The following is a 1,153,433-nucleotide window of genomic DNA, read 5'->3' on the forward strand; positions in this document are numbered from 1 at the left end:
GAAGCATTTTGGCTGTAGAGCAGTGCTATCAGATACAGAATGAGCATGAGAAGCAGAGGTTATCAAAATTGTGAGCCTAAATGATGTATTTTGCAATAATTTATAACAATAACTACAGACAAACTTAGGTGCAAATTCACCATCTAGTAAAGTACAATCATGCTTTTGATCTGGAAATATATAAGAGCATCCACTTATTTTCATTACATTAAAGTGATGTCATATAGAGCTGGGTTTGAAAAAGCTTTATGTAATATTTTTCAAATATAAACTGCAGATGTTAAGCGTGTGTGGTTTCTAGGTTTTGCAGGAAGAAAAAGGCTTCTGAAATACATATGATCAGGAGGTTCTGGACAGAGAGCTGTGCAGTATTTGTGACTTTGGCACAGAAACATTTTCCCCTAGTGTTTTGGAACTCATTTCCCCTCTTTATTTTTCTCATTTGTAACTGTTCACATGATGTGGTGTTAGAACCAAAGCTAACTGTGACCTGAAAGTGATTGGGGCACAGACATTGCAAACAATTCTCCCTTAAACTGTGGAGAGTACCTATTTGATTAGAGCTTGCTCTCTCTCCCTTCCCCCCCACACCCATTTCATTACTAAATATCTTTAAACTTAAAATGATAACTGTAATTAGTAAATAACTTTCATGTGGGGTGACTCTTACCTCCACACTGGTGAATGGATGCACAGAGGAAAAATCCTGCTCTTATGCACAGCCAGCATATATAATCCACTCTGTCATTGCCATTCAATAGATGAAAGCAAGAATCTTTTCAAGGACCAAGCATGATGTTTTCCATCAGGCTGGACATCAAAACTCTACTTCTTGTGAAGCCACCAGACAATATTTTCCCATTTGAGATTATATCAGTCAGAAATTAATTATTTAGGCCTTTTTTAAAGAAATATGCCAACATCAAAACATTCCATTAACACAGGTGAAAGATAATTGAAATCCTAAAGAAATGGGGGCCTGATTCTGACAAGCATTTAGCACCCACAACTTCCATTGGGAACACCTCTGATCAGGTCAATTATAAACTCTTCTGTGAAAGCTCTTAATTAGGAATACTTTTTCAAATGCACAACCCAGAATTTGAGCTTTACACATTGATTACACGAACATAAGCACATGTGGTTATATACATCAGTAAACTTCTGTACAGGTGTATGGCTATTTACACATCATTATACACACTCATAAATCTTTTATACTACATGTTTCACTTGATTTCATTTCTCAGGTGCAAACAATCCAGTGGCCAGACAGGTATATTGACATTAGTAAACTGCCTGAAGAACAGACTGAAGAAAATGGATCTTTTGGGGCTGTTTGTTCAGTGCAGATGTGGAGTGTTGTGCCTGTAAATGCAAGCTGAAAAGTGATTAACAGAACAAAGTGCGCTGGGATCTGATCCTGCATAATGAGTGAACAGCTGCATGGCTGTCAAGTTATTCTTGTCTAGTGGCAAGAGTAAGGCCAGTGCAGAGCAGTTGGCATCGCAGTGATGCAGTTGCATGCAGAGGATGACAGCTCAGACACACCCATTCCTCCACCTACTGTCCTACCCTTTTTTACATCATGAACTCTTAAGACTGACTTCTGCCTGAGGTGGAGAACTATGCTTAGCATTCAATTATACCCTACACACACACATAATTTCCAATTATACTACAAAGCAACAGCCTTGCCTTCCTACTGCCCATTCCACAAGGCCTTGCAGGAATAAGATATTGATTCATAATATATCTTAGATTCCTTGGTAGTGTTGAAGAGAAATATGAGAGCTGAATTGTTTGAACTGGGAGTGGCAGATGAACATTCCATGTTCTGTCTTGGAGAGGGAAACTAGGGCTTGCTGCCTTCTTGTTGGGTACCTGGAGAGAAGGGCTAATTATTTCTATTCCTCTGCAATGCAAAGTAACGTGCCCTTTCCATAGCAAAAAAAAAAAAAAAAAAAAAAAACCTCTCCAAAACACACGTTCAATAAATAGGTTGGCTCTACTTCTTTTATCTTAAATCTTGGACACTATTCAGGAGCATATTCATTTTCCTGCCACGGCACCAGCAGAAAATAAAAAGAGGCTTCTAAGCCATTGTGGATTTACCTGCAACTGGAAATGATTTGCAGGCAGGTTGCATGTGCTACTAAAAGTGATTGCTAATGTTTTCACTAACTACAGTATCTCAGCTCTCCTTGTGTTGAATATATTTTCAAGTTGTCACCAATCAGTCAAGTGCTGAAAATGTAGCCAGGCATCTCCAGCTGTCTAGTGGATAAATGTGTTTCTAGAATGCTTGCTCTTAACAGTAGTTTAATGAGTGTTAATTTTATGTGTTGATGTATGTTGTAGGGAATATGAGAGATCAACTGAAGGCGTATTTATTGACACCATATGGCAATTCCGTAAATCATGGCCGGTAGCAATTCTGTGTTTTCTTCCCCAGGTGTAAGCTAATTGAATAATATGTATGCATCAGGTGTGTGGTGAATTCGCTTGTAAAATGTAAATAAGTGGTACAGTGATTTTGGGAACAGGATCCTACACTTTCCCTGCCTGCTGTGGAGGGAGAAGGGGAGAAATGATCTCAAGTCCATTTGCAAAGAGGTCTTTGATGGTTCAGTGGGCTCACCTTCTAGTCACAAGTTTGGTAACAGGTTTTTAGGTGGGACAGGTATTTAATAATTCAGAATTGATTAATGGTAGATAACTACAAGGGTCCAGTCCCTCACCTTGTATAAGCCAGCATAGCTGCATCAAAGTACATCAGCCAAGGATCTTGTCCATTGTATTTAGATGAGTTTGATTACTCATGTGTATTGATGTTTTGGTAACCTATGTACAGTGATTGTGTCTATTTAAATAAGTTAATTAAATATACAGTTATGATAAAACTGGCTCTTATTCCTCTCTATTTGTATTTTGACTCAGCTCAGATCTGTCACAACCTAGAGAATAGTAGTTTCATAATATTTGTTGTTCTTCCTGACAGATCCCCAGTCAGTGCTGTACCCTGGCTACAGCAGGTTTTAATATTTAATGAGATTTATCTGCACTAATATTTCTTATTCTTTGGGTTAAAAATTGATTTTCATTCTCCTTGGCACAGAATGGACTCTTTGCTCTAGGATTTTCCCTAGCTTGTGACTGATGCCAGGTGGACCACAAAGTATCAGAAGTCCAGTTCCCAGTTCAGCTGAAAGATAATTGCAAAGAGAATTATAAAACAGAATCCCATCAGTAATGTTCAGACTTTCAGCGCTGGACTTTCCTCATTCATCCTAAGAGTGTTCCATTATTCCCTTAGTAGCTGATACATATTTACATGGTGTAGATTCAAGTCTAATTTTAATTAAACACATGTTTGTGCTTTGCCCTTTATTAGGTGAAAAACCATTTGTAATCACATGGACGTTATAATTTATGACCTAGAGCTAAACCATTGTATGACTATGCATTTTAAACTTTGAAAGAATAGAATTCTACACAAAAGAAACATAATTTTAGAAAACCTACACCAAATGTGGCTCTTTGCCTAGCTACCTAGATGGCCACTAACATGGTAGCATTTGAGTACCTCCCACACACATGCAAAATAGAAATAATAAGAAAAACGTTACTTGCCATGGTATCGATACGGTTCCTCATGAAAACTGTCACTGCCTGTTCCCAATTATAGAATGTAATCAAGGGAAATTGGTCATTGAGCCTTTGGAACCTTCTGGAAACCAGTGCCACACAAGTGTCCTTTCTTGACACCACATGTCAACAGTCGAGTTTATAAAAGACTGATATAATATTTCCAGGGACTGGGCATGTAAGACTTTCTCAGAAAGGAAAGCACAGAGCATTTGCAGCCCATTAGCAATTATCTTTAAAAAGTCATGGAAGATGGGAGAAATTCCAGAGGACTAGGAAAGAGCAAATATAATGCCAATCTATTAAAAAGGGGAATGAGAACAACCTGGGGAATTACATACCAGTCAGCTTAATTTCAGTACCCAGAAAGATAATGGAATAAATAATTAAGCAATCAGTTTGCAGACACCTAGAAGATAATAAGGGGATATGTAACAGTCAGCATGGATTTGTCAATACAAGTACAATCTCCATCATTTGAGCTTTTTAAGAGCAGGTTAGACAAACACCTGTCAGGGATGGTCTAGTTAATACTTAATGCTGCCTTGAGTACAGACGACGGGACTAGAAGACCTCTCAAGGTCCCTTCCAGTCCTATGATTCTCTGATTTGTGCAGGCCCCACATCGAGCAGAGATCTGGGGAATGGCCATCTCTCAGTCAGAATAAACAGAAAACGCTCATCCCCCTCCCACAATGTGGAAGCGTGGTGTGTATTGCTTTAAATCTACCCTTCTTATCTATATCTATAACCCTTATCAGCCATGACCAAATAGGTCCAAACAAAAGCTAAGCATGTAATACTTTCTAACTACAATACACTTTGCCAATAAAAATAGGGGCGTTTTGGATAGAACCCCACAAAAATCACTCCAAATATCTAGAGAAGTTTCCTTAATCCGCAGCTAGCTGTGACAAGGAAAAACTGAGGCAGGTGGAGTCATCTCTCTTATAACCTTATTATTAGGTTCTGTAACTTGAGAGCCCCAATTGACAGCTCAGAAGTCTCAAAGGTACACATGCTATAGTGGGAATGTGCAGAAACCATCTTGGAGAACAATCTCTCCTTTTTCTTCCTTACCAGACAGTACAAGAAACAATTTGATAGAATATAGCAGTTTATTTGCTTGGTTCCATAGCATTGTGTTGTGGTTTCTGTGTGTCTGTGGAGAATTAAATGACTGAAAAATTAAGCCAAAGAAATGAGTTTTGCCCAAACAAATCCAGAATTCGCAACAGCAAATTTAATTATATTCCCAAACCAATAAAAAATAACCTTGCTCCAAAAACCAACCAATGTCAGTGATTTACAACAACAAACTTACCTATGACATCCACTTACAAAACCCCAACAGTTGTAAGCAAGGAAGTGAAGAATTAATAGCATTACAAATCGAACACTTCCCACATAATAAATAAAACATTCTTATCAATTATAAATTAAAAGTTTTTAAACACAGAACAACCATAACTCCGCCCAAAATTAATACTATTCTTTCGCAGTAATCTCAAAATAAACACACAATAAGTTGCATCTCCACAACCTTTCACTTCTCCACAAAGGGGGAAACTTGCCTAGCACAACTTTTCACACTAATACCTAAGTTTGGCCCTCTCTTTTGAAAACCTGTTAACATGAAGAGTATGCCTGAGTTCAGAAAATCTAGTTGACTTCACTTTGACATTGATGTTAGAAATGTTTCCTCCAGTAACTAAAATTATGAACTACACCATATCATGTGGCAGATTTCTTTAAATCACAAATCCAAACTATTCCAACCTTTTGACCAAGCAGAGATTGAGTGAATAGCAACTGTATATGCTTCAACAGGCACTTTTAGAGTAGTTCTACAATACTACCCTAATACATGATCCTCTGAGTTTATCTTTTAAAAGCAGCATATTTGTTGCAATGATTCTATGTGACTTTGTGGGTAGTTAAGCAGGTCCTGATAGTTTCTATTTCTTTTGTCTGTGCTTTGTAAGGAGACTGGAGACTCAATGTAAAGCCATTTTCAGTTCTATATTTTTGTATACAACCAGTGTTTTCCAAAGAACACAATATGCTGTTTTATTTAAGCTAAGACATGCGTCTGAAGTTCTGCCATTATTTATTTGTTGTACTGCAACAGTGTGTTTGATGCTGAATGGAACAAGTAGGAGTCATGGGGTCCTGACCTCAAGCAATTTATGGTCTAAGATCCACCACCTACACAGTGCATGGTGCCTACAGGTAGACGCTGAGTGCTTTCAACTCCCAGTGAGATGAGGGCACACATCACCTTGCCACTATAGACTCAGAGCTGAATGCCATAAGGTGCTCAGCGCTCTTGTGAGGTGCTGAGCACCCTCAACTTCCACTGTTGCCAATGGAGTTCAGTGTACTCAGCATGCATTGTGGGGTGGAATCTGCATAATCTGATCCTATAAAAACCTTTTTTATCTTTACACATGAGAGTAACAGCTGAAATACTGGGTCCTAAATCCTGTGTATCTGCCATAAAACTTCTTATTTTGGAGTGCCATATGGGTAGGAAACAATCTTGTGCTTCTTGAGGGCCAGGGGAAATACATCTGATGCATTTGTCTCAGGAGGTTTGTAGCTATTACAATATAAATTGTGAGGAATTTAAAAAAATCACTTTGGACAGTAAAATTAATAGTTCACCTTTTAAAGTCATCTTTTTTATAGTCTCCACAAATGCAATTGAAATGCTAATCTTAAGAATTTAAATACCACAAAGAAACAGCAGCTAAACTATTAAATTATAAAGAAAAATCACTTACTTTGTTTTAACCTTTTAATAAAAATTATTTTCTTATTAAAAAAATCAGAGTTATTACTATATTCTTGGGTTTTTAAAGAGGTAATGAGCAGTAAACATGGCAATTACTCACATACATTACTAAATGTCATTTGTTAAACAATTGCATACTACGAAGAGGAAGAGATATCTATTCGAGGAAGAAACTTTAGTCCGATTTCATACTCTGTGAATTCTGATTCTTTAATGTGATGCTTGAATAATTTTATGCACAGCACTGCAAAAAAAAGGTAGAATTTTCTTGATGTCTGTTTGACTATGGGCTTAATTGAAATGCTTCTTACATCATCTTGTGTGCTAATACAACCAGCAAAAACCCCAGTGTGCTTTTAAACTATACAAAACTAGGTAGTATATCACACTTTAAATATGATATATAGTAGTAATAAAGAATTTGTGTTGCTTTTACCAAACCACTAGCTCAGGGTTTTGCAGATCTTTTTATCTGCAATAATAATTATTCCAGCAAGAACAGTTTTAATTAAATGTTGCTCTTTAAAATCAAGAAACATGTACAAGGTCAAGTATTCTAGATTAAACTTGCCAGACTATTTTGGGTGATTATTTCAAAGTTTTCTTTCATACTCTTTATTATTCCAGATGCTATTTAAAGGATAATAACTCTTCTAAAATGTTTGTTTTCATCATCATTGTATTTTATTGATCTCTTTAATTAGAATTTGGTCATAGTAAAATCTTCTACACATTTGTAATGAGGAACTGTATTAGCTGTACAATGTTCACCTGTGCAAAATATTTAAAATCAACATACAACTGTTGCTATTAAAAAGTCAGTATAATGTAGCTGCACTAATTCAGATCTTGAGGATTAATTTACATCTATGCAAAATGAGTGCAAGGTGGATGCCAACAGCCACCATTCTGATTTGATAACATTTTGGACTCACTTTATACAGGTGTAAATCATCACACAACATTGAAAGCAGTAGAGAATTGGGGCCCTAGTATTTATAGGAGGCCAATCACCACAGTACATGGAACTCATTATCCAGATTTACATAAGAATAAAAGTGATTCAAAATGAACTCTGCTTTTGCCCATGCTCAGATATCACTGCTTGTATTTAGATTCATTCTTTCTTTCTATTTCTCCTAGCTCCAATGTTGAAAGACTTGGTCCTGCGCTCATTAAAGTCAATGGCAAAAACTCCCATTGACTTCAGTGGTGCAGGATCAGGCCTTCAGGCCTGCTATAGTGCTTACTTAAGAATAAGAGTGTTGCTCAAGACTTTGAAGACATCATGTTGGAGTCATAGAAGTGGCAATGAGGTCCTGGAAAGTTGGGCCCAAGTCCACTGTGATAGAGGATGACAATAGTCCTTTTCTATGGTTATTTTCTTGCTCTTTCAAAGGCACCAGTGCTGTCCTTCCAGGCACCCTCCAGTCCAGTCAGCTTGCTATCTTTCTTAATGTCTGGACTCACTAGGATTGGAAGAATTCCTGCCACTCTTGAATCCACTCCGGTGGCCACACATCCAGCATGTTTCTGACATTTTTGATTTGCTTCTTAACTCAAGAATATAGAAGTCTATTTTCTCTTGGTAGGCTGTGGGCCTCCTTCATCACCAGTGCATGGGTGAGTATTAGAACCAGTGATGGTGTAACAGATGTTATTAGTGTTGGTATAAATGTTAGGGTCTGGGCCAAATAGCTCCCTATACTCAGATATACAGACTCACTGCATCCAACCAAAGTCTGTACCTAAAAGGAAAAATCACGTTAGACTGGCTAATGCAATAGTGGTACTGTAAGAGCTTCCTTTAGACATTTGAAACAAAAATAGATATTGAGCAAACTGTGGATTGTTCCTTATATTGGGATATGCACATGAAAGGGCTTTTTTCCAAAGTGAAGAAATACAGAATACAAAAGTGTATTCAGTAATGTAGAATTATGTACTTGAGAGAGCTACAATATGGTAATTCTTTTACACAATGACCCAAAGCAGGCAGTCATCTAAATGCAGTCCACGTCCAGTGTATCTTCTGTGCTTTTCATATTGTAGAGGCTATTATAATTGATAATGCATAATATGTATCAGTAAAACATCTACAGTGATGCACTGCATTGCATTTGGAATTGGCTAATAATTTATTTCACTTATATGCTGCACATTTTCTTATTTTTCATATGAACCTGATTAAATTAGTGTGGCAACTGATTAGATGTTATCTATCTCATCTGTGTTTCTATCTCAGCCATTTCATGCACACACTTTACTATTATGAGTAGTCCCAATTACGTCAAAGGGACTATTCATGGTAGCAAAGTTAAACACACATGTAAGCGTTTGCAGGATTGGGCTTTGGTTCCTGTAGTATCTCCAGCTAAGGCCAGCCTAAGAAAAAGTAAGGACTATTTGGTATATCTCAGTAATGCTTCATCTTTGTGCCAAATACCTCCTTTGGCGCTTGGCAACAAGCTTCTTTAAGGAAAGTTCTGCGCTGTACTGTGGCGGTAGGAAGGTTATGCAAGTAGAACGGGGATTCTTACACAATGCATTCAGTAACCATATTTTACCAATGTATAATTTACATCCTGGAGCAACTTTTGTTGTAATAAAAATAAACGCTTAGCCCATGATTTTCAAAAGTGAGTGGTAATTTTGCTGCAGTGTTTCGGTTCCCAACTGAGACTCCTTCCGGATGGGTGCTCACCACTTTCTGAAAATCAGGTCCTTGAAGTCATTCATCTCAGACTGGGCAACAAAAACCAGAATGATCAAAAATCACTATTTGCATCTGAAAATCTTGCCTCTAAGCCTGTAGTGAACATGAAGTATAGTGTGAGGGGCTAACAGACATCTGACTTTCTGAAAGACAGTAGAATACATGGTAACCAGGAGCAGCTGCTGTAAAGAGGCAGGACAAGAGACTAGTGATCATGTATGGACTGAGTCTGAATAAGACAGTGGACTTTGAATTGTAAAGTGTGAAGATATTTCCATTCCCGGAAACTTGCAGATGGATGGAGACTAGAGAGACTTGCTAGGTAAGTAAAGGGCCAGCAATGAGATTAAACAAATTACTTTGAAAGGGGAGAAAGTGCTTTGATTGGAAAGTGACCAGGACACGTAAGGTTTGAGTGGCTATTTAATGGGGGAGGAACAACGGAACATGGCAGAATTGGGTTTAAAAGCCAAATGGCTGCATTTATTCTCCTTTAATTAGTAATGGGGACAAGTTACAGCTTGGGCCAGGGAAAAACAATTTATCAACTAGAGCTATTATCTATTTAAACCATACACTTCTTCATACAAAAAAAAAGGGGAAGCAAAGGCAGGGAGTTTAGGCTATAAAAGTAACCACTTCTTCTATACACAGAATAAGGAACAGAAGAAAGGAGGCAAGGAGCGGGGGGAGTTAGCAAAGGCAGGATACTTGCAGAAGTTGCAAAATACGTACCACACTCCAAATACAGCTGACCAGCAGCATAGGCACTGAGTACATAACAAATTAGGGGATGTGGTTTATTTCAACACAACACGACACGAGCCGGCAAAATCCGGAGGAGACCCGTGGCTGACAGGGTGATCAGGCCTCTCAGCTAACACTCGGGACTCCTACTGATTTTGGCCTGGGACATAGTTTTGTTTTGGGGGGTCCGTACTTGTGTCAGTTTTGGATTTGGTTCCCTTTTTACATGTGTCAGCATTGGATTGGTTCCTAGCTCCTTCGCCTTCCAGGTTCCGGGCTGGAGCCCCTTACGTCAGCAGAGGCTGCAGTTGGCACACTGCCTTCTTTGTCCAAGACAGGCTTTCATGTCCATATATGGCTCACGGGGGGTGCACCCGACACACTGCTGGTGCACCCGGCACACTACTCCTTTGTTCATGACATGCTTGCATGTCTGCACACAGCTCTGGCCTGACTGACAATTGGCCAGGCTGACAACTTGAGCAAGGGTTTAGGGTTGCGACAGAAAGAATGAAAGTAATTAAGGAAATAAAGGTTAATAGATCACCCCCACAAAAAATCCTTCAAAGTATCAATGATGTGGTCTGGTAAAATGGAGGGAAATCATGTTTGGTAAAATAATTACTAGAAGTTGTAAAATTAAAAACAAACCCCAAGCACCTTTACCAATGAGAATGCTATCTAATGATTTTAATTGCTAATAGCCAAAGAGAACTGTTATTTCAGGAGCACAAAGGATCAGCAGAATTCTTCAGGTAGGACTAGGGCACACAAGGCAGGTTTACCTCTGGCTTCGGTTGTCCACAGCCAGAGTGCTAGCATCTGGCCCCATAGCATCGGAAACCATGATGCTTTGGTCCTGGTTCTGCAGCTCTACAGCATTTACTTGGATTCAGACATAACCTCCCATCTACTGCAGCCCATTTAACTTCCAGAATAATGCATTTCTCCTGGTCTCACCTGCAAATTGTGCAGGTAAGTACAGAGAAAACAGGGCCGTTTGCTGTATCAAAAGTGATCAGATGGGTAACCCTGGCTGAATTTAGAAAAAAAAGGTGATTTCATGGGGACCCGTGGTATCTAACTTGATGGTGCTTATTAGGCTTAGGGGAAGTATGATCTCTACCTTCTGGCAACTGCCAAACCCTGATAAAACTAGACTTTGAGATGAATGATGAATATTGGGTATTCCAACTTCCGCAATATATTTAAACTGAAAGACCAAAAGCAAGTAGGGTTGCCCACTCTCTTGGTTTGGCTGGGAGTCTCCCAGAATTGGGATTGATTTCCTGGAGACTGAAGCCAATCCATGAGATTTTGGGCTGCTAAAAGTCCAGTGACGTAGCGGAGCTAAAGCAGGCTCCCTATCTGCCCTGACTCCGTGTGGTCCCGGAAGTGATCGGCATATCCGGAGCAGTTCCTAGGCGGAGGCACAGCCGGGGGGTCTCTGCACACTGCCCCGACCCTAAGCAGCGACTCCGCAGCTCCTATTGAGTGGGAATGGGGAACCACTTCCAATAGGAGCTTAAGGGGAGGTGCCTGCAGGCAGGAGCAGCACACAGAGCTGCCTGGCCGCCCCTGAGTATAGGAGATGCTGCTGGACATGCTGCTGCTTCTGCGAGCCACCCAAGGTAAGTGCTGCCCAGCTGGCACCCACACTCTGAACCTTCACCTCTTGCCCCAACCCCCTCCCACACCCAAACTCCCTCCCAGGAGGAAGTCTGCACCCCGAATCCTCTCCCACATCCCAACCCCTGCCCCAACCCTGAGTCCCCTCCCACACCCAAACTATCTCCAGGAGCCCACACCTCTCACCCACTCCTGCACCCCTGCCAGAGGCTCAGCCCGGAGTCCCCTCCCACACTCTGAACCCCTTGGCCCCAGCCCAGAGCCTACACCCCAACCCTCTGCCCGAGCCCAGTGAAAGTGAGTGACAGTGGGAAAGAGAGAGTGACATAGGGAAGGGGGCGAGGCATCAGAGAAGGAGAGGGTCTTGGGAAAGGGGCAGGGCAAGGGTGTTTACCTTTGTGTGATTAGACAGTTATCAACCCTAAAAGCAACCAGGATTTCCAGATGTGACTAGAAAATATCTGCTATATACCTGATGGTCTACAACCGATACATTTCCCGTCCTAACAGGACATTTAGCTGGCTCTTGGTTTCCTGTGGTGTTGGAGGCAGCAGAAAGAATTCCCAAACAATACCCTATTCATGTCTATTTGACATCTCAGGGGAGTATTTTATTTCCTACCAGTCTTCTGTTACAGAATTATATTTTATCCAGAGAAATGTCCCCTTTGCCATTATTTAGACTAGACCTCTGGTCTCCATTTCTCATGTTTAAAAGGTTTAACAGAAACTTTTCTGCTATCTTTAGACCTCCCCCAGGACCAGCTTCATGCATGGAGGTGATTATGGTTTGAAGAGAAATGTTTTCATTGCAAATTTCAGCATCAGGATTACAAATATTTTGTACCACAATATACCATAGCAACAGCACCATGTCTGCTGCAGCTGCAGATGTTTGTGTAAGAAACCTGTAACACTTTGTTCAACAAGTTAGAAATGAGGGGACTAATAACGAGGCTTTTTGAAGTATGGCTATTTATTATGAATTGAAAAAAGGGGAAAGAGGGATAAAGTCAGGCTTTAGAAAGGGCTAAAGGTCCAGAAGGTCTGACTATGAGGAATGATAAATTAAACATTGCATTTCCACAAATTACACAGGGCTTAACAGTCACTACAAAATGGCCTCATGCCAGGCTATATCGGACAGACTAGGCTCCTTCAGAAAGAGAAATGCTTTTTTCAACATGTCATTAAAATCTTTGGTCGTTTTACAAAAACATACATTACTATAAATGGATGTGGTGGTTTTAGTACATTTTGAAAGCTTGACTGTTTCTTTTAGTGTTTTATGTGTTTGTTTTCTTTCATCAACCAATTGATTTTGGGCTTGATTCTGCACTTGTTGAGAAGTATTTTATTCCATTGTAGTCCCACTGAATAGAGCTACTGGTGGATCAGAATACTACCCAATGTGACTGCGTTTAAACTCCAATTCAGCAAGGCACTTAAGCATGTGTTTAATTCTTGATGATTTCCAGGAATCATAAGCATGTATTTAAAGTTATGCATATGCTTAAATGCTATGCTAAACCAGTGTCCTAATGACTCAAGGACTCTTTATAAGTAGGCCTGAGTGAGCCAGTTCAGATATAAGAAGAAGAACCAAAACAAATGCTTAAATAACTTTGAAACAAACAACTGCTAGGTTAACTTGTACATTTAAAAAAACTGTTTGGGAGAAAAAGTAAAAAGTGCTGAGAGAAATTCTATTCTTGTGGTACATTCAGCCCAGTTTTGCAGATCAAAGAAGTCTGGACAGCCTGCAGACTTACAGCTAGAGAGGAGATTGTTACAACTGAGACTGAATTTTTGGTATGTGTGTCTGTGAATCAAGATCTTAAGTGTTAGCTCTCAATACAAAGCTAAACCTAAACCAAACAATAAGCATATAGCATATATGAATTCCATCATTAGCAACCACACAAATCTTAAGATTTCTTACATCATATGTGTTGCATTGTACACATTTCAACACTTAAAAGAAAATCTCTCATAAAACATCATAGTATTGTCATTTGTTAAATATTCACTGTAGTATTTAAAATACAAGCACAGAGGAATATATGTCTTCCAACTGTAGCTGGAAATGCACCAAAAAGAGGAGAACCACAGGGGAGACACACCGCTAAACAGAGTTAGGAATATTCAGTAGGGAACCCCTGATATCCCCCAAACAGTATTTCCCCAATTTTTACTCCATGACAATAAGAAACTGTGAGCCAGATTCAGAGCTGAGTCTGGGAATCTAAACTGCCATGAATTACATCTTCTTGTGGCCTCCTCAGTGTCTAAGATATACTGAGTTAGGTTGGTATCTGTTTTCCAAAGTGTAAATTACACCTACCTCTGACATCTCTGAATTTAGCCCACTGAGTATGAGAGAGTCTAAAATGGTGTAACTTACATCCTGAGGGTCGGAGAAAGAGGGAGGTAATATGAAAAGAAACTACAAGGCAGGTGAAGCGGGGAGGGATAGTTCAGTGGTTTGAGCTTTAGCCTGCTAAACCCAGCATGGTGAGTTTGTTCCTCAAGAGGGCCACTTAGGGATCTGGGGTAAAAATCAATACTTGGTCCTGCTAGTGAAGGCAGGGGGCTGCACTCAATGACCTTTCAGGGTCCCTTCCAGTTCTGAGATAGGTATATCTCCATATATTATTACAACTTTTTTTTGGTCCTAGATGTGTAAATTACACAAGTATTTTTGTTACATTTCACCTCTACATTTCACTTTTTGTTTTACTTTGCAAGATGATATATAATAAAGAATAATTCCAGTTACTTCAATGTGTTCTGATGTATTCAAAATGACACGTGGCCTTGTGGAGGGTGCAGAGTGGGCAGGCCAGATCTAGGAGTCTGAAAGAACTCTTTTCTATAGTTAAGAAATGTTAAGTTTGCTAAGTTATGGAAGCTGTGTGTGTTGCTTTGATTTTAAATTAGGGAATTGATTCTTGCGTGCTCAGATGCAATCTGGATATGAAGTCTAAACAGTCATCACAGTAGTAAATGTCTGTCAAATCTCATGTGTTCAGTCTCTCACAGGAATTTCTTATGCACTGAAAAGGCACATACTTAACTCTGCTTTTCAAATGGGCACTGCAACCCCCGGGTACGCTTTTATGAGCTCTTGGGGGTCACATACTGCTTTAGCTTTTTTGACTACTCATCAGTCTGATATCACACACAGCACAGCAGCAGAATGGTTTCAGTCACGCCAAAAAAAGTGGTTAAATCTAATGGCCTTTATGGGGCCACAGAGATAATGTACACTCTACAAAACTTTTAAAATTTTCTTTTTTAAAATTTTGACAGGAAATTGCTGAAATGATTTCCTTGTTTGGACCCCCAAAATGCAATAACTCGAACATACCTTTTAAATTAACTACAATGACTTTAATTGGGTCAGACTAACAACAAGAAAGAAACATGAAGTCATGACATAAAACATACAGGTTCTTTATAACAAACTTCAGCATAGGTTCCTTTACCAGCTAACTCCTACTTCATTTAATGAATCTTTTAACTGTGCTACACAGAAATTGCTTTGCCTTAACATGGAAATTACTTTGGGAAAACACTCCCTTTTGTCACCTACCAATAATGAAGAGGTGAGAGAGGTAGAGAAAATTTCAATTTTGGGAAGCCTGCTTTGTACCTTCTGCTCCTATGGTGGTAATTGCAAAATTCTGACCAGTTCTATTAAGATGTATGAAAGTTCCCATTAATGTTTTTGAACAGAAAAGGCTTGTCAACAAAAGAGAAATTTTCACAAATTTCCATTATTGTCAAAATCTGGGGGGAAGGTTGTGAAGAAAAAAAAAACCCAAACTAAACCCCATTTTTTAGTTTTTGGCAACTGAAAGTTTTCAGCTTTCAGTTGATATAACCCTAAAAATATTTGGTATCTACTTTTTTGACAAAGATCTATATATTTGATGAAAATAAATCTTTATTGTCATTGAAATATTTTGTAGGAAAAAGTATTTTACTAGTTCTACTTCTTATCACTATCATCCTCTAGTGTATGCAATTTAGATAAAATGGCTAATATAACAAGAGTCCCATCGAAGACATGTTCCTCTTGCCTTGGAAGAAATGACTCATATTTTAGATCATAAGGGGGCACGGTCTGGTTCAATTCTCATTTTTCTAGAGGGATTTTCAAGAGTAGAAAGAGCAAAGCGAATGCAAATGACTGGCAACTTGCTCTATGATAAACACAATGGGTTTCAATGCTGCATGAACAGTATAACTGATAGAACTGCAGCAGCACTATAAATACCCCAGTACGCAAGAAACAATGACACAAACCCCAGCAAAGAAAAGTCACACCAAAAATATAACAAAAGGGAACTCTACTGGGAGCGGGAAAATAGGATATGGGGAAGGAGAGAGTTATGATTAACTAATAAAAACTAAACATTAATAAATCCACAAATTCCACACCTCCAAACTTTCATGATTTATCCCAACCCCAAGGTCACTCCCTGGCACCTTCCCAAGCAGATGGTACACTGAGGATGAGTCTGGAGTGATCGCTGTAGTTCTGTGAATATTGATTGGCTCTAAAAAAAAAAAAAGGTCCTCTTACAGTGTCTTTGCCTCTGGGTATGATAGGCTCCTCTCCTGACTTTCTGGTCTGGAGACATGTGGAGATCTTGGCTGGCTCTTGGTAGTCAGCACTTGCTCAAATCTCTGCCATCCAAACATGGATCCCTACAGGGCTGGAACTGCCTGAGCCATGCACTAGATCCCACAGTGGTTCAAAGACTCCCTTTGTGGGGAGGGGAGTTAATAAAGAGACTCCCTGAACTGTTCTGCATCTCTCTCAGCTCCAAACTCAAAGCCCAAAATTGAAAGAAACTAAACCTACTCTCTAATAAATAAAGATATCCTATCTGCTAGAACTGGTAGGAACCTTGAAAGGTCATCAAGTCCAGCCCCTCTCTTTGTTAGCAGGATCAAGTACTGATTTTGCCCCAGATCCCTATGTGGCCCTCCTCAAGGACTGAACTCACAACCCTGTGTTTAAGAGGCCAATGCTCAAATCACTGAGCTATCCCTGCCCCCTTTATTTCTGGGTCAGCCTGTGTCCTTCCATGGAGGGGTTTAGCACCCTAGTTCATCACTGGCCCAGCAAACTGTTTGTTCTTGTCACCCCCATAGAAGCTGCCCCACTGGCCTCAGCTGTAGTTTCTAGCTTGTTTTGTTTCCACCCTGACTCCAAGCATGCTGGGAAATGGCATCAGAGGACAGCCATTATTGTTGTAGTGATTGGGTAGGAACCCCTAGGAACTGAACAGCATTCCAGGAGCTGAGAAACTTCAAGTGTGTCTGTCATGGTATAACCCCCACTCTGAACCTTAGCATCCAAAAGATGGGGTACCAGCATGAATCCCTCTAAGCTTAATTACCAGCTTAGATCTTGTAGTGCTGCCACCAACCAGGACTTGCAGTGCCTGGTACACTCTGGTCCCCCCAAAACCTTCCCAGAGGACCCCAAGACCCAGACCCCCTGGATCTTACACAAAGAAAGTAAACCCTTTCCCCCACCGTTGCCTCTCCCAGGCTTTCCCTCCCTGGGTTACCCTGGAAGATCACTGTGATTCAAACTCCTTGAATCTAAAAACAGAGAGGGATGCACCTTCCCCCCTCCTCTTTTCCCCTCCCCAAGAGGTAATACAGATTCAAGCTCCGTGAATCTAAAACAGAGGAATTCCACCTTCTCTCCTCCCTTCTCTCTCCCTTTCTCCCACCAATTCCCTGGTGAGTACAGACTCAATTCCCTTGAGCCTCAACAAAGGGAAAAAATCAATCAGGTCTTAAAAAAGAAAAGCTTTTAATAAAAGAAAGAAAAAAGTAAAAGTTGTCTCTGTAATCAAGATGGTAAATGTTACAGGGTCTTTCAGCTTATAGACACTAGATAGAAGCCTTCCCCCTAGCACAAATACAAATTAAAAACCTTCCAGCAAAATACACATTTGCAAAGAGCCTGTAGGTACGTCTGGTCACTCTCAGAACCCAGAGAGAACAACAGACAAACAAACAACACAAAACAAAGACTTCCCTCCACCGAGATTTGAAAGTATCTTGTCTTCTGATTGGTCCTCTGGTCAGGTGTTCCAGGTTCACTGCTTGTAACCCTTTACAGGTAAAAGAGACATTAACCCTTAACTATCTGTTTATGACAGTGTCACAACTGCATATATTATAATTTTGTTTATTTAATTGAACAGCATGGATTATGGGACTGACTGAGTTTTGGAATTTTGGATACATCAGCTATAGAAGTTGGAGCAGAGGATGAAATATACTTTTTCTTTTTTTCCAAATGCTGTGTAAATAAAGCTTTGTAAAGGGAGATTGACTCTATAGGGCTTCTGCCTTGACACCTATTTGTTTATGGTAGTATGGTGTAAATTCCAGTATTCCTTTGTCTTTAAGGTCTTGTGCCGTATTCAAGCACAGCAGGCTGATGAAGAAAATGAGATTTTCAGTTTATGGAATATTTGAAATTAAAGCTATTTCTGTTGTTTCTTGGCAATGCTGAAGCAATCATCTAACAAGGAAATATGCTTGCACATGCACTTGGAGATAATAATGAAGAGCTTTTTCTAACCTTACAGAGCCATTTATCATTGTCTGAAGTTTGGATGTCCTTGGGGAAGCTTTGTAAGTTGCTTTAATATTAGTGGACCTGAGTGCTGGTTTGGGCAAGTTTAAGAATAATACTCACTGTTATGATAATGATGCCCGTTCTTGATTTGCCAGCCACAAGATGATAAAAATCTCCCTTTTTCTCGTCTCATGACTAAGGATATGATTTAGTCATGGAGGTCCCAACACTCACAGGTGGTGTGACTTTACTAGACCTCTGTGACTTCTTCAGCTTCAGCTGTCAGCAGCTGAAGCCGGGCCTGGAGCTGGGACTGTGCACCCTCTGCAGCTTCAGCCAGGGCTAGGGCCAGGACTGTGTGCCCTGCATAGTGGTGAGGCTCAGGCTGCCAGTCCCCCCCATGTGGCTCAAGCTGTCATTCCTCCCCCAAGCTCTGCCCCCTCCACTTGTTTTTAGTAAAGTCACAGACAGGTTATGGGCTCCTGTGAATTTTTGTTCACTGCCTGTGACCTGTCTGTGACTTTTACTAAAAATAATCATGATACAATCTTAATCTTATTCCTGATCAATGAAGATATGGTTGAAATGGCAAATGACTGTACTGTACAAGGGATAATGCATGCCTTAGGTAGTTTCAATCAGCTGTAATTAAAATGTTATATCACAATTGATGTTGGTCAGCAGAGATCACTGATAGATTTATATATTTCTTTCATCTTATAAAATTACACCAACCTGTAATTAACTACTCTTAGTAATTAAGTATTTTTATCACACTTCTCTCATCTTCCCTCTTCCACTCATTCCCATCTGGTACACTAACTTCTTGTATCATGCCTTAATTGTCTCTTATCTCTTCTGGACAGTGACTGTACAGTGCCTAACACAATGGGCCCCTGACCAGTGTGGGGCCTCTGCATATACTATAATAATAATCCATTAACAGTAACAGTGTTATGCCCAGTCTTCTATCACCTCAAGGTGTGGCAGTATGTACAGCAACCGAAATAGCCTTACTCCTCCTCCGGCACTTTTTAGCTCAAATTTCCAAGAATGTCTTATAAAATTGCTATTCCACTTTAGGGCTGTGCATTCAAAGCTGCAAGTATCTCTGCTTCTAAACGTGTTTATATGTTTTACAGACTTTTGAATGCCCCAGGAAGTTGTTTAAGGTGTCAAAATAACATATCTGATCTTCCCATGAAAGTTTCCATATCTTATGTCTATAAATATTTTCCTGTGTCATTTGAAAACAAAAAAGGAAGAACAAATATAAAAAATACCCAAAAACCAATACCAACACCTAGGATAGCCCCATATACCAGTTCTTAGTGTTCTTGTTTTGGTTTATACTTACATATTCTTTGTTTATATACAATAACCACAAAAATACTCCAAAAACTATTCCATTAGAGTCTGGAGATCATGTGTCTCTGACTTTGGCATAGCAAACTAATGTTCAATAAACAGAACATTTGTAGCTAAGAGCCATACAACTAGATATTGATTTATTAGCTCTGGGGCTTCTTTCCACATTCTTGGCAAAATTTCACCCCAAACTGTAGAAGCCAAGCTGAGGTGCCTGCACCTATCTCATTATATTAAGAGAGTCTGAGTGTAGTTGACGTAATTTAACAGAAGACCTAGCATAGATCCCCATTATCACTTCTGGAAGTGGAATCAGTTCTATTTCCCACTTCATGTATGTGTGCAATGTTCATATAGGACAATCTCTAATCATTTCCATTTTAGAAATGAAGCATGAAGGGCCTGATTCTCCTTTGCCATGTGCTTAATGAATTCATTTACACCAGTGCAATCCCAATGCAAAATGCTACTAAATCAGAAATCTCCACTCATTCACATTGCTGCTAGCACTTTACTATGACTTTGTATAGGTGTAAATGGCTATAAAATAGGAAAGTCAAAGGAGAATAAGTCCTAATGTCTTTTATATATCCTTGATCCTTTTATAATACAGCTCATAAACCATGAATTCCTTTGTCTGGCTTGTTTAGGTTCTGTTAATAATACATAACAATATTCTGACATGGAATGTAACATCCCATGGTTTCTGCAAATTTTGGGTGCATTTTTTAAAACTGGTATAATGTATTTCAAAATTAATAACTCTGATTTATGAATGAGAATTTTCTTTTTGCAAATTAAGCCAGCATTCTTTTGTGTGTGTGCTTTCAATTATTATCAGATTTAATTAAAAGATTCTGACCAAAAAGATGCTTTCCTGACATGAAAGCATTATGAAGGCTTTTGGATTTATGCTCAAAACACATTTTGAACAAAGACACAAAAAACAGATATACAGCAAAATAATATCAGAGGGGTAGCTGTGTTAGTCTGGATCTGTAAAAAACAACAAAGAGTCCTGTGGCACCTTAAAGACTAACAGATGTATTGGATCATAAGCTTTCATGGGTGAATAACCACTTTGTCAGACACAAGACTGCGTCAGATGAAGTGGGTATTCACCCACGAGAGTTTATGCTCCAATACATCTGTTAGTCTTTAAGGTGCCATAGGACTCTTAGTTGCTTTTTAGGAAAATAATAGTTTATAGTGTGGGGACATCACATTTTTCATACAGCTCCAAGTATTGAATTCCATTCACTATTATCTTTGCAATAGCTGTGGTCAATTTCATATTAGGGCCCTGATCCTGCAGTGGGTAAACCTTCATGCCTGCATGGAATCCCACTGATTTCAGTGGGACTTCATGCTGGAAGAAAAACCCAGGTAAATCCCATTGTAGACCTGGAGGTTAGTGGCTGATGAGGTGGCCTGGAAAAATGCCTACATGTGTTCAAAAAGTAGTATCACCTTATATTTTCTGGAAAAATACCCCCCAGGATAATATATTGCTGAAGACAAGAAGGCCTGGGAGCTAATAAATCAATATATATTTGTATGGCTCTTAGCAACAAATGTCCTGTTTATTGAAAATTAGTTTGCTATGCCAAAGTGAGAGACACATGCTCTCCAGAGTCTAATGGAATTGTTTTTGGAGGGTGGTTGGGTTGTTTTGTTTGTTTGTTTGTTATTGTACATAAACATTATGAAAGTATAAACCAAAATAATAACACTAAGAACTAGGACATGGGGATTTCCTAGGTGTGAGTTAAATAGTCCTTTCCCACCCTCCTCATCCCCTTCTTTTTTCTGTTAGTCACAGCAAATTCATGATTTGAACTATAAGCTTGAACTAAACTAGACAAAATAAGCTAGCATTAGAAACAGACCGTTCATTTTCTAAACAACACTTAGCTAACAAAATGGGACTATATGCCTGAATGGGACTGCTCAGATGTGTGAAGATTCCAGAACTAGGCTGAGATATTTTTGCAATGTTAATTCGCTGACTTTTAGTATGTTTAATTGTAAATATTGCCAGTGTTGCTTTCATTTCCAAACTAAAGGTCTCTCCTAAGTGTAAGAGTAAAAGTACTTACTCTTCAAGAAAGAGTATATTTGCTTATTGATTTGTCCTAGCCATTAATATTAACTTTAGTAAACAGACACAAGAAACATAAAGACAAATGAATAGGGACAGATGTCAGCTGGAATGAACTGAAGCGGATGGGGTCATGCTGATTTACACCAGCCGAGGGTCTAGCCCAAGACATCCATCTATTTTAATTAAATATTTAATATTTAATTTTCTTTGGATTTTTTTTTCTTGATCTTTGCCATTCACCTCTGGGTGTGGGCTCTCTGGCAGAAAGCACTGATGTTGCTGCTATAGTAATTCTGAATTTATTAATGCTTTTTATCTTGAATGAGCCCAAACTGATTTATGCAGTAAAAGGGGTTGGTCATCTTGCCACTGAAATGGAACATGGAATGTGGCTGCCATTCTGCTCCACCAACATTATTCAAACAGGTTTTTTCAGGAGATGTAGAGAAGACTATCAGCTCCTCCAAGTAACATTATAGTGGGAATTTAGGTACTCGGAAAGTAATTATACAAGTTGGAATCTGGCCAGGACACCAAGATTAACCTAACACCCTTGCTTTTATGAAAAGTGACATAGGATCTTTAATGACCACAGCTGGTCTGAGCCTCTGTTTTACATCTCATCCAAAAGACAGGTCATTGCTGGTAATATGGGTTAGACCCATACCAAGAGTAAATGATGTGACAAGCTAAATTTAGGTTTGACCCTCTCCCTTTTCAACTGTGATGCTCTAGTTTGAGTTTGTTTAAGTGAAAAGAAGTTTAATTTGCAAAAATTGCTTTATACTATAAGCCTCAGTCTTAGAACTGCATCCAGTAAAAATAGTGCTCTTTTCCCCGTCACTAAATAAATACAAATATAAATACTATTAGTTGTTTTAATCCATTTAATTTCATTTCATATGTGGCCTTTCTTAGCTGTTGATGGCAAACTGTTATAGGTTGAATAACCTAGCACATTCATGGAAACCTCTTGCCTTTTAAAGTTTCAAATATTGACTTGTCTGTATGATATAAAACCAGCCAAACACATGAGCATTTGTTCAACTTTAAACATGCAAGTAGTTCCACTGATGTCAATGGATCTATTTATGTTAAAGTGACCATATATTCTCTTTTTATTGGGATTGTCCCAATTTTTTCATAGGACAGCCCAGTGTTTTCTTTCAGGACCTGAAATAATTTTTTTTTGCACCTGGAATGTCCTTATTTTTCATTAAATCAATCAATCAAACAAACAAACAAAATTTGGTTGTTTTATAAGCACAACTGGTTCAAGATGTATTGTTATTCACAGTAGAATTTAGCAGGACAGTCCAGTGGAATAAGTGTTTAGGTGATGAACAGTGTTTGGGGCAAACAGAAAAATCAAATTGCATTATTAAAGTTGTTTCTTTGCAGAAAGTGAATGCCAATGACAATTGTTCAGTGCTTCAGAATAAATTCATTCAGAACTCTAAATTAGAGGGAATAAATCCTTTATTGAGAAATGTATAAACACGTTGCTGTTGAGTCAACAGCACCATGAACACACCCCTTTTAGAAAATGAGCACTTTTTTGTCTCTTGTACGTGTGCTTGGTGACTCTGAAAATATTGCCCACACAAAAGTGTTTCAGATTATACTTTTGAAAATAATGTCACTGTAATTCATATATTTAATTTTAGGTACATTCTTAAGTTCCTAGCTAACAAACTAAGAGCACTCGGCATTCAGGGTCAATGTGCCAACTCATCACTGTCTGAAATGTTGATGCCACAGATCCATAATATGGCAAGAGACCAACCTAGCTTAACCAGGAGATCCTCAATGATCTGAAACTCAAAAAAGTGTCCTACAGAAAGTGGAAACTAGATCAAATTATAAAGGATGAATATAAACAAATAACACAATTATGTAGGGACAGAATTAGAAAGGCCAAGGCACAAAACAGGATTAAACTAGCTAGAGAAGCAAGAGAAAGACCAAGGACAGGGTAGGCCCATTACTCAATGAGGGGTGGGGGGGACAATACCAGAAAATTTGGAAATAGGAGAAGTGCTAAATGACTTTGGTTTTCACCAAAAAGGTTAGTAAAGATCGGATGTCTAACATAGTGAATGCCAGTGAAAATGAGGTAAAATCAGAGGAAAAATAGGGGAAGAACAAATTAAAAGTTGCTTAGACAAGTTAGATATCTTTGAGTCACTAGGGCCAATGAAACGTATCCTGGAATACTCAAGGAGCTGACTGAGGAGAGATCTGAGCCATTAGCAGTTATCTTTGAAAAGTCATGGAAGACAGGAGAGATTCAAGAGGACTGGAAAAGGGCAAATATAGTGCCAATCAGGGCCAGCTTTAGGCCAATTCAACCAATTCCCCCGAATCGGGCCCCGCGCCCAAGCCGCACCAGTGCACTGTACCGGGGTGACCCAGCTTCCCCAGGGGCAATTTAAAGGGCCTGGGGCTCCCAGCAGGGATTGGAGCCTCAGGCCCTTTAAATTGCCACCAAAGCCCCACTGCTGAAGCCCTGGGGTAGGGCTGTGGGGCTCTGGGGTTATTTAAAAAGTCCGGGACTCCCCTTGCTTCCACTGCCTTGGCCCTTTAAATAGCCGCTGGAGTCCTGCCGCTTCCCCAGGGCCCCCGCGGCTATTTAAAGGGCTGGAGCAGTAGAAGCAGGGGAGCCTTGGGCCCTTTAAATAACCCCCAGAGCCCTGGGGTAGTGGGGAGCTTAAGCTGCCTCTGCTGCCCCAGTCCTTTAAATAGCCCCCGGAGCCCTGCCGCTTCCCCAAGGCTCCTGCGGCTATTCAAAGGGCTGGGATGGTGGAAGCAGGGGAGCCACAGGCCCATTAAATAGCCCCCGAGCCCCGGGCTGCTGCTGCTACCCCGGTGAGGGAGGGAGGAGGAGGGGGCACTTACCCTACAGGGTGGGCTGTACCCCCTGTACCCGCACCCCCTGCCCACAGCCAGCCCCTTCTGCACCCCCTGCCCTGCCTGCACCAGCCCCTGCCTGCAGCCAGCCCCACACCCCCTGCCCTGCCCACACCAGCCCTGCACCCCCTGTCCTGCCCGCACCAGTCCCACACCCCCTGCACTGTCTCCAGCCAACCCCTGCCGCACCCCCCTGCCTGAAGCCAGCCAGTCCCACACTTTTCTGTCTCCAGCCAACCCCTGCTGCACCCCCCTGCGGCCCTGCCTGAAGCCAGCCAGTCCACCCGACCCCCCATCCTCCTGTCTCCAGCCAGCCCCGCAACCCTTGTCCTGCCTGCAGCCAGACCCTACCTCCAGTCAGCCCCTGCCCTCCCTCCAGCCAGCCCCATGTCCACTGGTGCCCTGCAGTTCCAAGGGCAATAACCCTGCACACCTGCTTCAATGAGGGGGGCAGGGAGCGTCTGGGACCCACACATGTGCACACCCTAGGGTGACCAGACTAGTGTGAAAAATCGGAACAGGGGGTGAGGTAATAGGATCCTACATAAGAAAAAGACCCCAAAATCAGGACTGTCCCTTTAAAATCAGGACCTCTGGTCACCAGAGCACATCCCCAGGGAGTGGTGGGGACCCACATGTGAAGCGGAGCTCATTTCTAGTTCAGGCCCATCGTTTTAAAAAAGAACTTTAGGTAGGCTTAACATACATCAGTATTTTCCCGGACATGTCCAGCTTTTTGGTTCTCAAATCGCCAACTGGGAGGAATTTTTAAAAACACGGATGTATGGTAATCCTCTTGGTACAAAAAATACATACTGTGGCAGATCCCTTAAATGAGAACTTTTTATAGGGAACCGGTTGCTAAGAAATGAAAGGCTTTTTTTTACTTTTTTTTTTTTTTTTAGTTATCCCTGCCGGGGCCCCGCCGAAAATGTTCGAATTGGGCCCCACACTTCCTAAAGCCGGCTCTGGTGCCAATCTATAAAAAAGGAAATAAGGACCACCCAGGGAATTGCAGACCAGTCAGCTTCACTTAAGTACCTGGAAAGATAATGGAGCAAATAATTAAGCAAACTTGGTAGACCCTAAAAAGTTGGGTCTTACTAAAGACACTGGATTTATGGCTTATACAACAATCTGTAACCCACTATCCCTCCCACCTCTTCTTTGTCCTATGACTGCAGAGATGTTAACAGGCCAATTCACCTTGTATGGTCTAGTACAGTATTGCGTTAACTACTTGAGATAAACAATCTGTTCCACTGTGTATTTAGCTGTGACATTCTGAGTACTTTTCCCAGAACTGAAGAAGAGCTATGTGGAGTCTGAAAGCTTGTCAGTTTCACGAACAGAAGTTGTTCCAGTAGAAGATTTAAAAGTTTATTAGAGAATATTTAAATAAAGATGATACAAAGAGTTCAAAGCGTCAGTTGTTGGTCATTGGGGGCAACATACAGAGTATAGGGGAGTATTACATCATCCACCTGGTCTTTCTGATACCATAGAAAATGGTTAAATCCTTTAATCTATAGCAATTTAACACATATGAAGTTAGCATTACTGACTGATCAAAGGGAAACAAATTAGCCATCACTTCCTGTTAGGAAGCAAACTGTTGTTTAAGAGGGTGAATGCTTTTCACTTCATTTCAGTGACTTCCAAATAGAAAACGTTGGAAGAATAAGAAGCAGGGTTGTACAATAAAGATCAATAGAAATGCTTTTATTTCCTTTCATGCAATTGTGAGATTTTTAAAACTGTTACATAAGCTTATAAATTCATCTTTAAAGTCAATTCTGTATGTGGAATATTCATTAAATATAGTTTGTTAATATTTACCAGTAGTAGAATGCATTTTGTACAATGTGTGCTAAATAGTCTCTACGCACATACTTACTGGTATTTATTAACATACAAATTTCTCTGTGTGTGTATATGTATGTGTGTGTGTGTGTGTGTATAAATAATATATATAATATACAGTATAGTGTGGTGTTATATTGTATAATGTTGGAATTGGACCAGGTGGAAGAAAGATACAACAGTAGAATACAGTGTAAACATAACCTCAACTTTATTGCATACATACAACTGTTATAATAAGTTCAAGTACACAGCTACAATACCGAATCTATTAAATTAAGGTTTTCTGCCACTTAAATCAGACGTATTTGGAGTTAGTACATGAACTACATTTCATGTAGTCTCCTGCAGTGGAATCATGGCCATGTTGAAGTCAATGGAATTTTTGCTCACCTGACCCAAGCTGTTTAAAGATAAAACAACATGGACAAAATCAGTTAAGGCTGAAATTTTCAAAGCTGCCTAAGGGATTTGGATATTAAGTTTCCACTAGAAATTAATAGGAATTTGGAATCAGCAGTTTTGAAAATCCCACTTAATACCATTGCATTTTCACGTGTGTCAAAACAGAAGAAAAAGTCTTGCATGAAGCAAAGATGTGAATTGCAACACCTGTATTTCATGGAGTGTATCATTTTCAGAGATTTACCACTCCAGTTGGAATACAGTTTATGCAGAAGTCTATACTGTCCAGGGGGAAATTTCAGTAAACTCATTTAAAATATACTACACATAATATAATGTATTACACATTATATATACATGTAAGTAATCAGTCAATAAACATACAGTTTAGTTAAGTATTCAGTTGTTTTATGCTTTATGATTTTTCACCTTCCCATTTCCTCACTTTTCCTTAGTTTCTCTCTTTTCTGTCCTCTCCTCTTGTAGCCCACTCACATTCCAGAAGAGCTAATTTTGCACAGTAAGGTGCCCGTGGGATGGGTGGAGTGCAAATCAAAAAGACAGTTATAGAGATGGGGAGTTATATAAATCCAGTATGTAATAACTATACTTAAAACGTCTCTATAGTCAATGGGGAATGACCTGCATCACTGAGTTATGGCTATGCTCCTCATGGTGATGGGGTCGGCCCATCCCATCGAAATAAATCCCAGTATCTTATTATACAGTGGCTGTAAACTACACCTGATGCATCTCTCTCTCTCACACACACACTCTCTCACTCTCAGGAAATGGTTTGACTGAAACTGAGAGGAGCAAGGATGTTCCTTATTCATGAATGCTACCTTCTTTTTCACCACAGTATTGCAGCAGGCCCTCGGGGCACTTCAATCTAAGGATGAAGTAATAACTTTAATTGCCTGGCTTTGGTTTGTTTCACATTGAACCCCTTAACTGTTATGTCAGTATCTTTTTATTTGTTTATTTAAACTAATGTTTAACACCCAAGTTAGACACTAGCATGACAATAAACTGCCACTGATATATTATTGAAATGTGGCTCTTTTGGATTAGATTTGACATAAACTGAAACCTTTTTTCTTTTCAAATTTCCATTGAAATAAAGGGATAACTTTAGTAAAAGGATGGGATTATCGAAAGCATTCAGCATTGGCCTGGGCCTGCTTTCATCTAGGTCGGTGGAAAATGTCCCATTGACTTGAAAGTGAGTACAGTTAAGGTATAGATGACTACTTTTGAAAAATCTCACCCTAAATAATTAGGCATCAAATGCCTGGAGCTTCAGTTCAAAGAAGTTACATCTACATAACTCCGGTCTATTGCAGTGGTGAATTAGGCCCATAGTATTGGATATTTCTGTTAATGTTGTATTGAATCTGTGCATGACACAGCTCTAATTAGAAGTGAGTTGTAAATTCTCTTAAAATTCAACAATTTTCACGGCAGTGTTTTTAAAGGAGACCAATGGAGTTAGCACTCCAAATCCCACTGAATATTTGATTGAGAGGAGCATGGGCACCAGAACAATTTTGTATAAAGCAGGTTACCGAAAACCATTGAACAAAACTATAAAACCTAAATATGATGGAAGTCATGAATTCAGCTGCTATTACTACGTCAAAGTAGAAGCTGGTGCCACACCCCCAGCACTACTAGTTCTAGTAACCCTGCTAAGGAGCCACAAATCCAATATGTCAGTACCAGTTTATTGTCATGCTACTTTCTAACATCCCAGCCCCAATTCTTACTACTTATTATTTGATACAAGCAAATGGGATACAATCCTGGCCCAGCTAGTCACTGGTAAAACTCCCATTGACTTCAACAGTCAGGATTTGCCTTAGTGAACTAATCATTCTATGAGAGACAAACATTTACAGTCTTTGCCCTGCAACCTTAAAATCTATAGGGAATGTCAATTGGATTTTACATAATAAAAGACAACACTGGGCAAATAGTTTTAATTAAAAAATATAACTAATTCAAACCCTGTGAGTATGTGTTATCCAAATGGCACATTAACTTTATAGGCAATGCTCATGGAACTTGCAAAGTTAAAATTACTTCTCAATTTAGCAGTCCCAACCTACACTGTGAAGGCCCAGAAGTTTAATAATAATATGCTCTGAATGTTACTGCAGTAAAGTGCTGTTATAGTATGATCCCATTTTGGTTACAAACCTGGACTCTGCTCCTGTTGAGGTCAATGGGCGATTTGCCATTGACTTCAGTGGGAGCAAGAATGGGTCTCTCTATGATGAATAAAGGTCAAACAAAGGTTCTTCCAATTTCCTTTGCTGACATGACTGCTCTAAGTGATTGCTAATCCTTACATGCTACTGAGTGCTCACTGTAATTCAAAGCAAATTTGAAAAATCAGCCACAAAAGCACAGCACAAGAAGAAAGACATTTATGTTATGATGGATGAAATTAAGCTTCCATTTCCATTGCAAATGGTTGGACATATGGACTGTAATTGGGGAACTTTTAAGCAGAGATTTCAGCTCTATCTCACCATAGCAGTTAGTGCGGCTGAAATGCCTGACAAATGAAAAATAGCATTGCTTCTCACAACTGCAAGGTCACCAGCAATTGATAGCTTGAATACATTTACATACATTTCTCAGCTTCTCTGTAAGGAGAAGCAAGGAGAAAACATACTAAAATGGAGGTGATTTTTGCAAATTTTGATGTATGCTGCTCACCATAAAAGAACAAGGCATATGCAAAGCTGTATCTTCGGGGGTAGAACAAAGCAACACAGAGAGACATTTGATGCTTTTGTCACAGATCAAAGCTTAGTCATGTAAGTATAGTGAAGGCCAGATATCTTAAGGCAAAAGTACAAAGTTCAATGCTACGACTACAAGCAGGGCCACTATCATGGGGGCAGGTGTGAATGCTGTCCTGGGTCTAGCATTAGCATGGTGTCTGGGACATCTGCTGAGCTGACTAAATGATGTTTTTTAAAGCTGCTGGTTGCCATTCAATTAAAACATGAGCAAAGGGCATGGGACTGACTTCTTTTAGCACCGAATATCTGTGTCTTCCTCTCTCCCATTGGGCCCTGCCCCAGTTTCAAGCAAATAGGGAAAGGGCCCAGGGGATGATGGAGTATCTTTCCTTCATGCTCAAGAAGAGGAGATAGGAAATCAGAACTCTCAGCGTGGTCTTCCATGGGGAGGAAAAGAACATGTTACTCCAATGACCATCCTTGAAGGGGATAAGATGATCCTAGCTCCCCCTCCTATTGCCTGTGGGGAAATAGAGAGGAGATTTCCCCACTCAGACTACATAGGAAAAGATTTCTACAGAGTAAATGGGGTGGATGGTCATGTGCATGTGACTGGGAGAGTGCATGATCAGTGTACAATGGGTGTACAGACATTTTGCTGCAAATTCATTACATGGGATTTTGAAAATCTAGTTCATTATCTAGTCCAAAATCTATTATGTAGCATTTATAAATCATGATTAAAAAATTAGAGCCCCATAATGGGTATCAGATATCATGTCTGAAGGAATAACTGTTTGTTAACGGTTACTGCTCTTCCAATGTTGTGATACTTGTCACACTGTCAAACACAGTGAGCTAAACTCTGGCTTCACTTCCCTCACAGAGCAGTGCTCCATTTGGAATCTGCGAGAGTCCTGTGCATAGCTCTATGGTAGAAGTAGGCCCCATAACATATATGATCATATTTCTCATGAAATCCATATTCTGTAATCATTGAACCTTAGTAGTCATATCTGGTGGTTTATTCCAGAAAAAGCATCCCCAGCAGCTAATTAATTCACACATGTCACATAATAGAATTCTGACTGTGACATAATTTATGTAGCACCATATTTGTGCATGCTGCTGTACAGTAATTAAAAAGATACAGGCTGGCATTTTCAAAGGATGCATCACGGAGAATTTTGGTGGTATTTGGGTACCTTAAGCCCCTTAGGGTGCTTTGAAAATCCCAGCCACACTCTCTTACCCAAGGACTTTATGTTCCAAGTTACAGGAACAGAATAATTGAATATAGTTGGAAAGGAATATTGCTCTTGGGAAGTATAGGTTGCCCAAAGTTGGCATATCACACGCATTGATTGTTTATCATGGTTTTGTTAGTTACACGGGGACAGGATTTGTGTTTCTGCATGTGCGTGTGTTGCTTCTTAGTTGTTGTGTCTAGCATAATGGAGCCCCATCCTGTTTTGGGCCTTTGGGTCCCAAACTACCATTGGGAGCAGGTTAACTAAAAGATTTCCAGGTACAGCTCTAGTAAAAATATGAATATAATCCATTGATGGATAGTACACTGCACAATGTTACAAAGTGCATCAACTGTATTTCCACAGTAACTACTTTCCAAACTCCAGGATAGCTCAAGCTGCCAGGTGACAGCTAAAGGTTCAAACCATGAAATTCTTTGTGCTTGTTCTATGAAACATTTTTCACTCCATAGTACAGAACAAACTTCTCACAAACTTATCATCTAGATTTTCTATATGTAACTTCTACATCAAAGCTAGTCCATATACAGTACCCTAGATCTTAAAGCACACTTATTGATCCTTCAGGCCTTCCATATCCCAGTGCCAGGCATTTACATTTTTACACAGAGAGAGAGAGAGAGAGAGAGAGTCTCTCTAGATGGAGAATATTTAAGCTTCAATTGAATGGTTTAGTTTTTAAATGACACTATTCGATATTTAAGAGATATTTACATGGGCAAACTTTCACATACTACAAAAAATAAAGAAAATTGGAGAGGTGATTGTAAGCTGTAACGAAGCGGTGTGGCTCCTCTCCTCCTCAGGGATGGTCAAGCCCCGCCAGATGCCGGAAGAGGCGGGGCCACAGGGCAATGGACCCGCCCCTCAGAGGGTCAGGAGGCGACCCGGAAGTATAAAAGCCGACTGGCAGCGCTCAGTTGAGGCCCAGCCGCCGTCGGGAGCAGACCTGCCAGAGGGTGCTCGTGACTGGGAGGCTGCTGAGGCCCAGGGTCGTTGCCCGGACTGGCTGGAGCTTCCCCGCGCCCACTACGAGGAGGGACTGCCGGAGCTGCCCCGTCCCTGCTGTTACCCCGAGGAACCCCCGGAGCAGGCCTGGCCGGACTTCCCAGAGGTACTGCCGGATCTACCACCCAGCCCCAGCCGGGAGGGGCCCATGCTACTGGACTTCCCAGAGGCTGATGCCACCGATCAGGTAGGCCCAGAGGGGGAGATTGGAAGTGGCCCGGGGGCAGCCGACCCCAGTCAGGCTGCAAGTGTACTGAAACCCATGTCAGTGTGTTGCAGCCAGGGTCCCCACGGACAGCAGCGAGTCTTGGCCGCCGCTAGGGCCCCGGGCTGGAACGCAGTGGAGTGGGAGGGCCTGTGTTCCCCCTGCCACCCTTCCAAGGGTAGCAGACTCCCCCTCTCCCTGGCCTGAGGAGGCCTTCGTTATAGATCTGCTGTTTGAACTGCTGCTCAGCCCCTGCCTAAGGGTCTGAGCCCTGTGCCTGTTTGTTGCCCCGCCCTGAGCCAGGGCTTGGGCTTTATAGACCCCCTTGTTGACTGCTGCTCGGGCCCCTGCTGAAGGAGCTGAGCCCTGAGCAGCCTGAACCGTTGTTCGCTCAGCCCTGAGCCAAGAAGGCCTGAGCCTCTATAACTGTGTGTTTGGTGCCCCGCCCGACCCAAGGGCTGAGCCTCCTTAAACTGTACCACTGCTCGGTCCTGCACCCAAGGACCTGAGCAGCCTGAACTGTTGTTCGCTCAGCCCTGAGTCAAGAGGGCCTGAGCCTCTATAACTGGGTGTTTGATGCCTAGCCCGACCTAAGGGCTGGGCCCCTTTAAACTGTGCTGCTGCTCGGTCCTGTATCAAGGGGCTCGAGCAGCCCGAGCCTTGGGCGAGGAGGCCCTCAGCCCCTGGGACTGAGGGCCTGAGACCCCGAGCTGACTTTCTATTTACTCCGCCCTGCAGCAGAAGGCCGGAGTCCCAAGCGACTGTGCAGCGTTACTTAGCCTTGACAAAAGGGCAGACTCGGACAGTGTGTAGCGAAGCTGGTGTGGCTCCCCTCCTCCTCAGGGAGGGTCAAGCCCCGGCCGGGCACCTTTACATAAGCATGTCATATTAGATTTTGTCTAAAAGAGAAGTTTTCAGAATTAGCTCTCTCTGGCTCTCTCTGAGTGTAGATGAAAGAGAGAGAGAGATCCTTTTCACTCCCTAGTGGAATATACTTAACTCTCATCACCCCATGTACAACCCTCTAACCTGCCATGCAATGTCCTCACAAAATTTCCATAAAAGTCTCACTAGAAAGTTTAAAAGAGGCACCAGATGCTATTTTTCTGATGAGTATTCCTGGCTACTCTACTCAGTATACAATACCTGTGTTGACTGCATATCTGGATCGTGTTAATTACCTTCCTTCCTCACCCAGCTCAGCGTGTCCCTAATCCACATGCTAAGTCATTGTTTTTCCTGTAAGCTGGTGTCTGTATATAATAAACTTTCTCCAGTCCTTTTTGGTTGGTAACCTAGTCTGATACATCCCCTTAAATTCCCCTTTTCCATATGTTTGTGTGAATACAGAATTTTCGCATCTGGTTAACAAGCCCCTCATATGACACAAGGTCTTCTCAAGCAGTGACATCTCTCTAATCATTGCACATTAGTCTCTTCACAAGTTTTCATACACCCACACAAAACAATATACTGTGTACTGATGCCTGCATGCAGGACCTTTGACACATATCATGATGCAGTATGGCTCTTATTTTCTTTGCTTTGGATTTAATTGCTTTTAAAGAGCATTTTTCAGGCGATCCTTCTTGTTTTTCAAGATTGAAAATATGGGTGAATTTAATGCTCAAAAACTGGGCTCTAGTTTCAGCCAGGCATGTTGTGGGCAAAAGCCAGGAAAGTTTCCCACTCACCTCTGTTTGACAGAGCAGTAACACTCCTGCTATCCATGTCCTGGGTCTCTCTTGAGCAGATGCTGCCAATTGTATTGAATCGTACCCAACTCTGTGTTGTTGGATTATTTTTTTCAATGTGGCCAAATGGGGAGTAGGACAAGGCTGCCAAATTCATTTTGATTTGTAACCTAAATAAGGATTTGAACCTAAGTCGCTGGAGAGGCAAAAGCTAGTGTAGGGACCCATGGTGCTATCTAGCATCAATCCCTTTGTAATTAACATTTGTTGTACAACTGTCTGTCAATTACTTTTTGCTTAATTATTGTAGATTATGTGCATTTTTCATTTGCAGGCCAAGTCCAGTGACTTGCTTTGGCAATTGCAGCTTTCCTTACAGTACAAATCAATCTATGCATTTGCAGAAGAGAGTGAAAATGCAGACTGATAGCCATCCATCAAAGATGAAGCCCATAAATTATCCTTTACAGTGAACATATAATGCACGATAATCTTTTCAAGGGCTCTGAGATGAATAATGTCTGAGAGGATTCTATTTTTAATAAGCCACATTTATGTGTCTTTGTGAAAAGCTTTGTGAAATCATGAAAAGTTGACAGAGAAAACATCCCCTAACTTATATTTGTTAAAAGTATGATCACTTCTAGCTCAGACACTAGTGTACCACCATTGTAAACCTCAATGCTTTGGGTCATGGCTGAATAATATTGTGGTTGGTTTGTTTGGGTTTTTAATGATGGTCATTGGTTGAAATCAAACTGTCTACAATATTCTGTTCTGTGTCAACTGGTACATTTCAGAACCTGAACAGCAATATGATTGGTAGTGACCACTAAGCCATTTCTTGTGCATTGACATAATTTCCCAAAGTGTTTCCTATTAAACAAGATCAGATGCTTGTTTTCCAGTATTTTGAAATGAAGAAACAGCATGTGTAACGTGCTGTATACCTCTTTGACAGCACATCTAATGGTTTAGCTGTTATTAACAACATACCTGTGGTTCTGTGAGCAGCCCCTAAAGTCATGCATTCAGGGCAGATGTGAAGAACCCCTGCTGTCTAGTCCTGGCTTCACCACTGATTTCTTCTATGGCCTTGGGCTAGTCCCTTAACCTTAGTTTATTGAAAATAAAGATCTAGCTTGTTGGAAAAGCATCAGTAAAATGGAGGTTTGTATGGTGATGGTGAGATGATCCTGTTTAATTGAGAACACACATGATATTAAAACTGAAACACTTTGAATTGTTGTCTGTTTTGTTTTCTGTGAACCCACAGACAGGTGCACCTCTCATGGGTTTTATCACCTGAAAATTTAAATACCAAGGATGTGAGTTCGCCATGGAAATCAATCCACACTGCCATGGGAAATCTCTGCATTTGCTGGTACCTCATTGTTTATATATCTCCCTTTCTTCCGAGAAATTGTAAATTGTACATTTTATATCATGCTACTTTACATAATATAGACATTGAAGCAATGTGAAATGATTTTTCACTACACAGCATGCAATGCAATTTATTTGTATGTAATTTCCTTCACATTAAATATCATACAAGGCTTTGCACAAAGTGTTAATCATAAGTTAGATAGACAGGGCATGTTAAATGGAATGGATTCTGATTAATAGCATTGCTCTGGGTTTACACCGGTGTAACTGAAATCTGACCTGATTTAATGAAGTGACATCAAGGATGAATTTGGCCCCATATCTCAGAGGGAGGGAGGAAGGGAGTTGTAAATAATAAACTAAAATAAATGGCTTAGAGAAAAAGGTGACAAGGTGTCATAAATGGATAGCTAAGAGTTAATAGAACAGAAGTACTTCATGTCTCTTTTGCCTGTAAAGGGTTAACAAGATCAGTGAGCCTGGCTGTCACCTGACCAGAGGACCAATCAGGGGACAGGATACTTTCAAATCTTGAGGGAGGGAAGTTTTTGTGTGTGCTGTTAGTATTTGGTTGTTGTTCACTGTAGGGGCTCAGAGGGACCAGACGTGCAACCAGGTTTCTCTCCAATCTCTTTGATACAGTCTCTTATATGTCCAGAATAGTGAGTACTAGGTAGATAAGGCGAGTTAGGCTTATGTTTATTTTCTTTATTTGCAAATGTGTATTTGGCTGGAAGGAGTTCAAATGTGTATTTGGCTGGAAGGAGTTCAAATTTGTATTTTGCTGAAAGGATTTTAATTTGTACTTGTATACTTAGGCTAGGAGGGTATTCCCAGTGTCTATAGCTGAAAGACCCCTGTAACATATTCCATCTTAAATTTACAAAGATAATTTTTACTGTTTTTTCTTTCTTTAATTAAAAGCTTTTCTTGTTTAAGAACCTGATTTTTTTTTTATTCTGGTGAGACCCCAGGGGACTGGGTCTGGATCCACCAGGGGAGAAAGAAGGGAAGGGGGAGAGAGAGGTTAATTTTCTCTCTGTGTTAGGATTACTTTCTCTCTCAGGGGGAGTCTGGGAGGGGGAGAGAGAAGGAGGGGGGAAGATGAATTTTCCTCTCTGTTTTAAGATTCAAGGAGTTTGAATCACAGTGATCTTCCAGGGTAACCCAGGGAGGGGAAGTCTGGGAGAGGCAACGGTGAGGGAAAGGATTTACTTTTCTTGTGTTAAGATGCAGAGGGACTGGGTCTTGGGGGTCCCCAGGCAAGGTTTTGGGGGGACCAGAGTGTACCAGGCACTGGAATTCCTGGTTCGTGGCAGCGCTACAAATACTAAGCTGGTAATTGAGCTTAGAGGAATTCATGCTGGTACCCCATCTTTTGGACGCTAAGGTTCAGAGTGAGGGTTTATACCATGACACAAGGTAACAAGAGAATGGTGGAAAAATTAGATTTTTGCTTGAGGCACACAATAAGGAAAGTTGCACTGAGATTATTAAGTAGAATGAGGAGAGAGAGAGAAAATCTTTGAACAGAAGAAACTAGTCACTACTGTTGGGAAATGGGTAACCTCAGCATTGTGAAAAGGCCAAGGGCCATATTAAAAGTACAGGTGAGGGAATAATTGATTTTTCAGGTTGCTGGCCAAACTGAAAAAAAATCTGAAAAAAAAAATTGTTTGTTTCAACCTGAAATACTTTATTCTTGTTTTGTTTTCTCATGAAAAGAAAAATAAAACAAACAAGCATCATTTCAAGTGTCAAACTGAATTGATGTTGTCTAAACAAAATTTCAATTTTAAACAACCATTTTGAAGTGGTAGTTATTAAAAAAAAGTTTAAAAATTTTAAATATTGCAGGGGTTTTTTGAGGGGTAGCTAAAATATTTATTGAATTTGACCTGAATTTGCAAATATTTTCAGTTTCCCCCCCCTCAAAAAAACCAAAACATCTTTTGAAGAATAGTCAGTTTCCCAAAAATATTTTAGCTAACTCTAAATAAATGTAATCAAGGAGGAAAAGTTTGATGAGGTGGTCATAGAGCTAAGAGGACAATACAATGTTCAGAACTTTTCTAATGAAAGGGAGGTTGTAGATAGGGTAGCATTTAGAAAGTGAACAGGACACATAGGAAGATTTGGAGTTTTTCCAATGGAAAGGGAAACATTCGGGAGAAATAAAGTGATGGTTGAGGTTTGGATCCAAGTGGCAAAGTCAGAACTGGTGAAGAGTTACTTTCCTCGTTGATTAAATGAGACTGATCGTATTGTGATAGAAGCTGATTAGACTCAGTGGCACGGGGATGGGTGCCATACTATTGGTAGATAAAGGAAATATGAGGCACCCAGTGCTCGGGTCAGTAATGGTGTAGTGTATTTGTTGCTGTTTAGAAATAAGACTATAGCAAACTTCACACAATTGTCAATGGGGAAGATATCTTGGGAAGTGGGGTAAGGAGTCATCAGCAACCTGAACAATGATACACTGGAGAGATTGAGTTGTGCATTCAGTAAACTCTGGCATATGGCCCCAGTTCAGCCAAGAATTTAAGTACACGCTTAACTTTAAATATCCCTGTTCAGCAAAGTACTTAAGTATATGGTTACCTTTATGTATGCATTTAATTCCCATTTGATTTCAATAGAACTTAAGCAGATACTGAAGTTCTTTGCTGAATCAGGACCTGAATCACTGTATCTCCTGAAACTTTTAGCTGGAACAGGGTTGAGTAAAAGCTAGCTTGAGGTCTATCACAGCAGTTTTAATAGATGTGAGGGGACTATCAAGGCAAAAAGAAGTAGTAACTCTAATATAAGGCCAAAGCTGCTTTCAGATGGTGACCAGACTGACAGGAATAATTCCTAATGACAAAGTCAAAAGAAGAGTAGCAAAACTGGGAGGCAAGATCAAACCAATATCTTAGATGCCTATATACAAATGCGAGAAGTATGGGTAATAAGCAGGAAGAACTGGAAGTGCTAATAAATAAGTACAACTATGACATTGTTGGCATCACTGAAACTTGGTGGGATAATACACACGACTGGAATGTTGGTGTGGATGGGTATAGTTTGCTCAGGAAGGATAGACAGGGGGAAAAGGGAGGAGATGTTGCCTTATATATTAAAAATGTACACACTTGGACTGAGGTGGAGATGGACATAGGAGACAGAAGTGTTGAGAGTCTCTGGGTTAGGATAAAAGGGGTAAAAAACAAGGGTGATGTCGTGCTAGGAGTCTACTACAGGCCACCTAACCAGGTGGAAGAGGTGGATGAGGCTTTTTTTTAAACAACTAACAAAATCATCCAAAGCCCAAGATTTGGTGGTGATGGGGGACTTCAACTATCCAGATATGTTGGGAAAATAACACCGCTGGGCATAGACTATCCAATAAGTTCCTGGACTGCATTGCAGACAACTTTTTATTTCAGAAGGTTGAGAAAGCTACTAGGGGGGAAGCTGTTCTAGACTTGCTTTTAACAAATAGGGAGGAACTCGTTGAGAATTTGAAAGTAGAAGGAAGCTTGGGTGAAAGTGATCATGAAATCATAGAGTTTGCAATTCTAAGGAAAGGTAGAAGGGAGTAAAGCAAAATAGAGACAATGGATTTCAGGAAGGCAGATTTTGGTAAACTCAGAGAGCTGATAGGTAAGGTCCCATGGAAATCAAGGCTGAGGGGAAAAACAACTGAGGAGAGTTGGCAGTTTTTCAAAGGGACGCTATTAAGGGCCCAAAAGCAAGCTATTCCGATGGGTAGGAAAGATAGAAAATGTGGCAAAAGACCCCCTTGGCTTAACCATGAGATCTTGCATGACCTACAAAATAAAAAGGAGTCATATAAAAAATGGAAACTAGATCAGATTACAAAGGATTAATATAGGCAAACAACACAGGAATGCAGGAGCAAGATTAGAAAGGCAAAGGCACAAAATGAGCTCAAACTAGCTATGGGAATAAAGGGAAACAAGAAGACTTTTTATCAATACATTAGAAGCAAGAGGAAGACCAAGAACAGGGTAGGCCCACTGCTCAGTGAGAAGGGAGGAACAGTAACAGGAAACTTGGAAATGGCAGCGATGCTTAATGACTTCTTTGTTTCGGTCTTCACTGAGAAGTCTGAAGGAATGTCTAACATAGTGAATGCTTATGGGAAGGGGGTAGGTTTAGAAGATAAAATAAAAAAAGAACAAGTTAAAAATCACTTAGAAAAGTTAGATGCCTGCAAGTCACCAGGGCCTGATGAAATGCATCCTTGAAAACTCAAGGAGTTAATAGAGGAGGTATCTGAGCCTCTAGCTATTATCTTTGGAAAGTCATGGGAGATGGGAGAGATTCCAGAAGACTGGAAAAGGGCAAATATAGTCCCCATCTATAAAAAGGGAAATAAAAACAACCCAGGAAACTACAGACCAGTTAGTTTAACTTCTGTGCCAGGGAAGATAATGGAGCAAGTAATTAAGGAAATCATCTGCAAACACTTGGAAGTTGGTAAGGTGATAGGGAATAGCCAGCATGGATTTGTAAAGAACAAATTGTGTCAATCTGGTAGCTTTCTTTGATAGGATAACGAGTCTTGTGGATAAGGGAGAAGCGGTGGATGTGTCTTTAGTAAGGCATTTGATACGGTCTCGCATGATATCCTTATCGATAAACTAGGCAAATACAATTTAGATGGGGCTACTATAAGGTGGGTACATAACTGGCTGGATAACCGTACTCAGAGAGTAGTTATTAATGGCTCCCAATCCTGCTGGAAAGGTATAACAAGTGGGGTTCCGCAGGGGTCTGTTTTGGGACCGGCTCTGTTCAATATCTTCTTAGATGTTGGCCTAGAAAGTATGCTTATTAAGTTTGCAGAAGATACCAAAATGGGAGGGATTGCAACTGCTTTGGAGGACAGGGTCAAAATTCAAAATGATCTGGACAAATTGGAGAAATGATCTGAGGTAAACCAGATGAAGTTCAATGAAGACAAATGCAAAGTGCTCCACTTAGGAAGGAACAATCAGTTTCTCACATACAGAATGGGAAGAGACTGTCTAGGAAGGAGTATGGCAGAAAGAGATCTAGGAGTCATAGTGGACCACAAGCTAAATATGAGTCAACAGTGTGATACTGTTGCAAAAAAAGCAAACGTGGTTCTGGGATGTATTAACAGGTGTGTTGTAAACAAGACACAAGAAGTCATTCTTCCGCTCTACTCTGCGCTGGTTAGGCCTCAGCTGGAGTATTGTGTCCAGTTCTGGGCACCGCATTTCAAGAAAGATGTGGAGAAATTGGAGAGGGTCCAGAGAAGAGCAACAAGAATGATGAAAGGTCTTGAGAACATGACCTATGAAGGAAGGCTGAAAGAATTGGGTTTGTTTAGTTTGGAAAAGAGAAGACTGAGAGGGGACATGATAGCAGTTTTCAGGTATCTAAAGGGTGTCATAAGGAGGAGGGAGAAAACTTGTTCACCTTAGCCTCTAATGATAGAACAAGAGGCAATGGGCTTAAACTGCAGCAAGGGAGATTTAGGTTGGACATTAGGAAAAAGTTCCTAACTGTCAGGGTGGTTGAACAGTGGAATAAACTGCCTAGGGAGGTTGTAGAATCTCCATCTCTGGAGATATTTAAGAGTAGGTTAGATAAATGTCTATCAGGGATGGTCTAGATGGTATTTGGTCCTGCCATGAGGGCAGGGGCCTGGACTCGATGACCTCTTGAGGTCCCTTCCAGTCGTAGAGTTTATGAATCTATGAATCTAGAATAAGCTCCAGATGTAACTATTGACCCTCACAGAGGGGATCAGTTTTGCCCTAGGGCAAGATGAAATGATACTGAGATGATTGCTTAAATCAAGGGCATGCAGGGCCGGCCCACAACATTTTGGACCTGAGGCAGGGAGTTCAAATGATGCCCTTATGCCCCCCTGTAGACACAATTTTCTACACTCTGGGTCCTAGTGCCCCTCCCCCCACAAGCACAGAGTCTGGCACCTGACGCAGCTGCCTCAGTTTGCCTCATGGTAAGGCCAACCCTGAGGACATGGAGTGGAGGTGGGAATAGGAGCATGGCCTCTGGCACACTTGCAGCACCTAGGTTTTCCAGGCTATCAAGAGTGACTGTTAGACTGTGAGACTGAAAGAGTATCTAGAAGGAAAGGGGATTTACAGGGAAGATGGACAGAGGTGTCATCTGTGAACTTCTCAGTGTGATACAATGCATTAGAAATATTAAAAAGAACCTCTCCTTTTAACTGAATAGTACTCTCTTGTGATCACTGAAGCCTGTAATTCAGTTCTACAATGTGTCAGCTACTTATTATTCCAGCCTACCAGATTATAAAACAGGCAATCTTAATGCTTCTCCAGTCTATGCTAGTTTATAAATTATTTTAAAAAATTAGCCCAGGCAAAAATACAGCACCTCATAAGGAAACACATATGCTTTTTAGAAGAGGGTCATGATAGACAAAAATTATGATGCACCCTGTAGTATCATCATCGAAGTATAATTGTCTCATTAATTAAGATCAATATTCTGTTATATATTGGGTCCAAGAGTGATTATGACTCAAATGCCTGCTAAATTGTGTGAATTTATCTTCTGGCTTACAATTTGCAGCCATGCAAAGCATTTGGTGAAGGTTAAAAAGTTCAATTGCCGCTTTAAAATGTACTTGAACTTTAGGCATGAATAATCATTGATCTGCTCTTCAGCTAACCAATTCTCAAATTCCAGTGTGGTGTGGGTTGTTGGGCTGGTTCTCCCCCTGCTCCCCCAGTAATTACTTTTCCAGAAGGGGGAAAACTATTTGCTCTCTTCAATATGTAGTGACATAACATTGTCCGTAATGCTGCCTCACACAAAGGTGCTTGAAGTTACCGGCACTGCTATAATTTACTGATCATCCATTCTTCTGTCTGTGATATGTGTCTCTTGTATTGGGGCTGTTACAACCCACCTCTGACATGAACAGTAAGTCATGCTGCATTATTTTGTGTGACATAGAGCCACACTGAAAATTTATCACTCCACTTATTTTGATGCAAAACTGAGATACTGGGTATCAAAAAAGTTAAAACACAGATAAGCGACATAGTTGTCGAAATGGGAATTGAATCATTAGCCAACTCATTCATCATTACGTACATAATTTGATGAGCACATGTAACTGCAAACACCTAAAAATTCTTTTTTCACAAAATATTCTGACACTGATCAAGCTAATTTTCATAATTCCTTGCCAAATGTGAAAAGCTTGTAACTCTGTATGTTCAGGAGTAATTAGATCAGATTCAAGCAATTTGCTGTAGGCCCTCAACTCAGATCATTCTTCATATGTCTCGTTGCTAGATCTGTCTTTAAATTTGATATAATGAGCTCAGCAGCACTATTAATATTACAACAAATCATGGGAGAATATGGTTTTATTTCATCAGTATTATATGCACAATCATGAAGCTTTTTGCTTATCTAAAGTAGGTGACTGCTAGAAGCTTTATATCTTTTAATCATGGAAACCAAATATTAGGACACAGGAATTACCAAAAAGTAAAATATATTTGCTTATTTTCAGTAACAGCTATAGGTTTAAAACATAAGCTTTAGCAGATTATTTAGAAATGGCATCATTTAGATCAAATATTATTAGGGTCCTTTTTCTGTCTCTAGAGATTATTTTATTTAAATAATGTAATTCCTGGTCTTAATAAATGTAGTGGATGAAAATTGATCCCCTCTAAATTATTCAGTCTCTCCATTTTTGAGTCATAATGGAAAGATTACCGTAGCTGATTAAATATGGGACAGCAGCACACAGTGATTGTGACTTGTGTCAGCCTAGCGTGAAAGTTATAAGTTAGTTAAATATATCTTATAACAGGAGATGGACTGAAGTACTTTGGAATTAGTGTGACAAGTATATTTGCTTCACTTCAATTAAAATGAGATGGCCCTTTCGTTGTGGGTATTAAGAGTGCAGAGACTGAGATCATTGCCTCTGTAGTGTAATGTGTCCCCTATCAGTCACAAGCACAGAGAGGTGAAGGAGTTTAAAGTTCATGCTACTTGCTTTTCTGGAAGATCAAAAGGGAGAATACCTGTAGGTCAGATCACCCTCGCCTGTGGAAAAATGCCTAGGAGAGGAAGTAAAGCCCAGGGAGAGTTCTCACAGCGAGATTTCCCACAATCAAATCTCCCTTCCCATCCTCCCTGCACTGCCAGAGTGAACAGAGTGTTCAGTCCCTAGGATCTCGGATCTCAGGAGGCGCACAGCCATTTGTACAGAGGCCCTCTGCCTCCATCCAGTTGCTGAGTACAGGGCCTTCCTTCCCTTTAGCTTTCTGGCAGTGTGGCTCCATTAGAGTTGTGCTGACATTGATGCCTCTGCCCACAGCTGTCCCCAGAACCTCTTTTGAGGGAGAGGGTTCCACAATGGGGAGGAGTCTCCATGCAGAAGGTAAAGCAGCTTCAGGCTGAGTTAGCTTTCTGGCATGGTGGAAGGGACAGTATATAGAAACCCACCACTACTGTCCCATGAGCAGACCCCAGATCCATGAGGCTCCCTCTGCAGGATGGGGAGGCAGAGTGTGCATGACGGAAAGCTGACATCCCCCTACAGTGCAGCCAGGAGCAGATCCACATAGAACAGGTGTCCTCTGTACCCAAATCTAGGAGACACCTTCTCTCTTTTATCCACTGTATTGTTCATTATATATTGAAAGGATTGTCATTAAGAAGTCAGGTCTTGCCAAGGGCCAGTTCACAGTGCTATCTGAGTTACCCTTCTAAGTGCCTAAGTCTCTTTTCAAAATGGGACTTAAGCTCCTAAATCACTGAGTCACTTTTGAAAACTGTACTCAGTATGTCTTAGAAGTTTGATTTTCCTGCATATTTCTGGAAGATCCTAGAACCTTAATAAAGCCAAACTATTTCCAAGACTTCTTCATACAGCTGAACAGATGTTACTAAAATACAAGCCTCTGGGCCCAAGAGAGAAATTTACAAGTGAAGCAGTGGCCTCATAAGGATTGTATCTTGTACAGGTTTCTACTGCCTCCATGTTTTCAATGCCCCCATGCAGAAGACTCAGGATGATCTTACTGAAAGTTAAAAAAGCCTCAAGATGAGAAAAGTCACCTCCTCTCCCAAAGGCTAGGTATGTTTTCTTCTTTCTTTTGGCTTTTTGAAATCTATCGTTTTTATTTTTGATGTAACAGCATGAAACGATGAAGCTAATCATTGATTAGCTTGGCTTGACTCCTGGAGAAAGAAGTGTATTTCACTAATTGTGTTGTTCTGGGCCATGCATTGACCTACCAGTCATTTTTAGTGCCATGCAAAGCGAAGCACCTGAGTAAGTAATGTGAGTAATTTAAAAGCCACGAGAACCAAGAAGCTGTGTTTAAACTGCTGTGTTCTGTGTTTGCTGAAAAGCACAGCTGAGCAATTATTTTAGAGTATTTGTTTTTAACTTTCTTAAAAATGTTTTCTAAAGACTCCGTTGGGGGCCACCTGTTGTGGATGATCATTACAGACTGAGCTGCTCTGATTTGTAGCTGAGGCTTAAAAACCAAGCCATTTGTTTCAAGTTTTCTATACTACTGTACTTGGAGTGGGGAGGAAGGGAACCACAGACATTCAGCAACAAAATATTTAAGACATAGGCATCTAGGAAGCATGTTTCTAATCTTGGTATGGTGACGATTTCCTAAGCATACTCAATCTCTTTCTACTCTGCATGCCGTGCTATTACTTTGACCAGTGGTTCTGAAACTAGGGTGCCGCTTGTTCAGGGAAAGCCCCTGGTGGGCCGGGCCAGCTTTTTTACCTTCCATGTGCGCAGGTTCGACTGATCACAGCTCCCACTGGCTGCAGTTCACCGCTCCGGGCCAATGGGGGCTGCAGGAAGCAGCACGGGCCGAGGGTGAACCACGGCCAGTGGGAGCCACAATCGGCCAAACCTGCATATGCGGCAGGTAAACAAACCTGCCCGACCTGCCAGAAGCTTTCCCTGAACAAGCAGCAGCCCTAGTTTGAGAACCACTGATATAGAGAACTCAAAATATAAAAGAACTATAGAGAAGGCCAATGTTGTGGCTTACATGTAACATATCATTCTGCTAAGGACTTAGAGTGCAATTCTCAAGTCCATTCTTTCACTTCATTGCCTGGCATGAGGTAGGAGATGGAGCATTATGGAAATGACCCCCTTAAAGGCAATGGAAAAGTCTACATCTACACATGGAGTGGAGGATGTTATTCCTAGCTTGAGTAGACACACTCATTCTACCTCTCATAAAGCTCTCAGTTAAAAGTAATAGTATAGCTCTGATAGCACAGGTATGGACTAGCTGCCCCAAATATGTACCCGCTTGCCATTGCCCTGGCTACCGTGGCCACACTACTATTTTTGGTGTATGTCTATTCAAGCTGGGAATCACACCCCTAGCTCCAAGTGCGGACATAGATGTACTGTTCTTGTGTTTGCCTGTATTGGACAATATGCATGGGAAGCGATGATTTTCTGGAGAGGTCTTAGTACCTCAGAAAGACCCAGTAGCAGATATTAGGGAAACATTTGTGCTAGATCTCAAAGAGAGAATAGTGTCCTCTTGGATAGGAATGCTCTTGGGAGGAGGAAGGGACTTGAAGACTGAAAGAATAGCTTGTTATGAAGCCAAGAGTTGAATTTCCCCTGCTTCCCGACACCTAAATATTTCTTCTCAAAGGGCCATGTTATGAAGTATAAGGAGCAGAAAGAAACCAGACAGCTGTTGTCTGGGGAGCGTGTGCATTTTGATGAAAAGCAATGTCATTGTTTTTGAAAACAATGTTTAAAATGTCTTTAAATTCCAGTGAAGTCCTCTGTTGGTTTGGGTGACAAGGGTGTACAACATGGTAAATTACAATAAACATTACAGTATTTGACATAGACCAGGTGTTGCCTGTGCACTATAGGCCCGTAGGGCTCTGAACTGGTTAAAAGACACTTCTTTCCAGAGGGTTGCATTCCCATTATTATTTTGTTTGTTTTTTTATAGCTGAAAGTTCAGGGATAGTCAGAAAAATTACTATGTAAAATTACCTGCTTCTTACTCAGCAGCTCTACTCCTTGTATGTCTGATTCATATCTTCTGACTTGAATGGAATAATGAGTTCAGTCCTGGTTAACCTATCTCACAACATGAATAGCAGAAATAGAGGGGAGATTCAGATCAGGATAATGAAAATCATCAGCGGTATGAACTGACTTCTATTAGGAGAGATTAAAAAGACTGGGACTGTTTAATTTATGCTCTGATTGCCCTGAAGACCAGTGCACTTTGCATTGACTCTAAGAAAGGGATCAAGGTATACAAACTAATGAACGGTACAGAGAAGGCATAACAGGTGCTGCTATTTACCTTTTTATGATACAAGAATAAGGGTAGATTCAATGATGTTGAAAGGCAACACATTTAAAATTGATAAAAGAACATGTATGGAACTCAAGATACAAGATAAAATTGAGACCAACAGCTCAGTACAATAAAAAAAAGAATTAGGTATTTACATGAATAATGAAAACATTTACAGTTATATTAAAGGGTAGCTTTAGAAAGGATACAAACTTTTATGCTTCAGGGAATAAATACACCATTAACTAATGTGGGTTGGGAAGAATCTACCCCTATGGGCAGTTTTTTCCATAATGGTTCCCTACATGATTTCTTACACCTTTAACTGAGGCATTAGTAGCTGACCACTATCAGAGGCAGGATACTGGTCCAGATGGGTCTCTGGCCTGATCCAACATGGGAATTAGAGCTGGTCAAATTTGTCAATGAAAATGTATTTTATTGGGGAAAAACAGATTTGTTGAAAGGGTTGCTCAAGTTCAGGATAGAAATTCCTGCTCAAAAACACCAGCAAGAGAGAGAAACTGAAACAGACCTCAGATAAGCCCAGGGGTTAGGGCACTGATGTGGGAGACTCAGGTTCAAATCTCTGCTCTGCCTAATTCAGACTAGCAATTTGAACCGGATCCCTGGTAGCCCCATATAAAGGTTAACCACTGGGTTATGCAGCTAGCTGCTCTTGCTGGTGCAATGAATATTGAAGTATTTACACAAAGCGTAACAGCTCTACAAAGAGTAATTGAGACTGTCTCTATAGCTTGGTGGTTAGGGCACTCACCTAGTATGTAACAGTCTTAGGTTTAAGTCTCTGCTCTAAATCTGGCAGAGCAGGTTTTGAATCTGGCTCGCCTCCTTCCCCTGTGAGTGCCCTAACCCATCCTATTAGCTATTCTGTGGTAGCCCACTCTCTCCATTAAAAACTTCAAATGGTCTTAGTTTTGCAAAACGGAATTCTTGTTTTACAGCCTGGTCTAATGAGAAATCAGCTGAGGAAGTTTGATCCTGTTCAACCTGGTGCATCATCAATACAAGTTACAAGCTAAACTCCAGTTACAGAATTTTTATTTTCATTTATTATACCAGCAGTAAGAACACAACTTGGACTCTCAGATCTGCAGTTGAATTTCCAGGTTGACAGTTAGAATAATTGTCTTCTGACTTGTAAACTGAACAAATTTGATATGAATCTTTGAGAGAGACTAAATGTAGCACCCCAAGATGTCAGATTCATTGAGTCATTTTCCTGATGATTATCGTACTCCCGTTCCTAGATAAAAAGCTCAGATTACTTTACAGAGTGAGGAATAACCATGCACAACACAGTGTCACTTTACTTCACACTAGCAATCATGAGTTATGTACTCATCCTGCTTCTTTCTCATGAGAATAAAAACACTCTTCTGGCTCTCATGTAGATTATCCCTTTATCTATCACTATACCCATACATAGACATGTGTATATATTATACTGGTAATGGTGAGATCTGTTACAACAGTAAATTACAGTTTCAAGTAAGGAATAAATTCATCTGAGTATATTTTTTCTTAGCTACATATGTGCAGTTGGCACTTATGTTAAAGTTATATTTTTCTCACTGTGCCTGTTCACAGTGAGAAAAATAGACTCCTATCATAATTGGCTGTCAACCACACATAGGCATTTGGCTTCACTACACTGTCTGTTATTTTGACATGTAACTGGGACTTGTTGCAATGTTAATCCAGACATTGGCAAATGCTAACTCAGCAATGTTAACCAGTCTCATTGTTCATGCAGTACTTGTTTTGTGGTGGAGGATTTAAGCTTTCTGGCCAATCTGTTTCTGATTTTGAGCACTAAATTGAATGGAGCGGCCAGTCCGTTTTGAAGATCAACCTTGCATATTTGAAGGAGGAGAAAAGTAGAACATTGTTTAAAAAAATGGTTCTTAATTTAAATCTGCCAGGGGGTGGATCTAATTTCCACTTTGAATAGAATATTGCTCCAGTAATTATCCTACTATTTAAGAACAAGAATAATTAGTGTAGTAACCTCAAAGTCTAATAGTACTCACAGCTTGCTGAAGGAATAAACCCTACAATTAGCATTGGGAAAGAATATGAAATTTTTTTACATAAGTAACTGTTTCAGTGCTTTGCTCTATAAGTAGATTATTATCATTATTTTTAAGGAAGAAAAACTGGGCAGCTTGGAAGGAAAAAGAGTGGTGTTTAATCAGTGAGAAACCTATAGGAGTTTTTTATTTTTTTAAAGGACCTTTAAAAGTACACTGTTCCCAACTTAATGGGATGATCCAACTTAATGGTCCTTTAATCTCTTCAGTCATTTAATAAACCAAGCATAACACTTTGAAATAAAATGTATTTTGCTTAGGGTTCTCTTCTTCCTTCATTTTTAGGTGCCTGTCAAACAGAGTTCTACTCACAAGGGGAGATGAGTTTTTTTCAGCATTATGCAAATGTCTCATACTACATAGAACTCATCTTTGAACCACCTAAACAGATCTTTCTCAACAACTAACCGAATCAGATTCATACATCCAGTGATTTCCCTACACACAACCCCAGAGTGTGTGTGTACACCCCCCTGAATTTCCCCAACACCCCCCTACTCCAGTTGTGAGAACTAGTTACATGCCAATTTAGTGACTGTTTGGAAATTTGAATTGAAATTGAAACATTAATACACACTTTAAAAGCATATACAGTGTATGATAAAATATGTGTATCTGAAAAAGTATAATAGATTTGAAAAGTATGAACGTAGACTAGCTTCCTTATACAGCTGTTGTTTTTTTTATGACAGTGTCAGTGTATTCATTTTGGTGATGTTGACCAACCTAATAATTTCAAATGATGATTTGTAATCAAAGTCTAAATGAGCTCTCCCTGACAGCTAGCGATGAGCTGTGGCTGAGGGGAAAGGCTTCAGGACCAGATTGTATTTACATTCACACCTAATCTACCTAGGTATCCAGCAAATGGAGCTGTGTTGCCCACGTGATAGATTTTGGCTGGTTGGGTTACAAATCACTTGACTGAGGGGGGGGGAGGGAAATGTTGTGCTTATTGTATGAGTAAAGGGAAGTATAACTGTACTTAGCTTGTGCTGATTGAGAGCATCAAGAGAGAGGGTGGGGACCTGTCCCTCTCCACTGTTTAAAGACAGAGCCGATTAGGCTCCATAGATAGTCTTTTGTTCTGCTAAGTGACCACTGCAGCTGAAATCACTAATAATCAGGTCTAAGTGCTTAGTCCTGCTGTGGGCACAGTGTTTCTGTGGAAGAGACAGCCCACACTGCACTAGCCCACTTTCAAAGCCAATTTTAGAAGTACTTAATGAGACTGTTAAGAATGCTGGAGACACAACACAGTTCATGTAAACAAACATGGCTGTGGCATCCTACTTTCTATTTAAGCAAGAGATACCACACACTACAAACTGGAGGCCAATGTTAAGTGCATTGTCACTTGTTCATTATGAAGTTGGACACTGGTTCTGAACAAGACCAGCAAATGCTCACTATCTTTCTGCAAGAAACTCAGCTGACTGGCTAGAAGCATGCAATGCAACAGTGAAAGCCTCAACAGTTGAAAAAGTGAAGAATTCTCTCACCACATTCAAAAAATTTGCATACACGGCTGATGAATGCACCAATGCAAATGAACATCAAGTATTAAGTCATTGTGTACATTATTCTGATGTCAGGGGTAGGCCAGTAGATGCATTTCTAGCTGTTCAAGTTATAGAAGACACATTGGCTGCATCTGTGACAACCCACATCTTAGAAGAGTTAAATGCTTGTCAGTTGGACCCCAAACAGATGGCTGCTTGTGAATTTGATGGAGCTGCAAGCTTCTCTGGAAGACATGGCTGAGTACAAGCTTTGCTCAGAGAAAAATGTAATCTTAGTCTCTCCTGTATACACTGCAGAGACCATCTCCTCCAACTAGCACTAGTACAAGCTGCAGACTCTTCAAAAGACATTAAAAAAGCTATCAATTTGATGTCTTCATTAGGTTCTTTTTTCAGCAAGAGTCTAAAAAAGACTGAATATCTTGGAAAATATAGAAGATACGCTGGGACTGAAGTTCAAATTAGTCCAACCTGGGAAAACCCACTGGCTTTCTCATGAGTGATCCTTGGCTGTTGTCATAAAATTACTCCAGTCATTATTACTGGGTTTGGAAAGTATCTGCCAAGATGGGATGGATCTAAGTAGTGAGGCTGGTGGATTACTTTTGCTATTGCATTCAGAGATGACTATTGCCATTCTCTCTCTCTCTCGTAAGTCTACTGCTGAAACCACTTGGGTCATTAAACAATGCCATCCAGGCATCTGCTACAACAGTAGTAGATCTTTGTCCAGCAATAGAGCTACATTTGGATCAACCAGAGAGCTATCCATTGAAAAAGTACTGGAAGAAGCAAAGACTTCAGTCCAGAAGTTGACTAATGAAGGCATTTATATTGAATCCTTAAGTGAAGAAGACAAGGAGTGTTTGTTAAGACAACTGGAAAAGTACACAGACCTGATTATTAAAAATCTACAACGGCGACTTCTAGATTCTACTCAACCTCTACGTAGCTTTTACAGATGCCTGTCCTATAAAACACCAACAGTTGAGTGGAGTGAGGCACTACCAGCAATGGGGCTGCCACGTGATCAGGACAGAATAAAGAATTTGAACACAGAGTGAGTATCATACGATGAATGAATGAAGATTTGACTTCAACTTATTTTTTATCATCACTAGTGGATCGACCCGATCTTTGTGTTCTTCATACAACCACCACTAAATACTGTACAAAGCCTGATGTCTATCCAAGGTCATAATGTACTGTTGTCATACTGCTAACTCCTAAATACACTTACAGGGAAACCCTTTTCCTCTGTGGTCACACGTCAACGGACAAAAAACCGTAACATTATCTAATAAAGATAATATCTATTCATTTATCATATCCTCCAGTGCAGATCATTGAGAAGCATTTCTGTATTTAAAACTAGTTGTTTATATCACCACATTGTACAAATCTATGTTTATGGTTGATTTAGTAGATTTATTTAAAAATAAAAGTAGGAGCCTTATAAAGAAATAACTATTCTTTACAATTCTGGTCTTTATGTTATCTCCAAGACAGGAGTTCACATACTGGGGCAAACTATTGATTCAAGAACATTATTAATTATTAATATCATTATTATTGATTCTAGAGGCCCCAGCTAAGATCAGCACAGTACAAACTCATACTAAGAGATAATACATGCCCCAAAGAGCTTGCAGTCTAAATAAACAAGACAGGCAAAAGGTGGGAGAAAGTCCCGGTTCCTGCATTCAGCAATAGACAGTGAGGAGATAATTCATAAGAAGGCTGCACCTACCTAATTATACATTGCAATATCAAGAAGGGTTTGAAGGAAGGGGTAGAGGTGGGAGAGGATTCCTTCCTGACCCTTGCAAGTAATTAACCCTGAAATTTGAAAATGTATATCCTTTATAATTGTAGGCTGTAATTGCAAATGATCATGTACATATAGATTTTTATTGCAATGATTAGGGCAAATTTTCTTGGAAAACACTACCTGCTGTAATTACATTTCACTTAAGCTCCTTGGATCCTCATAATACTGAAAACCAAAAACATTTAAGGTTGATGAATTTTGCATAATTTCTCCCATAAAAAGAATTTTCACTTATCAAAGAATAAACTGATCCTTTATGCCATAATATATTGTTTTTTCCCTTGCATGCAGATAACAGCTGAGCTTTAATTCATTTTAATTCTAATACCGTACATAACCATAGTGTGATGTGGTAAATATATCTCCTATATTAAAATGGATTTTGCAGTTTGTGTTAATCATAAGATTCATATTGCTAAATCTTACAACCCTAGGTCCAGCAGTAGGCTAAATATTCAAACCTTGTACTAATTGCTGGGCCCTGTTAAGCCTCAAGCTTGTTGCAAAGCTGATTTTAAATACTTTTACATCTTATTTTCCCAACTTGCATTAAAACTTAAATTTTTTTTATTACCACTTCCTTAAGCATCTTAGATTTTCCTAACATATATAAATTATAGTTTGATTCTAGGCATAGACGTCTCACAACCATGTCTGGGGTCAACAATCAACATACATAATCAACAGTTTTGAGTTATTCCACGTTTCTGGAAGACAAGAATTAAAAGGAAATATGATGCTAGTAGACTCATTCATCCTCTGGAGTGTGGAGTGTATATGGGGGTAATAAGCTAAATTAAAAGGAAACCAGCTTACTAGGAATGTTTTCACTTTTCACAAAAAACATGTGCGTAACATAGAAATATGGCTCGATGCTGGATACTCACTCCTTGCAATTAATTGCATATTAGGCATGCATGGATACTCATGAGCAATATAGGGCTAGGTTCAGTAGGAGAAAGGCAGGAGCAGGTACTGGAGTAATGCAAGGATCTCATATATATAGGGCCCTACCAAATTCATGGCCATGAAAAATGTGTCATGGACCATGAAATCTGGTGTCCCCTCATGAAATCTGGTCTTTTGTATCCATATAGCCTATATATTGTTACAGATGCAGCCATCAGCGCCATCAAAAGCCTACCTGTTATGAACCAACTCGATGATGAACCGAATGTGGAGGAGCTTAGCCTTGCCATAGATGGCCTCCTCAATGTAAAGACCTCCGGAAAAGACTGCATACCACACAAGGTCATAAAATGCAGAAAATCTCTTCTACTGCAACATCTTCATGAGTTGCTCTGCCTGTGCTGGAAAGAAGGTGAAGTACCACAAGAAATGAGAGACTCCAACTTCATCACTCTCTAGAAAAACAACGGTGACAGGAGCAACTGTACCAACTATTGTGGCATTTCCTGTCTTAGTATTATGGGAAAAACCTTTGCCCGAATTGTCCTGAACAGACATCAGACCCTTGCAGACAGAATCTATCCTGAATTACTGTGCGGCTTCAGAGCTGAAAGATCTACTATCAACACGATTTTCTCGCTGAGACAATTACAAGAGAAATGCAGAGAACAAAAAAAGCTCCTCTACATAGCCCTCATTGATCTCACAAAGGCTTTTGACTTTGTCAGGAGAAGTAGACTATTTGCACTTCTAGAAATGATTGGATGTTCCCCCAAGCTCCTAAGTATGATTTGATCCTTCCATGAAAACATGTACGGCACAGTCCAATATGATGGCTCAGTGTCTGAGTCTTTCCAGATTTGCAGAGGAGTTAAGCAAGATTATGTATTTGCCCCAACTCTGTTTGGGATCTTCTCCCCGCTACTGAAACAAGCTTTTGGTTTCTTGACTGCAGGAATCTACTTGTACACAAGATCTGATGGAAAGCTGTTCAATCTTGAAAGACTCAGATCTAAAACCAAGACTCGGTTATCCAACACCTTCTCTTTGCTGATAATGCAACAGTGACAATCCACATAGAAGCTCATCTTCAAAGCCTAATGGACAGTTTTTCCAAAACCTGCCAAGACTTCGGGCTTACTATAAGCCTAAAAAGAAGAACATAATATGCCAAAGAGTTGAGGAAGCACCCTCCATCAAGATCAACAATTAGTGATGAACAAGTTCACATAACCTGGGGTCCACTGTTGCAGTCAACCTTTCACTTGAAACAGAACTCAACATCTGCGCTGGAAAAGCTGCTACAACCATGTCTAGACTGAACAAGATGATATGGCAAAACAACAAACTGACAGAACACACAAAGATCTGTGTGTATTGTGCATGTGTTATCAGCACAGTTTTGTATGGGAGCAAGACATGGACCTTATGCTCTCATCAGGAACAGAGGCTCAACAGCTTTCATATGCATTATCTTTGTCAAATCTTTGGAGTCTCCTGGAGGGACAAAATACTGAGGGGCTCAAACAGGCCAGCATACCCAGCATGAAAACACTCCTCAAACAGAGACGCCCCCACTGGCTTGGGTATGGATGCCGAATGAATGATGGGTGCATCCCAAAGGACATCCTCTACAGCGAATTGGCATCTGGAAAAAGACCCAAAGGATGTCCAAAATTGCGTTTCAAGGATGTGTGCAAGCAAGACCTCAAAGAAATGGACAAATGGGAAGATCACACTCAAGACCACACTGTTTGGAAATAAGAGCTTAATAAAGGTCTCCGGGGCTCCAGGAGGAAGCCATTCAGCTTAGCAGAGGAGAAAAGAGCTTGTAGAAGGCAGAGCCCAAAAGGTCCAAAAAATCACCTTTAAGTGTGACAGATGCAGCAGAGATTGTCTCTCTTGAGTGGGTCTCTTCAGCTATGTTCGCGGCTGCCATAAAACCAACTGAGTAAATTCTTTACCTCTCAGGGTCACATACCCACGGTCTCTTGAGACTGAAGGATGCCTACTACCTACCTACTACCTACTCTATACTATACAGATTTCACTGGAAGGCTAGCATTTCCGAAACTGGGGGTTCTGACCCAAAAGGGAATTGCAAGGGGGTCACAAACTTGTTTTAGTGGTACATGGTATTGCCATCCTTTTTTCTGTGCTGACTTCTGAGCTGAGTAGCCGGAGAGAGGCTGGGCACCCAGCTTTGAAGACAGCGCCCCGCCAGCAGCAGCACAGAAGTAAGAGTGGCAATACCATGCCATGCCATCCTTCCTTCTGCACTGCTGTCTGCAGAGCTGGGCAGGTGGAGGGTGACAGCTGCTGACTGAGGGCCCAGCTCTGCAGGCAGCAGTGCAGAAGTAAGGGTGGCAATACCATGCCATGCCATCCTTAATTCTGTGCTGCTGCTGGTGGCAGCTCTGCCTTTAGAGCTGGGCTTCCGGCCTGCAGCTACCACTCTCCAGCTGCCCAGCTCTGAAGGCATCACCACTGCCAAGAGCAGCACAGAAGGGTAGCAGTACCGCAACCCCCCCTTCAATAACCTTGCACCCCCTCCAAAAGAAAAACCCTCCTTTTTGAGTCAGAATCCCTACAATTATAAATTTCAGATTTAAAAAGCTGAAATCATGACATTTACAAGTTTTAAAATCCTATGACCATGAAATTGACCAAAATGGACCGTGAATTTGGTAAGGTCCTACATATACCCCCTCCTCCACATACTCTGCGCTACAGGGCCCACAGTCATCCTGCCACAAAGGTAGGTTATGTTGACCTGCAAGAAGGAGCTGAGCACATTGACTCACCAGTCCTGCCCTGATTACAAATGAAAGGTGACATCCCCATTTCTGCCTTCCCTTGCTCACCTCTTTAGAGTCCCTAAGGGTAGATTTTTAGTGATAATGCACCCCCTTCCTTGAAATTCCTGATCATCATCTTGATCCCAGGGAGAAGAGCATTATTTAAATGACCTGAATTCTAATGGACAATTCTTATGGTATCTTTTTTTTTTTGAAGGAAGTATTGCTTCCGTTTATTAATGAATTCATTTGCTTTAAGCAGAGCTTACCTCAGGACTTAGGGAGATCTCCATTGATCTTTAAGATAAATAAATACCTCACAATCATCATTTATGCCTCTGCATAGCTGGCATAATAGCTGAGGACAGAAAACTAGTTAAGTACAGATCTAATTAAAATATAAATTTGCTGTGTAGGAGATGCATGTGCTTGTGCTGTCTCTTCATAGCCTTTGCCCCTGGAGCCATGTGCAACCCCGTGTGTGCTCAGGTTTCAATGAATTACAGTGCTGCCTTTAAAAAGTTGTGTTATTGAAAGAACTGGAGAACCTAATATAAAAAGACACTAGTTTCTAATTGCCTGTAAATTTTAAAATGAGGGATGTAAAAGGAAAACCTGTCCAGGAGATCGGTGACTAGCCAGCCTTATCAACCAGCCCTGTCTGTGCTATAATTAGCTGCCTCCCAAGCTAAGGGGTGTCAGGTGACTGGACTTCATAAAAAGCCTAAGAAAACTCAGCTAGGGTGAGGGGGGAAATCAGAGGGAGAAGTGATGCTCCTGTGGCAAGTAGGGCCTGGAAGGAACCCAGGTAAGCAACCTGGGAATCTGGACTCTATCCTGGAGCAGAGAGATTAAAGTAACCCAAAAGAGACTGGGAACTGAGCCTGGATGCTGAGCTGAAGAGGCGCCCAAGTGGGATAGAATTTTTATTTGTTTTGACTGAAAGAGGACTAAACTCGGAGAATGATCCGACAGAGGGCTGAGCCACGCAAATCCCTGGGAAAAAACAAAACATACTAGTTAAGGGAAGTTGAGGTCGGGAGTGTCTGCAGCACCATGATCAGCCAAAAAGGGTTGCTACAGAGAAGATATACCCTATGACAAGAACCACCTCAGAAAATGCAAGTAGCTTCCTGATCTTCAGCCTGCACACAATTCCAGACATGTCAGATAGAATTTTCAAGTTGCGAATGGAATATGGATTTCCAGTTCCTATTAACTTTATCTAATTCATAAAGATTCCCAGCGACTTTAGCAGGTTTTAGATCTGGGCTTTAGTCAACTTTGAAAACCTCAGTCTTAAGGTTAGGATCTTTCTGGCCAGCACCCCACAACACACTCTTCGCACACGTCATCTCTTATAGCTGTGTCTGTTTAAGTCCGGAGGCAAATGAGAAAGATCATTTTATTAGCAGATATTAATTCAGCTTCTTGAGTAGGCTAAGAAGCTAAGATGATCTCTAATAGGAAAGATGTGTTCAGAACTCAACCCGCACAAGGATGTTATGCTGCAAACTATTACCTCATTAGAGCAAATTTTTCATTTCTGGCTGATCCAGAGGATAGGGTGAACACTTATAAGCTCCTGAGATCTGGATTTCACAAATTATTACTACTAATTAAGCAGGATAGCTCGCTGGGGGACACATGTCACTGATACAGGATATGCCCCTGCTGCCCATTGGATTCTGGATGGAGATTGAAATGTTGGTTATGACCAATTAAACCCTAAATTGCCTGGGAACAGACTGCCTGAAGGATTACTACTCTCGCCAGTCCATACTGTCATAGTTGTAGTCAGCAGGGGCTCCTCAGCTGAATTTCCCTTGTTATATCTTAGAGGGGATGTCTGGCAAGGTGTTCTCTACGAGGGCTTCAGGACTCTGGTACTTGCCTCTCCTCCCAGGTCCAGAATAGCCCAAATATATTGACTTTCCAGGCATGATGCAAAAAATGATCTTTCTGATAGGGTTTCTGGAGAAATCTAAGAGAGTGCTTTCTACGTGATGAAGAGTGGGGGTTGGAAAGAGCAGGGCAGTCGCTGTTGTGGAACTGATTTTAATGTTGGTCAGATTTAACTTATTGCATTTACAATATAGAGCCTTGGAAAGCCATCATTTTTAAATTTTTTTAAAATCTAATTAAATAAATACATAAAATAAATTAGCTTTCTAATATATTCTAATATAGCCCTTCCTTTGCTGCTGTCCATCTGCTCTCAGTAAATCTGTGGTGTAGTTGTGTTGGTCCCAGGATATGAGAGATGAGGTGTTATCGGACCAACTTCTGTTGGTGAAAGGTACATGCTTTTGAGCTACACAGAACTCTTCCTTGGGTCTGGGAGAAGAAGCAGAAGAGTTCTGTGTAGCTTGAAAGCTTGTACCTTACATCATCAGAAGCTGGTCAATAAAATATATTACCTCACCCACCTTCTCTCTTGTAGCCAATTAGTTCATTTTGTTAGCCATTTATTATTGTGTTACCATGGACGCATGTTAGACCTCATGAAAGACCTCATTGGGATGACCCCAGCAGGAACGACCCCTTTTTCAATGACCACCTGTTGAGAGAGCCATCTGACTCTATGAACTCTTTGGGTATGTGAGTATGGATACAGCATTGGCCAGTGCATGGACTCTCTCAGGTTATGTAAATGAGTATGCGAGTGCACTAGGTATGTTTGCACAGCAATAACCATCCGTGGCTGGCCCAGGTCAGGTGGGGCTCACGGGGCTCAGGCTGTGGGTCTATAAAATTGCTGTGTAGATGTTTGGGCTGGGACTGTAGCCTAAGCTCAGCCACCCTGCAGGGGGAGGGTCCCAGAGCCTGTGCTTCAGCCATAGCCCAAACATCTACACCCCAATTTTTAGCCCTGCAAGCCTAAGTCAGCTTACCTAGGCCAACTGTGGGTGTGCTGCAGTCTTCTGTTCCAATGTAGACATACCCTTTGAGTCCTGGGCCTGAGAACTGTTGAATGCCCGTGTCCCCAGATCCAATCAAACCAGCCTTGAAAATGGACTCAAGATGTGCCCTAAAATCCTACTTTATTAAAACTATAAAAAATGGCATAAATCAAGAGAATCAAATCAAACACATCCCGTACAATAAAAGATCTTGCTTCCTCTAGAAAGATGTCTGGATTCCTTCTGCAGTAGTTGAGTTCCTTCTGGAAACACCTTGTTTGGTACATGGAGAAGTTTCCCATTATGTCCTGCTTTAAAGGGGTCACTTCTTCGCAGACAGAATTGGCCCCTATTTTTATTTCTCCAGAATTGCTGAAAAGGGGCAAAATAGAATGGGGTAAGGAAAGGAACAGAAGCCTGTTGGGCACCATTTTTACACATCAAGAAAAGAACCAGTGATTGCGCAGCACAATTGGGGAATGACCTAACAGGAAAGTGGCAAAATTCATTGTTCCTTCACATGGGATAAGTGGCAATATACTAAGCTAGCTGTACAGAAGCAAAAGTCACAGTTTGTCAACCTGCCTAACCAATGCCGGAGATGCTTGAGTTTTAGGCATCACAGCCAAGTTTGATTCTCAGGAGAGATTTAAAAGAGGATAAAAGTGGCATTTTAATGAATTTGGACTGGGGGTGGGTGGGTTTCTCATATGGTGGGTGGCTTGAAAGCTGCTTGGCGAAAAAGTAGACATCCCTGCAATCAAGGCTGGCATCGGTGGCAAAATAAAAGCAGGAGATGACAGCTCAATCAGTGAGTGGTTCTGATAGTTAGGGCAGGGTTATATAAAGAAGGGCCTTAAAGGCAAATAATTCTATTCAATTGAAGTAATTCAGACTTCAGTTTCAGTATAAAATATATGTGTCAAGGGTTTTTCCCCACTTTGAACTTTAGCGCCCAAAAAGTGGGGACCTGCATGATCACTTTTAAGCTTAATTACTAGCTTAAATTTGGTACGCTGCCACCAGCCAAAAATATAGTGTTTGGCACACTTCCTGTTCCCCCAAAAACTTCCCTGGGGAATCCAAGACTCAAACCCCTTGGGTCTTAAAACAAGGAGAAATAAACCATTCCCCCTACTTCTCCCCCCCCCCAGACTTTCCCCTCCCTGGGTTGCCTTGGGAAGCTACACAGATCCAAACTCCTTGGATCTTAAAACAAAGAGGAATTAACCATTCCCTTCCTTTTCCCCCCGCCAATCCCTGGTGAGTTTAGACTCAATCCCTTGGATTCCAAAACAAGGAAAAATCAATCAGGTTCTTAAAAAGAAAGCTTTTAATTAAAGAAAGAAAAGGTAAAAATTATCTCTGTAAAATCAGGATGGAAAATGCTGACAGGGTACTCAGATTCATATAGCATAGAGGGACTCCCCCACTCCCAAGCCTGAGATTCAAAGTTATAGCAAACAGAGGTAAAAATCCTTCCAGCAAAAGACACATTTACAAGTTAAGAAAACAAACATAAGACTAATCCGCCTTGCCTGGCTATACTTACAATTTTGAAACATGAAAGACTGATTCAGAAAGATTGGAGAAAACCTGGGTGTACGTCTGGTCCCTCTTAGCCCCAAGAGCAAACAACAAACAGCACAAACAAAGACTTCCCTCCAGTATCTTGAAAGTATCTTGTCCCCCCATTGGTCCTCTGGTCAGGTGTCAGCCAGGTTCACTGAGCTTCTTAACCCTTTACAGGTAAAAGAGACATTAACCCTTAACCATCTGTTTATGACAATATGGAATTGAAATTGATTTGGTTTAATGGTGTGATCCTTTGAGGTGCTAGGCACCTTAATTCCCACTCATGTCAGTGGTAGCTGAGGGTGCTGAATGCTTCCCAGGACCAAGTCTTTACCTTGTTAGAGACTGCTACATACAGTCCATTTAATACCCTTCTTAGCAGTGTATTGCCTTCTATCTATCCTACAGCCCACTTACTCTTTTTTTTCATCTGTTGATGATTCATGCAGTATTTGGTGAATAAAATATTTTACTATAATAAAAATGCTGCTGCTCTGAGTTTATTATCTTTTATTTCTTCCACCAGATCTTTGCATGGTTTCATAAAAGGCTTTTCTTACTATTTAATATTCATAAAGTTAAAGTAGTTTTCTGTGCAAATAATTAAACATGCCTTTCTGCATTCCCTGGGTCTTCACCTCTCTTCATAAAGAGCTAAACGGGGGGAGAGGGAACATATGGAGGTGGCAGTTATAACAGGATAAAATATTGTTGACCTGTTACCTCTTCCACTGGAAATTAGCATTTATTTTTTTTCTCATCTGATGTTCTGTCATTACAAGGATGGCGTGTTCTGGTATTTTCATCAATAAACTTCACAATTTAACAGCTAGGTTAATGGCGATTTTAAAGAAAAATAATATTAATTAAAAAACAGTGACAGCTTTGATCTGGTTTTCTCTTCTTGCAACAAATTGATTTTTAGAGTCTCCTGCATGTAGCCACCCTGTCTTCCAAAATACACAACATATGTGCCAAGGTTGGAGGGTTTGTTTAAAAGTTGACAGTTAATGCACACAGTTTGTACTATTTTGTTGGATATTTTCACTTCACGGAGTCTTTTGCACAAATGCGGATTCAGGCTGCTGCAGCCATGGGATTTACAGATTGCTAAATCTTAAAAGGTTTGCATAAACAGGCATCTTGCTATTGATAAGGCAGACAATATGACCATCTGTCTTTTTTCTGTAGCCAAATGAAAATGACATGCAGTATGGGTCTTGTCATTCAAAAAGTAGTAATTTCCTAGCTCTTGTTAGTATTAATTTAAACTCTTATTTTGCAATGCGCTGCTAAAAGGTGATTACTTTCAGAAAGTGTGGCATAGCAGATTATGATTTAGCTACACCACAAATCACTGTTGGAGAAAGCAAATGGAGAAGTGTTTGATTCAGCTCCCCAGAGCTTCTCCTCTTCCCACCTCCCAACCCAACATGAAGCTTACATCTTGGACTGTTGATCACAGCACTCCTGGTTCCCTGAAGAATTCAAAATGCCTGTAACACAGCTGTAGAGTTTCCAATATAACAGTGCAAAATCAAGGCATAGGAACCTTAATGCTTTTTATAACTAATGAATCAAAAAGTCTGTAGTGTTAGCTTTGCCTGTAACCTTATCTAACGATAGCTCAACAGTTCAGTGTTTTGAGAGTTCTTTTATGCAGATTCCCAACTGTGTCACTATTAATAAAGCCTTTAAGTTTCCTCTATTGAGAGCCAGTCTCTAGGGAAGTCCAGGTTTGGGCTTTATCCTTGGCCTTCTCTCTCAGCTCTTCCTTTGCATGAGCAGTAGTAACAAGTTCAGAATGTACAGCTAGAAAAGATATTGTGATGATACTGCTGGTTTTCAGCAAATCAGAACACAGCCTGTGGTAGCAATTGATTCAGTGATGTGTTTTGACTAAAGGTTCAAGGTCACTCACATCTGTCCCTGTTATTTTTCCTTCCACTCTCAAGAAAACTTCTCAATGGACTAGTCATCTTGCTTCGTGCACTGAGTTCCTAAAACATGTACTAATTACTCTGGCTGCAATTCAAGACCAGATCTGTTTTTGCCAAGAATAAGACAGTGGGCCTAGAATGCACAAACAACAAGCTGGCCCTTGGCTGGTTAAGTCACCATGCTGGCCACTTCATCACAGACATATTTATGTTCCCCCAGGTAAAAAAGAAATATATATAGATATATTCGAAACTGTTTATAATTAAGAGATGCTGAATAGGCAGCAACAAGCTAAATTTGCCACAAAGAATCAGAGAATGTTTTCTTTTTTACTGAAAAAAGAAATCGTCAGCTCCTTCAACACATATTGGAACAAGCCCAGATTTATGTTGAGTGTGATAACAATCTACAATTTATACTGTATCAGGGATTTACAATATTGTCTTAATGCTGCATAGGAGCATTATAAACAATAACAGTGCTTAAGGTCTCTCTATAAATCTTGGGTGGTTAATAAAGTGAAACTGAAAATTTACTGCATGTAATTCCAAATTCGCCTCCAAACTGGCAGTTTGGAGGGAGGGAGGGGGGATTTTTTTTTGTTTTTTGTTATTGTCCCAGTGTCATTGTGCACACTGAACATCAAGATACTCTGCTGAGACTTCATGTCATTAAATGGGGGAGCGTGGGTGGTTTGCCCTCTTTCTCTTACCCCCTAGTTCATTTTACACTACCCTGTAGCTTTCATATATTTGACTCCAAATACGTACCTTGTTCTAGCATGTCACCCAAGTACTGACTGCACTATTGCACAAGATGTCAAAAGCCCTGAAATAATAATAAACCTTGACTCCCTCATTCTGACTTGTGTAAGTGTCATGAGATCAAGTTACCATGTGACCGGCTTTCCTGTGATCAGAAAAGCTTCATGCCCCTGTTGGAAAAGCACTTTCTGCAGTTAATTTACTGATCCTGGGGACAGTCAACAGTAAGGGCATGTCTAGATTCAGGAAATTTGCACTTGTGTAACGATATCAAGGTCACTACCCCGCTACAAATCCTGACTGTAGTTCCTGTGGTAACATACAACGATAAATAGCATGGGTGCAGAGTAAGTCACACAGTTGTGCGCTCCATCTTACACTAGTACATCTACACTACCAGTTAACACAGGTTTAGCTACACTGGTGCAAGCCCCTTCTCGCTCACACACATATGATTTAGTTGGGGTTGGTCCTGCTTTGAGCAAGGGGTCAGACTAGATGACTTCCAGAGGTCTCTTCCAATCCTAATCTTCTATGATTCTTCTATGATTCTATATATGTTGTATAGAAGAAACCCAGTATGTTGAGTCTATTGTTGAAACTACCGATTATGATGCAAATAGCATTCCTCACACTTGTAGGTGCAGAAGGCAGTGAATGGTTACTCCTATTATGGGTCTAAAGAAGAAAAGAAATGTTGCCAGGGACGCAGCTGACCTTGCCTTTATATGTGGATAGGGAGAGAATCACACATGGAGAGGACCCTCCATACAGCAGCTGACCATGGCCATTTCCAATTCCTGTTATTTATTAAATATGTAATAAGCCTTTCAGCAGAGTAGGAGTTTGTCATTTTGTCTTTGGCCACTGCTCCCTCCACACCCTTACTTCACATGTTATGCAATTTGCAGTGGGGCAGCTGTTTGCCATCCTCCACCGCACACTTGGCCACCCATAACTGTGTATTATGTGCCATATATATGGCATGATCCTGGAACCCCTATTCAGACACGGAATCCCATTGCAGTCAAATCCTGAGAGGCGTCAAGTACCTGCAGGTTCCATGAATCTCAACGGGAGTTACAGCTGCTCATTACCTCTCAGGAGCTGGTCCAGTGACTAGAATGTAAAAAGCAAAATTATTATCATCACTAGTTCCAAATACTTTAAAAAAATAGCTTCATTTATGCATGCAGTCCATTCTCCCAGTGATGTGTCACATTTACATCCATAACTCCCATTAGCAGTAATAGGAGTTAACAGCATAAATTCTCCATGAAGCAATAGATGAATGGACTCCTATGAGTGAAACATTGTGAAATGCATTAGAATTTTAGTCTGTTCTGACATCATGTGGCTCTATGAAACTCACTTCTAGTCATGAGCAGTATATTTATAACTGGATGCTAAAACAGTTTTCTAACCTATCTTAGATATAGCAAGAAAATAAATAGCACTGTATTAGTTATCATTCTAAACAGATTGTCTGCTAGTGAGTCATTTATATCTCCCTTTCAGTCATGTTATTTATAAACAAAAGTTAATAAGCCTCTGAATTGCATACTCAGTTAAGATAGGTAACTGTGTGTTCCAGTTACTAGCCACCTACTATCAACTGTCTTTTATGTTATTATGATGGTACAGCATGCAGGAAAAGGGAGCTGTGATCCTGATTTGTGTTTTTGAGCACATCTGTAATACAAATAATAAATAATGTAATAATAAAATCAAGTTCCTCCATATATTGATAAAGAAACACAAAACTGCAACTACTATAATATTTGATTAACCAGTTAATATTTTTTTTATAATCTATGTAGTATTTTAATTGCACTAGCTCCCAGAACCAGAGCTGGCTGAGAATTTTCCATTAGATTTTTTTTTAATTGGAAATGTAGTTTATGCACAATTGAAATTTTCCAGAAGATAATGTTATTTTTTGACTACATTGTCAATTTTTTGATAGAAAATCAAAACATTTCATTTTGGGTCTGGTCGACATTAAGATGCCTCCACCTGAACAGCCATGGTGCATCATGGGAGTCATAGTTTAGATGTCTCATATCCCCATTCTCTCCTTCAGGCTGGGATTCTTCATTGGACTATATCTCCCATGATGCACCACAGTCTCTCCTTTGGAGGGGCCCCATTAGTGCATAAGGAGAGCTATAGTCCAGTGAGGGAACCTAATTCTGCCTGGTCTTTGCACAGAAGCACCAACTGCAAGGAGGGTTCCATGCATCCTTGCACAGTGACCAGGCACAAGGATTACCCTTTGCTTGTGTCCCGTGGGGCACTAGACACCCTCCTAAACTGTGGTGCAGGGTGTGTCCTTCCACTGTAGACCAGGGAGTTCTAGGAGGCAATTCTCTTCCCTGAATCACAGTGCTTCCCATAACTCTCCTTGGGTTGGTGCTGCTCTGGATTCCCCTCAAAGTAGGTGTGTGGCTAATAAGCCTAATGTAATCCTTAAATATGTGTTTAATAATGTTGCTGTTTTGCTTGTTAAAAACTAAAGTAAACCTTATTTTAACAGTTTGGTTTTTTAAAAGGTGATTTTAGCTTTTCACTTTGGGATGGTTGGGTGTGATAAGGCATTATGTAAATCTAAATTGTTGTTAAAAGGCTTTAGTCTCCTAATCTCTATGCATGAACTTCCTTTGTGCTGAAAATCCTTAGGGCTGGTCTCCACTACCGGGGAGATCTACACTGCTGAAATTGATGCAGCAAGGATCGATTTAGCGGGTCTAGTAAAGACCCGCTAAATCGATGGCAGAGTGCTCTCCAGTCAACCCCAGTACTTCAGCTCTCCGAGAAGAGTAAGGGAAGTCGACCGGAAAGTGACTCCCATCGACTCAGCTCTGTGAAGACACCAGTGTAAGTCGACCTAAGCTACATCAACTCCAGCTACATTATTCACGAAGCTGGCATAGCGTAACTTAGGTTGACTTACCCCCGGAGTGAAGACAAGCCCAAAGTGAAGGCATGGAAACAGCTTCATAAAAAAGCAATCAGCACAGAGTTGATTGCATATTGCAATAAGTATAAGTGGAAAACATGGATTTTTACACATTTAACTAAGGTGGTCAATTTATATACATGATTTTGTTAAATACCCAGCAAGGTTTCTAACTGGCCCTGCTTAGGGTGGAAGGAGCAGAATTGTCTATATTGGTAGAATGGTCCTAGAATCACAATCCAATGTCTTTTATCCCCAACAATAGTAAGTGGGAATTCTTGTGTTCAAAGGCCCCTGCTTTCTTCTGTGCCTTCATTTTTTCCTACATCCTTCTCTTTCCTCTACTATTTATTCTCCTTTTCCCTCTCCTGAAATTGTACCTTATTCCACACCACTTTGAACACCCTCCTGGTCTGCAGTGCGGGGATTTGGGTTTTGCTCTTGTTTTCTATAAAGCATGGTGTACAGCTTTGGTGCTACCATTTATGTCCCTTAACTGAATTCAACATTTAATATAAAAATATAGGGAATTAATTCACTAATAAAGTCTAAATGGTATGAGATTGAAGGCAATTGTGACTCAGTCTAGCCCACTCTATGTACAGAGAAGTCATGCTAATTTCAACTAGGTCTGAGTTTCAAAAGCCAGGACTTGTGCAACCCGGCCAGACAGCTAGCTGAGAGGAGGAAATCTTTGAGATCTTGAACTGTATTTCCAATTACTGCATGTATGATTTTAAATAAAAGTACCAGCATCCAGAAGAGAACACGCTGTTTTCTGTCCATCCGCAGTTTATGCTCCTGATCTAGAAACTAGTGGTACCACTGTTACAGTTGCTCATATGAAACTGACCAGGCTACAATAAGAATGTTTTCACAACAAAAGAAGAGTTGAATTTCAGCTCTCTGGAGCCTGTACAGTGGTTGTGAAAATAACAAAATATCCCCCAAAGCTTCATAGGACAGGCACATTAGAAGGGAGCTCTGGTGAAAAACAGGCAGGATGGAGAGAGATAAGAGGATCATGCTGGAGCAGACTCCTATCCAGAGATAAAGGAGAGGAAGTTTTCAGTGCCTCCCTATACAGGGTCTGCTGGAGACGGATGTAGTGATGCTTCAGTGAGCACTATGGGCTTTTCAGAGGTGGAGAATCATGGGGCACAGGTTCTGATCTGCCTCTGACACATCCCCTCCATGCTCTGCCCCACACCCCTCACTCCACTCATTGTGCAACCTGGAACATTTCCTGGCCTGGGGGCTGCTACAGAGGCAGCACAGAGTGGTATTCCTGGGGGCTGGTGGAGAATGGTTTACATCTCCCATGATCCTTTTGCAGCAGTCTACCTAGCAAATGGGAGCCATGGAGAAATGCTTAATCAAGCCCATTGTGAAATATTAGTATTCATATAAATAGGAAAATAATTACATTCAAACTCTTTTTTTATCTACTGTAAACCATATTTATGATACTTACATACCAAATGCATCATATACAAGTGCAAGTAGGGACTTATTTAAATACTTTGGGAATATAAGATCTCTTTGAGAAAAGGTCCACTAAAGACTTTTTCATTATATTGTCCTTTGTACCATCCCCACATAAGCTGTGGAAGAAAATCAAATCCCAGCTCCAAATGCACACACAGTGTATAACAATTCACAGAGTGAATGAGTGTTGATGGTTGGTGGCAAGCAACATGGGTGAAAAGTAAAAACACAAAGAACAATGCTAGTAGCAAAAGAGGTATGTTTAATAGAAGCTCCTGGGGCCTTTTATGACCATGATGCTATCACATGGAGGGGAGTACAGAGACCACAAACATATGGAGGGAGAAGGACCTACCTACCTCGGAGCACAGGGTACCTGAAATAAAGCAGTGCTGGGGAAGGACAAGAGGAGCTGGGGAGCTCCAGCCTGGCAACTCCCCAGACTGAGGCCTTGATAAGGGCCTACACAGCTATCGGGGCTGGGAGGTACAGCCCAGGAATAGGCAGAGGCAGCTGGTCTGACCCCCTTGCCAATGATGAGTGGCCATTACAGACTGCAGTTTGCCCCAGTGTAGGATTACCAGATAGCAACTGTGAAAAAATGGGGTGGGAGGTATTAGGTGCCTATATAAGAAAAAGTCCCCAAAAATGGGACTGTCCTTTTAAAAATGGAACATATGGTCACCCTACCCCAGTGAGAGAGGGCTAGATGATGACTGGCAGTAGCCACTGAGGCAAGATATAGGAGGGGGGTTCCCTGGGAGGGGAGACCAGAGCTTGGGGTACTGTGGTGGGCAGATCCCCAGGGTAAGGGGTGCCAGGATCTGGGAGGGGCATGGAGGCCTGAGGCGGGTGAGACATCAGCCACCAGGAGGCACTCCGAGTGCTGGATGAGCTAATTCCCAGGACGATCAGCAGAGCTGCTGCGCTGGTGAGTCTTGGCTCTGCTACAGTGATAAACTAAGTAGACTGAGCTCCCTGAGTCTAAAAAAAGAGAAGGTTAAGGGTGACTTTATTATGGTCTTTAAATAACTGCATGAGGAACAAATAGTTAATTATGGACTCTTCAGTCTAGCAGAGAAAGGTATAACACAATCTAATGGATGGAAGTTGAAGCTAGACAAATTCAGACTGAAGATAAGGGGTAATTTTTAACAGTGAGAGTAATTAACCATTGGAACAATTTACCAAGGGTCACTTCTTCATCACTGCCAAGTTTTAAACCCAGATTGGATGTTTTGTAAAAGAGCTGCTCTAGGAATTATTTTCGGGGAGTTTTATGGGCTATGTTATACAGGAGTGCAAACTAGATGATCACACTGGTTGCTTCTGACCTTGGAATCTATTAGTCAGTTTGGTGGGGGTTGGTTTTTCTTTGGCAGAAAATTTAGACAGAAACAAATTATTTTTTGTTCAAAGTTTTTCATGGGAAAAAGCCTCCCAATTTCTGAGTGCCTCTAGTGCAAATCCTAAAGTACCCTCCTCCAGTGAGGGGCACCATAAACCGCCAGGAATATGCCTACAGCACATCTATGCTGAAAATGAAGGTGTGATTGCACCTTGGGTGGGCAGTCCCATGCTAGCTTTCATCTAGTTATCATGACTAAAAACAACCGTAAAAACATGGTGGCACAGGTTCAGTGCAGGCTAGCAACATGAGTACATACCAAGTTGTACAACCCACACTGATGCCCATGCTGCTGCATCTTCACTGCTATTTTTTAGCCCTGCTACCTAGAATGATGCTATTACAGGGTTTGCCTACCTGAGCTGCAATGACAGTTTTGATTACAGAGTAGACATACCCTTCTTGTCTCAATGCTTCAAATTAGCTATTAGATGTTCAGGTCTATTTCTGAGGAATAAAATCATTCAGCCAGTTGTAGGCTCCATGGACCTCAATGGAGTTTAGTTAATATACCCTGAGGATCTGGCCTATTGTATTTTTTCCCCACTCTCTCTCCCTCCATCTCTCCAAATGAATTTGATGTCATAGGGTGATATATTTTATGCTGCAAAATCACATCTGAAAAATAGATGGAACATAGTGATGGATTTTCTTGATAGCAAGTTCCATCCCTGAACCCAATTTCAGGGAATAAGGCTAGAAAACCATTAGGGTCCTCTGGGATTGCTCACATTGCAATCATGAAAACTGGGTACCCTTATTTAAACGTTGCTTTTTCATATAAAATAGAGTCTTTGATAACCTATATACTCATTCACAAATTAAAAGGCAGCATAGTCCAGCGGTTAACACAGGGAACTGGGAGCCAAACTCCAAGGCTGAAATCTTGGGCCCATTGAAGTCAATAACAAACACCCATTGACATCAATGGGCCCAGGATTTCACTCCCAGATTGTATTTCTCATTTTGACATTGACTTGCTGTATAAGCATTGACAACTCACTTCATTGTCCTGCATCTCAGTTTACCTTTCTGTAAAATGGGAATAATACTATTTCATAGGGTGGTGTAAAGATAATTAAATGTTTATTATCCTCAAGTGAAAGTCATTCTATAAGTATGTTATTTGCTATACAATTGTGACATATGAGGAGGTTCACTGGAAAATAAGTTTGTGGAAATCCTTGTGAGAGAGAACATACCAGGACTTACAAGTAAGAAGGAATAGCTGGGTCTAGTTTAGCCTCGGCATAGGTTATCAAACAGATTTTTCTGCGAATACATAAAAGAATTCATGTCATCACATGGATGCAGACAACAAGAATTTCCTGAGATATATAATATATGAAAGCACTGTTCACAGGACAGTCAGAATACCCAGTGTGACTGATGCAAAGCTAGATAACAGGTTATTTTGTACAAAAAGACTAGGTATAAAGTAGATAATCACAGGATACAAGTTGCACAGCCACAAATAGTTCTAAGGAGGTGGGTTCTGCTCAGAATTCAACTTCAAGTTTTTGCTCAAGTAGTGGGGTGTTGGTTTTTAATACCCAGATGGGATTCTTTTCAAATAGCAGTGGTGATCCACCATAATTAATCCGCATGCCTTACCAGTTTGTAGGGTGGAAGCAGCTGCAGCCAGCATCTTTGAAGTTTCAAGGTTTAATTTCCAGTGTGTGAAAATAGTCCCCAGATTAAAATAGAATCAGCAAATAACATCTGACATCAGGTAGGATCATGTAACACAATGGAATTCAGCGCAATTGAATGTGAATTAAAGGAGACCACATCTTCAAGAAATGAAACAAATCCAAGAATGTTAAGCAAAATGAAGAAATCGAAAGATTGTCAACTGGAATGATAACAACAAAAACAGTTCCATGGACTAAATTAAGAACTAAAGACTGAATTAGGGCCTCAGTTATATGACTTGCACCCATGTAACTAATCACAAAACTGGGCTCCCTTTTTATTATTTTACCGAAATTTAAATTGCTAATAGTAGTAGGAAATAATAATACTTGCATATTAGTCCTACATGTTTGTCAGTCCCTGTACATCTTCAGAAAATGTGACGTAATCGAAGTATATATTCCTTACTTGAAACCTTACTCCTCATGATGCCTTATTCTGAAAATCAAATCTCATGAAGAATTCTGAAGTGAGATGTGCTAAAATCATTACTTGTAGTGTTAGGTAAGTAAAGCAAATCAGTTGTCTAGTCTATGGGTTTATGACATGTAATAATACAGGGTTGCTTAACTATTTGCATTTGATCCTTTGTTGCATTCTGTCATATGTTGCATTATAGGGCATGTTAGGAATAACCGGCAGAGAAATGTCAAGCAATATATGTTTCTTGCTTTTGCTTTTGGATCAAGAGATTAGATTAGAAAGGCATTCTAAGAAGGCAATGGTATGGATCTCCTGTAGTTGTCATGACCATAACTGCTCTTGAACTCCAGGCTTAAGCCGTGCCTTGATCTGGACCTGATATCCTCTTGACCCAGATCCTGAAACCTGATTTGGATACCGATCTTTAGTATTGGGCCTGGCTTGGAACTTGACTGCAAACTTCTCTGCTACTCTTGGCTTCAGGTTTTACCCTGCTCTGACCCTTGGTCCAATTACCCTTGTCGCAATCCTAACACTGAGGAACTTCTTTTTGTTACATAGATCTTCAGAAATAATTGTGTAGACTGGCTTTCAAACTGGAAATATATTTAAATTCTTTGCAAACCACCACAGATAAAAGCTGCCTCTGAAGTTTGAACTGAATTGGTTTAGACCCTGATTCTGCTTCCATTGAAATCTATGGCAATATTCCCATAGACTTCAATCATCACAGGATAGGATCTTATACTTGTACAGAAACTATTTTCTATTTATCAAAAATGTTTTAGGATTTTCATTGCTCTGTTTCTTTGACCAGATGTCTAGATTCTGCAAATGATTATCATTTGACATCTTTCTCACATCTTCTGTATGATTCTTACACAGTTTACTTAGAAAAAGAACACTCTTTTTCATTCAAATATATGGTTTTATGTCTTTAAGAGCCTTTCCCCCCTCCATCTTACTACTGGTGCTTTCTTGACAATGTCACACAAAAAAGGGTGAAGATGTCAAATTAAAATGCAGTCAAGTATATTGTTGCCATATGGCAGCTATACAAGACTTTGCTGTAAATAATGATTACACTAACAAAAGTGAGTAAGAATTGGAGTTGCAAAGATAATTTCTAACAGTAATCTCACCAGAGCCCAGATTCTATATGCACATATAGCTCCACAGATATATCTTCATTATTTGTTTGTTCTTCTTTATCCTCTGCATCCTCAGGTGTATGGGGTGTTGACCAGTTTTCACCATTTATTTTTATCTTGCTCTGCTCTGCTCAGGCTACTGAATGTCATATTGATGGATTTGGCTGCTTTCTCTGTTGTTCGGCATAATGTTTCTCTAGCACATTAGCTGACCTCTGAAATTTCCTGGCTAGAAGGCAACACCTTTCAGGGAGTTCATTATATATGGGTCAGTTGCAAGATCTGTTGGGTGGAGACATAGGGCCCCACAGCTTGATGGAGTTCTCCATATATTAGTATACTTTGAATAAGCATCCGAGTGCAGAATCTTTTGGAGTTCCTCCATCACTAGTCTTCTATAATTAGATCCATACAGGCAGCCTCTTTTGCTTCTGGGCCTCAGTAGATCAGATTGCAGATTTGGGATTTAGCAAAACTGCATATATTATTCTATGAAAAGTTGATTTACAATGTGCTTTAATGAACACTGTTGCTAAGGTGAGGCTAGTTTCAAGGGCATCTGCTGGAAAACAAAATATGGTAGAGGGAGCAAATTGTTAAATTTACACTAATTAGTAATTCTTCACTCCATTATACCAGTTTTATACTAGTTTCAGTGGAGTTACCCCCATCATAAAACTGGCATAATAGAATGGAGATCAGGCTGTCATAGCATTCCTTCTCAGATCTGAACCTTAGAGTTCAGAAAATGAGATACTAGCAGCTGAATCCTCTAAGCTTACTTACTAGCTTAGATCTGATAGCACTGCCACCACCCAAAAATATAGTGTTTTGGGGCACTCTGACCTCCCCAACCTTCCCTGGGGACCCCAAGAACCCAGATCCCTTGGATTCTTAAAACAAGGAGAAATAAACCATTCCCCCACCTTTCCCCCTTCCAGAATTTCCCTCCCTGGGCTATCCTGAGAGATACTGATCCAACCTCTTCAATCACCATACAGAGAAGCATCTCCCTTCCCTTCCACAAAGAGGCAAACAGATTCAAGGAAAACAGAGAGAGATTCTCTCTCTCCCCCCTCCCGTCTCCCCCACTCGTCCTGGTGAGTTATCCCAATCCCCTGGAATAAAACAAGGGAGACAAGAAACAAAATCAATCAGGTTCTCTAAAAAGAAACCTTTTAATAAAAGAAAGGAAAAAGTAAAGAATTATCTCTGTAACTTCAAGATGTAAATATTACAGGGTCCTATAGCTTACAGACACCAGAAAGAGACTTTCCCCACAGTACCAATACAAATCAAAATATTCCCAGCAACTACACATATAAAAGTTAACCAGCCAGATCCACAATTGCAAATAGAGTAAAACAATCAAAAAACCTAAACCGCCTGTTTTTACTTAGTATTAGAAAAGAAACTTAGAGAGCCTGTAGTAATGTCTGGTCTCTCTCAGACCCTCCGAGAGAAGAACACACAATGGACAAAGAACACACACAAAAGCTTCCCTCCGCCCAAATTTAAAAGTATCTTGTCTTCTGATTGGTCTTCTGGTCAGGTGTCCCGTTCCCTGCTTGTAACCCTTTACAGGTACAAGAGACATTAACCCTTAACAATCTGTTCATGACACAGGCCCTTTATGGATAAATATTGTAGGAATGTAAGGTTAAATCCACAGTTCATACAAATCAGTTTTCTTCCATTGAAGTCAAGGGAGCTACATTGATTTACATGACTTCTGGATCTCATCCATTATGTGAGTTTATTTGATAAATCTATTATATATTTCCCAATTAATGAAAAAACAGTTTTAGTGAAGTGATTTGGTTAGTAATTGACACAATCAGATCCTCTCTTATTTTTCTTTTCTTTCTTTTTTTCCTACCAAAGCAATACCTTTCATCTTTCTGGGACTTTGAAGTAAGGCTGCTGCTTCACATACGTTTACTTGTTGCCGGGCACAATAGGTTTTAATCAAGAAATGATTGATAGCTATCGTTGAACAGAACATTAGGCTAATGACGTACCAAGCTGCAGCACAGTTAACTTATTTATAAGTTTATTCTTTGTTGAGGAATTGAAGTTGCCTACTTTAAATCCAAAGCTGTTAGGCTCTATCTCTCTACAAATGTGTCCTCCAGCTTAGTAGGGCTGCTCCAAAAATTGTTTTGACAGAAAATGAGGTTTTTGACTAAATAAAACATTTTCTGAAAAAGATGTGCTTTCCTTGAAAAATGCATTATTTCATTGAAAAAGTCTACATCCCAAAACAACTAACCCCAGTGACTCATGGAAATTGCAATTCATTTGTCTCATGTCCCCATTCTTTTCTCTGGGGCAGGCTCTCAAGTCAGACTTTCTCCCAGCCAGGGAACTTCCATGATCACTGTCTTGCCACAGTAAGAGGGGAGACTGTGGTCCTACCAGCGAGGCCTAGAGAGGTGAATGAGAGCATGAGGCATTGTGACAGCATTTCCAAATTGAAATATTTTGCGTTTTAATCTTTCACTGAAAAGTTGAAATTTTCCTACCCACTGTACTACTTAACCTTCTTCTGACAGGCACTGATCAGATACAGTCCGTTCAACCGCTCATCACTTCGCATCAACCATGGCTGCACAGAGTGCTGAAGGAATGTCTGATGGTGCAAGTTGTGAGTGGAAAGGCAAGAGCAATCAAGATAGCCATACTAATGGCTGAGCACTAATAATGGTATGTTCCAAAACATACATATAGCCTACGTTCTCTGTACATTTTGCCTCTTATTGGCTCACTCTTCAGACCATATTTCTTCTTTAAAAATATTTTTGAATGCATATATAGACTGAGTATCAGAGGGGTAGCCGTGTTAATCTGTATCCACAAAAACAATGAGGAGTCCAGTGGCACCTTAAAGACTAACAGATTTATTTGGGCATAAACATTCGTGGATTAAAAAACCTCACTTTTAGATAGAGCTAAAAGTAAGCCTTTTAGATAGAGCTACTTGGGATATTCATGCTTTCCCTCCCCAGCTGCTACAGAATCCCTCATCGTGCACTGCCCAGTTGCCAAGGTCAAGTACTGGTGTAATGCTTTGCCTTCCATGCACAGCACAGACATGTTGACATTCCATAGAGATACATAATAAAAAGACTCTATTTGCAAAAGTAAGGAAGCAAGGGAATCTGATTTACCAACAACAGCCAGTCAGTTGGCAGGTACAAGTGAGAACAACTAAGCTATGAATTGTGACTTTCCCAACCAACAATGGAAATGAAAAGGAAAGGAGAGGGCAAAAGATTATCCTAGCATCATGCTAACCACTGAGAATAAGTGACAGGCATTTTGAATGGCCTTCTCTCCCTTAACTATGCAATTAATGTTTGTATTTCTTTTGATGAAAGAACAAAATTAATCATTAAGAGGAATATGACTGTTGCAAATGAAAGATTAAATGAAGCAATACAAAATAGATTATTATCTTCTATATCTGATCAACAAAGTATGATATATTACAAAAAAATTTTTTTTTGCTTCTTCTTCCACAAGGAAGATTTCTTGAATTCCTTATTTTATTTTAAAATAAATTCTATCATGATTAATAAGGTTCAATAGTTTAGTTTGTGTCTGATTTGTGTCTGAGGCTTGTTTTTAGAATGAATAGGAAATCTCTCTTTTCCAGGATCAGCAGGGCTCACAAAGGGTTGAGATAAAAGAAGATAGTAAGTGGTTTTTGAATGACTTTGACCTTTACTACACTTACGCCTAGTGTGCAAGAAGTGATGATTTCTTTTCTTTCTTTTGAGAGATAGAAGGATAGAGAGTGGAACTGTACTGTTCTATGGGATGCTATGGGGTAAGAATGGTGCTTAAATGAGTGAGTGAAGTCTAGCTTTGTAAGTGACAGTTTGGCTATGAAATGATTGCAGAGGTGTATGTCATAGCATATATGTGGGGAAAGCAGGAGAGGAAAGAGTATTCATAATTATTCTCTTTTAAACTAACACAGAGAAGGTGAAAGTAGTGATGTTCTCTAGACTCTACAGCTGATAATATGAACTCCCATCATTGCAGCTGTTCTAAAAATGTCACTTAAATTAAAAAATCATATATTTTATATAATTTTAATATAATGTATAACTATACTTAGACCTTGTCAAGTACAAGCTACTTTACAAATATTAATTTAATGCTTTAAAAAACTGTAATTGACCATAATTAATGACTCACATGTCATAATACCTTCTATTAACACTCTCTACTAATCATCTGATGTTAAATTTACAGTCCCCACATTATAGTTAAATATCACCAGCTCTGGGATTACAAATGCTGAGTTATGTAGCATAACCACTTTTACCAGACATTTTTATAGAACATTGGCTGCTTAAAACAAGCTGGCCACTTCCTGAGTGCCCCCTGGTGGCCTGAGATATTGCTGCATGTGCCCTGCCTCAGTTTCTCTTCTTCCTGGGCTTCTCAGTAACTCACAAAAAGCTTTCAATAACAATGACCCTTCTTGGTGTCTGGTTTAGTAATATAAAATAAAGTCTTTTCCACCCCAGTCTTACACCCCTGCCTGTCTTTTTAAAGTAACTTTCTTTCACCCAATCCCAAGCAAGGCCCAACCCCTCCTCTCTTAGGGTCTATCTTTCTGTTTCTCACCATTTCCTCCCAGGAGTTTCATAATGCTCAAATTTTCACTCCCAACTCACAGGTTTGTCTGCTGCAGCACACTCTCCCAGCAGCTTCTGTATTCCACCTGGTCTCCTTAAGTATCACCCTGTCTCTGCAGCTTCATGTTGCTCTTACAGGGGACTCACTTGACCCCTGCTCAGGTGCGCCTACCTTGTAAGTAGGATTGGCTGGCCCCCTAACCTGGGGCCATCCTCTCTATTTTGCCCTTACTCTAGAATGTTGCCCACCAACAAAGCAAGTTCTACCTAAGGGAATGCTGTATTTCTTTTGTTGCCCCTTACAGGTTTGTTTCTCACTCTGCACCCTGTCCAGCTCTCCTTTTTTCTGACTATGTTCAAAGAGAAACTGCTTTTTCTCCAGAGCTACCCCCATCATTGCTGCCTGGAGACAAAGCCTTTTCCTCTGATCCACTAACATGCCACTCTGCCACTCCATGCCCCGTTTATCTGAAGCTAGCTCATCACTTTCCTTCAGGGCCAGCTGCCTGGCTTCTTCCAAAGCGGATAGTTTCTTCTGATAGCTCTTCTTCAAGGAGAGTAAACCACTAGTGGTCTCTCCCAACAGGAATCTGGCCGCATCCAGCAGCCCTCTCCGGCCACTCTTTAGGCATTTCCATGAACTAGTCCTATATCTCTAGGACTGGTCCTGTCTCCAGTGTAACATCCTTTATCTGAGCCTTCAGTGGTTCTATTTTCTCCTCCTGTCATCCTGCATTAATTACCCTTCTGTATAAGGTAGGAACAGCTGTGGCCCGCATAGCTACTTCTGTCCCCCACCTCATCTCTGCAGTGCTACTGGTCATCAGTTCTGACCCTTCCTTTTTCCTTCTTGAATTTGGGAAAGGGCCTTTTTCAGTTCAGGCACCTAGAGCTAGCCAAGTTTCTCTAACTGCCCATGTAGTACTCCCTGTGGTAATATGCAGGTCTGGAGTCTCTTCCCTCTGAGATTGCCTGTCTTTCCCTGTCTCAGACCCCATCTTTCTTTTCTCCAAGGTCCTGAACCTTATCAGGATAAATCTCTACCACATATTCTTCTGTTCCACAGCAAATGACATCTTAGAGGGAATCTTCTTCCACCATTGCCCTAGCTGGATGCATCTTGCATGTCGCAGGGAACACTGTTGAGCTGGCCTGTTGCTCATCTTCTTTTGCTTTCATATTGTTACATGCTTAAAAAGGCAGACCTTTCCTTTCAACACTTAAAACACTGGGATGGGCCCTTCCACCTCCAGACTGCCCCTGGACGATCTCTTCCCTGAGCCCACTTTGAGTGCACCCACTGCCTCCTGAGGCACTCCAACTTGGGTGTAGGATTTCCACATGTAAAGCATAACAGGATCTTCCTTATCTGCTGGCAACAGTTCACTGCTGTGCCTTGAGCTGCACTGCCTGGGTTGCCTGCTGACTCTGCAGGAACTGCAAAAGGAAGGCTTGAATCCTCAACTACTGCTCAGCCAGTAAGTGGACCACATCCTCCATTTTTCTTCCTCTTGACCATCAAAACTCCCTTCATGTTTGAGGAGGGGAGCAGCCTCAGAGCCTACTGACTATGCCAGTGTCAATGAGTGTGCTGCATCCCATCTGCCCTCTCATGGCTTGAGATCACTCTACAGGCAGCCTACCTCAGTTCCTCCTTCAGCCTGCCTCAGTTCCCCCCTCCTAAATACATTATACAGTGGCTTTTTTGTCCATAATGCCCCTTTTCCCTGGGTCTAATTTATTAACATAATACAATATTCAAAATAAAAATTCTCAAATCCCCATCAAGTCCCTGCTCCCAATCATCCCTCTGAGGGTCTTCCAGGCCTTCTTGCCTGGAGCCATTTCCCTGAAAATTCAGGGTTTCTTGCTCCCAGAAAACATTGATACTACTTGTTTCTTCTCTGCGGCATCCTGCTGCTTCTATAAAGGGAAATTATCTGACCCATGCTTAGGTGTTCCTACCTAGTAACTATAGTTGGCAGACCCCAGCCCTCTAGCTGTTAAAGTGGCAAGCTATCCTCTTCCAGCTCCTCAGTTATGTTTGCCATTCTAAAAGAATCGTCTTGAGACATAGGAAATATTCTCATCTCTGTCTTCCCCATCCTCATTCCTTTTGAACTATAAATTCTGGCTTGTAAAATAGGTGGCTGTTGAACTTTCCAGAATACTGTAGGACACCAAAGTAACTTACTGCCTGTTACCGTATTAGCTATCATCCTTAGGGTTCCTAAGAAAAGTCTATTAATTTATTTGATTTATACTATTACTCTCTAGATTTCTGAGAGCAAGGTGGATTCTTTTCACCCTCATAGAAAGCTTAACCTCTTATGAGGTTGGAGTATGGATTTCAAGATACCAACAAGTGTCTGTATTTCAATTTGAGATAGATTATATATATAATCTATATACCTATGTATATTTAGAATGAAGCCTGCCATTGGTTTCGCAGAGCAGCTCCCTCATTCTAATTTTACGTTTAATGAACAAATATCCAATGGCTGCACAATAACTCTATGTACATAAGAAAAGAGTACCTATAAATGCTTGTGTAAATGCCATGATTGCACATGCTATCCAAAATCCATGTGCAAAATTTCAATCGGTGCTTCACTAGAAAAGCTGAATGAGGATGGTGAATATTTTTTTTACATTCCATGTGATTTCCCCCCTTCCCCTCTCCTCACAGAATTCTCTCTGAAGTGTTTTTTCATTAAGTTCTGAGGGTCCAAACCATTTTCACAGATTAATTTGCAAAATCCATTTTCAGGTGTGAAATGTTGTGATCTGGAAATTTCACATTTGGAAATTCAGACAGAAGTACCTTGGGCTTTGTAATCTTGGCAATTTGAGCTTGTAGAGAAAAAAAAGGCTGGGACAGAAAAGCCTGCGAGTCACACGCTCATTTAGAATATATTATATAGACTAACACCAGGTCAGGAGGAACAGCTGTGGCTTGGGATATATATGTTATGCCTTTACTTGTATTAGGAAAAAAAACACTTAAACAAATAGAGCTAGAGTCTCTGCTAGTGTAAATCAGTGTTACTCCACTAAGTCAACAGAAGGATGCCCGTTTACACTAGCTAAGGATCTGTCTCATAATATTTACATGTAATTTAAGGTAATATGCATATTGGAAGTTTTTGATAGAAAATACATTTCACTGTGTAACAATGCATATTACAGTATATAATAAACTGACAAACTACGTCCTTAAAGGCAAAGAAACAAGTAGCAGTTAAGATTTTGTGGGAGACAAAATTAAAGTAACCCAATCAATAGTAAGTTTGACTTATTGATCTGAGAAAATGAATTAATAGTATTTTGCGTTGTTGATACAAATCTGTTTCCTTTTTAGCATGTGGTTTGAAAAGCATCTGCAAGGAAAATCTCATTAAAGAGACGAGTAAACAGGTTTTTTCCCCCCCTTAAAGATAGACTACTTTTCCCTTAACTAATTTTAAAACATATGTCACAGAAGATAGCTTTGCCATTTGCTTTCAGTAACTTATCTTACAACTATGGTTAAGTTTTTCACTGTACTGTTACTTTAAAAGTAGATGCTGCTCTCCCTTTATGCAGTACACTAAGAACAGAGCCATGGGGATTCTACTGGCATGAGGGATCCCTTCTAGTGTTGCCAGCTTAGGTGACTCTGCACCTTCTCCTCTCAGCCATATCCAGGCTTAATGTCCCAAGCAGGATGAAGCATGGCCAGAATGCATTGAGATTCGGTTATCCCCAGCTGCATAATGGCCCCTACAAATTCTGTTATTAGCATGTCATTACCACTGGGCAGGGGTGGAGGGGAAATCTGTCTACCCAAGAACTGTTTTCACCCCTTTTCATTGTGAACCTACTCCTAAGCTTGCTACAGCTCAGCTGAGCTGCACATGTCATGTTCTACTCAGCCGTTATTTAGCCATAAAGGAGGCAGGTAACTGAATGAATAGAGAGAAAGGAGTGATTTGGAGATGGGTGGGTTCCTGAGGATGAGTGAGTTAAGGATGCAGAGGTAAGTTGGGTTCTTAGAGTATGGGACTTGGAATGTTGTTTTTAAGGCATGAATACAGTCAGATAGTGATGGGGATAGAACATGAGTTAAGGTGGTGGGAGTTCCCAGGATACAAGATGGAAAGAGGCAGGAATGAGGCAGGTTCCTGGAGAATCTAAATCCAACATGGGTTTGGAGGAAATGAAGTTTGGCCCCGTGGGGTGGGAGCAGGCGCAGAGTTCAGAAAGTGGGGAGATTGACATGGAGAGATATGAAAACTGAAGTCTTTGAATGGAATTTTGTAGCATGCCCTATGATCTTATTAACTGAGTTATATAGCTTTCAGAGATGTAAATATTTAAAATTGTGTTAACTCATCCTTGGATATTAGTGCTTGGTTTGTCATTTTTGAAAATAAACCTGTCTTACTGTGACACTCATTCATCTCAATAGATCCTTGCAAACTGCAGATTTAAACTCAAAATATTTAAGAATTTCAATTTATTTAAATTCAAAACCTGTTTTTAGTTCTTCCATTTGAGCTAGCTATGAATATTCACAATTTTTTTAAGATGCAGAAAACTTCAAATGCCCAAGAAAAGCTCCACAGATTCTGTTGGAAGATTTCAGGCAAAGGTGCTCTACATAAAGAGACTATATGGAAAACCATGCCCCTTGGAATCAGCTACATACCTTGATACTGAGAATGTGATCCAGTTCCACGTATTAGTTAACAGATTGAAGAGTGACCTCATTACTGCATAATAGACTCCACCCACCATTAATGATGTCAAGAGTGAGAATGGGCCCAGATCAATTCACCATTTACAGCTTGTCCACTATCCACAGTTTTCTTACTCTTCCACTCTGAAAGGAGCTCCATACTGTTTTCTAGCCAAAAGTGACTTGGGACATCAGATATTTTGCCCAAAATAGACCTTCAATGAAGCAGTGAGGCATCACAGAAAATCTGGATGCCTCAGAGTTATTTATGAGCATGCAACCCGCTTCACATACATCTTGCCCAAGAAGAAAGTGTCTATGAGGAATAGCTAAATGAAGGATTCTCAGTGGTGTATATCATGAAAATTGCCAAAAGCTGCACCCAACTGTACCTGTTACTGTGCCTGTTGCTAGACAGCACCTTAAGGAAGGTGCAAACACTATTTGAGTTCTGCACTGACCCAAGGAAAATATCTGGAAAGTGCTCCAGTTATGGTGCTCTACACATCACTCTGAACACAAAATGAATTGTCTGAAATCTGTGGTCAAATAGTGAGAAATTATATTGTTGAGACAGCAAATGCATCAGTATTTTAGCTGATGAGTCGACATACATTGCGGAGAGTGAACAAATGATTCTAGGAATGAGGTTTGTTGAAATGAAGCATGGAAGTGCCTGTATTCAAGAAGAATTCTTGGGTTTTGTCCTAGTATTTGCACTGAGTAGAGAAACTGTAGCCAATAGCAATTTTAACAAGTGCTTCTGAGTTTGGGCTTGACCTTTTCAAATTAGATGTTCAAAGATATGACTGCCACAGCAGTAATGGAGGGCAGGAAAAGTAGAAGGTGTTCATAAAAGAAATACCCAAAAGCAATGACTGAGCATTGCTCATTGCATAGGTGAAATCAGATTATTAATGACTCAATCGGTATAAATGAAAGCTGTACCATCACTGGAACTGTCAGGCCAATTATCTAGGTGCGGGTGTTTTGTTTTTGTGTGTGAGAGTACTCCTAAAGAGATGGCTAATCCCTACCATACCTATTCTATGAGAGAGATGCTGGCTGGAGACCTATAAAAGCATTCATATTTTTACTGCAAATATACCCATTTTTATGCAACTGGAACACCTTGCCTATACAAGAAAACAACACAGTTTACACATTGGTTCCTGTTGTGTATTGAGCACCTTGTACTTTACCATTAGCTGGATTATTATTTTCTTCAATGGTTGAGCCAGTGTGGCTCAAACACTACACGCTGTGCCATTCAAACTACTACAAATGCATCCTGACATCAGAGACCTACCAGGACTGCTTAAGCAACAGTGTTAAAATGCTGAGATCAGCCTAATCAAAATAGAAGAAATTGCTCTGAAACTGGCAATTGAAGTAGGGGTGGAAGTCTGTTCCACAGCGAGGATCGCCAAATAAGTCAAGCCCCAGGGAAGTGTTCTAATGTCTCTTTCTGTGCCTTACATGGGCTCTCCGCATGCAGATTTGCACCACGCTTTCACCAAAAAAACCAAAGGCCATGTCTACATTAGCAAACTTACAGTGGGACAGCTGTACTGATATAGCTGCACCACTGTAAGGCCTGGTCTACACTACGCGTTTATACCGATTTTAGCAGAGTTAAACCTATTTAAGCTGCACTCGTCCACACAACGTGGCCCTTTATATTGATATAAAGGGCTCTTTAAACCGGTGTATGTACTCCTCACCGATGAGAGGAGTAGTGCTGAAATTGGTATTACCATATCGGATTAGGGTTAGTGTGGCCGCAAATCGACGGTATTGGCCTCCGGGCGGTATCCCACAGTGCCCCACTGTGACCGCTCTGGACAGCAATCTGAACTCTGATGCACTGGCCAGGTAGACAGAAAAAGCCCCGTGAACTTTTGAATTTCATTTCCTGTTTGGCCAGCGTGGAGAGCTCACCAGCACAGGTGACCACACAGAGCTCATCAGCACAGGTAACAATGCAGTCTCCTGAGAATCGAAAAAGAGCTCCAGCATGGACCGCACGGGAGGTACTGGATCTGATCGCTATATGGGGAGAGGATTCTGTGCTAACAGAACTCCGTTCCAAAATATGAAATGGAAAAAATTTGAAAAAATTTCCAAGGCCATGATGGAGAAAGGCCACACCAGAGACTCAGTGCAGTGCAGAGTGAAAGTTAAGAAGCTCAGACAAGCCTACTAGAAAACCAAAGAAGCAAACAGAAAGTCCGGGGCAGGGCCGAAAACATACTGCTTCTACGCTGAGCTGCATGCAATTCTAGGGGGGTCCGCCACCAATACCCCACTGTCCGTGGATTGCGAGGTGGGGATGGTAATCTCAGCCATGTCTGAGGATTCTGTGGACAGGGAAGATGAGGAGGACGAGCTTGCAGAGAGCACACAGCACTCCATTCTCCCCAACAGCCAGGAGCTTTTTCTCACCCAGACGGAATTACTCACCCAGCCCTCCCAAGCCACTAGCCCAGACAATGAAGCCATGGAAGCGACCTCTGGTGAGTGTACCTTTGTAAATATAAAACATGGTTTAAAAGCAAGTGTTTTTTAATGATTGATTTGCCCTGAGGACTTGGGATGCATTCGCGGCCAGTACAGTTATTGGAAAAGTTTGTTAACATGTCTGGGGATGGAGCGGAAATCCTCCAGGGATATCTCCTTGAAGCTCTCCTGGACGTACTCCAAAAGCCTTTGAAGAAGGTTTCTGGGCAAGGCAGCCTTATTCTGTCTACCATGGTAGAACACTTGACCACGCCATGCATGTAGCAAGTAGTCTGGTATCATTGCATGACAAAGCCTAGCTGCGTATGGTCCCAGTGATTGCTGACATTCAAGCAACATCCGTTCTTTATCTCGCTGTGTTATCCTCAGGAGAGTGATATCATTCATGGTAACCTGGTTGAAATTCAGGAATTTAATTAAGGGGACAGAGATGGCCATTCCTACTGGGCTGTTTGCCTGTTGCTTAAAAGAAATCCTTCCTTGCAGGTAGCCAAGCGGGGAGAGAGGGGGGGAATGGCGCTGAGCTTTTTCGCATTTGGCTAGCAGGGATCTTCCCTGCTACCAGCCACGTGGGCGGGGGGGGAAGGGGGGTGATTAGCAGTGATCTTCCATGATGCCAGCCATGCGGTGGGGGGAGGGGTAAAGCAATCATCCCAGAGAATTAGATGGGGGGGGTGGTTTCTGCTGCTGCAAGTTAACAGGAAAGAAGCAGCAGTGAACGGGATTTGCTTGATATTTGGGAAAGGAGGGCACTGTGTATATGAAGGCTGCAGAAGCCGAAAGACAATGGCTTACCATGGCCGCATGCAAGCTGAATTCTGCTGCCCGGACCTGCGTCTGTGAGATCTCTAACACCAGAGCCGCAGGCACTCAATATTAAGATGCAAAATGCGACCTTGAAATCACATGTGCTAGGTAAGGTGAATAGTGTTGTTCACTGTGAAAGAGTATAACCATTGTTCTGTAAAATGTATCTTTTTAAATACTTCTTTCCCTTTTTTACCTCCCTCATGCAGCTGCAAATTTCTCAAGCCTCCCTCCTCCATCCCAAAGGCTATCTCAGATAAGGCGGAGGAAAAAAAAGGATGCGAGATGAAATGTTCTCAGAAATCATGGCAGTAACCCTCAATGAAAGAGCTCATCTGAATGAGTGGAAGGACGTGGTATCAAATTACAGGAAAGATGCCAGTGAACGTGAGGACAGGAGGGACCAACATGAGGATAGGAGGGATGAACGTGAGGAGAGACGCTCGAGATGAGAGGTGGCGGCAGGAAGATCAGAGGTGTAGGCAGGAAGATCAGCGGTGGCAGGATGTAACGCTGGGGCTGCTGCGTGATCAAACTGACATCCTCTGACGTCTGGTGGAGCTTCAGGAACAGCAGCAGGGTCACAAAGTGCCACTGCAGCCCCTGTGTAACCACCTTCACCACTCACCATGTTCCATATCTTCCTCATCCAGATGGGTAATAACGCATGGGGGAAGGCTTCATGCACCCACCCACTCCACCCCCGTGGACAGCCCAACCAAAAGGCTGTCATTACTTTGAAATATTTTTAGTGGCCTTTTCCTTCCCTCCTATTGTCCTCCCAAACCACACCCTGGACACCTTGTCAGTTCTCTCCCTCTTTTTATAATGACTTTTTAATATAGAATACATGATTTTTAAATGATAGTGACTTTATTTCCTTAAGCAAGCTATAATCGAAGGGAGAGGGTGGGTTGCTTACAGGGAATGAGTAAATCAAGGGGGGGGCGTTCATCAAGGGGAAACAAACACAACAGTCACACCGTACCCTGGACCGTGATGAAACTCGTTTTCAAAGCTTCTCTGATGCGCACCGCTTCGTGGTGTGCTCTTCTAATCGCCCTGGTGTCTGGCTACACGTAATCAGCGGCCAGGTGATTTGCCTCAGCCTCCCACTCCATCATAAAGGTCTCCCCCTTACTCTCACAGGCATTGTGGAGCATACAGCAAGCAGCAATAACAATGGGGACATTGGTTTGGCTGAGGTCTGAGCGAGTCAATAATATGCGCCAGCGCGCCTTTAAATGGCCAAATGCACATTCTACCACCATTCTGCACTTGCTTAGCCTGTAGTTGAAGTGCTCCTGACTACTGTCCAGGCTGGCCTGTGTATGGCTTCATGAGCCATGGCATCAAGGGGTAGGCTGGGTCACCCAGGATAACTACAGGCATTTCAACATCACCAACTGTTATTTTCTGTTCTGGGAAGTAATTCCCTTGCTGCAGCCGTTTAAACAGAGTAGTGTTCCTGAAGACGCGAGCTTCATGAACCCTGCCTGGCCATCCCACGTGGATGTTGGTGAAACGTCTCTTGTGATCCACCAGTGCTTGCAGCACCATTGAAAAGTAACCCTTGAGGTTTACGTACTGTGTGCCCTGGTGCTCAGGTGCCAAGATAGGGATATGGGTTCCATCTATCGCCCCCCACTACAGTTAGGGAATCCCATTGCAGCAAAGCCATCCACTATGACCTGCACGTTTCCCAGAGTCACAACCTTTCGTAGCAGTAGCTTAATGATTGCTTTGGCGACTTGCATCACAGCAGCCCCCACAGTAGATTTTCCCACTCCAAATTGATTCCCGACTGACCAGTAGCTGTCTGGCGTTGCAAGCTTCCAGAGGGCTATCGCCACTCACTTCTCAACTGTGAGGGCTGTCTCATCTTGGTATTATGGCGTTTCAGGGCAGGGGAAAGCAAGTCACAAAGTTCCATGAAAGTGCCCTTACACATGCAAAAGTTTCGCAGCCACTGCAAATCATCCCAAACCTGCAAAACTATGCGGTCCCACCAGTCTGTGCTTGTTTCTCGGGCCCAAAATCGGTGTTCAATGGATAGAACCTGCCCCATTACCAGCAGGATCTCCAAAGTGCAGGGGCCTGTGGTTTGAGAGAATTCTGTGTCCATGTCCTCATCACTCTCATCGCCACTCTGCCTTAGCTGCCTCCTCCTCGCCTGGCTTTGCAGGTCCTGGTTCAGCATAGAATGCACGAGAATGCACGAGGTGTTTACAACGTCCACGATTGCGGTCTTGATCTGAGCAGGGTCCATGCTTGCTGTGCTATGGCGTTTGCACAGTTCGCCCTGGAAAAAAGGCACGAAACAGTTGTCTGCTGCTTTCACGGAGGGAGGGGTGAGGCTGTACCCAGAACTGCCCACGACAATGTTTTTTGCCCCATCAGGCACTGGGATCTCAACCCAGAATTCCAAGGGGTGGAGGAGACTGCGGGAACTACGTGATAGCTACCCACAGTGCAACGCTCTGGAAATCGACGCTAGCCTCGGTACATGGACGCACAACGCCGAATTAATGTGCTTTGTGTGGCCGCGTGCACTCGACTTTATGCAATCTGTTTTACAAAATCGTTTATGTAAAATCGGAATAATCCTGTAGTGTAGACGTACTCTAAGATCGCTCATGTAGGTGCACTACACCGACAGGAGAGAACTCTCCCATTGACATAGTAAAACCATCTGAATGAGCAGCAGTAGCTGTGTTGGCAGGAAAGCTGTGCACACTTTGCTATGCTGGCAAAACTTATGTCACTCCCAGGAGGGGATGTTTTTTCATACCCCTGAGCAACATAAGTTTTGCTGACAGAAGTGGTAGTGTAGACCTGGCCAAAGCAACACTCTGATTGTTAAAGCTCCATCATTCCTCAATGCTCATTTCACAGGTATTGTGCTTACAAGTCTTCCCCTGGGGAGCTATGTCCAGCAATGAATACAGTGACCCAAAACAGACTTTCCAAAATGAATTACTGTTTTATCTCAACAGTAGGAACAAAGAATCACAAGAGAAAAGAGTTTTAAATACAATAAAAGGCCTTGGCACTTACCTATCTATCTTATAGGCTTAGGTAGGCCTAGCTTATCCCAGATACCCCAATCTCTGGGACTGGGGTTCAGCCTTACTCTGTGCCCTGTCCTTCAGCTGTTGTCTTTTTATCAACTCAAAGGTCTTTGTTGCAGATTCCTCCCTCCATGGCTACAGGTGCCCAGTGAACTCAGCTGGAGTTTTTGGTTAATAATGAAGCACCAGCAACATGCCTTAATCTTGACTTCTATTTCATATCTTTGATGCTATCATCACATATACAATGCATAGGTTTAAAATGTATAATATGATTTCATTAAATATATTTTGGCATATACAGAAGAGCAAACATTAAGGGACCACATTAGGGAATGTTAATGAGAAGAGGGCCCTTTATTTTTAGGTCACCAGTTCAAGTCCAGCTTAAATTTGCAGTGGATGAAAGTGATTCTTATTACCATTCTATGGCTATTTGGCCACTTCGCAAGTGTCAACATTTCCAAAAGACAGTGGTTTTAAACTGCTAAGTGGTCAGCTGAGTGACACTCTGAGCAGAGAGGTCACAGATTAAATTGGCAGAGAGAATGGCTATCTGCTTAACATTAGTGATAGTGGATAGTGCCTCTAAATCATGGTTGAGGTATGTTGGCAGGAGACTGGGGGGAGGGCAGATTTACATTGCCAATGTAAATTCTGTATTTGTTCTTTTGATAGAACTGCATCCTCTGCAATTGCCAAATTTGATACTGTTCATGTGCACTACAAACTTCTTCTTGCACTACTAAAATCAGTGGAAGTCTTATTATTGACTTCAGTGAGGGCAGGGGCAGATGCTATATTCAAACATACAAGAAAAAAACACCCCACTAATAGAGACAAATAAAAGATTAATAAAGTCAATGGCTTGAATACATCTTCCAGACTTTTGCCATTATTCTTTTCAACTTCAGTCCTACTCTTTCAAACCTTGCACTCAATTTAGGATGCACAGCATGTGTATGCCAAAAAATTCTAAGCAGCACAAAACAAATATGGTGACACATTATCAAATTAAAGATTAGAAATGAAAATGTTTCTTGTAAACTATAATCCTTGCCTTGACTCATGCTTTAAAAAAAATCAATAAAATAATCAGGCAACCATGCAAGTCTTCTTTTAATGACTTGTGTCTTAATAAATACTATATTCATTATAAACCTCCAGCAAAGTATATTATCTACACATTCACCATGCTACTTTTCCTGATTAGAAAGCTTCACCTTGCTAAAGCATGAAAAATGGATAAGAGTGGAATGGAATACAAAATGATGGTTATTGTTGGTAAACCAGCAAGTTTTGCCCTTGTATAGTAAATCTCAAAATTTTAAATATTATATTATAAAGGTGACAAATTCCCTCTAGAATCACCTACATTATTTGAGTTTTACTTAAACCAGGAATAACTGAGTGAAGACTTAATTAGTATTATAATAATGGAAATTGTGGATCTAATTTAGGTGCCTAATATTGAAAGCAGCATTCTCCAATGGTTCCTGACCCTATTTTTGCTGGAGGGTGGGTGGCAATGAAACTAAGAGAAACATTGCTCCCACCATGATTCCTTCCCCACAGATCCCCAAAATTTGTCAGCTCCAAATGCCACAGTACCCCAAACACCTTCATCAGAGGGACAGTGCTAGGTGACCTCTGTGAGAGGAACCTTGTGGTGTTTTCCTCTCCCCAGCCCTCCCTCTCATGACATTTTCTGCCAGAGGAGGTGGTCTGGCTCTTGGCTGATGCATTTAATGCCTATTTTGCTTCAGTCTTCACTAAAAAGCTAAATTGTGACCAGATGCTCAATACAATTAATATTAACAACTGGGGTGAAGGATCACAAACCAAAATAGGGAAACAACAGGTTACAGAATATTTAGATAAATTAGATGTATTCAAGTCAGCAGGATCCTACGAAATTCTCCGTAGGGTACTCAAAGAACTAGCTGAAGCAATCTCAGAACCATTAGCAATTATCTTTGAAAACTTAAGGAGGATGGATGAGGTCCCAGAGGACTAGAGAAGGGCAAACATAGAGCCTATCTTTAAAAAGGTGAACAAAGGAGCAAAGAGGACCCAGGGAATTATAAACCAGTCACACTAACTTTGATACCTGGAACGATACTGGAACAAATTATTAAATAATCAATTTGTAACTATATAGAGTATAATAAGGTTATAAGGAATATCTAGCATGGATTTCTCAAGATGCCAAACTAACCTAACTTCCCTTTTGACAGCATTAGCGGCCTCCTGGATAGGGAAAGCAGTAGATTTGATCTATCTTGATTTTAATGTTTTTGACATAGTCCCACAAGGCATTCTCATAAGGAAATTAGGGACATGTGGTCTAGAAGAAGTTATTATAAGGTGGCTGCAAAACTGGTTGAAAGACCCAACTCAAAGTATTCATCAATGGTTCACTGTCAAACTGGGAGGATGTATCCAGTGGGGTCTTGCAGGGGTCAATCATAGCTCCAGTCCTAGTCATTATTTTCACCGATAACTTGAATAATGGAATGAAGAGTATGTTTATCAAATTTGCATATTACCCCAGACTGGGAGGGGTTGCAAGCACTTTGGAGGGTAGGATTTAAATTCAAAATGATCTTGATAAAATGGAGAATTGGTCTGAAATTAACAAGATGAAATTCAAGAAAGCAAAGTGCAAAGTACTTCAGTAAAGAAAGAGACATTCAGTGCACTACTACAAAATGGGGGATTACTGGCTAGGTGGTAGTACTGCTGAAAAAGATCTGGAAGTTATAGTGGATTGCAAATTGACTATGACTCAACATTCTGACGCAGTAGTGGAAAAAAGGCTAATATTCTGGGGTGTATTAACAGGAGTGTCGTATGTAAGACACAGTAGGTAATTGTCCCCCTCTTCCCAGCGCTAGTCAGGCCTCAGCCCTGCTGGGATGAGTTTAATAACAGAAATAATTCATTTTTGGGCTAATGCAACTCCATATGGAGCTGATTTTAAACAGAAACATTTCCTAAAAATCCTCAGGGTCCCAAAATAAAGTCTGTCACCACACAAAAGCTCATACTTGGCTCTGTAGTCTTCTCTCACTACAAGAGCTCTTTTTCTGTCCTAGTCTGTTCTCACAGCCAGTCTTCCCAGGTCTCCCTAGCTGGAGCTCAGCCTTCTCACTTTAGCTTCTAGGCCCAAACATGATCAGCATCTCCCCAAGTGCGCAAAGTTGGCTAAAAGCCACCACTGTATTCCCCTCCGCATCAGCAGTAAGCCCTCCTGAGCTGAAGCAGCAGATTCTGGTCCAGAGTGTCTCCTGTAATTATAATTTGACACGTGTTTTCTCACTGTGCTTAAGGTTTTTCTGCTAGTTCATGAACTTGAGGGCCGTGTACAGAGTTTCTTACTGAGGCCTAGTCTAGACTACCCTCAGTGTGGTACCTACAAATAGCATATATATGTTATAGCTTCTGTTTATGTTCCTTTATTTGTTCTTTTGGTGGCACTCCATACATTATACAGAATAATAACCATCAGCTATTTGTTTACCCAAAAAATTATCTGATTTCATCAGTCTTTCCCTGACTGATGAGCGCAAATACCAGGAGACCTGATTTCCACTAGACATTCATAAAAAGCTTTAATAATGATTGGACTGGATTTATTAAAGGGAGCCAGCCATTTTTTTACCAGTACATGAAACCCCTTCCTCCCTCTCCCATCTCCCTAGACCTGGTTATCTGACAATCAGTTATCCAGAATGAGCAAATGACCTGGTTGTTTCACAAAGAATTAACTAAAAAAATAGCCCAATCCCCCCAAATATTCTAATTTTGTTAGAATTAGCCCATCATTTAGGATTTTTTTCTTTCTAGCTCAATGAACAGATAAGCTCATCCATCTGCCTGTTAAGAATCCTAGTGGTTTTCGTTTGGGTTTTTTTTTTTAAAGAAAATACTGCAGTTTTAATTTCATTATGAGATCTTTTATAATAAAGATGAACCAAAGCCTGGAATTTGCACATTTTTTAATGTTGTGGTAGAGATTTGAGTCAACTTCCATCTTCCAAACACTTCTTCAGTTTTGTTACTCTTTTGGATCATGTCCACAACAGGCAGGGGATCTTCTGAGATATCCACCATCTTGGGCTGAAATCTCAGAAAAATAACTTATAACATTTCAGCCATAACCTTACCAAAACCTTGAAATTGACACTATTATATCTGAACCAGAATGCTAGTCTAAATCTGATCTAGATCTGGTTCCTCACATTGCATCTGCAGTCCATCTCTCCCATAGTATGTACTCAAGAGGCTCCTACTCTGAACAGGTAGAATTTTATACTTGCAGTTTGTTTTCATATGGTAGAACTACTGAGTTTTCTAGAGAAGGAAGGAGGAATTTTCATGTCAAAGCATTTCAGCATCAGCTCTTAAGTGGTAAAAATGACCACTGACAGAACAGGTGGGGTAGATGTTGTGAGTCCTATGGAAGTAGAGGATGTAGTTCTTCATATTGCTGCATATCCATTAGATAAATCTGGCAATTCAAAAACCTGTCAGTTTGACTGTGTATTGAACCAAGTAAGCCAGAAAGTCATTGAAAAATAGAGCCTATACAATTTTGACAAAAGTAGCTTTCATCCAATCATTGAGCTTCTATTTAGAGTCCATTGGCTATATTAGATATCTAAAATGATAAATCATATTAAATGGCAAGAAACTGGGTTAACAGAGTAAATGTTTCCCAATGACAGCTCATGTCCTTCTAGGATGTCAAGCTCCGCAAAGCTCAAACTTCAGGGAATAGAGTTAAGATAAGTGCTCAGTTAACCTTGACTCTCTCCCCCTGGAACTGGCAAGCCTTTTTAGCAGCTCCTGAAAGATAGACTTATCTGCATGCAGCAGCTACATTCAGTGTGTGATTTGTAGCTGTATTGGATGGCTTGAATAGTGGAGGCAGGAGGTGGTACAGGCTGGCAGAGGTGTGTTGGAGCTGAGGAGATGGGAATCACTCTGAGGAGCATCACTGAGCTGTGATTCTGATATGAGTAGATCAGGGTTTTGGACCCACTCTGTGCATGCAAGTAAAGGAAAAAGAAGCACATGTACCCTGTGGAGCTAGTCTGCATCATTTGATTGACCAACTGGGTAGGTTGTCTCTGTAGCAAGGCACCGGGGTGAGGTTTGCCAAGGGAATTCTCAGTAGTGAGGGGGGATATATGAGCAGTCTGTTGGTTTAATGATAAGGGAAAATATAGGGTTAGATGGTATCGTATGAGTCAGTGTGGAATGGTTGTTTCATTTCACAAGTGTGGTAATCGGTCAGGGGAGTAGGTTAAGTGTTTGCATGTAGGGCAGATGCAGTAGCTACTTGCAAAAAGTAATATAGCAAAATGGCAGATTGTGAGTATGTGTGTGATGATGGGCGTTTGGAAGAAATGCTCAAAGAGGACAGTGTTAAAGTTATATTACCTTATCTCTGTATTCCCTGGTTTTCTTAAGTTTCAGTTTTGCTGAGTTGTTAGCAGGAAACCTTGTCGCTGGGAAACCGCTGTGGTAACCAAGTTTCTTTCCTTTTAATTTCCTAGTTTTTTTTTTTAACATAAAGAAAACTTGTTGGTAGGAGTTAATGATTGTTGTGGCAGTTGTAGATAGCAAGTAAGCCAAGTGGACTACCAATCCCAGCCCTATATCCTTCTCCTCTCCACTGCTTAGCTCCACACCTCCTCCCCTACCAACCAGCCCTATCCCTTCCAGTCCAGCCACTCTCCCTACACTTCTTGTCCAGGCTACCCTCCACTCCTGGGGTGGGGGGTGTCCCTGATGTGTTTTCATGGCAGTATACTGAGGTTTCCAACTGGATCCACCCTTGCAATCTGACTTTCCCGTATCGATAAGGCAAGAACCCAAAGGCTGTCTCAAATGCCACCACAATTTTCTGAAAAGGAGCTGTATTCTGTGCACTGCTTAGCCAGTCTGGGTTTCTTCTCACATCCTCCAATGTTTTGTCAGTAGGTGCAGAACACAGGTATACACATGCATCTGCAGCACAGGAGGCTCAGAAGTGGCCTATTCATCTCAATGTGATACTCTTACCAGAAAACATCTCAAGGAGATGAATAAAGCCTGAAGCAATAGCTCTGAGATGTGTTAACTCCTCCATTTGTGTCAGTGGGTGTTCCCATCCTTCCTTTACAATGCTGGAGAGTGTTTGATATGTGTCAGTCATGCCCTTTCCCAGATTCTCACTCCAGTGTATTCTTGGCACATGGTCTGAGCATGCCTATTCTGAGCTATCCACTCAGAGGGGCAGGGCTTCCTCAGATCCTGGATCACATGGGAAAGGGGAGTAAGGAGAGGTGGGGTCAGACACCCCCAGTAAGGCAAACCCCTTCCCAGGACTTGGGTCCCATTAGTGGCGGCAGGGAGGATGGTTAGATCCCCACAAATGGGAAGCTCCCCCAGATCTTGTCACACAGGCACAGGAGCAGGGAGGGGGATTCAGACACCACTGGGGTGGGCTCAGTTTCCCAGAGCCTACAAAACATTCCGGGGGGAGGAGAGAGGGAAGGAAGGGAATGGGTCTTAAACTGTCCATCTCCTGGCACATGCACATGCAGAATGTGGGGCTGACAGGTGCCACACCCTATTCTCCCTCAGCCCCCAGCCACTCCACCTCACCCGAGCATCCCCAGCCCCTGCAATAATACAGAATGATGGATATAGTTCAATTATTTAAGTTATTGTTTATGAATAGTGTTGTAAACCAACAGAGTCTTCGTCGCACCTTCACTGCTTTAAATTAGAAGTAGTAACTCCATTGAAGTGAATGGAATTATACCAGTGCAAAATTGGTGTGAGAAAATATTTAGACCCAAAATCTGTCTTGAGGACATATTTGTTTTACAGTCATCAAGTTGTCATGGATTGCAATCACATAGCATAGTGATGGGTAACAAAGATGAACTGGATGGATAGATTTCACAGAAAATGTGAAATTGATTATTTGCCACGAAACATAAAATTTCATTGGAAAATGTGAAAATTAATTTTCTGCCTCTTTTTCACTTTGAGCAGTTTGTCTGGCACAGAGAGTTTACCTCTCCCACATCAAAGACATAACAATGAAAATCTTGAAGGACAATGCAGGCACATCATATTACCTCAACTGCAAGGTATACAGATATATAATGTACTGCAAACAGCTATGTGTGGAAAGCCCACATGACTGAGCTGGAATTTTCTAACCTACAGCATATTTTCCTATTGATCCACAAGTGCAAGCCTTTTTAGCAGCTCCTGAAAGATAAAAATGTAGTATTTCACAGAACTGTGGTGCCCAATGTATTTTTTGATAGATGCCTGGCTTAATTCTTTCCAAAAACATTTTGAAACTCTGAAATAGTTGGGGGGAGGGGAAAACAAGTGTGCAAATAAACAGGTTTCTTTTAAATGAAGGGGATTAGTGCAAGTCATATCCTCTTTTCTCATATTTACATTCATACTTTTAATGGCATTTGACTCTGAAATCATTCCAGTAAAGCGGAAAATTAATATTTTAATATGTCTACCTCTCCAGCAACTAGAAATAAGTAAAGTGGAATAAGTATTAGAGAAGAAAATGTTTTAGTATTAACTATATGTATGAATATTTATCATCACTTGCCATCACACATCTGCCTATCAGGTGCCTTTTCACTTATATACACAGTAAATCACTGTGGGAATCACAGTAGCAATTATTTTTATGTTGTACAGAAAAGAGAGTGATAATTTATTTTGTATATCTTTGATTAGATTTTACCATAGTTTTTCTCTGAGTGAATCCAGTAGTATCAAGCATATCTAATAAAAAATCATTATACAAGAGAGTCACGGAATGATACAATTCTCCTTTACCTATAATAAAAAAGTGTATTTAGGTAGGAGGATAGAATGTTAGAGGAGAAAACAAATGCATTTCCTTTCAGCCTTCAACGATGTCTACATTTTTGGTTCTGCTTAAGGGTTAGATTTGCAGAAAAATTACCCACTTGGTTCAGGTCTGTTTGTATCTTTTTTAATGAGTTTGTTTCAGTGATCCAACATGTAAATGTCAGTTTTACAGGAACCTGAACTGGTGGGTGGGTGGATTTTAGCTGAGTACCTTTGTGCAGACAAAGCAGCTACAGGAGTTTGATGGAGAGTAATGTTTCTGCCCCACAGAAAGGCTAATTATGCAATCAACAGCTGGATTGTATGTAGCCTCTGATTTATCAATTTGGTGGTAACTGGAAGGGATTTTAAGTACTGTGAAATAGACAATGTAAGTTTTGGCTAATGCTAGCGACAGTGTTTCCAGGCACTGTGTGAACTTTACCCCCATCTTTATGTCTGCCAGCACATCTCAGACTTGATTTGAAATAGCTCTGCTATTTCACCACTGAGAATCTCTTGACCAAAGAGTAAGCCCATTAAGTCAAGAAGAAGAACTTGAAGTGTCAATTGAAATCCAGCAAAGAATCCTGTGGCACTTTATAGACTAACAGACATTCTGGAGCATGAGCTTTCATGGGTGAATAGCCACTTTGTCAGATGCATGTAATGGAAATTTCCAGGGGCAGGTATATATATGCAGGCAAGCTAGAGATAATGAGGTAGTTCAATCAGGGAGGATGAGGCCCCGTTCTAGCAGTTGAGGTGTGAAAACCAAGGGAGGAGAAACTGGTTCTGTAGTTGGCAAGCCATTCACAGTCTTTGTTTAATCCTGAGCTGATGGTGTCAAATTTGCAGATGAACTGAAGCTCAGCAGTTTCTCTTTGAAGTCTGGTCCTGAAGTTTTTTGCTGCAGGATGGCCACCTTAAGGTCTGCTATAGTGTGGCCAGGGAGGTTGAAGTGTTCTCCTACAGGTTTTTGTATATTGCCATTCCTAATATCTGACTTGTGTCCGTTTATCCTTTTCCGCAGCGACTGTCCAGTTTGGCCGATCTACATAGCAGAGGGGCATTGCTGGCATATGATGGCGTATATTACATTGGTGGACATGCAGGTGAATGAACCGGTGATGGTGTGGCTGATCTGGTTAGGTCCTGTGATGGTGTCACTGGTGTAGATATGTGGGCAGAGTTGGCATCGAGGTTTGTTGCATGGATTGGTTCCTGAGCTAGAGTTACTATGGTGCGTTGTGCAGTTACTGGTGAGAATATGTTTCAGGTTGGCAGGTTGCCTGTGGGCGAGGACTGGCCTGCCACCCAAGGCCTGTGAAAGTGTGAGATCATTGTCCAGGATGGTTGTAGATCCCTGATGATGCGTTGGAGAGGTTTTAGCTGGGGACTGTATGTGATGGCCAGTGGAGTCCTGTTGGTTTCTTTCTTGGGTTTGTCTTGCAGTAGGAGGCTTCTGGGTACACGTCTGGCTCTGTTGATCTGTTTCCTTATTTCCTCGTGCGGGTATTGTAGTTTTGAGAATGCTTGGTGGAGATTTTGTAGGTGTTGGTCTCTGTCTGAGGGTTTAGAGCAGATGCGGTCGTACCTCAGTGCTTGGCTGTAGACAATGGATTGTGTGCTGTGCCCGGGATGGAAGCTGGAGGCATGAAGGTAGGCATAGCAGTCGGTAGATTTTCGGTATAGGGTGGTGGTAATGTGACCAGCACTTATTTGCACCGTAGTGTCTAGGAAGTGGACCTCCCGTGTAGATTGGTCCAGGCTGAGGTTGATGGGGGGTGGAAGCTGTTGAAATCGTGGTGGAATTTTTCTAGAGACTCCTTCCCATGGGTCCAGATGATGAAGATGTCATCAGTGTAGCATAGGTAGAGAAGGGGCGTGAGTGGACGAGAGCTGAGGAAGCGTTGTTCCAGGTCAGCCATAAAAATATTGGCATATTGTGGGGCCATGCGGGTGCCCATAGCGGTGCCACTGATCTGGAGATATATATTGTCATCAAATTTGAAATAGCTGTGTGTGAGGATAAAGGCACAGAGCTCAGCAGCCAGTTGTGCTGTGGCATCATCAGGGATACTGTTCCTGACAGCTTGTATTCCATCTGTATGTGGGATGCTCGTGTAGAGACCTTTTACATCCATGGTGGCTAGGATGGTGTTTTCTGGAAGGTCACCAATACATTGTAGTTTCCTCAGGAAATCAGTGGTGTCACGGAGATAACTGGGAGTGCTGGTGGCATAGGGTCTGAGCAGAGAGTCCACATATCCAGACAGTCCTTCAGTGAGAGTGCCAATGCCCGAGATGATGGGGCGTCCAGGATTTCCGGGTTTGTGGATCTTGGGTAGTAGATAGAATAACCCTGGTCGGGGCTCTAAGGGTATGTTGATTTGTTCCGGTGTTAGTGTAGGGAGTGTCCTGAGTAGATGCTGCAGTTTCTTAGTGTATTCCTCAGTGGGATCTGAGGGAAGTGGCCTGTAGAATTTGGTGTTGGAGAGTTGTCTGGCAGCCTCCTTTTGGTAGTCAGACCTGTCCATGATGACAACAGCACTTCCTTTATCAGCCTCTTTGATGATAATGTCTGGGTGGTTTCTGAGGCTGTGGATGGCATTGCGTTCTGCACAACTTAGGTTATGAGGCAAGCGATGTTGTTTTTCCACAATTTCCGCCTGTGCACATCGGCGGAAGCATTAAGTGTAGAGGTCCAGACTGTCATTTCGACCCTCAGGAGGAGTCCATGTGGAGTTCTTCTTCTTGTGCTGTTGGTGGGAGGGTATCTGTGTATCAGTGCGCTGTTCAGTGTTGTCCTAAAAGTATTCTTTGAGTCGGAGATGGTGAAAGTAGGCTTCCAGATCGCCACAGAACTGTATCATGTTGGTGGGGGTGGCAGGGCAGAAAGAGAGTCCCCGAGATAGGACAGACTTTTCTTCTGGGCTGAGTGTGCAGTTGGATAGATTGACCTTGGCACAAAGAGCGGAAATGTGCTAATAAAGTTTGCGGATGACACAAAGCTGGGGGGTATTGCTAACACAGAGAAGGACAGGGATACTATTCAGGAAGATCTGGACTACCTTGTAAACTGGAGTAATAGTAATAGGATGAAATACAATAGTGAAAAGTGCAAGGTCATGCACTTAGGGATTAATAATAAGAGTTTTAGATATATGTTGGGGACGCATCAGTTGGAAGCGACAGAGGAGGAGAAGGACCTTATTATTGGTTGATAACAGGATGACTATGAGCCGCCAATGTGATACGGCTGTTAAAAAAGCAAATGCGATTTTAGGATGCATCAGGCGAGGTATTTCCAGCAAGGATAAGGAGGTGTTAGTACCGTTATATAAGGCGCTGGTGAGACCCCATCTGGAATATTGTGTGCAGTTCTGGTGTCCCATGTTCAAGAAGGATGAATTCAAACTGGAACAGGTCCAGAGACGGGCTACTAGGATGATCCGAGGAATGGAAAACCTGCCTTATGAAAAGAGACTCAAAGAGCTTGGCTTGTTTAGCCTGGCCAAAAGAAGGCTGCGGGGGGGATATGCTTGCTCTATATAAATATATCAGGGGGGTTAACGTTAGGGAGGGAGAGGAATTATTTAAGTTTAGTACTAATGTAGGCACGAGGACGAATGGGTACAAACTGGATATTAGGAAGTTTAGACTTGAAATTAGACGAAGGTTTCTAACCATTAGGGGAGTGAAGTTCTGGAACAGCCTTCCGAGAGAAGTAGTGGGGGCAAAAGACTTTTCTGGTTTTAAGACTAAGCTTGATAAGTATATGGAGGGGATGTTATGATAGGATAGTTTAATTTGGGCAATTGATCTTGGATTATCACCAGATAAGTCTGCTCAATGGTCTGCGGGGAGATGTTGGATGGGATGGGAACTGAGTTACTGCAGAGAATTTCTTCTTGGATGCTGGCTGGTGAGTCTTGCCCACATGCTCAGGATTTAGCTGATCGCCATATTTGGGGTCGGGAAGGAATTTTCCTCCAGGGCGGATTGGCAAGGGCCCTGGAGGTTTTTCGCCTTCCCCTACAGCGTGGGGCATGGGTCGCTTGCTGGTGGATTCTCTGCAGCTTGAGGTCTTCAAACCAATTTTGAGGATTTCAATAACTCAGTCCGGGGTTAGGGGTTGTTATAAAAGTGGATGGGTAGGGTTCTGTGGCCTGCCTTGTGCAGGAGGTCAGACTAGATGATCATATTGGTCCCTTCTGACCTATGAGTCTATGAGTCTATGAGTCTATAATATTGCTAGGTGGGTTGGGGGTACCACGGTTGTGGCCCTATGAGGCAGGTAGGAGTTTAGACAGCTTACAGTCCTTTTTCCTTGGTAGAGAGGTGAAGTGAGTAATGTAGATCTCCTGTCTTATTTTAGTGAAGTCCGTTTGTATGGAAGTTTGGTTATTAATGAGAGTCTCCAGGTTGGAGAGCTCTTTTTTGATGTTTTCCTGTTTGCTGTATAGGATGCTGATCAGATGGTTCCTCAGTTTCTTTGATAGAGTATGGCATAATCTCTCACTGTGGTCTATGTAGTATGTGGATAGCAGTGGATTTTTTACCTTTAGTCCATTTGGTATGATGTCCATCCGTTTGCATTTGGAAAGGAAAACTATATCTGCCTGTATTTGTGCAAGTTTCTTCATGAGGTTGATGGATTTCCACTCCATACGGCTAAATGCAGTGCCTTGCATGGTGCCTCCAGCTTCCATCCCGGGCACAGCACACGATCCATTGTCTACAGCCAAGCACTGAGGTACGACCGCATCTGCTCTAAACCCTCAGACAGAGACCAACACCTACAAAATCTCCACCAAGCATTCTCAAAACTACAATACCCGCACGAGGAAATAAGGAAACAGATCAACAGAGCCAGGCGTGTACCCAGAAGCCTCCTACTGCAAGACAAACCCAAGAAAGAAACCAACAGGACTCCACTGGCCATCACATACAGTCCCCAGCTAAAACCTCTCCAACACATCATCAGGGATCTACAACCCATCCTGGACAATGATCTCACACTTTCACAGGCCTTGGGTGGCAGGCCAGTCCTCGCCCACAGGCAACCTGCCATCCTGAAACATATTCTCACCAGTAACTGCACAACGCACCATAGTAACTCTAGCTCAGGAACCAATCCATGCAACAAACCTCGATGCCAACTCTGCCCACATATCTACACCAGCGACACCATCACAGGACCTAACCAGATCAGCCACACCATCACCGGTTCATTCACCTGCATGTCCACCAATGTAATATACGCCATCATATGCCAGCAATGCCCCTCTGCTATGTAGATCGGCCAAACTGGACAGTCGCTGCGGAAAAGGATAAACGGACACAAGTCAGATATTAGGAATGGCAATATACAAAAACCTGTAGGAGAACACTTCAACCTCCCTGGCCACACTATAGCAGACCTTAAGGTGGCCATCCTGCAGCAAAAAAACTTCAGGACCAGACTTCAAAGAGAAACTGCTGAGCTTCAGTTCATCTGCAAATTTGACACCATCAGCTCAGGATTAAACAAAGACTGTGAATGGCTTGCCAATTACAAAACCAGTTTCTCCTCCCTTGGTGTTCACACCTCAACTGCTAGAACAGGGCCTCATCCTCCCTGATTGAACTACCTCATTATCTCTAGCTTGCCTGCATATATATACCTGCCCCTGGAAATTTCCACTACATGCATCTGATGAAGTGGTTATTCACCCACAAAAGCTCATGCTCCAAAACGTCTGTTAGCCTATAAGGTGCCACAGGATTCTTTGCTGCTTTTACAGATCCAGACTAACACGGCTACCCCTCTGATAATAGAAATCCAAACCACCATTTGTGGCTATGAGCCATGCCAAGCCTGGCTGGCGAAAGGCACTCATGAGCATCTAACTTGCTACTAAATAGAAACTGTTGATACTATCCTTATTTAGAGAAAGCAATCTACTACCCTATCTAAAAGAAAAAAGAAAAAAAGGGTAAAGGGCTACCAGTGCCACAAAATAATGAATGTTACAACTAACAGTTCCCTCTAATACCATGTACCTAACCCCAATTCATGAGCAAGATAAATGAGAAGCTACTGATGAGTCAACTGATCTCCACCAATGTTCAGAACCCATCCTATTCAGTTTTCCAGAGTAACTCAGAAATGGGGCTGGTGGCACTAGTGGAATCTTTCCTCTTATCTATGTCCATGTTTATAACATTGGCTAACTGAGCAGCATTCAGCATGGCCAATCATAAAATCTTGCTCGTCCTTATAGACTTGGAACTGTGAAAAATGCAGTAAACTGTCTCAGGCCTTTCTCAAACCTGTCCCAAATGCTAGTGATGGGTAATTACAGTTCTGCCCCCACAGCTCTCACTTGTAGACTTCCCTCTTTTTCCTGTCAGAACTGCATGTGGACAGTACCCAACTATAAATCTTCTTAACTTCACATGCTAGCAACACCTGCATCCATGTCCCCCACTCCATAAATGAGATCAGTGACTGATTAAGAGCATCTGACTGAAGCTACACCTGGAGAAGACTGAGGTTATGCCCACTGAAAAGGAAGGAATATTTCAAATGGGCTGGCCTCTCCTCCCCTCCCCTCCCCGTCCCCACCGTGGTCTATTAAGGATGGCCATGGTGACGCCATAGGAGAAAGACTACTTTGCTCCAGACCGCTTGATACCACACTCCTCATAGTGTATTGGAGCAATAGGGAGGCAGTGTGTGAGCACAAGAACAGAAAAGAGAAGAAGGAGAGGACAAAGATGGCAGAAAGGAATTGGGACAGGAGGATAAAAGGAGCAATACTGGCTCTCAGAGATCTATGTCCCACACTTGGTGGAGTGTCTGTGTTCCAGATAGCAGCACACCATAAGATGTATGGATGCAGCTAATCTACCTATTTCAGATAATATGAGGCCAAATCCTAGTCTTTTCACACACTTTTCCTTCGGGCAGTGCTCTAATTGGTTTAAATGGGAGTGTTGCAGTGATGGAGTTGACTAGTCTGGAGGCCTTGTGACCCTGTCTCATCCTGCCTCAGAAAAGATCAGAGGAGAAGTCCTCCAGATGGCCTAGTGTAGCTTAAGGGGAGCAGCCAATCAGAGCGGCTGCTGGAGCAGCCAGTCAGGGGCTAGGAGGGCCATATAAAAAGAAGCAGCAGAGACAGAGAAGTCAGTTGCTACATGGAGCTGGAAGAGATAGCACTAGGTTCCTAGCTGGCTGGAAGAGCAACGGGGCCATGGACAGTTCAGTGTGGGCAGGGCTGAGCCTGGGAAGGGTGGCTGCCAAAGGCTAGGGGAGCTAAGAAGGCGCTCCTGGCTGGCTGCAGGGACCAAGCAAGGACTGAGCTCAGAACCTAGCCAGACCAAGCAAGGGTACCACGATGGGTCCTGTTGCTCTGGTTAAAGACTGAACCAGGTGGAAGGGTTTTGGGGGGGATATCACAATGGGCCCTTTTGGACTGGTATAAATGGCAGTGTCTCCAGGAAGGAAGACTTGGTGGAAGGTAAAGACTGTATTCCTCAGAAGGGTTTGTTCTGTTCCACCCACAGATGCGTGTGTGACTTGGCTGGAGGGCCGAGTCAAAGAAGACCCTCTGAAGAAACCATTGGCCAAGTGGGGGGATGCTCATGAGATGTAGATGCCACCCTGTTCCAAGAACTAAGAAACAGCCGGCTCACACTCAACCAGAAGAGGGTGCTCGTGGGAGGCGGGTGTCGACCCCAACATACAACTGTCCATTTAAGGACTGAATGAGACAGGACTCCAGAATTTGGCTAGCAATGATGCCAGCTCAGACATTGCTCTTGGAAAGCTATTGGAAGCTCTTTAAGGATGTTGCTAAGTTTTCTGGAGAAAATGGGAAGGGGGAAGGATGCTCTTCAAGTTGGCCTGTGCCAATATGTCACCTGCCCACTCAGTGACTACACACATCCATGAACAAAAACCAAGGCTCCCATTTGTTGTAGCCAAAGAAAGTTGACATTTCCCCAACTTGTGATTAGTTTAAAAATATTTCAAGCATTAAACAGCTCTGTTATCCTCTATCTTTATTATTTTCATGGATTTTTATTTAATTTTAAAGTCGTGCTATTTATAAATACAAATAGCTCTGAATGTCAGATACATGTGTATAAACATCAGGACCCACACATACCACAGCTGTATTTGCTTGTGTAGAAACCCCATGCTGTGGTTATACATATCTGTAAATTAGTCTTTCTTCTTTGGATTCTATACAGCTCCCTGATTGCTTGTAAAATATAGGCATGTTTAGCCTCTCTTTCAGATAGAATAACAGCTAATGTGCTGTTATTTTCCATAAAAATTATGAGTTGTATAATATATTATGCCTCTGCCATAGATAAGACCCTCTTTCTGATGCATCACAGGTTATAGACATGCTGTTCTTTCAGGCAGTCTCGAAACCCAAATGTTTAGGATATCAGTTTGTTTCTTAAAGATAAGTTTAATTTTCTCCTGTTGATTGATGTTAAATGTAGCTAGGAAATAAATGCCTCTTTACTCATTATCTGTGCAGTGTATTTATTCTACACTAGAGTCCAGTTAAAATTGTTAATGTCTATGTTCCACATACTTTTCAGAGTTGTTCTAATTGGCCACCATTTCACAGAGCTCATTATTCACTAGGGTGACTTTCTGGAGACTGTTTCTAAATATACTAGAGATGATGGGTATATTACTTGCATAAAAATCTTCCAGCCTATAAAACCTGATCTTGACTTGGCTGAAGAAGATAAGAATGAATTCTGTCTAACTCAAGACATACCTAAGGGCTCTCCACATAAATGACTTGCTTTCAGTACTACGGCTCTGGAAAATCCCCCACTGTCAGTGGAACTGGGGGAAATCATCATATTTCATAATTATTTTCACAAATCAGAAAACTTTCATTTTACAGAGATGAGCTGTATAACTGTGTAGAATGGATAGTCTTTGTTCAAGAGCAGTCCAACACTCACTTAGCAGGGGTTTTGTATACCAGACCAAAATCTTTGATAGAGATTTTTTGGATAGAAGATGTAAGTCAGTGGTAGGTAACCTGCTACCCATGCGCTGCAGACAACCCCACCAGGGTAATCCACTGGCAGGCCATGAGACAGTTTGTTTTCATTGAACATCCACAGGTACGGCCACCCACAGCTCCCAGTGCCCCTGGACCACGATTTAAAAGGGCCCAGGGCTCCTGCCACCACTGTTGTGGTACCGCAGCCGTCTTGGGCCCTTTAAATTGCCACTGGAGTCTTGGGCAGCACGGGCCAGGCAGTGCAGATGGGCTGGCTGGGGGATGCTGACCCAGCCCTGCCCCTTCTGCCTGAGGCCCCGCCCCTTCCAGGGGGGCCAGAGCCAGCCCTGTACTGATAAGAGCTCCATTTTACTTTCACCCCGAGAGACGGGGAGCTTGAAGTCTGGTTCTTTTCCTCGCTCTACCACAGACTCTATATAAGTGTAACCTATGTAAAGGGCACATAAGTCAATATACTTACCAAGTCTCTGCTACAGAATTCCTCTCTGACTTCAAATATCCTTTAATTTAGGAACCTTCTGTACACCAAAAGTGGAAATTATAATAGGATTTATTTTCTTTCTCTCCATAGAAATCCAGTACCAGTTTTTACCATAAGAGTGTTATGTACACACAAAATTAATTTCAAATGCCTTTGTCTGAATAATATTCAAAAGGTAAATCATTACAGCACAGCAGTTATACAATGCACCCTAGCTAGACTAGCATCACTAACTACGGATTTGTTATTTTCCTTTAAAATGAAGAATATAACACCAGGCCTAACCACTTCCCCTCCCCAAATATGTGTAATACCTTACAAAATAAATACAAGGTTTGGAACTACTGACAATTGGAGATCTTCTGCTTTCATGTAGGCTTATCCTGGGCATTATATTGACAATTAAATAAAACATATAGTTGTACAACTTAATCAATTGTTTCAGCATCTACACTATTGAGTGTATACAGAACATCAGATTTAAAATTTGACAATTGCTGTTGCTGTTAGGCTCACACACTGTCTTTGGTCCAACGATGTAATATGCCTCACAAAGACATTTGGCCTCCAGGCTCTGATTCCTCCTTTATGGTGTTTTCCCAGTCTCAATCCCACTGACTTTTGTAAAATTAGGGGAAACTATATTGACAACCAATCCACAGATTCAATCTGGGTTACCCCTGGCAGCTCTATCTTCTCCCTGCAGGACTTGGCTGGTTCTGCCTGGTGCTCTACCAGTCAGGGCTCAGGGCCATGTCTTGTGTCTCAATATGTATATATTCACACAAATACAATTGCCTTACTTACTTAATTCTAAGACTGTGTCTTGTAATAACAAGAGTACTCAGCATCCTTTTAGGCAAGTAGCAAACTTCCCTATCCTCTTACCTATATCCATTGCTATATAAAAAATACTTATTTTCCTTCTTGGAACTAAGGACCATACAGATACCTTAACATACAACTGCTGCAGACCAATAATGTCCAAATACCCTATAAAATTACAGGAAACTGCACTGAGATCCACCCCACAGATTCAGTCTCGGTTACTCCAGGCAGCTCTATTTTCTCCCAGTAGGGCTGGGCTAGATCCGACCAGAGCTCACACTGGCTACCAGTGTTCTACCCTGACCCAACTCTCTACTGGCTGTTTGGGAGCTTCTAGCTTGTTACAAAGTGTGCGGGGGGGAGGGGATGTATGTGTGTACATGCAGGAAGTCTGCCCTGAATGAAGCCTTCTACACCAGCTTCAAAACTGCTACTGAGCATGGTTAACAACGTCCTGCACTCCTAGTGTGCTGAAATAGCAACTCCTTCTTTGCAGTCTCTCAGGGCTCTGTACTTGTTTGGGAATGTTTCTGTTATCAACCCAGAGCAAGTAGAAACAGCAGCTGTAATTACAGCAATCAGTGTTTTTGGCTAAACACTATGAAATAAGAAAAAGAAATAGGGAGTTACATAAGTCAGGGAATGTCATTTAGCCTCTGCAGTCCTCGGAGGGCCCAATAGTCTAGTGGGTAGCGCCTGAGTATCCTTTAACTCCTTTGAGCTTTCATGATATCTCAAGACTGGTTCGTGTCCCCTCCATCCTGTGAAAAGAATTCCACATTTTTATTTTCTATGCCCGCACAGTGGGCCATCTGGAAGCTATACAGCAGCATTGAGAGGTACCACTGCATAATATGTGGGTTGTGGTCTTTCATCAAGTTCAGCCAAAGGAGATGTGCACAGTCAGCTACAAGGCAGAAGAGCTGCTCACACAAGTAATAGTGTAGGGCATCGATGGCCCAGTTCATTGCCATGGCCTCCCTGATGACCAAGTAACCTCCCTCTTATGGGAACAACTTCCTGCTGAGATAGGAAACAGGATGTTCTTCTCCTCCTTCAAATTCTTTAGATAACAGTGTTTCAAGCTCAACATTAGACACATATCTTTGTAGGATAAATGCCTTTGAGAAGTCTGGTTCAAACAGGGGGTACTTTTTCAACTGCTGGGGATCTAATACTTCGTTATTTGCCAGGATGAACTGCTCATAAACCCTACTCAGAGTTGAGTCTGAGTTCCATGAAGTCTACATTGCTGGACAGCAGGTCCAGATTGAAAGGTGGCAGCAGACCCCTGCTGCTCAGGTTGGGTTCAGGTCTTTTACCTATGAGGATGGTCTCTCTCCTTGGTCTTTATCCTCCCTCAGAGCCTTCTCTTTCAAGGCCCTGTCTCAGCTACTGCAGCCATCTCCAGCCCTCCTGGGTCTTCCTGCTCTGGATTAGCCTCTTCTAATGGATGTGCCCCATCACCCTTTGACTACTACTTCTAAAAAAGGTGTAACTGGGTAGTCCAGGTCTTTAGTCATGCCAGCCCATACTGTTTCAGTGTGTTTTTGCACAGGCAGCTGTACTTCTCTAATTGGATAGGGTCATATGTCTCTGTGGATACACTGGATTTAGATCATGCCTCCAGATTTACCTCCGGACCCCACCAGACTCTCCCTGGCTACAGTCTGAGTCTATAAGTCCTGTACTGCTTCTCCATCCACTTGCACAGCGACTAACATTTTCCCTGGGCCACTTTTCTGAGCCCAGTTATTAGCTGTCCAGGCCTGCCTTTAATTATAGTCCATGAACCAGCAGTATCTTCTGAAATGTCCTTGTTGTCCACATGCAAAACAGTTCCCCATGGGCAAAGCTGGTTCTGTTGTTGATTCTCCCAAGTGGGATGGCCTCTTCAGATAAGGTTGCTCAGTTTGAACAGGAAAGCCAACTAACAGTTGACTTTCAGGGTCCTCTCTTGGTCTTCGTGTCCCCATCCATTAGGGTTGGGTGTCCAACTTCCCCAAGATACACCTGACGGATGTTTAGGTGTCTGGGTTACATGAGGAGGGGGGCATGCAGGACTGATTTTTGGTGTTTCTACCTCCAGCCCAATGGACACCAAGTAATTCTCCACCAAAGACACAGCCTCTTCCAAGTTTCCAGATGATGTCTTACCACCCATTCATGCCCCCCCACCCCTACCAGGGAGAATTTGGGTGAACTGTTCCATGACAGTCATCTCTGCCACCTAAGCTACCATGCATCCCTCTTGCTGGAGCCCATTCCAGCAATGCTCTTTCAGGTTCTGGGCAACAGTCCATGGTCATGCTCAGGGGTGGGGGTGGGGATTTCTCGTGGCAGAACCTCTACCAGTAGGTTTCAGGTGAGATGTTAAGGATATCTAGGAGGGCTGCCTTGACATGCATGTAGTCCTGTTCAGCCTTCATGTCAAGGCACCGATATGCCGCTGGGGCCAGTCCGTTCAAGTAGGGGACCAATAGGGTGGCCCAGCTTTTCTTGGACCATTGGGCCGCGATTGCATCTCTCTCAGACATGAAGCCTCTGGGTTGTCCAAGAGGCCCATTTTTGTCAGCTTTATAGGGATGAGTGTTATTGAGTTAGTATTTCTCCCTCCTGTGGTTAGACTCAAGGCCACCCCAGGTGGCAATAGAAACGTTGCCATCTGCTGGATGAGCCACTCATGTTGTTCTTGCTGCTGCACTGCCATTTCCTTAATCAGCTGCTGCTGTGGCACTGGCAGCTGTTGTTAGGCAGCAAGCTTCTGGAGCAGATGAACTTTGCTATTGCTGGGTGGCCTATTGCTGCTGGTTGTTAAGAACCCACTTCGGCAGTTCCTCAAAATTTGTCTCTCTCTCTCTGGCCTATCATCAGTCTTGGGAATACTATGTTAGCCCACATTTTCCACCAAATGTAATATAGTCCTTAGAGAGCCGTATCATGATGGTCTAATGGGTAGCACACCCAGTATCCAGACTCTCCTCTCAGCAGGAAGGCCTTTTAGTCCAGTTCCTCAGTTGTGTATGAGCTGAGCTTCACCTGAGGTTTTCTAAGTGCTTTCCCTCTTCTTACCAGAGGGTGAATGGGGTGGGGATGAGGCTACTGTCCCTCCCTGAAAGAGGGGTAGTTGCTGGGGGGGCGGGCCCTTCCACTCCACTGGGCTCTGACCCAGAGCCTTGTGACAGCCAATAAGTGCCTGGCACCTGGAAGTGCCCTCTATGTTATCTCTGGGTCACTTCCTACCATCCATCTCTCCCCTCTGCTCTAAGTCCAATATAAGATAACAAAAGAAAAATAAAAGGCAGCTAAACCTTCTGCCCCAACCGAGCTCAGCAAGCAGTCCTATTCCTCACAGGGACGCTTCTTCAGAACTCTTGCTCAGGAGCCCTGAGGGTAGGTCTTTATTTCTCCCCACTCTCCCCCCTTCTGAGCTGGGTTGCTCCCTTTTAAGTCTTCTCTCCAGCTGGAGCATATTCTGAAGGTTGGGAAGGGCAGGACTACCTGGGCCCAGTATTGTCTTTTAACCTCTTGGGGCCAAGTGTGGGGTTTGAACACTCCATCACAGGGGATAATAATTAACCTGCTGCACAGATATGTTATGAGACTTAATGACTTAATGCTCATAAAATACATTAAGGACATAGGCTGCTAAAAATGACATCAAAGTGCTGAATAGGACTGTTGTTGAGAATTAGGGGTTTCCAAGGAGACAAATAGGTGATATCTTTCAGTAGCTCAACCAATTATTTTTTAATTTATTTTACTTGTAGTTACTGGTCAATATTGTTTACCTTATAGAAATACTACTTGGTGTAAAAATTTAAAAAGTTTTCCCTTCAAATACTGACAGTTTTTACCACAAGTGGAGGTGAACTACATTGACTTGTTTACTGTGTTTTGAACTGATACTATATATAAAAGTGTTACACTATATGATAGGATAAAAATTCAAATATTCAAACAGTAACATAGCTGTAATCCAAATACTGCCGAGAATGAATTGCTGTACAAGAATCTAAATTGCAGGCAAAACTGCTGCACTGCAAGCCCTCCATCTCCGAAAGTTGAAAGTTGATATGAGATATCTGTTATTCATAATATCAAAATCATTGAGGTGTAAAATTGTAGGTGTAGTGTCAAGCACAATGTATTATTTCTCTAGTCAGAAAAGACATATCCTTTGCATACCTAGAGCTGCCCTGCTGCTTTTTTTTTTTCCCTTTCTTTCTACCAGTGCTAGCTTGGAGCCTACAAATATTTTGAGGATGTGACAAAGATGTCTTGGCTTGGTCCCCATGAAACTATGATAATTAGGGGAACCCTGTTGGAGGACAGCTGCTTCTTTACATCCTACTGAATGTCCCAGCATATGTGCTATAAGTTCCATAGGCTGTGCGGAATATAATCAAGGCAGCTGCCAGTCCCTCAAGTATGGAGGCGTTTCTTGGCAGAGTCCATTCTTAAGACTTTGAGACCTATGAATGAACAGATTTTCATAGCTGCCGATCACCCTGCCACATCATAATACATTTCAAACCACACTTTTAATAACATCTTGTAAGAAATGTTCTCTCTTTTCAGGCTGCAGCCACTACCTTGACAGGCTCTTAGCCTTGAGAAGTTGTAGAAAAAGTGGAAAGCCTGTAAACTCTAGATGTTGCAGACAGAAGTTATTTTTGACTGTGTGCTAGAATTAATGCTAGGGCCCAGCCCAGCACTTGTTAAGGGAATAATTGGGGCTTAAGTGTTGGAGACAACCTTATGCACAGGAGAGAACTTTTTCTTTAGAAATTAAATGGGTCAGTATCTTTGGTCAACTTCTGAGAGCCCTTCCTACTGCTTTTGTCAGGACTTTTTTCAGCATGTAAATTTCATGGATTATATCACTGTGGGATAGAGGTGCAGATTCAAGCTTCACAGAAGAAGGAGGTTTTTGCTCAAGCCTGAAAATTCTGTTGTGTGGGAATTACAGTGCTTTTGGCCACATAATCAGAATTAGTCTTCATGGTAAAATCCTGGCCCCATTGAAGTCAATGGAAGGATTTATATTGCTGTATAAAACTGTCCCAAAGGTATAATAATTCAGTGAAAAGTTGTGTCTCTAAATAAATACCAGCATCCTGGTCCTACTCTCAGTATAGTCAACGGGCTCTCTGCTATTGACTTCAAAGGGAATAGAATCAGACCTGTGGTCACTAAAGAAGTGATAAGACTCATCTACACTGATACAATAGGTTGGGATTGATTCATCTTTAACTTACACTGGTTCTACACCAATGTTATATCCATGCAGTTACTCCTGTTTTATGCTGATGAAAATGAGAGGACAATTATGTCTGTTAATGCTCATTATATATGATATCGTCCCACAAAGCCCAATCTATAATTGCTGAAATGCATGTCTCTGGAAGGATTTAAAAGGGACCTATACATCATGTTTGTATGCTTCCTATACGTTATGAATAGATCAGCTTTATAACTCCCAATAGAGAACACCTGTATTAGATACAATGTCAAATTTCCTACTTGTCAACAAAAAAAATTATACATATTCCTCTGAGAAAACAGTGACCCACTTAAGAATGATTGACAAAATATATCAGTCATAGCTAGCTGACACCAGATATGTTTTTATTTTTAAAGCGAGTTCTTACATAAATTGGAGATGCAAAATTCATCCTGTAAGGTGCATTATAATTAAAGCACAATCTAAAAAAATTATAATGTTGGGATGCTATTAAATAATTATGGTTTATTCACATTTTTTCCATATTTCAATGTCTGTACTTTCTCTCTGATGGCTATATGTTTACAGCGAATCACTCATTTCTAAGTGAAAACTGTATACTGTAAGACTGAATTATTCATATGATTCCTGTTCAGCCCTATTTCTATTTACATTTTTGATACTGAAAAATATTCTTCGAAGATTAAATTTAGCAATTAAAATTCAAAGGAACAATTTGACAATGCACATTATTAAATCATAAACAACTGGGACAGAAGAAAATGAAAAATAGAAAGTGGTGGGTATTAACTAGCTCTGATGTTTTCAGTCATTCATAAGTGGGTCATAGGTTTCCATTGTAGTATTAATATAGTTTATTTTAATGGCAAGCACTACATTTGAAATTACATACAATAGTGACATTTTCTATGAACCACATTCTAATATCCCCATTCATGCTGGGTAGTACCTTACTCTGCAAGCAAATCTGTTGACACTAGTGGGGCTGCTCCTGGAGTAAGGTATGAACCAAAGTGAGTACACTACAGCTATGAGAACCTGCCCCTCTGGGATTTGCAAAGTATTTGTCCATTTTATTTTTATACAACATTTACAATAACTATTTTTACATAATCATTTGGCCATTAATTTTCATGTACACTCATCCAGATAGGCATGTGTTGAATTTTTGGGGAGGATAAAATGCCATTAGTTGAGCAGAACTAACTTAATGTGATCTTTGTCCATTATGCTATTCTTTAAATGTAAACCAAGAGACAATACAGGAAACATTGAAACTATTCCTGATACAATTTATATTATAAATTACAATGAAAAATGATCATAAAGGAGTTCTGGGAAGAGATTGAAATGGCTCCAGTCATTTGATTAGTGCTTCTGTACTGAGGAAAAAGAAAAGGAAACACAAAACAGTTACAATATAGCTCAATGGAACAGATAGAATACATCTGAAGTAATGGTTAAAATGTCAGAGGTAGTGCTAGGCCCTCACAATGCTTGCAATAAATAGGATTCCCTCGTGTGTCACAATCCCACCACTAGGGCTGCTTATTCAGCAGAAGTTGGTAAAACCTGAAGATGTGATCTTTGCAGCAGCTGATAAAGATTATATTGTAATTGACTCAAAACAGGCCAGACAGCTTCTGCAGCTTAAAGAGTCTCTAGTAAGTTTATTTTATACAAGGCACTGCAAAGTGTACCATGGAGAATAATATTGACTTATCGGGGATAGGCTTGATGGGCCTGATTTTCATACATCAAAGCTTCCTTACACAGCTCCAGTGGTGTAAAGGAGCCTTGAAGAGAGTGTAAATGTAAATTATAGCCACTTCACCCTCATTGCATTGCCAAAGCAGTGTAAAGTGGTTTAGTGTAAATGAGTATCAAGCTTTATCCTGGTGCTTTAGTCAGTCCTTTATTACTTTTATGTAATCACTATGATTCTTTTATACTTGCTATCTAGTATAAAGGAATCTCACACCACATAGACAATAAGATCTCTAGCAGCTCTGACCATAGCTGGTTTTTTTTAGCCCTGAAGGGCAAAAACAGGTCTGATTTGGTTTTCAAAATCATGCCAATCAGCTTTTGGGTTTCCAAAACCAGGGACAGTTCACACTCATGTCCCACTTCACCCAGACAAGTGTTTGAAGGATTGGGATAAATACAGAAGTTCAGTTTTTGCCTATCTCTGAATTTTAGCTCCTAGTGTAGGATAGATCCCCGGTGGTATAAATTAGGATAGCTGTATGTTGAAGCCAACAGAAGTGCACTTATGTACAGTAGCTAAGGATGTGGCCTGTTGACTTCCCATAAAATCACAGATTTTTAAGGCTAGACAGGATCATTATGGTCATCTAGTCTGACCTGCAGCATAATACTATGTGGATAGAACAGAAATTTCATTCTTTCACTGTATAAATTCCATTAATATTAAAATGTTGAATCCAGATCAAAATAAATTGAAAATGTGGTCAAACTCAAATTAGTGTCATATACTATTGCTGATCTGTACATGTTACTCACACTCATGTCAACAGAATTTGTTCAAGAGGATCTGGCCCTAATGGCTAACAAACTCTTTCCTTTTTGACCATTAAGGTTATTTCTATTTTACATGCAATTGTGTGAGAGTTTCCAATCCCATAAATTGCCAATATCATTCTTAGCAAGATAATTTCCACTCACAGAAGGCTCAAACACCAGCACACTCAGTAAATTTTGGCTAGACTCTGAGTATAGCTTTATACATTATTAGTCATGTTAGTAGTTCTGTATTATTCAATGGGGCATTCTTGTTGATAACAGTGGAACTACTCATGTGATTAAGGGCTACTTATTGATAAATTTGCAAGATCAGTCCCTTTGCTCTCAGAGACTGGATTGCCACATTCACTTAATTCAACAGGAGTTATGTTCATGTTTCTCAGGGAAGATTTTGGCATTTTATCTTTAAATACATTTCACAATTTGTCTCATGGCAAGGAAAGCCTCTTACTGTTTGACCTTTTGTACTAAAGGGATGAATTAAGTTGATGCTGTAAGTTTGGTTAATTGGTTCCTTTAAGTTTTTACCTTTGCAATGTAGACAGTCTCTCCCCACTATGCGGTAGGAGCAAAGCTTGTGCATTAGCTTCAGCATTCATAACTGAGTACCTTAAAGTTGTCCAGTTTATATTCAGATATGCAGTTGTTAAGACAATGTTATGTACTGGTATGTTAATATATGGTTTATTGCAAATAAACAAGCCCTGCAGTGTTATGTTGCAGTTTTAAACATGTCAGGAAATACAAAGTTATAGTTCCCACACCAGCAGTTACTGGATCCTCTTGTGCATACTCTGTGCAGTATTTTTTTTGACTGTACATATTGTTAACTTTTATGCTTTCAAAAACAACCATAACTCCTGCCCACATTTGACCTAACAGGAACAGGTTTCTATCATAACAATTACAATTTTAGGGCCCCATCATGCAGCCTTTGGAAATGTGAATGCTTCAACAATGAGTAAGAGCTGTAGAACCAGGCCCCTAGCCACTTACATTTTCATTTGTAGGCAAGGGTAACATACACTGCACATAGATTGATTACTCTCTCTCCTACCTGGTAAAAAAAAGTAATATATTTGCCTTGTTCAATGAGTGGACTACTCTGGGGTCTGTAGCCAAAATTTATAGAGTAGATGGGGTGAAACTGGATATATTGTGTGTATCTGTAGGGTGATGTGTCTGAGTCTCAAATGAAGGGGAAGAATGGCCTGCAATAGCGGCTACTCTGTCTCTGTCCCGTTCAGCGGGGTAGTGTTGTATGCAGAGCCAGTAAGAAGACTCCCTCTGTGACACTCAGGCCCCCCATGTGTTCCAGAGTGCACACCATTTGAGGCCCATGGTGGAACCACAAGTGAATTTCACCCTGGTTTACTGCAGGTGAGTATGTCATCACTGAGATAAACATAGCTGAATTTACCTCACCATGTACTAGGCCAGCTATCCGCATATTCATACTATGGGGAAAGAAGGATTTTGGCACCTGAGTACATTGCTAGAGTTAGAAGAACACAGTTTGCTGTTCTTAAGTCATACCCAGTTTAGACTACAGCTTAGAACTGTGCATCTGGCATTCTTTACACAACCTTCCTTTTCTTAGCTGAAGGATACTTTTCTAATAACCTAAATCTGATTATTAAAAACACCATTACATTTTTTTAATAATGCCTTCTTCTAACCTACATAACCGTGCAAGAAATACTGAAATAAAAAATAATTTACTGTGTTAAAATATATGGATAATAAATATTTTTATGAATATGGCATTTTTTCCAGGCATTTTTAGCAATTGTATATTAACATCTTTTACTTTACATATGACATTGTGCTGGTTTCTTTTGAAACAAATTAAAATGGAGAGCGAGATTCTTCGGTCTCTCTCCTGTTTGATAGTAACAATTTCCAAGAGATGTTGCAGATGATTTCCTCAAGCTGATCTTTTAATTTTATGTAACATTAACAGGTAGGGTATTGATAGCTGCTGTAGGCTATTTTAGCTACTGTCAAAAGCTTTGCCATTAGTGTATCTTGTTTTATGCTACGCAGCATAGTAGGATAATGATAGCAAATGCATTTTCACCTTCAAGAGCAGAGATATACTGTATATAGTATTCTACTTCATTTCTAGAAAACTGCAGGGTGTAATTTTAATTCATTTTCTTCCGTTATATCTTTTTTATTGAATTGTTTATAATTCACTGCTTTTCTATACCTTACCTAACTCTATACACATAACATGATTTTTGTTGCTGACACATAAGCCCTCAGGAACCTATTTGGTCAAACAATGGAAGAATGCTATCAAGTTTAATGACAATTTCCCCTCTACATAAACACATGCTTTCCTGGTATATTACGTTAAAGCACTTCTAACAAGGTCAGTGATACTATTTTATCTTCCATTACTTTGAGGCATAGATATCAATCTTTATAAGCAATAAAGATGTATGAACACCAACAGTTTCTGTAACAGGCTTTGTTACATCTGTAAAGCTAGATTTATATTTGCTTTATGATATATGGATGCAGACATTCAGTGATAGAATCTGTGTTCTCAGAGAGAACATTCAATATATGAGGCCAAATCCTCAACTCCACACACAGCCTCCCTGGCCGGAGGCTGCTCTGGGGATTCCTGGAGAGACGTGAAGGAAAGCTAGGAGCCTAAGGAAGTTAGGCAACCAAATCCCATTGAAATTCAATGAAGTCAGGCATATAACTCCTTGTGGTGCCTTTAGAAATTTCAGCCTGAAGGAATATTCCCCACAGACAACAGAGGCAGTATCCTCCATGACCCCTCTGCGTCTCTGGGAGTAAATAGCTAGTGGATCCACACTTCAATGCATCCATTGCCTCTGTTCCACAAAGCCTTTTGCACCTTGGGATCTCCTGTGGAGTAGGGGCTCTGTGGTGGTATCCAAACTTAATCCAGCTTTCTTAGTGGAACATTCCAGTTCCATTGGCTCAGGGCTGTTCTGAGCTGCGGAGAAGGTGACAGGATGAAGCCCACAAAAACATATTTTCAGTGTTTGTTACTTAGCTCCAATAAATATATATATGACTATTTACGTTTTTCTCTCTTCCCCTGAATTTATGGGTGTATCATATACATGTATTCCAGAGTAGTTCTTGAAAAAAGTATCTTGCTCACTATTCCCTCTCAATAAAATACATTCTGACATTCAAGGCTCCTGTTAAATCCATAATGGCTGCTTTGTTTGCCTACATAGGCACTATATCACATTATTTAACTAACAACTTTGTGAACTACATGGACATATGCTGAGCTGGAAAGGTAAACTTTGTTTTCTGCTATATAAAAAGACTGTTAATGTTGCAAAGTCAAGCACTCTGAAGTTAGGAAATGCCAGAATCAAAGTTACTAGTGCAGCCTTAATTTGACTCCCATGTGCATATGCATAATAAGAACTAAGGTGAGAAGAAGATGACGCTGAGGGAGGAAGAACGATAAAGAGGAAAAGTAATGGGTTCTGAGGGAAAATCATCTCCCCTGTTTCTGAAAGGTGTAGTAAAATGGCTAAGGCAAAGTGAAAACAGCTCACTAGTGGGGTGAAAATAACCCTGAATGGGCTATAATGACTGAGCCCGACATTCTGTCAGGGCCAGTTCTACAGTTTTCGCCACTGCAAGCAACACGCCGAATTGCCGCCACGGGCGGTGGGGCATGAGCCACACCAGAGTTTCTGGCACCCTAGGCAGAATTTGGGGGGCAGCATTTTGTGCGCTCCCCATGGGGCGCGCAGGAGCTCCCGGTTCCGCTCCCGTCGCGCCGCCGAAGAAGGACCCTCCACCGAAATGCTGCAGGCGACAGCGGCACTCATTGAGCTGCTCAATTGCCTGCCGCTGTTTTCCGCAGCCCGTCGGCAGAAGGTCCTTCTTCGGCAGCGTAACGGGACTGGAACAGGAAGCTCCCATGCACCCAGTGGGGAGTGCATAAAATGCTGCCCCCCGAATCCTGGCACCCTAGGCGACTGCCTACGGTCGCCTAATGGAAGCGCCAGTCCTGCGGCGGGGGCAGTCCGTGTGCCCCATAGGGTGGCAGGCGCATTTCTGCAGCGGCAGCAATTTGGCAGCAGCTTCTATGTTTAGCTGAAGCCGCCGCGGATAGCTTACCATAGAAGCTGCCGCCAAATTGCCGCCACTGCGGAAATGCGCCTGCCACCCTAACGGCGCACAGACTGCCCCAGCTGTCCGCGACAGCAATTGGGCGTGCTGCTTGGGGCCAAAACAACAGGGACTGCCGCCCCTTGCAGAATGCCGCCGTAAGTACCAGCTTGGAATGCTGGTGCCTGGAGCCGGCCCTGCGTTCTGTGAATTATTTCCTCTTCATTCAGATCTCTTGTCCATGTGACTTATCAAAACCTGTTTTCACCTAGCCTTTGCCAAAACTAAAATAAATGAGGAATCAATTAATACATTCATGATTCAAACAAACTAAAATAATGGTTTAATTCTTTGGGTCTCCCAATATGTTTCTGTGTCTCATCTTTGTCTGACTGTTTATAGTGAGTTTTAGGTCAGGGACTGGCAACCTTTGGCTTGCAGCCCATCAGGGAAATCCGCTGGCAGGCTGGGATGGTTTGTTTATCTGCAGCGTCCGCAGGGTCAGTCGATTGCAGCTCCCACTGGCCGCGTTTCACCATTCCAGCCAATGGGGGCTGCAGGAAGTGGCGGCCAGCACATTCCTTGGCACCTGCCGATTCCTGCAGCCCCTATTGGCCTGGAACGGTGAATTGCAGACAGTGGGAGCTATGATTGGCTGAACCTGCAGACGCTGCAGGTAAGCAAATCGTCCTGGCCCGCCAGCGGATTTCCCTGATGGGCCATGTGCCAAAGGTTGCTAATCCATGTTTTAGGTCAACAGTTTAGGTGGAGCAATCTGGGGGCCCTGTTCATTTTTCTGCAGCCCAAGTCTTGGTCCCCCTGCCCAGCTTGGAGTGTTACAGGCATCTAGTACAGGGGCTTTGGCTCCAGTGGCCCATGATCTTGTTATTAAAGTACACTTCTCAGGGTTCTCCTCAGAGCTGTATGTTGTTGCTGCCCGGCACGTAGTGCAACCAGGTACCTTTCCCTGCCTATTCTACCATGAGTGAGCACTATACAGTCTGAGGAATCCCAAACAAATTCTTCATTTGGAGAATTATTCCACTGTTCCATATGTTAACAGCTGTGAACGGTACATGGAATATGGATGACGGTCAATTTACTTTACTCTGATTTATGCTCCCATTTTTCTAAATTGGGCATTGCTTTGAGTGCAAGGTGGCCCAATGGCAGAGCTTCCACTGTCCCTGAACATGCCACGGTATCAAATAATTATTGCTTAAATAAAGGCCAGGCTGGTTGAGCTGGAGAAGCTGGTTGTCCCTGAATTCTGCAGTAAGAGGGAAAAGGTGATTGTGAAAAATAATGTTCTGAGTCTTGCTCATTTGTCAGCAATTATCTAGTTTACATCTGTCCCTGCTGATGAGCCTCAGAATTCATAGGATTTGTTTGCTTTATATGGAGTTAGTTAACTGGTATTTGTTTTAAGCCTCCCCATTCTCTACCTGCATCCTTTCATGTTCTATATTTGCATAACTTAGGGCAGAGGTGGGCAAACTTTTTGGCCCGAGGGCCACATTTGGGTATGGAAATTGCAGTTGGAATGTGGGAGGGGGTGAGGGCTCTGGCTGGGGGTGCAGGCTCTAGGATGGGGCTGGAGATGGGGCACAGGAGGGGGCTCCACGCTAGGATCAAGGGGTTTGGAGAGTGGGAGGGGATCAGGGCTCAGGCAGGGGGTTGGGGCATGGAGGGGTGGGTCAGGGTTGCAGGCTCTGGGTGGCACTTACCTCAATGGCTCCCAGATGCAACAGCATGTCCCTTCTCCGACTCCTATGCGGAGGCGCAGCAGGTGGTTCTGCTGCGTGCTGCCCAGTCTGCAGGCGCTGCCCCTACAGCTCCCATTGGCCATGGTTCCTGGCCAATGGGAGCTGTGGGAACAGTGCTTGGGGTGGGGGCAGCATGCAGATCAGAGGCCCCTGGCTGCCTCTACAGGAGTGAGGTGAGGGGACATGCCGCCGTTTCCGAAATCTGCGTGGAGCAGCCCCCAGCCCTGCTCCCCAGCTGGTGAAGGGCAAGCCCCAGACCCTGCTCCCCAGTGGGAACTCGAGGGCCAGATTAAAATGGCTTCTCGGCCAGATCTGGCCTATGGGCAGTAGTTTGCCCACCCCTGACTTAGAGTATGTCTATACTGCAATTGGAGATGTGACTGCAGCTCGTGTAGGTGTCCTGCACTAGCTTTAATCTAGCAAGCAATGCTAAAAATAGCAGTGAAGAAACAATAGCACAGGCTTCATTGCAGGCTAACGTGTACATAGCCAGGAGGCCTGGATGAGCTTGTACAGCTTGTGTTGAAACCTGTGCTGCTGTGGGCTTCATTGCTATTTTTAGCCATTCTGCCACGAGTATATCTATTTGAGCCACTGTCACATCTCTGACTACAATGTAGATATACCCTAAGATTATATATGCTTCAAGGCAGGGTGAGTTTCTTTTTCTTTCTTTCTTTTTCTGTGTCACACAAATGTATGGTACTATAAAAATAATAATAGTAATCACCCCAGGTCTGGTATGTGTTTTCCGTTATATTTAAATAAATACTACCCATTGTGTCCCAGGATTGTAGCTAAATGGAGAGCTTCTGTCAATCTAACACCTTTCATGAGCACTCAGTTCACATTGAGCATTGAATAAAGGACAGAGAAAAGTCCTAGGAAGGGGGTTGTTGCAGCTGCAGTCTCCTCTTCACCAGTAACTTTATATATGACAGCAAGTTTCAGCTGGATTTTAGTCAGGGTCACTGAACCATGATGGTCATTGTTAAAGTCTGTGGAGTATTCTTTTGTTACAAGCTGATTCCAGGAATTTCTTGATATTTATATACATTTACTGATCAAATCCAATGTCTTCCAACATCCATTTCAGTGCAGGTGCAGTGATGCATGCCTGCATTTTTGTGATCAAAATCAAGCTCCTAGACTTGTATTAAACACCACTGACTATAGATCATGAGGTCCTTTCAGATCAATTGAAACATCTTGTAGGAGTGCCTAGTTCTGTGTTTACCTAGTTTTCTTCTTATTTACTTAAATGGTCACCATTTGTATGATATGCATTGAAGTATTCAGCTCAAGTTAATGTAGTTCCCCAGGGCTCTGTTCTTTGCTCAATGCTTTTTAGTATTTATATGACTGCAATGACTTCAGTTTTCCAACAGTATGGACTCAATTTTCACTGCTTTGCTGATAATACTCAACTCAACCTGACTTTTTTTTTCTGATTCTGCTTATCCTGCCTGACAGCAGCTCAGACATAAATGTCCCAACATTTGTTTTTAAATTTAATGCCTCATAGGAGGAATTTTTATGAACTGGAGCACCGGTTACAGAGGCATTGCTCATTCTTCTAAAATACAGATTGATGGTGATCACAATGCTTTTACAGACGTTGCTGTAGTGTTTATCTTAGTTATGTCTTTTGTTCAACGTGCATCATCTGTAGTTAGAAAACTGTATTACTATTTAATAAATATTTGGCCTCAGGAGATTTATGCATTGTTTGCTTCATCTGTTTTACTATGACACTATTTTACTTTACAGACCTCCCGATAGAGCTGCATGGATTACAAGCTGTGCTGAATGCTCTGGAGTCTTTTATCATCACCAGGCATAGTCTATATATTCACTATCCTATTTCTGAAGTTATCACACTGGTGCCCAAATTTGTACTGTATTTAAATTGCTATTTTGGGTCTGAATCCTGTGACTCTTGGCTACATGACCTGTATTATGTAAAGTCAGTTCCTCTGATATAGTATCATTGGGGACTGATCCAACTCACATTGCAGTCAATGGGAGCCCTTCAATTGAGCTTAGTGAATAAGTCCTTAATTTGCCATCAATTAAGTGCACAAATGTGGATGAAATCTTGAAACCAGTTTAAAGTTTGTCTAAGCACACCAGAAGAGGAATTACCAACTCTCATCACTCCCTGCAAAATGGAATCTGAGGTGGGGCACATCAGAACGTGGAAAAATATTTCCATGAAAAGTTTTATCAAAGCCATTTCCCACTTTACTCCAAAAGGTTTGAAATTTTCTGATGACTACCTGTCTGAGCATTTTATATAAAACTTATTTGCACTCAGAGCTGCTCCAAAACCTAATTATTGTGTCCTAATTGACATTTTGGGCAAAAATTCCATCCCCCACAGTCCCTGCTGGGTTAATGTAGCGTTTGCCTTGATCCATGCATTTTATCTGTGCTACTCACAGAAGAGACAGAGCTAATGGAAGAGAAAGCAAAATTCCCACCAGCTTAGAAAGAATCTTGAAGCTGTAAGGTACTATACAAATGCTAAATATCATAATTAATAGTCATCATTAATATTTCCAATTACATTCTAATATTTCTTTGGCTTCCTTTATAAAATAACTTCTATAAATTTCTATCAATGTGTAAAGCTTTGTGTTTATAGGATAAAATTTCTCTGTGTTTTCTAGTAAAACTGGATCATTAAACTAAAATCGATTTTAATTTTGGAGCTAAGCTAATAAAATTATATTTTTAAAAACCTATTTAATTTCTAACAGGCTTAGGAGATAATGAGGGGAAAAATGCTGTGGGACAAAACGAAATGTGTTTCAGAGGTGAAAGTTAAAGATCACACACAAAAGATCAAATATACTTTCACCTTTAAACATAGCTCTCTTCCTTGGATTTTGGGTTTTCTTATGCTGTAGTCAGAAAGCTTATTACCATATGAGATCTCATGGTGTATGTCTTTTGAATGTGAACCGAAGATGGCCTCAGCCTCAGACCCCTCATCTTGGTGGTAGAAGGGTCAGTTTCCTGTCTTCACTATGGCTTGCAATAACTACCTTCAGAGTAGACAATTACTCCTATTTGGATTAAATAAAACAAATTTTATTCAACACAGAAGAAAAAGAGAATAAATTAAATACATTGCAGAGCTTCATACTGCTGCTAAGGTTGACACAAGTCTTTTCTAGTAAGGCAGAAAAAATCTTGTGTTACAGATGAAGTTTAAGTAGAAGGTCAAACATCTGGGATTAAGCTACTGTCGTCTTCAGCTCCCCTCTCACATACTTCCTTCTCTTTATTCTCTGTCACCCTCTCTTTCTACCCTTTCACATGATGGGTGTATCCATCTTGTCAGGACTGGTTATGAATGCTGCTTTAATTCTACCCATTTATTTGGGCTTGATCTTATTCCCATTAACTTCAGTACCTGGACCTCTACATTAAGGATACAAAAGCTGCTGCTATTGAAGGCAACTGGAAAACTCCAAGGAAAGGTTTGGATAGACTTTGGGACAGTTACTGTGCAAGAGGGAAGAGAAATGTCTAATGTACATTTCAATATTTGTATATAAGATCTGTAAAAACTGTCTTGTGACAGGGTATATGCCCCCACACAACCCCAAAGGAGTTAATGTGGGCTTGAGGCCAATTAACATACTTAGCAGCACCTGAGAGAGAGAGCAAGCAAACCAAGCTTAATTAATAATGGAGCCCAGCTGGGGAGAGGGCTGGGTGATGTTTATAAAGTCAGGAAGCTTGACACAGAGAGAACCTGCAGGAAGGGAGGTAGAGCTTGATTGTATTTGCTCTCTGGGGGGATAGAAGCAGTTCAGGGAGGTATCAAAGCTTTGGTTGCTAGTTACAGGGTCCTTAGAGTGAAACCAAATGTAGAGGGAGGGCCTGGGTTCCCGTGCCAGTTACCAAGGAAGGTGGGGTGAAAACCCCACTGAGCTCAGAGACCAAGGGAAGACCTGTTTTAAGGTCATTAGACTATAGCTGGGTTGATTTCTGTGTCTACCGGCGGCAGGGACTAATGCATGACCTGTCCAGAAGGCCAAATTGCTAGAAGAGAGACTACCCCAGCAATGCAGTGACTGTTGGTGGGGAGTGCCAAATAGGGAGATATCTGTCATGCCTGGCTACAAAGAGGTGTTTCTGTGGTGAGTAAACCCTTTTACATGCCTGATTCTGTGGGATGAAGAGAACAACCAATAGACTCAGACCGAGGTCCTGTAGCCTGGTGTATGGACATAATTGAGTGAACAATAGAATAACTCAAAGGTATAGTAGCTAAAAACACTATGGGAGTGCTTCAAACACCGATGTCTCAGAGCAAAGACATTAGGAATTCTCACATCCCATGTTGTCCACTCAGCCCTGCTCCTTCCATCCAGGCCCCTTAACCAAAACCCTAATCCCTCAACCCTTCCTTCATTTTCCCATTCATCCTACCACTACTCCAACATCCCCCTCAGTGCACCATTTAGGAACTTCCTGCAGAGCAAAGAAGCAGTTTGAATGACTGTGTAGAAAGGGAGTATGATGAGGAATTGGGAGTGGAAGGAGCAGTGTTGTGGAGTGGAGATCTCAAGGAGGAATAGTGCTTTATGGGGGCATAGAGATTCACAATGAGCGAGACTGTGTTTACCTCTGTTCTCCCACAGTTGTGTAGGAGGAGATAGGTGAAAAAGCATAACTTGAGTGGGAAGGGAGAATGAGGAACCACCAGCGGGGTTCATCAGATCTGTGCTCTTCCGAACTACCTGTAGCTGTCTAATGAATGACTGCAAATAAATGCAACATAATTTTTTTTTTAGTGATTGTTTTAATGCTTTAAAGGTGGAACAGAAGGACAAAGTTTACACCCCAAAATCTGTTATCTCCTTTCCTATTTATTATCTTCAATTTTTAGTAGAGAAATGACATTTAAATTAATGACAGTGTGAAGTTCTAAGTCATTTTGAATGTAACGCTTAATACTGAAATTGTACTTGACAACTAACAATGGGTAAAAGTGATGGATTTTAGTTTGCTTGAATATGACACAAAAAAGATTTTTTTGATTACTGTAGCATGAAAAGATGACATTTCAACACCCAAAAAAGGCAGATCTATTAAATGCAGGCCCCTTTTTAATTTAAATTAAACCTAGCTTTATAAGATGACAATACATTGACTTACTCTCCTGTCAAAGGCCTGAAAGGGCTTGTTTTTCAGGCAGAATTCATTTTAGGTGAAAAATATGGATCTTGCCAATGACAATTTTTGTGATCTCATGCAAGCTAACTCAGTCTCTCTAGGTAGTTAGTGTGACGTTTTTTCCTTGTGAACTAGGAGTCGCATGACTCCACTGAAAGTAATGCAGCTTGTGTGGCTAAATCCCAAAGCATACTGGCAAATCTCAACTTTCTTTAAACATGCATTTAGTTTATGTACAGGCTTACACAAACTCGCCACACAAGAAATTCATCCAAAATCCTGGGAGTCCTCAACATACACTTTAAAAACACAGGGACTTAGGTGCTACTACTTCAGTCATTTTTACTTCTTCCGGATGCCTGACCACACATCACATGATCACTAATCATGTGATCAATATAGCTTAAAACCACATTTAACTGGGTCTAGCTGCATGAGAGAAGTGCCACAGTGATGCACTAAGTTTCTGTTAACAGTTCCAAGCTTTTCATTGGCTTGGACCTTTTAAAATAGAAATAAACAAAATTTACTTTTACATAGTATTTATTCCTATGTGATGCTGCTTCAGCTGCTTGCTCAAGATTTGGGGGTTTTGCCATTCTTGTATTCCCACTGAATTATTGATTAAATGTCAATTCTGTGTTCACTGTTCAATATTGATAATAGAGGAAGGAAATTGTCTGTGGCAAGTGTCTATGGAATAATATTTATTTTATAATGTACAATACCAGTATGGAGTATTATAACATGAGGTATGAACTGGTATTTTATTGTTTAATTCCTTTGTGTGTGGGCTTCATTTGGTATTTTGATTTTTAATTTTAGCTCTGTTTAACAAATGCAAATCAGGGATGCAACAATTAAAATAAGACATTCAGATTTTGCAGCAAGGCCCTAATACTGTAAAATATTTAAGCATGTGCCTAATTTTAAACACAGGAGTAATCCCAGATCTCTAAACGCCAGGCTGAATCAGGATCTAATCTTGGAAATATAATAAATAAATTTTAAAAAATTAAGTCCATTGCGTAAGATCTATGGATATGATTTCAATACAAGCTACATTACCACTATTGCATCATTTGAAATTTTTGTTTGTAACTTCCTCTTTTTTTTTGTTTTCATATTTAAAAAAAAGTATCACTGCAGATTAAATATCTTATTTATATTGCACACTTTTTAGGAAGAAAATTAATTCACATATATTACTGCAAGGAAGTCCCAGTTGGTAAAGCTCTTGCTGGGAAAAGGTTATTTGTAATGACCAAATTCGTCACTGTTTGGAATCTCGTAAAGGTCACAATAGAAGGTTTTCACTTGTTTTAAATAAAATTCTGTATTTCAAAAATAAATATGCTTTACTTTCATTTCATAGAAATATCAAAGCTATTTGCACTATAATTTACTTTTTGAGCTCCTGACATTTACCCAGCTGACTATCTTTGGAGAACAATCACTTGATTTGGCTAGGAAGGTCTATAGGTAAGAAAACTGCAATGCATCATACTGCAATTTGTAATTGACACAGTGCATAGATTCTGCAACTTAAAGGGTGAGCCTGTGAAGCATATTTATGTCTACTAGGGGGCTCAAATCTAAAACTAAGGTGTGAGGTGTTTTTTAAGTAGGCAAATTTGATAAACAGAAAATAACGCTGGAAAACTGTGCCAATTAATTTAATTGATAGGGTACAATATGACAGCTCGTTAACTGTTCACTGCAGTCTATGCAGCATACTGGGATGGGGAGTAAAGAATACCATTAGTCAAACGAAATTATGGGAGAAAATTTTGCTAGTTCAGTTGCAAGTAACCAAATACAGAACATAGGTTCAAACCCCACTCAGAGGATTGGAAAAATTACTATTCTTTGATGTAAAGGCCTTGGGGATTGGAAATGTGACATAGGACCTTTCACATACAGGCTGCCTCTTCAAATTCAACCATGGGAGGTAGTGACCAAAAGTTGTTATTACTGTTTGTTGAAGTGAGTTGGTGGTATCAGTCCAGTTCTTAGTGAGACAAATTTGTATTTGGCCAGGATCACTAATGTTGAGTGAAGGATATCTGAACATTTGCCACAAGTGGCTAAGACTTCAATTTTATATTTCATTATCTGAAGGATTTCATTCTCTACATGCAGCAACTCAGTCTTGATTTTAACCACATGAGCCCTTTAAGTAACAGCCTTTTCAAATTGCAAATCACTAGCAAAATAAGATATTGGGTGTGGATGCGCTACCCAGAAGGGTGTAAATCACATTAATGATGTAGTAATGCACCTAGAGAGCAGAGCTATTCAGAGTTGTTGTGTTTGGAGCAACAGCATTTTAAAACCTAGAGATGGATTTAAACAGTGAAATTACTAGGAAGCTTGCTTCAACCACACAAGCAAGCTGAGAGAACAATATCCTTGTGGTCAGTTTCAGAAATATATCCATGTAACTTCAAATCAGCTAATCAGAGACAAGATAAGACTACACCCTCCAAATATACCATCATTGTCTGTACATATCCTGAGAAAATGGCTCTCATGTGTACTGGCACCTACCAGGGGCTTCTGGCTAACCCTTTCATGGGTCTTGCATACTCATTTTCTTTCTGCTCCTGCATCCATGCTTCCCCTCCCTAAACCTATTTACCAGGCCACCTCCCTCTTATTCAAATCCTTCCTAAAAAGACACTTCTGGCATGTAAAAAAAGCTTATAAACATAATTCAATGGCACTATCGAGATGTGTACATGCCTAACGAAGTAGCTGCCTTATCTTTGTTACTCTTGTCCTTCATCTCTCTTTCTCTCCTCTCACCCTCCCTCCCCTCTTTGGTCTGCTTGCGGAACCCACGTTTTGTGTCCTATTTGTGTGTGAAATGCAGGCCCCATGTCCTGTCTTGAACACAATTCTGGGTGCTCAAAAATAACTCCTCATGCCTCCAGTTGAACAGCTACATGTACGATTGGCATATTCCCAGCAATCTCTTGTCAATCCATTTCCTTGTGAGCCCTGCTCTCATTGTCTTTCTAGTATAAAAGGAAATTCTTTTTCTCACCCACTCACAAGTAAACAACTCTTGATGATGTGCAGGTTAATTCACAGGTTAATTAGAATACCTCTAATTTTGTTTAACATCTTTTGTACACAGAGCTAAACACTCTAAAGTGAGGCTTACAGAGTACACATTGCTGCAAATTGAACTAACAAGACTTTACCAGCGATGCATCATTTTACAGACTATTAAACACCCGTCTCCGATGTTTGGTTTCATGGGAGATGAAGTCATTCCTGAAAAGTGGGAAGATTATGTTAAAACACAACCATTGCTGAGATGCAAAGTTTTGCTGAGCGAGTTGCTTAAATCAAGTTTCAACAATACAGTATGAAAAATTGTTTGAAAGGAAATACAAAATTTTAGTCACAAAGTACATGAACTGTACCTCCCACCTACTGGCTAAAGGAAAATCAGTGATCTAGCCAAATGTTTTCCAGAGACAAAGGAATAATGCTGGCTAATTGAGCTGTGCTTCTAGACTTGGAGCAACTGATCTGCAATCCATGCTGCCTTTTCCCAGATTTTGCTATTCTTTTATCCCTCTCCGCTGGGGCCTGATTCACTGGTGCTCTGAGACTCCTTTATGCTGGGATGAGTTCTGTGCTGTGACTATTCCTGGTTGCTGCAACAGCTCCTGAGACTGTAGGAAGCCTGGTGAAGTTAGAGTAGCACTTGAAGTTGCTTTAATCTGTGCCTAGGCGCCTCTGTAGGGTAGAGACCAGGGCTGTATGATATTACCCTTCTAAGCAGGTGCGTAGATCCTTGACTCCAGCGTCCCAATACATCAGCCAGCAATAGTGAGCAAGCACAAGCGGAAACACCGGCAAAGGGCTGTAGTAAACTATTTTCCTAGTGGAGCAAGGAGGCGGAAGAGCAAGGAAACCTTATCAGAATTTCTCCTTGGTCACTGGAGCTGCATACCATCCTTATGTACAGGGCAGGCTTAAAGGCTCAATCTAGCTTGAAATAGTAATTTTACAATAAAACTTAATTACAAATTCACACAAAGGAAACTTCCTCAATGTGTATGAATGAAACACATGAATTGAATGAACAATGTGATCTCAGACCGAGATCTCCAAAAGGACTTAGGCTCCTAAGTCCCCACTTTAGGCACCCGAGCCCAAAGTTTAGGCACCTCAGAGATCCTCAGAAGTCCTGCTAGGCTGCAGCCTAACCCTGAAGGCACCTAAAATCCCTTGATGTCTAATTTTTTGCCATAAGTCCCCTAAGTTTCTGCTGCTGGGTATGTGCACAAAGCCTTGCTTTATGCATGTGGAACATCAAACCAAGTGATGTGATGCTCAGCCCTGTAGGTGTGCTCAGCATAAGCCTATTGGATCAGGCCCCATGCAAAATCCAGCCAAAGGAGGAGGAGCCTCACCTTTAGCCTAGTGCTTAAAGCATACACTTGGGGTGTAGGAGACCTGGGTTCAAATATTTCCTCTGCTTGATGGGGAAAAAAGATTTGAACAGGGATCAGCCACCTCTCAGTGGAGAGCTCTAACCACAGGGCTATCAGATATTCTGAGCTGGGTTCCTAGAATCTCTCTTTCATTTAGGGATAAATAATCACTGGAGCAGGGGGCTGGATGCTGGGACTCCCGTGTGAGTGCCCTAACCGCCAGGCTCTAGAATCATTCATTCTCTCTCTGGCTTGAATACTATTGAAGTGTTATCTGAAGTGGAACAGTTTTAAGAGAGGCACTTGAGAGAGCCCCCAGAGCTCAGTGGTAGGGCAGTCCCTGAGTGGCAGAAGACCCATGTTTAAATCCTTTCTCCCATCAGGCAGAAGGGAGAATTAAATCTGGATCTCCCACATCCCAGGGGCTTGTCCTAACTACTGGGTTAAGAACTTTAAGGAAGGCACCTCCTCCTCTCATGTCTCTTGCAAGAAATGGCTTAGGCACCTAACTCCAGCAGTGGTTCATGGCTGTGGATCCCAGGAGATGGGTACTTCCCTTAAGTCACAGATCAGGGATGGGAAGTTAGCATCTATTTGATAGCTTAGCATGCTGGCTCTTGTGGGTGCTGTTCTTTGGCGCCTATCTCTTCCCATGCATTGTATAGGGAGTCTCAGCATCTAACTCAGGCTTTCTGGATTCCATTGATTTTTTTCAAGGCAGTTTCCACACCCAAGTCCCTTTGTGGTGCTAAACCCTTAGTTCTTCCAATTGTTATAGGATATAAAATCTCAGGTACATTTTAGAACAAAGGGAACATTGTGATTTATGTATAATGTGAGATCACCTACATGGTGATTGAAAATTATTTACTCTTTATTTTTTTTATTTCATTTTGTTAAGATCACAAAAAGAGCCAGATCTTCAACTGGTGTAAATCAGTGTAACTCCATGGAAGTCATGGGGCTACAATGATTTGAATCTAGCCCATATGTATTCTGAGGTCTGTAGGAAACCTGCTATGTGCTTTGCTATGCTCTCTCTCTAGTAATTACTGTGACAGTGTTATGAAGTATACATGACTGTCTAGAAGACATTGATAACGGACTTAAGAATGTGTAACAAATAATTCTCTTAAATCTTCTATTCCTAGCTACTGTTAAATTTCCATATGGAAAAGGACAAAGATATTAGTATGAAATTTGGCTTTCATTGTTTTAGATTATTTTTGTGTATCTTTATTAGTATGTGTAAAATGCAGGTGCCTGTCTCTTTAAATATTTAAATGAGTATTAAACTGAGCTAAGAATATTTCTCTCATGTTCTCTAACATGACTGTCTCTTGAAATACTTTATAGCTTTAGCAAAAAATCAGTAGAGAGACAGGTGCATCTGATTTGTTGCTAGGAGAGTGGGTATAGTAGATACCCCATACCTATAGCTGGAACTTTTGAACAGGCAGGCAACTATTTAAATGATTCTGTTTCCCTTAGTTGTGCAAGAAAGGCCTTTGGGTGAAATGTTCCTGCTGGGAATTGATTCTGGCTTGAGTAATCTAGTACACTTCTATCCTGATATAACAGGAATTCGGATATAATAGTGGTAAAGCAGTGCTGCGGGGGGAGGAGGGGCTACGCACTCCGGTGGATCAAGCCAAGTTCGATATAACGTGGCTTCACCTATAACACAGTAAGATGTTTTTGGCTTCTGAGGACAGCGTTCTATCGGGGTAGAGGTGTATCTGCTAATAAGTAAGGAATTGATACTTTAACCCTTTTGTTGGTCTCTCTATGGCAAGGAGAGGAAACTGGCTCATCAGAGTAGAGCTACACCTGCAAGTAGCCCAACTACAAATCTTTCCTCTGTCTGCTGGCTAAATTATTCTAGGTGGACTCAGTTTACACCTCCCCCCACTGAGACAGAGGTACACTTTTCACCTTCTTAAACCAGCCCTGAACGCTAGCGAACATTGATGATGGCAAGCTGTATATGTTCTGTTACTCTATTGCAAATCCTACCATGGGAAGATAGCTATTGGGCCTCACTAATGGAGGCTGCCTTGAAGTGACTGTTCCTTACCAGCCCAGGCTATGTCCTGTTCCTGGCCACTATACTTTACGTCTCTGTGAAATGACTCTTGCAAGTTCCTTTCACTGACATACCTTTGTTCACATGGACTTTCCAATACCAGAGGGCTTGTATAGACTGAAGTGGCAGAGTTCAGCATGACCAAGGATGAGGTCTAGACATGACCCAGGCTGAATTGTAGACTGTATTCTAGGAGGATTTCTATGCATGTACTTTACCTATAATAAACATAGCTGCTCTGTGTCTGTTCTCTGCGTTTCTGTGCTGTGCAAGTTAGAAACCTATGGTTTCCCACCACCATCTCCAATTTAATGCCCTTTTGAGTGGGGAATGCAGTGCTCTTTTCTACTTGTTCAGATTATAATTTGCTACCAGGTGGGTCTTCTGAAACTACAGCATGCAGAACATTAAAATCTGAATACTATTTAATGCTGTGTTACCACTTAAAAAAAATATGCTTTCCACTCTGCTAACAAGCCATTTGTAGACTGTGACTGCTTAAGTTCTAGCGTCTTGATTTCGGGTGAGGATAACCTGTCCCCATACTCTTGCTTCCTAAAACCAGAAAAGGAGAGTGGTTTCCACCTTGCCTTTCTTTGTAAATGTGCTTTCATTCAGATTGGTGTTTATCTGCTCTGCAAAGATTTTTTTTTTTCCAGCTGAGTCTAATCCTCCTCACTTGACTTTTTGAAATGCCACACATCTTAGTGATTGAAGACAAATAAAGTAAAGGTGCAGCATGTGTCTCTAACAACTGTGCTTTATCAGCTAATGAGACTGTTACACTTGAGCATGGTCTGAAATGCATTGTGTTGCTATTCCACAGTGTATGTCAATGCTAACTTGTTATCCTTGTGCAGTGCTCTTTTTAAGTTCCTGAACTTCTTAAGCAGGTTGGCTTGTCAAACAGGCTACCTCCTCATCTGCATTGCAATTAAAAAGTATCTGCATTTATAAAAAGCTTACAATGAACTCTGTATGTAACTGACCTCTTTTAACTTACTTGGGATGGGGTAGAAAATTCTTGGGGGCTGGGTAGAAAATTACAGTAGATACATTTTGAAAAGACCATTTAATAATAGCATTTACAAAACATTGTACAAACATCAATGCTTAACACACCTTAGACTACTGCTATCCACATTTATAGGTAGATAAACAGACTTTTTTTTAAAGGACTTTCTTCAAGGAACACATTAATACTGGGATTAATGCAGAGAATTGCTGTATGAAAAAGTCTATAGCTGTGTCTATGGAAGAGGTCAGACTGAGCGATTGCAATGGTCTCTTCCAGCCTTTAAAAAAAAAAAAAAATCAGGATTAGAATTTGGAAATTCCTGGCTCCGTCTCATACACAACACTACTTCCCACATTTTGAGGACTATCGGCAGGTTAGAAGCATGTAGAATGGAAATTATTGGCTGCTGCTAATGTGTATGACTTTAAAAAGCTAGAATTTCCATAAAAATATCAGCTTTTTGCAAATAAGAAAACACCTAAAAGGATATTTTAATGGTATTAAAAGTAACCATGAGTGAGTTATTGCTGAAACTGGATTTAAAATATGCTAATGAACACTCCATTTCTAATTAGTGTTTATATCTTGTGGTTCCTACATCTATTGTCATGAACGGTCACATGTTAATGATTGGTTTAAAAATATGCTCTAACAAAAAAACATTTAAAAGGCTTTTAAGAGATCTACCATCAGATGAGTGGAAGTATTGCAAGTCACTCTGTCACTTAGGCAGAAAAGTACTTTTTTAAAAAAGGATAGAAATATGTGTGAAACAAAGTTCAGATTTTGAATATTAGTCTTTCCTTTTTGAATGATGTATTGTCCTTACTGAACTGTCCAAGAATGTGACAATATAAAAGCATGTTTGTATCACTGTCCTTTCACCTCCAGCCACTTGGAATTTAATCTAGTGTAAAACGTGATGATTAGTTATCTCAGGTCAGTCTAAAAGTGAATACAATATGACATTAGATTTACCCATTACTCAGTGCAAATGGCCATTCTTAATCACAAATTGTAATGTAATGAGAATATAGACAGTAGTGTGTGATTCTTAACTTAAAAGAGAGCTGTTTGTCCTGGTGAAGGTTCGAGTGCAGTGAGCTATGAAAGTGCTCATCTGTGGTGCACGGAAATTGAGGGTGAGTGACTGGCCTTAATTATATATAATGTGATTATTTTAACCAATTTTCTTTATGAACCTTTGCTGAGCAGAAAGGACACTTCAACAGGCTCTGGCTGCACACTGGAAAGCCAGATGTAAGTGACATGCCTAGGACCTGGTCCAAACCCAGTGAACTCATGGGACTCTTTCTATTGACTTCAGTGGGCTTTGGATCAGGTTTCTATATATTAGTGATGGACACTTTTCTAATGCTTTAGGTAGATGAGATCCAAGTATTGAATCTAAATATTTCATCTGAAAGTGTTTTGTATGTTTGTAGAGAAATGTCTGCCAGTGCCAAATGACCACAACCCCAACCCATCTTTCTGTAACTGATAAGGGGGAAGATAAACCAGACACTGCACACAATCCACCAGGAACTTTGCAATTTGTTTTACATGGGACATGTTCAGGTGCAACGGTGATGAGTGGTGATAAAAAACTTAATTAGGACTGCTGCCTTATTTTATTATTTATTTGTATTACCATAGCATTTAGGAACTCTAGTCAAGGACCTGGGCCATGTTGAGCAAGACACACTACAAATAAAACAAAAAGAAGGTCCCTGCACCAAGGTTACTTTGTTAAATGAGAGCCATGTCCTGCGATGCACTGAACATGTACGCTGGGGAAGTGGATTGTCTGACTCCTAACCCCATGAAGGAAGCAGAGCAGGATCTCTTCCTTGCCTCCAGGGGAATGGTTTGTTTAGATTCCAGACGGCACACCAGCCAGAGGGCAGCTCTCCCTGCACTACTAAAAGCAAAGGGATATCTCCTCTCTTCTTAGGGTAGGTCTAGCCTGCAATTAAACACCCATTGCTTATCTATGTCAGTTGACTTGGGCTCTTCCTGCAGGACTGTAAAGTTGTAGTGTAGACATTTGGACTCAGGGACCCTGCTTTCTCATGAGATCCCAGAGTCTAGGCTCTAGCCTGATCCCAAATGTCTACACTGCAATTTTGCGATCCCACAGCCCGATCCCAACTCAGCTCACATAGGTCAGCTGTGGGTGTTTAATTGCAGTGTAGCTGTAATGCTGACAGATCCTGGTTGTCAGCAGGCAGGATCGACCTGGAACCTCTGAAGCTTAGTGCGTGAGCCTCTACAGCGTGAGCTAAAAGCCAACTGGCTGTTAACTGTACAGCAGACTCATTTTATCACTCTAAGTGGTCTTGGTGCCACTAGACGGGACAGAACACCACACCCAGGAGGTTACATAGACATACCCTTAGCAGCTCTTGTAAGCAGCCCTCCCCTCCCCGCATCTCTCCTTGGCTAATATGGTGAGAGCTTCCCTCCCTGTTTGTGTCTCAAACACGGATATGGCCACAGTCTGAGGGCTAATAAGCAAATGTGCTGTAACATCTAGGGGTTTTGGCCAAGTCCATAACTGGCTAGTCTGTATAATGTGATGTGCAGCGTGCCTTAGACTGATGTGCACAATTCTTTTTCAAAGAGTAGTAAAAGTACACTTGGTGGTACCGCTTCCCCTCACCCCATTTGTGGCTCCACACACCAGTGCCTCATGTAAATGGATTTTTTTTTAATTCAACACAGTAACTACAGTAGAGACAAATGTTTGTCAGTTTTGTAAAGATAATCTCCCTCAAACCCATTACATTTATTCATAGCCGCATGTCAAACTATTCATCCTTTACATTACAGCCTGATTTTTAGTTATACGATTTGAGGGGAAAATGAAGATCCTCTTCAATGCACAGGCTAGCTGAGCTTACCTCTTCAGTAAACTTTCCAACATAGTTTATTATTTATGTAAATGATTTTACATTGACATCAGACTTAAAATTTTCATTACTGGTTAAATGTTACTATAAAAGACAAAAAGGATGCAGAGCTCCATGACTGTGATTTCACCTGTAATATATTCATATGTAGAATGCTTTGCCCACCCCAATGTACTCACATGCATAACCTCTTCCCCACAATCTCAAACACACCATTATGATTAATACTCTAAATCCACTATGAAAATTCAGCAAATAAAAATGAGTGTCCACAGCATCCATATCTCAGACTCTTTGACCACCTATCCCATTACTATTTAATGTTAAACATCCATGCTTAAGAGCTTACTTTAGTTATATTGGTATGGAAATCAAAGAAACAACAATTCTTCTGCTTTCTCTGAATGGTTACCTGTGGCCACTTCATCATGCTCCACAATTAGGGTCCTACAGTGCTGATTCAGGCCAAAAGATTGGACTATGAGGAAATAAATCAGATGTGTTGAGCATCTGGAATTTGGTTCTATCTCTTTTGTCTTGAGAGTAGTCAGTGGATTCTATGACTTTATCCTTTCAGTAATGTAGATATTTATTCATATTTTACTACTGTGTGTGCAAAGTGGACCAATTACAGTAACTTGTGGGTCATTTTGAATTTCTTAACATTTATGCTTGTATAATTTTACAAGTGTCTTATTGCATTCATGTAGTTTCATTCACATTCCGTTCAACCGGAAACATTTATTTCAATTTCAACCATTTTTAAAGGTTTTTGACTGTTTTTAATCCATTGAAGGGCATTTCTAAAGGGAGTCATTTCAGACAAAAATAATGCAATATTTTGTTTCGGAAATGTAAAAACAAAATGTTTTGATTTTTGGAATTTTTTCATTAACAATTTAGTGAAACTGATATGGATTAACAAAACCTTTTTGTTACTGAATCTGCATTTTTTTCCAACTAAAAGCTTTGGCTAAATTCCCCCAGCTCTAATTGTGAGTATTGCTAAGGTTTTTGATTGCTCAGTGTAGTTGTGGAAAGAATACTCTGATATCAGAGATGCTGTAAGCTTCTCACAAGCAAAGTATTGTATTAGCAAAGTGGCACTTTGGAGAGCTACAGGCTGGTTGTTCAGTGTTCAAGAAGTAAGCATTCATTTCTTTGGGACTGACGATGAGGTAAAAGTTAGTTGCTCTTCTGATTCGTAGCTCCCTACACCAAGAATATTTTAATATGATTTTCTTTTAAATGTTAAATTTGTATCATGTCACAATTCTGAATGTTGTGAAATGAATTAGCCATTAGTTATGGATTTAGACACACACACAGAGTATTTGTTCAGCTAAGATTAACTCTTGCTGCAGAGAGACTCTGATTCAATATGTTTGCATGTACTGCCTAAAAATTGTTTAAAAGAACTACTACCATTTTTAACTGGCCTCTTAAATGTTTGACATCTTCCTGATTTATTGAGGAGGAGGGAAGCACAGTAGGAAGCCTGAAGGGAAGTAGGATTATTACTTTTATAATTAGTTTCAAGATTGACCATTTTATATTAATGTACAGTAACAAACATGAAGAGGAGCAGGCTTGTTTGTGATGGAGGAAAAACATGAACTTATTATGTGAGATCCACTATGATGCAGAGGGCCAGCCCAATTTTTGAAGACTCAAGTGGGACTAACCAGAACATACATCTGGTCTAGGCTAAGCACAAGGGGTGAATTTCACCATAATGAATAATTCCTAATAGAATATAGAAAAGAGGAATTGAAGGAATCTAACTCTTGCAGAGTGTATTTTTCTTTTTTAAACTGTGATCAGATTTGCTTTATTTGATTTCATAGTACAAAAGTCAAACTATATACAATAAATCTTGATAAACTACTCTTTAATGATAGCCTTAATTTAATAATTGTAGGAACAAAGCCTAGAAAGAACCTTTTGTTGCTTTGAACAACACACAAATTTAATATATTGAAAATTGAAGTTTGAGCTTAATGAAGAAAACAATTTAGATGTAAACTAGCTGGAATCAAAAGCCTAGGGATTTGAATAGTCCATCATGCAGTGCAATGAGTGCTTTGAAAACCAAATGTCTGAGTTGCCTAATGGGATTGAAATAGGACCCACAAATGCCCTAGTTGAGCCCACATTCAGCAGAGACAAGCCAATGGCAGCTTTGCCATCTTCTTTCCCAAACACTCTTCAAAAAACCTCCTGGCTCTGACAGGTAATTCACTAAAACAATTTGTATAACATGCATTGTAATAGTTGCCAAACTTATAAGCATAAATATTCAGGAAACAATGAATATTATGAGCCACTGCATCAGCCAGGTATGCTTACATTTGAATGGTTTTATGCAGTGGTACTGTAGCTGTGTTGGTCCTAGGATACTGGAGAGACAAAATGGGTGAGTCAATATATTTTATTGGACCAACTTCTGTTGGCTCAAAAGCTTCTCTCTCTCTCTCTCTCTCTGACACACACACACACACACACACACACACAGAAATTGGTCCAATAAAATATTGCGTCATGCACCTTGTCTCTCTCTCTTTGAATAGGTCAATCAAGGGGATTATGTTCACATAATTAGCATATAAAAATTCCTGCAACAGTAAAGCAAATAGTCTGTCATTTCAAAGAACTGCCTAAGGCTAGAAAAAATTGAATTTGCTGGTGGGGGAGAAATGGTTAAAACTTCAATTCACTTTAAAATTAATCACAATACATTTTAAGTACAGTATATGCTAATTTTAGACCTATGAGTAATTCCCACTGTCTTGTGCAGGATTCAGTTAAGCATATGCTTAAGTGCTTTTTCTGATAAGGGATGGGATTCAGCTTGAGTTTAAATACTTTGAATAGGAGCATCAATGCCCACTTTCCATTATTAGGTTTGAAGATACCTATATTAGCTGTAATCTTCTATTTCTTGGAGCTATTGGCTCATCTGGTTTGAAACAATACAGGGTTTTGCATTTTAGAATTCTGATGTTATGCTAGTATGACAAGTTTTTGAAACTGAACATTCAAAGGAATACACAAATATAACACATCACTGTCATTGTATTAATTCAGACTGAATTCCTATTCTGTGAAGATTTATTTTAGATTCACCGTGTAGCCAGTAGTCTTGTGAGAAATTTAAAAAGTATCTGCACCTTTCTTTTACCAGCCCAGCTGTTTAATTTGTTTCTTACCATTTAGGGACTAAAAATCTAGCACAAACAATGTTGAACTAATTATAATCTTAGCATTTACTCTTCGAGTGTTTTGCAAACAGGAATAAGACTATCAGTTGTTCTAATAAGACAAGTAACATAGGGAAATAAATTTACACTAATTTGTACAAAGAAGAGGTATTGTTCCTATATGTCACAATTTTGGTCAAAAGCGATGACTATTAGAGTTTCCACCTGAAGGGAAAACTCTGCATTGAAATGAAATGAGTTGAAATTTGAAGACTTAAAATGGGCATCAATAAAAAGAAATCGGGCAATAAGCAAAAAGTGAATGAAATTCATTCTTGTGCAAATGGCTCTCATGAGGCTGATATGAAGAACCATTTTAGAAAAAAGGTATTGGACTGATAATGAAGATCAAACATCCAGAATGACCACTTCTTTTAAAAGAGCCTCTTTCAAAACATCACTGTGCTGCTCAAAATATTCTTCCTCATGTAAATCTCACTTTGTGTACTGTGACAGGGCAACACTGCCCTGCACCAGCCCCAGCAACGTCAGGCTGGTAGCACTGAGGGCAGAAGTCCCATCCTGTCCGTACTGGGCATGCTCCAAGTGTTCTAAGAGTATAAAAGGAGGGAGCCTAGCTCAGTCTGGGCTGGCAGCCGCAGGGGAAGGACCTGACTGGGAAGCTCCTGCAGAGGACCAGCCACCGCCTGCGGAGGCGCCAGGTACTGAAGCCTCTCCAGACCCTGCTATGAGAGGAACCTGGGAAGGCGGCTGACCCAGAGGCCCTCAAGGAAACTAAGAACTTGTGGGAGACCGTACCACTTAAGCTGGTAGGAAGCGACCCGGGGAGGGGGAGGTAATGGACTGGTACCTTGCCCCCGGCAAGTCTCAGCAGGACCCTCCACCCCAGCTGAGCCAGGGACAAGGTCCTACGCCATGGTTAGTGCTGGAGGGGGGGGACTTGGTGGGGTGGAGAACCTCTGTCCGCTAGGCTGTGCTGCCCTGCAACCCAGGGTGAATCTATGGACTCTTTCCACTAGGCCATACTGCGCTGCAACATGGGGCAACTCTATAGACTCTGGCCACTAGGCCATATTGCCTGGTAACCAGAGGCACAAACCCCGTCAGTACCTTTTTATTTTGATCATTGAGTATAAAACAGTATTTTATAAAAGCTTTGAAGACGTATGTTGATTGCTGTCCTGCATGGAATGTCAGGACAGTCGTCCACAAGAAATCTGCAAAATAATGCTTTAAAAAAATCCCAAACTCCACCTCCACTACAAATTCCCATTTTGTGGGAATATAGAGGTTCAAAATTGTACTGTTTGCTCTTTCCCATGAGTTAAATTAAGGCCATAGTTAACCATCCATTATGACCCTTACTACATATGCTCACGAGTTCTTCGGTAATTCATCTTTAGTGCTGAGTCTGTTTGGTCTCAGCCATGAGGGAGTGTGTGTGTGTGTGTGTGTGTGTGTGTGTGTGTGTGTGTAAAACTTGATTGAAAAATCCATTCAACTGGTTTTGAGTTATGGGAGAACTGGGCAAGAAGGTAAAAATCTATGTACATACATTATAGATAGAAATGTAAAGACTTCTAAGCTCACTGATTAACTCAGAACTATCTGAACAAAAATATTCCAAGGGCAGGGGCAGCTCCAGGCCCCAGCATGCCAAGTGCGTGCTTGGGGTGGCATGCTGCAGGAGGCGCTCTGCCGGTCGCCAGGAGGGCAGCAGGCAGGGTGCCTCCAGCGGAATGCCTGCGGAGGCTCCGCTGGGCACGCCTGCGGGAGGTCCACCGGAGCCACGGGACCGGCGAGGGGCAGAGTGCCCCCGCGGCATGACACCGTGCTTGGGGTGGCGAAATGTCTAGAGCTGCTGCTGTCCAAGGGACAGATTCTGTCTGCAGCTCAGGCTTCCTTACATCACTATGCAATGCAGAATCTGACCTTGGATATGAGATGTGAATCATCTCCTATATGCCAGAGTGCTTGTGTCTTGTGTTAAGGGGATTTAAAAATCACTCCTGAGTGTGTCTCATAAGATTTCAGCTGCCAAAGGAAGCCCTAGCCCCTACATAAGCATCTAGGAATCTGAACGCCATGCTTTCCCTGACTGACAGGAGGTAGGTCAGCTAATGCTCTCAGGGTAACAAAACATACCCTGAATGGGCATTCTTACACTCCAAAATGTCTAATTACCCATACAGAGTTTAGTACTCTGATTTTCTTGCATGGTTAATAATCTACATGGAGTTTCATTAGTATTCTCCGCTAATAAACTGTTAAGCTGGGGTTCATTGGCTAACTACTTTTCCCTAATGTGTGTTTTTGTTTTTGTTTTTTTAATTTCTAGCTTGTAGCTGAAAGGAAAAATAGTCAGGGAAGAATTCAAAAGTTAAGACATGATCCTGCCTCCATCTTTCCAGAAGACTGAAATAGAAAGTACTTTTGTTTTCTTGCTTCCTGGAGCCATGCATTGGTGTCTGGTGGAGGCTGAGCTACCTCTCATCTGTAGCTCAATCTGTAAAAGACTGAGGTGATTCTAATAAATTGAGGGAAGCCAGTGGAACTAATGATGAGGTTTAAATCTATCCTTCTTATTGAGGGAATCTGACTGCCTTTTGTTGGTACTGTTTGCACTCTGGGGTGCATTTGTATTAATTCCTGGATCTCTAACTGCTGTCAGACATTGATATGCCAGTTACTAGGAGGGTCAGAAGATTGTGTCCCTTTCTCTAAGAGGCAGACCTTGCTAAGTGTGATGTTGCACTCTATATGATTTTTAAAAATATGCTAATGTAACTGGAATATGCTTTATACAAAAGGTCTCTTGTAAGGTATCATTTCAAAGCTTATAACCTGCTGAGTGTGATCATCCTTTTTGTATAAATGTACCACTCTTGTATCTGAAACTAGAAATATGAAATGCAACTCTGAGGGCCTATTGTAATTATGCAAAGTGTAGTCCATTAATGGTGGTTTTGGAATCTTGATGACTCCCATTAATCAGGACAACTGACTATGGATGGCTCTGTTTGCAGGCAAGCCTTTCTATGAGTCAGGCTGGGAGGAATGAAGGCTTGGGGTCTCACAGTGATGTGATCATGTCACCTGAAATGGAATCCATCTTTAACCTAGTGCTTTTCCATTGAGAAGGGGGGAACCCAGAGGGACAAAGGATTCCCACCTTATGCAAAATATATATATATAAGTGGGTAGAACAGAACAAAGTGAGGAGCCATCCTGAAGAATATCCTAGCTACCACCTGAGCTGGAACAAGAGCTGTACCAGGAGAAAGATTTGTCCAGTCTGAGGGGAAAAAACTCACTGAATCATCTAAGGGTGAGATTATCTGTAGTCAGTTTGATTAAACATAGATTTGCGTGCTTTATTTTATTTTGCTTCGTGACTTACTTTGTTTTGTCTGTTACTACTTGGAATCACTTAAATCCTACTTTCTGTAATTAACTCAGAGTATGTGTTAATACCTGGGTAGGTGAACAGCATATCTCTCTATTAGTGTTATAGACGGCGAACAACTTATGAGTTTACCCTGTGTAAGCTTTATACAGGGTAAAATGGATTTATTTGGGTTTAGACTCCTTTGGGAGTTGGACATCTGAGTGTTAAAGGCAGGAACACTTCTATTAGCTGCGTTCAGTTAAGCCTACAGCTGTTAGGGGACGTGATTCAGGCCTGGGTCTGGGTTTGCAGCAGGCTAGCGAGTCTAGCTCAAATCAGGCAGGACACTGAAGTCCTAAGTTAGCAGGGAAGTCAGGGGCAGAAGTAGTCTTGGCACATCAGGTGGCGGATCCCAAGGGGGGTGCTGTGATCTAACCCGTCACACTACCATCATCTTTGCCTGTGTCACTTCAAGATTAGACTATTGAAATGGAGCTGTCCTTCACCATATAGTCACTGGTTTAAAGGGGCTTAGCTTTGTTGACTACAATGAAGTTACTGTAGTTTATGGTAGCTGAGGATGTGGCCCCATAAGTCAAGCTGAATCTGGAGAAGAACATAGCAGCCCACATACCAAGTGGTGCATCAGAGATCTTTGCTCCATGATCTGCATCTTTATACATTTTGTTACAAATTATGTAACACTTGCCTACCAGCCCCACTTTATATCAACATAAATGCTGAAAAGCATGTCTCTATAGTCTGTATCCATTAAAATCCCACTTACTGTCCAAAAAAGGAGGGATATTTTAGTATTTTTTTAATGGAAATTCATTGGGGTTTAATGGAAATCCTTCTGCAAGGCAGGAAATTCACCACAGGACAGGTAGTATGCTGAGCCTTCAGGACTTGAACAGTATTTGTTAAGAACAATAGAAAAACATTAAATATTTCAACGTAACTATTTGTTATAAAGCTACAATCTAAGCAGGAAATGGCATTTATGATAAATGCCCTGAAACAAATTCTGCTTTCCTTACATAGGCAAAACTCCCACTGATGTAAAATATCCTTTTGGTATTTTTCCCTGAGGAAAGACTGCAGAATTTGGTACTGTATTTTGTTTTCATGAACTTGAATGTTACGTTTTCCTTACTACTATAAGATCTGTCCAGTATGTAGTAACCACAGTGTACAAGTGAAATAAAAAAGGAGGTGGTCCAAATGATTCTGAACAGCACAGCTGTGATGTATAAGTATACTATTGGGTACTGGTAACCTGGATATAAGTGAATTTCTTTTTTTTCCCATTTATCCAGAAGATGATGAGCAACTTCTTCCATGAATATTTACACTATTATATTAAAAATGCTCCACATGAACCAATAGCATGTTTGTAAGATGAAAATATTTTCAACAGCAGCACACTTCAGGGCAAAAAATTTCTCACTACCAAAAAAAAAAAAGCAGTGCTATATAAATACTCTTAACTTGGAAAGCTGCTATCAGTTCATGCACAGGCTTTCCCTGCTGTAATAACCCAGCAAGATGGCATACTCTATGTACTAAACTCTTTAATGGGAAAACTAAATTACTTCCTAATATTTTTCATGTATGTATTCATGAATGTGACTATTGTAGGACAGCCTGCTTAAACCACGATGAATTATTTTCTGAATAAATCCTTAACTCAATTGTAAGCTCTTCAGGGTAGAGGCTGTGTGTTTTTCAACATCTAACAAAATGGGACCCTGATCCTTGACTGGAATGCTAGGGTAATAACAATGGCACGGATGGGCTGAATAGTGGATCCATATCTCTCTCGAATTCCCACAAGCTTCAGAGGTATTGGGATGGGATAGGGGTTAGAGTCACTGTAGATTTTAATTGGATTTATTGGATATTTTTAGATGAAATGTTGTGTGATATCTTTTGTGAACTAGGGAGTTTAACATTGTCCTCCCAACTCCACCTATGGCTCTGTGGGAGAAAAGAACTGTCCGAGCCTCTCCTCACACTTGTTTTACACCATTATAATTCCATTAAGTCCATAAGAACTACCTCTTATTTTTACTCTGACGTAAATAAAAAATTCAAGTACTGTATCTCTAGAGTTGGCTCAAATGGTAATTTTTTTTCAACTGTGTGCAAACATTCTGCCCATTAAATGTTTCTGAAAATACCTTTATTTTCATAACAAGGAAATAACCTACATACAAGTACTGGTGAATGCCACAAACAAGCTATCTGTTTATCATGTAGCAATTTCCCTCACCATTGTACTAAGCATGATGCAACCATTCACATCTACTGTTTACTGGAAACTGTGTGACTTTCTAAGTCCCTTCTGCATAGTCGGTCTTATTATAAACAGAATAAATAGGTATAAATGAGATTTCTAAAATAAACAATTGTAAGAGCTGTCCCTGAACCCAGGCTTTTCTTAGAACATTGTTTTTATTTTTGTTATATGTACATCCTCGTTGTTCACTCAGATGTCTTTTTGCTTGACTTCAAAATAGGGAGATCTGAATTTGTACATAAAGAAAAGAGGTTAATACACCAGAAAGCTATTTGCATAATGCAACTTGAAAAATGTATGTTTCCCAAGTGAACGCCGTGATAAGCCTGCTGCAGCTACAGTAAGCAGTGCAAAAGGCTGTAGGACTTCATCTCTAACTCAGCAGTCTTGACATGCACTTAATATGTGCAGCTTATAAAGTAATATATAAGTAAATGCCAGAGGGAAAACAAATAGGGACTGCATGAAAAATTCGTGGTGGGAGGCTTGAGCTGAAACATCTGCTGAGCAGCCATCAGGCAAACGCTATCTTTAAATCTTAAGAGCTCCAAAACTAGCATTAAACTGGGTAAAACCCATATGCTGAGTGTGGAAGCCAATGATAAATTAGGAGAGTATTGTCCTTCTAATTTTCAATATGAAAACTCTACTGAAAAAATGTCATCTCCTCCATCGACAGAAGGAGTTGCTGCCCTTGCATTACCAGAAATGTCTTTGATTCCAAGTTTGATTCTGAAGTCATTTTGATTTATATTCATAGTAACTGAAAGATAAGCTGGTATCTAAGGAAGTGTCTTTTCTCTTCCCTTTGATGCTTCAGTTGGATACCAGTTGGTCTAATCATCAAGATAAGAGGAGGATATTTACATTTCCTGGAGTTTCCAGGCATATAACCTGCAGTAATTGCCAACTAAATATACATTTTAGATTTGTAACCAAAAAACTCTCCCATCTGAGTAGTTTATTCACTGAAAAATGCAGTTTCAGGTTGACGGAAACTGATGATTCAGAATTAATTTGGCAAATAGCGGCAGCCAAACAAAAATGGAAAGGAGGGGGAATTTCCAAAAAAGGGTTGAAATGACTTTTCATTGACTTTCTTTTTTTCTTTTGGGGTCAAAAACATTTCAGGACTTAATTTTGAAGTCACATCACATTCGACAATTGGCTATATTTCACTTTCCAAAATAAGAAGTAAGCACCCAACAACAAAACGTTTAATTTTGAGTCAAACAAAAGTGTTCATTCAATCTGACACACATTAATTTTGGGGTTTTCTTTTGATGAGCGAGGGGAAAAACCAAAAAACACTCTGCGTAAACTCAAAATTAAGGTTTTTATTTTTCAACTCAGCTATCGAACTGAAAAATCAATTATTCACCCAGCTCTAGAAATTACAATATTTCCTTTGCAAAAGCTTGACAACCCAGAGCAAAATTCTCCTATTACAGTGACCCACAGATGGCTTACCAGTAGTCAGTGGGGGTCTGTCTATAGAAGGTCCATGGAAAGTAATCTGGTCCCTTTGTCCTGAAAATGCAGATGCTACTGTGAGAGGAATTTCCCAATATCCTCTGTTCAGACAAGGGGTCAATGTTCAACCATTAACTAGACTTTTATGTTTGGTTAAATTCATGTGTGCAGTATTAGTTCAAGGAATCTTTTTCCCCATTGCCACAAAAGGCTCCTTGTCTATCCTGAATTTACAGAAAATATCCTAAATAGAACTAACATTATCTGAGGTATATTTGTTTGCTCCCTGTCATAAACGGATAGTTAAGAGTTAATGGAACAGAAGTGTTTCATATCTCTTTTGCCTGTAAAGGGTTAACAAGATCAGTGAGCCAGGTTGTCACCTGACCAGAGGACCAATCAGAGGACAGGATACTTTCAAATCTTGAGGGAGGGAAGTTTTTGTGTGTGCTGTTAGTTTTTGTTGGTTGGTCACTCTAGGGGTTTGGGGGGACCAGACGTGAAACCAGGTGTCTCTCCAATCTCTCAGATACAGGCTCTTATAAGTTCAGAATAGTGAGTACTAGGTAGATAAAGCGAGTTAGGCTTATGTTTTGTTTTCTTTATTTGCAAATATGTATTTGGCTGGAAGGAGTTCAAATTGGTATTTTGCTGAAAGGATTTTAATTTGTACTTGAATACTTAGGCTGGGAGGGTATTCCCAGTGTCTATAGCTGAAAGACCCTGTACCTATTCCATTTTAAATTTACAAAGATAATTTTTACTGTTTTTCTCTCTTTAATTAAAAGTTTCGTGTTTAAGAATCTGTTTGTTTGTTTTTGTTTTTTTATTCTGGTGTGAGACCCCAGGGGACAGGGTCTGGATTCACTAGGGAATTGGTGCGGAGAAAGGAGGGAAGAGGGAGAGAGAGGCTAATTTCTCTCTGTTAGAATTACTGTCTCTCTCAGGAAGAATCTGGGAGGGGAAGAGAGAAGGTGTTTGAATCACAGTGATCTTCCAGGGTAACCCAGGGAGGGGAAGCCTGGGAGAGGCAACGGTGAGGGAAAAGGTTTACTTTCCTTGTGTTAAGATCCAGAGGGTCTGGGTCTTGGGGGTCCCCGGGCAAGGTTTGGGGGGGCACCAGAGTGTACCAGGCACTGGAATTCCTGGTTGGTGGCAGCACTACAGGTTCTAAGCTGGTAATTGAGCTTAGAGGAATTCATGCTGGTACCCCATCTTTTGGACGCTGAGGTTCAGAGTGGGGAATTATACCATGACACTCCCAAAGGCCAGGGTCATGTCAAAAGGCAGTAACATGATGGGTTATCCCTGACAGTGTTTTGTTTTGTTTGTTTATTTTTTAAATAGTCCCATGCCAAAAAATAAAAGTCCGATCACATGTGCTAAGCCCTTTTTTAGTCATGTTTATGGATATCAAAGGTTAGACTCAGAATCAAAAAGGAAGAGGCTGTATTATGTGACTGTGTTACTATACTCAGTCAACTTGTAACACCTGCTTTTCGGATCTGATATGTCATCTAAGTGTTTTGCCATGGTCCTTTTAGCTTGGTGAAAGCTTTTCATTAATTTTCTTAAGGCTGCTGTAGTTTGCATTGGACATTGAAAAATGAATGTGTTATTGTCTCACTTTATTGAGATGCAATGCTATAACTTCTTTCCTGTGCTGGATAAATAATTTCTATTGTTTTCTCACCTGATATTCAAATATGATTAAAACTGGTGCCCAACCCAAAAGTCTGAAATATCTAAGCTGGATTCCAAAATAAATTTTATATGAATTTGTGAGTTTACTCACACTGATTAATGTGACGTTTGTCAAACCTGACTGTTGTGATAAGTGTACACTCCTCTCTTTGCTGCTGGTTGGGGATACTAAGCTTCCTTGGAAGCCACTCCCCCCAAACAAGAAAAGGCTTTTTAAAAGGAAGATTAAAAACACTCTGCCAGGAATCTCAAAGGTTCCTAGAGCTGTGACAGAAAAACTTTGGGAAACCCTTGAGAACAGGACTGCTGCAGATCAAACTGAGATGTCCTATGTAAAGCTGTTTGTGTGATGAGGCTTGTACATATCTGTCACTGCTATGCCTGGCTTGAGCTCCAAGCATCAGTGTCACTCAAATACTAAATTTATACAATTTAAAAATAATTACAGTCAAACATCCAGCAAAAAACGATGAAACATACAAATTAAGCATTAGTTAAGTCAGCTTAGAATAGTTGTTTACTTAATACTGCAGGCTTTGTTCACAGATGGTTTTATTTAGATCTACAAGCTAGCACAAAGTGATACATCACACTACCAAAATGTTTTTCTTTTATACCACAAGCCAGAACTGTGCAAACTCTCCAATTAAACTTGACAACTCCTTAAAATGTTTAATCCCACAGATACAACTTGACAATCCCAAAATGTAGAATGTACAAAAGTTGCAATCAGCTGTTTCATCTTAAGACTAGTGTCTACATAGTGTTCAGACACTGTAGTAGAAAGTAGATAAAGTTGGTTAACACATTGACACCATACGTGCAACCTTGTTTTTGTCACTAGCATGTAAATTAAAATAATTTGGAATTTAAATGTTTACTATTGAACTCTGTTTTCTTGCTGTTTTCTTCTTAAACAAGAGTGGCATCAGGCAGTCTCAAAGCCCTAAAGGAACTGGCAAATTTATTTATTAGACGATTCCAAGGAAGTGGGGGTGGAAATAAAAGGGAATGAGCCAAAGAGATTAGTTCTTAGCTGCTACTGGACAACAGTCACTGTATTTAAAATGCTCCTTAATTTAGCTCAAGTGTTTAAATTAAAACTGTCTAATAGCAATGGTTTTTCATTCTCCACAGGTATTCAAGATCTTCAGTACTGTGATTAATTGAGCAGGCATGATTTCTTCTATTTAGAGCCCACTTGAAAGTGGAAATGAGAAATGAATTGTGCCAAAAGGCTTTGGTCTATTTTTATTAATAGAGCAGTTTAGATGGATCATGAAAACAATCTTCTAATTTATAAGAGTCAATCTTGTATCTTGTTAAACAAGAGTTATTATTATTGAACTTAAACCACTGAAGTGTGATATACCAAAGGCCACTTTCTACACAGCAGAATGCTACTGTGAGCACTAGCATGTTAACCACATGCTAATGGGGTTCTCAGCAGTCTGATATGCTATTGATTATCTCAGCTTGTATAATTCTCATCAAGACAGCATAGTTAACTGGAATATAAGTGCTTCCTTCTTGCTACTTGAAACGGATTCACATCTCATCAGTTACTTTATTCAGGGCCATGGTAACAGACAGGAGGCTTTGTCCACAGGTGGATGGAGCCTTTTAGTGAGGAGCAGCACTGAATGCCATTAAACTCTGGCCTAGAAAAAAATTTCTGCTCCTATTGTACCTGCCAGTATTAATCTAAACAGAAGTGCCAGATGGAAAAGCAGTTCAAAGCTGCTAGCCATTGTTCTCTTGCTAATGCCAATGTTAAAATTACACTAGATTTTGTATTTTGTTCATTTTCACATAGGCAGAAATGAAATGGAAAAGGATACAAAAAGTATATGTGATTACAAGGCCTCTGTGATAAAACCATTCCTATTCCACCAACCAGATATATTTATTTTATATCTATAGGACAAAATAAACGCTTTAATACCTGACCATATGCAAAATATTTTTTTAAGTATTGTCTCTTGTTTTTACTCTGAGCAAGTGTTACCTTAATCAGAACTTGAAATCATCATAGCTAGGTATATATAATGACCTTTCTCCTTGCATTTTGCTGCTTGTGCTTATAATGAAAGATGTAAGGAAAATTGGAGGAGAAATACCACAAAAGGAGGATTAAATAAAGGGGAAAACTTAGGTTTGTGTCACTTTAAGCATTGTAAAGGGACAAATTTCCCACAAACTAGAAGTCCGTGACAGATGATAAACATACACATTAGAGGAGTTGACAGGCTTTCTTATTGGAAAGCAAAATAAAATAGCAAGCCAGAAAGTACACTGCCTCTTTACTGGCAAATAACTCAACTTTGAATGTAATTTTTCATGGAGTTTTACTTTATAACATAGTTTACTCAGTGAGCGGCAGCTTGAAATTGCACTCGCTTGTTAGGCCTGAGTCTTATCTCATTTACACTGACTTCAGGGTTCTATTGGCTTGATTGAAATGACTTTCAATTTACATTGTTGTCAGATTGGTATCAGGCCCATTGTAAATGGAGATCAACTAAGGAGGCAGAGTTCAAATCTGGATCCCTGTCCAGTTCAAATTAAACTAGGGATAGTGTTTTTCAAAAGTGCCAAAATGAGTTCCCATTTTCAAAAGTGACTGACACTTCAGAGTCTAAACCTAATTAATTTTGTATATACTGTATAAATATAGAATGTATTTTATTCCTGGTTCAGGTCTGGCTGAAAACAGTCACATTATGAGTAAATAAATATCTTATTAACTTCTGAGTAGGTCAATAATATACTAAACAATGTTAACAAAAGTCACAAATACTTCATCCCAATCGGTTACCATCAATTCCATCTAAGCTGCTATTTAACTTGGGAACCCTTAACTTGGAATATTAATTGAAAGGAAAAGCCTTCTGGGAGATGATGTAGGTAAACCAATTTCTATCCTCTTTTTAATAGTTGTGAAAAGGGGGAGGAATTAGTTTTAGAACTGTGCACAAAAATGTGAGGCCTGCTACATTCACACAATCATCACAATTGTACATTCAATGCCTGCAGCAGTGGAACAAACTAGTCATTTGAGCATATAGTTGCCATTATTTCTTGTGTAATCATAATACATGTACACAAAAATTAGGCATACCAATGCATGCATATTGATGTTAGCACAGTTCCAAAAATCTGGCACTGAATACATATCTGAATGTGCACTTCATTTCACTGAAACAGAGATTGTCCCATATAGTAAATATGTAGATCTTAGGATAATAAACCTAGACGTTCTCCTCAATCTGTTTATCATTAAACTTAATTGATATACTAATGTTTTACACACTTTATTTTTTAAGAATTTAGCGACCAAAATAGCTTGCTTTATATTAGAACCTGGTTTTAAAAAAACTGGGCATATATTTTTTTAATTTAAGATACCATAAGAGTTTCAATATTTGAACTGCCTCTAGACTAGCTTCCTTAAGAAAAGTATCCATTCACTTTTAGTCTTTCAGGTCTTATTTAGGCTGTGATAAAATGGGAGCCAGTGTTGTTTACTTTTAGCTGAGGTCATATTTGCTAAGTGACCCACATTCCCTGGGGAAGACTTATAATCATTGTCTGAAGCCCAGGGATCCTTAGCAAGCACTACTTCATCTGGTTTTGACTCCTGCCATGAACTCATTTCCTTCACTGCTGCAGAAACTGCCAGTCAACTGCCATGCTTTCCGTGGCTCTTTTGAGCTTTAACTTCTTGTACTCACTCTGTTCTGTAAATTAGTTTGGCATCCGTAACAGCTGCTTCAGCCTCTGGTCTAATATTTTAATACAAATAATCTTATCTTACATACTTTCAGTCCTTCTTTTAAATGTGTCTCTATGATCTTTATGATCTAGGTTAATATTAATACGAAGTACTACAGCATCTAAAAATATCTGTCATAAAATGTCACGTGTTTATATATTGGTAAAAAGGAATGTCTCTCATCTCAGATTTGCTATTTTAAAACTCTCCCAATGCATAAAAATAACTTGGTAATTAGGCTTTTGTTCTCCTCAGGATAAAATATATTCCATTGTTCAATAACATCTGACAATGTCCATTGCTTTGCTTTATACCTTTTCTATTACAACTATAAAATGCTTACTGGAGAAATAGCTTCTATTATTAAGTTTAAGAAAAACAAAATACACAGCAGAAATACATACAAACACTGAGAAAGGTAGGAATCACCTTCACCATAAGAAAAGTGGCAGAAGCTCGGTTGTCAGATACTGCTGTATTGTGGTGGCCATTTGGAACATTTTTATAGGGACTGAGTTCATTATCAGACCTACCCCAGGCCATGGCAACTGTTTAGTGGGGGTGTGAAAAGTGTCTGGTGCCATAAAATGAGGCTGCTTGGGTGAGTCCCTCTAGCTGAGGCAGGTAGGAGAAAGAAAACTCCTAACTAAACTCTCTCTTGAGATGGGATAAAAATGTTTAGCGTACTAGGCAGTGGCAGTACTTTTATGGAGCTTTGGAGAGAGAAGAGGAAACTGCATATATACTCAGAACTAGCTGGATGACAGTGTACCTACAAAGGGAGAAGCAGCAGCCAGGCCATGGGGCTTGTCAAGCTTTGCCAGCTGGAGACCTTGATCATGGTGCTAGGTGACACTGCATCTTTGTTGTTTTTCAGCTTGCACTTGAAGGGCCCGAGTAGTTACCAGTTTTAAGAGGTGGCTAGTCTGGCATGTTTATCATACCATCAGGGATTCTTGCAAATGGTGGGAGGGCTCTTTAGCACTAGAGGGAGAGTTTGCCTTCCTCATGCCTAGCAGGTCCTGGGTTCATGGGATTCCTAGTGGCTGGGATCTGGTTGTGTTCCCCAGAGCCAGGGAGAATAGCCCTAAAGTTCAATCACCAGATGAAAATTTGGACTCCTGAAATACATGTCTAACAAATCTTTGCAAGTTGCTGCTACTCAGTGTTTTGTCCTTAATGGGTAAAGGCATAGAGTTGGTGAGTTGCTGGTCTGAAGAAACATCGATACACTCTGTGTAGGAGACCAGGTGGCCAGGAAGTGCAGGCTGAGAATGGGTCTGTCTGTAAGTTGTACTACACAAGTGGTAAGGGAAGGAGAAAGGGTTTAAGAGTGGTGTTTTGTGATGAACTTTGTTAAAACTGTTTGGGAAATGACTCTTTTATGGCTGTCTGAGTACAAGTAAAGGAGTGTGGGTTGTTTTTAGTATCCATATACACCCCACAGCAAGGTTGTCCTGAAGAAGTTAGAACCTAGCAAATATGGCTGAACCAGAGGAATTACTACTCCTCCATATGAGTGCATATCAGTCAGCCTATGAGCAGATACTGAGATGGTATACATTGGGATCACAGAATACAGAGAGTGCAGTCCTTGACATATGTTTTGGCAATCACCCACTGATTGCTAACACTTACAAAGCAGCTGAGTGAAGATGCACATAGATTTCTTGCTAACCTGAATGAACCAAAAGAAGATGGTTGAGGATTGAAACTATTGCACCACTACCCAAACTGTTTGTGTCAACACACAAGACTGGCAAATGTACCCAGTGTGAGTTTTGTGACAATGAGACTGCATCAGGATGTGAAAACTGTACAGTGTGACTGCAGACAACTTTAGAGAGACAGTCATAAGATTTGAGCTAAGAGATACACAAACTGGAACAGCAGAAGAGTGGCAGATGTTCAAGAACATCTTGATCTGAGATGCTATGTGGACACACTAAGCTGGCTACATCATCTTCTTCTTTTGAGGAATGGTGGTGGTGGAGTGGGGAAGGGCAGGCAGAAAGCATTAAGAAATAAGAGAAGCCAGAAAGGTTATGGAAAATTAACTCTTCTGAAAAAGCAGTTTCTGCATATAGAGTCTCCACGTAAGTAGTAAAACAAGCAGTCAGAAAGGCAAGAATCCTAGCTTTAGACTTGCTGTAGAATGGGTTGAATGACGTTCTCTTTTGGCAAATTGAGAGCAATATGTAATTGTTCAGACCAACAGAAGGATGAAAGATGGAATGAACACACCATTCCTAAAGGATGCAGGAGGCAGACTGCTTGTGACAGGAGACATGGTACATAATCGATGGTAAGAATTCTATGAGGGTCTACTTAATGAGAACTCTTTGTGCTATGTTGCTGACCTGTCAGAGGCATGGATCAAGGTTGAACTCCTGAAGATGGCACCTGAAAAAGCAGCAGGTCTAGATGAAGTCATGGAGGAAATAATTAAACCCTTGAGACAGATTTGTGTATGCTGACTCATGGGAGTCCTGCATACAATTTGGAAAGAAAAGACAAATCCAAAAGATTGGAGAGAGGCTATACTGGTACCAATATACAAACAAAAAGTGCTGCTCCAATGTGTGAAATTGTCAGAGAACCATAGTCACATTCATCATATAGCAGAACCCATTTTAGGAAAGGAGCAGTTCCTTTCTGCAAAGGGAAAAGGGATGACAGATGATGTGTTCATTGCTAGACCACGGAATGTTGACAATGGTTGGGTTTTCCTTGATTTCAAAGTACATTGGTTACTGCTAGTGCCACTGATAGCATTCTTTCAGGCTACTGAAGGACCTTGTCCAGATGGTGACAGGTTTGGCTGACAGTTCTCTGATAAAAATGGGGGACACCCTTCAGTGTTTTTAGTCCATTATTATTCATAATTGTGGTGGAATTCATAAGTAAGAAAATCCAAATGGAAGATGGTAGGAAGTTAGTCTATGCAGACCATATTGCACTACTGGCTGATAGTGAGGTAGGCTTGGTCCAGGTGGCTGATGCCTGGAAGATTGATCCAACAAACTGTGGCCTCTAAATGAGTAAAGAAAAACCTGAAATCACATGGATAACTATCACAGAACCAAACACTGAAGAAAATCAATGTTGGGGCCAGTGCCTAAATCAAGTTTCTGTGTTTTAAGAACTTTGGGGACTGATTAGTGGCAAATGGAGAAATCCACAGAAACCTGAAAGCAAGGGTGTTGAGCTGGGGGAAGTCTGGCTCAAGATACATGTAGTTATTTGATATACAGAGGTCCAGACTACTTAGGGAACGACTATACAAAACTATGGCAAGACCAGCTGTTCTATACAGATTAGAGATGTGGGAAACCAAAGAGGCACTCGAGTACATTACTACTCTCATTTCAATAGTTTCAGTGTTGCTGGATTATATGTGGAATAGTGCTAGGAGGAATGAGACCCAAGCATGCAGTATCAGGGAGGAGGCTGAGATGGTAAGGATATGAATGAAAGGAATCCTGTTAGGTAGGTATTTGAGACTAGAGTTAATGGGTGGAGTACAATAGGGTGGCCAAAAAAAAAAAAGGGAGGAGGGAGGGCGCTAGAATGTGTGTATGGAAGGATGGTGAGGGACTGTCAAGCATGGATAAGACTAATATGCTGGCCTGACACCAGCTAACTGGAAAAGGTGAAGATGATTAAGGGAAAGGTAGAGTAAAAGTAAAAACTTGTCTTGCTTATTAGCTGCTTATTAGTCTGAGGTAATGTATTTTGGAGTATCTGTGGACCTTGGGTTAACAGAAGACCTAAAATAACTCTTCTAGCCTTGGAGTTACAGTGACGCTAGTTACAAAGGATTCTAGTGGCTTCCTTACTCTCCTTAACTTACTGGCAGCCAGAACGGTGAGAGGGATCTTGCAAAAATAGGTGAAAATGTATAGAAAAGGTCATACTAAACTATGATATTAAAAATGGTTGGCTGGCCCCCTGCCCCAGGCCCTAGCCCTAACTGTAGCGGCCCTGGACGGGTGGCATGGTACAACCCCAGGGTGCACCGCAGCCCCCCGCCTGCCTGCCTGCCTAAGCCTCTGGCACAAAGTGAACAGCAGGCAGGATGGGGTTTGGGGGTGGAGTATAGGCGGTGGGACGTCAAGCTATTTGGGAAGGCAGAGTCTTTCTGTGCCTACAATATCCAGCATCCATGTGTAGACTCTCACTAATTCATACTAACAACTAGGAGCCACATGAAGTACTGTATTTTGCAAGTGAGTGGTGGTGTATGTGGGGGGAGGTTAGGGTGACCAGGTAGCAAGTGTGAAAAATTGGGAGGGAGGATAATAGGCACCTATGAAAGAAAGCCCTAATATCAGGACTGTCCCTATAAAATCAGGACATCTGGTCAGCCTCAGGAGGGAGACACTTTAAAAAGCAAGGAAAGCTCATCTGAGATCACAATACTAAATGGCTGTGGCAATGTAATGTAGTTTTGTTATGATCATGTTCATAACTTACTAGTAAATGTACTGCAGGACGTATTGGAAATAAAAATAAACTACAGTTGTCAACTGTACTATAATTTGTGAAAATAATGAAGACTTTGTAATGTAAGCTCTTTTTGCAGCCCCCTGCTGTTAAATTTTTTGACATGGAGAAAGACTAGGAGTTTTCTGTGGGGATGTAAAGCATGAGGGTTGGCATAAAGTGCAGATTAGTGAGGTACTGTGATCCTATAGATGAATGCTTCTTTTTCCTTTGTTTCCCCTGCAATTTCTTATGCACTCTGTATTCGGGTATCCCCTGATCCCATACTCAGAACAAAGCAACCCTCCTTTCTGGCTGCTTAAAGCATAAATTTGAGGTCCCACAATATCTCATTCTAATAAAAATATGTGGCTTCCCCACTGAATAGCAAGTTAAAGCACTTGGAAACACCAGGACATTTCCATGTCTATGTTCAGCCGAGTGATTAATCACTGCAACCTACACCTTTAAAATGCAAAGGCAGTTAAATAGTTCTGTTTTGTACTCTCCTTTTTATATTAATAAATAGATGTGAAAGAGTCTCCAAAGCCTCATCTATCTTGCATTGAATCAGCTGTAATTGTAAAAACATCCTAATGCATCCAAATGCTTCTGTTACCTGTTAGGTCCTATTCTGTAAATATAAGAGTACAAGTTTCCCATTTAGCCACTCTTTTTAAGGCACAATGGTAATTTTAATAGCCTTTCATTATAAATGTATTACTACTGGCTACTATTAGTCTAGAAATTGGTGAGGGGGATGACCCTACTCTTCCCTGTTCTCTTTGAAGGACTCATTTAACTTTTTTTTATTTGTTTGATCAAGTGATCTAAGTTTTGGGCCTTGCTTCTAGGTTCTCCCCTTTTTATTACTCAATCTAGCTAGAGCATGAGGAAGACAGACAACTTTCATTTAACTGTTGGGCCCTTCTGGGGTCCAGTAGCTGTTGAAAAATGGTTGTACATTGCAGTCAATGAACCATGAAGATAGTAAGGACAATAAAAGTAAAGTTTCCATGCCCTTGGAGCAAGAGGCTGGGTTCAATGTCTATTAAAGCTGTTTAACAGCCTGCAACAACTGCCAGAGAGGGCGAAAAAAGGTGAAATATCTATGTATTGGAGCTCTTTACCTGTCATAATGAAGAAGCTCATCTCTTTTGCTAAAGAAACATTTACAGAAAAGGTGAAGCGCATATCCTAATTTTGTTGAAAATATATCATTCTAATTGCATTGCAAAAAACATTTATCCACTTTGAAAATCAGATGAATGACCATTGGTAGCATAAAAATTATTAGTGTCTTTGTTAATTATACCCAACACTACTGTTGTCACAGTCAAGTTAGCATATCAAATGCTGCAGAAAGAATATTCTGTATCAGAATATGCAGAGGAATTCAATTTAGTGATGGGAAAAGATCAAGAAGCCAAGACTCCTGTGTTATAGATTAGTCTCTCTCTCCCCGCCCCCCCCACCCCAATTCTGGGTGACTACAAGAAAGTGATTTAACTTCTCTCTGCTTTAGTTTCCCACATGACTATTATATTATGAATAAAATGGAAGTAACAATACATGCCCACCTCACAGGAGTTTGGATTGACAAGAGCTTGGGAAACTCCGAGAGAAAGGTGCTAGATAATTATTATTCTTTGGTTATGTTACTAAGGCTCAAATCTCCAAAGTGTGCAAGGATCATTAAATAAACTGAAAATTGACATCACTGATCCTTTAGGAGAAGGAACCATTTCATCTTTTTTCCTTCATAAATTTGAAGGCACTTATTTATGAACAATGAGATTGCAGGAGCACGTTGCTGGGAGTGGCCCACACTTTCACTCATCATGGAATGCCTGCTAAATGACATGAAAATTGTGAGATCCAGGTTCTGCTTGACCTCTCATAATAGTGAGATGATGGCTGAGGATCCTCAACTGAGAGAGCTTTGAGATTGGGAAGGTGCAATGTCAGCCTACCACAACCACATCCATGCCTGCTGGGTCCTACAGGCAAGTCAGCAGCACCTTGTAATGACTGGATTTAAGGCTGACGAGAGTTATAACAGCAGTAGAATGTATGTTTGGTCCCATATTCCAAGAATATTCATTGCTGACTCTAAACCTAACCCTAGTCTGAAGACAAAGTAGGAACTGGAGTGTTTTGGTGAAGCTGGTTAGCTACCACCTTCCTGATGTTCTTGATCTGTAAAGATGGTGTGGTAACTGGAGGGGCTGTTCACATTGACTGGTGATTCTTGTTTAAGGGTTTCTGGGATTATGCCTCTCAGAAGCAAGCAGTAGTGCCTACAGGTATAACCTTTGCGGTCAATAGTCATTAGGGGATCACAGGTCCATACTACTTAGGTTAGCATCAGCTTCCTGCAATGCTTTAAGCACCTTTGCTTGTTTGGGGCAATTGGAGAGCTTCTTGAGTCTATCTATTTAGCTTAACAATTACTGTATGGTATGTTTTTCTAATTCTTTAACCATTCTCATGGCTCTCCTCTGAACTGTCTCCAGTTTATCAACATCCTACATGAACTGTGGACTGGCCACAGTATTCAAGCAGTGGTGGCTCCAGGGCTCAGTGCAGAGGTAAAATCATCTCTCTACTTGTACTGAAGGTTTATGTTTATGCATCTAGGGATCCATATTCTCTTTTAGCAACACCATTGCAATGGGAGCTCAGGTTCAAGTGATTATCTGCTGCAACCCTCAGATACTTTTCAGAGTCACTGCTTCTCAGGATAGAGTTCCCCTTTCTTGCAAGTCTGGATTACACTTTGTTTCTAGATATTATACACTAAAATTTAGCCATAATAAAACAAATCACTTTTCTTCTGTCTAACTTACCAAGCAATCCACATCATGCTGTATGAGTGACCTGTCCTCTCCACCATTTTCCAGTCTCCCATTTTTGTCTGTTAATTTTCAGTGACTCTTTTTCTTCCAGGTTGTTGATAAAAATGTTAAACAGCACAGAATAGGAACTGATCCATCTGGAACCCCACTAGAAACACAGCTGCTTGATGATAATTCCCCACTTACTTTTACATTTTGAGGTCTATCAGTTAGCTAGTTTTTAATCCATTCAATGTGTGCCATATTAACTTTAGAGTTCTATTTTTTTATCAAAATGTCATGTGGTACCTAATCTAACACCTTCCAGATGTCTCTTACATCAACTTTATTACCTATTAGCAACTAAATTTATAATCTCATTTTTAAAAAAAGTTAGTTGGACACAATCAATTTCTGTAAACACATGTTGACTTGTATTAATTATATTACACTTCTTTAATTCTATACTAATCAGGTCCCATATCAGCTGTTCCATTATTTTGCCTGACAGCCTTATAACTATCTGGGTAATCCCGTTTTACCCTTTTAAAATATTGGCACATTAGCTTTCTCCCAGTATTCTGGAATCTCCACATTGTTCCAAGAAATGAAAGGCTACATTAATGGTCCAATGTACTCCTCAGCCAGCTCTTTAAAAACACTTGTATGCATGTTATCTGGACCTGCTGATTTTAAAATGTCTAACTTTAGTAGCTGCTGTTTTAACATTCCTGCAAGATACTAATGGAATGGAAAGAGTGTTGTCATGATATGGCTAATTTATCTCCCTCACCCCCAATACAGAATATTTATTGATCACTTTTGCCTCTTTTGCATTATTATTGATAATTCTACTTATTTCCATCTAGTAATGGACAGATCTCATTGTTAGGATTCTTTTTCCCTCTCTAATATACTTTAAGAAGGAGGCTTATTTATTGTCCTTATCTCTGTTGATCATACATGTTTTCCCTTTGCTTCCCTTATCAATTTCTACAATTCCTAGACTGATTTATATTCATGACAACCAACTTCTCCTTTTTTCCTTTTGCTTATATATAATTTTATAGCTGTGTTCACTTCCCCTCTAAACCAGGTCACTTTTTTAAACTTGGATAGCCTCCTCCTTTGATTGTGACTGAGTGTCCTTAATAAATTCCCAATTACCATTAATGTTTTTCTGACTAAATTCTTCCTACTGGTTGATTTGGCTCATAATTGTTTTCCACTTTGTGAAATTGGTCCTCTTAAAGCACCAAGTATAGATATTAATGGTTTGGATTTTGCACACTGTAAATGTGATCAGTTCACAATCACTTGTACCAAACTTACCACTCATTTTTAGTTCTGAGATTAATTTCTTTGTCAAGATAGGGGAATTCTTTATTAGACCTTATGTTGGTTGCTACATTTCTTGAGTTACAAAATTGTCATCTATAATATTTAAAATTTTCAGAAGATGTTTTAGCACTGGCAGCATGACACCTCCAGCATATGTCACTCAAATTGCAATCCCTCATTATCACACAGCTTTTCCTGCATGTTGTTGATAGCTGCTTACAGAGCAGGTCATCCATTTCCCTAGTGTGATTTGATGGTCTGTAGCAAACACAAATTAGTATCCCATCTTGTGCTTTATTTGTTAGCGCATTGATCCATACGCAGTAAAGATAACTTTCTTCTGAGTTGTCAGTGACTCAAACATACAATGCCATTTTTGACACACAGTGCCACTCTTCCTCCCCTTTTGCCTACATGATCATTCCTAAATGTTATAACCATGGATTTTTTTAACCTTGCAAGTATGTGACTCCTCTCACCAGGTTTCAGTAATACCAGCTAGATTGAATTTATGCTCATAAATAAGCCATTCCAATTCCTCTTGTTTGTTATCCAGGCTCCTAGTTATTGGTGTGTAGGTAACTGAAGAAATTCTTCTCCATCTCCTTTGGTTTCTTAATTTTGTTCTCAAAATCTTGATTTCTGGTGCTAAATGAGTGTTCATATCTTCCCTTTTTACCATCCCCTTTTGTTATTAGTTTAACACCCTCCTGACTACTCTAGACACTCTGTCCCTGAAGAAATTGGTTCCCCTTCTATAGAGGTGGAGGCCATCCAAACTATACAGGCCCAGCCCTCTCAAAATAGAAAGTGGACCAATGTTCCACAAAATAAAAACCCTACACCACTTACCTAGTCAGTGATTCACTTCCAGAATCTACTGCCTTCTGTTTTCTGTCACTTGTGGAACAGGAACATACGAATGGCCATACTGTGTCAGACCAAAGGTCCATCTAACCCAGTTTTCTTTCTTCCAGTAGTGGCCAATGCCAGGTACCCCAGAGGGAATGAACAGAACAGGAAATCATCAAGTGATCCATCCCCTGTCACCCAGTCCCAGCTTCTGGCAAACAGAGGCTAGGGACACCATCCTTGGCTAATAGCCATTGATAGACCCGTCCTTCATGAATTTATCTAGTTCTTTTTTAAACCATGGTATAAGCTTGGCCTTCACAACATCCTCTAGCAAAGAGTTCCACAGGTTTACTGTGCATTGTGTGAAAAAATATTTCCTTTTGTTTGTTTTCACTCTGCTGCCTATTAATTTCATTTGGTGTCCCCTAGTTCTTGTGTTATGAGAATGAGTAAATAATATTTCCTTATTTACTTTCTCCATACCAGTCATGATTTTATAGACTTCTATAATATCCACCCCCAGCCTTAGTTGTTTCTTTTCCAAGTGGAAAAGTCCCAGTTTTATTAATCTTTCCTCATATGGATGCCGGTCCATACCCCTAATCATTTTTGTTGCCCTTTTTTGAACCTTTTCCAATTCCAATATATTTTCTCTAGATATCCCAACATTCTGTTCACTTTTTTGACTGCTGCATATTGAGCGGATGTTTTCAGAGAACTATCCACAATGATTCCAAGATCTCTTTCTTGAATGGTAAAGCTAATTTAGACCCCATCATTTTATAGGTATAGTTGGTATTATGTTTTCTAATGTGTATTACTTTGCATTTATCAACACTGAATTTCATCTGCCATTTTGTTGCCCAGTTTTGAGAGATCCTTTTGTAGCTTTTTGCAGTCTACTTTGGACTTAACTATCTTGAGTAGTTTTGTATCACCTGCAAATTTTGCCACCTCAGTGTTTACCCCTTTTTCTAATCATTTATGAACATGTTGAAGGATCTCCAAGATGATTATTTGGACAATATTCTTCTTTAGCACTCTTCCAAGTTCCCTGAAATCCATCTATTTATATGTGATGCCCTGTCTTTGACTTAAATGTGACCCATCACCAATGGATCCTTGGCTATGGACTTCAGAAGCCTATTCAATTTTAGTGATGTCTTATCTCTTGGCTCTGAGAAGACGGCACACCACCCTGTTGTCCCTTTGTCTCTTGTAGAATATTATTTAAGTTCTTCTGAGTATTGAATCCCCAACAAGGATCATCTGTCTTCCTTGGGCAGGTGGAGAATGCTTTGTGAGCAGGCTTAATTTTCTTACAGGTTGGGTCAAGCAGCCATCCACAGGTGTCCTGTATCTCTCTCCATTCCTTAGCATAAGCTGGATCTTGAGAAATATCTTCCACAGTTTCCACATGGATAACCTGGTTTTGATTGGAAAATTCTAGTTGTGTGGAAATCCTCCTGATCCTCTTCTCTCTATGCACTATGGCCTGCCCATCCTCCTCTGTATCCAGGCACATAGAATGCTGCCTTAACCTTTTGTCTCTTCTGGTTACAAACAGCCACGCCTCTTCTGATTTCCTCTTTCTGACTCCTGCAGTGATCAGTTCCTTTCTTTCTTGAACCTAGGGGACTGCTGTTTCCTGAACCTGACTGTGTAGGAGCTCCATAGCATCTCTACTTACCCTTCCAATCCAAGAATCTTTTCTTCCAGCACAGCCACCAATTTGCACTTCATATTCAGGAAATCCTTTCTGGCAAGTCCACTACCACTACTTCTTGCTAAATGTACAGCACACTAACATGTCTTGTGTTAACTGCTCAGATGGACATCAATGGGCACTATGGAACTTTTAGCACATGGTAGCAGGGTCCACCCAGCCAGTTGGTGTGTGGCAGGCTAGTGTACTATATGTTCACACCCTGGCTTGCTGTGCACTAACTGACTGAGAAGACAAACCCTTTGAGAAATCATTTATATGTTCATTGAACTTCCCATAGATAAACCTTAGGAGCAGCTTGATACTTGTTCAGAAAATTCCATGAGGAAGCCAGTGGGGAGCATAAAGCCGCCTGTGTAGACGACATAGTTGCATTTTAGAAACCAAAGTAAGTATCATCAGGATGCCACACTGGTTTTAGCAGTGGACTCTCATACCTTGAGGATTTGCTTAAAGGAGTCCCTTCTTCAGGTGAAGGAATTCTTATATCTGAGGTCATATGTAAAAAGTATGGACACCTCCTCTCCTACCTTCCCTAGATATTTGCTGTAGTGAGTAACCAAGTATTCTAGTGTAGACCCAGCTGTAGAATACAAGTAAATCAAGAATATATTACTACCAACCACCCAAGTAGCCCTTTGTCATAAACAGATAGCTAAGGGTTAATGTTCTTTTACCTGTAAAGGGTTAACAAAGGGAACCAAACACCTGACCAGAGGACCAATCAGGAAACAAGACTTTTTCAAATCTGGGTGGAGGGAAGTTTGGATGTGAGTTCTTTGTTCTTTGTCTTGGTTCAGTGACCCTCTCGGCTCTGAGAGTGATCTTTCTGTCTCCAGGCTTTCTAATCTTCTGTTTCCAAGTTGTAAGTACAAGGATAGTAAGACAATAGGTTTATATTGTTTTTTGTATTTACATGTGTGTAGTTGCTGGAATGCGTTAAATTGTATTCTTTTTGGGTAAGGCTGTTTATTCATTTTTTTCTTTTAAGCAATTGACCCTGTATATTGTCACCTTGATACAGAGATCAGTTTGTCTTTTTCTTTCTTTTTATATAAAGCTTTCTTTTTAAGACCTGTTGGATTTTTTTTTTTAGTGGGGGCTCAAGGGGATTGAGTCTGCAGCTCACCAGGGAATTGGTGGGAGGAAGAAGACAAGGAGGAAGAGAGAATCTCTTTGTGTTAGATTTACTAAGCCTGACTTTGCATACCCTCTGGGTGAGGGGAGAGAGAGCTTGATCTCTCGGTACTTGTGTTTCAAGGACTTGAAGCAGGGAATCTCCTAGAGTATCCAGGGCGGGGAAATCTGGGAGGAGGTAAAGAGAGTGGAATCCCTTTGTTTAGATTCCCAGAGCTTGAATCTGTATATCTCTCCAGGAACCCAGGGAGGGAACACCTGGAGGGGAAGAGGGAGAAAGGAAATGGTTTATTCCCCTTTGTTGTGAGACTCAAGGACTCTGAGTCTTGGGGTCCCCCAGGGAAGGTTTTGGGGAGACCAGAGTGAGCCAGACACTGGAATTCTGGCTGGTGGCAGCGATACCAGATCCAAGCTGGTAATTAAGTTTGGAGGTTTCAGGCTAGCTTCTCATGTTCTGAACTCTAAGGTTCAGATCTGAGTAGGAAAGTTATGACACCCTTATTACACATTTTTCAAGGTACCTGAACTACCAAAAAAAGGGAAATATATACACTGTGCTATGCACATAATGAATACTAACTTTATTTATTATGTTGTGAATTATGCAGAGGCAGAAAAGCTATCATTTTTAAAAAGAAAAATGGAAAGCTTTTTTGTAGACTTTGTGCAGCATAAGCCTGACCTTTTAAATACGTATCTGGAGATTACTTGGGTTATGTTTGACAGGAGTCTGTCATCCAGCTAAAGTTGAGGACGACTAAGGGTTCAACAGAGTAGATCAGACTCTAAATTCAAGTATTAACCTCAGAGAGCACTGCATTTAAGTATCCTACCATAGTAGATTTAAAAAAAATTAGTTTAGTATGTTGTCCAATAGCTGCAAAAATGTCTATCATCTAAATTTCTTAACAAATAAAACATTCATCACAATTGTATACCCAGCTATTCTGCACTGTGCATGGTGTGTAGTCAACTGCTAATACCACAATAAATGAGACCTTTTTTTAAATCAAAGATTACGTTGTCCATCAGTGACTTGAGCGGAGGGCCTTATTAACAACAATTAGTTTTAAGAAAAAATATACAGGTATATACATTTATAGTTTAAACTTATCTGTAACTGCATGGTTCATCTATTACTCAATAGACTAGCCAAAATAGGAATTTTTTTAACATTTAATACTATTTTAAAATGAACTTATAAAGTAGCATGATATTTAAAATTAAAATATTAGTCACTAAAAGGAATAATTAATTCCTGCTGAATAGTATGGCTGTTTTTAGACTGAGTAGGCTTGTTTCTGGGTTGAGATGCACACAAATCAGCAGAAATTCCATTGACATTAGAGGTACACCAGTGTAAAACTACTAAGTGAAGTCACCATCAAGCTTTTATGCTATAAAATGTAAACACAAAAATATAAACATACTTATTCAGAAATGCAAGCAATTTTTCACAATAATACCGTGTTTCAAAGTAACACTTTGTGAATGGTGACACTACAGTTAGTATTCCCCATATTGCAATGAATCTGTTAAAATCTAACAGGTATTACATAGCGGATTATTTAAGAAATGTAGCCAAAGATACAATCGTTTGCTGTGACGTTACTCCCAGATTCAGTACTGTGTAAAAGTCTAACTGCACTATATTTGCCATCTTTAATTCTAAAACGGACAAGGCAAGGAACTTCAGTAACAAATCCACATAACCTCTTTAGCCCGATGTGCACAGTGAATAAATAATACTGTTTCATAAAGGGCCTGGGAAATCCTTCTCTGTGAATAGCACCTTGGCAGTGTATAGTAGTTACTTGGAAAGAAAGTTGGATACTTCAAAATTTGGATTTTAACCAATGTAGGCCTGATTCTCTTATCTCTGATGCTGGAATAATGCCACTAACTTAAATGAAGTTATTCCTGATTTACACTAGTGTGGTTTAGGAGAATCAGGTCATATGATTGAAGTGTTTTTGTATCAAGGTTCCTCAGAGCAAATGAAACACCGCTCTGATTCTGAGCTGCAATAAACTGATAGAATTCCACTAAAGTATAAATCAGCTTAGTTTTATCTCAGGATCTGGCCTGCTGTCCCTATTCAATGTTAGATGTAGCACGTTTTCTAAATCAAGGGAAAACAAATCTTCAGCAATTAAAGATTTGATTTACATTCAGTGTTTCATGATTATAGCAAGAGAATATTTCAATCAAGGACTAGAATAAAAGAGATTAGTTACCTTTACTTGTTATATTTGCATAGCAACTCTGAGATGCTGACTTCCCCAGTTCCCGGGGGGTGCTCAACCCCTACTCTGCCCCATTTCACCTGCCTCTTCCTGCCCCTGCTGTTCCCTCACACCTCCACACTGCTGAACAGCTGATGGTGGCAGGTGGGAGGTGCTGGGAGGGTGGGGGAGGAGCTGATCTGTGGGGCTGCTGGTGGGTGCTGAGCACCCACTATTTTTTTTCCATGGGTGCTCCAGAGTCAGTGCCTATAGTAACACTACATTCTCCAGTGTCCCTCTGTGCCAGTCCAGACTGACTCCTAACAAAGGGAGTAGGAGAATGAAGCAATGCTTTGTGACTTCACAAAAGTGGGGAGACAAACCCTATGTACTGCTATTTCTCTTCATAGCAGTTGGTACTGCATCATCTCTGTAGGTTTACACAGATGCCATTTCAAAGGGAACCACTTCACATCAAACTTTTTGCCAAACTACCCGATACCTCCCAGTCGCTCCTACCCCTCTGTTTTCTGCTCCTAGTCTCTTTCTGTGGGGGCTGGTGATCTCCCTTCCCCCACCTATTCCTGCTCCCTCCTGGATCTAAGTGACTTCATGTAGAGATGCCCCCTACCTCCTCTTCTGAGTATGCACTGACGGCAGAAGCAAGCCCTAAAATTAAAGATAATTTGAATTTTGAAGCTCCAGCATCAGTGTCTAGCAATTCCATAGCTCAGGACTGTTCGGATCGGGTGTTCAGATTCAGTCAGATCTTTACATGCTATATCAACTGATGTAGGCATGAATCCATTTTGATTTTGTGAAATCAGCAGCTGTGTGACTAGCTTTTGGAAGTCACTTTATTCAAAACATGTTCTACTTATTCATGATTAGCCAAACGCAGTTCAGTGTCCAATAATAAATAATATGCTTAACGAAACACATAATAGGCACATAAGAATATATAGAAAATGCACTGTGCTATTTAACAGATTAAGTATGACAAGTGGTTAGCTATAAAATAATATTTGTACTCAGTCATTTACTTAAGGCCAAATGAATATTTACCCAAGAGATGGGAATTGTTCCATTATTTCAGTTAAAACATACTTTTAGAAGGATCTGAAATGAATACCATTTAAAAAAAATTCAAAGTGAACATTATATTTAAATAAGCTTGACTGAGAGTTACTTTGACAAATGTCAACAAAATCCAAGTTAGCGGTGACAAACCAACCTTCACTTACATTTTGAAACTCCAGAGTATGGGCCAGACTATCCACCTTCCATGAGTGCCCAGAGGGGATACTGTGTGTGCATGTTCTCATTTCCATATTTGGAGGAGGATCATCTGCTTCTGCAGCAAGGTCCTACCAACCCTCAGATCTTGCAGAGGCCTTTCCTTGTTGCCTGGGGTCTGCACTTGTGGGAGGGGATAGAACCTGGCTGGGAAGGGAAAGGAAGGGGACAGGTCAAAGAGATGTAAACTGTTCCCCTTCCAGTTCCACAGAAATCAGTGAAGAAAGATAGTGCTACGTTATCTTCTCCACTTCCCTCTCCTTCCCCAGGAGCAGCCAGAACTGGAGGTACAGAGCTTTCACAGATATGGCCCTGCATTAGCCAGCAGATCAAGGGAAGTGATTAATCCCCTCTATTCAACACTGGTGAGGCCACATCTGGAGTATTGCATCCAGTTTTGGGCCCTCCACTACAGAAAGGATGTGGACAAAATGGAGAGAGTCCAGTGGAGGGCAATGAAAATGATTTCAGGCCTGGGGCACATTACTTATGAGGAGAGGCTGAGGAAACTGGGATTATTTAGTCTGCAGAAGAGAAGAGTGAGGGGAGATTTGATAGCAGCCTTCAACTAGCTGAAGGGGGGTTCCAAAGAGGATGGAGCTCAGCTATTCTCGGCTGTGACAGATGACAGAACAAGGAGCAATGGTCTCAAGTTGCAGTGCTGGAGGCCTAGACTGGATATTAGGAAACACTATTTCACTAGGAGCACTGGAAGTGGTGAAGCACTGGAATGGATTACTTAGGGAGGTGGTGGAATCTCCATCCTCAGAGTTTTTAAGGCCTGGCTTGGCAAAGCCCTGGCTGGAATGATTTAGTTGGAGTTGGTCCTGTTTTCAGCAGGGGTCTGAACTAGATGTCTTCCTAATCTGCTGACTCTAAGAATTATGATGGCCAGAGGGAGTGAGGGTTGTTCCCCTGGTAGGTTGGGGATGGGGTGCTGCGCTGATACAAGAACAGGGGAAGGACTGACAGACTTTGGGCCTAGTCAAAGGCACTGGTGTGTGATTATGTAGGGCATTGTGGGATGGATGCTGACACTTTGCACTGGGATGAGAAATAAACTCTACCCCAATATAACACGACCCGATATAATACTAATTCAGATATAACGTGGTAAAGCAGTGCTCCAGGGGAGCAGGACTGCGCACTCTGGTGGATCAAAGCAAGTTCGATATAACGTGGTTTCACATATAATGTGGTAAGATTATTTTGGCTCTTGAGGACAGCGTTATATTGGAGTAGAGGTGTATATGGCTTTGAGGACTTATATTTTGGACCAAAGAGGGTACTATTGTCAGGAAAGTACGCACAGAGTTACTGGGGACTCCTAAGGGGAAACTGAGGCAGATGTGCCAATTGAGCTGTGGTCTGCTGCAGGAGACCACTCCAGGCAGGGACCAGCCTAAGACAAAGATGCTATATAAAATCCTGCTCAAGCCTAATTGCATATTAAATGTTTACAATATGGTGACTATGCTTTATATAGCTGGCTGAGTTCTGACATCTGGAAAATATAGTAATATGAGGTCCTGAAGAATTTCAAATTTTCATTGTTATTTTTGGCATCCCATACCAAATGCATATTCATGTTTTTGAAAACGCTTCATATTTCTATAGATTTTTTCGTTGTATGCAGGTGCAATTATAGATTCATGAATACAGCTAATCACTTCTAATACTTACAGGAATGCTGCCATTGCATTGAAATCATCTGGATTTTTTTCTGATGGGGCTGTGTAGGATGTTCAGTGAATGAATTATAGTCTAGAGTAGTCTCCAAGACCTGTGGAAAAATTTCTTGCTTAAGGCCAACTCATCAGAGGTTTAATTTCTTTTCTCTTTAGAGAAAGAAAAAGAAAAATTACTCTTGGCAATAAGGAATTCTCTTATCCTACTCATCCAGAAGGTCCAAATTGGCTTTCTTATTAAAGATGAATAAAAACATTTCATGGCAGATAATTTATTCAACAAATTTTAACTTTTTTTTAAAACAATTTGTCCAAAAGAAGCTTTTGCTTTTTTTATATAGTTGCTATTTGACATTTATTCATCAGATTACGATGGGTTTGGAGCTGCCCTCTGATTTATAACCTCTGTATGTTGAACTAGTTATTAGGATGTTTACTATATGAATATAATGGTGTAGCTCAACAGGGCACTGTCTGGAAAAGCAAGTAGGAAAGAGAAGAATGGCTCAAGATGGCCCATCTCTCAGCAAACACTTGAGTTAAGGAACAATGCCAGAAGAATAAACTGTTAAAATAAACAATACTTTTTCTTTCTGAACACTATCTGATCAACATAGACCCATGGCCATTGGTCCTGGGAGAGTGGCAGGTGTTGAACTCGGCCAGACCTTCCAAATAAGAATAGTTGATACACAGGGTATTGTAGCCAAGGTCCCAGTCTACAAGTGGGAGAATTGTGAAATTCCACCCCGAGACAGGTGAAGGCATGACACCTCCGACCTGAGCGGATGAGCTCAAAAAGACCAGGAAGGGGCCATTGGTGCAGCTAGCCCTGTAACCGTGACAGGATTCTCTGACTGTCCAGTGCAGTTCCTTGAAAGTTTTTAATATTCAGGTTCAAGTTAATACAAGCCACTGCATTATCTTTATGTGGGGCTCAAGCACTTGAGAGAAGTCCTGCAGCCCTATAAAGGGTCCTGCCATTCTATTACAACTCATCTCTGAGATTTCAGGTTTATTTTTGCATGTGTGGGTGGGTGGGTCTGTATAAAATACATAAGATGTCAGTCTGTTCACATTTCATTCATACAGCATAAATCCTTAAACTCAAAATAAACTATGTAGAAACACCCAACAGTATTCAGAGATCAGTTTTTGTGTCTCCAGTTCCCTGTGCTAGATTTCCTCCTTCCCACAAAAAAAGCCTTACTAGGCTAAGCTTCACCTGCTTTTTTTTTTTTTTTCAATTCAGGAAGGCACTCTGAAACTCTCTACAGGGATTCAACCCCAAAAACTTGACTCTACACTCTGGTTCAGGATGTGCTTCTCCGGAGGGGTACCAGAAGCCCTATGTCTCCCATCCCAAACCCCTCCTCCTGCTGATTTCGTTGCACACATCCAAGCAAGGAACAGAAAACATGCTAAGATCAGTGAGACCACGGGTAGAATTTAAAAAACCAGCAGACGAACTCACTACACTATTTGATCAATTCCCAGAGGAAAATCATTAGTGTTTTAATGGAGTTATTTCTAATAATGAGTATAATTGTGATCTGCTTGGAGGCATTCTGTGGGCAGAAAGATGCTGAATTCATGGAAGTCATAGTGCTGCATTTTCTCATGATCTGGCCTCTTTGGGGCACTCAAGGTGCAAAGGGGACAGAACCTGACTACAACTATGTGGCAGAGAATTTCCTTGGTGGCGGGGGGAACTCCCTGGTAGAGCTCATGTGCTGAATGCAGGCCTGTACGTCTAACACCTCTTCATGACCTAACAGGCTAGTTGGAGATGGAGTGCGGTGTCGCAGCTCCCCTCCACCATGGCCATCCTGCACTTTCCATCAGGGCTGGGACTGACCATGAGAACTAGGAAGCCCCAACCCAATCACATTAGTCACTGCAGCTGGCTTGCAAAGATCTAGTCACTTCCACCACCACCCCACGTTTACTGAGGCACCTACTTCATCTTGAGTTTTTTCTCCTGACAAAACCAGACATACTTCAGATTCCTCAAAGCTCCTATTGATCCGCTTAACTCTTTCAATATTTTATTGTTCTTACCTTTTCTCTCTCTGGCTTGTCTGATAATCTCCTCCTGGCCTCCTCTACCCTACCCCTCTTTGTAGTATAGGCTCCTCTTTTACCATCAGATATTTGAGCAGTCCGTCACAAAGCCACAACGTCTGCTGCTTCTTTGTATTTTTATTGCACCTTAATTAGATGTCACTGAAAATATTCCAGGCTCCTTTCATATCAGTGCAGCTAGATTCATGCCTTATCAGTGAATGGTGTTTTCATCCCCTAGAACTTATGGGGATAGCTACATCAGAAGTTAATCTTGGGGAAGGGAGATAGTGGTGCTATAGCTGCTTTTCCTCCAAAGTGCAGTCAGAGGAGAGGCAGCTTTACAATTTGTCCAGGCTTCCATATAAGTTCCACTGGTGGAAGCTGACAGGGAGATGTGTTGAATCTACTTCCCGCTCTTGGACAGCCCGACCTACTTTGGGGACTCTGCCAAATGATTCTTAACACAATTATGGAGTGGAGTTGCAGGCAACTTGCATTGTTGTTCTGTTTGAGGCTGACGTAAGGGACCCACAGTCTTCCAGGGGACTGTTTCTGCCAGTGTACAACCCAGGGTGTGCATCTTGCCCGTAGAGTTTATACTTCCTCCAACTGCATCATGCTTACTAGATTTCTTAAAATCTAATCCCCTAGCGCCCCTGTTCTTGCAACCCTTCCCTTAGTATTGCTATGCCAAATGTCACCAAGTAGCATTGTTACATCTAGTCTTCTAGGTTCCTTTTCTTTTAATTGTGTGAGCAAGGTTTTAGTCTTGAATAAATACTTGTATGGTTGATAGTTTGGTAAACCAAAGACCTTTGGCAGAAGTCATGATGAGCAGTAGAAGAGTTTGCTCTCTATCTTAATCTCTCTGCTCAGATAAAATTATTGTAACAACATTGCTTCCTAGGAGACAAGTATTGGTATATGGACTGCGATTTGTGGAAGAGGGGATTGCCTGTATGCTGTTGGAGTGCCTCTGTTCCAAGACTGCTGCATATATGTAAATAAAGCAAGTTGTTTTGTAGAAAATATCCTGAGCCTAAATCACTGATTTCTTCTCCATTGCAAGGCCCCATACTTCAGCTACTATTCAGCAGACTGGCCATGCAGATAGTCAAAATGGGGACACTGGTGTCAGAAGGCAGAGCAACACTATATTGAATTCAAGTAGCTCATGAGCCTATCACCAACCTTCCCTACCACTTTTACATTCTCAGTCAAGCCTTTTCCTTTCTTGTCAGAAAATATCTAACTCCCTTATCCTTTGCTGTTTAGTCTAACATGTCTAGTCTAAAATGTACCGTACTCATCACCATAGTATTAAAACTGGATCCTTCAGACCTCGTATCATATTTGATGCCTTAAATTGTGCCCTTTCGAAAGCAAAGGTGTCCTTCAGGAGGACAATACAGAGCCACTATGCCACACAACATTCCAGATGGAGTCTGTCATGCCTGTTGCAATGATTTATTCACAGAAGCAAGAGATCCAAATAGGGACCTCAATCTGGATTCTTTGTGCCAAATTCTGTCATGGAGTATGCAGGTGCATGTCCCTTGAGCTGAATTTGGCCCCTTCGATTCATTACATTGTTTAGATTTAAAATATTTTGTGTTGCTCATTAAAAGGAGAAATGGAGCAGACCATTAAAATGCTTCCAAAAATAATTATCAATTTAGTGTGCAGACTGCCTCATCTGTTGTGATCATTTAACTGCATTTCCCCCCATCATTATGTGTAAAAGTAAGAAGACTCAAATTCTGACACTACAGTACCACCACAAGTTTGATCTAGTTCCCTAGTTCTTTTGGAGTATTTTTGTTTGGTTCCTTGGCATTCTTTTTACATGTTGTACAACATTTGTGTGTTTCTCCTTCAGATCTGTTTCTGGAAGTGGGCAGATAAGATCAATTTTAGAAGGAAAAGATCCTTAAGTATTATAAACATTAGTTAGCACTTCAGAGCATGTTAAAATGCATACAGTGAACCAATTAAAAGTTTTATATTTATTTGTTAGAGATAAAATAAGTGCATTTGGGAAAACAACTTAGCCATCTTACCCTTTGCTGTGGATCAGTGTTTCTTAAAGAGAGATGTGGCAATTGCATGCTTTTTTTAAAGTGTTTTCTCTGACTTAAAATTCTAGATGGTGCTAAGATTTCACTGAAGGTGTTTATAACGCAAACTTTTTGGGTTCTGGTTTGCTGTAATGCATCTACTCAATATGCCTTATGCAACTTGAAAATGTAAGTTAATCTTGCTAACCAGGAAAAATAAGAAAGGAAGTGTTTGTTTTGTTTTTTTCTTTTGAAATTTAGTTTATACTGAAATATATCCAGTCTGAAAATGGAGTATGAAAAATATTGGTGACATTTTTGAAAAAGATGCAAGAGAACTAGACACTCAAATCTATTGGGCACCCTCCTCCCTTAGGCTTCTTTGAAAATCCCAGCCTATTCCTTGTCTTACTCCCCCATCACCTCACTTCTTCTTAAAATGTGTATTCTAGTAGTTAGAATAGGGGATTAGGATTCAGAATTCCCAGGTTCTATGCAACTGATATGCTGTTTGATTTTGGCAAATCACTTAACTTCTCTGTCTGAAGTTACGCAATTGGAAAACACGTTTTCCTCACAGAGATATTATGATGCTTGCTTAACCCAAAACCAGTTTGTATACATTTATCAGATAAAAGGCAAAATATGCTTTATTTCTTTATTTTTCTTTCATTCTTGCTGTGGTAGAGAAAGTGTTGAAACTATTGCAGACAATTAAACCAGGATCCAGACTCAATCCACTCTGTGTTCATGCTTTGATTAGGTCAAAGCCTCTATCACTTATTGTCTCAGCTATGGAGAGCGGCCTCTTTCTTGCAGTAGAAGAGAGCAGTAAATCCAGTAGGGCTGTCACAACACTGTATCTAGTCTGCAGCTGACAAAATAGATCAGACTCCTCATCCTCGCTTTCAAGGTTCTGTACAGCATTGCTCACCCTACAACTTAGTATTTGTCTCTGCTGAGCCCCACCCCTCCTCCATACCGTATGCTCTACCAACTCCTGTCTTAACATGCCCTTCACCACCTTTTCCCACTCGCAATTCTGTGCTGTTTTCATGCTGCCCTTATGTCTAGAGCAGCCTCCCCCATCCAGAGTACAAAGCATGAAAGTGTACTGTTTTTCCTGCATTTTGCTGCATTAAACAGAGTGTATGTATAGAAAGAGACATTACTGAACCACAGCTTGTAATGATGTAGCTTGTTCGGAGAACTCATGATGATGTTTAACTGGAAGGCCTTTTTTTTTTTTTTGCCAGCATGTACTTCTGTTCGTCATCACTCCATTTTATAGTACTTGTGCAACCCAGTAAGCTGCCTAAGTAGGTTTTACCACTTACTCCCACTATCAATGACTTTCATGTTTTCCGCAGAACCAATTAACTTAATCAGTTTTTTTCCATTGGGGAAAGGCTGGCTGCATATTTATTTGCCCCATGTATTTGCATGTGGCAGCCAACTTTTTGTGCCAGCAGAAATCAACACAACATAAAATTAGCTAGCAGACGGAGAGAATGAAGAGTAGGTGGAGTGCTGCCACTATTGTTTAGTATGACAGCAGCATAAGAACATGCATATTAGGCAAGAGGAGAGAAGGCAGGGCAGGGAACTGAAGCCAAGAGTTTGGAGAAGAGCAGGTGAAGCAGGCAGATGAGCCAAGGATGGCCTGGGCCTGAGCAGAGGAGGAGGTGAGAGGTATAGGTCTGCTGCTATGTCTGGTGGGAGGGGTTGCAGAGGTAGACTTGACTGGCACAAGCAGTGGTGATGCAAGAGATGAGATAGAGATGATAGTGTGAGAGTGGCAAAGGAGAGGCAACTCAATAAGGAAGTGCAGGAAACAGAGTAGGATTTTCTAAAAGCATTCTAAAGTTCTGGCCTAACTGTTCTCATCACACTCAGTGGGAGTTTTACCATTGACGTTAATGGGAGCAGAATAGGTCAAGGCTGAGCTCTTTTGAAAATGCAACCCTTAACCTTATTCCTGGCTGTAAGAGAAACAAAGATTTTCACTGTAAATTCATTTTCTTAAAATCAACTGTCCCTTCTCAGCCTGTTATCGTGGAACGATCACACCCCAAAAACCACCGCAGCAGCTAAATTCTAATTGTATCTCTGTTCAGTTGCAAGTGGGGAAAGGGAGAGGGTCATTGATCTGCCAAGAATCACTTAAAAAGCCAAGTTTATCTAGGCAGAAGAGGCCCCTTTATATTTCCTGCAATAAGCCAAGAGACTGCACATCTCTCCCTGTTGAAATAAAACCATGACAACATCATATGCTGATAACTGAAAGGGCTGCTGTTATTAGTGGTAGTAATAATAGTACAGTGGTAGCTTAGGCATTGTACAAACACTCTACAAGGAGTAAGTGTTAGGCACAAGCAGGCAAGCCAAGATTTCTCAAGAGATGCAGAAATGGTCCAGTTCTTTAAGAATATAATGTACAAGAGGAGGGGGAATCTCACTAAGACCGTCTTTGAGTAGGCTTGGAAGGATTAAATTTGTATTGGTAAATGTCAGTAAATGTTGATGTCACTGTACCACACAGGCAAATTAAAAAAAAATACTTCCATTGATTAATAATCAAAATATACAGGTAGGCAAAGTAAGAAGTGTTGCTTGAGCACTTAGTGGGGTTTGATTTAAGGATATTTACTTTCTATATTTTCACATGTGATGTTGATAGTTTGTGTTTTAAAGGTTAGAAGTCTTTGTCTTTGAATTTCAATGTCTGCAGGCATTCAATAATTACTGTCTGAGCCCCCTAATTTCTCGCAACTGTGAAAATTTAAATTGATAAAAATGAAAAAAATGCTTAAATTTTGATATCTATTGAAATTATATAAAAAAAAAATCTAATTCTGCCAAGCCTAATTATGAGAGAGTGATGTAATAGTGTGGTCCAGTTCCAAACACATGTAAAGTCTGTAGAATGGCAAGCAATCTTCTGGCAGGCTATAGGTGTCATTTTTCATAGTTTCTATCTAAAACATGATCAGTTGTGAAATTTTAGTTTCCTCTTAGCTATGACTTTGAGAATATGATTATCCTAAGTTATAGCTTGACCAAGAGTAAGAACGTTTATCATTGAAAATAGTTAACATTAATAATGTGTCCTTCCACACACAATACCAGCTCCTGAACGATCTTCTGTAAGGAAAAAGTTGTCTCTTTAGTGAAAGGGAGAATAGAAAAGCCACTCCTACATTGAATCTACAGATCAAAATTGCTGCCGCTTAACCAATTACATAGATTTCAGAATCTGCACTTCTTGCAAGAAAGCATTACCGGCCCACTTTTGTTTTTAAAATTCATATTGCTGTGCCCTCCCTATGCCCACCTCTGCATCCATTGATTAAGTAGCCAACATGAAGAGCGAACAGGGGAAGGCAAGAGTTAGAAACATCAAATGAAGGGTTGAGGGAAAGCAGGAGAGCTCAAAGGGAGGCAATCCACTAAAGTGCCTATGTGTTTTTAACATTGTTTAACCTTGCAAACCAGCTGCTTGAAAAGAAAATGCTTTCTGGGATCAAAACTTTCAAATGAGCCTCCATCTCAAAATGAAAACAGAATTTTTAAACCTCTGTAAATCTGGGAAATAAGCTCAACCTCCTGCATCACTATAGTGTTATTCAAACAGTTGCTAATTTCTACAGTACTTTGACCCCTCCTTTTGCAGCATCCAGCTGAGACTCAGAAGCAAGTCAGAGTAGCTGCCTTCATCCTCTGTCACCTTCAAAATCCAAAGGCTCAAACTGATACCAGAATTCTTCTGCAACATGATCATACCTTCCTGGGGAGACAGGTGCCAAAGGAAATTCCATAGTGCCAATGGTATCCTTGGTCTTAGGGTATGTCTACACTATGAAATTAGGTTGAATTTATAAAGTCAATTTTTTCAGAAATCAATTTTATACAGTCAATTGTGTGTGTCCCCACTTAAGACCATTAAGTAGGCGGAGTGTGTCCACAGTACCAAGACTAGCATAGACTTTTGGAGCATTTCACTGTGGGTAGCTGTCCCACAGTTCCCACAGTCTCCGCTGCCCATTGGAATTCTGGGCTGAGTTCCTAATGCCTGATGGGGCAAAAACATTGTCGCGAGTGGTTCTGGGTCAATGCTGTCAGCCCCTTCCCCCATCCATGAAAGCAATGGCAATAAATCACTTCTTGCCTTTTTTCCTGGGTTACCAGTGCAGATGCGATACCATGGCAAGCATGGAGCCCACTCAGCTCACTGTCACCGTATGTCTCCTGGATGCTGCCAGACATGGTATTGCATTGCTACACAGCAGCAGCTCATTGCCTTTTGTCAGCTAACAGGGCATTACGACTGGTAGCCATTGTTCTTGTCTCCTGGGTGCTCTTATAGCCAACCTCGATGAGGTCATTCGGGGGCACATGGGCAGACACGTGTGCTCCTGGCTAGCCTCAGTGAGGTTGCTCGGGGGCACCTGGACATAAATGAGAGACGACGACGTCTAGCAGTTGTACTGCACCGTCTTCTGGCAACCAGCCAGGAGATGATGATGATGTCTAGCAGTTAGGCTGGCAGCAGATGGTGCAGTACAAGATGTATAAGAGAGATGGAGTGGATCAAAACAATAAAGAGACCAGATTTGTTTTGTATTCATTTGCTCCCCCACACCATGAATAGTGGGGGAGGGATAGCTTAATGGTTTGAGCATTGGCCTGCTAAACCCAGGACTTTGAGTTCAGCCCTTGAGGGGGCCATTCTGTGTAAAATCCCTGTAAGCCATGACATCAGTAGCCCCTTCCTCCATCAGAGCAACAGCAAACAATCATTTTGCACCTTCTTTTAGTGCAGACACCATTACACAGCAAGCATGGAGCCCACTCAGATCACCTCCACAATTATGAGCACTTTAAACACTACATGCATTATCCTGCAGTATATGCAGAACCAGAACCTGCAAAAGCAAAACCAGATGAGGAGGCAATGGCAGCACAATGACGAGAGTGATGAGGACATGGACACAGACTTCTCTCAAAGTACAGGCCCTGGCAATGTGGACGACATGGTATTAATGGGGCAGGTTCATGCCATGGAACACCGATTCTGGGCCCAGGAAACAAGCACAGACTGGTGGGATCGCATAGTGTTGCATGTTTGGGACAATTCCCAGTGGCTGCGAAACTTTCACATGTGTAAGGGCACTTTCATGGAGCTTTGACTTGCTTTCCCCTGCCCTGAAGCTCAAGAATATGAAGATGAGAGCAGCCCTCACAGTTCACAAGCGAGTGGCAATGGCCCTGTGGAAGCTTGCAATGCCAGAAAGCTATGTCTGTTGGGCATCCATTTGGAGTGGGCAAATCTACTGTGGGGGCTGCTGTGATCCAAGTAGCCAACGCAATCAAAGAGCTGCTGATATCAAGAGTAGTGACTCTGGGAAATGGGCAGGCCATAGTAGATGGCTTTGCTGCAATGAGATTCGCTAACCTGGATGGGGCAATAGACAGAACTCATATCCCTATCTTGGAACCAGAGCACCAAGCCAGCGAGTTCATAAACCGAAATGGGTTCTTTTCCATGGTGCTGCAAGCACTGGTGGATCACAAGGGACATTTCACCAACATCAATGTGAGATGGCTGGGAAAGGTACATGACACTCGCATCTTCAGGAACTCTGGTCTGTTTCAAAAGCTTCAGCAAGGGACTTTCTTCCAAGACCAGAAAATAACAGTTGGGGATATTGAAATGCCTATAGTTATCCTGGGGGACCCAACCTACCCTTTAATGCCATGGCTAATGAAGCTGTACACAGTCAGCCTGGATAGTAGTCAGGAGCTGTTCAGCTATAGGCTGGGCAAGTGCAGAATGGTGGTGGAATGTGCATTTGGACATTTAAAAGTGCACTGGTGCTGTTTACTGACTCAGATAGACCTCAGCAAAACCAATATTCCCATTGTTATTACCACTTGCTGTGTGCTCCACAATATCTGTGAGAGTAAGGGGGAGACATTTATGGCGGGGTGGGAGGTTGAGACAAATCACCTGGCCTCTGATTACACGCAGCCAGACACCAGGGTGGTTAGCAGAGTACAGGAGGGTTCGGTGCACATCAGAGAAGCTTTGAAAACCAGTTTCATGACTGGCCAAGCTACAGTGTGAAAGTTTTGTTTGTTTCTCCTTGATGGAACCCGCTCCTCCTCCTTGGTTCACTCTACTTCTCTGTAAGCTAACCACCCTCCCCTCCCACCTTCGATCACCACTTACAGAGGCAATAAAGTCCTTGTTGCTTCACATTCATGCATTCTTTATTAATTCATCACACAAATAGGGAGATAACTGCCAAGGTAGCCTGGGAGGGGTGGGTCAGGAAGGAAGCACAGGGTGGGGTGAGGGAGGAAGGAAGGACAAGGCCACACTGCACTTTAAAACTTCTTGAATGCCAGCTTTCTGTTGCTTGGGCAGTCCTCTGGGTGAGGAGGTTATGGAACTTGGGGAGGAGGGTGGTTGGTTATACAGAGGCTCTAGCAGTGATCTGTGCTCAAGCTGCCTATCCTGAACCTCAACCATACACTGGAGCATATCAGTTTGTTCCTCCAGGAGCCTCAGCATTGCCCCTTGCCTTCTGTCACCAAGCTGACGCCACCTATCATCTTCAGCCTGCCACTCATCTTCAGCCCGCCACCTGTCCTCGCGTTCGTATTGTGCTTTCCTGGACTCTGACGTTGTCTGCCTCCACTCATTCTGCTTGGCTCTTTCAGTGTGGGATGACTGCATGAGCTCAGAGAACATTTAATCGTGAGTGCGTTTTTTTTGGCCTTCTAATCTTCGCTAGCCTCTGGGAAGGAGAAGATAGTGTGAGCTTTGAAACATTTGCAGCTGGTGGAGGAAAAAAGAGGGAGAGTGGTAGTTAAAAAGACACATTTTAGAGGACAATGGGTAGACTCTTTCATGGTAAACCTTGCTGATAACATTACATAGCACATGTGCTTTCAGTACAAGGTCACATTTTGCCTCTTATTGAGGGTATGCTGGTTTGGTGTAAGATCTTTCATGCAGGGCTAGGCAACAGAATTTGGCTTGCAGGCAGCCATGGGTAAGACAGTCTTTTGGCTTCTTTAACCTTCATAACGTGGGAATGGTTTTAAACAGCAGCGCCCTAATTTCCCATACCAAGCAGACATTGGGTTGGCCATTTTAAAGGAGGAGGGGCTGCAGTTTTTGGGTTAATGTGCAGCGCAAACCCAACTAAAGACCCCCACTCCTACACACCTCCAATTTTCTGGGATGATTGCTTCACCCCTCCCCACACCACATGGCTAACAGCAGGAAACATTTCTGTTCAGCCAAAGGCAAACAGCCCAGTGGAAAGAGACACCTTTGAATGTCCCCTTAATAAAATCACCCTGTTTTGACCAGGAATGATATCAGTCTCCTGAGGATAACACAGAGAGATAAAGAATGGATGATGTTTGAATGCCAGCAAACACCGGGACCATTCACTGCCATGCTTTGTTATGCAATGATTCCAGACTATGTGCTACTGGCCTGGCATGGTAAATACAGAAAAAAAGCATATCTACTAAACACAAATCCCCATTCCTTCCAGCAATCATTGCTATCCCAATCCCAGGAGAGACTCTAGAAACTGGAAGATATTAATGATTTCTACGTCTTAGAAGGCAGAAATAGTGTACTTAGGAAGATGTCTTTCTTTCCTCTACATGCTTTGTGCAGGCTCTGCTCTAATAAAAATAACAATCCTGCTTTGCTCTCCTGAATCTGTGTAACATTCACTTCATATAGATTGCTCTGATTATTTTTCCTCACCCATTTTGTAGAGATGTGCCTTCCATTCCTCACCTTTATCTCTCCTGTCTCACCTCCTTTTCCATATATTGTTTCTTGGGGCAACGAATAATCCTGGCTCATGAATATCAGATGTATGTAAGTTAGATGGCAGAATCATGTTCCAGCAGGGTTATTTTATATAAATTATAGAAAAGCAGACTTTCTGCCTTTCAGATCTTTGCTGTACAAAATCCAAACATCTAAATATTACTTTCATTTTCACAGCAGCTTTAGGCATGTTGTTTCCAAGTGAGTCTGTGTGCAGACCATTTTCTGAGCCACCTTGTCTGATGAAACACTTTCAGCTTACATCAGTGGAGTCAGTTGGCTTGACTTTATTTTTTTTTAAATTCTTGTAAAATATGCATTTTGATATTCCACATCCACATCTGCCATAAGTCAATGAGAGCCCTTGTGATTATTTGTTGTGCTACCATAAATTTAACAAAAACTATGCCAAGCAAAGCTGTGCAGAGCAACCTCAGAATTCTGAAGGCTAGTGGTGATCAGAGAACAATATTAGCATTGCATGGCTAGCTTAATCTCTTTTCTCCTGTAACCTTAACACTGTTTCAGACATTGATCAAAAATAAGACAATTCACTAATTTCCTTCCAATGAAGTTTAGTATCTAATTATAATTAAGTGATATTTAATTAAAACACTTTTCCTAAGTGGGTCTTTGCTGAATCATGTTAACAGGCTCATTTGGGTTATCACATATGGTTTCTGTTTATCATGTGTAGTGGGAGTAGACTTGGTTGGTGAATCTTAATATGCTCTATACAGCTGTTCACCACACACTAAGGAGCTGATGAGCAAACATTAGCTAGCTGCTGAATGCAATAATAAACTGAGATATGTACCTATTGTGTAATCCGGCATATATATGTGCCAGTTACTTTTTGTACCTTCCATTTTACTTTAACCATGAATAGCTTTAATATATTCTACCTCCTTATGTTTTAAAACTTTTGAATTCGATTCCCACTTAAATGTTTACCTTTACACCTTTTAATTTCTTTACATATTGTGACTGGACTTTTTCTCCAGCGTTGTAAGAGCTATCATAATGTTTCTTCCCAGACAACTTAGTGAATTAACATGCTTGCCAGTTTCAAGGCTGCAGAAATGTTCCATGCTCACTGCTGTGAGCCTTACACTTGGCAAGTGCCAACAGGTCTGCAGTGATGTTTAAAAGAATTTTATTCATTGGCAACTCCACCATCATTTCTTAGTGTCACCTCTCTCACTGTTCTGGCCATGATCTTCTCCTCCCCACCCTCCTAGCAGGCATCCTGTCTTTTGCTGCATCATATTCAAGCTCTTCACTAGACCGCGTCAAAATGTTTCAAACAAACCCTTTTTTTCCAATGAAAAAGGACAAATTTTTAAATTTGAAAAAATTCACAGACTTTTAGTTCTGCTGAAATACTTGGTGTTTGTGAGGTTTTTTGTTTTTGTTTTAATGAATTGTTTCTGCTGTTCTGAAGTAATTTTAATTTTTGGTGTCTCACTGGGAAATGTTAGGTTGAATACAGGCTCTCATGTTATGTGGTATCGTTCTGGCTTGGTTGGCTGAGTGTGCAGATAAATTCTTGGAGACTGTGTGATACACTGACTCCAGCAGCGTCTCACTCTGGCATTCCTTTGTGCTTGGGGAAGCAGGCTGATAGTGTGTGGACACACTGGGGGTCACTGAAGCAGGCCGGCTACTTTGATTTCATAAGCAGTATTACTGTCTCCCTCTTGGTGTGAGGTTTTCATCAGTGTTCGCCTCTCAGCTCTGCTTGTTCACCTGTTGGGTGGAGAGGAAATATTTCCCTACTTCTGAGAGGTTCAAAAGGGATTGGCAGTGTGGGAAAGACATCTCAAAAAGGCCTATGGCTAATTCTTAGTTTTTGAAAGGAGAAGACTGGTGACAGCCTTTGGGATAGACCAGTGTCACATCCTATGTGTTCCTCTGAGCATGGCAGACCACAAACAGAGGCTGCAAAGAAGCAGCAGTCCTTTCAGATACAATTAAAGGAACATTTTTCAACTCCAGCTTGAGATTGCTCCTTGGGAAGGGCATTGCCGGATTCCTTAAACAATCCTGGGAAGGGAAGAGGACTCACTCGTGACCTGGAAGCTTCAAGAGATGAATGTTCCCCTGACAAACATTGATGTTGAAGGTTGTGATAACTCGTAATGACATCAGTGATGCTGAGGAGTCTTTCCTTCAGAGTGCAGCTCCAGTTAGTCCATCCTTTGTATACTCCGACCAGCATGAGGGTGAAGCTGTGCCGGAGATTACTCCAGGGTGTGCTAGTGGCCAGGGAACTATCCCTCTCTAATAAATGCTGAAGGCCTTTTTCAGTCCTGGCATGGACATTTTTCTTAGCTCTCAATTGGGATGAAATGTGACTGCGGCCCCTAGCAGTACAAAGAGGCTCTGTGTGCATTGGTAGGAGGGCATTGCTCTTGCAATATGTCACTTTCAGCAGCAAACAGCAATTTAGATCCCAGGTGGCAGGCCCAGTAAATCAACAAAACCATCCTCCTGGCTTTGGAGGTATTGTTGGATTGTACAAGGGCAGTGCATCAACAGTAGGCTCACAAGGTCAGTCTAGGCAACAAGAAATGCTTGTGAACATCAGGAATGATTACACAAATAGGAACACTGGAACTGTTAGTGGCTGAGTTCCAGAGCAGTCACACCCACTGAGTTCACAAAACCACACATAGCAATGGCAGTACCACTGCTCACAAGTGTGACAGCAGCATTGTCAGTTCCAACCTCAATTGACCGCATGCCATCCTCTGTGTGCAGCTTTGAGAAGCAGCATACTGTGCACCACATTTTGTAGAAAACTGACAGCTGTCACTTTGGTGTGGTTAAAGGCCCTGACCTATCACTTGGCTTTGAGGTTACAGATGACCGGGTCAATGTTTTGAAGGCAGTGCATCGTGGTGGACTCTCACACATTCCTTGCCTTGCCCATTACCTGAATCTTGCTGCCTGAGAATTCCTGCAAAAAGAGAGAAGTGCCTGTAATTGTCCTCCTCTGGCCTGAAAGATCTGTGTGCAAAGTGACTCTAGAGAGCACTGGCCTGCCACCACCTCCCTATATGTATCTCTTGTGGAGAAGACAGGTTGCCTGTGAAGGTTTCCCTGACACCTCTCTGCCAGGGAGCAGAATCTGCCATCCTGTGCTCCTTTACTGTGACTAACAGAAGCTTCTCCATTGCCTTTCCTCTTCTCCCATAGATATTACTGCTTCATATTACCCTCCCCTGGAGCCCCATTCCCTCTCCAGGAGTGCAGGCATGATGGCTGACAAAGGACATCCTTTCCCAGGTTAGTTCAATAACCAAAACATTTTTGGTTTAATTTTCCCTCCCAGAACCCTAAAATTGGAAACATCACGATTTATATTTTCAAAATATTTTGCAATCCTCTCCCCCTTCAGAATATTTGGATCAGCCTTCACCTGCAATATTTTACATAATCATGCTCCTGACTACACTCTTTTTTCCTTTCATGTACCTACCTACCTTGTTCGCTCTGTTATCTTTGGGCTTGACCTTTAATCAAGCAAAACTTCATTTGAAATCACACCTGAATCAGAACTGGCCCTATGAAGTTCTTTCTAACTGTCCTCTTATAGAATAATCCTATGGAACTGAGATAAATGCAATGCAAGAACTGGATCAAAATACCCTTTTATCTTAAACAAATGAAAAATGTCATCACTCTAATTTCTGGAGACCTAATCCAGAGTCCATTGACATCAGTGGAAAGAATCTCACTAACTACAATTCTACAGAACGGCTCAAAAAGCTTGCAAAACTAACATCATTCTTAAATACATTCTACAGGTTTATAGAGCAATTTGAATAGCACCTTCTGGGTTTCATGCACATTAAATTTTATAGGAGTTTTGCATAAGAATCACAGGACTGATTTATTTTTTTTAATGTTTTATGCTGTTTGCTAAGCTGGAATAGTGTCTTGCCTTTTTTTAACCTTCCATCCTCCATCTTTCTACTCAAATCCTAACTTAAAAACCAGTTTATTTGATAAAGACTGGTGAATTTTTTACACTGGAACTCTGCGTTTTGTTTTGTCTCTCAGATCATTAAGTTTTTTGAACAGCCCAAATTGGCTCATCACTTCCAAAATGGGCTTCCCAGGACTAACAAGATTGCAATGGCTCTTTACAGTGCAGGTCAAAAAGGTTCTTTCAAATGTGTTTTTCTAAAGAAAATAGGAGTTTTGACACAGCAAAATTTTTCATGAAAACTCTCTGCTTTTTATAGAAATGAGTTTTTGTTGAAATCTTTTTAGATGAAAACTGAAATAAGTTTTGTTTGAAAACCAAAAAATTCTGAGTTGTATCCAAAAGCTTGTAGTTTTGCATTCTTCAAGTAAGTCTAATTTTTTTCTTTTTTGACGGAGGGGCAAAGATACATTTTCCAGTCTGCTCTAGTCATTTAATCTGCAAAAGCTCAGGAGCCCCTATTCTGTTGGTGGTTCTAGTGCTATCATCACCAGTTGTGCTTTAAGTACTGTGACTAATACCTGCCATGGGTGGTTCATTCTCTCTCATATTCTCCTGAAGAAGAGAATTGTGTGCGCACAATGTAATGTTTTGATTTGGTAGGGTTTTGTGTTTGGGGTTTATTTTATACATGCACTGGTACAGAGTTGTTGGAGAAGGCAAGACTGAAGAAGTGCACCTTGTGCGTGGCTGTGACTCATGAGAAATTATGGATCTTTTAAAAAGCCTCCTTAGGCTCAGGGCATATGAAGGGAAGTCAAACATTCTCCTAAGGTTCTAGGGAGATTAGGGACCTTGGGAGAGGTGTAATGTAGCAACAGAAGGTTTCATTCTTTTCTCCCCTAACCCCAGTGCCCTCCTGCCTGGCTGGCTGCTCCTGCTTCCCAGCACCATCACTTGAGCTGCCAATGAGCTGAAATTGCTGTAGCTTATCAGTTTCCCATGTCCCATGCTTACTACTTAAAATATTCATAACTTTTAAAATAAGAGTCTAAATTAGACTGTTTAATCACCTAATCTTTAGTTATGTGCACTACAGCTCTATCCTTTATCTTTACTTCTTGGGGTGTCTCTTGCAACAAAGTGAATAAAAACACTGACATTTGTGAACTCTGGACACCTCTTGAGAGGGAAGCGATGTCCTATTTAATTAATGAATCCTTCATCCACTAGGCATAAAATCGAGTAGGAAAACTCCTACCTCTGCCACAGACCATTACCAACTGTAAGGCCGATATTTTTGTGTGAATTTTATGGGCAGGCAGTGCAAAATCAAGCTTACAATAGCAACTCTGTGGCAGTAGAAACTATGGAGCAGCTGTCACAGACCCACAATAATGGCCTGATGATGGGCTGTCATTTAAATCAGGACCAATCATAGTTCCTCCAACTTTCACTGAGTTAACCAGGCAGTCAAATAGAGTAGAATGCAATAGGATGTGCCTTTATATCTGACTCTTTTATCCATGGCGATCAATAATGATTAACACATCACTCTCCCTATTTGACTCTTCAGGGAGATGTCTTTTCAAGTGATGATGATGATGCGTACTTTCCCTTTCGAGTCTGAATGTCTTCATGATGAGTGATAAATCTATAAACATTTTACCCTAATGAGGAGCATGGTATACATTTTCTTTTAGTTTTGTATGAGCCGTATGGGAGCCAAATTATGCCTGTCACATGTTGTTGACCTGAATTTGAGTGGGAGGGGTGCATGAGGACATATTCTCCAGCATGTGTCCAACTGAAAATAACTCATTTACTTTCTGGCCTGTCCATTATGATTAGCAGAACACTAACTCTACTTTACACACCCTTTATTCTTCTTTCAAAGTGGACTATCTCTTGTTCCTGATCTGGTGACTTCCCTTTTAGATAAGGGTTTTTGGAGGCAAAATGCCCTATTTGGGCTGAACCACAGCCTTTCAAAGAACTTTTGTCCCTGATTTAGATTGAGTATGCAGCCAATCTAAATACAAATTCAATGTGTTGAGGTAAGACTGAAACGGAGTCTTTGTTTCTGCGGTGGGTCTGAGTCAGATCTATCCTGTGGCTCTACTGATGTCATTCTCATTTTGGTAAATAGAGAGGGTATCTGTTTTTTGTATACCTGAGTTGTATAAGGCTTGAAGTACCATATTCTGAAGTGTCCTCCAATGAGAAGCAGCTTTGTTCTTATTGTGTTTCATGACATTCGCTATACGTAAGTTCTCTCACAAACAGTACAGTGAGAGGCTATTTTTTATCTTACTCCCATGTTGGAAGCACACTGATGTAAAATAATGCTAAGACACAGAGTGTCTTCTGATTAAATGGGCTTCATTATTACATTGATAAAGTCAAAAGACACAGGTCCCTATACAAATATTACAGATAGATCAAATCCACAAGTGTTCCTGTTAGCTAGAGCTGACCTGACTTGGGAGTTAGTGTGAAAATACAGACCTTTTTACTCAGTTTTGTTTAGAAATTGAAAAACGGATTACATTTTTGTTTAAAGAATATTATGAAACACAACATCCCTTCGTTGTCCTATGCATTGTGTGTGGGAAGGAGGGGGGTTGTTTTTTATTTTTCTGGTTTCCTTTTTAACAAAACAAAAAACAACTGGATAAGCCATATTGTGGACTACTATTTTATCTGGGTAATGGTTATCAAAATTTATCATAACATTGATGTTTGTTTCCAAGTGGTCTACAAACTGTCTCTAATCTCTGAAATTATATACACTTTACTTATGATTCAGCAGAGGAAGAATTCTCTCCTATAATACACATTCTATAGACAATTTCTCCTGTGTCCTAACTTGAAATGATTTAGCAAAAAATAAAAAATAGCTGGCTGTCCCTGATTAGCTGTTTATAAAAATATACATTAGTAGTATAATCTTCTCCTAGAAAGAGTGCTCTGAAATCCTCTTTCAAAATTTTACATTAAAGGAGGCTTGACTATATATAATAGTAGTCAAAGTCTGAAAATCCTTGGTCTTTTACTTAACAAATGAATACTGGCAGAATATCTGGATGTTTTTATTTATTTATTTTTTGTAATCATCTCTAGCTTCATCAGAGTTTTGTTTGTTTGTTTTACACAAAAAGCTGTTGAGGAGAGAGTTGAATGACATACGAAAGTATAGAAATTCAGATTTTAAAAATGATCCAATTAACATATTGGGGGGAAAAAGTGTTTGTCAAATTTTGACACTGTGTTTGTGCCCACTAATTCAGAACACTTTTCTCCCTGTCAATCTTGCTCCAAAAAATATTTTGTACCACTGTACATTGATGATATGAACAAAATCATCAAGCTTGCTTTCGGCATGATTTATTAGCAGAATCTAGAAGGTACAAATACTACAGTTTGTTTGATTTTTTTTCTTGTTCCTAAAAGATGACACATTTTTTAGCTGTCTACATTTGTTGCTGCTTATTATTGAAGGCAGCATGAGATCTGCACATGTCAAATTGCCTCTGGCTAGCAAATATATTTCTGGGATACATAACGTTTTAAACAGGAAACACAGGAACAAGTCTACAAGCCAATCTGTCTACAACTAATAAAGTATTCATAACATACTTCTAGAGCAAGAAGCTGAAAAGGAAGCACCTGTCGGTCACAAGCTATATGTTACATTTCCTTTTGTTACAAAAGTGAGACATTGACAGCATGACTGCAAATAGCAAATCAAAATGAGTTTATTAAACTCTGGACCACATCCCTTTTGTATTAAAAAGCTATCAATTAGGTAGGATTTACATGTGGCCATAGACTAGGTATGGGTTAGGCCATACAATTTAGATTTATGGAACTGTTTCTAATCCCACTTGAGCTACAGACTCGTCATATGATTTTTGACAAGTTAAACCCTATTCTTCAGTTTACCCATCCATGAAATGGGTTTAGTGATAAGTACTCACCCTTGTGAAGAGCTTTGAGGTCTTCAAATGAAAAGTGCTAAAGAATACTTCACATTTATAGAGTGCAAGGACTTGTGTTCTGACTCTTCCTGCCAACCAAAAACCAATAGGCATACCTTGTTGTGGCACCATATAATTTACTAGGAGCTGCAGAATGAGGTTTCATCAATTGTCACTAATCACTGCCTCTCAGTGAATCATCTGGCAACACTCTGTAACAGCAGTGCAAAAACCCCATCATTCCAGAATGCACCCTCTGCCTTTACTGCCTGTGATCTAAAAGTGATTAAACTTCCTAGTACTAAGCAGGAACCCAGAGAAGTATGAGGTGATCCTGTAGGTTAGAGGATGCAACCAGGAGAAATGGTGGGAATTATTATTTTCACTGGAAGGAGCCTCTCTACTCCCTATTGTTCCATCTTGAGGAGCATATTGGATGCTTTGATCCTAGATGTTCATGTAGCAGCAGTGACCAAGAGTGTGTTTTTTTCCTTAAGTGCTTGACAGATAAGGATGTGACTCTTTTTTTTCTGGACTTCCAATGCCTCTGCCTTTACTGATGTCTCCAGACTAGATTACTACAGAGTACGTGGGGCTTGAAAACTCATTTGGTGCAATTGAATTGAGAGTGAGGGTTGAGCCATCCTGATTTAAATAGGAAGAGGCTAGTTGCAAAGCATTTTCAGTCTTCATCTCTGGAACTTACATTCATCTCTCACTTGATCTGGCAGTGTGTGCTTTTGATCTTCAGGGTATGTAGTAGTATTAGATGATTCATACTAGATGATTTGTCCTTACCCACTTCCTACAGGGAAAGGTTATATGGGATGATATACTGGATGTGATTTTGATTAGCTTATTTTCATACTGCTGCTGACCAGGTTTGCATCCATATGTCTGTGATACATATGCTCTCATAGCATCAGCGAGAGAAGTCATGTGAGTACATCTCTCTGCACAGGTCATGTATTTGGGAATACCTGGTCAAATCTCTTTAAGTAGCAGAAGAATGGGGACTCTGCGCTAAGCAAAGTGGCCTAGTTACAGCCTGGGGCAAATATTCAATATTAAGAGAGACATCTTGTGCCAAAGATATATGGAATGGGTTGATCTGACACCTTCTGCTCTCAGTTTTCATTTCCACCTTTTATCATTTTATTTCACTAATTTTATTCCTTAAATTTCCTCCCCTCCTCTTTTCTTGTAGTGTCATACCTTCCTTATCGGTCTTCTCTACCTGCTTTCAGTCTGTGGGGGGGGGGTTCATCTCAAATATTCAAAAACAGGTCTACCTTTGTGATTCTCATTCTCTTGGAACAAGACAATCGTTGAACAGTCTGCATTGCTCAATGCATAGTAAGCAAGTGTAGACAGATCACTTCAAAGCTATGCCAAAGGTTTTCCACTTCCTGTATCTGTCTTCTTTTTGACTGCTGTATTTCTTTTGCGTATGCTTGTGCTTAAAAATAATAAAGCTAATAAGCACAATAAAGGTCACCATATCATCCATACTAATGAATGTATTTTAAAAGACACTCAGACAGAACAGTCCTGGCTACATCTTTGATTCCGATAAGGGGAAGAAAGGAGGTCATTGTTGACACAGTCAGTGATCCAATTGCGTTAATGCAAATGTAAAATGTCTGTGCCAGTCCATTTTAATATATATTAGAATACTCAGAACAGATACTGCATGTTAGATTACGCTGTAACTTATTGTATTGTATATTGAAGCCATGCCTATAACTTTCATTTTTAATTGATGTGGCTTCAGTTTTTGGGTGGTGGATGTTAAAAGTACCTTTATTTCTTGTAAGTATAAGGGCTTTCTTACTTTTGCCCTCACTAACACCCTATATATATATGTAATTAATCTATTTCATAATTCTCTGTCTGCTTTACTTGCTGGCACTCTGTTTAAATACTGGCACTGTCAAAGCTAGCAATGAATTCTGCTTGCAAGAGAGAGTCTTGTTTATCTTATTGATAAAATGCAAAGACTTCTTAATAGGCTTTGTATTACAGCACAACAGTGAAGTCATCTTGCAGAAGTTCTTCCCTGGGATTTATATCTGGCATCGAAAAGGGAAAACTGTTAGGGTGACTGGGATGGCAGACTTATGACTCTTTCGTAAAACACAGAAATGAAACAAAGTAGAAATGTGGAGGCATGCTCAATCTGTTTCAAATTACATTTTACTACTTTGACTATCATTGGCATATACCTTAATTGAAAAAACCTGGACTCTCGAAGTTAGTACAATGGCTCTCACTCATATACAGGAGAGGTCTAAAGTGCTCTGTGTGTTTCTTCTGAATGATAAATGGCCCTATGCAGGGCCAGATACGCTGATCTTGCCAAGCTGTGTTCAGTGCAATGATAGTGGGAGGAGTGACAACGATCGTTTTATGCTTTGCTTTGCATTTCTTCGATCCTTGTGCTGGTTGGGGTCCAGTCCAATCTTTGACATAGAGCAGAGCTGCCAAAAAGCTATAAGGGACTGTTCTGGCACCCAGGTATGGCAAGACTGCAACACAGGCTCCCCGGGGGCATACTTTCTTACCCCTAGGAAAGCCCCCTGTGCCACAAACCAGAAGGAAGTGTGGCATAAAGCTGCGCACGATGCAAGGGTAACTTTTTAAGACTGCTTTCCATATGTTTTGTGATGCTAGAGTGTGGGGGCATAGATTTTTAGGGTGGATGTTCCCAGCACACAGATCGAAATATGTTTAGTTAGCATTACATGCCCAACTATCCTGATGTGCCCTACTGATTGAATATAATGATTTACAGATTAAATGCACAGTACTATAAAACATCCACGTAATTGAGAGGTGAAATGAGTCTGTCTTTCTGCCAAAAAACACTTTCAATCAGGATGTCTCTGGATGTTTAAGTGATGTTGGAAATATGTGCCATTGTCAAATATTTCATTAATCATTTTGTCCTTGCCTTTCTGACATCAGATCTATTTAGTGTAAGCTATATCATTAAATTATCGGTCATTACTATTTAGATATACTATTGGGCAATATAAATTTAAGCCTTTTTTATTATGTGGAGAGCAACGCACAGAGATTTTTCTGTTCATTTAGAATTGATAAAGCAATCTGTTTGTTCTTTGGTTACCAGCCTGAAAGAGAATGTTGGTAGCAAACAGTTTTGCCACACTTTACCTAAAACTGAATTGTTGATCAATTAAAAGACAATACATCAGATGTTTTCAATTGTGTTATGGTGGAATTAATTGCTAAACTGCTAATATTAAGTGTGTGGTCAGCTCAGACTCCAAATTTCTTGGTCTAACTGCATTGAAATTACTTCAGTCTTGGTCAGTGGGTTCTCTCCACCTTGAATTCTCCATTCCAGGAGGATTTATCCAGAAGATGTTTCATTTCTATGACTGATGCAAAGACTTCCCTTCTTACTTTTGACCAAAAATTACTTGGTTATTGCAGTGTTCCTTAGAGGGCCTTCCTTGTTACTGCAATAAGTCTTATCAATAAATTCAAAATGCAGCAAGCTAGAATGTTCAAAGAAGCTAAAATTGTTAACTGTACAGTGTGACTGAGACAGCTCCACTCAGCATAAAAAAATCCAGGGCACTAGAACACCTTTCTTCCCCACACAGAATAATTGTATGTTATCACAGCCACTGTGGATATCTCAGAATCCCTAAGAAGTATAGCCTGGAGACATATGAATGTTTAAGTTCCCTGTACTGAGTATTGTACTACATCCTTAAAGTATTGGATTAATGTTTTCGTTTCTTGACAGACAAACCAGAGAAATGCATAGCAATTAAAATGATGTAGGACCTAATCCATTCTAATTTGAGATTATCCATGCTTACCTCTCCACAATTGCCCACTAATCCTTTTAAAGAAGAAAGTTTTAAAGAAACTTTGATCCAGTGTGTTGTCATCAGGCAGGCATGTGATGTAGCATGCATCCAAATATCTGTCTAGCTCCAACAATGAAGCAGAGGGTATCTCCATATTCAGAGGTATTAAACAAAAAATGAAAAAATAAAAGCCCACCTAATTGTAATGTTATATTGATTTGTTTGGCCTTATTTATTGGATGTCACTGCAATGAAAATATCATCAATCACAAGTGCTTTTATTGAATATATTATTGGGCCAAAGTCTGACACCCTTAGTCTTCCCTTGAGTGTACTTGCAGGATAAGGTAATAATCAGCATTACTAAAGATGGCTCCAAGCCCTTTCTTAGCATTTTTACTATACATATTGTATAGCAGATTGTGACAGACCCAGACCAGTGGGGTACAGGAGTCTGGTAGAGGGCAAATATACTGGCCACTGGGTGAGTAGTTTTCTGTTCCCTGAGTGACCAGAGCAGGGGCTGCACTAGAGTAATCAGGAACCTGCTAGAACCAATTAAGGCAGACAGGCTGATTAGATCACCTGCAGCCAGTCAAGGCAGGCTAATCAGGGCACCTGGGTTTAAAAAGGAGCTCACTCCAGTTAGGCAGGGAGGAGCCAGAGGAGAGGAAGTGTGTGTGAGGAGCTGGGAGCAAGAGGCACAAGGAGCTGAGAGTGAGAAGGTGTGCTACTGGAGGACTAAGGAGTACAAGCGTTATCAGACACCAGGAGGAAGGTCCTGTGGTGAGGATAAAGAAGGTGTTTGAAGGAGGCCATGGGGAAGTAGCCCAGGGAGTTGTAGCTGTCATGCAGCTGTTACAAGAGGCACTATAGACAGCTGCAATCCACAGGGCCCTGGGCTGGAACCTGGAGTACAGGGTGGGCCTGGGTTCCCCCCAAACCTCCCAACTCCTGATCAGACACAGGAGGAGTTGATCCAGAGTGTGGGGAAGATCACTGAGGTGAGCAAATCTGCCAATAAGCGCAGGACCCACCAAGGTAGAGGAGGAACTTTGTCACAATATATAATATTCGTAGGATCTGATTCATACTCTATTTAGGCCAATAGAATTAGAATAGTTACTTCTAAGTTATAGTGGTGTGAGTGAATAACCTGGTCCATGGCTAAATAGATAAGCCTTTGGAGGTCCTGTAAAGAAATTGCATCATTTTTATCCTTAATATTCATTCGTGTTAGAGATGTCCAAATAGGTATTGCTCAAATTTTAAGATGCATGGCATTGGATGTTGGGGTATATATTTTTAAGAAGTGATTGATACTTTTTGGAAAGATGAACATTAAAATTTAGCTCCAAAAAGGTTTATAGCTTATGGAATTCTGAAGATTTTTCATTTCAGTGTTTGCACCACCAACAAGCTTCAGCTGCCATGTCATCTTTTATTGATAATATAGGCTGCCTAGAGGAGTTGGGTGCTCAACTTCCACTGAATTCTAATAGGATTTGGGCACTTAATTCAGTCAGGCCCATCTGAGAATCCGAGATGTAATTCTTAGCATATACACCGTGATTTTGATGTTAGAATGATTTACAAAGAATTTATAAGCCACATGCTGAACAATCAAATAATAAGCACATATCTCAAAAGGTTCTCAAACTGGAGGTGCAGAATTCATTCTGGGAGGGCATGAGGAGCTTTAGGGAAAAAACGTACTGCACATATTTTACCCACAGCAATGAATAGCAAAGCTGTTTCCTCCAGACATATCGGGTCCTCAGATGGCGCTGTGCATTTTGACATGTCTGTTAATCTTGCATAACATTATACAAAGTCATTGCCATTTATACATTAATCTGTTTGCTACAATGCGGTGTGCGCATTTAATTGTAAACATCGACCACAATTGCCATTTTGTTTTTGCTCTTATTACAATGGATCGTTGGCTCTGCTTGAATCAATACCTTACTCCTTTTTAATGTTTAGTGAGACTTACATGTTTGTATCTGTATATGTACTTCTGGGGGGTGTAAACTACTACGACACCAAGAGTTGGGGAACATGATCAAATACTGTTGAGAACCACTCTTGTATCTGCTGTGGCATCATAAACTTTTTTTTTCCCAGTGGCAATCCCCAATTAATGGAAATGGGCAGATAATTACCATAGTGGTTCCTCACTTGCACATTCTTCTATTTAGACATCTATGGCAAGGACCTCGAGGGAGGTGACAAAGCAGGTTGGTTGGATGGTCAAGGCCCACAAAATATATATATAAGATGTGGAAATGGGAGGCCTGTTCACAGGCTAATAATGTGTTTTAGGCAATTAAATCACAGTTATGGTGTATCAATTAGGATCTGAATTAAAAGCTGTAAATAAATCAAGCATTATTCATCATGCAAGCCATTAACATACAGGACAACCCAGATCATATTACAAAGAATCATAGGACTGGAAGGGACCTCGAGAGGTCATCTAGTCCTGTCCCCTGAACTCATGGCAGGACTAAGTATTACCTAGACTATTCCTGACAGGTTTTTGTTTAACCTGCTCTTAAAAATATCCAATGATGGAGATTCCACAACCTCCCTAGGCAATTTATTCCAGTGCTTAACCACCCTAAAACCACCACATACAATAGATTGTTGAAACTCTGCCAGTAACTGGAGATGTGACCTTTTGTGTCCAAAACAAGTCTTATATGGACTGTAATGAATATAAACTATAGTATCCAGCCTTTGGAGCATCTAGATTTTATGAGTTCAAACAATTTTTTCCCTAGAATTCTTTTGTGATTTTTAATGAGAACACCCGTATATTTGACACAACCAGATTTTTCTTTCACAAAACTTTCCATTTAATTAAAAAGCCATTTTACACTTGCAGGGGGAGGGGGAGGTAGAACGTTTTGACAGAATATTCAACCATCTTTATATATGATACATTATGTATCTACTTGTCTTTCTTTAGCTTGGTTAACTTCTGTTGATTTAACTGGTAAGTTTTTCAGAGCAGGGACTTGCTATTTTATCTGTCTAATGCTGATTACATGGTTGGAACTGAATACCAATCATCATAATAGAAGACAGCATAAAAATATAGCATAGACTAATGGTGTTAAAGGTCAGCTTCCTATTTACAAGCACAGGTATTGTCTAAATCAGTTTTCAGGTAGGTGTAAATATCAAACATCTAGTCTCTCATTCTCCTGTGATTATTTCAGCTGAAATGCTAGACAATTAAATTTGCATTTTTTAGAAAAAGATAAATAACTTTAAGTTTAAAAAAACGCACCTGGAATGAGGAGAAAAGTAGCAAACTCAGGTTTTCTCCAAATATGGGAATGGATGACAGCTGCACAGCTTTTTCTATGTCACACAGTTTTTGATATTTGTTTGCTTTTTTATAGTGCAATATTCTTCCTAATTTAAGAGCTGACAGCTTAATTATATGTGATTGATATGCTTATTTTGGGTTAGCCACTACCAGACTGCAAAATATAAACATTATTCTTATTAGTATTTACCTAGCTTTACAAGTAAAGAATTTTAAATTTCGGAGGAAATGGCAGTGGGATTCCAGGAGCAGTAACAAAAGACAGAACTAGAACTGAGTGATTTTTTTTTTTCAGTGAATAGTAAATTCATCAAAAAAATATATTAACAAATTTGGATAGCTATTAGCCAATAGTTTCAGCAAAAAAAAGCTAGGACTTTTTTTGTGAAATTTATTTTGACATTTTCAGGATGAACCATTTTAACATTTAGTTTTTAAATCAACGTTTCATTTAGAAAAGGCAATTTGTTTGACCTGAACAAAAAATTGTTTGGATTCAGCAAGAATAAAAATGTTTTCAGTTCAAAAAGGAGGGAGGGATAGTTCAGTGGTTTGAGCATTGGCCTGCTAAGCCTAAGGATATGAGTTCAATCCCTGAGCAGTCCACTTAGGGATCTGGGGCAAAATCAGTACTTGGTCCTGCTAGTGAAGGCAGGGGGCTGGACTCAATGACCTTTCAGGGTCCCTTCCAGCTCTATGAGATACATATATATCTCCAAAATAAACCACACTTTTTTTTTATTTTGGCTTCTAAATTGAAAAATCAATTATTCATCAGTTCTAGTCAGAACCTCCTTGTAAATGAGTCAGAAAAGTCATTTAGAAAGTGGCCTACTTGGAAGCTTTATCACTCGACACAGAGCCCCCAAGCTTGTACAAGTCCCTGTTTAATAATTCTGTCAAAAGACAGCAAATCACTGCTATTTCTCCCTCCTTCCTCCCACAGGTTTAGACAAGATGGGGATGTGCAAATCAATGCCCCTTTCCTCATAGCTCCACGGAATTAAGCTTGGGTGGAAAGAGAAGGCAAAAATTCTCATTGCAGGTGCTGGGAGCTACTTCCGCGCACACAGACAGCTATTTCCTGCTGCTTCTGACCTACTCATCATGAGTGGGTTTAGTATTTTAACAAACCCCTGAAAGGAGTGAATCTGACAGGTATGTCAAACTGAAAAATCTGAAAAATGCCCCCAATTCAACATGTCAGTCCTGTTAAACACATTCTGATTCTACCTCCCATAAATAAATTGTCTGTCCACCAAATGTCCCTCACAGGTGCATGACCTGATATAAGCAAGGACTCAGTTACACTGAAGAGTGCAGTCCGAGGTCTTAATTTTTCCAGAGCTGGCCAAGAGAACATGTAAACCATGCAGTTGCACATGTTCCCTCTAGAATTTGTCAACTGTCATAAGCTAGACAGCACTGTACTGTAGCAGTTGATGGGTTCAGGCAGTAAAACCTGTTAGCTTCTCAAGTTGTTGCTATTGCTTACAATATCTCCTATAGCAGTAAGGTGGTATCAGCATCAACTACCTCCTCCTATTCACCCAACCATCACTATCTGTCACAGCACGTAGACTTTCTCCTTGCTGTCTTTATAGAAGTGACGCACACTATACACTACTGAAGTGCCCAACCCACCAGTCACCAGGATCTTTGATCTGGTCCATGGAGAAGTCAAGGAGGAATGAAATCAGCAGGCGGGCAGCATTGGGCTGTGCGCGCGTATGTGTGTGCTGTTAAAGCTTAATGGATGTGTAATGGGGTGGGGGTAGTGAAAGAGAAGGTTGGGTGTGTGCAAACATTGAGTGAAAGAGGGGGAAACATAGCAGTGGTGTTAAGCTTAAGATCATATTAGCTCATACATAGTACTATTATTTACTGTCCCATCCCGTCCTCATTTTCTGTACTTCGTTCTTTCAGTCTCCCCGTCTTCCTCTGTTTCCCCTTCCCTCTCTCCAGTATTCCCACTCAACTCATTCCTGTAGTCTCACTCCTTGTCTGCTTCTAACTCGGGTCCCTACTCTCCTCTGTATTTCCAATTGACTTTAATTATGTTTTGGGCCTATAAAGGGAGAATGTGGCTTACATATTCATAGATGTCCATAATCAGAAAAATAATTATGCTTACAATGTAACAAGCAAAAGTGAAGGGATTTCAAATTGTTGCTCAGTCTGTGACGACTTCCCAGAATGGACATTTCCATTTCGGGGACACTGAGAAGCATGATTCATCTGAAGTGGATTCAGACAGGATTAATGATGTGATCTGGTTTCAGGCGCATGACTTAATGCCTAATGATCATTTAGATTTAAGATTGAGCCAAGTGGAAGGCTGCAAAACAGAGCTCATGGATCAGAGACACTTATCTTTGGGACCTAGGATAGGGCAACCAGATAGCAAGTGTGAAAAATTGGGATGGGGGGCAGGTAATAGGGTCCTGTATAACACAAAGCTCCTCGTATCAGGACATCTGATCACCCTAAGAGGGAACCTTGTGTGTTTAAACATCACCGTTCAGTCATTTGCAGTTTGTTTGCACCCAACATAAACTTGCAGGCCTTAGGAGAAAGATTCAGGAAGAAATGTGTTCATTTGATATCATTAATGGTAGCTGCACTTATGTAATAGTAAAATATTTCTCTTGCTTCATTCAATGCATAAACTTTGTTTAGACTAAGTTCACAGATGGAGATCTTCCCATTATGTTGCCTGTCAAGCGTTTGACATAATTTTGGTGCTACATAAATAATAATTAAAGGCATTCTTTAAGTCTCTAACATGCAGTTCTAAGATGTGACTGGAAAAGAGTTGTAGATAATATTTGTTAATTTTGTAACATGTTAGTATTGTATTGAAGTTCTTCTGGATATGTCTTTAAAGGTCTAACACGCTCTTGGAGACTGGACAATAAGATTTGTGATTTTTTTCTTATAATACTCAACTTAAATGCATTTAATAACCGTTACCTCTAATTTAAAATTAATGGATGATATGTCTAAATGCCCTAGGTCTAGATTTTAGAAATATCAGGCATTGCAACACAAAACTGATCTAGACACCTCAGGCATTTTCAGAAGTGACTTGGACACTTGGATTACTAAGTTCCATTGACTTTCAATGAGGAGCAAAGATCCCTCAGTCCTTTATTCACCTAATGTCACAAGTTTGTATTCATTGAAAAATAGGTTTAATTTTTGTATTCTCCAGGTAGCTAGGCAGCAAGCTACTAAAAACACCATTCATAGCTGTAAGTGCAAAAAAAAAAAGATAACCAGCTATAAAAATTAATTGGATGTTCATAATTTCGGAGGACTTTAACATTTTACATGTCTGGTACATATAAATGTCAGGTAAAAGGCATAGTAATGCTTGATATTTCCAGATGAGCATCCTTCTAGCTACTACCTGCTGAAGGCTGAAATACATACCTTTCTGTGTAACAAGTGCAGCACAATCATATGTCAGTAACATAACCTAGAAACACTTTCTGGCTGTTGATGTACATCAGCATTCAATGAATTTCACTCTGCTTTGAAGATGACCATTTCTAACACTGCTACTGTATAACAGCCTTTGAGACTATCCATTATGTACAAGTGGATGAAGCGAATGTATTAAAGTAGTCCATTACTACAAAAGGCAACAAGGCTAACAAATAGGGCCAGTTGAAAACGTACCATTAAAGTTGTTTTTTAAGAGAACTCTGGGTTTTCAACTAAACATTTTTTGCAGAAAGTACTTGCTTTCCTCAGAAAAATTCAACTTTTGGTCTCATGGTTTAAACCTTGGTCAAACATTTTCAGTTTTCAATTGAAATCATTTTGTGTTTATGATGGAAAGTTGAAATTTTCCATGTAAAAAAACATTTCTGACCAGCTCTACTGATAACCGTGTGTGCAACATTAGAACATGTTACACAAGGACTTCAGCCTGAAGTCAATGACAAAACTCCCACTTGCAGGTCTTAGGAGAAAGGTTCAGGAAGAAATGTGTTCATTTGATATCATTAATGGTAGCTTCATTTAGGTAATAGTAAAATATTTTCTCTTGCTTCTTTTAATGCATAAACGTTTTCTCACTTAGTTTAATTAACACTTTTCTGGCCCATGGATCCTTCCATCCCACCACTCTTCTTCTCTCACTCTTGCAACAAAAATAGAACTATTTTAAACTTCTCCAGATATAAGAATTACATGTTAAATAGTGTTCACTTACCAGTACATGTAGTGCTGAAGCTGAATGTTAGTGCTTGCTGATATCGTAAATCAACCATTATGTTTATGGAGTTCCAAATTTACTTTGTCTTCAGTCAGAGTGAATTCATTCATTAAGGGTTTCAGAATAGGCTGGGACTGAGTTCCAGAGGAGAAAAGCTGGCTGTGTTTCTAAGCCACAAAAATTCAGATTAACCAAAGTGAGTGCTTAGAATTCAGGTTTTCAGTACAGTGCTCTTGTCATAACAATTGCTCTGAAAAAGTAATATTTCAGTGTTTATCAGAAAGGCATTTCTTGAAGATAACTTGACCATTAACTTATTTTTGTTACTGTCTAATTTCCAAAAATAAATATTGCAACTATTTCTCTATCAATTGTATTATATTTAATATTGGTCATATCACTAAACAGTGGTATTTTAGCATTTTCAAAAATATGCTGATCTTTTGTGTTCATTGTACAAAAACAAGGACAAAAAGATAGGTGGAGGAGGAAGTTAAAGCACAAAATTGTTCTTTCTTCATAGAAAAAAGATACTCCGTATCAACTTGTGGTGATATTCCAAACTAATTCTTCAGTTTTTAATAAAATATATCCAAAAACTGATTAAATCAATTCTTCAGCTACTTACATGATTGTCTCACTTTATTAAAAATTAGATTATGCTGATACAAAATGGCATACTAGTGTTACCATAATTAAACAGAATTTGCTCTATACTACTAGTAAGAAAATAGACGATAAGAACTTTTTCTTTTATTTCCTAAGTGACTGAATTGCTTTGCTGGCAGTTTATACATAGGGGAGTGATTCCACATTGTTTTCCAAATATGGTCATCCGCTTGCCCTTTACGATAATATCGGGTGATGTCTGACATGACATTCTGTACTCTACTTTTCATTCATGTAGAATATATCCACCTGATGCCTTTCAATGTTTGGCTATAAGGAGGAAGTCAACAGTTTGGGCATGAAGTACCTTACTGAGGCAGAAACCATCTCAGCACCAAATAGAACTCAGTCCATCAACTCTTCTCTTGCTTGCCCTTGTCCAGTTCCAGGCCATCGAGGAGATTACATCAGATGGGTAGGCAGTACTATATTAGCTGTCTCCCCAAATGGTATCTTCCCTTTGTGGGAAGATTTTCTCACCTAGTACAAAGGCCTTTGGGAGTGAATCTGACAAATTGTGAGTCTCCATTTTTCCACCTTCCTAAGCTGTTAAGCCTGAGGAAGGATCTGGTCCACACTTTCTCTCCTAGGCTTTCTCCCATCAATCCTGAGTTGGTTCCAGGCTCTACTACTATCAGAAGTCTGAGTATACAAGACCAAGCCCTCTAGCACAGAGATATGGAATGTCATAGCTGGATCACTAGTACCTGGAGGGCAACTTCTAGGCACTACTACAGCAGAGAGGAGCCACTGAATGAAGACTTTCAGCTGCCATTTTTCACAACTTTCACAACTCATTTTTCACTCTGACAAGTGACTGAGGATCTTTATGGCCAGCAGAGGGACAAATATCCCGTGCACCTAATTGGGAAGAGGCATTTATTTTTCTGGATATTAGAACACCAACAGTACCTAACAGAAAGACAGGAAACTCCAAGACCGTGAGGAGCAGGACTCTGTACTGCTTGTAGTCCAGGGGAAGGTAGCAAGCAGTGGGCCCCTTTCTGGGCATGATGATTATATTGGACTTGAAAAGAAGAACAAACGAATGGGTTAGACTTTCTAAATCCCTGTGCAGGGGGAAAAATTTTCTTGGGCAAAGTAGGCAAGAATGTCAAACCTTTTGCTGGATGACCATTGCCTGAGCAGATCAGATAACTCAGATTGGTAGGACTTATAAAGCTACCTCCACACCACTACATTTCTTCTCTTCAGATTGTTCAGCTCTGCCTCCTTGGCCAAAGCTATACTGAGGAGATTAAGAAATTAAATAGCATCTCAAGATTTGATAGCGGGGAATGGTAAACCCCAAGACAAGAAGGAAAGAGTAAAAGATCAGTTTCTGGATCCAAAGAGACCTCTGTCCTCCATTTCACATGTTGTATCTTAAAGGAGGACACTGCTACCAGAGTGTGCTGCTAGGGTAAGTATTCTGTTACTGGCTTACAAAGTAAAATATTAACGTTTTCTCACTTTTCCAAGGCAGAAAATACTAATAATATAGGCTTAGAAGGATAGTGTATACATATACTAGCCAAGGGAAAACATTAAAAGATTATAGGCTAGTTCCTAGTCTGGTGTAAATTGGCATAGCTCCATTGAAATTAATAGAACTTCACTGAAGTCAATCAGCAATACCAATTCATACCAGTTTAGAATTAAACCTTATAGTACCATACAATTAGTATTCTAACAAAAAAGTTGTTCATCATATAATATTCATCATACAATAGCCTGTTTTCTAATAAAATATTTCCTTAGGAAAAATTATCATTTGCTACATTACTGAATATATAATCAGAAGGGGAAAGTTTTTTATGTAGTATGAAGTTACTGAATAAGCATCCGAAGAGGAGTAGTCTATTCCCAGCCCAGCAGAAGCATGGTGATGGGGATCATGTATTGGACCTTTTTTGCACAGAAATGGAGGAGTCCATTCCTCAGCTGTCAGTCTAGAGTGTTTCATAACACTACATTCATTTTTTAATATTTTTTAAATAACCTCCCCCCAAGAATATATGTATAGCCATTTTTTCTTCTTAATACAGGTACTGGAAATGCAAAATCGGAGCATGCTTTAATTAAAACTGCAGTATGAAAAGAAATCCCAGTCATGAGTCCTTCGCTATATAAATGTACCACTGATAGATCTGTCAGATATTATAATAAACAATCTTTCTTTCCCTTGGGAGTTCAGGTTAGATTACTAAATTCTCTTAGCAGGGGAGAAGATTACTGTGGCTTTTTATTTCACCTACTCTGAGGTTATTGTATTTATTCTTTTCCTTAGCCTTCGTACCACAGATTTATAGTTAACACTTCCTTTGGATACTGTGTATGTTGTCAAAACCTGTGGCTGATACTTTGGTTTAATCAGTTAAGCAGTCTTTATAGTAACAATATCCAGTAGCTTGGATGTTGGTACTTGTTGCTACTTGTAGATATGGTTGCATCTAACATCCTGTGTCCCAAAAGTCTTGTATCCTGTTTTACTACTTCTCCTGTTTTATCAGCTGATTATTGCAGCTGAATATTTTACCTTTGGGTGTTTCAATTATGCATTAATGCAGAATGTTTTCTGTGATTAAGAGTAATAGATTTCTTTTTGCCAACTGACTGGCTTGGTTCATGAACAGACTCAGCTATATATAACTTCTGCAGATTTGCTACAATGCTGTATTTGGTTTTGTTTTCTCAATTTCATTTGATCTGATTTTTAAGTGGAAGGTGGTCTTCTGGCATCTGCTTAGAGAGAGTTGGTTTAGATTTAAATTGCTTGTTTATCTGCACATAATGTGGTAAAATGCAGATGCCTATAGGAATTATTTTATAGTCTAAGAGACTAGGTAGGAATCATCACCTCCTTTGGCTCTTGCCTTTTTCAGTAGACTTTGATTTATTTGAACTGTATTCTCAGCCAGTCTATTTGCTTGTGGATTTCTCAGCAATACACTGCTTCACATCTGAATTTCAATTTACAAGCATCTTTAGAGTCCCTCACTAATACATTATGATCCATTGACTGATTTAATTATTTCAGGTACACCATGGCTACTGGGAATGTCCTCTTCTGTGTGTGAATGATCACAGTATTTTTGGTGTAGAGGTGTTATTTTAAACTACTATGAATAAAGGCTCACAAATGAAAATGAGCAAGTCTGTCCCCAAATTTTGACCTGGGCAATGTGGAATTTCATAAGTTATATCATAAGAATATCTGGTTCTGTTGAAGACTTCAATGCAGCTGACACTTGTAAAATTTTAATATAATTATTTTTACCTCTACAGATTCTGTGCATGTGACCATAACATCATCTCTTATTCCAAAGTGTTTTAATTTCTCTTTTCTAAAATTGATACTGGTTAAATGGCACACAATTTTTCATCCTTTATTATCATTCTTTCAGTCTCAAACATTCAATCTATCCAACTCATGCTTATTCCTGTAGTAAGTAGAATACCTTTTTGCCTGCAGGCCAAACATTTTACATTACCATGTCAGGCTTTAAATGTTTCATCTTTGTCTTTGATTTGATTTTGGCCAGCTTTTATTCACTCATTCTCAGATTACCAAAAATGTGTGCTAATGCATTCAATTCATCATGATTTGGGACACTTTTCTATGCAGACTGAACTGCTGGTAAATTCTGCAGGTGACACAAATTGGTGGAGTGGTAAATAATGATGGAAACAAGTCATTTCTATAGATTGATGTGGATTGCTTGGTAAAGTGGGTACATCAGTACAAGATGCATTTTAATACAGTCAAAGTTCATAAATCAATGAATGTTGGTCACACAAGTTGGAGGAAATACAGTGACACTGAGAAGGATTTAGGGATCATGGAAGATAACCAACTGAAAATGTGCCTCCATGTGATGCTGCAGCTCTACAAGGGTTAATCCAGTCCTTGAATGTATTAGCAGGTGAAGATGAAGTAAGAGAAGGGAGGTTTGTATTACCTCTACATATGGCATTAGTGAGACTGTTACTGAAATACTGTGTTCAGTTCTGGTGTTCCCACTTCTTTTTTTTAAAGATGTAGAAACATTGGAAAGGGTCTAGAAGAGAACTACAAGAATGACTGAAGTCTTAAACGTGCTTTATAATTAGATATTTACAAAAAAGCAGGTTAATAGGTGACTTCATCATGGTCTATGAGCACCTACTTGGGGAAAGAGATTCTGATAATCAATAGCTCTTTAATCTAGCAGACAAAGACATAACAAAATCTAGTGGTTGAAAGCTGCCGCTAGAGGAATTCAGATTAGAAAAATTGCCAATTTTAGACAGCAAATAATTTTCATATTGAAACAATTTACCTTGGGATGTAATGGATTCTACATCACTTAAACCCAAGACTGGGCATTTTTAAAAATGTTATAACTCAAACAGAAGTTTCACAGATTTCAAGACCAGAAGGGACTATTGTAATTAGCTAGCCTGACCTCCTTTATAACACAGGCCATAGAACTAATGTGCTAGATGCAGAAATTGTGGGGTCAGATTCTCTTGATTATCATAATGACTTTCTGACCTTAATCTAGGAATCTATAAATTCCCATTGAACCGATGGGGATTTGCACTATGTAGAATTACAGGATTTTGCTCCAAACTTTTTAATCTTTGTTCTGATTTCCCATTTATATAAATCTGGTGTTTCTTGCTCTTGCATACGAAGAAGTTTTATTGGTTGGCTTTATCATAGTGATCTGTGCATTTTGTTGAACTACTTAGAAACGATTATCTACAAATTTATGTGGAAGTGCTTCTGTATAAAATTCAACCCTTCTGCTAAATTGGTGCAACTACATTAACTTCATGGTGTTACTCCCTTTTATACTAGAACAGAGTGTCTGACCATATCTGTTTGAACCATTATGAATGTGGATATCAAATTTATGTACTGGAAATTATAGTAAACATATGTGATGAATTAAACTTATTTTACTTGACTAATATCCATACACAGATTGCAGTTGCCTCCTCCTTTATTCATTATTTGAATTTGATGAATAGTGGTTTTTTTAAATTGTTACACTATAGATGGAGTATGAATATTCAAAATGAGCTATGTTGCTTAGTTTGTGATTGGTTAAATACATTTACTACTTTCCCTACTGCAGTGGTTCCCAAACTTGTTCTGTCACTTGTGCAGGGAAAGCCCCTGGCGGGCTGGGCCGGACTGGTTTGTGTACCTGCTGCATCCACAGATTCGGCCGATCGCGGCTCCCGGTGACCACAGCTCACTGCTCCAGGCCAATGGGAGCTGCTGGAAGTGGTGTGGGCCGAGGGACATACTGGCCACCGCCTCCAGCAGCTCCCATTGACCTGGAGCAGCGAGCCGCGATCGACTGGACCTGCGGACGTGGCAGGTACATAAACCGGCCTGGCCCGCCAGGAGCTTTCCCTGCAGAAGCAGCGGAACAAGTTTGGGAACCACTTCCCTACTGAATTATAATGTTCAAGTATTTCTAATGCAAATACTTCAATATCCAGATTAATATATGGTTTATGCACATGGAACATCCAGCTTTTTTTAATTCACTTACCACCCAGGAATGTATATCTTATAAAACTCAATTGCTCAAATGCCTGTGGTACACAACCACAAAATGGAATTGAGCACATCCAAAGTGAGTTCGTTTCCACAGCAACTCATCCATGTGATTTTTTTTCTTGTAATACTTACATTTGAATCCAAGAAGAGCACATGCATTTTTATTTGAGACATATAATGGGGAGCTGGTCAGCCTTTAGGTTGACCAACTCTATATTACTTATCAAAAGAAATAATCATTACATAAAAGTCAACTTCCCCTCAAAAACCAACAGTGTTCCAGTTCAGGCACCAGTTACAGGAAGACTATAGTGAAGGTCTATATATCATCACCCCATGGGTCACAGAGCTGCCCCTCACTTACTCTGGTGATTCTCATATTTGAGACTTGGACATCTGGAGAGGAAATGCACAGGCCACAAGTTTCCAATTTTGTATATTTTTATTAACTTCATAACTAAGCAAAAGCTTAACATTAAAATAAAGTGAGTTACTATTAAATCATAAAACAAGGTACAGCTGATTGTCATCTCAAATAAACCAACAATTCCTTAAATCCTATGTAGTAATTTTGAAAGGCAGCAGTCTATTTAGATATCAGTCCAGAAAATAGTAGGGTATATACCAATCAATATATTTCAGTTCCAGCTAAACAGTTGATACAAGAAGAGTCAAATCACTCCGAGATTGAAGCTACTGTTGAGACTGAAGCTCTGATGCCATTTAAAACATAATTTGGGCAGGCTGCCTATCACCCAATCCCTTCTCCCCCAACACAGGATTACCATGAAATATTATGATACAATTCTGGAGGATGCAGTTTGTTACATTTAACATTCAAATGACAAATGTAGGTGAAAATAACTTGATTTCTGAAGATTAATTAGGCAACTCCTAATCTAGGAAATACATTAATCTTTTCTTTTAAACAGCAAGGTACTAGAGAAACTATTCTATAGGGGCTGTTCTCAAATAGATTCTGTGGGTTCTAACAACACACTCTTAATGCCAGCCCTCTTCTGAAATTAAAAACGAATGCAGGAATGCTCAGGCAGAGGCATCCCATTAATAATAAAAATTGGAAAACAAAACTCAAAAGGTTGATACTTAAGCAGGATGTTTGTCACAGCTCTTGTGGTTTCATTTGGCTTCAGGAAGTTCGCATGTGGCTGTAAAGATCAGTGGTCTTATTGGTGTTGATATTTAACAACGATGCACTTGCTGGCAAATATTAAACCTTAGATGGGCATGATACTGGATTCTACCCCTCAAGTTGGAGGGCAGAGGAAACATAGGCCTCTTTATCAGCCAGGGTGATATTGCTCATGCAGAGGCAAATAACCGCAGCAGCAGTTACTGCAGGAAAGCAAACCTGAAGTGAGCAGTAAGGCTTCTTCCTTTACTTCAGGTTTTGAAGATAGTGGCCTAACTTGTTCTTCCCCTTCAGAGCTGCTCCTAAGGAGCTTTTTGATTAATCAAAATGGAGTACTCTCCTTCAGAGGTCACTGACATCATCCAGTAGGGTCTTGATAAGTCACCTTCATGCAAACAAAGAACCTCCTTATTCCACTATCTTTGGGTTTAGAAAATCTATTTATTCAAAAATATATCAGGTCAGTCAGCAGCTCAATGGGTATTTTTAGACAGTTGAGGTCAAGAGTCAGGCCATAGACATCTCAACCATGGTAAAGGCCTGACTCAAACATAATTTGCAATAAAATGCAATGCTAGCAAAAAATTGGAACTAGAAAAATCCCACATCATATATTCACTCAGCCGTGTATATAGAGAAGCAGTTCATATTTTAGAGACAGTAGCTTTAATTTTCGCTTTATATTTTGGTATTCAGCAGTTCAACATTGATCAGCATATTTTCTAAACACACACAATTTTGGGGGTTTATAGTAAGATCAGTCACCTCCTGTGCACCCACTTGTGGCCAGGAATGCCTCTGCAGTGCCTTGCTAATAAGTTTTCCACTCTTCAGGGCTCTCCCATTAAATTCCCACCAAAAAGTCTCTAAGGCTTCCTGACCAGGCTTTTCTCTTTCATTTTCCAAGTACAGCAAAGCAAAACTGAAAACAACATCATAACAATTCCCCTGCTGATCTTAGGCACTGTCCTCAGGGGTCTTCCACATCTCACTGCCAGGCCTTGTGTCTCTGGAAGTCTCGGCAACTCTCTCAACCCTTCTTCACTGCAGCTTCCTGCTGCTCTTTTAGTGAACCACCTGATCCAATCCGGCTGTCTCCTTTCTACTCAGGGCTGACCAGCCCTTGGCCCTTAAGGACAAGCATCCCTATTACAGGATTCAAATTTTATATGCAGGCCTATCTATCTCACAACCTATACTCAAAGACTTGTTTATGTGGTCAGAAATGGAATTCTCTTTAACACAGCACGCAGTTTAATCTTTGACCATGCACAGTGTACTTGATGATCTTTCTTTCCATTTAAACTCTTCTGTTGAATTAGACTGCAGGTGTCTTGTCTTTTTTTATCATCACAGAATTATACTCTCCACGAGGTTTGCATATTAGTTTTTTTGGGAAGGTATCTGATCTCTTTTATAAATTTGTCAAATGCTTTATGTGCTTTTGTGGTCATATAGTACCTTGGATAAATGGAACAACTCCTATTTATGTCAGTGGGAGTTATGGGTGCAGATCAAGGACTGTACATGACCTTTTGTAAATGTTAAACGTGTGGCACTCAACCATGATATTTTTCTGCAGAGTACAAGACTACTCAAACATTTTGATCACAACATCAACATTGTCCCCTTCTGTCTCCCTATCCGCCTGCTGTAAATCTCCTGTACTTGTATTCTTATGGAATGCAGCAGTTCTTAGTATTTCAGCTTTTCTGATTTCTTGTCTCTTACTGACTTCATAAGTCTGCATATAATTAAGTGTTTTCTCCTCCTTCTCCAATTTTCTCATACATTCCCTCTAAAGTTTTAACTGCTGCGGTTGGTTAACTGCATCCAACTTTGTATGTGAAGTGAAGTTAAATAATTTTTTAAACACACAATGTGATATTTACAATAAGAATACAGCTTCTGTTATTTCAGCAATTTTTATTTCCCCCTGGATTTTGTTTTGTGTTTGATGTTACTTTCACTACTGGGTGGCAATAGCGCAATCATAATATATTTTAAAATGACTGGAGTTTTAACTCAAGTTCTGTTGAATTAAACTACTTAAATTTAAATTAAAATTTAAAATGTTATTCACCTGAACATTTCAAAGGAAAGAAAGTTAGACTCAAAATGTCCACCATTCAACAAAAATGGAGTGCCAACTTGAATGTTGCCCCGCTTCCTCAGGACCAAATTACAATTAAATTTCCTTCTTTTCTGGGTTTAAACACACTTATTGCTTTAATGTAGTTTGTTTATTTATTACAGATGAAGTGGCATAGTTGTGTATGGCAATTTACTGCTATGAATTAAACTAAGGTTTCTGCCTTGGGGATTTATCATCTATTATGTAGCTTCTATTACCTAAATAGACTATATATTGTGGCCTCACTGCTGAGTGGTACTAGCTTTTTCATGGCCTTGCATGTTGGTTTCTCATTACAGAAAATAACAGTAGAGCTGGATGAAAGATGGATTTCTCATTCCACAAGAGCTTTTAGAGTTCAGATTTCTTCTTCCATTCTGAACTGGGATTAAAAATCAAAATTTTTATTTTTTGCAAACCAACAATCTGAACATTTTGTTTAGATCAGGTCAGTCAAAATGTTTTATGTCAGTAATTTCCTAATGTTTTGTTTTGATTTTTGACTTATTTTAAATTTTTTAGTACTAAAACTTCAAAACAAAAACCTGTTTTGAATTGGGAAAAAAAGTCAAATGTCAAAACAAGATGTTTAGACAATTCTCAATTTTTTTCAAAATTTTAATTTTGAGAGAAGGATCAGTTTTGTAATTTTATCAGCTGAATCTATTTGCAAGAATCTATATTTTCTGACAAAAAATGTTTAAGAAACTTCCTAATCAGCACTAGAAATCAGTAATACAGAATCCTGGTATCCTTGTAATCACTTTTTAAATTTACATTATATACAACAGTTCTTGAGAAGAAGTGCTCTAACAGGGACATTGACAGTCCCCCTTTTCAGGAATCTCAGCCAAAATACTAGTGTCTGGTTCCCAGGGAGCAACTCTGCTGTTTGCCTTACTCTCTCTAATTAGCATAAATTCTCAAAACAAACTTCTCCTTTTTTTCCAATGTTACCTCAGAAAGAACAAGCATTGCAAAAGTAACAACAATAGAAGTATTTTTCCAAGTCCTTACACTGCTCGCATGTGAAGAATAATAATTGTAAGACTATGTATGACAGCACCATCTGGTGACTCCCACCTTAATATTTTGATATATAGGTCACGTATTACTGATGCTGTATTGCCTTTATTTAAAATGAGTAGACAGTGTGAATGTTGTAGGTAAATAATGTGAAATACTAATTTCCTTCTGATGCTTAAAACAGGAAATAATAACTGTTAGCACAGTGTTTTTCACCTTTCAATACTGTGACTCCCTATTACAACAGAAAATAGTTTTGGAACTTCCTGTCCAGCTAGTCATAAAGAACTAGATGGTTGTTCTGACCCCCTGAAGCCTGCTTGCAGCCCCATTATGGGTCAGAATCCCCAGGTTGAGGACCCACGCATTGGCAGATGTTGATGTTATAATGGCAACTACTCTGTATGGAAGTGAGCTGTGAGGTAGGAAAAGGAAGATATTTAGTTTTTATGATGGATTATTTATTTTTATGAACAGGAACATGAATGTTTCTTTAAACTGTTTGCAATAATTTTGAATGTGATTTTTTTTTAAAGAATACTCAGCAGGAAGTCAATTATTTTAGACAAGAAACCTGTAAGAAGTTGAATAAAACTGGAAAAAATAACTAGTATGAACAAAGTTAAAGCACAATATACAAAAATCAATGTTCATAAATGGCAGGAGCCCTTTGTATATCTAAATTTATTTAGAAACAGAAATATATCTATATCTTTTTCTGCAGTGAACAAAATGTGTTAAGCTATCCTACTCATTCCAAGGCAACAAAAGGACAATGTTTCTACTGATTGTATGTACTTTTCACAAAGTAAATAATCTACGTTCTCTAATTCTAAGCTAGCTCACTCTCTTATGTTGAGGCTACAAATCAATAAGATTACTCATGGTATTAAGTGGTACAATGGGTGACACATCTTTCAATTTGGGCCCTTAGTAATCATTTTTGATGAACTTGAATAAGAACCCCAGATCTGAACTATCTTGAACATTCAAATCCTATGATTTGGTCCCATCTCTAATATTACATTTCTAGGCACCCAAATACCCAGAATATGTAATTATCCACATATCCTCTCTGATTTAAATTTGGGAGACTTGGGTCTCAAGTACAGGTTGTTTTCCCTAATTTAATTAATGGAACTCCACTATTACCTCTAATAAATAAAACAGTGCCACACCACCAAGTTCTCCTCTGTGGGGCAGTGGTTCTTCCTCTCCTAGAAAATAGACTGCAGGGACCATTCCCAAACAGGGTTTGTGGGAGACCAGAACAATTCCAGCACAGGCCTCTTGCCTTGACACTAGCTCCTTGACATGGGCTTTTATTATCAGGCCTGGAGTGGGGACAATATATACCCGCTCCTCCCTGGTTCTGGTTCCCCCTGCGTAGCTCACCCAGTCTTCATTTCATCACCCCAAGGGGCCTCTCTCCACAAGGTCTCAGTGAGGTTGGGATGATGCTGTATAGGCACCTGTGCACATGTGGGAAGATCCTTACATAGAGGGAGCCCTTCCATTCAAGGATCTAGAAGGGATGAGCTCTCATGAGGTGTTTGGGAAATAACAGGTCCTATCTTGCCCAAGTTACTCTCATAAAACCTTCTGCAGTAAAATAATATGGTGTTGGGTTCGGATTCAAATAATTGTAAAGTATGAATGTATCAAACACCAAATGTGAGTTTAAATTCTAATCTGTTTAGTAATCATAATTGTGCATCTACTGATTGAAAAACATCAAGGAAGCAACTAGTTGTTGTTTGTTATACTTAACATAGTGCTTGAGCATAATCCATAGCTTCTCAAAGTACATGAAAGTTACAGGTATAAAATCTGGTTAATGGCATTCTAAAGTACCATAATCATTTTCAGAATTCATTCTTAAATGAGCGTCACTTCAGATGTAACTTTTGATAGCTACCTTCTACCAATCAGCAAGAAAACTTGAAAGACAAAATATTCTTGCACTTAAAAGGTTTTTTTAGTGTTTGTCTATTTCTAAAAGATATTTTATCCTCACTAAGAGAAGGGCTTAACTTTTTAGTCTTCAAGCTTGAAGAATTATAGTACTCATTAGAATTGCTTCTCCACAAAGGCAAAATTCCATTTCTGCTCTGGATACTGAAGATGTCAGTTCCCACGGAAATAGCCGCCCCAAGAAGAGACATTTCAAATTGGTAACTGAAAACTCCTGTATGTGATCATTTAACTTTAAATAGATAAATGATGGGTTTATTCAGGAATGAACCTGTGCGCTTTGCCTTTCTTCAGTGTGATCCAAATCACTACTGGTTGTGATACAAAATAATAATAATTTATCCTTGTATTTGGAATATATTTCTTCTTAAAAGCCTCCAATATGAGGCTTGTTCTAGATGTTTTCAAACTATATTCATTTGTGCATCTTAAAAATAGGAAAATGTAGGCTGTTAACAAGTTGACGGTATTATATATGTATTTGGCATCAATATTAGTGAGCCTCTGCCATCTGACAATTATTTCCTTAGTATACCATATGGTAAAGAAAATGTTTTCATGCACCCACACATGACTAACATTTTATTGATAACAGCACCTTGTGGAAACCTACCCCATAATTGTTGTAGATAGTAAGATTGAAAATCAAGAACCTAAATGTACCTGTGCTCTTCTAACTGACAAGAAGCAGAGCCCAGATTTCAAAAGAATATCTTGGATGAGGCACTGCACAGCAGCTCTGCACGTCTCCTGGTTTAAGATAACTGATTTAAGAGGCTACTCTGCAGCACTGCTGCTCCAATTGCTTTTGCAGAGGCTGAAAAAGAGGCAACAACATCTCTCTGCTGCCTGTGTTCCAGCATTGTTGCTACTACAGGAGTTAATTGGTAGACATGAGTTTCAAACAAGTCTTAATAGTAAAACATATTTTCATTAAAATAATGTGACTGGTAACTTTCAGTATGCTTTTCTATAAATGTCATTTGTCTGTCTTTCCAATATAAGTTTTTTGTGGGTTTTTTGTGGCTTTTTGTATGTTTATCAGAGCTAGTCCCTGTAAATTATATCAAGGTTCCTCGTGTTTTTACAATGAGGACTGCAACTTAAGACTGTGTCTCAGAGCACTTTCCTTGCTTATTCATGATCACATAGTAGACCTATGTGGCGAACAAAAACTCTATTTTGCACAGGATTTTGAGAATTCAAATTATGTTTTACTATTATGCATAGGGCCCTACCAAATTCACGGTACATTTTGGTCAATGTCATGTTCATAGGATTTTTATAATAAATTCCATGATTTCAGATATTTAAATGTGAAATTTCACGGTGTTATAACTTTAGGGAATCCTGACACAAAAAGGAAGAGTTGCAGGGGGTTGCAAGGTTATTGTAGAGGGGTCATGTGTATTGCCAACCTTACTTCTGCACTGCTGTTGGCAGTGGCACTGCCTTCAGAACTGGGTGGCCGGAGGGCGTCAAGTGCTGGCCAGGAGCCCAGCTCAGAAGGCAGTGCCACTGCCCACAGCAGCACAGAAGTAAGGGTGGTATGGTATGGTATTGCTACCATTACTTCTGTGCTACTGGTTTGAGAGATGGGCCCTTGGCCAGCAGGCACCACTCTCCAGCCACCCAGATCTGAAGGTGGTGCAGAAGTAAAGGTGGCAATCATACAACTCCCTCTACAATAACCTTGCAACCCCATTGCAATCCCTTTTTAGGTTGGGACCCCCCAGTTTGAGAAATGCTGGTTTCCCCTGTGAAAACTGTATAGTATAGGGAAAAAGTACACACAAGAGCAGATTTCATGGTCCGTGACGTGTTTCTCACAGCCCTGAATTTGGTAGGGCCCTAATTATGAACAAAATCTGAACATTTTTGAAATTCTCTGCAAAATAAAATCCCCTCCCTGCAAAATAATTTGTTTTGTATACATCACATTTTTTTAATTAAAGTAGACAATATGATTAACACAGGCTTATGTTCTAATTGACAATCGACACAAGAGCTGTCCTCCAGTGGTGCCTTTCATGGTCATCACCACAAACCATAGGGCTGGGGATGGTTCTCAAGATGCTCCTGCTACTGCAGTTTGACAAAAACATATTTTGTTTGGTTTGCAATTTTATTTTATTATAATACATAGTACAAAATTAAAAATGGAAATGAACAGGTTTTTTCAAAAAGAAAAATCAAAACAGTCTTTGTTCAGAAAATGTCAAAATGATTGGACCTTTTTCCTCCAAAATGAGATTACATAAAATTGATGTGATTTCACAGCACATTGAGATTGTGACAGAACTACATTCTCTAATGGAAAATGGTTCTGAGAGCTGGTTGGGAAAACTTCTTATGTAGCAATTTGATGGGGGGGAGATAAAACTGGGAAAGTATTTAGGATCAAATTTTCAAATCTCTCCCAATTTTGAGAGCCCACCTTGAAACAACTTGTTTGAAGTGCTGAGCACAGGGTGGGCACTCTTGAGAATTTGGATCTTCATACCCAGAATTGAGCTGAACAACAGCCTAATAGCAATCTACACCGTGTTGCCTGGAATCTTATGCAAGATGTGGACGGTAGCACTGATTCACCTCAGAGAGATAAGACTGCTAACCTTAGTTTAAGTTCTCTTTATGCTGAGCTGGATAACATCTACCAGAATCCTGTGCTCAGAGGTAGAGAGAGACTTGCAGCTCTTAATAAGGTTATTGCAAGAGAGAATATTCCCTCTACAGAATGAGATGAACCGCTACTTAAACAGTTCTGCAGAATGCACTGGGATCAGGATCTGATTCTTACCCTCCAACTGGAACAAAAGAAAGCTAACATGACCATTCTCCAGTTTGCTATGTTGCTCAGAATGGAGGATGAGAAGCATGAGGCTGAATTAAACTCAACAAAGACACTTCTGAGAATATATCTGAGGCAAACACGGGTGTTAGATTTCTTCCTTGGACAGTCATATGGACAAAAGTTGTGCTGTGACAAGGAGCCATTGTAAATTGAGAAAATAGTTGAACAAATATCTGAATTACAGCAACAACTGACTTCCTTCTCTAAAAGTTTTTAAAAACAAAACTATGGGCTGTAAACCCAAACAATTGGTTGAATCTGCTACTGAAACCAGAAGTGCTGGGAGCCTGAAGTCTAATATCCTTTTCCCAAAAGTGCCCAGGCCATGTTTCAAGTGTCCAGAAACGGGGCATATAGCAGCTCCAACTGAAGGGCATCCGGGGCTGATACCACTGATATTCTTCTTCCTATGCACTTGGGACAATGATTATTAATAAAAATCAACACAAGCATTTAAGTAGATCTAAAGAGCCTGTTACAATACACTCCACGTGTATATTTGAAAAGGACATATTAGGAGGGATTGCTGGACCCAGCTTCATTGCTACAGTTACCCATGTCACTATGTACTGCACATTGGATCTCAAGTGGCCACCATTTTGGAGACATCCTACTTGAATCACTTGTCATCCTTTCCTGTGTGGTACATTAATCTACCAGAGATCAAAAGTGCCAGTTTCCTACTCACCATATGTTATCACTTCATTCCCACATTCTTTTACTAGGGCTTCTAGATGAGTTAAACACACAACACAAAAGATGAGTGAAGAGCTTGTCAGTCTGAACACTTTGTCCAGACTATTAAATGAATACTTACAAATAACAAATACATTCCAAGATAATAGTCCCTGAATGGTTACTGATTTGCTAACCAAAAAAGAAGTTACATTCAGCACAAATAGTCTATCATCATACGGCTTGACCATTCCTATTTATAAATGATCTAATTTTTGAGAGGAACCCACTACAGAGATCTGTAAGTGAACATTTTCCCCATGCCATTAAAGACATTCCAAGTGAGTTGTTTTCCTGGAAAACCAGCTACTGTAAAAGGTTTCTGTTTTTCTCCCATGGAAGTGCACTCTGCATGTGTACACATTTGGTGGCAGGTGCTACACAGTCTCAAAACAGATCCAGATGAAAGAATTTAGTCTCCAGAACAACAAAACTCTATTGAATCCTTACCTGCTTTTTCATTGATCTGCAAATGGCCTGAAACCAGGGGATTTAAATCGAAAATGAAAATACAATAAAAACTTTCATATTGACCTCAATACTATCATTAACTGAGATCTTAAATGATCTTATGTTTAACAGCATGTTATTGTGGAAATGTCTCTCTATTCAAGGAGCAAAAAATATTTAGAATAGTTGAGGTCAAGTAAAAACAGTATAATGTGACTTAATAAATGTTAAATGGCTCTTCCTAAAATTAGATCTACCTGTGTTCTTATATCATGCCCATTACCACAATTTGAGTGTGTAATATTGACTATTTTGCATAAGAGCTCAAAACATTTAAATGGCTTCTCTCCCAATTAAAATAGATGATTCCCAGCTGTTCACTAGTCTTCCTCTTGATGCTAACAGGAGGCTATGAAATGCCTTTATTTACCACTATGAATGGCAACTTGTCTAACAATTAGTGCTGGATGACTTAGTTTCATGCCATTAAGAGATTACATGCTTATGGTAGCTCAGTTATTGCTTCCCTTAATGAAGCTTGCATTCCATATGATAAATTTTGTTCATTTACATTTCCTAATATTTTGGGATTCAATAGATATTATCTGACCAGCTCTAATAACAGTATTGCACAAACCCATGACAACAACAGCTAAATTCCACTCTATTACACTTGGAGACTGATTAAAGTAACTAACTGAAAACAGATCTTTGGTTCAATATCATGTGACAGGCTATGCAATCAGTGGGAAATAAAGAGAGGACTCAGGGAGGAACAAGCAACACCTGTTTTCTCCATTTGTGTGTTACTGTGATCCCAAGACTAGCCCTTTGAGATAAAGATGGGTCAGAGCACCCCTTATCTCCTGTGATAGAATGAATGAGAGTACTCAGTTTGGGGAAGGGATGAAGGTGGAGATGGAGGACCATTTTATATAAAGGATGAAATCAGGGAAAAGTGGAAAGTAGGCTAGTTCTTCAGCTGAGAGGAAGGATTGAACTACTTCTGAAGCTGGTTGAGCTATGGTCCTACGACAAATGGCCACGCATGCTGGGAAAAGGGGAGCCTGAGGCCCTTCAGATACAGACTCTTCTCCCTCTGAACTGCAGTTAAATGAAAGATACATGGGGAAGGCAGTTGTTTGAATATGATCTGGGGGCAGGGGGAGAACTCATGGGAAGAGTGGGTAGAGGCAGAAAGGATCACCTTCCATGATAGCTCTTTGATGTCAAGCAACTGCTAAGATGTAGATACTCCATGGAATCTGACATTCTTGAGGACTGATGCGTTTGCTTGTCATTTTTGTGTGGTAAACATATGGGCTTTAACGACTCCTGTACTGAGTACATTTTGTCCTACACTTCTCAAGTGGACGGGACATCCTCATGCTCCACTGGGGCCATGTCACAAGTGATTGTCAGAGTGGGATGTCTCTGGAGGGGACTTGGATACAAGACAACATAAATGACTGAGGGTGCAAGAGATTAGGGAGGTGCTGGATTCTGTCTGGAAGAACTATTTTTAGAGGAGGAAAGGAAACTCTAAACATCGGTGTAGAGGTGGATGCTCAAATTCACCCCACTCCTGGGTCTGGAATTGAATGGGGACTGCTCAGAAAAATAATTCCCTGGCAGAACAGAACACTTCTGTTCTAAGTATCCTCTTCCAGCATTTCTTGAATTGGTAGCAGAAAGGGAGCTAAAAATATTCCTGGGTTTGGCTAGATTCTCTAGAGTCCTGAGGAAAAGAACTATGGTATACTAGACACCCTCTTCCCCTCCAGGCCCAGGAATATAGCAGCATCAGGCTCCAGACAAAGCCTCCAGATAGGAGAACAGCTTGAAAGGCAAAGGGAGCCCACTGAGAGGATGGTAGGAAGAAAGTTACTTCAGTAAGTGGAAAGGAAGAACAGTGAACAAATCTTCACCAGGTTTGAGTGTAGCGCAGCAGACCCCTCTTGCCCAACCCTTGAGCTCCCAGCCAGTGATGCTAGCCCCCGGCCCCTCCCTTGCTGTCCCCCTCCCCCACAGCCTCAGCTTGCCATGCTGCCAGCGCTCTGGGTGTCGGGGCTGCAAGCTCCTGTCAGGCAGCATGGCTGTGAGAGCTGCCAGCCTACCCTGATGCACTAGACTGTGTGGCGGCATGGCTGGCTCTGTCTAGGCAGCACAGCTGCCAGTTCTGGTGCTTTGAGCGGCATGATAAGGGGGCAGGGAGTGGGTGGAGGTGATTAGATGAGGGGCATAGGGTCCCTGGGGACAGGGAGCAGGAGGCGGTTGAATAGGTGTGGGAGTCCTGGGGGGCCTATCAGAGGGTAGGAGTGTGGATAGGAGTCAGGGCAGTCAGGGAGCAGGTGGGATGGATAGGAGGTGGGGTCCCGGGCAGCTGGTTAGGGGCAAGTACAGAATGTTCTCACATTCTCTTGTGTATAGTTGGTGGATCTCCATAAAGGATCTAAACCATCTAAGATGATTTTTAAAAATTATGTATATGGGGACTGGAGAATTACCGCTACTATAAGGTGATACTTAATATACAAAGGTGAGCATTCTATATTATGCAGTATTTATAGTCTGATGCCCAGCCTCTGTATGACTTAGTATGAAGCTTGTGTGACAAGAAGGGAGGAAGGATGCCTTTCAATTGAATTAGACCAGGATCTTTTGTGGTAACTGGAAAAGACCTACAAAAGTGGAATGCAATAGAAGAAGGTGAAGCATAAAGGAAAAGGAAATTAAGACTGTCAAGAGAAAGGGAGCTGGAAGTCACAGGTTTATGAACTGTTTGGCTATGGCAAACCAGGTGCCAGCTCATGCCAAGGCCTCCATATCTCATTTGAACGCTGAGAAATACATAGTTGGAATTAGTCTGGCGCACCTGTTAGTATTAAAATGGGTATTAGTTATAAAAAATGTGCTTAGTGTTTGGATGTTTATAAATTGCTCCAGGTATTAATCTCACTTATAACATCTGTGCTCTATATTGTAAGATATTTGAGTGTTTACATTGTAAGCTACCCTAACTGTATAAATCACCAGACAGGAAAGAGACATAAATTAATGTGAAATGCCGGCTTCCAACAGAAGGTGTTAGGTCCTCCTGCCTAACAGAGAAGGCCCATCAATACTAGACAAATTACTGTGGCTCATTGGAGGCCAAAAGACTTAATTGATTGCTCTTCTCTTTCCCTCTCCTCACATCCACATGAAGAGGAGACACAAGTAAATTCCTCCAATCAGATAAGTATCAGGCTGTGTTAGTCTGTATCCACAAAAACAGGAATCCGGTGGCACCTTACAGACTGACAGATTTATTTGTCTTTAAGGTGCCACCGGACTGCTTGTTGTCCCATCAGATAAGTTTACAGCTGGAAGCAGAATGAAGGTGTCATAAACAGATAAGTAAGAGTTAATAGAACAAAAGTGCTTCATATCTCTTTTGCCTGGAAAGAGTTAACAAGAACAGTGAGCCTGGCTGTCACCTGACCAGAGGACCAATCAGAGGACAGGATACTTTCAAATCTTGAGGGAGGGAAGTTTGTGTGTGTGTGCTGTTAGCTTTTGGTGGTTGTTCACTCTGGGGACTCAGAGGGACCAGACGTGCAACCAGGTTTCTCTCCAATCTCTCTGATACAGGCTCTTTTAAGTTGAGAGTAGTAAGTACTAGGTAGATAAAGGGAGTTAGGCTTATGGTTGTTTTCTTTATTTGCAAATGTGTATTTGGTTGGAAGGAGTTGAAATTGGTATTTTGCTGGAAGGATTTTAATTTGTACTTGTATACTTAGGCTGGGAGCGTATTCCCAGTGTCTGTAGCTGAAAGACCCTGTACATATTCTATTTTAAATTTACAAAGATAACTTTTACTGTTTTTCTCTCTTTAATTAAAAGCTTTTCTTGTTTAAGAACCTGATTGTTTTTTTTTTTTAATTCTGGTGAAACTGGGTCTGGATCCACCAGGGAATTGGTGGGGAGAAAGGAGGGAAGGGGGAGAGAGAGGTTAATTTCTCTCTGTGTTAGGATTACTTTCTCTCTCAGGAGAATCTGGGAGGGGGAGAGAGAAGGACGGCGGAAGGTAAATTTTCCTCTTTGTTTTAAGATTCAAGGAGTTTGAATCACAGTGATCTTCCAGGGTAACCCAGGGAGGGGAAGTCTGGGAGAGGCAACGGTGAGGGAAAGGGTTTACTTTCCTTGTGTTAAGATCCAGAGGGTCTGGGTCTTGGGGGTCCCCGGGCCAGGTTTTGGGGGGACCAGAGTGTACCAGGCACTGGAATTCCTGGTTGGTGGCAGCGCTACAGGTTCTAAGCTGGTAATTAAGCTTAGAGGAATTCATGCTGGTACCCCATCTTTTGGACGCTAAGGTTTAGAGTGGGGAAAGGGAATAAAAATTCCTAACAAGGAGAAACTAGCTGTATGCTGCTTGGACACTCAAGGGAAAAGTTTTTGAGGCATAGGCAGGAGATCCCGAGTGTTTCGCCTGGGTTAGCCCTAAGGGGGACACACAGCTTGCCTACTGTACAAGCTTCTATTCCCTTTTGCAACTTAAACGGGACTATGAAAAGGCACCGTACACCTCTTATGCTGTTAACGGTAACTGAGATACCATTCCTCTCAAATAGTCAAAAATATGCTGGATCACTTTTCTGGTGAGATTATCACTGATCAGAAATTCAATTTTATTTCATTGGTTATGCAACAACTACATTGGAAAATACATGTCAGCAGGACAAAACCAACCAGTCATCCACAACCTGATGATCTTAAAGAAAGAGGTGAGCAGGTGTTGAGGTGGATTTTATAAAAGTTTATTAATACCACAGGGCCAAACTAGTATTAGAGGTTGCTATTTTCATTTGCCTATAGGAGTACATGGTTTTGTTTTTCCACTGAGCTCCTTTCTCACCGTAAGTGAAGATCCCCTAGGTATCCTGGTAAAAAGCTGGGAAACTGAAGCCAAAACATTGAAGGGCATGGCTAATTATACAGTCTAAATTAGGCCAGTTGGCAGAAATGAGAGATTTACTGCTTGGGACATCTCAAAGCCTTTCAGGGAAAACAGAAGGCCCAATATGTAAATGTTAAGGCAGAAGTGTGAGAATTTATATTAAAGCAAAATTTTGCTTGTAAGCTTTTGGCAAAATGACAAAGCTCCTATGAAATCTTACGGGAAGCTGGATCTGTGATGATATGAGGTTGTGAGGTACTATCAGGAATTGTTCATGCATATGTTCAGAGATACTATAGAAAGTTCTTGGGAGACAGGATATAGAAATGGATTTTAGTTTACAGATGGACAAGGAGTCCTCTTGTTTCCTGAATGTGCATCTTAACAGAATTTCAGGAAGACCTAGAAGGAAAAGTCTTGAAGGTTTGTATTGACATTTGTGGTGAGACTAGGGAGAACTACCTTGATGCATCATACTATCACCTTCAAAGATCCGATTAGGATATATCTGTGCCACAACCATTTATCAAGGAGAATGACAGCAGGAAGTGTGGTTATGCTAGATGTGGATTAGTCAAGTAGGTTTCAGGCTAAAATTATACAATTCTGCATAGATTTATGAAAGCATAATCTGGTATCAAAGTTTGACTTGACTCTAATACTTCCCACTGAAAATCAAGCATATATTTTTGGCTAAATATATGTGCACCTTGATTTAAAGAAGAGTTAGTGGCCAGTAAGTTTCTCCCAGGAGACAATGAAATAAATTGCATTTCAAATTCCTAGACCTGTGTACCGCTTTACTGCCTTTCCTTTTGGAATAGAGTTGTTAGGTTTCACAATTTAATGGACACTTTTCTGAGGGGCTGAGAGGTCTATGATGCAGTCTGGTTGGGTCACAGAATTGTTTGATACCAGTGGTACATAGCTGCTCCTTCCCTAAGCCCTCGTCCAGACTAACCCGCGGCATCGGCGGGTTAAAATCGATTGCTCGGGGATCGATATATCGCGTCTAGTCTGGACGCGGTGTATCGATCCCCGAGCGCGCTTACATCGATTCCGGAACTCCATCAATCCGAACGGAGTTCCGGAATCGACACGGAGAGCCGCGGACATCGATGCAGCGCCGTCCAGACTGGTGAGTACCTCGATTTTAGAAATTCGACTTCAGCTACGTTATTCACGTAGCTGAAGTTGCGTATCTAAAATCGATTTTAATTCCTAGTCTGGACGTGGCCTCAGAATGGGAACCCTCACTGGAGGATTTCTCCCATACTTCGATAGGGTGACCAGATGTCCCAATTTTATAGGGACAGTCCTGATTTTTGGGTCTTTTTCTAATATAGGCTCCTATTACCCCTGCCCCCCTCCATCCTGATTTTTCACACTTGTCTGGTCACCCTATATTCCGAGGATGGGATATTCCACTAAGGTGACAATGTGACCTATTTTTAAGGACTTTCTTTTCTTCTCTGTGTGCCCCTGGGGGAGATGGGAGTCGCTGGTTCCTCAGGGATGCGATGTGTTTCCGTGGGCGTTGATTTCTTTTTCTCCCTAGCTGCGAGGAGAGATGCGGGTTTGCATTCTCTCCAGCCTAGGGCAATGCAAGCCCCTTAGCTAGCCATTTACAGGAGCCTCCTCCCTCTTCTCCTCTGCCTAGGTAAATGCAGGCTAAGGTGCGGGTTCCCCAGCCCCGCTTCCACTTCACCCCTTTCCCGCTCACAAGCTGGGTTCACGAGGGGGTCGAGGGGGGGTTCTCCTGACCCAGTTGGCCCGGGGGCGCCGGAGCAGAGTTCTCCCCGCTTACGTACAGCCTTCGCGGGAGAAGCCCAGCTCTGAAGCTCGCTCGGATCGGCTGCTAGCCCGGGCCCGGCGGCGCGTGAGCAGCGCTGGGTCGGAACCGTCCTGGCCAGCAGTGTCGGGCGTGGCTACGAGCCGCCGTGCAGGGCACTGCAGCTTGAACGAGTTAGTTGTGTGTTAAAAAGCCGCTGACTAGCAAACTCAGCTGTCTCCCTCCTGCAAACGGGGTCGCTCTGCAATCAGTGCCGTTAATTGCATACCATTTATTTCCGTATTGCCATGTCGGTGGCTGTAGCACACCTCCTCCTGCTGCTGCTTTGCTTTTAGCTATTTCTGCCCCCCCCCCCGCCCCCGCTTTTTTCTCCTCTGCTCCACCACCAGCCATCGGGACAAGTTGCTAAGGAAACGGCTGCATGGCAACCGGCTCGGAGCCTGGGGGCCGTCTGCTGCTGCTGAGCCTGACGCTGTTGCTGCCGCCGCTGCTGCTTCTCCTGCTCTCAGTCTCCTGCGCGCTTCCCTCCTCGCTAGATGGTGTGCGAGCCACCCGAGAATAGACGCGTTCCGGACTCGGCCAAAAGAAACCAGGCGAGGCAGAACTCTGCCAGTGCCTTGGCTGCCTGGCTGGAGGGAAGACTCGTCACGAGTACCAGGGGCTGGGGGCTGAGAGGAGCTGGGAGCTGAGAGAGAGCAGCCCCGAGCAGGGATGGACATGATGCTGTTGGTGCAGGGTGCTTGTTGCTCAAACCAGTGGCTGGCTGCTGTGCTCCTCAGCCTGTGCTGCTTGTTGCCCTCCTGCCTCCCAGCCGGACAGAGTATGGACTTCCCTGGGGCAGCTGTGGACAACCTGGTGGTCAGAAAAGGGGACACGGCTGTGCTTAGGTAGGAAACCGAGCCTCTTCTTTACTTCTCTGTGCAAGTGAATGAGAGCGTTGTGCAAAGCCATTTCCAAGCGACTGCAGGCATTGCTAATACGCGTGTTGGTTTAGCTGCCTTAGAAGGGGAGGTTTTATTTTCACTCTGAGCATTAGAAAGATGGACATTTTGTAACACACTCCAGCTGCTGCTGCTTTTTTTAATCTCCAAGTCCAAGCAGCCTTGGTAAGAGTAGGTCCGGGAGAGGCGGTCCCACTTTGAAACTAGTGCTCAGTCATTCATGCCAACGCTTCCTATTCAGGAGGGCCAGTCCCTCTGCTTCTGTTTCTCACTTGTCCCTTTCCAGAGCCATCCCAGTATTTCAGTGGAATTAAAAGGCGTGTCCCTATTATTCTTCCCCAATGTCTCCATTTCTAGATATAGTAGCAGTTCTCAGGTGGTCTCCCTTTGCTACGCGGTGCACTCTTCTACTCTGTTAAGTTTGGGAAGTTTTTTTAACCCCCCCCCCCGGAATAAGTTTGCTACTTTCTTCGTAAGGCTTGTTTCTCTCACTCTACTGCCTCTGAAAGATGTAATGGCTCATCAGAGATCAGCTATAGCCCAGTTACCTCCCTAAACCGAAGCAATTGCAGAAGGAGATACTCACAGAAGCTCATTCTGTTTTTTTTAAATGTAAATTGATGCTCAGCAGTGTACAGATCTCAGCAATTCTTCATAACTGCCCTCCTCCGATGTTTGAACACATTATTCAGACAATGGCTGTATTCTCATTCACTGTGCAAGTCTGTATGTCTGAGTTGTATGGTCTCAAAATACATCTTCAGATGTATATCTTTAAATATTAACATTGGGTGTCTTTGTTTAATAACCAGTGACCAGTGCCTCTGTAATTTAATTCTATGGGTGTGGTATGTAATTCTATTAGGAGACTCTTAAATTCTGATCGGTGGTGGAAATCATGTGCTATTTTAAATATTTAGATTTTAACCAAACCTAGTTTAAGAACACAGATTAGCCCTTGGATTATACATTCAGAACCCCTGCTCAGTTAATGTATGTTTTGAGACAACTATTGACAGCAAATACCTTATTACAGAAGAATGTCTAAGACTTTTCACTAAACATTGGATGGATGCAAATAATACATACCTGCTTTTTGAATAGTAAGTTTGTCTATGGAAGTTTGGAAATCCCTAGTGCTGGATGAAAATTCTACATGATGGTTTTTAATGTCTGTTATAGAATCTGCTATTCAAACATTCCTTGCCAGTATATTGCTCAGTTGTAAAGGGGCATTAAAGATTGCACAGTATTAGAAGTGTATATTAATATAATTTTAGCTTTTTTGTTTCCTAATGATTAACATGAAAGGAACCATCCTGCAATGACAACTACCAGTTCTAGTTTTACACCATTAAGAGACTACATGCTTATGATAACTCAGTTATTGCATCACTTAATAAAGCTTGCATTCCATATGGTAACAATATTTTTTCCAGTCCAGCTGGCTGGTGCAAAATTTGTTTACCAGTAGTAGTGCACTGTACTTAATATAGCTGAATTCTTCTATTTGACTCAAATTTATTAATCTTCAGTTTAAAACTGCAAAAAATTCAAATTTATCTTTTTGATACATTTTACTTTGTCAAGATACTTTGTAGTAATTAAAAAAATCATTTTCTTAGTACTTCAGATTTGATAAGAATAGACTGAATCTTCTTGTGTCTTGTAAGTCTAGACTTTAATCTGCAGTAGTTTTAAACCACAAACTATTTGGCTACAGACTTTTCCCTTTGGAAGTAGCTGATTTAGACTTCCAGATTTAAAAGTGACCTAGCCAGATACAGTTTTCATGGATTTGACAATTTGCTTGGAAAATATTGCATAAGATTTCCTTGAGTGTTCTGATGTAGTATCTGCTGAGAATACAAACAGTGTCTATGCAGTGCAATTTTGTATTTATAGGAATATACTGTAGTTAGTCTCCTAGGGCACTCTAAAACCATGAATCCACTTGCTTTGGTTTCTCTGCTTTTGTGGACATACAAATTTTGCTGTTACATTTCCTATCTTTATTTTCAGAGCTTCAGATTTAAAGGTTGCAGAGAACAAGAGTTGAGGAGTTGCAGTTCTTAGTTCAGGACAGAACTCAAACAAATACTGTACTGAGTGTCATTGGTGGTTCTGGAAAATAAAAAAAAAATCCTACATTAAAAAATTAAAGTAATACAAATATTTGTGTGACTCTAAGGGTTATCTATTGGTGTCTTAGAGCTAGAGTGTAGCACTACAGTATATTAAACTCTGTGAGGCCTAAAATTGTTAGTTCGCAACTCAGTACCCATGCAGCTAGATGGATTACATAAATGAAATTGGAGTTTTAAAGTCAAACAATCATTTTTATTTCGTAAGTGAGAGAATATCTGTTTTGGAAGAGAATACTATTAAGGATGGAGTATACATCACTACTTACCTGTAGAACTCAGAAGCCAAAAGCATATTTGTGCTGAAATAATATATGGGGTATTCATAGTCCCTCCATCTCAATATAAAGCATTCTTCCTCCCTTTAAAGACATAGATGACTTATTAATGAAATCTATATTTTTAGCTCTTTCATATCTTTAGTAGGTTTTCTTGCTGCTTGACATTTACTGTATTACAAGGTAATGAGATAACTTTAGAGGAACAATGCACCATCACTAAGAGAATGCATTTTCTAAAGGAGGTACAGGAGAAGCATAGAGCATTTAATGAGACTTTTCCTGTAGACCTTCTTTGCTCCTCTTGAAATTTTCCCCAGAGGATATTCATATCGTGAATACACATGAAACTTTTTTAATTAATGAAACTAAGGAATTTGTTTTTATTAGATCTTGGTACTGGAAACAGAGTATTGCTCTGTAAATGCATAGTCCAGTGAGTTCAATGAAGCGATTAATTTGCGTTCAGAAAAATGAGCTTCTTTCACTTCCCCCAGACCACTGTATTTAGATTTTCTGGATAAATGTACATTGCAGTACTCAAAGGTAGCTGTATAAGTGTGATTCCGAGTTGGTACTGTGCATCTTTTTTCTGTAATAGAGCTCTGTTAGTGCTGACCATTAATTGTGTGTGTGTGTGTGTGTGTGTGTGTGTGTGTGTGTGTGTTGGCTCCTCACTTAGTGTCAGATTGCAGATTGTATCTGCATTAGTTATTCCCTCCTTTGCAGGAATGGGATCTCCAGGGACTTACCTTTGTACTTTGCATGTTAAAATCAGAAAGCCTCTAATGAATGTGTTGAGCATAAAACACCTTTTAAAGGAGTTAGACTCTACAAGTCATTCTCCTCACTTCTTGAGTCAGCATTTTACTAGGTGATGAGAGAGATTATGCTAATTCGTTTGATTTACAGGTGTCTTGATTATCAGAGAGTCAACGCATTTTTAATACTCTTGCTCTGAATACATTCCTGTTCAAGTTTTCAAGATTATAACATTTTTAAGTGATTTTGCCTGTGCCATTTAACTTAATTGCACATGACAGCTAGGAATAGATTCTGTATTCAGTTGACGTGTGTGCATTCCCACTGAAGCAAATGGAGTTGCACATGTGTATCCGAGGGCAGAATTTTGCCCCTCAGTGTTGTAACAAAGCTATCCTTAGGAGCTGAAAATACTACTTAGAGTGTCCTATTGTAGTAAGCAGGTGATATGTTTCAGTAGGTAGGTACCAGATTCTATGAACTGCTACGAATTTGTTCTGGACCTCTCTGATTCTAAGTTTCGTAAATATAAAATAAAATATAAAATAAATGTTTTAAGACGCTTGGAGATTTACAGATGAAGAGTACCACTAAATATCATAAGTAAAATAACAACTAGTTTGTCCTTTCATTTTGCAAGTGTGGAGGCGTATTTAAGAAAAACAAGCACAGGTCTGTAATGTTTTTCTAATGCTCATGCAATGCTATGAAATGAAGCATTAGACAGACATACCATGGGGAACAATCCTGAACTCACAGGGAGGTGAGTTACATGCCCCCACAGGCAGGCCTCTTCCATTTTGTAATTGCATTGATTTTAAGATGTTTGAGGTAGGGGTTATATATATAAATATATCCCTCTGTTCCTACAGCACCTAGAACAATATGGCTAGGCCCAGTCCTGACTGAATCTAGAGCTTGGTGAAATTTTTCACATAAATAGCTTTATTTATATGTGGATGGCTTTTGCTAGAAAAAGGGAGAGGGACTATTACTATTAATTGGGGGAGGGACTTGAACTTGGGTCTTCTCTCCATCTCCTGCCAGTTGAGTGCTGGGCAGAGTGTCTCTCAGTCTCTCTCTTGTTGAACCTGTTCTATTTTGTATAAATAACTAAATAGTCAAAGGAACAGGGACTTGGACGTCAGACTCTGCCATCGCAGGCGGGTGCTCCTACTACCAGATTATGGAGTTTTTCCTCTCTGACCTAATGCTTATTCAAGATATTAGGCAGAGGTGAGAATTGAACCTGGGTCTTCCACACTGGGCTAAAAGTTGTAAGGAAGGCACTGCTTTCTACTCTGTGAATGTAGCCCTTTAAAAACACCCAGAAACAAAGTATCTGCGGTCAAACAACCTGAATTATTATAATGTAAGGCTAGAAGGGACCTCGAGAGAGATCATTTAGTTCAACCCCCTGCTCTGAGGTAGAACTAAGGTTACCTAGACCATCCCTGACAGGCGTTTGTCTAACCTGTTCTTGAAAATCTCCAGGGATGGTCCTTCCACAACCTCCCTTGGAAGCCTATTCTAGTGCTTAACTCTTCTTATAGCTAGAAAGCTTATCCTAATATCTAATCTAAACTGCCTTTGCTGCAGATTAAGCAGATTGCTTCTTAACAGTGGTATGGAGAACAACTGATTGCTGTCCTCTTTTTAACAGTCCTTAACATATTTGAAGACTTATCTGGTCTCCCCTCAGTCATCTTTTCTCAGGACTAAAAATACCCAGTTTTTTAACCTCTCCTCATAGGTCAGGTTTTCTGAAGCTTTTATCATTTCTGTTACTGTCCTTTGGACTCTCTCCAAATTGTCCACATCTCTCCGAAAGTATGGTGCCCAGAACTGAAGAGTGGTACTCCAACTGAAGCCTAACCAGCGTTGAATACAGCAGGACAATTACTTTCCATGTCTGAAATATGACACCGCTGTTAAAAAAAACAACAACAACAAACACCAGAATATTAGCAGTGATTAGACAGGTGATTAAGAAAAAGCAGAAAACCTACAAGAAGTGGAAAATGGGCGGGATTACCAAGGAAAGCTACCTTACTGAGGTCAGAACATATAGGGATTAAGTGAGAAAGGCCAAAAGCCATGTAGAGTTGGCAGAGGCCCTGAAGGTTTCTCGCCTTCCTCTGCAGCATGGGGCACGGGTCACTTGCTGGAGAATTCTTTACACCTTGAGGTCTTTAAATCATGATTTGAGGAATTCAGTAACTCAGACATAGGTTAGGGGTTTGTTACAGGAGTGGCTGGGTGATATTCTGTGGCCTACATTGTGCAGGAGCTCAGACTAGATGATCATAATGGTCCCTTCTGACCTTAAAGTCTATGAGTCTATTAGCCTTTTTGCAACTGTATCACATTGTTGATTCATTCAATCTGTTATCCAATATAACTCCCAGATCCTTTCGAGCAGTAATACTTCCTAGTCAGTTGTTCCCCATTTTGTAATTGTGCATTCAATTTTTTTTCTTCCTAAGTGTAGTACTTTCACTTGTCTTTATTGAATTTCTTCTTGTCGATTTCAGATCAATTCTCCAACCTGTTAAGAGCTTTTGTTTGTTGGCTAATATGACTTTTTGGTTCAAAAATTTTAAGAATTCCTTACTCAGAGCAAGCCCCCTTTAACTTCAGTAGGTATCATGTCTGAGCAGTGGGGAGTGAAGCCTAATATCTACATACTTCAAATTTGGCTCTGTCTTTTTCCCCCAAAAAATTGTCTGTAATCCTGCAGCACACAGGCAGACCGTTGCACCCAAGAAAAGACTCAGTGGACCACTATTTATCCAAGTCTAATTGAAAAGGAAAATGATTTTTAAAAAAAGATTAAAATAGTATTGCCATTCTAATGATTTAGTATGATGTCATTTACAAAGAAAAGCCACCTCATTCCCGAGGGCCGAATTCTACCTGCAATGTGTGTGCACTGCTCCCATTGATGAAGTCAGCAAGACTTTGATACAAGCACCGCAGGACTGAGCATTGCATGAGAGAAGAGTGTTATCAAAAAAATTTTAACTGCTAAAATACTGCATAAAATCATGATTCGTTTAGAAATATATGCAAATTGTAGTTATCTAATGACTCATTTAAAGCCATCGTACAAAAGAATCGTGCAGCAAAGGTGTGGAACATGTCTGCAACATCTTAACAACAGAAACTGCAATTTTAGAAAACACTTTGGGAGGGGACAAATTAAAGCTAAATTGAGATTACAATGAGGATGGAGAACTGTCTTGAATATGTTTTTGCCTCTGTTTCTCCAACGATCAAATGACTCTTGCTTATGTATTTGTTACTGTCAGAGCCTCCCTCTACCAGTCTCCTTGTTGCTGAATCTGCTTCCTGCCAATAAAACTGCTGGGTGCAGCTCTAGGAACTACTGGAGGGTGAATGTTGTGTATTGCTGCCAAAGACCATTCTACTGGACTTACTGCCCTGCTGATAACACTTCAGGGAAAAACTCAGAGAGGAGTTTACTCTTATATGCACCTGACTACAATTGCCTAGTATGCAGGTGGATTATGTATGTGGCCCTCTAGATTTTACACATTGCAGAAAGTCTTATACATTTTTGAAAGAGGAGTCCTTAAATTGCCCATTGCTGGGCATTGCAAACATAATCCCTTTAAAATATCTGCATATATGAGTTTGATCACCTACAGATATGTAACTCAAAGTATAGTTTGACTATCCTTATCAAGATGACAATATAATTTCTTCAGACCTGATCTTTCTTATGAGTTCACGAACAGAAACAACAAAAGGGCTCAGTTATACTGTTTTGCTGATGTAAATTTAAACCCAGATTTGTACTTCAGGGCACCTATTCTGGGTTTACGCCACTGTGAGTTAGGGTAAAATTTGCTCCAAATAACTTATTTACTTTCAAACAAGTTTAAAGTGCAGTTCAGTTTTTCTTTTCTTATTATCTGAAATCTAAACCTGTAATAGCCAAAAATATTAGACTTACTTTTTGTACACTTATGTCAGGGATTAGAAAAAGTAAAGATAATTTGCTCTTCATTTCTTTTTCAAATCTAAGTATCTAAGTGGATCCTTTTCAATGATTCATCTGATATTTTTATGTAATGAGAGAATGAAATTTACAAGTCACCCTATTTTAGAAAGTAGGTAGAAGTGTTTTGTTTTCCTTTATACAAATGTGGGAAAACTGGTGATGAAATTCATGTTTTAAATTGTTGGAGTACTATACAATAACTTGATGCTTTCCATCCAGAGAGTTAAATATAGAGTTATTGTCTAAACTAAGAATTTTTAGATGCATGGTTCTAGCTTCATTGGAAGGAGCATTGGTAGGAGCTGTAACACAGATGTTTAAGTGGACTCTGGTGTGTGTTTTACCATGGTTTTACAGGAAAATGGTTAAAAATGCGTTAACCTTGTCTATATTGCAATCTCTACCAGTGCTAACACTGGAGGAGTCGAACTCCCCTTGGAATTAATAGTCTGAAAAATCTTGATGTAGATTTAGCTGGTGAGCTTTGCCCAATAGACTTAAAAACAGCTGGCTGCAGCTACCACACATAGGCGGTTGTTAAAGACTGTCGTGTGGGTTAGGCATTCTTTTGTCTGGATGGTGATTGTAGAGAAACTAACTCAAGGAGATGTCAGTTATGGTCTAACCTGGCTGAGGAGTTCACAGTTCATACCCAGCCCAAATCTGTATTAGCTCATCTCAGTGTTTGCAATAATAGTCTCCATGTTGTTGTGCCTTGTGACTTTGGGCTAAGATGATAGTGCAGAGGACAGTCATGTCACATGACAAACCCCAAAGATTATTCAAGAGGGACTTGTTTTTCTGGTTACAGAAAAGTATGGGGGGCACATTAATATATGTAGTCTCGCTGCTGTTCTCACCATCTTTTCGGAAGGTACTGTGCACATAATGTAAATTTTTCACTAAGAAACATCCTAAGATTCTTGGTAAAAAATATAAGAAGTGTGTAATCTTCATAGGACTCTAAATCCTATTGATAGTCAGTGAGACTAGATTCCCAAGTCACTTAGTCACTTTTCAAAGTTTTGATCTCTGGCACCAACTTTGTTTCCCAAAAAGAAATTGGCCTGTTAATCTAGTAGTGTTCAGCAAAGGAACACTAATACACCTACAGGTGGAAAGCCTCTGACATGTCCACCAATGTCATTACTCCACCATCATTCCAAATGCTGAATTTCTAGTGAAGTGAATGAGAGTTCTGATAGCAGAATATGCCTTTAAGTAACTGGCCCAGCATATTTTAGATGAGATTACATGTATTATCATTAGAGTCCCCTTGATGCATGTCCACACAGCTGTTGTATATGTTTAATTCTTTGCTATTTTATCTTTCCTAGTTGCTTCACATTTATTAATAGGGAATTTGCTTGACTTCTATGCCCCTTCTACATTTTAGGCTCATACATTAATCTGCTGCTTGAATCTTTTCTTGGATCTTTCAGAAAATATAAATACACTTTGCCATAGTTAGATCTGTAAAACTAAGAGGTTGCTTAAGCAAGTTTTAACATTCCAAATCTCTGCCAATTATGAGAAGAGCACCTTATGGCACTTGAAAATTGTACAAGTAGTTAAACTATTCTTAATTTGCTCCACAGTTATTTATTGCATGTATCATAAATGTTTCATATAGTTCCTCTAAATTTTATCACAGATTAAGGAATCAGTAAGAAATGAGTGGTGGAATTTGATCCATTCAAGACATGCTGTTTTATATAAAAAAGAAAAAGAGGACTTTAACATGATTAATTCCTTTCTTCTTGTCATTATGCACAAGAGTGGACTATAACCCAAACCTTGGAGAATAGGAGATGGAAGAATCAATTCCAGGGATTCAGGCTCTTTGTCCATCTGGGCCCTGGCCTCCATTACTGGCTATGAAGAGGAGTATTGGATTGGCCTGCTGCTTCCACTCCCAACAGGGATATGATTCAGTGGATTCATACATTGTATGGATACCTTGGCCACACCTCTAGCACATAATCAATGAGCTGTGAAAATCTGCCACTAGGGAGAATATGCAAAATCTCCCTACACAGGGACTCCTGGAGCTCCATGATTCTGACCCTTGAATGGAGTACAAGGAACGTCCCAGGGTTAGACTCTATATCAGGGATCAGCAACCTTTGGCACATGGCCCACCAGGGTGCTTACCGGGGGGACCGGGCCAGTTTGTTTACCTGCCGCGTCCACAGGCTTGGCTAATTGCGGTTCCCACTCTAGGCCAATGAGGTGGCGGGAAGTGGTGGCCAGCACATCCCTCAGAGCATGCCGCTTCCCGCAGCCCCCATTCATCTGGAGCGGTGAACTGCGGCCAGTGGGAGCCACAATCTGCTGAACCTGTGGACGCGGTAGGTAAACAAACTGGCCCGGCCCACCAGTGTGCTTAGCCTGGCAGGCCGCATGCCAAAGGTTGCCGATCCCTGCTCTACATGGCCAAATAGTTTACAGTACATCCCAGGGGTAGACTTAAGATGTAACTGTGTGGAGTGGATTACAATATTTTAATCTTGAGTTGACCATTTCCTTTCAAGATGGCATTCTGCCCTCCTGAATAGATGCACTGACCATTTTCACCAATAATTAAAGCCACTGATTGTCAGCAGCCAAGAAGGGCATGTCCTCCTTCCACCCTCCAGTAACTCAGGGAGTAATACATGCATAACTCAAGTGAAGACCTTGAATTTGTCCCCTTGAGAGATTATCTTCTCTTTCAGCTGTTGAAGAGCAGTTTGGCCTGAATCTGAATGATTTTTCAGAAAAATACTTCAGTGTACACACAACTAGTGGGATTTAAATCTGCAATCAAGTGAAGACAGCCTGGATTAATCTAGATGTCCAGAACTGGAGACACATCCAGTGACTGAGATTTTGCTGATAACTTTCACATTTATCTCCTGCATAGCCATCACATAAAGCTTAGAAAAAAAAATCTATGATGCAGTTGACCAGATTCACATAGACACTTCCACCAATGGCTCTCTAGTCATCTTTCCTCTTACTTCATCTGTAAACCAAGATGACCTGAAAAGATAAAGTTGGCAAACAGAATGCTCTTGGCTCTAGAAGAGAACAGAGAGCAAAATATTGTTACACCGTCCTATACTAAGCCATTAATGGTAGCCTGTTGAAAATATAGAGAAGTTCTTCATAGTTCTCTTAAAAACTCTGATTCTGTTAGTCTTTGAGAATAGACCCTCAAAACAAGTTCCTTGTCCTGATTGGAAAGGCAAACCCTCCTTTAAACCACAGGAGATAACTCATCACAGAGGCAAAATTTTCATTCCTCCAATCTGAATCCAAACACCAAATCAAGGATGTGGCCAGCTGCATGAGTTGATCTTATAAACACTTGAGACAATCACACACAAACTCTCTACCTGTTAATCTAACAGTGCAGAACCCTGAGTAGCTGCCACTTTTTAAGAATCAACCAAGAAGAAAAATGTTTCCTCATCCTCTTGGCAAAAGTTTAATTTCCTACTAAAATTTACAGCTGAGTCCTCAGAACAGGCAAGATTAATTCAGGCACTTGGATTTACATGAGGAGGTATATGTAAAATAGTCCAAGTAAAATGTTTAAACATCTCTTTAAAATTCTTAAAATGGTCTTGCCTTAGCATGTGTCTCATTTTTACCGCATATGGAGAAAAAGTACATGTGTGGCAGACAGCTGTATTTGACATCCTATACTCCTGATTGGGGTGGTAGGCTATTTTCAGTTGTTCAACTGGTAGAGATAGAAATTTCTGTGACAGTGAGCACTGCCCATTAACAAGTTCTGTGTACACACCACAACAAGTAAGATCTGCAGTTATGCTGGGTTTAATTGTTAATAAAGCGGTTGCATTTTCATCTCCTATATGTTTAGCTTGGAGAGGTAAATTTTGGGAATATGTGGCCAATGTTTCAGATGTATGACATCATGACTGGATGAAGTTTTTTTTTTTTTGATGCTGAAAAGCTGAGTTAGAAATAAAAAGATAAAAACATGTTTTCCTTTATAAGAGGAAAAACAGTCAATCTCTCTTGAAAAATCTCTCTTGGCAACAGCATATGATCTGATGGTCAAACAGGCAAACAGCTATCATTAGTCATGCATAATTAAAACAAAAAGTATTTAACTGTTAGATTTTTCCTAGACAAAACTGTTACTACTAACATGCAATATTTCTTGCAGAAATTGCCAATAGTTTTGTAGTTATGCAAATACAAAGAAAATATATAATGTATTTGTATACAGTATTCTGGGATTTTTCAATCTTTGAATAAATGTTATACTAAATCAGACAGTTTTTTCCTGTATGTCTACGATGTAGTAGTTAAATTTACATAAAAGTAATCACATTTTATATAGTCAACAATATGCAAAATAAGTTATTCCCTTGAGAGAACATCCAAGTCATACATAATCTATTTTACCATTGTGTCTTTACTGATCTTTCATTATGTACATGGAAAGTGCATATTTTATTGTTTAAACTATTGTCAAAGAAGGATGTTCTTTATATTCGTAACAGATACTGAGAATGCAGACTTTCTTCTTAGTTGGCTACTGTACTGGGGACTCATGTTCCTCAAATGAATGTAACTCCATTCATGTAAGTGGAGTTACTTCTGGTATAAAAGAGAACAAGGCCTCTGGTCTTTAACTTCTTGGGAAAGATTAATAATTTTGTCATGTCACATGTTTTGCAGACCAGTTTGGACATCAGCCGTGATTTGGATGTTCATTTATCAGGGGATACATTTCTTTAGAAGACAGTCCCACTCTCCTGAAAAAGCTAGTTTCTGACCTGTGTGGTGTCTGTGTGTGCAGAACTGGAAGGGGCTTTTGCTGTAGAGTGCTGAAGAAAGCTAGTGGGAGGCAGGAATAGGAAAGAGCTGTAAGAGAGACTGGCCAACCGAGGGAGTCGTTCTTTCAGAAGAGCTGCAGAAAGTTCCAGTTTCTTATCTGTAGGGGATGGGGTGTCTGCAGGCTTGCAGTACTATGGCCCAGGAAATCTACCTGACACCTTTTCTGCCAGTGTAGACTTAATGTGGTTAGCTGGAACTTGCACACTGAAAACAGTTTTCACCATTCTGGGAAGAAAGAGGCAGTCAGTATAGGAATGAAAAAGTAAGAACTAAAAGTTCAGACATAAGCTCACTAAAGTTAATAGCAAAGCTCCCTTTTACCTTAATGGTGCAGGGCCAGGGCCTCACTGAATAAACAGAGGAGGAGGTGATGGCTAGATTCCAGGGGGAAAAAAGTGTATGTGGCGGCTACCCCAGCAGTTGTTTCAGTGGCCAGTTTAAAGTACTTCAGCATACATTGTCTTATCATAAACTATTCCTACAGCCATATGAATATAGCATTATGGTAGCTGTGTTCAGGGCCGTCCCTAGACATTTTGGTGCCCTACGCACCAGGTGCATTTTGTGCAGGAGCAGGCTTGGGGAATAGGGGGGAAACTGCCCCCCAGCATGAGCTGGCAAAGCAGAGCGGGTTGGGGCCGGATGGTGATTGCAGGGCAGGCCCGACCCTGCACTCACGGGATGGTGGGAAGCAGAGTGACCCAGCCACAGCCTGCTCTGCTCTGCTCCCTGGCTCCCAGCCTATGAATTTGTGGGGAAGGGAGGAACTGCCCCCCAGCACTCACTGGTGGAGTGGGCTGGGGCCAGGTCGCTACACTTCCTGCTATTCCGTGAATGCAGGGCACTCCTGACCCCTGCTGCAGTCCCCTGGACCTAGCTCAGGGGAAGTGGGGGAGGGGCAGGGCAGGGCAGAGCCGGGGGGGGGGGGCTTTGGGGAAGGGGTGGAGCAGGGGCAGGGGCAGCTTTCCTGGCTGGCTCAGCTGGCCAGGGGTTTGGGCTGGCCACTGGAGCAGCACGCAGCTGCGTAGGGCACCAGGAAATTTGGGGCAATTTGGTGCCCCAAATTTCTTGGTGTCCTATGCAGCTGCGTAGTTTGTGTATGGATAAGGAGAGCCCTGGCTGTGTTTGTCCCAGGATATGAGAACGATAAGGTGGTAATATCTTTTATTGGACCAACTTCTGTTGATGAAAGACGAAATTTTGCACTTACACAGTGTGTCTTATTGAATAAAAGATATTACCTCATACACCCTCTCTCTCTCCCTTCATCTAGTCACATGTTCAAGGCAATATGAAATGTATCTTTATCCTTTCAACTTCCTTTGTTTTTTCTATCACTCATTGAACAAGTGTCCTTGACTTCCCTCTGGGCTCTAAATTTGTCTACCTGATACTTGATTGACAGGGAAATCCCTCCTTGTTTGTTGTTCACGATAATATTTGATGTTTGAAGTAATAATTCCAAGGGAGAACATCCTTTGTCCACAATGAATTTAAACTTTTAAAGAAATATCAATTGGTGCTATTCTTCAGTTTCTGTCATTTGAATTATCTAAATGTTTCAAATATAGCTGTAGTTATGGATGAGTGCGCTGTAGTTATGGATGAGTGCATTGACTACTGATTAATCTTAGACTGCACTGGTTAATTATTCAGTCTCCTGAAGGCTAGAGCATCAGGAATATTAGTAGTAATAAGAGACCCTAGGAGCACACGAGAAACAATTCCAGTTTATTACAAGTTCCTGTATTAACACGTTCAGTAAACAGGGAAACGATCTCTCAAATAGTAAAATATAATAACAGCTAGCTAGGACTAAACACTTTACTATTACGAGCATCACTCACATCTCCTGCAGTGGGACTCTGGAGTGTCCGTCAGTCATTCTGGTAATCATTGTTATAAACGTCATCCTGGCATTTCCCTGTGGGTTTCTTCCCTACATGCAGAGGCATGCCAATACCTTTTATTCTGGGTCACATTTATACCCATTAAGTATCATACATATGCATAAGGTTCCAACCCCTTTTTCCTTATCATACTTCCCTCCCTCACTGATTTATGGGTGCCCCATTTCTCATTGGCTATCCCCTTAGTTCCCTTTATTCTCTCTGTGCATCTATGATGGTGCAGTCAGGGGTCATGTGGTCTAGATGGATACGTTGTGGTATATTTTCCCAAACAACATCCATTGGCACATTCTTTAGAGTAATCTTGTAGTTTACTGATACAGGGTTATTCCTAGGTCACATATTTATGTCAACTCTCCTTAGGCCTGAGGTCTAGTATGTCTAAGTTAAAATTTTACAGACCTCAGCCTATAGGCCTTGCATTACAGTCATACTTTGCTTATGTGTATATACCTAACACACACTCATCATTCATAAATGTTTATCAACCCTTTATACTAGTATGATCTGATCCTACTTAAACCTATCCATCATGCATTGATTATGCTTAACCACAAACATAAATCTATTAAATTATTATACGAAACAACTGGCTACACAAAATATTTGGTCTCCTACTGGACTTATGCTTTTACTTCCTTGAATAATGAAAACCAAGTTAGGGCAGTGAAAATCAGATAATGTAATGTAAACAAACTTTAGACAATCACTGTTAAGTTGATGGTTCTTCATCTAGTGGTCTGACACGACTTTAGTTACTTTTACAGTATTCCTCAGTGGACAATGGTCGATATTATTAAAATGAGTACACACGAGCACTACTAGGAATAATTTGGAGACATTTAGGAAATATTACATCACTCAGGTGCTGTTATAACTCAGAGCTCTTTTCATACTTACTTTTTTTTCGTATTTCTTTGTTAAAGTGGGTGAAATACAAAAGCTGTGTCAGGTTTGGAAGTCCAAAATAATTATTTTTAGAATTAAAGTGCTGGCTTTTATGCCAAAGCTGTTAATTTTATGTAGAAGTTGATAATTTTCTGCAAATTAAAACATTTTTCTAACTTGAATCAATTGACACTCATTATCAGTTGCATCTTCAGTGCATGGTCTGGAAAGTCGCTAGTCATTTTTAAACAGTGTTTGCACATTACGTGGGGGAAGGTAATTCTGATGACAGTAGCTTGTTTGTGATGGTGACGGCTTGCTTGTGGCAATGGGAAAGAATCACAGAAGACGTCACTTTCTATTAATATTGAATAGGGAACATCATTAGGATAAGTGAAACAGTAATCTCCCTATTCCTATTCTCTCCCTCTCTTTCTGTTTTACTGTAATGATTTCCCTAAAATCTTCCTTCCCACTTGTCCAGCTTCCTATCCTGTTCTAAAGAAGTGGTACACGTTTCCTTAGGCCTTGTCTATACAAGAAAAGTTTCACTGGTTTAGCTAAATCTATTTTAAAATCAGCCTAATTAAACCTGTGCAAACCACACTTACATTGGAGTAACATGCATGGCTGGAAAGGGTTAAACATCCTGCAGAATAAATAACCCTCAAAAGACATGTAGGGAGATAATGTTTGTGTTTTTCTGTATTTACATATATGTGAGTAGGATGGACAATGTAATCAATAGTCCCTGTCTATGCTGTATTCTGATAATTCAGAGGCCAAAAGAACATCCTGTCATGTAAATGAATTGTAAACATGGGATATCTCAGTATTCATCTCTAAAGGTACTGAGAATGGTGGAGGAACAAGCAAATGGCCTTATTAGTATAGCTAAGTACCGGTGATGGACCTCCTTCAAAGTCATCCTAATTACTTTGTGTTCCCTGAGGAATTCCAACTTGTCAAAAGACATGAAATTGTATAAAAGATCTTTTGGTCCTGATTCTGTCATCTCAGATCTGCTTAGACTTCATCAGGGGAAGTTTGAGTCGCAAAACTGAGGTCCCAGTTATGCTGGTACACCTTGAATCTGAGATTTGGACACTGGACTATGATCTGAATTCTAAAGGAACTCTTTGCTGCTACGAAGGTCACCATCTCTGCTATGAATCTGCACCTCAATGAATTGAACTCATGTCTGTATGTATATTGATATTTTAACCATTCTCTCTCTCTTGTTTTTTTTAATAAATGTTAGTTTAGTTAATAAGAATTGGCTGTAGTGTGTATTTGGGTAAGATGTGAAACATTCATTAACCTGGGAGGTAATGTGTCTGATCCTTTGGGATTGATAGAACCTTTTCTTTTATATGATGAAATAAGATTTACAGAAATTTTCATCATATTTGACGTGGGTACCTAGATGGAGGCCTGAGGCTGGATCACTTTAAGGGAACTGTGTTGTTGGACTTCTGAATAACCAGTAAGGTAATAAAGAAGCTGTTTTATGCTGGTTTGGTGAATCTAAGTATTGGAATATCCAGCAGCTTTTGTCTGCCCCATTCTTTGCAGTTCACCCTCATTGAGTGACCACAGCTGGCTTCCCACTAGGACCCCGGTCACACACTTGATTAACTTACTTTAGCTTCTGTCAGTAAATTGGCCAAGTAAAGATTAAACCATCCTAGACTGAGGAGCCAATGGGATGGTGTCCCTAGCCTCTGTTTGCCAAAAGCTGGGAATGGGAATCACTTGATGATTACCTGTTCTGTTCATTCTCTCTGTGGCATTGACCACTGTCAGAAGACAGGACACTGGGCTAGATGGACCTTGGGTCTGACCCAGTATCGCTGTTCTTATGCCAATAGAGGAAGTTTCAAAACAAATTGATAAAATTAACAGTAATAAGTCACCATGACCAGATGTTATTCACCCATTCTGAAGAAACTCAAATATGAAATTGCAGAACTACTAACTGTGGTATGTAACCTATCACTTAAATTAGCCTTGGTACCAGATGACTGGAGGAGAGCTAATGTAACACTGATTTAATTTAAAAAAAAAAAAAAAAAAAGCTCCAGAGGCAATCCTGGCAATTACAGACCAGTAAACCTAACTTCAGTACTGGGCAAATGGATTGAAACTATAGTAAAGAACAGAATTATCAGACACATAGATTAGCATGATATGTTGGGGAAGGGTCAACACTGCTTTGGTAAAGGGAAATCATGCTTCACCAATCTATTAGAATTCTTTGAGGGTGTCAACAAGCATGTGGACAAATCTGATCCAGTTGATATAGTGTACTTGGATTTTCAGAAAACGTTTGACAAGGTCTCATATCAAAGGGCTCTTAAGCAAAATAAGAAGTTGTGGGAGAAGAGAGATGGTCCTCTTGTGGATCATTAACTGGTTAAAAGATAGGAAATGAAGGGTAGGAATAAATGGTCAGTTTTAACAATAGAGAGCGGTAAAGAGCAGGATCCCCCAAGGATCTGTACTGGGACCAGTGCTGTTCAACATATTCATAAATGATCTGGAAAAGAGAGTGAACGCAGGAGTAGCAACATTTGCACATGATGCAAAATTACTCAGGATAATTAAGTTCAAAGCTGATTGTGAAGTGTTACAAATGGATCTCACAAAACTGGATGACTGGGCAACACAATGGCAGATGAAATTCAGTGTTGATAAATGCAAAGTAATGCACATTGGAAAACATCTCAACTATATATTCAAAATGATGGGGTCTGAATTAGCTGTTACCACTAAGAAAGAGATGTTGGAGTCATTGTGGATAGTTCTCTAAAAACATCTGCTCAGTGTGTAGCAGCAGTCAAAAAATCTAACATTGTGGATAGTTCTCTAAAAACATCTGCTCAGTGTGTAGCAGCAGTCAAAAAATGTAGTCGGACGCATCCTCCCTTCCCCCATTTGCCTTTTCAAGTGCAGTCTGCACAGTTTCCACTGTTTGTGGCTTTGTAACGGCATAACAGGAAATGATGTTAGATGCTTGATTAAAGCTGCATTGCTCTATATAATCGTATTCATGCTTATGAATATGTAATCAATTAATATAAGGAATGAGTGAGATAGTGTGAGTTACAGCCAATGGCAAAACAAAGGGGCATATATCACCTTTTATGGAACTATAGTATTATTTTCATGAAGGTATAAATCTCAAGATGTGCAGCCAGGTCAGGGGTACTAACAAGGAAATGTAACAGCATGCTAAACTCGGGACCAGGCCAGAAGCAGTAGGGCCCTCCCGTGGATCCGAAGTGACTTTGGGGACTCTCGTCGCCTTGCGGCTGATCTCTGGGCAGTTGTTACCTGGTCAGCCTCAGCCACCAGCAAAATTAAAATCAATCCATGCCTGCACCTGCAGCTGGCCAACATGAATGTGATGTGTGGGTTTGTGAGTATAGCTGTATTAGACAAGCTCAACTCACACCAATAAACAAACCTCAGTGCTGCTCAAGTTCACCCTTTGTTTGGGCTAATTCCTTGGCTAGTCTCAAGGACAGGAAACATTGAAAACCATTAGGAAAGAGATAAGACAGAAATTATCGTCACTATATAAATTCATGGTACGTCAACACCTTAAATACTATATGCAGTTTGGATTGCCCCATCTCAAAAATGATGTTTTAAATGGAAAAAATACAGAGAAGGGCAACAAAAATGATTATGGCAAGGAACGTCTCCTATATAAGGAGAGATTAAAAAGACTGAGACTGTTCATCTTAGAAAAGAAACAACTAGGGGATATGATAGAGGTCTATAAAATCATGATTTGTGTGGAGAAAGTGAATAAGAAAGTGCTATTTTCCTCTTCACATAACACTAGAACCAGGGGTCACCCAATGAAATGAACAGGCAGCAGTTTTAAAACAAACATATGGAAGTACTTTTTCACACAAAGTACAGTCAATCTCTGGAACTCATTGCCAGCAGATGTTGTGAAAGACAAAATTGCAATTAAGTTCAAAAAGAATTGGATAAGTTCATGGAGGATAGTCCACCCGTGGCTATTAGCCAGTGTGGCCAGGGACACAACCACATGCTCTGGCTGTCCCTAAAACTCTGACTGCCAGAAGCTGGGGCTGGATGACACAGGATGGATCACTTGATAACTTCCCTGTTCTTTTCATTCTCTTTGAAACATCAGGCGCTGGCCACTGTTGGAACACAGAATACTGGGCTAGATGGATCATTGGGCTGACCCATGGTCTGGTGGCCTTTTTATATTCTGATCTATAGAGTGGGTTGGAATCAATTTAACTAGAAATATTTAAAAACAGTGAAGTTAAACTGTGCAATATTTCTCAGTGACAAAACCATAGAGTAACCTTTGATAATGCTTATTTTGAAGGTCTTTAATCTGTCAGAAGTCTGGGAGACGGCACTAAAAATATGAGCTAGTCAGTGGAATAAAATCGTCAAAGTGCCCAGGTAAAATAGTTCTGATGATATGTGGATTTTGTTCACTATAGATTTAGTCTTAGTGTTGAAGTTTGGATTGGATGTAGGGAAAATGAAAATTGGGGGTTTCATGTTTAATGTGGGGAGTGGGAAAGCCTTTACTTCTAACAGTTAATGTCCGGAATGGTAAGTGATTAATCCAAATGTGCATCAGTCTTATGTATTTACTGATGAAGTTGTCTATATTACAGTAATTCATAAGGCTTTAATTTTACTACTGTTTTTTCCTCTGACTCTTTTCCCTGCCTCCCCTTCTGTATCAAACAAAGAAATAATAAAACAAGCCAACTTCTGTTTGCAAAAGAAGAGACATGCTGGCCAGCTGGCACTGTAGTACATTGGCTTTAAATGAGGATTGAGGGGAAATGCAGTCTTGAGACATTCAGATGGATGACTGTTGTGTCAACACTTTGTGGTATTTCTTGATGATATCACGCTAGCCTGAAAGGTCCTTAACAGTTATTGATTATCAACTGGTGGGCACTCCTCTGCCTGAAAGGTGAAAATCTTTTTAAAATGTGTAGAGTATACTCAGTGTAATTATTAAATGCAATTACGAGCTACTGAGATGTACTGTTGGGAGTCTAGGTGTGAGCAAATAGTTATAATGTGTACTGAGAAAATATGGCTTCAGTGATTTGGTATTCAAACTGCAAAATGTCAATTTACTATTTTTTAATTATCTAAAAGAAGTTTGACAGGGAGCTTCACACTCAGTGTGTGTTTGTTCTCTGTGGCTCTGATGCTACCCATTAAAATGTTCAGCTTGACACAGGAATTCCCAGCATAACCTTAGCTTTGGATAATTACAGTGTCATTTGTTTTTTTAAAAAAAACCATAGCTGTGAATGCCTGTTATATTTAAATGAAAATGTTTACAATTGAAGTCTGATGAGTTGTACATTATATACTTGAAATAAACACATCTTATGTTGAATGTGACATGGTTCACACTAAAATATAGGCTATTACCATTCATAAATTACATCATTTATCAAATCGGATATTTCACATAAGAAGTCAGTCCCTGTACAACTGAAATCAAATCTAATATTGCAAATCACCTCTCTATCAAAGAACTTGTCCTACATGATAATAGAAATATACTGTAATACAGTGGTGTCCATTTAGTGGCTTGAAGGCTATTTGCATATTCTGAAGCTCTGAACAGCAGTTGTTGAGACCAGTTAAGAAGTAATGCGCATGTGATTATGAATTGAATATGTGCTCTCTGAGCTGTGCCCTGCAATTTTAGACTAAAGTGTCTGAATCAGCCTCATCTCTACGGAGAGGTGGTAGGAGTTGCTCTCTGTCCAAAGGCTTTCCACCATTTCTCCTGTAGCCCATGCAGTAGAGTTACTGTGTGCTGGGAACACTACAGCTGCTGTTTAGCAGGTCCCCTGCTGGCTGCCTGCCACATAAGGGAAGGGAGGAGAGGGTAGCTCTGTCTGATCAATTTCTTTCTTCCATAAAGGGCTGTGGGAGCCCCACGTAGAACAGGATGGAAGATCAACAGGTTCTGCCTGAGTTTAGGGAAGCACCAGTTGAAGTCCCCCTGGACAGTCCAAAACAGATAACAAGTAGAAGCTGAGAAACATCAGCACGACACAGCCAGCTATAGGTCACTGGATCTGTGCTCCAGCAAAGGCTGGAGGAACCTGGGTAGCTCTGGTTTTCTACAGCTCCCAACAGTCCTCTAGGAACTATGTGCTAGCTAAGGATACCTGGAATGCAGTGCACTCCTGCCACTCCATCTTCCTGTTTCCAGCTAAGGACTGTAGGAGAGAAGAGGATTGTAGGAGAGAAGAGTAGGAACTAGCTAGCCCTGGGTGGGCAAACTTTTTGGCCTGAGGGCCGCATCGGGTTTTGTAAATTGTATGGAGGGCAGGTTAGGGGAGGGGGTCGTGGCCTGGACCCCACCTCCTATCTGTCACCTACCCCCTGGGAGTCATGCCCCTTCGAACCCCCCCGTTCCCTGATGGCCCCTCTGGGACCCCTGCCCCATCCAATCACCTCTTCTCCCTGTCCCCTGATTTCCCCTGGAACCCCTGCTCCTGACTTCCCCCTGCCACCCCATCAACCCCTCCTCCTTCCTGGCTTTGCTCCCAGGACCCCTGCCCCCATTCAACCTGATTTCTCACCCGACCACCATCCACACCCCTGCTTCCTGACTACTGCCCTGAACTCCCCTGCCCTCTATTCAACCTCCCCTGCTCCCTCTCCCCTTACCACATTGCCTGGCGCACCGGTGGCAGGTGGCACTACAGCCATGCCTCCTGGCTGGAGCTGGGCCACGCTGCTGCTGCTGTTACCAGCACGCAGTACAGAGCATAGGATCAGGCCGGGCTCTGCAGCTGCGCTACCCTCCCCAGAAGCTCACAGCCCCACCATCCAGAGCATTGCGCCAGTGGCGGAGCGAGCGAGCTGAGGCTGCGGGTGAGGGGGTACAGTGGGGGAGGGGCATGGGGTGAGCCTCCTGGGCCAGGAGCTCAGGGACCAGGCAGGATGATCCTGCAGGCCGGATGTGGCCCATGGGCCGTAGTTTGCCCTCCCCTGGGCTAGCCCATCTCTAAATATGTGGGGATTCCCACAGTCTAGGGGAATCCCCAGTGTGTAAAGGCTGCAGAACAGGGCATAGAATCTGCCCTCTCCCCTCCGCCCCAAGTACTGATTGTGGTCTCCTGACCATTTTGAAATAATATTTGGCCCTTGGGCTGAGAAGATTGGATCCCACCACTGTAATATACACAAAACTGTAGTATGGTTGGTACATGGAGCAGTTATTAAGGCTGTGAGAGAGAGAGCTATCACGTGACCAAAGATAAGTCACTAGGAAATATAACTTTTTGGTGAAGCTAAATTTCAGAATACAGCATCCCTTCCCCCCCTTTACTTATTGATTTGGGTGGTCCCCTCTCATAAGTAAAGATTACTTACATAAGCAAAAGTTACAAGATCAGAATTTAATTTTAACAAATTTAAACATTTTAAAAAATTGGGCCCAACTCAAAAGGTGATGAACACCTCAATTCTCCCTTTCAAGTCTATTGCAGTTCAGGGAGAGCTCCAGACTTCACATTATCAAAGTCTTAAAGTCTTTAAGGGATTGGATGCTATTCTGACTAAAACCCCAAAATAATTTGATTTCTCAGATTGATTTAGTGAGAAACCAGTTTTCAGTGCAGGCAAAAAGGACAGATGTGGAAAATAACCTTTAACCAACACAAATCAATATGGCCATTTACTTTCAATAAAATTGCTCCTCCCCGTTAATTGGAGAAAAATTGTGACCCACTATCTTAACCTGTGTAGATTAGTAGATTAATTTTAAATATTTGATTAATTTAGAACAAAGGCCTCATCAAGTTATTTTATTTTGTAAATAAATACAAATAAACACTGTTTCTCCAGTGCCATATCACTGTAGCAGCAGTGGCTAAGATCTTTTCTAGATACAGAAAAATTGTACCTGTTTAATTTAAGGTATGATTTTAAACTGATTTAGTTAAGTCACTCCAAGAGACTGTAATGGACACTTCAGTTTAAACCAAAGTTTCTTTCAGGTTAGCTTAAATCAGTTAGAAACAGGTTTAAACTAAATTGAAATAAGCGACTTGTAAACTGAAATAAGTGTCCACACAGGGGTTTTCAGTTAACTAAATCAGTTTATGCACAGAAATTGTACTGCTTTTTAGACAAGGCCCAGTGCAAGTTAATTACCTACTTTGTTTCATGATCATAAAGATTTGTGTGCGTTTGTAGGTACTAAATAGCATTAATTATGTATTTACTTGATTTTTTTCAACTTTCTAAAGTGCTGCATAAACAAATGATGAAAATATAGATATGTAATTTAAGAAAATGTTATCTTTACCACCAAGATCCACCACATCCAAGAGAGCAATTTTGGAGTTTGCATTTCACATGGCTTTGTTTCAACTTCTGTATTTTATATTTAACATTGCTGTAGATTATGTTAAAGTATAATATTTTTTATTAACATATTGATCCTAAGTCTCATTTAAGGGCCTGATCCTGTAAGGTTGATACTTAGAGGAGCTAAGGCGATGATCAGCAACTCATAGGATTGATCTTTTATGCTATTATAAACCAGGAATAAATCCACTGGAGTCCATGGCAAAATATATTGGTGCAAAATCTGGTATAAATGAGAGAAGGAAGGGGCCATAGATTAACAGCTCTCATGCCCTTTGTAGTAAGAAATACAAATGAAATTTTATTAGAAGTCTTTACAAGAAGTGTGTACACATCTGTACATCCATATGATATGAATTTTCATCTATCCAATGACATCTATTTTGAATATTATGTGACTGATAAATCAAATGATTCAGGATGCCAAAATTACTTATTTATTTGATTTATGGAAATACCACAAAGGTCTCCAATCCATATTCGCTACGTGCCATTGATATAACTTAAAAATACATCCTAAATACATTAGTACAATTTAAGATTGAACTCACTGGGCAATTTAAAAAACTCTAATCCCACTCCCACTTCAAAAATTCCCTATCCTTACAATTCCTTCTCAAGATGTTAATCAAGTAAAACCATGGTAACACATTCAAATATTACTGAAATTCTGAGATTGTCAAGGTTTTTTCCTCACTTTGAACTTTAGGGTACAAAAAGTGGGGACCTGCATGAACACTTTTAAGCTTAATTACTATCTTAAATCTGGTACGCTGCCACCAGCCAGAATTTAGTGTCTGGCACACTTTCTGTTCCCCCAAAACCTTTCCTGGGGAATCCAAACCCAAACCCCTTGGATCTTAAAACAAGGAGGAATTAACCATCCCCTCTCCTTTCCCCCCACCAATCCCTGGTGAGTTCAGACTCAATCCCTTGGATTTTAAAACAAGGAAAAATCAATCAGGTTCTTAAAAAGAAAGCTTTTAATTAAAGAAAGAAAAAAAGTAAAAATTATCTCTGTAAAATCAGGATGGAAAATGCTTTACAGGGTACTCTGATTCATATAGACTAGAGGGACCCCTCCGAGCCTTAAATTCAAAGTTACAGCAAACAGAGGTAAAAATCCTTCCAGCAAAAAGACACATTTACAGGTTAAGAAAACAAACATAAGACTAATCCGCCTTGCCTTGCTATTACTTACAATTTTGAAACATGAAAGACTGATTCAGAAAGATTGGGAAAGCCTGGGTGTACGTCTGGTCCCTTTTAGCCCCAAGAGCGAACAACGAACCAAACAAAAAGCACAAACAAAGACTTCGCTCCACCAAGATTTGAAAGTATCTTGTCCCCCTATTGGTCCTCTGGTCGAGTGTCAGCCAGGTTTACTGAGCTTCTTAACCATTTACAGGTAAAAGAGATATTAACCTTTAACCATCTGTTTATGACAGAGATAAACAAGAAAAATACGAAAACCAACCAGATAAAAATAACCCAGAAAATGGAGAATTAAGATTATCACTCTTTTTACGCTTTGTTCCAGGTATTAAGGAGGACTCATGTTATAGAACAGGGGTTGGCAATCTTTCAGAAGTGATGGGCCGAGTCTTCATTTATTCACTCTATTTTAAGGTTTTGCGGGCCAGTAATACGTTAACCTTTTTAGAAGGTCTCTTTCTATGTCTATAATATACAACTAAACTATTGTTGTATGTAAAGTAAATAAGGTTTTTAAAATGTTGAAGCAGCTTCATTTAAAATTAAATTAAAATGCAGAGCCCCCTAGACCGGCAGCCAGGACCTGGGCAGTGTGAGGGCCACTGAAAATCAGCTCGCGTGCTGCCTTTGGCACGTGTGCCATAGGTTGCCTATCCCATTATAGAATATTGTCTTCTATCAAGTCATTGCATGTCAAGCATGGTGGATGAGTTACTGTAGGCAGACACCCTTAATTCCAAATTTCCTTAAGATGGTCTGCAGTATTATTGCAAAGTAGACTTTTGTATTTTACATCCTCCACTGCAAATCCCTTCAAAGCCTCCCGCTCATATCCATTCATTACTGTACTATCCTGTATGCTTTTATGCAGTTAGATTTGAATTTCTTTTGAGACTTTTCAGTGCTCTAGCAGCCTATATTTTGAGAAATTCCTTAATACAGGTCCCAGCAGTGCATAGTTTTCTTAGGCTTTGTCTACACTATGCTGCTAAATTGGAACCACTGCTATTGATGCAGCGACATTGGGTCTGCTGAAGATGAGAGAGCATCTCCCGTTGACATAGCATGGTGTAGGCCAGGGGCAGGCAACCTATGGCACAGGTGCTGAAGGTAGCACGCGAGCTGATTTTCAGTGGCACTCACAGTGCCCATGTCCTGGCCACCAGTCCAGGGGACTCTGCATTTTAATTTAATTTTAAATGAAGCTTTTTAAACATTTTAAAAGCCTTATTTACTTTAAATACAAAAATAGTTTAGTTATATATTATAGGCTTATAGAAAGAGACCTTCTAAAAGTGTTAAAATGTATTACTGGCACGCGAACCCTTAAATAAGAGTGAATAAATGAAGATTCAGCACACCACTTCTGAAAGGTTGCTAACTCCTGGTGTAAGCGGTGCTTTAAGTTGATGTAAGTTACGTCGACTTAAGTTACGTAACTTAACTAACATAGTTTAGATCTACTTACACCGTTAATGTAGACAAAGCCTTAGTGGTTTTAAGGCTATTCCGAGAGGTGTTAGTGCAGGGCTTGGCTACCTTTGGGGTTGGCTGGTGGGCCGTGAGAGATTTTGTTTACGTTGACTGTCTGCAGGCACGGCCCCCTACAGCTCCTAGAGGCCGCGGTTTGCCATTCCTGGCAAATGGGAGCTAAGGGAAGTGGCAGCCAGCATGTCCCTGCTCTATAGAGAAACATCTTAAAACAATAAGAGAACCTATACACATGCTAATAAACTTACTAGCAATCATCCAACCCCTAATATGGATTCTGGCAGGAACAGACCTTCAACACCCTACCCACAAGGTTTCTTGTGGTTACAAGTTCATCACAGCTTCAGCTCAGAACGAGCATTCAGTATTATGGGACCTCAGTAGGCCCAGTCCTTCCAGCTCTTCCCTAAGGATTGGGGCCCTCAGTGAATCAGGAGTCCTGTCCATTTGCTGGAACAGGAGAAAAGCCCTGAGCCAGTTTAATACCAGGTTATTTATCAAAAAACCTTTTCTTTGTCTGTTGGTCCCTAGAGAATACAGTCTGAACTAGATATATGCAGACCTTTCCAGGGATTTGGCTTTAAAGAGCTGGTAATGGATAACGTACATTACTATCACTCTCCTACTGAGAATATATATGCAGTGCCACAGTAACACATACACAGTTGCATTTTTAATAGCATGTACCCGAAAGGTACTAACCCAATTCAATAAGATTTAACTTAAACTTTATTGGATTATGGCAATTCCATAAGGTTTGTTTGGGATGTCGTAGGAAACTTGTCTGTCACACTAAGAAACTGAAGTTATAGGAAAACACTAATTACATTCAATTAGCTATGCACATGGAGGGACAGTTCATTCTTCAACTATTTGGTGGGGCAATTTCAGACAAGAGTAATATATTCTAAAACTCTTGCCCAACCTTGATGATCATGGTAATTGTGGCTTCGTGAAACAGGGACAAGATCTAAAACTATAATATACGGTTCCATCTCAGATCCTGTATCCGTGTATTAGTTTTCCTGATCCCTTTCTGGACCTAGGAGACTTCACCTTCCAATTGCCACTTTGGATGTTGGGTACCAATTCCTGACTCTCATACACTTGCTCACTTAGGAAATAATTCCTGGGTGGAGGCAGCTGTTCCTCACTTAAGCGATCAGGCCCCATATCTAGAGTAAAACTCTATCTATGAATTGCACAATTCACACTTTCTGTAGTGATAAGCCATACTCCCTGAAACAAGGTTTGTTGCCTGATCTATTGATTGTATGTTACATTGATTACTTAAGAATTCCCAGTTAATACTCTGAAATTTAGTGCATTCTTGTCCCAAGATCAGGCCCAGTATTAAAATTAGTGTTCAGTTGGGAACCCTGATGTGAACAGTTGCAACACTCATACTTAGGAAAAACCTTCTGCATTTAATAGTTTTATTAGCACAGTTGGCAAAGTTACAAACACGCCAACCCAGCCAAGTAGATAGAGATAATACAGAACATGAGTCTGATTATTCATATACTCCTCATCATCCCTTGCAAAAAGACCTGAAAGTGTAAATTAGCCTCCTCATTGGTGGTTGTCATCCTGTCATCTCCCAAGAGTTACATCTCCCCAAGGCAGTCAGGCTGGGATACAACTGGTATAATGTGTTATGCTGAGGCCACTATGTCTTATGCATATTCAACAGGGGTTTCATCCCCTTATTTGTATTTCCTCACCCTACAAATGTTGGGGTGCCCATAGTTTATTAGTCTGTTAGCCTCAAGCTCATTAGCATGTATGTCAGTTAGCTAGTTACCATGGCACTCTTGTGATCCGATATCTGATGATGTTCCTAATTTAAAATATCCTAGTCTGGTATAAACGACTGTTCTGTGGTTTCCTGTCAACGGTTTAGTCACTACAGCATTCTGTCAGAAGTAAGGACAGCAGTACAGCAACCTCCCTTACAATAACCTTGCGACCCTCCACAACCCCTACAATCACAACACTGTGACATTTGAGATTTAAATAGCTGAAATCATGAAATTTACAATTTTTAATTACATGAAATTGACCAAAATGGACCCTGAATTTGGTAGGGCCCTAGATATTGTTACAAAACTTCACCTTATGTATACAAACTGTAATTAACTGCATATTTATATAAACATAGTTAACAAGATCCCTCCATGTCTCTTCTTGTTTCAGGGGAATTAATCTACCAACCAGTTACCCTCTGGTTTTAAAACTGATGTTCTGCCTTGTCTGTTGTAAACAATCTCCCTAATTCTTATCTTAAAGTTCTTGTTTAATCCGAGAACTGAATTTTCTGTTTCTCTTCTGGCTGCCAATTAAATGTGTGCTGCTTTCATATAATTCATAAATCTTTGCCTTTAACTGCTTAGCCATCATAATTATCCTTTCACTAATTGTCTGAACAATGGCTTTCTGAATATAAACTAAATTCTAGATATTCAAGTTTGTCAAACCAAATGGAACTCCATTTTATGAAAAATATGACCACATCCTCAAATCTTATACAGCAGACTGACTCAGAACTAAAAGATGCCAGCTACTAAAAATAGAATCAGAACAGTAGGGCCAAATTTAAGGCAAATTATTTCATTTGTTTTGTTTTTGATGTGTGAGATGTGTTACTTATTTTGGAGAAGAGGTGAAAGCATTGTCTTGCAATCAGCAGCTTCTTTAAGTGAATGTTGGCAATTCCTTGTTAAGGCTCCTGGAGGATGACTTCTTTTTCTAACTGATATGACAATCCAGTGCTGCCCTTATCTTCAGGGGGATTCTCTTGGTAATTCCATGCTGTTGCCTCTCCAAGATGAAAATACATGTGTGACTCTATTCCATATCTTTAAATTAAAGCACTGTTTAAGTTTAGCTCAGTTCAGGGAAAGTGATTCTAAAATAAGTCAAATTATGGGCCCTTAAAATACCAATTTTTAATCTGCCTTTGGGCTAGGGACTCCTTCAGCAAGTCCTCCATGTGACTCAAAAATAGCATTTGAAAGAATGTGAACAATCTGTCAGAATTGCTCCCTTAAACCAACTTAGATTTATTTTGAAGCAGTTAAATTAAAAAGAAGAAGCTGCCTAACTTTCAAACCTATTCAGTGGTTCAAACAAACATTTCCTTCCAGAAACCAGCATGGATCGTGTTCTGGCACCAGTTAGGTGTGGAGTAGATTTATTACAGGGCATTGGTTAGCATTTTGGTTCATAGGTGTTTATCCACCACAGCAGACCCTCAAATGTTCTGGAACCCATGTTGCTTATTGAGAGAAATGACCAATACATAAGTTAACTTTCAAAAGCTAATAGTGTTCCTATCTGAGCACCAGTTATGGGAAGATTGTAGGGCAGTTCTACAAACAAAAGAGAGTGGGTTAATATCAAATCAAATTAATTAGCAGGTTGATTAAAATATTAAGTAAATTAACAATTCTTAAAAGCTCTAAGTAACACTTCAAGAAGATACCAGTCTAGTTTAGCTGCCAGCCTTCAAAGTAATGGGACTTTATCAGTTTCAGTGTTAATCAATATATTTATGTCCCAGCTAAACAACTGACACATGGAGGGTTAAGAGTAGCAGCCATGTTAGTCTGTATCCGCAAAAAGAACAGGAGTACTTGTGGCACCTTAGGCCACGTCCAGACTAGGGTATTAAAATCGATTTTAGATACGCAACTTCAGCTACGTGAATAACGTAGCTGAAGTCGAATTTCTAAAATCGAGGTACTCACCTGTCCAGACTGCGCGGCATCGATGTCCGCGGCTCTCCGTGTCGATTCCGGAACTCCGTTCGGGTTGATGGAGTTCCGGAATTGATGTAAGCGCGCTCGGGGATCGATACATCGCGTCCAGACTAGACATGATATATTGATCCCCGAGCAATCGATTTTAACCCGCCGATGCCGCGGGTTAGTCTGGACGTGGGCTTAGAGACTAAAAATTTGTTAATCTCTAAGGAGCCACAAGTACTTCTGTTCTTTTTGCAGAGGGTTAAGTCTCTCTCATGTCGAAACTATTGTTGAGACTACAGCTTGCATGTAGTTAAGGCAGCCTACTCAAACGATGGGTGGCTAAGCCAATTTCTTTCCCCCCACAACAAGGGGTTACATGAAATAGTCCAATAAAATTCAAGATTCCACAGCTTGTTACACTTAAAATTTAGATGAACAATTTAGGAGAAAATAGCATAATGTATCAGGAGCAAACAAATAAATCCCAATTCATGAAATATCTGTATGTGTGATCTTTCAGACTTTGAGGTTATTTAAGTATTTCAGAAACTATCGTATAGATGCTGTTCTCAAATTCTGTGGATTCTGTACACACATGCATGCCTAGGTATATGCTCATTACCCACCTGTTGGAACTAAATAAAAACAAAAAACCCCCACCAACTGCAAGAAAGTCTAGATAGAGAAGTCCCTTTACTAATTAAAATTGGAAAAACAAAACTGATACTTGTGCAGGATGGTTGTTGCAGTTCCTTCTTTCACTCAGCTTCAGAAAGCTGGTGTTTGTTTGTAATTTATTAGCTAGTGGTCTTACCGGATCTGATGTTTTAAAAGGATTGACTTGCTCGATGTTACTTGCTTGTAGATGTCAAATCTTTGATGTTACATATTGCTGGAGTCCTCATACCTTTTCATTACCAGCCAGGAGTGTGGAGGAAGCACAGGCCTCTTTGTCAGGAATGGTATCACTGCGTGGTCAGAGATCAGCCGCCATTGTGGCTGCAGGCAGGCAGACAAGCCACACGTTGGCTTTTTCTTTTCCTTCTCTTTTTAAAGGCTGAGGCCAATCTGGTTCCTCTTCCTTGAAATCCTCGTGAGAACTCATTTAGTGAATCAGAAGGGAGCACTGTCCTTCTGAAATCACCGGCATCACCAATGATGATGAAAACCTGCACCCCCAGCAGGAGCCCTCACCTCCCCAGACCCCAATCCCCTGCCCCAGCCCAGAGACCCCTCCTGCACTCTGAACCCCTCATTTCTGGCCTCACCCCAGAGACAGCACCCCCAGATGGTGCCCTCACCACCACCCCTGCACCCCAACCCCCTGAGCCAGTCCAGTGAAAATGAGTGAGTGAGGATGGGATGAGGGAGGCAGGGATGGAATGAGGTGGCAGGCCCTCAGATGAGGGGCAGGACAGGGGGCAGGACAAGGATGTTTGGTTTTGTGTGAGTAGAAAGTTGTCAACCCTACGTGTGAGAAGACTACCAATACGCATGCAAAGAACTTCCCCATTTAATTAATTCTGGGTTGGAAAGCCCATAGATCCAAAAGTATATCCCATCAGCAGGTCTGTAGGTATTTTGAGACAGTACGAGTGCATAGCCATCACTCCCAGTCCATCTTGGAGGGAGGCCACACCCCCTCATTCTCAGGTCCCTTAGTGGTAGCTAAGACCCTAGCCCTGTAGGCAGGGCTCAGCAGCAAGTAATTGAGGGTTCTGGCCCTTGGGCAGGGTGGAACACCTAATAGTGTAGCTGGTTTCCGCCTTCAGGCAGGCAGAGCAACACATAAACAGTCTAGGGTCTGATACCCTACTCTGACAGATGGCAGACAAACACAGGCTTCTTGGCCTAAAGGGAGGAGGCTGCCACTCCAGGGGTGGGGTCAGCAGCAAAAGGGTTGGGGAACCCGGGAATTCCCTACTCCACTGCCCTAACAATGGCAGACAGTGCTACTACAGAGTCAGTGAAGATCCAGCCAAAACACACTGACCTGGATTCAAGCAACAACCCAAACTTACTATGGTATTGTGTCTCTGGGCTACTTTCTATGAGCCCTTCATTTAGTACCTCGATTCTGTGGATGTCCTCCATCTCCCCAGGGTAGATAGCCAGCAGCAGTCCCAGCAGTTCCTTGGTACCCTGGTTGGCTGGCAGCTCTGTCAAGTCCTCAGCATGGCTCCAACCCCAGCAGTGGGCAAAAGATGTCCATCTTCTCCAGTGGCTCCCGCCCAATAAAACTGCAGGGCCTCCCTTTTAAACTTCCTGTCTCACCCCTCTCCTGCTGGGCGTGGGTGTCCATTGAGTGAGCAGGGTTTCCTCCCGTTAATCTCTCTCGTTATAGAGACAATTTGGTTGATGGATCAATCATTCTACAAAAGTCCCCAATCAAAAACAATTGAAAAAATGCAGAGCTTGCAAAATGTTGAAATTGAAATACTAGGAAAAATAATCAAATATTTTCTTATCCATGCACACAGACACAGTTCCTTATTCTTGAACTCTTCCTTTTATATGGACAGGTGAATAACTTCCCTTTTTTTAGTTTGGTATTCAGCAACTTATCTTTCAACAGCATTTTTTGATGCACAAAATTTGTGAGAAAGGTTAGGTTTTAACTCACTTAGAGAGAAAAACTGGCTTTTCCTCTTAAATATCACAATGTGGGGTTCAGTTTTTATAGGCTTATCCTCACAGCACGTCACTTCTTTGCTGTGTGTCTGTTTAGACTGCAAGCTCTTCAAGGAGGGAACTGTGTCTCTATCTTTCTATATATCTATATAATCTATATAAAATATCTCCCATGTATATGTATTTGTATGTATAAAAATATACACAAATTGTATATATATTGTTGTGTGTATAGTTTTATACACACGCACAAATATATATACACACAACGCATAACAGAATGGTGGGTCCCAGATCTGCGTTAGGGCCTCTAGTCCCTACTGTATCTCAAATAACAATAAATACCAAAACTATTAATTACACTAAGCAATTACATCATAGTCATAGAGCTTCAGGCCAGGAAGGACCACCAGATCATTTAGTCTGATCTTCTGTATATCACAGGCCACCAGTACCACTCAGTACCAACATATTAAGCCCAACACCTGAAATTAGACCAAAGTATTACAGCCCAAAGAAGATGAGTCTATTTTATGTGCCACTGGCAGACAATAGGCCGGATCGAGGTGCATCACTGCCCAAGCCCCCCACAATGGCAGGGAATATTTTTTTCTCTTTTGAGCAAATGCTCAGTGCCACCTCAGGGCCCTGGCCGTCCTGTCCAATGTGCTGTCTCCATCTGTGACAGTTCTTGATGCTTCAGAGGAAGGACGTTTTTAAAAAAAAAGCCCACAGAAGACTTGGTGGGGAGAAGAGAGTGGTATCCCTTTCTTACTCCAAACCTTGATGGCTGCTTTCGTTGTGAGAAATATAAAGGAATCATGTCAGAGACAGATTAAACCTTTTGTTGCCCTGTGCTCAGACTAAAAATGTTGCCCATAGTTTGGACTGTCTAAGAAAAGGAAGTAAAAACAAAACTTTTCCCCACCTTTTCGGGTTCAGGAAATCAGAGAGACAACCAGTGGACTTTAATAAAACACTCAGCTAGGGGAAATCAATATGGAAATGACAAGATTTTATTTCTAAAAATATCCTGTGTATTATTGCTGAATATTGCTCTTGTTTGTTTTTGCTCTGGGCCATGATCCATTACTGAGTCAGGTCAGACTTGACTACATGGAGAAGAGATCATGGAATGATAGTCAATCATAGTGAATATTAAGATACACTTCATCAATTCATAGGTGCAGAGCTCTAGTCAGACCAAAGTAGATTTGATGATGAATAAATAAATTATGAAAATAGCCCAATTATGATAAACTATTTTTCCCTTGGGTGGAAAAACTGAGCTAGGAAATTATCCTTGACTCTTCATTCTGAAGGCTAGTAATGGGCAGAAGGTTGAAGAAAGAGATACATCATTTGCCTCAATTTTGTAATATAGTCTTACACATTACCACAATTTTATTTTAAATTAACCTATTGACATTTAATTCTGTGACCTTTTGCACTTGTATAAATTCTATGTATGTTACATTCATAGTCATACAGAGGTATTGATGTTTAAAGTTTAAAAAAAAATCTGCCAATTAAATTAACAGAGCATAGTCAATTACAAACTGTGGGGTGTGCTCCCAAGGGAGCAAGGAGGAACATTCAGGTGGATGTAGTGAGGATTCGGCCAGCCCTGCCTCCCCCCGGAAGGCAGCACCACCCAGTCTTGCTCTGGCCCTGCCCCTAGCTGCAGCCCCACCCCTGGCCGCAGCCCACCCACGGCTTCCGCTCCCGTCCACATCTCCTCCTGCCCCCATCTCCCTGGGGGGAGGGTGCAGACTGGGTTGAGGGGTGATGTGACCGTGAAAAGTTTGGGGATGACGTCTATTACAACTCATTCCAGTTGTTCACCTTAGTGCTACCTCATGGTTTGAAATATGATTCATTAAGCTAACCCTTTTGACCTTCTTTGTAATGAGTTGTATTTAAATCTTTAGTTTAAATATGTAGTGGGCCAAATTTTGTTCTGTTTTAAATGGAGGCAGCTCTATTGTAATCCATGGAAATGCACTGTTTTGCACCAGTAGAAAATTAGGCCCTTCTACAAAATAAAGCATGCATAGGTCTAAGTTTGTCCTCAGAAACAATAAAGATCCATACGTACTGTATATGATTTAGATACTGCAGCTTTCGCTGAAAGACTGGTTTTTCTCAGGCAACAGTGGTCTCTCTTTATAGTGAAGCAGAAGTTATTGATAGGGTGCCAAACAGCAGCATGATTTCAAATGTTAGCAAATGTATCCCCTCAGGTCCTTGGAGCAGTGCTGTGTCAATGAGTTAAATGGATGCTTTGTCAAATTCGGGTACATTTTTGCTGTGTATTAGCTCCCATGAATTATGTTTTTTTTAATTGTAGTTTGCTTATAATTGAGGGGTACAAAGAAACGATAAGACATTATTGGTCAGTCTGATAGGCAGTGATCTTGGCAAACCAATGGCCTAATCATTGTCTAGCTATTTTAGACAAAACTACAAAGGAGAGTTTTAAGGAGGGTTTTGAAAGGGGATAATGAGGTAGTTTGTGGTTGATTATTGAGGAGTGCCTCCCAAGCATGAGGGACAGCATGAAAGAAAGCACAAAGATGCTTGTTTGAAAATTTAACAAGGGGTGATGGAGGTTGGCATCATGGACAGTTTGGAGATGGGAGCTGACAGCTCAATAGCGAATGGGGTTGGGTCAGGATAGGCCGTGAAGGGCCTTGAAAGTGAAAACAAACAGCTTATGTTTGATGTGTTAGAGAAGGGAGAGCCAGTGGAGAAATGCAAAGAGAGGGGTGACGTGGTTAAAGCAACAGGTTTGGAAAATTGTCTTTCTAGCAATGTTCCCAATGGATACACCCTTGTACGTGTGTAAAATTCGCTGACTTCAATGGGACTCCTTTTGGGTTAGTGGGCCTACCCAGGCAGATCAAATCGCAGGAATGGGGCCTTAGTCTATGTATTTATTTTGTGTTAAATCTAAATACTCAATCAGGATTTAGTCGCTGCCTGAATATATCACGCAGGTGGCTAAAAAAGAATAAATATGACTAAAGAATGGATGATTGATTTAAAATGAATCTTGGTTGTAGAAGTGTAAAGAGCACTCTCTGTGATAAACTGCTTGTGACTCATCTGAGTGCAATAGTTGTGTTTAAATATTTCAAGTGAACAAGCATTCCATGACAATTACTAATAAGATTTTTAGTAGTGTGTAAATAATTAATAGTATGAATGCTTGATTTTTCAAATTGTAGATAATGGCACAATTGCCTAGTTTCCATATCCGAACAGTGTAAGATTTTATTTTATTTTAATATATTTTATTCTGTCCCCCCCAATTCTTAATTTGGCCTAAATAGTTACCATGAACAAACTATTAATGCCCCAGGAAACATTCATCAGGATATGAAAACAACATTTATAACTGAGTGTTACATACATAGTAAACTCTTCAGGAAATACCGTATCTGCAACCCATAAAGCTGAGGCCTGTTTTTAATAGCGGTTAGGCAAAGTGAGCTTTGCAAAGAAGTGTAGTCTATTGTGAGGCTTATTTCTTTTTAATCTCATCAGAATTGTTGTATAGCAGTGCACATTTTTAAAGCACTACACCTGAGAGAATAAATGCTACTTTGTTAATTAGAAAATCATCAGTAAATACAAAATATTCAGTCCTCCTTGAGACCTTTCTCAGTAAGTAATCAAATAAAGAAGTATTGGGAACATTGTTTTACATTATTTAGCAAAACATTGCTTTTTTAAAAAAGCACAATGTAATAGTTAAGAGTGTACAATATATTTATTTCAGGGGATTCAGGAAATCATAACTTGTGTAGAAGTCATGTTAAAACAGAATCAATTATTGACTAAGCAATAAAAGCCTCACATACTCACTCAATCTCTAAATGGTATTTTAATGTTCATTAAATTTACAGATATTTAACCTGCTTGTTATAATTACTTAAATAATAAATTGTAAAGAGAGTTCCATTGTCTCACTAAGATTTGGATGCATGGTGAAGTAATTTTGGGACACAGTAATCGTAAGTACATAAAACAAAAATAACCACCAAGCAAGACATGAATATCCGACACTACAGATTGCTGAAAAGCTAAAATATCTTTCCTGAGATCCCTATGATTATTTTGTTGCGGGGATGGGAGGCATATTGCATTGCTGTCTCTGAAGAATTGGAGTTTTTTTATCATTTAAATTTTTAAAGATTTTATAAAGCATCCCAGATGAAAGGCAATGTGCTGTGTTAGTGCAAAGTGCAGTAAAAGCTGTGTTTTCCAGCCCTGTACCAACTGGAAAGCTCTATAAACTGGCATTTCTAATCTTCATAGAGAGTCTGGTTTATAGTCTGGTTCCATGTGGTTCCCCAGAAGCGTCTCTTAGGCGGAGGGGTGGCAGGTGGCTCTGCGCACTGCCTCCACCCGCAGGCACCACCCCTACTGCTCCCATTGGCTGTGGGTCCCAGTCAATGTTAGCTGTGGAGCTAATGCTTGGGATGGGAGTCGCTGCCGCGCCTCTGCCTAGGAGCAGGTGGGACAGGTCACCGCTTGCGGGGAGCTGCTCAAGGTGAGCGCCTCCCTGGATCCAGCACCCCAAAACTCCTCCATGCCCCAGTCCCCTGCCCCGAGCCCCCTCCTGCACCCAAACTCCCCTCCTCTCAGTTAACTAGCATTTTTCACTTACCAGCACCCACTATTCCCCCAACATGCCGGATAAAAAGGCTTTTACTGGACTATTATTTTATAAGTTCATACTATTTTGTACATAGTAGCAAATGGTGCATCTCCTTTACCAATGGATCAGTACCCGGTCTGCCTATCATAATTTTGATTTTTTTTCTCTCACTCTTATACGCACATGCACTGCGCACACACATGCATGTGTAAGCAGAGTTAGGATGAGCTCTACCCTGACATCTGGTGGTGAATTATGGAGAGTGTGGAAAAGAATTTCAGAAGTTGATCGTGTTTGCATAGGTACACCCACTCTGCCTAGCATAGCCCACGGCAGCCTAAAATGGTTACTTTCACAGCTGTGGGATCCCCAATTTCTTTGTTACTGGGGTAGGAGAAATAAAGTGTTGTCACCCTGGTTAAGTAAATGAGGAACTATGAAACTGTTTTATGATAAAGGGTTTCACTATCAACTAAATAGCACTTGCTAGACAAGGGACATGAGTTCCAAAACCCAGTGAATTGAGAGAGGCTGGGGACAGGTATCTGTACCTGGTGGTGTAGGTTCCTTGTGTGACTCCTCTCTCCACTGTGGAACATCAGAGTTGATTTTTGATCCCCTTAAGAATCTAGATACAGATTACTGAGCTGAACTCACTATGGGCTAATGGTGCACCAGCACTGGGGCTCCTCTACTGTGAGCTGAAATCACTAAGAGCTGAAATCACTAAAGAGCTGGAATTGCTGAGCTGAGAGCACTGAGTACTGTGCTAACTAGTGGGGGAGCCTGAAGCTATACTGTGGAGCAGAGCAGCTGGCAGAGCGGAGTGGAGCAGTTTGTGGAGCCACGGAGTGAGTGGAGCCGAGCAGTTTGTGGGGATGGCTGGAGCGGATCATGGGGATGGCTGTGCTAACTAGTGGGGGAGCCTGAAGCTATACTGTGGAGCAGAGCAGCTGGCAGAGCGAAGCAGCTGTGGGATGGGTGGAGCGGCCCACGGAACGAGCGGAGCCGAGCAGTTTGCAGGGACGGCTGGAGCGGATCACGGGACGGCAGGTGGAGCAGAGCAGCTGGCAGAGCAGAGCGGAGCAGTTTGTGAGGACGGCTTGTCATAAATAGATACCTAAGGGTTAATGTTCTTTTACCTGTAAAGGGGTAACAACAGTAACCTGAAACACCTGACCAGAGGACCAATCAGGAAACCAGACTTTTTCAAATCTGGGTGGAGGGAAGTTTTGAGTGTGAGTCCTTTGTTCTTGGTCTGTTCTTTTTTTTCTCGTCTCTGAGAGTGAGGGTGGAATCCCTCTGTTTAGATTCACAGAGCTTGCTTCTGTATATCTCGGTGGAATCCCTCTGTTTAGATTCACGGAGCTTGCTTCTGTATATCTCTCCAGGAACCCAAGGAGGGAACACCTGGAGGGATATACAGAAGCAAGCTCCGTGAATCTAAACAGAGGGATTCCACCCTCACTCTCAGAGACGAGAAAAAAAAGAACAGACCAAGAACAAAGGACTCACACCCAAAACTTCCCTCCACTCAGATTTGAAAAAGTCTGGTTTCCTGATTGGTCCTCTGGTCAGGTGTTTCAGGTTACTGTTGTTACCCTTTACAGGTAAAAGAACATTAACCCTTAGCTATCTGTTTATGACACGTCCCCCAAATTGCAGACAGTGGGGAACCTCACTGGTGGCGATTTCCTCCTAGAACTTTAAAATAAACAGATTAATACAACACATGCTCCTTTACATATACCACTAAGTATATAACTAACAGACTTTTACATCAGATTTGAAAAAGTCTTGTTTCCTGATTGGTCCTATGGTCAGGTGTTTCAGGTTACTGTTGTTACCCCTTTACAGGTAAAAGAACATTAACCCTTAGCTATTTGTTTATGACATGGCTGGAGGAGCAGAGTGGAGTGGCTGGTAGAGCAGAGCAGTTCGTGGAGAAGGCAGAAGCGGAACCCCATGGAGAGGCAGGGCAGTTGGCCCTGGACCACGTAAGGTGCCCCTTTCTACCCAGGCTGGGTGAGGGGGGGGATCTCTGCAGATAGACTCTCAAACTCTGGGGCTGCACTGACCCAGGACAGAGACTTTTGGATTGTGGGACTGTGAGTGATCTTTGGGTTGCTGAACTGTAGGGACATTTGGGGTATTGGACTTTGGAGTCTTGAGGTGATTTGGGGGTTGCTGGACTCAAGAGCCCAGGGAAAAGGACACGGCCCAATTTCCTGGGGTGCGTCTTTGCTCACGGTTTGGTCTATGAACTCTAGTTGAGGCGTGTTCCCAATTTAATGCTTGTTGTTTATCTCATGTAATTAAACCTTTTCTGCTACACCGAGACTCTGTGCTTGCGAGAGGGGAAGCATTGCCTCTTCGAGGCACCCAGGGGTGTGTGTAAGATTTTCACAGGTCACTGGGTGGGGGCTCGAGCTGGTTTTGCATTACATTGTAGGGAAGGGACCCCTCTGTATTGAACCCGGCTCTGCTGCTATCAATTCGGCCTGGCAGAAGGGTTATACATGTTTTCTCAGAGTGTGAAACATGTTCTGTAGGTCCTCTAATGCAGAACTGTCATACACTGATGATAGAGACAAGTTGGATGAGATATCTTTTATTGGACCAACCTCTGTTGGCCATCAATGACAGCTCATAGTAATGACATCAGATGGATTCAACTGTACATGCTCAGGAAAGTCATTAATGTTTACAGAAGGGAAGAGCTACCAGAACTGATCAGTAGAAAATATGCTTCAGATGCCATATAGTCTATCAAAGAAAATATAAGATTATTAAGCCTCAGATGCTAGAAAACATTGACTGGTGGCATAATCTGCTTCATTCGAGAGGGTGTGTCTACCCTGCAGGTGGAAGTGTACTTCCTAGCATGACTAGACAGATGCACTAGATCTACTTGAGCTAGTGCGCTAAAAACAGCAGTATAGCTGGGATTAGCACAGGGAGCAGCTCAGGCTGTTTGCCTGAGTACAAACCCGCCCAGACCACTGGGGTATGTATTCAGGCAGCTAGCCTGAGCCATCGCCTGGGCCACCCCCAGCTACACTGCTATTTTTAGATTGCTAGCTCTGCCAGAGCTAGAGCATGTCTGTCTACTCATACTGGGAAGCATTCTCCCAGCTATTGTGTAGATGTACCCAGAGAGAAAGAAACTCTCTCCAACTCATATAGGAAGCCACTGAGCCATTAGATTTGTTCCGTATAGAAAACTACATTTTGGTTCTGTGGAGTCTAAAGTTTTCACATACACTCTCTTTGGGAGCTATCTGGCTCCTTATGGTGGGCATCTGTGGATTTCAAGCAAAATAAATCCAATGTCAAATTATGTATTCTAATAAATAGCTTGTCTGGGATGCAGAAGACCAATCCATATCTCTCCTTCCAATTTTACAAATGCTTCTGCAGCACAAATAAAGTATACCCCTTTTTTATGATATCCAGGTACAGATATTTGTCAGATGATGTATGTATGCTGTTTCACAAGATGTAGATGTGAGGTGGCAGTGTCAAAAATTGTGCAGTTTTATGACTTGTCTAGTTGAGAATCTACCACATCATTAAAACTTTTGTCAAAATAACAATGGGATTGCTGTGTTGTTTACTGCAGCTGTCAACTAATTTATAAAATTGAGCCATCTTTTACATTAACTAAAATCATTGGTTGAGAATGGAGAGAACCTCTCAGAAACATGTGACAATAGAAAAGTGTTTAGGCTTTTAAAATGGGTGATCCAGTGGAATAAAAAAGCCCATTTCTAAAGCCTTGGTTTCTGTTATAGATGGTTAAATAGATGTTAGAAAGAACCTCTATCAGAAATGCATAGCTGCATGGACTGGCGATCCATCTGTAAACCTCACCAAGGGCCTGAGCTGAAATATTCTCATTGACTTCAGACAGCTTCAGATCAAGGCCAAAGTAACGGCAGCTTAACCAATGTTCTTAGATTATGCTGTCTGCCTGCACAATCACAGAACATTTATACAGAGAATTTTTCTTCCTACATTTCACAATCCGTATGTTTCTGGTTTTTATTTCTATTTTTGCTGTGGAAGTGGGGCTGAAATTTGCACAAATCAGGTTATTTTGGGGAAATGTGTCTGAATAATAGAATAATTTGATACACAGACTTTTTTCCCAAGCTATTGAACTGATTTTACTATGTTGCTAACATATAGATTTGGATGTCAATTGATGGGCTATGTATATCAGTATTCACCTGTCTTTAATGAAAGATAAATTTGTAGCCTTTGCTGGAACTATTTTCAATAGTCAAGAAATTATTTAAATAGTATATAATCACTGAAGCTACTAATTTGCAGGACAAATTGATAAAAATATAGCCTATTTCCATACTTCATTTGTTTTGAATCTGTCCAATTTCATTCCATTCCGTTTATTTTAAATTAGGAGATTGGTTCAGTTAGTTGACTTAAAAATAAGTCAAAGGTAATACTGTTCTGTATAAATGCCAGTCTATAATGTAAAGTGACCTGAAAGTGTGTGTAAATTACAATCATATTTATAAAAGAGACAAGGTAGGTCAAGTAATATCTTTTTTTGGCTCAGCTTCTGGTGGTGGAAGGGACAAGATTTCGAGCGTCACAGAGCTCTTCCTCAGGTCTGTGAAGTTTGAAAGCTTGTCCCTTCCACCAATGGAAATTGGTCCAATAAAAGATATTACTTTACCCACCTTGTTTCTCTCAAGTCCTTGGACTAACATGGCTACAACCATTATATTTATACTCACTTTAACATTTACACTGCTGCCAGAGTGCTGTAAACAAGTTTTAATGTAACAGAGAATCAGGCCTATCAATAATCCCATTGGCTTCCACCTGAGTAAGGGTTGCAAATGTATTCCCATATTTACTGAATAACATTTCACTTTATATTCATGACTTATATCATTTTCCAGGAGAACTGACTATAAAATTTAAAAACAGAATTTACACAGATGTTCAACAAAATTGCAGTTCAAAAATAATTGTGCTTCAACAGAAACTGTGAATTTCAGCATATTTGACTAGTTTCTAATTGGACGTACAAATACAAGCAGGATATTTTTCTCAGCAAGTGGTGATGCTTACTATGTATCTTTGATTTTTCTTCTGGGGCCTACTATATGTTCAAATTAAAGTGATGCACTCTTTGCTTTTTAAATTCATAAAACTACACTATGACTTGTGCTGAAGTTTTCACATTGCTTAGACCAGTTGTTCTCAACCTTTCCAGACTACTGTACCCCTTTCAGGAATTGGATTTGTCTCTTACCCCGGTTTCACCTCACTTGAAAACTACTTGCTTACATAATTAGATATAAAAATATAAAAGTGTGACAGCATGCTATTACTGAAAAATTGCTTACTTTCTCATTTTGTCTGTATGAAATTTTACAGTTTGTATTGACTTCAATAGTGCTTTTCATGTAGCCTATAGTAAAACTACGCAAATATCTAGATGAGTTGCTGTACCCCCTGGAAGACCTCTGTGTATCCCTGGGATACATGTTCCCCTGGTTGAGAACCACTGGTTTAGACAAAAGATGTTGATGTATGTATTTATACTTCTGGTGGATGACACTTTAAATGTGCATTTTGCAACTATGCATGTAGAGAGAACATTTTTGTCTTTAGAAGTCTGTTGAATAATGAGAAATAGGAAATGAGACTTTTTTTTTTAAATCTAATCTTGAATTGAACTATCTTAAATAACTGTTAACTACTAGGGATTTGAAGGGAAAGGGATACCTCTCAGCTGAATCACAGACTAAAAACACCACACAAATAAATCTTAGTAGGTGGCATAATTCAAACATTTGAAATATTTGTTAAATCCATTATTAACTTTTTTCACTATTCAAACTTTATTCTAGAATGGCATTTTTACAATGTACCAAGAGTGTCAGTCAAATGGTTTTATTTTCCTGGTATGCAATTTTTTCACTGTATCTCTTTCAGTGAAAAGTTGCTGTTATACTCTTATATATTTTAGGAATAAATCCACAGCCTTGCCTTCATTCCATTCTCACTTAGTTCCCATCTATAACCGCAACAGATTTGCCTTCTGATTTGCACTTGATATTTCCTGAAAATGGTGCATGGAGCAGTTATTCATTTGTGCATATGGCATTTCTTTTCAAAATTGTTCTTGGAGATTTTTAGTTGTATAAAGCAGCTGAAAGGCTTCTGCAGTTGTCCAAAGCAACAAAGAATTTTTTTAAATTGTTAAAGTAAACTGACATATCAAACTACTGTTAAATTACTGTGCAATAGAAAAAGCACATCTGTAGACAGCTTTATCTGAAAATCTCAGTATAAGTACAAGAAACTGGAATATAATACCCAACAACGTTAAGTACAATACTAAGGATTTCAGAGAAGAATACCAGTGGAAGGTGAAAGGATATTAAGAAGATTGAGGAGAGTGATAGAAGTAGAGAAGAATGCTGAGAACTACAAAAAGGGCATATATCTAGAGAGAGAATGAGAGAGAGACAAATGTTGGTTATTGGAGAATTTTACATCTTGCTATTTTTAGACTCATCTGGAAAAAGTAGTGCATAGGTTTTCAAAAGTAATAGGTTGTGTTTTATGATTTTTTTCCCTTAAGGTGTGGTGCATTTGCAGGCAGAATCAAACGGGGGCTAAATTTGTTTATGCTAGGGATGAATTTGGTCCAGTGAGTCCAATCGTGAATTACTGATACCTGAGTAAAACTCCTACCAAAGTCAATGAGAATTTTACCTGAGTTAGGAGTTCAGGATAGAACTGAATCCTGCAATCACTCTGGGTTCAAACCCAGAGTAAGGGGAAGCACGCTGTTGTGGTGCCATTGGGGTAGGTTGGGAAGGAAATTGGGATTCTGTGTCTCCATCTCCTCCTCATCACTCCCAGCTTCATCTGCTACTCTAGGAAAGCTGCACTGGTTCTATAGCCAACATGGTGCATATTTCCTTGTTTGCAGCCACAGCCTCACTAGCTTCAGTGTTGAGGGATGGAATCAAAGCTTCAACCAGTCCTCACCTCCATCCTCTCCTGCCCACCTGCCCAAGAGAGACATAGTGACAGAGCCTGCTTTCCCTCCCATGCTTCTACCTATGATCAAAGTAGCTGAAGCAGGGTCATAGGTGTATTTTATTGCACCTTCTTTGGGATTAGGCAGTGGCAGGTGGGTCTCCATACTGCTCAGATGCTACACATAATCCCATCATATAAACACTGCGCTGTTTTACAGAGCTATAATGTGGAATGAAGTGTAAAATTCTGAAGTTTTGTCAAGCAGTAAGAGCAAAACAAATGTTTACTAATGATTGGTACTGCATACTTCACAATAATTTAGGCCTGTAGCAAATTGTAAATTTAGATTTGTTCCCCCTTGTAGTTTGTATTATAGTTAGAGATCTATGGGCAAATTCTGTTTTCAAATACACCTATACTACCGAAGTGTGAGTCAGTGAGTTGCACAGTATAATTAAAGGCAGTATTTTGGTCTGCAATAAACTTAAAATAGACTAAGTCCTCTGCTTAACAGAATAATTTGGCAGAATGCTTTGTGAAATACAGTTTACATTTATGTTAATGTGTTATACAAAGGACCCAATCATGCAGCCTTTATGGAAAAATGACTCTTAAATCAGCAGAATTCTCTTGGTGAAGTCTGGACCGTGGGCTAGGATCCTAGACCAGGAATCCTGAACTCATGAAAATATATTAGGAAGGAACAGTAATACTACTTGAGCACTGTGTGATGAACCTGAGGAACTCACTGCTGCAGGATGTTATTGAGGAAAAGAAATTACTAAGATTTACAAAGAGATTGGAGTATTAATGAGTAGGAACAATATAGGCTCTCAATCTCTTCCTAGCAAAAGCTCTTAAACATACTCTATCCTTTTCCTTCTTGACCTGTCGACCACCTTTGACATTGACCATGATCATCATCTTAAAATCTTATCCTCTTTGCTTCCATGACTCTGTCCTCTACTTGTTTTCCTTCCATCTTTCTAATTACTCCCTGAATGTGTCCTTCAGACAATCCTGCTTATCCTATCTCCTGCTTTCAGTGCTGGCTCCGCAGGGCTCTGTCCTTGGTCCCATTCACTTCTCTCTTCACCTTATATCTGAGCAATCTCATCTGCAAACAAAAATTCAACTACCATCTCTATGCTGATGACTCACTGATCTGCTCCAGAGCTGTCTCCTGTCCAGACTAAAATCTCAGCCTTTTTGACATCTCCTCATGAATATCTAGCTGTCAGCTCAAGCTCAAGATGGGTAAAATAAAGCCCTTAATCATGCTGCCAACAAGTCTTCCCTCCCTAGCTCTTTGATCGCTGTGGAGATATGATAGACCATCCTGTCTGTCACTCAGACCTGTAACGGGGGGATCATCTTTCACTCAGACCTCTCTCTAGGCCCTCATAGCCAGGAGTTCTCATAATGACTCTAAAGGTATGTCTGGGTAGCAGCTTAGGCTAGCTATCTGAGTACAAACCTGCCCAGCCCCCCGGTACATATTTGGGTGCCTAGCTCATAAGAATGACCATACTGGGTAAGACCAGTGGTCCCTCTGGCCCTGCATCCTGTCTTCCAGCAGTGGCTTGTGCCAGATACTTCAGAGGGAATTAACAGAACAGGACAATTTATTGAGTGATTCATCCTCTGTCATCCAGTCCCAGCTTCTGGAAGTCAAAGGCTTAAGGACACCCAGAGCATGGGATTATGTCCCTGAATATTTTGGCTTATAGTCATTGATGGACCTATCCTCCATGAATTTATCTAATTCTTTTTCGAACTCAGTTATAATTTTGGTTTTCCCAGTAGCTCCTGATAATGAGTTTTACAGGGTGACTGTTTTTTGTGAAGAAGTGCTTCCTTGTATTTGTTTTAAATCTGCTGCCTATTAATTTTATATTCTTTATTTCTTTTGTTATGTGAAGGGGTAAATAATAATATTTCCTTAATCACTTTCTCCACATCATTCATGATTTTATAGATCTCTATTGTCCCTTAGTTGTCACTTTTCTAAGCTCAACAATCTCAAGTTTTTCATATGGAAGCTGTTCAATACCCCTAATCACTTTTGTTGCCGTTTTCTGTACTGTCTCCAATTATAATATATCTTTTTGAGATGGAGTGACCAGAACTATATGCAGTAATTAAGGTATAGGTGTACCATGGTTCAATTTAGTGGCATTATGATATTTTCTGTCTTACTTTTCTTTTCTAACTGTTACTAAGATGGTTAGATTTTTTGACTGCTGCTACACATTGAGGACGTGCTTCCAGAGAACTATCCACAATGACGCCAAGATCTCTTTCTTCAGCAGTAACATCTCATTTTGACCTCATTGTTTTGTACATATAGTTGGGATTTTGTTTTCTTACCTTGCATTTATCAAATGTCATCTGCCATTCTGTTGCCAAGTCACCCTGTTGGACTTAACTATCTAGAGTAATTTTAGTATCAGAGGGGTGGCCGTGTTAGTCTGGATCTGTAAAAGCAGCAAAGAGTCCTGAGGCACCTTATAGACTAACAGACTTTTTGCAGATCCTGGGGAGGCTTTGCTCTTTACCTCTCTCCATTGTGAAAACTGACCCATTTATTCCTATCATGTGTTTCCTATCTTTTTAACCAGTTACTGATCCATGAGAGGACCTTCCCTTTTCTCCCATGACTGCTAACTTTTGTAGGAGCCTTTGGTGTGAGGGTCCTTGACAAAGGCTTTCTGAAAGTCCCAGGACTGGATTACCTTTGTTCACATGTTTCTTTGACCCCCTCAAAATATTTTAATTGATTGGCCAAGCATGATTTCCCTTTACAAAACCATGTGTTACCTCTGCTCCTTATTATAATTTCAACCAATTTGCCTGGTACTGAAGTTAGGCTCACTGGACTGTAATTTTTTTAAACATTGGCATTACATTAGCTGTCCTCCAGTCATCTGGTACAGAGGTTGATTTAAGCGATAGGTTACATACCACAGTTAGTAGTTATGCAACTTCATATTTAAGTTCCTTGAGAACTCTTGGGTGACTGCCATCTGGTCCTCGTGACATATTATTTGAACTGCTGCCTGTGTTACTCTAGGTATATGGCATGCTCCCAGCTGTAGTGCAAGCTTACCATTAGACATGGCCTTTCTGATCCATTCACACTCTAAAACTCATAATCTCACAACAAATGCAATTTTGTGCTGGTCATATTAATTCAGATTGCTGCTCAAATATTGTTTTCGTTGCTTGTCATTTTGACCATATCACCACTTATCTTTGCATGCCTCTACTGTTCTCTCTCACTTCTTTGTCACATCAAACAAAAGCTGCTTATCTTTACTTTCAAGGTCCTTCACAGCCTATCCTCAGCTGATCAATCTTCCCTTCCACTACATGCATCCGATGAAGTGGGTATTCACCCATGAAAGCTCATACTCCAATACATCTGTTAGTCTATAAGGTGCCACAGGACTCTTTGCTGCTTTTACAGATCCAGACTAAGACGGCTACCCCTCTGATACTATCTTCCCTTATTCACTATTGAGATGTCAACTCCCATGTTTCATCAGCCAATGATGGCAGCCTTCATTGCCCATTTGTTTAATTTTCAAAGAAACACCTTTGTGCTTTCTCCTGTGCTGCTCATTAGACTTGGAAGGAACTCCCCATAAACATCTGCAAAACTAACTCATTATGCTCCTTCAAAATCCTCCTTAAATCTCTCCTTTTCGTTGATAACTGCAAAAACAATCATGATAATGGTTAGATGTCTGGTGTTGTAAGACCATTGCCTATCATGTTGACCAACTTTGTCTCATTGTTTCCTTATGCTCTCTCTTTGGTCTGTGTCTCTGTCTGTGTTGGTATCTGTGTCTGTGTCTCTGTCTGTTGTCTCTTATTTTATACTTAGATTGTAAGGTCTTTGGGCCAGGGACTGGTTATTTTGTTCTTTGTTTGTATAGTAGCTGGCACAATAGAGTTGTGATCTATGACTAGGACTCTTAGATACTATGCTAATACAAATAACAAATTATATGGTAATAACTTTCACTTACAGAAGCAAGGATGAAAATTTCAAGGACTATCTAGCTTCTTGGCTTTAAGGCATACATTAATCACAAGCTGGGAGGAAAAAGAAACTTTCCTGAAATGTAAATATTGCCAGTTAAGTGCAATATTATTGTTATACCTTTCTCTGATGCATGTAACTTGGGTCACTGTCTGTGACATGATGGTGAAATAGATGGCCCACTGGTATATATGGTGATTCTTACGTTCTTAAATTGTGTACTCTAATTATAGAATGGGAAACTGTGATAAATGGTAAAGACTGCATTTTACCACTTAAATGGGTTCAGATATGTGACACTAAATACATTGCTGAAAGATAATTTAGTTTCTAAATCACTTTCACTCCTGAATTTCAATGATAGTTATGGATGAAAAACACCTATATTTCATCAGGAAGTAAATAAACTATTGAAGAAAATACTATGGGTGCGCTAGTAAATATTTATTTGTGATAGATGTGCATAAGTAAAGGATAGCATTTAGCATCCACAAAAGCCATATCAATCTTACAACATAATATAAGGATTCTGAATATATGAATATATGTATGAATGGTTGAGTACAGATTCCTCCTCAGCTCTTAGGAGTTGAAGGTCATGTAGTATGTCATTGGGAAGGCAATTATCTCCAAATGTGTGCAATAAGGTTTCATGTTTGAACTCAATGTCATGAGAATTTGAATTATGAATATTGTAAAATTATAATTTTGAACTATGAATATTTTCACTAATATTTGAGGAAGCAAATACAGTATATTCTATGCCACTAAATGTATAAATGTAACTGATTATTACCCTGTCCTTTTCTGAGAAGGCCTAGCAATGGTATAGGCCCATTAGTAGATGGAGATGGTGAAATTGTTAATGATGCAGAAAGGCAGAAGTTTTCAATGAATATTGTTATGTATTTGGAAAGAAGCAGAATGTACTTTCCAGTCCATTATTAACTAAGGAGGACATAAAAAACATCTATGAAGGATGCATATTTTTAAATCAGCAGGTCCAGATAACTTGTACCCAAGAGTTGGCTGAGGAGAACTCTGGTCCACTAATAATTTTTAGTATGTCTTGGAATACCTGGGAAATTTTAGAAAACTGGAAGGGTGTTAATGTTGTGTCAATATTCCAAAAGGGGCAAATGGGATGACTCAAGCAACTGTAGACCGGTTAGTCTGACGTCAGCCCTGGCAAAATAATGGAAAAGCTAATATGGGATTCAGTTGATAAAGAATTAAAGGATAAGAATACAAGCAGGCTTGGAAGGATTAGGTTTTTCAGTAAATGTTCATTTTCCCATATATGCAAATACCAACACAAATACTTTTTATTGTTGATCATCAAAATTTACAGACAGGCAAAGTAAGAAATTCTGCTTGAAAATTTTAGACTTTGATGCTGACCTTGCATATTTTGACAGGTGATGTTAACAATTTGTCTTTATAATTATTAACTTTTTGAATATCAGTGTCTGTCATTCAGTGATTATTGTCTGACCCCATAATTTCCTCAACTGAAAATTTAAATCAATACAAATAAGTACTTAAAATGCATAATTTTTGTGCAACAGTGAAAATTTAAATAAGAAAGAGCTTAAAAATAAACAGTGAAATTATCCATCAATTATAAAAAAAACAACATTGAATTCTGCCAAGCCTAAATATAATTAATGTCAGTCAACATAGTTTGATGGAAAATAGACCTTGTCAAACAAACCTGATTACATGCTGTGACAAGATTACAAGTCTGGTTGATAAAAGTAATTTTGTAGGTATATTTTGCATAACCTTTTGTAAGTCTTAGTATTACATATTATTTTCTTTTTAAAAAGCACTATTACAATATCAATAAAGCACTCGTTAAGTGGAGTAAGAACCAGCTGACTGATAAATCTCAAAAACTAGTTATCAGTGGGGAATCCTCATTGAATGAACATGTTTCTAGTGGGGTTCCATCGGCACTAGACCCAATGCTATTCAGTATTTCAACAGTGATCTGGAAATAAATATAAAATCGCTGCTGCTAAAATTTGTGGATGACACACAACTGGCAGAATGGCAAAAAAATAAGGAGGACAGGGCAGTCACACATGGTGATCTGGATTGCTTGGTAAACTGGACCCATGCAAACAAAATGCATTTAAATACAACCACATGTAAAATTATAAATTTATGAACAAGGTTTGCAGGCCATTCCTACAGAATGAGGAACAGTATTCTGGAAAGAAGGGACTCTGAAAAGGATCTAGTGGTTATAATGGACAAGTAACTCAGTATGAGCCCACAATATAATGCTGTGGCTAAAAGGAGTAATTAAATATTTGGAAATGAGTAGGAGTAGGAAGGTGAGTTTTTTACCTCTGTATTCAGCATTGGTGACACTGAGTGTGTGTATAGTTCTGCTGTCAACATTTTAAAATGGATGTTGAAAAATTGGAGAGGATGTAGAAAAAAGCCACAGAAATTATTCAAGGGCTGGACAAAATGCTTACAGTGAGAGACTTAAGCAAAACAATCAAGCTCTTCATCAAAAATATTGAGAGGTAACTTAATTAGTGTATAAGTACCTTCACAAGGAGAAAATACATGGTACTAAAGGGCTCTTTAATCTGCTGAAGAGAGGTATAACTAGAACCAATGGCTGGAAGTTAAAGCCAGACAAATTCAAATTAGATATGAGGCACAACTTTTTAACAGTGAGGGTGTTTAACCATTGGAACAAGTTACGAAGGGAAGGGATGGAGTCCCTAGCCCTTGATATGCTCAAAATAAAATTTTATGACTTTCAGGAAGATATGCTTTAACCAAACACAACTTATTAGTCAAACCCAAGTTATTGGGCTCAGTAGGGCTATCTGGGTGAACTTTAATGGTCTGTGGCATACAGGAGATCAAATTAGATGATCTAATGATTCCTCTGGCCTTAATTCAATGAATTATGAAATTTGGTGATTACAGTTCCTTAGTCCATTAATTAATATTAAAGAATATTTGAATGTTTATATCACCTTATCTGATGTAATTTATTATTCAGTTATTTTCAGACACTTTTTTAGTTTTACATTTGTTAAAATTCATTTTTTCCCAATGGCTTTCAGATCATGTTGTTTGAGTTTCTTCACAATTGTTTCCTATTCCATGTAATTTTAGATGTAGTCTGTAAAAGAGAACATGTTCAATAGTACAGCTGGTTGGAAAACGGAATTCAAAAATTTCAAAATGTTGGCAAAGTTTCATTTTTATAATGTCAAAACATAATATAAAATGTTAAATAGTAAATATAATAAAAATAATACAATATAAAAATCAAAACAAGAATAGGAAGTTGAAATAAAGCAAGAATGAGAAAGTTGAAACAAAAATACTCCATTCTGATTTTGAATTTTCTACAGTTTTTGTTGAAAACAATATGTTCCCATGAAACATTTTGTAGTTGATGAAACAGTATTTTCCATCAAACCTTTCCATCAAACCCTATATTCAAAATGCAACCATCTATCCATGAATATTCTCAAATATTTGCTTAAAATTTGCTTTTCTGAAAACAGTCCTGTCATTAAAATCTTTTGGTAGAATATTCATGGGGACTCTGAACACAGATGAAGTGAATTCAGTATTTTTTCCAAGCAAATATTTATGGATTATATATTAATATTCCAAGTTCAATTTCTTCATCTCCTTTAATGTAAAAGAGAATGGTTTTTTGACACCTTTCAGATTTAGGGCTGCTTTAGATGTAACACAGTAGTACATCAGTCTGTAAGCACTTTGGTGAATTGTTATTCACAATTATTTAGCATACAATATATTTTCTTGTGTCCTCACCTACCAAATTAATCTTTCCCCAAATAAACAATTCAGTACAGTTTGGAGTCAATTTAGCCCATAGATTCATGCAAGCAATGCTCATTAGAACGAGTGAAAAAATTTTCAGCACATTAGGATCCTAGTTCATGCTCCGTTCTCTAAAATCTATCTACATACATTTGGCCTATTCTGCATAAAGAATATTCTCGAGGACTGTTTAGCTAAGATATTTCCCTGCCAGATTCCTATTTTATTTTGATGTGATATAAAATATGCCAAGTGAAAAATTCTGTCAACTTTACGAGGTATACTGTTGCGTTGTTTTTCAGGGCCATTTATTTTTAGAATAATTATTTTGACTCTTGAATTTTTCTTTTTTTTAGTAAACATATTGCAGGCATGAATGTTTAGAACAAGTACATTCTATTTATTGTTTACACTCTTGAAATCTATGACCAAAAAAGGTTTGTAATTAGAGCAATTGTGCAGGAAGCCTTGACTTTGTCACTTATCCACATAATGAATGTAAAGACCGTGGACTACTGTTACTGTTTAGTTGAGCTGATTAATTGGAGGGACTGCACTGATAATAATTAGTAAGTAGAAGAAAGAGCAGTGGAGTAAATCAATATCTCTGAGAAGAGGCACTTTGTTCTTTGGGAGTCTACACCATAACACAGCTGTCATGTTGCAAGGAGATTAGAGTATCCCTGATTAGTGTTGGTAATTTATTTAGTGGGGCCTTTACCATATATACCTAATACATCAAGTATCAAAAGATATTTAATTTAATAAATTGCATTAAAGCTTCAAGTCTTAATTTTGATAAATAAGCTGCTAACACAGTTTCAGAATTCTATTGTTATGCATTATAATATTCTCCTGATGTAAATGTTTAGCAATTATATGCTTCACTTGCTGTTTAGTGTTATAATTACTATGAAGGTGATTATATGTCTGCTTTTTTTAGTTTTAAGGATAAGCAGTGTTATAAAGTGAAGCAAATATCTTCCTGTTTTACAAACTGGTTGACAGGAGTACTAGCTCTCAAGCTGTTCACTTCTGGTAACATGTTATACCATGGTGGTATGGTACATTTGGCTGAATATATCAAAGCAGACAAATGCCTCAGATCCTTTTTCCTACTGATTTTGGACATGGCCTCTCCTTTCCCCCAGTTAAGCCAGTGGATACCTCCCATTGATATCAGTGGGAGCAGGAACAGGCCTTCTTGCTCCAAGCTGTAGCCAGCTCGAGTCTGGCAGCGCCATGGCTTAGGTTTGCTGAGTTCTATGGGAGCAACCCCAGGAGACTCAGAATGCATGCAGCTGACTATTCTCCCTCCATAGCTCAAATAATTCCTTCCCCAGATACCCATACAAGGTATATGGCTATTTCTTGTGATACAAGGTGATTCTACGGGATATGTTCAGTTAAGGATGAACAATGAACAGAGGTTCAGAGACTTAACCTAACAGAAAGCAGACAGAAAATTCCATCAAATAGTTTTCATGTGGAACCAGATGTAGGAGCTGTAGGAGCGTATTGCTTTACAAATATTTTGCTTTTTAAAAATGAAACTTTCTGCCTTCCTGTTGTGAGTGCATTTTTTTCTGCATTATGAGTAGTTAGCTCAATTGGCATTTGTTTCTGCTGGCTTCCTGTAGAATTATCCGTTACTATAGTCCATTGTTACAGACCTGTTCCAGTTGGTCATGATATGCAATGGTTAAAAATAACACTTTGTATAGAAGCACCCAAGTGATCTGAGGACTACATTGCAGAAAAACTTACCCTAATGTAAAATTCACTATGATTAAAAACACTTTCTGTGATGCAAAGGTGTATTTTTTGAAAGAGTCTCTTTGGGGCATAGGGCATGCAGAGAAACTGATTTGTACAAAGTCTTGTCTTCATAATCAGATCTCCATGTCAACTGTTGGTTAGGAAATGACTTTCATATCCTTGCTGTTTTCTACCATGAAGGTGAACCAGCTGAGCTGATGTTGAGCAGATTTTCCCATAGCAATGACAATCAGCATTTTGGATACATTTGGATGAAAGAAGCCCTAAAATATCAACTCAACTGAAGCTTTCCTTTTTTTGTGTTTAAGATTATTACTCAAGTTTTATTCAAAGTTTCAACTAATATAGTAAGAAAATTGTGGGTATTAGAGAGGAATTACACTGTAATTGCAGAATAGTGAGTTAACATTGTGGACTTTTATGAGTAATGCAAACTGGTAATTTTATGAGTAATACAAAATGCTTAACTGTGGCGAGAAGTATCTAGGTTTAATAAAGATATGCTATAATTTTAAGAATCTAATTTACTAACTGTCAGTGTTAATGTAATCTCTGTAGCAGTAAAACTCCAGATTTGACACTAACAGGCACAGAATCCATTTCAGGGGAGTATAAACATCCAGTCTATGATAGACCTATGATTGTCACAGGTGAGAGTGTTCACTAATGAAGTGTGTATTAGTCCTAGACAGGTAAAGAACTCCCTCTCTTAATTTAGTTTGAATAATTCATTAGCTAGCACTTTTCACCCCATGACAGTCACAGGTAATCCCAGACTGCAATTGCTAATTAAAGTTGGGAGATGAAAGGGAGCTTCTAATGAAATACTAGATAAATCCTGGAACAATGCAAGTGTAATCTTAAATACATAAAATGATATTGTTCATTTGTTTTCACAGATGAATGAGGAAATTCTCTAACATTTGTAGTAATAAATAAATTGGAAATGTGAGTGTATATTAACATGGATCTGGGATGTGAAAGTATTTCTACTTGTAGTAAATTGTCCCTAGAGTCAAAACAATATGTGGAACATTTTGAAATATTTAGGGATTATCCATCCTATTGTTATTAAATGCTGTTGAATACTTCACATTCCGTTCTTTAATGAAAAGAATGAACAAATCTGGGCAAATACTAAATAAAAAATCATTATTGGCATAGTCTGTAACGTATGCATGTATGTCAAATGATTCTAATTTTAATTAGTAGGTTTCAAGAATTTAAACACATGGAAACATTTTAGATAATATAATTTACTTTTTTTTCTGGGTTATGCTATGATTTTGAAGGTCAAGATTTGAAAATGCTCTGTTAAGGAGAATGTACTATGCTCTGGTATTGCTTCTGGCTGGCTATCAACAGAAACATATCTGATATTGCAGTATGTTAAAATATGCTTTACATAGGAAATTTTTCTGAATAAGAGTGGTTAGGAATTTCATTTTTTATGAATAATTAGAATATACAGAACACTGCAAAGTGTATAGGAGCCGAAATGTATTGAAGCAAAAAGTCTTGTATTTTTAATGGCATTGTTAATCATGGTTGGAATTGTCTTATCTTGTGTAGATTATGCTTCAACTTTAACTGCATAATGTAAAAAATGTAAAAAGAGGCTTAGCTGGCAGTTAAACTTTTTTCATTGAATGCTTATAATTTAGAGAAAAATTTTATTCACACCTTATGGAAGGTAGTGGCCTATTCTCGGGGATAGAACTAAGCCTGTTTAGCAGAGCTGTACGCCACTAAAACTGTGGGGTGCAGGACAACATTCTGCACCCCAGCTAGCCAGACTGCCTGTGCAGCCACACTACAGTCACTAATTCAGGGACTGGAGAAAGTCACCAGATTGTGTACAGATGCACTGGCCATGATATTAATCACTTACATTCTCTAACCCTTCGTGGAGAACTTTTGAAATGGCATACAGTGGGATACAGAGTCTGCCAGCACACAGTCTTTACTGTTGGCGCTCTCTTCAGAAAATTCAAATTTTAAGATGTTTTGGGATTTTCCTCAGGTTCAGATGATTTGGCCATGCCCAGAGTTCGAAATATACCTGGTGAAAAATCTTCAGTAGTTTATTTTAATATCTCTACATAAGAAGTTCTTAGAAGAATTTAAAATGCAACACAATACTTCCTAAATAGTCACAAAAGTGACTAGAGCACACGTAGACTGCAGACAAAGTCCACTGGCTGGACCATGAGAGACAGTGGAGAATTATCATGTGGAAGCCTTCTACATCCACTTTGCATAGTTTTAATAAGTACATAAAGTGTTAGGCAGTAAAGAACCTGGTCCATGGTTTAAAAAAAACGTGGGGGGAAGCATTCCACTGGAATAATAATAAATGATGGGATAGTTGCAAAAAAGAGAAGTCCTGAAGTCGTAGGAAGAGTGTTAGGTTTTATAGCTTCAAAATAAATCTGGGACATATTCAAACCTGCCAAATTATTAAAAATAAAATAACTCCCTAATCATTTCAGAATCAATCCCCAGCTCTTGGATTCTCAAATTCCTGCTGTTACTGAGATTTGCTAGTTGAGGTACAGACTTTGTGTAGGAAGTTTATACTTTTCGTGGGCCACTAGAAAGGTCCTGGAGTGTGCTCTCACACACACTTCCACCTTCCTCTACCTTTGAGGTGCAGTTGTGCTTACTTTATTGAGGATGCTGTTTAGAATAATAATCATGCTGTTTTCTTTGTAAATACACACTCTGATACATGGGAGGGAGGAAAGGAAACAGTGAAAATGCCATGATTACTGACTTAAATGGCAGCACACTAAGACTGTACTTTGTGCTAGCTAATGGAAAGGATTTTCAGAAGGATTCCCCATCTTATCGTACATTCTCAGTGAAAAGAGTAGTAAGGTGGGGTGAAGAAAGAAACTGTTAGGCATCATCATCCAAAGCCCAGGGAAATCTATGTACAATTCTACTTCCTTACTCCTCTTCAAAAGCAATGGATACTAGTATATCTGCATGTTTTCTCCATTGTAAAGTGGTTGCCCACTTCAATAGTCTGTGGTGTTGAGAGCTATACCCATACAAGTCCAACAGGCCCAAATGGATGACATAATGGTACTTAGCATTTGTTATATAGCACTTTATATGTCCAAAGCAAATAAATGCTACAGACAATAACTAATGAATCTTCACAGCATCCCTAGGAGGTAGATGGAGTGTTCTCTGTTTTACAGATGGGAAGCTGGACAGCCTTTTCTTCTGTTTTCTTTTGTCCTTAATAAAAGTCGGATGACGTCCTGTGAATGGGTTGTAAAAGGAGGTGAAAAGCTTATGGTGCTGTGGGGTTGGCAGATTGGTGTTAATGGCATGTATGGAGGCATTGCTGAAAGAGGCAGAGTTAAGGTTGCATAGGCACACTGAACCATGCATTACTGGTTTTCAGAAGTTTGAGTTTTGCTCAGCTTGGTGTTCTGGATGGAGCCAACATACCTTAACTCTGCATTAATGTGTTGTTTTGCCATTGAATTTCCAAGTTTGTTTGTTTGTTTGTTTAGTAGGAAAAGATATGTTGTTGGTAGGAGTTACAGTCATTTAGGCAATTATACATGTGCCCCAAAATTTGCATGCTAATCTAGCCAATCGCTGTGTAGTGGGGTGGCTGCCCCACTCCTGGAGAACAGGGGTTAAAACAGCCAAGCTAGGCGGATTGGAGTAGCAGCTATTGCTGTGGCCAGCTCAGTTAAGGCCCAGCTGGCCCTGCTAAGAGGGCTGTGGGCCAGAAGCTAGAGGAGTCTCTCTCCAGCCTTGGGAAGGACCTGACTGCCTGGGAGCACAGGGTACAGGGACCAGAGCAGGGCTGGGGAAAGGCAAGAGGAGCTGAGGACCTCTGGCCTGGCGACTCCCCAGGTTGCAGGCCTTGGGAAAAGGCCAAATCAGATACTGGGGTTGCAGAGGCAGCTGGTCTGAACCCCTTGCCAATGATGAGTGGTCATTACAGACTGCAGTCTGCCCCAGTGAGCTAGATGATGACTGGCAGTAGCCACTAAGGCAAAGTGGGTTTAGAGGGCTGGGGGTTCCCCTGGGAGGGGCGACCCAGAGTGTGGGGGTACTGGTGGGGCAGAACTCTGAGATAAAGGGCACCAAGGTCTGAGAGGGACACAGGGCCAGTGGCAGGGGAGACACCAGCCTGCAGAGGGTTCTCCATACACTGGAGAGCTAATTCCCAAGACGAACAGCACGAGATGTCTCGCTGGTGAGTCGTCGCCTCACTACACGTCACCTCCCACATTAACTGTGCCCCCCTCAGCCTTGCTTTGGCACACCTCCCTAGCCATGCCCCTGACCCATTCACTGCATTCTTCCCTCCATCCTGGCTCACTGCTTATTGTACCCAGGAGCCACCATTGCAAGCAGGGAACACATCTCTGTGAAGTCTTCACTCTCTGGTACACAAACATTTCTGTTGCCATTAATCTCTTCTCCCACCCCAATAACTTGACTTGCATGCTGTGCCTGGAGCAAAGAACAGCTAAGTTACAGTGAAATGGTGTTTGTGTTTGTGTTTCAGAATGGTTGGAGGGTGGAGTTTGTGACAGGGCCAGCAAGAGGAATCGCAATCAGGCTTTCTGTTCCACAGTACTGACAGTTTTACGTTGGAGAAAAAGATCCTTTGACCCCGGCCCAATATCTATATGCCCATTTCTGAAAAACTGTGAGGTATGAGAATCTGTAATGTTTCTATGCAGTACAGTCCATATTTTCTGGTCAGCCATAAACCCTCCAATTTTCTGCTTAGTCATTAACTTATCCTTAGTTATGTTAATTGAATGGTGAGCCATCAATCTCAGTGAGGTCTGTGATTCATCCAATTATTAGTACCTCTCAGATTAATATTATAATGCAGCAGAATGAAGCCATTGGTGATGGTGGGGAACTGTAACTCAGGAATCCATTGGTCAGATTTAGATAATTAACACTACCCTGCACTTCCATGGGGCACAACATATTTCAAAACAATTTAAGTAACCATTTGGATTTTAGAGCACTTAAAGTTGAGCTTTAACGCATATAAAATGGTGGAATGGAAATCCTCAAGCTGTTTGTCCATATTGGTGCATGCATGCTGTAAAAATTGTAATTTTCCTGAAATACTACTCTCAGTTTGGGTCCTCTAAAGATTTAGCAGGAGCCATGCAGTGCCCTGGGTAAAATTGGCAGATTGAGAATATTTTTACCCACTGTCATGGGATACTCTCAGCTCTGGGGTGCCCCCGATTGTCTGTTCTGGGGATTAGCTCTTTACAGGCCAGACACCAGCTTCTGTCACTCATTCACACTCCTTGCATGACTCAGGGTTCTGTCTCTTCATGGGTTGGCCCAATATAGAGAGATATATAGGTATAGTCAATATACATAGATCACTATAATCTTCCCTTTCTGAGGTACCAAAATCTCTTCATCCAAAATAGCAGTCTTCCATTCACTGCCCAGTCCATGCCACTTTCCCAGTGGCTCATAGGGGAAGCCAGCCCACAACTGAGGTCTACTTGTTCCCAGATCCTGATGTTATTTCCTTTGACTCCTTCCTACATCTTCTGGCTCCTCCCTTTCTAGATATACCAGCCCAAACTTCCTCCTCCCAGCAGACTTCTTAGCACTATAGCCCCAAACACACAGCCCTACTCCTAGGGAATGACTGCAGATTAGTTCCCCTTCCAGTTCCTTTCTGCTGTCATCTCCCTGGCTTTATACCAGCCCCACCTGTTCCTTCTCAGTTGGGCTCCATCATCCATCAGCCTGACAATCCCTGGCTCTCACCCAGGCACAATCTTTCAGGTTAATTAACCTAATTGTGTGTGTGTGTGTGTACGTACACACCCTGCCACAATCACATCAATAGTTTGGTGTCTCCCTTTTTTTTTTTTTTTTAGACACGTAGAACTAAATGGAAAGACCCAACAAAAACCTATAAACTTTTTGAAAAAATGGCTATTTTTTCAGGGCTTATATTTCTGCTACACTGAGCTCAAAAAAACCTCCAAATTTGGGTCACTAACCCTACCCTGCACCCTCATGAGCCAAACCAAACTTCAAAGGAATCCAGCTAAACCTTCAATTTTAGAGCATTTAGAAAGGTCAACCTTTAAACAGAAGTGAGGACACAACCTTAACTGTAGTGGTGCTGCTGCACTGCTATAATAAAAGAGACAGTCCCTGCCACAAAGCTCACAATCTTACTGTATTAGTGGATATGTGCAGGGTTTGTGCTTGGGTAGGGTGCACTGGCAGAGCTGGAGGGTGCAGGATATCTGAGGTATAGGGTGGTTGGGTCTAGTGGCATAGCTGGGACTGCAGGGGCATTGGGGAGCAGGAAGGTTGAGGTTCAGGGTTGTTAGCATGCACTTGCAGGGTTATGGGGTGAAGTGTGATTGGTGTGAATTGGCAGAGCTATGGGGTGCTGAGTGTTTGGGGTGCAGTGGCAGAGCTGTGAAGTGTATAAATGCTGGGCTGTGGTGTCATTGGGGTGTATTGGCAGAACTGATGGTGCAGAATGGGTTGATGTGCACTGGCAGAGATGGGAGGGTGCCATGCCTCCCTCATCTGAGCTCCCAATCTGTCTTCCTTCCTCTAGCACCGATCCCCATTTATCCCTCTCTCCATATCCTTCCTTGTCCTCTCTGTAGTCTCAACCCCCATCCCCACTTTTGCCACTCTTTTGCCCTCTAATAGCCCTCTCCACTGTAATTCCCAACCCTGTGTTCATTCATCTATATCACACTGTGTTCCAAAAAAAAACATGGATACAGATGTAGTCTCTAGAAGTCTGCTAAAGTCATTGTGCATGCAGAGTTTGCATGCTGTAGCCATACTTCCTATCTGAGCTGTTTGTCATGTTACTGACACCAGTATGAAAACTCTTATTCTGCTTTGGGATTTACTGACTGCACTCTCATGGCTTTCAAACATCCAAGTTCTTCCTCTTCAGGTTTGTAGAGTATATCTGAATTGCAGGCTCTTTCTGCTGCTTTTCTGTTCTTTTTTAGTCTTCCTAGGTAAAATAACCTTCAGTAAAATAAACACAGATTATGTGCTGCCTGAATATGATCCTGTCATCCTGATTTTAGTAACCCTAGAATTCTTCATGTATTTGTTCTAACTGTTAAGAGCCGACAAATCCATATCTCCATATACTGGCATTACAAAACATACCCCACTACCTTAAGGATTCCCATCTAGTTAGCAGAATGAAAAGGTCTTTGTCTTGTAAGATTTCACTGAGTATTTACATTATGCTGCATCCAGGAAAACAAGCCTTCCCTTTGTTTGAGCAAATTCATTTCTGTACTATGTCTAAATAGAGGGACGAAGGCCTCTCCCTTGTGGGAAGTATGAGAGATTCATCCTCATTATATAAACAGGGCACTTTAATCTTTCCAAATGGATGATTAGGACCCAGAATGTGAATCTTCCCAACTGGAAATCTAACACAGTGTCCCAAGTGGGAATATGTTCTATTCCCTGCGATCTCTGGCCCAAGACTGATTTATTTATTTTAATTAAGGTTTTTATCAATGCCTGCAGTGCATAAAAAGAAACCCATGCAAACTGCACTCTACATGAGCAAGAGTACTGCTAACTGAAGGAGTTTCAGGATATGGCCCTTAAGGAGCTAAATTGAACCTTTGTGTAAGTAGGTATATCTCTATTGCAATGAAACTGACTTCCGTGGGACTGCATTTCTCAGTATTAGCTTCAAATATGGCAAAATAAGTGAGAACTGACAGTGATTTACCTCATAAGAACATAAGACCAGCCATACTGGGTCAGACCAAAGGTCCATCTAGCCCAGTATCCTGTCTTCCAACATGGCAATGCTAGAGGTTTCAGAAGGAATGAACAGAACAGATAATCATCAAGTGTTCCATCCCTTGTCGCCCATTCCCAACTTCTGACAAACAGAGGCTAGAGATACCATCTCTGCCCATCCTGGCTAATAGCCATTGATGGACCTATCCTCCATGAACTTATCTTTTTTGAACCCTGTTGTAATGTTGGCCTTCACAACATCCTCTGGCAAAGAGTTCCACAGGTTGACTGTGTGTTGTGTGAAGAAATGCTGCCTTTTGTTTGTTTTTAAACCTCCTGCCTATTAATTTCATTTGGTGACCTCTAGTTCTGGTATTATGAGGAGGAGTAAATAACACTTCCTTATTTATTTTTGCCACACCACTCATGATTTTATAGACCTCTATCATATTGCCCCTTAGTCGTCTCTTTTTCAGCCTGAAAAGTCCCAGTCTTATTAATCTCTCCTCATGTGGAAGCTGTTCCATACCCGTAATCATTTTTGGTGCCCTTCTCTGTACCTTTTCCAATTACAATGTATCTTTTTTTGCGATGGGACTACCACATCTGCATGTAGTATTCAAGATGTGGGCATACCAAGGATTTATATTAAGGTTGCCAACTTTCTAATTGCACAAAACTGGACACCCTAATCCCACCCCTTCCAAGGCCCTGCTTCCGCTCCCTACATTCCCCCTCCCTTGATGGCTCACTCTCTCCCTCACTCACTTTCACTGGACTGGGACAGGACTGCCGGAAGGGGCTTCAGGCTGCAGGGATTTGAATGCAGGAGTGGGCTGCAGGTTGAGGCAGGGGGTTGGGGTGCAGGAGGGGCTCTGGACTGGTGGTGCAGGCTCTGGGGTAGGGCTTGGGGTTGAGGCGTGAGCTTACCTCAGGCGGCTCCTGCTCAGCAGCGCAGCAGGGCTAAAGCAGGCTTCCTGCCTATGCTGGCACCGTGCTGCACCCCAGAAGTGGCCAGCAGGTCAGGCTCCTAGGTGGGGGGCCATGAGGCTTGTGTGCTGCTCTTGCCTTCAGGCACCAACCCCCCCAGTTCCCATTGGCCATGGTTCTCGGCCAATGGGAGTGCAGAGCTGGTGCTCAGGCAGCAAGGGGGGCCTTGTGACCCCCTCCCCCCCGCCTGGGAGCCTAGAAGCAGTAGGGATATGCCACTGCTTCTGGGGAGCCACATGGAGCCAGGTAGGGAGCCTGCCGGCCCTGCACCAACCGGACTATAAACTGGACTTTCAATGAAGATCAGAATTGCTGGTTTGTAGAGCTTTCCGGTGGGTAAAGTGCCAGATAACACAGCTTTTATTTACTGTATGTAGTTAGGTATGTCTGTTTTTGCATTATTGCCATACAATAGTATAAATCTACTTGAAAAGAATCCCCCCAGGGTGTGTAAAATCATTCTATGTTGCCAGACATCACAATGTCTAAACAAAACTGAGCTGACTAAGGGTGCTGTGGAAGGCCTACCTCAGAATGCCTTTGCATTTTGTTTTTTGTTTTTATTTTATACCTTGATGTTAATGTTGCTTCAGCATGTTTTTGTGACTCATAGTTTAAAACATGGGGGAGAAATGAAGGCAGCTGGTTTATAAAAGGCTTGAAAGTCTTCGATCTATTTTTAGCTGGAAACATACTTTTTTGGATGCTGGAGTTATTACTTTTCAATCATGCCCTTCGGTTGCACAATTTATATTATTTAAACACTGAAATCTCTTAAACCATTTTTCAATTCAGTGATTCTTTTCTATATGGTTTGCTGTTAAAATCTAAGATTAATCTTAATTTGCTGTAAAGCTACTTTATCCAATTTCATATTGTTTAAAATGTCCATTATAAACTTTTCAGTTTAATACAAACATTCCTGTAAAATGCTAAATCCATGACTAACAAACCTTGAAAAGGTCTAGTGCTATATTTTTTTCTACTGAAACAAGAAAATTGGATCGATGTTGCATTATAATAAAGGTACAATATCTGAATTGTAAAATGAAAAATGCATATTTGCAATTTAAAATGCAAACAATTTTTTACAAATTGGTGCTAGATATAAAAATTGGAATAAAAGTAATAAAAAATGATTCCTAGATAAAAATATTCGTAGTAGTCATGATACATTCTGATTTCTGGCAGTTACAGCTTGATTGCATACACAATTATTCTTGTGCTACTCTGATAAACTTGTGATTGGAACATAATATGCACATTTGAACTAAATGCATCTTGTTTGAAAGTCTACCACTCAATGAAATATACAGCAAGAATGCATGGATTTTGTTTTGTATCTCTCCTTGCTTCCAGCACATGGGAATGAGAAATTTTCTACCTCCGGCCTGATGATGAAGATGGCTATGATGATAATGCTTAGCGCTTCTATAGCAATTTGCATCTGAAGATCTCATGGTTCTTTACAAATATTAGTCAATTAAACTCTGTAACCCCTTTTAACCTCCACCAGTTCTAATCATCCTCTTTCAGTTTCACAGAAATATATGGGAGAGTAAGAAACTAAATAGATAGTGGCTGTTCATGTGCAAGTGAGCAAATAAGGAGACAGCACAGGGAGCCCATCTGCTCATCTCTCCCAACCTTGCATCCCTGCACAGGGACCAGCCTCAATTACAATTGTATTTCAGTCTGCTGGGACATGAATGTATGTGGAGAGGGAGGAGGAAGTAATGGAGCAAAGGACAATAAAAGAAATTATCCTTTCCTGTAAAAATTACATCAGAGAACTGAAGACTATGAAAATGGTTCTGATAACCAGAGTTGGTTTGGCCAGTTCATATGGCAATGGTTGGGTAAGCAAGAGTTCCAAAATTCTCATTTTACTGAGATTCTACATCTGTCCTGGCAACCAGCACCGGATTAACACTCCTGTGGGCCTGGAGCTATTAGATTTTGTGGGGCCCCTGGGGGTTTGGAGTGTGGGAGTGGACTCAGGACTGGGGCAGGGGATTGGGTTGTGGGAGGGGGTGCAGCTCCAGTTGGGGGGGCGGCAGGAGGTTCGGGGTGTAGGCTCTGGGAGGGAGTTTGGCTGTGGGGGGGGGGGCTCATGGCTGGGACAGGGGTCTGGGGTGATGGTGGGGGTGTGGGGTCTGGGAGGGAGTTTGGGTGCAGGAGGGGGCTCCAGGATGGGGTAGAAGGTTGGGGTGCAGGATTTAGGCTCCAGCTGGGAGGCGCTTACCTCAGGCAGCTCCTGGTCAGCAGTGCAGCGAGGCTAAGGCAGGCTCCCTGGCTGCCCTGGCTCTGCACTGCTCTGCTCCCTGAGGTGGCTGGCATGTCCAGCCCCAAGATGGAGGGAGCAGGCAGCTCTGCGCGGTGCACGCTGCCTGTGCCTGCAGGTGCTGCCCTCGCAGCTCCCATTGGCCTTGGTTCCCAGCCAGTGGGAGCTATGGAGCCAGCGTTTGGGGCAGAGGCAGTGCACAGAGATTCTGAATGCCCCTTGCCTAGGGGCCTCAGGGGCATGCCAGCGAGCTGCCCTCACAGAGGTTGGGGGGAGTGCCGAGGCTTGGGGACCAGTGTCAAGCCCACGGCGCAGAGACTTGCTGCAGGACAGATGAAAAGAAGCAGTGGGACGCATCTGGCCCACGGGCTCCAAGGCCCCCTCCTTAGCCCGAGGCCATGGGCTGCAGCCCCTAAAACTCCTGCGTTAATCCAGCCTTGCTGGCAACTGATTTATTTAGTGCAGTGGTTCTCAAACTTTTGTGCTGGTGACCCCTTTCACATAGTAAGCCTCTGAGTGCGACTCCCTCAAAAATTAAAAACACTTTTTCATATATTTAACACCATTATAAATGTTGGAGGCAAAGCAGCATTTGGGGTGGAGGCTGACCACTTGCAACCCCCCCACCCCACCCCATAATAACCTTGCGACCCCCTGAGGGGTCCCAACCCCTAGTTTGAGAACCCCTGATCTAGTGAGTATCTAAACTAAATGTGAAGTTCTCATCGGAGAGAAGAGCCTCCCTTCAGTGTTCTGAATCTAGTGTCTAGGATGGAGGGGGTGAGTTTCATAAGGTGCCTCATCAAACTTGTTTGTTCTCTTAGAGTGCCAAGATGACCCATTAACACACACAATACTGTGATCTATAGGCAACTTATGGGGCTGTCTTTGCAATCTTGTGGAAACATGTTTACTTATTTTCACCAAACCTCTTCTCTAAATGGTTATCTGGACGAAATGATTGAAGAAAGCCATTGCCATAATGCTTACTTCTGTTTTGCTCAGATGGCCTGGTACATGGATCTGATATTAATGCACATACACAGGCACACACACTGGGCTTCTGGCCCAGGTACCCAAGGGGCAGCCATGTGTCTTGATCTGAAGATACATGTGCTGGCACATGAAAGGTTAACACTTCAAGCCTGGGTCTTTTTCTGCCCCATCAATTCAGTCTCCTGTCTTTGCTGTAGAATCTAGAAAAGTTTTGGTGTTGGTGCCAAGACATCAGACCTCTTTATGTTCTACAAAAAGCCCTTTGCAAAAGGTTTTCTACCAATTCGTTTCAGTAGTTAGCCAGTACCCTTGGCAAACACTGCCTTCACATACACCTGTGCAACTCCCATTAAAGTAATATTATTTACAGGTAAGTATTCTAAACATTCCGGCTACACTTTGGAATTTTATAAGAATGAAAGTAGAAAGCCCCACTTGATGGAGGTGCCATGATGCCACTCTTCAGCGTGGACAACATAGAGTGAAGCTGGTGACAGAAGAGGCAAATGCATTGCACTGCTTTGCTGGGTATTAGGCTGTGCTTGCCTCATTATTGGGTTGAAAGATCACAAAAATCTCTATCCTGTCTGCTAGGACTTAAAAACAAAAAAACAAGGATTTTGTTTCAGCTTTCATTTTCTTACACATTCCTTCAAGTCCAGGTGCATTAGGTAAAAACAAAAATCTTCATCACTGTCCAAAACTGTATATGCAATCAGACAGTGACTTGCTTGTCTCAGAATATATCATGACTAGCATGTGTATTTCCCGTAAGTAATATTTTTATTATAATCTTGATTTGATTTTGAGCTAGTGAAATACATATTTTTCTAAATTGAAAATATTTACATTGATGTAGCTAGAGTATTCTTTTTCTGACAACCAAATGCTTGGTAAAGCTTCAGATTGTCTAGGAGTTTTTTCTCCTGGTCTTTTTATGGCCTGGCAATTTTCAGAATTCAGCTCCCCGGGTCTGAGAATAGTATTCTGATACTGGAGATCCATCAGCTCTGTATGTGTCACTCTTTGCAACCTCCATATTTAGTTGTCCATGAGCACATAAGGGGCCAGAGTCTTATCTGTGACCACAAGTTGCCTCTGAAGTTCTGATAATTACCTTTTGGGCATGGAGTAGATCTTAAAAATAAAAATTTAAAATTTGAACCCTTTGTATAAGAATAAAGAATCTTGAACATTGCATTAAAGTCCCTTTAAGAATTTCAGCATTGTAAGTAAAGATATGTTTGAAAAATATTACTAGGCTTATGTAAAAACTTGGGAACAGGGGCTTTTCTGTGTAGTAGTAGGCCATATTATGCTACCAGTTATTATGCAGAAATCCTCAGTGATTTCAGTGGGAACCTCTACTTAAAAATAATTGGATTTAAAAAATGTGTTAATCAAATTTTAAGTTACAGAAATTATTGCTTCCAAGGAAGAGAAAATCTAAATTCACACATGAGACTGTGTTTTTTATGATGTGGGTAAATAGTCCATTCCAGAAATCCTTTTTTTTCTTAGTTAATTCAAGATTTTATGTGTCTATTGTTGTTTTATTTTAATTATTATTGAGGGAAACAATATATTTGTCCATGTATGTTGTAGTTATGATTAATATTTGATATGGAGCTCAGAAAGGGCTCACAATAGGTTCTGTCTCTCATTAGAAGCAGGTATATCTAAGTCACTATAATCAAATCTCAAGGTATATCTTTGTTTTCTGTAGTGATACTTCTCTCTCTTCCTTTCTTCTCCTGCCTCCTTCCCTCTGTGCTTTTTTGTGCAACTGAATGTGAGTGATTCTTCATGCACTTGGCTAGGCCAGACAAAGGTAAATGAAGTCCTGAAGATGCCCTCAAGCATGTATCCAAATCTTGGCTCCCCTTTTTTCCAGATTTATTTTGGAGGAAGGGCTCCCTGCATTCACTACTTCAGCCTCCTTCCCCATTGCATTTACACTAGATCAAAAATAATTTGGCTGTCTAACCCCGTTATGTCTAGCATTTCCCAGTAAGAACATCGTGTTATCTGTGATGTTACATTGAACAGAAAGAACTCAAAGTCTATAATTAAGAATCTGTTAGAACACAGTGGGTTTGGGCAATTTAGGACCATTATGCATGTTGAGATTCAATGTTCCATTGAGGAAGGAGGGTCAAAGAGCAACTTCCTGTTTAATACTGTGTTCCTTCCTAATGTTTTACACAGTTCATAAAATCAAAACCATTCTCCTTTTGTTCTGTTCTTTCTCCTAATGGGAATTTTATATTGTTAATTCATATTATCTAAATATGAAGATGTTCACATCACTCAATTTTACTAGTACCATAAAAGGAATATAAATATTTTTGTTCAGTACTTTTCTAAATGAATAAACATATGTCTGGAATTTAAATCTACATTCCACAATAATTAATTCTTGAAGCCTAAGTCTTCGGGGTCTTTTAAAATAAACTTTGATCAATTATTTTGCTCTAGAGTTCTAAATTGGTTTGCAAGAATTAATGGTATCCATGACATTTTGTTAATTTACAGTGCATGTTACCAATGAAGTATTATTTCAATTGTAAAAGTTAGAAAATGAGAAGCCTTCATTCATTCCTTTGAAGAATGTTTAAAATGTATACAGCATGTCAAGATTTCCTGTTTATTCAGTAATCAAGTTTTAAAGAACACATGTAAATGTTACTCAGGGTTCCTCATATCACAGAGTGTTGAAGGAAGATTATAGTGCACTCTAATAGTTTTAGAAAAATGAACTGAAGCAAGATTCATTAGCTTTTTCACAATATGCATAGATGTCAAGGGTGGGGGGGAAGGTTGCATATTGGTGCATATATAAAAAATAATCCCTCGTGCTGTTTTATAGTAGTTGTCACTCACACTGAATAAAGGTATGAAAGCTGAAATTAGGAAAAGCCTCCCACATTTCTAGCTTGTAAAAGCAGAAATTACTTCAGTGCACCCACAAACATGCCCCAAACCAGGGTGTATTCTTGCAAAGCCTTCTTTGAGCCAAACTCCCACTGAAACCAATAGGAGTTTCATGCATGGAGGTTTTGTGAGATCAGGCTCCTAACTGTTACTAGTTAAGTACAAAAAGAACTATTCCTGGGTGACCAAAGGAGGCCCCAAACCTGCAGTCACTTCTCAGGCATCTCCTGTTGACATCACTAGGAATTTTGCATCAGTAAAATGTGCCGGATCAGGCCTAAATTTTGTAATTAACTGACTGGAACTCAAACTGAACTAAGTCTTGCCCTTTTATGCAAACACGCAACCCTGTGGGGTGCACAGTCTAACCCTGCTTCTGACAAATAAGGTGGTATTGACTTGCAAATATCTGCTATGTTTGCTTATTAGCACTGCATGCAACCTACTAATTCTGAGCAAAAATCTTCCTACTACAGAAAAAATTGTATTTTTGCAACATCTTAACAGATGTTTGATTTAAAGACTTTCCATTAAAAACTAATGACAAATAATGCTCGCAAGAAATCATTAGCAGAAAATGTGATTATTTTAGCTTACCTTTAAAATGATCTATGTCAATATTCTTGACAAATAAAACAACTGACCTTTTATTAAAAGAAATGATTGGTGTTAGTAATTATAATAAGCCACATTAAGTGTAATATATCTTCGAAGAACCATTGTATAATTTGTTTTTTTTCTTTTACATTTGGAAACATTTCTTGCTTTCTTCAAGGTTGTTCTTTTAACGATTGAGACACTAACATTTTTTTTCTCTTTAGTGAATTTAAAATGACTTTTCTAAGCTTAATCATAAAAGCTCTTAGAGATTTTTTTTGTATAAACTGAGATTTTCACTTTATTATAGCACTTTTGTCATGTCAAAAATGTCTCACCATATCATCTTTGTAAAGAAACCTTATCACAGATTGTATACTACAAATCCAAGTGCTGATACACAGGGGTCTTATCAGCACAAAAAAGTGTATTTTCAGCTTCCTAGATGTAACATGCTGTGCCTTTTCACCAAGGACACACAGCCTGGCAAGAGTACAGTATATCATGAGTGTGTAAGATGAACATCACTTACACAAAGCTACAATAATCCTCATTTCCAATTAGTTAGACAAAAAACAGTTGATATGCTTAATGTAGTATAGGAAGAATAGCTATAGAATTCATAGTATAATTTCAATGACTATTTCATTATTATAATGGCAATGGAAACATAATGTGTTATTAACAAATTCAGCAATATGAAAATCCAGATTATATACATTTTTTTGGAAGTAGAACACAAAACCTTATGTTGTTTTTGTTTGAGTATTACTGTGGTTAGATGTTTGGGGTGTGTGTGTGTGTGTGTGTGTGTGTGTGTGTGTGTGTGTGTGTGTGTGTGTGTGTGTGGTTTTCCACTGTACTGTCCCAGCTCTGCGCAAAGAGTTGGCACAGCAAACCTTGAGCAAACCAGCCAATAACCAGAAAATCCGTTAAGGTACAAAGGCACCCAGCCAGGTTTATTGTCAACAAAGCATGGTACTAGTATCCCGCAAACTCTGCCGGACCACTAATATTTGTATGCCCGTAACAATAGATGCAGCTCAGTCAGTGGTAGAACTTTCCACTACCCCCTAGGCTGCCATGACTGCTCCTTGCTTTGACTTTGGCTTGTTTTGGACTTTGCCACCTGACCTGGATTCTGACCCTTGTATCAACTCTGGCCTGGAACCTGATTTACATACTCCTCTGCTACTCCCTGCTCTGACTCTTGATACGGACTGCTTCTGTTGGGATCCTGACACTAAAGTCTGCATGCAACACTCTTCATTTTTACTTCCTTCTCCAAGCTAAACAAAAATAACAAATGTAGGGTTAGAGCAGACTAGATAAACATATTGGTAATTTTCCTAACTTATTTAATAACTGAGTATTTCTCCTAGCTTTCTGATATCCTTGCTTGAACTCTCCTGGGGCTGTTGATCAGGAAGGTAAAGCTCAAGCTGATGAAATCAAGTCAAACCAAACAAACTTACTAACCATAGATTCAATACACTTGTGTGCAACTTATTTTGACTTCAATTAAAGTCGCACATGCTTGCATATCTGATGGCAGAATCTGGTCTGCTGTGTATTGTCTTGGTTACTAGTTTTTGGGCTTACTCAGCTGTACCTCTGCCTTTTTATGGCAATTTAACTTCTTACACTTATCCTAGATATGTAAGATATGTCTGAAGGCTCATTTCCAATGTTCCTTGTCCTTTTTTTTCTCTTGTCTACCTTCAACTTTGCTATATGTGTACTTTGTACTTTAGTTTATTCTATATGATTTTCTTCAGTTTTCACTAGCATATTATTATTTATTAAAAGTATTTATTATTAAATTTTTGTATTTAGTGCCATAGATATTTACAGAGAGTAAACACCTGGGCTGTGATTCTTCTCTCATGCCAGTGTAATTTTGAGTAACTCTGTTTAAATCAATGGAATTACACTGATGTAAAATTGTAAATATGATGCATCCCTACCTCTGTTATTTTACCATCCTCTAGTATTAGCGGTGATTTAATCTTCTATAAGTATTTAAAATATTCAGTAGTTTTATTAGAAATCTCTAGCCATATTCTTTCCAGGATGGTGCCATATTATTGGTGAAATACTGCATGCACTGAAGTCAGTAGCAAAAATTCCACTGATGTCAGTAGAGCCAAGATTTCGTTCCAGGCATAGGTTACTATTATCATTCGAAATACCAGAGTTCAAGAGAAATACATTTGTTTAGTCAAAATATGTTTCATTCTGACTTCCTTGCCCACTTCATGCTGTTTCCTGCTTGAAGAGTATATAGTGGTTACTGCTAAACATTAAATGAGGCACAGTATAAATGTCTGGCTGTACTTTACATTCTAAATATAGGAAATGTCACAAAAAAATAAATAACAGAATGTATTTGTTTACATTCATTGGTGGCCATTTATACTATTTTAAATCACCCCTCAAATGAAATTGGAAATAGGAGAATTGGAAATAAGGATGGTATGGTACATGTTCGGAAATACTGTTAATAAAATATTTCCTGAGGTCTTCAAGCCATGAAAAAGAAAGTTAGAGACTGACAAATCCTATAAATATTTTTCACTGACAACAGAAACCAGAACAAGAGGTTTAAAACTACAACTGCTGCAGTAGTGTTCTTCTGTAATCCAAGTAAGAAATGAACCCTAAAAATGGCAAAACTGTCTGACCTAATTTTTAGTAAGCTATTTTCATATTTGTAAACAAATTTCCATGAGGCCTAACTAGCAAACATATATGGTCTTTGTCCCCATCTGATATTTAATCTCACATAAGTGACATTCATTTCTGAGGAGCCAAGGGGCTTGTCTTCACTGAAGTGTTAGCTTGAGGTATAACACTGCTCTACAGCCAAAATGCTTCTGAAATAAATGTAGTCCAACTTTACTAATTCTAGGTCACTGAGAATGAAAATGATGCTTAAAATTGTTGATTGGCTCTAGTTTTCAAGATATGCTATTGGGTCAGTATAAACAATTAATGATGCAATCTGAAGCTGGTATTGCGTCATACATGATATGAATTGCATCATGTTATTCCTAGAAGTCATGGATGATGCAATCATAAGGAAGCTTATATCACTCTGCTAAACAAATTGCCCTATATCAGCTCTAGAAATCATACAGTGTCGTGTTCTCTTATTTGTCAGTGTTTGATTTTGCAAAGGGACACATTTCTGTTTAGCCAAAGTGAGCAGAGATGCCTCGTACTTGTGTGAAGAGTGCAGATAACTTCTGCTATGTTTGTGGTGAAGTGACTTTTGCATCACGAAAGCGCAGTATAACCACTATGGTTAAGAAAGCCTATCACCTTTCTTTTGGCTGCAAAATTGGAAATCAGGACAACAGGTGGGCCCCACACATATGCTGCAACACTTGTGCAACAAATCTTCTTGAACAGGAAAAGGAAATCTATGCCTTTTGCAGTGCCAATGATTTGGAGACAGCCAACAGATCATACCAGCAATTGTTACTTCTGCATGGTGCCTCCAGTTGGGAAAGGTGTGTCAAAGAAGAAAAAGTGGACTGTGCATTATCCAAACATTCCATCAGCTATACGCCCAGTACTCCACGGAGAAGGACTGCCGTTTCCTGATGCACCAGAATCCTTCTCACTTGAGTCAGATGAGGAAGAGGAAGAGGATGAAACTTCTGGTCCTGAACCATCGATGTCACAGGACCCACGTTTTCTCCCATCCTCCTCCTCTGAACCACACCTCATAACACAAGGTGAACTGAATGACCTTGTCAGGGATTTGGAACTACCCAAGAGTAAGGCCGAGCTGTTGGGCTCCAGACTACAGCAGTGGAATCTCCTGGCAGGCTACCAGGGCAAATGGAGCCCATCAATGCTTGCAGACTATTGCTGGACAGTGACAAGAGATGCTCCATTTAATGAATACAAGAGACAAGCCAAGAAGCTTGGAGTAGACTCTGACTAGGACTAAACTATGTACATAATAGTTTTTTGCCTTTTGTTTCATAATAAATTTTATTTCTATAACCCTTTTGCTGATTTTTAAAGTGTTACATAAACAGGACAGGTGAAATATTATCATGTAAAGCAACTATAAACACATGAAAAGACCTCGGTTTACAATTTATGATTAAAACTCTACTATCTACACAATATACACAGACGTAAAATGTAAAAACTTAAATATCTTAGAAACAGTAGCCAATCAGTTGTTTTAATTGTCATATTTGAATTCAGCACATCAAAATATATAATAAATATCACATTTTATCTCTGAAGCAGACGACTTCTCAAAAATTGTAGACCAGTGTAATTCTAGTATTGTCCCTAACCTGACTCTCACGTGCACACAACAATCACTAGGGCAGGTTAAGTGGTGCCTTAAATTCAAGTAGCTGGGCCATCAGGACGTTTGGGTTGAAGTTCAAGTGCTGCTGGAGCTCGAGCTTGTAATGCATTGAGAAGCATCTACAGGTTATAGTTTGAGTTAGCACAATTCCACTGCTAACCCACTCACTCTGCTAATCAGGTCACTCTGTGTAGCTGGAATGTTACTTTGCAGTGTGGCCACGGTCACTGGAGGTAGGCTAGCTTGAGTGGAGTAACCCAAGTGTACTAACTCAAGCTAATTATTGCAGTGAAGACAAGCCCAGAGAGACTGGAGACTATCTAGCTCACTCCCATGCCCTGGAAGTTTTTAATCTGGTAGCCTTAAAACCATAAAGGAGGCTATCTTTCAGTGTAAGGATTATTATTGTATTGAGATGAATGCTACGGTAAGCAAGGAGTAACATAAAGTTCTCAAAATGAACATGCAGGGAAGAGGCAGAAACTTTAACATCAGTTTATATATTGGTTTAATTTTTAAAATCACTTTTTATGAGTGTCTCTTTTTCTGCACTGTCACATGGTTCTCTGGGTCTGTGATAGACTGAGGGCCAGATTCGGTCTTCCTTTTTGACATTGAGTAGTACTTTACTCCGCGAAGTAGGCCTATTGACTTCAGAGATACTACTTGTTGAGAAATGTTCTGTCATTGTCAGTAAAGGTGACTGAATCAGCCCCTAGGCTATGTCTACTTTAAGAGTGAGGGATGTGATTCCCTAGTGTGCTTACACACACTCATGGTAGCTTGAGTATAAATAGTAGTATTGCCATGGTAGCACAGGCAGTGGCAGCATGGCTTAGCCGTGCTGAGTACGGAGCCACCAGTTTCAGGCGGATTTGTACTTGACCTGGTTAAGCCATGCCACCGCTGCCTATGATACAACTGCTACGCTGCCAGTTATATTTGACCTAACTCACACTGAGCTACTGTGAGCTAATGTTCAATATGTCCAGATGAGCTTTGATCTGTAGCAAACCTCAGTTCTCTTATAAACAGTGATTCACTTTGCAATTACATCTTAAAGAGCGATGTTGAAATGGCTTCTGCTTTAGCATCATGTTTGGTTTGCTGCTTGTGCTTGTGATCTATAATACTGCCTTATAGTCAATGAGGTTGATGTGTGTGATCTCATCTATAAGGTATGTGACTTGTGTATTTTTTTAAAATTAGCAATATGCTATATGTGATTAATGCATCACAAATAAATGGTCTAATTGCCACTCATTCAATTCATTTATAAATGGCATATATTGTGCACCCACATCTTTGTCTATGAGTTTTTATCATTCAGATTTGTTCTTGACAGGTCTTCAGCTAAATTAAATCATTAGCTCTTACTACTGTTCCTTTCAGTAGTTTTGAATAAATTATTTAGGGACAGATTTTTTTAAAGGTATTATTTTTATTTTCATAGTGCAAAGCACCATTCTGACCAGTCAGGCACATCATTGAATTACCCTCACCACACGTGCCCTTGCGCCTTGGCAGCTGGCATCAGTCCCTGCAACACTTGCTTAGGCAATCTTCCTCCTCCACTCATCCAACTCACATCGTATTACAGTTAAAATGTAATATCATCGTACAATGTCTTATGATGATCCAATCAGGTCAGTATTATCAGTGAAGCAGAGATGACTACTTTGTCATCCTTGACGGATATGCTCTCCTGTAGGTTTCTACGAGTGGTTCCTTTTAAGACTTCTTCAAGCCAACTGTTGAAGAGGGTGGGTAATAGTGTGTAGCCATGTCTGACACCTGTCCTCATGTCAAACCATGTACTCTGATCATGCTCCACAAACACCAAAGCTATCATGCTTCTGTGGAGATTTTGTTTCAGCCTTATTACATTTTTACCAAAGCTGACCAGATGTAGGATTCCCAAAAGAGGTGTGTGTCATATGCTCTCAAATGACTTTATGATAAGATTGTTCACAGAGTAAGGTACTAATCAATGTAAGGATGACTGAATTGGGCTGGGAACATTTGAGCAAATGGTGTAAATTGTCATAGCTCCATTGACTTTGGTGGAGCTCTGGCCATTTTTCATCAGCTGAGGATCTGCCAGACAGAGGAACACATTTAAAAGATGAAACAATTAAATGTGGGTGCCCACAAAAATGAACAAGCACACTTTTCCACTCACAAAAAACCTGCACCTGTATATGCAGCTTGGCTAATCAGACACCTACATTGACAGACCTGGTTCTCTGTGCTGATCACTTGCATCTCTGCAAAGTGGTGCAAAATGCCTCCATTCTGAGTTGGTAGCATTTTGCCCAACTGTAAATAGCCACACAAAGTGTGAAACTGTAGATGGTCAAGTCCTCTGAGTGCAAGAACCCAATTTGCATGATGAAATAAGGGATTTTGAAGTTAAAATGTAATATGCACATTTTTGTGGGCACACTCATATGTTGGCAAATTTGGCGAAAAATAAGAAATATGTTCACATTTTCTGAGACATTTAAGATATAGGTAAGAAAGAGGCACTATGTGTTTGGTCGAGTTCACTTGATTCAATATTTATCCATTCAGGACAAATATTGCACTCTGGTATATGTGCACAGCTCCTTTTGACAGCACTGGGTGCCACCTGCATGCATCTGAGAGCAGAACTGGCTCCCCTGACTTCAGGAAATCTATTTCTCTAATAATATCAGTAAAATATTACTCACACACATATTTGTGAATTACATTTAATGGCTGCTTTTATTTGTTACTGTATCAACCTATATTTACTAACCTCGTCTTAAAATTGGAGAAATGTATATTTTGATGTGTTTGCTAGGGTACATTATACCAGAATATTCTTTTACTATGTTAAAACTGCCCTCTTTTACAGATGAGGATAAATTGTCACTTTATCTCTTAAGAGTTACTCCTCTTTGCTTCAAGTTGAATTCTTCAGAACTACTTCTTTTTACAGACCCTCTTTAAAACTTAAAGAAAAGCAAGCAGCATAGCTACAGTCTGTTTGCAACTAACTCTTATTTTTTTGTTTTTAACAACTGCATGCTGATGGTTGTGAGTTACCTCTTTCCCCAAAAATCACAAAGGAAAAGGTGAAAGAGGATAAAGTTCAAAGGCAGATTGGAGATGTTCTCTGATTGTTCCAATAAGGGAGTGAGCTGAGCACTCCCATTCCATGGAACAAGTTGCATGGATTGTTCACAACCATTCCATGTTTCCCTAAGGATATGTAGGAGATCAGGGACATCCATCTAGGTGAAGGCCGTGTGTCACTGTACTAGCTCTGTGTCACCAGCTCCCTTGTATGTTTCTTCTGCATTAAACTGAGCCTTCTGCCAGTTGTAAGTAAGGGGAGAAAGATGTTGCTGTGAAGGGGGGCAAGCTCTATGTGTGGAGGAATATAATTAGACCTTATTCCTGAAGTGGTGTTTTTTATCTTAATAATACTAATATAGTTCCATAGGTGTGGGTGGGCATGTATGGGAAAACTAAAGTCATACAGAATTTAGCCTCTGCTCCCAAGGAGCTTAAATTCCAATGGCTCAATCCTCCAATCCCACATTTACCATATTGTTTTGTTAAAATCAGTTGGATTGTGTGTGAAAAACTATTTCCAGGATTAATCCTAAGTGAGATGCAAAATGACATTCAAGGAATGATATGGGGTCAATAGAGGAAGGAATGGGTTCTTCAAGTTTTAAAGTTGTCATCTGATTTTGGCCTTTTCATAACAGAATCCTTGCGTTCATTATGAATAGACAGTGTTCTTGTGTTACTTAAGTCAATATTTTTGAATCATATTTTCAAATTAGCTCTGGTTTTGCAAAATCTTTATTGGAAACATAAATATCATTCTTCTATTATCAGATTCCTTCACAATTTTAAACAAAATAAATCAGTACTAATTTTTAACATGTATTAACTTACAATATCCTAAATTTCCGGCACCGCATCTTAATTATTTTGTTGCATTAGTAGTAACTTTGGAGAAGTTTAGCAAAACTATAACTTTCATAAACATTCCCAAATGTTATCTCTTTTTGTGACTGTAAATGACCATTACTTTGAAGTGAAAAGCAATATTGTTTTGCAGTAATATATTGCTGAACGTATAGAATAACCTTGTAGCAGTGATAAATCATGGATTGTTACTGGTATTTTTTCTTATTGTTTAAAACATTTTGTATCTCCTTAGTGAGATCAATTTTGTTTTGCTCCATTGTCCTTTATAACATTTAATATTTCTGCTAAAATCAACTAATGTATTTTGATTTCTAAGTGTTGGGTGTTTACCTGCCACCAAACCCTTCTTGTGAAACACCTGCAATGCTATGCAACTGCACGTTCCTCTAGCTTGGCCACTGACAGACAGGCAGACAATGATATTTCACTGCCGGCTAATATGGCAAGAATGTTGGATGTAACACTTCCAACACAGTGTTGGCCCAACTCTTCTGAAATTCCAGTGGAAAGTTACTTGGAAAAAAGGCCACCACATCTTGCTGGAGCACAAAGATTGCAATGAACATCAATGGTAAAAGGGTTAGATCAAAAAATCCTAGTGTTCATTATTTGGATGATTCAGTTTTTTTGGGTGCCTAACAGTGTGGCTGCTTCTGAAAATGATGTCATCAATAAATTAGTAATTACTGGATTAGTTTAGAAGGGATTTGCTGATTGGTAACAATAACTGTAGCAGTGCTTACTTCAGGTACCTTGTGTGGTTTTGCAGCTGTTCTTTTTCAGTCAGAGGCTCTTATGTTCATAACTGAAAAAAGGAGGGGGAGCTAATTGAGGCAAGACTATCAGAGTAAATGAATTTCTTTGTATGACTCCTGACAGGGAGGACAAAAGAAACCTGGACTGTGCTGAATTTCAATCCAGGTATTTTATGGTCTTTTTCTCTCTTTTCAACCATTAATAGCTTCCAAGTGCGCAAGTCTCTAAAAGTAAAATAGATGGGACAAATTCTACACTCAATTGTACAGAGGTCCATGAAATGCATGAGTGTAAGGGCAGTATTTTGGCCATGCAGTTGAACTCTGTTGAGGCAAAACAGGAACTGGCATATTCCATAACAAGAGCAGAGCAATCCCATGCCTGGGCATGCATGAATCTCTAGCTTTTCCAGCATGTCTGTCTCTCCAAGGAAAGGATAAACTCATTTGTCCAGACTCCTGGGGGGTCCAATACATAGTCAACACCCATTTTAAAGACAGGAACATCTCCCTGTTTAATCAGCAAAGAGTCCTGTGGCACCTTATAGACTAACAGACGTTTTGGAGCATGAGCTTTCGTGGGTGAATACCCACTTCATCAGATGCATGTAGTGGAAATTTCCAGGGGCAGGTATATATATATATATGCAGGCAAGCTAGAGGTAAAGGTAGTTCAATCGGGGAGGATGAGGCCCTGTTCTAGCAGTTGAGGTGTGAAAACCAAGGGAGGAGAAACTGGTTCTGTAATTGGCAAGCCATTCACAGTCTTTGTTTAATCCTGAGCTGATGGTGTCAAATTTGCAGATGAACTGAAGCTCAGCAGTTTCTCTTTGAAGTCTGGTCCTGAAGTTTTTTTGCTGCAGGATGGCCACCTTAAGGTCTGCTATAGTGTGGCCAGGGAGGTTGAAGTGTTCTCCTACAGGTTTTTGTATAGTGCCATTCCTAATGTCTGATTTGTGTCCGTTTATCCTTTTCCGTAGAGACTGTCCAGTTTGGCTGATGTACATAGCAGAGGGGCATTGCTGGCATATGATGGCGTATATTACATTTGTGGATGTGCAGGTGAATGAACCGGTGATGGTGTGGCTGATCTGGTTAGGTCTGTTTAATGTGCTATATCAGTGCTTCCAGAAAATATTGCTTTTGCTTCCCCCACTTTAGTCTCCTCTTCATCCTTGGGACTTTTGTCTTCCTACTCCCCACATGCTATTTTCAGTGAAGAGGCATTTAGATGGCAAAATATAATATATTAGACAGTAACATAGCCTCTGTCTTTTTCAGCTAGTTGGAATATGGAGCTGGATCTGAGAACTATTTGTGTAAGGAGTCTTCTTGAATTTTTAATATTTTTTTTCAGAAGATTCTGCATCCATCTGATGCTTTTGAATTTGTGTCTGTGCCTGTTTTGAGTGGGCTGAGTGAGATCCAGTGAAGCCTGTTAGCACTGTTGCAGAGGGACGCTGGCTGGGAAATATTGTATGCTGTTGGCAGAATAACAGAGTGTGGAGATGAAGTGTGTGCCAACCAGGAAACTTTGAGAGAAGATACAAGGAAAGTTGCCAGCTAGAAAACAGAATGTAGCCAGCAGATCTAATAAATAGAGAGCATTTTAGTGTGAGGGTAGGAGCCTCCTCTCACAAGGGAGAGAATGAGACTGAGAGAACAGTTGTTAAATGCAACATAGTGAGGAAAGTCAGCAAGAGACCTAAATAATCTGAGTCACTTGCATGCTGGTATAGCCACCTTGTTCATTGTGAGCTGCCAAGCAATATCGGGTGAGAGAATGAGTGCACAAGGCCACTGCTGTGAGAAGAAGCCATAGAGAGAAGAGTTAATTAGAGGGTCTGAGAAACAAAGAGTTGGTGTGATATACTGGGTGCAGAAAATTTGCTGTGGGGAGTGGATTGATGATAGAACCCCCTGCTGTAAGCGCTCTAGGTCCTGAAGGGATGAGAGAATTTATGTTGGACTCTATTGACATTGCCTAGGCTACTGTTCCCTACCGAGACTTTAGGAACTTTGGGGTGTAAACTTGACAGAGGCCTTCAGATATATTTTGTGGTTTGGCACAATATTTTTAAACTTTTTTCACTATATTGTTTCATTTTTCCTTTGTGCCACAGTCACAAATGCAAAATGAAATTATTTTGTAGAGTCTTGGAGAGAGAAGGTTGGTGAAGCAATATCTTTTATTGGACCAACTTCTGTTGGTGAGAGACACAAGCTTTTGAGAAGCTGGTCCAATAAAAGATATATTACCTCACTCACCTTGTCTCTCTAATATCCTGGACCAAAATGGCTACAACAGCACTGTATTTTGCAGAACCTGTCAGATTATTAAAACGATTTGGATCTGCTTTCCTTTCTGATTCAGTCAGTGTTGCTATTTCATACCTCCCAGGTTCTCATAATTGTCTAGTGAGTAGTACTGCACTATTATTAGGAAGTAACGTCAAAAACCTTGTGTTAAGCTAGCTTTTCAGTGCTGCCTTTAGCAACTCAAGCTACTTAGCACTGAACGATTACATCCAGACGTGGATAAGATAAATCTGTATTTGGATATGTTTGCTTCACAGGAAGTAATTATCACTGATATTGTGTTACATTGTTTGTGATCAGAACCTAGATGTAATTATGCATTGAAATGTGGCCAAGGACGATTTATTTTCTGAACAAAACTCACTCCAAGTTTACTGATTGTTGAGTTTCTCTAGCTGAGTTGACAGCGACCTCTGTGGTGCTAAATGTGGCTGCTTTATTTAGTATCATTGCTCTACCAGTATGGTCTGCGATGGGGGCAGGGATTTAATTTCACTTGCTTACAACCTCTGGAGATTAACACTTTTCATATCTGATGTCCCTTTTCTCCCTGAAGTCCTGTCAGTACTGTATTAGGCCTCGGGACTATAAACACTTCCACAAAAGACAATGGAATCACTTGAAGTCTTCCACTTGGAGCTTGACAGATACCTGTTGGGGATATTCTATTGATATAAGAAATATCAGAAAACTGAAAAAGCCCATTAGTGATTAATGGAGCAAATAAACTAAATAATCAGTGTTCAGATACCGTAGTTTTAGACACTATAGAAGTAACTAAGATGCACTGAGATGCTCCAACCAAGATTAGGGCCCCTTCATGCTAGGCATTGTATAAACATGTATCAAGAGTGTCCTTCCTCAGAGACATGGCTGAAATGCCTCCACCTGTAACCCATCTCTTCATGTCCAGAGGGCAGGACAGGACATGCCAGTGCCATGGCTTGAACAGTCAGGGATATGCTGATTTAGCAGTTGGGGATCCTGTGTAGCCCTGGTCACAATTTAAAGCTGTCCTTCCCTGCAGGGCCAGCTCTAGGTTTTTTGCTGTCCCAAGCAAAAAAAATTTTGACTGCCCTCCGTCCCCGCCCTGGGCTCTCCCCCCACACCCCCTGCTGCCCTAGCTCTGGGTTCCCCGTTCCCCCTTCCCCCCCCCCCACCATTGCCCCATACACACACCTCCTGCTTCCCCAGCCCTGGGCTCTCCTCCCCCCACACCTGCACCCTCCTTCCGTCGCAGCCCTGGGTCACTGGTAACTCACTCCCAGGGCAGTCATTCAGCAGGAATTTTAGATGTTCACAGAACACAGACAGGATTTGTTCCCATATGGTTACAGAGCTGCAGTAAAGTGGAACAATTTTCAGGTTGTTGATTGGAGGATATCTGGATGCATATTATAAGACTGTCCTCCATAAATGAGGAAAAGTTGAGGTGCCTTTATTATTCTTTTGTTTCTGTGGGGAATTTGCCAATGCAGTATCACTATCTTCCTTTTAAACAAACAAACCAAAAAAAAGGCAATAGCTGTTGAAAATAGCAATCCCAGTCCTAATAATCACTGGGAAGCGTTTCTTGCTCAATTTTATCCTACTTTTTCTACAGCAAGTTACAGTGGATCAGTATATTTGATTTGGGAGATATGAAGTAACAGCTGCCCAAACTGAGCTTGAACACTCCTGAATTTTGAGGTGTACAAATCTGGAAGGCAGGTGCTTGGAGCGGGGGTGGGGCTGTGGCTCCATGAGGGAGCACAGCAACATGTATGCAGCAGCATGTCTGGCGCAGCACGGAGCCAGACACGCTGGTCTGAGTGGCACGGTAAGGGGGCTGAGGGGTTGGAGAAGGGGTAGCGGGTTCCAGGGGGCAGTCAAGGGACAGGGATCAGGGGGGTTGGATGGGGCGGAGGTTTGGGGGGGCAGTCAGGGGCAGGGAGAGGGGGGGTTAGATGGGTCAGGGGTTCGGGGGGGCAGTCGGGACAGGAAATGGTTGGATAGGCATGGGAGTCCCAGGGGTTTGTCAGGGGACAGGTAGGGAGTGGGGTCCTAGGGCGGAAGTTGGCGGGGGGGGGGTCTCAGGAGGGGGCAGTTGGGGACAAGGAGAAGAGAGGCTTAGATAGGGGGTGGGGTCCCAAGAGGCAGGGGTCTCAGGAGGGGCAATCAGAGGACAAGGAGCAGCGGCGCTTAGATAGGGGTGGGGTCCTGGGGAGCAGTTAGGGGCAGGGGTCTCAGGAGGGGCAATCAGAGGACAAGGAGCAGCGGCGCTTAGATAGGGGTGGGGTCCTGGGGAGCAGTTAGGGGCAGGGGTCTCAGGAGGGGCAATCAGAGGACAAGGAGCAGCGGCGCTTAGATAGGGGTGGGGTCCTGGGGAGCAGTTAGGGGCAGGGGTCTCAGGAGGGGGTGATCAGGGGACAGGAGAAGGGGCGGTTGGATGGGTTGGGGTTTCTGTGGGAGGCAGTCGGAGAGGATGGTGGCAGGGCGGGGCTCCCATCCCTCCCCATGGAGTGTCCTATTTTTTGAATGTTAAAATATGGTCCCCTACCCTTCACAGTGCAACTCTCCACTCACAGCACTCTGCAGCATGAGGTCCCCCTCTTTCCTTTCCAGTTGGTAGTGGCCAAGGGAATGCTGGGAAATGTGGTTCTTTCTCTGCTCCAGAGCTGGCTTTATAGGCAGGGAGCTAACCAAGGAACTACAGCTCCCAGGGCCCCCTGTTGGTTCTCAGCTCCCATGCTGGATCCCTGCAGCCCCTGCAAATGGGCTGCCCCAAGCATGTGCTCGCTTTGCTGGTGCCTAGAGCCACCCCTGCTTCCCTGTTGGAATCTGTGGGGACAGCAGCAGCATAAACCCCACATGCTCTCCATTGGGATGAATAACCGTATAGTGCAGTTTCCCTGATAGTGAATAGGTTAGGTGTAAATTGCGGCCCACCAGTATACACTTAAATTGTGCATATTGGTGTTAGACTGCTTGTAATTGCCTGTGAGACACTGTGACTAGACGCGTTACTGTGAGCCATTGTTTCCATGGGGAACGGTGACTTTTGTTCCTGAGAACTTGGACTTAGACATATTAATGGTGTTTGGTTATCATGTGATAGCAGCTCTATTAACATGTGTCACTGCTGTTCTAACACAGAATAAGGTGGTTGCACTTACAGCTTGTTAGCTTGGTTGAGAAGATTTGAAGCTGTACACTCGAAATTTCTTCAGAGTCCTTTCTGTATTTCATAGATATTCAGTTATGAACTTGGTGGTAGAATAAGGTATGTACATAATATAATTGCTACGTTGTAGTATTTATTGAAGAAATGTTTCTTATTTCCATAATAAAGAAGCACAAATTGTTGTACATTATAGAACCTTTTCCATAATTACATTTGGGTAATCTGTTTTTTGGCGATAGCTCCCAAACATCTCAAGCTTCCCTATATTAGTTAGCTTCATTTTGTTTTCAGCTCATTGTTAAAAAGCTTTTCTCTGAAATTAATGGTTCAAGAAAGAAGGTCTCCAGCCACCTGGCTGTAAAGGTGTGTTTGCTTTATTGTGTTTTAAGGTACTAGAATGCAGGATTAAAGGATGCTTGTGGAGCCCTTATTTCTGTGATTTTTATTTTAAAACACATTTTGATACTCGTTTTGTAAAAACAGATTGAAAACTATCTTTCCTCCATGTTGTCTTCATTCAGTTTTTTCCTGTAGTGAAAGCAGAAGGTTTTATAGAAAATGTAACTGTCCCTTGTTTTAGTAGTATAGTAAAATTAGTTTCAGAACTAGCCTGAAACTCCCAATGTTATATCAACATTTCACTGTTAATTTTAGCTCTTAAGGTATGCTATATGCATAATTTAGTAATGGATATTGAACTTGATTTTCCTTGATCTATTTAGGTAGAATCCACGCAGATGGTGGGGATGGCATTGCAGGCTGTAAAATGGATCTGAGAGAGAATTTCTACACCAGAGTGTCCTGCTGCATTTCTTTGAACGCATACGCAGTTTATTGTTGGGGCTGATGAAAATTAAGCCATTTTCTCATCTTTATCCATTGACACAGCTGCAGCTAAAGGTTGTTTTTTCTAGTCTCCAGTATGAGAGAGACACCAGCATCCCTAGAAAGTAATTGGTACGACCCAATGTATTTTACAAACATTTTCTTGGTTTTCCATTTTTGTACACTGATTTCTATAGTCATAAAGCATATTATAGTCTCTTTCTTTTTGGTCTGCCTATTCCTATATAAGTTTACTTCTAATGTGAGGTTTCAAGGAAAAATAGGCTTAATTTCTAAAACATTGTAAGTATAAATTTTACAAAAATGTTAGAAACTTAACAATTCCGGACAGTCTTTCATTCTATGTTGCTATCATTTCTAGAAAAAATGTTTTTAACTAGACCCCAAAGTCTCATATCTCTTCTGGTTTGGCGTTTACTTACAAATTCACAGCTAAGACATCAAAAGTTTTAAACTCTTCTAGGAAAGCTTGATCCAGTTTCCAGTGACTAAAGGGAAATTTATGTTTTTCCATCAAACGATGGTGTAATGTCAGTTTCATGTTGTGTTTTGGAGGATTTGATTGCATGTGAATCTGTTTGAAAATTATGAATGATATGAACACCGTGCAAATTGAAACCAACAGAAATGTCCATGCAAACTCTTCTGAAGAAAAACCGACGAGTCAATGAGATCCTTGAGGCCTGATTCTGAAAAGTTCTGGGCACTCATAATTCCCATTGAAATCAATGAGAGTTGTAGGCACTTATGGAGACAGACTCTTAGATCTACCCTTAGTTGTACATGCCTTCCAAGGAGGCTTGCTGTTATTGAAGTCAATGCAAGTGGGATTACAGCACATAATTACCTAAGAAATGAAACCTATAAGCTTCTTCAAGCAGTTATTTTCTCTCTATGAGCCTTATTGGTTTAACTCCATCACACACACATCACACTAGGGTGACCAGATAGCAAGTGTGAAAAATCGGGACAGGCGGTGGGGGTAATAGGTGCCTATACAAGACAAAGCCCCAAATATCGGGACTGTCCCTATAAAATCAGGACACCTGGTCACCCTACATCACACTTACATAATTGGCATTTTGGTTTTGATATGATCCTGTAAGGTTCACTTGAACTCCCCTCTTAGTTTCACAATTTACCCAGCCATTTGCTCCTCAAAGTAATTGTTCAAAAGGGTGCTGAGTTTTAATAACAGTTCCTGTTGCATATAGGATACAGTGAAAGGTACAATACTGTGGGATTCTTTCTCCTCCCCATAACTAATATAAAAGCTTGGACGCATGTTTATTATGTACTGAAAACATTTCTTTCTTTCTGTCATGTCCAGGGAACAGTGTTAAATCTATCTTTCATACACACATTGGGTTTTGCATGTATATGCAAGAGGCCCATTAAGTGACAAAGCATTACAACACATTACTTTCTACTTAGTCGTTTCTGAATCTTGTATTACACACAATTGCTTTTGTGTTTTGCAGTCAAACCACAACCCTCCAGGGTCACAGTATTGGTCTGCCTCATCTGTAAAAACACTTCCAGATCTATTATTGAGTCAAATAACAATGAAATACAATAAGCCTTCCAACCCTTACTCCCTTTTGGCTTTCAAAATGAAACTGGTAACTTCCTGGAAGCTTTATTCCCAAAATGTTCTATTAGTGCAGTATGATGCTGGAATGCTATTAAAATGTCTTGCACATTAGGAGTAACTTTTATACACAGGACAGCTCTCTACAGTGTATTGCAAACAGCAAACTTAACAGCTATTCGAAAAGGTCTCCCCAGAGCAATGGCCTAGCTCCCTAAACACTGTCAGTGGCATCATTGTCCGGAGTTGAACTGCAATATATGAAAATTGCAGCAGACAGATCTTGTGCGTAATGATGCTCACAAAATTCAAGCTGTCATTAGGAAGCTGCAGCGCCTTTCATTTTTGGTCCACTGAGTTAGGAGCAGGCTTTCTGGCTGTGGAGCCAAAAAAATCTAACACAGCTTCCATGCAGTAGTCATACATCCTGTTAATAAATGAATAGATCTCTTGTTATTTCGGTGCCCCAAATTAATTTATATTTTTAGGGAAAACAGTGGAATTTGAGGTGAATAATAAAACAAATATTTATTTAAATGCCTTTTTGAGGTTTAATTTCCTATCCCACCTGAACCCTTTGGGGAATTTAAAAGTATTTTGACATAATATTCTAGTGAGGAAAGTTATAACCAAATAGTCTGTTCTTTTTAGCAGTAATATCATTCATGCTTCAGCACCTGCTTCTTCATCGATGGTAGCAGCTGTTTGAGGAATGAAAAAAGGAATGAGACCTTGATAGTTTCATACTCTCCACTACTGTATATTAAGTTAAAGCAGCGACTGTAAATCTGACAAATCTTGGAGGAAGCTTCTACTTCTAGGTGCCTTTCTAAATATCTGGTATATATTTGTAAGAAGTTTGGGGATCTTTTCCTTAAAAAACAAACAAAAAAAACTACTTTATCTTATGGTTTCAGCGTAGAATTTCACTAAAATGCATGAAAAATTCAATTCAGAATTCATTACCTTTTGCACTGTAGTGCCAGAGTCTATTAGTGTTTGAAAGTACAAGAACTGCTTTTGGCAGACAGAATAATTCTTCCTTCTAGATCATTCTACAGCAAGGTTAATCATTTAAATCTTGGCATAGCTGGTGATCATCTTTCCAGAGTAAATGTAAAATATGTTATGTGTTCAGAGCATAAAATGCAAAAAGTAATGAGCTACGTGAATATTCTGTACCATTTGTTCCAATGGTATTGATTCAAGAGCTATAAATAAATGAGGATAATTATCATAATGCTATAAATATTTGTAGTGCATATTTGAGACCATATCCTTAGCTGATGCAAATCAGTAGCTCCATTGCTTTCAGTGAAGCGAAACCAATTTACTCCAGATGAAAGTCTGATCCTCGATTTTTTTTTTTTTAAATGAAGGAAAATCTAAATTGTAGCCAAGTTTTGGACGTCCTTTTGTGAGCAGGAATGTTTTAAAAAAGTAGTGGAATCATTATTCTACTGTGTAAGGGCCATGGAGAGAACATGCTAGGTCGTCTGTGCACTGCGAACAACAGCTCCATTCTGGTTTCCTCCACAGCAGGGTGTAAGAGGAATTTGGGAGCAGGTTAGACAGGGCGGGGGCGTAGCAGGAACATGGCCACCGGATCTGTGATTACATGATGGTTAACCAAATCCCCAAGTCTGGGGAGAGTAGCCAGTGGGCTGTAAAAGAAGCTGCAGCATTGCAGCACTGGTGCTACCTGTCCTGTGCTAGTTTGGGTGGGGAGCATTTCATCCGTCTGGCTACTATACATTTCTCCTGCACAAAGCCAGTGTAATTGAATTTTGTGCCCAGGTCAGGATTTATCTACAGTATTATAGGAAGAGAGTCATATACCAAAATACAATGTGTATGGTGAGCCCACAGCTGTTTCACTGTAAATACGGAGAACTGTCAGTAATCGATTTGCTCCAATTATTGATATGTACTAGTTGTATGTTAGCTAGAATCACTGTGCAGTAAATCCAGTTGCTAGTTAATCCAGTGTATACAATAGTCAAAATCAACACAAAGCAATGACACGCTATGAATCTGGTGTCTGAGAATTATAATTTTCATAAATAAGGACTCTATTTTAAAATAGCTAGGGAAAGTCATTTCTTCTCTAGAAAACTGGCTGTCTTGGGTCTAGTTCTGCAAAGTGCTGAGTACCTGCTGGACTGTGCCATGATCAGCCTTCAGCTTCAGGAGGAGTTGTGGGCATTTGGCACCTCACAGAAGGTGCTCAGCACTATGTCAGAATGCCATGAACACATGGAATAGTCAAAGACTGTTGTATCAACTTTATAAATGTTATGTGTATCTTCATGTGCTAGTAATTGTATTCCTGATCAATGGTGAGTTGCATGCTATTCTTAATACCCTTCATTTTTTATTGAATTCTTCCCCTCCCACCCAAAATTCCTGCCTTTTGCAAAAGCAACTACTCAAGTTTTACTGATTTTTTTTTTTTTAACCTGAATTTTGCAAGTGCTGGAATTCCCTTGACCTGGCTCTCCTCCCCACCCCCACCAGATGGCACAGCATGCTTGCACAGAGGAAGTTAACTGCTGGCTGAGGGCATGAGTGAGTGAGTGAAGACTGCTGCTGAGCCGTGTGGGAGTGAGATGAAGGGAGCTGGGTACTGGCTGTCAAGAGGGGCTCCCCACCTATCTCGCTGCCCTATAATCTGTCTCCCTGCCCATCTCCTTTTCTGAATATCCATGAGTGGGCAGGGAGCTGGTGATAGCCCCCATCTGCTTTCCCTGCTGGACAGAACCCCCTTCCGACCCCAGACTTGCAACGTGGCCCCATCTACTTCTTCTGCTCGCTGGGGGAGCCAGGTCTTGGCAGCTAAGACTTGACCACTGCAGTGAAAGGCCCACAGGAAGCTGAAGGTTCCCTTCATGAACACCCCCACCCGCCTCCTGCCCCTTCATTTTTGGGTTTTATTGATTTTTCACACATTTTATAATTATTTTTTGTAAACACTGATAAATTCCTGGGAAATTTTAAATAAAATTAAAACCAAAGTCGAGAGGCCTTAGGTTTTCTGCAGGAATGAAAATGACTGAGAGGCAAATTAATGTAAATTCCTGGGCAGATAACAAGTCTGAAGAAGTCTCATGTCCTGGGGTGGGGTGGGATGGAATGAGAATTGCATATACTAGTTTGACCTGGTTCAAGAGACCTGGCAAACAAAGAACTGAAAACTGTTTAAAGTCTTTTGAAGCTACATTTTCTGTGTAATGCATTTGTTTTCAGTAAATAATACTTTGCTTTATGAAGGCTGGCTGGTCATTGGTTAGTTTTGTCGTTGCCCTCGAGAGCACAGGCCTGCAGGTGCTGACCTAAAGTCAGACCTGCTAAAATGAACACAGTAAATTACAGGATACTGCAGCCTAAATCCCCAATCTGGAGGGAATGGATTGCATGATTCTGCCCCAAGAAAGGTGATAGCTAGAGGCCTGAGACCTAAGTGAGATAATCTCAAGGAGATCGCAAAGGAGTCAGAGGTGCAGTTACCTCAGAAACTGTAACAAGTACCTTTTAAAATCAACCCTTCTATGATTTTACAAAAGATGAACGTTGTATATGCTGACTCTATGTCAATGTAATGGAATCCTTAAAATGTGTGACTGAGGGCTAGGTGCAAATTTTACAAGCATGCCTATGTTTGTGCAAGCAATACAGTCAGTTGCCTGTGTAATATCAAATGTGCATGCATTTATGGTTTGGCACGCACAAACATCGCTGCGTGTGACTGCCTCTGTCTTTGTATGTGTAAGTGCTTCCAGCAATGTAGTTCAAAACTCATTATGCTCTGTGATCTGAACCAAAAAGCTCTGTTTAGTGCTGCTGAAATGCAATTAAAGTCCATTTGGAACAGGTTTGCAACGTAACTTTTCCTTCTAAAGTGTGTATATATGATTTGGAATGCAATCTATAATAGAGATATAAGGCCAGGTCCTCAGCTGGTGTACATCAGCATAGCAACACTGACTCCAGTGGAACTATAATGGTTTACACCAGCTGAATATCTGGCTCAGAGGTTAGATATAATGAGATAATATGAAACACAGATGAACTCCAGGTGTTCTGCCAATCACATATCTGGAGCACAGTGCAGAAAGCATAGAGTTGTATTATTTCATTGCTGTGTAAGATGTTACACACCCAAATCCCCTAGCAGCAATGCAGTTCAGAAGTGATTATACCCTTGCATCTCACCTAATAAGTTCTATTTAGTATTATCAAAGTACAATTATAGTTCACTTTGAACAGCTTTCTTGCCTCACTTTTCCTTCTAAAGGATCTGAATATTATTCTAAAAATTTTCATATATTCTCAGCATGTACTGGAATATACATAATGCATATTTCTATAAATGATGTCCTGACATACACTTTAGGGTGAATAATGAAGCTGCAAACTGTTCAAAGTGGACTTTAATTGCACTTTGATACCACTACAAAGAACTTTTTGGGTGAGATAAGGGTATAAATGAATTCCATTGTCTTACATCTGAGTTTGCTATAGTGTTAAATAAGAATCAGAAAATAAATACCTAACTAGAATTTTGAATCCCACAGGATTCAGTTTGAGATTGTTCCGAGACTGAACTCTACAGTTCGGTTTGATGCAGTTGGAAATGAACTGCATCTCTTGGAAATTTAAGATAAATGAAATTGAACCCCCATACGGAGTCCCATTCTGCTTAAATCCATTCTTAACCTCCTAACAAGTCTCATGGCTGCAATACTTAAAGTTGTTTTCTGAGTGGTGGTCTACTCTTCCCTACCAAAATGCTCCTCCTGGCCCAGGTGGCCCCTCCTTTAGATTGGGTTATTCATATGGAATTTGCATGTTTTGTTTTGCTACAGTCATCTCTCACTCTTGTTGGAATGTATTGCACCTTGGACACAAGCTATGTACAAGAGGATTCAAGGTTTGAGGCAAATGTTTCACACTGTCATGCTATTTCGATGACTTTCTCAGTCAGTTATTAATGAAAGATTATAGACGCAAAGCGGGGAGGAAGGCCATGAATTCTCATTAGTTTGGTAAAACAAGTATTGCAAGGAAGGACAGAATGACATCAAGGACTTTGCAGAAGATAGTAGGCATGGGGGGAATATCATTAAGTAGGTAGCTATGTAAATAAACTTTTTGGTGTTTCCAAACCAAAGCTTTTGATGATTGCCCTTCATTATGTACATATATAAGTAAAATATTCTTAAACAAGGCATGCCGTAATAGACGTGATTCTTAACTGTGTACAGTAGTCTAAGATCATTCTACCAATTAAGATTTTCTAATCTAGATACCATTAAAACTGATGCTAAGAAACAATAACTGTCATGTGATGGTTAGCTACACCTTTTGCTGAAGTAGATCTATAGCTAATTTGAAAGTACAAAAATATTACTACAGTAAACTGGCAAACAAGATGGTTTTCAAGTTGTCTGCACGTTTTAGAATAAATAGACATTTTTCTTCATTAGTGTGTAAAGCTTATTCCCTCTCAGTCATTCTTGCATGTTAACTCTGAGTTTTCACTGAGAAGAGTAGTGGCTTGTTTTTTTTATAAAGAAATGGCATCTGAGCAAATTCTTGACAAAATCTTGGTTTGAAAAATAAAGGCTCAGAAACCAGAAACTCAAAAGCAATAAAAATGTTAGTTTTGTGTTTTATTGGTGAAATAAAATGTATGGATAGCATCTGCTGTAGAGAGCAGAACAATCCTATGAAAACCAAGTCTATTTGCTCGTATAAAAGAGGAAGGATATTTCCTTAATAGTAAACATGTTGCAAAGGAGAAATAAATAAGCAGGTGCCTGAGACCATTGCTGGAAAAATGTAGCTTCTGTACTTTCTCTCACCTGTTTTCTTTGAAAATGTATTTAGTGTTGCTTGGAAGCTTTATTGACAAAGAAACTCTACTTACAGCCATGAAACCAATTGGTTTCATTTTACAAATGTGTTTTGTAAAGGACAACTGAAAAGTTCAGAAAATGATACGTAGGCTATGGATAGTAATGATGAAAACAGGTGAATTGAGAGTATACAACAGTCATGAGAGACCCCAGAATCCTGGTTCGACTAGTGTAATACATGGATGAGCTAAGTTTTCCTCTCAAGAAATGACATATTAGCCTCCCGCCGAAGACAACAACTTTAACCTACGTATAGGTTTATAGATTTTCCTTCACGTGTGTATTTACTCTTATGTTTATCTAGTACTGGAGTAAGAGCCTGAGCAAATAAAACTCTAATAATAATTGGAGTTTTAAAAAAATGAAAAATCTACCATGTTTAACAATTATGCCTCATTTTAACATAGTCTACTATACCATATACATATTAGGAAGGATGTTACAGCATCACCTCACTATTGCAAAGAATTGAAAAGTGGTTGTTTTCAAGTAGATGTTTGTTTCCAAAAATACAAAATATGTTAGAGACGGCAATTCTAGTTGAAATGAATGGATGCTATTTGAAATGAGTTCTGCAAAGATGCATGCCTATGGATAACTTTATATACTGTGAATAGCCCCAACAAAATGAATGCTTGAAGTCAGTGGGACCACTTGCCATGCATAATGTTAGGTACATGCATAACACTTTGTAGGATTGTTAAGAAATTATAAAAGTAGAGATTTTTTCTACACTTGTAAAGCAACTATTACTTTAGTCTTATAATAGCTGAGACAACATGATATACAATTTCATATAGTCTCTTCTCATATTAGTCCTTTTGGTACAATCAGATCTGCCTAGACAGAACGCTGTGCTTGGGAGTAGCCCCACTTTAGTCTGACTGCAGAACTGAGGCCAAGTTTAATGGGTGTGTAGGCTCTCGGAAGTCATTTGTTCAGCCAGCCCACAAGACAGGGTCTGTGTAATCTCCCAAAATTACCAAAGGCAGCAACACATATCACTACTTTGCAGTAGCTATATTATTGTTACTATATGCAGTGAAACTGGTATACTCTGGAAATCTATTTGTGCTAGCAGTTAGCTTAATTTCCCTAATGTGAAACACAAAACTATGAGATATTAAAGAGAAGAACTGTACAGGGGGAAAATTATTTTAAAAACTGATACATTCTAAATAATTTTCTACTTTTGAGGAATTTGGATTACAACAAAGGCAAATGGCTCTTCAGAGCTACAGCGCTTGCCAAATGTTAATTATTCAAAAATGGAAATCTGACTGTCTTTGGATAATTGACAGGGCTGCTGAAATGAGTGATTTGGCTGCTCTTGAAAGAATGTCCTTTAATTTAAACTGTTATTTGGAAACATTCGATGAAATGTGGTTGCTTGTTGGAAAGTATGATTAATTTCTCATCAATGTTTAAATATTTAATAGCAAGAATTGCTCATTCCAAATTTAAGATTTTATTCACTTAGCTGAACCTTAAAGCTGGGCTTTCTGTTGTAGGTACTTATTTTATTGATTGATAAGATTTTTTTTTATAGCACTGACCACAAAACAACAAGTGCCTATGACTGTATATATGCCATATACTGGACATGTTTCTGTGTCTCTGTGCATTGTATTTAATTGTGGGACAGGTCATCAAAGGCAGAAATAGGGACTACAGCTGTGACTGGAGTTATCTGCCCTTCTGAAAAAGAAACATGACCTTGTAATAAATCTAGCTAAGTAGGAGATAGAATATTAGGGGTGCATGGGATCTCAGGAGGTTATCTAGTGCAACTCCCTGCTCAAAGCCCCAGACAGATTTTTACCCCAGTTCCCTAAATGGCCCCCTCAAGGATTAAACTCACAACCCTGGGTTTAACAGGCTAATGCTTAAACCACTGAGCTATCTCTCCCCCCAGACTTGGGGTGGATCCTGTCCAGATTTTGTACAATGTTTATGGACCAAATGGCTATCTTAAATTTACTTTTTGCTGTCAAAGGAAGTAAGCGGATATGTACTTAATCCTGTGCATACTGTCCTGGATCACGTAAAATATAAATTAACTAATGTATCTGTATTTTTTTTTATTTTGTGTAAAACACATAGCACCATTACTGGCTGAGTATAAAGAGAGACTACCTAAGCATCAGTACAGAAATGTTACTATATTTAAAAAAAGATGGAAGATATAAAGCAACATGAAATGTTACATCACTGCTTTACACTCAGGGGCTGGCTATGCAGCTGCTGTAAACTGCCACAGCTTCACTGACTTCAGAATTATGCTCATCTATGCCAGTTGAGGATCTGGCCCAGAATCTGTTTGATTAGAGCATAGAGGAATATATTGTAATCCAAAGTATATTTAAAGATTTCTATAATGTAATACGTTATAGAAATATAAAAGCTACAATAAATTACAAGTACCTAACAGGGTGTCCAAGCTATTTCCAGTAACCAACATGACTGTACTAATACTAAAAGCTACTTCATGCGTGTATTTCAGGATATATTAGGTGGATTTTTTGTTTTTAATAATAATCTCAATATTGAGGCAACAATGAAATTTGAATTCAGATACTGGTCTTGTGCTAAAAAGACTTAGTGCCACTTTTGCTCTTTAGGCAAATTGCAAACATTATCTGAATATAACAACTACAGCATTGTATTAGTGCCAACTTTTAGTCTATAGCAGCTTCATGGCCATAGCTGCATGCTGTTCCATTTCAGAAATGCCCTATTTGTGACATGCTCTAATCAAAATGACTTCAGAACTATTCATTATTTCATCTGGATAGCAGCAAAGAACCAGTGAATTTCTCACATAAGAATTTAAAAATGAACTTCTCTACCTTGATACATTATTTTTTTATATCATTAGAAAAAGTACAGAAAAGGAACTCTGAGATTTTTGGACTTTGCAGTGATCAAGCAGTTGAGTCAAATGAGGACTAGAATTTCTCTCAAATGTATTCTCAGAAAATTCTGTCGTTTAATCCAGTTCCTTTCTCCCCAGTTATTTTTAACCATGATTTGTGATAGAAAATCTTTGCACTATCACTTAAACCTCACACTTTTAATGGGGAAGCTCAGCCAGGGTTCTTTTTTTCATTATACATTCTTTTTAAAAAAATGATAAATTGCTTTTTCTTCCCAAGTCAAAGTGTGTCAGTTACAAATTCATGGTATCTTTCTAGGCTGAAAGGTTTGTACTTCATGACAGGTGTCAGGATTGCTGGTGATTCAAATTAATATTAAAGGACAATAAATGAATGTCAGAGAAATCTGCAAATCTCCTCAGTCTAAGACACTCGTCTTTGGACCCTTAATGCCTATAAAATATGAATTGCTTCTAGGCAAATCATCGAAGGATTCAGAGCAGTGATATGTGAAGAACCCAGCAAGATACAGCTGACAGGCTCTTAGAATGCAGACCCAAATATTTTAGATACCATCTGGAAATAAAAATAGCTTCCATACAGGAAAAGTACTTATGGAATCTAGTATAAATTTTGTTTAGATTTTCGGTATTGATTCAGAATTTCATTTATTTTTCACTGTTAATACACAGATGTATTGTTTTACAAATATGTATTCCTAAATATGTGCTAGTGGAACAGGAAAATGACTTTTTACAACAATGTTCCAACAGTTTCTACATTAGCAGAAAGAACCTGTCAACATACTAAGGACTGAAACAAAGAAGACAAAATTTCACTAATGATGAAAATCTGGCCCTTCAAGAGCCTTTCCATTGCCCAGATATGTTCTTTGGTACTATTTTTAAACTTGAACATTTTCATTTCACTTCTTACTCTTTCTGTGTAGTCTCCTTCACTGTGCTGAGGCTTTAGAAAACGATGCTTTGCATTTGCCAGTATGAGGTGTTCAAGGTGTGATAAAGCACAGACCAGCCTTCTGATGTTTCATTGTAATGTGAGATAGGCACAACGGATAAATCGAAGGGCAGTTCCTCATCTGAGCTAGGAGAATTTATTCTCAATACTTTGAGGGCCAATTTCTGCAATCACTGTACACATAGCTTGAAGTCAATAGTTAGGCTTTGAGACCACAAAGGTTCAGTGGCTGGAAATTAAAAATATATTGGAAAGAAAACAAGATTCACAAATGTTTGGAAAATGTATGGACCACATCCACACAAAAATGGATATTTGACTAGTGCCACAGCAAAAAATTGGGAGGCTCCCTGCGAGGGAACCGAGTGGACCCCTTTCCATTAATAATATTCCATTATCAACTTAATCAAACTATGCACATAATCTATAGAAATCCACAACTAGTAATGGGCTGTGAATACCTTTCAACCTAAAATTGTCTGTCACATGTTACTCTTGTCAGTGGATAACTACTGAAAAAAAGTATAATGAATGTTTTTTATTACCTTGCTTATCCTGAGTAATGGAGTGCTCTATTGACAAATTCTTCTGTTATGTTCTTGAAGTCCAGTGCCTTGCAAATGTTGCTTTGTATGGACAATGTAACTAGTCCTACCAAACATTCTTGAGACTTGGTAGACATCAGATAAGTTTTTATTAATTTAAGCTTTGAGAAACTGCTTTCTGCAGACCTCCCAGAGACTGGAGCTGTGAGAAGCGCTCGTAGAGCAATAGATGTGTTTGGGTATATTGGGGATAAACCCTCCTGAAAATGAATTTAAGTATATCAAGTGCAGGCTTTGGCAAAATGCCAGAAAGACTGTGGGGTTCATGTTCTAGGTCATACCCATCTACAGTACTGCCATCAGAATAGATTCCAGGTTACAGCAACATTTTTTTCAATGCACTTTGTTGGGGGGGGGGGATTCACAATGTTTTTCACATCACGCAGGAATTCAGACACACTCATATGCTCTTGCAATAATTCAAAATGTTCTCCCAGCTCCACCAGAGAAGCATCTATAGCAATATGGAAGCAGTCAAATTTAAATGTCTTTTCTTCATCACCGATAACTTGATCCTTTGCTTTGTAGCTAAACAACTTCTTTCTGCGGACTCATGTTTCAACCAGTTCCGCAGGCACTGATGTTTCTTCTGCTGTCTGTATAGTAATTAACAACACCTCTTCAACTCCATTTTCATGATAATTTTGTATTTCTGTCTTGAGTAGTTCCAATTAATTTGATGAGATTATCAATATCACAGTATCTCTTATTGTTTCTCTCAATTTCAACAGCGCCAATTGCACACTTTGTGTCTGAAACCACATAGCTCTGACACTTTCAATTTTGGCCTTCCATCTTGTGATAGACAGAGGCTTTAATGTTGTTTTTGCATAGGATTTCAAAACTGTCCACCTACTGCTTGACACTGCAAATATAGTGTACATATATTGAAGAACACAAAACGAAAAATTCAATGAGTTTGTGGAATGTGCTGCATCACTCAGCACTAGATTTAAAGAATGTCATCTGCAAAGAACAAAAAATACATTATTGTTCTTTTGAATTAAATGAGCTAGCACACTTACTTTGTCCTGTCCTGTTAGCTCCATTACCATATCCCTTTCCCCTGTAATTATCAAATGTTGTATCATGTAAGGATAACTCCTGAAGTATCTCATCTGACAAAGCCTTTCCAGTAGTTTTCTGCATATTCAGAAATGATAGGAACTGCTCTTCAATGTTGACTTCTGTCTCTAATGTCTTAATGTGCCTCAAAATGACAGACTGTTGCATCTGACTGATATCAGATGTTCAGTACAAAATAATGGAATACTATTTTATGTTGTTAATAATTATACCTGTTGCTTTTTGAGGACTTCACAATGATATCATTTTGTCTTGTAGGGCTTAAATAATGGTGTCTTTCTCCTTTTGCAAAGAACTATCTTATATTTTCTTCATCACAGGCTTAAATTTATCCATTAACTCAACTTGGCCTAAGAAGTTTCCATTTCCACTCTCATTAAGTTTCTCCGTGGATCCATAAAATGCTAGGTTCCATTAAGCTAAGTAAAGAACAATCGCTATAATTCCTTCAAATATATCTTGCAAGTGTTGTGACTCAGTTTTGAGCAATTATTGGGAAGTGTGGTCAATTATAGATGCAGTTTTCATTTGTGGTTCCAATTCTTTCCACTTCACTGTATTTCTAGTGCAAACAGGAATTTTCTTACGAGTTTTGAGAATTTTGTGGATACATTGCCATTCCCAAAAACCACCATCAATGAGACTTTACTTATGAACACCAGATAATTTGCAACAAAAACAGAACACTACATCCACTTAACTGGACTAAATGAGCCAGTGCCATTGTACATTTTCTCCATGTTTCAATTTTCTTTCTTAATTTTCTTCAGTAACTTGCTTCCATTATGACTTTTATCTTTACCTTGCAAGGGCCCATGTTTCACTATGGGTATTCTTGTTTTGTCATCAATGAATCAGGGCAACGTTGAAGAATCACTGACTTTAAAAACAGATACTAGAGTTAATGGAATGTCTTCTGAGTTGTAGCTACTATTATCCACTTATTGCGATATAGTAGCATAACAGTTAGACAATGTTTCTTGCTCCCTGTTTTCTTTATGCACCTCTAAAAAACTTTTCTTGATCAGTTTCCTGTGATGATTCTACATTTGAAGAGATACCAGGAGTCAAAATCCTTTCAAGTGCAACTGTGTCTTTTAATCTTCACACAATGCACAGTCAACCTGTGGAACTCATTGCCAGGGGATGTTGTGACGGCCAAAACTATACCAAGGTTCAGAAAATAATTAGATAAATTTATTGAGGACAGGTCCACCAATGGCTGTTATACAAAATAGTCAGAGATGCAACCCCATGCTCTGGGTGTCCCTAGTCTCTGACTGACAGAAGTTGGTAATGAACAACAGGTGATGGATCACTTGATTATCTGTTCTGTTCATTCTTTCTGAAGCATCTGGCATTGACCTCTGTGTGGAGACAGAATACTGGCCTAGAAGGACCATTTGTTTGACCCATTATGGCTGTTCTTACATACTCATGTAATCTGCTCCTCTCTCTCTCTTTTCCCTTCCTTTTTGCTGTACCTGATGTAAATTTTCTAAAACTTCCTGACATCTTGTGGAGCAGGGCCTGGCTGTGGAACATTTAGAGCTAGAGGGCAAAAATGGGAGTGGGGTTATGCATAGAGGGCCACATCCAGCCCCCTTCCCTACCCTCTTGTTTACTCTTTCTCATCACAATACAATGACAAGAGGACAGTCAATTAAATTGAAAGGCAATACATATATTGAATTGAAAGGCAACTTTTTACATTTCCCCCATGGAGCAAGGGCTCTGAGGCCTTTCCTAATATAATGACCTGACTGAGGACTCTGAACACTGCAGTCCATCCAATAAATAATGAAAATCCTTATTGAGTTTGTGAGTCCTCACAGTCAATGAGCATTTATAAGCACTGTGCACTTAATTTTAAACAGCAATACAACAGGTGACAGGGACTCGCAACTGTAAAGCAGAAAGCTTACCTCCAGAAAGGAATATACCATCTGTAAGGAACAAAGTTGGGGGAGGGAACACAGTATGTCTGCACTACCATGGTACATTGGCGCAGCTGCACTGATGCATAATAGAAGCTTAAATGTATTGGGTAAACAACAAAGTAAAAGAGGCAGTGAGAGACAAAAAGGTATCCTTTAAAAAGTGGGAGTTAAAGCTTAGTGAGGAAAATAGAAAGGAGCACAAACTCTGGCAAAGGAAGTGTAAAAATATAATCAGGAAGGCCAAAAAAGAATTTGAAGAACAGCTAACCTGAGACTCAAAAAGTGATAGTAAACATTTTTTAAGTACATCTGAAGCAGAAAGCCTGCTAAACAACCAATAGGGCCATGGGATGATCAGGATGCTAATGGAGCATTCAAGAATGACAAGGCCATTGAGGAGAAACTAAATTAATTCTTCGCATCAGTCTTCACAGCTGAGGATGTGAGGGATATTCCCAAACCTGAGCCATTCTTTTTAGGAGACAAATTTGAGGAACAGTCCCAGATTGAGGTGTCATTAGAGGAGGTTTTGGAACAAATTGGTAAATTAAAGAGTAATAAGTCACCAGGACCAGGTGGTATTCATCCAAGAGTTCTGAAGGGACTCAAATGTGAAATTACAGAACTACTAACTGTTATTTGTAACTTATCATTTAAATAAGCCTCTGTACCAAATGACTCGAGGATAGCTAATGTGATGCCAATTTTTAAATAAGGCTCCAGAGGTGATGCCGGCAATTACAGGCTGATAAGCCTGACTTCAGTACTGGGCAAAGTGGTTGAAACTATAGTAAAGAACAAAATTGTCAGACACATAGATGATCATAATTTGGTGAAGAGTTTACATGATTTTTGTAAAGGGAGATCATGCCTCATCATTCTACTAGAATTCTCTGAGGAGGTCAGTAAGCATGTAGACAAGGGGGAACCAGTGAATATAGTGGATTTATATTTTCAGAAATCCTTTCACAAGGTCCCTCACCAAAGGCACTTAAGCAAAGTAAGCTCTCATGGGATGAGAGGTCCTCTCATGGATCAGTAACTGGTTAAAAGATAGGAAACAACAGGTAGCAATAAGTGGTCAATTCTCAGAATGGAGAGAGATAAATAGTGGTGTCCCCCAGAGGTCTGTACTGGGCCCAGTCCTATTCAACATATTCATAAATGATCTGGAAAAAGGGGTAAACCAGTGAGGTGGTAACATTTGCGGATGATACAAAACTACTCAAGATAGTGAAGTCTAAAGCAGACTGCAAAGAGCTACAAAAGGGTCTCACAAAACTGGGTGACTGGGCAAGAAAATGGCAGATGAAGTTCAGTGTTGATAAATGCAAAGTAATGCACATTGGAAAACAGTATCCCAACCATATGTATAAAATGATGGGGTCTAGATTAGCTGTTACCACTCAAGAAAGAGATCTTGGAGTCCTGGATTGTTCTTTGAAAACATCCTCTCATGTGGAGCGGCAGTCAAAAAATCGAACAGAATATTGAGAATCATTAAGAAAGGGATAGATAATAGGACAGAAAGTATCATATTATCTCTGTACAAATCCCATGGGATTCCCACATCTTGAATACCGCATGCAGATGTGGTCACCCCATCTCGAAAAAAAAGATATTATTGGAATTGGAATAGGTTCAGAAAAGGGCAACAAAAATTATTAGGGTTATGGAACGACTTCTGTATGAGGAGAGATTAATAAGACTGGGACTTTTCTGCTTAGAAAAGAGATGACTAATGGGGGATATAATAGAGGTCTATAAAATCATGACTGGTTTGGAGAAAGTAAATAAGTGTTATTTACTCCTTCTCAAAACACAAGAACTAGAGGTCACCAAATGAAATTAATAGGCAGCAGCTTTAAAACAAAAGGAAGTATTTTTTCACATGATGCACAGTCAACCTGTGGATCTGTTTGCCAAAGAATGTTCTGAAGGCCAGGACTATAACTGTTAAAAAAAACTAATTTGGGCAGGGATGGTGTCCCTAACCTCTGTTTGCCAGAAGCTGGGAATGGGTGACAGGAGATGGATCACTTGATGATTATCTGTTCTGTTCATTCCCTCTGGGACAACTGGCATTGGCCACTGTCAGAAGACAGGATGCTGGGCTAGATGGACCTTTGATCTGACCCAATATGGACATTCTTATTTTGATGAGTGTGCAAAGGGCTATATAAATGCCATGTTTCCCATAATTGCAATACATTTAATCTTCTCTACATCAATCAAAATAGCATTGAAACTATGGAGTGGATCTGAGGCCCCCTGTAGCTGCAGGGTTTGCAGGGTTGGGTGCCATGGCACTGTATTGGCTTTCTGGGGCACTTGGGACCCATCAAATCTCATCTACTAAATAAGCAGCTCACTGGCCATATGGCTAAATGTTATCATATGAACAGGATGGAGTCAAGATGTTACACATTTGGGAATATATTCTAAAAACAAAAAAGTCAGAGGCTGCTTCTAATCCAGGCCTCCTGTGACAGTTTCACCTCAAGGTTTTTTCCAAGAGTGGAGGGAAGAAACATATAAGGGATGCCAGCTATCTGAGCTGATACTGATTGTGGGACTGGGAGGGCACACCACAGCCCTCAGGGAGCACTCCAGCATCTGCCAGCCAATGGCAGCCATGTCATCGTAGATCTATTATTGATCAATCCTAGCACTTCTACAATGCATTGGGGGTTGCTGCGTAGTTGTGGAATCCAGTCCATAAAAGACAGAACAAGGGAGACCTCATATTTATTATGGTAGTGCTAAGGGCCAACTAAGATGGGCATCTCATCGCACTAGGAACTGTATAAAACAGAGTAGATTGTCTCTTCTTGCTGTGCCCTTGCAATATAAGTACCCCACCTTCCCTAATGCTCAGATTAATGGTCAGATGGGTTGTCTGTTGCACATCAGATGATCAAAGGAACTTTGGGGTTCACTGGGTTGTGCGAGTTCCTTTTGGACTTTGAAGCAATTATGTAAGAAGTTATGTTGTGTGGATAGTAATGACATGCTAGGAGTGTGTGTGTTGCAGGTAAAGGTTAAATATTGGATGATACTGATTTTTTTAAATACTTATACCTGAGTTTTAGAGGATCTCTGTCATACTATTTGTCAAGCATCTGGTCATACCGTATAATAACTATTACTATAATATCAGTTTACTCTATGTAAAAAATGCTCTATTCTATTGATTACCGTATTCATGAAGCACTATAGTCGAGTATTAAACAATGTTCTGTATACCCTCATATGTTTTTATATGGATTGTTTTTGCCATTTAAAAAATGTTGTTATATACCTTAGTGCCTAAGGATGCCAAAAACTCAAATGAGTTTATTACTGTTGGGAAGAGTATTATATGGCAAAGGGTTTATTTATGTACATTTTTAATATGCCTATCTTGACCGTAGGCCTTCATACAAAATTAAAAATACTACAGCCAACAATATTTTACAAGGTAATTTGCCTTTGCTGTCTAAGCTACCATACAAGTTCAATTATCCAACAGTTATTATGGACATTACTTTAAATAACAATACCCTGCAGTCAGTTTTACAAGGTTCTCCTACTATGGCCAATATCAAGGTCTGCCTGTTTGGATCCCTTTAAAGTATCAGGCTCTATGTAGGAAACCGGTACAGCCTATCAGAAAAGGCCTGTTGCTGAAGATGGGTTAATTGACGAAGCTTGCAGTTATGTTTCACAATAATAATTAGAGAATGCTTTTTTACATTTATCTTGCAACTTGGAGCAGTAATATCCCAACTGTCTTGCAGGAAGAAAATGCTTCTTTCACAGAAATTCAGCAGTATTCAGTGGAATTCCTCCTGTCAAGAAAGGAATATCCATGCAGGACAGCTGGAATTTTAAGACTGCAGGACTGCACTAAAGCAACCACGTGAATTTTAGTAGGAATGTTTATTAATATAGTACATTTTCAAATATCTGAAAGGCATAGGGGATGTGGCTAAGTTAAGGATAATTGAGGGAATTTCCAATGTTCAGTAATGGCCTTGTTTGAAACAGCAGACTTAGTAAATACAAAAAAAAAAATCTGTGTAATCTCCTTGCTGCTTGGCATATTGCATAAATACTGAATATAGGAATCCCACTTGTCCTCATGGTAAACCCGTAGGGGTGACAAACTCCTTAGGGCTAACACAATCCTAGGATGTACACCTCTACCCCGATATAAGGCTGTCCTCGGGTGCCAAAAAAATCTTACTGCGTTATAGGTGAAACTGTGTTATATCAAACTTGCTTTGATCCGCCAGAGTGCGCAGCCCCGCCCCCGAGAGTGCTGCTTTACCGCATTATATCAGAATTTGTGTTATATCGGGTTGTGTTATATCGAGGTAGAGGTGTATAAAAAGAGAGTAATGAATAGGAACAGGGAAGTGACTATAACTCAGTTTACAGCACTAATGAGACCAATACTGGAATTCCATGGATGGTTATTGGTGTTCACATTTTTAAAAGGATGTTGAAAAATTAGAGAGAGTGCAGAAAAGCTAAACAAACTATTTGAGGACTGGAGAAAATATCTTACAGTAGGAGACTTCAACTAAACAGATTGAGCTCTTTATTGAAGAGTGTGATCTGTGTCACACAGGAGATCAGTCTAGATGATGTAATTGTCTCTTGCAGACTTAAAAAATCTCTTCATCTAGATATGAAATATTACATCTGGGTCATATTTCCAAAGGTGAAGGATCTTCTAAAACTACATATGCATAAAGCTTTGGGGGTAATACTGAGAAGCATTAATACTGATTTCAACATACATTAAACATAGTCAGAGTCATCATCATCTACTTGTTCCTCTACTTAATTTACTGGCCAGTTGTTCTCTTCTTGTTGCTCTCTTTGATGAATCGCTCAAGCAAAATCTGTTTTCATATTGCAGGACCTGCTTCTCTCTCTTATAACTTAGGAAAACTTCCATTTCCTCTGCAGAAAACATTCTGAAAAAGTTTTTATGTAACTTGCATGTGGTAGGTGGGTGCTTATTTGATCTCTAGCAACAATACCAGGGAGTGTAGAATTGCATATGCCTGCACAAAAAGATGTGTGAGGGAGTAGGAAAGCTTCCCTGTTACCTTCTGACTCAGGAAGACATTACTAACTTTCTTAATGTAGGAAATGTATAGCACTCTGCTAAGAAGTCACATTTCATTTCCTGCTCCTAGTCATATGACAAATCAGGGTTACAAGCAATCATACTTACTATTAATATTCTAATATACTGAAGCCTAGAGGTCTCAGCTACAATTAGGTCTGCATTGTGCTAGGCACTGTACCAGCTAACGTATAGTAAGAGAGACAGTTACTGCACTCATGATTTTACAATCCAAATAGAAACAAACAAACAAACAATGTGAAAGGAAACAGAGGCACAGAGAGTCAAAATAACTTGCTCAAACAACAGTCAGAGCCAGGAACAGAGTACAGGTCTCTTGATTCCCAATCTAGTGGTCTATCCACTAAATGTGCTACCTCCCCAGTGTCACCTTGTTGCATGGAAGGAATCATTATCCACTGACTCCACCATTACTGCTAAACTGTCTGTACAATTAATTCTCCTTGGATTACATCACTAGGCCAAGGACTACAAGGTCCAGGGAAGAGAAGTAAAAAGAGAGATTAAAGAACAGTAGAGAGGAATGTACCGAATTATGCTTTTCTTTAGCTATGTAGAAGTGTTGTGAGTTGCTATGAAATTCTTACAGAAGGTCAGTAACCATATGCAGGGCATTAACAGGTCAGTAAGGGTATTTCTGCACTGCAGTAAGGAGGTGTGATCTCCAGGATGGGAGACAGACTTGCACTAGCTCTGCTTGAGCTAGCATGCTGATAATAGCAGTGGAGAAGTTGTGGAAAAGGTAGTGGCTCAGGCTAGTTACCCTCACTCAGATCCAATGGGTTGGGCAGGCTTGGACTCCAGTTACTAGCCCACGCTGCAACCTGTGCCGCAACATCCACACTGCTACTTTTAGTGTGCTACCTTGAGCAGAGCTTGTGCAGGTCTGTCCACCCACACTGGAAATCACACTCCCAGCTGCTGTATTGACATACCCTAAGAGTCTAATCCAGCTCCCATTAAAGTCAGTGGAAAGACTCCAGTTGACTTCAGTTGAATAATTATCTGCTAATACATTTATATGACCCTGAATATAGCATAATAGGAAGAGAAAGAATTGGACCAGTATTTAACCAGGTAGATTGCATTGGGGAATCATTTTTAAATAAGAAATTCCTTTGATCTGATGTGGATGGATACCTGTAACATCTTCTGCCTCCGTCCCCAAAGAGCCACGGAAATCTAAAGGTAAAGAGAACTCCCATTACCATCCTTGACAGGAACTCTCCATCTCAGGGACCCCCAAGAAAACCCAACTCTTCCAACAGCCTTCTTGTTTCCTGAAAACACATTAAAGAGATATTTTCCTCATCTCACCATTCCCCTCTGAGACCCACCGCTTTTATCATATTGATGAGAAACAGCTAGTTGGATCTATGTGAAAAACCTTTAATGTGCCACTACAAAAGCATCAGAATAGTCTGGAGGGGAAAAAAAGAGGGGCTTGTATTTAATTACCTACTATGGTTCCTTTCTAGATTTAACAGTTCTACTCTTTGACAAAATGATACTTTCTTGAAAGGATGGCTGTACTGCATGCTTATTTATGAAGATTGTTCTTATATAGTCATTTTGGAGTTAGTTCATCCATTTTTATGTGCTAGTGGCTTTTTTATTATCCCATTCTCCCATTTTGCTATAAATTGTTAATTATTACCTCAAAGGCGTTAGGAAAAACTTTTATTAACTGTCATAGTCTGAGTACTGGTTATAGAGATTTACCTTTGTCAAAGTGCTACAGTACTCTATTGTTATTAAATACAGCATATTATATGTTATAAAATAGGATAGCACAGCTTCTGTCTAGTTGTTTTTCAAAATTATGGAATACATCCATGACAGCAGCTACAAATAAGTTGTTTGTTTAGGGTTTGTGGAATTGGACTCTTAAGTACCATATTCATCATTTAAGCAGAGATTTCCATTAACTAATATTCACAGAACTCTATTATCTCTGTTCTCATTACTGCTGCTGTACTGTTATTTTTTAGAAACAATAAGTTTATTGACATCCTAGCTTTGTATTGATTAAAGTGCAGTTTTCTTGTGTGCAAATTTTACTATAGTATTTCAAGAAGAAATCGCCATGAATAGAGAGATGTTATATCAATTTGCTAGATCCTGCAGGGATTGTTTTTAATGAGAGAGACAAGATCAAGCCCATAGTCATTTTTTTTAACACTGTGCATATTCTACTGTATCAATAAGTCTTGATCTAATATTCATCATAGAAGTTTAGGCCAAGATCTCCAAAAGTGAGTAGTGATTTGTGCGGGAGGGGAGCCTGCGTTTTTCAATACCCAGCTTGAGATATCTTAAAAGGGCCTGTTTTGAGAGCATGCTGAATACCTCACTCTGAAAACCGGACCAGTGTAAGGAATCTCAAGTAGGGCACCCCAAAATTCAGATACTCCAAATATCTAGTCACTTTTGAAAAAGGTGGCGTTAAATACTTAATGGCATGAAAGATATTAGCTTGTCATATTAATTGAAATCTCCGCTTTTAGAACTAAGGAGAGAAAAACAAATGGTATACAAAATCTGGGACCAAATTCTGTCTGGTCCTTACACATGCACAGGAAAGGGGGTGGTCAGAAGGGAAATGACAAGGAACAACTCTTGCATCCTGGTCCTGATTCCCGAAAACATGCAAAGCTGACGTTCCACAGGCTGTTCATGTCAAGAGCAGGAGGTGGGAGGTACTAAGGCAGCATTTGGCAGTCGATTGTGCTTTTTGTCTTTTTAGCTTGTACTCTGTGGCCTACTTGTGAGCATTTCGCCTCTTCTGGTTGACTTATAAAGGTGCCTGGTAGCACCATAGTTAGGGTTGCATTATAAAATGGGTGTGAAATGGGACATAAATTCCTTGTTTTCTCTAAAAATAGGTGACCAATTGGTGTAAAATTTCACACAGTGTATACTTTGTTTCTTTGCTTTGGATTTTGTTTTCCCTTCCTACATTTTTATTAGGATGTCTTTGAAATTGTGCTTTAGGTGAAATTTCTTCTTGGGAATTGCACTTTTCATTGTTTTAAAAACTTCGTGTATATCAATAGATTAGGTGCAATGGATAATTTTAAAAAAACCTTGAATTTAGGTTTCAGAGTGGTAGCCATGTTAGTCTGTATCAGCAAAAACAACGAGGAATCCTTGTGGCACCTTGGAATTTAGAGTCATATTTAGCTGTTACTGATCATAACTGAAGGTTTATGTGCATATTGATGGGTCAGGATAAAACTCTGATGGATTGGGGCAGGATAAAATATAATACAATTTTCTTCAGCAGCAGCAGTGCTTCTGCCTCCTGTAGGTCCACCTCTTCACCAGCCTACACATGCACAAATCCAACCTTAAGCATTAAAAACACCATTACCACAACTGCCAAACACACACCATCACCACCCTCTTTAACCTTCTTTCTGTGCGCAATTAACTTCTTCAATCAAACATACACAACTACTAGTATAGAGGGGGATAATATTTTAAAGGGGTGCATACTGAAGAGCAAAAGGGCATTAAGATTGCAGTGCATGGGGTCCATGATGAACTTTAGGTGTGGTAACTGTAAAATGTGCACCTATGGAATAGAATGTATGTATTGCTGGGTGGTTTAATGTTTCATTTCCTTGCTGTTCTGGATTTGTGTAGCAATAGTAGCTGCTTGTAAACAGTTTTATTTGTTTGGTTGGGTTTTTTGTATTGCAGTATGCACAGAACAAAAAAAAAGGGGGTGCAAACCCTCTACATACACACACAAAAAACCTCCAAAAGGCATATCTGAAAGCTTTGCAGACTTGGCACAGAAATTCTCATCCCTGTAATCGGTCCCCATTTCACATAGCTAACGCACAGCAGCGTAAAAAGTGTTGAGAAGCTTGAATTGCTAGTGCCTGTGCTTTTAGATAAGTAAAGGAGTTTGGTCTCCAGGGCTTTACTTCTGGAACCTCTCATGAGCACTAAATTCATATTTAAATTTAAACACACGAGAACCGGCCAATCACTGCCACCCTATAATGGACAATATCACCTAACCAAAAGACACAGAAACTCTTACTGAAATGATGGCCTGATTTTTGATTACACGTGCAAATCAGATAATTACCTGGCATGCACATTTTTGCATGAGTAATTCTGAAAATTAGGCCTCAGATGTCTGTTACTTTTTTTTCACACATGCCACTCACTCAGCCTTTCATTTTAAAATCCTGCTTGTGTGTATACATATATATGCCTTGTCATAATTGGAAATAATGCCAATTGAAAGTTCAAGAATGTGTTAGATAACAATTCAATCCCCCATAAGGGGAAAAATAATAGTTTCCTATTTCATTTTCTTTTTCATGCTGTGGTTTGTGGCATGATAGGAATAATCTTTTGCTTTGTAGAATAATAGCAATAAAAAGCTTTGAGATTGATTAAATGCCTTAGCTTTGCTTCGGCCATTAATCAAACTTGGCAGCCATTTATTGCTTTGGATAGTGCAAAGCAGTAGAGATAATCCCTTCAACATAATAAATCCCTTAAACATATTAAAATGCAATATAAATACTAGCGTAGTGATGTAAAAGTAATCTCTTCCAACTCCGATGTGGTAGTTATATATTGGTGGTAACCAATTTTCTAGGTTTGTACAGTTCCAGCTAACCTAGATTATTGATCTTTATGTGCAAGTAGCTCTTCTTCAGGACAGGTTTAAATTTTGACTACTTTGGCCAATGCCAGGTGCCCCAGAGGGAATGAACAGAACAGGTAATCATCAAGGGATCCAGCCCCTGTCGCTCATTCCCAGCTTCTGGAAAACAGAGGCCAGGGACACCAACCCTGTCCATCTTTGCTAATAGCCATTGATGAACCTATCCTCCATGAATTTCTCTAGTTCTTTTTTGAACCCTGTTATAGTCTTGGCCTTCACAACATCCTCTGGCAAAGAGTTCCACAGGTTGACTGTGTGTTGTGAAAAAATACTTCCTTTTCTTTGTTTTAAACCTGCAGTCTATTAATTTCATTTGGTGGCCTCTGGCTCTTGCGTTATGAGAAGGAGTATTGACATAACCTTAGTCCCAGATTTGGACCTTAGCGTCCAAAATATGGGGGTTAGCATGAAAACCTCCAAGCTTAGTTACCAGCTTGGACCTGGTACCTGCTGCCACCACCCAAAAAATTAGAGTGTTTTGGGGCACTCTGGTCCCTCTGAAAAACCTTCCCTGGGGACCCCAAGACCCAAATCCCTTGAGTCTCACAACCAAGGGAAATAATCCTTTTTCCCTTCCCCCCTCCAGGTGCTCCTGGAGAGATACACCGACACAAGCTCTGTGAAACTACACAGAGGGACTCCCCCTCTCTGTTCCCAATCCTGAAAACAAAAAGTACTTTCCTATTCCCCCAGAGGGAATGCAAAGTCAGGCTAGCAATCCAACACACAGATCTCCCCTTTTCTTCCTCCCACCAATTCCCTGGTGAGTACAGACTCAATTTCCCTGAAGTAAAGAAAAACTCCAACAGGTCTTAAAAGAAAGCTTTATATAAAAAGAAAGAAAAATAAGTACAAATGTTCTCTCTGTATTAAGATGATACAACACAAGGTCAATTGCTTAAAAGAATATTGAATAAACAGCCTTATTCCAAAAGTATACAAATCAAAGCACTCCAGCACTTATATTCATGCAAATACCAAAGAAAAGAAACCATATAACTTACTATCTGATCTCTTTGTCCTTACACTTGGAAACAGAAGACTAGAAAAAAGAAACTACTTCTCCAAAGCTCAGAGAAAGCAGGCAGGCAGAAAACAACGACTCAGACACTCAAATCCCTCCACCCAAAGTTGAAAAAATCCGGTTTCCTGATTGGTCCTCTGGTCAGGTGCTTCAGGTGAAAGAGACATTAACCCTTAGCTATCTGTTTATGACACGCCCCCCAAATTGCAGACAGTGGGGAAGCTCACTGGCGGCGATTTCCTTCTAGAACTTGAAAATAAACAGATTAATACAACACATACACCTTTACATATACTCCTAAGTATATAACTAACAGACTTCTACATTTTAAGAACACTTTTTAACTACTGAATTCTGGGAAACTCTCACGGGAGAGTGCATCAGCAACTTTATTAGAAGCTCCTGTGATGTGTTGAATTTCAAAATCAAAATCTTGGAGAGCTAAACTCCAACGAAGAAGTTTCTTGTTGTTCCCCTTGGCAGTATGAAGCCACTTTAGTGCAGCATGGTCAGTTTGTAGTTGGAACCGCCGTCCCCAAACATATGGGCGTAGCTTTTCCAGGGCGTACACAATGGCATAGCATTCCTTTTCACTGACTGACCAGTGACTTTCCCTCTCAGACAGTTTCTTGCTGAGAAACACGACAGGATGGAAGTTGTGATCTGTCGCTTCCTGCATGAGCACTGCTCCTATACCACGCTCAGATGCATCTGTGGTTACTAGGAATGGCTTGTCAAAGTCCGGGGCCCTGAGCACAGGGTCAGACATGAGCATCGCCTTAAGCTGGGTAAAGGCCTTTTGACACTCATCAGTCCACTTAACGGCATTTGGCTGGGTCTTTTTGGTCAGGTCGGTCAATGGGGCAGCGATTTGGCTGTAGTGTGGTACAAATCGCCTGTAGTATCCGGCCAAGCCTAAGAAGGATTGGACCTGCTTCTTTGACTTTGGGACAGGCCACTTTTGGATAGCATCCACCTTGGCCTGTAGGGGGTTTATGGTTCCTCGACCCACCTGGTGCCCCAGGTAAGTCACTCTGTTTTGGCCTATTTGACACTTTTTGGCCTTAACAGTTAGTCCTGCCTGCCTGATGCGCTCAAAGACCTTTTCCAGGTGTAGTAGGTGTTCGGGCCAGGAGTCTGAAAAAATGGCCACATCATCGAGGTAGGCAACTGCAAATTCTCCCAGTCCAGCTAGTAGACCATCTACCAGCCTCTGGAAGGTGGCGGGTGCATTTTGAAGGCCGAAAGGAAGGACATTGAATTCATACACCCCCGCATGGGTGACGAATGCTGACCTCTCCTTGGCAGGTTTATCTAGCGGTACTTGCCAGTACCCCTTGGTTAAGTCTATTGTAGAGATGAACTGGGCACGTCCCAACTTTTCCAATAGCTCATCGGTACGTGGCATTGGATAGTTGTCCGGACGAGTTACAGCATTTAGCTTACGGTAGTCCACGCAAAAGCGTATTTCCCCATCTGGTTTGGGTACCAGAACCACTGGAGATGCCCATGCACTGGTAGATGAGCGGATTATACCCATCTGTAGCATGTTCTGGATCTCCCGTTCTATAGCAGCTTGGGCATGAGGAGACACTCGGTAGGGTGGGGTTCTGATTGGGTGAGCATTACCTGTATCAATGGAGTGGTATGCCCGTTCAGTCCGTCCTGGGGTGGCTGAGAACAATGGGGCGAAGCTAGTGCACAGCTCCTTGATTTGCTGCCGCTGCAGACGTTCCAGAGTGGTTGAGAGGTTCACCTCTTCCACGCCACCGTCTTTTTTCCCGTCGTAGTAGACACCGTCAGGCCACTCAGCATCCTCTCCCTGGACTGTAAACTGACAAACCTGTAAGTCTCTGGAATAGAAAGGCTTGAGAGAATTAACATGGTACACTTTAGGCTTTAGTGAGGAATTGGGAAATGCTATGAGGTAGTTTACAGCTCCCAGGCGCTCTTGGACCGTGAATGGCCCTTCCCATGATGCTTCCATCTTATGGGCCTGTTGCGCCTTCAAGACCATAACCTGGTCTCCTACCTTGAAGGAACGTTCTCTGGCATGTCTGTCATACCAGGCCTTTTGCTCTTCTTGAGCATCCTTTAGGTTCTCTCTAGCAAGGGCTAAAGAGTGTCGGAGGGTGCTTTGTAGGTTGCTTACAAAGTCCAGAATGTTAGTTCCTGGAGAAGGCGTAAACCCCTCCCATTGCTGCTTCACCAACTGTAATGGCCCCTTAACCTCGTGACCATACACAAGTTCAAATGGTGAAAACCCTAAACTGGGATGTGGTACAGCCCTGTAGGCAAACAGCAACTGCTGCAACACTAGGTCCCAATTATTGGAGAATTCGTTGATGAATTTTCGTATTATGGCCCCCAAAGTTCCATTGAACCTTTCCACCAGGCCATTGGTTTGATGGTGGTATGGGGTGGCAACCAAGTGATTCACCCCATGAGTTTCCCACAGTTTTTCCATGGTCCCTGCCAGGAAATTAGACCCTGAATCTGTAAGGATGTCGCAGGGCCAACCTACCCTGGCAAAGATGTCTGTTAGGGCCAGGCACACAGTGTTAGCCCTGGTGTTGCCTAGAGCGACTGCTTCTGGCCATCGGGTAGCAAAGTCCACTAAAGTCAGTACGTACTGCTTTCCTCTGGGCGTCTTTTTTGGGAAAGGGCCCAGAATATCCACAGCTACTCGCTGAAATGGGACCTCAATTATGGGGAGTGGCTGGAGAGGGGCCTTGACCTGGTCTTGAGGCTTACCCACTCTTTGGCATACGTCACAAGACCGGACATACTTGGCAACGTCCTTGCCCATCCCCTCCCAGTGGAAGGACTTCCCCAACCGGTCCTTGGTTCGGTTCACCCCAGCATGGCCACTGGGATGATCATGGGCTAAGCTTAAGAGCTTCCCCCGGTACTTAGTTGGAACCACCAACTGTTTTTGCGGCTGCCATTCTTTCCGGTGTCCACCAGAAAGAATTTCCTTGTATAAAAGTCCTTGGTCTATAACAAACCGGGATCGATTAGAAGAGCTGAGAGGCGGTGGGGTGCTCCGTGCCGCCGCCCAAGCTTTCTGAAGGCTGTCATCCGCTTCCTGCTCAGTCTGGAACTGTTCCCTTGAGTCTGGGGTCACCAGTTCTTCCTCAGACTGTGGACTTGGGCTTGGTCCCTCTGGAAGCGATGTAGGTGATGGGGTTGTTTCCGTTGCTGGTGAACCGCTCTCCGCTGGTGCACCTGAGGGTATTTCAGGCTCTGGCTGAGCCTTTTGGGTATGGCTGTCTGTTGCTTCTGCCAGTTTTGGCTCGCTGGCGCCCTCTGGCGTTGAGTTTGAAGATGTAGTTGCACTTGCTGGTGCTGGTTGCTGTTCCAGTTCCGGGCCTGGGACTGGAGATGCTGTGGCTGTTTCAGTGGTAGGCATGGAATCCGGGTCCACTACCTCTGTCTGGGTCTCTGGTAACACAGACGGGGCCTCTGTGGACGGTTCAGGAACAGGAATGGGTCTGGAAGCTTGCCTGGTTTGGCTACGTGTAACCATTCCCACTCTCTTGGCCCGCCTCACCTGGTTGGCCAAGTCTTCCCCCAGTAGCATGGGGATAGGATAATTGTCATAGACTGCAAAAGTCCACATTCCTGACCAGCCTTTGTACTGGACAGGCAGTTGAGCTGTAGGCAAGTCTACAGCTTGTGACATGAAGGGGTAAATTGTAACTTTGACCTTTGGGTTGATGAATTTGGGGTCAACGAAGGATTGGTGGATAGCTGACACTTGTGCCCCCATGTCTCTCCACGCAGTAACCTTCTTTCCGCCCACTCTCAAATTTTCCCTTCGCTCCAAGGGTATTTGAGAGGCATCCGGGCCTGGGGATCTTTGGTGTGATGGTGGTGTAATGAATTGCACTCGCATGGTGTTCTTGGGACACTTGGCCTTGATATGTCCCAGTTCATTACACTTAAAGCATCTTCCATCTGATGGGTCACTGGGCCGAGGTGAGTTACTGGAGACTGGTGAGGTTGAAGGGTAGGGTATCTGTGGCTTTACTTGGGTGGTATGTGGGGTCTTTGGCTGTCCTCGGTTGTAGGGTTTATGGTCTGTGTGCCCCCTGGGGTAATCGTTCCCCTTGACAGTAGCTTTCTTGCTTTCTGCCAGTTCCATCCATTTGGCTCCAATCTCCCCCGCCTCAGCGATATTCTTGGGGTTTCCATCTTGTATGTACCGTGTGATGTCTTCAGGAACACCATCCAAGAACTGCTCCATTTGTATGAGGAGGTTCAGTTCTTCCAAGGTTTGAATGTTGTTTCCTGTTAGCCAGGCCTCATAGTTTTTTGCAATGTAGTAGGCGTGTTTGGGAAATGACACCTCTGGTTTCCACTTTTGGGTTCTGAAGCGCCGACGGGCATGATTTGGGGTTATCCCCATCCTGTATTTGGCCTTGGTTTGAAAAAGTTTATAGTCATTCATTTGCTGCTTAGGCATTTCAGCTGCCACCTCTGCTAAAGGTCCACTGAGGTGTGGCCTTAATTCTACCATGTACTGGTCTTCGGGGATGCTGTACCCAAGACAGGCTCTTTCAAAGTTTTCCAAGAAGGCCTCGGTGTCATCACCTGCCTTGTAGGTGGGAAATTTCCTGTGCTGTGGAGCAATATTTGGCGCCGGGTTGTTAGGGTTGGCTGGCACAGGCAGCCCAGCTTTTGCCATCTCCAGTTCATGTTTTCTCTGTTTTTCCTTCTCTTCATTCTCTTTTTGTTGTTTTTCCATTTCTTTTTGTTGTTTTTCCATGTCTCGGCGGTGGGCCGCCTCCTCTTCTTCTTGCTTCCTTCTGTGGGCCAACTCATCTTCTGCTTGTTTCCTTGGGTAGGCCATCTCTTCTTCTTCTAGTTTTCTTTTGTGTGCTGCCTCTTTGGCTGCCTCTTTGGCTGCCTGTTCTCTTTGGTAGGCTGCCTCTTTGGCTGCCTGTTCTCTTTGGTAGGCTGCCTCTTTGATCTGTTCTTCTCTTTCTTTCATCTCCATCTCTTTTTGTTTTATTTCCAGTTGTCGCCTGTGTTCAGCTTCTTTGATTTGTTCTTCGGCGTCAATTTTTGCCTTAGAAGTCATGGTTCCTGTTTTCTTGTGTTGGGGTGCCCTCCGGTGTTTATCTTCTGAACTGCAGGTTCTCTGTTGCCTCCTGAAGTCTGCCTAGCAACAGTGCCTTTAGCTAATTTTCCTTTTCTCTCTCTAGCTAATGTTCAATGAAGGGAAACCAGAAAAACCACTTTATTTGCATGCCTATAAGTGCTGGTACTTGCCTCCTAATGGGAGGGCTATTGCATGACAAAAGACCCTTAACATGCAAGCCACAAACTGCGAGAGAGAGCAGAAAAAAAAATTCTCTCTGGTTCCCTTTTAAAACCAACTGCTTCTCTCTGCTAAAAAGCCCTTAGCAGAGAAAAGAAAAATATAATATTTCTACTGGCTTCTGGATTCTGTCTATCTCCCACCAGCTGCCACTCATGTAATAACCTTAGTCCCAGATTTGGACCTTAGCGTCCAAAATATGGGGGTTAGCATGAAAACCTCCAAGCTTAGTTACCAGCTTGGACCTGGTACCTGCTGCCACCACCCAAAAAATTAGAGTGTTTTGGGGCACTCTGGTCCCTCTGAAAAACCTTCCCTGGGGACCCCAAGACCCAAATCCCTTGAGTCTCACAACCAAGGGAAATAATCCTTTTTCCCTTCCCCCCTCCAGGTGCTCCTGGAGAGATACACCGACACAAGCTCTGTGAAACTACACAGAGGGACTCCCCCTCTCTGTTCCCAATCCTGAAAACAAAAAGTACTTTCCTATTCCCCCAGAGGGAATGCAAAGTCAGGCTAGCAATCCAACACACAGATCTCCCCTTTTCTTCCTCCCACCAATTCCCTGGTGAGTACAGACTCAATTTCCCTGAAGTAAAGAAAAACTCCAACAGGTCTTAAAAGAAAGTTTATATAAAAAGAAAGAAAAATAAGTACAAATGTTCTCTCTGTATTAAGATGATACAACACAGGGTCAATTGCTTAAAAGAATATTGAATAAACAGCCTTATTCCAAAAGAATACAAATCAAAGCACTCCAGCACTTATATTCATGCAAATACCAAAGAAAAGAAACCATATAACTTACTATCTGATCTCTTTGTCCTTACACTTGGAAACAGAAGACTAGAAAAAAGAAACTACTTCTCCAAAGCTCAGAGAAAGCAGGCAGGCAGAAAACAACGACTCAGACACTCAAATCCCTCCACCCAAAGTTGAAAAAATCCGGTTTCCTGATTGGTCCTCTGGTCAGGTGCTTCAGGTGAAAGAGACATTAACCCTTAGCTATCTGTTTATGACAAGTATATAACACTTCCTTATTTACTTTTTCCACACCAGTCATGAATTTATAGATCTCTTACTTTAGATAGTTCAGCCACGTCTTTTATGGGTCTCTCCTTTCTTTAATTGGTAGCTTTAATTAATCAGTTTTCATGGTGCAGAGCCTTTGGTCTCAAGTTTTAGTGGTGGCTGTCTTTGAAGTTTGGGTTGTTTTTTAAGGCATTAAATCTGAGCACTGAGGCAGCTGCTCCCTCTATTCTGGAAAGTTCAAAACAATATTTTTGTGAGGGTGTTCTTTTTGTTTGTTTTGTCTGTGATAGCTAAGGGAAATGGTTTTGCTTTCATTACATCTCTCAGACTATCGAGCTGAGAATAGTTGGTTTGTTTAATTCTTGGGTTAGAATTGTGTTGCCAGTTTTTAATGTTTTCCCTTGATTTTGTTTGTCCCTTTTCAGTGATTTGTCTGTGTAAAGACGCCTTTCCCCTCACCACAGAGCACTCAAGGTGTTCATTCCCTACAGTGCTTTCTGGTTGGCAGAGTTCTAGGTGCCCAGATGTCCATGATACCAAATTCCTGGAAAGACAATTCTGGCCTTTTAGCTAGACTCATTAAAACACTTGATTAAGGAAAGAGCAGAGCAGGGCTCTAGAGGCTAGACTCCTCATTTATCTGACTGTCAGGGTAGGGCATTATTTTAGCATGTGTGAGCACCTGAGACAGGATCTTGGAAGCTTGGAGAGTTGTCATACAGGAAAGCCCCATTCAGTTGCCCCTACCATCTGTGCCTAAGGGCTGGTCTACACTAGGGGGGGAATCGATCTAAGATATGCAACTTCAGGTACGTGAATAGCGTAGCTGAAGTCGAAGTATCTTAGATCGAGTTACCTACCGTCCTCGCGGCGTGGGATCGACGTCCGTGGCTCCCCCTGTCGACTCCACTACCGCTGTTCGTGTTGGTGGAGTTCCGGAGTCGACAGGAGCTCGTTCGGGAATCGATATATCGCATCTAGATGAGACGCGATATATCGATCCCCGAGAAATCGATTGCTACCTGCCGATAAGGCCGGTAGTGAAGACATAGCCTAAGAGACATCGACATACTGGCACCTCAAACTTATTTGCTTGAGCATCTTGGAGGTGAAGACATGTTTGTTCTTCATGGGCTTGCACCTGGAAGTTAAATACCATTCTGGCACTTTGATCAGCACCCTGTAGATGTTGTGTCTGGAGCAAACTAGTGGCTCAGCCTTAGCACATTGGTAACAGAAAGCTAAAGCACACCAGCTGCTAGACTTCCTATTACTTGGATGACGAATATGCAAATTATCCCCCCTCTAGAGTCTCAGTTTGTGATGATTTTTTTCCTGACTGGGCCTTACTTTACTTTAGTATTGCTCACCTCTCTTCTTGCTGATGCTGGCAGTACTTTTTTACCAGTGTATTATGAAACATTTCTTGAGCTTTGCACTCTCCTGCAGTGGGAATCCTATGGGTACAATATAACTAAAGATGAGAAATTTACTTACCTTTAATTCTGCTTCTTTGAACACATCTTAAACGATTGCTCCTTACCCAACCACCCCCCTTCGGATATTGATGTGTTTAAGGGAGTCTCATTTCCTGCTCATTCAGGAACTGGCTCAGAAGGTTTTAGAAGGAACTGAGGGAAATGGCAGTTGGGATGGAACATGAAACAATTAGGCAAAAACCCAGCTGCCATGGCATCAGGGTGCCAAAGATCTGAGAGCTAGGAAAGTTTTGGATGCGGAGACTCAAGACAGGAAGAAATTCCTCCAAAGAAGCAGGATTGCCGGTAACTAACTTTCTCATCTTGACATACACAAAATTATGCTTAAAAAACAAACTGTAACTTAGTGTCTTCAAAATGAAGACAGACATAATGAAATAACAAAATAGAAAAATAAGCATGGTCACTGCTCCTTATCATGTTTTATCTTATGCCAACATAACTAACGCATTGAAAGAATTAGCACTTCAAACTATGTGGTTTATTTGGCTACTCTTTGTTTGGCAGGAGCTCTGTTTTTGCAGTTGAGCAAATTAATAGTTCCTGGTTTTCCTGGAATCTGAGGAGTAACCTTGCTTATGATTACTCATTTCTAACTAACAGTTCTAGGAACTGAATTATAGTTTGGGAGAAAAATAATATTTAATCTGTCTTTAGGCCTGAACTAGGGTTACTAACTTTAGATTTTGTGTACAGTTATCACAGCAATATTTAGAAAGAAACACAACAACAACACGACACTCCACAGAACCCTCTATCTAATAGCCTGTGTCTTTGTGTCAAGTAAAGTTACTTTTCAGCTGCCTCTTCTTTTTCACAGAAGTTACTAGTATAGCAACTACAGGAGAGCTAAATGGAGGCCGTCTTCACTTATACTTGCATGTTTGAGTGTACCTGACTCATGACTAGCTTGTGTTGTACCTATAGATAGTCTGGATGTCTTCCATACTATAAGCTATGCATTCCTATCTCCGTGGCCCCTTCTGTCACCTGGGCTATTTGTAGCACTGTGTATGCTCAGCCACCACCTTTGAAAATGACTGATTGCACCCTAGAATAAGTGTTCACCTGTAGCTTTGAACTCATCCAAGCTTATGAAAATTGAACCCTAATGATATAGATTTTGAAAGATGATATATCCTTTAAATTCATAGAAATAAACTTCCTTTTCTAGAAGGAATTTACAGAGAACATGAAAGAAATATGGCTACAGCTGAAAAAATGCGGAAATATGGAATATTTGATTCACAATTTTATATAATTAGAAACTTATAATTTTATATTCAGATAAGATTCCAAGATAATGTAGTGGCTAGAGCAGAAAAAGGGTAAGCTATTATTTTCACATCAAGATTACTTCAGCTGCCTAAAACTTTAAAAAAATATACTTAAGCTAAACTCTTGTTAAGATGAAGAACCTGGAAATGCAGAAAATTTCCTTGTTCATTATAGATAGAAAGTAGGATAGAGCTGAAGGAAACTTTCTGCCCAAAATGGCAGCCTGCATGAGGTGAAGTAAGAGCCACTGACTAACTTTGAAATATTGAAATTGAAGCAGCTGTTGATTAGAATTGACAGGAATTTTTCATGTGAAGTTCTCTCATGTTTCACATCTATGCCAGTCGGGGTCCTAACTTGCAAACACTACCACATGTAGGTAACATTCTGTTATTACATCCATTGTGGCTCATGTTCCTCTCAGTTATGCATCTATCAGTCCTATCCAAAACATTTTTCCCTGCCATTTATGTTGCTATTACACCTTCCGCTGTAGTTTGTTGAAAAAAAAAAATCACATAATCACTGTAGCAATCCCTTACCCATCCGCGGCTTGGCCTGCCTCTCACTGCAGCCATTGGAAACGCTCCCACTGACTTGAATGGGCGTTGGATCAGGCCCTGGTACATGGGGTTGTCACTTAGTCTTCTGCTTCCTTGCTGAATGTAATTTTAATTTATTTTAGCATATGATATTTAATTTTATCCTGACCTTTAAGAGCCATAACAAACATCTTGATTATCCAACTAAGTAACAGACTATTAAAATGAAAGGTCACCTACATGCACATTCAAGATATGCAGCATATATTCCTGTTTCGTGAAGAGACAATCAAGTTATGTTTTGCCACAGAGCAATTTTTGGATATTTATAAGAGAGGCAATGACACAAAAGAGTAAGAAACAATAATCAGGAAATAGATTAATGGGACATGAGTACTAAGGAAATAACCATATGGCAATATGTAAATAAAATTAAAAAGCAGGACATATTAAACTGATGATGCTATTTTGTTTCTTTGCAGCCATATTTTGGCAGCCGCTGGAGTATCAGATAAAACTTTATAAACTTCATTGATCTTAGTTTTGTGCCTGTTTTCGTTGAAGTCACATGCTAAACTGCCATTGACTTCATTTTAAGACCCTGTTGACTTCAGATGAAGCAGGGGTATGCTTTTTAAACATCTTGAATTTAAATTTGCTCTATTTTGCATGTTAGCAATATCAGCTTTGCAAGATGTTTGGAAATACAGAGATATGATTATTTCTTATTTCCTATTCTTTGTTTTTTGTGGGGGGGGGCATAACTAATTTTGAAGGGCTGAAGGATTGTGTTTTCCCCCTTCCCTTCCCCCCCCCCAAAAAAAAAAACCCCACTGCACATAGAGGATTCTCTGCAAGAAGATATCCTGTCTATGAAGACAGAGTGTCAACCACCAGAATGTCAGGATTCCTTCCTCCCTTCCCAAGACCTCTCCATGATGTTGAGATCCATTTAGGAGAGGGAAAAGGCTGGTGGTAGAGGCTGGTGGTCCCATGTGGGATAGCAGTGGAGGTATAGACATCATTCCCCCATGTGGTCTATGGATGTGAGGCAGAAAAGGTAATATAAACTGGGATTTATTAGCTTCTACACAGAGTCTCTTCTGTGATAAGCTACTTCTCTAATGCAAGGCTTGGGACATCTTCAGAAGGATTTTGTGGTAGCATGGCATCAGTAGGTAGACCTTTGGACTCATAGAGACACAAGACTTTGTGTAGTTGGCCATAGCCTTCCTATGCTCCCTGAATCTGCCTGCCAGGAATTTGGGTGGCCCCACAGCCTGTTCTGTGGTGGGAGCAGGGGAAGATTTACGGTGTAGTCAGGGAGGAACTCCCCATGCAGATTTCATCCTCCTAGCTTTCTCCTATGGGTTTAACATGGGAGGAGGCAATCCAAGAGATATTTTCGATACTTGTACGTAGCTCCCATGCATTGTTTCAGTGTTAATTCTGTATGTCACTTTAAAATCTATGTAGGAGGATTTTGGAGAGAAGCTGTTGGCTGAAACTGTTTGTCTTTGAAACTGAGAGCTTGATGTATGGAAAAAATGTAGCTTTAGGATCCTGAAAATGCACAAAGAGTTTTTTAGAAGTTCTGTGTTTTTATGAATTAGCATCTCAGTGCATAGCATTCATAGTAGCGCTTTAAAATCTTTTCATAGCTTCAGCACAAATGTTCACTTCCACATAAATGTATAATTTACCTGTATCATTGGAGATCTGGTTTCATGTTATTTATCATGTATATTGTGTATGATTATATTTCAACTCCAAATTATTACTGGCAGATATGACTATTTCTTGGCACCTCTGTTTATTATACTTTGCACTCAAGACATAGCAATTCATTTTCCTGATCAACTCCCTGTGTCAGACATACAGGTTTCATGATTTATTGCTGCACTTGAATACTACTTGTCCTGAGTGCCTGTTCCAAAGCCGCTGTCTGAGGATGTGTCTTACTTTTCAAGGGATATAACTCTACTGAAAATCCTTTAATGCAATGTATTGCCATGCTTCAGTGTCATTATATTATGTAATGTAATCTTAGCTGCTTATCTTCTTGTTCTCTTTGAGCTTTTAAGTACCTAGATCCTATAGCAAATGAGAAATATTTCTCGATTTAATTTTAGTTAGTTTAAACATCAACAGAATCTCAGATAATTTTGCGATCAAGATAAATAATTCTTATAGTTATGAGAAACAGTTATGCCAGTGATAAGGCAAATAATTTCCACTTTCACTGCTTGTTTTAATGCAATTTTTTATCTCTGTTATATACCATTTATCAGATCTACATATTTATAAAATGGACTAGAGAAATCTGTCAATGATGCCTGATGCTAACTGTACTGATAACGGTATAATATCCTAAGTGGATATTTGTTGGCTGCATTTGGTTCTATTTGTGAGCATTTTGTATTCTCTTGTCTGAGGCAGATATCACTTTTGTGGTGCATATTTGGAAGTTCTTATAGTTACTTTGGAAGCTTGATACAGTTTGTTTTAAAATGATTCTTCAAAATAATGCAATAAACTTTATATTTATAATGGAAAAATAGCAAAGTTTAATGCAAAGGATTATGCAAGCAGATTCATAAAATTTCATCTCAATAAGTATAAAGTTACAGTTATAGTTCTACTGACAACACAAGTTAAGCAAGGGACTTGGAGGCATACTCTCAAATAGTATTCACAATCATTTAAGGATTCAAAGAGAGAGACTGCCTACGTTTATTTTTAAATATAAATTACAAAAATATATGCAGTGTTTTACTTGAGTAAACTTCAGATATGAATACACCTCTACCCTGATATAACGCGACCCGATATAACATGAATTCAGATATAACGTGGTGAAGCAGTGCTCTGGGGGTTGGGGCTGCGCACTCCGGCTGATCAAAGCAAGTTCAATATAACACGGTGTCACCTATAACGCAGTAAGATTTTTTGGCTCCTGAGGACACCATTATATCAGGGTAGAGGTGTACTAAAAATTTACTAGTTCTTTCCCATTACCTCAATTTTATGGTGGTTTCAGGGATAATACCAGTTATATTTTTATTTAAATATCATTTATGATTGTAATTAATTTATTTGTGTAATCACCCAATCCTATCTTTTTAAGAACTGAGAATTTGTAAATTAAATATAATTCAGATTCAACAGAATCAAGTCATTTGGAAAGCAGTATTGCTGTGAAAACATTTCTGGTGTAACTTTGGCACACATTTTCGGGAAGTTGTACATGGGGATAACTTCCAGCCACCTGTATCTGTGAAAATATTTGTGAATCCTTGCAGTTTCACAGTTCAAACCAGAAGTGCAGCACTTGCTGTTTTAGTTTCCTGTTAAGAATGTTCAGTCATCCAATTTGAGAGCAGAAACAATGCCATGTGACCACAGATTTTGGCTCGTGAACAGCTGTAGTGAACAGTTCATAAATGAGTCATAGTCTGGCAATTATTCATCAAAATGGTACACCAAAACAGTTATGAATGGCAAGCACATTCACAAAAATGATGAATAATCTGTTAATGATTCACATACCAAAAAACCCCACCTATATTCCAACTCCAGATGCTTGTTTTTCGTTTAGAGAGCTCTGTACAATCCTGGCTCCCTTAGAGTCTGCATCTCTCTTCATTCTATTTCCAAAGAATTCAGATCAGATGACATGCTTTCGTTTGGATGAAATCCTTGCTCCACAGAAGTCATTGGGAGTGTTCACCCTTTGACTTGCATGGCTGGAAGACTTGGGGACAAAGTGTTCTCATTGGGACCCCTCAGCTATGGAATTGACTTCCCTCAATGGTCTGAGAGAATTTGAGTTTGCAGACATTATAATGTAGGAAGTCTTATGTCTGTGCCCATTGTTTTGTTTCGAGGGCTGGCTTGAGAGCAGCAGGAGTTAGTTATTTGTGGTTGGGGAGGATTTTTTAGTTCTCTTGTACCAAATTTATGTTGGTTTAGTCATGTCTCGTTTGGTTGGTTTTAGCTTAGCCCTATTAGAGACCATGCTAAGCACATTTCATAAAATAAAAAATTTAGGGTATACGTTTCCTGAAATGTCTCTTAATGGTGTTGATTTTTGTATTTAACTGCTTATGGTAAGGACGAAGTTTCTCTACGATAATGATTCTGTTCATTTTCAGACTGTTACAGGGAACAATAACAGTGCTGATTATGCTTCGGTCTGTGCAGTCTTTTACATGCTGCATAAAGAAAATGCAGTAGGTAGTCTGATTCATGTCATTTGGGCAACTTTGACATACTCATGTATACTGTGTGCCCCAGTGTAGCCATAGCCATCACCCTAGGATAAAACCATTGCTGATTATTGAGTTGGTAGTGAAACTGACTGTGAGGCTAGTGCTGTGTCAGCCTGATACTGGGCTGCCTTGCCCTTCTTAATGACATTTCTCTTTGAGCTGTGCATAATTGCTGAATCTATATTTTTGGAAATAAGGTCAGATACAAATTTGTTACATTTTCTACTAGGCATTAAGTGAAACTCATATTCATTTCTCCGTGCCATACAATATACTTTATATTTAAACATAGGCATTCTATGTAAATGACCCTATCCTATGTCAACCACCCAAAATATTTATTAAATATCTGATAAAATATTGTTAAGGTTGAATAGGTTTAAAACTTTCTATGGGTAGCATCCAGTCAAATGTTTATAGACATCCTAACTACGCATGTATAGAAAAAAATTCCTAACCATTAGGTCTGGAAATGCACAATTAAGGTATGGAGTCAATTTTCCACTGCTGTTTAATAATAATTGACCATTCTGTCTTATCACAACCAATTTACACCATCAAGCTTTTGTTGTTCAAGTTACCAGTACAGCCAAACCCCAGGGAACTGGTGTTTTTGTATTGAGTACAGTCTAAATCAATGGATTTATGCTCATTTACACCTGCTGAAGGCCTGATCCAGTGTCTTTAGACCCTGTTCAGAGAAGGGTTAGAGCTCCCTCTGCTTGCAGGGCATTTATATTTATTTTCTTTTATATAATTGACTGTTTATATTTATTTTTGGTGTATTTATATATAACCATTTATTTTAATACACAAATACATGTACTCATTGTTGAGCTGGTCTTGGTTTCCAATATATATTTAAAATATATTTTCATATCCCTATATACATATCCAGAGTGATGAATACCACAGTGTTCTAAACAAAGATGAAAATGTGCATATAAAAATAACAGTTATAAAGTTAGTAAGCATATAGCATAGAGAGTTCTGTGTGTACATGATAAAGGTTCTGAATATCTATTCAGGTAACCAATAAATACAGAAGAAAAAATTACAGTAAAAGGCACAACTCCTCATGGAGACAAAGTAAATACAATGATCTGTAATTTTAGATGACAGAATAAGTGAAATGGATGAATCCAAAGCAGTATTGGAAAGAGTTTTAAAACTACTGGGCTCTTTCAAATGTTGGGCACAATGGGCCAAATCTTTAGCTTAAGTAAGTTGGCATAGCTCCATTAACTTCAATGGCTCTATGATGTATTACCTCATCTGCGGATCTGGCCCTGGATCTCAAATCCAAGTTTCTGCTTTATCTCAAATTATGTAAGAAATGTTATGTAAATGCAGTCTAGGATATACCAAACTGCAAGAAACATGGTATTTATTAACTAAATATAAGAGAGGTGTGAAAAGCAGACTTATAAAAGGCATATTTCTTATGCTTTAATAATGAAAAGCAATATGTTTCTCAATAATAGTGGTGTTGTCCAAACACCGAAGACTCTTTAATGGGATGCTGTTTTAGTAAACTGAAAGTAATTGAACAGAGTTTGTTCATTGCATTAAGACATACGCAGTGTATGAGAGAGAGTGAAAATAAGGATAAAGTTTTCTAAAAGGATTGGCACTAAACTCCATAACCTTTCTGCCAAGTATTGAAACTGCATATTTTTGCATGTGTATCTGAGGCCATTTCTTTATAAATAGCTTCCTAAGGGATTGTTAACAGTAGATGAAGCTTTCTCTTTATTCACTAGCTCTGGGATTTCCTATTTGCCAACACTGCAAGAGCATTGTATTATAAATGAGGACAGCTTGCTGAGAGCTGTGGTTTAATGTTGTCTGGAAGGAGATGAAAACAACATGTTCTGATAAATTTGTAGCAAAATCCAAGAGTTGGTGATTATACAGTTTGCTTCCTCCATACATAAGAAAAAAATGTATTATGAAAATGAAGGATTTGTAAATATATTCTTCTGAAAGTCTTTGCAATAAGTAATAGACTGTCTAGACAAAATTTCAAAACATAGATTTATGTATATTTGGAGGGGGGGGCGACATTTAAGGGAATGGAAGTTGACATAGCAACACCAATTTCTGTATATTTATAAAGTTAAAAAACCCACCATTTTTTGAATGGATTAAATAAAATTGCGTTGTTTGCACTCCTTTAGTGTAGGCCCTGGGAAGTCAAAGCACTGCCAATGGTATGAGCACCTCAGATGAAAGGCTGCTGTAGGGCACTGACTGGCAGTCCATTGTCAGGGGAAAGCTTGTGCTATATCCTCAAAAAAAGACATGTAGTAGGAAGTGCTGCTTAAATGTGCTGCTCCACCCAGCACTTACAGGAGCTTTCTGCTTGTTTTTGTTCTCTGACAAAGGGAACTGACATTGGTGTCATGCACCTTCATTGCACTCCCCAGCAGAATAATGTTGGCACGTGGAGCCCTAGGATAAGAGAAAATTTTCAGCTCTAATAAATCAGGGACTCTGGAATCTGTAATTCATTGCTCTGAAAAGGCTTTCAGACAACACTAAGCATGTCAGTTTAATGACAACACTAGGGTACTTGTAGACAGCACTGGACATGCTGTTTAGGTATGTCCTTGTCCCAACAGTTAAATCAGCCATCCTTTGATCTGAATGCAAGTTAAGACGATTCTACTATCAGTGATAAAGGAATAAAACTGTGATAAGAATAAAACACCCATTCATTTAAAGGTAAAATAATATACAGAGGGCACCTCTTAAAGAAATACTCTAAATCTGTTAAATATTTTTTATTTTCCAATATACTCATAAAAACTATTGGAAGATGCTGCTGTCCTCTTAAATAAAGGACTATCTTAAAAATGCATGTTTTGCACAAAAGATGGTATTTTAAAAGATAACCACCCAAGATATTTTTATAAAAATCAAAAATATCAGGCCATCTTGCAGGCTCTCTAATCATTGTAAGCAACATGAAGTGGGATGTGATTAAACTTTTATTCCCTTTCAGTGAGAATTTGCCTGAGTAAAGACCTTAGGGTTTGGCCCCATAGGCATACACAACAAAATGTTGTATCATTTAGGTCAGAGGCTTTCAGTTGTGGCTGCTGGTTCCTCCTCTATATTTCCAGCTGTTAAACTGCATTAAAATTACAGATAGCATCCGAAGAAGTGAGCTGTAGCCCATAAAAGCTTATGCTGAAATAAATTTGTTAGTCTCTAAGGTGCCACAAGTACTCTTGTTCTTTTTGCGGATACAGACTAACACAGCTGCTATTCTGAAACCTAAATTACAGTGAATACCTTCCTGATTTATATAGGGAATGCCTGTAGTTACCTCAGGGATAATATATGAGAGAAGAGAAAGGAACTGTATGATCCTGAGTAAAAGGAGCTGTCGCCAAGATACTCTTTGCATTAAAACATGTACCACACTATAAAAAAGGTTTAGTGTCTTTTAAGGTCAATGTTAAAATAGTATCATTCTTATCTTAATGAAAGCTCACTTAAAGTAATAGCAACTCTGAAACAATCACTATGACAAGGATCTGGACAGTTGTAATCTGGAAGCCACTGAGTTTACCCATTCTTTTCTGTTGAAGGTGTTCAGGTATTGATAGTGTAGTTTGGCAGGTGGCTTGATTTAAGGTTCAGGGTAGAGAGACACATCTTGGCCTCTATTGCCAGTTTGGGAGCAGCCTGATAGTCTTAGTCTTGATGGTGTTTTTAGGCTTCTTTGGAGGACTGCAAGTGTCCCTTGAGCTCTGGCTACACCCAATATAGGTGAGAGGCTAAACCTGTGGTGGCTGGTACTGAGGAATTCACGGGTAAGTCTGGGTGGCAGTGGGGGTGAAAGCCATAGTTCCCAAAGAATGGGTTATGTTGGGTTGAGGTGTGGATTGCATTGTTATATGCAAATTCTGCATAGCACAGCAAGAGAAGCCAGTTGTCATGGTGGTAACTCAAAAAGCAGCAAAGATACTGCTCTAAGATTTGATTGATCCTTTCTGTTTACCCATTAGTCTGTACGTGATAGAAGGACAAGGTGAGGGCTCGAAGCCAAGGAGTCTCACAGATTCCCAACAGAACCAGGAGATGAACTGAAGATGCTTGTCTAATGCTGTGCCCAACAGTAACCGATGGTAATGGAAGATGTTTTCCAGGAATAGCCAAGCTGTCTCCCATGTGGAATGGTATGCCATATTTGTTAAGAGGTTGACAACCACCAGGATTACAAAGTGTCCCTGGGAGTGTGGCAGTTCTACAGTAAAGCCCGTTGATATCATTGACCAATGTTGCAGAAGTGTGCACAGAGGTTGGAGGAAACCTAGGGGTTCTGATTGTGGACTTGTGGTACAGGCACAGGAGGTTTGCAATACCCTTATGACTTTGATCATCCAAGATCACCACCGTAGGTCCTCAAATTATCCCAGAACCGGGCTTGATTTTTTTCAAGAGCAGAGATAATCAAGCCAGAGCCTCCCTGGTACACAGGCTGATACTCAGTCCCACTTAGACTTGATGGGTGGGGTACAACTGTGAGTGTGGTAGATATAAGTGCCAACACTAATTTAGGAATCCACAATATTTATCATGATCATGGTTAAACTTATAAGGTAGGGGGATTTTGGGTTGCAGGGAGTTGAGGGGTTGGGAGTCCAAGATGGTGTGGCTTGAGCTGTCAGGATTGCATTCTGCACCTGCTGGGGTGGCAAGGTCTGTAGGGCTCCGAGTATCTCTGTCAGAGAGATATTGGCCTTTGTAGAATGCATGCTCATTGTAGCCATTCTAATTCTCTTACTGGTTGTATTGGGGCTGCTCCATTGTCAGTGACCAGGACACTGGTGGTCAGCCTGGTGGCAGGACTTCGTAATCAGGAATCATAGTAGAGCAGATCTGGAGTCGGAGGCTAGATGCCAGAGCCAAGGGTCAGAGACAAAGACAAAAGTCAAGAATTGCAGCTGATGATCAGAACTTGCTTACCCAGAATGAGGCAAAGCAGGGGCAGGGTTGAGTTGAGTCCAAAGCAGTAGAAGGACTGGGAACAAGGTGGGAGCTGCTTCTGGGCTGAAGACCAATCTGCTGACACCTCTAACTAATCAGGCAGCCTACTACAAGCCATCTGTATTCATTGCGTTGCTCTGCTGCAATCCCTGATTCTAGAAAGTTTCCTGTGGTAGTTTAGAGGAACAAAAGAACAGCTATACTGGGTCAGACCAAAGGCCCATCTAGCCCAGTATCCTGTCTTCTGACAGTGGCCAATGCCAGGTCCTTGACTGAGGAATCCTGCAGTTTCAAATTACCTGGATGTAATTGAAAGAGCAATGTTTTATGTCATATCCACCAGTTGGTGTCAACTCACTGTACTTAAGTGAGGAGTTCATGGAAGAGCTAGTACAGCACTGAGATCAATTACATTTTTGACCAGTTGACTCCTATGGGAACAAAATTGATTGAGAGAACTGAATTCTCCAGAAGTGCTTCTCCACTGAGCTTCCTCTCTTGAGGCTGACCACTCTAAGCCCACGTCCAGACTAACCCGCGGCATCGGCGGGTTAAAATCGATTGCTCGGGGATCGATATATCGCGTCTAGTCTGGACGCGATGTATCGATCCCCGAGCGCACTTACATCGATTCCGGAACTCCATCAACCCGAACGGAGTTCCGGAATCAACATGGAGAGCCGCGGACATTGATGCCGCGCTGTCTGGACGGGTGAGTACCTCGATTTTAGAAATTCGACTTCAGCTACGTTATTCACGTAGCTGAAGTTGCGTATCTAAAATCGATTTTAATACCCTAGTCTGGACGTAGCCCAAGTGTATCCACAGGCTGGTGTCAGGTTGTCAACTATAAATAGAACATGGAAGTCTTGTAGGAAAACAAACAAAACCAGTCCTGCAAAGAGCCATCAGGAGTATGGTGCCCATTACCTTAACAAGAACATCCAGCCTAATTTAAGTTATTGCCTTTTCCTATAGTCCTGCTTCATTGGGCTCCTATGTACAGAAATGGAAATAAAGCTGATGGGAAATTTTCCATAAAATTGAAATGTTTACCTCTACCAGAGGAAGACAGTCTTGCAAAGATTTTTCAGGGGTGTGGTATTTTCACTTTTCAACCATCTCTGGGTGGAATATTTTCATGCATTCTCCCATCCTAGCTTGGATCTTTTCTATTGCTATGTGAGATTGGTTATGGCCTGGCCTATGGGTTGCAAGTCTCACCATACCAGTAGTGGCATTTCCTTTGTATCTTGCAATGCAGAATGCATGTCCACAATAGCCCCACTGCTGTTTCTTACCTGTTGCATTCAGTAGTAACATGGCAATGAATAGCCTCTTTGCCAACATGCAGTGCAGCCTAAATAAATCCCCATTGAGTGGATAGAGCTCTCACTCATATATTCACTAGGCATGGCTGATGGAATCCCTCTACTGGGATTGCTCTTATGCAAATTCCTGTACCCCCCCTTGAATCTCTGTGTTCATACATGTCAGCAGTGTTTGTATTAAGCAGGGCTTTGGAGTGGAGCTCGGAGCTGGAGCATGGAGCAGCTCCCGAGCAGCGGAGCTGCAGGTTTTTGCCTGGAGCTGGAGCACAGCTCCAAAGCTCTGGTATTAAGTTTGTACTAGTTGCTATATCAGCACTGGCAATATCTACCGATAGCTGGTGCATGCCCTGTCTGGTCAATGAGAGGTTCTCAGACAACTGTATTTGGATACCATGGTGATGAACAAGGACAAAAAACAAACTAAACAGACAGTGACACTCTTAGGATGCAAAGGAGACATAGCTGCTGGAATGCAAGTGCACTGTAAGCATGTATTTTGCAATATTCTTTTTTGGGCACCCACTTTGAAAATGCTTCTCAGGAATTCCGCTTTCTCCATCTGCCCAGTGCTGTCCTTTGATTGCTTCTTATAAAAATCTCCTGCCTGAATACAGGGAACCATGACAGTAGTCTGTCTAAGAGCAAAACAACCATTAATTCTCTTGTTTTAGGACAGGTTGGAAGGAAATTTAGTCTCAGTAGCTTTTGCTGAGCTAATAAAAATGCAAAAATGAAGAAATAGTAAGTAGTGCACTATAAAATACATATTCTTGGAAACTCCATACAAGGACTCAGAAGAGTTGTTTTTTGTGGTAGATTAAGGAATGTACAACTTCTTAAATGGTTCTAGAGTTCTTCCTTATGCTTTTGCATCTGAGTTTGTGTTAAAAATAAGAAACAAAATATAAAACCATGAAAAAAGATAATTTTACTTTGGCACATTTTATCACAGTGCTATAGATTTTGGAGTGCTGAAAATTCACATGGAACAACTTAACATTGTCATACCATCAGAAAAATACATGAATGGTCAAAATATATTAAGTTCTATGGCGAAACTGTTAATCTGCTATATATTAAAACATATCAAATCTATATTTTATTTATCAAGCTCAATGACTGTTTTATGAGCTAAGAAAATTTGTAGTTTTATTAGCATTATACCCAAATTATATCAAAATGAACATTGTTAATTAAGCTCTTAATTAAAGAGATTTATGATACAATATGGAAGTACAGCTTTATTTACTTATTTATATTTAATCTTAACACAACCAAATAATTATTGTAAATTAGTCCATACTTATTTACTTGGTGTGTGTGTGTGTGTGTGTGTGTGTGTATATACCAACTGTTGTAGATGGCTCCAACTGCAGGTAGCTGTAGCACCGTGCAGAATTTTTTTATCCTTCTCTATGTGTATTTTCATCTCTATAACGTATTTAAATAGTATGTAATGAAAAGACGGACACTCTTCTGTAATATTCAATACTCTGTAAGAGAAATGGCCCATTTCTCAGCTGATGTAAATTTGTTTAGCTCCATTGAAGCTAGGATCTTGGCCCTAAAGGACTAAATAACTGGAGCTAGTCCAAACGTTTCAGTTGGAATGTTTTTCATTGGAAAATGCTGTTTCATCAAAATTGAAAGTTTTCACGTAATATAAATGACAAAATGAAATTAATGAAAATGGAAACGTCAAAATGGAAAGATTTTACCCTATCATAATGAAACATTTCCATATTATTTAAATAACACGTGATCCTTACATCTTAATTGTCTGGAATTTTTGTTCCAGGAAAATTTTTTATATGGAATATATTTTTTAATGTCAGTATTTCCTGCAGAATGGAAATTACAGCTTCTGACAAGCTTCTGAATCTATCTTATGGAATATATTACAGAAAGAAAAAGTATTGGCTATTAGAAGCAAACAATTCATATAGGTTCGGGGACACCAGTTTGAAATTTGCAACCAATAGTGATAGACGACAGTGGCAAATAGGAAGAATCAAGCAACAAAGAATAGGTATGATAAGTCTAAACGTTCATCTCCCACTTCAGAATTTACCCTTTTTAGCATAAATTTATTTAGCTTTGTGCAGAAATCTGACAGTGTGCATGGAAACAGAATTCATCATGGAATCTCATGTCCCACTTGGGCATTCTGATTACCATAATCTATTGTTAATCAGCCATAGTCTATGTGTTTGTACTCTGCATGCCAATAAGTTTCTGTACAATATCATCTGGGCCTGCCACTTTAATTAACTTATGAATTTATTTAATAAACCGCAGGCAGATTCGTAGTGTGGATGCAGCATGGAATCTGGAGCTGGGGAGAGGGTTCTGGTCATCACTCTTCCACTGCCTTGCAGTATGGTCTTCAATAAATCATTTACCATCTCTGTATCTCAGTTTGCTTCATTTAATTAAACAGGAACAATAATACTGACCTTCTTACCTCACAGAGGCGTTGAGAGGATTAATTACATAATAGTAAGGGCTTTGAACATGTAAATACTAATTATCATTATTTTTACTACTCTGTAGTAAATGGCCTAAATTTTACTTACTATTTTATATTAAGGTTTTGTTTCCACAACAAACTGCAGAAATTTAGATGTTTGGCTGTGAAGAAAGCAGATTTAATTTCTGATTTGCAAGTTTTGCTAAGTTTGTGACAGTCATTTGAGTTGAATGATGAAGGAAACTGCATTAGGACCAAAAGTCAAGAAGACTCAGATGATTTTGAAGTATTCCTCATTTTGGAGAAGTGACATACAGTGTATCTGATTCTGTATGAATATTGAAGCAATTGGAATTGAGCTATATTTAACAAGCCCTAAACAACACAGAAAGTTTTATTTGTAACTATAACTTCTATAGAACATACACTCCTACTTGCGTTGAAGTGGCAAGAGGTACACCTAAATTTTGTGCCTTGAAAACAATATTATAATCCTCAGAATGATCTTAATCCATTTCTTGGTCAGATGCATGCAAACATACATACTGTCTTCTGATTTTTGTGTGTGTGCGGGGGGTACTGTATAATATGTTTACTTCTCATTACATTTATAGACTCATTGACTTTAAGGTCAGAAGGGACCATTATGATCATCTAGTCTGACCTCCTGCACAATGTAGGCCACAGAATCTCACCCATCCACATTTGTTACACTTGATCAATAAAATGTCTCCTATATACATGCAGGCGTAATCAGCAAGCTGTATTCAATACATGTATTTAAAATCCTGTTAGAAAACAGTTTTATCCCAAAGCATACTTACATGAAGGAACAGTAGGTGTGCCTTTTTCAATTAAGCATTGCAACTAATGCCTTGCAGAAGAAATGTAAATTTTAATAAGAGATAGGTCTAAATGTGAATTGCAAAATTGAACACACCTGAATTTGGGACACTTTGGATCTGAACTTTGATGCTGTAGTCCACCTCAGCATTTATGGGTCTGACACTACTAATTTGAATAAGGAAGGAAAAGGTTTATGATGGGTTATATATAATATTTCTTTCTAGCAAAAGTGCTAAAAAAACAAAGATCCATTGAAATAGGCTACATTTCAGATGGGTCCAGTTTCCCATCTTAAAAACTACTGAAAACTGATGCAATTCAATGAGTAGCATTAATTGGTGAGAACAATAGGTGCCTCTTAATTTTACCTGGACAGTAAATGTCCTGGTTGCCATTACCAACAGACTTGTGAGCCATTGAGTTAAGGGGAGAGAGGATTGTTGTTACATGAATTCAGATGAGCTTCTTTGTGTGGTGTTCAGCAGCCAAAAGTTACGTGCCTTTAGAGCTGGGAGATTTTGCATCTAGAGTGCGGGGTGAGTAAACTACAGCCTGCAGGACGCATCTGGTCCACGAGCTGTCTTAAGCCAGCCTGTGAGCCACGGCAGTGGCTCAACCCCGCTCCTACACTCTCTGGCTGTGGTACTGGGTCAGGGGCTGGACCACGCGGCTCAGCTTGACCCTGCTTTGGCGCTCTGGCCCGGGGTGCTAGGTCAGGGGCCATACCACGTGGCTCCTGGAAGCCGTGGCATGACCCCACTGCGGCTCCTACGTGCTCCAATGGGAGCTGTAGAGGCGGTGCCTGCAGATGGGGAAGCGTGCAGAGCTGCCTGGCTGTGCCTCTGCATAGGAACCAGAGAAGGGACATGCCACTGCTTCTGGGAGCTGTTTGAGGTAAGCGCTGCTCAGAGCCTGTGCCCCCTGACCCCTTGCCCGTGCCCCAATCCCCTGCCCCATTCCTGATCCCCCTCCCGCCCACCAAACTCCTCGGTCCCAGCCCAGAACACCCTCCTGCATCCCAAACTCCTCATCCCAAGTCCCACCCCAGAATCCGCACCCCCCCACACCCCAACCCCAATTTTTTGAGTATTCGTGGCCCACCATACAATTTCTATTCCCCAGTGTGGCCCTTTTGCCACAAATTTTGCCCACCTCTGGTCTAGAGAGTAGTGAGACAGTTTTGAGAGAACTACACTGATAAAACCTCTTCTGAAAACTGAGACAGAGTTGTTATCTGGGTTGGTCTCCTGATCTAGAGGCCACAAAGTTGGCTTCCAGACACTTGTGCTATCCCTGACCTCACTGGAAGATGTTTGTTTTTAATGCAGATTTTTACCATGCAGATAGTTCCTGCAGTCATTTGTTCTTATTTGAAATGAAACTTAATTGTCCCCCAAAATTGTAAATAGCACTAATATAGCTGATCTTTTGTTGTACAGATTTATTAACATGATAAAGAAACATTATCTACAGAGCTTACAATTCAATGTCTCAGGAACATGTGAAAATTGTAATAATTTATGAATGCGGCTGAATCATAGATCAGAGTAGTTGAGTGGCCAAATGAGCATAATTCCAGTGATGGTTTTCCTTCTGGTTTTGGATTGAATTATATTAAGAAGATTTTGTGTCAGTAATTTGGAACATTAATATCGGGTACACCAATAAACGGAAAACTCCTTTTGAAATTTGGACAGACCATATTTCAAAGCTTTATAAGAAAAAATATTTACTGTTTTTGTGATAGTTTAATTGTTCACGAACTGGTTGTGAAAAGGTAATTTAACATCAAGAATGACTGATGCTAGTGAATTGCTTTTCTGAGTATGCAGTAGTTATTTACCATGGTTACACTGGTAAATTAAGAAAGGTACAATTATTTGGGAGGTACCATAGATCCTGTTTGCTTTTCATTCTCACCATTTTTCTAATGTATTTTTTCCTACATTGTTCTTTAAACAAACAAAAAATTGAAAATGTTTAACCAATTTTGAGAAATATGCTTCTAAAATTGAAGGATTACTCCAGACTACAGAGTATCAGAAGAAATTAATGTTAAATCTTTTAGCCATCAGGAGGTTAATTTTCTGCACATTTCACGGCTTGTACTCACAACTCTTGTTATTGTTAACATGAGTTACATGTGGAAATCCCCACACACTGTGCTGAAAACTAGCCTTCTGGTGTTTACAATAGTATTTTCTTTCTGAACTCTGCATTAAATTGAGGAAGACGTAAGTGTTGTCCTATCCTGTCAATATTTAACTGTGTTTATTCTTATTATTCCACCCAACCACATGAAACATTTCATCAAGAACATAATTAAATCCACAGCCAGGCACTTCAGTAGTTGGTAATATTCAAACATATTTTGCCAGGGACAATTTTTCAAAAGTGTCCTAGGTCCAGGGACTCTATCTTCTCATCTACTATCCCTGCTCTCCTCCCTCATTGATGCTTCCAACCCTTCTCTCCTCTACCACATGGCTACTTCTGTCATGAACTGGTGCGTGGGCAATCAAGCCTAGTGGTTGGAGGAGGGTCAGTCAGGCCAGAAACAGCACTGAGTCAGAGCTGGAGTCGGGAACAGGACTGGAGTGACCTGGACAGCAGGGAAGTGAGGTAGGACCAGGGCTGGAGCAAGGCTAGAAGCAGGGCAACACCGGAGAGATCACAGCCGCAGGGTGGGGCGTGTGTGTGTGTAGAGCATAGGGTTGTCAACCCTCTGGGATTGTCCTGGAGTCTCCAGGAATTAAAGATTAATTAAAGATTGTGATGTGATGAAATCTCCAGGAATTCATCCAACCAATGTTGGCAACCCTCTCAGAGCAGTCAGAGATCAGTTGTTGCTGTTGGGGCTTAGGCTGTTCTCACAGGCTGTTGGGAGACTGGGCTGGCACAGCGGCAAGTCCTCATTCCTGACAGCTTCCTTTCCCTCTCTTCCTTCGAATAAACTGACCTTTCATTCCTTTCAAGATCCTAGAGTAACACCTGAGTGTTTTTTCCTCCCTTGCTAGCTGACCCTCTGTCTGTCAGAAGAAGCCAGATCCAGGTCTGCTGAGACGCAGCTGTTACTTCTGATAAAGAGTAGAATCAACCATAAGATGATGAGATCTCTGGGGAGAGAAGCGGATCATAGGGGGAAAAGCTTTATTTTGCTTCATGCAGTTCCTGGACATTAGCTATCAGGTGACTCTTGTGTCCTTGGTGATATAATTTTTCTGAGGCCTTCCTTGGCCTTCACTCTCCTTTTGAAATGCTGGCCATACACTCCACTGCCACATATGGACCTCCTGAGATCTTTATGTTTCAGATACTGGTTGCCTTCAGTCTTGTGAAGAATACGACCAGACTGACTTCAGATACTGTAAAAGCAGCAAAGAATCCTGTGGCACCTTATAGACTAACAGACGTTTTGGAGCATGAGCTTTCGTGGGTGAATACCCACTTCCTCAGATGCATGTGGGTATTCACCTACGACAGCTCATGCTCCAAAACGTCTGTTAGTCTATAAGGTGCCACAGGATTCTTTGCTGCTTTTACAGATCCAGACTAACACGGCTACCCCTCTGATACTTCAGATACTGGCTGCCAATCTGATCTTTGAGGTTATGTCTACAATTAGACCCCTGTGGCTGGCCTGTGACAGCTGACTTGGCTCACAGGGCTCTGGTTAAGATGCTGTTTAACTGAGGTGTACATGATTAGACTCAGGCTGGAGTCCGGGATCTAGGACCCTGTGAATTGGGAGAGTCTGAGAACCCAGGGTCCAGCTCAATCCTGAAAGTCTACAACGCAATTAAGCAGCCCCTTAGCCCGAGCCCAAGTCATCTGGCACAGGCCAGCCATGCGAGTGTCTAACTGCAGTGTATACATACCCTGAGAGGCCCCAGCAAGTGTATAGCCATTTTGACATATATCGATATAGTCACTATTTCCATAAAATATGAAATTGTTTGCAACACTACTAGTGGAAAATTTATGAGCATGACCTGGAGCAGCTGAAATACTCTGAAGATTAGGGTTGGTTGAAAAAAATTTGCAGAAAGGTGTGTCCCCCCGCCCCCCAAATCAGAACATGTCATTTTGTTGAAACTGAAATCTTTTGCACTAACCTCTTGGGTACTGGCTATTTTGAGGTCTCACTCTCAGGATTTTTGTGTGTATGTGAAAATTTCTAAATGTATCATTTTTGTCACACATGTAAACAAACACACATTTTGAAACTCAAAATATTTTGCTAAATGGAATTGTTGTTTTCCAGACAGCCTTACTAAAGATCTAGAAGAAATAATAGTGAGGACTATTTTTTTCTAAAACATTTTTTTTTTCCAGTGCACTTGTTCATGGAGGACATTAGTACTGGAAGTGTAGATAAGTTGCCAGTCTGATATCACTCACCAAAGAAACAGTTGTCTTGAATGTATTATTAATGAGGGGAAAAAAGAAAAGGATGGATAATGACTTCATCATGGTAATCAAAATGTTTGAATGCGATTTTTTAATCAAAAGAAAGTTGAGGGTTAACATTGTAATAGTCTGCTAGCTACTATCCTTTCCTTTCCCAGGAGCGGCCCACATCTTTTCTTTTACAAAGAGTTTGGAGACAAAACTGAGTGAAATAATGGAATAGATTGTGACTTTTACTTCTCTTTATCTTTTAGAGGTTGTGTTTTAATATTTAACACTATTTTAATATTTAATATCGCTACTGCTTTTATATAAGCTTGTTATTCTAGACCTTTCACTGTGATATTAAGAATCTGTCCAGACAATGTGATTAAATTATTTTATATTTTATTGTTTGATTAGTTAAAAATATTCTTGTCTGTGAACAAAAGAGCTCAGAGGCCAGGATATGTCAGTAGTGCACCATTTCTGCCATTCTAAAGTCCTTCTGGGGCACCTTTTTTTTTTGTGGAAAGGATTTGTGGGTTTTGTTAGGTATTATTCAGTATATTATAAACTGTATAAAACGTGACTCTCTGTTACTTTTTGCCCTATAAATCAGGGCCATATTTTCAGGCATGTCTTTATCTAGGCTGTAAAATTTCTGAATGCTCCGTTTTTCACAACTGTATTTCTGCTCATGCAGAAGCTCAGATTTGTATACACAACTTGACCCAACCCCTACTCAAAAAATAAAACACAAACTGATCAATCCAGAATTCATACAACAAAATAAAAATGATTTATTGGTTTACCTGAGGTATCACAATTCTGCCACCGTCTCTTTTAACATGATATTTAGTCATGAAATATAGTTCTTATGGACTATATTTTCAAACTAGCCTTATATGGGCCTCTGATTTTATGATAGTACAATTATGGGTGCAAATAGATTCAGGTTCAGTTTTGTTCTTACAATTAGTTGTCTTCAGATTTTAGATTGTTATGTCGTCTAAGGGCTTCTCTATGCTGTGCAGCAAAGCACACCAAAGGGGTGTGATTTTTAAAGCCCACTAACATGTTATGCTGTAATGGTCGTTTGTGGACCCTGCTGGCATGTTCAAAAGATACCTGGTTCACCTTAATGTAGTCCTGTTTGACATGGGACTATATCAAGGCAAACTAGGTTCCTTTTAGAGTAGGGATCGGCAAACTTTGGCATGTGACCCACCAGGGTAAGTCCCCCGGTGGACCGGGCCGGTTTGTTCCCACAGCCCCTATTGGCCTGGAGCAGCGAACCGCAGCCAATGGGAGCCGGGATCAGCCGAACCTGTGGATGCGGCAGGTAAACAAACCGGCCCGGCCCGCCAGGGGGCTTACCCTGGCAGGTCGCATGCTAAAGGTTGCTGATCCCTGTTTTAGAATGTGCCAGCAGTGTTTACACCGGACAATTACAGCGTAACATGTTAGTGTGCTTTACAAATCATGCCCCTTTGGTGTGCTTTACTATGACGTGTAGACAAGCCTTTAGTTTTTTACTGCATCTACAGATTAGGGTCTTAGCCATCCAAATGACCTAATCTGTGCACCAAAATCGTGCCAGTATTAAATTATACCTGGAAAAAAATGGAGACCAGTGACTGAAAATCTCACCCCATAGCCATTGTCAATATTTGTTATTGTTTTTGTCTGTTAGAGGTATTGTTTCTATGAACATTGTTTTTTCTTTATTTTAAAGTGTATGGAAGCTAGTCTACAAACCTTACATTGCAGTGAAAACTGAAAAATAGATACAAAATATCTGAAACATTTAGCATTATTTCTAAAAATGCATTTTCTTCAATAAATATGTTTGTATTTAATAACATGGACTTCTCTGTTTCTCTCTCCTAAAAAATCTAGTGAAATGTTTGCACTTGAGAGAAAAAAGAAAAACAGTTTTAACTAAGCTGGGACAGGGAATTTTAGTAAAAAAGATGTGTTAAAAATGTTTTCAGTCTGAATAGAGTGGCTTGGTAGCTTGCAAATCTTGTTTTATTGCTGGATTTGATGTTATGCTGCATACAAATAAAAGCCAGGAAATAGTTCAGGGTATAAAAACATTAAGGGTCATTCTACTAGAGGTCTCTCTCTGTCTCTCATGAATCTTTAGAGTGTTAATCTAGTTTACAAAACTGAGAGATAGAGTTCTGTCCATATGCTGCTCATCAGCCCTATCGGGTGAAATATCTTTGTTTCAGATTATGTTTCCACTGGCAGTATTCTTTTTTTCAAAATGAGGATTCATAGTGACCACCTTGACTGCTCATCTCTTTCCTAATGATAATGCATTCTGTAATCATATGCAGGCTTAATGAAAAAGGAAAACTTCTTAACTCAAAATAAAATAAAAAAACTGTTTTCTAGAGTCAGTATAAATCATATTTGAAACTCTTGCATTCTTATATCCTTATGTTTGTCACTGAGTCGTTGAAAATCTCTTATTATACATTTGTAAACCAACGCATGTTGGCAGGATATAGGTTTGAGCATGCATATTCTGAAGAATCTTCTGCTTCTGATAGAGAGTCATGTGGCACCTTTAAGACTAACAGATGTATTGGAGCATAAGCTTTTGTGGGTGAATACCCACTTTGTCAAACGTATTCACCCACGAAAGCTTATGCTCCAATATCATCTGTTAGTCTTAAAGGTGCCACAGGACTCTCTGGGTACGTCTACACTACAGGATTATTCCGATTTTACATAAACTGGTTTTGTAAAACAGATTGTATAAAGTTGAGTGCACGTGGCCACACAAAGCACAATAATTCGGTGATGTGCGTCCGTGTACCGAGGCTAGCATCGATTTCTGGAGCGTTGCACTGTGGGTAGCTATCCCGTAACTATCCCATAGTTCCCGCAGTCTCCCCCGCCCATTGGAATTCTGGGTTGAGATCCCAATGCATGGTGGTGCAAAAACAGTGTCGCGGGTGATTCTCGGTAAATGTCGTCACTCATTCCTTCCTCCGTGAAAGCAACAGCTGACAATCATTTCGCGCCCTTTTTCCCTGGATTGCACTGGCAGACGCCATAGCATGGCAACCATGGAGCCCGTTTTGCCTTTTGTCACTGTCACCGTATGTGTACTGGATGCCACTGACAGAGGCGGTACTGCAGCATTTCACAGCAGCATTTATTTGCCTTTGCAAGGTAGCAGAGACTGTTACCAGTCGTTCTGTACCATCTGCTGTGCCATTGTAAATTGGCGATGAGATGACGGTTATCAGTCATTCTGTACCATCTGCTGCTGTCATGGGTGCTCCTGGCTGACCTTCGCTGAGGTCGGCCGGGAGCGCAAAGACAAAAATGGGAATGACCCCCTGGGTCATTCCCTCCTTTATGTTGTATCTAAAAATAGAGTTAGTCCTGCCTAGAATATGGGGCAAGTGTACTAGAGAACCAGTGTACCAGAGAGCACAGCCGCTCCGTGTCAATCCCACAGAAATGATGAGCTGCATGCCATTCTAGGGGGTGCCCCTGCAACAACCCCACCCGTTGCTTCCCTCCTCCCCCAACCCTTCTGGGCTACTGTTGCAGGGTCCCCCCATTTGTGTGATGGAGTAATAAAGAATGCAGGAATAAGAAACACTGACTTTTTAGTGAGATAAAATGAGGGGGAGGCAACCTCCAGCTGCTATGATAGTCCTGGCAGGACATTAAACGGTGGGGGGAGAGGAGCCCAGAATCCCGCTGCTATGATAGTCCAGGCAGTACAGAATCTTTTCTTTAGACATGAAAGGCGGGGGGCTGATGGAACTCAGCCCCCAGTTGCTATGATGAGGACAGTTACCAGCCATTCTGTACCATCTACTGGGAATGACCAGGAGTCATTCCTATTTTTACCCAGGCGCCCCCGGCCGACCTCACCTGAGGCCAGCCAGGAGCACTCACAGGATGATGAGGACAGCTATCAGTTCTTTTGTACAGTACCATCTGCCACCGGGGAGGGGAAGGGAGAGGGGAGGATGCTGCTATTCATTGCCGCAGCACTGCATCTACCAGGAGCATGCAGTAGACATAGAGTGACATAAAAAAATGTCAATAAATGATTTTTTTCCCTTTTCTTTCACGGGGTGGGAGGGGGGGTAAATTGACGACATATACCCTGAAACACCCCGGACAATGTGTTTGGCCCTTCAGGCATTGGGAGCTCAGCCAAGAATGCAAATGCTTTTTGGAGACTGTGGGACTGTGGGATAGCTGGAGTCCTCAGTCCCCCCTCCCTTCCTCCATGAGCGTCCATTTGATTCTTTGGCTTTCCATTACGCTTGTCACATAGCACTGTGCTGTGGACTCTGTATCATAGCCTGGAGATTTTTTTCAAATGCTTTGGCATCTCGTCTTCTGTAACGGAGCTCTGATAGAACAGATTTGTCTCCTCATACAGCAATCAGATCCAGTATCTCCTGTACGGTCCATGCTGGAGCTCTTTTTGGATTTGGGACTGCATGGCCACCCGTGCTGATCAGAGCTCCACGCTGGGCAAACAGGAAATGAAATTCAAAAGTTCACTGGGCTTTTCCTGTCTACCTGGCCAGTGCATTCGAGTTCAGATTGCTTTCCAGAGCGGTCACAGTGGTGCACTGTGGGATACTGCCTGGAGGCCAATACCGTCGATTTGCGGCCACACTAACCCTAATCCGATATGGTAATACCGATTTAAGCGCTACTCCTCTCGTCGGGGAGGAGTGCAGAAACTGGTTTAAAGAGCCCTTTATATCAATATAAAGGGCCTCGTTGTGGACGGGTGCAGCGTTAAATCGGTTTAACACTGCTAAAATCGGTGTAAACGCGTAGTGTAGACCAGGCCTCTGTTGCTTTTTACAGATCCAGGCTAACACGGCTACCCCTCTGATACTTGTCTGCTTCTGATAGTATGTGACAACCAAAAATTGTGACTATCCTTCACTTACATGGATGTATACAAATTTTCCACACACATGCCCTCAAGAGGTAAATTCATCTTCCTTATTCAGTATTCAGCTCTAGGGTATTCCAGTCTTTCATCACACAGAAGCTTTTGATAGGCTTCTTGTTCTAGCTGCTTCACTTTCTTCCCAAGTCTCTTTTTCTGTTTTACATTCAAGCCATTGGGGGAAAAAAATCATAATTTTTCCTTCCAAAGGTAAACTCAACCCTTCTGTAAACTCTGAACTTTAACATTTAGAGTGATCTTTTCCCTTCTATTACCTCCTTGTTTCATAGTTGTTCATTAGAAAAAAGATCTAAAAGGCAGCATGAGCTTATTAAACCAGTATATCCGGCTATAACTCCTGAATTTTCTTCATCATTATGAGTCATGCATATAAACAAAACATTATGGAGAAGAGGACAGTGAAATTTTCACATTGAATGTGTCTGGATCATTTCTTCCTGAAATTGAATATGAGTGCTTCAGCACATCTCTGCTTTTTGTTCTGACATGGAATAGTGTCTGCAGTAAAAGTGCACTATAAAAATCCTCACGATAAAGATTCTTCTCTGTCTCTCTTTTCCAGTAGTGGTCAATGATAACCTGGTACAGTAGGTGAAAAGATTCAGTTTTCTCCCATGCCCAGACCACCTTTCATTCCTCATTGCTAGAGCCCTGCGTGGATACAAAATTTGTATCCACATCCAAACATTATCCACAAACATTGTCTGCAGATATCCACATCCGTGGATGCAGATATCCACATAAACCAAGATATCTGCAGATTTGCCCAGCTCTACTCATTGTCTTTGCATTTACCATCACTTTTTAGGTTTTCTTGCATTAATTTATGACTTTTTTATTTTGCTAGTTGAACTCGTTGTTTCAGCTGATTTTTGTCCTTATAGTGCCTTGAGTTGAATATCATTAGCAAAGTTACAGTCTGTTTAAGTGTATGAAACTCCAGAGCTGACCTCCATCTGACATTTTCTAGGCTTGCCTCATTAAAAATGGCTTATGAAAGTTCACTGGATACTTTATACTCATGAAAAAAGTATGGCAGTGGGAGAAATCCAATTTATGTCATGACATATTTGCATGTAGTTTCCATTTAATGTATAATTACAGCAGATAGCTGCCATTCAAATGCAAACAAAGATGTAGTGCAAAAAATCATGAAAACCCATGTTGCTATACTTTAGTGTCTGTGATTGTAACTATGACATATCAAAGTATCATCGCTTTCAGTGCCAGCCGGCTTTTTCTTCCATTCTATAATTAAAACAACATGCTGAAAACATTTAACGGTATTTTTTCTTAGAATAAAGGGAAAATACTTAAAATAACGTACAAAAGAAAGATGTTGATCCTTAGGTGCAGCCGAGGAGCACATACTGCATCTTAAGAGGTGTCTGTGCAAAGATGGCTTTAAGTCATATTTATGCTCCTCTAATCCTGGACTATCCTGTTTGCCTATCCAGTTCTCTGGTTTAATTTAGATCAATCTGGTGGTTGCTTTAAATTATGCTGTCTGCGGATGGTCCAAAGGAGCTGTCTGGCAGCAGAGGATCACTCGGGCTAAGGGACGAATCAAGCCTCTTTCCCCCCAGTAATGTTACTTACAGAAGCATTTGAAAGGGGAAGAGTGCCCTTATGCAGGTCTGTGTTACTGGAGGATCCCTGTACACTGGGATGATCCTCCCATGGCTGCTTTGCATATGGAGAAGTGCAAAGTTGCTTTTGCACAGCTAAAGAATAGAGCCAAAACTTTTACATAGCATTGTTGATATTTGTATCTTACAGAAAATAGTCTCTTTATTTAGGTACATATATGACCCCACTAATTGTTGGACACCACAAATTTGCATGTTTCTAAATTAATGATACCATGTAAGCAACTTGGTCCTGCAAGACCTCCAAGCATGCAACTCCCATTAAAGCCAACAGGATGTGGTGTGTTTGCAAGATCAGACCCAAATAAGGTCTATTTCCACTTCCATTGACTTGAATGGAAGCAGGAGAAGCCCCATTTTATGCTTAGTTACAGGTCTTGCTTTGTTTTTCTCACAAGTGGGTGCATTTGTTCATTATATCTAGTTATTTGTTTACTGACTTCCTCTTTTTTCATTATTCCACAGCACTCAGGATCTGAGTTGCAACTAGAGATGATAACCATTTGATGTGCAGCTAATTTTATAGGAAAATTGAAGTATTTATGAGAATTAATACATTTGTTCTGTTTGCTATGTTAAATTTGAAATGTTCTTCTTCAAAGTCCTTTAGAACATTTCAGAGCAAATCTCTAAATTTTTTAATTTTTTTAAGAACACAGAGTGATTATGTTGAGGGCAGAAATGGTAGTTATATCTCCTGCATTTTTCATAGCACAATAATTTGTTCAGTATACAAAAAAAGTTTTTAAGAGCTCGCATATTAGTCCTCTTGTAAATTGTGTACGAATTCCTGTATATTAATCAGCAACACTTAACACGTGGATTTCCAGGAACTGACAGGTTGTTTATGAAATCTTCCAAGTTTGCATGACTAGTTGGTTTCAGTTCTGAAGAATTATTCCTTATGCTGTAATTTTGTCTGCTCTGTATCCTTTCCATCTTTGGCATTAATTATAGCGAACAACTATTTCCCTAGTTATGTACAAAGTTCACTGGGTAGCACGTCTTCTTTTCTTTTCCACTTTAAAGCTGTTTATTAGTTAACGTATCTTGTAGCAAGTATTTTTCTAAATTGGTCTTCTAGTTAATTAAATTAATTTAAACAGATAAAAATCAATGAGTTAATATGAGATAATATGCTGTCTAATGCAGTATTGCATAATGCTTTGTCAGACATACCAAAATCGATCATTTAATTCATTCTAATATGCTTGATCTAAACTTATTTCTTTGAGATTTTTGGACTCAGGTGTCATTTTTTTCTCTGTTTGCTGATGGCATATCAAAACTTCAGTTTATGATCCTCCATACATTATCTGTTACTTCAATTTCTTTAAAATCTCTAATTGATTTGACAGTTTTCCCAGGAACTTGGTCCTAATGTGAGGGTTATTTCAATCTTGATATGAAAGGCAGCTCTTTTTTCCTTGGGGGATTTATTTAAATGTCACCTTTCCATAATGGCAGTGGCATAACGATGACTCTTGTTTTCAGCTACTTTTGCTTTTATGGTCTTGTTAAAGATAGCCACAGCCCTCCGTAATGTGAGGTCAAGTCCCAAAATCCTTTAGAAGACTTTCTAGCAAGTTATGTTAAACCATTTCTTTCTTTTTGCTCAGTACTTATATAGAGAAACAAGAATCTAATTATTGAAAAGTAACACTTCTCAAACTTGAGCATGGAAGTTGATTGCACCAATTGGTTCCCAAACGGATTTGCCATCTCAAGGTGTGCTTTACATACCTGCATTATATCTGAATTCATGTGACGCCGAGGGCCCTTTAAATCCCCGCCTGAGCCCCGCTGCCAGAGCTCCAGCGGTGATTTAAAGGGACCAGGGCTCCCCACAGCAGCTGGAGCACTGGGCCCTTTAAAACTTACCGAACCAAACACGATATAATGTGGTCTCACTTATAAGGCTGTGAGATTTTTTGGTTCCTGAGGACTGTGTTATATCGGGGTAGAGGTGTATATGAGTTTTGTTTATTTTCTGTTTTATAATTTTTTCTTCATTATTTGTGTATCTGTATGTACTGCAGATCAAATAATAGGAAGGAATCAGTGGCTGTGTGTATGTATCTTTCATTAGATATGTATACACACAACCTTCTGTGAAAGAAGGGGATCATTAATATCAATTTTTCATCATAACTGAGAGCAAATAGGGTGCCTCTGGTCCTGTCCATGCTCATTCTAAACCCCACAAGCAAACTTCATCCTTCTGCTTTTGCTTATTCTCACTGATGCATTATTTTTAACTAAAAATCATTCACTTCATAATTCATTTATAAATGATCGTTGCGCACACTACCCTCCTTTCAGGAGCTGTCTGCAAAGCGCCCCAAGGACCCATGTGCCCACATTCCGTTAGGCCACTTAATCAGTCATTTTCTGGCTTCTAAGAGGGCCCGAGATTGGCTGGCAGGACAGGGCAGCCATCCTTCTTAAGGAAGGGTCAAGGTGTTGCCTCTCTTTAACCACAGTATGACTGCTAGCAACCTACCCATTTGCTGGAGCAGACTAGTTGTTATGACTAGTTGTGTGAACAATATGAAGTTTGCTTGATTTGTAATGTTATTAATGTATTGTGTATTTTTCCCTTCTGTATCAGGCAGGAGATATTGTGGTCAAATTATAATTTTGTTATTTATTCAAGTTCAAAACACTGAGTTCTTGCGGGATAGTTCTAGAAGGGCAAATTGCCAACCAACATGGAAAATATACTGTGAGGAAATGGTCTCTCCCAATCTGACAGTCAGGAGAACTGAAATGAACTAAGGGCTTGATCCTGCTCTGACTGCAATTAGTGGCAAATTCCCATTGACTTCACTGGTGTTGGATCAGGCCTTCAGAGAGATGTAAGGCTGACACATGAAGATTTGTGTGTTCACTGCATTTTTTGCCATTTCCCAGCTGTTTATCAACTACTGTTTTTGTAGGGCCTTTTATTGCTAAATATTAAACCTAAAATTAATAGTAGGTGAAGAAGATGCAAAATCTTATTACAGTACATTCATCAATGTTTCGGGGTGAAAAGAATGCAGAATCAAGCTCCAGGTGTGATTTCCTATACTACTATACTAAGTTATAAATGTGACCATTTTAGATAATGATAACCAGTGCGAGTTATAAACCAAAACTGCAACTTCAAAGCCCCTAGATGTGGGAATTTAATTGAAATAATAGAGAATGACACAAACTAGCATTTAATAATCATTTGAAATGTATTAATTTAAAATACTATATGAATCAGGAAGTAGATGACTACACAGAAATATATTGAACAAGTATATTGAACATGGCATTAGCACAAGAACAAAATCTGATTTCATCTTGATAAAATAAAGATTACTTCTGGGGAAATTCTGTGCCAAAAAATTAAAAATTCTGCATACAATATATGAAAACGTTGCATATTTTATTTGTCAGAATAACACAATATAATCATGCCAGTTTCAAGTATTTTATTTATTTCAAAATACCTATCAGCAACAATATGTCTGTAATAACACAGACAACAAAAAAGATTCAGGAAATATTTTTTGACAAATAGATTTCTTACTAGGCAGATTAATACAGAACTTGATGTAACTTTGTTGACAGTTTTCTGTTTCAGTGAAATTAAATATTTAATTTAAACAAACTCATTATACAAAAGTATTGTAACAACCTGTCCTAAGAGAATGATGGTGTCCTTAAGGACTGTTTTGTGTGTGTCTGTCATGTCTTGTCCAAATTACAGTTTCTATGTGTATTGTAAGGTTTATGGGTCACACCACTGTAGTGGAAGGAGGCTTGGTGAGTTAGTAGTTTAGTTGTAGGATAGTGGGTGGTTAGCATGGGGAAAGGAGACCCAGGGTAGTGTGTGGGGGTGTGTGTGTGTGTGTGTGTGTGTTGGGGTGTGTAGATGTATACATGGTTCACCAGCCAGCCCTCCTTCAGTATGTGCTCCCCCATGCCAGACATGGGCAGGAGTGCTGGGGAAGGGGTGCAGTGGCAGGTGGGAGTGGAGGAGGTGGGTTCAGGCTGGCAGGGAATAGATAAGGGAGGATGGTGCCTCTGGGGTCAGACATATGCAGAGTAGAGTTCAGAGTGAAGTACAACTGTATTATACAAATAAGACTGCTGCACCCAACAAGCAGGCCTGTGGTTCCAGCCTGTACAAAACAGTGGATATCTCTTTGCCCTTTAGTAACTTCATCTGGACCCAGTTCGCTACTTTGGGAAGATATTTGTCCTGACATTTTATGGACTGCTTAATAAACATGTCATGAGAAACTTAATTTAATAGCACACCATGAGGTTTTTACATTGAGTTTTCCTGCTCATGCAGCGGGAATGCTCATGTGTATGCAAAGACATTATGTATATATGTAACTAATACATCTGAAACGCACAATACCATAAAAAGGAAGCATTTTGGTGGAAATCACAAATTATGTATGAAAAAATAAAATTATGTGAGGAACATTAATTCTGTGCAAATTCTGCATTGCACAGGGCTGCAGAATTCCAGCAGGAAGAAAGGTACTGTGTTGTAGGTACTTGAATAGAAAATTTGTATGTATTTGTGTACTGAAAATCTAACAAAGCCCAAGTTCAGGACAGTACAACTCCTCTAAAATGTAACAAAGAGCAATTCTTAGATGTGGAAATACCTGTTCAACAAGTAAATAAACTAAATGTGCAAGAATTATTTGATGGACTTAAATTTCACAACATTCTTGGAAAACACTGGAAATTGGGAGAAACATACTATAGCCTAGCTATTAGGTTGGGAACATCAACAGTCTGGCAAAAAGAGTTTCATAAAATTGGGTTCTGCCTAATTACATCTGTCCTTATTAGCATTCCAAGAAAGGAGCGTATTACAAACTTTTCATCATTCATCTCAAAGGGTATTGCTACAAATGACAATGTTCTGAGTTGGAGGAAATGAACAGTGGAATGAAGCAAGAATGAATATAGGGCAAGTCATCTTTAGAATCTTTACTAATACTGTGAAAGAGGGAATAAAAAGTTAATTAAATGTGTAGCTGATACTTACTGTGTAGCTTATACTCAAACACCTTTGGGTATAGGGATTTGAGACAAAGGGTTCTAGTGAAATTAGAAATAGATGTCAGTAATAATATTTTTTTTTAAAGTTCCACTTGGCAAAAATATATGCTGATGTACCTGGAGAAAAAAAATCTGAAATAAAATAATCAGTGTGAAAGGAAAATTTGGAAACAGTTGGGTCAGCTAAGTTTCATGCAGTAGATAAGGCACAGGACTGGGAGTCAGGAGACATCGGTTTTAATTCTGGCTCTTCCTCTGAGCTGTTATGTGACCTTGGGCAGTTTTCTCCACTTCTCTATTCCTCTATTTTCCCACCCAACATTTTTAGTGTTGGATATGTTGGACGTTGAATTTTTTCAATGAAGACTGGACGTGCATTTTAAAAACTTCAATCAGAAATTAAAGACTTGATATAGGTGTTACTAGAGGACATGTTTTGTCCTGTGTTATGCAGGAAGTCAGACTAGACGACCACAATGGTTTATTCTGGCCTTGAAATCTATTAAGAGACTTCTGAACATTAGTGGACAGCAATTAGTAAACAGGAGCCTTTCCACTGACTTTAATGAAAGTTAGATCTATCCCTGTTAGAGAGAAAAACAGTCAAAGGTTTCGACTGAAAGATTGCTCTCAGTGAGTTGGTTTCTTCTGATATAGCTCTGAGATTGGAATGAGAACAGCTTCCGCTCTTAAAGGTGTGGGGTAGTCATTGCCCAACTATACCAAAAGAAGGACAGGAAACACCTGATAGAGTTTTAATCAGGCCACAACTTGATTATTAGATGTCTGAGACTACCCAGCAGCTAAAAGTGTACAGTGCGGGTAATGTTCATTCAATATCTACCCCAGGGGCTTCCACTGGCCCCCCTCTTTTTCCATCCAGGTCCCCCAGCCAACCCATTGCTGGCACCGTACTACCCCCACCCCCGAATGAGGGTTATGGAAAGGGGAGTTGGTTCCCCACCATACCAGACATAGGAGTCCTGAATACCATCCCTGCCCATTCTGCTCCTTTAACCAATAACTCCTTTTAAAGTCCTTACTGTACATCTTCCCTATGGAGTGCCTGCACTGAACATTTGCTACAAGGAAGAACCAGCAATTAGCTTGGCTGCCTCCTCCCCAGGTTCCCAGACATCTCCTAATGCCCCCTTTAATATCAGCCAAAAACGTGTCTGCACCCAAGTCTGACAGGTGAATGTGACCCCCATCCTCCCAAAATAACTCTAGTGCCCTGTATGCTATGCCCGGATGCAAAATTACCGATCCTCCTATGGTCCCAAGGCATTTGGCCACCTTCTTGTTCACATACTACCTTGCCTTATCCACCTGGAGTGAGCCTCACAGCTCCCTGCCAGGCCTTGTGTTGAAGCGTAGCTGACAACACAATTTTTACCCAGGAAAAAGTTCCAGGATCTGCCTCAGGTCCTGCTTTTCTCAGAGCATTAAGTCCACCCCTTTACACATTCCCAAATCGTTTGCCCCAAGGTGCACCACGATCATATCTGGTGAATGTGAATATGGATGTGAATAACAATGTAGCTTTCAATTTAGGGAAACGTACTTATAGAACACTAGGCATGAATTTGAGTCTATTCAGAGAAAAGCAACTGAAAATAATAAAGAAACAGAGGAACTAATATATCGGAAAAGACAAACAACTACAAATATATGTCTTAGATAAGTGACAACTAAGGGGCATATTTACATCTCTCATCTTCTTCCCTGAATCTGTGATACCTTTATTTTGCAACTCACGTGGTTTGTACCTATAGCTGGGTGATCTCAGCAAACATGTTCAGTGAACAAACTCGGAGAGGAAAGAAAGTCCAGTGATTAGGGGGCACTAGCCTAGGAGTCTGGAGAGCTGGGTTCTACTTCCGGCTCTGCCATAGCCCTGGATAATCCCTGAGGGCCAGGTGTATACAGGTGCCTCATGGGATTTTCAGAGCACCTAAATGACTAACTCCCCTGGAAATCAATATGAGTTAGGCACCTAGTGCTTGTGAAAATACTGCTAGATGCCTATCTGCATCTTTTGGCACACAAATACCTTTAAAAATCTGTTCCTTAGTATCTATGCCCCAGTTCCTCATATGTAAACTGAGACCAGTAGTATTTTCCTATCACAAGTTTGTTGTAAGGATAAATGAATTTTAAAAGATCGTGAGACATTCAGATTCGATGCTAATCGGCTCCATTCAAGTACTTAAAATAGACAGACTTGTTTTTATTAAAAAAGAAAAATATACTCTATAAACTGCCTAATAGTTTCGCCTAGCATTATCTTAGTGAAAAGGATACAGTTTTAGAACTCAAAAAAGGATTTCTTTTATTGAGGAGTAAGAGATTTGCAGAGGTAATTCCCATTAGCACTGGTGGGGGATCAACCCAGAAAATGTCTTTATTCTCTGCAACTCTTTGGTGAATTTTACATCTACCTAATTTTTCCATGACATGAGGTTACATTTTGATGTATAGTGTAATATTGTTACCCCTCAGCTAAGCAAAGGCTGACTTCAGGGCCTAGTGGCAGGCCTCTATCCATTGTTGAATTAAAAATTGTAGTAAGTGAAGGCCCTGATAAAGGCACAGTATGAGGCCTGAGGCCTGAACTAAAATAATGGCCAAGACTTTGTTAACATAAAGCAAAGTGAGGCTGTAAGCCAGAGGCAGGCCCTGCTCACAGAAACTGGCAAGGAAAGGGCTGATGCTGCGAGAAGATACGTACCTAAAAGGTACTGAACACAAGAGATCAGAACATTCACATACTTGCACATTCCACACGGATAACAAGGAACAGACTGACCCATCCCAATGACGGGGGCAAAAGGGTAATATGATGGATAGAGTTGTTTTGTTCGAATCAACATGTACAAGGTGAGAGGCAGCACCTTACTACGTAGAGGGTTTGTACCTTGCTATGTAGAAGGGTTGTACCTCAATACGTCAGGAGTGATGTGTAACTTGTTTGTACCTGTGTATAAGAATGCATCCTTGGGGCGATGTCTTTGTCCGGCCAAGGGGGCAGTGGAAAGTCCCGCCACTGACTGAGCCAAGTCCATTGACCGTGGGTACATATTTGCAGTATGCCCTGTAGAGTAACAATCTCAGAGGAACTACTACTGTATCCAATACGGCAGTAAACCTGGCCGGCATGCCTTTGTACCTTACTAGACTCTGTGGTCATTGGAAGTTCTCTTCGGGTCTGCTGTGTCAGCTATCTGCAGAGCTGGGACAGCATAAGCTGGGACATGCACGCAGCCGAGTGATACCAACCAGGAGAAAGCAGAGCACCACACCGGTAGCATCTGACAACACACATCTGACAACAAAAATTGCTGTCATGGAGTCAGATATATGTTGTTTGTTTATTTAGACATGAGTTGTGTTATTTTTAAACCATGATAGCTGCAACTGCAAACAGCTAGTCACAAAATTCTCCCTCAGCATCCTGAAGGAGCCATCAGGAACAGATGCCTTCATCACTCTAGGGTCCAGCTGCTATTAGGACCATCCCCTTCTGGCTGCCCTATCAACCTCCAGCCGGAAGCCAGGCAAGCAGCAGCAGATTTACCCTTTGCAGTTTCATCACATTGCCCTTTGCTAGGGTGACCAGATGTCTCGATTTTATAGGGACAGTCCCATTATTTGGGGCTTTTTCTTATATAGGCTTCTATTACCCCCAACCCTGTCCACATTTGCTGTCTGGTCACCCCACTCTCTGCTGATCTATTACTGCTCAGCCATTTCATTATCATATAATTAACTTTATAGAGGTGCTACCTTTCCTGTCTGATCCTGTATGCTTGCATATTCCTGGGAAGACTTAGAGCTTGATCCAAAGCTCATAGAACATGGAGAGACTCTCACTAAGTTCAATTGACTTTGGATCAGGAACTTATTGCCCAAATGGATTCCATGTGTAATATGTTTTAGTTATGATATACTATAATTTATGGGGGGCAGCGGGAGAGAGGTGTCATACATCTTTGAAACAGACAGGGCCTTCTTGAAGAAGAGAGAGAGTATGTTTTCAGCCAATTGCATTAATTTATTCTGTTAGAATTTTTAAAATTCTTTGATTAAACCAGTATACAGTGATATTACAAAAGAAGCCGTAATAAGTCAACATTTGCCAGCATTGCCATCAATATCTCCTGCTCTAAGTACAGGGAAAACTGGGTAATCTTACATACGATGATGTGCAAACTTTTGGGAAAGGCTGACTTTTTCAGAGCACTTCCTGTGCTAGTCAATTCAGTAGTTAAAGCTTAACACGCCCAATCTTAATCTATAGTGAAATCCCCTAACTATAAGCTCCTTGGTGTCTCTGTGCTTTATAGTCATATAACATCCTATGGCAAATTCAGAAGGTACTTGGAAAATTAATAATGGAGATGTATCCCTTGTATTTTTATCTGTCTTTTAATGTAGTTTATCATCTGGAAACAAGGAGACGAGCTAGTACTATGTGACCAGTAATGATCTTGGGAACCATTACTTTAGTATTGGTGAAAGTTGTACAGGATGACCAGAGTTTCAACATCTGTTGTAATATAAAAGTCTTGTATATTTTTGTATTATCGCAAAAGGTTTGCAATGCACCTCAGAGAACACATAACTGGAGAAAGAGCTTGGCACAAAAATATAAATTTTATATTGTACCCAAAGAGAGAGAGAGAAAGAACAAAGAAGGGGTACGTGTGGACTTGATTACGTAAGAATAGATTATTTCTTGTACTTTGTTTTGAACTATTTCATTTTATTCTTTGAATTTTTTTTGTTCATGTCTTATAGGCTTTGCATCAGGAGTGGGTTTCTAGAAGGGATGTGATTGAGAATGGTGGAATACACAATATGTTTAGAGAGAGTGTTTCTTCCAGGCATAGGCATCAGCATGGAAGGTGGAGTGGAAATGTTCATGAGAGAGAGAGTGAGTGTGAAAACTGGTCTCATTTTGGTACCTAATCTTTAATTCCTATGATTCTGTAATTCAATCCACTAGAGACTGACCATGTAAAGATCGCTGCTGTTTTGCTCTGAATGTCAGACTTTGATTTATCTTCCATTGTTGTATTAGTTGACTCTACGATTGTAAACAATAATTTCATGCTGTCCTTTTGACCACTGTCATTGCATTGATACATACAGCTTCTCATACTGATTCTCATGAGTCATTTGTTGGTCTACCCAGGATGACTTTTCATAGTTTAGTTTATACCAGAAAATGTTTGATATGCTTCTTTAGTGATTTGTTAAGTTTTTTATCTGAGAGGTGGATTACATCCAGGGTCACTTCAGAGTTCATTTTGGGGATATTTTGTCTGCTTTTCTGTGTTAACACCAGGCCTGCTAATCTGCTTTTCTTTTAAGACAAACTACTCTGCCTCCGTTTTATTGACTTTTTTTCCAGCAGGTATTAAGCTTTCATTGAAAAGGAAAGAATCTTGATTTCATCCATCAGGTCAGAAATATGAGCAGTTTGTGGCCATCTTGTCTGTGAACATGCAATGTCACTGTTAAGTCTGTTTATTTTTTGTGTTAATTCCAACTTTAGTATTATGATTTTTAAGGTATTGCAGTTTTATGCTACTGCCAATTTCCTATCAAGTTTTAAACAAATATTAAAAAAACAAGGTGTCTCATCTTGCGTTAGCAACAATAGATAGTTGCTTGCTCGAATAAAAGACATTTAGTTTACAAATTTTTCTGGAAAATTTGCTTTTAAGATTAGGCATGATTTATCCTCTTCCTGCCAAAAAAGAGAACATTTTCTGTTATACAAAACTGCAAGATTATATTGAACAGTTTATATTTATACATCCAGTGCACCGAATCCTGCTGTCAGTTACACCCATGCATGGTGGACTTAACCCAGTAGTGAACATGTGTGAATTCTGGTTTGTTGGTATTAGCTTCCTAATTAATGGCCTTTGCATTTCTTTAGAGTCTTTCCTGTTCTGTTGTGGAGTTTATTGTTTTCTACTGTGCTTATTTTAAAAGCAAATAATTAAATAAAAATGTTTCTACAAGCACAATGTATTCTTGTGCTAATCAGGACAGCCACTAATGACTTCATCCTGTGGGGTTCTGAGTGACTTCAACTCCCATTGTAGCCTTCAGTTGCTTACAGGACCAAGGCCTTTACTGGCTTATGTGTCTGGAGAGTGTCCGTTAACAGTAATGGTTAACACATAGGTGTGACAGCAGATCTGGCTTTTATTCCACATTGTGGAACAAAAATCCTGTGCTACCCTGGCCAAGTCATTTACACTCCACCTCAGTTGGTGTTTAAGTAGTAGTTCAAGTTGGTCACCTAGATAATGAAGCACCCAAAATGAGAGGCCACTTTGAAATACTGCGGTAATACTTCCCTACCGTACAGAGGTGTGGTGAGCCTCAACCCATTAAGAGGCTAGTAAAACACTTTGAGGTGTTCTGCTAAACTGAATAAATTGTTAGTAATCATCATTATTATTTATTAACTGAAGTCTGGTTTATGGTAGAGTTTTTTCTTTGGTTTCTGTTACCAATTTTAAAGGAATGCCCACACCTTTTGAAAAAGCTATGGGGTTACCAATGATATGTAGTCAATGAGTTAAGATTGCTGTTGTGTAACTTTTCTGGATTTCTTTTGCAAGTCCCTTCTTTATGGGTAATGAGACATTTGCATTGCTGTACATGGTTTTTAAATTACTCTGTTACAAAGAGGAGTTCTTTTAGAATACAGTTATGTGTAAATAAGAATGAACATGACATCAGTATTGCAAGATGAGTGATTGCTACAGATTAGAAGAAATGAAAAAGATCAGATGCAGAATAACAATTTAAGTATTTGACAGTTTTCATAATAAAAAGCAGCTCATCTAACATAGGCTCTGGTAAAATTTTGAAAAGTTCTGGAAATAGACCACAGGTATCTATAAGAATCATTTTTTTTCTGTTTTGTTTTTTTGTTTGGTTGGTTGGTTTTTTTTTTTTTTTGTTTGTTTTTGGTTTTCTTTCATGGACAGCCATAAAAAACTAGTGTGGATTGGAGGAGAACATATGGTCTTTAATATGGTATGCTTGGGGTAGCAAAACAGCCACAAACCCAAATAATTTGGTCCTTAAAAGATTCCCATCATTGGTGGAGTCACCAAATGATAAAGAGCTACCATTGTGATTTCACACTGGGCTTCTTAGGCCTCTGGGTAGGAGGCATGGCCAGAGAAGCCCTGCACAGCTCCTGGAATGGTCCGTTGAGATCATGGGATCAAGGCCACTTATGTGTATTGCATGCCTGGCCCCCTCAGCTCCCTGCCATCCCTGCACATCAAGCTTCCTGAAGAAGCCAAGGCCTAAAGGCCATGTTTATATAAAATTATTTTTTTGCCCATGCGGAGAGGAAAAAAACAAACAAAAACATATTTTCATATGGGACCTGGGGTAACCTAGAGTGGGCAAGGATATTAAATCAGGAAGGCGTGTGTCATTGGAATCACTGCAAAATAAGTGCTATTAGTGAAGATACACAGTTACCTAGGTGAAAACAGTACAAACAAAATTTGCCAGTTGTGGATAAAATCTTTGGTGGTAAGTGTGACTCCCTTTTATCCACCTATTCATTAATGTTTAAGGATGTGAGTTTATCTTTCACAGAAAGTAAAACATTCTGAATACTAATGCAAATGCACACTGTATTCTTAAGCCACAGATTTATTCACCTGGATATTCTGAAAGCTATTTATGAGTTAGGTCATCCAACTGGGGACAGATACTATATCATATGACTTAAGTGAACAAATGCACAGCATGAATAGTGACTAATATCTAGAGCTGGCCAGAAAATGAATCTCTCCCCCTCCCACCCAAATAAAAACACTTTTTGCAATGTTTTCATCCCAAATCAGACTGAAAGGTCAAAGCTGCAGGAAGAAATTACCAGAAAAATTCCAATTTTTTTTTTTGCGCTTGCTGGCTGCCCATCTGGAAGACCAGTTTCACTTTCTCCCAGCAGAGAAAGTTAAATCAACAAGAGTTTTCCAGAACTGCTGCAAGAAGGAGAGCACTTACCCTAGATTCATACCCTGGCTCTCCGCCTTCCCACAGCTCTGCTGCCAAAGAGGCAGCTGGCCAGTGAGAGGAGGCAGAGCTGGGATGCTCATCCTCCCTGCTTACTACCCAGTTGGCTTTGGCTACCTGACTGCCTGTCTTTAATGCTCTTATTTATTTTGCTTTCTTTCTGCAGGCAAAAGGTGAAATTGACAAGCACCTTCCAGGAAGACAGCCAGGGAGCCATCATTTGATTTTCCTCATCGAAAATCAATTCTTTTAATTGGGAAAATTGAAATTTTCCCATGGAAGATGTTGATTTTTGCAAAAAGGGTCTTGTCCATCAGAAAAATCATTCCAATGGAAAATTTCCAACCAGCTCTAATAAAGCCCAACAAATACTTGCCTTGAACAGTTCATATGCAATCCAAAGGTTGAAAATTATTCATTCTGAAGGTTTGAGCAAATATGAACCAAGTTTATAAATATCACAACATCTTCACAGATCATTCAGGACCAGAAAAAAAATGTTGAATAAAATTATATGAAGCAAAGTGTGTGCCCAACAATACACATAACTGGTGTCTAGAATTTAGAATAAATTACAGTGAGGAATTATTTCCCAGTTTCAAAGCCAGATAAGAGGCCACCTTTAGGAGGCTAGATTAAGTTATTTAACTTTCTATATTCAAAATTAATGTAAGTATTGCAGCTGGACAAATACTGCATTGAATTTTCCAAAAGCTTCATTCACACTTTAAAACAAGGTTGTGCTGAGTGGGAGTGTTAGCTTCTGATGAACATTTTAGCAGACAAGTTTACTCGCAGGTATGTTCACTGAAACATCGAGCTTGTAAGCAAATATAATTCACTGAGAACATATTTGGGATTCATCATTGGTATTACACTGGAACTCTAATTATAGTGTTATGGTTTTCAAACCAGGGAACAAAAACATCCACATGACCAGAGTGCCAATAAAAACAAGTTGGAGATAGCATGATTAGAGCAAACAGCTTGCAGATGAACTACAGAATTAATTGCCAAAATTGTACCCAAAATGTCTGGAACTGATGTCAAATAGAGTGAAATCTATCCCTACAAAGAGAGCCAGCTCAAAAGCCTATTCATGCCACTTAAGTCCCACTTAAGCCTCCAGATAGGTCTTAAATAAGACTTAAATGGTGCATAGTATTTATGCTGTGCTTCTGCCCTGGGGTGAATTTTACTCATAATAAATAAATTTGAGAAAATTGCAGTCTGTTCACAGATTATCCATGAACATAAAAATAGATGTCATTCATCAGATTGCTTGTTAGGAATGATTCACCCAGTTCTAGTAAATATACGTAACCCAAATATATCTATGAGGCTGGTTGTGCCCAACATGTATGCCTAGTGTCTATAACCAGTCAGTTTAAATGGCTTCTGATAATGCTCTGGATATGATTGGGAATTATTTTCTCTATTATATTCAATCTACAGTTCTGGACTTTAAGCATCATCTTGATCATCAGTAATACGTAAGCCATCACATTGTGGTACCAAAGCCTCTTGCCCTACTATTATTATTTCTTTGACAATGACTGTGACAGTAGACTAGCCCCTATCTGACAGTCTTCAAATCTTAACACTAATTAGAGTTACTGCCGCTGGATCTCAAACTTGGGCTTCTAGCGAATGGTTTGTGTAGGTTAGACTACTTGGGATGCATAAGCAAAGTCATGACAGCAGCGTTAGAGTTTGAAGTGATGCTGAGCTTCACTTGCTTCTATTACTGTTGCTGTAAATTTTATATATATATTATATATATAATTTAACTCAGTTTGGAAATAAAGGGATTAAAAAAAACTCATCACGAACCCTTATGAGTCTTTAAAAAGAGAGTATTCCAAGGGTTTTGTTGTTGTTTGTATTTTAATTAAGATACATAGTAAGTCGCACAGTATGAAATGTATGAATAGGTACCCTACTGTTGTCTGTAAATGGAGTATAGAGTCTCAAGAGACTACTGAAACTGTATTACTAAAAATATAAGCAAATAAAATTGCAGATTCATGTACAAATTGAATAATTGTATCAGGAATATGCAGTGTTGCTGATTTAAAAAAATTATTATGAAAAGAGAAATAAACCTATTGCATTTATTGCACTAAAACTCTAACTTTTTGTGATTATACCTTTTAGTATTAGATTAAAGAGACATTTTGTAACAAAAATGACACACTCTGCAAAGTGGTGATAATATTTTTAATATTTATTAAGCATTGGCAGTGTGCTTAGTTCTGTGTAAAATATAAATCTTGAGATATTTTACTTCCCAAAAAGAGTGCCATCTACAGACTGAGAAATCAAGACACATTAGGAAATCCAGAGCAGAAAACAAATGTGTATATTTGTATGTCCATGTGTAATACATACATACATACATACATACATACATACATACATACATAATATATATACACACACATAGATATGCTAATTTTTCAAAATCTGGACCCTAAAGTAAGGCTCCTAAATCCATATTTATGCACCTTAGCAAGTCGTCAGCTTTTTTAAAAGTACCTCAGAGGGTGCTGTTGCATGCTAATGATATTTGAAAATCTGGCCACTTGTTTGGTTGCCAAAGTATTGTTTTAAGAGACTGAGTTCAGTTTCTTGTTTTGAAAATTTTGGCCACAGTGTATTTAGAAACTATACCTCGAATTCTGCAAACATGTATGTATATGTCAGTAATCTGAAGTCTGTGATATTATTCACATGCTTAAAATTAAGTATAAAATTATCAATAATAATGCGGAAAAGACTGAAGAGATTAATAAATATTTCTGTTCTGTATTTTTGGGAAGAACAGATGATATAGTCCATACATGATAATTATACCACTTGATATCCTTTTTGATGAGACTACAAGTTTGGTTGATAAAGATAATATTGTTGATGTAAGATATTTAAACTTTTGTAAGGCATTTGACTTGGTACCACATGACATTTTGATTAAAAATTATAACTGTATAAAATTAACATGTACACATTACATGGATTAAGAGATGGCTAACTAATAGTTCTCAAAATAAAACTGTAAATGGGAAATCATCATCAAGTGGACATGTTTCTAGGGGATCTTGCAGGGTTCAGTTCTCAGCCCTGTGCTATTTAATATTTTTATCATGGCCTGGAAGAAAACAGAATAATCACTTACAAAGTTTTCAGACAACACAAAAATGGGGGAATGGTAAATAAGGAAAAGGACATGTCACTGATACAGATCAATCAAACTGAATGCAAGCAAACAATATGCCAAAGTTCGACACAATATCCGTCTAGTAAAACTGGTTTCAGGATCATGAAACCAATTCTGCCCTGGTGAATGTAAAGGGCCAATTGTCCCACTAGACTTTGTCTCAACATAAATGATTCTATCAGTGTTTTCTTTGAGAATCATTTGTTTAACCCAGGCCAAAAGTCACTGGTTGGAAATCTGTAGTGAGGTCTTCACTGCAAGCTGTGATGGATATAGTGGACTCAGTGGCTGGGCCCATGGCTTCTGTAGTGGCAATGCACATGAGCTCTTGGCTGCAATCCTTGGGACTTTCCAAGAGTTGCAACAGACTTCACAGGACCTGCCCTTTGAAGGGTCTTTACTGTTTTCAGAGTAAACTGACTGTACGATGCATGGCTTGAGAGACTCTAGGGCAAAGGTGGGCAACTCCAAGTCTTTGGGGTTGTACACTCCTGTCCCATCCAGAAAGCATTTCCGCCCACAGAAGACCCACAGTTGTCTGCCTCTGCTCCTTGGTAGAACCTGACGAAAAAGAAGAGTAAGGGTTATAGATGTAGAGCTCCTCCTCCTTCTGCCTCTGTACCAGTGCCTGCTCCATCTAGATACCCCTGTAGTGTCACCAGGCATTTTGATGGAACACTCGGAGATGTCATGCCAGTCTGCAGGATTGTGTGCAGTGTTGTTGTAGCCATGTTGGTCCCAGGATGTTAGAGAGACCAGCTGAGTAAGATCTTTTATTGGACCAACTTTTGTTGGTGAGAGAGACAAGCTTTTGAGCTACATAGAGCTGTTCTTCAGGTCTGGGAAGGGTGCTTGGCGTGTCACAGCTAAATACAAGATGGAACAGATAGTTTAGAATAAGTTGTTAGCACATATTCTAAGGGACCATTCAAGGTGAAGTGGTCCATTAACACTCCTGTAGTCATAGGACAAAAGGGGGTAGGAAGGCTTAGTGAGTTACAGATTGTTTTCATAAACTATAAATCCAGTGTCTTCATTAAGACCATGGTTTTTAGTGTCCAGCAAAGTTATGAATTTAAGCTCCCAAGCTCATCTTTTGAAAGTGTTGTGCAGATTTCCTTTGAGGATGGGGACCGATAGGTCAGATACAGAGTGATTGCTTTGTGAAAAGTGTTCACTCACAGGTTATTTTTTTTATCGTTTCCTTGTGTGAGTTCATCCAAAAGTGTAGTGATTGTCTGGTTTCACCCACATAGTTCTTATTCAGGCATTTAGTGTACTAGATGAGGTACAGCACATGTTGTGATAGTCACATATAGGACCCATGGATCTTGAAAGCTGTGTTGTGAGGGTGTTGATCATTCTAGCAGTGGGGGTTTTGCATCTGTTGTTCTGACAGAGTCTGGTGCTGGTTAGAGTTGGTATGTCCTGCTCTGTGGGGCGGAGCTTGCGGGATATCATAAAACTACAACAACTCATACTCGATGGGGACCTCATCCTGAAACAAATCTTTCCTGAACCCCCTCTTCTGGCCTTCAGAAAAACCCCTCAGCCTCTCCAAGCTCATCATCAGAAGCAATGTGGATCCTATACATACCTATAACTATGTATGGTGTACCTCTAAGGTCGTGGTCAACTGCTCCACCCAAACCTGCTCATCCTTCATTTAATAGCCTGGACAGTGGTGCTGGAACATTTTAATAGTGGGAGTGCTGAAAGCCAGCCCTCTTACCCCTATCCAGTCCCCCACCCCAACCTGAGGTCAGGACCCCGGGCATGCAGGGCAGACAGCCCGGGGGTGCTGCAGCACCCTCTGCACCCATAGTTTCTGTGCCTGTGGGCCTGGAGGCTCCATGGTTAAATCCTCTGGTTGATTCTCACTTGGAGCAAGTTTAATAGTAGAAAATGCTATACCAGAGATACTTACCATCAAAATGGAGGCTTTTTTTTCTGTTTGGTATTGTAAGTCTGGGGTCTTGCCAATGCAGGCCTCTGTGTCCAGCATATCCTGGACAATCTATTGCACCTAAAACGGCACTGGTTCAGTTTCTTCGTCAAGGTCTATCTGGCAGCAATATCAGATTTCCATCATCATGTAGGTAACCATTCTGTATGATATGGCAGTCAGATTTGTGAAGGGCCTGGAAAGGTTTTACTCTCAAATAAGGGAACCTATGCCCCGTCTGGGACTTAAACTTTGTTTTGTTGAAGCTTATGGGGCCACTATTTGAGCCTCTAGCAACGTGCTCTTTACTGCACCTGTCTCTGAAGGTGGCTTTCCCAGTAGCTATCACTTCTGCCAGGAGGATGGCTGAACTGTGTGCTCTGACATACAAACCTCTTATACAATCTTTGCTTGCAACCTCATCTGAGATGTCTCTCTAAAGTTGTATCCAATTTTTATATTACCCAGTCGATTTACGTACCTATATTTTACACCAAACCATATGCCTGTAGAGAGGAGAAATGTCTGCACATCTTAAATGTTAAAAGGGCACTGGAATTCTGCATGGACAGGAATAAACAGTTTTGTTTGTCAACCCAACTATTCATGGCCATAGAAGACAGAACGAAGAGTTTTCCAATCTCTCTTCACAAATAATTTCAGCTTGGATTATTTCCTGCATTTGTGTTTGTTATGATCTAGCAGGCATTTCCCTGTTAAGCAAAGTGACAGCACATTCCACTGGATTGCAAGTGGCCTCAGAAGCATTCCTTGTGCAAGTCCCTATCCAGGAGATTTGTAGAGCGGCAACCTAGTCTTCAGTTCGCGTCTTCTCATTCCATTATTACATTAATCAATACTCCAGAGACTATGCTAAATTTGGATGCATTGTATTCCAGTCTGTGTACATGTGAACTTTAATTCCTCCTCATACTTTTACCCATGGTGGACTGCATGTGCACTCACTTGAAAAAGAAAAAAATGGTTACTAACATTTTGTGACTTGTTGAAAGAGATGTGTTAGACATGTCTGCTCCACAACTGGCCATGCTATCCCTCTACATCAGAAGGGTCCAGCAACGAGGAACTGACAGGGTTTGAGAGTGGCTGGGCCCTTTATAGTGGCATACAGTGGTGCACAGCAGCAGGATGGGTGCCATGAGAGAAAAAAAGTCCAACTACTGTGCACAGGGCATGTGTACACCAAGAATGGAACATACATCTGCAACACATCTCAAAGAACAACAGTTGCAAAAGACTAGTAACCGTTTTATCCTGGAAGAAACTTTTAGAGAAGTGTGCAAAGAATTAAACATGTAAGTCCTATTATTGTTATGAAGAACTGTCCATCTGCTTTTCAATGCACTGTAATGACAGTGCCAGATTTATTAAATCTATTAAATCAAATAATGAAATATTATTTTGGTTTTCTCTACAATCCCATGTAGATATTCTTTCCAATTTCAGTTCAGGGCTTGGATAACTCTTAATATTCATAGTGATTTCTTCTGTTCACAGTGTAATCTAAGATTTATATTCACTAAAAACTGAGCACCAAAATTATTTTAACCGCCTAAATGACATTATTTGTGTTTTTAAAATCAGTTTCTAATCTTGACTAATTCTGAAATTTGACATTTTTCCTGAGTCCAGTCATGGAGAGCTACCATAAAACTGAAAGCTTTGCTAGCTTGCATAGTAACAAAGAGAAGCACGGGGGGAGGCAAGGCAAATGGTGGTTATTATTCTGATTATTGCAAATGGCAAAGTGTATATACACTTACACATATCCACCTCTGAGGCTCTTCTCCGTCAGTAGGCCCCTTGCTTCTCTTGAATCTGTTTGACTCACCCTAAAGGTTGCAGGGGAATATTTACTGTAATTCCTTCTCCTTCAGTGACAACTGTGCCAGCAGAGCCATTCATCCCTGGAGGCAGGGGCGGCTTCAGGCACCAGCACGCCAAGCGCGTGCCTGGGGCGGCAAGCCATAGGGGCGTCAGGCAGGTTGCCTTCGGCAGCATGCCTACAGAGGGTCCACTGGTCCCGCGGCTTCGGCAGACCTCCCGCAGGCGTACCGCCGATTCCATGGGACGGGGACCTCCCGCAGGCAAGCCGCTGAAGGCAGACTGCCTGCCATGCTTGGGGTGGCAAAATACCTAGAGTTGCCCCTGCCTGGAGGAGGCCAGTTGTATTTCACTGTGGGAGAGAAGGCAGTTTTAAACTACATATGGGGCACCATAAAAGCTCTGACACTGGATGCTTTCTAGGAAAAGTTCTCTTTCCCGTTCTTAGCTGTGCTAACAAACTGGCCCCCAATCAGGAGGAGATTTTATTGCCTGCCATACTGCATTGTATCCCCAATCTCAGCAGATTTTCCATGTCTGGGATCCCTGGGTTCTACCAGCAGAAATGACTCAGGTTCCCGGTGTTTAAATTACACCCCCCTTACATACCTTTATGAAGAATGTGGAGTTCTAACACAGAATGGATCCATTCTGGCAGTGTGATGAACATTTCTGAATGACATTGAAGCCACCCTATATTTCTTGAGTGGTACTTCTAAAAGCTCCATAGAATTTAATGCAGGGTTATAACCTTTCTATAGAATATCTAAAATTTATAAAATGTTATAGCAGAGAGAGAGTTCTCCATTAGATTATATCTTCTGAGCTAATAATTCTCTACAAATGATCTCATTTTCTATTACATCTATGATGCTGTCAGACCAGGTGCCAGTTTATGCTAAGATCCCCGTGCCTCACTTGGATACTGACAAATACATGAATGACAGTATTGTTAAAATAGCTGGTAGAGTTATAAAAATGTGCTGCGTGTTTAGACTACTGAATGCTTTAGCGGCATACTAATCCAATTACTGAACATGGGCACCGTTTGGGGTAGGAGCCTTACCTTCTGGAGACAGGAAAAGAGAAAGAGTTGAGCTAGGCCCGGCTCTGCCAAACCCATCCCTGAAACCCAACACACAGCGGCAGTAGCCCATTCCCCACCTTCTGGGATAAGAATTCTCACAGACACACCCTAACAGTCTGCTCTATGGGGTGTGCGCCCTCTCCCTGCAATACAGACTGTCTGACATGGAGAAAAGTCACAGATAAGAAAGAAACTTTCCTTTCTCCTGCTGCCACAAAGTGTAATTTCTCTATAATGTAGCTTAAATTGTGGAAGTCTATGCTGTAAGCTGAAGATTTGGGGTTCAAACTGTGCTGATAAGGGTGTTGTTACATGTAATATAATTAGTTTTCACATTTTTTCTTTTAAAAAAAATTAAAATAAACAAACATACATTGATAGAACACTGGTTAAGTTGTGAAGTCCAGCACTCAAAAGTTAGGAAATGCCAGATTTAAAGTTGCACGTGCAAACTTCATTCTACCCCCTTGTGCATATGCATTATGGTACACTCTGTAATCATATGATCACATACTATTTGTTTGCAAAGGACCCCTCTATCAGTCAAGCATAGGATGGATGCAGAACTGGGCAGAACTAAGGCTGCATGGACAATCTTAAATTTGGCATTTCCTAATGTCCGAGTGCTTAATTTTGCAACCTACATAATTTTTAAACATTTTTTGTATAATAAACATATAGTTCTGTTAGCAAATTTAATAAAGTGTAGTACAGCTTAAAAATCCTCAAATGTATATTTGATCACACTTTTAATATGTGCTGTATAATTCATAAATGCAAATTATTTAAATCTTTAAAGTATGAAAATAAATTGTGTAATGTACATGTTTATTCTTTTCATATGCAGCACTTTATAGCTCAGACGAGAAGTGTTACTGTAGTGTTACTTCCAGTGCTGAGGATTTAAAACTTCAGGAACATCAGTGTCCTCCTATAGAGCCACCATTCACCAGACTTGCTTTTCTCTAACAGGTTGAGACATGGTTATCTCACAGCCTTAGAGTTTTGCTGTTTTGAAGGTTTTTGGTTAAATTAAAACCTTTATTTTATCAGTTTGTTCACTGTGAGCCTGGAAGTTTCTCTTCCTTTTCTCTGATGAGAATAATAGTATTTGCTAGATGCTTTCCATACAGACAAGGGACGGTCCCTACTCCAAAGAGCTCATAGCCTAAGTGTAATTTCTTACAGTAACAGTTAGGTTTGTTCACATTCATTTTGTCATACCCAGACACTCCACTTTGTTATTCTGAAGTGATAAGAAATGTGTAGCTGTTTCTGATTCTTCATAATTGCCTATAGTTGCTGCTAGTTTACTTAACAGGAACATAGGCCTCATATTTTGGGACAGGGAAATTACACAATCTCCAATTATCCTGCCTAGGAGGGTAATACACAGTTTGGACTAGACTAAGAGTAATTGAAGAAATACTGTTAACAACAATGAAATTATGACATTCAACTTTTGTGGCATTCTGTGTATAATAAAAAGGTACAATGTTTTCTACAAAGAAAAAAATGGATAGAATGTTTGTTAAAATTTACTGATAAGGGAAAGATTCTATTTAAATACATAGAGTTTGTAATCAGCATCTTGTTTTATGTAACAGAAATCCTTGTATTACGTTATTATACAATTGTCATTCCAGTGCAAAGAATTGCAAGCCTGCAATTAATTACCTTATAGTGTGAAATAATTTCATTTTCTCATTTAGTGATGTTACTTTATGTGAGCAGAATAGTGAGCAAACTCAGACCTCATGAAAATATAAGGATTAATTTGGCTCTCTTGCCTTAATGTGCAATGTCAAAAGTATGTGTGTGAGGTTTAAGAGCATGCTCTGACATGAAATTTAATGACTCATCAGATTGTTCAGAAGACTGTAAGCTATTTCTATGGTGAGATTCTATTGCTGCTTTCTCTTATTCTAGTATCTGTCTGCCAAAAACCGCTTTACTTGACAACTGTTCAGTATGTGATTTTTGGATAATTCTTTTAGTTAAATCAAGGAATAATAAATTAATTTTCATGTTTGATCTCAGAAGTGAGGAGAGGCTGATTAATGGACAGATCTGTCAGAATAATCCTCCCAAGAACCATTGCATTATTAGTTCCAAGCTAATGAACACAAAGTGTATTCTTTCTGCGTTGTATTTATTACCGTTGGACATTTTTGCTTTTTTGCTAATAATTATGATTATTATAAATATTTACAGGTTTTATGTAAAAATCCACCAAAATTATGCTCATTATTCTAAACTGACAGCCTAGGAAAAAAAGACAGGGCTGATGTTTCATTTTTCAGTAATTGTTTTGTAATTCCATTGTATTTTGACATGTGAGATTATGATTCCCAGAATTGAAATGGTTGTCCTATTTAAAATCCATTACTTTGACTATTCTAAAGATTGAAGATCAAGGGATATCATTATAAAGATCAAAGATCACTAGATATAATTTAAGCCACTAGAGTTCTGTATTTTTTTCTAAAATTTCTATGAATTCCCATGTCCAGAAGCCTGTTAGTTGTCAATAATCACATTGTTGCATATGCATTTCCAAGTCTTGTTAAACCCATCATAATGCTGAATCCTGACTTTAGCTTATTCTACAGAGGTGTCCTCCAAGAGAGACAAAAGGGTGTAAACTTCAATATAGATCTTAAGTATAAAGTAAATCATTCCGCTTTTTGACGTCATTGTCCATTTCCTCTATTGTGATTCCATAATAAAATTAAAACTAATTTTTTATAAAGGCTTTCCTAATTATTTCATTTATACAAGGATTCAGACTAATATATGTTGTGAGATCTTCAGCGCTATAGTATTTCAAATTTCTTTTTTCAGGTTTGATTATATCAAGATACTTGTCAATCTTTTGAAATCATTTTATTTGCTAATTGTCTCGAAAGCAAATTGTTAGCTCTCTATATGACTCGTTGAAAGAAAAAGATGAAATTGTACAAAGGTTGTTTGTACAGAGAGGAATGATTCACCCTCTCTCTTCCCTCTTGGTGTGAACATTAGACTGACTGCTTAAACCATCAATTAAAGCTGTGATGCTTTAAAGTTCATATACAGGAATTTGTACATTTAAAATCTAAGTTGTTCAGTACTAGGAAATGTCATTCTCTTTCTTTTTGATATTTGCTTCAGAAAAGAATTCCATTCAAACAGAAACATTTGCAAAGAACAAAAATGAAATGTCCTATTTTTATCTCTTAAAGCCTTGTATTCTGAGAATATATTACAGTCAGTAAAACCTTTAGACTGAGAGTTTCTGAAATTCAAGTTTTACCACAGAATATTGTATGTTGTCTTCTGTAAATGTCATTCTTTATTGCATTCTTGCAGGGAACTATGGAGTGAGAGTGAAAATGTTAACATTCATAAAGGTGTCTGCTAATCAATATTTTATTTAGTGTTCATAGGAATCATAATCAGGATTAGTTAATTGACCAGTAGAGTGAATACTATGCAATAGTACAGGAATTCATTCTCAATTATTAATGTATGAATGTACCATTATGTTAAAATACAATTATGAAAATGAAAGTAGTTATTCATAACATTGCAAAGGATTCCAATATGGATGTAAAACTAATTACTGTTTAGTATGGAGACATGAAGTAGAGATGCCAGAACTACTTATAACCATCATTCCAAAATAAATGTTAATTTCATTGGCATGTTTACTATATATTTCACTGTATACTGTGGCAGGTTCGCAGAAACTAGGAAGTTGTGTTATGCCAAACCAGTTTTCTAGTTACCAGCTTGCTCTTGATTACTGTTTTGCTTCACTAAGTGCAACAATTCTTTTACCTTAAAAGAAGCTTTTGTATGATGTTTTATGAGGTGAGAGGAGGTGCATAAGATGAATTCTCCTCTTGTGCTGTTCTAATTTATAAGAATAGTGGCTGCAGTCACATTGTGGTATTTTTACATTAGGGTGTTAGGCCAGTGTACCCAAACAATCTCAGATCACTTGACCCTGTTCCAACTGTGCTAACCTACATGATAGCCTAGGTAAGGCCACTGTGGTATGGCCTGCTTGCTGCTACTTTGCTTTCTCTTCACTCAGCCGTGCAGCCAACTGCATGGCTTTAAGTGGTGCAGAAAAGCTTGTACTGGTCCTAGATACCTGGAGTGAAACCCTGGCTTCATTGAAGTCAATGGCAAAACTTCCATTGACTCTGTGAAGCCAGAATTCTATGAATGTGGACACGTATGTGCCTGCCCTTTTTAATACAGTGACTTCAGCTGCTGACTGCTGACATTTTGACCCTTGATGTAATAAATTTTTTAACCCACAAATCTGCATTATAGAAGTGAAGTACAAAAAATGTTGATGTTATATATGAAATACTTTTCCTGGCTGAGGCACTGCTGATGTATAGTAACCTCACAGTCTAGATGAGCCTCTATAAGTATTTTGGGAAAAAGGGAAAGAATAAGTATGAAACATAGGCATTAAGAGAGAAATCTCAGTTTTGCAAGGGCTAGATTGAAGTATTAAGTTATAATTAAAAAAGTTATTGGAGACCTCCAGAAAGCTCCAAGCCAATTTAATTAATGCAGTCAAACCTCTTTCTTCTCTCCCTCCAACAGAAAAAGCAGCAATCAGTACAGTGGTATTTCAAAGGTTACAGAGGCCTGAATTTTACCTACAGTGAATGCGAAATATAATTATAAATTTGTTCATATCCTATTCCTTTTTACTTCTTGGGAGTAAAAATCCTGTCAAAGGGATCTACTGTTGTTCATTTCTGCAGTGTTCTAGTGTTACTGAGAAAAACAGTTTGGACCATTAGGTGCAATAGCTCCTGTGTGACGAAAAAGAAGTCTATAAAAGTTTTATTAGTCTGGATATTAGTAAAAAGGGGAAAACAGCCTGCTAAAGCCAGGAAGGAGAAACTGCTGTTGATTGGCTCCATTATTACCAACAAGTGTGTGTTATTTCTGCCAGTTGGCCGTACTTTGGAAACTTTCAGATGAACGTGGGATAATTTGGTTAATAAAAATTGGAAGAGTTTTGAAAGGCGCATTAAAAATGGGGAATAAAGAGAGGTATTGTGATTTTCATATTACATGGCATATGTTAATATTAGTTACAATATATGCTAGTTTACATATAGTTAGTATATGTATAAACTTTTATATTTCCTTTATGATTTTTAAACAGTGATATAACACTATACAGAGAAATAACAAACGTTGTCAACTGTGTATGTGTAACAAAAACAAAATTTTGGGCTGTTTGCCTTTTGGGAGCTCAGGGATTGTACCTCTTCTGGAAAATAAAACAGTGAATTTGTATCATATTTACACAATTAAGATTAAACGCTTGATTCTACACTAGTTTATGAAGGTCAGTAGCTTTATACTTGTGTGTAAATCTGTAGGACCAGTGTCTAAGATAGTGAGCTCTTCATGGTGGGACTTTTCCTAGGTATTGGTTTAACACAATTGAAACACTGATCCTTACTGAGGCACCTGGAAACTTACACAATAATAATAAAGGAACATTTATAATGGTGATAAAACTGCATATCAGTAATAACTCCATATGCGGAAATAAAACTGCAGTTCTGTTTTTTAAATATAGGAGCACATTTAAAAACATCTTCATCTTCTAAATGTAAAAGGAATGAGTTTTGTGATTACAAAAAAGAAGGAAACATAACATCATCTTTAAGCTGTTATGGATTCTGGAAAACCACTGTTGAGATCACAGAAAGGGAGTTTGTGTGGTGCTTAGAGTAATGAAGTATTGCCATATTATACGACCTCTAACCTGTTTATACTTCAGTTTTCACTTGTATGAAATGGGCATTTAGAGCTACTCACAGGGATGCCGCAAGGCTTAATAAATCAATATTTATAAAATGTTTTGATATGTTTGACTGAAAGATGCCCTGCATATAGTAAGTGCAAAGTATTACTGTGTACATGGAGTATGTCTCATCCACCACATAGGGGAAAGTTTTGCAGTAGTTTGGTGATTACCCTCTGTATCATGCTATGTGGTCTGCTACGTGGAACTTCAGCTTCAGCAGCTACATTGCTTTGATCACGTAGACAAGATGGTGGAGCAGCACTGCCAATTGTTCTGGCCGTGGTGTGTTAGGAGGATACTAGTTCAGAGGTTTGACCCTTAAACTTCTATTGCGGCAAATTAGAAGAGAAGGCAGAAAAAACCTTTTTTTTTTTTAATTTATTTTCAATCAGAAGCCAAGCGCTTGTTGTTCCTCTCATAATGGTCATTCACATCTTGGAAAACTCTAGGCCACTGTAATGTGCTCTGCCTAGGGCTTATACCTGAAGTCCACTTGGAAGCTCAGGCTGGTCAGAACATAGCTGTGTGCCTCTTGCAAGCCTCTTTAAGAATTTCTTTTCAAGTCTTCACTCTAGTTTCCTGTTCATCTCCAGATGTAAGTCAAGACATTGATGATATTCTTTTTAAGCTTTGAATAGTGCGGGGCTGCTTCTCACACATCCCCCACCTCAGCATTAAGATCCTCCACAAGGCTCTTGCTCTCTGTTTTGGAGTTGGACTCTTCAGGACTTGTGGCAAGATTCTCTCATCTGAGTGCTCCCACCTTTTAAATGTTTAGAGCATGGTAAAAGACTTGTTTGTCCTGTTCTGGTTTGAGTGTATTTGTTTTAATTCCTGACAACGTAACAATATGGTTGCTGACATTTCTGGAGATGGCAACAGGGCTTCTGTAGTTCTATGTATATTTTTTCAATAGATATGCCATGTTCCCTCTCATATGGGTGGCACGGTCACAAAGAGTCCACATAAGGTAATTCCACAACCCTCAGTTCTCTACCAAGCAATGAGCTATGACAGCATTTTCCATGGAACCGCAGTGGGGGTCAAGGAAGGGGTGTCCTACTATAAACTAAATGCGTTAATAGTCATGGCTTGAGTGTACTGGCACTCTTTGTACTACCTTTTGATTGAAGAGCGAGGGCTGTTTTTTTTGTAAAGTGAGAGAACATGGGACCAGCCTAAAATTTCTTCCATCTAGTGGGTGTTTTCAAGCTATGAAACTAGAATTATGATTAAAATTTACAGAAAAGGTAGAACATCTGCATCTGCTAGTGATAGATTTGCATGAGAAGTACATGTTTTTAACTTCACGCTATAAAATCAGTAATTTTGAGGTATTTCACATTCACAGCTTAGAGTTGAAACTGTTAAATTCAAGGTACAAAGATACGTTTCCATATGTTTTGATGAAAAATATTCTTCCACTCTTATACTAAGAGAAATATTCTGTAACTCTAGGCATTTAGCCTATCTCTTTCTTTAGGATTTTAAGCTTTACTTTTAGAGGAGTGTGTTTTCAGGAAATGTTTTTAAACCTATGGACTTGGATACTATACAAGGTGAAATTAACTTGGGACTGTTAATACTGGCTGTCATTATCTGTCTATCAAGAGTCTTATACGAATGTAGTGTTTAAGCTCAAATGAAAATAAGGAGTTAGCATAGGTGTAGATAGAAAAACTTGTAAAATGAAACTGTAGCCAAGAAACTAAGACATGTTGACTAAAAAAAATATATTATTTTTCATAAAAGATTGCAAACAGAATGATACAAAATTTTCAGGCTCCACAGGGTGTGAAATATTGGTTAAACTCATTAATATAATCAGGAAAGGATGCAAAATAATACTATACATTTTGGAGTTAAAATAATCATAACGTAACATCTGCTTATCTACTAGAACAGATAGAACATTAACTTTTACCTTGAGCTCACTGCCCAGGCAGTCTCCTTCCCACTCTAGTGTTACCACTTGCACAATCACCATTCCAATGGAGAAGAACCAAAACAGCCTTCCTTTTCCGCTCTCAAGAATTACCCATAATATGCAGTCTTGAAGGACAAGTTTTACCAAAGTAAATTAAACTTATGCTCTAGAAGGTGCCATAGACAAACCAAACAACTCACTATTGTGCCATTATTGCAATACACGCATGAGAGAAATACCATTCTCTGGTTAATAACTGAACACACTCAATATTTATAATTACTGCATCAAAAACGTCAATAAACACAACCACTAGACTACATTTCTCAACATACTATTCGCAGAGATCAAATCAACACTCTCAAAGTACAAAGCCCAAGATTCCTGATACAGTCTTCTCCATATCAGATTCTCCAGTTGCAGGAAGACCATCTCATACCAGAAACATGCTTTCCAGCTTTATTTGGCTATATTAGTGCATAAGGAAACAATAAAGGAAAGAAAAACAGATGGTGTCTGCTTTCAATCTCACATGTATGGTATTTTAATTACCAAATTTTCTTGTTGTTTTATAGTATTGCACTTGCGTTTTTGTAATATTCTCTTCCTATATTGCCAAGCTCAAGGAAGGCACGGACTTACATGTGGCAACTCAAAAACACACGAAAAACAAGAAACACCAATTACACTCATTTATCTTCATATATGCTACCTCTACTGTCTCTTAAGATTCCTACTACTATAATTGCTATGTTGCCTTTATATCAGGGAAGCTTGTAAATGACATTTCCAAGGTAAACATAGTATGATATGAGCAAAACTTTGATGGACAAGAAAAATAGTGCATGTAAGTCCTCCTAGGAAGACCACCTGGCACTATGTGGGCCAGTTTTCCTATCTATAAAATGTTGATAATACATACCTAACTCAGGTGATATGAGGGCTAGTTAATGTTTTACACAGTGCTTTGAAAATGGAAACTGCTAAATAAGGGCTATTGCTTTTATGAAACTGTCAGCATGATGAAATTTAAAATTCTGAACATATAGTATATTCCAGCATTATCAATCATAAAAGATTGCATATAGGGAGAATAGAGTTTTGTTCTCTAAACTAGAAGACATTTAATTTGGTCTAAAAAATAAACTAGTCATCTTCCATTCATGGAACTGTGTGTTGCTGCTAGTTTGTGTATTTGTCTTGTCATAATGAATAACATTTCTCTGTGTCCTCGTTTATATATTCAAACACAATGAAACTATCCTATTCATTTACTGCTCTAGAAGCATATGAGCACTGCTGCCTTTATATTCTATTTTGTTGTTTGTTTTTCAGGACTTGTTGTCCTTTCTGGGTGCAGAGAATTGTAATTTGCTACATTTCTGTTCTGACCCAAGGCAATCTGTTCCTGGTGTGACACCTCACTACCTGTTTTGACCCCCTTGTGTATATGAATTATACATCTGGCTTTATTTATACATGAATATGATCGCATACTATTCGTCCAATGGGATACCTGTCTCATTCAATGCACAAGATGAGGCAGAAAGTTGCAAGAAAAGGAAGAACATGAAATAGCAGTCTCTTGTGTTTAAGGCATTGGACTGGGACACAGGAGTGCTGGGTTCTGTTTCTGGCTCTGCCAGAGACCTGATGCAATGTTGGACAAGACTGCCATAATGCATACACACAAGTGGCCTAAATTGAAGTTATAGAGGCAAACTTAATACAGGTGTTTCTTAATTGTTAAGTGCTAGACTTTGCAACCTTTAATTTTAATTTAACTTTTTTTTTGCATGGAGTTTAAAGAAATATTGAGACATTATTAGCATAGAGGAATAACTACCCACACTGTGCTGGCATGCTAGATTATGTGTACTATATTAGGTATATGGCTGGCACAAATTACATCCCCTCCAGGGCATGGAGCAAGATATATCCCCCTAGAGCTTCCTGAGCTGATCCTTGGGTAGTGCAGCAACACATTTTCCTATATCTGGAGCTTGTGGTAAAGTTGCAGTTCAGTCCTTTAGCAGAGACAGTGTCTTCTGGTGGATTTTCCCCTTATGAAATGAAGGGAATTATTCTAACAGACCAGACACCTTTTTTTAATAACAATGTAATTCCTCATTAGGCTGTAATGTTCTTAAACGTGCACTCTTTTAAGTATCTCATCTTGTGTGTTTTGGAAATGCAGCCTGATATCACAAGGAAACAGATATTGAAAATGATGGTTTGCCAACAGAAAAGGAATATGTTTCAATTATTCATAAATATTTGTAGTAAATATGAGTAGCCCAAATGTTTTAACCAAAAAAAAAAAAAAAAACAAAAACCTTTTAGATCAGAAAAAAGTTAAAAATATGCAACTAAAAATGATCAAGGTTTTTGTACAGACAGCATCCCTTTAAGTGGAATACATGCCTTAAATCTGCATTCAGGGGCACTGTATAGACACCTGTAGAAACAAAGTGCTAAGAGGAGAGAAGTGCAGAAATATTTGCATTTAAAGATCAATAAATATTGAAATTATGATAATGAGATTCATAATAAAACAAAAGACAGTTCACTTCTTTGATTACACTGCTTGGATAGAAGTGGGTTTGAAGATCCTTTCATTAAGCACAGAACAAAATTTAGAGAATATGACTTACTGGTAATGGCTATCATAGCTATGTTTTAATAGCCTCAAAACATTCTATGACTACAAAGAAAGAAAACAAAACAATTGCAACTTAATATTAACCAAAAAGCATACATTAATTTCTAAGCAACCGTGTGTCATAACATCTCTTCCCAGATCTGGACCTTAGTGTCCAAAATATGGGTGTTAGCATGAAAACCTCCAAGCTTAGTTACCAGCTTGGACCTGGTAATTGCTGCCACCAGCCAGGAATTATACAGTGCCTAGCTCACTGTGGTCTCCCCAAAACCTTCCCAGGGGACCCCAAGACTCAGATTCCTTGAGTCTCACAACAAAGGGGAATAAACCATTTCCTTTCCCCCTCCTCCCCTCCAGGTGTTCCCTCCCTGGGTTCCTGGAGAGCTATACAGAAGCAAGCTCCGTGAATCTAAACAAAGGGATTCCACCTTCCCTGCTTCAAGTCCTAGAAACACAAGCACCGAGAGATCTAACTTCTCTCCCCCCTCACCCAGAGGGTATGCAAAGTCAGGCTTAGTAAATCTAACACAAAGAGATTTTCCCCCTGACTTCTTCCTCCCACCAATTCCCTGGTGAGCTGCAGACTCAATTCCCTGGAGTCCCCACTAAAGAAAAACTCCAACAGGTCTTAAAAAGAAAGCTTTATATAAAAAGAATGAAAAAGGACATAAAAATGGTCTCTGTATTAAGATGACAATATACAGGGTCAATTGCTTAAAGAAAAAAAATGAATAAACAGCCTTATCCAAAAAGAATGCAATTTAACACATTCCAGCAACTACACACATGTAAATACAAAAAAAAAATATAAACCTATTGTCTTACTATCCTTGTACTTACAACTTTGAAACAGAAGATTAGAAAGCCTGGAGATTCCTGTGGTCACTCTCAGAGACGAGAAAAAGAACAGACCAAGAACAAAGGACTCACACCCAAAACTTCGCTCCACCCAGATTTGAAAAAGTCTTGTTTCCTGATTGGTCCTCTGGTCAGGTGCTTCAGGTTACTGTTTTAACCCTTTACAGGTAAAAGAACATTAACCCTTAGCTATCTGTTTATGACACGCCCCCCAAATTGAAGACAGTGGGGAACCTCACTAGCGGCGATTTCTTCCTAGAACTTTAAAATAAACAGATTAATACAACACATGCACCTTTACATATACCAGTAAGTATATAACTAAAGAACACTTTTTAACTACTGGATTCTGGGAAACTTTCACGAGAGAGTGCATCAGCTACTTTGTTAGAAGCTCCTGAAATGTGCTGAATTTCAAAATCAAAATTTTGGAGAGCTAAACTCCAACGAAGAATTTCTTGTTGTTCCCCTTGGCAGTATGAAGCCACTTTAGCGCAGCATGGTCAGTTTGTAGCTGGAACCGCCGTCCCCAAACATATGGGCGTAGCTTTTCCAGGGCATACACAATGGCATAGCATTCCTTTTCACTGACTGACCAGTGACTTTCCCTCTCAGATAGTTTCTTGCTGAGAAACACGACAGGATGGAAGTTGTGATCCGGTCATTCCTGCATGAGGACTGCTCCTATACCACGCTCAGATGCATCCGTGGTTACTAGGAATGGCTTGTCAAAGTCCGGGGCTATCATACCTTTAGTCCCAGATTTGGACCTTAGCGTCCAAAATATGGGGGTTAGCATGAAAACCTCCAAGCTTAGTTACCAGCTTGGACCTGGTACTTGCTGCCACCACCCAAAAAATTAGAGTGTTTTGGGGCACTCTGGTCCCCCTGAAAAACCTTCCCTGGGGACCCCAAGACCCAAATCCCTTGAGTCTCACAACAAAGGGAAATAATCCTTTTTCCCTTTCCCCCTCCAGGTGCTCCTGGAGAGATACACAGACACAAGCTCTGTGAATCCAAACAGAGTGACTCCCCCTCTCCGTTCCCAGTCCTGGAAACAAAAGCACTTTCCTCTTCACCCAGAGGGAATGCAAAATCAGGCTAGCAAATCCAACACACACAGATCTCCCCCTGATTTCTTTCTCCCACCAATTCCCTGGTGAGTACAGACTCAATTTCCCTGAAATTTCCCAGTAAAGAAAACTTTAACAGGTTTTAAAAAGAAAGCTTTATATAAAAAAGAAAGAAAAATACATACAAATGGTCTCTCTGTATTAAGGTGACAAAATACAGGGTTAATTGCTTAAAAGAAATATGAATAAACAGCCTTATTCAAAAAGAATACAAATCAAAGCACTCCAGCACTTATATTCATGCAAATACCAAAGAAAAGAAACCATATAACTTACTATCTGATCTCTTTGTCCTTACACTTAGAAACAGAAGATTAGAAAGCAGAAACTACTTCTCCAAAGCTCAGAGAAAGCAGGCAGACAGACAGCAAAGACCTCAGACACAAAATTCCCTCCACCCAGAGTTGAAAAAATCCGGTTTCCTGATTGGTCCTCTGGTCAGGTGCTTCAGGTGAAAGAGACATTAACCCTTAGCTATCTGTTTATGACAGGGGCCCTGAGCACAGGGTCAGACATGAGCGTCGCCTTAAGTTGGGTAAAGGCCTTTTGACACTCATTAGTCCACTTAACTGCATTTGGCTGGGTCTTTTTGGTCAGGTCGGTCAGTGGGGCAGCGATTTGGCTGTAGTGTGGTACAAATCGCCTGTAGTACCCGGCCAAGCCTAAGAAGAATTGAACCTGTTTCTTTGACTTTGGGACAGGCCACTTTTGGATAGCATCCACCTTGGCCTGTGGGGGATTTATGGTTCCTCGACCTACCTGGTGTCCCAGGTAAGTTACTCTGTTTTGGCCTATTTGACACTTTTTGGCCTTAACAGTTAGTCCGGCCTGCCTGATGCGCTCAAAGACCTTTTCCAGGTGTTCTAGGTGTTCGGGCCAGGAGTCCGAAAAAATGGCCACATCATCGAAGTAGGCAACTGCGTATTCGCCCAGTCCTGCTAGTAGACCATCTACCAGCCTCTGGAAGGTGGCGGGTGCATTTTGCAGCCCGAAAGGAAGGACATTAAATTCATACACCCCCACATGGGTGACGAATGCTGACATTTCCTTGGCAGGTTCATCTAGGGGTACTTGCCAGTACCCCTTGGTTAAGTCTATTCTAGAGATGAACTGGGCATGTCCCAACTTCTCCAATAGCTCCTCGGTGCATGGCATTGGATAGTTGTCCGGACGAGTTACAGCATTTAGCTTACGGTAGTCCATGCAAAAGCGTATTTCCCCATCTGGTTTGGGTACCAGAACCACTGGAGATGCCCATGCACTGATAGATGAGCGGATTATACCTATCTGTAGCATGTTCTGGATCTCCCGTTCTATAGCAGCTTGGGCATGAGGAGACACCCGGTAGGGTGGTGTTCTAATTGGGTGAGCATTACCTGTGTCAATGGAGTGGTATGCCCTTTCAGTCCGTCCTGGCGTGGCTGAGAACAACGGGGCAAAATTAGTGCACAGCTCCTTGATTTGTTGCCGCTGCAGATGTTCCAGGGTTATGGAGAGGTTCACCTCTTCCACGCCCCCGTCTCTTTTCCCTTCGTAGTAGACACCTTCAGGCCACTCAGCATCATCTCCCTGGACTGTAAACTGACAAACCTGTAAGTCTCTGGAATAGAAAGGCTTGAGAGAATTAACATGGTACACTCTGGGTTTTAGAGAGGAATTGGGAAATGCTATGAGGTAGTTAACAGCCTCCAGGCGCTCTTGGACTGTGAATGGCCCTTCCCATGATGCTTCCATCTTATGGGCCTGTTGCGCCTTCAAGACCATAACCTGGTCTCCTACCTTGAAGGAACGCTCTCTGGTATGTCTGTCATACCAGGCCTTTTGCTCTTTCTGAGCATTCTTTAGGTTTTCTTTAGCAAGGGCTAAAGAGTGTCGGAGGGTGCTTTGTAGGTTGCTTACAAAGTCCAGAATGTTAGTTCCTGGAGAAGGTGTAAACCCCTCCCATTGCTGCTTCACCAACTGTAATGGCCCCTTAACCTCATGACCATACACAAATTCAAACGGTGAAAACCCTAAACTGGGATGTGGTACAGCCCTATAGGCAAAAAGCAACTGCTGCAACACTAGGTCCCAATTATTGGAGTGTTCGTTGACAAATTTATGTATCATGGCCCCCAAAGTTCCATTAAACCTTTCGACCAGGCCATTGGTTTGATGGTGGTACGGGGTGGCAACCAAGTGGTTCACCCCATGAGTTTCCCATAGTTCTTTCATGGTCCCTGCCAGGAAATTAGATCCTGAATCTGTAAGGATGTCGGAGGGCCAACCTACCCTGACAAAAATGTCAGTTAGTGCCTGGCACACAGCTTTAGCCCTGGTGTTGCCTAGAGCTACTGCTTCCGGCCATCGGGTAGCAAAGTCCACGAAAGTCAGTACGTACTGCTTTCCTCTGGGCGTCTTTTTTGGGAAAGGACCCAGAATATCCACAGCTACTCGCTGAAATGGGACTTCAATTATGGGGAGTGACTGGAGAGGGGCCTTGACCTGGTCTTGGGGCTTTCCCACTCTTTGGCATACCTCACAAGACCGGACATACTTGGCAACGTCCTTGCCCATCCCCTCCCAGGACTTCCCCAACCTATCTTTGGTTCTGTTCACCCCAGCATGGCCACTGGGATGATCATGGGCTAAGCTTAAGAGCCTCCCCCGGTACTTAGTTGGAACCACCAACTGTTTTTGTGGCTGCCATTCTTCCCGGTGTCCACCAGAAAGAATCTCCTTGTATAAAAGTCCTTGTTCTACAACAAACCGGGATCGATTAGAAGAGCTGAGAGGCGGTGGGGTGCTCCGTGCCGCTGCCCAAGCTTTCTGAAGGCTGTCATCTGCTTCCTGCTCAGTCTGGAACTGTTCCCTTGAGGCTGGGGACACCAGTTCTTCCTTAGACTGGGAACTTGGGCTTGGTCCCTCTGGAAGCGATGTAGGTGATGGGGTTGTTTCCGTTGCTGGTGAGCCGCTTTCCGCTGGTGCACCAGGGGTTATTTCAGGCTCTGGCTGAGCCTCTTGGGTATGGTTGTCTGCTGCTTCTGCCAGTTCAGGCTCGCTGGCGCCCTCTGGCATTGGGGTTGAAGATGGATTTGCAAGCACTGTTGTCAGTGTTAGGAACGGTTCTGGTGCTGGCTGCTTTTCCAGTTCCTTGGTCTGGGACTGGAAGCACTGTGGCTGTGTCCGTTGTTGGCATGGGATCTGGGTCCACTACCTCTGTCTGGGTCTCTGGTAACACAGACGGGGCCCCTGTGGACGGCTCAGGAACAGGAATGGGTCTGGAAGCTTGCCTGGTTTGGCTACGTGTAACCATTCCCACTCTCTTGGCCCGCTTCACCTGGTTGGCCAAGTCTTCCCCCAGTAGCATGGGGATGGAATAATTGTCATGGACTGCAAAAGTCCACATTCCTGACTAGCCTTTGTACTGGACAGGCAGTTGAGCTGTAGGCAAGTCTACAGCTTGTGACATGAAGGAGTAAATTGTCACTTGGGCCTTTGGGTTGATGAATTTGGGGTCTACGAAGGATTGGTGGATAGCTGACACTTGTGCCCCCATGTCTCTCCACGCGGTAACCTTCTTTCTGCCCACTCTCAAATTTTCCCTTCGCTCCAAGGGTATTTGAGAGGCATCTGGGCCTAGGGATCTCTGGTGTGATGGTGGTGTAATGAACTGCACTTGGTTGGCGTTCTTTGGGCAGTTGGCCTTGATATGTCCCAGTTCATTACACTTAAAGCATCTTCCAGCTGACTGGTCACTGGGTCGAGGTGGGTTACTGGAGACTGGGGAGGTGAAAGAATAGGGTGTCTGTGGCTTTCCTTGGGTTGTAGGTGGGGTCTTTGGCTGCCCTCGGTTGTAGGGTTTATTGTCGGTGTGCCCTCTGGGGTATTCGTTCCCCTTGACAGTAGCTTTCTTGCTTTCTGCCACTTCCATCCATCTGGCTCCAATTTCCCCCGCCTCGGTGAGATTTTTGGGTTTTCCATCTTGTATGTACCGTGTTATGTCCTCAGGAACACCATCCAAGAACTGTTCCATTTGTATGAGGAGGTGCAGTTCGTCCAAGGATTTAACATTGTTTCCTGATATCCAGGCCTCATAATTTTTCCCAGCGTCGTAGGCATGTCTGGGAAATGACACATCTGGTTTCCACTTTTGGGTTCTGAAATGCCGACGGGCATGATCCGGGGTTATCCCCATTCTGTATCTGGCCTTGGTTTGAAAAAGTTTATAGTCGTTAATTTTCTCCTTAGGCATTTCAGCTGCCACCTCTGCTAAAGGTCCACTGAGCTGTGGCCTCAATTCTACCATGTACTGGTCTTCAGGGATGCTGTACCCAAGACAGGCTCTTTCAAAATTTTCTAAGAAGGCCTCAGTGTCATCACCTGCCTTGTAGGTGGGAAATTTCTTGGGATGTGGAACCATAATTGGCGAAGGGTTGTTAGGATTGGCTGGAGCATGCTGCCCAGCCTGCGCTAACTCCAGTTCATGTTTTCTCTGTTTTTCCCTCTCTTCACTTTCTTTTTGTTGTTTTTCCATTTCTCAGCAGTGGGCTGCCTCTTCTTCTGCTTGTTTTATTTTGTGGGCCACCTCTTCTTCTTGTTGTTTTCTTTTGTGGGCTGCCTCTTCCTTGGCTAGTTCTGCATTAATTAGTTCCATCCGTCTCCTGTGTTCATTTTCTTTGTCCATGGCTTGTTGCCGTGCTCGCTCCTGTCTCAGGCTTTCCTTGAAACTCATGGTTCCTGCTTTCTTGTGCTGAGGCGCCCTCTGGTGTTTACTGCCTGAAATGCAGGTTCTCTGTTGCCTCCTGGGGTCTGCCTAGCAGCAATGCCTTTTTTTTTTCTCTAGCTAATCTTTTAAATGTAAAGTAAACCAGAAAAACCACTTTTTTTGCATGTGTATTGTGCTGGGTACTTGACTCTCAATCGGAGTGCTATTGTCTAACAAAAGACCCTTTGTCAATCCTTAATGGTTCCTTGCTTAATATGCAAGCCAAAAACTGCAAGAGAGAGCAGAAAAAAAATTCTCTCTGGTTCCTTTTAAAACCAAACCCTCTCTGCTTAAAAGCCCCTAGCAGAGAAAAGAAAAATATAATATTCCTACTGGCTTCTGGATTCTATCTTTCCCACAGCGCTGCACACCATATCATAACATTTCTTCCCAGATCTGGACCTTAGCGTCCAAAATATGGGTGTTAGCATGAAAACTCGAAGCTTAGTTACCAGCTTGGACCTGGTAATTGCTGCCACCAGCCGGAATTATACAGTGCCTAGCTCACTGTGGTCTCCCCAAAACCTTCCCAGGGGACCCCAAGACTCAGATTCCTTGAGTCTCACAACAAAGGGGAATAAACCATTTCCTTTCCCCCTCCTCCCCTCCAGGTGTTCCCTCCCTGGGTTCCTGGAGAGCTATACAGAAGCAAGCTCCGTGAATCTAAACAAAGGGATTCCACCTTCCCTGCTTCAAGTCCTAGAAACACAAGCACCGAGAGATCTAACTTCTCTCCCCCCTCACCCAGAGGGTATGCAAAGTCAGGCTTAGTAAATCTAACACAAAGAGATTTTCTCCCTGACTTCTTCCTCCCACCAATTCCCTGGTGAGCTGCAGACTCAATTCCCTGGAGTCCCCACTAAAGAAAAACTCCAACAGGTCTTAAAAAGAAAGCTTTATATAAAAAGAATGAAAAAGGACATAAAAATGGTCTCTGTATTAAGGTGACAATATACAGGGTCAATTGCTTAAAGAAAAAAAAATGAATAAACAGCCTTATCCAAAAAGAATACAATTTAACACATTCCAGCAACTACACACATGTAAATACAAAAAAACAATATAAACCTATTGTCTTACTATCCTTGTACTTACAACTTTGAAACAGAAGATTAGAAAGCCTGGAGATTCCTGTGGTCACTCTCAGAGACGAGAAAAAGAACAGACCAAGAACAAAGGACTCACACCCAAAACTTCCCTCCACTCAGATTTGAAAAAGTCTTGTTTCCTGATTGGTCCTCTGGTCAGGTGTTTCAGGTTACTGTTTTAACCCTTTACAGGTAAAAGAACATTAACCCTTAGCTATCTGTTTATGACATCATGGAATCATGTTTTTGTAACCCAGGTCTGCCAGGTAGGTGATGACATCTTGGTGGGAGGAGGTCTTGCCGAATTGCTTCCTCATGACATTGTGCATAGTACTCTCCGTGACGTTCCTCACCTTGGCTCCAGGCACGTCAAAAAGTGGAAGGCATGAGTGATCACTGCAACATCACAGAGATCACCCATTTGAGGGATGTTGGTGCTGCCCTATCTGTGTGAGACCAGTTCATTGCTGGCTCTTTGGGGAAAAAACTAGTTGCTCAATGGTGCTGTTCTTCTTGTTAAGAAGTAACTTCACCATGGCGGATCCCCTCAGGATGAATGAATATGGGGGATCACGAAGGTGTTCAAGGTGCTGGTCTTTTGCCCTGGTGCCAGATGGTGGTGGTGCAGCCATCATAATGTTCCTGGACCAGTTGGAAAAAGTTTTCAGATATCCCGAACTCTTGCAGAGTGGTAAAAATGTGGTGGTGGGGCATGGATCCGAAAGCATTGGCCAGGTCAAGCCACGCTATGGCACATTGTCTCTGTGCCCTCCTGGCCATGTGGATGGCAGTTTGAAGGACAAAGTTATGTTCATGACAGCCTTTGCATGACATGAAGCCCTTCTGGATGGAGCCAATGGCTCCTCCGTTCACTGACCTGTCTGTGATCCTAGCCGTGACACAGCTGGCGTACGGTTTGTACATTGTGGAACAGAGAGAGATGGGTCTCTAGTTGCTGGGGTCATCTTGCTCACCTTTCTTGTAGATGACCATCGTCATAGACTTCTTCCAGGAACTGGGAGTACAGCAGAACTGTTTGCATTTGTTGAAAATGGCAATGAATACCAGGCAACTAGGGTCTCTTTTTTTCAGGAAGTTATAGTGAATGCCATCTTTTCCTAGGGCTGTGGTTTTTGTGTGAGTAACTTTGGTGATTATTTCTTGAGGAGGAAAAAGGCAGATTTTAATAAAATTGGGAGAACTTGCCACTCCACTTTTGCAAGCTGATGGCTCAGCTCTAGTGCTAGGGCATGAGTCTGTGCTCATTGGGGTCATGACGAAATTCCCATTTAATGATACTGGATTAGGACCCTAATGCAGACAACAGTCTTCCTGCATTTGATCCTGCAATTCTCTTGCATGTGAGACACAGCATGTCGGACTGTGTCATCTAACAGGAAATATGTACCCCACACCCGGTTGGCAGAGTATGGCTTAAAACGCTTCACTGGAGTGAAGTGGTCCTGTACTGTGTAGAAAAATTGCATAATAGGCCAAAAGAAGGCTTCTAGCTCATTAAGTGGGAAGTGGCATAGGTTGTGTGCATCCCTTGTACAGTGTAGAGCTCACAAAAGGGTAGGATCAAGCAGAGGGTGATATGGGACAAGGGGATGTTCTGGAGTGTGGATCCTCTGTCCTCCTCTTTCTCCCACTCTAGAGGGACTCCTTAGGGCTGCAGGAAAATTATTTGTGAGAATGTTTGGAGAAAGCCGAGACGGAGGTGTAAACAGAGCCAAAGCAAATTCCATTGTGAATCAACACAGGAAATGATGCTGAGATGTCACTCATCTCTACTCTCCATTGTGGCTTCTGGTTTGATGAAGATCCAGATCAAGCGTGGCAGTGAGCTGACTTTGAACAGATTTTTTTTTTAAAGACACTTCCATATGGCATTCATAATTAAATGTTACTTAATATGGTTAATGCTTCTGATTAAGAACCAACAAATAATTTGAAATCAATCCATGTTGTACTTAATATTCATTTGAATGCATCCTTATCTTCCTTCTGCCCTGCCTGAGATGCTCCTGTGCTTATTTATAGATCATACTGAGTCACCAGATACCCATAGCAACATACATAGCTCTATGCATTTTATCTTGCTACTAAACAGATACCATAGAAAATGACAAATGGCTGAACAGAATTTTACTTTGAGTACTAATATTTATAAATTACAAAATATTGAGCTCTTTCACCCAACACCGTTAAAAATCCCCTTTTACTTGGTCTTTTTTTTTTAATTCAAGGGCAGATGGTTAGGAATCTGGTTATGCAGCAAAGAATCCTGTGGCACCTTATAGACTAACAGACGTTTTGGAGCATGAGCTTTCATGGGTGAATACCCACTTCTTCAGATGCATGTGGTGGAAATATCCAGGGGCAGGTATATATATGCTAGCAAGCAAGCTAGAGATAACGAGGTCAGTTCAATCAGGGAGGATGAGGCCCTGTTCTAGTAGTTGAGGTGTAAAAACCAAGAGAGGAGAAACTGGTTCTGTAGCTGGCAAGCCATTCACAGTCTTTGTTCAATCCTGAGCTGATGGTGTCAAATTTGCAGATGAACTGAAGCTCAGCAGTTTCTCTTTGAAGTCTGGTCCTGAAGTTTTTTTGCTGCAGGATGGCCAGGGAGGTTGAAGTGCTCTCCTACAGGTTTTTGTATATTGCCATTCCTAATGTCTGATTTGTGTCCATTTATCCTTTTCCGTCGAGACTGTCCAGTTTGGCCGATGTACATAGCAGAGGGGCATTGCTGGCATATGATGGCGTATATTACATTGGTGGATGTGCAGGTGAATGAACCAGTGATGGTGTGGCTGATCTGGTTAGCTCTGTCAAACCTTAGTCCCAGATTTGGACCTTAGCGTCCAAAATATGGGGGTTAGCATGAAAACCTCCAAGCTTAGTTACCAGCTTGGACCTGGTACTTGCTGCCACCACCCAAAAAATTAGAGTGTTTTGGGGCACTCTGGTCCCCCTGAAAAACCTTCCCTGGGGACCCCAAGACCCAAACCCTTGAGTCTCACAACAAAGGGAAATAAATCTTTTCCCTTCCCCCCCCTCCAGGTGCTCCTGGAGAGATACACAGACACAAGCTCTGTGAATCTAAACAGAGGGAGTCCCCCCTCTGTAATTCCAATCCTGGAAACAAAAGCCCTTTCCTCTTCACCCAGAGAGAATGCAAAATTAGACTAGTAAATCTAACACATACAGATCTCCCTCTGACTTCTTCCTCCCACCAGTTCCCTGGTGAGTACAGACTCAATTTCCCTGAAGTTTCCCAGAAAAGAAAACTCCAACAGGTCTCAAAAAGAAAGCTTTTTGTAAAAAAGAAAGAAAATACATAAAAATGGTCTCTCTGTATTAAGGTAACAAATACAGGGTCAATTGCTTAAAAGAATATTGAATAAACAGCCTTATTCAAAAAGAATACAAATCAAAGCACTCCAGCAACTATAGACATGTAAATACATGATCTCTGTACTCACAACTTGGAAACAGAAGATTAGAGAGCAGGAAATAGAAATCACTCCTCATAGCTGAGAGAGCATCAGGCAGAAGAAAAAGAACACAGACACAAAACTCCCTCCACCCAGAGTTGAAAAAATCCTGTTTTCTGATTGGTCCTCTGGTCAGGTGTTCAGATTACTTCTTTCCAGGTGAAAGAGATGTTAACCCTTAGCTATCTGTTTATGACAAGGTCCTGTGATGGTGTCGCTGGTGTAGATATGTGGGCAGAGTTGGCATCGAGGTTTGTTGCATGGATTGGTTCCTGAGCTAAATCTGGTTTTCTGTTTTACTTAGCTAATTATTTCAATTCAAGTTAAACCCTACATAGCAAAAATTTAAGGATTAAATACAAGACAGGCAATGGTAAATAAAGTCAGGATCATCTCTTTCTCCCCACTCTGATACACACAGAGGATGACAAGCATCTGTCTCATCTCCCTATGTTGTGGGCATCCTTTGATATGAAACTGAGCAGAAATGGAGCTCCACTGCGATAGGAGGGCGTGAATGAATGAAGGCAGGATAGAGCCAAGGATGGGCTTGCAGCATTAATGTCAGCATCTCCCAGCTTGGCTCATTCTATTCTCTCTCTTGCTTACATGGGATCAGGATGCAGAAACCATGCTATAGGGAAAACAGAGGCCTGGAAAGTAGTGTGGAGGGACTAACCTCCATGGCGATGCCTCTGATTTACACAAATATTGACCAACTTCTGTGAGGATACCAGAAAATGTGGTGATTGGAGAGCCAAGCATCCTATTCCCTCTACAAGTATACAAATATCTTTCTCCCTCCTCACACAATGGATGATAACTTGGGAACTCAACCTTTATACTGGTTGAGTTTCATGAATAAATTATCCACACCTATGGGGGGAAACATAATCTAAGTTTATAAATTAAACCTAGGATATATGAAATAAGACCAACATCCTTATTTGTTTGTGTAAAAAAACAGAATAGACACATCCACATTCAGAAAAAATAAATGGGAATTTCTGTTTTTTACATAACTCACATTTTTGTACCTGGATTATGATTATGTTCCATGGAGATGAGTGTATTGTCTCTGAAGTTTCAAAATAAATGTCCCCAACTATTAATTTCCTTTCTTTTCCTAAATGAGTCAAGCTCAGGTACTGTACCTTGCTTACAAAACATAGTTACAGAATCAGATTTTCAGAAGTAGGGCCTACTTCTGATTTTACTTGCATTGATGTACATCCGTGCTACCTCAAAGGAAGCTAATGTGGTAAGCTGCTATATATATGCTAACAGTGATATCAGAATCAGGCCCTTAGACATTCAATTGATTGGTTAATGATTTCCAAACTATAATACAGATGTTCTATATCAGAATGTTTGTTTTAAAATTTACTCATGACCTTAACATTTATAAAAATAAATAGTTGCAGACCAAGAGAGTTGTTCACCAGTTATTCTATGGCAAAAAAAATAATTACTTTTCAAAGTGAAATCTTAAAAGAGGAGGTTATAAAGGAACAGATACAGTGGAAAAATAATTAGTAAGGTAAATCCTTCAAATCATTGCAAACATACTTCACAACCTAGCTAAATGTAGGGTAAAATAATTTGTACCACTCCTATTTAGAGTAGTGACTCGGTGCTACTATCTAACCCTAATAAGAGAGGAAGCTTAAAATGATTCAGTAGTACATACTTAACATCTTCTGTAACCATGGTTTCATTTGTCTGCATGTAGAATATAGATAATTTGCAACTGAGATTGTAGAAAAATACAAGCTTTGTTTGCAATGGAGGTAAATAAATGTGTGATCCAGCTCTCATAGGGCCAGAATCTGATTTTGTTTAAATTGGTGTAAATCAAGAGTAAAAACTCCATTAAAATCACTGGAATTACTCTGGATTTATTCCAATGTACCTGAAAGTAAAGTGAGGTTCATAATGGTGGGGAAGTACAAGTGAGAGAGCTAGTTCAAAACTAACATATTCAGCGTGTTTGTTTTTCAGGTTTATGGACATTTCTCATAATTTTTCAACACAGTTTGAAACAAAAGCAGCTCAAAGCACAATTCTGCATTTAGAATGAAAGCCACCTTCGTGTGATGAGCCACACAAGTCCTTGGGCTCTACTTAAATCCTTTAAGGACATGGGGGAGGTCTAATGTTGTCTTTAGTGATGCATACAGCCCTGTCATCCTTTAAACTAGATTATGATATTCTTACAGTGGGTGGTGCCTTGGGCCTCAATCCTGATAACACGGTAAGTGTTTGAGGGACTGTGGCCTTACTCCACAAGTAATCCCATTGAAGGGTCTGTATGTGAAGTAACACACTATTCCATGTAGTCTGTCATTCAGAGATTAAAAGAATTTATACTCTAATTAGAGAAGACCAACAAAATGTAGTAGGGCCAACAGAGGCACAGGGAGGTGGAAGGTAACATTTTCAAAAGCACCTAAGTAGTTTAGGTGCCTAAATCCACTGTCTGTTAAAGTCAATGGGACTTAGGCTCCTATGTCTGTTCAGAGCTGTTGAAAATTTTATCCAAAGTGACTTGCACATGTTCACACATCACATTAGTGTCAGCCCTGAGAATACAACCCAGATCCACTGACTCTCAGTCCAGTGCTGGATATTAAACCTATACTAGGCTTAGACCTATACTAGGCATCCAATTTGCTAAAAATATTAATAGTTCCACTTAAATTACTGTAACTATTGATTTTGAAGGGAGTTCAGAATTTAGCCCATTGTCCCGCAGATATAGAATTGTTGGTTTCATATAATTTAATGCGTATTTTAGAAGTAGAAAAGCACCTTCAGTCATTTCAGAACAACTTCATTTTATGACACTATTACATATGGGGAAAATACCTGCTGTGACTGCTGTCCATTCTAAATTTCAAATTGGGGCTATACTGTTACTTTGTTGATACTATATTTATGTGCCAGCTTTATAACATAATGTAATACCCTATTTCTATCTTGGTTGGCAAGAGAGGGAGGGTTGCTCAGACCAGCAAGCTGAAGAAACAATTTTAACCAAATGGGAAAATATAAAAAAACATTGCAGAAGATAGGCAAGCAATTATTTTCTAGTACAGGTAAAAGAATTTCATCCTATCAGATGATGTGAAACAAGCAGAAATTGCCATGTGCTTGTAAAAGCTTAGCTAAACTTGTTAAGGACAAAGATAGTGCTGTTAGCCAAGTCTTAAGTGAAAATGGTAGGGACCTGAACACCGGTACACCACTCAGGAAAGACAGAGATGAGTAAAAGCTCCCTGGCTGTTGGACTTAGCATTTGAGAGTTGGGTTACAATGATCCTAATCAGCTTATTTCAAATGTGCACCCCCAGAAGACAATTATATATAGCATGTGTAGTGCTCATTTAATTTGGTTTCACTTTATAACTGAGCTACCAAAGACCTCTTTACTGAAAGAAACACAAATCTGGATGTCTGCCTCAGTGTTACCGGAGGCTTTAGGCTTTCAAATCCACTGACATTAGATAGGACCTGATCCAACCAAATTCCATTCAAATGCATGCGAGTCTTTCAACTGATTTAAATGAGAATTGGATTGGGCCATTAGAGTCCACTCCATCCATCAACTAATGAAAGAAATATATTAATGCAAAACTCAATAAAATGACCATATGTTTTATAATTTGAAAAGAGCAATGCAAATTTAAACTGATTACCGAACAGAATTATTAGCTGTGGCATCCAAAGCTAGGATCTCAACAAATGTTAAGAAATGGCATTGGAATGAAACCAAAGGACACTAAAGTACTGAGGGAAAAGGAATTGACAACTGAGCATGTGATCTTCTACCCTCTAAGTCAATTCTTAACCAATGTCCCAACATAGTACTATGGTGCACTGCACTGCTAGAGATGCCATTTTTCAGATGAAATATAAACCTAAGGTTCCAATCTATCTATCATCTCTCTAGCATGCTTATCACCACAGTATCTAAACTATGGAAGTAACCTATGCTCATTAAAATCCCATGGTACATTTTACAAATTAAGGGGTGTTAGATAAATTGATTGGTTTAAATTCCAACACTTAGTTCTGATGACATTCTTTTATTGTAAATTTCCCCTGAAGTTTCAATTGGGTGAGTTAACATTCTTCACTGATGTTTAGTGTTGTTTGTTCTGGTACGTCACTCTGCCTCAGAAGTGCATGTATTTCAGTGGTATGTATACATTTGTGAGTCATAGTTGTAAATTGAAGTCAAGTTACAAAAAACACTAGTGGCACTTTTTATTCATTCAGATTCAATGAGGAGTTTGGGCTATTGTGCTGACAATACTGAACATTGGAATTTAGGGGTATTTTTGTACTAGACCTATTCACCATAATAGTGCTGAAAAGTAATTTTAATAGATCTCTATTTCTAGTTTGCCTTCTTTTTTTTGTTGAAGAAACAAAATGCACAATAATATGTCTGATTTCAGTTTTATATTCATGTAGAGCTTGGCAGAAAATATGTGCTGCAAACTGAACAGCCTGTAAATCCTGTGTTCCAAACAATGACTAACAAATCTCTGATATCAAAAATTCTTGTTTCCCATTTCTGTACTTCCTAGCCAAACCAAAATTCATTTTGAAACCACTGTTTTTACAAACATTTCCAACATCCCCTGAGATCTTTACAACATCAGGGCTTTGTTTAAAAATAAACTCTTTTATAATCTTTGCAAAACATTGTGTTCCTTCTAGTGGACAAAATAATACTTGTAAACTGCTGTGGATTTTAACCAAAACTGTAGCCCAGTGGTTATAATCTTGCTTAGCATTGCATTGAAATTGGTTGTTTTTAATCTTGTAGAGTTTGCCTTTTCAATAAGCCAGAGATCTTCAAGACAGCAACATCCAAATAAATAGTTGACAATGGGGAGATCCAGAGCTGGCACCCAAGAGAAGGGGTGCAAAACTGTGAAATACTAGAATCCTTGTTTTTTGCCATCATTTTGAAGAAGTTTCTCTTAGGATCCATATAGAGCCTATATATCTGGATACCCATCTTAATACAGATCAGGACCAGAATTTTTCATGGAAAGTAAAAGTACTCACCCTTCAGACTCTTAAAACAATAACTCCTTCCCCTCCTCTGGTCAAGGTGTTTTTTTTGTCTCAGCAAGAACCCATCTCAGTTTACTCTGGCACGTCATTTCTTATTCATCTCATCCTTTCTAGTCAGCTCCATATGAAACCATAGCAACCTTTCCTACTGTACTGTTGGAAGCACAAAAATCAACCTCTGAAGATGAGAATAAGGGTGTCATTCCTTTTCCTTTCATCTGCTCTGTTTGAGCATTCCCAGTGCCTCAGTATCATCTGTTCCCTCTCATTGCTTGGCTTTTGAGAGAGGCAAATTGAAGCATTGCTTTTTTCACCACTAGGTTCTTTCTGTCAGAAAGAGGTGACTAATAAGTTATACTGGGGGAAGTAGGAAAGATATTTTCCACCAAATTGTGTGCTCCCCATGCAATCTCTTTGAAATTAGTGCTTTGAAGTCAATGATCTTGCACAGCGTTTAAATCCATGTAGAATTTGGCTCTTTATTCTGAAATTGGTCCAGTCCTGTAGGGCTTGTCCATAGTCTTCCTTTCAGGCTTCATTTTAAGTCTTTATTTAACTCATACCCTCATTTTGCATATGATGAATTCTGTCCTCTGGCTGCATAATTCCTCTTGGCACTTTCTTTCCATAAGGTCTTGTATGTCCATCCTTTGAGCCTCGGCATAACAATACTTACCATTTTCATTCTAGAAAACAACATTCTTCTGGCTATATCCTCTGCTAGGACAGTATAGGGATCTGAATGCCTTTTCTAAAGGTTCCACTTTTCTGATCTTTACTATGTTGTCCTTCTGTGGTTAGATATTACCTTTTGCTTAAGGTTATTTTTCCCCAGCATAAGGATTTTGAAGTCAGGTGTCATTCCTTATTTCACAAGTCTTTGTGCTTGGAGGATTATGACTCGATGTCAGAAGTTCTTAGTGCATACAACTCCCATTGCCCCATGAATCTTTAACTGAAGTGTTTGTTTCTTCATAGAAGAGCATAATCTAGGAAAAAATATTTGTATTTAAAACCTGAGTAGCTGGCTTTCGATGCATTTTTCACAATACTTCTAACTTTTTGTAAAGGACTTTAAGGAACATTTACTGTATGTCTTTTCTAAAAGCTGTGCATGTTTTTCAAAAAAACACCTTAGATTAATATTTCATCAAAAATATACAAATTCATTTAAGAGATTTATGTTCCACTTCAATACAGTGGCTACCATTTCTGAGTATCATGTTCCATTTTGGGGGCATCAATCCCGGAAACACGGATACACTAGTGAAAAACCGTATAAAGCAACACAAATGATTAATGAGCTAGAAGATTTAAAGCAGAGGAACCTCCTCAAATGTAGACCTCACTTACACGTTTTCAATCACATATAGTTTGACAGCAGGTAAGATTCAAATTATTTTAAAAGAATTATTCCAGATTTGCACCAGTGTGACAGAATCTCACCCTGTGCATTGTTTCACCTACCCATTTACCAAGCTCACCAGCTGCTGTTGGATAAAAGAACTAAAATGTATAGCTTGGCTAAACAGCTATTGGTGAAGGATATAACTGTCTACAAGTAACTGAAGGGCAAAGACACCAGAAAGGGGGAGGAATTATTCAAGGCGGAGGCTTCTCAAGTTTTATCTTTCATAATAGAACAAATCTTTTCTCACAGTCATGACAGCATGGGCCTCCATCCTACCCCCCATCAAATGACATTCCTCTAATAACTACAGCAGTTGCTTACATGGAAAACTAATATTAGACAGTATATGATGCATTATTGCTTCTTTTAATGTATTTTAGTAACTGGAACCAACCACCTCTCTGCAGACTACTAATTGTCTGTGGACCCCATTTGGGACCACTGCATTAGGAAATAATTGTGTATTGGTTGACTGGTATGGAGAACTAAATAGGTTTTTCCTATCTCTGTTGTTTATTATTTGTGCCACACCCAGAGCTGTGCTAAACTCTTTCCAGAATGCCTCTAAATAAGGGAGTCTAAGTGATTATAACTAACAGCAATGAGATACAGTAAGAGACAACATAGGGTGGTGACTATAAAGAACTAGTGACTATGGCTGAGTTTCCTAAAAGAAACAGGGATAACCCCAGTGACAGAGACATTTGCAATAGGACTTTAAAAACGATAGTGTACACACATGCTATAGGGAACACTTTTCCATGTAAGGGGATGGCTTAGATTACTTAATTGTTTGTTTCCATGACTAATTTATATGATACCGTTAGCATCAGGACCAAAGAGAATAACTGCATATATCTAAATCTACATACAGAGCTGGCAAGTGTTCTTGGTTCCCACTGACTAAACCCAATTAAAAAGTTACAATCATATGTATAGCTCCTTTTTCACATAAAATCTAAAACCTTTAAAAACATAATTCAATTTCGGTTCATGTATTGTGTTAATTAATTCATTTATAAAGCCTTAGCAGTTAATTCACTTCATCATTTAAAGGCTTAACTTTAAAAATGTTCGTTAAATTTCACTTCATGTACTTCATTCATTAATTTATTAATTTAAAAAGCGTTTGTAATTTATTGACTTTATCCTTTGTACAGTTAGAGTTCCTATAATTAGTCTTCCAATCATTATAGAATCATAGCAATCTAGGACTCGAAGGAACCCTGCACAGGGCAGCACTAAATATTATCTAGACCGTCCCTGACAGATGCTTATCTAACCTGTTCTTAAAAACCTCCAATGACAGTGAATTCACAACCTACCTAGGTAATTTGTTCTAGTGCTTAAAAACCCTTGGATTTGGGAAGTTTTTCCTAATGTCTAACATAAATCTCCTTTGCTGCAATTTACTGCATTGCTTGTCCTGTCCTCAGTGGACAAGGAGAACAATTTATCCTCTTCCTCTTTATAACAGCCTTTTACATACTTGAAGACTATTGTTATGTCCCCCCTCAGTCTTCTCTTCTCCACACAAAACAAAATCTTGCCTCGTAGGTTATATTTTCTAGACCTTTAATTATTTTTGTTGCTCTACTATGAACATTCTCCAATATGTCCGCATTTTTCCTGAAGTGTGGTATCAAGAACTGAACACAATACTCCAGTCGAAGCCTTACAGTGCTGAGCAGAGTAGAATTACTTCATGTGTGTATCTTACAACACCCTTACTAATACATCCCAGAATGTCTTTTTTTGCAACACTATTACATTGTTAACTCCAAATTAGTTTGCAGTCCACTAAAATCCCTGATCGGTTTCTGCAGTACTCATTCCTAGACAGCCATTTTCCCATTTTGTATTTGTGCAATTGAGTTTTCCTTCCTAAGTCTAGTACTTTGAGTGTAACCTTATTGAATTTCATCCTGTTTATTTCAGACCATTTCTCCAGTTTGTCAAGATCATTTTGAGTTCTTATCCTGTCCTCCAAAGTGCTTGCAACCCCACACAGTTTTGTATCATCCGCAAACATTGCGTGTACTCTCTATGCCATTATCCAAATAATTTAGGAAGCTATTGAATAGAACCAGACCCTGGACAGATCCCTCTGGGACCCTGCTCGATATGCCCTTTCCACTTGACTGTGGCTCTTTGATAACTACTCTTGTGAGTATGGTTTTCCAGTCAGTTGTGCACCTACCTTATAGTAGGTTTGTCTAGGCTATTTTTCCCTAGTTTGCTTGTGAGAAGGTCATGTGAAATGGTGTCAAAAGCCTGACTAACGTCAAGATATATCACATTTACTGCTTCCTCGTATTCACAAAGTTTGTTACCCTGTCAAAAAAGGATATGAGGTTGGTTCGACATGATTTGTTCTTGATGAATCCATGTTGACTGTTACATATCACTTTATTATCTCTAGGTGCTTACAAATTAATTACTTGATTATTTGCTCCATTATCTTTCTGGGTAGCGAAATTAAGCTGACCAATCTATAATTCCCAAGGTTGTCCTTATTCCCCTTTTTTACAGAGAGGTAATATATTTTTCCCTTTTGCAATCCTCAGGTATCTCTCACTTCCCCCATGTATTCTCAGAGATAATCATTAATGGCTCAGAGATCTCTTCAGACAGTTCTTTAAATGTTCTAGGAGTACTTCATCAGGCCCTGCTGGCTTGAAGACATCTAACTTGTCTAAGTAATCCTTAACTCGCTCTTTCCCTATTTTAGCCTCCAATCCTACCCCATCTACACTGATATTCATATGTTAGTCATTAGATCACTGCTAATCTTTTTGGTGAACATTGAAACAAAAAAGTAATTTAACACTTCAGCCATTGCTGTGTTTTCTGTTATTGTCTTTCCCTCCTCATTGATTAATGAACATACTCCATCCTTGGTCTTCCTCTTGGTTCTAATGTATTTGTAAAATGTTTTCTTGTTACCTTTTATGTCGCTAGCTAGTTTAATTTTGTTTTGTGCCTTGGCCTTTTTAATTTTGTCCCTACCTTCTTGTGTTTTTTTTCCCTTATATATTCATCCTTTTTAATTTGACCTAGTTTCTACTTTTCATGTGACTCTCTTTTGAGTTTCAGGTCATTGAAAACCTTCTGCTAAGCCAGAGTGGTCTCTTATCAGACTTCTTATCTTTCCTATGCATTGAGAAAATTTGCTCTTGTGCCCTTAATAACATCTCTTTTAAAAAGTGCCAACTCTCCTAAACTATTTTTTTCCCTTAGACTTGCTTCCCATGGGATCTTGCTTCCCATGAGATCAGGTTTCCAAGTTTGCTAAAGTTTGCCCTCTTGAAGTCCATTGTCTCCATTCTGCTGTTTTACCTTCTACCAACCATTAGAATAATGAACACTATCATTTCATGATTTCTTTCGGCCAAGTTGCCTTCCACCTTCAAATTCTCAAATAGTTCTTCCCTATTTGTCAGGATCAAATCTAGAACACCCTTTCCCCTAGTCACTTTCTCCACCTTCTGTAATAAAAAGTTGTCCCCAATGCATTCCAAGAACTTCTTGGATAATCTTTGCTCTGCTGTATTATTTTCCCAAGACATATCTAATTAGTTGAAGTCCGTTTGGATGATTTTGTTATTTATTTAAAGAAAGCCTCATCTATCTCTTCTTCCTCATTATGTAGTAGCTCTCCTACCTGCTTCCTAAGAGATTCTACTGGTAGACACCTATCATACTGGATGGTCTGACCAGTCTGGCTTTCTGCAATGGGGAAAGGCAGGTGACAGTCTCTGCAAATCTACACTAGTACCAGCAAGAATCTCCAAGCAGAATTTTAAAAACATTAAAAAAACCCTCCAACTCCTTTTTTCACCTCATCTCAACATTTTCCTTCCCTCTCCACATTGTGTACTTCTGGAATTGTCAGTGACTCAACAAAAGTCTCTCTGTGGAAGGCAGCATCCCTGACCTCACTAATTCTTCTCATTACTACTATATGAAGTAGATTGGTTAAAGCCATCAGCAATCATGCTGCAGTGAGACGCTCATGTTTTCCAGAGCAAGGAATTTATTTAGTGGATAATTTCAGATGTCTGCTTTTTCTGAAAGCAATAATAATTTCTGACTACATACCATTCCGAGAAGTGATGAGAAATTGTATTGTATCTAGTATGAGTGTGCATTTGGTTAGCTCCACAATTAAAACTGTATCAACTTTATTAAGCATCCTGTATTTTTAACAATGGTTTTATAAAGGGAAAACAGACTATTTAGCACAATTACCATTCACATTAGAGCTACATGATATTTCAACATCTGGTAAGTGTTGTCAATTGTCATCTAAAGGCCCCCTGCTAAGCTGAATCTGTGCAGACAACCAGAATCCTGACTACCAAAGGTTGAAAATTATGTGAAAGAGAGAGAAAAGATGCACAAACATGACTTTGCGTCAGCAACAAGAAGAACGGATTATAAGTAGACTGTAATATAGTGCACTCTATGGACCAGACCCTGTCTCTCTTCATGGTTGAGCCTGATTTTGGAATAGAGGATCACTGTAAAACAGCACTCCTATTTTGGTTTGTCTGGGAGGCACACAAAATCACTGCACATAAACCCACACAGATTATTCAAGCCAGGAGCATGATTAAAGCAAGAGGGACAGGGCTGATATAAGGGAAGTTTAAGCTACAACACACACATCATGCCTCTAAACCCGATCCCAGATTGCTCCTTTATGCCGCTAAGCTCTGAGGACTTGCTGAAGGACTGTTTTTTAGCCTAGGTCAGGACACAATATTTACAACTTGGTTTTGGTATTTTGGACATATGCATATCCAAAACATGAAGATGAGATTTTGCTTCTTGTTTACAATCAGAACTTGTAAATTTGTGCCTGTGGTTGAGTAGGGCTGGCTCACCACTCTGTACACTTTGTAAGTATCCCTGCATAGGCCAAATTGTGAGATGATTGATTAGGACTGGGTGATTAACCAGTCAACAAGGAGGGTGAGCTCATCAGCTGGAGACTGTTCAATGGAAGACAGGAAGGGAGAGAAAGGGGCTGAAAGAAAGGGCAAAGAAGCTCAGGTTCTTAGGGAAGCGAGACCTCTCTCCCCCATCCTGTACGTACAGAGATATGTTGAAGCTTGGGAAAAGCCTTATGGGGATGGGATGTGAGGCTGCATAAGAGATTGTGAATAAAGTACACTGGTGAATTTACACAAGAGTGTGTGAGGACTGTTTGCAAAAAGAAATCCAAGGTGTGGGAGCGTACCATGTGACAGTGCCCATCTCTGCAATTTGCTTGGGTCTAGGTGCCCCACAAGGTGACAAGACTTTTACCCTTGTATTGAACTATGCAGATTTCATTTAAATATTTCTCCTTTTCTCCTCCTAAATTAAAAAGAGCAAGAGGTATAAGCTTGAGCTCTCTCTTCTTTGTATCTAGCAGCATATCCAGGCTCAGTACAGAGGTTCTCCCCAAGCAAAAAGAATTCTCTGCCACACCCTCTCTTCCTCACCCAACCTATGGAGCAACAGCCAGGCTACTCCGCTGCAACTGTTAGCTCCTACATGCCGTTTGCCTGTTGCCATCTTGGAGAAATGTCCATATACTCATCTTTGTGTATCCAGAATCATGCTCCTTTACTCTTTGAAGAGACCCTCATTAGTTCTGCTGCATCCAGAGTTCTTCATTTGCATTGAAGGATTTGCACTTTAGCATTTTATTTCCGTACTTGGTTCACAGTTGATCATCTGGCATGTGGGGATTAATCTTTACATCTTTCATTACATTTAAAATCCCACAGCCCCACTCCATGCTCTGCTTTGAACTTTTCAGGCTGGATATTTTTGTGAGTTATAGTGGTGCACATGGAATTTTACTTAACTGCAGAGTTCAGATACAAGGGCTCATTGTCTGTTATTCCGAAGAAGGAGGAAGACACTTATCTTTGTGACAGAAAGCTGGAGTAGAGGAGTGTGTAGTTCTAAAACATCCTTTAAGAATATAGAGTCAAAAAGACCCATTTTAAGGTGGCACCTCTAAAAAAGTTCCCCTTTTGTTACTCTTTCTCACTGCTGCTTATAAACTAGTGTTAATACCATGTGTTAGACACTTAGATTGCAGTGTTAAAAGCCTAAAGTGGTTATTCAATTTAGACATTGGCATCAATTTGATCTGTACTTTAACTGGACATTCAAATTATTATCTTTCTTACCACAAAGGCATTGCTCCAGAAATTAGAGATGAACTGTAAGCAAGTATTTGCATAATATTTTCAGCCTAAAAGCTCTAGTTCTTGCAATTCTGATTTTTATCAATCTTGAGATTTTTCCCTTCAGCTGAATTCGTAAAGTGTTTTAGTTCTCAGAAATTCTGAGTTTCAGTGCATATCGCTATTAATTCTGGGCCAGGTCCTCAGCTAGGGTGAATTGGTGTAGCTCCATTGACATCAGTGGCACTACCCCAATTTACACCAGCTTAGTTTCTGGGCCCTTTGATTTTGCATTTACATTGTGCACTTTACCTTGTATAACAGCTTTATATGCTATTTCTCTGTCATGCATATTTATGTAATATTTTCAGTGCTATACTTGGTCATATCACTTCCTTTTTTGCCTTTGAAATTAACATTACTTTGTACCCCCCCAAACATAACACAACCCCTACCCCAAATCACTGAACTGATTTAAGTCTCAGTCCTGTGCCCACTGAAATAAATATCAAAACTCCTAAGGAATTTCATGCTTTAGGATTAGGCTTTTAACACATCTATGCCCCTACCCAGCCACTTGACACTGAACTAGGAGGAAGAGTGGACCTTCTGACATTACCAGGCAATGGATTAGCCTTCAGATAAGGTGATAGTTTATAGATAGGCTTGGAAGAATTAGATTTTTGTTGATAAATGTCGGTAAACTTAGATTTCAGTGTACAATGCACAACGGACACCAAAAAAATGCCATCTATAGCAATGAAAATTTAGAGCTAGGTCAAGTAAGAAAAATTCTGCTTGAGAACTTACTAGAGTTTGATTTAAGGATATTTACTTTGTATATTTTGGCATGTGATGTTGACATAACTGCTATAAAGCTTGAACTTTTTGAATCTCAATGTCTGCTGTGATTAAATAATCATTGTTTCACTCCCCATAATTTCCCACAACTGTAAAAATTTAAATAGATAAAAATTGAAAAAAAAATGCTTAAAAGCAAACATCGAGAGTAACCATCAAAATTGTAAAAAAAATTTAAAGGAATCTAATTCTGCCATGCCTATTTATAGACACGCTGCTGTCCCTGTAGATTGCCTCTCTTTGGTACTAGGCATTCAAACTAGCAATTCTCTTTGAACATTCCAGTGTAGAATAACACACGCACACATAGTCCACTGTGCAATCATCCCACACATAATCAGTGTTTTACTGTAGCGCAATAAAATAAATAAATAAATACCTGGGGTAACTGATGGGTCAGTTTGTTTATTAATATATTTTACATGGATGGGTGCTCTGTAACTGAAGAGTAGTAAAAATTCAGATAAATAAATTAATTAAAATGAATTAAATCCAGGGCCGGCGCAACCCATTAGGCGACCTAGGTGGTTGCCTAGAGTGCTACCATTTGGGGAGTGGCGACCACAGCAGACAGATCTTTGGTCACCGCGGTCATCGGCGGTATTTCGGGGATGGGACCTTCCGTCGCCTCTGTCGGGGGTGCCATTTCGGGGGCAGGACCTTCCGCTACCTAGGGTGCCAAAAAAAGCTGGCGGCTCTCCTGATTAAACCCTGATTTTCTTTGAAATATGTGGCACATATGTGGTGATGTATTTATTGCCAATCATTTGGGATTATTGTTTATTTCTTAAGTGTTGACAATGAGTTGAATATTAGCAGCTGCAATGAACAGTGTATATTTTATGATAAGCACTCGACTGTACTGGGAAAAAAATAATTTCAAAATAAAGCAGAATTTTAATTCCAAATTCTCATGAATGAATTCATGGTACCTGCCTTTCTGTGCTTGTGCTACTCTACAATGGCAATTTCCGAACACAGAAATTCCCTTAGATTTTCAATAGGTAGGCGACATGCTCTGACAGCTTTACATTTTGTGTGTTCTTCATTATGATTTATTTAGAATTTTTTCCCCTTACTGATTTACAGCCTAGCAATTCACAGTTAAGGGGTTAGAAAGTTAAGGCTTTTGACAACTGTTAAATAGATTATTCCATTCTTTTTAATTTCCTTTATTTCAACTGAGATTTGACTGAGGGTACATTTCTTCAAATGTTTTGCTAGAGCCCATCGTGTGGAACAAGGGGAAAAAAAATTTTGATGTAGAATTTGCCTGTGATAGGCATAATATATTTGAGAATATATTTATGCATATCTCAGTAAGTCTTGTGTGTGCTGTGTAGCTCTGAGGGTATTTATTTGTGCCAATTATTCTGCTTTTTCAACCAGTAAAACTATTTAGGAGGGGTTTAAATCATGGCCCATTTTGCTTACACATTTACTTATTTTGCTACGGATGTCAGATACCACTCATTTTCCATCATTCAGCAATAAGGAGCACAAATACATTTATAATTCTTAATATTTCCTGCTCTGATCAGTTAAAGTAACCATAACATTCGTTGCATATGGTTATATTAGTGTGTGTAAAAATAAGTTTTGCTTTCTAATGCAATGCAAATACTCCAAATTCCAAATGTTATCAAACATCACACAATAAAAAAATGTTTATAGAGTCTAGAAAATTAAAACTTCTATGTTACCTCACCTGTTTCTTATATTGAAATTCATGGGCTGATTTCAGCTGTTCAGTAGCTGCCCTTGTTGTGTGTGTCTGCCTGTGAATACATCTATACAGATCGGTGGATACTCCGGTGTCTGATATATATCCACACCTAAACATAATGGTTAGAGAAAAAGTGACATTCCCTTACCTCAGTGTATATATATAAATCGTATGTGTTTTGTGGCTGCCTTTTTTTTTTTTTGAGAGAGAGAGAGAGAGAGAAAGAGACTCATATTCTGGCAGAAGAGAGTACAATACAAATTGTTCATTTGGATCCACTTCCTTGCTCTTTGTTCATACTTTCTTTACATTTGGGACCCATACCCCACCGCTGCATAAGCATTGTGCTGACTGAGATACATGTGATAACCCACATGAAAGAATGGTGGTTTGGCATCTTTTAAACAAAAGGGTGACATTGTGTGGCTCTTGCTCAAAGTAAAAATGAAGCAATAAGTTATAACAGGCATATGTTTCTGGGTTATTCTAGCATGCTTGGGTGGTATTAGAAGGCACAAGGCTGATTGGCTTTATCTGCTTCTAAGAAGTATAATAATCCCCTAAAAATGCACAGCCTGGAGTGTCTTACTTATATTACGCAATGAAATATATGACTAGAAGTAGGAAAATGTAAATTTGACTTGAGCATGACAGCATTCACAAGTCACAGAAAGCTCTATTGCATCTACAGTTCTGAAGACATTTCATTAGTGGTCATAGGGAAAGAAGAATGCAGACCTCAAACTGTTACCTAATACACTTTTGCTTAACTATCAACAGGCTGTTTTTCAGTATTTGGGAATGGGTGAGTTCTGTTCGTTCCCTCTAAAGCACCTGTCATTGGCCATTGTCAGAAGACAGGATATTGGGGTAGATGGGCCATTGGTCTGACCCAGTATGGCTGTTCTTATGTTCTGTGATGACCAGGGCACTTGATCCTGTGACGTGTTCATCATGTCCTGTCAGATGAGGAGCACCCCTAATTCTTATGGACTTCAATAAGAGTAGATGGTACTCATAGACACTGGCAGGACTGGGCTCTGCTTAATTACAATTGAATAATCAATCATACACCTAGTGTAATGTGATAATCAAGGAAGCTACAGTACAAAAAATAATATAGTTCAATTAAATAACAACTGGTAGGAAGATTCCTTCAAGTTGTCTATGCTGTGATGTAGGAAACTAGATGCTTATTCACACAGGGCTAGATTTTAAGGCCAAAATGTTATATACCAGGGTGCAAAGGCACTTTAGTAATATACCTCTACCCCGCTATAATGCGACCCAATATAACATGAATTCGGATATAACGCAGTAAAGCAGTGCTCCCGAGGGCCGAGGCTGCGCACTCCAGTGGATTGAACCAAGTTCGATATAACATGGTTTCACCTATAACGCAGTAAGATTTTTTGGCTCCCAAGGACAGCGTTATATTGAGGTAGAGGTCTACTACTACTACTACTACTAATAATTAGTACTGCAAGGCATAGAACTTCACCTATGATTCCTGCACTGGTACCATAAGTTCAGGTTGAGCTAGAGAAGTCAGTAGTTCTAGCTGCTTTTGAGTGAAATTAAGGGACAAATTATGGCACTTAGCCACACACCTTAATAGGGGCAGCATATGGCCACACTACCCCACAGGGAGAGATTCTGACTCATGGAAAGAAGAAAGACTACTGTGTGCTGGCGGAATCTCAGACTGCACCATCCTTTACAATAGCTTAACCTGCTGGCCCCCTAGTGTAAAGGGTCTCTGTGGCTTCCCTCCCCTCACCTCTGCTGTCCGCTGGAGCACTCCACACCTCCAAGAGCGTGCTAAGGAAGCAGTTGCTGTACTCCACCAAGTGCAGACCCTCATGTGAGCTATTATAATATATAGAGGCTAATTGTGTGTGCTCCCTCCCTACCCCAGCACCTGTGCGCAAAGGCTCTACCACTTTTGAACAAATCATTCAACTTCCTTTCAGATTTCAAGTAACTTGACATTTTAACAAGTCTTTCCCTACCCACAGCCTGCTAGCTTTACTACTGCTAAAAGATCAAGATTCTTTCAAGCAGTACAAATATTAATCTTACATTATTACTGTACTAAATGTTCAATTGATTTGAATATTAAAATAGCCTAGGGGCTGTTCAATAAAATATGTGATTACAGAAATAGTACAGCCCATTCCATCATGGAATAGCTCCTGTGCAAACTTAAGTGATTGCAGATTATGGGCCTAATCCTGCAAGGAGCTGAGCATCTCCTGCTGTGCTCCCTCAACAATCCTCATCTTCAGAAAAGAGGCCTGGGACACCAAAGCATGAGATTGCATTTGCCATGTAACCCACAAAACACATAAAAAGAGGTCCCTTCCTTTCTCATGGTTAAGCTTGAGAATATTTGCTACTATGACATCAGCATGCTTTTTAATAAATTTTCATTCTGTGCTAAAATTTCTCCTATATAATAAGTATCTCCTTTTCTCAGCACAGTAGCTTTAATGGCCAATGGCCACGTATACACACACACGTCTCTTTTTTTATACATTATGGGTAAGATTCTCAACTGCACCCAATAAGTGCCAGGTACACCAGAGAAAAGGGTAGGAGGTGGTGTGAAGAATCCATTTGTGGCTCCCCAACCATGGTGCTGATTCTGCATTGGCTTAGTCCTCTCAGCGTACTTTAAAGAAACTTCAGAGTAGATCTAGATACATCACCAGTCAGTGTCCTTGGGGTCCATTCCAGCAGCAGGAGAATACTAGAATATAGGGATATTGCAGCCACATCCCCTTGCGCATGGAAGGGATGATGTGGAGCTAGTACAGCTGGATCTATGATGCTTGAGGATTTTCCCACACTAGCAGACTTCTTAGCTGGCAGGTTCTTATGTATCTGCAGGCCCCCCATGGGACTTAACAAGCACAAAAAGACATAGCCCATCAGATAATCTGACACGTTGTCTTTTAAACCCTCCAGCAATTAGAGGATGAAACCCTTACAAAACAATAACTACCTGAGTAAGTCTGACATTGCCATGACTAGGGAGCAGTAATACCCCTATGAAACAGCTTGTCTATATGCTGCAATTGATACTTATGTTGCTAGTCGGAAAGAAGACAATCTCATTAAGGCCCACAGCATAATTTTGCAACCAGACTCTAGGAGAGTCATTATCTGCACAATACTCCATATTATCCACCCTGAGGAAAGAATATCCTAATTTCACTCATGAGCACAAGTCTTTAACATGATGGCTTATGCTGCTGTTCAGCTGGCTATTGAACTGCCTAATTTTATGTAACTTTACAAACATCACAGAACAAAGTTCCGTGACTACAGTGCAAGGCAACCTGCCATATATTCAGAATATCGTGTTTTCTTTTTTTAAGTCATACAGACAATACAAATGCTATAAAAGATATTTTTCTGATTTTTTGTAAGAATCATAATATGAAAATCAGAATAAAAATGCTATGTGTGATCTAGAGAGTTTATAATTTCAAAAGTGACAGAGTCTTGTGGCGCCTTACAGACTAATAGAAGTATTGGAGCATAAGCTTTCGTAGGTGAATACCCACTTTGTCAGACACATCGAAATCACTCCACTATAGAAACATTGCTCTCACTTAAAATGTCTGTATTGTTCATCTGAATAATCTTTACTCACCCAAATAAATCTTACCAAACACAATGGGACCACTTGTAAATAAGGCTTTCTCACATCATTTAGATTATGCTAACTTGAACTACTTTGAAATTATTTATCATGCAATTTAATGTTAAGCAAGCAAGATGCCTGGAAAGGAAAATGTAACATCACTTATGGTTTCTAGACTTTAGAATATTCGTTAGACATTTAATAAAATTCATTTTTTTCTGGACTAGAATTCATTTTGTAGCAAACTGCAATTGAATTGTTACACTATCACTCTCAAGTGGCAAATTGTTTCAAGAGCTCCACAAACAGTCACATTTACACAATCTGATTGGCTACCCTAAAGGCAGAACCAATTTAATTATGCCAATATGCGTATAATGTTCAGAAATCTGAACTCACCTTTCCACAACGTAAATGTATATTGTCTCCTTAAAGAACCAGGCTTAAAGCTGTCAGGTTTCATGTTAAAAAGTGAAGATTGACAGATTTGTAATTGTCAGCTTTAGCAAGCTAGTAACATTCATAAGTTTCATAATAGTGATGAAATGTTTCATTTGACAATAAATACAGTGCTGAATATAGTGATAACCTTGATTGAGTATAACATGGCTGTGGAAACATTCCAGAAAATAAGGTTTTGCATCTTTATGTAGAGTTCATAACAATCGGGGGGAAATTATTTGAAAATTTGCTCATTAAGAGCTCAATATAAAAAAACATTTTGTTTGCATTGCCTAATAAAATAGGCCAGTAGATACATAATTTTTTTTCCTGGGGTGTATATTTTACAGCCTAAAATGTTCTGGTAGCTTTATGATACAGATTACTGGAAGATGGTATTTTATGTCACAATAATCTATTTAATATGAAGATTTGTTCTTAAGATTGAGTAAACAACTGGAAATCTGCACAGGGCAATAGATTACTTCAGCTGTTTATCTGTTTTGTTGTTTTTTTTAAATATCTGACAACATCCATTTATTGTCCTTTGCATATGGTTGAAGTCCTAACGGCACATTGAAAAAATACATTTACTACAAATTTGAAAGATTCCTATTGTTTAAACAAGAAATCAGTATTAGCACAGAACATTATTTTTTTGGCTTATTAAGTTTGGAGGGGTGGAGGACTATAGTTGAAATAAGTTAACTGATTGAAACTCAGGACTGTGTGTCAGAAGATCTGCCTTTTATTTCTGGCAATGCCACTGGTTTCCTTACTGGTCTAATACAAGTTATTTTATCTCTCTGTTTCTCCATGGGTAAAAGGAGGGTAATAGTATTTTCCTCACAGGGAGAATGTAAGGTTTAATTAATGTTTGTAAAATGCTTTGAAGTCCTCATATGGAAGGTGCTGTTTAAGCACAAGGTGTTATTATCACACTCTAATGTTGTTTATTTGTATGCACACTTTATAGAAGACAGCTCAGAGCACGTAAGGATGTGCCACGGTGGAAGGGAGAAGTCTCTATGGGACTGCTCCAGCTTGTATAACCTCCAATAGCCTTTATACTGGTCTAAATGGTGTCAAGGGCTGTTACAACTTCCAGCCGCCCCATAACTGAGGAAACAGAAACCTGGGTTAGAGCCATCTTCTCCCCACAGCCTCCACAGCTGCACTAAGTGTAAGTCTACATTACAATCTGAGGTGTTACTGCAGCTCAGGTAGACATACGCATGCTAACTTTTTCCATGGTAGAGTGTAAAAATAGCATAGATGCAGGCTTCAGCATGAACTAGCAATGCAAGTAGATCTCCAGGGTCCCTAACATGCTTTTACAGCCTGTGCTGAAGCACACACTGCTGTATCTACACTCCTATTTTCAGCCAAGCTAGCGCAGGTACAGCTACCACAGGTATGTCTACCAGAGTGGCAATCACATCTCACATTGTGTGTATATAGCATAGTTATATGTTTTTAAAAAGTCATTTGTCTGTTTATAAGTTTTATAGTATATAACTGTATAGTTGTGTATCTTTAAAGAAGATATTTTTAGGAATATAAAAGAAAGGGCTGATGATATTGCACATAATACCTGTACAGGACTTTTCATCTTCAAAGGGAAGATGGGACACCTCCTTAGCGCCCAGCTTCAGTTTTGTGTATGAAAGTTCAATAATCTATCTATTGCTCATAATTCAACTAGTTCTATTGAAAGCCATCCTACTACCTTCTATGAGGCCTGATTCATGAAACCATCTCTTTACAGGAAAGCACTTAAGGACATGCTTAAATTTAAGCATGAGCTGAAGTTTCATTGAAGTTAGATTGTACACTTCTTGAGACTAAGACCTGTCCTATTCATGCCTGCAAAGCATCTAGCACATATATGGGTAGCATATACCTAATAAAGCTCCTTGAGTCTTGAGTTGAAAATTATGGAAGCAAAGGTGATGATGTAATTTGCAAATAGTTTCTCTACGCTTCTTGTCTTCTGAAGAACCATAGACATGTTTAAATGTTACTGTTTACTACAGAAGGCACCCATGACCATAATATTTGTGTTGTAAGCATTGTGCATATTTTGTCTTGCACATATTTTCAGAGCAGGTTGAGTTGTACAGCAGCTGTTAATACTGGCTGATAATTCCTGTAGCTCAGCACAATGTGACCTTAGTATTCCTTATTCTGAGAAATTTAAAGCGATATGATAGCAAAAGTAGTAAAAAGAAATCATTTTCATCTTCTGACCCTATTATCAATAGAGATAAGATGTAGTTCTGTGGCGAACCCAGTTTGTACAAACCTACAGTGCTCACGGTGTGGCAAGCTTAGGTTTGCTAGCTATTTAAGCTATTATCTGGTTGTTCAGTTTATTGTGTGTCAACTCTACTGTATGGTCTCGACAGGGATATAGCATAAGACTAGGAATTGAAATCCTGTTCCTATTGCCTGTTCTTTTCCTGACTCACTGTGTGAACTTGGGTAATTCACATACAGGAATATAGCAACTGCCATACTAGATTATCAATGATTTCTCTAATACAGAATCATGTCTTTGGTACTGATTTGTACTGTGTGCTTCAGAGGAAGTCCCAAGAAACTCCATAATGGTCAACTATGCTCTAACCAAATAAAAGAAATTTCTTTCAATTAAAGGTCAGATTACACTCTGAAACTTGAGAGTTATAGCTCTTTTTATTTTAATGTAACTTTGAATGGTGTCATTATCCATATAAAAATACAATCCTTCTTTTGATGCTACTGTGCTGTTGGCCTCGGTGCTATCTAGTGGAAGTGAGTGTCACAGGCTAACTATGGAGAAGAACTGTACAAAATTGATTTGCCTTTGTACTTTTATAAATTATGCGTTTCTTGATCTTGTATCGGGAGGCAGTGTTGTCTCGTGAATAGAGCACTGTGTTATGACTCCCGAAACCTGGATTCCATGTCTAGTTCTCTTGCTGTCCTGATGGGTGACCTTGGGAAAGTCACATGCCCTCTCTGTGCCTCAGTTTCTCCACCTGTAAAATGGGAATAATGATACTGACCTCCACTATAAACTGCTTTGAGAGCTCCAGATGAAAAGCGCTAGATAAAAGCTCGGAATTTTATTATTATTACTTTATTATAAGAAAAGGTAAATAGGAGAACACACTTTACCTTTTCTAGACTATTGATTATTTTGCATACTTGATCATATCCCCCCTTTTCTGTCCCTGCAAGCTAAATAGTCCCAGTATTTTCAGTCTTTCCTCTTTCAATGTCTCTAATAATTTTCATTGCCAACCTCTACTCCACTCGGTCCATTTTTGTTACATACATCTTGAGAAATGGTAACCAGGACTGAATACCCTATTCCAGGATAGAGCATCCACAAGAAGATCGAAGAGGAGAAGTTGCAGCATCCATTAAATCTAGGCCTTTATCAACATTTGTCTCTTGATAGATGCAACATGATGCACATCACTGTTTAATAGTTAATATGTGGAAGACAAGATGCAGAAGGTGCTGCCCTGTTGGACTCCTGCTTTCAGTTCAAATCTTTCTGATATTTTCCTGTTTTATCTTCCTTAGCTCGCTGCTAATCTTCCTAGATGCTCCAGAGAAGTGCTGCAACTATAGTGCCAGTCACTCTTTTGCCTAGTGAGCCTTATTCCTGTTTGAAGCACACAAACTACACACGGAGATATTTTCTATAATCTCAGCACCTTTGTGCCATCCCTTTCACAGTGAATATCAGCACACCCACTGACTTTTCTCTCTCTTTCCATCTTGCATTTTATTCAGGGATCACTAGCAATAAACTTCTCAGACATGCTGAGCACACTAATATTTCCTGAGCGCTTATATTATTTCTTGTCCTCTTCTTCTGTGTAGAGTCGAAGTGCTCATCAGAACCTGCTGTGCAAAGATTGATATTCATTGAGATGTCCATAATCACCTGGAAAGGAGTTTATGAAATAATAAAAAAAAAGTGGTAGGAAATTGAGTCTCTTTACAACCTTTGTTTTCATCTTGTAGCCTGATTTTCAGTTTCTATTATTACTTACAAAATGTGTAAGACACCCTTCCTTGTTCTATCAAGAGGCCATTTATATCATTAAAACAAACAATGTCATGTGTGGTAAAGTTCCTCCTCTACCTTGGTGGGTCCTGTGCTTATTGGCAGATTTGCTCACCTCAGTGATCTCCCCCACAGTCTGGATCAACTCCTCCTGTGTCTGATCAGGAGTTGGGAGGTTGGGGGAAACCCGGGCCCACCCTCTACTCTGGATTCCAGCCCAGGGCCCAATGGATTTGCAGCTGTCTACAGTGCCTCTTGTAACAGCTGTGTGGGAGCTACATCTCCCTGGGCTACTTCCCCAAGGCCTCCTGCAAACACCTTCTTTATCCTCACAACAGGACCTTCCTCCTGGTGTCTGATAACGCTTGTACTCCTTAGTCTTCCAGCAGCACACCCTCTCACTCTCAGCTCCTTGTGCCTCTTCTCCCAGCTCCTCACACGCACTTCCTCTCCTCTGGCTCCTCCCCATCTGACTGGAGAGAGTTCCTTTTAAATCCCAGGTGCCCTGATTAGCCTGCCTTGATTGGCTGCAAGTGTTCTAATCAGCCTGTCTGCCTTAATTGGTTCTAGCAAGTTCCTGACTACTGTAGTGCAGACCCTGCTCTGGTCGCGCAGGGAACAGAAAACTACTCACCCAGTGACCAGTATATTTGCCCTCTACCAGACTCCTGCACCCCACCGACCTGGGTCTGTCACAAATGTTATTCTCTTAAACTAGGAAGCAAACTTATTTTGCCAAACCCACCTCTACTAGAGGTCCCTCTTATAACCCGCACTGTAGAAAATATTCCCCTAAGTGATCCAAGCAACTATTGTCAGGGAAAAACTTGATCAAAAAGACACAAATTGCACTCTGATAGAATGCCATTGCCGATGGATTTCAGAGTGAAGACCCTATTGCTGAGAAGACCCCCAGACCAACACCTATAAGTGCCTTTCTGGAGACTTATACTGGAATTTCCCGACAAGTAAAACTGCCATGATGGCATATGCTGTAGTGGGTAAGGGTAAACTCTGAGGAAACAGGATTCTTGGCCCCTTTACAGAAGGATTTTAGGATTGTAGAAATGCCCTTCAGCCACAAGTGAAATGGCAATCAATCAAGGATTAGTGTAATGTTCCCTTGTCTGTCTATTCTATCTAAAAGACAGAAAGGCATATTCTGCATTAGTGGTGTTCAGGGATAGAAGAACACATTACAATAGTCTGTCTTGAAAGTGAGAAGGTTATTGATGACTGGGCAAGTTCATGTCAGAGTAAGGCACACAATCTTTGGCCAGCTGAAGATGGCAAAAGACAATTCGAACTACTACTGCTACATGTAATTCCAGGGCATATATTAATCTCATAGGATCCCATGGTCACAAATGTTATTGTTTTAATATATATTTCATATATATTCAATTATATATTTAGTTGTATTACCCTCTCTGGGGAAGAGCACAACAGCCAACTGGCAAGCAGCAAGGAACACAACAACAGAACACAGAAAAGTTTCATAGGCCTACACTCCCCTCAAACCATAAATAGATAGTAAAACTTCATTGTACTTATTTGATCTACTTTGTAATAATGAAATCAGTCTTGCTAAATTTGAACCTGGGGTTCTAGGTAGACTAGGCAAGCCAAAACTGAGGTTTAGGTCATTAAATTATCTCCTCCTCCAAAACAAGAAATACTTCTTCCTCCCTCTGAAGCTCCACTGTGCAAGAGCATGACAGAGAAACACCAAGACAAGACAAGACAAGACAAGCAGCCAGTGGGTATTGCCATGTTTCTTAAGAAAGTAACTTTATGTATGGCAGTTGCATATTGCTAGCACTGGATCTCTGTGGATACACAGTGAGCCACCTGTGAGAACCCATCATGCAAGTTAACAGCCATTTTGCCTGAATAAGGGCTGCAGGTTTTGGCAGTCTACTCTACATGCAATTTCAGTAGGTTATTTAGAATAGCATTCACCTTCCTTATTTTCTGTTGATAATCTGTTGTATTAAAAGTTTTAATGTATTTTTTTCTGTTGTCAAAGCCTCATTTTTGTAATATTTTTCTTCAGACTCCTTTGTCATTTTCGCCTTCAGTGCATTAAGATGCAATTATGTACTTTGGCTAATTACTGCTTGCTTAATGTCAAAATACATAATGTGTCTGAAATGTCTTTAACTATTTTTCTCTCACAACATCATATATGGCACTATATATCAACTCAGAGGATATGAGAGCCATTCAGTATGCATCATGCCAGATATTTACCTAAAAATTAATTATTCTGATAGAACATACATTACATCTTTCGGGTATAGAGTTATAAGCATTTAAAATGCATGAAGAGCTCCTATTATACATATTTGGTTCCGGGGGCCTTTTCTTTAGAGGGTTTATTTACTCAGATTCCAAATTCAGCATGTCATTTTAACACATTTTTGGAGGCTGACAAAGCTGGGAATACTTTTATAGGCTAATGTAACTGGACACAGAAGTGCCACAGTGCATTAGGAGAACAGAAATCCATTCTACTTCATGCCTGAATTTACACTTTTCAAGAGACAGAATTTATTTGCATATTTTATTTCAAATCTATGTGAGTTACACAGAAGAAGGTTAAAATTAAATAAATGCCATGATTAAATGACAGACATAGGAATGGCACACCTGGTTGCCTGTCATACACATGCTTTCTAGTCACATTGATTACCGTGACTGATCGGTCCTTCAGCCCTCATATAGATTGCACCGATCACAACATGTCTTCAATTAGTCTCTATCCTGGCCTCCTCCTCCACGTGTGACCATGCCTTTTCAGATAAAGTCTTCCTATTTCTTTGGAGGTCGGCTGAGTGGTTGTTTCGGTTCCTGTGGGTATCACTTGGGGACAGCTGTGGTCTGTCGATTGTCAGTGAGCTTAGCTATATGCCCAATCCATCCCATTTCACTGTATCTGCTTTTAACAATGATATCCTGCACTCCTCTCTGCTGTCTGATCACTACATTAGGGACTTGCTCACGGATTGAAATCCCCAGAATTCTTTCCATCACACTCTGTGATAGATAGTTGTCGCTCCTCTGACTTCATCAGTGCCCATGATTCGCTACCGTACAACACTGCCAGCAGTACTGTTGAGTTGAAGAGGTTGGCATGTGTTGTCTTGCTATTTTTTCCTTGGAGAACATCCTTGATAGAATGGAATGCGCGCCAACCAACATCCTTACTTTGCGAGAGTTCACTTTCCTGATCAGGGCGCATGTTAATTTCTTGGCCCAAATAGACATATTGTTCAACTTCTTCTCTTTGTTCTCCCTTGGCTATTATTTGGCTTTTGGCAAGGCATCAGACCACATACATTTCGTTTTAGAGCGATTCATTTTCAGTCTGACTTAGCTGCTTTTTGTGTCCGATTTCTCACAGCATTTTCTGTAGTTTGGTAGCATTTTTAGCAATCAACACAATATCGTTTGCGAATCTGAGGTGGTTTAAATACTCTTCATTGACACTGGTTGCACCCTTCCAGTTCATCCATCTCATTACCATTTTGAGGCAGGCTGTGAAGAATATCGGTGAAACTGTGTCTCCTTGTTTCACACCTTTTTTGACTGGGATGTAAAGGGGAGTGTCGAACATAGTTATATTTGTAGTGCAGTCAGAAGTTGCTTCCTTTAGTAGTTTGACGTAGTTTGTGTTGATGCCCTGCTCTGCAAGAGCTTTCAGCACTGCATTGATCTCTGTGCTGTCAAATGCTTTTTCATAATCAATGAATGCAATTCATAAAAGGAATTTGTGTTCCCTTGAATGCTCTAATAGCTGGTTTATAGTGAAGATATGGTCCAGTGTGCTGAAATTCCTTTGAAAATCTGCCTGCCCGCTCAGCTACTGCTCATCTAGACTCTGTGGGAGTCAGTTTATTGTTGTTTTGGTGAATAGCTTGTAGACATGTGAGAGCAGGCATATTGGATGATAGTTCTTTAGATCTTCACAATCTCCCTTGTTGTACCGCAAAATGGTGTTCGACTCCTTCCAGCTGGATGGTATCGTCTGCATTTCCAAGTAATGGCTAAACCTCTGAGCAAGGGTTTTCCAGAGGTCTTGGCCTCCAGCTCCTATAATTTTGGTTTTCCTGGACCTTTTCCTTCCTTCATTTGTAGACTGCATGTCAAACTTCGCCGACGAGGACCGGGAATATGCACTCGTTGATCTGTTGAAGTGTTGGTAGTGGGACATTTATTTGAGACACAAACAGTTTGGTGTAGAAATCTTTGCAGACTATTTTCATTCGTGTTCTGTCAATTACTGCTTTTCCATCCTTGTTCTTTAGTGCCATTAGAGATAGGCAAAGTTGTCACAATGTATTTATTTAACTTTGTTTTCTCTCATTAAAAATATGCCTATTAAAATTGTTTCTGTACCAGCTGTGGCTTCATCATGGTCTCCAAGGATAGACATATGTAGAATACATTGCACTAATCCATTCTGGATCTGACAAAGGCATGGATTAAGTGAGCAAGGTTCATACGTAATAAAAACAGGCACAGAATTCAAGGTAAATATAGATTTGGAGACTGCTGCTAGTTACTAAGAACTCCAGGAACACTTGGGGATCTCTTAAATCCTATTAGCAAAGGGTGCTAATAGGAGGAAAACCAACCCACAATGTGCTCTGGTTGCTTATACCATTAGCCCTCAGCCAGTTGGCTTTCATTCAAATCTGTGATTTGGCCAGATGCTAAAAGGGCACTAACTCCACATCATCTGGATTATCTGGCAGCAAACAGTCATGAAACAAAACACAATATAAATTGTATGATGATTTTTTTCTACTAAAGCAACTTGTTAATAAGCCCAACATAAATAAACATAGTCACGGTAAGACAAAAAAAGTTACTTTTAAAAATGTCAGATAAAAAGGGTAGAATTTTCAACATATTTTCTCTACTTCTGTAACCCTGATATCTACCTTTGTAAAATTCTTCTCCCTTTTTAATTATTTATTTAGCGGGTTCAAATTTGGGATCTCGTAAACTTTTGTTTTCCATTTACCCTTATACCTTTTCTCTGCTTATACTTGAGCTCTCATCTCCTCTTCTGCTGCTCATTCTCTATCCACAATTGTTTTCCTCTCTTGTCTGTTTTACTTTCTCATTAAGCCTGTCTTGGATCTCACCATTCTGACCCTGAATGTTTGACTGGCAGGCTGGATTTCACTATGTTGCTTCTAATCTGCTGCAAATACAAAAATATTGATATTGTAAAAATCAATATTGCACTAGACAGAGCAGAACAAAGCTCTGTGTAGTAAAGACAACCTGGCTGGTCCAAAACACAGATAGGTCTCGAGAAATCATGACAAGAGGGAACCTATCCTCAGAGAGAGAACCTATATTTATAATATATAGTTCATCGGTATAGATGCCCACAATGGCAAAGAAAGCACTAGGCCATGAATAAAACATTTTCAAAAGAACATTTTTGGGCGAAACAGCAACACTCATATGCCACCTTAAGCTTTTCAAAATTCCTTAAGATCCTTTCTTGGAAACTGTGGTGGTTGTTGTTGAATCCCCCAGCATTGTCTCTGATGCTGTTCAAATATTTGACAGATGCCATCTCTGCGAAGTGCTGTCCAGATAGGTTAATATTGAGCTTGTTGTAATCTGGAGCTGGAGGCTGGCTGATGGTAATGGCCCTGGACTTAATTTTATACAGATTAATAACAAGGCCAGTGCATACTGTTTCTTGCAATCATATAGGTCATGAGCTGCAGCGATTCACCAAACTGAACCACCAAGGCAATATTTTTGGCATAATCAAGATCTTGAAGTAGAATGGTGCTCAACTCAATGCCACTGACAGCTGCCTACTCAGGCTTATCCATCAACCAGTCAATGCTAATGTTAAACAGTGTTGGTGATAGTCACAGCATTGCTGAATTCCTGTGGAGAAAGGCAACCATCCTACGTATCCTGAGTATCTTCCATTGACTGAACTATGATTTTCTCTTTTGTTATAGAGCTCTTCAATGACACTGTCTTCTCAGAGATGCTGAGATGCCTTATCAGATGCCACAAACTTGGCCAATATACTGAATCAAAGTATATTGCTCATGGAAGTCTATAAAAATGCTGCTCATAACTTATTAAATTCAATCATCTCAAAAAATTGTCTCATGGTAAAAATCTAGTCAACAGGTCTAAAGCCTCATTTTGTATTCTGGCCTTTGCCATGAAATGCATCACTGATTCAAGCCATTGTCACTTTTGAAGCAAAAACTTTCCCTGGGACCAACACCACTAATACCACTATAGTTGCTACATTTAGCCATGTCACCCTTTTTGAACAGCAGAAGAATAACCCCCTTCGTCCAACCATCAGGAATGATATTAGTACACCAAATGGTCTGGAAGAGCCTATGCAGCCAGGGTACAACAATAATTTCCGTTGTCTTCAGCAATTCGGGTAATGTTACTAAACCCTTGGTGCTTTCCCTAGCTTCAGCTTATGGGCTCTGATCCATATCTCTTCTTGGCTGAAAGAAGGGGTTTCTACCTGAACTTCCTGCCCCTCTTCAAATGGAAGAGGGACAGCATATGACAGACAATTGAGTAGTGTCTTGAAATGATCTTCCCATCAATGCAACTGATGATCCTGCAGAATCTGGCTGATGCTGACATCCCAACTTTATTGGACAAACTGGTGCCACCTTTATCTGTAAACACTGCAAAGTTGAATAGAAGGTGCGATGATCATGCCTGACAAGAGTCTCAGAAATCGAACAGTTGCCTAGTTGCTGAATTGTTCCATTCTGTATTGGAATTGACCTGTAGTTATCAGTATTATCACGTAGATTATCCACTGTTAAGTGATGTAGGAGCTAACTGTGGACTTCTCATATTGTCCTGATGTATAAATCATTTATTTCAAATAGTACACATTATTTCACTAATTTAAGTTTGTAAAGTGTTTATAATATTGGGATACAATGCATTATTTAATTGCAAAGCATTTTTGTTTAGTTCCTTTTTACTTGCAGGTGTTTCTTTTTTCAACCATATGGACATATCCTCCAACCACTTACTACTGAGCACAATATTGTAGTGCCGGTATAACATGTTCCAGGATCAGGACCATAGTTGGTAGTCCCCAAATCCATAAATGGACTCATGAGTTTATATTAAAGAGAGGGATTTTATCTGAAATACAGCTTCTTTCCTGGGAATTAAGTGGAACAGTGTGTTAATGGAATAGTCATTCAACACGTGAAGATCTGGGTTCAACTCTCTATCAGGGCAGCATTGAAGAACTTTATAGAGGAAAATATAACAGCCAAGTTTAAAAAAAGCTGGATTGAGGGCAAGCTACATGTGTTCAAGTGTAGGGAAGGGCCTTCTAATTGAAAACAGCTAGTTCAATTGTAAGAAAATAACCTGATTTTATTGTGGGCAGGAGTGGGTAGGAGAGGGAGGTTTGCCAACCAGAATGACAACCATCTAGGAGACCAAAAGCAGCTAATCTCTCTTTTGTTGTACTAAGTTTTGTCTCAAGAAATTGTGTTCCGTCTTTGTATAGCATGTTCTCTCTAACCTCCTGAATCAAAGAGGGTGATTTGAATTTTTCACCTGCTTGATTCTCTACACAGGAGGCATGCACGAAACAAACTCAAAATGCGGAGTTTTGGATTAAGTGACTCATCCCAAAGTGACTCTTCCGGGGTGTCCTACAGAAGACTGATTCTAGTCATAGTTGTTAATAATCTGTTAGTATTTGTTAGCAATATGAACACTTGGTAACATTTAATAGTATAACGAATATTTGATTGTGCAGAATTCCATTATGTTGAAATGACAACACTATATTAAATATAGCAATAATGCATCTTTAGTACATAGACATAGCCAAATATTTTTGAAACACCTCTCCATCTTTTAAGGCAACCTATGCTATTTTAAGTGTTAAGCAATGTGATTTAAAACAAGCAATTATATCACATGATCAGAAATTCTTATGTGACACAAAAATAGACTATAGTTTTCTGAATTATTTCCCTTGGCAGTGTGTTTAGAATTTTTTATTCCACATTGACTAACATTGGCTCTCAATAGAGATGTATATGTGTCACACCATTTTTTATCAAAAATCTTGGCGCAGTGGTGGTAACTTTAGAAAAAGGCACAAGTTTACTGACTGCTCTGTGATGTCCAATTTTTTTTAAAGTCTTGACAAATGAAATTCTGCTATATCACTTCAAAATCCTAGCAGGCCAGGATCTTTCTCCTCTTCCATCTCTACCAGCACATTCACCTTGCCCCACAGAAGGGACACCAACTACCTGCAGTAACTAGCTACCTTCCACCAGCACTCTGATCCCATGGAGAGGAAATGGGGCTGGAGAATGAGCCTGCCCCCCCTCACCTCACAGCAGAAGATCCTGACCTGTGGAGTTGGGCCTGGGGCTTTGACAGCAAGCCTGCTCCGCCCTTATGCTGGGCATGGGCAGCGGCAGCGCCTGTGTCCCACTGGGCTTGTTACAGGCATTGCAAAGTGTCACATGGGATTGCAGCACCACTCAGATTTGGCCCTGTTACCCTATATCACGACAGAGGGACAGCCAGTCCAAATCTGAATGAGTGGCACAACCACAGAATGGGAAGCTAAGGCAGTCCCAGCCCCATGGGACGCAGGAGCTGTCACTTTGCAGTAAGCATGGGTGGAGCCTCCCCCACAGTGGCCTCCCTTCCACACCAGGCCAGTGGGACAACCCACTGAGAGCATTCCCTAATGGAAGTCATGGGCAAACAGAGAAATCAAGGTATCTGTGATTGTTTCACCATCACAACAATCCTGCAGCCATAGCTATACATGTCTAAACAGCAGTTATTAAAATACATATTAATGAAATGTCTAAACTATGCTATAAAATCAATTATTAGTACAGTAGTAAAGTGGACTCACTTATAGATTCTCACCCCAGGGCTTGTTTTCTCACCCAATATGCTGCTTTGATGGGATTACTTTGACTTAAGTGGAAATACTCTTGATTCATATTAGTGTGTGAGAGAAGCAGACTCATTTTCTTTACAAGTATTATGGCTGAAGAATTCAACAAGGTATTTAAACGCGTGCCTAGCTCTAGGCACATGAGTAGTCTCTGAGACAAATCACATGATTAGTTAAATATCTGCTTATGTACCCTGCTAAAATGTGGCCTATTTATTAATATTAATAAAACTGAGAATACTGCAATTTTTTGTAGGTCAAATTTCAATATTTGTCACGCTTGCTTTTCCTAAATACTATTTTAAAGCCATTTTTTTGTTGACAGTGTAAAGACCCAGACCACCTCGCCTCCTACCCTCCCCCCCCCATACAAATAAACAAATGTAGGAATTGAAGTTTGTATGAATTTCATGGCTTCATGAACATCTTGAAAGCTTTTGGAAACCTCTTGACGGTGATGATATTTGGTGTTCTAGCCAATATCTCATGTTTATTTTTCTAAACACTAATGCCATGTTCACTAACCATAACTCCACCACCTTCATTTCCAAGAGAAATGCAAGCTGGAGGAAAATACTTTTTGTACCAGGCTGTTGCAGGTTGAACACTGTTGTGGCAGTCAGAATTAATAATAGAATGCCTCAAGTGGTCAAAACAAGTCAGGGAATTTTGACTAGACAGAAAATGAGGTTAGGTAATATAAAGCAAGAAATCTTTTATTTGTTTTGGCTTTATATTTTATATCTAGTTATAATTTATAACTAGTATTTTATTTGAAAAATATAAATCTTGGGGGGAAAAGTCAACACTGTATATTTGATAATTAAATGATAAAGTTATTAACTCTAGCCACCAGTATTAGCAATGAGTGAAATCCTGCCCCCACTGAAGACAATAGGAGTTTTGCTATTGACTTCCGCCTGCTACGATTTCACCTGGTATGTTGTATGTTGTAATCAAGCACTTCATGGCCAGAGCCTGGACCCTGAATCTTAATGGAAGGTATTCTGAAATATTTTCTTCTTCGCCTCGCCCTCTGAAACTCTAGGTAGAGAAACTGAAAGCCATTAACTATACAGAAGCCAGAGTAAGTTTCTTCTGCTTAACTTTCAGAGGTTTCTGAAGGTTTATTTTCCAGGTTAATCTACTTGTACAAGGACTCATTACATTTTCAGCTAAGTGGGCAAAGGATTAATTGTGGGTGAAACATGATAATTTCCCTTCAAAATTAGGGATAAAAATTTCAAATGGAAAAAAGCTTGAAAACTAGCCTCTGAGCAAAGTGCTAACAATTATCTGCACTGCAGCCTAGATCCAATTCAGGTTAGGTAATTTGCTATATAAGTGTGTGTTGCTTCAGCTGAAGCTGGCTATGGGTAGCTTTAACTGAGACATCAAACTGTTCTTAATTTTCTCTTAAATCTGTGTTCTGGGATAGGTGCATCTTGTTCATTTGAGACAGTTTATGAAAATTAGGCAGGAGAGCTCTTTCCACACTTTTCAGTCTACGTTATGTGAAAACCTCACTGATGTGGAAGACTTCCCTTAGGAATCAGGCCTTTAAAGTACTAGAAACTTTTAGTGTGATCTTAGCATTTTACTTTTCCTGACACGCTCTCCTCTGCAGTTTTGGATTTTGTTCAGAATTTGAGACTCTCTGCCATATCATGCCGTTGATTAATCTCAGTCATGTTGTTTTGAAGAGTCAGACATTTATTGTACATTGTAGGCACTTTAAGAACCTGAAATATTTACCAGTAGGTGCTTCTTTATTCTCTGTGAAGAATAAAATGGGGGTTGGAATCCTGAAGCAATTTGAATGTTTTAAGTCTGATTAATTTCTATCTCTTTAAGGGACACAACAGATGGCTTGAGCATTAGCCACTGTTAATCTGAGTTTAGATGAAAGTAAGATTCATTACCTCCCTAGGTAGGCATCAAAGACTGAATGGTAACAGTAGATTCTTTCTGGCTCACAAGTGCTGCAAGCATTGCATGGCTGATCAGTAAATTACAAGGCAATGTAACAATAAGTGAGGTTTGTAACTGCATAGTACAAATATTTGTACTTTAATTGGATATTTAAAGGACTGAATTTTAGCCATTTTTCGAAGGTAATCAGAAATAGAAGGTTTTATTTATTTTTTCGTGTATACTTTAATGGTTGCTATACGTTAAATGAGTTTCGTGGTATGAATCCATTTACTAGTGGACAGGTGTTCACATAATAAAACACACCTTTACAACTGCCACCATTTTGGCAGGCTCAATAGATAAGCAAAGAACTGAATGGCTATGGAAACTGCTCTGCCTTCTCACCTGGAAGATCAGTCCATCTAGATCAGTGTTGAGGCTCACTGGTATATCAGCATATGGAAACTTTTGCTGCTGCTGTAGCCCCACCCAGCTATTTATATTCTGGGTCCAGATAACTTTGGTGCTTGGAGCTGTAAATCTGGTACCTTTTAAAAGGACTGAATACACTTATACTAAAATTAAAATATTTTACAAAAATGTTAATGTATAAAAATACTATCCTATATATAGAAGTGCATTAACACAGATAGCTTTTATCTTAGCTAATGTAGGACACTCATCTTGCGATATCTAGAATGTTGTTGACCTGGTATTATTTAGCTCTTTATGTTTAAGTAAGAAATAGGATTACCATGAAATCATCATATTATGGTTTCTGTTACAGCTCATATTTCTGGGACCAGTAAAATGCAGATGATATAGGAAATATATACTCTGTGTGTGTGTGTATATACACACACATATACAATATATAAAAGATATCATGAATAAGAATTGAAAGAAGTTATGTTTTCACCTGTTGACACTAGAAAATAAGAGGAATGAGCTTTTTCCACACTTTTCAGACTATATTATGTGAAGATCTGACTTATGTGGAAGACTTCCCTTAGGAATCAGGCCTATAAAGTAAAAGAAACATAGGAACTTAGCATTTTAATTTTCCTGACATGCTCTCCTCTAACGTTTGGTTTTTGTTCAGCATTTGAAACTCTGCTGAATAGTCACCAGTATGTGCTACTGAAGTAGGCTTCTGTACGTCATTTGGCTTGGTACCACACAACACTTTGATTTAAAAAACAAACAAACTAGAATGATAGAAAATATACATGGCACACATTGAACAGATTAAAAACTGACAGGTATCAAAATATGTAGTGTTCTTGTAATGCTGTTGGCCACAGGATACTAAAAGGACAAGGTCGGTAAGGCAATATCTTTTATTGTACCAACTTCTGTTGGTGAGAGAGACAAACTTTTGTGTTATACAGAGTGCTTCATCATCAACATCATCATTTCTAGTGGGGTCCCACAGAGATCTGGTTTTGGTCCTGTGCTATTTAAAATTTTTATCGGTGACCTGGAAGAAGACTTAAAATGATCACTGATAAAGTTTATAGATGACAGAAATTGGGGGAGTGGTAAATAATGAAGAGGACGTGTCACTGACAGAGAGATCTGAATCACTTGCAAACAATATGTGTTTTAATATGGCCAAATATAAAGTTATCCATTTAAGAACAAAGGATGTTGGCCATACTTACAGCTCAGGGACTCTATCCTGGGAAACAGTGACACTTGAAAAGATTAGGCCACCATGGTAGGTAACCACCTGAATGTGAACTCCCATGCAACGCTGTGGCTAAAACATACAAATGTAACCCTTGGATCTATAAACAGGATAATCTTGAGTAGAAGTAAGGAGATTATTTTACTTTTTTATTTGGCACTGGTGCAACTGGTGCTGGGAAAAATGTATCCACTTCTGGTGCCCACAATTCAAGAAGGATGTTGATAAACTGGAGAGGGTTCAGAGAAGACCCATGAGAATGATTAAACAATTGGAAAACATGCCTAATACTAGTACGCTCAAGGAGCTCAGTTTATTTAGCTTAACAAAGAGAAGGTTAAAGGGTGACTTAATCACACTATAGAAGTACTAAAAGGGGAATAAATATTTGATAATGGGCTCTTCAATCTAGCAGACAAAGATATCGTACAATCCAATGGCTGGATGCTGAAGCTAGACAAATTCAGATTGGAAATAAGGCACAGATTTTTAATGGTGATGGCAATTAACCATTGGAACAACTTGTCAAATATTGTGATGGATTCTTTATTGGCAATTTTTAAATAGAGATTGGATTTTTTTCTAAAATACATGTTTTAATTCAAATAGAAATTAATTCAGGGAAGTCCTATAGCCAGTGTTACTCAGAAAATCAGTCTTGATCATCACAACAGTCTCTTCTGGCCTTATAATCTATGAATTATGGTACAAAGTTGTCCACTGAACAATATCATCAGGTTTATTATCAGTCATGTAGGAAACAATGTAATTGAGTCTGAAAGTCATTTTAAATTATTATTATTTCAGGAAAAAAGTGTGCATGCTTGAGTGAAAAGGACTGGTGATAAAAATATGATTGCAGCTGATCAATACCTTCAAATAAACTCTGTGTATGAGTGTCTCGCTAAAGCCATGTTGCTTATTAGATGGTTAGGCATATTCCATGGTGAAACAGTATTATTATATTGGACATTTCTATTGAAATAGTTGATATAGTTGACTTGGTGGACCTCATTCCCCAGATGACACAGATTCCATGTCACCTCATACTAGTCTAATGTTTTCTGCTCATGCTCCACTGCTGTACAATGCAGTGCACAAACTACTCTATGCTTCATTAGTTCTACATTGATAATTCAAGCCTTCTGAAATATCCGGATTTCTCCCCGTCTGTTGTGATCTTGGCACATCAAAAATTTCCCACCTCGCCATTTAACATTGAAAACTGCCTCCACAGTTCCCTAAATCTCTCCGCAACACTTTTCCAGTCTGTCTATTCCCACATATCTTCATTCTCAGGGAACTGAATCCCTTGACTGTTAGAGTAATCTGGAGCAGATGGCGGGGGAAGGTTGTAGATTGAACCTTAGGCCATACTTTGAGGAGCCCAAGAGAATGGCTATGCTTGGAAGGATCTAGATTAGGCCTGGCTAAAAGAATCAATTCCTTCAATGTTGAGGTTTCATGTTTTTGTTCTGATGTGGAATTATTTTATTTTTTTGTGTGTAGAAAAAATGAGGGAGACCTACTCCAGAATAGCAAGGTAGATAAGAAATGCACCTGGGATGTGGAAGACTCAGGTTTGTGTCCCTGCTCTGAGTTGGGTGCGGAAGGGATGTGAACTGGGGTCACTTACCTCCTTGGTGAATGCACTATCCACCAGGCTATTGGCTACTCTGGATTTTGGGGAATGGTGCGAGAGTCTCTCTCATGTTCTCTCAAAAAATATTTTGACTAGCTCTACTTTAGGTGGGATTCATTACAAAAGCTGTCTATACTTTGAATTTTCAGGGTCCTGTGAGTAAGAGACTCGGGAGTTTTCAGAACTTAAAATTCCCTCTCCTATTTAGTCCAAAATGGCTTACATTTGTGGACCTTTACACTGCAAAACCCAGCCATTTTAGTGGGAGTTTGGATGGGCAAATGGATTTGTATTTTATTTAAATTTGTGGACTGGGTTTCTTTATGTAGAGAAAAGTTGTTGATTTGCATCTGTTGTTGTTTATGTCCCTTGGATTGTAGTTTTAATTGTTTGTCAAGGGTATCTAGAGTCTGGGATGGGTTTTCTTTTATGTTTTATAGGTTGAAATATAAATTCATAAGTATGGTTGAGAGCCCAAATTATTGTCTTCATAGTATGCAGAAGTAGCTTATAAAGCGTCTAAGTTGCTTTGGTGCATTAAAAGTACAGAATATATTACAAGTACATATTGAACAATGGTACACTTTCATCTGGAGTGCTGCATCTAATTTTGTTTGCCTACGTCAGATATAATTGAAATTGACACAGGGTTGATATAGACTACACAGTTAAGTTGACACAAACAACTTTTGTTGATCTAATTATGTAAATGTCTACACTATAGCCTTCCTCCCACAAATGTAAGTGTCCTACTATACTGACGTAATTACTCCACCTTCACAAGAGGTGTAAGGCTTATGTAGATGTAGTTAGGGTGACACAGTGTCTTTGTAGACACTGTGTCCCTTACCTCAGCTGTCTTGTTTCTTAGGAGAAAGAAAAAATAGCCTTCCTTCCCCTGGAGAGCTGGATCCTGCTCCTGGCTTGGTGCCAGGATCCCAGGGAAACCTGGGGTGTGGGGGCTTTCCCTGCTCTCAGCTGAGAGACAAAGCCTGAGGGGGATACTTCAAGTTGGGATCCCGCGAGAAGCTTGCAGAGCTTTGGACCCTGCGCCCAGCGGGGAGCCAAGGCAAGACGCACCATCAGCCCCATGCCTGTTCCCTGCCAGGAGCCGGGCAGACTTATCAATTTCACAGCTTGGAGAGCTGTGAAATTGAAAACGCTGCCTGGCACCTGCAGGGAGTAGGAGGGGGATGAGAAGCCAGGGCAGCTGGACTCCTCCTCAGGGGCGAGAAGCCTCGGGTAATTATCTGAAGGTAACTCAGAGAAGGAGAGTAAACATTGTTAGACTTATAGTAGGGCTTATATATGACAGATTTCATAAATGAGGGTATCTGAGCCTGGGAAAAATGAAGAGTTAAATGGGACATGACTGATGTGGGCAAATTTTGAAGGGCAGAGGGCAGAGGGAAAACTGATTTGTCCCATAAAAGGATAACGAGGTCACATAAAAATTAAATTAGTAACTGATAAAGGCAGACATTCAGTGGCTTGAGCATTGGCCTGCTAAATCCAGGGTTGTAAGTTCAATCCTTGAGGGGGCCACTTAGGGATGCAGGGCAAGAATTGGTCCTGCTAGTGAAGGCAGGGGACTGGACTCGATGACCTTTCAAGGTCCCTTCCAGTTCTAGGAGATTGATATATCTCCAATAATTGTTGTTATTATTACTTAACGAAATATAATAAATTTGACTGTAGTAGTATATAGATTGTAAGCTCTTCAGTCTAGGAGCTTTCTTTTTGTTATATGTTTGTATAGTACCTAGCGCAATGGACCTGGGGCCTTTAGGTGGTACCACAATACATATAACAATATTAATAATGATGAACATGTAGGCTTCGTTGCCACAGGAGGCCATAGAGTCAAATATTTTGGGTGGATTTGATGAGGATTGGATATTTTTTTGCACTACTAACAACACTTGTAGTTATGGAAATTAGATAAATGTAATCAAATGTCTTTTTTCCGGATATAAGCTGGTTACTTTTAGAGACCAGTAAGAATTTGTTCTTCTTCGAGTGCTTGCTCATATCGATTCCAATTAGGTATGTGCACGCCGCTTGCATGGCTGTCGGAGAATTTGTACCTGTGTGGCGCCTTCATGGTGCTTGATATATACCCCAGCCGACTCAGCACCCCCTCAGTTCTTTCTTATTGCCCATGACGATTGTTGGAACTGTGGAGTCCTGCTTCGCTGCTCTCCCCTCTCCCTAGTCGGCCCATCCTGGGAGGCATGGAGACCATGATGGCTTCTCTCCTTGCTTCAGGACCTCCTCCAGCTCCAGTTCCTGGTCTGGGCACTGAGGTCACTGGCACAGGACAGCTGAGCTGAGCTCCGCAAGAGGTCCTAGATGACCTTCTTCCCCCCGTGGCATCCTCCACCACCTCCTCTTCACCTAACGAGGCAGTGGCAGGCACTGCAGTCTCAGGTCCCCCTCCGATAGATCTCCGTGCCCACCAGGACCTCCTGTGTAGGGTGGCATGGAATATGAACCTGCAGGCAGAGGAGGTTGTAAAGGGGGAGGACCCTGTGGTGGATATTCTGTCTGCCAAAGCTCCATCAAGGGTGGCCATACCCCTTTCTCGGACCATCCAAACTACCACCAGAACAATCTGGCAAACACCTGCATCCATTACCCTGACTGCTAAGGGAGTGGAGCGGAAATACAAAGGGGTACCACTATCTGTTCACACACCCACAGCCCTGTTCATGTGTGATGGCCTCAGTGAACGAAAAAGAACAGCATGGTCAGCAGGCCTCGGCACCCAAATCAAAGGATGCTAAGCACCTTGATTTATTTGGGCGCAAGGTTTATTCCTCGGGGGAACTTCAGCTCAAGATTGATAATCAGCAGGTGCTCCTGAGCCATTACAATTTTAATTTCTGAAACTCCATGATGGAGTTCAAGGAGTTGGTACCTCCAGGGTCTAGAGAGGAGTTTGGGGCTTTAATGGAAGAGGGCAAAACAGTGGCACGGACCTTGTTGCAGGCCTTGCTGGATGCTGCGGACTCCGCCACATGTACTTGTCCTCAGGTATCATGATGAGGCGTATCTCCTGGCTGCAAGCTTCCGGCCTGCCACCATAACTTCAGCAAACACTGCAGGACCTCCTCTTTTGATAGAGAGGGCCTGTTTTTGGAAAAGACTGATTCAAGGCTACAAAGCTTTAAGGACTCAAGAGCGATAATGAAGTCCCCGGGCATGCACACACCAGCTACCCAGCAGAAGCCCTTCAAACCCCAGCAACCACAACAATGCTCCTATCCTCCTCCTTGGCCGAGGCAGGATTTCTATAGGAGACGGGGGCATAATGGCAGGAGGAAAACCTCCTACCACCAATCCAGGCAAGGTATCAGTCTATTGCCTGGTCGAGACAGCCTGAACTTGATGGTCACCATCCTGGAGTGGGTCCTGGCCTCCCTCTGCTGGTGGCTAGATCCTCAAGTGGTATGTGAAGGAGTCCCCTTTCACAGCCCTCAACCCTCCTTGTCCCTCGTGATGGATGCATCAGCCCTGGATGGGGCGCCCACCTTGGGGACATTCAGACGCAGGGCCTATGGCCCCTGTCTGCGCTCTCCCTTCATATCAATATACGGGAGCTGATGGCAGTATGTCTTGCCTGTCAAGCCTTCCAGGAGCAGTTGCACGGTCATTGTGTGGTGGTCCTCACAGACAACACCACGGCCATGGTCTACATCAACAAACAAGGGAGGGCCCCGTTCCTCCCCCCTCTGTCAGGAGGCCATTTGACTGTGGGAGTTCTGTGTAGCGCACTCCATTCACCTGGTGGCGTCCTTTCTGTCCGGGGTCCAGAACACGCTGGTGGACCACCTGAGTAGGTCCTTCCACTCCCAAGAGTGGTCGCTTCAACCAGATGTCATCCATCCCATCTTCTGAAGGTGGGGGTTTCCCCAAGTCGACCTGTTTGCCTCCCACAGCAATCAGAAATGCTCAGATTTCTGTTCCCTCCAAGGCCGCTCCCCAGGCTCTCTCACAGATGCCTTCCTGCTCCCGTGGACGAGTCTACTATTTTACACCTTTCCCCCATTCTTCCTTCATGGATCACGTCCTGCATCCGCACTTGCTATGATCTGAGCAGTGTTCCGACCCCACCCCTCACTGCTCACTCCACAAAGGGTCAGGCTTCATCGGCAGCTTTTCTGGCCCAGGTGCCGATCCAGGAGACCTGCAGAGCCGCAACTTGGTCCTCAGTACACACTTTTGCTTCTCACTGTGCCATCGTCTGGCAGGCCAGAGACGATGCGGCATTTGGTAGAGCAGTCCTACAATCCACATTGTTTCACTCTGACTCCACCACCTCAGTAAGGCTTGGGAGTCACCTAACTGGAATCGACACGAGCAAGCACGCAAAGAAAAAACACTTACTCACCTTTAACTGTTGTTCTTTGAGATGTATTGCTCATATCCATTCCAAACCCACCCCATTCCCCTCTGTCGGAGTAGCCAGCAAGAAGGAACTGAGAGGGCACTGGGTCGGCTGTGGTATATATCAAGCGCCATGAAGGCACCACTCCAGGGGGTTGCACAGCTGACCCACTGGGTGTTGCTAGGGTAAAAATTCCCCAACAGCCGTGCATGTGGCACGCACGCACCTAATTGGAATGGATATGAGCAACACATCTTGAAAAACAACAGTTACAAAGGTAACTGTTTTTTCCCCCTTAAAAAGCTCTGTTAGCTGTGTAATGGGAAGTTTCACCTTCTTCTGAAATATCAGGTATCAGTCATCCCCAGAGGAAGCCTAGCAGACTAGATGTGTCTAATGCTCTGATCTGGTACAGTAAATCTTGCATTCCTATATATTTGTGTTCATTAATTCAGGAGGGAAGGTTCCTTAATTAGTGCTTAGATCACACCACAGTTCTGCTAAGGTCTGAGGAAATCAGCTTTTTAGATAAAGTGAAGGAAAAATGACCGTCCCTCCCCTCCACTCACACACACACTCCCTTTACAACTGCCTCTTCCTGCTCCACCATAGAGGTATTTAACCTCATCACTGCAATGAAAGATCACATTCATGTGTAAACATATCCCTCCTGTCGCATTGTTCCTGATTAAATTGTGGCTTCCCAGTCAAGTAAACTGTACCATTGATAACTGCTGGACACAAATGTGCTCCAACAATGGTGATTTCTGTCTTTACCCCCCTTTCCATTTTCTCAGTAGGGCATTACTTTACAATCATTTTGTTTTATTAGTCCACTGCTCTACCCTTCAACATACCACTGCAGTCCAGAGAAGTTCTCCTTCCTTCAAACTGCTAATGTTTCTCACTCCTGCTTGTCTTCCTTTCCTATTGAGTCAAACATACAGCTAACACTGGAGAGTGAATGAATCTCTCAGATGTCCCCTTCCCTGCTTGCTGCCCTCCTGAATCCTGTTTTTCAATCTGGTTTCAGTTCACACAGGTTAGAGAACATGTAATGTTGGAGTGATCATGGCCAGCATTTTCTGGAAATGCCTCATGTAGCCAAATGCATAATCATATGCTAATGATAATGCAGTGATATGCACAAACTTAAACTGTCACAACACACACACATACACCCCCCTGGATTGAAAAATCAAAAATAAATGTTAGGATATTTAGTCAAATGTTTCCTTTAGAGATGAGCACACGTTTGCCATTGATTTCAGTGGAAGATGAACATGTGCATCAGAAGCAAAACTTTTTTTTTTTTACAGTAGCAATAATAAATGTGATGTAAGGAATTCCATAGGGATTACTAGTTAATTAGAGTTATATAGGCTAAACATTTTTCACCAACATTTTTCATCAAGTTGCCTACACATTCCAACAACTTTCTTTATACTGCCGTACCTCTATCACCAATTAATCTGAATTGTCTATACCTATTCATGTTATTGCATTCAGAAACTGATCTTCCAACTAGGTAATTAAATCATTAAGTTTTTAAATTAATTTTCATTAAATTTTATCATCCCCTTTGGTGATGAAGTGAAAAATACTGAGTCTTAATTTTATATCCTTTTCCTTTTTATATATTCTTTCTGAATGGCACCATAAACTTTAGTTAATTGTTTTTCAGTGTAAATCCAACTGAATATTGATAACATTTGTCAAGATATCTTAATGAAATATCTATATTTTAGCATATTGCTGATTCCTGTATTTTAAAACCAAATGTGTAAGAGGCTAATTACTAGGTTTGCTTTTATGAATTAGTCTTTCTTTTTTGTTCTGGAGGAGCAGATATTGCCTGCTAGAGACAAGCTGATTAATCTCAATTGTACAAGGTTCTCAAAGATTAATATTCTCTTTGTGATTCATGCTGTTTACAGTATGGCTAAAATATTAAAACACATTACTTAAAAAGATAAGGTAAATTTTTCAGAGTAGACTAGTCCAATCCAGTTACATACAGCTTGGGTTGCAGATGAGTAAACCCTAAATAGTGTTATACTTTGCTGTATAACAAACATCCCAATGAGTATTGCAGCACCTTTAAGCAAAAAATTCTCTCAACTAGGAAGAACATTTTTGTTTTCGGTGTCGTGCTTATCACTGCACCATGTCTAGAACCTTCTGTTTGAACTTAATTCCTGCATAATAATTGCTTAATATTAGACTACATCTTGAAGACCTCAGTTCTTACTCAGACTTACCCAGGCAAAAAATGAAGTCAGTGGGAGTAAGAATTGTATAATAACTAGGTAAAGATGTTAGTATTTGGATGACTCTTTTATTTGTATCTAAGAATAGTTGTTCCTTTATTACTACGTATCAGTTGTGAAGCATTTCTACTGCCTCTTCAAGTCATTACATTCATCCACTCTACTTCAGGTGTGTGCAGGCCCAGTGCAGCAGAGTCAGACTTTTCCTTTATTGGTACCCATCAGGGCAGCACAAGTACCCTGCTGCATGATGGTATAAAGGACAAATACCCTTCAGTTCCTTTTTACAGGTCAGTAGTCAGAATACATTGACTTGCTACTTTAAGTTCTCTCTCTCTTAACAGATATATTATCTTCCTTACTGTAAACAGTTAGTGATATTCATTAGTTATATGAGTGTAGGTTTTCTTTGTTTTTTTTCTTGTTTGTTTTGGAGCTTCAGTCCCCTCTTATTATTGGCGTGCCAACACCTGGTACCAAGCTATGCCTTGGTCTACAGGATTTAAGCTTTGTGCCAGCTGCAGGAAATCCATGCTGGTGAATGACCATGCATTCCACCTGTTTATGACCTACTCTGCACCTTGGTGCCAGACCTCCCCGGTTGTACCGGAGACAAGCCAGCCAGTAATAGCGGATCCTCAGGGTCCTGGCTGCTGACCTACTCAGTCATAATAAGCCCTCAGTACCATACCAGGGCTAGATTGTCAGAGCCTCTGTGCTTTCTCAGCCTGTGCAGTTCAAGGGTAAATCTAGTGTGATGTCCCCTGTACTGATATCTCCAGAGCAACTGCCATGGACCTCAGCACTATCTGGTGCACCACCACCATGGTCAGGCAACTCAGGGTCCTCCTTGGAGTCTGAGGTGAGTTCTTATGCCCCTTGATCCAGGGATAGAAGGCAGCACTTCTCTTCTCCTTGATCTAGGAAGTTCCAGTCCTGGAACCCACTGGATGTTCAGAGACAAGAACCCTTGGTGCAATCATGGCTGAGATCCTGAGCCATACCTAGTGCCCTAATGGAATCCAAGGGCCATGCCCACACTTCCAGATCTTCCCCAATTCCTCAGCATGTCAGACCTCCCAGCACACAGCCTGCTAGCTCACTTGAGGAGGTCCTGATGTGGATATAAAGCAAGCCCTTCAAGGCCTGCAGGCTTCAGATCATCCATGCACTGCACTGTAGGAGGATCGGCCTCAGCCTCCTCTGCATTCTTCCTCATCATCATCCGATCAGACTGGTTCCCTGGGACTTTTCACCTGTCCAAGATGGCTTCAGGGCTTAACAAGACTTTTTTAAAGAAAATTGCTACCTTTCTTGATATTCCTAATGAGGTGATCCTAATGAGGTGTCAAATGCTGTTCTGCCTCTAAAAGCTAAGAAAACTGAGAGACGGTACCATGTCTCTTCTGAAGGATATGAACAGTTTTATTCCTATCCTTCAACAGGTTCTGTAATTGTCTCAGCAGTGAATCAAAGAGTACATCAGTGATCTATGATTTCATATAGCTAATCAGCAAAGCTTATTGGCTAGATATGATTTTTCCCTGTAGGACAATATGTTGAAGTTCTCACACAAGTTGCCGGAGGATGCCAGAAAGACATTCCAGACACTGTTGGACAAGGGCAAGTTGGTGGCTCACACCTTTCTACAAGCATCCTTGATGGAGCAGATTTGATATACAGAGCTAGATGTTCATGGCTTCAGTCCTTTGACCTACTACAGGAGGTCCAAAAAATGATCCAGTGTTCTTCTCACAGAAGGCGGATGAGACACTCCACAGTCTTAAAGATTTGAGAACCATGTTAAAATCACTGGGAATTTACACACCATTCCTTAAAAGAAAGCAATTCTGCCCTCAGTCTATAGAGACACATACCTTTCCCACTACAGCAGCCTGACCACTTTAGAAAAGGAGGGGGATAACCACAGAAGATGATCACCTTCTCCTCTGTTTTCTGGGTTCTTTGAGACAGTCAGGAAATCCCAGTTTCTCCCTCCAATTTTTTTTTAATTCAAATTCCTATGCTCTTGGACTCGTATTACCACAGACTGGTGGGTTCTATCTACTGTGAAACAGATATACGCCCTGCAGTTTATTTCCATCTCTCCCCAGCCCCACCTAACCCTTTTCCCTCTTCAGGGACCACTCTCACATGAAATGCAATCTCTTCTCCATTTGGGAGCTCTAGAAAAGGTTCCTCCTCTCCACCAAGGGAGGTGTTTTTATTCATGTTAGTTTGTGACTCCAAAGGAAAAAAGAGGTCTCAAACCCATCCTGGACTTGAGAAATCTGCCCCTTCCTGGATCTTGGTGACTGATACACTGCCCTTGACTTGAATGATGCATATTTTCATGGGGTTGTCCATAAAATCCACAGGATATTCCTAAAATTTCTGGTTAACAACATCTATTATCATTTTACAGTTCTACCCTGTCTGCTGCTCTGAGTGCATTTACAAAATGCATGGCAGTGGTAGCTGCATTCCTAAAAGAAAGTAGGGGTATTTCTGCACCTGGATGACTGGTTGATTTGAGGTTGATCCAAGTTGAAGTCTATCTATCAAGGATCCAATCCCTCTTCTTTGTTCTGGATCTGTTGATCAATGAGAAGTCAATATTCTCCTCAGTTCAGATAACACAATTTATAGGGGCAGCCTGGATTTTCCAGTAGCCAGGACATTCCCACATGAAGCCAGATTCAAGACAGTGTTAAAAATTTCCATAGATCTCAAAGCCCATCTTCTTACAACAGTAAGAAATTGCCTCAGACTATTGGGGCACACATACCATCATGCCAGACATCTCAGAAAATTGCAGTACTGGCATGCTGATTTGGGGGCCTCCTTTGACTGGTTGGCTCAGGATACATGGGACATTGAAAACATTATGGCCAATGGTCAATGTAGCATTTTGCCTGGTAAGGGTAAATCAGTAAACATTTTAAAATACAGTTGTACTCTATAAAGTAACTATACAAATGTCATAATTGGATTCCATGTTTATTTTCTGTCTCAAACATGCTTAGTTTACAAGAAAAAAGGGATTTTGTTTCTCTTTTGTTTTGTTTTTAATTTCTAGTCCTGCAAATTCAACTTGAGCTCTGAGTGTCAAGTTGGATTCTTTCCAACTCATATGGCATCAGTGCAAATAAGGTGACACCTGTGTAACCACACTGATTTCAAAGGATTTTCACAGGTGTAACTGATTGGAATTTAGTAAACAATTCTGTCATGTGCAAGATGGAAAAGAATGGAGTTTATTCAGTCTCAACAGCAGGGGTCTGTGGCCCAAGAACCTCCCCACTGTGGCCTGCGGAGGAGAGACGCATGCAAACACGCTGCTGGCAATGTCTGCTCCAGGCGCCACCCTACAGCTCCCACTGGTTGGGGGAGAGGGACAGAGATACCATCACTAGTTGGTGGGCAAAATCAGCCGTGGAGGCAGCAGCACTTTTTTTCACAATGAATATAAACAGTTCAAAACACAGAACACAACTATCTGATGCACACCTGGCTGCAATCTTGAAAGTTTCAACTGCTCAGTCACTGAGACCAAACATCAACAAACTGAAGTATTGCCAGGTGTCTGGCAAGCACTAAAAACTCTGGAAGATGAAGAATTGTATAAAGTTGTATGACAGTTTTATTATTTCTAAGAAATTCAAAATAAAAAATACAATATAAATGTTTTCTATGTTCACTTTAAATACAAGCATAGAGCCAACGTGCATAACTTCAGATATAAAAATGATACAAGCATACAAATAGGATGAACACATGCAGAAGAACATAACCTTTGCCAAGATATGTTACATGGCATATCTAGCATAAAACATATGCCAGTTATGTCAAAGTTACACTCACAAGCATATTTATATAAAGCATTATGGGGTGCAACATGACAATGTTTCCCAAACTTGGGACGCCGCTTGTGTAGGGAAAGCCCCTGGTGGGCCAGAGCGGTTTGTTTACCTGTCCCATCCGCAGGTCCAACCGATCGCGGCTCCCACTGGCCACGATTCGCTGCTCCAGGCCAATTGGAGCTGCCGAGGGATGTACTGGCCGCAGCTTCCAGCAACTCCCATTGGCCTGGAGCAGCGATCCATGGCCAGTGGGAGCCGTGGTCGGCCTGACCTGTGGACAGGGCAGGTAAAAAACTGGCCCGGCCCGCCAGGGGCTTTCCCTACACAAGTAGCATCCCAAGTTTGGAAAACACTGATCTAGGACTTTTAAATCGCATCATTCTCATTATCAAATGCCTTTTCCTTCCATTGCAACTCTGACTTGATTTTCTAGCCACTACCTGAGTGCTGCATACTATCAGGATGTATGTAATCTCCATTTTCAAATGATACAGAACATATACTCTTTGAATGGAAGAGACGGAAAATGGTGAAGCATGCTGAAATTGGAGGTGGGGAAGAAAAAATGTCATTTGTTTTAATATTTTTGTTGCATAACTATATACAACTTCTTAGTAGTATATCACCGTACTTAAAAGATAATATTTGTTCCTTGGCTGTAATTGATTGCACCCCAAATTTAAGAACATTTAAAAAAGATATATAAGTCATAAAAGTCTCTCTATATGTTTTGATAACTCATTTTATCTTTTACTGTATAAAATATATTGCGAGGGTCTGGTATGCATTTAATGTCTCCCTTCTACCCTTTATTAATAAACTAGTCAACTTAACATTTATTCAGAGATTTTTCTATCAGTTGTTCTCAACCTTTCCAGACTACTGTACCCCTTTCAGGAGTCAGATTAGTCCTGCGTTTCCTCAAGTTTCACCTCATTTAAAAACTACTTACTTACATAATCAGACATAAAAATACAAAAGTGTCACAGCACCCTATTACTGAAAGATTGCCATATAATTATAAAATATATCAATTGGAATATAAATATTATTCTTACATTTCAGTACATAGTATATTAAGCAATATAAACAAGTCATATACAATTTTAGTTTTTACTGACTTTGCTAGTTCATTTTATTTAGCGGGTTGTGAAATTAGGCAAATATCTAGAAGAGCTGATTTACCCTCTTGATGACCTCTGCGTACCCCCAGGGTATATGTAACCCTGGTTGACAACCACTGCCTTACATAATAGTATCTGAGCACCTTAGAAGTATTAATGCATTTATCTGCAGAACACTCCTGGAAGGGACTAATTATGATCCCTACTTTAGACACTGAAAACTGAATCACAAAGAGGTTAAATGACTTGCCCAAGGGCATACAGTTCACTTACACCAGAACTAGAGATAAACCTTTGGCCTTCCTGAACTCCCAACTAGTGTCTGATCCACTGGCCCATGCTGCTGCTTTGGTATGCAGTGATATAAACCAGTTTTTCAGATAGAAGTACTAAGTCCTTAAAATGCTGTTATTTCCTCAGCTAATGTTTATAAAAACAAACATACAATTAATTTAGCTATTGCATCATACTCTAGGTCAGTGGCCCCCAAACTTTTTACAGTCATGTACCCCCCTTACTCCTGTGTGCCCTCTGCCCGCAAAGGCAAAGAGCAGGGCTGCACATCCTGGGGGGAGGAGGGATTCGCATGGCCAGGGATAAGGGAGTGGAGATCAGGGGCTGAGATGGGGGGGGAGGGGGCGCAGAGCCGGTAGCAAAGTCGGGGGCAGGGCTGAGGGCAGGGCCGAGAGCAAAGCTGTGGGAGTGGAGCCAGGGCCTCATTGAGAGGCAGGGCTGGGTGGATCTCCCTCCCCTGCCCCCTATGGGGCTGGTCTTGGCCCTGCTGTGCCCCCCTGAACATTCCTCTGTGCTCACCTTGAGGGGCACCCCTCACAGTTTGGGGACCACTGCTCAAGGCAGTGCTGATCCTGCTGGACAAGTATACAGTAATGACATTATTTCATAGTAAGAAGTGATATAATCTGGGGAGCTGGAGAATAATCACATTTTTCCAGAATAATTTGTTTTTAAACAGAAGATACGAACTTTTTTATCTGTCTGTCTATCTATCTATCTCAATGTGTTTACAGACCTGTTAATATGTTATATTTGTATATAAAGAAGAGTTTAAGATTTTAGTGTATCACAGGTTTATTACCATACAGCAACATTCTGAGAAAGAGTTTAAATTGGCTCCCTGAACATCAGAAGCTTAGTCCCAGACCCTCCAAGAGATCTTTTAATGGAGAGCAGACAGCTTGATGTTTAATTCACCTTCAGATTGCTCATGTAAGCCTTTTGCTTACATAGTTAAGGGTTACTCACCATCTTTACATTAGACATTTTGAAGTGCAATATCTCAGTGGCAGAGGGCTGTAGACAATGAATTGACAATTAATTGAAACAAAAAACTGTCTCATTCTTCCTCAGTGAGAAGTTCTGTCACTTTAGATTTTGTACTGTTTGAAATAAACTATGCTGTGTATCTTTTCTTTCCATTTGAAGGTTGTTGGGAAAAAATTTTTTTTCTAGTGCTGGAAACCAAATTTAAGGGGGTTCTGGGATTTAAGGTTTATGGACCTGATCCAAAGCACACCTTAGTCTTTCCATTGACTGTAGTCAAAATTGCCAAGGTAGTTTAGAATTAATGCACTAAAAAAATTGTTTTTCTTGCTAACAATGAGAATCCAGTACACATTTAAATCCTCTGTTCTCCTTATTAGAACAGATTAGAAATTTTCTACAAAACAGTTTTTCATAAGAAAATGACAATTCATCAAACCCAGAACAGGCTGTCTCAACAGATCTTTCTTTGGAAAGATTATTGGAAATTCTGCTTAAAACCAGAGTGAAGAGCGAGATGGTTTAGGAAGTAGTGATGGGCTGACTATAGTCCAGTGGTTAGGGCAGGCACCTGCAGTGTAAGAGACCCATGTTTAAGTCCCCCCTTATATATACAAAGTGGAACAGCTCCATCTAGAGTAACTGAGAGACTGCAACTAGAATAGCCAATAGCCTGGGGTTAAGGGCACGTGGCTGTGATCTGGAAGACTCAGAGGGAACAGGGATTTGGATATGGCTGTCTCCTACATCCCAATTGGCTGTTCTGGGGCTCACTCTGCAATTTTTCATGAAATATGTTGCAAGGTCTTGGTTTTGTCCTGATGCAGAAAGGAACATTTTTTGACAATTTCTCATGGGACAGGAGACATTTTCTGCCCAGCTCTGCTACTTACTCGACCAAAATCCCTATATACATCTCACAAAATCATAGTATTAATTTTCTTAAGTAGCTTTCCCTTACATTGTGAGGCACTGAAAGGAAGATGTCAGTCATTGCTTTAGGTTAATTTTATCACTTCCCCAGGTTGTGATAGTTCCTAGCCAGCATCTCTCAATCAAATTCACTTATCCCCCACTGAAAATAATCAAGGAAGAGCTTCCAGCCAGGTCCAATAGTATAGAAAGTATTCAAAGGAAGAACTCTCTCAATAAATCTCATAAATAATTCAAACTTTCAGAGAATTGTCAAAGGAACCCCTTCATTGCTCCCTCTATCTCTCCCTCTTCATGTGTATATTGTATAAGTACCACATTGCGTCAATGATTTAAAAATTAATTTTTCCAGGTTGGTACAATGTTTGCAGCAGCGTAGTAGATATGCTCACAAGAACCTGTACACAGAAGTGATTAGTAGCATCTCTTAATTTTTGTGGTCATAGATGAAATAGATAAACAAAAAAAAACCTCTGTTTTTGTTCTATGGCACTGGATATAAGAAAATGTATATTACCAAAAGACTTGGTCCTGTCTTGTTATCAAGCTAGTGGGTAATGTAAGATGAATGTGCAGAGAACTTTGAACATGAAGAGAAAAGGGATATTTTTTTCAAGAGATGTGTGGGAAAATATGTGAGGGAAAAAAGGCATCCATGTTAGATATTAATAGAAATCCTGATTGTAGCTAATGCACTGAGGAAATTATTCAAGGACAATTAATCCTAATGTAAAGATTAGCCATGTGTTGTTGCCAGAATCTTTCAAACCTTAGGTTATCTACTGCATAAGAGACAGTCATGTAACTTAGAGCTGATTGTGAGCAGATTCAACTTGCACAACTGACTTTCCAAATAATTATTTGCACTATCCATACATAAATTGGCATTTGTTGTATATTTGGCTGGATTGTCCATCCTTCACTCCCTGTTTGTATATCAATAAGGTGGGCAATAATTAATATGTGTTTAGTAATGCTGATTTCCTACATGTTATAAGGCATAGCCAGGTGTTGGAGTTTTTTTTTCTTTTAGCATAGACAAATTTTTGATTCTCAATACAAATGTCCTTTCAGAACCCTTCAAAGCATTCAGTTTCTGAAAACTTAAACTATTTCCAAAAATAATGACAGCATGACTGTGTTAAGCTAAATAGTTTTCATAATTATATTGGACAGTGCCCTAGTTCAGATGTGTGTTGTAATGCAGTCAACAAACTTAGGGCCTGCTTCTCCAAACACTTACTACAGGGCATGGGTGATCTTCAGTGGGACTATTTGTAAATACTATTTGCAGCGCACTTTGTGATATGTACTAAAGGTTTGCAGTAGAAATTTGGCCTTCGTATGCCTTGGCCAGCCCCTCACATGTCCCTACACCAGAGGTTGGTGGGATGCAGGAAAGGACTATTTCATCAGTCCTACCTTTTCTAGAGACCTTCCTGAGTCAGGAGTCGGGAGAACTCTTGGCTGAAGGGATCTGTCTGTGTTTTAGCCACTTTATGCCAGTACACCAGGGTACAGAATCAGGCCCCCATTTTCGGGAAGTACTGAAAGCTAAGACTAGAATCCATTAAATGATTTCACTAGCAAGACAAAGAAGGAAAATGGCATTTTCCTTATGTCCCTCCTAGCAAACGATTAGTGTATTTTTGCCTTGTGCAGGAACTCCCACTGACAGCAATTAAATATTGTCAACTTCAGTTTTGTCATTGAGAGCCCCACAAAGGGATGCATTTATGGTACACTGGTCTCAGATGTATCAAATTCCATGATGCCATAGAGGTTTCCTGAATCCACAGTGTAGCTCCTTTCCTTAAGGTCCTGAGTTGTCAACAGTCTGCTGTGTGTGCAACACAACTTCCTGCTCCCCAAGGACTTGATACTGCACCATTACAGTTAATTGGAGTTTTTCCACTAACTTGCTAGCTCCATGCTGTTTCTAGGCCTCTTTTTCAGAATCTCCCCTGAATCCATCCCTGGTTCACACAGAATGAGGGAGAAACATATGCGTAAGTGCAAAAATGATTGAAGTATGTAATGCAACAGGTGATCTGCATTACAATATGTAATCCGCTGGAACAGATATTCTAAAGTGGAAGAGACGTTTCTCAAAGTGGATTTAGTGGTCAGAGTTTATGAAGTACATTCTTATAAATTAGAGAGGCTCACTCAATTTCATGAAGTGTAAAAATGGGACTTCTTATTAAAATTAGATGACTTAAGGTCAGGATTGCCCTGATAGTTTTTCCTTTTTTGGTTCACAGCTGATCAGGAGAACAGTGAAATATTTAAAATTAATGGAGAGTCATATATATTGAAATTGTTTCCTATAAATTACATCATTATTTCATGGATAGTGTTTGAATACAATCAGCTGGTCATTAACACATTGTGGTGTAGTTTTCTATCAAGTATACCTGTTATCGCATAAACACATTTAATAGAAAACTAGAGCTATGAACTATATTCATACTAATACATGCCTGTTTCTGCGCCATTTTCTTTAAATGTTGGAAAGAAGGTAGTTTCTATTTGTTTGTTTCTATCATATAAATAAGAATCCACATTAATAGTTAGGATTGAAAAACAGCATTGCTAAACACATATTGAGGGAATGTATTCTAAGACTAGCTCCTTAATGTAGTAGAAGATAGTAAGAAATTTTTCAAGGAAAATCAGCATGTCAGAATCAATAGCTGTGATTATCCTGTGGTAACTATGTTAAATGTTCATGGGCCATGTTCTTTAGACTGGATTACTGAGGCAGCCATGTGAGTATCTGCTGGGAGAAGATAAAGAGCACCAGTTGAGTGGAGATGATGGTTTTGCTAAGTAATCTACTTCCTTGACTGCATCCTGTAAAAAGCTAAATTCCTCTGGTAAAATTTCTTTTCGCAATGAATGAATCAAATAGAAATACAGCATGAAAAATGAGAATAAGCTCCTGAGGTGCTCAAAAGAAAAAAAAAGTTCATCCTGTTAGCAGTACAGGCACATGAAATCGCAAGGCTAGGTACCAACATTTGAAGCTGTACAAATCTTTAATGTATCCTCTTTGATTTATAATACCCTATTCATATCTTAAACCTTCCATCCCATTCAAAATAATGGCCAAGAGGCTGTTTCATATTGTTTTGTTATGATTAGTATTCTTCCTTTGCTATAAGTGTTGTTTTAGGCCTGGAATAGTGCTCATCTTCTATCGTTCTGTGTACCACTGCAGCAGGTTTCAATCTCAACACAAAGATGTAGCAAATCTTGCCTTACCTGTGCTAATTAAAATGCCTATTATCCTCCACAGAGCTGAAGGAATGCATTGTATATTGTTTTTGACATTTTTTTTCTCTATCAAAGCTACAAAACTAACCCCTAGATGAAATAGCTCAAAGCACAGCATGCTTGTTTATTTTTCAGTGATTTCAAAAGCTTTTGTTGTAGTTTGTCATTTTAAAAAAACATTTTTTATTCCTTGCACAATCCTTTGTTCTCCCTTTTTAAACATTGTAGATGAGTAATGTTTGAAGGGAGTGTATCTGGTGTGTTTTTCTATAGACTGAGGCCCCAGATTAGACGCAAGACTAAGGAATATATGCAATACAGTTGAGCCCTCTTATAGCGAAGTATTCTCCACTACTCCATCTCCCTCAATCCCCCCAAACTTCACTACAGATAGGGAAGGGCCTACTTAGCTAAGATCTGCTCCATTTTATCGCAGCAGTGGTACTAGGGCTTTTCTCCAACTTCTGAAGATGCGAGGGCTTCTAGCAACTGTGAAAGGCACTGGAGAGACTATCTAAGAAAAATTCCACTTTGTTATTACAAAATAACTGAAACATAAATGTGATACACAAGATACATGGATTTATCGAAGCTTAAGTAAGAAATGCAATGATGAGGTTACATTTATTTAAAAGATCAAGGGAGAAATTCTTCCTCTCCCTACAGCCCCTGTTACTTCTGCAGCAGGCAGTGGCCATAGATGTGCCATATCTGGCTGGAGAAGAATTCCACCAGGGCAGGCACTGCATAGAAGATACATAGGCCTTGTCTACACTACAAAGTTTTGTCGGCAAAAGCAACTTTTTGCTGACAAAACAAGGGAGATGTACACACTACAAAGCTATTTTTGGTGGCAAAACTCTGCTGTTTTGCCGACAAAACAAAACCATCTCAATGAGAGTCATAAAGCTTTTTGTGGCAAAGTTAAAGTAACAAAGGGTCAGTGTAGACCAGGGGTTCTCAAACAGGGGGTCAGGACCGCTCAGGGGGTCGTGAAGTTATTACATGCGGCGGGTCACAAGCTGTCAGCCTCCACTCCAAACCCCACTTTGCCTCCTGCATTTATAATGGTGTTAAATATATTGAAAAATGTTTTTAATTTATAAGGGGGGATCGCACTCTGAGGCTTGCTATGTGAAAGAGGTCACCAGTACAAAAGTTTGAGACCCACTGGTGTAGACACTGCTGTTTGTTTTGTCTTCATAACTGGCTTTCACCAGTATCCCACAATGCCTGCCATGACCTCTCTGCTCACTGTTTTGATCTCTGCTGTCCTGCACCCATGTGCCCCTCCCCTTTCAAAGTTCCTGGAAGTATATGACAGCTCCATGCGGCTCCATTTGGGGAAAAAAGAGCAAATCATTAACTGGAATGCTCCTGTTCTGCCCTGCACTAGGAACACAGCAGCAGGCATCTAGACTGCTGCTGGAGGGAGCGAGGTCAGGGAGACGGGGTGGGACTTGCTGTGCTGCTTTGACATTCCTCAGCACAGAAAGCTCACAGAGCTGCAGAGAACCCTAGACAGGCAGGCAGAGTGGGTTACTTCTGGAGAGACTGCTGTGCCAAGCAAAGCCCTCTCTCTGCCTCAGGATAGGTCGGTCAGCCTGCTGTCTCCGTCCCCCCGCACTTCAGTTGAAAAGCAGCTAACAATCTACTAGGATGCCCCAGGAATGGTGGGATTGAGAAACTTGCATCTTGTGACGCTGTTTCTGCCCCATGAGGCATTGCAAACCCTTCCCAAAGCAGCCTGTGGCCAGTTGCATAGTGGGATAACTACCACAGTACACTGCTTTATGTGTTCATGCAAGAGCTGTTAGTGTGGATGACACAAGCAACTAGTGTGGATATGCAACACCGGTTTTAATTAAAGTGCTTTAATTAAAGTGGCATAACTTTTGCCGACAAAGCTTTGTAGTATAGACAAGGCCTTAGGTTGTCCTACGTAGACTCTTTCATAACCCAGTGTACGAGAACATGCTGGGGGTGGAGGGGCTGGGGCAGGATTGATTTGTGTTGTGGTTAGGAGTCGAATCCCCATAGTATACACAACTATGGGCATTTTGGCTTCTTTAGGCTGTGGATGGACCAGGTCACAAACAGCCCAGAAAGAAAGATGATCCATAAATTAGAGCAGCTCCCAGCTGGCTGCTCTACTTTGTACTGAGGGCCTCAGTGTCCCCTGGAGCTGTTCAGAATCTGACAGGCACAAGTGTGATTTAAAGCACCCTGGAAGTGCAATCCAGAATCTCAGCCTAGATCTTCAGATATGTATTGCTGCTTATACTCATTATAAATGAAGTTATTTGAAATTAGCATAAAATTTGAAACAATATTGTCATCGTGAGCTATTCAGATAGCAATTCCTACAATAATGTAACATCATCCAAAACTAACAGAGGAGTGATAGTTCTATTTAATTGTCATTTGTGAGCATTCATTGACAGTAACAATCTCCATGCTTTTGCAAAGAAAATCTGAGTGCTCCTTTTTCAACTTCTGTGTCAGTTTTTGTACTTTCAGAGATGTTTGAATGATCATTTAAAATGGGAAATTATGGAGCAAATCAGTTGTATCTTCAGAGTGGCCAGCTCTCTATTCACAACTTATGTTTGGCATTTTCTGAACCAGCTTTACAGTTATTCAACTGAAGTAAACATTTCCAACATTTTAGTGTGTAGCTATCAGGGCTCAGAGGCCTACAGGTCCTCAGGCAATGCTCAGGATATGACTGCCACTCAGCAGCTCCCCTGAGAAACTATCAAAGAATCCAGAAATGGGCTAGCTTGCAGAGGGCCCCACCTTGAAAGCTCCTGATTGGGGGGAAAATCCAGTCCCCTGATTGGCTAAGGAGAACTATATAAAACAGGAAATAGTCTGAGCAACTAGAGAAATTCTTGGCTGGCTGGGACTATGGAATGCTTATGTGCACAGACCATACCAAAGTATTAAATACCATGGATGTGTCACTAGGAGATTTCTCTGGAGGATAACAGTTCTATTTTGATGTTTCTAAATTTGTTTTTGTTCGTTATTGGAACCTTTGAGTTCATTTAGGATGGGCATTATCTGTTGTATTTTGTATCCAATACCATACAGCTCTAAACCACTGCTTTAAGTGTCAGGATCACAGTGGGACCTTCTAGTCTTCCCTATCCAGGTTCATGTTATGTCACAGGCTTTCACTGCTGCATAATTCTTATCATTATCCAGTGATGCCAAAATTTGACGTTCCTTTGGGCAACACACATGTCCTTATTTTTACAGTGTCAACGAGAACTGCTCCCTCCCCTTTTCTCTTTTTTTGCAAATTAAAATAAAAGATGAAAATAGTGTTGTCTTAGTTTTAACTTTTGTTTGGTAAATTCTGGAGAAAAATAAATATATATGTATATTTAAACAGCATCTATTAAAGTCCTGCTTTTATGTGAAGAGATGATGGCAGGCAGGATAAGTTAACTGGTTATCTTTAGTTAGTTTAGTTGTATATAGAGGTACCTCCATGGATTGGTTGGTTATTTATATGCCTACCATCTCTATTATAAAAAGGCTTTGTAATATCTCAATAATAAATGCATTCATAACCACATCTTCTGTAATCACTACAGTTCCTGAGCTGCTATTTGGCACTCATTAACTGAAACTCCCATTCACCTATAATTTATGAGAAGCATACAATTATGTGTTATCAGTACTTCAAGTGATTACTACACTGTATGTTTTTGAGATAATGGCATGCAACACTCCATGATGAATTATGCCTCTCTGGGTAGCTTCAATTCCTCCATTAGCTCTATTATTTTTCTAAAAACCAACCTAGAGAGAATTATGTTACAAGGTTAGCAGTATCTGCTTAAAGTAAGAACTCCAGGTCATGTTGATCCAATAAAGAACATGACAAGGCACGCCATTACATAATATTATGCATATTGTGTATATACATGTGTATGTGCATGAGACAGAAAGGTACTTTATAAGGATTTGGATATCATAAATAAAATGACATTTCTTTACAGGGCCTGATTAAGCTGAAGTAGTACAGTGATGAATCAAGTCTACCATTTATTTCATTTTTTTGATTATGTGGTTTCAGTACTTATATAATTGAAGGACAGAAATCACTGGCTCAAGCCAGGCATGATTTAGGCAGGAACTGTACAGGCTTCCTCACATAATTCTATAAGTACTGTTCAGTATTAATCTGAAAGACACACAGCCATTTCTGACCTTGTCTCTTTCTGAACAGACACTGATAACTTTACCGTATATGGTGGGTTTGTGTGTAAGTCAATTTTTTTTATTTCTATGCGTTATGACAGGGCCTTGGAGCCATAGTCACGGATGAGGACTCCACTGTGCTAGACGCTGTACAAACAGAACAAAAAAGATGGTTCCTGCTCCAAGGGGCTTACAATCTAAGTATAAGACAAGAGACAGCAGATGAATAGAGACACAGGGAGACTACAAAGGCTCAGCATGACATGCAGTGGTCTCAAGCACATCAGCAGCCTAACCATTGTTTAGTTTTTGGTAGGCATCACAAGAAATGAGAGTTTTGAGGAGGGAGTGGAAGGTGACTAATGAGGTAGATTTGTGCACTCCCTAGTAGTCAACAGCTATTGCCATTGTGGGCCAAATGGAGGCAGGGGTTGGTATCTCATTAGTGAATGAGAGATGATAGGTAGAATGTGAAGGGCCTTGAAAGTGAAGACAAGTAGCTTATGTTTGATGTGATAGAGAAGGAGTAGCCCACTTGATGGATGGAAAGAAAGTGAAGGTCTGGTCAAAGTAATGGGCTAGGAGAATGATCTCTGCAGCAGCATTCGGAATGGATGTGAGTGGAGCAAAATGGTATTTGTCAAGGCCAGAGAGAGGGATGTTGGAGTAATTGATATATAATATGATGCGAGACTGGAGAAGAGTTTTAGTTGTATGGGTGGATAAAGAAGGCCAAATCTCAGTGACATTATGACAAGAATTGGCAAGATTTAGATATAGCCCAGTGATTCTCAAACTTTCGTACTGCTGACCCCTGTCACACATCAAGCCTCAGAGTGTGACTCCCCCTTATAAATTAAAAATACTTTTAAATATATTTAACACCATTATAAATGCTCGAGGCAAAGCAGGGTTTGGGTAGAGGTGACCCCCCATGTGATAACCTCGTGACCACTTGAGAGGTCTCGACCCCCAGTTTGAGAACCCCTGAAATAGCCTGAATGTGAGGACCCTAGAGAGTGGTAGAGTTGAAGATGATTCCATGGATGTGAGCCTGATTGGCAAGCAGGATGGTGGTGTTGTCCACGGTAATTGTGAAATGAGGTAGGTGGAGGTTTGGGAGGGGGGTCAGAGAGTAGGAGCTTTATCTTAGTCATGTTGAGCTTGAAGAGACAGGATCAGAGCCTAAATCAGCCATGTCAAATCACAGAAGGTAGAGTATAAAGAAGAGCTAATTTTATTAAATCACACTATTTCCAGATTTCTCCTCATGCTCCGTAGGTTGTTAAGCCTCATGCTACAATGTATGAAGTTGAGATAATTATATTAGTGATATCAGTGGGAACCTCTAGCTTTCTATTGTGAAGGTTTGTCTTTTTGTTGTTGCAGAATACTTTGTGTGAAGCTAATCAGCAAGGACTGAGTACTCTCATCATAGGCCCGGGTCAAACAATTGCTTCCTGCGTGAAACTCCCGCTGATGCCAATGGAGGTGGTGCAAAGAGTCTCTAAAAGGCCTGATTCTAATGGGGGGATGATTCCTCTAGGACAGGAACTGAGGAAGACAGCTGTATGGCTCCCTTTTGAGGACTCTTTTCCAAGCCCTGCTGTTGAGGCCATGTTGGAACCCAGACTAAGGGTGATGGGAGTATGTTGTGAGTGGGCAACGGTGGAGATTCTGTGCAGTGCTGCCACCTATAGGACTGTCCATGGAGGCTGCGTAAGGCCTCTCTAGTGCCCTTCCACTCCTAGGCTGCTCCAGTAGTTTGTGAGTTCTGTGCTTGGATTCTGTGTTACTCATGGGATTATCACCTCAGTATTTAAATACCTTATGAGGCTGATTCTGTGAGCCTCTTGGGAAGTGATGAACATCCTCACCTCCCATGGAGAGCATCTGAGAGATGGGGACACTTAGTACCACAGAGAATCAGGCTTATAGTGAGTGTGTGTGCTTGTCCCAACTTTACTTGTGTCTGTTTGTCATGCATGTTTGATCATAATTTTTTCTGTTTAATGCAAGTCATGCTATGTAGTTCAATTTTAAGTTTCCTGGTTAATTCAAGGTCAGTGGTATATGTACTCGTCTCTAGAAACAGAGGTGGATTCAGAGATATGCAATGTGTGTTTATAGAAACATTATCAATACAGTTTATCATGGAGAAAGCAGAATGTCTTGTTTTTCAGTAAAATACAAGTGTGACAATAATGTGAACCTTTGAATCAGAAGGGGAAATCTGTTTTTTTTTCTCTCTATTATTTTATATAACATAACATGCTTTTTGAAAAACAATAACACTAAAGCTGGTGTGCTCCAGGGGACCCAGCCACTTTGTCCAAAGCCATATAAGTAGAGCAGGGATCGTCAGCCTTTGTTATGCAGCCCGTCAGGGAAATCCACTGGCAGGCCAGGCCGGTTTGTTTACCTGCAGTGTCCGCAGGTTCAGCCGATCGCAGCTCCCACTGGCCGCGGTTCGCCATTCCAGGCCAATGGGGGCTGTGGGAAGTGGGTGCCAGAAAATCCCTTGGTCCACACTGCTTCCCGCAGCTCCCATTAGTTCAGAATGGCGAATCGCGGCCAGTGGGAGCTGCGATTGGATGGACCTGCAGACGCTGCAGGTAAACAAACCGTCCTGGCCCGCCAGCAGATTTCCCTGACAGCTCATGTGCCAAAGGTTGCTGAACTCCGGTCTAGGAGATTATGATATTCTGCTCATACCCTATACAGGGCAGGAGCACTTGGCTTTGTTTGTAGTCTATTCTCAGTTCCTTTGAGGGGATATCTGCTCTGTGACTTTGTTTAGTCCTGTAAAGAGGTATACATCCCCCAAAAGAGCGTGAGAAAAAGTATGCATCAGACAAATTAGAAGGGTGTACTTGGCATACCCTAGTTCCATGTTAGGTCAGCACTGTGATACTTTTATGGGAGTTCAACACAAATCACAGCTGCGAGTATTTGATTCTTTCTTCTATATCCAAAAACTATGGCTCCTTCTTGCTCACAAATGCTTTTATTGTGCAACTCATACTAGCTCACATATTCCAGCCAACCAACGTATTTATATCTGCATACAGTTCAGTAGCTTTTCATTTTTCTTGTAGATCAAACTCTTTTAGATCATCCCTGCTCTCAGAGATCCAAGATAATATCAAACATTCATGCGACTATTTTTGAAATTAAACCCTATTTTTTGTTAATTAAATTAATTTTTTTGTTAATTAAAGAATTAGGAGTCCAGTATGGGTGTTCCATCATACGGCCATCATAATGCATTCATTAGCAAGATGTGGCATTTATTTGAATTTTGCAAGTATAATGGCAAACCTACATTCATTATTTTTTCATGAGTGCATCTTACTGTAATAATCTTCTGTTCTCAGTCCTCATGTTTTTGTCAGAACTTATTACATCAGTGATTAAATCTTTTTTCATTTTTAGCCTTGAAAATAATAAGGATCATCATAAGTGTTCTAAAACGAAACAAATGCAGCAGTTAATTATCCCTTGATCTCTATCAGTAACCTAGATGGTTGCTTTCAGACACATGTATGTTCACAAACATACCAATGTTCATTTTTAATATATAAAATAGAAGTGTGTGTGTGTGAATATGTATGTGTTTGTTATTTATATATACACCGCTACCCCAATATAACGTGACTCAATATAACATGAATTTGGATATAATGAGGTAAAGCAGTGCTCCGAGGGGGCGGTGCTGTGCACTCTGGCGGATCAAAGCAAGTTCGATATAACACTGTTTCACCTATAACGCGGTAAGATTTTTTGGCTCCCAAGGGCAGCGTTATATCGGGATAGAGGTGTATATATATGTATAATTACTTAAAACCTATCAGCCAAAGCCCATGTTATTGAACATTTCAGATACAACAAGCAACATTTTCAAAGGCCTGATTAACTGCTTTGCTGTGGTCTCAGAGCTTATGTTGCTTTTTATTCCTTTAATTTGTGTTTCAGTGTCACTTGGCGGAAAATCAAGGGGGAAAAAATGTACCATCTGGTTTGGCTGTCATCTGCAGAAATGGTTGACTCATCTTTTTATATAATACAAACATACCTGACTTTAAGTTTGTCATAAAAACTCTTTCCCCACTGAATAGTTAAATAAAAACCTGCAGTCCTTGTTTATATTTTTATATTATTTTGCTACAGTGACCAATTTTTTCATAAAGTTTAGAAACCAGTGTAGGCTAATAAGAATGTAAGATCATATAAGCTTTGGAATTAAATAAATAGATGCAAAATGTAGCAGCCAGTATATGATATGTATTTTTGTAGTGATTGCAAATTAAAATTCCTCATGCTTAGAATGATTCTACTAGTGTGGGAGATAATCCCTAGAGATAGAGTGGAGAATATTAGTAGAACCAATAATATCAAACAGATTACAGTTTTAAAGTGTCTCCACTGTATTATTGTTGTTTTTCTGTTATGCTTATTTTGTTCACTTTTGGTCTGCAAAATCAATCCATCAACAGCATATGAGAGGAAGTGCAGAGGGAAAGAAGTTTTTTCATATAAAAATTTTATAGATAATTCTAATTCATTAGAGTTGTGCCTGGTTATTCCATCTGGTGGATTTGGCCTATAAAATGAAGAACCTCTACTTGATATTTGAAAAATACATTTAATTGTTATCTCAGTTCATTGCTATCTGTTCAGAATGGTGGAGGATGGAAACCTAGTTAATGAGAACAAACTTTTTGTTTGGCTTGGATGATTTAGTTATTAAGGTTGAAACCCACACAGATTTAAATTCAGCTAACATTGAATATAAGACAAATTATATTAGTAAACTTGCAGAGGTATAAAAATAAAATCTCTTGCCATTTACATTTTTTGTCAATTTTTTTTTGTCAGGTAGCTGATGTGTCTAAATTGTTCTGAGGCAGTGCAAGAAAATTGGATAAGACCTTTAGTGTAATGCTATTTGTGTAAGCACAGTTATTGCAAACTACTGTATACAGTATGTACTCTAGCTTTTGAAACTCTGCTCTGCAAGCAGCAATCCAAGCTGAAAACAGACAAGAAAAATGCTGAGGCACCCTTTCATTCAGCCACTTTCCTACTGAAATCTTAGTTCATTAGGATACTCTCATAGAAAAAGTTGAAAAAAATCTAATTTACTGGAGATTTTTGTACACTTAGGGCCAGATTTTAATAATGATTTAATTGTGAAAGATGCAGATAGGCATGTAGTCAGATGTTCAAAACTGCTTAGATACCCAACTCCCATTGATCTACAATTAAAATTCCGCCTTTACACACCTAAATACCTTTAAAATATCTGGCCCTTAGTTTAAAATACATCTTTTGTGTCCAAGAAGCATGCACCATGAAATTTGTAAGTGGGGGCATTTTAGAAATCTACAAACAAAAATGAAACTGGCTTCAGTTTCTTTTCTTGAAAATGTTTAAAACCAGTGTAAACAGGCATTGTAAAGTGAACTACATGATAGTGGAGGGAATGATCCATTCCCCAACTGCATATACAATAGTGTGGAGAAACTTTGAACCAATCTCACTACCCCATGTTCCATCCCTATTTTTCTCATATAGTTTCTGAGGAGAGGCTGGTGGTGGCCACGCAGTGCTGTGGAATACAAATATACTGTAACTGCATTTCTTCACAGAATCATAGAAGACTAGGGTTGGAAGAGAACTCAGGAGGTCATTTAGTCCAACCCCCTGCTCAAAGCAGGACCAACACCAACTAAATCATCCCAATCAGGGCTTTGTCAAGCCAGGCCTTAAAAACCTCTAAGGAAGGAGATTCCACCACCTCCCTAGGTAACCCATTCCAGTGCTTCACCACCCTCCTAGTGAAATAATGTTTCCTAATATCCAGCCTAGACCTCCCCCACTGCAACTTGAGACCATTGCTCCTTGTTCTGTGATCTGCCACCACTGAGAACAGCTGACCTCCATCCTCTCTGGAACCCCCTTTCAGGTACTTGAAGGCTGCTATCAAATCTCCCCTCACTCTTCTCTTCTGCAGACTAAACAAGCCCAGTTCCCTCAGCCTCGCCTCATAAATTATGTGCCCTAGCCCCCTGATCATTTCCATTGCCCTCTGCTGGACTCTCTCCAGTTTGTCCACATCCCTTCTGTAGAGGAGGGCCCAAAACTAGATGCAGTGCTCCGGATGTGGCCTCCCCAGTGTTAAATAGAGGGGAATAATCTTTTTCTTCTTCATCTGATTTTCCCAGGCCATCTGCTCCCATCCATGCCTTATAATGGAGATGGACATATAAAGGGGACTATTAAATATTTGGTTTTTAACAGGTACATATATTTTGGGTCATAGTGTGCCCACAGTTATACCTGTGTAACCTCATTGATTTCACAGGGTTTACATGAGTGTAACAGCGCAGAATTTAGCCTGATATGCTTAAGTCAACACACACATTTTTTCACTGATTTAGTATCTTAATCTTGTTTTTAAACTTCTTTGCATTTCAGCCTTGAAAGTATTCCTTTTATAGTATGATGAAAGTTGATTATTATTCACAGAAAAAATACAAAGCCATAATTTTAATTAAAAAACAAGTTCTGTCACATATTTTATTATTATTATTATTATTGTATTTCTTTTCCATTAGAAAGATTTCATCAATAGCTTGATGAATATAAAATAGCAATATTTAAAAGAGTAGATATGTAAAAATTAATGAAAGAATGAAAAAAATTAGAATGAAAAAGACCGTGACTGGAATGACCCCTGGAAATCATGCTGCTTTTTTGGGGGTTTTTTTTTTGGATAATGAGAAACATACTATACGGCCTTTAACTATGATTAGCAGAATCATATTTAAGGTCATACTAAAAAGAATACATGTTTGTGCTTAGTTTTTCCTATGTATTGTTTCTCTTGAGAAGGCATTTAAGTTAATATTATAAGAGACTATAAAGATCCATAACTGAGTAGCAGTCTGCAATAAGGATATGTGGATGGAAGTAGAATTATTATAGTAGATGGGATGAAATCCATGAGATTCTGCCATTTCTTTATACTACAGAGCAGAGCTTGGAAAATTCCATTTGCTACTAGTGAATAAGAGGCATTCCCTGGTGAATGAAGGAGGCTGAAATATCAGTTGCTATAGAATTTAAGCTTTAATTTAAAAAAAAAAGTGCCTAGCCCTTGGGATCGCAAAGATTATACTCCAAACGTGACCATAAGGTAAAATGATGCAGTGCTCTTTTCTAAGTCTGCAGAAAAACATTTCCCGTGTATCTGTTGCAACAGCAAGCGAAACTAATACAACACTTTTCAGTTTCACTGCTGCTATTCAGAACTCTTTGTCTATCTGGTCCCCATGAACGTGGGGGAATCCCTTTGGGGATCCGTCAAACATTATTCAGAACTCTTTAAGCACGAGTGACAGTGTCAAGAATCTTTCCCTTTGCTTGAGCTTTAGAAATCTTGAAGGAGCAGCAGAAAAAGCACTGGAACTTTTGCATTTGACCTTTCTTGTGTTCCCCTGCCTTCCCATCTTTCATATCAATAACTCGCTGGTAGGTGTCTGGCAAATTTGTCAAGCCCAGTCATAGAGCGTAATAATGTGATTTGTGCAGCCCTTACATGTAATAAACCATACAGAAAATCTCAGAAGTACTAGAGGTGACCTATGAGACACATGTGGATGGTAATTATGCTAATTACTCCTGAAAATTCAGGTAGCAAGTAGCCACTTGATCCATTTATTTCAGTCAGTTTGCCAATTAAAAAGCACATGGTATTAGCTGTTTCTTTTGAAAAATCCATGGATCATCAGATATCTCTGGACAGTTTCCTTGATTTCTCCCAAAACATGTACATTTCTCTAGTTCAAATCTATTGCTTCATGGAGTATAAAATATTGCTGGACAACACCCCCCAAAAAAGTAGAAACTACTAAGTTTGGAAGCAAACATTTAAAATCAGCTAATTATGAATAAGTATATTGCTACTACATTAAATGAGTTATTTGAATGAAAAAACTGGGTAAAAATCTCAGTTCTGTCAAATCTGCTCAGTTTAAAAGGAGAAAAAACACTGTCGTTAGCTCACATAATGATCTTGTAAACTGAACAAATACACCTGTTTGCTTCAGGACAAAAGAGAAGAGATTTTGGGACGAATAGCAAGAAGAGAATGGAGACTGCCCCACTTCCAGGGTTGGCCTTACCATGAGGCGAACTGAGGTGGCCGCCAGACTGTGGAGGGGTGCCAGACAGTGCCAGACTGTGGAGGGGCGCAACTACGACCCAGAGTGTAGAAAATTGTGTCTGCTGCTGGTGCATATGTATTCTCTCTGCTCTAGATGCACAGAGATGGTGGAGTGCTGTGCTGGAGGAATGAGGGCACAAGTGACATAACAGGCAGGCAGGAGAAAAGGTGAGAGGGAATAACAGAAAGCAGCAGGAGCTGCAGGGAGAGAGAGGAGGAGGAGCCTCTTATGTACCTCTCTAGCAGCTCCAGGAGCCTAGACTGATTAACTCCAGCTTCTCAAGGTGCTTCCTGTTTCCTGTTGCTTCCCTAAACCCACTTGAGGAGAACAGGCAGTCAATTGAAGTAGTAGGAGCCAGTTAGGCTCTTAAGATGCTGATATCTTCCCTCACTCGGGCCCTGCTACCAGCCTGCTTATTTGTCCCCTTCAATTGAGTGTTGAGAGTCACTATAGCTGGCACAGAACAACAGTCATGAGTGAAAGAAGAAAATGCCCTTCTGGGGCAGCATTCAGAAAAAGAAAGCAAGCAAAGGCAGCTTTTCTATCTAAGCAGGAAGGAGCTCTCCTGAGATACATCGACACAAATATTCACAGTGAGCCTTCTGGCCCCAGTGAGGATGTGAGTGGTGAGAAGATGCCTGATCTTCCAGTTACTCAGAGTGCAAGTGACCTGGCAGCTACTGCAGCATCTGTATCTCCATCTCAAATGGATATAAACATGCACATTCCTGAAGAAAAATGTAAATCAGTGAGGTGGAGGTGCAAGAAACAGCTGCTGCTGAGTTTAGTTTCTTAAGTCTAGATGATCCAGGACTGTGGATCCATTTGAGTGGTAACCTGAGGAACTTCCTTGTACTGCATGGGCCACAGCAAGTGAAAAACTTCATGTTCCCCAAAGACAATGAAAATAGAAGTTTCCATCCAACACATTACTGGTGTGAAATCCCCAATGGTGACAAAGTGGAGAGGCCATGGCTTATGTGCTCAAAAACCCAGAATGCTGCATACTGTTTTTGTTGCAAACTCTTCCAGTCTAATGTTCCAGCCATATTGGGTTCTACAGGAACAAAGGACTGGAAAAATCTGGCTAGAAATCTGGCATGCCATGAGAAGGCAGCAAATCACCAGAGAGCATTCCATAGGTGGAAAGAGCTTGAGATGAGACTAAGGTTAAAGGCCACCATAGATGATCAGCATCAAGAGAAGATTGCATCAGAATCTCTTTACTGGCAAAATGTTCTGAAAAGGCTCATTGCCATTGCGAGAATACTTTCTACCCAAAACCTAGCACTTCGTGGCACTTCAGATCAGCTGTATCTGTCAAACAATGGAAACTTCCTTAAAATTGGAGCTGATGGCTGAGTTTGATGCTGTACTCCAGGAGCATCTAAGACGAACACCACGCAAGAAATGTATTCACACCACTACCTTGGAAAAACAATTCAAAATGAGATCATACAGTTACTGGCAACAAAAGTCAAACAGAAGATTGTGGCAGATCTGAAGTCAGCAAGATATTATTACTCTGTTATTCTGGACTGCACACCTGACATCAGCCATATGGAACAAATGACTTTAATGGTGCGTTTTGTAACAACAGAACCTAGTGAAAATGTCCCTGCAATGGTGACTGTCAGAAAGCAGTTTATAGAATTTATTGACATTGATGATACTACAGGAGCTGGTATGACAAATGTGCTTCTTAAAAAGTTGGAAGATATGGGATTTGCGGTAGCTGACATGAGAGGTCAGGGCTATGATAATGGTGCCAACATGAGAGGAAAGAACAGAGGAGTTCAGACACGGATCCGAGAGTTAAGCCCTCATTTTTTTTTTTGTCCCATGCAGTTCTCATTCGTTGAACTTGGTGGTCAGTGATGCAGCATCAGCTTCTAGTGAGGCTACTGAATTTTTTAATGTAATTCAAAGCATCTATGTATTTTTCTCTGCATCAGCTCACTGATGGCAAATTTTGAAGCAACATCTGGGAACATCCTCTCTAACACGGAAACCACTGAGTGCCACACGATGGGAAAGTCGAGTGGAGGCGATAAAGCCTATCAAACACCAAATTGGGAAGATAGTTGATGCCATAGTTGCCATTATGAAGGATAATGCTATGATTGGAACTGTTTGTAGGAGAACAGTGTCAGAGGGAAATGGAATCACCAGAAACATACATAACTTCAAATTTCTGTGTGGCTTAGTGTTGTGGCATACTGTTTGAAATAAATGTTGTAAGCAAGAGACTTGACCTTGATATATCTGGAGCAATGGAACAACTGGACAAAGCAAAGTCATACCTACAGTCTTACCGGTCAGAGGAGGGATTTCAAAACATTCTGAAGAGTGCACAGGAACTTGGCAGAGGAACTTCACACTGAAGCTATTTTCCCACCCATTCAAGAATACAAGAGTCACCGAAGAAGAAGACGTTTTGATTACAAGGCATGGGATAATCCCATAAGAGACCCCAAACAACAATTCAAAGTTGAATTATTTAACTGGCTGCTAGATTGTGCAATACAGTCAGTTGAAGAACATTTCATGCAGCTCATGGAACACCTCAGTATATTTGGGATGTTGTATGTTATTTCAAAACTCCTCACTGTACCTGAAGAAGACCTACACCAGCATTAGAGACAGTGTTGACACACAATGACATGCACGATATTGATGCGTGTGATTTAGGTCAGTGCTTCTCAAAGTCGGGTCGCTGCTTGTTCAGGGAAAGCCCCTGGTGGTTTGGGCTGGTTTGTTTACCTGCTGCGTCCGCAGGTTCGGCCAATCGCGGCTCCCGCTGGCCGCGGTTCGCCGCTCCAGGCCAATGGGGGCTGCGGTTCGCTGCTCCAGGACAGTTTCATGCTCTCCAAAGACAATGAAAATAGAAGTTTCCATCCAACACATTATTGGAGTGAGGGTGGAATAGAGATTGGACACTTTCTGACTGTACATAAGGAAGATGATGAGAGATCGCTGAGCCAGAAGAGGTGGTCAGGATTTGGCACTCAAAGCAGATGGTTGGAATGGGAAGAGGAACTGAACTGTATGCTGAGTTGTAAAATTGGCCAGATGGCTTGTTGTAAAGAAAAAGAAAATGCTGGGAATGATGGACTGTCTTGCTATGGATTTCCTAACCTGAATTCTAAAACTGAAATGAACTTAATAGGGTTAGTTTGTTTCCTACTGCTATAAGACACACCCTACAGAATCCACCAAGATTTGTCATACACTGGAAGGAACTAAAAACTATTCATAATCAGGATAATAAGCACCTCCCTTCTTTAACAGTGTGTCATCTAGAGTGACTCCTAAAATGGAGTGCACAGTTTAAAGTGTACAATGTGTTTTCTGCCTGCTGGGAAAGGCAGACAATTCAATATTTGTGAACCTTTTCACTCTGGAAAGGTAGCACTGCATGTGAGAAAAACCCATCATATTTCAGTTGAGTGCTGCTGGGTTATTTTTATCCAGGAAGGCTTTTCTTAAAAAAAGTAGTTCTGAGGAAGTCGAAAGTCAATCAGGTGCACTGGGATGAACTGAAAAATCAACAGGAATTGAAATTAGGTTTTCAGAGACAGAATATGGAATAAGGAAGATGCCAACCAAGATATAGTATCTTACACTCTTCAAACCTATTCAGACAGTGTTCCAGTCATTTCCAAACAAAATGAACTTCTCACAAACTGCGTTGTCCAAATGCAAAGTAGAGAAAAACAAGGCTTCCCTTGTGTGTGTTTCTGTGTATCTCTCCCTAATCTGTGAACAGTGTAAACTATACGTATTGTTATAAAAGGCAAATGCATTGTGCAAAACCATCCCTATCAAGTGAATGAAAATGCCACAGACAGAAAGTTCTGTATCAACAACCTTAAACTCTATTTTTAAAATACTGTTAATAGATCTTAAGCTTCTGTTTTATTTGGTTTCCTGGGAATTGGCTGTACAGATTTCAGTTCCATTCTTTGAACAATATAGTCTCCCTCTGGTGGCTAATTTGACATCTACAAATTCCCTGTAAATCCGCTGTGTTGCCTCTTGAAGAAAATTGTCTATCGAAGGTGGTGAATTCCAGTGATGTTCAGCTTCCCCCCCCCGCCCTCCATTCTGGCTTCCTCTGTGATATGGGTGTGATTACACTGATACAAAATGCTTCAGACGTTTATAGAGAGCCATTTATTCAGGAGGATCCCCAGACACTTAGAACCAAATCCTAGGCCTCTTTTCCACTGCAGTGAGGGTTGTTCCTGGGTCTGCACAGTTTCAGGTGCTTAGGCACAGTGGTGATTGTGCAGTATGATTACTTGCATAGGTACAGAGGTCAGTCTTTCTTGCTGCATATAGAGGGTAGAAGATCTTCCTATCTGGGAAGTATTGAGTATATATATATATATATATATATATATATGTGTGTGTATATATGTGTGTATATATATATATGTGTGTGTATATATATATGTGTGTGTATATATGTGTGTATATATATATATGTGTGTGTATATATATATAAGCTTGCTACCCCAAGCAACTCCCAATAGGTTTTTGAGCCTCCCAGTTGCCATAGGGGTCTCTGTAGCCATGAAGCAGCATTAAACACTGTAAACTGCATACACAGCAGGGGAGAGTGGCGGGAATGCTAAATATATGGATATATTTGCCTTGGAGGGGATAAGAATTACTTGGCAGTGGCGGGGGCTGTTTGCTGTCTGCCCCCTATACCCAAGTGCCTCTGAGGTATGCAGCTGTGTGCCACAGAATTACCAGGGCTAGGTTTTGGCCTGTAATTATTAAGCATGGACAAATTGGTTTAGATAAAAAAAAAAGTACCTAGTGAACTTTCACATAAAGCTGGAAGTGAATCTTCTTTCTAGTTCAGACAAGTTCAGTTTGCTGTGATTTTGCTGTGCTTTGTGGTGTTCATCTCAACTCACTGTTTCTAGCTACAACAAGAGTGAAAATATGAAAACATCAGTAGTCTGTGTATATAATATTTCTGTCACTGCCAGAAGCAGGAAGTACTGGAATCCTTGCAAGATTTTTGGCCCAATTATCAGACCCTTGAGGGACTGGATAACTCAGATAAGGCTCTGAACTTTTGGATGCTTGTCCAAAATTAACCTCTGAACCTTTTGATGTTCCATCTTTACTTACTATTTGATTTAAATCCATTCTATCCTGCGGGATGTTCAAAAATATTCTGTGAAAACTGTTTTTAATAGAAAATTGGATTTTCATATAAAACATTTAGCAAAAAGTGTCTGCTTTCCATAGAAAATTTAGATTTTTTTATTTAGAAAACTGACACCCAGAAATCAAAATAGTTTTGGCTAAAAATAAAAAAGTGATTCTGAAATGATGCTGTAGTGCCTCATGGGAGTTGTAGTTTGGGTTCTTCATGCTCTCTTTCCCCTTGATGGTCTATGCTCCGTGGCTGAACTACATCTCTTATGATGTACCACAGAATCTCAACAAGAGGTGAGGTCTTGGTGAATTACATCTCCCATGATGCATTCAGGGAGTCTAACCCACCATAGACAATGAGGGCATGAGGCACAGCAACAGAAGTGAGAAACCAATTTTTGGGGAGGTTTAGATGACCCAAAAAAATGGATTTCAGTTTTTCACTGACAAATTAAAATTTTCATTGAAAAGTCAATAATTTTATTTGTTTTATAAACATTTTCTGCACAGCTCCGCAGAACATATTCAGTTAAAGAAGCAATTCACAACACATAACATTGTTTCATTAAAGCCAGATATAAAGAGGAAATGTTCTGTGTTTTTAACTCTGTAGTTCTGGGTTTCCACTTGCTCTTTTTCCACCCTCCAATCCCTTTCCACATGGATACCTTGTAAGATTCCACACTTAGCATATGTCTACATTTCAAGCTGGGAGTTCAATTCCCAGCTTGAGGAGCCAGACAGCGTCTCATGGAGCTAGCACATGTTTAAAAAAAAAAAAAAAAGGTAGATGCAGCAGCACAAGCAGTGAGAAGGACAAGCCACCCTGAGTATGTGTCTGGGGTTTAGATAGATATGTACTCAGGGCCACTAGCCTCTCCCATCACTATGCTGAGGCAGCTACATTCTATTTGTATTATGCTAGCTCAGTGACACAGCTATAACATGATCCAATGGCTGGACATTGAAGCTAGACAAATTCAGACTGGAAACAAAGCATATGTAAGCCCTGGAACAATTTACCAAAGGTTGTGGTGAAGTCTCTATTGCTGACAATTTTTACATAAAGATTGCATGTTTTTTTCCAAAAGATTTGCTCTGGGAATTATTTTGGGGAAGTTCTATGGCCTATGCTGGGTACCAGAGATCTACCTAGATGATCACTATGGACTCTTCTTGCCTTGGAATCTATGAATGAGAGCAAACATGACTATGTCTCTTTTTGCTGGGAATCACACCCACCTCAAAGTGTAGCCATAACCTAAAAAATGTCTGTTTCATAGAAATCAATACTATGGAAGGATAAACCCAGGTACATAGTTGCTGGATGGAATTCACAATTCACAGAAATGTGGTTACTGCTTTTTCAGATAAATATGTTTCTAATACATTTAAAGGGCTCTGTGGGTCTACTCTGCTAGCTAATTATGTGGAAGTTCCTGGGGCAAATCTGCTCTTGCAGCCCAGTTCAAATCAATGGGTGGCACAGGATGTAAAAGTAAATATGAGCCCTTTTGCTGTACTTTATCTGTATAAGCTTAGGGACAAGAGACTAAATATTCTCTGAATTTACATTATAAAATGTTCTTAAGGTCAGATGGGGTGGGGCATATTTCATGTGATTTTCGTGGAAAAAAAGAACATTGAGCTGAATCCTGATGCATTGTCATACAAAAGTAAGGGAGGTAAAAGTTCCAGAATTGGATTGATTATATGAAAATTCAGGACTAAGGGCTATAACTTAAAAAAATCCCAATTAAGAAATTCAAGCAGAACTATTTTGTATAATTAGTAATAAATTTATGTTTTAATTGTGGGGAAGGTGACTGTAGCAAAAAGATGAGTTCAAGAAACACCTTGATTTATTGCTGGAGAAAGAACAACATAGAAGGGTAGGAAAGAGGGAGGAATAGGGAAGATGTGGTTAGAGATTTTTAAGGAAATTGGACGGGATAATATCTGATACTTGCAAATTGCAGCAAGTCATTCTCTGATAACTGTTGGAAGAAATATTGAAATATCCCTATGCAGCTATGTCAGTTAACAATGGAAATGATGTTTTAAATCTTGTTGTGTAAAACATTTTTGATTACAGCCTTCAGTCAAAAAAAAAAAGAATTACTTTTTCCATTGCACTCTCATAGTCACATTTTAATACAGAGACAATCTCCTGACTGTACTATGGTTTATTCAAAACTTTCTCAAGAAACATAAGATAAAGAAGGATTAATATCTTGTTTATTTATTAATGTAATGCTTGGTTCAATTAATTTTCCTATATGTTTGTTCTTTGTTCAGAAAACATAATTGGTGCTTCTTGGAGATTGTTTTAAAATTAATTGCATTAAGTGAAATCCTATGTTGACTAGCGTGAAGTTTAAAGATAAGCAGAAGCTAAGGAAGAAGAAAAGATAGGGCCTATTATACATTAATTATCAATCAGTATCCATTAATTATAATAAATAATTTGTCCTTAATTAACATGACAAATTATGTTATTGATGTTTATGGTGCGTAATTCAATTTTGGTTTTTGTCTTATCATTCATAAATGATCAATAAATGCTTCAGATAATTTGAAAGTAGGGGGCTACTGGCTTAAACTGGCAAATGCTCTTATGACAGTGCTTACTACCATGAGTAGTGCATAAGCCCTGCACCTTGTTGTAGGTGATTCAAGTATCAGACCCTGTGACAAAAACCAATAGAAAAGTTAGTAATTTTAATTCACAAGATTTTATGCACTGATCTGGGGCTTTGCACCTGATCTTACTTCTAGTGGAGTGGATCAGGAGTAACTCAACTAATAGATTCAAACTGTGTAAAACTGGTATAAATTGAATTGGAATCAGGTTCTGAGTTTGGTGATCAAGCTAACCCAAGAATGAAACTTGGTGGAAAGCTCTGGATTATTCTGCATGAAAACAATAACTCAGATCAGGGTCCCTTGAAAGTATTCTCACAAAAAAATGTGCCCAAATTTGCCTGAAATGGTTGCAAATGTTAGGGAACCTGTCAGCTTCTTAGGCCGAGTTTCAAGTTTGTAACAGGATTCTAAACCTCACCATTTTTTTGTATCCTATTATTGAACCTAAATAGGTGTTTGTATCCTATTATTGAACAGCTGCTTTGCTACTGTCTTGTAAGGAAAGAAACATTTTAGTAGTGCTCTCTCATCAGTGTCTGTCCTTTTATTTTGACAGTAGAACAGCCTCAGGCACCTCAGTGTAGGGGATCTATAACCCCACCTGACCTCAAACAAGGCATGTACCAAGGGAGCTCTCATCACCATGAGTGGAAATCAAGGAACTTGGTCCTATTCAGAAGGATATCGTGTGGCATTCATTCACTTTCATTCTGGAATACTTTCCCCCTTCATCTTAGCTTTTCCTGCCCCCTCAGAGATCAAGATGCACATGTTCTGAGAGAATATTTCACTCACCCTTATGGCTGAGAGGGCAAATTACCTCTTTGAGGTTGCAGTAACAGTGTGAGAGTTGTGCAGTCTGTAGACTTCCCACAGGCACTGAAGGTACCAGTTCACTGATGTTCCTATCTACCTAAGAAGTGAGTTTCAAGGCCAAATTTAATTCTAAGTTTCTTGTGTGGCAGTAGGTGGGATACAAGCTAAGCTGTCTCTCTGACCCTCAGCACTATTTAAATAATGTTAATGGGCTTTAAACCGAAAGAAAAAGGGAAAAATCTTTACAATCTTTGGTAGTTGATTTCATTAGCACAGAATTATCACACACTGAAATGCCTAAAAAATTAAAACAAAGTATTTTTGCTCACTGAAAAAGTGGAGTAGTGAACAGATATGAGTGTATGCAGCAATTGTGGTTTTAAGGGATAAATGGCAAGGAAGAATTAGCACAATACTGCAAAAATGTGTTTTTGATCATACGAGTAATTAATAAATTCACAAATCAGTAGCAATTTACAAACACAAAAATTATGAATTCATAAGACAATGTATCTGCAGCAAATACATTTGACTAGTTGTAGTATACACTAAATATTGTAGGCACTTTCTCCATTGCTTTTTTCGCCACCTTTTTGTTGTTGGATTGGTAAAATGCAGCAAAGTGTTGTGTGCTTACTAATTTTAAAGCTATCCTACTTGAAACCTTTGGGCCAAATTCTGCTCTGGTTTACATTTAGTTCAACTTTATTGCCTCAGTGGATTTGCACGGATTGTGAGTCAACACAGAATAGGGCCCTATTTTTTGTCTTTTGGAGCAGATTGCTTCAGGGAAAATTAATCTTTCTTTTTACACATATCTTATCACTCCTAAAAGTCCACTTTCTAAAGGTACACACAGAACCGGAACCTGATCTGGAAAGTCATTTTTCTTTGAGTCATGTCTCTGTGTTCCAGATAAGTTCTTCTTTTCAAGGAGAACCACTGAACCTAAACTGGGGAAGTATGATTTTTGGTTATACATCAGGAAAAGTCCTGTCTAAGACCTTGCTTGCTCAACCTTGAAAATTGATTCCCTTGTTGTAGTGAGTAAATTATAGTGAATGCACTATATTCTCTTCGTTAATCAACTTTAAAGTTGTTTTTTGGCAGATGCCTCCTATTTGTGATGTTTACTTTGGATGGTAAAGGGAATTGGCCAAGCAAGAACAACTTGGTCTTTGGCACATTGTTCAAAAAGAGTGAGAAACTATAACCAGACCAAATAAAACAGCTAGACATAATCTAGTGTTTATAATATCCCTTTTAAGAACTGATTTATCTCACCTTTTCTCAGTATGGAACCTTGATGTTGAAAGAGCTATATTTAAATGAAGAACAGTGAGAAAATTTTGCAACTTTCAGAACACATGTCATAGCATCTGGCTTCTTTGCAGGCTTTTGACAGCTTCAGAACTGCCCATTAGGGTGCTGAGACAGCTGTGAAAGTAACTGGCTAACTTACCCTTTTGAACATCATTTTCATGTGATTTAACTTTGAATCTGAGGAAAATTCCACTTTTATCTTTAATTGGTACCCTTAAAATTGCTACTTTCATTATTCAATATTTTTGAGCAAAAGTGGTTTATTTTCTTACAATCTAAAACTTTATGTTTGCAGGAGGGGGAAGCAATTTTGCTAGTGTTTTTAGGGTGTTTTTGTATGTGTGTACATTTATATGCATGTATCTGGGCAGAATTAGGGAGAGAGAGAAATCTAAATATTCACCTGGTCCCAAAAGTTACCTTCATAAATAATCATAGACACCTCACATCAAACTGCTGTAGAGTGGTATTAGAGAAAAAAATACCAACTTCCAGAGAGTAGTGTAAGGATTTTGGAGTGTGCCTGCAAAGTGTGGTTTTTGCCCTTGCCCCTCCTCAATCCACTATACACAGTATCGTCTTTTGGATTTAAGGGAAGGTCTTCAAGATGATTGTTTACATCCCCCAAATCTTTTCCGACCTCCAAACTCTTCCTTTAGGAGCCCAAAGCTTTCCACTGAGGTCTACTCGTACTAGTGTAAACAAGGAAGAAAAATCTCTCTCCATAGAAGAGCTTTCAATCTCTGTCCTGGTGTCCCAAACATATATAGAACCAGACATCTTCAGGGGAGTACAATAAAATAAAAGGAGCATAAATAAGTAACATTCACTAGTCTAAATATTATGCCTTTTCTTACCTGTTCCCTTGTCCAATTTCCTTATTCCCTTTTCCTTCCTTCCTCCTTGTGGTGTTCTGTATCCATCTTCCTAACATTTTCTCCCTTTTGTCTCAGGTCTAAGTATTTTTTTAATCTCATTTTCTCTTCTTTCTTTGACAAGTCGCATCTTCTTTCTCACTCATATTCTCTTTCATCGTTACCCAATCCAACGTCCATCCCATTGCTCTCTCCTGGATTATATTTTCTCTCCTCCCTTGCCGAGCATTCGTGTATTCTCTTTGCTTCCGACAGATCTCCTGTCTCTGATTACAGTTCAGGAGATCATTCCTATTTAAATTAAGAGCACATTTTGCCCCCATAAAATTAATTAGACTTAAGCACATATTTGTAATTAAACATCTACTTATGTTTTCTCTTGAATATGGATGGTTTCAAGCATGTGCTTAAGTGCTTTTCTAAATTAAGGTTTTTCGCTCTCTTGTTCCCATCTGTATTCCATTGTCTCAGCAAGATTCCCTTCCCTATCAATCAGTGTCTAATATTTAGAACTTATATAGCATTGTACAAACATCAATTAAAGATCAGTCAAAATGCTTCTGTGTGAGGTAGGTAAGAAAGAACTGTTTCTCTCATTTTCAGATGGCAACAAAGCCTTAGGCATCAGAAGCAGTCTGTATGTGAAGGATTAGAACACAGAAGCAATTTGCTTCCAAACTCATGCTTGGTGTGGTGCATAATGCACCATTGAGTTGCTCGTCCCATGACAACCAGTTGCTACCTTGGTTTCTCAGCTGGTTGGCAGATAGAAGGGAGTTTGTGTCAGCTGCAACACAATCCGTGGCAGCTCAGGAGGCCCTGACTCTCTCACAGCTACAAACTGGTCTGTCCAAAATTAGGTTCTCAGGCCACAAACAACAGCCTTTGGCGCTGTAGATAATACATGAATGATCATAGTAATAAATTATCAAGTTACATTTTGAGGCTTTCTAAGCAACAAAAAGGGCTTGGTTACACTCCTTGCATCCCATTATCACGGACAGTGGCAGGCAAGCCATGGCCTTGGGCTTCATGAATCCCCCGCAACACTGGCTCTGCCAATTTCCAGATGGAAATTACTTCTAAGAATCACGAGCTAGCAATAGACTGATTTTTTTCCTAAGCACAGAACTACTTTTCTGGGTAGTAATTCTAGCAACGGTATTCATAACCCAGAGCCCATAACTGCTTGGAGGAGTTCAGAGTTAATGAAATATCACCCTGCTTGATACTTTTGATGCTTGTTTGGCCCATTTTTCTACATATCAATATTTTTGGATTAAATAAAGTCTTGTTAGGAAAATTATTAGCATGTGGTATTATAGAGTTAATTTCAATTGGGTTATGAGAAGTATATGCTTAAGTCAGTATTTTTCATTCTGTTTTAAAACTGTATTAGAAATAATATTTTCTAGCCACTTGATCAAGTGCCATGGGCAGATTTAGCACATAAATTTGTAGCCTCACATCACAGTCTGGCCCAACAATCTAATAATCCCTTCTTGATTTTGTGCTAACAAATCAACAATCTGTTGGTTATTTTTACTTGTTAGTTAACATTTAACAGTATCCTTATAATTAGATTGTCCGACTATACCGAAAGAAGGACAGGAGACATTTGGCATGGGTTTAATCAGTCCGCAACTTTATTATTAGATGTCTGGCACTACCCGACAGAGGTAACCCCACATTTATTACTGGGAGAGCTTCCACCACTCCCCCTCTTTTTCCATCTAGGTCTCTCCAGCAATCCATTACCAGAATCTTACCATCCACCCCTCCCCATAGGAGGGTTAAGGTGGACTATAAGAATGCGGGGTTTGGCTGGCTGCTGTACCAATCATAGGAGTCCCCAACCGTGCTCCCTGCCCCCATGTAAAAGGGAGGCTTGAGGTGCAGGGCTGTCCCTTTTAAACCCTGCATTCCCAGAGGATGTGTCACCGACCACACTGACCCTTTTTCAAGTTTTCACCTCCCTCCTGCCCCAGCTATAAATCACCATTTCCTTCATTCGGCCAACCAGTCAAGTACTCCCAAGGTGTGGTGCAGTCATTTCTCTTAGTTCAGTGTGCAACAATGAGCAATTTACTTTAGATGAAAAACTATATTTGAAAAAAGTCACAAATGTTTTTCTAATATGTAATGCAATATATTAAGAATAATAATTCAGTACAGTGGCTTAGTTATCTTCATAGAGGGCTATATATTTTTACGGAATAGATACAGAAAAGACTTTCAGTTAACACTGAACTTTGGCTTCTACTACTTTTGATTCTGCAGATGGTAAAATTGACTGCAAATTAGATTCTGAAATATATCTTCATAATATTTTTCAACTGATTAGTTTCATACAGTTAGCAGCAACCCACCCTGTTGCATTCAGCTTGCAATTTTGTAGCAATCTCAAGCACTGTGTTCAGATCCCCAGTGTAAAGATGCTATCAAACTCTTTCAGTGTATATATTTTCATTCTGTAGCTGTGCTTTGTACTCATTCAAAAGAATTAGTCTTTAATTTGTAGAGGAAGACTTTCAAAATGAAGTTTAGAAAGAGAGGAGTTTGTCACATTCATTGGGGGTATATCTACATCTTAATGTGCAGGGAGTTACTTGCAGAGCTCCAATTAAATCGCTTAGTATACCCCATTGCACATTATTTTTTTTGTAATTGCTTCTTCAATAAACAATATTTGTACAAAACTACAGTAGCATACTATAAACCAACTATAGTAGTTTCAATCATTAACATACTGCTGATCCACTTCCATTTATTTTGATGTAGTTGAAATATGCTTTATATTTGGTTGTTGTCTAGGCATGGCAATCTGATAGGAGCTATGCTTACATAAATGGTGAATATTGTACAACATAAAACTTAGAAATGATAAATAAGATGAGCATAAAAAGGAATGGTACAATTATATATTTAACTTAATTTTCAGTCTTGTGAAATGGCACTAAAAATAGTTAAAGGAAAAGAATTTTTCAAATATTTTACCAAATGAGGAGAAACTCATTTTGGAAGAAAAAGAAGAATAATTTCATACTAGATAGCATGTACCTCTATCCCGATTACTACTGGATGGAATCTGAATTGTTAACATTTCTTAATAATCTGACAGTTAAGGGAGATTCCCCTTGAGCTAAGTGATAGGGAACTGTGATTTCTGGAGCAGAAGGAACTGAGTTCTAGCCTGTTGTCATCAGAAGTGGTCATGGGGTTTACTTCAGAGATTATTGAAGTCCTCAATAGCCACAGATCAGCTACAATTTGAAAATGCAGACTTAGAGAGGGAGGAGATGATAATGAAGTTCTCTATGTGTGAACCTTTTCATTGCAAGCTTTAAGGAAGATTCCCCTGTATTTGGAGCCAAAGTAAACTTGGTTTCTGAATTTCTAAATGACTTGCAACTTTTTAGGCCCATGTCTAATAAGTTGTAGTTATTCATAGATTCATAGTCTCTAGGACTGGAAGGGACCTCGAGAGGTCATCGAGTCCAGTCCGCTTCCCTCATGGCAGGACCAAATACTGTCTAGACCATCCCTGATAGACATTTATCTAACCTACTCTTAAATATCTCCAGAGATGGAGGTTCCACAACCTCCCTAGGCAGTTTATTCCAATGTTTAACCACCCTGACAGTTAGGAACTTTTTCCTAATGTCCAACCTAAACTTCCCTTGCTGCAGCTTAAGCCCATTGCTTCTTGTTCTGTCCTTAGAGGCTAAGATGAACAAGTTTTCTCCCCCCTCCTCATGACACCCTTTTAGATACCTGAAAACTGCTATCATATCCCCTCTCAGTCTTCTCTTTTCCAAACTAAACAAACCCAATTCCTTCAGCCTTCCTTCATAGGTCATGTTCTCTAGACCTTTAATCATTCTTGTTGCTCTTCTCTGGACCCCCTCCAATTTCTCCACCTCTTTCTTGAAATGTGGTGCCCAGAACTGGACACAATACTCCAGCGGAAGAATGACTTCTCGTATCTTGCTCAGAACATGCCTGTTAATGCATCCCAGAATCACGTTTGCTTTTTTTGCAACAGCATCACACTGTTGACTCATATTTAGCTTGTGGTCCACTATAACCCCTAGATCCCTTTCTGCCATACTCCTTCCTAGACAATCTCTTCCCATTCTGTATGTGTGAAACTGATTGTTCCTTCCTAAATGGAGCACTTTGCATTTGTCTTTATTAAACTTCATCTGGTTTATCTCAGACCATTTCTCCAATTTGTCCAGATCATTTTGAATTTTGACCCTGTCCTCCAAAGCAGTTGCAATCCCTCCCAGTTTGGTATCATCTGCAAATTTAATAAACATACTTTCTATGCCAATATCTAAGTCATTGATGAAGATATTGAACAGAGCCGGTCCAAAAACAGATCCCTGGAGAACCCCACTTGTTATACTTTTCCAGCAGGATTGGGAAACATTAATAACTACTCTCTGAGTAGGGTTATCTAGCCAGTTATGCACCCACCTTATAGTAGCCCCATCTGTAATAACCTTATTCCCAGATTTGGACCTTAGCGTCCAAAATATGGGGGTTAGCATGAAAACCTCCAAGCTTAGTTACCAGCTTGGACCTGGTACCTGCTGCCACCACCCAAAAAATTAGAGTGTTTTGGGGCACTCTGGTCCCCCTGAAAACCCTTTCCTGGGGACCCCAAGACCCAAATCCCTTGAGTCTCACAACAAAGGGAAATAATCCTTTTTCCCTTCCCCCCTCCAGGTGCTCCTGGAGAGATACACAGACACCAGTTCTGTGAATCCAAACAGAGTGAATCTCCCTCTCTGTTCCCAATCCTGGAAACAAAAAGTACTTTCCTATTCCCCCAGAGGGAATGCAAAGTCAGGCTAGCGATCCAACACACAAATCTCCCCTTGATTTCTTCCTCCCACCAATTCCCTGGTGAGTACAGACTCAATTTCCCTGAAGTAAAGAAAAACTCCAACAGGTCTTAAAAGAAAGCTTTATATAAAAAGAAAGAAAAATAAGTACAAATGTTCTCTCTGTATTAGATGATACAACACAGGGCCAATTGCTTAAAAGAATATTGAATAAACAGCCTTATTCCAAAAGAATACAAATCAAAGCACTCCAGCACTTATATTCATGCAAATACCAAAGAAAAGAAACCATATAACTTACTATCTGATCTCTTTGTCCTTACACTTGGAAACAGAAGACTAGAAAAAAAGAAACTACTTCTCCAAAGCTCAGAGAAAGCAGGCAGGCAGACAAAGACTGAGACACTCAATTCCCTCCACCCAAAGTTGAAAAAATCCGGTTTCCTGATTGGTCCTCTGGTCAGGTGCTTCAGGTGAAAGAGACATTAACCCTTAGCTATCTGTTTATGACACGCCCCCCAAATTGCAGACAGTGGGGAAGCTCACTGGCGGCGATTTCCTTCTAGAACTGGAAAATAAACAGATTAATACAACACATACACCTTTACATATACTCCTAAGTATATAACTAACAGACTTCTACATTTTAAGAACACTTTTTAACTACTGAATTCTGGGAAACTCTCACGGGAGAGTGCATCAGCTACTTTGTTAGAAGCTCCTGTGATGTGTTGAATTTCAAAATCAAAATCTTGGAGAGCCAAACTCCAACGAAGAAGTTTCTTGTTGTTCCCCTTGGCAGTATGAAGCCACTTTAGTGCAGCATGGTCAGTTTGTAGTTGGAACCGCCGTCCCCAAACATATGGGCGTAGCTTTTCCAGGGCGTACACAATGGCATAGCATTCCTTTTCACTGACTGACCAGTGACTTTCCCTCTCAGACAGTTTCTTGCTGAGAAACACGACAGGATGGAAGTTGTGATCTGTTGCTTCCTGCATGAGCACTGCTCCTATACCACGCTCAGATGCATCTGTGGTTACTAGGAATGGCTTGTCAAAATCCGGGGCCCTGAGCACAGGGTCAGACATGAGCGTTGCCTTAAGTTGGGTAAAGGCCTTTTGACACTCATTAGTCCACTTAACTGCATTTGGCTGGGTCTTTTTGGTCAGGTCGGTCAGTGGGGCAGCGATTTGGCTGTAGTGGGGTACAAATCGCCTGTAGTATCCGGCCAAGCCTAAGAAGGATTGGACCTGCTTCTTGGACCGTGGGACAGGCCACTTTTGGATAGCATCCACCTTGGCCTGTAGGGGGTTTATGGTTCCTCGACCCACCTGGTGCCCCAGGTAAGTCACTCTGTTTTGGCCTATTTGACACTTTTTGGCCTTAACAGTTAGTCCTGCCTGCCTGATGCGCTCAAAGACCTTTTCCAGGTGTAGTAGGTGTTCGGGCCAGGAGTCTGAAAAAATGGCCACATCATCGAGGTAGGCAACTGCAAATTCTCCCAGTCCAGCTAGTAGACCATCTACCAGCCTCTGGAAGGTGGCGGGTGCATTTCGAAGGCCGAAAGGAAGGACATTGAATTCATACACCCCCGCATGGGTGACGAATGCTGACCTCTCCTTGGCAGGTTCATCTAGCGGTACTTGCCAGTACCCCTTGGTTAAGTCTATTGTAGAGATGAACTGGGCACGTCCCAACTTTTCCAATAGCTCATCGGTACGTGGCATTGGATAGTTGTCCGGACGAGTTACAGCATTTAGCTTACGGTAGTCCACGCAAAAGCGTATTTCCCCATCTGGTTTGGGTACCAGAACCACTGGAGATGCCCATGCACTGGTAGATGGGCGGATTATACCCATCTGTAACATGTTCTGGATCTCCCGTTCTATAGCAGCTTGGGCATGAGGAGACACTCGGTAAGGTGGGGTTCTGATTGGGTGAGCATTACCTGTATCAATGGAGTGGTATGCCCGTTCAGTCCGTCCTGGGGTGGCTGAGAACAATGGGGCGAAGCTAGTGCACAGCTCCTTGATTTGTTGCCGCTGCAGACGTTCCAGGGTGGTTGAGAGGTTCACCTCTTCCACGCCACCGTCTTTTTTTCCGTCGTAGTAGACACCGTCAGGCCACTCAGCATCATCTCCCTGGACTGTAAACTGACAAACCTGTAAGTCTCTGGAATAGAAAGGCTTGAGAGAATTAACATGGTACACTTTAGGCTTTAGTGAGGAATTGGGAAATGCTATGAGGTAGTTTACAGCTCCCAGGCGCTCTTGGACCGTGAAGGGCCCTTCCCATGATGCTTCCATCTTATGGGCCTGTTGCGCCTTCAAGACCATAACCTGGTCTCCTACCTTGAAGGAACGTTCTCTGGCATGTCTGTCATACCAGGCCTTTTGCTCTTCTTGAGCATCCTTTAGGTTCTCTCTAGCAAGGGCTAAAGAGTGTCGGAGGGTGCTTTGTAGGTTGCTTACAAAGTCCAGAATGTTAGTTCCTGGAGAAGGCGTAAACCCCTCCCATTGCTGCTTCACCAACTGTAATGGCCCCTTAACCTCGTGACCATACACAAGTTCAAATGGTGAAAACCCTAAACTGGGATGTGGTACAGCCCTGTAGGCAAACAGCAACTGCTGCAACACTAGGTCCCAATTATTGGAGAATTCGTTGATGAATTTTCGTATCATGGCCCCCAAAGTTCCATTGAACCTTTCAACCAGGCCATTGGTTTGATGGTGGTATGGGGTGGCAACCAAGTGATTCACCCCATGAGTTTCCCACAGTTTTTCCATGGTCCCTGCCAGGAAATTAGACCCTGAATCTGTAAGGATGTCGCAGGGCCAACCTACTCTGGCAAAGATGTCTGTTAGGGCCAGGCACACAGTGTTAGCCCTGGTGTTGCCTAGAGCGACTGCTTCTGGCCATCGGGTAGCAAAGTCCACTAAAGTCAGTACGTACTGCTTTCCTCTGGGCGTCTTTTTTTGGGAAAGGGCCCAGAATATCCACAGCTACTCGCTGAAATGGGACCTCAATTATGGGGAGTGGCTGGAGAGGGGCCTTGACCTGGTCTTGAGGCTTACCCACTCTTTGGCATACCTCACAAGACCGGACATACTTGGCAACGTCCTTGCCCATCCCCTCCCAGTGGAAGGACTTCCCCAACCGGTCCTTGGTTCTGTTCACCCCAGCATGGCCACTGGGATGATCATGGGCTAAGCTTAAGAGCTTCCCCCGGTACTTAGTTGGAACCACCAACTGTTTTTGCGGCTGCCATTCTTCCCGGTGTCCACCAGAAAGAATTTCCTTGTATAAAAGTCCTTGGTCTATAACAAACCGGGATCGATTAGAAGAGCTGAGAGGCGGTGGGGTGCTCCGTGCCGCCACCCAAGCTTTCTGAAGGCTATCATCTGCTTCCTGCTCAGCCTGGAACTGTTCCCTTGAGGCTGGGGTCACCAGTTCTTCCTCAGACTGTGGACTTGGGTTTGGTCCCTCTGGAAGCGATGTAGGTGATGGGGTTGTTTCCGTTGCTGGTGAACCGCTCTCCGCTGGTGCACCTGAGGGTATTTCAGGCTCTGGCTGAGCCTTTTGGGTATGGCTGTCTTTTGCTTCTGCCAGTTCTGGCTCGCTGGCGCCCTCTGGCGTTGAGTTTGAAGATGGGGTTGCACTTGCTGGTGCTGGTTGCTGTTCCAGTTCCGGGCCTGGGACTGGAGGTGCTGTGGCTGTTTCAGTGGTTGGCATGGAATCCGGGTCCACTACCTCTGTCTGGGTCTCTGGTAACACAGACGGGGCCTCTGTGGACGGCTCAGGAACAGGAATGGGTCTGGAAGCTTGCCTGGTTTGGCTACGTGTAACCATTCCCACTCTCTTGGCCCGCCTCACCTGGTTGGCCAAGTCTTCCCCCAGTAGCATGGGGATAGGATAATTGTCATAGACTGCAAAAGTCCACATTCCTGACCAGCCTTTGTACTGGACAGGCAGTTGAGCTGTAGGCAAGTCTACAGCTTGTGACATGAAGGGGTAAATTGTAACTTTGGCCTTTGGGTTGATGAATTTGGGGTCAACGAAGGATTGGTGGATAGCTGACACTTGTGCCCCCGTGTCTCTCCACGCTGTAACCTTCTTTCCGCCCACTCTCAAATTTTCCCTTCGCTCCAAGGGTATTTGAGAGGCATCCGGGCCTGGGGATCTTTGGTGTGATGGTGGTGTAATGAATTGCACTCGCATGGTGTTCTTGGGACACTTGGCCTTGATATGTCCCAGTTCATTACACTTAAAGCATCTTCCATCTGATGGGTCACTGGGCCGAGGTGAGTTACTGGAGACTGGTGAGGTTGAAGGGTAGGGTATTTGTGGCTTTACTTGGGTGGTATGTGGGGTCTTTGGCTGTCCTCGGTTGTAGGGTTTATGGTCTGTGTGCCCCCTGGGGTAATCGTTCCCCTTGACAGTAGCTTTTTTGCTTTCTGCCAGTTCCATCCATTTGGCTCCAATCTCCCCCGCCTCAGCGATATTCTTGGGGTGTCCATCTTGTATGTACCGTGTGATGTCTTCAGGAACACCATCCAAGAACTGCTCCATTTGTATGAGGAGGTTCAGTTCTTCCAAGGTTTGAATGTTGTTTCCTGTTAGCCAGGCCTCATAGTTTTTTGCAATGTAGTAGGCGTGTTTGGGAAATGACTCCTCTGGTTTCCACTTTTGGTTTCTGAAACGCCGACGGGCATGATCTGGGGTTATCCCCATCCTGTATCTGGCCTTGGTTAGAAAAAGTTTATAGTCATTCATTTGGTGCTTAGGCATTTCAGCTGCCACCTCTGCTAAAGGTCCACTGAGCTGTGACCTCAATTCTACCATGTACTGGTCTTCGGGAATGCTGTACCCAAGACAGGCTCTTTCAAAATTTTCCAAGAAGGCCTCGGTGTCATCACCTGCCTTGTAGGTGGGAAATTTCCTGTGCTGTGGAGCAATATTTGGCGCCGGGTTGTTAGGGTTGGCTGGCACAGGCAGCCCAGCTTTTGCCAACTCCAGTTCATGTTTTCTCTGTTTTTCCTTCTCTTCATTCTCTTTTTGGTGCTTTTCCATTTCTCGGCGGTGGGCCAACTCTTCTTCTTCTTGTTTCCTTCGGTGGGCGAACTCTTCTTCCTCTAGTTTTCTTTTGTGTGCTGCCTGTTTGATTTGTTCTTCTCTTTCTTTCATCTCCATCTCTTTTTGTTTTATTTCCAGTTGTCGCCTGTGTTCAGCTTCTTTGATTTGTTCTTCGGCCGCAATTTTTGCCTTAGAAGTCATGATTCCTGTTTTCTGGTGTTGGGGTGCCCTCCGGTGTTTATCTTCTGAACTGCAGGTTCTCTGTTGCCTCCTGAAGTCTGCCTAGCAACAGTGCCTTTAGCTAATTTTCCTTTTCTCTCTCTAGCTAATGTTCAATGAAAGTAAACCTGAAAAACCACTTTATTTGCATTCATATAGTGCTGGTATGACTCTCAATGGGAGTGCTATTGTGTGACAAAAGACTGTTAATAGTCTGGTAATGGCTTCTTGCTTACCATGCAAGCCACAAACTGCCAGAGAGAGCAGAAAAAAAAAAATTCTCTCTGGTTCCCCTTCAAAACCAAACTGTTCCTCTCTGCTAAAAAGCCCCTAGCAGAGAAGAGAAAAATATAATATTCCTACTGGCTTCTGGATTCTGTCTATTCCCAACCGCTGCTACACCATGTAATAACCTTATTCCCAGATTTGGACCTTAGCGTCCAAAATATGGGGGTTAGCATGAAAACCTCCAAGCTTAGTTACCAGCTTGGACCTGGTACCTGCTGCCACCACCCAAAAAATTAGAGTGTTTTGGGGCACTCTGGTCCCCCTGAAAACCCTTTCCTGGGGACCCCAAGACCCAAATCCCTTGAGTCTCACAACAAAGGGAAATAATCCTTTTTCCCTTCCCCCCTCCAGGTGCTCCTGGAGAGATACACAGACACCAGTTCTGTGAATCCAAACAGAGTGAATCTCCCTCTCTGTTCCCAATCCTGGAAACAAAAAGTACTTTCCTATTCCCCCAGAGGGAATGCAAAGTCAGGCTAGCGATCCAACACACAAATCTCCCCTTGATTTCTTCCTCCCACCAATTCCCTGGTGAGTACAGACTCAATTTCCCTGAAGTAAAGAAAAACTCCAACAGGTCTTAAAAGAAAGCTTTATATAAAAAGAAAGAAAAATAAGTACAAATGTTCTCTCTGTATTAGATGATACAACACAGGGCCAATTGCTTAAAAGAATATTGAATAAACAGCCTTATTCCAAAAGAATACAAATCAAAGCACTCCAGCACTTATATTCATGCAAATACCAAAGAAAAGAAACCATATAACTTACTATCTGATCTCTTTGTCCTTACACTTGGAAACAGAAGACTAGAAAAAAAGAAACTACTTCTCCAAAGCTCAGAGAAAGCAGGCAGGCAGACAAAGACTGAGACACTCAATTCCCTCCACCCAAAGTTGAAAAAATCCGGTTTCCTGATTGGTCCTCTGGTCAGGTGCTTCAGGTGAAAGAGACATTAACCCTTAGCTATCTGTTTATGACACCATCTAAGTTGTATTTGCCTAGTTTATTGATAAGAATATCATGCGAGACCGTATCAAATGCCTTATTAAAGTCTAGGTGTTCCACATTCACCGCTTCTCCCTTATCCACAAGACTTGTTATCCTATCAAAGAAAGCTATCAGATTGGCTTGACATGATTTGTTCTTTACAATTCCATGCTGGCTATTCCCTATCACCTTACCATGTTCCAAGCGTTTGCAGATGATTTCTTTAATTACTTGCTCCATTATCTTCCCTGGCACGGAAGTTAAACTAACTGGTCTGTAGTTTCCTGGGTTGTTCGTATTTCCCTTTTTGTAGATGGGCACTATGTTTCCCCTCTTCCAGTCTTCTGGAATCTCTCCTGTCTCCCATGATTTTCCAAAGATAATAGCTAGAGGCTCAGATACCTCCTCTGTTAGCTTCTTGAGTATTCTAGGATGCATTTCATCAGGCCCTGGTGACTTGCAGGCATCTAACTTTTCTAAGAGATTTTTAACTTGTTCTTTTTTAATTTTCTCTTCTAAACCTACCCCATTCCCGTTAGCATTCACTATGTTAGGCATTCCTTCAGACTTCTCGGTGAAGACTGAAATAAAGAAGTCATATTAAATATTGAAACATAGTGTGAAAACAAATAACTAACGAACGTACAACTCTCTATATTTTCATTCTGATTATTAATCTTTTTCTCCCTTTGGTCATTCACAGATGTTATTTGGAAGATGGAGCTTCAAAAGGTGCCTGGCTGAACCGGTCAAGTATTATTTTTGCAGGAGGTGATAAGTGGTCAGTAGATCCTCGAGTTTCAATTGCAACAGCAAATAAAAGGGAATACAGTCTACAGATACAGGATGTAGATGTGATGGATGACGGTCCATACACTTGTTCTGTGCAGACCCAACACACTCCGAGAACAATGCAGGTGCACTTAACTGTACAAGGTACGTGTTTTAACCAATTGCACAGCATTATTAGTAATTTATTGAAAAAATCAGCATTTAAAGTTAAATATATTCTCTGCTTAATTCACAGTAACCTTGTGATCAGAATGCATCCTCTAGAATGTCGGGTTTAATTTTATTGTATTTATGTTCCATCACCTCTTCATGGATTTTGGACACCATAATGATTTCACTAACTTATGAAATCAAGGTTGGATTTTTTTTCTATAATATATATGCTCTAGTTATAACAGGAGTTAATTCAGGGAAGTCCGATAGCCTGTATTATACAAGTGATCAGACTGGATGATCACAGTGGTCCCTTCTGGTCTTATAATCTATGAACTTTTCAGCACAGCTCATGCAAAATCCTCAGCTCTATTGCCTTGTTTAGGTAGATAGTGAACTACCTACTTCTATTCATTTCCCTTTTAAATTCAAGCCATGATCATGAAAATGAATGTAACCTAGATGATGGGCATCTGAGCATGTTTTAGACAGCCACTCATATTGCCTCATGATCTCATGACATATTGCCAGGACCTCATATATTGGAAAAAAAATTCTGTGACCTTTTCAACCATATGAAAGAACTGTGGTAAGTTTTTTTTTTAATGTTACATTCAGTAATTATTGTGCACAGCCTTTTGTACAAGATACACTAGTTTTAATGCTAGTTGAACAGTCCTGCTTTTCTCTCAGTACATGTGCATTTAGAAAGTATGGTGGATCAGAAAGCTATTGTGTTAGATAGAGACTGACCCAGTATAGGCTGGAGTTGTTCAAACACAACTCAGTCTTATGGATAGATTATCACTATATTGATGCCAAAATTAGCTTGATTTCATTCCTGCATAAGTGGTACTTATGTCAAGCCATTGTCCTGTAAAAGTGAGCTCTGTGGTTATTCTTTTGTGGCCTTTAAATGAGGTATTGGTCTCCTCAAAATGTGGTTACTCTTGATTACTTGCAGGGATTCATTTATTTTCAGATACTATTTTATCTTTTCTGTTATTAGAGGGGATATGTCAAGTAGTTTATGTTTTAAAAAATATGATAAACATCTTTATATTATAATTTTAAATTAATAATTGTCTCATCAACAAGCCAGACAGGTGATGCTCAGACACAGAAAGTTTATACTCCAGTAGTTGATGTGGGATTACTGTAGTTTTGCAGTTACTTTGTTTTCCAGATCTCAGAAATGCATATAGTAGGTAAGGTAAAAACCAGGGCCGGCTCCAGGCCACAGCACGTCGATTGCGTGCTTGGGGCGGCATGCTGCGGGGGAGGTGCTCTGCAGGTTGCCAAGAGGGCAGCAGGCGGCTTCAGTGTACCTCCCACAGGCGTGCCTGCGGATGCTCCACCGGAGCCGCAGGACCAGCGGACCCTCCGCAGGGACGCCTGCAGGAGGTCCACCGGAGCCGCGGGACCAGTGAGCGGCAGAGTGCCCCCCGTGGCGTGCCGCCGTGCTTGGGGCGGCGAAATGGCTAGAGCCGGCCCTGGTAAAAACCTTAATCATATGATGCTGTTTATAAATGTAATTATTCATTGAAATTGATTGGCATTGAAGCAGTTTTTCAGTTATATAAGTTCTAGAGGGACAAACATCAGTAAGTCAAACAGGGTCAAGTCAAGCAGTATGTAGATGTCAGAGAAACAATTGTCCTTAAGTAGAGATGATTATCTGTATGCTAAAACAAGCTGTCTCACACATTTTTATTCAGATTTTAGTAGTTCCTGTCAATGCATGCTTAGATACATATTTTAAAAATATTATTTGCATGATAAATTTTCAAGCCAAGATAAAGTAAATTATTGAAAGAGTACACAGTTCTCCAGAAAGCTGAGCATCCAGAGTTTGCGGCTATGCTGGAGTTAGAAACAACAATGGGAGCAGAGGCTGGTAGTTGAGGGGGTAGGGAAGGAGAAGAAAGAAGGAAAGAAAGAAAGAAATTCTATACCACAAGTCAAATGCTGCTTTGTTTCATTAGTGCAGTACCCATTGACTTGCATGGGGAATATCAAATGAGAACAGAATTTGGCCCAGTATTACTCCTTTTCAATAAATTCAGTAAATGAATAACAGTCACCTGTAGCTACATAGTCATTTAACTTCATGTGTGTTACTAGTTTGGTTTTTTGCTTCTTTAAGAACTTATACATAGATTCCCAGCCCTCCTCTGCACCCATTGCACTGCCCAGGTAGCACACAGAGAAGAATCTATTATGCTTGGTATCCCCTTTGAGGGATCAAGTCCCGACTCCCCAAGAAGTGTAGAATTGGTATACCAGCCTCCTGTGTCACCTTGCCTCCATGTCCTGTGTAGGGGTATGTTGGGGCAGGGAGGGTGCATGGCAGGAGATCACTTCAGCCATCTCAAGCTTGTTGACAGTCTCTTGGAGACTACTGCCATCTGACATAGGCTAGAGGAACTCCCAGGCTGTATTAACCTATGCTGTGGTGGAATGTGGCAGAGAATCGTAACTCTGATCAGCTCTATGATATACTACCCCATCTGCTGCAGCATAGAATGTAGCCCCAAATATCTGAAAGCACAGGAATTACGTATGATAAAAAGAAATAAACCTGAGTGAAAATTATTTCTAACATCTGTGTATTGTTCTCTCTGAGGATGCAAAAGCAAGGGAAGAAAGTATGTGTCTCGTATGAGATGTATCTGGTAAAATTTCAGACAATGTCAGTATAATATTAAAAAAAAAACTTGACAAATTTCTTTACTGTGTTGACAGTTGAAAATAGAATAAATAAAAACATCAGTGAAACAGTGTATGTGTATACACAAATACAAATACCAAAAACTTTGTATCTTTGAAGTGACCATGTCTATTGTCTCCAGCAGAGGTAATATGTGTATATCTGTCAATTTGTTGTAGGTCTTCCATGTGGCTCCTAGTATTCTGCCTTATCATCATTTTAAAATACATAATCATGTGCTAAGTTCAGGGAGGGTTTATTGCCTTTGCATTTTAACACTGATGCCAAATATAGTTGGAGAGAAATATTCTCATTTCCCTTATGCTAGCAAGGTGCATTCCGCAATACAAGAAGGCACAAGTGTTATATGCGAGCTCTTCAAATGGTATGGGAATAAGAAGAAGCCATATAGTCTTTACCACAAACTGTGTATGAAAATGAATACTGTTTTTGAAATTCATGAGTAAAAAGACTTTTATTTAAAACTTCTATGGTACAAAATCAAGACTCTTGGTTGGCTGTTTATTGTTGTTTTTGTTTGTTTGTTTGTTTTAACGTTATTATGGAAATGACTGGACTTACTTCAGCCTCTGTGGCAATATATCCCAATGAGCCTCCATGGGGAAAGGAGGCAGAGGACAATAACAAAGGCCCTAGATAACACCCCTCCCCAGTGCTTCTGAGGTGGTGGGTAAAACAACAAGCAGCTCATTGAAATTCATTTGCTTTCCATCTCTGCTCCCACAAAAGCCCTAATGAGACTGAGAACAGGAAGTAATTACCGATGTTGCTACATGCCTAGACAGCAGACCCTAGCTTTCCTCTACTGTTCTCTCAGCATTCAGCTAAGCTACAAGTGTATATGTGACCTGGCTCCATGATGCTCTCAGTGGATGTCCAACAAAATTTAAAAGAATTCAGGTATTTCATTACAGCACCTCAATTGTGGTGTTTGCAAAGCCATGCAAACAAGAATTAAGTGACTAAACTAGACTGAAAGAAACATTTGTCAAATATAGAAATGAACTATTGTTGAAAGGACACCCTTATAGTGAAGGCAAAAAACAATTTTTTTTTAACATAACAATCCACCCTGTTTTCTTTAACCTGCATTCTCACAGAAAATAATAGCTAAGAGGCCTGGCCTAATCCTGCAATTGGAGGCTTTTACTATATCAACACTGCAGGACTAGGATGTGAGCAGTGTGAGTCTGTAGAGGTGTAGCAGAGCACTGACTCACCACCGTGGAGCCTCCTGCTCCAGCCTCCTGCTGGCCGTCTTGGGAATTAGCTCTCTCAGCCCTGAAGTGCCGTCTGTGGGCCAATGTCTCGCCCTCTGTTACCTGCCCCTCTGCAGTCCCTTTATCTCCACAATGTGTAGGCCCCACGTCCCTCCCGGACCACGGTGCCCCTTACCTTGGGGTGCTGCCCCTCACTCAGGGAACCCCACTTCCCTGAGCCCATCTCACCTCAGTGACCCACTGCCAGTCTTCATCTAGCCCCTTTAGTCAGGGGCAAACTGCAGTCTGGAATGGCCACTCATCATTGGCTAGGGGGTTGGACCTGCTGCCTTTCCCTGCAGCCCCAGTATCTCCTTAGGCCTTCCTGTCAGGTCTCAGCCTGGGAGGTTGCCAGGCCTGAGGTCCCCAGATTAGCCTGTCCCTTCCCCAGCACTGCTTTATTGAAGGTACCCTGTGTTCTGAGGCAGCCAGTTCTGTCCCACCCCAAAGCTGGAGTGAGACTGCCTGCCTCCTAGCTCACAGCCCTCTTTATGCCAGCACTAACGGGCCCGCATTGGCTGCTACCTGCCTTCCCCTGATTGGCTCCTCGGGGCAGCCCTTTCCCAGAGCTGGTTTTAACCCCTTTCTTTCCGGAGCAGGGTGCTTACCCCGCTACAAGAGGTAATATGTATTGTACTGTTCCAAAGTAAAGAATCCCCTGCTTTGATTATTTTTATAATTGTTAATGCCCTCAAACAAGGAACTGAAAAACAAAGTTGAAAACTAATTGCACATAAAACACATAAATGAAAGCTTTAAATTAATTAAGCTAACAATCTGAAATAATGAATCAATAGTGAAAAATATGCCTAATTATTAAGCAAAGGCATTTATATCTTCAAAAATGCAAAGTGTAACCTAAGGCTTCAATTTATTAGTGTTTGGTGTAATCATCATTAACATTTTCAGTTGAATTTTTAATGAGCAAACTAATATAAAACAGAATTTAAAATGGCAATCTTTAATACTCCGGATAGTATACTCAAATCCTTTACAAATACTGTATGTGAAATCTGTGTCACACTAATTACTTTTAACCAGTGCATCTTTGAACCCAACAATGTCATGCTGTAGCTTTGAAAAAAACAAGTGTATTTATTACATAAAGAACCTTATTTTATTAGTAGGGACAAAAACCTTTGAATCCTCTGAATTGATAGCTAAGATAGGTTTTTTTATAATATTTGTTGTATGCAGTTGTAATGAAAATACTTCTATAACTGCAGTCATCTGAGTTCAACTAAAACTTTTATGGGATTTATGTACTGTGAATCATGCCATATTGTTTGCATACAACTGGATTCGCAATGGTAACTAGTGGGTTAACTTCTGCATTGAAGTAAAGTAGAGGACAAAGTAATTGCACATATCCATTTTACTTTACGTGCCTGTGCACCAAATGCACAGTTGTTGGAGGATTTCCTCTCAGCAGTGCTAGTCGAGGCAGCATATGCTCGCTCCATGCTGCTGCGTGATAGCATACAGGGCAGAGCCTCCCTGACCTCCTCCTTACCACCTGTGACAGCTGTCATATTGTCTAGTCTTGCCATCACATGTTTTTCACAATGTATCTATTCTGTACATAGTTGATACTTATTTAGCTATAGTTTTGGTGTTAGGTAGTTTTTAATATTGTTTCCTTCTAGAGTGGTGTTACACGTTCCAGTTCCTTTTGTTGGGTTCTGGTACTGGGGCCAGAGCATGCATCAGTTACTGGGTTTTGCCCCCCGTCATTCCTGCAAAAAGCCAATCGCAGTAAGTGACCTGCACTTCAGGGTGGCCAGACTTACATTTCTACTGATGGAGGCAGCTCTGTGTTCACATTTGGAGCCTTCCCACTCAGAACAGCTGCTTTGTTTAGGTGCACTCCTGCTATGTTCGCTGAATCCTGACAGCAGTCTTCCCAAGTACCAGGGAAGGAACACCACAAGTTGCCTTCATAGGACTCAGCATCTAGGAGAGGAAACTCTAGTACTGAAGTCCAGCAAGCATGCGGACAAAGGAAGTAGAGTGTTTCGCGTATATGTAAATATATAGTAAAAGCTGTTTTATCCAGCATGTTGGGGGAATGGAGGGTGCCTGTACATGAAAAATCCCAGTAAACTAAACAGGGAGGGAGTTTGAGTGCAAGAGGGGGTGCAAGGTTGGGGCATGGGAGATGGTGAGGGGCGCAGGTTCTGGGAGGGAGTTTGGGTGCAAGAGGGTGCTTGGAGCAGGTGGTTGGCTCAGGGTGCTGTATCCAGGGGTGCTCACCTTGGGTGGCTCTCCAAAAGCTACAACCTGTACTGGCTGCTCCTAGGCAGAGATGCATCATCCATTGCCCTGAAACTGTGCTGGTCAGACAAACAAATACACATTCCTTTGTCTACTGTTGACTGGGCTTATACTTTGCTTACCAAACACATTTTAAGATCACAATTCTAGCACATATTCATAACTCTTTGTACACACCCCATATATACATCACTCAAGAATATTAATGATCAGTGAGTCATTAGTTCTTCAATGATATATTACATACCACTTATATCATGACAATTACGTATTAGGCATAGTGAGTATATCAGGCCTGACAAGAGTTGTAGACACAAAGTAATGAATCCTCAGTGGGCCTCTGTATCACATACCTCAGCCACAAAGAGGAGACACTTTGGGGGTCAGCAGCAACAATACTGCTGCTTCTACAGATATTGCTAAGCAAAATTCTCCAGATTTGGTGTGCTGGGTGTGTGCATGTCTGAGTGGATTACAGATCTGCACCCACATCTCGAAGAGCAATGGTTACAATATAGATAAGTAACCATCTTTTATCACAGCCACATGACAGGTAGGTCAAGTGGCTAAATCAGTCTCAAGCCTAGTGATAAAAGAGAAGTTTCCAGTGAGCCAAAAGAGGGGATAGTGAGTGGATACTTGAAAGAAGTCTGTCTGCATGAAAAGAACAGAATGAATAGAGGCCGGCTCAGAGAACCTGATTGAAGTCAGCAGCTGGCCTGAGTTATCAACAGAGACCCTAGAAGGACAGTGGAACTCCTGGCTTAAGGAGGGAACAAGGGTTGGACCTGACTAATTGTTAAAGACTCATTGATATGCTTTAAGAGACTTAATAAATGAAACCCCTCACAGAGGGAATCTCAGTTTAAAGTATTCTGGCCTGGGAGTGACTTCCTACAGAAGCCAAACAGAGAGTAGAGGGCAATGCACCTGCAGGGTGACGCTATTCCACAATGGATTATCTTGAGGGACGTTTGTCAGCCACAGGGCTTTTTTATTCAACTCTCACTCTCCATTTATTTGATGACTTGACTGTGGCAAGACCGCATTAGACCAGTTTGGCCTGCAGTTTCCCAATCCTGCTTTTTCCTCAAACATCAACTTGTGTGACAGAAGGCAGATGCCAACGGGTAGGGATCTACTTATTCATGGGTTTCCTGAAGGAGTCATTTCCTTTTTATTTCCTCCATTGTTATGAAGGTCCATAGGACCAGTGGAACTTTAGAAAACTCTGTTTGTACGTCTAGAAATCACAGTGAACAATGGAAGAGTGAACAAAGGGTGGCTTTAATAATTAATTAATTGCTTTAAAAAAATAAAAGGCCTATTCAGATAATCCACATAATTTTATTAGAGTAAACTATTTATATGTTACTATAAATCTATTAAACATGCACAGTTGATTTTTAAAGAGAGTTTATGATGAAAAGATAGTTCTTGCTAAACCATGCCCTTACTCTCATAGCTGCTGACTTTTACAAGCACAGAACATGCTTACCGGGAATGTGCTACTCACTGATTTAAACTTGCTGTCTCAAATACATTTCTTTAATTAAAAGGCTTATAGAGCATCTAAATGGCCATTTTGAAGGAGAAAAGACCTATAGCTTTTCCATCTCTATTCCACAATTGTCAGCTTTCCGTATTTATTTTTATCTTCTTCCATTTCAGAGTTGTCCAGTATATTTTCTGGCCTTCATCCAACTATCAGTAGCTTGCATCTGTGGCCAGCACAATTTCTTTTTGAATGTTGGGAGCTTGTGTTGCTTTTCTTATTCAGCATTGGTGAGCTGTTTGATAATCATCTAAAATTGAGACTTTTTCTTTTGGCTTTAGTAAGTAGTAGTGAAGTCTTTGTAAAAGAAGACCTTGTTCTGTGTGAATATGTTTGTTAATTGTCCACTGTATCTAACTTTCCATACGTGGCCAAGCTTCTGAGGAAGGTGAGGCAATATAGATGCAGTAACATCTGGATAGAAAGGATATATATGATAAATTGTTTACACAATAGGTATGGTCATATTGGCTGATGTTTTCAAAGAAGGAATAGCAGGGAAATAATATCTTAAATTAATGTTGGATATGTTACCTCTAATAAATAGACTTTCAGATCTGGATGGACTGGCCTGACTCCAGAACATGTACCCAGGATCTTTTCCGTACAAAGACTCTACCCCTTATTCTGTATGAAAAGTAGTTAGGCCCCCAAATCCCATTGAAATCACCCTTATTCCATAGTCTCCTTTGGAAATCCCAGCCATCACCTTGTGACAGTTTTGAATGATCTGCTCAACACAGTGAAGTCTGTGACACAGCAGATAATCAAGATCCTGTTAAAGTTACTGAGAAGCAGGGTAAACACAATAGGAAAGCTCTGCAGTACTATTTGAAGGGAAGATGTGAGTTATGGCTGAAGGACCTAATTTTTTTTCAGATAGCATAAGGAGTAGCATTCTCTGCACTCAAAAGATCCTGGATACATGTTCTGGAGTCAGGCCAGGCCAGTCCAGTCCATATCTGAAAGTCTGTGTATTAAAGGTAATATATCTAGCATTAGTTACAGATATTATTTCCCTGCTTTTCCGTTTTTTCCCTTCAGTTCTTCTACTTGTTCTCTTTTCAGTTATGACAGCCCAGAAGAAAAGAAATGCATGTCAAGCCATTTTTCAATTTTGTGATGCCAAAAAAACCTCCTGTCAAGTCTGACTGCATTAACATGCCACTCAGCCTCTCTGTTCATTAGAACAAATTAGATTTGGAAATCTTTTAACTTTAAACAAACTCTCTGAAAACCTGACATATAGTAACAGCAGCAATTATTTTCTTCATCCTTTTTATATTGCATGGGTTTTATCCCATGTAATGACAGACTAATTGCAGAAATGTTGGGAAAACTTTCAATGTCAATTAAAGTAACCTCAACAAAAATTCAACAGCAATTGGAACCAGGAGCATTTTATATCCTAAATAACAGCCTTTATATCAGACTTCACAGCTGAGTACATTAGAAGAAGGTAGACCTGAAGAAGAGATCTATGTAAGCTCGAAAGGTTCTCTCTTTCACCCACAGAAGTTGGTCCAAAATAAGATATTACATCACACACTTAGTTTCTCAAATATTTTGAGATCAACATAGATATTAGAAGACAGCAAACAATCTTTATAATGGCAATTAATAACGTAATGAGTATAAGTAAGGTAGATCAGGACCAGATCAATCAGGTAGCTGCAAGGAGCACTATTTAGTCAAAACCAGAGTTTCTAGGTTTTGGCCATCAACATTCTGAAGCTTAGCACTTGCTGTTCAGACTTTCCAAATTTTGCAGCACTATTCATACAAAACTCATAATGCTGACTAGTATTTAACCCCCTTCAATTTTTTTTCCCATTTAGGCTATCAGCTGCATGCCCTCTTATATTCTGTGTTTTATACTAGCATGCAAAATCCGTATCTTTTTTTAAAAATGCACACAGGATCAAATATATCTTCTGCAAGATGTGTGTGTTCCAGTTGGTTAGCTATACAAGGCACTTGATCCAACCCCATGTATTTCTGCTCTGTTACAGTCAGCCCATTCCGTTGACACTTTCAAGCATCTTTTGATTTTTTAAATCACTTTCGTACATGGAATTCTCCTTGTGCTTCCTTCCTCTTTCTTTACTTCTAGTGTCTTTGTTTGTTTATTTTTGCTTGCAGTATGGATAATGTGGGGCAGAAGTTCCATTGAAAAGAATCTTAACTAAGGCCACGTCCAGACTAGGAAATAAAATCGATTTTAGATACGCAACTTCAGCTACGAGAATAACGTAGCTGAAGTCGAATTTCTAAAATCGAGGTACTCACCAGTCTGGACGGGGCGGCATCGATGTCCGCGGCTCTCCGCGTCGATTCCGGAACTCCGTTCGGATTGATGGAGTTCCGGAATCGATGTAAGCGCGCTCGGGGATCGATACACCGCGTCCAGACTAGACGCGATATATCGATCCCCGAGCAATCGATTTTAACCCGCCGATGCCGCGGGTTAGTCTGGACGAGGGCTAAGACAAATCACTTAGAAAATGTAAACTGAAAAGGCAAGGGACTTTGGAAAAAAATATTTTTCTATAACGATGTATAATATATAATGTCATTATCTTGGGAGAGAGTATTTCCCAGAAATCTCACTGTCTCCCAGAGAAGATCTTCCTCAAATGCTGGCTTAGGTATATCTATACTGCATTTAGACACCCACAGCTGACCTGAACCAGTTGACTCAGGCTCACGGGTCTCAGGCTAAGAGGCTGTTTAATTGAGGTACATAGATTGCGGGCGACTCTCTCACCTCTCAGGGTCCTAGAGTCTGGGCTCCAGCCACAACCCTAACATCTCCACTGCAATTAAACAGCCCCTTAGCCTGAGACAGCTGGCACAAGCCAGATACAGGTTTTCAACTGCAGTGTAGACATATCTGTAGCATATTAGGAGGACAGCAACCAGGTACCACTATTAGCAGTTACAGGGTGTTGTACTCCGTGTAAAATCTGGGGTTATTTTAATTTTTTTTTAAGTTGTATTTGAGGGACCACATCTGGGCCAAGCCTAAAAACCACATTGAAAAGGATATAAAACCATCTTAAAGATTCAACTGAAAGTCCAACTATCCTGTGTGTGTTTCCCTTTTAATTTTAGTAAATTTAGCGCTGAGGAAAGCTGCTAGCCTGACAGCTCTGTAAAGAAGAAAAATCCCGTATTTATGCACTGAACTGGCACAGCAGGAAAAGCAGCCCTTGAAGCTTCCCCACAGCTTCTCAACCTCGATCTTGAGCAAGAATCTATCTCTTGGTTCTATCTCCATTCCAATTCAATTCTTGGTCTCTGCTGAGGCTTCCACCTAGTAACAATTATTACTTGTACAAAGGTGGCTTTATGCTGTGGATGACTGTCAGGTACAAAGTGAGATCAACCACTCATTATATACAGTCCTCTGCATAGTCATCAGAAGGTAGACATCGTTGCCTTGGGCTCGCATTTAAGCAGCAACTTAGAGATAAAAGGTGAACTAACCTTTGTTTGTGTAGTTTCCCTTCAGAGCAGTGTGGGCATCAGGGTTCAGGTTGGCTCGTGCCTGGCTTCAAGGATGCAAACATTTTTTGAAAGGATGTCTCATATTTGCACTGAGAGTAAACTCACCCTCCATATTCTCTGGTAAAAAAGGCAAAGATATGAGACTTACACATTTATAAGGAATGACTTTGATCTCGGGATAGATCTGTTTGAAATAACGGAGACTCTTATGAACCTCAAGTAGCTAATTGATGCTATAGAGCTATATATCCTGTCTGCTGAATAGGGTTCATAGGGATGGCATAACTAAATTATTCAGAAGCAGCTTTAGTGTTTGTTTCTAATTTTTCAGAACAAAAGAATGAACAATATTAAAAGCAATGTGTGCTATTGGGGGAAAAATAATGAAAATAAAAAGCAAAAAAGAGATACAAAGTGAAAGCAAAATCACTTAACCAAAGTGCTAGTTCTCCCTTTATGTTGCGTATGGATAACTGGCAGCAGAGTCTAAAACACAAAATATTAGAAACAGAAGATATTTTTTAAAGCAAAGTTCCAGTCCTTTAAAATGGTGTTACATGGTGAATTCCATTGAATAACAATGAGTTCTTGTATAGGAAAAAAAAGGGCTTTCCTTTCCTTCAGGGCAGGAAGAATTTGAAGGCTAGGAATTATATGCTACACATTAGAAATTAAAGAAAATAAAGACTCAAGCCTTATCCCAAACTCTCAGTGACTTCACTGGGAGCAGGAACAGGTGCCAAGATTACAAGATCATTGATGATGAAATCCTACTCTCCAAAAGAGTTCCCTGGGTGAATTTCTCTGTTGCACTGAGATCTTTACATACAATCATTCCAAACTCATTTTGAATCTTCTTTTGTGTGCCATTTTTGCCTGATGTTCTTGATCTGGTTCAGTGAGGAAAAAGTAAATTTTTAATGGGATACTATACAATTGCCTCATACCATTTGACTTGGTACTGCACAAAATTTTGATTAAGAAATACAAAATTCAATTGATGCACATTAAATGGATTAAAAACTGACTAACCAATATGTCTCAAAATGTAACTCTAAACAGGGGAACATCATTGAGTGGATGTGATTCTAGTGGGGTCCGGTTCATTGATACCTATGCCAAGATATCAATGACCTGGAAGAAAACATAAAATAGTCATTGATAAAGTTTACAGAAGACATACAGGTTGAGGATGTAGTAAAGAGGACAAGAGAACAGGTCACTGATATCAAGTGATCCAGATTCTTTTACAAGTTAGGTACGTGCACACAATATGCATCTAAAAACAAAGAATGTGGGCCATTTTTACAGAATGAGAGACTCTATCTTGGGAAGCAGTGACTTTGAAAAAGACTTGGTTCATGGTGGAGGGGTAATCAGTTGAACATGAGCTCCGAGTGTGATGTTATGGCCAAAAAGGACTAATGCGTTCCTTGGATGTATAAAGAGGGCAATCTCCAGTTAACATTATTTCAATGACCTTATTAAAGGGAAGTGAGACGTAGCAGTAATTAATTACAAGTTTAGAAGGAGGTCTTAGTCAATTCAGTCTTCATCAGAGCTAGATGCTAACTCATGAACTGATGATTTAAATGATAGATTTTCTATTACCAAAATCAGAAAATTAAATTGTCATAGATCCTAGCGAGTACCTCTTCCTGACCAACCAGTAGGGCTACTGTGAAGGGAGTCCAAGCCTCTGTGCTCTGGATCCCCCAAAGAGTGTTAAGCTTCTAGACTGTCAACAGGCTAAACCACTGGTTCCTCCTTTGGCCTCTGGCACATTTCCTGAGCACTGACTCTCAGTCTGCTACCCTTTCTCAGAAATGGAGCTCCTTGCCCCACCTGCCTTGGACCCATCAAGCCCTTGGGAGCCATCTGGGTCCAGGAAGGCAGGCAGGCAGGCAAGATATCCTGTCTTCATGCAGGCTGTTGCATGCTAGCTTGTCCTCTCCCTCTTGGAGCCCTTTCCCACCTTCTGCGACTTTTCTCTCTCTGGCCCATGCTGCTTCTTCCTGTCTGGCCCCTGTTCCTCTGTGTTTATTTTAACCTGCCCTGTTTTGTTCTCCTCCTAGTGACTTCCAACTGCTCCTACCTCCCCCGCCCCCAGATGAATCAGCTAAACTGTTTTTTTCTAAGGATGCAGCTACTTTTTACATAACCTTTGGGTGAGGTTTAAGTATCATTGTTAACTGTAAGTTCTTCCCATTGTATCTGTCTGGAGTGTACATGCTACAGGCCCTGGCTGCAATGGTGGATCCACATATATGTGGGCACTCATAAAACAGCAGTTTTTCATAATACACCTTCACAATATCCATCAGAATTCATTACTTGCGCAGACATAGCCCCAATTTAGCACAGAAATACCTCGTACCATTGTGTATTCTACAAATGAAGCTCTGAACAAAGGACTGAATGATCTACCAAGCTGTGGATGTGTTCCTGAGGGACTTTCAAACCAGCAAACTCACCAATACTGCTATTTTGGGTAAGAGCCGACCTAATAGTGACCTGGCAATGTGGCTGGCCCTTTGGTTCAGAAGACCATTTTGTATAGTGAAAAGAGTTTTTTAAATAACTTCTCACTGTACTGGACCTAGGTGCTGATTAGGAGCCAGAGAACTGGAATGCAATTAGGGGGCTGTGTGATTTCTTTTTTTTTAATTATTTCTTGATAACCAGTGTGGGATATCAGAAGCATAGGCACCTACTCCGTGGGTGCTCCATGGCTGGAGTACCCACAGAAAAAAAATGTTGGTGGCTGAGCACCCACTGGCAGCCCCCCTATCAGCGCCTCCCCTTTCCCCCAGCACCTTCCGTCTGATGGCGGACCCTGCTGATCTGCGCATCCACCTCCCTCCCGGCGCCTGCTGCGGATCAGCTGTTTTGCGATATCTGGAGGTGCTGGGGCAGGGAAAGGGGGAAGAGTGAGGACACAGTGTGCTTGGAGGGAGAGGCAGAACTGGGCAGAGAAGGGGTGGAAAGGGGCGGGGAAGAGGCAAGGTGGAGGTGGAGTGGGGGTGGGGCCTGGGTAGAAACCGTGGGGAGCCCCCCTGGCAGATTAGAAAGTCAGCACCTATGATCAGAAGTACAGTCTGTGACTGGTTGGTGAGTTTAACTTCAGTGTTAACCCCCAGTTTTGGGAATATCTGCTCTCCCTTTTGCAGCCTCCCCTAACCTTGGCATCTTCGGTGAGGGCTATCCCAAGCACCCTGGGTCACAGATACCATTGAACTATCCTAGGAAAAGCCATATTCTCATGCTCTGGCTCTGGTAGAGTTGTATCTTTGAATAATTTTGAAGCTGTTCTTAAAAATAAAGAAGATCGAGGAAAGAAATTAAGCCCTGTAGTATTTAGGAGCAACAGCCTGATTTCTTAATTCTTCACCTTTTACTGGACAATATTAAGATTGATATTTAAGAAAGAGTTCAGTAAGTTAGAGGTCTTACTGCTATCCATGGACCACAGTTTAAAAACTGTTATCATCTTACATAAATACAATGGGACAGAGTTAAGATAGCCATGTGCGTTTTATCAAATGCTTAGCCACGTGACTGTCATTTTGTTCAATACCATGTTCTTGATGGAGTTTCTCAGGCTTTTTAAAGGAGGATGAGAACATGGAAAGATTTGGTTAGTTTGCTCCCTATCCCATGCACCTGACGAGGGCTGTAGATTGGAAGACAAAGACTAAAACTGTGAGGAAATTTTGATTCACTACTGGGCCACATCCTAGGTCACCTTTGGGACGACTGTAAATAAGGCATGCAGAATCGGGTCCGCATGTATGAGAGACTTATATAAATTCCTATTCTTACTTCTCTCTCATTTTATTTCTGTGGATTATCTATATTTTGGTTTCTTAAACATTTGATACACTCTGTACGTAATGAATTGGAAATAATTTAATTGTATATGTAAATACAATTTATAGATTCAGTACATAATGATGATCAATATTTTCAATTTAAATATGGTTCATATTTCCAGCATAATATTCCAGCCCTTTTCTTTGTTTAATAAGCCTCCTTAATGCTTCCTAAATATTAATGTATTGATTCAGTCTTTGCAATGTTTGTGAAGTCTAATTTATTTTCGAAATCTGGCCAAGAGAGACTTGCATTTGGAACTAACAAGATAAACCTTGCACAAATTTATTTAAAGTGGAAGAAAATAAATATGCAAAATACTCCTAAACTCATATCACCATCACTTTCCGGTTAAAAGTGACAACATATTACTCTTTTAAATTGCTGGTACTTGAGTGGGATGTCAGTTTTAGTTATAAAATTAACTTGCTAGTGCCAGCCACTGTTATCATCTTGTCCCATCTCAGAACAAAAAGGGAAAGAATTAGCAAATTTGTTCCAGATTTAAAAGTAGTTTGGTTAGATTTACTAAAAAATAGAAAAGCAGTCCAGTTCCATAATTTGATTTAGAATCTTTATTATTATGGGCTGTATCCATGAAAGCTGTGAGTAATGACCAGTCAGAATGTTCTCCTGCTGCTTTTGTTTTTGTAGATTAATGAAATGCTTTATAAGCTCTTGCAATTCCTGCCAATTCAAAATGGACTCTAGCAACATGGGGTTTATCTGTGGGCTTGTCTATACAGGAGGGCAATTTGCACTATGGGGGTGTGATTTCTAAAATGCACTAGCATGTTGCATGCTCCTTGGTCCTTGTAGATCCTGCTGGTGCTCACTAAATGTTCCCCAATGCACTTTCACATGATGACATCACTTTATCAAAACACACTAGGGAACATTTAGTCCACACGAGCAAGGTCTACATGGACCAATTAATGAACAACACGTTAATGTGCTTTAGAAATCACACCCATGTAGTAATTACCCTACCATGTAGACAAGTCCTGTACCTATTAATTCATTTCTTCTTTAATATCCTCTAATAAATCATGGAAATGCTCATCTTACCTGGCCTGATGGTGATCTCACTTGCATTGGCATAAGTCAGGAATAATTCCACTGAAGTAGACAGGGTTATCCTTGTGTGAAACCAGAGTAATTCTGGAGTGGTGATAGCCACTCCACAGTTAAAATTGCAACTGAATTCTCATTATAAGCCTGTATTTTGCCCCATCTCAAATCCACAAAGGAATATCTACCTCAAAATGGAAAGATTGGACTCTTTTTCTAAAGTAGGTTTTTTCTACCTGATTTTTAAGTAAATTGGACAAGTTGTTTCTGACTTATAAAACTTTTACAATGGTTGTGTTCACTAGAGTCCAAAATGTCTTTTGGTGTTTTTTTTGCTGCTTTGTAACAAAAAAAAAGGGGGAGTAGACATATCTACTTAAGATCTAATGCAAAGGACCAAAGTTTAGGTGATTAAATTCTAATTTTAAAAATTAGATATTAGTGTGAGGAGTAATCTCTAAATGGGTCAGAGATGGGCTTGAATAACATGAGCTGGTGGGGTGTGGGGCTGTGTGGATTTCCCTCAGTGGGTCTTCTTGAAAGAGCCTGAGGCAAAGGTGGCGAGAGAGGGGAATGACTGTCTGTTCTGCTACTCACAAACTTCCCCTAAGCCCTCTGTTGTCTTGCATACCTCTGTTTTGAAGCACTTTGAGATCTGTTGATGGAAAAAGTCTATAAAATGACTATTAATAATAAGCATATGTGGGAAAAGAGGGGTTGAGCAACTCTAGAGGGCTTGTGGGAAAGGAGATTGGAGGTATTCTCACCTAACCTCCCTTTCTATGAGAATGCTGTGGTCTGTCAGAAGAGAACAGTTCCCAGTAATTCTTAGGAGTCTTCTTAGCATCCTCTCCTTCAAGCCTAAGGGGTTCCCAAAGTGGCCCAAGGCTTCTTACTAGTCACAATGTCCTTTTCCCCTTCCTTTTGCAGACTTCCCAAGGTTGGATGAAGTAAGTTCCCCCTTCCTTTGGAACCCCTTCCTGCAGACCTTAAGAACCAGCTGGTCAATGGAACCATATGAAACTCAAACTACTTAAAGCACTGAAAAAAATGTTCTGAAATATCAGCGATAGTGGCACCTTTTTGGCTGAATACAATTCAAATTCTAGTTTTATATTTAAAAATTGAGCATATCCAAAAGCATAGTAACATTTTATTAACTTGTGAATGAGACTATAGCAAGTGTTCATCATCCTGATCTGAAAACCACAGTGTCGTTTTGCATGAAAATAATCTAAATTTCAATACTTTAGTAAATGTCAGGACAAACTAATCGTTTTTGTTTAAATCTTTATAAGTGCAGAATTCCTTCTTTACAATGAATTCAATAATTGTCATTCAACCTTTCTTTAACTTCTGAAAGTTATATATGGAGAACATTAAATAGATTTTTTGTAAATTCACTTGCAGTCAAAATGATTTGACTTAAAAAGTGGATAGAATTTATTACTTGGTACTCTGTTGACTAGGAGTACTCCAATGTGGATTGCTCTGCAGAAGATTTCACAGAGCTCTGCAGTGCGCCAGACCTGTTTTTCAACGCTAAAATTATTCTAGTAAATAACAGTGAGGAGAGTGACAACCACTGTTAAATCATGGGCAATGTTCTGCTGTCACATTGACATAGCTATTAGAATGCTCCATACATACAGGAATTTTTCCCCAAGTGATTGTATCATGTATTGTGGAAAAAAGACTGAGACCACCAAGTCTATTTTTCTTTTAGGATTGTACTTGAGACTTACTGGGCCTGCTGAAGTCAATGGCAGAACTCCAAACTGGGAACCGATGCAGGCCCATGATAAGGCTTGTTCTGAAGCGTCTGGAAGTGAAAGGCTATTGTTTCAACCTGCTGTGTCAACTCAGACAGATGTTCAGTAATAAGAAAATAAAGTTTAACGATGTTTGATTTACTCTTCCAATCCTGCATAACTTTATTAGTGTAATTAAACGATGAGCAAGAGTTTCATTTTAGAGGATACTCTAGGTATGTCTACCTTGCGGCTGGGAGCGAGGGTCCTAGTCTGGGTAGACAGAGTTGTGCTAGCAAGGCTTGTGCCAGCGCACTAAAAATAGCAGTGTGGATATTGAGGCATGGGTGACGGCTTGAGCTAGTGACTCGAACTTGGCCCCCAGGAGGTCAGGAGGGTTTGGACAGTTAGCCCGAGCTGCCATCCATGCTACAATGTCCACACTGCTATTTTTAGTGCAGTGGCCCAAGCCCTGCTAGCACAGGTCTGTCTACCCAGACTGGGAGGCATGCTCCCAGGTGCAGTGAACATATGCCTTCTGAATATAATATTCACACACAAAATGTCTGTAAGGCTTACTGGAATTCCTTTTGTATTTGAAAATACATATGGATTTACCTGTACATGATTTATTATAAGCAATTGATTATTTAGTTTTGTACATTACTATACAATGTATAAGTATATTGAGCCAAATTCTACCCTCAGTTACATTTGTGCACCTCCACTGACCGAAATCGGTGGTTCGCAAAGCCGGTCCGCCTCTTGTTCGGGGACAGCCAATGGGGGCAGTGGGAAGCAGCGGCCAGCACATCCCGCGGCCCGTGTCACTTCCCGCAGCCCTCGTTGGCCTGGAACGGTGAACCGCAGCCAGTGGGAGCTGCAATTGGCCAAACCTGTGGACGCGGCATGTAAACAAACTGGCCTGGCCCGCCAGGGGCTTTCCCTGAATAGGTGGTGGACGAGCTTTGAGAACCACTGACCTAAATGAAGGTAATGGAGCTGAACTACTGTAACTGAAGGCAGTATCTGTCTCATTATTTCTAAAACCCTGACTATGCCAAGATTAATATCAATATTTTTAATGGCATAAGTGCCCAGTATAATATTATAGTGAGATAACCGCTACCTATTTCTGTGATTACTCCATATTCTTTTGATATCTCCACTGGCACTCCAATTATTTCTGCTGTTGTATCTTGAAACTGCCAACCTAGCAGAAAAAAGTGTTCCCTCTTTTTAAATTACATAATATTGTTCAGGGAAAAGTTAACAGGCTTAGAAAGTTGAATAGTGGTAGATTTCTCGTAGGGCTGGGTTCTGCTACTCTTATTTAGACTGAGTACACCTTGCTAAATGAGTAGCCCTTAAGAAAGAGTGGTGGAAACTGGCCGTTTTGGTCCAGAATGAATTTGTACTATTCTGCTTCCATCCTGCAACAGGATTTTTATTCCAAATGTAGAATGGCAAATCTTGCTAATGGAGTATAAAGAATCATGAATTTTCCTGAATTTGCTATAGAGTGAACCCTGAACATTTTCAGAGAAGAATATCTTTTGTTTTTGCACAACCCAAGAGGGAAATATAGAGACAAATCTCCAGAAATGTTAAGAACATAATATAAGAGTGGTCATACTGGTCAGACCAACAGTCTATCTAGCCCTACACTGTCTTCCAGCAGTGTCTGGTGCCAGATGCTTCAGAGGAAAAGAACAGAACAGGGTAATTATTGAGTGAGTCATTACATCATGCAGGCCTAGCTTCTGTCAGTCAGAAGTTGAGGGACACCCAGAGTACGGGATTGCATCCCTGATATCTTGGTTAATAGCTATTGATGGATCTATCCTCCACATCTAATTATTTTTGGAACCCAGTTATACTTTTGGATTTCACAACATGTCCTGGCAACATGTTCCACAGGTTGAGTGTGCATTGTGTGAAGAATAAATTTTGTATATTTGTTTTAAATCTGCTGCCTATTAATTTCATTGGGTGACCCTTGGTTCTTCTGTTGTATAACGGGGAAAATAACACTTTCTTGTTCACTTTCTCCACACCATTCATGATTTTATAGACCTCTATCTTATCCTCCCTTAGTTGTCTCTTTTCTAAACTGAACAGTCTGTCTTTTTAATCTCTCCTGTTATGGAGGCTATTCCATATGTCCAATCATTTTTGTTACCCCTCTCTGTACTTCTTCCAATTCTGATATATCTTTTCTTTTTTTAATGGGGCAACCAGAACTGCACACAGCATTCAAAGTGTGAGTGTACCATGGTTTATATAGTGGCTTTGATATTTTCTGTCTTTATTTATCCCTTTCCTAACGGTGCCTAACATTCTGTTAGCCTTTTTGACTGTAGATTGAGCAGATGTTTTCAGAGAACTATCCACAATGACACCAAGATCCTTTCTTTGAGTTGTAACAACTAATATAGACCCTGTCATTTTATACATATAGTTTGGATTATATTTTCCAATGTGCATTACTTTGCATTTATCAACACTGAATTTCATCTGCCATTTTGTTGCCTGGTCACCCAGTTTAGTGAAATCCCTTTGTAACACTTCTCAGTCAGACTTAGTCTGAACTATCTTGAGTAATTTTGTTTGTCTGCAAGCGTTTTTCCAAACTATTTATGAATATGTTGAACAATGCTGGTCCCAGTACATATCCTTGGGGGAAACAATTATTTACCTCCCTCCACTGTGAAAACTCACTATTTATTCCTATCCTTTGTTTCCTATCTTTTAATCAGTTACTGATCCATGAGAGACTGTCCCTCTTATCCCACGACTGCTTACTTTGCTTAAAAGCCTTTGGTGAGAGACCATGTCAAAGGCTTTCTGAAAATTCAAGTATACTATATCCACTGAATCACCCCTGTTCACATGCTTTGTTGACACTCTCAGATAATTCTAATAGGTTGTTGAAGCATGATTTCCCAGTATAAAAGCCATGTTGACTTTTCCCAAAAATAGTTTGTTCATCTATGTGTCTGTTAATTCTGTCCTTTATTATAGTTTCAACCAGTTTGCCTGGTATTGAAGTTAGGTTTACCAGTCTGTAATTGCCAGGATCGCCGTGAAGCCTCTTTTAAAAATTGTTGTTACATTACCTGTCCACTAGTCATCTGGTACATAAGCTAGTTTAAGTGATAGGTTATATACCACAGTTAGTAGGTCTGCAATTTCATATTTGGGCTCGTTCAGAATAGGTGAATACTATCTGGTCCTGGTGACTTATTACTGTTTTTGTATCAATTTGTTTCAAAACTTCCTCTATTGACACCTCAATCTGGGACAGTTCCTCATATTTGTCACCTAAAAAGAATAGCTTAGATGTGGGAATCTCCCTCACATCCCCTTTAGTGAAGACCAATGCAAAGATTCATTTAGTTTCTCTGCAATGACCTTGTCTTCCTCCAGTGCTCCTTTAGCATTTTGTTTGTCCAGGTGCTAAAGGAGCTGATTGTTTGGCAGGCTTCCTGTTTCTTATGTACTTGACACAAAAACTAACAGTATTTTTTTGCTAGTTGTTCTTCAAACTCTTTTTTTGGCCTGCCTAATTATACTTTTACACCTGTCTTGCTTGAGTTCATGCTTCTTTCTGTTTTCCTCGGTAGGATTTGGCTTTCATTTTTTAACGGATTTTTGTCGTCTCTGGCTGCCTCTTTTATTGTGTTATTTAGCTCTGGTGACATTCTTTGGTCCTCTTATTTGTTTTTTTTTCATTTGGGGTATATATTTAATTTGAACCTCTGTTGTGTTTTTTAAAGAGTTTCCATGCAACTTGCAGGCATTTCACTCTTGTGGCTATTCCTTTTAATTTTCATTTAACTAACTTCCTCACCAACTCCGCTTATTGAAGTTAAATGCTACTGTGGTGGGTTTCTTTGATATTTTTCCCCTTACAGGGATGTTACCTTTAATTACATTAAGGTCACTATTACCAAGCGGGTCAACTATATTCACCTCTAGTTCTTTTTCACCTGTTTTCTGAGGTTTTGTTTTTTTCTTCCTTAAATTTTTCTACTTAGCACTGTGAGTAGTGCTATGACAAATATATACTATATTAAAGCCTATTCAAATCCCATTTTAGTCAGAAGATATTGATCTCCATTGACTTCACTGGGCTTTGCAGGAGACCCTTAATGAGTAAAACACATACAATGCTATGCTGTACATCATTATACTGTGCTCACCGTAGCAGTATATATATAGCCCCTTGATGTGTATATATCAAGATGCTAACACATTCATGAAATGAAGCAGAATAAACATCAAAAACAGCAAAAATTAAAATGTGTAGGAAAACACTGTGTATGTAACTTTTGGCAAAATGCTTACAATATTATAAATAAAGAAAAACAGAAAAATAAAAAAAATTAACCATTCTGAAATCAGGAAAGTATATCGTGGGTAAAAGAATGTACCCAATACTATAACAAACATTAGCATAATACAGAATATACTGAACTCATAGCTAAAGCATAGTGACATGGGTGTATTGTCTTTGTCCTGTGACTGAAGACGTTGTTAGGCATATGACTCTTGTGAGATTTTTCTAGGTGAAAGATTGAGGTCAGAATTTTGCTGTTAGACTGATTTAAAACTAAAAATGTCTGACATTAAATACCTTAGTTGAAATGTTATCATCAGATAAAAACCTTTTGTCAAGTTTCCTTAATGGTTTAAAAAGTGAAGTCTGAATTGCACTGGAAGTACAATTCCTAGCACCATTTCTCCTAAAAACTGTGAAGATTTCAGGGAAATCTTAGCTATCCTGTAACAGCACAAATGTTGTGATCAGACAGGAGTATTGCTAGAACCCATTTTGCCACACAGAACAATCTAGTCCTGGGGTCAACTTGTTTATTGTCAAAAGTTAAAGTTTGCACCAGTTGCAGGCATGTTAGGGTATTCCCTTAGTTACCCTGGGCCAAATTCTCCTCCCCTGAGAAGTCACACTGGCTTCAACATGCTGAATGTGCATGTAAGAATAGATACTTTACAAGGAAACATGCAAGCATAACTGGACAATATTATCATTTAAGAAACGTATCTGATGGATACACAGTGTAATATATATACACTAGCCCATATGTTGTTCTGCATGAAAGGAACTGATTTGCCTTTAAGAACTCTGTTTTCCAATTCTGTTTTTATTCATGTTTATTTTTATACAATTTTTTTTTAAACTCACTGGGTAAAATTCTTCGTCTCATTACAGTTGTGCAGCTCCACAGGTATCCGTGGAGTTGCAGAAGTGTATTTGAGGGCAAAAAAATGCACATTGCATATTTACAATGGGAAGACAAAGAACTAAAGGGATGAGGAGTTATTGTCCCAAAAGACACATATTGTGCAATACAGACTAAAAACAATACCTAACACCCAGACCAATTTCCAGTATACATTTTAATGGAATGCCCTAAGTGAAGTAAGCTTGTCTCCCATTTCTTGTCTGAAATCTTTTTTTCGCCATTATTGTGAATAATAATTATATATGTGAAGTACATAATTAAAGGATATAGAGTATGTGACAAATTCTGTTCTGAATTACATCTGTGCATCCCCTTTTAAGGCCTTGTAATAAAGAAAAGAATTTGGCCCAGTATCAAATTATATTTGTCTGGTTTAGAGTTTATTTATTTAGATATAAAATAATAGAGGCCTATCCAAGTGCCCTAATATAATTAATTATACTATAAATATAATTCATTTCAATCTGAGAAGCATTAAAATCTGTGCAACAGGACAGTCACCTATCCCCTCCATCACCTAGAAAGCACACTCTCAGCTTTCTCCAGCGGCCCTGTCAAACAGAAGTCTTTTGCAGAGTGCCCAGAAAATCACCACGTTTAGGCCACCGAGGGAGGAGCAAGTTCTAGAGTCTTGCCAGATACTCGGTGGTAATTTATATTCACTTTGATTTGTGTTTTACTTTGGAACAGGTACTATAAAGTTGTTCCGTTCTTTTTACTCTAGAAGTGATAATGCTGTTCTGTGAAACATTTTAGAATTAAAGGTTTCTTCAAACTATGGTGACTCCTATAGCTCTGCCATAAGAAAAATGTGATTTTACAGTAGAATGGAATGTTCTGAGAAAATGTTTGAAATATTTATATCTACTAAGTATTCAAAAAAGAGAGATAATTGAATAACAGGATAACTGGTGAATCTCAAAACATGGCACTAACAAATGCTGCATATGCTAAGATGCATTCAGTCTCTGGAGTGTGATAAGTTCACAGTGATATCTGACTTGGACAAATCAGTGACAGTGACGCTAGCTGCTCATATGTGAATAGTTACTGATTGAGGTTATTCACAGGGGGAAAAGAGCAATAGTTAGAAGGCAAATGTGAATATATATGGTACAGCATGAAAGGAAAAATACTAAAGGGCTGCTTTTTTGAGATTATATCTGCAGTATTAGATTGTAGAATAGCCTTTCAATAACCTATGCTTGTGATTCTTAAGATTAGACTGGGCAAAGTATTATAGACTATAATGTTGGAGCAATCTAGCTGACATCTTTTCCATCTCTAACTCTAGTCCATCTTTCCTCAGATGTGATTAATGTATTGTTGAATGTTACTCAATCCCTTTCTACAGTAATTAGAGCTTGGCCCCCATTTTACAGTGTTTAGCTGGCGGCCTTGCAAGCTAAATAATTCTAATTATAACATTCAGAACATTACATGTATCAATAAAGGCAATTAACATGGCTTGAATCTAATTAAAAAGAAAATAATTATAATTATTATTTTAAAAACTACATATTCTTAGAATATTCTTTACATTTTGAAATTTTTACAGAAATAAATGGACAATTCCATGAATGCAATAAACAATATTAATTCAAAATAGAAATGAGGAGAAAAAGGATTATTTCCCAGTTAAACCACTGTATTGGTAGTCGCTAGACTTAGGTTCTGTTCCTGGCTTTGTCTCTGTGTGAACTTGGGCCAGTCCCTGACATCCCAATGATTCAGTTGTCTCACAGGTATCTATAACATGAGGACCGTAATATTTATCTACTACTCAGTGAGTATTCTGAGCCTTAATTCATTTAGAATTAATGGAGGGAGGGATAGCTCAGTGGTTTGAGCATTGGCCCGCTAAACCCAGAGTTATGAGTTTAATCCTTGAGAGCGCCTCTGGGATAAAAATCTGTCTGGGGATTGGTCCTGCTTTGAGCAGGGGGGGGGTTGGACTAGATAACCTTCTGAGGTCCCTACCAACCCTGATATTCTATGATATCTATAAGGCACTTTTGAGATCCTTGATTATAAGGTGAAACTCACCAATGATGAAGGGAAATAGCTGATTAGAAATTCTAGTGGCTTTGCAATAAACTGTTGTTCTTAGATAATGTGGTGGCCCTTGTTTTTTAACGACTTAGGCAGTGGCTAGCTTCTATGTTTTGAAGGTGGCCACTAGTTCTGGATCCTGGAAATCAGGGCTTCATTGGGACCCTAGGGTAGAACTATTTTGCCTTATGGACTGCCATCCCTGAGCCTTTTACCAGGAGAACCACCCCTGATCCTGGCATGCACTCGCAACCTGACCTGACCTTTCCTGATTATTATTTCAGGTTGGAAACCAGCAGAAAAGGGCAGGGTTTGAAACATGAGCTTAGTCTGTAGGTGGGGACGAACCAGCATAGAGTGGGCAGCAACTCTTTGCAGGGAGCTTGAGCTAGCAGCTGAGGTGAAGTGAGCAGGGAAGTGAAAGATTCTTCACCTACTCAGAGGGCTTTCTTCTGATGCTCTGTGTGGAGCCTAGTCTTATTTGACTAAATCCAAGGCTCTGACTGGTTGAGCCATAGAGAAGAAAAGGGGCTGAGATTGAATGAGCTCTCTCTGGTATATTCTTTCTGTAGAGAGTGTTAAGCATGTGTGCTCTTTGGTGTCCTAATGGTTAAAACATTTCACTTGTGATAAAGTATGACAGCTTTGTGTCCCTTTTTAATAAATCATTTTTTCTCTCTCCTGTAGCTCTGTATCAGATTGCTGTGAAAATAATTATTGGTTCTTTGCAATGACATTCAAATATGACCATAGTGGTATCAGAAATTTTTTTTTCCACTTCACCTTATGGAAGGTATTACTTTCAATACTTGGAAGCAGAGTGTCTGCTTTCCGGGGATGTTTTGCTATGCAAAATGAGGAAGTAACTGGACTGTATTATTGTGTCAGCATATACTATGTCTCACACCAGGATAAATATTAATTTTTTCGGTTAGGATGCTAGACTGTACAGGACTAGAGTATTTTGTAAATAACATGCTGAACAGTATCTGGCACTCTAATTGTAACATCTCAACTGTGTGAATTCTTAGAGTTTTAAATTTAAATTTTAGTAATGAAACAAATAAAAATGTCCTCTTTTCCTTCAGATCCTGACTTTAATCACACTTCTATGCTGACACCTTCAGATGATTGTGTCTCCTGGACATTGACATCTTTTTGAATTTGCTTGTAGCTGTCTAAACTGTCTGTTTTACAGCTGGTATCAAACTTGGATGCTCTTTGGTACAGGGAATGTTTCATTATATGTATTTTAAGCACTGAGCATTTACATTAACAGTAGACTTTGCATCAGTGTCCATCATCATTAAGTACATCATAATAATAATACTTCGTCCTATTATAGCTCTCTTTCTCAAAGATCTCAAAGCACTTTATTATTATTATTTATTATTTCTATTATTGTAGCACTTAGGGGTCTTAGTCATGGACCAAGGACCCCGTGGTGCTAAGTGCTGTACAAACAGACCAAAAAAGATATACACTGCCCGAAGGACCTTACAGTCTATGATCATGAACAAATTTAATACTAGAATCCCTGTTAAGTAGGGAGAAGTATTATCTCCATTTTACAGATAGGGGTTCTTGAGGCATGGAGAGAATTAAACCAAACTTATACAAAATGTCCAATAATTTTGGATGCTTTTATGTTAGGGTACCCGTCTGAGAAACACTGTGCTTGATTTTCATGTGTGCTAAAATCTTCAGCTTCCAGTGACTTAAGTTGCAGTTTGGGGTGTTCAGCACCTCTGAAAACCAGTCTCTAGGCGTCTCAAGTTGAGCACTCAGAAACTGAAGCACAAAATTAGTGGACTCGTATCCTATTTTTTCTTAAAGTGACTAGTCCAAGGAGACAGAGCAAGTCTGTGGGAAAGACAGAAGGAGAGCCTAGACTTCCTGCCTTCCAGTACCATACTCTGTCAGTAGCAGCTGTACAGGTGTTGTTCAAGTAAGGAGAATATGTTAAAAGAAAGTAGACTTTAGAACTGCTGTACTGCACTGGAGGTATATGTGGTCTGGGCTGGAGTAAGGAATAGGGATTTTAGAGCCCATGCTTTAGTCCTTATCTCCCGTGTCACGGGATAAGGTCAGCTTTCATTTACACAATGTTTCTAGTCCTTATGTGTGCAAAGGAAAACTTGGAAATGTGAGCTGAATGTAACTGATGTCTGCCTGCCTGTCAGTCTTCAAACTGCCTGAAACAATCATTCCAAGAGGTGTGATCTTATCCATACATCATAACTCTGAAACCTGCTGCTACCACCCAAGGAATAAACCCACTGTGTGGTGCTGGGGCATGGGCAAGAGGTTGGAGCCATGGAGGCATGCTATTAGTTGTGCTTTAGAGTCCCAGATTTCCTTAATTTAGCCCATATATAGTACTATTTTGGAACTGCGAACTACACCATGTATTTATTAGTTGAAGCTCCATTCGTTAATGACAAGTTTATGTCCTTGATCTGTGTTCAGTTTGTTAAAGTTCTTAGGGTTGTTTTTTTTTTAAGGAATTTATGCACATACATTGCTGCTTTACCTAACTAGACTTGCTTAGAAATCTTTTCTGTTGTAATCCCAGGCAACCATAAAAATGGATTTTAATTTCTTACAATACCAAAAAGTTTCAGATCAGTGGCTGGAATTTTAAACTACTAATTTAAGCATCATCCTTAGCTGGATAATTAGATAGTAATTTCTATGAAGCTTTGAAATGGTTTGGGCTCTTCATAAAATCTGTTGATGGCACTGCTATGAAAATTCCTTTCTATGACACTTAAACTATAAAGCTGTCTTCTTTTGGTAATATTGCTTTAGCTAATTAGCCTTCAAGGCCTCCAACACATTATAATTTCATTCCTGTGTCCACAGTCTTCTCTTACATATTTTACATACATGCCTTTGTTTTAAGGCCAGCTAAAATACTAATATGTATAATTCTATTTCTGTAGGAATCTGTATCCATTTGCTTTTGGGAAGGACAGGACAAGGGTCAAATTCCCTCATTCATGTCAATGCATAAACAGATTCTAAGGATTCCCCAGCAATCACTTTAAACTGCTGGATTAACTTTAATAAATCGTATCAAGCCATAGGTTGTCAGGAAAATATATTATTGTTTTTGAGCATTGAAGATTTGTACAATGTTGTATAACTACCACTGTCCTTCACATGACGCAGTATTAGTTCTCACAGAAAAATCCTGGGCCCTGTATGAAACCTGGGCAAAAGGGCTTTGGGTAGCGGATGTATAGTAGTACATAGAATTTGGGAGAGAAAATCCACTTCTTCAACTTGCTGGAAAGGTTTGGATCACTAGGACAACCTGGACAGAAGGGATTTGCCAGCTCAATGTGTAAGTGCAAAATTATGTGCAAGTCATTTTATATCTTTCTGGATTGTCTTGGAACCAGGTCTTCTTGGAAGCTATAATATAGTTTTAGTTATATTATCAAAGCATCCATGTTTTGAAAGCTAGATTTTCTTCCCCAATGGAGCATTTTAAAGGGTTGTTGTATTCTATTTAAAAAAGCCATTGTGGGTTCTCTTCTCACTGTGTTTCAATAACTCGAGCTCAGTTTTGCTCAGTTTAAAAGTGATACAATTTTTTTTCCAACTGGCAGACCTACAGTCTCTAAATGGGAAAGTCAGGCTGAACTGTTTCTGATTTGTACAGCATCATATGTAATAAAGATTCTGCGTACCAAATTCTGTCAGTTACACCTGTGCGACTCCATTGTCGTCAGTGAGGTTGCACAGGTGTAATTAGTGATAGAATTAAACTTCTCTATTGGAACTTGGTTATCAATTTTGATGATGATACATTAACCAGAATTGAATCCAGCTTTCATACTCATAGCTGGGTTGACTCTTCAGGGTTGAAAAGAGTAAAAAGTAGTAAAATCTCATTTTGTCAGTGAACTCTGACCCAATGCTTGGTCAGTGTGACTCTGAACACGCATAGGGGAAGATCTGTATTGTTTTAGTAAGTAAATTTCAGAGTAGAACCAACCTCACACTAAAAAGGCTGAAACACAAGCATAAACAAAACTAAGCCTCTGACCATGCAATGAGCTCTATGTAGATATGTTATCTCTTGGATATGTATATACAAATTATATTAATTCTACTGGGCATTTCTTGCAAGCATCAAGGAAAAATATATCCCTTTTCTTCTGAAGCAGAGGTATACAGGGATGTATTTTTATGCTTGATTCGTTATTCAGTTATGCATCATTTACAAGGAACTTCACACACAAAAACTGAAGGATGTGATAAAAATAGCAAACTTCATGTGTTTCGTATTCATCCAAATCCTCTTACCAGTGCTTACATTGCTAATTTGTTGTTTTACCACACAAGTTGAAAATGAACTAATGAACAAACTTAGCATATTTGCAGGAAAAAACTCTAAATTAGAAATTAAGAATGATTAGAAAATTCTGCAAAATGTTGCTGTGTAAGTAAGATCTATTTGGAGCCACCCACACTGGCATTCTGCCCATTTGTGCCAGATTTTATTTGATCTAGTCTACTGTAAAAGAAATGCTTATAATATCAGTAAGTGGATCATACAATCCAAGTGCAAGAAATTCACAGTTTGTTAGGCAAGAATACACCTGAAAAATATTCCTTCCCACTGCTACCTTTGGGCGAAATTGTGCCTGATAAGCACTTCCCTAAGTAAGGAGAAGTGCACTGCTACACTGCCTTAGATGGAATCCAAGGAATTGGGGGGATTGTTCTTGGCTAGGCACAGTTTCTTTCTAAGCTCCTGTGCATGAAGAAACAGCGAAAAATGTGTAGTCTGTACTGTCCAGCTTGCTGCACCTACAGTTCTTGACCCCCTGTGGGGCTTAGCGAGGAGGGACTATGATATTCCTTAGCTGCTTTTAATAACTCTTGAGCTTGGAAAGCATCAGAGAAAAACAGCACTTGCAAGTAAGTACCCCTGCTACAGAGTGGCTAATTATTTGCAGGGTCCCTACGACAACCCTGATCACTGATACTAATGTGAGTTCCATTAGTATATCAATGGCCAATATATGCCTCAACCCTCCCAATCTTCATTGGCGAGTTGGCACACTGGAAACTAGCTAATGCTAGCTATCACCTGGGAACATTTTCAAGGATTTGGGAAGCTGCTAGGGAGTGCTGAGCCAAGAGAAAGGGGAGGTTCTTATTTTGGGGAGATGACTTTTGTGGGGAAAATTGCAGCCCATCATTCTTCCTGTCTTCTCTGGAAGCTTCCCTTTTATGATAGCTGCGCTACTGATGTGACTTGCATCCCCTGCTACTAGTTCCTGATACTTCCCACACATCAAGAACCAACAAGAAGGTGTCTAGGGTTGGAGCAAGGAGGGACTAATGCCATGGATGAAAGCAAAACCAGCAGATGAGAAGAGGTGAGCAGGAAATGTAAAGTTCTTGGAATCTAGGGTGGGATCATTCCAGCACTTACTGAGGAAATGAGAGAGAGCTTGGGAGGTGAGCGGCTGTATAGGGATGATCCAACTCCCATCAGTTGAAAGATTCTTGTTCTTTTCAGTGGGAATTAGATGAAACCCAGCATGATTCTGGAGGGATGATCCAACTCCCATCAGTTGAAAGATTCTTGTTCTTTTCAGTGGGAATTAGATGAAACCCAGTATGATTCTAATGTCTTTACTACCTTAATGCCAAACAGTGACGTTGACTACACTTTATTCCTGGGTCAAAGAGCTTAAGAGGAAGAAGGAAGTCTCTGTTCAGTGCTAAGGAGAAAGAATATTGCACAGAACCGGTATTTTATATATTGGACCTTTGAAGAACTGAGGGCAAAATTCAGATCTGCATGATGGATCTTGACTGCTGTTCTGCTTGATGTGTTTTTTAAATAACTGTAATTCAGTCTGGTAGTTGGTAATGTGCATCAATATAACATTCTAAATATATAAACTAGAAAAGATGGGATAACTTCACTGCTGGCATCAGTGGATACAACTTCACTGATGCTGTATCCACCTTTGTCACTGGTTATTTGGTCCATTGAGAAGGAAGATGAGAGATATAGAGAAATGGGGTAAAATAAACTAAGCAAAAAAGCAAAGTAATAAAACCACTAAATGGGAAGGTAAATGCAAAGAAAATGGTCCTGATATTCCTTTTACCAGGAAGAAATGGCCAAAGCAGTAAAGTATTTATTCTTAAATTTATAAACTTTTATACAGCTATCCATCTTTTAAAGTTTTGAATACATCTCCATACAATATTCATCTTCCTTTGTCTTTCTCTTCTCAAATACTTTTTAAGCAGAATCAACTACATAATTAGAACTAAGTCAAACACCAGTGGAAGTGTAGTTGACATTTATGGCCAGTACATGGGTAGTAAACTTTGGAATTCTTTGACAGAATACTTTCAGTAAAATGAGCTCCATGCTTCTTGCTATGGATCCATTTTTAAGTGTGGAGAAACCTATTGCACAGATAATTGTCTTTTGTGGAGTTACATAACACATAATATTTAAGTATCTGTGTGGCAATGTTCTATTTCTGTCCATACAGTCTGATCTGAAAGGATCACAGTGTAAGGTAAGCCTGTATGCCTGCCTTGAAATTAATAAATCCTTGAGAGATGGCATTATCTGCTGGGATAATCAACTATAATGTCATTTATAACTTTTGTAGCTGACTCTGCTTTAGGGAAAGTTGATGCATGATCTGTGTATACACTAGATTATTTCATAAAATGAAATATATTCTACATAAACAAAAATATTTTACTTCCAGTAACCAGCCCATGAATAAAAATCTATAAGCAGAAGGGACAGAAACAACTCAATATGGGAACCAGAAGAAAAAGGTGAAATGTATTCAGTTGAACTTGATTTACAACAATCATCCCCTAAACCCAAGGTCCTTATGAAAGGATTGATTGGGCATGGAAACTGAAGTAGAGATGGTCCTTCCAGATGAGATGCTCCCATACAGTTATTCTGGGAAGTTTGTAATGATTTGCTGCAAATGTTTGGTGAATAGAGCACTCTGTAGATCCTTCAGTTCAGCTCATTTCATAATCTTAAAAACAAAAAAAGATACCGGAGATAGGTCTTATTTAACAATGTAGTGCCTCTGTAATTTTGAAGGAACAAAGGCTGTATCCATTGTATTTGCAAGAGAATCAGTCTTGAATGTTTCATTGTTCTTATGGGAAGTTTCCTCTTACTTAAGAAAACAGTGTATGCTTCTTTGTAAGATCTTTTAATTCAGGAAGTCTATTCTGTCCTCAATGCACATGGATAATTAATTATAATTAATAATGAATGCCCTTGGAAAAAGAGAAATTCCCCAAGACACTATAAAACTCACAAAGAGGATACAGTCTGTTGCCAATGATTCTACTGTCTCAGAGTTCTGCTGTAAGTTACTTGATATACCTCACACAGGGCTAAAGCAAAATTTATCAGCAGTTGCACAGGTGATTGGATTAACTGGAAAAGAGGGAGCATGTAAATCAGTTAATTTAAATTCCACCTCCAAAACACAAGGCCCAAATCTACCCCTTTAATGTAGATGATGATGCATCTCTGTATCACATTTCATGATCTGGGAGCCTACTGCAGGGAGAAATCATCTTTTGTTTTGGATTGGTTTCTCCCTGTATATTTTCTTCCCTTGGGATCACCTGCAGCTGAATTATCTTCTTTTAGGAGGTAGATTAGAGAAGATGACCTGGATATTTGATTTTTTTGAGACCTAAATGGTTATTCACACAAAATATGCCAAACTGATTAGAACAAAATCAAATGCACATCTTGAAAACTAGTCCAAAGGGAAAACAGAAAGAGAGAGAGAGAGAACAAACATCTATAAAAAATGGGGTGGTCATAATTCTAAAATAATTCAACTGGGTTCATTGACATACAATGTACAGTGAGTAGTACCAAAACAGAACCATTACCGCCTGCTAAACGTAGATCTACTAGAGTATGCTCATCATTCTCCATTTCATTCATTGAGCAAAAAGGTACACATTGGGATATGGTAAACTTCTAATTGTAATGATGCCCACTGTATCCCATGGCATCCAGAAATACTGGAAATAACAGGAAAGCAGGCAATGCTAGCTCCACAAAAAGCCATGATACTCCAGACAGATAAATAAACAAACCCACTCAGTATACACACAACACCTCCTCCACCCAGATCCCATGTCTGAAAGCAGATTTCAAAGAAAAAATACTAAAAACTGAATAACTGGAAGTTAAATGAAAGCAGATAGAGCAATGGAATACCCCACATTTTAGTCTTTTAGCACAGATGCACTGAAATGGTTCTAGTCCTGAAATATATTGGAGTTCATTTTCAGATCCAGTTATGATATTTTCTGTTTGGGTCCATTTCAAATTTTGATATAGATATCCCTTAACTATCAGGTCCCTATTTATTTCTCAAAGAGACACTGTCAATTTGATTTAAAAAAAAATAAATTCAGTGCTTAAGTTACAGATATCTAAATCTTTGCAGGATGAGGCCTGAGATTTACTTGTAACTGTAGCAAGTTAAAAAATGTCAAACAGAAATGTGATGTTATTCTTAAACAATTTTATGAAATTTTATGATAGTAAATATAATTGATGACATTAGTGAGGTTATCTAGTTGAGATTAAATTAGCCAAACAATTAAGAGCTCTTGTTGATTTTTAACTGAGATCTTAGATCAGTTTAGTCATATAATTTATTCTAAATTATAAAACCAATACTAAAATTTGGAGAAAGTATGTCACAATAAGAAGTGCTGTGAGACTAGAAAGGTTACTCTTTCATCAGTGTAAATCTGAAACTTTAAAGTTGTAGAGGTTAATTAGCTTTTACCAAACATCTGCTTTTTTTTTTTTTTTTTTTTTTGGCTGCAGTGTTGTAAATTCTTGTAAAAATATTTCAGGCAAAAAAAAATCTTGAATGAATTTCCATGTGTACTGTGGTATACAGAGATGCATCTTTCTGTACTCCAATTAAGGATTTAAAACAGCTGGAAAGGTACCCTAATTGGGTAATACTGTGACTTTCTCTGATGTTTAGGAATACCTGAGCAGTTTAAAACCAGCATATATCCAGCTTTCCTCTGCCTGCAGACAGCACCTCCACCAACAGATCAGACTGTATCTCTATCTTAGTGTTAAGTTGTCATATATTATTATGAACTATTTGATCAGGGGTGTGGGGAAGAGGAGCTTTGCAGATAGTTCAATATTGCCTGTGTGTACTGGAGTGTTACTTGCAAGGTTTCAATAAATCCCTGTGATTCTATAAGTGAATATTACAGGTCATTCTCATAGTATGGGATATGCCCCTCCTCCCCAGATAATTCCCAAACAGTGGTCCTTAGGAGGGGCCTGAAACTCTTCTCTTATTTTTTATTTATAGGCTTTAAAATATATGAAATTTTTTCCATGGGATGTTCTGTTGGAACAAGCTCATAGAGAATCTGTCACCAAGTATCCATGTGGGGATTGAGCATGATTTCTCCTGCTGTGACGACACCTGGCCATCGGGGTCCCTTGTGGTGCCAGCATTGAGTGGTGCCTGCTCTCCATGGGCTCCCTTCTAGAGCTCAGCCAGTGTGGAGCCACTGGCAGAGCTGGTGGCAGCGCAGTATCAGCAGGCCTTGCTGGTGGGGAGGTGACGGAGACATAGGTCCAAGGGGGAACAGATTTGTTGAAATGAGACTAGTTGGTTGGAATGTGCTGGAGGGGACATGAGCTCAAGGGGGATCATTTGGGGGTAGGGGCTTCCTTTGAACACTCCTTCCTTCCCCCTTGAGTCCTGGGAAGAGTCATTGGTCACATGTCAGATTGAGTTTGGTTCAGTACTTCCATAACTGGATCAAGTGTGCACAGGAACTGTCCAATCATCACTGAGCTGTGTCAAGGTAAAGGTTAATAGCTGATGTACTGATTTCTTGCACTTATGAAGGCAGGAACTGAGAGCAAAAAGCTTGGAACAATAATCAATAAAAACACCTACTGGGTATCCAGCGTATTTATTAATAGATGCAAAGTAAAACTGAAATATAGTGCCAGACCTCCTTCGTTCTTACCATCTAAGAATCTAGCAATGGAAGGTCTGTTAAATCTTGGAAGCTGAGGCTGGGATTGTTCATAATAACTGAAGAGAGGCATCAAAATCTCACTGAAATTTGATGGGATTTACATATCTAGTTCCCTTAGGCGCCTTAAAAATCAGGACCCAGATCTACCTTGAACCTTACAAACCTTTGTTCTCTTTGGGTAAAATTCACACTAGGTAAAGCTCTAAGCGACAATCTAAATCCTCAGGAAAATTTCACCTCTTTTTCTGAGCAGGTGGGAAGAATTCTCTTGCAACTGAACAAGTGTAGTTCCATTTTGTCTGAGGTAGAGTACAGGATTCAGAAAGAAACCATCCTCTCTGTGTCATTAAGCTTAGCTTCAGTGAAGGGCTATGTGAACACCGCTACATGAGGATAATAGGGGCTGGGGTGGAGTTGGTGGATATGCTACTATGACTGTGAAAGCCCTCTCTTCCCGGGGAGACGCATAAGCAATGCAGAGGCTAATCCAATTCTGAGAAGCCACTCTGCTACTGCTCTGTCTCTTGGAGGAGCATTCCTTCCCTGAATGCAAAGAACACTTCCCAGTGCACCTTGTGCTGTGAATAAGAGGAAACATTTAGTTCATTATGCAGGGATTAACTAGTAAAAGGACCTTGTGTGAATTCCCTTCACTGTGGGGAATTTCCCGCTGAGAAAATGTTTAAGTAGTTATCTGAATATTTATTTCACTAATTTAAGGAAAGAAAAGACACATTCAGTGCACCTTTAAAGAAAGGGAACAAATCCAAATAACAAGCAGTAACATACTCACTACTCCCAAGAAGTAAACTTGTTTTATTATCAAAGATAAAAACACCAAGCCACAACACACTGCTTTCAGCAATCTGGTGAATAGTTCTTGGAACAGTTGAAAAACTCACAGGCTTTCCCTCTGATACTTGAAAGTAAGGAATTTGTGAGGAAACTTTAAAAGGCACGGCTTAAATCTTCCTGGTCATTAAATCCCCTTTTGTAAAAGTTAGTCTTTTGTTGTCCATTTTTAAAAAAGATTTTCCTGTAAGGAAAACATTTACAGGTTTTAGATTTAGAGTGACTTTATAATCTTCAAAAGATTTCAGGACAGCAAATAATGAGCTTAACTAACCTGAGCAATATAGGAAGGGTACATCCTCTACAGAGGAAATTAAAGCCACTGCTATTTCTGATCCTAGTGATTGAAATACCTTCATAGTGAGATTTAATTGAGGAGGTTTAGGGTTTCTAAATTGGGCCTTCAAAAAGGAAGTTTCTGCTCTTTCACTCTTTAATTGACTGCAGCTAGAGGAGGTTTTTCAACTTTTTTTTTTTCCCCTGAAGGTTTGTACAATAAAGTTAACCTGCACACAGGTAAAGGAAATGATCTAGCAGAGGGAATAATAAAATGTCTTCCAGAAATGTTATTGGAACAATTTCAAGAGGAAAGCTTGGAATTTATAAGTCTTTTAAACATTGCTTCTAACTGATGTTTCAAAAGGTAGAGAAAAAAGTCAACACATGCGATGTAGGAGGGACTAAGGAAGATATTTTTTTCACATAATTTTTTCGAAGTTTAGGTGTCTAGGACAGTCACTAATTTTTAATAGGTCCGGAGGGCTATGTTGGAATCCAATTTTAAAAAGGAGGTTAAAATGCTAGTCTCAGATATGGGACTAATTGCTCCCATAGAAAGGGGGGGAGGGGGAAGCAGAACAGTCCATATCATGCCAAGGAGATTGTGAGGGCAAAGTCAGCTAGACAGGAGTATCCCCGCGTCATTCAGTCTCCTTCTCCCTCATCCACTTCCCAGCACCCTCCCTGGATGCATAACTGTGCAGAGAAACCAACCTCTCACCTTGCCCCACTTGGTCTGAAATAGATGAAATCTATTGATCTTCAGGGTGCACAAGCTCCATTTATTTGGGTGCCATCTTAAGTAGGGCTGAGATGTATTGCAGGGAGGTTGGGGAATCTGGGGAAGGAAATTAGATGTAAGCTTTTTTTTTGGCTATTACTTTATAATTAGATTGGGATTTGCTGTTGGATTTACCTTCCCCCCCATCTAAGTATATGTAATAAAAATAAATAAATAAAATATGTTAACACTCTTGAACTGTGAGAAAGAGTGGAGGCCTTTCCTGCTCCTTAAGAAATGCTCCTGGTTTAGTAAACGTCATATTTTATTGTAGAATATGATTTACTAATTCACTCATACTTGATCTGATTATCTGCATGACTGGCCCAAATTTATATGAAAGTCATCTAATATGAATAGCTTGAGTGGAAGACTCTTGTAGTATTGAAAACTAGGTAACATTTAATACTGCAATATTTTGCCAGCAAAAAAAAGACATTATCAAACATGAGAGACACAAGGTAGGTGAGGTAATAATATATTTGATTGGACCAACTTCTGTTGACATAAGAGACAAGATTTTGAGCTTTCAGTGTTGTTCTGGTCTGGAAAAGGCACTTGTAGTGTCAGAGATACAAGCGGGAACAGATAAGGAGTTAAAACATATTGCAAGAGACCATTCAAGGTGAAGTGGGAAGTTTATCCCATGTAACAACAGACTAATCACAGAAACATTAGGAAAACTTTCAAGGTTAATTTAAAAAAAAATCAACAAAAATATAGCAGCAACGGGAACCAGGAATATTTTATGTTCCAAATTCTGATTATAAAGTATGTTACTTAGGACATAAAATGTTCCTGGTTCCAATTGCTGCTTAATTTTTTTTGGGGGGGGGGTTGCTTTGTTTTTTTATTGACATAGAAAGTGTTCAAAACATTTCTGCAATTAGTCTGTCATTACATGGGGTAAATTTTCCACTTCCCCTTAAATGGTCTCTTGCAACATGTAAGAACATAAGAAAAGCCATACTGGCCCAGACCAGTAATCCAACTAGCCATGTATCCTGTCTTCCAACAGAGGCCAATGCTATGTGCTTCAGAGGGAATGAACATAGCTGGCAATGATCGAATGATCTATCCCTTGTTGTCCACTCCCAGCTTCTGGCAGTCAGAGGCTATGAACACCCAGAGCATTCAGTTGAATCTCTGACCATCTTGGCTAATAGGTCAATCACTGCCTATCTTCCACAAACTCATCTAATTCTTTTTTCAACCCATTATAGTTTTGACCTTCGCAACATCCCCTGGCAATGAGTTTCACAGGTTAACTGCCCTTGTGTGAGGAAATACTTTTGTTTATTTTAAACCTGCTGCCTATTTCACTGAGTGATCCCTAGTTCCAGTGTTATGTAAAGGCGTAAATAACACTTTTTCTCCACACCAGTCATGATTTTACAAACATCTATTATATCCTCCTTTAGTCATCTCTTTTCCATGATGAAAAATCCCAGTCTTTTAAATCTCTCCTCATGTGGAAGGCTGTTCTATAGGCCTAATCATTTTTGTTGCCCTTCTCTGTACCTTTTTCAATTCTAATGTATCTTTTTTGAGATGGGAGCAACCGGAATTGCATGTAGTATTTAAGGTGTGGGCATACCATAGATTTGTGTAGTGGCATTATAATATTAACTGTCTTATTATCTATCCCTTTCCTAATGATCCTAACATTCTGTTAGCTTTTTTGACTGCTGCTGCAGACTGAGTAGATGTTTTCAGAGAACTATCCAAAATAACTCCAAAATCTCTTTCTTGAGTGGTAGCAGATAATTTTTATCCCATCATTTTGTATGAATATTTGGGATTATGTTTTCCAATGTGCATTACTTTTCATTTTTCAACATTGAATTTTATCTGTATTTTGTTGTCCAGTCACCCAGGTTTGTGAGATCCTTTTGTAACTGTTTACAGTCAGATTTGGATTTAACTATCTTCAGTTATTTTGTATTGTCTGCAAATTTTGCCACCTCACTCTGTATCTCTCTTTCCAGAGCATTTATGAATATGGTCCACTGGTCCAAATACAGACAGACCCCTTGGGGACACTGCTGTTTACCTCTCTCCATTCTGAAAACTGACTATTTATTCCTACTCTTTGTTTTGTGTTTTTAAAGCAGTTACTGATCCATGAGAGGACTTCCTATCTTATCCTGTGACTTTGCATAGAGTCTTTGGTGAGGGACCTTGTCAAAGGCTTTCTGAAAATCTAAGTACACTATATCCACTGGATCCCCCTTGTCCACATGTTGACCCCCTCAAATAATTCTAGTAGATTGGTGAAGCATGATGTCCCTTTACAAAAGCCATGTTGATTCTTCACCAATAAATCATGCTCATTTCTGTTATTTTCTGTTGTTTCAAGTGCTACTGCAGTTAGGCTTACCAGCCTGTAATTGCTACAATCACCTCTGGAGCCTTTCTTAAAAATTGGCATTATATTAGCTATCCTTCAGTCATTTGGTACAGAAGCTGATTTAAGTGATAAGTTACGTACCACAGTTAGTATTTCTGCAATTTCATATTTGAGTTCCTTCAGAATTTTTGGGTGAATACTATCTGGCCCTGCTGACTTATTACTGTTTAATACAGTAGTCCTCAACCTTTTCGTCTGGTGGGTGCCAGACAAAGGACCACTGCGGTGGTGGAGTACCCGCTGAAATGCCGCCGAATTTCGGCGGCATTTCGGCGGTGACGCCTCTCGATGACGCCACTTGCCGTCGACAAGCGACGTCATCGAGAGGCGTCCCCGCTGAAATTCGGAAGCAATGCCTCTCAATGAAGTCACTTGTCCACAGCAAGCAGCGTCATCGAGAGGCGTCCTCGCCGAAATGCCGCAGAAATTCGGCGGCATTTCGGCGGGTGCTCTCCTGGTGGGCCAGGATGCAGGCGCATTAAGATGCCCCCGCGGGCGCCAGGAACTGCGTTGGGGACCACTGGTTTAATATATCAGTTTGATCCAAACCCACTTCTATTGACACCTTAATCTGGGACAGTTCCTCAGAATTATCACCTTAAAAGAATGGCTCAGGTGTGGGAATCTCCTTCACATTCTCTACAATGAAAACTGATGCAAAGAATTCCTAATTTTTTACAATGGCCTTATCTTCGTTGAGTTCTCCTTTAGCACCTTGATCGTCCAGTGGTCCCACTGATTGTTTGGCAGCTTCCTGCTTCTGAAGTACTTCAAGATTTTTTTGCTGTTAGTTTTTGAGCCTTTTGCTAGTTGCTCTTCAAGTCCTTTTTTGGCCTGCCTAATTATATTGTTACTTCCTTATCTTTCCACCCTTGTATTGAGCTCTTATAACCTGAGTGCCTTTCCAGACCCGAAGAAGAGCTCTGCAAAGCTCGAAAACTTCTCTCCTCCACCAATAGAAGTTGGTCCAATAAAAGATATTACATCATCTACTTTGTCTCTTTCATATCCTGGGACCATTGTGGCTACAACAACACTTAAAAAAATTATTGAATATTATACACTGTTATCATAACCTTAGTCCCAGATTTGGACCTTAGCGTCCAAAATATGGGGGTTAGCATGAAAACCTCCAAGCTTAGTTACCAGCTTGGACCTGGTACTTGCTGCCACCACCCAAAAAATTAGAGTGTTTTGGGGCACTCTGGTCCCCCTGAAAAACCTTCCCTGGGACCCCAAGACCCAATCCCTTGAGTCTCACAACAAAGGGAAATAATCCTTTTTCCCTTCCCCCCTCCAGGTGCTCCTGAAGAGATACACAGACACAAGCTCTGTGAAACTACACAGAGGGACTCCCCCTCTCTGTTTCCAATCCTGGAAACAAATAGTACTTTTCTATTCCCCCAGAGGGAATGCAAAATCAGGCTAGCAATCCAACACACAGATCTCCCCTTGATTTCTTCCTCCCACCAATTCCCTGGTGAGTACAGACTCAATTTCCCTGAAGTAAAGAAAAACTCCAACCGGTCTTAAAAGAAAGCTTTATATAAAAAGAAAGAAAAATACATACAAATGGGCTCTCTGTATTAAGATGATACAATACAGGGTCAATTGCTTAAAAGAATATTGAATAAAAAGCCTTATTCAAAAAGAATACAAATCAAAGCACTCCAGCACTTATATTCATGCAAATACCAAAGAAAAGAAACCATATAACTTACTATCTGATCTCTTTGTCCTTACACTTAGAAACAGAAGACTAGAAAGTAGAAACTACTTCTCCAAAGCTCAGAGAAAGCAGGAAGACAGACAAAAGACTCAGACACAAACTTCCTCCACCCAGAGTTGAAAAAATCCGGTTTCCTGATTGGTCCTCTGGTCAGGTGCTTCAGGTGGAAGAGACATTAACCCTTAGCTATCTGTTTATGACAACTGTGCCTCATTGGGAGACAATTAATAGAAATGTCCACATATCTGGGATAATCTGCCAGCTTATTATACATTCAGTGCACTTGGGGCTAGATCTAGGATGCCTTGTATACAGAGGACTCCCACGAAAATCCTGGAATGCAGGAAGTGTCTCTTAATAGCATTTTAACTTCATTACACCCTGGAGCTCCCATTCCAGAAAAAAAAGCTTGTGTTGCTGTTTCCCCTAAATTAAATGATTTTAAAGTTGCTAAAAAGTTATTTTCACAAGTGGTTTGAAACAGCACAACCTAGTAGAACAATAATTGAACTACACAGTATACAAATTTCTCGTTTTCATACTATTACCTTCAAGTGCTTAGACACATTTTTCAAGCTTTACATCTTTTTAGTGATTTTTTTTAACTACTCTACATTTTCTGAACCTTAGATCCATGAGAATGATAAAAAGGTAAGAATTGTGTGTGTATGTATGTATGTATATAAAATAAAAAGATGTTTGTTTTGCTAAAAAAATTCCACTAAATTTTCCAAGTTTTTTAGCTGAAAAATTCAGCTTTCATGACTTTTTTTTTCTTAAAAAGGTTAAAAATAGTTTTAGCTGAAACTTTTAACCCTCTCTGCTTAGCACATGCTGACATATGAAAGGTTAATTATTACCTTTTTATTTTCCATTGAAACTTCTTAACTGAATTTTCTCAGAATACAAATGGAATGTTTTAATTGAGCCCTGCATAGCCAGTTCAGTGAGACACAGATATGCAGTAAAATTTTCCAAACATACATTCACTTTATAGAAATACAAACTCTGAATAATAAACAAGTAACTGTTACTCTTAAGGCTGCTGACCAAAATGTAGTGCTGCTACAGAATGGGCCAGATTTTCAGCTGGTGTAAATTAAAACCACTAAAAACAAACAGCTATGCTGATTTATACCAGCTGAGAATCCAAGTTCTGGCATGCTGTGACTCTCTAAAACAAAAAACAAAAAAAAAGGAGACATGCCATCATAGCGTACCAACCTATTTCAGGATCATAAAGGAGATATAAATGTATTCATTAAATACTGCATTACCAGCAAATTAGTAATATGTATTTTAATTAATGTTAAAGGACCATGAGTTTTGTTAGAAAATAATTGACTTATTTCACTTTATTGCAAAGAGCTTGAAATACCAGAAACAAACCTAATGCTACTGCTTGCCACCCTTGGTGAAATAACTTTCATTTTCAATATTTGAAGAATTTACTTGTACAATATAATACAATACAAGACTTTCTCTTCACTGGAAAATGATTAAATTTTATTTGTATCTTTTAAATAGTAGAGGAACTAAAGTGTTGTGCCATTTCAATGTATTTAGTTGAGAATTGGTATGATGTTATAGTACAGTTATATCTACCTTCAAAATTATTGATTTAATATTAGAGATCACATAAATATTTTATTTCTTATTCAATCAAAGGAAAACAATAAAAAGAGGTTTTTCTTGTGACTTGGACTAAGTATTACTCTGAAATACTTTCGTCTACCAAAAATAAGAAAATAATGTGTCAGCCTTTAATCATATGCATTAGAATTATGCTAATTTAAAAAAGAGTAGACCCCTTTTTGGGAGGCATACTGACATTGCCCAACCGTGGGCCTTTGTTAACTCACCAAGAACTGCTGAGTGGCATTGAATTTGCATAAATGAACAGATTGTTGCCACTTTCTCATTAATTCCAAGACAACCCCCCCACATTAAAATGGAGTTAAAGTTGAGAGTATGTATCAGTAATTTAAGTATTAAAAATATTACAGGGGTGTTGTAATTATCCAAAATCCAAGCATTACAGGAAATGTCACTATTAAATTAAGGATTTAAAATAATATAAGCATGTTAAATTATGGAAATTCACAATTAAGTCTCCCAAACAACCTTAACTCTGCCATTTAGGGATACCATGCAATAACTATTAATTTATGATTAAAGCATTTTAGTGTTTGTGGTTCCAGATTAGACTAAACTGTTTTTTAAATATTTTCTTAAAATATATATTTCCCCCTCAGGGTGTTACTACAGAGCACTGCTAAGGTTGTTTGGGTGTCTTAACATGTTTCAATTTCTTTTAAGTGTAACCGTAACTCTCTATTTCCTGGGCTTATAATGGTTAGGGAATAATTACAGCAATGCTGGAAGGTTCTTTTACCCTTAAATTAGTGATATATACTCTCAAACTTGAACTCTATTTTAAAGTAGATTTTTTTCTTGGAATTTCCTTAGTTTTCTTAATTAAAAATTTCATATGTCAATACTAAACAAGAAATTCAAATAAAAGGTTAGCATGTGGTATTAGAGAGCTGTAGTAGGAACCTTACATATCTTTAAAATTTATGTTTAAGGGGTAATTCACTGGTGCACTAGAGTCACACAGAACAACTGGATTGCGCTGGTAACGATGGCCCTGAAGAGACTCATGGTTTAGTGGGCTGGATAGAGACCATCACTGTTTGAAAGAGGCTGTGTGGAGAGCCCAGTTTCTGTGCTTCAATATCACTAGCATGTGGCCACAGAATCTTTAAAGAGCAGCGACATATGGGCTAAGTAATCTACGTTTGACTCATATCCAGTCTCCTCATACCACTAAATCATTACATCCAGTACAATTGTTGCATTCCGATTAGCTGTAGATGAAGGTTAATGATTGGCTGAATTAGCTTTGATGTCACAGCAGCCCCACACCAAAGTTACCTAAGCTGTTGACTTTACTTTGTAGCCTAAACAATCATAACAATTAGATAGCACAACTGTTAATAATTTAGCTTAATTACAACTTAATTTATGAAAATATAGCATATGGGTAAGATTTCAATTAATTTTAACTACATGGAAAACTTTGAAGAGTCTGTTCTCTTCCATTATTAAGATCACTGAGGACAAAGAAAAAACTGAGGACAGATGTTTAATTATAACTCATAAATGAATTCATAGTTTTACTTGTAAATTCATAGAAAATTAATTCTGTATTCCAAGAGTAAGTGCTGTAAGTTTGGGCAGGATACAGTGAATTTTTCATACATAATGAATCCCCGCATTAAATGCTTTAAGTGCAAAATAGAACTCAGTCTTAATTGTATTGGCATGACCAGTGGCTCCATAATACAGAGTGCAGCCCTCAAAGACTGCAAGTCCCATCATTCAGTGCTGAGTAGCATTCTATAGCTAATGCTTTCTGAAACAGGCCTCAGATCAAAAGTCTCCTGAAGTCAGACTTGAATACTAAAAATGAAAGTGGCCAGGTGTGTCTTTGTAGAACTACCGGGGCCACGTTAGGTCCATGACCCACATTTGGCCACTATTTGTCCCATTTAAATTGTGAGAACAACAATTTTATTTTAAGGAACTGTCTTGTTGCTGGATAAATAATTGAGAATGTCACCATATTCAGGGGTGACTAAGGAACCTGAAGATTAAAATAATTACCAAAGTGGCACACCATAATCACTGAATTATTGAAAGTATAATAGTTGCCAAATATGATCTGGAAATTTCTGGATAATGAGTATTATGCAAGTACGGTATCATTACCACAAAAAATAAAGCACTAAACATGGATTGCTTTGGAATTACATTTGATATTGCTTTCCTATTGCCTAAACAAATAGAGGAAAGGAAAAGGCTCAGATAACACCAAAAACTAAGTATTAAAAAATCCTGGTTTTAAACATGAATCCCACATTTTGGATAAGAATTAGATTTGACCACACCACAATCAATTCATTGTAACAATCGGGATCTTTCTATAAAAGCTGAATCCAAAGCCCATTGAAGTCACTGGGCTTTGGGTCAGGCCCTAAATGTGGACTTTTGTGACAGATCAGTGTGAGTCAGGTTGATTTAATCCTTGTTATGTGTCTAAAACTGCACAGCACACTTTTAAAACTATTCTAGGAAGTTTGAATGAAGTTATTTAAAGGGCTAAGTCCAATGTAGACTAGTGGCTCATTTGCTCACATGATGCCTCCTTGGTTATATTCATTTCTAACCGTAGATTTAAATTCACAACAGTAATTAATGTGGTCTGTCATTGTCTATGATCTTAGTCAGAAGGACTGCTAAGAAACACCCACTTTCTGCCTTTTCCCAAACCTATTAGATGACTCTTCATCTGCATTTCGAACTAGGATTGTATATTCAACCTATCCCCTCCAAATTTGCCCCGCCTCTTGGCAAAAACAAACAAAAACTAAAAAACACATCACCACCATCTTGTTATAAGCTTCACTTTGTTGGAAAATATTATACTTTGTTCCTGAAAAATATGTTGTGTACTGACCCAAGTGTATCATTTGAAGTTGGAGATGGGTAAAGACCATATAGTGGAGGCCAGCGATATTCTCTGGACAATATTTTTGAATATGCGTGTCACCATTTAGTGCTCTCTGTGGGTGATTTCAAAGACCAAAATATGTTCTTCAGAAGTATTTTATGAGCCACAAGCTTTATCTAATCAGAATGATATATCAAGCTCTTGAGTAGGTGAACTTCATCTTGAATGTCAAGGAAATCAGCCAACTCTCCTTTCAAGTTTGTGGCAGAATTTTAACAAGGGACTCTTAGAAGCCCCCTATCACTGCTCGAAGTCTGTTGTCATGACAAACTTTTATTAAAGTGGGTGATCCAGTTATTTTTCACTTGTCTTTCCAGTCAGTACAATGGTCATACAGCATTTCATTATTCATTAACAGTGAGTGCAATGTTGGACTTTCAGATGTTGGTTCTGTAGAGTGATATTGCTATGTCAGAGAATAGTGTGTTAAATGCTCACATAGTGCAAGGAATTCAATTTGTATCTAAACAGATGTAAAAATCACTTCACATAAAGAACTGAGTGAATTAACTTCAGAAGAATAGTTTAGCAAGCAACAAACACATTGCGATACTTGAACACAGCTGCAAACTTGGAGGATACACTAGATTAGAATACTGTTTGTAGCAAATAGCAAATTGAAGCCCTCTTTGAGGCAATTAAGAAAATCAGAGCATCCTTTAAAGCAAATAGACATGAAAAATGCCATTCTTGCATTGTTTTTCCAAATGCTTAATTTTGCAATAGCCCTGAGTGTCTTATAGTTGTTCAAAGCCCAGTAGAACTATATATCTAATGTACAGATGAGTTTTTGTTTTTATATGAACTATTCATCCACATCTAAATGCATATTTTCAATAGCAGAAATGATGAATGAGAATTATTAAAATAATTTCCCACTGCTGGCTGATGCATAGCTGCAGCCGGATAACGTTTTGTATTTATATCTCACCACTAAGAGGTGGAAGTCACTGTGTGGAAAAAGGTTAAGCAAACAAAGATGTGGTAGATTGGGGAAAACATGGCTACATTCAAATGTGAATGTGAATGTGACTACCTGCAGAAGCATGGTGGTAAATAGTGTTGGTAGCAACCTTTGCTTCCCCTCTTCCATTTACTAACTTTCATTTAAAAGATTCAGAACATATTTCTGTTATTACAGCAGCTCTGTAAGACAGATAATTCAGTCAGTGGTTTCCTTTTGAAATCTGGTGCTTCTCATTGACTTCCATGAAAACTTTAGAAACACTTCTTAAGTTGTAAAGGGCTTCTTCTTGTATTTTACGCTGTTTCCCCTTCATTGCGTATGGGCTAGGAATGAGGTGCCCACACAATTTCCTCTTCCTTTTAATTTTGCCTGATCATAAGATGTGTTACCCTCCTGTATGGGCACACAGGGACACATCCCTGAAAGGAGCTTCATGGCCGTATATCTTAAAAGAGAAATATAAAGAAAAATTTGCATCAGTAAAACCAGGACGGATGTGTTACCGTAATTCTTGAAGCAATAATAGGGATAATAAATGGTATGGTACTTGATATTCTTGACACACCTAGTGGAAAAACTCTATAATAAAGGAAAACTCTGACAAGACACTGCTTCTTAATACTACAATATGATTCTAACTTCCATTATACATGCTTCTCACAGATCTTTTATTCCCAGGTATCGGTATAAAAGCTTGGGAATCCTACAAACAAAATATTTTAGTCCTAAAGTTTTGAAATTTTTGAAAATCATGCCTAAGAAGATGTACATACAAAATCTGTTAATTTCCTGCATTTTTGGTGTTCTTCCTTGCACTGTTTCATATATTTCTCTCTCCAGGTAAACATATTCATTTTTTAAAAAATCTCATGGGAGAGATGTGAATTTGAATTCAAGTGCTCTAATTTGAACGGATAAAAAGGACTTAAGGAGTCAGAAAATACAGCCACAACTGTAGGTCTGTGATTATCAACCAAGCTCAAAGCCATTATTACATACAGCACAGTGCAACAGATTGAATAGTTACATTATTACCTCATCTTTGAGACCTTAAGACATTGAATACTAAATACAAAAAAAAAGAGGCAGCTATACAAATGATATACTAATTTTATTTAGCGTTCAATTTTAATAATCTGCAGTTTGCATCTTAATTTTAACATTGTTTCCTGCATTACTGCCATTAAACTCATCTGCTAGAGGAGATAAAAAAGATACATTTCTTAAATTTTTGACTGTGTAGTTTAGTATAGTATCCAGTTTAGGCCTCCGTGACCTAAATGTCATGGGCATATAAAAAATTAATTTTTAGCGTAGTCAAGGCATCATATGGTAACAGCTCTTTTGTATTAGTAACCTTTTTTGTGTTTGCAGTATTTCAAAACAAATAATTTATCTGGCATTGTTCATTGGTTTATTATCCTTGTTCCGTTAGAAATTATTATCCATAACTATTTCAGAAAGTTTGCAGATTATATTAGCATTTCTTAGGAGTGAAATTACTATTCAGGTTCCAAAATAAATGCCAATAATTTTTGTATTTAAAAGGAAATATTTAACAAAAGCCTCTTCATACATATCTACTGTTGTGCACGCCAAGCACCATTGTACTACTCTTTGGTTAAAAGAATTTGATTAAAATAATTACTCTGTACTTGACTTCTGATCATCCTCAGTAACTGACCCCGTATTCACGCCTTACATATGCCAAAACTGTCCTGTCTCATTGCTCAGATTATAACTTCTCTTTCAAAATATCCCATTTTCTGCAAATAGGGGAATTTATACATGTCTGTCAATGTAATCTGGTAAATCATTAATCATGACATTAAATAGTGTGGGACTAATTGTAGTTCCCTTAAGGATTCCTCTTCTGTCTTCCAGAATTCTGATTAGACAGTCCCTGTTTGAATCTGTATTTTCCAATAAGGTAAGACATATTTTAGCCAAAAGAAAAAAAACCTTTATATAATTTCCATTTTTACAGTAATCTCCTTCTTCCATGTCAGAAGCATTTAAACATGCTTATATATAGCAGCATCTGAAAGTGCCACTATGGCTTATTTCTTGTACCCATTTCTAAGCCTTTATAACTTGTGCATAAAAATTGCTGCAGGCTGTGCAACCTATATGTAGGATGTATATTCTTCTTTCAATGTGAGTGAGTAACTTTCAGTAATGGTATATCTACACTGCAATTAGACACTCGCTGCTGGCCTATGCCACCTGACTTGGGTTCACTGGGCTCTGATTGAGGAGCTGTTGCAGTGTAGACAAGCTCTGTGGCCTTCCCACGTCACCGTGTCCTAAAACCTGGACTTCAGCCCAAGTCCGAATATCTACACTGCAATTAAACAGCCCTTCAGCCTGAGGCCGGCAAGCCCTAATCAGCTTGCACAGACCAGCTGTGGATGTCTAACTGCAGTGGAGATATACCCATAAAGTTGAAGTTGGTCCAATAAAAGATACTACCTCACCTACCTTGTCACTTTCATATCTTGGGATCAACATGGCTACAATAACACAGTAAAGCTATTGGTAGTTACATACCATGGTTGCCATTAAAAACCCACACAGATGTATTCTACATATCAGATATCAGTGTGTGGTAATGGTAGAGAAAGAGTGACAATTTAATAGTAAGAGCTAGTACACATGAAGTGGAAAATAATTCTCAAGGTATCATCATCTCACGGACTAACTTTTGGTTGGACGAGGAAAAAACTATCATTGACTTCAGTGGGGCCAGCACTTCACCCGTAATTTTTTAATAATCAGGACTAGCCATGGTTAAATTCAAAATTGTTAGAAATGTAATAGTTTCATATGTACTTGCATGTCACTGTAACTCAAAACATTTATTTAATATGACAAAATACTGCGTTCAGTTCTGGATATATTCATAACAGAATAATTTAGATTAATCATCTTGTTGCCCTTCACATTTAAGACTGAAAGATTTTCCTTATGGAGACAGACAACATGGAAACAATCTGTATAACATGACTAAACAATGACAAAAGTGGGGACATAAATTGGTGTATTTCAAAAGTACATCAAGGAAGAAGTTATTTAAAGTGACACAAAGAGGTGTAAGTTGGAGTAATGGGATGAAGTACAGGAAAATTCAGGCTGAGTATGCAGTCTGATAAACTGAAATAATCTCTCAAGGCAAGTGGTATAAGGCACTTCATTTAAAGTAAAATGAGACTAGAAAAAGTACTAGGATACATACTATAGGAAACAATCTTGCACAAGCAGCAGAATGAAATATGTGCTCTAATAGGTCTTTTCCAGCTCTAACATGTGGGATGCATTTATTAAAATAAAGTTTTGCATAGCATTAGTCAATAATGTCCTTGATTCAGAGAGAAGTAAATGAACATAGAAATTGACAGATTGGATCAAACTCAAGGTCTACCTGGTCTACTTGCCTGTCTCCAATAGTGGCCAGCACCAGATGCTTCAGAAGTAAGACCTGGTCTACACTACAGGGTTAGGTCGAATTTAGCCACATTAGGTTGATTTAAAAATGAATGTGTCCACACAACCAATCCCGTTCCATCAACCTAAAGGGGTCTTAAAATCGACTTCTGTACTCTTCCCCAATGAGGGGAGTAGTACTAAAATCGACTTTGCTGAGTCGTATTTGGGGTAGTAAGGATGCGAATCAATGGTATTGGCCTCCAGGAGCTATCCCAGAGTGCTCCATTGTAACTACTCTGGACAGCACTTTGAATTCCGATGCACTAGCCAGGTACACAGGAAAGGCTCCGGGAACTTTTGAATTTCATTTCCTGTTTGGTCTGCATGGCAAACTCAGCAGCACAGGTGACCATGCAGTCCCCCCCAGAATTGTAGAATGTAGAATGTTTCTACACTCTCCTTATCATCTCTGTCCCTGAGATTATCGCACTCACGATGACACGTTTTCTGAGCTCATGCAGTCCTCCTGCATTGATAGGGCACAGCTTAATGCATGGAGGCATTCAGTGGCAGAGGCCAGGAAAGGACATAATGAAGCGCCTGTTGGGGAAGCAAATGGACATGATGATGAAGCATCTGTTGGAGCTGCAGGAAAGCCAACAAGAGCACAGACTTCTGCTGCATCCACTGTATAACCACCTACCCTCATCCCCATGTTCCATAGCCTCCTCACCCAGACACCCAAGAGTGCAGGTGGGGAGGGAGGCTCCGGGCACCCAGCCACTCCACTGCAGAGGATGGCCAAAGCAACAGAAAAGGCTGTCATTCAAACAATTTGATTTTTAGTGTGGTTACAATAAGCAATGTGGCCTTGTCCTTCCCTCCTCCCCCACCCCACCCAGGCTACCTTGTCTCTTATCTCATTATTTTTAATTAATAAAGAAAGAATGCATGGTTTCAAAATAATAGTTACTTTACTTCGAAGGAGGGAGGGTAGTTGACTTACAGGGAATTAAAATCAACAAAGGAGGTGGGTTTGCATCAAGGAGAAACACACACAATTGTCACATCGAAGCCTGGCTCATCATGAAACTGGTTTTCAAAGCCTCTCTGATGTGCAGCACGCCTTGCTGTGCTCTTCTAATCACCCTGGTGTCTGGCGCAAAACGATTGTCTGACGTTCCTTTCACAGAGGGAGAGGCGACTGATGAAATGTACCCCAAACCACCTGCGACAATGGTTTTTTTCCTATCAGGCATTGGGAGCTTAACCCAGAATTCCAATGGGTGATGGAGACTGCAGGAATTGTGAGATAGCTACCCACAGGGCACTGTTCCGTTAAGTTGATGGTAGGTATGGTAGTGAGGATGCACTCTGCCGACTTAATGCGCTTAGTGTGGACATATGCAATTGACTGTATAAAATCAATTTCTAAAAATCGACTTCTATAAAATCGATTTAATTTCATAGTGTAGACATACCCTAATTGTAAGAAGTAATAGGCAGATGTGGTATAATTTGCTTCCTAGATTAATTATAATCCTAATATCTAATAGAGATTGGTTTAAAACTTGAAGCGCAAAGTTGAATATCCCTTTCAGAATTTTTGTTAGCAATAATAATTATAATAAAAGATTATACTTTGAAAATTGCATGTTTTTGTTAGTATGGGAGCATATATTCTGAATGACATTTAAATGGATTGGTCTAATATGTGAGAAATGATCATGTCAAAACAACTCCAAATAACACTTTTAAAGATGGTGTGAATACCTTTCAGCATGATACACTTCAGAGAATATTTCAGTATATTAAACGCACATTTGATGTAGTCTAAATTAGGGATGGTGAGCCTTGTAGAGTGTGAGGAATGCAAACTTCAGAATTAAGGTTTGGGTTCGTAAAATTAATTAAGTTGATATCTTCTAGGGTATTTTGGGTGGGAGGTGTTGTTTTTTCTGCAATTTAAACCCATACTGGGTTTTGTTTTGTTTTTTTTTGTTTTTTTTTGATGGGTGTTTCAGGTTAAAAATAAAGTGCAAATTGAAGTCACTGGCACAATTCCCATTGCTCTCAGTGAGGCCAGAATCTCATACAGGTTCTTTACCATGGTATCCCTTTGGCTAAATCTACATGAAGGAGAATAGAAATCCAGAAATGTTCCACTGGTACAAAATATGTGGCCTATATGGGGACATGTGTGATGATCAAAGATACTCACTTTGGTCCCAAACTGATATCTGAAGGTTCAGTTCTGGGTCCTGGCACTGCTGAGGCAGCTCAGTGTGTCTGGAAAGTTGCCCTGAAGGGTCAAACAAAGATTCCCATTGTTACAGACAAATCTATTCTACCCACCCTTTGGAGTATGAGGATTGTTGGGTGTGAAGAGGGTGAAAGGGGCATAGTGGAGTGGATAGTGCTCTGCCAGGTGATTGGCAACTGAAACTCTGGAGTTGTTCTATGTTATGTGAAGGGCTTTTTTGGCCCTCAGACATCTTAAGATCAGGGAAACAGAAAGGTAGTATAGTCCTCTGCTCATCAGAGTCAAAGTCTTGTCACATCTGAGGCTTCAGTCTTATGTATGTATTTAAAGTATTAGTGAATGAAGGGAAAGTGTAGCAAGGCAGTGAAAAGAAGGCTTGAGAAGATAAATCAAGAGTTTTCTGACAGACAGTTTATGCCTAAAGACCTTTCAAACCTACAGTGTTATGTTCAAGTTGGTTTCAAATGAGGCAAAATGGGTCTGTATAGTGGAAATTCATGTAAATTCTCAAAACACTTCTATTTTGTGTGGTTTCATTTAAAAAAATTAAAAGTAGTAAACTAAATGTGCATTTAAAGTGCATTTAAGATAACATTAGATTGAAATTTTCACCACAACTCCTTAGTTTTTCATCTGCAGAATTTGCAAACACATCTAATTTACAAGTGCAACATGGGTAATTGCGCTAATTTTTGCAACTCTTCACTTGTCCGTGCAAGTACTTTTTTGTAGGTTGTAACTATGCAGGCCCTGTGCAGATTTGACCATGGAAGTCTGACTCAAAACACAAATGCAAAGGCATTCAGCTTTAAGGCAGAATCTCTGTGATAAACTCATTCGTAGGGATCACTAAACAAGTAATCAGTGCTGTATTGCTACAAGATCAAAAAACAAAAGTGAGGAACAATAGCTTCAACTCTGAATATTCTATATTTGGTGAAATCTTTAATGTTATTTGAAATGAAGGGTGGGTGGGTATTATATCTTCAAATTGTTCTACTTCGTATTTCAAATGCTTCTAGAACTTTGGATATAAATGGAAGTTTTGATTGTCATTGATGTCACACCATTTTCAACAATCTCTCTAAAACGCACCTGTTTGATTCCCCCTCTGATTTCCTCTTATAATTTCCATTTCATAATTGCAGTGAGACACTCTAGGAAGCGTGTGTCCGGAAGACTACTACACTTCACTGGCAGTTGAAAGCTCTTGGAACAATCCCCCAGAAATACACTGCCTGTTGTGTTCTATTGCTTAATTTTCCAAACTCCTTAATATCCAATTCTAGCTACAGTACGTGACCTACAGTAAATTGTTTCTTTCATAACTCTCTTTAGAATAGACACACACAGACTGTTCTGAACATAAATTAATCTCATGTTTGAAATCTCCATCAGTTTATATAAGCAAGCAGTTAGCCGGTAGTTTTATAAAGGGAAAAACTCCCCCCTTTGCAAGGGCAGCTTGTCAGCCCAGGCTAGTGAGGCACAGCCAAACCAAGAATTCCCAAAAGCTACAAAATACCTTTTCATTTAATTCATATTTACAGATTTAAGGGCAAATTGTGATTTGATTTAAATATCACTACTCACTGTCTCCAGTAGTGAAATGCTTGCCAGAAAGTTCTAAGAAGATACTTCTGCATGAGGTTCAAAACTTGGTATAGCTAATAATGTGTCAAAAAACTGCCTCGTTACCATGGCAATTTACATGCCCAGCAGTCACTTTATAAGGGCATTGTTGTGGTAACCACTGCTTGGTGAGGCGACAGCAGGATTATAGCAGTTAAAACCAGGCTGAAGGGGGCGGCGATGGGGCCTGCGCCCTGCACCTCCCCGGTCCTCTTCCCCATGGGAGGCCCTATGCAAAGGGTGACCAGACAGCAAATGTGAAAAATCAGAATGGGGTTGGGGGGTAATAGGAGTCTATATAAGATAAAGACCCCAATATCAGGACTGTCCCTATAAAATCGGGACATCTGCTCACCCTACCTATGCATGTGCACGAAGAGCCACCAGGCCTGCCTCGTACCCTTGACCCTCACCCCCTACCCTCCGGTAGCAATAGGGGGTGGGGGCAGATCTAACTCATGAGTCCACTATAAATAAGGTAAATGTTTAATACCTGTTAAATTGTGCATTGCAGGTGGGGTGAAGTGGAAATAACTATTTTGTAATTTGTGCCTCACCTGCCAAAAAAAACATGAACCGGCATTATTCCTTGTTACAAATTATTCTATTTAAAGTTACTTACACCCAGATTTTTAAAGGTATTTAGGTGGTATTCTGCCCAGTGTTGTAATGTCTAACTCATTTAGGAGCCTAAGTGTCACTGAAATTCAATCATTTGCAAATTAAATATGAAAGCAATGATGGTAGCAAAACTCCTAAAGTTTTGGCGTTAAAGATCAGGTTGAATAAGCATCCTACAATTTTGGATGCCTACCTGATTCAATGGAGGCCCCAATAGGTTCTGAAACCCTCTTAATAGGAACTCCTTTCTTATTTCAACAGATATTCCCACTGCCAATGTTATTTTCATGGGAGGAGGGTGAAGGAAACCTGGAGCCAGGTCATTTGCTCCCCTCATTTTATGTGAGTAGGCAGCTCCCCCTTCTGACATCTTCAAGGAAGAGACAAGTACAGTAAAGAAGCACAAATTAGGAAGCCTTTTTAAACTGAATAAAGTAGAATGGCTATACGTTTATGAGACTTCATTTTGTACAAGTGCATCACTTCAGTTGGAAATAATCAGATTTTGGTTTCTTGCTCTCTCTAGGCCATTCAAAGCTGCATGTGCTGTTAGCAAATATTCTTCTGATTACACACTACCCGTATGTTTTTAATATCTGTTACTCCTGTTACATTATTTTTGTTTTGAATGCCTCACTTCTTGTAAACCCTCCACCCATAAAATATATCTTATGTGATATATGATCTGGCTACTTTGTCAAGAGTATCATCTGAAAATTAATACAAAGCACCAAAACATGAGTCTTCCAAACTGTGAAGTGGAAGTTTCCAAGTTGTGGTCATATAACTTTAAGTGATAAGTAACACTCAGGGTTGGAAGCTGTGTATCTAGAAACATAAACATATTTTTATAACACCTTGTGACTTGTGAAGAGCAGTATTTCTTTCCATTCCACCACATTTTGAGCTGTTTGTTTGGAATATTATTGCAGATTTAAATTATTAACATTGTAACAACCAAAAATCATCTTTCCAGGTAGGAATATAAAATTACTTATGAACACTATCACAAAATTACCATTAACTAAGTCAACATACAGCAGTGTTTCTCAAATTGGGGTCGCCGCTTGTATAGAGAACGCCCCTGGCGGGCTGGGCCGGTTTGTTTACCTGCCCCGTCCGCAGGTCTGGCCGATCGTGGCTCCTACTGGCCGCGGTTCGCCTCTGTAGGCCAATAGGGCTGCTGGAAGCAGTGGCCAGTAAGTCCCTCAGCCTGTGCCGCTTCCAGCAGCTCCCATTGGCCTGGAGCGGTGAACTGCAGCCAGCGGGAGCCACGATTGGCTGGACCTATGGATGAGGCAGGTAAACAAACTGGCCCAGCCTGTCAGGGGCTTTCCCTACACAAGCGGCAACCCCAGTTTGAGAAATGGTAACACCCATTGTTTCATGTTCTCTGTGTATATATATCTTCCTATTGTATTTTCCACTGCACGCATCTGACGAAAGCATATGCTCAAATAAATTTGTTAGTCTCTAAGGTTCCACAAGTACTCCGGTTCTTTTTACTGACATACAGTATGGCAGGACAGCTTTCCTTTTAATATCTCATTGTGTTCAAATGCCAACTCTAATTTTCAGAGCAGCCAGTACAACCTTGGGCAGGCCTCCAGGAATATACAAATGTACTCCAAGTTTTTCTTTGTACAGAAACATAAGGAGCCAATGGGAGAGTATGTTGGAAAGTGCTATTGTGTAACCATATTAAGCTCCTTAGCTTCCAGGCCAGCATCAATTTAGGTTGACATATCCAACCTTAGCCATTTCAGTTATTAGACAATGGGGCTCCCCGAATGTTGTGGGTTCTTTGCCAGCACACAGCTATCATGATGACTCCCTTATCACACCCCTCCTTGCAGTGAAAAGCTAGAATCAGCAGAGCACCTGTAATGTCCTTTTAGAGCTATTAGCAGCCAATGCAACTTAGAGAAGTCCAGAGAGAGGGACTGGACCAAAGCAGATCAACTCAGAATAGGGGTTATGTAAAAGTGGTTTAAAGATGTCTTTCATTTCCCTGCTCCTGAGCTGTGCCAAGTGCTTTTGAGCCTATGTGAGACAGGTATTTCATGATGGTATTTCATTACCTGTACCTTACTAGGCTATATGATTTTTCTTGCGTCTCTGATACGTTTTCCTACAGAGTATCAAACCCCTTTTCCATTTTTCAGATCTACAAAGCTACAATGATTCTAGGCCTCAGAAGGTTATTTTTTAAGAAATGAGGAAGTGTAGCATTCAAATGAGACTGATTTAATAGCAGTTACAACTGGATCTGTGTCAAATTCTCTAGATAGCTCAGCTGCCCTTGAATGCTTAATCACCATTTGCAGGTGTTGCAAATTTCACTTGGATGCTTTAGTGCCAGACTGAGCAGCTCCGATCTACCCCTGAACTGTGACGGTAAGCTTTTTGGCATCCTATGAATTTCTTCTCTTTAGACACCTCTGTTTTCAAATGTAGATGCATCTTTTCTTGTTAAACTGCTTTCTATGTATAATTATAAGGAGATGACACTTTCTGAAAATGTTACTTGCCATTTCTAACTGGTTCCAACAACACTTTGGTTCCATTTTTATAGATCCAGGCTAAATTCCTTGTGGGAAAAGTTCTTGCCAATTAGAATAGCAAAGAACATGGGAAGAGATTTGATAGTTTTTACTGATGTTTCTGTAATATCCCTCTTTCCCTAAATGGAGGCCAGCAATGATTTTTGTTGCTGAACAAACCAGGCTGAATAGCTTTATCAGCTTTTCATATTAAAACATGATAAATTAATCTAGATGTTTCTTCTAGTCTAAAAATGCTCATTTATTTATGGAGCCGAGAGACTACGTATTTACATAGCATTGACAGGCTGCTGTTGTAATTTTGAAACTAAAGATGGAAAGTGTTCCTCTGTATTATCTGAGCAAAGTCATTAGCTAGATGTTGAAATCCTAATTAAAAAGGATTTTGAATATTCAGCTGTGGAAGTCAATATTAATTGAAGTAAGCTGACTATTTTGAATGTTTTTAATACTTGTAATTCTTTTGAATAGTACCACAGATTTGATTTATTCCTTATTAGAAGAGACTTTAATTATCATTGTATTTCATAGTATAATTTCATAGTTTCTTTTTTACATTAACTTTTATTGAATTTCCTGAAAACACAAATCCAAAACAATAATGAAAATTACACACGTGCATAATAGCATAAGTATATATGATATTGTAATATTTGGCATAAATTATGGGGCCATTGTTAGTGACAACAAAATTGAGGTTATGCTGAAAATTGCACTTAAAATAAGAATATTTTCTTTCACACTTTAATTATTAAATTTAATCTCTAAATTTGTCACAATAACTCTTCACAGGATGATACAAATTTCCCTGCCATTTCAAAATAAAAAAATATTTACTAATTTTTGTATGGGAAACATTTAAAATATTCCCTTTTTCAAATTCTGCCACAGCATTGTCACTTTTGGAGGTTCCTGTGTCTCAACAAACTCCAAAATACATTCTTTCTCTCTCTCTCTTCAACACAAGGACTTCTTAGAATTTAAAAATCAAATACAACAGAAAGAATAGGAGTACTTGTGGCCCCTTAGAGATTAACAAATTTATTGTAGCATAAGCTTTTGAGGGCTACAGCTCACATCATCGGATGCTGTAGCCCACGAAAGCTTATGCTACAATACCTTTGTTAGTCTCTAAGGTGCCACAAGTACTCCTATTCTTTTTGCGGATACAGACTAACACGGCTACTACTCTGAAATACAACAGAGTTATCCTTTTTTACCATAATTGAATTGATCTCCACTAAGGAAAAAAACAGCTGAATTGCTGAGATCTATCTTGTCTTTTCTGATAATACAGAGGCAGCTGTAGTGGATCTTCAGGCTCATGGTTGCTGATAGATTGGGCTTTTCCTTTTGCTTGCCCCCTATCACTCTGTCTTGATCCCTGTCATGAACAAGAGACCATAAAGGTGCCTAGAAGAGGGAGGAGACTTATTATCCCTGACAAACTCTCTGTGGGCCATTGAGGGTGCAGACAGTGCAGACTGAGAAACCTTGGGCAAGTTTGTCAGACTGGGACTCCATTAAGGGGTTAACAACTATGGAGGATGGGGGTAGCGGGTGGTGACCCGCTCCAGCCCTGCTCCCAGGAGAGGGCTGGCAGGCTGAGAGAACAGCCCAGGCTGAGTGGGGAAACAACCACAGCTGTGGCCACACCCCAAACGGACTCAGCTGGCCCTGTAAAGGTACTGCTGGGCTGAAGTAGTCTCAGTCTCTCTCTGCCTTTAGAGGGAGAAGGGCCTGGCTGCTAGGGAGTGTACCTAAGGTGGAGCAGGGCTGGGGGAAGGCAAGAGAAGCAGTGGAGCTCTGGCCTGGAAACCCCCCAGGCTGCAGGCCTAGGGTTAGGCCAAGTGGGTACCGGGGTTGCAAAGGGCAGCCCACAGGTAGGCAGAGGCAGCAGGTCCAAACCCTTTTGCCTGTGATGAGTGGCTGATACACTGCAGTCTGCCCCAGGGAATGGGGGCTAAGTGATGACTGGCAGTAGCCATGACTGAGGTCAGGTGGGGATAGTGGGGTGTGGCTTCTCTAGGGAGGGGAGATCCTAAGACTGAGGGGTTACTGCCAGGGGGAAGTGCCCTAGATAAAGGGGCACTGGGTCTGGGAGGGACATGGAGTCCAAGAGATGATAGTGGGACACAGGCCTGCAGAGGGCGCTCCGGAGGCTAGAGAGCTAATTCCTGGAAGAAATCAGCAGGAAGTGCCGCAGGAGTGAGTCTTGCACCCTTACAATGGGATATAGGTAAGGGGTGGAGGTCTTGCAGCCATAGATGCCTCAAGCATAGGGCTATGAACTCCTCTCTGGAGGCAGCTTCTGCTTCTGTTGAGCCATCTGGGGCTCAGCCAAGGGGATTTCAACTGTAAAGAACCAGAACAGGTCAGCTGGACTGGAACTCCTACTGGAGAGGGCTAGGACTTCCTGGAGAGTCTTGTGGCCATGAATAGGGGAGCATACATTTATTTATTTGGATTTAGAAAGGCAGCAACAAGAGGCATCGATCAGTCTATAGTTGAGTCTAATAAGTGACCTGTATCCCAAACTCTAGGTGATTTAAAAACACAATAAATCAATAGAATCCCACAAAATAGAGCAGTAATCCATTAATCACATGTCAGAAATCAAATAAATGAAAGAGAGGACATGATGGGCTCCTTGTTCCTCCCCTCCCACCCATGCACTTCACTGTGAATGCCACACAAACTCTTCTCCCTTTACCTCTCGTAACCCAGAGCTCCCCCAGATTATCTATCAAGTATATGTCTGTGTGGAGCTGCCATCTGCTGAATTGCCTGCGACTCTCAACATAAGAACTGTGTGCTGGCAAAATAGAGGAGGTTTGTTACAGTGGAGCTCCACTCTACTCTGCAACTCCTTCCCATTATTCCCCTGTGTGTTTCCACTATGGCCCCTCATATACAGTCATGTTTGCTACCAGGCCCCTGCCACAGTAATGCTCCTTAACATGGACCCATCCACACTGGCAGCATGGTGAACCATGTCTCTCTGGTCAAGTGAAAATATTTTAAACTGGATTTAAAAGCAATAGAAAGAGGGTGGCGGTGTGGTAAACAAATTAACTAATAGGAATGTTGAGCCTTGGTGATGAGATATAAAAGCTTTTGCTCAATTTGGGAATTCCTCCCAACTCTAATTGGCAACTTGAATATGGTATTGAATCTCAGAGTAGATAGCTCTAGTCACCATCCCATATTGCTTCTACTCTGGTACCTGTGGGTCAGTATCTGGTAGGAAATGCGCTCTCAGAAGAGGGATTTCACTTCTTCTCCCTCCACTAGACATATAGCAGGACAGATTTATTTGTTTGTGTTCCACTGCAATATCTAATTTTAGTCTCTCCCCCACTGTAGAATATCAACTATTGTTATACTTAGTCCTCAGGAAACTGTCTCTCAGAGAGGTAACTAGAGGCTGAATTTGTCTCTATCTGGCATGGATACCTTCTTTAATCAAATTGAATCCTCTAATAGGGAGTTTAATAGCATTCGTTCCGCTCTCAAATAGTCACTGGCCCTGAGATGATACTTGAGGCAATACTGTGGGACTTGATGATTGCTTTTGCCTTAAAAAGTTATAAATATTATTATAAGGACAGAAGTCCCTTAAAGGGGTGATTTTGTTAATGAACAGGCAAGAGTAGAAGAGGGTATGATCGTGTGTGAACATATTGATAAAGCAGAAAGTGCATTTCATTTTATTGAGAAGAAATGTTATCAGTTTGCTGGTTGGACTGACTAGTTGCTGGCTATTAAAGTGAAGGCCAACAGACTCAGTAATAGGATTTTTAAGATTCAGGTTTTACTGTTCACAGATTTTGTTGTTATTAATAGGGTTAAAGATATTATTTTAACAAACAAACAAAAAATCCCACATCTTGTATTCCCTCACAAACCTGTTCCTTAGGAGTATACCAAAAGATGCAACAGAATGGAAGTGGTGGCCAAGAACTAGGACTGAGTGATTATTTCACACAAAGAAAAGCTTATACAGTAAATTCAACGTCCTTGTTTTTGAAAACTATCCTTCAATAGACTAATTTTTAATTTACTTTGTTTTTTTCAGTTGCTCAATTAATTGTACAAATGAATTCTTGCTTATTGATTATTTGAAACCTGCTCATTGTATTTTTGATTCACTTCATGTATGATTGGTCACCTAAATCACATACCATTGTTTCCGATCCCAAACTGGAGGATGCTCTATCTCACAAAAAGTCAACTGCATTAACATTTCCAGTGGAACATTTCTAGTTCTGCAAACTTTCTTGCAAATAAAAACAAACTCACTTGAAATTGCGTTAAAAGTTTTGCTAATGTGCTGCAACTCAGATGCTAAACTTAAACAAACTATTTTTTTAGCTAAACCCTTTATGACCATTTAATATTAAAACACTTCAGGCGATAAGTTATTACTTAATTTTTGTAGTTCTGCTTTAACAGTAAAGATTATACCTATCTGATCATTCTGTTTTCTAGCATTGATCAGTGTAGAGTCTGGTTCACATACCTTAAGTATTAACATAGTGAGCTCTCATGGAAAATAAGGCAAATTGATATATTTTCTCATGGTGTACATATAACTTCTGTTCCCATCAGTGGAAATGTATGCACCTATATTGACAGGGGAATAGCCCACGCTGCTTACTAATATTATTACTGAAAGATGTAAAATATTGTTTTATCATTATTTAATATTTATATTGCAGTAGCACCCATAGGCAAAGCCAAAATGGGACCCATTATTCTAGACTTTGTACAAATACATACAAAGTCTGTGCCCTCAAGAGTTTACAATCTAAAGTTCTGGGACTACACACTGAATAAAGAGAATAAAAAGAAATATTGAATAAGTACCCATTCACTGTCAAGGAAGATGATTTTAATGGGTATATTTTGAATACTAGGCAAAATCAAAGTCACATAAGAGTTCAAAACAAAAGAGAGAGATTGTCGTAGTATAATTCCCAAATCTGGGTCCCAAATCTGGGTACTAGCATGAATTCCCCTAAGCTTAATTTCCAGCTTAGATCTGATCGGCTGCCACCAATCAGGACTTAGAGTAGAGCGCCTGATAGACTCTGGTCTCCCCCAGTACCTTCCCTGGGGACCCCAAGACCCAGATTCCCTGAGTCTCACAAAAAAGGGAAATAAACCATTCCCTTCCCCCTCCCAGCTCCTTCCCGCCCTGGGAACACTAGGAGATCACCTGATTCAACTTCTTGAATCAGCACACCGAGAGGAGTATTACCTTCCCTCCTCACCCAGAGGCCGTACAGATTCAAACTGCGTGAATCTAACACAAAGAGAAAATTTATCCTTCCCTTCTCCCTACCAATTCCCTTGAACCTTAACTAGGAGAAAAAAATCACACAGGTCTTAAAAGCAAAACTTTTAATAAAAAAGAAAAAAAGTAAAAGGTTTATCTCTGCACTTTAGATGGTAAACAGTTACAGGGTCTTTCAACTTATAAACAATAGAAAGAAACTTTCTCCAGCAGAAACACAATTTAAGCTACTTCCAGCAAGTACACATATACAAATAAGAAAACAAATTAAAAGACTATAACCGCCTTTTTTCTTACTCACAATTCTGAATAGATAAGAGACTGTAGCAGGGAGATTGGCAGAAACCTGGTTGCACCTCTAGTCCCGTCCAGGACCCAGAGAGAACAAAGCCAAACCCAAAACCCACAAACAAAGGCTTCCCTCCACGAGATTTGAAAGTATCTTGTCTCCTGATTGGTCCTCTGGTCAGGTGTTTGCAGGTCACTGTTTGTTAACCCTTTATAGGTGAAAGAGACATTAACCCTTAGCTATCTGTTTATGACAGAGATACTTATCACTGGGCTAAATATAAATTGTCTTAGCTGTCACACTGACAACCAGATCGTACTATTTGAAAGCTGATATTCAATGGCACTTCAATCCCATTTATGTTTTTTCTGGTAAAACCTGTTAATATTCTCACCTTGCTAAGAGAGATAATTGACAATGTTAATCTCTAATCTGGTTTTTAATTTTATTTCTATTGATAGACTCAGCTCACATGCAGTAAGAAAAATAGATTTCAGTGAAAACTTCCATATCTTCTAATATTATTGTACTCTAACTTGAAAATCTATCAACCCTACATTTTACATTTGTCAATTATCTATATTATATATCTAGGAGAGGGCGATAGAAAATCATAGTGATACTATTAGACAGACTAAAGAACTAGTCTCTCATTTTTTCTTACAATTAGCAGAACATAGAATTGTTATGTCTTTTATTCCTTTATCCACGGTAGTATGGAACAGCAGGTATAAAATTACTGAAGTTTGATACTGTACAAAGGCATGGCTTGTTTGACCATCAAGTGTATGAATCTCTCCCAATTAGTTTTACATCAAATTCAGTGCTGTGTTAGTTACTGGTTTAGAGAAGAGTAGTGTTTTGGGTTTTGAGAGAGAGGATGTATGTATGCCCTACGATAATTATTAGCAGCCTATTGATCCCTTTCTGAGGATGTCAATCAATTGCTATGGAAAATATGAAGATAATTATTTGCCGTCTTATGTCTAATGACATGAGAAGAAAGGAAAGTTCAGAATATTTATTGCAGAATATAAAGATGGAAAAAAACTTGCTGGATATTCCTTCCATGTTAAGCAATCAAAGCACCTTAATTGCAGGGAACTGAACTGCGATGTGTGATTGAGCAGTATCATTTGGAATGTCAATCTGCAGTGTTTGCCAGTTCACTTAAACCAGTCACCAAAAATGTGAATTAACTAAACTTTGTTCCTGTTGTAAAGTAAATTGCTCAAAGAATAAAAACTAAGCAAAAGTAGCAGTCATTTAAGATGTATTTAATATAATCTTACAGGTAAGAGCTGAGAATGATTTATAAAGTACAGGATTGATCTCTCCTGTAAATTCTCGAGTGTTTTGTCCACTATTTTGAATAAATCCAGTGAAGGAGCCTTAACTATTTGATAATTTAATTGAATTTGCTATTGGAAAAAAATCTTATTGTTCAGTTAATTTTATTGACAACATTTTATGATGCTTCTTCTAGTTATTCCTCACATATCCACTGCAAAGAATTTTCTTCCTGTCTATTATTAATGTTGATTCTCTTGAAATACTAGAACAGTAGACAGTTACAATATTTCGTCTCTAGTCATTTTTGTTACCTAGTTATAGGTATTTTTTTTCTTCTAAAGTTTCCACGTTTTGGTCATTTTCTGCATGCTTTTTATTATTTTCCCCTTTCATTGCTAGTGTGTCCGTTTCCTGTAGTGATACACCCCCAAATGCACACATCAATGTGACTGCTTTAATGCTGTTGTCATAAACAGATGGTTACGGGTTAATGCCTCTTTTACCTGTAAAGGGTTAAAAAATTCACCTAGTCTAGCTAACACCTGACCAGAGGAACCAATGGGGGAACAAGCTGTTTCAAAAGGAAGGAGGGAAGTTTTTCCTTTCTTTAGAGTTTCAGTTTCAGCCGGAGTGAAAAAGATCAAGGAACCAGCCTCTTATCAGAGCAGTAAGTTTTAGAAAGGAATAAATAGGTTTATGTTTATTTTCGTTGTAACTTGTCTTGGTACCATTAGGGAATTATCAAAATTGGATATTTGGGTATTTTTTTTTATGTAACTAAATTTGTGCCCAGGGGAACATCCTCTGTGTTTTAAATCTGTTGTCTGTGAGAGTAGCTGGTATGCTAATCTCTCCCAGAGGGTTTTCTTTTACCTTTCTTTTCTTTAATTAAAAGCCTTTTTCTTAATACCTGATTGATTTTTCCTTGTTTTTTAGATCCAAGGGGGTTGGATCTGGATCCACCAGGAGTTGGTGGGAGAAAGGGAGGGAGATGGTTAATTTCTCCATGTTTTAAGATCTAAGGGGTTTGGATCTGTGTTCAGGGAATTGGTGAAGTCCGTCAAGACTATCCAGGGAAAAAGTGGTACTTGGGGGTGATGGTGGCAATACCAGATCTAAGCTAGTAATTAAGCTTAGAAGTGTCCATGCAGATCCCCACATCTGTACCCTAAAGTTCAGAGTGGGGAAGGAACCTTGACAGCTGTATAAAGAGAACTTGTTATCTCTGTCCCTGACATTATGCCTTTTGTGTGTTGAATACAGCTCCATATAACATTTGCCTTTTAACCACCACATCACACTGCAGTTCATTTCTGAGGGCCCGATTCTACTGTCATTTCTGTTCCATGTACAGAGTGACTGCATACTTAGGCCCTATGTCATTTATTATCAGGCTGAGGTCTTCATAGGGTTACCAACTTTCTACTCACACAAAACTGAACACCCTTGCCCTGTCTCCTACCCCACCCCTCCTCCAAGGCCCAGTCCCTACACCACCCTTTCTCTGGTGCCCTGCCACTTCTCACTCCATTCCTCCCCACCCTCACTCACTCGCTCATTTTCATTGGGCTGGGGCAGAGGGTTGGGATGTGGGTGAGGGCTCTGGCTGGGGGTGTGAGCTCTGGGGTGAGACCAGAAATGAGGAGTACAGGGTGCGGGAGGGGGCTCTGGTCTGAGGCAGTGGGTTGGGATGCAGGAGAGGGTTTGGGCTCTGTGGGGTGTGGGGTAGGGCCAGGGATGAGGGGTTTGGGGTGCAGGAGGGGATCCCGGGCTGAGGCAGGAAGTTGGCATGCAGGGAGGGTGAGGGCTCCAGCTCTGGTGTGGGGCTGGGGATGAAGGATTTGGGGTGCAGGAAGGGGCTCTGGGCTGGGGCTGAAGGGTTCGGAGTGCGGGAGGGGGCTATGTGCTGGGGCAGGGAGTTGGGATGCAGAGGGGTTTGAGGGCTCCAGCTGGGGGTGCAGACTCTGGGATGGGGCTGGAATGAGGGTCTTGGGGTGTAGAAGCATGGGGGGACTCTGGGCTGGGGCTGAGGGGTTCAGAGTGTGGGAGGGAGTTCTGAGCTGGGGTTGGGATGTAGGGGGGTAAAGGCTCCAACTGTGAATGCAGGCTCTGGTGTGGGGTCAAGGATGAGGGATTTGGGGTGCAGGAGGGGGCTCTGGGCTAGTGCTGAAGGGTTTGGAGTGCAGAAGGGGGCTGCGCACTGGGGCAGGGGGTTGGGGTGCAGAGGGGTGTGAGGGCTCCAGCTGGGGGTGCAGGCTCTGGGGTTCCTTTTCGACGAGGTGTTCCACCAAAAACTGGACACCTGGCAACCCTAGGTCTTCCTCATATTTATTGTTTCTGACTATCTTTTCTTTATGTATGCCTTTGCTTTGATTATTTTGACCCAAAGTATTGTAATGAACTCACTACTGGCTGTAATCATTACTAGTTAATCGTGTGTCATGTAACAAGACTCTTGTTGCCCTGTTCTGATAACAACTAATGCAGATTCTACGTAAGCTCTGCTGGGAGAGCCAATCTTTTGTATTAGGATTAGATTCTGTCCCTGCTGCTGTCTTGCCACAAAGTTCCCCTTAACATCTGTGAAGATGTAGATGGCTATGGATTTGTTACAGTATTCATAAACATATTAAGTCTGCTTTACTTAATTTCTGTTGTTTTACAGTCTGTTTGAATCCACATGTATTTTTGCTCTGTTCTACCTTTGCAAGACTTGTAGCTTTATACCTATGAATGTAATTCAATTTTTTTCTGTTTTCTAAATTATTTCTGAAGATGTTAGAGAAGCATATATTTATCAATGCCTCTCCTCGAGGCTCACTTCTTAGTGAGACTTGCAAACTCAAGGAAAATACATTTTAAAACATATACTTTTAAACAATACTTTTTAAAAAATCCTGCTGCGCTTCCTTCTCCAGTTTCCCAGTGCATCATGTTTTGGCTTTGTCTGTTTTTTTGTTTTAAGGCCCTGATCCTACAGTTTGTTCTGTGTTCTCCCTAAACCCACATGGAGCTCTGTTAAAGTCAAGAGGGATCTGTGCGCGCAGGAGTTGGACCCTGCCAAACAGCTTGCAGGATTTGAGCCTTTGACTGTAAACTCTAAGAGGCAGGGACTTTTTTCATAATTCTATTTATCGTCATTAATTTAACTATCCCCATTTAGCATTAGTGTCAATTTCTCTTTAATATTCATTTGATCCCTAATAAATTTATTTTTAAAACTTGCTTTATTAATCTATCCCTGTTTGCCTAGTTTTCCCTTCCGAGTTCCAAGCTTAACACAGTAGTGGGAGTTTTGCTGCATGCACTGAGAGCAGAAATTTGCCTCTGCGTTTTCTATACGATTAATTCACAAAAGTCAACATTTCTAAATGTGTGTCATATTCTGGCAAAAGGGGAAGTGAGTAAAACAACCAAATAGACTTAAATTGAAAACAAAATTGAGAAGGCAAGTTTTCTGTGAGTGTTTTTGCTAGTGTTTTTTAATAGAATGAGGAGGGAAAGCTTCTGTTTTAGTGACAGCACGTTAAAACTGCTTCATGAATCAAGTACCGCTGAAATATACGGCTCAGGTGGACTTATCAGTGAACTCTGCCGCTTAGCTGATATCTTCCCACTTCTTTCTTTTTTTTCTTTGCTAAGGAACAATACTCAAAAATACTTAAAAAAAAAAAAGTCCATAATAACACATTTGTGTTTGTTATTGGAAAGAGACAGGCAAAAGTAGTGCAGAATTATGTTTGTTAATCTATTTGTCTCTTGTCTCTTCTTCTTTTCAAGATATTGGGACAGTATGTTAAATTAAAACATGTTGGGACGGTAAAGAAGGTGCGGGTTTATTTAAAGCTGAGCCTTTGTAAATCAAAAGTATCCTCTTTTACTGGCATATTGCTGCCCTGATTCTGTTGGCAGGAACCTTGAACGACAAGCTGACAACTAGCACTGTGAAAGCAATGTGTTCTTTCACTAAATTTGTGTTAGGTTAGACGAGTATTTTGGAATCTTGTTCTTTTCTCACCATCTCTCTGTTGTTGCAAGTGTTCTCCACTAGAGGAATGGCTTCCAGCTTAAGTCAGTTGTATCAACTTGCTACACTGACCAAGCAAATATCTGGTGCCACCCATTCAATGAGTGGATTCCAGGTCAATCAACACAAACTCCATCATGAGATTAGTGTGAACATACATGAATGAGAGGTAGGCAGCAGTGTTTCACTAGTATCCATCCTGCATTAAGGTGAGGCACCAGTTACAAATACCTCTGGTACCAGTAGGGGGGTTGGGGCATATACCAGTATGGTGGTCAGGAATCCCTGAGGTAGAAAGGACAATCCTTCAAAACTTTATATGAATTTTATTTCAAGTGAATCAATGTAATAGGAATTCTTGGTCTGATTATGCTAATTTATTCTTATTAATCACACATACAGTACTGCCAGTAGTACTTAAGAGTGTGAAACATTGCAGGTACTGCCACAGTGTTCATTATCTTGGAGGGATAATACCTCAAAAAAATCTCTCTAAAACAATATTTAGCACTTCTATGGAAGTAATCTGCTCATATGTCTCATGTTCACACTCCATTAAGAGATTGTAGGTGCAAGCTTGAGATCAAAGGACTGCAGATTAGATTAACAGGGAGTATAGTGGAGTATAACTTCCCTTCTGCTGAAAAATGAGCATAAGCTCCACCTCACCTCCTTGCTCCCCCCTTTCTTGGTGCACTGAAAACTCACCAAGCAGGGGGCTTTTGAAGTGGGAGCAGCAGAAGGAATGGATATCTGGCTGAGGAATTTCTGGAGCTCACAGCTTTTCCAGTCAGTGGGAGGAGCAGCAACAACCTGAATAGGAGAAGATGATGGTGTCTCAGGTGGAAGTCCCCTACTTAGAACCTCTCCTCTAAAGGAAGTTCTGCCCTACCCAGTAGCTAGGCTTCCCTCCAAGAGGAGAGGAGAAGGAGGCATTCCCAACAGATACACATCCATCTCTATTTTCAAAGACGTTTTCAGGGAAGAAGCCAATCCTTCCCCTAACTCCACTCTGGCATTACTCAGTTTTATTTTTAAATTAGTATAGACTCTCCATCTAGTTAGAAGTTGGGTGAGCAGCAGCAAGTATGTAACCCCACCCAGCTCTGCACATTGTGCATGCACACATGTTTTTGCATGGCTGGCTCAGGGACATAATACCTTTTGGAAGTGTTTCTTACTGCATCTCATTGCCCCAAGAAGCCCTAATCAGCACATGGCAGTGGCATCTGTGATAGGAGGCAACAAAATTAGTTAATTCTCCCTCTTATTTTGACCTACTTTAAGCAGAGCTGAAGTAGAATGAAATAGTTTTTCCAGAAATAAAAGGAGAGGGTAAGCCACAAAACAGCTGCTATAAGTTTAAGAGAAAAAGAAACAGTTGACCAAGAAGTACTGGTAAATTAAACACTAATGTTAAATGGAATATTTTATCACTCTGCATTGCAGGTGACCATAGAAATAAATAACATCTATGATTTTTCAAAGGAGCTAAGTAATTTTGTGACTTACAATATTGGTGACTGTGGGTACAAAGGTAAGGGAAAATCAGATCTCTTCCAGGAATATGTTAATATTTTCAGATCAGGAAGGAATTTCCCCCCTCAGCTACAGCACTCTACATTTAACCAATGGCCAGTGGAGATTTTTTGTTTGTTTGTTGTTTTGTTTGGGCTTTCCTCTCCAGCACTTATCAGAGGCAGGATATTGTAACTGATGGACCAATGAGCTGATCTGGTATGGCAAAACCCTGTGTTTCTATAACATTTAGTGGCTCTTTCTAAATCTTCTAGAGCAGAATGATAGAGAGTGGCATGCTTAGTTAGAAATATTATATTACTAGATCTGTGTTTCAGTAAGTTCTCTGATTTGAATCAAATTTTTTGCAAACCAATTAACAGACATGCCAGTTTTATTTTGTTTCATCTCTCCTCCTTTTCTAGCATCATCATTGGCAACAAATACACCTTGAAGGCATACAGTCTAGTTTTTCTATTTTTGTGTTTTATGGGTAATAAATTGAGTACCATAATGAAAAAAAAGTGAAGAGTGATGAAAGGGCTGCAGAGAGAGCAAGTACTAGAATCATAGAACTGGAAGGGACCTCGAGAGGTTATCTAGTCCAGTCCCCTGCACTCAAGGCAGGATTAAGTATTATCTGTACCAGGGAAAGGCAAACTACGGCCCGTGGGCCGGATCCAGCCCATCAGGGCTTTCAATCCATCCTGCAGGATTGCCAGCCCTGTGGCGCACAGGGCTATGGCAGGCTCCCTGCCTACCCTGGCTCCATGCTGCCCTACGATGTCCCTGTGGCCCCTGATGGGGGAGTGCAGAGGGCTTCATGCACTGCCCGGGCCTGCAGGTACTGCCCTGCACAGCTCTAATTGGCTGGGAACATGGAACTGCTGCCAATGGGGGCTTCAGGAGTGGCACCCACAGGCGAGGGTACCGCACAGCAGAGCTGCCTTCCATGTCCCACCCCTGGGAGCCACTGCTGGACATGCTGGCCACTTCTGGGAGTGGTGTGGGGCAAGGGGAGGCAGGGAGCCTGCCTTAGCCCCACTGCACACTGCTGCCACCCCAGAACAACTCGAGGTAAGCAGTGCCGGGCTGGAGCCTGCACCCCAACTCTCTGCCCCGAGCCTCCCAACCCCCTGCCCTGAGCCCCCTTCTGCACTCCTCCTACATCCCAACTCCCTGCCCTGAGCCCTCTGCCATACCCTTCCTGCATCCCAACTCCCTGCCCTGAGCCCCCTGCCACACCCTTCCTGCATCCCAACTCCCTGACTGAGCCCCCTCCCACACTCTGCCCCCCATGCTGCACCCCAACCCCCTGCCCTGAGCCTCCTGCTGCACTCCATGCCCTTACTGCACCCCAACCCCTTTCCCACAGCCCTTTCTTACACACTGCACCCCCCCCAAGCCCTACCCTCCCTCATGCACCCAAACCCCCCCTGCCCCAGCCCTACATTCATGGCCCTGCATACAATTTCCCCACCCAGATATGGCCTTCGGGCCAAAAATTTTGCCCACCCCGATCTATACCATCCTTGACAGGTGTTTGTCCAACCTGCTTTTAAAAATCTCCAATAATGGAGATTCCACAACCTCCCTAGGCAATGCATTCCTACTAGTCCTCTCTCCTCTCCTGGCATATACCTAGAGAACAATATGAGTCACAGAAAATAGGGAAAATCTATTACATCAAAAATTGAAGAATAATTATCTAGAGAGTCTTTCAGCTCTTTACTAGTGGAAAAAAGGTTTGCATGACAAAATACCTATTGGTAAGAGTGAAGACTCTTTGATTCGCTTGCAAAAAAGATAGCTGCCAAGGTCATCTTTCACAGAACTTTCAACATCATAGCAAATTTTTACCCCTCAACTGTTCATTCTAAACACATACTTAATTCTGCAAAGAGTAGATAATATTGCTCTCGTAACTCTTGGGCTGTGGTGCTTTTAATAGATGGTGCAGTGCTTGAAAAATAAAAAAAGTTGATGTTATGTGCCTCTCCCGAAGGGAATGATGGCATACTCTTCCTTAGACCTATCTCTGTTCTATTTAGAAAATTTCTATCGGGTTTCTCTATTGCACACCATTATTTTCAGCTATTGCAAGCCTGGGCAGAGCATAGACATACGTATCAGGCCAATTTGAACACGGACAGCAGCACAATTGCCAACTTTCACGCGGTAAATAAAACCACCCTGACTTTCACAATAAACCAAAAATCAAGCTAATCCCATTTCAAAACAAGGCCAAAACAAGCCAGTCCTAAGAACCCCAACATTCTATGTGACTAGATCTCCCTGGCGTACAATCTGGGACTGTAGTGGGCCCGCTGTGCACTCCAGACTCTCCCCTGCTTGTCCCTGCTTGCCAGGAGCCGATTTAAAAAAAAAAAAAAAAAAAAGGCAACAAGCTACAAGCCAAAAACTAGCCAACAAGCAGCTCACAAGTCAATTAAGCCAAAACCAAGCCCAATTTCTGTGGGTTTTTTTCCACGGGTTTGGCATGTCTGAACCATCAGCCTTTCTAACAAAAAGACTTCCTCAAATTCCACTGAATGATCCATTTTAAAATAGCATCTGAAAAAAATCACTCCAGGAAATCACCCTTTTTATGAATAAGAGATGGGGAAGCCTCTTGTGCAATTCTAAAATTCAAGTCTTTCGTTTACTCTTTAACCTATTTTGCTGTTACTAAAATTCTGACTGTACTTTCGATAGCTTGAGTATTTCAGGCCAAATACAAATTTAGTGTAAGCTCCTGAAATTTTATGTTTCCACAGAATTGTATCTGTTTACACCACGAGCAAATTTAGACTGGACGACCTTTAGATGTTGTGTCCACTCTGTACACAACTATATAGCTTGTGCTGGACATTTTGATACCTCTCAGCTTCAGTGTTTCAAAATTAACCAATTTTTAAAAAAACTTCTAATAGAGCACCCTTTAAATAATAAGTTTTGAATTTATTTATTTAAATTTCTTATAAAATTATTTTTACAAGTGTTTTACTGCTTCCTTGCAGATATTTAGAAGAGCTTTTTGCCCAGGTTTGAGAACACCGCCACCAAACATGATCAAGCACATCATACTTCTCCTCTTCTCCCCTTCTTGCATATACTGCTGCCTGCCATCTTTCAAGTTGCAATTTCAGCTTTCATGTGACACAAAGAGCTGTCAAATGCGCAAAGTAAATAATTTTTGAATAGAGAAAAACAAACGTGTCTTTAATATTGACGTTATCTCTCAGTTATAGTGATGTTAGGGTTTATTTGTAACCATAATTGGTATACTTTTCAGGTGGAATCATGATTTTTCAAGTTGATTTTGTACATTTTAAAGGAAAGAGCTTGTTTATTGTATTAATTTAGAAACCATAGGGAAGCACTGTGAGTTTTTGTTTTTGTTTGGTAGAAATGGCAAAACTCTCATTTACTTCAGCGGGCCAGGATTTCCCCACTGTTCTCCCTTTACCTATAAACTTCACTTACTTGTTCCCTTCCCACTCTCCAAACTTTATTCATTTTTCGGTAGTTTTCAACAAATTGGGAAGAGCTGACTAGAATAAATTATTATACACATTGCTATCTAGTCTAACTATGAGGAGTAATGACTAAAACCTCAGTAATAATGAATTACATAAAAGAACTGCAGATTGCCTCACTGTAGGAACATATTTTAGTGAAAATGTGAATGTGACCCAGTAAAAAGGGGAGGTATTTTTAGAGATGGTAAATCTGCCATTATTGTTAATTTTTTCTCAGCCTTTAGATGAAGTTAAAAACAATGTGATGAACACAGTGACATAGCAAAATTAAGTTTGGGTTGGAGCCTCTGTCATGCAGCTTTCTCATCATGTTTCTAGCTGTTTTGGAATGGCTGTGTATTTTGTATATCCCTAATATCAAGTTCGATTTTAGGCTTATTATGGTACACTATATGTACATATGGATATATTTTTAAAAGAAATACCATATGTTGGTATCCTAGCCCATCAAAAGGCCTAGCACTAAGCTATAAATCTTGCATCATTGTGCATAGAGTATACATATATTAAACACTTTTAGAGCAAGATGCTACATTTTTCTTCATGGTATTAATAGTATTTCATCTGTATCCACATTGGTGATCAGATTTCTTTTTATTGGAAAATTCTTCAATTAGCTATGAGACAAATGAACAAATATGCATGTAGTATCAGAAGATATAAAGGAGGTACTAAGGCATCATGCTGAGTGAGGGCCATGTAAATAGGCAACACACCAATGATATGTTGATATGTGGTAGCATTCTCTAAAATGCTTCTAGTTCCACATGCAGGGCTAGTTAGACAGGCAGAACTGTAAGGTCTCAATGAGTGGATGAGATGATAGTGTTTGGAGGAGGAATTTAGGTTTATTAGGTAATGAGAAACTTTTGGGACAGGAGGAGCCTATACAGGAAGGATGAGCTCCACCTAAACCAAAACAGAACCAATTTAGTGGTGTCCTAACCCAACCTGATATTCTCACTTCAAGGGGAGAGAGGGTGGGTGCTACCTTGCCTGCTGTGTGGAGAAAGGGCTTTTAATGCCAGGGCTGGCACCTTATTAAGCTTTCTGTGCTTATGTTCCCAGAGGATGAGTCTGCCTTGCCCTTACTACCAGCCACCTTTTTGCAGCAGTTTCTGACCTATTTCCTCCCCCAACCATAAAGCCCTGCTACCTTCCTCCAGCAAGCCTGGACAACACCTCCCTATTTCAGATGTGGTGCAGTCATTGCTGAGACATTAAATCAATTCTTTGTGTTGGGCTACACTGCAGAGGATGTGAGGGAGATTCTCTCAGCTGTGCTATTCTTTTAGGTGATGAACCTGTGATACTGTCCCGGATTGAGGTGTCAGTAGAAGAGGTTTTGGAACAAATTGGTAAACTAAGCAGTAACAAGTCAGTAGGACTAGGTGGTATTCATCCAAGAGTTCTAAAGGAACTCAAATATGAAATTGCAGAACTACTAATTGTGGTATGTAACTGATCACTTAAATCAGCCTCTGTACCAGATAACTGGAGGATAGCTAATGTAATACTAATTTTAAAAAAAGGCTCCAGAGGCAATCCTGGCAATTACAGGCCAGTAAGCCTAACTTCAGATAAATTGGATGAAACCATAGTAAACCACAGAATTGTTTGACGATTAGATGAACACAATGTGTCTTGAATCAGTCATCATGGCTTTTATAAAAGGAAATCATGTCTCACCAATCTATTAGAACTCTTTAGGGCGGGGAGCAACAAACATGCGGACAAGGGTGATCCAAGGATATAGTGTACCAGGACTTTCAGAAAGCCTTTGACAAAGTCTGTTACCAAAGGCTCTTAAACAAAGTAGGCAGTCATAGAATAAGTGAGAAGGTCTTCTTATGGATCAGTAATTGCTTAAAAGACAGGAAACAGAGGGTAGGAATTAATGGTCAATTTTCACAGTGAAGAGATATAAATAGTGGGGTTCCCCAAGGACATATACTGGGACCAGTGTTGTTCTACATATTCATAAATGATCTGGATAAACAAACATGGGTAAACACTGACATGGAAAAATTTGCAGACAATTACTCAAGATAGTTAAGTCCAAAACTGATTGTGAAGTGTTACAAAGGGATCTCACTAAACTGGATGACTAAGCAATAAAATCACAGATGAAAATCAATGTTGATAAATGCAAAGTAATGCACATTGAAAAAATATATACAAAATGATGGGTTCTAAATTAGCTGTTACCACTCGAGAGAGATTTAGAGTCATTGTGGATAGTTCTCTGAAAACATCTGTTCGCTGTGCAATGGCACTCAAAAAAGCTAACAGAATGCTAGGAACCATTAGGAAAGGGATATATAATAAAAACAGAAAATATCAATAATGCCACTATTTAAATTCATGATATGCCAACACTTTGCATGCTGCATGAGTCTCCCCATCTTAAAAAAAAAACAAACAAAAAACATTAGAATTGGAAAAAGTACAGAGAAAGGCAACAAGAATGATCATGCTTCCATATGAGGAGAGATTAAAAGGACTGAGACTATTCACCTCAGAAAAAAGACAATTAAATGTGAATATGATAAAGGTCTATAAAATCATGAATGATGTGGAAAAAGTGAATAAGGAAGTGTTATTTACCCCTTCATATAACACAAGAATCACAGGTCATTCAATGAAATTAATAGGCAACAGGTTTAAAACAAGCACATGGAAGTAATTCTTTACACAACACACAGTCAACCTGCCAGGAGATGTTGTGAAGGCCAAAAGCATAACTGGATTTAAAAAAGAATTAGATAATTTCATGGAGGATAGTTCCAACATTGACTATTAGCCACTGTGGTTAAGGGAAGCAAGCCCTTGCTTTGGGTGTCCCTAAAACCTCTGACTACCAGAAGCTGGGACTGGATGACAAGGGATGCATCTCTTGATAAATTGTTCGATTCTGTTCATTTCGTCTGAAGCATCTGGCACTGGTCACCAACAGAAGACACTATACTGGGCTAGATGGACCATTGGTCTGACCCACTATGCCATTCTTATGCTCTTACATTGTGTTCATGTGTGGACATAGGTCAACACGATGGCTTTCTGGACCTATTTCCTATATAGAAAGGAAAATGAGATGAAAGTGGCATTTCTGCAAGAGGGAGATGAGGTCATCTAAAAACCTACTTGAAGTACTTACTTTAGATTAATCATATATATAAATTATCTATAGATCATTATGAGTTAAGCCCAAAATGTCGAATAAGTAATCATGTAGTTTGCTAGGATAATAGATTTACTAAATAGGAGCAATAATTCATCCCTGTTTTGAGCAGATGTGAAGAAGTTGTTTGATGATGGTTAACAAGAAGTCCACCATGAAACAATTAGCTCAGAAGAGGTCTTTTATGTTTAACTCAATTTATGGCAATGCTTTAATTGATGATAGGCTATTAGCCATCAATTCTTATCTTCTGGTAAATCTCTATGCCAGTCTGACTATAACAGTGGTTGATAGAACCATATGGTTCACAATGCCTTTGTTAGTACATTATTTTTTTTTAAGAGTTCTTTCTCCATTTTTTCATTATGATCTATTTTTATGGCAACATAGTTCATTGTTTCTGTACTATAAGGCTGATGTTTAAATCAGTAAAAAAGAATTCCATCAGTGTTGGATAACTACATTTACATGGCAGTATATTTCCAGCGAAAATACATAGGCTTGTTAAATGCTTTATGTAATTCTGATGGTATGAGAGAAGTATGAGATACTGGTTAATCAAAAGCTCAGAAAAGTACTGCTTTTTATGAGGTTTTCATATTTTTGCTTCAGCAATAGCTTGGAAACAAATGAAGTGACAAGATATAGCCATTTTTCTTTCCAACATCACTTACTGGATACCATCACTTACTGGATACCATCACTTAATGGATACCATCACTTACTTTCTCAGACCCAGAGCTGATGCTTCCTTTCCACAGAAGACAAAGTATATTTCATAAGCAATAGGTGGGGACCTTTAAAGCAATGTTCTTCAATCAAAATGCTGTTAAGGATCTAACAATGTAAATGCAAAAAAAAAAAAACAAAAAAAAAACAAAAAAACCAAGCTCCCTACCTGAAACCACATTTTCCTAGTTGGTGACTGGTTGCCACAAAAGTAAAAGATCAGTTGTACATTAGTACAAAGTGTAACAATTATAGTTTTAGTTTTACCTAAGTAAATGTAGTGCACGCTCATTTAAAATCTTTATAAAATTTACTGTTGCCCCTTTTTTTGTAAAGTAGTTTTTATTTATACTCAGCAAAATGGAGTCTTATCACCACATAAAAAAGAAAACAGGGTTACACAGAATAAGACAGTAAATGAATGAATAACACAGTGGCCTCATTATAGTCCTGTAAATCTCAGTGAGGGTCAGAATGTAGCACTTCCTTTTTTCTTTTTTTATAAAAATAAAACACCATAGGCCAAATTCAGCCTCTATTGTGTATACATAACAGGGGAAAATGAGGCCAAGAAGGTGGCGACTCTTGTACTCACATCACTTTTATTTTAAATTGGTGGAGTTCACACACAGCTTTTGCAGTCCGTGGCAGGTCTTGAGATTGACCTCACTGCACATTTGGCAATGGGGACCTTTGTTGTGTTGGAAGAGAAGATGTCTTACCTCCTTAGGGGTGGCTAGAGAACAGAAGGTGTGTTGCTCATCTAAGGGTGGCTAGAGAGCTAGTGAGTAACCTTCAACATTAAAGCAGTATCAAGTAGCAGAGGGGTAGCCGTGTTAGTCTGGATCTGTAAAAGCAGCAGAGGATCCTGTGGCACCTTATAGACTAACAGACGTTTTGGAGCATGAGCTTTCGTGGGTGAATTCCCACTTCGTTAGATGCATTCATGCATGTATTCACCCACGAAAGCTCATGCTCCAAAACGTCTGTTAGTCTATAAGATGCCACAGGATTCTTTGCTGCTATTAAAGCAGTATGTTTACTTAGGTGACTGTTTGTTTGCGGGCAGGGTGAATCTGGACAAGTGTGGTAGCCTGTTGGACACCTTTCAGGCCTTGTCTGTAAAATTGGAGATAACTGGGGAATTGGGGAAAAAACGGAGGGGCCTTCCAGTACCCTGACCTACCTGGGGATTGAGCTAGACACTGCCAGGTACATCTCAACTTCTTCAGGATAACCTTCAGAAGCTACTGGGCTTGATTAGGAGAAGTCAAGAAAATTACACGCTGTGAGCTGCAATCTATTATTGGGCATCTTTGCCTACTGGGTGGTAGCCTCAGAGTAGATATCTTGCAACTGCCACCTCAAGCATATCTCAACTTTGTAAGAGTTACTAGAGAGATGAAGGGGGATTGGGATGCGGGAACAGTTTCTGAGCCATTTTAATGGAGTGTGATTGTGAAGGGAGGAACGGATACTTGAGGCTGATTTAAAGATTCACTTGGATGCTTTGGGAGTTACAGGTTTTGGGGTGTTTTACCAAGACAGGTGGTGTGCCCAGAAATGGATACCAGGATACAAAAGGTATAGTGCAGGATGTAACATTTCTGGATTTTTTCCCTCATTTTGGTTGCAGACTTGAAGTGATCATTTGAAGAATAGAGTTTACTAATAAAAAGGTGTTTTTCTCTTGTGCAGCAAGATAGTGGTGGTACATATTATCTTTCACCAGACCTCCAAATCACACAGAGTTATGAGGTTGGTAAGAGCATTTGTTTAAGACCTAACATCTGTTCCCCTTCCACACATATGCCTGGGTTTGATAATGACATAGCAGATGCATTGTTTTATTTTCAGAGGGACAGATTTCAAGAACTGGCACCAGGAGCCAGCAAGGAACATGAATGGATGCCACTAGTTTTATGGAACGTAGGCATATGGTGGCTGTCAGTGTAGCAAAGAGTTCAGTGGCTCCACAATATTTGTGGAGTTATAAAAGAAGTTTTAATGATTTTGTGCAATTTCAGGAGTGGGAAAGCCTGTCACTGATATGATCTATTCCAGAGGACTGGGTGCTGCAGTACATGGGGTCATTAGCCATCTGGCAACTGGCATCATCAACCATGTCCAATTGCCTGTTGGGCATTACATTTGTCAGTAGGCTGAGCAGTACCCAGATCCTTGTAGTGGGTTTTTAATTTGGAGGTTTCTAGGAGGATTGTCTGGAAGCACTGACCATAGAGAGGAGACACTTTTTGTCCTATCGCTGTCAATATGCTTAGGGATCTGATGTGGATCCCAAATCCCATATGACATTGTGGACAAGAGGTGGCCTTAATTAGGGCTGCATTCCTGGTAGTATTTTTTTGATGCTCTTGGGATCAATGAACTAGAACCTGGGTCCTGTTGGGATTCTTTTGGAAGGGCTTTGGAATTGAGGGATATACATTGGGAGGGATGATTAGTGATATTAACCTTAAGGAGGTCCAAAGTAGATCAAAGAGGCTAGGGTGAAATCCCGTTATTTTACAGGAGGATGACAAGTGTGGGATCTGCCTTATCAAGGCTCTGAGGGCATGCATGGCAATAAGACCAGAGAGGGATGGGCCCCTCTTTATTCACAGTGGTGGGCGTCCCTGTACAATATACCAGTCTATTACAAATGGGGACTGACAAGGTTGGGGCTTCCAGCACAGGAATTGGGTTCCCACTCATTCAAGATTGGAGCAGCAACAGCAGAAGCACAGCTAGGTCTGGGGCCGGGGCAATTCAGGCAATTGGATGCAGGCATTCTGAAGCATACAGAATACCTGTGAGACCACTGGTGGGGAATCAGTGTTTATTTTCCTCTGTGTTTGAGGAACATACTCAGCAATGTAGGGTTTGGGGTTTAAGTTAGCAAAATAACACTGATGAATGCACACGATGCTGATTCCGCAAATTGGTGTTGGACTAGAAATTTCAAACGTTCAAGTAAGTCCAATAGATAGGATTGCCCTTCAAATTTCACTCCATTAGAGGAAATAAATTTTTAATGAACCTGGTATGTTCTGAACAAACACTTCTGGTTTAGGTTTAATTTCAAAGTGAGATAGCACATCTTCTCTCATATATCAAATTTATGTTGCCTTCCATCTTGGAGATTTCAACTGGAGTAATTCTTCCAAATTTCAAAGTATTTTGATTTATCATCATAAGAAAATTGTTCAAAGCTGCAGCTTTGAATATTTCATTCTTGGTTGCCCAGATTTTGTGTTTGGTATTAATGAACCTCTTTCTCTGGGGATTCACAACTGCATAATATTATTTGCATGAACTCAAAGAAGGGGATCACTTTCTATGGGGTTTCAAAGTAATTAATTGATTAATGTGCTCCTTCTCTGAAGAGTTGGAAGTTTAGGTGAATTTCACACACCTTACGTTTTGGGACGGGGGATTGCTTTGTTCTAAATCAAGTCAATTTCTCAAAGTCCATAGCAGTCTCATCTATCTCTGCTATTTATCTAATCTCATTCATCTGACCACAGTGGGATACTTGGGCTATATAGGATCTTGTGGAAAGATCTGGGGGTCAAGTTGACGCCTGATAGACAGTTTCAACTAACTTTGATTTGTAGGTAAACAACAGTGCTTCTTCCATGCCAACCACAGAATATTCTGAAAGTAGGTTGTGCCAGAACTGTGTGGTTTTTTAAAAGGGTTGGCCAGTGACACAATTTTAAAATTGTGGAAGGCAAGATTTCCCATTGCTTTATACCCGATGATTTCATATGATATATTTGACTGTGAGAAGTTCTTTCTTCCAGACAAAACTTCTTGTCCGAAACATATTTTGGAGGTGGATGAGGAGAATAAAAATGCACATTTTGAGTTTTTCTGTTTCTAGATCTAATGATGAAAATGCTGTACACAAATTTTCTACAGCAGTAGACATGTTTTGTGCGCGTACCAATAGTTATAAAAGGAATTAAAGGAACTTGAACACAGTGAAATCATCTCTTACTTTACACAAGGCACCCTGTCATTAGAAATAAATTTTGCATATAGCAATGTGATATTAGACGTTTTTCACTAACAACTTATCTTTTGGCTGCCATTGAAAAGTCCGACTCCTGAAGAGAAGTCTTTGAAATACTGGCATTTTAATCTGGGATACTAAATATGTGACACTGCATTGGAGGTCTTTTTCCTTCAGTAGGGCCTGATCCAGTTCCTGCTGAAGTCAGTGGGAATCTTTTCATTAACTTCAATGGGAGGTGGATCAGATTTATAACTGGTAGGTGTTGTGAGAGCAAGTGATTAAGCATATTTACAAACTTTTATATGTACATATAGAAATCGCTAAAGAAAAACAACATTGCAGTTTACTGGTTAACGTAAAATTGTGTTTAATTTATTATCTTTATTGTATGTAGAATACTTAACTACTGATTGAATGCTCATAACAAGTAATATTCATTGTGAATTAAGCCCCTTAGTTCTGTCCAACAATTGTTCGTCTATGAATGTATCCATTATTCACAAGTAAATTGAAATGTCAACCATAGGTAATCTATGGTTGACATTTCAAGCTGTTCACGTGGACTATCCATTATTCCTTACATCTTGGTGTTTGATTGTCACACGTTAATATTACAAGCTTGGTTGAGAGAGGTAATAGGGTTTATATAATATACCTAGACTTCCATAAGGCATTTGACTTGGTGCCACATGACATTTTGATTAAAAAACTAGAGCAGTATAAAATTAACATAGCGCACATTAAATGGCTAAGTCATAGATCTCAGTGTGTCATTGTAAACACGGAATCACTGAACAGGTGTGTTTCTAGTGGATCCTGCAGGGGTGGGTTTTTGACACAATGGTATTGAATATTTTTATCATTGACCTGGAAGAAAACATAAAATCCTCAGTAATAAAGTGTGCAAATGATCCTAAAATTGGGAGAGTGGTGTTCAGTAATGAAGAGGACAGGTCACTGATATAGCGTGATCTGGGTCACTTGGTAAGCTTGCCACAAGGAGACCATATGCATTTTCATATAGGTATATGTAAATCTGTACCTTTAGGAAAAAAGAATGTAGGCCATACTTTCAGGATGATAAACTCTATTCTGAGGAACAGTGATTCTGAAATAGATTTGAGGATCATGGTGAATAATAAGCTGAACTTGAGCTCCTAATGCAACACTGTGACTAAAAGGGCTAATGCCATCCTTGCATGCAAAAACAGGGGATTCTTGAGTAGGAGTAGAGGTATTATTTTACTTCTATATATGGCACTGATGTGACAGCTGCTGGAATGATTAAAGGTTAAACAGGGTTTAAAAAAAGAACTAGATAAGTTCATGGAGAATAGGTCCATCAATGGCTATTAGCCAGGATGTGCAGGGAGGCAAAACCATGCTCTGAAATGTCCCTAGCCTCCATTTGCCAGAAGCTGAGAATGAACAACAGGGGATGGATCACTTGATGATTACCTGTTCTATTCATTCCCTCTGAAGCACCTGGTATTGGTCATTGTCAGATGACAGGATACTGAGCTGGATGGACCACTGGTCTGATCCAGTATGACCATTCTTATATTCTTAGAAAACATGTCTTATGGTAATAGACTAAAGAAACTCAGTCTATTTTGCTTAACAAAGAGAAGGTTAAGGGATGACTTGATTACAGTCTATAAATACCTACATGGGGAACAAATATTTGATAATGGGCTCTTCAGTCTAGCAGAGAAAGGAATAATACCACTCAATGGCAGGAAGTTGTGCTAGACAAATTCAGACGGGAAATAACATGTAACTTTTTAACAGTGAGTAAGTAACCACTGGAATGATTTACCACACATTGTGGTGGAGTCTCCATCACTGGCAATTTTTGAATTAAGAGTGGATGCTTTTCTAAAAGATCTGCTCTAGGAATTCTTTTGAGGAAATTCTATGACCTGCGTTATACAGGAGGTCAGACTCGATGATCACAGTGCTCCCTCCAGGCCTTGGAGTCTTCGAAAACAGGAAAACAAGCACATCATATATTCCTCATACAAATTTTCATACAAATACTTACTGTGCTAAATTTTGTGAAATGTTTAGGAACATGAACATTTTCATGATTCCCTGGACGCTGTCTGAACAATAACAAACTGAGAGGTATTTGGTATATAAACTGACAAATAATAGCAAACAGAATTTAGTGCAGTTTTTTTTCTCCCATACAGATATTTACACATCACTGTGTGTGGTTATCACCCAGCTTTAACTGGTTCAAGCCATAAAAAGGAAACATAATCAGCAATTTCTTATGTCATCTTGGTGATTGCTAGAAACTATCCAAGTTTAGTACGATTAGTGGGCATGTTAGGAAGACAAAGCAATAAGCTTTGCAGAGAAAAATCAAAGAAAAAAGTATCCTTGCACATACCCTCTTCAGCAGGGCCGGCTCCAGGGGGTTTGCCCCACCAAGCAGCCAAAAAAAAAAAAGCTGCGATCGTGATCTGTGGCAATTCAGTCGGCGGTCCTTTGCTCCGAGCGGAAGTGAGGGACTGGCTGCCTAATACCTGAAAGTGCTGCCTCACTCTGGAGTTGCTGCCCCAAGCATCTGCTTGATAAGCTGGTGCCTGGAGCCGGCCCTGCTCTTCAGTAACTACATGAGACTTCTTGGAGAGGTCATGAGATGTTATGGGCTTCACTGCCAACAATATGTTGGTGGCACCCAGTGGTACATCTCAGTTTCCAAACAGCGCCATCATAAAGATGGCACAATGCCAATAATAGATCATCTCTTGCATATAGGAGTGTGAGGTTCAGACTGAAGAAAACTGAAGTGATGCTAGTCAGAAGGGTGGTGATAACAAAAAACTATCTTAGGCAGTGTGCCCCTCTTCCTCCCAATGAAAGCATCCTCACCCATATGCCTAGTGGTGAAAAACTTTGGGGTCCTGTTTAACTTATCATTATCCCTGGATGAAATGGAAGCATCAGAAGTAAATAATGCCCTATTCTATCTTCAACTTGCTGGGAAACTTTGCCCCTTCCTTTAAGCCAGGAATCTGCCCACAGTGATACATTAATCATTTCCAGACTCACTATAACTCACTCTATTAGGAGCTGAAATGGAAACAATTTAGGGGGTCCCAGCTTTTGTAGAATATGGCTACCAGTCTCTTCAGTAGGACAGGTTACTGTGCATGCATTCCCCTGTTCTACAGTTCCTCTCTGATCTTCCAGTGTGCTGTTGACAGTTCAAGACCTCTTTCCAGGAATTGCTAAGACAGCTGTATTCTTCTGGGACAGTGCATCTTACAAATTCCAGAATAAAACATATGAGAGCCAAAAATGAATTTATAGGGATGATTAGCCTAATCCAGGATCTGACCAGTTTTAGGATATGCTCCAAGACAATTCTCTTTGATAAAACTTTCTCAGCATAACCAAAAGGATTTACACATAAAAAATGAAAAACAAAGAAAAAACCTCAACCCCAGGAAGTGTAAAAGAACCCAGGAAGTGCAATAGGGTACCTCTACACAGATTTAGTATACCTGGAGAGGGTTTTAGAAGCTACAGTGATGTACACTACAGAAAACTGTAAAATAGGTTGTTTAATTGGACTGATGCATTTTGCTTTCCTTAAAAGAGTTTGTGTATTTGTATCGATGATGGGTGGATCTTTAGATCTTTCCTATCTTCCTGTTGAAGAAGGGGTGCCCAGATTTTTGTTAATCGTCAGTTATAAGGATGTTTTACGTTGGTTTAAATCAGTGTTCAAGACTATCATTGCAAGGAAAATGGCTAGAAGCTTACTTTAAAAAAAAGAAAAAGTTGAAATGTTTCATATATATATTTCTGGTTCAACCCTAAATAGATAACGTGGGTGTGGGACAGTGGCCATGGGATTTCTGAGGTCTGAGTGTAGTCTCTTCTCAGATGCCAGGACTGTAGCAAACCAGGCATACAAATCAAGTGTGTATATATAGATATATAATGTAAGTAGTCTAAATATATAATAGATTCACTCTTTTCAAAACTATTGTTGGACTCTGGCTCCAAATGTAATTCACCAGGGGTCCTGCCTATTGGTGGTAACAAATTACATTTAGATAGCATCTTTTGTCACAAAGGAGCCCTGAGTACTTTACAAACTGATTTGTAAATTTAAATCATTTCACTTGCTCCTGAAATGTGGCAACAGTTCAAAAGCTCACAGTAACACTATATACCATAACAGTCCAGAGCAAGAGGTTAAGAATATAATAGGTAAAGAATATTTTATCCAATAGAAACTATGAAGGAATAGCATAAGGGGGAATTTAGGTACAGAAGGCAGAATATAAATACCGAACTTGGAATTTGGCCAAGACTCTAAAGTTTATACAACTGTGTCTGCAATAATGCCATAGGATCTTTAACAATAAAAAATAATAACCTCAGTTTTGTCTCTTCCAAACTCTTATTTGAATTGTGAATTATCTGTGAAAAATACTCTCATCTCTCTTCATTGTGACTCCAATGATTGCAATGAATTGCTCCTTGCTAGCACTAGTATGAAATCAAAATTTAGTGCTATAATTAGTATTGCGAGTTTACCCACATTTGAAATACATTACTGTCAGGATTTGCTTGAATTCTGTAGGTCTTCAGTCTCACTTTTTTTTTTAAAATTGCTTGTGGAGTCTAAAGGAAATTCCACTCCTTATTAAACAGCCCTGAGGAAAATAATGTCCCTCATGCCACAATATATTGATGTGCAGTTCTGGAAATGATGTATTAATTTATTTAATGGTTTATATATAGTGCCTGCAAGCTTTAGCAAATATTAAAACAAACCATCGTGCAAACAAACTAAATAGAGAAGCTTAGATAAACTTGATTTGTCTTAAGGTGCACACTTTGTTCCAGTTATTGAAACACCGTTATTGTGCAATTTTAATACATTACTTAGGAGTACCGAATAGCAGTTCACAGTAACCTCTCTGTTTACTGAAAGTCAAATCAGTCCCTCCTATGGAAAAAAGTAGGGAGTAGGGGGAAATAGTTGTCAGAAATTTTTGAAGTTTACCCACTGATTTACCATCAATAGTCTGGGAGAAAGGAACTCTCAGACATATGGGGAAGGAGAAGGCAGAGACTTACAGAACTTGTGTTTCCTTGTGAAAAATCATATTCCAACCTTGTCGATCCTTGGGTATCTACACACACAGCCAGCATCTCATTGCCAGCATAGCTGATCTGAAAAGGTGTCATATCAGTGGCTCCCCTGCCATGTCTACATCCTATCTTCCTGGAGTGCAATATTAACTAGAGCTGGCTGAAAAGTTTTACCTTTTTCAGTCTTTGTCTTGGTAAATTTCCTAAGCTACTGGTGTTAAGTCCAGGAAATTCAAAGCACTTTGGCATGCTGAAAATGCCATGTAAGTGACCTGATTTTCCAGTGGAACTTCCTTTTTAAAGTGATATAAACTGGAATGTCAGATTTCCAAATTCCCTTTCTCACATAATCACAGGGCTTGGTGTATGCTCCAGCCTGTAACCGATCTCTTTGGGAATGACCCCTTTAGTGCACCAGTCTCCAAGGACATACACAGTTCTGCAGGGCAGGTCCAGGGCCTTTAAGACAATGAGACTGGCCCTTCGGAACCAGCAAATTGTCTCAGTCCATAGTTCCCTGCAACAAATCCAGCCAAGCCTGAGTGCAATGCTCTCACTGAGTATTTGTGGCAACACAAGCAGCCTTCCCAAACAGGGTAACCATTTGTTAGTTATCTGGCACAGAAAATCTGAAAGTCTTTAGGTTAGCACAGAAAGGCAGATGTTAAGCCACAGTCCATCCCAGCCAACCCAGTGCCATGAGGAGTCAGCCAAGCATAATGGACTGTATCTCTGGCTCTCTTCCCCTGGCCCCCTCTTGTCTCCGCTGGTCTGGTCTCCTGAGTCCTCTCAAAAAAGGCAACCCTTCTTTTAGTCCCCTGGAAACTTGCTCTTCCTCATTCCACAAGTCCTGCCTGCTGTTAAATGTTGGCTGTTCAGTCCTTGAGGCATCTTTGTCTTGCTGGAATTTAGGTCAATTTGAGCCAGTCCTTTAATGACTCGATTCATCCACCTACATAGGAAGGGGACACACACATGCGCGCGCGCGCACACACACACACACACACCCGCAGTCCCAGGAGCAGTTTTAATCCTTTTGCACTCACTAGGTAGCAATACAGATGGAAACTGAGGCGTGCCTAGAACTCATAAAAAATACTACAGAAAATTCCCACGTTGTCACACCCTCCAGCATCATCCTGTACAGGAAGTTATGGCTATTGCAGTCAGATAACTGTTACCTCTCTAACCATAGGCAAAAACAGGATGATATTACTGTCACAGCACAATTCTAGTGGCTTCCTACCAGACACCTAACATCATCCCCAATACGAAGTAACACTGAAACTGGGAAAGTTTATAATTTATTATATAAGCTTTACTAAGTGAAATAACTTGGTTGATTGGCACTGATCAACCATTACCATTTTTACCCCTATTTATATAGAAGAAGATCATCCAGTCTGTGTAGGTTATAACAAATGCATTGATAAATGCAAAACCATGTATAGAATGAGAAAGCATCTGTTTTGCTGCAGCATGAACTTAGACACTAATCCTTCAAGAGATCTTCCTGCACAGATCCTTGTGTTATTGGGTCATCCTATTGACGTCAGTGGGATTCCATACAAGAATATTCCTTTTGAAGTATCAGTACCTTACTTTGCAATTTTTAAGTAGTGTGTGCGGAACAGGGTGGGGGAGGAACAGTGGTCAATAATAGTATTTGTTTCATCTGATTGAATTTGTATATAAATACCTACAATTTTTCTCTTGAGTATAAATAATATCATCTTAAAAGAATAGGAATAGAATTTTATGGACAATAGTGTTGTTAGAAACTGTGTTTTTAATCACATCTACCTTAATATAACACATCCTTGGGAGCCAAAATATCTTACCGTGTTATAGGTGAAACCATGTTATATCGAACTTACTTTGATCCACCGGAGTGCGCACACCCCCCCTCGGAGCACTGCTTTACCGCGTTATATCCAAATTCGCATTATATCAGGTGGCATTATATCGAGGTAGCGGTGTAATAAAATTCTAACAGTCTAGTAGTTTTCTAAAATATCTCTTAATCTGATAAACATGGTGCATTCTAGAGAAGCAAGTTAGTCTTGTGTTTACGGCACTGGGAGATCTGGGTTCAGTTCCAGTCTCTGCTGCAAACGTACGAACTCACATAACTTGCCTTAGTATAAATGGGAATTAATCACACTCCTCAGTAAAATAATGAAGATGAATTTCTTAGATGAAGTGACTTTTAAGTCACTATAGCTATCTTACTGAAACAAGATAAGCCCTAAACCAAAGCTTTCCCTGTCTTTTACTTGAGGTACCTGATCCGGTCGGTGTTCTCTGAGCACTTCTAATCCCTCCCCCCCACAGAAGACAGGAGGTGCCCCCTGACATCCAATGGCCAGAGCACTAGGGTAGGATATGGAAGAGATGGGTTTAAATTCCCACTCTGTCTGATGTGGAACAGAGATTTGAACCAAAGTCTCCTACCTTGAGGTAGAGTGCCCTAACCACTTGGCAATAGGGTGTTCACAGGTATGCCTCTCTCCATCTTTCCTCCTGAAAGTATTCCACTTTTTATAAAGTATTCATTTAGCCAGAGTGAGAATTACTCTATAGTCTGGTGCTTAGGACCCTCCTCTGGGAGGGTGGAGACCTGGATTCATGACCTAAATTCCTTTGAAGGGCATGGTTTATGCCATACCTGTTTCCTTGACATTTCCTACTAGCTAGTTTAGGTAGCATCCTGCTCAGCATGCTGGCTTTTGTGAATCCCTATTTTGTGCTCCTAACTCTGCACATGCATTATATAGGGAGCTTGATGGAAGAGAATTGAGTAAGGTGAGATGGCCAAATAGGAGGTTAAAGCAGACAAAGTGAGAAAGAGTGAGAAATAACCAGGGAATATACAAGGGTTTTGGCAATAGTAAAGGAAGGGATGCAATATAGTAAAGAAACATCAAGATGAGGTGACAGACTCAATATGAGGGAGCAGAGAGGAATCAAATGTGAAGTGAGTTTGCAAGCCTGGAGGATGGAGAGGACAATGGGATTATTAGGAGCCCTGGAGAAGGGAGGAAGATAAGGGAAATGTGAGTTCAGTTTTCACTACATTGAGTTTGAGATGGCTGAGGTAACGTTTAAGATCAGCTATCAGAGAGCCAGTTGGAGATTCAAGACTCGACATAGTAAGAGACAGATTTGGCAGTTGCCTTGGTAGAGAAGCTGTGAGGATAGATAAGGTAACCGTTGGATAAAATGTAAAGGAAAAATAAGAGAGGAGTACAGAAAGCAAAAAGGGAGAAATGGAACCACCAAAACAGCCACTAAATGAACAACAGGAGAGAGTATAGAAAAACAAAGAGCATAGAGTTATGAAAACTTGAGGAGAAATAATGATTGTATCAGTGAGTTTGGAGGCAGTTAGGAAAGGGAAGCCAGGGAGAGATTTGGGCATTTTGTATTGTTTTTTTGTCCCAGGTGCATAAGAGATCTAAGAAGCAGGGCAGAGTCAGATCAGGGTGCAGAGTGGGAACAGGGCCCGTGGAATTTGGATTAAACAAATCCATGGCTCTTTTCTCATGTAGAGAAGCACACACTAGCCCATAGATTCCACTAGTGACCACAGAGATTTACAGAGGAGACACCACCACCTCTTAACCTTCTCTTAGATAAACTAAATAGATTGAACATCTTCAGCCTCTGACTGCAAGACAAGTTTTCAAGGTTTTGAATAATTTGTCTCTCTTTTTTTACCCTTTGAAATTTGGCAGCGTTCTTTCTAAAATGTTGACACCAGAACTCGATACAGCATTCCAGTTATACATGGAGTGAGCAACCAGCCTCCATCCACCAGACTGCTCTCTCTGATACATTGATTGATTCATGGGCCAGGGCAGACTGGGTCTGGCCATGACCCAAATCTCCCACCCCACTTTAGGCTTTCTGTTCCCCAGAAGAAGCAGTCGGACAGTCCCAGAACTCTGCAGACTTTTAGAATGAGAGGATCTGTCATTATGAGATGCCCTTGTTCATCGACACAAATTAAAAGCTTACTTTATTTGTGTTTTGGGGGGGGTCATCAGTTTGTATAAGTGTTTTTTTCAGGAGGAATTTCAATGGAGAGAGCAAAAGGGTAGTTTGTGGAGGAAGACATAAAAGATAAGAGTGGGAAAAAGAAAGAAAGGAAGCAAAGTGACTGGAGTCGCAGGTAGGGCACAGGTACAAAAAGGGGGATTAGTAAGAAACGAGAACAAAAACATACAGTAAGGGTGGAGTTGTGTAGACTTTTTTAAAATAAAGACAGGAAACTGGAATTTGATATGGAAGGCAAGAGGAAGCCAGTGAAGATGTTAACTATAGCAAGCCAAGGCTAAAATAGACCACTATACATTTATATTCTAATTTTATTTGTACAAATTTAACACAGTTTTAACATTTTATTTGTCGCTGGTGTGGTGTTTAAAAATAGATCTTCAAAATATCTAAATATGTAGAAGGAAACAATAAAAAGACTGGGAGCTAAGGTTCTAATTTTCCTTTCATTTAATACAATTTTCACACAGTATTACTCCACTGACTTCACTTGAGTCACCCCTGACTTATACCAGTGTAATGGAAGAATTATACCAGACATTTAAAAAAGAGTTGCTAGCCATTAATTATATTAATCTAATTTATGAAAAGAAAGACCGCTTTGTCTTGAAAAGCGATGTTCCCGCTTTGCACAATTTTGTAGATTTTGTCACACACAGCCTGGTTAGGACCTTGAAAAATATGACTGATAATTTAAGGATACCAATCTGATTATGCTAAGTAGGTCTAACAGTATCTATTCCAGAGTAGTTTTGAACAGTTCTATAATTGCAAAGCGAGGAGGGAAATAACTATTGTTAAATGAACTTTTTAATACAAAACGCATAGACCTTTAATTTAAAACAATTTTCAAAGTGTTTTTAAATGGAGAAGCTAATACTATCAGTCCTAATTTGCATCGTTCTGATATCAAGTCAGGAGTTTCATGTTTGATTGTTAATTATTCTGTTGATTATCCTTCTTTATTTTGAAAGACTTTATACAATGTTTTAGTGATTTACTCTTATTTATAAATGTGATTAGATTTCTCTTTCTTTTGGCTATTTTGATAAAATTTAGTAGAAAATGTAGGCAAGCCTTATTCCCATAAAATTCAAATATTTTCATATTTCTATATTTCTGCAAAACCAACACAAAATGTAAATACACTAACTAAAATGGCACAAGTTGGTGTTATAATTAAAAACTAATAATGAATGTTACTTGTAGTGCAGGCTATCTATTGTAATTCTAGAATTAGATAAATGATATAAAAGTGCTCTTGTCATGGAATAAGACAGTCCTCTTGAAAAAGGATTTTTAATTAATTTTTTATGTAGAGCCCTGTGTGGGTACAAATTTATACCCGTGGATGTGGATATATGTGTATATAAACCACAGGGCTCTCTCGGGAGCCGCAGCAGCAAAAGGAGCAGAACGTGGGACCACTGCTCCCAGGAGCCAGAGACTCGCACCAGCAGCTCCTCTGGCGCAGCTGTACCGCCCCTAGCTCCGCCCCATAGGGTGGGCACTAGACTCACCGGCAGTTGTGTTAAAGCGGTGCGCATGTCCCCAGACAGGAGACGCAGACAGCTGTGTGGAAGGGACGGGGGCAGGGCTGGGATTGGGGGTGGGAGCGGTATAGCCTCGCCAGAGGAGCTGCCAATGCAGGGCACTGGTTCCTGGGAGCAGTGGGCCCTCATTCCGCTCCTTTTACCACTGCAGTTCCCGGGAGAGCCCTGTGGTTCCACGGATACTGATTAATATCTGCAGATATCCGCATCCATGGATATGAATTTCTATCCACACAGGGATCTATTTATTGGCATCATTTCTCTCTCTTGATAGAAATTGTCTTCTATTCTGAATTTTTGTTTGGACCTTAATTTAAATATGATTTACAAAAACAATTTCTGGAAATTTTAGATAGGTATACTTTTGCTGCTTTTTATCCAGTCTTAGGATCATTTTAGTCAGATTGCTGAAGTCTGTCAAATGTATTAATTATAACTAAAGAGACTAATTCTCTGTGTCTAATCACGATGGGCAGTTAACATATTAATTGGAGAGTTTTAAGACTTGTTATTTCTGCATAATATTTCCCTTGGTATATTGTACCCATCTGATCTGAAAGCGGATGTAACACATTTAAGTGGGTGAAATTCTGGTCCCACTGAAGTCAGTTTCAAAACTCGCATTGACTTCAATTAGGGTCAGAATTTCCCCCATTCTGCCAAACAGCTGTTGAAATACTTGAAAGTCTAAAAAAAGGGGTTGAAAAAGGAGGAGACCAAGAACTAACATGTTAGGTACAGTACATAGATTCATGAACTGAATAAAAAGCAGAAATGTAACCTATAGGAATGTATTAATACTTAATAAATGTATCTTCTGCAGAGTGGTCCAAATGAAAGGTGCTTTATAAATGACTGGAATGTTTATTACAAAGATACATTTTAAAGATATATTAGTTTTATTATTGTCAGATCATTTGAGATAATGTACAGGCTATCTGTAGTGTACACAGCAACTTACTATAGAAAGTGAAAACTATGTTCGTACTTTTTATAGTCTTATCAAATCAAACCATAATACGTTAGGTTTGCCTCCTGTCCAGGTTATCCCAGGATAAATCCCTTTTCTGTGGTAGCTGTCCCAGGAAATCTATAAGGTTGCTGTGCTGTTTGCTATACACTGTGTGCAGGCTCAGAATAGCTCTCAGAAAATAAAACAAGGTCTGTGCCAGAGTTGGTGTAGTGTTTCACTGCACCACAATGATGCTTACCTCTAATTTAGGTAGAAAGCAGGTATCTGAAAGGAGGTTGGGTTCTGTCTCCTGCTGAAGAAAGTGGCCTACTGACACCACCAATACTGAGAGCATTCGGGTATTCTCTTGCTGTCCACTCAGACTTGTTTGATTTTTAAGAATACACACATTCTTATGCTCATTTCTACCATAGTGAAGGCTGAATCACAGCAGAGACCTGGTCTTTCTGTGATGTGTTGCTTTACTATTAGCGTGTACTACACTTCGTACTGTTGCTGTCTAAAGGGACCTCAGCTGTTACAGTTCCGATTTTAAACAATATTTTATACCTTTTGAACAGAAAAATTAACTGGAGTTGCATCAAGGTGGGCAGCAAAGCTTTGAATTTTGGTGAACAAACGTTTGCAAGCTCTCATGATCACTGCGGTTTGCCTGTTCGCAGCAAAGAGTGCATAAACATTTGTGCCCCTAAGCTGCCAGAAAAATGTTTGGCAGTCTAAAGGGAGGATTCACTTGAGCTATTGAAAGCAGTTACACTGAACCCCTTCATTATTGCTTGATTATAAAACTGTATTCACAAAGAAATCTTATTGGGTAGTGACAATTCTACATTATGATGAAAATAGACACGCTTTCTCATATTAAAAAATTAAAACACCTACAATATTCTACAGTAATTTCATAGAACACTAATAGCACAATTGAAAGCTGTAATGTTTTATACCATTGCTGGAGAATATTGTATTTTTTATTGTTTATGCCTCATAGTTTTGGCTTTAAATACAGTTGGTTTGAAAAACTTCTACCAATAATTTTACATCAGAAAATGTAGTTCTGTTGAAATCAAACTGCTTCATGACATTGTGTAGATTTTGCCAAAATTTTGTTTTGGAAATAAAAAAAGAAGTGTCCAACAAAGTCAGACTGGCCTAATGTTGGAACAAAATGTTTTGATATTTCATTTTGAAATAACTTTTCATTTTGAATGTTTTATTTAATACAATATAATATAATTAATTATAATAGAAGTTAAAGTCAAATATTTTGTTGAAACAAATCATTTAAATCCAAAACAAAAAAAAATGGGAAATTTGGGATTTTTTTCTTCTTAGGGAGGTTCAGAATTTTGGGATTTTGTTCAGATTCTAAACTAAATCAAATTTCAAAATCTCCAAATCCTTCATGAAACAGTGTTTCTATCCTCCTCACATCTCTACTCGCCAGTGTTCCCTTGTTGATATTAGACAGTATCATAAGCCTTCAAGCTTATAAATATCCTAAAATACTACTTCTCACTACAATGATCTGTTCAGAATTATATTGCATGCTAAAATGCTATATATGTTTGCAATTTATTTTGATATTAATGTCACGAATAAGATAAGCCAGGTATACCCATGTGCCCCTAAACCCAGCCATCATTAGCTGCCTGCAAGGAGTGCAAGGAATTGCACAGAAGTGGTTCTTGGGGAGAAATATGAAGGGTGGGAAGGAAGAGTTTATAGTTTGCTTTCCAGGCATAAGGAGCAGCATACAAGATGCTGCAGCTGCATCTGTGTAAGATGCTGACAGACAGGTGAACAGGCATCACTGGCAGAGCAGAGGAAGTACAGGGAAATGTGATAAGCGCAGACAAGTGGATTGTGGCACCACTGTGAAGGCCTTAAACATGAGGAGGAGAAGAAACTTGAACTTGATGCAGTGAAGAGGAACAAGTGGAGGAACAGTGATGTCATCAGAGCAAGAGGAAAGGAAGATACATTTTGTATGGACTGTAGGAAGGTCAGAAATGGTGGTAACTATAACTGAGATGGGTGATGGGAGCAGAAAGAAAAGAATGGCTGTTAGAAATGTTATGAAGAAAAACGTGGTAATATTTGCTCACAGCCTGGATGTGTGGGATACGAGAAAGAAAGGCAAAGATTATTCATGGTTGTGGACCTATGTGACAAGGAGGTTAGTGATGGTGTTCACAGTGACAGAGAATGGGGGAAGTGATGGGATGTAGGATTGGGTGGAAGAAAGCAGTCAGAAGTGGAAACTATGAGTAGATATGATCGCCTAGAAAAAGAAGATAAAGGAAGATGGGGGGCAGCAAATATGGAGCTTTCTAGGACCTCTACCAGCAGTGGGAAGGAGAGAAGGAAAGCATAACTGAAGGGGTGAATAGATGGGGCGGGAGGAGAGAATCAGGAGAGGATGGAATAACAAAAGCCAAGGAAAGACAAGATTTAAAGGAGGAGTGAGAGCAGCAGAGAGGTCAAGGAGGATGAATATGGGATTTGGCCATCAGAAAACTTGGTGAGAGCTTTGGTGGAATAGAACATGCAAAAGCAAGTTGGAATTAAAGGAGATGAACTTGTGGCAGTAGTTGTAAATGATGTATGGGAGTTTAGAGATAAAAGAAGAGAGATAGGAAATAACTGTAGGAGTAGGTGGGGTCAAAAGTGGGGAGTTTCAGCATGGCAGAGAACATGCCATGATTTTATTTTGAGAGGAACAGGCCAGAAGAGCGTGAACTTAAGGTGAGTAAAATGGAAGGAGTGAAATTTTGGGGGTGAAGGAGCTTAGGAGTAGTGAAGAAAATAGATCAAGGGATCACGTGGATACGCTACAAGAAGAGAGCTGATGAAAACCGTAGCAGGGGAGACGAGAAGGAGGAGGAGATGATGTTGGAAGGAGATAGGAGGTGGGAGATCACATCATTTTCTTGATAAAGAAAATTCTGTTTACCCAATACAGTTGTACATGACTAAGGGAGTTCTTATATCCTATGGGATAAATAAAGGTAAAGTTTGAATTGCAGTTGCTCCTATGGAGTGATTTAGCACAAAAAGCGGCTGAGTACTACCATATAGTCTTTTCTATTCATATATAATGATGCCAAATATAAATTATTTTCAATAGTTTAGTTACAATATTGAAGGGACATTGTGAAGTAATTTAAGCCTTAAGAGGTCAAATTTTCAACTCAGCATCTCAAATTGCAATTCTGTGTGCACATTTTTTTTCCAGTCATGATTTCATTCTTTTGCTTGAAAATTGAATAGTTATTTGATTGGGTAGTTACCTGATTTTTCTATGCAGTTAAAGTTTCCTTGATAAAGTCAATGTTCCTATGTCTAGGGGAAAAATTGCTGCTGACCATTATAAAGATATGAGCAATTTGCAAAATTTAGATCTGGATCTGGAGTTTGTACACCCCTCAAAATTCGGAATGTAAGTGTTCAAGGACGGTTGAAGCCCCTAGGTGCCGACTTCCCCTCTGCCCGATGGGTGCTTGACCCCTTCCTGCCCCTGCAGCGCCCTCGCCCCACCGCTTCCCCAAAGTCCCTGCCCCACCCCACCTTTTCTCATCCAGCCCCTACCACCCAAAGTCCCCAGCCCCACCCCCATTCCATCCTTTTCCCACAAGTCCCTGCCCCTGCCCTGCCTCTTCTCCACCTCCTCCCCTGAGTGCAATATGTCTTTGCTCCTCCCTCTCCCTCTCCCTCCCAGAAAGTCCTAAGTGCTACCAAACAGCTGTTAGGTGGTGGGGGAGTGAGTAGTGGGAAGTGTTGGGAGGGAGAGGGAGGAATCAGGATGTGGTGCATTGGGGGGGAGAAGAAGGAGGCAAGGGGGGGAGTTTGGTTGCCAGTGGGTGCAGAGCACCCGCTAATTTTTCACCATGGGTGTTCCAGCTCCAGAGCACCCACAGAGTCGGTGCCTATGGTTGAAGCCTGTCTGAACCTCCCCTGCAATTTCAATTGGATATAGTATTATTCTTCAGTTGACATCCTAAACTACTGTGCTGAGTTGATATGCGCTGTTAAGAGACAACAAGCTTTCCACAACTAGCTGGCTGTGTTTTCATGGAGGGAGTTGTAGAATTGACTTAATGAAGAAAATTTAATGTAAAAGTCCTACACATAGAGTTGCCAACTTTCTACTCACACAAAACCAAACACCCTTGCCCTTGACCTGCCCCTACTCCAAGGCCAGCCCTGCCGCACCCCTTCTGAGGCCCTGCCCCTGCCCACTCTGTCCCTCCTTCCCTCTGTCACTCACTCTCCCCACTCTCTGTCACTTGCTCATTTTCACTGGGCTGGCTCAGGGGGTTGGGGTGCAGGAGGGGGTGAGAGCTCTGGCTTTTGGTGCAGGCTCTGGGGTTAGGCAAGAAATGAGAACTTCAGGGTGTGGGAGGGGGCTCTGGGCTGAGGCACTGGGTTGAGATGCGAGAGAGGTGATGGCTCTGGCCGGGGGTGCAGGCTCTGTGATGGGGCCTGGGATGAGGGGTTTGGGGTGCAGGAGGGTGCACCAGGTTGGGGGGTGGAACCAAAGGGTTCAGAGTATGGGAGGGGGCTCTAGTCTGATGCAGGAGGTTGGGGTGTGGGAGAGGGTATGGGCTCTGGGCTGGGGATGCAGATTCTGGGTGGGGCCAGAAATGAAGGGTTCAGGGTGCAGGAGGGGATTCTGGGCTGAGGTAGGGAGTTGGTGGTGAAGACGCCAGCTGGGGCTGTGGAGTAGGGCTGTGGATGAGAGGATTGGGGTGCAGGAGGAGGCTCTGGGTTGAGATTGAGGGATTCAGAGTGTGGGAGAGGGATCAAGGCTGGGGCAGGAGATTGGGAGGGGGTCAGGAGTGCAAGCTCTGGATGGTGTTTACCCCTCTCTCCCCTCCAGCTCCTATGTGGAGGTGCGGCCAGGTGGCTCTGCAAGCTGCCCCATCTGCAGGCGCTGCCTCTGCAGTTCCCATTGGCTGGGACTTGGGATGGGTGCAGCATGCAGAGCTCTCTGACTGCCCCTATGCATAGGAGCTGGAGGGGGGACATGCCGTTGCTTCCAGGAGCTGCGCAGAACCACAGTAGGCAGGGAGCCTGCTTTAGCCCCGCTGCACCGCCGATTGGACTTTTAATGGTCTGGTCAGCGGTGCTGACCTAGGGTGACCAGATGTCCCAATTTTATAGGGACAGTCCCGATTTTTGGGTCTTTTTCTTACATAGGCTCCTATTACCCCCACCCCCATCCTGATTTTTCACATTTTTGCTGTCTGGTAACCTATGCTGACCAGAGCCACCAGGGTCCCTTTTTGACTGAGCCTTTTGGTCGAAAACTGGACACCCTGGAAGCTTTACCTACACAGCACCCTATGCTGATCCTGCCTCTCCCCTTCCTCCCTTGTAGCTAACCTGCCTATGGGACAGGAATTGGCCAAAGTGTGGTTGGGGTGGAGGGAAACCTCACTCATCTGTGAACACCAAAGTGGACCTTCTGTCCCAGATCACTACAGAGTGGTAGCTGAAGTTTTCCTTTTTCTTTTCACAATTTGTTGTAGGCCATGAGGAGTCTTCAACACAATGGATCATTTCTCTCTCATTAACTGAGAAAAATTAAACTATTAGCCATTCTTCTCTGCTCCTTCAAACATTTTTGCAGTCAATCAAGCGAGTATGCAATCACCAACTTACTTTGTCCCATAACCCTATTACTCAGCATTTATACTGGATAGAGTTTGATAATCTGATCCAAGTAAAGGATGATGATACTCATGACACACAGTCTCTTTTATAGGTGGAGGTGGCTGAGGGAGGGAAGGACACTCTCCTTCAAATCAGAATCTCAGTATCTGCGGCCACATAGCAAAGAAGCCCTGTGCAGTTTCTGTGATTCACGCATCACAAAGGCTAATTGTAGTGAGATACAGTCCTAAACGCATTTTAAAATCTGGAATAAGTCAAGGTGCAGATGGGGAGTATTTACAGATACCTTGTCATATATCACCTATACATTTATAAACCTGATCCCATTTGTAAAAGAGAGCCCTTATAAAACAATATTTATATTCCTATTGAAATGCACAGTATACAACTTATTCCAAGATTGTGAAGATGGGTATCTTTTCCCTTGTACAATTCCAAGCAGATGCTCTCTCTTGCAATATGATATTATGCTAGAGCACCCAATTAACATCTTTAGTAAATTCTCAACATCCGTCACCAAAAGCACGGTTAGTACCCTCGCTCCCATTCCTAGAGATTACTGGTGAGTCTCTATTAGCTATACAAATTTGATGTTACTCAAAATTGATCAAGTTCAGACTCCAGGAAGACCGTGAGCCCTCTGAGACTTTCACTGCCATACGTACTATAATCATAAAAGCAAGGAAAGCTAAGAAATAGGTCCAAGCCAGAGAGACTGCAAAGAAGAAAGAGGTTTTGAATTCTTGGACTTCCCAATCCTCTAAATTCACTTTAAGTGAGGGATACACATTTTGTCACTAAAGCAAATTAACTATATTTGCAGTGCATTATTTTGATTGGCAGAGAGAAACACTGCCAATGTGTGGGATGGCAGGGAGGAGAAGAGTCAGTTGAAAGGAAAATCTCAGGCTTTTCAATTTTCTATCATAGGTAAGTACATTACTCTCCCTCGTTGTTTGAAATAGGTTTGTACATAAAAACATATTTCAGAATGTGCCACAACCTAACTTTCAAAAATAATCCACACTTTTCCCAGTTAATTTAATGACTCTCCAAACCCCACACATTCATTACCGAGCATTTTCAAGATTAGAAACATACAAAAGAATTATTTCCACATAAAAGGATAATTTTATTAATCAGATTCTCCATGTAGATTCCTGAAATTAATCCATTACTCTAATTCACTCTGCAAAAGACAGATCTATACCAAAGAAAAAACGGGACAGCTGTGACCTACATAGTCTAAAAATGAGATAAAGTATGCCCATTTGTCATGAAAAAAGCCCAAAGGATCATTATTAAATATACCCTTTCCAAGTTAGATATGATTCACATTATAAAATGAATTGGCAAAATACAAGAAATTCAAAGGCATACTCTTAATTCTTGACATGATGCATGTACTCTCATGTACATGGAATGTATGATAAGCCAGTTCCCAAGGCAGGAGACCACAACATCTTAAGTATATAGGTACAACTGGCAGAAGAATACCATGAGTAATTTAGCAAATGTTCTGGCTTTAGTCACCCTAAAGCTATTTATGAATAGCTTTCTAAATTTAAGTTCCTTATCTCTATCTTTAAAATAAAACAGAACAAAAATATGTTCATAGAAAGTTACTTGGAAGAATGGAATAAACTCAAATGCAATGGTTATTCTCTCAAGTAAATGTATATAGCTGACTGATGTAAATATATACTTTGCATAATTGAATATTTTCTTGATTAAATAACTTACTATTTACAGTAGCCTTAACTCATGTGACTTCCTTCAAAGCTTTTCTCATTTTTCTGGTACATGCACATATAAACATTTTTTTTGGAGGGGAGGGCTTGACTAATGGCTATTTGCGTGGCATGTTTAGCTGCCACAGAATACTCCATTGCTCCAGGGGTACTTGGATGGCATAAAGATGTCACCAACCCACTTCCCTGTATCTATCATAGGGGACATAGCTAGAGATTTACATATCATAGGGGACTGTCCTCTAGCTTTAATGTGTTGGCATAATAATCAACATAGGGCTGTTACAAACCAGTGCAATTGATAGCTTTTCTGGTCCTGTCCCAAATTACATTGGGAATCAGGGCCAGAATTAGGGACACACAAATAGGTCTTATAGACACCTTGCCTTACCCTCCCCCACCTTTCCTTTGCTCATTGCAAAAAAGGAGGAATGGAAAATCTGGTCCATCCATACGATCTGCTGTTAAGTATAGTGATTTATTTTACTTTGACTGAGAGATACAAACACCAGTACAAATATGCGAGAGGGAGATATGTGAACATTGATCTCAATGGAAATTGAGGACACTAAGCATCTTGCAGTATCAGTCCCAGAACTTAACCTTCTAAAGATATATCTGCAGATCTCCAGCTGATGAAAGTTGGCACAGCTTCCATTACTTCAATGTAGTGACGCTCATTTACACCAGCAAAAATCTGGCCCACGAAACATTTTCAAAAATTCAAATCCAAATATTGCGGAATTTAGGGATATTTGAATTCCAAGTCAGGATCCAAATTTTGCCACTTATGCAAATCTGTACTCTAGCTGTTTCCCAAACTGGACACCTATGCTAACATTTCTTTTAGTACTGTGGGGTTTGCCTTTGCAGTTTCCTCTCCAAACAGTGGCCAATACCTAATTCATAGAATCACAGAAGATTAGAGTTGGAAGAGACCTCAGGAGGTCATCTAGTCGAATCTCCTGCTCAAAGCAGGACCAACATCAACTAAATCATCCCAGCCAAGGCTTTGTCAAACTGGGCCTTAAAAACCTCTAAGAATGGAGATTCTACTACCTCCCTAAGTAACCGATTCCAGTGCTTCACCACCCTCCTAGTGAAATAGTGTTTCCTAATAGCCAACCTAGACCTCCCCCACTGCAACTTGAGACCATTACTCCTTATTCTGTCATCTGCCACCACTGAGAACAGCCGAGCTCCATCCCCTTTAAAACCCCCCTTCAGGTAGTTGAAGGCTGCTATCAAATCCCCCCTCACTCTTCTCTTCTGCAGACAAAACAAGTCCAGTTCCCTCATCCTCTCCTCATAAGTCATGTGCCTCAGCTCTCTAATAATTTTGTTGCCCTCTGCTGGACTTTCTCCAATTTGTCCACATCCTTTCTGTATGGGGAGGGGTGGGCAAAACTGAATGCATTAATCCAGATGTGGCCTCACCAGTGCCAAATAGAGGGGAATAATCACTTCCCTAGATCTGCTGACAATGCTCCTACTAATGCAATTTTGCTTGGCTTGTCAGAGAGATGATGAAATCACAACTTGAAGCTGAATGGACTTGGATTTGCAGGTATTCACAGTGACATATGGGTTTTTTAATACTGAAAACTAACCTACCTACAGAAAGAATGAGTAGTACTTGTGGCACCTTAGAGACTAACAATTTATTTGGGAATAAGATTTCATGGGCTAAACCCCACTTCATCAGATGCATGCAGTGGAAAATACAGTAGGGGGAAAATTAGCATAGGGAAATAGTTGGTCCTATGATGCCATCATAGGACCTAATCACATCAGACACACCATCAGGGGCTCGTTCACCTGCACATCTACCAATGTGATATATACCACCATGTGCCAGAAATGCCCCTCTGCCATGTACATTGGCCAAAATGGACAGTCTCTACATAAAAGAATAAATGGACACAAATCAGATGTCAAGAATTATAACATTCAAAAACCAGTTGGAAAATACTTCATCCTCCCTGGACACTCAATTACAGACCTAAAAGTCACAGTTCTTAAACAAAAAAACTTCAAAAATGGACTCCAACGAGAAACTGCAGAACTGGAATTAATTTGCAAACTGGACACCATTAAATTAGGCCGAGTTACTGTCTGCTGGAAGAGAGGCAGCCACCATGCCTGAGTGACCAACGGCAGGGAATGCTAGGGACAGGGAAGAGTTGCGACCCAGGGACCTAACCACTAGGAAGTACCACCAATAAGCGTCAGGCCCATCACACCATTTTGATGACATTTAACTTGTTTAATGAACAAAAGTTATATGTGCAGAACAATTTAAAGTATTTCAAATGTGGTTATAACCTATATTACTTCATGGATCCCCCCATCACACCATCATTAACTGCCCAAACTCATTTGTATTCACTCAGGGCGCACTGTGCTGTTTGTGGGGATTTATTTTTTTATATTTTACTAGTACTATGTTGTGCACACATGGGGGCAGCTTTTGGCTGACTATGTCCATATGCACATGGCAAAATAACTGGGGCTAGCAGTCAGAATGTTTGGTGGAAGTTGGACACATAGGTCCTAGGCTCAGAGAGACCCACTCTTAAGCCCTCCACATTGTGGAAGAGTATAAACAAAGTGGGCCATCAGTGAGGTGGGCATAGTCCACATGCATATAAATGTATGCAACTCTCTCAATCTAGCAATGATCCCTAAACATAATTCTTGTCAGAGTTAAGCAACAAGAATAAGGGTTGCACAGTTGGAGCCTTGGGGAGAGAGAGAGAGCGATTTGTTCTTCCACTATTATGCTGCACTTAAATTGTAAGTCTCCACAGAGAAAATCAGCTACTGAAATCATCCTAGTGATGTAAGTAATTAATAAACTAGAAATGTATGCAGTGTTGTTGTAGCTGTGTTGGTCCCAGGATACTAGAGAGAGAAGGTGGGTGAGGTAATATCTTCTAATGGACCAACTTCTGTTGGTGACAGAGGCAAGCTTCTGAGCTTACATAGAGCTCTTCTGGTCCTGAAAATGTGCTGAGTCTCATAGCTAAATATCAGGTGGAACAGATTGTCTAAGGACATTTCCCCGACCTGAAGAAGAGCTCTGTGTAAGCTTGTTTCTCTCAGTAGCAGAAGTTGGTCCAATAAAAGAGATTACCTCACCCACCTTGTATCGCTTAACTAGAAATGTCTGTTAAACTTCCATCTTATTTCTGGAGTTGTGTAGACTGAGAAGTAGTGCTTTTCGTGTGCAGTGCAGTTTTGAAAAGTGCTGAAGCATATTTTTTCAAAGATGTTATTCTGTATGTGGTATCTGTAGTCCAGATTCAATAAATTCTCCATCCACTCTCTCTATTCTGAAAGCCTGTACAAGGCTGCAAAATTGATTTGTGTGCATTTTTGCAGCCTTACATAGGCTCTTGTGTCAAAGAAGCTGGACTGTGTTATTTTTATTGATTCTTGTCCTGTGTAATTTTTATAGATCTATTTGATCAAACTTACCCTGGTACGTATTTTGGTGCAATTCAAAACATCAAAATCAAACGGTGGCTACTATTCAAAATGTAATAGCCTACATTTGTAATACCCTACATTTGTAATAACTGAAGCTCATAGGTTAGAGGTAGCCCAACTAGCTTACGAACATGCTTCTATAAACCACAAATATTTGGACCCCTGGTCTTGGGTATAAGAAACATTGTATTGCCTTAATGATATTACTTCCTTTCTCAGTTGTTTGTGGGATAGTTCAGGCTTTCATGTTCAGTTCACACTATGCCTAGCAACAGCTATGAAGAATTATCAGGCTCTGTTTTCCTACAGAGCTGCTGTTAGCAATGTCACATGGCTTCCCCGACCTTCATTTCTCTCCAGCCTTTGTTTCCCTCTTTTCATCCCAAAACAGGTTCCCTCGTGACTGCCTGCCCTAATCGGTTGCTTTTATTGTTTTAGCATGAAACTGCCTTACTCCAAACTCTACAGAGAGGGCACAACTCTACAGAGAGTTGACAGTTTTTCAAAGGGATGCTATTAAGGGCCCAAAAGCAATTCCAATGGGTAGGAAAAATAGAAAATGTGGCAAAAGACCCCCTTGGCTTAACCACGAGATCTTGCATGACCTACAAAATAAAAAGGAGTCATATAAAAAATGGAAACTAGGTCAGATTACAAAGGATGGATATGGCAAACAACACAGGAATGCAGGGGCAAGATTAGAAAGGCAAAGGCACAAAATGAGCTCAAAATAGCTATGGGAATAAAGGGAAACAAGAAGACTTTTTATCAATACATTAGAAGCAAGAGGAAGACCAAGGACAGGGTAGGCCCACTGCTCAGTGAGGAGGGAGAAACAGTAACAGGAAACTTGGAAATGGCAGAGATGCTTAATGATTTCTTTGTTTCGGTCTTCACTGAGAAGTCTGAAGGAATGTCTAACATAGTGAATGCTTATGGGAAGGGGGTAGGTTTAGAAGATAAAATAAAAAAAGAGCAAGTTAAAAATCACTTAGAAAAGTTAGATGCCTGCAAATCACCAGGGCCTGATGAAATGCATCCTAGAATACTCAAGGAGTTAATAGAGGAGGTATCTGAGCCTCTAGCTATTATCTTTGGAAAGTCATGGGAGACGGGAGAGATTCCAGAAGACTGGAAAATGGCAAATATAGTGCCCATCTATAAAAAGGGAAATAAAAACAACCCAGGAAACTACAGACCAGTTAGTTTAACTTCTGTGCCAGGAAAGATAATGGAGCAAGTAATTAAAGAAATCATCTGCAAACACTTGGAAGGTGTTAAGGTGATAGGGAATAGCCAGCATGGATTTGTAAAGAACAAATCGTGTCAAGCCAATCTGATAGCTTTCTTTGATAGGATAACGAGTCTTGTAGATAAGGGAGAAGCGGTGGATGTGGTATACCTAGATTTTAGTAAGGCATTTGATATGGTCTCGCATGATATCCTTATCGATAAACTAGGCAAATACAATTTAGATGGGGCTACTATAAGGTGGGTGCATAACTGGCTGGATAACCATACTCAGAGAGTAGTTATTAATAGCTCCCAATCCTGCTGGAAAGGTATAACAAGTGGGGTTCCGCAGGGGTCTGTTTTGGGACCGGCTCTGTTCAATATCTTCATCAACGACTTAGATGTTGGCATAGAAAGTATGCTTATTAAGTTTGCAGACGATACCAAGCTGGGAGGGATTGCAACTGCTTTGGAGGACAGGGTCAAAATTCAAAATGATCTGGACAAATTGGAGAAATGGTCTGAGGTAAACCGGATGAAGTTCAATAAAGACAAATGCAAAGTGCTCCACTTAGGAAGGAACAATCAGTTTCACACATACAGAATGAGAAGAGACTGTCTAGGAAGGAGTAGGGCAGAAAGAGCTCTAGGGGTCATTGTGGACCACAAGCTAAATATGAGTCAACAGTGTGATGCTGTTGCAAAAAAAGCAAACGTGATTCTGGGATGCATTAACAGGTGTGTTGTAAACAAGACACGAGAAGTCATTCTTCCGCTCTACTCTGCGTGGGTTAGGCCTCAACTGGAGTATTGTGTCCAGTTCTGGGCACTGCATTTCAAGAAAGATGTGGAGAAATTGGAGAAGGTCCAGAGAAGAGCAACAAGAATGATTAAAGGTCTTGAGAACATGACCTATGAAAGAATTGGGTTTGTTTAGTTTGGAAAAGAGAAGACTGAGAGGGGACATGATAGCAGTTTTCAGGTATCTAAAAGGGTGTCATCAGGAAGAGGGAGAAAACTTGTTCACCTTAGCCTCTAATGATAGAACAAGAAGCAATGGGCTTTAAACTGCAGCAAGGGAGATTTAGGTTGGACATTAGGAAAAAGTTCCTAACTGTCAGAGTAGTTAAACACTGGAATAAATTGCCTGGGGAGGCTGTGGAATCTCCATCCTTGGAGATATTTAAGAGTAGGTTAGATAAATGTCTATCAGGGATGGTCTAGACAGTATTTGGTCCTGCCATGAGGGCAGGGGACTGGACTCGATGACCTCTCAAGGTCCTAGAGTCTATGAATCTATGAATCTGTGCCTGGGAACTTGGACATTACCTTTTTTAGGAATTCTACCTACCTTCCCCATACGGCTTTTTTTTAGGATTAAATAGTTAACAATTGTACAGTAATTTGAAATGTAAATCCTTATATCTGTACTAAATTATTTTTATTATTGTTTATTTATGTATTATTTTATTTTCATGGTAAGTTATGGTCTTAGACAGCCAGACACACATTCTGTCTGAATTCCCAATATTTATAGTCTCTAGCTGATGCAGAATTCAACATCTGCAAAAAAATGGTACAGTATGTAGCAGATGTTGAGTCATTCAAGCAACTTTTCAGTGAGTAAATGCCTGTGATAAAAGAATGTTTACAAAATCTAATTGTACAACACAGCCCCAGCTGCTGCTATTACGGGTACTACTGTTTTCAACATAGAAATGTAAAACTGCCCATTTTTCTTTGGCCCTCTCCTTTCAAGGAAACATAGTGGCTACCTATTCAAAGGCAACTTGGTTTCATTATCTCTGATGTATGCAGTTTGTGAGGTGGCACTGTCCAAGTCATTTTTAAAATACATTAGGGGGGATAATCATAGACTATTTGTGAATCAACTATTCTTGGTTGAACTGGATAAATGGCTGAGAAGAATTTATGGGCCAGATCATGGATTTGTGGTGCATGTAGTCACAAGCAAGAGGGGAACTATGAGGCACTGTGGCATTCCAACTTGGCTCTCTTGAAATCCACTAGTACAGAATTTATATGGGTCCTCTGTGTACTGAGCAGTGGAATAAAATTAAAGGCCATGTTTAAAACCAGAGGTGTGGTCCATTGTTTTAGCTTAAATACCTGCTCCCCTAATCTATTTCCATCCTTTTTGGAAGGAAATGTGAAGGGTGGCAGCGTTTGACCCCATATGTTTACAGCTATTTTACTACTGTGTGCACTGGATCACACTTTAGTTTTAAATAAGACACTTGTGTGTGATTTGGGAAGAGGGATTGGTGCAAAGAGTTAAGCTGCACCAGGACCTTTGAGAGCCAGCAACCCTTCCTTGCAAGTGTGCAGATCCGAGCCATTGGCCCACGCTTCTGCTGAAACCTTTTGAAGGTGTGGGGGTGACACTGCTGCTTGCTCTAGTGCAGGGAATGCAAGAGACTACAGTTGTGGCTGACACCTACACTGAATTTAGAAGGCTCCTTGCATCCATCTCAAGTATTATGCACCCACAGAGGTCCAGTCACAATCTGTCCCATAATTCACATAGAAAAGTGTTGTTAACCTGGACTTCACTAGTTGCCAAACCCAATAATCCATATGTAAAAAAATGAGTCTCCCTGCTTAGCAAATGTTAAATAGTGTTGCGGTGAAGTTCCATACTTAGTAACTTATATATAACCCTATAGTATATTTAACAGTACTGTGTACAACCATGTGAAATACTATAAACTGCAGTTATCAGAAAAGGAACTTAAAGCATTTTTGGATAGTGTATTCTTGATCTTTAACTATTGTTTATTTACTCACTGTTTCATAAAGGTTGTAATAATTAATAAGATTCTAATGTAATTTGAGGTTTCCTTAGCCCTTCTTCTTCAAAAGTAATGGTTAAGATATCAGGAATTTTTAACTAATATGATCAAACTATTTTGAGTGTTTCTGTACCTTAGTAAAATTTAGGGAATAAACTGAATACTCAAGATCTTCTGAACATTTTCAATATTTTTTGTCATTATGAAGGTTTTTGCTATTACAATGTTAGTAAAGGAGGTGCCCAGTAAAGACAATAGATATGGTCCCCAAGAGAGAGGAAATCTGTTTTTCTTCATAAATATTTTTATTAAAAAAATTGAAATCTCATAATTATATTTTTCCTGTAGTACAAGCATATGCTTGCATTATGGAACAGTTTTGTTTGAAAACTGCATTTTTGGTACAAAAATGTAGCCATTGCTAGAGTTTCATCACATTTACTAGAAGATACCATTATAGTGCAGAATATATCACTTTTTGCATGTTTGACATTGAGAATGTGTCTGTACTCTGAAAAATGTTTGTAGAAATAGCAGTGTGGTGTTCCCTGTTATCTTTCAGTGACTTCCATACTAAAGGTGCTTAGTTAATATATAAAAAGACACTTCACAAGTGAAAACTCAGCCTGGATTCCACAAGTAACTTTGGTTCTTGTCTTGCTGTGCATCATTACCAGTAATAAAGATTCTGCAGGCCAAATGTTACCCTCCCATTTACCCTTGTAAAACTCCATTGTCTTCAAGTTATGCCCTCATTGATGCTTTCAGTTACACTGCTGAAGCCTTATTATATTCTGATTAGTTCTATAAATGGAATTTAGTGAACTATTCTGCTTAAGATATCCAGAAAGGAAAAAGAAATGCAGCTCACTCTCTCTTGGCTATATTGGCATTGCAGGACCAACAGACGTAAAAAGCAATAAAAACTTACTTTACTCACTAATGTGAAGAGATATAACTCTAGATACACACAGGCAGCAGATGGAATGAATAGGAAAGTACTATTTTTGCATAATCATTTTTCAGAGAACAATAGCATTTTAATTTAATGTCCATTATGGACTAACATGAGCATGTCCAGATTTTGCCTAAACAAGAGCAACACTGGCAGATTGCTAGGAACCTGAGATCTATTCCAAATGTTCATAAACTGGAGCAGATTGCAGTTGTCCTAGTGTTTAGTATGGAGCTTCCTGATCCATTGGCTGTACCTTCATATAAATGATGGAATAGTTGTGGTCATAAACAATTCTGAACAAGGATTTGTTTGCAAAATACCATGAAAACCATTGTAGCTAAAATATTATATTTAAAAAAAAATCCCAACAGTTTGGATTTCAAGACATATGCCAGACATCTGAAGAAAATGAATCACTCTTTTTCTATTCTTTTTTTTTTAAAGTTTCTCATTGTTCCATTTCAGTTTCTCCGAAGATATCTCGTATTTCAACTGACACTGTTGTGAATGAAGGAAGCAATGTTACACTTATTTGCTTGGCCACTGGGAAACCAGAGCCTTCCATTTCTTGGAGACATATCTCTCCATCAGGTAAGCACAAAACCTTTTTTAACCCTCTTTCAGGAAACCCATTACCATTCATGCCTTTATTGATTAGAAAGTGACACCACTACTTTTGTGTGCCCAGTTTAAGACAACTGGACCAGATTTTCAGAGAAGGTGAGCACTCACAAACCATAGCTGAAGTCAGTGAGGGTTGTGGGTGCTCAGCAGCTGTTAAATTCAGGCCTTTAGACATAGGTTTAGACACACAAATTGAGATACCAAAATTCAACTTCACTTTTGAAAATCTGGGCCTAAGTGACTTGTCTAAGGACACAGAAGAGAGTCGTTGTCAGAGACAGGATGAGAGTTCCTGGTTCACAGGTTATGCTCATTTCAGCTGACCGTGGTAATCTATCAAACATCTCAAAAAACTAAGGACTCTTTCAGACACAGTTCTCTATACCTAAAAGGGAAAGATGAAATTTACAGCATTCTGATTTAATATTTTTAAATATTTCACTACCACTGAGCCTTGTGATTATGCTGTTATACAGAATAGCTTATCAAAATGGTTTTAAATTAAAGCATACATGAAAAATTGTAAACAGACATGATTTAATTGTGATTCTGATGCCACATACAGAATTCTTTTTATATTTTTAAAGTATTTTTTGTAAGTGACTAACAGAGTTAAACTGTTCTTTGGGGACCTCTGTATATAGGGGCAGCTCTAGGTATTTTGCCGCCCCAAGCACGGCAGGCAGGCTTCCTTTGTCGGCTTCCCTGCGGGAGGTCCCCAGTCCCACAGATTCAGCGGCACGCCTGCGGGAGGTCTGCCGAAGCTGCAGGACCAGCGGACCCTCCGCAGGCATGCCGCCGAAGGCAACCTGCCTGCCGCCCTCTTGGCAACCAGCAGAGTGCCCCCCGTAGCTTGCCGCCGCAGGCATGCGCTTGGCGTGCTGGTGCCTGGAGCCACCTCTGTCTGTATATTCCCACTGATGGCAAGAGCACCTTATTGTAAGTTGTGTTGATAGAGGAGTGCTCAAGTACACTAGCTCCTTCAAGCTTTCGGTGCCTGAGGCTGTATAAGGGAGTTCCACTCCTCAGCTGTTTCAGTTCCTGTCTCTCTCTGTTGCTGACTGCTGAAGGAACTTCACTTCTGTGTTTCAGAGCTTTGGCTCTGACAATCCTCTGTGTTTTATGTCTAGTAGGATTGCCGCCCACTGCCAAATGGAAGCAGTACACAGCATTGGTGCTGGATCTGGAATGTTTTTATGTGGATGTTTTTATTTATTTTGAACATAAAGCGTCTGTTCTACTCTCTCACTTATTTCAAAGAAATTTTTTGAACTCCATTGAGTTGTTTGGCAGTATGTTGTCACTGAATTACTGTCTCCCATTACTGGAATATAAGACTGATTTGATGATTGTTCTGTAACTGAAATATTATATTTCCCTTTATTTACTTCCACATTAATTATTTAGTTTGAAAGGTTGCTGGAGAGATCACATTACTTGGCATTACTTTCTGGTTGCTTTGTCAGATGTTTGGATACTTTTCATTTCGAGTGGATGACTGAATGTGTTCCTATATTGACCAGAGTAATGGCAATTAATTACTGTATGTGGTGGAACATAACATAGTGTGCCTAAAAGGGAGTCTGAGCAATAGTTTGCTTTACAAAACAAGATTTGAAAAAGTTGCTATTGGCCTTTGGAACAATGACAATGAAATCTGTTTCAAGTGACAGCTGATAAACCAGAAAAAAACAGTTGCATCATAAAGATGGTTTATAACTAAATGTCAGTCAAAATAGTATCAGAAACCTTGGGGAGACTTTAGAATGGTAGCTTTATATATGAAGTTGCTTATAGGAGGCACTCCCTAGGGTTCCCTGAAAAAATGAATTACATTAGCTGAACCCTAGTGCCATCTTGCTAAAGTCTTATAAGTGCTTCTAATTGATATTTTTTATTTTAGATGCAATCTCTATGCAACACCATTGGCTTAGCTGTTTATCTTTTCAAGAGAGGAGCCGTGCTTTGGTTGTGTTTTAATTAAAACTTGTCACATAGATTTTAACTTTACATTCTAGGTCAACTTCTTTATTGCATTTTGGTTAACCTTGCCTGCTTAAGAGGAATCAGGAGCGAACAATGTTCAGAAAAAAGAATTCCTTAGAATAGGCAAGGTTAACCAAGCCTCAAATGGCAATAAAGAAGTTGAGTAATTACTGCTTATTGCAATGTAACTTGCATGCTCTCTGTAATTCATTTAACTTGATAAAATGTATTTTCTAAACTACCAATAGTCAAATACAGACAAAAGCTCTGAAAAAATAATAATAAATATGTCACTATATAGTCTGTACAGTATAATAGTACTAGATATGTATCAGTAAATAATATTGTTAGAGCTACCTCCTTCCAGTTATAGCACATCTGTGTTTGCAATCAAAATTTGGGTCACAAGCTTCTGTACAGCCAGAGACTCGGAGGGCAGCAAAACCAGTCCACTCAGTCCGTGGGGGAGGGAATATGTTGGGTTGCTTGTGAAAGACTCTTGTTCGTCTTTCTAAACGATATGCTCTAGCTCATCTAGAAGTTATGGACTTGATGAAATTTTACAGCTTGTGTAACACAGAAGGTCAGCCTAGAAATTATTATAGTCTCTTTTGGCCACGCAATCTATAAGTCTTTTAGCCAAGTAATGTTAATGGTTTCTTGAAGGAGAAGCATCCAGACCATTCTTGTTCATTGCATATTATCCACAAGGTATTTCTCCCTTGTTAGGTTAGGTTAGTTCTCATGCTGTTGCTTGGACAGCATAGAGGACACCAAATGCATTATGTGCCTCTGTGATGTTCTGTTCTGAGCCAAATTTGGTGTGTTACGGGATTGGATGCCTGTAAGGCACAGGTGTCTGTTAACGCTGTCCAGCCATCATGTATTAGGTCTTCCAGTGGGTCTTTTCCATTCTGCTTTTATTGGGTCAAAGTCAGAGATGACTGTCTCTCAGGGAAGTTGGAATGCATTTGGAGCAGATGACTTTACAACCTTAGAGAGCGTTGAGTGCCAGTTGATATTTTCAGTCATTTTGAGATGCTTCATTTGAATGGTGTCCAACTTCTTTTCAGTCTTGACAGTGTGGTGCCTGAAACATAAGTCAGAATACTTATCACTGAAACATTAAAGCTCTTTAGCACTTCATATTGCTATTTACAAGTGTGTTCAATTTGTGAAAGGGTACCTGACAAGGTACTGATAACATATGCAGTGCAGGCTTCGGGTTTTTACTTGCCGCTACTCATGTTATTGACAACAGAGCCGAGGTAGGTGAAATCACCGATAGTCATGACTGTGTGGTCACCCATGAAGATGCTAGAGCCCTCAGTGTGTTTGCAATTGCCACCTGGAAGAATTTCGGTTTTACAACAACTAAGTTTTGGGCTGACTTCTGCCACTGAGCTTTCCTGGGCTTTAAGTGTCATAACCAGATCATCCATCGATTCAACAACCAGCGCTACATTATTGGCAAAATCGAAGTCAGTACAGTTTCTAACATCAAGGTATATACCTAAAATGCATTTACTTGGTCTTAGAGAGACAAGATGGGTGAGGTAATATCTTTTATTGGACCAACTTCTATTGGTGAAAGGGTTATCACCTGTCTATTAAAACCACCTTGTTAGTAGCCATCATATCAACTAGGAAAATAGGGGAGATTCAGGCCCTCATGATGGGCCCCCCTTACATGTTCTTTTGTAAGGGCAGAGTCACCCTTAGGTGTCATCTGAGGTCTCTGCCCAAGGTAACCAATGACTTTCACATCAGTCAGTCTGTTCACTCCTGTTTTTTCTCCCTAAACTGATTCTGCCATAGGTGAAACGAAACTCCACACACTGAAATAATGAGAGCCTGGTATTTTTATTTAGAGAGAGCCAAGCTGCCCAGGTCACACCTAAACTCTTTGTGGCTTTTGCTGAGAGGGTTAAGGACAGCCCTTGGAGGGGCAATCATCTCCGAAGCTGTTCAAGTGGGTCTCAGATTGTCTTGTTATGATATAGCTAAAAAGGTTGAGCCTGGACAAATTAGGGCTCATTCCACTAAGACTGCAGCAGCTTCTGCAGCCTGTCTGGGTAGCATCCTCACATCAGAAATGTGTAAGGCAGCAACATGGAGTTCTAGACACACATTTACCACTCACTATTTCCTGGTTCCAGCATCCAGCTCAGATGCTAGTTTCAGTAAAATGGTCCTGCAATCTCTATTCAAATAGGACTCCTCTTGCCCATGTCCAGGTGAATCGGCATGTGATTGTTGGACACTGGCAGTGGAATCTCTGTGGACAATCACTCAGAGAAAGAAAAGTTACTTACCCAACAGTAAGTATGGTTCTTTGAGATGTGCTTTTCAAAGATTCCACAACCCACCCTCCATCCTCATTAGCCAGAGTCTTATTCTTATGGGATTCTAATTAACAAAGGAACTGACTGCAGGTTGCATCCTGCCCTTTGTAACCTTAGCCATGGGATGAGAGGATGGTGGAGACACTGCTATTCAAAATAATTTAATCTCAGGCACCTGGGGCATATGCATACCAAGAATGGAATCTGTGTGGACAGAGTGTCTCAGAAAAACACACTTACTGTAGAGTAAGTAACTAATCTTAATTAACTTGCATTTATGTGACTGTTGTCTAGGATAATAAAGAAAGAAGCTCAATCATAATATGGCTAATTTACTTTGGCTTCCAGCTGCATTTAACCCCACTTCTTACAAGGAGCAAACACTGATAAATCTCTCTTGGCAGAGAACTGAAATAGAATTTGAATGTATTGTAGCTGATTTACTATTGTCATGGCTCTGTTTCCTCTGGGATAAGGATAGAGGATTCAGGACTGGTCTGTGGGAAAGGAGGAAGGCCCAGAAACTCTGTGAAATAACTCCATGACAATATAGAAACAAGCTGCCTTGGAAATCCAACAGATTATATTCTGTCTGGTAGTCTGTCATGTAAATTGCTGAAGTAATTTTCTTTTGAGGTAACAATGTAGCTGTACTGTATTGGAGCACATATTTTGGAATAGAAACAGTTACAAACAGCACTAAAAATCAATTAAAATGTGCAAGGGATGCCTCGATTTATTAGGGGAAAAAGTACATGATACTTGTAAACACTAGTTTTCTCTATAGTGTTTGCATCCTAATTTCTGCAAATTGAGTTTATCTAGAGCTAAGGTTAATTTGCCCTTCATGTTTTTCATCAGTTCTCTCCTAGAACTCCCACTGACAACAGTGAAGCTTACATACATGCATCAGAACAAGAATACAGCACTAAGTAATAAAGAATTATATTTAAAAGATTCTGGAATTGTTTGTCAAAGCTGCTACTAAAAGATAAGATACTAAAATCTCTGTATACAAATGATTCAATGTAGCCTAATTCAGAAAAGTTATCATGGTTTGCATCAATGCAGCCTCAGCTTGGATGAGATCTGATACAATTTTTTGAACAAGAGATAAAATAAAACTTTAATGTGAATGAAAATAAAATATATTTAAAGATGATTTTAACTTAGTACATAAATTATTGGCTTGTAATCTTTATGGTGAATGTTTTACTTATTATGTAAATGCATTCATTATATAAATATTCATTATACAAACCCATTATGTAAATCCACAAAATCTACACACACAGCGTAATGCCAAAAAGAATGTGATACTGTAGTTTGTAATCTGAAATTCTCATATTGTTGAAATGTCATTTGATTCAATTGTAGGTATTTATTTTGTTCTGACATTTAAGAGCAAAGTTTAACATCCATAGTTTAAGAATGAAACCAGAATGTTAAAGAATTAGGGTCTGTCTGAAACATAATGCTAGTTTTAAACACTTGTATACACACCATACTTGTTACATTACCATCTTTGGAAAGCAAGCACTGCAAATGTTACCAAGAGGAGTTGTACACGGAAAATGGACCCCCATCTAAATACCACATGGCAGTAATTTTGCAATGGCCTGATCCACTCCATTGTTTTGGTTCATGTCTCAGGTGAGCAAGGGAAGGAGATGACCTGCAGTTCCTCCTCTTCTTTCAACAAGTTGGTTTGGCAGCTATTTGTTTTACACGTGCACAAGGCTTTCAGATATGCTTCTCTTTTCTCACTCTTTTAGGGTGGGGGGGAATGGAGAAGGTAAAACAAGAGGATTGTGACTGGTGGTGAGACAAAAAGAGATGGATGAAGCTGGCAGTTGCAAATCTGTTTAGATCCTTTGCTGTTACTGAAAAATGCGCGATGTGCTGAATGAGCAGGAGTCCTATGGAAAACGTAGTCTGTGATCATGTTTTTAAAGACTCTATTAAAGTTTATATGAGCACCCTTAATTCTGGCATTTCCTAACTTTTGAGTGCTTGACTTCACAAGCTGAATGTTCTTTGAACATACTTTTTAGATGTACTTCCTGGATTTTTAAAAAGCAAATTGAAAAAAACAGAGTAGACCATGTTGGAACCATAGTCAGACCCCCATAGTTCATCAGCAGAATTAAAACGTGTAGATGCATAACACAGACATCTGCCGCTTAGCTAACTAGTAGTAGTAGGTTGTCATCCTCTGTGTGACCCATCCACTAGAAGGAGATGAAGTACACATTTGCCAGTGGGATTCACAGCTATTTGAGTTTCCTCTCGTGGTTACCCACCCTTCTGCCTCTGGCCCCTCCAGCTTGTGTTGTCTCAGTCCCAGTCTCTCTTTTGCCCCTCCTCATCTCAGGTTCCTCATCTCAGTCAACCCACGTCCCTCTGATTCTTTGTCCTGTTCCCCAGCTCTTTCTCACACTTTCAGCAGCACCTTGTCCCAGTCTCTCTTCTCCCCATCCCATTCGGCCCTGCTTCTCACCCTTCTGAACTCAGATCAGGCTACTATCTCTCTATCCTCGCTACCTGCAGGAGTGAGCACTGAGAAAACAGGAAAGAACAGAAAAAGAACAGGAAAGACAGCATCCCTCCTCACAATCCCAACGCCTGGCAACACAGCACTCCTGTCTAACAGGATCCCCTTGCCAAATTTCAAGTCTCTGTGCCAAAGCAAGGAAGCACTAAACAGAAAGAAATGGTTGTAAAAAAAAATGTTAACATTGGCAAAATAACTTGTTCTGAGAAACAGATGAACCATATTTGCCAATGTTTAAAAAATAAAATAGAATTTAAAAATAAAATATATCAGCCATTGATGGACAAACAGCATGGGAAATTTAAGCTCAAAGGTTTAAATTCTGTCAAAGTTATAAGCAACAGAAAACAGAGTCTTACAATGGAAAGTATTGGGCATTAATGATCTGGTAGATGGCGTGGATTGCACCCTCAGCAAGTTTGCAGATGACACTAAACTGGGAGGAGTGGTAGATACACTGGAAGGTAGGGATAGGATACAGAGGGACCTAGACAAATCAGAAGCTTGGGCCAAAGGAAATCTGATGAGGTTCAACAAGGACAAGTGCAGAGTCCTGCACTTAGGATGGAAGAATCCCATGCACTGCTACAGACTAGGGACTGAGTGGCTAGGCAGCAGTTCTGCAGAAAAGGACCTAGGAGTTACAGTGGACAAGAAGATGGATATGAGTTGACAGTATGCCCTTGTTGCCAAGAAGGTTAATGGCATTTTGGGCTGTATAAGTAGGGGCATTGTCAGCAAATCAAGGGACATGATCATTCCCCTCTATTCGACACTGGTGAAACCTCATCTGGAGTACTGTGTCCAGTTTTGGGTCCCACACTACAAGAAGGATGTGGAAAAATTGGAAACAGTCCACCAGAGGGCAACAAAAATGATTAGGGGGCTGGAGCACATGACTTATGAGGAGAAGGCTGAGGGAACTGGGATTGTTTAGTCTGCAGAAGAGAAGAATGAGGGGGGATTTGATAGCTGCTTTCGACTACCTGAAAGCGAGTTCCAAAGAGGATAGACCTAGATTGTTCTCAGTGGTGGCAGATGATAGAATAAGGAGCAATGGTTTCAAGATGCAGTGGGGAAGGTTTAGGTTGGATATTAGGAAAAACTTTTTCACTAGGAGGGTGCTGAAGCACTGGAATGGGTTACCTAGGGAGGTGGTGGAATCTCCTTCCTTAGAGGTTTTTAAGGTCAGGCTTGACAAAGCTCTGGCTGGGATGATTTAGTTGGGGATTGGTCCTGCTTTGAGCAGGGGGTTGGACTAGATGACCTCCTGAGGTCCCTTCCAACCCTGATATTCTATGATTATGCACCACTACTTGAACCATCTACAGTATAGCTCATGATAACAGCAGAATAATAAACACCTGCAAAGCAGAATATTCACAGCCAATTCACTATTGCCTGCAATACACTAAGTATTTGCAGTTGAACGATATTGGCAGTAGGATGTTTTGTAGGTAGTTATTTTTTTTTTTCATTTTCATGCTCTGACTCCCGTCCCCTTGTTAGCAAACTCCGGTCTCTCTTCATGCCCCCTTCTCTTGTGTGTGTGAGTACACACACCATGATTGAACTGAATCCAATACTAGCCCTATTGTTTCTGGACAGTGCTGAAGCTCTGAAGATGTATTACACTAATGTATCATCATAACACTGGTCGTTCTGACGATATATTAGTGTAATACATCTTCAGAGCGCTCAAATGATGGGACTGTCTAGGACGAATGAGTTTAGGAGTTGATTCAATTCAATTACAGGACAAAAGGCATTGCTAGTCACGAAACGCAGAAAGAGAGAATGTTTCCTGCAAAAATCTCACTGGTGCAGATTACTACAAAAATCTTGACATTTCATGGGGAAAAAGTCAGCTTGTTTGCTTTTAGTTGCAGTTAAAAATAACTACCCTGAAAAATTAACAAGCCTTAAAATTAGCACTAACTATGTTAAAAGTTAAAATGTTAAAATATCTTGTTCCATATGTATTTAGCTATTGTAGGGTAATTTTTTTCCCCAAAAGTTTAATGAATATTTCCGCACAATACAGAAACAGTAAACATCCTGTTTAAAAAGTAAGAACTATGTGCGATGGACTTCTTAAAAAATGAAAATTGATTTTTTTTACTTTAAATTAAATAGGATCAGATTTCCAAGGACTTGTATAATGTGTGAATTTATGTTTTAAGATGCTCAACTCTTTTCCTTTAACTCAAAAGTGGCTTTATCTTTAAACTATACTTTGCAGTTGTAGCACTCAGACCTAGTGAATTGTATAGACCCAAGTGTCGATAGAGCGTGCACATGTACAGACCAATACAATAGGTGTTAGTGTACCTAAACTTCAATTAATAAAATCGCAATCCAAAACAATATATTCAATACAGCATTTCTTAGTCTATAACAAGCTGATAACTTCCACACTACTCTATAGCTGCTGTCATTAACACTACAGAGCTAATACTAGTACTAATCTCAACTGCGTAAAATATCTAGACATAAATGGAGTTTTTCCTAGCTTTATAATTCAAAGTCGAATTGAAGATATTTCAAGTACTATGGAAATGGTCCCATCTGAAAGGCCTCTCTGTTAGATCGTTATTAAGGTCCCACTTGAATTGCTTTGTTCTAGGTATCTTAAATCTTGGGATTATTTGTTTCCTGGTTCATCAGTCTGAATTCCTGAGGCCAGTGACTGCTGCCAGCCTGGAGCTGCCACTCATCTGTCTAGTACTCCAAGTGATCACAAGCACTTCCCTTGCTTCTTTTTAAAGCCTTACTGATAGTCAAGAATAACTCTGCTGACAGCACAGCTGTTACTTAGATTGATATGCATTTGCCATCTACGAAATTTCTCCATGATACTCCATGTAATCACCTGGCTAGTGGTATGTGTACTGCCTCTTTCTGGATGGAATCAGAATTCTTTGACTACGCCATAACCCCTGTAGTGATAACTGAGATATTCCTTTAGCTCAAGTGTTAGAGGCCTATTCCTTTGGAGCAGGAGGATCCGAGTTCCATTCTCACTATAGCTGTGATGTGCACCCTAGTGACAACTGTAAAGATCCTAGATGGACATGGATATATAGATAGATTTAGATATATTTACTGTATTATTCTATAGCATAAACTAGTTGCTTTGCTTAGGAAAAATAATGTAAAACAGTTCAGTGATTTAATTTGATAAGCAGTAGCAATGACATGCCTCCCTTATGCCATCATTTTTTCATCTTGTGGGCAATTGTTTGACTGTGGTATTAGCAGTGTACTCAACTTTTAGATGAAACATCTGTTCCTTGCAACTAAATTAGAATGGCCTACCCACAGTCCAGGAAAGTTTCAGTAGCAAATCATGCCAGGAAGGATCAACAATGAGTGGGCCAGGATTAACCATGAGCCGGGATGTTTCACATGTTCCTAAATAGGCCAGTCTGAAGGAAACACGTCTGAGCATGTAAATGTCTCAATCTTCAGTTTCAAATCTGCTGCAAGGTGCTGGACCTGCATGTTCAAGTGATGGCTTCCTGGAAGACAACCACTTTCGTGACCCCTTGGTGAAAGTCAGTATTACAATGGGGAAGCGGAGAGCTTAGGTCTTTTTGTAGACAATTATACTTGACAAATTTATGTACATAAAACCACCATGCTACTGTGATGGGCATATTAGAAATGAATAGAAAAGAGAAGCCTAATATACAGTGGTCCATTTTGTACTTTAAATATTTATGCCATTAATACTTTGTAGAGACTTTATTCTACTCTATATGGGTTCTTACACTATGGTATCTGAACGCCTTCCAGTAGTGCATTAAGTCTCATGTCACATCTGTCACGTTTAGTTCTCTCATCCTGTCCCCAAGGGAGTAGTATGTGCAGTGGAATATCTTGCTTTGATAGGGTTTTAGCTGTTCATTTTTTTTAATATACATGTCACTGTGTATTTCTAAGAGAGACAAGGTAGGTGAAGTAATATCATTTATTAGACCAACTTCTGTTTGTTTATTGGACCAACACAGCTACAACAACAGTGAAAACAACTATGTATTTATGTTAGAGAAAGCAAGGTCAAAGACATGTTCCTTGCTCTTGAAGTAGAAGTGGTGAGTGTGACAGATATTGCAACCGCATGCAGCATCTTTGAGGACTATATTGTACTTTGTATTTAAAACATGAAAATCTCAAAAAGCACTTATATTCAGATGGGCCAGACAGCATGAGCTGTAGAATATTTATAGCCCATATTTGCACCCATACAAATGATAATATGTATTTGTGTGTTCCTGCCTTGCTAAATGGGTTTCCTGGGGAATCTCAAGGAGGTGGTGTGTGGGGGCTCTAGCTCAGTGGGAGGCCATTTTGCCTCACTTTGTCATTGGGGCACCACCAACTATCAGGGAATTAGTGAATCAAGTCCCAGGGCTTGAGGCCTCTTTGGTGGGGTAGGCCAGAGTAGCAAAAGAGTCTAGATAGCTCTGACCCTTAGGCAGGGCAGAGCAGCAAAGCAGCCTAGGTAGCTCTGACCCTCAGGCAGAGCAACAAACAGTCTAGGGAGCCCAGGCCCTCAGACAGGACAGAGCACCAAACAGTCTAGGGAGCTTGGGTCCTTAGGCAGGGCGGGGCTATCTGCAGTCTTTCAGCTGATGTCCTGATTCAGGCAGATGGCAAACAAATGTAAGCCTGGCGTAAGGTGGGTAGGCAGCCACTACAAGGGTGGGGCAGACATAGAGGTAGGGGGATTCGGGCCACCCTGCTCCACCGGGTCCCAGACCACTAGGTCAGTGGGCATCCCACCACAACATGCTAACTTGGGTTCTGACTGTAAAACTGGACCAATGTCTGGTTTCCCTAGGGGCTACTTCCTACCCTAGGCTGGGGAAGGGGTTCCATAGTTCAGGGGTCTCATCGGGGTATTTGGCTACTGGCAATCCTGGTTGCTCCTCTCCACTTCCTCTGGAGTCAAGGTGCTTGTTGCTTGGTAGCAGGGCCTGGGGCCTGCAGCAGGCTTGGGACATCCATATCCTTCCCTGGCTCAGGCTCAACTAAGCTAGAGACCCAACCTCTTAAACTTCCTGTCCCATCCTTTAGCTTTTGGCGGGAGGGATGGGCCTGGCCTAGCTCTCCCCACCAGGGATCCAAGAGTGCGCTCTCCCTTTGGCTCAGTGGGAGACCACTCCACCTTACTACATCCTCCAACAGTAGTTATGTAAAAACCCAGCCTTTCAAGCTTGACCTTATCGGGGAGGGACTGTTTTATCTGTTTATCTGTTTTCAAGAGCCTGGGAGACAAAGCAAGATTTCTAGTATAAAAAGCTTGTTTAAACAGACTCTGATTCTTCTGATTCAGCAAACCAACAGGACTTTAGGTCCTAGGGTGGCCCTAACCCCGCGGAAGAGTTGGAAAGACTTTGTCCTACCGGACTGCCCATGCGGAAGATGGGAAATTCCTGGTATGTTTAGTGAGGATTTAAATCCTTTTATTGTTTTTATGTTTTTCCACTGTAATGCTTTTGATCTCATAATAAATGTACTTTGCTTTGGAAGACCTATGTGGTCATTGGTAAAAACACTAATTGTCTTTGGAGAGAAATTCAAACACAGGTGTTGGCTGTTAGGCAGACTGGCTTGCTGGGGATATCACAGTGTATGTATGGCACGGGGCTGCATGCAGCCTTAAAGTCCTTTGTTAGAAGGCACACGGCCCCCTCCCCGGAGACAGGTGATGGTTAGAAGCCTGAGATATGATTAGACATTCCTGTAGTGGAATACGGAGGCGGGATACAGAATTCAATTACCCTGAAATTGTGACAGTGTGGTTTGTGATTGTCCTTAGTTCCTGGGGGAGTTTATCCCAGAGTCTCAGACTGGCCATTGAGAAAGTTCTGTCTCATGCACAGATTTGCTTTACCCTTATTACAGAGAGTTCCACTGTGCCAGAGGAGCATATCTGTCAACCACAGTATTCATCGCAGAGCTTTAGCCAGACTTTTAGATATCTTGGGTCTGGGCCCTGAAGTACCTAAATAAGGACCGAGAACTTTAACTTGATTTGATAGTCTATAGGAAGCCAGTGTAGAGAGCAGAGAACAGGTTAGATCTAATCACAATAACCTATGTTGTTGAGGAGACACACTGAAGCATCTTTACTAATTGGAGTTTCCTAAGTGCCAAAGGTTTCATGCTCTAGTTCATCTTATTGTAAAATTACTATTCTGGAGTCAAGTTTAGCAATCTGTAAAGTCAGCACATGTCACTAAATCAATGGCTCTTTAATATGAAACACATTTGTAGCAGTTTCCCACCAACGCAGGAGGAAAATGGATATCAGCCTATTAAAGGAAATAGACTTCCACCTATACATAGTTTTATTTATCAATTTAAAAGCAGCAGTGTAATTAATAGCTTCCAGTGGTTGCTGTCTTTCTACCTTCCCTTTGTTTTTGGATTTAAGGAAAGAAAATTTATAGTATTGAATCCTCAAAAATTCATCTATCCTTCAGAAAGGAAATATCTTTTGATTTCAGTTTTAAAAAATGTTATTCAATGGACTTTACCCTGCAATGGATTAAATCCATTGTAGAATAGATTAAATCTGAAGATTCAGGACTGAAAATCACTTTCAGTATCAGTCCTTTACATATGGAGTCACTGATATTAAACTCTGTGATTAATGGGCTGTCAATTAAATGGTCTCATAAAAATGTCATCATTATGAGAACTATTCAAATGTTTTAGTATCCCTTTAGGAGCAATTAGCAGTAATTCTGGAAATGTTCACATCATCTGTAAATTTTGAAACCCAGTGAAAAATTCTGCCTGTTAATGTGGAGTTGTTATAAGTAGTGAGGGAGATTCAGACTAAGATATTCAAATACTTTGGTCTGCTGTGTAGTGAGGATACAGTGATAGTCTTAGTAAAACATGCGATTTCTGAGGAAAGCTATACAAAATTGGTGATTTTTTCTTTAGAAAAATGTGTATAAGAATATTTATTTTTTTGTTTCAGGTGATTTTTGTCCCCTTTTCAGCAGAAATGGGCAAAATGATTTCAAATTGATTTTTATGCAAAGATAAATTAGAATTTTAAAACCATCTTTCATTCAGATTAGGCTTTCTCTCCTCAGAGATGGACTAATTATCACCTGAGAAGTAGTATGTTTTGTAATCAAAGTTTTGTGAAATATGATGGATTTTTCATTGAAATTTCTAGTTCATAACCAAACACAAAGCAAGTACAAACTATAAATAGTTTTGCATTTATTTTTGTAAGTTCTTGACCCTGTCTAGTTCTGAGCAATGTGATCTTCTAGAGAGCAGTGCCTGAATTGGAGGGTAGGAGTGAAGTGATGGATGATCTCCAAAATATAATGCGATGCTCCAACTTTTTCTTTGCTTAAATTATTTTACCTTTTCCTCCCTAGTAGTAAGAACTGGAGAGTATAGTGTAGCCATCTATTAACTTCTTCCCCTTTCATTTTGAGTGCTGGATATCAGTGTAGAAAAGGAGAGTAAATGAGTACACTGATGGGGGACATGACTTCTCATAAAAGTGAGTTTTGTGCGTAAACAGTTAATGAGATTGTGGTTAAGTGTTTGAGTATTCTCTGTTGGTAAACATATCCTCAACTTTAGAATGCAGTAATAGCCTTGTCTTATAGGCTAGATACAGAAATCTTCGGAGAGAAAACTGGAGGAATCAGTGGATTTACTGAAGTCCGATATTTTTATAGTGGATAAAGTAAAACACTAACCATGATGGAGGCAAGATGTATGTATACCAAAAGCTACCCAAATGAAGAAAAAGTTACCAGATGTAGCCAGAATCAGAACTGCAGGATTCAAATATTCAAAAACAAAGGAATGGAAAAAAAATAAAACTATACCGACTTAAAATGAGATATAAATGCATATGTTAACAAATGTTGAAACGAAGAAATTGTATTAGCATCAGTCACGGATAATTAGCACCCTGCTAAGAGTCCATAAATCCTCACATAAGGGCTCTGAACTATGTTGAAGTTAGCCCTAATTATGTTGTGGTTTTATAAATTCTTTACTTCTCCAAACTGAGAAGTATAAATTTTCATATTTAGCCTTGAAGACTAGAGAGAGAAAATCTTCTTCTGCAATGAAATGTTTCATATATTTCAGCTCTGCCAAACAGAATTCTGAATTTCACAACATAACAAGAATTTCTCCCTGTTAAAGGCTCATGCTTTGACTAAATCTGAGAGAACATATTCTGAATCAAGAACCCTGAATGAAGAAAAAAACATATACTTCTCTCCCAGATAATCTATCTGTTGATTGAAGACTGGTATTTGTGTCTGTGCTGCCAATACACCAGTCTCTTCCATGCAGTACAAAGATTTCCAGAAACAGATCCCCAAAAGTCAAAGGGAGTAATCTAGTAGACATGCTGCCCACATATAACCATCAAATCTTTTGGTTTAAATGTTTTTTTCCCCTTTCAAAAGATAGCAACTGGTCCATAGCATTGTCACTGTAAGTATTAAAATGTAGATAGTTGACCTTATATCAATATTCTACCTCGAAGGCAGCAAATTTCAGCATATGAGATAGTCGTGTGTTCTTTGTTGCACTGAGTGTAAAGGGAAAATTCAAAATTACTTCCAAAGATGGTAACTTTATGAGGCTCAGATATATACATTAGCATGACAGGTAGTTCTGCTCAGTGATTAAAAGGTAGTGTAACTTCGGAAAGTGGCATGGGGGGGAGGGAATTAAACTTGACATCTTCACTTTTAAAACCAATCTGTACCCTGATGAGTCAAAACTAACCATTAATAAACTGCAGCAAATGGGAAGGTTGTGCAGGTAGAAAAATATAAATAATTCCTAAGACTAATTTTCTCTCTCTCTCTCTCTCTCTTTTGAACACAGCATCAAGGGAGAAAAAAGATTTTCTTCCCAATAAGGTGATGTTTGAGGATTACATATTCATGTTAAAGGAACACTGCAATGTTGTTAAGCTAAAAATGCTATACGGTAACTGACAGGTTTATGCTGGCATTAACGTTACTTAGTGCTCTCACGTCATCACAGCTACATTGCTTTGATGATTGACAGTAATACAGCAATTTAATATCTTCAAAAGATTTGTCACTCTAATGATGCATTTGTGTAATGATGTATTGCTATTATGTTATAATGCTACTCTGAAACACAAACCCTTAATATGAACACTCAGATGTGCTCTGCATATTTTATCCCAAGAATTGTGTAAAAACATAGCTAAAAAGGAATATTTTTTGAGAGAAAGTAATAAACACTAAAAAGCTAGAAAAGCCACTGCTAGCCTATACGTGTACAATCTTCCTTGATTTTTTTTCAAACAAAACCTGTCATTGCATTGGTAAAGACTTATCTTGATTGTTCTATTCATGAACTAATCAAAAAATACATAAATAGTTCATTGTAAGAATCTAGAGGTGAAATTCTGGGCCTATTTGAAGTCGGTTGGAGTTTTGCCATTGACTTAGTAGGGCCAGGATTTCATCTCAGAACTCTAATTCCCACTCTCTCTCCAGTTCATCTATGAGACACTATAGAGCCTAATAGTGAGAAAATTAAATTGTCTTCTGAAACTTTTTTTCAGAGACTAGTAATTCAATTTCTTCTCTCTTTCCCATGGCTATGGCTTTATTTAACTGGGTATACAGTAATCACAATATGTCTTAACTCATTGTTTCTGCTCACGGGTAGATGTGCGTATATGTATAAAATCTTTTCTTCTATTGGATGGTTGTTGGAATTCTCCAGATGCTTTTGATATTGAAGATAAAATGTAATAGACATTAGTGACAGAATTAATACAAATTCCTGGATTCATGAGAAAATGTTGTATATGCATGCATATGTATCTGGCTTTTCAAAGAATTAAGAAATTCATTTTCCTATTTTCAAAATGCATAAGCAAATGAGTTATAGTGATGTGCATATATTACCACCAACTTTGTACATGATAATGACATATTACCACAAACTTCATACGTGACATAGAATCATAGAAGATTAGGGTTGGAAGAGACCTCAGGAGGTCATCTAGTCCAACGCCTTGCTCAAAGCAGGACCAACTCCAGCTAGAACATCCCAGCCAGGGCTTTGTCAATCCGGGCTTTAAAAACCTCTAAGGAAGGAGATTCCACCACCTCCCTAGGTAACCCATTCCAGTGCTTCACCACCCTCCTAGTTAGTTTTTCCTCATATCCAACCTAGACCTCCCCGACTGCAACTTGAGACAATTGCTCCTTGTTCTGTCATCTGCCACTACTGAGAACAGCCGAGCTTCATCCTCTTTGGAATCTCTCTTCAGGTAATTGAATGCTGCTATCAAATCCCCCCTCACTTGTCTCTTTTGCATACTAAACAAGCCCCGTTCCCTCAGCCTCTCCTTATAAGTGATGTGCCCCAGCCCCCTCAAAATTTTATTGCCCTCCTCTGGACTCTCTCCAATTTGTCCACATCCTTTCTGTAGTGGGGGGGCCAAAACTGGACCCAGTACTCCAGATGAGGCCTCATCAGTGCCAAGAGAGGGGAATAATCATTTCCCTCAATCTGCTGGCCATGCTCCTACTAATGCAGCCCAATAGGCCGTTAGCCTTCTTGGCTACAAGTGCACACTGTTGACTCATGAATCAACTCACTTAGGAACTTATTTTCAAAAGTATTCTCTCAGTAAGGGTGCCTCAAATTTAGACTTTATTTTCAAAGATGTCAAGCACCTGCAGCTCCAAAGAGCATACATAATGGTTTTGAATCTGACCCTTTTGCCAGTATCTGTGTTCTGATTCATTTAAATGATGAAAACTTAACAGTGGGAATTTTGAGTATGCTGCAAGTTTCCTCTTCAGTGGCCTTGAATCATAACCCAGTGCCTTTCTCTGAGCCAGAGTGAAGTGAAAGTACATCTCAGTTTGCCTGCTGACCTTGTAGCAACAGACTCTGTTGCATTCTTGGAAGAAAATGATGGGACATAATGAAGTTAGGGCTTAAAGTAGTAATTTTACTCTTGATAAAGCATATGTAATTCCTCTAATATTTTCTGCGATTATGTGTGATAATATTTTGTACTTCTATAGCACCGTCCATCAAAGGACTTTGCGCACATTAATTATACCTTGCAACCCCTCAGATTATATTTCCATTTTACAGGTGATTAAACTGAGGCACAGAGAGGCTTAGAGACATATTTTCAAAAGTGCTGTCTAACTTTGGTTGGCAAACACTAGACACACATCACATTTGAAAATAAAGCCATCGGTGCACAAAATTGAGAACACGAAATTAGAGATGACTTCTTAAAATTTAGGATTAAGTGATTTAGTCTGTCACACAGGAAGATCGTGGCCAAACCAGGAATACAGCCCAGATTTCCTGATCCCCAACCCACTGCTTTAGCCACTGAACCAGCCTTCCTTTTACTGTGTGTCCACATAAAGCAGACAGCACCTTTCAGTGAATCCTCATTAGGACAACTCCTTTATACTGTATAAAAGATACTAAGAATCTATGATTTAGGACCTGTAATCTGTTTTTAAGGATTAGTAGTATAGCCTGTGTAGCTCTGATCTTTTTCTCCGGTTATTTTCAGTTACGAAAATCTGCTGTTACATGATTGCTAATGTTCTGTAAAGATAGTTGTACCAGGGAATTTTAATAGGCCAGTATAGCATCCTCACATGTACAGAATAGATTTACAAAGGAAGTGCTGACAGACTCTTAACAACTGCCCAACCTATACGCCCCTCTAATAAGAATCAAATAAGCATGCCCAAGTTTTCTTTAAAAAAAAACAAGCTTTTTTTTGTTTTTAATGTTAAAATATAAACACAAAACAAAACAAAGCATAAAAATACATGTGCAAGATGGCAATATCATATACATAATAAAATTCAACATTCATCATTTATAAAACATGCAAAATGAACAAAAAACCACCCCTAGACCTGTAGGCATCATGCAGGGCATCAATTATTAAATAATAGATAAATAAGTGAGAATATAACCTTTAAGTATCAGGGACTAATATATGCTAACTTGCAAAAGTATGCAATAGTTTAATGTTTGACCAGGCACCCTCATATTTTTTCCAAGCATTTCTATTACAGAGTTATTTTTCTATTAATGCAGTAGTAGAGAGCCCCCTAAACTAATCTGTGTATGAAGGAGGAATTGCAGATTTCCATTTTCTCAAAATAACTCTTTTGGACACCAACATACTTAATGCAATCCATTTCTGAATGCTAACTGGTAATACCAACTCGTTCAGCACCCCTAAAATACACAAGCTTGGAGAAGGAAAGAAAGCAACACTTAATGTTTTTGAGAGGGCATTGAATGTGGCATTCCAGAATACATGCATTTTTGACAGGTATAGAGGATGTGTGAAAGGTTGTCACGTGGCTGTTTGCATTTCCATGTGAGTTACCAATCTAGCCTTAAACAAATGTTCTGGAGTCCAGTAGTACCTGTTTAGTATCTTGTTCTGGAAGAATCTGGAAGAATCACAGCTTTCTGTTGTGATAATTAGGCTAAGTACTTTTTCCCTTTTTTTGTTGTTGTTGTTGAGACTGAGATTTAGGGGGCAATTCAAAGCATAAAGCCACTGATAAGTAATTCATACAAAGAGACTTTTGTTTCCATATTTCTTAACATGTTCTCCTAGAGGTGAGAACATTGAAACAGAGCAGTTGTCCCCTATTCTTAGATGAATCCATGAGCATAGCTGCTGAAAGAAGGAATTGTGAGACAGTGGTAGCTGATATTTGTTCAACATGTAATCAAAGAAGGCCAGTCTATCATCTTGTAATATATCTTTATTTATTTGGATAGAAAAAGGATTAAGTGTGGAGCTGGCCTTGATTGTGAGGCACAGGTTTTCCCATATTCATACAAGAAGAGAATTAGCAAGATCAGACGCTGTAATCATCTTAACGTTTTACAGGATGCCCCATGTAGATGCAGATATTGAATTTTCCCCTTAAGGGTAGGGGGAGCCTTTAAAGTTATATAAAAGAATAAAGGGAATCAAATATGGCATAGCTAAGCAATTTTCAATATCAAACCAGGCTGGTGTGTATACAGAGTACTGTAGGGGACACATTTGGGATGCTAGATTAATATAAATGCAAATCTGGCAACCCCATGTAACCTCTAGTTGCTCCAGATTTTTTAAGGGTCCTGTGTGACAAGCGAGACTATTCTTTATCCCACATGAATTGCATGATAAGCCTATTTATTCAAGCAAAAAACAAGAAAGAGACCTGGAAAGGCAATAGGCTAATGATATAAATTAATCTGGGGCAGATAATCATTTTGTCTATTTCTGCTCTCCCCAGTATGGATAGAGGAAGGAGATGCCTCCTATCTACATCCTTGGAAATTTCTGTTAATATAGAACCCATATTTATAGAAACAATATTGGGAATATTAGGACAAATTTCCTAAATAAGTTATTTCATAGACTCATAGTTTCATAGACTTTAGGGTCAGAAGGGACCAATATGATCATCTAGTCTGACCTCCTGCACAAAGCAGGCCACAGAATCCTACCCATCCACTTCTATAACAAACTCCTAACCTATGTCTGAGTTATTGAAGTCTTCAAATTGTGGTTTGAAGACTTCAAGCTGCAGAGAATCCACCAGCAAGTGACCCATGCCCCACACTGCAGAGGAAGGCGAAAAGCCTCCAGGGCCTCTGCCAATCTGCCCCGGAGTAAAATTCCTTCCCGACCCCAAATATGGCGATCAGCTAAACCCTGAGCATGTGGGCAAGACTCACCAGCCAGCACTCAGGAAAGAATTCTCTGCAGTAACTCAGATCCCATCCCATCTAACATCCCATCACAGACCACTAGGCATACTTGCCTGCTGATAATCAAAGCTCAATTGCCAAAATTAAGCTATCCCATCATACCATCCCTTCCATAAACTTATCAAGCTTAGTCTTAAAGCCAGATATGTCTTTTGCCCCCACTACTCCCCTTGGAAGGCTGTTGCAGAACTTCACTCCTCTGATGGTTATTTCCTTGCATATTTGAAGTGGAAAATGCTGAACCTGAGAAGGATCTGGTCTTTTAGATATATCCATTGCTTATGACTTATTCCAGTTAAAGTGAAAACCCGAGATCTTTCCAAAAATATCAACTACAGTCAATAATGATGTGATTCATGAGGATGGGTTCTTCAATAGTATAAAAATGTCATCAGCGTGTAAACTGATTTCGTATTCTATTTAAAGCCAAACCTTCAGTGGCTAGTGCTGATGAATGTACATTGCCAGTGGTTCAAGAGAAACGTTAAAAAGGAGGGGCAAGAGGGGAAAGCCCCGTTGTGTCCCTCTTTTTAGCTGACATGGAGAAATAATTGTTTTAGCTGATAATAAACAATGTGAGAGTTGCATAATACACTGACCCCATTCAGGAATATTGGTCCAAATCCATTTTTTAGGACAGTCATTAGATTAGGCCATTCAACCCTATCAAAGGCTTTCTCTGCATCTAGAGATGAAGCTATGGAGGGAACATCTGACTTCTGAGCTTGCTGGATCAAGTGAGTGATTTTCAGAACCCAATGTTCCTTTAATGAAACCAACTTGATCTATATGTATAATTCATGGGATAATGGTGTTCAGTCATGTCACTAAAATTTTTGCAATTATTTTGCAATCTATGTTCAGTATTGATACTGCATGAAAGTTGCCACAGTTGCAACAACCTTTATTCTTCTTAAATATTAAAGTAATTAAATTAGTTTTCATGTGATGAGACATGGTTCCTTTTTGGAACATTTCTGTGAAGACCTTTGAAAGAATATAGATAGCTGATTATAAAATGTTCTGTAGAAATTTGCTGGAAAGCCATTCATCCTAGGGACCTTGCCAGAATTCATATTTGTGTAGCCTGTTCGATCTCTTGTGTTGTGATAGCTTTGTCCATAAACAACACTTATTCTGAAGATAAGGTATTAAAAGGTAAGCCTTCAATGAAAGGGTCAAATTTATTAGTGTCAAATTGGTTGTCTGATTTATATCAATCTTTATAGAATTGTTTAAACTGATTATTTATATCTACTGGTTTAAGGATGGCTCCGCCCACCCCATCTTTTTATAATAAGGAAGAAATGCTGTCATGGGCCTCTTCCATCTAGTCTCTGGGCAAGAAGTTAATCTCCTTTATCTCCCCATTCATAATATCTTTCCTAGATCCTGTTGAGTGCAAATTCGACTTGGCTGGATAAGCGTTCATTATATTTATATTTGTCATTGAATAGAGAACATCGGATGTTTTCATTATTTTGGTCAGTTATGTGCATTGTCTGCAACTCATCTACTTCCTTGTCCAGAGAGTCTAGTATTGAGTCTTTCATTCTTCTTTTGGGAGGCATGCTTTATGCATTCACCCTTATGGTAGCTCTCAGAGCTTCCCAGAAGGTAACTGAGTGCTTTTGTGTGTGTGTGCGGAGTTAGAGATGACTGAATCAACTGTGGGACAACATTTTGCATCTTTTAGTAACAGTGTGTTCCGCTTCCACCTTGAAGATTTTAATGATGTGTAACCAGTGTCTAAGGTAAGTATAATGGGAGCATGATCTGAAATTGATATATTATCAGTAGCTGCTTCTAGGCATGCTGGAATTAGTTCTGAAGGCACAAGAAAAAAGTCAGTTATGGAGTAAGATAAATGTACTGTAGAAAAATATGTATAGTAATGTTTCTTGGGGTGTTTCAGTCTCCATATATATTTTAAATGAAATTCATGCATTAATATAGTAGAACTTCAGAGTTATGAACTGACCAGTCAACCACACACCTCATTTGGAACTGGAAATACACAATCAAGCAGCAGCAGGGAGGAAAAAAAAGCAAATACACTACAGTACTGTGTTAAATGTAAACTACAAAAAAGAAAGGGAAGGTTTAAAAAAATATTGACAAGGTAAGGAAACTGTTTCTGTGATTTTCGTTTATATTAAGATGGTTAAAAGCAGCATTTTCTTCTACATAGTAAAGTTTTGAAGCTGTTGAGTCAATGTTCAGTTGTAAACTTTTGAAAGAATAACCAAAACATTTTGTTCAGAGTTATGAACATTTCAGAGTTTCGAACAACCTCCATTCCCAAGGTATTCGTAACTCTGAGGTTCTACTGTAATGAGGGTTGGCCTATTATGCTTTGAGAGATGGGTCTCAAGTAATTGGATTTGTCCAGATATCTGTCTACTATAGTATTCCAATTGCCTCTCAGTAATGCAGGAATGTCTTTTTTTTTATTAGAAAGAATGTCTGCAATGTCTTTGAAAAATTCAGAATTACCTCCACTTGGTTTGTAAATGCTTCCTAGAACTTTTTTGAGTTGAAACAGCCTTCAAAAAGAATGTATCTTTCCTCAGGATCAGACCAAGACTGTATACATTGAGAAGTTATTCTTTTATGAAATAAGATCTCTGCTCTTAGAATTTAATGATGGGTGAAACTTAACACCTACCCACATCTTCTTGATTCCTTTGGCATTTATTTATGCTAGATGAGTTTCCTGCAATAAAGCTACTTGGAACTTTTTTGATCTGAAGTGTCTCAGGATTTTAATTCTTTTGGAAGGTTAAGTCCCCTCATATTCCAGGAACATACTCCAAGAAAATTTTAAATTGTATATTAAGACATATAACCTTATTCTAAAGATATATATTTCCTCATTGATATTGTAAAATCTTTAGGATATGGTCTGTATTATACATATTAGATACTGGTTAGTTTTGAATGAATTTGTGCCTCTAAGGGAGTCAGGTATACAAAAAGGTCAATAGTTAAATAATAGCATGTGGCTTCCAAAGTATATTTGTAACAGAAAACAAAAAATTATCAGACTTAAAACAAGCCAGGGCGGGCATGTTCAGATCCTGATGGCTTCATTTCCATCTGGTCTTCCCCTCCCTATATTATCTGCTAATAGTTTAAACATTTCTACATGCAAATTGTTGGGATTTGGTGGTTCCCAGTGAGTCTGATGCTGGGTAGAAATCATGGGACTTCGATCCAATGCGATTCAATTCAATAAAGCTTTATTCAACATGTGCACAAAGAGAGCCCCTGGTACAAAGAATCAGGCAGAGTCCCTCCAGCAAGGAGCCCCTCCCCTTGCTACTTTATAGCACATGGTGCTTATATAACAAGTTATATAACAACTTACATAACATGAATCTTAACCAATCAGAGTTAAACCAACCCATATATGGGTTTGTTTATCACATGCTCATAGTGCTCCAGTCCACATGCCGAGCTCTCACCCCTCCCTGTGGCCTTCTCCAGAATGTTCCTAGGCCGGTGAGCCACAGCACGCTTCCCTATGCATAAGCACCCTGCAAACCACATTTTATTTAAAATAAACACAACCATACCCTTCAAAATATATTTGAAGTCAACTATTACCCTGTAAATACCATTGGGTATTCAAAGACATGTATAATATATTTTTACCTACAGAAGTTTTTATGTATACATACATAAACATACGTAGATATACACAGACTCATCACTTGTAAATGTATAGTTGATTTGGTAAATCAAATATAAACTAGTACCATATCTAAATGTGAAAAATACAACAATATAAAAAATTCATGTTTGTAGTATGCCAAATGCCCTGCACAAATTGAATAACTAATGCTATTTAAGGTTTAGGCTATAGTCTACTTTACATGTCAGGAATATTTACTGTTCCAAGGGATATGTCCTTACCATAACATGACCCATCAGAGGTAGAGCTCTTCAAGAGAGTCTGTCTAGCCCTATAAATTGTGAAGCTTAGTGCAGATCATACTTCAGTCAGTAGATGGTGCTGTCAATCCCAGCTTAGTGTTAAACTGTTGCTTTATGCATTGCAGTGCTATTCAGTCTATCATAGAATATTATCATAGAATATTAAGGTTGGAAGGGACCTCAGGAGATCATAGTGGTTGTTATTGTTCAGTCCTGAAGGAGATCAAAGAAAAGTTCAACCTAGCTGGTTATCTTCTAGGAGTTGGAAGATTATATAAGTGAATATTACCATATCTACATAGAAAACATAGGAAAACAAACTGATTTTTAAACTTGTTGAGGTATGCTTTTGTGATGGTCAAATTTGGCCTCAGTCTCAGTCTTTGAAGTATCTGCCAAGCTTCATAGGAGATTTTGCCAAATGTCCTCTGGAGTATTCTAAATCCATAGTGAAGGTGGATGGGTACTTGATGCTATATCTGACATTGGTCCCCCTCAGAATATGGTGTATGCCATTGAATGCAGCCCTCTTTTTGTAAAGTTCAGCTGAGAAGTGAGGAAAAGGAGACATTTTGTGGTTTCAGTTTTTCTGACAGCATTCATTAACATTACTTTCTTACTAACATTATTTAACATGCATCTGACGAAGTGGGTATTCACCCACGAAAGCTTATGCTCCAATACTTCTGTTAGTCTATAAGGTGTCACAGGACTCTTTGTCACTTTTAACATTACTTTAATGTTGAACTTCAGCAGTTTGAAGATGATGGGTCTGGGCTTAGACTCCTGCCTTCTATTACCAGGCATTCAATGAGCTCTTTCAATGTCTAATGGTGGGCTCTGGAGGGTCCAATTTAAGTATATCAGGGATCAGCTTCTGAAGAAAGCTGATAATATCTTTCTCCTCTAGACCCTCAGTAATGCCCCAGAGATGAAGGTTCTTTCTTCGAGATCTGTTTTCTAAGTCATCTTGTTTTTCTTTCTGTTTGTCTAATCTAAAAGGTTTCAATGGCAGGTTTTTTTAGCTTATTTTTCAAGTGGAACATTGTTTAGAGAGTTCATGAATATCTTTTGAGATTGAATCTAGTCAGTCAGTGCTCTAATGTCTGGGCTAGATTTTGCTGTAGCCTTGCAAACTCTCCCTTAAGCTGCTTAGGTGATTCAAACTTAGGTCTGTTGTTGCCTCTCATTTTTCATTGGAATTTATATTCAACAGTTTGAAGTTTATCTGAGGGTTTAATTTAAACTTTTATGTCAGAAACGTATTGCCAGTTTGTTAGGAAAGTAATTATTAGAGATTAATTAATATGCGGGCGTGAGGAGGTCTGGGACCAGGCAGCCATCTTCCACATGGGTACCATGCAACCCTAGCTCAAGTTTTTTGCATAGTAGTTGTAATGAGTTAGAGCAGTAGCAATTTGTTATTCAGCATCCTTTCTCTCTAACAGTACCAAGAAGCAGTCTTTTGTCAATACTTATTTACACATTCACTTTCCCTGCAGATATTGTTTCTGCTGATAATTTTCAGCTGGACTGATGACTGCTTACCAGATCTGGGAACTAATGTTGTTTGTGTGGTGGCTAGGGTGACCAGATCGCAAGTGTGAAAAATCGGGACGGGGTGGAGGTAATAGGAGCCTATGTAAGACAGAGACCCAAATATTGGGACTGTCCCTATACTATTGGGACATCTGGTCACCCTAGTAGTAGCAGAGTTGTGCCGAATACCTAAACCTGTCACTTCTGTCAATATGGAGTGGCACTGTGACAGTGATATTGACCTTTGCTGAGGCTGAGTATTGTCACATTCAGATTGCAAAGTAAATGCCACAAGTGCAGTTACAATCAAAGAATGGTTAAGAAGGCTAGAGATAGATGAGAGGAAGTTGGGGCTTTCCTTATGTTTACGCATAAATAAAACAACCTTGGGTTTCTAGTGAGGAGTGCTAGCTAGTGGCCAGTGAGTATAATCCTGAATATCTATTTTATGGATTTGTAAGACACTACACTTCACTTACTGTCTTCTTTTCAAATTGATGTTGGTAATCAAAATTGAAAAAGGCATTAATTACCCCCCAATATTAGACAAAACCTGTCTCCAAATTTCACGATTGATCCAATCCCCAGAGAAATTTAGGTTGGAGAGTTTTTAATCTCATAATTTTGAAAGGATTTTTAACATACAGTATTGTATACTTTGTAGTGTTTTATGCATTGTTTTCTCAGTGTTATAAACAAATTGTGTGCTTTCCTATTGACAGCCTCCCATGTAATTGTTATCTCATAAATTTAGCTATCACAGATTTAGCCTACTTTTGTGTAGATAATTACAAGGTGGGATGATTTACCCAAACTGAGTATTGTGATTATTTTTAGTATGCACAGGTAGAGTGTATGGAAAGTTATTTCCAGGGAAGCAGTGTGGTCTAGTGGTTAGAGGAGACGATCAAGGCACTTTGGTTGAAATCCTAATCTCACTGACATCATTAGAAAAACTCCACTAATGTCAGTGAGACAAGGATTTCAGCTTCAATTTCTGTTCCCATATCCACCACTTACTTGCTGTGTAACTGTGAGCAAGTCATTTAACCTCTCTGTATCTCAGTTTCCTTTGTAAAATTGGAATAATACTCACCCAGCTTTTGTCAGTTGATTTCCTTCATGTTGCAACATGATCTTTAAACAAAAAGCGAGTGGCCTCTATACAATGTGCTTTTAGATGCAGGATTATCACACAAACTTGGGAAACTAAAGAGTCTTTCACAAACTGGAGTAGATCCTTTTGGATGAATAGAAAAATTCATACATTCCATATATGATTCACTGGAGCATTGCCCTCTGGGATGTGAAATTTGATAGAGTCTCCTCTGTGTAGCTGAATAAATTCCATAAATTCATGGAGATCTGGTAGCCTTTCACTGAACCCTTTTTGGACTTTGTATCCAGTGCTTCCCATAATACTTTGTAAAGTACACCTCTGATCCCATTGAAACCTTTTCCTTCCCTGTAACTCAGTTCTTGCTTCAAGTGCTCCGAGAGGTAAGAATTAGGATATTCTAGATTAGTTTTGTGAATAGTCCTCTGTAGGAGATAAATTATCACATTTTTAATCTTTTATGATGTAACTTCCCGCAGAGAGGAGCGAGGGTGGATTGTGTATCCTTCTCTTTTTGTGAGTGTTGTGAGTGCTGTAAGCAGTTACAAATAAAGCCCTTTGCAGACCAGCACCCTGGTCACTTAGGATCTGTCTACGCAGGGATTACAAATTTGTTTTTGGCCCAGGTCAGCTGACTCAGGCTCTGGGGCTGAAAAATTGCTTAAAAGTGGAGAGGAATAGCTGAAAGTGGCGATCCTGCAAGGGTAGAGGGTCTGAAAGCTTGGGTTCCAGCCTGAGCCTGAATGTCTACACAGCAATTTTTAGCCCCTCAGCTCAACCCCTGTGAGCCTGAGTCAGTTGACCCAGGCCAACTGCGGCTGTGCCTCAGGTCTTTTACTGTGTAGACATACCCTTAGATCACTCAGGACACTGAGTGCAGTTAGAGTAGGAAGGAGTTAAGTAGCTTGATTGGATTTGGAAGGGTAGAATGAATCACTTACATCTGTAAAATTTTCCAATAAATTGATTCAACCTGGCAACAGTGGCCCATAACAGCAGCGAACCATCTGAAGAGTAACAGCTGGTTCCTTTGTGGAAGATTACTTTTCATAATTCTTCTCTTATGAACAACATTGGGAAAAATCATCCTGGTGCAATTTACTGTATCCTGTAAATTATTTCACTAGATTTTATCACTGTTCAGTTCAATTCATATTTTTTCCATTGCAGTTTTATCATTCCTACTTTTTGGAACTGGTGTTTTCTGTGTTTTTTTTCCCTGTTAGTGGGACCTGTTAGTGAGTGATATCTTGATAAGTATAGAAACTCCTGTGTAGAGAACCTGCATGAGGCCTATATATCAATTAAATCCTTAAAATAAGGCTTAAGTGGAACTCAAGCAATAAACAGGCCTTGTACTCATCCTCTACATGAATTTTGACACAACTAACTATTTGAAGATTTTACCATTGCTCTGTACGTTGTTTGCAAGGTTCTTAACAGTTGACCAAATCTTATCTGTGTTGTCACAGTGTGAATAGCAACTTCCAGCAATTTCTCTCCCCTTTTAAGCATGTATATTCCAGCATGTGATTTATTAGAACCACTGTTGTGCATTTTAGTAAGGTTTAGTTAATATTTTCAACTTATTTTATGTTCTGTTGTGAAAGTTTATAACTTTGTGCAGAATTTAAAGGTATTTTATTTGTTCTTTAGTCTATTGAGAACTGCTCAAAAGACAGAAAAATGAACTTTCCTTCTAAGGATCTCAAAGTGCTTACAAGAAACATGGAAACACTTTGTAAAAGTCAATATATACAGAACCATATTGGTGAATTTCATCTACACTGCTAGAAGGTTTTTAGATCTATGCCCATTTTGCAGCTGAGTTTATCTGATGTATGTTGAGATTAGGGAACTCTAATCAATTATAAAGAACATGTATATAACCTTTCCTGGGAAGTAGTTGTTAAAGTATCACTTGTTAAACTTTCTCTTTCCTTAGAATTGTTTTCTGTACATAGTAGAACAAAGGCTATAATAATTGCCCAGTTTTATTGGAATAATTTTGTCAGCAATATCCAGAAGAAAATCATGAGTTCGTTGTTATACCTGAAAGATGCTTCATGCACCTCCAGTTAAACTTTCTCGAATTTATTCTCTCTCGCTCTCTTTTTCATTTCAGCAAAACCATTTGAAAATGGACAATATCTGGACATCTATGGAATTACAAGAGACCAGGCTGGGGAATATGAATGCAGTGCAGAAAATGATGCCTCAGTCCCAGATGTGAAAAAAGTAAAAGTCACAGTAAACTGTAAGTCCTGTTACTTTTTAATCACTAAATCCAGTGGAGAGGAAAAAAGAGCTGAGAAGAAAACAGCCCACTGTAGTATAGTGGCAACAAGCTGCTGAAATAATAGCCCTTTTCTATTAAAGTAGCGAAACATCCTGGACACTCACGGTCGGAGTTAGTTCCACAAAAGGGAGACGTGGAATAAAGGCTGAAATGTCTGTGTCCTCCAATCCTTCTGCAAATGGAGGATGGTAATGGTTGACATTTCACATTTCTTGCTTTTGTGGACATAAGTCAGACTCTTGGGTGGTGATATTTTTTCACATTGGAGACTGAACTGTGTAATTCTCATTATTACTAATGGGACTGGAATCCCTGTATTTGTACATTGAAGGCTATATTCTTTTCTCAGAGTTCTTTTGCCACAGTGTTCTGTAGTTTAATTTTGTGCATTGTACAGTTATGTAGGAAGAAGAGATCATTTAGGCTGGTCTATCTCAGTGGAAGTATATTAAATAGCAGGTCTTACTATGATATAACCCCAGTACAAATACATGAGAAGCTCTGCTAGAATGCAATTATTTCATTAACATCTTAGTAGAGATGTCTGATATCAGTGGAATTGCATTAAGATTGGCTGTTAGATTACTTTATAGGCTATCAAGTCTGTCCATACATGGGCTTTTTTGTCAATGATTTGCTACTCTACAGTTTAAGTCAACATAAGTTATGTTGCTCAGGAATGTGACTTAGCCACCCCCTTGAGCAACATAACTTATGCTGATTTAAGTGCCAGTGTGGACAGCACTATGTCAGAGGGAGAGTTTTTCCTGCCGACATATCTACTACTACTTGTAGGGGCTGGAGTAATTAAGCCAACAGGAGAGCTCTCTCCTGTCAGCTTAGAGCAGTTACACTACTTTTTTGATTTGAAATATTACACTAATTATATGCTAGTAAAACTACATAACTTTAAGGGGAGGAAATGAGAATAAATTCTTAAGGGTGAAACTACAAGGGAAATTTTAGGTAGGCTAAATGCAATTACTCAGATTGTAATTTGGCCAGATCACTAGGATTAACACATCTCTTCTCTTGAAAATTGCCTTGGGATCTTAAATAATTACAAGTTGCAAGGACTTTGGTTTGTGCCTCCTTCAAAAGTTGGTGTCTCTAAGCGCAGTGCTTTTAGCACCATGCTATGAAATTAGTTCTGTAACGATTCAGAGAGAGGAGTATGGCTGGCAGAATTGCTTGCACTACTAAATGCATTACTTGGGTTTTCCTTGGAGATATCCTATCAGAACACTGACCAAGCCTGACCTTGTTTACTTTATGAAATGGTATGGCTGCAGGCCACTATGTGCTGGGATGTAGTAGATCAATGCAGTTGCCTTTTACTCGTAGAGGCTTAGTTGATTGTTTTATTCTTATCATTACAGGCAAGATTCTGCCTCACTTAATCACATGGATTAGTACTTACAATGATCTCAGAGAGTAAGGGAAGCAGAATCAGCACCTTAGTAGCTTTTTTTACATGTTCCTAAATCACCAGAGGGTTTGGCACAATTGACCACAATTGGCAATCTCTCTGGCTTGGAGAGGTCCAGGGGTGAAATACATAGAAACATTGCCGATCAGGTTTACATTGGTAAAACTATAATATGAGCAGAACTGCTTCAGGAAGCTAACACTCAGTCTGTACTTTGATTTTCCTGTGTCCCTTGTTTCCATGAACATTTTGCTGAATGCACCCCAAATTTTGGAAAGTAAAAATAATTGTTTTAAAAATCTAAAATTAGTGTTAGTTTTATGGATAACTATAATAGTTTTATACAACATGTAAGTGTACAGCATTGTTATTCTTCAATGTTTTGTTATAATATAATATATTACAGTACAACTGCAAATCCTTACAATATTAGTCCTTTATCATTACAGTAGTCTAATTGGCTTCACGTCAATAAAGGTTTGTAGAGTGGGGCCTTTATTTTGTGGAGTGACTTTCATGCAACCTGTGTCCCAGAATGTTTTACAGAGTTAAGTGAGCACCAAAGTATATACTTAGTAGGTGCACTGCCCTACATCCCATATACCCAAGGGGACATTTTCTGCTGGTTAAGAGGCATCTCCAGCCCCATGACCACTCATGCCTATGCAGCAGTCACTGTTAGTCACATTCACACTTTCTCCTTGTTAATAATACCTGGCAGCATTTTTGTGGTGCCCCCTCAGCCATCCTCGCCAGCAGCTTCAGGGTGGCATTTTTGCCAAATAAACTTTGATTCCTCACAGCTCTCCTCTTTCTTCCACCTCCTCTTCAAGAGCCGCTGAGGTAAAGGTAGAATTTTGCAGGTAGAGGGAAGGAGGGAGCTGAGGTGCAGAAGAGGGAACTGGCGAGGCTGAAAGAGTTGTTTTAGCGAGGTGCTCAATAATAAATACTTTAATCCCTGTAAACTGTTATTCTGTCATGGAGCACAGTGGCACAACTGCCTCTAGTTTGACTTTGCAACTTGATGGCCTTATTAAGTACATCATTCCTTATACCAAGAGCCCTAATAGCTTCACCAGTCTAATTCTTAGTCACATATATACTTCAGTTAATAATGAATATTTCAAATATTACTTTACACTTAGGCTACTTTTAAATACTAATGTATAAAAATATAAATGGCAATTTATATTTCTGTATGAACCTTTTTTTTGCTAGAGAAAAATGAAATAAAACATTTTGAACAAACAAGTATCTGTCTTAATTTTTCCAGAAAGCAGCCAAATTGATTTTCTCCGGTTTCAAGTAATTTAGAAGAAAATTAATGTAAGCGCTGGGAACCTGCAGTATGTTTCAAACTTCACTTGGGATATTTACATAACCAGGAGCAAAGATTTTAGAGCTAGATCCTGACCTCTGTGCTCAGCTTTATACAAGTGGTCTCTGTAGAAGTTTGGCAGTTAAATTGACCCAAGCTACGGAGCATCACTAGAGTCACTTCACGGCTGCTGTTTCAGCCTTCACACTGCAGTTCCATCCACAGTAGCTGTGTGCCTCCTGCAGAGGATTTTGACCTGCAGGTCTACTAGGCATGCCCCTGCCATGCCTCCAAACAGCCTTTTACTTCAAAGCAACCCTCTGACATCACCAAAGGCACATATACTAAAGGCAAATCTTGAACATAGGACTTGAAAGAGAGAGACAGAAAATTCATTCTTAGCCACCTTCCACAGCTAGATAATAGGATTTTGGGGACCTTCCAGTAAAAGAGTCTTTGAACCCCTGAGTGCAAATTACATTGTGAGCCTGTCTTCCCTGGTTCTAAGACAGTTTTTCAATTCTCCTCACAGGAATCAGAATCTCTCCATCTCCTGTGGCCCGGTCCCTATCTGTCTCCCCCTTTCCCTCTGAACCACTCAGCCACATCCGTCTCCCTTACTTCAGGACTCCCCATGTCTTCCTCTCCTAGCATCCTATTATTTCTCCATTCTTCTCCTATTGTCTGACCCCCTTTCTGGGTTAGAGGGGAAAGAAGGTGATCTTCAGAGCTACCTGGCCTCTTGTGATTCTATAGGATGAAGAAATGGAAAGGGCAGGGGAACCTTTTTGCTATTCCTCCTGCTATTGTTGTACTGGAGAAGATGAGGACGGGGTATGAGGGAAGCGTCTGGCTCCCCAGGTTGAGGGAGGGTATTCTTCAGTCTGGAACTCTCTCCCTGCTGAGCTATCCAAAGAATTAAAGATTAATCTTTAATTAAAGATTATGTCATGTGATGAAACTTCCAGGAATAAATCCAACCCAAATTGACAGCCCTAATTCAAGCCCAGGACTGCTGATGTACAGGACCCAGTGTGCGACTAATCTATTCACTCATTTTTTTGTCTGAGTCTGTGGGCTGTTTGTGTACAGAGTTTTTGTTTGGGAGGGTATATTGCTAGTTTGAGAAGGGACTCTGTAGTTTAATTTTGCTAATGACGTTTTGTCAGTTTTTTTACATATGCTTCCAGTGAAGTGTGAGTGTGTGTTTTGATTTATTTTGTTTTTACTTTTTAATGTGATGGAAAGACCCCGTGGTACAAAGATATCTTGCAGTTACAGAATGTTAGCTTCAGCAGTTGGCATGCCAGTTGGACCTTGTCCCTCTTCTTTCGACAGTGTTTGCTTATGTAAGTGGGGTCTGAAGAGCTTGTCCCTGACATCTAGTAATGAACCGGGGGAAAAGACTTCAGGAGCAGACTGTATTTGCATGGACACACTTAGTCTGCCAAGGTGTTCAGCAGACAACTGCATTGCTAAAGTGATCAATTTTGGCCGATGTGTTACAATTCACTTTGATATTGAATACGGGGTAATGACATGTTGTTATCCTGATTGTATGACTAAAGGGCAGCTGAACTGTACTTAGCATGCTCTGATTGAGGGGGTCACCCTACTGAACCTCACGTGATAAGCAGCAGGATGGGAGACCAAATCACAGTGAAAATGACAGAGGATGGGGACAGCTGTTCCTACCTGATGCTCTGGAATGTGCCTAAAGAATCCTAGACGGTATTTGATCCTCCCCTTTCCAGTGTTTAAAGACATGACTCAGTGGACTCAGTAAAGTCTCCTTTTTTCTTTTCAGTGATTAGTGGAGCTGAAATCAGTGAGGAGCAGGTCCAGAGGTTAAACCTTAGACCTGGTACGGCGTCAATGTTTCAATGAAAGACTGAGACAACAGCAGAGAGGTTCTAATAACTAAGAGCAGAAATCACTAACAGCTGTGCTAAGTTCTGGAACCTCAGAACGCAAGGTCAGTGAAGTAGCAGCAGTGGTAATGACAGTGGCACAGCTGAGTGGTGGCACAGAAAGCAGCAGAGGTTGCAGCGAACCGCCAGTGGCAGCAGCAGTGGCAAGCAGCGGCAGCAAGGGGCAGCAGAGATAGCAGCAGCAGTGAATCATAGAATATCAGGCTTGGAAGGGACCTCAGGAGGTCATCTAGTCCAACCCCCTGCTCAAAGTAGGACCAATCCCCAACTAAATCATCCCAGCCAGAGCTTTGTCAAGCCTGACCTTAAAAACCTCTAAGGAAGGAGATTCCACCACCTCCCTCAGTAACCCATTCCAGTGCTTCAGCACCCTCTTAGTGAAAAAGTTTTTCCTAATATCCAATCTAAACCTCCCCCACTGCAGCTTGAGACCATTACTCCTTGTTCTGTCATCTGCCACCGAGAACAGTCTAGATCCATCGTCTTTGGAACCCCCTTTCAGGTAGTTGAAAACAGCTATTAAATCCCCCCTCGTTCTTCTCATCTGCAGACTAAACAATCCCAGTTCCCTCAGCCTTCTCCTCGTAAGTCATGTGCTCCAGCCCCCTAATCATTTTTTTTGCCCTCTGGTGGACTCTTTCCAATTTTTCCACATCCTTCTTGTAGTATGGGGTCCAAACTGGACACAGTACTCTAGATGAGGCCTCACCAATGCCAAATAGAGGGGAATGATCACATCCCTCGATCTGCTGGCAGTGCCCTTACTTATACAGCCCAATATTCCATTAGCCTTCTTGGCAACAAGGGCACGCTGTCGACTAATATCCAGCTTCTTGTCCACCGTGTTCCCTAGGTCCTTTTCTGCAGAACTGCTGCCTAGCCACTCAGTCCTAGTCTGTAGCAGTGCATGAGATTCTTCTGCTCTATGTGCAGGACTCTGCACTTGTCCTTGTTGAACCTCATCAGATTTCTTTTGGTCCAATCCTCTAATTTGTCTAGGTCCCTCTGTATCCTATCCCTACCCTCCAGCATATCTATCACTCCTCCCAGTTTAGTTCATCTGCAAACTTGCTGAGGGGGCAGTCCACGCCATCCTCCAGATCATTAATGAAGATATTGAACAAAACCAGCCCCAGGCCCAACCCTTGGGACACTCCGTTTGATACCGGCTGCGAACTAGACATGGAGCTATTGATCACTATCTGTTGAGCCTGATGATCTAGCCAGCTTTTTATCTACCTTACAGTCCATTTATCCAGCCCATATTTATTTAACTTGCTGGCAAGAATACTGTGGGAGACCATATCAAAAGCTTTGCTAAAGTCAAGGAATAACACATCCACTGCTTTCCCCTCATCCACAGAGCCAGTTATCTCATCATAGAAGTCATTTAAGTTAGTCAGGCATGACTTGCCCTTGGTGAATATATGCTGACTGTTCCTGATCACTTTCCTCTCCTCGAAGTGTTCGATAATTTCCAGTAGCAGATGCAGCAGCAGCAGTGGAGGCATTGTTCATTGTGCCCCTCCCTTTTTGGGGTGCAAAGTGAGTCCATGTGAACACACCAATGAACTCTGGGGCTTTGCTAACCCAGGACAAACAACCATGAGTGGGGTGCTGCAGAAAAGGAGAGTGTTGTGTTAAGGGGACATTTGCTAGTCAGAAACTGAGGCAAAGGACACTGTTCAACATGCTCTGGGGTGGATGTTTTCTTATGGTTACATCCATAATCGTGATTGTGTTTTCTGAAATCAGTGGTTTTCTTAAGATGTGCTTGTGAGGAGCACTCACCCAGATTCCTGGAGGAGCACCCCAGAATGTAACCCTTCTGCCACATGGAGACAGCAACAACAAGGGCTGGTTCAATATCTAGGGATTTCTCTTAACAGTACAAACAGAAGTGGCTGGAGCCCCCACTCAGTGATCTCAGAAAACTAATCAACATCCCTAGGCGCCTCTAAGAGGCAATACTTCCCCCTTGTAAGAACTAAGGCTTGGTCTAATCTACAAACATAAGCCACGTTAAGTCGATCTAATAATGTTTGCATCTACACTACCGAGTCCTTTCTGCCTACCTAAGTGCCCTATAAAGTTGACTTCTGTACTCCACCTCTGTGAGAGGCATAGCACTTGCTTTGACATCCACAGGTCGACATGGGGATAATGTAGACATTGCATTGTGTAATTTTAATGAATTGGCCTCCAGGAGGTGTCCCACAGTACTCCACTGTGACCTCTCTGGAGAGCACTTCAAATCTATTGCATGTCAGTCAGATACACAGGAAACAGCCCATCCCCTGTTAAAGCCCTGGAAACTTTTGAATTTTCATTTCCTGTTTGATCAGCGTGGAGAGCTCACCAGCACAGCTGATCATGGAGACTCAAGGCCACAAACACGGTCCAGCATGGAATACACAGGAGGTGGTGGATCTTACTGCTGTGTGGTGAGAAAAGTTTGTGCAAGCAGAGCTCCAATCCTGCAGAAGAAATGCTGATATGTATTCCAAGACTGCATGGGGCATAGATGGCTACATCAGAAGACAAGCATACCAGAAGACAAGGGAGGCAAACATTTGTCTGGTTCTGCCCCACAGAAATGCTACTTTTATGAGGAGCTGCATCCAATTCTGAGCAGCAACCCTACCACTACTCCAGAATGCTCCGTGGATACCTCCCAGGAGCCCCGGGGAACCTCAGGCAACAACAAGGAGGACATTGTTGATGAGGAGAAGGAGGAAAATGTGAGTCAGGCAAGCAGAGGATCCATTCTCCCTGACAGCCAAGAACTTGCAACTTTAGGAACAAAGGATTCTTCAGAAAGATGCCTATGTCATTGCACCTTTCCCAATCATCCCATGTTGATGTCAGTGAAACGGTCCCTGTGAGCCATCAGAGCTTGCAACACCATTGACTTTGGGCTTATGTACTCTTTGGCAAAGTGGTCTGGTGCCAAGATAGGGATATGTGTTCCGTCTATCGCCCAACCACAGTTAGGGAACCCTATCTCAGCAAAAACATCCACTATGTCCTCACGTTGCCCAGAGTCACTACCCTTCTTAGAAGAAGTCTGTTAATGACCCTGCAAACTTGGATCACAACAGATCCCACAGTAGATTTACCCACTCCAAACTGATGCCCCACTGACCGGTAGCAGTCTGGCATTGCAAGCTTCCACAGAGCTATCCACTGTCAAAGCAGCTCTCATTTTAGTATTGCTGTGCTTCAGGGCTAGGGAAAGCTCTTTACACAGTTCCTGGAAAGTGGCCTTATGCATTCGAAAGTTCTGCAGCCATTGCTCGTCATCCATAGCTGCATAACAATGCAGTCCCACCAGTCAGTGCTTGTTTCCTGGGCCCAGAAACAGAGCTCAACAATGTCAAAGTGATGCATGACTGTTGCCAACAATTGTGAATTGCTCTGCTCTGTGTCTTCCAGCAGGGGTGCTTGAGTGGCATCACATTGTTCCATGTGGTGACTCCTGTGTTGGCTATGTAAATACCTCAGGATAAGGCACGAGGTGTTTGTAATGCTCACAACAACAGTGTACAGCTAGGCAGGGTCCAGGCTTATCGTGCTATGGTGTCCGTGTGGGTGATCCAGGCTTGCAAGAAAGGCTTGGTTTGTTTGCTGTTGATTTCAGGGGGGGAGGGACACAAGTACATCATGGGAGGCTAACACCATGTTCCCATAACCACCCATGTCAATGTTTTGGTCTCATAAGGCATTGCAAGCCCAACCCAAAATTCTACTCAGCTATGTGCACTATGGGATAGCTACCCACAGTGCAGTGCTCCATGTGTCAATGCAAGTCCTGCTGGTGAGGATGCACTCGGCCAACACAATGAGCGTAGTGTGGACATGCAAGATCGACTTGCTTAAACCGGAGACTCGATGCTGATTTACATGAAGTTGACTTAACTTTGTAGTGTAGACATGGCCTGTATAACAAAATAAAACTTTTATTAAAGGGGAAAGGGAATCTTCAGACCCTGCTTACAATTAAATCTGCTATAGGCTTCTTGAGTCTGCATAGAGCCCATGCTGAGTATGTTATGCCTTCGATAACAATTATTTTTTGAAGAAATGGCAAAACCAAGATTCAGGTATAAGACGAAACAGCTTGTGCATATGCAAAATTTGTAGAAGTCAGCTAATTGTTATACATTTTTGTCTGTCTCAGTATGTAACTTGTCCACTAGCCAGTTGAACTAAATGCAGAAATACTCCCAACATCTGTTCCATACCACAAACACTTATTCAGTCTGACTAGGCAGAAGAATGACTTATATTCAGGAGCATTTCAAGATAAAACTCACTTACATTAGAAAAGCAGAAGCACCCTGTAGTGATCAGACTGCTGTGTATATTTCATTCACATTGAATTTTAAATGTAAAATTACAGTTGGATAGAGAGGACTGAAATACTAAGCACTTAATTCTCAGTTGTTCTGAGTGTGAGCTGAGTCCTAGGGCTACCATGGGGGTCATGCTAGCTATAGCATAAGGGATTTTTCCAGCAGCCCAAGGGCATCAGAGTACAAAATCCTCTAAGCCCACCTTTTACACCTCCATTTTGTCTTCTCTCAGCTCCTGAATTCCTCATACACAGCAGGGGAGAGCTGTGCAAGCTTTACACCACTGAAGGAGTCCACTACAGAGAGGAATCTCCAGCTGCCCTTTTATAGCAGCTTTAAATTCTCTTTGTGCCATGACTTATCCAGAGCTGAGAATCTGGCCCATAATCACCTAATTACCTCTCAAAGAGTAAAAAGTACTTTGCAGTTGCGAGGTGCCTTCTATCAGGCTCTTGTTGACTGTATGGGCCTAATCTGTGTTCTGTTCATTGCATAAGGTCCATGAAGTGAGGAAAGCAGAGAGTTCAAGAATATTCCCTAAACTGCTAGATACATGGGAGATAGTGTGACAACCCATGTGACTAGCATGGGTTGACAGTCGGGTTTGAACATAGCACACATCTCGGTGCCTCTTGAGCTAAAGCAGTAACCTGGTAGCAGTAATAGATTGTTAGTCTCTCCGTGAACTAACCACTAGCTAGGGACACAACACATACTGTGAAAACATGTTACATATTCCACCTTTCTGGGGAAACTTCTCTTGAGGTCCACAGGATTTAAAGCCACATGCTTGGACAGCATTTTCCAACAACCCTCCGTGGATTTAACCTTAGATATTTTACAACCAGAAAGCACAGACCTCTAGCACTGAATGTAAAAGAATAACTGCACTAGCTGATGGTAGTAATCTTCTGTGGACCAGGCACACTGTACAAGCATGTTACAAAAGCATGCCCCACACACCAGCAGCTAGAAGAACCACCCTTTTTCCCTGTCATAAAAAGAGGCTTTCTCACTAACTGTCTCAGCAACCGGGAGGGTTTACATAGGGATTGCACACCCTGCCTGCTAGCAGTAATGGGAGGGCTAGATTGTGAAATTAGAATACATGTCTGTCATTGCACTGTGTAGGTCAGTGTACCCATGGTTCCAGCCAGAGAGCAGAGTAGTCTTCGCACTGACCTTTCATAGCACATTCCCTACAAGAAATGTGGGAATGGCTAGTCACATTCCTGTGAAATAGTGCAGAGTTTCAAACTGTGTTTTTACGTTCTCAGAACATTGCTGAATAGCCGCCCACAACAGCATCCTGAGATGATTTGTAACATAATCCCACTGGTGTTGTTCCAGTTGGGTCATACTGCCCGTTGCAAGGGCATCACCATTCCACCTCATGCTAGCTGACAACATCAGTTCTGTCAGCAGTATCAGATGCTGAACTGAACCAGGCATGGGTATAGCTAATAGCAAAAAGATGTCCAACATTGTCTGCTCTTTAGACAGCTTAAAAGGCTGCCTGCTGGATAAGGTTCATCAGCTAGGCTAGTTGTGTAGGGAATGCTCAGACCTGCACATCCCCTACTACTCAGAGCTGCATCACAATCTGGGCAGGACATTTCTTTGCCTATATTTGCATACTGTGCCCTCATATTGGCCTCAGAGATGCCTGCAGCTGGAAGCAGAACATCACAATTTGTTTGAGTGTGCAATGCTTGCCTAGAGAGGATTACTACACGTGGCCGCATGGATTACTTCTCTAGGCATTAGTATCTAGCTGGGTAGCCTGGTTTATAATCTAGCCCTGCATGGAGTTTCAGATGCATAGTCAACACAGTGGAATGTCAGGTCTTCATTTCCGTAATTGGTTTGTAGATTTCTGCAGTCATTTAATGACATAATGGCTCTTCAGCTCTTAGAGATTGAATACCACTATGATCAAGACCAGTTTCTTATTTTTATGTGAAAATAATACATTAAATGTGTATTAAATTAGTTTGCAAATTAAATCTGTAAGGTTTTTAATAATAGAATCGTAGAAATTAAAGATAGCAAAGCCTTCTGATCATCTTTCCCACCCCAGGCTAGTGTAGGATTATTCTTAATGGCATGTTCTTCAGTCTTCTTTTTTCCCCTCCAAACATACACTGAATAAAATATTCACTTTTGTTAGAAAAGTGAACAAATGAAGACAAAAGCCTGCCTTCCTTTTCTTTGTATCGTTTCTGTTATTGAAAAATTCTCATATACAGTATGGCACAAGAGCCTCATACTCTGCAGTGTATTTCTGTCCAAATCCTGGCCCTTAGATCCCCAAGGGCCCTTAGATCCTGGTCCCTAGACCCCAAGCTCTGTCTGATATTGGAAAATAAATTTTTTGCCTCTTCCACTAGATGAAAAGAATTTTTTGAGTAAACTGCTGTATTAACAAGAGGAGAGAGACCAACTGGCAAAAAAATCATAGTCACTTGGCTCCATGATCTGGAAATTATATTATCATTTACCACGCCAGTGTCTTTGGACATATTGGATTGGATTCAGATGTCAGGTTGCACTGTAGTAATTTGGGAGTAACTCCATTGGCTTCAATGATGTTACTTCAGATTGGCAGAAAGATAACAGCATGCACTTTGTCCCAATGGGCTTGATTTTACAATTGTAATTAAAGTAGGTATAAATGTGGATAGATGGGTAAGGGTATATGTGCAAACCTTTATTTTGCAGTCAGGAAAATGCAACCAACAGCGACTCTAGCAAGACACGCAGTGAACTCCATATCATACAACGCGATGATTATCTGATGATAGAGTAACTCAAGATGGTGTAGCATCGCTTAAGTCTTTAAAAACCAGATGAGCATTAAGCAGCACACCTGGGATGGAATAGAGGGAAATATTAGTGGGGGGAGCTGCATACTGCAGTTATCAGTAAAGGAAGGATTTGTGTTTGGAAAAAACCACAATAATTTTCCTAATCTACTTTTGCTATTGGAGGCTGTCTGGTTCTGTTAACCCTACTGATAAAATTCCTCCTTTGTTGGCTCACTAGTACCTCCACTTCTATTCTGCTCATCTGCCCATCCTAATACTCTGCTGTTGCTGTGTTCCTGATGTGTTCTGCCAATCTTCTACCTAATTCTGGTGGGTTTTTAATTTGGCTGCATTATTTACCTTCTGATTCAGCTCCTCAACAGATCTTTACTCTGTGGGTATGGCCAGAATACCAAATAGTACTCTAGGGACAAATGACCCAATTTTAGCCTTTATATCTCACAAGATTTTTACTTGCTTTCTCTGGGACAAAGAATGAAATAGGTACATGCTCTTTTTAGAAGTAACACATCCTCTTGCATCCTCTATTTGGCTTTGTGTTTTCCCTTCTAAGCTCTTTGATCTGCTGAAGTACACTGGTTTGACTGAAGGTTCAAATGGTCCTTATTCCATCTCTGTATTCTCCTTGCATAGCCTCTTGCATTAGTGTGTTTTCTCCAAAATATTACACATACAGACCTTTGGCCATATAGTATGACGATTCTCATGAACAGTTTAATGTAAAATAAAAAAAAGTTAAAAGTGGTACTGGTAGTTAATATTTTCAAATTGCTGCAGATCTGGTAGTTGTTGAATAAATCAAGCTTTTACTATGCCCTGTAATATATGGTTCTTCTTCGAGTGATTGCTCATATCCATTCCAGGTGGGTGTGCGCGCTGCGCGTGCACGTTTGCCAGAAACCTTTTTACCCTAGCAACTCCAGTGGGCCGGCAGGTCGCCCCCTAGAGTGGCGCCACTATGGCACTTGATAAATACCCCTGCCGGCCCGCCCACTCCTCAGTTCCTTCTTACCGCCGTGTCGGTTGCTGGAACTGTGGAGTGCGGCTTGCTGTCCTCCACATCCCTACCTCTCCCTTGTACACTATTCGTAGTTGTAGTTCTAAATAGTTTCAAAAACAGTTTAAGGTAGTATAGTAGTTAGTTGTTTATTGTATATAGTTGTAGAACTTGTTCGCGGGTGGGCCGTTGCCCTTCCTAGCACCCGGCACCGGGCTCATGCCTGGTTCGCCGGGCTTCAAGCAGTGCTCGGCATGCAAGAAGCCGATGCCGACTAGCGATCCTCACGACATGTGCCTCAAGTGCCTGGGGGAATCGCACATCATTGAGAAGTGTTGTATATGCAAGGCCTTTAAGCCTCGCACAAAGAAGGAGAGGGATCAAAGACTCCGCGCTCTCCTAATGGAAGCAGCACTGACTCCGGTACCGGCAGCGCAACCGGCCACTTCTACTCTGGCACCGGACCGCGCTGGCATCGGCAAGACTCCCCGGCACCGTCCATCCCCGGCACCGGGAGCTGATCCAAGACCCTCGACGTCTGCAACACCATCTAGGCAGGCTCGAGTGGAACGCCCGACACCTCCCTTGGCCGCGGCACCGCCTGCAGTGCTGCTGTCGACTCCAGGCCCAGAAGGTCCGTCGAGTCCGGCCCCTCCTAGCTCCCCCTTGAGATCGGGGGTCGAGCTGTTAGTCCCATCTACCCCGGAGACCTTCGCCTCGGCACGGGACTTGATAGCGCTCACTGAGCCATCGCAGCCTCAAACCACGGTACCCCCGGGGCGGGTAACCTCCAGAGGCAAACCAATGCTGAAAGCGCCGTCTCCGGAGTCCAGGCACCGATCGCCCCGGAGACGTGAACGCTCGCGTTCTGGGCGCCGCTTGCAGTCCCGGCACCGTTCTCCTCGGTGGTACCAGTTGCACTCGCGGCGCCGATCAGCATCTGCACGGTCCCGGTCTGGCTCCTCTTACCACCGGCACCGAGACTCTAGGAGCCGTTCACCTCGGCGTTCAGCTCCTCGGTCGACCTCCCAGCACCGAGCCGGTGGTAGGTCCCGATCCCGGTCGACCTCCCGGCACCGCGTCGGTGGCAGGTCCCGGTCCCCAGTGCCATCCCGGCACCGCGCTGAACGCAGTTCGCGGTCCTGCTCTCGGCACCGACCTCGAGGGAGATCCCGATCTGGATCCCGGCACCGACTACCACGCCATTCCCGGTGCCAATCCCGGCACCGGTACGACTCACGGTACCGATCCTCGGCACCGAGGAGATCGTCGGCGTCGGCATATAGAGAGGTCTATCAAACTGGCTCGGCGCCTCCATGGCCTTCAAGGGAACCATCCGTGTCCTCTCAGACGGAGAGCGCCTATACGCTGGGGCAGGACAGACACGCGGCCCTGTTTCAGGACCCTCCACCTCAAGAACGAGGGCCTCAGCAGTTGGGGTTTTGGACCCCCTGGGCGTACCGCCAAGCCCAGGGTCCGCAACATATCACTCCCCGCCCTGCGGCGGAACGCAGGCCACCAGAGGCAACTGTGTCTAGACCCCCTCCCTCCCCGGAAGCAGACGACAGGTCCAGCCACCAGGACCCAGAGCTCCCTCCAGAGACGGAGGTGCAGCCCCAGACAGAACCCCCCGTGGACGCTCTGTTGCCAGAGGTCTCCTCGTCGTCTTCCCCTGATGAGGCAGTGGCAGGTACCTCATCCTCCAGCCCTCCCCCTCTAGATCTTAGGGCACATCAGGACCTCCTCAGGCGCGTGGCGCAGAACATGGACATTCAAGCAGAGGAGGTCTCTGAAATCGAGGACCCGGTGGTGAGCATCCTCTCCGCCGATGCGCCCACCAGAGTGGCCCTGCCTTTCATCAAGACTATTCAGGCCAACGCCATCACTATCTGGCAGTCACCGGCCTCCATCCCTCCAACCGCTCGAGGAGTGGAAAGAAAGTACATGGCCCCCTCTAAGGGCTATGAATACTTACATGTTCACCTGACACCCTGCTCCCTGGTGGTCCAGTCGGTGAACGACAGGGAGCGCCATGGTCAAGAGGCCCCGGCGCCCAAGTCTAAGGAGGCGAGGTGGATGGACCTCCTGGGCCGTAAGGTCTATTCAGCGAGGGCACTACAGCTCAGGGTCTCGAACCAGCTGGCCCTCCTTAGCCGCTACTCTTTTAACTCCTGGGTAGCAGTGGGCAAATTTGCAGAGCTGTTACCGCAGGACGCACGTCAGGAATTTACCACTATTCTTGACGAGGGCAAAAAGGTAGCGAGGACCTCGCTACAAGCCTCCTTAGATGCTGCGGACTCGGCCGCTCGGACCCTTGCCTCAGGGCAAATTGCTGCAGATCTGGTAGTTGTTGAATAAATCAAGCTTTTACTATGCCCTGTAATATATGGTTGCAGTGAACCCTGAACAGCTATGCTGCATAGGAAACAGGCATATTTTTGAATATGGATATTCACTGCATATAGTAGCTGCTCAGTCTTCCAAATATGTACAAGAAAATTATGTGGTTTCAATTAGTTTTTGATTCTAAAGTTTCCAGGCTGGATTACATCCAACCAGACACAAATAGCAGTTTGCTGTCTGCCCTTGTATCATAAATATTATAACTTTAACATGTTTTTCTTTGCAGTGGTGTATTGCATAAATTATTTTTCTCTTTAATATATGTGTATCTCTCATGCTTTCTTTAGAAATGATGTCAAGTATCACAGGGGTAGCCGTGTTAGTCTGGATCTGTAAAAGCAGCAAAGAGTCCTGTGGCACCTTATAGACTAACAGACGTTTTGGAGCATGAGCTTTCATGGGTGAATACCCACGCATCCAACGAAGTGGGTATTCACCCACGAAAGCTCATGCTCCAAAAGGTCTGTTAGTCTATAAGGTGCCACAGGACTCTTTGCTGCTTTTAGAAATGCTGGTCATAGAATTCATGACTTTTTGCGTGTGCTCAGTGAAGAAAGTGTAATGAGATCTTAGCATCTAGTAGTGTGGTGCTAGTAGTTTCCAAGTAAGGAATACATTTCCAAATTGAGCTAAAATAGATAAAATATAATCCAATTTCACTTTACCAGTAAATCTTATTAGCATTTTCCATTACATTTTATAAGGCAAATACTAATTTACAGATGATAATCTTGAGCCCCCTTTGGAATAACTAGAATCTTGGATTAACAAGATTTTAATATACATTCTGAAAGCTGGTCTGTAGTTATACATACATTACTGCAGCTTCACTAACTCTTGTCTGTTCTATAAATGAAACACTTAAAAAAAAATAGAAGCAGTTGCTAAATGCTGGATTCCCTAGAAGCACTTAGGTCATGCTAAGAAGATGAAGAATGAGACACATGCACCATGAAACAAGCTTTTATTTTAATTTATGTAAAATTGTCAATTCCCTAAATTAATAAATAGCAAATGTGAACTTTTAAATGGACTCGTATTGCAGAATTTCTGTTTTTAGCTGCCCCTTGTAAATTATACTAAGGGTCTGTTCTGCTGTAGCTGTAAAATAAACAGTTTGCTTCAAGCTAGACCATGTGGATTTCACCGAGTAAGAGTCAACTAGCCTTCTAAAAGAAAATGCAGCTAATAAACTGAAAATAAAGGATAAGATTGTTAATTTAAATGTAGCTCTTACTAGCCTTGTGCTACAGACCACGGGCTAGATTCACTGGTGCTGGGGCAGGGTGGTGTAAATTACTCTTCCCTGCACCAATTTAGCCTCCTGATCCCTGGAAGGAATTTAACATAAGAGGGGGAACTGATGGAACTGCTGCCTACTCTTTTCCCCTGGTTTTCGCCTAGAGGATGGGGGGAGGATAGATATCTTTAGTTTTTGACCAGTGCTCCAAAGGAGTTCTGCTGGTACTGGTTGCTTAAGAGAATGCTCGGAGTTAGCACATCTTCAGACAATGTCCCCTTCCCAGCCAGCAACCGTCTACCAGCTTTATGGCTCCACTGACCCTTACTGTTCCCCATTAATAAGAGAGGGGAGTTTGCAACTACTTTTCAGTACTGCAACCTCCTCCTCTGTAGGGCTTTCCAATGTGAGGAGCCTGCACAGCATAAGCTAAGCAAATTGGTGCTGTTTGTTAGTTGCATAAGTCATGTGGTATTGTTTCTCTTCTCTGATTGGGTGACTTAGGCAACTAACCAGCAGCTGGAACTTTCACAGATGTCATTCAAAATTCACTGTTGCCAAATACTAGAATATTTAAGCTTAACATTTCCTCTTCATGACAAGTGGGAGATTTGCTAAATATTCATAGGAAAACAATCACAGGGGACATGAACACAATAAAAGTGAATGCATTTAAAGATTTGATCAAGAATTTACATAAATATTATTCTAATAGTCAATCAGCTCTAATAGTGACTGTTGTGGTTGATTTATACATGTATAATTTCCAATTTGATTTGTTGCTTATGTATGTTTTGTACTATTTTTAAAGGCAAATTGAAATGAATAGACAATGTTATGCCCAGGGGATGGACTTCATCAATCTAGTTGTCTTTTCCATCTCTTTTATGATTCTTACCACAGTAAAATCCAATGTAATGTTTTGCTTCTCTAATGCTAAGAAGTTAATTAAAGAAAACAAAGCTATGTAGACACTGTCATTTAATTTTCTGTTTTATTTCTGATATAATGGTTCACTAAGGATTTGACTTTGCTGCCACTTTTTTGAAGTCAATGAGAGATTTGCATTATTTTTCATAGGAACAGGATAGGGCCCTTAATTGCTTGTGTAAATTTTATTTTAAATGTTTGATTTTTCTTAGATAGTTTAGGTTTTTGCAGAACAGCTTCACTCATTAGCATGTCTTAGAAATCTGCCTCACTGTTGCTATGGCAGTTTGCATAATATTATCCACAATGTTCTGATTTTACTTTGAAATCAGACATACTGTACAAGTCACTCTAACCTAATTATATCTGTAACCTTAAAACTACCATGGAAGAAATTACACCGTTCTGTTTGTTGTGCCTTTTACTGTCTAGACATTTCTCACTGTCCTTACTCTTTTAGAAGGTATGTTACTTTAGAACTGTTGTTCATATTAGGGCTTGGCAAAATTCAAGTTTAATCCTTTATAATTTTGACTCATAAAATCAATGTTTATTTTTAAACATTTTTAGCAATTTAAATGTTCATAGTTGTGCAAAATTATGGCGTGAAGTAGCAAGCAATGTAGAGGCCAGTCATTATTTAATGTCCATAAATTCTGAGTTTCAAAAAGTTAAAGCTTTATAACTATTGAAACACAAATTGACAGTATCACATGTCAAAATACACAAAGTAAATATCCTTAAATCAAACGCTCAAGCAGCATTTTTCTTACTTTGCCTATCTGTAAATTTCTGTTATGAAAATATTTTTGTGTGTGTGTGTGTGTGTGTGTACAGTGAAATTGACATTTGCTATCATTTGCCAATAAAAATCCAGTCTTTCCAACTCTATTCACATTTCATATTAAAGAATTACAAATCACCCACTTGGATTTCATTAACAAAATGCTTAATTTTGATGCAGCAAAGAATAATTTCTCAAAAGCAAACAATATATATAAAAGCTTCCAAAAGGCTACTTCACAGATCTGCCTCTGGTGTTCTACAACTACTTTATTAGACACTGTGCAATTAGAACATTAGTCACAAAAATGTATCAACTTTTTCTGTTTCCTGTAACTTCTAATACAACCTACAGGAAAAAGCAATGGAGTCCAGTTTAGCCAGTATGTGTTGTATGTGTGATAAATAACCCTGATTATGAGCACCTACAGACATGAAACCACATATCTGTAGCTCCCACTAAAGTGGAAAGAAGTTGCTGATATTCTCAGTGTATTGTACTTTTTTTCTTGAGTGAGATCTATGTATATATATATATATATATATATATCACATCTTCATGGTTTGCTTCCTCCACCCACATGGAATTGCAATTATGACTTGAAATAACTGTTCAGAAAAAGATACTCAAATCAGAAAAGTGTGCATGCATGGTATTTTCACAAAACACAATTTCACATTTTCCTTGTCTATGGTTCAGGGCATTAGAGGCCAATAAAATCAATCTCTAGCCAGCTCTAAGGTTCTTGCTACTCTAGTGTAGTCCATCTCATTATGGATTCCTTCTAATTCTAAGTCTCTGACTGTAGGGAATCCTTAGTTGTCCCAACTCTTCTCTTTTCTTCTGGACCTTTCTGAACAAAACCCCATCTGACAGGAGATATCATTCTTGCAAATATAGATGGGTCTCTCATTTCTCATCCATCTCCTCATCCTGAATTGGTCTATGACCTGATGCCAGAATCACATGTGCTATATACTTATCACGTCACTGTAAAACTTTCCTGTCAAAGGGAATAGAATCTCGAGTGCTTGATTTTCCGGGCCATGGACTTGGCATTTGAAACTTTTGCAGCATGCTGTCCTCATCACAAGACAGAACATTTGTAAATCTTGTAGCTCAAGCTGCTGATTATTCTCCAGAATTATCAGTCTAAAATTTAATTTGTACTCCATTGGCCTGCATGATTGTTTTCTGGTTGGCCTCTTCACCCAAATACTCCAGCAGGCAGCTCTGGTTCTTGGCTTAAAATCTGTAGAGCCCTGCAAATCCACTACATAGCCGCTTCATATCTGCGGATCATTTGTATGAATAGTGGAGTGGGATGCAGATACAACCGCGCAGGTCTCTATGGATCTGGAGTGGAGACAGAGACGCATTTGGACAGGGCAGAGCCAAGCTGAGCCACGCCTGTCCAAGTCCCAAACCACTTTGGAGGTGCTTTGCCTCTTCCCAGCACCTGCTGGGCACATTATAAAGAGCAGCCCAGTCTTCAGCCTGCTTCGCAGTGGCAGCAGCCATTCCCCCCCCACCCCCGCTGGGGCTGCAAAGCCAGGAAATGCATCCAGGAAAAGGGAATCCTATTTCCAACAGAGAGCTTTAAATAAGGGTAAAAAGTCTGCCACCCTGGCTGGGAGCGGCAAGAAGGGGAGAGAAGGGAGAGTGAGAGGGGAAGGGAGAGAAAGGGACAAAGGGAGAGTGTCAGTGCCAGGCAGGGGATGGAGAGATCATGAAGTGCCAAGGACCTGGGCCACCTGGCTGATGGCTCGGGGAGCAGAGGGATGAAAGTCAGTGAGCCAAAGAAGTAGGAAGCAGGAGCAGGCGAGAAGACCTGGGGACCCATCCCCATCCTCTCAGGTTGGGTCCTCGCAGGGAGTGCAGGCCCACATGCATGGGGTGGGGGAGCTTTGAGCTGGGCCTTGGGGTGGCCTGCAGGGCCTCCTGGGCCCCATGCTGGCCACCTGTCCCCCAGGGCAGCAGTCCTGATACGTAGCAGGTACATGCTGAGCAACAGCGGCTGGGGTCTGGTGTCATATCTCTTGGCAGCGCCTGTCCCGCGTGATCCAGCTTGGGCAGCCTAGGGATTCATCACATTTGGGGCCAGTGGCTGGGGCTGGGTGGCAGGTCAGAATCCAGGTTGTCCAGCACCCACTTGCTGTCCAGTGGCTTGGTCCCTGCCCCACACTTCCCCTTCTCCTCGAGATACCATGCCACCCCTTACCCCCAGTCCCTGCCCTTGCATTGCCTCTTCCCTGCAAGCCCCCCGCTCGCTCATCTCTGCTCCCATTCCCTACTCCAGACAGCTTGCTAGTATGGATAGAGGTAAAAGTCAGCTAGAGGATCGTGGATCGGATCGCAGGTTGATCCTGGCAGATGCAGATCCACATTTTTGTATCCATGCAAGGCTCTATAAGTTTAGGTGTACTCCGCCCTGAAGAGTTGTTGATCACTTGTTAGGTTTAGGAGAGTTCTCAGAGTCTTGTAAAAAATGCCCTTGCTGTCCACATTTGAAATACATCTGCCCTCCTTATGACCCTGGTACCAAGCACTTACCAGTTTCCTTAGGCTTCTGAGGGGTCAAATACTCTTCTAAACTGGGTAAAGCCAGCAGCAGCTCCAGGCACCAGTGCTCCAAGCACGTGCCTGGGGTGGCAAGCCACGAGGGGGCGCCCTGACAGTCCCTGTGAGGGCAGCAGTCTAGCAGCCTTCGGTGGCTTGCCTGCAAGAGGGTCGCAGGTTCCATGGATTCGGCAGCAATTTGGCAGTGGGTACGCCGAATCTGCGGGACTGGGGACCTCCCGCAGGCATGCCGCTGAAGGCTGCCTGACTGCCGTGTTTGGAGTGGCAAAAAAAGCTAGAGTCGCCCCTGGGTAGAGCACAGCAGATCTTGGCTTAGGTAACTGCTGTTGAGACAATTGCTGTTCAGCTTAGACATATTTCTCTCTCCAATCTATCTCACAATGTCTCTCACCAGAACTAGATGTCCCTTCCAGTCTCTTCATCAGCTGAAGGCTAGCTTTCCTACTGGGTCTCCTCTTCTATTTCATTTCTTTTCTGATTTAGAATGCTCCTTCTTGATGGAGCTAACTTCAAAAAGAATTCTATATAGAAAATGTTTCTCGGTTGGCCACCTGAATTAACACCCTTGATCTTGAGCATGATTAGCAATGATATATGCCAATAACTTTGTAAAAACTGATCTTGTATGTGAATCTAATTCTGTATTTTTTTACTCCCTTAAACTCAAGAATATCATGGGCTAATGTGTGTAATCTGCTCAGGTACACAGAAGGTTGTTCTATAGTATGTTGATGAGTTTCAGAAAACTGAGTCTTAACCTGATAGTCACTAAACTCCCATGGTCCTTTTCTAGAATCCTAAAATAGTCTCTAGCACTTGCTTTGGTTCCAGCTCCTAAGGGTATCTGTAGTGCTAGGGGCAGTAAACACTCATATTCCAGGGTGCAATCCAGACCAGTAAAGGATTGTGTCATCACTTTCCCTGAAATCTTGGTTGCCTCTCAGTGGTTTGCTGTTGTAGCTCCCAATCTGGACTGCTCACTAACAGCCAAATAGCATGCAGGTCACAGCCTGAGTGTCTGTGTACAGTCACAGTTCTGGTCTAGCAACACTTATCCCAGCAGCCTGTCGGCAACACACCAGCCCCACGCTGGCTTCCAGCAACCTTGGTTACTACCTGCAGGGTGACCCCAACACATTTCCAGTCAGGAGTTTTCCCCAAAAATTTGTGTTTTGCACTGTCCAGGCCTCTCCTGGCAGCTTAGATATTAAAGGTCTGTTGTCCCTGTAAGGAGTCAATATGCCACTTTAACTGGAGTTACCCAAACAGTTCAGCTTTAAGTATCAGAGGGGCAGCTGTGTTAGTCTGGATCTGTAAAAGCAGCAAAGAGTCCTGTGGCACCTTATAGACTAACAGACGTATTGGAGCATGAACTTTCGTGGGTGATGCATCCGATGAAGTTGGTATTCTCCCATGAAAGCTCATGCTCCAATACGTCTGTTAGTCTATAAGGTACCACAGGACTCTTTGCAGTTCAGTTTTAATACAACACTGGATTAGTTTTGAGTTAAAATATAAATGAATAACTAAAACAAGTTTAATTAACTACAAAGAGAGAGAGATTGTGAGTATATGTTTAAGGTATTAAAGTCAGAAATGGTTACAAGAGAAATAAAGATACAACACTTTCCAGTAGCTGCAACTTCAAAAACCAAGCATGGTTCAAGGTAAAATTCTTACCACAAGTTCCCAGCAACACTGCAGACCAAATTTTCAGGTCAGGATCTCTCACAACATCACATGGCTGGGTCCTTTGTTTTCTTAGGTGAAAGAGAGAGAGAGGGAGGTTCTCCGGTGTTTTTGCACCTCACTTTTATACTCCAGTCACCCTTTGAAATGCATTTTCCTGACAGTTATCCCTAGATAAAGTTACTTCCTGTTGTGAGGAAGTAGACATGGAGTCTCAAAGTGAAAGAGGTTCTGTGTGATGGTTTCCTAAAATGCTGCTCAATCTGCTCCGCCCCCTTTTGTTCCCAGAGACTGGCCACTTAACAGCTGAGTGCCCATCAACTTTGACATGTGGCTAGAGGTGTCCTTTGTCTTTGATAAACCAGTTTACCCACTCCCCAAACCTGTCTGGTAAATACATTGAGTCATAATTTCAGTTTATATTCATAACTCTTAATATACATTTTGTATATACATTTCACCATCATATTACTGACCAGTGAATTATTAGTTTTCGAATGATTCCTCACCAGGCATATTTTGTTGAGTGGTATATCGGGTGTGAATACAGGGATGCATTCGTTCACAATCTCAATGATCTTCCTTCTCTTGACCTTGTTAGAAATGTAACTGTTTTCCATAAATGGCATAAGCTCACCAAGTGGAATAATCAACCTCTCCACTGGGTTTGGGTGAACTGCCCAAAAAACCATTTCATTTTTAACTTTCTATTTGTCACAGTCTTTGTCTCACTAACAGATTTTAAAACCTGCCTAACAGCCAGTGTTGCATCTTGAAAGAAACACACACAACAGGGGTAGGTGTCTCCAGTGGATGGCTACCTGTAAAAGGTATAGGTCCACTGTCTCTTAACCTACTAATCTGTCTGTCAATCACAGGGCTATGAGGTTTGGAACATGTGTTAATAACATCATCCAGGAAAATCTTATAACTTCACATATAATGTTGCCATGAGTATTTTACCAGGGAAATAGTGACCAGCAAATAATGAGTTTTCAAATGATACTTTACAAGATATATGTAGTACAAGGATTGTTACAATAATGTGTAGGTTGTGAATACAGGGATGTATTCTGTCACACCTCCCACCCTTACGAAGCTGCAGTAAGGTTAGCCACCAGCTGACCTGTAGGCAACAGGTCAGGCTTTATCTTTTTACATAGATCTGTGATTGCAGATACAATGTCACTGAACCTAGGCACAAACCTACTGTAATAATTTACCAGACCTATGAAAGATGTGGACCTGTTTTTTGGTTTGGGGTACAGGCCAATTTATAAGGGCTGCCACTTTTAAGGGATATGGGAATATTTAAACACCCCCTATCCAATGTCCCAACTAAGGAATTTTGGCTGCTCCAATTTTACGCTTAGAGACATTTATGGATAGGCTTGCTTCCTGGAGCTTTGACAGCACAGTTTTAAGTGTTTTTTTATGATCAGCCCAAGTGTTGCTAAATGCTGGGATGTCATCCACACTCACCTTTGCAAAGGTCTGCAAACCAGTTAACACTTGGTTGACCAACCTCTGAAAGGTGGCTCCTGCATTAATTAACTCAAATGGTAACATTGTGAACTCATTCCAGTCACATATCAGTGATGAAAGCAGATTTTTTCTGTGCATCCTTATCTAATGGAATTTGCCAGTAACCTCTAGTTAAATCAAAAGAGTCGAGATATTTAGCTTTGCTTAAAATATCCAGCATATCATCAATTCTAGGCACAGAATACACATCTGGTACTGTGACAGCACTGAGTTTTCTATAATCAGCACAAAACCTTACAGTGCTGTGTTTCTTAGGGACCAAGAGCACAGGTGATACAGAAGAGCTGTTACAGTTTTTAATTCTCCTAAGTCTAACATGCTTTGTATTTTTTTGTAAGAATTTGTTCCTGCACCTTGCCACTGGCCCTGTAGAGTCTGCTGGGAGATGGCTGTGGTCCTTCTACAATAATTTTATGAGTTAGCAAGTATGTCTTCCTTGGCTTATTAGAAAATGCTTCTTTGTGTTCTTGTGGCACAGACAACACATCTGCACTTTCAACTAGTGTTATCACACTGCAAATATCAGTGTTTTCCATAGTTGAGTCAGTTTGACATTCAGCCTTAAAATCAATGAAAATCTCCTTCTACACATCAAATCATGGCTTGCATTCTGGAAGGATGTTTGTGGGAGCTACTTCAGTGAGGCATTGTAAGGTACCCAAGGCTGCAAGGCAGGGGTGACACAGTCTCTACTGGTCTGGACTGTTCCATAGCATGTCACTGTGACGTTGCACTCCATAAGATTTGATGAAAATATGCTAATGAGTGTGAATATAAAGTAACTGGAATATGCTTCATGCAAAAGGTTTCTTGTAAGGTATCATTACAAAGCTTATAATCTACAGAGTGTGGTCATTCTATTTGTATAAATATATCATTCTTGTATCTGAAACTAGAAATATGAAATATAACTCTGAGGTCCTATTGTAATTATGCAAAGTATGGGCTATTAATGGTGGTTTGGAATCTTCATGGCTCTCATCAACTAGGGCAATTGACTGTAGATGGCTCTGTTTACTTGCAAGCCTTCCTGTGAGTCAGGCAGGAAAAATGAAGGCTTGAGGTCTCACAGGAAATGTGACCATGTCACCTCATACTGGAATCCATCTAAAACCTGGGGCTTTTCCATTTAGAAGGAGGGGTGGTGACCCAGAGAGACAAAAGATTCCCTCCTTGTGCCAAAGCTATAAAAGGGGGTGGAACAGAACAAAGGAGGCTGCAGTCATGAGAAATCCCTTAGCTACCACCTGAGCTGGAACAAAGGCTGTACGGGGGAAAGGATTGGGCCCAGACTAGAAAGGAGTCTAGTCTGTGTAAGAAGCTTATTGGAACATCTCTGCATTCAGTTTCCTACTGTATTAGGCTTAGACTTGCTGTTATTGTTTTATTTTGCCTGGTAACTTACTTTGTTCTCTCTGTTATTATTTGAAATCACTTAAATCCTACTTTTCATATTTAATAAAATAACTTTTGCTTATTAATTGACCTATGGTAAGTAAGTAATGCCTGGGGGAGCAAACAGCTGTGCATATCTCTCTATCGGTATTATAGAGGGCAGACAATGTATGAGTTTACCCTGTATAAGCTTTAGACAGAGTAAAACAGATTTATTTGGGATTTGGATCCCATTGGGAGCTGGGTGTCTGGGTGCTAGAGACAGGCACAATTCTGAAGCTGTTTTCAGTTAAGGCTGCAGCTTTTGGAGGATGTGGTTCAGACCTGGGTCTATGTTTGCAGCAGGCTAGCATGTCTGACTCAATAAGACAGGGTACTGAAGTCCCAAGCTGGTAGGAAAAACGGGCTCAGAGGTAGTCTCAGCACATCAGGTGGCAGTCCCAAGGGGGTCTCTGTGACCCAACCTGTCACAGTCACACCCATCACTTGCACCATTTCTATTATGGCATATCTGTTAGCTTCATTTGAATGACCCCTGGAAGTATGGCCATACTCTTCGTACCTCTGAAGTACTTGGATAAGAGGATTTACGTTAGGGACTAGGCCTTAAATTAAGAATAGTCTACTCCATTTAGAGAGATTGGATTTTGAAGCAGGACAACCTTTCTTTGGGCTTTGGTCTAAACGTAGGCCTTGTCTGCTCTAGCAAAAATTGGACCTGTAAATCGCCACTGGTGTAGATCCACTGGTAGTAAAAGCAAAGATAGTAGTGTAGTGTCATGCTCAGAAAGTTTAGCCATTGTTTTTCATAAACCTGCTCTGCATCTTCAGAGGCAGTCCAACTTTCTGTAAGTTTAGGATTTGCTCAGCAAAAACTTAATTTCTTATAAATGCTAAGGAATGTGAATTTCATGCAGTAGAGTGTAGGCTGAAATCTGTGAGGGCAATCTCCTGATTTAAATGGAAGGAAGTTCAGTCTATAGACACTTTGACATCACAGCCCAGATGCAGATGCATGGCACTCAATCCAGGGGATAGAGAAGGAGTACTGGAAATCTTAATATTTTCTTTTGGCTTTCAAACTGATTAGTGTTTTTTCTGTGAATAAATTTTACAATTTGTTTCAGAAAAGTCTTTGCTTTCAAAAATTTAAAAGAGAGCTTACTAGGCAGGAAAAAAGAACATCAAAATGTTCAGCAATGGTTGGCACTATCACCTAATATGTTAGACAGTAAGAACTGGTGTCTGCATTACAGAAAATATTAAAAAGACCTTGTATTTGTAATTCAGTTGGTACTACATCCAAAACTTCGCTTTTCATTTGTTTACAACTTTCTCAGATTTTTACTTTTGAGGATAAAATGTATAGGTCTCTCCAGTGGTGTGTATGGGCTTTTTAAAACCATAGTAAAAGCCTGTTTTTCATTTCTGAGTAATCTCGCCATGGACAGAAAGCAGATTTCAGTTGTGAAAAATTTGGCAGATTCTGTCTTGCACATGAGTCAAAAACTATTTTGTTTTAAAACTCCATATTTGGTCATCCCTGAACAAGGAATATGTTTTGCTTTGTTTACAGAAATCTAGTTTTGAATTAATGAAGTTAAAGATGTTTAAAAACATTACTCAGAGCATGAATAGTATATTTCCCTAACTACAGAAATGTACTGAAATGTGGTGTTCAGATTTTATGCACTTATATGTTTGAATGGTACGGAAAGGATAATTCATCTTAAATTTATTGGCACAACGAGAGGCAGCTTTAGCAAATGGCAAACAGTAAATTTACATCTGAGGCAAATTCACAAATTTGTCCAGGAGTAAAATTTTCTATCTAATCCACAGTTCTACATGTAGATGTTTTGTCAACGTGCTTTTATTTGTTTAAATCTCATCTAGAGTCAAGGAAGCCTCTTTTTTTCTTTTTTTTTTTTCTTAATCTTTTGATTTGTGTGATGATAGAACTTGCAAATGGCTGATATTTGTATTAAAGAGCTTTGGCTAAATTTTGAAAATTAGCCTCCATGCACTGCCTTCATACAAAAGATACAGCATATACTTTACAGAATAAGAGGGCTAGAAATTCTTGGTTCTTCAGAAAGATGTAGGAAGCCAGATCTGTATTGCAAGGATAGAAAGGACATTACAGAGAATTCTTCTGCAGCATACACACACTATGCAGAAGGGAACAGAGAAATAATGGTTAATTAACTTGTAATGTCAAATATACAAGAATATTATACACTTCAGCTAAAGGTGACCAGAGCACTAAAGCAACGGAGACAGAATTTTGACTTCACATTAAAAGCTAATAAATACAGACAGGGCAGTTATAAGAATAGTCACTAGCCAAAGTATTTTATAAAATTAGTTAAGTAATTGTCAGTAAAAATAGGTAGGACAGAACTATGATCTCAAAATAGGGGATGAGTCTTGGAAGGCTTCCTGCTCTATTTTAATCTAAAATTTTCCCGTGTTTTTAAAGCTGGACGGTACTTCAGTTAAGTACCTTATAATCAGAGGAAAGAGTTCTTCAAGTGCTTGCTCATATCCATTCCAGTTAGGTGTGCGCGTGCCACGTGCACATTCATCAGAGATTTTTACCCTAGCAACACTCGGTGGGCCGGCAGCGCCCTGGAGTGGCACCACTATGGCCCCTGATATATACCCCTGCTGGCCCATCCGCTCCTCAGTTCCTTCTTACCGCCCATGTCGGTCGTTGGAACAGTGGAGCACAGCTTAGCTGATCTCCACCTCCCTAGCTCTTCGCTCGTTTATATAGTTATTGTGTACATAGTTCGTTTTCTATAGTTCTAGTTAGCATTTATATTAGTAGTTTTTATAGTAGTTGTGTATATAATTAGAGGGGATCGGGGGGCTAGCTCCTTCTCCTCTCCCAGTACCGGGGCCCATGCCCGGTTCACCGGGCTTCAAACCCTGCGCGGCCTGTCATCGGCCGATGCCCACAGGAGACCCGCACAACTCCTGTTTAAAGTTCCTGGGCGAATCCCACCTTGCGGACAAGTGCCGAATCTGCAAGGCTTTCTAGCCCCGGGCGAAGAAAGAGCGGGACATTCGCCTCAAGCAACTTTTGATGGAGGCAACTCTAACTCCTCCATCCTCAGCACCGACTCCGGCACCGGGGACGAGTGCTCCCTCCGCACCGGAGCGCACGGTTCCAGTAAAGGCTCCTTGGCACCAGCCTTCACTGGCTCAACCTTCTGGCCGGCACCGATCCCTCTCCCCGAGGTGCAAGAGGCACAAGGCTCCTGCAGCACCTGATTCTACACCGCAGTTGGAGCGTACATCCAAGGCGGACCGCCCAGCACCGTCAACTGCCGCGGCACCGCTTGCCTCCGCACCGTTGATTCCGGTCTCCCAGGAGCCGTCGAGTCCTGTTCCTGCCAGCTCCCCAGCGCCCTCTGTGGTCGAGCTCATCGTGCCCTCGACGCCGGAGACCTTCTCCACGGCTCAGGAACTAATTGCTCTGATGGAGCCTGAGCTGCCCCAACCCCCGGCACCACCGGTGCGGGTTGTTCAGTCATTGGGCAAGCCCGCCATGATGAGACCATCTTCGCCGGGCACTGCAGAACGCTGCCAGTCCCGATCCAGGTCCCACAGTCACTCTCGGTCCTGCCATCGCTCCTGATCCTGGTGCCTCTCGCAGTCCCGGTACCGCTCTCCATCCCGGTACCGGTCGTACTCGCGGCACCGCTCGAGATCCCGGTCTCCATCGCGGTACTCTCGGCACCGGTCCAGATCCCGGCACCGCCATACCTCTCGCAGCCGATCTCGACATGGAGACGTGAGGCACCGGTCGACCTCCCGGCACCACGCTGGTCGCAGGTCCCGCTCCCGGCACCGCTACGACTCTCGGTACCGTTCGACAGTACCGCGCAGACAGGAGTCCAGTGGACGCAGAGACCAGGTCCAATCGACTTCAGCTCCTCCGTGGCCCTTGCGTCATCCATCCGTCTCCTCCCGTGCGGACAGTGCCTCCTACGGGGACTCGGATACGCATGCCCATGGCCTGGACCACAGACCTCATCAATGGTCCTTTTGGACACCTTGGGTGTATCATCAAGCCCAAGGTGAACCGACTGGCCCATCACGCTCCGGTCACTCAGAGCACCGTGTGCCCGAGGCCGCCGTCAGCCGACCTCCCCCCGCTGGCACAGAGGAAATCAGTGCACACGCACCAGACCCGCATGGCCTTCCGGAGATGGAGGTCCCCCAGGACGAGGCGTCAGTGCAGGACCCACTCATCCCGGGGTTGTCATCCTCCTCTTCCCCGGATGAGGCAGTAGTGGGGACGTCATCATCGGGGCCACCTCTGATTGACCTCCGGTCACACCAGGACCTTCTGCGGTGTGTCACCCAGAATATCAACCTGCCGGTAGAGGAGGTTCCAGAGGTGGAGGACCCTGTGATTAGCATCTTGTCCGCAGAGACACCAACCACAGTGGCTCTCCCCTTCATCCGTTCGATCCAGGCTAGAGCAGACACTATCTGGCAATCCCCGGTTTCCATCCCACCCGCAGCCAAGGGGGTCAAACGGAAGTACATGGTGCCTTCCAAGGGGTATAAGTACCTCTACGTGCACCCTGCTCCCTGTTCATTGGTGGTACAGTCTGTCGATGAGCGGGAGCGCCATGGCCAACAAGCCCCCGCACCTAAATCTAGGGAGGCCCGGCGCATGGATTTGTTGGGATGGAAAATCTATTCCGCGGGAGGCCTCCAACTCTGCATAGCGAACCAACAAGCCCTCCTGGGCAGATACAATTACAATACCTGGGAGGCAGTCAGGAAGTTTGCCGAGTTGGTTCTGCAGAATTCCCACCAGGAATTTGCAACAATCCTGGAGGAGGGAAAGAGGGTCACGAGGACCTCCTTACAAGCCTCGCTAGATGCCGCTGATTCGGCGGCTAGAACGGTCGCCTCTGGCATAGCCATGCACCGCATATCATGGTTGCAAGTGTCCGGCCTGCCACCTGAGTTGCAACATACCGTACAAGACTTGCCGTTTGATAGACAAGGCTTGTTCTCGCAAAAGACGGACCCCAGACTGCAGAGTCTAAAGGACAATCGAGTAATTATGCCTTCGTTGGGAATGCATATGCCTCAGACTCAAAGACGGTCCTTCCGCTCCCAACCTCAGCTCCCTTACCCCCCACCTTGGCCAAGGCAAGACTTTGCCAGAAGACGAGATCGTACTAATCGCAGACGTCAGTCTGGACCTCAAGGGGGTAACAATTCCGGTCCCACTAAACCAACACTGGGACCCAAATCAAACTTTTGAGGGTGCACCCGAGAGCAGTGTACCAATTGCCTCCCCGAATCCCTGTCAGTTCTACAACTGCCTTTCCCCGTTCCTTCCTGCGTGGCCCCAGTTGACGTCAGATCGTTGGGTACTACGTACGGTGGAGCTTGGATACCATCTTCAGTTTGTTTCACCCCCTCCCTTCCACCCCCACCCTCGTCCCTCTTCAGCAACTCCTCATCCAGGAGGTCTGCAGGCTTCTCTCAATCGGAGCTATAGAGGAGGTACCAGAGGAGTTAAGGGGCAAGGGGTTTTATTCTCAATACTTCCTAATTCCCAAGGTGAAAGGGGGCCTCCGCCCTATCCTAGACCTGCGAGGAGTGAACAAATTCATCAAAAAGTTCAAGTTCCGCATGGTGTCCCTGGGAACCATCATTCCTTCCCTGGATCCCGGAGATTGGTACGCCGCTCTCAACATGCAGGATGCATATTTCCACATTGCAATTTATCCCCCGCACAGGAAGTGTCTGCACTTTGTGGTAAATCATCGACACTACCAGTTTACTGTCCTCCCCTTTGGTCTCTCCTCGGCCCCTCGTGTCTTCACAAAGTGTATGGCGGTCGTCGCTGCTTCCCTAAGCCGTCGTTGGATACATGTCTTCCCTTACCTCGACAACTGGCTTATCCGAGGGGCCTCCGAGGCACAAGTCATCAGCCATGTGACCATTATCAAGGACCTGTTTATGCGTCTTAGGCCTGATCATCAATTTAGACAAGTCCACTCTGGTGCCTGCGCAGAGGATAGAGTTTATCGGGGTGATGCTGGACTCCAACCTTGCAACGGCCAGTTTACCCCCTCACCGGTTTCAGGCCATAGTCTCCCTTGTCCAAAGTCTTCAGAGGTTTCCAACAACCTCTGCCCGCACTTGCCTTGGTCTCCTCAGTCACATGGCTGCATGCACATTCGTCACAAAGCACGCCAGGCTGCGAATGCGTCCTCTCCAAATCTGGCTTGCTTCCGTCTATCGGCCGGGCAGAGACGCCATAGACTTCATTCTGACAGTTCTGCCGAGCGTTCTCGGCTCCCTCGACTGGTGGCGAACGTCCTCCCGGGTGTGTGCAAGTCGGCCGTTCCATCCTCCCCAGCCCTCCATGTCCCTGACAATGGACGCGTCCTCCCTGGGCTGGGGTGCTCACCTAGGGCTCCTGAGCACCCAAGGCCTTTGGTCATCCCAGGAGTTGACGCTACACATCAATGTCCGGGAGCTGAGAGCGGTCCGGCTGGCGTGCCAAGTGTTCCAGCACCATCTGCAGGGCCGTTGTGTTGCAGTATACGGCCATGTATTATACAAACAAACAGGAAAGGACACGGTCCTCCCCCCTGTGTCAGGAAGCGATCCAACTGTGGGACTTCTGCATAGCCCACATAGACCTAGTAGCCTCCTTCCTTCCAGGAGTCCGGAACACGCTCGCAGATCATCGAGCAGGTCCTTCCTGGTGCACGATTGGTCCATCCGTCCGGACATTCTCCATTCAGTTTTCCAGAGGTGGGGCTTTCCCCACATAGACCTCTTTTCCTCCCAGGAGAACAGGAAATGCCAGGTGTTCGGCTCCCTGTCGGATGCGTTCCTCATTCCGTGAACGGGCCACCTCTGTTATGCCTTCCCACAGTTTCCTCTCATCCATCGAGTTATGCTCAATATCCGCAGGGACAAAGCCCGCCTTATCTTGATCGCTCCGGCTTGGCCGCGGCAGCATTGGTACACCATGCTGCTCGACCTGTCTCTGTCAGACCCAATTCCCCTGCCACTCTGCCCGGACCTGATCACGCAGGACTTCAGTAGGCTGCACCACCCGGACCTGCAGTCCCTTCATCTGACTGCATGGCTGCTGGCTGGTTGAGCCAATCAGAGTTGCATTGTTCCGCTGCAGTGCAGCAGGTGCTGCTGGGAAGCAGAAAGCCCTCCATGCGATCAACATACCTCGCTAAATGGAAGCACTTCTGTCACTGATGCGCTCAGCAGGACCTTTCTCCGCAGTCTGTATTAGTCCCCACCATCTTGGACTATTTATGGTCTCTCAAAGAGCAAGGTCTAGCGATCTCTTCTCTAAGAGTGCACCTTGCAGCTATTTCCACCTTCCATCCTGGGGAGGCTGGCAGTTCCGTTTTTTCCCATCCTATAGTTTCCAGATTCCTCAAGGGCTTGGAGCGACTCTATCCCCAGGTAAAACGCCCAACCCCTACCTGGGACCTGAACCTCGTCTTAACCAGGCTTATGGGGCCCCCCTTTGAGCCTTTAGCCACATGCTCGCTGCTGTACCTGTCCTGGAAGACAGCATTCCTAGTCGCTGTCACCTCGGCTAGACAAGTCTCAGAACTTCGAGCTTTGACTGTGGATCTTCCGTATACAGTATTCCATAAGGACAAGGTACAGCTGCAGCCACACCCAGCGTTCCTCCCTAAGGTCGTCTCTGCCTTTCACGTTAATCAGGACATCTTCCTGCCAGTCTTTTTTCCAAAGCCGCACTCATCGCGATGGGAACAGCAGTTGCATACTCTGGATGTCCGTAGGGCTCTCACCTTTTACATCGAGAGGACCAAACCCTTCCGGCGTTCACCTCAGCTATTTGTAGTGGTGGCAGAACGTATGAAGGGCATGGCAATCTCTTCCCAACGGATTGCATCTTGGGTGACATCCTGTATCTGGGCATGCTACAACTTGGCTCACATTCCAACTGGCCATCTCACCGCCCACTCTACTCGGGCTCAAGCCTCATCGGCCGCATTCTTGGCCCATGTTCTCATACAGGAAATCTGCTGCGCGGCCACCTGGTCTTCCATCCACACCTTTGCATCGCACTATGCATTGGTCCAACAGTCTAGAGATGACGCCTCCTTCGGCTCAGCGGTCTTACATTCCGCAATGTCTCGCTTCGACCCCACCGCCTAGGTAAGGCTTGGGAATCACCTAACTGGAATGGATATGAGCAAGCACTCGAAGAAGAAAAGATGGTTACTCACCTTTGTAACTGTTGTTCTTTGAGATGTGTTGCTCATATCCATTCCACACCCGCCCTCCTTCCCCACTGTTGGAGTAGCCGGCAAGAAGGAACTGAGGAGCAGATGGGCTGGCAGGGGTATATATCAGGCGCCATAGCGGCGCCACTCCAGGGGGTGCCCTGCCGGCCCACCGAGTGTTGCTAGGGTAAAAATCTCCGACGAATGTGCACGCAGCGCGCGCACACCTAACTGGAATGGATATGAGCAACACACCTCAAAGAACAACAGTTACAAAGGTGAGTAACCGTCTTTTTCCTCTGTTAGATATGGGACCAAATCCTAATCATTTCACTCACAAGGGTGATGTCATTGATGAGACTACTTGTGTGAGCTGGGTGAACAGGATTTGGATCATGATGTTGTCATGTCATGTAGTTATTATAGTTGTCCAACATGTTTTCTGTCATGAATAAGTTTAGACTAAGAAAGATTGTCAATATCCATGACTTAAGAACTGTATACTATAATCTGAGAAATAAACAGGTGTTGTAATGCATTGATCTGAGAAAACACATTTATTCCCATAGATGAGAGAGAGATGCTTCATTCACAAGTACAGTGCTCATCAATTATGTCCTTCAGATATGTGTTTAAAATTTGAGAGGACAGACTGAAACAATGTGGTGCAAGGCTCTGATTGAAGATCAATCTTGGTCCTAAATTTACATTGATTTTCTGTTGTTCTGAATTTCGCAAACGCCTGAATATTTGCAGCTTCTTTCTAAAGGATGTTGTGCATGTTAAGGCACAACAAAGTCAATTAGAAATTGTTTTCTATATGTAGATGGTATTCAGCTCCCATAGCACAACATCAGTTTACACTGGCTGCACAGAGCTGGGTGATGTATCTAAAGATGTTACAGGATATTAGTATTCAAGATAATCCATGAACAGGGAAAAAATGATAACGCTATATCTCTTTTAAAATCTCTACCTTGTTTACACCTGAGTTCTATGCTAGTGGTACAGTGTAACTAAAATTGTATGACAACAGCCCATCAAATGAGCCATCTTCTGCCTCCTCAGAGATCTTGAGTTGATCAGTTCCATAAAGCAAGTAGGACAAGGATGCAGTTTCGCTCCTTTACTGGAAGATGAGAAGCTGCTTGTCATAACACTAGCATTGTCATTGAGAATGGATAGTTTTCAGTTCAAGAGTCAAGCAGGACAAGTTGATCACGCTGTCAACAATACACACTGTGCTTTGTCCCCTCCAGAAGAAGACAAGACTGTTTTCTACACAAGCAGTAAGATGAGTAATAATAGGGATTTAAAATATTTTTAAATAAATTATGTAACTGCCTTCTCCAAAATTATGCTTCAGACAGAAAACACCAATGTGATCTTGATACAGGCAATAAAAGACTTCCTCAAATGATTATAAAAGAGAAATTTGAGTATTTATTACCTCTGGGCTTCTCCACTCTGGGTCATTTCCTTGATGGCTAACTCTGAAGATTGCCATGGGTTTCCTTTTTCTTCTCCAGATAATTCATGAAAGAACTGCAGATGGTGGTAGAGGCAAGTAAACTTTTCCTATTAGCATTTGGCAGTCATTTGAAATGTCCAAAGACCTCTGCACCTGGTTGTTTCCTTCCACAGCATTCAATACCATAAAAAGCTTAAAACAGAAAAACGTGATGTGATATAAAATTTTCTTTGAATGAGAAAATCCACTCCCTGCAAAAAGGAAAAACTTTAGATAAATTCAAAATTATCCGAATGTCAGAAAATCAACATAACTAACCAGGAAATGCATGTCACTTAGGGATCAAATTTATTTCATTTTAGGAATTTAGACCACAATGAATAATCTGAACACACAAGGCAGCCCTTCTGATAATGATGAAAAACAATATGCTGACACTCCTTGCAAAGGCATGGACTACCTTCCTGGAGCTTCCGTCCCTATTATCTATGACTCATCAATTGCAGGCACCAAAACAGTAGATCCACCTGCAGGGTTTTAAATACAGGTACACACACTTTCCCAAATCAATTCAGGTCTGTTCGAAACCTGGCTCTAGTAAATCACTAACAGTTTGAAAAAAATATAGCTTCCGTAGTGTCTTTCACTTTTTCCAAGCAATGTTTTGTGTCAGCAACAATCTTTTTCATTTTTAGAGGATTAGCAGAATATCATGCTAACATTCCCTTTTTCACAGTAAGTAGAAAAATATACTTAATGCCTTGTATATATAATCATACAATTGAATCCTAATGCATAAATATCAAATACATTGCAGTCTGTTAAACTGCTATGCTGGACTTTGAGGGTGCAAGAATTTTTAATAGGATTTAGGGTTTTTTCTACAGTTATGAAGAGATTTTTCAACTCTACTGGTATGGACAGGCATGGTTCAGATAAATGTCCCACACTTTTCAGTTCTTGCTAGTATTACCCCCCACAAAAGTGTGAAGGTGAAAATAAGAGTCCAGGCACATATACAGTGTGATTATGTGTCTCTGTTAATTCTCTGTAGGTCCTCAGAATAAAGATTCTACTCTTGCAAGACCCTGGGAGATACACAGCAATGTGGTGCTTGTCTGTCAACTTCCTAGGGTGGATGGAATCTTGGCCCCATTGAAGTCAGCGGGAGTTTTGACACTGATTTCAGTGGAGACAGGATTTCACCCCTAATGTCCAAGTCAGTTTTGTGATGGCAGTCTGTGTTGTGCACCTTTTATCTGCAAAGCCATGTTCCTGTGTGGCATGTATTCACAGACCCTGTACTCTTGTCCCCATGACTCCGTTCATCATTTGAACTCAACCCAATCTCTGATTGTAGGTGTAGATTTCAATTATATTGTTAAAGCTTGCTAATTACAGCACTGGTTCCCTGGTGAAGTTATTAAATCAGCTTTTAATAACTTCTATAATTGGACTGGAATAAACCAAATGTTTGGTCCTAGATTTGAGTTTGGAGAGCATTGTAAACTATGTATTATTTCTTTTCTGCTTTCTGTTTTTATGCTGCAAAGTGCCAACAACAAAATTATTTTGGAACATTGGTGAATTGTCTCTGGTTTAGTGTTCATAGATTATAAAGCCAGAAAGGACCACACTATGATCATAATCTAACTTCCTGTATAACATAGGCCATAAGACTTAGCTGAATTACTTCCTTTTTGAGCTAGAACATATCCTTTAGAAAAACATCCAATTGTGATTTAAAAATTGCAAGTGATGGAAAATCCACACAAACTTTAGTAAGTTGTTACAATTGTTGATTACCCCTACTGAAAAATGTGTACCTTTTTTCCAGTCTGAATATTTCTAGCTTCAATTTCTAGCCATTGGCTCCTGTTTGCTAGACTGAAAAGCCTATTATCAAATTTTTGTTCCCCATTTTAGGTTCTTATAGATTGTGATCAAGTTACCCCTTACCTTTTCTTTGTTTAGCTAAATAGATTGAGCTTCTTAAGTCTATCATTTTAAGGCATGTTTTCCATTCTTTGAATTATTTTTATGGCTCTTCTCTGAACTATCTCCTATTTATTAAATCCTTCTTGAATTATGGGCCAGAACTGGAGACAGTATTCCAGCAGCAGTTGCACCAGTACCAAACACTGAGGAGATATAACCTCCTTACTCCTACTCAAGATTCCCCTGTTTGTACATACAAGGATTGCATTAGTTCGTTGGCTATAACAACATACTGGGAGCTCATGTTCAACTGATTATCCACCATGACCCCCAAGTCTTTTTTAGAGACACCACTTCTGAGAATAAAGTCCCTCATCCTCTAAGTATGTCCTACATTCTTTGTTTTTAGATGCACAACTTTACATTTGGCTGTATTAAAAATAATATTTGTTGCTTATGCTCACTTTTCCAATTGATCCAGATTACTCTGTATCAGTGATCTGTCCTCTTCATTCTTTTCCATGCTCCCAATCTTTTTGTCATCTGCAAACTTTTATCAGCAATGATTCTTATAAATGAACTGGAAGAAAACATAAAATGTTTAATAGCATCAGAAAGAACCGATCCCTGCAGAACCCCACTAGAAACACACCTGCTCAGTGATGTGTCCCTGTTTACGATTACGTGTTGAGATCTGTCAGATAGCCAGTTTTTAATCCACTTAACATGTGCCGTGTTAATTTTGTATTGTTCTAGGTTTTTAGTCAAAAAGTTGTGTGGTACCATTTCAAATGCATTGCGAAGTCTAAGTATTTTATATCACCACTATTATCTTTATCCAGTAAATTTGTAATCTCAAAACAATATAGATATAGTTTGCTGAGATCTGTTTTTCATAAACCATGTTGACTGGCATTAGTTATATTATACTCCTTTAATTATTTATTAATCAAGTCCTGTATCAGCAGTTCTATTATTTTGCCAGGGATCAACGTCAGGCTGACAAGCCTATAATTACCTCTGTTGTCCTATTTTACCTTTCTGGGTATTGGCACAACACTAGCTTTCTTCCAGTCTTCTGGAACTTCATCAGTGGTCCAAGACATCTTGAAAATCAATATTAATGGTTCTGCTCATGAATCACTTAACTGACTCTCTACATATTTTCTATTTTCTGTCTCCAATCTAACCTACTAATTTTGAGGCCAGTGTGGCTAACACTACGCTATAAGAAAGCAGAACAATGGTACTTCTTTATGATGAGAGCATGACGTCTTTAAATCATGATTTGAGGACTTCAGACAGACGTTATGGATGTACTACAGGAGGATGGGTGAAGTTCTTTGACCTGCAATGTCCGAGAGGTTAGACTAGATGATCATTATGATCCCTTCACGCCTTAAAGTCTATGAATCTGTGAATACCATTTTGGCCCATGCTACTTTAGCTTATGTTAAGCACTAACTGTATCTGTGTGAGTAAGAAGATAACATCGATTTCTGGATTGTAGATGATTATTAAAATGTAATTCACCACATGCTGCATGGCACACATATCAGTTCACAATGCACTGTACATAGTTGATTTGAAACACATATTTGCTCACTACCTTTCTGAATGCTCTATTTGACGGTATTGCTAATGTCTAAGGGCTGGTCTTCATGGCAAGTTAGTGCACACTGTTGATTTACACCACACTAACTCCCTGTGTAGACAAGCCCTAAGTATCATAGTTTCATGGCATGTCTACACTTACCTCCAGGGCGATCGATCCAGCAGGGATCAATTTATCATGTCTAGTGAAGACGCAATAAATCGACCGCTGAGCACTCTCCCCTGACTCTGGTACTCCACCAGAGTAAAAAGCGTAGGGGGAGTTGACAGGGGAGCATCAGCAGACAACCTACTGCAGTGAAGACACTGCAGTAAGTAGCTCTACGTACGTTGACTTCAGCTACGCTATTTTCATAGCTGAAGTTGCATAACTTAGACTGACTTAGCTTGCCCCCCACACACACACACTGTAGACCAGGCCTCAATATCTAAATAGTTTAGCTTGATATTATATTAACACCTAAACTAAAAACTGCGGGGTTTATATGTAAAATTGGCTTAAATGAAGGAAAATATGGGCAAGTATTCCAGCTTTCCCAAGTAATTCTGCCAATTCACCTGGCCTCATGTGCAACATCCTGATTATTGCTGTCATCACCACGTCTGAACATTCCCTTGCTAATGAATACTCGTAATAATATCGCTCAGTGTTTCTGACTAAAGGTGTGCAAAATATTCATACCAAATGTCAAACTAGAAATTCACAACTGTATCCATTTCGTAAGGAATTAAAAAAAAACATTTTCAGAAAATGTTAATAAATTGTGATCTAATCCTTGTTTTGAACATTGTCCTCTAAAGATGTAAGACAGTACATTTAACCCACTGTGCCGCCTAGCATCCAAACAACTGGATTTTTATCAGTTAAGTTCTGCAGCACTGAGAGAAAATAGAAACTATTTATCCAGAAAATCTTGTAAACAAGAGCCAAAGAAAGACAGCTGTGCTCTGTATGCTTCAGTTAAATGGCGCCATTATCACAATTCAGGTTGTGAAAGTCCTAAGTATATCCCCACATTTTTGCTATACATGTGTTTGAAGGGACTCCAGACTGTAGTAGTGGCCATGTTCCAAATCGTAATGTTTTGTACATTGTCCAAGTTGTTTGAGGAAATTTGCAGAGCACCTGGCTGCATCCGCCTCATTATTATTACTAATCATTTTTATTAAAGTAGTGCCTAGGGGCCAACCAAGAAGGAGGGCCTGTTGAGCTAGGACCCCAGTACAGACACAGAATAGCACATAGTCCCTGTCCCAAAGCCTTTACAATGTAAATACACAGGATAGACACAGTGTAGAGAGAAGGGGTAGAACATACAAGCAGAGTGAACCTGGCTTTTTTTATACATACTATTTGCCTTGCTTTTTTGTAAATATCATAATCAATTAAATTTGCCCAAAACTGTGTTTGAAAGAAGTTTATAAGACTCATATGCCCCTTCAGAGTTGCAAAGATGTTTGGAGTGGAATTGGCATATTTTCCTAAATTTCTCCGTAAACATCTACTGAAGCTATTTGAGATTGAATACTGTTTTTGTGAATGTACTGTTTAAGGGAAAGTTCTGGAGTGCTGCCACTGTTATTTTTTTCTGTATCTACTAAATATCAGAATAACATACACTGGTCTGTTTCTATAAACTGTTACATTTGTTGCAGCTTACCTGAAAAACCTTATGCAAACTTCATTTATTTTTAAAGTAAAGCAGTAGCTTCTAAACCTTTTATGGTTTTGCCTCATTCTTCATGAGATGTGTATGTTTATCAGCTATAGCACACTGTCAGTGAACAGTGGTTTTCAATCAAAAAGACTGTCAGTGATACTGATTCACTAACAAGAAAGCTGTCAAGCTGTGACAGCTGCCGTCTTTGCAACCCCAAACAATCTGCTTGATGCTAACGCTGACTTGTGCTTCCACTTATTATACAGTAATAATGAGCAGTATCCTTAGAAATATCATTTTGGTGAGTATATTTAGCTACTTTGTTATGTATATGGGCTGTACAAAATCAAAAGCCAAGGTGCATAATACTGCTTTTCTGCAACACCATTTTGTTAATTTTGTCATTTGGGACCTACTTTTTATTTCAGGTGTTCAGTTTCAGGATTACTCATCCAGCTTTTATAGTTGTTCAACACATGTAGCTGGGGGGGTTGTTGGTTTGTTTGTTTTTATTACCAGTGGTTGAGGAGAGCACAAATGTATATTTAAAAAAAAAATTTTTTTAAATAGGGTATTACCATTCCACCAGTTGTACTTATTATTTACAGAACCAATTAAAGAAATTGGCAGGATATTTCATATAACAATAGCACCCAAGGATCTCAGCCTGCTCAATTAAATTATAAGGGTGCAATGTTTGGACCTATGGCAGCAGCATATAGGTGCTGCAAAAACTCTGGAGACAGCTAGGGGAGAATCTTCTCTGCCCCCATCCCTCCCCACCCAGCACAGTCATTGTGTAAGGCTGCTCTAAGAGGCTCCCATAAGTCCCCAGGCTAAATGGCATGCTGGGGCTGGAAGGGAGAGGGCCGTAGTATTCACCAATTTCTACGCCAGAGAGTTGGTCAAAATTTTTCTGATGGAACAATTTTCTTTCAGAAAATAGAATCCAAACAATCCGAGGGCACATGTTAATTCCCTAAAAAGTTTCAATGAAAATCAGGAAGGCAGGCTTGCCAACTGTCTAACTGATCATCCAACTTCCCTGGCCAGCTCCCTGGCTGCCCAGCCTGCCAGGAAGCTACTCAGCTGCTCAACTACTCAGTGGACTGGCCAACACTTAAACAGATTATTCTGTTTCATTGGACATTCCGTGATATCAGTGTTTCATTCCCCGGTGGAACAAAACAAAACGTCGACAACCCAGAGTTTCCCAGAAAATGGAAACTCCCTTTTCCAGCCATCTCTACTCTTCCTAGCTCAAATCGAACTGCAAGGCCCTCGAATCTGCTGCTGTTCAGCAAGCATGAAACAATGTTATTTAATTCACTCAGAATTACATGTTGTTCTTAACATTTTATGGTACTTGATAGAGAAAAGTGTTTCATCTAGTTGAGAAATTTCAACCGGATAATCATAAAACTTCTATGATTTTGTCCCTATTGCAGAAACAACCTAGGGAGCTGTTGGTATCTGTGCTTTGAAGGGTTCTCTGTGCCAGATCTGCATGAACTAGGGTTTGGGAAAGCCACTCAGTCTATGATTGTATGAATCTATCCCGTATACATGGTTCAGAAGGGCTGAAGCCCATGGACTGGAGCAGCAGCCGTGTGGTTGAAAGCAACCTTTCAGCCCAATGTCCTGGATTGGTGGGATAGATTTAATCTGTCCTATCCTTCATTCTTTATGTAGGGAAGTGAATTTCAACATGTGGAAGAAATATTACATAGTAGCAGGGGTGAACACAAGGGAGAGCAATCAGGGGCATGGGCCCCCATCAATAATTGACAGGGACACAGAGCTCCTTTGGCCCCAGGTTGTGACAGGGAAAGCAAGCTCCTCCGCCCCTGGGGCTGCAGCTGAGTCACAGAGCTCCTCTGGCCCCAGGGCTGTGGCACAGACCTCCTCTGGCCCTGGGGCCAGAGGAGCTCTCGCTCTCTCCCCACTGCTGCCCTGGGACCAGAGAAGTTCGCTCTCCCCTCTATGGCCTCAGGGCCAGAGGAGTTCTCTCTCCCCTCTACGACCCTGAGGCTGGAGTAGCTCTGTGATCCCACCACAGCCAAATACTTGTGGAAACATTTATTCAGATGGCTCCACGGCACATGGATTTTCGTTGAACTAGTGAGTACTGCTGTTTATTTCTATGCATATGATTTATGTGCATGTGTTGGTTTAATGTGTATAATATGCGTGTGTTTAAGGTGTCTCTACAAAAGCAGTCAGATTTAAATTCCTGTGTACACCCCTGCTTAGTAGAATTAATGTGAAAATGGCATGGGAATGGGAACAGTGTATGTACCTTATGAACAGAGCTAAAGCCAGGAGTTCTTGAGAGGCAGACTATCCTGCTTGAGCAGTTATGGTGAATTTCAGGGCAAAGTGGAATATGAATTCCATGATCAGGAAGGAGGATGCATTTTGCAAATAATTTGAGGTAAACAAACTTGAGTCCAGATAACGTACTGTGAAATTTTACAGTGTTTTGTTTCATCTGTTTTCCAACTATCTGAATTACACCTACTCAGATTTTGGCAGGGTTATGAGCTGTGTGGCTTTAATGGATACAAGTTATAAGATAATTAAATAATGAGTGAATTTTTCACCAAAATTATTACGTCCCATCAAAAACTGAAGTTTCCAAGTTTCATCCAAATTTTTTATGACCGTCTGGCTCAGTACTTTAAGTAAACCCTTTCACTTCCCTTAGCAGCAGCTTGATATGCCAACTTTTTCTTTCTAAGCTATACTATAAATTCTCTTTGAATAAAATTATACTTTCCATTCTTCTTGCCTAAAGTACCCAGGTGCCATAATAAAGTTCTTCTTGGAAGATTCCATTCAAATGCCCGCGGCCAAAATAAGAAATGAGTAGAAATTGGTGATTTTGCTGATTTCTTTCCAGCACCGCCGAGTTTTGTGTCATGTGATTAGGTCTATAGTTCTAATAAAGATCCTCAACCATTTTATAAATTTGCAAGAAGATGGAAGAAATAATTATGACAACTTTTCTCTCCCCCAGTTATAGAAGTAATAGCAATAGAGAGGATGAACCAGGCATTGACAATTGTCATTGTTATGCTAGTTCTTTCTACTTAAATATTTGAAAATGGTGGAATTATTTTATTGCAGCTCTTTATGAGCCTGATTCAAAGCCCACTGAAGTCAATGGAAAAACTCTCAGTAACTTCAAATTCGATTTGGATCAGGCCACATAGGTGGCTGAAAGACATAAAACACAAACTCCACTATATAACAGAGCCAAACATAGGGAGTTTTATGTCTATTTTTATCTTCTGTGTATCTGTTCATTCTAAATTATAAACATGTCATCTATGCAAATACAAAACTGTTTATTCACCATAGAGTCTAAGTAAATTGTGTGGCCAAAGGGGTGCATATGCTGTTCTTTAATAAATACATAAATGAAATATGACAATTGCCCTTTGCACAATTGGAATAGGGTGACCAGATAGAAAGTGTGAAAAATTGGGATGGGGGTAGGGATAGTAGGTCCCTATATAAGACAAAGTCTTGAATATCAGGATTGTTCTTATAAAATCAGGAATTGGTCACCCTAATTGTGAGCTCTGAGAAGTATTCCTCCTACTGATGTTCTCTGAGACACTGGGACTCTTGACTGCAAAAAATACAGTGCTGTGGCTAGATATTACAAGTTAGCCATTGTGACTACTTTGCTGTGCCCTGATAAGTTTAGCTGTTTAGGGAGTGTGTAACCCATGGGTATAGTGAGTATTTTGAATCTGATAATCAAACACATCAGATGTAGGACATGTTCAGCATGTAGTCAAATGTTGACATTTCCTCTCATTCTCAAAAAAAGGTGCTTTGTATTTATTTTTTATCTATGTTAATCCTCCTTAAAATAATTATTTATCTCATTCTATAGACTGCACAATGTGGGACATAGTCTCCCATGAATGCATATGTGTAATCCCATTAAGATTAATGTCATGTAAGATAGGTGTGCATTGGGAAATAATAGACCCCTGTGCTTTATTGCTATATTAGAACACCTCATTTGACAGTATAGCACAATTATCATAAAGGGAAATACAATTAGAAAAACAGTTCACGAGAAAATGGAGACATCTGATAGAAACAAATTAAACAGTAACATAAAACTTGATGAATTTATATGGCAAAGTATTCCTTCCACACACAGATACACACAATTACATTTTATATAAAAATAAATAATTCCCTGTATTAAAGAGAGAGACTATAGGAGACTACAATTACATTGCTGTCTGGGGATAATTATATACCTTTCTAATACAATTTCTTTAGAATGACTCCTTTTCCTCCTTTCATAACTTTTAAAATTGTCATGAAATGACTACTATTTCCTTGTAAATTACATGAAATCCATTTCATATAAAGCACAAGAAGACTGCCTAAAATGACGTCTTGTCTTCTGTCATTCAGATAATTTTAAAGGGTTTTTTTATAGCAGCCCTGTGTATTTCCCCATGAAGATTGGGGTGGGCGGGGGTTGTTGTTGTTCTGTTGTTTTTAGTATTTTTCCTGTATGAAAGTAAACATTTTCTTTTTGGTTGATTTATCATCATAATTACATGCATTTTTAAGCTTTCCTCTCAACCTAGTACTGGAGGGAGGAAACATTAAATCTGTAGGAAAGTTCAATCAGTGATTTCAAGGTATGTGATAACACATCCATTAGAGAGACATATTTTAGAAGATTCAGAAATTCCCTACGTCATGCAAAATTAATAACATGGCTGTATCACTCAGAAGGAATATTTGTAATTGTGCTCACAGCAGCCCAACGGTTAGTTTGGGCTGGTCACTTTAACACTAGTATACAATGTCTGAGTCACTGATTTTGAGACAATAAAACAATAAATATGGAGAGAAATTGTGAAGGAAGAGATCTTGTGCCATCATTATGAAAGGCTTATATCGCACACATTCAGAAAACATATCTAAAATGTGGTGGTTAGAAAGCAAACTCTGACCTCAAACACACAAACCTCCCATTGTATTTAATGGAATTTTAAGCTGTTTAATTTCTTCCTGATAAGTTATCTAATAAGTATTTGTAGCTGTTTAGCTCTCTGATTTCTATGGTATTTGACTCTCTCTAATATTCACACACTGAAGATATGACTCATTTTTCTTGGAATAAATCCTCAGGTCTTCAGTTTTATATCCTTCCTTCTTCCTTTGCTCAGGGAAACTGCTTTTGATTTTGCAAGGAGTTTAAGTGATTAAAGGACAGTTCCTCATCCTGATATGGAAATTGAAAAAAAACTGTGCAAGTGCTACTCAGTATGAATTAGGGTTGCTGTTTCTGGCCCAATGAAAGAACATCAGGAATTGGACCCTTACTTTTAAGACTTAGTAAATCTTTACAAGAATACATTTGTGAACTGCAAATATGCTGTGGTAACATGAACTAATTATTTTTCTCCAATATTAACAGTATAGATGAAGGTGAATGTATTATGCTTTGGCAAACACAACGTTTTACAACTGATGAAAAAGCATGCATTTTGCCCTAAACAAGTTGAAATATTTTGTAAAGATTTATAAATCTCCATAAAGAGACCATTTTTGTCTGTCTGGCTGAATATAGGGTATAAATGACACTTTTTACTGCTCTAAAGACCTCAGTATTTTTCATATTAATACATCCCAAAGATTTGAAAACTGCTGATGTTTGACTTCCTGTTTCAATGAATTGTAGAAAACCTGGTGCCTTGTAAGAAAAATATCTTTATTTTGAAACATTGGAGAGCAATTTGCTTTACAAAAGAAATAGTGAAAGAAACCAAAACTTAAATTTGATGAAAATTGGCAAAATACATTTTTTGATATTTCCAATTAATTCCACAAAAATGTTTGTTTACTCAGACAGTGTGGTTAATCACACAGGTGAAATTGAAAGTTACTACCACTGAATGCTAGTGTAAAAGTTAATAAATTCAGCTCATAATCATTATGCTCATGCTAGTTATAATAATTTACTGTCCATACTAAATCTTTATAAGCATTGTAATTAAATATAAAATGCACATTAGAATTATAATGAGTAATTAGGGCAACATAACTAATATGCATAAAAGTCCCAAAGCTCATTAAAATGTTAAAAGACAAAACCTGTTCTAGCTAGAATTTTTGCATATTTTCTGTAGCTGTCTGAATGCCTGTGTACCTTGTGCATTGTTCTTCCTGTTCTTTTATAAACTACATAATAAAAAACATACTGAAAATGGTATAGCAGATTCAGTATTACCTTACCTGGTTTCCAGTTGGAACAAGAGATGTAGAATCTCATTTCTAATGATATCCCACAGACCAACATAAAGGCCTGATTTATCAAAATGGGATAGCGCACTTCAGATACATTTAATCTGAGCAGGAACAAATTATGGAACAGAGAAATATCAACATAAATAGCAAAAATTTCATCTCCACTCTTTGTTTAATTTATTTGTTATTTAAGCAGTAGAGGAAACCACAATGTGCAATGAACAGGCAGCATTATTGAAAGAAGAGACTTTCCTAGTCAAGTGAATTATAATTCATCCATTCATTTTACTAAAATGAAACCAAGTAGGTCTGTGACAAATGCTTTTGATAAAGGATTTGTCTACTTTACTGTTCATTAAGGGATACACTCTGCCCATGGTGCACATATCTAACTTTAACAAGTGTTACAGGAGTTATACATACACATTAAGGAGACAATAGATCCATGAACCTCGACTACTAAGCACATGTGATGTTCATGCTTGATTGTGATTGTGATGCTGGAAGTCTTTGGATAGCACAAGTACCAGGAGGAAGCCGTGTTAGTCTGTAGCCACAAAAACAACAAGGAGTCCAGTGGCACTTTAAAGACTAACAGATTTATTTGAACATAAGCTTTTGTGGGTAAAAAAAACACTTCTTCAGATGCATGGAGTGAAAATGACAGACACAGGCATTATGTACTGACAAATGAGGAGAAGCGAGTTACCTCACAAGTGGAGAACCGGTGTTGACAGGGACAATTTGATCAGGGTGGATATAGTCCACTCCCAATAATTGATGAGGAGGTGTCAATTCCAGGAGAAGCAAAGCTGCTTTTGTAGTGAGCCAGCCACTCCCAGTCCCTATTCAAGCCCAAATTAATGGTATTAAATTTGCAAATGAATTTTAGTTCTGCAGTTTCTCTTTGAAGTCTGTTTCTGAAGGGTTTTTTGTTCAAATAGCTACTTTTAACTCTGTTATAGAATGTCCAGGAAGATTGAAGTGTTGTCCTACTGGCTTTTGTATGTTACCATTCATGATGTCCGATTTGTGTCCATTTATTATTTTACATAGAGACTGTCTGGCTTGGCCAGTGTACATGGCAGAGGGGCATTGCTGGCACATGATAGCATATATCACATTAGTAGACGTGCAGGTGAATAAGCCCCTGATGGTGTGGCTGATGTGATTGGGTCCTCTAAGAGTGTCGCTAGAGTAGATATGGGGACAGAGTAGGCAATGAGGTTTGCTACAGGGATTGGTTCCTGGGTTAGTGTTTCTGTAGTGCAGTGTGTAGTTGCTGGTGAGTATTTGCTTCAGGTTGGGGGGCTGTCCGTAAGCGAGGATTGGCCTGCCTCCCCATGTCTGTGAGAGTGTGGGATCATTTTCCAAGATAGGTTGTAGATCACTGATGATGTGCTGGAGAGGTTTTATCTGGGGGCTGTACATGCTAACCAGTGGTGTTTTGTTATTTTCCTTATTGGGCCTGTCCGGTAGTAGGTGACTTCTGGGTACCCATCTCGCTCTGTCAATCTGTTTCCTCACTTCCCCAAGTGGGTATTGTAGTTTTAAGAATGCTTGATAAATATATTGTAGGTGTTTGTCTCTGTCTGAGGGAATGAAGCAAATTCGGTTGTTTCTGAGGGCTTGGTTGTAGACAATGGCTTGTGTGATGTGTCCTGGATGAAAGGTGGAGGCATGTAGGTAAGTATAGCGGTGTGGTGCGGTTTCGACTCACCAGCGCGGCGCCTCCTGCTGGTCATCTCGGGAATTAGCTCTTCCAGTCTCTGGAGCACAGCTGGCCCTGTGTCCCTCCCAGATCCCATTGCCCTTTACATCAGGGGTTCTGCCCACTAGCAGTATCCCACAATCTGGGTCTCTCCACCCAGGGGAACCTCCAATCCCCTATCCCCACCTTGCCTCAATGGCTACTGCCAGTTCGCATCTAGCCCCCGCTCACTAGGGAAGACTGCAGTCTATAAACCACTCATCATCATCAAAGGAGGTTGGACCAGCTGCCTCTGCCTATCTCTGGGCTGCTCCCCTGCAGCCCCCATACCTTTGGTAGGCCTTTAACAAGGCCCGCAGCCTGGGGTTTTACTAGGCTGGAGCTCCCCAGCTCCCTCTGCCCTTCCCCAGCACTGCTCCACCCTAGGTACCCTCAGCTTCCCAGGCAGCCAAGCCCTTCTCTCTCTAGGGAACTAGAGAGTCTGACCTTCCTTCTGGCCCTCAGCCCTCTTACAGGGACAGCTGTGGCCTGACTGGGGCGTGGCCCCAGCTCTGGCTCCTTCCCCCAATCAGCCTAGTTTTTCCCTGCCATAGCCCTCTGCAGGGCTGCTTTTAACCCCTTCAGGGCTGAAGCAGGGTAACCACCCCACTACAAGTGGTCAGTGGGTTTCCAGTATAGGGTGGTGTTTATGTGACCATCACTTATTTGCACTGTAATGTCCAGGAAATGGATCTCTTGTGTGGACTGAGGCTGATGGTGGGGTGGAAATTGTTGAAATCCAGGTGGAATTCTTCAAGGACCTCCTTCCCTTGGGTCCATATGATGAAGATGTCACCAATGGAGCGTCAGTAGAGGAGGAGCACTAGGGGATGAGAGCTGAGGAAGCGTTCTAAGCCTTGGGTAGCACAACGTGCAATCTTATTGTGCCCCAGCCCAGGTTCAGACTTCATCCAAAATAAGGTTTAGTGCTAGGTGTAGTTCTCCACACTGATTAGTAGTAAATCTCAGGCCCTCTGCAGCTTTCCGCCAGCTTTCCATTCTAGTCCCACCAGTAGATCTACTGCCGGGAACCTCCAATTCCAGCCAATTCCACCAGCTCCCCTTGACCCCCTTTTTATCCAGGTGCCTCCAGCAATTCTGTTGCCGAGACCTTACTGACCACCCCCCCTCATAGGAGGGATTAAGGTGGCCTCTAATGATGGAGATTCGCTCCCTACCATACCAATCAGAGGAGTCCCTAACTGCCCCCAGCTCATTCAATTACCAAGCACCTCTCCTTAATTCCTTTTCCAAGCCATTTATCCATTCTTTTGTGCCTTAATTTATGGAGTACCTGAACTGAACATCCACTATACACTTAAATAAAGAGTTCCAACATATGGCCTACCGCCCGTCATGCTCTGCATGAACAGAGCCCACCTGAACCTGCTGTGAGGAAGGCGAAAAAACCCCAACTGCACCTGGCCGATATGGTAGTAAGGGAAAAATTCCTTCCCAGCCCCCCTGAACAGGAGCTAGCATAATGCCCACAGCAGATATAGCTAATCACCCAGCATATTTCTGACTGAAATAGGAAAGAAGGGTTGATGCTGCCTATCCTGCTCCAAGAGATGAGGGGAGGGTCCAGGCCCAGGCTGACCTTTTTAAACCCCTCATTCCTAGATGATGAGTCATCCACCACACTGACTGCTTTTCCAATAGTTTTACGTACTCCCTCCTCCCCCCAAGCCAGAAAATATTGCCCTCTTCTCCTGGCCGGCCAGACAATCCCCTCCTCCCCCCCGCCCTTGCTTAAAGTGCAGGGCGGTGATTCTGCCTGCCTTCAACCTCATGAACTACCATTGTCAGTGATTAATTTTCAAGACGATTACACAGCAGGGGGTCAGTACAGATCTTGGCCCCACTACATGTGCTCATAAAAATGGGCACATAATTGCATTTTTCCCAAAATATGATATGCAGTTTTAAAACTGACTTCATTCTCAATTGGTAGAAGTTGTTAAACTCTATTTGTACCAGTAATATCACTATTCCTATAGAATATAATTGAAATAGCCAATGCAGACTAAAAAAGTACACATCCTTGAACCCCTCCTCAAAATAACTGACATCACCAGAATATGTGATGGTGTTGGTTACTGGAAAGTTTTGTCTCTTGTTTAGTAAGACCTGCACAGCTCATCATGCAAGTGCAAAACTCACGGCAATAAAAAGTTTACAGCAGTCCTCATCCTTACTTACTCACTTTGCAAGTTCAGCCTGTTCAGGGGCCAGTCCTGTAAAACTGTCATTAATATATATAATTATTATTTGAATGCTTGATGCTGGTTGTACCAGCAAGTGCTGACTGTCTCCGGCTACAGTAACTCCTCACTTTAAGTCGTCCTGGTTAACGTTGTTTCGTTGTTACGTTGCTGATCAGTTAGGGAACATGCTCGCTTAAAGTTGTGTAATGCTCCCTTATAACGTTGTTTGGCAGCCAAATAACATGCTTTAACCACTGCTTGCATGAAGAGCAGCCTATTGCAGCTAGCTGGTGGGGGCTTGGAACCAGGGTGGACCGGCAGCCCCCCATCAGCTCCCCGCTCCCCTAAGTTCCCTGTGCAGCAGCTGCCCAGCAGGCTACCAGTTGCTGGCAGTTAAGTGGTCCCTCCCCTCACTCCCGTGTGCTGCTCCTGCCCTCTGCCTTGGAGCTGCTCCCGGGAGCCTCCTGCTTGCTGTGCAGGGGAGAGGGGAAGAGGGGAACTAATGCCAGGGTGTCCCCCTTCCCCCTACTCCTGTTCCCCACTTACCCCTTCTCCATATAGAGCAGGGTGGGGACAGGACAGGGATCAGGACAGAGAGAGCTTGCTGGCTGCAGCTGCCATCTCAACTTCCTGATCTTTTTAAAGGCAACGTACTTAGAGTGGTATCAGCATACTTACAGGTGCAATGTGCATCTCTTTCTCTCTTCCACACACACGGTGTGTGTCTCTGTCTGCCATGCTGTCTCCCCTTCCTCCATTCATGCTGCCTTGTAGAGTGTGAGGCTACATTAACAACGTGTTAACCCTTGAGGGCTCAGCCGAGTGCTAGTTCATCACTACGCAGTAAGGCATTCCCCGGGAAATATCCCACCCTCTTCCACACACTGACTTCACCACCTCAACCAAGCTTCACAGTCATCATAGCTGTGAACAGTATTAAATTGTTTGTTTAAAACTTATACTATAGTTTTTTGTCTGGTGAAATTTTTTTTCCTGGAACCTAACCCCTCGTATTTACATTGAATCCAATTTCCCCACACGAATTACTTAACATCGTTTTGGTTAAAGTCGCATTTTTCAGGAACATAACTACAACGTTAAGTGAGGAGTTACTGTACCTCCCTCTAGTCAGGCAGCTGTGTGTTGGGATTTCTCATGGGTCAATCAGTGCTGAACAGTTTTCTTGCTCTTATCCACTCTGCTTTAGTGATAAACTTAAAAGTTCATCAATAAGACCCTAGTTCAGCACAGGTTTTATTTGCTGGAAATTAATCATATTTGTAAATTCCTTTAAAATCCCATTCACTTATGTACAGGGTAAAAGTTGAGCATATATTCACATGCTTTACTGAGTAAGGATGTACCTGAGGTCTTGGCTACACTGGCGCTTTATAGCACTGCAACTTTCTCGCTCAGGGGTGTAAAAAACACACTCCTGAGTGCAGCAAGTTAAGCTAATCTCCACGGGGAGGTGGAGTACCTGCAGCACTGGGAGAGCTCTCTCCCAGCGCTGGCGCCGTGACCACACTCGCACTTCAAAGCGCTATACAGCTGCAAGTGTAGCCATACCCTGAGTCATGATCTAAGGGAGGGAGGGTAAGTCTATAAATTGAATCACAAAAGCTATATGCTAGTACTGATGCATATACCAGTGATATAAAATCCCCTTTTTCTTCATATTGTTACTTCATCTAAATGTTAATCGTATTCTTTTACAATATATATATTAGCAGGAAATAAACTAAATTCATTAGTATAACACATTAGTTATTAAAAAATCCTTTTTATGATTTCCATTTAATGTAAGGAAAGTATTAGCTATTCAGTTAGTGTTTTTTCTTGTCACAGAAGGAGTAAGAGCAGCAGAATTGTTCAGGACAATGAGCAATGTCCAGTACCATCAACTTCAAAAAGCTCAGACTTTAAAAAACTCAGAGAACTAGTAGCTAAGGTCCCATTGGAAGACAATCTAAGGGGAAAATGCATTCAGGAGAGCTGGCAGTTTTTCAAAAAGGCTATATTAAAGGCCCAACAACAGCAAACTATCCTGATGCAAACAAAAGGAAGAATAGCAAGGCTGCATCAGGAGCTCTTTAATGACCTGGACCTGAAAATCAAAAAAGAACCATGGACAAATTGCTAAGGATGAGTACAAAAGAATAGTACAAACGGGTAAGGACAAAATCAGAAACGATAAGGCACAAAATGAGTTTCACGTAGCAAGGAACGTAAAAGGCAATAAGAAGAGGTTCTATAAAGACAAAGAGAAAGAAGTATAAGCCCGCTACTTAACAAGGAAGGAGAGCTAATGAACAACATCAAGAAAGGTTTCAGAGCAGCAGCCGTGTTAGTCTGTATCCGCAAAAAGAACAGGAGTACTTGTGGCACCTTAGAGACTAACAAATTTATTTCAAGAAAGGTGATATGTATAATACTTATTTTGCTTCAGTTTTCAGTAAAAAAGGTAATTGTAACTAGATGTTTAACACAATTTATAATAATTGCACTTATTGCAATAGGTTACCTGCCATTTGGGAGTGACCACTGAGATATATTTATTTATTTTCAATTTCCTAACCTGTGGCTATATAAAATTTCAGCAGTTAGTAAGGGAGGCAACCCAGAAAAGTGTTACTGAGGGCAGCTGGACTTTCCTAACGGAGAGAGATAGAGGGGTCACTCTCTGAGATAAGTTAATAGGCAACAGGAAAAGTGCTTGAGAAGGAAAGTGAGTTAAACAAGAAAGACAGGAAATATTTCTCTAAAAATACCAGCAGGGTTTTAACTCCTGGTTTTAGCTCCTCGGCATGAGCCTGGTGGAACACCCCAGTTGCTAAAGGTTTTTTGTTTTTACTCTTGACAGAAGCGGTAGCAGCACAGAGTGTGACCAAGTGCCCTGCAGTCACAGGTCACCCGGGCCGCTTATAAATGTTGGTCTCTGCATGTGCCGTTGAGAGGTGTGAGAATCCTGTAAGGTGGTGTCTTCAGAGAATCAGAATTACAAGAAAGGCATTCACAGTTGACCTAAACACAAACTGTTTAAAAAGGAGAAATGTGCAGAAACAGTTGATGGTACTTAGCTGAGGAAGTAGATGTCTGCTTTTTATGTAACTGAGGGAAGTTAGGCAATGGGTCTAGGGGTAACAAACAGATGTCATATTTAAACTGTTTTCATTTGGTTGAGTACAACTGAAAAGAAGTTGGGAGTTTATTTATTATCATCAGTCTAGAATTTGGTCTGGATTCTGACCCCAACTCCAGCCCTTACACACTGCTGTGATGGCATATAGGGTCCTTAAAGGAGGTGCAACAGGCCCAGAGGAAATCCCTCTGCACAGTAGCAGTTTAGGGCTTATGTAAGCAGACCTATACTGCTCCACCTTACATGCCTTAGTGTGGGAGTGGGAGTGGGTGAATTAGAGGTGGGAGAGATTATGCTCATAGTGTTGTGCTACAGGAATTCTAAGCTGCAGGGCAACCCAGAGAAACCCAGATACATCTTCCAAAAAATAGTCATCCTGAAAGCTGCTTAAACCTATGCCAGAAGCTATTTCAGTTTTCATGGTAGCCCAGAATTGGGGCAGCACAAAGGTGGCATTTTCCCCCAGTCTTAGACTGAACCTTCTGTGCTGCATCTCTCAACAGAGACAGTACAGATTCTAGTCCCATGAGGGTTACTAGTTTTCCCTACACATATTAGTATGCTTTTCAGTAAAAACATGACACTGATTTTAAATCATGGTAATAGTGCATGTAAATTGAGAATGCCTTTTTATTGCGCAGTTGGAAATCTCGTCACTACCAATTAAAGAGAATGGACTGATTCATTCACTCCCTGTTATTACGGGGAAGAGACAGTTGGAGAGAGTGGTTATGGCTGCTGAAACTAAAGGAGAGAAAAGATCTTTTGGTGGCGTTCACAGCGTGCTATGTATTGGTATGGAAAATAATGCATTCTGTTCAATCCCATCTAAAATTTTACTCTCCTGTGTTTTTTTTATTAGATGCAGGGCTACATCCTTTTATTCCTAGCATCCAAGTTTTCTCTTCCCAGACTCCGAATTAATATAAAATTGGATGAGCTCTCACACATCTCTGGAATACTAATTAATAGTTAATACTTTAGTAAATGGAAGCCCAGCAAGATTGTGTCCAGCGTCACACAGGAAGTCAGTGACAGTCATTAACAGAACCCAGTTTGTTCTTCCCAGTTCTGTACTTTAAACACACCATGCTGTCAAACTATAGAGTCTAATGCCTTTAAGATCCAAAGATCTGGGACAATGTATGGGATTGTGACACACAGGTTCATTTCTGGTTCACTGCTTTGTGTCAACAGCTCTTCTCAGGCCTGACACGTTCACTATACTTCACACACTGTGTCATGATATTTGTATAAAAGGTGACATGTAATATATGGTTTGAAATCTAATAACTCACTGATCATTAATATTCTTGTGTGATATATGTAAATATATTTAAACCAGATATGTCCAAGAAGTGGATAAATGAGTTTGCCCTAGACAAAGGCATGTGTGTTTACTTCTCTGAATAGCCTTCAGTCTTCAGGCAGAGACAATGAAGGCCAATTAACGTTTTAGGTAAACAAAGCTATCAAGTTAACAAGAGGTGGAAAAGTCTGTTTCTAGCAACGAAGAGAAACTTTATCTGGGCTATAAAAACCGGGAAGGGGTCTGAACCTCAAGTGATAAGCAATTGACTCAACTGATTGTATACAGTATTATTATATTATCAAAGTTTTATCAAGTGAGATGTTTTATGAGCGCGTATGACACACTGGTGGTTAATATCTTTGTAAAATGTGTGTATTCACACTATCTGAGGAATTACAAATATGCATCGATATTAGGCTTTCCAGTCAGTGTCCAAACAGAGGGAAAACAGGTATTTCCCAGGGAGGAGGGAACATCACTGGTGTTAACTTGTCTGCTATGTAAATTAAGCATGGTAAAATCAAAACAGTGGAATCTCTATTTACATATAGAGGGATGGGAAGTCCACAGGAAGGGAAAAACAGCATGAGGTCATTCTGCCGCTTGAAATTAGATCATTGAACTTTGGAAGATAAAAGCAGAGCCAGAAAGCCATTTTAGCATCCATCGTTAGAGAGACACAAGGGAACAGAGCTCCTGAAAGCTGAGAAAGATGGGTCCTTCACCCAAAGGGCAGGCAGCGGTTGAAATCTCTGGGAATTGTGTATAGGTGAGAAACTTGCATAGGAAAAAGATATTTCACCTAGGAAGACAAGGGAAGCCAGCACCTTGTATTTCCGTGGAAGTTCCTGACTGAGGCAAAGTCAGCCATGGCTGGAAGGAAGGTAGACTGGTGAGAGAAGTGACCTTGACCTTGCTAGATTACATTTTAGACTTCTAGATGCATGTTTTCACTTTTGTTTGCTTGTAATTATTCCTGTTGTTATTCCTCTTGTGCTATTTTTAATACATTTGTTTTATTTTTACTACAAACTAACTCAGTGCTCTGTTTCAAAGGAAGGGTGTATTTACTTCAGTTAAGTTAATAAGTTGTATTGCGTTTTTGTCTCTTTAAAGACACAATGAACCGTATTATTTCTCTGAGCTGTCCAGGAGAGGGCTGAACACATGGTTTGGGAGAAATTTGGGACTGGGAGTATGTTGTAGTCACCTTGCTGGTTGTAACTGAGGCTGGTGGAAGTCAGAGTAGGGCTGTAGACAGGCTACTGGGGTCAGAGCTGCTGAACTAGGGCCATCTAGAGCAAAAGCGCTCAAAGTGTGACCTGGATGCTTGTACGCTAGCTCAGAGCATCCCAGGAGGGAAGCTAAACAGCAAAGCATTGAGTTACAGGGTAGTAACACAACCCCTCACAGGTCTCGATTGCACTCCCCAAACCCTGTAACAGGGACTCAGTCCAATTGTCACTGAAGTCAATGGAGACACAAACTCCCAGTGACTTCAATAATATCTGGATCATGCCCTTCGTTAGCAATAATTCTTGCCAGGTAAAGTGTCCTTTTAAATATTTGTGAATATACTTAGGGGTAATTTCTGCATTTTATAGGCTATTTTAAGGGTCTATAGAGGTGGAATTTGCATACTAATGCTTGTTTCCAGACATTTTATTTTAGTACATCATAATTCTACTTCATATACTTTTAACGAGATTTTTGTTTGTACTGAGTCATGTCCCTATTGGCACATAAAATAGCATTATGAAACTGACCAGCCTGTGTAAAGAACTTCTTCATGAACCTTCTGTTTAATGTAGCTGTTTCTTTCTTTGCAGAAGTCGGCTCTCATAAAAGATTATGGTCTCTTAAAATGACAAGCTTAAAGATGAGCATGATTATGAAAAAGAATAGAGGGAGGAATCATTTTAGCTAGCTAGCTAGCTAAAAGCAACATCTGGAAAATTGCTTAAAAAATTAATGGAGTTTTATTTATAAGTTGAATGTTTTCTTTTCTATTTTTAAGTATAATTTATATGCATCATGAAATACTATGAAAATATTTTAAAAAAAATCTAAGAAGAAGGCAATTGCTTATCTGTTCATGATTTCCCCATGTTAAACTATTTCCTGTGCAATTTCATGCTGTTTAAGGTTGGATTTTCATAAAAAATGGAGAAATTGGCAATCACTTATCTATCTTTTATTTGTTGCTGTAAATTAAAATATTAATCTTTTAAATGTTTCTTTTGTGCAAAGAGAGCTGCAAAAGAGAGCAGACTAGATTAGGTTGCAACATTTATGTGTATAGTGAATTATAGGAAAAATCAGACTTATTATATATAAAAACCCTAATTATTATAATTGTGAACGTGAGTTCTACCTTTAGTATGTACCGTTCACATTTTACACGCTTTTGGTTTAATCCTCAATCCTTAGACAGACAAAAATCTTAGCAAGTCTGTGGGTATTGTGTCTTCATATGCATGTAGGACCTGCTAGAGTCTTTCCAGTTTCCAATGGGCTTTGTATAAGTCCCTTAAGGATTAAGTATATTTATAGGGTACATACAGTCTTTGGTAAGAAATTAAAATATTTTTGAATAATTCCTAGTGCAACATGCAGTGGACGCTTGTTTGTTCATATCACAGGATTATATGTTTGTTGCCTGAGACACATAGCTAAATAAAAGCTGTATATTATATTCTACTTTCAGGGATAACCTCTTCCATATCCAATTTGAGAAATGTGGTTGAATGGGAGTAGTCCTGTCACAAAAATCAAACAGGAAAATGTAATGTTGATCCATCAGACATGAAAGTAACTTCAAGCATCTTGTAGAAGAAATGAACATATAAATCTGTAGTGATTTTTCTTTAAAATCTGCACTTCAATTTTTTTTTCAGTCGCCCCCACAATTCAGGAACTTAAATCCAGTGGTGTGATGCTAGGAGGTAATGGACTGATAAGGTGTGAAAGCGCAGGAGTTCCTGCTCCAGTCTTTGAGTGGTACAAAGGAGAGAGAAAGTAAGTAACCTGCATGTATTTATTGTATATGTTATATACTGATACCAGTCTAATGCTGTTCTGCATATTATAAGCCTTGTGTTATAAAGAGAGGCATCAGTGGAGTTTGGTGTAGTATGAATGTTCAGTTGATTTACAGTAGGAATATTACGATGAAGAAGCAAAATACTGACAGGGCTTAACTTCTAAGATTGGGTCCATTAAGGTGTAAAGAAGCATTTAAAAGATGCAGTCAGTGTATCTCATGGATAGCTTTGGTTATCATGTGTCTGGTTTTAGATTGGGGGCCTATTATTTTATTCCCAATCCAGTCTCCAAAGTCTTTTCAATTTTTGCAGTGGGCCTGTACTCACGTGCAAACAGATCAGATGTTTCAGCACATCTGAGGAATACCTGATATATTTTAATGACACTGCATTGCACATTGGAGGGCTCCCTACTAAACCCAATGCCTGGGTATCAGACAGTGCAGGAACCAAGTTGTGTGTGCAAATCAAAGTCACCGAAAGAAACAATCCCAGCAGCATGGGAGTCCTGAGAATCCCTCCTACCTACTCAGAAGATGAGAAGGAAGGAGCTACTAGGACAGGGCATCATCACAACCTCTCTGGAGAATGAGGGATGGAAAGCCGCCTCTCTCTCACTGAAACCAAGTGAAACATTGGAAGAGTCCTCTCCCAGCTTTAGGATGAGAAGAGAAAAGCCCAACATTCCCTTCAGCAATCAGAAGGGAAAGATTATTATGCATTGTTGTCAGATGCTATAGTAATGGAGGCTATATAAGTACCTAAGATAGATAGAAAAATCACAAAAAAGGGAAATATTTATTATCATGACAATAGCTGCAGACAACTTTTGAAAGAAGGCTGTTCAACCAAAAGACTGGGGGGAGGGGGACAAGTTCTGTCATTTGTGGTCTGAGGAACAGGTCCAACTCCTGTGAATTGCCATCACTCCACTGAAGTCAGTGGAGCTAGGATTCTTTATGCTAGCTGAGAATCTGACCCAGGGTTTACTTTCTCTCATCTTGCATGTTGAAAATCAATAAAGTGTTTTTCATATTTGTTTTTAGTCCGTTTCATTTTTAGGTGCTTAATGCTACCTAGTTTGAGTATCCCTCTCCTCCACGGCATCTTTCTTTATTTAAAAACAACTGCTTTCATGGCAATATTTTTAATATGAAAACTGTTTTACAGCTCTTGGGTTTATATGAAAGTTTATTTTTACAAAATTTAAATATTGGGGCAAATGTAAGTTGTCAGTGTCTGTTTAAGGCATATGCACAAGGGGACAAAGTGAATGTTCACCTTAGCTTTTGGAATTTCTGGACTGTTAAGTGCTCGCTTTCTCAACTTTAACTTCCCATTAATGCTGGGATTTAACACGGAATATAAATAGGCATTCTTCATAAAAAACAGTTAGAACATTTCTGACTGGCCAGCTGCTCTTCTTGAGATTTGTTCCTCTATGGGAGTATTAGCTGTTCCCTTTGCTCCACAATGTCACAGAATGGTCCTGAATACCATACTCAAATGAGTTGCAAAGTGTTTTTTAATGTGGTGCAACTAACCATGTCTACATCTAAAATTTTGCAGCGCTGGTTGTTACAGCTGTATTAGTACAGCTGTATAGGGCCAGCGCTGCAGAGTGGCCACACTTACAGCAACCAGCGCTGCAAGTGGTGTTAGATGTGGCCACACTGCAGCGCTGTTGGGCGGCTTCAAGGGGTTTCGGGGAACGCGAGAGCAAACCGGGGAAGGAGACCAGCTTCGCCGCGGTTTGCTCTCGCATTCCGCGAACCACCCTGCAAACCGCAGGGAAGGAGACCTGCTTGCTCGGGTTCGGGGAACGCGAGAGCAAACCGGGAAAGGAGACCAGCTTCGCCGCGGTTTGCTCTCGCGTTCCGCGAACCACCGTGCAAACCGCAGGGAAGGAGACCTGCTTGTTCGGGGAACGCGAGAGCAAACCGCGGCGAAGCTGGTCTCCTTCCCCGGTTTGCTCTCGCGTTCCCCGAACCGCCGAGCAAGCAGGTCTCCTTCCCTGCGGTTTGCAGGGTGGTTCGCGGAACGCGAGAGCGAACCGCGGCGAAGCTGGTCTCCTTCCCCGGTTTGCTCTCGCGTTCCCGGAACCACCCTGCAAACCGCAGGGAAGGAGACCTGCTTGCTCGGGGTTCGGGGAACGCGAGAGCAAGCCGGGGAAGGAGACCAGCTTGATTACCAGAGGCTTCCTCAGGTATGCTGGGATACCTGCTTATTCCACGGAGGTCAAGAAAAGCGCTGGTAAGTGTCTATACTTGATTACCAGCGCTGGATCACCAGCGCTGGATCGTCTACACCCGAGACAAAACGGGAGTACGGCCAGCGCTGCAAACAGGGAGTTGCAGCGCTGGTGGTGCCCTGCAGATTTGTACACCTCCTAAGTTGCAGCGCTGTAACTCCCTCACCAGCGCTGCAACTTTCTGATGTAGACAAGCCCTAACAGTAGCAGAAGATGATCTTCTTTTGAGAGAACCTCCTAAATCCTGCTTCCAAAGGTCCACACTTTGTCTCTCCCCCTTTATTATACAAAAAAACTACCATTATGTTCGAGAGGGGTTTTTTTGTTTGTTTGTTTGTTTTTTATGTTTTTTTTTTAACAAGCAATGTTGCGGTACTGTTTGTGTACATTATAGAGTCTGGACTCAACTGGATACTCCTGATTTGATGTCAGTAATATCCATTAAATGCATGGATCTGACTGATTCCCTTATCTTTATGTATGAACTCAGTTTCATGAGAGCAGTAAGACACAACAGGCAATGCATTTCAGGACAATAAAGTCATTGCCGTCTGTCTCTTGCTTCAGTTATAACATCACCTGAGGCTTATTTTAATCATCCAGAAATGCACTACTCTATTGTGTCTTATTGCTTAAGTATTTTTTAGTAATGCTTATGTTAAGTCTAATGGTAAATAGTATTTTTGTTAAAACGTTGTTTATAGACACACTGCAGATACTGAACATTTGCAAAGATTCTAGTATTTTTGAACATTGCAGAACCTTCCCATTTACAAGAAAGTCACTCTTTTTTTTTACTCTACATTGCTGTGTTTCCCAATACTACCCCTGCAAGTATCATCTCTGAAAGATGAAAAATCTATGCAGTACTATGCTAATAAAGCTAATTCCCTGCTGTCACGCACAACTGAGAAATGTCAGTTTTCAAAGGTAATTCAGGAAAAGACTATGCAGAGCGGTGAGCAGATTATTTGTAGGCGTGGCTGAAATCACTTGCAGGAAATGTTAGGGCCCAATTCACTTTCTTCTGAAGTCAATGGAAACACTTCCATTCCTATAATGAGAACTGGATTGGACCCTAAATTAGTGCTGAGTGAATTTAAAAACAAAATTAAGTGGTGGGTTAGTTTGAAAAATACTCAAGAATATCTGTATCTGAAATAACTATGACTGTTGAATTTACAAACTGTTTCATGTACTTGGATCTAAACTTGACAGTGAACAGGTCTTGCAAACACCACACAACACTGAGGAGTCAGGATCCTAAAAACGGAGGCAGCAGAATATAAACTTTCATTTCCATGGGAGGCACTGTGACATAATAGACTCCTGGACTGGACCCAGGAGACATGGGTTCTGTTCCTGGCTCTGCCTCTGGCCTGCTGGATGACCTTGTGCGAGTCACTTTGACCTCTCTATGCATCAATTTCCCCATCTTTAAAGTGGATATAATGATAATGACTGTTCCTTGTAAAGCCCTTTAAAATATATGGATAAAAAGTGTTATATAAAAGCTAGATAGTATTATTATTTATTTAAAAATAACTGTTTCTAGCCTTATAGTTGCAAAGAAAACCTTATAAATTTGCACTATGTTAACCAGTACAGTGCTGTTTTCCTGATCTGCAGACAGATAGCTTCTGTGCCTTTATTGCTGCTCAAAGCTCTCTCAAACAGTGGCAGAGTGAAATTAATAAGACTTTGATCAATTTTAGTGTTGCTGTTCAAAAATCTGGAGAAAAGTAGTGAAACTGTCCCTATCAGTTGCATGTGCTACTTCTTGAGAAAGTTATGAACTGCCAGCAGGTACAAGCACTGGAATTATTCCTTGAAGAGAATGACATGAAAAGGAGGATAAGGGTACAGTAGGAGGAGACTCTTGAGTGGAAGGGCACTGGAGGTAGAGATGGAAAGCTCATTTTCCATTCCAGCAGCTTAAGGGGAATGAAACTTCAGATTCCTCAGGCTCCTTTACTTGCTTGATACAAATGATGTAAACCCCAACAGAGCCTAGAGGCAGCACTCTGGTAGGAATTCCTTTCCCAGGAGCAGGAGAGCTGGGCTTATAGTCAGCTGCATATCATCCTATAATAAGTGCTATATCTCAAACAGAAGTTATGGGCTTGATACAGAAATCACCGGTGAAATTCCATGACTCACCCTAAATGACTCCCAGGGCCTAGAGAGGCACACTCTGCCTCCATTCCCCAGTAGCAACAGCAGCCAGTTCCCCCTTCACATCCAAGGGACTGGTGTCGGAGAAAAACTCAGTTCTCACTTTTTGTTTGGGTGCAGCAGAGTCAGATACTTTATTTTGCTTAGCAGCTACAGCAGGGAGAGAGTGCACTAGGACATAGTCTCCCCTTCCGAGACAGGTGTCTCAATGGGTAAACAATTACAGCAGCATTTATACTTTTGTTACAGACAATAATAAGCAACAGCTGCATTTTGTTTATACATAGGTCATCCTGATATCTTGTTTTTCTCACTTAAGAGACTCCAGTCTACATTTCATATTATCTACACAAGGTCGAAACAACTTCTCACACAGTTCTTTTCCACTCGCCTCGCACAATCCTCGCTTCTACAAATCTCACGTTATTAGGGTTATAGTTAGCCTAACTCTTGCTGACAGAGACTTTCGTACATTAAGATCCTCTACAAATCCCTGTCTGTTCTTTCTCTACTTCCACGCTAGTGCAGTGGGATGAAAGGTGCAAGAGGAACTTGGGAGCACAGAGGAGCATTGACTGGTAAATAGAGTTAAGAGGTACAGGTAGGGGAAACCCACCCTTAGAGGACATGGGAACTGAGGGCAGCTGTGATTGCTGAGGGAGCTATGATAGATGGATAGGAATTTGGAGGTGGGAATAGTCAGGGGGACAGGTTGGAGGTCACAGAAATTCGGGGGTGGGGTGGGGAAATGAACAGGGACAGGGGAGTTCTGTGGCACAGAAGCTGGGGAGACAGAAGAACCTAAAAGAAATTAGATGTGATAGGGATGCTGAAAGTGGCAGAAGCTGAATACACAGAAATGGGACCTGGTGGACCAAACTGGAGGAAACACGGAGAGGGAGATGAGAACAACGGGAGGCAAGACATTAGAAAAGATGATGGAGCAATAGAGATGAGGAGGAGTAGGAGGAAGCAGAGGCAGGAGGAGGGACGAGGAATCAGTGTGGGAGGAAGAGTGAGGAGAATGAGTGAAAGCTGGGGTGGTAGAAACCCCGGAGGACAAAGAGAAAGAGCCGGGGCATTGCAAAGGCTGAGAGCATGGAGAGTGAAGCTAGGAAGCATGAAAATGGAGGCAGGCAAAGTCCAGCAATTATAGGGGCTCGTGGCATGAGGGAGAGAACATGGTGGAAGCAGATAAGAGGGGAGGATGAGAAAGGGAGGAGATATTCAGAGATGGAATGAAGAATGAGGGAGGACAAAGTAAGAGGGATTTTGTGGGGAAGGACAGAATAAAGGGAAAGGATGACTGTCTTAATAGGTAGATTAGGCCTCAGAGACTAAAAGCTCTAACCAAAATATGCTGCTGTCAACACCTGGGAAGCACAAAAGGCAATGTGGCCAGACATCTGGAGAGCTTGAGAGAGGCCAAAGCAGCTTGCCACACCAAAGTCAGTACTTGTAATGCAGATAGGCTTTGGTGTGATAGAACAGGAGTTGTACTGCTTGGAACCTCATGGGGGTAGAGCCTCGTGGCTCTGTTTGGAGGATCTTTCTCTCCTCTGACTCAAACTTTGTGGACCAAAGACTTTCTCTTGTTTGACTTTTTGGGAGATTTTGCGGGGGGAGTTAATATTGTTTTCACATCCATCTGTTGTAGCTGCCATGGTCACTGGCATCTGTTGGGTTTATATGAAAGCATAAAAGACTTTAACACTTACATTTGGCAGGTCTGACCACTGGATTGGGCAATGTAAAACCCAATTCAAAGCCCTTCCTGCAAAGCTTTCTATTAGCTTCTTTGCTGCTGATCACTGGAGCAGTGAAAATGGTCTTTGCAGCACCAAAGTACTATTTAGCACTGAAATTTTGAAAGAAGTACTAAATATATGATGCAATGCTGCATGTAAGTTTGGCATTATGTACATGGTACCTGTTCAAGAGCTAAGTGGTAAGTTTTTGAGGAGCCCAGAACTGCAAAGCAGGAGCATCACAGTTTTTCTGTGGGTGGTGGAGGAAAAGAAGAAAAAGAACGTTGTAATTTCAGAAGGCACATAGCTGTTTACAGTAATATATATTTTGCCTTTCACAAGTCTGGAGGTAAAAATGGATTTTGTTACTATTCTTCTTACCCACAAAACCAAATTTTCAATCCTCTGTTTTTTCTTCAAGTAAGTTATCTTAGTTTGTTCCTGAAATTACAGTGCCCACAAGGCAGTACATAGCCACTGGAATTTGATATATTCTTTTTCAGTGTATGGTATGGCCAATGCACTCAGCCAACAGATATAAAAAACAGTACAGAACTCTTAGTGTGTTGACTTACACTGAGAAGTACACACTGCAATGAAAATCTAATTTATATGCAGGAAAGTATGGTGATTAAATGAAAACTAGAAGCGTTAATGAAATGCAGTAAAATATTCAATAATCAATATGCAGATGTACTATTAATAATGATAGATTTGCATTTTGAGGCATAATATTAAAAGATTGCATCCCTCTCCTGGATTTACAATTCTCTGCTTCCATATATCAAAATTAAAGAGTAACATGTTTATATAAGCCAAAATTCTGGTCTTAATATGAAATATAAGCAATTTTCTGAGTAATCAAGCATAGCTGGTTATTTTCATCATATATCTAACTCTTGTGTCTGACTTGGTTCGATGCAGCTTGTGCATTCTTCCCTACCATGATTAATTATAAAGACTGAAATTTTCCTCTCAACTCAAGTAAAGTCCCAAGGCTGCCCCTCAACCCCAGGATTTTTCTGGACCATTAAAAAAACCTTGATATTAAATCATGTTTGCTATCTCTTATCAGTACAGGTGCTTATCACTACAGTGCCTGCTTTTTACATAGGATGAACTATGTATCCCTTATCTTTGGTGAATCTAGAGAGTGGGAAGACTCAAAAATTGATGTTCATTTGCCTGGAAACACTGTTCCCCTTCTAACTTGGTTAATATCCCTTTCTCCAGTGTGATAGCCATGGTTGTGGAATGACCATAAATCCAAGTAGTTGCTCCTCTAGACACCTGGTTTGTGTTTAGAGAAACAACTACACAACCAATGAAGAGGATCCTGAAAAAGTTCCATGCAAAAGCTTTCCTGTAAAGCAAAGAGAGATGCAGAGTAAAGATAGGAATAATACTGTTTCCCTTTTCCTAATACAGCCCCTTGTTTGGCGTTAGGAGTAAGTAACTCTTTCTGCACTTCTTTACCATTTTTGCATGACAGGGACTAGTTGGAAGCTTGGGACTCTCCAGCAAAGCCAAAACAAAAAAATGTGGGAGAAGTAAGCCTTATTTTGTGCCAAATATCCTGGGTCTTATATCAGTTTGCTTGCAATGTAGGAGGCACTTTGAACTTTATCTCAGGAGCTGGAAACTTCCTCAAACCAGGCGAATCCTCACCTGGAAAGATGCAAACTGGCTGCTTTCTGTTTTCTTTGTGCTGCAGGACAAAGAAAAGTAGAGCAGTGCTCAGCCCTTCAAAGTGGCTGCTCAGGCTGGAGGACCCCTCTTCCTAGGCTTCAGAGCCCAATCTCCAGCTTGAACCATGTCTGTGCATCTAATTGTAGTATGGTAGTGTGAGCCCTGCAAGCCAAGGCCATCAACCTGATCTGGGAAGCTCGCTTCCACAGGCTGCATAGATGCTGTTGTAACCACACTATGATAATTGGATGACTTTGCTTTATACTTTGTTTCTTTGCACTAATGACTCAATTTTCAGACTTGGCACTTAAATTTATCACAACATTACTTTACCTGGACACTCAGCTATATGTTTTACATGTTATGTGCCAATTTGAATATCCAAGTACAGGATTTCACCTTCCTATTAAGGTGTCAAGATTTAAAAGCTGGGCTTTCTATTGTAATACTATGTGCTTAGTGATATAGGGCAGTGGTGGTTAGATGAAAGTGAGCATTGCATCGTATTATTGTCCTTAGACCGTAGAGCATATTGGCAGGAAATTGTGTCAATGTAATACTATCCAGTTATTGCTTTGCCAGTGCTTCCCAGCTCTGCCATTGTGTTAGCTTTATACCACTGGCTAGTTCCCCACTGTTAGCAGTCAGGCATCATAAGCAAATAAAGAAAATGCAAACATGATTGCTTGAGGCATGTGATTTACAGAAGATTTTCCTTTTGCCTTCTAGACTGATCAATGGTAAACATGGAATTACTATAAAAAACTATAGTACAAGATCACTTCTCACTGTCACCAATGTAACAGAGGAGCATTTCGGCAACTACACATGTGTCGCTGCCAACAAGTTGGGAGTTACCAATGCCAGCCTGCCTCTCAACCGTAAGTAACATGGATGTATGGCAAAATGTTCATAATTGTGTTTGTTTCTCTACAGTTGTGGATGGAAAAGTATAAGAATTCAGCATGATTGTTTTGGGGGTTTTTTCACAGGGAGTGTGACTACCATAGCATACATTCCTTAATAACTGCAGATACACAAATCTAACTACTCACTTTCTGAAAATAATACACTGAGCTTTAGAAAGCCCTTTGTTTGGGGGATGGAGAGAAGCTTTAAGGGAATCCGAAAGCACCACATGTTTAGTGGCAGGGGATTGCTACTACACATGATGCTATATTTGGTTTCTGTCTCTTTTTCACTATTCTGATGGAGTTGTACTAGAATCTGTTGTCTTCTGATGCTCTCTCCTTGAGGTATCCAAGAAAGATTCAAAACTTTACATACTGGAGATACAAAAATCCAAGGTCTTATTGTAAGCATGAAATTAGCATGACAAAATCCACCTCCATGGAATACCAATAATGCATGCCTAAGATTTTACTGTAAACAAAACAAGAAAACCTTCCAATCTATTCAAGGAAGTAATACCTGAACATGCACAAACCAGGGATTACATTCATGGAGGTTAACTCTCTCATAACTCTATCTACAGATTTTATTCTGACACCTTTTTCCCAGTCTGCAGACCAGTTCTCATAAATTCCTCAGAAAACCTGTCTGATTTTAAGATTGAATCTTTCTGAAAAGCCAAGAGTGGTTGTGATGGACAAAGCAGAGTAGCTTGGTGATTAACATCCAATTTCTTTTGCATAGAATGAGTCTCAAATAACCTATTTCAGTTATCTTCTACTTTTAGAGTTAAGGCGTTTATCTGTGGTTGCAGTACTTCTGTAGTTGATATGATAATTGTGACATCTGTGATAGTGATATCTGGAGATATGTATTGTCTATCAGGTGAATGATGTGTGTTAATTTACAGTATTTTAATATAACAAATTTAATGGTGAAAAAGGAATTCAGAAAATATGTGAACTATTTTCAAAATTTGGTACATTTTTCAGTGGAAATAAATGCTTAAATCCTGAAACTCCTAACTTATAACCTTGAAGTTTCTTAATAGTCCAGTTATTTCTTATCTCTTCCAAGGCTTATATTCAGCTGGAGCCATCCAGAGTGGAGCTCTGGTAAATATTTTCAAACCTGCGGGAGCCCCAGTGCCTCCTGCTGGGCAGAAGCCCCAGCCCCCTGACCCCATGGCTAAAGACCCGAGACTAGGCAACTCCCCAGATCTAAAGCCACGAGACCTTCCAGCCTGCAGCTGAAACCCCAAATGGAAGCAGGAGTGGCACAGGGGCTCCAGGAAATAATCCCTGGAGAATTTAAGCCTCATATCTTAGTTTTATTATTTAAAGCAGAAGAAAAGAGTCTGAATAGGGTAGTATGAAACCTATTTATATTGCTTCAACAGGGAGAATGTATTTAACATTTGAGATGTCATTAACCAAACGAGAAAATGGTTACAAATGTTTTTAACCTAAAATACAAGACATAGCACATCCCATCTTCCCAAACAATAACATTCCACATGAGAGTTTCGAGTAAATGTAAGTAGTAGAGCTTCCCCTAAATTTCCAAACAAATTGGATAAAATGTGGCATTCTTTTATTGATACGAGCATACCTGAATTTGGGGAAAAAGCTCATTTAGCTGTACAGCTGTTGCTGTTGTGTCTATTAAAGACATATGGCTGAATCCTAAAATTTGTTTAATCTCTGCTCAGTGCAAGTGAGGAGCAAAGATGACTAGAGGCCACCTTTACACAGCCTTTGAATTATTCTAAGTTGCATTGCCCATTACTAGCAAATGGCTTATCCTGCTAGACAAGGATTACTAGTGTACAGAAGCATTCTGGCTATGTCCCTTAAGCCTGTGTTGGTGGGAAGAGGGTGTTGTAAAGCCAACTACAACAGCTCTGTGTCACATGATGATTTACACCCGATCAAAGAATCCCTAGCTGTTAGACCATCTTTCCACCTGCTTAGGCAACACAAACAGAAGAAGAATCTGGTGAGGATCAGGTCCATAGTGCATTCCACACTGTTTGGATGTAATCAAAATTTGTACGAGGCCAGAATTTGGGCAGGTGAAAGTCAGAAAAGTGAAAATAGGCAAATGAAAATTTCTTAACATTTTAACAAAATTTGTATCTGTAAAGAAATTCTTTGATAGCCTCTAGTTCAGGGAGAAGCCAGAATCAGTTCAAGGAATGAAAGAGTAGTGTATAGTTTCCTTCACTCTCCAGTTTATGTGCAGGAGAAAGTTCAGGTGTTGCAGAAGCCAATTCAGATGGGTGGAGGCGTAATGAGGGAAGAGAGATGTATCACATCACATGCGGGAGCCTGTTCTTGGAGATGCCTGGTGGCATGCACCCTCCCTATGCTTGAAAACTAGTTCACTTGAAGTAACAGCTGGTTTGAGAGGCAGCTCAGAGGTCAGCCAAAGTCTGTGTGCCAGCAGCAACAGAATAGAACTGAGAGCTGGAAAAAACTATCATGGCTCTATTATGATGATAGTAGATACAGGCTGAGCATCTTTCTGAAGCACTCAGAGAGATGTAAGGATTGTCAGGGATATGTAAAGTGCAAAGTATTATTGTTGTTAATAATAGAAATTTTGCATCATAAAAGATAATGGCAGATCTGAAGTGAAACAGAATGACAGAAAATAATGGAACATGGGTCTGATCCTGCATTCTGTGTTGTAGAATATGACAGTATGTAATACAGGATGAGATACTTTATAATATTTTGTTGCATTATATTAGTGTTGCACAAATCAAGTAATGGCTTGTCAGGAGTTAATGAACTGCATAAGAATAAGGAATTTAGGATTTTTGAGATTGTTCCTGTGACATGATTTGCACAGTCCGAGGAACCAGGAAGAGAGATTCTCATGCAAAACTTCTTGAGTAGTAATTCAGTCAAGTATTTGATTCTATGCTTATATGACAGAGGGATTTTTCTCTCTAAAAGATACAGTTTAGTTTGGTGAAAGTCAAAGATATAGCCGTGTGTAACACCATAATCTGCAAACCATTGTTCTAGAGGGGGGCTTTCAGTTAACGGTAAAGAGTTATTCGACAGTGAAACATATCAGTTGCAGGGATAAACGTAATTAGCAACATTGCCTAAAATATTTTACAAATTAGTCTTTGATGTCTTATTTAAATATATATTAATAAAAATGAAGAGTGAATGCATTAGTATGTTACAAAATGAGCCCTTGAGTGGTTAGAATAGTGTCATTAGAAAAGCTGCCAATAATTACTGAGATTGCAGAGCTCCTGTTGGATGTACTTCTGAGTTCTTCTACAGAACCACAATCAGTGTATGAAGACAAATGATTTTATCAGGATTCTATCACAAAGCCCTTCTGTAGTACAAAAGCAGCAAATATTGAGTGCAAAAGACTACACACCTCTGCTATTAGGTGTTGGCAAATTGCCCAATGTCTCTGAGCAGTTGCTAATAGAATGCTTCTATATATGCATTTTTTAAAGGAACTTCTTTAAATATGGCAGTAGAAAGCCTGCGTTTTCTTCATCTGCAGGTTCATATATCGTAGGTACATGACATCTCAGTTATCAAGAGCCAGTACCCATTTCTTAGGGGAGGGGTGGTCAGACCTCTGCTGTATTCTCTTATAGTAGTATCTCAGCAGCAAAGTATTCTTTAAAAGGGTTCAAATTAAGGCTATTAAGAAATACAAGAATACTTAACAGGATTATTAGCAAGGGGAGCATGAGTATTGCGTACATTCAGCCTTAAGCCAGCAGAGAGGCAGGAAGTGGGTGTGGAGACAGCTGAATTATAAGGTACAGAATCTCTTCATGTGGTCTAGGCAGCTGGTTTGGGAGGAGAGGAGAGTGAGCAGGCCATAAGTGGTTGTCTGGGTTAAGGGAGTTACATAACTATGGAATAGTAATGCAAGCTGGGTGGAAGGAGTAGAGGGGAAACCTGCCTGAGGCAGTTGTTTTCTAAGTGGGGGGAGAGGTATCCCAGATACTGTTGTGAGCAGAAGAAACTGGTCAGGATCATTTCTATTTACAGGAAGTGGGAAGCTGGGAAATAAATCAGAACAGATTTGCATGTGAATCTGACATTCCAGCTTCTGTGGCTATTTTGAGCTTTGCCATGTCACTAATTGAAGAACATGATGTGTTCTGAACGTGTAAGATCTAGCTATTAAAAATCAATCAGCAATAAACTGAACTTTGCAGAAAAAAACACAGAGACCCAATACTTCCAGTAAATTAATAATGAATGGCAGGTTGCTAATTATTCATGGCTAAATCCTTGGTATATTCCAGATAGGTTCTTTTCCAAATGTCTTTCTGTGTTTTCATTATATGAGTATATGAACTGGATGATCCTCCCAAGGCACCACTTTAGTGTGTGCGCTGATTGGATGGTCCCATCCTGCCATCTATGGGCCCTATTCATCAAATATTTTGCACCATTTAAGCAGATTTTCCACAGAGTTTGCAGCACTTAAAAAGAGGAAGAAAGCAGGTTTTTCTGTGAGTGAAGCGGATTTTATGATTCATTAAACCCATTTTCTCAAGGGAACAAGTATTGTTATGATATGTACCCTGGATAAAAGGTTCCATTTACAGAGGAACAAGGCAGGGAGTTGGTGGATAAAGGAATAGTCATTGTTTAAATATGCAGAGTCTTCTTCTAAATTAACACAGTTTTAAATAAAAACAGAAAACATTTTCTTGAAAACAAATTTGTGAAACTGCCCTGTGGGTCTAACTTTAATCCTAGCCACTAACACAGGTTTTGCACAAATATTTACTCTGCTATTCCAGAAAAAAACAAGTAGTCACAATATTTACTGCTAAAACATATATCTCATACAGTATAATGCTCTGCAGTTCACTGACTGAAAATGTGAGGTGAGATACCGCTATGTGTGACAGAATATATACAGATGGTTGGTTGGTTGATTTTACAGATAAGAGACTCGTATTTTATGGTTAATATAGTCAGGTATATTTTTTTTCTGTTTTTAATTAGTAATGAGAAAAAGAGTAGGGAAAAGTTTGGGTATTTCAAATAGAAGAACGTTCAATGAGTCTGTAATGTGTTACATTAATTTTACTTTCTATACCAGTATAGTATACCACCCATTAATGTTTTGATGACACTTAAGAAAAAGCTGCTTCCTGTGAGATCTCATTCACCAAAAGAAAACCTCACAGCCTTAATGCCAGCAGCTGACTTCTCAACCATCCTCCTCCTCAGAGGAGTGAGAGGATGAAGGGCGCATTGACACTCTACCTCTGTCCTCTTCTTCAACAAACAATTCTGTGGCACCACTGGTAGTCCCACTGTACAGATGACCTTAAAAGTTATCGAGAACTCTTGGAGAGGCTGGCTTAGATGTTGGACTTCAAATTTTATTTACTCCAAGAAAAGTTTTTATTGTTTGTGCTGCATTGTTCAGATGAGGCAACCTAGCTTAATGGCTCCCTCAGAAAATAAGAGGATTTTTGAGTTAGAAGGGGTCTGTAGTTAAATCCAGCCTCCATGTCAGCTGCATCCAGGAGAACTGTCCTGTAGGTATCAAGTCTTATAGAAGAGATTTGAGATACAATTCAGCTGCCTCAGAGAGTTCTTGGCAGTTTGGGTTGACAGCCAGAAAAAGAGTAAAGAAGAAATTAGACCTTCAAGGGTAGAATCCATAGGTATCATCTATGCTGCAAATGAGGATAGCTAATTACCAAATGCACTAATAAGAAGTATTCCTTCATCAGAAATTGTTTGTCCCCTCTTCTGGGCCAGTTTCCTGAGGGAAAACTAAAAAGAAGCTACGGCTCATATTGCTGAAGGACATCGGGTAGCAAAACATGACTTGTGACTTATGATTCAAGTGCCACTGCAACCTCCAACTCAACAGTGATCCCTGTGTGCCAGTCCTTGTGGCTATACTCTTCTGGATTTGCAGGGAAGATTAGATTGCAAGAGAATACTTGTCCTTTGGAAATCCCATTCTGTTCAGAAGCAGAACAGAGAACTCTTTGTGTAACCCATGCCTGCTGGGTGTGGTGGTCTGTCCCCCTCTAGTGGCACCTAGACTAGAGCTTAAAGAATCTGCTACAAGCTCGACTAAGAGCTATGTGGCTTTTAGCTCATGCAGTAGAGTCTCATGCATTTAGCTTTAGAACTCCCAGGTTCAATCCCAAGCACTGATGGCCGGGGTCTATCAGCATTACATTTGCACACTCTAAAAGACCATAAAACTGCCCTCAAATGATTGGCCCTTTGTACAGCACAGGCAAAGGAGCTTCCCTCAGCCTTTGAGTTCCAGTACTATGGGCTCTTATGCCATGCTGTAGCCAAAGACCCTGCCTTCTCTCCTGAGAAACTGTATTCCTGGCATAGACCACATTGGCTCAGAGATTCAGTGAGATACCAGCACTAACAGGTGATCTAAATTATGTGCTGTTACTGTGGATACATTGATCCTTCATTCTCACCCTACATTCTCTCTAAAATAATTCTGATTTCCAGTTAAATCAATCTGTCAATTTGCCTATTTCCGCCCCCCCCAGGCCTACCCAGGGAGGTTAGGTTACAATACGAAGGATTTGAGTTGCTATCTGAATAGCTATGCTATTCCACAGATCAGACAGATTATTTGTATAGTACAGGTCAATCCATTTCTATTCAAGGTATCAAAGTGGATCAGACTCTTGTTATGATATAGTAGGGATTCTATTATCATAAGGGCTCATTCCACCAGCTCTAAGGCAGCCTCTAAGTATATCTCAGAAATGTCTCTGTGACAGAGATATGCAAGACTCTGGATTTCTGTTCATATCTTCATGCAGCATTGCTCCTTGGGCTTAGCCTGTAAAGCAGACACTCACTTTGTGGGAATAATTCTGTAACGTTTCTTTAAGAAACTCCTTAGATCCATCTCTTTAGGTCTGAGACTATTTGTCAGTCTCCTGCAGCATGGATCCGTGTAAACAGTGCTCAAGGAAAAATGGATAGTTACAACAATAATTGTGATTTTCTTTGAGATGTTTTCCTGTACGGCCTCCTGCAACCTTTTCCCACTATTTGAGTTTTATCACAGATTCTTGAAATAGTGGGAGGAATTAAGTAGCCATTGGATCTGCTCTTCCCCACCCTCATTTTTAATGAGAGCAACAGGCAGATCATTCAGGCAATCATCTTGAACCATAGTTACTGTGCTAAGTAGCCATGATTGCATCTGTTTATTATTGTGCAAGGTATTTGTAGTAATCCCCATCCTATTATCATCTATGCATAGAAGGGGACTATGGCCAATACTTTAGCCAAATGCAAAAATGTAAATGGTACCTTTTTAAGAGCTTCACTGTAGAGGAGAAATTGTCTGTTGCTGTGCCCTATTAAACAGCTACCACGTAACTAGTCAGATATTACTTCCTGTTAGTGGTGAATTAAATGATCCATTCATACTCGTTACTTGCTTCAAGTCTTTTGGCATAAGAGAGAAATCCTTGAAGTAATAGTAATAATGATTATAAAATGTAAATCATCATGAACAGCTGCAGGAAAAAGGTAAGTGGTTACATTGGGAAGAGGAGGTACTGGATAGCAGGATGCATGTGCAATGTGACAGTATATTCTGTGCTAATTTAATTTCTGCTGCAAAACGGAACTACTGTGCTCTGTTGAATAAGCATCCAACTGTGAACTTATGGTTACTGCGACATGCTTATAATCTTGTCTCAAACATTCCTACGTGCCATTAAGCACCAGCCCATGCCCTTAATTTATGTTTGTTGATTAGATTGTGCCCCAATTCCCACAAAAAAATTCACACCCAAACAATATTTTTAGTAAATTGAGCTCCATGCCTGCAATGTAAAAAAAGAATATTATATATTTTTATATATTGAAGTTTTAAATTAAGTCTTTGTGATCTCCACATGACATGTAGTAATAATATGTGTATTGCTCAGTCACATTTACTATGCATGATTTGTGTACCACTGACCTCTACTGGAATGTCAAAGATGCATAGATGTGTATAGTGAGCATCATTAAACAGAAGATATTTATTGCACTATGCTACATCTTCTAAATAGAAAACACTGGGCCACGTTATTCTTTAATTTTTTATGCAGCATTGGGAAAATTTTACTCTCCAAAGTGAGTAATTTGATATGTGAGTAAAATATCTTTATTTGTGCCATCATTGTCAATACTATATTATGGTAAGAATAAGGGTGCAGAATTTCTCTTTGGTCTAGTACATTTTCATGACATTTTGTAATTTACACAGTGCACATTGCATATTCACCTCCAGCCACTTGTAAAGACCTAATACTATTACAAATAATGGAGATAAAACTCTGTTTTTAATCACAAAGTCCTACCTACTGCCATATATGCACTTTAGCTTTCAATTCATCGTTAGTAACCTTGAATTTGTTATGACACATTATATATGAGATTATATATCTGTAAATCTATAGCTAGATCTGACTTTGGCTATAGCTATCTATAAACACACAGTATGACACACCTGTGCTAAAGGGATGTAATCATAATTGTTGTATTGCCATATAATTAATCTCTGCAGCAGATAGTATGGCATACATCAAATACGTAATGATCCACTTAACACATCCCCTACCTGTATACTGTCCATGGAATGACTGACTGCAAATTGGATTTTGAGTATAGTCTGAGAGAAATTCCTTAATTTGAACATGTATTTGAGCTGCGCAAAAACATATACAGACTGAACATTTAGCATCTTATGCATTATTCATCCACATAGATTAGACAGTACCCACCAGGGTGTAAAAGGCAGGCACAAGTTAGCTTCATTTCATGATGTGTGCACATGCTGGTGCTCTCCATAATGCCATTGCTAATGGCCTAAAAGCTGCTGCTGCCACCACCCCCCTCACCTCTGGCTAACACTCCACATGCATAAGCAATAAGTAAAGGAACACACTCTTGAAGATCACATCATGTCTTTCAACCTCTGAATAAAGCTTTGTTAGTCTAGTTGTGCGGAGATTTGGGTTTGATCCATGATAGCTTTTTGCTCTCTCTTTTTCTGCCCAGGATAATAATTTGATACTATAATATTTTATTGATATAATAAAAGCTGCATTAAGTCACCTGCTAACTATATTTGCCTGTCTAATCTGGCAGTGAAATCTGAGTCCCTATTAGGATTTCTCGCTATTAAGTTCATTGTGTATGTGGCCAACTGCTGTACCATCCAGGAACATAGCAATCCCATGGGTAGCTACTATTAATAGGTTTCAATAATTTAAAATATTGTTGGTTGAAATCATGCACACTGTGTCACAGGCTGCATAGAAATTCAGTGAGCATTTTTATAGGCTGTTTTATCATTAAACTCTAAGTTATTTTCTTTATTGACTGATAAATTGTATTTTAATGTGTTTGGCTTTGTGGCAGGTTTCCGCTAAGTTTTAGCTGAATATCACCACTAGCCTGACCTTTTTGTCATCTCTGCAAAGAAATGTGTTTTACAGGGAAATCTTCTTTATGTTCAGAGTTTCAGTTCTGTTGGCCAATAACTTACAAGGAGGCATTTGAGCTTCTTGTTTTACTATTTCATTTCACAAAGCACTAACCCTAAAAACAAATCAGACTGAAATCTGACTGTTCTTCTGTTTTATGTCGGGTCTGAGTTAGAAGGTCTGCGAAATTTGTTTTCAAATTTCTGCAGGCATTAGGAGCTCGATGCAAAGCCCAGTGAGGTCAGTGGAAAGACTATTAATTTCAGTAGGCTTTGGGTCAGGCCCAAAAAGCTGCAAGGTACATAGGCTCCTGCAGAGACAAAGCACTGGATTGCAAACCAGTATGATGTAGCTAAATCTTTCATTTGAAATGTCCTCCTACTGCTGCTGCCTTGTTCTTTCCAAAGAAAATCCCCTGGGGTACACATACCCCATCTAGAGATTTTCCCACCCAGTCTTGTTGTGCTGGTTCCTGTGAGAAGTAAGGCCCGGGATCTTCTCTTCTCCTTGTGGGAAGTAGGTGGTGGAGAGTCTAGTAATGGGGTGGGGAATGTCTTTCAAAGCATGTGATGTATGCAGACACATTTTGTGAACTCCCTACATGTTTTTAAATAATAAGTAACACTTCTGTTTTTGATTGCCAACTGCTTGTAGCACAGCACTTCGCATACCCTTTGATATTGTAAGCTGGATGCAGGTCCAATTCAGTTGAAGGCAGGATGTCATGAAACCCTAAACAGTTGAGCAAGGCACTTTATCTTCGAGGCTAATAATAATAATACTGTGTCTTTTGTTTACATAGAGCTTTTCATTTCAAAAGAACACAAAGTGCTTTATAAACTTAACTGAATGCTTTAAAAATTCTACACATGAATACCTTCTAACGCCAGTGAAATTCAGTCACTTGTGGGATGGAATCTCCCAACTGATTAAGGGCCCCTTCAGAGCCCGCTGAAGTGAATGGGAATCTTCTCATTAACTTCACTGGGCTTTGGATCATGCTCTAAGAGAGTACAACACTGCACAAAAAGTAAGGCCCCATCCTGCACTTACTCCTGCTTGCATTCATGATTACAATGTAGACGATGCATGAGAGTAAGCATTGCTTAAGAGAATAAGGGTTAGTGCTTTCAGGTTCTGAGGTAGTTAGTGAAGATGGTTGCAGTTCATTGTTTTATTATATCCTCCTAAAGTATGCTTGGCACGTCACAAACAAATAAAAAAGATATGATCCTTACTGTACCCAATGAGCTTAGAGTTGACGTATTAGCCCAGGCACAACAGGTGAGAGCAACAAAAAACGTAGCGAGGAGAAGAGGCAAAGGTTACAAAACTAAGGACATGAGGTTACTTAAATGTGTAGACTGTGACTGAAATTTTCAAAGCTGCCAAGAGATTTGGATACCCTGAGAGCCTGGGCTTTGAGGCAATACATCTGGCAGGCTGCCCCAGAATCAGGAAGCCCAGGCTTCTGAAGAGCAACGAGCTTGGGAGCCAAAGTTTCCAAACTCCCTGTAAGCCTGCCAGGCGGGCTGCCTTGGAGCTGAGGATGCTAGAAGCCCTGGGAAGCTGGGCTCCCACTGCTCCCAGGCTCTGCAGTCCCTGCTTCCCATCAGTCAGCCAAGCAGACTGCCAAGGAGTTGGGAGCTTGCAATGCCAGTCCCCAGCAGCCTGCCAGGTGAGCTTTCCAGAAAGTGGGGAAGCTGATTTCTGTTAGCATTTCATCAGAACTGACACATTTTCATGGAATATTTTAATTTTCCATGAATCTGCATTTTCTGGTGGAAAAATGTTGCATTGGAAAATTTCTGGCCAGCTCTAGTGTGCATACTAATGTTATAGAGAAGTTAATTGGGTTTCCTATTTAAATTTTCTCATGATGCAGCAACAATCAATAAAATTGTATGGCAACAAATGTTAAACTGATACAAGGAAATTTTTCCTTTAAAAAAACCCATATAATATGTGGAATACATTGTCACAAGATACTACTGCCTAGTAAGATCAAAAGAGATGGAGGGATTTATATCCATAATGGGACATCCACAGTTTCATCAAATAGGATAAAACAAATAGTCATCTCTTCTGCTTGCATAAATAATGTAGATCTATACGGATCTGGCTCAGAACTTTCAGAAGGTATCTGTACCCTCATTGCTCAGGTAATCAGTCAGCCACTGATTAATGACAGTTCAGAAGTAATTCCCTCTATGCCTAGTTTATTCTATAACTGGGATTTCTTGCACTTTATTCTGGGGCATATGACACTGGCGGTGTCAGAGACAGGGTAAGATGGGCCACTGGTATAATCAATATGGTTATTCCTATATTTCTTCCTTTAGGTCAGAAGGAATTTTAAGATCCCAGGATTGTACCTGTATGGAAATATTGTATTTAGATTTCATCAAAGCTGTAAGATCCTGGGGCATTTACCTTTTCTTAGTTTTTTGTTAAATTGCATACTTATAACCAGATCTGACAGCTCATTCTCAGCCTGTATACTGATTGAATCCCAGTGAAATGATGTAATATAGGGACATCTAGGGAATTTGCTTATTGCTAAGTGCAGTCATGCCAACTATTCTTCTATTTAAAAAATGGAACTGTAGGTGAAGCTTATCAATATGTACTTGACTAGATGTACATGATGACCAAATTTTCCTCACTTTACTCACTAAAAAATCCCATTGAAGCAACTAGTAAGCCAAACAGGATTTGGCCCATATTCAGAGATGTCATGCTCCCCAAAGAAAATACGTTTATTTCTCTTGCTATTTAGAAAACAGCAACTTCTCTCCAAACCATAATTTCCTGAAAGGCACTTGTTTGTTTCTACCTTGTGAGCAATCTTCTAGTATAATGAGTTAAAATATGAAAAATGATTCAGAAGAAATGGTGATGGGTGGCATATTATCCAGATAAAAGTATCATTCATCTTGTTGGAACTTGCTGTGCAATTCATACACATTTCAGCAACAAATTGGAAATCACAGAAAATTTGGGAGTGGGAATCTTCTGTACTTTAATGCAACAATACCAAAAATAGATTCACAGATTTAAAACTGTAAGGGAGCTTTTTTTCAGTCTCCCCCATGTATAAACGTTCATTAACCTCTGCATTGGATCATCTAGGAAACAGGATGCTGAGGGATTTAACCAAGCCTTTAAAGGAGGAGATTCAAGCAGATTTTTTCTTAAATCTACCTACAGTGTTATCATGTCAAACCAACAAACTTAAGACCCACAGGAATCTCACAAGCTTTTGAACGTATTCTGTAATAAACTAAGGATTTATAAAAGCTTCAGGGTTTAAAAAAAACAGAGCATCTGAAAAATGCTAGCAACTGATATCTGGGTATTTGAGACAGTTAGAGGTAAAGGCATATAATTTACTTTTCAGAAATGTACTTCCTTCCCAAATTTATTATTACAAGTAATCAACACTAACATCCATCTTTAGTTTAAAATACTTTACCATGAAAGCTTTATAACAGTGAGATGACATTTCCTATCCACTGAAGAGCTCTCGTTGGCATAGTCTTACTAAATGTCTTACTCTGCCTTTTCAAGTTTTTAATCTTTGTAATATTTTAATTTCATAAACTTTATTCTAAGATAAAAGGCAAAGCTGGGAACTTGATGATTGGTTATATTAATGTCTGTAATTAAAATACTTTCTCAGGACAAAATATTTTAAGCATTTCATTTTCAAAATTGTCATGGAGAGGGAAAGAGGAGGTTGCAAATCTTCTTGTCTTTACAGTAAGCTAAAACATAATGCAATATAGTAAATAATCATGCATTATTTTGAACTCTTTGGGCTGTAACATTTAAATCTTTAACAGCTCTTTGAGAATATAAGGACTGAAAATTCCAAGGCAGCGCAGTTCAATAAGAAAATAACAAAATGGTAATCCTGAGTTTGGGATTAAGAATCTTATAATATTTGACCTGTTCACCTTTCGTGGCTTTTAAAACTACAGCTGATGGAAGTGCTGCACACTTCTACCCTGCTTTCTGTCAATCCAAGCATTAAAATTAGGATTAAAACAGAGGAGGAAAATTAAATCTCCCTCACATTTCCAGTCATCAACCTGCATACGTTGTTTGGTAATGATGATGTGCCGTTAGTCAGTCAGAAGGCTAGTGACTCTAACTTGTAAGGACTCAGGCAGTTTGCAAATAAAAATACTTCTACTGGTCATTGAGCATTCACCACTAACAACTAGATACTAAAAGTGCTGCTGCTTTCTGTAAATATTTAAAAATTAGTGTAGAACCTGAATGAGCTGACATGATGAAATGTAAACTGAAGATGCAACTCTTGGTGCATGACCATTCATTTGAGTGAGAAATTTATTTTAAATTCTTTAGGTCCTTAGAGAAATTATCAACTTCTACATACAATTATGGACCTTTATATAAACCCAAAAAACCCTGAAAATTGTAATAATGCAAGTAAAATTACTTTCGTTGCTTCTACCAAATAGAAAGTGTTTTTTTCCTTTTTTACCCTATTTTCAATCCTGAACATAACAAAAACTAATCCAGAAGATCAGATGACCTATTAATGAGTCTTGAAAACAGCATTAGCTTAAAACCAGTGGAGATAGTCCACACAGGCACCAAAAATCTGTCTAAATGTTCTTTTACATTCCCCCAAAATCTTTTCCTGTCTATTCAGAGATCATGCAATATAATATAAAACAAAACAGATTGTCTGTATCAACCTGAGGGCCAGATCCTGGCCCCTAACACAGCTGATCTGTGCCACTCCAGTGTTGCAAAGTCAGCTTAAACCTGCCTTAAGCAGCCAGCTGGATAGTCCGCCAGTGTCGGAGCCAGGCTGGGGCCATTTAATCTTAGTGTAATTTAAAACAACTCTGAGGCTGCTCTTAATTAGGCTTTGGGCTAGATCAATATCTGGCAGCCCAGACGACTGGTGGTGGAGATGTGATACAGCGTAATATCTGAACCTAAAAATGTGTAGCAGACCTGCTGAGCCTGTGAGAATTCCCTGCATGACAGACATGGCTTCGGTCCCAGTCCACAGATAGAAGGATCCTCCTGCGTAAATCCTATTTGCATAGAGTATCTCTGAAGTCAGTGGGACTCTGCCTGGATATACAGTGAATCTGCACATTTTCTGTTACAGAATCAAATAATTACTATTTTTTCATTATTAGATTTAGACAAAAAAGAAAAGGAGGTGGCCAGGCAACGTTCTAGTGTTCTAAGTCTGCAACCTGTAGACTCCTTGGAAGCACGGATTGAAATTTCGGGAGAGTATACTCATCCCTTCATTCTTCTGAGCTACATAAATGGAGTAAAGTTCATTTGGATTTATATTGATAATTGATTAGATGAGTTTTGCCATCGACAGTACCCTTGAAAATGTCCCTTTTGAGGGTGCCTACTTTAAGGTGTCATTTTCTCTTTTAACAGTCCTGCCACTAGGTTCACATATTTCTTTTAATAAAATAAAATCTTTTTTAAAATCTCAAATTAGCATGGTGCTCCATCGTGGAATTCCTGCTTGGTGGGGTTTTATGGTTGCTGCAAAAACCAGACACTTACTCCACAGGAATGTCTTATTCTTTAAAGGATGGCACTGCAGAAAACCCCTTAAATAATATATTTGTGCTCTGAGCATTCTGCCTTGAAGCCTTGTCTTCGTATATTCAACATTGGAGAATTATACTTAAGGACCAAATCCTGCAGCCCTCAAATAAAATCAGGGAACAAGATCTAGCTCTGTATGTGCTATAACTAGTGCTGCATTTGTGCTTTTCCCTCTTGCAAGCTTTTACCAAGCAAACCCTGTGTTCATTTGACACTCAGAATTGCTTTCAGAGAGATTTTATGTTTTTGCTTTGAATGTAACCTTAAGTTTCAGCAGCTCCCTTATTTTCTGCACTGGGAGCAATTAGAATTTCCCAGCATCACAGTAGTGCAGTTTTCTGCCTTTGTTTAAGCATATAATGCAGACAAAGTTTAACAGGCTCTTTCAGCAGATGTGATTAAGAGTAAGAGATGAAAGGCCCTAAGGTCACAGGAGCTTAGAGGAGCTGAGTGATAGTTCAAAACTCTAATGAACAACTTGCTGCCGAGCTAAATAAAACCCACGTTTACCCAGGGGGTTACTAGTGGTTCCGTTTTATTATCCTGTTTACAGAGTGGGGATTGGAGTCAGTAACATAGTTTTTGCTTTACGTTGATAAAAAGATCATTAAAGATGTTCTTGTCATACCTTAGAAATTGTTTCTATGTACTTTAATTTCCTGAGATTTTTTAATTATTAGTCTGGTTTTATGCTGACCATTCTACACATAAACAATAAGAGTTCTACATTTGGTCTTCAGTAAGTTAAGGGCTATATATTCTTGTGTACATACAAGTGTAGTCAGTTTGTCTCACACCAGAGAATAAAATGAAAGGAAGACTGAGCTACCTTAGGGCAGGGGTTCTCAGCCTGATGATCATCACCACTCTACCCTTCCCATGCTCTCAATGAGAAGGGGGTTCCAGGGTCCCAATGTTATCCCAGTATGGAAAAGGTGGAGAACCTCTGGCTTAGGCTGATCTTATAGTGTAAGTGATAATTCATTTATTTTACACAAAATAGCACACACAGTTTGCATATGTTTATATTCTCACCACATTTATTTGCACTTATAACTTACGATTCTATAGTGTATAATGTAGTACTTGAACCTCTGTCCAATGTCTGCCCTTAAGAAGAAGAGAGTGAAGCCTACAGTGCTCTCTCTCTGTCCCTCAGTTGTACTGGTCCCTGTTTTGGGTATAATGGCTAGTGGTTTATAGACAGATCTTAATTTTGAGGAGAGGGACAAGTGGCTAATATCTTTTTGCAGTTTATCACTCTGACCACTAGAAAATCCCCTTGGAATCACAATTCATATTCTTTAAATGAGATAACTGATTCTTTTGTGTGGTTGGGATGGGGCCACACACAAGAGAAATGCATTTTATTATTTAGTTGGTCCTGTGGACTTATCAGTAAGGGGAGAATTCAAACCAGTACTCTATAAAAATATACTTTTTTTCTGGCTCTAAACATTCCATAGTTCCCTAGCCAATGAATGTATTTCCTTCCTCTGTATGCATGTGTTTGCTGTTTGCATTACCACTTATTATATGGAATAGTCAGACACTTCTCTGACTAGTCTTATACAACTAATTATTCTCTCTTGCCTATCTATAGCTCATGCTCAATTTCAACAATCCATATTCACATAATTGTTAATCCACTGCCCTCTCCTATCTTCATATGTTAAAAGAATGAGGAATACTTGGATGGTGTTTTCTAGATCACTAATGGATTGTAGTTTCCTCAGGAAGTCAGTGGTGTCTCAAAGATAGCTGGGAGTGCTGGATATGTGCCATCATGTGCCAGCAATGCCCCTCTGCCATGTACATTGGCCAAACGGGACAGTCTCTACACAAAAGAATAAATGGACGCAAATCAGACATCAAGAATTATAACATTCAAAAACCAGTCATAGAACACTTCAACCTTGATGAACCTAAAAGTCACAATTCTTTAACAAAAAAACTTCAAAAACAGAGCCCAACGAGAAACTGCGGAATTGGAACTAATTTGCAAACTGGACACCATTAAATTAGGCTTGAATAAAGACTGGGAGTGGATGGGTCATTACACAAACTAAAAACTATTTCCCCATGCTAATTTCCCCCCCTCTACTGTTACTCACACCTTCTTGTCAACTGTTTGAAATGGGCCATCCTGATTATCACTACAGAAGTTTTTTTTCTCCAGCTGATAATAGCCCACCTTAACTGATTTGTCTCGTTAGAGTTGGCATGGCAACCCCCATCTTTTCATGTTCTCTCTATATATATTTATCTTCCTACTATATTTTCCACTCCATGCATCTGATGAAGTGGGTTTTAGCCCACGAAAGCTTATGATCAAATAAATTTGTTAGTCTAAGGTGCCACAAGCACTCCTTGTTCTTTTTGCTGATACAGACTAACACAGCTACCACTCTAAAACCTGTTCATATGTTAAGTAACTCTAGACTTAAAAGGTCTTTGGAGCAGGAGCAGTAGGTGTTTCACTGCAAGGATATATTGTAATAGGCAACAATGTCTTCATTGAATTTTTGTTTTTCCCACACTAGTGAGCAAAAATAATCTCTCTCTAGTGCTTCAGAGTGCTATGAAGGAGAAATAACTTCATTGCCAGCCCACATCCTGTGACCCTGGACAGGATCAGCAGCACATGCAAACTGGAGTATACACTTCTTTCTGTGACCAGCAATGGCTTTCCTCTCATTATCCTGCTCTGTAAGTGAAAGGTGGTTCCAGGGCCAGACACATGTCCAGAATTGCTCTGCTGGCTATCTCCTTTCTTTTAGCATTTTATTATTGACAGAGACCACAAGCTTTCCATAGTTTGGGCTGAACCTAGAATTGCTATTTCTAAGCCTAATTTTCATCCTTCCATCTTCTGTAACTTTATACAAACCAAACTGTCCATAATTTCATGTGTGTGATGTTATGCAGGTATAGATTTTTTTTTCTGGGACGTTTGAGGCTAATTGTATAATATAAATTTACAACCATAATTCCAGCTTAATGAAGTTTTTTTCAGGAATTTTATATGGTTTATGAATTACACCATGAAGCCAGCATATTTCAGTATGCAATTTATACAAATTTGTAACGATTCATTTGATAGACATTGACTGTAGATTTCAATTCATCATGGATCAGTAATACCGTAATTACACAGTAATGATTTAAGAACTTATTCACAAATTGCTATATCAGTAGGAGCTAGTATTGGAGTAAGGTAGGCAACTACTGTACAACAACTAAATCTTTAAGTCAATTGTTACACAGATAATGTGGTTTTTTGAACATATCCATGGAGACAATAATACAGTGTACTGGCTATGGATTAGCTAAAACATCACAAAAAATGTAATGTAATTTTGATATAGTTGTGAAATGAGATATTACTTATAACCACACACACTTCTATTGATCAAATGACTTTTAAAGCTATCGATAACATTATTAAATCCTGAATTAATAAGGTAACTTTAAAAACCATCTGATCAATAGAGGTATATGTACATGACGAAATTAGTTTGATTTTATAGAATTCGATTTTTAGAAATCCATTTTATACAGTCAGTTGCATATGTCCACACTAAGCGCATTAAGTTGGCTAGTATCGACTTACGGAGTGGTGCACTGTGGGTAGCTATCCCACAGTTCCCACAGTCTCCACCACCCATTGGAATTCTGGGTTAAGCTCCCAATGCCTGATGGGGCAAAAACATTGTCACGGGTGGTTTTGGGTACATGTCGTCAGTTGCCCCTCCCTCCATGAAAGCAACGGCAGACAATCATTTCGCACCAAACACCGGGGCAATTAGAAGAGCACAGCAAGGCACGCTGAGCATCAGAGAGGCTTTGAAAACCAGTTTCATGACTGGCCAGGCTTCAGTGTGACAGTTATATGTGTTTCTCCTTGATGCAAATCTGCCCCCCTTGTTGATTATAATTCCCTATAAGCCAACCACCTTACCTGCTTCAAAATAAAGTAACTATTGTTTTGAAACCAGGCATTCTTTCTTTATTAATTAAAAAAAATGAGATAATGGACAATGTAGGCCGGGTGGGGGAGGAGGGAAGGACAAGGCCATGTTTCTTATTGTAGCCACACTAAAAATCAAACTGTTTGAATGACAGCCTTCTGTTGCTTGGGCCATCCTCTGCAGTGGAGTGGCTGGGTGCCCTGAGCCTCCCCCCTGGCATTCTTGGGCATCTGGGTGAGGAGGCTATGGAATATGAGGAGGAAGATTGGCAGTTTTATAGTGGATGCAGTGGGGGTCTGTGCTCTTGTTGGCTTTCCTGCACCTCCAACAGATGCTTCATTATGTCCGTTTTCTCCCCCAACAGATGGGTCATCATGTCCGTTTTCTCCCCCATTAACCTTAGCATCGCATCCTGCCTCCGCTCTTTGCACTCACTTAATTCTTTCCTGGCTTCTGCCACTGAATGCCTCCATGCATTAAGCTGTGCCCTATCAGTGTGGGAGGACTGCATGAGCTCGGAAAACATGTAATCACGAGTGGTTTTTTTTCACCTTTTAATCTGCGATAACCTCAGGGACGGAGATGATAGGGGGGACTCCTTGGTTACCTGTGCTACTGAGTTCGCCATGCTGACCAAACAGGAAATGAAATTCAAAAGTTCCTGGGGATTTTCCTGTGTACCTGGCTAGTGCATCAGAGTTCAAAGTGCTGTCCAGAGCAGTCACAATGGAGCACTTTGGGATAGCTCCCGGAGGCCAATACCGTCGATTTGTGTCTGCACTATCTGAAATTCGACCCAGCAAAGTTAATTTTAGCACTCCTCTCCTCACCGGAGAGGAGTACAGAAGTCGATTTTAAGAGCCCTTTAGGTCGACGGAACGGGGTTGGCTGTGTGGACGCATTCATTTTTAAATTGACCTAACATGGCTAAATTCGACCTAACACCATAGTGTGGACCAGGCCTAGAAGTATGTATGCTTACAAGTAATGTCTCATTTCACACTATATCAAAATTGATGTGCAATGGGAATTGGGCACCTAGGTGACCTGTGTATCTTTGAAAATTTCCACATTAATCCTTAAGTATATATATTATATACAAACAAAGGAAATGACGCAGACAATTTAGGTGTAGGTAGCAATTGCCATATATCTCAACTACATATAAATCAGCAAAGTGGTTTAATAAAAACACAATCTTTACTTAAAAGGACAAGTAACAATTAAAAATGCATATTACACTGCTGTACAGCCAAAATGCTTCTGAAATAAATGTAGTCCAGCTTTACTAATTCTGGGTCACTGAGAATGAAAATGATGCTTAAAATTGTTGATTGGCTCTAGCTTTCAAGATATGCTATTGGGTCAGTATATACGACCCTTGACTTGGGAATGGCAGAGGATAAGTGAGTTATAAAGGGAAGGGATCTCAATTTAAACCAGAAATGACTAAAATACATCTTTGACTGGATCTATGAATAAATCTATGACTGGGTTTGGAAAGTACTTGCTTTTTAGGCAAAACAATGAATGATGCAATCTGAAGCTGGTGTTGCGTCATACATGATATGAATTGCATCATGTTATTCCTAGAAGTCTTGGATGATGCAATCATAACAAAGCTTACATCACTCTGCTGAACAAATTGCCCTATATCAGCTCTAGAAATCATACAATGTCGTGCTCTCTTATTTGTCAGTGTTTGATTTTGCAAAGGGACACATTTCTGTTTAGCCAAAGTGAGCAGAGATGCCTCGTACTTGTGTGAAGAGTGCAGATAACTTCTGCTATGTTTGTGGTGAAGTGACTTTTGCATCACAAAAGCGCAGTATAAGCACTATGGTTAAGAAAGCCTATCCCCTTTATTTTGGCTGCAAAATTAGAGATCAGGACAAGAGGTGGGCCCCACACATATGCTGCAACACCTGTGCAACAAATCTTTGCCAGTGGTTGAACAGGAAAAGGAAATCTATGCCTTTTGCAGTGCCAATGATTTGGAGAGAGCCAACAGATCATACCAGCAATTGTTACTTCTGCATGGTGCCTCCAGTTGGGAAATGTGTGTCAAAGAAGAAAAAGTGGACTGTGCATTATCCAAACATTCCATCAGCTGTACGCCCAGTACCCCATGGAGAAGGACTGCCGGTTCCTGATGCACCAGAATCATTCTCACTTGAGTCAGACGAGGAAGAAGAAGAGGATGAAACTTCTGGTCCTGAACCATCAATGTCACAGGACCCACATTTTCTCCCATCCTCCTCCTCTGAACCACACCTCATAATACAAGGTGAACTGAATGACCTTGTCAGGGATTTGGAACTACCCAAGAGTAAGGCCGAGCTGTTGGGCTCCAGACTACAGCAGTGGAATCTCCTGGCGGGCTATCAGGGCAAATGGAGCCCATCAATGCTTGCAGACTATTGCTGGGCAGTGACAAGAGATGCTCCATTGAATGAATACAAGAGACAAGCCAAGAAGCGCCGAGTAGACACTGACTAGGACTAAACTATGTATATAATAGTTTTTTGCCTTTTGTTTCATAATAAATTTTATTTATATAACCCTTTTACTGATTTTTAAAGTGTTACATAAACAGGACAGGTGAAACCATAAACACATGAAAAGACCTAGGTTTACAATTTATGATTAAAACTCTAATATCTTAGAAACAGTAGCCAATCAGTTGTTTAAATTGTCATATTTGAATTCAGCACATCAAAATACATAATAAATATCACATTTTATCTCTGAAGCAGACGACTTCTCAAAAATTGTAGACCAGTGTTATTAGACTAACATGTATAACAGTGTTTAACAAATATTTATCATTCCTTTATCATTTGTGCCATTTCATTTAGTATCTTATTGTTAAAACAATCCTCTTTCTAGTCATTTCTCTACATTCAAGTATCTATCACAGTAATTCCTATAAAAAGGCACTATTTGATGCAATGTTAAGTGCTAGGTAGAGTTATTCGATTGAATGGAAACAAGGAAAGTAATGCCAGCAACATAAGGAAGTGTGTTGTATTCAGATCCAAATATGAATACATCTAGTTGATGATGGAGGTGAGTCAGAAACTCTGTGAAGTCCACTCGGGACTTCACTATTGCTATTGTTTTCACTTGGAAGGTACTCAGGTACTGTGCTGATGAGTAGCAGTATAAATCCCTTAAGAGGGTAGATAGGTAATCTCAGTTTTAAGATGAATATAAACTGAAATGATTAATTTTCCTCCATGAAAAATTGCCTCCTCACATAGACAATAAGCTACACAAATCCAAACTGTCAGAGGATTTCTAAGGTTTGCAGATTTTGAGCCCAGTCAACTTACATAAATTGTCACATTACAATTCTGTATCTTCAGCCTTATGAAAGGAGAGGATAGGATGGTCTTGTAAATCAAGCACTGGATTTAAGTCAGAAGACGTGGATTCTATTCCTGACTCTGCTAGTGACTTCCTATGTGGACTTTGCATAGCAGTGTATATCGATATACAGTATATGAATTCACAGGCATTATCGAAGCAAGCACTGAAAGATTCAGCCTATGGACCCTAATCTTCTCTGTGCCTCACTTCTCTTTCTTCATGCACAAAATGATGGCAATAATAGATAAGAAGCAAAGAAAAGCTTAAAATATAGGAAAGAAACACATTACAGATTAATAGCTTCTAAATAAGAGAAGCCAGTTAAAGATTCCTTTGGACTTCTGATATTGACTCTCCTTTTGCCCACTTCAGGCATATGTATCCGTTACATGTAAACCAAAGAACAGCACATGCTAAATTCACTGAGATTTGTTTGAGCATTGCAATTCTTTTTCTACATGTATGGCACACGTGATTCTCCATCGTAAGTTCTGAAACTAACAGAATTCTCTACCCAAGCTATTAGTTAAGCCTCAACCTCCAGTATTGTGATGCTGCTTTGCATGTTTTTAATGACAAATCTAAATTACATTGGAAACCTCTCTGATGAAAGTTGGGTGTGTCCCTTTCAGACATTTCCCTGTTGTTTTGTTGTTTGTCCACTCCTGTTTGAGTTAGCAAAAGGATTGTGGATACCTGTTATATATCCACCCTCTTCTAAGGATAATAAAAGGATAATGTACTACTCTTCTCCTAGATAATCCTTTGGAATAGATTTTAAACTGTCCTTTTTCACTAAGCCTAATTTCTGCTAGTTTAATTTAGTAAAAATTTTAAGAACTTTCTTTCTCAAAAATGCTCTCCGAGTTCCTATATGTTGGCAAGAGAGCCTAAGCACAGTTCATTGAAAACAATATGGGTAAAATCTAATCACTTTAATTGGCTGCAGGCAATAAAATTAAGATATAAAGCATTCGACCCCTGCAGAAAAGCTGTTGTTCTCTGGATATATAATGGGTGAATGACATTTCTGATGACACAGAGAGAGCTCTACTGGGCATATTGCACTAAGGTCTTCAGTACTGGGGTGAGCGGTTTCATATCAGACTGTCTTTTCCTGATATTTGATGAGAGGTGCATATCCTTAACTAGCAAACCAGAAAAAAAGGAATGGAACATCTTTTGGATGTAAAGATAGAAAAAGACCAGTCAATCAGAAAGGGGAGGATATTTTAAAAGACTCTTCCAAGATAAGAGTCTAGGGCATGTTTCTAGGGCATGGATGGGCAAACATTTTGGTCCAAGATCCACATCTGGATGGGGAAATTGCATGCAGGGCCATGAATGTAGGTCTAGGGCAGGGGGTTGGGGTGTGGGAGGGAGTGCGGGGTGTAGGAGGGGTGCGACAGGGGGCTCAGGGCAGGTGTTGAGGTGCAGGAGGGGTGTGGGGTATACAAAGGCAGGGGGTTGGGGTGCAGGAGGGGGTGTGGAGTGTAGTGGGTGGCTGAGGGCAGGGGGTTGGGGTGGAGGAAGGGTGCGGCAGGGGGTTGAGGTGCAGGATGCAGGAGGGGTTCGGTGTGCAGGGCCCAGCGCCGCTTAACTGGGTGCCTGCGGGTACCTCCCCTGAACCTTCCATTGGCCGTGGTTCCCTGTTTCCAGCCAATGGGAGCTGCAGGGGTGGTGCCTGGAGGCAAGGGCAGCACACGGTGCCCTCTGGCCCCCCACTCCGCCCCCAGGGGCCGCAGGGACGTGGTGCCAGCCACTTCCAGCAGCAGCGTGGGGCCCACGGCACCACGGGGGTGGCAATTCCACAGGCTGTAGTTTGCCCACCCCGATCTAGGGTTCCCAGGTGTCTGGTTTTCTACTGGAATGCCCTGTCAAAAAGGGACTCTGGAGGCTTCGGTCTGCAGTGCTGACCAGGCCGTTAAAAGTCCAGTTGGCAGTGCAGTGGAGCTAAGGCAGGCTCCCTGCCTTCTCTAGTTCCACAGGGCTACCAAAAGCAAATGGCATGTCTGGCTCCTAGGCATAGGGGTGGCCAGGGAGGCTCCATGCACTGCCCCTGCCCTGAGTGCCAGCTCTGCAGCTCCTATTGACCAGGAACTGTGGCCAATGGGATCTGCAGAGGAGGTGCCTGTGGGCAGGAACAGCGCACAGAGCTTTGAGAAGGGCCAGGGTTGGGGCTCGGGAAAGGCTAGGGTAGTGGTACGGCAAGGGTGTTCATTTTTCTGCAATCAGAAAGTGGCAACCCTAGTTGTATCATTACATCATAACATAGTCCAATTTTATGCAGGATTAACACAGGACTGAGAAATACAGACCATGATAGCAGATACCGTAGGAGACAAAAACTTCTAACTCAAGTGCAGAATTTTGTAGGAGGCAAAAAGATTATCTGCATGATCCCTCTGGCTCCTGATTCCTTATTAGGTTGGAGATCTGCATAGTCAGTAAAAGGGGGGACATTAACAGGCTTTTTGTCAGAGGTGTGATATTTACAGAAACCAGAAAATATGTCATTGAATAAAGTTCAATCTGAATAGAGCGTTGGTTGATAACATTGTCTGTTGAAGGCATGCCATTATATAGCAGGAAAGAAGTGACACAGCAGTATACATTTCAGCTCCGTGGCATCCCTAATGTGTAGTTTACTTTGTAAAACTCAACTCTCACTTCCAGCAATAAAGTAACAGTTGTACACATTCAAAGAATGACCTCTGAGGACAATGATATATAATTAATGGGAGCGGAAGTGGTTCTAATCATATGTTTTTTTAACAGCAAAAAAATGCTAATAGTTTTCTGCTTCTACATTATTCATGAACTTCCTATTTATACATATTAATGAAAGCAGAAATTAAAAAGAGCACTATGAATATTTTGACACTTTTTCTTCTTTTTGTTGTAGGCTGAACAGCTGTAAAAATTGCACCTAAACCAGCTGTTTCCCCTGGAAAGATCTAAGATTAGAAACAAAAGTTTATATGCAAATATTGTTCATCTTTGATAGTAAAATATTTTTACTTTGTAAAACTGAATAAAATGGTTTTATTTTGGTGGAGTTTTGTGTGGGGGGAGGGAGGTAGTTAATTAGATATTCGCCTAAGTATGGTAACTAAGTAGGCTTTCCCTGTTTGCTTTTCCTTGGTTTCATTACATCAAACATATAAAGTACCTTGGGAGAGGTCTGATTTTTAAAAGTGATGATGAGCACCGGCACCCAGCATTCCTATTGGTGTTAGTGGGAGTTGATACTTAGCACCTCTGAAAATCAGACCATGTGCATTGTGTGGTTTCCTTTAATCATTTTAGACTGAGGTAGTTGTGCAACCCTGTTCTGTAGGAAATATTTCCACAGTTCGGCTTCATAATAGCAAAAGGCCAGGAACAGGTTAAGCAAGCATTTATGGATTACATTCAAAAGAGGGCATAGAAAGCCCCCTTATCTCTTACATGGAATACAACCACTCATTTTCCCCCTTTTTTTATTTTAATTATGAAGTACACAGGATGAGCTTTAAAGCAATGTCTTCACTACAATCTCCATTACCGATTGCTACACGGTGATGGATTTCTCTTAGAAGTTAGAATACGCTGTATTTCAGAGGTAATGTGTGTATCATGATGTAGAGGTTATTGTGGTAACTGCTTACCTCTACAGACTTGATAGGTAAACCATAGCATAAAAATTGACAGAAATGGCCAGGCTTCTCAGGGGCAAGTTAGATTAATGTTCCAGCCTTTCAGGAAATTTTCCCTTTTGTGTTAACTGATTGAGATTAAAATCCCTATTTATTCCCCCCCTCTTCTCTTTGGCTGACAGTCCACTTTATGTCTGGCACATTTTTTCATGGAAGACTAACTGAATTGTTTCAGGCATGCAAAGATAATATTACAAAGATTATATACTCAGGTTAGTTTTGTGCTTTTCCTGGTGAAAGTTCAGGGGGGAAAAGATAAAAACAGCATAGGAAACTTTGATGAATATGGGCTTTCATTTGAAAATTGGTTGTGCTTTTTATTATCTTTCATTTTTGAGAATGCTAGGCAGTGTTTTGTAACTTCAGACCCATAATCTAGCTCTCTTTTTGATTTACATATCAAATGTGTTATTTTCTTTTTGTATTTTGGCATAGTGCAAAAAGAATAAATACTTTTATAAGGTTTCTTATCATTTGGACTTGTAGTTTTTCCTATGTATTGGCATTTATTGGCCAGATTTTCCAATGTATTTAAATACCTAAAGATGCAGTGGGATTTTTCAGAAGCTCCTGCGTGTTTTTGAAAATCCCTCTAGCTGGCTATCTGCATCTCTAAGCACCTAAATACATTTGAAAATCTGGCCCTATGTAGCTTTGCATAGAACAGTGGTTCCCAAACTTGTTCCGGCGCTTGTGCAGGGAAAGCCCCTGGCGAGCCGGGCCGGTTTGTGTACCTGCTGCATCCGCAGGTTCGGCCAATCGCGGCTCCTAGTGGCTGCAGTTCGCTGCTCCAGACCAATGGAGCCGCAGAAAGCGGCACAGGCTGAGGGATGTACTGGCTGCCACTTCCAGGAGCTCCCATTGGCCTGGAGCAGGAAACTGAGGCCACTGGGAGCCGCGATCGGCCGAACCTGCGGCTGCGGCAGGTAAACAAACCAGCCCGGCCTGCCAGGGGCTTACCCTACACAAGCGCTGGAACGAGTTTGGAAACCACTGCACTAAACCCTTTCAAACTATGATTGGGATGGACTGTGGATGGATTGTGGCAAGTCCTCTTTCCTGCCAAGAGTGACAGCCTATCTATAGACCACAGCACAGTCACTGTCTCCAGCTTTGCAGGGGAAGATGAATAAGTTGCAGGACATTTAAATAATAGTGTAGTTTATTATCTTCTTGCATCCAGCGTGTCTCAACTTCAGTGCAGTTTTTTTTAAGACTGCCACAAATTTAGATCATTTTCCCCTCTTCTTGTTTTCTTTTGTTAAATGAAATCTCTTGGTGATTACTCATGGCTTCAGAAGACAATGTATATGTAGTACTTGCACAATCTGTGTGCAACAGGCCAAAAGTTTTACCTGCTTCCATGTTCAGGAGAGAAAACTTGGTACAGTTTGGAGCTTTGTGATAGTATTTTTGACTTCCAAATGTGCTCTATGTTCTGCACTATCAAAATTTCTCAGTGGTTGCCATTATGAATTTTATGTAAATCATTATTTTCAGTGGTGCTCAAAAGCACTAACTTATATACAACAATTCCTGTTATTTCTCATGATCTCTTAAGTTATACCCAAATGGAGTTTTCCTACAGTCACTGGTACTTTCTTAGTAAGCTGCTCTCTTTGCCTGCTTACAGCTGCCGCACTTATTATTTATTATCTCTGGATTACACAGAAGTGTGTTTGGCACACTTCTTTGCCTTCCCCTTGTTTCTGTCCTCTAGAGCAGTGGTTCCCAAACGTGTTCCGCTGCTTGTGCAGGGAAAACTCCCGGCGGGCCGGGCTGATTTATGTACCAGCCACGTCCGCAGGTTCGGCTGATCGCGGCTTCCAGTGACCGTGGATCGCTGCTCCAGGCCAGTGGGAGCTGCTGAAGGTGGCGGCCAGTGTGTCCCTCGGCCCAGACCGCTTCCAGCAGCTCCCATTGAATATCCTGTGATGCTTTTCTCAGTGGATTGCCAAGACATGTCACTTGTCACCACTGTTAACTTTTGAACATGAATAATAGGTACATACAGACAGACCCAAATAAATACAACAAAATACCCGCAGATCAGCAATAAATTTGTTTATGATTTTGTGCTATACAGAACAGAGTAAGAAAAAAAAAGTCTGCTACCCTCCCGTAATTAAGGTGGATTATTAAAATCATTTGCTTATCCAGTGCAAAGCCATGTGCTACCAGTACATACAGTTGTCTTTGTTATATTTATTTTGTTATTAAATTATTTGTATTATGCTAGCATCTAGGGACCCCAACAGGGACCAGAGCCCCATTGTAATAGGCACTGTACACACATGAATTGTACATAATGAGCCCCATAGTGGTCAAATTCTGTGTAGCTATTTAAGTGGAGTTTTGCATATGTGAGAGAAGCGAGCAAGCTTTCTCTAATTCAGCATCTCTGGTAATAGTAATGATGTTTTAATGATAATACTTGGCATATATATATGACCTTTTGTCCTAGCATTTTAAGGTTCTTTCACATTACCTGAGTATACCTAAGGAAAGTATAATTATCTCCATTTTGCAGATGAGGAAACAAGACACAGAAGAGATTTGACTTGTACAAGATCATACAGTATGTTGGTGGCACATCTGGGATGCTGATCTAACAGTCCTGATTCACAATCCCTTGTGTACTTTGTGTACTTTCTCTTCTGCTGGTTTCTCTAACATGATGGATAAGCCCTTTGAGCTCTGAGCATGATGAGCATGTAAAATGCCTGTGGTGCAGAGGATAAGTCGGTCTCTGTGAGAGGGGAAGTGATCTCTGGGAAACAGACCCATGTTGCTGATTCTGGCTTTAGGAGCTGGAATTGTAGTTTGATGAGCAAAGTAGGCTCTTGATTGTTCCACTGTGTAACTTTCTGAGAATCAGAGAGCAGGACAAACTGGAAAATATAGTTTACCCATATTATTCCTAGCCTCTGGTAAGGCATTATAGGACATAAGGAGAATTGATAAACAAGATGGAGTGAGATCTGGAGAAGCCTGGCAGTGGTGATGGTCTCTCCCGAAAGATGTGGGCAAGTAAACCCACTCTGTTGTTTTTTTCAGTCTGTGGTGTGGTGGAGTTTACAAAACCCTCCCTAAGGCCGAGGCACGGGAAAGGCTGGAGCAATGCTGGGCCAGGAAAACTCCACTGCTGAGCATACTCCTGGGGGAAAGAGCAGTATAAAAAGAGCTCCAGCAACCTAGGCAGGGCAGAGAAGAGAAACCATTTCCAGGAAGAGCACATTCCTGATAGAAGGAGAAGGAGATCTTACTGAGGAGGTCTGGCTGTTTTTCTTTCCCTCCTCCTTTGAAACATCACCCCAGAGATAGGGAGAACCACATGTGGGGGCACCAGAGGGTTGTATGCATCAACCCTGAGACTTTGGGGGTTTGGAGCAAAGGACTGTGTAACAGCAGTCACACTACAAGCTGAGACTTTGAGTAGGATAAAAAGTGGCGCAGGGGAAGATGAACAGGAAGTGAGCCAAGCATAGGTCAGCCCATGCTGTCACACATTCAGGGCCCTGGGCCCAGTGAGGTGGGAGTCCCTGGGTTTCCCTACCCAGCCCAGAGACCTCTATGTCTAGCCCTGGAATGGCAAGGAAACTGACCTACCTGGACCCCATCTAGGGATCCCAGACACACACAGTGCAAAGAGAGACCGGGCAGTGGGCCCTAACTGCTAGCTGTCTGACCTGGCAACTCTGTTAATGTGACTTTGGGATAAACACTTGTGATGAATGTCTAAAACAGTTTGTGGGATTGTGGGCATGTTTTGAAGCTTTTTTTTTTTTTTGACAAGTCTAATAAAGGCCCTAGGTCAGGACCAACTTTCCATTCACAAATTCAAAAGATTTGTCCTTATCTCCCCTCCTGGCTAGTGACAATCTCTCTCTCCTTCTCCCTCTCCCTCTCCTGTCTTTTCCCCCACTGTTGTCTTTCTCTTTGCCCACTACCTGCTCCTTTCTCCCCCATTATCCCTCTCCCTCACAGTGGGCTGGTCTCCTCTTAACTCTTTCCTTCCCTTCCATTTCTGTCACCCCACTGCCCCTGTCGCCCTACCCAGAATTTGACCAACTCACTTTGTCTCCATCTCCTTAAATTTATTTCCCACTATTAGCACTGTTTCTGCTCCTGAGGGCCAGGGGATGAGTGGGTGAATATGTGTAAGGCAGTGCTAGTTTAGGATTAAGGTTAGGGTTACCATCACTTACCACTATCTGCTCCACTCAGCAGTGGGACTGAAGGAGTTGAAAGAGGGAGCTGTGAGAGGTAAAGAGAGAAAATAATCTTGTCTGCCTGCTCAGCAACTGCAAAAATAAGTAAACCCTTGTAGCTGAGAGGAGGCACTGCAGAGAGACCTTGCTGACTTTCTGCAGTCCTACTGCCTCTTTCAGCTGTGGTGAAGAATGGCAGGGGCAGGCTGCAACTTTTGCTGTACTGAGCTGGAATGTTTATCAGCTGGTAGTTCAAGCTGAAGAGGAATCACAGGTCTCTAGCTCCTCGTGCCAACAAGTTTGTATGTGTATGTATAATTAAAATTTCTGTTTAGGAGACAAGATGTTCAGAGAGCTTGCATTGGTATTTATGGAACAGTTGCATCCTCAGAAGGGGGATGTTCACTCTCTCAGCAACAAAAGAGGAATGAGATTTAGAGATTGTGGATGCAATGTTCATAGGCAGGGGAAATTCTGTTGTCTAGTAACCTGGGACAAGTAGGCGTGCTATCTGAACAAATAAGTATTTAATTGTCCTGCCCACCAAACCAAGACAACAGAGCAGGCTGAGTAATGTCAGGCACAGCAGCAGTGGCTAGGATTGCCAACCACCTAATCTTACAAACCCAAACACCTTTGCCTGCCCCCTGTCCTGCCCCTTCTCTGAGGCCCTGTCCCCCACTCATTCCATCTTGTCTCCTTTGCTCTCCCCCACCCTCGTTCACTTTCACCAGGCTGGGGCAGGGAGTTGGGTGTGGGAGGGGGTATGGGCTGGGTCAGGGATGCAGGAGGGGGTGGAGGGTGCGGGCTCTGGGAGGGAGTTTGGGTGTGGGAGAGGGTGCAGGTGGAACTCCAACAGATCCCAGTCGTCATCATCAGGATCAAATCTGGGACCTCTGGAGCTAAATTCATGAGCCTCTACTGCATGAACTAAAAGCTATATGACCCTTAGCTAAGGCTGTAGAGCAAACCCCTTAATCTCTCTCGAAGTGGTCTTAGTGCCACTTGATGGGACAGGACACCACAAACAGGAGGTGTGTGGGTTACATGGGCTCCGGGAGGGAGTCTGGGTGCAGGTAGTGGGTGCGGACTCTAGGAGGGAGTTTGGGTGTGGGCTCTGGGCTGGGGCAAGGGATTGGGGTGCAGAAGGGGGTGAGAGAGGCAGCACTTACCTCAGGCAGCTCCCAAAAGCAACCAGCACACCCCTCTGGTAGTGGCTTCTAGGCAGGAGGCTCAGGGGGTCTCCATGTGCTGCTACCCATGCCTGCAGGCACTGCCCCCACAGTTCCTGGCCAACGGGAGCTGCGAAATTGGCACTCGAGGCGTGGCAGCATGCACAGACCCTCTTGCTCCTCCCCAGGAGCCAGAGGGATGTGCCAGCTGCTTCCAGGAGTGGCATGGAGCCAAGGCAGGTAGGGAACCTATCTTAGCCCTACTGCACCACCAGACTGTCAGTGCCTAAAATCTCCCAGTTTGGCTGCAGTGGCCTCCGGGAGATAGAGCGTGATTCCGGTAGACTCCCGGTGAAACCGGGAGGGTTCGCAAACCTAACAGTGGCTGTCAGGGTTGCCTGAATAGGACTGTAGCAAACAGCTAAGTTGCCTTGGGGCAAGGAAGGTGGAGGAGTTGAACAGAAAAACAGAACTGAGCTACCAGTCAGAGGAAAGATGCTGGAGAAAAAGAGATGTTTGAATAGAGCACAGACCTCAGATGGCACTATGTGGTAACTGTTGGTAAATGGTAATGGGGAGCTTCATAATGGCTATGTAAAGGGGACAGGGAGAAGGGTTATCTTGAATGAAGCCACTTTGTTACATTGCATGACTGTCCAGAAATCCATAGCCATTCTGTTCTAGCCATATATGAATCAGGAAGAGGATATCTGAGGCTCCTGCATTACAAACACTGGAGGAGAGACGGTGCAGAGTCATATTGCCTGTATTTGTGATACAATATTTATCTTCATTTTTAATCTGCTTATGTATAATCGGAAGGTGTCAACTTTAAAATTTTCAGTCTACATAAGCAGGGCCGGCTCTGACTTTTTTGCTGCCCCAAGCAAATTAATTAATTAATTAATAAACCAGGGTGCAGGGCGTCTGGACCTGGAGGCAAAGCAAAAAATAAATGAATAAATAAAAGAAACCCCAGGGTACAGGGAGGCTAGACCCGGAGGCAAAGCTAAAAAAAAAAAAGAAAAAGGGCGTCTGCTGTGCCTCCCTAGGATTGAACGGAATGCTCCCATTAGCATCTGCCACCCCAAGCACGAGCTTGCTTGGCTGGTGCCTGGAGCTGGCCCTTTACATAAGCAGAGTAAAGATTTCACTCTTCAGATTTATTTACATTGCTTGAAAATTGTATGTGCTTCACTTTCTCACCCTTGGATTTTGTTGGATTTATACCATCTGTACTGCAAGGAAATACCATGGGGTCAGAAACTAGTGGTGTAAATTTTTATAGGATGCTCAAAAAGGAGGTTGTAATATGAAGGGGAACTTGTGAAAAGTTCCCTATGCATAGTGCTAAAATTTTCTCATTTGGTCACTATCCATAAATATGCCAAGAATCTTGTAAAAGGCAAAGTCTTGAACATGAACAAATGTGACATGGATAGTTAAAGGAAGTAGCTGGGCTTTTTTTGTTTGTTGTTTGGTTGGTTTTTGTCAGTAGTATAGAGTAATATCACTGTGTGATCCTTTCATTTTTTTAAATATTCTGTTGTATGTTCCAGTGGAAAAATAACTTTCCATTCAAAAACACCTCACATTTACAATATACTGAATTAGCCAGAAATGTACTTATTTAAAAGTATTTAGAACACTTGACAGACTTTTGTATTCCATTTTTTCATTTTCAAGCTATGAAAAATAATTCATCCTGCATTAAATAGGATGATTTCCAGTCTGTAACCTATCAAGAAATCCTATATATATATATATAAAATATCCATATCCATAGCAGATTGAAGGATTAGGAAAATTTGCAACATTAACAACTGTTGGACCTAATCCTTCAGACACAGGGCCTGATGAGGCATAGGGGCAGTTTAGCCTAAAGACTACAGAATTGAATCCATTACTTGTGGGTTTAAATGGTATGTAGGTCTTGTCCTAGATTTCTGCAGAGGGGTAAATTTCATCCATAGTGTGTAATGTAGTGTCTTAAAGACCTAAATATTAAAGTAAAGAATTATCATTTTAGGTATACATTAAAATACCCATAGACTTTAAGGTCAGAAGGGACCATTATGGTCATCTAGTCTGACCTCCTGCACTATGCAGGCCACAGAATCTCACCCATCCACTTCTATAACAAACCCCTAACCTATGTTTGAGTTATTGAAGTCCTCAAATTGTGGTTTGAAGACCTCAAGCTGCAGAGAATCCTCCAGCAAGTGACCCATGCCCCACGCTGCAGGGGAGGCGAAAAACCTCCAGGGCCTCTACCAATCTGCCTTGGAGGAAGATTCCTTCCTGACCCCAAATATGGCGATCAGTTAAACCCTGATCATGTGGGCAAGACTCACCAGCCAGCACCCAGAACTCTAAGTTTAATTATTGTGTACTTCCTACCTTTTACAAAAACCATGGTCAAACTCAGAAATGGATGAATAGTGAGATAAAAACTAATTTACCAACCACTGAAATCTGAAGTGCAAATTTCAATTTCAAATGTATTTGCAACCCTTTCACATTCATTTCCTTTGCGCATCCAGGACCAGGTCCTCAGTCTTGGAAATGGCACCCTCTGCACCATCCCGGCTGAGCCAAGGAGGCCATAAAGCTGCCTTAATCACATAGATGAGGATTTTCCCTATGTGAGGGAATCCCAAAGAAGTGCCATGTGTAACACCATTTGGCAAGATTTAAAATATACTTAACTTTTAAAAATATGCTGTGATTAAGGACAGACAGACAATAGCAAATGTACAGCAGTGAATAGTTCTTCACGGTCAGAAAGATGGATTGAATGACCTACTAGATCCTTTCCAGTATCATAGCTATTAAATTAATTATTAAACATCTTGTACAAATTGAAATATGAATATTTGTCTTGCTGTAATAAAAGAACAAACCACACAAGTAAAATAAGCTATTATTTGGCAACTAAAGTGTGATAACTCATACCTGAGGAAGAGCTTGACTTGTTATTGCAATATATTAATGATGAGTATAGGATACAGAATTAATTAAGGGCATCTCCATGTACCAATCCACTTAAACCTTTTCATCTGGAAGGTTTATATGTGAGTAAGTTTACCATCACATTCAAATAGTCCCTGGCTTATTTTGGCTTAATGAGGCTTTTCATTTAAAAAAAATCATTATTCATTAACATATAAGGTGCAGATTTGAAGGAGATTAAATGAAATTAATGTAGTTAAGTACCAATGATCTTAATTGAAAATAGTTATGCAATTAATTTTCAACTCATATCAATACGCTGATGCCACTTTTATTGTGGACTTGTCAATTTATTACTGTAAAATGTGGGAAATCTAACGTTTTATTTTTGTTTTTGTTTTTAACAAGAACAGATTCCACTGGTGCAGATTTAGGTAAAATGGATGTGTTGGTATGACTGTTATGTTTTGCTAAATATATGAAGAATTATTAATCTTGTAGCACCAGATATGGATACCCTTCTTCCAATTAATAGTATAGATAGTGCTTATGGAACAGGATGCTACTCAGTTTGAGTAAGGATATAAGAATCTTGCCTATAATAGAGAGTGCATTTCTCCATAATATGCCTTACCAATATATAGTACATGTAAATGTCACTGTATGCTATATATAAATATCTAATCATAACTGTTGAAATCCGCTACTGTTACCATAGTGAAAACTATTTCATGTAATATTATCCTAAAATTCATATAACTGAGGAGATTGTTGTAGGAGGAACATTGATTAGTATCTATAATCCAAAATGTTAGGACTAGAGCAGGCATATGCTGGAACTATACTTAGGTCAAATGCAGTGAACATCTTTCCTTGACAATGCTAATTCACTGTATGCTTTTCAGTCCTGCGCTCTCCTGAGAAAGTGCGATTAAATTTTATGCTCTTCTACATAATGAATTACAAAACCAGCATTTCAAGAAATACAAGCTTTTATATACAGAGTAGTTGTGGTTGTTATTTTAATCCTTTCACACATGGATCAAAATAAAATGTTTCAGTAATGGGGGGGTTAAGTTATTTGAAAATTAAAGGCTTTAAAAAGCAATATACATGTTCTTAAGTTTCTCTGTGTCACATTTATTTGGAAAGTGAGGTACAATTCCTATAACCAAATATGTGAATAAATAAAAAGCACAATGTAACCATATAGAGTTCCATATCAGTCTGATATAGGATCATTTTGTTTGCCAGGAAATCTGATTTTTCATAATGTGCTTTACATTATCTATGTATTATAAAAGCTGGTATCTTAGCAATGGTATGAGTGCACTGCTGCTTAATTTTGGACCTATTCCAAGATTACTAAAGCTATGTTTCCTTTTAAAGAAATGTTGGACCTCCCTATGGTGATTCTTTTTCAGCTGCTGCTGTGTGAAAATAGACTTTAAATAAATTTTCACTTTTGGATTCTTCTGACACCAGCAGTTCTTTCAGTTAGTTTCAGTTCCATACATAGAACTTGTCTTTTCTATCACAGAGGTTTGAGTTAAGCACAAAAGTCAGTTCTGTGAACCTTGCAGATAATGTAGACTTGCAAAACCTGTGGCAGCCTATACATGCCGTTACATGGCTCAAAGAGCTGTTTATATTACTGAGGGCTCTTCTTTTGCAAAGCCCCTTTTTAATGGTCTAGTTTATTTCTGAAGCAGAATTGAATGTGAAATCCACAAAATAGAAGAGAACATTGTGATTTTGGTATTGCTTTAACAACTGTACTCACATAGTGTGTTGAAATGGCGCTATCAACACCATTGTCAGCTGATGAACAACATACAACATATTACTTAGCCACAGCAGAAGCTGAAGCCCATCTTTGCATTCATGAATCCCAGTAAAGTAAGATTTTTCATATCAATGCATTTTGGATGCACAGTTTTCTCTGTCCCTGCTGTGACTCTATGAAAATTGGTAAGTAGAAAGATACGTATGGTAGGCTTCATTGTGTATTCTTTATTCTTAATGTAGAACAGTGTATTTCATTATTTAATATTGTTCAATATAAAAAAGGTATTTTCTTGTTTGTTTTTAAAGGCCATGATTAGCAGAAGATAACCTTAACTTCTTTATACTCATGGATGAATAGGATATATTTTTTCATATGTTGTCAATGTGATGTTAAAATTATGTAGTTGTAAATGATCAGTGCATTTGGAGGAGAACTGCATTTAGGAAAGTCTTCAGCGAAGATATTTGATCATCTTTTCCCTGGTCCTGAGAAAAAGATGATTTTTCCAGTGAGGAAAAAACAGGCAAGTGGATCATGAGTGCCAGGAGCTAAAGAGGCCAGTTCCTTAAAGTAAGTATTATGTCATTTCCACTTTGTTATAGACAAATTGTTGAATACTGTGCCTAAAATGCAAGTTACCACATGGAGGGGAGAAAAAGCATAAGTTGTGTGCATGGGGCCTCGTGTGACTAAAAGTTCTCTAAGTTCCTTACTACACAATATTCAAGGTATCACTTTTTCTTATGCTTCTGTTTTGCTTTATTTTTATGCTAGAATAAGCACTGAAAAAGAACCAGCATCTCCTCCTCAAGAACAAGGAGAAAGAAGAAAGAAATCTGAATAGTGCTGGAAGATTGAACTGATCCTCCTCTGTATGTCAGACTTCTCTAGTTTCTCCTGGTGGATCATGACCCAAATCTTAAATGTCTTGGATCTGCATTATTCTTTCTCTTCTTTCATCAATAACATTTGAAGATGGAAAGAAGCTGGAAAACTCATTTAGGGAATACATGATAGTGTTTGGTGGTTAAATGTTCCAACAGCATGTGTCTGGTATGGGCAGTCATTCTAAATGAGTGGCAATAAAACCTTTAGATCACACCAGTACTGTCTCATTTAATACATAAATATGCATATCTCTGGTGATGAATAAATAATTGAGAATTTCCTTAAATAATATAAATGACTTTATCTCGCTTTTTAAAACAGATTCTTCTTTTTGTATAAGTTCCACCCCCTTTTGACCCACCATGTTAAGAAAATGCTACCATTATTGATAAATTGGGCAAAAATATTTGCAAGAATTTTAGAAGTGCAGACTTAGATTGCAGGATTTTTCTCTTCTATAGGTAAAAATTTATCTGCAGAAATAGCATACAACATTTTTATAACTGGAACTGATGTTTCCTGTATTAAGAAATATTATTTTTTATAAAAATCATATTTCTACACTTTGTTTACCATCAGGATACCCTGGTACTGAAATAGTTGTATCCTACACAGTACAGAAATGGCATCCTGAAGAACACTGGTATCACTCTTTGTACCACAGTATTATACTTACATTGTGCTGTTCAAAATATATGTATATTGAACTACATGAGTTGGTCAACCTCAGCTGATGTACATGAAAGTTCGAATAAATTGTCTCCCAGGTAAACAAACTTCAATCATTTTTCTTAGTCCACCTGTATTGCTGTTCCACCTTAATACGTACACAGCAAATGCCTTTGCTAAAGACAAGGTCTAAATTTGGTGGAGCCTGTGATTTTTGCTGTGATAGAGGGAGGAAAGGGTGGAAGGAGAAAGAGGCCATGTATCTCACTAGAACGTCCAGCTAAAATACAACCTTGCTGGAGTTGGTTTGCTTTCACTTCCTTCCACCAGCCTAGGGTACCCCTCTCACGCTGGGTCAAGCCACAAACCTCTAGCAGGTACTGCACTTGTACAGACATCCACAGGCAGGGACACACCCAGCTGAGTTAGATGAATGATCTCCCAGTCACTCATGAACCATCAAGAGGGAGGCTCCAGCCAATTTCCCCTAGCTTCCCAGCCTTGCACCCCAGAACTGTACTGTCTTGCACTGGTCAGAAGCCAATGAAAGTTCTATACCCAGTCTGTCCCTCCCTCAATGTGGAGAGGACACACACTAGCCTTAGTAAACTGAGCTGAAATTTTCCAAGCACTTCAACCAAAACACACTGTTTTGGATAAAATATAAAACAGATTTATTAACTACAGAAAGATAGATTTAAAGTGATTATAAGTAGCAAGCCCAGAGAGCAAATTTGGATACTTAAGAAATAAAAATACACTTGCAGTCTGAGTTCTACAAACTAAACAGGATTTGAATCAAGCAGTGTCTCACCCTAACAGATGGTAAAAACAGGTCACAGATCCTCAATACATAGGCTGGGACTCTTTTCTTACCTGGGACCACCCTCCCCATTCAAAGTCTTTGTCCTCCACACATTTCTTCCAGGTGTTGAGTTGTAGCGGGGAGGGGAGAGAGGCCAAGTGATGATGTCATTTCCCCTCTTGTATAGTTTCTTACAGCTTGCTAAAAAGATCTATCCTGTGACATGAGGGTCCACCCCTATTGGTCAAGCAGTCTCCATTGTCTACATCTTCTCTCTGAGAAGTCTTCTAGGATGGCTGGCCATTGGAAGAGTGGATTCCCTTTAATGGGCCATCAGAATGACTGGTTACTCCACTGTTGTACCTGAAAGGCTGGTTCTGAGTGTTTCGAACCTCACAACATTTATCAGTCATTTATGCAGCAATACTTCATAATCTCACCTATAATGATAACACATACAGTCCAATCGAATATTAATGTTCAACAGATCAAGGCTTTAAAATGATACCTCACAAGGCATACTTTGTAGAAAGCACATAATAATTGTATAACATTGGTGAATATGGGGCTCCAGGCACTGCTTTGAGGTACAGTGTGTCATAACTGGTTCAGTTGATTGCCATAATGATTAACCGTTTTTGCTGTGGTGATTTAAACTCCTATAATGTGGTGTGAGTAATCTAGTGTAGTCAATGATTTATTTGAGAAAACAAGTAAGTTTTTTCACTGTACTGTTGGTAAATCACTCACTTTTCTGACCTGTTGGCCTGCATCTCCTTTCACAGATATAACACTAGTTAAAAAAACATGTTTTTCCTGTAACCTCATTTAGGGCACATTTATACTTACAATATAAGCATATCCAGTGTCATATATGATTTATGTGTCAAATTCAGTTTACTGACAGAAACAATATTTGTTTCCAGAAGGTACTGATTTATTGATTCTCTTTATATCCTGAAAGGTTGGTTCATAAAGGTTATCAATACAAAGGGGAGATAATATGGTCTCAGTGTAGATACACCAGAATGTGTCTGGACTCTTGATTGGTGTGACTGTCTTGTATATTAGGTAATGGTGGGCTTGGTTTTTTATTGTTATTTGTTTGGGTTTTTTTTCCATGTATGTCTTTACATTGATACATCTGATTAATATATACACTAGTGCAGAGGAAACAAAGAAGTTGTGGAAGCAAACTTTGATGGATGGGGGATAAATGAGTTGCTGGTAATCAATGGCTGTCAGGAATGTTAACAATACTAGGTAAAGAAGAGCAGACTGAAACAGCAGAGGAGAGATTTCTGCAGTGTAGAATGTTTATCAAGTTCCACTCATTTAAATGATCATAATGTTGCTGACCTGAATGGGTGCAACAACCCAAAATTTGCCCTTTGTGTTTTAATAAAATGCATAGTTTGGAATAGAGTCCTCTTCCTTCCTTAGAAAATTGGGTAAGTAATAATATCTCAGCTCTGGCAGCCTAACCAACAGGCAACAGGTGTCTAGAGTGAACAGCTATGAGTGGCCTAACTAAAAAGATGCATACAGTAGAAATTCCACTTCTAGTGAACTGGATTGAAAATCTCAGACTGTGTCACTGTATCACACTGTGCAAATTTCAGTTACAACTATGGTAAACATCTACTTATAATGAATTTATTTTAGAGGAAAAATATCTTCACTATGGACTCAATCCTGCAGAATTGCAAAAATGGCTATAGATCAGCACAAATTAAACAGCTATCAAATACACTGAGCTTGGTACTTACGTATTTCCACCAACTTAAGTAAGGGAACTCTGTAGTTCTGCGATAGGAACTCTGTAGATCTGCGATAAGAACTCTCATTCGAGATTTGCTTATTCAGAAATACTGATCTTCATGGGTCCATTTTCCACAGTCACGTGACTCCTGGAAGCACTTTGATCATCATCATCCATTCATCCTGTTGCTACTGAGGTATATTTAAAGCAAACTGACCCTCAAAAGACACCTCTGCACACTTTCAAAGAAATTGCTTTGTCTTGCTTTATCAGCTTTTGCCTGCGGCTGTCCTTGCCTTGGGCCATGCTCTCCAGAAAAGCCTATGCTGGGTTTTGCAGTTTCAGTTCTAGAATGCCTAAGATCCGCTTCTACATACATTCCCAGAATCAATTACTACAACATGGGATTTATGTAGCTTTTGTGGAGCAGCATGGCAGCTGCTACATACCTGAAATAAATGTGTGGGATCACACTTGGGGCACAATATGAAGCCTGATACTTAACGCCTGTGGATTTTTGTAAGAAAATAAGATACAGCAAACCTAGCTCCGTGCAGTTCAGCACAATGTGGGGAGCTGCTGAACTCTGCTGAGTGCTGAGCTACAACGTTCAGCAGCTCCAAACATCTCTGCATGCTGGGCAGTTCACTGCAGGCTCAGGTCCTATACAAATTCCTCTGTGTGCTTGTGTAAAGTATTAAAAAAAATTAGCAAACTGCCCCCATGAATACAGTAGGCACGAGAGAAGGAAAGAACTAAAGCCCTGCTGAAGATTAAATCTTGGAAACGTTTAGAGGGAACCAGTACCAGCAGCAGGTCTGGATGAGTATTTTCCCTTAGTGCTTGGATGGATAAAAATTGTCCAGACCCCTTGCATTGTTCTCCAAACACCTTTTCAGTATGGGAGAAGATTTATACAGGGCTATAATTATATGCTGCATATGTGGTTATTACTCTACTGTTATAGAGGTCCAATTCTGGATACATTTGAATTGCTTTCTGTACCTGATTGGATGCCAGTGATGTCATGCCAATGTCAATATGCTCAGTAAATTCATACGTCTTACTTCTTTATCCTAGCTTAATTAAAATTTTATTGTAAAATACAGCACTGCCATCAGTGCTTTTGTATATGTCTAGCGGCTAAAGTCACACAGTTGGCCTCATGTTTCAAAGAGGCATTCATTAATCTCTCAGGAATTCACTTGTTGTGCTTTATGGTTTGATTTTATGTTATGTTTCCACAGAATTAAGAGTAGATCAGAGGTGTTTAGATTAGAATATTTCACCCTGTCTTAAACCTTATCCTGTTCCAAAACATTTGGGATATGTATATTCATGATGCTGTTTGGATCTTCAGAGAGAAAAACAAAACAGCTGGTTTTCTCATGAACACTGGGCTATTTTAATAAAAATAAAAACACATTAGTGCATCATTAGTAACATTTTAATGAGATTGTCAGTTGTTGGGTTTAGTGTGAGTGGTGTTGGTGGCCTGTGATACACAGGAGGTCAAACTAGATGATCTGGTGGTCACTTCTGGCCTTAAACTCTGATTCTACCTACTTTCTCGACATGTTAGTGTTAAAACTATTCAAATTATTAGTCAACTAGAGATTTAGTGGTCTCCCCAGAAGCAAGATCTGACTCAGAATGCTACCACTAGGAAGCGTGATCCCATAGAAAACTCATTTTTCTTTAACTCTGGGCTGAGAGGAACAACGCCACAGTCATGTTCTCTTTTGGGATGCAAAAGTTCATGTTAGACCAAATTTATATATGCCAAAATCCTGAAAGGAGGTGTGAACAGCTCAACTGTTCTACTTCTTTATGTCCCAATGCTCATAGGCAAAAATTCCCATTGAAGTAAAAAATGTCATGTTTTTATGTATTTTTCATTTGCATATCTTATGCCAGCGTGAAATATGGCTAGCACAACTGTCCCTGGATATCTGTGATCTATGTGAGACCTTGATATTGTAAGACGTCTAGACTTGGGCCCAAAGGAAATGGAAAATAAATGCTAAAAAAAAAAAGCAAAATGTCGCTAATGAATCTTTAATGTGTTTTTATTTTTAATAAAATAGCCCAGTGAGTTCATGAGGAAGCCAGCTGTTTTCATATTCTCTCTAAAGACCTGAACTGCTTCATGAATAAACATGTCCAAAAAAGAGTTTTGGTACTTGAAGCTGGGGAAGATATTCCAGCCCCAAATAGCTTGATCTATGATTCTAGTAATGTGTAAAGTCAATGGGAGTTTTGTCCAAGGACTTACAGCCGGATTCTGCCTCCTTCCTGATGGTGAGTAGTACTTTGCTCAGCAAGTAATTGTACTGAATGGGACTACTTTCAGAGCTGAGCTACTACTAATCTTCAGTAAAGATGGCAGAATCTGGCCCTGAGTCATGACTACAGGGCTTGGCCCAATAGTAATAAAATCCTTATTAATATTGATGTGGCAGAAATGGTGGTTTTCTTTTTAATGGCAAATTACAGTAAAGTATGAGTTACCTGGCTGACTGTGACAAAGATAACTTTGCTACTAGTCTGCAGTAAATGGAACCCAGGGCTTCTACAGGAAACCACAGCAACAAGGAGGATTAACTCCTACAATATCATAAGAACAAGATCATGTTATCTCAGGACAGCCCAGAAGATAACTCATGTCACCACTGTGTAATGCTTTTGAATTGAAAATAACAATAATACCTGGGAAACAAGATATGATTTCCCAAAGCATATAGACACAGGAAGGGCTGATATCCACCAAATCAAATGATCAAAAATAGTAAACCAAAAATAAATAGCTAGCATTTGAAGTATACTCATCAATAGTTCCTGCCTACAGTACACTTGGTTTTCAAGATACTTTGCTTTAATCAAATTTCCTTTTTTCTCTGCTAGTCGCATTTGCTCTACAAGAATACAAGCTTGTTTTACAAGACACTTCATTTTTTCCAAACAACAGGTTATTATAAGGGGGGTTGCAGTACTTCTACCCTTACTTCTGCGCTGCTATTGGTGGCGGTTCTGCCTTCAGAGCTGGGCAGATGGAGAGCGGTGGCTGCTGGCTGGGAGCCCGGCTTTCATGGGAGAGTCACCACCGACAGCTACACAGACATAAGGATGGCATAGTATGGCATGTATTGCCAATCTTCTGTGCTGCTGCCTACAATGCTGAGCCTTCAGTCAGCAGCTGCCACTCTCCGGTTGCCCAGCTCTGAAGGCAGCAGCACAGAAGTAAGGGTGGCAATACCGCTCCTGCCTAAAATAACCTTGTGACCCCATCTTCAGCTCCCTTTTGGGTCAGGACCCACAATTTGAGAGACGCTGGTCTCCCCTGTGAAATCTGTATAGTGTAGGGTAAAAGCACACAGAAGATCAGATTTCACCAGGGGAGACCAGATTTCATGGTTCGTGACACGTTTTTAATGGCCATGAATTTGGTAGGGCCCTACAAATAGATTACCAAGACTATTGAATAACTTCCCAATTCACCTCAACGTAATAAAGCCCATGCTTTTTTAAAGGTCAGACGTTGCTGGTCAAGCCGTTTAGTTAACAGAACAGGTACCTCACCCAGATAGCATTATTTCTGTAGGTTCGTGTAATTTGGTTTAAGTGGTGTATCTATAGAATATATTGGCGGAAAGTATGTATGTATAGCAGTCATTTAAACAGAAACCTTCATCTGAAGGACATCAATTCTGATCCTAGAAGAATCCACTGAAATTATTTTTTTCTATATTGAATTTGCATCAGACTTACTGAAACAAGCAAGCACCAAGAGTAGCCTTAGAATGTCACCTGTCCTGCAAGAGATTTCCTACTCCACCAGGGAATTTCCATTGAATAAGTATCCGTGAGTTTGAGAAAGAAAGGAGACTCCCTTCCTTCAAGACATTCTAAGTCTCCAGGATCATAAATGTTAAAGCATGGGGCTTGAGCTTGCCATCCTCATAATGATTAAGTCGATTTTGAGTCCATGTTCAATAGGCAGAGCATGATTTTCATTCATTCCTTCCAGACCTATCCTTTTTTCTAGAAAGGTTTTGTGATTAGTTCCTGGGGGTGTAGATACCTTACTGTGGATGTCCCAAAAATAACAGAACTTGTTTTCACCTCAGAACTACATAACACATCTTAGCAGAACACTGCACTGCAAACATTCAAGGGCCTTCCCATCTTTCCTGAATGCTCTTCCCAGGCAGATCCCCTGGTAAGAGCTAACTTGTGCTCTGGTTCAGCAATGCACTTATTTATGTGTATGACTATGCATGTGATAATCCCATTAACCTCTAATACTCACATATATAACGTTACACATGAGTTTACATGTTTTGTCCAATTGGGGCCTTGGAGATGAAAGCAGCTCCACTCCCCGGGGGAGACATTCACCCCAGTTCTGAGGGTTCACAAGGATTAAAAGGTGCAGAGGATCTTTGCAGGTCCTGCATTAGGATGAGTTGTACCCATTATGCCACAAAGCAGTTATGGTTTACCCCACCCCTGAAGTGATTTAAAGCTGTCTCAGATATCAGGTGGGTTTCCTCCACCAGCTGAACTGATAAATGTGGACAATTGTGTAAACCGTCTCTAAGCAATATGTAGGAAACTGTATTTATATAAACCACAGTATATGGCACAAAATGTCAGCCTTTCACACTGTGCAGGTTTTACATTTCAAAATGAATTGTAAAGTTAATACAGTGCAGTTGTGAATTCCCAGATCGGCATATATTAATAAAATACAATATACAGTGTTATGGAAGTGCCAATTCAGAACAGATATATTTTAAATAATTTATAAAATAAATTCATGTGATTATTGAGTTGTCACTTGATACATTTTAAGGACTTGTAACACTATTAACTTTCATTCAAACTAATGCACAATTTTAAAATGCATTTTGTTGTTTTAAATGAAGCAGCATTTCTTAAAGAAACCGTATTTATAATTAAATGTCTCTCTTTCAGAAAATGTTGAGTGTTATTTCATTTTGAATAAATCTTATATTCACAGCATTAAATCGAATATTGCAGCTAATATGGAAAATTGAAATAGGGAAGACAGAGTGAAGCTCTTTAGCTATGATTTACATGTCCACTGTTGTCTTACTAGTTATTTCATATTTTTTCAAAGCTGTTGCATTAAGTTTTCATGGTATTTCCATTATATGGCCCAGGATCCTTTGGATTTAGATAATGCTACTGCTAAATCTTTTTTAATTAAGAGCATTAAGTTGCCACTTGAAAATGTTACTAGTTATTTGCACCTGTGCAGTATTTATTAAGATTGGTATATTTGGTTTGTGTAAAAACCAATAAAAAGAAATGGAAAAAGTGGAGTATAAAGTACTACCATACCGAGATAGTGAGATGTCATAAAGTTAATGATTTGTTATACTAAATGTGGAGAATTTTGGAATTGTATATAGCTTCTTTTTACTATTCTTTGTATTGCACCAAGTAAATTAAACTTCTTCAAAATGTGGTTTGGTATTGGTGTTTTCAATTTATGTTTTCTAGAAATAGTTTAAACAGAGGATAATAAAAGATTATTTCCACAAGTTCACCTAAGAAAATGCCAGAATTCTCTTAATCATATTCCTTATGTTTACAGTCTTTGTCACTACTTATGTTTGCAAAAAAACATAGGGTGAAAGAAAGCCTTTTTGTACACAAGTTTCAGTATTTCACAAGAAGAATTCCTTGTGAATTTTGGCTTGAAAACTTTAATGGTAGGTTTAGAAAGCTGGCAGAATGGAAATTTGCAAATCGGAATGTGGTATCCTGTGTACTGTGTATTGGTGATGCATGAATAAAATAGATTTAAAAAGAAAGTCAGTGATGTGTATCTCATGACATAGGTTTGCTTTATTGCACGTTTTTCACAGAATCTCTGGTGATCAGTTGAATCTTTCAATAAAAGGTCTTATATGTGTCTCTTGCATGACTGTTTATTGTCTCATTTTGTATCTGTGTTCCATGTGTAATTAATATCCAAATGTTCTCTTTTTTTTTTTTTTCCTTTTCCCTTTTTGTAGAAATTATTGAGCCTACTACCTCTAGTCCTGTCTCAAGCCCAGGTCAGTATCCACATACATTCACAACGTATGTTTGGGTACTCTTTCTCTCTCTTCAGGAATCATGACTTTTACATTGTCATATCAATAAGTTGAATTGATATTGGGCAGTATTGTTTCTGGTACTGCTGGATTGTCTCTTTCCTGTCTTTGTGCATTCATTAGTCTGTCCTTCCTTAAGCTTTATACTCTGCTCTCTTCTTTTCTCTTTCTTTGAGAAAACTGTTCTGGTTTGTATCTCTCCTGCCTCCCCTCTCTCTCTGTCCAAAGATTATGCAGTAAATACATACAAGGGGGTTTAGTTGTGCATTGCCTTTACTTTTAATACTCTTTGTGGTTTTAGTTGTAGAAAACTGACTGTTGGTTTGTGTTACTATAAACAAGGCATTTGTTTTGCCTTTTGTAAACCTTTTTCTGTAATATCTACCAAAATGAAGGAATGTATTTAGCTTTTCTGAAAGAAACATTCCAGATCATCACCACTTCTGAAAAACTCATGGGAAGGCTCTCAGGGAAGTCTCTGCTGTGAGGTTCTCCTCATAGAACTCATCTTGCTGAAGGAGGTGGAGTTTACCTCCATGCAAAACAGGTTGCAGAGCCTGCCCCTACACTTGGCCCCTGGGATCTGTGAGAGGCGAGGATCATCCATACAGAGGCCTTGACCCCTGGGAGATTTCCCATTGTTGGTTCCCTAACAGTGTGTCTCCACTGGAATCACTCTAACAGGGACTGCCTCAGCCAGTACTGTCCCCGTAATGCAGTGGAAGGAGGAACACTGTGGAAAAGATAATATAGTCCCAGTCTGTATTATTTTTTCTGACTAATCTCCACAGGGACAGGGCAGGGGAAAATGATGTGTTCCCTTCCAGACCTTCCCGGTTGAACTTTCTTCCTCCAATCCATGCAAATTGTTCTCCACGGGGTCTGATGATGGTACCATGGATGGCACAAAGGTGGCTAAATCTCCCTTTACACACAAGGAGTGAGATCTGCATGCTGAGAGGTCCCTTCAAACAGAAATCTAGGAGGCACAATCTGGACCAATAGTTATACAAATTTTAGTTCCATTTTTGTATATCACCGTATTTGTGTTTTGCACAGTTAAATTTAAGGATTTTTATAAAACTATATTTTCCTAACTAGTCATAAAAACTGACTCCACACATATGATGTGTGAAAGGAAAACTCTTTTCACACAATTATTTTTTAAGAAAATGGTTATTATAATATACCAAGAGTTTTTTATGTCATCAGATTACTGATCCGCAGTGTAGTCAGATATGGCTTTTAGGAGGAAACTGAACACAGTTAATATACCGAACTGTGTTTCACAAACATGTACTGTTTCTTAGCAAAAGTATCTGAAGGAGAGTCAGATGCTTCTGGGAAAAAAGAGGCACAAAACTTTTCTTGAGAGAAGCAGGATTTGGGCCTCTATGCTTCTCTCTGCTGTAAGACATGGTAAGGAAAAAACCAAAAGTAAAATGAGTCAGTTAACCCTCTACAGGAGCAGAAATGAGGGGTGAAGTTGCCTGGCTCCCTTCCCTAAAGAGACTGGAGACAAAGCCCTTTGCATCCTCTGTGGCCCTATCTCAGGGATGGGCAAACTACAGCCTGCCAGCCGTTTTGACCCAGCCTTCGAGCTCCCGCTGGGGAGCGGGATCTGGGGCTTACCCCGCTCTGACACTCTAGATGGGGAGCAGGGTTGGGGGCCGCTCCATGCGACTCCCGGAAGCTGCAGCATGGGCCCCTCCCATGCTCCAGCCAGGGAGTTGGGTTGGGGTCACTCCACGTGGCTCCCAGAAGCCGCCGCATAGCCCTCCTCCAGCTCCTACATGCTCCAGTGGCACCCTCTGGTGCTCCAATGGAAGCTGCCAGGGCAGTGCCTGCAGACAGGGCAGCAGGCAGAGCCACCTGGCTGTGCCTCCATGTAGGAGCCAGAGAAGGGACATGCTGCTGCTTCCAGGAGCCGCTTAAGGTAAGTGCTTCCGGAGCTTCTCTGAGCCTCTCCCCATGCCCCAACTCTCTGCCCCAGCCCTGGTCCCTCTCCTGCACTCCAAACCCCTCATCCCCAGCCCCACACCAGAGCCCACACTTCCAACTGGAGCCTGCACCCCTTCCCGTACCTCAACCTCCTGCCCCAGCCCTGATCCCCCTCCCACCCTCTGAAACCCTCGGTCCCAGCCCAGAGCATCGTCCTACACCCCAAACTCCTCCTCCCCAGCCCCACCCTGGAGCCCACACCCCCAACCAGCACCCTCACCCCCTACTGTGCCCCAACCCCAATTTTCTGAGCATTCATGGCCCGCCAGACCATTTATTTTCCCAGATGTGGCCCTCGGGCCAAAAAGTTTGCCCACTCCTGCCCTATCTCCTTTTTCTATCAGTGTAATAGTCACTGGTAACTCAACAAGGTGACTTATGGGCTTTCTGCTTCCCCTCCCCCACAGGCTTTACTAAAGGGGAGTACAATATAACCCAAAGTAAAGTGTTCACTGGCTAATACTGTAGAAGTCAGGGAGATGCAATAAGGAAGAGAGAGTTACAAAAGAAAAACTAAGAAGCATATTGAACCTTCCCATCAAGCTCCAAGGTTAACCTTGAGAAAGTTCTATCAAGAGAGAAGCTGGGCAGGCTGTGGAGGAGTGTACTTTCCAAAGTTCACAGATACAGAGGCTCCAGTTTCACAGAGGGGCTGCACATCCATGCTACCATTTGGATCTTCCTTCCCTCAAGAAACTGTGCTGCCTTTATCCACCCCAGGACCTCCTACGCTGACACTGCAAAGCATTTCAACTAAACTACCAAGAAAGATCAGTAACATGGATTTATTTAAGACCAGAATATGGCTCTCAGAAAAAGATAGGCAAAACAAAGCCAAAACAAGAGTGAAAGGGAAGGATGAACTTGACCTGCAAAGAACAGACACAGGTTGTACTGAAGTTAAAGCCAAGCTAGTCAGGCGATTTTTCACAGCTGTTTTAGACCTCTGGGGAGTGAAATATAGGTAGATCGAGAAATGTTTTTAGAGATAACAGAAGCCTGTAAGGAGTCCAGAACTTTGATATAAGTCAGATATTGAATGGCGTGACAACTATGCACAAACTTCACATTGAATTATTCTTTCTATATGTATTGCAAATTGCTTTGTGTTGAACAGTCTACATGGTCTGGTGCTATTCTGGACCTAATTCAAGGAAATGAGGCAAAAATGATTAATATTTTATGGTTAAAGTTAGATGGCATCTAATATTATTCAGTTTGAAAGACTTATGAGAGTAAGTACTGCAGCAAGGAGCGCACATTTCTAGGTTAGGAAAGCTGACTGAAATAACATAAAAGGCTGCGAAGACTTTTTATGGAATTCTTAGTAAATGGGGAAATCTACCACAGACAAAAAAGTATAGTCTAGAAAGTAATGAAGAGAGAGGCCAGTGTCCCACTGTGATATATTTCTCCTAATACAAAGTGGGCACAAGAGACCACTGTGGTTAAGCAGGGAGGTAAAAAGGGAGCTAAAGATAAACAAAAGGCTTTTGTTTGAGGTACAGTCTGCAAAATAGGAACGGCACACCTTTAAATCCAAAGAGAAGAAAATTAAGAGAAGCAAAAGATAATGAATCGCTAACTGTATGATATATTCCAATTTTAAATAATTTAAAAGATGTGTTTAAAATACATTTGCAAAATGAAAAATGTAAGAGAGAGTTGATCTGTTGACAGTACAGAAGCAGATTCAAAAATTGCAACAAAATCAAACTGGTTAAAGAATAAGGGTTCAGTCATAATCCTTCCTCATAAATGTAAGTCCCACTGAAATCAATATAGCAGTTGAATTGTTCTAAGTTTGCCTTGCATAACTAGACAATGTTCCTGTGTATTTCTTACACTTCACTATTCTGAGTATGTTAAATATCTAGGGTATGCTGTTACTATTGTTATAATATCATGTAATTTTCAAAGGCAATTAAAAGTTTTCCATGGTAGCCAAGATCTTAGCCCCAATATGCCTGTCTCAACAGAGGAGGACAACAACAGTGGACTAGGATAGTACTGTTGCTGAGGACTTTGTTTATGGGGGGAAATGACCAGAATAAACATTTTCATAGAAATTAAAGATTAATAGATTAACATAAGAGACATCTATTATTTTTTTCAAAATGAGGGTAGTGAAGTCTACTTAATATTTTATAAAGTCTTTGCCACATCAGTTTCTGATTCAACTAACAGGACTGGAAAATTGAATTATTAACACAAAATTATCTATCTATCTATCTATCTATCTATCTATCTATCTATCTATCTATCTATCTTCACAAAAATAAGGTCTGTGAAATGTAGCAAGTGATAAGATTAAAAGAAAACTATACTGTGATCAGCCCTGCAGGGTGAAGGTATAGAAGGTAAGAGGTGTTTTCCACTATGATAAATTGTACAATGCATTTAAAAAACAAATGTATTTTTCTATTGCAAATGCCATTTTTGAGTTTATTGGTAGCAATTTCGGTAAAAATAGTCATGTGACCCTACAAATGTTAAAGCCTAATACAAAAGACTGTATGCATATTTCCATCTGCTTTATCACTGCTTTTGAACAATCAAAAACCATTTTAAATATTAAACTTAATATAAATATTAATCAGAAATTCCTTTTCTAATTACATTTTGATCATATTAGCATTGTGGCAGGTTTACAGCCTTCTCCAAGTTTTATGCATAACTTTTTTAGCAAGATGGTACACTGAGATTATCAGGGTTTAGACATGACAAATGACATTTAAAAAATGTAGGTCCAGTCTGTTTCTTACTGAAAACAATGGCAAAACTTTCTTCATGCTGTAAGTTTGCTGCTACTTAAGGCTGTTTATTCATAGATCAAAGCCCTAGTCAAAATATAGAATGCTAAACAAACAGTATCATTTCAGGCATCATCAGAGATAATTTTGGGAAGGATTTAATAAACATAATTTGAAAAACAACTAAAATTAAGTAGATTTTTGAGAGGCAGGGATTGTTTAAGTATGCTCAGTGTTCTGTGATGGGATGTTGGATGGGATGGGGTCTGAGTTACTGCAGAGAATTCTTTCCTGAGTGCTGGCTGGTGAGTCTTGCCCACATGCTCAGGGTTTAGCTGATAGCCATATTTGGGGTTGGGAAGGAATTTTCCTCCGGGGCAGATTGGCAGAGGCCCTGGAGGTTTTTCGCCTTCCTCTGCAGCATGGGTCATGGGTCACTTGCTGGTGGATTCTCTGCAGCTTGAGGTCTTCAAACCACAATTTGAAGACTTCAATAACTCGGACATAGGTTAGGGATTTGTTATAGAAGTGGAGGGGTAGGGTTCTGTTGCCTGCTTTCTGCAGGAGGTCAGACTAGATGATCACATTGGTCCCTTCTGACCTTAAAGTCTATGAGTCTATAACTAACTAACTGTCACTGGTTTTCAGAGATATTGCCATCATTACAGAGAAAGTAAATACAGTGGTGATTGTATCCTGAAATTTTATCAAAGCATTAATTAGGAATTCCATGTCAAAAACTATTGACTAGTCAGCAGAATTCGTGATATGAAGATGAAAATACCTTGCTTTATAGAAAATTGGCTCAGGCGCGATATGAAAATGAGTAACTGACTATTTCTGCAGCTGGAAATTTTTTTGAACTTGTGTAGACAAAGTAAACTAATAGCTGTTTGAGCAAAAGATCATAGAACTAGAAAAAGGAATATACAAAAATCTAATAGCTGCATAGTGTACAGAGCAAAAGGGAATTCAACATTATTGCAGCAAAATGTTTGCAATCACTATCCTATTCCACATCTGTATTTAAAAAAGCATTAAAATACTAGGAAACATCAAGAAAGAGAAGGTAAACCTCAAAAGAAATGTTTCTTTACAAGGAACCAGGGTCAAGATTCATCGCAAATACATTCTTCAATATTGTCACCGTTTCATAGAGTCGCTGCTTGAGCCAAAACCAGTTCTGTGAACTTATTCAGGATCTCTTGTTTAACTATAATCAGTTTCACTTAAGTATGTTAAAATATGTTTGTCATTTATTTACAAATGTGACAAAGAACAGCATTTTCACCTGACTGTTTACTATATAGAGCTGCACACATAATGGAATACAGTAGCCCCTCACTTACCGTTGTAGTTATGTTCCTGAAAAATGCGACTTTAAGAGAAACAATGTTAAGCGAATCCAATTTCCCCATAAGAATTAATGTAAATGAGGGGATTAGATTCCAGGGAAATTTTTTTCACCAGACAAAAGACTATATTTTATTTATATATATATAAAACACACACACATACACACAGAGTATAACTTTTAAACAAACAATTTAATACTGGTACACAGTGATGATGATTGTGAAGCTTGGTTGAGGTGGAAAAGTCAGAGGGTGGAATATTTCCCAGGGAATGCCTTACTGCTAAATGATGAACTAGCAATTGGCTGAGCCCTCAAGAGTTAACTCTCACACTCTACAAGGCAGCAGGAATGGAAGGAGGGGAAACAGCTTCACAGACAGAGACAAAGACACACACCCTGTGTGAGCAAGAGAGAGATGTGCGTTTCCCCTTTAAGTAGCTGACCCTACTCTTAAGTACACTGTCTTGTTAATTAGATCAGCTTGCTGAGACCGCAGCTGCTGCCAGCAAGCTCCCTCCGTCCTGATCCCTGTCGTCTGTCCCCCCTTCTCTATGGAAGATGGGGTAAGTGGGGTTCAGGGGGGAAGGGGACACCCTGACAGCCTCCCTTTTCCTCCCTCCCCACCCACCGCACAGCAAGCAGGAGTCTGAGGGAGCAGCTCCAAGGCAGAGAGCAGAAGCAGAACATGGCAGTGAGAGGAGGGACAGCAGGGAGCTGATAGGGGGCTGACGGTCCACCCTGGTTCCAAGCCCCCACCAGCTAGCTGCAACGGGCTGCTCTTCCTGCAAGCAGTGAACAAAGCAAGTGGCTGCCAAATGACTTTGGAAGGGAGCATTGCACGACTTTAAATGAGCATGTTCCCTGATTGATCAGCAGCGTAACAACGAAACAATGTTAACCAGGACGAGTTTAAGTGAGGAGTTACTGTAATTTAGCACTGCGTGTGGAACAATTCACTCAAGTGGTCCAAATTCATATGATAGTTCTCCATAATTACTGAATTGCTTTAATAGCAAAAAGGTATATCATACATTCTTTATTAAAAGAAAAAAGTAATTTTCATTGTCTTTCTGGGGTTTTTTTCCATTCTTCCATTCCTTACCTAGTTTTTATTGGGCTCTTCAACATTTTTTGATTCTTTAAATACAGTTTGCTATAATGTGTAATCCCTCACCCCACTGGTTAACAATTAAGCCACCCTGTTTCAAGTCATAAACGTTCAACATGGCTGCACTTATACATGTATCAAATTCCATAACAGTGTATCCAGCCAGGCTGAGTATAAACTTTTGCAATAAGGTAAAGTTCCATTGAGTTGACCATCATGCATTAGGAGGAAATTAAAGATGTTAAATTTAGTCTTATTAAAGAAGAAAAAAAGACTTTTAGGTAACTTAGTCAATAGCTTTGAAATAACTACATGTTTTTAGGTTTCTAGGGCCTGTCTGTTAAAAATTTCTTCTCTTCCCTTTGAATAACCCATAATAGATAAAAAAAGAAACTTAGCATAATTATACCACTCTCTAGTTTTTTACTTCTGTAGTAAACATTATTGAAATGAAGAAGCAGAAGCAAACGTTTTTACTGGGATATTTTTTAAGCCATCTACAGATTGAAGTCTGAATTCTCTTCAGTCTCCAACACTGCAAGAAATTTGAGACAGGAAGTACTTTACATTACATTACAAAGCACCATGGGATTGTCTGGTAAAAATAATTGAAAACCATCTGGAGCAGATGGCGGCAAAGTGAAAGAACTGGAAATTAGACTGCAAATAATCTGGGGGCACAATGCAGCACAAAATCTTCTATTTTAGCATTTTGTGAAGGGGCAGATTACTACTGACTGTGACAGTGAACTGCTAACAAAAACCTAAGGGTTATGAATATGAGGATTCTGGCGATACAAATGGATAGTACAGAAAATTACTTAATTACCAGAAGTCCTGAAACTGAAACTAAAAGACAGCCCAAGTTGTAGGCAAACAGGATCCCCATGAGTTAACCTAAAAAGAACAGTGAGATTGTCACTGAGACAGAGAGAATTAGTTGAAACTTAATGAGAAGTATCAGTTCTTGTTCTTCCCTACATCAGTCCCACTAGGACATGTTAGACTGCAAGAAGTGTTACAGATAAAGGAGGTTTATTCAGAAGGTGGCTTTGAAGTCTGCTATCATGTTGCTTTCAAAGATGAATGTTACTCATGATGGGAAGGGACATGTTCTGAGAGAGTGATTTTTGCAAACTGTTTATAGCAAAAGATTTGGGAAAGTAAGTGAAGCAAGGCCATGCTCAGTGAAAGACCTAGGGACTCTTAAATCTGAAATAGCTAAACACTACTTGATTTTGTTCTGTTGGTCTGTTGTGTGTTTTGATAAACCTATACAAAAAGATTTGGGAAACTCAAATGAGGGACCTTTTATTTGTTGTTTCACTGTTATAACCATAAGGTTTTTTCCGGGAAAAGTGTGTAGAATCCATGTGAAGTATTTGCTTTGCATAGCAACTTCAGGCTTTTTAGTTGATGAAGTGCTAAGCAGTCAGGGCCACTAGCGTATCTTAGCAGGTTCTCTGCAGCTGGCAGGATTGGGCCATCATTACCTCTCAGAATAGGACACAGAATCATAGAAGATTAGAGTTGGAAGAGACCTCAGGAGGTCATCTAGTCCAATCCCCTGCTCAAAGCAGGACCAACACCAACTAAATCATCCCAGCCAGGGCTTTGTCATGCCAGGCCTTAAAAACCTCTCAGGATGGAGAGTCCACCTCTTCCCTACGTAACCCATTCCAGTGCTTCACGACCCTCCTAGTGAAATAGTGTTTCCTAATGTCCAACCTAGACCTTCCCCACTGCAACTTGAGACCATTGCTCCTTGTTCTGTCATCTGCCACCACTAAAAATAGCCTAGTTCCATCCTCTTTTGAACCTCCCTTCAAGTAGTTGAAGGCTGCTATCAAATCCTCCCTCACTCATCTCTTCTGCAGACTAAATAAACCCATGTCCCTCAGCCTCTCCTCATAGGTCATGTGCCCCAGGCCCCTAATCATTTCATTCATTGCCCTCTTCTGGACTCTCTCCAATTTGTCCACATCCTTGCTGTAGTGGGGGGCCCAAAACTGGACACGGTACTCCAGATGTCGCCTCACTAGTGCCAAATAGAGGGGAATAATCACTTCTCTAGCAATGCTCCTACTCACTCAGCCCAATATGCCGTTAACCTTCTTGGCAACAAGGGCACACTGTTGACTTATATCCAACTTCTCATCCACTGTAATCCCCAGGTCCTTTTCTGCAGAACTGCTGCTTAGCCAGTTGGTCCCCAGCCTGTAGTAGTGCATGGAATTCCATCTTCCGTCCATGGGATTCTTCCAATATCACTTAAATATTTCTCTTCCCTTCTCTCCAGCTACTGTGGACAACCATCCACAGAGGCTCCAAACAGGTGTAGTAATGGTTCATGAGTTCATTAACATTTTTATGTATAACTAATAATTATGAATAGATATTATGTGTTTAATTTGTTATTTAATGATTACAGGCACAGATAGACTTACAATCTCTTTGATGTTATTGGTATTCAACTGCATGTTATATTGTGTTCTTTTTTATTTTAAATTTAAATTTAAAGAAGTTCAGATAAAAAATATCCTGAATTATGACAGGGTTTGATACTCAGGGAAAAGCTACATTTGTGAAAAACTAGTCATGAACAATGAAATATTATCTAAAGATTAGGGAATACAGAGGTAAGTTTTTACTGTAATGCATGGGGATTTAAGCATGTGACTCTCATTCAAGTTAGTGAGAGTAATGCAATACTTTTTTCATGTTGTACTGGGAATTTACTTCCAAGTAAAAAGGAATGTCTAGGAATATTTGAAGATAACTTAGAATGGGAAATGTGTGCTAAGCCAAGTTCTCTCTCTGTGTTTAACAATTCTCTTTGCCTTTATGACTGAGTGCACAAGCACAACAGTATATCATTGGTATGATAAGCCTTTTGAAATCTGTGGTCTCAATGAAGTAAAAGAGGGCTCTTGACATAATGCTACTCTAAAGCACCCATAAGAGTCTACCATGCAATGAGGTCCCATGTGAAGAAGAGTTCAATTAAGTCTTGACATAAAAGATCAATCATAAAATAACCAAAGGATCAAATGTATCTTGATCAGGGATCAGCAACCTTTGGCACACAGCCCTCCAGGGTAAGCCCCCTGGCGGGCCAGACCAGTTTGTTTACCTGCCGTGTCCACAGGTTCGGCTGATCGCGAATCCCACTGGCCGTGGTTTGCCGCTCCAGGGCAGTGGGGGCTGTAGGAAGTGATGCAGGCTGAGTGATGTGGTGGCTGCTGCTTCCCACAGCTCCCATTGGCCTGGGCGAGCTGCCAGTGGGAGCTGCGATCAGCTGAACCTGCAGATGCGGCAGGTAAACCAGCCCAGCCCGGCCCACTAGGGCTTACCCTGGCAGCCTGCGGGCCAAAGGTTGCCAATCCCTGATCTAGATTAAGGAATGAAGAATCCAACTAAGCCTTCAAAGAGTTATATTCCAATATGTCAATAATTGATGTTTTACCATCAGGTCCTTACATTAACATAGTCATGATCTGAAGTGGTTCTTTTATAATGTTGAGATTCTTTTCCACTTATATACAACGAGCAGAGTTAAATATGGGTCAGTTTTGATGTTCAATTTACTAGCTTTTCAGAGTTGAAGTCAGGCTCTATTTTATGCAATCGTGCTCTTAGTTTAGTTTATGGAAAATTTCTAAAATTAGTTCAACAAAATCAGAAGATTATATATTGTTTTACAAAATGTTTTCATGGAAAACAGTGGTTCAAATGCCTGTATGCAGAAACATTTCAGTGACCTCAGAACCAGACTCAAATGGCTGGGGTTGATTTACAAAGCTATTTTTCAAGTCTCCCATTCCCAACATAACCAGTTCCCATCCACCATGGTCATATCAATATACAATGGATTTTTGGTAGGACCAATGAAATTATTCTTCAGAGCATCTCCAAATTTAACTGACTGAAGCTATGTCTACACTGGAGTGGGGATGTGTAATTTGATCAAGGTAGCACACTAAAAATAGAAGTGTGGCCGCACTGTACAAGAGGTAGGAGGGTCTGACCCTAAGTAACTACCCTCTTCTCCTGCTTGCGGCCATAGCTACACTTCTGTTTTTAGTGCACTAGCTTGAGCAGAGCTCAAGTGTCGTTATGTCTGCTCGAGCTGACAATTACATCTCTAGTTCCATTGTAAACATACCCTGAATCTGTACAAAAATGTGGAGGAAGTCTTCTCGCTCCACTCAGTCCTCTGCTTCAGGAGAAGGGAAATCCATCGACTTATGCTAGAATCTGTGCACTTCTATAATAATAAAACATGTTTTGGAGGACAATTCTACAAATAACCTAGGGATCTGGGGGCTGCTAGCTAACCAGCCATTTGGTTCAGGGGGATTGTAGTATTTACATACTACTTTACAAAGCTAAAATAATTAACCATTCACTTGGTTCCTGTGAGAAAGGGAAATATTATTATAAAAAACAAACAAATGGGGAATCAATGGACAAAAAGTTCTTCTTTAAGCATTTTTCCACACAGATCCCACTGTAGGTGTGTGCATCCCATGCATGCAAGCCTAGGACCTGTCAGCCAGCAATGTCCATTGCGACATGTGCTCTGTGCACTCTCATGCTTCCTACAACAAGGGTATAAGGGCAGAACGGACCCAACTGAAGTCCCCTTGGTAGTGAGTTAGAGCTAACCATGTCCTCTTGCTTTCATGTAGCTCTTAAATAGTTTAGGGTTTCTAGCTGGTTAGTTTGTTTAGTATTAGTGTAGGTTTTGATAAAGCTTAATTTAAACCGGTTGGCTTTATTTAAAAAAAAAGACTTTTCTTTCTTTGAGACTCACCCTAGAGAATGTCCAGAAGATGTCTTATAAATTATTTGACATTTTGCACTGGTATCATAGGGTCATTCACCATGACTATTAAAGAGAACATTCTTTACCCTGCCAAAAATCTTTTGCAGACCCCAGCATCTCTCTCTGCCACATCTAAGAGAGCAGATTGCCGATACTAATTTCCTCCCAAAGGATATTCAAGTATATTTTTACTCACACAATCCCTCTGCCTTTGATTGTTAATATAGCTCATAAAAAGTTTAAGCTGCCTGGGTCCCATACTCTATAGTCAGAGACAAGGCACCCAAGAAGACACATCTAATAGGAGGAAAAGTTTAGTAATATGCTAGTTTGAAGATTCATGTAGCCAACTAACAGGCTTTCTTGGCCAAGTACAATTTTATTCAATGGGGAAAGTTTTTAAGTAAACTGAAAAACTTCTCCTCAGGAGACTAGAGACAAATTGAAGTCAGTGGTTAAAGAAGGCCAGTTGGTGGTGAAGGCAAGTTTATAGGCCTCATTGGATGCCTCTGACACTGCGACGAGTTCAAAGACCATTATGGTCACTGTGCAAAGAACATCATGGTTCCAGTCACTGGGCATTCCAAAAGTGGTTCAGGCCACAATTGAGGACCTTCCTTTTGAGGGCCATGACCTTTTTAATTCAAGAATTGATGAAGCACTTCATTCTCTAAATGACTTTGTTTGGTCTCTCGGTCTTTACACACCATTGCAGAAGAGAGAGCAAAGTAGATTGAAATCCTTCTTTAGGCAAAGACCTCCATCATCTTTGTATCAGTACAACATGGCTCCTGATGTTTTTTCTATTAAAAGGGCTTCCTTCTAGAAGATGAGAGGCCTACCTTCTTTTTTTGTGACAGCAAATTCTTCATCAGGCTAGAGTTTGCAGCTTTGATGCACTGGTGGAGAGTCCTGGACCCAGTTGTAGAGAATCTTTACCCCTTCTCTCCTCCCTTTGGAAATCACCTTTCCTTCTTTTTTTTTTTTTCAGATACATAGTCTGCAATTTTTACTGACCAGTCTTTCTTAGAAATTGTTCAGAATGGATATTCCATATCCCCCTTCCCCAACTTATCCATCTTCAGGGACCTGTTTCATGACACACTGCTGCTTTTGGAGACACTCTTCTTTGGCTGGGTGCAGTAGACGAAGTGCCCCAAGAATTTTGAAGCAAGAATGTGACAGGGTGCTGGGGAAAGGGTTCCTGATTCAACCCTCTGTTACGCTACTCCCATTTAGGAGAATAAATTAGAGCTGGCTGGAGGTTACCTGGCCCTAATTGGGGAAGCAGAGACAGCTGCTGCCTAATTATCCTGGGGCTATATAAAAGCCTCTGAAGAAGGAAGCCAGGAAGAGCAGAAAGAAAGGGAAAAGGTAGGGAGTGGAACCAGGGAGGTAGCTTTTTCTTCCCTTCCTCCTGCCTGCAGACAGTGAAGGGCCAACTGTATCTGGTGAAACCGTGGTGGAAACAAGCCTGTGAATAAACTGCACCAGTGGATACTAACCCCAGGGTCTCAGAGTGACTTTGTGGATCTAGCAGAGGCAGGAGCAAAGCGGGCTCTGCCATTCTGTGCTACAAAGGGTTTCTATCCCCACTACTTACTCATTCCAAAGAAGAAAGAGGGATAGCATCCAATTTTAGATCTCAGGAATCTCAACAAGTTCATCTGTTGCTTCAAAAGATCTCCCTTTCTTCTATAATTCCTTCCTTGGATTCTATTAATTGGTTAACAACTGTTGACTTGCAGGATACTTGCTTTTATGTGTCAATCCTTTCAGCTCACAGGAAGTTTCTGTATTTCATGGTCAATGGACTTCACTGTCAATTCAGTGTATTACTCTTTGGCCTTTGAATAGCTCCAAGGGTTTTACCAAAAATCTGGCAGAGTTAGCAGCTCATGTAAAGAGAAAAGACTTCCATGTGTATATCAGTGGTTGTCTGATTGGAAGCCATTCATAGCAGCAGATCAGAAGGGATGTTCATGTTCTTCATTTATTTCCCAAATCAGGCCTCAGGATCAATTGAGACAAGCCAGCTTTAACCACTGTTCAAACTATAAAATTTATAGGGGCAATGTTGGATCAATGAGACCATAGTCGCTGCAAAGCATCACTTGATCTCTTTCATTCAGTCTCATCCAAAAATCTCATTGAGAATCAGCCTCAGTTTTCTGGGTCATATGGCAGCTTGTATTTACATGACTCTGTATGTAAGACTACACCTCTGGCCTCTTCAGGGCTGGTTAAGGAGGATTTATCAGCCAATCAAACACACCATGGACTTACCAGTATAGAAGTTTCCCTGAAAATACTGTCATCTCTGCTTGGGTGGAAAGACCTCAGAACACCTGCCAGCATATTTTGCTTCAACCACCAACTTCTTCAAAGACTATGGTGACCGATGCATTCAAACAAGGCTGAGGGGCTCATCTGGACTCTCTTCAGACACAGGACATGTGGTCCTGAGCTTAGTATCGTTACACAAAAATGTTCCAAAACTGAAGGCTGTTTGGCTAGCCTACAAAGTGTTTCTGCCTCTTTTTCAGGGTACCACTACTCAAATATTGACAGATAATAGAAGATTGATGCTTTATATAAACACACAAGGAGGGTCAAGATCATCCCCCTTATGTTGAGAAGAGACATACCTGTGGAACTGGTGCATCCTACATCAGATCAGCCTCATTGACTTTCATCTTCCAAGTATATGAAACAGTGTGTTGGATCAATTGAGCAGGAAAAGGTCTGTAACTCTTGAGTGGGAGTTGAAATCTTGGTTATAGATCAAGTATTCCAGGAACGGAGAGTCCTCTCCATTGAACCCATGTCATCATGCTCACTATATCATCTTTCTCTTAAAATAGCATTTTTGGTAGCCATCACTTTGACTTGCAAAGTGAATGAAATTCAGGCTTTGATGACAATCCCTTCATTTATCATAAGGAGAGGGTTACCCTCATGCTACATCCACAATGTTTACCAAAAGGATTTTCATATAAATCAATTTATACCTCTTACTAGTATTTTTTTCCTAAAGCATGTGACTCCCTGCAGAGGCTGAACTCCACACACTAGATGTTCTTTGGGCTATGTCCATTTACCTTTCCAGAACAATGGCATTTTGTAAATCTTTCAGATTCTTTGTATCTTTTGATAATCAGTCTAAAGAGCAGACTGTTTGCTCTCCAAGACACTCTAAATGCATTCTTCCCTTTCTAGTTTAGAGCGCACTATTCCAGGTCTCAGTAGATATATATAACTGCTTTTAGGAAAGTCTCTATTTTTTGAGATCTGTAGGGTGATTACTTGGAGTTCAGTTCGTGTGTTTACCAATCATTACTCCAGCTTCTATATCAGATGTCCAGTTTGGCAGCCATTAGTCAGGCAACAAAGGTGGGATCCATGTCGATAAAATGCTCAAAAAAGAAAGAGGTGTGGGGCTTGTTTCCGATCCATGGTCTGTTCACGTATCCGGGCAGAGTTCCTTTGGGCGGCGTCCACTGGCTCCCTTGACACCTTCAAGGAGCAGTGGGCGCTGTCTGGGGTTCTCTGCTCGGTGTCCCCGTCAGGTTCCCTTCTTATGACCCTTTGACCGCACTCCTGTCCCTGTTCTTTTATTAGTTGTCCCCTGTAATCAGTGGGTTCTGTGGTCCTATGGGTCCTCCCCTTAGGCTGGGGAGGATCCTTTAGCAGTGGGCGGGCTTCGCAAAAAAAAGTAACTGGAGTTCTTCTCAAGTCTCTGTGGAGTGCTTTTGTCCACACAGATCTCATTACCTGCCCTTCTTCCCCACCAATAGAGTCTGAATTTCTGTATTAGTGAAGGAACTGAGTATAGTTGAAGCTACTCTGCCCTTTATACCCTCATTGTAGGCAATGTAAAGATGCGAAGGGTGCATATGCAGCCCCAATGTTCGCTGCTGGCTAAAATATTCCAGGTTTGTGCACATGGAACACACACACCTACAGCAGAATTCTCCATAACTTGTGTAAGTCCACAGAAGGGACTGTGTATCAGAGACAAGATTAAAATTAATGTGACTTTTGTTCTCTTTCCTGTGGTTAGTCCACTAGATCATGCTACATCTCATGCTAAGCCACTTATTCTTGTGGCCACAACCACATTAGCACTCTGCAGAGAAGTGGCAATTAACACTTTTTTAATGAAAAAAACACTTTACTTTTTAAGTAAAAAAACTGAAGTTTTCCTATACCTTTTTCAGGTGTGCCAACTCCCGTGTATATGGTGTTGGTGGGAGGCTGCAACCACAAGATTTGTGGGTCCCAGAGTCCAGCATGGAATATAAAGTCTAGTACATTCCCCTCTATATTTATCCAAGCATCTTTGAAAAATATGGCTCATTTTCATTACTTGATCTACATGCTGGCAAAGAAAAAAGTCAATTACACCCTAAGATGCTAAAATAAATTCTCAGACTTTGCTGCATCTTATCATTATAGTTTTTTTTCCTTATCAATGTTTTTCTAGCTTTTCCTTAAGAACTGTTTTGCTAGGGAATAGCATTAATAGTCCCTATCTCAACAGGTGAAATACTGAACTGATGAGGCTCCATTGACTTTTAATCCTCCCATACTGTGTAAACACTATCAAGACTCCATAACATTGAATCTGCTAAACAAATACCATAACACAAAAGAACATTCATCTCACCAATTTTCCATGATCAACTTCAGTCAAGCTATGCTAATCTGCTGCTTTGAGTTTTCAGTGTTAAAAATTGTCTATAAAACACATATGGTTACTCTGTTGGTATGCTTTGTGAAGTTTTATTCCAAAAAGCTTAGATTAAATGTGTGTTCATTTGTTATGTCAAGCAGAAAATGTACTACAAATCTACAAAGACTAATTTTAACAGAGTCCTAGTCGTAAAATTCTACTTTCTATCTTTGAGCTGCCAAAACTGACCAATTGTAATTCAAGAAGAATACGAATATGTGAAATATTTCATTAACAAAGTAGTCCCAAAATTCTACATACACTCAAAAAGATTAGCATCCATATTAGTAGACAGCAGTATTTTTAGCATTTTTACTAAATCCAAATAGATTTTAAACGATCATATTCTTTAACACAGAACTTCTCATTTGAATTAAGCCACTACTTACCTATTTTTTGTCTCTTCTGCAGCAGTGATCTGGAGATCACTTAAAAAATGCCTGGTTAATTAAAGAAAAAAGATTACAAACAGGGATCCCAGTTACAAATTTTTGTGCTTAGCTTTGAGTGCCCATAGTCACATTTGGAAAGTTCAAACCAATTTTAAGCTCCTCTAGGCTGATCCAAGCACATGGATGTGGAGTTAGTTGCTCACATTTGAAAATCAGGTGCATTGTTGATATTTACTTGGTCAGTCATTTTCTTGAACTATGGTATCATGCAATTCTTTAGTCCCTTACCATAATAATAATTATTCTGAAGACAGTGCATTGAAGAGTCTTTTAAGAGGCTACTGAATTCCTGAAGATGACTAAATAAGTAACAGTGACGGGACATGGGGAAATAAGTGGGAACCCTTCTTAACTAATGATCTCACACATTATTAAAGGACTTATGAAAATTAAAGACATGCAGCGATGAGGGCACTTACTGTATATAATTCAGAGGAAAAGTGCACACTGTATCTGTTTTAATGCTGTGGGCAGTTTGGACAATTCATTGAGTCCCTAATTATTTCTCTTTGTCCTGCCATTGTAACTTATCTAGTATATTTTCATATACATAGATACTAAAACAATCTCAATTTTCAAGCAGGCTCTATTAGTCACAGGGGAAATCTATCTTTCAGATCCTACAAAGTCAACGTTCCCATTTTAATCAGTGATCATTTTGCTTGAATAAGAACTGTAGGATTGGACCCTATGAACTTTAGAATTGATAACATTATTGAGCCTTGTGGTCAATGCCAGCTTGTAGTAAAATAAATCATCTGACTGGTATTGCTTTTGTGTTGGGAATGTTGTATTCACTGTTTTTAGAAGAATTGCTATAACAAATTAAATCAGTTTTCCCTCAGGATTTTAAATGTCTTTGCATCTGTGGGTTCTTTCCTTGCTTTCTCAGAAGCAAGGGCCACTAAGCCCTCTTTCTGTTATTGTCTGTGTTAGAGTAAATAGGCACATTGGAAATAATAACAGTAAATATAAAACAAATGTTTTCAGTGCTGGGTTGGGTTGTTTTGAAATTTTTATGGCTCTGGACTTTCTGCTTTTTCTTAACATCATACCTTTGCAATCCATCTCAGGGACACTGACACCTAATATTTTTTTAAACGGCTAATTTAAAAAATTGATTTTCTAGTTGAAGTATCCTTTGCACAATATGCCTTGATTAAAAAAATATAATTTTCAGAACACTATAGAAGTTTCTTTCTGTGGTCCTGTTGATAGGTGTAATAGTTTATATGCAGGTAATAGATGCTGTCTCTACAGAAATTGCTGTCAAATGCAGTAAGTAAACTGCACAAAGAGAAATACTTTTTTCAGTAACTTCTTTTTAATTGTGCTAATCTTAAGAAGTACTTTTGTCATTACAAGTAGGTATAATATTTTCAGACAGGTATTTCATTTTTAGCTAGATGGAGTCCCTCTGAAACTAAATCTAAAGTCTCTTTTTCCCAAAGAGTTTGGCTACAGTTGTCCCTCTATTTATTTGAAACCAGACCCCTTTCCCTATGTTGGACTCCTTATATTTTTCCTCTTTGTACATTTATGATGGTAGGTTTCTTATTTTTATTGTATTTTAGAATGATATATTAATGTGAATTGTTGCACCACATTCTGGGGATAGGAAGGTTTGGTTATAAATTCAACTAATATGGCTATTCGTCTTCAGAGTATTTAGTGTAACAGTTGCTATTTTCAAAACCTAATGCATTATTTTGATTAATCAGTTTACTCTCTTTATTGATTTTGGTAAACATGCTATTGTTTTTTCATGATGCAGAAGGTTCCAATGGAATTTGAAGTCTGTCAAAATATCATAATACCAATGTATAAATCCATGGTGCACCCACATCTTGAATACTTTGTCCTATCTGGTTGCCCCATCTCAAAAAAGATACAAGAGAACTTGAAAAGGTTCAGAGAATGTCAGTGAATACGATCAAGAGAGTGGAACAGTTTCTATATGAGGAGAGACTAAAAAAATCTGGGCTGTCCATCTTAGAAAAGAGACGACTAAGAGGGAATATGATAGAAGTCTATAAAATCATGAGTAGTGTGGAAAAAGTGACTAGAGAAGTGTTATTTACCCTTTTACACAATATAAAAACCCAGGGTCACCCAATGAAATTAATAGGCAGCAGGTTTAATGCAAACAAGAGAAAGTACTTTTTCACACAACTAACACGCAGAACTCATTGCCATGGGATGTTTTGATGGCCTAAAGTATAACTGCATTCAAAAGAATTGGATAAATTCAGGAAGGATAGGTCGATCAATGGCTATTGGCCAAGATGGTCAGGGATGCAACTCCTGCTTAGCTCAACCCTTAACTTCTGACTACTAGAAGCCAGGAGTGGAAAATGGGTGGATCCTCCATAATTAACTTGTTCTGTACGCTCCTCCTGAAACTCTGGTATGGGCCACTGTCAGACACAGGATACTGGGCAAAATGGACCATGATCTTGACCCAGTTTGGCAACTCTTATGTCTATAAGAGGGTGAAGATTTTTATTTTTTTTATTTGAAGGGTTATCAGAATAGAACATGCTAAAAATGAATGCTCACCTTTATTTAGTCTAGAATATATTTCCTTGGTCTGTATAGTTCCACAATGTTGTTAGTAAGAGGTGGGAGATCTTTAAGCAAAGGTAATCCAAAGTTTTGGAAAAATTCCAACTCAGTGGTCCCCCAGTTTTTCAGGGTCGTGCCTCCCCTTACTCCTGTCCACATCCTGCCCCCACCATGGCTGGGTGCACCCCACAGTTTGGGGACCTCTGTTCTAACTAGACATGTGGAAAGAGGTGAATCTGTATGTGTGTGAAATTTTGCTTGAAATGTCTCACTATTTTGGTTGTGGTGATTTTGTGTCTCTGAAATCACATTTCAGCAGAAAATTGCACTCAAGAAATGCCAAGCAGAGTGGCCTAGTGGCTAGCTTTGAAATTCTTTTTTTGTGTGTTACAGGTAGGGATAGAGGACGGGAGAAGCAGCAAGAGAGAGATGTATTAAACTGGTAGTTGTTGTAGCTGCTATTATTGAGCACCTTACCACTGTTCAAGTTTCCACCATCGAAGTTGACACAGTGATTGCTCACAAAAATCAGTGGTCTAATTCTGCAAAGCTTCCTTATTTGTGGGAATTCCTTACTTGTGTGAATAATTTTCAGTGAGGTCAGCGGAATTACTCACCTCAGTAATGCTTTGCAGGATAGTGCCCAATATCTGTCAAACAGTTCCGAGGGACAACTAATCAGAATAACAGTAAATTGAGGGGCAACGTTTCTAATCTGCATTACACAAGAGGGAAATGGACTTTGTTTGATGGCATTTAAGTCTGGAGCAGTTAGCACAAAGCATTTTTTTCCCAGTAGCTCTTCATAGCAGCTGCTATGGAGGGAGGTAGCAGGCCAGCAGACTTCCACCCAAACATCCAAGTGACAAGAGGAGCCAGAATATGGGCATGAGGGGTCAGTACTGGTTCAGATAAGGATTCAAAACCAGTACCACACTAACAGTGTGGGAGATTCTCCAATCACTGCCTGTCAAGGGCGGCTCCAGGCCCCAGCACACCAAGCGCATGCTTGGGGCGGCATGCCGTGGAGGGTGCTCTGCTGGTAGCTGGGAGGGAAGCGTCCCGCGGCTCCGGTGGAGCCTGCAGGAGGTCCACTGGAGCCGCAGGACCGGCGACCCGCCGAGTGCCCCCCACGGCATGCCGCCGTGCTTGGGGTGTCGAAATGTCTAGAGCCTCCCCTGTTGCCTGTATATGCATTTTGCAATGGTCACTATGCAGGGGTTTTGTTGCTCTCGTCTGGACTCTCTCTTCCATGTTTTACTGTTGTAACAAAACAGCAGCCTTAATGCCATAAGTGAGTGACTGTGCAGTGGTTTTGTTGTTCTCCTCTGGACTTTCTCTTGTATGTTTTATTGTCATAACAAAACAGCAGCATTAATGCCATAAGTCAATGAAATTATATGGGACAGACAAAGTAGAATCTGATCGATTCTTTTTGTTGTGTTTTGTGAGCAGCTTTACAAGAACAGCTTGATAACTATATCAGTTTTGCTGTCCTATAATGAAGATATTCATATTTAAAAACACCCTAAAATTCAATTCTCTATCAGCTTTGGGCCCAGAAGCTTTTGAAACATCATCTGATTTGGAGAATTGTCCATGGAAAAGTATTTTAATATTGGCAAATATGATAGTTCTGGAATCAGTATAAAATGTAACATGTTATGTATAGGTGACTGTTTTTTCTATTTGGTGCTATTGTTTGCCAATGTGAGCACATAGCAAATAAGATTGGATATATTAGAACTGCAGATGAAAATCAGTAAAGCGAAGAGCTAACGTTCCAAATGTAATGTATTTTTGGAAAAGTTTTACAGATAGATATTTTTCTTTATAGTTCCAACAACTTTTTATTAAATATTAATGCAGATAAAATGTGTGATGGTTTCAGTCCATTTCCTAGTGACAGGTGTCCCCATCTCAATTAGTATATGTTGGCAGTCTTGGTACTGAGTTAAGGGCTGAATAGATATGGAGAGTTAACTACTGAACCTCCCCATTCCTAGAGATGATTCATCCAGATGAACTCTAAGGCACAAAGACTGAAAATGCCTGCTCTGTAACTGTTCTAGGGGGCATGACCCAGATTTTTAAATATGACTCTCTACTTGTGGATGTAGTCTAGGTCATTTAGATGACTATGTACCTGTGTTGTGCTGGTGAATCAGATTCTTACACATCTAATTGCTCTTAGAACGAAGTGACCATGCCCCACATTGAGGCTAGGCTGTAAATTTAGCCCAAAGAATGTGCTGTTTTATGTTTTCAGTGCAGCCAATCTGCAGTCCTTTGATAGCATTAAAATAATGAGAAAAATGTTCAAGATAAACTTTCCAATTTGCTGGTTTCCTGCCAGCTTGCCCACCCAGTTCCTCAGAATAATTTTTTTTTTAATTTCTGAATTTCCCGCAAAATGGGGATTCCAGTTTCCAGCCAGCTTTAGTTTTAACCTCCTTATAGTGTGAACATTTGAGTATAATTAGCAACATCCTGCCTACCTATTACACAGATGGGGCACAGGAAATGTTTTGTTATATAGTATGGGGTCAGCTATTTACTTATGTTGTGCCTAATGTTTAAAACCCTACTGCCTTCATATCCTTTTTTGTTCCAGTTAAATGGCTGTCCAAATTACACTGTCCAAATGACTAAACTGTTTTGCAAAAAGTTCATTACCCTTTTCTTCTACACTTCTGATATTTTAAGGAGAGCATCAGACATTAAAGATGCATATGATTATAAGATCCTATATTTCATTAGGGATAATGTAAAATGGATATGCCACAAGGGAATTCACAAAAGAATGTGATTTTTTTCTCCCTATAATAAAGTCTGTTTAATATAAAATATATTATATGCATAGTTGATTTTACAGGAACATGTGTGTATCCATACATTAAAACAAAATAGGGGGCTTGATGCCCCTCCCATGCTGGTGTAAATCAGAAGTAATTCAATTGAAGTCAATGGCAGCATACCAGTGGAGGTAAAATCCTGTGAGTGAGAGGAGGCCCAGACCCTATTACCTGTAGCCAAGGTCAATGTGCATAAAGGTTATATATTGTATGAGCTTCACAGCTGCTGGTTATATAAGTTACCCAAGAGAGCTTTAAATGTTCCCAGTTCAAAAATATTTATTCATTTATCAGAACTCTTTGCTGCTCATGAGAGTGCTGGCTCATTATATTTGGCCTCGTTTTGCACAATATTATACGATGTATGCAAATGAATTTTCTCAGAGTAGTAAATTTTGTGAATGTCCCAAATATGCTGGCAAATAAAGTGGAATAGGCTATGAATACTCCAAATGGCTTGATAGACTTAGATTATGAGCAGATAGAGGTAATTTACTCATAGAATTCAGTGTGATCACTTAGATAAAGCAAAATGTGGGACAGATATTCAAGGTAATTTATTATACATTGTACTCTAAAACCTCAGGCACAGCGGTTTGAAACTCCTAAGAATTTCCCTCCTCCTAGTCCCAGCCACTCAGATGGCTGAAAACTATAGAATCTCATTAAAAAAACGCAAACTCTTTCGGGGATATGGTGTGTGTGTCTGTGACAAGGTTAGAATATTACACTCTTGAGTTTGAGGACTTGTTTTAAATCCTGTACAAATACTATTCGTGTCAGCCAACTATGATTCAGGACATGTAATCATGATGAAAAATGTTAAGTTCCTGGCCCCAGTTTGCCAAAAACTGTCCCAATGGGCCAGTAAGAGAAGCATGGAAAATGTTAGTTCTCATGGATTCTTTTGCTCTGATTCCTGTTCATTTTTTGCTACCCATAGTTATCCCATTGGATATTAAGGATCAATACAGAATATGGGACTACACTGACATTTTTTTAAAGAAAGTGTTTGTTCAAATCAAAGGTTTTTGTTTTATGTACAAAATATTTTGCCTACTGCTACAAGTCAGACATTTTTTGACTGTTACTATTATTCATATATAACAGGGTATGGTAACAACTTAAAATAAAACTTTCAAAGTTAAACACTTTGGGTCTGATCCAAAGCTCATTGAAATTAATTTGAGCTCTCAATTTATTATTTAATATTTATACTGTTACTGCAAAGAACCTTTTGTGTTAGGTGCTACACAGCCATGGGGTTATTGCAAGTCCTGAACCTGAACATCTTACAGTCTAAGAAATAGAATATATTACTAAAATTTCCACAAAGTAATATTATAGGGATGTGGCATGTGAAATAGACTGTTCAATTCAGAGAAGCTAGCTTGTAAATGTGTCTCTCAGCACTTTCAAATTTAGTAACCATCTAGCACATAGAAGCAGTCAGTGTTGGACTCATGCCTCTACCCAGGGCAAAGTCCCAGTAGTTTATTTATGTATTATTTTTAATGAATAATATCTATGAGATTATGATTGCAACAATGCCTTTTGTTGTAGGCACTAGAGTGAGATAATTGACCTTGACTTCTTTCTGTGCCCTTGCTTTCACCTTTCAGAATACATACTCAAGTTGCAGTCAATTATCTCTCAGTAATGCCCACAATAGCAGGGACTTATCCTTTTAATTAACTAAGTTTTTAAAATGTATTATGGGACTCCTTAATATTTCTGATGGTGAAAAAATTATAGCCTACCATTGAGAATAAAGGTCTTATTCAGCAAACACAGTATATGGAGCCACATTGAAAGAGGTCTCTGCCATACTAAGCTGATTCAGAGAACAACGCACTTTTGAAAGAACAAGAATTTATTTGATTGAACAGAATATGGATTTTATAATAGGAAAACAGCAAGTAATTTGAATAGTTAGTGGTAAATTGTCAAAGCAAAGCACTTCAGTTATACACGCATTCTAGTAATAACTAATGCCTGCAATGCTATTTATAAGATGTCCATATCTAGAATCTTCTAATGCTTTTTTTTTCCCCTCTGTAGAATCTCATTGAGAATGGTTCATTTTAAATGAAGAAGCAGCAGCCTTTTACAAAGAGGTAGAAATCCTCAGCCAGCTTAATGCAAATTGTCACTTTTCACATATTGTAGAATTAGAAAGAAACCTTCTTTTGTATAAAGAGACATGAAGGTTTTACCAGTTCACGGGTTATATGTGATAGAAATTAGCAAAAACAATTTGCCCAAATAGCAAAATATGCCTTTTCCCACTTGTGCAAAAAATATGGAGTATACCCCTCTTTAATAGGTATTGAACATGACTTAGAATCCAAACTTACAAAGTACTGAGTACCATCAGCTCCAATTGAGGTTAATGGGAGAGAAAGTTGAAGGCCACCAGCATCTGGCAGAATTGTGCCCTTTCTGTATTACCTAAGCAGGAATATATAGTACTTCTTCTTTTGTGATAGTTTTGGTTAGAGTGTGACAACCCCTGAATATTTCTAAAGTTTCCAACACCCAATTAAATCTACTTTAGCAGTCTCTTGTCTTGTCTTCCTATATCCTAACTTGATTCCGGTTGCCAAATTTCAGGATGTACATACACAAGTGATGTACCCATCATAAACAGTATAGAGCAGTGTTTCTCAAACTGGGGTCACCGCTTGTGTAGGGAAAGCCCCTGGCAAGCTGGGCCGGTTTGTTTACCTGCTCTGTCCGCAGGTTCAGCCGATTGCGGCTCCCACTGGCCACAGTTCACTGCTCCAGGCCAATGGGAGCTGCTGGAAGTGGCGTGGGCCAAGAGACTTACTGGCTACCGCTTCCAGCAGCCCCCATTGGCCTGTAGCGGCGAACCGTAGCCAGTTGGAGCCGTGATCGGCTGGACCTGCAGATGGGGCAGGTAAACAAACCGGCCTGGCCCACCAGGGGCTTTCCCTACACAAGCGGCTACCCCAGTTTGAGAAACACTGATATAGAGCTATTGTAGCCGTAGCATTGAATTAATAAGATAAACCAGGAAGGATTTGAGGGCATTGAGCACTTTGCAAGATTAAGGCTAAAAGGGAGCAAGGAGAATGGCTGCTATTTTCTGAGTGGAGAGAAACAAGGAATGGGATGCTGGCAGGGTTAGATTTATGCAATGCCTTAAAATTAAGGCTGCAGATGTGGAGTTTGAACTTGTACCACAGTGTGACAGGGATTCCGAGAAGAGAATCAAGTTCAGAGTAGTTGCTCTGGATTAAAGCATATTGGATAGAGAAAACAGCAGACAAAGTCGGTGTGACCAGAGAAGAGGAGGTTAAAGAAGTCAAGGCAAGAGAGGACCAAAGCTTAACAGCCACGACCTGTTGGCCTAGATTGAGTTGTGGTGAATTAGAGTTGATTTTACCTCCTCTGGTGCAACAGACTGACTGCAAGGTAAATATGTAGTCTGCACAAAATGCAAATCCATTATATGAGGATACCTACATATTTTCTCATGAGCCATGGACACATCAGCACAACAGTTACATGAAAAAAATGCACTGAACAGTCCAGGGCACTGAGAAAATTGTGAGTGCCACATAGATGGCAAAATCAAAGGCAAGAAATAATTGACTACTGGAAAGCTATTAGCTGAAGTCTGCTGTTTTCTCATGAACTAGGAAATATGAATTATTTAAAGTTGATCTGACTGGAACCTATAAATATAACACAACACTAAAGAGAGTTGAGCTATAATTTACCTAGACTGGAGCTGGTCTGAATGACAAAATCCTTTTCAAATGTAACTTTCCAGAGGTAGGGAAATCTCCTTTCTATTAAAGTGTATTTCTACTGCAAAGGCCAGATTTTCAAGAGCCGGGGCAGTGCTAAGGAAGGCAGGGCTGGATGTGAAATTGACTTTATGCCATTTTTCTAATCCTAATCCTAGGAGCAGCTTCCTGGCTACTCTAATTTGCACTGGTTTTTAATTGCCACCTTGGAACCATTACACCAGCAGACACTGGAGGAACACAGCATGTTCCAGATGTTATTGTCCCATTTATCACACACCAGGGGCCAGAAAGGGGTAGCACAGAGTCAACTTTGCTAGCTATCTGACTCCTGGGCATTTCCCCACGTAACCATAGTATGGGGAAGGATCTGATCCTATATGTAAGCATACATTTACACTTACCCTTTGCCTAAATTGATAGGTGTGTAGGACTAATCTCGGAGCCAAATTCTTCAGACACACACCCTGGAACACATAAGCTCACCTTTTCCAGGGGCTAACAGTCACTCAATGCTGCTCAGAAGTAGACAGCATTAGCAGTAGTGTTTGGAGCAGGCTTAATACATGTCCTGTGAAGACTTTTGGGGAGATTAAGGTTCCCATGCATGAGCGCAGACTGTAGTACCATTGCCAGTCCTCCCTTGGATGAATTCTCTTTGAGGCACAAGCTGGGACACCCTATGCTTGAGGAACTGAACATGACTCTTGGTCTTTGGAGGCTGGAGGCAGGGGTTATTGAAATGAAGTAGGAATTATTTTTCTTTACATAGCCAGTGCCTCACCTCTTCATCATAAAGGAGAAGCAGAGCTTGAGATCATTGCACATGTGTGGGCACACACACACATAGGCCACAAGAGCACCCACACAACCTGCCAATATTTGGATGCCTGGAACTCTGGTTTCAGCAACATCTGCATCAACACCTACCCTGAGTACCTCCGTCAGCAATTTCTCTGTAGGGAGAAAGCAATCTTTACTATTAGAGATCACAGATGCAGTAAAGATGTTGTCAGTCATTGATTCCTTATTGACTATCAAACAATTAAAGAATAAACCAATAAGGGTAAAACAAAAAGGCAATATATCATTGCTGAAATAAATAAACAAAATAAATACATCAGAGGAGAGGCACAGCTAGTGCCTGGAATCTAGGGGTCCAATAACATTACTTACCCCTTCAACTCACTGTACATGGTGTATATCCTGCAGCTGAACAGACACCAGAAGCTGCTTTGTACCTCCTTCCATCAATATCAGTATCCATTCCTTGGGAAAAGGTGAAGAGGGTGAGGTGATATTAAGTGGCTGCATAGCAGAAACTGCAGCATATAGCACAGCTGGAGGCAGAAACAGAACTATTAGAACTCAAGCAGCACAGGCCGGAGGTGAAAAGACAGAGCCGAGGCTTAAACTTACAGAGCTGCAGCTGCCACTGGGGAGGCAATTAGTACAATGTTGCAGACAGCAGACATGATCTTTTTAGTGTTTGTTGTTAAGGGTGAAAAGAGCTTTTCATGCATACATGTCAAGAAACATGCTGAACAAAATATACCTTACCACCTTAGTTCATTGCCCTAAAGAAATATAGAGCAGTTTACAGGAAGAAAATATCACCCACAAAAAGAAAAGAACATTCTTTCAGAAAAATGATCTTGTAATTTCATAACCTAAAACTTGACCATATAGAGAAAAAATGTTCTGAAATGCTAAAACAGGACAAATAAGAAAAACATATGAGCCAGCACCTTTCTATCACTGCTGAAAATGGCCAAAGAGTGCCATGAGAGTTGCAGCTGCTTACACCAGGTGTGAATTTGACCCTGTGTGTTTAACCCCTTGTCAAACATATTAAAACATTTTCTAAGAACTTGATTGGCCATCATACTTGGGGTATTGAATCATAGAAATGTAGAGATGGAAGGGATCTCAAGAGGTCATCTAATCCACGCCCCAGGCCTGTGCTTAGGCAGGCCCAAGTACATGTAGGCCATCCTTGACAGATGTTTGTCTAACCCAGTGGGTCTCAAACCTTTTTACTGGTGACCCCTTTCACACAGCAAGCCTCTGCGTGCGACCCCCCCCTAATAAATTAAACATGCTTTTTAATATATTTAGCACCTTTATAAATGCTGGAGGCAAAGCGGCATTCGGGGTGGAGATTGACAGCTCACAAGCCCCCATGTAATAACCTTGCGATCCCCTGAGGGGTCCAGTTTGAGAACCCCTGGTCTAACCTGTTCTTTAAAATCTTCAATGATGGGATTTCACAACCTCCCCTGAAAACCTATTCCAGTACTTAACTATCCTTATAATTAGGAAGTTTTTCCTAATATCTAACCTAAATGTCCCTTGCTGCAGATTAAACCAATTGATTCTTGTCCTAACTTCAGTAGACATGGAGAACAATTGATCACAATCCTCTTTATAACAGTTGTTAGAGGGCTTTCCCTTCAGCCCCTCCCCTGGTTCTTGTCACGCAGACAGAAAGCAGAAGACCAGAAGTCCAAAGTGCAAGCAATGCGATGTTTATTGGGGCTAGTTCCAATCAAGCACACCCATAGCTCTACACACCAGAAGAGTCTGTTTCCCAGTGTTCCATTCACAGCTCTGATGCTGCAGAGCATTTACCCCATGTCCTTCTTCCCAGCTCTGATGCTCCAGAGCCTTGTCTGTGTCACCGTTCCCCATTTTCATTCCCATTCCCTATTTTCACCTCTTCCTTCTTAGCAGGTCCAAACATACCTGCAATGCACACCCACAGTCCCACTCCTTTTGTATCCCATGGAAGGGGTGAGGAATGAGGTTGTGCTATGGTCAGGGATTTTGTCAGGCATTTCTTTGGTCTTTTAGTGTTTTATACCTTCCTCCCAATCCCTCTTTTCCTCTCCCGACTGGTTGCTTGACCTTGCCTTGAAATTTGAGGCAATCTTAAAGTGTGCTCATGTATTACACTCCCACGATGCCCTGTAACACTTTAACTGCTCTTACATGTTCCCATTGTACTAACAAATCCATCTGGCTAGGGAGAAGCAACACACACAGTGTCTTTTTTTCCTTGTTCACACATCTTAGTATAAGATATAAGAGTATCATAAGTCAAACCCAGAATTCTATCTCAGGGTGACAAACAGGCTTCTATGCTAACACTAGTCCTTAACATGGATGCAGACTGTTATCAGCTCCCCCCTCAGTCATTTTTTCTCAAGAGTAAACATGCCCAGTTTTCTAAACCTTTTATCATTTGTGTTGCTCTCTTCTGGACTCTTTCCAGCTTGTCTACATCTTTCTTTACACGTGGCACCCAAAACAGGCAGGGCCGGCGCTACCATTTAGGCAGCCTAGGCAATCGCCTAGGGCGCCAGAATAATTGGTGGGCGCCTTTTTGCCGGAGGGGGCGGCAGGCGGCTCCAATGGAGCTGCAGCAGTGTTGCCTGCAGAGGGTCCGGTGCTCTGCGGCTTCAGTGGAGCTGCCGCAGTCGTGCCTGCGGACGGTCGGACGATCACACGACTCCGGTGAACCGCCCGCAGGCATGACTGTGGCAGCTCCACCAGAGCCACAGAGCACCGGACCCTCCGCAGGCACCACTGCGGCAGTTCCACCGGAGCCGTGGGACCAGCAAGCAGGGCGGCGAAATTGCCATCCACCTAGGGCGCTCAAATTGCTAGCGCCGGTCCTGAAAACAGGACATAATACTCCAGCTGAGGCTCAACAGTTATCTCTCATGTCTTGTATACGGCACTCCGATTAGTATATCCCAGAATGGTGTTAGCCTTTTGTTGGCTCATATCCAGTTTGTGATCCACTGTAACCCTCAGGCGGTATTTGATTTTACTTTCCTAGGTGTAGCACTTTATGCTTGTCTTTACTGAATTTCATCTTGTTGATTTCAGAACAGTTCTCCAGTATGTCAAGGTCATTTTGAATCCTAATTCTGTCCTCCAAAGTGCAACCAAACCCCTTCAAGCTCGGTGTCATTCGCAAATTTTATAAGCCATACTCTCCATTCCATTAGGTAACTCATTAATGAAAATATTGACCGGACCCAGGACAGACCCCTGTGGAACCCCACTAGATATCTCTTCCCGCTTTGACAGAGAACCATTGATAACTACTCTAAATATGGTTTTTCAATCATTTGTTTATTCACTTTGTAGTAATTTAATCTAGACAACATTTCCCTAATTTGTGTATCAGACTGTTATGCTGGACTGTGTCAGAAACTTAACTAAAATCAAGATAAATCAGATCTGCTGATTCTCCCCTATCCACTAAGCAGGTAACCATGTCAAAGAAGGAAATTAGGTTGGTTTGATATGATATGGTCTTGACAAATCCATGCTGGATATTCCTTATAACCCTATTATCTTGTAGGCGCCTACAAACTGATTTGTTTAATAATTTGTTCCAGTATCTTTCTAGGAATTGAAGTTAGACTGATTGGTCTGTTATTTTTCAGGGTCCTCTTTGTACCCTGTGTTAAAGATAGGTACTATGTTTGCCCTTCTCCAGTCCTCTGGGACCTCACCTGTCCTTCATGAATTCTTGGTGACAACTGCTAATGATTCCAAAGTTGCTTCAGCTAGTTCCTTTAGTACCCTAAGGAGAATTTTGTCAGGTCCCGCTGTCTTGAATACATCTAACTTATCTAAATATTTTTTACCCATTCTATTCCTATGCTGGCTTCTATTCTTTCCCCTTGTCATTAATATTGAGTTAAGTATAGGTCAAAATTAAGTATTTTAGTGAAGACTGAAGCAAAATAGGAATTAAACACCTCAGCCTTCGCTTTATTTCACCCATTATTAGCTCTCATTTCCCGCTAAGTAGTGTACCTACATTTTCCTTCATCTTTCTCTTTCTCCTAATGTATTTACAGAATCTCTTCTTATTACCTTTTGTGTCCCTTGCTTGGTGTAACTTATATTTTGTACCTTAGCCTTTCTGATTTTGTCCGTTCATGCTTGTGCTATTCCTTTATATGCATCCTTAGAATTTGTCCATGTTTCCATTCCTTTTCACCCAAGTTGCCTGCCACTTTCAGACTCACAACCAATTCTTCCCCAATAGTTAAAATAATACATGAAATGGCTTCCACCTGTATATTTTCTCCATCTTCTGAAACAAGAAGTTACCCTCTACTTTATTCCATTATTGGATATATTGTGGGTTTTGCCATATTAATTTTCCAACAGCTGTATATGTGTCACTCTAAATAACTCAGTATTGGAGATGCTATGCCTACATTTCTGGTTTAAACTATGGATATTTCTTATTCAAAAAATACTGCCTTGACTTTAGATAAGAGATGAGCAAATGTGGTAATGAATAATATACTCAATTCAAGCCTTAAGCCCTGCATTCTTAATATCAGTCCATTCACACATTGTCTCCTGCAAAGGCCCTTAGAGTTTACACTCCCTCCCTCTCACCCAAATACTGATTTCTGTACAGTTATTGGTTGAGATTTTGAAAGTCGCTAATTTTAAAGAGGAGTTTTGGGGTTAATTCCCCATTCCAAGGTAAAACTCCCAGATTTTTATGATCTTTATTGACTTATTTTTCATCTCCACAATGTCCCTTGAATCCTCTGGGCCAGATCATGATGTCCTTGCACAGCCATGCAGGAAAGGGGGCAGACAAGAACCATTCTCCTCTTACAGTGCTGCTCAAGCTCCTTCTTCTTAGTAGTAGCCCCTGAATTTTGGGCAGTACAGAGACTGCTCACCCTGGGAGCAACTAGCCTACAAAGGATAGGAAGACAGTGGTTGACTGCCTCCCACCTCATACCTACACCAGTCTGTAAAGATGGGCTGACATACTGGGCAAATACTCTGCATCCACTGAATTGCTTTGTGCACAGTGTGCAACCCCAGAAGAAGTTATGCATGTACAGTATCCCTGGCACTCCTCCTGGGATAAGGGATTTCATACTACATCCTACACTGAACTGTGGCATAAATGACACAACTAGCCCTTTATATCTAACTGTAAAAGTATAGAGTAATTATTGGGGTTGGTTTGCAGTCTTGCCAATCCATCTCTTGCTGTAATCCTTTAAAGCTACAACTCCAAATAATTAAGGATGTGTTAATATATTCTAACATTCAAGTCTCTCAGTCAATTAAAATTTTGTATGAAAATAAGCAGGAGCACTACCTAGCCTGTTGTTCAAGGAATCGCATTTACTCCCAGGAAATTATGCAAGTAAACACTCTAGCCAAATTATTAAATGAAATGATATTAGATAGACTTTACTCCAGCAGCCCACACTTGTGTTCTCTTTAAAAGGATGTAGAGTTACTCAGAAAATCTTTTTTCTCACAGCTTTACTGTTTTTCCGAGTTATCCTGTAAATTAGGACACTGTTCCTTGCTGTAGTCTCATAAAGCATTGCTCTATGTACTATATACTGAAATGTAAGTACAATATTTACATTCCAATTGATTTATTTTTATAATTTTATGGTAAAAATGAGAAAGTAAGCAATTTGTCAGTCATAGTGTACGGTGACACTTTTGTATTTTTATGTCTGATTTTGTAAGCAAGTATTTTTTAAGGGAGGTGAAACTTGGGGTACACAAGACAAATCAGAGTCCTAAAAGAAGTACTGTAGTCTGGAAAGGTTGAGAGCCACTGTCATAAAGGATTACTGAAACTAAGGAATTCAACCTCCTTCCACAGAGGCTTCCTCTCAAATCCAAGGTTCTCTACACTCATCCATCTTCATTTAGTTGAAACTGTACGCTTTATCACAGTGATATCACAGTGATATCAAAACCCTCAACTCAGTGAGTAGTCATGCTTGTAGTAGTGCATGCAGCTCTGATTTCTGAGGTGAACTCACTTTCTTTCACCCCTGGATGTTTGCAGGCACAAGTGAGGCAGTCCCTTACACAACTTAGATGGTGAAGTTAATAGTTCAGAAGAATTCAGCATGTGAATCAAGTGCAAGCGTTTTGAAACATGCAGATCCACTAATAGCTTTTTCACTTCACTTAGTGTTTATATACGACAGTAAATATTACTCCCTTGTTTCCAGCATTGTATTGTGATACTCAAAAAATAGGAAAAATAAGCAAATGCATTTGTCTTGATTGCATGAGATTTAATCCTTATTCCCTTGTAGTACATATGTTTGTTTTTTTCAGCGAAAGAGCATTTATTATTTAATACATTATTTTGTAGCAAAGGCACAATTTTCTATTTATAGATACCAGTACAATGAAAAGTCACAATTTAGTATTGGAGAATATTTGATTCGCTTGTAAGAACACTGAATTCGTCTACATATTTTGCAGATTAGATTTAAATAAAGTTTGTGATGTCTTCACAAATTTTGAACAGCATAACCAAATAATTTGAATAAAATACTAGGGGTCTAATCCTGCAATCCCTATACAAGCAAAGGGCTCATTGACTTAAATAGGTAGGGTCTGCCTACGTAGAAATTGCAGCAATTTTTCAGCCCCAGAGCCTGAGTCCCGCAAGTCCAAGTCAGCTGCAGGGTTTTTATCCCTGTGTAGACATAGACCCTGAGTCCACTTCCATCCCATTTGCCCTTATGAGGATGTCTAGCATTGCAGATTTTCTTTATTGAGATTGAGCCCCTCAGGTCCAGATTTTCCCAGAGCTGCACTCCATATAGGAGCAATCTCAGGACCAGTGCCCAGGGCATTCACATGCAAAATACACATCTTGGTGTTTACTGTTACCACCAGGCCCTCCTCTTGGTACTCAGAATGTCCCTTCTGCATGGCATCCCCGTAATTTGGGAACTGGTGATACTCCCTTCTTAAACTTCAGTGGGCTGGCAGTCTCTCAGACTGGGCTGTGGGTCAGTGGCTCTGGCCTTTTGGTTCAGGGTATCCATGGACCAATTACTGTAGGTATAAATCAGGTAGTTAGCAATCCAATAATCGCAGGTGCAGTTTGTACCCTCAAATAAAATAAAGGAAGGGGAACTAAAAAGGGAAACTCTTTCCCGCTAAATGCAGCTGGAAGAAGGTTTGCTGTACTCAGAAAGTTGAATGTCTGTAAATGAAAAATGACCAGACTAAAATTATTATTAGGGTGTAAGTAAAGCCAAATTATATATTTACAGTTTACATTGTGGTCCTGCTTGTATAAAGTGGTGCAATCTATTTTACAAAACCTCAATTTTGCTTCTGTGCACCAACCAAATTATCTTAATGGGTGTTTAAATGACAGACAAGATGAATACCTTCCCTCTGAGTCATTTTCTGATAAAGAGACATCGCTTAGCTGCAAGATGAAAAACTATATGTTCAAAGTGACAAATCATTTAATTAAAATTTACAAGTGGTTAATAACGTTTGACCCAAATGGAGGCAGTTATCATAAATCAATTTCAGAGGAGGAACAACGCTTTTCAGAAAAATCGATCGCTAGTAGCTACAGTACCTGGACATACTCTGCACATCTCACAGTCTATTTTTTTAAGAGTCCTCTCAGCTGTTTGTAGTATAGTCTAGTTTAGAAATGATTTCAATCAAGTTGAAAAGTAGTAACCATTTTACTTAGGCAGTGTTTGAACTCTCTCTAGTTTCATGAATATTTAATATCACGTAGAGGGTTCAAGAAAAATGCTCATGTATCTTAAGAGCAAATAGCTCAAATTTTGATGAGTTATGTTTTTATTGCATATACAGGCCAGTGGAAATTACAATCATCTTTCATGAAAAGGCTGGGTAGTTTTTATTATAGGAGAATAAGGGTGGCCATTGCATTTACTAACTAATATAGTCAATGTAAAATTGCCAGGGTAACATGCTTTATTATTTATGCTGCCAAGCATATAATGTGCTGGTAGTTTCATAAAAATATATATTAAAGGAATTTCACATGCCAGCAAGCTGTAGATCTGTTTTATGTGTGTGACTTATCCAGTGTCCTTCTATTTTAGTTGTCCGCCATAACAACGCATGATTAAGCAGTATTGACATACAAAACAAGCTGGTGAAGTAATGCAGATCTAGTCAGTTACATTTCAAGGCTGCACTATGTTTTAAACGTCCCATCATGTTGATTTTGCTATTTATTTCATTCGCTGCTTTTTTTTTTTTGCAATGAGAGCACTAACAATGATGAATTTATTTAATATTAATGTGGTTCACCAGCAGTGCACACAGTACTTTCACAAATTACAGCATTTTAATAGTTTGTATCTGAAAACATTTTTAGCAACTTATGCTGTCTGTGAAAGTAACATAGAAAAAGCGAGTAATCAAATATTTAAGAACATCAGCTAAATTCATCCTTGAACAAGATGAATGAAACTTAGATCTATAGAAAGCACCTGTCTGCTCTCATATTGGAAGAATTGTTTTAAGATTGTAATCTACATTAGCAAAATTCTGTACGAAAGTTCCTTTTATATGCAGAATCACCAAAAAACAAGAAATCTGTTTAACTTAGTATCCTTTGCTGAAATCAGAAGAGTAATGTTTGAACAGGCCAAGAACTGCAAAGTTTAATGTAAAAGATTATCATTCGCAGTATACTATATGACTCTGCTTGAATGCTGTAGAACTAACGAAATGTTCTTGATATATGGGAGAACTATCAAAGGTTGCCACTGAATACATAGATTTAATATGCTGTTTAATTCAAGAGCTGTTTTACAATGTCACACTCCATTTTGAGAAGTGATTCAAACCAATCTTTTAAAATATAGAAAGAATGTTTTTAAAGGTCAAAAGCACAAACATTTTACATGCTAACTACTAATAAATTCATCTCTTGTAAAAATTAGCAGTTCAGCTAATGCCTGTGAAGCTATTTACAATATTATAGAGTAACACTCAACCCCTAATTACCTATAGTAAGTCATAAATAATTGTCAGGGTTGCACATGAAACAAAAATTTATCAAATTAGAATAATTAGTTCCCAAGTTAAAATTTCATCTCACATTAAAATGCTTTTTTCTTTTCTCCAACATGACACTAACAAATGAAGGAATTGTTGTCATTAAAGCATGGTGGTAGAAGCACTACTGTATTCTGTCATAAGTATACGCATAAATATCTAATTGCACGTGCAATGCATATGATACTTGAAATACACCTAATAGCTACTTTTACAATGTAACGCGTTTGCATTTAGCAAATTTATGAGAACAGAACTCTAGTAGATGGCTCAAAGTCACACCATTCCTTATGAAAATATGTAAATGGGGGGTATTGTTCATGGATTATTTTTCCTGTTGTAGAATGTTGAATAGAGCAATGACAGTGTTACTGGACTTTATTGAAGGGACTTACTAGACCTTATGTGCTTTTGGGCCAATGATGGCAATTCAGTTCCTGTAGACTAGTACTCTATAGCCATAGAAATCAGATATGGGGGGAAAACTATAAGGACATGATGTCCAATCCCATGCCAAATTCAGAATTGTTTGCAACAACGTATTTTCATTTTGAATAACTGTTTTCATATTAATCCTACATTTTTGCTTAATTTCATACCGTCATTTTAAACTTCCTTGTAAAAATCCTTAATAATTCCTCTCTAGCCTTGATTTCTTCACCCTTTGAATATTGTGCTCACACTTGATTGTCATCTAGACGAGTGTAATAGGTTGGCTGGCCCATTCAGGGTGGTTAGGCTCACCCACACCTCATCCTGATCATCTGAGTGATTTCTTTAAAAGGCTGAAGAGAGCTCAAGAGAGCTGCCAGAGGGAGGGTGTCTTTTGTGGCTGACCGAAAAGAGAAAGGGCAGCTGGAGAGAAGGAAGGGCCTGAGGTGGGTGCTGGGGAATATCAAACTGCAGCCAGGCAGAAGAGAGCCAGTAATATTCCAACTAGGTAGGGCTAGGAGTGTCAGGCAAGACAGTACCCTGCCTGGGAAGCTGCAGGGAACAAGACTGGTTCCTGCAAGGAATAAAGGGACTGAACTGAACTCAGCTCCAGGAAGGAGGTCTGGGGTTTCCTGATTCAAGGAGAGGGAATTTGAAGACTTCAATAACTCAGACATAGGTTAGGGGTTTGTTATAGAAGTGGATGGGTAGGGTTCTGTGGCCTGCTTTGTGCAGGGGGTCAGACTAGATGATTACATTGGTCCCTTCTGAGCCTGGAGTCAATGAGTCTATGAGACGCTGAATTGGGGTTGGGGTCTGCAGTGTCAGTGTGTGTATGGACTAAATAAAGTGAGTCCCTATGCAGCAGGGGAGTGTCTTAAAGTGCTAAGGTTGGGTGGAGTTTTTGAGGAGCCCTGTGACAGAGCACAGATGAGAGTAGCCAACCTATTGGTCCATATTGGGCCACAAGCAGGTGCCCCAAGTCACATGATTTGCACAACAAGCTATATTATTATTATTAGGGATAATAATCAGGGATTGGTTCTTTGTTGTGCTAGGGATTGTGCACCTACAGAGTAAGGGACAGTCCCTGCCCTGAATGGCTTATATTCTAAATAGACAGTACAGGAAACAGTGATGGAAGATACAAAATATGGTACACCTCTGCCCTGATATAATGCGACCCAGTATAACACAAATTCTGATATAACACAGTAAAGCAGCACTCTAGGGGGACAGGGCTGCGCATTCTGGCGGATCAAAGCAAGTTCCATATAACGTGGTTTCACCTATAATGCGGTAAGATTTTTTGGCTCCCAAGGACAACGTTATATCAGGGTAGAGGTGTAATTACTAATTTTTTGTTCACTACTTTCCCCAAAACCATTTCTCTACCCCCACTCCCTCTTCCCTCTAAACACATGCCCCAGTCCACCTGTGTCACCATTGCTGATCCCAAACTCCTTTACCTAGAGACATAGTGCTCTTCCCTAGTCAAAATCAAAGATCTCTGAAAGTGCAAACTCTGTTCCTCCCCTGCCTGCACCACTAAAGCAGCTTCAGCCACAACCAGACTGACATCCTGCCCTGCCCTGCCTCTCAGGGTTTTGTCCTCAATCCTGGGAGATACAGATTGTGCCCCCAGAGTCGAAAGTGAGCCACTGGGCCCATGTGCTGAAGGAATGCTAAGCAGATGGTACCTAGATGGTACGTTCTAGGGGTGAAGTCCTGACCCCACAGAAATAACTCCGATTGACTCCCAAAGAATATGCATTTGGACAGTTATAGACTCATAGACTCTAGAACTGGAAGGGACCTCAAGAGGTCATCGAGTCCAGTCCCCTGCCCTCATGGCAGGACCAAATACTGTCTAGACCATCCCTAAAAGACAATTCTCTAACCTACTCTTAAATATCTCCAGAGATGGAGATTCCACAACTTCTCTAGGCAATCTATTCCAGTGTTTAACAACCCTGACAGTTAGGAACTTTTTCCTAATGTCCAACCTAAATCTCCCTTGCTGCAGTTTAAGCCCATTGCTTCTTGTTCTATCATTGGGGGCTAAGGCGAACAAGTTTTCTCCCTCCTCCTGATGACACCCTTTTAGATACCTGAAAACTGCTATCATGTCCCCTCTCAGTCTTCTCTTTTCCAAACTAAACAAACCAAATTCCTTCAGCCTTCCTTCATAGGTCATGTTCTCAAGACCTTTAATCATTCTTGTTGTTCTTCTCTGGACCCTCTCCAGTTTCTCCACATCTTTCTTGAAATGCAGTGCCCGTAACTGGACACAATACTCCAGTTGAGGCCTAACCAGTGCAGAGTAAAGCAGAAGAATGACTTCTCGTGTCTTGTTTACAACACACCTGTTAATGCATCCCAGAATCACGTTTGCTTTTTTTGCAACAGTATCACACTGTTGACTCATATTAAGCTTGTGGTCCACTATGACCCCTAGATCTCTTTCTGCCATACTCCTTCCTAGACAGTCTCTTCCCATTCTGTATGTGTGAAACTGATTGTTCCTTCCTAAGTGGAGCACTTTGCATTTATCTGTATTGAACTTCATCCTGTTTACCTCAGACCATTTCTCCAATTTGTCCAGATCATTTTGAATTTTGACCCTGTCCTCCAAAGCAGTTGCAATCCCTCCCAGTTTGGTATCGTCCGCAAACTTAATAAGCGTACTTTCTATGCCAACATCTAAATCGTTGATGAAGATATTGAACAGAGCCGATCCCAAAACAGACCCCTGCAGAACCCCACTTGTTATACCTTTCCAGCAGGATTGGGAGCCATTAATAACTACTCTCTGAGTACGGTTATCCAGCCAGTTATGCACCCACCTTATAGTAGCCCCATCTAAATTGTACTTTCCTAGTTTATCTATAAGAATATCATGCGAGACCGTATCAAATGCCTTACTAAAGTCTAGGTATATCACATCCACCGCTTCTCCCTTATCCACAAGGCTCGTTATCCTATCAAAGAATGCTATCAGATTAGTTTGACACGATTTGTTCTTTACAAATCCATGCTGGCTATTCCCTATCACCTTACCACCTTCCAAGTGTTTGCCGATGATTTCTTTAATTACTTGCTCCATTGTCTTTCCTGGCACAGAAGTTAAACTAACTGGTCTGTAGTCTCCTGGGTTGTTTTTAATTTCCCTTTTTATAGATGAGCACTATATTTGCCCCCTTCCAGTCTTCTGGAATCTCCCCCGTCTCCCATGATTTCCCAAAGATAATAGCTAGAGGCTCAGATACCTCCTCTATTAACTCCTTGAGTATTCTAGGATGCATTTCATCAGGCCCTGGTGACTTGCAGACATCAAACTTTTCTAAGTTCTCTGTTTCTGCCTAAATAAATGTGTCACATGTCACATGCAGGCAACTAGCAAGAGAGTGAATGTACATCAGTCTATAGACTAGTGCACTGTATGAGACTCAGGTTCAAGTCCCTGCTTCTCTGTCTGATTCAGAGCAGAGTTTTTCAGCCCAGGTCACTCGCACTTTGCAGCCTAATACCCTAGCTACCCAGTTATTGTCTCTTTCCATCTGCTTCCTGATAAATGTTTTGTGGAAACTGGTACATTTCAGTTTTAATGAAATGGCATATTTCGTTAAAATGAAATGTTCTGACCAGCTCTAATTGAAAATGCTGTATATTATGTCAGCGTATCACACATAGTAGCACTGATGTATCCAAGTTCATGAGTTCAAGTCCCACTCCAACATTAAGGGTCTGACTCAGTACTAACAGTGCAGTTGAATGTTATAAGACTGCTACATTGTTAAAGGAACCTTCCTTTGGACAAGCTACTTAACTGTGGTCCCTTGACAGCTATCATGGTTAAATTTAAGTATCACATGGTGCTTATCAGTATAATTAGGGGTTATCCAGAGGGCTATGGCCAATATTCCCTCTCTTCATAAAACAGGTTCTAATATCAAAGGCAGTTTTATGTCAGCTCTTCTGAAGTGCATGATGGCTGATTCATTTTCCTGTGATCACAGCACTGCTATCTGTGCAAGGAGCTCTGAGATTCGCTGAATATGAAAGATACTATATAAAATCCAATTTTATTCAATACTTTCTCAGTAATTTGCCTCATAAATACTTTCTGTGATTGTGAAATATTGTTTGGCAGTAGAAATTAAACTCAAGTGATGTTAGGACTGCACTATTTTATCCTGTTAGACATCGAGAGCATCTGTCTTCTAGTACTGCTTCATTTATCCTATTAAATGCATAATCATGATTCATTTTTTATTGTTCAATAGAAATTTTCATGTTCAATATGATCAAATTTATCTGTGTCTCAATGATGATCTGCATTTTCAAGTTGCTTTACAGGTATGCCCCATGACAGATCGTAGAGGAGAGATATTTTAAATACTTTTTAACACAAGGTATCCTTAACATCTGAAAGATTAGAGGAAACTACATTGTTTTAACACCTCTGTACTAAGATTTTATGATATCCAAAGCCATTTGCTTGAGGTAAGAATACATGCTAGACAGCAACAGGTGAGGAATCCATTATTTACAGTGATTATCTAAATCGCATCAGTTCCCGTTAGGGCTGTTAAAAGTCTGTCAGAATCATCATTGTTCATTTTTCATAAGGGTTCTGACAGTTGTAAAAAGAATAATTATAGAGTAATAAAAAATGTGTACAAACATTGTGATCTCATCAAAAAGTCAACATTCACCAACTGTTATATCTGAATCTGTAGCCATCTTAGTCTGTATCAGCAAAAAGAACAAGGAGTACTTGCTGCACCTTAGAGACTAACAAATTTATTTGGGCATAAGCTTTTGTGGGCTTCATCAGATGAATGCAGTGGAAAATACACTAGGAAGATATATATACACAGAGAACATGAAAAAACGAGTGTTGCCATACCAGCTATAACAACACTAGTCAATTAAGCTGGGCTATTATCAGCAGGAGAAAAAAACTTCTGTAGTGATAATCAGGATGACTCTGAAGGATGATCCCTCACTCTCACACATCTTGGGAGACAAGCCAGTCTTCGCTTACAGACAGCCCCACAACCTAAAGCAAATACTCACCAGCAACCACGCACACCACACAACAAAAACACTAACCCAGGAACCTATCATTGCAACAAAGCCAGTTGTCAACTCCATCTACAAAGCTATTCAAGGGACACCATCATAAGACCTAATCACATCAGCCATACCATCAGAGGCTCGTTCATCTGCACATCTACCAATGGGATATATGCCATCATGTGCCAGCAATGCCTTTCTGCCATGTCCATTGGACAATAAAGAGAATAAATGGACACAAATCAGATGTCAAGAATTATAACATTCAAAAACCAGTGAGAGAACACTTCAACCTCAATGGGCACTTAGTTACAGACCTAAAAGTCACAATTCTCCAACAAAAAAAACCTTAAAAAACAGACTCCAACGAGAGACTGCAGAACTGGAATTAATTTTCAAACTGGACACCATTAAATTAGGCTTGAATAAAGACTTGGAGTGGAAGGGTCATTACACAAAGTGAAAACCATTTCCCCATGCTAATTTTTCCCCTACTGTTACTCACACCTTCTTGTCAACTGTTGGAAATGGGCCATCCTGATTATCACTAAAAAAGTTTTTTTTTCTCCTGCTGATAATAGCCAACCTTTATTGATTAGTCTTGTTATAGTTGATATGACAACACCCATTTTTTCATGTTCTCTGTGTATATATATCTTCCTAGTGTATTTTCCACTGCATGCATCCAATAAAGTGGGTTTTAGCCCACAAAAGCTTATGCCCAAATAAATTCGTTAGTCTCTAAGGTGCCACAAGTACTTATTCTTTTTGTTATATCTGAGACATAACAGTAAGTACTCAGATTTGGACTAAACTATAACTGAAGCACCTTAGAAACCGCAATGTGGTAATTGCTGGTAAATGTTGATTTTTTAATGGCAGCCACTGTGTTAAGATTTAAAATGTAACTAAAGTTCATAAACAAATAACTGCTATTAAATAAAACTTGTACTATACTTTTTCACTGTGAAAGTAGTAGCATATAATATATTTATATTCAAATACACGTTGACGTGATTCCTCCAAAGCTACTGCAGTCTATCTTATGGGTTCAATGAGTCAATAATCCACTGAATAACGGTTCTTAATAGTATGCATTGACACCTCCTTTGGAGCCATTACTAACTATTGTGTCAATGAGCTGCAGATTTTGAACATCTTAAATAGTATATGCAGTGACACTGAAGACCATAACAATTCCTTTTTCATGATCCGTGACTAATAGGTCACTAGGAGATCTTTGAACCATTGGTTTTAATCTACTATGCTGCAATGCATGGAAAATGCATCAAGGTATATAAAGGCTCAGTACAATTAGATGCACTTCAAAGCGTCATCAAACCACCTTCAAGTTCTATATCTCACCCACTAACATGCAGTTTGTAATATTTCTAAAGAACTCATTGGAATTTCAATGAAAGAGCTGTAATGATTCCATTGTATGTAGACCTGATGAGGTTTCTGTCACGGTGTGTCATATACTGTGTCAATTACACACTTAGGTTGTTTTTTTTTGATAAACCAAGTAAATTGAGCATAAAAATAACATTAAAAGAATGTGAAGGTTCTGATTTAACTCTTCAGAAGCAAAGAAAGCCAAAATAAAAGTTCTTATTCTCAAGCTATTCTGACTAATTGTTAGAATATTTTCCACATACCCACTGCGTAGCAAGGAGCATTCAAGTGACAACATCTACTCTTCAACAACATGCACATCATCCTCTTCATTATGGAGGTTTCCCAACTAAATTACCAAAATTTAACCAGTCTGCTTGAGATTTCACACATGGTCATTTGACTCAGTACTATTTTTTTCCTAAGTGCATGGTATATTGGACAAATTGTTCATCGTTTATAAATTTGAAAAATGAAGGATAGTTCTCAATTTTTTACTGTATACACTCAAATTGGCTTTACTTTGTTGGCCTTTGCAAGGACTAGTATCCTTGACTGTTTTGGAAAGTTAGTTAGATTTTGGGAGTTATTAGAGTAGATTAATATGAACCTCAGAAGCCCTGAATGTGGTTGAATGTAGGCCTGATAATTGTGTAATCATCCCATGCTGAATTTGTGTCTGCCATAAGGAAATTAGAGTGCTGGGCTTGCTATAAGGAGTAATGGAATGTATGTATAAAAAATAAATATAGAATATCAGTAGAAATCAAATATTATATTTTTAAACCATCATAATTTTTGTAGCTTGGGGAATGTGTAGGTGGGTGTGAATACAATGGCATTTTTAAGGTTTTTAAAGATAGCTTAAGTTTGTGTTTTCATACTTTCCAGTGTTTGGTTTTGTGATTTTGTTCTCAGTAATCTTTAACACATTTTCTATTCTGGAGATGGCTGAAATGGTAAAGGGACAATAGACTTTTCTTTGCTCATAACTTGTGAATATTGCCTACACTGACCTAACTTTACCTGTGTAAGAACTTTGGAACTTGGTCCTAGCTAATATTTGCCACATACACACAAAATGGAAGAAAGTCTTGAGTGAATGCTTAATGACTAAATCATTTGATGTTATTTCAAGGTCAAGCTTGATGAAAGCCAGAAAATGAGGTAAAATCAGTGAGTCTGACATTCATAGTGTGAGTTGGATATATTTATTCCTGTTTCTTTAAATATTAGGCTCTGTTTGCCTGACTGCAGTGTTGTTAGTTCTAGACAGCTTGAAATGGCAGTATAAAAAATGTGCTCTTGCAGCAAGAAGCACAACACTAGCAATCCAGGCAACCCATCAGGTTCAAAGTCTCACTACTCACTCTCAATGGCATCTGTCTCCCTAGGGGGTCCAGATCTGGCCACCACACAGCCTCTGCACTGTGGAGTGTGGACATAACAGAAAAACTTAGGCTTAAAGGTTACATTCAGACTTTATCTTTGGTAATGGTCTGACTCCAGTCAAGAGAATAGGAATGGATTCAGGACCTCATGAGTAGATATTTGGAGTGTGGGTGGAGTGAAATGGGGGAAGGATTAAATCTAGAAGACAGACAAAGCCAGGCATGTGCAGTGAATAACGGTGAATGGGAAGAGCGTTGCCCATCCCACCCACACGCTAGTTGAAAGCTCTATCTTCTGAGGTACTTGACATTTTGAATTAGTATGAACAATCTCTATTGTCTTTCTCGGGCCTTTGTACACACAGCTAAAGGACAAAAGACCCCCAAATCTATACTCTGATATGGCGTGACCAATAGCTGTCATATTTTGATTGTCTCAAGTGTTTTTATTACCCCTCCCCAAATCCCTCAGGTATTTCATTATGTTTTAAATCTGAACTCAGTGACAACTTTTTTACACAGACATTTTAGGATGCCTTAAAATCAATATCAGACTGAGCTTTTAAAATATGCAGTGGAAATATTTATATATATAAAATGATAGTTACTGGTTGCATAGTGATCTGAAGAATGCAAAATACTGTAATGAGAATAATTAGCAATGAGCGTATGTGTCTAGTGATTCTCCTCCAAAACTCTGAGTACTTGTGTAATCATCTTAGTAATGATACCTGACTAAAATTTCTAAAGCGGGGGCTGTTTTTATTTTTGTGTATTGTTCAGTGACAAACTCATTCTGGGCAGTAGTAGAATAGTAGAACTTAGCTTAGGTTACCTGTTCTCCTACAAATTAAGGATTTCTTTGGAATTTATTAGTGCAGCAGATTGGACCAATGGCTATACTGTAAATTATGCTAAAATGTTTACTGTTAATGATAGTGCTAACACTGAGTACAAAGAATAGCCATTTCCTGTTCTGGAATCTTAGCATTTACTCCTGCCCTGAAATACTCAGATGCTATTCCAAGCACTCGTGATAGACTGAAACCCAAAACATGCCATGTCAAGCCTTAATTTGCTTATATTGGAAATAGGAACTTAATCAGCATAAATACATTAGTTTTGAATCTCTTCAGGTCACAGTGGTTTTGTGTGAAATGGAGATGAGTAAGACTTGTCGACATCCACCTCGCTTACATTTTCCTATAAATTCTATTGTTTCTTTAATGGTCCACCTTCTGACTTCCTCAGCTACTGCTCACTTTTGGAGAGGGACCAAACCCATTTTTTAAAGCCACCAATGCTTTTCAGCTATATTTCCTCAGACTGCCATCTCAGAATATATGAAAGTAGCATTTATCTCATTACCAGACTAGTAGATGGACAACTTTTGTAATGATTTCCAATGCATTTTGCATCAACAGAATAAAGTGCTTCCTGGTTGGAAAACATACAGGGCCAAATTTTAGCCAGTTATACCCATGCAACCATATTAACTTCGGTGTGGTTGCATGGGCATAAATGAGAGCAGAATTTGGCCCACAGTAGAAAATGAGACTTCTGAGATGTAACTTAGGATAGGATGAATCCAGCAACTAGATATTAGAATCAAGGTTGCTCTAAACTGCAGGCAGATTATAGTGAGTGATTTAGATTAAGCTCTCTAGGTGTTGATTTTGCCTGGCCTTGCATGGTGCACAAGTGGAGAGAAGGGCACAAATAGCCTTCCTTCCTGCCTTGCGTCAGGTGCAGTCCTGATCCTTGCACTCCCAGAGAGTGGGAGAGAATGGAAAGACTAGCACACAAAGCTAATTTGAGACTCCCCACAGTGGGTAAGCAAGGAAGGGCCCAGTGGTGCTGGGTGGGCATGACTAAGAGTGCACATTAGACTCTATAAAAGGGTGGGGATGCAAATGTTATTCAGGCCTAGTTTTCCCCAGTACCCTATGGGTTCATTGTGTCTTCCTTAGACTGGAGCACAGCCTCTCTGGTCCAATTCCTTCCAACTTATGTCATGGCTAAATGCCACAATCATGTCCACATCATTTGATTCAATATTTACTGAAGAGTTTTGACTGTCCTGTAAGATGAGACCAAGTATCACTTCCCTGAGGACTTCTTCCTACACTCTGATTAAACATAACAACATGATCATACTTTACTTTTATAAATAATCTATTATAAAATGATACCTTTGTTTGTATGTTGTTGAACTCCAAACAATTTGCTTTCCATAGTAGTGTCTGGGGTTGTAAATCTGTGTGAGGTGGGCTTCTTTCTTTGTAGTTAATTTTTTTATAGGAGTGATTCACAGTGGAGAAACATGGGAATAACAGTGCCATGATCAGCTTGAAATGGTCCTTGGCATACTTAAAATATCCAAAGTATCACTTGGTCAAATGTCGTCGTTGTCCAAGAGGCTTGTCTCTGTTTAATCAAACTCTCCATTCAGCTTTCCTATTTGAAAGGACTTGCTATCTATCTTGTCTCTATGTATTTAAATTGAATAGTGAATTTTCCATCATTATGAGATTCATATCTTCAGTGCTTAGCCTGGAGAATGACTGTATTTGCATAAGACTAAACAAATTGGTGGTTTCACTGATTCAGAGTTGTATAAGTTTTTCAAGGTTGTTGTTTGGCCAATCCTACTCTGGCCTTTAAGATAGGGATTGCAGTTTCTCTTTTTGACACACTTTGGTTAAAACACTCATAAGTCTGTTGTGGTGCCCTCCAAGCTGATTACCTCTCTTGTCTCAAGTCATCACTTTCTAATGTAGTCTTTTTATAGACTATCGAACTGCTCCTCCAAAGTCATAAATCCTCAACTAACATCAAGTATAACAATATTTAGAGATTTTTATCTGTAGGACTTCAGAGCCCCATTATCTTACAATCTTTTCTTTAAAAAAACCACACATTTTTACGGCCTAGATTTTTTCATTATCTTTCTTTTAACACTAAGCCTGACCTTGAGTTGGTTTCTTCCTTCCTCCTTAGTTTGTTTTACTTTCTGCACATAAACTATTTCTTAAGGCTCCCCCCCGAATAAATCATTAACCTGAATATAATAAAATGTGATGCCTATTACCATCTTTCATACATAATCCATTTAACAGATTTATCCATGCTTATTCAGGCACCCTGCAGAAGTCAATGTTTTTATCTTTAGGGTGTCAGTGTTACAGTTTATAATTATTTTCAACAAATGGCTAATGCAGTGGTTGGAGTTTTAAAATGTTGGTTAGCAGAGACAGTACTGTAGTTTTCCTAGTCTCTTGTATTAATTAGAAAGAATGATATAATATGACTTTGTTCACCTTTATTTACTACCAAGAGAGAGGATTGACTATAATCCCATCTGTGCTGAGTGCACACTTAAATATTTTTACAACTACATAGATTTATAAAATGTTAAGAAGAGTGAAAGGATAGCTTGATAAGTGTACTGGGGCTTTGGGAAAGGTGAGCTTAGCTTGCAGAGACATGGTCAAATTTGAAAGTGATATAGAACAGTTTTAGTACTGATACAAGAGGGACTTCCTTCCCCACGGGAATCATTACATTTTATAAATGACTCCTGGGAAAGATACATGAAGCAGATATAATGGACAAAAGTAAGAAAAGAACATACTTTTATTTGGTATCCAATAATATTGGGTATACCCACTGAATTGCAAAGCTTTCCTTGTAAGTGGGTGGACCAAGGGCACCAAAGTTCTTTCCATTCTTCCATTTATTCATATCTGCTTCTACTGTAACTGAAAGGAACGTCTGGTGCAAATCTGTGATATTATTTTTAATGTTCTATGGGAGATTACTCAAGCCTCATAATGTATGCTAAAGGCAAGGTGTAAGGCATGCACCCAAAACTAATTTCTAACTCACATTGCTGAGTGTATATTTAAATCGTTTTCTCATGTTGCAAGGCTGCTGGATGCAAGAATCAATGAGCATTAGCTGTGTTTTGTAAAGCAAAGAAGAGAGAAATGCCTTCTGGGATAAGAGAGCAGTGACAAAGGTGTATACGAACTGTTAGGTGATTTCATATGGATAAAAAATGTCACTTTTTATGCTGTGTCTCTGTTAACCACCGGCTTTGGTTGTTTTCCAAATAATAACTTTTAATCTTTTAGAAATCCAAAAGTGTCATAACTTTTTGCCATATTATCATCAGTGCATTAGTTAGCGATACCAACAGCCATATATTATTATTGATTATTTGTATTATCAGAGTGCTTAGAAGCCTTAGCCATGGATCCAGGACTCCAGTATGTTAAGTGTTGTACACAAGGCCGCCCAGAGGGGAGGGCAAGTGGGGAAATTTGCCCCAGGTCCCAGGCCCCGCAGGGGCCCCGTGAGAATATAGCATTCTATAGTAATGCAACTTTTTGTTATGGAAGGGGCCCCTGAAATTGCTTTGCCCCAGGCCCCCTGAATCCTCTGGGCGGCCCTGGTTGTACAAGCACAGAACAAAAGATACTTAGATTGTAAGGCGAAGAGCTTGACCCAGTGTTGGTCAGCCTGACAGGCAGTAGTTTCAACAGCCTCAATCATTGTCAAACTTGTTGTAAGCATTACAGAAAAGTTTTAAAGCAGATAATGAGGTAACATTGCAGATGTTTATGGGGAGCTCCTCCCAAGTGTGAGGGGCAGCATAGGAGAAAGCCAAAAGGTGCTTATTTGAAAATTTAACAAGTGGGCAAGGGAGGCTGGCATCATGAGCCAATCAGGAGTGACATCTCAGTAAGAAATGAGAGATGATAGAGAGGGTGGGGATAGGCTGTCAAGGGCCTTGAAAGTGAAGACAAGTAGCTTATGTTTGAGCTGAGAGAGAAGAGGGGATGAGTTTAGGAAAACAGTGAGGTGTCACATGGCCAAAGCAATGGCCTAGGGAAATTGTTTTAGCAGCAGCATTCCAAATGGTGATGAGCAGGGAAAGATTGCATTGGTCAAACCTAGAGAAAAAGGTATTGCAGTAATCGGTGTGCAAGATGAGGAGAGCTTGATCCGAGAGTTTTAGCTGGCTAGATGGATAAGAAAGACTGTATCTTAAAGGTGTTACGCAGAAAGAATCAGCAAGATTTAGCCGTAGCCTGGATGTGCTGCTCTTGAGGGAGGCCAAGTAAAATAATTACTTTTGCTCATGAGTGATGATAGCTATAACTAGCATTTTACCTAACAATATGGCACCTATTAACAAAAGGATTCTCTAAGATTGGAGAGCACCCCTGTGCTAAAGTCACTATTCTTACAAAGGCATTTGCATGGGACCTAGTTTTAAACTGGGAGCCTTGAGATAAAACTGTTCTGTGGAAATAATCCTATATAGGTTTATTAATTATTTAGAATTGTGGAAAGCCTAAATGTCCACTGGCTTCCTTAAAAACTCAGTAGTTTAAACTATAGCTTGTGAAAGAGCTGGACTCTAAAGCAACCTGACATATAGACGGTGGCATAAGGATTCAAAGGGAATATTCTATGTACATTTGGGATGTTCTAGTATTCTAGTATGGGGACAATGAGTGCAAAAGATTTGTTGAGATAGGCAGTGGGTAACTTAGATGAAGATTTGAAGGTACTGTAAGAGTCTCATTGGTGTGAATCTGCTGAAGAAAACTCAATTTGGAGGTTCATTAATCAGTAACTGATGGCATCCAAGTTACTTATGATCCATCAATCTGTCAGCACCAGTGAAAGGAAAATATTTAACTCTTTTACAACCAGCTGTTTCATGTTCTGATTAGGTTTGCTTTTACCGTATCTATTATTTCTGATGTTTTCCTTAGTACTGGTTCTTTTTGTTAGTTCTTCCATAAGTTGCTTGTATTGATTACTTAGCAAGAGTGCTGCTTTTAAGAAAATGGCACATATAACCTAACTTTGTCTGCTTTGGGAACAAATTCAAGCAGAGAAAAGGGGTACAGGAAGAAATCATGGAAAGGGACTCTGACCTGAATTGTTAACACAAGTGGGGCTGGTGGCTTTGTTGCGTACCTCTGAATGACCTCCATAATGGTATGAACTAGTCAGGAACCTTTCTGAATTGAGAAAGTCAAGCAAAAAAAGCTTTTACAGACTAGTTTGCAATAGTCACTAGTAAAATGGCAAGATTTCCTCTTTGCTGATGAAATACATAATAAAGCCCCAATTTTTACCTCCAGGTTTCACCAGAAATCACTTAACAAATTACAGAATATTTTTAGTCAGAGTTCTGTAGGAAGATCTACCACAGCCTATATATTCTAATCAAATGAAGACTTGCAGAAATAGAACTGCGGGAATGTTGCAGATGTAGCCTCATTTATTTCCATTTTAAGGCAAGACTCCAGCCACAATACTTTAGGAGTGAAATTTGATAGCGTCTATGAAGTAGACATTATAGCATCTATAAAATTAAAATGCTGTGCATAAATGAATAACTTAGATGGTCCTGCAAGGTGGTGAGTATTCTCAATTCCCCTTTGAAACTAACAGCAGTTGAAGGTTGCCAGCATACCACATGAAGGACTCATAACCTTGCAGATGTTATTGCTTATTGACTTATCAAGTCAGTGGGAAATTGACAATGAATGCAAATATATGGGCCAGTAAATCTCTCTTAATCTAAAGTGTATTCACTATTAATTGTGCCCCTCCCAGGTATACAAACATCCAACATAGTATAGAGCTCTAGGCAGATCATTCCATTCAGCAAACAAAATGGTCTGATTTACTTGTCTAATAAAATGGAGCCTTATGTGCCAGGTATGGTTGAATAGAACAGCTCAGCAACAGTTCAGTCCCTGGACAATAATAATTGCACTTGCCAGGAACCATGAAAGCTAATTTTATCTTAATCCTGTAATAAAAGACAGTATCCTCAATGACTAAAATTGATATATTTTCCTGTATATGACCTAGTTACATCCATTGGTATTTGGTAGATGACTCCACTGACTGTGGAAAAACACTATCAGTTCTTCTAACAACATACTATACTACCGAATCCAGTCTAAAAGCTGTCTTCATCTTCTGACAATTAATGATTCATCTTCATTTATAACGGCATCTACCTCCATACATCTGATAACTGAATTCTAAACAACAATAGGGAGCCCATTCAGAGATGTGGGGGGAAGGGGAATGGAACATTTATGAAGATCGGTATTTTCTTCAGTCTTTTAATTGTTGCATTACTGAAGTCATTAACACTCGAGACAGATTTTGTCCAGTTGAACTTCTATGCCATCTTTATATTTCTGCTAAATAATCCCAACAGTTTTGGTGGACTGATCACATGAGCACTACACATCAACACTGTCAGTTGGCATTACAGTTCTACAACTGTCTGAGTCACCTTTAAGATTTTTGGGTACCACTTTTATCAGCAAAATAGATCTGTGTGCTTATTAATATAATTTAGTATTTGTCTTATATTAGCTCCCAAAGGCATCACACATGCTGGACATGCTAGAGAAATATTATTAAGGACAGTCCCTGCCTCAAAGAGCTTACATTGTATTACAGTTCTATGCAATAGAACTCCAGTTTTAACACGCACACAGAGAAAGCTCTTGAGCTTAAAGACGTAGTAAGAGTGCTGTAAATGGCACCGTTTTATTTGATGGATAGGATAGTTATTTCTTATGACCTTTCTCCAAAGCAGAGGAGGAGGAGCAGTTGGCTTGCTTTATTTTACTTCTGTAGAAGCTTGACTTTGATTTTTCTCTATTCACTAATAGTGTGGTAAAAGCGCAACTAATGACTGATAGGTGGCTTTCTCAGATACCCTGTTACACCCAACCCTCAAAATTCTTATAAGAGTAATGTGTTATCATATTTTTATTATTACCTCAAGGAATAATAATCTTTCCTTTCATGGATGACAATTGATTCTGGGCAACATAGACCATAGAGGCAGAGAAATTATCAACATATTAAAAGCACACAAAAAAACCAATTTCAATTCAACATGATATGCCCTAAAGTCAGGAAATTAAAATGTATTTGATTGTAGAGGTTGTCTCTTTGTGTAGGGGTTGACCTGAGCCAATTTCTAGTGGGTTTCTAGCACTTCTCTGGTGGGTGTGGCAAACCCAGGACAAACAGCTACAAAGGGAGGGGTAGTGGGGGTTAAAAGGCCTCTCTCAATCCACTGAAGAGAGATAACCAGGGGGAAATAAGGTTCAGCTGGAACAGTGGCTACCAGGGTACTAATTAGGTTCAGCTGGCTCCAACTGCTGGAGACCTTTTTAAACCTTCTTTGGCATGGAAGCAGGGGGAAAAGTGAAAGAAGCAGGGAAGTGGTCAGCAAGTTAGGTGCAGCAAGGAAGGTGGTGCTCTGTCCCCAGAAGGGGAGTAAACAAGCACAAGGGATTGACTGAGGGAAGGATTAGCCAGACCCTGTGCTACCTAGAAAGGTTTGCTTTGCCCAAGCCTGTGTCTCCAAGGCTAAAAAGGACTGAGCCTGCTGAGGAGAAGAAGGTACTTTGACACATGGATTAAGCCAGTTTTGTAGAATCTAAGCTTTATTTTAAAGAATTGAGAGCCAGATTCTCATGGAGCAAAGGTAGTCAAGGGTGTGTCAGCAGAGGAGTCTGTGAGTGCAGTCGGGGAGCCAGCTGCAACTGGATAGCCACTGAGGACTCTCCAAAGCCAGGGGATTCCCGAAGAGCACAGCAACAGCACACACAGAGCAGAGTAGCCCAGATTATCTGGCCCTGAGTTTCTATTCCAAAATTAACTTTCTGAATGTGACACAATTCAGTGCTGAGTCTGCAGATAGACAGAAATCGTGCTTTTAAGACCAAATACTGTACCTCACCATCATGAATGGCGTGTGACTCCTCCATTTTGGGAGCCTGGGTGCTTTCTCGTCCTTACCAAGACAATAATGGTGGAGATGAAAGATACTTCACCACTTCTTTCAAAACTGTTTTCATACCAGATTAGTGACCTACTAGTACTGAGGATATATTAAGTCCAGGGCACATTTGAATTTTAAGACTAAGTTAGCAAAGCACAACTTCCCTCCCCAGAAAATCTCTAAAATATTCTATTAATTCACAGAAAAAATGTATTTTTCCCATACTCAAAGAACTCAAACAGCCGAAAAGAATTTGACCAACAAATTAATCTTGGGGGTTAAACAAGTCTGAGAAACTTCAAGCCCTTTTCAAAAAGTTGTAAATGTTTTACAATATGCCTAGAATGAAAGTGCCTTCAAAATAATCACTGCAGAAGAATGTCACTGCTATTTGTTGCTAAGACTGAGGGATGGGCCACTGCTTGTAAATGTGCTTTGAAGATTACGATGATCTCAGAACACCTGGAGATTTCCACAAGTCAAGGTGAGGAGAGGATGCACCGATGCAGAAAAGACTTACCAGATAGGAGCACATTCAAGTAGATAACTCAGTATGCATCATGCCTCAAGAGATCTTGCTTGTTCCGAGATGATCCAGCAGCTGGGCACCTGGTTTATTTCCATTCCTGTTTCTACTAGACAGACTTTACTGAGGATACTTTATCCTGAAGGTTATACCCAGACTGCAAACATAAGCAGGAGATTTATCCAGCAAACTATATGGCAATAAGGGTGTTTTAATGAAATAGAAGCATTTACTGAGAGATCTGTTACACATTTTCATATTATTCTTCAAATATGTATGTCTTCTCTAATTTTTGATCCTTTTAAAAAATTATATTTCAATAGTATTTTCAATTCCAGTTCCAATTAGAGTGATTTGTGAAGAAAAATTGCAGTTTTCTTCAAAATTGCCCAGATGACCTAGTTTTCATTTTAAACTACACAGCCAGTTTACTGGAAAGTTGCTTATTAATATACTATTATGTTTGGGAAATGAACATTCATAGATTAAGGAAAGATATTTTCAACCTTCTGCAAAATTAGGAAACTAGTTTTATTGCAATAAAAATTGTCAACATTTTTTTTCTGCAATAAAAGCAACTTCTTTTCCCAGGAAGAACCAGATTGCAGGTTATTATTTGATTCTGAATAGTTACGTTCTTTGTGTTGTCTTGCTTTTGCACCCTGTATGTGACACAGTCAAACATACCCAGTAATTATTAGTCTGTAGACCTTAAAGATAAAAGATTCATCCCAGCCCTGTGTCTGTAAGGGAGCTGCGGTGCTAGAGAATGTATTTGACATGTTTGGGGGTGGGGAGCAACTTAAGTTCTGTCTGGAGCTCATGGGAGCGCTGCCAACAGAAACTGCCCAGGAGAGGCACTAAATCATTGCTTCTCTTGGCTGGCTTGACACCACTCACTTGGGGCCATAACAGGAGACTGCACGTCTATGACAAAATAGAGGTTACTAGACAGTTTGAGCTGCTGTGTCCTAGTCAGCAGTATGGGGTTGGGTCTGCAAAAGCAATCCCGAGCGTGAACCGGGTCCACTTTGGTTTTGCTCCTTCTGTTGGCTTTTCAGCAGTTGTTGCAAATAACAGATGTTGAGACAGATGCATCCCTATGAAGTCATAGTTTTGCCAGAAATGAAGCTGGCCCATTAATCCCAGAGTTGAGTCTACCTCACCTGAGGATGCTGGTGCTCAAAGATGTTTTAGGCAAATGAAGATGTTTATTATAAGGTTCTTACAGCTGAAGTTTTTGTTAAAAGAAACTGCCATATTAACTACACCATAGCTAGTTAGTTGAGACTATATATTAAGTCTATGGGTATGTTATATGAATAAAAAGTCAAATTCATTGGTATTGTATCCTGTGTTACTTTTGAGTCTTCATTTCCCTTCATTCAACTCTAATTCAGATTCTCATGTTACCGGATGTGAACTTAAAGCTACAATTGAACCTAAATTAATTCAAGAATCTAAACTTGTACAGCTTTTCTCTCCCTCAATAGAACACATCTTAGTTTCCAAAGCTTTGTGTGAGCTATTATTTCTGGGCATATTATTGCTTCCATGTTTGGCCACACTGTCACTGCACTACCAGTTCCTAACTCATTGATCTACAAAGTGCTTTGGGAATATCCTGGATATGAAAGGAGTTATAGAAACCATATCTTGTTTTAGTGTATTTCGAACGAGAAATTTAATCAGTGGTGAGCTGCTAATTAGCAGCTAAAGGGGGCGAGGGGTTAGTTTGTTTTTTGTTTTGCAGTATTGAATTAGTCTGATTTGTCAGCTTTGGAAAACATTACTTTTTCAGTTACTTACCTGAACATATCTTCTTTTTTTTATTCTAAGAATTCTAGTGTCTTTGTATTTCTACAATCTGAATATGATTTAATAAGCTTTAAAAAGCTGGTTCATACCAAGGAAATCAGATTTACATAATTTTCCACTTGCTCATAGAGCCACAGCAGTTCAGACTGTCTTTTACATTGGGGAGATGGTTCTAATATGATAAGATGAAATAGTATAGATATACATGTATGCTTGATCCTGCTAGCTTGACTTTTGTAATACATTAAAGGTTGGTTTGTCAGACTGACTTTTAATATAAACTGCTATTGTAATCAAAAGAAGAAAAGGTAAAAGAGAAACCTCTTCCACTTCTGCCTGAGAAATAATTCAGATTATTCCTTCAGGGAGGGGCCATTCCTGTGGTGCTTACTCATGCAAATAAACTACTAATAGCCACTAAAAGACTTCTTGGGCAAGTAAAGGTTCCTGGATCGGGACCTAATGTTGTCTTTTTATGTATATATTTTATTAGCTGAAACTTGTGCTTGGGAAGTAAAAGTGATGTTTTGTTCCTGTCTCTCGTTTTCCACGTAATAAGATCAACCTAAATTCAAAATTAGCAAGAACATGGCAATTGTGTCTCAGATTTCTGTACAAGGAAACTAGTGAAATTTTTAGCTATTCAAAACACACTTAAATTCCAAGCTCTCAGGACTGGAGTAGAAAGCAAACTAGATGTTGTGAACCCTTCAGTCTCTCTTCATTGCTTCATTTTATTTCTTCTCTCTTGTTCTCAGGTATTCCTTACTCTTCTCATTTTTAGTGATTTAGTGATTATTTATGTAGTACCATAGGTGTATATGGTAGGAGCAGCTCCAGCAGCAGCTAAAGCAAGGACTGATGCACTGGAGGGAAGAAGTGAAAGGGCCCAGCTGGGGCCACCGCTCCCCCCAGCATCCTCTCTGAGCTCAGAAACGTTCAGGGGCAGACCCCATTCACACACTCTGGAAGACCAGGACATAGGTTGTGCATCCTTTCCCGTCCCTCCCACCATGTGGCATGGCGGGGTGGGCGGGACCTGCAGGAAGAAGCCAGCCAGAGACTCCAGCTGATAAGAGCAGCTACAGAAGGCACTAGGGTTGCCAACCCTCCCAATTTTGCCAGGAGTCTCCTGGAATCAGGACCTATGTCCGAGAGGCTACTGCAGCCAAACCAGGAGATTTGAGGCACTAACAATCCAGAAGCGCAGCAGAGCTAAGGCAGGCTTCCTGCCTGTCCTTGCACTGCGCCGCTCCCAGAAGCGGTTGGCAACCCCTGCAGCCCCTTAGGTGGGACGCAGAGGGTCTCCACGCACTGCCCCCACCCAGAGCACCGACTCTGTAGCTCCCATTGACCGGGAACTGCGGCCAACGGTAGCTGCAAGGATGGTGCCTGTGGGCAGGGGGAGCACCTGGAATGCCCCCCACACACCTGGGAGTGGCTGCCAGAGGGATGTGCCGGTCACTTTCAGGAGCCATCCGAGGTAAGTGCCGCCCCCCTAACTCCCTTCTACACCTCAACTCTCAGCCACAGCCCAGTGGAAGTGAGTGAGGGTGGGGGAGAACGAGCGACAGAGGAAGGGGAGCTGGAGTGAGCAGGGGTGAGGGCTCAGAAAAGGGGCAGGACCTTGGGGAAAGGTCAGAAATCCATCTTCTAGAAATCCATTAAGCAATGTGACTAGCATTGGTCATGTAATTCTTTTCCTCCTTTTTTTTCTCTCCAAAATTATATGAGGATTTTTAAATATATTTTTTATTTTCTTAGTTGATGTCTGCTGTGCTATGTGCCTTTGTTATTGAAGGCAAGGCCAAAGCATTGCTCCTCACACTTGTACTGGAAAGTGTCAGTGTCTGAGGCAGTTCTTAGATCATATAGAGTTTCCTCCATAGCTTTGGAGTGGCTCCCAAGAAATTTCTGTTTCCTATACAAATGAAGTTTACCCTTGCTGTATACAGCTCTGTTGTACCTCAAAAGCAGAGTTGTTGACCACCATCCTCACCCCAGAGCTACAGGAGATCTTTTAGGTATTCTGGGCCCTGACCACTAGTGCTTTGAAGATAAGGATCACAAGTTTGAATTTGACTCTTCTTTTTGTGTGTGAGTAGCCAGTGTAGAGAGAGCAGGACGAAGTTTAATGTGCTTGTGATAGACTGTGTTGCTGAAGAGATGTGTTGCTGCATTCTGCACTAGCTGGAGTTTCCTGAGGACTGATGACTTCATGCCTAGTTATATTGCAGTGCTGCTATAATCCAGCCAGGAGATGGTGAAGGCTTAAATTACTGAGGCTAGGTCATCATTTGTCAGGATGGGATGGAGTCTCCTAGCCAACCCAAAATGGTAGAAAGTGTAACTCAGAGACTCTGTGTGACAGCTTAGTGTCAGTGAGGAACACAGGAGTACTCCTAAACTATGAACTAACTTAACCAATAGTAAATATGTATCTTCAACCAAAGGAGAGTGTACCATGGCCAGAAACTCCTCCACGCATTTCCCTTTACCAAACAGTGTAACCTTCATCTTGCTTGGGTTTGGCTTGAACTAGCTGTTCTTCATCTGCATGTTGTCTGTGTTGTTGGCACATGAGCCGTGTCTTCTTATTAGTTGTCCTAGTGGCTGCATGTAGATGTTGAATAGGATTGGTGTTAGAACTCCTCAAGTTGAGTCTAGTGATGGGTATCACTCCATGTATTCCCCTAGACCCCTCGATAGGGCTATTCTAGATAGTACCCTCTTTGCTTGACAGCAAGTTTCTGCAGAAATGCTTACTAATTAGGATCTACAATTTCAGGGCCTAATACTGCAACAATTATCTAAAGTAGCACTCACATGAGCAGGGATTGCACATATAAGTAAGTGCTGCTCAACAAAATGGTTGCACAGTCAGGTCCTACATTTTAGAATAACTCATAATAAATGCAGAACAAGCTTTGAAATGAGTGATAAAGCAAAGAGCACATGATTCATATGTAATCATAGGAGGACTGGGATCATATTGTTTCAAATATTGAAGTGATATTTTTAAATAGAATCTTTCACTGAAGACCATTGAATATTAAGCGTTGTGTAGTTTATTTTCAGTGTGTGCTTTTGGCATTCAACATCTGTGAAACTGTCAGATTTACCAAGAAAAATCTTGAAATGTGACTGAACGTCATTTAGAATTATGGGCCAGGTTCACTGAAGGTGGGGCAGGAATATGTGAATTACATCCCAGAGACAGGCAAGCAATGAGACCACCTTTATTTGCCACTAGGTGCTCTGCAGGTGGAAGCTGCTAGGAAGATGCACTGATAAAAGTGGCATTCCTTAGCTATTTCAGCTATGCTTCTTGCCAGCCAGTGCTGCCTATGATTTTAGGTTGTTCTGTCACATAAAGCACACTCCACCCCAGCAGAGGAGGAGTTGTAGCCCTTTCTCTGTTGCAGTCTCCTCCCTTGGTAGAATTTCTGTAGCTGGAGCCCAGCATGAAGCAGCATAATCTAGCCCTAGGTGTTCATTAATATTGTTATTTATCAATGCTACAACACAACTGAACGTTAAAATACTATGGAAAGTTACTTCTAATTAAGGTACAGAGAAGTACACTAGCGCCATATGTCATCTTCTTTTTATTCAAAGATTCTTTTCCTGATGTTTGAATAGCAGAGATCTTGGAATTATGGGTTATTTTATGCAATTCTGTGCTTCGAGCAGGTAGAACCCTTTACTAGATGTACATGTAAATTCAAATAATTAAGGCTCTGTTCAGGGAAGCATCCAAAAAGTTGGTGTTTATTGATAAGCTCTTCTGTCTGCAAAATAGGCTACATCGGGGTAGGCAACCTATGGCATGTGTGCCGAATGCAGCACTCAAGCTGATTTTCAGTGACACTCACACTGCCTGGGTCCTGGCCACCAGTCCGAGGGGCTCTGCTTTTTAATTTAATTTTAAATGAAGCTTCTTAAACATTTTTAAAACCTTATTTACTTTACGTACAACAATAGTTTAGTTATATATTATAGACTTATAGAAAGAGACTGTCTGAAAATGTTAAAATGTATTACTGGCACGCGAAACCTTATATTAGAGTGAATTAGGTTGCCGACCCCTGGGCTAGACATATGACAGAAATAGGTGTTGACCAGAACCTGAATGGGAAGAAGGGGAATGAACACTTACTGAACATTTCAGAAGCTCCAAGAAAAAGTTTGAGCTTTGTGCATTTGAAATAGTATAGCAATGCCATCCAGTTGATCATTGTCATTACAAGATTTTATTTTTCTGTGACATGTTTATCTATAGATGTCAAATTGTTGTATTGCATTAGTTGAGTTTTATAATTCTGGCAGCTGGACCCATTTAATGAAACAGAAAATGAATGAGTCTTTGACACTAAGAAGACAGGTAGACCTATAAGTATGTTTTATGTTTTATGAAGGAGAAAATTGGGTTTGACATATGACAAAAATAGATTTCATGAGATTTCAACATTTGTGCTTTATTGTCCAGAAACTGAATAGGGAAAAGCAGAATGAACACTTACTAAACATTTCAGAAGCTCCAAGAAAAAGTTTGAATTTCCTACATTTGGACTAGTATAACGGTTGATCATTGTCATTAAAAGGTCATAAAAATTAATAAAATATTTTATATAAAATAAAGAAAGTTGAATAAGTTCAGTCCTGCAATGGGTTAAAGTTCAGTGGGGTTCTCTTTTAATTAAATCCCTACTCCACACTATACGGTACTCTCAATTAATTTACCTAATCTTATATTTAAACACTTCATATATGTTTGTCATAACTGTAAGACCAATCATTCCATTATCTGGCTATTCTTAACATCAGAAAATGTATTCTAATAAACAGAACACTGCCATGACACTGAGGCCAAGCCAAAGTAGTGGAAGCACAGAATCTTTCCATGCAATCTATATGGGAAGAAGTAAAATTAAAGGTAGAGGAATACATTCTTACAGAACATCTGGGATGATCTAGTACAATCAGTATAACAGCACACAGATCAGAATTCAGAGTTCATTCTTGGGTTTGGAATTTGAAATTCTGTTAATTTTGAAATTGTGCAGATGAAGCTAGGAAATATAGACATTAAGTTATTTACTGAATTTTTTTCAAAGCCTTTAATCAACCTTGGGCTTTGGGGTTGTTTGTTTTTTGCGGGGGGAGGATTGTGCATTCTTTCTCTTCCTGTTGAAAAGATTATACTGTTTTGGTACTCACATTTCCATGAGCAATTTGTATTCCCAGTTACTAGTAAATTATTTTGTACAGTTTACAGTTTACCCAGTGATATTAGACACCATATGCTAATACTAATGCTAACATTCATATAGTACCATGGTAAGGGAGTACTTTTACTGGAAATATTGCAAAAATGCCCACAACAGATTCTAAGAGCAGGTCCAGGATCTACAAGGACATACTGTTCAGTAAAATTAGCAAGATATAATACTGAAGAATAATATCTGAAGCAATAGTAGTGTCAAGAGTCAAATCAGTTTTCTGCTATGTCTGCATTTCCAAGAGAATCCATTAAAAACAAGTTGCTCCTGTTGTCAGGACCAGTGACTGTAGTGGAAGAGCACCAAGAAATAATAGATTTTGTTGTGATCCATTCTTCCCAGTAATTCTTGGCATTTCTTGGTTGGAGCAGCATGATCCATGTATCTGCTGGTAGTGGAGGATCATTAGCTTCTCCTCTAAATATTGCCAGAAAGCGTGCTTCCAACAGATTGACTAACCCCTAGGTAATCTGCATTCATGGCCCCAGGATTAGATAAGACCTTTAAAAGCGAGAACTTGTTAATCATGGACTAACCAGAAGGCAGCTGCTCTAGACCAGAACCTCAGGCTCCCCAGTAAGTGCCAAGATTACTTGGGTGTGTTCAAAAAGAAAAATGTAAATTCCGTATCCCCACATAATGCCTAAAAGTATCCAGTAGTTCTTCTTCGAGTGCTTGCTCATATCCATTCCAGTTAGGTGTGCACACGCCGCGTGCACGTTCTTCGGAAGATTTTTACCCTAGCAACACTCGGTGGGTCGGCTGGGCGCCCCCTGGAGTGGCACCACCATGGCACCAGATATATACCCCTGCCCACCCAACCACCCCTCAGTTCCTTCTTACCGCCCATGTTGGTCGTTGGAACAGTGGAGTGTGGTTTTACTGACCTCCACCTCCCTAGCTACTCGTAGTTCTCTAGTTATTTGGTTGTGTATATAGTTCAAAGTTATATAGTTATAGTTAATTTTTATTGTTCATAGTTAGTGTATAGTTAAGAGGGGTTCGGGGATTAGCCCCTTCCCCGCACCCGGTGCTGGGGCCCATTCCCAGTTCACCGGGTTTCAAACCATGCTCGGCCTGTCATAAGCCGATGCCGACAGGAGATCCACACGACTCCTGCCTTAAGAGCCTCGGGGAATCTCACCTAACAGATAAGTGTTGCATTTGCAGGTCTTTTAAGCCGAGAAGAAAAAAAAAGCGGGACTTTCAGCTAAAGCAGCTCCTTGTGGAGGCAGCTCTTACCCCTCTGCCTTCGGCACCGAGCGCTGGTCAGTCGGCGGGCAGAAGCACCTCCTCGTACTGCCAAGGCCTCTCGGCACCAGCCGTCGCCGGCACCAAAATCGACTCAGCACCGCTCCCTCTCCCTGAGGTCAAGAAAGCCTAAGACTCCTGCTGCTTCCATGCCACCTGCACCGCAGCCAGAGAGCTCGTCTAAGTCGGATCACCCGGCACCGACACCTGCCGCAGCACTGACGACGTCAGCACCGTCGATTCCAGTCCCACGAGGGCCGTCGAGTCCGGTGCCTGTCAGCTCCCCAGCGCGAGCCGTGGTTGAGCTTACTATCCCGTCCACACCGGAGACATTCTCCACGGCGAGGGATCTGATTACCATGACAGAGTCGACACTGCCTCAACCCCCGGCACCGCCAGTGTGAGTAATACAGTCTATCGGCAAGCCTGCCTTGATAAGACCATCCTCTGTCGGCACAGCAGAGAGGCACCGTTTACGATCACGGTCCCGCAGACGTTCCAGGTCCCGTCAGCGCTCCCGCTCCCGATGCTGCTCGCAGTCCCGGTATAGTTCTCCTCCTTGGTACCAGTCGCACTCGTGGCACCAGTCGGTATCCCATTCGCTGGCCCACTACTCTCGGCACTGTTCCAGCTCCCAGCACCGCTCCAGGCACCGTGACTCCCGTAGCCGCTCCCGACGTCGAGCCTCGTGATCTCGGTCGACCTCCCGGCACCGCTCCGGTCGCAGGTCCCAATCTTGTTCCCGGTACCGGTATGCCTTCCGGTACCGGTCCCTGGTGCCAAGTAGGGCAAGGTCCGCTAGAAACAGAGACTCTGCCCAGGGCTTTTCAGCACCTCCATGGCCATCCAGACACGCATCAGTGTCGTCCCACGCGGACAGCTCTTATGCTCAGGACCGTGATTCTGATGTGCCCACCAGAGTCTTCCAAGAGACCCAGGCCCAGGACCAAGGAACTCATCAGTGGTCTTTCTGCACACCTTGGGCGTACCACCAGGCCCAAGGCATACCAGTAGTTCCGTCCCGCTCTGTCTCATCAGAGCACCGAGTGCCAGAGGCGATGGTTAGCCGTCCCCCTCTGACTGCTGCGGAGGAAACCCCAGTTCACCCACCGGACTCCCAGGTTCCTCTGGAGCAGGAGATCGCCCAAGAGCAACAGGCCACCCAGGAGCCACTCGTCGCCGGCATCTCCTCTTCCTCTTCTCCAGATGAGGCGATGGCAGGAACATCCTCCTCGGACCCTCCTCCAATCGACCTGAGAGCCCATCAGGACCTCCTAAGGAGGGTAGCCCTCAATATGAACCTCCAGGTGGAGGAGGTCCCGGAGATAGAGGACCCGGTAGTGGACGTTCTATCGGCGGATGCCCCCACTAGAGTGGCCCTACCATTTATTCGGACCATCCAGGTGAACACTGATAGTATATGGCAGTCCCCAGCCTCTATCCCTCCTGCGGCCAGGGGAGTCGAGTGTAAACATATGGTGCCCTCTAAAGGTTACGAGTACTTGTATGTCCATCCTTCTCCCTGCTCACTAGTCGTCCAGTCCGTTAATGAGAGGGAACACCATGGCCAGCAGGCACCAGCCCCGAAATCAAAGGAGGCTAGGCGAATGGACCTACTCGGCCACAAGGTGTACTCGGCAGGGGCCCTACAGCTCCGGGTGGCAAATCAACAAGCCTTGCTTAGCCGCTATAATTATAACACCTGGGTGGCGGTGGGTACGTTTACGGAGCTTCTCCCTTAAGACTCCCGCCAAGATTCGCTGCCCTCTTGGAGGAAGGGAAAAAGGTGGCCAGAACTTCCCTCCAGGCCTCGTTGGATGCAGCAGACTCAGCAGCCAGGACTCTGGCCTCGGGTGTTGCCATGAGGTGCATCTCATGGCTTCAGGTTTCAAACCTCCCACCGGAGCTGCAGTATACCATTCAGGACTTGCCATTTGATGATAAAGGCCTCTTCTCGGAAAAGACTGACCCCAGGCTGCAAAGTCTGAAGGACAACAGGGTCATAATGCGCTGTCTCGGCATGCATACGCCGGTGACCCAACGCAGGCCTTTCCGTCCCCAGCCTCACCGCCCATACTCTGTGCCTAGACAAAGACAGGACTTTGGCAGGCAGCGCAGCCGAGGTGGTCACAGACGACCGTCAGGACCCCAAGGGGGCCAAAATCAAGGTCCCTTGAAACCACCACCGGGACCAAAGATGAACTTTTGAAGGTGCACCCGAGGGCTTATCAGTTACAGGCCAGGATACCTCTCCTCCCTTCTCCAGCCGTCTCTCCTACTTCCTTCCGGCATGGTTCCAGTTAACTTCAGATCGCTGGGTCCTACGCACGGTGGAGTATGGGTACCACCTCCAGTTTATTTCAACTCCACCCTCCCACCCTGTCCCTCTTCAGGGACCCCTCTCATGAGCAATTCCTCTTACAAGAGGTGCAGACGCTCCTCGCCATAGGAGCTATAGAGGAGGTACCGATGGACGAAAGGGGCAAGGGGTTTTACTCCTGTTATTCCCTAATCCCCAAGTCAAAGGGAGGTCTCAGACCTATCCTAGACCTGTGAGAACTCAACCAGTTTCTGATAAAGTTGAAGTTCCGCATGGTATCCCTGGGGATCATTATCCCGTCCTTGGATCCTGGAGACTGGTATGCTGCCCTCGATATGAAGGATGCGTACTTTCACATCGCCATCTTTCCTCTGCACAAGAGATACCTCCACTTTGTAGCCAACCATCAGCACTTCCAGTTTACGGTCTTGCCGTTTGGCCTTTCTACAGCCCCAAGGGTATTTACAAAGTGTATGACCATAGTCGCCGTCTACCTCCGCTGACGTCGGATACATGTTTTTCCGTATCTGGATGATTGGCTCATCCGAGGGGCATCCGAGACACAAGTCACTCAGCATGTGGGCATCGTCAAGGACCTATTCACACATCTAGGCCTGATATCAATATAGAAAAATCCACTCTGGTTCCCACGCAGAGGTTAGACTTCATAGGAGCTATCCTGGACTCCAATCTAGCCAGAGCCTGCTTACCACAGCTGCCGTTTCAGACGATGGCAACAATTATCTGAGGTCTACAGAATTTCCCAACGACCTCGTCTCACACTTGTCTCGGTCTCCTGGGTCACATGGCTGCCTGCACGTTTGTAACCAAACATGCCAGGCTCCGCCTCTGTCCTCTTTAAGTTTGGCTCAACTCGGTATATCGCCAGGGCAGGGACCAAATAGACATGATAGTCACCATTCCCCTGAGCACCCTAGGCTCCCTAGAATGGTGGCTAACTCCCTCCCTGGTGTGTGCAGGGATGCTGTTCCATCTGCCCCAACCCTCAATGTCCCTGACGACGGACGCTTCATCTCTCGGCTGGGGTGCTCACCTCGGTCACCTTCGTACTCAAGGCCTTTGGTCTTCTCAGGAGCTGGCATTACAGATAAATGTCTGAGAACTGAGAGCAGTCTGCCTAGCGTGCCAGGCGTTCCAGCAACAGTTGCGAGGCCGTTGTGTCTCAGTGTTTACAGACAACACAACGGCCATGTACTGCATAAACAAACAGAGAGGGACACTGTCCTCCCCCCTTTGTCAGGAGGCCATCCAACTCTGGGACTTTTGCATAGCCCACTCGATAGATCTGGTAGCGTCCTTTCTCCCAGGTGTTTGGAACACTCTGGTGGATCGACTCAGCAGGTCTTTCCTGTCTCACGAGTGGTCGATCCGCCCGGACGTTATGCATTCTGTTTTCCAGAAGTGGGGATTTCCCCACATAAACCTGTTCGCTTCCCGCAAGAACAGGAAATGCCAGATGTTCTGCTTCTTCCAAGGTCTCTCCCTGGGATCGATTTCGGACGCTTTCCAGATGCCGTGGAAGAGCCAGCTCCTTTATGCCTTCCCACCGTTCCTGCAGGTTCACAAGGTCCTGCTGAAACTCCACAGGGACAGAGTGCGCATCATCATGATCACTCCAGCGTGGCCCAGGCAGCACTGGTACACCACGTTGCTCGACTTGTCAACCCAATTACCCTGCCACTCCACCCAGACCTCATAACTCAGGACCACGGCAGGCTTCGCCACCTGGAGCTGCAGGCTCTTCACCTCACGGCATGGCTGCTGCGTGGCTAAACCAGTCAGAGTTACATTGCTCTGAATCAGTACGACAAGTTCTCCTGGGTAGCAGGAAGCCTTCCACCCAGTCAACGTACCTGGCCAAGTGGAAGCGTTTCTACTGCTGGTGCGAAACGCTTAATCCTACTCCCACTGAGGTCTCAATCCCCTCTATTTTGGACTACCTCTGGTCTCTCAAACAGCAGGGCCTAGCAGTATCATCACTGAGGGTACACTTGGCAGTCATTTCTACCTTCCACCCAGGCGAAGGTGGCCGTTCTGTGTTCTCACACCCTATGGTTTCGAGGTTCCTCAAGGGCTTGGAGCGCTTGTACCCTCAAGTACGCCGCCCAGCCCCGACCTGGGACCTCAAGCTGGTTTTAACCAGACTTATGTCTCCCCCATTCGAGCCGTTAGCAACCTGCTCGCTACTATACCTGTCTTGGAAGACAGCTTTCCTCATAGCCATTACATCGGCCAGACGAATCTCCGAGCTTAGGGCTCTTACGGTGGATCCGCCGTACACTGTGTTCCACAAGGACAAGGTGCAGTTGTGACCACACCCAACTTTCCTCCCTAAGGTGGTTTCGGCCTTTCATGGTAACCAGGACATCTTTCTCCCGGTCTTCTTCCCGAAGCCACACTCAACGCGACAGGAGCAACAATTGCACTCCCTGGACTTTCGTAGAGCGCTCGCATTTTATATTGAGTGGACAAAACCGTTTCGTAAAATGCCCCAACTCTTTGTCACAGTAGCAGACCGAATGAAAGGCCTACCTGTTTCCTCTCAGATGATCTCATCTTCGGTGACGGCGTGCATCCGCACTTGTTATGATTTGGCTCATATTTCCCCAAGTCACATCACCGCACATTCTACCAGGGCTCAGGCTTCATCTGCCGCCTTCCTGGCTCGTGTACCTATCCAGGAGATATGTCGCGCAGCTACCTGGTCCTCAGTCCACACCCTTGCTTCGCATTATGCTCTGGTTCAACAGTCAAGAGATGATGCAGCCTTTGGCTCAGCAGTTTTGCATTCCGCCACATCTCACTCCGACCCCACAGCCTAGGTAAGGCTTGGGAATCACCTAACTGGAACGGATATGAGTAAGCACTTGAAGAAGAAAAGACAGTTACTCACCTTTGCAACTGTTCTTTGAGATGTGTTGCTCATATCCATTCCAAACCCGCCCTCCTTGCCCACTGTCGGAGTAGCTGGCAAGAAGGAACTGAGGGGTGGTTGGGTCGGCAGGGGTATATATCCGGTGCCATGGCGGCACCACTCCAGGGGGCACCCAGCCGACCCACCGAGTATTGCTAGGGTAAAAATCTTCCAACGAACGTGCACGCGGCGCGCGCACACCTAACTGGAATGGATATGAGCAACACATCTCGAAGAACAACAGTTACAAAGGTGAGCAACCGTTTTAGTTACAACCTCAGGCAAAACTGTGCTACAGATGAATATACACCAGGTCTGAATCAGAGATGGAGGGGCTACATGTGTATATCCAGGAAAATTTGACAAAAGGTTTCATTTTGAGATCCACCTCTCCAGCAGGGTCACCAGTCCTCTTTGTGCAAAAAAGGATGAGTCACTATGCCTCTGCATAGACAATCACATATTAAATCAGGTGATTATTCATAACCAGTACCCATGCCCCTCATACCAGAATTGTGGGATCACTTGAGGATTCCCAGGATCTTCACTAAACTAGATCTTCAGGAGAAATATAAACTAGTTTGCACAGGGCCTGGGGACAAATGGAAGACCATTTTTTATACTTGGTAAGGGCTTTGAATACTTAGTAATGCTGTTTGGCTTAACCAGTGGTCCCTGCAACATTTCATAAACATTGTGTTCATAGAACAGAATATCAAGGTTGGAAGGGACCTCAGGAGGTCATCTAGTCCAACCCCCTGCTTAAAGCACGATCAATTCCCAGACAGATTTTTGCCCCAGATCCCTAAATGGCCCCCTCCAGGATTGAACTCACAACCCTGGGTTTAGCAGGCCAACGCTCAAACCACTGAGCTATCCCTCCCTCATCTGCCCATTTATAGTGGAAGTAGGCACATCTAACATGGCCCTGGCAGCAACACAGTCACAAACAACTCATCCCCACAGAGATGAACTATGAAATCCTGGGCAAAGAGCTGCTCTCAATCAAAACTGCAGTAGAAGAATGGCTTTGCCACCTTGAGGGATTCTGCATCCAGTACAGGTTTTTATTGACCATAAGAACCTTGAGTACCTCCACAAGGCTCAAGCTTTGAACCAAAAATTATGAAGGTGGGCCTAGTTCTTCTCCCGATTTGAGTTTACAATTACCTATCACCCAGGAAACCAAAATTGGAAAGCCAATGCTCTATCACAAAAGGGGGACTACTACCAGAAAAACAAGGAACTTACTTCTGTCCCCACCCAACTCCTCAAGCATGGTATTTTGTAAATGCCACAATTCAGCACAACTTGCTCTCCCTCATCTGATCCATCTTGAAAGAGCTGTTTGCCCAAGAGATACAATCTCTGCCATTAGCAGCTAAGATGCACCGTTTGGTGTAGGATGGTATAACCTACATTGATGGATGTATGTGTGTCTCCCTGGAGTGTCTCCTACTGGAGGGGCTATGGCTGGGCCATGATGCTCCATTTATAAGCTTTTTATCATAACCCATATTTTCAATAATGACTAGTGGTTTTAGGTGCCCAACTTGAGACAACTTAAAGGGACTTGATTTTCACGAAGTGCTTAGCACCTGCCCTCTGAATACCAAGTCCCTTTAAGGTGCCTCAAGTTGGGAACCCAAAACTTGGAGCACACCAAATCACTAGCCACTTTTGAAAATATATGCCAACTTGTTTTGTGTGTATCCTGAATGCAGGTCAGAGGTCTTCAGGCTAAACTGAGGCCAGACGTATGTTTTGGTGTCTACTGTTATTTGAGTGTACTTTCAGCATAATGCATGGAGATCTATAATAAACTGAGTAGCTGTGATGCTTCATAAAATAATGCCCCCTCAAAAAAAAACTTGCATTAAATATGTCTTTAGTTAGGGAATCGATCATCCAAACAACTGTATAAAGAATAGGGATATTCTTCCAGTCACATTGCTCAATTGTCTGAAAATTCCTAACCTTATAAATCTGCCTCACAAAAGGAACAGTATCCATCATAATAGACTATGCTATTATACATTAGACATGATGCATAATGTAACCAAGTGCAACAAATAAGAGGGGGAATTGGGAATTTGTTTTTAATGTTTTAATGTTGAATTGAAATTCAAAAATTTTTGTTACTTCAGAATAAATACACATTGCTCAGAGGTAACTTCTGTTTGTACTGAAGGGTTTCTTGTTCACAGTTTAGGCAGTTGGATAAAACCCACTTAATTTCTCTTTGTAATCCTCTGACACAATGCTGAACTACTCATAAGGATCCTCTAATATCAACATACATTAAACAGTGTTATTAATAGGCTAGGTTAGAAAATATTTGGTAAAGTAATAATTTTTTACTGCAGAAAGATTGATATTCATGGCAAAACATGGAACCTAGAGACTTTATCAGTTATTAGTCTAACTACCCTGTCACCAAAACAAAACAAAAATATATATAGCAGGTGAAATATTGCTATAACTTAGTATTTCTTCACCCTCACCCATGTGGGTCAACTCTGATATAAAGATGAAAATTGTATGCAGAAACAAAGTCCACACGAAAAATACATAGGATGAGTTAATAAGTTAATTACAATAAGACTTAGCACAGCTATTATTTTCAGTTTACCGCTTGTTACCAGTTGAGTTTTTCATGAGCTATCACCATTACATTTATCTGTGCTGAAGTGATTTTCCTATAATCCCACACCACTGCCTAAAGGAACTAAAACACAATGTGAGATTTTGTAAATGTGTCTCTAAATGATTAAATCGCTCAAAAGATTTTTAACTTTTGTTCTTTATTTTGTGAGGGAAAAATTGATCCAAAATATACATTTATAATAGTATTCTTTATTTGTTCTTTAGTATTCTTTTTCTCTGTGAATACCCGTATTCATTTTGTATAATTTCAAGTCTTCATCTCAGCTATGAATTGTATCAATTAAAGTTCCTTCTTCCTTTGAAAAAATTGAATTTACTGCTCTTCCAAGTTTGAATGAAAACCTTTGAGACTAGTTTCTGTTCTTCAGTTTTTGAGACAACAGTGAGGCAAGTTTGTTTATCTAGCCTACAGTAGTTTGGCACCCGGATGGCCTTTTCAATCACAGAAACATATTGACCATCGTTACTAGTATCCCCTGACACTATGCATAAAACTATTCAGATTATATTGACATATAATTTGACTGGGATAAAATGGTTTAAGTACTTATGTGGCGAGAGTTTTACTGAAATTTTAAGAAAAATAGAGACTATGGGTTAAGTTTTCAAAATTATCTAAGTGACTTAGGAGCTCAAGTCCCATTTTCTAAAGTGATGACATAGACGCTTAAGAACCTACATTTCATGGAATTCAATAGGACTGAGGTTCTTAAGTGCTCAAAGTCACTTTTGAAAATTTAACCCTCACACTAGATAACTAATTTTTTAAACCAGAATTGTGCATTCTGTGTGAAGCTTCCAAGATTCCATGATTAATAAATGATGATGGGAGGATGGATGGTCTTGTTAAGGCACTGAACTAGAACATGAGAATTTCTCTTCTGATCCCAGCAGACTTCCCATATAACTTGGGAGAATAATTTTTTTCTGGAATGAAGAATTAATTCCCTTTTTTGCCTGCATCCTCTGTCTGTAAAATGGGGATGATAATGTTTCCCAGCCTCACACCCCCTGTTTTAGGAACAATTGATTGCTTGTGAGATATTCAGATTCTATAAAATAATGTCACGGAAAAGCCAGTAATAATAATAGTAAAAATTCTTTGAGGAATTGGAATTTTGACTGCTAAGAAAATCTTTTTAAGGCATTCCAAATCACCAGTTCATAAATGCCTTAGATTCCTTGCAGAAACTGGCTAAATGGAAAAGATTACAGAATGGTCTATTTGAAAAATAAATCCGAGGACTTTTTTTGCAACCATGATGTCAATGGTATAACCTTTGGTATGGTATATCTTTAGGGGATATCCTGTACAAGGGATACTTCTTTCTTGAGCAAAGTCATAACTGGATGTGAGTAGGACAACCAGGTATAGCATTACGGTGCTGAAGGAAAGACTGGAGCTGTAGCAAGAGCATTTTAGAGTTAAGTGGGAGAGGTGTCAAACACTCGAGTAGGAAGTACAATCTAATACCTCACCAATTAGTTCAATTCATTATTTAATAAATACAACAAAGTGTCAGGCATGCATTAGTCAGTAGTGTTAGTGTAGCAGAAACAAAATCAATGATGCTGTAATACAGCAGGTGATAGTTACAGGTGTGGGAATAGATACGAAAAATATGTGGCTTTACTTTTTACAGGTTGCATTATTGCAGAATATGTACTTGAAAGTAGATTGGTTTTGCGCTCATGAACTTGCAGGAACAACAGTGCCTAGAACTCAGAGGTAAAATTCAGCCTATGCAGAGGACCAGCTCAAGTCCTGTACACAATTTAGTCCCACTTAGACGATAGCTTAAGGGATGTATACGCCTTTTATTGGTCTTCTACACAAGAATGCATGTCATGCTAGGCATGATGAACAAGGTTCTCCACGTAGTGATAGCAATGTACTTTAAATCCAACCTGCCGCACTTCTGCTGCAGTGCTCTGCTTCTGAGCAGAGATTGCTCAGTTCTGTTGAAGCGCATAGTGGAGAAGTAATATCTTTTATTGGACCAACTTCTATTTGGTGGCGCTTACGCATTGCTCTGTAAACTCAAAGCTTGTCTCTCTCACCAACAGAAGGTAGTACAATAAAAATTACAACCTCACCCACCTTACCTCTTTAATATCCTGGGACCAACACTGCTACATCAATGAAGCACATAGTGATCTCAGATGGATAAAAGTCCTTTAAAGTGAAGGATGAAACCACTAAATTAATTTTCACTAGGGGTCCATATGTAAGCACATTTATATAATTTGTCAATAATTTGTAATTGCTGTACAGGAATTTCAGCTTTGATCTAGTTATTGAATGTTTAATTTTTGTAATTTCAGTTCAGTTTCAATAGTATGTGACACAGGCCTAATATAGGAATCTTGTTTCATAGCAATGATGGTTTCTCATAGATGCTTTGACTGTCATGGAGGAGGGGGGTTAAATCTGACTTTTAAACTTTGGAATATTTACCTTCAAGAGGTTGAGAGAGTGGAAAGGTGAATGGAATGAAGAAAACAGTCGGTAGGACTGTACAGGAAGCTAGAAGAGAGCAGATCTACAATACACTTGTAGAAGCACAAGAAATCTAGAGGTGAACTTACTGTAGATTCCCAGGCATTAGTCCACTTGTGCAGTACCAGGTTAAAGGTAAAGAAATGGCAGCAAGGTATCCTGTAAAACTTTACAGCTCAGATTCAAATACCTTTACTCATGTTGAATTGTACACTACATGTTGAATACACTACAAATAGTCCTGTTGAAGTCAGCTGTTTGTGAGGTAAGGCACTGCCCAATACAGTAACTCCTCACTTAACGTTGTAGTTATGGTCCCGAAAAATGCAACTGTAAGTGAAACAATGTTAAACTAATCCTGTTTTCCCATAAGATGTAATGTAAATGCAGGGGGTTAGGTTCCAAGGAAATTTTTTGGGGACAGACAAAAGGCATTATATACTGTATGGTACTGTACTGTACTGTGGTTTCGAAGTGCCCCGGCTTGCCCCACACAGGCACAGCCTGCTGCAGGTAAGGACACTAGGAAGCACCTTCTCAGCAGCAGCAGCTTCCCCGGAGAAGAACAGGTGCTGACTTTTCCGGGGGATGCTTTAGGCCCACCTCTTCCTGTCCCCGCTCCACTCCAGGCCCACCTCTTCCCACCCTCCCTCTACCTCCTCTCTGGAGCAGCCACCTCCCCGCTCCTTCCCCACCCCCAAAGTCCTAAGTGCTGCTAAACAGCTGTTTGGCAGTGCTTAGGACTTCCTGGGAGGGAAGGAGAGGAGCGGAGATGCAATGTTTCCCCGCCCCTCCCCCTCCCTCCCAGCGCTTCAAGCTTAGAACTTTCTGGGAGAGAGGGGGAGGAGCAGAGATCTGGCGCTTCCCTGCTCCTGCCCCTCCCTCCCTCCCAGCAAGTCCTAAGTGCCACCAAAAAGCTATTTAGCGGTGCTCAGGACTTTCTGGGAGGGAGGAGGAGAAGTGGTGACTCGATGCTTCCCCACTCCTGTCCCTCCCTCCCAGCCCTTTGCGCTTAGGACTTTCTGGGAGGGAGCGGGGAGGAGCGGAGAAGCAGTGCTTTCCCACTCCTCCCTCTCCCTCCCAGAAAGTTGTAAGTGCCACCAAAGAGCTATTTGGCAGTGGGGAAAGCACTGGGATAGAGGGGAAGGAGGCGGAGAAGAGAAACTTGTGCAATGCTCCCTTGTAAAGTCGCTGCTCTTCCATAGAATCTTACAAGCAATGGACAGAGCAGGCAGCCAAACGACATTATAAGGGAGCATTGCACAACTTTAAACGAGATAACTTTGAAACAACGTGAAGTGGGAGGACGTTAAGTGGGGTGTAAGAGGATCAGAATCTGACCCTAAGATGTTAGTGGGGGGGGGAATGGGAGGAAAGCAGCCTAGGGCGTAAGGAGGACTGTTATAGGGAAGTGAGGGGGAATAGACAGTAGCTAAATAATCAAATTATGCAATAAAACATGTTTTTCATGAACCTATTTAGAGACTTCATGATTTGTAACATTGTTACTGTAACTTCTCCATTACTTTCCCCAAAACTTAGCATGAAACATACACCCGTAATGATGTGAAAAAATAGCTATGCATAAGAAAATAAAAATGGAGTCTATTACCTTTTCTTTATTTTCTCATAACTATCCAGTAACACCAGGATTGGGATTCCAAGACCCTTTTGCTAGGCCAAGGAGTAGAATTTAGGCATATATGAGACCTGAGGCAACAAAAGAGTTTAGAATCCAGCAATAGTTAAGACCATAAAGCCAAAACTGTAAGTGTTCTGTCTGCCCCACATAAAGCACTGGAAATGTTTGAGTAAACTAGTAGTTACTAACTTTCCCCTCTGTGAAAATGACGCTCTTTTTCATAAATAAGGAGTAAATAAGTTAAAAGAGAGATTGTGTCAGTGAAAACGGGCATACCTTGGAAAAAAAAAGAACAAAAAAAATTAAATGACAACATGAAGATTCAGGCTCAGGGGACTCAAAGAGCCTTGATTTGTGTAATTGTAATTTGTAAGACCACCTAGTGTCTAAAATGTCGGATCAGGCCCTTGCCTCCAAATATTCTTCAGAAGAAAAAAAACTATCTTGTATTTCCTAAGAACTTGACATTTTCTCAGTTTTAATACAGTTTCACATTCTTTTTGTTTGTTTGTTTCACTTTATTGTGTTCAGTTTAAAATAAACAGTACTTACAAAAATAGAAAACAAACTTAAGTATTTGCATGTGGACATCTGGAGGAAAATTCACTTCAGTGCGACAAGCACAGCTGTAGGAATACTTAGTATCACTGCTTTTTTTTTCTTCAAAATTTTGAGATTCTGGGGTTTTATCAAAGAGAATAATTAGTTGTAGACATATCAAAATGCAAGATTTCATACTTAGTTTGCTATTCTCCTTTAAAAGAAATACCATCTGATTGAAACAAGGGATAATTTAGCATGGCTGTATGGTAATAAGGGAATAATTATGGCCCTGGTTCTGGAAAACATTTAAGAACATGCTTAAATCCATCACTTCAGGACATCACTTAAGCATGTTTAACTTTATTCAAGTGGTTAAGATCCATTGACTTAAAATTCACATGCTTAAAAGTTGTCCTAAATAGGGACGCTTTCCTGAATCAGAGACTGTACCAAGATGTGATGTAAGGTAACATAAGTCTTTTAGTAAACTGTAATTTTCTTTTCAGCTTTGCATATTATAGATATGTCCAAAGGCTCAGTCCTTCACTGCTTGTGCATATAAAACTGCCTTTGACTTGACTGGGAGTTTTGGTTACATTCAGAATGCAGAATCAAGATCATAGTCAGTATTGTGTTAGAAGCTAGTAAAAGCCCATATCGTAAAATTCTGGTCTGCACTTTGGCACTGTTGAAACTATGAGAAATTGAGTTGTCAGTGTTTGCCCAGTCTTGAAAATGAGCATTTACTGAATGGCCCAGATTCTGCATTGAGATTCACAAGTGCATTTTCAGTTGATCTCAGTAATAGATGTGGGTGCAAATCTGAGGGCAGAATTCAGCCCATGTTGATTATTAAATCAGACTTTCCAGTGGTTCTCAACTCAACTTTCATCTTATTTGTTCCCTAGGGTTTTTCTTTGTGCTGAATTAGGATTAAAATAATAATGTTCAGTGATTAATTTTGATATTGTCTTATCTGAAAAATAAAAGCCCCATCTTTTTGTATAATTTAGAACTGTACAGAATATATGAATGTACAGTGGAAATAATCATGCATTCTCAGGGGATGTCCAGGATGACTTAATAGTTCTTTTTCATTTCTAATATCTATGATTTTGTGAAAACAAAATGAACACTTTCCATTTTTGTCTTTCTGTTAGTCATGTGTTAAAGTCCCAATCAAAATAGCCAGCCAGCAATGTGAACACTGCTGTATCAAACTTGTTTTTTATTTCAGTTGTTGTTCCTTTTAATATACTGTTGTATTTCTTTATTCTATTTGTATGTATTATTATAACTATAATGTTCACTGAGATGTTAAAACGGGGCATTGCAATATAAGTTTGCATTAAGAAAAGGTAAAACAAATCCCTTTTAAAGAGAGTGAAAATAGACATGGACCTCCTAGCCAGACAAAATTGTCAAACTTTGGTATCTAAAGTTAGGTACCTAAATCCATATCAAGTCAATGAGTCTGAGTCAATGATCTGATCTTCAGCAGTGCTGAGCACCTGCAACTTCCATTGACTTCAGTGGGAACATTGGTGCTTAGCACATCTGAACATTAGGTCATTGATTCAGGTGTCTAAGCAGGGATGTAATTGCCTAATTTTAGGCATCCACATTTGAACATGTTAATGGTAATAATTATTTATTGTTCTGGGTAAGATGAAAGAATAGACACTATCAGTCTTATTTTATAGTGTGTCTATCTTTCAGCTGCATTTTCCAGTTATCTTCTAGTTTCATACTGAGCACTCCTGAGACAGAAAGAAAAATGCAAAGATTTCCAGATTGCTGTAAAATAAAAGAATTGGAGATGGGGAATAGAAATATTTACTTAATATTTATTCTTTTCTTTCCAGCTCCAAGTACAGCCCAGTATGGGATTACCGGTGGTGCTGAAGTTCTGTTCTCCTGCTGGTACCTTGTGTTGACACTATCCTCTTTCACCAGCATATTCTACCTGAAGAACATCATTCTACAATAAATATAAAGAACCATGAAAGGCTTTTAAGGATTCCCTGAAAGTGCTGATGACTGGAGCCAATCTGGTAGAGTTTGTTAAAAGCAGCGTGGGATATAATCAACAGTGCTTACATGGGAATGATCGCCTTCTGTAGAATTGCTCATTATGTAAATACTTTAATTCTGCTCCTTTTTTTGATTAGCTGCATTACCTTGTGAAGCAGTACACATTGTCCTTTTTTAAGACGTGAAAGCTCTGAAATTACTTTTAGAGGATATTAATTGTGATTTCATGTTTGTAATCTACAAGTTTTCAAAAGCATTCAGTCGTGGTCTGCTGGGTTGCAGACTGTAGTTTACAAAAAAAAATATTGCAGTGAAAATGTGATTCTTTAAGGCTGCAATACAAGTATTCAGTTCCCTCTTTAAGTAGGATTCTATCCACATTTATTCAGAAGCATTTTTATTTAAAAAAATCAAATAATATTGCCTTCAAAACATTTCTTCAAAATATAACACATATCTAGATTTTCTTCTAGCATGATATTCAGGTTTCAAGAATGAGCCTTGTAATATGACTGCATAAAGCAATTCTGCTTCCCCACCCCGCTCTGTAAATTCAGCATGGGTGTGCCTACTTTTCTCTTCCTCTCCAACAATTCTGGAATGTGTACTGGTAAATGACAACATGTAAATTCAAGCGTACCTAATCTCCAGTTGAGGACAAAGATGCTATTGGCTAAAAAGAATACCTTCTCTTCCACCTCCAGTGGGGTAATGGAACTGCTCCAAACTTTGCCCACAACAACTAGACTACATGGTATTTTTTAACCAGTCAATCAAAAATAGCACAGGTATATTTCCCTTATTTTTTCCCTCTAGTGTGGTTAATTTGTATATTTTGTTTGTAAAACAAGTTTTCCTGGTATAAAATACAGCACAACTCTCTTAAGAGACTTCTTGTGAATGTAACACTTTTCCCTTTCATTGCTCTAAATCAGAACTCTTAAAAGGCTGTATATGTGAGGTGATGACAGACCCTTTTTTATTATTGGCCAGTACTACATGAATTGATGTTCTTGCACTGGAGTTGTACTGATCAGCTAGCTCAACAATGATACTTTCATTGCACATGTTTTTAAATCTCAGATAGCTGAGAACATAGGAAGCATTGAATATACATTTAATATAGATATATTTAAAAACAAGTGGCTCCAATAACTATATTTTGGTGCACCTTACAAATGCTGTCACATTGCATCTTAATTGCCAGAATTTCATTAATGCACTGCTAAGATGTATGAATATCTTACTGTAACAATTAATTTCACCTTTCATAAATGACTCTTGCAGTCCTCACATATTGCATTGAGTTCAAGAGAAGTTTTGCCTGAATAACGGACTGGATCCTAAAATAGCATATTTTATTTCTATGGATATAATAGAGTTGTTGGGTTTATTTAAACAGCCTCTAATTTTGCTCCCAAATGAATGTACAGTCATGCTGTAAATGAATTGTGAACAGTGAGTTGCACTTGCAAAACCGGAGGCTGAAGCAAGGTCCCTTTAAAAATTTGACTCATTATGAAAGTTGACCGTATATGGTCCAGGCCATCACCCATTCTGGTCAGTACAAAGATACACACCAACTTCAATGGAATTCGATTGGGCCCATATAGAAAGAGCCACTGGTGATAAGAATTTCTAATTAACACATTAATTACAATATAAAATTATCCAGTCACTTGTTCAACATATAAAACCACAATAAATAATAAGAAGACTGTTGCCATGTGAAAGTTGGAGTTATTTATATCAAAAGAAGATTGTCACTGAACACCATATTGCTATTTTGGCTACTTTTTTAGTATCACTGCCACAACAATTTCACTCAGACACACTCCTACTCAGTCATTTTTGGTACTGTGTTAAGCTCCATAACTAGGTAGCTGGGTACTGTACATATTCAGCACTTTCAAGTTCATTTTTCAAATATCCTATTTTTTAAAATTCAGATTATGAATTTCTTTAGTACCGTGATCAACTGCCCCATTACTAATATATAAACAAAATATGCAGCAAATATGTTGTAATTACTAAATGACGCCTAGATAAGGAGCATAAAAAGAATACACTGACTCCATAATAGGGCAATAAAATGTATTGAATCACGCTGTTTGTGTTCAGTAATAGATTAGATTATTTCTATTCTTCTCTTAAACTTGTGCGTTAAGCAGGTTCTATTTTCATAAATATGGCATTTTTTTAAAACCTTGAATAACATGATGACATTTTATTAGTTGAGGAAGCAGTGTATAAAACAGTACAAACCATCTTGTACACTCTCCTGACATTCTGATCACTCTTGTATTGCAGCTTTAAAGTGCTAAGCTCTAGAATCCATTCAATAGAAAAAATGGTGCTGCAGAAAGTATTACATGTGAGTACAGTTTTATGAAGAAAGAAACAGATCAAGGATATGTATAACTCGGATGCCTTTTCTCACATGAATTAGGAATTGTTTCTATACTGTAGCTGGACCAAATTCTATATTTAGGCTAATTGGTTTTTTTTCATGATTACTGACACATGGAATGTGAGGATTCTGGCAGCAGAAGAGAGTATGGAAACATTTTTATTAAATATGAAAAAAATGAAGTATTTACTCTTTTGCATCATGAGAATATTCTTGCCAATAAAGCCACTGGAAAACATAGGCCAAATTTTCAACCTAGCCTCTGAATTTGCACTTGCAATTTTTGTGAGACAGTTTGTAGCATGCAAAAATCCATGTTTGTGGGCACAACATTTGCTTCTGCAAACTAGGTACCTAAACATCTATCGGCTCTGCATGTTCAAAAGTGATGGTTTGTGTGTGCAAATTTAAGAGACCAATCCTGTGCATAAGTACTGGGGCCATTCACATTAACACTGTGTCGGTCACTAAATGTTTGTAGGATTGGTCTCTCAAGAGTGTTTATGAATATCTGACCATCTAAGGTTCCAGTTGTGCAAAGGGTTATGCATATGCTTAACTTCATGCACTGAGTAGTCCCAAAGAAACTACTCGCAGTACATAAAGTTAAGCACATTCCTAAGTTTTTGCAGGGTTGAGGCCCAACTCAATATTGGTCAAATAAAGTTACTTGCGTCTTAGGTTAATCTGTTCCATATAGTAACCTGATAATTGTACAGTTTGGGACTTATTGGGACATTCTTTCAACATGGACTGTGCGGACTGTTGCAAATTAAATACAGTAGAATTTTACAAAATTGATCTTTTAATCACTGGCGTATACTTGCTTTCTAGCTGATACTTTCATAATATATTCTATGCTCATCCAATTGATACCCCTTACCGTTCATATTTTTAATCAATTATTATTATATTTATCCACCATGAAAAAATATTGAAAATAAATGGATTTGCTCCAAGCAGTTCAACATTTCTTATGCTAAAACTGTTGTCCCACACTTGAATTACTAAAGTTTGTAATTCCATAAGTTCCTGAAAGTGCAATAACTCAGGTCTATTAACTACCATTGCATTGATGACATATATGGGCAATGGTGCTGTAATTATAGTGTTGCTGATCGTGATTCTTTACTAATATTGAATTTAAGGATGTCTCAGAATTTCTAATACAAACACAGGTTCTCAAGGGTTTATAACTTGGCAGGAAAATGTATTCTTCATAACTAGACAGCTATTTTAACTTTTCTATATATATTTAGAAAATCTGTTTCTAAGAGACAGGAGTATTGAAGACATTACCAGTGAAAGCTGCTCTTTTGCACACTTTCAGAGTTAGCACTCTAGCAAAATAATGGTAAACGTCATTCCTACCAAAATATCTGCTTACCCCACATAACTGTGTATTAAAGAGTGTGTATACCAAAATATGTATTTACCTGGAAAATCAATATGCCTTAAAGCCTAAATATGCATTTACTTCTAAGATTGGATCTTGCTCTTCCAGTCTGGAGGTAAATAATCCATATTTCACAATCTGCCATGGAAGATTTTGTTTCTTAAAAAACAAACATGCTCAGTTCTTTTTTTAAAAAGTATTAAATAATTTTAAAGTTCTTGCACAAACTAACATATGTGAGGAAAGGAAAAGTTAGAATGAAACTCTGTCCTGACACTCTGACCTTCTGAATTGCAGACAAATAAACTTGTTCTCAGCAATTTTTGAACTGAGAAAATGACAAGGAGTTTGGTGGTTGCCACTGAAACTTTTCCGTTTGCAAGTAAATATTACGGAATTCCCTATACTTACTAAAGGAAATGCTGTGAATAGGGTGGTAGGATACGTTAATGCAAGGGCATATGTGAAGATTTTTATAGGTATCACTGTATGCTCATTGTGAATTTTTCTTCTCTCTCTCCCTCTCACAGGAGTCCCCTCCAGCTGGCCCTATTTCCCTATTCTTCCCCAACACAGTAACATTTCTTCCACCTCCCAAGCCTTCTGTGGTAGAGTACATCCTATTCTCTTTCTGCCTTCTTACTCAGCTCCATCCCTTACTCTCTCAGATACACACTGATCCCTTCCTTCTGATTGCTGGCGTGAGAGTTGGGTCAAGAAAAAATAGCTGGTGACACAAGTTATTCCAGGAGTTTCTGGCAATTGTGAGGAAAGATAGTCATATCAGGAGTGCAGCCAGGTGTAAGGAAGGTGTCTGGCTGTAGGGAGATAAGGCAGGACTATACTTACTGTTTGCAGAAGTCCCAGCTGGCCCTATTTCCCAGCTTCTGGAAGCCTTCACTCATTCACAGCATTGTACCATCATTGACAGTGGCTTTCTAAAATCCTTAGGGCCACATGCAGCCTGCACTGGCCTAAGTGCATGAATATGTGAGAGCAGAATTTAAACGTTAGAAAACAGTTTGTCCTGAAGCCCTTAGAGAACTGACTAATTAACTCATCATATTGTTGTACCTAGTATTGAGCCTACTGTAGGTATTATAACGGTCTCAGAATAGGGCACAGTGTTAAATACAGTACTACATTTCCTAAAGACCTAGGCAGCAAAAAGCACCAGCTTAGCTGCTGACCTAAAGAAGCTCTACATACCTCATTAAAGCTGCTTTCTGTTCTGAGGGAGAACTCTCTCCCAGCTAACAGCCTCATGATGCTAGGTGAGGTAATATGCAATCAGCTGATGTAGCCGATCTATCTCTGTCATGTGGCATTCAGAGGGGTTGAAAATGTACTGAGCATGCTCAGTGCATCCTCAGATGCCTTTATGTCAGGTGGATATTCCCTTTGTTGATGGACATTGAGCCTGCTGGGGAAGATCTGTGGAGAGGAAGTGTGGTCTGATGACAGTATCAGCAGGACTGAATTCTGACAACAGGAGTGAGCACATTGTCGACAGATTACTCCTTTCCCCAATAATAAAATAGTGCCTGGGAGGGAGGGATGACAGGACATCCCAAACTACACCTCAACAACATCTGGGGCGGGGGGGGGGGAGATATGGCTAATGTTGCAAAGAGAAATATTTTAATTATTCAAAAAAATGATTCTTAGGCCAGAGTTGGCTTCTCTCAGTCTTTTGTGAGGCTGCACAGTGCTCTAGGATGGTTGTAATTTCCTGAGATCATGTGCCCTAGCTAGAGGTGGATAGATGGATTACTGCTGGTGGAGAATTGTGGAAACGTTCCCGCCCCCAAGCCACATAACTATCCTCAAGCTTTTTAGTTTATGTAGGTTTGGCCTCTGCACAGCACAACTTTTCTTCTGAATGGGTCTACTTGAGATCTGCCAGTATAACCTTAACTTTCCTGGCTGTGCCAAAATTTATGTCACATTTCCCCAAGTCACCAGCACCACTGAGCACTAATTACTATTTGCATATTTGTTCTTACCCTAACACATCTACTTTCTGTTAACCGTATGCCTAATTTCTAGAGTTTGAAGGCTTTTCTACTTTATGAACTTCTGCTCTAAAATTTAGATATCAACATATTCATTTCACACTTTCGATAAATCAGAGATGAATCACAACTAAACTCAGGATGCCCTAAATTAGATTTTAAAATATATTAGAAGCTCAGCTCTCCCATGTTTCGACTGGACCACATGTAAATCTGTATTTTAAAACAAGATTTGGGGCCAGATTCTCAGGCCTCCTGTGACTATTTTATACCTCTCCAATGGCACAAAGAAACCATAAAGCTGTTGAATCCGGCCCTTTGAGGATTCCCATTGGAAGGGGAATTGCTGAGTAATGTAGAATACTTTTGAGCAGCTCTGCACCATCCATTATCCCATCCCTGGCACAGGAGCGTTCTGATACCCCAGCTATCTTTGGTTGCTGGAATGGCCTCTTGGGGACTGCTCTAAGTTATGCCAGGAGCCATCTCCATTGTTGGGTAAATAAAAGGGTGACATAAAGTCGCCTTTCACTTTGATCTTGCTCTGAGCATAGCTCCACTCAACCAGAGAATTTGGCCCTTAATCTTAAAGAACTTTAAATAGAAATGTAAACAAAAATGATAAATAGTATGGAGACTGTAATTCTACTTGCAATCAATGTTCATCTATTCATTTTTTTTTTTAATTCACCTTCTTTGGGAACTATGAAACCTGGTAAAACGGAAACCACACAAAGTCAAATAGATTACATTTCTGCAGCAAAACAGAGAATTTAAAGACAGGAAAGAAGACAGTATTGTAAAGTTAATTCCAATAAGGCCACATGAACCTCCCCCGAAATGTTTTAAGTATGTGAAGATTCATTATCCCGTCACTGCCTTTTTGCAGCCTGCCAGCTAAATAAATGCCTGTAATGATGTATACATTATATTCAATGTCCAGAGGGCTAAGCAGTCTGTTTTTCCCTAATGAACATCTATCCTCTTTATTCATTACCAACCAAAAGCAAAACACAATTTACGCATTATAAGATGTGAAATATGTACAATAACATAAGCGTCCCACTTAACAAACCCATTACAGTCATAAGTGCACAGCTCCCATTAACCTTAAAGGCATCTACTTAAATGTGACTCTCAAGTGAGAATAAACTGTAGGGACTTAAGATAACACTGATTTTGCCTTTTTGTATGTTTCCAGTTGTGGCAAGGGGGGACCCATCCCTTTTCCAGTTTTGTGGCTATGTCTTGCCCCTCCTCCCCCAGTATAAAATCTTCAGGAAAAATAATTTAATTTCCAAGATACTAGTCATTTAGATGTGCTTAACATTTCTGAGGTATCACTTGAGGTGGTGATACTTCATCAGCTAAATACAAATGAGAGAGGTAAAACATTCCAGGAAGCTACAGTAAAAGTTGTCTAGTCTGCCTCCACTTAATGCTAATGAGACAGTTTCTTGTAAAAATTCCAACTTGATAGAAACTACAGGAGGTAGCATGGTTCATTAGGCTACAAAAGCTGTAAAATGGTAAAAGGACTGGTTTTCCTCCCTCATTTCAAGTGATTTGCTAAAAGCACTAGGATGTTCCACTATGGAACTTTGAATTCTCTATTCCCTTCATTAATTTTGACCTTTTTACATTTAGAAAAAAGTTAACTTTAGGGTAAGCCATTGTACATTCCTCCCCCCCCCGCCAGCTGCTTTTAACCACACTGTATAACTCTGTTGGGTCTTTTTACCCATTTGCTCAGTTGGAATAGAAAACTAAACTGGATTATGCTAGTTCTGTGACCTGATATCCTGCCTAAAACACACTTGAGCAGTGACCTAAGAAAAATGTGGTCAATGGCTCTTCTGTAGATACTCTTTTAGAAAGTGATGCCTTTGATTTAAGCTGCTTTAGCTGGTGTCTGTCAAAAATTCTCTCATTGCTTTCAGTGATCTGGAAAATAAGCTTGCAAGCCAGCCGTGTGGAGTTCAGGATAATTTAAAATAATAACAAAAAATTACACGGCATAGTTGACACATTCTTCTGAAGTTTTATTCTAAGACATTTCCATAAATAGTATCCTATGCCACAGTTAATCAAGCAGACATGCTTAAACCACAAGTGAGCAAAAAGCTTGATTATTATTTTTAAGATTTAATGAAACCATCCTATAGTCATAAAAACAGGAGAATCCCAGAGAAGCTGTTTTATCCATAAAGTGTTGTTTAGGTGTAAATCAGTGTTGTGGTGTTGTTGCAAGTATTCAGGTCTTTGTGGTGACTAAAGTAGGTTGGAAAATGTTAATGAAGGCCCAATTTTGGCAAAAAATTAGAACTGAATTTTTTACAATTCCCTCCCTTTGTTTTCTGACCAATTCTGATGGTGACAACATACGTAGAGAGCCAAATACAGTTCACATGACTCACTCCTGGCCTGCTCCTGCTCCCATTGAAGTCAATGCAAGTTTGGCATTGATTTTAATGGGAGCGTGATTAGGTCCTGACTGACCTCAATGAATCAGGTTCCATTCATGTGATGGGGGGGGAGGTTGGCCTACAATATAATAGCTGTCAGGTGGCACTATTAGAAGTGAAAAATATGTGCCACCATTTCCAAAGTTGGGTATCAAAAATTAGGCACCTGAATAAAAATATTCTGATTTTTTTTCCTGAGGTGCTGTGTGCTCTCAATTGATTTTAAAAACAGCAAGAATTTTGAGTGCTCAGCAGCGCTGATTATCAGGCAATGTGTTCAGAGACCTACATATGGACTTAGATTTTTAACGTTAGGCACCCAAGTTTGCAAGTTGCGCCCAGAGTATTTTTTGTTGCAAATCAACAAGTAGCAAGCTGCTCTGTTGCAGTTCTTTATTCAAGTCATACTGGGGGGGAGTTACACATTAGTTTGATTACAAAGCTGCTAAGGTAAGCTTCTATGGTCTGTTGTTGTTAAGAGATAGTACAGTGGGGTGCAAGACAATCTCTCCTGACTAGAGCAGGAAACTGGGAGCTCAGACCCTCCTAGGTTCCATTCTAAGCTATAAGAATATTTCCCTCCCAGATACATTGTGAGACTTAATTAAAGAGGATCTGCTCGTAAGCTGTGCTGTGGATCCACAATTGCCAGTGAAAATCAGTGAGAGCTCAGTACCTTTCAGTCTCAAGTCCTTAATGTCTGGAAAGTCCTTTGAGGTCCTGGGTTGAAAGATGCTATAGAAGTGCATATTATTCTTATGTAGTCTGCATCCCACGAAGTGACTAGAATTGAAGTTATTAAATGGGGATGGGTTAACCTCAAAAGGTTCAGGAGGTTGATTTGCATAATCATCCAAAATAATCTTAGCTATTATATATGCACCAATAGGCTGAAAATACTGCAGGAAATAGGTTATCAGGCACAATTTTTAATACTTCATATTTCTACTCAGAGCAAGCAGATTTTCTCATAGTACTTTGGCATTTCAGGTCTTGTAAGAAGCAGGAAGAGCAAAGCCAGGTGAAAATTAAACTAAATGGGGAAATATTAAGTTAACTGGGTTTTTTCAAAATTTGATATTCAGTTTGAATCATTTATAATTTCATCCAAATCAGTTTACCCTCCCTTACTGTAAAAAAAAAGGGATTTTGTCTGATTTAGTAAAAATACATTTATTTAGGATAGCTGATTCGTATCACTCTATGTTACCACTCATACACCTTTTTCCAGATCTCATTCCTGTTTTTAAAAACTTAGCAATTTTACCTTACTAACTGAATAAGGTTAGTGTACTATTTGCAATATTCCCTAAGAATTCACTATACTAAGCCTAGCAAATGCAACAAGTAGCGTTATCTAACTATCAGTGACAAAATTGGAATGTTTTTATGGGTAGCTACTGTATCATGGATTAGTAGACATAAGAGGCCAGATCCTCAGCTGTCAGCTATGTTAATTTACACGAGTTGAAGATCTGGCCTTACATTTCTATAATAAACCTCAACAGTAAACAACTTTTGAACTGTATTCGCTCTTGCATGTGCCAGGAGGTATAAAATTAGTCTTCATGTGCCAGTCCAGCCTGCTGCACACTAGGGAGGTTTCACCGAGACAGGGCAGGTGGAGGCATTGCACCCTGTCTGCTCTCTGGGTTTCCATCCACAAAGGGCAACTTTGATTTCTGCTAAGGACTCAGCCAGTGGAGGCTGCAGGGGATGTGCATGAGTCAGCACATCCTTTGGCTCTGCCCTCTTCTTCACCACCGTCACTCATTTTTCAGACAATACTAGCCACTTGTGGGCCCATGGATGGGGGTGGCTGAATCTGCTGAACTCAACCTTTTGCCTCTAAGACAGATCTGAAAAATTGATGGAAGCAATAGACTACTAAAGAGACAAGAAACTGGTATTGAACTTGATGGGCGTAGAATCTTTAACCAAACCTACTTGGATTATCTCAATACAGATGCTTTGTAATCCCTAGATGAGAACTACCTTCATCTAGTCAGTAAGACATCCATATCTTTTTACAGGTTTTACATTTTAAAAGGTAGAAATACAGAATGATAGTTCAGCATTTACATTCAACTTGTTACCTTTGCTGCTTCACGACCCACACTTTTTGGAGAGGGAAAAAACATGTAGGCATTTCCTATAAATGGATTATGGGATTGGATTTTCACTTAAAATAATTTGAAGGAGTTGTATTGTTTATCCGACTCAACAAAATTTTCCTCCCCAAGCTGTATGCATGAATGTTGATTGTGCTTTCAGTAAGAGGTACCGAATTAAAATATTATCTTTTATGTTATTTATATTAATACAACAGGGTGGAGATATTTGATTACAGGTTTGCCTTCCCTGTAGATGATTTACTTAGTGACCAGTTTCAGAGCATTTCCAGTATAGTTATTTTTGACATTGCAGTTTTCATAAGTGTGTTCTGAGCTCTTTATTTCACCGTGTTAAACACCATCTTGCATGTGAATATAATGTAAAAGGGTACATATTAAAAATTAATTTCAAAAGTTAATTACCCTTAGTAACTCAACTTCTTAGAACAGTTGTGAGCTACATCAGATTTAACATCCGCTCCTTTTAAATTGAGATTGTTAGTAATGTTAGTCAAGAGGCACTGATGAGCACTTCTCCCTTCAAGATTTTTCTCTCAATAAGTTTGCAGACAAGATACTCAGTTCTTCTGAAATAAAAAGTTCAGCTAAGGGCTTTGACCTTATATCTGAGTGCAGAATTAAACACTCTGGGAAAGGTTAATGCACAGATTGAGAGAGTTGAGAATTATACCCCAAAATACTTAAAGAAATAATTTTAAAATGTAAGGATCACTGATCATATATTTTTTTTGAAAAAGGTACCTGTTCCTATGCTGTCATCTAATCTTTAGGGACTAGATACAATGAGAAGACTTACATTGGCATCCGTGAAAGGAGGATTAGGCCCTAGAATCATGTGGTGTAGGAAAGCACGGAGATGATTTTTCCATTAGACAAATGCACTTTTTTTTTTCTTTTGTAGTTGAATATGGATCCCATGAAAGTGACTAAAGCCACCAACTAGCGTGTAGGCATAGTATGGCAGGCATTGTACAACCTTCCCTACATAGCACTGCTAATACACTTCAGTCCTAGCCTGGTCCCCAGACCTCTCTGTTATTTATTTGGTCCTGTCCTGTCTAGACAATCATACTAAATTTCATGGACCATACTCCACTATAGAGGAACTAGGGTGAAATGACCAAACTCATTTGTATTTTTGATTGAACAGGAATTGACACCCAGAACACCAGAGATGAAAGGCAGGTGTGTTCATCCATTGTGACACCTGGTTCTTTTGCAGTTTAACAGAAACAGTCTGAGTCCTAGTGCAAACTTTCCCTGCCATTTTCTTTATTTTCCTTCCAAGGAAAGGGGTATACTGGATTTTCCTTTTAAATCTTTAAACCTGTATTTATTTTTCAGGTGGCTTGCAATTAAAAACTGCAATTGTACTTTTGTTTCCCTGTCTAGCTGAGAGTGGTGAAAAGTAACTACTTCAGCACTGCTGTGAAATGTATAACTGTTACCCTCAAGCCATTTCTGGGAAAATACCCACTGTGATGGCATAACCTCTGTCATAACCAATGAGGAGAGGAAACTAAGTCACTGTATTTAGAAAGAGAAGAACCTCTCTTCTCCTTTCCTTCTTTCATCCTCACACACACAAATAAGACCACCACTGTGCGATTCCCAAATAGCATTGCAAAAGTTAGTTGTGTTGGGCTATTACTATAGGCCATGTAATCAATAGTTTAATAATTCTCTTGTCTTAACTTAATGACATTTGTTTAGATGTAATAGTCACACTGTTAACAGACCATATGGCTAATGAAAAGTTTTGAATGTTCTAACAACTTCCATGTACTGTTTTGGGGACAAAACGCCTTCCCACATATGCAGAAGGCGCTAAACTGAAAGGCGTAACCACAATTCCATTGCACAGAGCAGGCAGCAAATAGGCCAGGGAAATGCTTTATCCGTTGCACTACACACAGCACTGGCTGCAGCCAGAGGATCACTAACCGGAGGGAGGTACAGCAGCAGCTCCTATAGCCCAGAGGTTCTGTTAGCAGCTGCACTAGAACTCCTGGATCCTGGCACAAGGGGTGGAGAATTCCATCTTAACTCCCAGCCCAAGGAGAGACTCCCCTGCTTAAAGCCAGTTTAAACAAGGGCCCTTGCACTGTTTTCAGGTCCATTTCTCTCGTACAGAGTTAGCAGTCTCTGATCTTCAATGTCCTTGAACTAGATTCTAAGGGCAGAATGTTTAGAAGGAATAACCAGGGACTTGCTTCTCTTAAGGGGGAGGGATGCATAGACTAATGCAAAAACCAAACCTTGTGTCAGTGAGAAATGGAATTTGTGTGTAATTATCATTTTACTACTCTAAAATTATCAAAATAATTCCAGACTCAGCTTTCTGTCTGGAATTCACACTTGATTTAATGTGATGACAAATATAAAGCATGTTTATTTAATCTGTTTTACATTCTATTTGTGATGAGTAAAATGAGCATATTTTCTTTTTGATGTTGAGAGAAGTCTTACTGAGATGCTGTTAGTGGGTCTAAGGGCTCAATTCTGATCTCCTTACTTCATCTGAGTTGTACCTAGCTCCATAAGAAGCCCCATTGTTTTCAGTGAGGCTACGCAAGTAAGATCCACCTGCTGTAAGTAAAGGTGACGCGGAATTTTTCTGCACAAAAAAATCTTTTTGCAACACTTGTTTGGACTGAAACATACTCATTTTGAAACATACTCTATGACCGGGGACCAAATATGAGACTGGAAAATACCCGAGCCTCAAACTCGGCTGGGCCAGCCAGTGGCACAAACTTAGCGATTCCCCGCCCCCGCGCATCCCCAAATAAGAGAGCTCTGAGGGGGAAAGGCTGTTGCCTGCTAGTGAGAGGGGCTGCTAAGGCCAGCTCTGGTGCAGCATCGCTCAGCCCCATTCCATGTTTTTCCTGTGTTTTTCCTGTGTGTTTCCTGTTCTTTTCAGGACATGATGCCACTTGCAGTGGTGTGGAGCACTGAGGTGTATACCCTGGGAAAGCATTTTATGTGGCATTTCAGGCTGGAAGTAAGTCTCGGGGTTTCTTTGGTTTGTCTCCTGATTCTTGAACTCTTCACTCTGGCAATACTTGTTCCATTTGCAGATCAGACTACCATATGACTGCTCTGGGCCCATCCTGGGTGGCCCTTCCTGGGGGTCTTCTAGTCATGCACCGCTGTCACTTGAAAATTTATTTCACTTTGTTATCCATTTTGCGACTGCTCTCTAGTATTAAAAAAGTCCTTCCCTGCCCAGGATGTTATGACACATATATAAATAATACATGCAAATATACTTAAACAAGTTGTCTCAGGTCTACATTTATTTGCTGTTAAAAATAATAATATTTAATAATATTAAAAATAAAAATAGCCACAAACAGTATCACTACTGTAAACTGTAGTGGTTTTGAATCATTACTGTAGAATGATGCAGTACCTTCTTAATAAGGGTAAATTAGCTATTCCATCCCTAAATATATTTAAATAAGCTCTCTCAGCCCTGAAATATGGTTTTGTTTTCCAGACTACGTATAATTTAGAGGGATTGTTTTAGATTAGGGAAAACAGGAAACAAGCAAGCAGAGTGTATCTTCCATAATGTCCATCCTACATCTTCTCCTGTTCCTTTGCAGACAGACAGACAGGTCTTGCAGTAAAAGAGAATCATGGCTATGCACTTCCAAGTTAGGAGCTAATGAATTTCCATCATCTGGTCATGACAATTTTGGCATTTTTGAGATCACTTGAAGCCCTGAATTATTCCACACCCACCTGGACCCACTTTCAGATTGATTTAACCTCCCCAAGGGACAAATTCTGCTCTCAGATTGGTCTCAGGGCAAATTGCTCATGCACAAGTAAGGCTGGAATTTGGCCCAAGACAGTAAGATCTCATAGTAATCTTATCCTACATAACTATCTTTCCCAGCTGATCCCCTCCTTCTCTTGCTCCACTGCAACCGCACCATGTGCTTGTTACAGGCCAACACCTCTTAACTTACACACACACACAACCTGGCTAGTCATTTGTGTCCCACCTACACAAATATGCTATTTATTTGGGAAAAGCTGGTGCAATTATTCAGAATCTGATGCTTCCTCTTCTTTCTTAAATGCTTTGATCAGCAGTGAGATAGCTAACCATGTTGTCACTGAAAGTAATATCACTGGTGTCTTAGATAGTACCTATTGAAATGAATATGGCAGTCCAATCTTCAAAACTGTTGTTTCAAGCTCAGGCTGACTTCTGCATGTCAGTTGCACTTTTTTTATGTTTTAGTTTCAAAGATTTTCTTTGAGAATGTAACACCTAGAGACCTACATTCTTTTGAAAATCAAAGCTCAGTCTCTGTAGAACTATTGATGAGTTTGTCTGGGCCCCCAGCTAGTTCTTTGCACCTCTCCACAGGGGGAAACCCCCCCATACCCCCCAGGATATTCCGGTGTCCTAGTATCCAGCTTGGTTTATAGCAGGGGTCAGCAACCTTTCAAAAGTGGTGTGTCGAGTTTTCATTTCCTCACTCTGATATAAGGTTTTGCATGCCAGTAATAAATTTTAATGTTTTTAGAAGGTCTCTTTCTATAAGTCTATAATATATAACTAAACTATTGTTGTATGTAAAGTAAATAAGGTTTTTAAAATATTTAAGAAGTTTCATTTAAAATTAAATTAAAATGCAGAGCCCCCCAGACCGGTGGCCAGGACCTGGGCGTGTGAGTGCCACTGAAAATCAGCTTGCGTGCTGCCTTTGGCACCCCTGCCATAGGTTGCCTACCCCTGATTTATAGCGTACGTTTTATGACTAGGAGTCCAAAATCTGTTCTATCTCTGACAGCTGTGGTTCAAGTTGCAAGAGCATATTTCAATTAGAGTTGTAGCTGAACTGAGAGAGTGGATCTCAAACCACCAAATCTTTCATTTCCAAACTTCATGGGTCCAGCCAGTCTCTATACTAGGCCCAAATCAGAACATAGAGTCTGAACACCCTTGAACTGGGGGAAATCTTGGATCAGGATCTGAATGCCGCTGCTCAGGTTCACCTATAGTTCCAGTGCAACACAAATTGTAGCTTCCCCTCAAAAGACTAAAAGTGCTCACCTCCTGAATACTCCCGCTGAGCCAGAGAGCAGATATTCTGCAGTGGCTCCTCACCATTGGTTCTCAGTAGTAGCAGTAGCTCCAAAACCACTTTTGCTGAACTACTATATATATAATATGCTTCTGCGGTGTGGGGGGTGTGTGTATCAAAAGCTATACACACCTCATCCTCTGCTGCTGGCATAAACTATACGCTGCTTGCATCCTAATTTTGCAATCCTTATTCATGCCAAGTTATGCTTACTCACAAAGGGAGTCCAGCAGAACTCAGTGAGAATATGTGTGTAAATTACTGCTCACTGTGAATAAGGCTTGCAGTATCTGCTCTTTCAAAACGTAAACACTTGATTGGCAGTGAAAGCTAAGCAGCCATTCATTTAAGTGCATAAAATGTGTCCATAAAGATGCACCAAGGTTACGTGTACATGCGAAATTGCAGATGCAAAACTGGAGGTCATTTTTCCAAATCAGCCCCATCATATCACGATGTCCTGGCCAGAGAGTCTTTGTATTAATAATCTTCCTGCTAATTTGCATTTTCACTCACATTTTCTTCCCCTTTCACACTTAGCATTTAGCGATTTGGCTCATTCACCTTTAGCTTTCTGAATAAGACAGATTGCAAAATCCTCTAGATTTCACAGTTTCACACTGTATCCTTAAAAAGAACCCTTTTTCCCAAGGTACATTCAGTTTTCATGTAACTACAGTATCGCGTATACCTGATAAGTACAAGGAAAGTCAATTTGTGAATTTTTTCTAAGTGCTTCTTATGGATCTTGACTCTAATGTAGATCCTTAGAAAATTAAACAAAGTCTGTATTACTCATTTCAATTTGAATGCTGCTCACAAATTAATGGTCCCTTTAATTAGAAAACTGAAACTGCAAAAAGGAAAAAATAAAAGAGTGCATGGTATTTTTCAATTGAAGGTACCATGCTGTAAAAGATGTTAAACAGTTGAGCCAGATTTTAACAAATGCTAAGAGAGGTTTTAATTAGGGCTGACACATGAACTGAGCAATCTCACAGTACATTATATATATATGAAGGGTTGTTTTAACTAAAACCGAGAATTATTATGTGTAATTAATGTTATAAATGAACAGATATGCATGGCATCTTTTTGGTGCCAAGTGAATACTAATGCAGACTTTATTCTCAGCAGGATCCCTTCACGCTCTCACTGCAGCTTGCTAACTAGGCAATGTTTCACAATAGTAACCTGTTTGGCATCAGATCAGTAAACAAAAGGCACAAGGGTAATGTGTTTGCTCTTTCTCCACAAACACTCTGGATAATTTACCTTTCCATTTAATTTACTGTCTGGATCTCTCTGTCTTTTGTATTCTGTGTAGCCCTTAAGAATATACGGTAAGTGTCTCTTGAAGTATCAGACCTAATTGAAAAATGCAGTTCAGGTATAACTTGATAGATGAGAATGAGTCACAAGTTCCAAAATAGAATCAGCCAATTTTTAAAAGATCATATTCTTTGTTAATTAGGGGAAAAAGAGATTAGCTTATAGAGAGAAAATCATTTGGCATACCTGAGGATATGAGACTACAATATATTCCTGGAACTGCAGCATAGATACATTACAGAGCAGACAGAATGGGGTTACTTGAAATTATTGTTATGACCTATACCTTTAAACATCCTTAGGAGAAAAAAACATCAAAAGACCTGCACATGTCTACTAATCATTTCAAAATGGGGGAGGGGGGGAAAAGAAGTTTCGTCTTTATAGGAACCTACCTCTGTGATTTGTTTTGTTCAAAGAATAGCTTTTGCATTTCTATATGCATGTCAAGGCTGACATTAAATATTAAAGCAAGATATTAAAATTTCAAAGAATCTGAATTAAACCAAAAGTATTCAAAAATAAATGTTCCTGAATATTTAATATTAAGGATTTCATAATTCTTTCAGAAAACTCTCAAGCCAAAAAAGAGGGATTTTTTTTTAATACTGGTCATAATCATGATCTTTGGATTTATGTGGCATGTGTGGTACACCACTGAGAAGAGCACTTCCTCTGCTTGTTTTTCTCTTTCTTTGTCCACTGAGGGAGCCAACTTAATGATAACCTACAAACGGTTGCTATTATGTATATCTTTGCTGAGTAATTGATTAATAGATTTTAAGGCCAGAAAGGACCATTATGATCACTTAGTCTGAGCTTCTGCATAATCCCCATCATAGAATTTCACCCATGGTTCTGCATCATGCCCATGGTTCTGGCTGGGCTTTTAGAAGATAGCCATTCTTCATTTGAAGATTTCAAGTGATGGAGAATCCTTCACGTCCCTAGGTAAAGTGTTCCAATGGCTAACTAACATGCCAGTTAATAATGTGTGCCTTATTTCTAGTTTTCCTCTATCTTCCGCTTCCTACAATAGATTCCTGTTATTTCTTTGTCTGTTAAATTAAGTAGCCCTCAGCCATCAGAAAATTTTTCCCATGTAATTACTTACAGACTATAGCAAAGTCACCTCTTAACCTTCTCTTGGATAAACTAAACAGACTGAGTTTCTTTAGTCTCTCACTATAAGGAAGTTTTCCAGACTTCAGTCCATTTTTGTAGCTTTCTTTGGAATCCTTTCCAATTTCTCACAGCTTCTTTCAAGTCTGAGCAGCAGAATTGGACACACTATTCCAGTAGTGGTCTCACTAATGCTATATACAGTGATAATAGCCTCTCCTACATTTGAAATCAGTAGGATTATGTACAGGATTAAAGATACATTTGATTGTAACTGTTTACAGGATTGGGCTCTAAAAGAGGTGCAATGTAGCATATGCCATAATATAACAGCCAGGCTTCAGTACCTGAGTAGGTATGTATATTTCTGCAAAAACACCCGCACTTCCGAATAACTACATTACTGAGGGAGTGAAAAATTCTGATCTTAGTTCCACTGGTGTAAAACCAGAGAAACTCTAAGGAAGTTAGAGCAGCTACTTTAGATTTAACACCAGTGCAAATGAGATTAGAATCTGGCACAGTATAGTATACTGGCCCTGAAACACTTGCCAGTTGCCTTACATAGCCAACTGTGTATTTGCAGTCAGCCTTTGCAGTATCCACACTATTTCTTATAGTAAATAGAATAATGGGACGTGCAAGGGAGCACTGTGCATAGTGCAGTAACCTGATCTATTTACCCTCGGTAATACTGGTACACTTTGAAGAATCGTCTCTATTATGTAGTCATTGGACGCCCCATTTCTATTATGGATCAAAGGCGAGATCCTCAGCAGGTGTAAAGCAATATAATTTCCACTGAAGTCGCTGAATCAATTCCTGTTTACACCACCTGAGAATCTGGCACATATTTTTGGCTAGTGTATTGTTAGTAGCATTTATTTATTATTTGTATTCCAGTTGCACCCAAAAACGAATCAGGATCATTGTACTGATGGCTGTACAAACACAAGGGATGACTGTCCCTCCCTGAAGTACCTACTGAAGGTTTTTAGTACCCAGTTATCATTCATTAATACAATCAAAGTAAAATGTTAAAAAAGTCACAAATTTTTAAGTTTCAAGGTTATTAATCTCCTGCAATGTGCTGCATTGAGACAGCTCCCACAGACGTGAGATGTTAAGAAATTTGTTCATCTTTGGATAGATGAGAAAGAGAATGGGTTGGTTGTGCACATCTTCTGCTTCCCTTGATTTTCATCTAGCTTTCTGAGATGCATAACATAATTCCATTTTTAAGTAAGATATGAAATGGTGCTGCATAGCTCATGCTACCTGGTAGCAGAATATCTTGATTTGTTTGAAGAATACACAAACCAATTAAATATTTTTATCTATCTTCATTTGTAGAAGGTGCCCAACACTGGGTTGCCTGTGTGCCAAAATATGTTATTTTTACAACGTCTCTTTTTTTAACAATAGTAAAACCCGGCAGGCATCTGAAGTATATTTCTGCCTCATTTTGTGCAGTGCAGTGATATCGTGGGTTAGTTTAATCCAATAGTTAGATAAGGGACTAGGAGTCATAAGATCAGGGTTCTATTTTCATCTCTGCTTCTCTGTGACCTTGGGCAAGTCACTTCACATCCCTGAGCCTCCAGGTTGTGATCAGTAAAATGGGGCAAATGATACTCATTCTCCTTTGTGACGCTGTTTGAGACGTAGAGATGAAAAGTGAAATATAAGAACTATTATTGCCATTATTTACTCTGGGATACAGGTAACAAATGGGAGGAGCTACAGATGGGATTTAAGTGGTTTCCAAAAAAATTAGAAAGTTGGCATTGAACTAAAGAGAGCAAATAAAGCCAGTGACTTACAGCATTTACTACACATAACCAGGAATCCTTCACACAGTATCATACCCAATAGCCTGTTTATAAGCTGGTTGTAACCAACTGCTATCAGCCTGATAGGACTAAGCTACTGTACATGCATTTTCAACTGCATAACTAACACCATATTATGAGCGATGCTGTTTTGGGCTGCTTCTTCCTCTTCAATGGAAACAATTCTCTGTATTTATTCATATTACAAACCTACAACCTGGCACATTGTGAACCGCTGCATTGAAGTGCGGTCTTACACTTTGTGAAGTCATTTACACCCAGGTAAAATGAGTGCAAGGTCAGTGTAAACAGAATGTAATGAATGTGGAATTCTGATCTGGTAGCAGCTTACACTCACTTTGCACAGGGGTAATTACTTCACAAGATGCAAGACAATAATAGAGCAGCAGGCCCTGATAACGGACAGGAGGGAAAGGGCTGCTGTGACCCAACAGTACAGATCTTTATAGAAAAACATTCACAAATTTCTGTCCAATAAGAGTAAGCAGTTCCTTTATGTGCCCATAAAGACCCATTGCAATAATGTGGGAGATGAAAAGAAAGTCATCAGCCTATAGTCAGTGGTGACACAAAGTAATTACCATCCTTCAGAAGATAACATGACTTTAACACTGTGAATTGCTAGAGCTTCAAATAATTTCCAAAGGAAATAATGACTTGTGCTACTGCAGCCCATTGGGAAACGTTACAGAGAACCATGTGAGATCTCCAGAGGAGACAGTAATAAACTCATATCGCCTCTTTACCTAGCCTAGTGCCACTTTGGTAAAAATGCTTTAATATCATTAAGGACAATATTGTAGCTTCTGTCCCAGAGATTTTCCCCTTCTTCCTTTCTATGTTTCACAAAATCGTTAATGATTCCTATATATTAGACTCAGCCAGAGTTTGAAGTGTGGCACAGTATGGCTTGGGAGTGCTAAAAGTAATAAACACTGAGTGGACCTCCCACATGTACCCTGCGTTCCACTCTGTGGGTTATTATCTTTTGACTGTGTTTGTTAATTTGCCAGACTTGTTTTTAGATCTTCACGCAGTAGAGCAAATAACGTTTACTTTCAACAAAATGTCATATTATGGTGGGGAGGGTTCTTGAAGAGATAAAACCATATACTGACAAAACGATAAAAGAAAAATCAATCTTTATGACAGATGAGAGAGTGAGATTTACAGTGTAATCAGAAAGACACAAAGAGATTCATGGGTTGTAGGGAATGGTATCTAGGCAACATTATTCCATAGATGGAAACACAATCACACTAGCATGATATGTTTCCTTATTTCTGAACAAATCTTTCAGAGCATTCTGCTGAAGTGCATGGCTGAAGTGCACACATCTTAGTGCTGAATCTGTATCAGTTCAGGTCTCCTTTCACTGAGCTTCTGAACTCCTCAAGCCTTATGCTTTTTTGATGCGATCAGTTGGCACAGAACATGCACTCAGAAAATTGTTCAAGATAAGGGGCAGCCCCAGTGAAAGAGGCAATATGTTACATTCTTCTGCTTCTATGCTGTTAGGTATTTAGACCTGCAGTCTGAATAAAAATGAAGAGCTGATCTGCTCTAAAAACGACCTTCTGGAAATTAAATGATTGTGCTTATTAATTTTGCTCAGCTTTACAGTATGCCTTATATGCAAGCAAAATGATTAGTCAATTAGAATTTAAAACGACTGCTCCTTGAGTTTAACAGCTTCTATATTTTAATATATACTTTAAAACAACAAACCTAAACCCTCTTTAAATTGCTTTCTGACTGCTAATCTGCACAAATTAGAATCCTGTGGCCAGACCCTCAGCTGGTATAAATTTAAAATCCCTCCTCTCCTGCAAGAGAGATCCCACCTTGCAGGGTGAATTCCCTCCTAGCAGCCATTAAGTTGGTTGAAATGCTGGCCCCGCTGAAGTCAATGGAGCTTTGCCAGGATTTTAGCCATAAAGTTTTCTCTTTCGTTCATGAGCTAGAGGTGAGTGGGGCTTCAAATTTAACAGACACTTTCTGGTTAGAAGCTGCTATTAAAGACAGAACCTGCAAACAAGATCCAAAGAGCAGCTATCTTGTTTCCCCTTCCAGCAGGAAAGGCAACAGAAAGGCTGGGTTTCCTACCAGGACATGCCCAGAGAATTCACAGTTTAAAGCATTCCACTCATATCTTCTGTATCTACCTTTAGCTAGTATGTTTGGTTATCTGCCTAGTATTTATCTGATCATTTTTCAAATCTCAATTATGAAAACACAGCTTCTGTAATAGCGACAATCCGTTTCACTGCAGAAATCCTGGCCCCAAATTCCCATTGATACAGCCAGGATTTCACCTCAGAACCTTAGCTGACTTCTTGTGAGGATGCTTCTCTGTCTCGTAGGAGATTTCACTGCTAGCTTTTGTGGTAGACATTTGTTACAGACAGAAAGGCCAATCAATCCATCAATAGAAAGGGAAAGGGATAGCTCAGTGGTTTGAGTATTGGTCTACTAAACCCAGGGTTGTGAGTTCAATCCTTAGACACCCCACTTAGGGATCTGGGGCAAAATCAGTACTTGGTCCTGCTAGCAAAGGCAGGGGGCTGAACTCAATGACTTTTTCAGGGTCCCTTCCGGTTCTAGGAGATAGGTATATCTCCATTATTTTTATTTTATTTTATTTTTAAAGTCATGACTCAGTAAAAAAAAAAAAGTATTATTCACACTATGTCATGCAATGTTTAGTAAAATGTCTTCATGGCATTTAAATGTTTTCTCTAGCTCTAAATAGGTGTGTGGCAGACGTCAGTGCTTTAGGTGATCACTCTTTCAAACTCAAACTGTTAGATGGGTACAAAGGGCTCAGATACATTTATATAGCGTACCTTTGCAGCAGTGACAGTTTCATTAGGTGTACCTTCTCTGACTGGAAAATGGATGTTAATGTTATCCTGCACGAATATAGCTGAAGGGACAGTCATCTGTCATTAAGACTCAGATGTTCTAAGAGGGCAGTTTGGTGATGATAGCTTAAGGTACAGCTTTAAATCTTTTCCCTGGGTCAGAATAGGAAGCTGTTATTTGTGGGGAACTCCTACTTAGCCAATAGTTTTGATAAAACTGAACATGATGTTGTTATTATTTGGCTGCATTGTTATTTCTATGAGTAATTGAGAACTTTTGATGTTAGCACTGAAATAGCAATAAATAGTTTTCTATACTGTTGGGAGTATAAGGTAGGAAACTGAGTCACAAGTCAACCCAATTTAGACTCAATCAATTTTTGCCTTTATTTATACAACTTCAGACAGAATTATTGTCACGTATAGTGCCTGAACATATATTTATACTAGAGGATAAACAGATAAGATGGAATTGGTAGGGAGCCAAATTTTACTGCATTCCGGGGCACTGAAAATTTTCTTGTACTTCATGAAAGTCATTGCTGCCTTTGATGTCTGGTCTTGTCCTTCCATCCTATTCATTCAGTTTCCCTGTTCCAGTGTTTCTGCAATATGGGTTTGTCTTTTTATACATTTCCTCATCACACATTTATTAACCTTTCTCCAGTCAGCATTAACCCCGTTAAGCATTTACTCTGGGTAACCCATACAATATGCATGTGCAAGCTTCCATTTTACACAATTTTTGCAGCTTGTCATTCCGTTTCTATGTCATCCTGCTCCTGGGTTTTCCCAGTAAAGGGGCTTTTTGTCATAATAGGTTTGTGTACTTTTAAAAAAAATCTACCAGAATTGCCTGTTACTTTTATCATATCAACAATAACATCATGTTAACCAAATCAGAAATTCTATATAAAAGGAGATTTGGCAAAACAACATGCATGCCAGCAAGGCCTTAGCCTAGAGGTTACCTCATCTAACTCATTCACTGTCCATAATTATAAATTATTGAAGTGTAACTAAAAAAGCAGTTAATCTTACTATTTAGCAATTCTTTGTTTTTATATTTCAATATCATAATTCAGTATATGTAAATTATTACACCCTTTAACCTATTTGAAGGGCTAAACAATCTCATAACATCAATATTTTCTTTATCTTCTTTAAACATGGGTTTTCAGAGACTTTTTCACTCAAAGTCCAGCCTTACATTTGTGAATCATTACCAAAAAAAACCTTTGTTGGTAATTTTCCTTGTGCTGCATTTTGAGGGGTGTCTTCATTTTAGGGTCTTAATAATCATCATTCTCCAACAATTCCACATCATGGTACAATCTTTTCCAGAATAGTATTTCAGCTAATTCAATTCTGAGCTAATAACATACGAAGCTAATAGATTAAAGGCCATTTTCATTCTGTGACCTGAACTGCTATTGATATTAACAGGAATATTGCACAAAGATCATGGATAGTCCATAGCCTTAATACTTATTCATCAGCCCTGGCTTTCAGAAGTTTGCAGAACCCCTGTGGGACCTGACATAGCCTGTGTTTTCCTTTAATCCAACTAAATCTGCAATTTTCCAGCATGCTATTTCTGAAGTAAATGGCTTCACTCCCCTCTAATAAAGACAGTGGGCCAACTCATGCCCCTGAGATCTGGGCACAAGAGGGATTGACCCTCCACCATTTCCAAAGCATTGTAGATGCTCTTTTAAAACAAGTTTAAAAAAATAAATATTGTCATGAAAAGAAAAATAAATAGTGGGAAGTAAAACTAAAGCTAGACTGTAAACGCTTCGGGCAAATATTTCGGTATGTACAGAGTTAACACAATGGGGCCCTGAGCTTGACTAGCGACTCCGGGCCCTACAGCATTACATCTAATAGTAATAATACTAAATTGCAAAAAAAGGTTTCTAAAAGTAGTTTTGCTCCCAAGTGATGTTTGGGTTGTAGATTTTGGTACTTGTGATTTGCATTCATAATTCAAGTGAGGGTGCAAATTGCCCCACAAAAGGAAGATATCCTCTTTAAAGCTTTGGCCCAGTGTTTACAAAAGACCTTACTATTATACAGGAAGTCAGATCTATATTCAGGAGTTTCTTCCCAGAGCATTGTAGCTAACATTAGGTTGTCTATGAAGTGTGAAAAGGGAATGTCAATCTCTAGCAACTTATAAACTATTCTGTAATTATCTTCACATAATATCTAGATGTCCAGTGTTTTTGTTCACATTCAATTTTCAAAGAATCAGGTTTTACAGCTTAGAAATATATGTGTTTTCAACAATATCTAGTAAATCGCTAGCTGTATATTTTTGTTATGACATTAATACTCTGTATCTAACCCTCTTTTCCACTAAATCCTTTTCAACTTCCTTATCACCCATTTAACCCTGTGAACTCATACTCCTTCCTCTGGAATGAATCTGAGCAAGGCATTTCACACAACATTCACTTTCACAAATGATATACTTTTGGCTGGCTGCAAACGCTTGTAAGAAGCAGTTCAGTGGGACTGTAATAGGGTGTTGCTTTTTCCTAACACTAATTAATATACTTCTAGTTAGAGGATTTAGAGTCCTGCAGGCTTTGAGGCACTAGAGAAGTTCTTACATGCATATTGGGCCACCCAATTGTGCCCTCAAATGAATGTCCTTTGCTTCATGACCTTTGCATATATGTGCCAGATGAGGCAAAACTAGCCAATAATTAATTGTTTCCTCTCTTCTGTGCAGTATATGTGTCTAACTCCCAGGAAGCTAATGTGAGAGGGGCGTGTGTGTTAGTGGAGACTAGATTTCATAGTCTTTACATGGAGGTTTTAATTGAAAGGAACTCTGGAAGAAACCTCTCTAAGAATTATCTCTGACAATAGATCACCTTTAGCATTCTTAATGCTGCTGTAAATCACTTGATTTTAAAAAATGCTGTACTTTTTCAAATGCCAGCCCAATTTCCATAATGAAAAAAATTGTCATACCAGTAGGGAAGAAACATTAAAAGTGTCTAAGTAAGTCTGTTTACTTGTAGATTTTTTTAAAATTGCCACCTGAGATGGACAAGCTTAGTTTCCCTCATTACCAGCAAAACACACTTTGCAGCTCCCGTTATAGAAAGAGAACTTTGTAAATTAAGCACTTCAAAATCCTGACTTACCAGCTGCGGAGCCATTTAGAAAACAACGAGAAAATAGAGTTGACCAAAAATGAGACTAGAGCATATAATTGGACATGTCAGTATACTGAAAATTGACATACAAAAACTCTACTTTTCTGGAAAATACCGAATATATACAATGTTCAGCTCAGTATATTCCCATATGCTGTACTCTTAGAGCCATAAATCTAAAAGTGAGAGCTTACTAAAGGCCTGATCCAATGTCCATTGAAGTCAATGGGAGTCTTTCTGTTGTCTTTAATGGGCATTGTCTCAAGCCGTAGAAGAGTCGTATCAGTCAGCCTTTCCATGTTACACCGTGCTGGAAGAGTTGGGAAATTCTATTTAAGATGCCAAAGAGTTGAGACTCAGTAAAAGTGATTCACATACGTTTCTGATGAGTAAACCTAATCTTATAGATATACCAGTCCATTGAAAGAAGCTGTAATGATGTAAAGGTTTTATCAACCTGAGTTTGGGATGACTGCAGTGCACGCAAGGGGTGAATCCATAAGCGAGTTATGTGGGTCTTTATAAAAAATGTGCTAAAATGTTTGTACAGCACTGTTGTGTATTCTGAATATGCCACATATGCTATAGAAAAACTCTTACAGAAATGTTTGAGAGAAATTTTTTGAAATATTATTGGTATTACTTCTATAATCCACAGCCTATAAAGCCAATATCTTACACCACTGTAAATCAAGAGGAGCTCCATGGAAGTGTAACACCAGTGAAACTCTACCGACCTCCACTGAGTTATTTATTTATGTCCACTGACTTAAGTGAGATCAGAATCCATCTTGATGAGCCAAACAATACAGGACATGGAGGAAAAAAGAAAATTGTAAATAAAACATTTTAGAAACCTGAGAAGATTACCTAAGAGAGCTTTTCTGCACTCAGTGATGCTGCAGTTTTAAGGCCTGATATCTCAGGAAATTTCAGGACTAGAAGCAATTTCTTTGTGCATGTCACTGGAGATCTGAATGTCTCTTTTCTCCAGTGGTATAATACTCCCATTTCTATCTCTACAGTGTTGTAAGATTTCAGAGGTTAGCCATGGTGCAGGAGTGAATAGTGTAGGTATAGGGATTTAGGCTGGTGTAATTTTGGGTGAGGGAGAATTCTGGATTGAGGAGAAAAGGAAAAATGGTCTCTAGCAAATTTTTCTTGTTCTTTTAAAGTTCAACTGTTTGATGTTTCTCAGAGGTTTGGAATGTTAGAAGTAGCCCAGTGGACATAAATTAGTGAGCAGAGCTCAGCTGAGGTGGTCAAACATCCGTGATAAATGCAGTTTATCACATGATTCTCCAATTTATAACATAAAGCTTGCCACCACAGATGTGGTATGTGTATAATTACACATTAAATAGGTATATGATTGGTTCCAATGTGCAATTTTTATGTTTTACTGCACAAACCATATTAAATGTACTGAGTACTGACAGTGTTTTAAGGAATTACAGTTAATAAATGCATCCTTTAGGGTGATTAAATACACAAGCGAAGATGAGAGTGCAAATCAGTTTCTGCTTCCCATAGGATGCTTTTAGAGAAAAAAATGTTTGTCATTTTTATTAGAATGAAATATAATTTTGGTTCACTCTGTTCACTTTGTTTCTAATATATAAGGATTCAGACAATATCATGTGGTGTGAGTAATAACTTAATACTTTATCTAAAATATAGTAATGGGAAATTCTGATGAATTAAGCCAATATCTGCTGAAATTAGAGTTTAGGAAAATCCTCCCTTGTGATCATTACAAAACAAGCTGTTGTAAACTAGTAAATCTCAGCTGTTAGGTTGACTCAGCACAAGTGACAGGCCTAGGAAACAGCTTTATACCCATAAAGCATAATTGCATTTTATTAACGGGACATGATTTTGAACTTTTTCACTGAATAAGGAAAACAATAAGTTTGAAATGCTGTTTTTTTTTTCTTGGTGCGCTTCCAACACAGGGAATAGCCCATTAAGGATTGTATTTTATCAACTAAGAAAGCATTTGGCTTGTCCTTTCACTTATACCTTAGTTTGAATCATTTATAAATGAAATCAGGTGAGTTAGAATACCAGCTACTGTACATCTTACCGTAGGAAGCTATGACAGTACTGTGGCAGGTTTATTTTCCTAATGATGCAGTAAAAGTAGGATGAATAAAGAAATCAGTGCAATTACATATTTCAGCAAAGTCCCTAATACTCTCTGCTTTTAAAATGATCTCTTAGAATGAAACCCTGCTTAGAGAGACTCTGCCTGTGGATACTGGCACACTAGCAAGTCAGTGAACCTTTCTTTGAATGTTCTGCCTGCCCCTTGGATCTGAATGTTACAGATTGGACTGTTTGAAGGCTTTACGCTCTCCCTGTACATGGTCTATGTTCAGCCAATAGATTGCCCCATATCAAGATTGTAGATTAATGTGTGTCCTTTGCTCCAGGCCCCCTGCTCTCTCTATCTGACACTGAAACAGGATCCTTAGGTCCCACCTGCCTGAAGGTAGAAAGCACATCATTGGCTCTCTTTAGCTATGTGCCCAGGAAAGAAATAGCATCTTCTTTTCTTTCACTTTTCATCTGCTGTATCTCAGATTTCCTCAAAGCCACCTACAACAAAGCCTAATGCATTCCACACTTCCCCTCCTTCTCAACCACCAACATCAAGGCCAACAGAAAAATATGAAAGCACAGAATTTGAAGGTAACTCAAAATAAAGGATAGCAACAAAAGACCAGATCCTCCATTGAGCATCAGACCCGCACCACAAGATTCTGGCCATACAGTTAGAACATCTAGCCCCAGGAGGGTCATTGCAATGTCAGAGTATCCTAGTGTTGCACAGAGTCCTTGGGCAGGTTCCTGAACCCTAACCATCCCTTGCTGCTGGAACAGAGGTTGTGGATAGAGGAAAAGGGACATGGAAGGATGTGCCAATGCCCACCTGCCATTTCAGTGCCTTAGAGCTATTAACAGCAAGTGTAAATTAGAGCTGCCTTAGATTTGCTGCAATTTACAGCAGTGGTAGAGAAGCAGTCCTGCAGCCCAGGATTGCAGGAGTGCACAGATGAGTTTTAGTAAAGACCTTGCATCCCTCCACAACCTGTGTTGTTTCTCCTCAGCCACAATCTCCTGGTCCAGAGAGAGTGTCCAGGGCACCTGCCAGGAAACAGCCAAACTTACTAGACCTCTTCATATGCCTTTTTATCATGTGTCATCTGCGCTCAATCAGTCCAGGTTTTGTGTCATCAACTACTGAAAACCAAAATCAGACACACTCAGAGGAGACAAGTAGAAGCCTCACATAGGAGGCTCTCGAAGAGGACAGGCTCCTAAAGTATCACAGAGTCAAGTATCATAAGAACAGCCATATTGGGTGAGACCGATAGTCCAGTATCCTGTCTTTTAACAGAGGCCAATGCCAGATACCTCAAAGAGAATGAATAGAACAGAGCAACTATCAAGTGATCCATCCCCTGTTGTCCAGTCCCAGCATCAGACAGAGACATATGATGGAGCGTAACTACACAAGAGAAAGAACCCTCTCATAACACCTAATTTCTGCACAACACTTACGCAACATTAGAAAATACCTGACACTCTGTATTATACAGAAAGCTTTCCTACATCATCACATACTGTGGTTTACAAGCTTGAAAGTCAAAGGGCCACCCAAATATGGTACCACAGCAGAATAAGTTAAACTAATGGTCTGACAGATGGTTGTTGCAATCTTCTAGACCAGTTTGCTGTTCTTCATTGCCACCAATATTAACACCAGCTAATTGACACTAGAGAAATAGACTTAACTGGTATAGTATGAATGCTACTAATGTCAGCTAAACAGTTAAAGTTTGGACAGAACTTCGAAGATGCAAAGCACTGCATAAGGAGTGAGTAGTATTATAATACTTGATGTGTTTACAAATTGCAGTGAAATACTTCATCATTCACACACAGTTTTTGCCTCATGATAATAATCATTCCACTGATACAGGCGATGGTAATGGAAAATTACATGCTCCCCTGGCACATTGGCTCACCCAAAAGAAACATAGATTGGCAGATACATAGCCACACCACACACAAACAGAATTGCATTTCCCTCTTCCTTTGTGAGTGTGTCGCTTCCATTTACACTCAAAGGAGTTGCAGTCAGGAATCAGAGTGGAGAAAATCTTGAAGGCATAAAATTTGTTGTCACTGTGCTGCAAGTTAAAACTGACTTGATATATTTTTTAATTTTCCTATGATAAACTCATCGTCTTGAGACTATCATGTGCAAGTCAAGCCATTTGTTTATACCTCATATTTTCTTCATTTTCAGATTGTTGGCATTGTAGCTTTATTTTTCACAAAGTTCTTTTGCTAGTGTTCATTCATAATCATCAACAAAATAACTTAATATATGTAGGCGACTATAATAACAGTAAATGCTGTGTAGGCGGGATAATATATGCTCTATTGTCAATGCATGTATGCTGAATTAAAGACCCTATTCTGGTCAAATGCTAATACATTCTGTGAGCACTTTTCCATAAACACATTTATAAAACACAGCATAATGAAAAGGTGATCTGAATAATATAATGACTATAATCTTATATATGCAAGTTTAAGAACCAGTGTTTTTATGTAGCAGCGTTGCTTGCTCATTGGCACAAAAAAATTGATTTGCATGAAAATACCATCATGATAGTGATATCACTTTCACCTTAAATGTGATACACCAGTTAGGACACAAGTGGCATGAAATCTCAATTGTAAATTATTTGTTCTTTTTTAAGTGAACTTTGCTACAGCTGGCTGCCCCACTGCTATCAAAAATTTATATAAATATTCCATTTTGAAGATTTGTTTTATGAAAAATTACACATGGAACAAAACAGCTTAAATAAAAATTCCAGCACATGCTTAGACTTTCAGCTACCACATATTTCAGCCACGGCACTTCTCTTCAAGGATTATCTTATAAATGCTGATGGACCAAACCTGAGCAGTAGAGAGCTGTGGGTGTAAGAATTAACCCAGTTAGTTTCCAGGGCATATTTTTTTATATTTGCTGGCTTTCTTCTCTCACTAGACCACATGACAAGATCGATGCTTGCAATAAAATGGTACACATCACCAATGGAAGAAAAAGCAGAAGTACCTGATTTGAACATTGGTTAGCCTTGCCAACAACTAAGGGTAGAGTTCTGCAGTCCTCTATTGAGCAAATCTTCTCTTAACTTCCAGTGGAGTTGGGAGCACCTAGCACTTTGCAGCATCAAGCCACAATAGTGTAAAGTTCAACATGAACAGAGCAGGGAGCTGAAAGAACTCCACGAGATTCATCTCATGGGAAATTACTAGTAGACAGCCTCTGATGTGGGAGAGGATTGGAGACTGAGGGAGCTGGCAGGGAATGAGAATTGCTAACCCTACAGATCCTGGGAATCTACAGGGAGTGATACCCTAAGCTCTGCAGCAGCTGGAGCTGTCTCAGATGAATGGCTGGTCCTCCCTCGCCCTGACAACAATGCCTGACCACCAGTGGCTGAATCCCCCTGCAACTACTCAGAAAATACTTAGAATTTGAACAACAACATATTTCAGCAGCAGAGAGCCTCATTATGCTTCTATTTTCATCAGAGGAAGTTTTGCTGGAGTGAAGGCTGCTCCAAACAGCTTTATCTCCAGCTGAGTTAGCGTATTGACTAAGACAGCTGCAGGCTGAATGGGATTGGCCAAGCTCTGATCCTCCCCCACCCATCCCAAAAGTTCAGGGTTACCCAACAAAGAGGATTCCTTTGTGATCAAGGAAAGGAGAGGAGGATGCCGCAATGGGAGATTTTCCTTCCTTTGGTCAGATAGGGAAAATTGTGTCTATAAAAGGTCCCCTCTAGAGGGAATGCTCTGACCCTCTCATAGTTGGATTCTAATCACTGGGAGTAAACTTACCTGAGTATTTAAAGGTAAAGTGTTACTTTTATTTAATTCTGTGTTATCCTAGCAGATGATCCTAGTGAAAATTTAAATTTTTTGCTATGCAACATACACACTGATTTGCTATTATAGTATCTAAAATAAGAGCACATTTCAAAATAAAAATCCCAGCCACCTAAGTCTGAGTGATCTTAAGTTAGCAATGGATAATTTGTGAAACCAAAACACAAAAATCATTTAATCTGTGTCATAAGAGAAGCAACATTTGTCCTTTTGTTGCCATTAGCAGAATGACTCTTTACTGGAAGATTGCCATTGAATCTGTCCTGCCAAATACTAAATTTAAGCGTATGTTTCTTTTTTATGGAGACATAAAATTCTGGTTGCCCCAAACGATGAGATAGGTATACACTGTGTCTCTACAAACAATATGCACTGATTGCCTTGATAGAAAGTGTCTTCTGTTTTGAAAGATTTTGCTACCTTGAGAGAGATTCATGGTATGAAAATCAGAGGGTAGTGGAGGAACCAGTCATCCCTCTTAGATTGGTAGGTATTTTGTAAGTTCACACTCTGTGGGCTTGATTTCAGAGGAACTGAGTATGCACAGATCGCACTGACTTTTCTTGGAGTTGAGGCCACTCATCACCTCTGAAATTTAGGCCAATGTATGGCTAGCAGGGCTGTAACCAGGACAGGGCAGCCACCATAGGGCAAAGCTGTGGAGGCGGAAAAATGGGGCAGAAAAAATATGGGAGGAAAATGGTAGAGGGTGCAAATATGCTTACTCATCCTGGACACTAAAATGCGTAGTTATGGCTCTGATGGATAGCCAGTAAAACAGGAAAGCCTCTTTCTGTTAAATGTAAGGGACATATGGCACCCTGACACACTGCACAAGGGACAGACTGCAAGCTCTGTCTCTGTAACACAAAAGGCTGCATGACAGCTCTGGTGCTATAACGTAATAGGATGTATGTCACGACCTTCTGAGACCTGGTTTGGAGGAAAAGGAGTAGCTCGGACACATCATGCACTTGTTTCTGCCCAGAGAATCCACAGTCTGTGCCTTGCAGCCCGTTGCAGTGGTCCATGGTACGCTATCCCACGCTGTGATGGCAAAAAGCTCTTTGTGCTACAGTATGCGGCATCTGCACTATGCCTGCTTTCCTCAGCCAGGACAGGAATTGTGTTTTCTTGTGTCTCCCAGGGAAAAAGAAAAAATTCAGCAATGCTAATGATATTTCTTCCACCACTGTCATTTTCTAGCCAGCCAAATGAATGTAAATTCTTAGGATTGGCATTCATATTATGCACTCTGTGGACTGCTTGTCTTGAATGTTTATACAGTACTATTAGATCAACAGGAGTGAGATGGATTGCTTTTCATTACACATGCAGCATGTTCAATTAAATTCAGAGAGTCATAGAGTTTAAAGCCAGAAGGGACCACTAGATCATCTCGTTTGACCTCCTGTGTATCACAGGCCACCATCGCCACCCAGCACCTGCACACAAAACCTAACTTGTATTAACATGGCAATTTGGGAATATACCAATTCCATGCTGTCAAATTCTCTTCCGTTCTAAACAAAATGTTAGTGCTTTTAGCTTGATTCAGCCAACAGTTTATATAGTTTCTATATTGTAAAATCCTTTGCAAGGATGCAAATGTGAATAGGTTTGTACAGGCTGCTGCACTGCAGAACAGGGAGGTTTTTATATTGAATTGGCCCCTTGATTCTAACTTGTATTGCACTGACATTTATTTTTAGTATCTTATCACTAGTGATTATTCCCCTTGTCTAATATAAGCTTGACTTTAAAAACCATTTTTCCTTTTTCTAAGACTGCAGTAATTAGGAAGCCTTGGGAAGGATGAGACTGAGATACAATCTCCTGAAAAGAGTGCCTGTAAAGTGCTTGCTGTGTTAATCCTGCTAGCTTATATTTTAATTACTATATATTACTAGTCATATATTGTGGATTTTAAAGAGCAGTAAACAGCATTACCCTGAAAAAAAATCTTCATTCTGAGCCTTCTGTTCCTCATTCCAGAAATACATTTTCATTAGTGATCCTGAGCAGAAGGCTTAGTACATTATCAAATGATAAGACATATTAAAACAATAAATAATACCTGTGCCATGAAGCTTAGAATTAAGAGGGCAATGTGACAATATGATATGAATGATACAATACATATTTGAGCTAATAATAGGTTAGGAAAGTGAAGCAATTTTTAAACAAGTAACGCAGGTGAGTCTGTAAGGGGATGTGTTTAGAAACCATGAATGAACTCTGACTCTGCTATTTTGAGCCATGAACAGGGAAATTTAGCAATACATAAATTGGTCTTGGTATAGCAATATTAAGTGCTAAAAATGTATCTTGTATTACATACATGAAGTATTGCAGGATCTAGGTCTAATTTTATGCTGAATTTTTGTATCGTGAATCTGTAATATTTATTTGGGATAAAGAGGTAAGAAAAAGCAAGATATAGAGTTTGATCCTGCAAACACACATCAGGCCACAGTAGGGCTATAAACAGGAGTGGGGGTTGCATTTTTCTGTTTAAAAAAAGATTCAGTAAACCTTGTGTTACAAATCTGATGAAAATACATCTCAGGGCAGGTCCTCTTTTCATCTTCAATCATGGGCCTGCCTCAGGGCTGCTCCAGCTCATGTCAGCTAGAAGAACCTTTGGGGCCATTGCACTGGCCCGAATGGCGATATCCTGGCCTCTTAGGCTTGGAGAACTTCACTGGCAAATCCGATTGTAAATTAATAGTACCTATTACATTAAATGTATGATATTTACACAACAGTTGACAAAATAAAATCCCATTGTTCTTGATCCTTATTTTGAGCTGATCCCTGCCTGTTGCACTGGAAGAGAGCTAAAACATACATTAGCAATATAAAAGCCATTTAATCATCCTAAATTTCTTTTGTTAAATATCAGGCCAGATGCTCAAATGGAATAAATTGGTGTCACTTCACTGATTTCAGTAGAAGGCAATGGAAGTATGCTGGTTTACACTCCCTAAGGATCTGACTTATTGACTTAAAAAAAAAAAAAAAAAAAAGAATCTGTACAGGACCAATGAAAATGTGGTGTTGATGTAATTCCACAAACTTACTACTAATTTTCTGGCTAATGCCCAAATAATGACATTTTTCACTATTTCAAGGATACTTACCATTAGTTATGAATTTTTGCTGTACTTACAGAGTACGTCAAGCTTAATTTCTTATCTTTCTAGTATCCCTTTGTCAGTAAAATGAACCAAATTGAAATCATCTAGAGAGAAAAAGTAATGCTTCATTGAGGAGGAAAAACCGTTACTAAAATGTGCAGATGTGCAAAATGTTTAGGGATGCTATTAAACAGGAAGTGGGCTCCCTGGTGGTCCACAGAGTTAGCAGGTCACTGAAATCTGATGAGTTAATGTGAACTGTGGGTGGTCTTAGGTTATCTAATTGGTTTCTAAGCTAGACCTCTTTTCAGAGCATATGTATCTTTAATATTTGAACTCTGAAGAACTGATTGCTGGTTATCATTTCCATCTCTTGCAAAGCAGCGTACCCTAGCTGTTAAAATACAATTCTTGGTTTCCTTTCTGCTGCATTGTCATACTTTCTATTGTAGGTAAGGCCCCTCATCAAAAATTAAGACAACTGATATGAAAATCAATGTTACTTCTTGCCTGATTATAAAGCTAAAGTAAACATCAATCTGCCATTATCCTTTTATATATTTCTAAGCCATGTGTGCCAATTCCATCATTTGAGTACATTTTCATGCAATATACGTAGAAGCAAATTATTTTTAGTAATTGGTACAAGTCTTCATTTTAACTGAACAGAAGTGTTTATTATATGTGCTGACTTTGGTCTTCATTCTGAGTGCCAGCATTAGTGTCAGCACACTTAAAGCTTTTGACCTTTAAACTGCATGAGTTTGCTATTTAATTATAGGATGGTACTAGCTGGACTGCAAAATGGAGTCACACGGTAGTAAAAACTGCATGCAACGCAGACCATTAGTTTTGGCAAGTGTTACACAGTAGGACTCCTCTTGCATTTGGGAAATCATTCGGCAGAATTACAGCTGTTGATGGCAAAGCTACTTAAGAGCAAATAAGGTCAAAAAAGCATAAAGGAGCAGGAAGGGAAAGTCTAGTATTAATCATCAGTTCAGAACATAAAGCTTCCGTGATAACTGCTAACAATTAAAGTAAACATTTGCATAACAGTTCACTTGCGTAAATCAAATTAATGCTTGAGAATTATTTCTGTTCTGCAGTGTGATGATTTCTCTATGAATAATGAAAGACATAAGGAGAAGTGGTGTGTAATGCTTCTACTCTCGTGTGTGGCACTGTTATATTGCTTCCATGTGCAGGGGGGGAAAGGAGGATACAGAAAAACAAGTGGTTACTGTTATTTCATTTCCTAAAAGATGCACAGATTGTGCATTACAACCTTTACCAAAACACCACAACAGGGCTCAGATTTAACTGAGTCATGTTTTTAGTGACATTTATAGGCATACTGAAGGAATAAGTTTTAAATTTTATAGTTGTGCAGCATACACCTTGAGAGTCCCATGTGAAAGAATCAGAGTAAATTTCTATTTCTCAGTATTTTATGAAATGAGACTAAAAAAATTCAATAAATACCAGGATAGCTTGGGTCTGATTGACCCTTTTGCTTTTCAGGCAGAGGTCTTACATAAAACTACTTTTGAAATTGGAGTTATTTTTTCCCTTTTTAAATAATGTGGACATGTGATGAAAAAAATGCTTTCCCACTCATAGTCCTGTACACCTTCAAACACTTTCCTTTTGCAAAAGGCCAGTATTTCCGTTATTACAAAAAAAACCATATAGCCCCAGTGCTGTTCACTCGATATAACCCCGTTCCTTCCAAAAGGAACTTTGTCCTTTTTCTTCAAACTTGCCAGCTTTGACATATATAACAAATATTGACCCATAATGAAAAACAGCTTTTATTTTATTGCAACAAATAGAATAAGAAAAAGGAGCAGGATTTAATGAAAGTCTAATATCCTTTCTCCTGAGAAAGAAGCAGAAGAGCAGACAGTTGCTAATTTACTTTATGATATTATGCAGTACATAACAGAGGCATGCTGGAAAGTGCTGCCATTCTAGTCACTAGCAGAGCTCTTGTTCTATAGATCTGTATATAGTGTACATAGACTCTGGACTTTCAGTGAGGAAGCAGGTTTTGTTAGTTTTGTATCATTGTAGACTTTTATCTTGAAAAAACACGTCTTCATCTTTGATTTGGGAGACTAGGTATGTATCTCTGTGCAGCAGTTTTTTGCTAGTAGTGCTTTCCTGATACCTAGCTGGATTATTCTACAGGGCTTCTGTATAAACAGGTTTACATGTACCGAAGATGATATTTGCTGAGGATTAACACTATGTCCCTGATCCTGCTTTCACCCTAGTTTTACACTGGTGTAAAACCATTGATTTAAGTGGAATAAATCTGGTGGACAATGATGTAAGTGAAAGCAGAATCAGTCCCTATATATTTACTTAAGTATCCCGATGATACAGCATGGTGAATATTGATATTTTTTTTCATTTCTGTGCAGAAGGAAAAAAAGCATAGGCATTGGGTTAATGTTTACATTAAAATATCACAGAACAGTAAGAAAACCAAGTGATGAACAGGGGCTTTTGATGCAATTATATGGCTGAAATATACAAGATAATCAAATTAGTTGTACAGTTTGGGTTTGCTTAACTGACCTTACTGAATGAATTACTTTTTGTACTCCACTGAAATGTGTTACAGGAAACACATGTTTCATTTCTACATTTATCAGAATAAGGACAAACACTAGATATTAAAAAATAAAATATATTTGGTAGAGCCAAATGTAAAAAATGATACATATGATATCATATGCTATATGATATGTGGGACACAAATAATAGCAAATTAGTATTAACTAGGGTTGTAAGAAAGAGAGATTCTCTTTAGAGGGTGCCCAAAAAGTGTATTTTAATTTAATTTAGTTTAATTCAAATGAGATACATTTGATCTGTTGGAATTCAAGATGAGAGAGAAGAAAGATTAATCATGATGCTATCCATTTTTGTAATGAATTTCAAAACTCTAGAACATACATTTGAGAAATTAACCAATTTCAGCTCATGAGTGGAATAATTTATTTTATTCCAGACTGAATAAATACCTGGTTCATAGACTGTATGCCAGATTCCACCCTTGTATGTGTACATGTATCTTTCTTGCAAATAGATGGCTGTATACAAAAAATCTAACTTGCACCCAAGGAGCACGATTCTTGATAGAGTTCCAATATAATGTGCCTCTCCTCTAGTTTCAGAAGCAGATTTCCTGTTGTCTCTCAGCTGATGGAATCTCTGCTTTGAATCTAATGTACAGTATCTGTCAAAAGATCAGATATTGTATTTGTTTGGTTTTTAGCTTGCTTTTAGCGGATAACAGCATGGGCCAAGTGAATCCAAGGAAAATAATTAATCACAATACACTGGTCCTCCTAATACAGTTGCAAAAAAAAATATTCCCATTACTAATATGAACCCAATTGCTTCAAATCCTACTTAAATATAATCAATCAGCAGTGTGGAAAGCATTGCCCCAAAGCTCCTGTAGGGATAGGATTGAATGGAACCAGATGGTGTATACTGGCTAAAGCAGTGACTAGGTCAGTGCATTTTCAGACAACATACCTGCACTAGTGACTCATTTCTATTGCACGTATATTTTACCCAAAGATCAACATGCTGACTTTGTCAAAGTCACTATGTTGATCTTCGGGTAAAATAGGGATTTCATTTCAAAGCAGCATAGCAGCATTACAGTGTGAAGCTATAAGTAGAATAAAACCACTGCAGACTGTATTTCCTCTGTCTTAGCAGCTATTAGTCACAGAGATGATAAAGCCATTATTGCACAGTAAACACATCACTTGTATAAAGGAAGATGATTAAATTGCTTTACATTATGTTCATATTCCTTCCTGCAGGGACTGCATTTTATTCCAGAATCAGATCATGCCTTGTACATTGTGTCACAATTAGAAATTAATGCTTATATATAAATATAAATATATATATGTTTCTCTTTTTTATTCAATTCTAAATAAATCAGCTCAAGATGATAGAGAAATGGTTGAGAGTTTTCGTTTCAAAACGTGGTTTACAGTAAATACATTAAACGGATGCCTTATTTATGAGGAGTGAAGGATTTTCTGAATAGAGACAATCCCCTATTCCAAAGGTAACTGCAGAAATCTTAGCTGGGGATATTCTCCCTAGAGAAGAGTGAGAGGTGTGTAGGACATTTCTATGTAAAGCCAGTCTGACAGCAAGATAGTAACAACCTGTGCAAAATGAGAAGCTGAGGTCTGAAAGGAGCCTTGAAATTTCAAGCCTGGGTTAACTTTTATGGGACCCTAGGGCTATCTTGACTCATGGTAAACATCAGACACACAAACACTGGTTCTGGCCCTGGTGAGTTACTTTGCATCTTCATCTCCCTGTGGGAGTTGTGAGTGCTCAGCACGCCCCAGGATTGCTCCAGGAAACAGCTGGTTCCTTTCAGGAAGTTTACAGGCATAGAAAGGATAGTGTATAGACAATGCTACAGTATTTATTGCATCTGTCTCATTAATCAGACAGACATTGCTGTTTGAAAAAAAAATTAATGGTTTTTGATATGTTCAGAAAAATATTTCCAAAGCCACTCGGTAATTTTCCATGTAACCTTACTAGTGAACAATGGATAGGAAGAAAATCACTTTTTTATAACTTGCCAGACAAATTACTTTGGTTAACAGAAGAATCTCTCCCAGGATTAAAAGATTGTGAAATGCTTTATTTCAGTAGTTTGACCTTAAGTTGATTGAGTCACTAATTCTTTCCAAATCCTAGCAACACCCTGTAGGGATCACTGTACTTATTTCCTTCATCTGCTCTCTAAATTAAATAAGAAACTGTTTATAAAAACGATGTCTTGATAGTCCCCAGGGACGTTCTTATAGAAACCTTACATTACAGACATGCTTGCTGCTAGTGATCTTTGTATTACAGCATGGTTGGAAGCTTCAAGGAACCTTTTTCCTCCTTTTATATTATAGTAACTGTAAGGAAAATATAACACTACTGCAAAGGTGAAGTCCTGGCTCCACTGAAATCAATGGGAAGACTCCCATTGACTTTGATGCAACTGGGATTTCATCTGAGAGCTTTAACATGCCATCAGGTAACAGCAAACTGCATGTCTGCAAGACACACAGAGTATCAAATTATCAACCTTGGCATTACACTGCCAAAAGTACTGTATTTATTCTAATATTTGGGCCATTATTTTTAATTGCACATATGGACATAAAGGAAAAGTCAGTATGCCATTAGTACAAAGTGATGTTTAACACTTTAACTATAAAGTACCGTGTGGAACTATGAACAAATCTTACAAGTCCAAACTCTAAACAATGTACAGCATTTTATGATGCATGTAGTATTTTTAGTAGCAACAGACTATGACATTTGAGGGCTTCAGCCTAGTAGGATATTACAGTGTTTCTCGCTTCTATGTACTATTTTGTATGGGTTTAGAGAAGATGGCCTCTGTTGTGCATTGTTTGTGAAATGTTTCTTATCCCAGAGAGGTGTATGATGTAAAATACGTCAGTGAAAAGTGTATATTTTATGTGAGAGGAAAATACATTTTAATAAAGGTAAAGCTTTGTTAGCTGTAAAAATGGCAACTGTTCAAGTGTACAGTAACTTCTTACTAATGTATGAAAATCTGTGATATTTTTGATTTGATTGTATTTGTATTGCCCAAATAAAACATTTTGGCTGTATTGTTCCTAACTCTTGCTTTTTTGAAAAAACAGAACGAAAAAAATGCATTTATAACCCATTCATGTAATCTTGTTCTGCAAGTATTTTTCATACTCCTCAGAAAGCAAATGTTCAGAAGAGAGATAAGCTAGAGGTACTGTACAGAGTGAAAGCCCCATGTTATTTCAATGTATTGCAGTGTGCAAATTGAATTTCCAAATCTAGGGTCAGATTCTGCTACGCTGACTAAAATCTTCTTCTGTAAGAAGTCCTGTTGATTTCAATAGAACTACTCTGGAGGCCCTGTTCCTCCACTGAGCTATGTGGAAGGACCCAGACAGGATCAGAATTTAAGGCAATATGCAGCATAAGTAAGGGTGGCAGACTCTGACCCCTCATAACCTTCTGCTTCTAGGGAAGTTTTTCGGTGGGAAAAAGGGTTCCTTGAATAAAAGAGAGTTCAACTTGTGCTCTCTAAATCTTGAGCCAGCAGTACCTGAACCTAAAATACGCAAAACTCCCATGGCAGGCAAAAAGAGATTGATGTTTGCATTATTTCATTGGGCTCTATGACAACTAAGTCACTTTTTCATATATACTAAATGTTAGTGAGTAAACAAAAATGTGATGCATTGTCAATCCAAGGTGCCTAGGAGGGTAGTATTTAAGCACTGCGGTATCTTATCTGCTCATCTGCCTGCAAATTTGGTTAGAGAAAAAGGTGAAATAAACTAGATCATTTAAAAACTAGTGGTGGACACATCCTAATGCTGCTATACAGCTTTGGCATCCTTGTCAGACAGGCTGATGAACTGGAACAGCAGAGCTATTGCTGAAGAGGATCAAGATGCATGGGCAGAGTTCTGTGGGGAAACGTGCACAGTCGTTTGCGCCTGTATTCTATTTGACTCCAGCCAGTGCTATCCATCCCTCAATTTCATGAGAACTAAATTGCATTAAAGTTTTACTAGGAGGCAAACCAGATTGCCATCAATGGCAGCTATGAGTGAGCAGACAAATGTAAGTTGATAGAAGTTCAGAAAAATAGGCTACACTTAGGTTACTGGTTTATCAGTCAAATCATAATATCATGGCAATGCTGGGAGCCATTGGGGAGATTTAGGAATGAGGGGGTAGCATGCTGAGAAAGACTAGACCCTGTGAGACTTGGAGCAGCTGTATTCTAAATGAAACTGAGCTGATGAAGTGTACCCTCCAGTAACCTAGCAAATAATGAATTACAATTGTCGAATGGAAATATTAAAAAAAAAAAAAAAAAAAAAAAAGCACCAACTAATATTTCCTAGTCTTTCCTGCCAGGAAATGAACTTACCCTTTAAATATTCCTATGGTGGTCGAATGATAATAGTAATAATAATGCCATATGTTTATATAGAGAGACAGAGTGGGAGAGGTAATATGTTTTATTGGCCCAACATCTGTTAGTGAGAGAGACAAGCTTTCAAACTTACACAGAGCTCTTCTTTATATAGTGCTTTTCATTCCAAAGGCTCCAAAACCACTTTAGCAAAATTTACTACAGGAATCACTTCACCTGATGCTGAATTGTAGCTACCTCTGGGGTGAAACATGGCAGCCATTTAACAGCACACAGCAATGCTACACAACAATTTAGAGTGTGAGATGAAGAAAATTGTAATAATTGCCTGTTGCTGTAATAGGAGCTCATGGTGGGGATTTAGGAATGAGGTAGCATGCTGAGATGTAGACCCCAGGAGACTTGGAGCAGCTGCATTCTTAATGACTCCAAGGTGATAAATTGACACTGCAGAGGGAATTAGGCAGATAGAATGTAAAAGCCCAGATATGAATTTGCCCAGGATACCAAGAGAACCTCAGTTTTACATCTTTCACACTATAACCCCTGTAATAGCACATCAGGCCCAACATTATGTTGGGGAGTTTGTTGAATATTGACCTACAGCTTGAGCCAAAGCCCATTAAAGTCCATGGGGAAACTCCCAAGGGTATTGAATTGAGTCCCAAGCAGATCAACATTATTTCCTGCAAAATCTTTGGTTTTCCTTTTGATGCTCGTGCCCATGTAAGCAGTAGCTTGGCATACTCATGTTTGTGTATCAAGTATGACAAGATTACAGCTTTGAGTGGTACTGCTGCTCTGGTATCTTGGATACTGAACAGAGATGTCTGCCAAGAAGTGAATAAGATTCCATGTTACACCAAGAGTCTTAGCACTTGAAATAGTTAAACCAGAACTATTCAATGGGCTAGACCTTATGTGTATTAGTGTTTAATTTTATGACATTCCTATAATTTCATCCAAGCTGAAAGTGGGAGATTCAAAAATACTCAACATTGGTCTAACTCTGATTGACTTCAAGGGAGTCGAGTTAGGCCAACAATGAGCAGCACCTTTAAAATCCCGCACTGCCTGTCTCAGCACTATACCTAACTGAATGTAGGCTGTGCTTAGATGTCAACGCACAGGGCAGACAGACCTTTGCATCCTCTAAAAATGAAATAAGTGAAAACTCAGCCAATAGCGATGAAGAGAGACCTAAAATGCAGTACGTGGATACTAAAAAGCAGAGTCCATAAACAAAGATTGTACTCCAGATTCATACAACTTGACATGAGTCCCAACAATAGCAACTCACTGCTGTTCATTCAGATGTAACTACCAGGAGTACCGCTATCTGGAAAACACTACAGCTGTCTTGTGACTAGTAAAGAATCAGAGTCATTTTTCTCTTAACACTAAACAAGGCAATGTATTATAATAAGAAAGAACCACCTTAGCCCTAAAGCTCTCTTTCCTTCTCCCTCTCCTTTGTGCTTATTAGAGACTGCTTAGAACTTCCCCGGTGCCATCCTGTCTGCCTTCCTACTACAGATTTAGAGAGTACACCTATCTTAACATATGCAGCAGCAATTTTGCCACAGTGCATATACTGGCACGGGGCTGTTCCAGCTGGAAAACTATACCATTCCCCCCGTCTTTTATGTCTTTGGTAGCTGCTGGTTATGTCATCCTTAGAAGCAAAGTGATTCAGACAGTGACATCAAAGCACAGGGAAATGATGTGCAGAATCTTTGAAATCATTCCCAGACCTGCCAGTTTAGGGGAGGAGAATTGAATCAAGTTTGGTGATCTTCATCAGTTTGACCTTCCAGCAGATAAGTTGGATGTTTTGTGAACACCTTCTAAGAACAATAAATACCAGATAGTTCTCTCCTGATCCATCTTTGTTGCAAGCAATTCCCTGGTGCAAGCCATGTGAAAGACTAAACACATATGACTGACAGAGGTGTGGTGCTGGTTGAGTATATATAAAGCCTGCTGTAGGTTTTGCAGCATGTGAACAAACTTGTGAATAGAGCCACCTTGTTGCCTTGTCACCTATGATAATGTCCTCCATCACTTCTATATCTGCGCCCAGAATGCCTAGCTCCTGCCTACATGTAATTTCCCTCTGGCTATGCTGACCCTTATACCATGGGCTTGTGAGGCTCTGTGGTCTCTAGTGCCCTTACCCCTTTGTAGACTGAAAGCTAGGAGGAGCCATTCGTGCTGCCTACCACTGGAGTTGGATGGAATCTGTGAGAAGCGATAGAGCCCAGAGATCATACTCTGACCGTCAGGTCAGGGTGTATATAATATAGGGTTCCTGGCACAGTGGAACCCTAGGTGACCACACTAGCCTAAAACTGTCATTCTATAATATGAGCATCCCATGATGCAGTCATGTGTCTTTAATTTGTATATGTTTTCAGCCATAGTATCCGTACCAGGCACAGATTCATTGCCTACAGACTATAGAGGGGAACTGATAATATGGGAGACAAGTGGGTGAGAGCTTGTAACACAGTGTTGGGGAAACCCAGAGCGCTGAACCACTATTTTACCTTTCTGCCTCAGCAAGAGTGAGCAGTGCTGGAGATTAGACTGTGTGTCAGTTCCCTGCCATGCCAGTCTGCCTTCCTCACCAGCAAACTCCTTGAGACTCTACCAGTCTTTAGTCTTGCCTAGCAGGCAACAACCAGTGAATTCCAAGTGCCTCAGAGATGTCTCTGTGCAATGCACAGAATGTAACACCATACACACATAAAAGATACTAAGTTTGCTGCTCTTTTCAAGAGTCAATACATTGCAGCTTACTAACTTAACTGGGACAAACGCGCATTTCCCTGTAAACACAGCAATGAGTTGGTTTATAGTAAAAAAAAATATAAAAAAGTTGATTAGCACAAGGCATAAGTTAAGTGATGCCAAATAGCAGGAATTAATGTAGAAATAGTTACAAAAGTAAAAACCCCCAGAGGCCAAGGCGCTGGTTTTCCTTGTCTCCTCAGGAGAAGGATAACTTTCTGTGCCTCCTTATATCTGAACGTCTGCCTTTGTTTCCAGGATCAAACATCCCCTGGGGTTGTCTTTCCTTCAGAGACGAGGGAGTGAGGTGACTTCATCTTGCTTAAAGTGTTCTCTGATGAGCAACCATGTGATGCCTCCTGCTGTAATTTTACTTTATAAATGTTCTCTTCTTGCGACCTCTGATACCAGTGAATAGCCCACTGAATTTGCCCGCACCTGATTTAAGAATTGGCCTCTTTTGCCTGGAGATAAGCTGTTTATCAACACATACCCTCTACCCCCACCCCAGAACGTGCCTGGTTTAAACATCTTTTAGACACAGAGTGTAAAGCAGAATATCAGTAATTCCACACACAGCATTGTCACATACATTTCACAATGATATTACTGACCAATGTGTACTTAGTTTTCAAAGGGTGCCACACAAGGCATATTTTGTGCCAATATCATTGCAGTAGTGTGTGTAGGGGGTGAGCACAGGGGTGCCGAGGGACCTAGAGCTCTACTGGACAGATGATGCCATGTGGGCCCCTGGGCACAGGCCCTGTTCCAGCCAAAGAACACCCTCATGCCACAGGAGGAGAAGCTATACCAGCTATGGACTAGGGGAGGCAGTGCTGGATCCTTCTGGTAACAAGTGGACTATCTGATTGGCTGTGGGTTTTGTGGGAGCAATGGTGGACCAGGGATTCCTGAGTGCAGGGGAATAGGGAGTGAGGGTGGGAATGGGAGGTGTAGGCCAAAAATGTTCAAACTTGGGTGCCTAATGTTAGCCTTCCAAATCCACATTTAAGCCTCTAGCTGGAAGTGGCCTGATGTTCAGCAGTCCCAAGCACCCCACAGCTACCAGTGAAGTTAATGGGAGCTGTAGGCACTCAGCACCTTTGAAAATTAGGCCACTTCCTTAGCTGTCTAATTCCAGGCCTCCAAGGATCCTCCCCTGGAAGGCACTAAGGCCCCAGTTCAGCAAGGTATTTAAGCACATGCCTAACTTTAGCCTTAACCCATTTTTAACAGGACTATGCAGTAGCTTAAAGTTTGGAACATGTTTAGTTGCCTTGTTGAATCGGATCCATAGCTGAAGGCAATGAAAGTTGAGGCCCTTTAGTGCGCTCAGAACCTTGCATGAGCCAAGCCCCAATGGCGAGCTGCATTTATACGTAGGTGGAAAAAAATGGCAGGGCTACATTTTTGAAAGCAGTGCACAGTGTTAGTCATTTTGTTTCCATTGATTTTAATGGCAATTCTATAGTTATAACTTGGCACATCACTTTTGAAAATGTACTCACTTAGCTCTCCTGTTGACCTGTGCCTACTGTGATTCAACTTACCTTGCATGAAAAGCACAAGACCCTCTAGTATTTAATGCTTTGCAATCTGAAAAGATAATAAAGATGGCTAAAAGTATGAAAGCACCATTATGCTTACTTCTGTAGTACAATTTTGTATTTGTACGTTATACAATTAAACTGTACATTACTCTTAAATGCTGGGGAAATGACTTGCACTGAGTACTGAACCTTACAATATCTCAAGCAATAATATTATAGGATTCCCAAAAATTAATTTCATTCTATCTTCAAATTAATGAGTCGAGAACAAAAAATATATGGTCTCAGGCAGCAATGACAAAAATACTTAGCTGAAACATGCCATCTTTCTGATTGCTAGATTTATTTTACTCTTTTAACTATGCTAATTTGTGGTGTTGGGCTTTCTGATTTCAGGACGAAGTACAAGGTTTATATTTTTGGATCTCACTCAGATAATGTCTTTATTTAACCCTGTTTGTTTTTCCCAGAGAGTATTCACCCTTATCTGCTGAATAGAGTCAGCTCTATAACGGTAAGGAAAAACAAATTGAATTTTAATCACAGAGTTTCTATTCTGATCACTGTCGCTCTAACCAGACTTCGTAGTTATCAATAAAACGCTAAACAATGTGTCACTGCTGAACTGATTTTGGTTGCTTGTACCTTCCCACTCGCTTGAATTTTTAAGGTGCCTCATTGCTGTATGTGGAAAAAATTCCAGTTTTTACAGTATCAGTAATAAGCTTTATATCTGAGGTAGCTAATTGATTCTGCTGGTGTTTCTGTGCTTTCAATGAACGACCAATTAAAAGAAGCATTAAAAGGGAGAACTTTTACAGTCCTAACTTTGTAAAGATAAGCTTAGGAGCCAGTTCTTCTTAATTAATGCATATGAAGCACAGACTGCTGCTTTACAAAATGGAAATGTCCATCAGATTAAAGAATACCTTACACATACGCATCCTTTTTTCTCCACATTTAGAAGTTTGCGCTCCTCACAGAAACCTTAACTTTGAGCTTGAGGATTGTGTTTGTTAAAACAGAGGCAAGGAATTTGTTTATAGTTAATTCTTGTGGCAATAAAAATGGATCAAAAAAACCTTTTAAAATCATGTTTTCCTTTACTAAATATTCCTTTCTGATAACAGTCTTCACTAACGCATGTAAAATATTTCATTCATTCTTTCTCCAGGGATATTTATAAAGGGGGGGTGGAAGATATGCTGCAATGATGTGTTCAGAGGGTCTGGGGAGGCTAGTGGGCTACTAACTGAAATATAATAGTTTGAATACATATGGCAGATTTTGGTTCATAACGAGTTAGAAGTTAGTTGATGATAATATGCTTCCAAAATATAATGGAGAGGTTAGCTGCCAGATGCCCTAACATGCCTTTTGCTTCTGGAAGATAGTAATTCAAATGGGCATTTGACCTGAAGCTTTTCCTGCCACTTCTCCACTTGGAGTTTTGGTTTGGTTAGGTGCTCTTGTTAAAACCTTAGTCCCAGATTTGGACCTTAGCGTCCAAAATATGGGGGTTAGCATGAAAACCTCCAAGCTTAGCCACCAGCCTGGACCTGGTACCTGCTGCCACCACCCAAAAAATTAGAGTGTTTTGGGGCACTCTGGTCCCTCTGAAAAACCTTCCCTGGGGACCCCAAGACCCAAATCCCTTGAGTCTCACAACAAAGGGAAATAATCCTTTTTCCCTTCCCCCCTCCAGGTGCTCCTGGAGAGATACACAGACACAAGCTCTGTGAAACTACACAGAGAGACTCCCCCTCTCTGTTCCCAATCCTGAAAACAAAAAGTACTTTCCTATTCCCCAGAGGGAATGCAAAATCGGGCTAGCAATCCAACACACAGATCTCCCCTTGACTTCTTCCTCCCACCAATTCCCTGGTGAGTACAGACTCAATTTCCCTGAAGTAAAGAAAAACTCCAACAGGTCTTAAAAGAAAGCTTTATATAAAAAGAAAGAAAAATACATCCAAATGTCTCTCTGTATTAAGATGATACAATACAGGGTCAATTGCTTAAAAGAATATTGAATAAACAGCCTTATTCAAAAAGAATACAAATCAAAGCACTCCAGCACTTATATTCATGCAAATACCAAAGAAAAGAAACCATAGAACTTACTATCTGATCTCTTTGTCCTTACACTTAGAAACAGAAGACTAGAAAGTAGAAAGTACTTCTCCAAAGCTCAGAGAAAGCAGGCAGACTCACAAAAGACTTAGACACTCAATTCCCTCCACCCAAAGTTGAAAAAATCCGGTTTCCTGATTGGTCCTCTGGTCAGGTGCTTCAGGTGAAAGAGACATTAACCCTTAGCTATCTGTTTATGACACGCCCCCCAAATTGCAGACAGTGGGGAAGCTCACTGGCGGCGATTTCCTTCTAGAACTTTAAAATAAACAGATTACTACAACACATGCACCTTTACATATACTACTAAGTATATAACTAACAGACTTCTACATTTTAAGAACACTTTTTAACTACTGAATTCTGGGAAACTCTCACGGGAGAGTGCATCAGCAACTTTATTAGAAGCTCCTGTGATGTGTTGAATTTCAAAATCAAAATCTTGGAGAGCTAAACTCCAACGAAGAAGTTTCTTGTTGTTCCCCTTGGCAGTATGAAGCCACTTTAGTGCAGCATGGTCAGTTTGTAGTTGGAACCGCCGTCCCCAAACATATGGGCGTAGCTTTTCCAGGGCGTACACAATGGCATAGCATTCCTTTTCACTGACTGACCAGTGACTTTCCCTCTCAGACAGTTTCTTGCTGAGAAACACGACAGGATGGAAGTTGTGATCTGTTGCTTCCTGCATGAGCACTGCTCCTATACCACGCTCAGATGCATCGGTGGTTACTAGGAATGGCTTGTCAAAATCCGGGGCCCTGAGCACAGGGTCAGACATGAGCATCGCCTTAAGCTGGGTAAAGGCCTTTTGACACTCATTAGTCCACTTAACTGCATTTGGCTGGGTCTTTTTGGTCAGGTTGGTCAGTGGGGCAGCGATTTGGCTGTAGTGTGGTACAAATCGCCTGTAGTATCCGGCCAAGCCTAAGAAGGATCGGATCTGCTTCTTGGACCGTGGGACAGGCCACTTTTGGATAGCATCCACCTTGGCCTGTAGGGGGTTTATGGTTCCTCGACCCACCTGGTGCCCCAGGTAAGTCACTCTGTTTTGGCCTATTTGACACTTTTTGGCCTTAACAGTTAGTCCTGCCTGCCTGATGCGCTCAAAGACCTTTTCCAGGTGTAGTAGGTGTTCGGGCCAGGAGTCTGAAAAAATGGCCACATCATCGAGGTAGGCAACTGCAAATTCTCCCAGTCCAGCTAGTAGACCATCTACCAGCCTTTGGAAGGTGGCGGGTGCATTTCGAAGGCCGAAAGGAAGGACATTGAATTCATACACCCCCGCATGGGTGACGAATGCTGACCTCTCCTTGGCAGGTTCATCTAGCGGTACTTGCCAGTACCCCTTGGTTAAGTCTATTGTAGAGATGAACTGGGCACGTCCCAACTTCTCCAATAGCTCATCGGTACGTGGCATTGGATAGTTGTCCGGACGAGTTACAGCATTTAGCTTACGGTAGTCCACGCAAAAGCGTATTTCCCCATTTGGTTTGGGTACCAGAACCACTGGAGATGCCCATGCACTGGTAGATGAACGGATTATACCCATCTGTAGCATGTTCTGGATCTCCCGTTCTATAGCAGCTTGGGCATGAGGAGACACTCGGTAGGGTGGGGTTCTGATTGGGTGAGCATTACCTGTATCAATGGAGTGGTATGCCCGTTCAGTCCGTCCTGGGGTGGCTGAGAACAATGGGGTGAAGCTAGTGCACAGCTCCTTGATTTGTTGCCGCTGCAGACGTTCCAGGGTGGTTGAGAGGTTCACCTCTTCCACGCCACCGTCTTTTTTCCCGTCATAGTAGACACCGTCAGGCCACTCAGCATCCTCTCCCTGGACTGTAAACTGACAAACCTGTAAGTCCCTGGAATAGAAAGGCTTGAGAGAATTAACATGGTACACTTTAGGCTTTAGTGAGGAATTGGGAAATGCTATGAGGTAGTTTACAGCTCCCAGGCGCTCTTGGACCGTGAATGGCCCTTCCCATGATGCTTCCATCTTATGGGCCTGTTGGGCCTTCAAGACCATAACCTGGTCTCCTACCTTGAAGGACCGATCTCTGGCATGTCTGTCATACCAGGCCTTTTGCTCTTCTTGAGCATCCTTTAGGTTCTCTTTAGCAAGGGCTAAAGGGTGTCGGAGGGTGCTTTGTAGGTTGCTTACAAAGTCCAGAATGTTAGTTCCTGGAGAAGGCGTAAACCCCTCCCATTGCTGCTTCACCAACTGTAATGGCCCCTTAACCTCGTGACCATACACAAGTTCAAACAGTGAAAACCCTAAACTGGGATGTGGTACAGCCCTGTAGGCAAACAGCAACTGCTGCAACACTAGGTCCCAATTATTGGAGAATTCGTTGATGAATTTTCGTATCATGGCCCCCAAAGTTCCATTGAACCTTTCTACCAGGCCATTGGTTTGATGGTGGTACGGGGTGGCAACCAAGTGATTCACCCCATGAGTTTCCCACAGTTTTTCCATGGTCCCTGCCAGGAAATTAGACCCTGAATCTGTAAGGATGTCAGAGGGCCAACCTACCCTGGCAAAGATGTCTGTTAGGGCCAGGCACACAGTGTTAGCCCTGGTGTTGCCTAGAGCGACTGCTTCTGGCCATCGGGTAGCAAAGTCCACTAAAGTCAGTACGTACTGCTTTCCTCTGGGCGTCTTTTTTGGGAAAGGGCCCAGAATATCCACAGCTACTCGCTGAAATGGGACCTCAATTATGGGGAGTGGCTGGAGAGGGGCCTTGACCTGGTCTTGAGGCTTTCCCACTCTTTGGCATACCTCACAAGACCGGACATACTTGGCAACGTCCTTGCCCATCCCCTCCCAGTGGAAGGACTTCCCCAACCGGTCCTTGGTTCTGTTCACCCCAGCATGGCCACTGGGATGATCATGGGCTAAGCTTAAGAGCTTCCCCCGGTACTTAGTTGGAACCACCAACTGTTTTTGCGGCTGCCATTCTTCCCGGTGTCCACCAGAAAGAATTTCCTTGTATAAAAGTCCTTGGTCTATAACAAACCGGGATCGAATAGAAGAGCTGAGAGGCGGTGGGGTGCTCCGTGCCGCCGCCCAAGCTTTCTGAAGGCTGTCATCTGCTTCCTGCTCAGTCTGGAACTGTTCCCTTGAGGCTGGGGTCACCAGTTCTTCCTCAGACTGTGGACTTGGGCTTGGTCCCTCTGGAAGCGATGTAGGTGATGGGGTTGTTTCCGTTGCTGGTGAACCGCTCTCCGCTGGTGCACCTGAGGCTCTGGCTGAGCCTTTTCAGGCTCTGGCTGAGCCTTTTGGGTATGGCTGTCTTTTGCTTCTGCCAGTTCTGGCTCGCTGGCGCCCTCTGGTGTTGAGGTTGAAGATGTGGTTGCACTTGCTGGTGCTGGTTGCTGTTCCAGTTCCGGGCCTGGGACTGGAGATGCTGTGGCTGTTTCAGTGGTAGGCATGGAATCCGGGTCCACTACCTCTGTCTGGGTCTCCGGTAACACAGACGGGGCCTCTGTGGACGGTTCAGGAACAGGAATGGGTCTGGAAGCTTGCCTGGTTTGGCTACATGTAACCATTCCCACTCTCTTGGCCCGCCTCACCTGGTTGGCCAAGTCTTCCCCCAGTAGCATGGGGATAGGATAATTGTCATAGACTGCAAAAGTCCACATTCCTGACCAGCCTTTGTACTGGACAGGCAGTTGAGCTGTAGGCAAGTCTACAGCTTGTGACATGAAGGGGTAAATTGTAACTTTGGCCTTTGGGTTGATGAATTTGGGGTCAACGAAGGATTGGTGGATAGCTGACACTTGTGCCCCCGTGTCTCTCCACGCAGTAACCTTCTTTCCGCCCACTCTCAAATTTTCCCTTCGCTCCAAGGGTATTTGAGAGGCATCCGGGCCTGGGGATCTTTGGTGTGATGGTGGTGTAATGAATTGCACTCGCATGGTGTTCTTGGGACACTTGGCCTTGATATGTCCCAGTTCATTACACTTAAAGCATCTTCCATCTGATGGATCACTGGGCCGAGGTGAGTTACTGGAGACTGGTGAGGTTGAAGGGTAGGGTATCTGTGGCTTTACTTGGGTGGTATGTGGGGTCTTTGGCTGTCCTCGGTTGTAGGGTTTATGGTCTGTGTGCCCCCTGGGGTAATCGTTCCCCTTGACAGTAGCTTTCTTGCTTTCTGCCAGTTCCATCCATTTGGCTCCAATCTCCCCCGCCTCAGCGATATCTTTGGGATTTCCATCTTGTATGTACCGTGTGATGTCTTCAGGAACACCATCCAAGAACTGCTCCATTTGTATGAGGAGGTTCAGTTCTTCCAAGGTTTGAATGTTGTTTCCTGTTATCCAGGCCTCATAGTTTTTTGCAATGTAGTAGGCGTGTTTGGGAAATGACACCTCGGGTTTCCACTTTTGGGTTCTGAAGCGCCGACGGGCATGATCTGGGGTTATCCCCATTCGGTATCTGGCCTTGGTTTGAAAAAGTTTATAGTCATTCATTTGCAGCTTAGGCATTTCAGCTGCCACCTCTGCTAAAGGTCCACTGAGCTGTGACCTCAATTCTACCATGTACTGGTCTTCGGGGATGTTGTACCCAAGACAGGCTCTTTCAAAATTTTCCAAGAAGGCCTCGGTGTCATCACCTGCCTTGTAGGTGGGAAATTTCCTGTGCTGTGGAGCAATATTTGGCGCCGGGTTGTTAGGGTTGGCTGGCACAGGCAGCCCAGCTTTTGCCAACTCCAGTTCATGTTTTCTCTGTTTTTCCTTCTCTTCATTCTCTTTTTGTTGTTTTTCCAGTTCTCGGTGGTGGGCCGCCTCCTCTTCTTCTTGCTTCCTTCTGTGGGCCAACTCTTCTTCTGCTTGTTTCCTTCGGTAGGCCACCTCTTCTTCTTCTAGTTTTCTTTTGTGTGCTGCCTCCTTGGCTGCCTCTTTGGCTGCCTGTTCTCTTTGGTAGGCTGCCTGTTCTCTTTGGTAGGCTGCCTCTTTGATCTGTTCTTCTCTTTCTTTCATCTCCATCTCTTTTTGTTTTATTTCCAGTTGTCGCCTGTGTTCAGCTTCTTTGATTTGTTCTTCGGCGTCAATTTTTGCCTTAGAAGTCATGGTTCCTGTTTTCTTGTGTTGGGGTGCCCTCCGGTGTTTATCTTCTGAACTGCAGGCTCTGTTCCCTCCTGGAGTCTGCCTAGCAACAGTGCTTTTTTCCTTTTCTCTCTCTAGCTAATGTTCAATGAAGGGAAACCAGAAAAACCACTTTATTTGCATGCATATAAGTGCTGGTACTTGCCTCCTAATGGGAGGGCTATTGCATGACAAAAGACCCTCAACAGTCTCTTAATGGCTTCTCGCTTAACATGCAAGCCACAAACTGCCAGAGAGAGCAGAAAAAAAAATTCCCTCTGGTTCCCTTTTAAAACCAACTGTTTCTCTCTGCTAAAAAGCCCTTAGCAGAGAAAAGAAAAATATAATATTCCTACTGGCTTCTGGATTCTGTCTATATCCCACCTGCTGCCACCATGTTAAAACCTTAGTCCCAGATTTGGACCTTAGCGTCCAAAATATGGGGGTTAGCATGAAAACCTCCAAGCTTAGCCACCAGCCTGGACCTGGTACCTGCTGCCACCACCCAAAAAATTAGAGTGTTTTGGGGCACTCTGGTCCCTCTGAAAAACCTTCCCTGGGGACTGTATCAAGGAGGACTGTATCAAGGAGGACTATTTCAGACTGGGGAAGAGGCTTAAAGACATCGAGGCTCAGGTGATCTTCAGTGGGATTTTGCCGGTTCCTAGAGCGGGACGACGAAGGAGGGACAAGATTATGGCGATCAACAGATGGCTCAGGGAGTGGTGTTATAAGGAGGGCTTTGGGATGTACGGTCACTGGGACGCATTTACGGATAGACGACTGTTTGCTCAGGATGGACTTCATCTCAGCAAGGAGGGAAATAGGATTCTAGGATGGAGGCTCGCCGACCTCATCAAGAGGGCTTTAAACTAGAAAGTTGGGGGAGATGGTTGGGAAATGTTCCGGAGATCTCCACGCCCGAACATAACCTGGAGAGGGAAGTAAACCAAGTGAGCAGGGATACCCTTGCGGCCCCAAGATTTGATCCAAGGAGGAATAGTGGACTAGAAACCAGAGTAACGGGTGATGCTGGTGGCACACAGTTTGTGCACGACGGGGGAAAGAATGTCACTGACACCAAATGCCGAAAATTAAAAGGTTTGTACACTAATGCGAGGAGCCTAGGGAACAAGATGGAGGAACTGGAGTTACTGGTGCAGGAAGTGAAGCCGGATATTATAGGGATTACCGAAACCTGGTGGAATAGTACTCATGACTGGAGCACGGGTATTGAAGGCTATGTGCTGTTCAGAAAAGACAGGAAGAAAGGCAAAGGTGGGGGAGTAGCCTTGTACATCAATGATAAAATTAAATGTAGCGAAATAAGATGCGATGGAATGGATAAGACGGAGTCCGTCTGGGCAAAAATCACGCTGGGTAAAAAAGCAACTAGAGCTTCCCCTGAGATACTGCTTGGGGTGTGCTACAGACCGCCGGGATCGGATTGGGATATGGATAGAGACCTCTTTAATGTCTTTAATGAAGTAAACACAAAGGGGAAATGTGTGATTATGGGGGACTTCAACTTCCCGGATATAGACTGGAGGACGAGTACTTGCACAAATAATAGGGGTCAAATTTTTCTGGATGTGATAGCGGATGGATTTCTTCATCAAGTAGTTGAAGCACCTACCAGAGGGGATGCCATTTTAGACTTGGTGTTGGTGAGCAGTGAGGACCTCGTAGAAGAAATGGTGGTAGGGGACAACCTTGGTTCGAGTGATCATGAGCTGATTCAGTTCAAACTAGATGGAAGGATAAACAAATGTAGATCTGCGATTAGGGTTTTTGACTTCTCGAGGGCTAATTTTAAAGAGTTAAGGAAATTAGTTAGGGAAGTGGATTGGACGGAGGAATTAGTGGATTTAAATGTGGAGGAGGCCTGGAATTACTTTAAGTCGCAGCTGCGGAGACTGTCGGAAGCCTGTATCCCGAGAAAGGGGAAAAGAACCATGGGCAGGAGTTGCAGGCCAAGCTGGATGAGCAAGCAACTCAGAGAGGGGATTAGACAAAAGCAGAAAGCTTACAGGGAGTGGAAGGAAGGCAGGACCAGTAAAGAAAGCTACCTTGCTGAGGTCAGAACATGTAGGGATAAAGTGAGGAAGGCTAAAAGCCGCATTGAACTGGAACTTGCAAAGGGAATCAAAACCAATAGTAAAAGGTTCTACAGCCACATAAACAAGAAGAAAACAAAGAAAGAAGAAGTGGGGCCGCTATACACTGAGGATGGAATGGAGGTTAAGGATAACCTAGGCATGGCCCAACATCTAAACAAGTACTTTGCCTCGGTCTTTAATAAGACTAGTGAGGAACCTTGTGATGATGGAGGGATGATAAACGGGAATGTGGATATGGAAGTGGATATTACTGCAACTGAGGTAGAGGCCGTACTTGTACAGCTCGATGGGTCGAAGTCGGAGGGCCCGGACAATCTCCATCCAAGGATACTAAAGGAACTGGCGCGTGAAATTGCGAGCCCGTTAGCGAGAATTTTTAAGCAATCGATAATCTCGGGTGTTGTGCCGTATGACTGGAGGATTGCTAATGTAGTTCCTATTTTTAAGAAAGGGAAAAAGAGCGATCCGGGTAATTATAGGCCTGTTAGCTTGACGTCTGTAGTATGTAAGGTCTTGGAAAAAATTTTAAGGGAGAAAGTAGTTAAGGACATAGAGGTCAATGGTAATTGTGACGAATTGCAACACGGATTTACTAAAGGTAGATCGTGCCAAACCAATCTGATCTCCTTCTTTGAGAAGGTGACGGATTACTTAGACAAAGGAAATGCGGTAGATATAATTTACCTAGATTTCAGTAAGGCGTTCGACACGGTTCCGCACGGGGAGCTGTTAGTTAAATTGGAAAAGCTGGGAGTGAATATGAAAGTCGTAAGGTGGATAAGGAACTGGTTAAAGGGGAGACTCCAGAGGGTCGTATTGAAAGGTGAACTGTCGGACTGGAAGGAGGTCACCAGTGGAGTCCCTCAAGGATCGGTTCTGGGACCGATCTTATTTAACCTTTTTATTACTGACCTTGGCACAAAGAGCGGGAATGTGCTAATAAAGTTCGCGGATGACACGAAGCTGGGGGGTATTGCTAACACGGAGAAGGACAGGGATACTATTCAGGAAGATCTGAACCACCTTGTAAACTGGAGTAAAAGAAATAGGATGAAATACAATAGTGAAAAGTGCAAGGTCATGCATTTAGGAATTAATAATAAGAATTTTGGATATACGTTGGGGGCGCATCAGTTGGAAGCGACGGAGGAAGAGAAGGACCTTGGGGTACTGGTTGATAGCAGGATGACTATGAGTCGCCAATGTGATACGGCTGTTAAAAAAGCAAATGCGATTTTGGGATGCATCAGGCGGGGTATTTCCTGCAAGGATAAGGAGGTGTTAGTACCGTTGTATACGGCTTTGGTGAGACCCCATCTGGAATACTGTGTGCAGTTCTGGTGTCCCATGTTCAAGAAGGATGAATTCAAACTGGAACAGGTTCAGAGACGGGCTACGAGGATGATCCGAGGAATGGAAAAACTGCCTTATGAAAGGAGACTCAAAGAGCTTGGCTTGTTTAGCCTGGCCAAAAGAAGGCTGAGGGGGGATATGCTCGCCCTATATAAATATATCAAGGGGGTTAACGTTAGGGAGGGAGAGGAATTATTTAAGTTTAGTACTAATGTAGCCACGAGGACGAATGGGTATAAACTGGATATTAGGAAGTTTAGACTTGAAATTAGACGAAGGTTTCTGACCATTAGGGGAGTGAAGTTCTGGAATAGCCTTCCGAGGGAAGTAGTAGGGGCAAAAGACTTTCCTGGCTTTAAGACAAAGCTTGATAAGTATATGGAGGGGATGTTATGATAGGATCGTTAATTTGGGCAATTGATCTTGAATTACCACCAGACGGGTCTGCTTAATGGTCTGCGGGGAGCTGTTGCATGCGATGGGTACTGAGTTGCTGCGGAGAACTCCTTCTTGGGTGCTGGCTGGTGACTCTTGCCCACATGCTCAGGGTTTAGCTGATCGCCATATTTGGGGTCGGGAAGGAATTTTCCTCCAGGGCGGATTGGCAGGTGCCCTGGAGGTTTTTCGCCTTCCCCTGCAGCGTGGGGCACGGGTCGCTTGCTGGTGGTGTCTCTGCAGCTTGAGGTCTTCAAACCACTTTTGAGGATTTCAATAACTCAGTCCTGGGATAGGGGTTGTATAAAATTGGATGGGTGGGGTTCTGTGGCCTGCCTTGTGCAGGAGGTCAGACTAGATGATCAGATTGGTCCCTTCTGACCTATGAGTCTATGAGTCTATGAGTCTATGAGACCCCAAGACCCAAATCCCTTGAGTCTCACAACAAAGGGAAATAATCCTTTTTCCCTTCCCCCCTCCAGGTGCTCCTGGAGAGATACACAGACACAAGCTCTGTGAAACTACACAGAGAGACTCCCCCTCTCTGTTCCCAATCCTGAAAACAAAAAGTACTTTCCTATTCCCCAGAGGGAATGCAAAATCGGGCTAGCAATCCAACACACAGATCTCCCCTTGACTTCTTCCTCCCACCAATTCCCTGGTGAGTACAGACTCAATTTCCCTGAAGTAAAGAAAAACTCCAACAGGTCTTAAAAGAAAGCTTTATATAAAAAGAAAGAAAAATACATCCAAATGTCTCTCTGTATTAAGATGATACAATACAGGGTCAATTGCTTAAAAGAATATTGAATAAACAGCCTTATTCAAAAAGAATACAAATCAAAGCACTCCAGCACTTATATTCATGCAAATACCAAAGAAAAGAAACCATAGAACTTACTATCTGATCTCTTTGTCCTTACACTTAGAAACAGAAGACTAGAAAGTAGAAAGTACTTCTCCAAAGCTCAGAGAAAGCAGGCAGACTCACAAAAGACTTAGACACTCAATTCCCTCCACCCAAAGTTGAAAAAATCCGGTTTCCTGATTGGTCCTCTGGTCAGGTGCTTCAGGTGAAAGAGACATTAACCCTTAGCTATCTGTTTATGACAGCTCTGCATTCAGAAACAAAACAGCATCCTCCCAGCTACAGGTACCCAAAGAGTACTGGCCAGGGAGGCAGCCAGACTTCAGGTGGTGTAAAGGGCAGGCCATAGTATTCGATGACCTTGCCCCAAATGGTAGCCAAGCTTTGCCAGGCCATCTGTTCATGGGCCTGCCCCACAGAACTAACTGTGGTTTGTGGACCCCTCGGCAATGTAACACGATCCTAAGCATGCTAATGCTGGCTCAGACACTAGAGTATATCTATACTGCAGCTGGGAGCGAGCTTCCCTGCCTGGCACACATTCTCATGAGCACACAAACATGTTGAAGCACCAGCGGAGGCTCAGGCTAGTCACACGAGCTTGACCCACCTGATCCACTGGGGTTGAGATTGGGTGGTTAGCCTGAGCTTCTGCTGGTGCCACAACCTCCACGCTGCTCTTTTTAGCAAGTTAGCTCAAGTCGACTAGCACAAGTCTGTCTGTCTGGGATGGGAGGCTTGGTCCCAGCTGCAGAGCAGAAAAACTCTATATGGCTTCCTAGCTGTGGATCCTGACCAAAGCCCTCTTGGAGAAACTGTGTTATTTTTACCACAACTGAAGGAAAATACGATTTGCTAATCGGGAAGAACTGCAGGTTCCCAGGGGGTCCTGAGTCCCTCTGTCAATGCCTTCAGAGTGTGGGAATGGTTTTGGACCCATTACTATCAGTCAGGCAGCTGCTAATTGGGACTGGCCCATGGCAGGCTTGGGCAGGCCAAAGCAGTTAGGCACTATTACTGACCACGAGATTCCCTTGCAGGGCTTTCTAAGGGCTTGGCTACACTGGAGAGTTGCAGCGCTGTAAACCCACCACCAGTGCTGCAACTTACTCACCGTCCACACTTGGAAGGCACATACAGTGCTTCATCTCTCTGGCTGCAGCACTGGCTGTACTCCAGCTCGGCCTGGGGAATAACGACTGCAGCGCTGGCGATGCAGTGCTGCTCCTTATGTGTGGCCACCAAAAGCGCTGTAATTGTCCTCCGGGGTATTCAAAGGTATCCCAAAATGCCTGTTCAGCCACTCTGCTCATCAGTTCGCACTCTACTGCCCTGGCCTCAGGTGACCCACCCTTTAAATGCCCCGGGAATTTAAAAAATCCCCTTCCTATTTGCTCAGCCAGGTGTGGAGTGCAATCAATCAGTGAATCTTTCCAGATGACTATGCCTCCACGCGCCAAACGAGCCCCAGCATGGAACAATGGCGAGTTGATGGACCTCATCAATGTTTGAGAGGAGGAAGCTGTGCAGTCACAGCTGCGCTCCAGCCGTAGGAATTATGATACCTATGGGCAGATATCAAAGGCCATGATGGAAAGGGGCCATGACCAGGACGCAGTGCAGTGCAGGGTTAAAGTAAAGGAGCTGCGGAGTGCCTATTGCAAAGCCTGCGAGGGAAACCACCGCTCAGGTGCTGCCCCCATGATCTGCCATTTTTACAAGGAGCTGGACGTGATACTTGGGGGTGACCCCACTGCCAATCCGAGGACCACGATGGACAGTTCAGAGCGGGGAAAGGAGGGGGAGGGGAAGATGGAGGGGGGGAGGAAACTGAGAGTGAGGGTACTGGGGTGGGGGGAGACACCCCGGAGTCCCAGGAGGCATGCAGCCAGGAGCTCTTCTCAAGCCAGGAGGAAGGTAGCCAGTCGCAGCAGCTGGAATTTGGTGAAGGAGAAGCAGAGGAGCGGGTTCCCCGTAAGCAGCTTTTATTTTCAGGATGGAAATGTTTCGGGAGAGGAGGCGGAATTATGGCTGCATGCATGCATGCCTACATGTGGAATAGCCCATTGATGTGGTCTATCACGTCGCGGTAATCGGCCTCAGTAATCTCTTCAAAAGTTTCTGCCAGAGCATGGGCAATGCGCTTGCGGAAGTTTATAGGGAGAGCCACTGTGGTCCTTGTCCCAGCCAGGCTAACGCGTCCGCGCCACTGTGCCGCGAGGGGTGAGGGGACCATTGCTGCACACAGGCAAGCTGCATAGGGGCCAGGGCAGAATCTGCATTGCTGTAGGAGACCCTCCCGCTCTTCCCAGGTGACCTGCAGCAGCGAGATATCTTCCGGGATTAACTCCTGTGGAAAATGTTGGGATAGTGTTCAGTGTAGGTCCCCCTGCAGCACTTTGCTTTCCCCAATGCAATGAAACCCCAGTACAGCCCTGACCCAATCAGTCCCGCTTCCCAGGTGACCCGCAGCAGCGAGATATCTTCCAGGATTAATTAACTCCTGCACTCATTCCCGGTTACTCACCATTTCTTCACTGCTGTGTGTTCTCTGTGCTCTGGTTGGTATGTTGAAAGTATGCTAAAGTGAGACTGTAAACTCCATCACTGTGATTATACACAATGCTGCCTCTCTGTTAAATGTTTCAAATTTTGTCTTTCTAATAACAGGGTCCTTGAATAACCCACTGGCTGGATCAGAGACTGCTGAAAGGCTACAAAACCTGAGACAGAAGCCACAAAAAAGCAAAGAAGATATGGTGAAAGCAGTTATGAATCAGTCTGCCAGAGAGAGTAAAAAACTGCAGGACTGGAGGGAAAAAATGCAGGACTGAGGGAAAGAGAAAGCAGAAGAAAGGCAGTAGCTAAGAAGAAAAGCACCAAGCAACTGATAAGCATCCTGGCGCTCCAAACAGACTGTATCCAGTCACTCGTAGCAATGCAGGCAGAGCACTATCGTGTGCCCCCCCCCCAGTCCCAAAGCTCTTTCCCTCGTGCCCCAAAGTCAGCTCAAAACCCCCTTCTCCAGCATCCAGGTTATTACCACCAGCAGCTGCCCCCAACACCTGTACGTTCACCTAACAGCCCTGAGAACTACAACCCTTACCCTCTGCACTCAACCCCCATCACCATGCAGCATTTTCATCCTGAACTGCAGCAGTCATTGCACAGCACTCCAGACAGGACATAGTCAAACCTCTGACTGTACAGTTCACCACCCCACCCCCCTGCCCTTTTAGTTATTTTCTTTTCAATAAATGAATTTGTGGCTTTCAAAACAGTTTTCTTTATAGCAGAAAGTGTAAGATACCGTAGCCCAGGAAAAAAACAGCCAATGCAAATCATTGTAACCACTGCACTTCACTCCCGTGCAAGGCACCAAACATTACTGTTGGCTTTCAGCCTCAAATTCCTCCCTCAAGGCATCCCTAATCCTTGTAGCCGTGTGCTGGGCCTCTCTAGTAGCCCTGCTCTCTGGCTGTGCAAATTCAGCCTCCAGGCGTTGAACCTCGGAGGTCCATTCCTGACTGAATGTTTCACCCTTCCCTTCACAAATATTATGGAGGGTACAGCATGCGGATATAACCGCAGGAATGCTGCTTTCCCCCAAGTCTAGCTTCCCATAAAGAGAATGCCAGCGCCCTTTTAAACGGCCAAAAGCACACTCCACAGTCATTCTGCACCGGCTCAGCCTGTAGTTGAACCGGTCCTTACTCCTGTCAAGCTTCCCTGTATACGGTTTCATAAGCCAACACATTAACGGGTACACAGGATCTCCAAGGATCACAATGGGCATTACAACGTCCCCTACTGTGATCTTCTGGTCTGGGAAAAAAGTCCCAGCCTGCAGCTTCCTGAACAGGCCACTGTTCTGAAAGATGCGTGCATCATGCACCTTTCCAGGCTAGCCTGTGTAAATGTCAATGAAACGCCCATGGTGATCCACAAGTGCCTGGAGAACCATAGAGACATACCCCTTCCGATTAATGTACTCGGATGCTAGGTGGGGTGGTGCCAGAATAGGAATATGCGTCCCATCTGTCGCCCCTCCACAGTTAGGGAAACCCATTTGTGCAAAGCCATCCAGAATGTCCTGCATGTTCCCCAGAGTCACGGTTTTTCTTAGCAGGATGCGATTAATGGCCCTGCAAACTTGCATCAACATGATTCCAACGGTTGACTTTCCCACTCCAAACTGGTTCCCAACCGATCGGTAGCTGTCTGGAGTTGCCATCTTCCAGATTGCAATAGCCACCCGCTTCTCCACTGACAGGGCAGCTCTCACTCTCGTGTCCTTGCGCCGCAGGGTGGGGGCGAGCTTCTCACACAGTTTCATGAAAGTGGCTTTTCTCATCCGAAAGTTCTGCAGCCACTGCTCATCATCCCAGACTTCCATGCCGATGTGATCCCACCACTCAGTGCTTGTTTCCCGAGCCCAAAAGCGGCGTTCCACGGTGCTGAGCATTTCTGTTAATGCCAAAAGCACTTTAGTGTCATACGCGTCAGGAAAATCGATATCATCGTCTGACTCCTCACTGTCACTTTGGAGCTGAAGGAATAGCTCAACTGCCAACCGTGATGTGCTGGCGACATTCATCAGCAAAGTCCTCAGCAGCTCGGGGTCCATTTCCCACAGAAATCGTACTGCACAGAAACCGTTGGGAGACTCACAATGGTGCCAAACGTGGACAGAAAAACAGTGACTGCTGGGATGTGAAGTGATGCACCATGGGGCATTGGGACAGGAAGCAGAATGACCCGCACCCTTCCCTCCCCTTCCCATAACCCACGGCGCCAAAATGGGACGAGGTGCTCTGTGGGATAGCTGCCCACAATGTACCACTCCCAACAATGCTGCAAATGCTGCAAATGTGGCCGCACTGAAGCACTGGTAGCTGTCAGTATGGCCACACTGCAGCGCTTTCCCTACACAGCTGTACGAAGACAACTGTAACTCCCAGTGCTGCACACCTGCAAGTGTAGCCAAGCCCTAAGGGACAGCCTATGGAACAGATCTTTTCCTTCTATCTCTACCTGGGGGCGTTTAAGGATATTTGACTTGTTTGAACAAATGCAGGGTTGGTTAGCTAATGCTTTTCTCCAGTGATAAATCCTACACTGGACTTTTGTGACTATCTGTGTTGAATGCTGTCATCAGCCCTGGTGCTGACAGCACACATCTTACTAGTATAGGAGCTTCCTTTTTATTCCCCAAAAAGGAATATCTGCAAATGTCTTATGCTTCCCTTGCCTATCTAAGAGGGCTCATTTTTCTTTGGAATCTGAGCTTGAAGCAGACATCACTGCCTGCACTTAAAAAAATCCTTTTGTCTTTATTAGATAACTGGGTTTCCTAAGACATTGTAATGGCAGTAACTTTTTGTAATTTTGGTGTAGCCCAGAAACCTGCTATCAACACAATAGGCATAAAGTGCAAGCTTGCAGTGTCTGTGGATCATTATATCTTTTTAGATGCTGCAGGGTTGAAGATACTGATGATTCCAATCTACCATCTAATGCCTGACATTGTCTTTTCCAGACAAGTTCTTTTTTCTGAAGTGCTCTGTATTTTCAGAGCCTGACACACGCTGGGAGAGTACTAGAGGGCAAGCATGCCTATCACAATATTATACAGTTTCATAATGGAATGAAAAAATGCCTTTTCCCCTTACACCGTAGAAGGGCTTTAGAACAGCCATTTAAAAAGGTTAATACTGCTCAGATTTCCAAAATAAAGGGGTGGGGGCGATAGTTTTTGTTGAGTCGGAATAGTTTAATACATATACAGAAGATAGTAAATTGTGGTGGAATTGGAAAGTGGGTGAGGCGACTTTGATGTGCCTCCTTGATTGGAGAGGAAGTGATGATGCCTCCCAAATGGTGCCCACTTGGTGGCACCAAAATGAGACATCACTCTCAGTAAATTGTGCAGAGCATCTCTCAGCACACAAACAGCTGTGTCAATTTCAGGAAAACATCTCTGTCCTCAGGGAAAATTGTGGGAAGGTATTGGAGAATTATTAGCACTCAAGTGATTTGGCCTGCATCACCACCCAAATGGACAGATTCCAGCCCAAATTAAACCAGAGCCAGGGTTGTAAACCCCCACCCCCAGTGGGTAAGCAGGCTTAAAGCACCTCCAAACCCAGGTCAGAGGTTTTTATGTGTGGAGGGGGTGGCAAAGGTGGGGGTCGGGGTGGGGAGTGGGCTGAAGCCCAGCAACAGCCCATATTACATGGGCAGTGATGACAAAGGATATGTCTTCAGTAAACTTTTGCATCCTGAGTTAATTGATTGCCAGTTAACTCCAGGTAATTAACATGTTTGCAAGGGCCAGTGCGGACCTTCCCCACAGATTTCACCTAGGGCATGGCTACACTTGCAGATGTAGAGTGTTGTGAGTTAAACCAGCCCTCGGAGAGTACAGGCAGGAAAGCGCTGCAGTGTGTTCACACTGTCAGCTGCAAGCACACTGGCGTGGCCACATTTGCAACACTTGCAGCAGCATTGGAAGCAGTGCTTTATGGACAACTATCCCACAGAGCACCTCTTCCCATTTTGGTGCTGTGGCTTTTGGGAAGGGGGTGGAGGGGTACAGGGAATTCTGGGTCCTGTCCCAAAGCCCTGTGATGCATCGCTTCGCATCCCAGCATTTCCTGTGCTTCCGTCCATATTTGGATTACCAGGAGTGCTCCAGCCGCAGAGCTTGGGCACTCTACGTGCCTTGCCAGTATGGACGCATTGTGAGTTAGGGCACCTGGGGCTGCTTTAATGCACTCTAACTCACAAGTGTAGCCAAGCCCCTAGACTACTCGTGTTTGTTCTTTGCCCTATGGATCAACCAAGGACAAAGAATAAAAGTTTGTAGCGTGGATTAAATGTGTACGGAGTGCCCACACTAGCCCATACAAATGTGTTAACTGGCAATCAATTAACAAAAGTTAGTGAAGACAGGCCCACAGACATCTCCCCATCAGTTACACTCAGCTCACATTTTTGAGGCTTTCCTTGCAACCATTCATAGATTCATGTAGTTTAAGGTTAAAAAAAGACCATTAGCTCCTCTAGTTTGACTTCTGTACAACATAGGTATTAACTTGCACATAGTTACCCTTGTATGGAGCCCAAACCATAACAACTAGAGATTTATATTTCTTTAAAAAAATGAAACCTGAACCTCCAGAGAACAAGTTAGCCCCCTGAGGGGTACATACCACCTCATACTGAACCTAATCATACAAAACACATTTGAAAATTACAGTATTTTTGGTATCAAGAATCAGGGGTAGCTGTGTTAGTCTGTATCCACAAAAACAACAAGAAGTTTGGTGGCACTTAAAGATTAACAGATTTATTTGGGCATAGGTTTTTGTGGGTAAAAAAACCACTTCTTCAGATGCATGGAGTGAAAATTATAGATGCGGGCATTATATACTGAGACATGAAGAGAAGGGAGTTACCTCACAAGTTGAGAACCAGTGTTGATGGGGCCAATTCGATCAGGGTGGATGTAGTCCACTCCCAATAATCGATGAGGAGGTGTCAATTCCAGGAGAAGCAAAGCTGCTTTTGTAGTGAGACATCCTTGGTGGCCAGGATAGTGTTTTCAGGAAGATCACCAAGGCATTGTAGTTTCCTCAGGAAGGCAGTGGTGTCTCAAAGATAGCTAGGAGTGCTGGTAGCGTAGGGTCTGAGGAGAAAGTCCAAATAGCCAGATAATCCTGCTGTAAGAGTGCCGATGCCTGAGATGATGGGGTATCCAGGATTTCCAGGTTTATGGATCTTGGGTAGTAGATAGAATACCCCTGGTCAGGGCTCTGGGGGCGTGTCCGTGGTGATTTGTTCCTGTGCTATATTGAGCAGATGGTGTAATTTCTTTTGGTACTCCTCAGTGGGATCAGAGGATAGTGGCCTGTAGAATGTGGTGTTGGAAAGTTGCCTGGCAATCTCCTGTTCATAATCCAACCTGTTAATTATGACTACAGCACCTCCTTTGTCAACCCCTTTGATTATAATTTATTTTTGGTAAATAATCTACAATAACAACTTTGCATTGTTATAGTTCTTCTGTCCTAGGATCTCAATTATTTGCAAGCACTAATGAATTAAGTTTCCCAACACCCCGGGAGGTACAATGGTTAAGTATTATTTCCATTTTCAAAGTGGAGCAACTGAGATGCTGAAAAGTGGAGTGACCTGCTCATGCCCATAAAGTAAATCTGTGGCACAGCTGAGAACAGAACACAGACTTCAGTCTCCCAGACCATATAGGCACCTAACCTGAGGCACCCAAGTTTGGAAAATGTTGCCCTACAATCTTCTCTGGTAATCAGGGTTCAAAGCAGATTTGAGCTTTAAGGAATCAGACCATGAGAAGCCTGCCTGAGTTCCTCAGAAGAATGGTCCTCTCCACATTGTTCACTCATATCTGCTTTCCTGAATGTGTACCCAACTGTGCAACTTTAGTGAGCACTCATGGAAGCTGTTCAGCTGAAGTCAGTGGAACTACTTGCATGAATAACTGTCACCAACCAGATCTTTAACGGAAGAAACATTTGGGAAGAAAATGCATTGCTAAAGTAAGGTCCACTTGTGATGTATCCTCAATTTATCTACTTTTCTTGTCCATTTCCAGCTTCCATATAAAAGTATTTTTCTAGGCAGAGGACCAAAGTTCAGACACAAGGTCAGCCAAGCAGCTGTCCTTTTATAAATGTGCTCTCTGAAAGGACTGTAGCAATAGCTATCTCCTGTGAAATCTAATTTAATACATTAATTTGGATCCATAAAACAAAGTCACATATAGTGTGAGAAAAGTTATTTATGGCATTGGAATCTTACTGATTACAGCAATAAATAATACAGAATGTATCACTGGGAAATAATGTAAAGTCAGTTAATCCACAGGAGCAGTGAAGGGAATTGGAACAATGTTGCTATTATTCTGGTGCAGTAATTTCAGAACGGCAGCCTTCACAATTTCATTCTTCGCGATATCAAGCAATTTCACTGTTCGTATTATTTACTATTGAGGTGTTAGGCAGTTTCTACTCATTTGTTAATAATTTTTTGAGGAGATCCCCTTCTGCTCCGTATTATATGAATGGAGCTGCTAGTTCTATTGCTAGTTCAAGCCAACAGAATTACAATTCCCTTCAATATTCCCAGCATGATGCCAGCAAGATTTCAGTTTAATCCAGGGGCACAAGTTCAGCCAGTAACAATCATTTCAATTTCTATTGCTGTTTACTTAGGCTTAACATTGGCAAGCTGCCACACCCTCTCTGTCTGAATTCTATTAAACTACTTTCACAGCATTACTTGGAAAGCAAAATCTGCAGCTTTCTTTTACGTTACTACCCTACATAATTTAATCAGCAATTGGGAGGCACAAAACTGCAACTGGTGCGATAAGAAAAATAAAAATCTTTAATTACTCTTACAGATTTATTTCTACTAAAACTACAGCTATTGCCCTTAATAAGAGAGAAACAAATCTCAACCGCATATTTATTAATGTTACCTCCAGACCTTCAGCTTAATCTCTGCCCCCCCCCCCCCGAGTGAGAGGGATGAAATGCTCCCATGGAACCCAGACAAAGCTCCTGGTGATTAGTAATCCATTATTTAGGGCTAGATCATGCCACTGATGCCCAGGCCCACTTTGGGAGTCCTGTGGACCACATTGTGCTCAAAGCCTCTTGAAACTCCCTGGTGAACAGGTGAAGCATAGCCACTAAACTATCTAATACCAGGGTGCTGCATGCATCTCCCTTCCCTGACTGGCATGGATGATGGGATCATGTCCTTGCCCCTTCGAATTTGGCCCATGCACATTGAGGCACTAGCCCAGAGCAGCATGTGCCTTGTTCTTGCATTTAGATCACCAAGGAGTGACAGCTTCTTGCATGCTTCCCTTCTGACTCAGTGCAGCTGGGCTAGAGTCAAGCACTATCTGGAGCTTGATCTTAGGCCCTGCCAAAGTCTGAAAAAAACCTCCCACAATACATAGACATGTTAAAAATATTTGTGGAAGTTTTAGGAATCAGTGCAGTGAAAATTAGATAAAACTCTGGCAGCAGCTTTCCTGTGCAAACTGAGGCCTGTTCTGCTTTTCATATATTACCTTTACTCATGCAGAAATCTTAAACCATTGCCATGGGATGAGATCTTTATCTCCACTTCAGATCCTTTACACTAGGTAAAAGGACCAGAGTGGCATGAAGGGAGCCATAAAAGCCCCCATTTCAGCAGAAGGAGGATTCCCTTTGCACAGGCACTGTGGGAGACAGTCATGAGATTGTCTTCTGAGGAGAGAAAAGTGTTAGAATTTGGAAAAGTGTGGAGTAACAGAAAAGGAGGCATCAAAATAACTCAGAGACTGCTGGCTTCAATGATGGGGAAGATGGTGGCACTATCAACAGTGCTAGAAAGGGAAAGAAGAAGAGGAGTTTTGGCAGGAATGATGAGGAGCAGAGTTTGGGCCATATTTAGTTGATGCTGATGACAAGACATCGAGGAAGAGCTGACAGAGAGAGAGGATGAGAAGCAACAGTAGCTAGAATGAGACAATTCAGTGGTGGAGAAAGAGATTTGTGAGTCATAAGCACACAGATGATCGCTGATGCAAGGTGAGATGATGAGACCACCTAAAACCAGGATGCACAGTGCAAAGAGTAAAAGATCAAGAACAGAGCTTTGGGGAAGCCCCACAGAGAGCGGGAGAGGAGAGGAGGAGAATCCACTGAAAGAGATGCTGAAAGAATGGTCAGACAGGTAAGAGAAAAGTGGGAGAAGTAGGAGGAGAAGCACGAAACAACAATCTCAAAAGCCCAGTGAATATAAAAGGTCAAGAAGGAGAAAATTAACAACAATAACAAAAGCAATGGAGAGGCCAAGGAAGATGAGGATGGATAGAGGCCCTGAGATTTAGCCATGAAGAGATCCTAGGCAGACCGGTTTCAGTTTAGTGGAAATGTTGAAAGCCACATTTGGATGGATCCAAGACAGAGCTGAAGGAGGGAAAATCAATAAATCAGTTGTAAACTATGCATTCAGTAATTTTGGAGATAAAGGGAAAAAGATAAATGGGTGTGTCATTGGAAAAACAAGTGGGATAAAACATAGAAGAGACCAGGGCATGCTTATATAGGGTGAGGGAGGAACCAGAGGCCAATGAGAGGTTGGGAAGGAAGGTGAGGGAAGGGCAAACACCAAGGCAATGGAAGTAAGGAAGCAGGAAGGGATGGGTTGGGGGATTAGAGAAGGGAAGAAGACAGTAGAACTCAAGTAACAGGACAGAAGGAGGACATAGTGTTTGGCAGGAGGGGGGATAAGGGGAGGGATAGGGATGAGGATGTGAGTCACGGAAGATCTTGGTGGATGTAACAATTCTCGAGGCACCCAGGACTGTGAGTCACCTTCTTATCCCTTGCCTCCATCGAGTGGGAGTCTTTCTTGTGGTAGCAGGGTGTCTGCTCCCCAACACCACCAACCTTTCAGCCACTCAAGCACTTTCCTTTGGGTTATGCCAGCCCTAACTTCACCTTGCAGGTTAACAATAGGTGCACATAATCCCTGAGTCTCTTTGAATCATTTCCCTGTGGTATCCAGCCCCTAGCACTGGCTTCGCATTTGATTTCCTCTCTGAAAACATCTGCACGATGTTGTGCCGAAAGAAAGTAAGGGGAGAGAGATTAAGGAAGAGTCAGTGGTTACAAATAAGTGACAGGGATTGTGGATATTGCCAGGGCCGCCAGAGGATTCAGGGGGCCTGGGGCAAAGCAATTTCGGGGGCCCCATCCTTAAAAAAATTGCAATACTATACAATACTATATTCTCATGAGGGCCCCTGCAGGGCCCAGCACAAATTGCCCCACTTGTTCTGCACCTTCTGCATCTTGGCACAAACCCAGACTTGAGAAAACTTCTTTACAAGGTATCACTGATTCTCAGCATTAGCTAGTGCTAAAAGGCTCTAAAGCTCACTAAAAGGGTTGGAGAAATATTTTCCATCAAAACTTTTTCTGGATCAAAAACTAGGGGTTTTTAAAAAGCAGAAAAAAATCACGTACAATGTCTGCTTTCCTTTAAAATTTGTTGTGGTTTTTTTAATTGAAAAGCTGAAATTAGTCTGCGAAAACTTGAATTTGGTTTGGGGTTTTAGAATTGTGTGGCCAACTATTTGCTGCTTGCTGTGTTAGATTGTTTAAAGAAACAATAAAAAAATTCCGCTTAAAAAAAATCCAAAACTTTTGAACCACCTCAGCTTGTGACCAAACACCTGAGCCCATCCAGTCAGAGATTTTTCCAGGTTTCTCATACTCTGCTGGCTTTCTTGACTCATATCTGTCTCCATAACTTTGGGTTCATTTAGGTTAGAACATAAGAACAGCCATACTGGGTCAAACCAAAGTTCCATCCAGCCCAACAATGGCCAGTGCCAAGTGCCCCAGAGGGAGTAAACCTAACAGGTAATAATCAAATGATCTCTCTCCTGCCATCCATCTCCACCCTCTGACAAACAGAGGCTAGGGACACCATTCCTTACCCTGGCTAACAGCCATTAATGGATTTAACCTCCATGCATTTATCTGTTTCTTAGAGACTGGCTCCCTGGGGTCCCTCATAAACTGGAGATGGTTACTGTGGGTTTGTCTTTAGTACAGCTTGTGTACATACTCCACGAACTGAGCATTTGAGCTTGTTCCCGAATCTGGGATGAGCCTATGTTGTGAAAACTGAAATGCTCAAAATAGCACATGTATGTGAATGAACACAGGGTGCTAAAATTAAATTAACCCAGAGGTTCTGAAACTGGGGGTCAGGACCCCTCAGGGGGTCACGAGGTTATTACTAGGGGTTGCGAGCTGTCAGCCTCCACCTCAAACCCTGCTTTGCCTCCAGCATTTATAATAGTGTTAAATATATAAATAAGTGTTTTTAATTTATAAGGGCGGGGCTGCGAGCTCCAGGCTGAGTGGAGGGAGCTCAGGCCCTGCTGTAGCTCGCAGCCCCATCCCCTTACCACATGGCTCTGAGTGGGGTGGAGCTCAGGGGCCCTGCTGGAGCCGCTGCCTCTCTCAAGGGCAGCTCCTGGATGCACTGAGGCTCCAGGAGAGGGGCTGAGGCGGGGTCGAGTCAGGCTGGGGCCAGGGAGGGAGCCTCAGCCATTCTCATGGGGGCCCCTGTGGAGACCGGGGCCTGGGGCAAATTGCCCCACTTGCCCCCTCTCTGAGCAGCCTTGGATATTGCACTCAGTGAGAGGAGAATGGTATTGCTGTTTGGCCAGAGAGATGGCAGAGCTGAAGAAGACAGAACATACCTGCAATGTTTCAAGGTCATGGGACTCCCTCCAGAAGCAGGGAGCAGCACCAGGACAGGAGATGAGGATGCAGACACAGGGAGTAAGTCAGGACTGGGGTTAATAGGACAGACTTACTGGTGAGATAGAGAGTCAAGGGTACAGAGAAGAGCATGGAATGGAGGAAGTAAACTACTGAAGTGAGGAATGAGAGAGCTGAGAGGAGCAATGAGAGCTGAGGTAGCGGAGATCTCATGGACGTTGACAGGCTGGAGGTTGCAGAAGGGGATGGGGTTAGTGGGCATGCGATGGGGTAGAAACCCCACATCGGGCAACACAGGATTAATAAGCTAATATACCACTCCTGTGAGAGATATCAGATTTTGTTTGAGGAGTTTAAATGGGATAATCCAAGCACAGCTGGTGGCAGGTCAGAGAGGAGAGTAGGTTTCCAGTCCTCAGTTCTTGGAGCAAGGCTGGCTAAAGGCAACAACTCCTCAGATGACTGCTCTCTAAGGGCCCTTCCCTGAAGGAAGGGAGTGCCTGATGCTCATCCACTTGAGAGGACACTATTATTTTACATTAGCCAGTGAGCCTAGCCGGGGCCACAGCTTAGCAGAAGTTCTTCTGAAGGAAGAGAGCTTTGCCACACCTGTGGGACATTTCATTGGTGTTTGTGTTTACTGATAGTCCACCCCATTCTGGGGCTATCTGGGCTCAGCAGGAGGGCTGTACTCTTGACTCTCTCTCACAACTGGAGGGCTGAGTTTCTTATGACTGGACTGGTGTGGTGGAATGCCTGAACACTGTAGAGCAGAGGTCCAGATGACTACTGGGGCCTAGCCCAGAGGTTCCAGCAGTAGGAACCCCACTGACAAGGTGATGCTGAATGAGACTAGATGGTGCAGGAAAGAGGGAATTCAGAGAGAAAACAGAAGGGATAGTTTTTAGTGAAAACAAGGTTAAGTGACCATGTTTGTAAGTGAGAGGATAGATCTAAGATGAAGCTAAAGATTTGGACAGCTAATGGGTTGGGACCTGACATGAAAACTGAAATCATCAAGGATGAGACTGAGAAGAGAGGGAGAGCCACACTCTGAAATCAGAAAGGAAAGTATATGAGGAGAAGTCAGGGGTATGACAGCAATGAGTTGGTGGAGCAGAGAGTTACAAACTGACCTTTTATCTCCCACGTTGCCTCCTTTTCATCCAATTCACTCTCTGAGCCTCGCCTTAAAGTTGCCTTTATGGAAGCAAAGAACAGAAGGATAGGATTGATGGTTTCAGTTGTGCTGCTCACATTATTTCTTTTTAATGCCTCAGTGCAAATGCAATGTAGATATTAAACAGGATGTATAAACAAAGCCACCCATTTTACACAGATGTATGCAGTTATGGTGCTCTGTTTTATTGAATCACTTAACATTTGTAATGCAGGAGAACAAAGTGCTCCATTCCCATTTGGAGGTGTTTATATTTCCTATTTAAGCAATAAGGGTGCACATTAGCTCATCTAATGACGGCTTTCATCAAACGTACAGCTTGGAACAGTAAATCACAATGCTTTTGTTTTCACTCTGAGGGCCTGCATCAGTAGCTACTCCACGTACAGAGTTTCCATTTAGCCATCATGAGAAAAACCCACAGCCAGGGCTGGTGCAACTATTTAGGCGGACTAGGCGGTTGCCTAGGGCACCGAGATTTGGGGGCGCCAAAAAGCGCCCCTCAATTTTTTTTTTAAATGGTTGAGCATCCGCTGCTGCTGGGACCGAGAGGGAGTCTGAGCTGCCAGCGGCAGCTGGCAGCCCAGGTTGTCCCCTGGGTCAGGGCGCCACCGGAGGGGGCGGCAGGCAGCTCCTGTGGAGCTGCCGCAGTGGTGCCTGTGGGCGGTCCGCTGGTCCGCGGGGCTCAGGTGGAGCTGCCGCAGTCACACCTGCGGACGGTCGGCTGCTCGCGCGGCTCCGGTGAACCGCCCGCAGGCACCACTGCTGGACCAGCGCGCGGGGCGGCGAAATTGCCGTCCACCTAGGGCGCTCAAAACCCTAGCGCCGGTCCTGCCCACAGCAAATCCAAATCAAAAGGATTTCTTGCAGACAAAGCATGTGCATTTGGCTTTCTCTTAGGTGAAGTGAAAAGCTCATAGGTGAAGTGAAAAAATATAACCCCACAAACAGAGAGCGTTTGCTGAGATTTTAAAGGGTAGCTAAAATGATCAGACTCTTGCCAAGATTCTCGTTAAGATGCATGTTGCTGTCCAGGTTCTCCTTTTATGTGTTTCAGAATACCTGATGGCTACTTCTAGGATGAATATGATTAACTTTCAATTCTCATCAGTTACATTTTCACCTGTTCCACTTGTAACTCCCTGGAACTTCTAACTTGTCCAATTAGAGTGTGAAATTGCCATTAGCCACAAAAAGAGAGAGGGTAAAGACCTCTCCCACTATGCACTTAATTAACCCTTGGCAATCTACCCTGCTGCTTGTCTCTTAGATGTTTTTAAGCCTCCCCTTGAATGATTACATTCCTTTCAATGTACCCACAGAGCGGCATGTTGAATGTTGTATTTCCTTAGTTGGGGTACCCAATTCCTAGTATGAGGCATAGACTCCCTGCTACAGGAGCAGTTCAGGGAAACTACATCAGCTCTAAAATGGCTGAGCCCCTCCCCCCGCCCCACCCTTACACCATCCCTGTCCCCTAAATCATTTAGAAGTGAACTGGAGAGAAAACTTGGGAAAAATCCTGAGTTGCAGGGGGAGAGACTAGATAACACCAACATTTGGTTCTTTCCCTGCCTAATATGAATTTAATTTTGTGTTCTATAAATTTATATAGGAATTAGGCAGCATAGGAACAAGAATTATTTCTCATTGTTTAGAAATGAAGGTGTCCAAAAAGGGGTGGAGGACAATCCAGGGGCTTCTGGTGCTTTATGGAAACTACCTAAACTTACAGATCTCATCCTTCTTAGTCAATGGAATTGGAGGAATGAAACTTTTATTAAATGTGATTCTTGTAAATAGAGTGCCAAATTCTACTCTCACTTACTCTGGATTTACACCTGACTTCAGTGCAGTTGCTCTGAATTTAAACTAGTATAAGTGATAGCAGAACGTGGCTCTGGCGCAGGAAAAGAAACAAAAAGCTATTCTAAGGCAATGTGAGAGGAGCACCCCTCTTGTATGATTGACAACATTTGGCCTTGCTCCCACAAGCACTTAGGCACATGCTTAACTTTAGTGCTCATAGACTTTGAGGTCAGAAGGGATCATCCTCATCATCTAGTCCGACCTCCTGCACATCACAGGCCATAGAACTTCACTCACCCATTCCTGTAATAGACCCCTAAACTCTCGCTGAGTTACTGAAGTCCTCAAAGCATGATTTAAAGACTTCAAGTTACAGAGAATCCACCATTTTCACTAGTTTAAACCTGCAAGTGACCTGTGCCCCATGCTACAGAAAAAGGCATGGGGACCTCCCGCCCCACCACCCAGGGTCTCAGCAACAATATGGTGATCAGTTAGACTCTAAGCATATCGGTAAGCCTTACCAGAAGACACCTGGTACTGAATTCTCTGTAGTAACTCAGAGCCCTCCCCATCTCCAGCCATTGGGGATTTTTTCTACTAGCAGTTGCAGAGTGGCCACATGCCATTGTGGGCAATCTCATCAGACCATCCCCTCTATAAATTTATCAAGCTCAGTCTTGAAACCAGTTAGGTTTTTTCCCCCAATTGGTCCCCTTGAAAGGCTGTTTCAGAACTTCATTCCTCTGATGGTTAGAAATCTTAGTCTAATTTCAGACCTAAACTTGTTGATGGCCAGTTTATATCCATATGTTCTTGTGTCAGCATTGATGCTTAACTTAAATAACTCCTCTACCTCCCTGGTATTTATCCTTCTGATGTATTTATAGAGAGCAATCATATCTCTCCTCAGCCTTCTTTTGGTTAGGCCAAACAAGCCAAGCTCTTTGAGTCTCCTCTCATAGTTAGGTTTTCCATGCCTCAGATCATCCTAGTAGACCTTCTCTGCACCTGTTCCAACTTGAATTCATCTTTCTTAAATGTGGGACATCAAAATCACACCGTATTCCAGATGAGGTCTTGCTAGTACCTTGTATAATGGTACTAACACTTCCCTGTTTCTACTGGAAATACCTTGCCTGATGCATCCTAGGTCTGCATTAGCCTTTTTCACGGCCACATCACATTGGCGGCTCATAGTCATCCTGTGATCAGCCAATACAGCCAGATCTTTTGCCTCCTCTGTGGCATCCAACTGTTAAATCCCCAGCTTAGTTGTTAGTCCCTAAATGCACTTTGTAATATTAAATGTCATCCTATTTCTGTTACTCCAGTGTACAAGGTCATCCAGATCTTCTTTTATGATATTCCGGTCCTTCTCTGTATTGACAATACCTCCCAACTTTGTGTCATCTGCAATTTTTATTAGCATAGGCCAATAATAAAAATGTTAAATAAGATTGGTCCTGAGACCATTCTCTGAGGAACTCCGCAAGTAATCTCCCTCCAACTTGACAGTTCAGCTTTCAGTATGACCCATTGTAGTCTCCCCTTTAACCAGTTCCTTATCCACCTTTCAATTCTCATATTAATCCCTATTTTCTCCAATTTAACTAATAATTTCCCATGTGGAACTGTATCAAATGCCTTACTGAAATCCAGGTAGATCAGATGTACTGCATTTCCTTTGACCAAATAATCAGTTATCTTCTCAAAGAAGATCAGGTTGGTCCAGCACGATCTCCTTTTTGTAAAACCATGTTTTATTTTATTCCAATTACTGTTAACCTTTATGTCCTTAACTATTTTCTCTTTCACAATTTGTTCCAAGACCTTGCATACAGCTGAGGTCAAACTAACAGGCCTGTAGTTTCCCGGAAGACTTTTTCCCGCTTTCTTAAAAATAGGGACTATATTTGCAATTCTGCAGCCATAGGACACAACCCCCAAGTTTACAGATTTAATAAAAATCCTTACTATTGAACTTCTAATTTCATAGATTCATAGATTCTAGGACTGGAAGGGACCTCGAGAGGTCATCGAGCCCAGTCCCCTGCCTCATGGCAGGACCAAATACTGTCTAGACCATCTCTGATAAACATTTATCTAACCTACTCTTAAATATCTCCAGAGATGGAGATTCCACAACCTCCCTAGGCAGTTTATTCCAGTGTTTAACCACCCTGACAGTTAGGAACCTTTTCCTAATGTCCAACCTAAACCTCCCTTGCTGCAGTTTAAGCCCATTGCTTCTTGTTCTATCCTTAGAGGCTAAGGTGAACAAGTTTTCTCCCTCCTCCTGATGACACCCTTTTAGATATCTGAAAACTACTATCATGTCATACCCCATGCTATCATACCCCTCTCAGTCCTCTCTTTTCCAAACTCAACAAACCCAATTCTTTCAGCCTTCCTTCACAGGTCATGTTCTCAAGACCTTTAATCATTCTTGTTGCTCTTCTCTGGACCCTCTCCAATTTCTCCACATCTTTCTTGAAATCTTTCTCAACAATACTCCAGTTGAGGCCTAACCAGCGCAGAGTAGAGCGGAAGAATAACTTCTCGTATCTTGCACATAACACACCTGTTAATGCATCCCAGAATCTTGTTTGCTTTTTTTTGCAACAGCATCACACTGTTGACTCATATTTAGCTTATGGTCCACTATAACCCCTAGATCCCTTTCTGCCATACTCCTTCCTAGACTCCATCCCATTCTGTATGTGTGAAACTGATTGTTCCTTCCTAAGGAAGGATGTGCCAGTTCCTTTAATATTCTTGGATGGAGATTATTCTGGATCCCCGGTTTTAGTCCCATTAAGATGATTGAAATTGACCTTCATCTCGGATGTAGTCATTTCTACCTCCATATCCTTGTTCCCACTGGCCACTACCCCTGAGCTCTTCATTAGCCTTATTAAAAACTGAGCCAAAGTATAAGTGTTTTCAGGTTTAGGAACCTTGCTTATGCAACAAGAAATGCAGACCTAAATTTCCCATTTGAGATACTCCAAAGGAGCCTGACTTTCAGAGATGAATGTATCCAGTGATTGCCCAAGAGCTGCTTTGAAAATCAGAGTCTTTAGGATATCTCACATTGGGCACCCAAAAATTAAGATCCCTAAAATCATCTACTGTGCCAGGGCGTGCTCAACTCCCCAGATCTGCCCCAGGCCCTGTCCCCACTCCACCCCTTCCCCTAAGCTCCCACCACGTCGCTTTCTGCCCTTGCTCCACCTCCACCCCGTCTCTTACTGCCCCATTCTGCCCCCTCCCCTGAGCATGCCCCACCCTCACTCCTCCCCCTCAGTGCCTCCTGCATACCACAGAACAGCTGATCTGTGCACTGGGAGGGAGAGGGAGGTGCTGGAGGCGCTGATGGGGGAACGTGGGGAAGCCGGCTGCCAATGGGTGCTCAGCTCCAGGGCTGGAGCACCCACGGATTCGGTGCCTATGCTTTGTTTCAAGTAATTGTGTGTGGAGATGGATCACCACTAGAGCTGATCAAAAAATACAGAGGAAACTGTCAGGACAATTTTTTTAAAAATTGTTACATTTTTCTCAAGTTTTCAAAAAAATTTAGATCACTCTGAAAACCAACTGGAAAACAGCAACACTATTTTGTGTATAGTTTTGAAAGTTTTTTACAAACAAAATTCAATCATTCTAAACCAGCTCCAGTAACTACTTCACCACATCTCCAAAGGGAAAAATAACAATGGCACCATCCCTGCAAAGAGTGGCAGTCCCACAGAAGTACAGTTAAGCACATGCTTAAGGGATTGCAGGATTCGGCCCTGTGTCAGCATGCAGTTCACTGATACTACAAAGCATGCAGAAGGAGAGAAATTGGGATATGACATACATATCCTATACACAACAGTTAGCCCAATGCCTTTAGGAAGGACTAATCACAGGGGTCAAGATTTGTACAATCTAGACCAAGATTAACTTGAATGCCCCAAAATGAGATGGCAGCAAGAGGCGGTCTGTTAGGCTGATGCTGAGAAATGTAATTATTTCTTGTTGTTAGGGATATTTCCATATTTGGGAATGCAGGCTTTATGCCCGCCTAGTGCTGCTTTCACTGTAATGCCTGAGTGCACGCTTTTATTTGCAATTCCATTCTATTCTGTGGCAGCTTATTTTGCTTTAAGTTAAGAGACCTGAAATTCACATTTCTATGGTTTGGTAATTAAATAAAGAAAAACATAATAAAACAATGTTGGATTCTTACTGAACTTCAAAGACTCCAAGAAATTCAGATATACTGCTAGAACGCTTCTGAGATATTTTTTGTTCCTTCTCCATCTGCCAAGTTAAAAATGTAAATTATGGGAACCTGCACAGTGTAGTGTTTAAAGATAAACTCATGCCGTTTCCAGTAAAAAATTCTCATAAGAACAAAACAAAGCTGTAAGGATTCCAGGTTCAGCCCATGTGTCTATACCTCTGAAATGCCACAGGAGACACTGTTCTTACATTTTATTCAGGATGTGACACGTCAAAACAATCTGTGCAGCAAATTAATGCAAATGTTCAGTATGTGACATTTATCTAAAAAGTCCAGCCTCTAACCAGCACTTTCTCCCATGAATTATTTTAATATGCAGTATTAATAAATTCCAAATTGTTTTGATATTTATGCCTAGCAGTGTTTTTCAGCCACCAGTCTGTGGAAAATTCCATCAGCAATTACTCTTAAGATTCCAAATCCCTAAGGATTAAAGATCAAGTGAAAGAAATCACTCATTTTTTTTCAAGCAAGACTCACTGGCTCACAAGTGGCAGAAGAGATTCCATTTTACTTGTCCGCATTTTCCTACCTGTTTACCTCTTTCCTTGTTGTGTGCAGTATAGTTGCAGCCGTGCCAATCCCGGGATATTAGAGAGACAAGGTGGGAGTGAAGGTGTCAAAAAGGGTGCTGAAGACAATCCACCAGACCTAAAGAAGAGGTCTTTGTGGCTTGAAAACTTGTCTCTCTCATCAATAGACGTTGGTCCAATAAACGATATTACCTTATCTACCTTGTACCTCTTTCATGGCAGGCTGCTCCTACTGTCAGGAAGTCGTTCTCTTTCAAAATCAGAGATGTTTCAAACTACTTTATTCCTCTTTAAGGCCTGTGTACTGTTCAATCTGGGTGCAATACAGGGAAGAGATGGGACTGCAGAAAACTGCTGAGGTAAAGAACATGTTCCAAGAAGACAGAGAAGCTTCCAATACAGCCAACAAGGGAATAAAATTGTGGAGGGTTACAGCAGTATTTTGGACTCTGAAGCATTTCACCCTCATAACTTTTAACAAAGGACAAACTCAGGAAAGAAAAATGAAAGTCTAGCTACATCTCCTCACACTCATTCACTTCTTAAGACTACAAGAACCTGCCAGTCTTGCATTTGCTCAGGGATCATTGTAGGGTAGACTCACCACAGGGCCTGCACCATCTTTGGAGGGAAGTCCTAACAGCAGAAAGTCTACCAGAAGGAGGCTATAGCACCAGAGACCAACTGCACTCATCCCTCTGTTAGAGGGACCACAGGTGGCCAGCAGTGCCAAAAATTGAATGGCTCTGACAAGGAGGTGGGGTGGTAATGGAGAGAGTTGGATGAGCTGACTCAGTGTATTTCTACTGCTGTTTTACCTGGTTAGAATTTAAATCTGTCCCCAACCAAGAGAGCTCCAGGACTGCCTGGCCTACATCCCGAAGTGAATCTTCCCTCACATGATCAGTTCCTCATCCACATAAGACCTCCCAGCACTAGGAGAGGTGAAGTAAATGCAGATTCTACGTACTGATCTTTTTTCTCCTCACAGTATTACCAGTTTTACACCATGAGAGGAGAAGCTGGTGCTATATTTTTAGATTTGAAATAAAAATTAAATAAAAAGCCAGAACCTCCAGTCTCACTGAGCTACTGGTATGTGTGTGGAGGGGGGAGCCAAAGATGGCTTTATGCCTCTTTAGTGACCCTCACCTCAACCCTCTACTGGCTCAGCCCCATGCTGAGCCCTGCCCTGTTGCCACTGATCCAAATGGCCCATTCCAGGAGCCAGGCATCATCAGGCCCAGGGACACTCCAGCGATGCCCCATTTTATCTGGTCATGCAACTGCACTGTCATAGATGGGGTGCTCTGTGCCACCCATGGATCACTCTGCACTGGGGGAATTCATCCTCTGGCCACTCCTGTTGACTTTAGGGCAGCTTTGTGATGGCAGACTGGCACAAAGCTGCCTACTTGGCCTGGAAAGTGTGGCCTGAACTTTTTATAATATAATATTAAAAGTTTGGTGCTGTTAAATAGAAAAGGCCTCATCTATTGTTTATAAAAATATCCTGGGAAAGCAAACCACCAACATGCAGACCTCGATTTGGTGGCTGCAGCACTCACTATGACCTACATTGCAGACAACCATGCTACAACCAATGCTCCAGTGGGCAACCTGCTTAGGTCATTGGGTATTTGTTTTTAGGTTGTGTTCCTATATATCAGATTAAGATCAACAATCCTGACAGTGTACGGTACTTAAGCTTAGCTTTTGTCTTCTTTCTTGCATATTTTATATTGACCTAAAGATCCTCTTGTCCTTTCTTCCTCCAAGAACATATATAGTATAAGCTCTGCACTTCTAGAATGTGAATAGAGTTGGGTCAGGTACAATTATTTTGATCTTGTTGCTGTAGCTGAATAGCTGCTTGATGAGTATTGAGCTTTGTGTGCGTGTATTGTGTATAGTTGTTACTGTGAATTTTGCTGTTCTTTCTATCCATCAAGGGTTTTCTTCTCACCCTCACAAACACAAGAGATGGATTTTTTTTTCAGACAGGAACGCCTGGAGTGCAGGTAATTTATTCCCCAACAAAATTACAGGAAAGTGCATCATTTACCAGGAAATACTTTCTTCTACCTCAGGTGGGCCAGCAAATGTTTTTTCAATTCAGATTTAGGTTTTGTGTGCTGGTTAGCAAAGATTGGCTTGAGAAGTTGCAGCATAGTGAAGCTAAAGAGCTGCTTTTCTTCCTTTAGTGATGCTGAATATTTGTGTACTCTCTTTATTAAGAACTCAGTGTGATCCAGCATTTGAGAAGTTCAGTAAGAACATAAGCTTATAAAATCATAAGTCTCAATCATGAGCCCAGCTGTGCACCTGTCCAGGGGAGTAAGGAGGTGTAAGGCTCTTAACTCCCTCTTGTGGGCTACCTGTATCACCAGAGCATGCACAGGGTGGTGCGTAGCCACCAACATGCTGTTATTCCACCTCTCATGTAGGTGGGTGAGAACTGGGTGGAGCCTTGGTGCCACCCCACACAAAATGCCAGCCAGCACACTAGAGCTGCTGTAGAGGGAGAAGTAAACTGCACCAGCAGAAGGGCTCTGTAGCACACAGACCCCTCCACACTTGGAGCAAAGGGGAAGCAGAGACCAGACTGTGATTTTCAGAGTCATAATCTGGACCCTTTCCTGCCGCATCCTGGGCCAGAACAGCAATACACTGCCTCTTCATCAGACTGGATTGATAGGTTACTGTCCAGCCCATAATATGTCCTCTGTGCTGCTTTGTGATTTGAGTTGATTCACATTGTTATCATGGAATAACAGGCTGGAGATTAATTGATATACAACCATTAAGCTCCCGAATTCAAACAAAAATGAAGACTTTAGAGTCAATAAAATAAATCTTAATTTGGTTTGTGTTCCTGAGCCAGGAGCTCTGTAGAGAAACACTGGGAATTTCAAGGGCCAGGGAACTAGTCTCTGGGCTCCCTTAAGCCCAGAGGCTGAAATTCTGCTTGGCCCTAAACTGAGATGAACAAGGGCAAAACTCTTCTTACTGCTTCACACACACACAGTGCATTCACATGAGGGCTCGTCACAATCTATTCCAGTGGGGCTACTTGCAAAGTAAGCCGCTATTCAGTAGGAGTTGGAGGGGTAAAACTAGGTCCTAAATAAATGGTTTTTCTTTGTATATAATAACTGTTATGTATTTAGAGCCATGGCGACAAGAGGCTTTATAGATTGCTTTAGTAGACGGCTAGACAGGAAGTGCAGAAGTTAGTATTAAGTATTTGGCTACAGTCAGCTACATTGACCTACATCACCATTACAGAGACGGCTTGACTTTGACCAGGCAGGGCATATTCCACAGCAGTTCCATCAAAAACATTTGCTTTTTACATCTTCAACAGGTCCTTTGTTTTTCTACACAATTTTTCTTATCAAATCCCTGACTCATGTCTGCACTTTACATGGAGGATGGGCCAACATGATGCCTACTAGTAAAAAACAAGCCACTTCAACATGACCTTTTCTAGGACTCAAGAAACCCCTGAAGAGTTTCATGAAATAGAAGTTGGGTAAAGAGAGCATTGTTCGCTGGAGGCTGCTAGAAATGAACCAGCTATAAAACAACCCTGAAGGGAGGAAGCTTACAACATAATGATCTACAAGGTACTGTTACTAAGACTGGGTCAGTTGGATCATACAAAATGAGAACTTTCACAAAAAGACTCTAACTGAAATGGAATCGTACATGTGTGGAGGTTTGAGACGGTATGTGTAGTTTTCCTTCATTTTCATTTCTCCACACCTCTGTGCTTTGTAATTCGGCCCAAGTCTAGAAGCTGTGTCCTGATAGACCGTAAGGGAGACTGCTCTAGCATGACCAGATGGTGAAAATTCCAGGAATCGTACTAGAAATCCTGTCCTGGTAACATTTCCATCCTCATTTTGCAGAAATAAGGACACTGATAGTGATCTTCCTTATTTTTTTTTATAGCAGTGTAACTCCACTGACTTTCTCCTGAGTAGAGCTCTTTGAAGAGGAGACGGGGGGGTGGGGAGAAAGCAGGAAAATGACACAAAAAGTGAAGGACAATATTTTCCTTTCATTTATTTTATTAAACATTTCCATCCAGCTTTGCTCCTGACTCATTAGTTTAAATGAGAGCAGAGTCAGGCCCAGGTAGGTCAGATAGTTTAAAAAACATGGACAAGTCTATCTATCTTAGCTACTTATATAGTCCCTATTACCAGAATATCTGAGTACCTCTCCATCTTTAATTGTTTTATCCTCATAATACTCTCTAGAAAGCAGAGCGGAGCAAAATTCAGAATTTCTGTCCTGCAGGAAATTCCAATAGTTCACCATTTCTTTTCATTCCAAATTGGGCAAATGTTGGAATTTCACAACTTTTCAGAGAAAAGCAGTTCCAAAAATTTTAATTTTGGAAATTTTAAAACATTACATTTAAACATTGTTGATTGAAATGAAACATTTTGACATTCTTAAATCTACATGGTTCATTTGGGTTTGTTGAAATGACCCAAAACGCTTTCTTTCAAGTCAGTTCAATATTAACTTCATTTTCCCATTGTGGTGCATTGGCTCAGGGGCACTGTAGTTTGAGAGCCATATGCCCCTCATTCTCCTTTATGGATCCGGAATGATAGGAATGTGCAGTGTCATGTTTTATTGAACTAAATTGAAACAAAATGTTCCCGGACAGTTCAACAAAATGAAATGTTCTGATTCAGGTCAAACCAACCCGAAATTAAATAAATCATTTCAATTTTTCCCAACAGCAGATCTAAAATTTTCTGCAAAATCAAGATGTTTCCATGGAAAATTTTGAGTTTTGCTAAAACTGCATTTTCTGTTGGAAAACCATTCTGACGGAAAATTGCCAACCTGCTCTACTAAGAAAGTAAATTCCTTTTCTGACCCTTCTCCTGACAGACTGTTACGTCTCTCTCTCACTGCTATGACTTCTTTCCTCCCCCTCAAGATCTGCCCCTTGATCCAAGGCAGCAAAGAGTCCTCCTCACATTTTTCAAAAACAGTTTTCTGAAAATGAATAGGACTGGTGAATCTTTGCATTCCCTCAGCCTCCAGGAGACTGCCGAGGGAGGAGAAGAAGGTCTTTTAATGAGAATTATTAATGGCCACCTTTCAAATGCTTAACTACCTGGGTCAAGTAAAGCCTATCACAGACCTTTTTTCTCTGGCTGTATCCAGTTATCAGGCCTCCTTTTAAACCTTCTTATCAGTTTTCCCTTGATATAAATTATCAACAGATCCCAGATCCTTTGTCATAAGCTCCAACCGAGGGTGGGACCTCCTTATGTTAGGTTCTATATAAACACAAAGAAACAGTCCTTGCCTCAAAGAGACTGCAGTTTAAACAGACAGGATAAACAAGGGGTGGAAGGGAAACAGAAGCACAGTGAGGTAAAGTAAGTGACTTGCCTAGGGTCGCACCAGCAGGTCAGTGGCAGAACTGGGAAAAAGAACCCAGGTTTTCTGAGTCCCAGTCTGAAGCCCTGTCCACTGGGCTGGCTGCCTATCTATTAAGCAAAGAGATTTGGGTTCCATCCTTTATATATCCTTGCTTACACTCCAAGGAGGAATTCTTGAATCTTCTACCCCAGGAACTCTCATATAGGATCAGATTAAATGATAGACAGAGCTTGAACAAAAAGTACCTTTGACTATGTTTGCTGCTAAATATTGGACTTTATTTCAAAACCACTATGACGTAAAGGTCAAAAAATTTAACTCCTCTCATCTCGTCCAGACTTTCTGTGATACAATAGTTCAGCCTTCTAACCTATCCACATTTATGCTGAATTCTACAGCCTTGTGCTAAATAACATGCATATACTTATGCCTGATGATAGTGGATTCATTATATTCTAGTAGGCCTACACGATACTATTGTTTGAAGATACTTCCTAACAAGCACGGGCAAAATAAATTACTGGAGCCTATCACATCTAAATTACTGCGGCAGCCAGACACTCAGGAGTGTACCTAATTTTTCTCTTGGACAAAAACTTACAGTAAACAATAGGTATATAAAGGGGGAGGCAAGAGATAACGCAGTGCTGGAAAATTGTTTCTTTGAACATTACAAATGCGTATCTTTGACAAATTGTTCTTCCCTAGCCCTGTTTGCTCCGGAAGAATGATGTACCAAGGCCAATTACGTTAGTGCCAAGGTTTTTGTTTAGCCAAGGCTATTTTCTAAATGCATTTTGCTGGAAGGTGCTCCTAGTGGCTTGGAATGTTTCTCTATTCTGTTCTTTGCAAAGACACAGGGCTTTGGTGTGATGGCTTTTCAACTGCGTGTTAATTCAAAATGTATCAATAACAAAAAAAATGTGAAAAGGAAGAAAGAAACACTTTCTGTTAGACAAGGTCCAAGTCTTAGTAGAGCAGGCTGGTATTTCATCTGCGCCAGGTTGAAGTATTGTATGATGCCCACATTCATTAGAAATATCTTCAATCCATATTATTTAATAGCATAACTAGAGGAGTATAACGTATTAAAATCATGTTTATGTTTCTTAACTCAAACCAGTTGAATACCAGTCTATGCAGGGAAAGGATTAAAATCCTGTCTGCCTTTGTGCTTCCATGAGGCTGGGTTGCTGTAACTGAGAACAGATGGTGGCCCATAATGCCTGCGATGACTGGGTGAACTAGTTCAAGGTTTAGTGGCTAGACTGTACCTACCCCTGCATATGCGCATAGGATGGAAATTAGAAGATACCAGAACCCTTCCCTCTCCTTCTGCCCCAGTGTTGGATTCAGGCTCAATCTCAGTCTGTTACCTGTGGCAGCAGAAACCCTATAGAAGGATACATTCAGCAAGGGCAAGGCCTCGTCTTCCCTCTCCCCTACATTTCAAAACCAGCCAGCAGAGCTAGGCCAGCGCAGCAAAAACACAATTTGCAATCCATTAAAGGTTCTAGCAGCAGCTGCCTTCAGCTAACTTGGAAGTAATGTGCCTGCCTGAAGAGCAACGTCTGCAAGAGCTGTCGCCAGGGTGCTGTACCCTCACACTCTCCTCCTGTGGGCAGTAGCTTAAAGCCACAATTTAGCCCAAAGTGATTTTTGTCTTGCTGTCCTTGGCTCACTTGTAACTAAAGACTACTGGAAGTGGAACCTATTAAGGAGTTCTTATAGCCCCATGACACTTGATTACCCAACTTTGTGCCACCAATGAACCTGTGAAAAAGATCACTTGTCTTGTATCACCATAGCAACCAAATCATTTTGATTTGCGCGTGTGTGTATGTTCGGTATTCTGGTTTCCATGGCGAAGTCACAGCACATTAGAGCAATGGAAAGTGCCACACCATGGTGCTGTTCATCCACTCAGCTGCGTTGAGGTAAGTGGACTCTGGGGTTCCAAGGCAGATGAATCAGCACGCTACCAGTCAGGCTGATGAGGGTCGTTTAGATCCCCTGCGCTATCTAGCCCAGCACAAAGCAGTATTCAGGTATTTTATCCATCTTAGGGGCACAGCATGAAAGATAAGGAGCGGAGGCCACCAAAAAAGGTAGAGGCTGACTCAGTGCAAGAGCACTTCCAGAAAAATAAAACAGATAGTGTAAATCCTAGGATAAAGAAAAAAAAATCTAAAAAGATCAGACATCTCCTCCTCCTCCTCCTTTGTTTCCTTTCTGTGTTCCATAAATCATCTTGTTTATGTAATGGTGGATGATAAAGCAAGACAGATTTAGAAAACTTTTTTTTTTATTTCTGTGAAACAGTAAAATGATTGATTCTGTGCACAGAACGGCTTATAAGAAAGGCAGAGCTTTCAGGGATGATTTACTGGAATCCACTGCAACATTGGATTTGGATACTACAAAATGCCAGGCATTTAGAATAAATAAATGAATTAAATAATTGGAGAATAGCTTTGAGTAGTTAAGACTGAGTAGGAAAAAAATATATAGCCCTGCATTGTCTTCTGTACAAATTCACACTCCGGATTTATAAATTAAGAGTATGAAGAGTACTAGTTTAGCTTGAATATATAAAAACAGAGCAGAGCTATTCAACTTAAACAGTGGAAGTCTTATCTGGCTGCCTTGGCATTTATATGACAATGTATTAGTGCTGCCCTGGAATAATAATTCTTTGCTGATTGTAAGCAAACCATTTTTATAAATCTTGTGTTCTGCTCTTTTTTCAAGATAAAGAGCTAGGGTGTACTGTAGAATGTACATGTACAGCATGAAATGTCTAATACAATTTGGATTTATATACAGTAATGTCTTTCATACTCAAGTTGCTCCCAAGTTCAGTGCTTTAGTTGTGTCAGAAACTGGTAATGCTGTAGTTTAGGCAAACAGTGATAGTCATTATGCACTCAGCTACATCTCATGCATAGGGTTGGAAGTCTTTTTTTAAAAATCAAAATAGAAACATTAAAGCACTTTTCTGACAAAGAGAATGCTAGTGAGGACATCAGAGTTATCACTTGAAATATTCCAAGATCAATCCTGCAAACATTTACTCCCGCAAGTCGTTTTTACCAATGTGAGCAAGGGATTCCAGGGTGAAACCCTAAGACTGCCACTGGAGAGACTGACAGTGTTATATTCACAGCACCCACACAGAAGAGTTAGATTAAAAAAAATACTTTTTCTGGAAGACTTGAACATCAGAGTTTTATTTCTTAGAATCCAGAACCCTAATACATAAGAACCAAAGCCAGAAAGGGTATGTCTATGTTGCAGTTAGACACCAGTGGCTGGCCCATGTCAGCTGACTTGGGCTCGCAGGGCTTGGGCTGTGGGGCTCTTTAATTGCAATGTAGATGTTCCAGCTCAGGCTGCAGTCTGAGATCTGGGACCCTCCAACCCTGCAGGATCCTAGAGCCGTGCTCCAGATTGAGCCCGGATGTCTATACAGCTATTAAACTGCCTCACACCCCAAGCCCCACAAGCCCAAATCAGCTGGAATGGGCCAGCTGTGGGTTTTTAATTGCAGTGTAGACATACCCAAAGAGACAAAACAGACTTCTTCCTAAGGCAGAGAGGGACACCTCGTCACCTTGCTGAAGGCTGGCTCTTTGAAGACTAACTGCTCCAGACCCAGATCACATGCTTCCCTACAGAGCTCCCTTTCCTGCATGTAGGACAAGGGAACACCTTACAAATGAAAGTGAAAGTTTGTAATTTTAACGCAGCTTTCAATACACCACAGTCAGTTCAATGTCTTCTCTGAAAGAAAGAGGACAGATTCTGATCTCATTTATGCTCTTGGGACTGTTGATCTAAATCTGGCCCATCACCTTTAGCAGTTGGATTAAAGTGCATTGACATGTCAGCACAGGCCCAGCCTAAATCCTAGTGTGGGACTTGACTTCATGTCATTCTGACTTAGAGGACAGAGTTGGCATTATTAACTGAACTATCCTGATACCCTGCAAACGAGGTCTTGTTCTAATGGTATATGTATTATGGGGAAGAAAGAATAGGTAGGAGCTGACAACTACCTATGAAGAACAGATCAGTAAAATGTTTTTTCTGCAGTCTGTGCCATGAGGTAGATGTAGTTTCCTATATTGTGCCCATCACCTTGGCATCTGAGCAAGTTGTATCATATTTGCCTAATGCAAGCCAAGCTCAGGAACATCATTAGAATGGCTATCACTATGTAAATAAATGAGTCGAGGGGAAGGAAGCAAAGAGAATGGCCTTTTTGTTTTGTTTTGAAATCCCAGTTCCTACCCTCAAAAACCTGTAGCCCCCTAACACGGGTATAAATAGAGGCATGGCTTAGGTGAGTAGATTAAAGACACACCTGAAGGGCAGTAGGGAGCTGTAGAAGCCTTTTCCATTCATAACTTTTAGTTACACACCACATTGTGGACACAGCCTGTTTCCACTGCCAATGGTATGTAGCATAGACATAGCCTCAGTTTAATCGCTGAGCTGCGAAAAGTTTCGTAATGTCTCTTTGAGAAATGAGCTGCATTTCTTGGAGTATTTTATTCTTGTGCTACTCAGCACTATAGATTTTGAGCCTTACTGAGGAAATCCCAGGTTGTTTAACACCATTTACATACACACTCAAAACATAAACCAATACCTAACAAAGGAGCTTTCTGTGTGTTGTGCTCCAGTTGGTTGCTGCCTTCCCCATACTGATAAAAAAGTGGCTGAAGTTTTGTGGTGCTATATGTATAGAGTTAATGAAGTGCTTTAAGGTCCCTTTGAGTGAGAGGTGGGATATGGAAATAAAATATCAGAACTAACCGCATTGCTGTGTGAGGAATGTGGCACACTAGTCCTTTTTAGATACTTGGCAATGTCCTATGTTGACCTCAGAGGCAAGCACTGAAGATTCTCTCAACACCAGATTTTTACAGGCTGAGCCCTTGATAAGTTCCCAAAAAACAAGCTCACACTTCTTAAGTATAAGAGGATTCTTTACTAGGGTTGACATTCAAGAAATGATGCAAATGTCAGAGGCACATATCTCAGAAATTAGTTTAAAAAGAAAAGCAGAGCTTTTCCAAGAAGCACCCCCTGGAGCTCAGTCTAAAAGGGAGGCTGTTATGGGATTCAAGGGGCAATCCAGACCAGTAAGGGGTTGTGTTATCACTTGCCCTGCCCTCTAAGTACCTTACAATGTTTTGTTGCCGTAGCTCCTAGCCTGGGATGCTCACAGTTGAAACAAGAGATTTTTTGGCTGCTCTATTCTATGAGAGGAATACAGAATTAAAAGCACTGTCCTGCCACCATTAGCTGAAACAGAGGAAAAGATCAAAATTTAGGCCTAATCAAACAAACAAAATAGAGTGGTGACAGTGAATCATAATGTTAAGATCTACATAAGTGCATAATTTGCTTTACAGTTATAAGGATTTCATAGTTAATAAAGATGGTTCTAAGTGGTTACAGCTAGAGGAAACAAGATGGTGGTCACATGCAATCATAGCCCGAGAAAACAAAATGGCTGTCTTGGAGCAATTAGCAGGCCAGCAGGCTGAGGTGAGTCAAAGGTCACTCCAAAACCTGAAGGGAAGGGTCAGCTAAGCATAGCACAAGGTCTTAAACAGGTCCAGCTTTAATAGTACAGGTCTTCAGACAGGTCTGATTTTGACTGACAGATAGGTTAGCAGCCATGATTTGTCCATAAGAAGGGAAGGACCAATCAGAGAAAGCTAGGATCTGTATATAAAGCAGAGAGCTGACTGGCTTCAGTTAGTGTGAGTAGAAGGTGCTGCCGAAGTGAGTGGTGAAAGCAGGACAGAAGAGCTAAAAGAGCTGAAATCACAGAAGAAGACGACAGTAGCAGCTGAAGTAGTAGCAGCAGAGCAGTAGACAAAAACTGCATAGACAGAGCAGAAGGACCATTCAGAGGGAAGGAAGACTGCAGGAAAAGTAAGTTTGGTGATTTCATTTATAAGAAATAAATTGAGTAAGTGGGTATGTTTGAGATAATGAAGGTGGATGTCTGTGTATGTTTGTTACTATGTATATAGTTTTAATGTTTTAAATAAGTAGTTTGTTGCTAGCATCCTATATGTAACTGGTCATCACACATAGAATGTAACCCCTGAAAAGCTATTTCCAGCTGCATGATATCATAATATTGAGTACCTATTATAAATCTATGCTAATAAAATTTGTATTATCCTGTGATCTGTACGTGAGAATTGATGTCTGTAGAGTTTTATCAAGTATATGTTTTAGATTTCTGTATTAGGGCATATTGTGTTAAAGAACATAAAAATGGCCATACTGAGTCAGACCAATGGTTCCTCTAGTCCAGTATCCTGTCTTCTGACAGTGGCCAATGCCAGGTGCTTCAGAAGTACTGGACAGAAAACATAATCATCAAGAGATCTATCACCCATTCCCAGCTTCTGGCAAACCATCCCTTTCTATCCTGGCTAATAGCCATTGATGGACCTATCCTCCATGAATTATCTAGTTCTTCTTGAACCCTGTTATAGTCTTGGCCTTCCACAGGTTGACTGTGAGTTGTGTGAAGAAATACTTCATTTTGTTCATTTTAAATCTAGTGCCTATTAATTTCATTTAGTGACCCGTAGTTCTTGTGATGTGAGAAGGAGTAAATAACACTTCCTTATTTACTTTCTTCTGGGCAGTTAACAGAAATAATATTTGTTTGTTTGTTCTTCTAAAGACCAAAAAAACATGTGACAACTTATTAACTATGTAAATACACTCTTCCTTTTAAACACAACACTGAGTCAGTTTATAATAAAAATAGAACAGATTTCTTTATAGGTAGGGCTCTGTGTCTGTCACGGAGGTCGTGGAAGTCATGGATTCCATGACTTCTACAGAGGCCAGTGTGGCTGACCCCAGGGCTGCCCAAGCAGCTGGCTCTAGGGCCAGCTGCTCGGGTTGTCCCGGGAACAGCCATACTAGCTGCTGCAGCTCTACAGAGGCCAGTGTGGCTGACCCCAGGGCTGCCCAAGCAGCTGGCTCTAGGGCCAGCTGCTCGGGTTGTCCCGGGAACAGCCATACTAGCTGCTGCAGCTCCAGGGGCCCCCGGCTGTTGTGCCTGGTTGGTTGGCTGGAGCAGCTGTGGTCTGTGAATCCTGTCAGCTGGTGCTGCTAGCCCTGGGCACCCCTTTCCCCTGGCGTCCCCCCTTCAGCAACGCCCTCCCCCTGTGTCCTCCCCAGCAATCCCCCCGCCCTCAAGATTTAATTACACTTATTTTTAGTATAAGTCATGGACAGGTTATTGCCCATGGGTAAATCATAGCCTATGTCCTATTATTAAAGATAAGTGATGCCAAGTAAACGAATAAATTTAGAAAGGGTTACAAGCAAATAAAAATGAGAACACTCATCTAAAAATTTAAAACTAGCAAGGTACAGGATTTGATCAAGATGGATTTTCTTACCCACAGTCTTCCAGCAAGATGGTGACTACCCCACAGCCCTTCAGTCAGGAACTCGTCCAGGGGTTCAAAGGTGCTGGGTGCTTTGTCTTCTTATATGAAAGAAATGACTTGGGGTCTCTACCCCTTTCTTTTATGGTCCAGTGAACCTTTGAAACTGATTCTTCTGACGGTTACCTCTCAAAGTTAAATTCATGCAAACTATGAGGAAGATGACATGGAGTCTGATGAGGAAGGAAGCTCTGTATTCTTTCTTCCCCCACTGGTGTTTGCTGGAATGTTTGTTCTGTCTCCTGCCATCTCTTCTTCCTGCTGTCTTGAAGGGCCTATTTACTGCTTATACGGAAATTGAAGTAAACACACATTCCTTTGTTTAGGACACAGCTATTGACCACTCCCCCTAATATGACCAGTTTCCACACAGTTTAGTCACAATTCCAGCATATATTCATAACTTTTAATACACAACATGTACATACATTATACAAGAATATTAATGATCAGTGAGATATTGGCTTTCAAATTATACTTACAATGTATATTTTGAACAAAAAAATACAACAGTAGTACATAGGGTTTGAATACAGGGTACTGAGGGTCATAGAGGTACAAGGCTAGCCTTTCAGGGTTCCTTGGGCCTCTAGCAAGCTACATTTTCAAGTCTACCTCTTTCTGACAGACTTAGACCTTTGATCTCATAAGCCTGGTCTTGCAGTCTCTGGTGCTCTAACAGACACTTAGTGGTCATGCTGGGAGCATCGCTCCATGTTTCCCTGCTGCACTGTTTGTCCATTGTTCTCTTACTGAACCAGATTTTTCTCCCAAGAGTGACAGACTACACAACAACCCACCTCACTACTGTTTGAGGGTTTCCTACTCCTAGTCTTTTGCTCAGGATATTCTTTCTCACAACACTAATTGAGCTGGTCACATTCCCTGGCCTGCTCGTCAGCAGCTGCCCTGCCTCTCCGAGGTCCAGCACATGACTACACAGATACTAAGCTGTTCTCCATCTTTCATCCCAGCTCTAAGATGAACTCTTCCCACAGCCTCCTGCCTCAGTTTCTCTGGGCTCTTTCCAATCAGATCTCTTATCTGACCTTCCTTCTGCAGCCAGCACTCAGGCTGCCACCTCTAGCCTGCTGCACGTGCACTGGCCCACATGCTCTCTTCTTGTGCCTGATCCTCTGATGCCCCATGCTTTTCCTAGTCATTCTAGGCAACACTGAACTCTCTGTTGGCTAGATGTTAAGCAGGATCCCCTGCTGCCTCCCAGAGTGGCCTGTTGCCCAATTCTTTCCTTCTAGGTCATTCTAATGGGGCTAAGCTCAGTTACTTACTCAGTCATCATGAAATAACCCTTCCACCTCAATCACACCATGCCAAATATCTCACTTTTTCCTAATTTCAAGGGGGCAAAAAAGCAAATGTTAAAGAATCAATGAGTGTCGGCAGATTTATCTGAGCCATTTATAGCTGGGTCCCTCAGCCTGAAGGGTATTGTTAAAAGGGCAAGGGTGTCAGCTCGATCCTGACTAGCCAGGAGGAGTATCCCAGGTTGGTCCCAATATGGATATGGTTGAGAACCACTGTGCTTTAGAAATCAGTAAAGAATTATATCCTTAGTAAAATCTAGAAGACTTTTCCATAAGAGAAGTTGGAGAATGTTGACATGTTGGAGAAACAATGACATTAAGAATGACAAGTACTCTTTAATCACTTCTTCCATTCCCATCATACACTGTGGACCCTTCTGGGCAGGGGGGGAGTTCATCTGGGATTGACTCGGAATTATTATACTATTTCCATATACAGAATACATGTTGTGAGAAGCTTCTAATGACAGCTAATGAACCAGGCTGAGAGAGGTAATTCAAATAGTAAACAACGTTATTACAGCAATTTATAAATATCTTTCATTAAACATTAAAAACAGCTGCTCTCTGATAGCGTTCTTGTAAAATGAGTTGGATGATGAATTTATAAGTGGTTTGCAGCTAACTAGGTGTCATCAGACAGGGAGATTCCAGGCCTCTTCCAACAGAATTTCAGAGCTCTGGACGGATGGAGTCCTCCAAAATGGCTTTGCACTACAGTGCCTCTGAGTACTTATGAGTAACTGTAAAAACTTGAGTCTCAGTTTTCTCTCAACTTACACCCACACAGCCCTGCTGAAATCACTGTGCCTGCACAGGGTTAAATCAAGACGCATGATGGGAGAGTATGGGGGCATTTTAGTAACTACCTTACAGCAGGTGACTGGGAGTCAAGAGTCGTGGGCTGAGATCCTGTGCTGTGCCGTAGGGAGGCACAGTGCAGAACTCACTGCCTTGAAGCAGGGAGGGCAAAGGTGGCTTTGAGTCATCCTGGCCCTCCTATTCTGGGATCCTTCAAGGGCAGGTGCAGCCTTGACATAATTGAGGTGGCTCAGGGGGTCATCCGAAGTCATAGCAGCATCCCTAGCTATGTGCTATAGGTCCACGCCCTACTACCCACAGCATGCCCCCTACTCTGGTCCTTGGGGGAAGGGGAGAGGACTCATTGGACAGTATAGTATGCCTTACGCCATATTTGGGCCAGTGCCAGTGGGGCAGAGAATTCCTTCCCTGGTGTCTCTTCTCAGCGCTGCACTGATTTCCCATGCAATGTTGAACAAATGGTTCTGGGTATGTCTTCACAGCACGCTAAGCCTGAGTCTGTGGACTCAGTGTTTCCAAGCCCCTGCCTGAGCATTCACACTGCATTGTAAAGCTGGATTTATAATTGCTGGACCCAGGACTCACAGCTATGCTAACGTATCCGTACTGTGCTACACAGATCATCTGACTTGGGTCTGCAGCTTGACCTGCGTACACAATGCAAAATGGCAGAGCTTGTACCCAATTCACAGTGGGACTTGGGCGCTTAGCTACTCCTCCCAGCAGAGTCATAGGAACCTGGGTCCTGAGTGCTTGCTGACCTGAGTCACAGTGATTTGTGTGTGGATGGAAGGGGACTTCAAACCTGACTCAGAACCTGGGCTTAGTGTGCAGTGAGCCCCAGTTTCTCCTGCGGTAAAAATGGAGCTTCTCAAATTAACCCTCCTCTGCAAATCACTCTGAGATCTCCTGCTGAAAATGCTAAGTATTATTATCCCTGGGAAAATGCTGTGTGAGCTCTGGTGTATTGCCTATTGTCTGGTTACCTTACATGGCAACATAATTCATCATCATTGCACCTGATGAGAAAAACAAGTTAAAGATAAAGGAACATTATGTCTAAGGGTGAAATTTCAGTGCACAGCTGAAAAGCTCAAACTCCTCATCAGCCATACTACTGTCTGACCTTGTGCAATAATGACATAAAAGACCTGGGTTAGTTCACAACATCTTGAATACAAATCTAGTGATTATAGCTGCAATTGACAGTATGGGACACAACCTTTGTGGCACCATAGTTGTATTCTTTTAACACCTCCTCATTGAAAAGGGCTCTCCTGTTTAATGAAACAATGTCATTACTAATCATGTCTTGTATTTATATAACGTCCCTATGTCAAAGCTGTCAAAGACCTTTTGCAAGGATGTCTCAGCCTTATTATCCCCTGTCATAAACAGATAGTTAAGGGTTAATGCCTCTTTTACCTGTAAAGGGTTAAGAAGCTCAGTAAACCTGGCTGACATTTGACCAGAGGACCAATAAGGGGACAAGACAGTTTCAAATCTTGGTGGAGGGGAAGTCTTTTGTTTGTGCTCTTTGTTTTGGGGGTTGTTCGCTCTTGGGACTAAGAGGGACCAGATGTCAATCCAAACTCTCCAAATTTTTCTGAATCAGTCTCTCATGTTTCAAACTTGTAAGTAACAGCCAGGCAAGGCGTGTTAGTCTTATTTATTTTTTCTCAACTTGTAAATGTTTCTTTTTTGCTGAGAAGATTTTACCTCTGTTTGCTGTAACTTTGAACCTAAGGCTAGAGGGGGTTCCTCTGGGCTATATGAATCTGATTACCCTGTAAAGTATTTTCCATCCTGATTTTACAGAGATGATTTTTACCTTTCTTTCTTTAATGTAAAGCTTTCTTTTTAAGAACCTGATTGATTTTTCTTGTTTTAAGATCCAAGGGGACTGGATCTGGACTCACCAGGAATTGCTGGGGGAAAAGAGGGGGGGATGGTTAAATTCTCCTTGTGTTAAGATCCAAGGGGTTGGATCAGTGTTCACCAGGAACTTGGTGAAAAAGCCTCTCAAGGCTGCCCAGGGAGGGGAGGTTTTGGGGGGACAAAGTGTTCCAGACACTGAAATTTCTGGATGGTGGCAGTGTTACCAGATCTAAGCTAGTAATTAAGCTTAGAAGTGTCCATGCAGGTCCCCACATCTGTGCCCTAAAGTTCAGAGTCGGGGAGGAACCTTGACATCCCCATTTTACAGATGTGGAAACTGAGGCACAGAGTGGTTAAATGACCCAGTCAGGGATAGAATTCAGGTCTTCTGACTTTCATTCTCCTGCTCTAACCACTAAATATGCTCCTTCCTATTTTGGAACTACATTCCCTCTCCCATGCTTAACTCCACAGGATGCATTCAAAGGAAGGAAATAAGACTGGGTCCCCCACATTGGTCCATAGGATTCAGTTTGCCTCCCATGTTGAATAGGCTCAGAATCTGCCCTCCAACCTTGGGATCCCTGGGATCTGCACAGTTCCAGGGAGATCAATGATAGGTCAGGACCATCTACATGGAGACCATATGTCTCCATGCTGGTTCTGTGTACCTCATGCTATTCCCCTTTCCCCAGATTCCTGGCAGCATACTTTCACTGCAGCTACCAGTCAGTTCCCTTGGCCACCGCTGCTCTGGGAGTTACTTCTCCACCCTTTTAGAGGAGATCCTCACTGTAGAAAAAGTTCTCCAGGAAAGGAAATACAACTATTGTGCTGTATTAACTTTTACTTGCAAACTTGGCTGGGGTGGTAGATGTATGAGCTCTCCAGCCTTGCACTGCACCCAGTTCCTCCGCCCTCACACACTGGACCAGTAGAGCTACCATGTAGGCAACTTAACCCTGGTTCCACACAGTGGAGTGGATCTACAGGCAGAAGTTTCCCTCTGCCCCAGAATGTGGCAGGGGCAGCATGAGCTACATCTTAGTTTGATGTACAAGGAATGTATTCATCCACCTGACCTGTTCATCTATCAAGTCAATTTTCAATTGTACTTTACCTTTAAATGCATTGAGAGTTTATTTTCCTGTTATGTGGTGGTCTCTTAAAAAGACCCCACTGTGTTTTTTTTTCCTGTGGGAGGAGTAATTCATCCATAATAGGCCTATCTCTTTAATGGATAGCTGTGTAAGTGGGCTTCATGGTAACAGTGACTCAAACCTGTACAAAATTTCAATACTAATTCTCTCCTTCTGTAGCCTGTGGCGTTTGAGCTGTGCTTCCCTTCACCTCATCTAATCTTTAGTATTGTGAGAGCCAACAGTCACTCATGGAAAGTTCTTGGCAGCTGCAGGACCCCAAAGACTGACTTTGGAATATATTATGCTTTTACAGCAATGACATTTGGGTCTCTGATTTGTTTCTTGGCCAGGTTGTGATAGTTCTACAGGTACAGAGCTGCCTGCTGCCTCACTACAGGGTCAGCATGTTGATTTTGTACCTCTAGACATTATTTGTCACTTGGCTCACCTTGGATTGCAAGACTTTTTTTCTCCCTCCTTACTATGTTGTTGAGGAAAAAGATTATGTGCTGTGTTCCCACTAGATTTATATACAGCTTCTATCTCTTCTATGTAAAAAGAAATAGCTTCTCACGCCCATATTAGCCTGATGTGACAATTAATCTCTAGCAATACCCATGCAGACTCTATGACCTCGATGTATCTACCTCAAACATACTCAGGAGTGGATCATACCCTTCCATGCTCAGAACACACACGAAAGTATCTTTTCTTTTCTTTCCTCCCAGCTCACACCCTTGCACTGACTGTACTGAAATCTCCTTCTTTTGCGAATAACCAGTTGTTGCTTATTCCTGTGCCATTTTTGAGAACTGAATCTTCTGAGTTCAAAGATAATGGAACTTTCCAAAAAAAAAGGATTTTAATGGGAGGATTTTGTGTCATAATCAGAATCGAAAGCCTAACCATATCTAAAATAGTCTCCCAGTGATTAATGATTTTAAATTTCATAATTTTTGAAGCTACATTTGAAGAATATGCAAATGTTTTCTGAAAAGGCTGCTCTTTTTGCTTAAAACCCCAAGCAGCAGTCTTCAGATATTGTTAAAGCACATTCACATTTTATCACCACAGATGCCTGGGCAGCTGTATAGAAATCCATCAGCAGTCGATGTTTTTGAAGCCCTGACAGTCAGTTTGCAGGGAAAATAAAGTAAAAAGGGCTAATCCTGGATTAAAAGGTATGCAGATTACTCTCATTTTAATGATGAATAAAACTAAAACTACACCCAACCCCCTCCACAGTAAATAGGAGAAAATATAATAAATATTCTGAGGCAGTCCATCAGCTTTGCAGAAATCCCAGACAGGAGGAATACCCAGGTATGGAAGTAGCTTTAGGTCTGTCACTTCTTAGATTGGCTGCGATTAGGTGTCTTGCTAAAGTAACAAACTAGATTGCAGAGTGACAAGATGGAAGGATTCGTACTTCCAGGAACCATCCATGTTGTCCAGCTGGTATTGTTTCAGCCTTAGAGGATACTTTCTAAACGTTAGCTTCCCGGTCCAAATGCCGGTCATCAAAAATCGGCCAAATGACGAGAGGAGCTTGAGTTACAGTAGTATGTGAAACCCAAGTATTCAAGTTGGGATAACCTGGAGCTGAGCTCTGTAAGCCTTTATATGATGGCAATCCAAGCCCAAAACTGATTGCTAAGTAGGTGAAGATCTCATGTTCAGATGCATACTTGTCCCTGAAGTTGCAACACTGGCCTTCTGAAGAGCTACATGTGAAACCTCCAAACGTTGGCAGATCGCGTTTTGTGGTCAGAACAGCAAAGCTCATCTCAGATTTTGCCTTTTGATTTTCAAAGATTGCTGCACGCGTGTCTAGCTGTCTGAGGGGTTATCAGGTCCACACTTTCTGCCAGACATATGTGCAGCGCTTAAATCATAAATACCCCCATGAAGGAGTGTATACTTCTGTGTGAAAGTTTCCTGCAATGTGCCTCGCTTTGACTGCTACACACCAGATGGCACCACACTAGCTGATTCTTTACTTGACATAACATAGACCAAGATAGGGACAGGGGATTATAATATATGAAGTTAGTTCACTCTTCTGATACTTATTATCTCAGCACCAATTTTATTATCCCGTAGCACTTCAAGAATGGCACCTCAGTAAGATGTATGGAGAATGAGTATACTCATTCTGGATATTTCAGTGCCCCGCCCCCATGCACACACACTCCAACACACGGTCCATCTCCAACTTCTCTCCTGTCTCTGAAATGAGATTCCATCATCTCCCTAGTCCTCCCTAAATTCCCCTGTGGCTTCCAAAAGATTCCTCCTCTATCACACAATATTCTTCTAAGTGAACAGAGTGCTGTATTCTCCAGCAACCCTGCTCCTTGGCATGGAGCTGCTTTGAGCTCCACACATAGTCTCTGTTGATCACCCCTTTTGTTTTGTGGACAAAGGAAAGTGCAGAATCTGACAGCAGAGGGAAGCAGCTCACAGTGGGTCTGATCCAATACTGTTCCCTATTGACTTCAGTGGAGCTGGATCAGTTTCAGGGAGAAGGCCAGCCAAAGAGGACATGGAGGTTCCTAACAGAGTGGGACAGGAGTGTAATCCAGCAGCAACAGTCCTTCCAGTGTTCTCACCGTAATACTCCTTAATGGCCATTAGCCAGTCCTTAGATGACATATGGGGTTAACTACAGGATACATTTTCTTGTGCTTTACAGAAAACTGAAATATTATTTTCCACTTCACAAACTGTGATTGCACATGGCATTTTGATAGGAGTTTTGAACAACTGAGGCTCATCAGGATTCTGCAACAGAAATGAGCCATTATTTGATGCCTTTTCCAGAAGTCACAAAGAGATGAGAAAATCCAGCTACAGATTTTCTAGTAATTACCATATAAACTGATGCAAACACTTACCACTTTAGACAAGTGAAGGCCTAAGGACTTACCAACCATTTTAGCCAACCAGCTACCTTTTCGCTTTGCATCTAAGCAGCTTTCTGTGCCCAATTCATTTCATATTGCGTTATCTTGAATTTAAGATAAATGGGGTAACTTCACTATTGACTTCAATAGAGTTGTTTCTGCTTATGTTAGCTGCAAATTTGGCCCAGAATATTGGCTTGAGATCCACTTATTTCAAATGGTAGAACATTAATTTGGCTCTATCCATCTATTTATGATCAAATCACGTTCCTTTTTGGAGCTCTGCTATCATAAATATGGATGGAGTATGGACATCTGTACTTCTGGGAGATGGGACAACCTGAGCAGGTCAACACTTCAGTATGAAAGCTGCTGAGATGTCCATTGACTTCAGTGGGAGTTCGATCAGACCTTTAATTCATAGATTAATCTAATTTTTTGGAAATCCATAGTATACAACTGAGGCAGAACCCAGGCCCAGACTGGTTATCCACTGAAGGAAATGGAGTGAATTGCATTGTTCTTGTGTAAACCACTGTGGCCAACACAGAACTGTGTTGATGGATGCTGAACAGGTGCTCAGATTCTGTGGTGATGGGTGTCAGTATAATACCACTTGACTGATAGGCTCCAGGGGAGATCCTGAGTGGAGGAAATGTAGGGACACCTGGGGAAGAACAATGGGGGAAATAGAAGTGTCATAAAAAAACCTATGTAATTATTGGTTGGAATTTTATAATAGGGATTGGAGCTAGGAGAACTATAAAGCGTTTGTTACCCCATTCTGAATTTATGCAGATGGAACCTAAAATTACTCAAATATTTACATTTTTTGTCAATGGCTTTAATCCATTTTGCCACTTAATTGTATAAAACCATCTTCCACAACAAGGATATTGGTATTTTTAAATAAATTCTTCTGTTTTTAAATATAAAAAAGCCTGTAATACACAAAAAAGCTACAGATGGAGTTTTTATATACAGTTGTTTTCTCAGTAGATGGAATATTGAATCCTTCACCCATTAAATGTATCCTCACCACAGATTTGCTACACCTGCTATTTTACATCTCAGTATATTTCAAAGTGACTATTTATGGTCCATTCAAAATGAAATGTAGACAGACTCTGTAAATAGCTTTTAATAGCACAACGATGACACCTACTGGTCAGTCATCTGCATTCATGGCTTTGCACAATCAAGTTATACAAAACAAAAGTCCATCCAACTTTAACATGTGTAAGGGATAATGGACATAAAATGAGATGTATTGCAGGCATTTATAATGCTTTTAATAGGTCTTTCTTTATTCACTTACTAAATAATCACTTTGTTCGCTACTAAGCCTACACAAAATTCTCCTGCAGAACTTGGAAAAGTGCTCTGATAGCCAAGAGGCTCTGTATAGCCCTAGATTATGCTGGCTTATGTGACCAAAGTCAGTGCAAAGGACTGCTGGTGGTAGAAAAATCTGCCCTGACAGAAGTTGCAGCAGCCTAAATTGCTTTCAATCCTTGCCCCACAGTGGAACTCACACCTAACCAGCGCAGTCCCCACAAAAAGGTCAACCTCACACTGCCCAGAAATTCCACTCGTTATGTCTCAAGCTAAGCCCATTTTTGAAGTGGCTTTGCAGCCACACCTGAGACCAGGAGCTGCCACAAATTTCAAAACCTTTTTAAGGTTTGCCCATCAACAATAAAAATGCAGTTGTGCAGATAAATAGCAATGATTGGTGCTGTACCATGCAGTCCACAAAAAGCCCTACTCTGGCCTGCATAATCAGGGCCTGTGCTTCGATTTAGGCCACCTAGGCGGTTGCCTAGGGCACCAGGATTTGGGGGTGTGTGGCATTTTGCCACCCTTGATGGCAGTTTGGCGGTGGGGGGTCCTTCCGCGCTCCGGGTCTTTGGCAGCAATTCTGCAGCTGGTCCTTCACTCACTCCGGGACCCGCCGCTGAAGTGCCCCAAAGACCAGGAGCGCGGAAGGACCCCCACCACCACAGAATTGCTGCCGACCGGGAGCTCGGGAAGGACCCCTGCCTAGGCAGGGCCGGCTTCAGGCCCCCACAACATGCCACGGGGGGCGCTCTGCCAATTGCTGGGAGGGTGGCAGACAGCTCTGGTGGACCTCCCACAGGCGTGCCTGCGGAGGGTCTGCTGGTCCCGTGGCTTCAGTGGAGCATCTGCAGGCACACCTGCGGGAGATCCACTGAAGCCGCGGGACTGGCAAGCGGCAAAGCGCCCCCTGTGGTGTGCCGCTGTGCTTGGGGTGGCAAAATGGCTAGAGCCGGCCCTGCGCCTAGGGCGCCAAAAACCCTGGCGCCGCTCCTGTGCATAATACACTAGATACCAGATGATACCAGTTCTTCTGGGCATGGAAAGTTCAGCAGTCCCTATTTGGAACAGGCATCCAGTAAGACCATTAATTCCCTCCTACACATTAGCTGGCATTACACAGGACAAGACTTCTGCCTTTTGGACCTGCTGAATCACACTCCAGTTTCATAGATTCCAAGGCCATAAGGGAGCATTGTGATCATGTAGGCTGAACATTTGTATAACACAAGCCATAGAACTTCCCTCAAATAATTCCTAGAGCAGATCTTTTAGAAAAACTTCCAATCTTGACTTAAAATTGGCCAACTATATCCATGATGAATAATGCACAGAACATGAGCGCATCAATAGACTGGGCTAAATCCTGGTCCCAGTGAATTGATTTGACCTCCTCCTCCCCTTTCTCCCCACCACTTTTGCTCCTCCTTGCTTTGATCCAGACAGTGCCTCTTTTTCTCCATGAATGGCTCCAGCTGAATTGTGTTAGAGATGGACAGGATAGTGTTGCCAGAGGTAATTTTCCCCAGGATTCTGTCAGTGTGTTCGGTGACAAAGGATGTTGATAATGCCTGGGGTAATGCCAGGAGTACATAATGCCAGAGGCAGCATGAGTCACCAGCAGAGAGCCTAGAAATCCATTTCCCACGTAAAAATGCAGAATTTGCGTTTTTGCAGAGAATCTTTAGTTTTTACATTTTGTGAAAAAATAAAAACATATTAACTACATTTTACTAAAAATACCATTGTCACTTATTCAATGTGCCCAACTTCCCTTTCTTGTGGTTGATTTTTGATTGCACTTTAAAGTTACGTAGCTAAACATACTCCGATAAACTGCTTCCAGTGTATAGAGGTGACTCAATGGCATATAGGAATCCATGTTTTAACACATCTCAAATTTCACTTCAGCCTCCAGATGTGAGTAATTTAAGTATGAAAAGCCGGTGAAAACTTTAAAAATCCCCCCGAAGACGGTGTCGCTGAGTTTGTCAAGGACAAATTTCACATTGATGGCAATATGCTCTTGTGTACCATATGCAGTAAGGCCGTAGATTACATTCGATGGCAGACAATTGTAGAAGACATGGAAGGCACTAGATGTAAACTGAATGAAAAGAAATGAAAACAAGAGGCTGAAACAGCTGAGCCATCGACAACAGTAAAGAAACAATGCACTGTGACTGGATCAGTCTACTGATTTTATTTTATTATAATGATTGATGGCAGTAGTAGGCTTCGAACTTACTTTAAAAATGTAAATCTATCAATAAAACATTCTGTTCGTGTGATATCCATATATTTTGTGGCTAGGGAAATTTTAATTTTATTTTAATTGCAGAAAAATGCAGATTTTTATTATTCTTAATTGGAAAATGTTGGGTTTTTTTAAACACAGAAAACTAGGATCCCTGGTCATCAGCTCTAACAAAGTTTCATGCAAGTCTGAGAGGGACCATTTCTGGCTTCTCATATTGCCTCCCCTCTTTGAGGACTCTGCAACACAAAATGGAGTAACAAAAATCTCAGTGCCATAAGTGATTGGCACAGCTGCAATCAGTGTTCTGTTTTATTGGGAAAGTTCAATGCACTGAGATTTCATTCCAATGAGGAATGATTTGAGGACCTAATTTTCATAATTTAAAACAATTGGGAGGAAAAACAGAGACAAGAAGCTAGGAATGGGAAGAATAGCTGAAAAAAGGAAATGAGCAAGGGCAGACAGAGACAGGAGGAGGAAAGTGAGCAAGTTGATGCAGAACAGCAAAGAAAGGAACAGATGGGAAGGAAGAGTGTGAGCACTACAGTTTCTGTTACCTTTTTTCTTTGATTTTTTTTTAAATTCAAAATCTGCTGTTTCCAGTTTCCTTAAATCAGCGTTTTCTCTGTACTGCTACCAGGGGCACCCAGTTCATTTTCCATGATGCTTGTGGCCTGAAAAATTCTAGGACTCCATACATGGTGAATCAATAAGAATCTTCCCCATATACGTGGAGGTTCTTTTCATGCTTGGGTGTGTTACCAGGCAACTTAAAGAGGCATCAATTCCCCTGCAACGACTGTCACAAAAATCTGAATTAACCAGATTGTGTTTCCCAATCCAACAGCTTTAGTGCCCTTCTATTTTCTGTTTTGTTCTTTGGTTTCTGTCCATGCTAGACAACCAAACCATAACACCTTGTGATTTCTGTTGCCAGATTCTGCTCTCCCTGACATCTGAGCAAACTCATTGAAGTCAGGGGGTCTGGACTGATATTAAGGGTAGATATTAACCCTTAGGAGTACTCTTTAGTCTTTCTTTAACTATAGAACATTGCCTTTCCTCCAGGCAAATATTCACATAAAGCAGAAACAGGGCACAGCTGAAAAGTCTGAATCAGATCAAAAGTTCTCCAAAGATCAAGGATCTTTTGATCCAGAGTATCAGTTTGAAGGCACATTTGAAGAACAAAGGTATAACAAAATCAATAGCTGGAAGTTGAAGTCAGCAAAATTCAAGTTTGGAAAAAGGTGCACTGTTCTAACAGTGATGGCAATTAACCATTAGACCAGATTGTCAGGGGATGTGGTAAACTTTCTGGCACTTGGAGATCTTTAAATTGAGACTGGAAGTCATTCTAAAAGATCTGCTCTAGCTGAACCACAAGTTGTTGGATTTGATGTAGGAATCATAGGGAAATTCTATAGCATGTGTTACACAGGGGCTCAGGCTTAATGAGCATAGTGGTCTTGTCCGGCCTTAAAATCTATTAAATCTATTCTCCAAAGCTTTTTTTTTTTTTTTTTGGGGGGGGGGGGGGGGAGTGCGTCAGATCCAGGGGACTGGCTCATGATCCATCTCTGATATCAAATCATATTAATTGACCAAACATAATGGACAGATAATAAAGTTTCCACTAACCAAATTTTAACCACAAGGAAATATTTTTCTTAAAGGTTAAAAGAAGTGGAGGGAGGGAAGAAGGGGGAGAAATAACTATTGGTAAACCCTGTTTGTACTGTACATGGCTCAAGGGGCAAACTGTAGTGCATTAACCTCACCACTGTAGCTGATGTACACTCCTGTTATATAGTGCACTTGATCTGTATCACTTCAACAGGGACTCTTGACCTTAGCTCTAACCCTTAGGTCTGGTTCCTGGCTTTTCACCACCACTGCTTCAACTGTTTGTCCTGACCACCCAACTCTGGTCTTGACAAGAAGCCACAGAGGGCAAAGAGCTCTTCACTTCCTCTATTGGTGACAAGGGAATAGTGCTACCATAGAGCACTTAATTTGATAGACTACCTACCCATAACTTCTCTAGTGGCACTTGGGTAGTAACCATAACCATACATGATCTTGGTTTTGGGGACTTAGAGGGCTCCCAGAGAAGTTCAGAGAGGGGAAAGTTCTGACTCTGTGATAAAAAGTTAATTTCCAAGCAGCCAGGACTCTGCTCAAAGGTTCTAAATTATTAACACTGGTTCTCCACTTGTAAGGTAACTCCCTTCTCTTCATGTGCCAGTATATTTGCCTGTATCTGTAATTTTCACTCCATTCATCTGAATTGAGGTTTTTACCCACGGAAGTTTATGCCCAAATAAATCAGTTAGTCTTTAAGGTGCCACTAGACTCCTCATTGTTTTTCTAAATTCTCTTGGCTCTCCTCCTATGGGGACTTTGCTGCAAAAGACAATGCAGATTAAGGACTTTGCTGTGAAAGATGACACAGACTGAGGACTTCACCGTGAGAGACAACACAGAGTTCAGCAGCAGAAATGGATGAATTGTGGGGAGGGCCTGTCTATCTAGTGCTTTAATAAAGCTGAATCACTAAGATGACTTAAATGGTGGCACTTGTAGATGGGCAAGCAGTTCCCAAAGGCCTGGAGACAGACCTGCAAAACAAAACTTGGATTATTACTACTTGCTGATCCCAACCATGAGTGAGTTTGATGGGTGTGTGAAGTGGTACAAGGGGCTGCTATGGGACATTCTTACCAGTGTATGGAAAGAGAGTTAGACAGATTACTGTCAAAGGTATTAAAAAGGGGCATACTTTACTCTTTATTTGCATGTACAATCTGTTGCTTTGTTTCCCAAATTTATGACTGATCCCTTTCTCATAATAAGGATTCCCCAATTTGTACACATACTGAGTGCTTATGAGTGGAGAAATTCTGCCTGTTCAGGGCACCGGGGGAGGGTATGTATAGCTTTCCCAGGCTTCTGGGTTGGACTCGAGCCAGTTTAGTTAATTGTCAAGAAGGACCCTAGATATATTAAACCCAACCTTTTTTGCTGCTGTTAACTGCCTGGCAGAAGGGTTACGTGTGCATGTGTAAGAGATGATGCATAATAATAAAATGGAAACTTGATTAAGCACAATATGTTAAATGGTAACATTGCTACCTTAAAGAGCTAGATCTCACTCTTATATGCAAAAATATGTGGAATGCTGAAAAGGTATAGGTATTGTATTGACTTCAATGAGAGGCTTAGATGTACAGAGTACAGGATAAAGCTACTAAACACTAACTCTTAATTTTATGCCATTTCAGAAGGAAGACTTCTGTGAAAATATCTAGTGTTATCACACTGTGAAGATACATGTTTATTATCAGGAAACAGAATGACTAGGGCATGGTATAGAGAAATAATGTGCCTAAGGATCCATAGTGGACTCTAAAGAACAATGTGTGTCCCCATCCAATTTTTCTAACGTGACTTTGTCAAAAATTTAAAGGGAAGGGTAACAATCTTTATATATGCAGTAATATAAAATCCCTCTTGGCCAGAGGTGCAGAATCACTTACCTGTAAGGGGTTAATCAGTTCAATTAACCTCGTTGCACCTGACCAGGAGGACCAATGGAGAAAGAAGATACTTTCAAATCTGGAGGGGGTGGGGATTTGTTTCTTTTGTGTGTGTTCCCTCTTGAGACAAAGAGAGAGACCAAGCAGGTAATCCAGCTCCTACTGAAATGATACATATAAAATTACAGAAATTGTAAGTAAAAGCAAGGAAATGCATTAGATTATCTTTTGTTTTAGCTTGTGAATTTTCCCTAGGCCAAGAAAGTTTATTCCTGTTTTGTAACTTTGAAGTTGAGCCTACGGTGGAATCCTCTGTGTTTTAAATCTTTTTATTACCCTGTAAAATTACCTTCCATCCTGATTTTACAGAGGTGCTTTTTTATTTTTCTTTATAATAAAGTTATTTTAAGAACCTGATTGGTTTTTAGTGTCCTAAAACCCCAAGGGTCTGGTCTATGCTCACCTTGTTAACCTATTTGGTTGGTATATTATTCTCAAGCCTCCCCAGGAAAGGAGGTGAAGAGGCTGGGGGGGGGGATATTTTTGGGAGGAAAGGGCTCCAAGTGGTCCCTCCCTGAAAGTTTGTTTAAATCACTTGGTGGTAGAACAATACTGTCCAAGGATAAGGAAAGGAATTTGTGCCTTGGAAAGTTTTTAACTTAAGCTGGTGGAATATAAGATTAGGGGGTCTTTCATGCGGGTCCCCACATCTGTACCCCTGAGTTCAGAGTGAGATAGGAACCCAGACAGACTTTCATTGCATTCCTTCAATCTTATAGCAGTACATGACCTGTACTGGTAAACTACCACCTCAGTAAGTGCTGCAGGGCAAATCTGACTAGATGGAAGTCAATGTGCTTGGTATGCCAATAGTCTGAAAAAGAGAGAAACAGAAAAAGGTACTGATCGAGAAAGAGGAAAGCGTTAAAGTAGGTGGGAAAGAGGGGGAAAGAGTAAAACTCAAGAGAACAGTACTGAGGCAAAGCACAAAGGAATCAATAGAAGCAACAGACACACTAGCCTAGTGATATAAAACAAACACAAATTGGCCAGACTTCGCTCTCAGATACATATGCTTGACTTCAGTGGATGATGAACATGCCTACCTGAAAACAGAATGTAGAAAATCCTGCTAATAGAGAGAATATGCCTTCTCTTTAAAAGGCTTTTATGTTCAGTTGTTGCTCTTCAATAACATCATTTTACTCAATCTGCCTCTTACCCCATATATCTCCAGTGTTCTGTTAATTAGCAATTTTGACGAAAGATCATCCTCTTTAAAAGGCTTTTAATTTATGTTTTTGAGGGTCAGACTACCTCCTCCTGTGGAGATACCTATAGGAGAGGCAAAGAAAATGCAGTGAAGTCCAAGAAGTTGACTTATTTCCCACAAATCATTTTGCTTGGGGAAGCGGGCCCATGGAGGATTCTAGGGCACCAGGGCAGCCTTACAAGCCTGCAAATCCTGAGAGAAGCTTTCCCCACATGCGACAGCATCAGGAGTGGACTAGCTTCATTTGTAAGCGGAATTTAGAAGAGCACAACTGCATTTTTCCCTCCGACTCAGTCCCTGGAGCCATGACATTCTGCCATGTTCTGAGGCTATTAAAAATATGCTACCAGTTGCAGGGTATGCAGCTTCTATCTGTTATGACATGTTTTCTATGCAATTTTAGATAGAGATGTCACACTTCATGCTACAGAGACCACTGCCATTTTGTGTTCAGAGATAAGAAGCATACACACTGTGCTCCCTCCTAGAGTCCTTACATTTGTTCCTTGTTGTATTGTTTTCTTAACGTAAAATAAAGGACAAAAGTAACTGCATATCAATGGGTGTTCTTTATACAGAAACAATATCGTAGAGCACTCTTAAGGTTGGAGGGCAGGAGAATGATGTCACCATGGGCAGGCAAGGTGCATGAAAAGTGTAGACTGTATGTAAGTGCGTGTGTGTGTGTGTGTTGTCCCTGATTATAAATAATGAAAATATAGAGAAGAATTGTGACTTCTTCCTTCTGACATGTGTCATTTTAACTTTGGCACTGTATTAAAAAAACTTCTGCATTATGAATCACTTGTAGCATAAGAATGACTCACCTGTATTAACAGAATGACCCATTGTTAGCTTATTTGCCTGCAACAAATAAAAGGATTCTTAATGAACCAAGTCAGGTATTCTGAAGGTGCTGAAGAAGGGGGATCAGGTGCATTTTAGGGTGTAAAAACAAAAATGTCATATACTTTGTCAGGATTTAATTGGGATTTTTCTGACCAATGAATGAAGTTGCTTTAGCATAGTGTTAATGTGGTGAGTGCTGGGTGAAAAAATTCAATTGAATGCTGTCACAAGATTCTTTTGTTTCAGTGACACGGGTTGTCATGTTCTGCGACACCTGCCATGCAGAGAGCAAACTGATAAATAGCTTAAAGATGAAATTGTCAGTCACCATTACCTTGCATAAGCAATTATCTGTTCTGGTGGCCTGCAGTGCTGGGCCAAGAGATCCAGGTTCCTAGGCCCTGTGGACATGAAGAGGTAGGCGGAACCCTGTCAGGATGCGGATACTTAGCCTCAGGGAACAAGGGAGTAACTTAGCCCCATGCAGAAAGATTCTTTAAAGATTTGTCACTAATTACTCTAAAAATAGCTGTTTCTAGAAATAGCATGGGAAGTGCCAGATAAGGCCATGTACATACAGGTTTAAAAAAAAGTGAAGGAAATGGTGGGAGAGGTTGGTGGGGAGGGTAGAGACTAAGTGGGCAGTTGTAACTTTAAAGAGATTTTTCTAATCACACTGACATTTGCATAGATTAGCCCTGAATCTTTAGGCTAGAATCGCTCTTGGGTATCACTTAAATTGAAGGGATATCAGCTGTAAGTGATTTCTAAATTATTTAGGCTTAATATGATTGACACTAACCCAGTTTTCCAGAAAACTGGATCTTTAAAAAAAATCATATCCAAGATAAACTCCCACCTCACCTCTCTGCACATCCTTGATATCATAGAAAATTGAAAGACAATCGCATTTCAAACTACCTTTGTTTTAAACCCCAACAGCACTGTAAAATGTTGCAATGAACTGATTGAATAATACACAATTGTTTGAAGTCTTTTTTATTTCTGGGTCCCTGAAAGAAAATGTAGGAAAAGCTGTGGTGCCTGATGGATCTGTACAAAGCTTCCATCACTAATAAAAACCATAATGAATAATATGAGATACACTTAAGGACAAATTGAGCCCACACTTCCATAGACTGGCTCTGACACTGGTACAGTTTTGTTTTTAGGGGGTATAAGACTTGGGAGCTGCTCAAGTGCAGCAGCATGCAGGGTATGGATGCTGTTGCCACCTTGGTCCTCCTGGACTCCCTCTGCAGTGGAGACATCTCAGGGCTGAAAGGGCTATTTTAATCTTAGGTCTCATAATAGGTATGAAATAGGATTCCACCATCCCCACATGCATTGCCTCAGTGTAACTATTTGGTGAGGCACTGGTGGTGAGCCATATAGAGGGCTTTAATAACCCTCTGCTGAATGTGTGTGACAGGTCCCCCTCTGTTACAGTCCCCAGCTTTTGCTCAAGCTGTACCAGCTCATGCTTTTAGGTTTGAAGGTGCCCCATGTAATTTCCAGTATGTATTCAAGATGGCAGTCATCACACTTTCACCCAAGGATTTCTAAAAGTGCTTCATTTAATTAATTGCATTATTTCATAGAGTGTCTTGGCTATGGAGTCCTCCAGGGCTCGGTCTAGAGAATCCTGCAGTGGCACAGGCTAAACATCATCTATAGATTGATGATAATCAGCTCTTCACCACCCCTGACAGAAATGTTTCCCTTCTCTTCCAGTTTCTGGCAGAGATAGGGACCTACATGACATCAGCTAACAGGGAAGTGATGCTGTTTGACACAGGAGTGGCCAAAGCTAATGTCTGGTCTCCCAGTATAGGGTGTTTGCTCCTTTCTCCTTCTCAGGGTTCCCACCGCTCCTGGACAGCCAGATGGCAGCAATGGCCAAGAAAACGATCTTTCATCAGCAGCCCAGGCAGCTGTGATCATCCATCTCAGATGCCAGCCTGATCACACTTTGGTCAATTCAGGGCTGAACAGTTCCAGTACAGTCTACCTGAATCTAACCTTGAAGTAGGATAGCTTCACTTCACTGGATTCTATTGACTATTTCTTTGATTTCACTCCGTGGGCCAGTTCTGCAACCTCAATCTCCAAAATTTTGCTTTTAAGTTCAGAGTTTGACCCAAGCTCAGTGAAAAGTGCTGAACATCACCCAGCTTCATGTTGAACCAAGGAGAACTGTAGCAATTTTGGACCAAATTCTCTGATGTAAACTAGTGCAGCTCCATTGGCCCTTTGTATGAATCTGGACCATGAACAGGTCCAGATTCAGTCAAAAGTGTTCCTGGTTCGCTAGAAAAATAATAAACTTCAGAGGAATTTTGGAAAAACTTTCCTTTAGTATGGAGAGTGTGATACTATGAACTTGATGCTGTGAGGTACAGAGCCCTCACCTGTCTGGTGTTGAGCACCATGACCTCTCAGTGGCAGGTGAGGGCAATCAGTATCTTTCAGGAGTGGGCCATAAATCAGCTTTTTTGTGAGACTGTGTGTGCCAGGCTTGAGATGAATGGGGGTTGCACTTTATTTGAACTCTGTGGACTTTTTATAACTATGATTTAATGAAAAGCAGAAAAGTTTATTGAGGAGTTACTATATAGTGAGGAGAAAATGAAGACCAAGAATTCCTCTCCTTTGTGGCCATACATTGCTTCATAAATAAGACACCTGTCAGAATGAATTTTTATGTATGTGATGTTGGCACAATTGAATTTAATAAAAAAACAAGAACTACATTTTAAATGATGTGGAAAAATCACAGCCAAACCAACAGTAAAACGGAGACATAACATTGCTCTTGCATCCTGGATTGTAAGCAGCAGTCTCCTGAAATTTACAAAGCCATATGAGGCAGTGGGAGAATAATTGTGACTCTGCCTCCACCGGCCTGGTGCTCAACCTACCTACCTGAGCTTCCATGAAATGGCACAGTGAGCCTACCGGACCATCCCATCAGGCAGTGCAGAACTGGCAAACGCACCTTCCCTCTTGATTCCCCCTCTCTGCCCCGTCATTTATGCAAGCTTGCCAATGAAGCTGTAGAGCTGTGCAGTGGGTTACTGCACCTTAGAGGTAGAGTAAGTTAACTGTAAAAACCATACTGTACTTATTATGCTGCTTTCTGTGGTGGGAATGGGGAGATGTGTCAGACTGGCAAGGGACTCCACTAAGTGCTGAAAACTAGCCACTTCCTAGAGCTCCTTGATGTGGTTCCCTTGGTCGCTTGCACATCCCGACTTCAATAAATTAGGAAGAAGTGGCCATCCACCTGTGTTCTGGCCTGCCAAAGTTTTGGCAAATGCCTCCTGGTGCCAGAACTACACTGAAAATGCAGTGAGGTCTGATTCTGACCTCACACCAGATTTACAGTGGCATAGCTCAAGTCACTTCAGTGGAATTACTCCTAATTTTAGGCCAGTGTGAGTGAATTCAGAATCAGGCTTATGTATGGTAAGTGTTTCCTTAGTTTTGCATATGTGCAAAACTATGGCCCAAATTTGTAGCCTTGCAGATAAGGTCAGTATAGAAAGTTTTAGGCTCAACCCCTTTTGGAATTATTTTCATTCCTTTGAATCTATTATTAATGTATTTTCTCCTACTGTAATGTGGGTGAATACATTGTCCTCATTTATGTTTCTAGATGGAATGCAAAAAAAAAATATTTAGTCAAAGACATTTAATTTATATGCAAGCAGACATAGTACAAAGAGAAAAGATCACTCATTCAAATAGATTGGTTAGAGAAGGGTTAGTCATTTCAATGAGCAAGTTACAAATTGACAGTTCATACCAACTTGATCTTCCCCTTTCTAGGATTAAGAGGCTGAATTCTGCTCTGCTGTACATCCCGTTATTTTCAGTGCAGAATTTGTTCTGATGAATTGACAAATGAGAGATCTTGAGCGAGAATGGAAAAATAACCATAAATGTTTAAATGCTTCTTAAACATTCCTGATGTATCCAAGTAGAATGCCCGAGCTGTGCTGCTGAATACCTAAGCTTTTCCAGGATCTAGGTGGTCTGATACGATGGTGACAAACATACTTAGAGAGAGAGAGATTAGATAGACTATAACATGATCTAGCATTCCACTGGTTTCTGTAGACTGGAGATAACATGTAGCATAACCAGTGCAGTGGAAGGTTAGCATGGAAAGGGCTAATTGCCTTGTTTAAGGTGGCCATTTAAATGGTTATTCCTTTTCCAGACAAGCTTTTTAAAATGAGATATAAGATCTCGCTAAAGTCTCACCTTTTCTTTTTCTAGGTTAGCTGAACTTACACATTAAATATTTTTGATCAGACAAATTTATTCCTGAAGTAACTCTTTCATGAATCTTTGTAATTATATTCATTGTGTTAGAAAAAGAACCTTTTTTCATTGCACAGATCTTTGAAATTAAAAGTTGTTCGAATTTTCTCAGTTGAAAAACAATTATTTGCACTTTAAAAGAATGCTCAGCTACGCTTCATCATAACACCTTTCAGAGGTTAAAAGTATGTCTTCTGCTTTCCCTATTGTGAGTTTTATTATTCTTTCAGTGACATGAGAGCACAGAACAGCTACTTCCATACAACCTCTTCAGTCTTATGTTTCTCTGAAATCTCAGACGTCATCATTAGAACTGCTGCCACCTGCTCACCTAAACTGTCAGATCTGAATTCTAGAAAAGCCTTTTGTTTGCTAGAGACACCAAGTTACCAAGAGGAAAGAGGACAAAGTAGCCCCATATAATGACTTGCAGAGTTCATTGTTCATTGCTTAAAAAAAAGGTACTAATGGCAAATCTTTTTTTCCTGAGAAATCCACTGCACCTCAGAAAAATTCTTCAATCCGTTCCTTGAGAGATGTAGGGCTCAGAAAACAAGGAAGAGTAATAATAATAAAAGAGAGAGAAAGCAAACAATGAATAGCTGTAGAACAGTATAATGGGACTGGTATAACCTAGTCACATAACAGCCAGGAGCTTTACACCATAAATATGCTTTATAAGCAGAAAGGAAATGTGGCAGTGTGCATTTTCTGGTGGAACCTTGGATGCCTGGACTACAGATCTCTTAATTCCTTTAGACTAGAGAGGTGCACAATATTTGAGGAAAAGCTACATTACTGAAAATGTGAGGGAGTTTGCACTTGATTGCACATACAAAATGAACCCATTTTGCTGAGAAATTTGCCAGGTTTATGAACACGTCTGAAGATGGGTCATTTTTACAATGAAGATGAGAATTTTTGCATGTTTTGATACAAAAATAGCATGGAAACCATCACATTTTGCAGAATAGCTATACTGTCCAAAATGAAAAAGCAAATATGTCTGTGAGCAATGCAACAGGAATGAAGTTTTTAACCTATCCCTCCATTCTGTTTCACTCTTTGTCCTGTAAAGATCATGTAACATGTCTTTGAGAGGGGCATGAGATCGCAAGGTTGGATTTGTACTTGAGCATCTAATCTGGTAGAAACTAGCATGTTAGCTGACCAGTTAAACCTGGCAGAATTTCTTTCCTGTGCAAGAGACATTTCTTTTTTTTAGTCCACTTTTTGGGTACACGGAAAGGGCCCAATCCTTCAAGGTGCCGAATCCCTGTATGGTGCACAGTATCATTCTGGATCAGCCCCATACAGAAGTCAGCTCTAGAAGGTACACTTTACTGTACCAGTACCTAGCAATGTTAACTAGGTATCCTTGCTGTAGTTCATAAGATGGTGAACACTATGCAGGGTTAGGACCTATATAACTGGTAGAGGTGGTGATTTTCCAAACTAGCTCCTCTTTATTTAAAATAATAAAATGTATAACCATGTGAACCCCCCAACACAATTTTTAAAATTTGAAAACCTCTGCATCCCTGAATATGGTTGGCTGGTACACGCTCTTGTCAGATATTAGTAACCACAAAATACTTTTAAATTAAATAACTCATACATTTTAAGGAGATTTGGCTTAATGTTTTGAAGGTGTATGATTAATGCATTCTTGTTGATGGTCCATGTCTTTTTAACTGTTCTTCTGCATATTTGGGGGCTATTTCTTTGTTGGATAAGATAGTTATTTTGCCTTACATCTTTTTAGGGGAATAATTTTAAAAGCCAAGCTAGGTCTCCAGTGGCTGTAAAAGCAAATCCTAATCTGTATTGTAAATGTCAGCTAAATTGTGGCCAAATAAACGTCTGGATTTTGCTGGCAGAATGGTAGACTCAAGTGCATCATGAGTTCTTATTTATTTTTTTGAGCAGGAATACTACAGCTAAGACAGCAGTTCGATAGGTGAAATTTGCTGGAGAAAATGATGCATGTGTATTGCCACAGAGATTGGGTGAGAGGCTGTTGTCAGTCAAAGCAGCAGAGAGTTCAATTAGAGAATGTGAAATTATTGTACTAGAGAAACATGAAATATAATGACAAAAAGCAGACCATTTTCACGTGCCATGCACATTTTCAGTTGAAGTTCTATGTAGTTTGGGTGTAATGTGTAAATGGTGTAGGCACAGGTATCTGTGAAATGGACAAAAAAAAATTTCCTTCCATGGATAAGACAATTTTACACACTCTTTACACAAAGAGGCTCCCAGTCAACATTTTAGAAAAAACAGAAATATGTCATCAATGGGACAAAATCAAATACATTTTTGAGCATTGAAAATATCTGACTCCAAAAAACAGAGATTTTATGTGAAAATACCCAGTCTGTGCATAGATTATTTGCACACTAAACTGTTAAAATAAACGGATGTTTACACTATTAACTATAGTATCTATTTTTAATGGTGTTTTATGTGCTCTCAGAAGGCTTGAACTATTCTTTTAATATTATTATCAATTGCATGAGAGTTTATAATCTTCTATAATGATCACATGCTGAAGAACATATCTTTTCTCCAAAATCATGTCAGATTGAGTGACATGTGAGTACTCCTCTCTAAGCATCTGTTAGAGAAATTCTATTACTGAATGTCTGTCACACTTGAAAATTGGAAAAAAAACATTGGAAGACCAATGCAATTAAAATGTTACGATGCATTTTTAAAACTGCTTTCCATTACAGTCACAGAAGGCTCTTATTTTTTTAGCAAATTATGAACAAATAAGCCTTATTTTAATGGTTTACGGAATTTGCCTATTTTCACATTCATACTGTTATGCTCTCTATTTCTTGTTTCAGCAAAAAACCTATCAAGCCCTGGTGCTCTCTTTTTTTTTTTTTTTTTTAAAAAAAAGCACAGAGATTGTTTTCCAGTTTAAATTAATGTATGCTCAGTTACAACAACACAAATGTTGTGATAGTCTGATATCATCTGATGGAAGCACATTACACTCTGAATTGATAATTCATCAATTTGAAATTGTTAGTATAATGCATTTGTAGAGGATCAATAAAGTGTTTTAAAGAAATTTTAAAAAAAATTGATCCTGCCTCTAAGACCTTAGTATAGGTGGATGGCACATAAATACTATAAGTAAGGAAGGCAATATTAAAAGCATGAAAGAGCAATCAAAAATGGTACACATCTTATTAGTTCCAAAATATTAGTGAGAGGTGAGGGTGGTTTGTTAATAATTGTATTATGAACATCCCCTGAAGGGCAGTCTAGAGATTATGGGTCAAATCCTGGTCCCATTAAAGTCAATCAGTTTTTTGCCATTGACTTTAATGGGATCAGGATTTTATCCTATTTGATATAGAGAGGACTCTTCTGCCCTAATTCTGCAGATGGCTCTGTGTAGATGGACCACTGCACCTGCATGGAGCCAGATACGGAATAAAAGCAGGGACTGTCCCTTTCTGTACGTTCATACATCAACTAGTACAATGGGGCTCCAAATCCTGAGGCCTCCTGATGCTACAATAACATCAATAATCATTTTAATATTAATCAGAGATTCCATAGCACTGCCTTTCCTGGTGATCTGGAAGTCCAATCTAGTTTTTGTTAAAGTACATGGAAAGGCATCCATGTCTTCAGTGAGATATGGACTGGTCTGCAGACAGTAAATCAATGCTCTGTAGTAAGTGACAGAATACCAGATTGGATGGAAAGCTTCAATAACAATGAATTTTTGTCCTATTGTTTTTAATCCCTGAAAATAAGTTTTATATTCTACTGAGTGCTACTGCTATTATTTATACACAAATATCCCTTTGAGGTACACAGGCATGAATTAAGCCTCAAGGGCCAAATTCTGTTCTTGGTTACACGATGCAACCCCACTGACATTAACAGGGTTGCATCAGTGTATCCAAAACAAATGCCCTTTGTAAATTAGTGTCACATACACAACTGAACGATAGTGGAGCAATACACAAAGTGCCCATTTCACAAAGGGAAATGCAATTGACAGTGCAAGACATCATGGATTTAGGGCCTAATCCTGGAAGATGTTGATCACTTCTGGAGTGGCTTTGACTGGCTTTACATTGTGACCTCACAGGCTCGGTCCCTTAAAGTTTGACCAGTGGCAACAAGGCTCTTTTGTTTTTCATGGCAAACTCTACCAGCGAAAGGTCTGGTTTGGCCTCTCTCTCTCTTTCTCTCTCTCTCTCCAGTGTTTTAAATATCCTGCCTGCTGTAGAAAGCAAATATGAATAAGCATTTTATTTAAATATTCTGCTGAGACCTCAATTGTTTACCATTGCTCTGCTCATATTATTTTGGGGAGACCTTCCCAAGTTCTTTACCTTAACTGAAATCAAAGCAGTGGTACATGAAGCAAAATGCTTGTTGTTTAGATGTAAACAATGTAAAGAAGGGACACACTGCATGATTCTGATACATCTTGCCAACCTTATGTTTTATATCGAGTGTATGTTTTAAGTACTTTTGCTTTTCAAAACCCAGCAGGGTCACACATGAGGACAGACAATTTTGTCTTTTTGCAAATAGATTTGACACAGTATATTTTTTAAATATTTCCCCCATATTTAATAAAAGCTAAAATTTCCCAGAATAATACACTGGAAGTGTATGTTATTAAAGTGCCACCTACTGTACTGAATAAAGTAGTGCATAATGTCACTGCAGAAGCAAATCTTTCTAAATATTTTGGTGAACAGCTATAATCTCTTGCTTGTTCTCATGCCTTATTTTTCTTTACCTTGTTCTAAAGATCTGTGCTGACAAAGTTGACCAAAGACAATTGGTTTCTATCCATTACAGTGCTATCAAAGTCTCTGACATCTTTTAAATGTAGATTGATTGATTATTCCGTGCCATGAAAGCATGTCAGTTTGAGACAAATGTTTGTTAATAGAGGTTTTAAACTTTCCAGACTCTGCTGCCTGTCTCTGAAGTGCAGCTCATTAAAATTGGCTGTACACCAAATAGCATCATAGTCTTTTGGCTGTTTAGTTTGTCCTAAATCCTCTGCTCTGCACCAAGCCTAGACAGCGGAGATTGTTTTGCTATGGACTGCTCCCTCATACTCCAAGACCTCTTCTCAGACCACAAGGTAGCGGTGGAGCTGCTCCACAGCCACTGCTGCAGTCCAGTAGTTCTTGCTGTTTTACAGGGGGCAATGGGAGATTCAGATAACTGTGGTCCCATCAGCCCATATCTACCCCTTGCCCTTAAAATCTATGTGCATGAGAAAGCAGAGAAGCCTCCACAAATCCTGCCCCAGTGACCAGCACAGTGGACTGCACTGATAGAAGGCAGGATTAGCCCTTTTCCTGATTACTAGGGCCATTTAATAACTGAACAGATTTTCTTGTGGCAGACAAACCCAGATGGTCCATTCATAACACACCTTCTCCAGCAATCTTACTATTTTATCTCTTTTATTAATAACACTGTCACATTGCCTTATGCACTAGGTAGTGGAAGGTGGTAAATAACAATCCTGTAGCCAGACTCCAAGTACAAAACAGAGTGTTTGTATGATTTGTATTACAAAATGTGGTTACAGCATGCTAGTGAAAGTGAATAAAAATTACTAGGACAGTCAAAAAGGCTATAAATAAGCACATAAAATATATACAAGAAAATTGGCTTTAACTAAGGAGAGCAATCTGGGTCTCTCCTGTTCAGTACTTCATTTGAAAGAGAGGAGGAAGGGAGGGAAAGAAAGAGAAAGATGTGTATAAAGAAGGGAGGAAAGAACAGAAAGTGCATTTCCTGATGTGCCCGCCCAATCTTAAACGAGAAAAGAAGAGTCTATCTTGTCATCTCCACCCACATCTGTGTGCCTCCTTGTAAGAACATTTGTGTTTCTGTATTCTCATAATTTCCCCATTGGGCCAATTCCCCCCTTGCAACTGCCATTTTGTTTGAAGGATGCCCTGCCCCACTTTATTCAAATTGGGGAAGAGAGACATATAAAGTCTATGAATGGTCACACACAACTCCAGAGATCAATCAGGCTGAGTACTGCTGCTCTAGAAAGTTTGTGCCTGGAATCTGGGGGAAAGATCATTTCCAAACACTTCCTAGCTCTTTCTTTTTTTAGGTTCAAGAGCAACTTTTATTGCCTGGAATTCATTTCCCCTTTGTTCTACTATCTACAGGCTCAATCCTGAAGTCAGCATGCAATCAAAACTCCCAGACTTCAATAAGACTGTTGTCTGACTCTGGATTTGTAGCACCAGGGCTCTACCTCACACCGTTTCTCTTGAGAACTGCCAAGATCATTATGAATTATTTGGTTTTACTGCTTCAACAGTGCAAACATTGCCTAGGAGAAGCCCTGGTTGGCTGTTTCAGCTCTCACACCAGTTATCAGCAGTCCCAGTCCCTGATGCAGGGTCCATGCTGAGAAAAAGGGCAATGCAATCCCTATGCCCCAGTGTTCCATGGCCAATGGGGCAATTCTTGGTGCCTATTGGCAGTTGGCATAAAATAAAGCAGCCCTGAAGCTGCTCTAATTTACATGAGAGATTAGGTAGCCCCAGGATTTGGGGAGTACAACACAGCTCCACATCTGCACTGGGCAATGTGCACCTCAGCTGTAGCACAGAATTGAGCCACATTGTTTACATTTGCTTTAATCCATATTAGTTTTCAAAAATATATTTTACCTTTGATTCATTATGGATATGCAGTGGAGTTGTAGCCATGACAGTCCCAGGATATTAGAGAAACAAGGTGGGTGAGGTAATATCTTTTATTGGACCAATGTCTGTTGCTGAGAGAGACAAACTTTCAAGCCACACAGAGCTGCTATTCAGGTCTGGGAAAGTTACTCCCAGCAGCACAGCAAAACACAAGGTGGATCAGAATGTTTAGGATAAATCGTTAGCACATATATTGTAAGGAACCATTCACGGGAGAAGACAATCGCTGTGCTCTCAAATGAACTCACACAGGTAAATGATAAAAGACAAAAATACTGTATCACCTGCAGGTGAACACTTTTCACAAAGCGATCACTCTACATCTGACCTATCAGTCCTATCCCCAAAGGGAACCTGCACAACACTTTCAAAAGATGACCCTAGGAATTTAAATTCATTGTTCTGCTAGACACTAAAAATCATGGACTGACCAGAGAGGGATTTATGGCTTATTAAAACAATCTGTAACCCACTAACCCCGTCTTTTTTCCCAGGCCTGCAGAGGAGTTAATGGGCCACTCTACCTTGAATGGTTTCAGAGTGGTAGCCGTGTTAGTCTGTATCAGCAAAAACAACAAGGCACCTTAGAGACTAACAAATTTATTTGGGCATAAGCTTTTGAGGGCTAGAACCCACTTCATCAGCTGCATGGAGTGGAAAATATAGGAGCAGATTTAAATACATGAAAAGATGGGAGTTGAATTACCAAGTGTGAGGTCAGCCTAATGTGACAATTTAATTAACAGTAGGATACCATGGGAGGAAAAATAACTTTTGTAGTGGTAATGAGTGACCCGTTTCAAACAGTTGACAAGAAGGTGTGAGTAACAGTAGGGGGAAATTAGTATGGGGGAAATTAGGTTTAGGTTTTGTAGTGACCCAACCACTCCCAGTCTTTATTCTGGCCTAATGTGATGGTGTCCAGTTTGCAAATTAATTCCAATTCTGCAGTTTCACGTTGGAGGCTGTTTTTAAGGTGTTTTTTTCTGTTGAATTGCCACTTTTAGGTCTGTTATTGAGTGACCAGGGAGATTGAAGTGTTCTCCTACTGGTTTTTGAATGTTATAATTCCTGATGTCAGATTTGTGTCCATTTATTCTTTTGCATAGAGACTGTCCGGTTTGGCCAATGTACATGGCAGAGGGTCATTGCTGGCACATGGTGGCATATATCACATTGGTAGATGTGCAGGGGAATGAGCCCCTGCTGGTGTGGCTGATGTAGTTAGGTCCTTGAATGGTGCCTTAGAATATGTGCTAACTACTCCTGCTAAGCAATCTGTTCCACCTTGCATTTTGCTGTGAAGCTGGGAGCCCCTTTCCCAGACCGGAAGAAGAATTGTATGTGGCTCAAGTATTGCCAACTTCAAGAGATCAAAAGTCATGAGTCGCCCCCCCCAAAATCATGACATTTAAAAAAAAAGATTATATTACGTTTTGAGGTCAGTCTCTTGATGTTTGAACTCCCCCTGCCCATCCCCAGCATGTGTGCATGTGACAAAGAGTGCTGCCCACTCTCCCACATGTACTGGATAAGGGGATTTTGGTCCCTGATTCAGGAGCTCTCACCCCCACATCTGCCTATCTCCTGCCCAGCAATAAATCCTGTCCCCCAGTTCCCCATCAATTCTGTCCCCACCCAGCCCTCTCAATTCAACCCCCCACAGTTCAGCCCCCCAACCCATCAACTCCCCCCATGTCCCCAGTTAATGCTCCCAGCACCACCCCATTGCTCAAAATCCACCATCAGGGCCCCCAGTCCCATCATCCCTCACCCTCCTCACTTCAGTCCCTCTGCAGCCTCACCTTTGCTTCTTAGGGCTCTTCACCTACCCCAGGCCTGGAAGGGCTGCAGTGGGGTCCCCTCTGCCACTTCCTTGGCTGGCATGGGAGCAGCCACCCAGGACTGACAGCTGGAACCACTGCTCAGGTCAGGTGGCTGACAGGATTTCTAAGTAAAATTAAGCCTCACTTTTAGAACACTCAAGAGTCAGGATTTGTTTCCAGTTGATTCAATTGCATATTTGAGGTTTGGTTTGGCCCTCCCTTCCCACTTCTTTATATCAGATGAAGTTTCTCTTCCCTGTTGGGGCGTAGCCATGCTGTCTACCTCCCCCCCCTCCCAAAATTTGTTAGCTTGATAGATTTTTCTGATATGCAAATGAATACTCATTGTCTTTCAAAGTACTTTGGAAGTAATTAAGGTGGATAACTCCTGTCTGACTGGAAACACATTTTAAGAATGTACTGCAGCTGAAGAAAAAATCCTGATATTTAAGAGTTCTATCATGCATGAGGGTTTATTTTGCTCAGAAATCGCAACTCTCACAATCAATCTGCAAGAGCTGGCATGTCTGCAGGGCCGGCTCCACGCACCAGCAGAGGAAGCACATGCCTGTGGAGGCACATGCTAAGGGGCGGCATTCCATTCATTCTTGGGGTGGCACAGTCCAGGCAGCTTTTCTTTTTTTTGCTTTTTTTTGTGTTTGTTTGTTGTTGTTTTCTTTTCTTTGCAGTTCGGGTGGCAGTCCAAGCTGCTTTTTTTTTTTTTTTGCTTGGGGTGGCAAAAATGGTAGAGCTGGCCCTCCATGTCTGGCTCAAAAGCTTATCTCTCTCTCTCTCTCCAACAGAAACTGGTCCAGTAAAAGATATTACCTTGTTCACCCTGTCTCTTTTTTATTAGGGAGGTTCAGCAAATCTGTTTTCTGCTCTCTATTGCATTCTCTTCCACTGTATGCAAGACTGAGGAAGGACACTAGAATGAGTGCTTCCCATGCGCCACTGAACTGAACCAGCCAAGAGCGACCACGCATGGGAGTTAGTAAAAGAGGTCTCTTGTAAGGCTGCTTCTCTTCAGAGGTTTACACACCAGAGAGCAATGGTTTTCCATGGCCTCTGCAAGACAGTAGCTCGTGACAGGTGGCCTCTCTTCAGAGGTGGTCTCTAAGGCAGGTTTTACTGTAATTACAAGTCTTTCAGGACCAAGTAACCATGTTCCAGCCTTTACTGGACCAGATTTTTCAAGATGCAAGCCAGCATATGTTTTACACACACGCAGTAGTATGCATGTGCATACTATCAGCTGGGCAAAGGCAAATTGAGTAGTTTGCATGTGCACATTGCTAGCCAGGTGCTTCTCTACCCAGACATGCATAAATACTCGATTTGCATGTGCATGTCCGACAATGTGTGCATAAAGCAGACAGACATGCATCTGTCCACACACAAATATGAACAAGCTTGAATACTGAAAATCGAGCACCATTGTCTGTTGTTGAAACATATCTACCCAGTAAACGTGTATTCTGGCATTTATTCTAAAACAATCTATTGGTTTGGATAGTTCTAACATTAATATTTATAGTAATATGCAACCTTACTCATATTCAAAACATTATTCTACATATTCTTAAGGGGAATCTAGTTAGTGCCATTACACAGAAAAAACATCTGAGCCATGTCTGTTCATTCTTACTACAGTAGCTGAATGAAGCCATATTTATTTTTTCAATCTACATTACAAATTAATGATTTTTTAATTTATTATACTTACAAAGATTAAGAACAGTTCTCTTCCAGTAACTTTAATTGTAATGAAGTTGCAGTACCGGGAGTTATGTAAGATGAAGTTCATTGCTTGGAGAAAAAAGAAACTGTCATAAATAAATATACCCAGCTAAGAATGGTTTTCCACATTTTCTGCAATGATAATATAAAAATCTTTATTCCTTTCTCACTGAGTGCAGTTCCTCTACATCAATCTGAGTAAAGAGCATATGAAAATTATTTGTACATGTTAAATATATTTTTGTTGTCTACCCAAAGTAGCAAAACTGAGAATAATAATATTCAACTCATAACTAATTTGAAATTTATCTTGCTGCTCAAACTGTCATACCACCAAGCTTCATTCTATGGGGGAAAGCTACCAGAGATGCACCTGCAGCTCCAAGTTTACTACTTGTGTAAAGGAGAGAAGTAAAAGAGGTCAAATAATTAGAATTTTTAAATTTTACATTGCAGTTTCACCCATTTTGATTTTACAGTGCCAGACTTGACTACTTGATTTAAAGGATGGCTCTTGGTTGGCGATTACTTTCCCAAAGCCAGTATGCCATAAGGCTTTGTCTACACTATACACCTTTTAGCAACATGGCTGTGCCGTTATAGCCGTGCTGCTAAAAGTCACGCAGTGTCGCCACTGTTTGTTGGCAGGAGCAAGTTCTCATGCCAACAAAAAACTTACACCCCCAACAAGCGGTGGTAACTTTGTCAGCAGTGCCTGCCTGGAACACCGACTTGCTTCATAGAGGTGCATATGTCAGGCTATGCTTTGCAAACAGCAGGATTTCAGTCTACTAAGAATCTACTATACTAGTACTATAAAACCTACCAAGAAGCTTCCAAACAGATTAAAAAATATGTTTTGAGGCAATAATCATACAAGGAATATACAGCAGCATTGCTTGCAACAATGAGAATTTGCACATTAATTAAAAATGACAAAATGGAACTACTTAGAAATGTATATGCCATAACTGAGTGACCCCGTAATCATATTTCTGTAAAACATTTCCCTTCTGCACATTTTATCCTCATTTGTCTATAAATCCAGCATCAAGGACCCAATCCTACTAAACTATGCAGTACTCCTATTCATGGTAGTGAGCACTAAATTGGGTAGGAATTGGTTGAAGGCCCTAAATTACTGTAATATCCTACAAGGAGGGACTAGTCTAATGTGTTTCATTTGAAATGCTCAGAGGATTGTAGGTGGTATCATAGCACCCACTGGCAGCGAAGTCCTGTCCTCCCCAATGCCACCCGCCCATCGGTGGCCCCACTGATCAACTCCTGCCTCTCTCTCCCAGCATCTCCTGTCCACTGCATTCAGTGTCCAGGAGGCTCTGGGAGGAAGGAGGAGAAGCCGCAATGGAGCATACTCAGGGGAGGGGATGGAACTTGGTGGGAAGAGATGGGGTGGGGATGGGGCCTGGGGCAGAGTGGGGGTGGGAAGAGGAAAGACGGGGGTGGGAGCTTGCAGGAAGGTGGTGGGTGGGGGCAGAGTCTGAGGTGTAGTGAGGGGGGGGTTAAGCACCTCCCCCAGGCCTGGAGGAAACTAGTGCCTATGAGTAGTATAACATAGCAATAACAATTAGCAATAAATAAAACACTATAGGATGGTGTTCCTTACTAAACACTGTTGAGTGTATGTCAGATAATTCTCTTTTATTTCGTTGAAAGATAAGCAGTAATCCTTTCTTGACGCATGTCTCCATTCATACTCCCATTAGTTTCGCTTTGTGTACCAGCCAGGTTCTGTGATATCTTTCACATCACAAGATTTTACATGTTGGGAAGTCACTGGGTATGTCTACACTGCAATGTAAGCCTGGGCTCAGACTCAGGCTTGAGCTAAGGTTAACAACTTTCTAATTGCACAAAACCGAACAACCTAACCCCGCCCCTTCCCTGAAGCCCTGCCCCCGTCCCACCCTTTCCCAGAGGCCCTGCTCCCACTCACTATATTCCCCCTTCCTCGGTGGCTCGCTGTCCCCCACCCTCACCCGCTTTCACTGGGCTGGGGCAGGAGGTTGGGGTGCGGGAAGGGGTGAGGGCTCTAACTGGGGAAGTGGGCTCTGGGGTGGGGCTGGAGATGAGGGGTTTGGGGTGCAGGAGGGGGCTCCAGGATGAGGTGTGGGGCTGAGGGATTCATAGTGTGGGATGGGGCTGCTGGTTGAGGCAGAGGGTTGGGGTGCAGGCTCCGGGGTGGGGATGAGCGGTTTGGGGTGCAGAAGGGGGCTCTGGGTTTGGGGAGGCTCAGGGCTCAGGTTGGGGTATGGGCTTATCTCAGGCAGCTCCCAGTCAGTGTTGCAGCACGGCTAAGGCATGCTCCTTGACTGTCCTGGCTCTGCACTGCACCCCAGAAGTGGCCAGCAGGTCCAGCCTCTAGGCAGGGGGGCCAGGAGGCTCCATGCACTGCTCTCGCCTGCAGTCACTGCCCTTCCAAGTTCCCACTGGCTGTGGTTCCCGCATAGAGTCTCCCCCTCCCCTTCTACATAGGAGCCAGACCTGCTGGCCACTTCTGGGGTGCAGCGCGATGCCAGGACAGGTAGGGACTAGACTGTCTTAGCCATGCAGCACCGCCAACCAGCATTTTAATGGTCCAGTCGGTGGTCCTGACCGGAGCCACTAGGGTCTTTTTTTGACCAGGTGTTCTGGTCAAAAACCGAACACCTGGCAAACCTAGCTTTAGCCCATGGGCTGACATTCCTTGTTCTTTCTATCCCAAGAGTAGCCAATTGCCTCCCAGAAAACAGAAGCAATCCTCCTGGTGCAAGTACAGCTGCTCAATGTTTAACCTTTCCATTTTATTTTGACCACTAAGTTGCAAACACAGTGAACCTTCTCATGTGTTTGTAATGGCCCCCAACCACAGTCCTTTGCCAAACATGCTGCTACCTGGTCATGGGAATCACAGCCAGATTTTGGTAAATGTCTGGAGCAAGACAAAACGTTCAACTTCTGTGAGGAGTACCAGATGCATAGCAGAAAATAGTGAAACAGCTGGCAGGGTTGGTCAGATGTACTGGTGACCTTCTGACCCCAGAATTTAGTATTGGACCAGATGGGAGCAAGCAGGTGCCAGATCAGGCTAGCAAGGTGACTCTGGTGCTCATACCAGTCCTCAAGGAGACTTTACCGCAGGAGCAGGTCCAGCATGTCCTGGGTCTGTACTCAAAGGAGCTGTTTGATCTCTCTCTCTCTCTCTCTTTCACCCACACACACACACACACAAACACACACAGAGAACCTGCTGCAGAACCAGCAGCAAAAGCAGAAGTAGGCCTGGAGCCTAGTGTTTGGCTCCATGTTTCTTATTATTAATATACAAATATGGAGGAATTTCTGGTTTTTGAACCAATGCAATTTTTAGTACAAGCCGTGCGTAGCAGCATTTACCCGCTAATGGTGGAATGTATGCCAGCACGTGAGCGTCCCCACCTCCACCCCACCATGTGGAATTCAAAAATGGATCCCAAAAAGCGCAAACACCAGTTAAGCAATCATTTAAATGTAAATGTACACTTGATAGTTGCACATTCTTACACAGATGTGCCACGGTGTTACAAGACTCTTATATTGTCATCCCTTTTAGTATGGTGCTCTGTATAAATTATAAAATGTCCCTTTGCCATTTAGGAACCTCGAGGATTGTTATGCCCTCCCAGAACGTGGAATGCATGAAAGAACAGAGGCGGCTTAGGTAGTAAGCCCCTTGCCCCACTCCACCCCCACACACACACTTCACCCCCCTCCCAAAGCCCAAGAAGGTCAGCAATTTTTAAAAATCTAGCATGTGCATATTTTACTGACCATTATTTGCGCTCTCTTTTAACTCTGATTAACTTAATACTGTTCACAGAGCTCCTGGGAACTGAAGCATTCTCTTACAATATATTAAAACAGTTTTACAAAGTATCTTTTTTTGGCCTTAAGACCTGGCAGTCACTTTTCTCTTTGGATGCCCTGAACCTTCTTTGAAGTACTGAGACAATGTTTGATAACTGCTTTCAGGTCCTTCTACCTCTGTAGGCCTCCATACCTTGGCAGTTTGGCCACACTCCAGCAGGAGTCTGGGATTTCGAACCATCACAGACCAGTTCGAGTGGAAGCATTTCCAGTTAGACTTTCTGGACAGGGCCAACGAGCAGGTGCACTACCAAAGGGAAGAGGACTCGCAGCAAGTGGAAAGGCACAGACAGGCTGCAGAATGGGAGGACAGAACTGCAGCACATGAAGAAAGACAGGCAGCACGGTTTCTATGGCAGGAACATTGGTGGAGGGAGTAAGATAGAGTACAGTGGAAAGACCTATTTGAGAGGCTGTTTGTGGTATTGGCCGCAAGAGCGCAGACTTCTCACGTCCTGAATCCCCTCCATGGTACCAAGTGCTACAGACCAGGAACGCATTGGACAATTCCATGGTTAGGTGGCCCATGCACTCCTTCACACACTAGCTGGACAGGGTAAATGTATCCCTTGCAGGCCTCCCCGGATCATGCAGCAGCACCAAGTGCATGCTAAATATACAAGAAAGGAAAAGAAGAATGAGGTGCCAGCGGACACACAAAAGCAGAGGATTTATTTGTTGACACTGGTCACTGTTTGCACTGTTCAATGTTTGTTTTATGTACTTTCTTTTATTACTCAAGTATCAGAGGGGTAGCTGTATTAGTCTGGATTTGTAAAAGCAGCAAAGAGTGCCGTAGCACCTTATAGACTAACAAACGTATTGGAGCATGAGCTTTCGTGGGTGAATACCCACTTCGTCGGATTTATTACTGGTTTTGTTGTTGGTTTATTATTGGTATTTTGATGTCCTAATGGCAGCTGGCCTGCCTGGCAATGCTTTAATATTGTGTTTTTTGTAAGACAACCATGTTCCTAAATAAAGACTTTTATATTATTAAGAAAGTTCATTATCATCACTGCATCACATCATATAATGTGTATTTCAAATAATAAAGATAAACCATGATATGGCAAACGCAATTTCTCAATGCAGCTATATACATCAATCCACAATGAATATCCACAGTTCTTGCCACACAGTGCACCACCATTTCATGAGTAATCTCTCATCTATAATTAAAAATCATGACTATCAGTCCCCCTGTGACAGAGTGCATAAACCCCACAGTAGAACTGAGGGAGTTAAAGAACAACTCTGGGCCCAAACAGCCCCACCCAGCCGCATCTAAAGAGCATGCCTGGGATGGAGGCAGGCCTTAAAAGGAAGCCAGAGAGTTCACAAGGGGCTCAGAGGGCAGGGAAAAGGAGCTGCCCTGAGAGGTCCTGAAAAGGGATGCTGCAGCATCTCCTCTGGGAAATAAGGAGCCTACCTGCTAGGCCCAGACAGACTAAAGGTGCATTTGATACATTTTCTTTTGCTACAGGCTGCAAAGCTTGGACTATAAGAGGGGTGGGGAGTGGTAGAAAGTGGACCAGCTGCAAAATGCTCAGAGTTCCTGGCCTTTAGTTACTCTCACAGGCCCCTGGACTGGAGCCTTGGGTAATGGGAGGGCCTGGGCTCCTCTGCCAAACCCCCCTGTACGAAGAAGGAACTGACCTTGTAACCAATAGGTGACACTTACCTCAAGCACCAGTCATCACACACACCCATTCATTGCATACAGTGACAGCACCTCATTTATTGTTAGCATTGCTGTACAAACACATTCAAAAACATACTATTCTCCCTAGTTTCTGGTCCACGCAAGTGTATAGTGTGGGAGCACGGAGCATCCCTGATTTCTACTGAATCCTGCTCCAGCTGTGACAGGATCTTTCTGGCTGATTATATGAATTCAGCAATCCATTGCTGCCATAGGTCCATCCAGGGGCAAATGGCTCACCTTTGCCTTCACAAAGACTGTGAGAGCACAGCAGTCCACAATATTTCAGACAGTATTGATGACACTGGAATCTGAACAGTTCTGTAAATAGTGCCGGTGGCATTTCAGTGTGACAAATGCACATTCTACACCTACTGAGAGTGTTGTGACACTTAGCAGCCTTATATTCATAACCTATACACTACTGTAATAATTTTTGAACAAAATATGCCTTGTGAAATATCACCACTGATCATTAATATACTTGTGTGATGTATGTATGCAGTGGGTATTAAGCATTACGATATATCCTAGAATTATGACTAAAGTGTTTTTAAACCAGGGATGTAAGGAGCAGTTGTTTAAAAGGTCTGCACTAGACAAAGGAATGTATTTTCCCCATCTCAGAGGTACTTCCAAAGTACTTTGAAAGACAATGAGAGTGTATTTACATATTGTGGAAACAAACCCATCAAGCTATCAAGGAGCAAAGGCAAACCACACACGAATAAGTTAGGGAGAAGACAGCATGGCATCTACACCCAACAGAACAGAGAAGCTTGGTCTGGTTTTGCTTTTCAAATAATTCATTGCAAAGGTTTTAATGGTCTATAAAGATTTGGGGATGGCCAAACTTCAAGTGATAAGCAGTTAAATTAACTGATTATATAAAATATTACTGTATTACAAGCTTGTATATGAGGTCTTTTCTGAAAGCTACCGACACACTGGTGATTAATATCTTATAATATATACTTTATAGTATATAAAGTATATATTAACATTATATATGGGTACTTAATGAAATATGGGTACTTAATGATATTCTTTTTTAAAATACAGGTTCCCTCCCAGACAGGAGGGAAGGCAACTATTTACCTGTCTCCTATGTAAAATTAAGCCTGGTGGAACCAAAAATATGGAAGCCTCATGCAAAGGGGTTGGAAGCCTACAGGAAGGTAAGAACAGCATGATGTCATCCTGCCTCTTGAAATGAAATAATTGAACTTTGGACGATATAAGCAAAGACAGAAGCCAACTTTGGTATCCATCACTAGACAGACCCATGGGAACAGAGATTTTGCAAGTTGAGATGAGTTCTTCAACCAATTGAAGCCTCTGGAAACTGAAAATAGGTAAGAAATCATCTTGAACAAAGCCTGTATCTTCCTATGTAAATTTTTAGACTTTTAGATACATATTGTCATTTGTATTTGCTTGTAATGCCTTCTAACTTTATTCCTTTCACTTGTCACCACTTAACCTAATTGTTTTTGTTAATAAACTTGTTTTACTATTACTATAAACCAACTCAGTGCTGTGTTTAAATGAAAGTGTGTATTTACCCCATTTAATAAGCTTTGATTTCTTTCTGGGTCTTTAGAGGAACAAACAAACCTTATTATTTCTCTGAACAGTCCACAAGAGGGCTGGACAAAACACACAATTTTGGAAAAATTAAGGACAGAGTATTTTGGGGTCACCTTGCTTGTTGTAATCAAGGCTGGTGGAAGCCAGAGCAGGACTGTAGACAGGCTGCTGGTGTGAGAGCTGCTGAATCAGAGCTATCTAAGCACACAGACACCAAGAGCGTGACTACATGCTTGAAGGCTGGCTTGGAGCATCGTAGGCTGTGAGCTACAACAGCAAGACATTGTGAGTCACTCAGGGTTATAGGGCAGTTGGTGACACAACCCCTCACTGGTCTGGACTGCACCCAGAACTGTCATCGTATGTATAAAGAAACCTTCTTTTGCCAGGCCCTCCGAGATCAGGATACAGGTTCATAAACAAAGGCAAAAGGGGTTCTGTGGGGTCCCTAGACTAACAGTGGGGACAGTAAGTCTATTTATGGCAACATGATTTGGTGGCAATAATGTCTCAGAATGATTATGAAAATTGACTTCTGACCGGCAGAAAACCCTACCATCATGAACTTTTTCAGTACTCCCTATGCTGGCATCAATAAATCAGCCTCTGAAGTCCACAACAGTCTGCATAACAATGGAGTGGTACCCTTGGTGGTTTATGTACTCATATGCTCCTTAAGGGGGGAAACTGCAGCCACATGAGTCCCACCAATGGCCCCACTATAGTTCTCTCAAACCTTGTTCTCTCAAAACCAGCAGATACTTCAGGAATACTGTTTATGCCCACTACCTTTGGGTAAATCACACACCTGATTGCCTCAGAAATGTCTGCTACCACTTTACCCACAGTTGGCTTTCGGACACCAAACTGGTTAGCAATAGATCTGGAGCAGTCTGGAATAGCAAGCTTTCAGATGGTTAGAGCAACCCACTTCTCGATTGGCAAGGCCACCCTCATGCATGTATTGTAATGCTGGAGGTTAGGGCAAGCTGCTCAAAAGGTTTAGAAATGTAGGTTTCTCCACTGGAAAGTTCTGGACCCACTACTAGTCATCCCAGGTCTGCATGACAATGTGATCCCACCCATCTGTACCTGTGGCCCTGCTTCAGAAGTGCCAATCTACAGAGGGTGCATCAGCAGCTATACAACAGTGCAAAGTGCAAGATCATGCACTTAGAGACTAACAAGAATTTTTGCTATAAATTGGGGATGTATCAGTTGCAAGTGACACAGGAGGAGAAAGACCTGGGTATATTGCTTGATCACAGGATGACCATAATCCACGAATGTGATGCAGCCGTGAGAAAGGCTAATGCAATCCTTGAATGCAATCCCAGGCAGGATATTTCCACTAGAAATAGGGAAGTGTTATGACCATTATACAAGCACTGGAATACTGTATGCAAGTCTGGTCTCCCATGTTTAGGAAAGATGAATTCAAACTGGACCAGGTGTTGAGAAGGGCTACTAGGCAGTGGTACAAGTAGATTTTAACTCTTACTGGTACAGCAATTTATGGGAGGGACACAAAGGGGGGGCACCAGCTAAAGAGGGAGAAAGTGACCTCACCACATGACTTCTCCCCGCTCCGCCCCCAGCCCAGGGCCCCATGGGGTTGGCGTGCGAGGTGCAGGCAGGGAGCTTAGGGGAGTTGGGGTGCACGGGGGTGAAGGGTGCATCAGGGGACTCAGGGCAGGGGGTTGGGGTGCAGGAGGGGTGCGGGGTGCAGGCAGAGGGCTTAGGGGAGTTGGGGTGCACGGGGGTGAAGGGTGCATCAGGGGACTCGGGGCAGGGGGTTGGGGTGCAGGAGGGGTGTGGGGTGCAGGCAGAGGGCTTGGGCAGGGGGTTGGGGTGCAGGAGGGGTGCAGGGTGCAGGCAGGGGGCTCAGGGCAGGGGGGTGGGGTGCAGGAGGGGTGCAGGCAGGGGGCTCAGGGCAGGGAGATCGGGGGCGGGGTGCAGGAGGGTTCGGGCTCTGGCCTGGCACCGCTTACCTGCAGCAGCACACTCCCTGCCTGCCTGCCTGCCCTGGCCCCATGTCACGCTGCTCGCCACATCCATGTGTGGCTCCTGGGGAAGGTGGGGCACAGGGTTCCATGTATGCCCTTGCCACGCCTCCAGGTACCTCCCCCAAAGCTCCCATTGGCCACAGTTCCCTGTTCCCGGACAATGGGAGCTGCACGGGGGGGGGGGGGTGCTTGGAGCAACGCATGGAGATCTCCCAACCCCTGGGATGTGGTGCCATGCCGGCTGCTTCTGAGAGCGGTGCGGGTCCTGCGGCACCGGGGGGGGGGCAAATCCCATGGGCCGGATCCAGCCCATGGGCATTAGGTTGTGCCTGGGCACACTCGGCACACCCCGTGCACACACCTACATTTGAGTCTGTAATGAGAGTCATGACCAGCTTGAGTCTGACAGTCCTGTATCCTCCCCCTCCTCCTCTGACAGGTGCCTTCAGTGGGTCAGAAAACACAATTGTAATGTCCACCAGTGTCTCCTGGATGCTCTGCATGTTTCTTGAGACAGGAGTGAAAGCCCAAGAGCTCTTCAAATGGTGGTGACTCCTCTGTGTTGCTGGCTCTGGTTGCTGGGTCCCAAAAGATGGCTCCGCAGGATGCGTTAGCAAGCCTGAGGTAGGCTGGTTTCACAGGCACAGCAATTCTCTGGATATTTAATTTCACTCAGGCAAGTAATTTAATCGACTCTTCCTTTCCAGACAGTTTGTGGCTTTTCCTGTAAGAAAACTTACAATTTCATTGCAATGAAGTCCAGTTTGACTCGGTTCTGTGTAATGAACTGGACAGCAACAGAAAAAATCAGAGAGCAGGACCCTCAGCTGGTGTAAATCAGCCAAGCAGCAGTGAAGCTCCAGCGACACCAGTTCATACTACCTGAGGATCTGGCCCAGACACTTTGGCTCTGGTTACCTACAGAAACTCTCATAAAAATGTCTACTGTTGCCATTACCAGTCCAATTACAGCACTCTTAGCAGTGTTGGGATCCCTGGGTTAGGCAGGCTGTGGGTATGGTTGCTGTATGCATCTCCGTACCATATAGCACTGCTCCCAGCACCAGCCAGCATGTCTGATCTCAGCCCAGCCCCTTTCTCTCCCTCTCCCTAGGGTGACCATATGTCCAGTTTTGGCCGTGGCAGTTCTGACCAGCTGTCCTGACTTTTTTTTTTTCAAAAGGAGGCATTTGTGTGGTTTGTGCTTGCTGACAGTTGGGACAAATGCTCACTTTTGTCAAAAGAAAGGGGGGAGAGGGGTGGAGCAACTTGTGATGGGCATAGGGTGACCAGACAGCACGGGACAGGCACGGTGGGGGGGTAATAGGAGCCTATATAAGAAAAAGACCCCAAAATCGGGACTGTCCCTATAAAATCAGGGCATTTGGTCACCCTAGATGCAGGGGGAGGGAGCAGGCAGAGCCTCCAGCCCCCATGCAGGGGGGAAGGCAGAGCGGGGGAGGGGAGGGTTCCAGCAACAGACAACAGCCTCGTGTGTGGGGGAGGGGATATCTTGGAGTCCCGTATTCTCCTTGGGAAATATGCTCACCGCTCCCTCTCACTCTCGCCTGCTCCCCATTGCCCCGCCCTCCCCCACACTCTCCCTTTGCTTCCCTCAGCCCCGCCCCGCTCCCTCCGATGGGGTCCTCCGGCCCCTAGGGGGAACTCTCCGCGCCACCGCCCTTTCCCGGCCGGGCAGGGTGGCTATCCCACTGCCTGATTACAATCCTCCGGCAGGGCCGGGCCCTGTGCGCGCCGACACTGTGGCTGATAGCGGGAAACAGGCGCGGCGAGGCAGCCCCGTCAGACGCAGGACCGCGGCCCTGCAGCGCCGCTTGGCTCCGGACGCGGTGGGCCAAAATGTCGACGAAGAATTTCCGAGTCAGCGACGGGGACTGGATCTGCCCGGACAAGAAGTGAGGGGGCCCGGGAGCCCCATAGACTGGGGGGGCGGGGGGTGCGGACCTCGGGGCGCCGTGGACGGGGAGCGGGGCCCCCGGGGTCCCGCGGGTGGGGTTCGGGGAGCTCAGGGTCCTCGAGTTTTCTTCCTACCGGGCACAGGAGGCGCCGTTTGCGGGGCTGTTACTTCTCCGGGGGCCACAGGCCGCTGGGGAACGGATGGATGGTGGGCCAGGTCCCTGCGCCTGCTCCCCTGCGGGAATCTCTGCTGCCTCCGGCTAGTGTAGCGGGGCCCGAAGTATGAATAACGCCCTTCAACTCAGAGGCCTCCCCGCCCGGGAGGCTCAACTACTCTGCGGGCTGCACCCCCGGGTCACTTCGCTCCCGGGGCGGCGGCACGATGGCAGCGCTGCACCCACCACACACTGCAAAAAAAGTGAACGGGCCCTGGTCCCGCAACGTGTTCTGCGTGGGTGGCCCCAGGCCCGTGTGCCTCCTCGGAGCCCGATCGCTGTCGGTAGGGCTCGGGGGCAGGGGTGTGCCAGAGCAGAACCGTAAACTGGAAACTGACATGGCTATAGGAGTACAGGGTCCTTAAAAATCTGCAGGGAAACCCAACAATTCTTCAGTCTTATTTATAATCCTTCATTTAGCTTCCAGTATGTTTGAGAAAACATTTAATAAGAAAAGTTAAATATTTACCCAGAGTCCATTATTAAATATTTGCCAACTTTTGGGGGATGTTTACAGTTAATGAAGGACCTAGTGCTATTACTGTGAACCAGTAGAATTCTGACAAAATAAAATTGCCAGTGGCCTGTTTGTTTGTGGGTTTTTTTGCTGTTCTGAAATGTGTATTTGTACAACAAAAAGAAAACTAACCACCCTGTTACAAACTGCTAATTTATTTCAGAGGTTAGAAAACAAGAAGTCATTTTTATAAGTTCCTCTGAGTTTTTTATAGCAGTTTTATTTTAGCTACAAAAATTAAGCTACTAATATTAAAATTGTTCAAGGTGGAAAAATGTCATTATTCATTTTGCAAAACAAAGAAAACGTTATAGGATTTTTCATCTTTAAAACATTTTCCAAATATAAATTGCTATCATCTTTATCCTCTCCTCATTTAAAAAAAAAACTGTTAATTGCCCTTCATAAGAATATATTTCTTTTTTCAGGTGTGGAAATGTTAATTTTGCTAGAAGAACCAGCTGTAACAGATGTGGTCGAGGTGACTATCTTTCCAGTTTAGAGTTCCCTTCTCTCATATTTCCCCAAAAATAGATTGAACATTTCATTCTAAGAAACTTCTTGAAAATTATTTTGTTGAATCTATTTTCAGAAAAAACAACTGAAGCCAAAATGATGAAAGCGGGAGGGACTGAAATTGGGAAGACGCTTGCTGAAAAAAGCCGTGGCCTGTTCAGTGCAAATGATTGGCAATGTAAAACGTATGTCGGTTTTGAAACTTTAATATTATTCCTGCTATAAACATTTTTAATTGACTGAGAGGTCATGTATCTTGGATATTTAACTCCGTCAGAAACAATGTAGCTTTTAGTGAGTAGGCAAGAGAAATTGGATTTTTTTTTTTTTAACACTTTTTAAAATAGGGCTTGTGTGTTTTCACATTAGATTAGTTTTCATTTAGCTTTTTCTGGACAACAAATATTTAATCAATATGACTTTGGACAGACAGAATGGTCTTTTGATTACAGCACAGGATTGGAAGTATGTGTTTCATTCCTGATCTGAGTGAAAAATTTCGTGTGTGACTGTAGGCAAGTTACTTCACATCACAGACTATACTGTGTGTGTGTGGATTTTTTAAAAAAAGAGATGGGGATGGGAGAATGAAACTTACTTCACAGTGACTTTGTAAAGTTTCAAAAGGTGCGAAAGAAAGGCAAAATTCAGTGAAATTATCTTTTTCCACAAACTCTGTACATGTGAATACTTGTATTCTTTGAAACTTTTATGGAAACAGATTTTTTTATGATACCCTGATTTTACGAAGAGCTTCATGTCTCCTGAGACCCTCTTAATTTTGGTTTATGAATTGTCTTTGTTAATCTACATACAATTTCCAGTCTCTGAATCCTGTACCTATTAGAATATTTTTCCATCTCTAGAAAATGCTAGTTGAATTCTGGTTGATGTTTATTTCAAATTTCAACTTTACAACTTGCACTTGCCCCTGTGTTCCTACAGATTACATCCATGCGCTATTTCTCATCCTCTAACTCCTGTCCTTTTCACACTATTTTCCAATCTTCCTCTGTTTTCTTCCATCTCTACTGCCTTTTTTTTAAATAAGCCAAGCACCTTTCCCCAATATATATACAACCCTTGAAAAAGGTGACAGGTAAAAATGACATTTGTAGAGTTATGATGTGAAAGTTCCTTTTATGCCCAAATATATGCCATTTTATTACTATACTATGATTTGGTATAGATATGTGCATGTATATGCATTTTAAGCTTGATCATAGCTGTGCCTCTCTTGGGGCTCTTTGAGCTGACTACTTGACTCATGGCTGTCATCCTTATTCTGGCAAAATTCCTATAGACTTCTCTGGGAGTTGTGTATACATAAGTACTGCAAGAGTGGGTCCTGATCATGTTACAACTACGTAATTGATTTCATTCTTTTCTGGCGCATGCTGCCTAATTCCCACGGTATTTAACTTGAAATAAAATGTTGCATTTTTACACTTACTTTCTTTTCCCTCCCCGACTAAAGTTGTGGCAATGTGAACTGGGCCAGGAGATCAGAGTGTAATATGTGTAATACTCCAAAATATGCAAAACTGGAGGAAAGGACAGGTAAGATAAATTTGCCTTTTTAAATACTCAGTTCTCTTCATAAATTTTAGAAATCATAACATAACTTAAATCAAGTGGTCATTTTTAATATGCATAGGAATGCTACCTAGTCATCGTCTTGCATATCCCATCCTTGTAAGTCTATATACGTGCTAAGTATTACTAGTATGTAAAGTACAAGTGTGATAGTGGTTCACCTCAGGAAATCCCCTAAGGTCATTCAGTTTAAACCACTTTCTTAGTTTTCATGAAGATACAGTATTAAAACAAATTCTTAAATAAATTTCCAACAGATTATGTTTAAACTCAGGAGAGGTTAATTTTGAATTTCTGATATGTAGCCATAGAGTCCATCTACACTAGACTTATAAATCAATAATAGGTTACAATATGTTTCCAGTTTGTAGTATAGAATGGAGCATAACTATTTCATAATCGTGTCATGTTTTGGATATAATAAAGTTCCATCTGCATTACAAAATGGAACCATATTATAATTAGGTCAGGGTTGCAACCATGTTGTAAATGGAACTGATTGGATTGTAATTATGTAGACGAGCCCAGTAGGTGTTAAATGGTCAGGGAATTGACCTGTTTTAGTATTCTGTCACTTCTCAAATTAGAAGCACAGTACTTAATTTATTCCTCATAGAGAAAAGTACAATTTATCAGTTTTCTGTTTCTTCCACAATTCTGTTTAGTCTTAAAAATAAACTAAGGGCTTGTCTACATCAGAAAGTTGCAGCGCTGGTGAGGGAGTTACAGCGCTGCAACTTAGGAAGTGTACACATCTGCAGGGCACCACCAGCGCTGCAACTCCCTGTTTGCAGCGCTGGCCGTACTCCCGTTTTGTCTCGGGTGTAGAGGATCCAGCGCTGGTGATCCAGCGCTGGTAATCAAGTATAGACACTTACCAGCGCTTTTCTTGACCTCCGTGGAATAAGCAGGTATCCCAGCATACCTGAGGAAGCCTCTGGTAATCAAGCTGGTCTCCTTCCCCGTCTTGCTCTCGCGTTCCCCGAACCCCGAGCAAGCAGGTCTCCTTCCCTGAGGTTTGCTGGGTGGTTCCGGGAACGCGAGAGCAAACCGCAGCGAAGCTGGTCTCCTTCCCCGGTTTGCTCTCTCGTTCCCCGAACCCCGAGCAAGCAGGTCTTCCCTGCGGTTTGCAGGGTGGTTCGGGGAACGCGAGAGCAAACCGCGGCGAAGCTGGTCTCCTTTCCCGGTTTACTCTCTCGTTCCCCGAACCCCCGAGCAAGCAGGTCTCCTTCCCTGCGGTTTGCAGGGTGGTTCGGGGAACGCGAGAGCAAACCGGGAAAGGAGACCAGCTTCGCCGCGGTTTGCTCTCGCTTTCCCCGAACAAGCAGGTCTCCTTCCCTGCGGTTTGCAGGGTGGTTCGGGGAACGCGAGAGCAAACCGGGAAAGGAGACCAGCTTCGCCGCGGTTTGCTCTCGCGTTCCCCGAACCACCCTGCAAACCGCAGGGAAGGAGACCTGCTTGTTCGGGGAACGCGAGAGCAAACCGCGGCGAAGCTGGTCTCCTTTCCCGGTTTGCTCTCGCGTTCCCCGAACCCCCCTTGAAGCCGCACAACAGCGCTGCAGTGTGGCCACATCTAACACCACTTGCAGCGCTGATTGCTGTAAGTGTGGCCACTCTGCAGCGCTGGCCCTATACAGCTGTACTAATACAGCTGTAACAACCAGCGCTGCAAAATTTTAGATGTAGACATGGCCTAAGTCATGTTGACCAGTCATATATATTGAAAGTACATGTAACACAATTCATTTATAGTTGTTTGTAAGAAATAAAAATTATAGCTGAAATTAAAATTGAAAATTAAAATAAGTAGTTCTGAGCTCCCGGCAGATATTCAGAAATGATGAAATATGTTGGGGACTCTAAACAATTGAACAAAATACATGCTGGGTTTGTGTGTTGAGAATTTTTTTAATGTGTTGCTGCCTTACAGAAAACATTCACTGTGGAAGCCATTCTTATCAGGTTTGAGAAGAGGAGGATGGCTCACTAATGTCTTTTTTACTAAGGATACTTGAATGAAAGGATCTCTGTTTTAGAAGTTCATTTTTTTGTGTGTGCTAATTATTCCCCCTTTGTAGCTGTCATTCTCTTTTTTGCGGGGCTATCTTTGGCTGCATTAGTGACATTTGTTGTGTCAAAATATCTGCTATGACTTCAAATGGCAGAACAATTATTTTGGAAATGGCACGAGCAATGAAGAGTGAGGAGTTTAATGGAAGTTCAAGTTTGTTATGATAGTTGGGTATAGACCATTGAAGGGGCAATTTTAATGTATTTACTAGCAATCATTTCAGATGGAATGTGATAAATAATGTGATCAAATAACCTTAAGGCTTCACTTTATAAAATATTCCCTGTATGGGCGACAAAAAGCAGTAACAAAATTGTGCTTTAAGCAGAAGTGTCAACTCAATGATATTCCCTTTCTCTCTGCTTTCCTTCTGAAATCACCTATAAATGTAGGGTTAAACAAAACATGCAAAAAATGTTTTTGGGGGACTAGATTATCTCCCATCCCAAATTTGCCTGGCAAATCTATAGGGTGTCAGGGAGTCTGTTTCAGCTTCTTGATTCTCAGGCCCACTCTTGATCGTATTCATCTTAAAACTGCTAGCAAAGAGTCTTAAATTCCACTTCTGCGTTATGGGCTATAATGGACCCTACATCATGGAAGTATGGCAGTGGTGGAACAGAGCCCTCTGCCCTGACATGCCCTGTGGGTCAGAACGAGAGGCAGGGTCTGGCTGCAGCTCAGATGCTTCAGCAGGGTGTTCTCCTATACAAGAGGAATTCTCTGCTGGACGTTTGCAGCCTGATTATGTCTCTTTTGAGGCACTTGGCCCTTAATTAGCTAAACAGTCGCAGTGGGATGTGTTTCTTTCATTTAGCGAAGGTTACCTCAGTTTCTCAATTAGATATGTAAAAACTATTTTTGACACACTTGTGTGAGAACAGTTCAATGTCTACTTCCCTTCAGATTGCATAATATTCCTGGTATAGATTTCGTGATAGCTTATACATCTAGAAACATCTTCTATTGGATTTTAATCAGATGTAGCATAATAAAAGTATTTACCAAAGACTTTGAATTTAGTGTAATTGAACTTACACAATATAAGAGGTTATCTAGTACATTCTTATCTTACAATTTACAGGATATGGAGGAGGTTTTAATGAAAGAGAGAATGTTGAGTATATAGAACGTGAAGAATCAGATGGGGAGTATGATGAGGTAAGATTATGTATAATTATTACATTGGAGGAACATAAGTTAAAGTGAAGAGATTTGTGTTAAGAGCACATATCTGGCAGGGAAGTCTGGCTTGAGAAACTAACTCAGGGTATATCTATGCTGCAAGCACTACAGTGGACACAACTGAAGTTATGCCATTGTAGTATAGACGCTTCCTGCAGCGATGGAAGGGGGTTTTCTGTTGCTGTAATAAATCCACCCCCTTGAGGTGCTAGGGTCAACAGAAGAATTGTTCCATTGGCCTAGCTGCCATTGATAGTGGGGTTCAAGCTTTAACCTAGCTGCAACTACCTTAGGTTGATCTAACTACATCCGTCTGTGCATGAAATTTTTCACAGCCTGAGTGATGTAGCTACATCGACCTAAGTTTAAGGCGTAGACCAAGCCTCAGCCACCCAGGCTTAGGGTGAGGGAAGCTAGCTGTATAAATCTTCTGAATTACGGCTCTTGCCGATTCATATGTGAAGCAGAATTGGTGTGGAATCTGAAAAGTTGAGGGGGTAAACGTCTAAAAATCAGTTAAAATTTAAATTGGTAGGAGTTAACTGTGGTTTGTTTCATTAGTTTAACTGCTTGCAAGATCTGCTTTAGATTTCCTGTGCTATTTTCTTTAGGGTGCTCATACTGCTTCCCAATATACTGAAGTCTGTTATAAAGCAGTCTTGTAAAGCATATGCTGTTTGATTGCATCCACATTTTAGATGAATTTATCAGAATATGTGAGGCTACTCATAGACATTGTGATGTGTCTTTCATTTTAGATCTACAGTAGGTTTTTGCTGAGTAGACATTTGCCTTCTCTGTCTCCGCACATAGCAATACATTTTTTTATTTGTAATTAAAGCAGGGCTTTGGAGCTGTGCTCCAGCTACACTCCAGCTCCATGCAAAAATCTGCAGCTCTACTGCTTCGGAGCTGCTCTGCGCTCTGCTCCAAAGCCCTAAATTAAAGTTGTTTTTACTATTTTTCACTTTTTCCCACGAGGCTTACAAAAGTCTTTGTTCACTATAGTCTTTTCATGTTAGCTCAACGGGCGGCTGCTTGTTTAATATACTGTAATTAGTATTACTTGTAGTGGAGTGGGCGGAAACAAAGCATGTGTCACTCACATTATTTATTTGCAATTAGTTTGGTCGCAAAAAGAAAAAATACAGAGGGAAGCCAGTTGGGCCTGCATCTATCCTGAAAGAAGTAGAAGATAAGGAATCTGAAGGGGAAGAAGAGGAGGATGAGGATGAAGATCTTTCCAAGTATAAATTGGATGAGGTAAAATAATTCTTGTTCTTTGTTACTGCTAACATACTATGTTCTTACTAAGTGAGATTGGCCTTAATTCTTAGCTGCTTGTAAATGAGTATTGTTACACAATACATAAGTTATAAATAAGAATGATATGTTCTCCTAACCTCTGTATGCGTATTGGAGTGAGATATGTGTGTATTGGAAGAATGCATGAGCTGAGGAGAGTTTGTCAGCCTGAACTCTGTATTTGTTGCTTTGAATGGCTGCAGTCAGAATCTTACCACTTAAACTTACATTTATATTTTAACTTTGGGAACAGAATTAATCATTGTATGAAATATATATTTATATAGGCTGTCTTAATAGGTAGATCCAGTAGCTTATGGTGAAAACGCACACTAACATCTTTTTGAATTACCTACTGCTGCACTATTTCTAATGTTTTCAAAATAAATGTCAACATGGACTAGACATGTTCCAGATGTCTTCTGTTAAATGATGCTGGCTTTATTTTTAGCTATAAAATTGAAATAAATATCCTTCTGATCTGCAGTTTTGTTTTTTATACATAAAGATTGTTAAATATTAGTTGTTCCTTTTAGGCCATGATCATGAAAAGACTTGTGCACATATTTACTTTTATACACAGACCAACAAAATCAATGGGACTTCTCAGAGTGTAAAGTTAAGTATGTAAGGAATTTGCAGAATTGGAACCTAAGTTTGGTAATGAGATAGACTTCCTCTGAGCCTGAGAATTCTGCCAGGCAAAATAAAGCTTTGTCTCATTTTTTTAAAACAGTCACCGAACTGTAATACAAATGCTGACATTATAATTCACTACCTAACTTTTTAATTATTTAGTCATTCTGCAGGTTTTTGAGGATCACTTTTTTCAGTCCTATTTTATTGTTGTTTCTGAAATTATTTTTATGTAGCTATTTGATCTTTAACAAGCTGCACTCAGTGCTTGAGATTTTTTTGTTATCTTAACAAAAGAGAACTAAAAAAACGGATTTGAAAAGATTGGGCAATAAGCTCCAAATAAAATACAGAATAAGAGCAAGTAAAAACTACTACTACTCCAAATGAAAATAATCTAAAATGTAATCCTACTTTCTGCATATTTTCTTCATATTTAAGTCTCCAAACCGAACAGTCTGCATTTTTTCAGGATGAGGATGAAGATGAGGCTGATCTCTCAAAGTATAATCTTGATGCCAGTGAGGAAGAAGATGCTAATAAGAAAAAGAAATCCAACAGGCGCAGTCGCTCTAAATCTCGATCTTCCCACTCACAATCTTCATCGCGCTCATCCTCACACTCAAGCTCAAGGTCTAGGTCAAGGTAAACGGGTACAGGTCAAGGGTAACGCCAGGCAAAATGTCAGTATCTAACTTCTTTATTTACATCTTTTTTTCTTGATTGACTTATAGTTTCAGTTAATAATGTGACAGTTTTATATATTCAGTTTACACAGGTAGATTACATTTTTATAATGGCCTTTTGTAGCTCCACAGTTTTAAAAGTGAGGGCTTCTTTTAGTTTGTCGCTTTGCTTTCAGTGAGTTAATGTTTCAGCTGTATCTGTAACAATTATGGCTTATAAAAACAGGAAAGCTTGAAAACTAATTGTAGTCCTTTTGACTTGCTATTGAGTAGTCACATTTAATGTTAAATAGACACTTTTTTGGAAGTACTGAGGATTGTTGGGAGAAAAGTAGACAAACTGGGAGGCAGGGATAGTAAAGTAGGAGGTAATGCAATCAGAGCAGATAAAGTAGAAGGCCACTATTGGAAAATGCCTTGAAGGTGAAGAAGATAAACTTGAGTTTCATGTGGTAGAAAAGGGGAAGTCAGTGGAGGGATTAAGATGATTATGATGTGGTTAGAGCATCAGGCAAGGAAGATGATCTTAACTGAGTTAAAGAGTTTGCAGGGTCTACATGGGTCTCTGAGGCCGGATAAAAGCTCTAATTTGCACATTTAAAGAGAACACAGAAAAGCTTATTCTCAAATCAGTAGTGAACCAACCATTTAATAAACACATCATTTTATTAGTTGGTTAAAAAAATCTCTATTTCTTAAGCTCCTTAATACTAACAAATGTAAGATTAATACATTGATATCTAACTAGTAGTAGTATAGCTAAGAATTAGTTATTGTAAGAGGAAGCTTATAATTTGACCATAATAAATTGCCCAAGTTGAAACTTAGTGAATAACCTCTTGGTTTAGGAGAATTTGCACCTGCAGAAAAATCCATTAGGACGGTCTCAAGTTCTTGGAGTAAAAAAAAAAAAAAAAAAAAAAAATATATATTTTTTACACTTTAACTGCTTCTCTGTTTAAAATATCAGCTATTGTTTTGCCAGACTTTAAGGTAAGTGAGGCACACTTTGCTTTTGTCTCTGAAGTGGCCAGGATTTCAAATATGTGAAAATTAGCTTTCCTTTTTGTTAGAATGTGTATATCAAATGTTTTACTTGGCCTATATGACAGCATATTGTCTCTGCACTTTCCATTCAAAACTCATTTGCTAAGTGCACCGTCCTTGCCTGACTTTTTTGAACCCTCTACTGAATTCCACTTTTCCACTTCATAAAGTTTCTTCTGTACAGAATGCCCTCCATGAACAGATCCATAGATCACTATCCTTTCCTTGAAATGCCTCCGTAAGGCCCATGTAGGCTAGAGTCCCTTCAAGAAGCTAACCAAATATTATTGGCAGAGCTGATTGGCACTTGCCAATTTGTTTATCAAAAAACACATTTTGATAGTACATTTCATTTCTCTTCTTCAACCCTTCATCTTAAGAGTCTGAACTCTGTGAGGCAGGGACTGTGTGAACTGCACCCACTGCATGGGAGCTACTGGAATGCAAATAAGATTATCTGTCATATTTTTTAAAAAATAGTACAAACTACAGTCAGCTCAGATGAAGGGTCAAACATAAATTCACAAACCTCAAAGTTGATGAAAAGTAGTTTAATTTATTTTGTGTTTCCTGGGATCTCCCAGTGTTGGTTGGAATTTTGTCACAGGTACTTCAATACATATTCGCAACATTGGGCTGAGTCTTTATTTAATTAAACATAAATGTGTGTTCAAAGGGTTTTGAGTTCTCCTTGAAGGTTTTGTTTTTGTTTTTTAGAAACCTATATCTTATCTTGCTAGAAATAAAAGTGCAGACTATTCTTGTTCTATATAATATGATGAAATAGAGACATTGGTAACAAAATATTTATTGGGAGTTATGGAATTAATTTACCAAATAGTGCCAGAAAAGATTATTAACTTTTGATTTGACATGTCTTCTCTTCAAAATAATTACAATTATACCAGACTTGTAGTACTGTACTCCTGCTTCTTGCATTTTAAGGACACCATCAATTTGAAAATTTCATTAGTTTAAAAACCATTGTAAGGTTACAAGTAATGCCTGAGATTTCCATAAATTAGCAAAAAAGAAAATTTACTCTTGTGTGTGCACTGTGCCTTTTATACAGAGGAAACAATGAGAGTGATTATAGGCAGTTTCACACTTGCTGAAAAGAGCCTTCTAAATATCAACAAGTGAATAACAAATCTTGACACTTTAAAGAATTTGTTTAAGAAATATTCATGATAGTGTATTTGGAGTACTATATCAGACACTAGGACTCCTAATTTAATACACTTCTAAAAATCCAAGCTGATGGTGTCCCATTAAGGTGCAAATTACAAGATTTGGTTTGGATTCATGAAATAGTTAAAGGGTAAGCAATCATTTTATTAACTTCACCGAATAACTGCTACCCTACTTACTTTGTCTGATTTCACAATTTAATTACTATTTCTAATGACAACTTTCTATATCTTAATAGGAAGCCATTAATAAAAACCTTAACTTCTTTATGCCATTCCTTATATATTGGAAATTCTGACTAGAATTATCCATCAACAGTTGAAAGTATTTAAATAACTCCAATGTACGATCTGGCAAAACTTTAAAGACCAAATAAAGTCTTTCATGAATCCGGGCCCTAGTACTTTAATGTGTGATAAAGAGCTGCATCTGCATATTGTTAAAAACAAATTATGAAAGAAAATGAATATTAATATTTGAAACTTTTCAAAAATTAATAAGAACTAGTATTTCAGATGCTAGTGTGCATTGATCAGAATTCTAGATGTAATTTTACAATAATCATATCTCAAGGCTGTTTAAGTATTGGAAAAAATCCTCCATGTTGTTTCAGGTCCCATTCAAGAAGCTCTTCGAGTTCCAGATCAAGATCTCGTTCCACTTCCAGAGAACATTCTAGATCTCGTGGGTCGAAATCAAGGTGAATGAGGTAGCTTTCTCCCTGCTTTGCAGAGAGAAATTAAAAGGGTAGCAGAACTGATTGCTTGTTTGTTTCTCTAAAAAACTGTTTTGACTTAACTCATTTTCAGCATGGAAGTCAATTGTTCCCAGGTCCAGTGTTCTAAGGAGTTACCACTATTAAATGAAATAATTATTCTTGAAATTGCAAGTTTTTTTTATGAGAATATTATTAAAAGTCTGGTCTAAAGCTAAGCAAGTGGCTAACCTGGTGTCTGCAATATGTCAAAAAGAATTTGAGTGCATATTTTTCCTTAAAATAATTCTTGCAACTTTATTTACTGTTTCCTCTGGCAATTAAGTGTGAAATATTAGAAGATGTGCTATACTCTTATTTTGTATATGTTGGTAACATATGTGAACATGCATTAGACAAAACTGTTGAAACCTTTTTGTAAATGTGGGGGAAATATGTGAAATCACTGATCGATTACTCATGTAAGTAACCCACTGAAGTCTGAGATCACTCACATGTGGTCAAGGCAAGTAAGACTTAGTCCAGATTTTCTGGATATACTCATTAATGATGATTTAGCTGGTCTTTTTGTATAGCAGTTATTGAACTGTGCAAGGCAGCCAAAGCTAGCAAGTAGTCCTTGTGATGAGTTCACTGAGGCTTCCTGTTGACAGAAGTTTTTGCAGTAGAATGCAAATTCACCTTTTTTTTTTTTTTTTTTTTTTTCCATTCCTGGAGAGGGCCCTATGGTGTGAAACAAGTGGGGCAGGGCATCTAAAAATAGTTTTGCATCCCTTGTGTAGCACAAACCTCTTGAGTAGCCTCATTTAAGGGGTGGAGTATAAGCAGGGATTCCATTATCTCCTAAAGAGAAAACTGTGGAAGTGCTCCATGCAGCCTCTGTGGGTATTGCACACTCCTTATGGCAGCATGTGGACTCCCCTCCCCACCTTTGACCACAGTAAAATAGTATAGATAGTGAACACTTGGATAAATAAAGATACATCTGACCCTCATGGTATATACTCTACACAGCTCTCTACACACCTGAGCAGTGCCTCCCTGTCTACATTGTTGTTTTTAGCAGTGTAGTGTAGGGAAAGGCTCTGCTGCTGGAGCTTTCTTCCCCAGCTGGGGAAGACTCCCAGCAGTGGACAGAGAGGCTCCAGCAACTCCCTGTAGTAGGGGAAAGGCTCCAGCAGCATGGAGCTGCCACCCCCATGCCAGAGCCTTTCGTTGCCCCATGTAGCTACATACTGCAGTGTGGATGCATCCAGCTTTTCACAGTGGCATGGAGCTGCACTTACCCTACATGCTGCAGCCAGTGGTGTGCAGTGTGGATGTATCTTATGAAACTGTTCTGTAGCTGCTCTGAGGGAAGGATTACTCCTCATTTCCCCCTCCATGTGCCCAATGTCCATATTAGCTATATTTGTCCTGGGCATTAGTTGGAATTTTAGCCTAGTGAGAATTGCAACTAGTATAAAATTAAGTAATAAAAGACAAAGCAAACTATTATTTGACATCCCATTGATACTGAAGCAACAAGTTCAGAACAAGTTATTTTTAGGATACAAAATTGGTTTAAAAATGGATTTCATACCTGTCTATTAAATTGCTTAACTTCTGTGAGTGCTTTATTATTTACAGTGAAGATTCTGAAACATTTCTGCAGGTTTGATATCTGAAAAAGTACTGTCACCAAATCCTCTTCGGTGTATTTAACATTGGGCTTGGAAATAGAATTTAGGACCTCCTAACTTCATCACCTTTTCAAATCCACAAATAATGTTTTTTTTTTCATGAGAAAGTAGTTGATTTCTGTGAACATAGATGACAAAATGCCATGCAAGATATTTTGCTAACATTTTTAGTTTATTAAAATTGCTTCAGTTTAGCAGAAGTCTTGCAAACTCAAATAGGCGAATTTGGGTGGGAGGAATGGCCATTTTTTGAAATTTCTTCCAATTTTAGTATTTTTTTAAGGCAGTTTATTTTTGAAGTATCCTTGGTTTAATGATCCACAATGGAATATGTCTCTCTACCGGTAAAGTGAAACATGATTTTAAATAGCTTATGTTTAATCTGTAGTTCTCCTACCTCTCATTTTATGGACTGTACTACTTAGCACGAGTATAGTCGTCTTGTAGGCCGTCTCTCATCCCAGTCTCCTGCAGTATGTTTAACAAAACAGCTTAATTGTTGAGAACACTGGGAACAGGCTCCCAAACCACTGGTCCACAATACCATATTTCAAAAGCATTACTTTAAAAATAAGGTTTTTTTATTGTTAAGGTAGAAGTTCTTATTGACTATTAACTAAGAAGTAAGTATTAAAATACCCACAAATACATTTTGTAAAATGTTGTGGCAAATCTTGTATTGAATCTTCTTTGATCTGAACTCTGTAGTAGACTTTTGCTGTCTTCTTTGTATTATGCACAAATTAAATCAAATTTATTTCTTAATCAATAAAGATCCAGCTCCAGGTCCCATAGGGGGTCTTCAACCCCAAGAAAAAGATCTTACTCAAGCTCTCGTTCATCATCTTCCCCTGAGAGAGGCAAGAAGCGGAGTCGCTCTAGATCTTCTTCGCCCGGTGATCGCAAAAAAAGACGTTCGAGATCACGGTCACCCGAAAGGTTTGGGTTTATGTAGAATAAGAATGGGTGCATTTAAAATTTGTGTAATACACTTTGTGAAGAAATGAAATGAACTGGGAAAGGATTGATTTTTATCAGTTATTCATTTTGGTATTTAAAAATAGGTTTCCTGCCCTCCCTCTCCCAATTACCATGCTGCTTTTTAAAACATAAATGTTTTAAAACCATCAAAAAAAATCTTCCTTTGCAAAATCTCCTGTTAAGAGCATGTTCCATAGAAAAAGACCTAGATAACCATTGTTTCACTGTTTGAAGGGGCTAATGTACTCCATTGCTTGATTAACTTTCATAAATTAATACTGTGACATCAAGGAATTGTAAATTTAATATGAAGTGTGGTAAATTTAATACTAAAAAATGTAATACATTAGTGAGCCTAAACAGAAGGTTTCAGATTATTTATATGTTCAGTTTATATATTACCCCATCAAATAAATTAGTCTTCTAACTATTGTGGGTGTGAGTGATACAATTAATTTGAACTTATTTCTTTGCATGTTTTCTCTGTTTGTATCTTACAGACGCCGCAGGTCGTCATCTGGATCTTCCCATTCTGGTTCCCGTACAAGTTCTAAAAAGAAATAATGTATTAAAGTTCACATTTAAAAAAAAAAATCCAGTCCAGTGCATGAGGCATATTTTTAAGAAGTTGGTGTCTTATTTGGTCAGAAGTGCTAAATCTGCTAGTAGAAATGCATGTTTGTCCTTGCTTTCTGGGAAGCTTTGTTCATTCATTAAACAAAAAGTAAGGTAGCATTTTAAGCCATAAATTTCCCAAAGTAGGTGTGTACTTTTCATTATTCCATTTATCTCCTCAGATGTTGCATATTTGTATTGTTAAACAATGTATAATTGGGCCCACATATTTTAGTACTACCACATGGTTGGTTTGTTTTTTAATTTTTAGGGCTCCAACCCATTACATTATTTACCATTCCCTGAGCTGTGAATAGAGACAGGTTGATCTGCTTAGTCCCACCCTCCAAAAGAGAGCTGCCTGCACATAACAGCTCCTGAGCTTCTTTGATGCACTTTTGCTAGAACCAGAGGAAATTACTACAATTCTAAGGCTAAAGTATCCCATAGGGGGAGGTTTTAGGCTAGGCTTCCAATTCTTCTGTATTTAAACAAAAGTTGTGATGAATGGCAATTCTCTCACTCACATTTAGTGCAGACATCCGATTCCCGCACCCAGTATTAGGTTCTGTAATGGGTAAGTGAGACTTCCACTCTCCCAGCTTGAAGGCTTTTGGGATCATTAAGCACTCTCTTCTCCATAGCTGAGGTCTCTATGGAGACTTAGCCTATTTGATCCTGTCTTAGCCAAGGAGAAGCCTGTTTTCTGCAGTAGGTTGCTGGGTGCAATCTAATTTCCATATGTATGAAGTCTGTGATCCTCTCTTAGAAAGGGGACAGTCTTGTATGGACTTGTAATGCTGAAATCAACATTATGTAGCTACTTTTGAAGTGTTGGGGGACTTTATGAAACTAGTTTCTTTGGAGTTACAGTACAGGGTTGAAGCCTCTGCACGCCACCAGTCAAAGATTAATTTGGGCTGGAGAGAGATTTTTTTCCACACTAAATTTTACTTGTGGTAGATAAACTGCATAAGAAGTTCTCCGGAAATACAGATAAATCTGTGCTTCTAAATAAATGTGATCAAAGATCATCACTGTTCCCCTAAACTTTATAAAATTTATGGCTTAAAATGCTTTATGAAATTTGTTTTATTAGCAATATCAAATTAAAGCCTGGTCACTCTTGAGCTCCGTTTGGTTAAGAAAGATTTGTTAAGTTATCTTCAGTGGCATCACAAGGTAAGTATGTTAAGGGAAAATAATGTTTTTTAAAACAAAAAAGCAATATATCTGTAATTATTTGAGTAGTAAAACTTTCAACATCTTTGATAAGTTGCTTTTGTAAAATGAACTTCACAAGACAAACGGAGCAAAATTACATTCTGCTTTTCTTTTTTTTAAATGACTTTTTAAGTTCCTTTTGGACTGATTTGACAGAACAAAATGTTTTTGTTGTAGAAATATTTTGATAATCTTTTTGCAGAAAAAATTTCCCTGCAACAACTTCTTTATCGCTTTCTTTTATATCTGATTTCCTTGCTAAATGTAGTTTAGATTGCACAAGAACAGTTAGTCTCTCTTAACTGTGCCTCTGACTTCAGGAAAGTCTACCTACTAAATTGTAAAAATTAGATCTATTAGAAGCTATATGTTACCTTTTGGTTTATTCTTGTGCTTTGTATTAAAATTGTTGCTGTACTTAGAGAAAAGTTTTTAAATTTTAGCAAATGGTAGGCTACAGATAACTGAGGAAAATTATGGTATCATTTGGCTTAGATAAAATGTACTAGGTCATTTAATGAAGAAATGATTCTGCAGACAAATGTAAATAAAGCCTGTGAGTCAATTATACAATGAGTGTTTCTGTTTAGACATGTAGAACAAATCTTTCTATCTGCTGGCTTTCTTTAAACTTTTCGCAATGCTAAGCCTTTTTATTTTGTTTAAAATATCTGTGATGTAAGAAGAACTAGCAACTTAAAGGCAAAAGCAGTTAATCCAACCCCAGCATGTCTCGTAAAATACAAGCAATATCCATTCTTATTAAATAACTGAATCAAAAAAACCACTGGGCAATAGATCAGAATCAGGCCCACTTTGTGTGAAACGGATTAGTCTTAGGGCTTGTTTCAGGAAAAAGAAATCAACTTCTGTAGCCTAATGTTGTAATTTGACTACAGTAAAATATTGTCCCATGGCCTTCTGCTTGGCCTTGCACACTTCCTAAGTAAAGACCTTTATATTTGGATTACAAATACCAGCTATACAGTAAATGTTGGAATTTCTACAGACCTCTTTTAAACCTGGAAAACTTATATTATCCCAGATGAAGGGAAACTGCTCTGGTTAGGAATAAAAGAAATGTCTTCATGGAAATGCATGATACTGTATTTCGAAAACATAAAGTAAAACTGAATAAAAACAGACCATTCTAGTTTCATTATCCAAACAGAGTGAAAATGGAAAATGAAAACCATGAATGTTAAAAGATGAAGAGTAACTGATTTTTTTTTTAAAGGTCAGCTGAATTGCTTTTTAAATAAATAGTTGGGAGAGAAGAGTATGGGTTGAAATCCTAAATCATTAACAGAATGCATATGTGGCCTTCAAATTGCAAAGTAGTACGTTTTAAAAGTAAACAGATTTACTTGCCCCAGACCTAAATTCAGTGATTTGTTTCTTCTGCAAGAGGTGAGAGTGACAAAAGATCAAGGGATTGCTTATATTAAGTATGTCTTTATCATTCAGGAAAAATATAATAACTTAAATAATTAGCATTATACTAACTTGGAGCAGGCAGGATTAGAATGAGTATGTCTAATAATTTGAGACAACTTTCCATCCCTGCACTGTGCATGAAATTTAAACCAAATAAACATGTTTTTTTTTACATTTTGAGGTAAATAGCCATGCTATTACCGACATGTCCTCTGTGGATCAGGCACAGAGGATGCCATGTAATATACACTGACCACGGGGTTATACTTATGCATTTTTATGTCATGGGAGGAATATGTGAAATATGTAATTATAATATATGCAAAACTACTGAAAAGGGTTTTAATTTCATTTTTAAACTCATATTGCACCTATTGCTGTGGAGAAATTTTACCATGTAAAGGGAAAGCGCTGAATGCAAACTTAAGAAATGGTACGTGTTACATTTTGTAAAACACTTGAATTTCCTGTTGATCTAGGAAGTGGTGTGTCTTCTAGTATTCCTACTATCATAGTCCTACTGAGCACAGCAAGCCACCGGCTCGTCCCCTGGAGCCCTGCCGCCACGTGTGCAGCACTCTGGGGGCCGGGGCTGCGCGCTCCTGCAGGGCAGTGTTTGGCTCCGCGGGGAGGCAGACACGCTCCCCAGTCATCTGGAACCCTGTCACTGCACACGCAGCGCTCTGGGGACCGGGGCTGCGTGCTCCTGCAGGGCAGTGTTTGGCTCCGTGGGGAGGCAGACACGCTTCCCACTCATCCGGAGCCCTGTCACTGCGCACGCAGCGCTTTGGGGGGGTGGGGCTGCACGCTCCCGCGGGGCAGCATATCTGGCTCGGCTTGTAGCCTCATGGTAAGGGGGCCGGGGTGGGGGCAGTCAGGGAACAGGGAGCAGGGTGGGTTGGATAGGGAGTGGGATGCCTGGGGGTGGTGGTGGCTAGGGGCGGGGGTCTCTGGAGGGGGCAGTCAGGGAGCAGGGGGCGTGGATGGGGCATGGGAGTCCCAGGGTCTGTGGGGGGTGGATAGGGGTCAAGGCAGTCGGACAGGGAGCAAGGAGGGTCCTGGGGAGCAGTTAGGGTGGGGGGGTCTCTGGAAGGGGTGGTCAGGAGACAAGAAGCGGGGGGGGGGGGGGGTTGGATGAGTCAGGAGTTCTGAGGGTCCTGTTGGGGCAGGGAGCGGTTTGATAGGCATGGCAGTCCCGGGGGTCTGTCTGGGGGCAGGGGTGTGGATAAGGGTTGGGGCAGTCGGCACAGATAGGGTCTTGAGGGGCAATCGGGACAAGGAGCAGGGAGACTTAGATAGGGGATAGGGTCTGGGGGTAGTTAGGGGCAGGGGTCCCAGGAGGAGGTAGTTAGGGGACAAGGAGCAGGGGGGTTGGGGATTCTGAAGGAGGCAGTCACCCAGCCCTCTGCCCTGAGCCCTGACACACACACCCCCCCACACACACACAGAGCCCTCTGCCCTGGGCCCTGTACCTCCCTCATACACATCCAGCCCTCTGCTTGACTCCTTCACCTCACACCCCCCATGACCCCAGCCCTGACTCTGGCACCCCCACACATACCCATCCCCCCCTCCCCTGACATCTGCACCCCCCCTCACATGCTCCCAGCTCTCTGCCCTGACTTTTGCACCCCCTCATCCAGCCCCCCCACATCCCATGCACCTGCCACATCCCACCCTGAGCACCAAACGGAGGCTCCTGCACCCCTCGCGTCAAATGGGAGCTGTCCAGGTAAGTGCCCCACACCCAAACCGCCTGCCCCAATCCTGAGCCCCCTCTCATTCTAGCTCCTGGCGAGACTCTTCACCCTCAGCCCTGTGTTCAGTGCACTCCCACCCTCAGCTCAGTGCAGAGAGAGGAAGAGAATGGGCAAGAACCAGGGAGAAGGTAAGTCCGGCAGCCAGAATCCCAGACCGGCAGAGGCTGTGAGCAGGGCTGGGACCACAGCTTGGCAGCGGGCTGAGCAGGTCTGGCAGCTGGGATCCCAGCTGGTAGGAGCCAGCAGATGGAACCCCTGAGCGGCAGTGGGGTGAGCCACTCAGCCCACTGCCGGTCTGGGGTCCTGGCCGCCAGCCCCGCACAGCCCGCTGGCAGTCTGGGTTCTGGCTGCTGGACCCTTGCCAGCCGGGGTCCCAGCCACAGGCCCCGCTCAGCCTGCTGCTGGCCTAGGTGAACAGAACCCCAGACCAGGAGTGGGCTGGCAGCGTAAGATCAACAATTTAATTTTAAATGACGTTTCTTAAACATTTTGAAAACCTTGTTTATTTTACAATACAACACTAGTTTAGTTATATAATATATAGATTTATAGAAAGAGACCTTCTAAAAAATATTACACTGTATTACCGGCATGCGAAACCTTAAATTAGAGTGAATAAATGAAGACTCGGCACACCGCTTCTGAAAGGTTGCTGACGTCTGGACTAGTTCATCTGTTTGGTATGTGTCTCAGTTAGCCCTCTTGGGCCTGCCTATCATCCCCTTCAGTGTCAACCGTGGATGACACAATACATCAGCATCTCTACCATTTGTAACAATCTTGATCCCCTACTTCTCTCCTAGAGATTTTAAAATATCAATCTGTCAGAATCTGAGTTTCTGGTTTTAAAAGAAAGCAACAGAGGGAGGTTGAAAGCAGGACACTTTGTAATGATCTAAAACTAAAAAAAAAATTTTTTTTCATAAAATTGGTCTGCAGTGCTCTGTAATCCCTGAAATGAATTGTTTGTATTGATTATCTTTTTACTGTCGGTGACAGCTTTGTTAGTTCAAAAAGTGTACCAATTTTTTTTTATTTTGGAGAACTTATGATATCACAGAGGCTGAGCAAGTGCAACCTGATTGAGGAAAGAAGTGGTTTTTACCTGGATTATTTTTAACTAGTAGGTATTAAAAACCATTTAACTCAAATGCCTTCTAAACAGAGACAGAGACAAGGGAGTTTCAAATCCTCATCTCTAGTTCTTCCACCAGAAACCTCCAGCAAAATAAGAAAAAAAACAATACTTGAAACTCTTGATAATGTACAAAATGAAGAATTAAAATAAAACCACATTTACAAGATACAAGCCCATCCCTCCCTCCCCTTAGATTACATTAAACAATGGCTGACAGAGAATTCTTGTAGCTTCCTAGCTGAATTTGGGCAAAAATCCTAGCTTGGTATAATGTTCTAAAGATTTTTCTAAGCCCTGCCTAGCAATCCCTTAACTCATGCAATTTGTAACCATTCTCTTGTTTTGGGGCTTCAGAATTAGTGCAGGGCCTTATTCTTGAGAACAAAGGAGTGGACTCAACATTGCTCTTCTAGCAACAGTGTGCTAGTGCTTGAGAAAGTAGACAACATTCTCTCTGATACATTTTTAACAATGTATATATGTTAATTTGGTTGTGAAACACCTATTAATATTAACATGCAATGTGAGGTCCAACCTAGGGCATCCCTAATGTCTTGTTGCTAAACTGAAGAGGACAGGTTGTGATATCACCCTGTAATTTGGATGCATTCACCCATCAGGTACTTTCTAGTTTTTGGGTTTTTTTGTAATGTTCCATTGATTGATTGATTGGACACTGCTACATCAAGGGTACTAGCATTAGCCAAAGGAGAGTAACTGAGAACAGCAAAATAGCTGGTGTGGGGTGAGGGAGATTGCAGGCATATAGGAGTGTTGGCATATTAGAGCAGATCTGATGTAAGTGCAGCAGTCCGGGAGAACTGATGGTGGCGGCAGAGTATCTCGAACTGGCAATGGGGCACAGATCTTTGTGCCTGTCAGTAACAGTATGAATCTAACCTAGGTCAGGAGAAAGTGGAAGTAATTAACATCTGAGGGTTGGTTGACCTATGAGAGATGAGTTAGATATCAGGGTTCAATTGCCATGGGGTAAGCATCCCTATCTGAAAACTACCATGCTAGTAACCAGGCTTGCTGGTGGTCTCAGTACAGTGGCAAGGAGGCTAAATACAACCCTTGGAGGATGGAGAAATTTACACACAGGGCTGCAATCTCTGGGGGGCCGGTCTCCACCTTTTTTTGTGAGCCTTAAAGTCACCCCAGAAAAAAAGAAAAGACTTAAGGCAATTTCTACCTATTGCATTGTGTAATTAATCACGTGCCAATGTTCAATAAATACAGAAATCTTGTTCACATTCTCACGACTAGAACTGTTGAGTCAAATCTCCAACACCATTAAGATTTGTGAAGATATTTCAGTATAAGCCCCCCTATGGACACTCTTATTTCAGTAAATTTCCAAGTGTAGACAAGCCCTAACACTCAAGCTTTACAGTGATTGGATTAGCAACACAGAGTATCTGTGTCCCCATTATGTTACCAGTTCAAACAGCAGCACTTAACCTTCCACCCAAAGCCAATACAGGCCAGCTAAGGTTGAAAGCACCTCTATTCCAGCTAGAGTAGACATCTGTGCGTGCATGGAAGCCAACTGGGGGGCAACGCTTAAGTTATACCTTAAGTTAATCCTGCACTGAACACAAGCTCACATTCAAAAAGGCCTGACTGTATGTGTGGAATCTCTTATTGCTTGCCAACTTCTTTTTGTTCCCTTATGGATCTGGAATCCTACCTGCATGCAAATACTTTTGTTCTTATACCGTCATCCAGAAAAAGCAAATAATATATAAAGACAACCTTAATTTTATCTGTACAAGGGATAAAATCTCCACGAGACTTGATATTCTAACTACAGTTGTTAGATTCAGGTTGATTGATGTGCATAAAATAGCCATTCTACTAAAAATAAAGTCAGAGCTGAATCCCCATATACATATAGATCTATTAAGCACAAAACGCACGTAGTGCCAAAAATTAGCATTTAGTACATTTATGTAAATAATTTCACTTCCAGCCAAATATCAGCTGGCACCTTTCATGAAGAAAGCTGATTTAAATAGTCCCTGAAATACTGTATGAGTGTGAAAAATACCAAGTTATTAACACAACACATCACTGGATGGTGCTGTTGTTTGAGACAAATGCAATTCCCTGTATTTCTTTGGCAACGAGGTAAAATAAAAAATCAGTCGGCAGGAATGAGCTTGCAGGGGGTGAGGGTTTGGGAAAGGAAATGGGGGTCATTATTATGGCCTCTGTTGTATAGAAGGTCAGATTCCTCACTAAGGTGAGCAGAACTGTCGCTCCTGGTCTTAGAATCTGAATTATGGTGCAATCATGCATACTTTCCCATCTTGGGCTTCCATGAGCTCATGCACATTTGCTGCCATATTTATGCAGGACAACAGGACTTGCTGTATGACTGTGCAAATATCTAACACAATGGCATACACCATGGAATGCTCTATACCAAAAAGTTGGGCCAAATAGCAGCACTCAGCGCTGATGACCACCACCCTTCCCTTTCATTCTGATCGCAATTCTAGGGACCACAGGAATTGTGCTGCAAGTGGGTGAGTTGAGCTAATTTTGTGTTATCTATTTAGGCTGTTTTCTATCTTTTGTACTTATCATCTACAACAATGAAAATAAGTTGATTTCAGCCTCTTTCTCACACCTTAGATCAAGAAGAGGACTGGGAAACAGGAGATACGTGTTGTGTTAGTAATCCTGTTGCTGTAACCCACGTGTTTGTGATCTTGAGCTAGTCCCCTGACCTCTCTGAACTCAGTTTAGTCACTTGTAAAAGGGAGATAATACAAGAGAGGCCAGGTGATCCAGTGGTTAGGGGACAAGCTAAGCCTTAGGACACCTAGGTACAAGTTCCAGCTCTACTACAGACATTCCCTGTGTGACCTTGGGCCAGTCACTTAGGCCCAGCTCCTCAAACGTAGTTAGGCTCCTAATTTCCATTGAAAACCATGGGAGTTAGGAGCCTAAATACCTTTGAGGATTTGGGTCTTGGCCTTAGTGTCTCTGGGCCACAATACCCCATCTGTACATGAGAAGAATAGCTCTGCCCTACCTCACACAGATGATGAGGGGGATGAACATCAAAAATGGTGAGACACTCAGGTACTGTAGTTATTGGGGGCCATATAAATTAGATAGATATTCTCACATGGGTGCAGTGAGATGTATGTAATTAGGCTGAGCTTTTCAAAGCTGCATAATGATTTGGATGTCCAATTTTAATGTGAATTGGGTGTCCAAACCCATTAGGCAGCTTTAAAAAACTTCATATGTAATGTTTGTAAAGCCTATTTGACATTGTTGGATGCAGCTCTTTTAGAACTGGTTGTGTTATCTTCAGTTCCACTTTCTGGTTCTCAGTCACTAGTAGAATAGTGAAATGTTTGTGTTACAAACATGTTTGTTGCATTCAACATTTTTTCATGAAAATATCTCTGTTAAATTTGGAAAAACAACGAGTACTTGTGGCACCTTAGAAACGAACACATTGTTTTGCTGATACAGACTAACACGGCTACCACTCTGAAACCTGTTAAATTTGGATTTGTTTGGTTTTTGTTTTGTTTTTTTTAATGAAACTTAAATTTATCTCTTTGAATGACAAAGTATTATTTGCCAGAGGATACCTGAACTTAGCGATTATGTCCCCTAAGATGGCAATCTAAACCTGTAAGATGGACCCTGATGGCAAGTTTTCATATGTACAAAAATGAAAAACTAGTCAAACTTCCCTAAAATGGGAGAATAAATACCTTAATCTCACTCTGTATGACTACTTTCCCCCCAGATTTATTATCCGTCTATTCAAAATTGTCACACCTGAATAAAATAGTAAACTCCAGTAACAAAACAATATCCTGTAATGTTAGTTACTTATAACTAAGACTTCCACTGTTTGGCTAAAATGGATTTTTACCTGACGAAATGATAAAGTGGCCTCAAAGGCTGGGGAGGGGGAATGAAGTTTCCCCACTAAAAAATGTTTTCCTCTACTACATTTTAAAGACTACGCCACATCCTGGTTTTAGTTTTGCTCTATTCCTCCTTAACCTGATAGGAAAGGAATCAGGAGCAGCATGAATATTATGAATTAATATCTAGCACATTTTGATTTCTAAAGAGAAAGATGATGGTCTTTTCTCATTTACCAAAACAACTCCAATAGTCTATTATATACTGATGCTTAATGTTAATGTTAATGACAACAATTGGTATTTATGCTCCAATAATACTCATGGATACAGGTGATGGTTGTATCTGGACAATAACTTATGTTTTACTTGCAATTACGATATTGTACTGGATAAAAGAAATTAAGGGCTAGAATCAGGGAAATCTGTACATAAGTAAAGATTCTATAAGTAAGGATAGCTCCATATGAAGAGAAAACAGCTGTGGTGTGAATTTAAGTTGAAGATGAGCAGCAAGGTTAGAATAAAAAGCACCTAACAATTTTAATTAATGTTAAATTTATTTAACTGACCAATGAATATTAAGGATTTTTAAAAAAAGTTATTTCATCTCCTAAAAACAATGTAAAGGTGTAGATTCCATACCAGTATAGCTGCTTTTCAACACGAAAAAGCAGTAGAAAAGCACAATCAAGCCAGATAATTCTAGGGAGGATAACGCATCCTTTTCACTTCCTTTTATTCTTATAATCACCGTCATATTGCCAGATCTGTACATGCACTTGTAAAGAAAGTTTGACTTTTCTTTACAAGTGTTGAAGGGTTAAGAGTTGGGTTCTCGCTTTGATGGCACAGAAACAGAAGGTATGGATACAGAAAATCTTTTACAATCATGTAGCTAGATATTGTTTAACGTAACAGAGAAGCTGGCTGAACGGATTTTGTGTCCGTGTTAATTTCGAGATAGATGGCGCCAATCGCCCTGTACGCTTCTAGGTACATTACTCATTTGTTTCTTTTCCTCTCGTGCCTCCCGTCCCAAATTATAACTAAATAAAAGGAAACCTCGTGATGGGCCGTAATGGTCGGAGGGCTCAGAGTCCCCCCCGCCCCCGCGCAGCTCCCTGGCAGGAACAACCTGTAGGAGGGAAAATGTGACCAGGAGCAGAACGCTCTGTGGCAACTCCGCTCCGCGTTGCACTGTCGGTACAGCCGCCCCGGGCGTGACGCGGTGCCCAGCGCGGGCTAGGCTAGAGCTGGGCTGCTCGCTGCCCATGCGGGGCTGGGCGGACTGTTACCGCCCTTACCTGGAAACCGGCTCCGTCTCCTCCGGCAGAGCGGCACGCGGCGGCTCGCGCGCGGGACCCAGCCAGTGGCAACCCCCTCTCCCCGCGTCCCGCCGGCTAGCTGGACGCGAGCCGCCCCGCTCGCCAGCCTCTCGGGGGAGGGACGCCCCCCAGCGGAGCTGGACTAATGAAGCCCCGGGGCCCCGCCTCCTCTGCCTTATAGCTCGGCGGCTGGTCCCTTCGGCCCACTGAGCTCCTCGCCATGGGCTGGGGCAGCGCGGCCGGGCGGCTGCTGCTGCTGCGGCTCCGCGCCCGCGCCAAGCCGGCGGCATGACGCCCCCCCAGCTCTGTGTGGGGGGCCGCTTCAACCACACCGCTCCCAGCATGTGGGGCGGCGCCAGCGCCACGCGGGGGGCCGACAACGGCACGGCGCGCCCCGCGGAGGGGTGCGGCTCGGTCTCGGTGGCGTTCCCCTTGAGCATGATGCTGACGGGCACGGTGGGCAATGCCCTGGCCATGCTGCTGGTGTCCCGCGCCTGCCGGAGGAAGGAGAACACGCGGAAGAAGTCCTTCCTGCTGTGCATCGGCTCCCTGGCGCTCACCGACCTCACCGGCCAGCTCCTCACCAGCCCCGTGGTCATCGCCGTGTATCTGGCCAACAGGAACTGGCAGGAGCTGGACCCCTCGGGCAACCTGTGCGCCTTCTTTGGGTTCTGCATGACCGTCTTCGGCCTCTGCCCCCTCTTCATCGCCAGTGCCATGGCCGTGGAAAGGACCCTGGCCATCAGAGCGCCTCACTGGTACGCCAGCCACATGCGAACCAGGGTGACCAAGACTGTCTTGCTCAGCATCTGGCTGGCGGTGTTTGCCTTTGCCCTCCTGCCCATAGCTGGTTTAGGGCGGTACACCCTGCAGTGGCCAGGGACCTGGTGTTTTATCAGCACCGGGGACAACCACGCGGTGGGCAACACCTTCTTCGCTTCAGCCTTTGCCTTTCTGGGACTTTCCTCTCTGATCGTCATCATGGCGTGTAACTTGGCCACAATCAAAGCTTTAGTGGCTCGGTGCAGGACCAAACCCTCAGCCTCTCAGTCCAGCAAGCAGTGGGGGAGGATCACCATGGAAACACTGGTCCAGCTGTTGGGGATCATGTGTGTTCTCTTTGCTTGTTGGTCACCACTGTTGGTAGGTTCTCTTTTAATTTGCTGTGTGATATTGCTAACCCCACAGCATTCTTTCACAGAGAATGGGGGTGATGGTTACAGTACTTCCGGGGGGGGAAGCAAACCTGTCACATCCAACTCCCTAAAACATTGTCTTTGTGTCCTCCCCAACTTTCAGCCTGCTTTGTAGGGGAAATAAGCAAGTGGAGGGGGGCACACCCTGTTGAAGAGAATTGAGAAGGAAGATACAGGTTTAAGGGAATCCCTGAGTCAGAAGTACTGGGGATAGGAGCAGGTGCAGGGCACAGTATGTATGGGAGGACCCCTTGGGATGCAGAGCTGAGGATGGACAAATACAAGGGGACCCACTATGGAGAGCTAGTAGAGCTGTGGGTGACCTGTATGAGGGTCCTCTTGAGGAACTGTGCAGGGATGAGTGTGATATAGGGGACAGATCCCCCTGGAGAGGAGGTTAATGGGGGGATGGAGGTTCAGAAAGACCTTGATGAAGAGCTGATAGGGGCTCAGCTGGAGTATTGTATTCAGTTCTGGGCACCACATTTCAGGAAGGATATGCAGAAATTGGAGAAAGTCCAGAGGAGAGCAGCAAAAATGATTAAAGGCCTAGAAAACATGACCTACAAGGAAAGATAGAAAAAAACAGGGTTGTTTAGTCTGGAAAAGAGAAGACCAAAGGGGACTTGATAACAGTCTTCAAGTATGTAAAAGGTTGTTATAAGGCGGAGGGTGAATATTTGTTCTCCTTATCCACTGAGTACAGCACAAGAAGTTATAGGCTTTAATTGCAGCAAGGGAGATTTAGTTTAGACATTAGCAAAAACTTTCTAACTGTAAGAGTGTTAAGCACTGAACCAAATTACCCAGGATGGTTGTGGAGTCTTGGTCATGGGAGGTTTTTAAGAATAGTTTAGACCAGGGGTAGGCAACCTATGGCACGGGTGCCGAAGGCGGCACGTGAACTGATTTTCAGTGGCAGTCTCACTGCCCGGGTCCTGGCCACCAGTCCGGGGGTCTCTGCATTTTAATTTAATTTAAAATGAAGCTTCTTAAATATTTTGAAACCTTATTTACTTTACATACAACAATAGTTTAGTTATATATTATAGACTTATAGAAAGAGACCTTCTAAAAAGGTTAAAATGTATTATTGGCATGCAAAACCTTAAATTAGAATGAATAAATGAAGACTTTGCACACCACTTCTGAAAGGTTGCTGACCCCTGGTTTAGACAAATATATGTCAGGCATGGTCAAAGTCCTGCTTCAGTGCAGGAGACTGAACTAGATGAGCTGTCATATTTCTGTCATTGTGTAGAATGGGGGCTGTCATAAGCTGTGGGCATTTGCAGAACATTCAAGGAGGGATCGTAGAATGAAGGTTTGGGGAAGAGAGGTGGGAAATGAGGGATTTGCAAGGAAGGAAGAAAAGAAACTGAGAACATGAAGGAAAATGTGGATCTTAGAAGAGATTAGAGATGCTAATGTATTTGGCAGGCAGGTAGGAGTGAGTGAAATGAAAGAAGAGGGAGATTGATGGGGAATTTGAAAGTTCAGAACATCATTCAAAGACTGGTGTTAGCAAAGGGTCAAAACACACCAGGACTTGTGTGGTTCTGCTGCCTGGATAGCAGAGAGCAAGTTGAGCAGTTCTATATTCTCTGAACTATGAAGTATGGCAGGGATGTTTTTGCTCACCCAAGCACAGCAAGGGATCTACCCACTGGAGCGCTGAGAAGCCTAGAGATGGTGAAATAGGGCACCAAGTGCTGAGGCTATCACTCCTCTTCAGGATCTCGGGAGGAAGTGTGTACTGCTGGAAGCCTTCTGGTGATGGGGGCCTCATGTTAAAGGGAGGAAAATGTCTTTTTTTCTGCACCAACCTTACACACACATTCCACTGCTTTGAGAGAGAAGATCTGACCTGGGCCCTGTTAGTGACCTCTCACTTGTTACACTGGTTATTTCATTCAAGGTTTGTTCCCTGTGTCATCTTTTTGGCAGTTTTTAGAGAACTAGTGATGACAGTAAACACTGCAACATTTTAGCATTTTTTAAAAGAGGCTTATCACACAACTTTTAGGCTTTCTTCTTCTGTTCTTTTTTTGCTCAGTCCCTTCCTTGTTGATCTGGGGCAAACCCCTTTTCAGAAGTATCGGGCCCTGAATGTAGGATGTGTGTGTTTCCACTGCATGAGACTTGGCCGAGGGGTGGGAGAAGGGGACGATATCTGTAGCCCTGTAGACTATGAAGCATGGTGGGGACTTTGCCCCCACAGGGTAGCATTATGAATAGTGCTAGAGCATCCAGCACCTGGACCCACCAGACATGTTCCAGTGTGTGTGCATGCACATGTCTTTGAAGGGAAGAGGTGTAACTAGCTATGGGGCCTACTACCACCTTGGGTTGCCCACAACAGGGGTGCAGGAACAATTTTTATACTGGAGGTGCTGAGAACCATTGAACAAAACTGTAAACCCTGTATATAATGGAAACCACTTGGAGCCAGGTGGTGCAGCAGCACCCCTAGTTCCAGCACCTGTGGCCCACAGTGACTCCACTGTTGTTCCATGGCCTGGTAGGGAGACTTTCTTCCCCCTCTGGGACCCCTGCAGATCTCCCCTACACATGGCTCATGTATTAAGGTGGAGGATTTGGCCCTTACAATTGACTAGTGCAGCTACCTTGGGAAGAATGGCTAGTGGTGCTACTGGAATATTCCGTGTAAATAAGATAGCATTAGAAATGAGCTAGTTCTGCCCAATGAATTTTTTTTTGTAAATTAATAACATCCCAGGAAAATCTTAAAACCATCCTTTCCCCTCCCCTCGCAACAGAGATCATTAATGGTTTTTCATGGGCCCATAACTTCTAATCTGTCCCATTTAATGGCCTCCTTTCTGGATTAGATCTCTATGAAATTGTTTGCAAGAATATACGTGCCAAAGTCTGGTCTGTTATACACAAATGCAAGCTTGCTGAGATTAGTGGAGATACATTTTCTTATACATATCTAAATTCAGCCATGGAATTTCTATCAGAGTTAAAGGAAGTTTGTACATGGGATTGGTACAATAACTGTATTTATACGTTAGACTATGAAAAACCATTGGGCAGATAAGGCCTTTAAAATGGCATAATTGTACTGAATAGCAGTACATAATCAAATAGAAAAAGTAGCTCTCAAGTTCAAACATAATTTTTGATATCACACTAGGCTGTGGTTTGGTAATGGGCAATATTAGAAATATTAGACCTTAGGGGGAGGGATAGCTCAGTGGTTTGAGCATTAGCCTCCTAAGCTCAGGGTTGTGAGTTCAATCCTTGAGGGGGCCACTTAGAGATCTGGGGTAAAAATTGGTCCTGCTAGTGAAGGCAGGGGGCTGGACTCAATGACCTTTCAAGGTCCCTTCCAGTTCTAGAAGATTGGTATATCTCCAATTTAAAAAAAAAAAAAAAAATCAGTAGCCATATTGCAAACCTAGGGAAAATTGCTTTCTAAATGACAGACAGGACAATGTTCTACTCTTAAGAGCACCAGCATAGCCTCAATTTGACCACATCTCAGCAGCAATGTAAGAGCAAATGCTGTAGTGAGCCCTCAAAGCAGTAAGGTACACCTCTACCTCGATATAACATTGTCCTTGGGAGCCAAAAAATCTTACCACGTTATTGGTGAAACCGTGTTATATTGAATTTGCTTTGATCCACTGGAGTGCGCAGCCTCGCCTCCCAAGAGCACTGCTTTACCGTGTTATATCCAATTCGTGTTATATCGGGTGGCGTTATATCGAGGTAGCAGTGTATCTTTTCGTTCACAGGATTTAATGCAGCACATTAGAACGTGATAGTGAATTAGAGCTCAATGGCAATTGCTAGAATTGGCCAAAGAGGTGCACTGTCACCCACTGTCACTGCTTCCTCGTTGAATCTTTCCACCCAGAAGCCTATTCAGCCTTGTAGAATGGGGATTGCGGATGTGGTTCCACTGCACAAGGTGTATGGGGCCTGAAGGCAGGAGAGCTATGCAGGAACCCCCTGGCTTTGGCTTCATTCATTTTCCGACAGGGTCATACTCACTATTTTTCCTTCAGTGGCAGGAGTTCATGCAGCTGTTCTCAAAGTCTATTTGAATAGGCTTTTTCTAGTTAAAATTTAAAATTTACATACTTTAGAAACAGCCGCAGAGATTTCTCCTTTAAGGACATTCAAGGTGGCTGTCATTTTTGCTGCCATGAAACAGACTCGGATATACAGGAGGCTACAAAACTCTGTGGAGTCTCAACTCTGCCCCAACACCCTCATTAACAAGTTTGAATTCCTCCTGGCTCTTTGAAGTTAAGGGGAATTTTGCTACTGACTTCAATAGGCCAGGATTTCATTCCCAGTGTGGAAAATATTTGTCCTTAGCCTTAATTATTTGAGGGTCAATATACTAGCTGATTCTTAACCTGACCAGTTGATACAGGGCCATAAACTGCAAATTTAGTCATGTGCCTAAGTGTTTCTGGTATCTGGCCCCTAATGAGTGTTTATACAGCCAGAATCTCTACTAGTCACCCAGATACCTGATGTCTCCTTCCACTATGAATACTATGAAAGCCTTATTGTGTGTATCTTGGTAGCTTATTTTTCTTGCCGCTTTTACTTTTCCTAATGTAATATTAAAGCTATAAGAGACAAGAATAGCTCCATTTTTTGAAACATGGGAATTGTCTGTCATTAAAGACTGGGAAACTAAGTAAGCCAAAGACTACATGTAATGACTTCTTCATTGTTCACTAGTACAGGACATTGAATACAGAGCTAAAGCAATTTCAGACTACTTCCATTTTGTTTGTCATATTTTGTTTTTACTCTTATTGTGTAGATAGTGCCTAAAATGTGCAAAGTGTCTTCCAAATGCAGAGGAACACACAATCCTCTCTTTAAAAGGTAGAAGGATCTCGCACGTCTGTTTCACCAAGCCATACATTTTAAAGCAAAATGGCCTTTTCTCTTTTTTACACACACGCTCCAAAAAATATCCCCTCCTTTACTACTGTGTAGCAATGCTTCTTGCCGATTTATTTTAAATAACATTTTTTCAGATTAAAAGCAGAAAGACAAAACTATTTGACTTATACTGCAAGGGTGCCCTCCACTTTACTGAATGCATCTATGTCAAGAGAAAGAGAGGCATCTATCTGCATGCAGCGAGGAGAGAAAAGGGACAGTCACAGAAGAAGTTGGACAGACCATCTGAGGCTTTTAAACATAATTGATATTGTGAGAAACTATTCAGGGAGCTTGTAGAGAGAAGGAAAAGAGATCCTGTAACATTTTGCTATAAAAAGGTCAGCACTGAATGCTGAACTGGCAACTGACCTGACCTTTACAAATCAAAGGCAAAGCCAGTTAAAAACATACTGGTTAGCAGACCTTTGAATTTGTTTTATCTTATTTCTTCTGCCTGTCTGCTTGAGACTCTGCTGATACTCAGAGTGAACTAATGAGTTGTATTTGTTTCTTTATGAAATGACATCACTTCAAAACTTTTTATGAATTTTCGAGGAGCCCGGTTCCATAAATCTTCTTCTCTCCAGTGTGTAGCCTCTATGCCAACATGTTTCCCTCTTGGATTCATAGTCCTAAAGTTCAGAGCAGGCATTATAGAACAATTAGTGGGGTTTTTGTAATAATTAAAAAGAATAATTCTAGAATAATTAAAAAGATTCGCACACACTAGGAACAAAGAGCCTGATTCTGATCTCACTTGTCTCAGAATGAATTGTGAGTAACTCTATTGTAGTCAGTAGCGTGTCAGAGTAAAACCATCGTACAAGAGATCAGAATCAGGCCTAACATAGCCCATAGACAGGAAATCTAAAGTGTATTTTCTCCCTTGATATTTGTGTTTAACTCCCATGGAATTTCTTCTATGTGCATTAAAGGGAGAATTGCCTTGTAATTGCCTTGTCCCTCTTTTCCTAGCATAGATGATTTAAATTTGGTACATAAATAGTTTTAACATTATGAGTAATCATTACAGAACAATTCTTAATTTTTTTAAAAATACTATATCTGCTAGAATGTATTTGCCATGACTACACTTATAATTCGTGCATACAATACTTCGGAATAGAAAGCCATTAACCCTTTAAGGCTAACTCAAAAAATACAGAGATTTTTTTCAGGACAGAAGGGATTGTTATGATTATCTAGTCCAGGAATAGCCAGCCTGAGAAGGAGCCAGAATTTACCAATGTACATTGCCAAAGGGCCACAATAATATGTAAACAGCTCCCCATCAGCTCCCCCCTGCTCTCAGTGCCTCCCATCCACTGGCAGCCTCACCGCCAATCAGCTGGTTTGTGGCGTGCAGGAGGCCCGGGGCGGGGAGGGAGGAGGTACAAGGGCATGGGTGGCTCAGGAGAGCGGGTGGAAAGGGGTGAAGTGGGGGAAGGGCCTGTGGCAGAGCCAGAGTTGAGCAGTAAGCACCCCTGAGCATATTGAAAAGTTGGCGCCAGTAGCTCTAGCTCCGGAGTCAGTGCCTATACAAGGATCCGCATATTAATTTCTGAAGATCCACATGGCACCGGAGCCACAGGCTGGCCACCCCTGATCTAGTCTGACATCCTGCATAAACATAGGCCAAAAGGAGAGGCTTTCATTGAAACCCCAGGTACATTACTCATTTTTATCTATAATTGCATTAAAACAACTATTCTGAACATTTTGTAAGTATTTTCCAGCTTAAAAAATCAGTTTTTCCCAGAATCATTTGTTTATGCTGTAGAGACTTTGGTAAAATGAGATTTGTATTCTGTAGCTTAATGGTTTTTTTTTTTTTTTCAGTAAACCACTGTTGTTAATGAGTTTTGAAAACCCTTATTATTAACTCAGTAATAAACCCTTACATGGACAATGCTGTTTTAGGCCTATCTCTTGGAAATGGGGCTAGGGTTGCCAACTTTCTGATGGCAGAAAACTGAACACCCGTGCCCTGAGGCCCTGCCCCTTCTCCGAGGCCCCCACCCCCTGCTCTCTCCATCCTCCCTCTGTCGCTTGCTCTTCCGCACCCTCACTCACTCGCTTATTTTCACTGGGCTGAGGTTGAGGTACAAAAGGGGGTGAGGGCACCAGCTGGGGTGCAGGCTCTGGGATGGGGCCAGGGATGAGGGGTTTGGAGTGTGGGAGGGGGCTCCAAGCTGGTGCAGGGTGTTGGGCTGTGGGAGAGAATATGGACTGGCTCCGAGGTGGGGTCAGCAGTGAGGGGTTCAGGATGTGGGAAGGGGCTCTGGGTTGAGGAGTGGGGAGGTGAGGGCTCCGGCTGGGGGTGCAGGCTCTGGGGTGAGACTAGGGATGAGGGGTTTGAGATGCACGTGGGGGTTCTGGACTAGGGCTGAGGGGTTCAGAGTGCGGGAGTGAGCTCTGGGCTGGGGCTGGGGCAGAGTGTTGGGGTGTGGGAGGGGATGAGGGGTGTGGGCTCCAGGTGGCACTTACCTCAGGCAGCTCCTAGGAAGCAGCAACATGTCCCTCAGGCTCGTAGGTGCAGGTGTGACCAGCGGGCTCTGCGCACTACCCCTGTCCACAGGCGCTGCCCCCACAACTCCCATTGGCCACGGTTCCGGGCTAATAGACTCATAGACTCTAGGACTGGAAGGGACCTCGAGGGGTCATCGAGTCCAGTCCCCTGGCCTCATGGCAGGACCAAATACTGTCTAGACCATCCCTAATAGACATTTATCTAACCTACTCTTAAATATCTCCAGAGATGGAGATTCCACAACTTCCCTAGGCAATCTATTCCAGTGTTTAACCACCCTGACAGTTAGGAACTTTTTCCTAATGTCCAACCTAAATCTCCCTTGCTGCAGTTTAAGTTTAATGGGAACTGCGAAGCCGGCACTCGGGTGGCACTTGCGTCGCAGGCATGGGAAGGGAGTGGAGCGCTCCTGGCCACCCCTGCAGCTAGGAACCAGACGGACATGCTGGCCACTTCCAGGAGCCATGCAGAGCTGGCCACTGCAGCCAACTGGACTTTTAGCAGCCTGGTCAGCTGTGCTGACCAGAGCCACCTGGGTCCCTTTTCGACTGGTGTGCCCGTCAAAAACCAGATCTCTGGCAACCCTAAATGGAGTTAGTCAGAGGTTACTATGGTGAGGGACAGGCAAGGAGCAGCAAGGTCCTCAGAAGCTCTGGACATCAGTCCTCTGTGATGGGAATTGTAGAGGAATTGTCAGGTAGATGACAGTGCCTGGACCCTGGGGAAGGCTTGGTCAAAAAAGGAGGATATAGGGGAAGTGATGTTGTATTGTTATCACTTAAAATTAGACAACAGTAGAGGCTTAAGTATATTTTATATAATTTAAAATAAAACTGGAAATAATCATGGGCAGAAGTCTTTAAAAAATAAAACTAAATTAATGGAAGCTTCAATCAGTAAGTTGTTCATGAAACAGGCTATTGTAATCTTTGGGTGAGCTAGAAGTTTAGTTCATTGTCCTTCTCCACTGCCTAAAAAAACCCAGCTTCCATAGAAAAGCACCTGGAGACCCAGAATTCAGTCACTAAAGATTGCATGGGGTCAACCTTCCCACATTCAAATCCAAAAAGAACAAAAAGGAATGAAATGTAATTCTTAAGTACCAATTTTATAAAGATAAAGAAACATTACAATTTCTACAACATAACATGGACACTTTATAATCCACATACATTATCTTCAGTTATACATAAACTTAAAGAAAACAAATTAAATATAAACAGGTCAGTCCCCACAGAAAAACAGTGAGATGTAACTTGGAGTTCCCAAAAGCTAAGATTGAGTTCACCTGAATCTGTTACAGTCGTTGCTCACCAAAATCTATACAGTCTGCTGAGTCAAAAGCATTGCAACAACATCTTCCCTTCACTTGCTTGTAGAAATCTCCAGCTGGAATCATCCTTCCCTGCTGCAATCACTCAGTGAGTGAGTCAACTAACCAATTAACCAACCTCTCAGTTAAGTATATAGATTTAAAAAAACAGTTTTTGAACAACTGAAAATAGCAAAATATAAGTGACTCTTTCTCCATCATCACATTTAAATAAGAGAAAAGTTGGTGAATCATACTAATTGAGACAATTTAAAATAATTTGGCTAAAATCAAACAACATTCCAATTATACAATTAAAATAAAAAAATGGTTTTCCCTTTCTACAGTTAACACGGCCAGGGCTTCCCTGTTGGAGGCTTAACATTATCACTGACCTGCTGCAAAATGCTTCAGAGTTAGGGGGAAACAGCCTGCTTTCTTCTTCTGTGGTTCAGCTTCTCCCAACCCGTAGCTGGCCTTTTGCAAAGCCGCTGCCCTGACTACTTGCCCCCATAGGGTCTGACTCCAACAACAAGGCATACCCAAAACTACCTAACCCAATTCCAGAAACTTTGGAGTGTGCAGTGCTAATTGTGCATCTGCCTAGCAACAGTGAACCAGACACAACTCATTCCTACCCCACCCAACAGATCTCCTAAAGCAGGGGTGGGCAAACTTTTTGGCCTGAGGGCCACATCTGGGTGGGGAAATTGTATGCAGGGCCATGAATGTAGGGTTGGGGCAGGGGGCTGAGGTGCAGTAGGGGCTCAGGGAAGGGTGCAGGGTGCAGCAGGGGGCTCAGGATGGGGTTTAGGTGCAAGAGGGGGTGCAGGGTGCAAGAGGGGGCTCAAGGCAGCGGTTAGGGGGCTGGGTGTTGGGGTGCAGGAGGTGTTCAGAGTGCGGGCTCTGGCCTGGCACTGCTTACCTCTAGTAGCTCTGGGATGGCAGCGGCGCACAGTGGGGCTAAGGCAGGCTTCCTGCCTGCCTTGGCCCCACACTGCTCCCAGAAGTGGCCAGCATGTCCGGCAGTTGCTCCTGGGGCTGGGGTGTGACCGGTGGCTCCGCCATGCACTGCCCTTGCCTGTGGGTACCACCCCCAAAGCTCCAATTGGCTGTGGTTCCCCATTTGGTGCCTGCAGGCGAGGGCAGTGCATGGAGCCCTCTGCGCCCCCTCTTCCCTCCAAGGCTGCAGGGATGTGGTGCAAGCTGCTTCCGGGAGCAGTGCGGGGCCAGGGCCAGCAGGGAGCCTGCCTTAGCCCTGCTGCACCATAGGGCTGGCAATCCCGCAGGGTGGATTTAAAGCCATGATGGTCCAGATCCAGCCTGCAGGCCATAGTTTGCCCTCCCCTGTCCTAAAGAGAGATCTTCCTATTAGGCACATGGATTATACTGTGTAACCACATGACCTTACCACTGTTACCCTCTTCCTTCCCCCGCCTCTGCTTTCTCCAACTATTTAAAGCCACTTATCCTTACTTGTCTACAGTTTAGATTGAGCCTCTTCAGAGTCTAGCACAATGGGGCTTCATTCTGATTGGATCATTAGGCACTGCCATAATACAAATAATAATTATGAGATGTAAATATGTTTCTGTGTGTACATTACAGCCAATGTGTACACACAATGGGTACACTGCTCTGTAATACAAATAATAATTATGAGATGTAAATATGTCTCTGTGTGTGTTCCATTACAGCAAATGGAAACCAAACTGTAATTAATTAACATTCCCAGCATTCAGGTTATTTTCTTCAGGATCAGTATTTGAGGAACTCTGAAATATGATAGCCCTTATAATCCTTTTAAGCTTGTGCTGCTATCTCAGAATTCATGAATTGCAATATCAATTGGCAGATAAAATACAGTATTTATGAAGAATCTGCTTTCATGTGCCAGTTGCTATCTGTTTTGTTTATATTACATAATACTCCACATGGAGTGTTAAATTGCTTTGCTGAAAATTTCACTTTAAACAACATATAAGGTTATAATTTCATGAATTCTGTGTTGGCCTATTAAAATAATTTTAACTGAAGTCTGTAAAAGTTACAGGGCTAGATCCTCAGCTGGTGTAAATCACTGAAGTCACTGGAGCCGCAGAGATTTATATCAACAGAGGATCTGGCCCATAATTTGTATAGTAATGTAAATTAATCACCCTGTTTTATTAACTATAAAGTACATAAAGCAATGGGGCAATTCACATAGAATCATGGACGCTAGAGACAATACAAAGCTATTATGTCATTAAGTACATCTTCCTGGTAGTGCAAGATTATGTATTCTGTATTATAAATTTACTAACAATCTGTCCAATCTAATTTTAAATGTCTACTCACAACATGTTGTATATATGAAAGCTCAAAGACTCCCAGCAAGTTCATAAAATAAAGCAATTTAAAAGAGCATTCATTCTATTTAAAAACAAACAAATTCAAACTTGTGCTAAGTCTAATGTTTCAGCTTGAGAACTCTAGCTTCTGGAGACCTGTGTGACTGGTGATCACTGAGGACAAAACTACTGATGAGCATTCCTAACTTCCAGAGGTCCCACTTAACTATTTTTAGCCAGCTATCCTCCAGAATTGTAATTTGTAATTATGTGCAAGGAGTCTTTAGGCCAAATCGTGCCCTTGCTCTTAGGAGCCATATTGGGGTATGGGGAGAAGAGGATGGCATCTGTGCACAGAGGGACCAGTCTTTAGGCAGGAGTAGCTGGGAAGAGAGCAGGAGGAAGGGAATCCTGTCTCCTGGAGTAGCCTCCACCAACCCATGCATGGCCTCCTTGCAGGATGTAGCAGCATATCTTCTAGCCTTTCCCACTCCTCTGTCCTGCCCACTGATGCTCAGGCAGTCTTCATAGAGATGGAAGAAGAGCTTTGCCTCTTTCCTGTATAACCATGGGCAAATGAACTAAACTCTTATTGGCCTTCATTTTCCTCTCAGTGATGGGGCTAATGATGCTTCTATGTTATGAGATTTATTTCATTAATGTCTATAAAGCACTTCGAGATTTTTAGATGCAAAGGGATCTTGAAGTGCTAAGCATTATTTTGATTGATTGAATTATTATATTGCAGTCTTCAGCTGATAAGTCTTTAAAAGCCACAAACCTTGTGGCAATTCATAAACCAACAAGGAAAATTGATTTGCCAAGTTCAAATGTCTATTTGTGCCAACCATCTCAATAAGCAATAGCAAATAATGCACAGATCTTATCTAATACCCCCAAGGACTAAGGGGATCACTGACACATCTCTATGATGGTGCTGTTAGTTTAGCAGCTGGCAGTTTGAAATACATGTGTTAGGACTGCCCTGAAGTACAGATTTTCTGAGAGATAGTATGATTGAAGATCTTCAGCTTCTGGGCTGCTTTCTCTACAAATTAATGGCTATTGTTTTATTTGGGGTAGATAGTGGTAACACATCAAGAAAAGCCGATCTACTGATGCAATTTCTTTTGACAGCTGCCAGACATGTTATACTAGCCAGAGGCATGGCCACTCTGGCCCCATTTTGGGTGGTAGGTACTATAACGTATGGGATATGTCGGTCATGGAAATGCTTGCATAAATGTCCATGTTTAAATGCCCATGATTTTACAATTTGCCTATCTTTTCTCAACCACACCAACTAAAATACTTAGGGGTCAAATAGCCATGCTTATCATTCTTTGTACCGTATTAACTTGTATTATATTGAAGTTTCTTCTCTCAATATGAATTATCCAGCTAGATTTAGCAACATGGGTAAGGGTGGAGGTGGCAGTATGAGCTCTTTTAATTGATTTCCCAAGCTCTGCAACTTCCTAGTCTAGATCAGTCCATCTCCCACCAGTACAATTTCATCTAGCCTTCTGCCAAGTCCCAAAGATGGGAGATAACAGGCTCCTGGCTGGTATCAGTGCCAGATATATTGGATCAAACCAGTGGACAAGGTGGAGGGTAAGATCTTTATCTCCCCCCCAATTACTGCTGTGACCTGAAGCACATCCTGCACGCAAATCCACACAACACACAGTATTGTACGTAAGACCTCTTTGAATGAAGTTTACTGGGGACAGCCTTTATTTTCCATGATCGTGGTTTGATTTGAGGGAAGTAGCTGGAGGGGATCAGAAGATTCTAATCTGATGGGCCCTTCTCTCATAAGACATTTCTGCCCGAAGAAGTATGGATGTAGTTTATTTTTAATGATACAAATTTTTCTCATCTTTTCTTAGATTATGATGTTGAAAATGATCTTCAGTCACAAGTCGGTTGAACACTGCAAGCCATCTGACAACACAGTTCAAAGCATAGAACTGCAGAAAGAATGCAATTTCTTCTTGACGGCTGTACGCTTGGCCTCACTAAACCAGATCTTAGACCCCTGGGTTTATCTGCTATTAAGAAAAATTCTCCTCCGAAAGTTTTGTCAGGTAGCAAATGCTATCTCCAGTTGTTCTAATAGTGGATGGAAAGGGCAACCTATCATGTTAACAGAGGAAATCAGACAGACAGCAGCATGAAAGAATATTGATACACCTTGCATGCAAATTACTTTTGACAAGTAGTCTTAAGCCTTACTGTGATTTTGGGCATCTGTGGCGTGCCAGTGTCTCCACATAACTAAGCATAGGAGTACTTTTGAATGGACTTAGAATGCCAGACAATTATGTATCTGGTTTGCCAACAATACATAAATATAAACAAAGGAGTATGGCCTATTATTAACAGTTACCTAAAATTATCATAGCTAAAACCATTCAAGCTAAAGAATATGACTTTTTTTCTGCTGTATACATCATATTTTCTGGGGATTTTTCTTTCTTGGAAGGAGAAGAATCAATAATTTTTATGTCAGGTAACATTTGAGACACAGATTCAACAGCTTAAGTTATTGAAAAGACTCGTTACTGTACTTAATTTTGACTCTAAGCTTATCTGCTAGATCCAGATATTATTCCTACCTCCTTTTTAGGGGAAAATGCAAGAGACTTGAGGAAAAAAATAATAGGAGTCCTTTCCTTTCTTTAGATTTCAGTGATTTGTTAGAAGAATTGCCAATGTCGTTGTGTATAATAATGGTGTTCTCTTTCAAGTGCTGAAAGGCAGCAGGAGTCATATGTGCTACATGGGCTTACCATGGTAATTATGGATTTTTAGTAAATGTAAGAATAAACTCACCTGCTGCAAAGGAGAGGGGGCTTTGGGGAACAGCAGAAAGGTACAATCTATCATTTAAAAAAAAATAAACTTTGCACTTTTTTTTTTAACAAGTAATACCTATGAAACACCCATGTTAGTGAAGCATTGTTTCACACCATGGCGATGTAGTCTACTTTAGCTATTCACAGTAGATATCCCTTTCACATAGCAAAAAACTCACCCAATACCTTCAAAGAGCAGCTTTCTCTGTGAAGGTCATGATTCTGGGAACAGAAAGACCTTTCAGCTACCCTCTGGTGTTGGGCACACCACATACACAGCACCACTTTTTTACTTAAGCACCCAAAGGGTGGGTCACTCATAATATGAAATATCAGCCAAGAAACAATAGCTTTTTCCTAAAAGCCAGCTTTCAGAAACATTACAGCCTTGGGATTTTTTTTTCCTTTTTTTAAATCAAGCTCCATTGTCAGCAGAGATTTCAGTTGGAGGATCTCATTACTCAGATCTTTCCTTGAGTAATTTTCAGGTTGGATTATAAGCACTCACATTTCTGCCGAATTGTTTGAACATCTTTTACTAACTCCCTTGTTTTCCTTCAGTTTTTCATGGGCCCATAACTTCTAACCTGTCCCATTTAATGGCCTCCTTTCTGGATTAGATCTCTATGAAATTATTTGCAAGAATATACGTGCCAAAGTCTGGTCTGTTATACACAAATGCAAGCTTGCTGAGATTAGTGGAGATACATTTTCTTATACCAAATCTAAATTCAGCCATTGAATTTCTATCAGAGTTAAAGGAAGTTTGTACATGGGATTGGTACAATAACTGTATTTATATGTTAGACTATGAAAAACCATTGGGCAGATAAGCCTTTAAAATGGCGTAATTGTACTGAATAGCAGTACATAATCAAATAGAAAAAGTAGCTCTCAAGTTCAAACATAATTTTTGATATCACACTAGGCTGTGGTTTGGTAATGGGCAATATTAGAAATATTAGACCTTACGTGGGAGGGATAGCTCAGTGGTTTGAGCATTGGCCTGCTAAACCCAGGGTTATGAGCTCAATCCTTGAGGGGGCCACTTAGGGATTGGGGTAAAAAATTGGTCCTGCTGCTGAAGGAAGCAGACTGGATTCGATGACCTTTCAAGGTCCCTTCCAGTTCTAGGAGATTGATATATCTCCAATTATTATTTTATTTATAATACTCTTGTAGGTAAGTATAACATTCATGAACAACTAATCTTCCCTCTGTAGGTACACATTGAAATAGCATGAAATATGAAAATCCAAGATGGCAGCCAGAAAGTATTTGGCTAATCACTTTTCATGTCCTTGTGTCTAATCTTCACCATAATGGCAGACAAGAAAGAAAAGTAACTGGAGTTAGATTGGCAGTTAACATTGTATATCAAAGCCTCAGAGATGATTACTTTTAATGTGACATCAGGACTCTGACATCTCAATGATAATTCAAGAAATAGCATAAATTATACTGAGGTACTTAGACATTTTGTAATCCACTGGTTTTACTTTAAATCTACTTGCCTTCTTGTTCAGTTTCACAGTGACACAAAATAAAGATGCTTATTCAGCCCGTATATGTCTGAATAAAGAAGAAATCAAGAACCTCATCCAAAACCCACTGAAGCCAATCTGTCACTAAGGATAGGTCTACACTGCAAAAAGAGATGCGCTATTAACTCAGGTTAAACTAGCAGTGAACACAAGGCAACTCATCTTTTAGCTCAGGTTAGCAGGTCGAATTAAAGCAATAGGGGAGCTTGGGAGACTGCTCTACCCGCTGGGCTATTGGGTATAATGTGGGCACCTCACCTTCTGCAATTTTTTTTTTTTAAAGAAAGAGCTGAGCTGACTTGAGTGCCTAACTACAAGAGAGGAGTTCATGGTTTGAGCCGTGTGTGGAGGAAGGCATCTCTGGTCAGTTGGGTGCTTAAATCCCTTTGAAGGGTGGGACTTAGGCCGCACCCCTGTCCTCAGTATTTCCTATTGGCTAATTTATGCAGCTCCCTGCTAGTCAGGGTACTGGCTTCTGAGAATCACTTTTAGGCACCTTACTCTCTCCCTACATTGTGCTTAACATGGGTTTGTGAATTCCACTGGGCAGCGGGGCACCAAAAAGTTAGATGTGGTAACACTCAGCATTACAATGCCAGTGGCCTCCTTGTGAATCTAATGCTAAGGGTCTGAGCCGCCTCCTACTGAAGTCAATGAGAAATTTGCCATTAGCTTGGAAACAGGACACTGAGACTCCTAAAAGTAATGTTTCTTCTATGTATTGTAGTGCTAGGAGAGAGGATAATCGTTTTATGATAATAAAGCAAGATGTAAACCCAATTTAATCAGCATATTGCTTGTGTCAGTGGAAAACAAACCAATCAGCCTACAAGGACACCAGAGAGAAATAATTACAAAAAATGGGTTCCCACTTTGAATGTAAAAGGTAGGAGAGCAGCTGTCTGCAAATAAGATTTTGATTAACCTGTGTTCATGGCAATCAGTCTTAATAGTTTAGCTCTAAGCTAAAATGTGAAGTCACCTAGAATTTACTAATGTCTTTTGTTGTTTTTGTTTTGTAATTTATGCCCTGAATTAATGTGCCTGTTTAAACTTGTTTTTTTATTAAGTGTAGACTTGGTTAATGGTAGAGTTGTTTCTTTGTGTTCATCTTGTACTTTATTAGAGCTGGGCCAAACAGGTTTAGACAGGTTCTAGTTCCTTTGAGGTTTAGGTACCTGACCAGGACGTTAATTCAAACTATTTTGCACACTTATAACTTCCCTTGAAATGAATGGTAATAACAATTGAAGCTAGTGAAAGAAAGGGAAATGCCTTGCTAACATTTAAAAAGGCTTTCAGCTATTAAAATATCATTTAGAAAAACTCCTGTATAGTTCCTAAATCCTCATACACCTGGAGGAAGTGCAATTCATCAAATGCTTTGTTGCCTTCTGTAGCTCACTGTGATTTTCTTGTTTTCATTCATGGGCTCTTAGGAACAGCTGTCCACCAGCTTATGTATCGCTAAAGCTAGATAGCTACTCGGAAAAATAAAAACAACTCCTGAATATGTAACAGATGTACAAAACCCGCCAAATGAGACTCATTAACCCAGGATCTATGATGTGCCCCAGTAACAGGGCAGAGGACATCTAACAGCAGTTTAAGTGAGGAAGGCAGCATGTTTTGACATCAGAAATATTTTTTTCCAGTTAGCAAATCTCCCTTCTGGTTTGCATGCTTTTTGTCTCGGTATTTCTATCTTAGCCCATTTCTGTGATGTCCTTCTTGCAAAAGTTATGTGCTATATTCATATTAATGTGCCTATCATTAAAAAGAAGGCTGATTCAGGAATAGCTATATAAACAGATCATTTACAAATGAACGCTGCTCTTAGGACACTACTTAGACTAATGTGATCCAATAAGAACACCGTCTTAATAATTTATTGTCATACCTAAGACGGAACCAAAGACACACCTTTTAAAAGCAGATCCATTATTCTTCAAGGCATATTAGGATAGTCAGTTATGCACATCCATACAATATGTCTTAGAAGACATGGAGCTTAATTCTGCTTGGACATGCACTGCTCAGTATGTTTGCACTAGTGCAAAAAGGAGTGGAATTTGGCTGATATGCTGAAAATCTGAAACATACCCTTCAGCTGCAAGAGGTTTACACCAGTGTAATTGAGATCAGAATTTGGCATTCAGTGCCTTCTAGGTAATAGAACAGAATACAATAAACTAGAACTACAATGTCCTGGCCAACATTTGCAATCTGAATAAAACAAGATCTACTGTCCAGCACTCTATAGGAGATAATGTTGAGTACAATGACCATATGTGCCTACACAGCGTCTGCCCTACTAGTGTCTAGAGCTCATTACTGGTAAGCGCTCTGGGAAATACCGAGAAAGATACTGTACAAAACCAAATTATCCCTTACTTTCTTTGAAAGAAGTGCCATGTTCCATTTTATGCCAAAAGACTGTTATGTTAAAAGCCTGTTTTTCTGTTCAAGAGATTAGCCTCATTCAGTTTATGCACATTAGCTGTTTTTCAGAAAGTTGCCCCTTGTAAAGTGTGACCTCCGTTATTTGAGTGAATTGTGCTCTGCTGGACTTTTCTGTCAATCAATAGCCAAACAGCAGCCTGGTACAATAGGATCCAATTTTCTCTAAGTATAGTGTAACAAGAGTGCAAAAAGTTATGAGATTGAGTAATTTTTGTGCTAATATCACCACTGGGAAAACATTAGTTTTTCATCTAGCCTAACAATGAGATATGCAATTGCAATATAAGAACTCCTGAAATTTAAAGACAGTTTAAACTAATTGTTGAAGGGAACCAGATATGGGCATTATAATGCTCACAATAATCTCATCCATTTGCACTCCTGTTATTAAAACAGTTCCTTTATTTTTTTTAATTTAGAGAAAAGAAGGATCATATCTCTCTTTGGGTGCAGTAATATGAAGAATTGTATTTTATAAACCAAGAAAGTCTGAGAGATTATTTGCATCTTATTTGTTTATAGCAAAAGAATTTAAGCACTATTTGCCAGGCATGGCTTTATGACATGACTGGCAACTGAAGCACTTTCTTAAATGAATTCAAAGATCTTTATCAGAAATGTAATTATTTGTTTTGTTTTCCCATTTATCTGGTTCTGTGGGGAAGATATTTTTGCTGTATCTTTTTGCAGATGCCTTCTATATTATTCTAAATGTATGTAAATTTCACTACAGTCGTATTTCGAAGATCCGTTTTGATAAAATGATGTACTTCTGTCAGAGACATTGTAGAAACTGTGGTGTATGGTGGAATTCTTTTGATATAATTTTGTTGGCATTCAAAACACAGCCTGTTGGTGTATTGAATGTGTGTGTGTTGTATTTGTCAATGCAAAATAAACATTTAAAAGTTCAGCAGAATAACTGGTCTTTATTTCTTGATGCCAACTTTTGCCTGCAACATTTTGATACAACAATTTCAAGTAACTTTCTGCAATTGGCTTCAATGTGAGCACTATCTGCTGCTAAATTTTTAAACATCTTGAGCCAAATTCTGTGCTGACTCCATTAGGACTGACTGCAGAGGTTTAAGTTCAGAATCTGGCCTTTTTTGTGGGCCAGATTCTGCCATCCGTATGCACGCCAAGTAGTACTTCATGCCCACTGAAATCAGTGTCGCCATTTGCAGAAAAAGGTAGTACTATATGTGAGTAAGGATGGCAGAATCTAGCACTCTATCAATAGGTTAGCAGCACATTTGTGTATCTTGATAAAACAAGATATTTGATTTACAGCATTTGGGTTTGATGTTGTACATAACTATCTTGGTTGGTCACCTTACCTCTTTTGGGGATCACTGTAGCATATTTAGACAGCTATGGTACATTGATAATTGCATGCAGAATGGCTCATCATATGTGTTTTTATTAGCAGTGCTGAAGAGGCTTTCACCCTGCTGTGGGCTAAGAACAGATGATGATATTGGTATGACTCTGCAACTGTACTTCCTTGTTAAAGGTAAGAGGAGCAACAACAGATCAGAGTCTATAGCCCACAAAGATGTGGCCTGTGAATAACGGATGAATAGTGTATCTAAGACACCCATTTGGACAGAAGAGCACAGGGCCACCCAGAGGACTCAGGGGGCATAGGGCAAAACAATTTCAGGGGCCTCTTCCATAAAAAAAAGTTGCAATACTATATTCTCATGGGGGGCCCCTGCGGGATCTAGGGAAAACTGCCCCACTTGCCCCCCCGGGCGGCCCTGAACCAGCCAGCTCTGCTCCACTGTCAGAGCTCTACACTTGCTTACTACTTGTGCCCAACCCTTGCACAGGAGTGTGAGCAGTATGGGCGGATCCTTGGGCCCTCTCCCTGCATCTGAATAGAGCTGGGCCAAAGAGAGTGAGAATGACTCAGTAGCCCAGTGATTAGGGCACTCACCTGGGAGATGGCAGACCTAAGTTTCAGGCCCTGCTCCAATGCCGAGTTAAGTATTTATACAGAGTAGAAGAGCTTCAACAGGAGAGACTGAGATATACACCTCCAAAATATCTCATAGTCTAGTGGTTAGGTCCCTCTCTTGCTTGATAGTGGAGGAAGTTGAGCAATGGTACATATCTAGGGCTTTACAAAATTCACAGTCCATTTTGGTCAATTTCATGATCATTGGATTTTTAAAATTATAAATTTCATGATTTCAGCTATTTAAATCTGAAATTTCACGGTATATAACTGTAGGGTCCTGACCCAAAAGACCGTTGGTGGGGGGCGGTCACAAGGTTTTTGTAGAGGGATCATGGTATTGCAACCTTTACTTCTGCGCCTTCAGAGTTGGGTGGCTGGAGAGCAGCCAGGAGCCCAGCTCTGAAGATGGTGCTGCCACCAGCGGCAGCACAAAAGTAAGGATGGCCTGGTATGGTATTGCCAACCTTACTTCTGCACTGCTGCCTTCCAAGCTGGGAGCCCTGGCCAGCAGCCGCTGCTCTCCGTTCACGCAACTCTGAAGGCAGTGCAGAAGTTAGGGTGGCAATACCACAACCCCCCTAGAATAACCTTGTGCTCCCCCTCCTCCTTTTTGATCAGGACCCCGAGTTTTAGAAATGTTGGTCTCTCATGTGACATCTGTATAGTATAGGGTAAAAGTACACAGAAGACCAGATTTCATGGGGAAGACCAGATTTCACAGTCTGGGACATGTTTTTCATGGCCATGAATTTGGTAGGGCCCTCCACATATCCAGTAATATTAGCAGAAATCAACGGGTGTAAGATCTGAAGGCAGACAGCTGCTCAGACATGTCCAACTGGGATTCTTGCCCATTTGCCACCCTATGGAAACTCCTTCTAACGGACACTGAGAAGACAGGGAATGCTTTATGTGAGATGGAAAGGGAATTTTTTCTACCTGCCACTGCTCAAATTGTTCATCACAAAGTTCAAAGATTGCTCTGGGAGCCACAACTAAGCGGAGAGTCAGGTTACCAGGCTATCAGAGTACGAGACATGCCAGACGGCAGACTGGGAGTCAGAGTCAAGAAGGAGGGCAGATATTTGGAGGTCAGAGTCAAGCAGCAGGATCAGGTAACTCGGGGCAGCAGTCCTAAGCAAGGAAAAACTCAGTTTTACTGACAGCTTCCCGGTCCTCTTGAAGCGGGGAACCAATTCGGCCAGAGGGTTTCATTTGTCAGCTCCCAGGACTGCAGTCCAGTGACAAAGCTGAGCTTTGAATCTGGGCTATTATTAGAGGTCACTGGGTGGCGAGTTGTCACCTACTAGCGCCAGACGACGTTGAACCAGGCTTTTTGGGATGGTTCCTATGGAATGTTTGAATTAGAGTAGGGGCATACATATTTTTTGTTGCCTCCCAAGTGCACTCCTCAGGGCCATATCTCTCCCAGTGGATAAATTTCTGGAGCCACCTACATTTATGTTTACAGTCCAAAATCTCATGAACCATGTATTCCTCCTGGCCCTGTACTTTTACTGGTGGAGGAGGTGGCTGGGTCATAGAATATTAGGATTGAAGAGACCGCAGGAGGTCATCTAGTCCAATCCCCTGCTCAAAGTAGGACCAACACCAACTAAATCATCCCAGCCAAGGCTTTGTCAAGCTGGGCCTTAAAAACCTCTAAGGATTCCACATCTCCCTAGGTAACCCATTCCAGTACTTCACCACCCTCCTAGTGAAATAGTGTTTCCTAATATCCAACCTAGACCTTCCCCACTGCATCTTGAGACGAATTATTCTTGTTCTGTCATCTGCCACCACTGAGAACAGCTAAGCTCCATCCTCTTTGGAACCCCCCTTCAGGTAGTTGGAGGCTGCTATCAAATCCTCCCTCACTCTCCTCTTCTGCAGACTAAATAATCCCAGTTCCCTCAGCCTCTCCTCGTAAATCATGTGCCCCAGCCCCCTAATAATTTTTGTTGCCCTCCGCTGGACTTTCTCCAATTTGTCCCCATCCCTTCTGTAGTGGGGGGACCAAAACTGGACACAATACTCCAGGTGTGGCCTCACCAGTGTTGAATAGAGGGGAATGATCACTTCCCTCGATCTGCTGGCAATGCTCCTACTAATACAGCCCAATATGCCAATGGCCTTCTTGGCAACGAGGGCACATTGCTGACTCATATCCAACTTCTCATCCACTGTAATCCCCAGGTGCTTTTCTGCAGAACTGCTGCTTAGCTAGTCAGTCCCCATCCTATAGTGGTGCATGGAATTCTTTCTTTCTAAGTGCAAGACTCTGCACTTGTCCTTGTTGAACCTCATCAGATTTCTTTTGGCCCAATTCTCCAATTTGTCTAGGTCACTCCGGACCCTATCCCTACCCCCCAACTTATCTACCTTTCCCCACAGCTTAGTGTTATCCGCGAACTTGCTGAGGGTGCAATTAATCCCATCATCCAGATCATTAATAAAGATGTTGAACAAAACCAGCCCTAGGACCGACCCCTGGGGCACTCCGCTTGATACCAGCTGTCAACTAGACATCGAGCCATTGATCACTACCTGTTGAGCCTGACAAACTAGCCAGCTTTCTATCCACTTTATAGTCCATTCATCCAATCCCTACTTTTTTAACTTGCTGTCAAGAATACCATTTCAAAAGCTTTGGGTCTTGTGAGGGAAAGGTTTTTCCATGTCTGGTTTCAAATCTGATACATACAACACTGGGTGAATCTTCAGAGAGCAGGGTAATTGAAGTTCCAAAGTGACTGGATTGATCTGTTCCTGGATCCTAAAAGGAAAGTCCAGCTTGGGAGTGGTTCTGTCTGTGGTGGAGATGCTCCATGGAGAGCCATACCTTCTGTCCCATTGAGTAGGTGGAAGCACTGCTGTCAATGCTGGTCTGCATATCATTTATAGTCTGCTCTCACCTTTTCAAGGTGTTTCTCACTTCTTCCTGACCCCAATTAATCCACTGCACTAGGTCTGAGGCGGCTGGAGAGGGAAAGGCTATGGGTAATTGGGAGTGGAAAAGGGTGGTACCCACATTTGGTTTAAAAAGGGGGGGAGGGGCTTTGATCCATGGGCATGGTCTGTAGTGTTATATGTAAACTCCATGTAAGGGAGAAGCGAGCATCAATCATCCTGGTGATAAGTGATCAAGCATCTCAGATACTGCTTGAGGATCTGGTTGGTCCTTTCCATCTGGCCATTGGACTGGGTATGATAAGCAATGGAAAGACGTGTGAATCCTCAGCAGGCGCATAGCCCTGTGCCAGATGTAGGGCATGAACTAGGACCCCCTAACTGGAGGTAATGCACTTTGGAAGGCCATAGACATGGACTGTGTAATTAATCTATAGCTGGGCCTGAGCAACTGAAACAGAGCCATCGGGGGCTATCAACATTGAACAACTCTACCCAGCTAGACCTAAGTGGTTGCTACAGGCAGAGCCACTGATGTTTAACAACGCTCTGCCAGCAATCCTACTTGGAGGCTGGAGTGTGGAAACGCCTAGTGGAAGGACAGGAATACAGAAAAAGTTCCACAGACTGCTTTTAAAAATGTGACATGCTCTCTGACAAGAGCAGCCATTTCAACACCAGAACCAGACGATTTAGCAGAAGGAGTGGAAGCAGGAGGGATCTGGACCAAACCACAAGATTGAAAAAAAGGGATGAGACCAGACTAAGGGGAGGGACTGCATTCAAGAGTTTGTTGTTTTCCCTAGATCTGTAAAGCTCTGGCACTAGGGTGATCAGATGTCCCGATTTTACAGGGACAGTCCCAATTTGGGGGTCTTTTTCTTATATAGCTTCCTATTACCCCCACTCCCCATCCCGATTTTTCACATTCGCTGTCTGGTCACCCTATCTGGTGCTGTCTAAGAGTAAAGTGTGAGTGCGTTTAAGTTCCTTTGCAGAGGCTGTGTTCCTTGATTTAACTGTCACGTGGTCCCCAAATAGTTAATCCAGAGTGTGTGCAGAGGTGGGCTGTGGGTGTGGGCACATGCACAGGAGGCTTGGAAGGACTGAGAGACTGGTTCCAAGGTCTAGAAGGCTAGACTTCAGGGTCTTACTGCCCAAGAAGGGTGCAGACACAGAGTCTTCATCTGGGAGTGTGCTGGAGAGACCCAGAGAGTTGGAACAGTGATCAGTCACTACCAGACCCAGCTGGCTTGGAAGCATGTGGGATCCAAAGAGTGGGTCCTGTTACAACAAACTGGTTGACCATCTACAATGGAAAGTCAGTCAGGGCTGAAAGAACCATTGCTGTGCATGTGGTACAGATTTTTATAAATTTATGTGGCCTATCCTCTGTGTGTGTGTATGTAATAGTAAATTACAGAAATGGTGTTAAATCCCTACATCTTACAAGGGGAAATTACTTTACAGTACCACAGTATTGTATACAGGGTAAAGTTATGTATTTTTCCATTTAAAAAATATATTGGTAAATGAAAACACATATGGCTAATACTAATGACTAACATACAACACTTACATACATACATAATCAGTCTTAGATGTGCTAATTTAGCATACATATTATATTTTAGATTCTAGTGTGTGTATCCCTTTAACCATTATTATTATCACTGTGTACTTATTTACCAACATCAGTTTAAGAAAAGAACTATTATCAGAGTAAATTATAAGCTTGTTTCATTTTTATTGATTGAGTCTAGATAAGACTTCATAATATGAATGGTCTTTTTCCTGGCAGACAGAAAACATTATCTAATTGTTTGTACTATACTCCTAATGTGGTTATTTTTGTTTGGTTAGTATCTATGTTGCTGCACTTGTTAGGATTCTGGGGTATGTAAATCCAGGATCATTTACATTATCAGCGAGAAGACAATTATGCTCATTACTCAGAGAAGTCAGACCAAGTACTAATAGATTTAAATGGTCATGGAGTCACATAGAGGGACTGACTAAAGACTCAGGCCTGCTACTCTTACTCACATGAGAAATCCTCACTTAGTAGAGTGGGGACTACTCATGTGAGTGAAGGCTGCAGGATCAGCACCTAGATGAATCCCTAGCGAGTCCTTCCAAACCCAATGATTTTATAGTGGATGCATACCAAATACAGCAAGTAATGTGCACAATACTGCATGCACACCTCTTTGGAGTGAACTTTCAACACTTAAAATAAGCTCACAACAATGATAGTGTTGGCATGTTTAGTGGGGCTCTGGGGCAATTTGGTGTAATCTCATAACAATAAAACTGGTCCTATGGCAGATCAAAGAATTTACCCTAGCAGCATCTTTTGTTATCACTCAGTTGCATGGAACATGAAAAAGAGAATGAAGGAGAGGTGAACACCTCCATTTCTGAAGATGACGACCTGGGATAAATACTTTGCATTTTTAGCAGATTTTAAGTATCACATGCTTGCATCGTCAGTCTAACAGTCCTGGGGACACAAGTCCCTGTCTGAGTTGCATAACAGAAAGGTTGTTACCAGATTTGCCCATTACTTTGGGGTATGCTCTTTTATTAGGGTTACTCTTCTGGGTGCGGGGGTGTTTCTGTAATTCTATCAATGTACTGTTTGTGTCACGTGTGTTTTCATATGGAGCTGTACAAGTCCCCTCCCAATGGAGCTATCCTGCAGAACCTAGGTTCCCTAGGGCTGGGTGCACACGCACGCACACGCACATGCACGCACACCCCTCTTGTGTGGCCTAGGTCAATCAGCACTTTCAAGCTGCCCCCCCTTATAAGGCTTCATTACTAGAATTGGTCTAATAACTGCTGAGCTGGGTGTGGGCAGGCCTGGGTTCATTAACATCTGGAACAGAGATTCTCCCATCATGTAGTGCTTCCCTGCTTTTCTGGTCCCAGAGTTCAGTGTGGTTCTCTGTTCTCCATTCTGTCTGCTAATGGAGCTGCTTCCCTGTCCCATCTTTGATGCAGATGAGGCTAGGGGAGTTGCCTTTGTTCTTGTCACCCTTGTCAGGAGGGGTCTAGGTGTGTCTCCAATCCGCGCTTCATTGCTCTCTGCAAGTCTTGTCTCTGATTGGTTTTGGTTCAAGCAGAAGCTGGTGTCTTTCATGAGTCAGACAGACTGGATACTGTGCCTTGGTCCCCCAAGAACACAGAGCTGACTGGTATCAAGCTGTACACAATATTCTGTTCACAGCTACAGATATATATATGTATATATGGTAACAGCCTCATTTTATTCCCAGCCATTAGTGCAATAGAATTTTTACATGCTGTTTATCTATAACAGCTGCAGACAGCATTATCCCCATGCCCACCAGTGCCAGTCTTAGATGTTTGCAGAGGGAGAGCAAGACTCATGCATGGCAGGAGATAGCACCTATTTCTTTGCTTTCCACCCACAATAAAACTTCTACCCTCCTATACAGCCTGAACGAGAGTCCCAGGATTCCTCTTGCACACTATGAGCATTTGCCACCATCACCCTTCCTACATAAAGAAGGAAAGCATACTTTATTGCAGGTGGCCGCTCCTGGCCCAGCCCTTTGGCTGCTGAGCAGGGAAATTCTAGGCAGAACTGCAGTATTTGTATACTCCTGGGAGGAGCACTGAGAACCACACATAGGTCTATCTGTGACTGCACATGCAGCTTGCCAAGCCTGAGATTACCATTACCTCTATGTAATGACATTTCTTCCAGCCCTCAGAGATTTTCTTACTTCCCCTCACACCTGCAGAAGTAAATAAATAATGACCAATTCTGACGTGAAAAGCTGACAAACAATGAGAGCCTTTCCTACTGTTCCACCAGCTGATTATACAAAGAGCAAGGGGGGAGCGTGTGTCCTGTTAACGCTAAAAAAAGAATCACTGGGTTTGTTTCTTCTTGTCCAGCCATAGACAACTTAATTTCTGAAGTTTGTTACCGATAAGCATTGCAAAACAGGATCCAAGTTCACACTACTGCAGCATTCTTAAAGCTAGAGGGAGGAGTGCCCTGGCTGCAACTCCTGAGCACGTGTTTCTGTTTCTAGGGAAAACTAGTATAGAACACATCTGACATTTATTTATCCATCTGCTTCCCCTGAACATACAGTAATACCTTTGGACCAGATCTTTCTCCAGGACTGATTTATATAGCAATGTCCAGACCTTGCGGAACATTTTACTCAATAAAAGCAGACCCTGAGAACCCAAGTAACTGAGTGTTTTGTTGAAGGAGCACGTGGAAATGGAGGAGGAAAAAACCCAAACAAACTTCACAAACAGTAAGCAGTATAGTAGAAAAATCACTCCGGCTTTATCTATAGTCCATGGGAATGTGAGAATGATAGATAACCCATAAACGTCACACATCAGGGAATAAATAAACTGAAAAACGTGTTTAAAACTCCTTTAGCCAAAATTCATGTCCAAGCTTCGGAAACAAATCAGCTGTTCCTGATGAACATTTATCCCCTCTTGCAGTAGGCTCCCTGCCAGGTAGCTAAAGAGCAGGTAAGCCTAGTTTCTCCATGGTCATATGTTGGGGGGGGATTGCCCCTGTCTTCCTGCTTGACTCTCCACGGAATGCACTGCAGGACCACCTCACAAACCCATGGGATCCCAGTTGATCTGCAGGAAACCAAAACCATCCAAGTAGAACCCCTGCACTTCTGCACTGGCTCTTACGTCCCTGATTTGAGCTACACAAACTTTTTTGGATGAAACATTTTTTGGGGGAAATATGCAGATTAAAGTCAACCACAATATTCTTCAATTCATATCAAATTCACCAACTTGTTTCAGTTAAAAAGCACAATTCCCCCCCCCCCCATCAAAATGTTTCATTTCAAACTTTTTCAAACAAAACATTTTGATTTCTCTTCATGGCACAAGCGGTGGTGTTCCCAGCCCAAACACCAATCAGCTTGGAGCCACCTACTCCCTGACCTGATCCAACCCATGCCTCACCTTCTCCCCCAGCAAATCCCAACACCTTGGAGCACCCTGAGAGATCTGGGAAAAGGAGGTCGTAATGTAGAGAATGTAACTGACTTCCCCCCATCCCCTCTGTGGCCTCCTCTGCTCATAAAACCCCAAACACAGTCTGACCCTCTAAGTGATAGAATGCACACTCACATAGTTCAGTTGGAATATTCTTGAGGTGAGATTTGATAAAGAAGTGTCTAATTTGGCAAACCCCACCTCATGCATGTAATCCTATTAAACCAAGACCAGTCATATGAATAATGGCGTGAAGCATTGGACCTTAGGTCAGGGCCTTATATGGCTCCATAAAGTGTAACCAGGGAAGGTGGGTCAGCCTAAAAAATGCTTCAGTATTTTGGCACTACCAGGCAAAAGGAGCATTTTTCAGAACTAGATAAGATAGCACAGCATTTGAAGCCTGCTTCTTTATTCCATTTCTAACTGTCAGTATTGGCTTCAGTTCCCATTTTTAAAAACCCTAGATACTTAGTTTCATTTAGGAACATTACAAATTTAAAATGCCTTTTTCACTCTGTCAGAGAAGGAATCTTTATTTCAGAAAATAGATTGAGTCATAATTTTAACAACAAGAGATAAGCAGCAATCATCAGCCATTCCCTGAGTGTTATTACAACATCTGATATTCTGTATGAAATACAGAAGAATGTGAAAACAAATCAGAACTTAAAGGGATCTGCTGGAAATTCTGCTGACTGTCTAGTACACATTTTTCTAGACTGTCTCTACTTTTACCTACTGGTACAATTGTAGAGACAAATATTTCAAAAATCGTTTAGGGAGTTATTATAGATGGAGAACAGAACAAGGAGTCTCTGAATACAGAGCTAATTACAAACAGAATTGCAGACTGGGATGTTTTAATCATGAAGGATTTTTTTCGCCAAAATACTAGTTAACTCAGAAACTATAGTGATGTCATGTATAGTGCACCATAAAAGAGCAGTACTTGGTCACAGAGAATGCCAGATCTATTGTCTTTGCTAAGATCAGAAGATTAGGATGGACACAAACATTCTGAGTACGTGTGGCATTTGGCAGCTCTAACAATTATATTCTCTTCACTTACGAATTCAATCCACTGGAATATAATCAGACACATAGGTGGTACTAACTTGACTAAAATCAGGGGTTTGATTCTGATCTCACCTACACAGTGTAAATCAGTAGTAGCTCCACTGAAGTCCATAAATATACATTGGTGACAAGCCAGCAAATGGGAGATCAGATTCAGGTCCAGTGAGATTTAGTGACTCCTTTGTTTGGGAACTTTTGAACTTCCAGACCAATATGGAAAATGTTATTTGTTCACTCAGATAGCTCTTCCACAAATGGGTTACATTTCTTGTCTTTAGCATAGCTTCTGAATTACATTAAATTTGTATTGATGAATTGTGGCAAAAGGAATCCACTAAAATGTGTGAAAAATTGTCAGACAAAAGCAAATCCCAAACTTCCACCAGTCAATTTTAACTGAAACAAGTTGGTGAATTTGATATGAATTTGAAGAATATTATGGTTGACCTTAATCTGCATATTTCCCCCAAAAAATGTTTCATCCAAAATAGTTTGCGTAGCTCAAATCAGGGGCGTAAGAGCCAGTGCAGAAGTGCAGGGGTTCTACTTGGATGGTTTTGGTTTCCTGCAGATCAACTGGGATCCCATGGGTTTGTGGGGTGGTCCTGCAGTGCAGTCCATGGGGAGTCAAGCAGGAAGAAAGGGATCAGAGAAATAGGCATGAATTCCTTTGGGGTTAAGTTAAAAGATTTTCAGAACAGAAATAGCAAATAAAGATGTGGTTTGCATATTTCAAAGGTCCTGCCTGTTCCCTTATCCACAGTCTTATTATTTACTTTGTGGCAGCATCCACCACCACCAATTAGGACTGGGACCTCATCAAACTAGGCACTGTACAAATATACAGAGACATAATGAGCAAAACTTTTGTTTTTCTGGCAAGAGGACTTTTATATCACATTAAGGAAAACAGCAAATAGGCAAAGAACAAATATAAAGAGAGGGATCCTTTCTGGCACCATAGAAGGGCTATAAAAGCCACAGAGACAGCCAAGGGAGAATTTCTTCAGCACAGGGGATGGTCCAGATGCAGAGGTGACCATTGGGGGTGGGAGCAGGAGGGGGGATCTATGCAGCACTTGGCACTGAGCTGCCCAGAAGTTGCACACATTTAAATTCATCTTTAAACTGGTTTAGTTAAACTGGTGCAAAATCCCTCGTAGACATTTTGATTTTGGTTTAAGAGTGGCCTAGAACAGTGTTTCTCAAACTAGGGCCACCGCTTGTTCAGGGAAAGCCCCTGGCGGGCCGGGCCGGTTTGTTTACCTGCCACATCTGCAGGTTTGGCCGATCGCAGCTCCCAATGGCCGTGGTTTGCTGCTCCAGGCCAATGGGAGCTGCAGGAAGGGGCATGGACCAAGGAATGTACTGGCCGCTGCTTCCTGCAGCCTCCATTGGCCTGGAGCGGTGAACCGCGGCCACTGGGAGCTGCGATCGGCCAAACCTGCGGATACGGCAGGTAAACAAACCAGCCTGGCCCACCAGGGGCTTCCCCTGAACAAGTGGTGGCCCTAGTTTGAGAACCACTGGCCTAGAATGCTTCAGCTTGTGCTTGTAACTAGAGCTGGCTAGGAATTTCAATGAAAAGTTGTGCAATTTTTTTTCTTCCAAATTAGGATGAAAAGACAAATTTTGAAAAATTCTTCATGGGACCAAAATGCCAAAAAACCTCCTATTTCTAAAACATCAGAATGTTCTGTTTTGATGACTTTGGCATTTTAAGTTGAAAATGTCAAAACAAAAAGTTTCATTCATTTTGAAAGAGTTTGGGTCTAAATGAAACATTTTGACCTTTGTTTTGAACCAAAACAGACCATTTCTGACCAGTTCAAACTGGAAAACACAAACCTCCTCACAGTATCAAGGAGCAGTCCCCAGTGAAGGCACAGAGAAGCAGAACTAACTTCACTAGCAACAACATGAACCTGATAAATGTAACAAAGGACAAATTACTGCAGTGGGGGAATGTTTTGTCTTTTAATTGAAAAATTAATGAACCAACTGTTTTTTTAAGAGGAGCACTTTTAATCCTCCTCCATAGGAGGCGAAAGGGGGTGTGGGAATGACTGATCTCTATGGCAACAGCATGGCTAGGAAGTGAGGCTGTAGCCTTGGCCCACCACTACACAAATGCCTCCCTCTGGTCCTGAAAATGGACATGGAGGCAGTCCTCTGCCTCCACTGCTCTTTCCCAGGCCACAAACATTTCCTGCAGCACCACGGGATGAGCCTGCAGCTTGTCCTCCCCCTCTCGCCCCACCTAGGAGAGCCGGTCAGTCACCTGTTCCCTCATGGCTTGTAGGTGCACCCAGGCCTTGTCCCATTCCTCTGGGGCAGAACCTGGGTGAGGTGCTGTGGGCTGCACCTGGACATGGAAGGGAATCAGCCCACTGCTTGGGTGGACAGTGGGCAGTATGGCAAGGTCCTTGGTGCCTCTTTAGGTGCACACTGGTCCTATGCTCCCTCCTCCTGGCCACATAGGAGCTCCCTTCACACTGGTGGCAGGAGCCACATCCAGCTGCCTGCCACCACCAAAGTGCTCCCATATGGTTGTGCAGTGCAGGGGCAGCTCCAGGCCCCAGGACGCCAAGTGCGTGCTTGGGGCGGCATGCCGCGGGGAGCGCTCTGCCAGTCGCCGGGAGGGCAGCAGGCAGGCAGCCTTCGGCAGCATGCCTGCAGAGCCGCGGGACCAGCGGACCCTCCGCAGGCATGTCTGCGGGAGGTCCACCGGAGCTGTGGGACCGGCGACCAGCAGAGCGCCCCCAGTGGCATGCTGCTGTGCTTGGGGTGGCAAAATGTCTAGAGCCGCCCCTGGTGCAGTGGCAGCAACTCATGGAGTGGGGAAAGGTTCATTCCTCAATCTCCTTCCCCACTCCCCCACTCCTCTATTCCTACCGAGCCCTACTACGACACTCCCTTCCCTTCCTTGATTTAGTGAAATTAGAAATCAAAATGGTCACTAGTGGACTTCCTGTTCTAGGTCAAAAGAGGCTGAAGGGTGAAAAGAAATAGTCTTCTAAAGTTGGAACAAAATGAAACAGGAAATTTGGAGTGAATTTCTAAATTCAAAGGATTAGGGAATTCAAAATGAAATGCTGAAGTTTAAACAAAACAAAATGGTAAAGTAAAAACAAAATAAATATTTTTGATTCCCCCCCAATCATTCTGAAAATATTAAATTGAAAATATTAAAATCAGCACAATTTTGTGAATTTTTTGTGGCATTTTTATATAAAAAATGGTTTCATCAAAAATTTGCAGCCAGCTCTACTACAACAGGTATTTACTCAAATGCCTGGAGTAAGGAAACTCTAAAAGATCCTGCTTTAGAAATTTCTATATCTAAATCTAACTCCCTGAGAGAAGAATCTTATATAAATACTTTTCCGAAGGGACTATATAGGATGAAATTCACCCCTCTACACTGGGCCAGCATAGGCATATCACCACTTAAGCTCTGTCTAGGGAACTTAAGTGTAACTTACACAATGCATAGACCTTGTGCTGCCCAGGTACATTGGAGGAAATATCAGCTGAAACCCTTAGCAGCAGACACAAGAGATGGATCATATTTTTACATAAACATTACTGGTATTCAACTAATGAAGACAAATTCAGGCTTAGTTCAGTTTTATCCAGCTATTAAGTGACTGCAGAATTGGAAATATTTGCAGTCAATTTTCACTATATATTCGCAAATAGGAGAAAACCAGCAAAAATTAATCACCAGTGATTACTTCTATCAACAGCACTTACCTGTAGAGGCCAGCTGAAAGCATGAAAAGAATTTAACAAGAGAATGTGACCAGTGTGCTCCTTTGTGCTCAAACAGACCGACCTACAGCATCTTCAGTGATATTAAAAAGGTGAGTGATTAGATTGAAAACTTCTTAGGAGTTATAGAAGATCATTCTGGCTTTTTTAGTTATTGTAATCAATCCACATTTTCCTCATTGTATCATTAGCAAAATGGTAGTGTCATTGAACTAAATTTAGAAGATCTAGGATTCAGTTATAATATACAAATGCTGGCCCTTATCCTGGACAACACACTAGCTACTTCACACTGCTTCACAAAGATTGGGATTTTATTAGGTGTGTGCTAATTACCTATCTCATGATACAAAATTACCGTACCTCATGATACAAAATTGGGAGGCATCATCAATACTGCAGAGGATAAGAGTATTATACAGAAAAATCTGGGTGACCTTAAAGACTGGAGTGACAGAAATAAGATGAAATTCAATAGTACAAAGTGAAAGTTCATGCACTGAGGGTCTAATAAGAATTTCTGCTATAAGCTGGGGGCACATTATTTGGAAGCAAGAGAGGAGTAGAGAGACCAGGGTATGTTGCCCGATCACAGGATGACTATAAGCCACCTATGTGACATGGCTGTGAAAAAAGCCAATGCAATTCTAGGATGTCTCTGGCAAGGCATAGAGAAGTATTAATGCCATTGTACAAGCTGCTGCTAAGACCTTGTTTGGGATACTATGTTCAGATCTGGTCACCCACGTTTAAGAAAGAGGAATTTAAGCTAGAATAAGTGCAGAGAAGAGCTAGCAAGATTATCGTGGAAGCGACGGTCTGTCTTATAAGAGGAGACTGGAAGAGCTTGACTTGTTTAGTTTTGGGAAAAGAGGGCTGAGAGGGAATTAGATTGTTTTCTGTAAATGCATTGGTGGGTGGGGTAAATACCAGGGAGGATGAAGAACTATTTAAGCTAAAGGACAATTTGGCACAAGAACAAAATGGATATAAACTGGCCATGAACAATTTCCAGCTGGAAATTAGAAAAAAGTTTCTAACCAGGTTCTGGAAAAGCCTGCTGATAGGTGTTCTGAGGGCAATCAACCTAATTAGTTTTAAGGGAGAGCTGGGCAAATTTATGAGTGTATGATTGTATGATGGGGCTGCTCGTGATGGCAGAGGGCTGGGCTCAGTAGCCCTGGGGCTCCCTTCCAGGATGAGTCTTATGTTCCTGAAAGCTCATGCTTCAGGGATTCAGCTGGCCACATGCAAGGATCAGGAAGGGACTCCCCCTACTTCCATATGTATCCTGGGGTGGTTGGGTTTTTTTCAATCTCCTTCCTCTGAAGCATCAGAGATGACCAGGGCTGAAGATGAGACATTGGATGAGGAGGGCCAGGGCTCTGAGGTGACAAGTATTCTCTCAGCTGCTTGCCTGGCTGGCTTGTGCTCATATGCTCAGGGTCTAACTGATCACATACATGAGGTTGATTTTCCTCCAGGTCAGATTGCCAGTGTCCTTGGTGGGATGAGGGAGGTTCACTTTTCTCTGCAGCATGTGGTGTGGGTCACTTGCCAGTGTTATCTAGTACATTTTACTCACTTCACTGGCATTGCAGAGGCCTCAGACCCTGGCACACATCAGTCCCTCCCAGTCCCTCTGTCTGTGGCACATAATAATCTAGTCTCCTGTGGGCTATAATACTTTAGACTAATTTTGGTTTTTGGGTTTAATGTGCAGGTGCTGGGTGGTGTTGCTGGCTTGTGACGTACAGGAGGTCAGACTAGATGATCTGGTGGTCCCATCTGGCATTAAACTCTATGACTGTCTATGACACTGACACAAAGCAGCCTTAAACATGGCAGATCCAGCCACCAGAGAACCTCTCCACGGTAGTGGCTCCTACACCATCTCCCAAGCCAGCTGCCAATATAGAGGCATGGCTGAGGCTCCACTAACAACTGCTTAGGTCTGTTGAAGCTGGCACAAGCTAGAACAGCCTACAGTCTACTTTAATGTGTGCTGTGCATCTGGCCTAGCACAAAATAGGACTGGGAGATGGCAAAGGGCATCTTTGCACCCTCCCCAGCAACGGCCGAGGATATTGCCCATTAGCTATAAACTCTGTTTTTGACTATTTGGCCTGCATGGTTTAGTTATGCCACAGAAATACCTACAGGAAGACGTTTTGGTCAGGAGGAAGGAGAAGAATTCTGTGAGGATCCCATTGTGAAGTTTTGCTGGAGTCATTTCTGGAGAGGAAGGGTTTGTCCTACACGGAACAGCCAATGGTTTGATGAGTTCTTGGATTTGGGTAGGACATACAGAACTGTACCCCCATTAAATTCTACAAGGTTTTCCCATGTAGTTCTGGAATAAGCTGCATGTCACAATGAAGCATGCAACACCCAGGACTCATAAAATGTAAACTCATTACACAGGCTATCAGAAACACAATTATCTTCCAAATTCTAGGTCTGAGCTGCCTTTGGCATTTCATATTATACTAAAATATATTAGGCTGCTGTTTGACTGCTACTGTGTAGACTGTATTAGGAATTGAGCAGGTTATTTTGATCAGTTTGGATGGAATATATACCCAGTTAGCTCAAATATGTTTTATTGATTTATTTGAATGTATTATGCAAGCGAGTGCTACCCAACCAGGGGAGTTGTTATTTTTAAAATGTAGTTTCTTCCCTAAAGCTGTTAGGTAATACAGAGGGTTAATTCATATACTAGCTTGGCAGCTGTATGCTTTATTATTATCTAAACTAGGAATAATCTATCATATGCCTTGTTACCAAAGAAACCTTATTATAGTATTTAAATAAGCTTGTTTTTTATACTAATATATTTGTACTAAACCACAATGTCTACATGTCACAAACGACTACATGGTTGATGACTAAATTTTTACTTCCTTTTGGTGGCATATACTGGAGACAGAGTAAAATGTAGACTGGAACAAAATATAACTATGGTTCAAACATTGGATTTGGTCCTTTCTTAAATACATGTTTTTCTTAAAAGTACTGGATCATCTGGAGTGATTTTTAGTCCAAAGTGAAAGAGGAAGGTCTCTGCAGGAGCATGCACTAACAAGAGTTAGTCAGTTGTAGAGATTTCCTGATTGGTATAATAGTAAATGTTTAAATATTTAAAAATAAATAAGGGTTTGGCTAGGGATATAAGCCCTGAAGCATCACGGCATAAGCCAACCTGTAACTAAGGGAGGAAGCTTTGCTGGGGCCGGTTATCCTACAGTTGCCTGCTGCAGGATTTCTTGTATTTTCCTCTGATGCAGCTGGTGCTGGCTGCTGTCAGACACAGAATACTAGTTTAGATGGACTGCTGGCAGGATCTATTTTGGCAATTCTTATGTAGGCCACAGTCTACAAATTGGGTAAAAACTGTCAAAAGCATTTATGTGGCCTAAGATCCGAAATCCCATTTTTAAAAGTGACTTGGGCACATAGGCTCTTTAGGCTCACTGAAAGTGAAGTGCTTAGGCAATTTTGAAATGTTGCCGATGGTCTTGTTTTTTATTTGCTGTCACCTGACCATCATATTGGGTGGGATTTTCAAAAGCATCAAAATGACTTTCAGTGGGACTTAAGCACCTAACTCAAGCAAGCACTTTTGAAAATTCCACCCAATATCAATAGTCAGGTAACAGCAGATAAAAACAAGACCATGAAAGTCCAACTGAAAGTAAATGGGACCTATGCTCCTAAGTCACTTGGGTGCTTCCAAAAATCTCACCCATTGATAGTGAAAGAAAAATTAGTCCAAACAAAAAGGCCAAGCTGATATGATTCAAGGACTATGTTAAAATCATGCTTGTTAAAAACAGAAGACGTAAAACCAAAAATTAATAAACCAAAATTGATGTGTCAAATATTGGGCCCAGTTGGTAGAAAATAATAAGGGGATGGTTTATTCCACCCATCACTGTATTTTGGGGTTCTTAAAAAAAAGATTTTTTGGGAAAAACAGACAGAGGTTCTGAAGCAAGCTTCACCCAAATGCTGCCACTCCTACCCCCATCCCCATCTCCTGGGACCCTGGACCTTCTGTATCCTAATCCTAAAAAATGTCCTACCCAAATCAAATAAAAAAGAAATCCAAATTACATTACTGCCCCTACCAGCTCCAGCTAAATCCCAACCACCACCTAAAATAAAACAAAATTAAAATTCAACAGCAGCAGCAACAGCTCCAGCTTATCTCAATTAGCCTTTTCTCTTTCTCCCAAAAAGCAGTCATTACCATCTTTAATACCATCTGAAAACCATCAAACAAGGAAAGTTTGCCTTCTAAAACTCTCTCCAGCTTAAAAACATGTTAAAATAAAAGCCTTACGTACATTTTACATTTCAAATGCTTTAATTGTTTTTCCATCTTTTCTGTATATTTAATAAAAAGTTAAAAGAAAGAATAATGGTGTGTTTGCCATAGTACTAAGCAGGCTAAAGTCTCTATATACCAAACCCCTAACCTTATTTAACACTGTTTAATATGAAACAGTAACGAAGTGATGTTAACACCGTTAGCCCATTTATTCCATCCATATTAATATAACAGATCCCAAGGGTTCACCAAAAGGGGTCATGAAAGGTGTCTACTGATAGCCCATGTCACACTGACCATCAGAGTCACTGTGAGAGTTATATATGAAACATATGTGAGGAGTTATGTATATGTACTAAATACTACATTCTCTCAGTGTATAGTTAAAAGCAGGCCACTCAAAGGTAGAGTGTTTTGAGACAAACGTCTCCAAACAGGGGGTAGGAGACACTTAACTCCCAGGAGGACCATTCTGTATTGTCTGTCACAAATTAGGAGTCTAAGTCAAACACTAATGAAAAGCTCGCAGAGACTTTAGAAGGAAATTAACAGGAAGAGGTAAACACTGTGGTGGGGGAAACTATTTTCAGGTGAGCATCAAAGGTCTGTTCTGGTATATTTGGGGCGGGGAGTACATAAGACATCTTGGAATCTTCAATCTGTGAGGACAAGCATCAGCTGTCTTGATATTACAAAAGGGGTGGATTTCAGCCAACCTGGTTGAAAATGCTGGGGAAAGGACTTGTTCTGTGCCTGTACAGCATCTATTATAATGATCCATGACTAGGGTTCCTAGGTTCTATGGAAGTACAACTGATAAACAATAATGATAATAATAACAGACTGAACCACATATGACAGATGTTAATCACATCAGTTGATGAGTCACTGGAAGGCGCTCAGATACTTTAGTGATGAGGGTGGTAACAGAGGATAGAATAGAACAGAATAGATTGTTTCCAGTGATGGAGAGAAGTGGAGGAGAAGAACAGGTGTAAGTGTGCGTAGGTTTGTGGGGCACACTGCAGAGTCTACGTGCGTAGCTAATGAGCAACTCTGGAGTTTCAGGGAAGCTCTCCTTGAACTTGAAGAATGATCAGAGTGTTCCCTGATTCCTGAGATGGCTTCCCTGCCACAGACAAGAAGTGGGATGCGGTGACATGCCTGACCAGACAAGAAGCACCAGGGAGTAGAGGAGCCTGACAGCCCAGCTGACCATGCATCCTAGCATCTCATTTGACAACAGTACACTGGAAGGGACACTACCAAAGATTTTTCCTGATGCAGTCACTCCCATAAACATGACCTTAAAGATGTCTGAGAACTTGTCTACACACAGTTTTTGCACCAATGTAATTAATTCAATAGAATAAAGTATATAGTTAAATCGGTGCCACTCTCTACCTAGTGTGGACACAATCCTACTAGTTTTAAAGGGCTTATATCACTAAAGCTTTCTTGAGTTACTGACAGTGTTATAGAATGTTATTGAAGCAACCCACACCTGTGATGAGCATTGTATAAGAACCTATATATAGAATAGAATAGTTATTTATTTACCCAGTAATGCTGCTTCTTTCCTTAGACATATGGGAAAGAATTTTTGTTGAAATGGGAAAATAAACCAATAGATTCCCCAGTCTCTGATTCCTTCTCTTTGTCAGCATATGCACCAATGGGACACAGACTTGAATGCAGGCTAAGGGTGTACATCTGAGCGCATATCACAGCCCAATATGTTTCTTTTAAAAACTGCATGATAAAGCAGTTCCAGAGGAGGGATGGGTTTGCCACTCAGCAATGTTTTATAAGAAACAAATACCTTTGGCATCTTTTTAGCTGCATGAGGGTAATTAGCCTATAATATCCAGGCTATATTGTTTGCATGGGGGCCCTGTTCAGATAGATTCTGCTGCTTGCAATGGCCAGGATTTGAAGTTTTTCATCATACTTGCAGTCAGAATCACAGCCATGGAGAATGTGTTTCTGGACTCTCAGTCTGCTGTGCACAGAGTTTACTCTTCACTGAATATGCTTTTGGTGGGAATATGAAAAGAATGAGAAAACATCAGTTTAAGACTACAGAAATTGGAGCATGATCAGTGGGGAAGTGTGGAGGCCACTCTGCCAATTAGTGAGGAAAATGAAATCAGACTTTGTGTTACTCGTTTAGACTGATCCTGATGCATTCATTAGGAAAGAACCTCACAAGAATGACTAGAAGACTAATTGCTGAATTTTGTGAATTAATACACAAGAAAAACAATTAAAAAGCAAGGATAATGCATCATAAAATGTACTTTGTTCGTGCAACTATTATAGTTTAGTTTTAATTATTTAGAAAAATACTTCCTAGTTCACTGGTAAATGTTATATACTTTCTTTCTGAATAGCCTCAGACCTCCCTCTTAGAGCTCTCTGATATTAGCAATCATATATTATATACACCACCATTTTATTTACATATGTATTATTAATTATTAGGTTTCTCTATGTTGCTCATTACTGCAGCATGACATTGCAGACACAAGATATTGCTTCAACAGTGTTATGCCAGGGATGAGTCTGACCCAACGATTTTACAATTTGAAGTTCTGATCCTGCATTCCCTTAGCAATTATAACTGTGCATAACCCCATAGAAATTAAAGGGACTTTGCCATTGGCTTCAGTGGAAGCAGATTGGGTCAACTGTTAAGACTGATTTAATGAAAGACGGTAAAAAGCACTAATGGTTCTCATCCTTTTCCATCCAAGGACTTATCTTCCATCTAGCCAGGACCCCATTTAGTAATATGGGAAAAATAGGGTAGTAAAGGGATTGCAATACCTTTTTGCAATCCTTAGGTTAACAACCAAGTGTTAGAAGAAAGGAAGATGAGATCACACAACAATAAGATTTGGAGTTAAATCCTGGCCCCACTGAAGTCAATGGCAAAACTCCCATTCTCTTCAATGGGGCCAGTATGGTTTCTTTTCGGTTAGTAAAGTGTGTGTCTTGAGGGTCTCCCCCCAAAACTGGGGGGTTGATAATAGTTACTTTGAAGAGGAGACTTGAGCTGTAGCATTTGCTGAAAAGGAAAGTGAGAAATTGCCATTTTTGGTATAAGAATTACAAATTAGGAAAATTCAAGTTAAGAAAATTCTACAGCATCAAAATATGAAAATATAGCAGGACCAAAACTAAACAGTGTTGAAAACGTAAATATTTCTTTGCAATAAGAACATTCTCCCAGAGAATCAGATAAGCAGTAAAAGGAAAACATTAAAAAAACAAATGACCATGGTGTTTCCTGTTGAAATGTACACTGGCTGTCACCTCTGGTATTTCACTACAGAGATAGATGACAACAGCAGACCTCCTAGGATAGAGAAAAGGTTTTTTTTCATTACTTCTTAATTTCAAATATTGATGATATCACCCAAGAGCAGAGAGTATTTTGAATGAACACCAAGAAAGAGAAAAACTGGCAGGTAATCCATCCTAGGAGATGAAATCATCATAAGAGAAAAGAAACTAATCTGACTGTAGCTCTAAAGGATTAGAGGGATGCTCTGTATTATTTATACACCACAAATCACATGATTTACAAAGGTGTTGAGCATTTACAACTTCTTCACTTCCTTAAGAGCTGTGGCTGCTTAGCAGTGTGGAAAAAACAGACTATATATACAGTTAGATTTAAGTATAGGTAAAATATTTTTAATGTGATTACATGACTCCCATGCTCAAGGGAAAGAAGTAGGTCATGCAACATCTTCCAAAAAGATCTTCTGGAAGTTCAAAATATCTCCTGAACACTTGAGAGGTCATAAATGGAACAACAGACAAGAATAAGAACTAGTCCTCTCCAAAGGAGTGTACAACAGAGATTCTATTGCAAAAAGAACCTCTGAGGAGTATCCATTAGGTACGTGTGAACTATTGTGAGTTTTAACTGCATTTCTCTAAGGCCCTGATTCAAAGCCATTGGAAAGATTCCCAATGACTTTAGAGTACTTTAGTTCAGGCCCTAATAGAGATGAGGCTAGAGAGAGAAAAAAAATCTCTGAAAATGACACCAGCCTAAGTTTAACCAGTGAGCTCAAGGATAGGTTCAAAATTAGTTTTGAAGCTTGACAGGAACACCATTCTAAGCAATATTTTAATGGCTTTATGGTTCTAAAGACCTAGGGTATCCAATTTAAAGAAATATGCAGGATATATTTGACCAAAAGGTTTATAACAGCGGTAGGCAACCTATGGCACGCGTGCCGAAGATGGCACACAAGCTGATTTTCAGTGGCACTCACACTGCCTGGGTCCTGGCAACCGGTCCTGGGGGGCTCTGCATTTTAATTTACTTTTAAATAAAGCTTCTTAAACATTTTAAAAACCTTGTTTGCTTTACATACAACAATAATTTAGTTATATATTATACACTTATAGAAAGAGACTTTCCAAAAACATTCAAATGTATTACTGGCGCACAAAACCTTAAATTAGAGTGAATAATGAAGACTCGGCTCAGCACTTCTGAAAGATTGCTGACCCCTGGTTTATAACTTCAGATAACCACTGACAGTTATATTTCACATGATACAAACAGAGATGTTAGATAACAACAGAGAATACTCTTACTGAAAGGTTGAAACATAACACTATTTTATTTCTTAGAATTCTGAGCAATAACACACAAGAACCCCAAAACAGAAAGAGACAAAGCAGTCTGCTGCCTAAAGCAGAGAGGAGCAACCAACCTTATCTTACTCCAGGATGGCTGTCTGGTGACTGCTGATTCCAGATCACAAACTTCACCACAGAGCCCTCAAGAAAAAAAGCAGAACCAGGAAAACCCCCACCATTAAAGTGATAATTTGCAATTCCAGCACAGACCTTGATACACTACAATAGTGTAATAACTATGCTAACTCATATCTGCAATATTGCCCAAGAGTTCAGCCAGTTTGGTCAGATATTCTGTTGGCAATTAATTTGCTGTTAAATAAGGGTATCTAGAAGAAATTCAACTATTGACCACACTACATAATACTCATAGACTTTAAGGTCAAAAGAGACTATTATGATCTTCTAGTCTAACCGCCTGCACAACACAGGCCACAGAATCTCACCCACCTGCTCCTGAAACAAACTCCTGACCTATGTCTGAGCTACTGAAGTCCTAAACTTGTGATTTAAAGACTTCAAAGTGCAGAGAATCCTCCAACAAGTGACCCGTGCCACACGCTGCAGAGGAAGGCGAAAAACCTCCAGGGTCTGCCAATCTGCCCTGGAGGAAAATTCCTTCCTGACCCTAAATATGGTAATCAGCTAAATGCTGAGCATGTGGGCAAGACTCACCAGCCAGACACCCAGGAAAGAATTCTCTGTAGTAACTCAGATCCCACCCTGTCTATTTGCCGCTAATAATCAAATATCAATTAATAGCCAAAATTAAGCTATCCCATCATACCATCCCTCCCATAAACTTATCAAGCTTAGTCTTGAAACCAGATATGTCTTTTGCCTCCACTGCTCCCCTTGGAAGGCTATTCAAAGAATTTCACTCCTCTGATGGTTAGAAACCTTCGTCTAATTTCAAGTCTAAACTTACTGATGGCCAGTTTAAATCCATTTGTTCTTGTGTCCACATTGGTACTGAGCTTAAATAATTCCTCTCCCTCCCTGGTATTTATCCCTCTGATATATTCATAGATAGCAATCATATCTTCCCTCAGCCTTCTTTTGGTTAGGCTAAACAAGCCGAGTTCTGAATGTATTCTGACAAATCAGTACAATAACCTAAGGTGAAGAGTTCAAACCTAGATGAGCCTGTACTTATGCTTCTAAATCCATATATAGGAACCAAAACGTGGTCTAGTTTTCAGAGGTGCTGAGCACATGCAGCTTCCAGTGACTGTAGTGGAATTTGTGGGCAATCAGCCTCTCTGCAAATCAGGCTACTGTTGTTTTAGTGCATAACTATGGATTTAGGAGCCTAACTTTAGGCATCCAGATATGTAAGTTTTGGCTCAGGGTTAAGGGTTTCTAGGAACTAAACTGGTAGTTAAATAATTAATTTTAATGGACTGGAAATCTCTCTTTTTCATGTGTGCATCACTGGGGTAACAGCGGCCAGATACCATGGTGACTGGGCAATAGGTCAATCATTGGAAACAACCAAGTATGTTAAAGCATGACAGTGCCCAAGGTAGGTGTAAGGTGCCCTGCTTATAAAGACAAGGTAAAAAAGTGATGAGCAGGCCAAGAAGCGCAGGGGAACTCAATCCTGTATTAATAAGAGCACTGTTATGGAGTCATGATACATAGCTAAGTGTCTCATTAGCATGCAGAGGTCTGCGCATCACCCACATCTCCTCAGACAGCCTTTTCTATCCATGCCCATCCCTTTTAACCTTTTGGTAAACTGTGTAAGAGGGGAATGACATGTAGCAGGTTTGAGACTTGCCAACAGCAGGCAGGAGTATGCCAGCCTGCAGCTTCCCCTCACTCTTCTATGGGAGCACAGCAGCTTTGCACACACCTGCAGGATCAGAGCCTGGATGAAGAGAGCATGCTACCATTTGGTGAACTCCCTGGTGAACTCCCCTTGACCTGCTGCAGACACTGACTTTACATTTATACTAGTACACATTCAGTGACCTCATCATTTGGTGCTATGATGTCATCGATGCTCAGACACGAATAAATGGATATACTTACTTCAGTACACATTCAAAGTAATTCAACTGAAGTCAATAGAGTGACTGTGAATTTGTACTGGTATGGGATGAGAATTGATTTGAATGGAGTTACTCAAGGTTTGCACTAGTATAGTGGAGATCAGAATTTGGCACAACATTTTTATAGAGACTCTCCACCACACCACAGGGTTTTAAAATCCTTTTGACCTGGGAGGAGTGTGTTAATTTTTAAACTTCCTACTGCAAAACCTGACCACAGTTCAGTTTCCGGTAACGGCATATAGATAAAGTATCTTTCATGTATATATTCTAGAGCATTCTACACACATACAAATTAAACATAGCTCAAGGGTGGGATTTGCTAAAGCTCTCAGCATTGACCTAACTCTGCTCCCTCTGATAAATGTCAAAACTCCACTGACTTCAGTGGGAACAACTGAGCACTCATGAAAATCCCATCCCAAATGTCTAACCCAAAACTAACTGGAAAAAATGAGATTTAACCTCCGTTTTAAAAAGCTCATTTGATAAATGAACAAAATCAGGGTCCTGAAGTGAGGAAAGTAATAAGGACCCAACTAAGAATAACTGTCTAATGGAATTTGGGGGAACTGTGGGAAAAGTAAGAGCCGATGGATTTAGAGGCCAGGAGGAGCCAGAAATTCAGAGGAAATGTGGGGTATGAGCAGGGGTGAAAGTAACTGAAAGGACTTACCAGTATGCCAGAGTCCTGAGCAGGGGGTGTTGCCTCAACCGGAAAAGGCGGGGCCTCAACCAGAAGAGGCAGGGCCTTTAAATACAGGGCCCTTTAAATCAAGATTTAAAGGTCCTGGGGCTCCCGCTGCAGCTGGGAGCCCCGGGAGCTTTAAATCACCCCTGGAGCTCCCAGCTGCAGAGGCAGCTGGGAGCCCTGGGGCTCAGGGGCAATTTAAAGTGCCTGGACTCTGGCCACAACTACTGCGGTGGAGCTCTGGGCCCTTTAAATTGCTGCCAGAGCCCTGCCACCACTACCCTGGGGCTCCGGCAGCAGGAGTTGGGCAGCGCTTTAAAGGGCCCCGGGCTCTGGCTGCTGCAGGGAGCCTCGGGCCCTTTAAATCACCAGCCTGGGTAGGGTTACCAGATAGCAAGTGTGAAAAATTGGAATGGGGGGGAGGCTAATGGGAACCCATATAAAAAAAAGCCCCAAATATCAGGACTGCCCCTATAAAATTGGGACATCTGGTCACCCTAAGCCTGGGGAAGCCGGTCTGGGCCAGCATGGTGTACTGGCTCTTGCCGGTACACCATACTGGACCGTACCGGCTTACTTCCACCTCTGAGTATGAATAACATAATCTTTTATTAGATTTATATATCTATGTCAATACTGTTATTGAGAAAAATCCTGCTTCATTTACTCCAATTGGATTAATCACGTAAGGTAAGTAAGCAGGTTTCAGCCACTGATTCAGCAAGGTACTTAAGCACGAGTGTAGTCCCATTGACGTCAATGAAACGACTTCTGTGCTTAAAATTAGACAAGTACTTAAGTGCTTCGGTGAATAAGTCCCAGCAGGCTCTGCAAAAGTCAGCACAGGCAATTTCCAGGGGCTTGGATGAACTTGTTTCTCAGCTGGGGTTCATGTCAGTTTATACTCAGAGTTTACCAGATTCAGGGTTTTTGAAAACATGAATTAAAACGGAATAGAAATCACTAAATTTCACCTGGTTCTGAATTTAAATTGGGAACAAGTTTGCTTGAAAGGTTTGCAAAGCTTTCACTGAACCTGGGCAGAGTTTTAAGTTTGCAACAAAATATGAAACCAAGCAAGATTTTTATGTGGTTTCAGGTTTTGTTACAAAAACTTTACACAAATCTAGTAATAACTGGTGCAGAGATTATAAACTATGAATAGACTGGCTTCTGCTCACCTTGCCCAAGTAAATAAATGCCACTGATTTCAATTGAAAATGAGCTGGATTTGGGCATACACTAACGCCAGTAAATAATGGGTTAATATTTGACGGATATCTGTAAACTTCCCTGACACAAGATGAACACAGAGATCATGCCGAGAGTATCTACATTTTTATGTTATTGTGGATAACAAATTATTATTTCATTTTATTTTTAAAAATATTTTTAATACAAAGTGACAAAAATATAATAAAGACTTGCAGTTACAATCAGAGGACTCAGTAGGAGCATTGCTTGCAAGAAGTATAAGGTAAATGGATTTCAATAACCTAGATGGAGCTATTATAAGGTAGGAGCATAATTGGTTGGAAAACCGTTCTCAGAGAGTAATCACCAGTGGTCACAGACAACTTGGGAGGGCATATTGAGTTGGGTGCTGCAGAGATTAGTTCTGTGTCTGGTTCTGTTCAATAACTTCAGTGATTTAGATAATGGCATAGAAAGTACACTTACAAACTTTGTGGATGATACCAAGTTCGGAGGGATTGCAAAGGCTTTGGAGGATAGGATTAAAATTCAAAATGATCTAGATAAACTGGAGAAATGGTCTGAAGTAAATAGGATTAAATTCAACAACGACAAATGCAAAGTACTCCATTAAGGAAGGAACAATCAGTTGCACACATACAAAATGGAAAATGAGTGGAAGGAGTACTGCAGAAACAAATCTGGGGCACATAGTGGATCACAAGCTAAAAATGAGTCAACAGTGTAACACTGCTGCAAAAAAAGCAAACGGCATTCTGGGGATTAACAGCATTAGCAGGAGTGTTGTAAGCAAGACTCAAGAAGTAATTATTCCGCTCTACTCGGCGCTATAAGGGTTCGACTGGGGTCTTGTGTCCAGTTCTGGGTGCCAGATTTCAGGAAAGATGTGGACAAACTGGAGAAGTCCAGAGAAGAGCAACAAAAATTATTACAGTTCTAGAAAACATGACCGATGAGGGAAGATGAAATAAACTAGGTTTGTTTAGTCTGGAGAAGAGATGACTGAAAGGGGACATGATAATAGTATTAGTATATAAAAGGTTGCTACAAGGAGGATGGAGAAAAATTGTTCTCCTTAACTTTGAGGATAGGACAAGAAGCAATGGGCTTAAATTGCTGCAAGGGAGATTTAGGGTGGACATTAGGAAAAACTTCCTAACTGTCAGGGTGGTTAAGCACTAAAATAAATTGCCTAGGGTGGTTGTGGAATCTCCATCATTGGAAATTTTTAAGAGCAGGTTAGACAAACACCTGCCAGGGATGATCTGATAATATTTCGTCCTGCCATGAGTGCAGGGGACTGGACCAGATGACCTCTTGCGGTCCCTTCCAGTCCTACAATTCTAGTTTTCTATATGCAATAAATAGGTAGTTTGGCTGCTTATATATTAGAACCATCATATTTAATAAGACCAACAGATAAAATATTTTTTTCTGTATTTTACATTAGTAACTTTTTTTCCATGACAACAATCTCTCACACTATGCCAAACCCAAAAAAAGTTGATAGACTTCCACTACTGGACTGGAATAATGGATCTGGCAGCAATGTATAGTTGGAGGTACAGAAGAGGGTCAACTTTTGTTGCAGGATGTTTGTTATATTACCCAAGTAGGGCAACAGACATTAACTAGTACAGTAAAGGTGCAAACCAGCACTTTCCACGATTGGGCTTTATTTACAGCCAAATCCTGCATTCTTTACTCAGGCAAAGTTTTTATTGAAGGCAATGGGAGTTTTGCCTGGGTAAGACAATGTATAGTTTGGCTCTTAAACTATCATGTGTATAACTCCAGTAGGATCCCTTTCTTGCCTTTGGAAGCAAACTGTTGGAAATTTTATTTTTACATAGGAAATTACGTCATTACAAAAATCCGAAAATATAGATTTGCTTCTACTTGGTACCAATTTTAAACAGCCTTAGTTTATCATTTTGGCAGTAGGATGGATCTTCCTTGCATATTGTTTGTACGCAAAGGAGAAAGAGAAATTGCCTATAAATAAAAGAGAAGTTACGCCATTTAATAACATTTCTACTGAAGGGAGAGTGCTTTGCATGTCTCTTCAAAGCACAGTACACAAGGACCTGTGGTAAATAGAGCAGATAGACTTTATATATGTTGGGCATTCACTCATTAAGTTCCTAACTTCCACTTATTGGCATCACTTACCATTGATTAGGCCCAGTAACTTTGAACTGCTCCAAAATGCTGTGTAGATATACACTTAGGAGTTAAGTTCCACTGATTTTCAATGACAGTTGGGCTCTTAAATGCCTACATCATTTTTAAAAGTAGGACTTAGGCTCCTAATCAATTAGGCACTTTTGAAAATTTCACTGAAGATCTTGTACTCGTTTGGCACAGTTAGAGATCAGTAAACATAGTCTGATCCTGGATAGTGCTGAGCACCCTCAATGCACATTTAGGTGTGCCTAGAAATCTGGCCATCTGTGCTTAATACTCAAATGTATCTATCACTCAGTGGATTATACTTGTTCTCACTAAATCCTAATCCTATGCACAGCCGGATATCAAAGGTTAAACAGCCCATTACATCAGGTATCAGTGAATTAGCCCCTCTAAGTCAAGCAAGGATTTCCTGTGACAATGGAATATATGAATTTTACAAAACCAACACCTGAAACAGCTGCACAAACAAGGAGCTTTGACAAAGCAAAAACTCCATTAGCTTCCATCCATCATTCATTAGGAGATGGGCAAAGAATATCCCACACCAAAAATGCAAAGAGAAAAAGGATTCACCTTTGTGCCTGTTGGCCTAAAAAAGATTCCTTGGCAACTTGCCTCTCAGCAATAACCAGACCACAGTTTACCCTTGAATTGGCTATTTGCAACCCATAGGTAACCCATAGGGATCACATGCTCTTGGCCAGCTATTTTGGATCTGTTGGATCTTCTCTGGGAAATGCTGGCAACAGCTCAGGGGCAGGAAAGGTATTTACAAGATAAAATTTGCAGATCATAACTAATCTAAGACCTTGCAATTCAAGTTTCAGCTAGTTGGAACTAATGTCCTTATTAATATTTATTGTGAGGCTGCTGAGTCTCATATAAAGCATGCTATGTGCATTATTAATCTACTGCCATTTGATTTGTTTTGAGTGTAGGAGGGTTAAAAGTTAATGAGATGCATTATATTATTTTTATTTTTACCATGTTTTTCTACCTTGAAGTGTGGGAGCTACACAGGCTAACCAGCTATTTTCTTAACCACATTTTTATTTACTGGAAAGTTTGCTCTGAGATTATAACGGATCATTAATTTTTAAAACTGCAGGAAGCAAGATTGATTTACTTATTGCAACTGTCATTGCTGCAGAGTGCAAGGCAAAACCAGTCTCTCACTTTGGGATAAATTTGTCCTGCACATGGGTGCACACAGCTCCCATTTGGAGACAGTCAGATTTGTGCCATTTCTGATGGCAGCATTTGGCTCATTGGCTCAGAATTTATCTCAGGTCAAAAGTGACAATGCACAAAAAGGTCTGTCTATATCTGGACACCTCACTAAACCACTGCTCTGCACTTTTTGGCCAAGCCAGTATCAGCTGAACCTTCTTTTCCAATGTTTCCAGTTGCCTTCCCTTCCCAGTGGAAAGGAGAGCATTTCATTGTTAGAATTGCATCCTGCTGTGGGCAGTTATGAATGGATGCACCCATGGGAGCATTACAAGTTACTAAGTTTAATAACTGATTTGGCCTGATTGCTAGTTTCTGTACCAGAGGGGCCCCAGAGTGAAATAGCATGGTGAGGTGTTGGTCATAAATAAAATGCATTGGCAAAGTTTCAAGAGAAAGTTTGCAAGAACCTGTCCATGCTACATCTGGTTCTTGTCTGCACTATATCCCTCACTTTCATGAGCATTACACATTTCCTCCCTTTTCTTAGAAATCAGGCATATATTACAGCAAGCTATAAAAGTCCAACACAGGACATATCATGACAAAAATGGCAATGTTAGCCAGTATATTGACAGACAACATGGTTTGGATTGGTAGGGCTGAACCAGAAACATCAAGAGTCCAAACTGTATTATTGATTCATTGTGCTCAATGGGAGTCTTGATTTACTTCAGTGGGCTTTGGGTCATGCCCTTAGGGCTTAAATCCTGCCCTGCTGAAGGCAAGAGGAGTTTTGCTACTGATTTCAATGTAAGGAGAAGTAGGCCCTTTTCTGTTCTCTGTCTCTACTTCCTCCAAGGTTAGTTGATAAAGGCATTAGGCTTGAGCCACTATAAATGTCTGTGCTCTGCAGTGGAAGTGGAATATGTCATTCTTTAATATTCCTAAAATCGATCTATTGAATAAGGGGGGACGGAGGGGAAATGCCTGGTTACTTCAAACCTGAGAGTAACTAATCTCAGCCTGAGCAAAGGGCTTTAATGGAAGTTTTATCCAGAGTAAAAATCCCAGCTTCATTCAGGTATGTCCTTTGTATTGACTCACTGCTAATTGTAGCAACAGTCAGTATCATTTGGAATGTAATCAGACATTGTGATAACAGGATGGCTGATAAAATAGTCCTGTGGGTCCTACCACCTAATAAATTACATTGTGTAAGGCATAGACCTCTTATTTCCTTTTGTCCTTTGTCAAAAATACTGAATCCTATACTAGACAAACTGCTCTGCGAATTACTGAAAACATATATGGTGTGTTGCTAACTCACTGCATTAGGTACGTTGGGAATTTCCACTGAAAACCAAGGGCCATATTCTGAGCCTAGCTCCATGACAGTAAGGTTCACAAGAGCTCCTTGCTGTCATGGATGCTGTATCCACCCTGGCTGACCAGTACTAAGGTGGTCAGATGTGGTGCTAATGTACAGCAGACATGAGTCAGTGGTTTGGACGTGCTGTCTGGAGAGGAAAAGGGGAAGTCCACTTGCTGCCTCTGAGCAACCAGACATCAAACCTGCCCTTCTAGAACTCCCCTGTGCTGGAGCTGTAGAATTTGCAGCCCTATGACTGTAGTAACTCTCCAAGCTGGACCTGCAGTAGTGAGGCACAGGACCCAAGAGGGGCTACTTACCATTGTCAGAATAGAAAAAAATCTTAATGTTCATTTTGCTCAATTTCAGAAATTAAAAATAAGAAGAAAAGCTGAAATTCAAGCTCTAGGGAGTGACAGGTTTCCTTTTACAACTCTTCTGAACTCCTCCTTTCCCACATGGCCTGTTGGACAGAGGTTCTTCCCTAAAATACATATATAGGCTAATTTGAACAAGATTCACCAAATCTGGCAGACACCAGAATGAGGTGAGTGCCATGTTCCCCCTCTCAGCCTTGCTATGTAAGGTTCAAGCACTGTAAGTCGGGGCCAGAGGGATGGTTTCTTTCTGCAGCATCACACTACATCTCAACTCTGCAGGAATTCTCCTATCAGAACATAAGATGAGCCTTGATTACTGATCACAGCAGGCTCCGAAGTCTCTCAGAAAGCAACAGATGTTCTTTCAAGTTATTGGACTTGGAGGGTTCTTTCGGGAGAAGCTCTTGTAAATGCAGGATGATGGGAATATAAGACTGAGGGGAAAGCCCAACCCCCTATCATTTCACATAGTCAGAATGGAATTCTTCAAATAAATAAATAAACTACATTATTAAAGACTATCTTACAGCTCAGCTGTAAACAAGAATTTTGGTTAAATTAAATTCCAGTACAAGGAAATTCTTTGTAGCCAGACAGAGTGGGCAAAACCTCCCTGGGTGTAAACTGTCATAGCTGCATTGCACTCACTGGAGCTGTGACAATTTACACCAGCTGATGATCTGGCCCTAAGGATGTTATAAAAGAATCTTATAGATGCCTTTTTAAGGCATCTTAAAACAGCTTGCTTTTGACGTAGACAGGATAAAATAAGAAGTGTTACTGCAAACCTCAACCTTACCATGCAAAAGGTCTTGTCAATCTCTGAGATCTAGAGCAATACAAACTACTTCTCCCTTTTTCCTTCCAGACAGCAGCAACCTCTCAGTGATGATCATGTTAAAAGCAACAGATCTTTGTTTCTCAGAATAAATGTTAGTCATTTTACAAGTGGCCCTTAACATTTTCAGAAGTTTAATCAAGGCAACACTACAGGCATCAAAGATGTTTTCCCAAATTCAGGTTTATCATTTCATTATTTTTCTCACTGACTATATACAGGAACAGTTTCTGTGAAATATACTTAGCTACTACTGTAAAATTAAAATATGCATTTAGTTCTATATCACTATAGTCTAATCATATTGAATGTGACTGACTCAATATTCATCTAGAGAGAATATTTCCCCCAGTCTGTGGGTATGACTCAAGGTAAAACAAAAGAAGCTATTGTCCAAATGTAGATCTCATTTACAGTAACATAAGTCCACGTGAATGCCAATGAAGACCAAGAAATTACTCTAGATTTATACCAGTGTAACTGAGAACAAGCACTTTCCCTAAGAAATTCTAAGTATCAGAAATGGTGTATCTATCCCCTCTACCTCTTAATAATATTCTTTCATTCCCATACCCTTTTCTTTAAAACTGCTTTCAAATCTACTGTGCCTTTCCAAGTAGCTCAGGGATTCTGGTTCACCTTCACATGACCGATGGCTTTAAGAAAAAAAATTTTCTGGTTAAATAAATAACTAAGCCTGACCCATTCTGTGTCTAAATACTGGAAAGCACAATGGAATTTTACGCAATCAGTTCTGTATCACATTCACTGTATCAGAAAACACGTGCAGATAAGCTTCCTTGTTAATACCCCTTACACTCACTAAAGAATATTTCTTTCAGTCCAAAAAAATGTCCTTCCCTCCTTTCCAAAGCACAGCCTTAACTTTGATTCTGAGACAACGCTTGTGCAACATCCATTCCCAATATCCTCATACTGCATACATAATCCTCTCCCATCTCACCCATTGAGGGTGTAGCTATCCTTCAGTTGTTTTCTGTTAAAAGAATCACCCAGAACTCAGTTCAGTAGAAGTCTAGGATATTTTCTGTATAGATCTGTAATTTCAGTTAGAGTAAATGTGCAGCAAAGGAAAACGTCCCAAAAGTAATATGTAGGAAACATGATTGGATGGGCAGAATATCTGCTGTCTGGATCTACTTGTGAAGGAGCAAAACATACCAGAGTTGTTTAACATTCTTGATGTGATCTAATGAATTGCTTTGACTCATATAATTGAGAGCCCAATCCTATGAATCCTTGAGCAAGTAATCTTATTGCAATTAATGGGACTCACAGGAGTAATGACTTCTTGCAGCATGTCCACAGTAACAAGCATGCAATGTATCTGAACTCTAGAACTCACATTACACACACACACACACACACACACACACACACACACACACACACACACACACACAGGGTGAGAGAGAGAGGAGAGAGAAAATGGTCTGTTCACAAGCAATCATATTTCTAAATTGCTGTAATGGTGCTTAAATACTATGGTGACGAACATATTACAAATGCATTGGAAAACCAATGTGAGCTACTAGTTAAAGAACTAAATCATGCCTTTCCGGATGACCCTCATTAAGCATTTAAGCCTAGACTTTTAAAGGTATTTAGACATAGATGTTGTGATGCTGAGCGCAGCAAACTGATTTAGGAGCCTAAATCTCATTTTCCAAAGGGATCAGAGGCAGCTCCAGGCATCAGCACGCCAAGCGCATGCTTGGGGCGGGAAGCCACTGAGGGCGCGCTGCCGATCGCCACGAGGGTGGCAGGCAGGCTGCTTTTGGCAGCTTGCCTACGGAGGGTCCGCTGGTCCTGCGGCTTCGGCGGACCCTCCGCAAGCAAGCCACTGAAGGCAACCTCCCTGCCGTGCTTGGGGCGGCAAAATGCCAAGAGCTGCCCCTGAAAGGGATTTAAGCACTTGAGTCTAAATTCCATCAACAGTCAATGGGATTTAGACTAAGTGCCTATACTGAAAATGAGATTTGACCCCTAAATCAATTAGGCTTTGCAACACCGAGTGCAGCAGCACAAATTACTTTAAAAATTTGGTCCTTACTATTCCAAATCTGAAAATGAATGGCCATTTTCAACATATCAGGGTTTAACGGTGCAGGCATTGACTTGCTTTTGTAAAGTGCTTTGTAAAGTGCACTATATAAGTATCAAGTACAGGGTTTCTCAAACAGGGGTCGCCGTTTGTGTAGGGAAAGCCCCTGGTGGGCCGTGCCGGTGTGTTTACTTGCTCTGTTCGCAGTCCGGCCGATCGTGGCTGCCACTGGCCGTGGATCGCAGCTCTGGGCCAATGGGAGCTGCTGGAAGCGGCATGGGCCGAGGGACTTACTGGCTGCTGCTTCCAGCAGCTCCCATTGGCCCGGAGCAGCCAGGGCCGGCTCCAGGGGTTTTGCCACCCCAAGCAGCCAAAAAAAAAAAGCCATGATCACGATCTGCGGCAATTCAGCAGGAGGTCCTTCGCTCCGAGCGGGAGTGAGGGACCCTCCTCCGAATTGCTGTCGAATACCTGAAAGTGCCGCTCCACTCCGGAGTTGCCGCCCCAAGCACCTGCTTGATAAGCTGGTGCCTGGAGCCGGCCCTGGGAGCAGCGATCCGCAGCCAGTGGGAGCCGCGATCGGCTGGACCTGCGGACAGGGCAGGTAAACACACCGGCCCGGCCCACCAGGGGCTTTCCCTACACAAGTGGCGACCCTTGTTTGAGAAACTCTGATCAAGTATCATTATCATTTATAGCAGGGGTTCTAAAACTGGGGGTCGGGACCCCTCAGGGGGCCGCAATGTTATTATATGGGGGGGTCGCAAGCTGTCAGCCTCCACCCTAACCTCCGCTTTGCAGCCAGCATTTATAATGGTGTTAAATATATTTAAAAGTGTTTTTAATTTATAAGGGAGTGGGGGGTCGCACTCAGAGGCTTGCTATGTGAAAGGGGTCACCAGTACAAAAGTTTGAGAACCACTGATTTATAGGATTATAATGTATTTAATGATTTGCTATTAGCTAATAATTCCTTTTGTCACATTGATTCAAATCTTCTCATTATTTTAGTCTTGCTAACGAACTTTATTTATGAGCTTGCAGTTTTTATTCAAGTAAAAACTGTTTATTAAAAATGGATGTTTAGATGATCAGCTGACTGAGCAAGTTTGCAGCTCATCTGAATTTCTGTCATTAACTGCCAAAACACATACCACTCAGTCTACAACACCCTTGGCAGAGCCACCTGTACTTCACCATCATTTGTTCACTGCTAGCTATTCCGCTGCTTAATGGACTCCAGAATATCCTAGCCCATTAGCCAGTGGGGACATGATGTATAATGTTGATGTATTGGGTGAGATGACATCTTGTTGCCAGCAGCCAATGGGTAAAGCAACTCTGATGTCACTCTGTGGAATGGAGAAAAATGATCTGTGGCTGAGATTTTGATCAAATGGGTCCCTAAAGTTAAGGTTCTAAGTCCGTGTTTAGCTGTCCAAATAAGTGGCCTAATTTTCAAAAGTGCTGAAAAACCAGACGCTCCCATGGACTTTAGACTATGTCCTTTAACACACTTTACTGTCTGACAAGTGAAGTAGCCTCGGTATAAATGTAAAGGGACATAACCAGAAGAGTGTTTAAAGTGCAGGGGAAAACATCTTTTGTTCAAAAGTCCATTTGTTCATGCACAGGCAGCATAAAGGAGAGAAGAATAGAATATTCTCAGAAGGTACCTAAAAGGCTAAAACAAAGACTACCCTCCGTTCATTCAAAAATTGCATCACTAATGTCATTGCTGGGTGGTACAGAATACCCTGCTTTTGGGCTCTGAAGTTTGACAAATTTATCTTTCACCCTGAAGGTATCTGTCATTATTACCATGAATACTGGCTCTGCTGGGAAAATGGCATGCATTACATTTTAAGGACCAGATTGTAGCTCTTAGCCCCAGAGCTGAGCAGGAGGGATTCTGTCCAAGGAATGCCAGAGAAGAATTCACTGCACTGTATCTTGGGATGGTGCAGCACACACTCCTCTCTGGAGATAGCCAGTGTAGGCTTCAGTGGGGGTTTCAGCCATACTTAGTTCCTGCTCCTTCTGTCATCTGAGACAATTTGTCTACCTGCAGATGCATGAAGGGAACTGTTCCTGTACTACCCTGGTGCAAGGACTGATTGTCCTTGGTCTTTTTGCATAGGGCAGAGAGGGGTAGGGGGAAGACTCCTTGCATGCTCCTTCCCCTCTGTGCCCCCATGCTAGCTCTAGGAACAATCTGGCCCTAAGCTAATGAACTAGGAAAGCAGTTTGCTCTCTGTAGAACTTGGGAAGCCCTTCACTTGTCAGGCATCCTGGAATGTGTATCCCAGAGTGCATTAAATCAGTAATTTATTAATACCTGTACTCTTCCAACACCTTTGACTTATCAGAAAGGGACAAGAGTGTTTGGGAGGGAACCCTTCCAGGAAGGAGATCATAGCTTTATCTCTTTGATTAGTCTATCATTAGACTATTTTCTGAGACTACCAGGAAGGGAGTCAGTCAGTTAATGGAATTTTTTGTGTATGAAAATTTGCCCACTAGGATCTGGATTGAGACCATCATCTCACTTCCCATAGGAAACCTACAATCCTTTAGATAAAGCTTTGTTCACTAGCAGCCAAGACCAGAACTGAAACTATATCTTGCAGTAAAGGTGAAATACTTCATAGCTCATTCCTCACCAATCTCTGAGCCATGCAATCCCTCAGATACAGGGCTAGATACTCAGCTGATCTAAATCAGCCATTGAAATCAAGGGCACTATGGTGATTTACACCTGTTTAGGAAATTGTCCAGACTCCTAGAGACTATTTTACTGTAAATCATTTAGTTTCATATTCCTTTTAAAATATATTTATATATATAAAATAAATTTAAAATATATTTATATATATAAAATCATTTAGTTTCATATTCCTTTTAAAAAAAAATATATATATATATATATATATATTATATATATATATATATATATATATATATATATATATATATAACAAACTGAAAACTAACTGGCCACCAAATACGTGAAAAGAATATTTGGGCTGAAAGAGAAATGTATAAAACCAATAAATAAATAAAAGTGATATACAAATACTGCATTGCCAGCAGATCAAGGGATGTGATCATTCCCCTCTATTTGACATTGGTGAGGCCTCATCTGGAGACTGTGTCCAGTTTTGGGCCTCACACTACAAGCACGATGTGGAAAAATTGGAAAGAGTCCAGCAGAGGGCAACAAAAATGAGTAGGTGGCTGGAGCACATGACTTATGAGGAGAGGCTGAGGGAACTGGGATTGTTTAGTCTATAGAAGAAAAGAATGAGGGGGGATTTGATAGCTGCTTTCAACTACCTGAAAGGGAATTCCAAAGAGGATGGAGCTCGGCTGTTCTCAGTAGTGGCAGATGACAGAACAAGGAGTATGGTTTCAAGTTGCAGTGGGGGAGGTTTATGTTGGATATTAGGAAAAACTTTTTCACCAGGAGGGTGGTGAAGCACTGGAATGGGTTACCTAGGGAGGTGGTGGAATCTCCTTCCTTAGAGGTTTTTAAGGCCTGGCTTGACAAAGGCCTGGCTGGGATGATTTAGTTGGGGATTGGTCCTGCTTTGAGCAGGGGGTTGGACTAGATGACCTCCTGCGGTCCCTTCCAACCCTGATATTCCATGATTCTATGAGAGCATTTAGCCTTCTCCTTTAATATAAACCTTTGTGTCTAGGAAAGAGACTCAGACTTAAATATGAATGACCTTGTTTGGGTTTATTTGTATTATTTACATAGTACCCTCATGTGCAAAGCATTTTTGATAGGGAATATGACTACAGCCTTTGTTTCTTATCTTCAGTTAGAGGAACATAAATACGTCCAATTTTCAGCTGCAAATGATCTTTTAAGACATATAACAAACTAAAAAATAAAACTAAACATTTCGTATATAGTGACTTGTGTGGTCTTGGGAAGGTTTTTTTTGCACAATTGACTCCTCAAGCAAAAACGTTCCCTCTAAATAAAGTTTGGAGGAGGTCACTGTGGGGAAATAATCAATTAGAAGCTGACTTTAAGGTTTGTAATAAATGTGATCAATATTTGGATGAGGAGCTTTTATTTTTGTTATGATGGCCGAATGCCCCAGGAAATGTGGTGTTTGGAAATGTTTTCAAAAACTGTATTTATTGTCATTTATTGTGTTTATGTAATACAAACACAAAATTACATACGCACACACATACCATGGCACCCACACAGTGAAACAGTAAAGCTTTAAAAGTACCTCAAGGAAGCAACACTGTAACGGTTACCCATCCAAGTAGGCTGGTTACTGTCAGGCATATAACGCATGGATCCCAAAGTGCAGCTTGGCAGGATGCTGCCTATAGCCCTGTCCACAGCCAGCCTTCATTTTTCTAAGGCCCTTGGAGACTAATTATTCTAGCAGGTCAGAACTCAAGACTGCTCTTCTTCTCTAGCTGCTCTGTAAAAGCCTGGGTTTGGTGGTCTGCACTGCCACAATCTATTTTCCAAATATCAAGGAAAATACAAACACAAATGCTTTTCGTGCCTCCTCTTACAAGGTGCTGAAGGCTTTTGGTGAGGTGCCAACTCCCACTGAAGTCAATAGGGATTGAGGGTTCTCAGGCCTTCATAAGATCAGGGCCTAATTTTTTATTAGGAGATTTTTAAGTGTATATATAGATTAAGCTAGGACTTTTGAGTGCATGACAATTCGCCAACGCCATGCGGGGAGTGGGGGGAACTCTGCAACTATGATGTTCATGAGAGATGACTAAAATTGGCAAACATCCTGTTCTGAATCTGTATTCCATTCCCTCAGCCCCACCTCAACACCATACCAGAGAAAACACCCTGCTTTCTTTCAGGGCCTGTTCAGCTCCCCTGTTCCCAAAGAGAACTACAGGAGCATTGAGGGATTTTTTTCCTTCCACAGCTGCCACTCAAAATTGCCAAATGTGTGTGTAATGGGGAGAGGAGCCCATAATATGGAGAGAAAAGCAGCTCAAGTTAATACAGCGTCAGGTTTAATTAAGAGGTGCTGGTTTAGGTTTAGGAATAAGGAGAGTATTCCTAAGATCCTTGCCAGTTTCCTTGCTCATTCCCACCTCTGTCTCCCCCTCCAACCCTGCTGAATCCAACTCCAAACTGCCCTTGCAGAACTGCTTCCTCAGCGATCCCACAAAGGTGGAATCCCCACTTCCAAAAGTACAGGCACCTTGCTATGCACATACGTGGAGAAAAGCATGAGGCTCTTAACTGGCCATGTTCTATGTTTCCAAAACAAAGAAATGCTAAATAAGGAAGTGTAGACTGTGCGGTAAACAGCTTAGCAGATCTTGAGCCATGTTTTTTTGTAAAGACTGGTGTACTAACTAAACCACCACTTTAAATTGCTATTTTGGATGTCTCTCTCTCTCTCTCTCTCACACACACACACACACACACACACACACACACACACACACACACACACACACACACACACACACACACACACACACACACACACACACACACACTTCCTTATTCTCTGGAATATATTTGAAGAAGAAACACACCACTTAAAACCAAAGTCCTATGCTAGATCCTTCTTCCCCGTTGTCTCCGATGCTTTCACATGAAGACTAAATAAACAATTAAATGTGGTATTTTGGATCTTCACTATCAGGTAATCCTGCTACACCAATTTCAATATAATTCATGATAAATACAAAAGCTATTGCATTTATGTCAGTGTATTGGTTGGCTTATGGTAATGTACCAGTTAATAATTCTGTTAGTATTTTACTCACTCAGTCATTGGCTGTTACTTTTTTTTAATTACTTATTGCTACTCTCCATTACTTCTTTTAGCTAAACAATTTCAGAGTGAATTACAAGATGAAGCTGTGCCGTCTCCAGTTTTGACTCCATTCCCTAAGCCCATTGGAAACCAAGAAGAGCCTTCAAAAAGGGGAATCAGAAATTATTAATTTGTTCTACTTACATTTTGCCATAGTTTAAAGAGATGTTACTAAACTGCTTTTCCATTGTCCACAATTAATGTGGAAAGTGAGTAACAGGCCCATAATGTACTACAGGACAGGGAAGACACACTGAAGATTAAGTTTAATTTAAAATACCAGAGAGAAAAAAAAATCTATTATCACTTTTCATTATAGCTATATGGTAAGAGCTGGGTTGTGTATTAAAATGTCTTTGGTGGGCAGCACAAATCTTCCATTCTGTACATATCTGGTTAGTCATCCAACTCAGTTAATTAGATGAACTAACTTCAGCTAACTGATGAACCTTCACATTTAGATATTATGTTGATTGGCACAAATTTCTCTATCATATTCAGTTTACATGTCTGCTCCAAGGTGCAGTTTCACATCCTCCACTGCCACCAGATACCACTGAATAACAACTCTGAAGTGATATAAAGTACAGTAATTGGTGATTGAGAAGATAAATAATTTCTATAGTCAAAGTCCCATGAAAATTAAAGATGAAAACAAACCTCAGAGATTGAATCCTAGAATCGTATGACTGGAAGGGACCTCAAGAGGTCTTCTTGTCCAGTCCCCAGCACTCAAGGCAGGACTCCGCATTATCTAGACCATCCCTGACAGGTGTTTGTCTAACCTGCTCTTAAAAATCTCCAATGACAGAGATTCCACAACCTCCCTAGGAAATTTATTCCCGTGCTTAAGCACCATGACAGGAAGTTTTTCCTAATGTACAACCTAACCCGCCCTTGCAGCAATTTAAGCCCATTCTTCTCCTCCTATTCTCAGAGGCTAAAGAAAAGAATTCTTCTCCCTTCTCCTTCTAATCACCTTTTATGTACTTGAAAACTGTTATGTCCTCCCTCAGTCTTCTCTTCTCCAGATTAAACAAAGCCAGTTTTTTCAATCTTCCCTCATAGGTCATGTTTTCTAGAACTTTAATTTTTTTGTTGCTCTTCTCTGGAAATTCCCCAGTTTGTCCACATATTTTCTGAAATGTGGTGCCCAGAACTGGGCACAATGCTCCAGCTGAGACCTAATCAGCACGGAGTAGAGCGAAAGAATCACTTCTTGTGTCTTGCTGACAACACTCCTGATAATACATCCCAGAATGATGTTTGCTTTTTTTGCAACAGTGTTACACCGTTGACTCATATTTAGGTTATGATACACTGTGACACCCAGATCCCTTTCTGCAGTACTCCTTCCTAGACAGTCATTTTCTATTTTGTTTGTGAGCAACTGATTGTTCCTTCCTAAGCGGACTAATTTGCATTTGTCCTTATTGAGTTTCATCCTATTTTCTTCAGACCATTTCTCCAATTTGTCCAGATCATTTTGAATTTTAATCCTATCTTCCAAAACACTTGCAGCCCCTCCCAGCTTCGTATTATACACAAATTTTATAAGTGTACTCTCTATGCCATTATCTAAATCACTGACGATATTTAATAGAACCGGACACAATATTGATCCGGGATCCCACTTGATAGACCCTCCCAGCTTGACTGTGAACACTGATAACTATTCTCTGGGAACACTTTTCCAACCAGTTATGCATCCACCTTATAGCAGCTCCATCTAGGTCGCATTTTGCTAGTTTGTTTATGAGATGGTCACGCAAGACAGTATCAAAAGCCTTACTGAAGTCCAGATATAGACATGATTAAGGTCACAAGAGCAAACCACCTCATTGCATAGGACTAATAGGATGTATGGCAAGAGACCACCATGGCTTAACCAGGAGATCGTCAATGACTGTAAACTCAAAAAGAGAGTCCTACAAAAAGTGGAAACTAAGAGATCATTTAATGTATTTCTTTTGTCCTTGTCCAAAGTCCTCTACAGAAACCAAGAACATCCCTTTTCCTTGCAGCTGATTTTATCTTTGGATCCTTTGAAAAGGTCACATTTACTTTCCATAGTAAAAAATATGGATTTTAGTCACCACTGGAAAACCCTATCAGAATTGCAAAAAATTCCATTACAGTACTCCGTTCTTTCCCTTTATTTAATTGGCTGGTGAAATATCTGGAAGATGAACTTCCAGAAGTTATCAAAGAATGCTCCTCATTGTCTACATTATTTTTCTCAGAGTTCCACATCAGAGTATTGTAGCAATATTCAACTGTGCAATGGATGGAGAGAAACATTTTTGAGCTGGCTCACATCTCAGTAAAATCACAGGCAGAAGTGAATAACAATGCATTGGCACACGACAAAGCAGATCCATCTACTCAACCAGAAGAACATTCAGAGCAGTATTTGCACCGCAGTGAGGTTGGCAGCCATCAAAAACTGGTAATGTCATAAAACCTGCCCTTCTGCATCATAATAAACCAGTCTATTGTACAGAGACTTGGCACTGTCATGAGGTATGTGTGGGTAGGTTGTTTATAGGAACAAGATGTTTTGCTGCACTTCTGAGAAACCTGTTAACAGAATGATTTTTCTATCACTCCCGTAAGAATTACCAGCACAATAAGACCACTTCATGCCTGACAGAAGAACATACTCATGAATGATCCCTTTCTTGCCAGATTTGCTTTACGGTCTCACAACCCTGTCTGAAAACATTTTCCTTCTACTTTGATTAATTATCAGAGTCCTGTTCCACATCTAGAAAAAGCTCCTTCTGTTCCCGTAATAGGAGCTCAGTGACATATGGAGCCAAAAGACACACAAAAATTGCCTCTGTTTCATGCAACCAGAGGATTTTTAATTTTTTCACAATTTCTGAACCATTAAGACCCCGGCTGATCATTTAATTTGTTCAGTCACTGTGTGAAAGGATGCACATATCTGAGTGAAACACCAGCTTGAGCAAAATCTGCTGCCATTATTTGGTGTCTTGAGGAATAGCCTTTGTCCACATTTCATGTGTACTATCATGGATCACTGTTAGCACGGGTATAATATGTACACCATCTGCCACATCTTGCCCCAGGCACTACATAGAGCCTGAGGGTATTCACATTCCTTCATGAGTAATTCCAGACTCACACAAATCTCTTCTGACCTACAACATTTCTTACACAGGGACTTGTCAATATGAAAATGTAGCATTGGCTTCTTTGAGACAGTGCTGCTCTGAAATAAGTTGTTGCATGGGATAGATAATGTTGTTACCACTTTTTGAGCTAAGCTGAGCTGAGCAACTGGCCAGAATTCAGGGTGCATTGGGTTGTTTTGGTTAGGAGAAAAAATTGATGATTGACTCAGGTATTTCTTTGGTGCAATCCTATTTATTTACAAAGAGTATGTAAAGTCCTGTTTCCCTGAACACAGCAGGAATCAAAGAGCAGAAGACAGTTGCTTTGCTCATAGTTCCATATCCCTTCGCAGCCAGCACATAGTCCAAAAGTTCTGTTTCCAGACTTTTCTCAGGGCCACATTTCCAGTGCATGTTCTGACTGTCTTTCTGTTGCCTTGTTTGTTTCTTTGCTGTTTCTACTCCTTCTCTTACTTACACAGACAAACACCATCACATCAAACAATACGCAGTGAAACCCCTCCATCCACATAGCTAAGCCTTCTGTACAGCCAAACACATGCCTGTGTTTTGAGCAGTGACTGCCTGTGTTTTGGGTGGAGGTTCCTATTGTTTCAGCTATCTGGTTCCATTAAAGGGACTTAATTGTTTCTTACATTTATCCTGACTGAAAGGCAGCTGTTACGCCCATTGGTTTCAAAGAAGTTTAACCCAACTTATATTTTAAATGTGGAGCTCTAGTGATGGGGGAGTTTCTTCAAAGGCACAGTGGGCAAACAGGTGCCCAACACTTATAGAAACTCAATGCTGAACTCCTTTCTTGTACCTTTGAAAATCTCTCTCATAAATAACCAGGTACTTTTCCTTCGTTGCTCATCTTGCTTGTGTGAAATAAATTCCCAGGTACTTCCTGGAAGATGCCCCTCCAAAAATTATTACAAACAACACTGTCCACATTCACCTATATTAGCAGCAATAAGCATGTTGTGTGTAAGCATTTACACAATTACTTCCTGTAATTGGCTGACTAATATCTAAGCAATTTCCACAGGCTCTGCTCAAGCATTGTGTGAAATATATCCCAGTGCCTCAGCGGTCTCATAACAGCTCTCAAATTATCTGGCACATGGCAGAGCAGGACTGTCAATTATGTGTTTTTGATGAGGTGAGGGAAGAGATAATAGAGGACATAATTCATCTGAACATTAAAATAAAACAATTCTCATCCTCCAATGATCATCCAAAATTGGTCAATCCTCTCCTACCATGGGTGTTTTCAATATTCATTCTCCCAGCTAAGTTCAAGTGCAGTATGTCCATTACAGTTTAAAAAAAAAACAGTGTTTGCTAAAATAATCCCTCCGAAGCATTTTAAAAAAAATCAGAGTTAAATCCAAAAACAAACAAAATACTTCCCCATCTTTTCCCTGTTTGCCATATACCAGCTGCACATCCATCCTTTGCTATGAGCGCAGTATGACTCACACTGAAGTCAGTTTAAGACTACAGGATTTTTACTGCTCTTCACTTGCAGTGTATTGTGATCAAAATGTATAGCTTGCAACCACTACGTAAATTAAACCCTGCTATTTCCAATCATTTGCATTTGTTATAAATAAGCATTATAAAATACAGCTGCAATACAGTTTCTCCAAATACTGCATGTACATACCTTGTTAGCCTTCCTAGCTATTTGAACTGAAGCTTTACAGATCTGCACACCTACAGGGGCAGAATTTTCAAACAGGGTGGAGGTTAAGGTCTGTATGAGATTGTGTGGCTACTTTTGAACATGGAGCCAGGGATTCCATTCTTGAAAATTTTTATTGCACAATATTTTAGTGCAAATATGTCACTAAATGGGATACACCTGTAACATATACTATGTGTTACCTCAAAAAAAAAGGTTTTGCCTGATAGCTACTGTATATAGAAAATTCTTTATATACTTACTGAGCTAAATTCATGATGGGTGTAAGTTCATTGAATTCAACGGAGTCACAACAGGGATTAATTTGGCTCACATTTCTTGCCTAAATTCCATAAAAGTAAATTTCTTCCATTTCACCAGATGGAAAGCTAGAGTATATATTATATAATCTAACATAGTCTTGATCTACGCTTTTATACCCCACCCGTCAGAGTGTCTGAGAACCTTATAGCTTAGAAAAATATATAAGGATGTATTTGATATTGTTCTCCCACCCCGCTCCAGAGGTTGGTACTTTGGATTTTTTTAATCACCAGTATTATTATTTTAGTTCTCTGCAGCGGAGACAAAATGCAGGATCACAGAGATGAGACTGACATTTGGACAAGAAAACTGAAAGTTTGTGCTGACATTCAGATCCCATGTGAGTTCCATAGCTGTGTCGATGCTACTGAGAAATTTCTGTTTCAAGAATATAGAGGCATTCATGCTAGCAGCGAACAGTTCCATTGTTCCTGACTAGAAAGTAGCAAAGATTGAATACTTCATTCATATAATGGAGAAAGACATTGGGGACAGCACTGTTCTACACTGTGCTTAACAAAACACGAAGGAACATTTGTTGTATTTTATAATCATTTGTCATAACTAGAAAAAGAGATCAGTTCTGACAGTGTCTCACTGAATTTCATTTCCTGCAAGAACTTAAATACAGTTAGTGAATGCTAAAGAAATGTGTGTTCATTTGTCCTGCTATAGAAACTTAACAACCATGGAAAATCTCACAGACTGTATCCGAACCATTTCCTCCTTGATTTCCAGACAGATTTCTTTTTGATACATACACGGAGTGTAGGACATTTCTGACTGATAAGATGAAACACTTTTCCAGGTCCTTTCCTTCCCCGGTCCCAGCAATACCAACAAAAGTAAGCAAGCAGAAAGCACCGTATTCATATACAACGATACTATCTACGCAAACTGATCGGCACACATTATGTATATAGGTAATGCTGGATTTGAAGGAGATCTTGGTGATCAGTTAATGGAAAATGAAATATCCAAGGCTGATGGAGGGAACCTGTTGCCTAACAAAAACCAACAATGACAAATAAGAGAAGACCTCTGTCTTGCTACTAGTGCTAACACTGAATAAGTAGCTTGACTGTACATCCTCTAAGCTCTCTTCTGAACTGATATGGCAGTAACTTAGCATCCAATGCTTTTAGTGACAACAGAAACAAAGATGGGCCTAAAGAGCAGAATATGTATCAGATTTGGAGCAGAACCACAGATTTCCCTGAGGTTTAGTGTTTTGGGCTTCTCTGTAACAGTTCAGTGTAGCACATTAAAAGGCACTGACTGTGGAGTGTGGGTCCAAAGCTGGACTCCTTGGGAGGAAAGCATAGTTTCACATCTAGTGTTACAGTTGGACCCATCTCTAAACAAGAACAGAACAAATACTATGAAAACAAAACATGTCAAACTTCCTTCCCTGCACTTCAGTTCAATGGGCTGGGTCTTCAGCTGGTATCAATCGGCAGAAACTCAATGCAGCTGTGACAATTTACTAAAAATGCGACTCTGCCACAATATTGAATGTTATTTAGATCAACCTTTTTTTCTGATGTTCCTGTTTTGTGAAGCTTACATTTTAAGTTGTAAGAGCTGGGCAGGACATTCCATTCCCACCAAGCCTTGTACAGTTATTTACAAGCAAGCTTCAGGGGCCTGATTTGCCACTGCCATGCATCTTGAATAATCATTTATTCCTGTGAAATCAGAATGGCAGCAGTTTACAACCACTTTGCACAGGTGTAAAAGGCTGTAACAAGGTGCAAGGCGGTGATGAATCAGGTCTGCCATCTGTAAATCATTTTTATGCAGCTCAAAGGATTTCTGCAGGTCATAGATTTATGTCTATGTAATGACTGACGTTTCTGACATTGAATTTGTAACATCTTGAAAGTGATCAACACTTTGAAGTCTTCAATGGGAATTTTGGCGTTGGAGAACCGGCTGATCTTTATTGAGAAAATAAATGTCTAGATATATTTTGCCCGCCACCTGTTCTTTTTCTTTCCCAGATCCATTTTTTTCTGGCTTTTTTGGGCTAAGTTTAACTGGAGTCAGTGGATTAATAAATTCTTTGGTGTTGCCTCCTCTTTATTCCTTCAAACAAGCAAACAAAATTGCTCCCCCCCAAAAAAAAAAAAGTATCAGCCAAAAGAGAGACTTTGTGTGACAAGTGTGACAACTAGATTTCATGCAGTCAATAATAGAGGGGTTACCAATGAAGTCCTTGTAGCTTCTCCAATTTACATAAGCTGAGCACATGGCCCAGAAAATTCTATGTTCCTTGTTTCCCTTGTGGCAAGTGAGATATTTCCCAAACTAAAATAGTGGCTTTAAGAAAGACGTCTCTACTGACATCTATGCAATAAATATGACATCTCAGGACAGTGACTTAGTAAGAACTGGGGTATCAATGGGAAATTAATTTAATTTCACCATTCATAACAATTCCAAAGGACAGAAGAGAGCTTTCTCATAGCTTTTTCTCTCCAGCTAATTGTGTGATTTAGTTCTCCTTCCCCCCAGTGAATTTGTGTATAGGGAACAGGCTCTCTGCCTTTTACTCTAGCGATGGAATCTTGACCTTTAAATAATATATCTTGGAAGTGGGAGAGGGAACCCTGTTCAACCAATTTCTTCAGTAATGGCACATGATAGGCTAATGTTCAGAGCTGGTGATAAATTCAGAAGTCTTCTTTCTCTTGAAAAAAACAGGCTTTATGAACATCTCTCCCCTATGGATTTTGTGGCCATATATCTAAGAGGGTCTATCAAATCCCTTAGCTCATTAAGGGGCAGATTCTACACCCTTGACTCATGTTGACTAATGTCTTACACCTTGAGTAGTTCTACTGACTTCAGTATTGACTCTACCCTTCTATATCACTTACCAAATTGCTTTAGCGGACAAATTTCAGTGAAATTACTTGAAGAGTAGGGTACTACCCAACATGAGTAGAGGACACTCAAATCTAGTCCTTCCTATGGACTTGACATTAAAAGTGTCTTTATTTCAGTAGAGGCTCCTAGGTGCTACTACGATAATAATGGATATGTCTGGCTACCATACAGTCTGTGATTTCAGAGATTTCCTATCCAGACTAAATCACCATCACTGAATTCTGCATCTGACAGCTGGTATTGGGCATTGATCAGTTATATTACAGAAAATACATTTGAGGTGACAAATCTCAACAAGTTCTCTAACGCAATTTGGTGAGTGCAATTTAAAAAAGCTCTCAGTTTCTGCCTTGGAGAAGTGAAAATTATTTATCATTATTCACATTCACTTCGTTTCAAATATCTTACGGTGTATTCTGCTCACACCTTAATTGACATGGATGAAACACAGAAAAAACAAGCCTCGATAGGGTTGGAAGAAATGCTATTAGAAAAATCCAGAAAGTATATTTTTATTTTTGAACTATCTGGGCTGTTGCTGAAATCTCAATTTTTTTAATATCAACAGCTCTGTTTTTCTTAGAACATATAGTCAATGTCCTTTCTGCAACATTTTTCAAAGGGATCTTTCCTGAAATACTTAAACATTTCGTAATATGATCTGAGTACATTCAGTAAAAGTTCAGTCAACCATAGGTTGTGACCTAATCACACCCTCTCAGTACTAGATATATTACTGATAATAACAGTAAAGTGTTCCATCAAGCCTTTCATAAAAGAGGTTATGGGGCTATCATAACCTTAGTCCCAGATTTGGACCTTAGCGTCCAAAATATGGGGGTTAGCATGAAAACCTCCAAGCTTAGTTACCAGCTTGGACCTGGTACTTGCTGCCACCACCCAAAAAATTAGAGTGTTTTGGGGCACTCTGGTCCCCCTGAAAAACCTTCCCTGGGGACCCCAAGACCCAAATCCCTTGAGTCTCACAACAAAGGGAAATAATCCTTTTTCCCTTCCCCCCTCTCTGTTCCCAGTCCTGGAAACAAAAGTACTTTCCTATTCCCCCAGAGGGAATGCAAAATTAGGCTAGCAATCCAACACACAGATCTCCCCTTGATTTCTTCCTCCCACCAATTCCCTGGTGAGTACAGACTCAATTTCCCTGAAGTAAAGAAAAACTCCAACAGGTCTTAAAAGAAAGCTTTATATAAAAAAAGAAAGAAAAATACATACCAATGGTCTCTCTGTATTAAGATGATACAATACAGGGTCAATTGCTTAAAAGAATATTGAATAAACAGCCTTATTCAAAAAGAATACAAATCAAAGCACTCCAGCACTTATATTCATGCAAATACCAAAGAAAAGAAACCATATAACTTACTATCTGATCTCTTTGTCCTTACACTTAGAAACAGAAGACTAGAAAGTAGAAACTACTTCTCCAAAGCTCAGAGAAAGCAGGCAGACCGACAAAAGACTCAGACACAAACTTCCCTCCACCCAGAGTTGAAAAAATCCGGTTTCCTGATTGGTCCTCTGGTCAGGTGCTTCAGGTGGAAGAGACATTAACCCTTAGCTATCTGTTTATGACAGGGGCAAACTTTGAGATGGAATTAAACACTCTGTTCCTATTAATATTAATGAGCGCCACACATCTAATGAATCATGCACTGAAACAAAGAGCCTGTGGTCAAATATAACTCTAAATGGTATATGGAAGTTAAACCTGTGAATGGAAACCTACTGATTTTCTTTTTCTCAATGCTCTTTCAGCTCAATCCTTCTTACCTTCTCCACTTTAGTAATCTCTTTAACTTCAATGAGATGGCGTGTGCTTGATTTAGGCCTGGTCTATATTAGGGGAGGGTGGTGTCAATATAAGATACGCAACTTCAGCTATGGGAATACCATAGTTGAAGTCAACGTATCCTATTCTGACTTACCTCCCGTCTTCACGGCGTGGGATCAATGGCCGCAGCTCTCTCTTCGACTCCGCTACCACCGCTCGCTCTGGTGGAGTTCCGGAGACAACGGGGAGCACATTCGGGGATCGATATATCGCGTCTAGATGAGACGCAATATAATCGATGCCCAATAAATCGATCGCTACCTGCTGATAAGGCGGGTAGTCTGGACGTACCCTAAGACAAGCAACATTTGGCCTGTGGTCTTTTCTCAGCTTTCTCTAAAAGTTTCTAGTGCCTCTTTGAAATCTCATCAGTTGTTTGCAGTGATTATAGTTTAAAATCTGGCTGCAACAAGTCTTCCTTCACTGATAGCAGGGTTTTGGTCCTTCCTCCCATCAGTGCCTGCACTGGACTGTTTTGGCACCCTATAATGAGATAATCCTGTGTGCTAAGACGGGGTCTGAATCAGAAGAAAGAGCTTGATGTAACAGTCTCATAGCTCATTCAACCTTATCATTATACACTCTCTCTCTCTCTATGTTTGTGTGTATATATATGTACATACTGAGATGGTGGCATGGTGGTCAAAATCCCATTTGCATGCAAATTCCTTGAATTCTTCCAAGGCAAACTGGCATTTGTTGTCAATGAATACCCCGTCTGGAATGCCACATCTCAAAAAGTATGCGCTCAGTTTGCCAATCACTAATGAAAGGCATCAACCTCCCAAAAGTCTGAATAATAGTCCACTGTCATTAAGAACTGCTTTTCCTTGAAGATAAATAAGTCCATTCCCACCTTTTCCCAGGGTTAGGTGGGCAGCTCATATGGTAATAGAGTCTCTTTCTGCTAGCGGTTATCACACAACAGGCAGGTGTCACAGAGTTGTGTATTCATCCCTGGCCAGAAAACACATTCTTGAGCCAGTCTAAAACAGTTGTTAATGCCCATGGAGGCATGGAGTTTTTGCATGACATCCTTACATAATGAGGTGGAGACAAAAGCTCTCCTGCCTTCAAAATATCATTCCCTCCTGCACACTCAGCTGTGATACTGTCTTTTCAAATACTGCATGTACAAACCTTGCTAGCTGCCTTACCCATTTGAACTGGAGCTTTATGTTAGTGCCCATGTTAGTGTCACAGCCCTAGACAGTGTTTGCCCTGGCCTCCATGTTCAGGAAACGAGCATACACGTACTCTCAAACAAGAAGCATTTCCCCAAAAGTAACCGTTGGGGCTAGGCAAATTTTGTGGTCAGCCAGTTCCTGACAGCCCCCCCCCCCCCATGAGGGTGGTAACGAGACATCTGTAAATCTCCTAATTAGGAGAAACCTGGCCAAAAAGCTGAACACGTCATTACCGTGCAAGCGGTGGGCAGGGAGAAATGCAGAAATCTGTACCCGTAACCGAGCCTGATCAACTCGAGGTCTCCCTCGGCTCCGTGTTCTCAGAAGCCTACCCGTTTGCCGGTGGTGATGAAACTTTTGTGGTTTGTGTGTGTAAGTATGCCTAGCTGCTAATTCTGCTAACTAACTGAGCCTGTAATCGTCTGTTGTAAGCCGGAGACGAAAGCCGATTCTAGCCGCCCCAAGGCTCCTGCGAGGGGAAACCCACTAACCAGGAAACCTTGAACGCAAGGGGGATTGGCCGGAGTCTCACGGCAATCTTTAACTGTCTTACTGCATTTTTTTTACTTAGATGAGTAATTGCATTTATGCTTAATAATAGCACCAATAGCACCTTTACTAACCCTTGGAAGGACCTGAATAACTACTGGGACTTAGAGCGGTACCAGGGTCAGCTTCTGTTTGTAATTGCAGTATTTTTATTATTTGTTCTAGTATTATATTGTAGGCCCAAGTTGTAACTAGTATTAAGTTGTTCCTCATCCTCACTTGTGACCCATTCAATAAACCCTCAATTTTAACCCCATGACTCATTGTTTGCGTTATCCCCATTGCTACCTTCAGGGCACTTGTCACCCCTCCCAGGGACATCCAGTGATCGAGCCTCCGCCCTATCCCAACGCTCATTACCCGGTAGATAACGGGCACCTTGTGCCCATATCGGTGGAGCGAGAGGCGAGAGTAATTAGAGATCAACACTTTACAAATCTGCAAACCTACAGGAGCAGAATTTTCAAACAGGGTGGAGATAAAGAACTGTGCAAGATTGTGTGACTGCTTTTGAACTTAGAGCAAGGGTTTCCTTTCTTGAAAATGTTTTCATTGCACAATATTCCAATGCAATCAGGATTTTCCTGTAATATATTCCATTTTAGGTTATGCCTGACACAACTGTATATAAAATTCTTTATACACTTACTGAGCTAAATTCAGAGCTGGGAAAAGGCCACCGACTTCAATGGAGTCACATCAGAGAAGAATTTGGCTCACTGTGTATTTAATACAGTCGATATAAAAATGTTAATGAAAAACAAATAGCTTACACTATATATGTTAAACAAACTCAAAGCAAAGAGTACAACTTCATATTATTACTAGAATTTAAGAGATGATAATTTGCCACATTTTTCCACTGTTTGTGAACTGTCCATGAATAGACCCCAAAATCCTCAAAGAAGAGTATATTAAAGCATTCTTTTGATGTCCAATCTCATTTCTCCTATAGAACTTGGACAGAAAATTTATCATTCTTATGAAGCATTGTACCCCTTTCATATCCACAAGAGTTGGCATGTCTCTGACCTCCCTGATCTTGTTGGAATCTGCTTTCAGTCCATCTGCTGAGAGTAGATATTGAATGTATATCAGCTCATGCTATTTGAGTCACATTTTTTCTGGGTTCACTTTTATGTTCTTGTCTCCGCATCAGTGCAGAAAAATGTATAGTTTTCTGTTATTTTTTCATTCAGCTTCTATATCATTGCTCCTTTCACCTACAAGGATATCATCTGCAATTATTTTCACCCCAGGCAGGCCTTCCAGCACTCAGGTGACTCTTCTTTGAAACACCCCTGGTGCTAAGCTTATGCCTATTGGCATGTGCAGCCATCTTGAGCAACCAAATGATGTTGGAAAAGTTGTCAGCATGCTGGACTTTTTATTCAGTTTTATGTGCCAAAACCCATTTCTCACATCACAGACTGTAAAGATTCTGGCTTTGAACAGTTCTGGCAAGATATCCTCAACTGTGAGACATAAATAGTAGTATTTTTTTAATGACTGGTTCAGTGGCTTTGGGTCTATACAGATGGAGAATTTGCCCGATGGCTTCTTTACCACAACCATGCTGCTTACCCAGGCTTTACTGACCTCTCTGGGTGCTAAAATATCCTTGCTTTACAAACTTTTGCACTGTTTGCGTACTGGATTACATAGTGAACTTTCCTTCATGGTAAGCACACTGGTTCCACTGTGCGGTCTACATCTAATTGCAGCTTTCTTTTGAAGCACCTGTCACCTTTGTAAACATCCCCATAGTCTTTATAAATTTTCTCCATTGTCCATAGAACTCCCTCTTTTGCTTCTTGCAGTTCTGACGCTGAACTCTGATCATGACTTGTATGGCTGTATTCCCTAAACAGGGTCTGTGGTTTTTATCCACTACTATAAACTTCAATTGGTACCATCTGTTATTTTTCAGGTTAGTTACTATGAGGTCACATTTTCCTACACACTGCATTGTGCTCTCATTGTATGTTATTAGAGTGTGCCTGCTCTCTTTCTAATGGGTGTTTTCAAGTCCAATTCACACCAAGGAATCACACTGCAGGAGACCCTGCTATCCAGTTGAAATCACACAGGGCATTTTCCTATTAACACTGATGCTTGCACAGAGGTTGGTATTGTCCCTTGTTGCTTTCCTGTCCCAACAGCCTGAACTCAGGCTCAAGGAGACAGTCATGCTTTCATCACGTTGTTGGATGTGCCATCCCTCCCTTATACATAACTGACTCTTTCTGGGACCTTCCCTTGCTTTGGCACACACTGCTAAAATGGTTCAACTTGGCACAGTCCTTGCAATGCCGTCCTAGTGCAGGGCACTTCTCCTTTACTTACTCATGCTGTCTCCCACAGTAAATGCATCTCACTATGGGTAGGGAACCCTGGCCACCTGCTCTCCTTTGCTGTTGTCTCACTATCTGTACTTCTGAGGCTGTTGTGCCTCCTAGGGCTTTCATCTTTTTTCTTGAGGCATCTGTTTCAAATCCCAGGTCTAAGAATTTGTCTAATGTGAGATTGCCTTCCTGAAGCAGCCTGTGCTCTCAAGTGCCATAAACTATCCTGTCCCAAGTCAGGGAGTCTGTCAAGTCCCCACAATTGCATGTAGCAGACAGTGTATGTAAGACGGTATCATAGAGGTCTATTCTTTCCACTTTGGATTGGGGTCTATTGAAAAACCTGTGTCACTCCACACAATGCCTCAAGGCCTCTAGAACTATTGTGTGGCTTCAGGCAGTGGTGAGCTCCAGAGTGGTGCGGCTCTTTCTGCCAATAAAGTAAAATAAACAGTTCTACTTTCCTATTGCAGTTCTTCTGCACGGCCAGGTTTGTATACAGCTGGAACATCTCCTGCCACTTGGTCCATGGCTGGGCAGATTTGTATTTGCAAAATCCAGAGCCCTGGAGGGCTTCAGACCAAGCTCCATTGCTCACTCTGCCAGCTGCTGCACTTCAGGGAACTCACAGTTCAGATGCTGCCACCATGTTTCATTAGCAAGGAGTGACACTGGAAGTAGGTTAAGTTGAACAAGTGGCACTTCATTAAACCATGTGCACTGCTCTATCAATTAGGCTTAGTTGCTTTCAGCCTAACTCCACCCCTTCCCTGCTCCCCTGGTGTCCCCTCTCTAACAGCCCCTCCAGGGAATATGGGCCCCGTGGCTCCAGTTCCATTGGTCATGTGCAGTGAAGTCTTTCCCTTGACTACACGGTAGCTCTCCTCACACAGTTCATTTATTGTGTTTGCAAGGGTGGGATGGACTGGAGGCAGAGACATTCACTCCACTTCCCGAATTTAAAGCATAAATAAAATGCCAGAGGGGCACTGTTTCAAGCTGCCAGTAATGCCTATGCCCAATGGAATGAGTTAAATACCAAGGCTAGGATTCTTGGCTATGCCCCCAGGATACAAAGTGTAGCCCAAAGTTGGGGGGATCAAACTAGCTTCAAGCCATCTTTGAACCCATCTGGTTCTTGGCTGCTCTGGAGGCTGGTGCAGCCTGTGCCATAAGGAAAACAACCAGGAGCTGCTCTAGTTTACATTCCCCTTAACAACACAAACATGCTGCCTATGGGTAGCACACAGCAGCTGAGAATCCTCATAGCTACATGAATTTCATTCCAACACTCTGCACACTCCGTACTCCAGAGCGAGAAGGGAGCCTATGCAGGGCAGCCTACAGTCTTACTCAATGCCTGGACCTGGAGAATTCTCCCCTGGCCACCTCTGGGGCTTTTTATAGCCCCTGCAGAGCACATCAGTAGCATACAGAGGCGTGTTTAGAGTCTTAATTACACATCTCTGTCTGTGGGCTTGAGCGGTACAACAGTTATTTTTTCCCCTTTTGGTTAATTTAATTTCCTTTTGATTTGGCTGCAAATAGTAATGTTTAAAAAAAACTGGAAAAAAAAATCTTGATTCATTAAGCTCCTTAGAATTTCATTTACTCAGCAGAATATATCAGTGCTAAAGGAACCACATTTATAGACCTTTTAAAAAAAGTATAAGTTCAAATGCCAATTTATATTTGTAATTTAAGATACAAAATGCAATTCTTGTAATGGTTCACTGATTACCTGAAGGACTTCTGAAATTCTGCATTTAAGGCTAGGTATATTGTCTAGTCAAAGAAAGTGATGACCATACTTTTCAAATAGCACTGCTCCTTACACCTAAATCCATATTTAGGCTTTTACATTTGTGGCCTGATTCCAAAAGTGCTGAAGACCTAATGATCCCATTGAGTTCACTGGGATCTGAGAGTGCTCATAATATCTAAAAATCAGGCCATTTCTTAGTATCTAAATATAAATGTTTAGGCAACTATATTGGAAAATTGGGGCCTACAGCTGTTCACAGATAATTTTCAAACAGAGACAAGGACTAAAGCTATCAAATAAATCATTCAGTATAAAAAGTTCATCTACCTACAAAATAAATCAGTAGAGTGGTTGGGCAAGCTTAGTACACTACCTTTAAGCCTCGATTAGAGCAATTTTAAATATCTTTTCCAAGATATTTTGTTAGCCCAAGACTTCCAGATAGTATCATATTTTAAATGGAACAAATACTTCTTTTTTCCATTTATATAAACATAGCAAGCGAAAAAGAGTATTTATGCTCAGCCATTCATAAGGAAACATGGAATGGTTTTAATTTCACCGCGCAAAGAACACTCATAAAAAACAGCTAAAGACAATACACCATGAATCAAGGACACACAGTTAACACGTACAGACCAAAGGTGTTATTTTTTCTATGCATCTCTTATATAAAACTCAAAATACATATTGAAGGCAAAACGCAAAGAGAAATTGAGAAGTTAAGTTGTGACATGTGCTTCTTGTTGGTGAGAGCTTACAGAGATCTCTTTGCAAGTGAAAACAGCACAGCAATTGTTCCTGCCCACAATAGGCCAAAGCACATAATCTTGACCAAGATCTGAACCCAACCGAGCCATATTCTGCTCTCACAGAGGACTACATTGATTTCAGTTTAATGGAGTCATGTAAATGAGTGCAAAATGTGGATCAAGATGACCCAATGGCAAAACCTCCCTCTTGATACCACTAGCACATAGCATCAGAGTAGAAGCTGTGGCATTGCAAAGAAATCATAGCAAATCATTGATGCTACCCAAAAGAGAAAAATATCAGTGATGTGGAAGGACGGAGGGAGGCAGAGAGAAATGGCTGCATTCAGGATGTCAGTCAAGAAGTCCCACTGGAATTATACCGGAGGTGACTAATCATTCCTAACTGTTATACAATGATGAACTCTTGCTCACTCAAGTTACTTTTTGACTATAAAAGGACAGTTCTGGAGGGCTGGCATCACAGGGAGGGAGAGAACTAGAGGACATAGTGAGAGGGGGAAGATCTTCAAAAACAACTGGATAGTTTGGAGAAGCACCCAAGGTGCTTATTTAAAGCGAATCTGTTGCGGTTCACCCATCACTGCTTGCAAAGAAAGGAACATTCAGTAACAATTCTCATGTAAGAGAAGAGAGCATAACACAAGAAGTGCTTCAAACAAAAATTACAACATTTACATTTTAATACTTCTAGCAGAGATTAGGAATGTCTGAAATGCAATCTAACTTGACAGGATGAATTACCAAGATAAGAAGAAATTGGATACAGCTAACCATAAAGGGAAATGCAATATGCACTTTACTTTCAAATTGCCAAATTCAAAATAAAAAGGCTGAACAAATATTTTAGGTAATAAAAACAGTGAAATCAGCAAATCATTAAGGGTGGGGCCTGGCAGCTACAAATAGTTTTTTAGACTAAGGAATTACTTTTAAAAGCACAATGAATAAGAGACATCCCAGAGCAGATCAGTCACTCAAAAATGCAATGCCTGTGATGAGGAGCCAAAGAGTGAGAGGTCAGCCTTGCAGAAGGGCATACAGGGACAAATAACTCTGCCAGATCAGTGTGCCAGGATGCTAGTTGATCTCAATCCTCCCTGTCATAGAGTCCCTTGGGAACCACTCAACATCTTATGGGGTTGGGTACAGAGGGGTTTTTTTGAAGGATGGTAACTAGCAGAACTTTTGAGCTTGAAGATTAGTATGAAGTGTAAGATTGCGAAAGCTACAATAGGGAGGAACATCCTGGGAGAAACATACAAAACTGCAGTGATCTTGGGGACTGACCCCGGACACTCTCCCTATAGAGATCAAGGGCCCATTTCTCCATTGTCGTGAACCATGTGTCATCATTTTTATCTGTTCAAAGTCCTACCAAAACAGAATGGTGGTATTTTACCCTCACTGCCTAAAGGATGGCACAGTGCTATACAGTGAACAAGACTTGCTGTCATTTCCTTCCACCTAGGCAGAGGGTCAGGACTGGATGTGTAGCTGTAAGGAGCATTGCAGGTGACAAATGGTTTCATTTCTAATTTGGGAGGGCCAGATTCTGTTCTCAGTTAAACAAGTGTAACTCCTATTAAAGTCAGCAGGATTTGCACATGAGTAACTGATGATAGGATCTGGCCAGCAGAGAACCATCCCAAGCACAAATAAAAGAGGTATCCAGGCTCCAGGGAGTGAGTTAACTCAAGTCACAATTTCTAATGAAAAATGGATCCCTATGTTAAGATTCCCTCTTTTTTATTTCTTCCCGTACCTCTGGCTGCTGAATAAGGTTTAGACTGCTTAGAGTGGCAGGGGGTATATGTATGGTGGGTTTTTTTTTATTACTGCTGTCTTCAATTTACTGAGAAACACAGACCATCTGGCTCTCTGTAAGGTACACAATTCCACTATTTCAAAGTGTATAATAAAAACAGTCTTACCAGTTCCCATTACACTAAATACACATGGGCAGAGTTGTTTGCTTTCTACTGGTTGGGACTGAAATTCTGCTTTACATGGGATGCATGGATTGTGCCATATTTGCTTGCAAAACACAGGGCAGTCAAGCAGAAGCAGGGTTACTGTCACAGAGTCCCAAGGGATTTTTTTTTTTTTTACAATAACTCTGAGTTCCACCTGTGGTGATGAGGCTCTACAACTACTGTCCAATGGCTAGTGGCTAAACACCACAGTGCAGGCCCAGGAAGGGAGGTGTTAATTAGGGTTGGGAAAATGGAGAACAACTAGGAATAATGGGAGGCATGTGAGCTTGGGAAAATTTAAGCTGAATATAAGAGAAGATTCCTTACAGTAAAGCTCCCAAGAAGAGTAGTGATAGCCCCATCCCTTTAATGAGACCAGATAATATACTACAAGGAACAATGTCTATAATCAACAAGGGAGAAATAAAAAAAGGGATGAAGTAAAATGAAAGAGGTGTGGGTTAGAAGAGCTACACTTCCTCCTCTGTAAAGTCCCACATTTGTATTTATTAAAACAGTTCTTTTTTCCAGCAGGCAATACAAATGTTCTAGTGCAGATTATTTTTCACCTTGTAGGATGAAAAAATGAATTCATTAAAAAAATATACAGAAACTCAGGTTTCCTTAGCAAGATCTTTTAAAAATATTCTTTGGCTGTGTGTGACTCTAACTTCTATTTTTCAATTCCAAATGTACATCTCTCTCCTCTGCCAAGTGTTCCAGGGAACCAGCTTCTCTCTCTCTTCCACCTAACCCCATCCTAATTTTAGAGTCCTATTGTAGTCTCCCTCTAGGATATCAATTTCTCTAATCTGAAAGCTCCTGGATAAATCTTCATGCCCCTGTCCCAAGGCTAATTTCTTTCTTTTGCACATCTCAATCTGTTTTAAGTAGTCATGGAAACTCCATACGCATTTTTAACATTCATTCTTCTGATATTATAATAATAATGACTTACATTATATAGCAGCTTTCATCCAAAAGGATCCTGAAGCAATTTACAAAGTGATTTAATTGCTGGATTAAGAAGAGTGCATTTGATTAACAATATGATCAGATGCTGAAAGGTCATCTGTTCTGATGTTACCAGCTGGAAATTCTGTTCTTAACGCGTCAGTAGATAATTCACTACTTCTGTATTATCTGTTTGGTTTTATTATTATTAGTTTATTATTTGTATTATCCTAGAGGCAAGAGCTCTAGACATGGGCCCATTACACTAGGTGCCACGCAAACACAGAATTAAAAGATGGCCCCTACCCCAAAGAGTTTACAATTGTCACACGTGCATTGCTATTCAGAGGGCATCATGCCCATTCATGAGATGCTTCTATGGGCACATTTGAAGATAACGTTAAATATATTTCTTTCAGCATTTAGATTTGTTAGCTGGATCACCATTCCGTACACATCACTGCAACCTTTATATTGAAATGGTTCTCATTGAATCAGAAGCATAAAAGCATTTGAAGTTGTTTATCTACAGAGGGCATTTGCTTGGCAACATGCCAAAGTACCTGAATGTTCAGAATTTACTCATCTTCTTATCAGTGAATCCTCCAGGTTCATTTAATTTAACTGGTTGCTCCTAAAGTTTCCTCAGTCTTTCATAGATGGCCTTTTGTCAATCGCTTTTATATCCCTTAGCATTTTAGACAGACATGATAAATCTTTTGCTGATTTTTATTATATTGTATTATCTGCAATAGAAGTCAGAGAACTAGCAACTAGCACGTCATAAAACTTGTCACTTTAAGATTAGCAGAAGAGTTGGAAAGGGCTGAACTCAAGGAATTGCAGTGTTTGCTATCAGTTAACACCTGGGTTTTATTATATTATCTGAGTGTGATTTGTGTTATAACCTTATCTGTGGAGAAGAAACTTGTAGCTTCTTTCAAGAGCTCTCTGGTAGGGTAAAGACTTTTGTTCTTGACGTTGAAGTGGTCTTCTCTAATATTTTTTAAAACTTTCTTAAAGGTGAATTCCAGTTTTTCTGTAAAAAGTTCCAAGAACTTTTTTGAGCAATTCCATTTGGCCTTAGCTTTCTAAGACCTCAGGAAAACTAAATATCCAAGGGACTGCTTGAGTGGGTAGGATTTGGGCCAGTATTCTAGACTTCTTATCTATCTGTGGATTTAAGGCACTTCTCATTTTGATATGTAAACACTGGTTCCTGATTCCCTGCCAAAATAAGTGGCATCGCACAATTATTAACATACATTTGAAAGTATTAGTCCATTCTAAACTCATCATATTTCCACACCTTCTGGGTGGCTGGGTTGCCATTAACTCTGGCAGAGAAGCCACAGTATGCAGCACAGTTTTCTCAGGCTCTCCAAAAGGCAATTTGTTAAAATACAACACTAATCACAATTTTAAACAATAGCCCCTGACTTCTTTCCTCCATTGGAATCTGACAAACAAACTTTAAACCTGTTAGAAAAAAAATCTCAGATGTTCAGCTTTAAGTGAAGGTTGGGAATCACAATGTAAAGGAGAACCTGCTTTCAACAATTCATGTGAACTAAATAAATGTTTTAATATTTTCTTATTGTTATTATAGTATAAAAATAATCTGTGGCCTTCTAACACTTTATGGTTGTCCCAAGAGTGCACAGCATGGCTCCTCAGGCACTGCTTAATATAAAAGAGGTTTCACAAAACCTCTTGGCGCAGAAGCAATTAAACAAGCCAGGGAATGATCAAATGATATCTTTCACAACAGATACAGCCTATGATCATGTAGTTACTTTTGTGAAAGTGATAAGAGAAAATTAAATCTAAATTCACTTCTTAAAATTAAATGAAAGTTAAAACAAGTTCACTCCTTTCCCACTACTCTGTTAGTCTTAAAGAGACAACCTTAAAGTGACAACCTTTCTTAAGTGCTGGTTGCTAAGCTCCTTGATTAATACTGCAAACAATACAATAATAGGAATCGGCAAAAGATTGATTTCATCTCAGAAATCCAGCAATAAATTGTACAGTAGCCAGATTTCTCTAGCGAGGATGCTTCTGGCAAGGACTGCGAGACCCAAAAAGGAAAATATTAACATTTTGTAAAATTCTTTAATCCTTTTCTACTACAACCCATAAACAATACAACCTTCCAGCTCTGCTTCCTGATTGGCTTAATGTAACTGTTACAATGAGGAGCAGAAACAATACCATGATTTATGCGACGAATCACATCTAGCCAAAATAATTCAAATGTTAAATATAGATCATTAAATACATACAACAAAATGGCTTATCAATCAACAGTGGGGAGTAAATTCAAATAGCAGGTAAGGAAATAGCAAACTGATAGCAGATAATCAGTGAGCAGAAAGCTGGGCTAAATTCAATGAGTAAGTATTTGCTGTGAATCACTGTCTCACCTTTAGTGCACAGCCTCTAGAACTCATGCAGAAGCTTGGAAGTAGATTGCCTTTACCTTTGGTGCAGAAGGAATTGATGTTGGGCAGTTTGAAATGAACAGTAAATGTCACTGGCCTGGAATAGCTGAACTATCTCCTGTTTATTGTGTCTGACACTAGCAAAGTTATAATTACATTCCTTTCAGTCAGGCTACTTGAAATGAATTCAGCTGCTTTGTAAGGACTTATTTCATAAAAATCTTTCTGGAATTGTTTTTAACATCCATTTCTTCATGGTAACTGTTAAACTGCAGCTATTGTTTTCTCCTACTACACATTCTGCCCATACAGCATGAATGTTTTTAAGATCTTGGTCTCTTACATTTCTAACTCTTTCTCCAGTACTGGAACATTTAGTAGGATAAGATATTGGGGTGCAGAGTAGTGAGTTAAGTCTTTCACAGGAGGGCTCATAATCCAAAATTGCCTGCTACCCAATATTGCAGGATCTGTTTTACCATCATGTCTTTAACCGAAGTTATAAACTATTGTAACAAAACATATTATTCTCAAAACTATGTCAAGATCCTACAGACTGACAGTTGTGTAACTCCTCTCCCTCGAACCAAAGTTAGTTTTCAGCTCCTAACGCAGGTAGCAAGTACTCACTGTGAAGTTCCCAAGTGTGGAATTTGCTCCTTCTCTTGGTCCAAAGCTCAAGTTTGTTAATCTTCAGAGCACACTGCAAGGTTCTTTGTGGCCTTTGGCTAACCTAAGTTATTGCCTTTTTTCTTCTTACACTTTTCAATAATATGTTGATGTTTATACTTACATATGATGCACCCAGACATCACAGCCAGGAGCATACTACAAGATATAGAAAACAATGACTCACAATTCCAAGTCACCAAGTCTTCTCTACCAATATTATTGCAGGAGCTTTGTTATAAGTGGCTTTCGGAAGTTTAACAAATTGGGGAATTGTATCTGATACACTCAAAGATCTGAGACTTGGAAGAAAGCATCAAAATATACCTAGCAGAAGAGCACAATGTGTTTAGATTCTTGGTCTTGGCATCACACACAGAATGGGCTGTGAGGGAACAAAATGAACTCGCAACATTAATATAGCCTTTAATTTGTCCAACCACTAGTACTAAATAGGAAATCAGTGAAAATGCCTCTTGTCCTTGAAGATTTCAGAATAGTTGTGATGCTTGAGCAATAGAACTGCATCTCAGCCTCCAATAACAGCAGGACAAAAAGATGTATTATTAACACTTATATTACTGTAGCTCTAAGAGACCGCAACCGGGACTATGGCCAGTATTAAAAGATCATCAATTCATTTCTAGTCAGTGAATCATATGCATAAGTTTGAAGTTTTCTGCTTGGAAGGCAGTATTTTGTGAAAAATGTTTTTATTTGCTGTTTATAAGGGGAATTTTTAAAGAAAGCCACACTTTCCATTGGCTGGCCCTCACTACAAGATTTAACAGAGATAAAAAAAAGACGGGCTGGGATAGGGGAGAAATCAGGGGAAGTTCTCTGACCATCTCAGAAAAATGGAAAGCCAAGAAGTTAATGCGAGCATTGCCGCCACCCTCACCCCCCAAACTCCCACTCCTTTCAAAAGATCTGACTGATGCATTCTCTTTGCAAAAATGATGCCCCTTTGTCACTCCTAATTTCAAAAGTTCTGTATCTGGGCCTCATGTTCCTTGTCAATGCATGGTCCCCAAAGTATATTTAATCTGAAAGGCAGCGCTTTCGACTGACTGGCCATGTCTTATCACCATGCCAGGCTTTTGGTTTCAGTAGTGAGCCAGAGGAAAAGTACTGACAGCACTTTGACCAACACCAGGAAGGTCACTCATCCACTTACTGAACCAACGTGATTCACTAAGAACTGCAGGATCACAGCAAAAGGCTGTGTGACTGCTTAAGAAACAGTATTGTTTATTGGTGAGCTATCACTCCCAACACGACAATCTGCTTTAACCAATAGTGAGAATTCATTCACAGGAACATTCGCCACTTCTATGAGTGGTACTTCAGGAATGGTAGAACTGAAGGTGTCTACATAGTCACGGGTATAAAAACAAGCAAATGGAGTAATCCAAATACCTAGTTTGGATTTGAATTATTTGAATATCTGAACAACTCTATGTTCAGAAACAATCAAACTTTTCCAACATTTACTGGTCCACTTATACAAATATATTGTATATTGTAGTGCTTTCATTGAAAAGTTTTGCAAGGTCTGGTTCACATGCTCTGGGCCTGCATTTTATTTTCATTGCCTTGCACAGATAGAAAAGACCTTCAGTGAGCACAAGGTAAATAAAGAAATATGTGGTCTTGTTTTCTGTTTTATTACCTGAAGGTTCTGTGGTACCTTGGTACATTAAGTACTGATTTCATTACACTACCATATCATAAACTGTGCTGACACCAAAGTCACAAATCTGCTTCACACAGTAAAAAGAATATCTGGCCAAATAAAGCAGATGTTTTAGCTGTTCTGACTTGTTCTGTCTGTGTGTACCCCCAGGGTCACTAGCCACACTTGTAGCACATACTGACAGTGTCTGTACAGTCTAGGGACATTGGGCATGGATGTCATTTCAGCTCAATAAATCAAAGCAATGCAAATTATTTCGAAAGCACCTTATGCTGAGGGATCTTAAGATGTTGCAGAGTTCCACTAAAATTAAATGGTCATCCATTCTGCTCAATTAATAATTCTTATCATTTAGAACCCCTGAAAGGATAGAAGTCTTAATCACTTCACTGCTGTTCTCAGACTTCCATATCTACCTCCTTAACCCCAATTTTCATCCTATATCCACTCAAACATCTCCCTTTGAATGTCTCACTCTCACTTCAAAATTAAAGGGGCCAAATTCTATTCTCCCACTGAGACAGTGGGAAGGTTCCATACAAGTAACCAAAAAATAGACTTTTGCCCCGTGGACCCAAAACACCCTCAATGATTAGCCAGTTTTTTTAAGGGTTAAACATTATGGAACTCAATACCTAATGACATTACAAATGTCTTCAAATTCTGCTTATTTAAGGCCAGACTTCACTTTTTGAAAATATCAGTGGCTGCCCTATGGACCACACACACACACCTGTCTAAAGCAGCAAAAGACCAACAGAAATGAGCAAAGAAATGATGTTGTAGAATTAAGAAAATAATGATAATTTACATAGCACCTTAACTGTGCAGGGCATTGTTGGTAGGTAAAAGATGCCAAACAAAATCCCTGCTTCAAAGATTTTACAATGTAGGCACAAGAAGAGACTATGCTGCAGATTATTCACTGTATACTCATGAGATACCCACTCCTGGATAACTGTCTTAGTAATCTAAGGGAACAGCAAGAAGGAAATTTAATGTAATTGAAATGGAATCATTATGAGGAATTAGAGGATTGTAAAGGCACTGAATTGCCCATGCACCTCATAAGAATGAGAACTGCATTGGCAAAGATTCTCATTTCCACAAATGAATATGGGTAAAGAGCACAATGAGCAATACTATGCATGCTGGTCACTGTAGTCTTTTGATTACTAATAAAGCTTGTGAACCTTTATGCAGCCTGATCCAGAAAAATATGTCCTATCATTGCTTGATTGGATATCGACAATCTGCCAATATCACCCATTGAAAAGAACATAAATATGAGAAACAATCACATTATGAACATCTGCAGAGAGTGTCTCGTTGCCTATTGCTGTCAGGAGTGGGAGTCTGGCATTGAGGGAGGAGTCTGGATGCAGCTTGTCCAAGCACTACCATTTAGGGACTCTCCACTGCCCACACACCCTGCGTCCTGAGTGTACCAAAGCATCACCAGTTAAAGACTTTGAAATGAGAAAGTGGAAAATGAACATCGGTTTCTACAGCTAAATATTTTCTTTCTTTGAATGAAAGGTGAAATACAAGCCAAGCTAGAGCTAAGATGAAGTCCCAAATCTGGACCCCAGAGGGTCATTCCAAAACTGAGCCAGAAAGTCTGCCCCTCTCCCATCATAACTTCCTGAAATGTTCTGAGCTGGCATTCAGAGAAACAATTCCATATTTCAAATACAGACCAAAAACAGCCAGTTCACATCCATTTCTTCCTTTGGGCTGAGAGTATCTGCACTGATGAAATTACATAAGACTCACTCTGTGACAGAATTTTTCCTTTACTGAACACAGGAATATATCAAATCAATCTGTAGACTTCTCCAACCCAGGCAATACTATATCTGTGTTCCAGGAAGTGCCTAACAAAGGAGTAAAGATAAGTTAGTGTCACCATTCCTAAAGGCACTTTTATGTTTGGTCACTAATTAATTTTTCAATGGTCCTGAAGTCTCACCTGCGTAATAAAAGTCTGCTTTTGAAAACTCTGCTGTAAACTGCATAGTCATTGTCACCATTTAAATGTTATGGTTAACTTCAATTTTCTAGCCAGCATTAGGGTGAAAGCAGCAGCCACCTTTGAAATTATTGCAGAGTGCATTGTGACTACCTCAGTACATAGTTGGCTTGACAAAGGGTCATCATTCTGTTCAACGTCAGAAACTTCAGGATTTTAGAACAGATTTCCACACACACCCCTTATTATTACTATTACTCGAATGTATTTTGAAATAAATTCCCTGTAGGCCATGCATGCCAATATTAGAGGCACATGTTAGAATTTTATAGTGGGTGAACTCTGAATAAAAAAGTCTCTTTACAAAACAAGTGTTCATTAAAAAAAGGTTCCGGGAATAATTTTAATAGTGTATTTTATAATTAAGTTATTCACAGATGGGCAAGGAGGGAGGACATCTCCATAAGCCAAAATGGCATTCAGTGTACTTGCTGGAACTCTCTAGAACTGACAAAAACATAGGCCAACATTTTCAAATCTAAAGTTAGCCACCTAATACTATATTTAAGCACCTAAATAAGAGGGGCCTGATTTTTCAGAGGTGCTGAACTCATATATCCCATTGAAATCAGTGTAATGGAACAGTGGCTTTATGATTCTTTAGGTACCCAAATCTGAAAATTTTGGTAATATATATTTGTAATGTGACCCATAAGGGGATTCAAGGAGTCAGTGCCTCTCATAGGAGAGATTTGTAATACAACCCTAAAAGCATCTAAACAAACCATCAAATTGGCATTCACAACAAAAACCATACAGGACCTAGTTAACAGGAATAGCTACCTAGACTGAACATGCCAATGCTGCATTTGCAAATAAGAAAGGTTTCAAAAAGGTTTAGCAGTTGGGGAAGTTAGAGTTCTTGTTACTAGGGGAAAATATTAGTAGCTGGGAAGAGGGAAGGATCAAATTTGCCTATTTGTTATAGGCATGGTATCTCTGATGGGGCTCCACTCACTATTCTGGCACCTCTTGGTGGCTGTCTTGGGGATTAGCTCTGAAGGTCCATATGCCTTCTCCATGGTACCTCACCTACCATCATGTCTGCTCTTAGACCCACAGCTCTTCAAGAACTGTGGCATCCTCTTAATGACGCAGTGTTCCAGCCACGTCATGATCTGTGATCCCCTCCTTAGGGAGCCCTGCAGTCAACAGTCCAGCCACTTCCCCAGTAGTGAGTTGGGGGGGGGGACCTGGACCCATCCACTAATTTGGGTCCTAGCCCAAGGACCATGTAGATGGCAGCCATGTGCTGCATCCCCTCCAGCTCCTCAGTACATTTCTCTGGGTCACTTCCCCACAGCCTCAGCACCTTCTTCACCCTTGCCTAAGGGCCTCAGTCCTAGCAGCCAGCCAGGAGCTTCCACTCACTCCCCAGTTCCTGCCCAGCACTGTTCTGTCCAGGGTGCTATCTTCCCTCTACCTGCCAGGCACCCAGTCCTCCTTTCTTGAGCTCCTGGGAGTAATTGAGCCTGCTCTACCCAGGGCTGGCTCCAGGCACCAGCACAGCAAGCAGGTGTTTGGGGCGGTCAACACAAAAGGGTGGCAGATCTGGGTCTTCGGTGGCAATTCAGCCGCAGGTCCTTCAGTCCCTCTTGGAGGGAAGGACCTGCTGCCGAACTGCTGCCAAAGAATGAAGCGGCGGCGGTTGAGCTGCCATTGAAGTGTCGCCAATCGTGGCTTTTTTTTTTCCCCCGACCGCTTGGGGTGGCAAAAACACTGGAGCCAGCCCTGGCTCTACCCTACAGCTCTTCTTATATGGGCCTGCTGAGCCCTGATTGGCTGCTTCTAACAGCCCCTCTCCTATTGGCCGCTCCCTGCGCAGCCTTCCTAGGGCTCTATTAACCCCTTACATGCCATTGTGGGGCAGATGCCCCATCACAGAGCTGGAAAAGCTGTGGTATTTGGGGCTCTTAACACTCAGAGGTAGTTACTATTCCTGCTATAAACTTTCCTATCTGGTTCAAACCTAATATACCTGATTTTTAAATAATTATTCAGTGGAAGATCAGTAACAGTTAATATAGGTATCTATTTACCTTTTTAAATTTTTATTTAACATCTATCACTATGGAAAGGAATGGGTGTTGCTGTGTTATTTGATGGCTTTAAGATTATATTTCTGTATTTTCAGGTTTGTCCCATCTTAATTCAAAAATAAAAGCAGCACTGAAACTGAAACAAATTTAGTTTTTCCATTTCTTCAGAACTAAAAAAAGCCCTCTCCTTTCTTAGGTCAGATCATTGGGGCCACAAGATTACTGGTGAAATATACTAAGAAATTCCAAGGGCTTGATAAGTCCAAGAATATGTTAAAAACATAAATGTAATCTGACATACTGATGGAGTCCAAACTCTGTAGTGCATACCTGAAAAACATTTGCCAAAACAAAGACATTCATTTGAAAGTTGAAGACTATGCGGACTATAAAATCAAATTCTACTATCTTGCTACAGCAGAAAGAACACAAACAGCCATGATGAAGCACAAATCTATTTAATCACCAATGAAGATACAAACCAACTCTTAGCTCCTCTCTTTTATTCAAAGTAGAGGGTAACACCAGCATGAAGCTGTCCACTAAGGCATTTACACTGGGTTAAAAATAGAAACACTCAGATAGTGAGCCATTCACTCCATTTGGTATCTGGGCAAAATCAATTTTAAATCAGCATAGTCTGACAGCTTAGGATGTCCGGCGGATGTTCCGGCCTGGTATTACTTTTTTTTCCCTAGCTTTTTTAATATAACTGCATCAATATAAGGAAAACAAACCTTCATTCATGAAAATTCTGCAGCTGTTCCACCTTAAAGGACCAAGCCTATACAACTAATGGAAGAGGGGAAAGTAGCTTCAGGTTTGGGATAAAGTTTTCCTTCAGACATGGTATTAGATACATGGATGGGGCTTGATCTTCAGCGGGTGTACACTGGCATAGTTTCTTTGGAGTCAGTGGAGCAATGGGTGATTTAAAATAGTGAAGGATAGGACCAATGGTATTAAAACCACAGTCATACCAGAATGGCCATCTATGCTGCAAAATGCAGAGTATTTCACAACTCAGAGCAGTCACCAAATCCTGTACTCGGCACCCAATGCCAGTAACTGGGCAAGAGTGGTCCAAGAGGGAGGAATCCTAGGCCCCAGAACAACAGCAGACATACCCTGAAGTCACTATTTCAGCCTCAGGGGAGAGTAAGCTCTCCTAGTCCAGGTATGCATGCTTTGCAGGGAGCATTGGTGTAGCAGCTAACCCTCCAGTCTCACTCTCTCCCCATAGCCAAAAAGACTGTGTGCAGTGGTGCAGACACCTCCTGTGGAGGTGAATCCATGCTGTGCACCCTTTACAGGGATTTCTGAAATCCTGCCCCTCCTGTTGCTTCTAATACCCACAGTGCCCCCTCGGGTGAGGGTGGGCAAAGAGGTTTCAATTGACTTAATTAACAATGTAAACTAGAGAACTTCTCATACACAAAAATGCCTTGAGGCTAACCTAATACAGTCAAAGAGCAGTGTACATAGGATGGAGCAAAACATGAACCTACAGCTTGACAATATTTCTTTTTTTTTTTTTGGCGAAGCGTTGATTCACAGAAAAATATATTTCTGCATGAAGTTTTTCAACCCAAATTAATGGATGTGGCCTGAGTTTAAATAGTTTTGGCCAAATAAAAAAATGAATCAAAACAATTTATTTTGACATTTTTCTAATGAGACGTTTCTCCTTGTCATTTAAAAAGAACATTTCATTTAGAAATTTAACTAGATATATTAAGGGTAAAAACAAACAAAATGTAATGAAAAAGAAAAAACAAATTTTGTTTCAGGTCGAACAAAACATTTGGTTTAGCTACATTTCTTTCTGTTTTTCATTTCAGCAAGAAATACCAAAAAGTTTCAATTTCAGATCAATCTAAAACTAAATTTATTTCAGTTCAGCCACCAAACCAATATTATATTTTATATATATAGTTATTTGCTCAGTTCTATATTAAACTACTGAATTGAGGCCATCAAGTCAGTCCTATAAGATATACCTTCTAATGCTTAAAAAATGAGACTGGCACATTTAACAAGGCAAAACCACTAACAAGACCAAAGAAAAAAATGCCAAAATAGACAGAGTTTGTTTTGTTGCACATGTTCATTAAATAAAAATGCATATAAATCAAGATTCTAGGAAGACAAGAAATAAGACAATGAAATGTTTTAAATACCTCTTTTCAAGAATGGCACTAAAGAAAGTGTTATCTATACATAATGTACTTCTCTCCACTTTATTTAAGTACATTAATTCATTTATTGCATAGTGCAGAAAGGAATGTTATTGTCAATGTAAGTTAAGCGGGGATGGAGAGAAGTCAATGAAATATTGTACTAATATAATAAATGGACTCAACACTGCACTAAATTACTGTGTAGGGAAACATGCCAATAACTCTAGGACGTTAGAGATAAGCTAACTAGAATCAGTACTCTATGCTTTTCCTGAGTCTCTCTCATTTTGGCTGTTTCCCAACTACTATCCCTTAAAACTTCATTGTCTTTTGCTCATCTTAATTTACAGAATATTCAGCAGTGGATGCAGGAAAAAATATTAATGTACTTTTAGTTTTTACAGCAAAAGGTGATATGCTGCTCTGTTTCCTTATTAAGGGCAGGATAGTACCACATGATGCTCTCTGTTGCTGAAGGAGCTCATCACCTTACAGGAAGCACTCCGCAAGCAACAGGTATTACGGGGGGCTGTTTGACAACAGGTACATTATAACCATCTCAAGCAGCCTTCTTTTTTTCAATTCACTGTACATACACACACAGGTAGGTGAGAAAGGATGGTCTCATGGATGGTAGATAGGAGAGCCAAACTGTATTCCTAACCCTTCCACAGACTTCCTATGTGACCCTGCATGCAGTGCTTGTGGATCCGTAAGTCACTTAACAGTATAGGTGCTTGCAAATTTTTGGATGAAGTTTTGTTGTTGGAATGAGAACATATGAGTTTCAGCAAAACTTTAGCTGGGAAAGGGTTTTTTCTGGTCAGAGAGTAACAGAGAGATCCTCACCCCAGAACAGCCCCGTTCCACATTGGGATGAAACTGAATCTTTTCAACATTTTTCATGAAAAAAAGAAACCAGACAATCACTAGCTCAGTGACTGCTAGAGCACTCATTGGGGAAGCGAGGAATCCAAGTTCAAACCCCTGTTCTACCACAGCTGAATTAGATACCTGAACCTGTGCCTCCTACATCCCAACATAGTGCCCTAGCCATCTGGTTATTCTGGGGTGGGGCTCTCTCAATTTCTCTCCTTTCTATAGATAATTAAATACTCATTAGGATGGGGAGAACGATTCTATATCCTGGTGCTTGAGCACTTACCTGGGATGTAGCAGACCCAAGGACTTGAACCTGGATTCCCACTTCCAAGGTGAGTGCTCTAATCATGTGGCAGCTCTGTCTTGTGCGGTCTCTCATTTTTCATAAAAAATGTTGACAGGTCTCTGTTTCAGTCCAATGCGGAACAGGAATAATTTCAAAATCTCAGATTTTTGCAGGACAGGAAAACAGTTTTCCACTCAGCTCTACTTAACAGCTCTGTGCCTCGGTTTCCCTAATTGTAAAAATGGAGATACCTGCCTTATAGGGGTGTTGTGAGGCTTACTTCACTAAAAGAAATCCAAACATGTTAAAGAATGGAAATGAACAGTTAAAACACCCAAATGAACAACCTTAACTCCTCCCTGTAATGAAATAAGCAATAAACATACAATTTTGATAAGCACATAATAGTGTTTGCAGTTATAAATTAAATGGATTTTTAAAGACACATTAAGGGGGGGTTATTTTTTTTTCTTCATGGCATCACTACAGGGTGAGTTAAGGTGGTTTGTGTGCCCTAATTGCATTTCCATAATTTAACATGTTTGAATTTCTTTTAAGCTTAACCTTAGTTCTGAATTTCCTGAGATAGTAATGTTTGCTCAGGGATAATTACAACTCCCTATAATATTTTTAATCTTCAATTACTCTCAACATTAGTGGCAGTTTTATGTAGTTTTTATCTGGGATTTTCCTTGTTTTTACACAAATTACAAATTTCATAGATGAACACTTCACAAGAAACTTAAAGAGAATGTCATTATATCTTATTTGCCTGATAAGTCTAATGTCAGTACCAGGCAAATTAGTTGAAACAATAATAAAGAATAAATTTGTCAGACACATAAAAGAACATAAATTGTTGGGCAAAAGTCAACATGGTTTCTGTAACGGGAAGTCATGTCTTACCCTCTGATCCCACTGAGGGTTACCAAAAGAAACTACATCATCTGCTTAAGAAACTCCCTGAAAAAGCACAAGGGCAAATTCGCACGGACACACCCCTAGAATCCCAAGCAGGGGTATTCTATCTGCTACCCAAGATCCATAAAACTGGAAATCCTGGACGCCCCATCATCTCAGGCATTGGCACCCTGACAGCAAGATTGTCTGGCTATGTAGACTCCCTCCTCAGGCCCTACACTACCAGCACTCCCAACTATCCTCGAGACACCACTGACTTCCTGAGGAAACTAGAATCCATTAGTGATCTTCCTGAAAACACCATCCTAGCCACTGTGGATGTAGAAGCCCTCTACACTAACATTCCACACAAAGATGGACTACAAGCCGTCAGGAATAGTATCCCTGATAATGTCACGGCAAACATGGTGGCTGAACTTTGTAACTTTGTCCTCACTCACAACTATTTCACATTTGGGGACAATGTATACCTTCAAGTCAACGGCACTGCTATGGGTACCCGCAAGGCCTCACAGTATGCCAACATTTTTATGGCTGACTTAGAACAACGCTTCCTCATCTCTCATCCCCTAATGCCCCTACTCTACTTGTGCTACACTGATGACATCTTCATCGTCTGGACCCATGGAAAAGAAGCCCTTGAGGAATTCTACCACGATTTCAACAATTTCCACCTCACCATCAACCTCAGCCTGGACCAATCCACACAAGAGATCCACTTCCTGGACACTACAGTACTAATAAATGATGGCCACATAAATACCACCCTATACTGGAAATCTACTGACAGTTATACTTACCTACATGCCTCCAGCTTTCATCCAGACCACACCACACAATCCATTGTCTACAGCCAAGCTCTACGATACAATCGCATTTGCTCCAACCCCTCAGATAGAGACAAACACCTACAAGATCTCTATCAAGCATTCTCACAACTACAGTACCCACCTGCTGAAGTGAAGAAACAGATTGACAGAGCCAGAAGAGTACCTAGAACAGGAGTCGGCAACCTTTCAGAAGTGGTGTGCCGAGTCTTCATTTATTCACTCTAATTTAAGATTTCGTGTGCCGGTAATATATTTTAACATTTTAGAAGGTCATTTTCTATGTCTATAATATGTAATTAAACGATTGTTGTATGTAAAGTAAATAAGGTTTTTAAAATGTTTAAGAAGCTTCATTTTAAATTAAATTAAAATGCAGAGCCCCCTGGACCGGTGGCCAGGACCCAGGCAGCGTGAGTGCTACTAAAAATCAGCTCGCGTGCCATAGGTTGCCTACCCCTGACCTAGAAGCAGAGGCGGCTCTAGGCACCAGCACAGCAAGCACCTGCTTGGGGCAGCCCATTTGCAGGGGCAGCATGGGAGCAGAGAACCAACAGGGGCTCTGGGAGCTGTAGTTCCTTGGTTAGCTCCCGGCCTATACAGCCAGCCCTCGAGCAGGGAAAGAACCACATTTCCCAGCATTCCCTTGGCCACTACCAAGTGGAAAGGAAGGAGAGGGACCTCATGCAGCAGTGTGCTGCGAGTGGAGAGTGGTAGGAAGGCCATATTTTAACATTCAAAAAACAGGACACTCCAGGGAGAGGGAAACGCCACCCTGCCACCATCCACTCCCTCCGACTGCCCCCCACAGAAACGCCAACCCATCCAACCCCCCCCCACTCCCTGTCCCCTGATCACCGCCTCCTGGGACCCTTGCCCCTAACTGCCCCCCAGGACCCCACCCCCTATCTAAGTGTCGCTGGTCCTTGTCCCCTGATTGCCTCTCCCAGGACCCCTGCCCCTAACTGCCACCCAGGAACCCACCCCCATCTAAGCATCGCTGGTCCTTGTCCCCTGATTGCCCCCTCCCGGGACCCTTGCCCCTAACTGCCCCCCAGGACCCCACCCCCTATCTAGGCACCACTGGTCCTTGTCCCCTGATTGCCCCTCCCGGGACCTCTGCCCCTAGCTGGCCCTTGGGACCCCATCCCCATCTAAGCCTCCCTTCTTCTTGTCCCAAACTGCCCCCTCCTGAGATCCCCCCAATTTCCCCCCCTAGGACCCCACTCCCTACCTGTCCCCTGACAAACCCCTGGGACTCCCATACCTATCCAATTGCTTCCTGTCCCCTGACTGCCCCCCTGAACCCCTGACCCATCTAACCCCCCCTTCTCCCTGCCCCTGACTGCCCCCTCAAACCTCCACCCCATCCAACCCCTCCTGCTCCCTGTCCCTTGACTGCCCCCCCAGAACCCCCTACCCCTTCTCCAACCCCCCAGCCCCCTTACCGTGCCACTCAGACCAGCGCGGAGCCCACAGCCCCCACCCCCCCACCCACACACACACCCAGCACCTGCCTTCCAGATTTGAACACCTCAAAATTCAGGAGTGCTCAAGCTCAGTTTGGGCAGCTGTTACTTCATTTCTCCCAAATCAAATATACTGATCCACTATAACTTGCTGTAGAAAAAGTAGGATAAAATTGAGCAAGAAATGCTTCCCAGTGGTTACTGGGACTGGAATTGCTATTTTCAACAGCCATTGCCTTTTTGTTTGTTTGTTTAAAAGGAAGACAGTGATACTGCATTGGCAAATTCCCCACAGAAAGAAATAGTGGAACAAAAGAATAATAAAGGCACCTCAACTTTTCCTCATTTAGGGAGGACAGTCTTATAATATGCATCCAGATATCCTCCAATCACACAAGCTGAAAATTGTTCCACTTTACTGCAGCTCTGTAACCATATGGGAACCAGTCCTGTCTGTGTTCTGTGCACATCCAATATACCTGCTGAATGACCCGCCCCGGGAGCTAGTTACCAGTGACTCAGGGCTGCCGCGGAAGGAGGGTGCAGGTGGCGGGGGGAGAGAGCCCAGGGTTGGGGCAGCAGGAGGTATGTGTGAGGGGCACTGGTGGGGGGAAGGGGAAAGCCCAGGGCTGGGGCGGCAGCGGGGTGCGGGGAGGAAAGGTATGTGTGGGGGGCACTGGTGAGGGGGAAAGGGAGAGCCCAGTTGGCAGGGGGTGTGGGTAGGGGGGAAGAGCCCAGGGCTGGGGCAGCAAGGGCGTGCGGTGGGGAGCCCAGGGCTGGGGCGGGGGGCAGCCAAAAGTTTTTTTGCTTGGGACGGCAAAAAACCTAGAGCCGGCTCTGCCTAGAAGTCACCTACTACAGGACAGGCCCAACAAAGAAAGTAACAGAACGCCACTAGGCATCACCTTCAGCCTCCAACTAAAACTTCTCCAGTGAATCATCAAGGATCTACAAGCTATCCTGAAGGATGATCCATCACTCTCACAGATCTTGGGAGATAGGCCAGTCCTTGCTTACAACCCTCAAACCTGAAGCAAATACTCACCAGCAAACACACACCACACAACAAAAACACTAACTCAGGAACCTATCCTTGCAACAAAGCCCGTTGCCAACTCTGTCCACATATCTATTCAGGGGATACCATCATAGGACCTAATCACATCAGCCACACCATCAAGGGCTCGTTCACCTGCACATCTACCAATGTGATATATGCCATCATGTGCCAGCAATGCCCCTCTGCCATGTACATTGGCCAAACCGGACAGTCTCTATGCAAAAGAATAAATGGACACAAATCTGACATCAGAAATTATAGCATTCAAAAATGAGTAGGAGAACACTTCAACCTCCCTGGCCACTTGATGACAGACCTAAAAGTCGCAATATTACAACAAAAAAACTTCAGAATCAGACTCCAACAAGAGACTGCTGAATTGGAATTAATTTGCAAATTGGACACCATCAAATTAGGCTTGAATAAAGACTGGGAGTGGATGGGCCATTACATAAAGTAAAACTATTTCCCCATTTTTATTTCCCCTCCCCCCACCCAATTCCTTACATCTCCTTGTCAGTTGCTGGAAATGGCCCATTTTCATTACCACTACAAACAGTTCTTTTTCTCTCCTGCTGATAATAGCTCACCTTAACTGATCACTCTCCTTATAGTGTGTATGGTAACACCCATTGTTTCATGTTCTCTGTGTGTATATATCTTCCTACTGTATTTTCCACTACATGCATCCGATGAAGTGGGCTGTAGCCCACGAAAGCTTATGCTCAAATAAATTTGTTAGTCTCTAAGATGCCACAAGTACTCCTGTCCTAATCTATTAGAGTTCTTTGAAGGGGTCAACAAACATGTGGACAAGGGGGATCCAGTGGACATAGTATACTTAGATTTCCAGAAAGCCTTGGACAAGGTCCCTCACCGAAGGCTCTTACGTAAATTAAGTTGTCATGGGATAAAAGGGAAGGTCCTTTCATGGATTGAGAACTGGTTAAAAGAAAGGGAACAAACGTAGGAATAAATGATGAATTCTCAGAATGGAGAAGGGTAACTAGTGGTGTTCCCCAAGGGTAAGTCTTAGGACCAATCCTATTCAACTTATTCAAAAATGATCTGGAGAAAGGGGTAAAAAGTGAGGTAGCAAAGTTTGCCGATGATACTAAACTGCTCAAGAGGGTTAAGACCAAAGCAGACTGTGAAGAACTTCAAAAAGATCTCACAACTAAGTGATTGGGCAACAAAATGGCAAATGAAATTTAATGTGGATAAATGTAAAGTAATGCACATTGGAAAAAATAACTCCAACTATACATACAATATGATGGGGGCTAATTTAGCTACAACGAATCAGGAAAAAGATCTTGGAGTCATCGTGGATAGTTCTCTGAAGACGTCCACGCAGTGTGCAGAGGCAGTCAAAAAAGCAAACAGGATGTTAGGAATCATCAAAGAGGGGATAGAGAATAAGACAGAGAATATATATTATTGTCCTTATATGTGGGTACGGCCACATGTTGAATACTGCGTACAGATGTAGTCTCCTCATCTCAAAAAAGATATACTGGCACAAGAAAAGGTTCAGAGAAGGGCAACTAAAATGATTAGGGGTTTGGAACAGGTCCCATATGAGGAGAGATTAAAGAGGCTAGGACTTTTCAGCTTGGAAAAGAGGAGAATAAGGGGGGATATGATAGAGGTATATACAATCACGAGTGATGTAGAGAAAGTAGATAGGGAAAAGTTATTTACTTATTCCCATAATACAAGAACTAGGGGCGACCAAATTAATGGACATCAGGTTTAAAACAAATAAAAAGAAGTACTTCACACAGCACACAGTCAACTTGTGGAACTCCTTGCCTGAGGAGGTTGTGAAGGCTAGGACTATAATGGCGTTTAAAAGAAAACTGGATAAATTCATGGAGGCTAAGTCCATTAATGGCTATTAGCCAGGAAGGGTAAGGAATGGTGTCTCTAGCCTCTGTTTGTCAGAAGGTGGAGATGGATGGCAGGAGAGAGATCACTTGATCATTACCTGTAAGTTTCACTCCCTCTGGGGCACCTGGCATTGGCCACTGTTGGTAAACAGGATACTGGGCTGGATGGACCTTTGGTCTGACCCAGACCGGCCATTCTTATGTTCTTAAGTTATATGATATTTTTAATGATTTGAAGATATGTAGTAGCAAACTTTAGACTATTGCATTATTTTAATTTTTAAGGCCAAAGTCACCAGTATGCTAAGAATTAAGTCAAACTACCCCTAGCTGAGTTGATAGTAGATCCTAACAGCACAGGGAGCTGACAGTTTGGCTCCACTCCTATTTGAACAATTGGATGCAGCAGCCATTTTGAAAGACGGCAACTTTGCTGAAAGCTGTTGTGGCTTCAGTCTCTTTAAAACAATGGGAGAAAGCAGCCATGTTGAAAGATGGCAGTTTTTCTACAATATTCTCTATTGAAAAGAATTACTAGTTATATCTTGCTGTGGGAGAAACATTAAGAATAATGGCAAAAAATGAACCATTAGTTCTTAAAAATACACAAAACATGTAGCATATACCTAAGTTTTCAATTAATTGTTACTATACGAGAAGTTTGAAAGTCTTTGTGTTATTTTGTTCATGAGATCATTCAGGACAACAAATAGTCTAACACCTGGTACTACATTTCTTAAACTATCTATTGTTACCCTAATTATACCTTAAACTAATGAACAGATTTACTTGTAAATTTCAGTAAACTGCTCAGAGGAGGTGCTTACAAGTATATGTACTTACAATACAGCCACTGAATTCCTGCCTTATATGCAAAATTCATTGCAACCTTAAAGTATGAAACCGACAGTGGTGCTCCTTTAATATTGTCACACCTCTGCCAACAAATAGCAATTGTCAGGTACTTGCAGGTAGGTTTGTTGTTAGAAGAGAAATCAGTGAGAGCACCTGAAAATATTATTTATGTAACTTGTTTTATTGATACCAATCCTTGAACAGAGGTGGTCACAAATAGCATGAAGACAATCCCTTCATTCAGGATCACAGTCCAAACACCAGTACTTGGAGTATCTGTACTTCAAGAATTGACTCTAGTCAGAAAGATTAAGGTAGCGCAAACTCTTGCTGTTGGTCACAACTCCCCCAAAGAAACCTCAACAGAAAAAAACAACAATACACAATTTCTTTCAAAACTAAAACTTGTTCACATGTTAAGAAAAATAGCTTGTAAGACTGTGTGTAATTCCATCATCTGGTGACTCCTCTCTCTCTATATATTATTTTCTGTTCTTGATTTTTAAACAGTGAGGGCCTGATTCTGATTTACCCTGAGGCCTCTTTACATTGTTCTAGCAGTGTAGATGGGACTTTAAAGTGGGGTAACTGTAATATAAAGTGTAAATTAGAATCAAGCCCTCAGGTAATTAAGGCCAAAGAAATGCATGCAATAGTATGCCCATGGCCTAACACTTGTCTTCCTTCTGTATTATGATGATCATAAATGCACAAAATACTGTACCTCTACTGAGACATCATGAGACAGAACAATAATTATATTCAGTAATGCTTCATTTTATAATGTAATTTGTTTTCCTCTCTTGTGAATAAGCCTAATGCCAAACATAATGCACTCTGAAAAATAGCAGTAGCACTTCTAATGGCATGGCAGACAGCCAATTTTTCTAAATGAATTGGATCATACTGGCCTCTAATACACAATAGATCTGCTTACCCAATAAAATATGCATATTATCTCTTTGTTACTGGGATAGCTTTTGGTTGGGGGCGGTTTTTATTAAGTTCGACTCAGAAAATATGAATGAAAAAGTCATTGAGTTCAATCACCTCTTAGAACTTGTTTGGTTATCAGTGTCATAGGTAATATGGGCCATATTGTGCCATCAGTTTCATAGCAGAACTCCCCCTTGGAGTAAGGAATAATGATCAGTGGCCCAATATGGCCTCATGTGCTGAAGAGAATAATAAAATGGAATTGAATGTTTTATAATTATCCAGCAATTATATGATTAAATGGTACAAAATTAGAAACTCATATAACTAATGTCATTGTGCCCTTGCAGAGGTTATAAATGCTTTTCAAAGGAAAAGTAGAGCGTCAGCAGGGACCAGAATGTGGGATTATCGAGTATTGATGAAACTCAGGACTGCAATGCAGTAAAGAAAGGCTATTTAAATCTTCAAACAGTTGCTGCAGGTTTAAGCAGAATTTTCTCCAGATCCGGACTAGGGAAGTGTTTATACAAAAGAGACAAGAAAGTTACAGAGTTCTGAGGATATGAGACACTATGCCTGCAAATGACACAAGATTATTTGCTAGCCAGCATTAGAATGTGAAGGACGTCAGAAGGACATAGTAAAGCTAGATGAATAGTCAACACTGTGGCAGCTGAAATGATTTGTCGATAAAACCAATGTAATACATATTGGAAGGAATAATACAAACTATTCATACATTTTACTGGATTCTAGTCTTTTCCTGAGTACCCACGGATAGTCACTTGGGTGTCACTGGTGACAGTTCAGTGAAAACTTCAGCTTAGTGCAAGCCAGTGATGAAGAAAAAGAGAGAGAGAGAGAGAGAGGGAGATTATAATACTGCTACATAAAACCCAAGGAACACTGACCTGGGATAATGCGTTCAGTTCTAGCCACCCCAGCTTCACAAGATCACAGAAATGGATGGGTCCACAAATGAGCATACAAAGGATTAACAGAATAGCGAAACTGCACATGAGGAGAGACTGAAAAGAAAAGGACTGTTTAATTTAGAGAGGAACTGCATAAGCAGGAACATGAGAACTTTTAACCAAAACCATTGTGGGGGGGAGGGATGGCAAAGGGAAGAACCAAAAATGGCATTTGGACAAAAATGGAAGTCTGAGAAAATATCCATTTTTGTGAAAATACACACATTTTTCACTGGAAACTGTAAATATTATATTTTTAGAAACAAAACCAAATTATTTTCTTCTTTTTGACAAAAATCTAAAAAAATTTGACAAAAACGACGAACAAAAATCTTCATTTTCAGTTAAACTTTTTTCAGGAAAAAAATCATTTTCAAAATATCTTGATTATGAGACCATGGCTTCCTTCTCTCTTGCACACCAGACTGGTTGTGCTGCAAAGAGCACTGGCTACATCTGTCTGCATGTACAGCCATAGGAGCCTCTCTCCAAGGTCTTTTCCTTGACACCTTCCAAAGATGTTTGGCTGGTGCACCTTGTCCTCTCCATAACCCAGCAACTTCTTGTGAGAGTCAGAACTGAGCCCTTATAATGGAGGATGTAATTGAAATAATCTCCCTGTAGTTCTGCTTTCCCCCAAATCACCACTGTTTGGATTTTATCTGATGGCTCTTTTACATACCTAATAAAATTATTTAAAGGCTCTATAAAGCTCTGCTGTGTAACAATATGAGACACAACACAACGATCTTGAAGAAAGTCGTGCAGTAGTGATGAGCCAAGCAGCTTCAGGTTGACTCCATACCATAACAAGCTCTATATTCTCTCATTAACTCCATACATAACCCTGCTGCAGACAGAGTGGAGGCATGAAAGGTCATCATTAGTCAAAGTCATCTCTCAGAAAAGACCTTATACTTCCAACAGAAGATAAAAGCTCATGTCTAAGTGATATGTTGGTTTTATATGCAAGTTATTTGTTTCAAGGACCTGCTTAGCTTAGCCCCAAGTATGCTTCTCCTGGCCATACTGCACTATTTGTGAATAATAATCACCAGGCTATTCATCCACTTTGGGTTTATTTTTTCATGGCATTTTTATGGCTTTTGGTCCACGACTTCTGTTATTTTAGCAGAATGGTAATTTCCACTTAGTGACACTAGTTAATATAATCATCAACATTACCCAAGGATGTGTTCTGTGTAGCCAGCCCTCCCCAAAGGCTCCCAAATCCTCTCTTTGTAGATTTAAATGGTGTTGATATTTCTGGTGATAAATTATTCATTTTCTGATGAAGATACTTCAGCGATTTTATTGCAGATCAAGAAACATGTAAATTGAGAGAAGCTTGGATTATTAAAAAAGATCTTTTAAGGATCTAAATCATAACAACATATTTAATCTTGGCTTAGAGAATGAGTTGAAAAATCTCAAGAAAGGAACTGAAAATGAGTTCTAAAATTAGTTCTATGACAAAATGCATTATATATTTCTTTCTCTTAATTCCACTTGATTGCCTTCTATGCATTTATGATATATACACACACACAAAAACTTTTATATATACATATATGACATTAATGTGTTAATAAATTAGGTACTGCATTAATTATGTCAATATCTTAATTTATATTTTCAATTCAATGCAACAAAAAGACGAAATAACAGTTGCAAATGTATTAATACAAATGTTTGGATCTTAAATTTACAAGCTCTGAATTATATTAGGGTTTTCTTCAATTTGTGCCTACTTAATTAAATGCACATTTGTTGTGTTATTTTATGTGATTACATATTTTTTTCAAACAGATATATAAACTTCAGTACTATCACATTTCAGCCTTACTAAAAAGTATAAAACCACAAGTCACAGGTATATGAATGTTATTTTCATCAAATACTGGTCCCGGTCTTTTGGCTCTGTCTGAGATCAAAGAGATTAAAGAGCCTAGGACTTTTCACCTTGGAAAAGAAGAGACTAGGGGGGATATGATAGACATATATAAAATCATGAGTGGTATGGAGAAAGTAGATAAGGAAAAGTTATTTACTTATTCCCATAATATAAGAACTAGGGTCCTTCAAATGAAATTAATGGATGGCAGATTTAAAACAAAAGGAAGTTCTTCTTCACACAGCACACAGTCAGCCTGTGGAACTCGTTGCCTGAGGAGGTTGTGAAGGCTAGGACTATAACAGCGTTTAAAAGAGAACTACATAAATTCATGGATGTTAAATCCATTAATGGCTATTAGCTAGGATGGATAAGGAATGGTGTCCCTAGCCTCTGATTGTCAGAAGGTGGAGATGAATGGCAGGAGAGAGATCTCTTGATCATTAGCTGTTAGGTTCACTCCCTCTGGGACATCTGGCACTGGTCACTGTTGGTAGACAGGATACTGGGCTGGATGGACCTTTGGTCTGACCCAGTATGGCTATTCTTATGTTCTTATCAGATATCATGCTTTTTTTTTAAGTCTGTTATCACTTGGACATCTGAAGAAAGAACATGAAAGTAAATTAAAGGCAATACAGTCTGAAAGATGTTTGGTTATACTATTGTACCGTGTTCTTGAAAAGCCACATTTGACTAAACTGAAGTTGTGATAGTGTAATTAAAAGTTGTACATTTTTCCATCAATGCAAAAAGACTTTTACATTAAATTAGAAACATTTTTATCATTTCAACAATCGCTGACTCTGTATTTTCCATACCCCTACTTCTAAAAAATATCTTACCTTTCATTTATTGTTCAGTATTTTAACAAGAAGGTCTGTACCCAAACTGATGCTACCAGTAGTGAAGCCTTCCAGAAAAGAGGTCTGCTTGAAAATGAGATAAAGAGAAACAGCATGAGCACTCACTCATTGCTGGAAGCTAAAATAAACCCAAGACAAAAATCATTGAGTTCAAACTACCTAAGATAGCTAATATTTCATCATCACAGGGCCTGACTGTCCTTGCACTTACACCAGTGTAAGTCAGGAGTAACTCCAATGAAGCCAACAAAGTTATAGCATGTTAAAGTGAGAAAGAATTGGGACCCTACATTTTTTTTATTGCTAAAAATGAGAAAGTGTGGGTCAGTTATATAATTGGCTTGTCATTTATCCCCTTTTATTTCTATTCTTTTCCCTCCCTCAGAAAAAGGATTTGTTCTTCCTCAAAATTAATGGCACTGGAAAATGCAGTCCTTTATCCAGAGAATCTCTACAGCATGGATGGCAATGATGACAGCTTCATCTTGCATCTGTCTCATCACCGTGTCTCATCCCAGATTGGGGATGAGCATCTCTAGGGGTGGGAGATTATTCCTGTTTCCATATCAACTGAATGTTTGTCCTCGCTCACTCAGCAAGAATGGCAAGAAGGGTGTCAGTTGTGTAATAAAGAATTGTAAATTTGCACTTCTATGGTGGTGTGCCTGTCCCCCTTCTAAAATCACAGACACTGAATCTTTCTCCAAACTTCCTTTCCCCTATGTCCATAACAGGTGTCCTGGTTTTCCTCTTTGAAACTCTAGTTACCCTTCCTAGAAGTGAAAAGCTCTGTCTCATATTACCAATGGCCTGAGATGTTCTGCATTGCTTTGCATGTATACTACCTTAAAAGTTTTGGGATGGCAGCAGCCACTTTTAATAGATCTCTTTATTATATGTATATCACAGTGCCTACTGGCCACAGCTAAGCTCAGGGTCCTGGTTGTGCTACATACTGTACAAAATCTCTTTGCAGGAAACAATAAAGAAAGTTTACTGCTGCTTTATATAGCTCAGTCTGTTTAGTTCTAAATTTAACATAATCCACCAGGTTTTGTATACATTTATAGAATTTAAAATGCTATATACTCTGCAAGGTAGTCACTTAGTTATATCTTGGCCATTTCAGTTATACTACATTACAACAAGCCTTGTAAATGTGTAATTCCCTATGCATTTGTTCGATTTCCATAGACACAGAAATATTAACACACTAAACAGAAATTATAGCTCCTTTTCATGTTAAATGTGTGCTCATGTTTTCTAGAGCTTTTATTTTTATTGGGGTACTTAAAAAACCTAATAAAAGGCAGCTGAAACAAGTCACTTAGAGCACTATGTGTTTATGCCCAGGTCATATGTATTGATTAGTAAGAAATTTGTCAGTTGCTGGGATACTGCACTCAAACAACTCACAAGCAAGATCTCTCACTCTGTTCATAAATATAAATTATGATAGGATTGGTCAAAAAATTCCATTTAAACTATTTTTCGCACAGAAAATTGGGTCTTTAACTAAACACTTTTTTTGCAAAAAAAAACCAAACTACTCTCTGCAGAGCAATTCGATAAAAATGAACACCTGAAAAATAAAGTTTTCTGCTTTCAGCCAAAACTCTATAATGTTCAATTTGGAAATTTTACCACAGTGGGAGATGTTATTTGGGTTCCTCATGTCCCCATTCTTCTGTATGGGTTGGGTTTCCCAGCCAGACTCACCTCTCACACCACAGCCAGAGACTCCCTAGCACTGAGGTCGCTCAGCAAGATGAGAGACCAAGGAAGAGTGGTGCATTGGAGCAGATGTATCATTCATTCATTCTGAATGCCTACAACTTACATCAGAGCCAAAGCCAAGCGCTGTGAAGAATTATTATCCTACTTCTCTGAAAAGATCACAACGTTCAGGAAGGCTTCTCAAACAGCATGAATCCATTCCCACCAACTATACCCACCAACCAACAGCCCATTTGCATTCTCAGAATTCAGTGCATTCACCCATCAAATAGTCCTCGACACCCTAAAGGAGTCTCGACCCAAGACAAGTGAATCCAACCCATGCCTACCTGGCTTGTGTGAACAACAGGTGCTATTCCTGACTGAAACAACCAACACTTCATTCAGAGAAGGAACCTCCCCTTCCTTCTACAAGCAGGCAATAGTCCCACCAACACTGAAGAACCCCACTTTTCATACTTCATCGTACACAACTACTGCCCACTGTCAAACCTCCCATTCCTGAGCATGCTCATAGAGAAGCTAGCAAGGAAAAGGCCAGCTACAAGCTCATCTAACTGAACCTAATATTCTAAACCCAACACAATCTGGATTCTGGCTAGGACATGGAAGCAAACCAAAGGCAGTGCCTTAATGGTATTGATGGATGATTTCTGCCTGAGAAGAGACAAAGGACAGACATCCATTCTCCTCCTTCTGGGCCTCTCTGCAGCATTCAACACTGCTGATTACACAATTCTGCTGTTTCACCACAAAGAGCTGTCAGGAGTCTGACGTAATGCACTAAAACAGTTTGAGTACTTCCTGGAGAGATGCGCCCAACAAGTAGTAACGAGAAACTGCACAACCACAACTAGATTCTTCGCTTGTGGAGTTCCAGAAGAAGCAATTTTCTCTCCAGTCCTTTTCAACATCTATATGCAACCACTAGATAAATTGGTCAGACGCCACAGACTCAAGTGTTATTAATGTGCAGGTGGTACAAAGCTCTACCTATCTCTCACTATATACAACCACACAACAATCACAAAGATGTCCCAATGCTTGGATGAGATCAGTTTTTGATGAAGAACAACTAGCTGAACTTGAACCCTAAAGAAGACAGAGATGATGGTCAGAGGAAAGTATTCTGAAGAGTTTGCTGCTACAATGCAATCATCATTGGTTGAAGATATATGCCCACAATTGGTCAATTCAGTCCATACTTTAGGAGTTCACTTGGAATCTTTGCTGGTGCTGAGCTCCCACATAGCTGCATCCTCAAGTAAGGCCTTCTACTATCTCTGCTTGTCTGGAAAACTCCATCCTATCCTGGTGGATAAAAATCTGGCCTCAGTTATTCACACCTTCATCACCTCTCAGCTGGGTTACAACAATGCACTTAGGAAACTCCAACTAGCTCAGAATATTGCACCACATCTCTTCAACAATATAGGCTACCACAAACATATCAAACCTCTCCTCCACTTTCTACACTGGCTGCTTGTAAATTTTTGAATCAAGTTCAAGGCCTCGGTCCTTATCTTCAAAGCACTCCATGTCTTGGGCCCAGGATATCTAAAATATAGTCTTAAACTTCAGGATGAAGACAATGGTCAACAACTTCACTCCTCTGGCACAATGGAACTCTCAATAGTAAGAGTAAAGCGTCTCTGTATGGGACACAGAACCTTCTCTGGGGGCAAACCAAGACTGTGGAATGAACTTCCCCAGGAACTAAGGACCATCACAAACCTCACCACTTTCTACTCAAAGTGGAGGGCACATTCCTTTGACCTTACCTTCTCTAACACACATAGCAACAGGCATATTTTTAAAAGTTTAAAAAGACGCTACCAAAAAAAGGCACTGCACTGAACATGCTTCCTCCTCTTGGAAGAGTATGAGAGAACACACAGTATATGACAATTGCAAGATCATGTTGCTTAATGCACCACTGAAAGGTGCTCAGATACTACGGTGATGAGCACAGTATAAAAACCCACATGTGGTCTGCCCAAAGAGATATAAGGCATCCAAACTACAACTTTCTTGAGGTACCAGCATTTCTCAATCAAAATGTTCAGTTTTCAGCTGAATTTTTTGTGGGGTTGCCAAAAAGTCAGAATTTTCCAATGGGAATTAAAAATGCTATTTTCTGACCAGTTCTAAACTATAATGTAGCTGGAAAGTCCTGAAATCTGAGAAAAAGGCACTGTATGTAAGGAATATACAGGAAAACAGCTTCATACAAGTCAGTAAATCTTTTAATGCAAGCTTCATGGAACCAAACTTCAAAAAGTCTTTAGGCCCACTTTGCTCTCTCACAAGTCATTAGGGTTGCACTCATCTGCTGTAAGTGAGGGAAGAAATAGGCTGCAGTTGTCTTATCAACATATGTAGAATTGATGGGCATGTGACTCCATTCTGAGAAGGGATCATTTTTGAAGGGCTCATTACTCCAATTCCCTTTTGCCATATCCTGCAGGACCAGAGACTGAGACTCTTCCACTCTATTGGGGATCTTTGCTAAGATGTCCATGCTTTTGTCATTTCCAGCCTGGATTTCATGGAAGCTGAGGAGCGCTGAAGATGGCTATGAAAAATTTCACAAGGGTGCACTCAGACCCACTGTCCAGCAGAAGTTAAAGCTCATATTGTATCTGCAATTTAACCTGAGCAGCCTCCACAGGGTGGACTACTGTAATGCACTTTTGTGGGGTGGGAGCTATTGAAGAATTCTGCCATCCTTCTGGAATAGGATAGACCAGCACAAACTCCCACTCCATTCAAGAGCAGCAGGGAAAAGTGCATGGGATTCCCTCCCACGATGACATCTTAAAAGCCCAGACCATGGACAGACAGCCAGTCTTCACAAACTCAGTGACATCAAACATCACCTGGACTTTATTTCTACTGGAAGGGATGTTCCTCATTTGAGGAGGAAGGTCATTGCCTAGGATTTAAGTTGGGGGAGGAGAGGACAAATTATATTGAGATGTTTCTGAAGATATTCCAGTGTCCAGAACTATTGTCTGGTGAGATTCAGCCAGTTTTAAACACTGATACTGTCAAGCTACAAGAACATAGACCTTCTGCTCCTCAAGTCAGGGCCCTCCTGTCACAGGCAACCATGTCATAGGATCCTGTTCATAAATTTATCAAGCTCCATCTTTAAAATAGTTAGATTGTTTGCCCCCACTACCCCAGTGGAAGCTTGTTCCAGAACCTCAGTCTTCCCATAATTAGAAAATTTCTTCCAATTTCCAGCCTAGAACAACAAGCCATTTTCAATATTTTGCTTTTTATAACAGCAAAGCATTGTATCAGTAGGAACTATATGCAATACTGATGACGGAAAACAGTGAACTAAAGAGTTATTTAAAAATCTGTGAGGTTTTTCACATGGGTAGCAAGCCAGGTTCTCTTCTCATAAGAGTCCTGCCAAGATATACAGTATATAATACTCTAAGCTTCCAGAAATTTAAAATACACTTCAGTTTCCAAATGTGTCGCAGCCTAAATACTTCACATACCTAGTGTGATGCAAAGGAAATAATTGTTCTTTCTGGTAGCTCATAGAATCAAAAACTCCCACAGGCTTATTTACATGTTAGAGGCTTGGATAGCATGGGCCAATCATGGATAAAGGCAAAGAGCACATATTTGAAGGACAAAATAATCAGATCTTATGCATGTAATGGTGTGATGGTGCTGTCTGTGGGAGCCAGCTGATGTCATTCAATCAGGATGAACTGCAAACAAAACGGGGCAGACAAACCCCAAATGCTGGTGGTTATTCCAATACTTAGATTTACCAAGCCAGCACAAAACAGCTTCTATAGTACCTCGCTGGTCACTTAGAAGTCCAAACCACGCAGTTCCCTTAAAGTACCCAGCCTTAGGCCTCTGTCCAGACACATCTGTCATATATGATGATGATTCCTGAAAATCTTATCTCATCATATAAAAGAAAAGGTTCTTCCAATCCCAAAGGATCAGCCACATACCCAGGTCCAATTATAACTTAGATCTTACCCAAAATACACGTTATAGCCAATTCTTATTAACTAAGCTAAAATTTATTTTAAAAGAGAAAGAGAGGGTGTTGGTTAAAAGATCAATATACATACAGACTTGAATTCAATTCTTGAGGTTCAGATGCATAGTAGAGGTGAGCTTGTAGTTGCCAAAAGTCCTTTCAGATATAGTTCATAGGTTATAGTCCAATGTCCATATTCAGGGTGGATCCAGTCAATGACTGGGGATCTCAATCCTTGTGGCTTAAGGTTTCCCCCTCTTGAAACCCAAAGCAGATCTGAGATGAAGCAGGATCAGGTCCCAGGGTTCTTATACATTTCCAGCAGTCTTTCAGCCTGAGAAAACAATAGGCTTAACGCCTTCTCCCAAACATCCTGGCAATTAGCACAGAGTAATTTACCCATTAAACAGTTCAGATACAGGTTACCACAACCTTCAAAGAGACACATAGACAATAATACTATTTCACTCAAGTATCATCATAAATGTTAAATATTCCTTTTTTTTTTGATCTTTGAATTAAAACTATAGCAATAGACAAGACTTGTTTGCTTACATCACGAGACCTGAGCAAACATCTACCCTTGAGATGTCTAACAATGCAGACTTGCATTTCAAAGCTCTATTCATTTACATATCTTCCTAACCAGCCTTAAGGTTCACCCATGGGTCAGCTCAGTCGGTGAGGTGAGTTAATTAACTCTTTCTGGCCCTGTCGTCTTTCAATTAGATATTATAATCACACTCATAACATCACAAATGGTCACTGAAGTGGTTCTTAACTCAGGTTTTTCAATTATTAATTTTGAAATTAAACATAGCAAACAAAGTTGTAATTGCTTAGTAGCCTAGATAAGGAGTGATATCTGCAGATATTCCTTACTGTTGTGACTGGAGCTTTAGCATGCAGTCTCTAATCCTCCTGAATTGTCACTCTCTTCATGTCCCCACTTGCTGTGTGTTTTGCATAAGCCTTTAAGAAAATTTCACTCCTCATTTCCAGTTGGGTGTCATGTGGGGACTGTCTTTCTTCCCAAGAGATGGCAGCAACACTCTGTGGAGACAGGTTTCAGAGTGGTAGTCGTGTTAGCCTGTATCAGCAAAAACAACGAGTCCTTGTGGCACCTTAGAGACTAACAAATTTATTTGGGCATAAGCTTTCGTGGGCTAGAAAAGCACAAAAGCTTATGCCCAGAAAAATTTGTTAGTGTCTAAGGTGCCAAAAAGACTCTGTGGAGACTGCAGGGAGAGTTCTGCTAGGGCAGGGGTGGGCAAACTTTTTGGCCCGAGGGCCACATTGGGTTTGCAAAACTTTATGGAGGGCAGGATAAGGAAGGCTGAGCCTCCCCAAACAGCCTGGTCCCCGCCCCCTATCTGACCCCTCCCACTTCCTGTCCCCTGACTGCCCCCCTCAAAACCCCCAACCCATCCAACCCCCCTATTCCTTGTCCCCTAACCACCCCCTTCCAGGACCCTACCCCCATCCAACTCCCCTGCTCCCTGTCCCCTGACTACTGTGACCCCTATCCACATCCCCGCCCCTATTCAACCCCCCTGTTCCCCGCACCCTGAAAGGCCCCCCCAGGACTCCCATGCTTATCTAACCCCCCCATCCCCTGAACCCCCCAGTACCTCTGCCCCATCCAACCACCCCCTACTCCCTGTCCCCTGACTGCCCCCCGGAACCCCATCCCTTACCCAACCCCCCAACCCCAGCCCCCTTACCATGTTGCTCAGAGCAGCAGCCACTCACAGCAGCATATCTGGCAGCCACGCCACACAGCCGGAGCCAGACACGCCGCTGCACTGCTCACCAGGAGCATGCAACCCCTTTGCTCAGAGCACTGCTGCGCGGCAGCGTAACTACAGGGGAGGAGGAGAACAATGGGGAAGCGCCCAGGGCTAGCCTCCCTGGCCAGGAGCTCAAGGGCCAGGCAGGACAGTCCCAAAGGCCGGATGTGGCCCGCAGGCCATAGTTTGCCCACCTCTGTGCTAGGGGCTAGGACTCTTGCCTGGAGTGAGTTCTCACAAACCTTAATTTCTTCCTGCTGGAATTCTTCCAAGCTGCCATTCTTCTGTGCCCCTTTTCCCTTCTGCTGGTTCTTGGCTATTCTTTCAAGCCAGGAAGGAGCAGACAGGAGGTACAACAGAATCTAAGGGTGGAGGAAGGGACCTACAAAGCTCAGAGGTGAAATGGGCTTGCGAAGCACTGCAAGATAGACAGGTTGAGTGAAAGAGGCTGAGGAAATGAAAGTGAGTTATCTAGTTCCTATTGTGCTGAGAGTGAATGGAAGGTCTGGTGCAGTACTTTATTTTGTTTCCTCATTTCCCTCATAAAAATATTACCCACATTCTTTAAACATTTATAACGTTAGTGCTGAATTGTCTTTCTGCAGTGCCAGACCTTGGTAAAACAGACCCCTAAACAAGGTAGGATTTGTCATTTCCTTTGCACACTCAAAGCAGCCGGGTATAAGTAAGCAACACTAACTGCAGTGGTAACCCCTAATCTGTGTGTGGTCTCCAAGATCATTCACTCTCTGAGACCAGCCTTGTATCAGTCTTAACATTAAATTGATGGGAGAGGGAGCCTCATTGGGCCCTGTCTTACTTTAACTGAAATGTTAAAGTATATGATGTAGCCCATCAATTGGCCAAATACTACTTTTAGTTCCATGTTTGTCAATCTAAAGTAAAACTGTTAAAATAATAATACATTGGTGTTTCATGAGTATCTATGTACAAAATGGGTCTAAGGTTAGGGCCATAATTTGATCTAAATTACTATAGTGTAAATCCAAATAATTCAATTTAAGTGGATGCAGTTATTTTGTACACTGGTGGAGCAGAGGTCAGAATTTGGACATTGAACATCAAGGAATGGGGTATATTCACTTGTAAGCAGCAACAACAGTCACAAGTGCCTTCTTTGGTCACCTTGATTTATTTTATAAAGTAAGATTGGCATCCATGTGCTACATTTTTATGGGAAGGCACAGAGAGTTTTGAGTGAAGTTTCCACTCACAACTGATTGCTTCTCACTTTGACATTCTGAACCTCAGTGTTAAATGCTGGCATAAATTGCACAGCAGTAGCGTTGCTTGAAAATTTTGCATTGAAACAGTTTGAAGAAAAATTGGGTTTTTTACTAAATGTTTTCACATAAAGCATCTGCTTTCCACAGAAATTGTCACACTTTTGTCAAAAGCTTTTCTCTCATTGAGCACTAGCCTTGCCTTGGTGGCCCAAGAATACTTAGAATTAGTCTCTGAACTTTCAGTAATAGCAGCAGCCTAAAAAGACATGGATAGTCAGCAAAATATGGCAGACTAAAGATAGCTACATATATTCAAGAGCATTCTTACAATCCTCTTCTCTCTGTCTCCTAAAGTTATTCGTTCAGTTGACAGCACAAGTAGGAGGCCCTTCCATACTCAGGCATGGAAAGATGAAGTTGTGGCAACCAGAAAATATTACCAACGCCCCAATCAAATCTGGCACAAGCCACACATGGGTGTTGAATCTCTCCAAGGCAGGAGACCCACAGCAACGTTTAAAGCCTCAGCAACTAAAGCTATTGTATTCTTTGCTGCATAGCACCCATAAGTATGTATTAAAATAACATGAGTTCATCTGCAACAATCCTCATTTGATTATCTGTTCAGCAAGTTCTTTTACACGATGCTTTATTAGAGAACCTAGCAAAACTATTTACTCTACTTCTGAGCAGATGACAGAAGGAAAGTTCAAGCAGCTCTTCCTGTTTAATTTACATGTGGCCTTGTGCTATTTTATTTCAGTGCCTTGTACATTTTGCTGATCCAAGATCAAACACCCTACCTGAAAAATATATATTTCAAAATGCTAACAGCTTGAAGGCTTTCTTTAAACACACAATAAATCTGAACAAAATGTTGTTTCTATTGAGTCAAGTTGAGAATAACCATAAACTTTGAGAGAAGACTCATAAGATTGCACAAGTGGATGGAACATGAACAAGCCTTTAATATTTCATTATCTCTGGCTTTTTCCCCCCCTTTTAATTGCTGCCAATAACTGGTTCTAAATCTTAAAAACACATAGTTACAGTTGCCACTATTAACTACAATGATATAAATATTTAAAGATTCAAAGACTCTTTCACCCCAAGGTTTCTAAATAAACTTTAAGCATAAAGTTTGATTTAATTTTATCATTTAATGCAAACACATGCAGTATGTAAATGTCTCATTACAAAGATGGCTGGGCAGTCTGAGCCTCATTTTACAGATGGGGAAATTGAGATGCAGTCAGATTAAAGGCCAGATTTTCAAATGAGCTCAGAAATAGAACCCAAGTCAGCTGACTCCAGTGTCTGACTGTATTCACCTTCATTATGGGAATCAAATAAATCTTTCATTTTTACTTACAATTATCCCATTATCCTTATTTTCTTTGAACATTTCTAAAACCAAATCAAAGACTGAAAGTAATAAGCATAGAATTCTTATATACAATAATGTAATACATGCATTTCTCTTCTTAATTAATTAGTAGTAGTATGTTTAGAAAGTGGCTTAGATAAATTTAGATTAGCATTATCAGTAAAGAAAGGAACGATGCAAATAAATGAACATGTTGCAAAGATTAAACAGGTCTTCCACTGGATTTTTTTTTCATTCCTCTACGTTATTGATCATGAAAAAAAACCCCATTCATATGGCAAAAAACCAACAATTTGCTTAACTTCTCTATAAAATTAATTACTCTACACAACAAAGCAATCCAGACAATGCAATAAGACTTGCATTCAGTCAGTGTCCATTTAAAAAAATGGACTGTCAATAGCTCTTCAGTAAAATATAATTGTATTCTGAAACACCATCACCAGCCACAGATCAGTTTAATTGATTTTACAGTACAATATTTTTCTAATTGCTGCTTTATCAATGTCCTGAATAAGGATCTGTGCAAAGAATGCTGCTGAGGATGCTTGCAACCTTGGGGAATGAGCAATCAAGTTTGTTGGTGGAAAAACACCTGCCTGATCATAACTAGTAAGAATACATGAAGTTATCCGGGACAAAATTGTCTGTGAGGAGATTGGAAGACCCGCCTCTGTCCACTACAGCCATAAACAGTTGGGTGGACTGCCAGAACAGTTTAGTTTTTTCTATATAGAAAACTAGAGCCCATCTAACATCCAATGAGTGAAGACATTGTTCATACCTATTTGCATGAGGTTTTGGGTAAAAGACAGGTAGGTAAACTACTTGACTGCTATGAAATTGCGAAGCCACCTTTGGGAAGAAACTGGGGTCAGGATGTAAACACAGGCTATTGTGATTAGATGACATTTAAGGTATGTTATCAGGGATCAGACTGATTGGAATTGTACCTCTGGGAGATAGGCCCTGGTCTAGGTAGAATCCAGCACAGCCCATGACCTCCATCGGCTGCACAGGAACGAGGGTAGACTTGTTTGCATTTATCAGAAGGCCTAGGACCTTGAATGTTGACTAGATGAGTTGAACGTTGGACACTGCCTGAGCCCTAGACCAGCCAGTTGTCCAGATAAGGATAGACCTGCACCCTTAACCTCCTCAGAAAAGCCACAATATAATAAAATATATTGCTTCTGATGGCACAAGATTAGACCATGATAAATGTATCCTCGCAGATAGTAGTCGCTGGTGCTGGCTCGAATGCTTGTTGAAAGGTAGAGAACTGTGACATTTTAGTGTCTTTACAGTTTTATGTCTAGTTGACTAAGGAATTATTTGTGTGAGAATTCCTCATTATTATCTTCAAATAGTAGCTAAAAGAGATGACTGGCTGGTCGGTTGAGTACTAGCTTGTGAGCTTGGCCATCGTCATAGGCTTTTGTAGCCTATAGGCCAGATTCAAAGTGAAAATTTGTGAGCACAACCTTGTACAGTGAGTTTTGTGAGGACACGTTTGAAATTTTTGTCAGTTTGCCTGCTACAAATAATACATTACAATAGTTATGTGTTGTTTATCTAGATTTAATTAATGAAACCACAATTTTCCAGTAAATTCTGAGTTTTGCATTACTTTATGTCCAAATTTTTGATTAATTGTTATTTTCTGAAACAATGCTATTCTTACCTATTCTCTTTTTATTGTTCTAACATTGTCAATACAATCGATGCTGCTTAATAGTGATGCCAGTCTTAATGACTTTTGCTTAACAGCAACTTTTTGCCAGGAACTGATCCAGTCCCATTGAGATTAATGTTAAAGTGATTTGGCAACAAGCATTCTGCTTAGTAACAAATTTTTTGGAAGAAAGGCCCCAGCTGCAGACAGCTTTGTGGGGTTGCAGCTAGGGATGGAAGTGCTGGGGTTTACATTCCCTGGAAGCAGCCCTGCAAACTTGACTGTGGCTAGGGACTCACTGCCTGCAAAGGAGGTAAAGGGCTGGGACACCTCCATCCTCACCCAACATGGGCTGGCTCCAGCTGGAGTCCTTATTCCTCCTGGAATCTTGTGCCACTGCGCGTGCACAGAATTCATGTCCTCACAGATTTCTTTGCTTCCCTGGAGAAAAATGACTTTCTGACAGGAAAACAAAGGGAAGTTCGAGGAGCAGTCATGTTCCACTCCTTAGCAGTGCAGGTACATCATTTCAGGCACTCAGAGCATCTGGCAGAGAGAGATATCACCGCAGGGTTGAGGACACCTCAAACAGTGGCTCCAGAGCATGGGACTTCCTCTTCCCCTCCAAGGAGTGCCTGGGACTGTGTCAGACCCAGCCCCAGAAATCTCTTCCAGCTGCATTAGGCTCATCAACTTCCCCTGCTTCCTGCCCTCATCTCTGGGGGAGGAGTCACTATACAGGGAGCTGCTCCTCCATTTGGACCTCCCATACCCAGACACCCCTGCCAAGCTTCATCCTATACACCCAGAGCCCCCTAGTGCTACCATATCTGAACCCAACCCCACTGAACCTCAACCCCTGCATCTGCCTCCCCAGACTCCCTGCCTCTAGAGCCTCACCCCTTCACCCAGACCACCTCACTGAGCTCCCTGCACTCAACCCCCCGCACAGATAAGCTCCACTCCACTCACCACCCTGAGCCCTACATCCAGACCCACATGCCACTGATTGCCAACTAGCTGCACCAACACCCCCACCAAACCCCACTCCCCCAGGACCACCAAATGAGACCCCCACACCCATAGCCCCAACCTTCTCCTCTCCTTCTCCTCTGAGCCCCAACCACCTTCACCTGGAAGCCCCTGCAGAGTCCCATTGCCCCTGCACCTGGAACCCCTCCAAAAAGCCTCTGTGCATCCAGATCCTCCCACATCTAGACCTCGCCCCACTGAGCTGCCTGCACTCAGATTGTCCCACCCAGAACCCTCACACCTACATCTGGATCCCCCAACACTGAGCCCTTCCACACTTGGGATCCTGCCTGGTTGAGCCTGCCTGCCCCACACCTGGTGCACCTGACACAGAGGGGCAGGGCCTCAGGATGTTTCTAGGGCAGGCCCAGGCCCAAAAATCAAAGGACTCAATGAGATTAGGCTTGTTCAGTAGGAAAGTTTATTTTACCGGGGATAGGGGGTTACAACTCAGAATTGCAAACCAGCAGCTGTTATGCTGGGCAGGAATGATTTTCATGTGTGGGACTCCATGCAAAATTTTAAAGACTTGCTCCCACAGTGGGCCAGCAAGAGTTCTCCTCGCCAGTGGACAAGAGAAAATTGGTGGTGAGGGTCTCTTTACAAGTTGCTCTGGCTACAGCTGACTTTGCTGCCAGATCCATGGGTTCAGCAGTTGCCATGTGCAGGAGTTCATGGCTACAGTCCTCTGGCTCCCACACAAGGTCCAACAGACTGTTCAGGACCTGCCTTTTTGGAACAGACGGACACAAAGCTTCATGGACTAAAAGACTCGAGAGTGATTCTTAAATTCCTTGGTTTGTACAGTGCAGCTCCCTCCAGGAAGCACTACAGGCCTAAACAGCCCCCTGGCCTTGGCTGCCAATCAGAACCTGCATAGGAAGAGAAAGTCGGGGTTATAGGCATAGGCACACCATCCCCTTCTATCTTGACATCAATGCCTGCCTCACCTAGACATTCAGGGGGTTCTAAGTAGGCATTTTGATGGGGCGCTCGAGGATGCTATACCAGTTCCCATGATGCCAGACCCTGTTTTTCCTTTATTTGCAAACCACCTTTCTTACTTCATCAGTGTTTGGTCCTGTATCACCATGTATCATGGGGTGTTGAACACTGTAGAAGTGGGATACACCCTCCAGTTTATTTCTACCCCTCCTTCCCATTCTCCCACCCCATCCCTCTTCAGGGGCCCCCTGTCATGAAGAGCTTCTGGTCCAGGAGGTTCAATCTCTCCTTCGGGTCGGAGCCTGGAACAGGTTCCACAAATTTTAAGAGGGAAGGGGTTATGGTCCCGTTATTTTTTTAATCCTGAAAGCTCAGGGAGGTCTCAGACCTTTTAAACCTGTGTCATCTCAACAACTATCTCAAAAACAAAGTTCTGCATGGTCACACTGACATCCATGATCCCCAATTTGGATTCTAGAGACTGATACACTGCCCTCGATTTAAGAGACTCCTATTTTCATGTGTCCATGTACCCAGAACACAGAAGGTTCCTCAGACTCGTAGTGAACCACTCACACTGCCAATTCACGGTACTCCCGTTCGGTTGGTCTGCAGCTCCTCGGGTGTTCACAGTTCTCTACCTTTCAACAAGCACTCGAGCCAGCACCAGCGACTACTATCTGCGAGGATACATTTATCACGGTCTAATCTTGTGCCATCAGAAGCAATATATTTTATTAATATTTATGAACATTTTAAACTCTTTAATATGACAAAATCTATATCAGTTAAAAAAATTGTGTCTTTTACCAAATAACATCTCTTATTTGCTTAAATATGCAGCTCTAAGCTGAGAGAGCATGTCACATTTTGGTCCGATAGGGATGCGCATAAAAATAAGTTGCGAAACTTATCAAATGCCAAAAAATTAACAAGTGTCTAAATTTGAGGCCCCCTTTGAGCTTCACCACAGGCCAAATGGCCCTCCTGGCCCCCACTCTGATTGGCTTTGCAAGTACATTACAATTACCTCAAAATTAGATCAACTAATCTTTAATGAAAGACTGTGAAATGCTCTCATAGATCAGTGTTTCTCAAAATTTTTGATATGAGGGACCAGCTTTCTGCCTATGTCAGGGACATCTCAGGGACCGGTGCTTGTCCATGGACCAATCGTTGAGAAACGCCGTCGTAGATAACCGCCTATAAAGGCATTATAAACTTCACAGTTGTCAGCATCGGGGAAACATGATCAGCCCTTCTCAGCTGCTTTAGCTACTTTTTTTTTTTAATTATCAGAGCTTAAAATTATATATAAACTCCAAGCAGAGAAGGATGGCCCTCAACATTTTGTGCATCTCTTAATATGCTTTTTGCCCTCTGGTTAAATATGTTGTGAACTCTGAAGACCTGCAACTGAAGAGTGGGACGCAGGTCACTCTCCGCAACACACAATAAAGGTTTTATAGTTTCATAGCTTCAGACCACCATAGGGCTCCACTTCCTCACTTGAGTACAGACTATTAAAAAAATAACCTGTCAAGTTTGGAGAAGAGTTTATATTGAACGTTAGTCATCCAGGGCAGATAATATTCTGTGTTATGAGGTTTTGCAATATTTTTTGTGTGGTAGCTTTTCATGATGAGAAAGGTTTCCTCAAACCAAGTCTAGCTTTTAGAGGGCATATGTTCTTAAGTACTCTGTTGCTGATTTATAGAGCTCAAAAAGGCTGAGCACTTTTACCTGTGACACAGCCCTCAGTATCAATGATTAAAACCAGGAGTAAAATTACAGTGACAATTGATCATACCTGGAGACTTTGGAAGGGCCTGAACTTCCTGTGCCATCTCTTTGTAACTCCATGATATAGTTTTATATATTTGTTTGCAGTAGGCTGTCCATCTGGGCTTCTTCAAAACCCAAATTAACCTTTATATTTCATCTGTTTTACATCCATTTGATTTCAGGGAGCCACTTTTGGGGATAAACCACCACCAAATCTGGTCTTATGGTTTTTCTACCATCCAGGAACTAAAATAGTGTGAGGTCGGACCTCTCCACATTATTTCAATCCCATTAATTATTTCCTGAAGTATAAGAAAAACTCGTACATCAAGCATAAAGTAAAGTGCAAGGACGATGACAAAATACTAGAATATGGTACTAAAACTTAACCCAATTACTGTTAAGGAGAAAGAGCAAAGACCTATTCCAGAATAGGGAAAGAACAGATTAAATAATATTTACATAATTTAGATATATTAAAGTTAACGGTGCCTGATGAAATTCATCATAGAGTACTTAAAGAACTAGCTGAAGCAATCTTGGAACCATTAGTGATTATCTCTGAGAACTCATGGAGGACTGGTGAGGTCCCAGGCAACTGGAAAAAGGCAAAGATAATTCCTTTCCTAAAAAAAGGGGAACAATCAGCCTAACTTCAATACCTGTAAAGATACTGGAACACATTATTAAACAATCATTTTGTAGGCACCGTGAAGATAATAGGGTAAATAGCCAGCATGATTTTGTAAACGAATCATGCCACACCAACCTAATTTCCTTCTTTGTCAGAGTAACTGGACCAGTGGATAGAGGGAAAGCTGTAGATTTTATATCAATTTTAGTAAGGTTTTTGACACACTCTCAGATCACATTCTCATGAGCAAACTAGTGAAGTATGGTCCAGATGAAATTACTACAAAGGAGGTGCACAAGTGATTGAAAGACTGTACTCAGAGTAGTTACCAGTGGGTTGCTGTAAACTGGGAGGACGTATCTAATGCAGCTCCAGGATTTATTTAGGAGGCTGTGTAGCATGTACTGTAACTTGCTTGAAATAAGTTTTCTTTAAAGGCCGTAACTTATAAAATTTATAAAACCTCCTTGTAAAATTTAAACTCAGGGTGGATTTAAACCTTTTTGAATCTCAGAACAGTTTTGGTTCATTTTGAGTTTTGGATTAAGTTTTGGAAGAGGGTCTTATTTTACCTAATCCAAGTTAACCATCCATATTTCAATGTTTAAGGAACTCTGTTCTGATTCAAGCAGTAAAGTAGACTTTTTAAATGACATTAAGTGTAGAGGCAGCATTTTCTGAACATATATGAACATAGCTAAACAGCTGGCTCATTAATGAAATTCATTTAATCTTCTTCTTAATTATTTCCCAGATTGAATAAGTCTAATGTGAAAAATAATTATGCATTGAGTAAATTAGAAAGTTTAAGTTAAAGTAATTAAATTTAATAACATAAAACTTATGAAACCTGCAATATACATGCCTTTCACAATTGTAGAAACACATGCTATTCTTTGCAAAGTTAAATAATAACCTTTTAGACAACACTCTTCATCTGTAGAAAACACTTCAAAATATGAAGTTAATATCACCACCACCATTTTGCAGGAGGGGAAACTAAGGCAGAGTCAAAATGACTTGTCTGAGGCCAGCCAATAGCAACAGAACTAGAACTCAACTTTCTTGAATCCCAGTCCTGTGTCCTAGCCATTGGATCACACTGAGTTCTAGTCCACCCTCTTGGACAAGTCTAGTTCAATTGTATCTTATTGCTTTATTAAAACTAGAGATTTTCAAACTGGGTAACTACAGTTGGGCAACTTAAGTCCATATTTTGGCATCTAAATGAGCTGCCTGATTTGCAGATTGGAGTCACTAGCAGTGCTGTGTGCTGAGCACTTCTGAAAAATCAAAACTTAGTAATAATAAGTTATCACCTAGGTGCCCTAGTGATAGAACAGGACCACATTATGCTAGGCTCTGTACAAACAATAAAAAGAGGGTCCTTGTTCTGAAGACTTATTTAGGTACCCAACTGTAAATACCCAATTTATACCACACTTGAAGTAGAAAGGAAGAATATAAACTGGCTAATGCGGAAAGATAGGCAGTAGCCTAGGACTAGCTGAGTTCAATTCCGCTAGTTTCTAAACCCCAAAACCTTCTAGAACAGACGATAATCGTTGCAATCACCTCCTCTGTCGTAATTTATTCAATGCCAGTTTATTTTCACAGACACTTTAGGCAGGAGTAAAATACACATGTTCAGATGTCTAAAAACTTGCCAAAAATATGGTGATGCTGTATCGCATTTTCTTTATCTTCTTCTCTTCTAGAATACTTTGCTAATGTATATATACTGGCATAAGCATATTCTCAGTTTTGTGTACGTTAGCTTCCATCACAGTTACAGCCACTTATATTCCAACACTGTGTTCTTTCCTAGGTTTTCACAACATTGGAATTGTCTACATATTTTTGTCTAGAAACAGGTTGCACTGTAAAATGTAATTCTGATTTGGTGTATGTATTTTAATACACACAGTGTTATTATATTTTTTTCTTTGTCAAAAGAAAGCAAGAATAGGGATTTGAAACCTATCTTAAAGCAGAAGTTATGAATGCATGTTTTTATTCTCAGGCTTTGGGAGGTCGGCCAGTCCTTGCCTACAGACAACCCGCCAACCTGAAGCATATTCTCACCAGCAACTACACACCACACCACAGTAACTCTAACTCAGGAACCAATCCATGCAACAAACCTCGATGCCAACTCTGCCCACCTATCTACACCAGCGACACCATCACAGGACCTAACCAGATCAGCCACACCATCACCGGTTCATTCACCTGCACATCCACCAATGTAATATATGCCATCATACGCCAGCAATGCCCCTCTGCTATGTACATCAGCCAAAATGAACAGTCCCTTCGTAAAAGGATAAATGGACACAAATCAAATATTAGTAATGGCAATATACAAAAACCTGTAGGAGAACACTTCAATCTCCCTGGACACACAATAGCAGATTTAAAAGTAGCCATCCTGCAGCAAAAAAACTTCAGGACTAGACTTCAAAGAGAAACTGCTGAGCTTCAGTTCATCTGCAAATTTGACACCATCAGCTCAGGATTAAACAATGACTGTGAATGGCTAGCCAACTACAGAACCAGTTTCTCCTCCCTCCTCTTCTCCCACTGCTCAACTGTGTTTAACACCTCAACTGCTAGAAGAGGGCCTCATCCTCCCTAATTGAACTAACCTCGTTATCTCTAGCCTGATTCTTGCCTGCATATTTATACCTGTCTCTGGAAATTTCCACTACATGCATCCAACGAAGTGGGTATTCACCCACAAAATCTCATGCTCCAATATGTTTGTTAGTCTATAAGGTGCCACAGGACTCTTTGCTGCTTTTACAGATCTAGACTAACATGTCTACCCCTCTGATACTTGTTTTTATTCTGTTGGTGAAAGCCAAAGACATTCATTGAGGACAAGAAAGTAATAATGGGTTTAAATTGCAACAAGAGAGATTTAGGCTTGACATAAGGAAAAACTTATTAACTATAAGAGTAGTTAGGTACTGAAACAAATTATCTACCGAGGTTGTGGAATCTCCATCATTGGAGGTTTTTAAGAACAGATTGGACAAACACCTGTCAGGGATTGTCTAGATAATACTTGGACCTGCCTCAGTACAGTGGGCTAGACTTGATAATCTATGAAAGTCTCTTCCAATTCTCCATGTCTATGATTCTATGGTTATTTACTATTTAAAACTAGAGTATTGTTTGAACTTTTTATTATCACTTGCTCATTTCACAAAGATTCATTTAATATATTTTTGGACAATAGCAAGTCTAGTATCTTTGTATCAGAAGATTTTGGGGGTTTCTTCCCTCATATTTTCCATGCTCCCACTTTCCCCCTCCCCCCCAAATGGCAAAAAGGAAGATAGGAAAGAGGAAAGGGAAGGGGGGAAATGAAAACTGACCAATTTTCATTTTAAGTTTCAAAAATGTTCAGGGTTTTTTTGTGGAGGAAAAAAGTCAAATTTTTCACAATGGCCTACCATTCCTTCCACTGACACAGTTCCATCAATGGCTGCAACAAAGGGAATGCCAGGATAGACCAGCTGCTGTTGAAAGGGAGGAGAGACCTCCCAGCAACAAGACAGATTACAGGTGGTTTCTAGTCCACAAGTTGTGTGTGTACAGGGTTAACGACGATAGGAGACTATTATGCTTTATTGTCAGTTGTTTGTTCACATATATAAAATAACCTGAGAAATATATCTGTTCCAACAGACCTAAGGCAATTACTGATGTTTCCAAGTATGAATCTGCTGGATAACTCCTAAAAGACCAATACCACGGCTTCTTCTAGTGTCCAAAGTAGAGAACTTTGTCTTGGACTATGCTTCAAAGGACAGACAGGAGAAACCAATGACAAATGCTGAGCTTTTAAAGAGCTGCTTCACTTTCAATTTTTATAGAGTTTAGCTTTAGTCCCGATGAGTAGAAATTCTGAAATAAAAATACTTAGAAATGAGTGATTAATTGGCAACAAAATTTATCTGACAAACGTGACAACTGTCTGCTCACAGGATTATCAAAGAAATAGATCTCCATTTTTCAAGACTATTAAGTATTCATCATTTTTACACTATTTGTTAAAATAACTCTATAAGTTGACAATGAACAATTATCCAAGAGTACTAGGTATTCAGTATTAACCACCAAAGCTGTTAACTGTGATTGGTCAGAAAAGTCACACGGCGTTGGTTATTTTCACAGTTTGGATGTGTGTAAGTAATTCCTGGATACATTTATATGTGCAAAACTAAACTTTGGTTTCTGCAGATACGTTTCAAAATTTTCTCCAAAAAAGAAACAATACAGTGGATCAAAGGGCATTCCCATTCCTGTATCAGCCTGTTGGATGATTTTGTATCCTTGAATCCCAGAATCACTGTATATCACTGAGAGAACAATGAGTCTCAACAACTATTTAAATTAAAATAGGCAGAACCAGAACAAAAAAAAATAAATAAAGGGAAAAGTTGGGAAAAGACATGGAGCTCCCACAGCCTTGCATTCAATCTGCTGGTTTGTCATGCTCCTTCTCAACAGGAATTTGGTAGTGGGAGATAGGCTCGCACCATACTTATACTTGAGATATATGGGCATTCATATTTGTCTTTGAGACTAGTCCTGTTTGTTGAGGCAGCATGGGTCAGTGGTGAAAATGGAAGGAATCAAAAGACTTAAGTTCTCTTCTGCTACTGACTTATTGAGGATGTCATTTAAATGCTCTAAGCCAAATATTTAATAGGGCCTTTACTCAACCTCCATTTTGTTGGTGAATACAAATTATAGGTATCTAAATATTAACTACTTGGTCAGAGGGTGCAATCAGGTAGCTAGATATTGAAATCATTTGTGCTTCCGACTGATTTCCGGCACAGAATTGGAAGACTTTTTATCCTGCTGTACTTGTTCTCATTTTACATATGGGGAAGCTCAATACTCATCTCAGTAAAATGTTCAGAGATCCTCAGATGAGTACAAAGTGCTATTAACAAAATCAGACATCACATCAGTATTTTAAGACAGGTTATGTGTGTGCTCCTCTCCTTTTGTTAAGTGCCTCTCAGGAGAAGACTATGGTCACTTGGTTTGGCCATTTTTATCTGGAAATATTTAATAAATTTTGTGACTTTTCCAAAATAAAGGTTTCGTAGCTGTTCCCATGAGGCCATTCACAATTCTTAGACAAAAAGCTATATGGTTAGTGTTATTAGCTGGTTTTTGTGTAGGTCAGCTTACATCCATCCTCATTGCTATAGTGTAATCTCACTCCATTTTGATCAATTTTCACTTTCCTGTCACATTACCCTTCATCTGAAAGCCTTAGCTTTCTCATTTAATGTGTTTTCTTTCAGAGACACTCTTATGGCATCAGTGAGAGCCAAAAGGTCGCTTCCTAGCCTGAATCACAGTGCTTTGCTATTGTACATCAAGCATTTTGATTACAGAATTTCAACTCTATTACTCTCTTAATGCTGGAGTCCAGCTGCCAGAACGGGGAGCCCATTTTCCTTTAGTCATACTTCCCATAACAAGTGCTACTACAGAACTTGCTTAAATATCAGAGCTTAGCCTTAATGGGTTCACATAAGTGCAACTCTATCTTAACATGAGTGTTTTAACTAATCCGTAACAGCTGATGAAATTCAGTGCTGACAAATGTAAGGTAATGCACAGAATAATTTGAACTACACATGCACAGTGCTGAATTCCAAGCTAACTGTGACCAGTCAGGACAAAGACCCGTGTATTATTGTGGATAGCACTCAGTGTGCAATGGTTGTGAACCAAAATCTAAGTGTAATGATGCATAAAGAATGAGAGAACACAAATCTGAAAACATTAGACTATCATTAAATAAAACAATGATGTACCCTCCCCTGGAATACCATATTCCTTTCTGTGCAGCCAATCTGAAAAATGATAGAGCAGAAATAGAAGAGGATGAGACAACAACGTAAAAGATTAAAGGAGCGGAATGATTGCCCTCTGAGGAAAAGTTGAAAAAGATTAGCTTATGGAGGAGACTAATTTACAAGCCCCGAATATGATCAAGCTAATCGGAGCTATATTGTGTGCATTCAGTCACCATTAATTAATAAAATAGAACACCACATAGTTAAAGGTTAATTTGGACAAGCAGGGCGTCTGGAGGCAAGGTTGAATACCAGCAGAAGACTTACAGTTTCTGCTAATCAGAATGGGAGGAGGGAGTAAAAATTATGAGACAAAGAAAATAAGAGGATGAAGATCTTGAATCTGGGTGCCTTTGATATAAAAGTTTATCATGGCTAAGATTGTTAGGAATGTTTTATTGATAAGTAGTTTATTGATGTTAGGAGAAGTGATGACCCAGTAAGGGTTGTTGTCAGACGTCACTGGTGTGGTACTCTGCTCTGCCCAATGTTCATAACAGTCAGCTGCATGTGTTCCCTCTGTGTGCTGCCCCGGCTGTGTGCAGATAGCTGACACAGCAGATCCCAAGAGAAACCCCAAGGACCACAGACTCCAATAAGGTACGAAGGCACCTGGCCAGATTTATTGCCAAACGAAACACAGTCTCTAGCTCCCCGGATCAGATGTCTACAGTTCTGCTAGTATGTATGTGCTCCCTGACAATGGACCAGCTCAGTCAGTGGCGGGATTTACCACTGCCCCCGACGCCAGACAAAGACAACCCGTCAGAGGTCCATTTTTATACATAGATACAAACAAGTTACACATCACTCCTGATGTATTGAGGTACAACCCCTCTATGTGTCAAAGTGCCACCTATTAGCTTGTACATGTTGGTTCGAACAAAACAACTCTACCCATCATATTATCCTTTTAACCCTGTCTTTAGGATGGGTCAGCATGTTCCTGTTATCTGTGTGGAATGTGCTAGTGATGGAGTGTTCTGGTACCATCCTGGCACGTGTACACACTACTTGTGCCCAGTACCTTTTAGATATGTATGTTTTTGCAGCATCAGCCCTCTTCATGTCAGATTCTATGAGCAGGGCCTGCCTCTTACTCACAGTTTCCCTTTGTTTTATATCCACAAAGTCTTGACCGTTACTTTAGCTCCGGCCTTAGATCTCATACCGGACCTCTGATACAAGGATTTATGTTTCAGGACCTCATCTTACTACATTCCCCCACTTTTTGTCTTTTTATGGGGAGGATGTTTACCCATCGTCCTGGAAAAGCATAATGCATGGACTAAAGATAACCCAGTGGGCTAAACACTGTTATGTGGTTACCTTATTTTACCATCCATACACTCATGCACCACCAGTATTTAGTCTGCACATTACCTCATATGACTGATAGACAGATTTTATTATCCAATTATTTTTAGTCCCTTATGATGGGCCTAGGAATGTTGGGCCCGGGACCATGACTGAGGTGTGGGGGTCCGTGCTTGTGTATTGTTAACTTCACTGAATGGCATGAGATGGCCTTTGCTGGTATTTATTAGTCCACACTAGGGGCTTTGTTAAGAAAAAACAGATAACTAATTTATACACATAACATGAATATATGGACATACATAAATGTATATATGCTGTGATTACTATGTGGCTGATAAATGATCATATGTGATTATGAGGGGGCTTATATGCTGTATATGTTAGAAGTATATGCTTTAACACCTTACTCCTTAAAACCAGGATTCTCAAACTAGGGGTCAGGACCCCTGAGGGGGTTGTGAGGTTAGTATATGGGGGATCACGAGCTGTCAGCCTTCACCTGGAACCCCGCATTGCATCCAGCATTGATCATGGTGTTAAATACATTTTTTTAATGTTTTTAATTTATAAGGGGAGGGGGTCGCACTCAGATGCTTGCTGTGTGAAAGGGGTCACCAGTACAAAAGTTTGAGAACCACTGCCTTAAAATGATTATTCATTACCACAGTCGTATTGATTGTTATTTCCGTCCCCTTCTTCACTCGGCACTGTAGCTTGGCTTAACATAGTGTGTAACAGCACCGTCCCATGAGAACAATTGTTAGAGCCTGGATTCCCATTAGGATTATGCACCCACGAAAGCTCATGCTCCAATACGTCTGTAAGTCTATAAGGTGCCACAGGACTCTTTGCTGCTAAGGGTTTGGACCACTGGATATAAAGTCACATCCTCTGGAATTGCCCACCAGGGTGTTCCCACCTCTTTTTATACATTTTCTATTTCATTCATTTGCTGCTGGATCAATTGAGTGATTGGTATTAGAGATTCCTTGATTCTCGCCACCAAATCATGTATATCCAACTGCAAGTGTTCCACTGGGTGGGGGAACAGTTCAATCAGTGAGTATTGTCGGTGTTGATGTGGGATGATCATTTCAGTGACAGTACTGCCTTTGCTTGTTGGCCAGAAGGCAGGGGATCCTCTTTGGGTGGTGTTAACAACAAGTATACAAAATCCAGCATCACTTGTACGGCAAAAGGTGGCAGAGATGGAAAAATTATGATAAACTATAGCACCACCACATCCTGAATTTGTACTACCTCATTAACCAGTTCCTTGTGTTATTAATATCAATTGTGGCATAGCACTCACACAGCCACCATCCGTTATGTTTTATGCAACAAGCTTGATTAATTTCCAAGCCAGTTTCAGATACTAAGCACACGGTGGGGTAATGCTTTACATAGGTCTTGTTTGCAAGTAATATACCTTAACTGGCTCTTTCAACCATCTAGGGACTACCATCATGAGATATACGCTTTTGCTGTCCTCCTTATCCAATCTTGGAACTCTATCAAATTTAGCAAAGTGTAGAAAAACAGATGTAATATGGTTTATGCCTCGTCGCTGTATTTGTTTCAGGATGGCTGTGAGGTTTAATATCCGTGGCCAATTCTGAAGTTGCAATTGCAACAAACTTTGCTGTACTATCGTGATTACTCTATTTCCATAGGCTGTGCAAGCAACTGCCAACTAAATATTATTTTTATGCTGTTGATGAGGGACAAAATGACAGTAGTCAGGTAACTAAACCCTTGAGCAATCAAACGCATATTATCCATAGTGACTGCATGCTGGTCCAGTAAACTGCTAATACTTCCTCCTGTTTTAACTGCTTTGCCTATTCCAGTCACAGTGGTGTTTAATTTTAAATTAAGATTTTCAATATCTGCAGAGTTTCATATGGACATGCCAAGACCAGAGCCTCCCATCACTCCTAGTAAATCCCTCCTTTCTCTATCATGTTTGTGACAAAGCTCTGACCTTGTCTCAGTAGGTCCCGTACTTCCTGGTGGATTACAGTAGCCTCAGAGGCTCACTGTGATCCTCTACATAGCCCTTCTCCCTCTAGAGGCAAGGCTTACAGCTTACTAAGCCATTTTCATCATAAGCCAGCAAGGGAGGTGAGGAGAAGGTACCCTGCCTTGCACAGTCTCTGTTGTCTCCTAGTCTCACTGAATTGTCGGGAAGGGGAGGAGGAAGTCCAGGCCCACCCTCTACTTGGGGCTCCAGCCCAGGGACCCTGATAGTAGCAGCTTGTGGTAGCTGATTTTTTGGAAACAGGACGAGTATGATTCCCTGGACCACTTCCCCACAGCAGCCCCCACTTCCTCAATATCTGCATCACTCTTACCTCAGGGTCTCCTTCCTTGTGGGTGATAGGGTTGGTACTGCTCAGTTTCTCCAGCAGCGCAGCTTCCTCCTACAGCTCCTGAAATACACCCCCCCACCTGACTAACTGGGAGGCTTTTGACTAGTTTCAGCCTGCCCCTGATTGGCTTCAGGTATCCCAATCAACCTAGCTGTCTTCCCTGCTTTCTGGAAGGATCGTAATTGGCCCCAGGAGTCTTAATTGACCTGGAGCAACTGTCATTTGCTTACCCTGGTAACAGGGCTTTGTTTAGCATGGGGCTAATATATCTGTCTCCCACTACTTTCCTGTAGCCATCTGATCTTGCCCCATCACATGTAGTAGGGCGATTTGGGTGCCCTTTCAGAATTGTAATTGCATCTTCACTTCCTAATTAAACCAATCCTTATAGTGTCTGGGGCACTGCCTTGGCACGGTCATACTGTCAAAACTGAGTTTTAGGGGCATGTAGATCCATCCTACATTTTCTACCATATACTCTGCAGTAAGATGCAGGAAAATTCCTGACATAGGCTATGGTTGTACAGTAGGATGGTCCCTCCTTGGGGTAATGTGGGTATGTGGAGGAGTGGAAGGAGGCGAAGTTGGGGCTGTTGTAGAACAGGCATTTTCACGTACCTGCACAGGATAGATACATCTACTGATGCTTGGGGTTATAGACCAAGTTCCTGTGTATGCTCCTATATCTTTTAGTTAAATGTTACGAATGTGAGTAGCCACACTCCTTTTAGCCTGCAAGTCAGTAAACTCCACCTTTCTTGTCCAATCACTGTATGTTTTTACAATTCCATTTAAGTAAATAATCACTGTGGCCCCTGCTCGAAACCAGTTCAAAGATACTGTATCAGCCTCGAGTTTGTGTGCTTGGACGACACATCCCAGAGTCAGATACTTTCCCACCACTCTTGTGAAATATTGCTCCTTGATTTGGTGCGACTAGAGCATGCTCCATTTCCAGAGTGACTCGTTTCCTTGCTTTGCATATGTTCATGTTCACTTTGTGTCAGTGTCAGGAGTGTTAATGGAATCTGCATAAGGAACTGCAGTAAGAACAAAAACCTGATCACAATTAACAACACTATCAACCTTCCAAAAGCATGCATCCTCTCCCTGTGTCTCTTTACTCAAAGTCTGTTCCTTTTCAATCCGCCTTCGAGCATTATTGACTTCTTGTACAGGAACATGTTGAATCTCACTACCGTCTCCAACAGTCCATCCCAAAGCCATCATAATAGCAAAGGATGACACCCTGAGGATGTGCTCCAGTTGTTGCTTTCCTTCAGTTTCACACACTAATTTCAAAACAGTTCCAGTAGGGTGCGCTTGACTTGCTGCATCCCATCTTTCTGTCCAAAGAGTTCTGGTTACCAAATGCATTTGGCTGATCTTTTTGACATCGACCGTCCCTTTGCCACTTGGGCCACTACCAGAACACCCAACAGGTTCCCTATCCAGGTTGGCATCATAACCTATACAAATATAAAACAACACTTGCTTCACTCTCAGGGGTAAATGTGTATCATGTAAGTTTTTTTGTTTGTTTAAAAGCAGAATTGACTCCAAGCAATATATTAACAACAAATCGGGTTGCTGATGGAGCTTGGAGATTAAAGCTCAAAAAACCTCCATTATTGATTTGTGCTTACCTTAACGACTTATCCAGTATGTTTTTCTGTAAAAAAAGCACAAAACGTAATATGCAGTTTAACCCTTGTATTCCTTTAATTGCATGGCATGTTTCCACTGAGGCTGTTCCTCTTTTTCAACCAAGCACAGAGAGGGCCCTAATTTATCCAAAATTGGCCAAAGGACCTAACCACTGTCCTTTGAGAAATATTTTCTTTGGAGTTTGTTCAATTTTAACCATAACATGGCTTCCAATTTGCCATTGCTAGATATCACTGTTTTCATCAAATGCCTGATTCATGGTTTTTTTGCTGTTCTGCAGGCTGCTGTGCTGCAGCTGCTCCTTGAACGGCACCCAACCACTGTTTAAAGCTGTTCATCCAGATGGTAGTTGCCAGTGTTGTAATTGTTTCCCAATCTGGGGGATACAGCAAGTTTTCCTAGCCGGGCATAGGTCTCCCAAAGAGTATTTCATAGGGACTAAATCCTGTCATGCGGCTTGGATGCTCCTGATCCTCATCAGAACCCATGTCCCAATTTGTTCCCAGCTCATTACACACTTTAGACAGTTCAATTTTAAAAGATTTATTCATCCTTTCCACCTGTCCCCCAGCTTGAGGGGAGTAAGGGATGTGTAATGCTAGGGGAATACCAGCCCATGTCCCCATACTTTGGTATATCTGTCCAATAAAAGTGGGACCATTGTCAGAATCAATGCTGTGGCAGCCCCCACCTAGGAAAAAAAAATCAGCTATTAACATTTTTGCAGCTGCAGCACTTTTTTCTTTTTTAGTAGGGAATGCTTCTACCCATTTGCTATCCACAATTACAAACAAAAAACTGTTCCCCCTAGGAGTAATAGGCAAGGGTCCTACACAATCAACCTGTAAAGGTTGGAGGGGGCCTTTTAATGCTTGAGGCATTAACTCTCCACTTCTTCTAGCAGGGTCTTGCTTAGCACATATAAAACAGCTATGAATATGTAGGTTTAAATGCCTCTTCCTGTTTCGGATGACCTCCCACAATTGAGCCATGTATCCATCCTAAAAGGAAGTACTGCATCTGCTGAGAGATTACCAGAACTCATTCATTTTCTGGTTTTGCCAGAATTAGGTCGAGACACCCTGCCACTGTGAGGGGCATTCTGCTATCCATTGCTGTATTAAGTCATCTTTTGCCTGCAAGTCCTGTAAAAACTGTAGCTCTTCCTGGTTGTTCTCTTCACTTTCTTGTTTTTGTTTTGCCTGTGCCCGGGTGGTTACTGCCACAGGCGTGGGCTCCCACAGTGTTCCAGTGAGTGCTGCTTCCTTAGCCAATTTATCTGCTTGTTCATTTCCCTTTTTCAATGGACCTGTCCTCTTATTGGCTTTTATTTTAACCATCTGAATCCTCTGATACTGCCCTGCCAAGTTCTCTATTTGCTGCCATAAGGTCCTATGTTTAATTTTGAATCCATCAGTTACTGTAAAACCTACACTATTCCACCATGGTAGGTAGATGGTGGTTCCCTTGTAAGCATAATCTGAATCAGTTCCTATTATTAGCTCAGTTTGTTTGTTCTTCATTCTAGGTAAAACTTCTAAGACCGCTGACACCTCTGCAGACTGTGTTCCTTCTTTGATCATTTGTACTGGAAGAAGTTAACTCTTCACAGGTTTCCAGTTAAACAAATCCCTACAAAGCCAGTGATTCATTTTCCATCAATGTAATATGAGCTACCATCCACAAACCAAATGGTTTTTCCATTCACCTGTTCAATTGGGGTTCCTTTAAAAATAGAGTGTGCTTTGGATTCCCGTTTGGGTTCACAAACATGTTCTTGACCATTTATAGTCAATCCCCACACAGATATTTCAGGTTCTTTTACTGGGACTAATTGAACATTCTCAGACATGAGAGCAAAGACCCATTGAATGGCCTTATCTACATTCACATGTCCTTTAGACAGATTTTCCTGACTAATTTTCCCAGTGCGTGGTGACTCTTTACAATCACCTTGCTTGCTCCGATAATTGCCTGAGCTTTTTGTAGCGTCCAGGAGGCAGAGAGAGCAGTTTGCTCACAAATTCCCAGTTTGCTTTCTGGACCTGCTAATGCTCTGCTATAATAAGCAACGGTCTCTCCCCAGCACCGGTATCCTGTGTAACAATACAGAAATTCTTAACATTAGGGTACAATTCAAAGGGGAATTCGTTGTTAGGGGCAGCCAAGGTAGGTGCCTCCATTAACCCTTTTTTCAGGCTTTCCCATGCATTAGTTGCCAGTTGAATTACTTGCATTAGTTGCCTCGGTCCAGGTCCACTGTGGTCTTTTAAGTCTCTCATACAGGGGACCTGCTTTCTCTGCATACTCAACCATAAATTCTCTGGAGAAGTTAGTAATCCCCAAAAAAGATTTAGTATCTACCAGCATAGGGGGGTTAACAATACACTTCACCCTTTCCTTATCCACAGGACCTTCCCCCTGTACTGAGTTGAAGTCCAAGATATTGCATTTTCTGTTTAATCTGGGATTTAGAGGGGTTACGTTTCAAGCCATACGCTTGGCAGCAAGTCAGTAACTGCTGCATTAATGCTTCATGTTCCTGTTCTGTTTCACTGACTATTAAAATGTCAACTACATACTGGACTATCCTTCCCGTTTGAAACAGTCCCTTCTTCTCTAGCATGTTTCTCTCTACAGTATGAAATATACGTGTGTTACAGTACCCCTTAGGCAAAACGTTCCAGCAATATTGCATACCCTGGAATACAAAAGATCTTCTGTATTGAGACTCTGGGTTTAAAAAGATTTCAGAGGGTGGCTGTGTTAGTCTGTATCAGCAAAAACAATGAGGAGTCCTTGTGGCACCTTAGAGGCCAACACATTTATTTGGGCATAAGCTTTCATGGGCTGTAACCCACGTCATCAGATGCATAGACTGAAAAATACAGTAGGCAGGTATAAATATACAGCACATGAAAGGACAAAAGTTGCCTTACCAAGGCCAGGGAGGGTCAGTGCTAACGAGGCTAATTCAGTTAGGGTGGATGTGGGCCATTCCCAACAGTTGACAAGAAGGTGTAGGTATCCACAGAAGGAAAATTACTTTTTGTAGTGACCCAGCCACAGATCGAGCCAGAAGGGTACCCAGAAGTCACCTACTACAGGACAGGCCCAACAAAGAAAGTAACAGAATGCCACTAGCCGTCACCGACAGCCCCCAACTAAAACCTCTCCAGCGCATCAAGGATCTACAACCTATCCTGGGGGATGAACCCTCACTCTCACAGACCTGGGGTGGCAGGCCGGTCCTCACTTAAAGACAGTCCCCCAACCTGAAGCAAATCTTCACCAGCAATTATACACCACACAACATGAACACTAGCCCAGAAACCAATCCCTGCAATAAACCCCGTTGCCAACTCTGCAGACCTATTCAAGAGACACCATCATAGGGCCTAACCACATCAGCCACACCATCAGGGGCTTGGTCACCTGCACATCTACCAATGTGATATATGCCACCATCTGCCAACAATGCCCCTCTGCCATGTACCTTGGCCAACCGGACCATCTCTACGCAAAAGAATAGATGGACACAAATCAGACATCAAGAATTGTAACATTCAAAAACCAGTAGGACAGCACTTCAGTCTCCCTGGATATTCAATAACAGACTTAAAAAAGTGGCCACTCTTCAACAAAAAAACTTTAAAAACAGATTTCAATGAGAAACTGCAGAACTGGAATTAATTTGCAGACTTGACACCATCAAATTAGGCCAGAATAAAAAGACGGGGAGGGCTGGGTCACTACAAAAAGTAATTTTCCCTCTGTTGATATTCACCCCTTCTTGTCAATTGTTGGGAATCAGCCACATCCACTCTGGTTGAATAGGCCTCGTTAGCACTGACCTCCCCACTCCCCTTGGTAAGGGAACTCTCATCTCTTCATGTGCTGTATATTTACACCTGCCTACTGTATTTTTCATTCCATGCATCTGATGAAGTGAGCTATAGCTCATGAAAGCTTATGCCCAAATAAATTTGTTAGTCTCTAAGGTGCCACAAGGACTCCTTCTTGGTTTGGGGTTTAAAGATAAACTCCAAGAGCCATTTGCCACATCAAGAACTGAGAACCACTTCATGTCAGGAGTGACTACCTCCAACAATTCTGGATAAGCAGCCACTAGTGGTGCTCCCCATTTGGCAGTTCTGCTTAACCCCCGACAGTCAATAGTTAATCTTCATCTTCCATCAGGTTTTTTTAACTGGCCAGATTGGTGCCACATTAGGTGCTGAACACCTTCGAATGAATTTTGGGTTTTCCAATTCTTCTATAACTTGCCTTAAAGATTCTTTTGCTTCCTGAGGTATTGGGTATTGTTTTATGCATGGGGGTATGTCTCCTTCTAATGTAACAGAGGTTTGTATTTTTCGCGTACCTAGGGAGTCCACTGCCCAGACAGTTTGAATCTCAGCCCACCAGCCTTCCCAGCCTCCTGGTGCAGGAGGTGGCTGTTTAGGCTTTATTGCTTTCACCGTCAGAGTAGCAAGCCCCACTGGAAATCGGGTTAGTGTTATTTGTTTCTCCCATTACAAGTGAGAGTTTGTCTGATACATATATTTGGGAAGTTGAGGATTATTCCCAATCATTGCCCCAGTTAGATTTTTTCTCCCTGAAACAGCACTCTTCTCCTGAATGGTATGTACACCAAACCAGAGAGGGAGGGTTTTAACATCATATGATTCTTAGTTCCTGACAGGGCCAGCGCTACTGTTTTTGCTGCCCCAAGCAGCCCACCGAATTGCCGCCACTGACGGCAGGGGCAGTCTGTGTGCCATTAGGGCAACACGTGCATTTCCGCGGCAGTGGCAATTTGGCAGCAGCTTCTGTCTTCAGCCAGAAGACAGAAGCTGTGCTGCCACGGACAACTGAACAGAGAAGCTGCCGCCGAATTGTCGCCTCCGTGGAAATGCGCGTGCCGCCCTAACGGCGCACGGACTGCCCCCACCGTCAGCGGCGGCAATTCAGCGCACTGCTTGGGGGCAAAAACACAGGGACTGCCGCCTCTTGCAGATTGCCACCCCAAGCACCTGCTTGGAGTGCTGGTGCCTGGAGCCGGCCCTGGTTCCTGATATACTCTGTCTTTGTACAGAGTCCACAACTGGATATACATTAAATACATCTTTTACTGTAGGAACTCCAGCCCGTGTCCAACAGAAAATCTGCAAGCCTTCCCCGACTCGGATGCTTAAGTGGGGGCACCCCCAGACATCTATTGTCATGGGTTGCTGGAAAATGCATTCCGAGTTGCAGGGAGGGCTGTCCTATGCTACTGAATTACTAGCAGTCGGATCATTCAATCCAGACACCAAAACAGTTACCTTAGCCACCTTCATCATTGCCTTTTCTTCCTTCTTTTGAGACTCCTTCCCAATCATACATGCCTGTAGCTGCGCCTGCAGCTTCTCATTCTCTCCTTTAAGATCTAGATTCTTCTGTTTCAACATTTCAGGTGATACTTTTCACTCTCTCCATTTATTCCTCTACCTCTGTTCATTCCACCACCTCTCCAACCCTGGCCGTGAGGAGAGTATCCAGGACCCTCTGTTTTCCACTGTCCTAACTGTGTTTGCAGCTCATTGTTTAACCACAGTCTCTACTTTTTCAATTCATTCATTCCAAGGTATGTCTCTGCCTCCATTCTCATACCAAGCATTGATCCATTCTATCACAGCACCTCCAAAACAAGTTGCTTCAAATCCTCGAGATCAGTATCTCCCGCTGTTAAGCTAACATACGTTTGTTTTATGTCAGCCAGCTTGGCCAGGGCCTCTTTTGGCATTCTTGTAATTCCTTTAAGTGCAGCTCATCCAGCGTCGAGCCTGGCTGTTAAGCCACTAGCTCGAAGAGGGCGAGGTGAATACGTACAGCATTTGGGTGTCTCCATTTCCCTTTCCGCTGCATTCCATAACCTCGATGGAGGTGGAACATTAGTTTGTGGGGTAGCCTCAAGGGTAAAATGGGGTGTAAGTGGGGTGTCAAGGTCAGGTTCCGCAGTAAGGCTCTCTCCCATTTTCCCTCACTTCTCCTGTTTTAACAGGAGGGTTTGTCCAAAACTCGCTTCTCATCATAAGGTGGTGGTTGCAGTGCAGTGGCCCCTGATCACGGGTCAAGAGAGGATGATCCATCTGGGTTATTCCACACGTCCCCAGTGCAGCATCCATTCCAGTTGTCCCATGTTCCATCTTTTAATTAACTAGGGCCACCTGTTTCCATTTCTGCCCCCATCCTTCAGGTACTGTAAAAGCACTCAAAGTCTGTTGAGCAACAGGGGATGGTACCTTTTCCTTCTGTAGGTTTTCCACAGCTGTCTCCAATTTTTTGTTTTCCTACTTTATCTGTTCAAGCATATCGTGAGTCTGGACCGCCTGTTGCCCTGTTAAAAGAGCTTGGGATTTCCAGTTCTAGACTGCCTGGGTCGCTTCCTCCAAGGCTTTAGCTATCTCTGCTACTTCCCTGGTTTTCTCCATTACTTGCCTGGTCAGTATGTCGGCGTGTTGTTTAGGCCATCTTACTGCCATAGACATTAATTGCAAAATCCTAGCTTTTTTGCTTTTATTATTTTTTTTAGAGCTTCTGTTTCTACGATTGCTTTACATATGCCAGTCTGTGTTTCCCCACCTTCTTTTCAAAATTCATATGGACCCCCTTTACTTGCAATCCAGCGGGTCCACAAGTTATCAAACTCTGTGAGGATTTGAAGGGAGGCGATAAGGGGGTTCCCTAGCTCATGGTTTTCTGCCATGTTAGATCACAGATCCTACAGTGGACAGCTCATTTACTCACCAGATCAGGGGTCTGGGTCAGCAATGTCGTCAGACATCACCAGTGTGGCCAATGGCGATAACAGTCAACTGCATGCATGTGTTCTCTCTGCATGCTGCCCGGCTCTGCACAGATATCTGGCACAGCAGACCCTGAGAGAAATCCTAAGGACCACAGACTCTGATAAGGTATGAAGGCACCCGGCCAGATTTATTGCCAAAACAAAACAGTCTCTAGCTCCCCAGATCAGATGTCTCCCTTCTTTTAATGTGCTGTAATATATATACTGCTTACTATATTCTTCACTCCATGCATCTGATGAAGTGGGTCTTAGCCCATGAAAGCTTATGCCCAAATGAATTGGTTAGTCTCCTTGTTGTGTTTATAGTTCTGCTAGTACATCTGTGCTCCCTGACAATGGACCGGCTCAGTCAGTGGTAGGATTTACCACTAACCCCATGGCCAGACTAAGACAACCCGTCAGAGGTCCATTTTTATACACAGGAACAAACAAGTTACACATCACTCCTGAGGTACAACCCCTCTATGTGTCAAGGTGCCGCCTATTACCTTGTACATGTTGGTTTGAGCAAAACAACTCTAGCCATCATATTATCCTTTTAACCCTGTCTTTAGGAGGGGTCAGCATGTTCCTGTTATCTGTGTGGAATGTGCTAGTGATGGAGTATTCTGGTACCATCCTGGCACGTGTTTACACTACTTGTGCCCAGTACCTTTTAGGTGTATGTGCTTAAATCTACTAAATGGTAGTTTTAGATAAGAGCATGCTTATTTATATCAATCTTCCATTAGCCAGGAGCATTGTGTTGTCATTGATTTATTCCTGACAGTACCTGGAGTGAAACAGTTATGTTACCACTGCTTTGGGTTTAAGATCCAGTGTAACAATGTGTGTTTTCCTGACTGCAACAATTCTATTTTTAGTCTCTGGTTTTACTCTGCCGATTGGTGCTACATAAGGTCTGAATCCTGAAGCCCACTACACACGTAAGTAATCCTGACTTATGCAATTAGTGTTATTAACTCTACTTAAGTGAGCAAGGTTTGTAGCATCAGGTCCCAAGTTACTAAAATTAATGAAATAATTGCACTTCCCTTATTTACTGTGAAGTTTGGACTTTAAAGTTTAATAGTGGAAGAAATTTCCCCCACTTCCCATGAACAATAAAATGACCAAATTTGATTCCTGCAGACTTAATCATGTGAATTCCAAATAATATTGTTAAGTAGTAAGAACACAGAAAACATTTATGAAGTGTTCTTCTCTTAGAAAAAAGAACTGTAAATTATTTTGCCTGTAATAAATCTAGTGCTGAGAGAATTCATATTTAATATCATCCTGAGGTCTCCGACTACCATTTATTTTCTAAAAAACTCATTTTCATAACTCATAGCAGGTGAAGTTTTAGACGGAATTTATGATCTCCTGGGCTAGTACTATTCATTTTACCAGTGTAGATGAATCCTAGAAGTATTTTAAAATAATGTTAATCCATGTTAATTAAAATGTTTTTAAACATCCCTTAGCATCTAGTGTAAACAAACATTTAAAAATGTTATCTAGAGCTGGTCATGTCTAGTCCTACTGTCAGTAGTTTGACTTTGAAATGGGTCAGTTAGACACTAGGTCAAGGTGGAGATGAGAAATAGAGAACATCCTAATATGCCAGGGGTGGGAAAACTATGACTCGGGGCCACATCCAACCCTTCAGACGTTTTAATCTGGTCCTCAAGCTCCTGCCAGGGCTCCAGCCAGGGAGCGAGGTCAGGGGCTTGCCCCACTCCATGTGTGCCATGGCTCTGCATGGCTCCCGGAAGCAGTGGCATGTCCCCCCTCTGGCTCCTATGCAGAGAGGCAGCCAAGGGGCTCCACACATTGTCCCCACCCAAAGTGCCACTCCTGCAGCTCCTATTGGCCAGGAACCAGGGCCAATGGGAGATACAGGAGCAACACCTGTAGACGGGACAGGGCACAGAGCTGCCTGGCCATGCCTCCGCTTAGGAGCTGGAGGGGAGACATGCCGCAGCTTACAGGAGCTCCTTGAGGTAAGCACTGCATGAAGCCTGCACCCCTGACCCCCGTCTGCGCTCCAACCCCCTGCCCCAGCCTTGATCCCCCTCCCGCCCTCTGAACCACTTGATCACAGCCCAGAGCATCCTCCTGCATCTCCAACCCCACCCCAGAGCCTACCTCTGCTGCCGGATCCCTGCCCCCCCACAGCCCCAATCTCCAATTTCGTGAGCATTGTCATGGCCCGCTATACAATTTCCATACCTAGATGTGGCCGTCAGGCTAAAAAGTTTGCCCACCCCTATAATATGCCCTTGCTAGGAGTGACACCTCAGGCCTTCTGATAAGACTTTGGAGCTCACTTTAAAGAGCTTTTGCAAAGGGAAATAGGAGACTCGGGCCTCCACCCTCAAAGATAATGATGCATGGGGTTAGTCTGAGCACCTTTAGGGATGATTGAGAGCTTCCTACAGTAACAGAAAGTTCAGTCTTTCTCCCAATGAAGTCAGCAGCACATATTTTATTGGACTTTATTGGGAGCAGGATTGGGCCCCAAAGCTTCAGTTAAAGCTAAAGTTTTGAATGATGATCTGCCCCCTTGGAAATTATTCCATGTTCTAAGAGACCTCACACAGTCAGGTCACTGTTTCAGTATTATCCCATTACTCTTTATTATATCGCCTTGGACTGCCCCAAAAGAGTCTTATTTTTTATACCCTTCATAGTCAGAGAGCGATCTCTTGCGGAGGGAGCTACAGTTCCACACCTAGAACCATATTGTACCAGTATGTCGGTTACCCTAAATGTCTAAAGTTACTGTACTAATTTACAACAATATATCCCACAATAATAGTTTCTTACTCCTAAATTTTTCCTTAGTCAAGTAGACATTCATGATCCCTTTTTCTTCATGCAGCATAGCCAACCTCTCCTTACTTCATTCTGTCTCTATAGCACTCAAACCCAACCCAAGCCCCCAAATTTCATTTTTATATTAACCTGAATTGATTTTGTTTAATAATCTATCACTGAGAAATTATTAAACCAAAATGTGAGTATTTGAGGAGAGAGATACCCCAAATCAATGCTTTCTATACATGTGATTCCTGTATTGATTCTGCATTAGCAATTAATGAAACAGACATTTTTCCAACGCTATAATGGCAATATCTAGGAAGTTTATGCACAGACAAGAATAATCAAAACTCAGCTGTTCATTTTAAGCTCTGTTAGAAGTGCAAGATGAGAAAAATATCATTACAAAAGAAAAAAAGACAAATCAAAAGAAGGGGGAAAAAGCCATTTCCACAGATATGGGGTTTGTTTTTTTAATAAACAAAGTGTAAAACTGACATTCAAAGCCACAAAAATAATTGCCAATGTACTAATTAACTTAGCATTCTACTCCAAAATCTGGCATCTTGTCATTCCTTTTAATTATCTCCTTCCATTTCAGATTCAGTCAAGGATAGCTAGTAACTTTCAGGAGACCCAGTGCCAGCCTAGTGAAGGTCCTGTACCTGGACAGAGGATGAAGGTTTGTAGGATCTTAGTTCTAGAGGCAGAGAGCTTTAAAAGATAGAGGGATTCCTAATGTCCTTACACTTCGGCACTTCATCTCCTGTTGTGTGGTTCCTCCTGTGTCCTACTTCCCTGAACTTTGTACATTCCTTGTAAATAACCAAATTTTAAAATCAAGAGTACTTGACTCCCAGATCAATTTCTCCTAACTGGAACAATCTGGAAGAGTGAATTTCTTGCTAACCACTCAGGTCAACACTATTGTCATCCACCACAAGAGGATCTATGAGATCAGTGCTCTGGAGTTATCAGAGCTAACTTGCATAAAACAAAACTCACACTTATACACAGGTCTTTGTTGGTCCCAACAGTGTGTACTGTACAAAATTTAACTTAAGGACGGCATGAGCTGAACAGAGTCTTGTGATAAGTGTTTATTCCTCCCTCATGTGAGAGTCATGATTAATGTTTTTCACTTCTGAAAAGACGTCTGAATTATCAATTTATCCTAAAATTACTTTTCATGAGTAACCTTATGCTAGAAAAGTAGCATGTGTCCATCTCCAGGAAGCTATGAAATCAATTTTTCCCAGTAAAACAGGAACTGCATTTCATTAAAATCACAGAGGAGTCGTTATTATAATCCCACATAAAATATTTACAATAATTTCCATCTTAAACTGTTTCTATACATTTTGGTAGGAAAAGAACATTAGTCACTTCCACAAAAAAAGTAACTCAGTCCCCTTTTGACGAGCTTAAACAGAAATGCACAGTATTCTCCTGATCCAGAATAAAAAGGTTTAAAACAATTTGTGCACTAGGCAGTGACATGCTTAAAAAGGAACAAATTAATTTCTATGCCCTCATGCAAATTCAGTGCATTTCAACATGCAGCTTAAGAGCCTGCTTCTGTTGAAATCAATGGCAAAACTCCCATTGACTTTGATGGAACAAGGATTAGACCACCTTTTATAACCAAATCCTGAGAGGTACTGAGCAGCTGCAACTTCTACTCAGGTAAGTGGGTAAGTGCTCAGCACCTTTCACAGGCCATTTGGGCCTAGATTCAATGAAAACCCTTAAGCATGGGCTTATGTGCTTCATTGAATATGGATGACTTAAACATGTATTTCTCCCTTGCTCCCTCAATGTTCTACAGCCACCCGTATAATGGAGCATCAAGATTCCAATCTAAGACTGTGTGTAGATACAGAAAATAGAAATAGGTAAATAAAAAGGAAACCATAGAACAGATGGAGGATTTAAAAGGAAGTAAACTAATTTAATATGGTTTCAATATCTAAGCACACAGCCTTATGACTGTTGTTCTTGGCTATCTTCCCACCTTCAAGTCTTCAACTCATGAGTGTAGGTCTTGAAGGCTGACACTGATTCCTATGCTATTTGTATTACTCCCATGCTACAAAAGGGGGAAACTGAGGCACAGACACACTATATGAGTTGCCCAAGGTCACACAGGAAGTCTGTGGCAGAGCAAGGAATTAAATATGGGTCTCCAGAGTCCCAGATCTGGCACCTAGCCACTGAACTATCCTTCCTCCCTAGAAGCTTGGGATAACAACCAGCTGGTAGTATGCTGCTCCAGCCTGTAGCCCTGGGAGGGGACCAGGGGGGGAAGTGATTTTCCCCCACAGATATAAGCTCATGCACCTTCCCCTCTCCCCACAACTTCTCCACTCAACTTGCTTCTCATTGCAGGTGCTTTGTTTCCATCCTCTGAGAGTATAAACATAGGGAGAGATGTTTCTAATTACCCCTCATGCCCAAGATGTTTTAGCACTCCACCCTAGCCCCCTGAGAGACACAACACTGCTGGCCTGCCCCTGCATTCTGAGGCTGGGCTGGAACTCCTCCCAGAGCTCTGCCACTTACCCCGGAAATGCAGCACCCTGAGCAGCCTATGCCTAAAGTTAGCTTGTTGCCTTTTTATGCCATGAAGTTACAGCTGCCTACAGGCTACTCTGCGTTTAAGAGGAAATTCTTTGGAAATGTGTTTATTTTCTAGGGATCAAAAGGCCTCTTAGAAAGATGGCTTGAGTAAAATCTTTAGCCTTGTAACTTTAGGCCAACCTAGCAAAAAGGTAAAACAATCCGCTACTGAGATAGGGTGGGGGGTATAAAGAACACTTAGCACAGAGCAGTAGGAAGGTAAAGAACTAAGATCTTTGCCAGGGGGAGAGCAAAATACAACAGGAAGCCAGACCCATTGTAATCTGTTCTTGTGCGCTCCTGTTTAGCACAAAGCTTCACTGAAGATAATTATTCAGTTGTGCAGGTACCCAGAGGTCTGTTGCAGTGCTCTTCTTTTCGAAAGGAGACATCCCCAAGGAAAAGGCTCTCTTTTGCCTGACCTATTGATTGTGCATTTATTATATTAGTGATTTAGTTTCCCAATAAGCACTCTGAAATTTGGTAGGTTCTTGTCCCAAGATTAAGCCTAGCATCATCATCACTGTTCCCACGTGCACAGTCACAGCAATCTCACCTCAGAAATCACACTACATTTATAATAGTTTTATTAACACAGTGAACAAATTCACAAACAGGCTAACCCAGCAAGGCAGGTAGAGATAATACAGAAATAAGCCAAACATCCATAAATTTACACTATCCCTTACAAAACAACTTGAAATATTAGTTCTCCCACGGGCTACAGCTCCCCCTCTCAAAGCATACAGGCTGGGATATAACTTTTCTGGATTAAGTTTATGCCACTATACCTAGCATCATCACTAGGGGATTCAGCCCCTTTTCCTTATGTGTAGCGCACTTCTCCCATAGGTTATTAATCCTTTTACCTCAAGCTGATTAGTATGTGTGTCAATCAGTTATGGCATTCTTGTGGTCAGATATCAGGTGAAGTCCCTAACTAAAAATCTCAAAATGCTATAAACCAGCATCTTGTAATTATTTACCTAACAATAAGAGAACTACATGCGTGCATGGAGGATAGGTCTATTAATGGCTATTAGTCAGGATTAACAAGGATGATGACCCTCGCCTTTATTTGCCAGAAATTTCATGTTTCATTTCCTTGGTTTTTTGTTTGTTTTTGTGTCTCTCCTTATTAGTTCTATCAACTATGGCACAAAAGGGAGATTTAAGAATTAGCCCAGTCTGCTGCTCCCTATGTCACTTTCTGTTCTTCCACAGCCTTTTGGCTCCATCCCTCCACACACCGATCTTTCTTCTTCTCCTCCCCCTTGCATATAGCCCCTAGTGACTTTCCAGTCATGCCCTGCTGCCTGTGCACCATTCTCCCACACAGGTTCCCTGACAGCTTCCTGACTCCCTCACACAACTGCCTCTTTCTCCCTCTGCATAGATTCCAGTCATTTCACCTTTTCCTCCCCTCCACAGAGTCCCAAGTGGATTTCTCTCTCACACCTCCTGCTTCCTTACACTGTACAAAGTTCCTGCTGGTTTTTCCTTGCTCTCTCTGCTCCAAGTCTGACTTCGATTCTTCAGATAAAAACTGGGGACTTCTCTCCTGCCATCTCTTCTCACACTACTTCTTTCCTTGGCCTCAATCTCCTCTCTCTCTTCCAAGTCTCTCGACTGTTCTTCTCCTCTTCCCAAAATCTCTAACTGCCATTTTGCCAACCTTCAGAATGAGATTGATATTTAGATGGAAATAACCCTCTCGATAAAAAAGAAAGCTGCCAAGCTTCACTTGGTTTCCACATCAAAACTATGCAAAACAGTACATTTTCCTGATTTCAATTCAAATCATATGTCGGCCAAAAGTTGCCCCAAACTGTGCCTAAGTTCTCCTGAAAACCATAGAACCAAAACAAATTCTCCTGTGAATTTGGGGATTGATCACTTGATGATTACTGTTCTGTACATTCCCTCTGGGGCATCTGACATTGGCCACTGTCAGAAGATACTGGGCTAGATGGACCTTTGGTCAGACCAAGCATGGCTGTTCTTCTGTATTTCAGAAGTTTTATGCTGCCACTTAGCACCACAGTAGCTGAGAGCACCAGGATGTTTGGGAATTCAGCACACAGTTTACTCATCATTGTTAATTTTCCCATAACTGGAAGCACACAGCTCTAAATCAAGGCCTTAAATGGAAGAGAGTTCTGAAGCCTTCTTTTTTATTACTATTTGTTTTGTTAACCATTGTGAAAGGTCAGTGGTGGGACCAACAAGCCCAGTGTTTGAAGCTCATATTAAAGTGCTGCTCTTATCAAATTTAGAGGAAGTGAATTTTTATAGCATCATTCTAAATTAAGTCCATAAGAGGCTTTACTCAGCCTATGAAGGGCAGCCCAGATTTCTTCTATAGACCCTAACGATATTGCCTTTGGAGAAAATTCTGTCAGTCTGTGCATAGAAAACAAGCATATGCTGTTAATCTTCTTCCTACAGACCTCTAGACAGGCTTTACAGCAGGACTGGCCTTACCATTAGGCAAACTGAGGTGGCCGCCTCGGGCGCCAGACTGTGGGGAGGGCGAGGGGTGCCACTAGGACCCAGAGTGCAGAAAATTGTGTCTGCTGCTGGTGCATATGTATTCTCTCTACTCTAGATGCACAGAGATGGTGGAGTTCTGTGCTGGAGGAAGGAGGGCACAGGCAGGCAGGAGAAAAAGGGTGAGAGGGAATAACAGAAAGCTGCAGGAGCTGCAGGGAAAGAGAGGAGGAGGAGCCTCTTACGTACCTTTCTTGCACCTCCAGGAGCCTGGACTGATTAACACCAGCTTCTCAGGGAGCTTCCTGTTTCCTGCTGCTTCCCTGAACCCACTTGAGGAGAACAGGCAGTTGACAGAAGTAGTAGGAGCCAGTTAGGCCCCTAAGATGCTGATATCTTCCCTCACTCAGGCCTTGCTACTAGCCCGCTTATTTGTCCCCTTCAACTGAGTGTTGAGAGCCACTATAGCTGGCACAGAACAGCAGTCATGAGTGGAAGAAGAAAACGCCCCTCTGGGGCGGCATTCAGAAGAAGAAAGAAAGCAAGGAAGCTTTTCTGTCTAAGCAGGAAGGAGCTCTCCTGAGATACAGAGACACAAATGTTCACGATGAGCCTTCCAGCCCCAGTGAGGATGTGAGTGGTGAGAAGATGCCTGATCTTCCAGTGAGTCAGAGTGCAGGTGACCTGGCAGTTACTGCAGCATCCATATCTCCATCTCAAATGGATGTAACCATGCACATCCCTGAAGAAAAGAGTAGATCAGAGAAGAGTGTGGTGGAGGTGCAAGAAACAGCTGCTGCTGAGTTTAGTTCCTGAAGTCAAGATGATCCAGGACTGTGGGCCCACTTGAGAAGTAGCCTGAGGGACTTCCTTGTACTGCATGGGCCACACCAAGTGAAAAACTTCTATTTTAATTTTGGGGAATGTGAAGTTTCCATCCACCACATTTCTGGTGTGAAATCCCCCATGGTGACAAAGTGGAGAGGCCATGGCTTACGTACTCAAAAACCCAGAATACTGCATACTGTTTTGGTTGCAAACTCTTCCAGTTTAATGTTCCAGCCACATTGGGTTCTACAGGAACAAAGGACTGGAAAAATCAGGCTAGAAATCTGGCATGCCATGAGAGGGCAGCAAATCACCAGAGAGCATTCCATAGGTGGAAAGAGCTTGAGATGAGACTTAGCCCTCGTCCAGACTAACCCGCGGCATCGGCGGGTTAAAATCGATTGCTCGGGGATCGATATATCGCGTCTAGTCTGGACGCGGTGTATCGATCCCCGAGCGCGCTTACATCGATTCCGGAACTCCATCAATCCGAACGGAGTTCCGGAATCGACGCGGAGAGCCGCGGACATCGATGCCGCGCCGTCCAGACTGGTGAGTACCTCGATTTTAGAAATTCGACTTCAGCTACGTTATTCTCGTAGCTGAAGTTGCGTATCTAAAATCGATTTTAATTCCTAGTCTGGACGTGGCCTAAGGTTAAAAGCCACCATAGATGATCAGCATCAAGAGAAGATTGCATCAGAGTCTCTTTACTGGCAAAGTGTTCTGAAAAGGCTCATTGCCATTGTGAGAATGCTGGCTACCAAAAACCTAGCATTGCGTGGCACTTCAGATCAGCTGTATGTGCCAAACAATGAAAACTTCCTTAAAACTGTGGAGCTGATGCCTGAGTGTGATGCTGTACTCCAGGAGCATCTAAGAGTCACCACCCAAGAAATGTATTCACACCACTACCTTGGGAAAACAATTCAAAATGAAATCATACAGTTACTGGCAACAAAAGTCAAACAGAAGATTGTGGCAGATCTGAAGACAGCAAGATTTTACTCTGTTATTCTGGACTGCACGGAACAAATGACTTTAATGGTGCATTTTGTAACAATAGAACCTAATGAAAATGTCCCTGCAATGGTGACTGTCAGAAAGCAGTTTCTAGAATTTATTGACATTGATGATACTACAGGAATTGTTATGACAAATGTACTTCTTAAAAAGGTTGAAAGACATGGGAATTGCGATACCTGACATGAGAGGTCAGGGCTACGATCATGGTGCCAACATGAGAGGAAAGAACAGAGGAGTGCAGACACAGATCCAAGAGTTAAACCCTCAAGCTTTTTTGTCCCATGCAGTTCTCATTCATTGAACTTAGTGGTCAGTGATGCAGCATCAGCTTCTAGTGAGGCTGCTGAATTTTTTAAATGTAATTCAAAGCATCTATGTATTTTTCTCTGCATCAACTCATCGATGGCAAATTTTGAAGCAACATCTGGGAACATCCTCTCTGACACTGAAACCACAGAGTGTCACATGATGGGAAAGTCGAGTGGAGGCAATAAATCCTATCAAACACCAAAATGGGAAGACAGATAATGCCATAGTTGCCATTATGGAGGATAACGCTATGACAGGAACCGTTCGTGGGAGAACAGTGGCAGAGGGAAATGGAATCACCAGAAACATATATAACTTCAAATTTCTGTGTGTCTTAGTGTTGTAGCATGACATACTGTTTGAAATAAATGCTGTAAGCAAGAGACTCCAAGATGTTGACCTTGATATATCTGGAGCAATGGAACAACTGGACAAAGCAAAGTCATACCTACAGTCTTACCGGTCAGATGAGGGATTTCAAAACGTTCTGAAGAGTGCACAGAAGTTGGCAGAGGAACTTCACACTGAAGCTATTTTCCTACTCATTCAAGAATACAAGAGTCACCGAAGAACAAGACATTTTGATTACAAGGCACGGGATAATCCCATAAGAGACCCCAAACAACAATTCAAAGTTGAATTCTTTAACCAAGTGCTAGATTGTGCAATATAGTCAACTGAAGAATGTTTCATGCAGCTCAAGGAACACAGAAGTATATTTGGGATGTTGTATGATATTCCAAAACTCCTCACTATACCCGAAGAAGACCTAACCCAGCAATGCAGGGCACCAAAGACAGTGTTGACACATGATGGCATGCGCGATATTGATGTGAGTGATTTGGGTGATGAACTGAAAGCCCTTTCAAGATGTATTTCAGCAGGATCAACTCCAAAGGTTGTTCTGGAATATATGTGCACAAATAAGATGACCACCCTCTTTCCAAATGCTTTTGTTGTTCTGTGCATACTTCTAACACTTCCTGTAACAGTTGCCAGTGGAGAACGCAGCTTCTCCAAGCTGAAGTTAATAAAAAACACATCTGCACTCCACAATGACACAGGAGAGGCTGGTCGGCCTTGCAACCATCTCAATAGAGCATGAGCTAGCCCAGACTGTGGACCTTCAGCAGAAAGCAGTTCAAATCTTTGCAACCAAGAAGGCACGGAAAGCACCACTTTGATTATTCAAACAGATAAAAATGCCAGTGTTTTACTATGCAGACAAGAAAAAGTAACATTTGCTGTTCGGGCACTTGAAAGTGAAGTGTTACTTAAAATTTTTGAACAAGGCATTTTAAGTTTTTAGTTCTCCTTTATTGGGGTAGGTAGCAGAGCAGTACCATGAGAGGAATAGAACAGGAAGAAGGCAGAATTATGACCTTTCAAAGTTTTGGCCCAAGTGAGGGGGCATGGGGGCATCATTTGTGCTCCCTGCCTCAGGTGCCAAACGTTGTGGGCTGGCCCTGCTCTACAGAACCAGTCACAGCCCCATTCAAAAAACGATTTAATGAAAGACTCATAACTTTAAAAATACCTTGTAAAACAAATAAACAGCAACTTCCTAGATCTTATTCCAATGTACCGCAGGGAGAAAGTATGCTTCAGAGGAGAGGGAGTCAAGAGACCTAAATGCTATCCTCAGCTCTGCCATTGACCTTTTCCTGTGACTTGGGAAAAAGCTAAATATCATCATGGGGTATAAAACAGATTTGACAGACAAGTTCTACTTACTATGTGTGAAGAATTAGACGATTTGCAGAGCATTACAAAGACAAGCCATGCATTGTTTGAGGTAGCATAAGACAACAGCTTAAAGCTTCCTCACTAGACACTGCTTTCAGATCACCACTGAAATCACCACAGGAACTATATTTATTAACTATCTTGCAGCTCAATTTAAAGCCCCCTATGCATTTTATTCTTGGAAGAATTAATCTGCATTATTGGTTGCCTGGGAAAACCAGTAAGTTGTGCATGTATGTAAGAATGTTGCTAATTATCCAGCTGTCAAGATGCTACAGCTGATACAAATGTGAACTCTACAGCATATTACAAGAAGTTGCCCCAAACTGCTTACTTCACAAACAGAAGCAAAAAAATCTGTTTGTGGAGCGGCTCAGACCATAAATCATTGAGCAATAGGGGCCAAAGGGAGTTCCCTACTTTACAGATGAAGTGAGGAGAAACTCTCTCTGGGCTGGTCCACACTGGGGTGGGGGGAATCGATCTTAGATACGCAACTTCAGCTACGTGAATAACGTAGCTGAAGTCGAATATCTAAGATCGGATTACTCACCCGTCCACACCGCGCGGGATCGATGTTCGTGGCTCTCCGTGTCGATTCCGGAACTCCGTTGGGGTTGATGGAGTTCCGGAATCGATATAAGCGCGCTCGGGGATCGATATATCGCGTCTAGATTAGTCGCGATATATCGATCCCCGAGCAATCGATTTTAACCCGCCGATATGGTGGGTAGTCTGGACGTGGCCTCTGGCAGATAACTGCTTTCTACTTCAACAGCCCCTAAAACTAGTCAGGCTCTCTCTCTGACCCTCATGAGCTTAAAGACACCAGTAAGGAAACTGACTTCTCTACTTAAAGCTTGAGAAGCAAATTAGAAGTAATTTATCCAAAAAAAAAATAAATCAACACTACATTAACTTAATTTTTTAATATGATGTGGCCAATCCTGAGTAGCTCGCTGTATTCCTTTCTGGTACCCTGTCTTTCAATTTACCATCTTTGAGGCAGCAGCTACTACATCACTGTTTAAGAAGCAGATCGCACTTTGTCAGCAGTATGAGTTAGGTTGGCCTATACATAACTTACTAGAGTTTGTGTATTCTGGTAAGTGGGAGATATTTTCTGCAGGATAGAGTCCTTTGATTTTTCAGCCCTACAACATTATAGAAATGACTGATTCCTGGGGATTTAAGTAGAGAACTTTTGGGCACCTTGAAACATAGTTCTACTCTGGAAGTAACTGTGTAAAAATAGCTGAGTGGAGCGTACGTTATTGTGTCTTGGTGATTTCCAAGTCAGACTTGATAAGTTCTCAAGTCAAAAGATGCTTTTTCTCAACATACTTGATTTGGGGTCCAAAAGAAACTGGGTTCCGATTTATGCATCAATCATAAAAAAGAGTCTGTAGGTCAAATACTGCCCTCACTTATACCTAGGTAACCCTGTTGCCTCACGTTCAGATTACATTTATACCTACACGATCCTATTGTCTCCAGTGCAGAACATAACTAACTTTTGAAAGGCAGTCATAATTTGAAAGTAATGGGAGGCACAGGTGACCCTGCAATTGGAACAGTTAACAATTGTATTGATAAGCCAGAATAAATGCAATTCACTTTGCCAGAATAGACAGTAAAAAACTGTGTTTCATCGTGAAAATAAGCAGACTAGACTCTGAATACACAGACAGATCTGCTAAGAAATAATGTGCTTTTTTTTTTTTAAATAGGAACTTTTCACAGTAGTACACACTTCAAGAATGAGATTTAAATGTCTAGTCAAATGTAGTCATTTCTAAGGAAGTTGTCATGCAGTGCTGTTTTAATGTAAATTACATAACAAAGCTACTAAACATGGCTCATTAAAAGGTAATTAGAGATTAATGAGTTGCTCCAAAAGAGTATTCTGACTCTGCTCATAAAAGAAACTGAATTGTAAAACATGGTGATATTTGATCCAAATAAATACAACACAGTAAAAAGTGGTAAAAGCTTTGTGGAATTCAACAACAACAAAAAACAAATAAAGCCTACATTGCCCACAAAAGTGTATGTGTTAACAATTTTGAGGATTCATGTTTGAAGACCCACTGAAAATGTAAGTCTTAATCATTACCTTATATGTTTAAACAGAACCTAAAATGATATATTTTGTTCCAAATTTAGGCAAGTTTGGCAGGGAAAGTTCTCTTCTAGAATCAATGAAATGTATAGAAGAACCACCACTGCAAGAGACTTTTCTACTCAAGCTCCATCTACAAACAGATCTGTCTTATTTTTGGTTGTTAAGAGGGAGGATGTGCTGTCAGTTCTATCTAGGATTTGCTTACTTTAGATAATTCTAATACCAAGGTCAAGATGTTCAACTTTGGGTGCAGCTCCTAAATCCAGAGTCAGGCACCTAAATAAAAGTGGCCTGATTTTCAGACATGCTGAGCAACCCTAGCTCCCTTTGATTTCAGCATAGATGGGTGCAGGGAGCTCAGTGCAGGATCAGGGTCTTGATGTTTCTTTCTCTTGTGACCTTTACTTACTCTTACGATGCTGTGCTGTCCGTCCTCTTTTTTTTAATCCAGTCGCTCTCAGGGCCGGATTTCCCATTAGGCACCGACATTCTAGGGTAGCCTAAAAATTCAAATTAAGCCACTCCCGGGTCCCAGCAGGGGGCTGGTCCAGCTGAGGGGGAGAGAACCCCACACAGCCCTGCTGGAGTGCTCCTCGCTCAGCCCGGCAGTAAGAGTCACCTCCCAGTGAGACCAGTGACTGTGGCCAGAGGGCTGGACTTGGGACGGTGGGTCTCTGGGGTGGGGGGCTGGTTGCAGAGAGGTGCTGGGCAGTTGTAGAGGAGCTGTGTGGGGGGCACTGGGGGAGTGTCTGTTGGCAGAGGGAGTCTGGGGCTCCTAAAAGTGAAAAGTGACAGGGTACCCCTGCTGCCTGCAGTGGGGTGGGGGGCTCCAAGCCCCTGTGCCTATGAGTGCACAAGATGTAAATCTGGTCCTGGTTCCACTACTTCTTTTGCTTGCTCTGTACTGCTCTTGTCAGCACATTCACCCCTACCCTCCCAGTCTAGATTTCATTCACATGGGGCTCAGACATCTGTCACCATACATCATATAAATTGTTAATCTTGAACAAGAATAACTACAGAAAAAACAAGTGGAAAAAAACATTAGGAGCGGCTGCCACTAAAAGGCAATTGTGAGGATATTCTATTTCCTTGAGAGCAAGAAAAGTAAAACATAACAGGAGTGAAAAATCCTTAAGCACTAATAAGGAGATGCAGTTTAGAGTTTCAGCTATTTGTTTCTGCCAAATTTAAAGGGTCAGTACACCAAGACAGGCATTCTGGGAAAGCAATCCTATAAGGTGGTGATCCTGACTGGGGAGAGTTAGTACTAGGAACTAGGGAGCTCTAGGCTTCTGCATTTTGTAACCGCAGGCATGCATTATATTAGAGACATCAGCTATGAAAATGCTAAGGGGCATTTTCTAGCCGCAGTGGGCAGATACATGGAGTAAAGGCTGCTACTGTCTTTGGGTTGAAGTAAATGGAGGCAGGAGTTTCTGCATAGCCACAGTTCTCCTCCCCCAGTCTTTCACCCATCCCTGCATAAGGGTGTTAGGCTATAAAGTTCTCAGCTCCCAGAGGAGCTCAAGTTGCTCAACATCAGGATCAGGCTTTGAAGTACAATATGAACAAAAATGTCCCAGCTCGAGTCTAAATTCCAACCCACCCATTGGATTGTGGGTACAGTAGACCCTTTCAATATCCATCTGGGCTTGTGTGGCACATGCTGTGCAGCACAGATTCATTTTTACAAACTCTCCTCGGAGTATAACCTTTTGATAGTCAATATCTGTTTCTTATTATTCCCAGTCTCAAAACAGATTTCACACCACCATCAATCAGAATGTTACAGCTTAATGTCAGACTTTGTATCAGTCAAGTAGGCACTGAAGAATTCCAACAGGTGTTACAGTGTGCGCACTTCTTTAGCATACAAAACAAAATGGCTTCCGTACAGAGGTATGTAACGTTTTTATTTCCCTTTTGACAGGTAAATTTTCTCCATAGTAAGAGCATTCTATTCCTTGGCAAACTCTACCTGCCAATTGGTGGAATAAAGGGATTCTTCCAGTGAGTTGCTGGGGGGAGAGATAGTTCAGTGCTTTGAGCATTAGCCTGCTAAACCCAAGGTTGTAAGTTCAATCCTCAAGGGGGGGAGTCAAGGGCAAAAACCTGTCTGGGATTAGTCCTGCTTTGAGCAGGAGGTTGGACTAGGTGACCCCCAGAGGTCCCTTCCAACCCTGATATTCTATGAAAGCAAGAGATCTAGAAGCTTTGCTGCATTAGGTGTTGACTATTTTATACCTTACAGATTATGCTAAGAGCTTAATTGGGCTCATACTTTAGATAAGTAATTGCACCTGTCTCAGAAAATCAGGATGTCTGACAGACTACCCAGTATGCTGAAAACTGTATTTAGTGCTACACCCCTCCAGAAGACATCGTTACTCTTAATCATTTAGAACATCCTGCTTGGGGCAACATGTGATCTAAAGGGTCACACTGACCTAAAAGCAGAGTCATCATGTGAAGGCAGGGGCGGCTCTAGGCACCAGCAAAGCAAGCAGATGCTTGGGGCAGCCCATTTGCAGGGGCAGCAGCCAGCAGGGATCCAGTCTGGGAGCTGAGAACCAACAGGGGGCCCTGGGAGCTGTAGTTCCTTGGTTACCTCCCTGCATAGAGCCAGCCCTGGAGGAGGGGAAAAACTACATTTTCCAGCATTCCCTTGGCTGCTATCAACAGGAAAGGGAGGGAGTATGGTAGCTGAAACCTCATGCTGCAGCTTGCTGTGGGGAGCTCACTGCTAGAGCAGGGTGGCACTGTGAATGGGGAACAATTATGCCCAAGGAGTAGAAGGGGGGAGCCTAGAGCTGAGGCAGCATGGGATTGGGGGAGGGAAGAGCCCAGGGCAGGGGTGCAGGTGGGGGGAGGCCCAGAGCTGGGGGTGCAGGTTTGGGGGAGAGGGAAGAGCCCAGAGCTGGGGCAGCAGGGAGGTGTGGGTGGGGAGCCCAGGGCTGGGGGGGGGGGGCAGCCAAAAGTTTTTTTGCTTGAGGCAGCAAAATAGCTAGAGTCAGCCCTGTGTGAAGGCTCATATTGGAGTTAGTAAGTGCGAGAGATCCCATTTCCAAGAGTCCCAAGTATAAAAGTGTTCTATTTGACAGGCTTCACAAAGGCAGGAAGCCTGGCATGGGCCTTCTGAACAGCAGTGATTTTCACCAAAAATTTGATAGGAGATGTAACAAGTATGTATAGCTAATTTAGAGCTCTAGTTTCAAAATTCTTGGTGCCTGGTGATTGACAAGTCATTCCCCACTCATTTAAACAGCTGTACAAGCAGAGATCCTGTTCCTGAGAATGTCACAGGTGGCTGAAATTCTATCCTTATACAATGTGTTCAGAGTCATACTCTTTTTCAAAAAGGGCTTGCTATTGCTTATCATGCTTCCTAGGGCCTGCCTTTTCAGTCAATCCTTAGAGCCTGCAATAACCCTGTTCCTTGGTTTGATCAGGACTGGTATCTATGCCAAAAGAGAGAACCCTTCCTTAAATGTATTTGTTTTACCTCTGAATTTTGTTCACCTCAATCAATCAAACCACTGCTCTGAAACTGCTGCCCCGTCTGAATTTTAAATGTCAGCAAGTATACAGATTGTTCTGTATGAGCATCTTACAGCAAGTCTGTCAGCTTGTTTTCATAGTTAAGTCCTTTGAATCAGTCACATGGGGAAAAAAAATCTTTAAAGAAAAATATTATTGCAAGTAAATCGTTTAAACACAAGGGCCAGAGAAGGAAGCTGAGAGGAAGAGAGAGCTGATTCTAGCCTTGAGCATGCAGGTGTTTGGAAACTACTCAGCCTATTTTCTTCCAATACAGTTTGAGCAAAATGACTCCCACTACAATAGTCTGAACACTGTAGTTTAAAGTGTTGCCCAACTCTGTTACCTGGAATTAAGGTAAATAACTGAAGGCATCAGGAGCCAATATCAACATTGCTCTGAGTTTGATTAACAGATGCCTTTCAAAACACACTGAAGATTTAGTGGCTCTTATATTACAGCAATGAGTGGAAACCAAATCCCAAAATGTAAATATCCCCAAACTGCAGAGCATTAATATTTAGATCCAAATCCAAGTGTTGCAGCTCATGGTCATCCTTGATTTATTGAAACGTTCTCTTTGCTCTAGGCAAAGGCATTTCTCCAGCTGAAGACTCCGCTGGCCTCATTCTCTCCAGCGAGGAAAGAACTAGAATACCTGGCTGTGTCACCTTCTCCACCGCTCCCTGCATAGGGGCCATTTCAAGGGTGTGCTGTCCTTTGGCGATCCTCAAGGAACCTTTGCCAGCTGGTGCAGGTTGAACAACTAGGGATGGGGCAAGAACTGCAGAGAGAATCAGGGATTTGTAATCAGCTTCCTATTGCCCTCATCACCACCACCAACGTGGGGGAAGCAGATAATCTGGTCCATAACTTATACTGTAATACGTGGGTGTACAAGACACTTCACAGATGTAAAACAGAGATCCTGGGACCAAGAGCCTGGGGCCAGATTTACAAAGATCTATTTAGGAGCCTTTCAGTGGGAGTTAGGTGCCTAACCTGTTTAAGCACTTTTGTAAATCCCACTAGGTGCCATTCTGCATCTATAAGCACATAAATACCTTTGTAAATCTAGCCCCCAAAGTCTATATTAGAAATGAACAGAATGAATAATGACAGAGCATTGCTGGGTGTAGAGAAGGAGAAGAGTTTAGAAAAAGAGGAGACAGGAGTTTTCCCTAGAAAAATCTCTCATGCACTTTGTTTTATTCATGGTCAGGCACAAGAGTGGGGACAGATAGTTCCAGTGTGAAGACCACTGGTGAAAGAAATAAGTTTAGTAGAGGGATAATGTAGGTGGTCAGCATTTGGCTTAGAGCAGAGGAAGGGGAAGACTATTCCCGGCATAGGATTGACAAAGAGAATAAGCTGGTTATGAAAAAGGGAAATGGACAGGAGAAGGCAGAGCTTAGGACATGTTAGGGATTGACAGAGGAAAGGAGAACAAAATGTCAGCATAAGCACAGGTGTGTAGGGCATTGAAGATAATGAGATAGAAGTTGATACAGGAAGAGAAGATCAGAAAAGGAGGATGGCAACTCTTTCAGCCAGCAGACTTATCACTCCTAGGATTTAGGATCGAAGTAATTGGGGGGGGGGGGTTGTATTGTGGTTTCCAACAACAAAAATGATTTTTGACAGGTCTCGTGTTTGTCAGCGTAGAGTTTGCTGGGGTGGCTGAGACATGGTCTAAGACTATAAAAGATGCTGCTGCAGAGCTGAAGGTCAGGAACCAATAGGGGGTAGGGAGGTGTTTGGGAGATACCTGGTGGTAGAGTGAATATCAACTGCATAAAAATAAGCGAGGTAAATGTGAGCAAATAAGAGAACAGACCCAAGGAGCACTTATGCACTTTGCTATCATTTATTCAGCTGCCTATTAGGTGACAGGGAAAAAACCTCAGTCATTTCAGTTTGCCTGTGAATGTTTTACAAGCCTTCTGAAGTCACCCTCTGAAAAAGATGTTTTAAGCACCTGGAGCCACTCTAGCCTCTAGATATATTCCTTAAGGAAATTTCCTGAACAATATCCAAATGCAAATGCAAATTAATCTTGTTAGCAGGAAGAGTTTGAAATGTTACATTTTGCTACTTCCATTCACCTTAATACTTGGCAGCATATGTGACTTTTTATCTGAGAACTGCTCAGTAGCAGGAATACAGAAACATTTCCACATCACTTCTTGTAAACAGCAATGAAAAACAGCCAGGACCCGAATCATCTCTCAGTTACACCAGTGTAAATCAGGAGCATCTCCACGGAAGTCAGTGGAGTTATGCAAGCATAATGCTGGGATAGGTAAGTGGAGAATCGAACCCTCAAGATCTTTAACCCGTTTAAAATATCTCTGGGTCCAGTCCTGTGTGATGCTTCACTAGAAGTTTAGGGCATATAGCAGCTTGTAGAATCAGACCTCTCTATTTTTGGTGGTGGGGCCATTGCAAAAAAGGAAGTATAGTATTCACTCCCAATGAATGCAGTGTTGTGCAGAGGGGCCAGCCTGTAGCCAGTTCAGCACTGGCATTTCCCTTGTTCTGAGGGATTCCGTATACCTAAACTTCTGCACGCTATTCCACTCTAGCCTCAAAAGATGAAATTCACCAAACATGTACATACTTTCACATCCGTGCAAAATGTAGCACTTTCTTTATTTGAATTGAATTAATGATTGTGCTAATCTACAATGGGTTCAGCTCCTGTAGCTACAGTTAGAGCGAAAATAACCTCTACTGCTTTTCTATTTGTCTCCCCACTTAATCACAGAGGGATAGTGCTTTTTCACTAGAACATTAAACACACACAATGAGAAATGAATGATAAAATGAACTAATTGGCTACACATTCTGCCAAACACCAGCCACTCTACTTTGTAACTGGTTACAATTCACTAGGTATCACTTTGTAGAATGGAAGATCGTCATGGAAGAAAACAACTAACTTGGGCTTCAGTGCTAGGCTGCAAAAGTTGAACGTGCAGGAAAATAGAACAAAGGAAAAGTGTTTCTCTGTTATATTAGGTTTTATTCTGAAATAATTTTTTTACAGAATTTGTATCACATTTCATAGACATATGGAAGGTCATTTGAGTGTACTGCATGTTTGGTCATTTGAGATAAACAAGACAGTGGGTGCTCCAGGCATGGAGAAAAACATTAGAGGAGGCCCCAGGACAAGAGAGGATGAGGTATACAAAGCGGATGGTAAAGGAGGGAGACCCAGGAGGTAGCTTCAGTGCCAATGCCAGCTTTCAGCCATTCAGTAAAAGACATAAAATGAAAAAAAGCCCTTAGATTCAAGACTTTAATAATTCAGCCCCAACCTACATCTTAGAGCTCAGCTTTTGTGTTTCCCCATTTGCTCTGCCACTGATGCCAGCCTTCTTCAGGTCTTCACTGAGGGTGGGCCCCCCCATTGGAGTGCCCTTCCAGCCTCAGTCGTCCTTGTGGGAAGAATGATAGAAAACTACCTCCAACCTGTCTTTGCATCAGATGGA

General features: G+C 40.8%; 3 protein-coding genes across 6 annotated transcripts; all 3 read left to right on the forward strand.

Annotated features, from left to right (window-relative positions):
* Window positions 1-224,090: 224,090 nt before the first annotated feature.
* On the forward strand, window positions 224,091-964,429 carry NEGR1 (neuronal growth regulator 1). Of its 4 annotated transcripts, none has more exons than XR_007775344.1 (8): window positions 224,091-224,298; window positions 502,722-502,954; window positions 612,489-612,614; window positions 642,086-642,217; window positions 700,246-700,366; window positions 708,985-709,136; window positions 832,524-832,794; window positions 846,037-846,408. XR_007775344.1 is itself a non-coding variant. In XM_050961069.1 (8 exons), the coding sequence occupies exons 1-8, from the start codon at window positions 224,123-224,125 to the stop codon at window positions 832,646-832,648; spliced, it is 1,107 nt and encodes a 368-aa protein (XP_050817026.1). In that variant the 5' UTR covers window positions 224,091-224,122; the 3' UTR covers window positions 832,649-843,511. The 4 variants fall into 4 exon arrangements, 3 of the variants coding, with proteins under 3 accessions (XP_050817026.1, XP_050817024.1, XP_050817025.1); XM_050961069.1 differs by lacking the exon at window positions 846,037-846,408 and adding an exon at window positions 755,625-755,666 and having other exon boundaries at window positions 832,524-843,511; XM_050961067.1 differs by lacking the exons at window positions 832,524-832,794; window positions 846,037-846,408 and adding an exon at window positions 963,765-964,429.
* A 3,653-nt stretch (window positions 964,430-968,082) lies between these two features.
* On the forward strand, window positions 968,083-983,152 carry ZRANB2 (zinc finger RANBP2-type containing 2). Its single transcript, XM_050961070.1, has 10 exons — window positions 968,083-968,214; window positions 969,376-969,428; window positions 969,540-969,648; window positions 970,941-971,023; window positions 974,215-974,291; window positions 975,441-975,578; window positions 976,729-976,901; window positions 979,794-979,880; window positions 982,352-982,516; window positions 983,059-983,152. The coding sequence occupies exons 1-10, from the start codon at window positions 968,159-968,161 to the stop codon at window positions 983,120-983,122; spliced, it is 1,005 nt and encodes a 334-aa protein (XP_050817027.1). The 5' UTR covers window positions 968,083-968,158; the 3' UTR covers window positions 983,123-983,152.
* An 11,101-nt stretch (window positions 983,153-994,253) lies between these two features.
* On the forward strand, window positions 994,254-1,009,764 carry PTGER3 (prostaglandin E receptor 3). The gene is made up of 2 exons (XM_050961064.1): window positions 994,254-995,108; window positions 1,008,170-1,009,764. Exons 1-2 carry the CDS (start codon window positions 994,254-994,256, stop codon window positions 1,008,455-1,008,457), a joined length of 1,143 nt encoding a protein of 380 aa, XP_050817021.1. The 3' UTR covers window positions 1,008,458-1,009,764.
* The last annotated feature ends 143,669 nt before the right edge of the window (window positions 1,009,765-1,153,433 follow it).

This window comes from Gopherus flavomarginatus, chromosome 7 (genome assembly GCF_025201925.1).
Source record: "Gopherus flavomarginatus isolate rGopFla2 chromosome 7, rGopFla2.mat.asm, whole genome shotgun sequence".
Classification (NCBI taxonomy): Eukaryota; Metazoa; Chordata; order Testudines; family Testudinidae; genus Gopherus; species Gopherus flavomarginatus.

Coding starts and splice junctions, on each gene's coding strand:
- NEGR1 (XM_050961069.1), top strand. CDS start 224,123: ATGGACATGATGCTGTTGGTGCAGGGTGCTTGTTGCTCAAACCAGTGG. Junction 700,367..708,984: donor TGGTACAAAGGAGAGAGAAA/GTAAGTAACCTG, acceptor TTTGCCTTCTAG/ACTGATCAATGGTAAACATG. Junction 755,667..832,523: donor TAGTCCTGTCTCAAGCCCAG/GTCAGTATCCAC, acceptor TTTTCTTTCCAG/CTCCAAGTACAGCCCAGTAT.
- ZRANB2 (XM_050961070.1), top strand. CDS start 968,159: ATGTCGACGAAGAATTTCCGAGTCAGCGACGGGGACTGGATCTGCCCG. Junction 976,902..979,793: donor AGCTCAAGGTCTAGGTCAAG/GTAAACGGGTAC, acceptor ATGTTGTTTCAG/GTCCCATTCAAGAAGCTCTT. Junction 979,881..982,351: donor TCTCGTGGGTCGAAATCAAG/GTGAATGAGGTA, acceptor TAATCAATAAAG/ATCCAGCTCCAGGTCCCATA.
- PTGER3 (XM_050961064.1), top strand. CDS start 994,254: ATGACGCCCCCCCAGCTCTGTGTGGGGGGCCGCTTCAACCACACCGCT. Junction 995,109..1,008,169: donor CTTGTTGGTCACCACTGTTG/GTAGGTTCTCTT, acceptor ATCTTTTCTTAG/ATTATGATGTTGAAAATGAT.